The 1,153,433-nt window shown below is 36.2% G+C and overlaps 3 protein-coding genes across 3 annotated transcripts; 1 reads left to right on the plus strand and 2 right to left on the minus strand.

The window, feature by feature from the left end:
* The first annotated feature begins 7,126 nt into the window (after window positions 1–7,126).
* Window positions 7,127–50,320, plus strand: SLC15A4 (solute carrier family 15 member 4). Its single transcript, XM_031948415.1, has 8 exons — window positions 7,127–7,759; window positions 25,041–25,336; window positions 30,189–30,357; window positions 30,963–31,040; window positions 31,805–31,973; window positions 40,576–40,731; window positions 44,416–44,574; window positions 50,059–50,320. The coding sequence occupies exons 1-8, from the start codon at window positions 7,142–7,144 to the stop codon at window positions 50,205–50,207; spliced, it is 1,794 nt and encodes a 597-aa protein (XP_031804275.1). The 5' UTR covers window positions 7,127–7,141; the 3' UTR covers window positions 50,208–50,320.
* Window positions 50,321–160,116: 109,796 nt separating this feature from the next.
* TMEM132C (transmembrane protein 132C) lies at window positions 160,117–660,335 on the minus strand. Its single transcript, XM_012542340.3, has 9 exons — window positions 660,236–660,335; window positions 478,823–479,711; window positions 369,037–369,183; window positions 299,114–299,297; window positions 222,309–222,452; window positions 185,481–185,686; window positions 180,378–180,651; window positions 177,779–177,970; window positions 160,117–162,991 (listed from the first exon to the last, which is right to left on the minus strand). Exons 1-9 carry the CDS (start codon window positions 660,318–660,320, stop codon window positions 161,789–161,791), a joined length of 3,324 nt encoding a protein of 1,107 aa, XP_012397794.2. The 5' UTR covers window positions 660,321–660,335; the 3' UTR covers window positions 160,117–161,788.
* Window positions 660,336–1,008,548: 348,213 nt separating this feature from the next.
* On the minus strand, window positions 1,008,549–1,053,833 carry LOC100917049 (tripartite motif-containing protein 43-like). The gene is made up of 3 exons (XM_003760946.3): window positions 1,053,713–1,053,833; window positions 1,032,782–1,032,885; window positions 1,008,549–1,009,922 (listed from the first exon to the last, which is right to left on the minus strand). The coding sequence occupies exons 1-3, from the start codon at window positions 1,053,831–1,053,833 to the stop codon at window positions 1,008,549–1,008,551; spliced, it is 1,599 nt and encodes a 532-aa protein (XP_003760994.3).
* Between the last annotated feature and the right edge of the window lie 99,600 nt (window positions 1,053,834–1,153,433).

Genomic DNA, 1,153,433 nt, shown 5'->3' on the forward strand with positions numbered 1-1,153,433 from the left:
GTTTACTTCCAGATATATGAAGATCAATGGAAGTAACTTGGACTGTTAAACCAAAAAAGAGAAGAATCAGTGGAGACATGGCAGTTGTTTTCAGGAATTTAGAAGGACTGCCCTGGGTCCAAGAAGTAAGATTAATTTTGGGGCTCTAAAGGACAGAACTAGAAGCAATGGAATCACAAAAGGGCAAATTTAGACTTGATGTGAAGGAAAATGTAAAAAAGAATGGGTTTATCTGAAATTGCAATGAGTTGTTTTAGGAAACTAGGGTTTCTGCTACTGTAGAAGGTCTTCAGATAAAGGCTGGTCGACCATTTTAGGGGCTTGTTGTAAAGGATACTCCTCCTCAGGTACAAATTGGGGCCTATCTTACTTAGCTTGAGATTCTAAGAACTCCTTTACTCTCAAGTATCTTACTGTAAAATGGCAGGAGAGGCTTAAAATTAGCTTATCTTATAATTATGATTTGAAGAATTGATTGAAACACTTGAAAAAGCTCCAGTTTTGTTGTTTTTTTATCTGCCAAATTGGTTCTATTGTATTGATTAGAGAATGTTTCCCACCTTTTATGACAAATTAAGGAAAAATTGTAGGAAGGGGTCTGAACTTACAGCCCCAGAAAGCTTGCCTTGGGTTGACTTTTGTATGGTTAAAAGTATAAAGTCATCTGAAGGAAATTCCTTATTGGTCTATTGTGTTATTGATTATAAAAATAAAGAGAAAATATAATATACATTTATATATAAAGAGAAAAGGGAGATTAGATTTCTGTAAGAGGGTTCAATCAGTCATCTATTAGTAAACATTTATTAAACATCCACTTTATTCTAGGCACTATGTTAAGTGTTAGGGGAATAAAAAGAGGCAAAAGTCAGTCCCTGCTCTCAAAGGGGTTATAATCTAACAAGGGGAGGCAACGTGCCAACAAATATATACAAAAGAAATTACATACAGAATAAGTAGGACATAATTAATAGAGGGAAGGCACTGGAATTAAGAGGGCTTGGGGAAGGCTTCCAGTAAAAGGTGCGATTTCAGTTGGGACTTAAAGGAATTCAGGAAGGTCAATAGCTGAAGTAGAGGAGACAGGGTGTTCCAGGCATGGGGATATAGCCAAAGAAAATGTCTAGATCTGGGATAGAGAATGTCTTGTTTACAGAACAGCCAAGGAGCTAGTGTCACTGAATCAAAGTGTGTATGTTGTGTGTAAAAAGACAGGAAAGTTAAGAGTTATATATGAGCTACAAGCTAATTATAATTAGGACCAGCAATCTAAACCTGGAACAGATCTTAGATCATCTATTTCAACCCTCTCATTTTTTATAGATAAGGAGACTGAGGCCCATGGAGTGATGTATCTTGCCCCGGCTCAAACAAATATTAAGAGTCCAAGATGAGACTGAAAAGGATCTGTTGGACAGATAAGAAAACTAGGAGGGGATGGTATTATGAAAACTTAGAGAAGAGAGAGTATAAAGTAATTGTTGTTTTTTCAGTCATTTAAGTTGTGTCCAATTCTTTGTGACCCCATTTGGAGTTTTTTTGGCAAAGATATTGGAGGGGTTTGCTATTTCCTTCTCCAGTTCATTTTACAGATAAGGAAACTGAGGCAAATAGGGTTAAGTGGCTTGCCCAAAGTCAAACAGCTAGGAAGTGCCTGTGGCTGGATTTCAACTCTGGTCTTCCTGACTCCAGAGCCAGCATTCTATCCGTTGTGTCATTTAGCTGCCCTTTGTATAAGGTGAATAATGTCAAGGAGGTTTAGGAGGATCAAGATAAAAAGCTAATTAGATTAATTAATTATAAGGTCATTGGTAGTTTTGAAAATTGCAATTTCAAGTGAACATTGAGGTCAGAAGCCAAACTGTGGAGTGTTTAAAATTGATTGAGAACTGAAGGCATTGATTGTAGACAGCTCTCTCAAACAGTTTAGCCACAAATGGGAGGAGAGGTAAAGGATAATTATAAGGGATGGTGAAATCAAGTGAGGTCTTTATAAGAACTGGGGATAACATTCTTATGTGCCTAATAGTTCTACCTCAATTACAGCAATGATCCCATCTTTGGAGTATATTAGTAAATATTTAACAAATGGCTTTCCAAACGTCACCATACCAGTTTGGAAGGGGGAAAGCTTTGGAAGGAATACAGTGAATTATATTTTATACATATTGAGTTTTATACCTATTTGAAGTGTCTATGGGATATCTAGATTACCTTTCTCTCTCTCCCTCCCTTCCTCACTTTCCCTCTTCCTCTTCCTCTCCTCTCTCCTTTTCTCCGTCTCCCTCTCTGTCTCTTTCCTTTCCTTCATCTTTCCCTCTCCATACAGAATCTCTCATTCATGCTTTCTTTATAATTTTCTTAAGTTTAGATGATCAACAAGACAATAAACCAATTCTAGATTTGTCTTGTTTGCTGATTTCTGAGGTATAAATGCTCACACTGAAAATTAACAATCAGCTCATTGAGATGGTTCAAGTTCCAGCATACATATCATTAAATGTCTTCACTCTGAGCCTATTGTGGCTAATGGCTGACTGTTAAAGGGAGGCATACTGGTGGGGATTTCTAAGATATAGTTTTACCCATTGGTGTCAAATTCAAATAGAAATGATTTCTTTAGAACTACAAATCAATATCATCTGTATTATATTGTATTTTTATTTATTTTGTCAAACATTTCCTAATTTCATTTTAATTAGCCATACTGGGTGGTTGACTTAGTTTTAGTGGTTTCACACTTACAGACTATCTTGAACACAAGGTAGTTGTCTCTGGAGGACCCAGTCTCCACTTGGAGAAGGAGGGACAAGTGAGAGTTGCTAGGGATACTGAAAAGCAGAAGTATTGGAGGTCCAAAGTTGAAAGTCAGACTTGTTATTGTTTTGGTTTTTTGTTCCTGGAGAGATGGTGTTAAGGGATTTCTACTCCTATTCCTTACTGTTATGACATCTGGAAGTTCAAGAGTTGGGGGGAAGCAAAATGAGTGTAATCCTTTCATAAGCACAAGCTTTTGCTTTAAAAAATTAATTTTTTAAAAAAAGATTTACATGTTAATCTTTAAAATCAAAAATATTTTACATAAAATTCAAATATGCTATTTTAAAAATACCATCCAAATTTTCCCCAGTATATCTTATCTTCCTTGATAGAGCAGACATTCATACAACAAATGATGACTGTTAATATTAAAAATAAGGCCTATGTTACTAAATTGATGCAATTATCTGGTTTTTCAGAATCAGTTCAATTCAACAAACATTTATCAAGGTATTATGCTAGGTGATAATATAAAGGTAAAAATAAAAAATATTGACATTCTCCCCCAACCACCACTAAAGGCCTACCACCTTCTACTTGAGGAGGAGGGCAGAGAACATAACTTGATTGAATGGATTAAGAAGCATTTATTAAGAATTTACTCTGTGCAGAACACTATGCTAAGTAGTACTGGATATAAAAATAGTAAGACCTCCCTCTTTTTCTATGAGTTATACAGAGGAGGATTCAGTTGCAAGTCAGATAGAAAGATTTAGTGGTCCTTAGGGCATAGCAGCAATACAGATGGTAATACATTTTCTTTAGTATCATTGCCACTAAATAAATAATTTTCATTTCTGATGCAAGTCATTTGACAGTGCCAAAGGATTTGGAGAGTGAAAATTTTCTGGGTCTTCTTTCTTTTTCTAGCTGTAGCTACAGCACCTGTAGAGGTTGCTGCCCAATCAATTTTCCACAAAGCAGGGATAGGTGTGAGATGAAAGCGGTCTGGCAGTAGTACTATTTCTGAGGTTCTATTGCTGGGCCTCAGTGGGAACCTGGGCTGTCCTCACCTCGTTTGAGGGAAGGTGATAGCAAATCAAAGTGGTGGAGATAGTTTCATTTACCTGGCTCCCATCTCTCCCATAGGATGCTTTGATGTTCCAACTAGGATTCAGCTATGGGAATGGAAAGGTACAGGGATTCTTAGGGTGCAGCTGTAAGGTAGTATGTCCATTGATAAAATTATATTGATTTCTGTTTTTGAACCATCTGATAATGTCAAGGACTTGAGTGAGAAAAAAATGTCTTTTCTGTGTCTTGGGGCTGCTCAAGAGAGAGGATTTCAGTACCTGCTCTTGGGCCAGGGATGGAGAGGATGCATTGCTTTTCCTGAGATTCTTGGATTCAGCATCCTGACTATTACATACAAAGTAATTTCAAGAGAAGATTGTTAATGCTTGGCAAATGAGGAAAAAAACTCATATAGAAGATAGGTACTTGAGCATGGGAGGAGCTTAGAAATTTTGTGAGGTAGAGATGAGGATGTCTTGCATTTCAAGGATTGCAATCTTCATACCCCATCAATGAAAACATGGATCCATTGAAATATTAAGCCAATAGAGCTAAACTGCCTGCCCACGTCTACATGGTATAAATGGCACCAGATGTGATTCTAACATGTTTGGATCAATTGGTAATTGAAATTGAATGTAATAAATTAGTGAATTAAATTTATGATGCTCACATGCATATAAATTTTTTGTTAGGTGGCTCATTGCTGAAGAAATTCCAACATCCCTGGTCTAGTGGAAAGCTTGCTAAACTGAAAACTGAGCATCAGTGGGTTCAAAGTTTAGTCTCTGCTATTTGCTATCTGTTGCCTGCTACTTTGGATAAATCACATCATCTCAATGGTCCTCAGTCCATCTATCTGCAAAATGAGAATGATCATATATTCTCTTAGTGTTTACCTCACAAAGCTGGTTGCTTTAAAGATTTCTTAGATGAATGAAATACTATGTAAACTCTAAATTGGAGCTATTGTTATTATTGTATCCCAACACAAGAAAGTAGTGAAAAAGGTAGAGCACTTGTCCCGGAGTCAGGGATAAGTGGATTTCTGTCTTGCCTCTGATACAAATTGGCCAGCTCTCTACCTTCTTGTGATTCTCTCAGACAAGTTTTAGAAGAGCTGCTGATTTGAATCAGTAGAGGGAATCTTCACACCAGATTTCCTTAATTCATGAAATCAGAGATCTGAACCATTCTCTCTTTTCCCTCCCTTTTCAACACACACACACACACACACACACACACACACACACACACACACACCTACTAAAGAGAGAAGACAGAATTTGTTTGTGTAGGAAGTGAAAGTATAGTTTATCTAAGTCCAGTAAATGCTCAGCCCTTTCCTCCTTATCCTTTGTGGATAATTTATAAAATAATGTAGCACAACATTTTCTTGAACAGGAATTTTCTCAGCAACCACTAAAACAAGTGGCCATCTAGCCTTCCTTTGGAAAAGTCTCCCAAGATAGCCCATTGCATGTTAGGTATCTCTAATGGTAAATGAATTTCTTTAGCCCTGATATTCTCTGTTCTATAGCCCCTACAGTGTCCAACATTCTCTGTTCTAAGAGCTCCCTTACCTTTAACATTCTCTGTTCTAATATTCTTCCCAGCTCGTATTATCTTGTTTGTATATGGTTGCTAAAAGATTAACTTTGCCATTAGTTTGAAATCCTTTAGAACAGAGTTTTTACTTTTTAAAATAATGATAATTATTATTACCAGCACTTAGCATAGTGCCTTACATACAGATGGTGCATAATACTTGTGACATGAGTTTCCTTGAAATTTGCTGTCCTAAGACCCTCTAATATTTTCTGAGATCCATTTCAGCTCTGACATTTTCTCTTCTACCGTTCTTCCTTGTTTTTAAACTCTTGGTTCTAAAGTCTCTCCCAGACTCTAGGGATTCTGTTCTCTTTCCTTCGCTTGTACCTTCTCCTGACCCCTTCCATTTTCCTCAACTTATGGCAAATGCCCTCGTTTTGAAGTCACGGGGACCTGGATTCCATTTCCAGCCTTGCCACTTTCCAAACTGGAAATCAGACCTGAATGCTAATAAAATGACAACTACTGACATTTATATAGCCCTTGTATGTGTGTGTCTGTATCTATATCTCACATATATAACACTAGGTACTAGACACTGTCTTAAGTGCTTTACATTTATCTCGCTTGGTCCTCACCATTGCTTGGGAAGCAGTTGGTATGGTCACCCCCAATATACGGATAAGAAACTGAGACAACGGATTGAGTGACCTCTCCAGGGTCCTACGTCGGACTAGGTGGATGAGGCCGGATTGGAACTGAGGTCTTTATGCCAGCCTCAGACACACCCTCTTCTAACTTAAAATAATAATCTCTACCTCAGGGTTTTCCTGGGATCAAATGGATTAATATTGTAAAGCTCTCTGCAAATCTTACAGTCACTCCTAAGTACTGACTCTTGTTCTTTCTAGTCTCATTATGAAAAGTGCGGGATTTGCAATCAGGTAGACATGATGATGATGATGATGATGATGATGATGATGATGATGATGATTTGATTGTTGTTGAGTTGCCCTGTTGGTGGCAGGCTCTGCTTTTTGAGATTTTTTTTTTTTTTTTTGAGATTTTCTGTTTTTTGAGATTTTTCGTGACAAAGGTACTAGAGGGGTTTGCTCTTTCCTTCTCGGGCCCATTTTACAGATGAGGAAACTGAGGCAGACAGGGTGAGGTGACTTGCCCAGGACATATAACTAGGAAGTGTCTGCGGCTGGATTTGAACTTGGGAAGAGGAGTCTCCCTGACCTCAGGTGAGGCGCTTTATCCACAGCATCACCTACTGTCCTGGATTCCTTCAGTTTCTCCGGTTAGAACGGAGGCTCCTTGAGGGAAGGGGCTGTTCTCTTTCCGGCGCAAAGCTCTGCTGGGCTTAAAACTTGCAGAATGACTGCGAACGCAAGGGCAGGTGGGGGTCTCCGGGGCCACCCAGCGGGGCAGGGGGAGGAGGAGGAGGGGGGGAGCAGCTGGATTTCTCTCCCAGGCTCCCCAGAGCTTCCCCTCCCACGCCTCCGGGTTTGTGTTCATCCCCACGTGCCTCCCCGGGAGGAGGAGGGAGGGTGAGGGGAGGAACCGGAAGTGCGGCCCTTGGTTTTGAGCGAAGGCGAGTTTGCCCAATCGGGATTCCCGGAGGGCGGGCCCGGGGCTGGGGGAGTCAGTCAGCTGAGGAGAGGGCGGCGGGCCGGCGGCGGCGGCGGCAGAGGCGAGCCGGGTCGGAGGAGCGAGCGGGGGCGGGGGCTTGGGTGCGGGCCGGGCCCCGCGAATGGAAGGCCGCGGCGGCGGCGAGGATGGGGCGGGCGAGCGCAGCCCGCTGCTGGGGGGCAGCGGGGGCGGCCGGCTGTGGCGGCCCGGCGGCGTTCGCGGGGCGGCGGGCGCGGGCCCGGCGGCGTTCGCGGGGCGGCGCGCGGCCTGCGGGGCTGTGCTCGTAGCCGAGCTCCTGGAGCGCGCCGCCTTCTACGGCGTCACCTCCAACTTGGTGCTGTTCCTGAATGGCAACCCGTACAACTGGGAGGGCGCCCAGGCCAGCCAGGCGCTGCTGCTCTTCATGGGCATCTCGTACCTGGTGTCGCCCTTCGGAGGCTGGCTAGCCGACGCCCTGCTCGGCAAGTGCCGCGCCATCCTGCTCAGCCTCGCCCTTTACCTGCTCGGCATGCTCGCCTTCCCGCTCGTGGCCGCGCCCGCCACCCGCGCGGGCCTCTGCGGAGACCTCCCGCTCGTCCCCGTGGGCAACAGCTCGGGGCGCTTCCCCAATGGCAGCGATCCCGGCGGCGGCCAGAGGGGCGGCCGCTACTGCGCCCAGGCGCTCTACGCCGGGCTGGTCATCGTCGGGCTCGGTGTGGGCACCGTGAAGGCCAACATCACCCCCTTTGGCGCCGACCAGGTAGGACCCGCCGCCGCCGGGCCGCTGCTTCTGAGCGCCGCGCTCTCCTCCGGGTCGGGTCCGGCAGCTGCGCACAGGGTTCCAGAGAAGGCAGCGCCGCAAGGGGCCTCAGGGGTCAACTGCGCGGAGGAGCGTCCCCCAGAAGTCGTGTCAGCCAGTCCGGCCGTTCCAGTTTTGGAGGAGCTGGCGGCGCGGTGGAGAGGTCCAGGGCGCCCCAGGCTAGGAGCGGGAGGGCCGACTGATCATAGAGGGTTATTTTAGAAGCTGAAAGTCCTCAGAAGTCTTCTAACCGGTCCGTCTTTCCCGTTTCTTGAGGAGCAACTGGGTTCATAGAAGTCCATGGCTTCCAGAACTAGAAGCTGGAAGGATCTTTAGCGCATCTTTTGTGTGGTCGTCTAGATGAGCAAGCAGGCTTCTTCTCTAAGTTCATAGAGTCACGGATTGGGAACTGAAAGGACTAGTCATGCATCATTATTTCAGAACTTAAAGGTCCCAGAAGTCATATAGTCAGGTCATCCTTCCCACTTCTAGAAGGGAGCTAGAAGGGACTTCAGTGGTTAACTGGTCATACCATCATTATTTTAGAACTTAAAGGTCCCAGAAGTCATATAGTCAGGTCATCCTTCCCACTTCTAGAGGAGCAAATGGACTCATAGAAGGGAGCTAGAAGGGACTTCAGTGGTTAACTGGTCATACCATCATTATTTTAGAAGTCACGGGGTCAGTTCATCCTTTCCATTTCTAGAGGAGCAAATGGGCTCATAAAGGGGTCCATGCCATTATAAACTGGGAGCTAGAAGGGACTTCAGTGGTTAACTGGTCATACCATCATTATTTTAGAAGTCATGTGGTCAGTTCATCCTTTCCATTTCTAGAGGAGCAAATGGGCTCATAAAGGGGTCCATGCCATTATAAACTGGGAGCTAGAAGGGACTTCAGTGGTTAACTGGTCATACCATCATTATTTTAGAAGTCATGTGGTCAGTTCATCCTTTCCATTTCTAGAGGAGCAAATGGGCTCATAAAGGGGTCCATGCCATTATAAACTGGGAGCTAGAAGGGACTTCAGTGGTTAACTGGTCATACCATCATTATTTTAGAAGTCATGTGGTCAGTTCATCCTTTCCATTTCTAGAGGAGCAAATGGGCTCATAAAGGGGTCCATGCCATTATAAACTGGGAGCTAGAAGGGACTTCAGTGGTTAACTGGTCATACCATCATTATTTTAGAAGTCACGGGGTCAGTTCATCCTTTCCATTTCTAGAGGAGCAAATGGGCTCATAAAGGGGTCCATGCCATTATAAACTGGGAGCTAGAAGGGACTTCAGTGGTTAACTGGTCATACCATCATTATTTTAGAAGTCATGTGGTCAGTTCATCCTTTCCATTTCTAGAGGAGCAAATGGGCTCATAAAGGGGTCCATGCCATTATAAACTGGGAGCTAGAAGGGACTTTAGTGGTTAACTGGTCATACCATCTTTATTTTAGAAGTCATGTGGTCAGTTCATCCTTTCCATTTCTAGAGGAGCAAATGGGCTCATAAAGGGTCCATGCCATTATAAACTGGGAGCTAGAAGGGACTTAGTGGTTAACTGGTCATACCATCATTATTTTAGAATCATGTGGTCAGTTCATCCTTTCCATTTCTAGAGGAGCAAATGGGCTCATAAAGGGGTCCATGCCATTATAAACTGGGAGCTAGAAGGGACTTAGTGGTTAACTGGTCATACCATCTTATTTTAGAAGTCATGTGGTCAGTTCATCCTTTCCATTTCTAGAGGAGCAAATGGGCTCATAAAGGGTCCATGCCATTATAAACTGGGAGCTAGAAGGGACTTTAGTGGTTAACTGGTCATACCATCTTTATTTTAGAAGTCATGTGGTCAGTTCATCCTTTCCATTTCTAGAGGAGCAAATGGGCTCATAAAGGGGTCCATGCCATTATAAACTGGGAGCTAGAAGGGACTTTAGTGGTTAACTGGTCATACCATCTTTATTTTAGAATCTAAAGGTTCCCAGAAGTCAGTTCATCCTTTCTATTTCTAGAGGAGCAAAAGGACTCATAGAGGGGTCCATGCAATCAAAGACTGGAAGCTAGCAGGGACTTCAGTGATCATCTGGTCATACCATCATTATTTTAGAGCTAGAAGGGACCTATGAAGTCATCTACTCAGTCCATCTCTCTAGAAGTGCAAACCAGCCCATAGAGGTATCATAGCCTGGGAGCTCATTTTAGAACTTTAGAGCTCATTTGAGTTTTAGATTTGGAACCTCAGCTCATCTAGTTAATGACATCATAAATTTAGAGCTAGAAGGGTCTTTAGTGGTCATCTAGGGACCTAGTTAGGTATTGTAGATTTGGAGCAGTGATTGTCTAGATGAGCAGATGGTGCTATAGAAGTTCATAAGATCAACAATTTAGAACTGAAAAGGACCTCTGAGCTCATTAATTATAGCATATATTTAGAGCTTGCCTAAAGGGATTTCATTGGTCATCTTTCAACCTTTCCATTTCTAGAAGAGGAAACAGGTCTATAGATAAGTTCCTAGGCTTGGAACTGGAAGGGACCTTATCTTATCTAGTTCAGAGCTTTCAAAAGTACGGTCCACAATACTCCCAAGAGCAGCCAGAAACACGTTAAAATGTTATTGGGAAATATTTAGCAAAATAAATAAGAATACATATTAATATGTGGTTTTTCTAAATCAGTCTGTAGTCTGCAAGTATCCTCATGTACAGTTTAATGTCTCCTCTTTCTTTATAAATTTGATGCCACTGATCTAGTCCATTTTTTTCTGCTTCTAAAGGAAAGAGGAAACAGGTCCCTAGAAATCCATAGGATCCTAGAGTTGTAACTGGAAGGGACCCCTAACTCCAGGTAATCTAGCACCTAGCATACTGCTTCTTAGAATTTGAATAATTGATTACATATGTTATATCTTGATTTTTATAGCAGCCATCAGAGATAAATGCAATAATTATTATTATCCCCATTTTACAGATTATGAAACTAAGGCTTAGAGAAGTTCAGCGGTAGTAAGTGGCACAGTTAACTAGTTTCAGAATTGGGATCAGGAAGCCTTGAGTTCAAATCTTATGTTAGACACTAGCTGTTTTGACTCTTGGTGAGTCACTCAACCTCTGTGAACCTGTTTCTTCATGTGAAAACAGGGATAATAGCACCTACTCTCTGGGTTATAAGATTATTGTAAGAAGTTCTGTGAATCTTAAAATTCTAGCTGTTATTAATTAAGTGGCTTACTCAGGAAATGCCAGTTGGTAAACAAGTATTAAGCACTTATGACTGCCTGCCACTACTAAGTATCAGCTTGCTAAGACAAGAGAAAGGCAGAAATAATGCTTCCTCTTCCCCAGAGGATCTCACACAGACTCTGAAGCCAGTGCTCTAGTTGCTAGTTGTCCTAATGGCTAGGACAAAAATCTTGTTTTCAGTATTAACATCATTTTGTAGAAAAGGAAGTAACTTGCTGTTGTTTTCCAGATAGTCTATGTTGAACTATGTTTTGATCTCAGATTCCCAAGTCATTTCCCAATCTTGCTTTCTCTCCTCATAACCCACTAATATGAGTTCTTTGTGGTCATTGTGGGTGTTCTGCCATCCTGTCTGGCTAGCCTTATGATAATTCTAATATTATAATCTTAGTTTACACTGGTGTAGTATATTATGGTTTACAAAGCCTTATTGGTTTCCCCCTTTTACAAAAAAAAACAAAAAACAAAAAACTATGTCTCAGATTTATAACTCACATTATGTAACCCTTTGCTTTAAGGCCTAGAGAGTACTTTTTCTCATGTCATTATGGGTAGTATAACATTCTGATAGGACAGAATCATCTCAGGATTTGGCTTCAGGAACTGGGTTTAAATTCTGTTAAATTGGGGAAGCTAGGTGGTGCAGTGGATAGAGCATCAGCCCTGAAGTCAGGAAGACCTGAGTTCATATGTGGCTTCAGACACTTAACACTTTCCTGGGCAAGTCATTTAACCCCAATTGCCTCAGCAAAAAAAAAAGAAGAAAAATTCTGTTAAAATGGTAAATTTCAACATTGGAAGAAACCTCTGGGCATCCAGGACATTCCATAATTTTAAAAGGATTTCTGCTACTATATGCACACACTATTGTCTTCCTCCTGCCCCCACAATAGTCATCCTGCCTTAACTTGAATATCTTCAAGGAGAGAGCCCATTGTTTCCTGAAGCAGCCTATATTCTTCCTTCAGATAGTTTTAAGTATTAAGAAAAAATTTCTTGACATCAAGCCTATTGATAGTTTTACCATTTTGTAAACACTCTTACCCACTGTTTTCCCATTTAAATAGTTGGTTAATACAACACGTTTGATGTTGATGAATTGTTAAGAATTTTACAGTAGACATACATATATAAAAATTGTTTTTCAGTAGTAACAGTGACGCAGCATGTTGCAAGAAAAAATGCATTTGGTCTAAAAACTTTCAAAGTACTAGTTGTAATAGGGCAGTAGTGTGTACCAACCTTCCCACTGTTAACAAAATTATTTCCTTCTCTATTGATCTTTTATAATTAAGTTCTTGTAGTAGTAAATTAATTGCTATTTTGAATAGAGTACTACATTGGGTAGAATATAGGTTTACAGTCCCCTGTTCCCTCCTCCAAATCTGACTTGTATAAAACCTAAACATAACTCTTACTTGATTATATGCCTATATATATTTTTTTTCCCACATCAGTCATCTCATTTTGGGGGTCTAGCCTATGTTTTTTCCAGTATGATTTTGGTTGAAGGGGGGAAACAACTTAAAGAAATGAACTTTGATAAATTATTGCTAGAACAGGTGAGTCCTCATTATTGTTTACATACTTTTATACAGAAACTAAGTGAAAGACCTTAGAAATATTTAAACTAGTGTAAAGATACAACATTATATGAAATTTAAAAAAACATTTATTTCACTAGATCTGATATTTTAATTTTCATATATTTAGCAAACATTTATTGAGTACTACTAAGCACTAATTTCTGGAATGAGTATTGGTTGGTTCAGAGATAAGTAATGATAATTAAATATCATATAAACATGCAAACATATGTTTATTTATTTCCAGATTTTGCAAATCACTTTATCCACAACCTTTTTCCTTAATCTTTTGTGGGTTGGAGTGGAGGTGGAATAATCTCATGGGTTGCCAAATCCTTTTATTTTTGCTTTTGTAATATCTCTTTATGAACATACTTTCTTCATTCCTCTGACACTGAAGCTATCCTAGTGCAGCTCTCCCTACCTCAGATTATTTTAATACTCTGTAAAATGGTCTCCTTGTTTCAGACCTCTCCCTACTCCACTCAGTCTTCTACTTAACAAATTAATCTTCCCAAAGCTCGGGTCTAAGCATGTCATCTCTTCCACTCATTCATTAAGTCCTAGCAGCTCCCTCTCACCTCTTAAGATAAAATATAAAATCCTCTATTTGTCATTCAAAGCCCTTCGTCCCTTTCTTCCCCATCCACTGTGCAATCCAATGACACTGACATCCTTGCAGTTCCTTATGCAAGACATCCTATCTTCCTATTCTGTACATTCCCTGTACTTGTAATAATCTGCCTCTTCATCTCTAATGCCTAACTTCTCTGGAAATTCAAGTCCTAGCCAAAATTCCATCCATAAGAAACCTTTTCTGATCCCCCTTAATACAAAATCTTCTCTCTATTGATTATCTCCAGTTTATCCGATATAAATATTGTTTATATGTAGTTTTTCATGTTGTTTCCTTCATTAGCTTTTGTACTCCTTGAGAACAGGGACTGACTGTTGCCTTTCTTTGTAGTTCTAGCATTTAGCACAGTGCCTGACACTTTATAAATGCTTATTGTTGACTGAATAAGACACATAATTCATACAGCAGAATGTAAAGGGGAAGTTGAGATAAAATACTGTGAGAAATTTATAGGCATAGAGGTCATATATAGTTGAGGGAATCAAGAAAGGTTTCATGAAGAAGGTAGTACCAGAATGGAGTTTTGAAGGAAAGTAAAAGACTCCATCATGAGAAGGTGGTAGTGTTGAGGGAAGAAACAACTTTGACTTGGGAGATAACTATAGTCAGAGACAGAGAGGTGAGAAAGAAGGCAGTGTACTCAGAGACGGGAAATATTTAAATCTGGCTATAGATTGTAAACACACAGAATGGCAAAAGCAAGTTGTAAGGAGCTTACAGGACGCTAGTGAGGTTTAAGCCAGCTAGTATAGACTCTTGTATGTCTGGACCACGAATTTCCATTTCATTCGGAAAGTGATAGGGAGCCAGAGAAAACTTGGGAATAGAGTAGAGTGTCTGATTAAGGTTATCAATGAAAACACAGGTATTTTTAAAGCACTTTGTATGTGTCATGAACTGTGCTAAGTGAAATGGATACAAAGACAACATCCCTGGCCTCAGGGAGTTTACATTCTGATGGGGGAGACAACGTATTATTAACTAGGTACATATGAGATATATAAGGTAAGGAGGATAGAGAAAAGGTCCAAAATTAGGAAGATCGTCTGTCTGGTTCCAGATACTTATTAGCTATGTGACTCTGGATAAGTCATTTCATCTCTGCCTGCCTCAGTTTTCTCATCTGTAAAGTAGAGATCACAGTATTACCAGTAATAATATAATAAAGTTTTTTTTTTTCAGTTGGTTTTATTTTTTTCTTAATATTTTATTTTTCCAAATGCGTGATAGTTTTCAACATTCATTTTTGTAAGATTTTGCATTCCAGATACTTTCTCTCTCCTTCCCTTACCTTCCACCCTTGAAGATAGTAAGCAATCTGATATAGGTTAAACACATACAATGTTTTTAAACACTTAAACATTTTTAAGCATTTAAGCATATTTCCACATTGTCATATTATATAAGAAAAATCAGACCAAAAGGGGGAAAAAACCCACAAGAAAGAAAAACAAACAAAAAAGTGAAAATGTTATGCTTTGATACACTTTCATTCTCCATAGTTCTCTCTCTGTATGGAGATGGTACTTTCCATCCCAGATCTGTTGGAATTGTCTTCTATCACCACATTGCTGAGAAAAGCCAAGTCTATCATGATTGAATGAGATATTATGTGTAAAGTGCTTCGAAAACTTTAAAAGTGATACACACATATTTCATATATGTATGTGTATATACATTTGTATGTATATGTATACATATGTACACATAGAAAGCTAGATACGTTAGCTTTTGATACAGAATAGATGGAAAAATAACAGCATTGTGGAAGATGAATGTATGTGGAGAGTGGAATGTATGAAGTGAGGGATCGATTAGGAGGGTATTAACAGTAATCTAGGTGGAAAAATGCACTAGGTAATTGTAGGGAGTTGGGTTTGGACCTGCAATTTGTCTGATGTGGGTGCACTCCCCTAGAGAAGTACCTTCTTTAGTTGTAGATCAGCAACTGTTTTGCAACTGCCTATCTTAGAGAGATGATTGGGGACAGGTCACCTTGGGCTATGTTCTGAGCTTCAGTGCTCTTCAGGAAACTTTATTCCTTTTCCTCCTTTTTCTTGTGAGTGTTGAATTGTCCTGAGTTGTTTGAATGTCTTTTCCTTCATATTTGAAGGTCTTTCTCCTAATGACTTACAGAACTTAATTTTTCTATATTGAATTGTTAAATTCAACCACTACTGCATATGTGTTAGAGTTTGAAATTTGGATTTGGTCTTTCTGTTTTGTTTCCTGGAGTTGATATGTGAATTTGTTCTTTTGGAGTTTCATTTCTGTTTTTCAGAAGTAAAGGGCAATTCTCTTCTGTTATGTCCTTAATTATGATATTAGGATTTTTTAGTCTTGTTCTGTTTTTCTGGTTGACCTATGATCCACAGATAGTTCCTCCGCATCTTATCTTCAGAATATTTTGCTTGTGTATTGGGCATATTTTCATTTCTTTTATTTATTTTTTTATTTTATTTTATTTTATTTTTTTTTTTTGCTTCTATTCTTTTGGCATGTGACCTGGAAATTTCTTAGTAGTAGTTCTGCAACACCTTAGAACATTTTACAGAAACATTGGAGAATACTACCAAAGAGCATATGCTGTGAAGAACCTTTATCAATAATAATATGACTTACATTGCTTTTTCTGATCACCTTGTGAATACTTACTCTGTGTGAGTTCTCCATAAAAGAGTCTTTAGCAAGTATGCATCTGGCATATGAACAATGTGGCCAATCCAGTGGGGCCTTTGCAGGAGAGTTGGAATGTTTGGCAGTTCATTTCAAGGAAGAACCTCAGTGCTTGGTACATTATCCTGCCAGGTGATCTTCAGAGTCCTCCTAAGACATCTCAAATGGAAGTGATTCAGTTTCCTGGCATGGAGCTAATAGATTGTTTTGTTTAGGTTTCACAGGCATACAACAATGAGGTAAGCACAACTTCTCTGTAGATCTTCAGTTTGCTAGTCAGTTCCCTTCTCTCTCACATTTTTCTTTGGAGCCTTCCAAACATTGAGCTAGCTTTGGCAATGCATGTATCAATTTCATCAATGTGTAATATCCTTGGAAAATATAGTGCCAAGGTAAGTGAATTTATACTTAACATTCAAAACTTCTTTGTTTGCTATAATAGGTGATTCTACAAATGGAGTGTGTGATGCTGGCTGATGGAGTACCTGTGTTTTCTTAGTGTTAATTTTTAGGCCAGAATTAGCACAACAGCAGAGAATCAATTTATGCTTTGTTGCATCTCATCTTCAGAGGCTGCATTGGGTGCACAATCATTTGCAAACAAAAGATTATGCTCCAGCACTACTTCCACTTTAGTCTTAGCTTTGTAGCCTTTTCAGATTGAAAAATTTACCATCAGTGTGGTAGCTGACTTTAATACCATGTTTGTCTTCATTATAGACATTTGACAACATGACTGAAATCATCAGCTAAAAAGCATGGGAGCAAGCACACAGTCTTGTTTCCATTGGTGATTGGGAAAGCTTGAGAGCATTGCCTATTGTCCAGAACCTGATAAAGCTTGCCATCATGAAATTGATGTATTTTAGCAATGAACTTTTCCAGACAACCAAATTTTTACATAATTTCCCATAAATCCTTGAAACTGACAGAAGCAAAGGCTGTGGTCAGTTAAATAAATGACCTGTTATGCTCTCGGCATTTCTCCTGGATTGTCTGGCAAATGCCATAATGATCATTCCTCAGCCTTCTCTGAAGCCACACTGACTCTAACTTTCAGATGATGGATTAGCCTATTAAGGAGAACTCTGGCAAGAATCTGTGATTGTCACAGGACAGTGTATTCCCTTTACTTTTATAGATATGAACAATGGAGGTGTCCTTGAGCTCCTGGGGCATAATCTTCTCTTGCCATATAACCTGGAAAATTTCAGTCAGCTTTTGTATGAGCAATTGACTCTATTTTCAGCTGACATAGAATCAACACCAAGGAGTCTAATGATATTCAAAATCTCTTCTTCAGTTGGAGCTTCAGCTAGAGGATTGACTTTAGCCTGAGATAAATAGTGGCTTCAGCATTGATTGATGATGGTCTATTAAGAACATTGTGGAAGTATTTAATTCTCTCTAGGATCATGTCCTTATTACTAATCAATATGGATTCATCAACACACCATAGGTCTTTGGCCCACAAATAGCCTTCAGGGTTTCATAGAATGTTTTGGATTATACTATTAGCAGTAAATTAAATTTTATCTGCCTTATTACTGACCCAAGATTCCCGAATCTCTCAGACCTCACTTGTACTTTACTTTTGATGGAATTAAATACTGCCTTCTTAGAGATGAATTAACTATCCTGCTTGGCACACTCTGTGGAGTTCTCACCTTTCATTTAGCAGGTTCTGAATTTCCCCATCATTTTTGTTCGACTAGTCTTGATGTTTGCTAGTGTTTGGACCCAGATGAGCGTATGTAGTGCGGTATACTAAATCTCTGAAAGCTCCTCATTCCTTTTCTACTCTCATGTTGTCATCTGTATATTGGTTCAACTTTTCCTCCAAGTTAGAAACAAATTGATCCTGCTAGGAGAAATATTCTAATCCGTTGACATTAATTTTTCTGGTAGTCATTTTGCCTTGGGGCTGCTGCTTTTGTTGGATGTGAATATTTAACTTGGGAGAGGATAAGTAAATGATCAGTCCAGCACTTTGTACCACATATTGCCTTTATCACTCTCTCATCCTGTCTTTTCTTCTCTTTAAGTCACAAAATTCATTAAATGCCAGTTAAATTGGTGTGAGACTATATCCATGAGGGTTTGTGTGTGTGTGTGTGTGTGTGTGTGTGTGTGTTTAGGTAAATGGAAGATAGTGTTGATGATGAGAAAGTCATGAGATGCACAAGTCTTTAGGAATAAGTGACCATTGCTCTTTCCAACTCCATTCCTCCTAAGGACTCCCTGCTGTGTCTAGTAGTCTGAGCCTATTCTAGTGTTAAAGTCACCATATAAGCTTGATCTCTTTTTGCTTATTGATAATAATGGTTTCCAAGTCTTCATGAAATTTTTCTTTGACCTCATTAGGATTTTCTGATTGTGGGAACATAAGTACTGATGATGGTGGTATGGTATTTTCTTGCAGATGGCAATTACATTGTTGTAAGCCTGTTGTTCATTCCTTTTGGGTAGGGATCACAAGTTTGTTGACGAAATCGGTTTTGATTGCAAAACCTATACCAGCTTCATGATACTTCCCTTCCATTCACTTAAGTCACAGTAAGCTGGACTTCATTTGCCAGTCATGTTTCACTCAGGACTGCTATTTGTATGTGATGTCTCCTGAGTTTTCTTGCAACAAGAGCTGCTTGTCTTTCAGGTATACTGGATTTTGTGTTGACTATGTGTGCACACATTCCTTGTACTGATGGTGAGTGGAATCATCTTTTCACTCTTAGGTTTTGACTGCAGGGTGGGAATCCTGCCTGCTTCAGTAATCAGGTCAGGCTTGAATAAGCAGACAGTTTCTCACCTTTTTTAATACCTTCCTTATACTAGGAGGTGAGCAGTATGATCATTAAAAGGCTGCTCAGACACTCTGGGGGCTTCTGAATCCCACTGCTGCCAGTGAAAAGATTATGGCCTGAACTATCTGTATGCAGGATTGTGACTATTTTTCAGTATATAGTCACACTGTACTATACTTGCTGTACTTGCTGCTTCATCATTTGCTTGTCACCCCAGTATTATGATAAAGGTAACAGTGGTAAAATGATATGTGTAATATCTATTTGTGCATAATTGGATTTAAGTGAGGCAGAACTGATGAAGACGTTAGCCTCTCCCTTCCAGAGTCATCAAAGTCCAGTAGCAGGACAGAACTAAAATGACTGGTGATAGCTCAAGATGCAGTGGATGACCTTGACATCTTTGATGTCTGACTAAGCTTCTAAGCATGTCATAATGTCTGCTTCACCTGCCTTCATGACCATTGGAATAAATTGTCCTCATCTGCCCATTCCATCAGTGAGATCTATTCTGCAAAGTGAAGTTTAACCACATAGGACCAAAAGGTAAACATTTATTAACAAAGAATTTGAAACATTTTAGAAAGAAAATCGTCAATGGAAAGATTATTTGCTTCTTGAATACTCCAAACAACAGAAATGCAGGAAGAATGAATAAAAAAAGGTGTCTCTGGCAACAAGAGTGACAGCAGAAAGACTAGTAAGAGCTTTCTTTCCAAATGTACACTAGGAGAAAGGGGAAAAGTTGGAAATTTGGTAGATGTAATAGTGAAGAGCCAGATGAGGACATTATGGATACAACCTGGCAATACCTTGCCTATAGATGAATGTTTCTTTGGGATTATATTACATCATGGGAGGTTTCACGAAAAGGGGAAGGTAGTGAACAAAGGGGTAGAGAGGAGTAAAAGGTGGTATGGGGGTCAAATCAAGAGATAACAATGAGGGAAATGTGACATCTGGGCCTGAGAGACATGGGAAGTGATTAAAGAGGTGGAGGAAAGATTGGAAAGGAAAGGAAAAAGGCCTTACTTTGATGGGAGTAATGGCTGCTATACGTGAAAGGAGAAGAGGACTTTACACAGGACAATGGGTTTTTAGTGCCTCAGCAATGTATTTGTCTTGGGAAGTTGAGATTTCCAACTCTGAGGAGGGCAGTAACTGGCATCTGGAGGAGAGGGAGAACGTGAACACAGGGAGGATATTATCAGAGATATGTAGAAAAGGTCAACAAAAGAGCATGTAGATCATTGGAGGGGGGATGGAATGGGGATGGATAGGGAGGTGTTTTAAGGTGGGGCACCACTTGCATTATTCTGATTGTGAACCCAGAATGGAAAAGGAGAATCCATGGGGTAAGACTTATCTAGTAGGGTACCTAGAGGGCTGAACCTAAAATGGATAATCTTGGTAGCTTTATATGAGAATACAAAGAAAAGAGAAAAAAAACCAGATAGTTATAGGACTCATGAATCAGAGAATGAAAGTTTAGAATAAACAGAAAGAGAATATAGGAAATGAAGAGAGTAAAAATTGTTTTTGGAAAGGGACACAAAAAAATGAAGTAAAAACTGAACTAATGAATAGGATTAGCTGAAGGGAAGGAGTAGGAAAGGGGACTCTACCTGACTGAGGAAAAAAAGGAGGAAGAAATATAACCAGAAAAAAGCAGGTGAAAGGAACAAAACTATTTCTAAAAATTAAACCCTTGCCTTTTGTGGCATATTAAGTACATATATAAGCCAATCAGTTGCTATTGGTTTATTTCCTCATTTTGTCTACATACTGAATATAAAGTGCTTTTATCAGAGCTAATTTAACTGAAAGGAAAGCTCTTTGTATCACTCTGAAATTGCCTGCATGTTTTCTTTCCCTCCTTCTCTCCTTTCCTTCTTCCCTCCTTTCCTCCATCTCTCCCTTCCCTCCTTCCTTCTCTTCTCTCCTGTCCCTTTCTTCTCTTCCCTCCCTTCTCTTCCTTTCCTTCTTTCCTTCCCTTCCCTCTCTTCCTTTCCTAAGTCAATTGGAATTAAGTGACTTGCCCAGGATCACACATCTAGGAATTGTTAAGTGTCTGGGATCGTATTGGAACTCGGGTTCTCCTGACTTCAGGGCCAGTGCTCTAAACATTGTGCCTTCTAGCTGCCCTAAATTGCCTGTTCTTGTAGTTGCTTGTAACTTCCATAGTATCTCTTGTCAGACTTCAACCTCATGCAGAGTAAAGATTGCTTTGGCTTTGATGCCAATACCTGGTATTAAAGGAACCTCTTCTTGGACCACTTTTCTCCAAACCTCTGGTATCAGCAGAAGGTGAGAAATATTTTCAAAATTCTTGAAGAAGGGTGTTTGGAGGAGAGCTGTCCATCAAGCTAGTTCCTTGTTTAGGCTCATGGCATCCAATAATTTGAAACAAATCTGTCAGGATAATTGATATGTGCATGGGCTCTTGTCTCTAACTGCGCTCTGTGCTGTGCGTTGTGAGCTGCATGCTTCTTATTTAGTAATTTTAAAAAATAAATTTAAAAGTCATCCATCAGGACTGGGACTAAACCAGTTTTGGCTACTTCATACTCCTTATGAACCCTTAGACATGATGACTGGTCAAGTTCAGAAGGCTAGAGAAATTGGCTGAATTCCATAACCCAATGAAAAGAACCTCTTCACTTTCTCTTTAGTATTGAATAAATACCTGACCTGGAAATATTATAATTGGTAAGTGACTAGGAATCTAAACATTCCTCTCTCCTTTAGGAATCCTAGAAATCTAAATGCCATTTCTCCAGGGTCTTGACTGGCAGGGAAGGAGAAAGACTTCTTATGTTATTTATATTTGTGGACTTTATTTATTTGTTCTTGAACTTTAATGGGGATATAAATATGTCTTTGTGAAAGTGAGGAAGGGAGAGTCTTAGAAGTACCTTTGGGATAGACTGGTTGTAAGTTTAGGTTGTCTAGAGGAGAACATTAGCAGAATAGCAGTAGTTGCTAAAGGGTGTTACTGAGATTACTGTGATAATGACATTGAATCAGTTGTCTGAGAAAAGTGATCTCTCAGTGTACTAGGTTTGACTCTTATTCTTTTTCTATGTGAGTGAGCCCTATGTGATCATGAGGAAACAGAAATAGTGGTCATTTGGTAGATAAAAAACAAATCCTTAGGAATTGAGGATCTAATTGAAAGATAAATGTTATTCAATTCTGAAGTGTCAACTCATGCCTTTCAGATTGATTGAAATGACAGGAAAGGATAATGATAAATGTTGGAGGGATTGTGGGAGAACTGGGACACTACTGTGTTGTTAGTGAAGTTGTGAAATGATCCAACCATTCTGAAGAACAATTTGGAGTTATGCCGAAAGGGCTATCAAAGTGTGTATATCCTTTGATCTAGCAATGCCATTATTGGATCTGTATTCCAAGGAAATCATAAAAGAGGGAAAAGAACTCACATGTGCAAAAATATTTGTAGCAGCTCTTTTTGTGGTAACAGAGAATTGGAAAATGAGTAGATGCCCATCAGTTGGGGACTGGCTGTATAAGTTGGGGTATATGAAGGTAATGGAATGTTATTGTTTTATAAAAAATGATGAACAAATTGATTATAGAAAAAGCCTGGAAAGATTTACATGAACTGATGAGCAAAATAAGCAGAACCAATAATACATTTACATTTTAACAGTAAGGATTGTGTTGATCAGCATCAATGAAGACTTGGTTCTTCTCAGTGCTTCAGTGATCCAAGGCAATCCCAATAAACTTTGGATAGAAAATGCCATCTGTATCCAGAAAAAGAACTGTGGAGATTGGCTGTAAACCAATACATGCTTTGTTCATTTTTTTTTCTGGTTTTTTTTTTTTTTATTCTCTCATTTTTTTCCTTTTGTTCTGATTTTTCTCTTCCAAATTGATTCAGAAAGAAATGTGTATTTTAAAAAAGTTAATGTACATATATAACCAGAAAGAAAAAAAAACAGTTAAAAGAAAGGGGAAAAAAAAGAAAAAGAAGGATTAAAAAAAAAAAAGATAAATGTTATCTCTGGGACTGGGTAATATGGAATCTTAGGCATCTTAGAAATGAGACTTGCAGTTTTTTGGACAAATGGTTTTAGTATACTAAAGAGAGTCTGGTTAAATAATTTTCCAAAGAAATATCCTTTGATTGAGATAAGACAGCACACTTTAAAGATATCTTTTGAGATAAGGCTAAAATTAGTTTGTTCAAAAAAGTCCAGAACAGACAAAAGACCTCTCCTTTCTAAGAAAGAGAAAACTTAGATGGGGATGGATATCATCAGAAAAGCTAACAAAGTATTTTGTTTTGTGTCACAAAATAACAGAATTTTAGAATTGGAAGGGATCTTCCAATCCATATAAGTGTTTAATTCCTAAGATTTGTTTAGTGTTAAAAAAAAATGACATTTATGATTCCATAAGAAAAATAAAACAAAACCCTTTAAAATAGGAATTTGCATATTATAATGGGAATTATATACTATTAATGAGAAAGCATTTATTATAGAAGGCATACTATGTGACTGGCATTGTGCTAAGACCTGGGGATTTAAAGACAAAAATAAAATTATCCTTGCTTTTAGATAGAGCTTGTATTTTATTCAGGATGATCTGATCTTTGGATGCAAGTGTTCAAATTCTTTAATTCTTATTTTGTCTGTTGGTGGAGAATTGGGGTTTGAATGTGACCAGCCCTTTTAATTGTGAATGGCATAAAAACAAAACAAAAAACCCCAAATTCTACATTGATGAACCCAGACTTTATTCTTTTGTCTATTGATGCACAAATGACATTGTCAGGCCCCTCTATGAAGGGAAAGTTGTTAAAAACCATCAAATGTCTTTTCTTACTCAGCTGAGAGTTGATTGTGCTCACTTGAATCTACATTAACGTCAGGGAAATATGCCACTAGCTATACTGAATCTTCTGTCTTTGGGGTTTCTTATGATTATGGGAAATTGAAACTACCTGTAAGATGCTTTTGCTGAAAGATGTGACCGTTTCCTATTAGGTCAAATAGTTTATACTTTTCCTTATTTCTCTCCAATCTCTCTTGTCCAGTTTAGATGACTGCTTTTCTGAGATTGGTCCTAGATCCTGAAGGCACGTTAGAGGTTGACAAGAAGCTTTTTCTTCTAATCATCTTTGTTCCTTTCTCCATTGCTGTCTGACTTTTCATGCTATAAAATCTCAAAATGGCATTTTGAAATTACAGTTTGGATTTGCCCCCTTGGCTACTATGTAATCTTGGCATGTAATTCAAGTATTCATAACATTAGTATATTTTAGCTTCATTTGTAGTTTACCTGCTTTAGTAATCACTATTGCATGTGCCTAAGTAATTCCAGCCAATAGGTATTAGTATATTTTAATTTGTTAATTTAATTTACTTTATTTGCTCATTGGTATATGTTATATAATTATTATATATTATTTGATTTGTTTAATTTGTGTATCTGGCCTTAATGTTGAAGTGGTCATCCTGTGCTGTGTTACTTTGACTGTTTTTTGATTCTTAGGAGTGTCATGCTGACCAGGGCACTAACTCAATTGAGTACCACCAAACCCTGTTTGCCGGCTTTTTAGAATTTGTCAGGTCTAAATTTATACTTACCATAGTGGCCTTAGAGATCATTCACTTTTCATATCTATGCAATATCTCCTCATGACTATTAAGTCTCTCTTTGCCATTATCCCCATGTTCTGGCAAGGATATTGGTTTGGGCTTTGAGGGAGTTTTTGTTATTATTATTGTTACTTCTCCTCCTCTTCCTTTGCTATTATTATGTTTTCATAGAGAAGGAGATTGAGTGTAAAGTGATTTGTTCAAGGGTCATATCAATTGGAGCCTCAGTTTATATGTGAGGCTACATCCCACAGCAGTAATTTTTGGTATAGTACTGAGTTTTATTAGATCTACCTAAGATACATGTAGAGGAAATTCATGGGCTCCTGGGATCACAGATTTTGAAAAGAAAATAGACCATTTTGTCCAGCTTCTTCCCTTCATGAGGATGAGAAAATGAGGGCACCGGAATGGGAATGGGACTTGGACTTGCCTATGATCACATAAGGCAGTAAGCTTTAGAGATGAGATTTGAGCCCAGATTTCCTCATTCCAGAAGATATAATAGTATCTGTGAATAATTATGTGATTATTTTAGATTTCTCATATGTAATTCAAAGTCTTTGACACAAAAAGTCATTGTAGGAGCTTTTTTATCTTTTAGAAACCATGATGATACCATTGTATATTGCTAATATTCTTTTTTCCCCTCTGTCTTTGTTTTAGGTTAAAGATCGAGGTCCAGAAGCCACCAGAAGATTTTTTAATTGGTTTTATTGGAGCATTAATTTGGGAGCAATTCTTTCATTGGGAGGCATTGCATATATTCAGCAGAACATGAGCTTTGTGACTGGATACATTATCCCAACAGTTTGCATTGGAGTTGCATTCATTGTATTCCTCTGTGGTCAGAGTTTTTTTATCACCAAACCTCCTGATGGCAGTGCTTTTACTGATATGTTCAGGATTTTGGCATATTCCTGCTGTTCACAGAAACAATTCAGGGAACGTAGGAGCAGCAGGTATGTAGTGACAGTTCAGTGTAGGCTTTATGATTAACAATTCAAAATTCAATGTTGGTGTGAAGTGTACGGGCTGATATTTTGCTATAAATCATTTATGTAACGTGTTTTTTCTCTCAGCTTGATTTTTGGATTTGGGTACTTTTAACAATAAATTTGAAAGAAAATGAAGTACACTGAATTAACATTTACTTTTTCAGAGTACTGATTATATCAGCTTACTTTAGGAAATACCTTCTTTCTTTCCTAGTTCTAAGCTCTATACTTCTTTGATTGTCTTATCCTAGCTCCAATTTGGGACAAAGAAACATCTGCGCCTGTTGAGGTTTCTATAAATGTCTGTGATAATCCCCTAAGTGATCTGGTCCCAAACTATTGATGTAATTGGAATGAACAGGTAGAATACTAGAATTAATGTGGTTTGAAATTTGAGTGGAGATTTTCTGTCTGTTTAGGTATAAGATTTAGAATTTATAGGTCAAACATTCCTTTACTCACATCAGTTCTACAAAGAAAGAAAGAAAACCTACAAAGAGCCATCAAGTAGCTTGACAAAATGTAAGCATGTGTTGTGCATTATTTTCTGTGCACAGATGAGCAACTTGTGGAAAGTAGAATGGGTTTTGTTTAAAAAAAAAAATTATCCAGATCAATTAGTTATTTAGTAATTGAAGGTATAAATATACAGTTCAATACAGAATGTAGAAGTATTTTAAATTCAAGTAGAATTATGTAGTTTGAAATGCATATTATTTAAAGCCAAGAACCTAAGAGAAAAGCAGAAAGACAATTAAAATAACAAAATACCTTAGTATATAAGAATTAGCATATAGCATATGTAAATACATACACACACACATATAAGTTTGATTAGAAGCAGCTTGGACAGATTAGGTAGCTCTTTTGATTTAAGCAGGCATTCCTACATTCCCATACATTTCCCAACAGGGAAATGGAAGAAAATTAGTGGTTTTGTTGTTGGAAGATGGAGGGAAATAGAAAGAAAAGCATTGTATGTTCATCCTTTTATTAGATTTCAGAAACAAGTAGGACCAGAAAGAAGACAGACCCAGGAAAGACACAGTAATGTCTCCTTAGCACAAAGAATGGAATACTCATGGTGTTTAGTATTGAAAAGGACTCGAGCAATCGCCAGGGCCATTCTCCCTTTTTGACATAGATAGAAATGGGCCCAGATGGCTCTAGTGACAGTGAGATGCCTTGTAGGTTTAGACATTCAGAAGAGTTATTTGTCATCTGGCTTACTTAGAATTTATATGAATAATATTAGAAATATTTTGAATCATTTGTGAAATAACTTGGGCTTCTTTTTCATATTTTAGTATAGCTACTCAGTTGCATTTGAACCTGAATTGGATTTCATTACCTACTGTAAATGGTAAATAGTCTGAGCGTGGTGGCACATTGGATCAAGTCCTAAATCTGCAGCCTGTATGACGTCACATAAACTAGCTCTGTGACCTTGGGCAAGTCACTTAACTTCTTTTTTGCTCAACTGTACAATAGGGTTAGTCCTAGTACTGATCTCCCAACGTTTCTGTGAGGATCACATGAGCTATTATTTGCAAAGCATTTTTCCTAGTACTTGACACCTAGTGTAGGTGCTTACCAAATCCCTCCCTCTCTCCCTCCTCAATTGAAAAGATATGGGTAAAGGAAGGGTAAACTTCCTAGCTGGAAGTTGGCTTTATCTTCCTTCAGTAAATGGTGACTCATAGCTAGAAGAAATACTGCATGTCTACTAATTACAGAATTCTTTATGGAAAGGAAACGTTTAAAAATGTGATGGTTTACACAGCATGATTTCTGCCTCTGCATTGCCACAGTGATAAGATTGACAGAAGTTGCTGAGGGAAGCTGTGTAGTGACTTGGATGTTCCAGTTGTGTTATACAGAAAGCAGCATATGACCTTTCCTTATTGTTTTTGATGTAAACATTTAATAGCAGAGTACATCATAATAATTGTAGCCTTTCACTGAAGAATTGCACACTTGTACACACAATGTTAATGTCAAAATTATCCATTTACATAGTATATGTGATAGGGGATCAGTATCTTAATATTTTATGGTTCTTCCTTATCACAAGTGAAGGAAAGGAATTATGAAAATATTTATACTTGAATGACAAGTGACAGCAACCCCATTACATGTGTTTATTAATTTCTCTCCATTGTTGGGATTTATTTTATGGTTAAATAAATTTACTTGGACCAGAGGGATGGACAATTTAAGCCTATTCTTTCTATCAGTTTTTGATGTGTGGAGCCAATCCTATAATTGAAGATTTACTGTTTATTTAATATTGCATTCATAGCCAAAAGTAAAGTTCTGGCTAAGTCATTGATTAGAATATTTATATATGTGTGTGTGTGTGTGTGTATACAAATGTGTCTGTGTATATAGACACATCTATGTATGTGTATGCACACACATACACCCTAAGAATTACTGTAAGATTATTTCTAGAGCATATGGTATTTCTAATGAGTATGATATTCATATGTTAGAAGATAATTTTAATTAGCCATATATAGTATAATGCTTACCAAATATATTTGCATTGTATTGAGTATTTTAGTAGCAAAGTAGACTATGGCCTTGTTTCAATGTGTTCAAGGGAATAAGAGATTTAACTGCATAAAAACTTGTCCTTTTCCATGGCCTAGGGAAAGAGTCTTTTCCTGCCCATGTATTAGAGCAATTAGAAAAGTCTAGAGAGGGAGTAGCTTTTCAGGGAAAATTCTTTTAAAAAAAAATTAATAAAACCAAAGAAATAATGTAAACCCATTCACTATGAGAAAAAGAAAACAACAGCAACAACTTTTTGCTCTCCTTTGGTTTTCTTTATGCATCCTCTTGTCCCTTCCTTCCTCACTCTCTATCCTTCCTATCACATATCCCTCCCATACTTTTGATTTAAAAAATGAAGTGTAGTTCCTTTTAGGCTGCTGTTTTTATGTTAGCATTATTTCAGATATGATACCTTTCCAAAGTTAGATATGTTTCTCTGATTGATCATTTGTAATGATGCTAACTATTACATTTAGTTATGTTAATATAGATCACCTTTAGTGTAGTCATTTCCTGTTTTGGATATTTATTATTCACTACCTATAGTCAGTAGACATTGAGGAGAGGGGGAACAAAACAGTCAACAAGATAAAGATAGAAAGGAAATATTTTCTGTTTTCGAGAAACATATTCAAGTACATATATATGTGTGTGTGTGTGTGTGTGTGTGTGTGTGTGTGTGTATTTAGTAATTTCTTTGAGAGAAGACATGAAGGATGATCTGGAAAGACTTCATGTAGAAGATGATTGGGGGCCCCTGCAAGCTGAGGCTTGAGAAAGGGGGAGCTGACCCAGGTGAAAGCTTTTGTGCTGATCTTGGTCAGGTGACTGCTTTGTCCATACTGGGTGGGATAGGGAGACCTGTTTTCAAACAAATAAACAACATCCTATTTGAGTTGAGTTTTGAAGGAATCCTGTGATTCTAGGAAGCAAGGCTAAAATTAGTACACTTAAGAGAGGAGTTTTACTTGGTGTAAAGGTGTGGGAGTAGGAGATAGAATATTGTATTTGTGGAATAATAGAAAGGTCAGTTTCCTTGAACTATTATGTGTGTGGGAGAGAGTAATGTGTAAAAAGGTAGGAAAATTAGATTGGGGCGAGATATGAAGGGAAGCAGAAGAGTTTGAACTTTATCTTAGAGATAATAGTGAGCCAAGGGAGTTTGTTAATTTATTGAAACCTGTGGTTTAAGAACATCCCTTTGTCACCTGTGTTGATGCTGGATTGCAGTGGATAAAAACTTGAAATGGAAGACCACTTAGAAGGAGGCTTTATTTCATTTAGGGAAGCAGTGATGCATGCATCAGTGTGGTGCCCATATATAGAGAGAGGAAGACAGATTCAAGAGATGCTACTGAGGTAGAAGTAACATAATTGGCTATATGGGAGGAAAGAGTTTGAAGGTGACTCAGATTGTGAACCCTATTATGGAAAGGCTGATGGTGTGCTTGGTAGAAAGTGGGGGAAAAAAATGTATAGATTGGAGTGGGATGAGGGAAAGAATGAGAGAAGGATTTGAGTTGGATAGCTAGATCTAAGAATCATCTGTATAGAGATTATAATTGAAGCTGTGAAAGCTCCTCACTAAATGAGAGAGGGAAAAAAAAGAATAAGAAAATCTTGATGTAATAATAGCTAGAATTAGTAAAGTGTTTTACTATTTGCCAAATGCTTTATGAATATTACCTTATTTTTATCTTCCCAACAACCCTATAAGTGCTATTATTATCCCCATTTTACAGATGGAAAAAAAATGGAACAGTTGGAGGCAAAGTCACTTGCCCAGGATCACAAAACTAGTAATTGTTTCAAGATCTTCCTGACTGTTTGTCCTTCCTACTTCCAGGAGTCTGACTTAGGGGTGTCTCTTCTATACATTAACTCAGAAATATTGTCAGCTAAGCCTAAAAAATGAACATTGTTAGGTAAAAGAAGAGAGACTGTCTTCCCTAACATATATAACTGTTGAAGCAGTCTTGGACTATTATTATATAATGCAGTTTTGCTACTGGGACCATTTCTTTGAAAGGTGGTATAATAGTTCTATACATAGCCACAGAAAAGGAAAAAAGGGAATATAGGAAGGAAAAAGTGGGGTTGTTAACTTTTAGTGGGCACAGTGTAGTAAATATGAATGTGGAATCCATAAATATGTATATTGAAATACAATCAAGAATATTCCATTCTCCAAACTTTTTCTACATTCATTTGGCTACAAATTAATATTAAACTAATTCCTGTATTTTATTTCCCAAAGAGAAACCATTGGAGTATTTCAGCAGTCTCATAAACAAAGTCTATTTGATTCATGTAAAATGTCCCGTGGAGGGCCATTTACAGAAGATAAAGTGGAAGATGTAAAAGCCCTAGTCAAGATTATCCCGGTTTTCTTGGCTTTGATACCTTACTGGACAGTATATTTTCAAGTGAGTGGAAATAAGTAGAATAATTTGCTTCATTTCCCTATGAAGGCTACCCTAGTCCTTTCCCTTGTCTATAAAATATTGTTTTGGATACAGCATAGGTCAATAGACAGTAATTAACAAAAGGAAGCAAAAAGTACAAATCAGCTTGTTGAAATGGCTTTGTATGGAATACGCAGACTTAATCTGTAATGCCAGGGGACAGATATAATGTAGGCCAGGAGTTATCTTGTTGGCTTATGCAAGAAGTATTAAAGAGCTTTCTAGCCAATTGTAAAAACCCTAAAATTTACCTCTTCTGCTCATATACCAATGTGGCCCTGTATCTTTTCTTGGCCTGTCTCTTTCATCTGGGAATGGGAACCATTTAATGCTTTTTCAAAACATTTTTTTTTCTTTATATTTGCTTAATATGCCTGATTCACTTATTTCTCCTTCCTTTCATTCCCTATTTTCTTTTTCATGCATCAGTGTTGAATCTCTCTATTTGCTTAGATTGACCCTGCTCTTTGTAGGGTATCTATGTGGCTATATATATTTGTAGAGGAGTCGTATTTGTATCTTTAAAACCTATCATTTTTAATGTCACATTTCTCTGTTATATCTAGATGCAGACAACATATGTTTTGCAGAGTCTTCATTTGAGAATCCCAGAAATTTCAAGTATCACAACCACTCCACATACGGTAAATAAAGCCATAACTGTTTCAGTTATGAAAATAGGCTTGTTGTATGGAAAAAAATTCCTCCTTTCCCTCTATACCAATTCCTCATAAAAGTAGTTGTGGGATAAATAGTAGAAAAGGTGTTCCAGTTGAAATGGAAATGTTTGCTCAGGTAGCGTGGGTTTTTGCTCTGTTCCAATAAAGGATAGTGTTAATTCTGGTAACGGGCGGTTGTGTGATTGTGGGCGGCAAATTTGTGATGGAAAACTAATTTAGGCATGCTGTGTTCCTTAAACATCCCTGCATTATACTAGAGCATTGGAGTAGGGTTAGCTATACAATACTTGGAGTTGTTTAATTTGGTGGAGTAGTGGTAAGTTGAATTTGAGGTGTTAAACATATCTATCACCTGGGTACTTCAGCTTGAAGAAAAACTGCCATTTTGCAAAAATGAGTAGAAAATAATATTACATAAAGTGAAAGCTATTTCATTTATCTAAGTGGTAGTGAATATTTGGCATGGTGACACCTCCCTCACTGGAGAGTAAGAAGAAAAGAATATTGATTTGCTTTATTTCTAATTTTTTTTTCCCAACTATGAGGTACTTGTTTCTCAACTATACAATTATGCATAAATGGTGATAGTAAGGGTACTAAATAGTGAAATGTACTATACGCAAGGGTTTCTTCCTTTTTAAAAAAGATACCCATGTAATTTAGACTTTGGTAATTTAGATCTTTTTGCATTGGGCAAATTATCTACTGTTTCCATTTTAATTGTCCAGTTTCCAGCAGCCTGGCTGACCATGTTCGATGCATTGCTGATCCTGCTCCTTATACCAGTAAAGGATAAACTAGTAGATCCTATTTTGAAGAGAAATGGTTTGCTGCCATCTTCTTTAAGAAGGATTGCCGTTGGCATGTTCTTTGTCATGTGCTCAGCCTTAGCTGCAGGTAAGAATGTGTCAGTGAGACACAGAAATTGACTCAAATTTCAGCCCCATAGGAACTTCTTACTACGAATATCCAGACCATGTCAGTAATGGTGGCAGGTGAGTGGCTTGACAAGTTTGTGCCCCCAGCATATTCCTAAAACCCAACTGTAGAATATTGTAATTTAACTTTTAGGAAAGGGTGTGATAGGGTGTATTAGGAAACTACTTTTTTTTTTTTTTTTTTTTTGGTGCTTGTTTTTTGCTTGCTTGGTTAAATAATGCATAAAGAAGTAAGAAAGGGAAAAAAATAGGCACTATTCTAAGTGCTTTCCTATTATTATCTCATTTGATCTGCACAACAACTTTGGAGGTAGGTGCTATTATTATCTCCATTTTATAGGAAAAACAGACAAATGGAGATTAACTTACTTGGGGTCACACAGCTAGTTTGGTTCTAAGGATAGATTTGAATTAAAATCTCCCTGACTCCAGACCCAACACTCTATTCACTGTACCATCTTCATGGTTTTTGTTCTCTATTCCTCTGGGGGATAGCCATGATTTTTTGACAACAATAATAAATAACATTTATATAGATCTTTAAGGCTTGCAAAGTGCTTTACACATTACTTTATTTGAGTTTTAATAGTCACACAAAGTAGGTTAAGTATGATTAGCCCCATTTTATAAATAGGAAACTGAGGTTCAGAGAGGTTGAGGGACTTTGCCTATGATCACAAAGCATGAGAAAAGTGGGACTTCACCCAGAGTCTTCTGAGCAAAGACTGTGGCTAATATGGATAATTTGTACAGGGATATATAGTGAAAGTCTGTATTAATAAATTCTAAAAAAGTTCAGGAAGAAAAAAATGTAATTGATGCAGATGATTGAGAGCTGTGTTTGGTGCTTCAGGGGTTTCTACATTATTCTCTCTGAAGTCATTCCACAGGAGTTATTGTTTATCCTTGTTCTTGAAGAGGACCAGTGTCACCAGAAGTGTGATGTCTTGATTTGCAAGTGAATTGGATTTAAGTGAGGGAGAGGGCTCTGCAGTCATTAGCTTCACTAATTTTCCTCTTGAATCTTTGGAGCCCAGTGGCAAGACATAGGTAAGGGATGACTGGAGATGGCTCCAGATGCAGTGGAAGACTTTTTATTTCTTAAGTTAAGGTTTCTCTGGTTTTAGTTTGTCTGAGGCAACACTCATTCAGTAATTTAATGGTAGATAAGAAATGAAACAAAAGATGGTCTAGTTTGCCAACTTTTAAAAAAAAAATAATAAATCTGGGAGAAGTAGATCCTACCCTGAAATCAGATAGATCTGAGTCCATATCTAGCCTTTAACACTTAAAGAGCTGTGATGGAGTACTAAAGAAAACATTCTCTTTGTTGACAGCAAATATAATTACTCCTGACCCTGATAAATAAGCTTATGATTTTAATTAGCTTTCATGTATCTTGAGTGACAATTTCTGTCCTTCTGTTTCTTTTTAAACATTTCACTTTTTAAATTTAGTATTTTATTTTCTCTCAATTACATGTAAAAGCAATTTTCATTATTCCTTTTTGAATGAGTTCCAAATTCTCTTCCTGCCTCCCTATTCTCGTCATTGAAAAGGCAAGCAATTTGAAATGCTATACTTGTGTAATCTTGCAAAACATTTCCATATTAGTCATGTTGTAAAAGAAAACACAGATCAAAATAAAAACTCAAGAAAAATAAAGTTAAAAAAGTATTCTTCAATATGTATTCAGATTGCATCATTTCTTTCTCTCAGAATGGATAGAATTTTCATTGATAAAGTCTTCAGAGTTATATTGGGATTAATATATTTCTTAGAATAGCTAAGTCATTTACAATTGATCATCTTACAACAAGGGTGGGGAATCTTGTACCATTTGTATATTTATAACATCATTCAAAAGCCATACAAAATTATCAGCTTGTAGAACTCGAGCAGTGGGAGGTTATTGTACCTAGCTTTCAGCTCATCATCAAATGATGGTTGCCTTACCAAATGATTTTGCGGGCCTTATATGGCCCAAAGGCCAGATATTCTCCACCTGTGTTTTGCAGTATTACTGTTACAATATTGTATACAGCATTCTTTGGATTCTATTCATTTCATTCATTCTTTTGCATCAATTCCTGTAAGTTTCCCCAGGTTTTTCTGAGAGCATTTAGCTCATCATTTCTTATACCACAGTAGTATTCCATCACAATCATATATACAAATTGCTTAGCCATTTTCCAACTGATAGACATCCCCTCTATTTTTTATTCTTTGCTACCAGAAAAGAGCTGCTATAAATAATTTGGGCACAGTTCTAAATGCTTTTATAGAATGGTTGAATCAGTTGATAACTTCACCAATGCTGCATGTGTCTCAATTTTCCCATATTTTCTCCAGTATTTATCATTCTCCTTTTCTGTTCCATTAAACCTATCTCATAGGTGTGATGTTGTACCTCAGTATTGTTTTAATTGTGTATCTTCAATCAGTAGTGATTTAGAACATTTTTTCATATGGTTATAGATAATTTTGGTAATTTCACCTGAAAACTGATTATTAATATTTTAAAACTCATCAATTGGAGAATGTCTCTTGTTATAAATTTTACTCATTTCTCTATGTTATCTGAGAGATGAGGCCTTTATCAGGGAAACTTGCTTGCTTCAAAATTTTTTTCATGGTCAGACTTGCCAATTGTATTTCCCTCCATCCTGTCTTCCCCTCATTGGTTCTCTTTTTCTATCTCCTTTCACCTTGTCCCTTCTCAACAGGGTTTTGCTTCTGTTGTCCCTTAATCCACCCTCCCTTCTATGAGCACTCCCTGCCTTCCCCTCAGACTTTTCTTATCCCCTTCCCCTCCTACTGCCCTATAGAGTAGGATATATTTCTTTTTTTTAAATTATTATAGCTTTTTATTGACAAAACATATGTGCATGGATAATTTTTCAACATTGACCCTTGCAAAAACTTCTGTTCCAGCTTTTCCCCTCCTTTCCTCCATCCCCTCCCCTAGATGGCAGACATTCCCATACATGTTAAACATGTTAAAGTATATGTTAAATACAGTATATGTATACATATTTATACAGTTATTTTGTTGTACAAGAAAAATCGAATTTAGAAAGAAGGTAAAAATAACCTGGGAAGAAAAACAAAAATGCAAGCAAACAACAGAAAGTGCTAATGCTATGTTGTGGTTCATACTCATTTCCCAGTGTTCTCTTGCTGGGTGTAGTTGGTTCTGTTCCTCACTGAACAATTGGAACTGATTTGATCCTCTCATTGCTGAAGATAGCTGCTTACATCAGAATTGATCCTCATATAGTATTGTTATTGAAGTGTATAATGATCTCCTGGTTCTGCTCATTTCACTCAGTATCAGTTCATGTAAGTCTCTCTAAGCCTCTCTGTATTCATCCTGCTGGCTATTTCTTGCAGAACAATAATTCCTTAACATTCATATACCACAATTTATTCAGCCATTCTCCAATTGATGGGCATCCACTCAGTTTCCAGTTTCTAGCCACTATGAAAAGGGCTGCCACAAACATTGGCACATACAGGTCCTTTTCCCTTCTTTAGTATCTCTTTGGGATATAAGCCTAGTAGTAACACTATTGGATCAAAGGGTATGCATAGTTTGATAACTTTTTGAGTATAGTTCCAAATTGCTCTCCAGAATGGTTGGATCCATTCACAGCTACCAACAATGCATCAGTGTCCCAGTTTTCCCACAGTAGGCTATATTTCTATATCCAATTGAGTATGTATGTTATTCCCTCTTTGAAGTAATAATAATTCAAGCAGTCAATCGGTAACCCTGCTTCGCCCATCTTCCTCTTTACTGTAATAGTTTCTTGCCTCTCTTAATGTAAGACAATTTACCTCTCCCTTTCCCTTTCTTCCAGTGTATTCTTTGTCAGCCCCATTATATTTTTTATTTATTTATTTTTTGCTGAGGCAATTGGGGTTAAATGATTTTCCCAGGGTCACATAGCTAGGAAATATTAAGTGTCTGAAATCAAACTTCAACTCGGGTCCTCCTGACTTCAGGGCCAGTATTCTATCCAATCTCCCCCCCTCTCCTCCCCCCCCCCATTTTATTTTTTAAAGATATCATTTCATCATATTCAGCTTATACTGACACACACATATATACACTCTCTTTTCTCTCTCTCTCTCTCTCTATTTCACTTAAGTACTCTAATAATAAGAAAGTTTTTGTGAGTTCCAAGTATCTTCCTATAAAGAAATGTAAATAGTGTAACCTTATTAAGTCCTTTATGATTTCCCTTTCCTGTTTATTTTTTTAATGCTACTCGAATTTTATATTTGGAAGTCAGATTTTCTAGTCACTTCTGGTCTTTACATTAGGAATGCTTGTGAAAGTATTATACTCAGTTTTTCTATGTAGGTGACTTTTGGTTATAATCCTAGCTCCTTTGCCTTCCAGAATATCATATCCCAAGCCCTCTGAGCCTTTAGTGTATAAACTGCAAAATATTGTGTAAATACTGACCATGACTCTACGATATTTGAATTGTTCCTTTCTGATCTCCTTAACCTGGTAGCCCTAGAATTTGGCTATTATATTTCTGGGAGTTTTCATTTTGGGATCTCTTTTAGGAGGTGTTTGGTAGATTCTTCCAATGTCTGTTTTACTTTATGGTTCTGGAATATCGTGGTATTTTTCCTTAATAATTTCTTGAAAGATGATGTTTAGGTTCTTTTTTTGAGCATGGTTTTCAGGAAATCTAATAGTTTTAAAATTATCTCTCCTGGATCCGTTTTCTAAGTCAGTTCCTTTTCTAATAAGATATTTTACATTTTTTCATTATTTTTTTCCTTTTCTGTTTTTTTTCTTTCTCTTTTTTCTTAGTTTTGCTTTATTTGTTCTTGTTGTCTCACAGAATCATTAGCTTCCACTGACTCAATTCTACTTTTTAAAGAATTATTTCCTTCAGTGACCTTTTATCTCTTTTTCCATTTGGCCAATTCTGTTTTTCATTGAGTTCTTTCATTAAATGAATTTTTGTGCCTCCTTTTCCATTTGGCCAATTCTACTTTTCAAAGCATTCTTCTCATTGGTTTTGTGTGCCTCTTTACTTTTCTTTTTTTTTTTAAGTGTTATTTTCTTCAGTGTTTTTTTTGTGCCTCCTTTATCAAACCATAGATACCTTTCCCATGACTTTCTTGCATCACTTTGCTTTCTTTTCCCAATTTTTCCTCTACGTCTCTCACTTAATTTTAAAAATACCTTTTGACTTCTTCCATGGTCTGAGACTAATTCGTATTTTTCTTGGAGGCTTTGGATGTAGGAATTTTGACTTGCTATCTTTTTCTGAGTGTTTTGTTCTTCCTGGGTACCATAGTAACTTTCTTTAGTCAGAATTATTTTCTGTTGTTTGCTTATTTCTTTGGCCTATGTCTTGCCTTTTAACTCTGCTAAAGTGGGGTTCTTCTTCCATGGTGGAGGGAAAACTGTTGCAAGCTTCAGAGATTTTGTGCAGTTGTATTCAGAGATACTTTTAGGGATCTGTAATTTTTCTGTTTTTCCAAGGTGGTCTGATCTAAGATGAAATGTGTTTACCACTCTCCTGGCCTATGCTCTGGTCTGTGAGCAATCGCAAGCCTCTTTTCTGCCATAGAACTGTGAGAGGTGTTCCCTATCCACTGTGGCTTCACACTCCTCATCTTGAGACTACCACTCAGGACTGCAACTTGTCTCTGAGTATGGGAAAACACAGCTTTGCTGCCACTGCCAACAAAGAGACCTCTGTAATCTTCTCATTAGACCCTCTTACCATTTATGGCCTGAGAACTCCAGTGGCAGCCACTGCAGCTGCTGATTCATTGCTTCCAAGGCCTGCATTTGGGGTCTGGTTTATGCTGGCTTGACCTGCACTAAACTGCACTCCATTCTCACTCCAGGGCAACAGACCTTTTCTATCAAACTTGTAAGTTGTCTTGTGCTGGAAAATTATTTCACCCCATCCTTTTGTGGGTCCTGCTGCTTCAGGGTTTGTTTGGGAGCATAATTTTAAAGGTCTTGGGAGAAATTTTGGGGGAAAGTGCAGGTGAGTCTTTGCCTTCTCTCTGTCATTTTGACTCTGCCTCCAGCTGCCACTCTCTTGTCTTGTATTTGTGTTTGGAATTTTATTATAGGAATGAATGCTATCTAAAAATGCAAAGACATGAAAAATGAAAGGATAGTCCATTATAGCCTGTCCTTCATCATCTGTTATTTTGAAGGAATTATACATAGAAGTGCTGCTGATAGGGTGTTTGCCATCAGTTTGGAATAAAAAGTGAATATGCCTAAGATAGCAATACATAGATGAACATTTTTATGCGTATACTTAAAGGATTTGTGATATTTTCAGCATTGGAAACTCCACTTATTCAGATCTCTCGACTTAGTAACTTCTAGGGAATTGTCCGATGCACAGAGAAGATGAGGGGACCTGCCTGGGGTCACATAGAGAGTAAGTGTCAGGGGTGGAATTTTGAACATGGGTTTAAGAGAATCCAAGCTCAGCATTTTAAGCATTCTTAAGTTCAGGTTCTGTATTTTTATTTATAGTTTTCTTTTTTTATTATTTTTATAATAAAAACATTCCAAGAAGGGCTCCATTGGTTTCATTAGACTTCCAAGAAGGTAGAAGAAGCCAGAAAGATTAAGAATTGTTTGTACTGAATTACAGGACGCTTAATATGGATAGTGGATCAAATGGTGCAAACTTTTGTTATGCCTAACCATTATTCCTAGTCAATGGTAAAATTAATGAGAATATTAGTTAATATATTTGTCCTAAAAAAGTGTTTTTTATAAAAATGCCTTTCTGCTTAAAATTAATTTTATTTGTGTATGTGGGTATAGTATATTGTATTTTAATTTGTGTGTGTGTGTGTGTGTGAAAAGAAAAAAGATCTGATAAGTTGCTGGTGTATTAGAGTTATAGATATAGTCTTTTAGTTCCACAGAAGTTAACTATTCCACCACAAGGAACCCAGAGAAAATGACAAGTTGAATAGTAAAAGCATGCCCTGGTATCTAATGGTTAGAACTGAGGAAACATTTCACAGAATGACCTTGATCTCAGATGCCAGCTAATCCAGTCCATATTAGACTTGTTCATACTCAAACCAGAATCCTTTCCCTAATTCACCTCACAGGTGGTCATCTAGCCTGGGGAAGGCTGAAAATTTCTGATGATGGAAGCCCTCTACTTTTTGATATAGTCCTTTCTGCTTTTTGGTAGCTCTAAAGGTTAAGAACTTTTCCTTTCATTAAGCGTACATTTGCCTTTGATAAGTTTTATCCTCTGGGGCTAAGCAGAGCTAGTCTAATCTCTTTCCTACATGATAGCCCTCCAGATGTTTGAAGGCTTTAAAAATATTTGGGTAACTAAAATCTTTAATTTTCTAGATATTTTAGGTCATCAATGTAGTTAATGTAAGATATTTAACCTGTAAGACTGACTTAAGGCAAATATTACACACAGAAGATCTAACATATTACTTGAAATTGTGTATATTTAAATAGTTCCATTTCTCTTCGAAGAGTCTAATTTGGTGTCTGCCACAAAGCTTATCTGTATATACCAGAAGTTAATGAAAGACATGGAAGAGATGCAGGCTTCCTTTCTGAATTAGTAATATAGTCACTATCGGTAGATAATATAGTCCAGGTTTGGGGACATCAACTTTGCAGGTTTTCATCCCAGTCATAGTGGGGCAGCAAGGTTGGAACATGGATGGAGTTCTAGTGAAACATCTGTGTTGCCAAAGACTTAGTGTCTTCTGTTTTCCAGTCTGAACTGAACTTGCTTTTGGTACCAGCTGTTTACAACATTATATCTAAGACGATTTTTTCTTTTAATATTTTGGTGATGAAAGAAGGTAGGGAGTAAAGTGGCTGGTGACTTTGCAAGGCTCTTCTCAATTCAGTCCAGTTCATTCTTTAAGCATGATATTACCTCCCTGATGTCACAGTCCTCTTTGAGAATGAAAGACAAATAACATCTTTCTTGATGTCCTAGTATTTCTGTACTTACTTAAAATGTAAGAACCTCAGCTATATTACCTTTTACCATTTTCTCTACTTCTTTTATTTTATAGCATCAATTTTCAACTAGATACCCCTTCCTAAACAGTGACTTATCTACATGGATATACGTTATATTATGAAGTTCCTTCATTGAGTAAAGTATAAATCTTCTGATGCACTAACAAAATAAATACCATTGACATTTTAAGCTTAGAAAAGATAACTTTTCTTTGGATCTCTGCTTCCCTGCCCATCATAGAACGATGGGTAAGGAGAGAGAGTGTTTTCTATTTGGCCATACAATTTTTCAATTAAAATGATAATAAGGAAGTAGTATGAGAAAAGTAGTGTAAGAGATAGAAAATAATTCCGAAATGAACAGTATTATATATTAAGAAGTGTAAATATTACTGCATTTGTACTTGTTATGATTTTGACATATAATCTAATGCTTGTATGAGATGAGAGGGTCTAAGTAAAGATTACTAGTCACTTCTACAGCTTCTAAGTATTATATACAACAAACCATAAAAAATCTTTACATTTTTAATTCTAGGAATTTTAGAGAGTAAAAGACTGGACATTGTGAAGGAAAAGACAATTAATCAGACAATTGGAAATGTCACTTACCATGCTGCTGATTTGCCAATATGGTGGCAGGTTCCACAGTATGTGTTGATTGGAATGAGTGAAATATTTGCAAGTATAGCAGGTAAGTGTTGTTATAAATTCAGCAGATGAACTCAAAGTATTGTTATAGATTCAGCAATGTACTTTTCAATGCAAATCTATTAAGGCCTATTGATATACACCTATTTGCTGTCCCCACAAAATCTATACTTTAAAGGTAACATTTATAAATTTTCTTGGCATTTAGTAGATCTCCATATATATAACTTTTTATCCAAAGAAATATCCTTTTTTTTTTTCTTATTTTATTTTATTTTATTTTTATTTATTTATTTTATTTAATAGCCTTTTATTTACAGGTTATATGCATGGGTAACTTTACAGCGTTAACAATTGCCAAACCTCTTGTTCCAATTTTTCACCTCTTACCCCCCACCCCCTCCCCTAGATGGCAGAATGACCAGTAGATGTTAGATACATTAAAATATAAATTAGATACACAATAAGTATACATGACCAAAATGTTGTTTTGCTGTATAAAAAGAATCAGACTCTGAAATATTGTACAATTAGCTTGTGAAGGAAATAAAAAATGCAGGTGGGCATAAATATAGGGATTGGGAATTCAATGTAATGGTTTTTAGTCATCTCCCAGAGTTCTTTCTCTGGGCGTAGCTGGTTCAGTTCATTACTGCTCCATTGGAAATGAAAATATCCTTATTTTTAAAGTTAAGTTTTAAAGTTTGATCTTATTTTTGAATATAGTTTCTGATTCACCCGAGTATATCAAATGTAAAAATTTTTGCTTTTAAAATAAATATGAAGTTATGTTGGGGGAAATATTTTATTTAAGTAGAAAATATGCCTCTGAAATGGGTATTCTTGTGGGAGCATTTTAACTTTTGATACACTCTTCAGCAACCATATGTGCCTATGGCTGGTTTCCCTTATAAATATATAATAAAACATTTTTCAAATTTAATCACCACACTTTACCAACACTTGTTTGTAGACTCTGCTTGATTAATGCCAACCTGTATTAATGTCAACTTGTAGCTACTCTACAAGTAAGTCTTAGGAGTGGTATTTTTCCCTTTTAGAATAGGTGGAGAGATTATGTTTGAAAACATTTTCATTATTGAAGAAGATGGAATATTAATTAGCAAAACAAACGAAACAACAAACATTGATGTTTTTAAAATAATTGTGATGGTATTGACTTTATTTTTCTCTACTGTAGATTTTAGTCCTAATTTACTTATGGTATAAGAAAGGGCAAGAAATTGGACTTTGAAAATTTCTGTTTGTCAAGATTCAACACTCTCTAAAAATGAGTTTCTAGTGGAATCCTGACTCTAGTAAGAAGGTATAAGAATACTCCTAGATAGTATCTTCATTGATGATTCACTATAGGATGCTTTGCTCTCACCCTCCCAGCAACAATACCAGGGAAAGCAGTTGGACTTCAATCATTCTGATTTTATAACATTCAGTTACTCATTTTTCTGAATAATCTCATATGTATTTTTAATACTTTTGAAGGTATTATAAGATATTGTGGTTAATTCTAACTTACTCTTTGTGTAGATTTGTATTTCTGAACTAGTGAATGTACTGTGTTGCAAAACAAGTTATATGTAGTAATCTATAATCCTTACCACCATATCTGTGTAGAATAATTGGTGACCTATTTATCTCCAGGAAAGGAACTAATATTAATATGGGTATTATGGAAAGCTGAATCTAGAGAGAAACTTGGTTTTTATTTCTTATACACATTCAGAAATAATTTATCTGTGTATAGTGTTAAAAACATCCAATTCTTGAAACATTATATATGATGACAGTATTATTGCATGCTCACCAACTTATAGCTTGTATCACACCAAAAAGGAAGGAGAAGACTCTATACAAAGGTCACTTTTTGTATCTTAACCCATGTCTAGAAAAACTGAGTATTTGGAAATGATGATTCCCCAAAATTTGTCATGGTTTACATTGAGACATAGATTATTATTAATGTTTATTAAATTTGCAGTTGACACAAAGCAAATCCTAGGTAACAAAAGGATCCAGCCAGCTCAGGGGCTAGAACTGAATCTGAGAAGTTGAAATTTAAGAGATATAAATTTAAAGTCTTCTACTTGAATCAAAAATAAGAAAAAAAATTAACTTTAGAAATATAAGATAGGGGAGCTTCAAACAGCTGTTTGAAGCAGGCCTAGAGGTTTTTAGTATATTCTCAGATTCATCTGAGTTAGTTGAATGATATGGTAACCAAGAAAGACAATGCATTCCCCCCCCCCCCAATTATAATTAAAAACAGCATTTTTTTGGGGGGGGGCTTATACATGCACATTTATTTTCTTTTTAACATTTCCTTATTAATCATGTTGGGAGGGAAGAATCAGAACAAAAGAAAAAAAATGAGAAAAAAAAAAACCAAGGGAAAAAAAACAAACCAACCATGAACATAGCATGTGTTGAGTTACATTCAGTCTTCATAGTTCTTTCTCTGGACGTGGATAGTGTTTTCCATCCAAAATTTATTGGGGTTGCCTTGGATCACTGAACCACTGAGAAGAACCAAGTCTATAGTTGGTCATTGTACAGTCTTGCTGTTCATGTGTATAATGTTTTCCTGGTTCTGCTTCTTTCACTCAGCATCAGTTCATCATGTAAATCTTTCCAGGCCTTTCTAAAATCAGCTTGTTCATTATTTTTTATAGAACAATAATATTTCATGCTATATTTAGCAATTTCCCAATTGATGGCTATCTGCTCGTTTTCCAATTCTTTGCCACTACAACAAAAAAGCTGCTCCAAACATTTTTGCACATGTGGGTCCTTTTCCCTCCTTTATGATCTTTTTGGGATATAGAACTTTGCTCTGCTGGAGCAAAGGATCATACACACAGTTTTATAGCCCTTTGGGCATAGTTCCAAAAGTCTCTCCAGAATTGTTGGGTTCATTTCCCAGCTCCAACAACAAACATTAGAAGACAATGCATTCTTAATCTGCCTGAAAAGAAACACAGCAATAAAGAGGGGTAACCCCCCTTTACTCTATCCTGTTCAGACTATATTTGGAATGTTAGATGTTGAGTTCAGAGTGCTGCAGGATAGGAAAATACCAGTAAACTCATGAGAGAACATCCAGAACGATGGATGACCTATTCCCATTCCCAAAGTAGAGAATGCTTTAGGAACTAAAAAAAAAAAAAAAAAAAAAAGCTGAGTTAAAAAAAAAATATGGTTTATCTTCATGGATCATTTGGAGTAGTTGTATATGTTTATTAGGGAGGAGAGAAGAAGAGATATTTTTCTTTTAAGTGTATTTGAAGAACTGTCATTAGGAAGAAGAAGTAGAGTAGTGCTCCTTGACTCCAGAGTACCTACAAATAAACATTGTAAAGAAATTAAGTTTAGGCTCACTGACTAGAACATTCCCTATGGTTTAGAATCGTCCACAAATGTAAGGGGCTACCTTGAGAGGGCGTGCTTTCCTCCTTGTTAAAGGTCTGACCTTTAGACACTTTGTCAGTCATGTTCTAAGAGTTATTTTTTTGATTTGGGTTAAACTTGATGGCCTTTAAGATTCCCTCTAGTTCTGAAATTTTATGTAATCCTGATCAATTTAGACCTTTTGAGGATAATGCAGTAGCTTTAATAGTGAAAATGTCTTTAACTTTGAACTTCCTAAGTGTCTGTTACACTAATATTTTATTGCTTATATTCTTTGTTCTCTATTTTTTTTTTTAAACAGGGCTGGAATTTGCATATTCAGCTGCTCCAAAATCTATGCAGAGTGCCATAATGGGATTATTCTTTTTTTTCTCTGGAGTTGGGTCATTTTTTGGCTCAGGATTGTTGGCTTTAGTATCGGTGAAAGGCATTGGTTGGATGAGTAATCACACAGATTTTGGTAAGGACACTTTGGTCAAATCTCTTAAGTAATCTGTTACTAGCACTTAATGAAAAGTCAGTATTTCTTGTAATATGACTTGCCTCACAGAAGTTATCATGAACTTTGATTTCTTCTTACCCAGAAGCTCTTTTCCCCACTGGTTATTGGTGGTAGATAAAGACATAAAGCATATAAATATAGATTTAATTACATATTATATAATTATACGTTATATATTAATTACATATTTTCTGTGTAGGTAAACTGGTTTACTTAAAATATTTACCTGTATTAGTAAGAAATTTAGTTGGTCATATGATATACTTAATACTGTAGAGTAGGATGGATAATGTTGCTTCTAATTGTAAATCAACATGTTTTATTAATTACCTGCAAGCCAAGAATGGCTAGGTACTTTTATCTGTCAGAAATGGCAACCTTTTTAGTTTAAAAATGAAATGGTATCTTGACAACTGGCACCTTAATCTTGTAATGCATTTGAATTTAGATGATTTAGAAACATTAGAATTCAGTTTAAGGTTCTATGGTGGCCTACCATTAAAACACCTCTTAACTTTGTATTTTTACGATGACCCCTGACCTTCTTCATTAGGTAGAATCACAGAACTTTAGAGATAGAAAAGATATTTAGGAGTTATTTAGTGCATCTTGTACCTAACTAAGAGCTTTTGGTACATTATACCTCCAGAATGGTCTTGTAGCCTTTGCTTGAAGTTTTCAAATGTGTGAGAATCTATTTCTTCCTGAGGCAGCCCATTCTACTTTGACATAACTCTAACTATTATTATTATTATTATTTTTTTTTTTACATCAGACCTAACTGCTTCTTTGTGATTTTCATTCATTGTTCCAATATTTGCTTTTTGGATCCAAGAAGAACAAGTCTTAATCCCTCTTTTATGTGATAGCCCTTTAAATACAGATAAATATAAATATGCCTTTTCCATAAGTTTTTTCTCCAGTCTCTTCAGCTAATCCTCATTTGACATGATTATCATTCTCATTGCCTTTAGTGAACTTTGTTTATATTTTTTCTTTTTCTTTCTATTATAATGACTTTTTGTTCTTCAAAATACATGCAAAGAAAGTTTTCAGCATTTACCCTTGCAAATCCTTATGTTCCAAATTTTCCTCCCTCCCTTTACCTCACCTTTCTCCCCTAGACATCAAGTAATCCCATATGTTAAACATGAGCAATTCTTTTATACATATTTCCACATTTATAATGCTACACAAGAAAAATTAGATTAAAAGGGGGAAAAAGGGAGGAAGAAAAAAAAAACAAGTAAATAACAACAAAAAAGATGAAAATACTATGTTGTGAACCACATTTGGTCCCCATAGTTCTCTTTTTGGATGCAGATTGCCCCCATCAAAAGTCTATTGGAATTGCCATTGAATTATGTGGAATTGCCACAACCATCAGGATCTTGTTGCTGTATACGATGTTCTCTTGGTTCTGCTCACTTCACTTAGCATCAGTTCATGTGAATCTTTCTAGATCTTCCTGAAATCATCCTGTTGATAGTTTCTTATAGAAAAATAATATTCCATTCATACTATATACTATATACTATAATTTATTCAGCCATTCTCCATTTGATGGGCATCCAGTTTCTAGTTCCTTGCCATGATAAAAAGGGCTACAAACATTTTTGCACATGGGGGTCTTTTTCCTTTTTTTTTTTTTAATGATCTCTTTGGGATACAGGCCTAGTAGTGAGACTACTGGATCAAAGGGTATAAAGTTTGATAGCCTTTTGGACATAATTCCAAATTGCTCCTTTGGAGGACTTTCAAGCTTAGCAATGTTCTTTCTGAAATGTGGTTGTCTAGAACTGAGCACAGTATTCTAGATGGGGTCTGACCAGGACAGAAGACAGCAGAACTATTATGGCTGTCTTCCAATTTGCAGTGTTTCCAGTGCTTTAATATTATTAAATATTTAATGATTGATTATTATCTTCCTGCAGTCTAAGATCACATTATTTTGGGGGCGATTCTTTGCTGTTGTTTCTAACCACTCTTTTGTCTCAGTAGACAAATCTGCTGTCTAATCATGACTGCCCCTTATAAAGTTGAATAGTTGAATTTAATCTAACTTCAGTCATCATCCAACTTGTGAAAAAAACCCATTTATAATTTCTCAAATGTTTCGTCAGCTACAGTATAAGTTAATATCACTTATTTTGATTACCAAATTTTATTCCCTACTTATTGGTGTAACCAGCTCCCCAGTACCTGCAGTTGATACTTCTTCCATAAACTTTTCTTGATATTGTCTTTTGGTTTTAAGGGTTTTTTAATGACACTAGACACTGTCTGGTTGTTGTATCTTGTGAATTCTTGTTTTAAAAACATTTTATAAGTGGTGAGGTATATAAAGGTAATAGATACATGGTAGGTATATCTTCTGGTATATGCATATTTGTGGTGGCAGTTAGGAGGGTTCTCACATCACTGTTTATATTTTATATTTACCTAATAATAATGAACTGATTGAAAATTGGGAGATATATGGAGATAGCTTAAATACAACATGTATTTAATGTAATTTTAATTAAATTGTCTTTCCCCCCAGCAACCCTTTAGTTTTTATAAACTTGGCCATTTCCTTTGAAGGCACGGCAATTCTTCTGATATCCAGGTTACCGTTGGCATTACATATTCGTCTCACTCTCTCTCCTTCACCTCACACATTCATTTAGTTGCCAGATCTTGCTTTTTTCTGCCTGATCTTCAGATCAGAGTTTCTTCCACATTAGTTCAAATACTCATGGCCTCTTGTCTAGATTATTGGATCAGTTTCTTAATTGACTTTCTTGCATCAAGTCTCTCCCCCTAATAGACTATCCTACATACTGCTGCCAAAACACTTTTCTTTAAACACCTGTCTCTTACTTTGTTGTAACCTCCAGTGTCTTCCTCTTGTTTCTAGAATAAGCTTCTCTCTTTAGGGCTCTCTTTAAAGCCCTATATTTCCTGGCTCCAACCCATTCAGCCTCATTGGGCAATAACTCTCTTCACAGACCACAGACCCTGTTTTTTATACTATTAATACTCCTCCTTTCTCTCTTCCTTTGTACTGATTGCTTCACGTGCTTGACATGTTCTTCTTTCTTACTTCATAGAATCTTTCTTTAGGATGAAATTCAAGTCGTTTCTTTGTATGAAATCTGTCATGATCTTTTCAGTTACTAATGCCCTGTCTTTCATTTAGCTACTTTGTGTATATTTGCATTTATTCACTCTATGTTGTGTTTCTTTATATGTATTTGTTTTCTTCTTAATTTGAATGTAAAATCATTCTGATGAATACGTGCTTTATACTGATTTATGACACATAATTGGCACTTAATAAATACCCCTTGATTGAGTGATTTATTAGACCTCCAAAATTAGAAGCAACCAAAAATTTTCTGTTTCTTTTCTATTAAATTAAATAGAGACAAACAAAAAAAAGAGGAAGATAATCCCTTCTTTTCTTAAAAACAAATCGTTAGTCAAGTAATAAATAAAATACCCAGATATTGAATATTGTGCTCCCAACTTTCAACCCTCAATTGAACTCTACTTTTGATCTATACAAAGAAGTAACCACTGGAAGTTATCCTATGCTAGGCTCTCCTGGACTCAGTTAAGACAAGAATAATTTTCCTGATATAGTTATTTGGGTAGCATATCAGTTATCTGCCTTTGGCTTCTTTGGTCATGGCTATTTAATGGGAAGATAAAGACATCTGATAAACATTTTATTTAGTGCCTACTAGGTGACAGGTATTATGCTAAGTACTGGAGATACAAACAAAAAAAGAAAAAGATAGACCTGCCCTCTAGTAGTTTATAATCGAATAGAGGAAAATACAAAAAGAAACTGAAAAGGGATAGAAAATAGAGGGAAGGACTGGATTCCCCATGGGAAATGAAGTGATGCCTTTGCTGAGTCCCTTTCTTAATGGAGGTTCTGCCCTCCAGTCATGAAGAGCGAGTAGGAGTAATGAAGCATGTGAAGACCAGGCAACATGATGAGGTTTTCCTAATGATGAATTTCTCTGGCCTTGGTGGAGAAGTCAGAAAAATTCACAAGGTGAGCAGCCCGTGCAAACTAAGATGTTTGTGCTGAGCCCCCTCCTTAGATGAAAGTTTAAATGGAAACATTATGTGAGAGAAATATTCCAATTCCCTCAGAACTTTACCAGTGGAGCACATTTCTATTTTACTTACTGGGGCAAAAACTATTCTGGGAAAAGATTGATTTAAGTGGAAGTGCTCTCAGATCTTTTTTCTTTACCTATTGCTCAGCAGAATCATTCAATAGAAATTTACCACTGTGAACTTTAGAGATCTTTTGAGATCCATTTTACAGCTGATGAAACAGACCCAGAGTTATTAATATTTATCCAAGATCATACAGGGTTTTAATACAGGTTTTCTAACCTCAGGTTTAGCATTCTTTCCATTGCATTATATTGTTTTCCAATAGTAATAAGCAGGCAGGATGATAGGAGATTTAGGCCTTTTAAGTAGATTCATTCTCAGAAAGTGAGATATGACAGATTGCTGTACAATAGATTTGTCATTTGTGGCTTTTATTAACTGAACATGAGTATTTTTTTTCCTCCCATTATTTGTATTGAAGTGTTTTGGAAAAGAGCAGTTGCCTTATGAAAAGAAGCATTTTTTTCCCCTCCTCCCTTCCTTTTAAATCCTATGGAATATATTCTTCCTTCAATTCTTTGTTCCCTATTCCCCACTTCAAAACGTACACTATCATTAGCAACAAGTTTAGAAAGAAATCATCATCCTGCAGCCAAACTAGTGGAGAGTTTCTGTCAGCTGACTGTAGTGATCATTCTTGAAGCATTTCCTAGGACCGTCTAAAATCTTTGTTGCAAGGGCATACTGTTAGCAATTATGGGGTTATTTTCACACTGCTGTGAAGAACCAAAGCAGTGTTTTAATGAAAGGCCATTATAAATGCATACAATTCATAAATGACCATTATGAAAGCTTGTCCTTCGTAAATTTTATTTTATTTTTTTACCTATTGTGGTAGTAGCATTTTATTAAATATGGTTACTAAATTGCTAAATAGTGGTTACTAAAACCAATCTTTGGTTAATTTGGTGCTGTAATTAAATGTTTTTTAAAAAGTGACTTATAAGTTTGTTTATTTAGTAAACTGTAAGTAAGCTTTATCAGTTACCTATTCTGTCATGATAATTGTTTTTCTTACAAAATCTAATTTGTGACATTTCTGAAATATCACTGAAATGACTCTTTTTATAAATTAGTCAATTTACCAGCATTTATTAAGAGCTTACTCTGGATCAGGTGCTATGTTGAGTGCCAAAGATAAGGAGAAAGGCAGCAAGAGCTTGTTGCCAGGAAACTCAGGGTCTCCTACTTTTAGGCATAGAGTCAGTCACCTCTTGTGTGAAGCCTGCTGCAGTCAGCCAACCCAGTCTCCTCTTTCTCTAGGGAACATTAATGGTTGCTACCTGAACTATTACTTTTTCCTGCTGGCTGCTATCCAAGGAGTGACCCTCCTGCTTTTCCTGATTGTCTCTGTGAAATATGACCGCCAACGATCTCGGGCCAATGGAATGTTCGTCAATGGCAAGTCCTGATGTTCTCTGACCTGTGTAGACAATGAAACAACCATGACCTTGCGGATTTTTATTATACTGCCAAGCTATGGATTGGACAAGAAGCACTATTAAATACACAACAATTTATTCTACCTTTGTCTGTTGTAGTTTCTTTTCTAGTGTACTTGGAAATGATTTCATTCATATCCTTACACCTGGAGCCCTTTGCAGGTTTCTTTGGTAAATTTATACATTATTCAGCAAGTTTAAAAACTTTGAAAAGTCTTACTGTGTCTGACCTGTTCCTTCCTCTTCCATCATTATTAGTCCACCGAAAATATTTAGTTGAAGTTTATATCTTTATATTTAGTTTATATGAATTCCACAAATCCTGCGGATTACTTTTGTATCTTAATCTGAATCTTTTCTTTTTCAGATAGTATAAAATTGTTAATTATTTCAGGATATTTAAGTATCTCAGTATAATTGGCCTAGCAAGATGACTTTTTTTTTTAAAAGCTTTTTATTTTCAAAACATATGCATGGATAATTTTTCAACATTAACCCTTGCAAAACCTGTGTTCTAATTTTCCCTCCCCTTCCCACATCCCCTTCTCTTAGATGGCAAGTAATCCAATATATGTTAAACATGGTAGAAATATATGTTAAATCCAATATATGCATACATATTTTATACATTTATCTTGCTGCACAAGAAAAATCAAATCAAACAGGAAAAAAATGAGAAAAATAAAATGCAAGCAAAAAACAACAAAAAGAGTGAAAATGTTGTGAATCACTTTCAGTTCTTACCTCCTCTCTCTGAGTATAGATGGCTGCCTTCATCACAAGGTCATTGGAATTGACCCTAATCATCTCACTGTTGAAGAAAGCCATGTCCATCAGAATTGATCATCATATACAGATTGTTTCTAACATACAGATTGTCTAGTCATAGAGCAATTTTACATTAACCTGCATTGTTAATTCCAACAGGCCAGACTTGACTTCCCCAGCGCTGAGCAGCAGAACTGATAGAACTGCATGGAGGTAGGGGTATAGACAATCACAGTAGGAAGTGTATCAATGCATGCCTTGGCCTTGGGCATTTGAAACTAAAAAAAATATCCTCCATCCCCACCCAGCCCTAGTTCATCAGTCAAATTTTAATCCTGTGGGAGACCTCATAATTTTTCAACTTTGCAAATCTTGAAGTTAAGCAGATAAAAATTTTGTTTTCCTATCTTCAGTAATCTGTGTCCATATGTGGAACGCTATTTTATCTGATAACTCATTTTCTCTCCATTCCCAGTATCTACCCTCTTCTTATCCCTTTAGTTTTTCCCTCACTTAGTCTATCCCTCAGTCAGCAGAAAAATTTATTTGACAAGTCCTTAGTTTTGTCAATGTTAAAACCTTCCCAAACTTTTCATTGTCTTTTCAGACAAAAGTCACATCTAACTTTTTTTTTTTAATTATGGCTTTTTTTAAAATAGCTTATTTACAAGATATATGCATGGGTAATTTTTACCTTGCAAAACCATCTGTTCCAACTTTTCCCCTCCTTCTCCCCTCTCCCTCCCCTAGATGGCAGGTAGACCAATACATGTTAAATATGTTAAAGTATATATTAAACACAATATATGTATACATATCCATACAGTTGTTTTGCTGCACAAGAAAAATCGGACTTAGAAATAAGGTAAAAATAACCTGAGAAGGAAAACAAAAATGCAAGCAGACAAAAACAGAGTGTAAATGCTATGTTGTGGTCCACACTCATTTCCCAGTGTTCTTTCGCTGGGAGTATCTGGCTCTGCTCATTACTGATCAATTGGAACTGAATTGGATCCTCTCATTATTGAAGAGAGCCACTTCCATCAGAATTGATCCTCATATAGTATTGTTGTTGAAGTGTATAATTCAGATCTAACTTTTAAACATATTTTGCATTGTTGTTAATCTCTTTGTTTTAACTCAATGTTTTCTTTCTCTGACAATTGAAATATTTGATTAAAGAGGAAGAGATAGCAATCAAATGAATTTAGGGCTAATGGTAGTGGTATTAATTGCTTTTTCAAAATGATAAGCAGGTAGTAAATCATGGTAGTTCTCTCCTTTCCCCTTCCTAATAGGGTTGCTAATTAAATTAATAGAAGATTATATGTATACAAAAGACTGCACATGGAAGAAGTCACCTCTGTTGATAGTCACCTTTCCCTTTTTCCTCCTTCCTAAAATGGAATTGGGCTTATTTCTCTACAAATGAGGTTCTTTGTCCTGAGCAACTTAAAATAATTGAGATATATCTACCCCAGGATACAGATCCATGCGTATAATTGATGTTAGTGACATTTTCTCCCCAAATTAATCATAAACAGTTATGTACAGGGTTGCTATTTATGGTCTGTGGGCCTTATTCCTGCAAAGAAGTATTTCTCATATGCATTTCAGTCTTGTTCAGTGCTCAGTTTTTCTGTCTTGAGACCTTAAATTTATCTCCTACTAGACAAAGGAAAAAGCATCTATTAAGCAATTGTGTGCCAGGCATTATATTAAACAATTTACAAACATTGCATTTGATTTTCACAGCAACCCTGTAAGGTAGGTGTTATTAGCCCATTTTACAGATGGAAACACAGGTTAAAAGATATCCTCATTGAGCAAACTCAGGCAAACAAGTTAAATGTTATGCAAGGCCACACAGCTAGTAAATATCAGGCCAGATTTAAACTCAAGTCTTCTTGACTCCAGACCCAGTGCTCTAACTGTTGTACCATCAAACTTCGACTGTTCCCTTATCAATGCCTTCATCCTGCAAGCATCCTTGCCCTCCACTGAATAAGGATCAATAAGGACATTTACTCACTTTTCTTTTCCATCTGGTCAAAATGGAAGTGTACCTGCAAAGGTATAGTATGAACTACTTCTTATTTGTTATTTTACATTACCGTTCCCTTCCTTCCATGTAGGATTTGTTTTTCTTCTTAGATGTTTCATTTATTGATTTATTTTTAAAAATATATTGTGTCCTAATGACTACTCTGTTTCTTCTTGTGTTCCTCTTCTCCCCTCTTTCCCCCCAATAACTCTCCAAATATACTATAATAATCCAGTAAAGAAAATGAAGGAAACTGCTCAGATCATAGGATTTTAAACTGGAAAGGGCCTTGGGAGGTTATCTTTGTCTTAAAATCTTATTTCATAGAAAGGGAAACTGAGCCCCTTCTATGGGAATGGAGAATGACCACATAATACAGGAGAAGCATTATCAGCTCTGATATCAGGAAGTCTGGGTTCAAATGCTGCCTCTGATATGACTTCTTGACTTTGGATAATCAATTAGCCTCCTTGGGCTCCAGTTTCCTCATATATTACATGAAAAGATTCAACCAGTTAAACCATGTCCCTTTTAGCTCAGTGTCTGTGGTACTAAGAGGTTTAATGACTTGTTCAGTCACTTAGGTAGCTGTAAAGCCAGAATTCAAATACAAGTCTTTAACTTAAGATTCAAGGTTTTTACCTTATGATTTTATTTCATTACTTTCTAAATCAAATTATTACCTTTACTATTTGCTCAAATATCTCCTGCATTTACTATCAGGAATGAGGAACTACCAATTCCTTAAAAATGAACTAAAAAATACTGGTCTTAATTTCTTATCTTTATATAGGAATCTCCCCATGTCCAAGGACATGGATAGAGCTGTTTTGGGAACTGAAGGAAAAATGTTGTCCCATGGGAGCTAACCACAGTTCCGAATTGTGATATCTAGAACAAGACTCAAATTCAGTTCAAGCATCATGATCACTACATCTACAAACTATCTACTAAACTTCACAGTCTCTTATGCCTAAAGTTTAATTAGAATTTTCTCACTTGTACAGAGGAAAAAAATTCTTCACCTTATTGATGTCTTTGTAGGTGGTACAATAATAGCAGCAATAATGATAACTGACATGTATCTTTCCCTTTAAGGTTTTCAAAGAACTTCATATCTATTTTCATATAATCCTCATTACAGTCCCACGAAACAAGTACTGCAGTTATTAGAATCCCGTTTTACTTATGTAATTTTTACTTTTGTAAGTTACTGATGGCCACAGAGCTTGTGAAAGTGTGCTGTAAATCCTGATTACACTCAGGTCACAAAATCTTTGCTTTTGTACTTGCTATTGGTTTGATCCTGAGCAAGTTAATTTTTCTCTGGGTTTCAGCTTCCTTGTAGATAGATTGAGGGAGTTAGGCTAGATGGCTGATGAGCTTCCCAGTAGACCCTATTGGATGTTTTAAAATTATATTGATAAGATTTTGGAAAGAAGTTTCTCTAGAGTCCCCTCTGTGGTAGGTGTCCTAGGACCTTGGCATTCAGCATTGTTTCATTCTCTCTGGTGCATTTTTATTCATTTTTGTTATGTACATTCTCCTTCCACCCCCCACTTAGCTAGCATACCTAACATAGTAGGCATAATCTAAGCCAGGAAAGGCACCTGCCCTGCAAATGAGTGGAGAACTGGAGGCCTCCCTGAGAGACCACACGGAAATTTATTGGGAGGAACTGGGAGTTCTTAGCTTTGAAGCAGGAATTATGACAAATACTTAGTTCCCATTTAAATTGTCCTTTATGGTGTGCAAAGGTGTTTGAAGAGGGAAACTGAAAAGGCCCTCAAAACCATTTTAGATGAACAGTCTTACATTTTAAAAATAAGGAAAGTGGTCTAGAGAGAAGTGATTTTTCTAGAATATGACCCCACTTTACTCCCACCAGGGACCCAGTGCCTGCCTTTTCAGGAATTTTGGCACCTCAGTGTAGTCAAGTGATTTTTGTTTTTATTATTAATGGCAATTAGCTTTGTGATTTTCCTAATATTGAGTCAATTTTATATTCCTGGTATAAATCCTATCTGGCCCATAGTGTATAATAACTTTTTTGAATGTGTTGTGTAACCTCTTTGCTGATATTTTATTCAATATTAATTTGTGATATTAGCTCATTTAATCATTCTTTTTTTTAGATATCTTATATTTTCTTCAATTTTTTATCCCCTAGTCTTTTGACTTTTTGTAATATGTCCTGTGGTCTCCTTTGAATTCTTTTTGTTCTCACTCTCTAGGGATCTTTCTACATTTTTCTTTGAGGCTTCATTTGTAGCCTTTTTGACACTATTGTCCTCTTTTAAATTTATGCCTTGATTTCCCCTGTCACTGTAGTAGTTTTCTATAGTTATTTTTTTTTTTTTTTTTGCTTTTTGCTCATTTTTTCTGCCTTTAAATTTTTTTTTTTTTTTTTTTTTTGGTAATTTAGGGTTTTTATGTGAGAGTTGGATTCTAGTCCTGCACTGCTCTTTTTGTGCTGGGGCTCAGAGCTTTACTGCTGGTTCTCACTGGGTTTCAAGGCTTTGTGTTCACTGGATGGTAGGCTTCCCTTCTGACTTATATTGAGAGATGGGGCTTTCCTGTTGGCCTCTCCTGGGTGTGGGTTTTAGCTGCTGGCCTGCCTCAGGGATGGGGTCTTTTTACTAAGTTGCTATTATGATAGAGCTTTTCTGATTGCTGGTCTGCTGGGAGTTGGAGATGGACTGGGATGGGGTGGTCCTGCTGCTGGGCTGTTATGGAGACAGGATCTCTCTGCTGGCAGGCCCTAGGTCTTGAGTCTTACTCTTGGCCAGCCCTGAGGCAGTACTTTGCTATTGTTCAAGCAATGGAATCAAGGCCTCCCTGGTGGCTTCTGCTGGAGGTGGGGTCACTGAGATAGAACCTTGCTGCATGCCCCTTGTTGGGCTACTGGCTGCTGCTGCTGCTCTTAAACCTCCCTCATTTTCTACCCCAGTGAGACAGAACTTTCCTCTTGGACTGATAGGCTGCTTTCCTTCTTTTAGACCATTTTTGGGGGTGGCTTTCTAGTTGTTGGGAGGGAAATTTGGGAGGCCTTCAGAGGCTTCCTTCCTTAATTCTGCTATCTTAGCACCAGACATTGTTAAAAATAATTATATACCATATATGTGTGTTCATGTATCTATGTAGATTCATGTATATGCATAACATACACATCCATACATAAACGTATATAAATACACATACACACATATCCCTAGGATGAGAGGGTCAAGAGAGACATCATATAAGATGAGGAAGTACCTGAGCTGAATCTTAAAAGAAACTGGATGAGTCTAAATGTGGTGATGACCTGGAAGTTTATCCCAGCCATAGAGGCCAGACAGCCTGTGGAAATGACAGAAATGGAAGAAGGGAGTGTTGTATCTGGAGAATGGCAAGCATTTGTTTAGCTACAGTGAAGAATGCAAGAAGCCAAATACAATGCACCGAACCTGGAAAGGTGAACTGAACTGAAGCCAGATATGGAAGGGTTTCAGATGTCAAATGGAGGATTTATGTTTTAATCATAGAGACAGAAGGGAACAAGAGAATCACATAAACTTGTACTTTAGGGATATGCATTTGGAAGCCATGTGAAGGAGAGATTACGAAGGAGAGATACTTGAGTCAGTGAAACCAATTGGAATGTCATTGCAGTTGTCCAGGCAAGAAGTGAAGAGCATCGCAGGTGCCTGTGTAAGTAGAGAGAAAGGGACAGATGGGAGACTTGACAGTTGATTGGCTGTATTTGAGAAGCAAACAGATAAAGCCAAGTTGATGGGGAGATAGTCACTTCAAGGAAATCTTCAATAACAAAACATGCTTTTCAGCCCAAAAGGTAAGTATTTGAAAATATGGTTTCAGAGAATTGGGGGGAAAATTAGAATTCTTTAAAGAAAAAGTTTGGGGGAGGATATTTTAGTTAAGTTTGGATCAATAATAGAAATAATGAAAAGAAAAAGTCCTATTTTTTAATGTGAAAATGACTAGAGAAAAAAAAAATCTTTACAACTTTAACACCAAATACAAAAAGGCTCAATAAAAAGGTTTCTCATTAAAATGCAAAAGAAAAAGCCATAGAATAAATAGAAAAGTAGAATCCAGACATGTTTCGTTTACAGAAACAGAGTTAATCCAGAAAGTTTTAAGTAGATTCAAAATGACAGAATGAATTACAATTTACCATGGTGCTGAATTTATCCCTCAACATTTCTTGGCTGTGTGACATGGAATAGGTTACTTTGTCTTTGCAGCCTCAGTTTCCTCACTTGTAGTATGAGAATTATGATTGCAATCTTTATCTCATAAGGTTATCCTGAAGAGAATGCTTCATGCTGTCAAGTGCTTTATGGAAAATGTTTAATATTATTATGTAAATGTCACAGCACAAAAAAGATGGAATGATACTAGTGATATTAGAGAAAATATTAACTGCGTACAAATGTTCATTATATGTGCATCTAAGGCTTCTACCATAAAACTCATGGAGAAAAATCTTCCACCAGAAGAAGAAATGAGTTAAAATTAGGTATCGGTAAAGAAATGATATTTATTAGAAGAAAAATGCTTTCATCATTGGAACCATAATCAAAGGACATGAATAGATAGTCTACAGGAATCAATTAGTAGACATTTATTAAATGCCAGGCAATGTGTTTAAACACTGAGGATTAAAAAAGAGACAAAACAGTCCCTATCCTCAAGGAGCTTACAATTTAATGAGGGAGATTGCATGCAAACAAATATATACAAAAAGATTATGTAGGATAAATAGGAAATAATTGACAGAAGTTACTAGAACTACCTGGAAAGGTTCCTTGCAGAAGGTTAGAACTTAAAGGAAGATTGTGTCAGCGAAGGTGGGATTGGCCTTTGGAGAAGAGGTGGTACAGCATTCCAGGCATGGAGAATGTCCAGAGAGTATGTGTTAGGGAGTAAGGGGGAAGAAAACTGAGAAAGTAAGAGGGGACATGTTAAGAAGAGTCTTGAATGCTAAACAGAGCATTTTGTATTTGCTCCTGGAAGTACTAGGGAGTCACCAAAGTTTAGTGAGTAGGAGGGTTGATATGATTGAATTTTTTGGATGATGCATTCCTGTCAATAAAAAACATTTGAATACCAACACTATGTGTATATTTACTTATTCATAAATTGCAATGCATTGCTGTACTAATAATGATGTTATAAAACACAATATAAATAAAAATGACAAGGTTGAAATGGTATTTTGAAACATTCAAATAGTACAGTGAATAAAACAATGAACTTGGATTCAAGAAGGTCAGAGTTCAGTTCCTTTAACTATGGTAAGCCAGTTAATTTTAGTGAACCCCAGTTGGCTCACCAGTGAAATAGAGGGAGTAACAACCACCTCACAGAACTCCTGTGAGCATCAAATAAAGATATGGAAAATCTTGACATGCACTATAATTGTTATTTATTATATTTTATTTTGGATTTGATAGGGAGTCCCTGGAATTCGTTAAGTAGGGGAATAAGGTCAACCTTAGATATTAAATTTTTTTGGCAACTGTGGAAGATGTGTGGAGTATGGATTGGAATGAGGAGATACTAGAATGGGAGACCAGTAAGAAAGGGTGAGGAAAGAATCTAAGCAAAGAAGGAGAGACTGCATATATATATATATATTTTTTTTTTTGGTGTGAGGGTTGTTCACCTTTGTTGAACACCTGTCCTCCAGCTCTCCAAGAAGTTATAGCTCGCTCAGGGGCCATACCCTAGTAAACTGGCACATGGTCCAACTTGGGTTGAGGATCAAGGCGTCTCAAACCCATCAGTGAATTAGTGGGATGTTTACCCCAAGCATGTGAAGATTTCCACTAAATCAGGCTTCTTAATCTTTTTCCATTAGCATCTTTTTTTTGCCTAAGAAATTTTTATAGGACTCTGGATATAGATATATAAAATGGGTGTACAAATCAACTCTTTACTGGTAAGAAGTCACAATTTCACAACCCGGCATTGTTATGGAGTCATTAACCACAGTTTTAAGAAGCTGGGAGGGACCTAGAGGAATGGGTGGATGAGAACAATTTGTTGAAATGTCCATGAAGTCGGCCGAAGCAGGTGTCATGGAATGCTTAGAGCTCGGTCTGACGCCGAAGAAGCCAAGATCATTTGGTGCACCCTGAGCTGCTGCTTTTGTTTGATTTTGTCTTGCCACTGATTTCCAGTGATTGGAAGATAGTGAGTCAGATAACTACCATTCACTTATTCCAAGGTAATGGGATGGGCAGATGGATAGTGAAGTTGATGCACACATTGCCAAAGCTAGTTCAGTATTTTGGAGGGTCTTAAGGAAAGTGTGGGAGAGGAGAAATATTAGACTGCCTATCAAACTGATTATCTACAGAGCCCTTATGCTGACCTCATTTGCCTGTGAAACCTGGACAGAATACCAGTACTATGCCAGGAAATTGAATTTCTTCCATTTGAATTGTCAGGAGGATTCTGAAGCTCATCTGGCAAGATAAAGTACTGGACACTGAGGTCCTTTCTTGAGCTACACTGCAAATCATTCAAACTCTGCTGCAGAGAGAGAACACAACTACAATGGGCTGACCTTATTATTCAAATGCCAAACATATGTTTCCTTAAATGATTATTTTACAGAGAACTCATGCAAGACAAGTGTTCACTTGAAAGTCAGAAGAAATAATGCAAAGACACTCTCAAGATCTTTATGAAGAACGGTGGAATTAACTGTGGGACATGGAGACTTGGCTCAGGACCACCTAGCATGGAGTACCCTCATCAAAAGGGGCTGGGGCCACGAAGAGTCAGACACGACTGAAAATGATTGAACACAATGAATGGTACAATAAGTATTGATTGCCTACAGTGTGCCTGGGGCTGGGTTAAGTGCTGGGGATAGAAATAAGGAAAAAAAAGTCCGTCTGCCCTGAAGAAACAAAATCTAAAAGGAAAGGCAGTATACAAAGGGAAACTGAAAAGAGGGAATGTGAGATTACCCAGGGAGGCATGATGATGAAGAAAGAACAGAAACCAAGCAGATAGCAGAAATTCTGTGCTCTCTATAAAGGGAAGCACCCTTAGAAGTAGCTTAGGGTACTGATGAGTTAGTTCCAAAGCTGAAGCAATCTCCATGATTATGAGTTACCTGGTGATGAGCTTATCCTGGGGAATTGGGGGTGAGGGGGTGAGGGGATGGGATGATCATGGTGATGATGGGGGTGGAGTCAAAACCAAGAAGTTATTGATAAATTAATTTTGTGAAATTGTAATGATAAGACAGCACCTGATTGGGTACATGGAGTGAATGTGAATGAAAAGTTGAAGATAACATAGAGATTATAGAAGAATAATATAGAAGTGTAGGAAAGACTTCAGAAATGGAAGTATTGATCAAGAACAAAACCCAAATCTGAAAATTTTGGGGAAGAAGTTTTTTTTAAATTGTTATAGCTTTTTATTTACGAAACATGCATGGTAATTTTTCAACATTGAGCCTTGCAAAATCTTCTGTTCCAAATTTTCCCCTCCTTTCTCCCATCTCCTCCCCTAGGTGGCAGGTAGTCTAATACATGTTAAATATGTTAAAATATAGGCTAAATCCAATATATATATATATGTGTATATATATATATATATATATATAGTTATCTTGCTGCACAAGAAAAATCAGATCAAGAAGGAAAAAAAAAACCTGAGAAAGAAAACAAAAGTTCAAGCAAACAACAGAAAGAGTGAAAATGCTATGTTGTGGTCCACATTCAGTTTCCACAGGCTTCTCTCTGGGTATATATGGCTTTCTTCATCAATGAAAAATTGGAACTGGTTTGAATCATCTCATTGAAGAGAGCCACGTCCATCAGAATTGATCATTGTATAATCTTGTTGTTACTGTGTACCGGATCTCCTGGTTCTACTCACTTTACTTAGCATCGGTTCATGTAAGTCTCTCCAGACCTCTCTGAAATCATCCTGTTGGTTGTTTCTTACAGAATAATAATATTCCATCACATTCATATACTATAATTTATTCAGCCATTCTCCAATTGATAGGCATCCATTCAGTTTCCAGTTTCTTTCCACTATAAAGAGGGCTGCCACAAATGTTTTTTGCACATGTGGGTCCCTTTCCCTCCTTTAAGATCTCTTTGGTATATAAGCCCAGTAGAAACTCTGCTGGGTCAAAGGGTATGCACAATTTGATAACTTTTTGAACATAGTTCCAAATTGCCCTCCAGAATGTTTGGTTCACAATTCCACCAACAATGTATCAGGTGTCCCAGTTTTCCCCCATCCTTTCCAACATTTGCCATTATCTTTTTCTGTCATCTTAGCCAATCTGAGAGGTGTGCAGTGGTATCTCAGAATGGTCTTAATTTGCATTTCTCTGGTCAATAGTGATTTGGAGCAACTTTTCATATGACTAGAAATAGTTTTAATTTATTCATCTGAAAATTGTTCTATCCTTTGACCTTTTGGAGAATGGCTTGATTTCTTATAAATTAGAGTCAATTCTCTATATTTTGAAAATGAGGCCTTTATCAGAACCTTTGTAAAAACATTTTCCCCGTTTATTGCTTGGGAAATTTTAATAAGTCAGTAGGCAGAAGGAAAAGCCAGAAGATGTGGCTCCCTTTGAAGCCTGCCGTTTAAACATGGGTACAACCTGAGGAGTCTCACATATAGACAGTTTTCAAAAAAAAAGCAATTTCTAGATGTTGCATAAGATGTACAGTAAGTACAAACATTCCATACAACTTGAGTGAAGCTAAAACAAGCTTTTGGGGTACAACTAAAACAAGACCTTGGTGGGATTCAAGCATTGTATACAGCAATCTGGGTTGCCATGACCCACAACTCACATTCTGGGCTAAAGAATATCCAGTCAAATAAATCTATGTTCCAACAATGATTAAGTAATAAAGTATTTTCCCCATAAAAGAGAAATGGATTTGAGGCACAAGAAGTATTATATGAGATCCAAAGATGTCATGCTAGGAGTTCTGTCTGCTCATCCAGTGAACCTCACTCGCCATCCCACTTTCAAGTGAAGATGGGAGTCTGGTGGTGGTGAGACCCTTAATATAGAGCTTACTTTACTTCTCTCCCTCAGCTTGTGGCCATCAGACTATCAGGGGAACAGGCTGAGTGCAGTTGCATCTCCGAGTTCCGTGCTATCCTCCGGGACATCTGGATTTGCACTTACCACCAAAGGGAGAACTAAGGGCCATGGTGGAAGTCTCCAAAAGGCAGAGGAGAAGCTTGCTAACAAAATTATACTGGAATGGATCATTTCAAGAAGGAGCCAATTTCCTCTCCGTGGAAGCTTTCCAGCAAAGGCTGAATGGCCCACTAGCTAAGTCTGAGTTGTTGAGATGCATTTTTGCATTCTTTATTAGAGGCCACTAGGGGGCTCTATAATGCACAGAGTGTGCAGGTCCTGGAATCGGGAGCTCAAATTCTGCCTTAGATACTAGTAGTTGTGTCCTTTAGGACAGGATACTTAAACTCTGTTTGCCTCAGGCTCCTTGTCTGTAAAATGGGAATTTTATCAGCACCTATTTCCCAAGGTGGGTGTGAGAATCAAATGAAGTCATATCCAGAAAATGCTTAGCAGAGAGTGCTTGGCAAATGACATCTCAATTTGTCCCCATACCTCAAGCATCTCCTCTCTAAAATTTCTCCACATCACTGCCAAATTATTATAAATGCTACATAAAATGCTTATTCCCTTCCCTTTCCCCTTGTTTTCTCTCTGCATCTTTGAACACAATTGAGCATCTTGCTTTCGTTATTCTGTCCTCCCTTGGTTTTTGTGACATGGCTCTTAGGTCTCCTACCTGACTCCTCTTCCTTATTATTCATTGTTCTACAATCACCCACATCCCACTTCCCAATTAGTATTGTTGAAGATACCAACAGGTGGAGACCTCAGGGAGTCCTTTCTCTCCTTTCCCTCTAGTTTTCATTCCTCAGTTCTCACTTAGCTACACATCCTCCCTCATCTCCACCCCTGCTAGAATCAACTCAGAACCCGGAGTGGTCTGACCTAGGGCTCACTGTGTTATTCCAAACAGTCATTATTTGTATAGATTCTCCCTTGCTATTGCTCCCCAAGGTCCACTGGACTTACCATCTGCTTCAACATTTTTGCCTCCAGACTCCTAGGCATATGACCTGGCATTGCACCTAAAGACCAGCTGTTCTTTCCATCTGTTCTGAAACAGAATGTTGCTATATGTGTTGTCTTCCTTAATTAAAATGGGAGCACCTTAAGAGGAGGTACTCTCTCCCTTTCCCATTTGTGTCCTTTGTACTTATAGTTTTTGGAATACAGTAATTGCTTAATAAATGCTTTTCTCTTCTATTCCATAAAGCTGACACATACCCCATTCTCTCATTTTCTCTCCTTCCTTCCTTCCCTCCCTTCCTTCCTCCCTTCCCTCCCTTCCTTCCTCCCTTCCCTCCTTTCCTTCCTCCCTTTCCTCCCTCCTTCCCTCCCTTCCTTCCTCCCTTCCCTCCCTTCCTTCCTCTCTTTTCTCCCTCCTTCTCTCCCTCCCTTTCCTCCCTTCCCTCCCTTCCTTCCTCCTTCCCCTCCCTTCCCTCCTTTCTTCCTCCCTCCCCTCCCTTCCCTCCCTTCCTCCTCCCTTCCTTCCTTCCTTCCTTCCTTCCTTCCTTCCTTCCTTCCTTCCTCCCTCCTCCCTCCCTCCCTTCCTTCCTCCTTCCTCCCTTCCTTCCTCCCTCTCCTCCCTTCCCTCCCTTCCTTCCTCCCTCCCCTCCCTCCCTTTCTTCCTCCCTCCCTCCTCCCTCCCTCCCTCCCTTCCTTCCTTCTTCCTTCCTTCCTTCCTTCCTTCCTTCCTTCCTTCCTTCCTTCTTCCTTCCCTCCCTCCTCCTTCCTCCCTCCCTCCCTTTCTCCTTCCTTCCCTCCCTCTCTCCTTCCTTCCTTCCCTTCCTCCTTCTCTTCCCCCCTCCCTCCCTCCTTCCTTCCTTCCCTTCCTTCTCTCACTCTCTTTTCTCTTTCTTTAACAGACAAAATTGACAAAAGGGGCATTCTAGCCATGTTCTTCAGTCCAATAAGGATTTTTAAGTGCCATGTCTGTGCCCGTCACTACTATAGTAGTTGGGATGCAAAGACAAAAATGAAGACTGTCCCTGCCCTCAAGAAGCTTCCATACTATTGAAGAGATAGAGAATGAACTTTAATATAAGCAAATACAAGGTAATTGAGAAAAGAGTATACTCACAAGTTGAGTGGCAGAAGCCAGAGTCTGGAAGGGCTTCTCCTACAGGATTTCTGAGATGAAAGCTTTAAAGGAAGATGGTTCAGGACAACTCATCTAGTTCAACCCCTTCGATTGACATATGAGGAAATTGGGGCCTAGGAAGTTTATATTATAAAGAGGAAATGGACTTTATGTTATAGTTCACACACCCATGGTGGGAAACAGGATATTAGAGAAGGAGAGATGCCTAATGGTCAAGTTTGCCTGGAATTAAAGAGATAGACTGGGAAGAACTTAAGAAAAATGCCAGTTGATCAAATTTCTATTTTATTTTCAAGGCAATAGGGAACCATCAAGCACATATAATCTTTTTTTTTTTATTTAATAGCCTTTTATTTACAGGATATATGCATGGGTAACTTTACAGCATTAACAATTGCCAAACCTCTTGTTCCAATTTTCACCTCTTACCCCCACCCCTCCCCAGATGGCAGGATGACCAGTAGATGTTAAATGTATTAAAATATAAATTAGATACACAATAAGTATACATGACCAAACCGTTATTTTGTTGTACAAAAAGAATCAGACTCTGAAATATTGTACAATTAGCTTGTGAAGGAAATAAAAAATGCATGTGTGCATAAATATAGGGATTGGGAGTTCAATGTAATGGTTTTTAGTCATCACCCAGAGTTCTTTCTCTGGGCGTAGCTGGTTCAGTTCATTACTGCTCGATTGCAAATGATTTGGTTGATCTCATTGCTGAGGATGGCCAGGTCCATCAGAACTGGTCATCATATAGTATTGTTGTTGAAGTATATAATGATCTCCTGGTCCTGCTCATTTCACTCAGCATCAGTTTGTGTAAGTCTCTCCAAGCCTTTCTGAAATCATCCTGTTGATCATTTCTTACAGAACAATAATATTCCATAATATTAATATACCACAATTTATTCAGCCATTCTCCAACTGATAGGCATCCGCTCAGCTTCCAGTTTCTAGCCACTACAAAAAGGGCTGCCACAAACATTCATGCACATACAGGTCCCTTTCCCTTCTTTATGATCTCTTTGGGATATAAGCCCAGTAGTAACACTGCTGGATCAAAGGGTATGCACAGTTTGATAACTTTTTGAGCATAGTTCCAAACTACTCTCCAGAATGGTTGGATTTGTTCACAGCTCCACCAACAATGCATCAATGTCCCAGTTTTCCCACATCCCCTCCAACAATCATCATTATTTTTTCCTGTCATCTTAGCCAATCTGACAGGTGTGTAGTGTTATCTTAGAGTTGTCTTAATTAAGCACATATAATCTTGAGACACACTGAACGTTGGATTTATCTTACTTGAGACAGGTCTCATAGTTTTGGCGGGGGAACCTGATTTATGGGCTACAGGAAGACAATTTAAAAGGTGGAAGCTAAGAAAAAAAATATGTTCAGAAATCCCTAAAAGTCCCACAATCTACTCTGTGAAAGGCTATTCTGGCCAAGTGATTTTCTCTGTTGCTGACTGCTGTTTTTCTAAATATACTTTGATATCTGAGAATTGAGCAACCACCAAGATCACATCCCGTTCTTTTCTACCTCTCTGCATTTTGCAAGCTGTCCCAAGACCAGAATAGATTCCTTCTCCAGTGACACCTACTAAAATCCTTCCTTTCTTTCCAATTCTGGTTCAAGTACTAATCTGCTCGATAACCCTATCCCTAATCTTTTATTCTAATCTGATTCTCTAACTAGCCATAAACATTTTCTACATTCATCTCATTTATGCTCTACTCTCTCATATATCAACAATATTTCCCTGACAGTTCACAAATAACATTTACAATTTATGTTTGCAACAATATTTTCAAGTGGGACACATCAATTATTTTGAGGATTTCCAAAATTTTGAGCAAAAATGATGAAGGCTTGTGTATACTATTTTTAGGGCAGGAAAGCAGATATTATTGATTAATTTTACATATGTGGAAACTGAGGCCCTTAAAGGAAAATCGATTTGGCTAAGATCAAGCAATCAATGAGCCAGGAGTAGAACTGGGTCTCCCTTCAAGATGTCCTGATTCTTAATCTTGTGATTTTTTTTTTCACTGTACTGACAAAGAATGCCTGACTACAGAATGCTATTCATTTCCTGACCTATATACTTTTCTATTCAATCCAACAAATTTATCTCAAGTGCTTGTTCTGGGCAGTGCACTGGGAAGAGAAAGATGGAATACCATATAATCCCTGCCCTCAGTGTATATATATATACACACATAGACACACACATATATGTATTTTATATATATATGTACATACATATATGTAAATATAATTTATACTGTATAATATACTAAATATATATATGTGAGAGGTAGGTGTGTATATTAGAATAAAATACATAATATCTTAAATGCATAAAAGATATGAGTTATAAAGAAGGAAGAAAAAAGCATTTATCAAGTACCTATTATGTGCTAAACATTGTGCGAAGTACGTTACAAAAATCTCATTTGGTGAGGCAATTTGAGGACTTGATCATTATTAGATAGATACTCACAACTGTGGAAGGTAGGTACAATTATTTCCCCCACTTTAAAGATGAGGAAAATGAGTTAGGCAGAGGTTAAGTGCCTTGCCTAGAGTCATTCAGCTAGTGAGTGTCAGAGGCCAGAATATAATTGAGGGATTCTGGACTTTAGACCCAATGCTCTATCCACTGTGCCACTTTAGGGATTAGAAATCCCTTTATGAGGGACTGGAAAGAGGAGGGGGAAGGAAAACTGAAGAAATCCAAGGTGATTTCATGGAGGAAGGTAGGTGGTATCCCTTGGTTGTTGAAAGAAAGGAAGAATTCCATCAAGTAAAGTGATGGATAAAGTCTGTTCTGGGCACAGGATAGTCTAAACAGATGCATAGTGTCAGGAGAGGGCAGGAGCAGAGCTCAGTAGAGTGTAGTATGAGGATAATATGAGTTTAGGATTGGAAAAGAAGGCAGGAAGCAGGTCATAGTGGACTTCAAGTACTAAGATTAAAAATATTTTAAACTATTCTATAGAGTTGTAAAAAGAAAAAAACCCCAAAAAACAAACTCAGATATCCATAGTCTCCAAAAAGATTTTTCATCCTGTATGATTTCAAAGGGACTTATAGCAAAACCTACTCCATGGAATAGGGCTAGCTAATTATCACTTAAGTGATACGCTTTTTTTTTTCCTTCCAAGCCAATTAGGGTTAAGTGACTTGCCCAAAGTTGCACAGCTAGTGAGTATATGAGTATATAAGGTCAAATTTGACCTCAGGTCTTCTCGACTCCAGAGCTGGTGTTCTATCTACTGTGCCATCTATCAACCAAAATGATATGCTCTTAATACAAAACTATAACCACACTTTGCAGATTGCTAGCCATTACCACAAGTTATTTCAAAGGAACAGATTTTCCTCTGTTATCTTCTTGGTGATGGATGGCAAGCTCAATTTGTTCCAAATAGTTACTGTCAATCAACAAGCTTTTATTAAGTGCCTACTATGTATTGGGCACTGGGCAAGGTGATGGGAATAGAAAGATAAAAAATTTAAAAAAAATCCCTGTTTTCAGGGTGCTTGCATTCTGTCAAGTAAATGTGTAAAAGAACTAAATAAATACAGGGTACATGAGGAGATGAGTAATTAGTGTAGGAGGGGGATTGAAAAAGGCTCTGTGGAGACTGGTGCTTGACTAGAAATGGAGGAAATGAAGAATTCTGTGAGGTGGATAGAAGGAAATATATGTCATGTATGGAAGAGGGGAGAGGGAGCCTCATATATGAGGAACATGGAGATGGCTGGTTTGGCTGGATGGTAGTAGTCAGGAAGGGGAATAACAAAGCAGAGAAGATTGGTTGGGGCTAGATTGTGAAGGGCTTTCAAAGCCAGAGTTTATGCTTTAATCTTAGATGCATTAGGGCAGTAGTATTCAATTCAAATAGAAATAGATACTAATCCATAAATCAGGTTCTCTGCAGGCTATTAATTTACCTTCTAAAATGTGGAGTTATTTATATTGTATATTTATTTTGTTAAATATTTTTTAATTACATTTTAACAGGTTCAGATCATACTTGTGAGTGTTGTGGGCTACATGTGGCTTGTAAGAGTTGTTTGATATCTACACTACAGGACCTCTGCAGTTTATTAAATTTATATAAATCAGGGAAATTTATTAAGCAGGGCATTGAAAGACAGACATGATCATTGTCTTCAGTGGCTAAGTGGAACTAGGTAGGTCGTGCCATTGTCTATAGAGCATGAAAGATTCTTCTTCCTGAGTTCAAATCTAGTCTCAGACACTTACTATCTGAACAAGTCATTTAATCTCTTTTTGCCTCAGTTTCCTTACCTGTAAAATGTCTCTCTCTCCTAGGGTTGTTGTAAGAATCAAATGAGGTGATATTTGTAAAGTGCTAAGCAAGCCCTTACAAAGTACTGGCATGTAAGTAATAAGCACTATGTAAATGTTAACTATTATGGTTATTTGGAAAATATTGGTTAGCTTTATTCTATTTTGCCCTAAAGAGGAGAAATGAGTGGGAAGTTGCCAAGGAGGTGACTTAGTTGGATGTCAGGAGCTGTCCCAAAGTGGACAGCTATCAGAAGACAGTGGGTTCCTCCCTTTTAGAGATTTTCAAGATGAATATGGATACCCACTTGTACAGGTTGTTTGTACTGGCTATCTTTTCATTTATAAGAATTCTTCTAAGGTCCCTTCTAACTCTCAAATTCTGTGGTTCTGCAATAAGATCTGATCTTTGTTTGAGCAGTTGTATGGAGGATGGATTGAAGAGGGGAAATGCTTGAGTCAGGCGACTACTTTAGGAGGAAGTATGTTAAGTAATCCAGTCTAGGATGAACTAAAATAGTGCTTATATGAATAGAAAAAGGCATCTTACGAGAGAAATATTGTGAAGGTAGTAACAACATTTGGCAAATCATTGGGTATTCCCCAAATGCATGAAAATACCCTTACTTCTCATCAAAAAACCCACTTCAGTGCTGCTCCACCTTTGTCGAGAAAGATGTATTCCAACAGTGTTAGTGATCACAGTGTGGTGTAGTGGAAAGAATGCTGGTTTGGAAATCATATGGCATGTATTTGAATCCTTGCTCTGCCAGTTTTTACCCGGCTAGTCTTGGGCAGTAATAATAGTAATAATAATAATAGCTAACATGTACATATCTATTAACACATAAAATTTACAAAGTACTTTACAAATATAATTCTCATTTAATCCTCACAACAACCTTGGAAAGTAGGTGTTATAATTGGGTAAACTGAGGCAGACAGAGGTGTAATGAATTGCCAGGGGTCACACAGCTAGTATGTGACGGAGGCTCTGATCTTCCTCACTCCAGATCTAGGAAATGCTCTATCCATTGTGCCACCTAGTTACAAGTCATTTGATTTTCTCAAGCCTCAGTGTCCCTTACTGGTAAAATAATAGAAGTGGACTAGATGTGATCCTATGATCCTATAAAGATGACCTGCAAGATCCCTGCCAGCCCTTGGTGTTGGATCCTTCTATCAATTTCATTATTGAGACAAGGACTATTTATTACTCATGACAATGGGCGCATCATATGACATCTCTACTCCACATCTTACAAGAGGGTAGTTGAATTAGATTATTTGTATATTCTTCCCTTCTACAAACTAAAGATAACTTATGACTTTTCCTCCAGAGTGCCATGGCTAGGATTTTTCCCTTCTTACTTATATCTCTTAAGAATTCATAGTTTTCAATTGTACAATATTTCAGAGTCTGATTCTTTTTGTACAGCAAAATAACGTTTTGGTCATGTATACTTATTGTGTATCTAATTTATATTTTAATATATTTAACATCTACTGGTCATCCTGCCATCTAGGGGAGGGGGTGGGGGGGTAAGAGGTGAAAAATTGGAACAAGAGGTTTGGCAATTGTTAATTCTGTAAAGTTACCCATGTATATATCCTGTAAATAAAAGGCTATTAAATAAAAAAAAAAACTATTTAGTTACATCTCATTAGTTTTACATGTTGTTCCATTGTTATCACTCTCTTTTTTAACAAAAAATTAATATTTTTATGATTTGTTATTCAACTACTTCTTATGTAATCTCCATATATGTCCATATCTTTTGTTTATTGTCCTTTATTGGTTGCTATATTTTTACACTATCATCTATTAAAATACATTTAATAGTTTTGAAAAAAAAAAGAATTCATAGCTTTCTTTAAGGTTCAGTTCATGTACCACCCTCTCTGGGACACCTTTCAGGATCTTTCTGGTTGCTAGTGTCCCCTCTCTACTTTTCAAATTAACAGAGAGGCTTTTCTATTTACACATTGTATCTTCCTGGGTAAAATCTAATTTTTCTGAGGACAGGAAGTCTTTCAATTTTGTCTTTTTGTCATCATGATCCAAGTGTCTGACATGTAGCAGGGGCTAAAGAAATGCTTTTTGTATCAGATTGGAAAAAAAATTTTAGATTTACTTTCTTTGATTAGTTGAAGTGTGAGAACTACCAGAGATGGGGTAGCCAGGGTGAAAGTTTGGTTGTGATCTCCTTGCAGTCTAGTAGCTCTTCTTGCCTATTAAGCGGGTTCTAGGATTTCAGTTGGAATCTGACTATAGTACTTGTCTATTTTGACCATGGCAGTGTAAAGTGTCTACCAGGTCCAAACTTTGGAAGACCTTCTGACTAAGAATTGGTCTAACTATGTTTGATGGGTATCGTTACTGAAGACTCCATCTCTTTGGGATGACTTATTTTAAAAGCCCAAACAAGTAACAAAAACTATCTACTTTAGACTCTAGAGGTCATCAACATGTTCATTTTTATAGAAGAGGAAATTAGATTCAGAAAAATGTCTTGCCCAAGGAGTTTAACCCAAGTTCTCTCAGAGATAAAATGGCAGTAGAGTGGATAGAGTACAATTGATGTTAAAGAGCCCTGGGTCTCCTTAGGGCAGCTACGTGGCGCCATTATTTATAGACTACCAAGTCTGAGTTAGGAAGACTCATCTTCCTGAGTCCAAATCTACCCTCGGACACTTATTAGTTGTATAGTCCTAGGCAAGTCTTTTCACCCTGTTTGCCTCCATTTCCTCATCTGTAAAATGAACCACAGAAAGAAATGGCAAACCACTACAGTATCTCTACCAAGAAAATCCCAAATGGGATCACAAAGAGTTGGAAATGACTGAAAAAGACTGAAAAACAACAGATTTGGGTTCAAATCTTACTTCAGACACTAGCTGTATTACATTAAAGAAGTAATTTCTCTTCTCTGATCTTCAGTTTCCCCATCTGTAAAATGAGAATTTTGCTTTATTTACTGCATAGACGTTTTGCTGGATCACATGAAAAGATGCATATGAAGTGCTTGATACACCATAAAATATCATATCAGTGTTAGTTATTGTTAGTTCCACTTATCCATTCATTTATTCATTCATTCTGGTGCTTATTAAAGGCCTTAACTACTGTTTCCTCTCAAGCCACTATGCAACCACAAATCCTTGAGCCATGGCTCTTAGGGGTGTCTTATTTTTCCTGAGAAGAAGGGTTGAGTTGCCATGCTCCAATAATTCATTTTCTAGCAGCCAGCCTCCTAGAGACAAGAATTTTCGGGCTTAGCTAGGGTAGTCCTGTGGTAACAGGCAGGGGAGGATTCCTGGGTCTCAAATCTAGCTTCATCAGGCTTTTGGGAACTTGTGTACTTCTGAAGGGCCAGAGTCACCTCCATGGCACAGTGAGTAATTAGAGAAAGATGCTATTAAAAAGTTATTTTCAGCATCATTTGGGGGATATATGGTGATCACTTTCCCCAAGTTCCTGAATGAGACTTAGATAGGGGTCTGGGTGTGTTTTAGTTTCAAACTGGCAAGATCATAAAACTGCTGTGGCAATGCTTTTGCTCATTAAAACATAATCTCTTTCATCTGATCCATGCATCATCCTATCAGTTGCCTCTTTAAATCAGCCTCCACAGTGACTTGCTTTAATTACTGCTGTACTTCACTCACTGTGTGTTTGCAGGAATCTATGCATGTCTTTGTCAAAATTCAATGGCATTATTATAAAAGTTTGTTTATGCCTAAAACACATTAAAAGTCTTCCTTCTAGGATGCAGACTTTGAATGTCTCCACTGATTGCTTTAGAATGTCTCTTAGTTGTGGTGTAGGAGAAGACTGGATTCAGAGTCAGAGAATCAGAGAGGGCTACTTTGACCGTGGGGTCTAGTTTTCTCCTTTAATAAATGTGAGTATGGATGTGGCATAAGTGGATAGAAAGTTAGTCCTGGAGTCTGTTTCCAACATTTACTCTGGGTATGATTCTAGGCAAGTCCTTCTGACAAGATGAACCTCATTTTCCTCATCTATAAAATGAGGGATGGGGTTGGATTGGGTGGCTTCTCAGGTCTCTACCAGCTCAGAATCTTCCATGCCATGATTCTTGGGTGCCCAAACATCTCTAAATCTAAAGTCATCACATCAAGGAAATGATGGGGAGAATAATTGCCTTAGTGGGGGGAAATGATTATAGAAACCATTAGGTCTAACTCTGTTTTACCTAAGAAGAAACAAGACATGGAGAGGTACATGGCTAAAATGAGATTTAGTAGCTTTTCAGCTCTTGATCAAAGAAAGTAGATTTGGAGCATCTAAGATTTCAGTGTGAGCATTTTTACCTCAGAAATGGGCAAGTTTTACAAATCAGACTTATTTTGTGAATTGTCTACATTGAAGAAAGTGATGGAGTAAAATTTCTTCCTTCCTTCCTTCCTTCCTTCCTTCCTTCCTTCCTTCCTTCCTTCCTTCCTTCCTTTCTTCCATTGCTTTCTTCCTTCCTTCCATTGCTTTCTTTCTTCTTTCCATTGCTTTCTTTCTTCCTTCCATTTTTCTGTTTCTTTCTTCTCTCTCTCTCTTTCTCTCTCTCTCTCTCTCTCTCTCTCTCTCTCTCTCTCTCTCCTCTCTCCATCTCTTTCTCCCGCCCTCCCTTCCTCTCTGTCTGTCTGTCTGTCTGTCTTTCTCTCTCTTTCCTTTCTCCCTCTCTTTCTCCCACCCTTCCTTCCTCTCTGTCTCTGTCTCTCTGCCTCTCTCTTTCTTTCTCTCTCTCTCTCTCTCTCCTTCCCTCCCTCCTTCTTTTTGTGTGTTATCTTCCCCCATTAAAATATAACTTCTTGGAGGACTACAGCTATATTTTTTACTTAATTTTATTAGCATTTAGCACCATGCCTGGCACAGAGAAAGCATTTAATAAATGCTTAGTGTTTGCCTTCTAGCAAGTATCAAGGGCCCAATTGTTGGCAAGCTCAACATAGTAAGATGCGATAATAGAATAGGGAAATTCAAAAGCAGATAAAGATTATAGCACAGGATGAAAACCAGTCTCTCATGATGTTCTATGATATTTTGTTTCTTCTATTTAAGAAAGTGAAATGAACTTTTTAAAAGATTTAAATAGTTAAAATTAATAAAGTCTTGGTTTTTAGGGAAGTAACCATTAATTGTCTGGGAATTTCACTTACAGGTCAAAGTTTTAGAACTGGAAGTTTACCTTGGAAGCAATCTATTCCAATGCTTTTCTTTTACAAATATGGGAACTGAGGTACTGAGGTATAGGGAGGAAAAGTTAATTGTCCCAAATTACACCTGGCAGATTCAGTATCTGAACTCATGTCCTCCAAGACTTCAAACCTGGGTTACTTTCTAGCTTCTGTTGAATGCCTCATCTTCTTAAGTGATGGCACAGATTATAGATTGCTACAGACCCCACATTTCCAAGGTAGATGGTTATTCAATTGTAGATGGAGAGTAAAACTTTTCTGTTTTGTAATGATTGTGGAAATTTACAGAAATGAAAGCTTAAGACTCAAAATGAGATTCCTAAATATAGGAGAGGAAAGAAAAAGAGGAATTCAGTATTGAGATCTCTGCAGGGGGTGCTGTTAAATGTTTAACATCTGGCTCTGAAAAAATGCATGCATAACATACTTTAAAGCACTACATTATTAACATTTTCTCCATCACTTTCTGAAGTCTAGAAAATCAATGAAACAAGAAATTAAGCCCTAATTTAGAACATTTGCTGATTTCCAAGATGCAAAAGCTCACATTGGGGAGCAAGGAAATAAGCATTTTTAAAAGCATCTACTAATACCTAGCACTGTGCTAAGCATTTTACAAGTATTCTCATTTGATCGTCACAGCAACCCTGGAAAGTTGTTTATCTTTTATTTTAAAGAGGACCAATGATGTCACAGATGATGTCTTCACTTGTCCACGAATTTGATTTAAATGAGAGAGACTTGCACAAAATCATCAGTCTTACTGTCTCTTCCAGAGGTGTTGAAGCCCAATGGTAAAACAAAAATCAGGATGGCCCTGGATGCAGTGAATGTCCTTGACTTCTTTGATGTTTAGCCAAGCTCTAAGCACTTCATAGTGCCTGGTTCAAACACCTTCATAGCCATTGGAAGAAATGATTCTCATGTGCCTACTTCCTCAAGGGATGTTCCTATGCTTTGGGTGGACACCCCTCTAATTCACCAATGGGTCTGAGTTTGTCAATTTCCCTCAATCTGGTTTAGCCCCCTGATGAAACAGTTTTACTAGGATGTGGCTGCTGAGAATGCTCTAGGAGTCAGGGACTATTGTGACCCCCATTCTATCATTGAGAAAACTGAAGCAAAGAGAAGTCAACTGATTTGCCCAGGATTACACAGCTGTTAAGGCTGAGTTCAAAATCAAAGCTTCCTGACTTTGAGATTTTGTCCAGCAAGACATCTAACTTTCTCACAATTTAACATGGAAAATTTAACAAGCAGTTGGTATAAGCCATTTTCTGTACCATCCTGGGTCTTAATCCATTGAAGACAAAGATACATTTGTGTCACAGTCCCAAAAGGAAACAGGATTCATTATAACCTCAGTCACCAATCTCAAGGAGATACTTAGGATTCAGTCAGCAGGGAGGAGTCACCAAGTCTCTGGTATCATGAAGTTTGCACTTCAGCAAATGGGGAAAGAAGGTTGATGATCCTTCGGTGGCTTTGAAATCTTCCTTGACTTTTCCCTCTCTTTTACCAGTTTTCTACAGAACTGAATGAAGTCTATTCCATTTCAGATTTAGTGCCCTAAGTGAGAGATATTAGGTGTATAAAATGGTAGACATGGATTCATGAAGTTCTGAGTTCAAATCCTGATTCATTATTAACTGTGTGACCTTGGGCATACAATTCTCTGCCTCAGTTTTCTTACTTGCAAAACAGGAATAATAATCAGTTGTTTTCAGTCTTTGTGACCTCATTTGGGTTTTTTTTTCTGGCAAAAATATTGGAACAGTTTGTCATTTCTTCTCTATTATTTTACAGATAAGGAAACTGAAGCAAACAAGTGATGTGCCAGGATCCCACAATTAGGACTTTTCTGGGGCCAAGATGAGTCTCCCTACTCCAGTCCTGGCACTCTGGGCAATTTGGTGCCACCTGGTGGCCACAACAATACTTCTTTTTCATCATCCTCATCCTCATCATCATCACATCTACCTTCAAAACACTCTCAAATGAGATAATATATGTAAAGCACATTGCAAACCTTAAAGATTAACTATGAAGAGCCTGTGTGGAAGCTGGGGACCTTTTTACTCCCTGTTTGAGGGAACCTGGATATGAAATATATTCTTAGTATCTTAGGTTTTCCCTCCAGATGAGAGGCAGTGAGTCAACGGCCCCAGCCTATGTGAACTTTAGGGCACCTGGGCTCCTGGGTTTCACTGAAAAAGTTTAAGGTCTGTAAATAAATTCTTCCCATTCACCCTATGAAATGGAAACGGGTACCAGTCTACTCTCAGGGCTTAATTGGAGGAGTGAAAGAAGCAAAGGCAGTGTAATAAAATGATCCTTGATCTGGGGCTTCTTTAATTCTTACCTGTATGATCTTATTTTCCAAGACTTTTGATCCCCTTCTACATAAGGAGCAGCTTGGATTAGATAAGATTTAAGTTTCATTCCAGCTCTAAACCTAAGATCCCATGAAGACACCTTCCTTGCCAATTCAGGCTGAGCAAAACCAAATGTGTCAGGCTGAAATTATTTTGTTTTTCAACTTCATAATTATTTTCAAATTACATTGTACCCATCCAAAACCCTGATCACTTTTAAATTCTGCTTCATAAAAAGTTAATGATCTTCAATATTATTAAATTGCTCCATCTGGTACAAAATTATTCTATCACTTTTTAACCAAACCACTTATTAAAAAAAAATCATTGCAATAATTTGAAATTGCTAGGTGTGTTGCAGAGTGACTTAATTTTACTAGAATAGGTCATGTATATATATATATATATATATATATATATATATATATATATCACATATTTTTTTAAAAAGATCCTTAAGAAGAATGGAACCAGATGGGATCAAGACACACACACACACACACACACACACACACACACACATTCACGAATGTCTGAATAAAAATGAAGCAGAAAAGATCAAGAAACACACATATATTTGTGTGAACACATACACATATTCAACAAGGTCTGAAGGAAATGGAGCCAGATGAAACTGAATGACATTTAACATTCAATTTATTCTGTAAAGATGTTATTTGATAGGCAGTGTGGTACAGCATGGTCATGTCAAACTTAAATAAAAATAAGGAAGAGAATACTGAATTATACATACGAATCCCTGTGGTCCACAGATTGACTTAGAAAGCCACATATTAACATTATCTATTTTGCATCATATTTTTATTTTGTTAAATATATCAAATTTCATTTTAATTTAGTTTGAGAGCATTCAGAACAATTGGCTGCTGCCAGGTGCACCTCTGCTGCTATGGGCTGAGTCTCAGATTTGACATAAAAAAAGATCTCAGTTCAAATCCTACGTAAAACACTTGCTAACCATGTGAGTAGATCATTCCATAGCTTACTTATGAGCAGCAGTGCTGACTGGATCACAATTCTCTGAAGAACTTAACCTGGAAGCCCTCTGGAACTCCCACCCTAGGGAGCTTGATTAATGCCTCCTATCACCCATTCTAGCTAGACAATCCCCAGTTATCCTTCACTTTATTCACTAGACATCTTTTCATCAGTGACTTTTCTCAGACTATAGACAATGTTTAAAACCTGACCGCTTCAAAGACAGACGTCCTTTGGAATCCATATTGGTGATTGCCTCATATGGCTTGATATTTTGGGATAACCTCAACCTTGCTTCAGGGAAGCCATGTGAGTAGTGGATAAAGTGTTGGACTTGGAGTCAGGAAGACCTGAATTTGAATACAGCTCCAGACACTTACTAGATGTGTGAACCTGGGCAAGTCACTTAACTGTTTGTCTTAGTTTTCTCATCTATAAAATGAACTGGAGAAGGAAATGGCAAAACATTCTAGTATCTTTATTTTAAAAAATCCCAAATGGGAAAGTCAAACATTACAAAAACTACTGAATAATAACAACTTTGTTTCATTATAGTCCCTGATCATCTTCTCAACAATCTCCTCTCCATCTATCTTATGGTCCAGCACATAGACTATATCCTGGAAGACTTAGCCTAATTCCCTCATCTCCAGAATGACCTTTCCATTCTTTACCACTTTCTAATTATTGAACTATAATCAAATCAATGCTATTATTGTTACTGGAAAGATTCAAACATCTTGGAAAGATCAAGAAAAGCTTTCTGGAGGAGGTGGTACATGAATTGAGTCTTAAATGAAACCAGAGCTTACAGGAAGCACTTCCTGAAAAAGGAGTGTATTTTAGACATGACAGATACTCATGTACCTGAAGATTTGTCTGAGGAACTGCCCGACCATTTTGACTGGACCATAAAGCGCATGGAAAAGAGTAATGTGTAAAAAGACAATCAGAGAAGGAAGGGGCCTGTTGTTGAAAAGTTTTAAATGCCAAATAGGAGTTTTAGATTTGATCCTACTAGTAACAGGGAAGCATTAGAACTTTTGAGTAAGGGTGACATTGTCACATGGTGCTTTCTCACCTGTGCCTTCCTGAGAAGGCACATTCCCTAGGCAGCTATTCCTCATCCTGCAGGCTGCTTACAACCCTATTGTTCTTCACCAGCATATGCATCTTCTCCCCTCCACCTTTCCAGCTATACCCTGATGCCCTGGGACAACTTCATTCAACCTTTCACTTTATCTGAAAATGTCTATTTTCTTCTTAACTTGCTGTATTGTGGCTTATGACCTCATCATTGAACAAACCGCTCTCTCCAGTTACCAGTGATCTCTTAATGGCTAAATCTAATATCTTTTTTTCTCATTTTCATCTCTCTTGTACTCTTAGAAGCATCAGTCTTGGGTACTCTTTTTTTGGGGGGGAGGGGGTGGGAATTCATAGTAGTATTTTATTTTTCCAAATACATGTAAAGGTAATTTTCAACATTTATTTTTGTAAAATTTTGGGTTCCAAATTTTTCTCTCTCCTTTTCTCATTTCCTTCTTTTCCCAAGACAGCAAGCAATCTGATATGGGTTAAATATGTACTATCCTTTTAAACATATTTCCATGTTTGTCATGTTGTGCAAGAAAAATCAGATTAAAAGAAGGAAAAAAAAACTATGAGAAAGAAAACAAAAAGGTAAAAATATTATGCTTCAATCCATATTCAGGGTCTATCAATTTTCTTTCTGGATGTCATTGGCACTTTCCATACTTCGATACTCTTGATCACCCTCTTTTCTTTGAAATTCTCTTCTCTCAAAGGACCTATGTGTGCAAAAATGTTTGTAGCAGCTCTTTTTGTAGTGGCAGGGAACTAGAAGTTAAGTGGATGCCCATTAGCTGGAGAATAGAATATAGTATGTGAATGTTACGGAAAATTATTTTTCTTTAAAAGAAACAATTAGCAGGATGATTTTAGAGAGGCCTCAAGAGACTTACGTGAACTGATGCTAAGTGAAGAGAGTACATACATAATACACAGCAACAACAAGATTATATGATGATCATTTCTGATGGATGTGGCTCTTCTGAAATGTGAGGTGATTCAGGCCAGTTCTAATGGTCATGTGATAGGGAGAGCCATCTGCACCTAGAGAGAGGACTATGGGAACTGAGTGTGGATCATAACATAGTATTTTCACTTTTTAAAAATTATTGTTTGCTTGCATTTTATTTTTCTCATTTTTTCCCTTTTTGATTTGATTTTTCTTGTGCAGCATAATAATTGTGGAAATATGTATAGACGAATTGCACATGTTTAATATATATTAGATTGCTTGTCATCTAGGGAAGGGAGTGAGGGAAAGGGAGGGAGAAAAGTTTTGGAACACAGGGTTTTGCAGGGGTGAATGCTGAAAATTGTCTATGAATGTGTTTTGAAAATAAAAAAAGGCTTTAATGAAAAAAGAAATTAAAGCTAGAAAAAAGATAGAAATTTTCTTCTCTCTGTTTTTATGAAACCATTCTCTGTTGATTATCTTCATACCCTCTCACTACTTTGCAGGCTCTATTGCTAGATCTTCATTCATAGCTTTCTTATGAGCAGCAATGCTGCTCATAAAAGTGTGTAGCTCTCTAGATTCTCTATTGGCCATTTTTCTTTATTCTTTTCTGATGGTGGATTCTTTAGTTCCTATGTATTCAATTATCATCTCTATGTAAATATTTCTCAGATCTATTTGTCTTGTCTTAACCTATCTTTTGACTTCTAGTCTTGCATTTCTGATTGCTCATTGAACATCTTGAAGAGTATGTTTGTTGGGTCATTTTCAGATATATCTAACTCTTTGTGACCCTCTTTGGGGTTTTCTTGGCAAAGATATTGTCATTTTCTTCTTCAGTTCATTTTACAGTTGAGGAAACCAAAGCATAGATGTTTCCTAGATGTCTTAAGTTCAACATGTTCAAAACTGAACTCATATTTATCTCCAAGCTTTTCTCTCTTACCATTGAAAGGGTTTCACCATATTTCCAGTTACTAGCTATATGTCATACTCATCTTCTCTCTCTCTCTCTCTCTCTCTCTCTCTCTCTCTCTCTCTCTCTCTCTCTCTTTCTCTCTCTGTCTCTGTCTATCTTTCTCTTCCTCTTCTTTCCCTTACTTTTTCTCCCTCCATTACCATATTGAACAAGAGGACCAAGTCCTATTGTTTCTACCTTGTAACATTTCTCACATATACCCCTTGCCACCATCCTGAAACAGGCCTTTATTATTTCATGCCTGTATGATTGCAAGAGCCTGCTAGTTGTTCTTGCCTCAAGTCTCTTTCCTCTCTAGCACATTCCCCACTCAGTGGTCAAAGTGTTCTCTATAAAGTGTAGGTCTAACCATGTCACTTCTCTACTTGAAAAATTCTAATGTCTCACTCCTTCTTATCTCCAGGATCCAAAGTAAAATCCTCTGCATTTAAAACTTTTTAAAACATGGACTCTTACTAGCTTTCTAGTCTTTGCATACCCCCATGTACCTTGTAATCCAGTGATTCTGGCTTCCTTTTCCTTCATAGAATATAACACTCTCATTTCTCAACTGGCTATTTTTCACTGGCTGTCTGCCATTTTAGGAACTCTCTCCTTTACTTCCCCCTCTTGATTTATTTGGTTTTCTTCAGTTTCAGTTACCTTCAGCAAGAAGACTTTGCTTATTCTCTTAAATCTTAGTGTTTTCCCTCTGAGACTGTCCTCAATTTGTCCTACATATTTCTCTTTTTCCCATATGTAACTGTTTATAAATTATATCCCCTATTGCATTGTAAGTTTCTTGAGAGTAGTAACTGGTTATTTATTTTTTATTTTGTTTTTCTTTGTATCTTTAGTGCTTGGATCATAGCAGGTAGTTAAATAATTGTGGACTTGACTTTCATGCTCTCTCTATTCTTGGATGTGACCTAATTTTCTTCTGACAATGGTTTTGCACAAATGGTCTTCCATGTCTAGGATCTGTCCCTTCACCTCTGTTTTATGGAATTATTTTTGTAATTTGATGACTGAATTGGAGACCACCCCGTGGATCAGGCATGAATGTAGTAATAACTAACATTTATACAGCACTTATGCCAGGTATTCTGCTTAGCTCTTTTTAATTATTATTTCATTTGATCCTCACAATAACCCTGGGAAGTAGGTATATTTATGATCCCCCATTTTACAGATAGGCACATTGAGGCAAATAGAAATTAGTTGATTTACCTAGGGTCAAAGAACTATTAAATGTTAGATGCAAGATTTGAACTTAGGTCTTTTTTGACTCAAGGTATGGCAATCTGTCCACCAAGCTACCTCTCTGCCTCTATTTTAAGTGTATATAAATAAATCCTTTTTAAGCATGGATGATCTCTAGCTATTGTTTAGAAACCTAAGTTAGCTGACCAGAAATCTAGTTAGATCTGATGATTGATACAAGGAATTTTCTCAAAATTATAAACGTCAATTAACTCATATGTCTTATCTGAAAACTAGGTTCATATTGGACAATAAGTTACTGTTTCCTTGTTCCTTTGATTGATTGAATACAGATACTTGGGGGGAGTGGGACTTCTTTTCTGATTTCAGGGAATTATGCCTGTTTACTCTCCCCTGCCCTGCCCAACTTGGAAAGTCCCTAATCTTTCCTCCACTTAGAAATCAGATTTTATATTCTGCTTTATATTCCTTAATCATTTTCTTTTTTTATATCAATTTTTTTCTTTTTTTTATTATAACTTTTTATTGACAGATAATCATTTTCTTTTAATGAATCTGTCTCCCCCTGTAGTTTCAGTGCAGTGCCAACCTGAGGAACCCTCATTCTGATTTGTTATATATTTGGCATACATTGATTAATAAATTAATGTGCTAGGAAGATCAAACCTTTTTTTCCTCAGTTATATCAGATTTTACCCATTAAAGGATCAATGTGAAAATATCCTTATTTTACTTAGATATTTATTCTTTAACTTAAATTTTAAATTAAATTTAATTAAAAATTTAAATTTTATTTCAGCAAATATTGTTTTCTAATAAAGGATAATAGTGAAACAAAAGCAAGTGACACTGTTTAAGTAGCACTCTGTACTCATTGTTCCCCATCTATGGAAAAAAAAAAAGGTGAGTAATGTCCTTATTTCTTCTTCTGGGCAAAGACTGACCAGTGGAATTACACAGCAGAGTAGTTCATGATAAAAGATGGCAAACTAAGTGGTATAGTTGAATTAGAAGTCCAGGGCCAGCAGTATGAGGATGACATGAGAAGAAACACTAGGGCCCTCCAGTGCAGGAAGTATGCATTTCTTTGGGTACCTGGAGTTATGTCCTTTATTAATATACTTTATGTGTATGTCTGCTCTTCCCATTGATGGTGGGTTCTAGCTTCATTGACTTAAGAGACTTTGCTGGGATCAGTTATGGAATTGATGTTTTTAGGAGCCTGTTCCATGTAGTAGGATGAGTGACTCCAAAGAAGACCCGGCTGGTGGCCAGCCCTACCTGGGGGCAGAGGGGGAGGCTTTTTCCTCCTTTAGATTTGTTTCTCTTTCTATTGATAGTATCTCATTCTAGAGAATTTCCAATCTCTCTTGGACTGTCTTGCCTTGTTGAATTTTACTCCATGGGATTCTACTTATCCTTTCATTACATTTTAATTTTTTTCTCTTCAGGTGTAGATTAGACTAGATGGCATTTAGGATCTTAGTGTTAAAAGCTTTTGAATCTAGAGAGGGTAAACAGGTCATCCCTGATTCCAGAAAAATATTCTTGTCAACACTGTTCCATAATTCTCGTATTCCTTCAAAGTTCAGATCATGTGACATCTCTTCTGTGAGTCCTTCCCTGATTCTCTTTCCCCCAAACTATTTTTCTCTCCTTCCTCAAATTACCTTGTTTATGCTGTATCTTTCCTCCTTTCCTCAAGAACATAAGTTCTTTAAATTTAGTATTTTGTTATATTCAACTTGGAGAATACAATTTGTACACACATAAGTTAATACAAAGCTTTCAAATACAAAGTTATTTGAGGAAAGAGTGAGAGGGAAGGAGGGAAGGAGACAGAAATAGAGATAGACAAAAGGAAGAAAGAAAGAAGCAACAAATAGAGGGGGAGAGAAAGAAAGAGGCAAAGAGAGGAAAAGATGTAGAGAGAGGCTACAATATGTTATTCTAATGGGCAATAACCACAGCTGGTCACATTTTCCGGGAACATTTTGCTTCAAGAGGAAAACCAATGGATACCAGAATCAATTCTGAATTACTTGTAAAGCAAGATTCCAAATTAAAAAATTTAAAATATTTTACTCAGCATTGGCCTTTTGGAAGCAGGACCAAATCAAAATAAATCACAGCACTTTTTGCATATCCAGCAAGGATGCTGGATGGGTGCCTCTGGGACTTGGGATGATGCTAATAGCCAGAATAAAATAAAATTAAAATTTCATAACAGGTTCAGGCATGAGTCATAGATTCTCAGAGTTGGGAGGGAATTCAGAGATCCTTTCAATATAGAAATTCAATGTAAAAACATAGAAGAAAACACTTTTGAAGGCAAAACTGGGATTTCTGACCTGGCTCAGGAGTTTGGAGTTTGGAAGAATATACATAGATGAGAAAGAGAAGAAGGGTCACTCCACATATGAAGTTAAGACACAGATTTAAGGTTCTTCACCTGAAAAGAGGAAACTGGACCTTCTGAAGGAGAAAGCAGCTCCTCCTTCTTAGAATGATAATGTGTATTCCAAGATCCTAACAGCTGAAAAATCATCCAAAAACAGTCCAGAAAAAAATATAAGACAAATAATGAAGTTTGATTTGTCTTGGGTAATTGTTAATGAATGAGGTGGTTAGCTATTTGTTGACTTGTTAACAATTAAAGAAGTCTGCCAATTTTCCAAAGTCAAGACATGAGAATGTCCAAGGATATATCTGGTGAGTCATGAGGCCACAAGCAGTAAAACCGTTGATAAAAATTATAAGATGTTAGATAAGAAAGTGAAGACATTAGAGACACAGGTGTTGTTTTCTTCATTATTGTCAACTTGAAGCAAAGGTTTTAGAAGAGAAAAGAGATTTGGGAAGTGAACATCTGGCTAAGAAGATGGTGCCTTAGAAAAGATTTTGAATTTCTGGATCACAACTAATTTAAAAAAAAAATGGACCACAACTCAGAAACACCTTGTGTGCCCTTAATGTTTTTAGTTTCTTAAAATATGGCAATGACAGGCTCTTGGCCAAGAATGCAGTGTACCTAATAAGTCATGCTATGAATATTTTTGTTGGAGTCTTGCAAATCTAATCAACTTGTGTAAAGAGAATTATAAAATTATAATAACTAAAATAAAGGAGGGCTAATCAACTGGAGGAACATTCAATATTCATGGATGTGTCAGATTAATGTAGCAAAATAATGTTTCTCTCCAAATTAATTTATGTATCTCATGCAGTACCAATCAAAATATAAAGGGGCTTCTTTATGGAAATAGACAAATCATAATGAAATTTATTTGGAAAACAAGAGGGCAAGAATATTAATGGGCATACTGAATAGAAAAGCTGATAAAGAGGGTCTTGTGCTCTCCTAGTTTAGAATATATTACTAAGTGGTTATTGCCAAATTGTCTGGTACTAGACAAAAAATAGAGAGATTGATGGAATAGAATAGAGACGTAAGCTATCCAACCAAATCTGTACAAAAAATTAGTGTCTGACAAATCTTTAGGGAAAAAAGATTGGGAAAAGGTCACATTATTTAACAACTATAATTAGTAAAATTATTTGTTGCTTTGGCAGGAAAAGAATTTGAACCCTCATCTTTCACTATATCCCCCTGAGATTTACAGCTGAATCATACTTAAACATTTAAAAGCAATTAACTCTAGAAAATGTGGAAGAAAATTGAATGAAATATTTATTTTAGTTGTTAGATGGAAATGAATTTTTTAAGATGGAAGGTATTTGGGGGATTAAGATAGAAGAACCGAAATATATTAAAATATTTAAAAGTACAACAAAAACAATATAATTAGAAGAAAAAAGAAAGCAACTGATCTGAAAAAAAAATAGCAAATGAAACTGATAAAAACTTGACATCAGCCAAAGTGGGAAATCTTAAAGTATAACAGATAAAACTCAAAAGATACAGAGAGAGACTTTCATAAGAGAAAGGACAAATAGTTAATAATCACTTTAAATACTTAAAGATATGCAATTTAAGACAACTTTGAGGTATCATTCAAGATACATCTAACAAATTGGCAAAAGTAGCCAAATGCAACAAAATTCAATGCTGACAGAGTTGTGGTTGGGGGAAGAGGAGGTATATCCATTCATGGCTGGTAGAACTGCAATCTTATAAAAATCTTTCTGGAAAGCAACTTGGCAGTACACAGTGCTCCCACCAATTGCAGCTGCTAGTTTGGTCCCAATCTGGTCTCAGCTGCATTTCTTGGCTTGATGACTCTCCACTCCTTTGGCTGTCTCCAGCCTTCTCTTGGTCCTGCCAGCATCTCGAATATGCTCTTGGTATTCTTGGCCAATACATTCTCCTCCTGCTACATGGCCAAATAAGTGTAAACTCCCAGAAACAGCCTCCCTCCTTTTCCATCTCTCTGCTTTTGCTCCTGTTCCAAACAAAAGGTCTTCAAGGTTAAAGGATCTAGAAACCCAATAACTCTAGTCTCCACCAGAGTTAAGTATTTGCCCACATCTACTCTAGTTTATTAAATCTCTATGACCTTGATATTCTGAATTTCTGAGTCTTAGCTATATTATAACAGTAAGTTTTATTAGACATGATTATTGCTATCAATAACAATTATATCATTGATTCTATGATTAATATAACACAATGATAAATTGACATGCTAATAATATTGAAAATAATACCTTATATGATAGAGGCTTGCCAATAAGTTCAATCCTTATATATCTTTGCATAGTACATCAGGACCCTTGGCAACTATAATATTCCATATGGAAGAAGTTGGGAAGTGTTCTTCTGGGGAATCCTATAGTTGCAGTTCCAGAAGTGGGGGCATCTTCCAAAGGCTTTTTTCTCTTAGTTTGACCTCTTTTCTCTGGCTGACTTCTTCCTTGGCAGAAGGTGTTTTATGAGAGTCAGTGTTTTAAAGGGAGAGGTCTTTTTCTTATTTGAAGTGGACATATAGTCTTGTGAATTTAGATCTCAATTCTTTGTCTGTCTTGGTGTTTCTTCTTTCATTTTAGATGAAGGAAATTGGAGAGCAGAACCTTATAAATTTCATAAGAGTCAGTAGAACCAAGCCATCTAAGAATCTGGAGTTAAACCCATGCCAGATTTTTCATCTAGTCCAGTATCAACGCCCAAGGGGCAACAGACTAGACTTGGGCTACTGGGGTCACTGAAATTCCAGTCTCTTTTCTTCCCATTGTTTCAATTATACACTTTCTCTCTCTCTCTCTCTCTCTCTCTCTCTCTCTCTCTCTCTCTCTCTCTCTCTCTTTCTCTGTCTCTCTCTGTCTCTGTCTCTCTCTTTGTCTTTTTTCATCTAACTCCCAATACTGTGGGACAGCTAAGTGGTTCAGTGGATAGAATGCTAGGCTTGGAGTCAATAAAACCTATCATCCTGAGTTCAAATCAAACACAGTAGCTGGGTAACTGGGCAAGTCACTTCACCCTGTTTGCCTCGGTTTCCTTATCTAGGGAAGGAAATGACAAACTACACCAGGATCTTTGTCAAAAAAAACCCCAAATGGAGTCAGGGAGAATCAAACATGACTAAAAAATCAACCACAATCCAATTCTAAACCTCCAGCTCTAGTGTCTTTCCTGAACTTCAGTTCTACATTACTAGCTGATTATTGAACATATCCTTGTGTATGTCTCATAAGTATCATTAAATCAATATGTTCAAAATGGTATTCATATTTTTCTCCCATATCACCCTTATTTCTGTTAAACCTATCATTATTCTTTTAATTACTCAAATTTACCACCTCAGAATCATTCTTTTTTTATTTTAAATTTTATTTTTTATTATAACTTTTTATATACAAAACATATGCATGGGTAATTTTTCAACATCGACCCTTGCAAAACCTTCTGTTCCAACTTTTCCCCTCCTTACCTCCCCGTTCCCTCCCCTAGATGGCAGGTAGTCCCATTTATGTTAAATATGTTAAAGTATGTGTTAAATAAAATATATGTATACATATTTATACAATTACCTTGTTGCAGAGAAAGATCAGATTTAGAAAGAAGGTAAAAATAACCTGAGAAGAAAAAAAAACAAAAATGTAAGCAAACATTAAGAGAAAGCGTGGAAATGTTATGTTGTGGTCCATGCTCATTTCCCACTGTTCTTTCTCTGGGTATAGCTGGTTCTGTTCATTACAGATCAATTGGAACTAATTTGGATCCTCTCATTGTTGAAGAGAGCCACGTCCATCAGAACTGATCATCATGTAGTATTGTTGTTGAAGTACATAATGATCTCCTGGTTCTGCTCATTCTCAGAATCATTCTTAATTTTTACCTTTCCCTCACTCGCTCTCATATCCAATCTTTTGCTGAATTTTAGCATACTACTGTCAAAATATCCTTTTTTAACCACCACTTATCTCCCACTGAACCACCTTCTACCTTAATCCAGAGCCTCACTACCTCTCACCTAGACTGTTGAAATAACCTCTTAATTGGCCTCCTTGCTTCTTATCTTCCTTTCCTAAAATCCATCCTGCACACATATACTAAATTGATATTCCTAAAACACAGGTCAGGGTACATCACTACCCAGAAATCTTCACTGACTTCCTGTTCGCCTCTAGGATAAAATAAAATTTGTCCTGGAATTTAGAGTCTTCTACAATCTGTTTCTTATTCCATTTTAAAATTAATTTTTTTATTAATAAAAGTATATTTTCTCTCCCCCCCATCCTCTGCCCCATTGTGAAAAAATGAGAAACAAATCCATTTCAACAAATATGCATAGGTAGGCAAAAAAATCCATGATTGGACATATTTTAGTCTCATTCTATACCCAAAATCTATCATCTTTATGTCAAGAAATGGATAGTATGCTTTATCATCGATCTTCTGTAATAATGAATAGTCATCACATCGATGTCATTGTAACTATTGATCATAGTTCTTACAGCTTTCGAGGTTTGCTTTTACAGTGTTGTTATTGTTAACCAATTGCTCTGATTCTGCTCATTTCGTTCTTCATTGGTTTATACAAGTCTTAATTTTTTTTTAAAAGGATATTGATGTTATGATATTCAGTGGTCTTTACTTAAGTGGTTCTACTCACTTCACTCTGCATCAGTTCATACAAGTCTTTACATGTCTTTTTGAAATCTATTTCTCTAATTTCTTACAGCACAATAGTACTCCGTAACATTTATATTTAGTCACAATTGTATAGCTCTTCCTCAGTTGCGGGACACCCCCTTAATCCAATTTTCTATTCCTCTTTGACCTATTTTCAATTCTAGTCAATAATTTCATTCCATCTTCATGTCTATGTAAAAGCTGTCCCATTCCCATGTCTGAATTGATACTCTCCTTACTTCTATCTCATAGATTACATTCCTTTTTTTGGTTACTTTCAGTTTTATTTTTATATTATAGCTACAGTTTACCCCCAGCCTGTGAGAGTTCTCTTATAACAAAATGAAACAATTAAATAAAACTAATGATAGTGACCTCATACATGAAAATAATACAATATTCCCCATCACCACCATTCCCATTAAGATAATTAAAAGAAATCTATTTTCTCTCCTTCCTACTCTTCACTTCATGGGGAAAAGAAAAAAAAAACAAATTTCTTATAACAACTGCAAAGTCAAGCAAGATAAATCCTCCAATGACTATATATGAAAATGCACCTTTCTAATCCTGTGTCATAAATCCATTATCTCAAGATGTTTTGTCAATCTAACTTTTGATTGATTGTTGGTTATTGTATGAATCATGATCTCTCACCATATTCATTTCTTAGTGTTCCTTCCCTCCTTCCCGCCACAAATTATTTTATATTTAATTGTGAAGAATAAGGATAAAAGGTAAAATAAGGGATTTCATGATATGGAAAAAAATGATAGGGTCATGTCAGTCAGATGATCCATCAGTTAGCATTTATTAAATGTTATGCTAAATACCATGCCAAATGTAGGGGATGTAAATAAAGACAAAAGACAATCCCCTTCCCTTCCTTTCCCTTCCCTTCTTTTTCTTCCATTTCCTTCCCTACCCTTCTCTTTCCCTCTTCTTTCCTTCCCTTCCCTTCACTCTCCTTTCTCCTCTTCTCTTCTGTCTTCCCCTCCCCTTTCCGCCCTCTCTCAATAGCTTCTACTTTTTCTTTTCTTTTCTTTTTTTTTTTTTACCATTAATGGAAAAAAAAAAGGAGACAAGTTCTTCAATTGCCAGGAGACAGAATATTGGCCTGAAAGCAAGCACTGATAGCATTCTCTTCATTTCCTTTTCAATTTTTGGTCTGCTACACCCATTTTCCAACATCCTGAACAAGAAACTAATGTGTTTGTGAAGTTAATAAAATTACAGCTGGCCATTTATGGTAATAGAAAGTTAAACATTTGCTCATCTTATTAGGGCATATTAAACAAGACTTTGTTCCTCACATTTCTGTAAGTCAAAACACATCACCAGGAAGCTGCTGCTTTTTGTGGGCTCACAGCAATTTAATTAGAGAAACCAAAAAGAGGAAATTCAGGAATAGTCACTGAGGAGTGACAACTTTAAATGAGAAATGCACCGACACTACCAGCAAATATACCTTTCAAGACTGTGGTTGATGTCAGTACACATCCTTGTTTTTGAATATAAAGATCTGATCCTGCCATTGATTTCCAGGTGACCTTGATGAGGTAGTTATCCCAGGAGCCATCATTCAGGCATCCAATTGCTGCTAGACTGTGCCATGTGAAGTCCTGTGACCATCCCTTTCCTCATATCATTCATTCTGTCCCAAATACCTGCTATATTTCTCTATACTTCCTTGAATTTTCTGTATCTTTTCCAAGTTTTTTGTGCTGTCCTTGAAATTATATTAGCTTAGGTGGTACCATAGTGGATAGAAAGTTGGGGCGGAGTCAGGAAGAGTCATCTTTCTGAGTTCAAATCTGTCCTCAGACATTTGCTAGCTATGGGACTATAGGACTTTGGGCAAGTCACTTAACCTTGTTTGCCTCAGTTTCCCCATATTAAAAATGGCAGCTGGAGGAAAAAATGGCAAACCACTCCAACATCTTTGAAAAGAAAATCCCCAAATGGGGTCAAGAAGAGTTGGACACAACTGGAAAATGACTGAATAAGAACAGTGAATAGACAGCTCTCAGAGTGAGAGAGTCTTTTGGGTTCAAGGCCCATTTCTACCACAGCCTGGCATTGAGAAGCTGGATAAATCTCCTAACCTCTCCATGGAGTAAGGCATATCTCTAAATCAACAATGATTATTTCTATTGATGTAGAAAATTCCTCCCTCTTAAGGAAATCCTCAGTTTTTTTTAAAAGTCTACTTTATATTGCTTTGTATATATTTAACTACATGCATGCTATATCTCTCCTAGTAGAATATATGTTCCTAAAGAGCTGCAATATATATATATATATATATATATATATATATATATATATGTATGTGTGTGTATGTGTACATATATATATATATATATCCACGCACATATATTAATCTAAATTTATTTATTTATTTGCTTACTTATTCATTCATTTGTTTGTTTGTTTATTTATACATACTCATGTTCTATAGTACAGTATCTGGCAAAGGCTAGGAGATTAGTAAATGTCTATTGAACCGAATTAAGGTCTAGTTTATAGTTGGCTTCCTATAAGAAAAAATAACACATCTAAAGACTTGTAATATATGTTACTCACAATGTGAAGTTAGTTAACTCTTGTCAGAAGACTTAATGCTTAAAATAATGTCTGTCACATAGCAGATACATGTTGAATATCTGTTGACTTGTTTTGGTTTATATTAAAAATATTGAGTGACTCACTTTTGGATTCTGAAATCATTTATTAGAAATCCGAAGGAAAAAACAGTATGCCGAGATCATTTTAATGGGCTCACAGGACATGAGCCTTTGTTTGATGTCAGAATCCCATGGAGAGTATGAGCATAGTCACTGATGTCTTGTTGAAAGATTGCACATAGCCTTTGATTGGTTTTCAGAGACTTCCTGGAACACATACAAGAGAGGACTGCACTTGCCTCTTTTAGGACTGTTTTTTTTTAACTTTGTTGTTCTTAAGAAGAATAATATATCTAGATTCAGAGGAAGAGAGACTGACAGCTCATCTGCGACTTACAGTCTGAGACAGTTTCCTGGAGTACCAATAGAATGTAAGCTCCTTGAGGGCAGGGACTTTTTCCTCTTTTTTTTATCCCCAGCATTTAACATAATATGTAGATGCAGTATGTGAACATAATAGGAAACATGATATTTTGAAGAAGTTTGGAAGAAGGATTCCTTAACTAGTGAGAAGATTTAGTTCTATGTGATCTTGGACAAGATATTTCTGTTCTCTCACCTCTACTTCAACACCTATTCAATGAGAGGATTAGACTACTTGGGTTGCTTTCACTTCTAAACTTGTACAGTAAAAGCACATGAATTTGGAGTCAGAAGAACCAGTTTAGAATCTTGACTTTTTCAGTTATTAGCTGGGACACTAATTTCTAGGCCTCAGTACCTCCTCTGCAGATGACAGGACTTGGGCTCTGTGATTCAGGGAAAGAACTTTATCTTGTCACAAGATCTGGCTTCAAATCCTGATAGTTATTAATTGTATAATTATGGTTATCATATAAGGTTCCTATACCTCAGTTTCCACATCTCTATAATGGGATTAGAAGGTTTCTAAGGACCGTTTTAGCTTTAAATAGAAGTGCTTCAATAACTAGAAGAACTCTCAGTCTCTCTTTCTCCCTCTTCTCTCTCTTTTTTTCTTTATCCCTTTTCTCTTTCTTTCCCTTCTCTATTTCCTCTTCTCCTCCTGTTTCTCTTCCTTTTTCATTCTCCTCTTTCTTTCTCTTCCTCTCCCTCCTCCTTTTCTGTCTGTCTCAGTTTCTGCCTTTCTGTGTGTTTCCTTCCATCTCCATCTGTCATCCCATGAATTGTAGAGAACAAAGAATGAATACCAGGCTTAGTGATGCAGACTTGCCTGATGATCACTGGAATTCATTTTGTAAGTGAGGAGGAGCAGGGAAGAAATTCTGGGAAAGAAAGAAACATACAGGCCACAGGGAAGAGGGGGGACCGAGGCCAGACTTCAATTAGTTCATAACTTTGCCTTTCTCCTGGCTGCAGGTGGTGTGTGTCAGCCAGCTGGGCTTGGCTTGATTAGAAGTACAGTCTCACAGGCTAATCCTGGGCCATGCAGCTCAGCTTGGCCACACGCGGACACATATCTGGGCCTCCTGCTGCCCATCTCCCAGGGAAACCTTTCAGTCTGCCCAAGCTGGGCCTATTCTCAGCCACCCCAAGTAGGGAGAGGAAGCCTGTTTGGAGGGTCCTGCAGCAGGCCAAGCAATGGCAGCTGTCAGAGACTTTGAAATAACTATGCCCTTTGTCTCTGGAGCAGGCCCCTAGGGCACAAGACCTGCCAGTCTCAGTACCTAGCAACCATCTCCCCCGAAAAAGGATTTTTCTGCAGCCAGTCATTTTTTGTGTGTGCGTGTGTGTTCTGGCTCCCTATGAACTGTCCTCTAACAGCTAAATCTCCAAAGGCTGAAAGAGGAGAGGAAGCTGGGGTCTTACCTCTTAAATTGCTCCCATTATCTTAGGATCCATTTGAAAGGAGAATGAACAATTAATGGAGTGAGGACATTCACTCTGGGGCTAAACTTTGGAGTGGGAGCTAAGGGGATGTCCCCGATGGTCACAGTGCCAGGACAATTACCCACATCATTGTAGACAGCAATGTTCTCATCTGGGTTTGGTTCTTGTCCATGCCTCTCGGTCATCTTGGGGTATCCATGGTGTACATGTCTGGTCAGACTGGATGTATGGGAAATTTACAGATGGCAGAACTACCATAGAGTACCGATCTCTAGCATGAGAAGAAATGTTAGAGGGGGAGGAATTGGCTTTAGATTCATGTATACTGTAACACTGACTTGCTGTATGACCCTTGATGAGCAGTTTTATATTTCTAAAACTCTAATGTCTTCATCTATCAAATGAGAAAATATTTCTATTCCATATCTCACAAGGAAATTCTGAAGAAGTTTCTCTTGGACACTCCAGTGCATCCCAAATAGGGAAATCAAGATGTTGAAGAGCTAGAGAATCAAAAATACTGGTTGAAGGAACGGAGAATGTTTAGCTGGAAAATAGAAGACTCAGGAAGGAAGTGAGAACTATGTTCATGTATTTGAAAGGCTTTCATATGGAGAAGGGATTCTACTTGTTTCATTGGCCCCGGGTGGTCAAAACACCTTCTATGAATGCTGCTGTAAATAACCAAAATAAATCATACTTCCATAATGCTTTGTGGTTTAGTTTGGGAGGAGGCCTTAGTGGCCATCCGAGCTAACCCATAACAAAAAGGAACTGGCAGTATAGCAGACCCACCAAGTGATTATCTAGCCTCTGCTTGAAGACTTTAATAGGGGGTGGGGAACAAAGTACATTTTAAGATTTGTTTCTGTCTGTAGGTTCCTTTCTGCCTCTCTGTCTCAATGTATCTTTCTCTGTTTCTCTCTTTCTGTCTGTCTGTCTGTGTCTCTCTGTATCTGTCTGTCTGTGTCTCTCTGTATCTGTCTGGCTGTCTTTCTGTCTCCCTTTTTTTATTTGACTATCACTTTTACACACACACACACACACACACACACACACACACACACAGACACGTAGAGCTCCACAGAGACATCCTTGTGATACAGTTTGGATCTTTTCCTTTCTTTCTCATTTTTTTTGATACTGTCTAAATATTGACTCTCTCTCAGAGCTGCAAATGGCTAAAACAACCTTCAGCATTTCTGTAATCACTCCAGGCTAAGGAGGCTCCTAGAAGAGTAAATATTTTGTTCAAGTGCTTTCATAAAAAGAGTGAGTGGGGAAAGGAGGGATGTACTTCAAGTGAAGAGTTCTATTGTCAGCCTGTCAATCCTGAATGGTTTCCAAAGTCTAGGAGAAATGAAGCTGGAGGATTCCTGAACAAACAGTAAGGAATGAAGACTGGAGATCTCTACATACCATTCTTTCTACCCACCCCTGTCCAGCCCCCCAACCCAACTTATTAAATCAATAGTTTAATGGATTCTATGCAGCAGGAAGAGTTCCCAGTGAATACTGGGAAGAAGTAAATACTAGGCTCCTCTCACAGAAAAGCAAGGCTGCAGGAGGGGAGATGACATGAACAATCACAAAATTTCAGAGTAGGAAGGAAATGCATACATGCATGAATATAGAAATGGATGAAATGGCATTTATTAAAAACTTTCTATGGCAATAAAAAGGAAAAAGTGAGCTTGTCCCTACCTTGATAGTATCTAATGGTCTAATGAAGATTAGACCTAGATGTGTGATTTCATTGATATAGCTAAGTCTTGGATAAAGACATTTCCTTAAATATAGTTTGGTACTTTTCACTTGAGTGTTAGAGGTTGCCTAGAATACTAAGAGGTAAATTGACTTGCCCAGTTTCACACAGTGAGTATGTTTCGCAGCCATTCAATTAAGGCTATCTTTTAATCTCTTGTACCAGTAGTGTCAAAACTCAGATGGAAACTGGGGTCCTTAAATAGTACACAAGGATCCTGGTGAGCTGTGTGCTGCCTTACAAAACTACATATTGATTTCATCTCTCTCTTTTTTTTATTTTTATTTCAAAGGTTGATCACTAGATGGTGAAGTTTTAGCCATGATAATAATAATTACAATCTATGAGAAAGTGAGCAAGAGATTTCTTCTTGCCTTCCTCTTTTTGTTATTACAAACACTGTTAGGGATTTTCCTCTGTTTCTTTTGAATCTTGCTCCATTTGACGTACCTTGAAGCTCAGTCTCTGAATGCTTTAAAAATTATCTTGCCTTCTACCTTCTTTTAGATTCTGGCAGGATCCACAGATTGCCACAGTTCCCTTATCCCTGGGTAAATATTTTATATGTTAATTAGTTGTTAAACTATTTTTTCTCCTCTTTTAAAAAATTATTATAAGGAATGACTGTGGAAAAAGGGAAGAGGAGGGATATAGGGGGGAAATCTAAGTTATATCAAAATAAAATATATTTTGAATTCCAAATTCTTGCTCTCCCTCTCCTTCCTCTTCTTAGAGAGAGCAAGTAATCTGATATAATTTATACATTATAGTCATGCAAAACATATTTCTGTATTAGCTAGTTGTGAAAGAAAACACAGACTGCAAAAAACCCCCATGGGAAAAAAAGTTTAAAAATAATATTCAGATCCTATCAAATCTTTTTCTGAAGCTTGATAGCATTTTTCACCATAAGACCTTAGCTAAGTCATTCACAGTTGATCGTTATACAATACTGCTCTTACTGTGTAAAATGTTCTCCTGGTTAGACTTATTTCACTTCGCATTGGCTCATATAAGTCTTTCCAGGTTTTTCTGAATGCATCCTAATCGTCATTTGTTACAGTATAATAGTATTCCATTACAATCACATACAATAACTGGTTTAGCCATCCTCCACTTGATTGGTATCCCCTCAACCAATGGGTTAATTGGGGGGCATCCCCTTGATTCCACTTCTTTGCCATCACTGAAAGAGCTTCTATTTTTTTTTACATAGAGATCTTTTTTCTTTTTATTCTATCTCTTTGGGATACAAACCTTTCTGTATTAAAGGGTATGCTATGGTTTTGTAACCCATGAGAATAATTCCAAATTGCTCTCTAGAATGTTTGAATTAGTTTGCAACTCCCCTGATAATACACTAGTGTCTCAATTTCCCCACCAAATCCAATATTTTTTTTTGTTAGAATTCTTACAAGGTGCTAAGTCAGTAGAATTGATAGACAATGGTTGTTTATCAGGGTGCTTAACAGTTCTCTAGATATACCACAAGATTCACAGCTTTAAGAAAGCATCTATAAGCTAGGAGCCTCAGGATGCATTGGAGAGATTCAGAGCCAGTCGAGGAGATTCACAAGTTGGGCAGAACGAAGGAAGAGAAGTAGTGGCAGGCTGTCCTGTGGAGAACACTGAAACCAAGATCTGGAAGGCCTCCAGAAACTAGCCGAGCCCCAAGTGAAGGAGATAAGATTTTGGAAGAGACAATAAAGGATTTGGACTTTAACTCCTGGCTATATTTGAAGTGATTAGTACTTTGAGCTGAAACTAAAGCTGCTCCCAGAGAATATTATATTTTTGAGAAGAACATTACATTTTTTATTTTCATTTTTGTCACGGTAGCCACTCTGATAGGTTTGGGCTGGCACCCCAGAGTTGTTTTAATTTGCATTTTTCTAATCAATCATGAATTAGAAATTTTTTTTTCATATGACCATAGGTAGCTTTGTTTACTTCATCTGAAAACTGCCTCTTCATATCCTTTGACTATTTATCAATTGGGGAATGGCTTCAATAAAATTATTATTAAAAATGCATAGCCTTGAGTACAGATTTCATCTGCATGCAGTTGATGGGGCTCAGTTGCTTTTTCTGTTTTCATTTTCTTTTCTGCCAGTTCCATTGTCTTGTACAAAACTAGAGAGATCATAGTTCAAGTATCCATTGCCTTGATCAGACCACATCTAGGGAATTATTTTTTGTTATAGAGACCAAAGTTTAGCAAGGACATGGATGAGCTATAATGAGCCCAGAGGAGGGCAACTGGGAGAGCTGTCATATGTGAGGGTTAGTTGAATGAACAGGTAAAGAGAGGAGACTCAAAGTATATAAGGGCACGGTAATGGCCTTCAAAAATTGGAAAGGGATAAAGCTTGTTATGTTTTGCTCTGGGGGCTGATGCAGGAAAAGTGGGTAGAGTAGAAGTGATCTTGGTCTCTTGAAGGCAAAATCAATGGCGTGTCCTTTTTTGGTGGTTCTTCTTCCAAACAGAAACAACATCAAGGAGAGTCTGGCATTGTACAATAGCTATGGGGCCTTAGAAGAACTCTAACGAAGGTTTAGAGCAATAGATCACTAGCTTGGCTGTGGGGTGAAACATTTTCTACCTGGATCCATATTTAAAAGATTTAAAAAAGTTAAGATTAATAATTAAGCTTGGGGCAGCTAGGTGGTGCAGTGGATAGAGCACCAGCCCTAAAGTCAGGAGGACCTGAGTTCAAATATGACCTCAGACACTTAACACTTCCTAGCTGTATGACCTTGGGTAAGTCACTTAATCACAATTGCCTCACAGGGAAAAAGATTAATATAAAGCTCTATATCAGGAGATCTATTTTACATTATAGAACTAATTTAGAAATCTATATTAGTGAAGTGACAAATTTAGCAAATTTTAAAGAGTTGGAGAAGCTTTATATTGAACTATATCCTCATTTCTCATATACTCCAGTGCTTTTGGATTTCTTTAGACTTTTCCAATCATATTTTCCTTCCCCAGGAAACCCATCATTGGGAAATCTCATTATCTTGTAAGATTGAATCAGCTTGGTCCTCTGATCTCATCAGTGCCCTCTGCCCTTCTGATTGAACCTTCTGATAGAGGGCAGAGCCATGAATTCTACGGTTTCTATTGAACACAGTGTTCTCTCCATTGTCCCTCAGCTATACTGTTTTTGGACTTTTTTGGACTTCTCCATCAAACCTTCAATCAGATATCTTTCCTTTTATCTCCTCTTTTCAGCTTCTTTTTATTCAGCTTTTCTTGCTGTGTTGTTTTCCTTCATTATATTGTAAGCTCCTTGAAGGTAGGGATTTCTTTTTAAAAACAAAACAAAACAAAACTCATCATTTGTTTCTTTAGCACTAGTACAGTAAGCATTTGTTAATGTTTATGGACTATTTCCTTTTTTTGGGTGTCCATACCTTACTTCAACATATCAGGTTGGAGTTATTATCATGACCTATGGTTTCTTTCCATCTTTATCCTTTCTCTCAATTCATTGTCCGGCAGGTGCTATAATGGATAAACTGCCAGGCTTGGAGTCAAGAAGACTCACTCTTCTGTATTCAAATCCAACCTGAGACAAGTGTCTAAGCTCGGTGATTCTGGGAAAGTCACTTAGCCCTGTTTGCTTTAGTTTCCTCATCTGTAAAATAAACTGGAGAAGGAAATGGCAAATTACTCCAGCATCTCTGCCAAGAAAACCCCAAATGGGGTCAAAAAGAATCAGACATGACTGAAGTACAAAGTGAACAGAATTTACTGTTAATCTGTACCTTGTTATGGCCCAATGATTCTCTGTGTACAGATAACTGACTTTGGAGTTCCTCTCTCAATAGTTACTAGTCATTTCCTGTTAGGTAAAATAAAAATCCCATGATGGAAAGCAGCCTGATTTCATGACTTCAGAATCTGACTTGTAATTGGAAAGATCGGAGTTCAAATCTTGCTTCTCCTTCATATTGTGTGACTCTAGGCAAGGCACTTTTAATGCCCCCTAGCAACTCTCTAAGATTATAATTAAAGCACAGATACCCATCTGTATAAGTAGGGGGGATTCCTATTCTAGTGTAATCACAGGTTCAGTCCAAAAAAAAAAAAGATATAGCCAATTTCATTTCTCTCTCTCTCTCTCTCTCTCTCTCTCTCTCTCTCTCTCTCTCTCTCTCTCTGTATGTGTGTGTGTATGTGATACCTCACAGGGCTTATAATGCTCTGCAATTCTCTTGTTGATGGGATCATTGACTTAAACCTCTTCCTTCTGTTCTCATCCTGAAGGATATTTTACAACATAGATTTTGCTCCCCTCATCTCCATTTCTCAGGGCACTGAAATTATTGAATGTAACTGTTGACTTAATTTCAAGGATGTCATTAAGTTCTGCCAGATTAATCTTTTAAAAAATAAGCCCACCTGATCTTTGTTCATGTACCACTCACACAGAAAAAGCCACCAAATGTTGACTATTATTATTATGTTGGCTATAACTAAATGAGTGGCTATTATGTAGTCAACATTTAGGTATTTAATTGATGATTAGGGCAAAGGTGGGAAGCAAAAGAACAAAAAAGTCAATCAAGCAAACATTTATTAAGTACATTTTGTAGTGGGCAATCAAGATAGAAGCACAGAGTTACTGCCCTCACAGAGTTTACAATCTAATAAAAGCACTAAGATAGGACTTCTCTAGTGAGAGATTTAGTGGGGGAGACAAATATAACCTCCATTATAGGGATGGGCTCTGTGATTTCATTGAAATAGTAATTCCCATTTATTGGTGCAAATAGATATTTTCTCTATAAATTATAGTCACAGAGAGTTTTTCAGATTCATGGGAGCTAAAGTGACTTGGTTAGGGTCACAAGACCAATATATATATACCAAGTCTTCCTTGCTTCAACACCAGCTAGGTGATTTAAAGAATAGAGTACTGGCCCTGGAATCAGGGAGAACTGAGTTCAAATTTGCCTTTGGATACTTACTAGCTGTGTGACCCTGGAGAAGTCACTTAATCCCATTTCTCTCCTCCTGATCCCTCACAAAACAAAATAAAAGAAACATATTTTTGAGGGCTAATGCCACACAGACTCTAATTCTTAGGAATGATTGTAAATAAAATAATCTTCCTCACTGTTTCCCTTTCTCCATTACATTTTTATCATCTTATCCTATATCCCATTTCACTTTTTAATCTCTATGTCTTTGAACATTGCTAGTATCTTCCCTCTTATATTAACCTCCGTTGACACTGTTTGGGACAAAAAGACCTACTCAAATTGACTACTACAGAGATCACTTATAGAAAGCAGAATTATTTATTAGAATCTCTAGAAGAGGGCCCCATCCTGGTCTGTGAGCCAAATTCACAGCAGGACAGAGCCAATCCCTTGAAAATGTTCACAACTTTTATACTTTTCAGACAAAGAACCTCCAAAATCCCACCCTCTATATGTTGTGATTGGTCACATAAACCTTTATTCCCCTATTTGGTCAAGGTGATATACAGCTTCTTTGGCCACATAATCCCTTCTTTGGACAATGGACTGTATTCAGGCCTTATCTAAAATCACATGATTGGGGCCTATAGGCTTGATCTACTTTAGCTAACAGCCTCTGATCAATATATGCTTAATCTGTAAGTTATTCATCTTTCCACACAACACTGTCTATATCTTGTTGTGTACATAATTATTTGTATGTTGTGCCTCCTATTTGAATGTAAGGAAGGCAGGAACCATAGTTTTGCTTTTTAAAATATTAAAAAAATTAAAAAAAATATTTCCAGCACCTAAGGAACATCCAATAAATGTATATTCATGACTCAACTATTCTTTTTTTGCATTCCTACCCATCCTTCAAAGTCCCAATCATGTACCATTAAGCCTTTCCTGACCTCTCTTCAAATGCTTATGAAGCACTTACTATGTATCAAGTTTTAGGAATACAAAGATAAAAATGAAATAATCCCTATCCTCAGAGAACTTTCATTTTATTGAGGAAGCTAATATTTACATATATAAGTACATAAAATATAAACAATGTAAATAAAAAGTTTTGAGAGGGAAATACTAACAGTTGGAGGAGTGATGTAAAGGACTATGCTGGAGATAGCTGAACCAATGAACTGGTTCCACATTTACACCTCAGAAATTTGCAAATGCTATTAATCAGGGTTTGATTTATTATTTTATTGATTGTCTAGATTTCAGAAAATGTTAACATCAACAAAACTTTCAAGTGTGTTATGTTTGTATTTTTGGTTTTTGGAAAGCTGGTTGTTAAAACATTTATGAGCACATCTCTAGGAAGAAAATCAGGAAAGTCTTCATGTAGAAAGTAGAACCTGAGCTAAATAGTGAAGAAAACATGGGATTTTAAGAGGTGGAAGAGGTCAGGAGAGAAAGAATTCCAGTTATGGAAGATAATCAATGCATAGATTCCCAGAAAGGGTTTCATATGGGGAGCATCAATAAGGCAAATTTAATGGATCACAGAGTGTAAAAAGCAGAGTAATGTGTAATAAGTCTTGAAAGGTAAGTTGGGGACAGGTAAAGAAGGGATGTAAATTTCAACCAAAGAACGTTTTATTTGATCCTATGCATTGATTGAATGGGCATTAAGTATTTTATTTTGGGGGGTGATTTATCAACTGGGTGGAAGCCAACTAAATTTTAGGGTAAACAATCAATAAAAATTTAATAAGCCCCTATTATGTGCCAGATTCTGTGCTAGTGTGCTAGTGCTTAGGATAAAAATATATGTTTTTTTTTTTTGAAAAGAACAGTGCCTGCCCTCAAGGAGTTTATAATCTCAAGGAAGAAAAACAATATAGAATAGGAAACTAAAAGAAGGGATAAAAGGAAAGGTTCCTGAATGGAGGCTTGATGGAGAAGTCTGAAAAAGTCCTAAAACAATATAGTGATGGACAGAAAGAAGACTAGGTTCAACAGAAGTCTTAAAGAACACTGTCCTTCCCTCAGCCAGAGGGTCAAATGAGAGGGTAGAAGCTATTGATGAGATGGGAGTGTGAAGGGAAGAATCAGTCCATCTCTCACCTGCAGCACTGGGAGTAAGGAAGTGTGGCCTTAGAAAGTACAGTATATTGTGTTTAAAGTCAGAAGACTAGACCAAGTTTCTACTTTATTATTTAACTCTGTGGCTTTTCAACTCTCTGGTTCTTGATTCCCATCTCTGTAAAATGAAGAGGTTGGACTAGTTTGCCTCTGAACTCTCTTTCTGCTCTAGATTGTAAACCGACTTTGGAAATTTTAGAGGTGTCAGCAGAGGGCAGTTAATCTTTCCCATGTCACCATGGGAGCAAAGCCTTTGCTACTTATGGCTCTGATTTCACATGGAGTCACAAAACTCCCTGGAAGATTCCAAATCATATTTAAACTCTAGAGAACAGTTTGAAATAGAGATATTTCTTAACCAGATTATTAAGGTTTGCTGTAAGCTAGAGACTGGCAAACTAGTTCAGCTAAAGTAAGAAATGATTGGAACCATCACTCAGATGTTAAATCAAAGCCCAGCTCTGTTCAGAAGTCCTCACTTAAACCCCTCTCCCTTAGCCCCATTTCCCTGGGGGTATTTATTTCTAATACCTTCTTCCTGGACAGGTCTGGCTAGAAGCCCAATCTTGGACAAGAGGCTTCCTGTCTCCAAGTCTTAGTTTCCTGTTTAGTAAAAAGAAAAATAAACCTGTGATCTAATTGTCAGCTCTGCTATAAATCTATTCCTTCCCCTAATGGATTAGATTCTTTCAATGGATTGGATTTCCCTCCATGGATGATCCAATTTGATATTGCTTTTTTATTCCTCTTTTGGAAAGAAAATAAAGGTACTTTATTAATATTAATAATAATCACACCTCACATTTATATAATGCCTTAATGTTTATAAAAGGTTTTATGTTTGTTATCTCATTTGAACCTCATAAAAACCAGGTCAACTGGTGCTACATTCTGTGATGAAGGGATAGAAACTTAAAGAAATTGAATGACTTGCCTGAAGTCACACAGCTGCTAAATACCCAACATGAAATTTGAACCCAGGTCTTCTTGATTTAAAATCTAGTGATCAGTGCTTCATGCCACATCAGAAAACAGAAAAAAAGCTGAATTCCTCTTCTCCCTCCAGGCCCTCAGCTGACATTTTATGGAAGATGAGACAAGTGCCAACCTTTTTATTCTTCCTTTTCTAAGGACGAGATGGTTCAATGAACTGGAAGGCTATAAATTATTGTTGAATACAGTAACTCTAGTGGATAGTTTGGTTTCTTTCCATTAAAGGATACTAAGAATTGAAAGACTTTGGTTAGAATCCCTGTTCTCTTTCCTTAATTCCTAAGTAATTTGGGGCAAGTTGCTTCTTTTCTCGGGGCTCAGTTTCCTTGTCTGTAAAATAAAGGGATTGGACTGGATTATCGCCAAGATTCTTTTCAAGATCTAAATTCGATGATTTGATGATACAGTCTTCCTATGCCAGATATCAGTGTATCCCTAGGATAATTATACTGTGAGAGAATAGACAGCTTTCTTAGGACTCTAGATGAATAAAAAGTGTTGACTTAGATGGGAGGTCCATTTTTGGGTAATGGGAGAAAACATGTTTTCTCCAAATAGAATTGAAGAACCAATGTAATCCATCCTGGTATTGGGGAAGTTTACTTTCTTGGAAGTTGAAAAAAGGGTCTGGAAAACTTCTGTGAAGCTTATGTTAGGCAGGAACTATATAATGCAAGGGAAAATTCAGAGTGCCCTTGCTTTGTAGTTTTTTTAGTCCTGATGTAGAGATCCTGTTTAGATAAGGGAGCTTTGAATGTTTCTCCCTACAATTACATGAAAAATTTTTGAGTCTTTCCCTGAATAACTTCAAAGACAGCTGAAGAAATCTTGGCCAAATTGGTGATGGTGGTCAGATGTCCTTTAAATTCCAACTAAAATCCCAGCTTTTACAGTAAGCCTTTTCTAATCTCTCTTAATTCCGGTGTTTTTCCTCTTTTAATTATTTCCTCTTTATCCTGAATATAAATTATTTTGTACATACTTGTTTGCATGTTGTCTCTACCATGGGGAAGGTAAAGGAGGGAGAGAGAAAAGAATTTGGAACACAAAATCTTTTTTTTAAATTTAATTTAATTATTTTTATTTTTAAATTTAATAGCCTTTTATTTACAGGTTATATGTATGGGTAACTTTACAGCATTAACAATTGCCAAACCTCTTGTTCCAATTTTTCACCTCTTACTCCCCACCCCCTCACCAAGATGGCAGGATAACCAGTAGATGTTAAATATATTAAAACATAAATTAGATACACAATAAGTATACATGACCAAACCGTTATTTTGCTGTACAAAAAGAATTGGACTCTGAAATATTGTACAATTAGCTTGTGAAGGAAATCAAAAATGCAGGTGGGCAAAAATATAGGGATTGGGAATTCAATGTAATGGTTTTTAGTCATCTCCCAGAGTTCTTTCGCTGGGCGTAGCTGGTTCAGTTCATTACTGCTCCATTGGAAATGAGTTGGTTGATCTCATTGCTGAGGATGGCCAGGTCCATCAGAATTGGTCATCATATAGTATTGTTGTTGAAATGTATAATGATCTCTTGGCCCTGCTCGTTTCACTCAGCATCAGTTCATGTAAGTCTCTCCAGGCCTTTCTGAAATCATCCTGTTGGTCATTTCTTACAGAACAATAATATTCCATAATATTCATATACCACAATTTATTCAGCTATTCTCCAACTGATGGGCATCCACTCAGTTTCCAGACAAAATCTTTTTTAAAAAAAAAATTAATAATAGCTCATTTTAAAAATACATGCAAAGATAGTTTTCAACATTCATCCTTGAAAAACCTCATATTCCAATTTTTTAATCCCTTCCTTCCCCTTATACCCCTCCCCAGATAGCAAGCAATATAGTGCAATACATGCAACTCTTCTAAACATATTTCCACATTTATCATCCTGCAAGAAAAACCAGATCAAAAAGAAAAAAAAATGAGAAAGAAAAAAAGCAAGCAAACCACAATGAAGACTAAAATACTATGCTGTGATCCATACTCAGTCCCCAAACTCCTCTCTCTGGGTGCAGATGACTCTGCATCACAAGACCCCTGGAACTGGACTGAATCACTTCATTGTTGAAAAGAGCCATGTCCATCAGAATTGATCATCATACAATCTTGCTGTTGCCATGTATAATGTTCTCCTGGTTCTGTTCATTTCACTTAACATCAGTTCATGTAAGTCTCTCCAGGTCTTTCTGAAGTCATCCTGCTGATTCTTTCTTATAGAACAATAATATTCCATAACATTCATATACCATAATTTATTCAGCCATCCTCCAACTGATGGACATCCACTCAGTTTCCAGTTCCTTACCACTGCAAAAAGGCCTGCTCCAAACACTTTTGCACATGTGAATCTTTTTCCTTTTTTTTATGATTTCTTTGGATATAGGCCCAGTAGAAACACTGCTGGATCAAAGGATATGCACACTTTGATAGCCCTTTGGGTATAATGAAATACAAAATCTTACAAAAATGAATTTTTAAAATTATCTTTACATGTATTTGAGAAAATAAAATACTTCTGAGAAAAAGAGTTTGTAAGCTTCCTGAGTGCAGGGATTTTTTTTTTTTTTTTGCTTCTTGTGTCTTCAGTGCTTGAATTGAACTGGATTGAAGTCCAACAATAATTAATTGAAGTCTAACTTCAATTACTCTCAACAAGTGATTTATCATATAGTGCCTGCTTGAAGATATCCAATAAAGGTATCAAGGTAGGTGATTCCACTTAGGGATTGTTCTGATCTTACATCAAACCTAATTTTCTCACTATTTGATTTCTACTTTTCCCCCTAATTTTATTCTCTAGAGCCTTAAAGAATAAGTCTGGGTGCCTCCTTTGAGAATCAGCTCAAATTCTATCTTTTGCAGGAGGCATTTTCTAGTTGATTGGTCGATTAATTTTTATACATTCAGGAAAACTGGGGACAGTTCCAATGATGCTCCTTATATGAATCTTCCATGAAAGAGACCAGATGGATAGAATGTCAGCCTTGGAACCAGAAAGACCTAGATTGAAGTCCCTCCCATCTCTTATGCTTATTGGCTGTGTAGCTCTGGGAAAATGATTGTGCCCCAGAAGCAAGACCAGAAGTTAGAGAGAAGACCCTAACCTGCATTGGTAGTAGAAATTTTCATCCTTGGGAATTCTTTATGAAACCACAGGCCATATGCCCATCCTAATCTCCTCTGACAAAGGTTGCCCCCAAAGCTAAAGAATCATGAGCTATAAAATGGGATCTGGTACCCTATTGTCTCAAACATGTACTCCACATTTCCAATAACTCATCAAAAATGAAACTGAACAATGTGTAATTAAAATGACTGAACTTGTTGCTGAACAACAGATGTGAGAATGGATCCTCCTTTCTTTTCTGCAGACTTGGGACCCTACGGATATGGAACACTTCATAATGATGCCAGAACCTGAATGATTATTGGTTAGTTTGCTGTTCTGCCTTGTTTCCTCTTTTCTTTGTTTTATTTCATTTGTTTTAAGGAATTGTGGGAAGGAGAAAGTATATTGAAAAAACAAAAGAAAGAGATACAAATATAAATATTTGTCTTATATGGGTGAACAGAAAATGTCTAAAAGACCCATTGGAAGCCTTCTCTCTATGGGAGAACAGGAGGAAGAATCACAGTGGATGAGAAATTTGAATGAGTTGATGAATTAGGTCCATATTCACAAGCCCATGAACACACTGAAATAAAACAATATCTCAGAGAGATGAAGGGATTTACTCAGGGTCATGCAGGTGGTGATTACAAGAGCCAAGACCTGTCCCTAGGCTGAATGCTACTGTTCAGTCATTTTAATTATGTCTGATTCTTTGTGATCCTCTTTTTTTGGTTTGTTTTTGGCAAAGATAATATAGTGGTTTGCATTTTCCCTCTTGAACTAATTTTTATAGATGAGGAAACTGAGGCAAACAGGATTAAATTATTTGCCCAGAATCATACAACTAGTATGTATCTTAGGCCAGATTCATGAAGATGAATCTTTCTAACTCCAGGCCTGGACTCTATCCACTCTTCCACCCTGCTGCTTTTGCTCAACCACATACCTATGCCTCAGATGCAGAAAACGACTTTCTTTCCTCAGAACCAATCCCTTTCCTTTATTTCTCCAATGTTTTTCTTCCTTTCTCTTCCCTCAAAGGCAGAGTTGCTGTTTGTTTCCTGATGGATCATCAGGCAGTGGTCCTTTCCAAGATATCTATTATCTGGGCTTCTCTTCACCTTTGTAATTATTTCCCCAATAACGACATGATCTTTAATTACCTTGGAATCGATTTCTCTCCCTGTTGAGCCAGTAGCTGCTGCTAAGACTGTGCCAGCAGTGGCTGATTGAAAATTCAATTTGCTTCACACCTTGCTCCCCATTAAGGATCTCTATGCCTAAATATCATCACTGTTTGGATACTTAAAGGAAACACTTCTTAGAACCAATCTTGGAGTCTGTGGACAACTGATTAGCAGGATGGGATACAGAATATAGCCCCTTGTCAGAATCCACTGCACATTTCTCAATGGCTTCCTCATCTGTCAACTGCATATAAAAAGGTAGCTAGGTGGCACAGTGGATAGAGCATTGGGTCTGCAGTCAGAAAGACTCAAGTTCAAATCTGGCCTCAGATAGGAAAGGACATTTAACCTCTGTTTGCTTCAGTTTCCTCATCTGAAAAATGAAAATCATCATGGCATCTACCGCTCTGGATTGTTGGGAGGACCCCATGAGATGATAATTGTACTTAGCACAATGCTTGACACATAGTAGGGGCTATATAAATGTCACTGTTGTTATTATTATAATTTACTTACCTGAAAGAAACACAGAATCTCAGAGCTAGAAAGGCCCTCAAAGGTCACAGGATCCATTGAATCTGTTCCTGAAAGAGAGATCATTTTACGGCATCCCTTAAAAGTGATCAATCAACCTTTGTCTGAAGACCTCTAGTAAGGGGGACACCTGTTACCTTCTAAGACAGCCCATTTCATTTTTGGAGATCATTAACCCTTAGAAGATGTTTCCTGACATTGAATCTGAATCTGTCTCTTGTCAAGTTTCATCCTTTAATTTAGCAAATGAAAAAGTAGGTATTAAACATTTGCTCTGTCAGGCACTGTGCTAAGCCTCTGGGATACAAATTTTTAAAAAATAATCCCTGCCTTTAAGGAGATTATGTTCTAAGGAGGGAAAACATTGAAAATAAGGAAGAGGCAATATGGCAGAGATGTTATATTCAGGGAAGTTACAAGGATGGTGAGCAGAGCCATGGATAAATGATAGACATCTCTTTTTACTGGAATGATAGTATATATTTAATTACTCCTAGTTTTTCAATAAATCAATAAACATTTGTTAAGTGCCTGTTATGTACCAGGTGCTGTTCCAAGTGCTGAGTATATAAATGAAACAAAATTCAGTCCCTATCCTTACATGCAGAATAAGAATCCTTATTAAAAGATTCAAAGGAGATAATTTTATAATATACTTTATGATGATTAATATCTTATACAAATGTTCTCTCATATCATCTTCTTCATCAACAACAGAGAAAAAAAAAACAATACTTTAAGACTTGTAAAACACTTTCTTCATAATCCTGTAAATTGGCTCCTCATCAGAATCACTTAATACTGTTTTTGCTTGTCCCTCCCCCCATTCAATGGCAGACCTGGCCTCTAATGCCTTTTTTGACACTTTGAAACTCACAGATTTGAAATCTGACCCATTCCATCTCTGAATAATTATTCACCTAAGATCAGGAAAGAAGAAACTCAATAGATGACATCATGAGACACATCATGGCCTGCTGGGGAGAAAAGGCAGCTTCAGTTAGTGTTACTCTCCCATCCTAGAGGCTTACAGCTGTCCTTCCTTGATTAAAAACCTCTGTGGAAGACACTGTCAGCTCTAATCTTTTGCACCTTCGATTCCAATTCAAGCCTCTCCTTATATTATCAATCCTTTTGACTTCTCAGTCAATCAGAAGTTTCCTTGACTTCCTTCATAGCTGGAAGTCTCACCAAGCTACTATTTGATGCATCAGCAACTGACAGAGAATGCGCTCTGTACAATTCATCAAGAAGGGCAAATACATGCACGCTCTAAGTCCTGTACTTTCATTGGCCAGTCCTTCCATTTCAGAAGTGGACATAAAATAAATATAAGATTTGGGTACACTCACTGCTGGAGGGAAGGGTACCAGGAAAACCTTCTTGCTTTAAAGGAATTAAGAATTATAAGAGATGAAGGCTAGGAAGGAGAATTTTCTATATCTAGGGAACAAATATAGAAATGAAAGATGATAACTACAAGTTCAGGGTTTTTTTCTATTATCCCTTAATGTAGTGAGATCCTGTGCTACTAGTGAGTTTAGGGTTTTTCCCACTAACCCTTACTAGATTGAAATTCTACAGCTGATCCTTGTGCCTTGTGTTCATAGAAATTCATTACACCTAAAGTCATGAATTATAAATGGCTAAAGACTTGACCAAAATCCCTGCAGCTGAGATTAGAACTCAGACTTGATTGTGAGATGTGCTTCTTCCACAACACTAGGTAGCTTTTCTCCATTGCACTGTCAACATTTTTTTTTTTCAAATGCTTATTTTATCTTACTTTTTGTTTTGTCAATCATAGGTAATCTTCCTGCTTTTTTTTACCTTTTCAGTTTTGGTGCACTTAACACATGGTTATTCTTTATAAATTTCTTCTGCTAAAATGAGAAATAGGTTTACTCTTTTTAACTGGCATGTAATAATATAAACAAAAACATTTAGTGTTATATCCAACTTTTCTTATATTCTATTAAGGTCAATTGATATTTTTGCAATTTGCTGCATCTATATTGTGTTCTTATTATTTGATTATTTATTAAATTATTTAGTATAATAATTTCCCTGATCAACCTTTTCTCATCTTATTTTTTCTGTTGACAGATCTGAGACAGTCATTTTTTCTATTCCCCTGAGATATAATAGATTATATTGACTGATCACTTCTTTAAGATAGCCAATATTTATGTAATTAAAAAAAATATCTTCAGTGACTCCAAACTCTCTTGATCAGACATATAATGCAGTGATTACATCAAACACTTAGCTCATGATTTGAGGTATGAAGCCAGGAACATAGGTCATGATGACCCCACAGACTTTCCAGAAAATCTGGTAATTGCTGTAAGGAAGATAAAGACTTTTCTCTTTGTTCCTTTGTTTGAATGATTTTGAGACTGTAATTCTACTATCCTGAGCTCAGAGCCTGAATTGTAAAAGTGTAATGAGAATACTGTCTTGATTTCGTCATATATTTGTTTTGAATAGCCAGTGTTATTTTATGTAAAGCTCTTTGTAAATTAAATCTTATTACTGATGTGAGTTATTGGCATTTTCATTGACTGATTCTGCCTATTTCAGTTTGAAAATTCTTCTTTTTGACTGGAGATATAGAAGAAAAATCAGTTTCCTTTATGTTTGTCTATCTTTGTTTGCTTCTTCAGTTGAAGGGACCAGATCTGAAGTGAATCAGGCTACTAAGAAGTGAATCAGACTATTATTTGAACGTTTCTGTGAAAGAATCTTGCCTCCTTAGATTCATGAGTGATAGTCCTTGTGATTTCAGTTTATGAGAACTCTCAGACTCTGATATCAAGGTAGATAAAATCCAAAGAATTCCTGTGAATTTGATAAAGTTGGAAAGAACTTGACACAATATTCAGCTTTAAATCACTGTGAGAAAATGAACTCAAGAAATGGCTGTTTTCAGTAAATATAGGGAATGCTTTATTGCATAGGTAGAGTTTATTCAGTCCCATGAGAAGCCAACTGAAATGAAAATTTAGCAAGGTTATCAACAGGTAAAGACCTTCAACTTCAGTTTAGACCTCAATGGACATCAGAAAAAGTATACTGGCAAGAAGTATTACAAATATGATGAAGGAAGAAAGGTCTTTAGCCCAAATTCTATTAGAAAATTTGCTTTTGAAAGAAACCTTATGAATATGTAATGAAGGTGCAACTACATTATCATCTCTTCCTTACTATTCTAGATTTCATACTCAGGGCCATTTCCAGCTTTCCAGACCTAAGTCTTGCCAGAGGACCCACATGGCTCTGGAGAGAAAGTGAAGTTTCTGACTTTGCCCATTCCTCTCTCACTTAAACCCAGTTTAAAGGCCTATGCTCTGTCCGACATCTAGCTGCCCCCCAAATTACTTTAATTTTACTTATCTCTATGTGGATTGTACCCCTTGATAAAATCTAACTCTTTGAGATTAGAGTCTATTTTCCCTTATATTTTTATATTCCTAGTGACTGGCATCTAGGACCTTAATAAATGCTTGAATTATAAATAATACAATAATTATAAATAAAATTGAATTATAGTTAACACTTATAAAGTGCTTGAAAATTTATAAGATGCTTTACATATGTTATCCCAATGGATCCTCACCACAATACTGGGAAATCAGCACTCTCATTTATCCCCATTTTAGAGTAGTGGAAATTGAGGCTGACAACTTGACACTTGCCCAAGGTCATGAAGGTGGTAAATATGAGGCCATATTTGAATTTCATTCTTCTGAACCTCCAAGTCCAACCCCTACCAGTGGTGATATAGTTACTAAATTAACCCAGAAAATCAAGAAATTTGCAAATTGGAAAGCAAATAATAGGGCTCAGATTTGAGCTCAGATGTTCTCCTTCCAAATCTAGCATTGTATTGTTAGGGATGAAACGTGGTTACTTGTTTTATTGAATGTACAATCAGAGTCCTCTCATATGAAGGCATTACAGGTAATTATATCCTTTTCTCAGTGCTATTGAGAAAGAAGGGTCAAGGTGAGAAAAGGTACATATGTGAATCCAGGGTGAAAGGTGAAGGAGAAATAAATCATTGATTTAGACCAAGATTCTCACAGAGTTCGTTTAATTGAACATAATTCAGGCTTCATTTTGTCTTGCTTGGATTACTACAATAACCTGACTCCCTGTGTCCAAGCCACATTCTAAATTGTCAAATTGATGTTCCGATCATTTCAGCCTTCTGCTCAAGAGAATTCAATGATTCCCTATAGAGACAAATGAAAAGCTTGAGAGACAGAGTTTCTGGGTAATTAATAATCATTTATTAATTTATTCATTAGGCTAGCAAATAATCAATAAATTGATAGTGGTAACCAAAGACAAAACCACTTATTGCTTAAATACTTTTTTAAAAGGAAGTGTCCCTGACACATGAAAATAAACTCTCATTGGTGAATAATTAATGTGGGGGTAGACAATATTAATGAAGTATTGGGCAAAAAGTCTTCAGTTCCTCCTTCCGAGAATGTGATTTGATCATAAAATTTAGCAGCTTCCAGCAATCTGGACAAAGGGAGATTCTTTGTAGTCTGTCTCTGAAGGACATAAATGATTTTGCTCAAATCCTCTAGTTTCTGTGATCTTGGATGAAACTCCACCCAACTACAAGACCTGACAAACAGGTAATCTAGGTACATTCTTGGCTTTAGGAAATAAGTCCTTAATCATTTCCTATAATCCTCCATTAAAATTAAGGGTTAAGCCAGGTCTGGATTTTTGCACCTGATGATGGCCACATCTCCCTCTCCCCTCCAATGTATCCAAAACTATTTCCAATTACAGCTATCTACCAATTGTTCTAGATAGGACTTTTTTTTTGATAGCATCTTATTTTTCCAAATATATGCAAAGACAGTTTTCAACATTCACTTTTGCAAAACCTTGTGTTCCAGTTTTTCTCCCTTTCCTCCCTCCTCTTCTCTTCTCAAGGTAGCAAGCAATCTGATATAGGTTAAATATGTAATTCTTCTAAACATATTTCTATATTTGTCATGCTATGCAAAAATAAAAAAAACAACAACAAAACAGATCAAAGGGAAAAAAATACAGGAGAGGGAAAAAACCCCAAGTAAACAAAAAACAACAAAAAATGTGAAAATACTATTGTTTGATCCACATTCAGTTTCTATAGTTCTCTCTGGGTGCAGAGGACTCTTTCTATTACAAGTTTATTGGAATTGCCTTGAACCACCAAATTGTTGGAAAGAGCCAAGCCCTAGATGGAAAGTTCTGAAAGTTCAGATTTCTTTATAAAGTAAAGTTTGAGAAGGAGTTTCCTTCAGCCCTCTAAGTAATGGAGAAAAGCAACTGAGAGAACTGAGGTGTTTAAAGCCATTTTAATATTATAAGGTCAACTAGGTAACACTACATAATTCATAGATCAGGAGGCCTTCAGTCAGGAAGATCTCAGTTCCAATTTGACTTTAGATACTTACTGGCTCTGTGATCCTGGACAAGGATCAAACTTAGCTTTCTATTTACCTCAGTTTTCTCATCTGTAAAATGAACTGGAGAAAGTAATAACAAACCACTCAGTATCTTTGTCACAGAAACCCCAAATGGGGTCATGAAGAGTTGGACACAATTGAAAATGACTGAACAATAGCAATACAATTTATAAAGGTGATACAATAAGAACATATTATACAAAATTTGTGACATACTGTCCCACAAGTAGATGCAGAGTCTAGGGCAAAGAGGTCTAATGCTCAGGAAATATGTTGGAAAGGATCTTGATTTCTTAAAAATCCTTTTTTTTCTCCTTTGTGGGGATCTCAAGAGTTTTCCTCAGGTATGGTATAGATTCTTTGTTGGCTTCTTGTGGATTTGTGAATCTAACCCCAGTCTATCCTTGACTCCCACCATATACATTGCCATCAGCTGTCTGGATATGGTGTTATCAATTTATCAATATTAATTAAGCACCTATTATCTGTCACGCAAGCCAGCTAAGTGGCAAAGTGGATAGTCCTGGGCCTGAAGTTTTCATATTCCTGAGTGTAAATCTGATCTCAGACACTATGACTTTGAGCTAGAGAAGGAAATGGCAAAATGCTCCAGAAACTTTGCCAAGAAAATTCCAAATGGGATCATGAAGAGTCAGATATGACTGAAAAAACTGATAAGCAACAAATGTGCCAGGCATTATGCTAAGTACTGAAGATACAAAAAGAAAAAAAGAAAGAAAAAAAAAGAAAAAATTAGTCTCTGCCCTCAAGGAGCTTATAATTTAATGGAGGAGACAAATTGCAGTCACACAATACATATATGCATATATGTATACATGTATATATATGTAAGCATGTGTGTATGTACATTATGTATGTATATATATGTGTGTGTGTGTAAGTATGTATGTATACGGAACAAAGAAAAAATAATTAGAAGAGGGAAAGTACTGGAATTAAAAGATTGTACTGGTATACATATGGAATGATGGGAAGTCCAGAATCTTTTTCAAAGCTCACAAGGTCCTACTAAGAGAGGTGAGAGAGAACAAGACCTACGTTGAGGACAAAGATAAGGTCTCTCTTATTTTTCCTCCTCTGAAGTTTTGTTTCCAGAATTTTACTGGAATAATATACTTGTTCTAATTCCTGGAATAAATTTGGATCTCAACTAGCTTGCTATTTTTGTTTTATTTCATTTATTTATTTATTTAGTGAAAGCTTTTTATTTTCAAAACATAATTTTTCAACATTGACTCTTGGCAAAAGCTTGTGTTCCAAATTTTGCCTTCCTTTCTCCCATCCCCTCCCCTGGATGGCAAGTAATCTGATATATTAAACATGTTAAAATATATACTAAATCCAATATATGTATAAATATTTATACAATTATAGGCTGATATTTTTATAGATAAGATTTAGGGTATGATTAAGTTGCTTCAGCTAATGCAAACATGATTTCTCAGTTTAAATCTTGTGGTTGAAATTAAAGCTTATAATGGAGATGAATTGATACCTTCTCACGTCTTTAAGGTATCAAGATATTATTTACTTTAAGGGGAGGTGTACTGATGTGATCGATTTACTCAAACATCCCCTTCTTTATATGTAAATGAGGAAACTGAGGCTCCAGGAAATGAGTGACATACCCAGCTGGCAAATAACAGTTGGGATTTAAATTCCTATGGCTCCAAAGCCAGCATGTTTTCTGTGGCTGCTTCTCATTGGCCTTTTTAGTCCTGCTCAGTTTTAGTGATGACTGCAATAGAGAAAGCTGTAGGGGGAAAACATCCCCCCTTTTTAATAATGAGGAGTCTCTATCTCCCTAGGAGGTGAGAGGCTCTGGAAATGTGGAGTACTATTGATAAGAAAAAAAATTTACTTCTTTTCTCCAGGACACTAGCCAGGTAATTGTGTAATCCTGGTTTTTATAAACACTCCTCATAATCTTCCCAAGGGCTTTGGGGGTCTGCAATTTAGATTCTCTTCTAAGACCCCAAGGATATTTTCCCTATCCTTGTTTCTCATGTCATCCATACCTCAGGTAAACCACCTAGGGAGGTAGAGGCAAGAGCCAGGGGCTGCCTTCTTTTCTTAGCAGCCGCACAGGTGGGTGAGCTGAGAGGAAAAAGATGGGTTTCAGTAGGGGGGCTCATTCCTGAGACTTGGCAGTACTGAATACTAGGTAGGGAGGTCTTCTTTAAAGTTTACCTATTTTCTTTGAAGGCTGCTCTGGTTAGCATCCCTGCTGTTTTAGGTTATTGAAATCATAAGCCAGCCTCATTTTTTCCTATAGCCCAAATGTTCTCCTGTTTTCTCATTTTATTTCTGAAAAGCAGTAACTTTCTACTTCAACCCAACAGGAATGCCAATCCAGAAGGAAACATAAAAAGAATTACTAGAAACAATTTTCTGGGTGACATGATCCTCCTCCTAAGTTGAATGAGATCATGATGGATGGATGGGGAAAGAGAATAAAGAAGAGTAATCATAGTTTTCAATTAATTACCTCAAGAGGCTGAATCAATCCATCTCCCAAAGTCACTTGCTCTGATGGCTTTGTGGAAGAGCTGTATTTGAAACCTGGGAACAGCTCATTGTCCCAATAGGTGCTTGTGATCACCCCTTGTCTTCCTGCCTCAACTGATTTCCTTTGTCCTTCAGAGATGGCAGAACCTCCAAAAAAAGCAGGAGCCTCAACCTATGGTCAATTTTCTGAGTGGTATGGCCCCAGGAACAGAGAGAGGAGAAGTAGAACAATTTGTCACTGCTGGGAGATTTGATTCAATTTGGGGTTTTCATGGAAAAGGGTAAGTCTTTCTGTATTTGATCAATACAGAAACAGCAGAGGGTCCCAGAAAGCCAATACTGGCATTTTTAATTCTGCCATCTAATAATGGATCCCAACAGAGAGCTACCTTGGTGCCAAATGAAAGCATCTATCTTCTCTGTGGGACTCTGAATATAGCATGGCTCATTGGAATAGGCTTAACCCCCAAATAGAATGTTCTCCTGACCCTTGTACAGGCCTAAGTGGCATGAATGTTTCCTGCAAAGGGGAATTGAAAAGTCTTTGCCTATTTCTCTGAGCAGAATCTTCTCCAGGAATTAAATAAACAGATTAGCTATCCAAGCAATTAGGAGACACAGTGGATAGAGTGCTGAATCAGGAGTCCTGAAGCTCATGAATTAGCTAATCTGTGTTTACTTCAATTTTCTCATCTGTAAAATGGATATAATAATAGCACCTAAGAGTCATACAAATATAATCACACATATATACATATGTACACACATATATGTATATATACCTATACATATATTTGTCATCACTTCTACTATTCCTATGGGATTTCCTATAAAAACTCTTTTCTAGCATGCCATAAATATTCATTAATTTTCTCTGGACCTCTTGCATGATACTCCATCTCTTATCTCCAGGACTTTGCATTAGTTGTCCTCCATCCCTAAAATGCTCTCCCCTTTTACCTCTACTTCACAGAATCCCCGCCGCAACTTCCTTCAAAACTCATCTCAGGGACCACCTTCTACATTAAGTCTATTCTGATCCCTCCAAGTCTCTGTAACCATTGGGAATTTAACTTAATTTAACTTGACTTAATAAAATCATAATTAATTAATTGATAATTATTCAATTGATTTTAATATAAATATAAATTTAATTTAACTTAATTTAACATAAGTTCTTTATATTTATTATTGTACATACTTGTATTGTTTTCTCACCATTTCTTATTAGAATGTTGTAATGGGCTGAGGTTTGAGTTGATGCACTGAGGTCCCAAGTACGTGAGGCTAAATAGTAATTGGACTACACTCTATTAATATAAATGATTGAATAAAGAATGGCCACGCCCACTCTCTGTGCAAGTCCTTAGCCTTGAACAAGCTACTTAGCTTCTCTAGCCCTCAGTTTCCTTATCAGTCAACTAACAATAACAGCTGACATTGATTCCAGATAGATAGTACACTGGATAGAGGACTGGTTCTGGAATTAAGAAGATTTGAGTTCAAATCTAGCTTCAAGCACTTATTAGTTGTGTGACCCTGGTTTAGCTATTTAATTGCTATCTGTCTCAGTTTGCTCATCTGTAAAATGGGGATAATAACAGTATCTACCTCTCAAGTTTTAATGAGGATAAAATGAAGCAATCATTGTAAAGTGATTTGCAAACCATAAAGTGCCATAAAAAACTTAGTCACTTAACTGTTTGCTTCAATTTCCTCATTTGTAAAATGAGCTGGAAAAGGAAATCCTTGCCAAGAAAACTCCAGATTGTGTCCTAAAGAATTGGTCATAACTGAACAACAAAGGAAACGCTTCTCATTAGGATATGAGAAGAGTTTTTCCTTAAATATTTTAAGGTTTACAAAACACTTTATAGATATTATGTCCCCTGAACTTTCCAACAACCCAGAAATCATTCATTCCCCAGTGTGTAATGTGATATATATAAGCTTCTCAGTTTATTCCTTTTCCCCTAGGTGATGCTCTCTCTATAACATGGTATATAGTTTTAACCCACAATTGTAGTGGAGGATGGAGAAGACAGTGGTGAATGAGAGAGAAGAATAGAACAAACAAACATTGCTTTAAAAGAAGGATTTTGTTCAGTTGATCTTTCTGGATCTTTATGTTTTATTGACCATGAGTTTTTGGACAAGTGTCTCAGGATTGTTTCCTTATCTTTAAAATGGGGATAATGATAACTAGAGAAAGATGTTACTAAATTGGAAAATCTCCAGAGGAAGGCTGCACAATGGTAAAGGGCTTGAGTTCATGTCAAATGAAAGAAATGGGTGTTAAAGAGAAAACTCAGGAAGACATTGATAGCAGTTCAAATATTTAAAGGGCTGTGGAAAAGTGGAAGAAGATTAGCTTGATTCTGCTTAGTCTCAAAGGGCAGAAACAGGAATAATGAATGAAACATGATAAAGAAAAAAGCTTCATAATTATTAGAGAAGTCCCAGCATGGAATAGATTGCCTCAGGGTTGGACAAGAAATTGCTGAGTATGTCATGGTACATATCCCCAGGCAAGATGGCTATTTGGAGCTTCTTTTACTCTTTTTGGATTTTATGATTCTGTAACCATAACACTCACTTTTCAGGATTCTTGGAAAGTTCAAGGGACTTAACATCTGTAAAATGCTTTGCAAACACCTCAGGCAAAAGTCATCTTCCTTCTGGATGGGGAGTGTTTCCTTTGCTGTGGTCCATTTTCCTAAAAGCAACAAATAATCTTTTGGTTTGTTTGAATCCTATCTCTAATTTGTCAGGGACTTTGGAGGGGTTATTTCTTTTCTCTAAGCCTCAGTTTCCAAATATGTAAACTTTAGTCATTATCATTATCATCATGATAGCTACCATTTATACTTAGTGATTCAAAGTTTGCGGAAGGCTTTACAACATCTTATCTTTTGACTCTCATGCCATCTCATGGGGTTGGGTAGTACAAGTCCTATTTTGTAGCGGTTCAGAAAAGGGAAATATTTTGGTTGTCAAGATCACATAGCTACTGTCTTCTTGATGCTCAGTTCCTAGATTACAATTCCATGCTACCCCATGCTATATATAACTCCTATGAGAAGGTATGTTCTTTTTGATTGATATGAATTGTTTTATTCTTTGGACTTGTACCCCCAGTGCATGAGTAGATGATTAACAAATATTTGCTGATTGATTGATTCATAGTGTATTAATCTCCCCTTCAGGAAAAATGTCAACTGCCCATTTCCCCTGCCAAATTTGTCATGCTTCTGGATTCTGTGCTCTGAGGAGGCAGGACTTCTTCTCTTACTATTCAATAAACAACAAGAAAAAAGTATTTTTAAATTTATTTTTATTTTTTGCTTCTGGCAAAATTGACCAGAAAAAAATGGGGAAATTTTTTTCCCATCTAGTAATGAGAATAATTTTGCCTCAGGTGCAAAATGTCGGCCCTAACTCCATTCATCACCCTTCAGATACCAGTGCATTAGGAAGGATGATGGGAGCACAGGCTTCATGCTGGCTGCCCATCCATCGACTTTAATTCCAGGGCTCTGGGGGGAATGAATTGCTGGCTTATTTAAACCTGTTTCCCATAAACCTTGACAAAGTCTTTCATTTAAAGGAAAAGAATGTGCTTCATTTTCAAAACTTGCTGTTTGCTCTAGTGAATACAGCATGCAATCTGTCTCTGATGAATCCTGTGCTTTCTCTCTCCCTGTGATTGGAGGAGGTTTTATTGGCATCATTTTATCTGGCTGGGGAAAGCAAGTGACTTTGTCTGAAATCACCTCTGTGAGTTCCTGGGTTAAAGGGTGTAATTATTTATATCAGAATCTAGAGAATAAAGGAGATCTGGATTTAGGCCCCCAGCATCCCAAGAAATATACAAAAGTTTTGCCCAGAGTTCAAATTCAACTTTTGTTCAAATCTCAATGACCATCAAGTGATTTGAACACTTAATAACGCCCTCCCTAACAAGTAGATTTAAAGCTTGAGACCTCAAGGACCATCTAGCATAGCTGTGTAGGGAAATAAAGTGACTTAAGTCATAAAGATAATAAATATCAGAGGCAGAATTGGAACCCAGCTCCCCTAAATCCAAAGCTAGTGCTCTCATGCTGGGACTATATAATTTCAGTCTTTATGTATGTACCCAATGTTTAAAACAGTACCTTTCATTTAAGCACGTATTGAACTAGATGTTGAATCAATAGAGGGCTTTCAGCAAAGATTGAATGACTTCTTGCCAGGATATGTCAGAAGATGCTCAGGGTTAGATTAGATGCCTTCTTGGGTCACTTCTAGGTCTAAGATTCTATGATAAAGAGGAAAGTAGGTGGTGATAGAATATTGGTTCTGGAGTTAGAAAAACGGGAGTTCAAATCCATCTTCTGGAACTAAACTAGCTGTGTGACTCTGGGCAAGTCACTTAACTCCAATTTTCACACATTTCCCTAGTCCCCAAACAGATTCTATGACAAGCCTTTGGAGGGCAAGCCCTTTTTCTGAATATTAATTCTAATATTTAGTAATTAATAGTTGGGCATATGGGCAGATTCAATATTTTCCATTTATAAACATCTTGGCTTTGATGTGACACTTATATAGTAGTTATCCCAAAGAGTTGCTGTCCAAAATATCTCATGCACCTGTGAGAGTGGCTCCTTAGGGACCAGGGACCACTCTGTCAAAAATGTATTGAGCGATAAGCAGAGAAGCATAGTAGCAAGACAAGCCAACAAGCCTTGGGCAATAAGAAGCATATGACTGAGATACATTAGAGATCATCTCTTTTGAGAAATAATGAGGAAACTGAAGCTGAGGAAGGATGAATGACTCAACCATGATCAACCAGGTAGGAAGTAGTAAGTAGTTTATCATTCAGTTGTTCAGTCATGTCCAACTCTTTGTGATCCCATAGACTATATTATCCATGAGGTTTTCTTGGCAAAGAAGCTGGAGTGGTTTTGCCATTTTCTTCTCAAATCGATTAAGGCAAACAGAATTAAGTGACTTGCTCAGAATCACCCAGATAGTGTTTGAGGCTGGATTTGAACTAAGGTCTTCCTGACTCCAGGTCTAGTTCTGTATCCACTGAGCCAGCTTAATAAGTCATTATGGTTCATTTTATTGTTGTTTAATCTTCATGATCCCATTTGTTTGTTTTTTGGCAGATACACTGAAATGGTTTGCCATTTCCTTCTCTAGTTCATTTTACAGATAAGGAAACTGAGGCAAAGAGGGTTAAGGGACTTGCGCAGGGTCATACAGCTAGTGTCTGAGTCTGAATTTGAACTCATATCTTTTTGATTCCAGTGACTTTACCAAGTTCATATAAGTGTCTGAAGTCACATATGAACTAACACCAGGCCAGGCAGCACTTTATCCCCTGTTCTACATAGTTGTCCAATAATCAAAGTGACAAGCATTTATTAAGCACCACTATGTGCCAGGAACTGCATTAAGCAATAAGAATACAGAGAAAGTCAAAAGACAGTTCCTTATCTTGAGAAGTTTGTAGTTTAATGAGAGAACAACATACAAATAACTATGTACAAACAAGATAAAGGATGGATAAGTTGGAGATAATTATTGGAGGGAAGGCACTAGCATTAATGAGGATAGGGAAAGGCTTCCTCTAGAAGGTGGAATTTTTATCTGGGATTTCAAAGAAGCCTGAGAACCTAGAAAGTGGAGGTAAGGAGGCAGAGCATTCAAGGCTCTGGGGACAGCTAATGAAAATGTTCTGAGTTGAGGGATGGAGTTTCTTGTATGAGGAATGGAAATGGACCAGTGGACTGGATCATAGAGAAGGTGAAGGCGAGTGAAGTGTCAGAAGGTTGGAAAGGCAGCAAGGGACTGAGGTATAAAGGATTTTGGAGATCAAACAGAAGATTTGATATCAGATCCTGAAGGTACTAGGGAGTTATTTGAATTTATTTAATAGGGGACTTACATGGCAGTCTGTGCTTTAGTAAGTTCAATTTGACAGGAAAAAAAAGAAAAATAAAAGGCAAGAAATGTGTCCATACCTTGGAAGCTTTATGAGGTGCCTAGACACATAAGATGAATTATAAAATTTAAGTATTTATCTTAACCAGAACAATAGTATGAAATTACTAAATATGTGTTTCTTTTTTGCATATATATACATATATATATATATATATATACATACAGAGAGAGAGAGAGAGAGAGAGAGAGAGAGAGAAAGGTGGGGGAAGGACTATAGCTAAGGCAGAATACAGGGTGCAAAAAAGAAGAGGGCCCACTTAACAATGAATAGATACATTAATTTTTACTAAAGTATAAATGACTTCTATCAAGAAAATTTGCTTTAAGAGAGTAAAATGTAGGAAAAGAGCAAAGTTTGACATGGTAATTAATTGTTCCTTTTAGTTTTTGAGACATTCCCTGGGGAGATTTTAAGAATTAATTGGGGTGTGCCATCTTTAATCTGGGAGGATCAATTTCAATATAATACAGATATACAATCCAGAAGTTAATTAAAGCAAAGCATTGCTCGTACAATTTATTCAGATTTAGATAAAAACACTGTAGGGTTCATCAAACTGATATGTAAAAGACATATTAACTTTTCCTCCTGTGAAACCATTAAAAAAAAACGAATTAAAGAGATATTGATTGAATTTCATGGCTATTCTGTACAGTAAGAAAGAGAAGGAGAACTTTTTTTTGGACTGTAGCAGTTGTGAACAAACCAACTGATGAACCACAGCATATTGGAGCTGGGAGATCTTTAGAGCAGGGAATGTCAGGGCTGGGAGATGACTTAGAACAGTGGATGTCAGAGTTGGGAGGGGCTTTCAAATAGAGGATGTCAGAGCTGAAAGCGGCCTTAGAACACAAAATTTTAGAGCTGAGAAAAGACTTAGATTGTAGATAAAGATTGTAGAGTTCATAATAACAGTTTGTAAGGGAAAAATAACTATCAAAGACTGAAGAAATTTGATCAATATAAAGATAAATCACAATTTCACAGAACTAGTAATGAAACATGATCTCCCCACCTGACAGAGAGGTGATGGATTCAAGATGCAGAATAAGGCATACATTTTTACACACAGAGAAAATGGGCATTTGTTTTGCTTGACTATGTATACTTGTTACAAGATTGTTTCTTTTTTTAATTCTTTTTTTCCTTTTCTCAGAGGAAAAAAAAATCTTTACAAATTGAAAAAAAAAACAAAAAAAACAAACAAACAACCCTAAAGACTATAGAATGTCAGAGCTAGAAGAGGTCTAGAACTCAGAATATCAGAGGAAGGAGAATTAGAACACAGACTGTCAGAGCTGAGCGGGGCCATAGACATTCATTATAGCATATATCCCCATTCATAGATGAGAAAACTTGTCCAGCTCACACAACTAGGAAGAAGAACCCAGGACTTCTAGTTTCCCTTGCCTCCCTCTACCTTTATTTCTCCCCACATCCACCCTCCAGAAAAGGATGGAGGGATAACTTCTCCAAAACATCATTTCACTGGATGAATGTTTTAAGCTTTCAGAAAGATCTGAGAGGAAAACTAAGAAAGATCCGAGGAGGAGGGAATGTTTGGAGCCAAATGCCATTAGCATGTTGAAGCTTTGAATTGGTAAGCCCCAACCTTCACTCGTTATCGATTTTCTCTCTTGGCTCAGAGAGGTAATTTGTTCTCATGAAAGGCAAAAAGAACCATTACAAGAAATTTTCAGGAGCATCAAGGGGAGCGCAGCCAGCTTAGTCTCGGCCAGTTTGACAGCATCACAAGGTAGCAATGCTCAAAATTAGGTTTAATTATATAGGGATGATGCATGCTGGATGGAATTTTTGGAGTGCGTGGCACACACACACCTTTTCTACAGCTGTGATTACCTCGTTCAGACACCTTCTGCCTATATTGGGGTGGGGAGAAAGAAGTAAAGAGAGGCAGAGAGGGATCAAGAAAAAAGAGGGGGAAAAAGAGACAGAGGCAGAAAGAAAGAGGAAAGTAAAAAAGCCAGAGACACACAGAGACAAAGAGAGAGAGAGAGATAAATAAAGATTGTAACAGAGACAAAAAAGCAAAAACAGAGAAAGTTAGAAATACAGAGATTGAGAAACAGAGAATGACAGAGGAAAAGGCACAGAAACAAAGAGAGATAGACAAACATAGGAGTGATTTAATATCTTCTTGGAAACAAATCCCACAAATCATCAGAAATGCAAAAGCCTTTGGATAATCAATCTAATGATGACAAGAGAAGAAAGAGATACTGGCAAATGAGAAAAAAAGAAAATCCAAGGCTTTGTACAGCTTATTTGCCATTCTCTTCCCAAATCAAATCAATAGAACAAATGTTTATTAAGTCTCTATTAGGTGCTTATGAGAGGCAGTGTGTTCAGTGGATAGAGTATCTTCAACTACCTAGATATTCATTTACTCTCTCCCTAACTAGAATATATGCTCTTTGAGGACAGGAACTGTATTTTAGTTGATTTGTTCATTTGTTTTACCTTTCTTTGTATCCTCAGTGCCTGGCACACGATTAATAATTAGCAAATGCTTGTTGACAAACTGATTCAAGGGTGGGAACACCTGGATCAGCATCTCACCTCTGACACATAATAATAGCTAATGTTTATAGAGCATTTACTATGTTGTTAGGTCTTTTAAGTACTATCCCATTTGATCCTCCTAACTACCCTGGGAGGTAGGTGGTATTATTATTCCCATTTTATAGATAAAAGAAATAGAAGTTGTGATTTGCCTAAGGGCATTCAACATATCTAAGGCTGGATTTGAACTCAGATTTTCCTGACTCCAGACCTGGCACTTTATCTTCTGCATCCCGTAGGTACTACATCCTGGCTGTCTGACCCTATGCCAGTCACTTGCTCTTGATAATTCTCTAAAACTAGAAATTGCAGAGAAGGTACTGGCTTCAACTGATAGAAGGAGTTTCTTTACAAGTAGTTCTCTATAAATCAATAAATTCCCACATCTAGTCTTTTCCCCTTTCTTCATATATGCTTAGCATAGTGGTCAGGGGCTAGAGAAAAGAGAAATATCAGGCAGTCCCAGCCCACAAGTAACTGCCAGGATTATTGGGAAAAGGAAGCTTTCTCAAAATTGGTGAGCATGACTATATTAGAGATACTCACCTGATCACAGATTTAGAAATACTTGTTCATCATTTTTTTAAACAAATAATATTCCATTACTTTCATATACTCTAACTTATTCAGTCATTCCCCAATTGATGGGTATCTACTCATTTTCCAATTCTTTGTTACCACAAAAAGAGTTGCTACAAATGTTTTTGCACATGTCGATATTTTCCCCTCCTTTATGATTTCCTTGGACTAAAGACCCAGTAGAGACATTGCTGGATTAAAGAGTATGCACAGTTTGATAGCACTTTAGGAATAGTTCTAAATTGCTCTTTCACAACTCCACCAACAATGTTTTAGTGTCCCAGTTTTCCCACCTTGCCTCCAACATTTGACATTATCTTTTCCTGTCATCTTATCCATAGATGTGAAGTGGTACCTCAGAGTTGTATTAATATGCAATTCTTTAATCAATAGTGATTTAGAGCATTTTTATATGACTATAGATGGCTTAAATTTCATCATCTGAAAATGTCCCTTTGACCACTTATCAATTGGGAAATGACGTGTGTTCTTATAAATTTGACACAGTTCTTTCTATATTTTAGAAATGAGGCCTTTATCAGAAACACTGACTGTAAAAATTTTTTCCCCAGTTTTGTACTTCTCTTTTAATCTCGTTTGTGTTGGTTTTGTTTGTGACAGATACAGAAATTAGATAGAGTTCATAGGTTAGCCAATCCAAACCCTCTTTTCCCCCATCTAAAGAGAGGAAAATGGAAGCCCAAGGAGTTATATGAGCAAGGACATTTAAAAGGGCAGAGCTGGCATTCAAATCAAGGACCTCTCCACTGGTTCCAGAGCTAATACTGTTTACCAACTAAGCTATATCTCTTATTCATAGCTTCTCAGAGTTAGAACCCCTCCCCCCATCATCTAATACAATCCGTACCTGAATCCTTAACCCTTCTATAACATCATCACAAGGTGGTCATCCAGCCTTTGCTTGAAGTCTTCCCAGGAAGAGGAACTCACCACCCTTCCAGGTATCCCATCATCACCTTGGGACAGCTCTTATTGTAAGCATATCGTTCTTTAAGTTTCTCTTCACATCTCTAACAGTATTCTTTTTCTTACTCTCTCAGCAGGTCATTTCTATTTTTGCTCCAATCTCTGATAATGAAATGGTTTTTCCCTTCCCCAAGGACAACTTATCTATTTATCATCTATCTATCTATCATCTATCTACACACACTCTTTAAAAAATGAACTTAAAATGCCTTGTCTGAGGCCAGATCCGGTCTCAGGTCCTTCTGATTACAGAAGTGGTGTTCTATCCACATGCCACCTAACTACCCCTATATGTGCTCCTAGCTCCTATCCCCTCCTGCTTTCTCCACAAGGGGCTGTCCCCATTATTCTCCATTCCCTCTAACCCTTAAGCTCTCTCTACCTCCTCTTTTCCTGATACTCAAATTTCTCCCATCTTTAAATACATTTCTTCAAATCCCATCATCTCTGCTAACTATCTTAATTTTTATTTTCTCTCTTTTTTAGTCAACCTTGAAAAATCCCTCTACATTCAATGCCCCTCGTCTTCTCTCTGATTCATATTCTAACAGTTGTCAGGTTTTCCTAAAATTCCTAAAATTAATTCCCTTATACTACAAATTTCAATGATATCCTGTTGCTTCTAGGATAAAATATAACCCCTTACATTATCTCATGGCTATATTCAACATGAAACTTTTCCCCTCGTTCCATTGACTGCAAGTGCCATCCCATCCACTGTCACCTTGGATTTACTTTGTTTATGTCACTTATATACTTTTCTGTTGTCTCACCCATTATATGTGAGATCTCCAAGGGCAGGGACTATTTTGCTTTTGTCTTTGGATTTCCAGAGTAGTATACCTCCTTAACACAAATGCTTGCTGACTGTATGATCTGTTCTTCTGTGCTGTTCTCCCCTTCTGCTCTCTTCCTAACCCAGAAATATATGGAATCATAGAATTACAGAATCTCAGTATTGGAAGGGTCCTCAGATTGTCTTGTCCATACCATACATAAACAAAAAAATTCCCTCTATATGATGCCTAACAACTTTTTCTTGAAAGCTTCCAGGAAGAGAGAAGCCCCTGCCTCCTAAGTCGCCCATTCCCCTTTCTGAACAGGTACGATTCTTAGGTTCTTCATCCACTAGGGTGTCCACTTTCAGCCAAATGTAGCTTCAAGAAACTGTATTACATACAGTGCCTATACTACAGCAAACCATTTCAATAGATGGGCTAAACCAGTTTGATGGTAACCAACAAGCCTCAAAGTTGTGATTTTGGGGGGTGACTATCTCAGGCATGTGAAGACTCCCCCTGGAAGAATGGGTGGATGAGAACAATTATTTCATTGGTCATGAAGACATCTGAAGCAGGTTCTGTGGAGCACTAAGAGCTTGATTAGCCATTGAAGATGTCAAGGACATCCACTCTGTTCCAGGTTATCTCCACTCATTTTGTCCTATCACTGAAATTTGATGACTGAGAGAGTGAGGCTAACTCTCACTCTCAGTTCAATTCATGTGCAAAGCAAAATATCACACTCTGATATAATTGTCCCTTTTTGAAAAAGGACAAACAACAATTCTTAGGAAGTTTTCAACTATGTAGAGCTTCCATAATTTAAATTTCTGTGTCAATTTCTACCTTTTGAATTTCTACCCTTTGTCCATGGTTCTGAACTCTGGGGCCAAAAAGAAATAATTTAATCCCTCCAGTTATATAACTTGACTTCCATAAATCAAATACTCCCAAATCAGTACTACATATCAATAGTTGACTGATATTTCCCCCCCCCCTCCCATTAGATAAACTCCTTGAAGGCAGGCTCTTTTTCCCTTTCATTGTGACCCAGGTGCTTAGCATATAGTGAGTGTGTAGTAAACACATGTTGATTTTATACACCAATAGTATTGCAGAGTTAGGTATAAACCTACAAGATTGTGCTTCTCTTCTCACAGTCTCTCTTTTCCTTCCTTCCAGTTTTACCCTTTGCTCACATCTGCTCTAATCTGGCATTCTCCCTCTTCCCCCCTTTCCTACCTAATGCTTTTTCTTGGCCAGTTCTTCCCCACTGTAGGTATTTGCCTATCTTCAATTAACCTTGGACCTCTTAGTCATGCTATCATCATCTCATAATGGCCAAATTAGGCTTTTGTTTTACAACCATCATTAAAATGATGAAGATTTTGGAGCCATGCCCAGGACAGGCAGTGCCTGATCCAAAAGGTATTGTTGAGGTTGCCAAATTATGCTTGTTCTCTTAACTCCGAATCATGTCCAGCCAGCCACATGATCCTCCTCCTCCTGGTGAGGGGGCTGAGATTAAGGGGTCTATTAGGTCTGTGAATAGGGCTTTTTTTCTCTTTACCCAATTCGCTGAGCTTGAAGATTTTATCATTGAGTAGAATTTGGCCTTCTGGAGGAAGAATTACATTACCTCCTCTCTTTCTTGCCTGCTCTGAAGATGAAACAGACTTAATTACCTTGTCCTGGGCAAGGCTGAAGTTTTCTGTTATCAGTGAGCTGGTTTCATCATTAGTTATGTGCCCTCATTCTCTTACCTTGGCTGAAAAGGTTTTTCAGTAAAAGTTTCATTAACAATCCAGAAGTCAAGAGGTTAGAAAGACAAGTTTAAGCTCATAAGATCTCAGAGACTACAATAGCCATCTTATCCAATCCACATCCCCTAAAGAATTCTCTTTACAATATTCCTGAGGAGTTTCCATCCAGCCTTTCTTTTCTGGATGCCAATATAGCCAGCCCTGACCTTCAGAGGCATCTCAGCCCACTTTGGGATAGCTCTAATTGTAAGGAACTTTATCCTTACAAATTTTTGATTCATTGAAATTTCCAAACATTACCTCTAGCTCTGACCTCTGGGGTCAAGTACAATCAGTTGAATTTATAAACCATGTTACAATCCTTCAAAAACTTGAAAACAGCTCCCATGTCCTCCTAAGTCTTTTCTCCTATGATCTAAACTTCCACAGCTCCCTTTAATCAGTCCTTATATTTAGTAGCTGGATGATGCAATATATGATGTTGGGCCAGAAGCCAGGAAGACCCTGAATTCAAGCCCATTTTCAGATGCTTACAGGATGTGTGACTCTGGGCGATTTTTGTAAACTTTTGTCTGCCTCAGTTTCCTCATCTGTAATTACAATAGCACCTCCCTATTATGAGAATCAAATAAGATAATATTTTTAAAGATTTTTATAAACCTTGAAGTACTATGTAATTTCTAGCTATCATCATCATCATCATCATCATCATCGTCATCATCACGTCATTGTCATCTGGCATGATGGAGAGGCCTTTCCTTGTTCTGATTGCCATCCTCTGGATATTCTTCAGCTAAAATGATTATGGACTTGTAGAGATTCATGAACTGGAAGCTGTTGATTTTATTTATTTGTTTTGGGGCAATTGTGCTTTAGTTATTTGCCTATGGTTGCATAGCTATTACCTGAGACCAAATTTGAACTCAGGTCCTCCTGACTCCAGAGAGTGCTCTAATCACTACACCACCAAGAGACTCATATTGATTTGTTTTTGCAATATTTTGATACTATTGTTTCAATATGGTTAATTTCCTTCATAATTCTATGTATAGTATTTACTACATTTAAAAATCTCATTTTGGGGCAGCAAGGTGGCATAGTGGATAGAGCACCAGCCCTGAAGTCAGAAGGATCTGAGTTCAAATTTGACCTCAGACACTTAATACTTCCAGACTGTGTGACCCTGGGCAAGTCACTTAACCCCAATTGCCTCAGCAAAAAAAAATCTTATTGTGAGAAGGGGGCCACAGGTTTTGCCAGACTGCCCAAAGGGTCCATGATACAGAGTCTTTGTCACAGAACAACGAATTGAATTATACCATTAGTTTTCTAAGGCTATTTCTTGGATGATTGCATTTTTATGATAAATTCAGAGCTGAAAATAACCTTAGAGTCCATCCATTCTAACAGATGAGGAAACTGAGGCACATAGAGGATGTGACAGAGAGACCCTACAAACAATAAGGGGGAAAAGGAAGGATTCAAACCCTGCTTACTAACTTCAGATTCAGCCTTCTTTCCTTATATCTCATTTAGAACCAAACACAATACCTCAGTTGTGGTCCAACTGAAGTAGGAAAGAACAATCCCCTTCCCTAATGCTCTTTCACTTTACTATTCAATGACTAAAACCTAGATAAGGAACAAGTAAAAAATGACCTAATTTTCCATCATAAAAATATCAATCTGGAAATTTTGGCCAGAACAAAAACCAACTACTATTTACACTCGATCTAAACCATAGGAACCTAAATGATGAGCCATAGAAAGTTGGGTGTTGTGTCAGACGAACTGAGACCTGGAAAAGACCTTAATTCGGAAAGATCAAAGTTATCCACTGCATCCCTGGCCATTGCCAGTTAACTTTCATTTTACTATTGGACTATAATGACTCTCAAGCTCAGGGTGAGGCTGAGAATTTTGCACAATTCTGTTTTACTTAAATCCAATTTAAAAGCTAGTCAAAATATCATCCTACTCATGATTTTATTGATCCTCTTCAAGAATGAAGGACAAAGAATAGAGACAGAACAGAAACAGAATATTGATTTTATTGGTTACATTATTACATTGTTTACCATATAGAGTTTATAGGCTACTAATACTACCAGATCTTCTGACAAATTACTGCCTAACCATGACTACCCATCTTGTATTTGTGAATTTGATTTTTAACAATAATAATAGCCCTTATATAGCACTTTCTATATTTACAAATATAATCTCATGTGATCCTCATAACTGTCTTGAGGTAGGTTCTATTATTATCCTGATTTTATACTTGAGTAAACTGAGGCAAATGGAAGTTAAATTATTAAATATTAGTAAGTTTTTGAAGCTAAATTTTTAAAAATTAAATTTAAATTCTTCCTTAGCAACTACAGCTGGGAAATAAAGGATTATTAAGACTATTCCTATCATGCTCTTTATTATCCTCTAAATAATACAGACTGGCTCCTGGAGGTGTCCCCTTATCCTGTTATTCCTCTTGGGAGAGATCTGGCCCTCCATTCCCGGGCCATTCTTTGGACAATGGGAACACATTCGTGGGAGACTTGTAATTATCCTTTGAGCTCAAATTGGGGACACAGTATTCTTTATTTGCAAATAAATTACACAGTTGGCAGCTCCAAAATAATTAGGACACATTAAATTTTTAAATAAAAATCTGTTGTCGGTGACCAGAAAAAAAAGATAAGAGGAGACAATAAACAAAAGAGGTTGCTGTGGTAATGTAGGTTGCATTAATCACACTGGTTTCTGGTGATCACAAGGAGGTGGGATGCTCTCTGGCATTCAATAGGCCTCCTTGATTGAAACCCCATTTTGTGCTGCCAGCCAGGCTGAGCAGGTAATCTCTAACTTGCCTCTTTCAAGCTGGCCTTGAACAAATCAAGTTTGCTGTGTTCCTTCTCTCTCCTCTCCCCCCTTCCCCCAGCAAAGTGAAAAACAAAGAGCCAACTTTCTTTTTTTTTTAATTTTTATTTTTTAATTTTTTTTAATTTAATAGCCTTTTATTTACAGGTTATATGCATAGGTAACTTTACAGCATTAACAATTGCCAAACCTCTTGTTCCAATTTTTCACCTCTTACCCCCCCACCTCCTCCCCTAGATGGCAGGATGACCAGTAGATGTTAAATACATTAAAATATAAATTAGATACACAATAAGTATACATGACCAAAACATTATTTTGCTGTACAAAAAGAATCAGACTCTGAAATATTGTACAATTAGCTTGTGAAGGAAATCAAAAATGCAGATGTGCATAAATATAGGGATTGGGAATTCAATGTAATGGTTTTTAGTCATCTCCCAGAGTTCTTTTTCTGGGTATAGCTAGTTCAGTTCATTACTGCTCCATTAGAAATGATTTGGTTGATCTCGTTGCTGAGGATGGCCAGGTCCATCAGAACTGGTCATCATATAATATTGTTGTTGAAGTATATAATGATCTCCTGGTCCTGCTCATTTCACTCAGCATCAGTTCGTGTAAGTGTCTCCAGGCCTTTCTGAAATCATCCTGTCATTTCTTACAGAACAGTAATATTCCATAATATTCATATACCACAATTTATTCAGCCATTCTCCAACTGATGGACATCCATTCAGTTTCCAGTTTCTAGCCACTACAAAGAGGGCTGCCACAAACATTCGTGCACATACAGGTCCCTTTCCCTTCTTTATAATCAAAGAGCCAACTTTCTAAGGGAAGTAGTTTGTGAAAAAGTTTGACCAAATCTATCAGCCCATGACATTAACCATGCTATTGGGCCCATTAGAATGATGTTGTGTTTGTCCCAACGATGGCAATGAGAGTATTTTTTTTAACGATTCTATTGTAAAATCTTCCTATGTTATTTTAATTAACAAGAGATTTTTTTTTTGTTGTTCAGTCATTTTCAGTCATGTCTGACTTTTCATGATCCCTTTTGGGATTTTCTTAGCAAAGATACTGGAGTGATTTGCCATTTCCTTCTCAAGGTCAATTTACAAATGTAGAAACTGAGGCAAACAGGATTAAGTGACTTGACTAGGGTTACACAGCTAGTGTCTGAGGACAGGTTTGATTTCCAGGAAGACAAGTTTTTCTGACTCCAGACATGGCACTCTATGCCCTATGCTCCCTGGTACATAGTAGGCATTTAATAATAGGCACTTAATAAATAATAGTTGCTTAATAAATGTTTATCAATTGATTTGCTGTTCAGTTAATTTAGTTGTGTCCAACTTTTGTTGATCCCATTTGGGTTATTTTGGCAAAAAATACTGGAGTGGTTTGTCAATTTCCTTCTTCAGATCCTCATCATCTTTGATCATCATTTGATTATCATCATGATTTGAAAATCAGAGATGGGATTTGAACCCAGGTCCTTTGATTTTGAAATCAGTGCTTTTTCCACTGCACTGTTACTAAGCAAAGATCTCATTTTTGTGCCTTGGGAAAATTCCAACATCTGAATCAAGCAGCGTGAATAACTCAGTCTCAGAGTAAAACAGTGGGAATATGTTGGGGGACCAGAGGGCATTAGGGAAGAAATTTATCCCAGCTAGACATCTATAACTTCTTATTGTAGCCAATTATTCTTGTTAGCAGGGGCTAAGTTCTGTTGTTTTTTTCCTTGCTGAAGATGAGCTCCCCAGCTGGTATAAAACCCAGTTGTCCTATCCTAGTTACAGCTCTACTACTAGTGAAGAGGGAGGAAGAAAGCTTCTTTGGAAAGATCTCTGGATTGAAAGTCAGAAGATTTGGGTCCAAATTCTGTTTCTGCTACTTTGTTGTTGCTCACTTATTTTTCAATGATGCCCGATTCTTTGTGATCCCATTTGAGGTTTTCTTGCCAAAGATACTGGAGTGATTTGCCAGTTTCCTTATCTAGCTCATATTTTTTTTTTACAAATGAGGAAACTGAGGCAAACAGAGTGAAATGACTTGCCTATAGTCACAGTTAGATATTGGAGGTCATATTTGAAGATGAGTCTCCCTGCCTCAAGTCCTGGCTCTCTATCTATTGTACAACCTAACAGCTCTTTGCTACATTTCTTTCTGTGTTGAGAAAGTCACTTAATCTCTCTCTTCCTCAGTTTCTTACCTGAAAAATGAAGAGGTTGCACTAGGTAATAATGTCTAAGTTACTTTCCAGCTCTAAATCTATAATCTTCTACTTCTAATATGATCCTTGAGCTGGAAAGCCTTTAAGAATGGGCCCAGTGATACTCTGTACGCCATCTAAGAGCCAGTCTGGCTAAGCTTGGAGAGATTCATCAGCCCATTAGCTGTAGTATGTCTCCTCTCCCACCCCCCTGTCTCTTTCTGTCTCAGTTTCTCTTTCTTTCTTCCTCTTCTCTCTCTCTTTCTCCACCATCTCTATCTATCAATCAATTCACTCATCAATTTATCTCTCTATACATATCTAGCTATCATTATTTTTATCCATATCTATCTATACTTTTTCTATTAATATCTATGTATCTCAATCTATCTGTCTACCTATATATCTCCATCAATTAATTTCTATCCATATCTATCATTGATCTCTATCCATATTATCATGCTATTAATAGCTATCTATCTATTCTTTACCTATCCAATTATTTATCTCTCTGTCAATACACCCAGCCATCAATTTATCTATCTCTATCCATACCTATCATCTATTTCTATCCATATTAATTTATACTTTTTATTCATATATATGCATCTCTATCTCTAGCTACCTATTTCTATCCATCCATCAATCTTTCTCTATCCATATGTATCATGCTATTCATATCTATCAGTATATTGATTTATATCCAGCATCTTTCCCAAGAAAACCTTGAAGGGTCCCAAAAAGTATGATACCCTCTCAAAATGACTGAATATAACACACATCATTTTATCTATTGTTGATCTATCTCGGGCCATAACAATGCTCAAAGGCTGTCTACTGAGCTGGAGAAGACTTCCCATCTCTGCTGAGAGAAAGACTTGCTGTACTGTTTTAGGAATTCTGGGTTCTTTTTTATGATTTCTGGAGTCAGTATATTTGTTCATCTTCTGATTTTATATTGTTTTGTTTTGGATAGAACCTGTTATTTCATTGATGGGTGGGGAAATTTTCTCTGCTAATACAAATTAGTAGCTTCTCTGTATCTTAGTTGTTGGGGATATTTACAGGTTAAGTGATTTGCCTAGGATCTCTGAGTCAACATGTATCAGCGATAAGTCTTAGACCCAAGTTTCATTGACTACAGGCCAACTCTCAAGCCACTGATAAATGTAACCTCCTCAGATTTAATTATTCTTGTCTCCAACTGCAAGTGCCTTCCTTCCCAAACTACTTTATTTATATACATGCTTACGTACAATATACACAATACAATCTACCACATATGCTTACTATATGCACAATGCATATACATACCATACAATACACATTTAAGTGTTCAGTGCATATGATCATGCATACACATAAATGTGCATGTACAAACATGTATATGTAAATAAATACATATGTGATGGAGTAGTAATTCTCCATTTATGTTATTTTTTTATATGTACCTATCTCCCCAGTAGACTGTAAGCTTATTGTGAGTAGGAATTGCTTAATTCTTTATACTTGTATTCTTAGAGTTTAGCATAATTGCTCACATTTGGTATCAATTGAATAAATACTAATTGGTGGATTGATTTTGTTCCGGCCTTAACACTTTCAGGGATTCTGAATCTTTTTTTTTCATAGCTAACTCATTCTATCATTCTTTTCCAATCCCTCTGAGATATCCTATGGTCATTCCTGGGTCTCTGTCTCACTGATTATCAGGGTAGCTTTGTCCTATAAACTACAAAGGTAACCTTTCTCATGGAATATGCCATGAAGCATATTCATTGTCCATCATTATGGAATATGTTGCTTCATTAAGCAATTGGTCTTTGCTTCATAGACCAGCCCAGGTTCCATGAATCCTTTTTTCCTAAAGACATCTCTAGCCAATGAGAAGGAAAATCTGCCTGCCAGGATCATTGGCATCAGAGAGAAATATAAATTTCGAGCAGTTTGGGAAAGGGAAAGCAATGTCTTTTATTTTTTCTCCCTAAATTAAAGCCAACAAACCATCATTTCAAACTGAATTGCTGCTCCCAGATGATCAGGAGGTAGAAAGTTCACCCTGTATGGCCCAAGAGCATGCAGAATTGCTGTTGATTTTTTTGAGCTCCAGAAGGAGCCTAGTTTGATTATTAGTCAATACAAAACATTCTGCAAACAACAGGGGGAAAAAGTCAATTTCTTCTAATAGAAAGACCTGCAAAGTGAACTATGGAACAACAGGTGCTTATTTATCTCATCAGTGTCAGGCCTTCCCCACCTTGGTTATGTAACATTGTCTAATACATCCCATAAGAGTTCAGTCTTCCTTTGCAGAAACAAAGACAATGATCAACTTTCCCTAAAGAAAATCACTGCCTTTGGGCAGCTTTGGTCAAAGCTGACATTTATTAAGTCCTTTATAATTCTCAAGATGCTTTACATAGAGCATCTCATTTGATCCTCATGAGAATCCTTTTAGAAAGGTGTTATTATCACCCCCTTTTACAGATGGGGAAACATGCTCAAAGATTACTTAGGGTTATCAAATTATGTAAATTACTTAGGGTTATGTTGCTAGAAAATGTCTAAAGTAGGATTTGAAACCATGTCTTTCTAACTTCAATTTCAATGTTCTGTCCAATCTGCCAGGGCACCTCCCAACGTATGTCTTTAACTATTGATAACATTTCAAATAATTGGCCATTCTAATAAGGAACAACTATTCTGATAGAGATAGGTAGATAGGTATCTATAAATAGGTGGGCAAGTACATAGATAGATACACAAACATATATGTAGGTAAGTAGGTAGAAAGATAGGTAGATGGATAGATAGATACACAGGTAGGTAGAGAGATAGGTAGGTTGGCAGATAGATAGATAGACAGATAGACAGGTAGGTAGGTAGATTAATCGAGAGAGATAGGTAAGTAGATAGATTGGTAGGATGATATGTAGGTAGATACATAGAGAGATAAGTTGGTAGGTAGATAGGAAGAGAGAGAGAAGAGAGTGAGAGAGAGAGGAAAAAAGACAGAGACAGAGAGAGAGAACTAAGTAAGTGAATAGATAGGAAACTAGCTATCTAGAAATAAAATAGGTAGTTAGAGATAAAGATAGAGCTAGAAAGTATATTTATTAGACACTTAGTACGTGCTAGGTGGTGCGGTGGATAGAGTGATAGGCCTAGAATCAGAAAGAGTTGAAATATGACCTCAGATGCTTACTAGCGTGCGATCCTGGGCATGTCACTTAACACTGCCTCAGTTTTCTCATCTGCCAGGGAAATGGCAAACCTCTCCAGTATCTTTGCCAAAAAAATACTAAATGGGGTCACGAAGTGTTGGACATAACTGAAAAACAACTAACCCACAACAAAGTATGCTAGGTACTGGATTAAATACTGGGATATAAATATGAGCAATAGTCCCTGCCCTAAAGAAGCTGACATTCTATTGAAGAACGATATCACATAAAGAGTAGCTGAAAGTGTATGTGTATATGTGTGTGGGAAGAGCATCTAAGCCAGTATTGTTTGGAACCAGTGACCACGAAGTGAGGGGATGGTCCTGCTCACCTTGAGGAAGATAAGGTGAAAGTGATCTATCATAGCACAGGGTGATTTCAGGGACAGGTCAAAATTTCAAAGAGATGAGAATGAGGAAGATGTAAATGATGGAGAGCACAGGTAGCATGGATTAGGAAGAGGAGCCTAGAAATGATGTGGACTTCTGATTCTGGACAAAATAAGATAAAAACTCACTGGTAAGAAAGCAAGGTGTTTCCAGAATTAGAAACCAAGATTCTGGTGGGAATAAGGATGAAAATGAGACTCTGGCTGGAGCACTGGATTCTCTAGTTTCTTAGTCTGAAGAATGACACGTCTGTATATGTCATTTAGCTGACATTTATGTAGAGTTTTAAGGTCTGCCCTCTTCTATTTGACATTTAGTTGACATTTATATTGGCACTTCTAGGTTTGCAAAGTACTTTATCATTTATTCATGATCTCATTTGATCCTCATAATAATAGAACTGTGGGGTGGGTTGTATTATCCCTCTTTTACAGATAAGGAAAATGAGTCTCAGAGAGGTCAAAGACCTAACCAAATACCCACAGATGATGTGTCAAAGGCTGAATTTTTACCCAGGTCTCTGCAGATTTCAGGTCTAGCACTCTTCATTTATACTGGGATGAGAAGGGCTTCTTCTTCTTCTTCTTTTTTAACTGTCAAGGTATTTTATTGGTGTTAATATGATGCAGGCAGGATTATCAGTTCCCCAAATTGTCCTCTCACACAAAGCAAGTAAAGACAGAATAAGCCTCTTCTCTCCCACCACTCACTTAGGACTCGATTAAAAGCATATTCTTAGTAATGAGGACAGGACTGAATTAGCACCAGACTGTCCCTGGTCCCTGTTATATTTTTCTGTCTTCCTTAACTCTTCTCTCTGTGATAGGTGGATATCCCCAAACTTTCCCCTAGAGACTCAACTTCTTCCTCTCTCCACTATTTAACCCCCAGAAATCTCCCCCCATCTCTATCTCCATCTCTGTCTCTCTCTTTGTTTCTTTATCTGTTTCTGTCTCTCTCTGTGTCTCTGTCTGTGTCTCTCTGTCTCTCTCTCTCTGTCTCTTTATGTGTGTCTCTCCTAACTTTTTGCCTCTTTCTGTGTATATGTGTGTGTGTGTGTGTGTGTGTGTGTGTATGTGCGTGTCTGTCTCTCCCTGTCTCCCTCCTCTCTATCGCTTTGTCTCTCTAGCGCTCTGTCTTTATCTCTCTGTGTATGTCTCTCTCTGTTTCTATCTCTCTGTTTCTTTTTCTCTGTGTGTGTCTTTGTATGTATCTCTCTGTCTCTTTCTTTTTTTTTAATTATAGCTTTTTATTTACAAGATATATATATATATGCACGGGTAATTTTTCAGCATTGACAATTGCCAAATCTTTAGTTCCAACTTTTCCCCTCCTTCCCCCCACCCCTTTCCCCAGATGGCAGGTTGACCAATACATGTTAAATATGTTAAAGTATATGTTAAATACAATATATGTATACACGTCCATACAGTTATTTTGCTGTTCAAAAAGAATTTGGATTTTGAAATAGTGTACAATTTGCTTGTGAAGGAAATAAAAAATGCAGGCAGACAAAAATAGAGGGATTAGGAATTCTATGTAGTGGTTCATAGTCATCTCCCAGAGTTCTTTCGCTGGGTGTAGCTGGTTCAGTTCATTACCGCTCTATTGGAACTGATTTGGTTTATCTCATTGTTGAAGAGGGCCACGTCCATCAGAATTGATCATCATATAGTATTGTTGCTGAAGTAAATAATGATCTTCTGGTCCTGCTCATTTCTGTCAGCATCAGTTTGTGCAAGTCTCTCCAGGCCTTTCTGAGATCATCCTGTTGGTCATTTCTTACAGAACAATAATATTCCATAACATTCACATACCATAATTTATTCAGCTATTCTCCAGTTGATGGGCATTCATTCAGTTTCCAGTTTCTGGCCTCTACAAACAGGGCTGTCACAAACATTTTGTTATATACAGGTTCCTTTCCCTTCTTTAGTATCTCTTTGGGGTATAAGCCCAGTAGTAACACTGCTGGATCAAAGGATATGCACAGTTTGATAACTTTTTGAGCATAGTTCCAAATTGCTCTCCAGAATGGCTGGATGTATTCACAATTCCACCAACAATGTATTAGTGTCCCTGTTTTCCCACATCCCCTCCAACATTCCGCATTATCTTTCCCTGTCATTCTAGCTAATCTGACAGGTGTGTAGTGGTATCTCAGATTTGTCTTAATTTGCATTTCTCTGATTAATAATGACTTGGAGTACCTTTGACTGTAAAAATGTTTTCCCACTTTATTGCTTCCCAAGAAGGGCTTCTTTAACAAAGCAGGCTGCTTGAGGGAATGCATGCATTGGTAATGATTAATGGAATTGTGGATATAGTTTCTGGTATATAGTAGGCACTTAATAAGTGATGATTGATTGACCTCCCTGTAACTCAGTTTCCTGATCTGTAAAAGGAGGGATTTGGACTAAGTGACCTCTGAGCCTCTCCCAGGCTTAGATCTATGAGCTCTTAGTTCTGTGGGAACATGGGCAAATCCCATAATCAATCTAGGCTTCTGTTTCCTGATTTGTAAAGACTAGCCTCTGAGATCTCTCTTAAGTCTAGATTCGATGAGCTTAAGATCTCATAAGATTCAAATGTGTGTTAAGATTAAGCCTTCAAAGATTATAGAAATATAACCTGTTAATATTATTGATTTGGTGAATTTAACTATATCTCTGTTCTCTTTTCTATTTCTATCAAATGGATAGCATGTAATAATAGATATCATAGAATTTAGAACTGAGTCTTGATCCAATTTAGCCCCTTCATTTTAGAGATACAGAACCCAAGCCCATGGAAGTTATTATCACACAGGTGGTAAGAAAAGCAGAGTTCAAATTCAACTCTTTAATTCCAAAGTGATCCCCTTTTCTACTACTCCTGTTTTGGGTTATAGATAAGACTAAGCTAGATAATACAGGTTAAGAAAGAATAGAGGGACAAAGGTGTTTTATATCATTTGTGATAGCAAGATGTTTTTTTTCTGCAGAGATAGATCTTTATTTAGCCTCACCCAAGTCTTCCCTACGAAGAGGAACAATCATTTGGAAGCCAGATAGCTGGCTCTCTCTGTGGCTGTCACTCCAGATGGAGAGACACTGAATTACAAGTCACACAGATTCTATTTACAGGTTCCACTTTTTGGAGAGAATGACTAGCCTGCTTATGGGCCACAAGGAGGTGACCAAAGCCGCTGTCTGCAGGAACAGAAAGCTTTTTCCAATATTGGGGGCAAGGGAGTAGTGAGGAAGAGTGAAAGCTGAGAGAATATAAATTTCTTGGGAGAAATCAGTCTAAGCCTTGACAGGTCCTCTCTGATCTGAGTACTTTGCCCTGACCCTCAGTTTACCCAATTAGTGTGTGTCACCCTTAGAAACAGGGAGGGGAGATAAGCCAGTTATGAGCTGAAGAAGAATGAAGACTATAAGGCACAAAGAAATGGGGAAAAAATCCCAAGAATCCCCTTAATAAGAAAAGTAGCCTTTGAAAATGAGAAAATTTCTTTAATGAGAAAAGTAGGAGAAAAGAAAACTCCCTTACTCCATTTTTGCCCATGGATACTCAGAATTTCTACTTGTTTTTGATTTTGTTTTTTTTTTTAAATATCAAGGACAGAGAATTGATCAAGCATGAGGAAACAGCTTTGAGAGTGACAAATACAGCTCTTTTAATGTTACAGTACAACATTTAATCAGAAAAAAAGAGGCTCTCTCAGCCCCTTCTTTCCACTTCCTCATATCCACCATTTGGAGATGCATGCAAAATTTCCAACTTGTCTGCTTTTGAGCCTAAAGGGATGAGCATGAGATGCCGTGACTTGGGTCAGCAGCAAAAGGAATATGACGGCAGACAGTGAATGATGCCTTTGTGTTCAGGAACTATTCTGGGTCCAGCCTTCCCTGCCAGAAAAAAGGGTCACACATGAGCTTGTTTCATTGTTCTTTTTTTCCCTCCAGTGCTTCTTTTTATAGGATGTAAAACCTGGTCCTGCTGTAGTCCCTGGTGGTGATGGTGGGAGAGGGAAGGTTTTTCATGCCACATCTTAAATGGACTCTTCTGATGAAAATAGGGTACATCTGAATGGGACATATCCTCATTAGTCTGGGGACAGCCCATCCTTTCTCTCTTCATCTCTTCTTCCTTAATAGAAAGATGAGAGATGAGGAGCTATGAGAAACAAAAGGAAAAACTTGTTCTTCTTTCTAGAACTGGAAGAGAGAAGGGAGAATATAGGAACGGAAATTTAAAATTCAAAGGGACATTAGTGGTCACCGGCCAACCATTTTGTATGTGAAGAAGGTAAGAACTAGAAGGGTGAATTATCATTCAGGACCACACAGTCAATAATGGGAAGATTGAGGATTGACAGAAGATGCATTTGCTCTAAATGGGCATATAGTAGGTATATAATAAGTGCTTGTTGACTATGTCACAGATGAGAAAATTAACTGGGCATTTAATAAGAACAACGGACATTTACACAAGCATTTACTATGTGCTGATCATTTTATAATCCTTCTCTCATTTTATCCTCACAAAAACCTTGAGAAGAAGGTGCTATATTATCCCATTTCACAGCTGGGGAAACTGAAGCAGAGTTTAAGGGACTTTCTCAGGGTCACACAATTATTAATTTTCTGATACTGGATTTGAATTCAGATCTTCCTTTTCCTAGGCCCAGCATTTTATTCACTATACCACCTAGCTGCTTAGCATATCTAGTGATATGAAATTTTATAACTTCATACATGTTATTTCATGTTCATTTCTTTTTAATTTTTTAAAAAAATATTTATTTTGTTTTGAAGTTTAGAACAAGCATTTCCACAACATAGTATAATAAGAAAAAAAGATGATTATACATGAAACTACAAATATATTATGTACAACTTGCTATTCCTTTTAAATATCAAGAAATTATTATGTAAATTTTTTTCTTCCCCCACCCTAGAATTGGCTACTGTTACACACATACACACACACACGCACAAACACACATATGTGTGTATATGTATAAAATCATTCTATTCATACTTCTATCAGTTCTTCTTCTAGATGCAGAAAGCTTCTTGTTTGATTCTTACAACTCTGTGAGATAAATGATATTGTTGTTCAGCTCTTTTTCAGTCATGTTTGACTCTTTGTGACCAATTTGGGTTTTTTTTTGGGGGGGGGGTGGCAGAGATACTGAAATGTCCATTTCCTTCTCCAGTTCATTTTAAAGATGGGGAAATTTAGGTAAACAGGATGAAGTGATTTATCCAGGTCACACAGCAAGTAAACATCTGAGGCCAGATTTGCACTCAGGAAGATGAGTCTTTCCAATTTTAAGCTCTATTCACTGTGCCACCTAGTTGCCTAGACACTATTCTCCATTTTATAGATTAAGAGACAGGCTTAGGGAGGGAAAGTGCCTTGGCCAAAGTAGGACTCACACTCAGGTCTTCATGATTAGTCATCTCTTTCCATACGTTTTATTATCAGTTGCCTTGGTCAGAACATACATGGGGGAAGATGAGATTTCTGGACATTCAGCAGCACCTCTAGCATCCAAGCTGAGTCCTTGCCAGTTACTTCTCTTCCCTTTGTTATGACATCTGGAGAGGGCTGATGGACTGGGTAGACGAGTTCAACTCTGGCCTCTGACCTTATTTAACTGTATGACATTAGGCAATCTACTTAACATCTGCCTCAGTCTCATTATTTTTAAAATGAGGATGATAATAGCAGCTACTACCAAGGTTATTGTGAGGATAAAATGAGTTAATATTTGTAAATCTTAAAGCACTGTGTAAACATTATTATTATGCCTCAGAAGTCCTTTCTAGCTTTATAAGAATCTTCTTTTTAATATCTTAGTATGTTACCATGGAAAAGCCACTGGCTCTGGAGGCAAAGAAATTGGATCCAAATCCCACCACTGATGAATGCTTCCTCTATGACCTTGGGTTAGTAAAAGCCCAGGACTAAACTTCCTTAAATGTGTGTGTGTGTGTGTGTGTGTGTGAAAGAGAGAGAGAGAAAGAGAGAAAGATTGCATAAAGTCTTAGAGATCTCCCCCCCCCCACCTCAGAGATATAATCCTACAATTTTTAGTAGGTGTTCAAGCAACCAATAAGCCAGAAATATTATTATTAGTGACAAGCATTGTGGTAGCTTTCTGGGGAGAAAAAGACAAGAATCAAAAGAATCCTTTTCTTGAATTTAGCTGGGAAAGCCAGACATACCACACACACACACACATACACACACACACACACACACACACACACCTATACAACACATGTATATAAATATGCACTCATATGCACACTGTATAACACACAAATGATAAACACCCACATATCATATATGTATGCCATGTATGTATATTACATGTTATATTAGGTTGTGCTATATTAATATTATATTATAATACTAGGTGATATTGTATTATATAGTATGTTGTACTATATTATGCTATATCATATAATGCTACATATCACATTATATTAATATTATACCTTAAAGATATGTTTTATTATACTATGTTATGTTGTGTTATATTATATCACATCATATTGCATACTATATCATATCATGGTGAGAGGCAGCTGGGTGGTTTAGTGGATAGAGACATGGACCTAGAGTCAAGAAGACTTATCTTCCTAATTCAAATCCAATCTCAGATATATACTAGCTTTGAGTCTGTGGACAAGTCACTTAACCATGTTTTTCTCAGTTTCCTCTTCTGTAAAAATGATCTGGAGAAAGAAATGGCAAATCACTTTAATATTTCTGCCATGAGAATCCCAAATGGTGTCATAAGATTTGGATATGAAGGAAACAAATCAACAACAAAATATTATGATATAAAATGGGGCTTCATCAATAGGAGCTCAGTCTTTTGCTAATGTTTGGTGTCTTTTGCTTGTTGACAAGGTATCTGATGAATCTATTTCCTGGAATATGGAAAAGAAGATCCTTCCCTCCTCTTTAGAGTATATAAAACATCCTATGATAGTTTCCTGTCTTTAACTATATGGCAATGAAAAACTTTTTGATTGGATGCAGGAACTGAGTTCGCATACAAAAGGCTCCAATGGCGAAATCCTCCCTCTCTCTTTCTCGGTGGTGAAGGGACAGGTAATCCAGGTAAGCCTTTGTGGGGGGAGAGAGGTAGTAGGTGAAAATATAGTACTATATATAGTGTCTTCTTTTTATTTTATTATTATCTGGTCTTGGGTAAAGGAGGATTGGGAATTGAACTTGGAACTGAGTAATTAAATATAATTAAATGGTTTGCCCAGAGTCACACAGTTAATAAGTGTATGAGTCCAGATTGAACTCAGGGATATGAGTCTTCTTGACTCCTGGTTTGAAACTATCCCCTATGGCACCACTTAGCTGCTTGTTCTTGCTATAACTTGTAAAAGGTCAGAACTTGAACCCAACTCTAACTTCACAGCCAGGACTTTTTCCTTTGGCTATTATGCCTCATTATATATGAAATGTCATTTGTAAGGAGGAGGAAGATGAGCAGTTGTGTTGGACCCAATGGTATATTAAAGGGAATAATTTTTAATAAAGCTGGAAATTTACTTGGACACTGTCTCATGCCCATCTCCAGCATAGGAGATTGGAAATCATCTATGCTCTCAATCAACTGAAGGCAGAGCTACAGAAATATTTTCATCAGTATTTATATATTATGGGCTCTTAGGTCTAGAGCCAGAAGGAATCTTGTAGGTGCTCTAAGACAACCCCTTCATTTTTACAGATTAGGAAACTGAGGCTCAAGGAGGTTAAGTGACTCCTCTGAAGTCACACAAAGACCCATAAGTGTCAGAAGTGGGATCTGAGCTCAGGTCTTCTGATTCCATAGGCAGTGCATGGAAAAACAGCCAATCTAATATATGATTATGTAAAATCTGGGTAGATTTGTATTTGTGCAATATTTGTGCACACATGAATAAAAACATACTTACATTATATATATGTACACATATATCCATATCCATACATGCATATGTTTATGCATATACATTTCACTATATAAAAAAGCTCTATTGGCTGTAGAATTGGAAAAAAAATAATTAGAAAAAAAAATCATCCAGAAGTTTCACAAAAAGTTCCTAGAAATGGCCTCCAGGAATATTTACAGGAAATCTAAATGAATCTTTTGCTCACTACTTGCTCCATTTCTAATGCAGATTCAGCTTTCTAGGTGGCAGTATCTCCCAGGTCCAACCACTGTGTCCCCAGTGCAGCAAGGTCTCTCAGCAGTCTAATGAGTGTGGGGGCTTCAGCTACTGGTTTGGCTGGGGCTAATTATGTTCCGAGAGAGTGGGGGGAACAACCTCTCACAAACCCCTGGAAATAGTAGTCCTATTTTCCTGAAGCCAGATTACCTTTCATTAACAATACAGAAAGGAAGAAGGGGAAAAAAAGGATCCATGCAAAATGCCGGCCATTGGGAAGGGAGGGGAAAGAAGGGAAGGAAAGAATACCCACAAGCTCCTCCTTTCAGCAGCCAGGCAGGCAAGTGCTCGAGTTATTTGAGAATTTACATCATCATCAGGCTTTATTCCTGTGCAGCTGAATCTTTGTTGCTGACATCTTATTTTCAGAATTGCAATGATACTTAAGATCATTTCTAAATAACCAGGACAATTTTCCCTCATTTACATCCACAAATGCTAGACCTCCTCTGCCGACAAAGCCAAGCTTCTTTGGCTCCCATACTTGGTGTTCTTGCCAAGAGGATCTTATTTTCCAACCTGCAAGTGGGAAATCTGTCATGTCAGGAAGGGGAGAAGAGACAAAGAGCTATGAAAACTGATCCTTTCTGCTCTCATCTTTTCTGTTCCCCAGCAAAAGAAGGAGGTGGAACTGGACACTGTCCAGAATATGCTCCATGGTTAAGTGATGGTGAGGAATTGTCATTGGCGTTTTCAAAGAATGGATCTGTATCAGAAGGGAACATGTAAGGATCACTAGCTCCGGAGTCAGAGAAACTGGGGTCAGGTCCTTCTGTCTGATGCTTACTGGGCCACAAACTTTTTGTTCTTGTTTTCTCATCTGTTAAATGAGGAAGTTGAGCTGGGGAAATGGAGAGCTGGAAGGAATCTTATAGGCCTTCCAGAACAACCTCTTCACTTTTCAAAGGAGAAAACTGAGACCCAAGAAGGTCATGGGGCCATAGATCTGGGGATGGAAGGGAGATCTCAGAGTATTCAATCCCAAATCTACTGGTTAATGGCAAGTAAAAACACATTTTTTTTTTTTCTTTTCTGGTTTCCTCTTCTGTAAAAAGAACATGGATTTGACTATATAATTGACTCTATCCTTTTGAACCAATGAAAAACAAGTTATATGCTTTACCAGGTCAAAAGCTCTCCTTAGTTATGATTTCACAGAAGGTCAAATTGATTCCTTTCAAACTCAATAAACACTTAATTTTGTGTATACAGAGGAGTCTGGAAATTGCCTGCCATTTTGATTTGGAAGCAGCTGCTTTCTCCAGTCAGGGTGTCATACCCGGACCAGCAGTGCTTGGAGAATCCATGTTGAAAGGCAGACCTATGGCAAATAAGGGACTTGCATTCTGGGTGCTGCTCTACACCACCTCTTTTGTGCCTTGTAGGAGAATTCTGAGTTTGGAGTCAAAGGGTCCAGGTTAAAATCTCACTATTTTCTATCTGCCTTCTGGGTAATTTTGGACTCACTACATTTGTTACCTTGGATTAGTCACCTAACTTTTCCAGGCCTCAGTTTCCACATCTATAAAAGTGGGGTAGAGTAAATCTAGATGATTTTATGATACTTCCACTTCCTTTCTTTCCACTCTTCTCTAAATCCTTTGCAAGCTATATTCTTACCCCATCATTCATCTGAAAGTGTCTCCTCCAAATTTCCCAGTGATCTTTTAATGGCCAAACCCTACAGTCTTCTTTCAACTCCCTTCCTTCTTAACATCTCTTCAGCTTTTGACATTGTTGTTCATTTCTATTAATGAGTACCCTTCTCTTCTCTAGTTTTTTTTTTGTCTGACACTGATATAATCTTTTTTTTTTCTCCCACCTGTTTAACCGTTCCTCATTCTCTTTTGCTGGGTTTTCATCTAGGTTGTGCTCACTAATTGTGGTTGTCTCCCAAGTCTCATATCTGGGACCTCTTTTCTTTTCACTAAATAGAATCTCATTTAATGATCATAGAAGCTCCCATGAGTTGGAACTATTGTTTCTATACAGATCAATCCCCATTCTTGATATCCAGACTTATTCTCTCTTCTGAGCTGCAGTCCCATGTTATCAATTGCCTTTTGGGTATTTTAAATTGGATGGATTGTAGACATTTCAAACTCAACATGTCCTGAACAGAATAATTTTTTTCCCAAACTCTCCCCTCCTTTTTTTTTCCTTTTTGAGGCAATATAGGTTAAGTGGCTTACCTAGAATCACATACCTAGTAAGTGTCTGAGACCAGATTTGAACTCAGGTTCTCCTCATTGCATCACTCAGCTACCTTTTCCTTCCTTTTAAAAAAGATCAACTTTTGTATTACTATCATGGGTCCTACTATCTTCCCAATTACTCAGACTGGTTGAAATTCTCAACTCTTCATTTTCATTCTCTTCCCATGTTTAAGCTGTTGTACCATCTCTCTCTTCTTGCCTCCATCTCTCTCTCTTTCTCTCTCTCTCTCTGTCTCTCTCTCTTTCTCTCCTCTTTCCTCTCTCTATCTTTCTGTCTTTTTTCTCTCCATCTTTCTCTCTTCCATTGATCTCTATGATCTATCTATCCATATATTTAGAGATAGATATTGATAAATAGATGGGCTATTGTGAAAGCAATCTAGTCCAACCCATTTATTTTACAAATGAGAAACTTGAGTGTCCCAGAGATTGTGATTTGCCTATGGTCACAGTGATAGTACTTCACTAGAAATAGATAGATAGATGGTAGATTATTGATAGATATATAGATCGAATCTCTGCCTCTCCAGTCTACCAGCCCCCATCACTTTGTGCAGGCCCCCATCACTTCATATTTAGATCATTGTGTAGTCTTCTGAATTTTCTTCCTTCTTCAAGTGTCTTTGTATTTCAGTCCATCCTCTTCTCAGCTGCCAATCATATTTTTGTCTTATTGAGTAAGGACTCAATAAAGTCCATGGCTTTTATTACCTTCATCAAATATGAAATCCTCCATTTGGTTTCTAAAGTTAGGAAGTGCTTACTAACCTAATTTCTCTCTACTTGTCCAGTATTTTTATACTTTAACCCCTTCCAAAAACTTGATGATGTAGATACAGGGGTTTACTTGCTTTTTCTCACATACAATATTTCCTCCTCAGGTTCTGTGACTTAGCATCTCTTGTTTCACACACCTAGAATGTTTACTCCTCACGTCTGCCTCAGTTTCCTGGGTTCCTTTCTCAAATCTCAAATCTCAAAACCCAGTTCCCTGGGTTCCTTTCTGAAGAAGGTTCTCCACCAATTTGCTAGTGCCTACCTTTTTGAGATTCCTTTTGCCTACTTTGTATATCTCTCTATATTTATTTAATTCTTTAAATATTGTCTCCCAATTCCATGAGGACAAGGACCATTGTTTTGCCTTTTTTATATACCAAGTGTTTGGCACATGGAAAACACTTCCAAAATCCTTATTTACTATGATTTCATTCTGCCACCTTAGACTTTGCACATTATACTCTGTTTTTTTGCCTTTATCCCTCTCACATAATTGGTACTACTTTATTGTAAAGTATCTGGCAAATTAAATGGTAATAGTTTAAATACTACCTTGGATCAGAGTGATTCTAGTCCTTGTAATTGTACTTAATTGTAGGGTCTGCTGCAATTTGTGACTTTTCTCAAAAAGTGTATTACAATAGGTTGTCGGCTCTGAAAAAATGGAACTGTGTTCCCAGAAGACAGAAAGCCCTTAGGAGATGCTGGGAAATGAAGAAAAAGAAAGAAAATATTGCAATGTTAACTACTTTGAAGAATATATGATCTCATTGATGTTGGCTCTCTTGCCAATCCATATAGAAGGCAAGCCATTTATGACCCTTTTATATGGCTTTTGCCTATGCTTTCCTGTAGATATTCCACAAGGGGTTTATCTAAGGTGTTGGGTACCTCCTTTAGCTCTTCTGACGTTGCATGGGGCACCAGCAGAGCACACAGGCTCATTGGTTATCTCTTTTCTTTGATATCTGAGTGTCAAATCTTTTTTCTGGTGCTCACATATCTCTGACTATATCACTTTTAGTAACTCAAACAAAATAATCTGAAATCAAAGGTAGCTCAAAATGTACATAAAAGAGTACCATTCCAAACTTGAAATTGCAGAATCTGAGTTCAAATCCCAGCTCTGTCATCTATTATTTGTATGATTTTGGACCATCCTTCCCTGGAGGTTTCTGTTAATTCCTCTAAAATTGAGGGGATTAGACTCAATGGGCTTTAAGAAATCTTCAGAGATCTTCAAGCAATGATCCTATATGGCCTTACATTTCCATAGCTAAACCTCAAAATGAGATGAATTTACCCAAGGTTAGTTTTTCCTATTTTAAAAGAAACTCAATGTTATCTCTATTTGACCTTGTTCTTACTTTTTTCAATCTGCTTATAACATTCAAATGAAATCTTTCTCCAAGATTTTTGACTCAATGACTCAACTCAAGTGAAGGTGAATTATTATCCTCTAATTTTTGCATGTTTTCTCTGTCTTGTTCTTAAAGAGGGTAGTGTTGGTATCAGTCCTCCATTTACTTCTCAATCCCTTGCTTCTGACTTAATCATTCAAATGAAAATGCTTTCTCCAAGATTATTAGTGATCTTCTAATTGACTCATAAGGTGCTTGGACATGGGTCAGGACAGAATTTTACCTGCTTGCCTTTGGTTCCTGGGGCAGTGATCCTTCTATTGGCCTTCCTCTTCCCTATCACTTCTCCATTTTTTTTTTGGTTGTGTCACCATCCTCCTCACATGGTAAGAGAGGGCTCACCTACGTTCTATTCTAGATCCTCTTCTCTTTTCTTTATCCATTGCTTCCTTTGGTGATTTTATCACTTCAATTTTAATCTCTTTAGAGATGACTCCCAAATCTATATACATCCATTCCCAATATTTGTCCAAAACTCCAAAACATCTCAAGCCTTTCTTTCATTAATCCAGAAATCTCATGTTTTTATTTCATTCTCTCATTTGACATATTGCATTTGCCTCCTCATTAATCTCTTTTTCTCTACCCCCTTCTCTCTTTGACCTCCCTTCCATACAGCTGCCAAATTGATATTCTTAAAACACAGATCTGAATCTATTATACCCCTTTTTACAAATTCTTCGATGACTCTCTTTTGTTTTTATGACGTTTTCTAGCCATTTTCCAAAGTGACTGTACTCTGGTTATTCTCTTCCTCCTGTCAGATTCTGCCCTTGGGATTCTAGGCTCTGATTGACATCAGTTTTCATCTTATCTTACCAACAATCAAGTCACCTGCTGTTTCCTAGCTACCTTCAAGAAAATTGGGGAGTCCCTGAGACAGAAGCGAGAAAGCTGGGGGCATTCCGGATGTGAAGCATCACTTGAGCAAGGGCACAGAGGAGAGAGATGGAACTTTATTTGAGGGCAATGTCTGGCAGATTTTAACTAGAACAGGGAATACTTGAATCAGAGGGACATGAAACAAAATTATATAGCAAAATGGAGGGCTGTAAATACTGAGAAGAAGGGACAAAGGAAGGAAAAAAGGAAGAGATGTTACAGGGTATGTATCTTCTGCTGTTCCTCTCTGAAGAACTTTGGTACTGATTGATGAGACACGGGAGACACTAGCAAAAGGACCACCTACCATAGCATGCCCTTGTCAAAGAAGGTGCTACACTCTATGTAAAGCAGAATTGCAACAGCTAAAAAACATGAGATGTGTAAATCTAAAGACATCTCTGTCCTAAATGTTCATATGAACTATTTGTATCTGACCTATGGTTGAACCTTTTGAGTTTCTATTGGTCCGTTCAGCCACAGTTGAACACACCGTACATTGACCCAAGATAATGATGTCATTTTGGTCCTCTTTGAGCATGAAGGACAACAACCAATGAACCAACCAATCTACTGCTTTTCAATTCTATTCTCTTTCAATATATTTTGTCTTTTACAGTTAGAAAGGAAAAATATAAGGAGAGGACTTTCTTACTTGCTTATATTTTTACTGCCATTGCTTAACACAATATCTAGCACTTAGTAATGCTTTTTTCATTCATTTATTCATTCATTCATCTTCCTTCCTTCCTTCCTTTCTCTCTTCTTCCCTTCCTTTCTCTCTTCTTCCCTTCCTTTCTCTCTTCTTCCCTCCCTTTCTCTCTTCTTCTTCCCTTCCTTCTTCCTCCTTTCCTCCCTCCCTTCCTCCCTCCCTCCTCCCTCCCTCTCTTCTTCCTTTCTTCCTTCCTCCCTCCCTCTCTCCTTTCTTCCTTCCTTCCTTCCTCCTTCCCTCCCTCCCTCCTTTCCTCCCATCTTCCCTCTCTTCCTTCCTTCTTTTCTTTCTTCTTCCCTCCCTTTCTCCTTTCTTCTCTCCCTCCCTTCTTCCCTCCCTCTTTTCCTCCCTCCCTTCCTCCCTTCCTCCCTTCCTCCCTCCTCCCTTCCTTCTTTCCTTCCTTCCTTCCTTCCTCCCTCCCTTTTTCTTGTCATTTAAAACCCTCCATGATATGGCTTCCATCCAACTTCACAATTTTTTTCACATCTTCTGACTTAAGTATTCCCCAATCTAGTTAAAGTCTGCCAGATGTTGCCCTTAAATAAAGTTCCATCTCTCTCCCCTGTGCCTTGGTGCTCCATACTTGGCATGCTCCCAGGTTCCTCACTTCTGCCTCATAGACTCTCAAGCTTCCTTCCAAGGATAATTCAAGTGCCATTTCCGCAATGAGACTTTTCTTACAACCCTCCCTCCCATTGTTAGTCCTGTCTTTCTTGAAATTACTTCATATTATATTGTAAATAATGTTCTTTTTTTTACCTTAGCAAATATACTTACCACTTCCCTCCCACTTTTCTCTTTCCCTCATCCATGTAAACATCCTGTGGTCAAGGACTGTTATCTCCCTTGTCATTTTATTCTCAGAACCTAACACATAGCAGGTGTTTAATAATGCTCATTGAATTGGATAATCCCCTCAAGGTCATTTGGTGATAGACTTTATGCTCATTCTATTTTCTTTTATGTCTCTCTTCAGTCAGTTTCTTCTCATTTACCCATCCAGATCCTCAAGGTCATATGTATATTCCTCTAGCTCATTCCATTGGCTATCAAAACTCCAAGAGGCAGTGCAAATGGTGGAAAGAACACTGAATTGGGATCTGACTCTCCTCCTTGCTATCTGTTCTTGGTGAGGTACTTTACTTCTCTTGGGCTATCTTTCTTTCTTCCTTTGCAAAATGAGGGGGTTAGGGGTAGCTAGGTGGTACAGTGGATAGCGCACCAGCCTTGAAGTCCAAAGGACCATGATTTCAAACACATCTCAGACACTTAACACTTCCCAGCTGTGTGACCCTCGGCAAGACATTTAACCCTAATTGCCTCAGCAAAATAAATAAATAAATAAATAAAGGAGGGGGTTAAATGAGATAACCTTCAAAGTTATCTTCCAGTTCCAAAGTTATGATCCTTTATTCCTTAGAAACTAGTTACATACTAAGAGACTGTCTTCCTCATAAAAAATTGTATATATTCACTATCCTTGAGTATAGTAAAAAGAACTAAAAATGCAAATCTTGACCCTTCCCTTCTCATGGATTTCTTGAAATCAATGATATTTCATGGCCCAGCAATTTCTTTCTACCTAACTGCCCCCTCTGACTGAAAGAAGTTTTCGAACTGAATGTTTTGGTCAGTGGAAGAAAAAATTGGGAAAATGTCATCATTTACCTCCTCCTTTGAGACCTAATCCAATGTTCCCTTGTAATGGGAAAGGTAACACTATAATCCAGCTTTTTCTTCTTTCTCCTATTTCTATCCTATCAACCCTGCCCAGCTCACAAGTCTCAAACTGACACTTCTAGCCCACACAGCTCCAAGAAAAACAATTCAATTATCTGGTCCCTCCTGCTGCATTCGAGAGGCTCTGCTCTAGTCCTCAGAAACAAACTGGCTTAAGAATCTCAGCTGGGCTGGGATTGAGCTCAAGTCTTGAGAGTGATGACTCTTGATCGTCTTTATCCAAATGTTGAAGTTGAAGTGTAGTGGTGGTGAAAAGTACTCTTGTCTTCCTGAAAAGTACTCCTGTGAAACCAGTTACATCCTCAAGAATTGTTCTCATCAAGCAAAGTAATTCAAGTGTTTATATCTCTATCCCTCGATGGTTTGTATGAAAAAGATTTGTGTGGGCAGGGGGCAGGAAGGTTAGTGGCCTATAAGCTCAATATGTATGAGGTAGAACAACATGAAATGCCTTGCTTAAATATTTTGTTCCTCTCTGAAAGACTTGAAAGTATATACTGCATACTTGTACAGTATTGCACGAAAACTTATTAACTTCCAAGTTGTATGTTGTCTTCTTCTCTTTTAAAATTCTGCTCTGATACCAACTTCTTTTCAAAAATTACCCTGCTGCTTTCAGTGACACTTCCCTTCAGATTTCAATTTTGTTTGTTATTTTTCTTTTTGGTTATTTTAAAATCTTTCAATCCTAATATCATGTTGCATATTATAACCATGTTTATTGGTATTTTAGCTCCTTACTTGATTGTTAGCTGCCTGAGGGCAGGGACATTGATTTATATAAGCTCTGGATCCTCTCTAGGGCCTGGCATGATTGGCAAGTAGTAAGTGCTTAGGACATTTTAAATGTATTTTGACTCATTGTTAAACAATAGCAAGGTCAACAGTTCCCTAATATTTCCTATTTTCAAACACCTCAAAGATCAAAGTTTCTGTAGGTAACTAATTTCATTTAGATACTGTCATCAAAATTTCCTGAGTTGGAAGAGGTCTGGCCACCTAGTCCAAGCCATGGCCTAACTAATGGTCATTCAGCTTTTTCTTTATGATTTTTAGGAAGAGGAAGACATCTGTTATACTTTTGAATGACTTAGCCAAGAACAAACCCGTCCTAAGAGTTGGATCCAGAATTCCAACTTAGATTTTCTAGTTTTCAAATCTAGAACAGGCAGTTCTACATATTGAGCTTAAATCTACTTCTCTGCAATCTCCCCTTTGTTCTTTGTTTTAGGGATGAAAAGAATAAGCCTAATTTCTGCTTTCCTGGATAATCCTTCAAATGTTTGAAGATATTCTATTCTCTTTAAATTTTCTCTTCTCTGGACTCAGAAACCCTTATTTCTTCAATGGATTCATATATGGCATGAATTTGAGGCTCTTAACCATTTTGATTTCCTTCTATTGAACTCCCTTCTTTCCTTCCTTCCTTCCTTCCTTCCTTCCTTTCTTCCTTCCTTCCTTCCTCCTTCCTTCCTTCCTTCCTTCCTTCCTTCCTTCCTTCCTTCCTTCCTTCCTTCCTTCCTTCCTTCCCTTCTCTTCCTTCCTTCCTTCCTTCCTTCCTTCCTTCCTTCCTTCCTTCCTTCCTTCCTTCCTTCCTTCCTTCCTTCCTTCCTTCCTTCCTTCCTTCCTTCCTTCCTTCCTTCCTTCCTTCCTTCCATTTCTCTTCTATTCTCTCAGCCTACTTTTTATTTTTGAAAATATGACTGCCCATCCCTCATTTTGCTCCCCTTACTGCCTTTCCCTCTTCCATGTAAGAAGTGAGGTCTTGATCAGACTAACTTCTTTCAGAGCTCTTCCCTAGTAGTGATGTGTGTGGTTCTTTGTAGACTACAACTGAATTCCCCAGGGAGGGAAATCCTGTTGGATTCTTAGTGCCATCTGGGTTGGGAGAAAGTGTGAGTGTGAGAGTGCATTTTAGAGTCCCCAGAGAAGAAATCAAGAATGTTTCCAATGAATGAGGTTATATTGGAGGAGGAAAGATCCCTCCCCTCCACCCAACCCTGGAAAGATGCCCCACCTTCTTCCTCTTTTTCTTAGGAAAAAGACAGCAGAGCTGGAGTCAGAAGGGACTTTAAAGAACATCTAGTCTAACTTGCCTCATTTTACACTTATTATGGGAACTGTGACTTGTCACACTGATCAATAGCTGGGCTGGATTTGAACTCAGGGTTTATGACTTCAGGCTCATCTCTCTGAGCTTTTGCCTTAAAAGAGAGTCTGAATCAAGAATAGGCTCCTTTATGGTTCACTCAACAGGATCCATAGAAATAGTTAAGTGTGACAGAAGGAAGACTGGACAATGGATCTCAGTTCAAATTGTGATCCAGTCCCTTATTTTCTATGTGACTTTTGCTAAATCAATTTAATCCCTGGAAGTATTATCTAATTTATCTGTAAAATAGGGGAAATACTCAGGTTGATTTCATTGGTTTGTTGTAAGGATTAAATTTTTTTTTTAAAAATTAAAGCATTTTGAAGATAGTCAAGTCTCATACACTTATCCTCCAGTTCTCTGATGCCTCATTATGGTGTCCTGAGTAATTAGAGAGTAGCCTATGGCAGCTAGGTAGTGCCGTAGTGGATAGAGCCCTGGCCCAGGAGTCAGGAAGACTCATATTCTTGTTTAAATCTGGCCTCAGACACTTAGTAGCTGTGTGATCCTTGGCAAGTCACTTAATCCTGATTGCCTCAATTTTCTCATTTGTAAAATAACCAGGAGAATAAAATGGGAATCTAGTCCACTATCTTTACCAGGAAAAACCCCAAATGGGGTACAAAGAGTTGGACATGATTGAAATAATTAAACTATTAGAAGAAATGGTATCATATTAGAATGCTTGAGCTAGAAGATATGAATTCTAATACTGCTTCATTTACAGCTGTTTGACTGGGCAATTCACTTAACTTCTGCCTGCCTCAGTTTCTTCATCTGTAGAATGGGGATTTGGGATAGCAAGGTGGTGTAACAGAGAAAGGAGCAGACCAACAGTCAGGAAGATCTCAGGTCAGATCTGTGTAAACCTAGCTGTGTGACCCTACACAAGTTACTTACCCCTATTTGCCTCTGTTCCTCATCTATAAAATGAACTGAAGAAAGAAATGGCAAATCAACCCAGTATTTTTGCTTAGAAGACACATCACATAGAGTTGAACAACAGCAACAGTAAAGTGAGGATATAATAGCTTCTAGCTCCAAGGGTTGTTGGGGGAATCAAATTTATAAAGCACTTATCCCAGGGCCTAGCACATAATAAGTGCTTTAAAAATATTAACTCATTATTATTATTAATCCTGCTTGGGTGATTTTGGAAATGGCACTTAACTTCTGTCAGCCTCAGTTTTCTCATCTGTAATATGGAATTATATATGATGGCATCCAAGGTCCCTTTTAGCTCTAAATATAGATCCTATTGTCCAGCAGAATTTGAGTCCTAATAGGACTACCCAACTGAAATAGCGTAGGTATCATAGCTCTTGTTGGAGAACTATCCTAGCTAAGTTATTGGAAGCTTATCATTGGGTTGATCGCAGGGTAATGGATTTTTTTGGCCTTGGTCATTTTTAAAGGCCATAAACTCAAGTCATCGATGGGCTGTTATCTGTGTGATTTGAGGGCATGCCCACTCTAACAAAATCACTGATCCTGGAAGTCCAGACATAAACAGACTCCAGTTATTTATCATTGATGAAAATGAGTATTGCTGTTTACATGTATAACTGTTATTAATGATGATGGTTTTATTAATCAATCAGGCTTCTGAATGTCATTTCCTAGAGGTTATTCTTGCCTTTCCCATAAAAATGGAAATCTGAGAGGAAAAGGTTCCAAACACATGGATAATTTGGCAGCTTCTAATCAATACCATAAAAAATAAATGAACATTATTGGACTCAGTGTTACTTTTCAGTGTCTCAAATGACCTGTCATTTGGGGTAAGGTTGACTACATGGGAAGAGTCAATGTTCATTAAGCTTCTGCTCACAGTTGTCCCTTGTAAAAGCAGGTGCTATGTCTGTTTCCCTGTACTCTGCCCTGCCAATAATTTCCAAGTCCAATGGCCCCCAATTTCTGTTATCTCCCCATGCCAAATGGCAAAGAAATCTGTCAAATGAATGTGCGAGGATGGGCAAAGTCCATGAAAATGGCTTTGTTTTGGACCACAGAGCCAAGCCATGCTTGCTTTCTCCTCGCTTGATAGATAAAGGGCATCAAAACCTTCTATTGGAAATTCCATAATGGTCAGTGGAAGAAACTCCCCTTTTCTAGCTGCAGCTCAGAGACAGGACCCACATCTGGTTATCTGGAGGTTTTTTTCTCAAAATAGAGTCCAAATTTTAAGAGGACAGTCAGTGTGGAAATGTACCGCGTATATTGATGAAAAATATAATCTAGAGCAAGGAATGGAAGAAAATAACTTCTCTTTTTTTCCTGTCCCAACTCTTCTAACAGATGGCCAAAAACCCATCACAGGCCTTGCCAGCGTGAACATGAAGTGCCAACCAACCTATCCACAGCTGGGGAAGGGAGGATAAGCTGAGTTGAGAGAGAGAGAGACTAACTATCTTTCTCAGCACAACCCAGGCACATGGCCAGGCTCTCATGACTTGAGTTATAGCCTCTCTCTGTTTCTCTGTCTGTTTTTTGTTCTTTCTCATTTCTTCCCTCCTTTTGCCTTCTTTTCCTTCTCTTTCTCCTCTCCCTCTTCTTCCCTTCTTCCTTTTCCTTCTCTTCTTGTTCTCCTTGTCTTTCTTCTTGTTCTACTATTCCTCTTCTCCTTTGTTCTTCTTCCTTCTTTTTCTCTTTCCTCCTTGCTTACTCTTTCTCTATTCTCTATCTTTCCTTTCCTTTTCAGTTTTTTCAAAAAATGGATAATTTAAAATACTCATATAATTAAAAAAATCTAATAATGATAAAGCACTTACTATATGGCAGACACTGTATTGATTACTTCATAATTATTATTTCTTTTGGTCTTCACAACTATCCTGGGAGGGATATACTATTCTTATGCCCATTTTATAAATGAGGAAACTGAGACAAGCAGAAATGAAGTGATTTGCCCAGGGTCACATAGCTAATAAGTGACTGAGGCTGGATTTGAACTCAGGTCATGCCATCTGGGTAGTTAGGTGGTTTAGTACTAGAAAATTGGTCTTAGGTTCAGGAAGACATGGAGGTCAAATATGACAGATAGTTACTAGTTATATGACCTTCACAAGTCACTTAACCTATGTTTGTCTTAATCTACTGAAGAAAGAAATGGTCCACCACTCTAGTATCTACTCCAAGAAATTCAGAATCAAGCATGATTGAATGATAACAACTTCCTGGTTCCAAGCCCAGTGTTCTAGCCACTGAGCCACCTATCTCTCTTCCTCTTCTGTCCTTGCCTTGGTTTCATAGAAAGTAGAGCACTTTCTTTGCATCACCATTTTCCATGGTGCATTGCAGTAGCACTAAAAGCATGATTCAGGGACTCATGAGCATCCCTGAAATTGGTTCACAGAATCCAGAAGGTAAAAATTATTTTCATAACAATATTAAGATATATTTTCTAATATGTCAAATATTCATAGAGATAAAAGAAAATTATAAATTAATATGTATAATAAATAATAAAATATAAATATAAATAAAATTATATATTATATATAATAATATAATAACATCTTTTTTTGTGGAGGTTGTCAATAATTTTTAAGAGTATAAAGAGGTCCTAAGACTAAAAATATCTGAAATTGCCAGTGCATAATGATTAGGGATCTGGACTTAGAATCTGGAAGTCTTGGATTCAAATACTATCTGAGTTATTTATGAGCTGTGTCATTTCTCTACTTCCTTCCTGCTACCACCTAGTTTTCTTCTTGACTTATTTCACATTTTATTTGCTATTAGAATCTTTTCCTAACAGCAATCTCCCACCCCTCAGTCCCAGTAGTTCTTTCTCTGTGATATCACTTCACGTTTATCCACGTTTTGTTTTATATAAAGTTGTTTGCACATTGTTTCCCATATTTCATAGGGTTTTTGCCCTTTTTTTGAATTCCCAGAGTTCAGCACATTTCCTCACATATAATAGGCACTTAATACAAACTTGTTGGCTGATTGGATAAAAACATCTCTTGGTTTTCTCATTTTTATAAGGAGTAACAATATTACTCACCCCAAAGAGGATCTGGGGGGTCTCAAAGGAGAAGTGTCCCTAAAGTACTTTATAAGCCATAGAGAAGACACCAGACCTATGGTTTCATTGCTTTAGAAAACTCCCAGGTGAGGAAGCTCTTACTGCCACAATTGATCAGCACTTTCTCTGTCACATAAAGTTTTGGAGAGTTGTCCTGACCCCAGAGCACTGAGATTTTGGTGATTTGCCAATCTGAGGTCAAATCCAGCTTCAGACACTTGTTAGCTGTGTAATCCTGAGCAAGTTATCTAACAACCACCTGCCTCAGTTTCCTCACTTGTAAAATGGGGACAATAATAGAACTTTCAGGGTTGTTGTGAGGATCAAAAAAGATACTAATAACAGGGCCAATATGAATCAGAGATAGGATTTGAACTTAGGCTTTTCTAGCTCTGGGTTGTTCTCCTATATATCAGGCCACAGGATTACGGTTTAAGAAAGAAGCTTGGATTTGTAGTCAGAATTTCTGGTTTAAAAGTTCACTTCTGTGTGAGTTACTAAACATCAGAAGACTCAGTTTCCCCATATGTAAATGAGAAGTGAGACTAGAGCGTCTTCAAGGTTTCTTCTATCTCTAAATCTATGGTCCTGTGAGCCTTTCATTCTCTCATTGATCAGATAGATGAGGCAGAAAATAACTTTTGCTCTGTTTCATCCTGTGTGTGAAAGGAAAAGATAGTAAAGATGCCTCTAGAATTGGTTAATATATTTCTCTTCCCCTCCCACCCAGCAGCCTGTTTATTTTTGCAGCATTCCAACAATTCTCCTGGAGTTCAATGAAATGACAAAAACACCCTGTGAGAGGTTACTTTGTCAAGCCATGGAAAGCATTTTAATTACAGTTTGTATCACATGTATAAATAAATATTACATTCTTCCAGTCTACAATGCATTCTAGGAGTATCTTGTTAAAGGACCTGACTAGCTTACAAAGTTCCAGGGCCCATTGTCATTGAAGCTACTTTTTTTTTTTTTTTAGCAATTAAAAAGTACCAGTGCCCATAGTCGTCTTGGGAGAATGTCCATTTGCTGGCAATTGACTCCCCATTTGCCAGCTAGACAAGCCCCTTCTTCTCCCAGAGCAGACTACACAGGAGGACGTAGATTTTGGAATTAGAAAAGGGTTTGTTCACTACTGGTCGGTCTTCTACAATCACCAGCAATACTGGACTTTGGATGAAGGCATCTTTGCAATGTGCTGCTAGATACAATGTGCTGTTAAAAAACACAGTCAATCAACAATCTAACATAGATTTTTTTTTTCAGTTTGTGCTGGTACAAAAAAGGACACAAAAAAACTAAACAAAATGATTTAAATATTCCAGTTTTTTTCTTATTCTTTTTTATAGCTCTTATCTATTTTCTCTAGCACCTGCCCCATCTCCTGGGGTATAAAGGGAAATGTGGATCTCTTATTCCAATTCTTGGGCATACTTCTATCAAATGACCATTGAAATATCTTCTTCCCCAATCCATATATGGTTGGAAAAAAATCATAGAACTCTTATAGCTGTCAGTCAGGTGAGCCCTAATAAGACAGAGCTAGTCTTACCAGTCATGGTGGTACCCTGATATTCTTACTGAGTGAGCATGCAAAATAATTATCTCTATCATTGGTGGCCAATGATCATTGACATCTCCTGCCCCAGGAGGAATATAGGAGCTCTGGTTGGGGGGCACAAACACCTGCCAACAAGGTTGTTACTGCCCAGAAATGATGTAATCCTATTCCACAGGAGGGCTTAGTTTAGACTACTTCAAGGAGCTCATCCATCAAGGAGGAATGTAATTTATAGTTCATTTTGTGAAACAAATCCATCTCAATTCTTAGAAACAGAGGAATCAAAAGAAAAAAAAAAGAAAGGAAGGAAGATGATAAAGAGAGAAAACAAAACAAGAGAGAAATCTAATTCCAAGGAAAGATTTAGAAAGCATTCTTGATTCCATCAGAAGAAACAACTAAAATAGATGGAAGCCTTCTTCTGGCCTCCATTCTCAGTACCACAGGCTGTCTTCAGAAGAAGAAATGCAGTTAAAATTTACAGTGTCTCTTAGCAGACCCTATTTTTATATTTTGCTGCTTTATTAGAAATATAAACAGATTATGTTTATGTCTTTTTTATTTGTCTTTTTGCTTTTTTTAACAAATAATTTTTGGTAACTTGTCTGTATTTTTTTTTACTCATAAAATAATCTTCATATGTCCTCACCTTGCCCAGTTCATCACTTTCATTAGTCTGTTGCTTTCTCAAGTGTTCAGATTGCCTCAAAACTGCAATCAGCAGCTCCTGAAACACCATATAGCAAAACTGTCTTTCCCCAGCTACAGAAACTGCTATATTGTTTGTGATGGATTCCCCTGCTTTCCCCCCCTCCCACTTCCCCCCCAAACCCTGCCCCACTCTAGCTTCATTATCGGTACCAATATATAATGTAGAACTGAAGGCATCAAGGTGTGGTGGGTCCTTCAGCCAGAGGACCCTACACTTTGTCTTTGAATTTCTCCAAATAGTTTCTTAGTTCTTTGGAGTCACCCAGATCCATGTCCTGGCACACCCATTTGATGTCATCATCATTGCTACTGAGAATGGAGTTGACAGTGGGGCAGCCATCATCTGGAGGTATTGTTGTGAAGGTGGTAAATTTTACCCGCTTCCTTTTAGAAGTGGGGGAGTGTAGAGGGTCCGGTTTTTGTTCTTTCTCTTGCTTCCCCCCTAAGTCAGCAGACCTGTGGATCTGGCTCTGAACATGCTTCTGTGTATTACCATTGAGGAGGAGGTGATTGCTTTCTTCGTAGCCAAGTCCCCGGTCTATAATTGTGGTGTGCTCATCCTGCTGGGGTGATGTATCCCCAGAATTCTCCAATAGTTCAGCCTCATTGCCTAGCCAGACCCAATCATGGGAGTGGGTCATGGTGGCTTGGCCTTCTATTGGCACTTGCTTGTGACGATATTTCAGGGCAAATGTGGCACAGTTGATCAGAAAGACAAGGATGGCCAAACAGAAGACCCCCAGGAGTGCATACATTCCTATCTCAAGGTCACTTAACCCCCTGGTAGCTTGGACCAAGTCATTCTCTTCCAGCCCACCACTACTTTTTGGGAGGTCAACTTGGGCAGGGAAATTGGTAAAGTCAATGGGGATGTTCTGCAGCTGTCCGTCACCAGACAGTCTGCCTCCATCCAGCTTACTATTCTTCACCACTTTGTTGTTGATCAGTGATTTGACGGTGGTGGTGACTTTACGGAGAACACTCTCCTCTCGATCAATGGAGGAACCTCCAAAGTATCGTCCATCCTGGCCATAGCGTTCCTGGTCGGGGCCCTTTTGTCGGCGATCACTGGCGTGGTTCTCGATCTCATCGCCATCATAATCCCCTCCAAGGCTAGAGATGGCATCGTTCTGCCCAAACTTGACCTTGATGTTGCCCACACCCATGGCCAGCACACTCTTGCGCTTGGACTTCTGACAGGCTTCTGAGATCATCATGTCAACTTTGACGATCTGTCCTTGCCCTTCCCCTTCTGCCACCACGAGAGGCCACCTCAGCTCATGGCCCTGGTGCACGGACACGATGGTCTCGTCCAACGATGTGGCTGAGAGGGAGAAATCCTTGGGATCATAGATGTCCAGCGGTGTCACTGAGCCGTCGTTGAACTGGATCCACATGCTGACCACAGCTTCCTGAAAGAAAACAGGACAAATCATCATGATAGAATAACACCTGCAACTTGCAAAGAGCTTTACCATTTTCAAAGCTATTGAACATTCATACTCTACTGATCCCCTGCAACAAACCTATGAGTTAGGCAGGGTTGCTTTTATATATACATACATACAAACACATATAGACATATATATTTATACATATATAACATATACATGCATATATTTTATACATATATTTTACATGTATATACATATATATAGATACATATAGATATGTGCCACATATATATATATATATATATGCCTTTTATACAGATATATACAAATGTATATTTGTATATTTATGTATATGTATTATATATACACACATATTTATATTTACAGATGTGGAAGTTGAGTCCTTTTGCCCCATTAGAGGCAGTTGAAGGAGTGCTGCATCTGAAGGCTTGAAATTATAGGATCATTGATCTACAGATGGAAGAGACCTTAGTAGCCATTGCTTTCATTTTTCAGAAAAGGAAACTGAAGTCAGATGCCCAGTCAGGATTTGAACCCAGATCATCCTAATTCTAAGTCAAAGTTATTATTCTGGCTCTGCAATTTACCACCTGTGTGACTTTGAGTGAGGTACTTCTCTTCTCCGGGACTGAAAAATGATACTGTTGATCTAGATTTATTTATACACACACATACCCATATATTTAAATATTTGTTGAGACTCAATCTCTCCATCTTACTCAGGATGGAAGTGCAAAAGCTACTCATAGGCTTGGCCCTCACAGGAGAGCTTTCTGTAATCTAGAATGAAGGTGTCAATCTTTAGATCAAACTATTTCTCCCTCCTTATCTTAGAAGATCATACATTGCATAGTTTGCATTTTGTCTTAGATACTTATCAGTTATATCACCTTAGTCAAACTTTATTGGACCTTAATTTCCTCACCTACAAAACTACTGATCAGGGATGTTGAAGTTCTATCTAAATCTATGATCCTACAAATCTCATTTCAGTTCTCTGATCTGTAAAATGAGGGGATTAGAATCAGCCTCTAAGGTCTCCTTCTCCAAATCTAAAATTTTGTGAACCTCTTTGGACCTCATCTGTAAAATGAAAAGGTCCTTTTCTGTTCTAATCTGATTCTATAGTCCTATAATATCATCCTGCTTAGATCCACTCATCTTTCTTGAGAATTTAAATAAAGAAGCCACTTTGAAGAAAATATATCATTTCTTTGGGAAGTTGTGCTAACTCTAATCTTAAACCTAACTCCAAATCTAAATCCTTTAAACTAGATATCAGGATCAGAAAACACTCCCCTTGAGGCCTGGAAGCAACGCCCTCTAGAAATGGGACAGGGAATCTAACATGCTTTTCATTAAAGGCTTCACTTAAACAAGCACAGATATAGATTTAATATAATTGCTATGGCCATAATCTTAAAAAAAAAAAAACTCTATCCATTAAACATTAATTTGTGTGATTTATAAAAGCCCCTGCTTGAGCATAGAAAAAGTCTCCCCAGAAAACGACCAGTCCAATTGGACTGAGCCCTTTATTTGCCAAATGCTGTCCCCTTCCCTTCTTAGTCTGTGACACGAGATTGGAGAAGTCAAATCACTGAGCTCATTCTTTGGACGGAGAAGAAGGGAGGAAGATAGGAAGGAAAAGGAGGGGAGGGAGAACCATCCCTTGTAGACATTTACAGAGACAAGTGTTAGAAAAGAAAATAACAACCCCCCCCCCACTTTTTTCCTCCCCTTTTCAAACTCCCTCAGCCTCCTGGCAGATCCCTTTTTCCTTTGCTTGAGAAGCTAAAAAAACTAATGCATTTTTCTTTCAAGCCTGAACTTATTCCACCTTTGAAGCAAATTGGAACGCCCATTCCATTTCCATGTCAGCAAGATGCTGGCCATGGGCTCTTTCCTCTAGGATATCTCAGCGCTGGATGCCTGGTTTAATTGTGCTGTCTTTGCTCTTGGTGGGTAGTACCTGCAGAAATTACCATTAGGGGCAAATCAAAAGCAAATGATTGACATAGGTAGTTATTTGAGTTTCATTTCAATAATGAAGTGACTATTTATTTCTTAGGAGCAACACCTGATCTGGGAAATGAGGTGATTTGTTCCAACTCATTCTCCTTATCCTTCAATTATGGCTCTTAGGTTTGTGGGCCCTGGGCTTGTGAGAGGATGAGAGGTTCCCAGTTCTTTGAGAAGGCTTAAAGTGAACAGTAGCAGAGGAAGGGTCTTCTGTTTCTGAGATTCTGTATCTGGAAGCATCATGGGATCATAGAATAAAATTGGAGAAGACTTCATGGGCCTTCTACTCTCTTTTGACAGAGAAGCTGAGGTCCAGGAATGGACATGATAGAGCACTTAAAGAACTGATTTATGATTTATGGAGAAGGGATTAGATTGGTTTTGTTTGGTCCTAGAAGGCAGAACCAGGAACAGAGGGTAGAGGTTCTAGAGAGATCCTCTTAAATTCAAAGTTAAGAAAAATTTCCCCATAATTCATAGTTGTGTTCTTTCAGTCATATCTAACTATTTGTGTCCCTATTTGAGGTTTTCTTGGCAAAGATATTGGAGTGATTTGTCATTTCTTTTCCAGATCATTTGACAGATGAGAAACTGAGGTAAACAGGATAAAGTGAATTGTCCAGGGTCACCTACCTAATGTTTGAGTCTGGATTTGAACTCGGGTTTCTCTGACTTCAAGCCTGTGGTTCTATCCATTGTGCTACCTAGCTGCCTTCCCAACAATTAGAGCTATTCAGAAGAGGAAGAGGCTGTTTTCAGCCATTTACTCTCCTTGGAGGTCCCCACGTTGAGGCTTGTTGGGCATTCCTTTCAGAATGGATTCAAATAGAGGGCCACTGAGCTCCCTTTCATTGATCACTTTCTTCAAGGCAACTTGTCCCAGGTGGCAAGCAGTGAGATTCGAACCTCCAGAATGAGAGCTCTGCTCGTAGTGAATCCTACTGCTTCCCTCAAAGTTTTCTGCATTGCAGCATTCTGGGTACCCAGTTTCTGAGCAAACTAATTGTCTTCACCGATGATTATAGACGTAAAAGCTAGTAGAAGCTCCTCCTCAAGTCACTCTGGATACATATGATGTAACAAGTCTGGGATTCCAAAGGAAGGGATTTACCCAATATCATCTATGGTAGTATGGTGGCAGATCAAATCTTTGAAGAAAAGGACTGGCTTTTTTGTTTGTTTTTTATCTGTCCCCCCAGTAGAGTGCCTAGTAAAAAAGGCAGTTTTAATCACTGAGATGAGATTTCTTTCTTTTTCTTTTCTTTCTTTTTTTTTATTTTGAGATGAAATTTCAACTCAGTGCCTGTGACTTTAAATTTAGCACTCTTTTCCTGAAATGAGAATATTTGGGGAGCCCACTATTAAAGTGGTATATAACAGCCCACTATTGCTATTGTTATTATTTTCTTCTTCCTTCCTTTATAAAGAACGTGTGTGGTAGCTTGACTGCCTATACTATAGTGCAAAGAGCTGAGTTCAAATTCCACCTCTGCTATTTATTTTCTGTAACTTTGGGTGAGCTATATCACATGTCTGAGACTCAGTTTCTCCATAGGTATATATGAGGGAATTAGACAAGAGCGCCTCCATCTAAACTAGATGACTTCTCCCTATCTGTTGTTATGATCCTACAACACATGTTATTGCTGTTGGAACATGAGGAATTAGTCAAATTGGTCCAGTCTTCCCTCTTCTTTTTCCCTGCTGCCTTTTCCTACTTCCAATCCTTCTTTCTCTAGACCTAAGTTAGACCCCACTTTTTTGCCCCTACACTCATAATCCTTCTGGTGGTGGAAGCCCACAGCTATTGGTATAGCTTTTAAAATAGAGACATTGGTTATATCTGTCCCAAGACTTTTGATACAAATGGCCTCAATCAGCCTACGTGACAGCGCTTTGGAGCAATCTGGATGAACATTACCTATGGAGAGCAACCTCCCCAGCCTGTTACTACACAATCATCACACAAATTTACAGAATCGTCCTGGTTTTCATTTGTTACACTCTGGTTATAAACAAAGGGAATTGCTAGGCTTCTGGCTAATTTAGACCATTTCTCTGAAAACAACGAGGGATGGTTAACTCAGCAATAGACTTTGAGTGGGAAGAATATTTAATTTCCAAAGTGTGATCAGGAAAGGCTTTAGGAACTTGCAGAGGGAAAATCTGTAACAATCTGGTAGGGGGAGAGGGCAGAGAACTTGGGGATTCATAGTGGATTGGTAATTTGAAGTGAATTGGACTTGTGGTTATTCTCAAAGGGTAATGGGGCCACAAGAGAAGGAGAAAATGGAAATGAGAGTAGTAGAAATGGAGAACGCTGAAGAACAGTAGCCATGCTATAGGGCTAAGAGATAATTTAAAACATTTCACATTCCTGTATTTTAGTTTCCTTATCTAAAATGAGGAGTTTGGACTGGCCCCTGCAGTGCTTTCTAGCTTGAGACATATGAGCCTATGAAATAAGGACATTTAAATAAAGAGATCTTAAGTTTTTTTTGTTTTTTGTTTTTTAATGTTGTGGTGTCCCTTGGGCAGTCTGGTGTCCACTCCTTAAAATTTTTTTTTAATAACTGAGAAAAATGCTAATTTTCAATTAGAGGATAGTGAGCATAAACTTTTAATTCTTTTTCTCATCCAAATTCACAGATCCCTGAAATCTATCCACGAGTCACTTGGGAACCTGTGGACTCTAGGTTCAGAACCCTTAATCTAGACAAATTCATATTTTCAGAGGGTACCCCTCGTTCTGTATTTTCTTCATGACATAGCAAGGCATTTTTGGTGAATATCTTGTTTTTCACACATTTAAAAATGCCAAAATCTACTAAATGCTGAGGCCTGGGAGACATGTTGAGTCACAGTTATCCAAATCTGTGGAGGCTAAGAAAGCCCATTTCAATCTGATTTTCACGGTGATTTCTCTTCAGAAATTCCATGTAAAGAATGATATCAGCACAAAATAATGGCAGACAGTCCAAATTTTCAGTAAAGCTCCAAACAGAAACTCTCGTGACCTGGTAAAAGTTTGGGTTAAGTTCTTTTAATTACCTCATGAAAGAGAAGTAGACCATGGGATTTTCTTAGGAGAAGCCAGTGAATTTCCCCAAAGATTAGAAACTCTAAAAAAAAAAAAAAAGCAAACCCAACACCCGCCTAGGAATGATTTAGGATGCTGTCCTTCTCAGAGGCATTTCTGCAAATCAGATGAACTGCATCAATAAATCCCCTTTGATTCCCATGACAAGGTCCTCCAATTACTATCAAGAGGTGAAGATGGATTGGAGCCTTTTTATCTGTAAAAAGGCCGCCCTTCCCTGAGAACACTTCAAGAGCTGAGATGACAATTGCTCATGAAACTCATTAATTATCTACTCCAAGTAAACACTCCTCAGGTCTGGCTACTTGCTTTCCTCTCTTTTTCTTCCTCTCCCTTATCTAGCTCTTTTTTTTTTTTAAAGCCAATCATCACAACTTCCCATTATTTAGTGTCACTGAGATGACTAGAGCAAATAATTCTCTCTGAATGGACTGTGAATCTGAGAATGGTCATTATTAGCTCATTCCTAATGAGAGAGTTGACAAAATTCAAGACCAGTAAATGATGGACGCCCAGACTCATCAATGATTTCTAGATTGCATGCTGCCCAATTGAAGGTGTGAGCAGCATCCAAGAGACTTCCCACCTTTGTCTTCATTTTCTGGCTGTCCTTCAATTACTCTCCTATTTCTTCTTCTCATACCAGCTTGGTGACAGACCTTTTCATGGTTAATGCTGCTCCTTCTATCTAACAAACATTTGATAATCCAAATTTGATTGGTAATCCAATACATTTGAAACTGCTCTGAATACTCTTACTCTGAGTAAGTCACTTTACCTTTTTTGCCTTAGTTTCTTTACCTCTAAAATGAGCTGAAGAAGGAAATGGCAAACCATTTCAGTATCTTTGCCAAGAAAAGTCAAATAAGGCCACGAAGAATCAGATACCACTGAACAATGACAACAATAACAAAATGTATGTGTTGTCTCTTCAACTAGAATGAAACCCTTTGCATGAAGCTTTCTCAGTCTCCCCAGATTATCTTCTATCTATTCTGAATCTGTCTCACATGTACTTAGTTTTGTTATATGTTGTCTTTTTCCATTAGAATGTGAATTCTTGGAAGACAGTGCTGTTTTTAATGTTTCTTTGTATCCTCATCATTTAATAAATGCTTTTGGATAAAATATTTGATTAGCAGAGAAGTGAATAGAAGATAATTTGGGGAGGTGAGGGTATTAACGACTGGAGTGTGTGTATGTATATATATGTTATATATATATATATATGTGAATGTGTATGTGTCAGTATGTATGTGCATATGATTGTGAATGTGTATGTATGTATAAGATCTAGAAGAGCTTCAGACAGGAAATGGCATACAACTTGAGCTTGAAGAACCTAAGGTTGATGTGAGAAGGATATATATTCCAACCATAGAGGAATGACCTGTTTTGAACCAGGCAGATCCATGTTGGAATGTTCATGTTCTGGGAACAGTCAGTAATCCAGTTTGGTTAAAATGGAGTGAGTAAAAAGGGAGTCACATATAATAAGATTGGAAAGATAGGGTGGAGTTAGATTGTGGGGGGACTGAAATATGAGGGCAAGAAATTTGTATTTTTTTCCTGAAGGCAACTGGGAACAGTTGAAGATTTTAATGGAAGGGATTGATATAGTCAGACTTTCCTGAATGGAGAAGGAAAAGTTTGGTAGCAGGGATACTTCAAAAGTCCAGAGCAGAGATAATAAAAGCCTGAAGTAGGGTAGGTAGTGTGCTTGTAAGGAGAGAAAAGAGGGCAGATGGGAAAAACTACATGATTCCTTCAAATAGATTTTAGATTTTGGGGCTAGGACAGCTTTCATTTATACAGAATTTTATGGTTTTCAAGGTGTTTTCCATATGTAAATTCATTTGATCTTCATAGAAACAACCCTGTGGAATAGATGCAGAAATTGAGGCAGAGGTAGAGTGACCTAGCTAATGAATAATGTCTATCACAACACCCTTTGGAGCAGATGCTATTATTATTCTCATCTTATAGATAAAGAAATCGAGGCAGGCAGCAATGAAGTGACTTTCCAGGGTTACACAGCTAATATGTATCTGAAGTTGGATTTAAATGCAGGTTTTCCCAACTCCAGGTCTAGCACTGTATCCACTTTACCAAATAGCTGCTTGAATGTGCCTCTGGCTAAAACAGATCTGTATTCCTCTCAAAATTTGCTTAATGATCACATTGAGATGTAAGGAATTTTTTTTTTTAGTAAAACCAATATATAGCAAGGATACAGATAAGCTACTATCCTTTGGACATAGTGAATACATGGGGTCTGTGAAAGAAAATACCTATTTTTGAATATAAGGAAATATAAGTGCCGTGGGGCAAAGAAATGAAATTTAGAATATGGATTTAGAGCAAGTATTCTTTACTTTGAAAGAAACATCTATTTTGATTACTATATTTCAATATACTTGGTTTTCTTTGGCATCCTATGAATTTTATTTTGTGCATTTAAAAATATCATTCTGAGAAAGGCTCCATAAGCTTCCCTACACTACCCAAGGAACAAAAAAAGAAGCCCTACTCCAGAGAAAGGCCTCTATAGGGAGTCATGCATACTGAGGAACATCCCAGATCTGTTCCTTCACTGTTACTGTGAGTCACATAGGTCCCATGAGAAGCTGGGAACCATTAGACATGGGAGAAGAAGATTGCTTGATACTTTCTGGAAAGTGGAAGACTTTTTTTTGATAGATGAGACTGATAGCTTGATTAGCCATCTATGCTACAATTACTTATTGCCTCTTACTATTTCTCTCTTTCTTTGTTCCTGTCTCTATGTCTCTATCTCTCTCTTTGCTGTCACTGTCTCTGTCTCCTCTTTCCTCTGTCTGTCTGTCTGTCTATCTGTCTGTATCTCTCTCTCTAAAGAGCTCTCTGTAAGCAAAATGCCTTTGGTTAGCCTTCAATGAATTAAAAGGCTAGTCAAATCACTCCATAGATAAGATACTTCTCTCTATCATACTCTATCAATCTAGTGAAAGCCTTCCTCTTCACTGGCACTGGTGATACTCATCATTGCCAACAGTTTGTATACTAAAACATCAGCATAATGGTTCTGACCCAGGACATCACTTTTCAATTCAACCACTTCAGGGTACCTGCTATGAGGAAGGCAGCACATCGACTATACAAAGGGATAAAATCATAGTTGCTGCTCTCTGGGGGCTGACACTCTAATTAGTGGTAAGTATGAGGTAGGGGAATTTAAATATGTTACAAGGCAGAATATTATTGGGGCAAGAAAAGAGATTCAAGGGAAGGAAGTCCTCTAGGAAAATGGGAGGAAAGAAACAAAGGCATCCACTTGAGAGGAGAGGTTTCAGGAGGGGGGAGATAGCCATTGATTGAGGCCATTTGGAAGGGAGAGAGAGAAAACTTGGAAATGAGGAAGATGAAGGGGAAACAATAATAATCTTCAAGTATGTGAAGGGTTATCCCTCAAAAGGAAATGAGACTCAGAACAGAGTCAGAGGTTAGAATAAGAAACAACAGGAAGCAATTTTAGGTAGGCAGATTTCATCTCTATAACAAGAGAAATTTCCTTAACAAAGAGTTGTGCCAAAGTGGAATTTGTTATCTTCTTAGGAAACGAGTTACTCCTCACTGGGAGCCTTCAATCAGAAGCTAATCATTTCTCAGGGCATGCTTGCTATATCATTATTTCATCCACATTTTCTCTCCTCAAATATCCATTTCATTTATGGAACAAAATGGGTCCAGGCCCAAGCTTGTAAGAGTTAACATTCTATTCAAGGAGTTACAGAATGGAAACCAAGTATTAATGATGTAAAGTTGAGAGTGATAGGTACAAAGGAAAGGTCCACATAGAGCGCTCTGAGAAAATCTGGAGAGAGAACATTGCAAGGATGAGGTAATGAATGGATCATAGAAAAAGTCGTATCTACACTGGCCTCAAAAGGATGCTAAGAGGCAGAGAAATTGGAATTACTGTGCTCCAGGCCAATGTGAATGCTTATAAGTGGAGCTGTAACTAGGAAGTGACTGAGGCTTTGTTCCAGGGCACTGAAATTTAGAAGTTGCAAAAATGTTAAATTGCACTTGTGAAATGCTGAAATTTAAAATTATTCTCCACTTAAATGTTGGTAGAATTTTCACTCTTTCAGCAGCACAGAAACTGGTTGGCAAGAATAATTAATTAAATTGGGAAGCTACCAGATGGTATACTACCTCCATCTGTTACTATGTGTCTCCATACCAGGTTAGTTCTTTCATGGTCTATCCATTTTTCTTCCCCAGACAGTAACCTATCCGATGTGTCTCAACGTCTCTGTCTTTCCACACAGTTGAAATTCTAAGGTCACTCTCTCTTTGAGGATATCATCAAGATATTTCTTTTCCCACAAGTGAGTTGAGGCCAGGATTAGTATTACTTTCCTTTGGTTTGTGCTACTTGCCTTGGACAACAAAAGGACATTGTAAGAAATAGCATGCTAGCTTAGAATATCACAAGACCACTGATTTAAAATAGAAAGAAACCTTAGAGACAACTGAGTCTAACAAGTCCATTTTATAGATGCAGAAATCAAGGTTCGGATAGATTAGATAGCATGCTCAGGGTTCAAGATCTTGTGAATACTTGAGGCAGGATTTCAATCCAAACTTTCCTAATTTCAAGTTCACTTTTCTGTTCCACTATGCCACATAGTCTTTCTCTCATTATGTCATGCTGTCAAATTTGTGGAACAATTAGTAATTTAGTTTGGATGGAAAACAGAGGGCTTGGATGGAAGCAAATAACATGAAATAAAAGTATGAAGGAAAGCAAGAGTGGGTTTTAAATGGTAGTGGGTCTTAAATTCCAGGCTAAGGAACTTAAATTTATCCTAGAGGTAACAGGGAGTCACTGAAGATTTTAGAGCAAAGGAAATTGCAAATTTTCTTACTGGACAAAAAATGGTTACAGCAGCTTTCTTTGTGGTGTCAAAGAATTGGAAATCAAGGAGATGTCCATCAATTGGGAAATGGCTGAGCAAAGTGTGGTATATGAATGTAATGGAATACTATTGTTCTATAAAAAATGTGAGCAGTTGAATTTCAGAAAAATCTCACATGACTTACATGAATTCATGCAGAATGGAAGTGAGCAAAACCAGCAGAATATTGTACACAGTAGCAGCAACATTATGTGGATGAGCAATTTTGATAGATCATTGTATTTCTGAGAAGAGCAAAGTCTAACACAATTCAAAAGACTCATGATAGAAAATGCTATCCACATTCAGAGAAAGAACTATGAAGTATAAGTGCAGACTGAAGCACATTATTTTCACTTTTTTATTGTTTTTTTCTCATGTTTTCCCTTTTTGTTTTGATTCTTCTTTCATAACATGATTGATATGGAAATGTTTAATAGGATTGCACATATATAACCTATATCAAATTGGATTGTCATCTTAGGGAGGAGGGAGAAGAAGAAGGAGAAAGAAAAAGTGAACATCAAAATACTATAAAAATAAATGTTTAAAATATATAATATAACATATTATATTACACAAATATAATATAATAAAAATAATATAATGAAATATAAAAATAAATCTTTAAACTAATAAATTAAAAAACTGAAAAAACAAAAAACCCAATGGATACAACAATAAAAAAAAGACCAGCTATGTGAATGACTGGTATGCCCTTTCATTTCCAAGCCACCAAATGGAATTCAAATCATTTTAACTAGATATCCCAAATCTTAAAAAGAACAACCTCCTGGGGCTATTAGTAAGTCTCATTCCTTTTTCTTCCCCAAATTGGTACTTTTATTGGATAGTACTTGCTCAAAAATAGCAGTTCAGCCGCAAATGGGGACGTACATATTGGATGCCAACTCAGTTTACTTTGATTTCTGCTGTACCAGAGCCCTCAAATTTATTTAGGTACCTAATGTTCCCTTCGAGGGTTAAACCAAAACACTGACCAATGTTCAATACTTAATGTGGCAGAATGTTAAATGTGTTGGGTTTACAGGCAGGATATCTTAGATTCACAGCTAGGAGAACAAGGATGGGAGTTTGGGCATTGTGGGTGCAAATGGGAAGAAGTATCTATTTCCATGGTATCACAGATCCATTGTGAGTATTAGAATATTTTTTCCTTCTCTTTTGGAAATACAGAAGCAGATTCCAAGTTGGGCTAAGGCATCATTTGCATTTTTAAAATGTTTAAGAGGTAAACCTGGGAAGGACTGACCTCTTCACACAAGCTTTAATTAAATGAAGATGCTTCCAAAGGAAGGAAACAAGTATTTATTAAGCACATATTATGTGCCAGGCACTGTGCTAAACACTTCACAAATATTAACGAATTTGTTCCTCATAATAACTCTGGAAGGTAGATGCTCTTATTCCCATTTTACAAATGCAGAATTTGACACAGAGGTTAAGTGACATGTCTAAGATCACACAGCTAGTGAATATCTGAAGCTGGATTTGAATTCATTCTTCCAGATTTCAGGTGCAGCATACTATTCATTTGCCTTTTCCAAAGAGAGGGAAATTATACAATTGAAACCCAGTATGTTCCTGTAATTTGTATCTCCACAGCTATGCTTTCCCCAAGGGCAAAGACTATGTATGATTCCTGAACAAACACCCTTTCTTCTCAAGTTTCCGAGTGACATCCAAAATGCTTAACTAATGCCTTTTTATTCATCCATTTGCATTGTCCAATCAAGATAAATAAATAATAACACCAGTGTGAAGTCACAGTATTGCAGATTTAGAGCAAAAAGGAATCTTAGAAATTCGTTAATCTAATATTCTTCATTTATAGGAGGGGAAACTGAGGCTCAGAGAGAGGAAGTAACTTCCCCTGTTCCATAAGCTAGTTTAAGAGGTAAATGTGAACTCTGTAACCACATCCTCTGGGTCTAAATCCAAGGCTCTTTCTATGATCCATACCTCTAGAAATAAGAAAAAGTGGAGCTACTGCCCATTTGGTTCATTTCTCTGGTCCAAGATGGCCACATTGACTGCTCCAAGTTGGACAGAGTAAGAACTGTTGCCAGTCAGCTCTACAAAGACCCTTCTGATTGCAGTGCAAAGAAATACTGTGTGAGACTCCCAGAACTGGGCTCTATAATTAGGCAGGATTTGTGGGTTTGGCTCTGTCAGGCTCAATGTTGGCTCCACATCTGTCAAGATGAAAGATTCCCTACAGGAACTACTGAAGGAGGAAGGCAGAAATGGGTTAATTACACAAGACAGGGATGATTCCGGCAGGAAATAAATTAAACAGATGGGCGGTCTGTCCCTCTTCCAGCTTGGATGTTGTCTTGCCACTAACCACTCTGTTATAAAACCCATCTGAATGGGTTTGCGCTCCAGAAAATTAGGTAGAGATAATCATGAAAACAAGCTATAAAACCAACGTGAGTTCTTTTCTGTTTTGTGGAATGAGGCAAAATAAATCTGGTGGTAACAGTGAATGAGCAGTAGCTTTATTTCTCAGCCTTAGACTTGGTTCAGCAGGGTCTGGATCTCACTGGGAGTTGGGACTAGAACTGCTACTTTTGCTAACTTTGCCGCTCTCTATTTCTCCTTTCCAGGCTTGAAGACTCACTGCTCAGTACTGTCTTAAAATAATATTTTTCCCTTAATGATCTACTGGTATGGGTTGATATTGTGTTGTTGTGACCTGCTTATTTCTAGAAGTGACTAAGTTGTGATGGTTAATAATTATTTGTTAGTGATTTAGTCAATCCAGTAGAGTAAGTTAGTAAACAAAAATTTATTATTTATGTTCCAAGCACTGTGCTAAATGCTGGGGGTGCAAAAAAAGGCCTAAAACATAGTTGTTAACCTCAAGGAACTTCTATCAGAATGGGGGAAATTACATGTAAATAATCATGTTTGCACAACATATGTATACACATATAATATAACATCTGTTTTCAAATATAATACATAACCAATTGTGCATATATGCTACTATATGTTTATGTGTGCAACAGACATACATGCATACATATACATGCCATTACTTACCAGCCTACATGTACACAAAATACAATAACATGTATGTTATTGCATGTATACCATATATTACATAACATTCACGCACAGTGACATAGGTGACATATATATATATATATATATATATATATATATACATACATACATACATACATGAGATGGACATGACTGAAAAATGTCCATAGCTTTATGAACTCATTTGGGGTTTTATTGGTTAAGATGGCTAAGTGGTTGACCATTCCCTTCACCCAGATCATTTGACAGATGAGGAAACTGAGGCAAACAAGGTTAAATGGCTTGCTCAAGGTCACAAGCTAGTCAGTGTTTGAGGTTATGTGAATTATATATGTATAGCAGCATGTGTGAGAAATGACTATTTTTCTCCAGTATTAATAACTAATTACTCAATTAGGACCAAGGTTTCCCCTCCTTTTTTGCTTTCTCATGTGGAAATCAATCAATGTGGGAAATCTTTCTAAAAGACATACTGAACAAGAGTGGCTGAGAACTAATCAAAGACAGTAAAAGATAGTTCAAGTTTGGGCTAATAGGTACATTCCTGCTGATTGTATTTGCTCAAATAGGTCTGGAAAAATGGGCATCCTCCATTTTGTCATATAGATGATATAGAAATTAATAAATCTATTTGACCAAGAAGTGACTGATCCAAGTCACTTACCCAAAGACTCTTACTGTAATATAGCCTACCTGCTCATTATAATATTTATTCTCTCATTGGTTGTTAGCCAATCAGAATTGATTACTACTCCTATTTCAAGGGCATATATAACCTTTAAGCGCACCACCAAGAAGGCTCTTTGGTCAGAGAGTGATGGCCAAATGACCATCCTTTTTAAAATAAATATGGTGACTTTGTTAATAATTTATTAAAATTATTCAATTATGTCTCTGAACTTTTTATATATCACACATGTATGTGTATCTCTCTCTCTCTCTCTCTCTGTAATCACAAAGTACAAATCTCCTAAAAATCTTAGTGTAATTTTATATTTTAGTAACATAAAATTGCACTAAGATATGTAGGATTCCCTATATACAGTATAATTGGAACAGAGCATTAACAGTTGAGGAGGTCCAATTAAGCCCTGAAGATATCTAGTATACCTCATGAGGAAGAGGGCAGGAGACATCTAGGCACTGGGAGAACCAGGAGAAAGACACGAAATCAGGGGATAGAGTGTTCTGTTTATGTTTAATAGCCAGGAGGCCAGTGTCATTGGATTGAAGAGAATGTGTAGACAATAAGATATTAGAAGACTAGAAATGTAGGAGTGGGCTGGGTCATGATGGGATTTCAAAACCAAACAGAGTATTTTGTATTTTATCCTAGAAACCATAGGGAACCATTGGAGTTTATTGACTAGGAGGGATAATATGGTCAAACTTATGCTTTGATAAGCTCAATTTGACAGTTAAATAGGAGAGATTTGCAACAGAAAATCATGAAATAAGGAGGTGAAACATAGTATTGACAGATAAGGAAGTCATAGCTCCTCTTATTTAATGAGATCACATATTGTATAAAATTACTCTCTCCCTCCCTTATGCGAACCTCAGTACAAGCCTTGGGGAACATGGCCCCATACTAGGAACTGAGTCTCTTAATTGCCACCTGCAGTGATCCCCTTATTCCCACCATACCTGCTTGGGAGTATGTAGCAGCTCCTCGGCCATGGCTGTGGCGGTGATAGCCTTGTTAACTTCAGAGCTGGGCTGGAGGAAGACTGACAATCCCGCCACCAGTTGGACGCCAAGGTCCGTCACCGCCACTTTGTCATCCAAGACCGTCACAGTCTTCTCAGCCAGGATGGAATCAGAAAGGGGTGACAGAACCTTTAGACACAAAACAAAGTCTTAGGTGACAGCATGGATTGATTGATTGCTAGCAATATTTTCTGGCTCATTAAGGTCCTTCTCAGTCCAGTTAAATCTTTATACCTGGGGAAACATAACACCCTCCCTAAGAAGAAAACACATACTGTGAACCGCAATCTCATTCTGCTGCTAGTATCCACTCCTCCCCCATCCAATATTCCCCCTTTACTAGTTTGGCTATTGAGCTACAATTTTGCCTCATTTTATTTAAAAAAAAAAAAAAAAAAAAAGAGAGATCTGAAAAGTTTTGCATAAGACCTTTAAACAAAAATTCTCAAATCACATTTTATGGGCACTGGGGAAAATTAGCTATTCAGAGGAAATAGAAGGTCAGAAAAAGAGGTCACTTAAGATTCTTCTGTGGATTAGAGTCTTTTTTATTATGTAAACAACCACCTCTAAGGGAATTTATGGGGTAGCACAGCAGAATAAAGCCTATTCCACTGAAACAGGAAGAAGAGTTCTGGTCCTAACCTTGGCATTTAATAGGACTTCAAGGGCTATGTTTTCATTCTCTGCAACATGAAAAGATCAATGATCTTTAAAGTCCTTTCCAGTTCTCTAGCAATCTAAAATGTTTCCTTAAATTGGATTTTCAAATTTGGATTTGTGAATCCAAATTTATAAGAATACAATTAATTTATTATTAATTATATTTAGATATAATTATGTATTTATTATATATATAGTGTTATATAATAATAAAATTATATATAATTAATATAAGAATAAAATTAATAAATAAAAATATAGTATTTAATAATATATAATTAATATAATTATTATGAGAATAAAATTAATTAATAAATAAATGGTGGAAGAAAAGAACAGTTTTCTAAGGAAGCAATCTAAGCTATCAATAGTCATATGAAAAAAAACCATCCAAATGATTAATAATGAAAGAAAAGCAATTTAATAGCAATGCTGAGGTTCTACCTTCTACTTCTCAGATTGGTCAAGTTGGCAAAAAAAAAAAAAAAAAAAAAGGAAAATGACAAATGTTTGAGGAGATTCGGGAAAACAGGCACATTAATGCATTGTTGGTAAAGTTGTGTGTTTTTCCAGCCATTCCAGAAAGCAATTGGGAACTGTGCCCAAGAAGTTATTATACCATTTGCATAGTCTGACTCAGCAATGCAATTACTAGGATTATATCCCAAATTGCTTAAAGAAAGAGAAGAAAGACTTATATGTACAAAAATATTTAGAGAAGTTCTTTATGTAGGGACAATGGGCTAGAAACTAAGAAAATGCCTATTTGGGGAATGACTATATAAATTATGGCATATGAATATAATGGGATATTATTGTTCTAAAAGAAATGATAAGAAGAATGTTTTTGGAGAAACTTAGGAAAAATTGTATGACAGGATACAGAGTAAAGCAAGCAGAACTGAGAGAACAATTTCTCCAATTACAACAATATTGTAAAGAAAAATGTTTTGAAGATTTTAGGAACTCTGATTAACAAAATAACCAACCATGTTTCCAGTGGGCCAATAAAACCTACCTCCTGAATGAGATACATATGTATAATAAGATACATATTTTTAGACATAGCTAATTTGGAAATTTGTTTTGCTTGACTGTATATATATATATATATATATATATATATATATATATATATATATGTTACAAAGTTTTTTAAAAAAATGTATTGGAGAGGGAGGAGAGAGAAAAATAAATATTTGCTAATTTAAAGATAAGTTTAAAATATAAAAGAAGGGATCAGTCCTATCAATTACAGCTTTCCAAGACCAATCTCTAGAGGGAATGGGTCCCTATTACCACAGATCTCAAACAGAGGTTGGATGATCAATTGTTGGGCATGTTGTAAATAGGAATACTGCTCATATACAGGGTAGACTACAACAAGGCTTCTTAATTTTTTTCTGTTTGTGACCTCCTTTTTAGCCAAGAATTTTTGAAATAATTCTGAGTAAAAAAAAAATATATATATATATATATAATATATAAAATAAAATGAATATATGATAAATATATAATAGACAACATATATAATATTATATGTAATATAATAATATATAATAAAATAAATATAAATCAAAAGTATAAAAATAAGTGTAGAAATAATTTACTGATAATAAATCATAATTTCAAGACTTCCACATTTGGTTATGAGATCCCACATAGCAATTGGGTCACAGAGAATTCCTGAGGTCCTCTGAAGTTCTGAGTTCCTGTATTATCTGGATAAGATAACTTTTTAAGGTATTTTCTAGATCATTCCAAAGAGCAAGAAAGAATAAATTAGGGGTCTTTATTGATCCTTGAAATAATTCTTTATGGTAGATGCTGTTATTACCTCCATTTTACAGATAAAGAAGCAGATGCTTCTTACCTGTACTGTCGTCATGCCAACTTCTCGTCCAATCAAAACCCGCCCTTCCTGAAGCTTGGCAATGTGTGGTTCCTCCAATTTCATGAAGTCTGTTACCAGGTCAGTAATGTCAAACTGCCAGTCAGGGCTCAGTAAATATCTCAGTTGACCCCAAGGATTGGCATCCTCAGAAACAAACTGGGTGAGGACTCGGACCATTGCATGTTGGTACTGGAGGGCACAGCCCCTGCCTCTTCTCTCCTCATCATCTTCATCATCACTGTCTCTTGTGGGTCTGAAATGAAAGGTAGGAGTAGAATCAGAAGAGTAGAGTAGAAAAGAACTTTAACATCAGCTGGTTCAAACTCTTTACCTAAGATCTACATAAATCCAAAACAACAAATAATTAGTAAGTCCTCACTATGTGCCAGGGCTGTGATGAGCACGAAGGATATGGAGAAAGGAAAAAACTATCCTCAAGAATCTTAATTCCAATGGGGAAAAACAGTATGTATACAAAAAGGAATAAAATAAAAGCTAGACTTGATATAACAAGATTTGCAAAGTGCTTTATAAATGTTATCCCATTTTATCTCCCAACAGGTCTGTGAGGCAGGTTCTATTATTATCCAAATTTTACAGATTAAGAAAGTGTTAAGGGCCAGGTCAATTCTCCAAGAGCCTCCACAATTGTGGATCATAACATCTGAAGGCGTTGCAAGGCAGCTTTTGCTGACACAGGTGTTGCAGACTGGGAGTGGGAATGAGATAAATAGGAGGCAGAGGGAAGAGGAGAAAGATCAGACAATGCAATGGCCTCTCTGTCAGAGAAATCAGAGAACACAACTGCCTCTCAGTCTCCTTGTATCCTCCTCTCACAAGAGGAGATTCATTCTGGGTTGGATCTCCAGTAGCCGCTGTCAGGTGGCTCCCGTGTATTCCAACATATGGCGCCTGAATGTGGAGTAAAAATTACAAGAAGAACCAGAGCTGTTCATGAGAAGGATCCTTCTAGAGTTAAGGAAGAAGAGCCCCGGTAAGACTTTTTTAGTTGGGGTAATTAAATATATTAAAGGGCCGAGCCAGGAGACTGATGAGAGACTTAAATGCCTGTTCTGACTACAATCCTCTTCTCCATTTGAAAGTTTGCTTTCATGATATTTCAAGATCAACACCTGCTACAACCACCCAGAAGTGATAGTGATGCTTGCATTCCTCAGTATGCAGACCATGCTGTGTGTGTGGGAAATAACAGCATAAAACAAACAAACAAACAAACAAAAAAAACGGGGAATTGTTAAGGGATAGGGCAATTCTCTGAGAGTCTCCACAATTGTGGATCTTAGTATCTGAAGTTGCAAGGCAGCCTTTGCTGACACAGGTATTGTGGACTAGGAATGAGATAAATTGGAAGCAGAGGGAGGAGGAGGGACGTCAGACAACGCAACGGCCTCTCAAGTCAGAGAGGTCAGAGAACAGCAACTGCCTCTCAGTCTCTTTGTATCATCCTCTCATAAGAGGAGATCCATTCTGGGTTGGATGTCCAGCAGCCACTGTCAGGTGGCTCCCATGTGTTCCAACAGCTCTCCTGAATTACAACACAGAAATAAAGTGATTTATCTAGAATTACATAGCTAGTAAGTGTCTGAAACAGGATTTGAACTCAGATCTTGATGCCAGGTTTACTCACTGTGCCAATCAGCTGCTCTTTATACCATGTATAAACAGAATCGAAGGAAACAACCTTAGCAAGGAAAAGGAATTAGTTGGAATGAGTGAAAATGCTACTTGTAGAAAATGCATCTTTAATGAATTATGAGAGGCAGGGGTAAAAAATCCTTTCAGGCATCGGTGACAGCCAATGCAAAGGTGGGGTGTAGTAAGAGATGAAAAGTCAGTTGTAAGGAATTAGTAGTAAATCAGTATTATGAGTGTAGGTTACTGAATATAATGAGAAGACTAGAAAGATAGAAAGAGACCGTATTATATTTCTGACATGTAGCATGGCAACATAGACACTGGATTAGGAATAATAAAATATGTTTTAGCCTTAGTTTTGATATGTACTTTCTGGCTAAAACATATTTTATTATTCCTAATCCAGTGTCTATGTCTCCATGGGACCTCTTTGAGATTCAGTTTACTAACTTGTAAATGAAGGTAATGATATCCACACACCTACATAACCAATTCATGGAGAGGCAATTACTCCATAAAGAGCAACGAACACCTGGGTCCCACTACCTTTGGTTAACTATTTCTAGTGCCCCACAGGGCATTCGATCTCTTATTGGACACCTCTAATTTTATTTTTTCCTCAATAGTATTTTATTTTTTAAATATATTTAAAAGCAGTTTTCCATCTTCATTTTTGTAAGACTCTATGTTCCAAATTTTTCTCCCTCCCTTCCACACCTCTCCCATTCCCAAAACAGCAAGCATTCTGATATAGAGTGAATATTGACAGCTCCAATTTTAAAGAATATTTTCCTTTAATTGGGAAAACTTACATGCATTGTTGTCATTGCCGTTTTAAGAAACGACAAAGTACAAACCTTATTATATTTTTCTTCCTTGGCAGCCTTTGAAATATCTGAAGACAGTGAGCATGTCTCCTCTTAGTCTTTTCAATTATCAATTTCTTCAAGTCTTTTTCATGTGATACATTCCTAGTCTTTTACAGTACTTGGCACATAGTAAATGCTTAATAAATGCTCATTCATTCATGCATTTATTCACCATATTGACAGACCTCCTCATTTGTCTCTTGAAATGAAAGGCATAGAGGTAGTATTTACATGGCACTTTAAGGCTTGATACCTCCTGTATCATCAAGGATATAGTCCTGGGATTTGGGGATGGAGGAATTAGGGCAGGAAATTGGTTTTCAGATTCCTAGAAACAAAGGGACAAGCAAGTGTCTACCAGTCATTTACTGCCCAAAGCTCTGTAGGGGTGTGGTGACTTATATCAGTGGTTACCCACTTTTTAGCAATCAGATATATGAAAATCTGGACTAACATACACAGCAGGTCACCAATTTTCTTTAAAATGATTGATGTTGGGGGTGCTTTAAACAAGGTGATCTTTTATTGCATTAAAATTTAATCTATTTTACAAATAAAAAAATTTATAAGTGACTTTTCAGAAGATCATATTTTATAAGGCAGATTCACTTTGCTCATTTTGGGAGAATAAAATAAACTTCAAAAACACAAGGTAAAAATGAACTCGGAGTCATTTGGGAGAGTTGCTTTTCAGGGTACAAGTAAAAGCATGTGATATAGTGAATTAAGTGTTGGGGTCAGCATCAAGAAAATCTGGGTTCAAATCCTGTCTTGGACAAATGCTCACTTTGTGACTTAACTTTTGTCCCTCTTAGCTTCCCCATCCATAAAATGGGGATAATAAAAGTATCTAAGTCACAGGAGGAGGATCAAATGTAAAGTGCTTTATTTGTCAAATGAAACTATTACTAGCCAGTGTAGGACATCCAGAAGACCTGAATTCAGATGCCACCTGAGCCTCATATCAGTAAAATGGGGATAATAATTGTGTCTAGTTGATTAGTTTGATGTGAGGACTAAATGAGATAATTTAAGTAAAGTGATTTACTGGGTGAATGTGAATAGATATAATAGCTAACAGTTATATAATACTTGGCTGCTAGATGGTATAGTGAATAGAGAATTAGTCTTAAACTCAGGAAAACTTGAATTCCAATTCTGCCTGTCAACTTATTGGTTATATGAGCTTGGGCAAGTCACTTAACCTTAAGCCTCAATTTTTCACCTCGAAATGGTGAGCTTCTCCAGTATCTCTGCCAAGAAAACCCCAAATAGAATCATGATAAGTTGGAAAGGAACAAAATGATTGAAAAACCACAACATGTAACTCTTACAATATGCCTGACATTGTGTTAAGTGCTTTAAATTATTATCTCATTTGATCCTGACAATTTTACCAAGCAGAGGTGGTAATATTCCCATTTTACAAGGAAGAAAACTGAAGCAAACAGAGATTTTAAAAATGCCTCATTCAGTATCACATTGCTAGTAAATGTCTGAGGCTAGATTTCAATTCATGCCTTCAGACATTACCCAATGCATTATCTAGCTGCCCATGGAGATGTTTATACCTCTATTTCCTGAATCCTCAAATTGGATCACTTGGATTGAGGAAAGATATTTTTTTAAATAGAGAACTATGATCTCATGAATAAAAAGATTTGGAGTTGGGAAGATCCTGGTAACTCCTTAAGATCCTATGCCAAGAAGTTGTAAAGAGTGGATTCATCCCTCTACCTGAAGTCAGAATGATATGAGTTAAAATCCAGTTTCAGATACTTAGTAGTTGTGTATCTCTGGACAAGACATGCTACTGTTGTCTGCCTCAGTTTCCTCATCTGTAAAATAGCATCTTAACCTTTCCCTCTCAGGACCATTGTAAAGATCAAATGGGATAATATATGTGAAGTTCTTTGCAAATCTTGAAGTAGTATATGAATGTTATTAAATGACTCATCTACATTAGTCAGTCAGTCATCAAGTGTTTATTAAACCCTTACACTGTGCTAAGCCCCGGGAAGCTTCCATCCTGGGAGTTCCTTCCACTAATGAAATCATAAGTCTGTACCAAAATGTTTATGATTTTATTAAATTTTATTAAGCCCTTTGCATACCTTCTTTGCTTGAAATTGGAGCCATTATGGAAAATTATTCATTCTGACTCCAAACAGTGCCAAGGGCTGGAATGCTCCCCACTTTCATTTTAAAAGAAGGCATAGGAATGAAGGCTTGACACAAACAATTGATAAAACAATAGCTAGCATTTATTTGACACCTACTATGTGCCAAGAACTTTGCAGATATTAATTCACTGTTCCTCATAACAACTCTGGGAGGTAGATGGCTTTTATTTTTACAGTTGAAGGAATTGAAACAGTTTGCCAAGATCACACTGCCAGTTCCAGCATCTTATTCAATTGCCAGATATAGATTAAGCACCTTCTATATGGCAGGCATTGTGTTCCGTGCTGGAGATAATGAAACAGATACTGATTGAGAAGCTAGGAACGGACATTGTCAGAGGGGAGACAAGGTGTATAAATACATATGGTCTGACCTCTTATTGGAAACGATGGGCACTCTCCAGGCCTTGACTTGGCTCAGTTCTGTGTCAGAGATCTCGATTTGTAGAGGGAGGCGGGGTACCCAGACTGTGATCTGCAGCGGGGCGCTCAAATATTGATAGGTGAAATTCACAAGGGCATCCACCTTCCCTTTGATTTCTTTGCCATTGACAAAAACATAGTCACATCGGTCTGACACCTAAAGAGAGAGAAAGTGGGAAAGGAAGAAAATTGAGGAGGACCGGAATATCATCTTTCATCTTCCTTAGTAGAACAGGTTAGGTGCTTCTTGAGAAAGAAATATCAAAATCACCCAATCTACTACATGAACTGAAACCTCTCTCAAACTGTTAGGCCATGGGAATAGCTAAACTTGGACGAGGAATCTATAGCAAAAATCCCAAGAATTGGAATCTTCCATTGCCACAGTATCAAGGTACCATGCCTGGCTTGCATTTTGCTTCCTTTTCATCTAATTACACTTTTTGATCAAGTGAACTATTGTTTACTACTGTGAAAGTATCACTTTTTTCCCCTGTTTCTATGAATCTTGATAAGATCATATTTGTAAAGGGTTTAGAATAATGCCTGGCACATAGTCATCACTTAATCTTGTTTCTTTTTTCTTTTACTAGAAAAAACTCTTATCATGTTTCCGCCTTTCAGATCCTGGATTGTCTCTTTGAATATATTTTCTTTTCTTAAAAATGTAAATTTTTGTTATAAATATTCATAATATTATATAAAGACATTGTTAACACAATTTTCAATTATATTAATAATATATCAATATCGTATTACATTAACATATTAAATGATACAATATAATATGAATATAATATTGTTATAGCATCAATAATATTTTATAATTACAAGTAATTACAATATACCATCAATGATATTTTATAACTACAAGTAATTATAACATCTATAGTATTTGATAATTACAATTATAATATAACATTAATAGTACATTATAATTACTTGCAATTATAAAATAACATCAATGCTATTTTATAATTACAAGTAATTATATGATATCAATAAAATTTTATTATTATAATTACAAAATAAAATCAATGGTATATTATCATTACAAATAATTATAATAAAACATCAATAGTACCTTATAATTACAAGTGATGATAATATGACAAATAGCATTTTATAGTTACAATTATAAGATAACATCACTAATATTTTATAATTACAAATAATTTTAATATAACATCAATTGTACTTTATTATTATAGGTAATTTTAATATGACAGAAATAGTATTTTATAATTATAAATCATTATACTATAACATCAATAGTATATTATGATTATAAACAGTTATACTGATACATTATAATATTAAAATAAAATATGAATATATCATATTGTAAATATTTATAATAAATAACTTACATTGCAATACTATAATAATGTTATTAATGTATAATCATTAACATATAATTATCTGATAATCATTTAATATTGTTATATTTTAGGATAAACAATATTGTGCTATATAATTGTGTAATAATATATACATAATATTATACAATATTAAACACCAATCAATTAAAGAAGTCACATGGCATGGTAGATAGAAAGATGTCCTTAGAACCAGGAGGATCTGATACATACCAGCAGTATGACTCTGGACTATGTGCCTAACGTCTCATTGCTTTAGACTATTCTCTAAGTCTATAAGTTTACTAGACTTGCATTGGCAAAACCAATTTTCTTATCCAGTAGATCTTTATACCAATGAAATTATAGACCCTTTCCCTTATTTCCTACAATTTTCTTCAAAAGTAACAACTTAATACAACTTGCTTTGCAACTGTGATCTATTGATGAATTTAAAAACACCGTGACTGTCAGGGTAAGCAATGTGGTACAAGAGAAAGGATGCTGGCTTTTTGAGAAAGGGTATGGGTTTGAATTCTGGCTTGGATACTACCTGTGTCCTTCCAAAGTCATTTAGCATCCCAGTTTCATCTTTCTGATAAACTGGAGAGAGAGCTGTTCTCAAAGCCCAGAAGACTAAAAGTCAAGTCCCACCTTGACACTTATTGCCTATGTGACCCTCTCATAGTATTCTAGGGAAGCTTACGATGATAAGTTTCAGAAAGGATGCTGATCAGCATTGTTGCAGTGACTTTGCAACGGTAATGATATCAGAGGTCCAGTCTCTATGCCCTGTCCATAAAATATCTGAATTAACTGAGCTCTTAAGCCTCTTTTGGACTTCAAATCAGGACCCCTTTCTCCTCTGCCAGCAAGGCACAAAACAATGCATTCTACTCAGGTAACCACTGGTTGAGCTGAAGGTGCTCTCAATCCTGTATATAATTTCTCTCCAAATCGGCTCTTTCCTGGCTTTTGTTAACTGGACATTCAGAGCTGGAATGAGCCATCCACTCTGTGGGCAGAGTTTTCACCTTGAATCTGGGGCAACAATTCTCTCTGCTACTGAGGAAGCACAGCTGGCTGTGGGCAGATGGGAAAATTTTCTGAGCTGGTTTGGGGACAAGGAGAATAGCCAGGGGCAGGGAAGAAGAGGGCGGGGGAAGAATAGATTAATTTCCTCCCCAATAAAGACGATCAGTTTTTTAAAATGTTTACATTTTGATTAAAGACATAAACTAATTTTAGACACCACAAGTAAATTTGTCATTAGCATGTAAATACTGTCCTGAAATCTAAGCAAGCATTAGCATAATAGCCGTGTAAGAGTTATATCAGTAATCACTTCTTTAATCAATGTTGTAATTTACAGATCATTGACTTTTCTCATTTATTACCTTTCTGAGCACTAGGGGGGAAGGAATCCAACCACTCCAGAATATATAAATAATTAAGAGCAATGCAGAGAGTATGAAGTAGCTGCGTGGGATAAAGTCATTGTCAGCGCTATTCCTAAAGGTGTCATAAACGTCTGGGGAGATCTAGGGGCACATTAATCATACAGTAAGTGGCTTGCAATGGGTGCTGTTGAATTACTAAATGAGCTGCCAGCTCTACAGACTCCAATAGAAAATCCTACAGACATTCCCACTCCCTTTATTTCATTCCCTAGGAATCACTATCTGGTTCTGCACAGTTAATGTTATTGTTATCCGCCAGCCCAAGATTTGGTCAACACTATCATTGGCTCCTCCTGGTAGCTGGCTTGAATCTGCCAGTTGAACATTGATCATTGAAAGGCCACAAGGTGACTTAGTGGTCAACTGCCCCCAATAACCAGGATCTGGCCAGAGAGGTGTTAAACCCAAAGGCATGTGTCCATTTTGCATCTTCAGTTAACCTTTAACTATGAAAGGTTATTTATTTATTTATTTTTTAGAATCAGAGAATCTTAGGGTGAGAGGGAAACTCATTAGTGGTCTAGTTTAATTTATACTTGAACAAAAGTTATTGGATCTTTACTTGAAGATCTTCAGTAAGAAGGAGATCACTAGCTTTGGTCCATTGCAAAAAAAAAAAAAAAAAAATGGCTCTAGAATCAAGGGAGCTGGAATTCAAAGATCTTCTCTAATGCTTATGACCTTAGGCAAATCACAGAACCTTACTGGACCTCAGTTTCCTCATCTGCAAAATGTGAGGACTATACCAGAATAACCTCTAAGTCCCTTCCACTTTTCTATATCTATCAATATGTGAACCTCCACAGATAATTTATTACACTTTGGGACTGTTTTGGTTATGAGAAAAGTTTCTTATTCCTCCCTCCCAGATTTCCTTGTTTCCATTCATTGCTCCTTTGGAGCCAAAAAGAACAAGTCATGCAAACATAGATTTAGAACTGGGAGGGATCTTTAAACATCACCAAGTCCAACCCATAATTTTATAAGTGAGGAAGCCATGGTACATAGAGACTCTAAGGTTTTTACCTAGGATTGAGCTGCTAGTAAGTACTTTGTGTCAGGATCAGAATTTAGAAGTTTCAAGACTTAATATAGGGCATATAGGATATGTCCTTTCTGCTAAACTATGCTGACTCTTCCAGTCTAATTCTACTTCCCAGTCCTCTAAATATTAGAAGATAATCATCATGTCTTCTAGATCCTTTTCTTTTCCAGGTTAAATTTTTTTTCAAGGGATTGTCCCAATCAAATTTCAATATCCATTTGAAATAAACATCTCTGTCCTAGGTGTTCTAGGGAGGGCCTGAAACTGGTTCTCCAATAGTCTTAGATTGAATGAGATAATACTTTGTGTGTGTGTGTGTGTGTGTGTGTGTGTGTGTGTGTGTGTGTGTATGTGTGTATTTCCCCCTTCTTCCTCTCCCCAACTCTCCTCCCTACCAAAGGAACAATTTTTCACCAAATGAGAAGTAAAGAAAAACAATCACACTAATTTTTCTTCCTTTGGCCTACCTGGAGACAAGCTGCCTGATTGGGCAAGTAACATTTTTATAGAAGGCTGGTGAATATTTGCTATTTACTTGCAAATTCATTTATAGAACTATAATTATGAAAATCACTCTATTGTGTAGCACGAGGTCCAAAGAAGGCCATTCACTGTCTATAGTTTTTTATTTGGCACTTAATTACATAGCTTTGCTGTAGTTATTCAGGCATATCTGACTCTCTATGACCCCATTTAGGGCTTTCTTGGCAAAGATACAGGGATGCTTTTCCATTTTTTTCTTCAGATTATTTGACAGATGAGAAAACTGAAGCAAACAGGAGTAAGTGACTTGAACAGGATCACAGCTAATGAGTGTCTGAAGCTAGATTTGAATTTCGGTCTTCTTGACTCCAAACCTGGAACTCTGTCCACTGTGCCATCGAGCTGCTCCATTCAAATAATTAGACTAGTTTTTGTTGAGGTACACCCACACATAAATCCAATTCATCTACAAGTCAAGACAACCCCTTTTTATGTCATTGGTTCTCTTTGAAATGAAGGATGAACCCCACAACCTAGTGAGGTATTGAGGTTTGGTACCTGGGGATTCGTCCTTTTGACACTGTCCATCACTTACTGACTCATGACTAACCCCATGACTTATCTTCCTCCTGTTCTCCACTCCTACGACACTTTCCTAATTCAGGCTTTTGTCAACCCTTGTCTATGTACCATAATTGCCTTCCAATTAGTCTCCCTGCTTCCTATCAATTAATTAAAAAACAATTGCACTATACTAGGTACCCTGCTAACCCCTAAGGATACAAAGAAAGGTAAAAACACTACCTGCTCTCAAGAAATTCATTTTCCTTCCATCTCCAAATTGTCTAGACACCAGGGAAAATAATCTTCAGAAAGCATGTGGCCAATCATATAACTTCTCTACTCAAAAGCAGGGAATTGCCTCTAGGAGAAAATGCAAACTTTGCTAAGGTCCTTCATAATTTACTTCCTATTTCTTTTTCTTCTCTGCTTTTAAATCCTAGCTAAAATTCTACCTTCTGAATTTTTTTCTCAGATTAACTTAACTTGCTTTCCTTCTGAGGCAACCTCCAATTTATCCTGTCTATATCTTCTGTGTATATAGTTGATTACTTGGGGTCTACCCTTTGTATTATAATTTCCATGAGAGTTGGAACTATTTTTACCTTCTTACTTAATAGTGCTTGGCACACAGTAAGTGCTTAATAAGTGCCTGTTGATTGACAGACTAATGTCCTAGAGTTTATTTCACAATGGCCTCAGACACTTACTAGCTGAGACCGTGGGCAAGCCACTTAATTCTTTTTGCCTTGGTTTCCTCATCTGTTAAATGAGCCAACTAGTCCTGTATCTCTGCCAAGAAAACCTCAAATGGGGTCACTAAGAGTTGGAAAAATGACTGAACAAAAATTTCACAATACTTTCCTTTATACAAACTACATTTCAGCCAAACTGTCTTATTTTTTTGTACAACCCTATCTTTCATCAATGCTCATTTGTTTAACCTTTTCCCCCATGCTTGGCATGCGCTCCAGCTATGCGAATGGAGTCTAAAACCTCTTCTGTGGGTAATAGATAACTTTAAGTAGTTATCTCAACTTTTCCTTTAAAAAGTCCATATCAATTAGAACTAGGGATAGCTTAGAGACATCTAATCCAATTTTCTCAATTTGCTAAGGAGGAAACTCAGGATAGTTAAATTACCTTTTATATAAGGTCACTTGGGAAGGATAAATAGCAGAGCTGGGTTTCAAACTCCCTTCTTCCTTCTTCAAATTCAGTGCCTTTTATACAATACCATGCTGTCTCCCTCAGCCAAGAGGGAATAGAAAAAGCCCTGCTCTAAGTGATGAGTTCTCTAGTCCCAGGTCAGTTACTGTCGGTCAGTGCCCATTATGTGCCAGGTACTATACTAGGTGTTGGAGATAAAAAGAAAAAATCTGCTCTTAATGAACTTGAACTTTTTGGGGGGATATATGTGTAAATATGACTATATACTGAACAAAGGCAAAATTAATCCACTAAAATTGTATTAATTAAAATGAGGTAAATTAGAGAGGGAAAGTATCAGTAGTTGGAGTCATCAAAAAAAAAATGCTTTGTATAGAAGACAGTTCCTTTAAGCTCTTTCGGAGTTTCATTTCTGTGTTCCCAGAACACAACATAGTGTCTGGTTCATAGTAGTTTGATAACTACTTGTGTGTTTATTGATAGACAGTGGGTTGATAGCAAAAATGGGAAATTGATAGTGGAACACAGATATAGAGGGAGTACATTCCAGGCATGCAAAAGATTAAGACCAAAGGCACAGAGATGGAAAGAGAAGAGGAGGAGAAGGAAATAAGCATTTATTAAGTATCTCAATGCCAAGCACTTTGCTAAACACTTTATAAATATTATTTCATTTGATAGGAGAAGAAATGTCCCCATATGAAGAACAGAGAACCTAGTTTGAGTAGACATTCTATTTAGAATATCTATTGACATGAATGAAGTTAGAGAGGTTGTTGCCAAGTTTTAAAGGGCTTCAAAAGTCAGAGGACTTTGCATTTTATTTTGTGTTTAATTTTAATTTGTAACTTTGTATTTGTATTTATTTTGTATTTTATTTTGGCAATAGGAAGCCATTAGAGCTCTCTGAGTAGGGAAGTAACTCTTCAGAGCTAAACTTAAGGAAATTACCTAACTAGCTTTGTGATTTTGGATAATCTATTTCATTTCTCTTGCTTTTGTTTTTCTCATTTATAAAACAGATGGCAACATGATCGCTAAACTTATTTTTTGTTCATTTTATTAAACTTAAAAAGAACACAAACAAAAAAATCCACCCCGTTTTTCTCTATGACTAAATATTTCTACCACTACAAAAATCATTTAATCTTAAAGATGAATAAGATCTCTTACTTATAGCTGAGGAATTCTACAACCCTTTTGCCCCATGCCAACACACACCAATTATCTCCCACTCCCCAGCCATCTTACATCATTTTGTAAGAACCATTAGTTTTTTAAATTATACCTAAATGGCTTTTATATATGTTTCTTTTTTTAATCTTTATTGCCAATACGATAGCTTCAATGGGAAACAAAACAAAACAAAAAAACAGACATCCATTAGGTAGAAGGCATTTTAACTATGATAGTTAAATTACCATTTTCCTTGAAGTAACACTAATTACTGCTGAATTAGTTGAATGGTAAGAAAGGTAAGAGTGGGTGGTTTTATTCTTCAGAATTTTTTTTTCTTTCTGCTACTTCAACAATTTAGGTAGGAAATACAGATTGCCAATTGACTGAAAGTTAGAAACAGAAGGTATGGTCATCATGAGCCTGTAACTGCTTTTCAAATTGAGCAGGAGCTAACGGGGACAATGAGGAAAAGCACAATGAAGCCACTTTACGCCTTCTCTATCAAGGACCAGGTCTGGCAGCTCAAGGCTCAGTTGCCATGGGATCCGGTTTACATCATCCTCAGGTTGGTTGGGGTTTTTCAGAAGATGTCACTGATGGCACTTTGATGCCATTAAAAAGGAAAGAGAAAGTGGCCCTATTGATTCTAACAAAGCCCAGTGAAGGGCAGGACCCTCCAGTTCCAGTTTACTAGTTCCTCTCCGTTTTGTATTGCCTCCCACAAAACACTGTTTTCATTAGAATATAGTCTGTTACATCCCAAGATCAGATTAAAAATCAAACATATGAATACAAATGTGCCTTAATTTTGAAGTTTAGATTAATACTGGTTATCTTGTGCTTGACTGTGTTACTCACCTACTCTAGAAGCTTCAGAGGCTTCCTATTGCTTCTAGGATTATTTTCATTAATAATAATAGTAGCACGCATTTATTTCTCAGGTGTGTAGAATACCTTACATAACATTAAAGCATTTAATTCTTCCAATAATCCCAAGAGATAAGTACTATTATTATCATTTTCATTTTACAAAGGAGGAAATGGAGAAAAGTTATTCTCTCTAGGATCATTCCTTCTTCCCTAGATCTCATCTTTCCCTGTACAAAAATCTTGTCTCAAAGCTAGGAAGACCTGGGTTCAAGAATCACTTGGACATAGAGTGTAACTTAGCCAAATCACTTAACCCCTTTAATTCACTCTTTCCCTTCTCACCCTTTCAAGATAATTCTCTTAGACTAGAAAGTGTAGAGATGTAAATAGCATGTCTGTTCCTATTGCATTGGTTGTTTTTTATATCAATTAAATCACAAGTCTGATAATAATATATATTTAGTATTTGCTTAAATGTGTATGTGTTATTTACCATAATAGAATGTCCCAGTAAATATTCCTTGAGTGCAAGGATTCTCATTTTTGCTTCTGTTCCAAGAGTTCAGTACAATGTCTGGCATATAAAAGTTGGACAAATACTTGTCTATTGAATGAATAATGGGTTGAAGTAACTTTTACTGCAAAATCCAGACACTGGAGGGAATATGTGGATATTGATGAGATAATGGAGACTAGGGAATATGAGGTAGCTGTTTGGCATAGTGGATAAAGCACCAAGCTTAAGTCAGAAAGACCTGAGTTCATAGCTAGTCTCAAATATTTAATAGCTGTGTGGCCCTGAACAAGTCACTTGATCCTAGAGAAGGAAATGACAAGCCATTCCAGTATCTTTGCCAAGAAACTCCCCAGAAAGGTCACAAGAGTCTGACGTGACTGAAATGAATGAACAACACAAATTCTCAGGGTTCTTGTGAGCATCAAATACAATATGCATAAATTGCTTTAAAATGTTATAAAGCTATATGGATGTTTGCTGTTAGTGCTTGTTGGCCAGCTAGTATTATTATCATCCCTGAGATATCTGCCTTGGAATGTTTAAATGCTCTTATTAAAGGGACCACTTTGAGGGGAAAAGGCAGGTCAGTATGCTATTGCTATATTTGGTTTGGAAAGAAAAGTCCATAAATGACTGATGTAAATAGCATGTCTGTTCCTATTCCATCTTGCCTCCATCCATAGTGGAAAGACTAACAGTCTTTGATTTTGAAGACTTGAGTTGGGACACTGGATTATTCTTATTATTTGTATGACTATTGAACCACCCACTATACTTCTGACTCTCAGTTTCCTGAATTGTAAAAAAGAACAAATTGATTCTGTGATTCAGTCATCTTCATGACTTGACATTTATCAAGTATCTATTGTGTGTAGAATACCATACTATAGTACCTGGGGAGATAAGACAGTTTGTACCCTCATGGATGGGTGATGGGCACAGAATTGATCCAAAGACAAAATAACATCTTATGATATCAGAGGAACATAGAAAACTGTAGTGTTTTGTATCATCTTCAGTGTTCGGCACATAGGGCTTGACACATAGTAAGCATTCAGCATATGCTTTTTAAAATTTATTCATTCAAGAAAGTAGGGTAGAGCAAAGAACTTTGGGAAATACTTACTGTAAGGGCATAGGGAAAAGATGTTGGTCATTAAATGAGACAAAGGATGAATGGTTCGAGAGACAGAATGAATACTGGGAGAGAATGATATTTCTGAGCAAAAGAAAGAGATTATCTGTGAGGAGTGGGAGGTCTAAGTATCAAATGCCTAGAAAAATCAAGGAAGATGTGAGCTAAAGAAAAGCTATGTTGGCTTGTGGACTGGGATGTCTTTGGTGATATATAAGGGAACAGTTTCCAGAGACATTTATGAGATAGGTATGGCAAATACCTATTTTTGCAGAAGAGGAAACTGATATTCAAAAGGGTAGGTGACTTGGCCATGTTCAAAGGCTATGAAACAGGGGCAGCTCTGTTGCATAATGGATTGAACATGGAGTCAGGAATACATGAATTCAAATATGGCCTCTAATACTTAGCTGTGTGTCCCTGGGGATGAGTCACTTAACCCCAGTCGCCTCAAAAAAAAAAAAAAGCTATGAAATATCAAAGGTAGGACTAAAATCCATGAGAGAGGCAGTGTTACAGAATGGATAAGGCACTGACCTAGATTCAATTCCTAGCTAGGTGACTCTGGGCAAGTCCTATTCTATACCCAATCTGGAAGAAAAGGGTGGAACTCAATGGTTTCCTAGGCTCCTTTTACCTCCAAATCTATCATCCAAATTTTCAGAAACCTAAATCTATCCACTTTCTCTCAAGTTTTTTTTGCTAAAAATTTCCTTCCTGCCCATTGCCCATTTTTAAGCCATTTTGATGCCTTTTTTTGGGGGGTAGGGGAGAGATCAGGTCAGAAGGGCAAACAGGAAAGTAAAGAAAGGTGACCATTCTATTCTCAAAGGCTTAGTTGCTGGGGATAAAATTTAATATCTAAAATGCTGTTTGGATGTAGGTAATCACATTTGATTAGAGTACATGAGTAGAGCTGGGGTATCTGGTTTTGAATGAGGAACAGGGACCCACATTGGTTAAATGATTGGCTGAGAACCAGTACTAAGCACTTGAGATTAGATTTAGCACTCAGGAATTTACGACTATGAAATTCTCACAACAATCCAGCTTGTTGTCTTCTTCCTTAGACTGGGAGTTCTTTGGGAGCAAGGACTGTTTCACTCACTTTGTTTCCTTAGCCCTTAGTATGGTGCCTGGCACACAGGAGGGACTTGATAAATGCATATTGATTGATGATTTATAGGCTATCCTTCTATCCACTACACAGAAATGTCAAGGTCAAATAGAAATAGATCTCTACAAGTTGCATATTGACTTAGAAAGTTACAAATTAACATTATGTATATTATAATGTGTTGTTTAAAAAACATTTCCCAATTAGATTTTAATCTGGTTCCTAAATTTTATGCCTTTGTATCACACGGTATAGACTATTGATTCTTGTCCTTAGTAGATCTCTATATAGGACTGTGAACTTTAGAATAACACCTCCTTTAAGGTGTTTTCAAGCAACCCTTTTCTGATTTTTGGGATACAGTTATTGAGATCTGGAATTGGCTCCAATGATTTCCAACCACTGATTTTAAAGAGAAGGGAAAAGAAAGGTCAAAGTTTCAGGCTTAAATGTCTGGAAGAATGATGATACAACAGATGGCTTGGGGGCAAAGCTAATGGATTGTGCTATAACTATGGATTTCAATTGAATTTAACAAGCATTTATTAAGCTTGAGACAGTTAAATAGAGGATAGGGCATAAGAGCTGGAGTTAGGAAAGTATAAGGTGAATGCTAGTTTAGATAAATCTGGGCAAGTCACTTGGATTCTTTCATATTCAGTTTCCTCATCTGTAAAATGGGAATATTAATTGAACCTACCTCATAGCATTGGAGTGAATATAAGAGATATAGGGATGACACAAATCTCAGAGGCCATCTAGTCCAGCTGATTTGCTTTCAAATGAGATAATGTTGAGATCATACTTTGATAATCTTAACAGTTATATATTAATTTAGGTTTTATGTGCCAGGAACTGATTAAGATGGTAAAAATGCAATAGGGAGAAAAATGAAGCAGTTCCTGTCTTCAAGGATCTTAGTCTAATTGCATTCCTTATTAGAGGAACTTAAAAACCTCCTCTGAGAGTAAAAGTTTAGATTAAAAGAATTTTAGATCAAAAATCTCTGAGATTCCAAGATATGCCATCTTCCATGTGGAATTCCATTCCATTTCATTCCATTCCATTTCATCTTATTCTCTTTTATTCCATTGCATCCCTTTCTGTTCCATTATTTCATCCCATTCTTTCTGTAAGATTTCTATTTGATTCCATTCTATTCCATATAATTCCATTCCTTCCAAATCCCATCTCCATTCCATCCCATCTACCCCATCCCACCCTATTCAATCCCATTCTATTTTATTTCATCCCATCCCATTCCATTCCATCCAATCCAATCCCATCTCATTCCATCTGGTGCCTTTCTATTCCATTCATTACCATCCCATTCTATTTCATTCTACTCCATCCCTTGTCATCCCTTCCATCCATTGCATTCCATTCTATTTTATTTCTTTGCTTCTACATTTCCCATCTTCCCAGGTAATACCAATGGATCTTTAGCTACTGTTTTTGGCTTGTTCTACTTGGCAGAACATAAAGGCAAAATTCTGTCTGGCTAGGAGCTGCCTCTTCCTCCACCCCCACTCACTAGCATAATTAAATGTAAGGTTTACTGAAGAAGGGATGGCATATTCTCCCCATGACTCCCCATACACCAGCAGGGAATCCCTAGCTCTACAGAAGAAAGCATGGAGCATGGGAGGTTTTCCATATATTTTATTAATTTTTTAAAGAAGAGAAAAAAATCCCAAATAATATCCAGAGTACTCCATCTAGAATAAAAGTACCATTTAATGATCTCTTTAGCTCAAGGTGTGCTTAGTTCTGATGGGTAGAGTTGCCAAGGCAACTATGTTATACTGCAATGTAGTAAAATGATGCCCAAATAAACTGGGTCATTGATACTCTATTCTTCCCCCTTCCCTAATTACAAGTTGAGACGCACCCTTGCCAGTCCTTTCTCTGAACAGCTGGTCTGGGATCTAATATGGGAACTCCTCTCTGACTTTCTCCCTTATCATCCCTATGCCCATGCATATAGCCAGAATATAAGCCACTTGTATAGGGAAGAAAGAATTTCCTCCTAGCTGGGTTTGAAGGCAGATCCAGTAGATTTCTTTCATTTTGCTTTAAACTACTGAACATAAGCCCTTGCTGCTCTTCTCTCACTTCTGGCCCATAGACTAAATTAAACCATCTTTTACTAGTAGCTCATGTGTGGGAAGCAGTGTGGAGCTGCAGAAAGAGCACTGGCTCTGGCATCAGAAGATCAGAAGTCACATCTGATCTCTGACAGTGTGGATAATTTACTCCTTTTCACTGGGGTTCAGTTTCCTTATTTATAATTGAAGGTATTAGACTAATATGGCCCTTGGGCCTGATGTAGCCTAGAATATGATACCATTATATGACGCTCCAAAAATTGATTTCAGATATTCAAATAAGAACAAAGTATGTTGGGTACAAATAAATGAAAAAAATGATTTTTACCAAGTGGTAAGAACTGTGCTATTCACTGGTAATATAAAGATTTAAAAGGATTTAGGGTTTGTTTACTTTTTTTGTTTTTGTTTTTTACTTTGGAAGGTGTAAAAATGGAGAGGAAGGGAAGATAGATGGTAGTATTAAGGTTGGCTGGTAAATATAGTGAGTGGGCTGTGGGATAGTTTGTATACACTCAACTGGGGCCTGAAGTGAAGGTTCTAAAAATGAATAGAGTAACTTTCCCAATAACTGGGTCCTAGATTCAAGAAAAGTATGATGATCCAATCTTCTAGTATGGTGAGTTCTGGTCCAGGTAAGAAGAAGCAGAAAATCAAGCCAGTTAGATAATTATCATCATCATAAATGATAATAATAAATTGATATTAAATAATACATGTGCCAGACTATCCTAAATGCTTTATAATTATCTTATCTGATCCTTAAAACAATTCTGAGGCAGAGGTGCTATTATTTTCTCCATTTTATTTAAGGAAACTGGAGCAAACAGGTTAAATGACTTGGCCAGGGTCATATAGTTCCTGTCTGAAGTTGGATTTGAACTGAGATTTTCCTTTTCAGCAATTAGCACAGTGCCTAGTACACAGCAGGTCATAGGCTCATAGAATTTAGAACTGGAAGAGGCTTTGAGATGATCCCTTTCAACACATTCAAATGTACACAAGTATTTAATAAATGTCAATTGAATTGAACTACAGAAATTAAAGAAAGGAGAACTGACCCAAGGCCTTTTGAATCCAAAGCTAGTGCTTCCTTCCAACTCTACCCCTCCCCCCCATATCATGGAAATGAGGTAATTTCAGATCTTTAGAGAATCTTAATTTTAAAACTTTTCTCTGAGGATGAAATACATTTCTAAAATTTCTCCCTTGTGCCTCATCTTGCCTCTACCTCATATCATTCCTCTTGACCTCTCAAACACAGGGATAGATAAAATCTAGAGGTGGTAAGGGTGAGAACAAAAAAAGATAGAACATCCTTCATTGATTCTTTTTCTCACCCTGAATTCTATCTCAAAGCTATATTCAAGTAATAGTTGTTTCTTTTCCTCATATTCTCCATCAATCCTACTTCCTGACCCATGGATCATTTCAAGGTTCAGAAGGATGATCATGGATATTAAAAGCTTTTAAAGCTAAGTTTTTCCGATCCTATAAAGGCATGACCTCTTCTACAATGTAGTAATTCACACTTCAAATAACATTTCTCCTTCGGCATTTAAAGTCCTTGACAATCTGGCTTGAGCCTATCTTTCCAGGCTCATTTCATATGATCATTTCCTTTCCCACATTTTGCGCTCCATTCTGCGAACTGTTCTGTTTTATTTCTTCACTCATGATATGCCTTTTTCCTCTGTTTTTTTTTTTTTTAACATAGGCTAACCATTCATCAGTATTTAGAATATACTCTTGCCTTACCTCCATCTTTTAGGATTCTGAGATTTCTTTAAAGCTTGCATTAAGTACCCTTTTCTACCTGAAACATTCCCTCTCTTCCATATAGTGACTTATTTACATTGTTTATATTTTCATTTTAATTCCATTTATACATATTATTCCTATTAATAGAAGGCAAAATCCTTAAAGAAAGGAGCTTCTTGTTTTTCTCTTTGTAATCTTAATACCTAATCTAGTACCTGGAACCTAGTAAGCAATTAAGAGGTGTTTGGTGACTAAATGGGGGTATTAAACAATAATTTGCAATTCCAATATCTTATTTTCATAGAAACCTAAGAAGTAAATAATACTTTGGAGATCGTAATGTCCAATTCCTGCCGGAAACATGAATCCTTTCTATAGTGAGTGTATGTGTAAATGAAGGGAGTTTCCATACCTCAATCTCAATTATTATAACATAATCAATATAAGGAAGAGATGGAATTTTAAGATGTGTAAATAAGAGGATTTGCTGAAATCTTCATTAGGTATGAATCTTTCTGATCGAGTTAAAAAAGAAAGCAATGTTATTAGTTGAGTGGATCTGTCATGCCCATTGGATCTATGACTAGAAAATGAGATCCAGCCAACATTTCAAACAGCCTATTTAAGAACTCTAGAAATAGAATTGTTAGGCACCTAAAGTAGAATCCCCTTGAGGGAAAGAGAGAATTTTTCCCCTCTTTTTCTCGTGCAACCCTCCCTTAATATTCAGTTATCAGAAATTAAATCAGTAGGACACAGTAGAAACATACCAAGGACCCCACCCTATCCCCTTCCTCCAAAGACAGAGATGGACACATAAAGATAGTTATTAAAGGAAATAAAGAGTTTAAAAAAAACATGATTGTTTGTGCACAGAAGAAAGTCATATAATATATAACTCCAATAACCAAGAGTTGTGAGATATCCCTTTGCCACATTTATATTGTCACATGTATACCTCAGTACCATTCTCTTGATGCAAACAGTACATTTGGAAAGAGTGAAGTCCAGAATTCTGGAGAGGGGCTAGTTAAGCGCCAACTGCTCTTATTATGCAATTTTAATAAATGTCTTTGCTCAAAGCTAATTAAGTCTAGATGATAGACTGTTAATGGGGGCTCATGGTCAACAATATTAGAAACTCAGCTAGTTAGATTTTATTCCTGAGAGAAAATAGTATTCAACTTCCCTCTAGAAACCTTTAATGCAACTACAAGTAGTCCCAGAGGTAGTGTTAGATTTGACTTAAAGCTCAAATACTACCTCAATAGATCTTAATACAATTAAATTATTGATTAAATTTGGAACCTTTTTCAGAATTATGGATGGCATATTTATCCTATTCCTAGCATCATGATTCCTATATCATTCTATGTAGCTAGACTTTGTATCCTATTATGTTTTATTATTGACAGTGGTAAGACTTGCTGATTCATGAAGAAACCCACTTCTCCAAATTGGCTTCAAGGTTGTTATATGTTTTCAACATAGACATAAAATGGGGAGATGGGCAGCTAAGTGGTATCATAGTACATAGAGAGCTGAACCCAGAGTCAGGAAGACTCAGCTTCCTGAGTTCAAATAGAGCCTCAGACACTTATAAGCTGTGTGCTCTTGGGCAAATCACTTAATCATTTGTCTCCATTTCCTCATCTGTAAAATGAGCTGGAGAAGGCAAACCATTCCAGTATCTTTGTCAAGAAAACTCCCAAATGGGATCAGACTCACCTGAAATGACTCAACAGCAACAACAATAATAAGAAGACTTAGAGCTGGAGGGACCTCAGAGGTCATGGAGTCTAACCCTCTCCAGAGGAGGAAACTGGGACCCAAAGAAATTAAGTGAATTACCTATGGGAGTGGGGGAGTTGGATCTGAAACAACATTTGAAATTCAGCTCTTGTCTTATTGTCCATGACTGGGGAGCAGAAGGAAATGGATTAAATTCAAGGGAAAAAAAACCAACAGTGACCAAACAGAAAAAATAAAACAGATGACAAGATGAGTCCATTTAGAGACTAACTAGCATGTCCTCTTGCTTGAACATCCAGTGGAGAATACAGAGGGAAAGAAGATTCTATATAATCCACAGACTAAGTCATTAGAGACCTGGAGAGAAGAAGTTTTAACTTTTTTTCTTTCTATAAACTCCCCCCTCGATCCTTTCAATCTCAAAGGAGTTCTAAGCATCTCCCCTTATGTACATATATATTCTCCTTCCCTCTCTGCAGATGATGGGTTAGAACTTTTAATTTCAAGGAGATATCTGATGCTATTTCAGCAGTTCTTTGATTCTTAAAGTGCATTACAGCTACTTTCCTGACATCTTTGGAGAAAGGGTAAAGAGGGGGGATAGAGTGGGAAAGGAAAAAAACAGGGCTAAGCAAAATTTGCAGTTCTCTCTTTCTTTTTTTCTCTTGCCCCTTGCAATGAAGGCCACGCAGGCTCCAAATGGTTGGATAGAATTCTGTTCTGTGATAAATCACACATTATCTAGCTGACAATGCAAAATGCTGCTTGGACTGGAAATGTCTCCTCGTGCTCGGCTTGGGACCCCAAATTGTTCTGAAACCTGGCAGTTCTGGGCTGACAGCTTGGCGTGGCTCTGGCAAGTGGGCAGGTGGTGATATTGGGGGCAGGGAGGGAGAGGTGACAGGGTGTCACAAAGCCTTTAGTCTGGGCGTGGCAGGATTTCTCTTCAAATTCAATTGGTCATAAATTCAGAATAGCAAATTGGGAATGTCAATTGAAAGTTCTGACTTGGAGGGCCAAACTGTGGGTGGTGATCAAGAATACATGATATTTATTTAGTGCTTTATATATATTATTTCATTTGAGCATCAGGGGTCAAATAGGCTAAACACAAAACAACAAGGCTTTGAAAAAGCCCCGAGACATTATCAACCCATTTTACAGATGAGGAAAATGAAACTTGGAGAGTGCTTTGCAAGCAATTTGCTTGTGATCTTTCATGTAGTAAGGATCAAAAGCAGGTTTTGAAGTTAGATCTCTCCAGATTCTACATTTAGTATTTTTATGTGTGTGAGAGAGTTACCCTCCCCACTGCTCTCTCAAAAGAGTGGAAAATCTCTGTATTTGTGTATTCTGGCATTTCTCTGATCCTGATTTAATACATTGCTTCCCACTGATTCAGGAGTTTCAATAGCATGTGATGGAGAAGGAGGAGAGAAAGTCCAGTCTTCCCCATCTCTTTTCAGAGAGTCCTGACTCACAAAACTTCTCAAGCCTGGATCACCCAATTTTCCTACTCAAAACATTGAAATTCATTTAGCTGTTTCAAGTCCCCCAAAATACGTGGCTAGCTTGCTTGTTCAGCCAATCTTAAAGGTCCTTTCTTGACCCAATCACTGAAATTCATGCCTCCTAAAGGGATCATAGGCCCTGACACTTTAAAGCTTTATCTTGTGTGACCACATTCAGTGAGTACATTTCATGGATGGGGAAGGGAACTTCTCTTATATGCTTTCCTAGCGGTAGTTGTCAGATTCAAATAAAAACAGAGGCCACTAAATCATACCTAAAGATCCCTGTGGGTCATGTATTGACTTACAATAAAATAGAGGTAATATTACATTTTAAAGTATTTTTATTTCTTTTGCCAAATATTTCCCAATCACATTTTAATCCAGTTCAGGCCCCATTTGAGAATGCTGGAGGCCACGTATAATGAGCAGCGTATTTGACATCTCTGATTTATAATGTGATGCCCACACTTTAAGTGTGGCAAACCTTTCTAAATCACTTCTCTCTGACAAATATGGAAAATAGGATTAGGGAATAGTGAAGTGTGTTCACTATCCCAGGGACCAATCACCTCTTGTTCTTTGTCTAAATTTTTATTACAACAAAGAGAAGAGGCCAGAAAAATTTCCAATGTGACAAGTATAATTAATTGTTTTTGAGTGTGATGAGTTCTCCCCAGAAGATGCCTTATTTTCTGTTCATCAATGTCATTTGAAATTTCCGAGGTCCTGGGACAGAGGACCCAGGAATGAGCTTTTGATGGAGATTGTCGGTTATCTTGGTCTTCTCCATTAACCTTTTGGACTTTGAAATTTTCTTAGTATTCAGAAGCTAGATGGCCCAGTAGTGGAAACTGAGCAAAATTTAGCCCTTGTTTTATTGTCCATAACTGTAAATTAGAAGCGAAGGATTTAAGTTCGGGGGGGGGGGTATAGTCTCCAGTAGGGAACAAATAGAGAAAGTGAAAAGAAGACAGAATGGTATATTTGGAGGCTAACTGTCATAACTGTTTAGTGTGGTAATAATTCTATGTATGGATGACTGAGGCAAATAAATGGCTGTTAGGTAACAGATGCAATGAAAGTATGTTAATCCATCTGTCTGTCTCTGTCTCTTTTTGACTCTGTCTCTGCTAGTATCTCTCTGTCTCTCTTGATTTTTGTCTCTCTGTCTTTCTTTCTCTCTGTCTCTTTATATCTATCTTTCTGTGTCTCTTTATCTCTCTCTTGGCTCTCTCTTGCATTCTGGCTTTGCTCTCTGTGTATCTAGCTGTCTCTATCTGTTTCTGTGTCTTTGCGTCTCTGTCTCTCTGTCTCTCTTTTGAACCTCTCTTGCTTTGTCTGTCTTTCTATGTCTGTCTTTGTCTCTTTACTTGCTTTCTGCCTGTCTCTGTCTCTGTGTGTCTCTTTGTCTCTGTCTCTGTTTTCATTTTTCTCTGTTTCTGTCTCTCTGCCTCTGTATCTCTGTCTTTGTCTCTCTGTCTGGGCCTCTCTTGCTCTGTCTTTCTGTGTCTCTCTGTATTTCTCTTATTTGCTTTCTGCCTGTTTCTATCTCCGTATCTCTTTATCTTTATTTCTGTTTTCATTTTTCTCTCTCTATGCCTGTGTTTGTCTCTCTGCCTCTGTCTCTGTGTCCCTGTATTTATTTCTCTTGTTCTGTCTTCATCTCTCTGTATCTACCCATCTCTTACTCTTTGTCTCTATCTCTGTCTCTCTATCTTTGTCTCTCTGTATCTCTTTGTCTCTTTCTTTTGCTTTCTCTGTCTCTGTGTGTCTCTTTGTTCCTATCTCTCTGTTTGTGTCTGTTTCTCTCTCTTGTTTTCTGTCTTTGTCTCTCTGTGAATCTGTCTCCGACTTTCTATCTCCGTCTTTCTTTGTGAATCTATCTCTTTCCACATGTTGATCACATTCATTCTTGCCCCCATCCTTCACTCATTCTGTTCCCCTCACCTGGAGCATTCTCTTTTCTTTTACAAAAGTCTTACCCTTCTTCAGGGTTCAATACAAGTTCCAACTCCTTGCCTAACTTCTTTCAACTACATCAGTCTCCTCTTTCTCCTCTGACATTCTATTGCTTTTGCAACACTTCCCCCCCTTTTAATTATATGACAGCACAATTAGCTTGTTCTCTACCCATATTGTGCATATTAGGTTAGTAGCAGCTCCACATGATGGTGAGACAGTTATAAGACCAGACACTATAGATCTTGACTTAGACTGGATTTTAGAGGCTCATTTTACAGATGAGGAAACTGAGTCATGGAGAACTTCAGTGACCTTGCTCAGGATTATTCTATCATTAGGAAATATCTGAGGTAGGATATGAAACAAGGTTTTCCTTATTGGACATTGTGACACCATGTTGCCAGGGGACTTGAGTTCTCACGCTGTGCCCCTCACTAACTAGCTGTTTAACCTTTCTAGATCTTAGTTTCCCCATCTGTAAAAATGAGGAGTTGGATTACAGGGGTCTCTGAGCTCCCTTTTAGACCCAAGATTCTGCGAGCCTCCATGTCCTCCATGTGCTGGCCCTAAAGAGGACATAATAAATAACTCCTTGATTGATTGAGTTCCATTTTGGTGTCTCGATTCTGACTCGTATGTAGCCCCAGTGGTATATGGGTAGGGAGCCTTATAAGAGATAGAAGCCAGAGTGTGTATGCTAATACTTATTCCGATACCCCATATATTTCTCTCTGTTATGACTATTTTGATATATTTACACTGTTGGCTGTTGATGCTGCCATCTCACATATCCTTGTAATTTTGATTTGAAATTGAGAACGGTGCTGATTTATGGCCAGTGACATTATGGTGCTCAGGTGCTTTGGTTTCCTCTTTGGATGGAGAACTATACAAGTCGATACCTCCCCAAAGGCAACCTCACTAAACTTTGTGCCAATGACCGGGGCCATCAGACCAATCGCAGGGTTCGGTGCTAGTCTAAGGGAAGAGAGCAAGAAGTTGCTGAGAAACTGACTCTCAGTGGCTTCCTCAGGATGTCTCCTTGCTGATCATAAGTTATGTTTTCTTCAAGGTTAGGATGGAGGCAAGTTCTGTCTAAAAAAAAAATGCAGGGGGAAACCCTCTAATCTTGACTGGAAAGAGGATGTCATGTCAATTTCAACAAGGGAAGAAACTGGGACACAGAGGAAAGAAACAGGCATTCATTAAGCACCTACTGTGTGCTTACTAGATACTTTGTAAATGTTATCTCATTGGATTCTTGCAATAATCCTGGGAGGTAAGCATTATTCTTAGCCCCATTTTCACTTTTAAATTTGTATTTATAGAATTTTTCAGTTCTTAGCAGAGATAGGTTATAGATAAATTCCCTGCTTGCCAAGGTCTAGCTTCTGTCTTCTCTAATCATCTCTTTGGTTTGGTCTCTCACTTTCCTAGCTAGAGACAAGTTGGTGTTATAATGGACAGAGGGCAAGACCTGGAGAGATGCAGACTTGAGTTTACATCTGGCCTTAGGTACTTAGAGCAGTGTGATCCTAGACAAGTCACCTAACCTCTGTTTTATAGTTTTTTCACCTGCAAAATGGGATAATATTAGATAATAGTAGCACTTAATTCACTAGATTATTGTGAGAATCAAATGAGATAATATTCTCTCTCTCTATATATATATACATATACACATAATCATATAATATATATGAGGAATAGCACATACCATACATATGAACATATAATTTTATATATGACATATTATATAAATATATAATATATAATATTTATATAAAATATAATAAAAATTTGTGAGGTACTTTACAGTTTGCAAAGTAGTAGTATAATACATAAATATAGATATATATCCAAATTATCTTTATAGTATATATACTATAAATACAGATAAAGCATACATTCACCTATATAGCTTGTTGTCCTTCATTTTCAAAGATGACTAAAATGATATCATTATGTTAGAATTGAGTTACAATGTGTTTGATTGGGGCTGATCAGACCAATATGAGCTTAGAATGCTCTACCACAGGTTGGACACAAATAGTTCACATGAACATTTGGGGTAGATTCTCCAATTTTGTATATTTCATGTTTCCTTTGGGCTAATCCAATTCTGTTTTGCTCATAGTGCATGGCACTTTCTCTGATGAGGGCATGCCAATACTGGGCAGTTCTGTCCCAGTGTCTCCCACACCCCTTATATAGCAGGATAATAGTGTGTGTGTATAGAAAACAAAAACATTTATACAACACTTTAAGATTCACATATAGAAATGCAATAACAATAATGATAATTGCTAATAATTATATAACACTTTTATATACAATGTTTTTTATATTTATATTTATATAAAGTGCCAGGTACTTTGCTATGTGCTTTTTTTTACAATTATTATCTCTTTTGATTTTTATGACAACCCTGGACAGTAGGTGCTGCTATTATCTCCATTTTACAGGTGAGGAAACTGAGGCAAACACATGTTAAGTGACTTTTTCAGGATCACAGAGTTAGTAAGTGTCTGAGGTCAAATTTGAACTAAGATGTTCCTGACTGCAGGAATGATGCTCTATCCACTGTACTACATAATTATCCTTATATATGATATATGTGCATATATAATAAATATATTATTTACCATATATATGTATGCATGTACTTTATGATTTGTGAAACTTAAAATGCCATATAGGTATTTCTTGTTATAATTATTATTATTCAAGTGCCAGTTACAATTCCTGTTCTGGACAGTGTGGGAGATAAAACATGAATAAGAGGCAGTCTCTGTCCTCATTGAACTTCGAGAAAAAGAACACAGCTTTGTTGGAGGCCTCAGAGATAATTCAGTTTGACATTGTCGTTTTATAGATGAAGGCACTGAGTCTCAGAGATAAAATGTGATTTGTTTAGGGTTGAAATCATGGGGCAAAAATGTCATCAACAGGCAGGAGAGAAAAGAGAACCATTAATGAGGGTAATTCTTCCAAATGCAGTCTGTCCCCATAGCAAACAAACAAACAGATGCCCAGATCCTGATCTGCCCTGTACCCCTATATATTTTATAGTGCAGAACAAAAGCCTTTCCTCCATCCCAAGTTCATTTGCTTTCAGCTATTAGAGCCACTGAGCTTTAAAAACACCATGCCCAGCTAACCAATTCCAGACAGCTCATTTGACTTAAGTTAAAACATGACTTATAAATCAATTGCATCGTCCCTTGTAAAAGCTCTTTATGAGAACATCGTGTTCTTTGAAGCCAAAGATTCAGGGTCAGAATAACCTGCTCTTTCCTAGCTTGTTCTGTCCAGAGGTTTTGTTTTCTCCTATTAGCCTCTTCCTCAATGGCTCTGAAGGATGCAGCTCCTTGAAGCCGAAGAAGGATTTTGAAGCAAGTGAGAGCCTTGGAACACATAGTCCTCCAACCTGGCATCCCTGCGTTGGTGTTCCAAGTCTCAAGCTTGAGTCATTGAAGATATGTCACCTACAATACAATGCTGCCTTCTCCAGGGAATACTCATATAGATGTAAACAGGCAAAAAGGAGAAAGAATGCTTGATCTTGGACTCTGAACATCTGGATTCTAATCCTAATTCTCATTCCATGTTTAATCTTGGATGAGTCATTCAGCATCTCTAAGGCAGAATTTCCCTCTCTCTGAATCTAGACTAAAGGATCACAAAAGACCGGTAAATCTGTGATTGGTAAACAGAGTTGGAAGGAGGAAGGGTGATGGCTCAAAGGGTGAATGAAGGAATGGAAAAAATATTTAGTAAGGCTTATTCTGTACATACACAAAATAAAATAAATATACAAATAGAAAATCAAAATAGTCTTTGATGTCAAGAAGATCAGTAGCAAATAGAAATAATATCCTTTGGCTCCATGATGTAAGAGGTGGAGGCAATGTAGGCAGGACAGAGAGCACTTGATGTGAGTGGGAAGTTCTGGGTTCAAATTAAGCCTAAGCAACTTATTAGCTGAACGGTCTTGGGCACCTTACCTGGGGATATTTTTCAGCCTCTTTAGCCTTAAAAGTCCTCATCTATAAAATGAGGGGTTGAACTGCATGATTTCAAAGGTGTATTCTAACACTAAACCAATGACACTATTAACCTGTGACATGGAAAGTCTTCTATAAATGGAGCCTGGCTCTGCCTCCATAGGCAATTAAGTTCTGAAATTGGATTTTCACTGCTAGACATTGCCATGAATATTTCCCTAATTTTACTGAGATCCGTGAGTTCATGTGGAGGGGAAATCATCTGATCTTAAAACAAGCTGTAGTCACCAGTACTAATCTGTAGTGTCACTTCATGGGCTCTTCAGCTAGGTCTGGTTTTAGTTTTCAGAAGGTTGTGCTTTCTCAATCAAGTAAGGGAAATTGGAGGAAAATGAAAAAATGCCCGCAAAGGAATTCTTCTGGAGACCAGGGATTCAAATCCTGCCTTCGACACTATTTGACACTGAGCTGTCATATTTCCTCTCAGAGTCTCAATTTCCTCATTTGTAAAATGATGGGGTTTGATCTGGATGATTTCCAAGGTCACTTTTAGGTCTTGTTCTAAGGCCCTATGATCCAATGACCAATTAGAATGGGAGTTTCTTGAAGTCAGGGCTGTTTCCCTTTTATCCCCAGCTTATAACACATCAAAGGAATTTATCAAATGTTTCTTGATTTCAGCTGAATTGTCTTTGCATCCTTGGTGACTTTCCACATAGTGGACACATGATATAGGCTGTATTGCATTCAAAAAATGAAACCAAATAATCAGGTTAATCAACTTAAAATCTCCTTCAAAGGAAAAATAAACCCACAAGATTACTCACTGAGATCTTTGGTAAAACTTGTGCATCAACTAGTTTTGGGATTGGTGGGTCCATTCCAGTTGATTTTAAATGAACAAGATTTATGCTGGACTGATGTCAGATATTCAATCAATGATTAGCAACATTCAGCTTTTTAAGTCTATCTCATACCCCATGCTCTTGTGGAAAATAGTCTCAAAGTGCCTCTTCAACGTCCTTTATAACTAAGGCATCTAATTGGGCCCTGAATGGTGTGTATTTCCCCCATTATCATTCTTAGCACCATCATTTAAGTAGCTTTGACATTTGTAGTGTTCCCAACACGTCAACTGTTAACAACCCAGTTAGCAATGGAGCAGAAAAGTATGTTTGTATAATTTAGTCTTTTGGCAAAGTGCATCATTGTGGGTAAGCCATGTGGCTCCTTCAAAAATAAACAAGTATATATGTATACAAAATGGAAGATCTTGGGCCAACTTTGGGGGAAAAAAACCCCAACACTGAAATCATCCTGTCTGAGATCACAATTGGTTTTAGGTTAGAAATGATTCTTAAGTGAGAACATTGGTTCTGACCTAAGAAGCTCTGACCTACACCAATTCTATTAGGTTAGAATGTATATTCCTTATGCAGAGAGACTGTTATATATGTTGAATTTGTATCTCTCCTGAAATGCTTGGCATAGAGTAGGCGCTCAATACATGTTTGTTGATATGAGTGATAAAAGCAATGTTTTGCAATCCTAATCCCCTGCCTTTGCAAAGAAGAAAGGAAAATGCATTTTTTCATTTCAATATTTTACCATCATAATTGCATGGGATTCTTTAAAAAAATTTTGGTTATATTTCTACCATGTTTAAAATATATTGGACTGCTTGTCATCTAGGGGGAGGGGTTGGGGGAAAGGGGGAAATTGGAACACAAGGTTCTGCAAGGGTTAATGTTAAAGAATTATCCACGCATATGATTTGAAAGAAAAAGCATTAATAATTTTTATGTTAATTATTTGCTAGTTGCTTCAGTTGTGGATTTATTAAGTTATTCCTCCATCTATTTATTCATTAATCTATCTATGTATCTGTCCATTTATCATCTACCTACCTACATATTCATCAGTCCATCTATCTTCTTACTTATAAATTTATTTATCCATCCATTATTTCTCTTTCTCTCCTTCTCCCTCTCTCCCATCCTCTCTCTTTCTCTCAGTCTTGCTGTTGGTGCATACAAGTTTTCCAGTGCTTCTCTTAATTCTCCATCTCCATAATTTTTGGGCTTGTAAAATTTCATTATACCCACATCCCACCATATGCTTAGCTCTTCTGTAATTGTCACCAGCCTCTCTCCAATTTTCAGTAAAGAAACAGATTTGGGGGCACAATTATTTGATCAAGGTCACTCACTTACAAGGTCATTGGTGAAACCAAGATGCAAACCCAAGTCCTTGAACCCCAAACAAGTTCTCTTTGACAGCTCCTGCTTTTTAGCACAATGCAAATTTCTCCAGTTTACTTCAGAAGGTGAAGACCACTGCGCCAAGGTCTGAAGCTCTCAAGGTCTTTTATCGCTCATAAAATCAATAGTAAATTTGGTAGCAAAGAGGAGGCAATGCTGACAAGAGCTTAGGGAAAAAATCAGGCTGTCAAACAAGCCCAGATACTCTGCATGCGCTGAACTAACTGGAGGCACCTTTTGTCACTAGGGGAAAAGCGAGGCACACATATGCCTTATTTTTAGCTCTGCACTGGGACCCATTAGCTGGAATGGCATCCCAGAAGCCTTGTGTGCTGCACCATAAATTCAATAAATGAACTTTTTCTAATGAGGGTTTAAACCGCAGAACACAAGACTCCCTATAGAAAGGTGTTCTGCAAGCACAGCAACTGGTGATCTCCTTGCAGTACAGTGAATGATGACTACAGGAACAGTCCCTGAATCTACAATCACATCTCTGTTCTCCTAGGGCTGGAGTGGGTCTTTTTTTGGGGGGGAGGGGAGGATTTTTTTAGGATTCTCTAAGTGTGGGCACTTATTTCAAGACTCACTTCTTTAAGGACCTCTGGATAACTATTGTATCCTTAGGACTGCTGGTCTTTCCATCTGACCTTCTTTTAGATGTTATCTCCATTCTAATTATAGAATGTAAGCTCCTTGAGAGCAGAAACTAGTCTACTTTTTTCCTCTTTGTAAATACTGGGTTTTCCACCTAGTAAATGCCAAATAAATACCATTTTATTGATTGACTGATGCTACTATATAGGTTATCCCCAAAGTCTTGCTCCAGTTTTAAGTTATTAGAGGTTCTCTACCACTTCTATTAAAGGTATTCTACTACTACACATTATATGTCTACATTACAAATACATTATATCAACACACAAACACACACAAATATACATATATATCTATACTGAGCTCAGTTGAAGATTTTAGCTTAAAAAGGCCAAGGTTTCCCATTGCCCCCCTGGGCCATCTCCAGTCGTCCTGATTTATATCTGGTCATTGGACCCAGATGGCTCTAGAGGGGAAAGTGAATCAGGTGACCTTGCACAGCTCTCCCTCACTCAGATCCAATTCACATTCATGTCATGGCATCTCCTTCCCTAATGTCATGGTTCTCTTTGAGAATGAAGGGCAAATAACAGCATACTAAACATTAGACACATATATATTTAATATACATGTGAATATATAACATATATACACACACTACAAACACATATATATAAATACAAAATAAAATCCAGTTTAGTTCAAATCAAATATTCAAGACACTATACCAGCCTCTTGGGTTACAAAAACAAAAGTCTCTGCCCTCGGAGAGCTTATATTTCACCTGGGTTATAGGATACCTAGTATGGTATTGGAAACTTGGTTTCCCATCCTGCCTTAGACTCTCATTATCTGTGTGACCCTGCATAATTCACATAATCTATCTGTTCCTACATCTCCATTTATACATTGTGGATAGTAGGGGTCTCAAAAAGCCTTTGTAGCACTAAATTTATGCCTTTATATATAAAAATATAAGACAAATTGAGAGGGAGAGAGTACCATAAATAGGAGAGATAAGGAAGAGGAAGCATCTGAGCTGAGATTTGAAGGAAGTCAAGGGTATAGAAAGGTAGAATAAAGGAGTTCAAGATTATGTAGAGGCATGGAGTTGCATACAATGGCAAATTTGGAGAGACCTTTGCCAAAAGCTTTCTGAGCTGAGAGGCTGCTTTTGTATTGGCCTGCACAATGTCTAACAGTGATTTGGGCAAGGTGGTTACTTAATAAATGTTTGTTGGACTTATCATAAAAATAACATCTATATAGAGTTTTAAGACTTGCAAAGTCTTGGATATATATTTGAACCTCATGACAACTTCAGGAGTTTTTACAGATAAGGCAACCAAGGCTGAGATAAGCTAAATAGCTACATAGATTAAATGGTCATATGCGCAATACAAATTTGTCTAGCCCACCTTCTTCAAGTTGCCTCCCTAAGAATCCTTCATCCTTCAAGGCTCAACTCAGAAATGTTCAATTCAGTTCTTTCAGCAACTCCATCACCTTTCTCTCCTATGATCCCTGACGCCTCAGAGAATTATTAAAGCAGAAAGAATCAATAAGTCAATTTTTATTGAGCATGTAACCATATTTCTAGTACTGTGATAAGCACTGGGGATACAAATGCAATTTTTTTTTTTTTTTTTGACAAAAAGATCATCTTTGCCCTCAAAGAGATAGAAACCTAATTGGGAAAACAACACAAGGAAGGAAGTTGAAAAGGGGGAACAGAGTCACCAGGTGGAAGGCATATTGAAGAGTTCTAAAGAAGTCTCAAAGTAGCAGCTGGTGGAAGATGGAGAGCAAAGCTCTAACCCTCTTTAAATAGAGAACCTTAAGTCCATGACCCACCCTCCAATCAAAGGAGCCAATTGGAGGGGCAGAGAGGACTGATGGGAAATATCCAATTTTGCTGCATGATGAGATTTCCCAATCACAAGTTTCCTAGGGAAGAAAGGCATGCTGGAGAGTTCTAGTGATGTTCTCAAAACAATATGAGGGAAACAAATGGTAGCCTTAGAGAAATGTACCACAACTATTATACTTTAGAGAGTAGGAAAATGAGGTACAGTGTAGGTATACAGTGAGGAAATGTTAACTCATTGAATTTTACAAAAAGCATATGCTGTCTGTCTCAGGAAACTTTCCCTGATTATCCCACTTATAATGAATGCTCAGACCTTACATAACAACTTGTTTCTTAAGTCTTTAAGGAACTTATCATGTAATATTTTAATTATACTTTTATTTTTGTTGTCTCAGGTACTTATTAATGTGAAACTCATAGATGAGGACATGTTTTCTCAAAGTTTTACATTTTGCTTGGCACTGAGAATAATGCTCTACATATAGGAAGCACTAAACTTTTTTTAATTAAGAAACTGTATTTTAAGAAGTTGCACCAAAATTGTATCCATGCAGTTAAAAATGATCAATCACATTTGAGTCAATTGTTTTACTCATCTTTGTGTACTTCCAACTGTTTCAGAAACACAGGTGTTTCAATTCGTCAAGCCCCTGCTAACTACAAGGCAATGTGTTTGCTTCTGGGAATAGAAAGACAAGACAAAACAAAACAAAAAGTCTCTGCCCTCAAAGAGTTCATATTTTATCAGGGGAAGGAAAGGATACAATATACAAACAAAAAAGCACATACACAAAAATGTATATAACCCATACATGTAATTATTTGAGGAGGGAAAGAGAAATCAGGAGAACAAAACTAAATAAGGAGTCATATATGTGCAAAACTTTGAAGGGAGTCAAGATTTCTAAATTGTGTAAGTAGAAAGGGAGTGTATTCTATTTAGGAAATCATCTTGAGCAAAACTTGGAGAAATGAATTCAAGGGAAAACAAGATTAATAGGTCACTTGATCCTAAAATGTAAAATGTAAAATCTGTGAAGAGAATTAAATGGAGGACTTGGAAATGAAAGCTGGGTAAGGTTATTTTTTAAGCTTTTTGTTTTGTTTTCTAAATTTTCTTTTTAGTTTTGAATTATCTCCTTCCCTCCATCCCTCCCCCATCCATTGAGAAGGCAAGAGATATAATAATCATATATATGAAGTCATGAACAGATTTTTTTTGGGGATGGGGGTAAATGTCAAGTTGAGGAATTTATATTTTAATCTAATGACCACAGGGTACTACCAAAGGTTCATGAGCCAAGAAAAGACACAGTCTGATGTTGGTTTTAGGAAAATTAGCTTGGAAGCTGTGTGGAGAGAGAAGAGAATAGAAGTCCAATAGTTAGAAGAATAGAAGAAGAGAATAGAAGTCCAGAAGTCCAATAATTAGACCTAGTTATTAAACATTTAAAATACTCTCTCTCCTCTTACTTCCCAGGTCATTAACCTCCTTAACTTCCATGGGAGTTACTTTCATTCTGCCTAATTTCCAAACAAATGTTCTTCTTCATGATGTGGAATTTTGAAATTCATTTCTTTGGCTTTAACTTTCTATAGGCGAAGAATGATAAGAGCCCAAATTAGGTAATGATCAAGAAGTCCATTGAGGGGACAGACTAAAAAACAAAAAGAACAAGAACAATGGCATTTATAAGTGCTTTAACATTTTCAAAGTGCTTTACAAATGCCACTTCAATGATACTGTGAAATAGGTGCTATTATTATCCCCACTTACAGTTAAGGAAATTTAGGCAGAGGTGAAGTGATTGATGCAGGACCACACATCTAGCAAGATTTGAATTCAGACAAAGGATTTGTCTCCTTCTCCAGCCTGTATTACAGATGAGGAAACTGAGGCAGAGTTAAGTGACTTGCCCAGGGTCACACAACTAGTAAGTGTCTGAGGCTAGATTTGAACACAGGAAGAAGAATCTTCCTGCCTCCGCGTCTGTGTTCCATTCACTGCACCACTATCATTTTGCAGACAAAAAAAAAAAATAAAGGGAATGGAGAATGGAGGAGTGATTTGTTCAGTTTCACTCAGTTAGCAAGTATCTGAGACCTCTGAGAACCAAAGTTTTCTTCAGCTCAACTTCAGTATGTTTTATCCTATTTCCATACTAGCTCTTTGATATTGCTGAGGTGAGACAGATGGGGGATTGGAAGGATAGTGGTTGCCTCCCTGGAAATAGAGAAGCCTAGAGGAGAGGGGAATCTATTATCTTCTATATGATTTTCATTTTAGACATGCTGAAGTTTAAATATCTATGCAAACCTGTGGAAGATATAGAAGCAGCAGGCAGGTAGTGATATGGGCATTGGGCCCAAAAAAGAGTAAGGCTGATATGATAAATCTGGAAATCATCCAGAGATAATAATGGAATTAAAGGTAACCTGTGAGATCATTAAGAAATAGAGTTTTGAGAGATGAAAGGATCCAGGACAAAGTCATGGGGAACACTTAAATTAGAAGTAGAACATGTTTAATGATCCAACAAAAAAACCCAAGAAGGCATAAGTTGAAAAGCAGAACCAAAAGTGATATAGAACCAAGAGTATTATGGAAATCTGAAGAATGAGGTGTATATCTAGTAGGAGATGGTAGTCAACAGCATCAAATATGGCAGAGTGGTCAAAAAAGTATGAACAATGGAATTAGGGGATTCTTGGTATCTACAGAGGGATATTAGAAAATTGAGTCTTGAGGTCAGAAGACAGAATGTAAGAAGTCAAAATGGAGACAATGAGAGGAATAATTTTTTTCTAGGAGTCCAAATGTAGAAGAATGGAAAGATATAGATTAATCAATTAAGTGATGCTAGAGTCAAGTGAGAGTTTTTGGAGCATGGAGGAGAACTGAGTATGATTATAGGCAGTAAGAAAGGAGCCAATATATTGAAAGACATTGAATAATTTGAAGGGTAGGTGGGAATTAAAGGGGCAAGCTTCTTGAAGAGACAAAATCAAGAGCAATAAGAGTCTGGTTTCAGCAGGGAAATAAACTACATTTTCATCAGAGACTGGAGCAATGAAAGGGAATAATACCAATGGTTTTCAAGGTATTAAATATGGAAGATAGATGCTTTCTTCTTTCTTATAAAGTATGAAGCAAGGTACTTTGTTGAGTGGAAACCAAGGCTAGTGTAGGAAACTGGAGGAGAAATGGGAAGGTCTGGAAAAACTGTTGTGAGGAGGATGGATGACAGCCAATTAAGTATAAGTAAAACATGGTCCAAATAGAGAGAAGATAACAGATTTTTGCTGTATCTAATTGGCACAATTTCCTCAAATAGCATTCAACAGCCTGGATATTGAAGCAGAGAACGTAATGATGGCTGATGGAAGGTGGTATGGCCAGTCACAAGTGTCAATAAAACAAGGAAACTAAGGATATACGATATTGTATAGTTATGCAGTCAAGACTAAGAATGGAGAAGAAAGTGTGTCTAGAATAGAAGGGAGGACTGGGTGAGAAGAGAGAAGTGGGAGAGATAAGAATTTCAGGTGGACATAAAGAATAGGTTTGGGGAGAATGAATGCAAAGAGATAGAAAAAACTGGGAGGTTGTGGTTCAAGAGAGAAATCTCCAAGTTCTGGATCATGGAAATTGAATATTTGTGAGAGGTGGAGGTCATGGAAGCTTAGGAGGTTAATGATAATGACTGGGGAAATCAAAGTCTACAAACTTCTTTAGCCCAGAGGGCACTCCTGTGCTTTAAGACATGACTCAGGGCATAGCTATGGAGAAGAGGGCATAGGTATAGAAATAAGAAGGAGAAAGGGAAAGAGATAAAAGAAAGGAAGAACAGAATAGAAGAAGAAGGGGGAGGGAAAGAGAGAAAACAAAGGAAGCCTGTATTAGGGAGTGATGGCATGTTATTATCAACAGATTCTCAACCAGTAACACTTCCTGGTAACTAGACTGGTAGCAATACGGTTTACTGCTTCAGTGACTCCTTATAAGCTGGGCATATTTATGTACTAATCATAGTACACAGTAATCATGTGGCTAAAATTCCATTTGAGGTGCACTTTGCACTTTCTTGTTAACATTTAGGGGCACTCTGGTTATTTTAGCAGGTAATTTTCTGTTCTAATCTACTTATTTCCCTGGAGGCAAAAACTGAATATTTTTCTGAAAATAACAGTAATAACCTCTTTGTCTAAATCTTCCTGGAACAACATGTGTTATAAGCAAAGGAAAGAGGCCTGAAAAATCCGCTCAATTAAAACCCAGTGAAAATTTGCTTCTTTGTTTCTATCTTATCTTAGAGATGTTTGACAGATGGATTCCAACAGCCTTCCCAAAAAATTCAGCCAAGGCTGTCTGTCTCCTACAAAAGCTTAAACCACAATACACTGAGAGCCTCTGCCTTCAGAGAACACCAGGAGTCAATGATAAAAACCAAATAACCCTGTGGGTCTTATGGGAGCTGTGAGTGTGCTGGGGGTTGGGGGTGCTTCAGCCGGGGTGGAAAGCAACAGAATGGAAGTTGGAGCCAAGTGTCTCTTTCATTCACATCAAACATTCCACAAAGGCAGCAGAAGGGCACTGCTGACATGCCTGCCCATTTAGCTATTATTCTTAAAACAAAACAATGATTCCTCTGTAGAATGAACTTTCTCCACACTTATCCAACAAGGCGGAGTTGCTCTCTCTTGAGGTCAAATCAAATCAAACCAACTAAATCAGAAACTAAGTTTTGAGTGCCCTCTTTGTACCAGGCTAATGTGTATTGTAGCTTTCTGCTGAGGATTCCCATATGCATTTCTTCTCAAGTTTCCATTTACCTTAATACACAGTAACTTTCATGCCAATTAAAGGATGGACACTGTTGATATTTTCATAGAATCATTGGTTTTGATGGTTCTTAGGAGCTATCCCAAAGCTGATTCATGCAAGAAATGCAGAAATAGACTAATTGAAGCATAAAGAAGAGAAATGAGAAATTATAGAAGAGAAAGAATGAAGGAAAAAAATAACATTTTCATGTTCCAATATTAATTTATATTTAATAATCTCTCACTGAAGAGCAAATGTGGCATAGGATCATTGCTTGGTTGTAGATAGAAAATGATAATTGACGATAGAGAAGGCTGAGCTGTTCAAAACTGTTTTTGCAAAACAAAACAGTTTAAAATGGTTTCTGTGCTAAAGAGAATGACCTCCATACTAGTCATCACAAAAATAGCTAAGGAGAGCTGATATTTGAGTTGACTAAGAAAGAAAAAATAGTATCATATATCTGCTTTTGATGGATTAAAGTCACCTACCCCAGAGGAGCTATATATCAGGGTATGGAAAGGACCAGTTGATGTAATTACTAAGACACTGTCAGTGTTATTTGAGAGTATATGAATGAGTGAGTGTCACAAGGAAGTGCTATCAAAAGATTTGAGAAAGACAAATATTATTCCATTTTTTTAAAAAAAGGGTTAAGAGAACAGTCTATTAACTATAGGCTATTGGATTCAATTTCAATTCTAAGAAAAAATTTTGAAGCGGTTGTTAAAGAAATGGTTGTTGGTCATTTGGAAAAGGAATAGATGATTGCAAAAGACTAGTCCAACTTGGGTAAGGACAGGTCATGACAGAGTAATTTCATTTCCATTTTTTGACAGTCACTAAGCTAGAAGATCAAATGAATTACATCTGGATTTTGGCAAAGTATTTGCTAAAATATTTCATGCTATTTTAATACTATTTTTGTTGAAGTTACAATTCTTAGACTCATAGTATGGGAAAGATTTCCCTTCTGGGAACAATGAGATCATTGTGAGCTCTATGGGAGTAAGAACTATGGGGTTTCCCCCTTTCCTTGTTCTTAGTACAGGGCCTTTGCTTAATAGGTGCTTACTAGAAGTTGGTGGAGTTGAACTGACCTAAAGTCAATCCTTTATTCAACAGAAAAGGGAGTGGGGAAAATAAAAAGATGTCAAGTAGAGATAATACAATTAAATGGATTTGGAACTGGCTGAATGACTTACCTCAAAGATTAGTCATTAGTAGTTCAATGTCAGTGGGGATGAAGGTATCCAAAGTAAGATCTGAAGGATCTCCTCTTGATCCCACTCCTTTTTTGTTAGTGTTTATGTTTATGGCATTTTTATTGATGATTCACATAAGGGCATCAAATTTGCAGATGATACCAAGTAGGAGATACAGTTAACAAAGAGAAAGACAGTCAAGATTCAAAAGAAGATCTTGATAAGCTAGAGTTTGAGACTGACTTTAATAGGATAAAATTCAATAGGGACAAATGTAAAGTTTTACTCTTGGGTTTAAAAATTTAATTCCATAAGTACAGGATGGAGAAGGCAAGGGAGAAAGCAGTTTGTTGGAAGAAGACTTAGGATTTTCATGACCTTCATTCTCAATGAATCAGGAGAAAGATGTGGCAGCTAAAAAGTTCTGCATTTAGAGGGATGTAAATTCCAGGAAAAGGCAGGCAACAGTTGATTTGAAGACTTCCCTTGTTGCATCAAATCTGGAGAGTTGTACTTGAGGAAATACTTTATAAACAAGACGGCATCTAGAAGAGGATAATCAGGAGAGTTTATGGGCCTTTATTTCACAATATTTTATGATGGGTTGAAGGAATTGGGCATGTTTGAGTTGTGCAAGAGAAGATCCAGGAATGTGGGGTGGAAGAGGAATGCTCAAATACATGGATAGTTGTCTTTAGGAGGCAGAATATGACTTCTGTTTGACATATCAGAGTAGATTTAGATATTATAGGTAAGAGCTGTGAAGAGGCAAAATCAAAGTTAATGGCAAGAAAATCTTATTAATTTGTTGTTGTCATTTGGTCATTTTCAATCATTTCTGACTCTATGTGACCCCAATTCAGAGTTTTCTTGGCAAAGATAATGAAGTGGTTTGTCATTTTCTTCTCTAGATCATTTTACAGATGAAGAAACCGAGGCAAACAGGGTTAGGTGACTTGTCCAGGGTCACAGAGCTAGTAAGTATTTGAACAGATTAGAACCCAGAAAGAAGAGATCTTCTGATTGGCACTCTATCCATTATATCATATAGGTGACCCACCTATATGATCTGCCTCAAAGTAGAATGATTTTCTTGGAGATTTGGTGGCTTTTACTACACTATAGTCCTTCTTGGGTATGTTATTACAGGAATTTTTTAAAGTATGGCTTAAACTTCATAGATCTCACATGCTAAAAAGCTAAGGTTTTATGTGATTCTCTGATTTCCAATGTCCACATCACTGTATTGGGCTGCAATTTGGAAGAATTGGAAATTCAAAGAAAAATAAGAATGAAGTATATGACCAAGAAAATGTGTAATTGGAAAAAATATAGACTGATCACATTGTGAGGATAAGAGATGACCAGTGGGTATCCAGAGTGTTACAATGGTGTTCTCATGAAGTTGGGAGAAATCAAAGATGTCCAGTATAATGGGATGAATTTAAGGAAAGACATGGAGAAAAGTTCCACAGCATGGAGAGTGAACACTTTGGGATTAGGCATTATTAGAAGCAAAGAAAGACATATCTGGGTGGTACAAAGTTCCAAATCTGAAATTTTTTTCCAACAACTGGTTTAATCTAAATTTAGGATAAAATCTCACCTTCTGCAAGAAGCCTTTCCCCATCCCTCTCAATACAATGCCTTCACTCTGTGGATAATTTCCAATTCATACCACATAAAGGTTGTTTGAATATAGTTGTTTCCATGTTGTCTTCCCTATCTCCCTTTAGACTCGAATTTCTTGAGAGCAAGGACTATGGTTTTCCCTTGTTTTTATATCCTCAGTGATTAGCACCGAGCCAGTCACATAGGGAATGTTTGTTGACTTGACTAATGAGTTCTATACAAAACAATCAATTTTACAAAAAGTTTATAGGAGAAGCACGGGAGCAATTTTTTTTAATTCACTGAACCAAATGATGGCTTTTTGGAATTGTGAAAGGTTCACACACTCAAGCAAAGTATACTCTAGCTCCTTCTCCTAGTAAGTCTAGCTTGCAAATGAAGGGCACTTACTTTGATGACATCTTCATCAGAGGACTTACACTCCACTGATTCTGAGATATCCGTTACGGCGCTGTTCTCTTCTATGGAGATCACTCGGATGGGCACTGCTACTGTTTTCCCAGTGAGAATGGCGGTATTCAAAATTTCTGTATCCTGCCAACAGAAGCAAATACAAATGGGTGAAGCTCCATCTCGAAGGATGTCTGAGGGAATTAGGATTCCAGAGGATAGGTTCAAACTAAATTCATTCAAGTTGGGAGTGACGTTTCATGGACAGCTAGCTGGCTCTCAGCGATTTCTTGTTCCCTCGTTCAGATGGTGTTCTGTACAAAAAGACAACTCTGTAATGTACCTTCCTTAGAATGTAGGTTCCTGAGAAGTTTAATAAGAATTCTAATTTAGGTTTCTAACTGGTTTTGCTTTCTGTTCATTTCACAGACAACAGGCAGAGTACAGTAAGTTAAATGATTTGACCTCAGAGGCCACAGATGGAGATTAGAACTACCAATCACACTATATTACTTACAAGATTCATAGACTCAGACCTAAAGCTAAAAAAAGGATTCCAACAGGAGAAACTGAGGCTTAGGGAAATGATTTGTTCAAAAGGTTTCCTAGCTTTCATGGCTAGAGGTTTGGTATGGGAGTAACACTGAATTCCTCTATCTTCTCCAGAAATAGGTTTCATTCAACCACCTCCTTTAAGATTTTTTTTTTTTTGTTAAAAAACAGAAGAAAACCAATTTTTCCTACACTAACCCATTTTCATGATAGATGCATAGGGAGTTTGGGCTTACCCCATGTTAACTTCAATTTTTTAAAAGCTTTAAAATTTAATAATATTTTTGGGTACCTTAACATTGGAGTAACTAGACAGCATAGTAGTTAATGAACTTGGAGCTGGGAAGAGCTGAATTGAAATTCATTGTCTAGTTGGGTGACTGTCACTTCACTTCAGTTTCCTTATCTACAAAATGGGGATAAAAATAGTACCTACCTCTCAGATTTGATATGAGGATTAAATGGGATAATAATTATAAAATGCTTAGCACAATGTCTGTCATTTAGTAGGTACTGTATAATTAAGATCCAGTGGTCCCTATTACTTTTAAGATTAAATATAAAATCCTCTATATTTTAATGCTTTTTATATCCTTAATTCCTTCCTATTTTTTGGTTAAATATACATTTATTAAGTATCTTTATTAAATAGGGGCTGTTACATATATTATCTTATTTTATCTTCACAATAATCCTATGAGATGAGTGCCATTATTACCTCTATTTTATAAAGATATAAAAATTCTGAGTCCAGATTTGAACTCAGGGTTGCATGATTCCAAGTCTAAGATCTAGCCATTGTACCACTTAGCTACTTCTCAATAATTGTTTTTGAAAGAAGACCTTTCTAGTCTTCTCTCTGACTTGACCTCCTTCCACATCTTCTGCAAGTCAACGACACTGGCTTTCTTGCTATTCCTTTCACACCTTTTCACTGACTGTCCTTTATTCCTGAAATATCATCCCTCCTCCATGAAGGAGGGATGCCTTTAACTCAGTTCAAATCCCTCTTGCAGAAGGCTTCTCCTCACCATAACCCCTTGAGTTGCATCAGACCTTCCTCTAAGATTATCATCTCTTGTTTCATATAGTGGTTTGTATATTGTGTCTCCTATTCAACTGAAAGCTCTCTGAAGGTTATAACTGTCTTTTTTCCTTGCTTTGTAACCTCAGAACTTAGTACAATACCTGGCATAGAGCAAAATGCTTAATAAAATGCTTGTTGATTGACTGGGATGACTAAGTGTGTGCTGGGGCCATGTCAAATCCACCCTCATGAGATTGTTAAATATCCAATGTGAGCTTCTGTACTTTGGAAATAAATAAACTCTACAAATCGTGGATTGTTATTGTTTTATTGATAGTCTAGATTTAAGAAAGTGATGGAGAAAATGTTGATAATTCAAACTAAACTTAAAAGTGTTTCATGTGTATGCCCCACTCACTCCTTTACTTGTCTATCACAAGATAAGACCCCCTCCTTCCTCTCATACAGATTAAAGACCAGTAGTAGAAGAGAATAAATGTACATGGAGAAAAGGAAGGGAACAAGAATTTATATAGCATTTACTTTGTGCCAGGTATTATGGTAAAGACTTTACAAATATCTCGTTTGGTCTTCACAAAAGTATCAGGAGACAGGTGCTAATGGGCCCATTTTAGAGATGAAGAAACTGAGGCAGGGTGACAAAGCTAGTATATGAATCTGGATTTGAACTGGACTATGTATCTGTTTTACCACAAAAACAACATATATGAGGTAATCTAGCCACATTTCATTAAAATGTATTTTGTGGTATCTCAAATGATGAAACAGAGTATATGACGTGGAGATTTTAAGTTTTTGTATGGAAAACACTACCTATCTGAATATTTTTCTATGGTAGAAAGCAAGCACTTACATGAGAGCATTTGGCTCAGAAATCCCAATCCTAGCTCAGATTTTTCTACATCTATTCAAGAATATATTCTGTTTGTATATTCTGGTCAATTTCTGCTCAGGGCTTCAGTGAAATGATGTTCTAACTGAAGGAAAGATAAACTCTACAGCTCATTCAGGGATAACATTGAAATAAAAACCATCTTTTCCTGTACAAGGACAGCACACAGGAAAAGGATCCACGAGAGAGAGGACTCCAAGCTTTTTCCTTTCTTTGTTACAGAACACTACTCACTAGGCTTTGGTTAAATAACACAGGTTTTTCCTTCTATACTGCCTTCCATTTTGCTGAAGCTAGCCCTGAAATCACAGTCACTGGGACTGACTATTATAGATGCTAAGGGTGTTCTCAGAATTTCCCAGGACCATTCTGAGATAAAGTATTAGAAAAAGAACCCCAAGTATATTTATTGTTAATGTAGGCACCTGTGTCTTCCAGAAACCACTAGTGGTCTCATTAAAACAATCAATTCCCTTAACATGACAGGGAAAAGGAAAATGAGAAATGCTGGAAAGGATGTGGGAAAATAGGGACACTGATGCATTGTTGGTGGAGGTGTGAAGTGATCCAATGAGAGAGAGAGAGAGAATGAAAATCTTCTAAATTGAGAAAGAAGTAGAAGGCAAGGGGATAGGATGGGGAGGAGAGAATACGAGAGGGACTTTTAGAAGGAAGGATAGGAATAGGAGGAAGGCAAGATAGTGGGTAGAAGTTAAGCAGAGAAGTCAGGAAAGATAGAGTGAGAAGGATAACAAGGAAAAATAGGAAGGAGGAAAATATACAACTAATCATTGCTTAGAATGTGAATGAGATGAATTTACCCATAAAACAGAAATGGACATCAGATTAAAAATTTGAATTCAACAATATATTGCTTTTAGAAAACATTACAAAAATGAGATACACATAAAAATAAAATAAAGGACAGGAGTAGAATTTAGTATGTAAAAAAGCAGGTATAGTAATTATGCTCTCAGACAAAGTTAAAATAGATTTAATCAAGTGAAAAATAGAGAAATTACAACATCAGCAATATTATTTAACATTGTTGTAGACCATTTAAGAATACTTGGATCACATAAAATATTTGAGTATATACCTGCTACAACAGACACAGGTAGTATATAAACATAAACATAAAACACTTTTTATATAAAAACAGATCTAAATGACTGAAGTACCATTCATGGATAAGTAAAGCCAATACAATTTTTAAATGACAATTTTACCTAACTAATCTATTTATTCAATGTCACCCAATTAAATTATTAAAAATTAATTTACTGAGTCAGAAAAAAAATAACAACAAAGTTTGTTTGGAAGAATAAAAGGTCAGGAACTTCAAAAAACCCAGAAAAAAAGATATAAAGGAAGTAGATTAGTAGTATGAGATCTTAAACTATATTATAAGGGAGAGGATTGTTATATATATATATATATATATATAGTGTTGATAAAAAGGATGATTTTCACTATTTTAAGTTAATTTTTTGTCTAAATAAAAGCTATGTAGCCAAGAATAGAAGGAATGCAGAAAATTGGGGGAAAAAACTTTCACAGACAATCTCTCAGATAGGATGGGATTGTGTTGGAATACTACCGCGGATTAGGAAATGAGCTAGTTGAATTAGAAAAAACTTGGAAAGACTTGGACCTATGAAGGAAGATGCTATCCACATTTAGAAAAATAGATGCAGGTGGAAATAAGTATAGTATGATATTATTTATACATGTATATACATATATATGTATACATGAGTATATACCTGCATATTTATAGATATCAATGTTTCTGTCTATGTATATCTATATCTATCTATCTAGCTATATCTACATGTATGTATATATGTCCCTACTTAATTGTAGGCTTCTTTAGCATGGAGGAGGATGGATTCGGAAAAAAAATAAAGTAAAAATTCACAGCAGATAACAAAAAACCTACAAGGAAGTCAAGAAAAGCTGGGCAGCTTTGAAAACAATGTGTAATATTTATTATATAGTTTTTCATGAAATGGAAATTTTTTTATAGTGAATCCTCTCTTATAGTCTGCTTTGTTCATAGTATTTTTTTCTCATTTTGTATTTAAAATTAAAATAAAATAAAATCTAAAAAATGAATATTGAAAATTATCTTTATATGTAATTAGAAAAACAAAATACTATTTACCAAAAAATAATAGCCAAATTCCAAATAGATTAATTTTGATTTGTCAGTTTTAAGACTTTATCAGTTAAAAAACAAATTGCAATAAATCACCATTGATTTCTGCATCTTTTTCTCCTCCAATAGCAGGTTTCAATCTTACAAAAAGATAATTCAGAAACAGGGATCTAGTAGATGACTGTTTGGCCCCAGGCAAGCTTCACCTCAAATCTATGGTCAATAGTAATAGATTAGAATTCTAGACATATAGAAAACATCCTCAACCAATATAAATTAGCAGCTTCTCTGCAATTTGATACTTGAAGACAGTTATCTTCAATCAATTCTCATATACCATTGCCTCAAGGCCCTTCAATATCCTCATTGCTCTCCACTGGACACTGTAGCTTGTCAGTATCCTTCTTAAATAGCAGTACAGCATACTTCGATTGAGGTCCTACGAGAGCAGAGAACAGTGGGGCTGTCACTAATCTTAGAACAGAAGAGTCTACCCAAAGTCCACTGGCCATTAAGGGTTATGTGGATATATTTCAGGGAATCCACTAATTTCTCTCATGACTTTTAAAATTGGCCATTGCATTTTAATATAATAGTTTTTCTTTGCAATTCTATGTATTTTATGTATTTAAAAACGTTATTTTGAGAGTCAGTCACTAAACATTTAAGCACTTACTATATGTCAGGTACTATATTAAACTCTGGGAATACTAAAGTTTTGATAGGTTTCATCAGACTACCCAAGAAGTCCAGGAAAAGATTAGAAAATTTTATCTTCGAGAGTTCCTTCAAATGCTAAGAGGTTAAATTCAGAGTTATATGGCCAGTAAATGTCTGAGGTATATTGAATTAAAGTATACCAGATCTTTCTGTGTTTAAGACAGCCTGTCTACTTACTATGCCTTATTGCTTCTCTGAATATTGTTATATTTAAAAATATACATTTGGAAGATAATAGTTTTTATTTTCCACCATGAATGGCAATACCAGAATCTTTTTTTTTTTACATGACCAAACCGTTATTTTGCTGTACAAAAAGAATCAGACTCTGAAATATTGTACAATTAGCTTGTGAAGGAAATCAAAAATGCAGGTGGGCATAAATATAGGGATTGGGAATTCAATGTAATGGTTTTTAGTCATCTCCCAGAGTTCTTTCTCTGGGCGTAGCTGGTTCAGTTCATTACTGCTCCATTGGAAATGCTTTGGTTGATCTCATTGCTGAGGATGGCCAGGTCCATCAGAACTGGTCATCATATAGTATTGTTGTTGAAGTATATAATGATCTCCTGGTCCTGCTCGTTTCACTCAGCATCAGTTCGTGTAAGTCTCTCCAGGCCTTTCTGAAATCATCCTGTTGGTCATTTCTTACAGAACAATAATATTCCATAATATTCATATACCACAATTTATTCAGCCATTCTCCAACTGATGGGCATCCACTCAGTTTCCAGTTTCTAGCCACTACACAGAAGGCTGCCACAAACATTTGTGCACGTACAGGTCCCTTTCCCTTCTTTATGATCTCTTTGGGATATAAGCCCAGTAGTAACACTGCTGGATCAAAGGGTATGCACAGTTTGAGAACTTTTTGAGCATAGTTCCAAACTACTCTCCAGAATGGTTGGATTCGTTCACAACTCCACCAACAATGCATCAATGTCCCAGTTTTCCCGCATCCCCTCCAACAATCATCATTATTTTTTCCTGTCATCTTAGCCAATCTGACAGGTGTGTAGTGGTATCTTAGAGTTGTCTTAATTTGCATTTCTCTGATTAATAATGACTTGGGGCATCTTTTCATATGACTAGAAATAGTTTCAATTTCTTCATCTGAGAATTGTCTGTTCATATCCTTTGACCATTTTTCAATTGGAGAATGGCTTGATTTTTTATAAATTAGAGTTAATTCTTTATATATTTTGGAAATGAGGCCTTTATCAGAACTTTTGACTGTAAAAATATTTTCCTAGTTTATTGCTTCCCTTCTAATTTTGTCTGCATTAGTTTTGTTAGGTTTTGACCTTTTCAGTTTGGTATAATCGAAATTTTCTATTTTGTGATCAGTAATGATCTCTAGTTCTTCTTTGGTCATAAATTCCTTTCCCTTCCACAGGTCTGAGAGGTAAACTATCCTGTGTTCCTCTAATTTATTAATAATTTCATTCTTTATGCCTAGGTCATGAACCCATTTTGACCTTATCTTGGTGTATGGTGTTAAGTATGGATCAATGCCTAGTTTCTGCCATATTAGTTTCCAATTTTCCAAGCAATTTTTGTCAAACAGTAAGTTCTTATCCCCAAAGCTGGGGTCTTTGGGTTTGTCAAAGACTAGGTTGCTATAGTTGTTGACTGTTTTGTCCCTTGAACCTAACCTATTCCACTGATCAACTAATGTATTCCTTAGCCAATACCAAATGGTTTTGGTAACTGCTGCTCTATAATATAATTTTAGATCTGGTACAGCTAAGCCACCTTCATTTGATTTTTTTTTTTCATTAATTCTCTTGAAATTCTTGACCTTTTGTTTTTCTATATGGAATTTGTTGTTATTTTTTCTAGGTCATTAAAATAGTTTTTTGGGAGTCTGATTGGTATAGCACTAAATAAATAGATTAGTTTAGGTAATATTGTCATCTTTATTATATTTGCTCGCCCTATCCAAGAGCATTTAATATTTTTCCAATTGGTTAGATCAGATTTAATTTGTGTGAAAAGTGGTCTGTAATTTTGCTCATAAAGTTTCTGATTTTCCCTTGGCAGATAGATTCCTAAATATTTTATATTATCAGTAGTTACTTTAAATGGAATTTCTCTTTGTAACTCTGACTGTTGGATTTTGTTAGTGATATATAAGAATGCTGATGACTTATGTGGGTTTATTTTATAACCAGCAACTTTGCTAAAGTTGTGGATTATTTCTAATAACTTTTTAGTAGAATCTTTGGGGTTCTCTAAGTATACCATCATATCGTCGGCAAAGAGTGATAATTTGGTTTCCTCATTGCCTATTCTTATTCCTTTAATCTCTTTCTCAGCTCTTATTGTCAAAGCTAGCATTTCTAATACAATATTAAATAGTAACGGTGATAGTGGGCAACCTTGTTTCACTCCAGATCTTATTGGGAATGGTTGCAGTTTGTCTCCATTACATATGATGCTTACTGATGGTTTTAAATAGATGCTGCTGATTATTTTAAGGAAAAGTCCATTTATTCCTATACTCTCAAGTGTTTTTAATAGGAATGGATGTTGGATTTTATCAAATGCTTTTTCTGCATCTATTGAGATGATCATATGGTTTTTGTTAATTTGGTTATTAACATGGCCAATTATATTGATAGTTTTCCTAATATTGAACCAGCCCTGCATGCCTGGTATAAATCCTACTTGATCATATTGTATTATCCTGGGGATGATTTTCTGTAGCCTTTTTGCTAATATCTTATTTAAGATTTTAGCATCAATATTCATTAGGGAGATTGGTCTATAATTTTCTTTCTCTGTTTTCCAATATCAGAATCTAAGTTGGAATAATGGAGTATTGGAACAGTAATCACCTCTATAGCATATGTGAGAAGTGACCAGTTATTATTCACTAGAAGACTTTTAGGGAGAGGAGACCCATTACTTCCCATGGTAGCTCATTCCACTTGGTCTCTTTAAACCTCAGTTTATTCATTTGTTTAAGGAGGGAACGGTTTTCAACAAATGATCTCAAAGTAAAGATCAAAATCAAAGAATTTGAGAATTGAAAAGGACCTCAGTGGCCATCTAACCCAACCCATCACACTAAAGGAATTCCTATTATAAAATAAATGAGAAGTCATTTTCTAGTCTCTGCTTAAAGATCTCCCCAAAAGGGTAAGACAAGGAAGGAAAGAAGGGAGAGAGGGAGAAAGATGGAGAGAAGGAGGGAGGGAGAGAAAGAGGGGAGAAGGAAGAGAGAAAGGAAAGGAGGGAAGGAGGAGGGGGATGGGGAGAGGAAAAGGAAAAGGGAGAAAAGAAGGAGGGAGGAAAAGGGGGAAGGAAGGAAGGGAGGAAAAGGGGGAAGGAGGGAGGGAGAGAGGTTTTTTGTTTAAATAAATCTAGCCAAGAATAGAAGGAATGCAGAAAATTTGGGGTGGGGGGGAACTTTCACAATCTCTTAGATAGGATGTGATTGCAAAAGAAAGACAGAGAGGGAGAGAGAGAGACAGAGACAGAGAGAATGTCTTTTAAATTCACAAAGACATACGAGGGCAGCTATCTTGTCCTCTGAGTTTTTTCTTCCCTGTGCTAAAACTGTCCCATCTCTTTGACCAATTAACATATGTCATGCCTTCAAGGCCCTTCAACATCTTCATTGCTCTCCATTGGTCACTGTGGTTTATCAGTGTCCTTAAACTGTGATATCCTGTGCTCCAGATGAATGAAGTCTAACGAGAGAAGAGAATGATGGGAGAAAAGGGGGTCAGTTGACTTTGATTAATTTTCTTCTATCTATTGTAGTTCTACACACAATATCATAGATGACCCCTAGTTCTTAAACCAGAAGGCCTGTGTACAGAGAGAACATGAAGCACAGTTCCCAATCCTTGCCCAAGATACTGTATTAAAATATAAGTAGATGCTGCAGATGCAACAGTGAAAAGTAACTATAATTGAAAAGCAATAGGGAAAAAGAAGTATGGCTGAAATGAGACAGTCTGCAGAAAGAGACTACAATATGTCTTATAATGATTTTGTTTCCCAAAAAGCTTTGGCAGACCACTAAGAGCCTGATGGAGAGGCAAAGGAGTAATTGACAGATTCTCTCCATTCTTGATTGTTCCAAGTTTGTAGACAAGCAAACTTTAAAGGTAGTTTACGATTAGCAGGAAAGAGATTATACAAATACCTGCATTATTACTAACAACTGTAATTAATGATGACATGATGGCTTCAGGTTTGCAGAACATTTTACAACTGTTTCAGAGACATAGTGCAGATATTAAGATGTTATCATCTTCTCATTAGGATAAAATTGAGCTTTAGAACTTTTAGCTTGAATTGATCAATCAATCATTCCATCCACAAACACTTAAGTGCTTAGCACTTACAAGACATTATGCTAAATATGAGACATAAAAAAGAAAGGCAAAAACAATCCCTGACTTCTATATTCTTAGATATATTATATCTATTTATATCTATCTTATTATCTAATATTATATATTTATGCATATATATACATATATATATTGCTTCTATTCTAATGGGAGAAACAAACATGCTGCTGTTGAAGTTGTGCCCCTTCCTTTTCAAAGAACACTTGATGATATCATGGGGTGACATCTTGACTTCCATGTGGATTTAAGTGAGCTAAAGTTGCACAATGTTGTCAGGCTTTCTTTTCCATAATCATCAAAGTCCAGTGGCAGGATAAAAGTAAAGATACCTAGTGATGGCTCAGGATATAGTGGATGACCTTGGTATCTCCAATGTCTAACCAAGCTCTAAGTGCTTCCACAGCACCTGCTTCAATCCCTTTTATAGTCTTTGAAACATATTGTCTCCCATTCACCTTTTCTGCTGGGAGAGTTTTCACATGTTTGAGGCAGATGTCCTGTTGACTAACCTGTAGTTTACCTCATTCTGGTTTAGCATATGCTGAGATGGTTTACAATTTATCTGGATGTGGTCACAATGCATGCTATAGCTTTTTGAAGCTTCTTGAGTTGGGTGAATCAGGTGGACACCAAAAGTGGATGAGCCCTGAAAAGACTGAGGAACTCCTCACACCAGGTGCTAGTCCACCTGACCACCTCATATACTCTAGACAAACATGCAAATGACTAGGTACATATAAGATATATCTAAGGTCACACTGAATCTATGATAAGCCTAGAGAAAAAATGGTATTAATTGCTCAAATCCTTTGTGGATGAAGAAAGAATGGTGGTACCCAATCTGTTACTCAAACTTGAAACCAGGCTGATGGCAATGTGCCACAACTTCTGAAAGATTGTATAGCATGGTGGAATATGTATTTGTCATCTCGGCTACTTAACTGTGTGTGTGTGTGCAACCCTGAGTATTAATTTCTCTGTAAAATGAGAGGGGTTAGATTAGGTGATTCATGAGGGCCTTTCCAGTTCTAAATCTGTCATCTCCTATTTTGAATTATTGAATAGCCTCTTCACAATTTGCCCTGCTTTTCATCTCTCACCTTTTTCCAATTTATTCTTTTGTTTTCCCCTATATTTTGTTTTTCCAATAAGAACATTTTATAAAGCAAAAATATAAAAACAATTTTTAGCATTCAGTTTAAAAAAATGACTTCCAAATTGTCTCCCTCTCTTCCCTGAGAAGGAAAGCAATTTGATATAGGCTACACATTTAAAGTCATGTAAAATATATTTCCATATTGGCTATGTTGTAAAACACAGCCTCCCTCCCCACCAAAAAAAAATAGCCCTTAAGAAAAATAAAGCCTCTGTTCTTTTTTCTTCAAGCAGCTCCTTGGTCTGAACAATTACAACTCTGCTCAAACATCTTCAGTGGTCCTTTACTTTCTACTGTGTTATATAGCTTCATATAAGTATTGTTTTTTTTTTGTTTTTTGTTTTTAACTTGCTATCTGTTTTATCCCCTGTCCTGAGGTGCGACAGGTTTAGGTGGCTGGAGAAAAGGTTGCTTTCACTTGGGTTCTAAAGGCTCTGTGAGAGGGCCTGATTTGAAGCACCTGTTTAACAATGAAGCTTTGGGAAATAGAATAGAAAGAATAAGGAGTAGAATGGAAAAAGCCCAAGATAGGGACCATGCTCCCTAATGGCAATTATCTATCTCATAAACAAACAAACAAGCAAAAAACCCAGAATGTAAAATGTAAGCTCTTTAAGGACTGGATCTTTCACTTTTTTGTTGTTTTATAACCTGATATCCAGTAAGTGCTTAATAAATGCTTATTTAATTGAACTGGAAAAAGACATTAATTTATTAAAATCATAGACTGTAATTGTCAACAAAAATATAATTAAAATATATAAATAACATGCATTTATTCTGTAACCCTCTTTAAGCTCTCTGCAAAATCCTGCCACCCTCAGCCCAATTTCCCTCCCTTCCATTTGTCATTTCACATTACATTTAAAGTGGATGTGTATATTGTAAATACTTCTGGCTCTGCTGAATCCATACTGCCTCACCTCCTATAGGTCTGCCTTATTTCCTTGTCTGTTTCATATTTATCGTTCTAAGAATAGATGGAAAAAAAAGCCAAATGCCAGGCTCAAACTTTGACAGAGACACGGGAGGGTTGGCATTTTCCAGGGATTATCGGGAAGTAGAAGCTGTCACCCTCAATGACGCCAACTTGTTACCTACCAGAGAGAAGCCTTAAATTGCAGGTTACACACCCTTCAGCCTTCATCTGCTCTATTATAAGCTCTATTATTTGGGATATTGGAATATCCCAAAAGCAAGGCCAGCTTTAAGAATGTGATGCTATATAATTTACTTGCATTAGAGCAGATATTAAAATATGTTTATCAGAGATCTACAGAACATGAAAATGACATGATTATTATTTGAAATCCCATCAGCTTACTAAAACTCCCCTTTTCTCTCCTCTTTGCTCATCCCCTCCTTCCTCATAACCTACGAGGACTGCTCTACTTTATAGGTGAAGAATCAATAAAAGAGGGTAGTTTAAATCACTGCCATTTTGAGTTATAAAAGGGCCAAAGGCATCTGAGAACACAAATGCTGCTGTTTTATCTGCCTTCATAAATTGAAACTGGTTTGACCACTTTCTGAGTAAATTTTATTTTTCTAAAAATAAATAAGGGCCCAAGAATTATTTCTGGTCTATTACCAAGAGGCAGAGGCCATGAATTGATTTTTCTTGTACTAGGCAGGATGGAAAGACTGACTGGTGTTTCACATTCATACTGACAAGAGCTTTTTTCGTTCCAAAAGGCACTAGGGGGCAGAGATGTCACAAAAACCCTTAAGTGTCAATAAGGACATAGGGAAATAGAAGCAGCACCTGGCTCAGGGCTCTGTCTCTTTGCCATGAACTGACACAATGGGACTCATTTAATGGATTTAATGAATTTCAGAAATCTCTTGGGCCACCAAAGACAGCCTCATTAGCATTTTTGTGGATTTAAGGAGCACACAGGAATCTGAAGGGCGAGTCTCCATTCTTGGTTCTTTAATGGCTCAGTAAGTGCACTGGGGTTGGAAGTCACTCAGATTCTTTGAAGAAGTGGGGTGCTATGGGTGAGGAACACTGCATGTTATGCCAGACTTCCATATATTGGTTAGTTTTGTTGAACTATTCTATCTCCTCCCCCCCCCTTTTTTTTTTTTTTTTGAGCTTTTAGAATAAGAGATGGCTCTTTGGAAAGGGAAAGGATGAAGAACACATTGCAAGGGGCAGCTAGATGGCACAGTGTATAGAGCACCAGCCCTGAAGTTAGGATGATCTGAATTCAAATCTGATTTCAGACATTTAACCCTTCCTACCTGTGTGACCCTGGGCAAGTCACTTAACCCCAATTGCCTCAGGGGGGAAAAAGAATATGTTGCAAAAATAGATGATCTTACAATGGAAGTTGTTAATAATTTTTTTTTTTTTTGCAAAAAAGTGTACTAAGATTTAGAGTGGCAATATATTGAAAGGAATATGGGCTCACTGACTGTATAAGGGAATAGTATTATTTTCCTAAAACACATGAGGCATTCAATAGTAGATAAGCATTAAACACCTACTATGTGTGAAACATTGTGCCAAATATTGAGAATAGATTTAAAAAAAACCCAACAATGCTAAATGTTATCCCTACCCTCCAGAAATTTTTAATCTGCTGGAAGTATTTAGTAGACGATAATCTATTGGAAGTCAGTTTAGGTCACACCACATAAACACAATGGCCCAGGATGGTGATGGGCAGTGGTGGGCTTAGATGTCCATCATTTCAACAACCTAGCTTCCCATGGCAAATCCTTGCAACAGTGCTGTGAGGAAAGAGTAACCATTATTATTCCAGAGGAAAGAATTTTGGTGTGCACTTCCAATGTGTGTATTATGGGACTTAGAGTCAGGCTTTAGAAAGAAGAGATGGGACACAGTCGAGGAAATTCTGAGTGTAGTCTAGGAAAGAAAGATAGCAATATCTGACCTGACTGATTACTATGGATCATTAAGAATGACAGCAACAGCTAACCCGAACATCTAAGAACAAAGACTAGAGCTCAGGTTTCTCTTCCATCTATTATCCCTTCTATAAGACCACATTGACTTTTTGGAGATATAATCTCCATAAGACTTGGCCCAGTGGAGATGCAAATATTTGTTCAGAGTGCATGAATGATAAGACTATAATTAAAGGATTATCCAACTCTCCTGGATATCCAAACCTCCCCTATCTTTCTGAGTGTTCTAAGAATTCTGAAGGTGGGAAAGGGCAGAAATTTAAAGGACTGACTGGGTTAATCATTTTATTGACATGGATTTCTATGCTGATTTCTCTTTGGCCCGAGAGTCTCTGTTCAAGTCTCTAAATTCCTATTCCTTCTTTGGAGCTTGGGATTCCCAATTCTCTGGTTTCTCACCTGGCCCATTTGTGGATCTGTACTCGCATTTGCACATTGATATAGCTCCCCAAAGGAGAACTCTGACTCAGATCATTGCCTATGTAACTGAAATATGACAACCCCCTATGGAGGATGCTGAAAAAAACCCCCAACATTTTTTTATTCTGGATTAAGAATATAGACTATGGAGTAAAAGGCCCTGAGTTCAAATTCCACTTCTGACATTTTACTACTTGTGTGACTTTGGGTCACTGTTTCCTCATTTGTGATGTTAAAAATACAGGACTAATTGACCTCTGAGGTTTTTTAGATCTCCAGAGCAATGGTGTTCAATTTTGGCCCTGAGAAGGAGGCTTCCTTTTAAACCATAGACTCCACAAGCTTCTTTGTTAAAGTTGTTCTTAACTAAGATGTATAAGTAACTGAAGCAAATATATAGGAATATTTCTTCATAAATAAACATGCAAAGGATATGAACATATTGTTTTCAAAGGGAGAAATCTAAGCTGTGAAAAGCAGTTTTGAAAAATGAATGCTCCAAATCACTATTAGAGAAACACAATTTAAAAGAGCTTCAAAGCTCTATCTCACAATTCTCAGATGTACAAGAATGACCAAAAGGGAAAATAATAATTTTAGAGAGGCTGAAGGAGGCCTGGAATACTGGTTCACTGTTGGTGGAATTGTAAAGCAGCTCCGTCCCTCTGGAAAGCAATTTGGAACTATTACAAAAAATCACAAAATTCTAGATGCTTTCTGACTCACTGATAGCACTACCAAGCACATATCCATAGGAGGCCAAAAAGAGGGAAAAGATGCACATGAATATCAGTAACAAAAATGATAGCTAGGTTTTATACTGTGCTTTAAGGATTACAAAAGACTTTACATATATTATCACATTTGGTTCTCATAAAAACCCTGAAAATTAAATTCTATTATTATCCTCATTTTATAGATGAAGAGACTGAGGTAGACAGGGTTTAAGTGACTTGCCCAGAATCATACATTTGGTAATTATTTAAGTCAAGATTTGAATGCAGATCTTCCTGATCCCCAGATCCAATAGTTTATCAATTGTGCAATGTTTTTGTTGTTGTCGTTCAGTCATTTTTACTTATGTCAGACTCTTCATAATTCCATTTGGGCTTTTCTTGGCAGAGATATTGGAGTGATTTGCCATTTCCTTCTCCAGCTTCTTTTACAGATGAGGAAACAGAGGCAGGAAGAGTTAAATGACTTGACCAGGATCACACCGCTAATAAATGTCTGAAGCCAGATTCGAACTCAGAAAGATGAGTCTTTTTGACTTCAGACCTGACATTCTATCCACTGTAGTACCTAACTATTGTTAAATGTGGTCACCTACAAAAATATTTATAGCAATTCTTATTGTTTTATTAAACACCTAGAAACAAAGGGAGAGGGTTGTTTATCAACTGGGGAATGGACGAATAAATTTTGGCATATGGGTGTAATGGAGCATTATTGAGTTATGAGTGATATTGAGTTATATATGAGGTGACAAAAAGGATTTTACAGACAAGCTTAGGAAGACTAGTAGGAGTTGATGCAGGGTGAAATGAACAGAAGCAGGAAAATAATTTATACATTAACAACAACATTGTGAGGAAAAACAATTTTGAAAGATTCAACAACTCTCCATCAATATAAGGCAGATGAGGAAGCATGCTACCCTCTCTGAAAAGAGAGCTGAACGGCTTGAGAAGCAGAATGAGACATGTACTTTAAAATATGGCCAAAGTGCTTTTCCTTGACTATCCGTATTAGTTACTAGGATTGTATTTTTCTTTTTCTTATTTAGTGGGAATGGGTGTGATGGAGTATGAAAACGGAGCTAGCAGTAGAAGCTTCCAAGAAACAAAGAAAATATGGTCATGGAGTATTAAAATGTACAGAAGGAAGTTCAGAAGGAAACATTCAAGCATAATAACTTTGAATGTAACACATTGAACATATAAATTTTTAAAGAAAGCAAGTTGTAGCTAATAGAGACTTCAATTTTCATCTATGTATATATGGAAATTTGTTTTATTTTGTATTTGAGAATGTTTTTCCTCTATTTCTTTATCTGTTTCTCTCTTTCTCTCTGTTTCTCTCTCTGTCTCTCCCCTATATCCCCTTTCCTACTCTTATTTGTGTTTTTTTATTTCAGAATTAAAATAAAAACCATGTAATCTATCAGCTATAAGCGAAAAAATAAATATTAGAGAACACTATTTCTTTTGATGCTGTGCATCTAAAAATGGTACAGCTTTGACTGGTTGATTTTGGAGTCTTGAGTAGAGAAATGGATTGAATAGGAGCATGATGCATAGAGAAGCATGAAACGGAAAGCTAGAAAGCATCCTATAATTTCTTCTCTAATGCAATCTCCATATTTTATCTATAGAAAAATTAAACCTAGAAGTTAGGTTAAGTGATGCGCTTAAGGTTATAGAGATGGCAAACAGTAAAGTCAAAATTTAAAAACAGGTTATTGCTCCATGTCCAGTATTTTTTCTACTTGAACATTCCTGTTTCTCTAAAGCCAATTATTTATTCCATACCTAAGTACTTTGCAGGAGGTGTTGAAAAGGTAGACAATTGTTAAATTTTTTGTATATCTGTGAATACAAGGTGGGGGAAGGGGTTGAGGAGGTGGTGTGAATTAACATTTCCTCTCTCCTCTATTTCAACAATCGGGAGGAAGGCCAGAGGAAACGATAGACAGGCTACCAAGTCATATACATTAATTAAATGAAGGAGAAAGTAAGCGAGGATATAAATGTGAATATTGGAGTAAATGGTTGGCTTGTCCTTTAGTAAGATTCCTGTCACTTAAGGATCTGGCAGATAATTGAGAAGGTCAAGGATGGATTCAAAATTCAATTTGCAAATGGCTCCTAACAAAGCAAGTCTAAGCAAAGTCTTAAAGTTTTGATTCCTTAGTGGATTGCTAAAAGACCATGGCTAATTATTCTCTCAGTATAAACTCAATCTTATGTCTATAATCTGGCAAAGGGTCAGGAAAGACTCAATTCTTTTGCTCATTGGTAGAAGATCGTATTGCTACCTTGTCTTTATAGAGATTAGGGGTCCTTAATTTACAACTAATGATTTTTTTTTTTTTTTTTGCTGGGGCAATTGGGGTTAAGTGACTTGTCCAGGATCATGCAGCTAGGAAGTGTTAAATGTCTGAGCTGAATCTGAATTTGAACTCAGGTCCTCCTCACTTCAGGGCTGGTACTCTATCCATTGCACCACTTAGCTGTCCCAACTGATGATCTTTTATTAAAAAAAGTCTTGATAACTATATTAAAATATAATTAATTTCCTTTGTATTTTTCATATTTTATTATATACATTTAAAAACCTCTTTCTGAGAAGGAATCTATAGGCTTCATGAGACTGCCAAAGAGTGCATGATATATTTTTTGTTTTTTTGTTTTTTCACAAATGTTAAGAACCAATGTGATAGACAGACAACTAACTCATAGTATAATTATTAACTCATAGGATAATTGGATGTTGAGAATTTAGATGTATTTTTGTTTTAGGAAATGATGCATGGCTTAGAGGATGGAGAATTAGACTTATAGGAAAAAGAACTGGGTTTCAGTCCCACCTTTGACATAAACAAGTTGTGTGATCTTGGACAAGTCACCTAATCATTTTCAGGCGTCTGGACATCATTTGCTGATCTAATTTGGAAGAGGAAGTTCCAACATCTGGAAGATCCCTATATTAATGAAGTCACAGATATCCAAGTCCCTCATCCCTATATGTGTTGCTAAAGAATTGTTTTCACGTTCAGCTAACCTCTCCGTAGGAAAAGGAGGCAAGCATCCAACCATGACTAATGCAGGAGCTAATTCCACATTAAATCGTGGTGGAATGAGGGAGGCAAAGTGACAGCTGTTTAATTAAACTTTCACTTCGATTAGATGGAGCTACCAGGAGAAATCTGTGGAGCCTAAGGTCATGAGAATGGTCCTCTTTGTAGACAGAAATGCTTTGTATATGCTGGCCTTGGACCCATTTGAGAGCTAATTGGTGACTACTTTTTGATACAATTTGTGGAATATTCATTTATTTATGTGAAGACACATACTTAAGAAATCCACATTGCTGTGGATACTAATTTTCTATAACTTAGTGAAAATTATTTCAAAAATCTTTGTTTCTCTGCATATTTATTTTAGACCTAACAATAAGTGTGAGGGCTCAGCCCAACACTTCCAATGAGCTTGAGACACTTAAATCATTTGAAATAAGTAAATACTAGTTTTATTTACACATTAACAAGAATATATATACTTATAAGGTACCTTGAGAGACTAGGGTGGCAGGGAAATAAGCAGAAGGATGACAGTGGAGTCAGGGAAATATGGGTGCAGCTCCTGACTGCCATACCGGGTTTTGAGATCTTAGGCTAGTCATTCAATTTCCCAATGCACTAGGCAACTCTCTAAGACACCAAGTGACAGATGGATTGTTGATCTTCCTTAATGAAAAGTATATTGATGAAATAACAGGTATGAACTAAAACAAAATAATAATAATAATAATAAATGCTGATTACATGCCTATTTAAAGGATCATAGATTTAGGGGTGGAAAAGATCTTAGAGATTACAAAGTCCAAATAAAGTCATTTTATAGAAAAGGAAATTGAGACCGAAACTAAATGATTGTCCCAGTATCATCAAGTTAGTAAATATCTGGGGCAAGATTGAATCCAGGCAGTCTTGAATCCAAGGCCAGCACTCTACATATTACCAAACAATGCTGATTTCTACATATACCCTGTGAAGCAGACATTATAGGTATTATTATTATCATCACTTTGTGAATGAGGAAACTAATGTTCAGAGAATAAATGAAAACCGTTTCAGGGCTATTTAGGTGTCGAACATTGTCTGAAGTTCTGGGAATACAAATAAAAACATAGAGACATTCCTTACCCTTACCTTTCTATACTCTTACCCTTGCAAAACCTTGTATTCCAAATTTTCTCTCCTTCCCTTGCCTCACCTCTCCCCCTAGACAGGAAACTATCCAATATATGTTAAATATGTGCAATTCTTCTATACATATTTCCATAATTATCATGTTTCACAAGAAAAATCAGATCAAAAAGGAAAAAAAATGAGAAAGAAAACCAAATGCAAGCAAACAACAAAAATGGTGATGATACTATAATGTGATCCACATTCAGTTTCCATAGTCCTTTTTCTGGCTGCAGATGGCTCTTTCCTTTACTAGTCTATTGGAACTGGCCTGAATTACTTCACCGTTGAAAAGAATCACATCCATCAGAGTTAACAACCCTGTTGTTGCTGTAATTGTGATCTCCTGGTTCCACTCACTTCACTTAGCATCAGTTCATGTAAGCCTCTCCAAGCCTTTCTGAAATCATCCTGCTGATCATTTCTTATAAAACAACAATATTCCATAACATTCATATACCATCATTTATTCAGCCATTCCCCAACTGATGGGCATCTACTCAATTTCCAGTTCCTTGCCTTGTTTGCTACTGCAAACATTTTTGTGTGGGTCCCTTTCCCTTTTTCAAATGATGTCTTTGGCATACAGGCCCAGTAGAGACACTGCTAGATCAAAAGATATGCACAATTTGATTGCCTTTGAGGTATAGTTTCAAGCTGCTCTCCAGAATGGTTGAATCAATTCACAACTCCACCAGCAATGTAATAGTGTCCCAGTTTTTCCACATCCCCTCCAACATTTATTATGATCTTTTCCTGTCATTTTAGCCAATCTGAGATGTGTAGAGTGGTACCTCAGTCTTAATTTGCATTTCTCTGACCAATAGTGATTTAGAGCATTTTTTTTTTCATATGACAGTAAATGGTCTTCATTTACTTCATCTTCATCTAAAAATCGCCTATTCGTATCCTTTGACTATTTATCAATTGGAGAATGGCTTGTATTCTTATAAATTTGAGTATATTCTCCATATATTTTAGAAACGAGAAATCCAAATGCTTGGATGTAAAATTTTCCTCCCACTTTTCTGTTTCCCTTCTAATCTTGTCTGCATTGATTTTATTTGTACAAAACCTTTTTAACTTAATATCATCAAATTATACATTTTGCAGTTCATAATGTACTCTATTTTTCTTTGGCCATAAATGCCTTCCTACTTCTCTCTGAGAAGGTAGACTGAAAGGTAGACTATCTTTTGTTCTTTTAATTTGCTTATAGTCTGATACACTATTTCCACTACCAATGGTGGTATTGATTTGATTTGGTATTGGGAAATATGAGTTATCTGTGTTAGAAAGAAGTATAAAATTAATATAGTACATAGGGCTTGGAATCAGAAAGACTTGAATTTCATTCCTGTCTCGGAAACTTCTTAACTGTGTAACACTGGGCAAATTAATTAACCTCTCTTAGACCCAGGTTTTTTTACATGTAAAATGGGTATAATTGCACTTATCTCACAGGGTTGTTTTGAGGATCACATGATATGCATATACATTTATACATACACTTAAACGTATGTATAAATATACACATATATGTATATATATGCGTATTTTGATCTAGATATCTATGGCTAGAAAGTACATAAAAAGTACTTTTTAAATCTTAAAGCACCATATAATTACTAGCTATAATTAAATCAAGATCTCTCTTGACTCTAAATTTCACCATATAGAGCTGTCCTTCAGTATATAATACTCCTGAAAGTTTGTGACAATTCACCTGTGTATTCAACTTTAAGGTTTCGAGCTCTGAAAACCCCCGTGAGATGAGTAGCCCAAGTGTTATTGGGATGATCTGTCTGATGAAGCCAAAAGTTCAAGGGACATAGAGTTAAGAAATGTCCAAGACCGGACTGCAAACCCCATGGCTGCTGACTCCGAGGCTAGCACTTCACTTGCTACATAACAGCTATGTTTCAGAGAAAAGCCCTTCTCTCTGCAAAGGCATCAAGTTGCTGCCACTTGTAGAAAACGATGATGAGCTTTCCATCTAGCTAGTTTAGTTGTTGGAAAAGCATTCCCAATTGTGTGCCAGTTTGAGGGGGGAACAAAATACATCAATGGTGGAGAGTTGGCGGAACAATTTCTAAGGTTGAAAAAGGGATAGATGGCATTTTTTTGGAGCTGTGGTACAATTCTGCGATTACTCTATCATCAGGCACTGATTAGTAGGGACATAACAGCCAAGCAGTTACAAGGGGAAAATGGGAGAAAGTGGAAACAGACACAGAGTCTGGGCTAATTTACAGTCGCATATAAATGGCTCAAAGACAGCAGTCTCTGCATTGCTAGTTTCCAGGCATTCTATTAAAATGATGCACAGGAACTAGCTGAGCCACAGCCGATTGTGAAGCTGATTGCTGAGGGTACTTGAAAAGATGGCTACAGATTTGAGGTATATTAAGCCTGGGGTAATGGCATCTGATTAACAAGCTTTGTTAGGTTGGATTCAGCTATCTGTATGATCCTGTGATTAAGAATAAATCACACACACGCACACATGAGGATGGTAGGGTACTGCTGAAATTCCACATACTGATGCAATTTCAGCTGTAGCCAGGCCAAGTACAGAGATTCAGCTGTGTGCTTCCTAGCATGGCTTTTAATTCATTAGCAGCGTGGCAGAATCCCCTATATCAGGGCACTGCAGTGATTGGATGCTCTATTTAACCACATAAAGCAGAATAGATGCAATGTATTATTTATCCTCCCTCCCCATAAAGCCCTCTATTATTCTATCTCATAATTCATCCAAAATTTTTTATTTTTTTAAATATTTGAATTAAAGTAAATTAATTTAATTTTTCTCTCACATTTTAAGTTTTGAACTCTTTCCTTCTTTTCCTTCCCTCCCTAAATTAGAGAAGGCCACAATTTCACACACACACACAACCATTCTATGTATATTTCTATAGTTATTTTCACTGGAGGCAGATAGCATCTTCCTTCAAGGGAACTTCCTTTGTTGTTGATTTGAGTATAAATCATACTTAGTCATTCATAATCATTCTTCAAACAATACTGCAGAATTCTCTTGGTTCTGTTCATTTCACTTTTCATTATTTCATACAAATCTTTCCATGTTTTTCCCCCTAAAATAACTTGCTCATCATTTCTTAAATCATTTTAAGCAATTAATGGGGAGAAAAATTGGTCATAGTTTTGTAGCCTAAGTGGAGAACCACCCATCCCCCTCCCCAGAATTTTCATGAACAGAATTGAAGAGCCTTCCAGCTCTTCATTCCCAAGAGTAGGGTCCAAGAAGGTTATATCATGACAGCTTTATGCCTTATCTACCAGAAAATAATGTTGGTCCCTTCCAGGACCTCAGAGCTCATTTACAGGCTAACAATCTCAACAGGAATCTTTTTTAAAATATAAAATAGCTAACATTTATGTAATGGTTTTTAGGTTTGTATAGATAATTATCTATCTCATTTGAATCTCACAACCCTGTGAAATTGGTGCAGTTTTTAATTCCCATTTTATAGATAAGAAATTCAGTGACTTGTCTGGGGCCATATAGCTCAGGGATCATTTATAGGCTAAGAATCTCAACAGGAATCATTTCTAAAATATAAAATAGCTAACATTTATATGGTTTTTAGGTTTGTATAGATCATTATCTATCTCATTTGATCCTCACAACCCTGTGAAATTAGTGCAGTTTTTAATACTCATTTTAAAGACAGGAAATTCAGTGACTTGTCTGGGATCACATAACTAGTAAATATCTAAGGCACAATTGGAACCCAGGTTTTCTTGTTCCAAATTCAGTGCTTTAGCTGTTGTGCCTCTTTTGATAACTTGTTATGCATCTTTTGCCTGAACACTTATGTTAAGAGGCACTGACGCACCCAAGCAGTTTATTCTACTTCTGGCTATCCTTAATTGATAGGAAGTTTATTCTTATTTCAAGTCTAAATCTCCCTCCTTATAATTTCCACCCACTGTTTTTGGTTCTGCTCTGTAAGGCCAAAAAAATAAATCTCATCATTTTGACAAATGACATGCCTTCAAATACTCAAAGCCAGCTGTCACCTAAATCTTTTCTTCTCCAGGTTAATGATCCTAGTTAACAGGATCTCAAAGAATTGGAGCTGTTTTCTTCAACCAACCTATCAACTGACATTTATTAAACATCCATTCTTTGCCAGGCCCTATGCTAGGCTCTGGGGAATAAAAAAACAAATAAGGAAATAATCTCAGCATATAAAAGGAGTTTACATTCTAAAAGAGGCGGCCACTGTGAAGATATATAGGTGTATTAGTGGTATATAGAATGTATACAAAAGGAATACAGAGTTGTTTTGGAAGGGAGTTCATCAGTAGGTGGGGAATCAGGAAAGGGAGAATTTTTTAGTCTCCATTGCTATCCTGGTTCATTTCATTCCTACAATACGCCACCCAGCCCGGAACTCTAGCCTAACCAGAGCAGATCACAGTACAATGACTACTTCAATCACTCTGTACAGTGATTCTAATTCATGACAATAAGAATAATACGTTAGCTTTCTTAGTTGCCATATTGTACTCTTGGTACCTGGATACAATGTAGTTCACTAAAGAGGGAAGGAAACAAGCATCATTAAGTGCCTAATATGTTCCAGGTACTCTACTAAATTCTTTACAAAATATATCTTATTTTATCCTCACAACAGCCGTGGAATTATTATTATCACCCACATTTTATAGCCGAGGAAACTGAGGCTGAGTTTAAGTGACTTGTTACTTAGACACTTAAGTATCTAAGGTTGTATTTGAACTTAGGTTGTCCTGACACCAAGCCCAAAACAGTAAAGATTCAGCTATTTAGTGCCATTGAGACCCCATCACTTTTTTCACAAGTCCTAGGTCTCCAACTTTAATGTCTGGAGCTGATTTTGAAGATAAGCATAAATATACACATTTCCCCAGTGAATTTAATTCTCCCCTATCCCCCCTCCCCCCGGAAGGAAAAAAATGATTTGACTAATATCACATAAGTAGGAAATTTGGGATTTGAACCCAGGTTCTCTGCTTCAATAGACAGCAACTTGACATTAAGCTTGAAAATCATGTGCCTGAGATCAAGCCATCGGTAAATGCGAGGACTATTTGGGCACAATTTGGGTCTCCTAACTCCTGGTCTGATATTCCCCCACCTCCAGCATTGACTTTCCCTCAATTTTTCTTTCCCCCAACTTTTATGTTGTGTACACGACTACCTATGCCTGTGCATTTAGTTCTGAATAGAGGACTCAATGTTCCTAGAACAGAATGCTCTTAGAGAGTACTCCTCATTAATTATAGTTCCAGTTTATCATATCCATTTTAATTAGTGACCTCCTCATTCCCTTTATTTAAAAAAGAACTCTTTGTTTTAAATCCCTCACCCAGTTTTGAACACATAAAGCAAGGGAATGTTGTAATGATGACTTGCCTAGCTTCGCAGAGAGCTGTAGAAATCATCGGTACAGGATAAGGGAGATTTTGGACATCTGTGCCAGCCACGCTGGCTGCTCAGTTATCAGTGTCTTTGATGTGAACACAATTTGCCTACATGTGCTGATGCGGGGACAACCCCAGCAAGAGACTTCTCTGATGTATAAGGTCAAGACGATGTTCAATTACCAGAAAGTTCAATTATCAGAAAGAAGGGAAGTGTTCTTCCTTTGCAATTGGAAGTTAATGGACATAACTTCCTTCTTTAAAAATAAAGAAAGAAGTATTTTCTATAATTTGCACTGTGGGTGATCACTTGGAAATACTAAATTCATTTCTAAGGAGGTGAAAAAAACTTAAAAATTAGCATTCCTCGATTTTACATCTCTTTATGTAAGCACAGAAAAAGCTGGGATGAAATGCTTGTTTTACCCATAGTACTCAGTTTGTGCCTCAGTTTTTCTGAGGATTCCCTCACCTCTCAAAGGGAGCAATTGAAATTAATGACTGTTACATTCTTTTCAAGTTCTAAATCTATGATCTAATGATTTTAAGTCTCTCTGAGGCTTAGTTTCCTCTTCTGTAAAATGGGGGATTTGGATAGTGGATAAAGAGCTGGGAGTGGAGTCAAAAAAAACTCATCTTCTCGAGTTCACATCTGACCCTAGATATTTACTAGCTGGGTGACCTCAGGCAAGTCATTTAACCCTTTTTGCCTCAGTTTTCTCATCTGTGAAACGATCTGGAGAAGAAAATGACAAACTACTTCAGTATTTTTGCCAAAAAACAAAAAGCACAGATCGGGTAATAAAGAATCAGACATGATTGAAAATGACTGTGCAATTCAAAATCTGTAACCTTACGACTCTAAGTCTCTCTGGACCTTAGTTTCCCCATTTATAAGATGAGGGCATTGGACTAGTTGACCTCAGAGGCCCGGCTCTATATCTATGACTGTATGGCTCATGAAAGGCAAAGGGTGGTATTTTCAAGTTGCACAGAATCCTACCAACCATGTTAACAATCTAAGTATAAGAAGAAGTCACATCATCCACAGTTCACAATTGGTGTTCATAGCCTCTGCCAACAGTTTCCATTGGAGAAATATGAACTAAATATAGGCAGATAAACAATTTAACAGAGAAATACTGCAAAGCTGCAACTTACTGTCTCCAATGGCAGCTGAGCAAATTTTCCCTATCTCTCTGAGGAGGTGGATGTCAGTTATCTTAGCAGCGAGGCAGACTTATAGCAATACATCAATTACTCTTGGTTGTATTAGAGCAGAGATGCTCAACTCCCATTCCATTGATTTCCAATTCATTTGAAGAACAAACTTTGGGTGTAGCAGACAAACTTGACTTATGCTGTCAATTTCAAGAGATGGTGTTGCATAGGAGAAAGAGCATCAGGCTTGGAGTCAGGATAAGAGGAAGCTCAAAGTTTTGTGACTATGCTCAAGTTATGTTAGCTTTCCAAGACTCAGTTTCTTCATCAATAAAATGAAGAAAATTAGACCTGCAGTAACTAACTCCTAAGGTTGTTGTGTGAAGTTCAAATGTATGTCAAATGCTTTGCAAAATTCTAAAGTGCTGTGAAATCCTAGTTACTATTATTAATTTGCTTCTAATCCTATGCAAAGCAGTTTTTTTAAACCTGGGAGGAAGCAAAGAAAAACTGGGTAGCCTTGAAAAAAGTGTTTTCTTGAAGTGGAAAGTTATTGTTTTATATAGAATCTTCTCATGTTTTGCTGTGCACATGGAAATATTCTTTTTTCCCCTTATTTTGTTTTTAAATTTAAAATGAATAAAAAATTTACAGAAAAATATTTGCTTCTATTCAAAGCTATAATTGCTATTAGATTGAAGAAGGGAAAAAAACTGTTTAGGAAGATATTACAGGGCAATTAACTTTAAGGGTCTGGAGTTGGGAAGATCTGAGTTCAAATTCCATCTCTGACATTTACTAGTTTTGTGACCCTGGGCAAATCATTTAACCTCTCAGTATCCCAATGTCCTCGACTATAACATGGGGATAATATCACTTACTTACTCTTCCCTCCCACCCCCATTTCTGTGAAGCTCAAATGAGATAAAGTACATAGCATAATACTTGGCAAATAGTAGGTATGTAATATGTGCTTATTCTCTTTGCTCTCCTGTCTCTTTTTGTAATGGGATCAATGACAAACCAATGATATTCATTTTATGAATGAAAGAGAGATGAGGCATATGATTTAATTGATAGATAGGAACTCCAATTGAGGAAACTTTCTTTATCAATAAAGGGCAGCACCCTATATTTTTCGACAGTTCCCTAGAGCATCCAGGGATTAATTGACTTGCCCAGGATCACAAAGTCAGGATAGGTGAGATATGGGAAATGAACCAAGAGCTCTCTGGCTCTATCCACTATATCATATTCACTCTCATTGGGCACAAGGAGTTTGGAAAACTGATCACCCTAAGCAACTATCACAAAAGATAATAGAGAAACAAAGGTATCAAGTTACAATTTTCTCTCATTTTTCTGTATATTTTATTTTAAAATTTTGCAGAAATTTATTGATCTTAAGGGAAGCCCACATAAGTGAAATTCCTCTACCAGTGAAGGTTGAAACCTTTTGCGCAATTTACATTCTCAGAAGTTTATCTTAAAGCATTGAACGATTAAATGATTTACCTAAGATCACACAACCAGTATGTGTCAAAGGTGGGTCTTGCTGGTTCCAAACTCAGCTCTCTATCTCAGACCATGCTGTCTCATATATAAGTGGACAGAGTTCTAAGTGTGGCAAGTAGTTAATGTTTAAAACTAGTCTTGCTCCTAGAAAAATTGTCCACATAGAATCCCCTCTATCCAGCATCCCCTTTTTCTGTCCTTCTTCCCTTTTGGAGAATCTTTCTCTTTCTTCCTTATGCCCATGGACTGCCTTAATCTCTTATTCTTAGGGAAAATCAGCAGTGTGGCAAAAATTGCAGCGAGCAATGAATGGATCTAATTAGAACAAGCAGCTTCAAGCACCAGATCTAAGACTTGTTAATGACATGATTCTGGGTCAGTTAGCACATACAAGGCACATATTGAGCATTTAAATATCTTTGCACTCCTTTCATTCCTTCATTCTGGGAATGTCAGTTTTCTCATCTGGGAAATGGGGACAGATTACTTTTCTTCATCAAATTCCTCTTCCAATGCCTCAGGGTTATAGGGAGGTTGTCAAATGTTATATCAGTAAACTGGCCAGATCTTCCAGTGTAGACCAGGTGAAGGACTTTATTTGAGGTATACATCTATATCTTAAGCCAGACCCACACTAAAATCTGCTGTATTGATTACATACAAACCACTAGCAGTAGACACAAAGAAACCACAAGGATAATATTAGTAATAATAATAATAAACCAGCACTTACTTAAAGTGTTAAGTTTATAGAATAGTACAAATATCATATAATTTAATCTTCACAACATCTTTGGGAGGTAGGAACTTTTGTTAAATTCATTTTATAGTTGAGGAAACAGGCAGAAAGAGGTTAAATGAATCGTTTGCTTTTTTTTCTCTCATGTTTTTTCCCTTTTTGATATAATTTTTCTTGTATGACAAATATAGAAATATTTAGAAGAACTGCACATATTTAAGGGGAAGAGGGAAATAATTTTGGAATACAAGATTTTCCAAAGGCCAATGCTGAAAACTCTTTGCATATATTTGGAAAGATAAAATATTATTTAAAACAGTCCTATCTAGAATTACTGGTGGATAGCAGTGGTTGGGAATAGTATTCAATACTTTGGAGGGGAGGGAGATGGGGCCTTCATCAGATGCAACAATGGCAAGGTAAAGAGACCTGAAGCATCTTTTGAATATATTACACCACCAAAAATTTAGAGCTGAAAGGGAAATAAGATCTTTTTACTCAATTTCTTCACTTTTTTGATGAGCACCCTAAGAAATCTTGCCCAAATTAGCTCAGATAGGATATACTTGAGTTGGGATGTCCTCTGATTTAAAACAGATGTTCTGTCCTGTCCACTCTACCACCCTGACTAGATATGGATGAGAAAGCTACATAAAGATATATGTAGCAGAATTCCTTTCGTGTCAGAAGAATACACACAACTCATTCAAAGTTTTGCTGGCTAATTTCCCAGACATCTATCTCCCTCATTATGGTGCCTGATCGTCACCCTTCATTCTTACCATCTCCCATTGGAAACTTGAATTACATCCCTTAGTTCTCTAGCTATGAGCTTTATCTTTCCAAGAACTAGGTCTCTGTGAATCTAGTCAGTGAGTTGTCTTCCCACCATCACCTCTCCCCAGGCAAATCCCTCCCTTCCCACCTCCCCATTATGTGTTATCTTGTTGCATTAAAATATAAGCTCCTAGAGGATAAGAATTGCCTTGCTTGCTTATTTTGTATCCCTAACACTTAGCCCAGTGCCTAGTACAGAAAATTACCAATCTTCATCATCTAGCCATCTTTCTATCATCTGTAATCTACCTTCATCGATCTGTATTCACCTGTTATCTGCATTATCCATCCATCCACCTATTTGTTTCTATCATCTATCTATTTACCTCTTATGCATTATTTATCCACCCATCTCTATTTCTTTCTTCATCTATCATTTACTATATCTATCCATCCGCCTATCTCTTTGTTTCTATCATCTATCCACCACCTACCCTTTTATGTTTATTTATCCATCCATCTTGTCATCTCTCTCTTTCTTCATCTATCATGTACATTATCTATTCATCTACCTATCTTTTTGTTTTTTACCCATATATCTCAATCTACCTCTTTATATTTGTATCATATATTCATCTTTATCTCATTCCCTCTTTATCTATCATCTACATTATCCATGTAGATTTCTTTATATTTCCTCTCCCTCTCCCTCTCCCTCTCCCTCTCCCTCTCTCTGTGAGTTTGTATCTCTCTCTGTCTCTCTTTTTTCCATCCCTCTCCTCATCTCACCTCTCTATCTACCCCACTTTAGCCCAGTAATCACTACAACTTTTCCTAGAAGAAGAAGAGACTCAATGTGGTTACCTGGCATCAATATCTTTGAGACTAGTTTAGCTATGTTTGAAGAGTTTGACCACCAGGTGATAAATATATAAAATAAATATCCACATATATGTATATTTATCTATAGAGATAGGTAAATAGATGAACAGATGAATGGATAGAAAGATAGATATATCAATAGTTATGATGAATAGGAATAGATATATAGATAACAGAGAGAAATAGAAGGAAAATTGAAATAGATATATAGATAATAGAGGGATATAGAGGGATGATAAATATAAATCATTTTTATTTATCTTCCCTCTATCTATTATCTATATATCTATTCATACACACGTATATTTCTATCCACAGCAACTCGTGAAGACTATCTACTGAGACATTAAAATTTGTGTTCTGCATTAGTGGAGGGGTTGCTTATGAAGAAAACAACACATCCTTGATGTGATAAAGTAAGCAATATGCTTCTCACTTCAATGGACTTTCTATCGGGCTCAATCCAACTGATACTTGGAAATGTGATTTCTAAACAGTGACTGTAAGAGCCTTTCATTTCTAACCTCTTTGGATTTTGCCACGTCGTATTTATTTTGTGTTTTGTCTGTATACACTTATATGCTGTCTATGTGTTGTGTCCCAAGCATAAGATGGAGGCTACTTGAAGGCAGATTACATTTTTGTTACGTAACTCCAACACTCAGTACAGGGCTTAGTACATAGGGATGGTTTCTAGACCTTTGATTTCACTGGTGTAGGAAAGTCCCTGATAAAGAAACTCCCTTTACTAATGCAGATTGGTACCTCTCGATTACTTATTACTTATAGTCTTGGGAGACAACGATAAGCGTACAATAAAGTTAGCACAGACTCCAGAGTCAAAATCCTGGCTCCAATCACAAAGGCTATGTAACATTGGGTCAATCATTTAACAATTATGCTGTTAGATAGTTTAGCAATCATGTAACAATTAGAGAATCTAGATGATTCTCTAAAGTTTGATTTAAAGTAAGTGGTCCGTATTGTTGATTGGATGGATCACAAGTGGTAGAGTTTGGGGCATCAATTAATGGATAATTAAGCAAGATATTTTAGCACTAATCACCCCTGATGCCTGTCAAACCACACCCTTATGGCTGAATGCTAATCTACCTACTCATAATGCATAGAGAAGGATTCAAATCCTGATTTAACAGAGTTCCCATTAAGTAAAATTTGGCACATTTAGCCAGGAGAAGAAAAAACTCAGAGGACATGCTTGATATCTTCAAATATTTGAAAGACTGGCATATAGACTTATTCTGCCTGGTTTCAGAAGATAAGAACTGGAAACAATGAGCTTAAGTTACAAAGACAAAGTTTTAGATTTGCTGTCAGTAGAGAGATTTTTTTAAATATCAGAGTTGTCCAAAAACAAAATGGGTTTCCTGGAGAGGTAGTGAGTTACCCTTCCTTGGAGATATTCAAGTAGAAGCTGAATGATCACTTGACATGTTATAGTAGAGATTCCTCTGTGCTATGGTTTGGATTTAAACTAGGCCACTAAATTCTGTGACAACTTTTAAGAGTCTAGAATTTTGACAGTTTTCTCAAAGGATGGTGACTGCTTTCTCTCTAACACTGGCTTATTCTCAGCTTCCCAGTGCCTCTCCTGGAACCATAAGCCCATAGATGCCTTGTAATCACTACTATCAGGTCCAACTCCTCCCCAGTGAATCCATTCTTTCAAAAATGACTCAAGTCCTTCTCTTCCCCTCTCAAGTTATAGCAGACAAGATGACATAACTCAATCCCCCTCAGGTTACAGGAAATGAAAATCCAAAAGGACATTAAATGGAGCCCATTTCCATGCCTGTATGTCCAACTTCTTTCTCTTCCCCCTGCTCTTTAAATTCTGTAAAATGTGGTTTGTCTTTTTTTTTTTTAATTTAAAGTTTTGCTCATTATCAGGGTATATTAGCAGTTGAATGAGCCTGGGGCACCCAAGTTCTCCCTTGGTAATGAGAGCGATGACACCAAATGCAATTAGGTAAGCGTGGAAAAGAACATTGTTTTGCAGTTCCTGCCACATTTCCCTGACTAGAAACAGATGCACTAGGAACCAATGGTCATTAGTTTTTCCTGCATGGGGAAGGGGTGGGTTATAGGGAGGCAGAGGCTCCAAAGAGACAAGCAAGGAAGCTGAAACAAGGAAGAGCAAAAGTGGTAACAATCATATGTGTTACATTTGTGATGTATGGAGAACTGGTTGAAGAGTATGGTGGACTTGGAGTTAGGATGGATTCAGGTTTGAGACCTACCTCTGACATGAATTAGGTGTATGACTCTGGGCATTTCCCCTATTCTGAGCCCATTTCTCTTTCAGTAAGATGGAAATAATAATGTCTGTTTTTAAGTTTGGTCATTTTGAATTGTGAGTGACTCTTTTGTGACTTTATTCGGGGTTTTCTTGGCAAAGATAATGAGGTGGTTTGTTATTTCATTCTCCAGCTCATTTGATAAGTAAACTGAGGTAAACAGGGTTAAGTATCTTGCCAAGGGTCATAATAATGTCTGTAGTTCTTACTGTACTGGACTGTTGTGATATTCAGGTAGGAAAATAATAATAACTAATATTTATATAGTATTTAAGCTATACAAAGCTCTGTTCAAGTATTACCTCATTTGATCCTTACAGCAGCCCTAAAGTGGTATGATTATTACTCCACTGTGACAAATAATGACAAGGAGAAAGAGAGAGGTAAAATGACTTATCTAGGGTTATAGCATCTGAGGGAGGATTTGAAATCAGCTCTTTCTGACTTTCCAAGTCAGTGCACTATCTACCTAGCTCTTCTGTAAGATGATAGATGTGAAGTCTGAAAACTTACCAACTGCTTTCCTTACAACTATGTGAGGTAGATAGTATAAGTATTATGACCTTCTTGATACAAGTAAGGAAACTCACTCCCTTAGATAGTCAGTGATTGCTTAAGATTACTGTCATTCCATGATGAAATCTGAGACCATCTAAGCTTGGAGAGGCTCATCATCACAGGTGTGATCTGTGTGTGTGTGTGTGTGTGTGTGTGTGTGTGTGACTCTCTCTCTGTTTCTCTGTGTCTTTTACAACCCTATACATATGTATATACATATATATATATATAATGTGAATATATGTATATATATATATATATTTCTCTGCTTGTCTTTCTTTTTCTATCTCTGTGTCTGTTCAATATCTTTTCCAACTGGAATCACTACAAATTTATGTTATACAACCTTGATGGCCCCTTAGTGCTGTTAGATAATCCTAAACCTCCTTTATCAGTTCAACATCCCCCTCTCCACATTACATCTTCTAAGTCTTGTCATCCCTCCTCAAACCTTTCATGGATCTCCTTTTCACCACACTCTCAGCCTAGAATCTTGCCTCATAATTTATAGAAAAAATGGAGGTTATTCAGGATGAGCAGCTTCTTTGCCATTCTTTCTCATCTCCCATTTCTCAGGTACCTTCTTCTACTCTCCTCCTTCACCTTTGATTCACATGATATATGGGCTTTAGTTCTTAGCAAGGCTAACCCCTCTTCCTGTTCAAATGATCCCATTCCATCCCATCTCCTCTAATAGATTGCCTCTTCTATCATCCCCATTCTTTCACTCATTTTTTATCTCCCCCTCTCATTTCCTACCACCTATAAACATGCTGCTGTCTCTTCCAGTGTGAAAAAATCCTCACTGATCCTTCTATCCCTGCTATCACTCTATATCTTCTCTGCCTTTTCACTATTCGCTAAACTACTTGAAATATGGTTTACAATGGAGGTCTTCACTTTCTCTCTTCTCACGATTTTCTTAACCCCTTACAATCCACATTTCAAACACATCCTTCCACCATAACATTCCAAAGTTACTAATGGACTTTAGTTGTCAAATCCAGTGATGTTTTCCCAGTCCTCATTTTCCTTGACCTCTCTATAGCCTTTGATCTCTCTTTCATCCTGCATGTTGTCTTTTCCCCTAGGTTTTTGGGAGATCACTTTCCTAGTTTTCTGCTTACCTATTTGACTATTCCTTCTCTATTTCCTTCCTAGACCTCCTCTAGATCATTTCTAGATGAGATCACTAGATTTAGATCTTTCTAACCTTAACTGTCTTTCAGAGTTCTGTCCTGACCCTTTTCTCTTCTCTTTCTTTATGAATTCACTTGATGATCTCATTAGCTCTCATGGACTTAATTACTACTTCTATGATGACAATTTTCAACTCTACTCTTTCTGTCCCATTCTCTCTGGTCACTTTTACACTCCCATTTCAGGCATCTTAGACTAGATGTCCAATAGACATCATAAACTTCAGAGCAGGATTTAGTACATTCTTTACCCCTAAACTCTCCCTGGCTCCCTACTTTTCCCATCACTGTGGAAGGAAACACCATCCTCTCAGTCCCTCAGATTCAACCTAGGAGCCATGCTGGATTCCTCACTATCTTGAACTCTCCATATTCAATATGGTGCTAAACCTGTCAATTTTACTTCTTCAACATCTCCCAAATTATACCCTCTTCTCTTCTCTGATACTACAGGCCCACTGGTACAGGTCTTCATCATTTCACACCTGGATTATTGCAATAGCTGTTGGTGGGTCTGTTTGCCTCAGGCTTCTCCTCACTTCAATCTGGTTTCCTTTGAGGCACTGAAGTGATTTCCCTAAAATGCAGGTCTGACCATATCATCTCTGTCCTACTTTCTCTCTTCCCCATTCATTAAATTCCTGTTCCTTTTTGCCTCCAGGATAAAATGAAAATGTTTTGTTAGGCCTTCAAAGTTAAATCCAAATCATCCTTTATCTTTCCAGTCTTCCTGCAGATTATTCCTTAGCTTTTCAACCCAGTGACAAAGGCTTCCTACCTGTTTCATAAACAAGATACTCCATTCTCTCCATCTATCCCTCATGCCTGGAAATGCTGTCCCTTCTCTACTCCCATTACTGATGGGAGTAGATCTCCTTGGCTTCTTTTAAGTTCCAACTCAAATCTCATTCTCTACAATAAGCCATCTCTAACTCCTTTTAATTCTAATGCATTTCTTTAAACATTTATTTATTTATTCTATATTTTATACATGTATACGTATGTGTTGACAAGTTGTCTCCCCCATTAGATCGTATGTTTCTTGAGGGCAAGGACTTTTACCCTCAATTTGGCACATAGTAGGTACTTAATAAATGTTTCTTGTTTGGTTGATTTTGTATATTCATACATATATACACACAAACATACATACATGCATAAGTATTTTTGCCTCTAAACCCCCTATATATGTATATACATATGTATGTATGTATATATATATTTTTATCAGTTTTAGATTTCATTGCTGTAGGGTACAACTTGGTGAGGAAACCTGATTCATCACTGTAGATCTATACCTGTTTTACAATTTGTACTCTTAGATAGTTACTAAGGGCAGTGAGAATTTAAGTGACTTTCTCAGGGTCCTAAAGATAGACTTGAACCTTGATTTTTTTTTTAACACCCAAATCAGTAATTGGCTCCACTTTGACTCTTCTTTTTCTGTGTTACATTTTATTTTTTAATCACAGAATCTCATTTGATGCAGGCTGCTTATCAATCGTCCATGTGGACAGAATACCCACAACTATGGAATCACAGATCTCAGAATACCAGAAGGCTGATAAATCAGGGAAAAGCTACAGATAGAAGGCAGTTAAATTTCAATAAGGAGGTGTAATGGATAGAATGATAGAATTGGAATTAGGAAGACAAGTTCAAATCTAACCTCAGATATTTACTACCTGTGTGATTCTGGGCAATAATAACAGTAACTCCCTTCTAGAGTTGTTGTGGAGATCAAATGAGATAATATTTATAAAGCTCCTGGCACATAGGAAGTGCTATATGTTACTTCTTCCTACTACTATTATTATTAAAGGTTTTACCTCAAATCACTCAAAGAATAAGTGGTAGAGATGGTTTTTGTACTTAAGTTCTTTGAGCTCAAGTAAGTTAGACATTAGGGGTAATTAAGAAAGATTTTTTTTCCTTCCCCAGGAAAAGCAGAAAAGCACCTGCTGCTAAACTAACATTCTCATTGCTGGTTCTGATATTCTCTTATGTCTCAAATGTTACCTCTGGGAAGTGCCCGCTAACTGTTCAGGCCACTGGCACTATAAAAAAGCTTGCTAAGCACTGGCCCCCAGATGTAACTTTATGTGCAAAGAGAATACCCAGAACATTAAGTTTGTGGATCATAAATCTCAGAGGTCAGGTAGTTCAACCTACTCATTTCACAGATGAGGAAATTAAGGCGCAGAGAGAGATGAAAAGACATTCCCAAGAAAAGATGATCATTGTGTAGCCAGATTCTTTGATGTCAGGGCTCTACTAGCTATATCATTTGTCCCTATTAAATTCAACTTGTTACATTTGTCTATGGTGATAAAGTGAGATAATCCATGAAATAATAGCAGAATGGATTAAAAAAAAAGAACCAACAATATGTGGTTTACAAAAGACACACTTAAAACAGAAAGACACACACAGAGTTAAAATAAAGGGTTGAAAAAGAATCTACTATGTGTCAGCTGTTGTATAAAAAAGGGCTAGGTAATTATGATATCAGATAAAGCAAAAGTAAAACAGATCTAATTAAAAGAGATAATTAGAGAAATTACATTTGGCTAAAAGGTACTATAGATAATAAAGGAATATATAATAGTTTTATAGCAAGTCTCTGGTAAAATGTCTCATTTCTCAAATACATAGGGAACTGAGTTAAATTTATAAAAATGAGCCAGTTCCTAATCCATAGATGGTCAAAGGATAAAAACAGACAGTTTTCAAAAGAAGACATCAAAGCTATCTAAGTCCTATAAAAATGCTCTAAATCACTATCGATTAGAGAAATACAAATTATGCAACTCAGATTAAATTAATTTTTAATTATTAATACTTTAACAATTAATTGAAAGCAAATGAAAGCAACTCACACCTATAAGAAATGACAAATACTGGAGGGGATGTGGAAAAATAAGAAAACCACTAATGAACTTGATTGAGCTGTAAACTGATCCATCCATTCTGGAGAACTATTTGGAGCTATGCCTGAAGAGCTATAAAACTGTATTATTGCCTCTTTATCCAGCAATATCAATACTAAGTCTGTACCCTAAAGAGATTAAAAAAAATTGGGAAAGGATCTATGTACATAAAAATATTTATATCAGTCTTTTTGTGATGGCAAACAATTGGAAACTGAAGGAATGCTCATCAATTGGGGAAATGGCTGAAGGAGCTGTGGCGTACATCTGATGTGATGGAGTATGGGATGGAGAATTTTGCCATTTTCCTTTTGGGTATTTTTACAGCTTACCTCCTACCATATACTCTTCGATTCAACAGCTTCTGGTGGTTCCCTAAACAAGATGCTCCATCTCTCAGCTCTGGGTATTTGCTCTGAATTCCCCCTCTGCTTGCAATGTTCTCCCTCCTCCATTCTCACTACTGATCTCCCTAGCTTCATTTAGGTCCCAACTAAAATCCTACCTCCTATAGGAAGTCTTCCCAAACCCTTCTTAATTCTGAAGCTTCCCTTCTCTTAATTATTTCCTTTTTTTGCATAAATATGGCTTTATATAGATTTATTTGTATGCTGTAAGCTCCTTAAGGGTAGGGACTATCTTTTGCCTTTTTTTTTTTGTATTCTCACTACTTAGCACAGTGCTTGATACATAGCAGGTGATTAATAAATGTTTATTGAATTCATAGAAATCACTAAGGCTAAATTTGGACTCATAGATCTTTCTGACTCTAGGTCCAGCACTCTATCCTCTATTCCAACTTAAGGTCTCTATGAACCTCAGTTTACTCTAAGACTAGCAGATGCCAAAAAAGGAGTTTCTTTGCCTCTATCAGTGATAGGCCCAATCCCAATACTAAGTATGAGGTTTTGGAGGCAGTTTGTGCACTTGGAATCATCAAAGCAACAGAAGATAGCCTTTATTAGGCCCCAATAAGCTCAGACGATGGGCTATGACCTATAAATCTGTTATCCAAAACCTGGACTGGCTAAGTTCAGACTTGGTCTGTTTGCAACAGAGTAATAATTATACAGGAAGACCATTTCTTAAATTGTATAGAGAGATTACATGTACTCTTGGTGGAGTGTGTGCCCACTCAGAAGGAATCACAGAACTTTTGAGGGACCTAAGACCTTCCCTAAAGCACTTGCCAGTGATATATTCCTTTGGACATCAGTGAATCTTATAGCCTCTTCACTCCTTCATATTCCATCACATCTATTCAAACATTACAGGTATTGTTGAGAAAAATCAAAGCATGTACTATTTCCCTTGAAGGTCTCTGTTCTTCCACCACAGAAAAGTCCAACCTAATCTATCCCAGTTGGGAAGAGACACAGCAGGAAGACCTAAATGGCAAATAATACTGACAGTGGGACCTTGAATCTACTGAAGTAAAAATGGTTTGGGATGAAGTTAACCTTGCAGGGGTCCTCAAACTTTTTAAATAGGGGGCTAGTTCACTGTCCCTCAGACTGTTGGAGGGCCAGACTATAGTAAAAACAAAAACTTTGTTTTGTGGGCCTTTAAATAAAGAAACTTCATAGCCCTGGGTGAGGGGGATAATCGTCCTCAGCTGCTGCATCTGGCCCGCGGCTGTAGTTTGAGGACCCCTGGCTCACGGGATTACTTAGAGGACTTTACAATATATTTTTGATGATTTTAAACTTCTCCTGAAGAGTCATCCTTTTAATGACTAGCAACCAGAGAAAAATGGAAAGATGCTCCTTGGATGTAAATAGTTTTCAATATTTAGAAAAAGGGAAATGATGCTGAAGAAGTAGAAGAAAAGATGTTATTCAAGTTAAGGTCATAATCTCCAAATTTGGGTCTTGATGTCTGTTAACATGACTAGAAAAATCAGAAGAAAGGGAGAGAATGAATATTTAAAATTAGGGGAGGAAGGAAAAGACTTTACATAGGAGATGTTTCTTGAGTGAGTCTTGAAGGAATCAAGGAATTCTAAAAGATAGAGGTGAGAAGGGCAAATGTTTCAGGGACAGACTGGGCAAAGGGGAGGTGGGAGATAGAGCAGAATTAGGGAAATAGACTGAGGGTTGGACTTGAAGTCAAAAAAATCTGATTTTCAACTCTGTCTCAAACTCTCACAAGTTAAATGACCCTTAATTGACCAAGTCAATTAAGTCTTGTCAGCTTTAGTTTTCTTATCTGTAAAACGGATAGAAAAATAATGCTTTTGTTGGGGAGGGGTACCAAATACTATAACATATAAAGCACATAGCAAATTTAGAGGATTATATAAGTGCTAGCTATTATTATTATTAGTAGTAGTAGTAGTGGTAAATTCACATATTTAAATACACAAATAAAGAGATACACTTGAGAACTAGTCTATGAAGAAGTATGTTTTTGTACATAGTAAGTATTCAAGAAATATTTCTTGAGTGAATAAATGAATAAGGAGAGAGTGGAACTGATCATGGTTAATATTTAATGGGCTACTAGGTAGTGCAGTAGATACAGCACTGGTCCTGGAATCAGCAAGACTCATCTTCATGACTTCAAATCCAGCTATAGACACTTCTGAACTGTGTGACCCTGGGCAAGTCAGTTAACCTTGTTTGCCTCAGTTTCCTCATCTGTAAAATGAGCTGGGGAAGGAAATGGCAAACCATTCCAGTATCTCTTATAAGTAAACCCAAAGTAAGGCCACAAAAAGTCAGACACAGCTCAAAAATGACTGAACAATAAAGTTGACTTAGTATCATGTGGGAGGCGCTTCTGCTAGTAACTTTTAGTAACTCATCAAATTAGAATGTATTGAACACCTGGTATATGGGAGTCTTCACACTTGCCATAAGAAGATAAAAGATGAACTGAAGCCTTCCCTAACACCCATATCCCAGTTGGTATTTTCTCCCTTCTCAAATTACTTTGTATTTATGTGTTTTTGTACCCCAATACTTCCTTTCTCCAGCAGTAGAAATTTCTTGAACCCATGGACTGTTTGCTTTTTTTGCCTTGGTATTCCCAGGACCTAAGGTTATTTTGCATGTATTAAGTCCTTAATTCATGTTTGTTGAAGTGAATTATTTGATAACATATGATCTCTGTCCTCACCAGACTAGTTGGGGAGAAAATCATAGACTTATAGCTAAGAGAGTGAAGAGAGTATGATAAGAAAAGTGTCATGGAAAATAAAGGAGGGAGGGACCAAAGAAGGAAAGGGAAGAAATAGGGAAGAAATGGGAAGGTGTCATTCATTCATTCAATATTGAGGAGGGAGCATATTTTACTTACAATGCTTTGAAAATAGTTAGGGCCCAATATCAGTCGATTGAATACATAGGTAGATTTAATATAGACATTCCCCTGGGGTGGCATCTGGAGAGTCATTGGTTCCAGCTAAATTCTAAAGATACTTGCATCTACCCCTGCTACCTTCCTCTCTTGGTTCTGACAACATAAAGCTCAAATTTTGCTTTTTTCCTCTGCTTTTAAAAGGCTTCCTTGCCTAGTCTTCCACTCCACTGTTTTGGATCATCCCCAAATACATCCCAGAGACCCTCACAGGCTTTTTCCTGGGCTTGTGAAACTCTGCATGGGGCTTCTGGCTGTTTGAATGTTTTGGCCGAATGACTTAGTTCATAGCTGGAGGTTCTTCCTGCTGGATTTCAATAGTCGGCTGCATAGCCCCCAAGGCAAAGCCATTCAGTAAGCAGCAATTTTGGGACAATCATATGCCGCCTTATTACTATATTAGCAAAGCATTTCTCTCCCTGAATTTGCTGTGGTTCATTAGTAGGCGTCATTCTGCTCATGGTTAGAAAGGTTCATTGATCATGGGTTTCATTATCTCCTTTTGTAAAACTAGTATGCCTCTTGGTAAGACTGAGAGAATTTGATCCAAGGCTGTGGAATTCAATATACCAACTCCAAAGTGGAAGAACAATAATCCCCATCTTTGGCCTTAGGTGGATGGCTCTCTTAGCTTAATTTAATAAATAGTTCACAAATTAGCAAGGAATTTTTTCAATTCACTGTGCCTTGTCCCTGACTGACACACCTAATTTTTGAAAAACAAAAATCCATTTCCTAGATGTTCTCATTCCATATGAGGATACTAATGTATTAGACTAACAAAAGCCCACAGAGAAAAGAAGTCTGTTTGCTGTTTTGGCTCATATGTTTTTTCAAATGATTTTTAAAATAACAACATCAACAAATCGATTTAACTACGTGAATGGCAAATTCAAGAAAGAAGAGTTCACTGAAAGTGAAGGCAAAATTATTTCACTGATAAGAAGAGGTATATAAATTGTTCAGAGATGGAACAAGGGAGGAAGGAAGATGACTGAGGAGGGGAGCAGAGAAAATGAGAAAAGAGGGAGGAGGGAGAGTGCAAGGAAGAGGGAAGTGGAAGGAAAAAGGAAAAGCAAGAGATATGACACAGAGGGGAAATTAATATTTCTGACAAGACAAAACATGTCTAAGAGGCTAATACCATTTGAATTGTAAAGGTATTTCTTCATAGTTAGTGGGGAAAGAAATGTAAAGTTAAGAGCAAAGCTGCCTACTCACCCACTGTTCTCATGTAAATAATTTCAAGAACATATGCTTTCTCAAGTGTTATAAACTAGACACAGCACCAGCTTTTAAAGAGATGTTCTTCTTCTTTCCTATTTTTCATAGTTATCTGTTTAGGTGCCTAAACGTGTCCTGTTTCCCAATTCCTCTCTCCATTAGAATAAAAGCTCTTTGAGGGCAAGGAGAAAGAAATTTTCTGATGAGAACAATAGGGAAACCCAAAGAACTTACTAACCAATTTAGCTTGATAAATTAAAAAAAAACCGATTAATTAAAAATTATGCTTGCATTTTATTGTATGTGGATAAATTGTATTGAAAACCAATCCCATACAATACAAAAAGTTTAATCAAATATTCAAAACCAAAAAAAGAAAAAAAAGAGGTGAGAAAAGAAATGGACCAGAGAATGGAGGGAAAAAAAAAAGCTAGGCATGCTATTTATGAGTTTTTCTATCAGAGTGGATGGGATGATAATGGCTAATGACAGAGAATGGATAGATGCTGAATTCTTTGCCTGTATTTTCTTTGCCAAACAGAAGGACAAGACAAAAGGGTAATGGGCAGTTGATATCCAATCTAAGTAAGGTGAAAATGACAGATCTGCTTGTTGTCCTCGATGAATTAGTTTAAGGCAAGTCACTTAATATATATATATATATATATATATATATATATATATATATATATTTAAGAAAGGTAGGGACCAGGTTTTTATATCTTTGTTTTTGATATCTCTAGTGCTTACAACAGCACTTGGTGCATAGTAGATGCTCAATTAAAGCCATGAATGGAATGGAATATGCTTTTATACTGAAAGAACTGATTCTTGCCATTATTTACTTATCTGCTGAGGAAATTAGGGTTAAGTGACTTGCCTAGGGTCACAGAGCTAGGAAGTATTAAATGTCTGAGGTTACATTTGAACTCATGTCCTCCTAACTTCAGGGCTGGCGCGCTATCCATTTTGTCATCCAGCTGCCTCAATTCTTGTTATTATTGAGCCCATCAGTGATACTTAAACTGTAGACAATGGGAAAGGTAGTAGAATACAAGAAAAAGGCAAATACTGTCAGATTTTTTTTTATCCTTAGTTAAAAAGAAAAATAAAATTATGCAAATTCTAGTCCAGTAAGTTTGATTTCTGGGAAAATTCTAGAATATATCATTAATGAGATGATTAATGAACATCTAGAAAAGGGAGTGATGATCACAAAGAACCAGCGTGGCTTCAACAAGAACAGATTAATTCAACAGAGCAGATTAATCTTAATTACCATTTTTGACAGGGAAACTAATCTGGCTGTTCAGAGGAATGCTGTAGCTTAAATTCACCTAGAGTTTTGTCAACTCTTCTTGTAGAATAGATGGAAAAATGTGGGTTCGATAGCAGTGTAGATAAATGGATTTGGAACTGCTTGAATGACTAGACCCAAGAAATACTCATGAATCTTTTGATACCATTTTGGCAAGATAGCTCCAGTAGAGTGCCCCAGGGATCTGGGTTTGGACTTGTGCTATTTAATATTTTTATCAGTGACTTAAGAAAGGGCATAAATGCCATCTCACTTTTCTTTTTATTCAAATAAAAATTGTTTAATATCTTCTGTTTTATATCATTTCCAGGAATGATTGATAGTTCTGAAGAGTCCTTTTGTATTGTTATCTGACTCTATCTGGACTATCATGTTCAGCCTGTGATAATGCAATTTAAGAAGGACATTGATAAGTTGAAGATTATCCAGAGAAGGATGCCCAGAATACAGAAGGACCATGAATTTGTATCCTATAATTACTAGGACCATTGGTTTAATGCTTTAAGGTCTACAAAATGGTTTAGAAGGACATTGATTTCAAGATAACTATATTATAAAATAAGATTTAATCCTTACCATGACCCTTAAGAAAGGTAAGTACTATTATTACCTCCATTTTGTGGAGAGAAAAGTGTGGTTGAGAGATGTAATATGATTTGCCAAGGATCATAGAGCTGGTTAGTGTCTGAAGCAAGATTTGAACTAGTCTTCCTGAGGTCCAGCACTTTGTCATCTGTATCATTCAGTTTACCTTCATTAAGTATCACCTTAAGGAACTTAGAATTCATATTGAATTCCCAGGTCAATAACAACTAACAACTATTTTGTTAATTTAAAATGGACAAAGCTCTTTCCATTGATTCCCACAAGCCTATGAAACAGGTACTGTTATCACCCCAGTTTTACTGATAAAGAAATGGCATGTTAAGACATAACTATCTTCCTGCCTGTAACTCCAGCACATTATTCACTATGCTGCCTACCTGTCTATTCCAGAATATTAGGATAAATCTAATAAGTTGATATTTAATAAGACCCTGGGCAAGTCACTTGAACTCTGCTTACTTTATTTCCTAATCTGTAAAAAGGATCTGGAGAGTTAAATGGCAAACTATTGCCCAAAATAACCGCAAATAGAGTCATGAATTGGACTTGGCTGAAAAATAACAGAACGATTGAAAAAATGTACAACCTTATGTTTGAATCAAAACATTCACAAGGACTAGATGAAGGAGACATGATTAGACAGAAGTTGGTCTAAGCAAATGTCTCAAGAGTTTTGATGAACTTTTAGATTGAATATAGTGATTGTAGAGTTGTTTTTGAGACTCCATGATCCCATTTGGGTTTTTCTTAGCAAAGACACTAGAGTGTTTTATCATTTCCTTCTCCAGTTCATTTTACAGATGAGGAAATGGAGGCAAATGACTAGCTCAGGGTCACACAACTAGTAAGTAAGTGTCTGAGGGCAGATTTGAACTCAGGAAGATAAATCTTCCTGATTATAAGTCCAACACTCAATGCACTGTGCCAACTAGCTGTCCTGTTTATAGCAGAAAAAGAACCTAATATATGCAGAGGATAATGGGCTCTGCTTTCCTTCAACTCAAGTTAACAAATATTTATTTGAGCAACTGCTAAATGATAGGCACTGTGATAGCAGCTGGGGATAAAGAGACAAAAATGAAACAGTCAACACCCTAGAGGAACTTACATTGTACTTAGCAAATGAGATGTACTCAGATTAAATATCCACAAAATGTGCTTTGACAATCTAGTCCTTGTAGACAGGCAAAAGAGAAACAATTCCTGCCCATAAGGAGTTTATGTTCTAATGGAGGGACAACAAGCGCATATGTAGATGTGGATCAAAAGTAGATTAAAGGTATTATAGGGGTGAGTTGGGATGTGGGGAGACTCAAGTGTTGGAAAGACCAGAATTAGCAAATATGGAGAATATGGCAGCACTTGGGCTGAATCTTGAAGCAAATCAAGAATCCCAAAAGGCAGAGGTAAAAAGGGACAGAATTCCAGTCATGGAAACCAAGCAGGGCAAAAGCAGAGGAATTGGAAACGGGATGTTGTGCTTGTGAAGCATTAAGAATGTTAGTTTGTTTGGACCTTAGAGTTCGTAGAGGGGAATAACATGCAGTAAAGCTGGAAAAGTACTGCAGGGCCAGCCAGATTTTAAAGAGTAAAAAGGAAAGAAATATCAAGCAGGGGAGTATTTTTATTTGATTGAAGAGATAATAGGGCAGGGGTGGGGGTGAGGGCAGCTAGATGGTGCACTGGATAAAGCACAAGTCCTGGACTTAGGAGGACCTAAATTCAAAACTGATCTCAGACACTTAACACTTACTAGACATATGACGCTGGGCAAGTCACTTATGCCCAATTGCCTTGCACAAAACAAACAGGTAATAAGGGACTATTGGAATTTTCTGAGTGGGGAAGTAACATGGTTAATACTTCGCTTCAGGAAAATTATTTTAGAGATTGTGTTGAGGAGAGATTTTAAACAAGTTAGGAGGCTATTATGAAACAGGATGAAGGCTTGAAATAGGGTGACATATTTTTGAATAGAGAAAAGGGCACAAAATCATGTATGTATGAAATGTTGAGTAATCACAAGTATTTGACAACCAATTGGATATGTGGAGAGAAAAAATATCTTTGAGATTGTAAACCTGGTTGCTGGAAGGATGGCGCTTTCACTTAACAAAAAAAGGGAAAATTTGGAAGAGACGAGGGTTTGGGGAGAAAGGTAGTAAGTCGTGTTTTAGACATAATGAGCTTAAAATGACTGCTGGATATTTGGTTCAAAATGTCCAATGGGCGATTGTTGCTACATGAACTGGAGCCCAAGGCATATCTAGGTTTATAAAGCTATCAAAATTCAGATTTGAGTTCTATATAGCATCTTATTGACCTTCTTTCATTATCAATGAAGGAGAAAGAGGAAACCAAGGAGTGAAATCTTTGGCCAAGACTCGAACAAAGTTTCCTCATTCCTTTCTGGCAGCTTGGGGAACTGACAGGGCCAGTGCACAGAGCATCACCAGGACTTTCTCTGGTGACAGTTGCTGAATGAAAACACTTAAAGGATAACAATATCCTCTATTGGACTGGACCAAGTTTGAAGTCACAGAAAATACTAACCTAATGATGCTTTGCCTCCCATAGATCCAAAGAACACCCTTCATTTTGACTTACTAGCCTAGTTTTAAAAACTGACATTCTACTTAAATGAGATAAAATGGGCTAGATTTTGAGACTCTAACTGGAAGATTTGGGCTTCCTGACACACTGGAAAATGAATGCATCCAAATGTTTCAGTGCAGTATTCCTTTAAAGGGCAATAAATTAATAAATAATCTCAATTAAAGCTGGCCCTTGAATCACTGGCGGCATTTTCTTTTGCTGACTCTGTATCTTCCATAGCCCACACCTGGTTAAGAAAGACAGCAAAAAGGAAATCAGGTCACACAGAGACAAATCTTTGTGGTAAATTTAAACTAAGTACGATGCTGCTCACAGCATCATTTTATTTGTCTTATTTTTCAAAAGCACTAACCACGCAAGCAAATTTGGGCTGGAAAAATGGTTTATATTTTTTGTTTCAAACTTTAATAGTTTAAAATTGAACCAAGACTTTTAAGATACCTTATAAATGCACCAAAATACATATACATATGTGTACACACATATATGTATGTATGCATGTATATATGTATGTATATACAAATGTGTCTATATATAAGTACAGTGGATAAAATATGGGATCCGGAGTTGGAAGATAAAACGTAGCCTCAGACACTACTAGGTATGTGACTCCTGGTAAGCTACTTAACCTCTTTCTGCCTTAGTGTTTTCTTTTATAAAATAGAGATAATAAATAGCCTACTTCTACTCCATAAGGTGGTTGTGAGGATGAAATGAGACAATATTTATAAAGTGCTTTGCAAAGCTTAAGATGTTATATAAATCCTAGCTATTATTAGCTATTTTACATATAAATATATGCATATTTAATTATGTTATATATCTATATGTCATCTATGTTAATAAAGAGATATAATAAGTATTTAGAAATATTTGTACCTTAAAATAATTGTTAAATGGAATAATATTTCCCTTATTGGTCTTGCATCTTCCAAGACACTCTATAGACCTAGCACAATGCATTGGACACAGTAACTGATTAACATATGTTTATCTATTTACTTATAAGTTAATTAATTCATAACCTTATTTTAAAAAAAATAGCACAAATTTCTGTCACCATCTTCCATAGCTATTCACTATCCCTTGAAAGAAATCTCAAAATCCACAGTTTATCCCTCAAGTTGCTCCAAGATCTGGATCTAACATATTTCCAGGTTGGTTTGTTTTTTTTGTTTTTTTTGTTTTTTTGCTATTTTCTGAACATATTTCAGTTCTTCCATCTTTCCAACTTGGTTCATGCTGACTCCAGTACCTGAAATGCTCACCTAACCAATTCCTGCCTATGAAAAAACCAACTTCTTTTTCAGAACCAGTTGAAATGCCATTCTGATCATTAAGAAATATTTTTTTTTTGCCTCTGAACTTCTTTTGATGATCTTTGAACATCTTTAATGGAAAATATAACTTATCTTCTATACTCATCATTTCCCTGATTAGAATGTAAATTCCAGGGGAACAGGATGGTGTCCTAGTCATTTCCCTTTTTTGTATTTTATAATCCTCATATATGACATTCTATTTCCTAGCTTTGGCTTGGTGTGATTATGCCTTTCTATCTCCCAAGCCTGGAGAGCTCTCCTATTTCACTGTGGCCTCTTAGAACCTCACATTTCTTTAATATTCAGCTCAGATATCAACTTTGTCAGGAGCTGCTCCCTTCTCCATACTCTCTCTCCATGTGCCAGTCTTTCCCTTTACATTTATCCTATATCTACTCTTTGTGTCTTGTATGTTCCTATTTGTATACATGATGTCTCTCCAATTAGAGTATATGCTCCTTGAGAATTGGGACTATGTTTGCTTTTTCTTTCCTTGTCTGGTGCTTATTGCAATGCTTAACAGAGCTTAATAAATGCTTGGCTGTTTTTTTTTTTAATAACAAAAAAGACCAAAAGCTCAAAGACTACTAAGAAGCCTCATTCATGGTTGTATGTCATGAATTCTTCCAGATAGAATATTGGATGAAGAGAACATTATACCAAATAACTTCACACAAAAATTCAGATCTGTTTAAATTCTGACAGGAAGTCTTGTCAAAATTATTATTAAATGGGAGGACTAGGATATATAGATAACTCTGATAGTAGAATTGATGAGGACAAAAGTTTGTATAACTAGCTATAGGAATTCAGAAGATGAGGGAAATAGGAAAGATTTATTGGAAGACATAATTTTGAAATGAATAGACTAATCTAATTCATAACTGGGAGCAACTAGATGGTATAGTACATAGAGTACTGGGCCTGGGGTCAAGAAGACTCATTTTCATGAATTCAAATTTGACCTCAGACATTTCCTAAATATTTCTTTATCCATAAGTTGAATTGGAAAAGGAAAGGGTATCTTTACTAAGAAAACCCCAAGTGGGATCATAGAGAGTGGGACCCATTTGAAACAACTCAATAACAACAATTACTATATCCCCTTTGTTGACCTTTCAGGTCACCAAAAGTCTGAAATCTTTGCTTAGGTCAACTTCTATGTGATCATGTCTTCCTCTTTTTGTTCTTGTGAAACTGAATTTTTTGATTCAGGCATAAGGCAGTACCTTTTTCCAGTTGTCTTTTTCAGTCACGTCCATCTCTCTTCCAGAATATGGGGATAAATCTAATAACATGGCATTTAATAGGACTCTGGAAAATTTGATTAACTCTGTGGGACAAAGAGGTGGCCATGACTGAAAATGATTAAATAAGCCATACCTGAAAGATGCCTGTATTTCCTTCAAATTCAAGCTTGGTCTTGAATAGCTCTGGTAATTTGGAACTCACTGCCTCACAAAGAAGTCCATATGCTTATTGCTTGTATGTCCATGAGCATGTCACTTAGTTCCATTGGTCTTCAGTTCCCTCTTCTGTAAGATGACAGGGTTGAACTAGATAACCTTTGAACTCCCTTCTCTCCCTAATTCTATGTTATTATGTTTGTAATTCTAAAATCTCTACTATATTGGTTTCCTACCTACATGAGATGTCCAAAATTGCCTAGAGTACTTGAGATGTGTTCTGATTAGAGCAAAGTCCTGGGGGACTTTTCTTTCCCATATTTTGGCCATTAAACTTCTCTTTCCATAGTTTAATATCACATGAGCTTTTATCAATAGTCATATGGAAAACGCTCTAGAGAAATACAAATTAAAATGAGTCTGAGGCACCAGCTCATTATTTATCAGATTGAATAAAATGACTAAAAGGAAAATGATAAATGTTGGATAAATGTGGGAAAATAAATTGGCACACTAATGAATATTGGTGGAGTTGTCAACTAGTCCAAATATTCTGAAAAACAATTTGAAGTTATGCCCAAAATGCTATTAAACTGTGCATAAGTATTGTACTTATTCTTTCACTCAGTTATACCATCATACCAGTTATACTTAGAGTCTCAAAGAGATTTAAGGCAGAAGGAAATTATCAACATGTACAAAAATATGTATGACATCTCTTTCAGGGGGCTAAAAAGTGGAAGGGGAAGAAGTGCCTATTAATGGAGGAATGACTTAACAAGTTATTTTGCATGAATGTAATGGAATACTATAAGAAACTATGAAGGGGCTGGTTTCAGAAAAGTCTAGGAAGACTTATATGAACTGATGCAAAGTGAAATAAGCAGAATCATGAGAATGATTCATACAGAGACAACAACATTGACCAAATGATCAATTTTTTCTTCCTTCCTTCCTTCCTTCCCTCCTTTCCCTCCTTCCTTCCCTCCTTTCCCTCCTTCCTTCCCTTACTTCCTTTTCTTGCTTCCTTCTACAATTAGGATTAAGTGACTTGCAAGGGTCACACAGACAGGAAATGTTAAGTGTCTGAGGTCACATTTGAACTCAGCTCCTCCTGACTTCAGGGCTGGTGCTCTATTAACTGCGCCATCTAGTTGTCTCCAGCTGATCAAATTTAAAAGATTTAATAATTGATTGAAAAGTGATCCATCATAATTTCAAGGACTCATGATAGTGAACATGCTGTTAACCTCCATATAGAAAAAAGATTGAAAAATATTTCCTTCTATTTTTTCTTAAAAAAAATAACATGGCTAATGAGGAAATTTGTTTTTTATGATATGTTTTGCATATTTACAATGAATTCTATTTTCTGTGCCTTACAAAGAGAGGGGAATAAAGAAGGGGGAAGGAACCAAAAATAAAATTGAATTAAAAATTGATAATTATTTTTAAAAAGATAGCATCAGCTTTTAGTATAGCCATATATTCTCATCCTTATCCTCATTCAAATTGAGTTTTTAGTCCATTAAGACCTCTGGTGGTTCCTGTCAGTTATTATTTTAGAACAATAACTAGCCAACTGCTTTTTATGTATATAAAGTAAATTTATGTAGTCTTCCCCTTTCTTTGGGCTGATTGCTGTTAGTTTTCTATTTTCTAAGACTCTTAAAACAGACCATGAAAAATTCAGGAAGTTGTGCATTTTTGAACTCAGGCTTGTCTGTCTTGTGATCCTTTGTAAATGTCATGCTGTGAGGAGTGGTGGTGAACTTTAAATCCTTTAGAAGTCTCCCTCCTCCCCCTAAGAGAAATGAGAATCATAAGAAACCTCAGCACTGTTTGAGTTTCCTCTTCAGTTCCATAGGTTGAGATTTCATTTTATTATGCATTTTGTTAGCAATTTTTTTTTTGGGGGGGGGTATGTAACTTGGTGGCAGCTGGTACCTGAAGAAAGAAAACTCAACTCTGCCCCATGCTTATTCAAAAAGAAAAAGAAAGGCCTTTCAATAAAATAAATGAATGTGCTGATTTTGACCTTTTTAAACTCCATGACAAAATCCAGATAGAGGCAAAAAAAAATCTCATTTCATCTAGCGGCTCACATATTAATTTATAAAGCAAAATACTGAGATTAATTCTCATTCAAATCTGTATTCACCTAAGGTCCTTAAAAAGGAAATTCCATTAACAATTCCCTTTCATTTTTACTTTCAATATTTTCTATATTCAAAAGCCTTTGTGCCTTCATCCAATGCTGCTATCTTCTGCATTCATACAGAGTTCACATTCTTTGGTTGTTTGGGGAACTTTCAATTCTTTTGGTTTTTAAACAAACAATGTTTATTGGAAATCCTTCTCTATAACATGGAGAATATGCTTGAGATAATGCCAAGAAACCCAGAGATTAATTTTTTTGAAATTAAAATTATAAAAAATAAATGTGTTTATATATAACATATAAAATAAAATTTAAAAAAAATTTAAAAAAATTTAGACTCACCAGCAGGGAGTATATGAAAAATCACTGCCAGGAGTAAATCTTTTACTCTGGATTTGGGAGTGTGGAGATCTGTGTACTTACATTGTCATGGCATTCTTCAGCAAGAACAATGTTTGCCGCGGCCTGTGACTGTTTGACAGTAATCCTTCACAAAGGAGTCATATGCCTCCCAGACAATCATTTTCTAATAAATCCCTCACTTTCTGGGCTCTTTTAAAAAGGAATGAAGGGCAAAAAGAAAGGCCACCATGAATCTTGAGCAGCCTGTGACAACTAGCTTGTATTTCTTTACAATAACTCAAAACAGATGCTGCAGGGTCTTGCTTTTCTATAGCTGTTTTAAAGACAGAAAGACACAGACTGTGAGAATGACTGAGGCAGAAACAATTAGAATGATGAGGTGGAACCTATTCATCTCCAACTAACAAAGTATTTTTAATCCATTTCCCCCCAAATTAATAATACATGTTGGCAACTAATTAATCATAATGTTGACAAAGACTTGTATATGTTTGGATCATCACAATAGGCTTTGGATTCACAAGGTTTGGGTTCACCTTTTTGCCTCTGATATGTAATCACTGAACCCTTCTAAAGCTCGATAATTTCATCTGTAAAATAAGGTTTTTGAACTCTGAGTTCTGAATCTGATCCTTTGTTTTCTGTGGAGGAAGTTAAGTGGCTCAATGGATAACGCACTGGACCTGGAGTCAGGAAGGCTTGAGTTCAAATTTGTCCTCAGAAACTTACTAGCTGTGTGACCATAGCAAGTCACATAAACCCCTATTGCCATAACTCACTGGAGAAGGAAACGGCAGATCAATTATTTGGGGGTACAGCTAGCTGGCACAACAGATAGAGTGCAGAACCTATAGCCAAGAAGACTTATCTTTGAGTTCAGATCTGGCCTCAGAACACTTAGTAGCTGTGGGACCCTGGGCAAATAACTTAACCCTATTTGTCTCAGTTTCCTCATCTGTAAAATGAGAAGGAAATAGAAAAGCACTCTAATATCTTTGCCAAGAAAAATCCAAACAGAGTTAAAAAGAGTTGGACAGGAATGAACAACAAAAACAATGTTCCTTGTCATTTAAATTTTTCAAGCCTCAGTTTCCCTTCTCTGTACAATAGGGGGGTTCAAATAGAAAATCTTTGAGGCCTGCTCTAGCTCCCTATCTATTATCCTATTATAGATTCTTTGGAATAGAACACTGGAGCTGGATTCAGGAAGACCTTGAGTTCAAATCTGATCTCATTCATTTATTAAATGTGTGATTGCATGTAAATCACCTAAATTTGGCCTCGCTCAGTTTTCTCATTTGCAAAATGGGGTTAATAAAAGCACCTCTCTTCCTAGCTTATTGTAAGAATAAACTAAGATATTTGTTGTTGTTATCCAGGGTGTGAGCTCAGGTCATCCTGCTTCCACAACTTAGCCCCCCATAATATTTATATGTAATATCTACAATTTTGAAAACATTAAAATGCTATAGAAATGCTAATTATTATTGTAATGATGATGATGATGTATCATGGGTATTATCATCCCTTATTTTTACCAGATGGAATGAATGAGGATCAGAAGTTCATGGGATAACAGGACCACCTAAGAAGAGCTAGAAAGAATATTAAAAGAGGGGTTAAGTGAGTTGCCTAAAATTCAGAGGAAGAATTCGAACTCAAGTCTCTCTTGTTCAACAATCTTTTCACTATTCCATATTGTCTCTCATTAAACTCTTTCCATTCATTTAACAACAAAATTATTGATTGATCAATATGTACAAATAACCAATATGTAGAAATAAAATGGAAACCTATTTCAAATCAATATATATATATAAAGATACCCTAGTAATAAGAGTGGTCCTCAAATGATATAGACTGCTTTGTGAGTCAATGAGTGCAAATCAGTAGAGGTATTTGAACATACATTGGTTATAGAGTCAGATATGCATTAGTGGTACCTTATCTGCAATTTATAATTTTAGGGAGTTGCCTAGAATACTGAGAGATTAGGGGATTTGTTCAGATGTGCAGAGGTGAAACTTGAAGCTGGATTTTCCCGATTCCAAAGTCACCTCTTTATCCATCACACCACCGCTTGTAGGTGGTTTTTAAAAGTGTATGATCCTCAGTGTCCTTTGTTCCCTTTCTCATCACTGAGCTAAGTCTCTCAAATATTGAACAACTAAAATGGAGCACTCTAGTTACTTGTGTAAACATTTTATCTTCTTTTTCTAGACTACAATCTCTATGAAGACCAACACTGAGTGAACAGTAAAAGTTCAAAAAATATTAACTGAACAATTGAATGACCTCTTCAGGCTTCTTACAACCCAAAGACTCTGAGTAACTGTGGATTATGTCAGAATTCTAGCGTTACAGCATCTAATCTTTCAGGATGAGAAGGACAAATCTGCTATACACTCAAATCTGCCATCCCACTACCTTCTGAGTCAGCTCCTTCTACTTTCAGGTATCTTTGATTGTTAGAATTTTTTTTCTGACATTGATTCCAAAACTTACTTCTATGGAATAATATATAAACATTTTTTAATCCACAATGCCTCTGTCATTAGATTGTAAGCTTCTCAAGGCAAATACTTTGATATTTGCATTCCTAGTGTTTAGAATGGTGCCTTGTACACAATAATAATAATACTTGTAATATTCTTCTTTAAAATGTAATCTTTGAGCAGGTTTCTTGGGGGGCTTCTGGGAGCAGCCTTCATTTCAGTTCAGTGTAATCACCCCAAATGCAGCCAGGAGTTTAAGTCCAAATCCTTTATTGTCTCCTTCAAAGTCTTATCTCTTTCACTTGGGGCTCAGCTAGTTTTTCTGGAGGCCTTCTGTAGTCTTGGTTCTGAGAGCTTAAGCTGCCTTCTCTGGCTTATGAATCTCCTCCACTGAATGCTGGCTGAGGCTCTGAGAGCTTCCAGTGGGCTTCCCCTTTCTATCCCTGACAGCTCCTCTTTATATGTCCCACACTGAGTACACACCAATCATTATATCACTAAGAAACCATTATTTGTTGTAGAATTAAATCAATGCTAAACTAGATTTGACCATTGTCTCCTCAATTCCGCTTAGTACCTTGTTTCAAGTTCTGGCCCACAACATCTCCTTGTAGGATCAGATCAATCATACTGAACCATGCTAAATTAGATAATTATTCTCTATCAATGCCAGTGACTTAGCACCTTGTAAGAATCCTAACAAATACTATCTAGAATTTATATAGAACTTTAAACTTACACTTTACAATACACTTTACAAATATCATTTCATGTGCTCCTCACAATCAAACAAGAAACATTTATTTAGCATATACTAGTATATAATACACTTTGCTAAATGTTGAAAATAGAAAAAAGGCAAAAAAACTATCATCTTACAACTTATAATCTAAGGGTTTAGGGGAGGAGATAACCAAGCCCCCCAAAATATATATAAATAAGCTATATAAAAAAAGAAAAGTCAGAAATAATTAACAGAGGGAAGGCATTAGAATTACGAGGAGTTGGGAAAGGGACTTTAGAAGATGGGGTTTTAGCTGAGACTTAAAGGAAATCAAATGCAGAGGGAGAACAGTATGAGGGACAGTCAGAGAAAATGCCTAGAGCTGAGATAGATCATCTTTTCTAATGAAACAACCAGAAGGCTAGTGTCAGCAGATCGAAAACTACATGTTGTAGAGTAAGGTATAAGAAGACTGAAAAGTTAGGAGGGGATTAGACTATGAAAGGCTTTGAATGCCAAACAGGACATTTTGTATTTGATCCTGGAGGTAATATAGAGCCAATAAAATTTATTGAATGGAAAGGTGACATAGTTGGACCTCTGTTTTAGGAAAATCACCTTAGTGGATAAATGGAGAATGAATTGGAGTTGAGAGAGATTGGAGGAAAGTTGGCCAAAAGTTATTGCAGTGATCCAGGTGTGATTTAATGACAGTCTAAACTAGAGTGGGGGGTAGTGTCTGAGGAGAGAACAGGACATATATGAGAGATGTTACAGAAGTGCAAAAACTTGATTAGGGGAGGATAAGAGATAGCAAGGAGTCCAGGATGACTCCTAGACTGCAAGGGATTAGAAAGATGGTGCTGAAAGTAGGAATGGGGGAAAGGAGTTGGGATAAAAAGTAATGAGTTCAATTTTGGACATATTGAGTTTAAGATGTCTACTGGATATTTAGATTAAAATGTTTAAAAGAGAGATGGAGATGCGTAATTGGAGGTCAGGAGAGATTTGGGGGCAGGATAGTTAGATTTGAGGATTGTCATCAGAAAGATAGAAATTAAATCTATGGGAAGTGATGAAGTCATCAAGTGAAATGGTATGGAGGAAGGGTTCTTAACTTTTTCCCACTCATGACCCCTTTATGTCTGACAAATTTTTATGTGATCTCAGATACATAAATTTATAAAATAGGTATACAAATCACATATTTATTGGTAATAAATCATAATTTTGTGTCCTCCATATTCAGCTACATGACCCTACATGGGATCTTGACCCACAGTTTAAGAAGCTTTCGTATAGAGAGAGAAGAAAAGAGGGATCAGAATGAATTCCAGGGGACATCTATGGTTAAATGGTTATATTATGGATAAGGGTCTTAGCAAAGGAGACAGAGTAGTGATCAGATAGTTTGGAGGATAATTAGAAATGACTAGTTTACTGAAAACCTAGAAAGAAGAGGATATTAAGGAGAAGAGAGTGATCAACAGTGTTAAAGGCTGCAGAGAGGGCAAGGAGAATGAGGATTGAGAAAAGGATACATTATTTTACAACTAGGGGATCATTGGTTTCTTTGGAGAATTCAGTTTCAGTGGAATGATACTCAGAACCTGTATTATAAAGGGTTAAAAAGAGAATGAGTGGAAGAAAAGTGGAGCGACCTTTCCAGGGATTTATCCAAAGGGCTAAAAAGACATAGGAAGGATCAAGTGAGGTTTTTTCAGGATAGGGGGAACATGGGCATGTTTGTAGGTATTAAAAAACTAGTAGAGAGGAAAAGAGTAAAAATCAGTGATAAAATGAGGATGAAAGAGGGGGAAATTCCAGATTGGAATATTTGGAAGAGATATAAAGGGATCACTTGAATAAGTAGAAAGCTTTGTCTTGGTCAGTTCATTATGTGAGAGAGAAGTAAAGGACGAGAGAATGACAAAAGGCACTTCCATGATAAGATATGAGGAAGAAGAGAGAAGACTCAGGGCAAATGGTCCCATTTGTAAAATGTGTAACAAGAGGATTAGAAGAATCACTATAGAAAGTGGGATAAAAGTTGATGATAAGGGACGTATAGAAAGATTACCTAGCAATAGTGAGAGTCCAGTCTTGAGAGGTAGTTTTTTGTTATATGTTTATTTTACAGTTAGTGTAAATAGCAATGAAATAAATGCCGTTCCTGCAAAAACAAAAAACAAAAAACTTCACTTCCGATTGACTTTATTTTTTGAGTAGGTAAAAAAGGTCAACTTTTATCTCTTTTCTTACCTAGTTTTAATCACTGAATGGGTATTGCTTCAGAGAGACTGAGACCTGGGAAATACTTTAGATTAAAAAACAAAACAAAACAAAAACAAGATCTCTCACTGCACCCAGGGGCGTCTCGTCCTCCTGATCTATGTTTCCAGTAAACCCACATGGCTCTGGAGGGGAGAGTGAGGTTGGTGATTTTGCACAGCTCCCTCCACCTTAAATCTAATTTATTTGCATGTCATGGAATTACCTCCTTGATGTCATTGGTCTTTTCTGAGAATGAAGCACAAACAAAATTTTACAGATGAGAAAACTAAAGTAAAGTGACTCACCCAGGATCACCTAGCTAGTAAATATCTGAAGTCATATTTAAAGTTTGGTCTGTGCTCTATTCATTGTGCCACATAGCTCCTGATTACTCAGCATTTACTGTTTATTGATTCACTGAATGATGGCATATTAAATAAAATATAAAACGCGGTCATGCATACAATCACCATATTTCAGAATTGGAAGGGATCTCAGTAGCTATCTTGTTCAACCTATATTACTTTATACCCAATTTATTATGCTGGTTGTTAAACTGAATCTCATAGAGATATCATGACTTGCCCTGCCTAGAACATTAAGAGCATAAATAAGCCGCCAATCTCTCAATCTCTGCTGGAAGAACCCTAAGTCAGGAATAACTGGACTTTAGCACACACTACCAGAATTCTGTTCCTGTATTGCCAGGATAAAGACACAATATCTGTAACAATTCTGCCATTCTATCAGACCAGTGAGTTTTTCTAGATGGGCTAGACATGTTTACCTAGAGTCAAGAGACCTGACTTTTAGACTGGGTTGTAAACAGTTGTGTGACCTTTGATGATTCTGTTCATTGCAGCTCACTATGCCTTCACCACCACAACAGTCGGTGATTTTTTGGGCCCTTTGCCAATAGAGTATTCTATAATGAAGCTTCTAATATTTCCAGAAGGACAAAGAAACCTGTCATTTTAGGGTGTAACAATGAAAATATTACATGGTTCTACCCACCTATAAGCCATGGAATTCTTTTTACTGTAACCAAAGATAAACCAGAGACACTATTCTGCAGATGGGCCATTTTTAAAAAGTCATTTCTCCCCAACAACCTCCTGTACACCATAGGATTTAGGCTCAGAGTACAGAACACTGCTTTCTACAGTCCATTGTCCAGCTCATTGCAATTTCAATGATTAGATTATTCAGGTTGAGTTCAAGTTCACTTCAGTGCAGCCTGAATTAATTATCTCCACTGGAAAGGGAAGGCAGGGCTGCTGACAACCTGAGTGGGGAAGGAAACTACTGCGTATCTTAGAAGTAAAGGAAACAGTAGAGCAACGATAAAAACTGGACTCTGGGAAATGACCAATCTGTAATGTAGCATTTTCTTTTGCTTTCTTGGCAAATTTCCATTTAGTACTGATTAGTATTAGTCCTGGGCTTCTTTAGCAACCCCAGGAACTAGCATAATGAAGATGTACAATAAATATTGATTGATGGATTTATTTTCATCCTTATTACAGAATCCTAGAATTTTAGAGTTCTAAGGGACCATGGCAAGCATCCAACTCAACTAGTCCTCAAAAGAAATGTCCGTCTTTGACAGACCCAACAAGTGGTCACTCAGCCTCTGATTGAAGATCTTTAATTAATGAGGACCTACTCTTCCGGAAGCCCATTTTGCCTTAGAGAGCTCTGATGTTTTCTTATATCCAACTTATTTTCCATTTTCCAGTGGCCATATTCTAATTTACACCCATTGCTCTTGGTTCTGCCTTCTGGGGACTGTATACAACAAATATGGGTCCTTCCTTGATGATCTTTTTTTAGGCTAGATTTTCTCAATTTGTTTACGTATTCTTCATACTGGATAGATTCAAGGATCTTCACCATTTTGGATGCTCTTTTTTGCACGCTCTCCTGTTTATCAAAAGTGCTTAAAATTATATTTTCTAATTGTCTGATTATGGTAAAGCATCTTATTTCTGGAAGCTATGAGGTTTTCTTTTCTCTTCTTTTTCTTTCTTTTTCTTTCCCTGAGGCAGTTGGGATTAAGTGACTTGTTAAATGTCTGAGGCCAGATTTGAACTCAGGTTCTCTTGACTTCAAGGCTAGTGCTCTGTGCACTGCATCATCTAGCTGTACCCAGCAGAATTATTGTGTAAGAAGGATTAGATTTTCAATGTAGCCCAAGATTATGTTAGCTTTTTTGGCTGCCATATCACAATGTTGACTCACATTGAGCATGTAGTCCAGTGAAACATTCAGTTGTTTTTCAGACAAAAATAGCTCCTATGTCTCTCCCCAATATGTCCCTTTGAAGATTGTTTTTAATCTTGGCATAAATCTTTCCACTTATCCTTACTGAAATTCATATAATTAGATTCAGCCGAATGTTTTAGCCTGTCCCCATCTCTAGGAAAACAAAATATAGATTTCCTTGATTCTTCATCCAAAAGAGCAGGGCAAAGGGGATAGAAAGTAGATAAGTAGTGTGACAAGTGACAAGTAGATGGATTTGGAGTCAGAGGACTTGAGTTTAAAACCCCACCTTTACTTATCTGTGTTTGAAGGTAAGTAATCACTTTTCTATTTTCACTGGGATTATATTCTGCAATGGTGAATATATTACTTTCACTAATGAAATCACAGCTACTTGAACTATTGAAGAAAAGCAGAGTAGCACAGAATGGTGGATACCTTTACCTTAACTTCAGGTGTCAACTCGGGCGTTTTCTTTCTCATGACTCCTTCCTTGAACATCTCCTCATTCTCAATGGAAAGTGCTATCTCTCCTCAAAATTTCTTAGTGCTTTCTTTGATCTATTCCTTTGCATCCTGAGATCTCACTTGATCTTGTAGCATATTCATCTTTGTGCACAGTTTTCACCCTCTTTGATTGGCACTCCCTTGGGGTTGGGTCCTGTTTTATTTTTCATCTTTGAATACCCAGTGTCTAACAGAATGCTTATCACATAATTAAGTGATTAACAAATGCTTGTTGACTTGGAATATTTATTAATTATTAACAATAAAAGAATGTAGTGGGACTCTTGAAATGAGTTAATGAAACTTAATGTAAAAGTGTTCTCAACACATTTGCACAAGTAAATAAAAACACCATCACAGCCATGGAGAGCCAGAAACTGACTAGACCAAGAAGACTAAATTTTAGGTGAGATTTAAAGATTAGGAAGCAGGTTTCTAATTAACTTCTTCCATTACTATGAAATTCAATCCTTTCTTCCATCAACCTCCCCATCCTACTTTATTCTGTCTGTTTTTACAAAACATGTGGAATATATAGAGTTTAATAAGGTGGGACACTATAAAAGCCTATGTAAATGAGAATTTATTTTTGTAGAAAACTGAAAGAAAAGCTTAGTACCAATTAATGTTATTTGAACAAATGATAGACAGATGGGGGAATGGAATTTTCTGTCTTTTTCGAAATAGCTCATTGAACCAGCAAGGACTTTGGAGGTGCAGAAAATGTGTTTGCTACGTGCACTCAGCTCTTTCCCTTACAATAAAGTGGCTGCCCTGTTATCTGGCTACTTTCACTGTCTGGTAGAAAATGCTTCCATCCTCCATTCATCCTGTGCAATAATTAAAACACAATCCCACTGGGTGGATTACTGTGGAAGTCTTCCTGATGTTTAATGAACTTGGAGAAGAACTTAGAGAAACACATTAATAAAATAAGCTTCGATGAAAAAAATATAGATTTCCTCATTAAAAGTAAGTAGTGCATACATTTCTCCTAAAGTTTTCAGCATGAAATTAATTTGTGGAACAGAACTGGATATGGCAAAGAGACAAAAGGGTGATGAGGATAGTTACTGTCATCCAGCTAGCACTTCAGAGATCATAGATTTAGATCAGGAAGGGATCTTATTTTACAGATAAGGAAATGGAGATTCAATGAGATTAATCATCTCAGATGTAATGAGTGTCAAAAATGGAATTTGGACCGAGGTCTTCCTAATTCACAGTCTGGGTTTCTATCTGTTCCTCTATGTTGTCTTCCCATGATCTACTATATATATATTTGGGAAAAATGTATACAATTTCAGTTTCTGTGTTTTTCAGTGGCCTACAAGAAACTGCAACACCCTGAAAGTCACTTGAGACAATATGAATTTAAAATTCATAGGGGGCAGAACAAGGATCAATCAGAGTGTCAGATTTGTAATAAAAATCTTGGTACTGATTCATTACCAATTAAATTTCTGAATTATCTTGGATGGAGCAGCCAGGTGGCACAATAGATAGAGCACCAGGTCAGGAGTCAGAGTCGTTCTCATGAGTTCAAAAGTGGCCTTGGACTTTGACTAGCTGTATGATCCTGGGAAAGCCAATTAAATCTATTTGCCTCAGTTTCCTCATGTGTAAAATGAGCTGGAAAAGGAAATGGTGAACCATTACAGTCTCTTTGCCAAGAAAACCTCAAATGGGGTTACAAAGAGTTGGACACAGATAAAACAACTGAACAACAACAACAACAAATGATTTTGGACATACTGTTTAACCATTCTGGGCTTCAGTTTATTTATCTGAAAAATTAAGGAGTTGTACTAGATAATCTCTAAGTTACTTCTAGCTTGAAGTATATGATTTATGAGATGCATTTATCTCTTATCAAAGACTCTTTAAAAGTTTTTGATTGTAGAGTCACTATACCTAAGAAAGCCTTTTGAACTTGGGTCATCCTCAGATAATGAACATATAAACATTGCCTCCAACTCAGGGGGACTCAGGATCATCTCCAGGACATCATGAGGCACTGGGAGGAGAATTCAGGGAAGAAATAATACAATTGCAGATGGGAGATATATCACTATATGTGAGAAACCGTGAGAAGGCTGGACTAAAACCATGGTCCATTTTACTGTTATAGAGTCCATTGAGGTAGGTGATATGCAAGAAGACTAGAAATATAGGAGGTGAGGGGGTCGAATTGTATAAAGAACTCAGTGTCAAACAAAGTATTTCCAATTTGACCCTGAAGGTAAGAAAGAGCTATTGGAGTTTATTTATGACATAGTAAGACCTGAGTTTAGGAAAATCACCTTGGTAGCTGACTAGGTGATGAATTGTTTTGGAGAGAAATTTAAGGTAGAGAGAGCAATTAAGAGACTGCTGTAATTAGTCCAGATAAGATGTTATGGAGTTCAGTCTCATTCAATCATTGCATTAGAGATGCAATCTGGGTTGCCTCAGATTGGCTTTATCCTTTTTGATTTGGTTCTTAACAGAGAACAGTTTTGTTCCTTTTCTCTGTCCTCACATCCTAGCCACCCTGCCCTCCCCCCACCAAACTGCCACCTCCATTTTTCTTCCAGATATCAAACACGTAAATGGAAGAATGAAAATACAGATAGATACACAAATTACTAGTTGGTTGCCTCCCCATCCTAAGTACTCTGGGGAAGGCAGTTAGTATATTGAGAAGGATTTATGAAATGTTTAGCTCTTGTGTTGAAAACCCTGTGAATATAAGGAAAGGCAAAGACATTTGATACCCTTTGGGAACCCACATGCTAATGGTGGGAGACAAGATGTGAACAACTATGTACATACATGATCTATAGTGTAAATGGGAGGTTATCCCAATTTTAGAGGGAAGACACTGTTAGTGGGCTGAGGTATGGGGGGTGGTTTGAGCATAGTCATAGACTAAGAAAGCCAGAGTAAGAGGTAAAGAGGATAAGGATTCTGTATATGGTGAAAAGTCAGTGACAAGGAACGGAATATGTAGGAGGCAATTATCACTGGATCAAAGAAAGGAGTAAACCATAAGAAAAGAAGAAAGGGGCTGGGTTGTAAAGGGTTTTTAAAACAAACATAGACATGCTCCCATTGGGAACACATTTTAGGAATCTCTTCTGAACCTGAGAGATGGCTACAAACAGGGGTATGGCTACAAATAATCCCCCATGATTATAGACACCAAGACACCACTAGCTTAATTATAGCAAGGAATGTCTTCTTTGTATCAATTGATGCTATTTATTTTATTTAATTTTTTATTTTCGAAATACATGCAAGATAGCTTTCAACATTCACCCTTGCACATTTTTTCTCCCTCCCTTCCTTCTACCCCCTTTCCTAGACAGTAGGCAATCCAATATATGTTAAATATGTGCAATTCTTCTATACACACCTCCACAATCATTATGCTGCACAAGAAAAATCAGCTCAAAAAGAAAAAAAAAGTGAGAAAGAAAACAAAAAACAAGCAAACAACAACAAAAAGATGAAAACTTGCAAATAGGATTAAATTTGCTCCTTTGGGCCCCAGAAAGAGGAACCAGGAAGAAACGGGTAGCAGTTATGAGGTAAATTTAAATAAAAATTAACTTCCTAGCAATTAGAGCAGTCCAACTGTGGAATGGATGTTGTGTTCCACACTCAGTGCCCACAGTCCTCTCTGTGGATATAGATGGCTCTCTACATCACAAGTCCATTACAATTCTTATAATCTAATATTTGTATGGGACAAAGAAATGGCTCCAGAGCTTTCCTTTCTGTAAGTGAGACATTTCGCTTCTCCCAATGGATTCCTCTTTCTGTGGAATCCTCATTTAAAATGGATTCATTCATAGATTCATACTCTAATATATTTCAAATTAGCAACATAATTGGGACAAATTAGAAAATCAGAAAATTAAGGCTCTGATCCTTATTTATGATTTTATCACTCTTTATTACTCCACCAAAGATGATCAAATCAGAAATTTGGCAATGAACTTCACATGTTATTTTATAGAATTATTGAGTATAGAAATGGACAGAACTTTAGAGAGAATCTATCCAACTGCTGATGTTTTATAGGGAAGGAAATTGAAGTTCAGGAAAGAGGAAGCAGCTTTCCTAATAAGTAGCAGAGTTGAAACTCACACCTAGCTTTTGGCCCTAAACCCAGTGAAATTTCCACCACACTACCTCTATCTGAAGGGCATATTGTATGTAAAGGAGGATCTCTGACTAAGTCTTTATTCCTTTTATTTTTAGCCACTTGCCTGTTGTCCCATCTTAGACATTTACCATCCATGGCACCATGGTTATGTCTCTTGACTGTTCTTAAGCTGACAAAGTAGAAACTGCATTAGCTTAGAATTTAGAGGACTCACATTCAAACCCTAGTTCCACTAATTGCTATATTATCTTGGGTAAGGTACTTTCTTTTCCCTGGTCTTAGTTTCCCCAACTGTAAAATGAGGGGGCCGAATTCATTGCCTTTTATGATATTTTTTGGCTCCCAGTTGATGATGTCTCATCTATAAAATGAGAATCATAACATGGGTACTGCTGACCTCACAGAGCTGAAGTGAGGAAAATGTTTTGCCAGCTTTAAATCCTATGTCAGTGTGAGTTATGATTATTGTTATTAGCAGTATTATTTTCCCCATGTCACTTCAGAGGGCTGTATTTATACCCTCATAAAAATACAGAGGCATTAAATTCAATAAAAATGGAACAAATACAATTCAGGCTTCAGGAAAACTTGGTATTATAACTATGAAGGGAGGTGCTTGATCTTAAGAAAAAGTTCTCCTCCTTATTCCTGGGTATTCAGCTTGGCTCTAGGCACAAAAGCCAGACCCTATAAAGCTGTTCAGTGTCTGGACTAACTAGAATTCTGAAACAGACCCGAGGGCTAGTAGACTTAGTTATTTAAAATCTTCCTAGGGCATAGCCAGTTTTGTGCTAGACAAACCTAACTTCTCCTTTCAATTCAATGAAACATTTTTCATATGTCACAAGGGGATCCCGGGCATAGAACATTTTTTCTAGTTAGTTTACTGTTTCATTAATATATTAGTACCTCATGTCCTCTGTGATTTGCCCTTTGCCTTCTGTGGCTATGTGGGGGAAGGTATCGAGGATACACTACCCTCACCTCACAACTCACTTTGTTATGAATGCCAAATGCTGCTTTTGATATCTCTAATGCTTTAATCTTTAACCAGACAAGCAATGAAGGATGGGATACAACTTTAATCTTTCTTTGTCCTTCATGCTAGTACCAACCATGTGAGTGGGACAGAGGCTCATTGTGAACACAGAGCAACAAAGAAATCCCTGAATATTTCCTTAAACCGTGATGAGGACACAATGTGATGAGATCAAAGACCAAGCACCATGCTTCATGCCCTGCACCTACATTTCGAATTGTCCTTAATTCCTAAAAAATGTCACCAATCGCCTTCTACACAACCAAACACACCATGTTGCAAGGGATCTTAGTAGCCCAACTTGTACTTGGGTGGGAATCCCCATTACAATATACTCAACAAAGGATCGGCCAATCAATACTTGAAGACCACCAATGAGTGAGAAGCCATCATCTCACAAGAAAATCCATTCCACAGTTGGACTGCTCTAATTGCTAGGAAGTTAATTTTTATTTAAATTTACCTCATAACTGCTACCCGTTTCTTCCTGGTTCCTCTTTCTGGGGCCCAAAGGAGCAAATTTAATCCTATTTGCAAGTGACAATTCTTCAAACATTTGATTAGAGTTATCAGGTTTTCCTTGAGTCTCCTCCGGGATGAACAATCTGTTTCCCCTCCCTAGCAAATCCTCAAATGATCTGGAAGCATCATCTAGATACTCTCTTCTAAGAGTTTTTCAACTTGTTTATGTCTTTTCAAAATTATGGTAACAAGAATGAAATGTAATATTCCAAATGCAATCTAGCCAGGGCAAAGTACAGTATTACTATCGCCTCTATATTGTTGGAGATTTCCTCCTTCAAAGTAGCCTAAGTTCTCACAGGTCTTTTTGGCTGCTCTATCATATTATTTACTGATTCATATTGAGCTTGTAGGCTATTAAAATACATGATAAATCAAATTGTTTTAAGACTTTTTTTTGCTATCTTGTATATTTTCCATTCATTCATCTTTATCCATCCATATAATGGTTGGTCTCCACATGTACTAACCAGAGAGCTTTAAGTGCCCTTCCTCCTGCTTTTTTTGATATCCTAATACTCATAATCATCTTTATGGATAATTTGTTACAATAAACTTTCGAACATCATTCATGGCAGTGAGAGTGGCTAAGGAGACCTCTTCTCTGGATGCTATTGCCTTCAAGCTCCATAGCTTCCCAGTCTCCTGACCCCTTATAGAACTTAGCAATCCAGTTACCATCACTTTTGGTGCAAATAGTCCAAACTCTAACTTAGAAATTTTGATTTTGGATAGAAATGGAAAAAAATCTTTTTACTTTTTTAAAAATAACTTTTTATTGACAGTATATATGCCTGGGTAATTTTTTACAACATTATCCCTTGCACTCACTTGTGTTCTGACTTTTCCCTTCCCTCCCTCCACCCCCTCCCCCAAATGGCAAGCAGTCCTATACATGTTAAATATGTCACAGTATATCCTAGATACAATGTATGTGTGCAGGACTGAACAGTTCTCTTGTTTCACAGGAAGAATTGGATTCAGAAGGTAAAAATAACCTGAGAAGAAAAACAAAAATGTAAACAGTTCACACTCATTTCCCAGTGTTCCTTTCTCTGGGTGTAGCTGCTTCTGTCCAACATTGATCAATTGGAACTGAATTAGAAGATCTTTTTACTTAAATATAATCACCAGTCTTTGGACTTTTTTCAGTTCCCTTTCTTCTCCCAACTCTTTACCTCAGTGTATATCTACCTTCCCTAATTACCTTGTATTTATTTTATTTATATTAGTTTTTAATTATTTTGTAATCATTTATATCCTTATCTCCCTTCTTAGAAAGTGAACTCATTGAAAGCAGATTATTTATTTTTATTTAGTGTTACTTTTATGCTTAGTATAGTCTCTAGCACATAGTAAGCACTTAATAAATGTTGGCTGACTGAAAGTAAGTTGCTTGAGAGTAGTGATTATTTCATTCTTTAGTACTGTACCTGGTGCACAATAGGTATTTAATAAATGCTTTTTGATTACTGCAGTTGAGACAGTCTAGGCTGAACTATATTCTTTATTTAAAGGTAATCTTTAGTATTTCTTTTGAGAGTCTTGGTACTCCTGAATAGAAGCTCTTGGTTTATTGGAGACTATTTAGGGAACAGCCTATCTATATTCCTTTATACAGTGCAAAAAAATGTTCTTTTTCTAGCATTTTAATATAATTGATTTTTTAGCCTTTTTTTTTTTTTGCTGAGGCAATTAGGGTTAAATGACTTGTCCAAGGTCGCACAGCTAGAAAGTGTTAAGTGTCTGAGACCAATAATATAATGATTAAAAAGAAATTACATCAATGTAGTACTTTATGGCTTACAATGTATCTTCTGTTCATTTATCCATCCTTTCATCCATCCACCCAGTCAATGAAAAAGCATTTATTTAGTAGCTACCTTTGGATTTAGGAAGACCCATGTTCGAGTCCTGCACTTGAGTCATCTCAATTTTGTGGCCAAGCGGACCACAAAACTTCTCAATGCTCTAGGCAGTTCTCTAGGATGATAAATTGTGATGAAGTTACCAATGCCGATTTGCATTGACAGAAAAGGTTTCTGGAATTCACTTGATGACTTCTGAAGTCCCTTACAATTCTAAATCTATGGTCCTTTGATTCTATACTAACAGAATCCTAGATTCAGTTCCTCTCCTTATTCCTAATCTGCTTTATATCAGGTGGTATCTTAAGTTCTGGAGATATAATGACAAAAGGCATAATAATTCCTGCCCACAATTTAATTGCACAAAAATAACCTCTACATAGAAATATTTTCTCCCTCTCTTTCTCATTTTCTCCCTCCTTCCCCCGCCTTTATCTGTCTGTCTCTCTTGTCTTTGTCTCTCTCTCTATCTCTTTCTCTGTTTCTCTTTCTCTCTCTTTCTATTCCCCCTCTCTCTTATCTGTCCTCTCCACTATATATCAAAGAAAAAAACCAAAGAGCTCAAATTTACAGATGAGGAAATGAAAGCCCTGAAAGGGTAAGTAACCTGCCCATGACTACAACTATAGCTGATATTGAATCTGAACTCAGATCTGCAAATTTCAGTATCAGCATATTATCCATTATGTCACAATGCATCTTGAGAAGGACTGCCGTTTCATAAGTCTTATTGAAAACTTGTGAGCAACACTGTTGAATTCAGCCCCTAAGGGCTAATGGAGGAAAAATGACTTTCTTACAGGCTATTTTCTCTGGGGAAATCCAGGCTGGAAGCTTTCAATAACCTTGCCTTGGCTCCTAGTGATCTCAAAGTCACCTAGTCAATAAAAAATAGAGGTGGGAGGGGGAAAGGAACCATACAAACCACTGGACTGACAGAAGATACTCCACAGTCTAAAACAATGGAGACATGAATTTCAATCCCTGGAGTTTTATTGATCCAGACTCATTTTCTGAATAAAGAAAGAGTTGCTAAGAAAATGACAAAGAGGAAGTAAATACACAAAAAATATTGTGTTAATCTATTCCCCTGTGGAGTCAATCACCATCCCTGTGTCCAGTGAATCTGAAGGTTTTTTCCTCAGTTTCATAAAATGCAAAAGAGATATTAAAATGATAGGATCATAGATCTTAAAGGGATCTCAGAAGCCATCCAATCAAAACCCCTCATTTTACAGTTGGGGAAACTGAGTCTCAGGAAGTGGTATCATCTAGGTAATTAAGGAATAGAGTTGGAATTTAAAACTAGGTCATCCTGGATCCAATCCTATGTTCCTTTCATAGCATACCACACTACCTATAATCCATTCTGGAAAGTTTTTGATTGATAGGGATTTTTTTTTCCATGTTCTTCATTTATAAAGGTAGTTAGTTTCAAATGCCTGTCAATAGGGATCCCATCTAGATTCTCTTTAACCCTTCTGTCTTCTCCTTTCCCTATGATATATGATAGTGTTCCAATGCCCTCTACCTTGATAACTAAACAAGGACTTAAGTCATCCATCACACAATATAGATTGACAATCAAATTCAATATGGATCTCTCTAGGTATTGCCAGAGACTCTTGGGTAACAAAAAACCCATTGTCTTTCAAATGCCTGGTGCTCTGAGTTGAGCAGACACTACTGGAGAAAAAGAAAAAAAACAACAAAGAATTGAGGTGGATAAAGCAAACTTTAGTGTCTTTCCAGTACCTTTTCTATATAATGTTTATTTTTCAGTGATGAAAGCGGGGACAGTTAACCTTAGAAAATCTTCTGAAACATGTGTTTTTGTTATTGCTGTTGCTGCTGCTGCTGTTTTGAGAGTTATTTAGTTCTGAGTCAAGGAACAATATAGTCTCCAAAGTATTAAAATTGAATATTTCTCAGAATGGAAAAGAGAGGAGCATGGTGGATGAGAGCAAATTGTGAATTAAATTGTAAATAAATAAATGTGAGGAAGAAACAGTGTAGAAGATAATCATCCCAAAAAAATGCACCAAAAAAACCAATTGTTAGGTGTCAGAGTAGATATAGAGTGTTAGTCTCAGAGCCAGGAAGATACTAGTTCAAATCTTGCTTCAGATACCTAATAGGTGTGTGATGCTGGGTAAGTCATTTAACCTCCGTCAATATTAATTTCTTTATCTCTAAAATGAGGGGGCTGGAAACTGTGACCTCCAATAACCTTTCCAGTTTGAAATATATGATAGTCTGATGATGGGCTGAAGAGGAGAAAATAAAAGCTAATCAGCAGACTGTTGGTGCATTCCACTGGTATTCTCATGATGTCAAGAGAAATCAAAGAAGACAGAGAACAATATTCATTGATAGCTTGTTATTGTTATTGCAGTGGATATTCAATCATAACGGACAAAAATGTGTTTCTTTGTCTCTATTAATTAATTCAAGTTTGTGGCCTCTTTTATAAACATTCATGAAGGTTAGTCATGGCTCAACAATACAATAAATAAGTAAAAGGAAAAAATGAAATGGTAGCTTTGAGAGTGGGTATTTTTCAAATAAAACTATTTCAAGGGGAAAGTGTCATTTGGAAAGCTCCTGCAGCTATATGTTTATTTCTTAAGATAATTTAGGTTATTTCATCCTCTTCATTTCCTTTCATGGGACTAGGAAGCTGATAGAAGAATGGGGAATCAGGGCCACCAATGAATTGTCTAATTCATTTCTGACACTTTATATGTGACTAACCTCAGTAGTGCTTGGTAGAATCTTCTGAATAGGGGAGAGAATTTTTCCACTGGGTAAATTTCTTGTCTAGAAATATTTCATGTTGCTTCATTTTAAAAATTCTTAAAAAGGTTTTTTTTGGGGGGTGGGAACAGTTGCAGCCACTAACAGATTACTCCCATCTCATTTTTTGATGACATTAACCTGATTGCTTAGAGAAATCCAACTACCCAGTTTACTGATTCCCGTCTGACACCATAAGGATGATGTTTTGAGTTTCCTGCTTTGAACTCTGGGAGTTTTTCAGTGCCCCTTATTCTAATTTAGAATCCATTACTTTCAGTCTCAAGAAATTTACCCTTGTTGGTAAATCTTGCTTTCAGATAGAAGAAAAAGCCTTGGACTAGAAGCCAGGGGATCGGGTCTCTCTAATCTTTACTGTGTTTCTAACTCATTGTGTGACATGGTCAAAACACTTCATCTTCTTGACCATCAGTGTCCTCATTTATAGAATAAGGAGGCTGTCCTCCCTTAGAGATGGAATTTTATAAAATGAGGGTAAATTCATTCAAATAGTCCCCACAAAACAAGTGATCAAGTTCAAAATCACACTATTTTTAGACAATTTGATTCAATCATTCATTCAGGATACATTTGCTGATTATTTTAACTGTATACTGAACATTGGTCTTATTAGTACCAGGCATGTGTGTGTGTGTGTGTGTGTGTGTGTGCGTGTGCTCAAGCGTGTGTGTATATGAGTATGTGTACCTACATGTGCCTATGTGATTATGTATACTGTGTGGAGAAGGGAATGGGAACTTTCTTCAAGTATTAAAAGGTAGAGAAGGGATTATACTTGTTTTATTTGAGCCCAGAGGACAATATCAGAAGCAATCTAAGTTACCTAGGTACGTTTATATTTGAGGTTAAAAAAAAATTACTACTCCTGTGAACTGCCCCTACATGGAATAACCTGCTTTGAGAGGTGATCAGTTTCTTTGAAGATGTTTAAAGGGAGACCAGATGGCACCTTTCCAATTCTGTTACAGAAGGGGTGCATTTTGTGCATGAATTGAAATTTTGCAATTCTATGAATTTTAGGGGTGTAAATTACAGAGAAAAATCTAGGCTTGATGTCCATGAAGCAAATAAAACTTAACAATAAGATTTATACTAGTTAACAATGGGTACTATGCCAAAGAGGAATGGGCTGATGATGGGCTTCCAAATTCACTGGTGGTACTGGGGTCAACTCTAGATGACCATGTTATGGAGGGGATTTTTGGTCAATTGGACCAGACGATCCCTGAAGTTCATTCCAAACATGATGTTCTATGATTCTGTGATCCTTGACATTATTTCTGGCATTACTTTTGGATTCCATAAGATCCTATAACAGGACAGTGTCATACCTCAAGCAAGCATCAAGCATGTATTAAACATCTACTATATATCATGCTTTGTACTAGGTACTCAGTTACTCCCACCATCTGCCTCCTCCACTTCTATTAATTATCTTGCTGAACAGAGCTGGAGGAAATTATGTAACTGAGCCAACTGGGGCAACTACAAATTTGTTATCTAATCTCATTTGGGCCTTAGTAATCTTTTTATTCTTCCCCCATCACCTCAAGGAGTCCTTTTAATCCTCCTTAATCAAATCTTTATCCCCCTTCCCATCTGAAGCTGTTTTTAAACCTTCACTTTTCCCAACAAGCATCCCCTACCTTCCTTACTTCCAATTCTCTAATCTAAGGACCTTGCCTTAGAAATTACTGAGAAAATAGAGGGCATTTGCTGTGACCATCCTCTTTGTCTTTTCTCTTCTTCAAACCCCTTGACATAATCCCTTGAATGGAAAATATAGAGAAAGAATAGAAGATAGCCAAGGATGGAGCTTTGGGAAACACCTGCCATTGGGGGTGATCCAACTATTTCTTAACCTACTGTTCTTCCTTCTTTAATATACTTTTTTTTTCTATTTGAACCTGCTCTCTGTTCATCACCCAATATAGATTCAAAACATTGGGCTCTCCCCAATTTGAAAAAGAAACTCTGCATTCAGTAGAATGGTATTTGAATTACACTATAGTAGAAGATGCTTTTGCAAATATTCTAAAATAAAGTCAAGTCAAATTTTATTTACAAATTATCTTAACAGAGTGAATGAATAAAGCTGTGTATGAACAATCCCTACATAAATGTGAGTTTCAACAATGCATCTTGAATTCCTTTTACTCTTTAATGTAGCCTGCTGCTGACCAGGAGACCTTTTAGGTCAAAACACTGAATTATCCTCCCTTACTTCTGAGATGGTATACACTACCTGTCTTAGCTCAGCTTGGTTCTTTATATCAGTCTGAGGGGTAATGATATCTATTGTCTATTAGAAGTATAGAGTAGGGGGAACAGGAGGAAGGAGAAGGAAGGTGAGGATCGTTCTAGCTTCATTTTTTTTTCATGTCCGGCATTCAAGTTCTGGTTCAGTCATTTACTCTCTGTGTGGCCTTGGGAAATTAATATAACTTTCCCCAACCTCAATTCCTTCCTTTAAAATATGAGGAGCTTGGATTAGATTACCTTAAGAATCCTTCTAGTGTTAAATCTATTTTTTGGTTTTGTGTTGAAAAATCTCCAAATATAATACAAACAAAATACAATAGAAAATCTCATTCAAATATATAATAGCCCCTAAATCCTAATAAATTCCATAGCCTCTAGAAATGATTTCGAATGGCATCATACCACAGTATGTTTATTTTCATGGATAATTGTTAAGCATTCTAAAGTACATTACTACTTATATACTGTGTATAAATTGTATACTATGTATATGTTATATAATGTATATTATATTTCATTAATATGTTCTTAAGGCATCAAGTTTCTATTTTGCTCAAAATTTTTCAATGACTTTCTTTTGCCTTTAGGATAAAATAGGAATTCCTCAGTCTGGGATTTAAAGTTCTTTAATAAGCAAGTTTTAAGTTATCTTTTGAAATATATTTCGCATTTTTTTCTTTTTACACAATCTCTCCCACTATGATTATTCCAGGCAATACCTATTTACCAAATTTGACAGAACACCTCCTTTCTTTGTGCCTTTCCAAAAACTTCTGCTATTTCTAGAATGTCCTCCTTCTTCTCTTCCATCTCCTAGAATACTTCAAATCTTTCAAGATTCAGCCCAAGTGCCTCTAAATGTGAAACCTTTCTAGGTTGTAATGCTCGCTCCCTTTTAAATTTCCTTATATTTATTTCTCTGCTTACATAGTGCATCAATCCACTAGAATGTATGCTTTTTGAGGGTAGCAACTTTTATACTTAGGCTTTGTATTTCTCTAGCATCTAACACAGTATCTGGCATGTAGAAGACATTCAATAACATTTAATTTTTTTTTCTAATTGAACTAATAGTAACCAAATGTTATTGTTCATTTGTTACAGTTGTGTTCAAATTTCTGGGGCCTTGTTTGGGATTTCTTGGGAATGATACTGGAGTAGATTGCCATTTCCTTCTCCAGATCATTTTACAGATGAGGAAACTGAGGCAAACAGGATTAAGTAAGTGACTTGCCTAGAGTCACACAACTAGTATCTGAAGTCAAATTAGAACTCAAAAGGATGAGTTTTCCTGAATTTGGGTCCAGTGCTCTATCCACTGAGCCACCTAGCTGCTCATACTAGATATTAGACTTTGTGTATCTGGCTTTTAAAAAAAATATATGTACATGTAGAAATTCAATCACTTTTACATTGCCTAAGCAATGTTCTGTCCAAAGGAAAGGCTTCATTTGGAAGAGTGTTTCAGAATATGATTGCGATAATGATGGAATCTAACTTTCTACTGGACACCGGGTCAAGTTTGCTTGTTTATTCATCCTATGCTATTTTATATATAATGAGTTACTATGTCACAGTTCAGTTAGAGAATATTGTTTAAATTCAGAAAGCAACTTGGCTCCATTTGTGGCATTAAGCATCAAAAAATATTTTTTTAAGAAAATTCATTTTTTGTTTATTACCATCCAACAAATAAAATCAGTCTGTATGGCCTTTATTCAAATGGATTTTAGTTACATAGTGTATTATGGCTGCTGCAAACAAGTGCCCAGGGAGAGGAAAACAGAAATGCTGAAAAACTTTGCTAAAGAGTTGATTATGGAGGCAGCTAGGTAGCATGGCAGAAAGAGTGCTACTGGATTTGGAGTTAAGAAGATCTGAATTCAAATTCAGCCTCAGATACAATAATTATGTGACTTTGCCCAAAGTTATTTAGTCTCTTCTTACCTCAGCCTCCTCTCTGTAACATGAGAATGATAATAATAATAACAATATCTATCAAGTTTTTTGTGAAAAGAAAATGAAGTAAATCTGTAAAGTATAACATAAATATTCATTATTATTATTGGTAGTTAGTTGGTGCAGTATATAAAGTGCTGGTCTGTAGTCAGGAAGATCTAAATTCAAATCTGATCTCAGACATTTCCTAACTATTAGATAGATGGTGGGAAAGTTGCTTAATCCTGTTTGCTTTAGTTTCCTCATCTGTAAAATGAACTGAAGAAGGGAATAGCAAACAGCTACAGTATATTCATCAAGGAAGTCCCAAATGGGTTCATGAAGTGCCAGACGCAACTGAAAAATGACTGAACAATATTGTTATCATTAATTTTCATTGAATCTTCGGATCGAAAGAGATCTTGAAAATCATACAGTCCAGCCTATGTCTGAACAAGACTTCACTTAATCAAAATCATCAAACTGCGGCCATGTAAAACTCTAGAGTGCTTCACAAATTAAGTTAAAATGTAATTGGTACATGTTTAACAAAATGCAAAATAAACAAAAATACAATTCAACGTAGAAGTTAATATTTTTAAAGTTAATATTTGAATTTGACACCATAGCAATAGATGATATTTTGGACAAATGATCAGCCAGTGTTTGCTTGAAGACTTCCAATGAGGGGGAATCCTCTATAGCATTTTGATGGAAAAATATCTTGAGATTTTCAGGGCCTGCAAACCTAATATAATTCAATATGAGTCAACAGTATTATATTATTGAATCTCCCAAAGTGAATAGGATCTTGGGCTTCCCTCAGAGAGGTTCAATTTCCAGGAATAAGAAGCAAGTAACTCCTCTATTCTAGAAGTTAAGTGGTTCAGTGGACGGAGCGATGAGCCAGTAGTCAGGAAGACCTGAATTCAAATTCAATCTCAGATATTTTCTAGCTGTGTAACCTTAGGTGAGTCGCTTAACCCATTTGCCTCAGTTTCCTCACTTGTAAAATCTGCTGGAGAAGGAAATAGCAAACCATTCCTGCATTTTTGCCAACCCTAAATGGGGTCACAAAGAGTAGGGTATGACTGAAACAATTGAACAGCAACTCTATCCTGGTCGGAGCAGATCCCAAATCTTTTGATCTGGATCATTCTGGATATCAGGATGAAGGAAGAGAACCAGGAGTGACAAAAACCTGGCATAATTAGGGTCAGTTAAAGAAAATGGATATGTTTGGAGAATAAAGACTCAGAGAGATTTTTACTATTTTTCTTAGATTATTTTAGTGGCTATCTTGTTAGAGAGAAAGTATGCATGCTTTTTTTGGCCCCAGAAGATAGATCAATCAATCAATCAACATTTATTAACTACCCACTATATGCCAGAGATCAGGGGTATAAAAAGAAGAAAAGACAGCCCATATTTTCGAGGAACTTGAAATCTAAACAATAACCATAATGTGGAAACTATTGGGAAGCAAATTGAAGTAAATTAAGGCTTAGTGTTTGGGGAAAACAAATAAACAAACTTCCTAATGAGTGAAACTATCCTTAGGTGAAATAGGCTACCTTGGGAGGTTATCCATTTTTATAATGAGGATAGATGATCATTTCCGAGAACATTGTGGTGAGGATTCTTTTTTCCCCCAGTATGAATTGCACTCAGTGACTGCTGAGATCTCTTTCAACTAAAATTCTGTTTTTCTGTCATTCAAAAAGGTACAACATCATAACAAACTTCTCATCATTAGGACAAGACAAAAATAGAGATTTACTGGAGTGGGAATGGAATTGCACTGAACCATCCATACTTTTACCCAGTCCCCACCATGGCCACAAAGACCACCCACATAATGGCTGGTGGGGAGTTGAGTATGATATAATATAATACAATATAATAAGCATACATTAAGGAAAGCACTGTGTTAATATCACAAGATGATCAACTATGAATGATTTATTCTCAGAGATATAATAATCCAAGATAACTCTGAAGGACTTAACGTGAAAAATGATATCCATTCCCAGAGAATCAAAACTGATGGTGTCCAAATATAGATTGAAGCATACTTTATTTCATATTTCTTGGCTTTTTTATTCTGGTCTATGTTTTCTTTTACAACATGACTTATATGGAAATATGTATTGCATGAGTGCACATGTACAACCTATATTGAATTGCTTGTCTTCTCAATGGGGTAGAGAAAGATAGAATTTGGAATTCAATTTTTAAACCAAATATTTTTTTAAAATTGTTTTTACTTTAATGGGGGGAAATAAAAAAGAGGAAAAAGAAACAAAAAGGAGTCATAGGTTTAACTGACATGATCTCTGATCACAAGGAATTTACAGTTTATCAGGTAGTGAAAATGCCAACATATAGTTATAATAATAATTAGAATTAACATTTATAGTTTTAAATTCCATTTACACTTATGTCCTTTAATATGTAATACTATATGGTAAGCACATGAGAGGTGCACAACAGAATATGAGGTAAGGGTAATAACCAGTAGCAAAACTAAATGATTCATATAGTGATATAATTTTTGACTTGGGTCCCATGCTATATGGATGAACTAACAGATCCCAGACAGCTGTACAAGAATACTTGAAGAAGGTCAAAAGAGAAGTCAAATATCTATGTCATCCACTAATAAATTACAACATCTTCTGGAATGGAGAAAGGGTGATCATTTGGACAGGAAGTATCCAAAAGGAACACAAATCACAGTGAGACAAAGGGACAGGGAAAAGAGAGTGGTCAAATAAAAGGAGAGTTGGTGAAAATAAAGTCCATTTGAATAAAGGTCTTACCATGGCCAAGGGAACAATTCCCACGAGGTCCTTCTGACTGATGAAAATTTCAGAGATGGCGATGTCTGTGGTCCCCTTACGGGGATACTCTACTTGCCAGGTGATGGGCTGGGTCCCCGAAAGACTGCTGAAACTGGCAATTTCAAAGTTCATCTGTACAACCTCACTGAATAAACTACTGCTCCTGAAATTAAAGTGGAAAAAATGGAATCAGATCGATTGTCTACCTTGGGACCATGGGTTCTTCAGAGCAGTGCCAAGGCAAGACAAACTTGAGCAGTATCCACTGAGCTAGAAAGACTAAATCCAGATGAATTCTCAACAGAGGGACAACCTTATTCAGTGTATAGAGGCTCATAATTAGAAAACTGATCACCTGGTGGTGAAATTTATTTTATTTTAAAAATATTTTTGGCCAAAGCTATTATGAAATAGTCTATTAAGGATTTTGAACCTGCACTGGGAGCAATATTGTTCATAATATTTAAAACCTAGAACTTTTGAATTCACTAGAAACATTCTAAGGATCATAAGATACAAGAAAGGTCAAAAGCTGGTGCCTTTCTTGATGGGTTTTACATTTCTGTTAAGGAGAAAATTAAATCTAAGGATGACAGGATCATAGAAGTATCATTGTATAATATATATATATATATATATATATATATATATATATATATATATATGCATCTCTGACTTTTGTAGATGCTATTTGGGGTTTTCTTGGCAAAGGTGCTGGTGTGATTTGCCATTTCTTTCTCCACTCATTTGACAGATGAGGAAACTGAGGCAAATAGAATGAAGTGACCTACTCTGGATCTTGCCCAGTTAGGAAGCGTCTGAGGCTGGATTTGAACTCATGAAAATGAATCCCAATGCTCTTTGCGCTATGGTACCACCTAGCTGTCTAAACCTATCACTTTTAAAGGGCTCTAAAGGCCTCTGGGTACCACTTTCACCTTTTCGAGTTGAGGAAACTTGAGCTTAAAATAGTGAACTGATACCCCTTTATCACACAGTCCCTAAGTAGCAAAAATAGAATTTGAGTCCAGGTGTTTCACCTCCATATCCAACACACTGTACACTCTATGTACTGTATATCAAAGGGCCACGGAAGCCTCAGCAATATCCCTCTTTCCTCACCAGCAGAAATGAGGAGGATTATGGGACTCTGGTACCAGATACAGGCCTGTGGTAGCTAAAGGCTTCTGATGCTTACCTGAAAGTAACCTGGTTGTTCTTAAGTGCTATCTCTTATGTTTTACCTATCTTGATCTCTCTAGTTTCTAGTTTCTCTCACTGAAATTACTTGGAGTTTACTTTGTATGTATTTTCTGTTCAGTTATTTGTGTATCTTCTTTTTATGTCTTTTTATGTCAGTAGAATGTAAGTTCCTTGAGAGAAGGACCTGTTTATCTTTGTGGTCCTAGTACCTAGCACAGAGGTTGGCATATAGTAGGGATCTAATAAATGTAGCTTGAATGAATGAATATATTCTTTCTAGCATTTAAAGGCAGGCAATCAATTATTATTGGTCTTTATCAAGAGCCACCTATATGCCAGCCACTATGTTAATAATTACCAGGGATACAAAGAATGGAAAAAATCAGTTCATGTCCTCAAGAGGCTCACATTCTAATGAGAGGGATGAATATGAGAACAATTTGATTCATAAAAAAGAGAGCTAGAAGAAATAGAAGGGAAGCTCAGAAGGAAAGGAGGTAACAGCTGGGGGTCACTGTGAAAGGCCTATATCAGTTAGAAATGGGGGTAAATATTGAGAAGTGATGAGATGAACGTGAAAAGGAAGAAGATTCCAAGCAAGGGGGATAGCCAGAACAAAGACATGGAGTCTAGAGACAGTAGCAGCTGGGTGGCTTAGTGGATAGATTATGCAACTTGGAACCAAGAAGTCCTAAATTCAAATAAAGCTTCAGATATTTATTAGCTCTGTGTCCTTGAATAGGTCATTTCACTTTTTTTTTACCTCCATTTCTCCCTGTGTAAAATGAGGATAATAATAGTGTTTAACTCTCAGGGTTGTTATGAGGATGAAATGAGATATGACTTGTAAAATATTTTGTAGACCTCCAATTACTATTATGGAAGAAGCAGACAAACATTTTTTTACAAAACCTACTATGTGCTAGGAACTGTGCCAACAGTTTTATGTTTGATTTTCTAAATAACTCTGGGTGGCAGGTGCTTATCATCATCATCATCATCATCATCATTTCTTTTTTATTAAACCTTTTTATTTTCAAAACATATGTATGGATAATTTTTCAACATTGACCCTTATAAAACCTTATGCTCCAAATTTTTCCTTCCTTCTCCCCACCTCCTCCCTAGATGGCAAGTAATCCAATATGTTTTACATGTTAAAATATATGTTAAATTCAATATATATACAAACATTATACAATTATCTCACTGCACAAGAAAAATTAGATCAAACAGGAAAAATGGGAAAGAAAAAAATTGAAAACGAACATCATAAAAAGGAGTGAGAATGTTGTATTGTGATCCACACTTAGTTGCCACAGCTGTCTCTCTGGGTGTAGAAGGCTCTCTTCATCACAAGATCATTAGAACTGGCCTCCAACCATCTCTTTATTGGAAGGAGTCACATCCATCAGAATTGATAGTTGTATAATATTGATGTTGCCATGTACAATGATCTCCTGATTCTGTTCACTTTATTTAGCATCAATTCATGTAAATCTCTTCAGATCTCTCTGAAATCTCCTGCTGACCATTTCTTACAGAACAATAATATTCCATAACATTCATATACCCTAACTTCGTCAGCCATTCTCCAATTGATGGGCATCCACTCAATTTCCAGTTTCTTGTCACTACAAAAAGGGCTGCCACAGACATTTTTGCACACATCATCATTATTTCAAAAGTACAGTAAATAGGATTATTGCTTTTTATTGTTTAGCCCAAGACCTCTTAAATTTTTTCTATTTATGACCCCCTTTCTTCTGAGAAATTTTATGTGACCCCAGGTATATAGATATATAAATCAAACATTCATTGATATAATAAATCATAATTTTGTGACTCCCATATTTAGTTATGAGATCCCATATGGGGTCATGACCTACAGTTTAAGAAGCTGGGATTTACCTGATTTTTCATGATTCTATTGGCAAGACACTGGAGTGGTTTACCATTTTCTTTTTCAGTTTTTTTCATAGATGAAGAAACTGAGGTTAGCAGCATTAAGTGACATGTTCAGGTTCATATATCTGAGCTAGATTTGAAGTCAGGCTTCTTGACTCCAGACCTAGCACTATCCTCTGGGTCATCTAGCTGCTTTCAGAGTAGTTTAATCATAGAATGTGTAGAAGAGAGTAAAGTCTGAGAAGACTAAAAAAGTAAGAAAGAGTCAAGTTGGGTAAAGACTTTAGAAGCCGAACTGAAGATTTTTCTACTAAGTTTTGCAGGAAACAAGAGCCAGAAAGCCTGTGCTGGAGTTTTTTGCTGCTTGATATATGGGACAATGGAGCTACCTGCTTTGAGCCGAAACGAGCCTACGCTTGGACATAAATCCCAACTCTAGAAGGTTACAGTCTGATATCAAGGGATGTAGAAATTCTGCTACATATCACAGGCTGTTAATCAGGAAGAAGACCATGAGAGGAAGATCTAGACATCTTCTGGGCAGAGATCCCTAAAGATCCAGGAGCAAATGGAAATCTTCGTGGAAGCCTTATCCCCTAGTAGCCAGCGGCCCTCCCACAAACTTCAGAGCGTCACATTTATAGCCCTGAGTAATAGTCATATTTCAGTCCTTAAATGACTATGCAGTGAGCTCAAGAACTACCACTTGTTAAATCAATAATTTGGATTTATTGCAGTAACTCATAAAATAAATTTCCAAAATTGGCTTTTTTAAAACAGGTTGTCTCTCACTCAAAAGCAAATATATTTTCCCAAACAGTCAAGATGAGGTTTTGACCACTGGATATACAATTTACTAAAACCTCTTAGTCCTGTAAGACTATTTTATTTGAAGCAATGAATAGTATTTACAAGATGCTATGAAAACTTTCCAGAGGTGGACTGTGTGTGAGACAGCAGGAATTTCGAATCTTAAGAAATGAAAAGGCTTTAGAGACCACCTAATTCCAACTGTCCATTTAAATTACCTGGTCAAGAATCTCCCCTAAGAACCAACATTTATATAATGTTATAAGGCATCTCTTGCTCCTCACAAGCACTCTATGAAATGAGTCTTGTTATTTTTCACATTTTGTCCACTTGTTCAGTTGTGTTCGATTCCCTTTGATCCTATTTGAAATTTTTTCTTGTCAGAGATATTGATTGAGTGATTTGCTATTTCCTTTTTCAGTTCATTTGACAGATGAGGAAACTGAGACCAAGATGATTAAATGAAATGCCCAGCTTAACACAACTAGTAAATGTTTCAGGCTATATTTGAACTCAGGAAGATGAGCCTTACAGCCTCTAAGCCTGGTACTCATTCTCTATTTTATCATCATTTTATCAGCTGCCTATCTATTACTCCAAAGAGGATCACACTTCTTCCATCTCTGTGCCATCCCAGATGCTGTATGCCATTGTTGGGATGCCCTCTTTCTTTCCCTCTGCCTCTTTTGGCTTCTTTAAATGCTTAATTCAAATGCCACCAATGCTATGAACCCCCAGTGTATTAATGTTCTCTCCTTTAAATTCCTTCCTTCCTTCCTTCCTTCCTTTCTTCCTTCCTTCTTTCCTATCTATTTTTACATACTGTATCTCCTCCCCCCAATAAAATGTCAGCTCCTTAAGGGTCGAGATTGTATTGTTCATGCTTTTGATATATTTATTCATTTATTCATTCATTCATTTATTTTTCTTGCTGAGACAATTGGGATTAAGTGACTTGCTCAGGGTCACACAGCTAGGAAGTATTACGTGTCTGAGACCAGATTTGAACTCAGGTCCCCCTGACTTCAGGGCTGATGCTTGTTCATGCTTTTTAGTATACCTAAAGTCCTAGAACTATGCCTGGCATATAATAGGAATTTAATTTATTTTTGTTGAATTGCTGTTGATCTTTAATAATTGGGAAGATAAAGCAAAAAAAAAAAAAAAAACCCAGAATAACCTGGGTCTCAAAAAGCTTATTTTTAAAGGGGGAAAGGGTTTGGTGGGAGAATTAATCTTACTTCCTTTAATATTCCTTCAAAATTAAATCCTCCATTTATGTGATCTTGGGCTCATTTACCCACTCAGTGCTCTAGACCATTTGTATCAATTTCAAATATCAACCAGGTCACATATTGACTTAGAAATCACATTATTATTATCTATATTGTATCATATTTTAATTTGTTAAATATTTCACAATTATTGTTCCTTATGAACTATTATGCAGTTCATGTTATTGGCATTCAGACCCCTTAAGATCCCTTAATCCCCAAGCATGAAAGGACAATAGGGGACAGCTTAGATTTACAAATGAAGATTAAAAAAATGTCTATGACTTTCTACACACATATGCACAAGTGGTTATTTTAATAATTTTCTGCTTAGGAGCCTTCACAGATTATTTCTGATGTGAATAACAATTCACTGGGCAGTTTTGCCTGGGTGAATGTGTTTGATAACTGTTCTAAGTAACTCATCCGGTCAAGATAATACTTGTTCAGAGAATGTTTTTATTGGCTCTAATAGAGAAAATTTTCCTCACCCAAAAAATCACAGGTCCAACCCTTATCTCTACAGGAGGCATATTGGTGCTAATTAAGTAAAGCACACCTATAATCCTTGCTGTTGCAGAGGTTGAGGTTGGTGGATCTCTTGAGCTCAGGAGTTCTGAGCTGCAGTCTGGCTAAAGTCAAATGGGTGTCGTTTCTAAGTCTGATACTGACACAGCAAGCCCTTTGAGCTAAAAGGACAAAGGATAAGAACCACAGCTCAGTTTGGAAATGGAGTTGGAACATGTCAAAGTTTCAATGCATTGGTGAGGCTGACCTATGAGTGATTGGTGCATTTCCAGTCTTGATGAGAAAGGAAGACTTAGTCTTCAGAAAAGAAAAAAAAAAGAAAGGAAAGGGGGAAAAAAAGGGAAAAAAAGTATATTGGCTTACTTACTCTACTAAATCAAAAACTATACTGTTTTGGGAACTAAATACATTTCAAAATGCTGCTGCTGGGTGTGAATATGCAATATGAGGCCCCTTGAAACACTACTTCATCACCCAGCCCTGGAGGAGGAGTAAGGAAGGAATAAACATTGTCTATGTGCTTAGCACTTTACAAATATTTTCTTAATCTATAGTCTATAAAATACTATCCTAGCCCAAGTGAGCTCCAAAGGGAATTGTTGATAGAGAATTGCATCCTAGCTTTATAATTGTCACCTTTACATGAAAAAAAAAAAAGAGAGAGAGAGAGAGAGAGAGAGAATCAAGCTGAAAAGGGTCAGAAATAAACCCTTTGGTTAATGATAGTGCCTCCTACTCTGATTAGTGTGAATGATCTTGGTGAGATAAAATAAACAGTGCTGTCAATGAATCAAGCAGTAGCAGCAGTTTCCCAGTATACCCAAAATGATAAGTAATGAGAAGGAAATCAAGTAATCCCTTTGCCAATTTAGATAACAAACACTTTCTATCGATTAGACCAATCCCTTAATGGAGGGTGAACAGACTGGTATATCTTATACATTTGTCCCAAGTCACTAAAACCACTAGCACAGGAACCAGGAAAAGATAAAACCTCACTTTGTAAGAACACAAAACTGCAAATTAGTTGGATGGGGTAAAGTAGGGGCTATGGATACATGAATTAAGTGTATGTCCCAGGCCTCCAGAGTCGGGGGAAGGATAGGAAGTTTGCTAAAGTCTTGAAAATGCCTGGGAATGGTGGTTAAAATTATCTGGTGGTAGACTGTAACATATAAGAAACATGACTCTCTAATACTCTGTCTTGTCTGTAACCCTTTATATGTATAAGAAAGGTTACGATTGTAGAGAAAGACAGGTGATAATTAGAAAGGAAAATGCACATCTCCGTGCCATGTTCTAGCATCTCAGGATAGGGGTCGCAGAATTACAGATGTATAGAATTAGAAGGGATCCCAAGGGTCATTTTAAATATTCTCCTAATTGAAGTACAGTTTCCCTGTCTAATGTGGCTCGAGAGCATCTTTAGAGTCACTCTTGAGTATTTCCAATTTCCACTGGTTGTGATTCCAGCCAAGTCACTTTACTTTTCAGCCTTGGTTTACTCATCTATAAAATGAGGATAATAATAGTACCTATCACATAGGCTATTAAAAGGATCAAATGAATTAATGTCTGTAAGGTGCTTTGAAAGCCTTAAAGTACCATACAAATGCATGGGATTGCTATTAGTATTATCCTAAAGGGATAAGGACTGGACCTACAGAGAATTCCCAGGGGAAGAAACTTCCTTCACTGATATAGATCAGCATCCTCTCTGCAACTTCTACTTTTATAGATTTGTCAAGAATACTGAGACATCAAGTGATTTACCCAATTATATAGACAAATTTGTGTCAGAGCAAGGACTTGAATTTAGTCTTTTGGGACTATTCACTATTCCATATTGCTAGTGGTTATCATATCCTTATCATTGATATTGTCACCATGACTCTTCCTTCTCCTCCTCCTCTTCTTTTTCTTTGTCCTCCTCCTCCTTCTTCTACTATTACTACTAATTCTACTTCTTCTACTACTTCTTCTTCCACCTTGTTTTCCTCCTCTTCCTCCTCCTCCTAGAAATTTTGGGAATTATCAAAAAGAAATTTGGTCCAACCTCTCCTTGAATAAGAATTCTTTAAATATTAAAACTTCTTACCTGGGCATTTGTGAACTTGTTTTTAAAACTTTCTGCAGCATTTGAAAATGCTAAAAATCCCTTCCCTATGGCATCTCTGACCAAAACCCCATCAAACTTTGCCCGAAGAACTCTAGTGAGGGAACCTCACTCCCAAAGCAACCTAATGTACATTAGTCTAATTCTCTTTGCCAGAAACTCATTCAAGACATTATCTTCCTCTCAGAAATTTGAAGGATAAATAGACTAATGCATCTTGTTCATTTCAAAGTCAATAAAACTACCAGTTTCAAGTGTCTGAAACTCAAGTCCTTTTTTTTGTGTGCAAACTATTTCATAAGATCATTATTTCATGAATTTCCTAGGAAGGTATTGTCTTATAAGACTCCTTGAGGGACGGTTAGGGTGGGGAAGATGGAGCTCTATTAGAACTGGAAAGTCCTTGAAGACAAAGAGGATGATTTCTAAGTCTTTCCTCTCCTTATGGAACTCAGTCAATAATGCTGTAACTAGATGATGTTAGAGAAACCGACACAGACAGGGACAGAGATGGACAGTCAGAGGTACACAGAGAGACAGATGGAGAGACAAAGAAAGTTAGAAATAGATGTAGAGAGAGAGATGGAGGCAGAGACACAGACACAGAAAAACAGAGATAAAGAGGGACATAGACCTATGCAGAGAAATAGAGAGGAAAGTCGTAGAGACAGTGAGATAGAGAAGAAGAGAAACAGAGTCAAAGATTAAAAGAGAGAGAAAACACAAATCATTCCCCATCTTTTTCTAATCACACTCTTTTTAGGTTCTGTTCAAATCAATTTGCTCAAGTCTCACAAATCTATGAAATAATTCTCTAGGAGCTCAATTCCCTGGAAATCCACTCACTTGTACCTCTTTTTTCATAAGTCAGATCAGTAAAATAAAATTTACCCTCTCCTTTGAAGTTCCAAGTCTTTCAAGAAAACTGGATCCCTTCCAAAGACAACACTTAGGGAAACAGAAGAATGAGATATTCCAGATGAGATACATACAGAATTCTGCCAATGAAACTTTGCATATTATGTGTTGAATTTAATATATAGTTAAGGAGAAAATTGAGTTGCACATAATAGAGATTCATAGCTTCATGTACAATTCTTTTATTCTGTTCTACTATGCATATGGAAATGCTCATTTCAAGTTGGTTGCTAAGGTTAGAATAAAAAAAAAGTTAAAACAATATAAAAACCTTTCAATGTTCAAAATGTCACAGAAGATGGAGACTGGATCGATTCCAAAGCTTGCTATTAAATTATATGTCTGCTGAGCACTGCTAACGGCGTAATGAATAAGATGAATGAAATATGCAACAGTATAATGTAGAGTTCATGTTAGTAATTGATTAGTTTAGGAGTTCTGGGCAGCACTGATGAGGCTGGGTTCTGAGATATGTCAAGGGTGCAGAGAGTGAGGGAGTACGTTTTTGTCAAAGTCCTCTCCGCAGGGTGTCTTATCTCTGTATTAATTACCAGAAGCCACTGGTGATGGAGCCTTCACACCTTCATTTACCTACTTGTGGATATCATGCAGATGATACGTTATTTGGGTAAAGTAACAATGAAAACAATACCCTGAATGGAGTTGCATCTCAGCACTTGGTACAGGGGCAGAATTGGACTTGGTACCCCAAGCAGCTGGGTTCACACTCACAGTTGTTAACACTCCCTCCACCTCTGTTTCCTATTTCTTGGATGCCTTTATTTCTCTAGAATCTATTACAGCATCTAGAGAAATAAATGGCACTAAATAAATCTTGTTGGATGAAGAATTTGAATTCTTCTATGTGTTTGAGAGCTGGAAGACACAGTAGAGAATGCTAGTCTGGAAGTCTGGGACACAGAGTTCAAATCTCACCTCAGATTTATTAGCACACTAGTTGTGTAAACTTGAGCAAATACTTAACTTCCATTTTCCTCAATTTTCTCATAAAAAATGGGAATAATAATATCATCTACTGTAGGAGGGTTGTGAGGATCAAATGAAAAAAATAATTGTAAAGTACTTAGCATAGTGTCTGACATATGGTAAGCACTATGTAAATATTAGTTTTCTTCTTCTCCTCCTTCTTTCTTCTTCCAGGATTGTATGAGAAACAATAACTGTGAATGCTTTGCTTGGTGCTTGGCACCCCACTTGCGTTTTCTTAGCAAGAGTGATTTGCCATTTCTTTCCCCAGTGGATTAAAACAAACACTGTTTAAGTGATTTGCATAAGGTCACTCAGCTATTGCATGTGAATTTGATTTGAACGCGGTCTTACTGACCATAGGCCCAGTTCTCTATGTACTGAGCTACCCAGGTATCTTCATGTAAATGTCATTCATTTGCTCATTATTCCCTTCCAGGATTGTTATGAAGATCAATAATTGTAAAGCACTCAATATAGTGCTTGACATGTATTTAAGTATTAGGAAAATATTACTATCTTGTTATTATTATTACCTCTAGTGTCATTATGACTATCAAATGAGATAATAATAGTAGAGTGCACAGTGCTTGGCACATGGTAACGCTATATAAATGTTATTATTAGCTATTATGATTTAGGGTAAGATAGTTCATTTCTTCCTACTTCAATTTCCTCATTTATAAAATGAAGGCCATTTTTACAACACTCTGAAGTTTTCTTTTTCTTCTTCCATCCCTTTTTACAAAAAACACATCATCACAGGAAAGGAATAAAAAAAAGGCGTTATTGATGATAGGAGGGGAAGATTGGCTGGCTGGTCACATGTGGAAACTCGAGAGGTAATAGGTAGCTGGCTACAGTGCCCCTATGGTACCCAGGTCAAATCAGAAGAAATCAAGGAGGGCCTTCAGCATGACTTGGGGGGATAGTGACATGGATAAGAATCTGGGAGGACAGGTGTGCACAAGGTATGACCTTTATCACATGGAGAACTCCATTATCAATGAGATGTTAGGATTTTTGATATATAAAGCAATCTAGTGCTCAGTAAATGTTAACTATTATACAAATATGAGCTATCATTATTATAAGGATAAGGTCAGGCTTTCTTAGATCTCACATCTGGATCCCACAACTGGAGCCGCTCCCTGGCAGAGGAAGGCCAAGGAGAAACTCCACACTGGGAGGGTTTCCTGCTCTACGCAGGGTTGCCAGGGGGGCAACATCAAAGCTTTCAAATCTTAAATGATTCCTCCTGTTTTAACACTGAGGTAATCCTGGCCCTGAATGCAGGCACATGCCATAAACAAATATCTCCCTGGTGAGCCATCAAACCTGACACTGAGAGAGAATCAGATATCAGGGTAAGAATGTAACAGAAGAAAAAAATAAAAGAAGGCTCAAACCAATATTTTCCCATTATGTTCTCTGGGGAAAGATGCTTTTTCTATAAGCCACAATGACCATTCTGACCCACTGTATTAAAGAAAAAAATGAAAAAGAACCACTTTTCTCCAAAGCTCTCACTCCCTCTTACAGACATAACTGATGCAACCACAGCCATGATTGGCTTTGTGGGAGCAGCTGCAGCAGGGAGTGAGGGAGGAGGGATGGTGGCGGATTTTTCATATCAAAGTCATGGATGCTATAACTGTCTGGTGGAGGCGATCTAGAGGGACCTCCAATTTAGGGGAGGAAACCAGTTTTTAGGTGTCTTAGAAGCTGCTGGGATGGAGAGTGAAGTTGCTAAAATGAACCATATCCTTTGAGAAATCAGTTTAACGGCTGCAATTTAATCTGAGAGTAAACTGAGTTTATGTGAACTCCCTGGACTGCAGACTTCAGGGAAATGAATAATACCATGTACACACCAAAGCTGGAAAACATCATCTGTGGTTGAAAAATAGTTTCTATCTCGGAGCCTTCCATATGCTGGAAGTATGTTTCAAAGGAATATGCTGCAGCTGATCCAGACCTGGGTCACGATCTCAGTTGTTATCCCACAGCCAGATCTCATCTGGTGACTGGAGGCAGTCCCCCATTGTTGTTCTCAGGAACATTCCTGTTTATGATTTTGGGGGACGGGAAGAGGTTCTGCATTCTAATAATGACCCAAATCAATTACTGACTGTTAGTCAACCAGAAGGCATTTATTAAAATACTGATCTGCATAAGTCAGGGATGACTGGATCGGGAAGGAGGTAGAGTATCACAGCATGTTAAAAGTTGAGATGGAGCATTAGAGAAAGCATGGCATCAGGGAAAGATATCCTTAGAACTTGATGGAGAAAATGGAGGGCCAGCCTGAGCCAGGAAACCTGGCTTTAGTTCTGACCTCTGACAAATATTAACTAGGCAAATCACTTAAATCTTAATTACCAAAGTAATTCTAAGAAATTACAGCTTGCAAGAATTTCCTATGCTAATGAAATCACAATTCTGGTTTCAAAATAAGATTATAATAAATAAAAATGAAACCATAATAGATGGAAAACTGGATCTGTTGTCAGGAGACTTACATTCAAATCCTACCTTAAGTATTTGTTAGTTGATTGACATAAGCAAGGTGATTATCCTCTAGGACCTCAGTTTCTCATGTGTGAAATGGGACACAAAGGGGTTAACACCTGTGCTTTATTATTTGTGTGTGGGTCATTCGGTCCAATGGTTCTAAATCTGGGGTCATTGAACTTGTTTTTTCAAAGACTATTTTGATAATTGCTTCAATATCATTTGTTTTCTTAATATGTATTTTATTTTCTGCATTTAAAAAATAGTTCTGAGGAGAAGTCTATAAGCTTCATCAGATTGCTCTGGGGTCCAGGGTACCAAAAAAGGTCAAGAACCCTTAAATTAATTTTACTTTCTCATTTCATAAATGGAAAACTGAGGTGCAGAAGGAGAAAGTGACTTGGCTAAGGTGATACAGCAAGATGAATGTCAGCATTAGATTTCCTGACTCCAATTCTGGTGTTCTTTCCATAGATTGGTTCGTTGGTTACCCTTCTTTCTCAGAGGACCAAAATAACTCCACTCTATTAAGAATGTGTCTTTCCATTATAGCACATTGCTTAAGTAGGCCCCTATGTGGTACGAACCAAGCTTTAAGTCAGGGGTTTCCACAAACCCTCCCTTTCCTACTTATTAAAGCCTGCATTTCCATTATTACTGAGATTCCCTGGTGGCAAGGTGCTGTCCCTTGCTAAAATGCAGATCCCTCTGAACAAGTTTACACTAGGAGTTATCAGTCTTTAACAACTTAGCCTGAATTAATCTATCAGCTGCTCTGCAAAGCCCTGTGGCAATGGAAATTGTTCTCCTGGATTTTGCATGTAGTCTCTTCACCTCAGATGAAAAGGCAGCAAGTCTGGGTCCCTGCTGTTCTGTGGTTATAGCTGACTACAGGCCAACTGGCTTTTATCCAGAGACCCTTCTTTGCTCTTGACATTCAATCGAAATTTTACGACCATAAAAGCAAGGAAGCTGGGACTCTTTTGAAGGCTGCTAGACTTACATTTAGACTAAATAAGCAGTATTTTGATCTATGGATTTATAATTCACGAGCCTTTTTCCATTTAAATATATCAGACACCTTCCCATTCATGCAGGATACTCTCTCTACATCCTTGTGAATGGGGAAATTTGGTTGTCTCTATTGGACACACATATCCTTAAGGTGCTGGCAATATAAACCAGGGAGATCTCAAGACATTCCAAATGTCTCTCGTTATGTTTATGTGTGTTTAAAGAAAATGTTGCTATCTTTTGATTTTACTTCAGCCCCATTTCCAAATATATCCTTTTTTTTCCCTTACACAGAGCAACTTCTCTTATAACAAAGAATAAATAAGAAAATGAGAGAAGAACACGACAATAGAGCTAATATATCAAGTGACAGAACATAGAACAGTCTACACCAATAGTCTCTCATCTATGCAAAGAAAGGATAGAAGTAGTCTCATCCCTTCTTGAGAAGCCTCTGAGGTAGTGCAGTGGATAGAGGATTGGGTTTGGAGTCAGGAAGATGTGAATTCAAACCTGGTCCCAAGAATGTACCAGCCATATTATCCTAGTTGAGTCATGTAACTGCCATCTGTCTCTGTTTTTTCATCTGAAAATGGGCGTGATAGTAGTACTGATTTCCCTGGGTTGCTATGAGGATCAAATGAGAGAATCTTTAAAAAATTATTAGCATGGAGCCTGGTACATAATGGATGTTCAAAAATGGTTATTTCCTTCCTTCTTGATTTATTATAAATTCACAGCTTCTGCTTTGATTTTTGTTAGCACTGCTGCTGTTTTTAATTTGTCTATTTACAGTGTATTTTTGGTTCTGCTATTTTCACGGTGCGCCAGTTTATGTAAATCTTCCCATGTTTTTCCACATCTTCATATTTATCAATTTTAATGATATGTCAAATTTATGCACCCCTCTTTGTTTACTTCTCCAGTAGATACACCCTGGATTTCTAAAGAAAATCTAGCAGAGATTCCAAGGAATCTCAGCTTCTTTACTTCCCTGAAAGATTTCATTTGTTTTGTCCTTGTGAACCGACAGCCTTCAGTTTAGGAGAGTGGGGAGAACCCTGTTTTCTTTCTTAGCTCTGGATGTGCTCCTGGCTTGAATACTTTCTATCAGCTTCATTTTCATAGACAATTAGAATTGGAACAGACCTCAGAAACCATCTGGTCTAATCCTTTTCATGAGAGTCAGATCTTTATAGAGGGATGGAAATTTTCGAGATTATCTTGTTGAAATCTTTTATTTTAACAGATAGGGAAACTGAGTCTGGGAGAAAGACTTCTCCACATTCACAGAAATATGAGGTAGATTGTTTTGGAATTAGAGAACCTAGATTCATAACCTTCTAAGTTTTCTGAGCCTAGGAAATAATAGGGTGGAAATTTAGAATTTCAAAGGTCTCTTCCCTCTCCAAATCTATATTTCATAGCAAGTTCTAATGGACAAAGTTATAGGGCCAGACTAGGACAAACAGCTAGAGGGATAGATTGGGGATATGTGACCTTGGACTTGTCAAAGAAGAATATTAGAAATGACAAAATGTGAGATATTTCACTTATAGTTGCATGTGGTTTTTCTAGCTTTTCCTCCCCCTTCTTTTCTTCTTCTCTTTTTCCATCTCTATCTCCTCCATTCCTTCTTTTTGTCATCTCTCTTTCTTTCTTACAAAAGACAAATAATATTTTGAGATGAATATACCTTTGTGACTAAAATCTCACTTGATATCTAATTGTTGAGCATAGCACAGCTTGTTGCCATAGAAATGTTTGTCAGATGCCGAACCACTTGAAAATGCTCATTTTATTCTATGTTCAAGAGACCGGAGGAACAGAAGTAAGCATACACACTCTCCCTCTTTTCTCTTCAGGAAGCTTCCACAGGGATAATGGATAAATTCACAGGATAATAAAAGTTACTGATGTTCTTTGGGTAGGATGATGAAGTTACTGAACTCCCTCCATCCTAAATAGAACAGGTTCTTTTGAATTCTTTTTTTCCCAAGGGGGATGAGAGACAGCAATGATCTATTCATACTTCTGAAATTATATGAAACGATTTGACCCCATAATTGATGGATGTTTATTTTGTGTAAGGCTTCACGATCCACACAGAAAGAACAAAGATTAAAGGGAAAAATAAAAGATGATCCAGTCCTTGCTCCCAAGAAACTCCCGTGCTATATCCAGGTGAGGTAGCAAGAACTATATATGACATGTAGAAAGCCATTAGACCCATGATTTCATGAGTATTGGGAACTTCCAAATGAGGAAGCTCCTTCTACCAATCCAGACTTAACACTTTCTCTAAAATTTACAGTTTTAATACATTGCTTGGAGAACTGAGAAGTTAACTGATTTCCTTTGGGTCACATAGCTGGTATATGTTTGAAGTAGGATTGACTTCCTCTACAAATCCAGCTCTCTCTTTGCTAGGTCAAACTGCTGATACAAGTTATAGCAACATAGAAGTGGAATGGGCTGCCTCAAGCAGTGCTGGGTCTTTTTTCTGCCCCCATTGAATGTCTTCAAGCTGAACTTCAGTAGCATTTATGAGACAATCAGGTGGCACAGTGGATGGAGTGCTGGATCTGTATAGTCAGACTGATGTGAGTTCTAATCCATCCTCCGATACTTGCTAGTTATGTGATGCTGGGCAAACAACTTATCCTTTATATCTTTATTTTTTCACTTGTGAAATCTGACTTATGTAAAGCTTGAGAATGGTCCACCATTAGAATATATCTATATATTTGTTTAAATATATATGTCAATATTAAATGTACATATAAATATATAGGCACATAATTGTACACAATTACAACTGCTTAGTCTCGAAAGGCAAAGGTTAGAATTTGCAGAGAAGAAGACTCAATCCTAATGTCATAAAAATGAACTTTCTAAAAAGTATCAGTGGAAACTCTCAACTATATATATATATATATATATATATATACAGTTTACAAAGTTCTTTAGTCTCATGAGTGACTTTCTATTTAAGGTATATTCTCATATAATACCTTTCAAGTCAGAGATATCCTTCATCCTTATTTCTCTAATGCTTTTTTTCCTCCAAGGTAAAGCTCAGGTGCCATTTTTTTTCCAGGAATTTTTTCCTGATCCTTTTCCCCTGCCCCTAGCAATATTCTCCTTCTTCACATTTTCTTAAAGCACTTTATCATACTCTTGTCTTGAATCATGCTTACATACCCATGTGTCATAGACTCACAGAATGTGATGTGCACCCTTCTTAGAACAATAACAGTGATTACGTCAGTAACTTCTGTTTAGACAATGCATTAAGTTTTGAAAAAATGCTTCAATTTGCTATTCACTGCATTTAAGCTACTCATATACAAGCTCCTTGAGTACAGTGACTATGTATTTCTTTTTAATATTTGTGGTCCAGTCCTTAGTATAGTGCTCTATACAGAGGAAGAGATTTAATAACTATTGCTGAATTAAAATGATAGCATCAAAGTAATACTGTAGGGTTTGAGTTCCTAAAATGACAAGGTGACAATTCACTATTTATTTGTATCATAATTGAAACATTCAAAAGTGGAGTGCCATGTTAGATAGAATACTGGGCTTAGAGTTAGTAAGTTGTCATTTTTATTCAGTTGAGTCCCACTCTTTATAGATGCTTTTGGGGTTTTCTTGTCAAAGATACTGGAGTGGTACTCTAGCTCATTTTTTACCGATGAGGAAACTGAGGTAGAATTAAATGACTTTCCCAGGATCACACAGCTAGTAAGTGTCTGAGGCTAGATTTGCACTCAAGAAGATGAGTCTTCCTGATGCCAGGCCCAGCATTTCATCCAATATGCTGCCACTTTGCCGCCCAGAGTCAGTAGGACCTGGGTATAAATTCCACTTTAGGCTCTGGATGGCCCTCAGTTCCTTCATTTGTAAAATGATGAGATTAGATTTAATGACCTGTAAGACTGGTTCTTCCAGCTCAAAATCAGTGATCCTATAGGAAACATCCTTTCCTGATCCCTGGGTACTTGTTCCTAAAAATTACTTGTGGTTCTATAGCATATTACCCTAGCAGACAATAAGCTTCTTGAAGGCAGAACTTCTCATCCTTCTCTTCCTTTTAATGTTCCTTTTTCCTTTCCTTTTTCTTCCTTCCCTCTTCCTTTTCCCTTCTTCTTCCCAGTAACAACTAAATACCTAGCATGTAGTCAGAACTTAATGAACATTTGTGTGAAGCTTCCTCAATGATTGCTTCATAGATCCTATCATCAATGTCCCTCTACTTCCAGGGCTCTCTAGCTTCTACTTTTGACCATTTCCTTCTAGTGCCATATTTGGCCATCAATCTCCCTACAGATTTACCCATCAATAAAGAAATAATTCCATCTGAGTACTGGCTGCCTCTGATACATGGACACTAAAGAACACTCTTCTGCTTCTTGTTCCCCCAGCACTTTTCCCTTATGGACTGAAGAAGTCATGAACGTCACTCTTAAAGTGGGTTAGGAAGAAAAGTAATTTAAACTCATGGCATTCAATTCAGGAGCACTTCACTCTTTGACCATTTACTACCATTTTAAAATAACAGGGGCAATAAATTGCTACCCGTAGTATCTTTACAAAAATCGCCATAAACTCAGACTATGGGGGAACTCCACTGTATTTACTTTTCTTGTATCAGAGTGAGCTGCTGCTGAAATAATAGCTAGGAGAGCGGAATTTACAGGTGCCAGTGAATGGTTTCAATGACTTCTAATAAACTTGGTTGTGAAGATAAGGTGAAGATGGAAAGAAGTAGGGAAAAAAAAACTAGTAGGATCATAAAAAAGCAGGATATTTTCTGCCTTGGGTATTTTTTCTTCAATTTAGCATTATTTGATGGCTAGAATTTGCTTTATATATGGGGATTTCATGAAAAGAAACAGCATCTTGCTGGATGTTGGAGTTTCATTTTCTATTTCATACTTACATCAATTTCATGATGGTGTGATAGTATTCTTGTACAGAAAACATCTTATTAAGGGTGAAATATTCGATATAATTAAAGAACATTTCATTGGAGGGAACAGGTTTTGTTTCTTTGTCCTATCTTTGTCCAGACATTGATTTTATATCTGTGGGGAATTCCCAAAGTGAAAATTCCTTCCACTAATGCAAATAGCCAACTCTTCTGTAACTTTTAGTCTTGGAGAGTTGTTTGGGGGCAGTTAAGGGTTAAGTGCAAAAATTAAGTTCCTTGTCAAAGGTTGTATTTGTCAAGAAGAAGGACTTGAATCCAGGTTTTCTTGATACTAAGCCCTGTCCTCTAACCATTATGCAATACTGTCTCTTAGAGACAATAGTTGTCTTAAATTTCATTGAACTTAACAAACATCGATTAGATTTATTGGAGGACATGGGCAAAAACCACACAGGATGAGGAGTACATGGGTAATATGTTCTGCATTATTGAAAGATATACTCCTACTGATGAGATTGCACAGAGCCATTTAAATATCAAAATCTGTACCAGGTACTATAATAAGTCTTATAAGACAAAGACAAAACCAAAACAGTTTCTACCATCAAAGGCTATAATCTACTAGGAGAATGTGCAGCAATGGGATAACATAGGAAAGACTCATTCTATCTGATAGAACAAATATAGAATTTTTAGCTCTAAAATGTAACAAAAGAGATGCCCATTTTATTTTTGCTAGATTGATATTGACACCCACATTGTAAGGATAGCACTCCAAAGAATCACAGAATATAAGTGTTGAAAGGGACCTTGGCAGCCATCTAGTTCAACTTACGCTTGAAGAAGATGCATGTCCTGTCTCTGTGTCTCTCTGTCTATCTGTCTCTCTCTCTCTGTTTCTCTCTGTGTCTCTGTATCTTTCTCTCCTTTCTCTTTCCATATTTTATGTCTATATTACATGTATCATATATATTATATATTATACACACATATATTACAAATGATCAAATAATGAAATGATCATTCAGTTTTTGCTTAAAGACTTTTAATGATTATAATTGATACAAGTAAAGTTCCTCTTTCCTCTTTTTATGGGAAGAAAGGAAGGAAAGGGGGGAACAGAGAATTCCTGAGGTTATAGAATGCTTATTTGACATGCTTTGATGAGGCAATAAAGAAAGAAGTGGAGAAGGGTTAACCAGGTCTCAATGGCTGTATTTGTCAGAAAAAGCCACACAATGATATCTAATCAGGTCTCTAAGCATATCAGTGAGCTAGATGGGACCTCAATTACTCATGGATATATATTCAGTTTGTGTGTGGTAGAGCCCGATACTTTCTGTATGTCCACATTCTCAGCCCTCTTTCTTCTCCATAGTAATCAACCATTCTACTCAATTTCTATCTTTCCTGATCCTTGAATCCTGTCTTGCAGCTGAGAAAAGCCATATTATCCATCTCTCTCCTTGTTGATAAGGGATTCCACAGACCAGTCCCATTTTGGAAAGATTTAAACCTTAAGAAGTTTTTCTTTGTATCAACCCTAAATGGGACATTCTGCTGATTCTCCCTATTTCTCCTAGTTCTTCTGAGATCAAGTATTAGGAGTTTATTTCCTTTTCCAAATGAAGTTCTTTCAAATGCTTGGAGATAGTTCCCTTTTCCAGGTTAAAATGATGTAAGTTTTTAAGTCAATTATTGTAATATATTATAGTTTTATAATATACTATATTATTATAGCCATATTGTAGTATTATCATAATCTTATGAGATAAACTCAAAATCCTTCACCATATCTAGGTTCTATACTGTGAATATTCCCTAGTTTATTAATGTCCATCCTAAAACATAGTTTGGAGTACCAAACAGAATATTTAATATGTGATAGGCCCAGGACAGAGCACTTGCCACCTCCATAATTCTGAGCATCATGAGTGCCTTAAGCATAACTTTTGGCTGTCATCTGATATTGTTGATTGATTAAGCTTGCAGTCCCTTAAAACCATCAGGTTTTTTTTTTTTCTAGTTATACTGGTGTTTAGATACAACTCTTCATTTAAACTCTGTAGATTTGAATTTTTGATTTCAAGTGCACAATTTTTATCCCCATAAAATTGCATTTTGATTTGACTAGAGATTCAACATCACTGTTAAAATGCCAAAATGCCAAATTTTTGACCACTTGAATTCGTTTCAGGAGTATGGTGTTGAGATTTTACCCAGTACTGGTTTACCTCAGATGGAAATGTCTCAGCATATTTTCAGAAGTATCTCAAATACTTTTATATATCTCCTGCACAAACCCACATTAGAATATAAATTCTGGAAGGTGAAGAAATGTAGCAATAAAAACAATGTATCCCCAGTGTAGATATCAAACTTTGCAGATACAATCGTTTAAAAAATATATACAATACTGGCTTTCAAAGACTGGTGGCACAATATATAGAGCTGAGTTAGAAAGACCTGAGTTCAAATTTAGTCTGAGACACTAGATGTGAGACTCTGGGCAAATCATTTAACATCTGCTTTTGTCACTTTTCTTATTTCTTAAATGGAGATAATAATAACATCTTGAAGAATTGTTGTGAGGATTAAATAAAATTATATTAAATTAAATAATATTTGTAAAAAAATTAAATTACTTTTCACAAGGCTTGGCATATAGTGGATGCTATATAAAAGCTCATTCCCTTCAAGAGGCTTATTTTTTTTATTTTTTACAGTTATAATATATAAATATATCAGTGGCTAGTGCCTTTCTATACAGGGTTACCCTGTAGTTTTTAGTCATTAAAATAGCATTCATTAAGAGCTTACTATGTGCCAGGCATTGCATAGTAAAGTAAGTATAGTACTATATATAATACTAAGTATAATACTATATATAAGTATAGTAAGTATACTTAATATAGTATAGTATAGTGAGAGGTAATAAAAGACAAGTCCTGCCCTCAAGGAGCTTACAATTTAATGGGGAAGACAATATGCAAACAAATCTATTCAAAGCAAGCTATACATAGGATAAATGGGAAGTTATTATTTGTCCTTTCTTCTGGAAGAGGACCCTGACATCAGGGAGATGATGCCATGAAAGGCAAATGAATTGGATTTCACTGAGGGAGGGCTACGCAAGGTCAACTGTGCAAAGCCATCACCTTCCCTTTCTCCTGAAAAGCCATCTGGGTCCAGTGGCAAGATCTAGATCAAGATGACTGGAGATGGCTAAATAGGAAGTAATTAACAGAGAGAAGGCACTAGAATTAAAAGAGATTAATTAAGTCTTGTAGAACAGAGGGATTTTAGTTGGGCCAGTAGTTGGAATGAAGGAAGGAGAGGATTCAAGTATGGGGGACAGCCAGAGACAATGCCTAGGGCTTGTCTTGGGAAATGGAGTGTCTTGTTCATGGAACAGGCAGGAGGTCAGTGTCATTGGATCAAAGAATATTTGTTGGGGAGGAAGATATTTCTTTATGTACAGATTGTCTCTATCATTAGAATATAAGATCCTTGAGATCAGGGATTGGTTTTGCTTTTTATTTGTGCAACAGTTGAAAACTGACATTATGGGAGGAGTTTAGAGGGCCAAACATTTCCTTTATGCCTTAAGAGCAATTTGGAGTGTCTCTACTCTGAGGCAGGAGGAAGATTTGAGTCAGACTGGAGAGTTCTGAAGACATAAAGAGTCCATAAGAAAGCAGACTGGGAAGAAAATGCTGGGACTGCAGGAAGTAAGGAGTTTGGAAATGGGACAGATGTGTCCTCCAACTTTCTCTGCTGGAGAGACTTATTGGCAGGGGCTTGATGGATGATCAGAGAAAAAGAGGAGAGCTGAACTTTAACATGAAGGGAAGAAATCACAGTGAGGTCTTGGATCCCTAAAGGTATCTTGAAGCAAAAAACTGAGCCTGTTGGTTATAATCCAACTCTTCAAGGACTCAGGGAAATTTCAGAATTTTTATTCTTTCCCATATTTCATTCCATATACCTCTCCAATAAACAGTATATACTGTTATATATTGCATTTAAAAAAATATCTGCGCTAGTTTCTTTTTCCTGATTTTGTCTTATAGTAAAACAATAATAACAATGGACATCATATAAGGTCTGTATTGCATGGTTTTGTACATACTTCAGTATCAGAATGGTTCATTAAGGTAATTTAGATTTAGTTGGAAATACACAAAATTTAAATTAGAGGAGGGAACTAAAGCAATGTCAATAAATATTAGGAATTTTCCAAATATTAGATTCTAAACTGCTTTGATTTTATTCACTTGGTCTGTGATAAATTCCATAAAGTCTCGGAGAAAGAGACCATGTGAACCTTAGGTCCATTGTAGCCTGGGCCCAGCCTAAAAATGAGGGATTTATTGTAAAGGGGTACGGCCAATTAAATTTCCAGCCTCCAAATTGAGAGAGAAGAGTTTCAGGGAGAAGTCACAAGGGAGGTGACCCCTGAACCTGATCATGGGGTTTATGAATGGGGTTGGGGAGAATTGAGATCCATCTCTTTCCAGAGTAGATGGAATAGGGTCAGCTTCCTCCCTCATAATACATCCTTCCCCCACAATCCATTCTTAGTCCTTTGCATAGTTCCTGGCAAATAATGAGAGAGAGGGATGGGATGAAGATTGGATTTGTGACTTCATAGATCCAGAAAACTCCCAGGTGAGCAATTACCTTACCAATGCAGGCCAGCACTTTTTATACAACTATTAATTTTAATAAGTCTCTAGAGAATACTAGAGGTCAAATAGATTACAAACAGAATGGGGCAAAGATATCCCTTGCATCCAAGTTTTAATAACATCAAATCCAACTTTGCTATGCCATCTCTCTCACACACTATGTACATATCGTAAATAAATTAGCACATACTAATTGCCTATCTATTGATGATATATGATAGACTTTTTGAAGGGAAGGGAGAAGAAGAGCAGGAAAAGTTCTCAAATATCAATATTCCCCAGTGATATCATTATACATTTAAAAATCATAAGAATAATTATAATAGCCAATATCTATTTATATAATATTTACTATGTGCTAGGCAATGTGCTAAGAGCTTTCATCCATATAATTTTATCTTCATAACAGCTCTAAGAGGTAGATGCTATTATTTTTCCCATTATTGATACCATGAAATGGCATACAGGGTCATATAGCTAGTTAGGGAGTTAAATTCGGGTCTTCCTGACTTCAGACCCAGAACTCTATCCACTCTGTCAATTAAAAGTAGAATTAGTTGTGTATTATCAAAGAGCAATAAATAGATTCATGGCAAGTATAATATAGACAAGGAATATAGCTTACAATTGGGTACCAGGAGGAGCTTAATAGAACTCATTCAGGAGATATGCCATCTGAAAAGTAGCTAGACCAGTTAGATAGAGGGATTGCCTATGTGCTTCATGGGCACATCTGCAGTTTTGAGATGCCCAAGGAAGATACTTAGGATGCTGGGTGTTCCATCTATCTGTGGATGATTTATAGGAGACCATGAACAAGAGCTATATAGAAGTGATGGGACAAGAAGAGAGCAAGGGTCAGTGATAATAATGGGAGGAATCACATTTGTCAACCCTTTGAATGGTGTAGTGGAAAGAGCTTTTAACTTGGAAGATCTGAATTCAAATGTAGCTTTAGACACTAGCTCTATGACTCTGGGTAACTCATTTATTCTCTCTGTGCCTCTGTTTTGTCATCTGTAAAATGAGATTATAATAGCATCTACCTTGCAGGGTTATTGTAAGGAAGAAAGGAAGTAATATTTATACAGATTTTAACATAGAGTGCCTGGCACATTTTGTTGTTATTGTTCAGTCATTTCAATCATGTCCATTTCTGTGAAATCATTTGTGATTTTCTTGGCAAAGATATTGGAGCGGTTGGCCATTTCCTTCTCTAGCTCATTTTATAGATGAGGAAACTGAGACAAATAGGGTTGAATGACATTCACTTTCCATGGAATTCACGTTCCATAACTAACAATTTCCTTTTTATTTTGGACCTCTTACTTTCATTTTTCTCCCATTTTTTAGCACTCACAGAGACTTCAGATGACTCTTATCATAGTAGGGGCTTAATAAATACTTATTCTTTCATGTCATCCCCAACTTTTTGTGAGGATGAAAGGTTGTGAGGTTTTACGAACCTCAAAGTGTTTACAAACTTCAAAGCTCTATATACATTCTAGTTAGGATTCTTACTGTTTTATTAATGACATCTCAGATTCAGCAAACTATCAGAGTTTCCCAACTAAAGTTTAGTGTTTTTTGTATAATAGAGCAAAGACTCAACTCTCTGTATGTTGAAAGGAACCAACAGATTGTAATACATCATCCTCTGTTACATATAGGAGAAACTGATATCAGGGAGATTAAGTCACTTGTCTAGAGCTCCCAAAGTGGAAGACTTCTAGGGCAGAAGAGTCTGCTAAGTTATATTTTGGTACTATATGACTCTGACCTGGGCACCAGTTTGTATTTTTTTATGTCCTCTCCTTAAGGGAGACATGCATCACCTATGCATCACTCCCCAATTTTTGCTCTCGCAGATGTGAATAAAACATCTGCTTTCTCCATTTTCTCATAACTTTGTATCTTTATATCATGGCATCGTTGTGCTTGCTTTGAACCTGAGCTCCTGAAGTTAATACAGTAAAAAGAAGAGATGAGAAGTCAAGAAAATTGACATCAGCTGCCTGTCTCTGAAATACACTCCAGCTGGGACTCAAATGTGTCTAATAACCTGATTGATCATTACAGTGGTGATTTTGTTGTTGTTGTTGTTGCTGTTGTTATTGCTTTTTTGGGGGAAGTTCTTTTTTAATTTTAAAGACTGGTTCAGGTTCAGAAAGGGAGATATTTTCATAAGCATTGGGATGAGAATTAATCCTTTTCAAAGCAAACTAAATGGGATATGAAATATGGCTAATCCAGTGATGCAATGTGCCCTGTTAAAATGCAATAAAAATGTTTCCTTTCTTATTGACTGCAAGAAAAGTCTGCTGACAATCCCTAAATGTAATTCTAAAATGTAATGTGTGACAGATAATTTAAAGCAAGAAAGAGGATGGAGGCAGGGAGATCTTTAGAATGTGACCACAATGACCTAAGCAGGGGATAATAAATGCCTGAACTTGGGCATTGACAATTCAGAGTAAGAGAGCAATCAGGAATGGCTAGAACCCCAATGTAGAGCCTCCAAGACTCTCAGCCTTTTAATTTAATCATCTGCTATTTACTACTATGCAGTATGGTTAGCAGGACTAGAGTTCTACCTGTTACTTTTTCAATATCTTCAATACTTAATCATTAAATGCTAAAGAGAAAGTTGTGCCCCCTCCCAGTTTTTCTGTCTCATCCTCTGATTTCTATCTTTTTAATTTTACCCCTTCCTCCCTCCAAATCTAGTTGTTTGCTCATTTTCAGTTGTATCCTACTCTTTGTGACCTTGTTTGGGGTTTTCTTGGCAGACATACTGGACTGGTTTGCCATTCCTTCTCCCACTCATTTTACAGATGAGGAAACTGAGGCAAACAGGATTCAGTAACTTATCCAGAGTCACACAGAGGTAAAGGTCTGAAGCCAGGTTTAAACTCAGGAAGGAGACTTTCTGACTAGATGCAGCACTTCTATTGTGCTCTCTGGAATTCATCTTCCATAACTAACAATTTTTCCTTCATTTTGGACCTCTTTCTATCATGCTCTTTCCATCTTCTAACACAAAGAGACACAACTCACTACCAATCATTCAGATATTGTGACCCTTGCCGTCCTCTTTAACAATGATTGTACCTTCTTTCCTTCTTTTCCCCTCCCTTTTTCTTACACTGGTCCTGGTTAGGAAACTTTCTTCCACTCCACTCACTGTCATTGCTAGTCTCTTCCTTTGACACCAAAATTTATTATTCAATCCAGATCCTGGTGACTATTATCTATAAACTTTGAAGTCACTCCCTCTCCTATCTTCAGAAATTCTGTCTGTCTCTCTGTCTCCCTCTCTGTCTGTCTGTCTCTGTTTTCTGTCTTTATCTCTGTCTCTCTCTGTGTGTCTGTCTCTCTCAACTCTCTCTCTCTCTTTACTTTCCCTCCTTTTCAAATCCTGCTCTTATACTAAGAATTCAACATTTATATTGATGCTTTTTCAAACAGCCTAACCTCCCAGTTCCTTGATCTCCTCAAATTCTGTTAACTGCACTTCAGCCACATGGATGAAAACTAGAATTTTTATCCTTAATCACAGGCTTTCTACTTCTATTATTAAAAAACCCACCCCATTTTCTATCTATCTATTATTCTGTTTCTCCTTCTGCCTTATACCTCCTAACCCTATCTTCATCCTCATCATGACCTCCCCACCACTCAGTACTTTCTCTGTCTAATGCCCATACCTTACCTCTTAACTTTTCTCTCTTCGAACCTTAACCTTTTTTTTTTCAGTTTGTTTAGTCATGTGTGAAATGAGCCCATGTGGAAATTTCTTGGCAACGTCACTAGAGTGGTTAGTCATTTCCTTTTCCAGTGGATCAAGGCAAACTGATTAAATGACTTATCCAAGATCACACATCTAATGATTGAGATTAGGTCTTTTGATTCCAGCTCAGCCCTCCAACCCCACAATGAACAAATTTAACTCTTATCTGCTACAGCAAAGGTGTTAAATGTGCATCCTACTCCCTGTGCAGACTTAGGAAAATATTTCATAAAATAAATAAAAGTGTAATAAAACATAGATAATTTCATTTGAAAACTAATATGTGTCTAGCAGGGTTCCTTATGTGCAGTTAAGTTGTCTCTGTTTCTTTCTGAGTTTGAAAATACTGCTCTATGCCAGAATCCCTCACTTCCTTGTCCTATATTACAACTCATGCCTTGCCAAATGCTAGCTTGGCTAATTTCCACTTCTACTTATCTCTTGGCCAGTTGAGCTAGAGGAAGTCAGACTGGCCCCACTACAAATTTATATTATCTATTTTATGTGGTCCCTCCCTGAAGCACAACAGTCCATTTACTCCCCCATGATTGATTCTCTATCTCACTCTCCCCAGAGAGAGTTTTCTGAACTTTCTCATATCTCCACAAGTTTCCAAACCTCTTTTCCTCACCTTTTTTTTTTAGGTGAGGACTTTTTCTCATACTTTATGAGAGAATAAAGACCATTCACTGAGTTCCCTTTTCTCCCTTCCTCATTGTCCCAGAGTCCCTAGGTATCATCTCCTACCTTCTCTTACATTTTTCCAGCCTCTGATAATGAGGTGGTCCTACTCCTTGTCACTTCTATGTGTCTTTCATCTCCTTTTCCTTCTTCTCCAGAAATTTTTTCTCTCAACAATCTCTACCCTTCCTTTAAATCTTTAATCTGACCCTAGCTACTGCTTCCTTGCCCACTGTCTTTAAATATGTGCAAGTTTCTCCTATTCTTAAAAATGCTTTTTTTTCTTTAAGCTACCATTTGTCCCTCAGATATTCTGAGATATCTCCCTCTTTTTCTCTAGATAAATTCATCTTCATTTAGAGATAGCTGGGTGGTACCGTGAGTAAAGCACTAGATCTGCAATCAGATAAACCTGGATTTAAATCTGGCTTATGATATTTACTAGCTGTGTGACCCTGGACAAGGTACTTCACCTCTGTCACTTGAGTTTCTTTGATTCTAAAATGAGAGCAATAATAGCACCTCTCCACTCCGTATGAGGATCTAATAAAATAATATTTGTAAATCACTTAGCACAGTGCCTGGCACTAATTGATGCTTAATAAATGAAAATAGCCCATATTCCTATTGATTGTTTCATTGACTTTCTCTAGAAAGTGTTTAATAAATACTTATTGACTAACTGACCTTATAGACAAAGACTTTCCAGAATCCTCCAGCTGCTGTTGCTACTATCACATACAACTTCTTTTTACTTCCTTCTTTATATATTTCTGAATTATATATAAATAAATTCTGAATATATAATTTCAGAATACACACACACACACACAATTCTATCTATCTTACCTAATAACATGTATAATAAGCTCCTTAAGGGCAAGCATTGATTGCTTCATTTTTGATTCTGCAACCCCTCATGTAGCAGAATGCCTAACACATAGTGGGGGCTTAATAAGTGTCTGCTGATGGATTAAAGAATTAACAGGATTTAGAAATTAATTTTATATGAGAAGCAAGGGAGAGAGAAGAATCCCAGACCATCCCAAGATTTAGAACATGTGAAACTGAGGGAATGCAGGTGTCACAGATAGAAATAGTAAATAGTATAATAGTATATGGTAAACTAAGAAAAAATATTAGGTATAGAGGAAATGAGTTCAATTTAGTACAAGTTAACCTTAAGGTGTCACTGGGGTATTCAGGTGGAAATAACTTTTAGGGAGCAGTGGAGCTTAGAAAAACTTGCATATTACTTTTATGGGAATCTTCATTCTTACATATGTGGGAAGGATTCTTTTTTTTTTTAAAATAATAGCTTTCTTATTTTCAAAATATATGCAAAGATAGTTTTCAACATTCACCCTTGCAAAACCTTGTGCTCCAAATTTTTCTTCTTCCCTTTACTACACCCTTTCTCCTAGACAGCAAGTAATAGAATTTAGGTTAAACATGTGCAATTCTTCTAAACAATTTCCACATTTATCATGCTGCACAAGAAAAATCAAATCAAAAAGAGGAAAAAAAAACAAACAAGTAAACAACAAAAAGATAAAATTACTCTGTTGTGATCCATATTCAGTCCTCATAGTTTTCCTTCTGGATACAGTTGGCTCCCTCCATCACAAGTCTATTGAAATTACCTTGAATCACCACATTGTTGAAAAGAGCTATGTCTAACAGCGTTGATCATCACATAATCTTGCTGTTGCTTTGTACAATGTTCTCTTGGTTCTACTCACTTCATTTAACATCAATTCATGTAAGTGTGGAAGCTAAATGTTTGTTTTCTTTTTTTTTTAATAAAACAAAACACCCAGCATTTTAAAGAAAAAAGTTATATTTAAACAAAGTTCTAGTTTTTACAAAGCACTTTACAAATATTACCTTATTGTCCTCATAACCTTGAGGCTAAGTACTCTCATTATTCCCATTTTAAAGATGAGGAAACAGGTGTAGTTTAAGAGATTTGATTAAAGTCACACAATTAAGTTAGCATCTAATTTGAACTTGGATCATCCGGACTCTACGTCTAACACTCTTTCTACTATATCATTTAGCTGTTGTGAATTTCATTGCAACATCATAACAATAAAATCATCTTATTTTCCTCCACATCATTTTCATGTGGCAAATTCTCTCTATTAATGTAGAGAAAAATATAATTTTTTTAAAGCTAAAATAAATGCTTTTTTTTTACTAATGTAAAAAGTGGGGGTCAGCTAGGTGGTACAGTGAATAGAATACCAGCCCTGAAATCAGGAAGACCTGAATTCAAATAAGACCTCAGATACTTAACACATCCTAGCTGTGTGACTCTGGTCAAGTCACTTAACCTCAATTGCCTCAGCAAAAAAAAAAAAAAAAAAAAAAGTAACAAAACTGTATTTTAATGTACTGAATGCAAAGGTGCTAGAGACACAAAGACAAAAATGAATTAGTTGCCCTCAAGTGGTCTACATTCTAACATTGTAAACTGTCCTACTGATAAGAAGATGGGCATTCTCACTGAGGGAACTTAATTATAGGAAGCAGAAGGGTGCGCTTCTACAGACCATTCCCACTTGATCTACAGAATTCATCAAAAAGTGTTGGAATGAGAACTCAGAAAGTGAAAGAAATATGATTACAGCAACCACAGTGAAACATGACATGCTCTCAATCCAGATGCAAGGTACAGGAAAGCCCCATTTCAAGGCAGAGAGAGTCACAGAGCAGTGCCTCAGTGAACAAAGAGAATTGTTCCCTTAGGAGGAATACACACATGTGTACATATACATACATGTACATACAATACATATGCCCACAGACATAAATGCCTATGCATGTGTTCATATGTGTATATATATATATATATATATATATATATATGTATGCATCTGGATATGTATCTCTCTATATAGTTATATCTATATATAGGTTAAATGTAAATATATATGTATGATGTTTATGTGTGTATATGTATATATATGTTTGTATATATATACATTTATATGTTTATATATGTATATATAGATATATGTATAAATATATGTAAAGCACAATATGGAACTCAAATCTATTGTTAACTCTTTTTCTCAAGATACCCTTCGTATACAAGCTTGGTTTGAACCTCTTGCCTTAGAACTGGGGGTTTTGGATCCATTAAGAGATTGCAAGAGATAGAGGAATTAAGCTTTTGTTCACATAGTTGGCATGAGCTGACACTTTGGGGGTCAGCTTTGGCTCAATCCTGTAATGAAGAGGCTTTTGGGAAAGCCAAGGAAAATACGAGGCAGGCAGACAATTTGGTGGCCATATGTACGATCTGGCTGATGTGATTATTCCACGGCCCCCACTGCCAAGAAACTGCTTCAAAAGCCTGAGTTGTTTATAGTCCAAAAAAGTTCGTAAAGTATTCATCTATGAGCACGCGCTGCAAAGTCAGGTTAACTACTTTTTTTTCCTCATATGTTAAGATAAATTCCCAGCAGAATCTTATGATTTCCAAACCATCCACTCTCTCTTCCACGGGCTAAGTGTTCCCCACTTTATGGAACAAAACAGATGAATCCAAAAATCATGATTCATGTGACAAAAGGATTCCATCTAAAAACTGGTCCCTTAAATAGCAATTTTTCCTTTTTAAGTGAGTGTTTATAGATCACCACTACATTGCCAGAGGCAACTGGTCAGAGAGTTAAAGCCCAAATACTGGGAAAGACCAGTCTTTGAAGAGACATCAGACCTGCAGATAAATGACTTAAGAAATCTCTAGTCAGAGGAAGGGGGGCGGGATAGGGGATTCTAGAAGAAAAACCTTCTCCTCTAACAAGACCATTCCCAATATTATCCATTCTGTCCTCACTTGGCCATGTTTCTGGTGACTACCCCTCATTGTGGTGGTTGATCTCACTTTAGAGAAGTTGGCTGAATGATTTTAAAGGAAAGACTGGAGCTATTGTGCCACAGTTGTATTTTATTATTCTGAATCAATTTCCCTAATTATCCTGACTATTCCCTAAATTGTCCTGCCTCAGTTACCCTGAATTGTTCTGCCTCAGTTCCTAATTGTTCTGGTCAATTCTGCAACACCATCCCTCCCTCCTAATTATGATGATCCAGATAAGGAGAAAAAGACCTTCTAGCTTAGACATCATCTGAATGTTGGGTGTCTCTCCCCATTCTGTAATCCCAGTTTATCAGATGTCCCCCATACTTCCCCCCATTCTGTGAGAACCAGATTGATAGTCTCTACTCTCAATGCTCTGACTCCACCCCTGCCTCAGTCTACCCCCCTGGTAGCTTGGAGCCATGTGTGTGTGTGTGTGTGTGTGTGTCTTTGAGAATTCACACTGGTTGCTGGATTCTTGGAGATGATAGTCTCATTCAGCCCTGGGACCAAACCATGGATCCATTTGGTCCCAGTAAATCTCTCCCTTTTAAATAAAATATTAAAAACTCTCTAATCTCTATCTTTCCTCAGTTTCTTCGGCATTACAGAGCATCTAGGGAAAGTGAGGCAAGGATATCAATTCTTCTATGCTTTAATTAGCAATTCAATTAAATTACCTAGGCACAAGTGGCTCAAGTATATCTGTAGTTTTTTTTTTTTTTTTAATAATTTAGGTCATAGCTCCAAAACTGAATGGGACCTTAAATGCCATCTCCCTAATTTTATCAGGAAGAAATGGAGACCCAAGAAATAAAGAGATTTGCCCAATGCTGGTGAGACATGACTTGAACTCAAATCATGGGATTGAGCATTGGAGGGGACATCAGAAGCCATTGAATCTAGTTCCCTTAATTTAAAGATAGGGAAAATGGTTAGTTTGTTAATGTCAACTCTATTGTCTTTTCTTCAATTTTTATTGTTTATTTCAGGGTCAGGTTCAATCATTTTAATTATATAGCAGATCTTTTAATTATTATCCATTCTTCTCTGCAGGTGTGCGCATCTTATGAGTGATGACTTGAGAATACACCAATGGTTCTCAGGAAAACTCCTACATCAAAAAATAAATCTTTTCCTGCCTTTAAAAAATAAAGATTGAAAAAATTAGAACTAGAGAGATGAAGTGATTTTCCCCAAGGTCACATAGTAAGGTGGAATTTGAATATAGGTCCTTTGATTTGAAGTTAGGAAGACGAGTTCAAATCCAGTCTCAGATCTGGGCAAATCATTTAATATTTGTTGGCCTCGGTTTTCTCAACCATAAAATGGTAAGCTTAATTTCATCTGCTTCATAAGATTGTAGTCAAGAGTCAAATGAAATAATATCTGTAAAGCACTTGGCATAATTTTGTTCTTCAGTCAGTTGAGTCTTCGTTATCAAATTTCAGGTTTTCTTGGCAGAGATACTGGAGCAGTTTTCCATTTTCTTCTCCAGCTCATTTACAAATAAGGAAATTGAGGCAAACAGGGTGAAGTGATTTGCCTAGGATCACACAGGTATTAAGTGTCTGAGGTTGGATTTGATCAGAAAACTAAGTCTTCCTGACCCCTGGTCTGGCACTCTAACCATCTAGCTACCCTGCTTGGTATAGTAGTCACTCAATCCATGTTTATTCCCTTCCTTTTTATTCCTTTATAGACTCCTCCTTTCCTTGTTAACAATAAGTAAATTCAATTCAATTCAATGAACATTTATCAAGCACCTGTTATGAGCTATGCACTATGCTAAGTCTGGAGATACAAAAGAGGCAAGGAGTTTACAATCTAATAGGAGAGACGGCATGGGAATAGATATAGACAAATCAAGTGATATAAGGATAATAGAGAGAAGGCACTGGAATTGAGAGGAGCTGGGGAGAACTTTGAGAAGGACATGACTTTGCTTGGAACTTAAAGAAAAACACAAACTCCAATGTACCAGTTTCCTAAAGAAAAACAAAAAAACCTTATTCTTTCCCCCACATCAGTTTTCTGCAGTGGTCAGTGTGGAATCCTGCTATTAACAGTGAATTTCTTCAATATTACAATATTGTATTCATCAATGTGGATAGTATGCCTATCCTGCTGATCAGATTTAGATCCTTTTATTGTTTAAAGGGTCTTTGAGCATAATTTTTTTTTTTTTTTGCTGAGAAATTCTTAACTCTGAAGACTACTTGGGTGCTTAACCTCTCAGTCTGAGAGCCATTCTCTAGGCAATAGGTCTCTTCTCAAAGCCTTTCCAATCAATCAATCTTGTGCTTCTCATAGTAGAAACCAAGTAGCACCTCATCTTACAATGAGGCATCAGAGTGAATAATGACAACAGCCTAAAAAGGATTTCCAAACAATTTTAAAACTACATTTTTATACTTTCATCAAAATCTTTGATTTTTAATAAATTTTAATACATTTTTGTTTAATCCTGTTTGCCTCAGTTTCCTCATCTGTAAAATGAGCCGAAGAAGGAAATGGCAAACCGCTCCACTGCTCTGCCAAGAAAATCCCAAATGGGGTCATGAATAGTCACTACTGAAATGACTGAAAACAGCAAAAAATAATATCTTTCCCAATATGTCTCCATTCCTGTTCCTAGTTCAGCAAAACTAATCAAGATAGCAAAAAAGCATGATATCCATAACCATAAATACCCATCACTAGAAAAAAAAAACAAATAAAAAAGCCACATGGAGGTGCCTTCTTCTTTGGGGTTGAGCTCTATCATCATACTTTCATAGCATTCATTATCTATTGAAAAACATAATTTGTTGAAAGATTTAGTATATGTTTTGAATTCTGTCTGCTTTTGTTGCTGTTCCTTTTCAATTATGTCTGACTCTACACAACCACATTTAGAGTTTTTCTTGGCAAAGATACTGCTGTGGTTCCCCATTTCCCTTTCCAGCTCATTTTGTAGTTTAAATCTAGCCTCAGATCCTGAGCAATTTACTTAAACTATGTCTGCCTCAGTTTCTGCAACTGTAAAATAGGGATAATAATATCATCTACCTTTCAGGATTGTTATGAGGTTCAAGTGAATTATTATTTGTAAAACACTTAGCATGGTGTTGTTCAGTTGTTTCAATCAGGATCAATGCTCCTATGGGTTTTTCTTGGCAAAGATACTGAACTAAAGAAATGGTTCACCATTTCTTTTTCTAGCTCATTTTACAACTCAATTCCAGCCCTGAGCAACTTGCTTAAACTATGTCTGCCTCAGTTTCCTCAACTGTAGAACAGGAAATCATCTACCTTATAGGACTGTTATGAGGCTCAAATGAGATATTTGTAAAGCTCTTATAATGGTGTTATTCAGTTGTTTCAGTCATGATCATGCTTGTTTTAGGCAAAAATACTGTAGTGGTCTACCATTTCCTTCTCCAGTTCCCTTTATAGATGGGGAAACTGAGGCAATCTGGGGGAAGTGACTTTCTCAGGGTCACACAGCCAGTGAGTGTCTGAGGACAGATTTGAATTCAGGAAGAAGACTCTTCCTGACTCTAGCCCCAGCAATTATTACCTCTGCACCAATTGTTCCCATTTTCTTACTGCACAAATAATCTCTAAGGCATCTAGACTACTGCTGTGAAGTAATGATGCGGAGAAAATCAATTATAGAATCTGGAAGGCTGGTTTGGGAATACACAGTGGGGTCTTTTCCTCCTTTTCTCTTGCCCCTAAATATTTTAATTACAAATCTTGTTTTGTTCAGACTAATACCAACATTAATTTCTATTCCCTGTCCACTACCCAACGGATGGAGGTAGAATGGGGGTCAGAAGTGAGATTGAAGCCAAGGGAAACTGGTCTAGGTCTCAATATTGATTCTAGTTAATCTCCCAATGAAGAAGAGAAGGTTGATGGTGTTTAGAAGAACTTCCCACAAGAAATCAGATTCTAAAGGAAATTGTTGTTGTTGGTTTTTTTATTTTTCCTCCTGACGTGCATGTCACAATAAGATTTACTCAAGATTATAATGGGACTCCAAGGTTGTTAATTATGTGAAAAGTGACAAGTGAGAAGGCTCAGTTCCTGATGAATGTCAGACTTGGTCTTGCCTGTCTCTTCAATGTGAATCCAACAGGGAGATGAAAGGCTGGGGCTGAAAGTCATTTGTTTCTTCTCTTTCCTTCTCTCTCCTACTCTGAGAGGTCTTTAAGACAACTGGGGAAGAATTGTGGGCAATACGCAACTCAGATTACCCACTATTTCCCTACTCTCTGAATATGTCTATTGCTCTTCTCACTTCCTCTATATCTCACATTACTGTCAACATAATTAAGCAACCTTTACATTTGTTAAACCAAACTGTCTAAGGGAAGCATCCGTAGACTCAGAGGGCAGCCATGTTTTCACGCATCTCAAGGTTTCTTTCTTTTTTTGGCTTTTAATGATTTTTGGCAGCCGACACAAAGCAATCAAGCCCTCCTCAAAGCAGCTGTGTAAGCAATTCTCATTTAACTAGAGACAATGAAAAATTAATCCAAACTCCATGTAACTAAGTTTTCCTAGAAACAATGAAGCCCCTTGAATCTTATCATCTTCAACAGATGGTTGCTGACTGTCTCTATTTACTAAATTACCTGTCAAGTTTTACTATTTCCTCCACAAAGATTTCAAACACAGGCACTGTCTTTGTGTCACCTGCTTAATAAAAAGCTGCTCATATAAATGGGAAATTAAAACTGCACAGCTTGCTAGCTCCCCTTTCCTTGCCTACCTTTTGCCTTCTGCAGGTAGGAGCCTTTCTCTTATAGGCAAGATTATAGATTTAGCACCAGATGGGATCTCTGAGAGCCTTTGTTATAACTTTCTCATTTTATAGATGAGACATCCAATTTCCATAATGGTTTAATAATAAGAGACAGAAAACAGAGATCCTATTTTAAAATAGCCACCTTATTTTGTTAATACTACTAGTAATAATAATTAGCATTCATATAGCATATTATCACTTTCAAAATGCCATACAAATACTTTATTTTATTCTCATGAAAAGTCTAGGAGAGTATTATTGCTATTATTGCTAATTTCCTTTGAGTCAGGTAGCGATTAAGTGACTTAGCTAGGTTAACCACTTAGTGTCTGAGACCAAATTTGAACTTGATTCCAGATCCACTGATTCCTAAATATGGCTTGTAGAGCTGGAATAGATTATAATAGTTATGCAGGGAATAGATTGAGGGATTTGGAGTCAGGAGACTAGAGTTTTAATGCTGTTTCAATAGGAAATAATTTAGTTAATGATGCTAGTAGTAATAATTTGTTGTTCAGGCACATCTGACTCTCTGTGAGAAAACCCTTGGCTTTTCTTGGCAAAGATATTGATGTGGTTTGTCATTTCCTTCTCCAGAGAGATGATAGAAGGGAAACTGAGGCAACAGGGTTGCCCCAAATCAGGTAGTTATTAAATGTCTGAATCTAGATTTGAGCTCATGAAGATGATTCTTCCTGACCCCAGAGTCTGCAAGTCTCTCTACTTGCTACCTAGACATGGTAAAATTATTAAGGGAAGATTATCCTGGAATATGATGGGAGTGTTCTGGTAAACAACTTTCCAGCATCACTTAATGCCACAAGTGGCATTCATGTCTGAGATGGCAGAACATGGCATTTCCCTAGATGGAGAGGTGAAGGAAGAGGTCCTAGGTACAAGTTGCAGGCCCAAGGGCAGACCTGTAGAGGGAAGAAGCTGGATAGTCTAAGGTACTGGGGGCTTCTGTATAGCTTTCGTATGTATATATTTATTTCCTTCTTGAGGGCAGAGATTGTTTTTGTTTTTATTTGTATGTCCCCAGTGATTACACAGAATATGCTCATTGGCAGATGGTGAGAGCTTAACAAATGCTCATGGACTGATAGTGCAGAATGGAGTGTAGGACACTAACTTCCCATATTTCACTATTTTACTGACGGCTTTGCCATTAGGGCTGTGTCTCCCTCAGAGAAGCTTTGTCAGTCATAGAATGATATCATTTAAGAGTGGAGAAAGTACCTTTAGTCAGATCTGGTCCTAGCCAAACCTAAAAAAACAAGGTGTTCTCTAAGACAGAAGCATAGCTTTAGAATTGAAAGGAACTTTAGAAGCCATTTAGTCCAACCCCCTTATTTTCCAGATGAGGAAACGGACCCAGAGAGATTGTAACTCACGCCCAGAGAGGTTCTAATGGGCAGGGACTGTTTTTGATGTTTCTTTGTATTCCAAATGCTGACTACAGTGTCTAGTATACAATAAGCACTTAATAAATGCTCATTGATTGATTATATCATCTCAAAGGAACATTTCTCTACTGAACTCTGGATCATGGTGTCTGGTACGTCATAAGTACTTAATGAATGCTCTTTGATTGCTCATAACATCCCAAAGGGATATCTCTTTACTAAACTGTGGAAAATGTCAGAAGCTACTTACTCTTAGGAACCTGGAGATAAGGATCTGAAACCAAATGATAATGAGGTTAGGGATAATTTGGCCTTTGCCTTCTGGTGAGATATAAAAAGACGTTTAAATTTATCTCTAATACACAAAGATATAATCCTTTCCTTTATTTATTCCAAATAGTCTAGAAAGTCATTTTATAAATGAAAATTTAAAGCTAACATTTCTATTAAAAGTGAGGTTTGTCAAGGCCTTTAAGATACTTATATTAACCCTTTGAGGTAGGAACTACGAGCATTTTCATCTCCATTTTACAGATGAGGAATTTGACTCAGATGCTGCCTTCAACTTTAGTCAGATGGCATCTGCAGCTCTGTGTTGAGATTTTTTAAGGATGGATTTTGACAATTGGGGAATGTTGAGAAGAGGGCAAGAATAATGTTAGAGAACCTTAAAAGTTCTTGCTAGATGAGGATTGGTTGGAGGATGTGGCTATCTTTGGTTTGGAGAAAAGAAGTCTTAAGAGACTCGTAGTCATCTTTATCAAACTTGCTCTTATTGGCACAGAAGAAATAAGTGACAAAGAGGCACATTTATGCTTAGAAATTATATTCATCTAGAACTTGAATGGGCTGCTTTGTGGGAGGGAGGAGAATCAGTTTCTCCATTGCTGGAAGTCTTTAAGTGGATAAAGGTGTGTTGTAGAGAGCATCTTTATTCAGGTAAAAGGATAGACTCATAGGCCCTAGGATCTCTTCTAACTCTGAAATTGATTTTATGAAGAATGTGCTGAGAGAGGGAAAGGGGTATTAGGCAGCCTGTCCAGAATCCCCTAACCAGTGACCTTCATTCTCTCTTGATCTTGTGTCTGGTTTTCTTTTTATTCCACCATACTTTCTCAAAAGGATTTTATGTTAGTCTATGATGATTCTCCAGGAAAAAAAATACAAGAAAGCACAAAAAACAGCAATGACCTAGATCTCAGTGCTCTTATTGTAAGAGCAATCAATATACACAGCTCAGGAATTATGTTTCAAAATCCCACCTGATGGATGTACCAGCATAAACATTTAAATAAAAAAAAGTTTGAAGGATCCATGCTTTGAGTTGGGAAAAAAGTCAATAACTTTGTTCAGAAGGTACTCAATAAACACTTGATGGATCAGAATCAGCATCTGCTGGGCAGAAGTTGCCACTTCCCTTGTGGAGCTTCCCCTCTCCCATGCTCATCACCTCAGCCAGGTGTTTTCAATCACCTGCCCCCACTTGCAGGACTAATGCTAGCAAGGCCCCCCAACTGCTTTCTGTCTCCATAGGAAACACATAAAAGCAAGGATCTACAGTGTGCGATTGCCAGTCATGGCAGTCCCCTGGTGCTGTTGCCAAGTTCCTGCTCTCTTGTGGGATCCTACATCATTTGCCTGGGTTTTGGACAAGTGGCCTAGCTGGGCTCTCTAATGTCGGCAACTTCCTGCTTTCTGATCGCTTGCCTAGATTTTTAATGACTGTATTTAGACTCTGGCATTTGTGCCCTTCTGCATCTTTTCTGATGATAACAAAAGTAACAATAATGATATTTTAAAAATACTTGGCTCTGTGCTGTATAAATATACACAAATTCACGTGAGCATCTATGTAGCAATATAAATAGATATTCATCTATTGATTAGATAGAAATAACTAGATCTAAAACTGTATATATAAAGATATTTATTGTTATTCAACCATTTCAGTCATGTCTGACTTTTGGGATTTTCTTGGCAAAGGAACTAGAATGGTTTGCCATGCCTTTTTCAGATCATTTTATGTAATGTCTGGGCTAGCTTTCTGGAGGATCTCGGGACCAGCTTTGATCTTAGTGCAGGAGGCAGGAATGCCACATGGCTGGTCAAAGATGGAATGTCTCATTTCCAGTCCTCTCAGCCCTTAAATATCTCAGTATGATTACATCATTACAGCACACTAAGTATGTGTTAACTAGAGAACCATGACATCACCATGCTAAGTACTATATGTGTGAACTAAAGAATCATCATCTATAGGTGTCTGTCTCTCTCTCTCTCTCTCTCTCTCTCTCTCTCTCTCTCTCTCTCTGTCTCTCTCCTCCCTAATTTTGAGGTCAGATCTCTAGCCACTATTTCATACTGCCTCTCAGTAGGAATAATTAGCCTTGGACCAGCTCCCATAGCTTTTTGTTGTGTGTGCACGTACTACTTGTAAGAATGAATTTAATAATACTCCTTGGATTGTTTTCTGTTTATGTCTTATCTCTCCCTGCAAGTCAGAGAGCAGTACATTCTTGGAAGAATTAAAAATGAGCAATGGAGAGACATTTGGTGAGTGAAAGGAAACTGCAATTCACAACAAAGAAACACAAAGATACTCACCAGGATAACGGATATTATTAAAGAAATGGAAAATGAGGGGCAGCTAGGTAGCACAATGAATAAAGCACCAGCCTTGAAGTCAGGAGGACCTGAGTTCAAATCTGACCTCATATACTTTAACACTTCCTAGCTGTGTGATCCTGGGCACGTCACTTAACCCGGATTGTCTCAGCAAAAAAAAAAAAAAAATGGAAGATGGAAAAAGAAGATGGACTGATCTCAGAATGAAGAATAATTTATGTACTTGATATTCTGACTGATTGTGCAAACCATTTCACTGCTTTAAGTTGGAACTTAATTTTCTCAACTATAAAATGATGAAATAGAATTAGATCTGTTTCTTTTTTGTTGTTGTTGCTATCATGAACTCCTTGGACAGGTGATAAAGCCCATTGACATCTCAGAATACTATTTCCAAATGAACAAAACAAAACACAAAGGAAACCAATTCTATTGAAATACAATTATTAAAAAAAAACCATGGATCTTAGATTGAGAATTCCTGGAATCTATGGTCCATTCCGACTCAAAATCTATGACCCTTTGGGGAAATGGATAAGAGTTGTTGGCAGGCAGTGAGGAATAGTTTGTGACTGGCATTTGGTTGGAGGGGAGAGCCACATTGATTAGATCCAGCTTCTTAAACTGTGGTTCCTGATCCCATATGGGGTCCCATGACTGAATGTGGGGGTTGTGAAATTATGATTTATCATCAGTAAATGTTTGATTTGTATACCCGTTTTATTTACCTATATATCTAGGATCACATACGAATTTCTTGGGTGAAAAGGGGTCACAAGTGGAAAAAAATTGAGTAGTCTTGAATTAGATGAGAGATACATTTGGTTATACTTATGTCTTGACTTCCTCATCAAAATTAAGCCCTTGTCAAGAGTAATGGTCATGAGTAATCCTTCTCTTTTGTTTCCATCCACCTTAGGCCTGGCCAGGTGTTTAGTAATTGTCTCCTGATCTTTCAAGAAAGGAAGTTTTCAAGTTAGCCTTAAGTGAGTCATGATCTTAAAAGGTAATGGAGTCCAAAGAGGCCCCACTGGCATCTTCTGGGAGTGGGGTGACATGTCAGAGCAGCTAGAAGATGGCTTGGCTTTAGATTTTCCTCTGGCCTTCTTATCTCCTCCTGAGGCAGAGAATTAAAGCTATGATGAATGAGGTGCTGCTCCCATTTTTTTTTCTGGCCCAGTTTTCAAGAACAGCAATGAGAAAATATCGAGCCCTAGCTGAAACAACTAAGGTGTAATAAGGACTGCCTATGGAGAACTAATGTAATGTTGCAAACTTAAAGAAAAGGTATCCTTTTATTAGGTTACCTGGGTGATAAATGGGGGGCAGATTTATGGAATGATTTGTCACCATTTCTTCAAGGCAATGGAGAACGAAGTGAGAGTCTGGAGGGACTAATTTAGTTATTAAAATGGTTTTCAATGTGCTTTATGCCACAGTAATCCAACTAAAGATCCTGTCTCTTTCTCCACCTGTCCATAGGATTTCCTCTGTTCATCTTATCCTTAGTGACAATTTAGCTATCACTCAGTTTTTGGTTCTATGGGTAGCTAGGAGGTGCCATAATGCATAGAGCACTAGGCCAGGAGTAAGGAAGAGTCTTTCCTCTTCATGAGTTCAAATGTGGTCTCAGATACTTTCTAGTATGACCCCTGGGCAAGTCATATAACCCTGTTTGCCTCAGTTTCCTCATCTGTAAAATGAGCTGGGGAAATCAATGTTAATCCACTTTGGTATCTCTGCCAACAACCCCCCTAATATATTTGATTGAAAATGACACAACAATAACAATGTTTTTAGTTGTAGATAAGCAGGAAGATCTAAGTTCAAATTCCTCCTTTGTGCTAGCTGTGTGACTCTGAGTGAATTTCCTAACTCTCAGTGCCTCTCCAAGACTAAATTAATATTAATACTAATAGTAATGCTAAATCTGGTACACCCTAATACTAACAGTTATAATTTATATAGAGCTTTAAGATTTGCAAATATCTCATTTGGTCCTCAAAAAAATCTTGGGAATTATTATTATCCCCTTTTCACAGATGAGGAAATTGAAGCTAATAGAGGCAAAGGGATTTGCCTAGAGTCACACAGCTTGTAAATATCTGAGGCAGGATTTGAGTTCAGGTCCTCAAACTCAACATTATCTATTGTGCCACCTAACTACAGAGCAGGTACTAGTCTGCACTGATAGATTGTTTTCTCATCTGGGGCCTTTCCCAAAGTTCCAACTAAGATTTCCTCTTAGGGTGATTTATTTTTAAAATTTTAATACATTTTTATTGATTTTTTAAAAATCAATTCTATTTTGTATTCTATTCCTCCTCAGCTTTTACTTTTCATTTGATAAAGGATTTATTACATTTTTGTTACATACTCCATAGATTTAAAACTGGAAGACCCCTAAGAAGCCATAGGCACTGAATCCCAGATTGGAAAAATGGTTTATTCTGGGTCACACTGTAACTAGGTGTCTTAAGTTGAATTGGAACACAGGTCTCCCTGATTTAAAGCTTACAGCTTTATTCATTAAATCCTCCTTGTATCTCAAGAGAAGACTATTTTCCTTCTTTCTTACTTAATCTTAAGTCAGAGAAGTAGCTCTAGAAGGACCCTTAGGGCTCCCATTTTATAGATGAGGAAATTGAGACTCAGAAAGGTAGAAGAAATATATTGGTGGTCTAGTGGTGAATTCAGGATTTGATCCTTCTATCTCTAAATGTATGTGCTACTAACCTCAGTTCTACTCTCTAGAGTCAAGAAGAATGTCTGGTCTGTTTTCCATAGGATGACCTTTCAAATATCTGAATATTGTGATCAAGTCTCTTCAAAGTTTCAGTTTCAAGTGTACTCTGCATGTGTGTATTTCTCATAGTACAGTTCACGAGCCCCCATCAGTGTGGTAACTCTTATATCATCCTACAGAAAAAAATAGTCCATTGTAAAGTCATTTGCCAACATATTATAGTAAGAATTGCAGCTTCAAAATGGAAACTATTTCTAGCCATATGGAAAGATGCTCCAAATCATTACTGATCAGAGAAATGCAAATTAAGACAACTCTGAGATACCATTACACACCTCTCAGATTGGTTAGGATTACAGGAAAAGATAATGAAAAATGTTGGAGGGGATGTGGGAAAACTGGGACACTGATACATTGTTGGTGGAACTGTGAATGCATCCAACCATCTCTATGCTCAAAAAGTTATCAAAATGTACATACCCTTTGATCCAATAGTGGATGCCAAAGAGATCTTAAAGAAGGGAAAGGGACCTGTATGTGCAAAAATGTTTGTGGCAGCCCTCTTTGTAGTGGCTAGAAATGAGAAATTGAATGGATGCCCATTAGTTGGAGAATGGATGAATAAGTTGTAGTATATGAATGTTATGGAATATTATTGTTCAGTAAGAAATGACCAGTAGGATGATTTCAGAAAGGCCTGGAGAGACCTACATGAACTGATGTGAGTGAGATGAACAGAACCAGGAGATCATTATACACTTCAACAATACTATATGATGATCAATTCTGAGGGACATGGCTCTCTTCAACAATGAGATGAACCAAATCAGTTCCAATTGTTCAATAATGAAGAGAACCAACTACACCCAGCAAAAGAACTCTGGGAAAAGAGTGTGGACCACAACATAGCATTTCCATTCCTTCTGTTTTTGTTGACTTGCATTTTTGTTTTCCTTCTCAGGTTATTTTTACCTTATTTCTAAATCTGATTTTTCTTGTGCAGCAAGATAACTGCATAAATATGTATACACATAGTGCATTTAATATATACTTTAACATATTTAACATGTATTGGTCTACCTACCATCTATGGGAGGAGGTGGGAGGCAGGAGGGGTTGGAAGGGAAAGTTTTGCAAGGGTCAATGCTGAAAAATTACCCATGAATATGTCTTATAAATAAAAAGCTATAATTAAAAAAATCCCCAAAATAAATAAATAAACTTTGAATGCATCAGGGAATTAAAAAAAAAAGAATTGCAGCTTCAAATATCGCATTTACCCCACTCCAAACCTCGGTCAAGTCTCCCAATACAATTGTGTATATATTTATACATTATTAGGAAGAGTTGGCATAAATTTAAGAGTATAATGTAATCAGACCTACAAGTATGAAACACGTGTGGTCAAAACAACTCATAACTCACAAACTTCAAGGCTTTGTTGTCCTTTTGTTCCTCATAAAATCCTTCCCCTTGGGAGCAGTTTCTTTGTTGGGCAGGTCAATGAATTGAGCTGTCAGCATCTGCTCCTCTATGCACTTTGACACTTGATAACTACTCTTGTGAGATTAGAGTGGGAAATCTTTTTGTATTCAGAGGTCTTTCTTGTATCTTCCTCCAACCCCAAGTGATTTCCTCTCTGTATCCCTGTTTATGTGAAGAGGATGTGTCTCTCTCTCTCTCTCTCAACTGTGCCTTAAACTCTCTTGAATTGAATCTTTAATTGATGGATGAGGTATCTTCTGCTGAATGAATAACTGCTACTAGAAATAATGACTAGGCAGGGGAGGCATGAGACAGAAATCATCCCCTCTCTTCCCTTTTTCCCTGAAGAGGACATACTTAACATTTTGCTGTATTCTGTTTAACTGCCAGACTGTATTGACTATTGTTAGTAGGCTTAGCTGCATGATACCTCTAGAGATGTGGCTGTATTTCATCCTCGTCAATGGTAACTATTCCTGATTCACTCAGTTCACACATAAACATATTGTTATTTGTGATTATATCCTGTGACTATATGATAAAACCATTCCTTCCTCATACAAAGATGAAAGCATGGTCTCTGGTCTTATGGAGCTCACAGAAACATAATCTCAGAGGAAGAAAGAATCCCAGGGTCATCTATCCCATCTTACCTTTGAATGGCAGTCTCTTTTGAAATATTAGAATTCAGGGGTCCTCAAACTAAGGCCCGCGGGCCAGATGCGGCAGCTGAGGACGATTATCCCCCTCACTCAGGGCTAGGAAGTTTCTTTATTTAAAGGCCCACAAAACAAAGTTTTGGTTTTTACTATAGTCCGGCCCTCCAACAGTCTGAGGGACAGTGAACTGGGCCCCTATTTAAAAAGTTTGAGGACCCCTGTGCTAGATAAATGACCATGGAAAAGGAGGAGTTGGATTAAGTGATCATTAAGGTTCCTTCCAACTTCAAACCCATGATCCTAAAGTGGCAGCTAGGTGGCTTAGTGGATGCAACACCAGACCTGGAGTCAGAAGATGTGAGTTGACAGCTGGTCTTGCATAAGCTGTGTAACCATGAGCAAGTCACTTCACCCTTAGCCTCAGTTTCCTCATTTGTCAAATGAGTTGGAGAAGAAAATGGCACCCCATTCCAGACTCTCTGCCAAGAAAACCCCAAAGGAGGTCACAAAGAGTCAGAGATAACTTAAACAACAAAACTGTGGCAAGTTGCTAAGAATCCACAAAGAGGTTTGGAGGTAGAGAGCTAGAGGAGAAAGGACCCGAATAATATTAAATGTCAAGACTGATTGCCAAGTTAAAAGACTATCATCATAACTTTAATAGAAATAGATGGGAAAACTGGATTGACAATTCAATTTGTACTTCATTTAAGAATCTTTTAATTTAACAGATTTTGAAGTTTGAATTGAATTTGTTGAGTTTGAATCAATCAGTCAACAAACTAATTAAGAGCCTATTATGTGGCAGGAAGCCCAGATTATTTTGTTAAGTAGTGAGTAATTGCTATTAACTAGTTGTAGTGTTATCGCAAAGCATTCCAACCTCATGGGGTCTCAGTTTCTTTTTCTGTCAATGATGAAATTATATATTATATATGTTGTATTATTTATTATTACAATTTAATTATAGTAGTTCAGAGGATAGAATATTGTACTTGGAGTCAAAAAGACTCCAGTTCAAATCTAGTGTCAAGACGCTTAACAGCTATGCAATTGCTCCCTTCCTTAGTTTTCTTATCTGTAAAATGGTAGTAATAAAATCACCTTCCTGTCATGGTTGTTGGGAGATATTTGTAAAGTGCTTTACAAATCAACAAAATGCTATAAAAATGCTATTGCTATTATCATCATCAGTGTCGTTATCTTGTGAAAGTTCTTTCCCAGTTTAATACATCTCACATCTAAAAGTCTGTACTTTTAAACTAACCTTAATACTACTTCTCTACTATTAAACTTAGATAGTGGGGATAACTAGGGACTTAGAAATGGTAGGTGAGAAAGAGGGTCCCTGGGTTGTTTCCTCTGATGGCAAATTCATGTGGACAAAATAGGTCGTTATCATCCCTTCCTGTGCATCACCTTATGCTAGGTAAACAGGTCACTGAATGAATAAATTTCTTCCCAGGATAGGACTAGAAATCAAAAGGCGATCTGGTGAGATCTGAAGTGTTTATTAATTTCACAGCTGAACCTATTTGTTCTTTTTTATTATATACCATTTAGGCCAGAGATTGGAGATGTAGTTTTATTTGTAATCAATATTCCAGTTTGGTACAAATGAAAGAAATTCCCTAAAGACCAGACCAGAGAACAGTGAACCAAGCTATCCTTAAGTTTACATTTTTCTTTACAAGAAGGGTTCCTTTTTTGTTTGTTTGTTCCTTCTAACTTTATAGGAGCTATTGTGAATTAAAACTACCTTTCCTTAGTGGAACAAAACCTCAGTGGACTTTGGTTACAGTCATTCTTTTTCCTCCCAGCTTTAAATAATAATTTGCAATTTACTTTTTTTTATCTGTATTTTCCCAGTGAAGTTACCAAAGAGTGAAGGTCAGATTAAACATTGTTTTTATGCTCATAGTTACAAAGCCAATGTGGCTCTCCTGTGGTTTGAGAGAAGTAACCGAAAACAAAAAAAAATTGAATAAGGTAATAGAGGGAAAGATTTTATATGTATTTTTTCTATTAGGAACTGTTGTTTTAAATTAGTATTGGTTAGAGTTAGAAGGTTCCTTGATATGGGCTGAGTGAAGTCCATAGGGATTCTTATGTCTTTCTGTTGACATCACTAGTCCATTGTGTCTAATCATTAAAAAAATTAAGAACCCTTATTCTAGAGGAAAGAAGTCTAGACTAAGAATTAATGATAAAAATTTTGTTGCTGAATCATTAAGTGAATTTTTGCTTCTGTCAATAACAATAATATCGCTTGCCCCTTCGACCTCACGTAAGAGGCTTTCCATGAAAATTTCACAAGAAATATATAGAATTAAAAACAGAAATAAAAAGAAGCATCTAAGTCTCTCTGTGAGGCTGACAAACATCAGTACACATATTATTCTCATTTTATAATTTCTTTCCTATTGGACAGGTTAATTTCTCTGGATTTAACCAACTGGATTTGCTAAAGCTTCCATTCACTGTCATTGCCTTCAAGGACCCAGGATCACCTCCACATTGCCCCCCCCCTCGTGTGATAGGATTTGCTAGGACTTCCATTCCACTGGAATAACCTTCAAGGACTCAGGATCACCTCCAAATCATAATGAAACAGCTAAAGAGGATTTGAGTGGAAACCCAACCAGGTGGTGAGGCTATCAAAGAAGCACTTCAAACCAAGCAGAATGAAACCATCATAACCATAGAAATACACTAATCATTAGCAATAGAAACAATTAGAACAGGGTTATTTGAGATTCATTTCTCTGGTAATCAAAAATATTAACATAATTCAAAAATGAAGCTATAATTTTTGGAAGTAGATTCTAGAATCTAATGCTGTGTATTCCCAGCATGAATTTAGGGTCCATGGGCTCTCTTCAACAATGAGATGAAAAAAAAATGAGATGATTATTCAGTTCCAATTATTCAGCGATGAAGAGAGCCATCTGCACCCAGAGAGGGAAATGTGGGAACTGAGTGTGGTTCACAACATAGCATTTTCACTCTTTTGGTTGTTGTTTGCTTACATTTTATTGTGCTTCACTTTTTTTCTTGCATGGCACAATAATTGTATAAATATGCACGTATATATTGGATTTAGCACACATTTCTACCATGTTTAACATAAAAAAATGAATTTAGGGTCCATGACTTGGGTCTACTAATCAAAACATCAACCCTAAAAGATGTAAGAATGATGACTAAGCAATAAGTTCCAAGATTCCTTTTCTCCACCACATCAAGATAAAATATAATTTGTGGCTGAATTTGTAGCTTCTATTCTCCTCACAAAACCTAGGACTTTCAATTCATTTTCTTTTGTTTTTTTTTTTTGATAACTTCTTTTTTTTAAAATTTAATAGCCTTTTATTTACAGGATATATGCATGGGTAACTTTACAGCATTAACAATTGCCAAACCTCTTGTTCCAATTTTTCACCTCTTACCCCCCCACCCCCTCCCCTAGATGGCAGGATGACCAGTAGATGTTAAATATATTAAAATATAAATTAGATACACAATAAGTATACATGACCAAACCGTTATTTTGCTGTACAAAAAGAATCAGACTCTGAAATATTGTACAATTAGCTTGTGAAGGAAATCAAAAATGCAGGTGGGCATAAATATAGGGATTGGGAATTCAATGTAATGGTTTTTAGTCATCTCCCAGAGTTCTTTTTCTGGGCATAGCTAGTTCAGTTCATTACTGCTCCATTAGAAATGATTTGGTTGATCTCGTTGCTGAGGATGGCCTGGTCCATCAGAACTGGTCATCATATAGTATTGTTGTTGAAGTATATAATGATCTCCTGGTCCTGCTCATTTCACTCAGCATCAGTTAGTGTAAGTCTCTCCAGGCCTTTCTGAAATTATCCTGTTGGTCATTTCTTACAGAACAGTAATATTCCATAATATTCATATACCACAATTTATTCAGCCATTCTCCAACTGATGGACATCCATTCAGTTTCCAGTTTTTAGCCACTACAAAAAGGGCTGCCACAAACATTCGTGCACATACAGGTCCCTTTCCCTTCTTTATAATCTCTTTGGGATATAAGTCCAGTAGTAACACTGCTGGATCAAAGGGTATGCACAGTTTGATAACTTTTTGAGCATAGTTCCAAACTACTCTCCAAAATGGTTGGATTCGTTCACAACTCCACCAACAATGCATCAATGTCCCAGTTTTCCCGCATCCCCTCCAACAATCATCATTATTTTTTCCTGTCATCTTAGCCAATCTGACAGGTGTGTAGTGGTATCTTAGAGTTGTATTAATTTGCATTTCTCTGATTAATAATGACTTGGAGCATCTTTTCATATAACTAGAAATAGTTTCAATTTCTTCATCTGAGAATTGTCTGTTCATATCCTTTGACCATTTTTCAATTGGAGAATGGCTTGATTTTTTATAAATTAGAGTTAATTCTCTATATATTTTGGAAATGAGGCCTTTATCATTTTCTTTAATGCAAGTCTGGAAGCCAGCATTCAAAGTTAAATGCATCTTTCAAAATGTGAACTCATCCCCCCAAAAGATTTCTGACCTGCCAAACCCTGTCTATTGAAACTTATAAGGATTTAATCACACCAGAAAATGCCAAAAAAAGATGTGCTAAAGTGGCTTCAATCAACTAGCTCAATTACCCCTGCCTCCAAGAAGGCTTCTTTAACCCAGGCAAAGAAGGCTAAAGTCATTATGATCATTCTCTTCCATATGAGCTCTCTTCTTCAAGGGGCTAACCGAGGAATTCCACAAGTCCGCATGACCAATTAGATATTATATCACAAAGTGGATGTCACTAGAAACCATTCTGCCTGTGAATATATATTTTTTTCTCTTGCTTTCAAGGTAAAGCCGAGCAGATTCTTACCGCTTGAGAGCTGTCCAAAATGATTGCTTTCCCACAGCCACAAATACCAAAGAAGGGCTTTAATTAAGGGAACCTAAGCATTGACAAATGGCTGAAAAGTGGTTCTTTTTTGTTGTTTGTTGGTTTGGGAATTATACTGGGGGTTAAAGCTGGAGCGTAAGGAGCATGTGCCTTTCTACATAAGATTTGTCACCTACAGTTATAATCCCTGACCTAAGGTCAGCAACATCCTACAGTAGGAAAAAAAAAGAATGGGTTTAAAAAGAGAGGATGTAGGTATAACTAGGTAGTGTAGTGGATAGAATACTTATTGTGGAATGAGGAGGACCTGATTCAAATCTGGTCTCAGAAATAAGAGGTATGACCCCGGGCAAGTTTCAAACATACACATATATGATTTATTTATATATACATATGTATACATATATACATATACACATGTGTATCTCTGTCTGTGTTCACATGAAGAATCATCCTTTCCAATTGAAGGCTTGGCATGGAGTTGTGGATGGAGTTTTGGATTTGGAGTGAAGAGTTTATAAATCCCATCTGTGAAAGTTACTAGTACAGTGACAATAAATACGTCCCTTAACTTTTCAGAAAGCCAGATTTCTTGTCCATAAAATGGAGATAGTACTCTCAGTAGCACTTGTTTTCACTTGGCCAATGAAAAGTTCATGTGAGAAAATGGGTGTGAGTGACTTTGCAAGTCTGGAGTGTTTAGAAGTCTGGAGCTGGAGTTGGGGATACCTGAGCTTGAATTCTGCCTCAAATACATATTAACGGAGTGATCTTGAGCAAATCATTTAACCTCTTTCTGCCTCATTCTCTACATCTGTAAATGGGGATAACAATAGGATCTCTATATCAGGGTAGGATCAAGTAAGATATCATATGATAAATACTTTGCAAACTTTAAAGCTTTATAAATGCTTTTTGTGATTGTTTAGTCAGTCTGACTCTTTGTGACCCCCCTTTTGGGGGAGGTTTTCTTGGCTGAAATACTGGTTTGCCATTTCATTTTCACCCCATTTTATAGATGAGAAACTAAGGCATACAGGATTGAGGGATTTGTCCAGGGTCACACATCTAGCAAGTTTCTGAGACAATTACCATATTGAACTCAGAGGTTCCTGATTCAAAATCAGATTGTATTCACTCCATTAGATTGTAAATTCCATAATGGCTTTTTGTCTCTTTTTGTACCTCCAGGATTGGCACAATGCCTTACATATGGTGCTTAATAAGTTTTATGCTCGATTAATTTATTGTCCAGATGCCTCTAGAGAAAGATTTTAGATCTTGGTACTAAAAATATAGCCCAGAGAGGAAGTCTTGGCAACAGGCATCCCAGAGACCAAGAGCAGAAGTTCTCAAGGCATGGAACGCTAGATCGATGAGTAGGTCCCATGTCCTTTCCTTATCTTCTTCCTCCATTCTCCATGTCCACACCTGTCTCTCTAACCAGTTTCCTGCCTTTAAAGGATGAAGGGGAAAACATCTTTCATATAATGTATCTGCCCAGCACCTTCTATTTAAAAATAATTCTGTGGGGTTCTATGGAAAACTTTATAATTTTTCTATAAACTAAAGCACATTTTCACCAAAGAAATAAAGGCATACATGTTGATTAAATTCTTAAATGGCTCTTAAACATTGGTTTAGTTGATCATAGGACTGTTACAGCATGTGATCCCTTAATAAAGGGATGATGGAATTGATGTACCTACTAAGTGCACTCCTTTCATTACACAATTGGTGGAAGTTGGTATGGATTTGGGGGCTGAGGTCACCTAGATGCCATCGTAAAACTGTTATTGAATTTCCTTTCACTGCTCTGATTTCTGGATATCTGGGAGTGTATCCTCACCCTGTTGACCTAATGTATATACCCAGGTCAATGAAATGCTTCTTAAACCTTCTTGCTTAGCACTGATGATTCTGAATGTAGGCGTAGTTCTTAAAGAATAGGTGGGTGTGATGTGGAATACCACCACCTGATAATACATCATATCATTTCTAAGTAGCTGGGTGGTACACCATGCATAGTAGATAGAATATTGAGCATTCAGTGATGTCAGGAAGACTCATCTTCCTGAGTTCAAGTCCAGCCTCAGAAACATATCAACTGCATGGCCCTGGGCAAGTCACTTAAGCCTGTTTGCCTCAGTTTCCTCATCTGTCAAATGTATCAGAGAAGGAACTAGCAAACTACTCCAGTATCTTTGACAATGAAAACCCCAGATGGGAGAGTTAAACTTGACTGAAAAATAGCAAGGTAGTATAACAGATAAAAGTGCTGGATCTAGAGTCAGAAAGACTGAATTCAAATCCAGCTTAATCCCTTATTAGCTATTTCTAGAAGCATCTAGAAAAGTTACTTAGCCTCTCTGTCTTTCTCAGTTTCCCTAACTTTAAAATGGGGATAATAAAAAGCACCTACCTACACTATATTATAGTGAGGATCAGATGAGATAATCTTTTAAAATGTTTAGCACATAGTAGGTGCTATGTAATAGTAAACTGCTATTATTATTGCTATTATTAGTTATTAACTCTGTAAAAACCAACCAACAGATATCTAAGGAGAACTCATGAGGGTCAAATGAGCTAACGTATAAGCAGTACTCTGTGATTGACTCTAAGAGACCAAGGAACTCTGAGCCTTGGTTCAAATCCACAAGGAGTTTAATATCTGGTTATAGAGATAAGATGAATATGTTCCATATTAGGAAAGGAAAGCAGTGTATACAGGACAAAGAGAACAGGGATGGGAGTCAGGTGATGTACATTCTGGACTTAAAGTTAACATTAATTTACTATGTTACTTTAGGCCTATCTTTTAAACTTTCTCAGCCTCAGTTTACCCACTTAAAAAAAGAAATTTGGATCAGCCAATTGCTTGGACTTTTTATGACTCTTAAATTCTGATTCTATGCAAAAAATCAAGCTCAATATGGATATCTAATTTAATAAGCAATCATCAAACCTCAACTATGTCAGAGAAAAAGGAGGGGAGGTAGGAAGAGAAAGAGAGAAAGAGATACACTCAGAGGCAGAGACAGAAAACAAAAACACATAGAGGAGGGGAGACAGAGAAAGTCAAAGACAGAGACAGAGAGAAAGAGTGGGGAGGGAGGAGAAGGGGAATGGAGAGAAAAGGAGGGAAGAGGAGAGAAGAGAAAAAAAGTGAGGAAAGAAGGGAAGAAGGAGAGAGAGAGGAAGGAAGTTAAAGATACAAATACACACACACACACACACACACACACACACACTTCAAACTCAGTTCCCTGCTGATTTTGGGTCCACTCCTCTTTGTTCTCCATCAAGCAGCCATATCTAATAGATAACAGGGAATTCCAAAACACACCTGTTTTATGTCAGGAAGCCAGAATACTAATGCCACAGGATTCTACCAATGGTGAATTACTGGTCTGGTTGGGGCTTAAGGGACTCATTAATCCGATACTAAGTCATTTCAAGACAGATGCCGAGAGATTTATTTACATTATGCATTTTCATTTTCAGCTGGGGAATGAGCATCAGAATTCTGAAAGAAAACAAAAAGGTGAAGCTAATACAAAAATCCCCATTCTGGTGATGGGGGCTTGGGTTAGGAAAACACATGAATTAGTCTTCAGACATATGCTCTGTTGTGAATGCACCAGTTTGTCATTTATCTCTTTACCTAACCAAACTTTTCCTATTGGGTTTCACTAAGACACTCTCTAGCCTTATTATTCTTATATGAATAGATAAATTCTCTATCTCACTTTCAGAATTATCTATTGAGATAATCAGTACCTCCAAAACTCAACTGATAAAACATGTAGCTGACAGATGGAGGAAGCCATCAGATCAAGTTTGATTTTAGTCCATTCTAATGTTTGCAATATACATCAACAGAAGGCACAGAGTCGAGTATCTATCTACACTAATACTGGGAAACAGTGTTTACAAATGTGCCAGGATAATAAGATGTGCACTTGTCCCCACAGCAGGAAAATTCCTGCTGAGTCCTATCTGACATTAAAATGTGAAGGTGCTGGGGCCTGGCCAGGGCCTCCAGAGATTATTTGGTTTAGCAACCTAGTTTTAGGCCAGACAAATGTCTATATTCATGACAGATGGTTGTCTGAGAGTAAAAAATTGCAGAGATAGCATACCTTACTGTGAGTCACCCTTGAAAGTTCACTTTGGGCAGTATGGTGTTTTTCCTTAAAGTCTGCAGAATTTTAATTTCATATTATTATAGAAAGATAAACTTAGTGCTCCAAAGAATTTAAGAGATTGTGTCATCCAGCTTGTTCATTTTATAAAAGGAGAAATTAAAATTGGTTAGAGGATCAGTTTCTTCATCTGTAAGATGTGATGACCTCAAAGGTACTTCCCTGCTCTGAATATCAAACTTTAGGTCCTTAGTGTAAAGCCCCAAAGACTTCAAATGATTTGTCCAAGTCCATAAATTCATGTAGGAAAGTCAGGACGTGAACCCATATTTTCCAAGACCATATATAAGACTTGTTTCTCATCATCAAACTGTTTCCCTGTGTTTTCATCCCAAACTTGCTGATTGAAGAGGAAAGGCAGAGATGGAGCAGCTGCTTAAGAAGATGGCACCTGGGAAAGAGTTTTGGATTTATGGACCATGCTGTAAAATATATGGGGAGTACTTAACAAAAGCTGGGGAAAAATGCATTTGCCTGGTGCCTGGCAAATCTAATCTAGGACTTTAAAGTGAAAAAGAATCAGGAGAAAGAAAAATGCCTCAGTATATCTATGAAGCCAGAAACCATAGAGAGGAGATACAATAAAGAATAATAGCAGTGAAAAGCCCAGAAATCCCAGGTGACAAAATCCAAGAAAGGAGGTAGAAATATAGCTCATGGTCTCTGACATCTGTATACCAATGCACGAATCATGGGTAATAAGTGAGCTAAATGAGCAATTCTTCTGCAAAAAGGCAGAGATGACTTACAGATATTAGTAAGACTTGGGAGGATGAGACCTATGATAGGAATACAGTTCCAAAAAGGATGTATCATAGTCAAGTTAACAAGCATTTATTAAGCATCTAGTACATGACAGGCATTGTGTTTAGAACTGGGGATACAAAGAAAGGCAAACAATCACTTCCCTCAAGGAGCTTACCTTCTAATGAAAAAGACAATATGCAAATGATTAAAAACAAAAAAGAGGGATACCAGGGTGAGTTAGAGATAATCAACTAAAGGAAAACACTAATCAAATGCATGTGAATATTTGTGTACAAATGGTAGTAGTAGTATATTATATAGTACAGAATATTATACAGCAACATATATTTAAGAAGACATATTCAAGTAAGTAATTCTAGTGTGAGCAGAGTAAAGCATGCTAGAGAGCAACTGGGACAGCTAGTGGGTGCACAGTAGAAAGAGCTCTTAGCCTACAGTCAGGAAGACTCAACTTTGTGAGTTCAAATCCAGCCTCAGACACTTACTAGCTGTGTGACCTTAGGGAAATCACTTAACCCTGTTTGCCTCAGTTTCTTCATCTGAAAAATGAGCTGGAGAAGGAGATGGGAAATAACTTCAGTTTCTTTGCCAAGATAACCTCAATGGGGTCACAAATTGTCATACATGACAAATAGGAAATATATTTATTAGATTAAATATATATATTATTATTATATTAAATATATTTATATATTAATATAATAATTACATATTATAATATTATATATTGATATATTGATAAGAATTGCACATGTTTAACCTATAGTGGATTGCTTGCTGTCTTTTACAGAGGGGAAGAGAGAAAGGGGAGAAAACTTTAGACTACAAGGTTTGGCAAAGGTATCTAAATGTTCTGCCTTTGATAACAAATCCAGTACCCTTTCCATTCTACCAGAGGCATACCTTTTGTGGTTGGAACCTGAACACCATCCCTTGAGAAAGTAAGGCTGAATGTCATATATGAATACAGAATGGTGACCATATATTACATAGAAGCCAGATCTTTTGCACTTATGACAGATTGAAGAGAGAGAAGCTCCAGAATCAAGAAAAGGGTGGTAGGTAATACAGGTAAGACTTGGAAACAATTGAGTTCTAAAAACAAATAATGCAACAGCAAAAGAGAGAGAAATAAATTACTTTAGGACATTTTCTGGTTAAAAATACTCATAGCAACAGCTTCTGAAAGATGATTTTATTAAATCAAATTATTGCATTTTATTGCTACAGTAAAACAAGGCCATTTTATTATTGTAACATCTTTCGTTTCTGAGTTTAACTGATTGTCTTATTGTGCTCATTTATTCTAAGTTTTCATGTGGACAAAAATAAAAACATGTTTCACCTTGATAAAAAAACTTGAATGGTGAAAACTACCATTGCATGTATTCGGGAAAATAAAATACTATTTTATATATATATATATATATATATATATATATATATATATATTCCAAACATAAAAATTCAAAAAGAAATTGTTATACATGACTGAAAATGATTGAAAGGGGAAAAGAGGACATTTGAATGAAGATTAATGGGGATAAAACTATAAATGATATTGTTATCAGAGTAGCTACAGACCAAAAGGTGGTAATTTGCATCAGGAGACTGAGTTTCCTTGCCCAGAATCCTCTACATCTATGAAATCAAAGGTCTACTTTGAAAAAAAAAAAAAAGGATGCTGCCAAATATACTTTACTCTCCTGAGGATGTGGCACTTGGAGATCATTTGGTTGTCTTCCAGTATTTTAGGGGGTATATGGAAGAGTCACAAAGTCTATTGTGCTTGATGCTCAAGGCAGGATGTGGAGCAATGGGTCTACATTAAACAGATTCTGGCTCTCTATAAGAGGAAACCAACAATAAAAAGTTATAAATAATGAAGAGCTGTTCAAAAGTGGGATGGGTTTCTCCTCCTTGGAGGTTTTTAAGTGGAATGGATGGCCTGATGTCATAGATTGTAGGCTCATAGTTCTAGGACTGTCACCAAAATTTTGCATTAATCATTTCCCTATGCTTAGAATACAATTCTTCCTCACTACAGACTTCCCTTCTTCAAGACACAGCTTGAGTACCTTTCTGATCCCCTCAACTACTGAGGTTCACCTTCTTAACAACTTTGTACATATCTGTGTCTTTATTCTCTACATGCACTTTTATATGTTCTTGTTTCCCATTAGAATATAAATATCTTGCAGGCAGCATTTTCTTCATTTATTTGTATCCCCAGGTTTAGCATAATGACTGGCATATAGAAAGTCTTTAATGGCAAATTACTCCAGTAGCTTTGCCAAGAAAACCCCAAATGGAGTTACAGAATGATTGAACAAAAACATATGTTAATTGACTAAAAGGTCAGAAGTTATATTTGAACCTGAGTCCTTAGAGTCTAGAGTCAGCTCTCTTTTTTCTCTGTATCAACTTAAATATGAGTGGCGATAAATGGCCTTTGAAGTCCCCTACAACTCTGATGTTCTGGGAGTAGAGGATGCTGGTCCCTGATAAGATCCATTCTAATGATTTATCCTCCCCAAACATTAATGACTTGTGCAGAGGACTGCTTCCTTTCTTTTCAGTATATGATTCACTAGAACTTTGCTAGAATTCTTCATATTAAGTTGCTCAGATGAGTTTCATTATTCCAAAATTCTCTAAGTACAAATACCAGAATATATTTATGTATATACAGTTTGCAAGTCAAACTGCCTAAATGAATACTAATAGGTATTTTATTCACTGTTTTCAGACTTGGGGAGGGAGAGGATGGGAAAATGCTTCATGTTTTATTGCCTGGCTAATTTATTCTTTTCCACCGCGGGGTGAGTGACTATGCAAGGCTGAGCAGCTCTGCAGCAGTATGGTGCCCTTCTTCTGAACTCGGCTGGTTATAGGCTCCAGCAGATGTTTCTGTTTGGAGGAGAGTAAAAAATGGTCCCTGCACCATTGAATACTCTCTTATGACATGTGCTTCTGGGAAGAAAAATTAACAACCAACACCAAAAAGCAAACCAAAGACACCAAAATACCTCGTCCTGGGCTGTTAACATGGAAAAGGTAAATTAACTTCCCACCAATTAGCAAGATGGATTTAAAATGGGAAGGAACAGGGTTACCTGTGTGCTCCAGATTGTCTTTAAAAAATTTGCAGCATTAACTGGACACCAAAGAGATACAAGGAGCTGAAAAAAGTAGATGACCTTTGTAAAAACATGGGTGATTCTAGAGTACTCTTGCCCAAATGCCCAAAACAGTATTACTGCTTGAAAGCTGCACATATATTTCAAAACAGATGTCATTAGAGATAGAAGGAGCCTTAGAAATCACCTAAGTCAGCCTCCTCAATTTGCCAACAAGGAAACATTGACATTTCTCTACTCTTCCACAAAAACTTCTTCATCCTTGAAGCTCATTCAACAGCTGGACTATCTCTCACAAAAAAACCACTCTCTCCACCCCCTAGACTCACATTATGATTGGCTGGTTTCTATAGTCAATACAAAGTTTTCCCCAAATCCAATTCCAGGAAATCAGTACTGCCTGGGTGGTTCATTCATTCAGTCCAGTTGACAAGAATCTAAGTGCTGACTGCATCAAGCTTTGTGTGCTGAAGTATCTAGGAAGATAGACCCTGCCCTCAAGAAACTTACATTCTAGTGGGAAAAAAAGTAAATCACCCCATAAAAAAGCTAAAAATTGGGAGATGAAGGAGGGAGTCAGCATTGGATCATGATAGAGCAAGTCTAGTGGAAATGATCCTAAAGTCTTTGGTCTGGATCTCCTTAAATTGATGTTTCTGGAGGAACCAATCGTAAAGTAAGGCCTGGAAAGAAAGTTTTCAGTGTGAGAGGTAGTCTAGGAGTGGAATGGATGAAAAAGTTTATAAGGAATGCTAGAGAAAGCCAGAGTTATTGAATGTTTCTTTTGCTACTTGTTCTCTATGTGATGTTGGTCAAGTTACTTTAGCCTTATTTTCCCCATGTTTAAAATTAGGGGGTAGAACAAGATGATCTTTGAGGTCCCTTCCAGTTCTAAAAAAATATCCATTAATTCCACGTGGGACTGAGTCAGTCTCTTAATGAAGACGTATTATACTGGCCAAATGCAGTTACTTTAGCAAAGCAAGTTTCCAGTTAATCTGGGAGAGACAATTTCATTGTCATATATAGACTCATAAAAACCCTTCTGCCACTAGAAACAACAATGTATATGGCAACACATCAGAAAGGATAGATATACTTAGAATGTTCATCATTGTTGATTTCTGTTCCCAATTTGGATCCTGTGGCATTTCTATGGCTTTTCATATTTTGCTTAGTGAATGTTTTTTCATTCATTAATTCATTTGTTCATTCATTTGGCAAAGTTAAAAACAAATCCTGAATTCAAATTTATTTTTAGGTACTTGTTGAATTCTTGTTTGGCATGAAGGAATAAGCCATCTCAAATTTTCCTCCTGAACTTTGGATGCTACATGGTCTTAGATACTTTCCTTTGGTTCCATTAATTCCTGAACTATACAATAATTTGCTATATATTTTTTCATCTTCCAAAAATGTGGTTCTCAAAGTGAGATCCAGAGAATCACAGGCATTTCTAAAATTCTTTCAGAGAATCTATAAATTCAAAATTAGTTTTTTATTTCTAATATAGTAAATATCTATAAAAATTACCCACACAAAGACAAACCCTTTGGACAGATTCTCAATAATTTTTAATAGTATAAAGATACCCAAGAACAAAAGTTTGAGAAGCATTGTTCTAAACTCAAGTAGAACATAAACTCCATGAGAGCAGGATTTGTCATCTTAAAAATCTTTGTATTCTCTATCTAGCAATGGGCTTTGCATGGCAGATTCTGAGTACTGAACTGAATCTCTTTCTTTACACATACTTTCCCCATGCTTGGAACATTCTCCCTCTTTACATGTGCTTCTTTCTACTAAGAGTTCTTTTCAAAGCCCAGCTTAGGGCCATCTCCTACTAGAGACCTTTTCTGAGCTCCTTACTTTCTAATGTATTTCCCCAATTATTTTCTATTTACTGGTATAGAAGACAGAGCACTGGATTTGGATCCAGGAAGACCTGAGTTCAAGTCCTGGCTTTGATACTTACTGGGTAAGTGTCTTCCCCTCTAAAAACTTCAATTTCCTCATCTTTAAAATGGGCATAATGATAGCCCATCCCTCAGCAGGTTGCTATGAGATGACACATGTAAATTACTATGTCAGTGAGAGCTATTATTTTAATTGTTGTTTTTTATTTTGATGTACTCTTAGTTTTCCCGTCATAGGATGGAAGCTTTTCCATGGCAAGAACTTTGGTTTGGGTTTTTGTATCCTGAATGCCTATCACAGTACATGATACAAAGTAGGTGCTTAATGAATGCTTGTTAATTGATTTAATGATACCATGAGATTGATAAAATATGAGCCTGTAGTTTTTGTTTGTCAGAAGGGACGCGTGGATGGAGTCCATATCCACAGGCATTTGTTCAGTTGCCCATGACATGTACATGTTTTCAAGGAGGATGGTTTGAGTTAAAGTGGAAACCTGGGAACAGAGAACAAATCAGTGCAATTTGGGCCAAACAAATATCTAACCTGTGCCTTTGGCCTTTGAGGGCAACTCTCATCTCTCCCAGAAGCTCTTTCTGCTCTCTATTCCCCATTAACCTAAAAAAATCAACAGTTTCCAAAAATATCTTCTTCCTTGAGCCAGTCCAGAATGAAGAAGAATCTAGAGCATGGAGGTCCAATGCTTAGAGGTCAGAGGACTAAAGCCAAATCCAAGCCAGCCTCCTTAATTTTCCAATAAGGAAACATTGATATTTCTCTACCATTCCACAAACAACAACAACATCAACAACAAAACACCTTTAAGCCATCTTGGGAGGTGACATCAGAAGTGTTTTTGCAAAACCCTCAGAGATTCAGCATTAACTGTGGACGACCTGATCACTTAGAGTGGGGTGGGAACCATCTCCCAGCAAGGAAACAATACTCAAGGGCACTCAACATCTGGAAGGATGAGTGGCAACAGCTGGAAACCAAAGAGATCGTAGATTAAATAGGGAAGGATGGGGAGGAAGCAGAGGGGAACAGCAGCAGTTTTTACACTTCACTGTTCTGTGCAAAGCAACCTTCCTAAAAATCCTTTCTTAATTGATTCCTGTCTGTAGAATAGAGCGAATGCCAGGGCTTGTGAGGGGAAGAGGAACATTGGGAATTGAAGGGAGGAAGACAGAGGGGAAAGTAGAGGAAGTTCCCCGAGCAGCACAGGCTGGAAGAACTACAAAGTATGTTCCTGTTTAACACATGCTGTTCACATACTTAGCTTCCCCTCCTGCAGCCACAGAGGCATTTTGTTTCATGCCTGAATCACTTATAGTCATATGGCATTGATGGAGGGAGGATCTGGGCAGAATGTTAATTGTTATGTTTGTCTTACATCCTGTTAATATAAAGTACAATCCTCTGTGTTGTTAGCTCATTTTGCATGACTGTTGAGACGCTCACTCTGTTGAAAAATTAATCTGAGGGACAAAATATTAAATATGACACAGTCTGGGATGCTTGCATACCAGATGCAAACCGTGTTTCTGGGTTTGAGGGGTTTATCAGACAGATGGTTGCAGGACCATAAGCCCACAAGCCTCTCCAAGGTTTAGGGCCATGGGGATCAAGTGTGACATCTAAGCAGCTTTTCTGTCTGACAGTTTTCCTAACAAGCCCTCCATCCCTAATCTAGATACTCTATATAAAGGATGCAATTCCAGTAGGTAGTAAAGCCAGAGTCCTTTATCTTGTTGAGCAATTCATTAGTTCACCATCTTTTCCTACCCAGTGCTCATTTACAAAATGGAACAAATGTATTCACAAACTAGAGTACAAAAACTCTCTTGCCTCTCCTTCTTTCCCCTTATTTCATCTTCCCTTCCCTTTTCATTCTTCTTCTTCTTCCTTCTTCCTTTTTATTCTTCCTTCTTTCTTCTTTTCCTTTTCTTCTTCCTTCTTTTTTTCTTTTACCTTCTTCCTTCTTGCTCTTTCTCCTCTTCCTCTTCTTCTTCCTCCTCCTCTTTTTTCTCCTCCTCCTAATTCAGTTAACTGCAGCATAGTGGATAGAGAGCTGGCCTCAGAAAGACTTGGATTCAAGTTCTGACTCTAACACATACTGTCTGTGTGACTCTGGGCAAGCCACTTATCTTCTCAATCACTTCTCTGGGCTACTCTCTGACTATACATTTCATATATGGTGTTAAACTACAGTAGTAAAGGGACTTTCCTCTTTTAAGGGTTTTCTAAATTAATTAAATAGCCCTTATTAAATGACCACTAACATAGAGAGAAACGGAAAAGTCTTTTGCAGAAGGTAGTGCTTGAGTTGGGTTTCTAAGGAAGAAGAATTCTGGGAGGCTGAGAAAGGGAGCCTTCCTGTTAAAGGGAAGGGAGCACAGGGAAGGGACAATCAACACATGTGAGGAACAGAAAGAAGCTGGTAGAAATGGACCAAAGTGTATGGAGGAAAGGGATGTGTAGGAAGACTAGAAGGACAGGGAAGGGATGGGAAGTAAAGAATTTTAAATGTCAAAAAAAGAAAATTTGATCTTGGAGGTAATAAGGAACCACTGGAATACAAGACATTCTGTGAGACCAATAAAAGAAATGAATCCCTTTCCACTTTGTCAGAAGGTATCTTGGCACAAGTACCATCAAGTGTAGTAGCCATGATGTAGAATCTTTATTGTTCTTGTTCAGTCATGGCTGACTTTTTGTGACCCTATTTAGGGTTTTACTGTAAAGATATGACATGGAAGATACTAGTGCGGGACCGCCCAGCATGGTGTGCCCTCCTCAGAGAAGATCCTGTGCCCCATGAACAAAGCAGAATTGAATTAGCTCAGAAGAAACGTGAGATGCACAAAGTTAGAGAATTCACTCCAAATGTTCACATGGACTATTTGCGCCCAGTCTGTGGCAGAACATTCTGAATCCATATTGGTCTGATTAACACTAACTTGACTCTAACATAGTGAAGTCATTTTGGTTCTTTTCAAGAGTGAAGGATAGCAATCAACCAGCTAGAGTACTTTGCCATTTTCTTCCCTAGCTCATTTTTACAGATGAGGAAAGTGAGGCAAACAGGGTTAAATTACTTGCTCAGTGTCTCACAGTTAGTAAGTATCCGAGGCTAGATTTCAACTCAGGAAAATGAGTCTTCCTGACTCATGGCTAGAGCACAATCCACTATGTTATTTAGATGCTTACAATCTAGGTAAGTGTATATATGAGAAATAAAAGTTACAATGTTTCAAGGTCATAAAGGCATTACAAGTATAACCTATTTTTAGAAAACAACAATAAAAAAAAACCCTTCAAACTTAAAGCTCGCAAAAACCAAGGATTTGTATAGAGTTAGAAGGAACTTTAGAGGATTATCTTACCAAGCAGATGAGAAAACAGGTTCAGAGAGGTTGTGATTTAATATTGTCCAGGGTCACACGGGTGAGCAGAATCTGAATCTGAATCTCTGCTTCCAGATGGAGATTTCTTGCCATCATACCTGTCTCCATTAGTTATTGACCTCCCTGCCATTTCCATGCCCCATTGACTGGATTCCCCTGGGACCCCAAGGATCTGACAAATAAATAATTAATCATGCTTTCTCTGAATCCAGGACCACCACGCCACCTCCTGGTGATCTCTATGACCTGCAGCACCTTTCTCAACTTTCTTAACTTTATTCTTCCCTCCTTGCATCCCACCTCTTCTTTCACCATCTCTTTCAACTTGTAGTTCTGGAAACTCTCTCATTCTTGAAAAAGATAGATCAATGAACTGTTGTATGACTCTAATCACCACTCCACAAATTTCTCTCTCCTTCTCTGTTATAGGTAAAGATTGATCAAGAAAGACTGCAGTCTTCTACTAGAATCATAGATAGAGATGTTGATTCCCTGTATGTGTTATCTTCTCTTATTAAAAAGTAAAATCTTTGAAAGTAGGGGAAATCTAGCCTGCTCATATTTGTGTCTTCAAATTGTAAGAGGCTTTCAACAGTATTCCTCCCTCCTTCTCTCTTCCCTCCCTCCCTCCTTCCTTCCCTTTCTTCCTCTTTTCCTTCCCTTTCTTCCTCTCTTCCTTCCTTCCTTCCTTCTCCTTTCCTTCCTTCCTTCTATCCATCCATCCATCCATCCATTCATCCATACTATACTCATTACAAAACAATGACTTCATTAACAATAATAAGAACTAACATATGCATTGAGAAGTTTGGGAAGGGCTTTGCATATATTATCTGATCTGATGTTTTCATTCACAGTATCCCAACTTTCTTGGCAGATACCCTAGAGGCTGATTCTTGAAGTGTTTCTCATCCCACTCTCCATCTGCAGCTCTGTTGGGTTTTAACTCCATAGAACAAGATGCCCCTCTTTGAATGAGATGATCACTTCTAATCTCACAACCACACTGCTAAGTTAAGCATTGGATACTCAACATCTTCCTACCTCCCACTCAGCATCCTTTTCCCTTTTATTGGAGGGTTAGAGGGAAGAGCATTTAACTTCTCCCACAGCCTTCTTTTATATAAGATGGGACTGATTGATTCCACTTTCTTATATGCTATGCTACATACGCTTCGTCCTAACATATGCAATTCCAATCATCGGAGTCACTATTTAGATTAGGCCCTTATCATAGGATCAGAGTAATGCAGACAAAGAGTAGGGATGACCATCCAGTCTTAGGGGTACTTCCATATTCTCCACTTTTGATCAAGGTGGCCACTGGACCCACCACTGATCAAGGAGACATGATCCATTGCTTCCCTGTGTGGTTTCCCTTTGCAAAATATTTCAAGATGTGAGACTGCCAATTTTTCTAGGGCTTGAAGCAGACTCTTGAGGAGGTATTGGGTTTCCTCCCTTCCCTTAGCAATGAGGAAGGCAGAAAGGAAGGGGGGGAACCTCACTCCTCCCTGATTATAAATATACCCAGATTCTTGCATATTTGAAACAAAACAAAACAAACTTCACTCGACTCTGCTAACCCTTAAGCTAGTTTCCTATATCTAGCCTCCTTTTCACAATTAAACTCATAGAGAAAAAAAAAACAACAACCTAGTAAAACCCCCAAAAGATTGTATCAGTTTGTTCCTGCCATTGCTATTTGACTTTCCAATCCTACCATTTACTGAAATTGTTCTATCCAAATCACCCGTAAAACCCTACTCTTTCTCTACTTTGGGATCACAATAGTCACTACTTAGCCCTCCATGTTCCTATATGACAATTCTTTCTCAGTTTCTTTTGTTGAAGACATATCCTATGACCTGCCCTCATTACACAAGTGAAACCACAGATTATGACCTGGTACCTAAGACGACTTTTCTCTCTACAAGCTCCATCTTGGTGATTGCCTTGATTCCCAAGAGTTCAATTATTTTTATGCAGATCAATCTATTCAGCGCTCTTTGCTCTTTTAAAATCTTATCCTATGTCAATTGTCCAAAATGAAGCTTTATCTTTTCTCAAAAACCAGAGTTTCCCCTAAAGTTTCTGTTTCTTGCACCATCTTTCTAGTCAAACAATTTTGCAGTCTGAGCACTGTCTTCAACTTTTCCTTGTCATTCATCCCCTTTATTGATCAATTGACAAATCCTGCCAGTTACCTGCAAAACATCTCTCATCCTTTTTCTTTCATTCCCATGGCCATCACTTGATTTCAAAACATCATTACTTCTCACCTGGACTAAAGGGTCTCTCCACAACCAGCAATCTCTGCATAGCTGCTGAATTACAATCCTTCAAGCACAGATCTTACTCTGTCACTCCTCTCATCAAGAAGCTTCAGTAGTTTCCTTCAGGATAAAAAACAGTCTTCTACTTGGCATTTAAAACTCTTTATAATCTTGCCTCAACTTATCTTCCCAGGTTTATTTTAAATTTCTCAATCACACTCTATGTTCTAGCTAAAAGCATTTAGTTGAGCTTTCCTATGTAAGATATTTCATCTCTTTCTCCCTCCTCATCTCAGCTTCTTAGAATCACTGGCAGGTTTCCAGATTCTGCTTGAGAGTACTTCCTATCTGAAATCCTTCCTGGATCCCTTAGTTATTATTCTCCTTGCCACTTACCTACAGTGCAATATAAGCTCCATAAATGTTTAATAATTGCTTGTTGAATTAGTTTCAAAATTGGCAAGGCACCTTACGTATATTATCTCATTTGTATCTCCCAACAATCACACTAAACAGATATTATAGGTATTATTATCCCATTTTACCAAGGGGAAACTGAGGCTTAGGAGGATTAAGTAACTTTCTCATGTTCACACATAAGTGGCAAATTTTAAACCCAAATTTCTCTGACTCAAGTTAAGCATGTCATTCACAAAACCATGTGACTTTTAACCGTATTTAGAATATTAACTTGGAATTAAGAGGAGACTGAAATTATGAGATTTATGATAAAGAGATTTTGATGAAGGTAGATGAGGATGAGAAGTAAAGTAATCGTGGGAGTAGTAACAATAAAAGTATTGTGTATATAATGTATCATGTTTTGGAAAATATTTCAAATACGTTATCTCATTTATCTTTACAACAACCCTGGAAAGAAGGTGATATTATTTCCATTTTATAGGAAAAGGAAACTGAAGCACAGGGCAGTCACATGGCTGACACATGGCTAAGACCAGATTCATCCGTAGGTCTTCCTGATCCCAAGATCTGTTTTCTATTCACTGTAGAGATGAGGGACAGTTCTAAGCACTTCACTCTAATTCAACAAAGATCTACTAAGAGTCTACTGTGTTCCATACATTGTAGGAAGCATCAAGGGTTCTTATTAAATCTCTACAGACCTGTACAATGGGAATTGTGCCAATTAAATAGTATAATGGATAGAGCACTGTATCTGTATTTGGGAAGACCTGAGTTTAAATCAAATGTTTACTAGCTGTGTGACCATGATTAAGTCACTCAATCTTTGCCTGAGTTTTCTCTATTATAAAATGGAGATAATAATAGCCCCTGTTCCTCAGCATTGTTGTCAAGATCAAATGAAATAATACTTATAAAGCATTCAGCACAGTGTCTGGCACATGGTAGGCACTCAAAAAAACATCTGTCCCTTTCCTTTTCCTTCACCATTTTGGAAAAGAGAAAAACAAGTCTCAGGAAGAAAAAAGGGATTTGTCCATTGTCACAGAGATGCCAGTCAGGGGCAGGATTCAAGCAAAGTCAAAGCTACTCTCAAAGCTACTCTGGTTCTAATTAGAAAGATACTTCCAGTAGAGTACAAAGCCAAAAAAAAAAATTTAGTTTGTATCCTCATGGAGATCATATAGTGGTGTGTGTGTGTGTGTGTGTGTGTGTGTATGAGAAAGAGAGAGAAAGAGAGAGAGAGAGAGAGAGAGAGAGAGAGACAGAGATATTTTTAAATAAATGAATCATGGATTATGAGAATGCTCACTCAGAACTCACTTTGTCAAAACCTCACACTGACATGACTGCCGTAAAATTGCTCATGGAATACTTTAGGGTGTGTTCCTTGCAATTCTTAATTTTAGTTCCCTCTCAATCCTGCCCTACTACCTAAAGGAAGGACTATTTACATCCACAAATTCAACCTGTGTTAATTAACACATTCACTTTTATTTGCATAATCAGGCTAAAATTTTTGTGGGTTAATTAGACTTTATGCAAATTGGATTAAGGAGATTTACTTGAGGTTTTGATAACCTGACTGTTGTAGTCCATGGATATAAATATACAGGCAGTCTTGCTTACAACTTACATCTCAAACTCTGTTTCTTTTTTAAGGTATTTTTTTTTTAAAGCAACCGTAGACATTCATTTCCTTTCCATGCCTTCCCTCCCTACAAAACTGAAAATTCTGTTCAAAGCAATGCTATCTACTCTTGATGGATTGAATCAGTAATCTGGTAAGGATACCAGATGTTTTTGCTTTTTTAAATGAAAATCTATGGTTTACAGCTGGCTTCTTTTCCATATAAGGAAGCAAGATTTAGTGGAAAGAACACCGGATTTATAGTCAAAAGACCCAAAGTCTTTGCTTTGCCATTTATTAACCATGAGCTCTTAGTCACCCTGGGACTTAGTTCTCTCATTTGTAAAATGATGAGATTGGAGCAGTTGGTTGTTAATTCCAAATTCTATAATGCCATGAATCATAGATTCTGGGATTTGCTCTTGGAGTCAGGAAGATCTGAGTTCAAATTTGACCTCAGATACTTCCTAGCTATGTAATGCTGGACAAGTCCCTTAATCCTGTTTGTCTCAGATTTCTTCACCTGTAAAATGAACCAGAGGAGGAAATTGCAATCTACTCCAGTATCTTCCCCCAATAGGGTCATGAAGAACTGGACACAACTGAAATGGTTGAGTAACAATATCAATATAAATATGAAATAATTTCAGAGGAGAGGATTAGTATAAGCTTTGGATGAAGGGCACCACATTAAGATGTGGGCACTTGAGAGAGTATGATTTTTTTCCACGGGAGCCTAGAAACACAAACTCACATGTACAATGTCATAGTTCTCTCAGTTATTTGTTTTTATATCTTCTCTACCACAAAATGATTATACAGCAAGATTGAAGGATAAACTCAGTCACAGATCTGTGTATTACATTTGTCAAAACCATGTAATGTTAAAAGGAATACTCCCAGGATATTCAGATCTCTGCCCATTCTCAGGAAGACATAGAAAAGAACTACATAGAATAAAAAGGCAGGGATAGGCTTCAATCTGCTCCAATCCATGGTATACCCCATCAACAAGATCATGGATCTCTTTAAAACTTTGTCTAAAGATTCAAGACTTTTTTTTAATAAAAGGGGGGTCACTGATGATTTAGGAAACAAAGGAATTATGACATATTCACAAAGAAATTGGGTCAAAGTGTGCAGCGCAAACATGAAGCATCAGGAAGAAAGCAAAAGCTCTGCAAATGAGAGGGAACATCTTTAATACTACCTCCTCTTTCCAAAGCCCTAACCAACTGGTTTTATCATCCGAAAGTAAGCTGCCCTGTTATAGACCACCAGATGGTCCTGTAGTTACCATAAGTGCCTCCAGATTTGCAGGCTGTGAGTTTAATAGCTCTGCTAAGCAGTGGTTAATAGAAGTCCTAAGTCAAGCTTCTTAGAACAGAGGATGGAATCATCAAAATAAATGAGTGTAATGTGCTGAGAATATTGGGATCTTTCTTATAGCAAGCCTTTTGGGGCCACGAGGATTCAGATTCTAGGGTTCTCCTAAAAGAAATGTTTGGAGTTGGAGTATATATCATGGCTTCTAACAGGAACAACGAGCTGGCCATGAGGTGTATAGTACAAGGGAAATAACATGAGGGAGGACCTGGATTCAAATCCCAGCCCTGCCACTTACTGGCTGTGTGACTTTGGCTAAGTCACTTAATTTAGGGCCTTCCAGCTTTAAATCTAAGATCCCAGGAATCCTAATATCTTAACTGAGATGGGATAGATTGATCTCTGCCTCCTTCCATATTAGATCCAGCACAGGCACATAGCCTCAAATATTTCAGACTTTTAGTTTCAAACCACATCTGTGTAATAAACCCCTCTCAGTTAAGCTCCATCCTATCACAGAAAAACATAGATTTATTGTTAGAAGGGGCCTTCAAGGCTATCAAGGCCTCTATCAGGGAGCTGAACAAAATTAAGCGATTTGCTATTATGTGTCTATAGCCTTGAAGAATGAAACTCAGGTCTTCCCACCTTTTAATGATATATAATTGTCCTAGCTTGTTTTACTTAAGAAAATGTTGGAAGATGAGAAAGCATTTTTTTTTTAAAAAGAGGAGCCTTAGGGGTTAGCTTTATCTTAAGGGGAGGTACATATTGGAGCCCCCTTTCATCTATCAATAAAGAATCAAAGATCATGATGGGGTTAAAAATTAAAGAGTCTCATTCCAAATGAACCAAAGGATTAAAAAAAAAAAGCATGTTATTTTCTAATTCCCTCTTGTCCCTGATCCCTCTCCAGTAAACAATGTCTTCCAATGATTCTTACCTGTTCCTAGAACTGGACACTATCCGCTGGCAGATCACCGTGGTGGTTGAGTGTTTCCCACCATTTCCCACCTCCTGCTTGACATCCCATTGCCGGGGCTCACTTGTCTTGATGCTAAGAATATTCACGCCTTTCTTCACCTTGGCTCTGTTGGGTCAGAAATTATAAAATGGTAATTAATCATTATCCATCAACTTGGTCTTTCTACTCCAGATACCCAAGCTCCAATATTCAATAATCAAGACTATCCTCTCCCCCGAAATCTGAAGATGACTAGGATTCCTGTATATACCACTTTAAAGTTTATATGGTGGTTTATATGTGATCTTCCCATGGCAGATGCCTATGGATGAGGAAACTGAGACTGAGTGAGCTGACACAATTTGCTAAGAGATGGGGTGGAAGTACAAGTGAGCAAGATGATGGATCCCTTTTGAGAGCTTCTGCCCTGATGAGGAAAGACAACAGATAAAGAGAAGAAGGTAAAATTATGAAGGAGATGAGTGTTGGGGAGGGAAAAGGATATGGTAAAGAGATGAGAAATACAGTGGAAGATCAATTCCCTGCAAAATAAGGTAAAGGCTCACTTATCAGTCAGGGAATTGAGGAGGCAAAATTGTTGGAGAATAGGGCCAAGATATATAGATAGTAGGGAGACATGGTGTATTCTTCATTCAGGATTAGAAAGAGGTTGTTTCATTTCCCTTGATAAGAATCTGATCCCCCCCACTCCCAGGAAAACGGGAGGAAGGGAGAAAGGAACTAAAACTCTAGAACAGGGCAACTGGTGGCAACATCAATCAATATCTCTTACATCTCTCTTTTTTTAATGAAGCTCATTGGGCACCTCAGATAACAAGAAAATAAAATATCTATCTATCTATCTATCTTTCTTCTGTCTGCCTATCTGTCTATCTATCTATCTATCTATCTATCTGTTTGTCTGTCTTCTGTCTGCCTGTCTTTCCATCTATCTATCTATCTATCTATCTATCTATTTATCTATCTATAGTAGATGGAATTCAATCTGAAAAAGGATGACATTAATAGTTAGAAAGATTGGGAAAGGCTTCCTACAGAAGGTGCAATTTGAGCTAAATCTTAAATGAAGCCAGAGAAATGAACACAGAGGTAAGGCAGGAGAACTAGGCCCTGTTAAAATGTTTTGTTAAAGTAAACCTTACCTCCTCCATGGGAGATGAGCACTGCTTCCCTTTGGGAAACAAAATCCAAAGTAGCATTTCCATCCTTACTTAAGTAATTGAACCAACCTGGTGATATCAAGACAGACTGTCTGTGTAGCCTGGGCAGGTTTTCCCTCACTTGCCTAAAGAAAGCACTTTAGGGAATGTTCTGTGTTTCCTTGAAATGGAGTTTGCCCCATTTGGATTTTGCTCAGGAGTTCACTTTCCACTGAAGCTACAAATTGTTCTTTCCGCCTCACAGTTCAGATTAATAGGAGGATTCTTGTTGACTGAGGTAGGCATCTTATCCCAATGTACCCTGGGAGTGAAAGCTACTAAAATGTAATAAAAAGACGAAGGCCACAAGTCCATTGTGCTCATCTAGACTCCTGGTTAATGAGGGTATTAGGTTTTCATATCTACATTAAGGAAAAGTCATTTAGAAGGGGTAATGTTCCCAGGGAAAATTAGTTCTATGGAGGGAGGCTGAACTTGGCACTATGGATTCAAGGCTTCCAAAATAAATACTCAAGTTTATATTGTGGAAACATAATGTGCTTTGTGGGCAAGAGTTTTAATGATGGGGGCAGCAGTGGCTACCGTCCACCAGGGTTAAACAGACACGACCAAAGCCTCTCTGTCATAAAGGATGCAATGGACTCTGCTGCAAGTACCTGCAAAAGTGCCACTAAATTGAAGCCGGGCCATCAAATCTCAACCTTACACATATTTTTGAAAATTTCCCATTAATTCTAGCCACTTCTTAGCTTGTCCTTCTTCATCTTGGCTGCTGTCATATCCATGTCATATAGGTGTTAAATGCATTTACACAGCTGATTCTTTACACTTAGCATTCTTTCTAGTCTAATAAATATAGCTCAGCCTTTAAATAAAGATTTATTTACACTGTGCTAGTGTGCAAAAGCAAAACTGTCCTCACTTTGGAGGGGCTTATGTTCTATTGAGGGGGGAGAAGGTTGATATGATAAATACAAAATATATACCATATATTCATTATGGAGAGTGTTAAGAAAGATAGGAGGTAGTACCTGAGTTATATTTTGAATAATATTTTGAAGGTAGATATAAGAGACAGGGATGAAGAGGGAGAATACATAAGACATGCTTGCAGACATGAAGTTGAAAATTATCTTTGCATATTTAGAAATGTAAAATACTATTGAAAATTAAAAAAAAGAGAGAATATACAAGACATGGGGGGGGGAGACAAAGGCATTAATGCAGGAGATGGATTGAGGTATTTAAGAAATTGCAAATTGAATGGTTTGGTGAGAATGCTGAGTGTGTAAAAGACATGAATCCATGTATATATTACTTCTTTCATAGTACTTTGACTCCAAACCCTGGACACACAATTTGTAAAGAAAAACCAAGATAAGGGCAGGTGCGTGGCATAATGGATAGAAGAATACTGGGCTTTGAGTAGGGAAGATCTGAGTTCAAATCCAACCTTACATGCTTACTAGCTGTATGACCCTGGGCAAGACATTTCACCCTATTTGCCTCAGTTTCCTCATCTATAAAATGAGCTGGAAAAGAAAATAGCAATTCATTCAAGTATATTTACCAAAACAAAACAAAAAGCAAAACAAAAACCTTTCCCAAGCAAATGAAATCCCATGGAATATATTGGTGTGCTACTGTCCACAGAGCCACAAAGAACTGGACATACCTGAGCAACAACAAATTTTCTGAGTCACTGGTCTGGTGATCTGCCTACAGTACCTTCTAGCTGCTAGTGAGAGACAATGAGACAGAGACCCGTAGACAGAGACAGAGACCAAGATTTCAGTGTTGGAGTGCCCTTTCAGAAAGAGAAATACTCAATGGTTCTGAAAATTATATAGCCTTAGGATGTTGGCGGGGGGTCCTAAGGATCTAAATAATTTGTCCTTGTGAACCTGAACAAATAATTTGTCCAGATTCACAAGGTCAGGAACCCCCCAAAATAGACAGGTTCTCAGCCAGGTCTCCATGACATGAACATTGGCTCTTTTGTTCAATTCAATAAGCATTACCCCCTTTCTTGCTGTTAGTATAATATCAGCAAAAAAAATGTTGCAGAGAAAACCCTGAATTTCACGGTGATGCATTCATTCATTCAAACAAACAAACAAATATCATTGTTCCAGCCCCAGTAGGTTGGTAAGTGCCAGAGCTTGTGGGTCCCTCCTTATTTATAACACTACAATACATAATGTCTGTGTATATACAGACAATCTATGCTCTCCACCTGCACAGTACAAATGTTTACAGTTAAACATTTATTCTCTTTTAGCATTTCATGACTTACAAGCAAAACCCATTTCTGCCACATTCCAAAGATTGCCTGGCTCTGCTGTTTCACAAGTGATGATTAACATCTTTAAAGAAAATCAATATTCAGCATGAGCTTCGTGTACCTGCAGTCAGGGTTCCTCTTTAGACTAAGGAGGATTCTAGCTATGGTCTTCCTTGAAATGTCTGCTTCTTTTTTTCTCTTTCCATAATTTTTCTTGCTTTTAGAAGATATCGAGGGGTTTTGTTTTTGATTAAGGAAGGGGAGACATCTCACAGCTGCACAATTTTAGGTTATTTTGGAGAAGGTTTGGTTTAAGTCCCTCTCTAAATAAATAGTTATGGTAAGTCAAAAGTCATCTCAACCTGTTCTCATTTTGAAGTTGGATTACTTCATGATCAAGATGCTATTTTTAAGGACTGCACATAGTTAATTTATATCCGATAGCTTGTTGTCTGGGATAGGGGTATAGGAAAGAAGGATGGAGAAGAATTTGGAACACAGGTTTTTGCAAAGGTGAATGTTGAAATCTATCTTTACATGTATTTGGAAAAATAAAAAAAAACTATTTTAAAAAGTTATAAAATTAAAACAAACAAAAAAAGATGTTATTCTTAAGGATTGCACATGGTTAATCTATATCTGATAGCTTTCTGTCTAGGAGAGGGGTATAGGAGAGAAGGATGGAGAAGAATTTGAAACACAGGTTTTTGCAAAGATGAATGTTGAAAACTATCTTTGCATGTATTTGGAAAAATAAAAAAAAACTATTTTAAAAAGTTAAAAAATTAAAACAAACCAAAAAAAAAAAGATGTTATTTTTCAACCCATAGACAAGAGGGATCCACATTCATATTCTGCCTTTTAACCACATACAGGTCACTTAACCACTGAAAGCTTCATCTTCTTTGTTTCAAAAACAGATAATAACAACAATGCTACCTACTTTCTAGTGTTATTATGAGATTCAGGTCAGACAACATATATAAAGTCTCTGCAAGCTTCTCTCACATTCACTAATAGTCAATTTGTCTTCATCTTAGGTGTGATGGAAAAGCTGATGGGTTTGGAATTAGGTTCAAGGGTTCAAATAGCTAATAGCTAGCATTTACATAGGACTCTATGGTTTGTAAAACATTTTACATGCATTATATCATTTGATCCTCAAAATGATTCTAGGAGCCAGGTGCTATTACTGTCTCCATTTTATTGTTGAAGAAAACTGAGGACTGAGATAGTTAAGGGAATTGTCAACGTCAAAGACCTAATAAGTGTCTGGACCAGGAATAAAATTCAGGTGTTCCTGACTCCAAGTTAAGCACTCTGCTACCTATATATCTAGCAGCCATTTATTGGACATAGGACTTCGGTCATGTTCTATAAGTTCACTGAATTTCAGTTTCTTGGCTGTACAAATGTATGACATTTATAGTCAGATTTATTATGGTTCAGTTGTTTAGTCACGTCCAACTCTTCATGACCCCATTTGGGGTTTTCTTGGCAAAGACACTAGAATGGTTTGCCATTTCCTTTTCTAGCTCATTTTATAGATCAGGAAACTAAAGCAAATAGGGTTAAGTGATCTATTCAAGGTCATGAGCTTTAAGTGTCAGAAGCTGGATTTGAACTAAGGAAGATGAGTCTTCCTGACTCCAGGCCTCTGTCACTCATTATAGAAGTAAGCTTGGTCACATTCTAGTTTTCTAGGATTCACTACTATACTTCCATGAGAAGGATTTTTAGGAGCAAGGTTGAAGAACAAAATCAGTATTGATATGGACTCCTTTAACAACTATAAATTATAGGGCACAGCAAAGTAAATCACGTTGGGGCAGCTAGATAGTACAGTATGAGGAGCACCAGGTTTAGAGTTAAGAAGATCTGAATTCAAATTTCCATCATATACTTACAACATCACTAGTGTGACCTTGGCAATTCACTTAATCTCTGTCTACCTCAATTGCTTGTTCTTTATAATAGTGCTAATAATACTTATGTCCCACAGAACTGTGAAAATAAAAAAAAAATAAGATCTTTGTAAAATGTTTAACATAGTGCCTAGGATACAGTAGGCACTTAATAAATGCTTGCTCTCCTTACAAGCAGATGAATGTGGGACTTCTGGGCATGACTTGAGTATTCCCAAATAGGGCAGACTTCCCAAATTTCCAGCAATGACCTACAGGAGGATGCATTGAGAATTCTCTGTCCAAGAGAATTTATATTTCAAACTAATCTTGGTACAATAGAATTCAATCTGCTGTAGATATATTTTGCCTTTTTAAAATAGATTGGGTAAAGTTATCAATCAGATATGATTTCAACTTCAGCATTCTATCTATGACAACCTTTCTAGCAGACACAACTATTTCTTTCCATTCCTTATTCTTTTACCTCTGTCAACCATATTCCTCCATTTCTATGGGTAATCCCCTTTCTCTGTCTTCCCACCCCTTTTCAGCTCCCTTTTAAGTGTTTATTTCTTCATTAGAATATAAACTCATAGAGGCCAGGGACTTCTTGCCTTCTCTTGTATTTGGATTCACTTAGCATAGCACCTAGCACACAGTAAGTGCTTAACAAATGCTTGTTGACGACTCTATAACAGAAATGACTGATTGTCACACCAGAAGAAAATGCATAGAAATGAAGATAACCTATCCTTTCTCCCTAGATGTGTAAGTCCATTTTATTGGTGTTGAGCCTTCATATATTTAAATGTTGCATTTCTGAAAGGAGATAGCAAAATTTTAAATCCCTTGCACTGATAATCTACACCCTAACTCTGTCTTACAAAGAGCTGTCATAAAGCAAAAACATTAGACTTAAAAGTCCAAACAGATTTATGGACCCATTATAGTTGTTCTATCCATCTTACATGTCTGACCATTGTTGCTCAGGGTATTAAGATGGAAATAATACCATCTACAATGAATAAAAATGATTGTGTTGTCCTTTACAAGTAGTCCATACTACATAAATGCATAACACACCAACATTTCTCACCCCTTTCAGAATAAGGATCATAAATCTGTTCTGGTCCCAAATCCCACTATTTTCTTGCTAGAACCAGCCCAGCTTCATTTATTTTATATTTTCATATCTACCATACCATCTATAGCACATAGTAGGCACTTAAGAGGCCGGTTCCTCCCTCCCTTCCTTCTCTTCCCTCCCTCCCTCCTTCCCTTCTCTTCCCTCCCTCCCTCCCTTCCTGCCTGCTTTCCTTCCTTCCTTCCTTCCTTCCTTCCTTCCTTCCTTCCTTCCTTCCTTCCTGCCTTCCTTCCTGCCTTCCTTCCTGCCTTCCTTCCTTCCCAACTGGTCCTATTCTTGAGTTTGAAATTCATTTATTCTTTGGAAATGAGTTTGAGGGCCTGAAAACCAGAGAGTTGACAATGGTTCTGAAGACAGGGTCAGTTCTATGATCCCCTTGATCACTTAAATTTCTTTTTAGAAGTTTATTCATATTCTCCATTTGTGTGTGTCCATATCCCTCTGAGATTCACCCTCTTTCCCCAAACATAATTCTCTGCCTCTAACAAAGTCTAAGAACAGCAGCCACTGAATCATCTGGAACAAACCCTCTTTCCTGCTCTCAGATCTATTGTGAAAATTACAGTCAAGCTGCAGTTCAGGCGTAGAAAGTTTGATAAATGATTTTTCTTTTTCACTCTTCAATTCAACTTAACAAACACTGACCTCTTTTGGTTGCTGCTGTCTGGAAGTTCAAATTTATTTTTGATGCTTGGAAACAGGTACTCATTAATCAATCAAACAACAATTATTTAATAAACACATCAAAAATTAGACACGATACTAAGGACTAAGAAAGCAAATACAAAGTTAAGAATAATAGTCTGTGTCTTCAAGGAACTTTCAGTGTAACAGGGGAGACAAAATTTACCCACAGAGGTAAAAATGCAAGATACATGAAGTTTCCAATATGATCTGAAGACAGGGAAATTCTGGTTTTTAAAGATTGTTATACAAAAATATATCTTATTTCAGAACCTGTTGTTGCCAGGCTCAGACTATGGACTACTCCTCTTCCAGAGCGCAGAACCAAGATCTTAAGTAGAAGATATAGAGTGGCAAATTTGGGCTAGTTATGATTTCCAAACTACTGGGGAGGCTGAGACTGGTGGACCTCTTAAGCTCAGGAATTCTGAATATCCATACTGTATGTCAATAAGATGTCTACACTAAATCTTATTTTAGAATCCTACTGTGCTGGGAGCAGGCCACCAAGTATCTAAGAGGATTTCAAGGATTTTTTACAATATCATAACACTGAGTGAGAGAACAAAAAAGAAAAGGGAACTTTGATTGTGAAAAAGGAAAAAAGGAGAAAACACATTCTTTATCTAAATTTATGGAAATGGGAAAGGCCTTTTCTAAAATACAAGTAAGGAGTAGTAAAGCTTCAGGGTTGGGAATGACTTCAGTTGTCATCTAAATCCAGTCTATACCTGGCCAACAGTAATCCAGTCTCTACTTGTATACCTCCAAAGAACTCATTACCTATCCAAGAAGATGACAATAAAGATAAAAATGATAATGTCTTAGTAATCAGCTTCTTCTTCTTCTTTTTCTTCTTCTTCTTCTTCTTTCTTCTTCTTTCTTCTTCTTCTTCTTCATTCTTCTCCTGCTCCTCTTCCTTCTCTTCTGTCTCCTACTCATCTACTTTCTCTTCCTCCTTTCTTCCTCCTCCTCATTCTTTTTTTTCTTCTTCAACAACAGTTAATAAAAAGAAAACTAATTTAGCCATAATAGGAGAAGAATATTTTAAATGTATTGAAAGCAGCCTGAGTTGATAGTCTGTCAACATGACAATAGGGATTTAGTAAGCATTTAATTTGTATCAAGCATTGGACAAAAACTGGAGATATCCTCTTCTCCCCAAGCTCAAATAATCTCTGTCTTCAAGAAGCTTATATTCTCAGATACAGTATAAATGGGAAGTAATTTTAGAGTGAAGGTACTTGTAGCTGCATGGAATCAACTAAGACCTCCTGCAGAAACTAAGTTTATAAGAAAAGTAAGGAGTAAAAGAAAGGAGAGCTCATCAGGAGTATGACCAGTGCAAAGGCATGGAGTGGAGAAATGGACGGTCACCTGTAGGAACATGCTGGCAAAAGTTTAATAACTGACTCTGGAATAAAATGTATACATGACAGTTTTAAATTTCATCTGAATTTTGCCAAATACCTTCTTAAATTTAGACAGTCAATAAAACAATAAATCCAATCCTGAACTATAGTACTGCTGATTTTCAAGGTAAGTTATCTACTCTAAAAATGTAACATTTGAGAGGAAGTTCAAGCTGGGTAGCATGCTTCCACACCCTTTTTACATATGCAGAAAAGCAAGCAAGCCAATATAATTGCATCACATGATACGTAGATGAGAGTTAACTGTAGGAAGATAAAATATAAGGTAGGAGGGAAGCAGACTGTAAAATCCTGTAAAGGATTTCAGAAGTTTTGTGTAGTAGGCCATGTTGTAAGGTGCCTGAGTTCTTGGGATCACAGGGATTGGACAACAATAAATCTATTACAAGGTGAGGAACAGCTGTATCCTGGAAAACATCTTTTAATCCACTTCCTGTTATCTTCTGCAATCTCATGGATATACCAATGTTTGGGGATAGGGGCCCTGACATAAACTGCAAACATCCATATTCTACATTAACTGGTTTAGGATGGTAGAAAATGTGGAAAAATCAGTTTAGCATTTACGAGCATTCCCTACCTAATTGCTAATACAACTTTAATGTGCTACCTGACAACATCTTACATCCATCTGTAGCCCTGAGATTACTATGTCGTATTTATGCATGTACACATGCTAAAATTTTTATGGCCTTTTCAGTAGCTGTTTTACCTCATATATTGGTACAATTCTAATTTAACTTCATAATAATCCAAACATGAAGGTATTTCATGCAACAGATCAGGCGCACAATTCATTGAAATCGCAGGAATAGGGAATAAGACCAGATTGAATGTTGAAGTCCAGGTTACCTTTAGCCATGTCTTTATTGACAGCTAAAGAAAAGACTGCTCTGCTCCTTGAATTAACCAAAAAACTGCAGCTGTTTAACACTATCTAAAAGGGAGTCTTAACCTTCTTGATGCTTTGATGGATCCCTGATTGTATTAATATGGGTACACATATGATGGTGCAAATCCCAGCTTAGCCACATCTTCTTGCTCTTGGTTTTGAGTCTTCCTCACTTCATTTTGGGGTTTTCTTGGTAAAAATAGTGATGTGGTTTGTCATTTCCTTCTCTAGCCCATTTGACAGATGAGAAAATTGAGGCCAATGGGAGGAAACGATTTGGCCAGAGTCAGACAGCTACTAAGTGACAGAAGCCAGATTTGAAGAAATTTCTTGATTTCCAAGGCCTGTACTCTATCCATTGTGCCACCTACATACCCCAGTAACTCTTGCCCTTCTATAAATACCACTGAAAGGAATCCCCACAAAGCAAGACCTTCCTGAATTTCAGTCTCTTAAGTTTTTTTTTTCCTGTGGCAAAATATTTCATTCTCTAATTTATCCAACATCCCAAACTCTTTTCATCTCTTTAATGTCCATGGGATCATAGATTTACAAATGGAAGAAATTTTAAAAGACCTGGAGCCCAGCAGCCTTATTTTTTCAGATAAGGAATGTAAAGTTCATAGAGTCATAATATCATAGATTCAGAGCTGGAAGGGTCTTTGTTATTCAGTCATTTAGTCATGTCCAATTCTTCATGACTCCCTAGACAATAATGTCCAGAGATTTCTTGGCAAAGATACTGGAATGATGTGTCATTTTTTATTTTATTGGATTAAGCCAATCAGAGGTGAAGTCCCTTGCCCAAGATCATGTAGCTAGTAAGTGTCTGAGGCTGAATTGGAACTCAAGTACTCTGAAATATAAAGTGCTATATTCCAGCACTTTATCTAAAGGCATCTTAAAAGGAATTTTAGATGCCAACAGTTACAACCTTTTCATTGTACAGAAAAGAAAAATGAGGACCAGAGAGATTAAGTGGCCCAGTCATACAGTATCTGTGGCATGATTTGAATTCAGTTCTTCCTCACTCCAAGTCCAATATTCTCCACTACCCTATGCTGAAAACCTCAGAAAAAAAGACAAAAACCATCATAAAAACATCACTTTTCTTGCTGTAGACTTGATCCATTTTTTTACATCAAGGACTTGTTGTTAGGACATGTTCATATTTTATTAAAAAATTGTCGGTGTTTGTAGTCTAAAAATGTGATTCTTATTACATTCTCCCACTGTAATTGAAGACAGAATGGGATTGCCCAGGACTGAGGGCTATTTCATATTTTCCTTTGTTCCATTGGTGGCTATGACTAAATAATATATCTCTCTGAGGCCAGTCTACTAGTGTTAGGCCTGTCTACTGTTAGCAAGTTTGTTTTTCAGAAAACAGAAACAAGCTATTTCCAGGACCATGTTCAGAAAATTGCCAGTATTGGAGAAGCTGCCAGAGCTTGGAGTTTGTTGACATGGTCTTCAAGAGTCCAAGGTTAACTCATGTCATGATGAGGCACTGGAATATGTGGACTCCTTATAGGAGATTTAACAGCTGGAAGGATCTGGACAAGAATTGCAAAGGATCTGAATAAGTACCACCTGAGTTTGATAGGAAGTCTTTTCTAAGCATCCTTTTCCACTAGTGCCTTCTTTTCATATTGCTATTGAACTTATTTTACTTGTGTAGAATTCTTCATGATCCCATTTGAAGTTTTCTGGACTGATTTGCTATTTCCTTCTTCAGTTATTTTACAGATGGGGAAACTGAGGCCAATTCAGTTGGTTAAGTGATTTGTTCAGGCTCACACAGCCAGTGTCTGAGATTATATTTGAACTCAGATCTTCCTGACTTCCTGACCAGTGATCTATCCACTGTGACAGCTCCCTTTGAGGTCTCTTCCATTTTTTTTTTCTGTATGTATCTTCCATGTACATAGTTATTTACATTATATCCTCCTAATTTGAAGGTAAGCTCCTTAAGGGAAGGGCAACTTGTATGTGTATTTGTGTGTGTATCCCAAGAGTATAACACAGATCCTGGAAATGGTAAGCATTTAACAAATTCTGGGTGAGTGATTAATTTACTAAAAGAATCAATGGGTTAGGATTAGCTCTGTTGATGAGAACACAACCATATTGATGAGATCACAAATCCACTGAAGCACTGAAGTGAAAAGGAAGGGGAATAAGAAAAAGAAGAATTTTAATATTATTATTATTATCATCCCCATTTGACAGATAAAGAAACTGAAGCAAGCAAGTTAAAGCAAGTTAAAGTTAAAGCAAGTTAAAGGATTGCCCCAGGCAAATTAAAGGACTTGCCCAGTGTTTGAGGTAGAATTGAAACTCAGATCTTCCTGACTCTAGATGTAGCATTTTACCCAGGTGCCATTTACTTCTCTCTTTCTTGCAAAGAAGGAGAAGGAAGAGGGAAAGAGGGAGGAGCAGGAAGCAGGAGAGGAGAAATAAAAGAATATTTCCATGAATTCTTGCTAACCAGTGCACTCATCTCTTTTGCACATACCTTTAAACTCTCAAACTTCTATTTAGTTATTTTATTATAAATGAGCATAAGCTGAGCTTACTAAGAAATATCAACTGACAGCCAATGAATTGCACATTATGATTGTTTCTTTGTCTTTTCCCACAGAAAGAAAGTGAATTCTTTTTCTTAAGATCTGATTAAGACTGGAAAGCTGCTAAAAAGTATTAAAATCCTTCTGAAGGTAGAAGTGAAATTTGAACTTGTAACCTCAGCTTCCAAATCCAGCAAGTGATGAGTCTGATGGGGGATTTCCCATAGCATTTCTTCATCTGTGTATATGGCCAAAGAAGACACCATCTGATGACTCTGGGTTGGTAATGAACTCTGAATTCAATCTTCCGCCATTTCAGAAATATATATGGATATTCCCCTTCCCCCAGTAATTAAAGAACACCATCTCTTGTCTTTGAAGATTATTTTTCCCAATTGACGGGGTTCAATTTACATAACACTCTAGATCCAACTTGATCATGAAAGCTTTCAAACTTAGCAAGACTGGTACACAGACAACATCACTAGAGCCTTTCTAGCATGATGTGACATATTACAGCCTGTATTATATGGGCATGGTCCTCCAGAGTTTACAATCACTTCCATGCTTTGGAGAGATATTAAATTAGAATTCTAGTAGAGATCAGAACTCTCTTATTTTTTTTTTCCTACAAGAGAAAATGGGAAATTTAATGTCAAATGATCAAAAATAACCAATAATTCCCAGTTATATGAATGAATGAAACAAACTTTTTAGTTACTATATGCATAGAGATAATAGAATCTTGCAATTTCCATATAATAATAATAATAACAACTAGCCATTAAACAGTACTTTAAGGTTTACTAAGTATGTTTCAATACAGTCTCATTTTATCTTCATAGCAACCTTGGGAGATAGTGCTATCATTGTCTCCATTTTACAGATAAGCAAGCAGAAGTAAGTGATTTGCCTGGGATCATACAACTGAGATAAGATTTAAAATCAGACCTTGATTCTAGGTATAGCATTCTATCCACTTCACCTCTTACCTGTTACTTTCTGTAAATACCACAAAGCTGTGTCTTTCCTACAATCAGAATGCAACAAACCCACCATTTATTTGTTAGATTCAAATAGTCTCAGTTTCCTTGTCTTTAAAATAATGGATCCATTTGGTTGCCAAGATACCTTCCATCTTTAAATCTTTCAGCCTGTGACGCTAACGCCTGATTTAGGGAGCAATTTCTTAGAATGTATTTCTTTTTTTCCTCAATAATTCTTTTTTCTCCCCTAAGGCAATTGGGGTTAAGCTACTTGTCCAGGGTCACACAGCTAGGAAGTGTTAAGTGTCTGAGACCAGATTTGAAGTCCTCATAATATTTTAGTTTTACAAATAGATGTAAAGATAGTATTCAACATGCATTTTTTAAAAAAGAATTTATGTTACAAATATTTTCTCCCTACTTTCCTTACCTCTCCCCTTCCCAAGACAGCAAAATTTTAGCTTCTAGCTGATCCATTGTGCATTATTCCACTTAAGATTTGCCTTCCAGGTTTGTAATTATATTCTTAGTTGAGAAAAGTGAGCAAAGGAAGAAATAATGATGGCATGGATTAAAAATATTGGCTTAAGCCTTGATGTGGCAGGACTCACACAAACAAAACAAACTTCTGTCTGCTGCTATAAAAATAACAGGGTTGTCTTCCGCCTGTACCATATTTCCTTCTCAGCTCATCTCTTTGAAATTTTAGATTCCTTCAAGGCTGAACTCAAGTATCACTTCTTATTAATCAATAAATATTTGTTAAGTGATTACTATGTATCCGTACTGTGAAGGCAAAAACAAAAAGACAGCTGAATCATCATTACAAGTGAGAATTGAATGCTTTTTATTAAAAAAAAAAAAGTGTTTCTATAACAGGATTTCAGTCTGTGTCTGGAGCTCCCCATTTCTTTCTTTCTATGGTTGGATTTTCTATAGTATATAAAGTCCCATTAATCAACCAGTAAATCAACAAATATTTATTAAGCACCTACTATATACCAGACATAGTGCTTTAATGGATGGAGTGTTGGATTCAAAACAAGAAAGATAGTTTGGAACTAGTTGTGTAAATCAAAGATATTCCCTCACCTGAGGTAATCCATGAGCCAAAAATTCCTTTTTTAGCAGTGCTTCTACCTATTTTGGACATTTTCTATATGTCTCAGTTGTCTTCCAGTCCTGAAACTTCCCTCAGAATATCTGTCCCTCTTTAGAATGTCCTTCTGCCATGCCAGCCCCCTTCTCCAATCAGACAGTTTCTTCTTGAGGCTTCCATTTTGGGAATGAGCCCTGTTTGGTCAGGCTTCTCTGCATCTGTCTTTCTGGATGTTATCACCTTCTCCTTCTCTCCTTTGAACATTGCAGCTATGTCTTATTTTCCCCTATTAGAATATACTGAAAAACTGGAAAATAGTATGGCAGAAACTAGGCATTGACTAACACCTAACACCCCATGTCACAGTAAGATTGAAATGGGTTCATGATTTAGATATAAAGAGTGATACTCTAAGCAAATTAGGAGAACAAATGATAGTATAACTTTCAGGTCTGTGGAGAAGAAAGCAACTTATGGCCAAAGAAGAACTAGAGAACATCATGAAATGCAAAATGGATAATTCTGATTATATTAAAATATTTTGTACAAACAAAACCAATGCAGCCAAGATTAAAAGGGAGGCAGAAGTTTTACATCCGGTGTTTCTGATAACAGTCTCATTTCTAAAATACATAGAGAATTGACTCAAATTTATAAGAATATAAGCCATTCCTCAATTGATAAATGGTCAAAGGATATGAACAGACAATTTTTAGACAAAGAAAGTAAAGGCATGTATAGTCATTTAAAACATGCTCCATGTCACTATTGATTAGAGAAATGCAAATTAAGATAACTCTGAGGTATCACTTCATACCTGTCAGATTGCCTAAGATGATAGGAAAAAAATAATTGAATATTGAAGGGGATGTGGGAAAATTAGGACACTAATACATTGTTGGTGGAATTGTGAACTAGTCTACTCATTATGGAGAGCAATTTAGAACTATGCTAAAAGGGCTATAAAATTGTGCATACCCTTTGATCCAACAGTGTCTTTGTAGCAATCTTTTTAGTAGTGAGGAGGAACTGAAAACTGAGTGGATGTTCATCAGTTGGGGAATGGCTTAAATAAGTTATGGTCTATGAATATTATGAAATATTATAGATCTATAAAAAATGATGAGAAAGTTGATTACTAAGAGGCCTGGAGAGACTTACATGAACTGATGTTAAGTGAAGTGACCAGCATAGCAACAGAATGATCAACTGTGATGGACTTAATTCTTTTCAACAATGAGGTGATTCAAGGCCATTTCAATAGACTTATGATGGAAAGAGCTATCCATACCCAGAGAGAGAACTATGGAGACTTAATGTTGATCAGAACATAGTATTTTCACCTTTTTTATTGTTTGCTGTCTCCTTTCGTTCTCATGTTTTTTTCCCCTTTTGATCTGATTTTTATTGTACAACATGACAAATGCGGAAATATATTTAGAAGAATTGCACATGCTTAACCTATATTGTACTACTTGGATTGGAGGGAGAAAAATTTGGAACATACGCTTTTATAAGGGTAAATGCTGAAAACTACTTTTACATGTATTTTGAAAAATAAAAAAAAGCCTTTTTATAAAAAGAATGTACACTTAACTCATTAAGACAGAGACTTTCTTTTTGATTTTTTTTAAATCTATAATTCTTAGCACAGTTTCTAAAATATAGTAAGCACTTAATAAATGTTTGTGGCCTACTTTTTCTGCTTCCTGTCTGCCAAACATGGTGAACATTTGGATAAGTATCAATGGAGGGAGAATTATATATGTACATATAGTATATAAAATATTCTAAATAACACATTTATATTTCTAAGCATACAAATACAAATATACAAGCAATTTATAGATATGCAATATACGATATATGTATATTTGTATATATATATGTAGGTGCCTATATATGTATGTACTCATGCACAATATAGTGTCCTATTCTTTTTATCTGTATTTGCTCTTCAGCAGAATATAAATTCCTTAAGAGGAGTTTATTTTTTCTTTGTATCCCCAACAATTAGTCAATCATCCAATAAACATTTATTGGCCTATAATATGCCAGGTACTGTGCTAAATACTACAAAAGTACAAAGAAAGGGAAAAGACAGTCCCTAATTTCAAGAAGCTCACAGTCTAATGAGGAAATCAATAGACAAAGATTAAATACAAACAAGACATATGTGCATGTATATGTATACACACATACAAACTGGAGATAATGAATAGAAGGAAGATGAGAAGGAAGGGATGAGGAAAGTCTTCTTTTAGATGGTGGGATTTTAGTTGCAATATGAAAAAAGTTAGGAGGTAGAGGTAAGGAGAGAAAAATTTCAGATATGGGGAAAAGCCATTGAAAAATGTATTGGGGGTTTCATGTTTGAGGAACAGCCAAGAAGTCAGTGCTACTGAATGAGAGAACATGTGGAAAATCAGAAATGTTGGGGGAGGATCGCAGGTTAGGAAGGTTTTGAATACCAAACAGAGGACTTTATATTAAGTCCTGGACATATTTAGGAGTAATTGGCATTTATTCAGTTGAGGGGTGATCTAATCAGACAGGATGTTCACTTTTGGATGATTGACTCAACTGGGGAGAGATCTGTGAAATAACCAGAAGGTAATTGCAAAAGCCCAGAGGGTTAGCAACCTTGTCAAAATGTCAGCTGATGTACAACATTTTCCAAAATGTAGGTGATTGATTCTAAAGGATGATATTTCTGTTCTTCTTTGGGAGTGTCTCCTTGGGGAAGGTTTAGTTACTTCATCCATCCTTCACCCATTTGAGATGTTCATTGTTCCCTTGAAAAGCTTGAGATAGTTAGGAATCTGGGAGTAGCAGTAGAGAAGGAAGAACTGCTGAAGATAACAAATGTGATTCCTACATGATGCCCAGTTTTCCCACAAAAATGAAGAGGTCTAGGACCAAAGAGGGGAAGAAAAAGATAGAACTTTAATGGGAAGTAACAATCTAGACCTTGCCTTCCACCACCATGAGGCTTAGAGTCTGAAAATCTAGGTTCAAATCCCATTTCTAATACTTCACAGCTGAGATCCCAAGGATAAGTCATTTAGTTTCCTCACCTGTAAAATGCGGCTAATTCTACCTTGTAGCATCCCCCTCATAAATTTGTTATGAGGCTCAAATTGGATTACCTTTGCAAACTTTAAATATTAAATATTAGCTATTAATGCTACCATCATCATCATCCTCACAACAATCTGTTGTTTGTCCTTCATTTTCAGAGGACCAATGATATTACAGGTGATGTCTTGACTTATGCATGAATTGGATTTAAGTGAGACAGAGCTGCACAAAAACATCAGCCTCTTTTTCTTTTCCAGGGTCAGTGGCAGAGCAAAAGTCAAGGTGGCTGGAGATAACTCAAGATGCACTTGACCTTAGTGTCTTCAATGTCTGACCAAGTTTTTCTGATTTCAGACCCATCAATATATTTACTATGCCACGTAGTTTTCTTCTAAGTCACTTTAAATTTTCTCAACAACAACATAACAATATGAAGCTTTCAAAATAAATAAATACATCTATTCTCTTAGACTCAGTTTCCTCACCTGTGAAATGGGAATAACAATAGTATTTAGCTCTCAAGGTTGTTGGGAGAATCAAATGAAATAATATTTGTAATATATCTTGCAAAATTTAAAGCATGTTATAAATGTTAGCTTTATTATCATTCATGCACCCTCTCATCTAGGCAAATGGGGCCAATCATTATTCCCCAAACATGTGCAGAACTTGTCCCATCACTAAGCTTTTACTTAGGCTATTTATTCCCTAGATCTTAAATGCTCTCCCTGGATGTCTCCATTAATTGAAATTTTATTCATCATTCAAAGCACAAGTCAAATGCCAGACTCATTAAAGCTTTCTTGATAACCTTTGTTCGAAAAGGATCTCTTTCCTACTCTAAATTCTATAGCTTAATTTTGTCCCTTATAACCTTATCAAATTTTACTCTGTTACATGTGTACATGTCTTCTTTAATTATAATCTTTAGACTAAGAACTATGTCAAATTCATCTTTGTATCTTTCAATATCCAGGAAAATGCAAGTGCTGAGTAGGTTTACTGAAAAAAAGAACTAATTTTTTTCTCCAATGTACAGCAATTATATTTGTGCACACATATACATAATTTTAATGCTAGGTGCTACCATACACATATATGTGTGTGTATACACATACACACACATACATGTATATTTATATATAATATATGTATGTATATATATATATATATATTATATATATATGAACTCTTCCCTGATCATTACAAGTGCTGAGCCTTCCCCCCAATTTCCTTATATTTATATATTCTGTATATACTAAAATATTTAATATAATAGTTAATCATATATTATATAATATAAATACATAATAATTGCATTATTATATTTATATGTTTAATATGCATGTATGATATTCAATAATATTAATTTTGATGTTAGCACAATATAATCAGATAAAATATAATAATATAAATATTAATTCTATTTCATATTCAACTATTATAAATATTTTATAGGTGTCTCTCCTATTAGAATGTTAGCTTCTTGAGAGCAGGAAAAATTATACATTTTTGGCTTTGCATATTTTACACTTAGTATAATAAGTGTTAAATGATTAATACTCTGTGCAGAGATTTTTTTGAAAGTTCAAGTCATGGGTCAACAAAGGAACAGTGGAAAGGCAGGAATTATTCAGAAGGAATGTAAAGTGTTTCATTAGAGTCAAATGGAAGAAGAAGAGGACTAGTTATAGAGTTAGATGGATGTGTGGAGGAAGATCTCTCAGAATGAACAAGATTTATGATAAGATATAGATTTGTTAAAAGGGATGAAAAAAATCCACCTCCAAAACTGGAAAGGGTCTTGGAGACAACATAGACCAACTCACCCATTTACATATGAGGAAACTAAGGTGAAATAGCTCATCCACAATCACAGAGGTATTAAATATGAATTAAAGTGTCTGATATTAAAGTGTCTAACAGATGTATTTATATCAATGAATTCAGATATGCTCAGAAATGTTTCTTTTTCTGTAAAATACTTATCACAATAAAAAAGATAAAAATAATCAGTCCTTGATTTCAAAAGACAGATTGATAGAGTGGGTCAGACTTGAAGGGGAAAGAAACAAGCATTTCTTAATTTCCTACTGTGACAGGCACTGTGACAGGAGATATATTTACAAATATATCTCCTTTTGCGCTTTACAACAATCCTGGGATGCTATTATGATTCCCATTTTACAGGTGAGGAAAATTAGTCAAACAGAAGTTTTATGGCCTATCTAGGTTCAATGGCTAGGAAATATCTTATGCTGGATTTGTATTCAGGTCTGACTCCAGGCCCACTGTATCACCCACTTGCCTCAGGAAATCAAAACTACAGTGCTGTCTGCCTTGGTGAATGGAAGTGACCAAAGAGATCCACCATCTACATGGAGTCAATGGAAATGCTTGAGGCACTGGGATGTAATGGCAAGAATAGTGGGGCTAGATTCTCAGGAATTTTTTTTTTTGGTCTGTTTTGACCACTAGATATTAGCTTTTTGTTTTCTAAACTCTTTTTTTCTCCTGTGAAATTAAGGAGTCCATCTTGACCATCCTTTCCTTCCTTCCTTAGCTCTAAGATCCTATGAATGTTGTTACAACTTTATTTTATCTAACATAATCCAGCATCTTTCAGGCTGAAGCTCAGGCTTTGCTCATGCAAAATTGATGAGATAAAGGCAGAGACCAACTAACAAAAGGGCTTTAGGTATTTGCCATTCTTAATGTTTGATTCATATTAGTTGTGATTCTTTTATTATGTTTTCTTAGTCAAATAAATGAACCTGAAAATATGAGTGCAGTACAAAGGTCACCCCAAACAGGCATGTCAGGCCCTTGTAGTCATCAGTATTGATTCATTCATCACACACAAGATGTCAATTTGGATGGGGACAGGGGAGCTAATTTTAAATTTTTCTTTCTTACGGGTGTGAAAGAACTCTAGTTCCTGAATTTAAATGTTTCCTTCCAATGTTCAAGCATTACTCAGAACTGACGTCCCTAGCTTACATGTTTATTCTTGCCTCTGTGGAAAATTCAAAATGGCAGCTGATATGTTCATTCACTGTATTATATGTGAGATGTTCTGCTCTCAAACCCATTTGTGGCTGTGCAGAGAGATTCCAGATCAAGACTATGGAACAAATATATGACGTGTGGCTTTTTCTATCATCTATATTCCTCCCCTGTCCCCATCCTCCTTTGTTTGTCTCTCACTTTGTCCTCTGTAATAGTCCTGGTTTTAAATTTCAGGGCTGGAGAAATTTATTGGGTGTGAGGGGGGAAAGAGTGATAGGGGTTAGTAGTAATGTTAAGTTAACCAAGAAAATTCCATCAATAAAAGTCTCTTTGACTTAAGGTATTGTCTTCAGTAATTTTAATTTTAGCACATTATTAACTTTACAACAATGTCCTTTTTAATTGAAAGTTAATACAGTTTCCAAATTATCCAGTCTATGAAGGAAAAAAATATGTGTGAATAATATTTGAGGTAATATATATGAATTCTATAATGTAAATGTATATGTGTGATATTATGTATGTATGTATGATATAATGTATGATATTATGATATAAAATATGTTATATACTATGTAGCATAAATATAATCATATATACATATTATACATATACATATGTATAATTTATTTATTAATGTCTAATATATAGGTAACCTTTACAAAGTCCTATTTTGATTTCTCACCATTGTATTTGTGGAGGGAGGGAGGGAGGGAGGAAAAAAATGAAGAAAGAAGGAAGGGAGGAAAGAAAAAAAGGAAAGAAGGAAGGAAGGAAGGAAAAAACCCACAAATTTTAAGCACTTACTATGTATCAGGCATTTTTCTAAGCATTATACAAATATTATTTCATTTGACTCTCACAACAGGTAGATGTTGTTATGATTTTCACTTTAAAATGGAAGGAACTGAAGAAATCAGATTGTTACAGCTAGTAAGTGCCTGAGGCCAGATTTGAAGTCAGGTCTTTCTGACTCAACATCCAGGTATTTATTTATTGTGGGGTGTCTGTGTGTGTGTGTGTGTGTGTGTGTGTGTGTGTGTGTGTGTAACCTGGATTCTTAAAGGCTTTGCCAGCAGAATATAAGCTCTACTATGAAAGATGAAGAGTGGACTAGATATGAAAGATTAGAAGATATGGATGAATTGTGATCTATACCTTTGGAATAATTACTTACACTAATAAGATCATAATTTAAGAAAGATATTTTGGTGAATACATGTTGAAACATGCTGATATCAAAACAAGTTATTCATTTAAACTCTTAGAGAGAGGTTTTCTCCTCTCCACTCATGTGGTAAAAGAAAGCAAGGTGAGTACTAGAGATAATGATATCTTAATAGACTGACAAGAATATAAAGTCTGATGATTCCTTTTCAATGTATGGCCATATTTCCTGAGAAGAAATTAAAAGAAACAATCTCATTGGATGAACAAAAATCAAACACAATCTTTCCTGTTTGGTGTCTGAGGTAGTCTAAGATGGAGAGCCAGAAGTGGGGGAGGAAATCAGCTCCTAAAGTGCACACAGCCTTGAAGTGGGAGAAAGGGATTTCTGTCACCTCTTCTCCACATCCCACATGTCATTTTAAAGCACTGTTATACAACCAGTGGCAGATGTGGCATCTGGAAAAAAGAGCAGACTTCTGGGAGACATGGATACAAAAATACAGTTAAATGAAAGGGGAAAGCAGCTTCAAGGAGTAGGATCTTCCCCTGGTAGCAGAAAAGGGAACCCATTGTAGATTCAAGGGACAGAGTCACCCCTTAGTAACTGAGAGATATGCTATAGAGAGATATAGATCCTGGTAATTCAATTTATCATCTTGTCCAACAGAGACAGTATGCCCGGGGGGGGGGAGTAGTCTGAGGATTTTATAAAATGAAAAAAAAAAAGAGAGGGGCTCTACAATACAACATGTACTAAGTTGGCCATGTGTCTCTTAATGTATATTGTATCATGAACAATATAATCTAGGTATCTGCCCATTCTTTATATAGACAGTTGGGTGATGATGGTGGTAGTGAGGAAGATATTTTGCAGTTACCATCCTTACTGTGGTACTTTAGTAAACGATCTCTATTTTTGTTTGTTTGCTTCCCCTCCATCCCACCACCAAGAACAAATTGTGTCTACTAGCTGACTTAAAGGGAAACACTCTGGTTGGGGCTTACTTGATCTATAGTGTTACTAGTGGTTACTCAGAGTTTATATTCCCTTCAGCCTCAGCAAGACATTTATCCTCTGGGACCCAACCCAAGAGTTTGAGTGCAAAATAGGGGAGTAAATCAGAGGGTGTGCTATAAAAGGGGGATGTTCTACTTTAATTAAGGCCATGAGTATATGGAAATGTATGAAAATGCATTTGACTTTCTATGTCTTCCATTTCACATCAAGAACTCAGGCTCAGTTAATATTCCTATGTATTGACTCCAGAAATTAAGGTGTTAAAAGGGACATCTATGTTAATAAATGATTATTCTTCATTATAAAATTAGGAGAACTATTATTCCCCATGTTACCAACTGTTCTGTCCTGTTGCTCACACTAGTTAGTCTTTCTTAGATTGAGATTCAGAACAGCAACTGGATTTTGTAGTATATGCTTTGCCAACAGCCCAAGATCAAGATGACAGATATGCTCTGGCTGACATACTGGCTGGAGGCTGAAAAGGCCTATGTTTTCATCTGTCCCATCTTGCCAGCCTAGGGAAAGCTTAATCAAAGGCCCAAACACATGAGGAAAGTACCTAGCTACCTAAAGAGGTGCCAAAAGCAGGGCTCTCATCTCCAATACTCCCTTGTTTGTATAACTCCCACTTACTACTGGGTCAGGCTAGCCTGAAAGCATCCTTCAAGAAGAACTCTCTTCTTGAAAGAGATTTTTTTCCATCAAAAGCCCATTTGAGTATTTGCAAGAAGCCCAAAGCCCAATTTTTGCTGCTCCTAGATATTATAAACACTGACAATTATGAGCCTATGGGTTTTTATAGACTAGAGGAAGGTTTTGGTGCCTGAAAGTATTTGTTCAATTAAGTGAAAAGTTCTCATATCCCCTAGATAATTTCCTTGTGAAAAGAAACCTCGCCAGTGCCCGCATCTCATTTTTATACCTGTCATCTCTCCTAATCAGCATTTCTCTTCATCTCCATAGAAAGTCTTTCCATTATAATTGGAGATGTCATGGCTGTGTCTGAAAAGATTGGGGCACTTTATCTCTTAAAAAGGTCTCCTTGTACATTAACTAAGAAAAAATATTGATCAAGATGCCTGGAATTCACATTTAAAATCCACAGAGAGAAGAGCAGAGGTAGTTTGGAGAAAAACACTCCTACACATATACCATACATTTCCCCTGGAAAAGCAACAGGGCTCTCAAATTAATATATTACATATACATATATATTGCCGTCCTTTGTGTTAGAAGTCATGGCTAACAATGTTGTTATCCATGTGTTCAGCTCTGGTTGAATAAGCTGAATAAAGATATACTCTATCACTACACTGACTACAGAAATGCAAATATATCAGAGCTGAAACACCATGGGCCAACAATCAGTTCAACAGTGCATAGCCAAGCACCATTACTGCCTATTTTGTAAGGTGGTCGACATCCAGGAGGGCCCGGAAGATAAATTTAAGGCAGTAGGCTAACTATTCATTGGAATGCAATGGGGACACAGATGGGTGATCATTGCACATGGCTTGGAACCACAGGCTTCCCTTCTAGGTTTAAATGTTCTGTGCACACTCCCCACCAAGATGATTCTATCTGCCAGTTGCCTGGGGGGAAGTAGTACCAGTGAATTTTCTGTTTCTCTCCCAGAAATGTTGATTGAAATGGATTTGCTGAATTCCTCTTCAGATACCTAGAGTTGCTGAATATCCTTTTCCAATATCCCTTAATCCTGCCCTGGAGACAATGATGGCAAAGGCTCGGCCATTCTAGTTCATTCATCCTCTGGCAGCCCTGTTGGAGTTTGTGATTTGCTCAGTAGGCATCCGTCTAATGGAAACCGGACTAAAGCTATGAGTGCTTAGTAATAGCTGCCAAAGAACCTAGGTAGAGCAGAAAACAGGCAGGACATAAAGATGGCAGGAAATACAATGGTTCATAAACACTGGCAGTGATCTCATTTCCTTCTATGCGCCCAGGGAATTAAATGGGAATTTATCAGAGTCCTTAAGGTGAGAGAATCACTAAATTGAAGGAGTTCAAGAAGGTCACTGAGATCTTCTAATCCAACCGAGACCTAAACAAGAACATCTTTTTTGAAATACCCAACAAGGCAACCTTTGTTTATAGAGGGGAGCTCATTGCTTTGTGACTCAAGCCAAATCAGCAAGCATTCATTATATACTTGTTATGACCCAAGCACAGTAACTAGGCACTATACATACAAAGAAATTTTTAAAAGTGCCTGTTCAGCTAGCTCAGTGTCTCATAGAGAGACAAGATGCAAGCAATTTTATGCAAAATCTATCTGTCTGTCTATCCATCCATCAAACTTCTTCAATGAGGTCAATGAGGACAAATATGGCATCCAAATCAACTGCTGCAATGATAATAAATTCTTCACCTTTAAAAGACTACAAGCCAAAACTAAAGTGGAGGGAGAGTTGGTGCATGATTTTTTAAAATTTACAGATGATTGTGCACTCAATGCAGCCTCTGAAGCTGAGATGTAAAAAAAAAATATGAGTCAATTTTCTAGTGCGTGTTCTAATTTTGGTTTAAAAATTAACATGAAGAAAACAAAGGTACTCCATCAGCCAGCATCACATCATCCTTATGTGGAACCATCAGTTACAACAAATGGAGAAGTTTTGAATGCTGTGGATAAGTTCACTTACCTTGGCAGTATACTTTCCAGAGATATCCACGTTGATAGTGAAGTTGAAACATACATTGTCAGAACTAGCTTGGTGTTTGAAAGGCTCCAAAGGAAAGTGTGGGAAGAGAAGTATTAGAGTTACTATCAAATTGAAGACCTACAGAGCTATTGTTCTAACCTCATGATGTTGTATATCTGTGATATCTGGCAGTATATAAGCACCATTTCAGGAAACTGAGTCACTTCCATTTGAATTGTCTTTGGGAGATTCTGAACATCACCTGGTAGGACGATACCAGACACTAAGGTCCTTTCTTGAACTAAATTGCCAAGCATTCTAAATTTATTGCAGAGAGCATGTCTCCATTGGGCAGTCCATGTTGCCAAATATGCTTGCCAAAGAGACTATTTTGTGAAGAACTCACACAGGGCAAGCACATACAAGATGGTCAGAAAAAGCGATACAAGGATACTCCCAGAGTCTCCTTAAAAACTTTAAAATCAATTGTATGCCATAGGAGATTCTGGCACAGAATCACTCAGCATGACATACCCTCATCAGAGAAGATGCTGTGCTCATAATATGAGATTATGTGCTACAAAATCAAAGTAGCTCAGAAGAAACATGAGATGCTAAAGTTAGGGAATTCACCCCAAATGTTCATAGTGACTATTTGTGCCTGACCTGTGGCAGAGCATTCAAAGCTTATATTGGTCTGATCAGCCACAGCTGAACACCCTAAGACTCAATTCTAACATATTGATGTCATTTTGGTCCTTTTTAACAATGAAGAACAGCAAATCAACCATCCATCTATCCATCCATCCACCTATCCATCTATCTATTATCTAAGAGCATTTAAGTAGGAGCAGAGCATCCTTTCTTACTAATCTCACTTTGGGTCAGCTGTAATTATTAGGAAGTAACTTGTATTCATAGTTCCTGGTGGTGTCTCCTGAGGTCACCCAGAATCAATCTACAATAATCTTCTCTTCCATATGTCAGTCTTTTAGCCTCTAGTCAGATACCCAGCAATGCAAAAAATCCTTTTCAATATCCCCTAATCCTGCTCTTCTAATTCTTTTAGGGAGCCATCATGGTCTGTTTAATTTCGATTAAATAAACATTCATTTATACAGACATTTCTTAAGTGGCAACGTGTGACCCTATTCCTGGTCCTGTTTATAAAACCCAAAGTGAAAAAGCACCTGCTCCTATCATCCCTTGATCATCTTTTTCACTGTCCTTTCTTCTCAAGACCAGACTTAACTGCCTCCTTCAAGATAAATGATTTTTAACCTTTTATATCATGATCTCTTTTGGCAGAAGAACTGGTGAATTTTACAGATTCCTATTCAGAACTGTTTTAAAATAGCTGAAGGAAAAATCACTTTTTATTTAAAGATTAGTACAAATAAAAATATTTTCTCCACCAAAGTTCTGGGATTTACCCATGACCTCTTAGGAGTCTTGCTCTCTACTTAATGACTTTAGCTGGGTCATATGACTTCTTTGGGCCTCAGTTTTCTTAATTAGAAACTGAGGAAATGAGGCTAGGTGTCCACCAAAGTCTCATCCAGCTTTGCATATAAAGCCCTATGGACCTCTTACAATTTTTATCATGTTTTTCTAGGCATGCATTTTATCAATTACTATTATGAAATCTGATGTTCAAAACTGACTATAATATTCCAGAAATGTGCTCTAACCAGGATAGAATATAAAAGAATCACCCTCTACTCTCCATGTCTTCCCCAAACTCTCTACCCCCTATTCTAGGCAATAAGTTTCTTTCTTGATTAAATTTATAATTGAATTAAGATTTTTGATTGCTATGTCAAAGCTATTAGAGGCAGCTAGACAGCAGAGTAGTTGAAATGCTGAACATGGAGTCAGGAAGATCAGGGTTCAAATCCAGCCTGAGTTACTTAATAGCTATGTCTCCATCATCAAAGCATTTAACCTTTATCTTTCAATTTCTTTAACTATAAAATGGGAATAACAATAGCACCTATCTCCCAAGATTGTTAAAAGTACAATGTAAATAATATTTGTCATAGTCCCTGGCACATAGTTGTTGCTTAATAAATGTTTCTTTCCTCCCTACCTCTCCCTCTCCTCCCCTAATCTCAGCTCTCTCACCTTCCTCCTCTTTCCTGCCCTCTCTCTCTTCCCCTCCCTTACCTCCTCTCCCCTCCTTCTTTTTCCCTTTCCTCCCTCTACCCCTCTCCTCTCTTCTCTTCCCTCCCTTTCCTCTCTCTTCCCCTCCTGTCCTCTCTCCTCCTTCCCCTTTCTTTTCCTCCCCTGTCCTCCCTTTTTTTCCTCTCCCTTTCCCTCCTTTTCCCTCCCCTCCCTCCCCTCCCTCCCCCCTCTTCCCTTCCCTTCCCTTCCTCCTATGACAGGCCACCAACCCATATCAAGCTTCTTTTCCTGGTGAAAGGACATCAGGCAGTAAATACATAATAATAGCAGATATTTTATGCAATACTTTAATCTTTCCCCAAAGTCCATGAAATAGGGTTTTACTGTCTTATTCTTTTTCTTTTCAACTAAGGAAAGAGCCTTAGAGGTAAAAACAAAATAAAAACCAAACCAAATCAAAACAATACAACAACAACAAAACCTTGCCCATCACTAGGCAGCTAGTAAGCCAGAAAGGTAGGAAAGAAATTCTTGTGTCTTCTAAATTCAGGGCTGCTTTTCACATAGCCTGTTGTCTCTTTAGCAAAAGCTAAAAAACCATGAAGAACTCTATCCATAGCCTGGTGTTTCATTAGGCTACTGATGCCCTCTGCCATCCGATTAATCAGTTTTATGATGGTGATAAATGTGTCAAGATTTCATGTGCAAGAGCCTTTGGTAGGTAGGTCAGTAAATGCTTTGTGGTGTTGACAGCTTTTTAAATCTCCCTACTAAAGGGAGGTGTAAGTATGGATGGTAATACAATTGAGAGCTAAGTAAATATTTACAGACAAATTAAAAAGAAGGAAAGAAAGACAAAATGAAGGAAGGAAGAAAAGAAGGAACAAAGGAAGGAAGAAAGGAAGGAAGGAAAAGAAAAAAGAGAAAATGGGATGACAGGAAAGGAGGAAGAAAGGAAATAAGAAAGAAAGGGATGAAGGAAGGAAGAAAGGAAGAAGGAAAGAAAAACGAAAGGAGGAGGAAAAAAGCAAAGAGAAATAAAGGAATGGTTAATGGAAATAGGGCAAAAGCTGATACTCTATTCTGCCTTTCTGTTGTCCATGCTCCAAGCCTATAGCAGAACTGATGTTTTCTGTGTAATTCCCAGTATGAGGCTAGTACCCAGAGAATGCTATTTAGCATCATAATGACAATTTCTGCTCTTTGTAAAGCATAAAATGCTTTTCATGCTTCTCCTTTCCAAAAGAAGAAAAATTATCCTCCTCTGATCAGCAGAAACTAAAATAGAAAGATAATTTAACAAAAATATGGAAAAGAAAAGTGATATAGAATTAGAATTTGGTTTTGTTCCTCTGATAGTCCAATTATGAATTCTTTTTTTCTTTGTGAGCATCAGAGAAATTTCCTAAGTGGAATAAGGCACTCATAGCTTTTTGCAGAATGTGTCATCAAATCCCTTTCCTTATAACATAAGATGCAGCTCAAACTTTGCTGACATATTCTTTTCCTGGTTGATTTGCTTTTGCAAATTTGCAAGTTTGCACCCCCAACCTGCCTAGCATTCCCTTTAGAACACACGGCCACTGTCACTTCTTACAGGATGTCTTCTCTTTCTCAATCTCTCTATCTCTGTCTCTGTTTCTTTATGTGTTTCTCTGTGTATGTGTTTCTCCCTGTGTGTATCTGTCTCTGTCTCTGTCTCTCTCCATCACTCTCTCTATCTCTCTCCATCTGTCTCTCCATTTCTGTCTCTGTCTCTATCTCTGTATCTCTGTCTCACATACACATATACATACACATAATCCTACCTGAAATTAGACTATAAATGATCTGGAGGCAGGGATGGTTTTATTTTTGGCTTCGTAGCACCTACAGTGAAACCCTTTTTGTGTTGTACTGAGTTCAATAGAATGGCTTCTTCCTTTTGGTTTTCTCTAGCCCCTCTCTTTTTCTCTCAGAGTTCATGAGATGATATTCTGATGATGTATTTACTAGTTCTTCTCACTCCCCAAATTAAGCAGTTTATTATTATTGTTGTTATTTGTTGTTTAGTCTTTTTCTTGTCTTTTTCATCATGTCTAACTCTGTGACTGCATTTGGAGTTTTCTTGGAAGAAACACTGGCCTGTTTTTTTATTTCCTTCCCCCCCTCATTTTACAGATGAAAAAACTGAGAAAAACAGAGTTGAGTGACTTGCCTAAGGTCACACAGTTAATAAACATCTGAATTCAATTTTGAATTCAGCTCCTCCTGATTCCAGACTGGAGGTTCTACCTACTGATTTCAACTCTTATTTCTCATTATTCCATTTTTCTACATTCTGGGACTATTTCTTCCTGGCTGTGTGGTAGTGGGTTAAATCATCACTTTTCTGAGGCTTATTCTTTTAATCTGTAAAATGAGAGAGAAAGATTAAATGATCTCTAAGTTCTCTTCTAGGTTTAAATTTTAAGATTCCATGACTTCAGTAAAAACATTTTCGATGAAGTGAGAATTAACTTTCCAATTACATCATGTCTTGTTAACGTGTAGTTGTTTAAATTTTGCCTTTTTTCATTTGACTGAGGGCTCCATAGAAGTAGGGACTGACTTTTGCCTTTCTTTCTATCTCCAGCTCTTAACATAGTATATCACATATACTAGATCTTTAAAAAAAATGCTTGTTGACTGACTGCTGGAGGCTCACTCATTAAGCTCCTTAAATGCCTTTAGGTACTTCTTGAGAATATATCCAGGAAACATACAGAAAAATAATCATTTACTTTGTTTTAGATTTTTCTAAAACAGGGATAAAATGCCCTTCAAGATAGAATTGAGAAGTCTGAGTTCTCCAAACACTAATCTCCATTCAAATGACCACAACTGCTGTGATTTTAAGGAAATAAAAGGGAAAAAAATAAAAACTGCAAGGTATTATTGACATGCTTTCTAATATGCCAGCCTACATTTTCCATTCCTGTGGAAATTAAGAAGTTGTATTTGCATATGGTAATAGCAGTACTTAATGTCTTCTTGTTTGACCAATAAACAGCATGCCAGAAAAAAAGCATCAAATACATAGAATCAGCTAGGGGGCACAGTGGATAAAACACTGGGTCTGAAGTTCAAAGAGGACCTCAGACACTTTCTTAACTGTGTGATCCTAGGGAAGTCACTTTATTCTGTTTACCTCAATTTTTTTTCATCTGTCAAATGAGCCAGAGATGGAAATGGCAAGCCAATCCAAAATCTTTGCCAAGAAAATTCCAATTGGGGTCCCTGAGAGACTGAGATAACTGAATAATAATCTTGGGCAGCTAGGTGGCTCCATAGGGCACAGAGTGCTGGGATTGAAGTCAGGGAGACATATTTCTGAGTCCAAATCAATCCCCAACTATGTGACCCTGGCAAAGTCACTTTACTTTGTCTGCCTCAGTTTTTACCTCTGTCAAATGGGCTGGAGAAGGAAATAACCAACCACTCCAGTATCTATGTTTAGAAAACTCCAAATAGAATCACAGAGAATCAGACATAACTGAAATGACTCAACAAAAACAAAATGTAATCCCATCTCGTTTTATGATTGAATAAGCTGTAGATCAGAGATTTTAAGTGACAAAACTAATAGTTGGCTGAGTTAAAATTTGGATTCACATTACTCTGCTTCCTAGTTTGGGGCTCTTTACATATCTCTCCGCTTCCTTCTGAAAGCTCCATCTCTTCTGTGAAATAGCCTTTAATTGTGCCCTACAACTACATTGTCTTGATTATTCCACCTGTCACCTAATAGAACTTTGATCTAGAAAATAGCCAAGAATATCTTGATAGGATTAGACTTAATGCTAAAGCAAATAAAATCAAAATTAATAAAGATAATTGTAAAGTCATAGATATAAGTTAAACATATTTGAAAAGTAAAAGATGGAGGAGGTAGTTAGATAACAATTTGAGTGAAAATGATCTGGGGGTTTCAGTGGACTGCAAGTTATAAAATAATTTGCAATAAGATATTGATGTCCAAAAAGCTAATGAAATCTTGGGCTGTATCAATAACAAGAGCTAGCATTTATATGAGATTGCTAGGTGGCACAGTAGATAGAGCATCAGGTCTGGAATTAGAAAGGTCTGAGTTCAAATCTGATATTTGTAAGGTGGTAAATCTTGGGCAAGTCACTTAATTCTATTTGCCTCAGTTTTCTTATCTGTAAAATGAAACGGAGAAGGAAATGGCAAGTATCTTTGCCAAGAAAACTCCAGATGAGATCACAGAGAACTGGATAGGAGTGAAATGAAAAAATTTACAAAGTACTTTATAGATGTTCAGACATTTGATCCTCACAAAGAACTCTTGCGAGGTAAGTGCTATTATGACTCTATTTTACAAATAAGGAATTTAGGCAAATAAAGATTAATTGACTTGTCTAGGGTCACACAGCAAGTATGTATCTGGGGCAGGATGTGAACTCGGTATTTCCAACTCTAAATCCTGTTCCTCTCTCACTGTAACATCTAGATGCCTTTAAGAATTTACCTACACAAGTAAGATAATTGTATAAATACATATGCCTATGTTGGATTTACATATATTTTTACCATGTTTTAAAAAAAATGAATGGAGATGGCCATGAATAAAATAGGAGATCTTAATCTTTTTACATTTATAAATACATGTAAATGTGTGCATATTTGTGTGTAAAAAAATAGAATTTAGCTGCACAGGACATCAGCCCTGAGTTCAAATCTGACCTTAGACAAGTACTAGCTGTGTGACTCTGGGCAAGTCACTCAACCCCAATTAACTCCAATGTTAAAAAAATAAAAGAAAAACAAAATGACAACAAAAATAATTTAATTGAATTGTGTGCCCTATTTTTTTTTTGGAATCGAGGTGTCATCCTTGGTTCCACATACTGTCTTTCTCCTCTCCCCCATATCCAATCTATTGTCCTTTTTATCTTGGTGGTCTGACAACTGAAGTAGATTGCTCAGTTGCAGATACCACATTTTAGGGAGAATACTGACAAACTGGAAGATGCTTCTGGAGAGCATCCCATACAATGTCTATAGAAGGAACTAGGGATATTTAGTCTAGAGAGGAAAAGACACGGGTGACATGATAATTGCCTTCAGGTATCAGAATAGCTGTCACAGCTGTACAAGGATTGAACTCCTTTTAAACATTTTTCCCCAGAAGGCAAAAAAAGCAGTTGCATTAGAAGAAAGTTGCAGAAAGGCAGATTTCAGATCAATGTAAAGATGGGAAAAATAAAAAAAACCCTTCTTAACAATTAGAGCTGTCTAAAAGCTGAATGGAGAGCCTCAGGAGGGAATGAGAGTGAGCTCTCTTACTAGAAGCCTTCAAGTAGGGCCTAGATGATCCCCTGCTGGGGAGATTGTAGAGGGAATTCTTGTCAAGCCCAGGGGCCTGAGGCCTTTGAGGACCCTGTCAGCTCCAAAAATTTGAAATTCTGATTTTATTCATAGAGATATGGGATTTATTGACAGTCAGAATGGTCAACAAGTATATATTAAGCACCTACTCTGTATCTGGCATTGTGTGAACACTGGGGATCCAAAGAAAGTAAAAAAAAATGGCACCTGCCTTCAAGGAATTCACTCTCAAGTAAAGGAGACAATACGCAAAAAGCCATATTTGCACAATACACACATGCACACATACATGTGTGTATATGCACATATGTACAAAATACCCATATGCATATGTCACCCGTGCATAAATGTATCTGTACATTCTCCTTACTTCTAGTCCCTTATTTGACTTGTGTGAATTCGATTTAATTGAGGCAGAATTACCCAAAATTATCAACTTCTCTTCCAGAATCATCAAAGTACAGAGGTAAGACAAAAGTCACAATGATAGTCCAGAATAGAGTGAATGACTTTGGCTTCTTTGATCACTCACATTGGTTCAGCTTTCAAGGATCCAGTTCCTAACCAAAACACAGAAATAGGGTAGGACCTCAAAGGACACAACCATAGTCACATTTACCGATAACGACGATATTCAACTGATGCTGGTGAAATAATTAGGAGCTTAATATAAGAACCCTGAAAACAGTGGCTAAATAGAAATTCTCTGGCAAGGATCATTCACTTCCAGTTTGCTTTTTCTCTCTAGAGGAATCGGAGCAACCCAATCAAAGGAAGGAACTTGGTGCCTTGCTTAGAACACTTGGGGCAGCTAGGTGGAGCAGTGGATACAGCACCTGCTTTGGAGTCAGAAGAAGGAGTTCAAATCAGCCCCAGACACATCTGTGTTACTTAACCCTGATTGTTTCCCCCAAAATCAAGAAAACCTTGATTCCAATAAAACCCAATGTATTAGTTATTTTACAATGTGAAGTCCCGTCATCTCTTTGTATTTCAGTTTCCTCATTTGTCAAACAAGTTGGAACAATTTGAGACAAGGTTGTCGCAAATCTTAGCCATGAAGTTAAAAAAAAAATTATACTTCACAGAATGGTTGGTGGCAAGGAGATAATATTCCTGGTAACCTCAGGGATGTTAATGAGCTAATGAAGGCAGGTATCATGAGACCTAGCACAGGGGGTGGAAAAAAGATATAATCTAAAGGACTGAAAACTTCAAGGATGGTAAAAGGTTTAAGAAGCAGAGAAATAAAGTGAGGTTTTTATATAAAAGCAGGACCTGAATAGTAAAATTGCATAAAGGCAAAGTCAGAGTACTGGTTATAAATAACCTAGAGATATGAAGAGAATATGAGAAAGGATATGAGAAAGAAAAGAAAAAGATAGCTCTCCTCTAGCCCCACTCTTTTGTAGAGGTCATTGATCATGGGAAGGGAACACTGCATATAACATTAGATTTATTCACTGTTTTTTCTTTTCTTTTTTTTCCTCAACAATAAGAATAGTTCTCTGGGAGGAGAAAGGGAGAGCGATCCAGGAGGAAACCTAGGTAATGTTAAAGCAAAAGATTATCACTAAAATTTTACTTAAAATCTGGGGGAAAATAAATAGGATTAAGATGAGATCTGTGATTTCACTGGTAGAGGGAACTCCCCGGAGGGAAGGAAAGAGGAAACTCCCTCTGCCAATGTTTGCAGTCTAGAGATAGCCCAGTGTGCCAAGGGTTTAAATGATGCGTCCAGGGTCACCCAATCGATATGTATCAAAGTCAGAACTTGAATCCATGTCTTCCTGGTACACTATACTGCCTCTGATTATGAGTTAAAGATATTCAACATGTTTCTATTAAGTGTTTTCTATTTGCTAAGTTTTGTCTGTGCTCTGGAGATCTGTTGATCAGTAGTTTCACTGGTGTCCAATGTTCATGACCCCATTTTGGGTTTTCCTGGCAGAGATACTGCAGTGGTTTGCAGATGAGGAAACTGAGGCAGACAGGATGAAGGGACTTGCCTAGAGTCACATGACCAATAAGTGTCTGAGGCTGGATTTGAACTCAGGAACAGCAGTCTCTCCTGACTCTATTGTGGGAACTCTGTACACTATGGCACTACCTTGCTGAGGATATGAAGACAAAACTCAGACAGGACTTGATCTTCTATTGGGTGGAAGCACACATATACACATAAGATGACATATTTACAGTGAAAAGCAAAGTAACTTCAGGGGTGAGGACCCCAGCCACTGGTAAGAGGTGGTCTTTGAGCTGAGCCTGCAAGGCAGCTAGGGATATTAAATAAAGGAAGGAAAGAAAAGGAGGCCCCTTGATGCATTCAAAACCCTGAATCTCTCTCCCATCTCTTAACAAAGGTCAAGGGATGATGTCCATCAGTCTTGGTTGCCATAGGCTGCTGCTGAGTATATAGTGACACGGTACCAACTATTCTCTCGGGTTGTTAAGGCAGCGAGACCTTTGACATCTGGACTCAAGGTCTCTTGCATCTTTTGTGAAAGGGAAAAATAGTTATTAACTCGCCATCCAGACAACCCCAAGGAGGCAACAGACATTGATCAGACATTTCAACTTAATACAAAAGAGGGTTGTCTGTGCAATTAAACAGTTAATAGAATCAAGCTATACTTGCTCTCCAGAAAGTCGTGGAGTCACAGAATTGTATACTGGAGAGAGTTCTCTATGGGCATCCATTTTAAATGACACCTGGAGAACAATTGCCTAAAAAACAATCTTGGCAAGATTTAAAAGCCTTCCAGTGAGCAGAAGGCAGCCCACAATCATTAAAACAGCCAGTCTCATCTTCCTTTTGGCTCGTTGTAATTGTTAGATTTTTCACTTAATTTGAACCAGAGTCTGCCTCTCTTTGGCAGCTTCCACCCATTTCTCTGAGTGATTCATTCACTTTGGGGCCAAGCAGACCAAGTCAAATCCCTTTTCTCTGGGAAGACTCTTCAAACAATAGAGTCACAGGATAATTGATCATAGATCGAGAGCTGAAAAGGACTTTAAAGGTCATCCAGTTTAACCTCTTGTTTAAAAGATGAGGAAAATGAGAATAAAAAGAGCTAAGTGACTGCTTGAGGTCACAAAACTAGTAAGTGGTGGACTTGGACAGAGGCCCTCAGCTGTGAAAGCCCCTGCTTTTTCCTCTGAGTCATGTGGAGTGCTTTATGTATGTTGTTTCATTTGGTTCCCACAATAACCCCATGAGTGAGCCATTAATATTCCCATGACAAATTCCTGAAGAAAACTAGCATGTCCCTTCATCTTTTCTCTTCTTTATGTTCAATATTCCAAGTTCCTTTAAGCTATCTTATAGTGTGCCTTAAGGTCTTTTGTCGTAATGGCCATCTTCATTGACCAAGCAATAGCAATAGGCATCAATAAACTCTAACATGTGCTAAGTACAACGTGAGGCACTAGGGACATCATCCCAAAAAAGGAAATCATCCCTAATTTTAAGGAGTTTGCTTTCTTTCAGGGGAGTCACTTAAGTGCATACATAAATACTCAAATTATCAAATGAATCTATGATGTTACAGATTCAGGAGTTACCTCCAGTGATATGGGTCACAACCAACCCACTGCTAATTATCCTATAGGACTTTTGTCCATCCTGAACATGCCACAGGAGGTTGACGCAATATCCCTGAAGCTTATGGTTAGCAGTGAAGTACGCTGAGCATCTACCTGCTATTTCTTATTCCATCCAAATGACCAATTCATTTTCTTTTTCTGTCACACTATTAATGTTTCAATGATGTCTTTTGCTCCTTTCTTTCTTTCATTCTTCTTTTTTTTTTTTTTTTTGGAGTTGCTTGTTGGGTGTAAGTTGTGACTTGCTCACACCCATACACCATTGTGTGGCCTCTTCCAGGCCATTTTCTCAATGTTCTGGATCTTGGGGTAAGTGTGTGTGAAGGGGGAAGGCATAAGTATTTGTTAAGAACCTTTCATGTGAGTATATTATAAAAGACTTAATTATCTCACTTGATCCTCATAGCAACCTTATGAGGTAGGAACTTTATTATTTGCATTTTGTTATTTATCAGACCCCAGATGAGTCCCCAGTTGTATAAACGGGAGAGTAGGTTATAGGTAGGTAACTTTTCTCAGTCACCTTTTTCCGATCTGTATAAGACTAGATTCCTTCTATGCATTTGTCATCTTTCTATTCTTTAGATACTTTGTGTTTCAATCCTTCACTGCCCTCACCATCCTATCTGTCTATATATATTTGTTTCAATCTGTCTTTATATGTAAGTGTATTCAGAATAACTGTATATAAGTTATATAAACTGTATATATTTATTATATTATATTATTAATATGTGTATGTATACTAAAACTGTATATATGCATTTATATAACAAACTGTATTACATACAGTTTATGTTATATAAACTGTATATGATACACAGAAAAAATAAATATGCATGTATGCATACATACATACATGTATGTATTTAATATGCTAGGGTTAGAAATAAATTCTTACCAAGAGTGCTCAATGCTAAACCAGGCAGAGCAGCAAACTTATCCAGCCAATACCACTGCAACTTAGAAATTTGTATTGTGCATGGCAATAGTGTTGGTTTGGGTTGATTAAGTCATCCAAGCAACAAGATCAAATAATTATCAAGGAGAAAACTACTAGAAGTATAGTGGCCAAAAGCTTGGATTTGCTATCAAAGGAGACTTCAGTTCAAAACTTTCCCCTGAAAGTTATAAGGTATGTGACCACAGACCACTTTCTTAACTTAAGCCCCTGTTGCCTCATCCATAAAATAATGCATGTGGTCCTTTCTTCACAGAGTGGGTGGGAGCCTGAAATGAAATAATATCAGCTTATAAAATCCCTGAGAAATATATGGACCGGCTGCAACTTTGATATAGGCATTTTAAATTGTGTTCTTTGATTCTGAATTTTCATTCTAACTTGTTTTTACAATTTCTAAAACACCTAAATATTTAAACTAAGTATTTGGAATTACAAGGGCACAATCAACAACTTTGCTAAGAGGCTAAAAAAGAAAGTCATTTCAGACTGAATTCTGTTCATTTATACGTGGAGATTTCCCAAGGTTTTCCAGTCAGCACCTCTCAGCTTTCTTAGAGACAAGGTAAAGATAAAATGTACAGATTGATGCCTGAGGAAGAGCTCTGCCACTTGGATTCTCCACTTAACAGACTAAGCTGAAGGGATAGTTTGGTGTCAGACTCAGGGAAGGAACATTTTGAGAAAAAAGTGGGGAAAATACACACACACACACACACACACACACACACACACAAACTCAAATACTCTATCACCAACCTCCATGAGGGTTTGCCAGAATTTTCCTCTTGCCCTTACTTTACTCTCCTGATGACATTTCTCTCTAGTCCATTTCTAACTTTTCAAATGCAATGAATGCTGGATAAATGGAAAGAACTTGACTCAATTCCTTTTCAATGGATTTCATATTGGGCCAGTTTAACAATAACTCAATCAATCCACGACTAAACATTTATTTCAAGTATTATATTAAATGCTGGAGATACAGAGACATAAGCAAAACAGTCAGTGTCTGAGAAGAGTTTAAATTCTAACATCTATCTTAAACTGTGGTTCACGACCCCATATAAGGTTTCATAACTGAAGGTTGGGATCATGAAGTTCTGATTTATTACCAGCTAATATTTGATTTGTATATATCTTTTATTTACCTCTATACTCAGAATCGTATAAAAATGTTTTGAGTGATAAAGGGGTTATGAGTGGAAAATGTTTAAGAAGCCAAAGATGGGAGGACATTATTTAGAGAGAGATATGCAAAGTAAACACAAGTAATATTAGAACAGAAGAAAGAAGCTGGCGAGACTCAGAAATATTGCTTATGTTTTGGTTACTGAGATAACTTTTTGGGATACAGGGACAAAAACACCCCTGCCCTCAAGGATCCTATACCCAACTGGAAAAAAATAACAACAGTGTGTTCACAGATTCAATCCAACCAAAAAATCCAATCAACATTTGTTAAATATCCACTATGTGCCAGGAATTAAGTTAGATTCTGGGAATACAAAAAACATTTCTTCAGTCAAGGAACTTACATGGTTGTTAAGGATGTGTGTGTGTGTGTGTGTGTATGAGATTTAACATGGATGCTGATGATAATTCAAGGAAGGAGAAATAAAGGAGAAATCTGTGTGTTCTAGGAATATCTGAGAAGACAGAGTACCAACAGTTTTAGGCATCAGAGAAGGCTTCCCAGAGGAGATGGCATTGAAGGTGAATCTAGAAGAAAAATAAGTCTTTGGGAAGCATCATGGCAGAGTTGATCTGATTGCTTACAACCTCTGTGACCTTAAGCAAGGTCACAGGTCCCATTCTAGGCACCGTTTTCTTTCTCTGTCTATGCGAAGGAACTGGAATAAATGGCCTTGGAGGTTCCTTCCACAGCCTTAGATCTACGACCATATAGAGGAAAATGTGACATGGACTCAGTATAAATATAAGACCATTCTGAAAGGAGCTTTAGAAGCTACTGAGTTCTGCTCATCCTCTCTCTTTTAAGACTGCAAATGATTTACACATAGCAATTAAGAGTAAGAGACAGAATTTGAACTAAGGTCCTCCTGACTCCAAATCCCAGATTTCAGTTGGTTCTATATCCCATGAATAGACTTTTCTATTATAGTCCTCCAATTTGACTCTAGTATAAAATCTTGCTCTAGGAGAAAATTGGGATGGTTTCAATATATCAAGTCAAAACAATTTCTTCTTCCTCATTTCACCCTTTTGCATCTAGAGAATCTCCAGGGCTACATGTAATGACTTAAAAGAGATGCTTTTGCAAATGATTCTAGACCCAGTCATCCTGTTTTATTATTGGGCCAAACAGGTCACCTGTTCCAAAAGAATCCTTCTGTATCCCATACTTCCCACTTATTGACTCCCTGATTGAAAACCTGAGCTGAAAGGGAAGGGGAGGCCCTGGAAAATTACTGAGTTACTGCAGAGAATTGAGGTGAGCTAGCTCTCTATGCAGTAAGTACATCACACTGCCTCTCTAAGAGCTAGTTGGTCCATGGATGGATCAATTAGTAAGGATTCATGAAGATGCTTCCATATGGAAGGTATTGGAAGGGAGATGCTAGCTTAAAGGGAATATGTTTCCAGAAAGTCAGAATCAGGAGAGAGACCTGGGAGCTCATCTAGTTATCTGACTCCCATTAGTTTTACAGAGAAAGAAACTAAGGACCTGAAGACAAGTAGCCTGGAAGAAGTGGGCAATTGATGGAATTTGATAAAAGTCACGTCTGAGAGAGAGCAAAGAGATGGGCCTGGGCAGGGGCAGGAGCAAGAGACTTTTTTTCATTTGATTGGACACTAGACTTTGATTCCTCTACACCAGAACCCATCTTCTCGGTGAACTAAAGGAGAATTTTCTGATCCCTAAACAGACAATGATTCAAGATCTCATCAGATGAATTTGAGTGTCTGGTGCCTAGATAAACAAAGGCACAGATGCAGAGCTTTGCTGGGCCAAGGTCATGGGCAGAAAGAGAAAGAGGGACAGAAGGAAGATACTTTATTTGTTCTTCTCATCCTTTTCTCTTCCTATCTTTCTAGTTTTCCTTTCTTTTTCACTATCCCTTTTCTCTTCCTCCCTTTACTTTTTTCTTGATTTCTTATCTCCCTTCTTTCTCTCTTGCTCTATTGTCTTCTTTCTTTCCTTTTCTTCTCTCCTTCTTTCCATTTCCCCTTTCCTTTTGTTTTTCCTTGATCTTCCCCTTCTCTTGCTCCCTCCTCCCTCTCTTCTTCCTTTCCTTCTCTTTCCTTCCTTTCTTCCTCCATTTCTCCTTTTTTCTTTACCTCTTTCTTCCTTTCCTCTTTTCCTTTCTTTACTTTCTTCCTTTCTTGCTTCCTTCCTTCCCTCCCTCCTTCCTTTCTTCCTTCTTTTGTTCCTTCCTTCCTCTTTTTCTTTCATTTCCATATTTCCTGTTCTATTTTGATATTAATCTTTTCTTATTCTTTTCCCTGATCGCTTCCCTTTATTTCTTTATTTTTCTCCTTTCTTTTTTTCCCTCTATTCTTTCCCCCTTCTTTGCTCTATTCTCATTTTCTTTCTTATTTTTATCATCTCTCTCTTTATTTCCTTTTTCCCCATCCCTCTTTCTCTCTTCCCTTTTGGTATCTTCTTCCCCCTTTTCTTTCTCTATATTTTTTTCACTTGATTGTAGCCAAAATGTCTAAAAGAGGTTTTAAAAATCCTTTTCTCCTTTTTCCTTTGCAGCTCTCTGGGTCCTTTTCTCTACTCATTCTCCCTTTAGCCCCTTCCTTCTGCTACCTTTTCTTAACCTTTTATCTTTTTTTAATCTTTTTTCTTCATTCTCCTCTCTTCCCATTTCTCTTTCTTCTCTTCCTTTCTTTCTCCCTCCATCCCTCCTCCTCCTTTTCTCTCTCTCCCTCTCACTTCTCCCTCCTTCTCTCTCATCCTCCCTCACATCCTTCCTATTCCTCCCCCCCTCTCATCTTTCTCTTCCCATTCCTTTCCCTCTCTCCTCTGTCTCCATCTGTCTCTGTTTCTGTCTCTTTCTCTGTTCCTTTGTCTCTCTGTCTCTCTCTCCCTTCTTCCCCGCCCTTCCTCTGTCTCTTCTCCCTCCCTCTCTCCTATCCTCTTTGTCAGAAGGGCATCAGAAGTAAGACCTTGCTCATTAATGGTCCCATTTCAGCTTGATGCCATCACTTCTGAGAACCTGAGCAATGAGTCAGATTTTAACTGTCACTTTTTCAACAATGCTCTATAATGGGAGTGCCATTATCTTGGCTTAAGACTGACATATCCTCCTAAATGCTTTGTGACTGGTTATGTGGAACTGAACAAGAAAGAATCAGGATAACAGAATAAATGTAAAGTGACTATGGGCTCATGTTTTCTATTCAAAGGGATGCAGTGGCCCTTTCTGGGCTCTCAAATGCCTAGTCTGGGACTCTCTGACACTAAATATTCCTTCAAGCACACCAGTTCGACTTGCCTCCATGCCTTCAGGAAGGCTGCTGAAGAAAAACAAAAAACACTTTCATTGGGATATAGAGAACTTGGCAGTTCCCAAAGAGATTCCATCTATGTGATGTCACTTGATCTTCAACAACAGCCAGCCTTGGGTTGTGGCAAGAGTGTTGAATTTGGAACCAAAGAACTTAGGTTGAATTCTCACTTATGTAACTTTGGTAAAATGATTTAACTTCCCGGGGACTACCTTTATTCCTCTGTAAACAAGGGAGGTTGTAGATGATTTCTATATATTCTTAAAGCTTTAAATATATGAGTGTATGAGCATATTCTGGAGGGAAAAAAGCAGCATATATGACTCCTAATTTAGTAGCTAGATGGTAGAGTGGATAGAACAGGGAGTTAGGAAGATATAAATTAGAATTTTCGTTCTGACATACAATAGCTATGTTACCCGGGATAAGACACTTAACACTGGATAAGACTTACCTGTCTGAGCCTTAATCAGCTATCTGCAGAATGGGGCCAACGAGAGAATCTACTACTTAGAGTTATTGTGAGGATCAGATGAAGAAATGTATGTATATCATTTTGTGGGCAGTAAAGTACTATATAAATGTTCAACTATTTCAGTCATATCTGACTTTTCATCATTCCATGTAGGATTTTCTTGGCAGAGATCTGTCATTTTCTTCTCTAGATCATTTTACAGATGAGGGAATGGAGGCAAAAAGAGTGAAGTGATTTGTCCAGGGTCACACAGTTAGTCAGTGTCTGAGGCTAAATTTGAATCCAGGTTTTCCTGACTCCAAATCTAACCCTCTTCCACTGTGATACTCTAGTTACTCTAGAGTCAGAGAACTGAGCTCAAATTCTATTACATTACTTCTGTGATCTTGAACAATTCATTTTCGTAATCTTTAAAACAAAGGGCTTGGACTAGAAGTTATAAGATCCTTTCCAGCTATAAAACCAAAATATAGCCAGCAAAGTGAATAGAACATTAGATTTTTCAGTCAGGAAAACTTGAGTTCAAATCCAGCCTCTGACACTTACTAACTGTGTGCATGTGAGAAAGTCACTTAAGCAATCTCTGCCTCAGTTTCTTCATCTGTAAAATAAGAATAATAAAGCGCCCACCTCCCAAGATCATTATGATGATCAGATGAGAGAATATTTGAAAAATATTTTGACAAACCTTAAGGCATTATGTAAATGCTAATCGTTAATATTATCCTGTCAATTAGCCTTGTGAAGTCTCAGTTTCCTTATCTTTAAAATAAGAAAATTGGGCTAGATGGCTTCTGACTTCCTTTCCGGTGCAAAATCTATGATTCTTTATGATTCTAAACCAATTAACCTACCCGACCTTCAGTACAGCAAGACTTGCCCTACAGGACTGCTAGAAAGTTCATAGAAGACAATGCATTTTAAAGGTTTTTACAAATGTCTAAACGCTGCATAAAAATCAGTTAGTCCTTGTATAAAACTACTGTCTACAAATAGCTGTGTGTGTGTGTGTGTGTGTGTGTGTAGGGGATGAGAGAGAAGTGTACAAGTAGATCTGTGATCTTATTCCCAGTTAAACAGTATTTACTTAACATCTATTATATTTTAAGGAACTTAAAAAAATCAAATTAAGATTATATGATATATGGAGGACAAGGAATATTTTTAAAGGAATATTTTACTTTTGTCCTTTACATCCAGGGCCTAGCAGAGCATCTTGTACACAGCAGGTGCTTAATAAGTACTTGATGAATTGAGTGTATGCAAGTTTATTTGGAAGGCTCTTCTCAGCTTAGCAGAATTTTTTTAAAGGCCAAGAGCTAATGAATTTTAGCTAATTAAGACTTGGCAATTTAGAGGTGCTCCAATTTCAGTCTCAGGATAATAAGATATTGATGAGTTTGAATTAGCTACTGACCTATAGGATCATGCCAAGGGATAAGGAAAGAAAAACAAGGAATAAATTGGTCAGATGGCACCATGTTTAGAAATACTTTTGGCTCAACTTTTAAGTAAGTGTTCCCATTCTGGTGATGTCACAGAAACAGAATGGGGAACAGACCAGAGGACAGATCTTTACCTCAACTCCATTTGGGAACATTCAGTTCTAGGAGCAGTAGTTACATGGCAAGTTCAAAAGAGTGTTGAACTTGGAATCAGAAAGTTGTTGTTCAGTTGTTTCCGACTCTCTATGTCCCTATTTGGAGTTTTCATACCAGAGATAATTAGAGTGGTTTGACATTTCCTTCTCTAGCTTATTTTACAGATGAGGAGACTGAGGCAAAAATGGTTAAATAACTTGCCAAGGGTCATTTATCTAGTAATGACTGAGGCCAGATTTGATTTGATTTTCAATTTTGATTTGATTTCATGAAAAGAAGTCTTCCTGATTACAATCCCAGTTCTTTATCCACTGTGTCATCTAGCTGCGCAGAAAGACCCAAGCTCAAATTCTGTCTGAGAAATTAGCCAGCTGTGTGATTATGGGTAAGTCTCTTAAATTTGTTCAGCCCCAATGTCCTCATCTGTAAAACAGGGATCATTGCATGACATGAAGGTCCAATGAGATAATTCATTTGTAAACCTTAAATCAATGTAAATGTGAGATGTTAGATATGCTAGGCAATAATGATACACGAAAAAAACAAAACCAATCCTTGCTCTCAGGAGGCTTACATTCTAATAGTGAAGACAAAGATCTGGGGGAAGAGAGATGTTAAGTTTTGGGGGATGGGTATCATGAAAGATCTCATGTAGAACATGCTTTCAATTCCATGATTTCAGTACTCCGGACTCGATTCTTCTGGATCATGGAGACTCAAAGGTGATACTAGGGCAGCATCAGGATATTTCGATCAGGAAATCTTTATTATCCACTTAGCAAAAATGTAAGTTCCCTGAGAGAGCTTGTTTTTTTGTTTTTGTATATCCAGTATCTAGTACAGTGTCTCACAAACCATAGCAGCTCAATAAGGGCTTGCTAAAATGAATTGTGTTGGTTTGAATCTATTTTATTTTTTAAAATAATACTCTTCTAAGACTTGAGAAGGAAGGGATGAGGAGGCAGAGAAAGGAGAGAAGAGAAGAAGAGAGATAACAGAGGGGAAAAAAGGAGGTGGAGAGAAACAGCAAATACAAAGTAATCTCAAAATATTTTTAATGCTACTCTCATTCCTGCTGAGTCTGGTGAATACAGATATTTGTTTACAAAATCTATCTTGAATTACTGATTTTTTTTCCTTAATAGAAGCTTAGTGAGTATTTTAGAAACTTCATTTGAGAAAGTTAAGAAATAACAGGAAGACACAATGGAGTGTATTTGAGAAGATTATGAAGCAAAAGTATTTTAAGGAGTAGATTTAGAATGTTCTTTTTCTTTTTTAAAAAAGGCATGATTTAAAGATCAGAGCTTAGCACAATACCAAGCACACAGTAGATTCTTAATAAGTGTTTATTGATTATTGACTGAATCACAAAACCACTGAGCTGGAAGGGCCCCAAAGACCATATAGTATAATTAGTACTCAAACAACCCAAGTAAATGACGATCCAGTCTTGACGTGAAGACCCTGCAAGAGAACCAACTTACTATCCCTGAGAGCACACATGTCACATTAGCAATGGTTTTAATTATTTCCTTCCTCCCTCCTTCCCTTCTTCCTTTTTTCTCTCTATTTCTGTCTCTCTCTTTCTGTTTCTTTTCTTTTTTCTCTCTATTTCTCTTCCTTTCTTTCTCTTTCCTTTTTTCCTTCTTTTCTCTCTTTCCTTCCTTCCCTCCTTTCCTTCTCTCATTTTTTCCTTCCTTCTTTCCCTCCTTCCCTTATTTCTTTCCTCCCTTCCTTCCCTCTTTCCCTTCTTCCTTCCCCCCTTCCTCCCTCCCTCTTTCCTTCCTTCCTCCCTTCCTTCCTTCCTTCCTTCCTTCCTTCCTTCCTTCCTTCCTTCCTTCCTTCCTTTCTTCCTTCCTCTTTCCTTTTGTTTTTTCACCAAAGATGGGTTAATGTTGAGACTATTAGCTGTCTTGATTATATTCCTTTAGAAAATAGACATCTTATCCACTGTTTTTCCTAAAATGTTGTACATAGAATTGAACACAATTCTGGATGTGGTTTTACCAACGCTAGAGTTCATACAGCAGGTCTCTCATCTCTTGATCTGAATATCATACTTCTTTGAAAACAGCCAAAGATCATGTTATCCTTTTTTTTTTTGAAGCCATTTTCTCTAATAATTCATCCTGAGCCTGAATATTGAAAAAAAATCTGATCAAAACACCTTACCTTTGCATGGATTTTGATGCTTTATATTTATTCCATCTTTTTTGTAGCTTTAAATGCAGACTTTAGTTAAGTGTAAAGTCTCCAAAGCAGTGACTCATAACCTTTTGAGCATCATCACATACGATCATCTCTCTTTGATTTAACATTGTTCAGTTCAATTCAATAAACATTTATTAAGCACCCACTGGGCTCAAGAAATTATACCTTCCAGTGGAGATACAAAGTCAAAAATGAAACCATTCCTGCCTTAACATATGCTTGCATTCTAAAACCTGCCACTTTCCCTCACACAGAGCACTTAATGTGTCATCACATGTTCCTTTTAGTGATGAAGAGGAAAAAAGAATATTATATTCCTATGAGCGCCTGAGGGTCCTTGCTTTGAAAGATGGGTAATTTTGCTGGCATGAAATGATTGGAAACTGAAGGGATCCCTATCAACTGGGGAATAGCTGAATAAGTTATGGGATATGCTTTTGACAGAATACCATCTAGGTTGATGCAGTGGATAATCAAGTACCATACTTGGAGTTAGGAACACTAATGTTCCTGAGTTCAAATCCAGCCTCAGACACTTGTTAGCTATGCGACTGTGGGCAAGCCATTTAGCCATGCTTGCCTCAGTTTCTTCATTTGTAAAAATTGGGCTGGAAAAGGAAATGGCAAAAAATTTCAATATAGTTGCCAAGAAGAGTTATAAAGAGTTGGATCTTGACTGAAAACAGCTGAATAATTACAAAATAAGAAATGATGTGAAGGATTGTTTCAGAAAAACCTGGAAAGACTTGGGTGAACTAATGCAGAATGAAGTTAGCAGAACCAAGAGGACATAGTACACAGGTACAGCAAGATTATAACAACAATCAATTGTGAAAGACTTAAATTACTCTGAAATCATCCAAAGAACTCTTGATGAAAAATGCTATCCATTTCCAGAGAGAGAACTGATAAAGGCAGACCACAGAATGAAGCATATTTGTTTTACTTTATTTTTCTTGCCTCTTTTTCTTTGTTAAGGCTAATGCAGAAGTATATTTTACATGACTTCATATGTATATAGTGAGTACAATTTCTTGCTTTCATAATGGGTGGGGGAGGACATAGAGGGAGGGAAAATTAGAATGAAAATATTTTTTAAAATAATATTTATTTTTAGAAATTAAATTTTAAATGTAGAGAACTTAGACTGAAAAATTAAAGTTAAAATGAAAACAGATGTCACCATCATGAGTGAACTTACCTTCATTAATCCCTCGCCACATCTTCTCACCTTGTACAATTTCTTATATACTTTCCTTTCTTTGAGGAAATTCTCCATGTATCTCTCTTCATATAAGCTGAATGCCAAATTAATTTCTTCCTAAAATCCTCCTTTCTTCACTACTTTTCCTAGCATATGACTACCATCATTTTTTCATATATGATGAAAACATAAAAAAGCCCCATGGGAAGTAAAATTAGAAGACATTATCAAAGAAGTAAGATTATTTTAGGATTAAGTCTTTCTAAAAAAAAAATAAAAAACTATTACATTTAATATCTGTTTCTGTAACCAAAAGAAAGAGGTATAAAAATTTCATTAAGTCTACACACATTAGAATTTTTAAAAAAATGATAACTCCTATTATTGCATGTAGCCACAAATTTCTAACTTGTGTATACACGTTGAGTCAATTTCCACATCTGCTTTCCTTTTTAGTATTCATTTCGATGCTTTTGAGTAATTACTTGACTCTTCCTGTAGAAATTCAGGATTCTTTAGCTCTCTCCTCAGCTCAACACAGTTTCTACCCAGCCCCAAGAATGTGAAAATATGCTGACATTAATAATGTTGTTATGTTTTAAAGTCTGCCAAGGTCAGCTGAGGCTCAGGAGAAAGGTGATAAGCATCTTTGATAATATTAATGACTTAGTATGAAGCCTCAACAAATGGGGACTGAAGCATGCCTGTCTAAAAAAAAATGCTCCCCCATGTAGCAAATCTGTTGCCATTCTATGTTTGAAAAGAAAGTGCCAAAGTGGACATCAGCGTTTTGACTGTGTGTAGATGAGTTATTGCTTTGTCCATTTCTGAAATGAAATCAGCCAACGATGTGTCAAGCCCTGTCTCCTAAATAGGAACAGAAATATCTGAGTATCCAGGGAGAGGAAATTTTTTGACTCCACACTTCAGAATCTAACCTTGAAGTGTTACATGCTATAAATATGATATATAGATGCTATAAAAGGAAAACTATATGAAATTCAAAATGAGGAGGAGGTAGAGGGTAAAGGGCTTTTTCTCCTCCCAAAGGTCTATAATTTTGATCCACAAGATGGTAGAAAGTGAATCAACAGTTTTGAAATTTTAACACTGTGGCTGAAAGGATAACAGACAGAATTGGGCTCTAGATTTGGAATCAGAAAGATACTTGATATCCAGTAGCTGTATGAGCTTGGCAAGTCACTCAATCTCCACTTCTATTCTATTCCAATGACTGTCTGGATTTTCTTCACTATGCTATAGCAGCTTTCTCTCTTTTTCTATTAATTGCTTTATTCTCATAAATAAATATATTTAAAATACATATTTTTTATGAATCATATTGGGAAAGAAAAATCAGAATTAAAAGGGAAAAACCATGAGAGAAAGAAAAAAATAGAAAAAAAGAAGTGAACATAGAAGGTGATGATTTACATTCAATCTTCATAATTCTCTTTCTGGATACAAATGACTTTTTCTATCCAAAATTTATTGGTATTGTCTTGGATTACTGAACCATTGAGAAGAATCAAGTCTTTCATAGTTGATCATCTTTCAGTCTTATTGTTACTGTATATAATATATTCCTGGTTCTGCTTGTTTCATTCAGCATCAGTTCGCATAACTATTTTCAGGCTTTTCTAAAATCAGCTTGTTCATCATTTTTATAGAACAATAATATTCCACTCTTTTCACATACCACAGCTTATTGAGCCATTCTCCAATTGATGGGAATATACTCATTTTCCAATTCTTTGCTACCACAAAAAGAGCTCACAATAGCCTTCTCAACCTGGAAGGTTACTCTGCTCCCATGACTTCCTCACTCTGGAAGTTTACTTATGCATCTCGTATTTTGTACTGAAATATATGTTACTCTGATGATGCCTTTAAATGATTAGTCAGTTTTTCTCAGAACCACCATTTTAAGGAAAATGCCCAAACCAGCTACATTATCATCTCTCTCCAGATTTTTGGACCATTTCTCCACCATCTCCCCAAATGGATCCCTTCTATTTCTTTCCCTTCTCTCCCTCTTCCCTCTTTATGTGTATTCTATCATTAGAACATAAGCTCTCTAAGGACAAGGGCTGTCTTTCTGCTAGAATTTGTATTTCCAATACTTAGCATAGTGCTAACTGCTTAATATAAATATTTGTTGATTTTGCTTGACTTGTTTCAGTTTTCTTATATCATCTGTAAAATGGGGTAATAATAGCATTCACTTCCCATGGTTGTTGTGAGGATAAAATAAGTTAATATATTAAAAGTACTTTTCAAATCTTAAAATGCTATATCAAAGTGAGTGAATATTTAGTCTGTTACATTTAGAGGCAGAGAACATTAGATCAAGTTATAGTTTAACCATTAACTACCTGGAACAACTGACTTCATTGAATTAAGCCTAAGTTTCTTCTCCTATACAATAAAGGTTTGGACTAGATGCCTTCCAAGGGTTGTTCCTGCTTAGGACTATAATCCATCTACTTTGGGAGGCACGTCTATTTATTTTTATTGTTGTTGGTGTTGTTTTGTTTTTCTATTATTTTTATTTTCCTCAGTTATATGGAAAAACATTTTTGTTATACATGTACATCCATTATTTTATATATTTCTACATGAATCATATTGGGAAAGAAGAATCAGAACAAAAGAGAAAACTATGAGAAAAAAAAGTGAAAATAGCATGTGTTGATCTACATTCAGTCTTCATAGTTCTCCTTCTGGATACAGACAGCATTTTCTATTCAAAGTTCATTGGGATGAGATATATTTAATGATATCCATTACATTATATATAGGAGGTAAACTGAGTCTCAGAAGGGTTAGATAACTTACCAATAGTTAATAATGAGTAACTGTTGGATCCTGCTCATGATAAACTCTATAGGTCTTTTAGTTTTGAGTTCATTGTAATGGCATCCTTAAAGTATCTGAGGCTAAATTTGAACTCAGGCCTTCCTGACTTCAAATTACTATGGACCAAGTACCAGGCTATGTACTGGTAAATAATCTAATTTTTAAATGAACTTATAAAATCATGATCTCATTTGACCCTCATAATAGTCTTGGGAGTTAAGTTCTATTATTTTCCCCATTTTACAAATGGGGAAACTGAGGTAGTCAAAGACTATAAGTGACTTGCCTAGGGTGATACAACTAGATAGGATATGAGGTTGACTTTGATTCAATAATTTTGATCTATCCATTATGACATTAATGGCTTTTTAATGAGATAATCTCAATAATAGCTAGCTGATAATAATAGTTCCACCTTGAAAAAACCCATAGCTTCTTAACAAATATACAGTCAAATAAAATAATTCACCCACTTAAAAAATAAAAAAAAACGCAGTTCTGCATATTTAATCCATTACTTCTGTCAAGAAGTAAGTAACATTTCCCATCATCAGTCCTCTAGAATCATGGCTCATAGATACATTAATAACAGTTCTTATTAAGGCTTTCAAAGTTGCTTTCCTTTCCGAAGGTACATTATGTAAATTGTGCCCCTTCTTCTGTTAATTTCATTCTGCATTAGTTCATACAAACCTTCCCAGGTTTCTTTGTAACCATTCCTTTCTTATGCTACAATAGCATTTTTTAATATACCATAATTTGACCAGTCATAACTCAATTGATAGACACCTCTTCAATTTCCATTTCTTTGCCAACTACAAATTGAGTTGCTAGGAGTATTTATCTATATATGAGTTTTTCTTTCTTTGATGTCTTTAAGATACATGTCAAATAGGGGTATTGTGGAGTCGAAGTTTATTAACTTTTTCAACAATCCATTTTTCCTCTTTTCTCTGCACTCTACAATTCATTAACACTGGCTTCATTGCTGTTCCTTTCACATAATATTCTATTCCCAACTCCATGTTTTTGTAATCTCTGTTCTATGCCTGAAAGATCCCGCCATTTCCCTTCTCCCCATTTCCTCCCTTTCTACCTAATTTCGATCTAAATATCATATGTAATTAGATATTTACTGAGCAGCTAGATGGCACATCAAATAGAATATCATGCCTGGAATCAGGAAGATTCATTTTGCTGAGTTCAAATCTAGCTTTAGACACTTACTTTGTGACTTTAGGCAAGTCACTTAACTCTGCTTGCATTAATTTCCTCATCTATCAAATGAGCTGGAGAAGGAAATGGCAAACTACTCCAGTATCTTTGCCAAGAAAACCCCTAAATGGGATTACATTATCTCTTCCATTGTAATATAAGATTCTTGAGGGCATGGCCCATTTTTGTCTTTCTTTTTGCCTCCCTCACTTAGGTCAGAAACATATTAAGTGCTTTACAATTGTTATATAACTTGTTGGCTTGACTGTTTCTACCACTTCCCAGTGAAATATTAATAAATTAATATTAATAATAATATTAATACTGATTGTTGAATCAAAAGATATATACACAGATAAGTAAATACAGGATATGAAATATACACTCGATTCTCTGGACCACAGGGCTCCCTATAATTTAAGTCGTATTTCTTTAATATCCATATTATTTCTACCAGCCTAAAGGGACTAGTCATAGAGGATTCACTGACAATTTCCCTTGGATCATCTTGGTTCTTTTCCACAGACAATTGTATATTTAAGCTAAGCCATTCAGCTTCAAAACATTAGGATGGCAAATTTAAAAGCAGAAGGGATTCATAAGATCATGTAGTCCAATGTCTTCACTTTATACATGGGTACACTGAAGCACAGAAGAACTGACTTGATCAATGTTCTACAGAGATATGTATGCCAGGAAAGATTTGAACTCTGGTCCTTCAAATAGGCTACAGGCAGATAGATGCTCCATTTGGAACAATGAATGTCAGAGCTCAAAAGGACACAAAAGAGATTTTGATTAAGTGATTCCTCTAGTACATGCTGGTGTTTTATGCCATGAATTATGGAACATCTATAGAGCAAAATGGATGCAGAGTGTTTGTCAATATAATGCTGATAGTTGAGATATATTGACAATGTTCTGGAAGAAGGCCTCATTATTAGCAAAAGATACCCATCTAGCAATTTAAATGCTTGAAAAAGAGGCAAGCCAATTTTATCAAAGGCCTTGAGTGAGTACACTTTTTTTTTTATCTCAGAAACTAAAGACAAAGCATCAGCAACAATGTGCTCTGTCTCTCTGTCTCTGTTTCTATCTCTGTCTCTGTCTCTCTGTGTCTGTCTCTGTCTGTCTCTCTCTCTCTCTCTCTCTCTCTCTCTCTCTCTATCTCTCTCTCTTCTCTCCCCTCTTAATAAATTCATGATCATGGAAGCAGTGAAGCCTGGTAGGGAGTTTGAAACTCAGATTAGATCAAATCCATATGGGAGTTCAGATATTTCATATTCCTTGTGTTTTTGCAGCAGTAGTTAGGGATACAGCATGTCTAAACCTGTTAACCATTTCAGGGACCCAGCCTACACTGGTGCTTTTCCCATAGAGTCCAATTTGGCTCATGAAATAAAATTGCTTTGGATTCTATACGGAAAGGCCAGATGGTGTTATCACAAAGGTAATGAGGGAAGAGACTGGACCGGATTTTTCTCAACATGAATTCTACTGGAAAGATCTGAAAGGACTATGTATTCCAACTGCTCTCTTCCTAGAACTTTTCTCAACAGGGCTCCCTATAATTTAAGTTTTATTTCTTTGTTTCCTCCATGTCATTGGCTCTGAAAGCTAGGGTGAAAGGAACACAGTCACAATTCCCTTTATCTGAAAATTTCAGGGGATAGAGGTGTTTCTGTGTCCACTTAATTAAAAGAGTAAGGACATTATGAGTGCTTAGCTTTGCAAATTGTATGCAAATGAAATTGATACCTATGCTCCTTCCTAAATACATAATTTGTAGACTAATGTTAAATTTGCCAGGATTTGAAAGCTGTGACATTGTTTTTATAAGCCACCAGGGTTCTATGAATTTGAATCATTTTTATACCAACACAGAACAGAAAGGAGTTTTGGATATTTAAGAGAGGATGAGTGAATACCTTTTTGTTTGTTTGTTTTAGTTCATTAATATTTTGGCAAAACAACCAGGCAGGATATTCGTGTACAACTGAGCTGAAAAACAGACTTGGCATTGTGGCATTTAACTCTGCAAGGAAACTTGGGCATAACAAAATCAACTAGAGGCAGTTAGATGGCACAGTGATAGATCACTGGGTGTGGGGTTGTGAAGACCAGAGTTCAAATCTAGTTTCTGACATTTATTAGCTGTATGACATTGGCTAAGTCATTTAATTTCTTTCTGCCTCAGTTTTCTCAATTCTAAAATTAGGATAATAATAGCATCTATCTCCAAGGTCAGTTGTGAAATAAAATATTTATGAAATGTCTTCTAAACTTTAAAGCATTATATAAATTATTATTATTGAGTCTCATAACTCACAGGCTCAAAAACTATCTTATTCTATTAGTATCAAAACGAGAATGGATTCCCTAACATGTCCAACAAGTAGCCAATCAGTCATTTCCTTAAGCCTTCTGGAAAGGGAAAATACTAACACCCAAAGAAATCTTTTCTCTTTTTCAGATAGCTCTAATCAGAAAGTTTTCCTTATATCAGGCTTAAAACTCTCAAGTTTCCCCCTATTATTCAGAATTCTATCCATGAAATTCAAAAAGAGTTGAACTTTTCTTGGTGAACTATCTCTTCAAATATTTGAAGATAGTTATAAAGTTGACCTAAGTCTTCTAAAAAAAGTCCAGTTCCTTTGCTTAGTCCTCATCTGGCATGCATTCAAGGCCATTCACCATACTGATAGTCTTCTTCTGCACATATTCCAATTTATCAATATCCTTGAACTTTAGTACTCAGATTTGCCCATCCCATTCCACGTATGGTTTGACTAAAACAGAATATACTGAATACTGTCATTTCCTTAAAACTGGAAGCTAAATTTCTCTTAATGCAGCCCCAAATCACATTTGATATTTTTGTCTATTATATCACATTATTGATGGATATTTTACTTGGAGTTCAGTTAAATTGTTAGATATTTTTCAGACAAACTGCTTCCTAGCTATATTTCCTTATCATATATTTCTTGGTCTTTAAAAAAACTGATGTGTAAAGCTTTACGTTTCTTTCTATTGAATTTCAACTGAAATTTGACACTTCTCCAAATTAGGTGGCACAATAGAGCGCCAGACCTGGAGTCAGAAAAACTCATCTTCCTGACTTTAAATTTGGCCTTAGAGACTTAGTGGATGTGTGACTCTGGGCAAGTCACTTAACCCTGTTTGCCTCAGTTTTCTCATCTGTAAAATGAACTAAACAGGAAAATGGCAAATCATTAGTGCCTTTGCCAAGAAAATCCTAGATGGGATCACAAAGAGTCAGATGTGATTGGAAAACAAGTGAAGAACAACTCTCCTAACTACCTTTAATTCATTTATTTCATATACTGTATGTATATCATTATATACATACATGTTGTTTCCCCAGTTAGAAGGACCACTTGATTGATTGGCCCAGAGTTTTTCTAAGATTTAACCACAGTCTACGGCAAACTTATGGAATTCTGACTCAGTCATCTAGCATGGTAGCTAGTCATCCAGCTCTGTGCTAGTCACAGTCAGAAGCATGTTGTATATGTCTTTTTGCAATTCACTGATAAGATTCATGGGACCAAAAACAGATCCCAGGGATACTTCATAAGAGACTGCATTCCAAGGTGACATCAAATCATTAATAACTACTCTAGGTTCAATGACATTAAATCATTTTGTAGTCATTTTGTAGTCTTACTGTTCTATTGTCTAGCCTTATCTCTGAATGTTTTCCAGGGGGAAAAAATTGCTAAAATTCATTTAATTTCTATTGAGGGCATTTCTTTTATCTAACAGTCTAGTAGTCAGTCAATACATGAAATTAGGTTAGTCTGGTATTATTCTTGATACAATCATTCTGTCTCTCTGTAATTCCCATTTCATTTTCTAGATCTTCATTAATCTTCTCTTTCACACCAAATTCTATATTTTTCAAGTCAAGGTAGGTGGTCCATAGTCTACAAATTCAATAGTCATTTTTTTTGAAAATAGGGATACCCTTTGCCCTTCTGTCTTCTAATACCTGTCTCTCTTTATATCTTAGACAGATCACTGATGGGGGATCCCAAATCCATCACTTCCTCTAAAACTGGAACACACCAAGAGCAGCTAGAGATTTTTTTGTATTTCATTGTTTTTCTTGAGTTTCTGCTCTTTGTTACTCATTTTTATTTTGTTCTTTTCAGTCTAAAAATTATACTCCTTGTCCCCAAACCAGAATCAAAATAAGAGTTAAATAGTTTTGTTTTTCAGTATCATCCATTAGCATCCTCTCATTTACCATGAGCAAGTTAGGGCCTATCTGTCTATTTTTGTTTCCCTTTCCTCACCAACATTTGAAGTCAAGATTCTATTGAGTTCCAATTCTGTGCTCTTCCTATTATACCATATGGCCTTCCCACTTCCCATTTCAGCCTAAGTACTTTCCAGTCCATCTGATAGGAATTTTCTAGCAGTCCTATCCCAGAGACTCATGGAGAGAAAACCTTACAAAAGGATCAAATCCCAAAGGGCTCTACTCCTTATCTTACCCTCATTTTCCTCCAGAAGAAAGTGAATTAGAAAGCAGATTGACTGTTTAAATATTCCCATTGTGGAAGCTTTGGGTAGCTTGTTTCAATCTAGTTTATTTCCTTCCCTACTATGAGTGCTTAAAGATTGTCAAACACTGTAAGTGCTTCTTAATAAACAGAAGACTAAATTGCAGATGGAATTGTAGTCATAATCATTATCATCAAAATACGCTTATTAAGTGCCCATCTGCATGTGGCGCTGTTCTAGACTCTGAAAGAAAACAACAAGGAATTGACCTACTTTTCAGCAAATGGAAATATTTCGTCTGTTTGGGTTTCTGCACAACTTGGGAATAATGATGGCATTCAAACACGGGAAGCTTGGGATGTCCCATTCATAGAAGGTTAGAAAAACCGGGTGAACTAGTCTAGAATATGGGGGTGGGGACAGAGCACGGATTTATAATCATTTTTTCATATCCTGTACCCTTTGTATGGATCTTTTCTCAGAATAATGTTTTTAAAAGAATAAAATAAAATATATAAGATTATCCTAAAAGCAGAGTAAATTAGAGATAAGGATATTGTACATATACACACATATGTATATATATGTGTGTATGTATATATGTATATATTTCCCTATCCAAGCTAATGAATACTCTGAAATCTATATAGCCAAGTTAATAATTAATGATCTAGACAGATGCTAATGAGCCACATAACCTTTGGAAAGCCATAGCTCCTTTTTGTGACATGTCAGCATCTTGTATGTAGGACAGCTGGGTAACACGACGGATGGAAGACCAGACCTGGAGTCAGGAGGACCTGCGTTCAGATCTGGACTCAGATACCTACTAGCTGTATGACTTTGGGCAAGTCATTTAACTCTGCCTTAGTTCCTTAGTTTAAAATGAGCTAGAAAGGGAAATGGCAAATCTCTATAGAATTTTTGCCAAGAAAACCCCAAATGGAGCCACAAAAAGTTGAACATGATTGAAGTGACTCAACAATAACAAAATCATCTATGTTACACAGATCTCCTAAGAAGTACAGTGATGATTCAATAATTTACTTGAAGTATTATCTGACACATTTTCTTTTATTTAAAATGCATGTATCTATATCTCTATCCATCCATCCACCTACCATTTCTTTCTCTCTTTCTCTTTTGTATCTGTCTGTCTGTCTGTCCCCCCCCTCTCATCTCTTTGATGTCTTTTATTTTTACATTTTGCTTCTCAATGTATTTCTCCTATCTCCCCCACTAAGAGAGGAAGGAAGAAAAATTTGCAAAGAGCCTACTATTTCCTAGGGACTGTGCTATGATCTCATTGATCCTCACAATCACCCTGGGAGATCAGTGCTATCATTATCCTGGTTTTATAGCAGAGGAAACTGAGATATACAGAAGTTAAGTGACGACCAGCACAGCTAAGTATCTGCAGCTGAATCTGAACTCAAGTCTTTCTGATTCCTGATCCAGTGCTTGATCTACTGTGTTTCCCAACTGCCAGAAAGTGATCTTGCAACAAAAAGAATACAGGAGAGGAAAAGATATCATATCAACCTCTCTGGCATTATATAAAGTGTTTATCACCAGAAGGAAAATTTTTTTCCTATTTCTTGTTTGTGCCAAGCTTTCCTCCATTACACTTTCACAGCACTCAGCCTCTGAAACATTTCCAGTGACAAGTTCATAACAATAACAACAATAAACAATTAGCCTTTATGGTGGTATGGTGAATGGAATCAAGGAGACCTGAATTCATATCCTGCCCCAGACATGGGGTGTCCTCGGGTAAGTCACTTAACCTTTATTGCCTCCATTTCCTCATCTGTCACATGAGCTGGAAAAGGTACTGCAAACTGCTCTGGATCTTTGCTAAGAATGCCCCAATTGGGGTTTCAGTTTATGTCTGAAACTATGACATAGCAACAAAAGCATTTATGTAGTATCCTAAGATATACAAACTACTTTACAAAAATGATCTTCTTTGGTTCTCACTCCAAATCTGGAAGGCAAATGTATTATTATCCCCATTTTACAGTTGAGGAAACTGACAACTTGTCCAAGGTACATAACTAGTAAATGATCGAGGAAGGATTTGAATTCAAGTCTTTATAATTCAAGCTGTAGTCACTGTATCATCTAGCTGCTACCCAATACCATGAAGTCTTTCTCTCAGCAGCAGAATTTTTAAGGTTATTTAATATTCACATGAACACTTTATTTTGGAAATGAATGTGTTCTGGGGTAAATAATAATATATTCTAAACTTCAATGGAAATGTCAGCTACTAGTTGTGAAGATACATGTCTTCCCCTTTTCTAATAGTATGGATAATGGAAAGTATAGTATATCAAATTATTATCAAACATGAATTATAGAGCATGAAATGTATTTAACCAAAGAACAGAAACTTAGTGAAAGCCCTGAATTATTGCAAGAGCTCAAGGGTCAAATCGAGATTGAAACTTCTAGTAAAAATATTTTCCTTCCCCCAAGGTATTACAACATCAACGTCTTTCTCTGTCTGTGTTTCTCTCTTCCTATTCCTATTCCTATCCCTATAAAATATATACTGTGTTTCCACTGAAATTCCATTCTGATATCTCAATGTGATATGAAGATGATCCTGGATATTCAATGATTATTTGAATGTAATGAAAGCGACAAAAAGCAACTAGATGACTAAGTGAATAAGGTGCTGGGGCTGAAGTCAAGAAGATCTGAATTTACATCTAGTCTCAGACACTAGCTGTGTGACCTGGGCAAGTCCCTTAATCTTATTTGCTTCAGTTTCACCAAATGTGAAAGGGGAACAAGAATAGTGTCTATCTTCCAGGGTTATCGGGAGGATAAAATGAGACAATATCAGTAAAGTGCTTAGCACAATGCCTGATACATAGGAGGTGCTTTAAAAAGGTTTTCTCACTTTTTCCTCTCTTGTTACTTTGCCTGTTCAAGGGGAAAGGGAAAAAACCAATCTGTAATCTCACAGCCTTATTGGGAGAAGAGAGTTTCATTCCTTGTAAGCATGGTAGTCGTGGACCAGAGTCAGGAAGATTTGAATTCAAACCCACCCTCAGACACTGATCCTAGGCAAAGCACTCCAGTATCTCTGCCAAGAAAACATCAGATCCAACCTTGGACCTATTAGCTGTGTGATCCTGGGCAAGGCCCTTTGCCTCTGTTACCTCATCTGTAAAATGGACCGAATCAGATCCAATCTTGGACACCTATTAGCTGTGTGACCCTGGGCAAAGCCCTTTGCCTCTGTTACCTCATCTGTAAAATGGACTGAAGAAGGAAATGGCCAACCACTCCAAAGTATTTGCCTAGAACAACAACAGTGAAAACTCTACCAGTTTCTATAGACATAATAAGGATTCAAGTATGGTTAAATTTTTATCTGGTAAAGAATTGTATTTCATGTTTCACAGTCTGAATTTGATAATTATCTGACACAAAATGCTAGTATCTATTCAAGGACCATTCAAGGAAGGTTTGGACAGGCTCATCACTGGGCTGAACACAAAGAGGATGATTTCCTCCCCACATAGGTACCTTTTTCCCATTAGAATATCTTTCAGGCAATTTCACCAACATTCCTTCATTGGAAAGGTCTACTTGTAGGACACAGACAATAGCAAGCATCTAGAATATCCATTCACATCCTTGCTTTGATCCATTCTATTTCCTTAGGATGCACCTGGTCAGACTAATCACTTTGGTCTGAGTGTTTTCTCTAGCTCATGACTGCTCCTGAGAGCCGTTTCCTTTTTTTTCTCATTCTTTATTGCAAAGGATCACTTCCTGGGGAAAAGGTAGAATGGGCCATTTTGGTGACTAAAAACCAAAAGATATCCATAAGAATAAGTTTTTGACAACATTTGACTTGTTTGATCAAAGGGAACCCCCTTAGAAACTCATACTCCTCAGTTACATGCTTTCTATTCTGTATTTCTTCCCTCCTGGCCTATCTGCCATTGTCTATGAAGGACCCTTGTACAATTCATCTTGGGTACCACTTCTCTCTGTCATCCTTAATACTTTGGATTTCACTTTGTCTTTTGTGTATAAGGGCCAGCTGGGGGGACAAAGCTGGGCCTAGAGGCAGAAAGAACTGAATTCAAATCTGTTCTTAGATACTTATTAGCTGTATGATGCTTAGCAAATCATTTAATCTCTATTTCTCTTTTCTCATCTATAAAATGGAAATAATGGCATCTACATTTGGGGGGTTGTTGTGAGGATCAAATGAGATAAGGAATATAAAACATCTAGCACAGTATCTGGCACTAGTATGTGCTTTATAAAAGTCCATATTATTATTATTAATTTAATTTGCATATGGTCATTTGTGCCCATATTATAACTCCACTCCACTCCTACTATTAAAATATGAACGCCTCAAGGGCAGGAACTGTTTCTTTCTTGTATTTGTATTTCTAGGGCTGAGCACAATGCCTGACACAGAATAGGCATTTGAAAGATATTTGTTGAATTGAAATGAACTGTTAAAAGCTTGACTTGTCTTTACCATTTTGGTGAAATTAAAAGAGCAAAAATGTCTGTGAGTTATAAGAGTATCTGTATACATAAACTACCCATAGTCAGACAAGATACTGGGACTGAATGGGAGTTGTCTTATCCATACTTTAGACTTCAGCATCTTATGGAGAGTTTTCCTAAACTTGATCCCTTTTACTGGAGCAGGTAGATGGTAGAGGAAATAGAGTGCTGGACCTGGAGTCAGGAAGACCTGAATTCAAATATAACTTCAGATACTTACTGTCTGTGTGAGCCTAACTAAGTCACTCAGCTTTAATCTGCCACAGTTCCTTCAACTGTAAAATGAAGATAATAATAGCACTTCCAGCCCAGGCTGTAAGAGGAATAAATCAGATAATAATTTAAAATGCTTAACCCGGAGCATGGCATATTGTAGGTATATTGTTAACTCTTATTTTTATTACTAGCCACTATCTTTGAACTGTTGGGTCAGAGGATTTTATTTATTTATTTTTTTAGTTTGTGGGGGGAAAAAAAGCATTTCCATAGTGGAGTATAATAGAAAAGATGAACACACATGAAACTACAATGAAATTTATTATGTACAACTTGTTATTCTTTTAAAATATATAACATTATCCTACAAATTTCTTTTTTTCCTTATTTTTCTTCCTTTTGATCTCTCTCTCACAGTCACCTCTATCTCCTGAGATCTTGAGGATTCCCAGTTTTCTTTTACATTCTCTAGACCTTAACATGATACCACTTTCCTTTCCCAAAACAGAGGTTAGGATTTTTAAAAGAACCTTACTAATAACTAAAGGGAAAATATGGCTCACAGAATTCCTGAAAAAGATAGGTATGTATATGGATAGATAGGTGGATTGAAAAGGGGATGGATGAATAGACACATAGATATACAGATAGATAAAGAAGATGAATAGATGAATGGATAGATAGACATAGATGGATGGACAGATTTATAAATGGATGGATGGATAAGTGGATAAATGGATGCATGTATAAATAGATGGATAGATGAATAGATAGACACATAGATATAATAGTTAGACAGAAAGACAAATATAATGGATAGATAGATGGATAGATGAAGAGATGGAAAGACATAATGGATAGACAGATGGGTATAATAGATATATACTTAGACAGATAGACAGATATAATGGATAGACAGTCGGATGGATAAATAGATGGATATTGTTGTTTTTGTTTAGCCTTTGTTCTCAAAAGAGGACCATGACATCAGGGAGGTTATGTCATGACATATAAGAGAATTGGATTGAAGTGAGAGAGGGCTGGGGAAGGTCCCCTGCCTCACTTTCCCTCCAGAGCCATTTGGGTTCAGTGACCAGATATAAATCAAGATGATTGGAGATGGACCTGGATGCAGTGGAGCACCTTGGCCTTTTTAACCTATAAGGTCTAAAACAGGTCAGGTTGACTGAGGTCTCACCCATTCAGTGATTAAGACGAGGTAGCAATTGAGGCAAAGAAGCTCCTTTCTTACCTCGTCTTAAAGAATCTAAATAAATAATTGAATGAATCTGGAAGAAGACCCTCAGAATTTCTGATAAAAGCAGAAATGATTTTTATTTACATTCAGTCTGAGTCAATCAAGACCCAAACAATAGATGGGTGGATGGCTATAGGAAATTTAATCAGCACTTACTATGTGCCAAGTTTATTCTAAACACTGGGAATACAAAAAACAAGAAAACAAGGTCACTTTGTTCTCAAGAGTTTATATATTCATAAAGGAAAATCAATCATTAAGGGAATCTGGAAAGTGGGGGGAAAGATGACAGCTACATGGGAAGCCAGGCAACTAGTGTGGGTGTGGATCAGACTAGATGATGAATCACATGGAGATAAGGCAGGCTAGATAGTGAGTTGGAATGTGAAAGTTGGGAGGAACCTCAGAGTTCACTTACTATCACAGGCTCTTAAGTAAAGGTTTCTCATCTTAAAAACAAAACAAAAACAAAAACACTTCCTGCCCCCACAAAACAAAATACAACAAAAAACATCTCATTACTTTGACAAATACATTTCAATTTAATTGTTTTCCTTTGTAATCCAATATATTTTATTTTTACATATCAAAAACCATGATTCTGAAAGGGAGTCCATTGAGTTTATTAGATTGCAGGGGTCCTAAAACTATGGCTGCAGGTCAGATGCAGCATCTGAGGACTTTTATCCCCCTCACCCAAGGCTATGAAGTTTCTATATTTAAAGGTCCACAGAACAAAGTTTTGTTTTTACTATAGTCCGGCCCTCCAACAGTTTGAGGGACAGTGAACTGGCCCCCTATTTAAAAAGTTTGAGGACTCCTGATTAACGCATTCATAATATAAAAAAGGTAAAAACTGATCTAACCATACCTGAACAGGAATTCCCTCCCCAAAACCCAATATTCCTGACCAATGTTCATATAAGTTAAAAAATTCAGAGTCACTAATCAGCATCAAATGCTCCTTACGTAGCCACAAATGGGCAATATGACTTTTTGGCCTAACTCAGCCCATTCCTATCTATCAGTTCTGCTGGGCATGGGGAGGTAGCCACCATGCTTCTCTTGAAAAAATGATTCAGCAAGCAAAAGAATAGCTGAAAATATTTTTAAAAAAACTTTAGGAGAAAAATCTCTATATTTACTTCCGTTTGGTCATTATTTTTGAAAGACAGAATGGAGTAGTGGAAGTAGGACTTATGGATTAATTCCATCTGTGCTGTTATTTTGCATATAGCCTCAGGAAAATCATATGACTTTTAGTTTTGTTTTTCTTATGCAAGATGGTGGCTTGAAATTGTACTAAAACTTTAGGACATTTTGATATTAAATCGGAACTGAATGAAATGATTCGTAAGTCCTTTATAGTCAGAGGTATACTGGGAAATGTTTGATTAAATAGTGTTCACAATACTCTTTCAGTTTTATCTACATTATTCACAATTTCTTTTTCACTTTCTTAAGTCTAGACAGTTATGAGTCATCTCCAACAGATCCTTTCATAGTTCTACATTCTACAGAAAGATTCTAAGTTTTATAATTTTGTCTGATGTTATTTTTTTAAATGTTAAAATTTTGTTTCCAATCCTAATTTCTCAGGTGCAATGAATGACGCAAATATTCTCCTTAAATCAGAAATATTGGAGAAATGTGCAATCCCAAAGGACAGGAAGGGGTAAATGACAGTCAAGACCAAAGATCTGGGAATTTGTCTTATTAGGGAAATATGAAAAAATGATCTAGGGCTCATCTGAAAACCCTGGCTTTTCTCTAATCCAGGTGATACTTCTTTGAGACAAACCCTTATTTAGGATGGAGGGAATCCTAGAGCCCATTTAATCCAACTTTCTTATTTTGAAAAGGTCACTGAGATCCAAAAGGTTGACATGTTCAAAGTTATCTTGTTGTGTCACAGTTCCCTTTTATTATCCTGCCTCAGTTTCCCTAAATTGCTCTGCCTCAGTTTCCTTGAACTGTTCTGCCTAAATCTCCCTGGTTGCAATATCTTCTCTTCCTACTCATTAGGACTGAGATGGGCTGTGGCCACTCTGGCATTCCAAAAGATAAAACTCTAGATGTCCTATCTCAGATACCTAACTGCCATTGTCTACCTCAATCTCTTCAGACTTCCTGGTTCTAGTTTGACTATCTCCTTTACTCCCAATTTGTAAGAATTTATGGTCCTATTCCCCACCCTGTTAGAACCGGATTGATGGTCTGTTCCTGTTCTCAGTGCTTGGACTCCACCCCTGCCTCAGTCTACCCTGGTCGCTTAGAGCCATGTGTATATCGATTTCTTGGGAAACTCACATTCCCTGCTGGATGCTTTGAGGCATCAGTCTTGGGGACAACATGCCCCCAGTACAATCTCTCCCTCTCAAATAAAATATTAAAAACTCTCTCATCTCTATCTTGCCTCAGTTTCTCTGGCATTACAATCTAAATAGTAATTTATCATTAGTGGGATTCAAATCCAGGTTTTCAGGTTGAGAAGTAGTGTGGAACAATAAAAACTGGGATGGGTTTGGAGTCAGAGGATCTGGCTGCAAATTCCAGATCTACTTCTTACTACCAATAGGATACTGTCCAAGTCATTTAATTTTCTGGCTTCAGTTTCTTCATCTACAAAGTGAGAGAGTTGCTCTGAATTGGTCACTGAGACTTCTCCCTTCTATAGGTCATCATTTGTCTACCATCTGATTCATTTTCCTCCCAATGTAAAATGGGGATCATAATAGCAACTTCTTCCCAGGGTGATTGTGAAAAACAAGTGAAATATTTGTAAAGTACTTAGCACAGAGCATGGCACATAGCAGTTGCTTAATAAACTCTTCAATGCTCTCCCCCTTCTACTTTCCTTTCTTTCTTTCCTCCCTCCTTCCTTCCCTCCCTCCCTCCCCTTTTCTCTCTCCCTCCTTCTCTTCCTTCCAAATCTCTTTCCATCCTTTCTATGGGTTTTTTCATCCTTTTCATCCTTCCCATAGGCTCATTCCATGAGCCCCTGATTTCACACTCAGCACTCTTTCCCATTATGCTGTGTTATCCCAGGACCATTATATCTAGTAAGACTGGAGCTGGAATTCTGATTCTGGTTCTTAACACCAAGTCCCAGACTGCTGTACCAAACTGTGGCTTATCTGCCTCATTCTTTGTTCTCCTCTCTGGTACAAAGGGCTTAAAACACTGTGCTTAACCATTACCCAGCATACAGTAGATTTTTAATAAATATTGACTGGTAGAAAGTTAATGCTTTCTGGCTCTCCTGTTTACATAAATAACCAAATGAGAATGAAAGGTTCAACCGAACTGTGGGAAGACCAGAATTCTGTATCAACTCCTTTATTCTTTGTGCTTTTTAAAAAACATTTTCTGGGTGAAGCGATCTTTAGTATACCCTGAATTCTTATTTGTCTCTAATATGTAACAGAAGAAATGACAAATGTATTGTTGACTAAAACACTTGTATTCTTGCCTTCCCAGAATCCTTCTTGTGTTTATTGCCTGTATTTTCTTTATTAGTCTGGCAGCTAACTATAGAACAGAACCTGAAATAAGCTCTCATCTGGTCTGAGAACTGATTAGTGTCTATCTTTCACTGTTTCTAAATAAAAGTGGACACTACTGTGACTAATCCTCTGGCTAGAACACGATAAAAAGAAGCTAGGGAGGACATTAGGGTAGGCATATAGGACTTATTACAGCCCAGAATCCGTGTAAATAGAATTAACCCTACCTCCTAACTCTGTGACCCTGGGCAAAGTCACTTAGTCCTTATGTACCTCAGTTTCCTTATACACAAAATGGGAACAATAACAGAACCTGTCTTCCTGGATTGTACTGATGATCAAATGAGTTAATAAATGTATTTTTCAGATCGTATAGCTCTATCATCATCATCATCACCTTAAAAGTTCATAAAAAGCAAGGGGATCAAGGATTTACCTTTTTTAAAAAAATCAAAATGTTCAGCTTGTCCCTGTGAAAAATCCACCAAGTTGCTGCTGAAAGTCAGTACACAGACATAATTTAGGAATTCATAACTATAATAAAAGATTACATGGAGTGTCACAAAGAGACTATATTGTAATTTCCCCTCCTGGTTTGTCAGAATTTTCCCCACTTCAATGAGCATTCTCATCAGGCATTCTAATTACCATGACAAACATCAAAATATTACCTCTGTTCTCTCTATAATCTTACTTAAGAAAATGGGTTTGCATTTCAGAAGAGTTCTGCTAATCTGTTGTAAAACATGACGTTCCCATTGAGGTCGCTCCCTTCTCCAGTGAAGCTAAACCAGTTTTAGTGTAAATGTACCAGGCTGGTGGGCAAATTTGTTTTCCTGTGTTTAAAAAAAATGTACTGAGAGATTGAGGTCAAGTCTGCCTGTGATATTACCACCTACTGATTGTGTAACACAAAATCACCGAATCCCAAAATGGCCCCAGAGGTCATTGGGCATAACCTCTACCTGAACAAGACATAAGACATACTTGAATCCCTCCCTCCCACAATTAAGAGTTAGGAAAAATGCACTGAATCCAAGTTTTGCTGATAAGTAGCTAAGAAACAGGTTTACCACTTCCTGTTTTTCTGTGAAGTAAGGAGTTCAGGCCAGAGGAAAAGGTTCCCAATTTTGGGGGAGGGATAGATGGGGTGGGTGCCCTTTACTTTGTAAATGTCTGAAAATAAAACTTTTTGAATAAATGAATGGAATGTATATGGGTTTCCCATTGATTTCGCCCCCCAAGAAGTGACCTTCAAATTTCACACAGTCTTTGTGCGAAGAGCTTTAGGAAAAGGGACCCCATTGTCTCTCAAGGCAATCCATTCTGCTTTTAAGTAACAGATCTTTGGGAAGCATCTCCTTATTGGGAATCTTTTTTTCCCTGAGGCAATTGGGGTTAAGTGACTTGCCCAGGGTCACACAGCTAGAAAGTGTTAAGTGTCTGAGACCACATTTGAACTCAGGTCTTCCTGGCTTCAGGGCTGGTGCTCTATCCACTTAGCCACCTAGCTGTCCCAATCCCTACTGTAAATCTAAAGCTGCATCTCTATTACTTTCATTCCTTTGCTTATTTAATGATGTTCATGGGGAAAGAGTAGGACCCTTCTTCCACTACACCTATGGAAAATACACGGTGCAATAGAGAGCTGGATCTGGAGTCAGGAAGACTCAAACACTAACTATGTGATTTTGGGCAGATCACTTAATTTCTGATTCAGTTTTCTCAACTGTAAATTAAAGATAAAAATAGCATTTACCTCTTCCCAAATTTCTTGTGAGGGTCAAATGAAATGATATTTGCAAAGCACTTGGTGTAATGCTTGGTACATAGCAGGTGCTTAATAAACGCTTATTTCTTGCCTTATTGATTCCTCTCAGAGGGAGGATTCAAATCTTGGTCTAGTCTGACTCTTTTCACTACTTTAGGGGTTCTTTTTCCACTCCTCTGCTTTTTCATACTGGACCCTTTTGAGATGTTTAATAAAGTCTCTAGTCTCCTCAGAATAAGAGATTTTAAAAATATTTGAAAGAAATGCTATCTTTCAGGAAAGGTTAATGAAAATAAAGATATGTTTGTGAGCACTCATACAGACACACACTTATGTTTCAATTGAAGACAGAAATATATTAAATCAACCTTATCCCCAATGGCTCATCATTTTTTCCTCAATCAAGTTCATGGGCTCCCTGAAATCTGGGAGTCTATTGAGCTGAGATTAAGAACTCCCGCACTTCACCATACTATCTAATAATTAGGAAGACACCCATATATAATATTATAGAGTTCTTTAAAAAGTTTTATTTTCAGACTATTACAAACCCCCCCCCAAAAAAATAAAAGACTGGGGTCTTTCAGTCTGATCCAGACTTCTTACAGAGAGAAAGAAACAGGACATGGCGAACCTAAGATTCCATAGCTAGTTAGCAGAAAAGCCTAGGGTCAGTGCACTTCTCCAAACTCTTAGTTCAAGGTTCTTTTTAAATCACTTCCATTGCTCCTTAACAAAACCCATGGCACTGAGGCCTTCTGTGACATTTATTTAGATAATCTAGAAGCAATTTCCAAATTATCCTGAGCCAGTGAGCTCGGAGTCAATATCATTCAAGAGATCCTCATTTACTTTATTTAGTGTCTCTGTTTCGTCTCTTTCTCTGTCTCTCTTTCATCTGCCTGTTTCTCTTTTCTCTCTTTCCCCTTCTCTCCCGCCCTCTCTCCTTCCCTCATTCCTTCCCTTCTTCTGTCTCTGTCTCTCCTTCTTCTGTCTCTCTGTCTCTGTCTTTCTGTCTGTTTGTTTCTCTTTTCTCTCTTTCCCTTTCTCCCCCATTCTCTTCCCTCCTCTCCCTCTTTTCTTACCTCCCTCTCTCTCTCCTTCCCTCCATCCTTCCCTTCTTCTGTTTCTGTCTCTCTCTCTGTGTCTCTAAATTTCTCTCTCCCTTCCTCTCTCTCTTTTTCTGTCCTCCCTTCTCTTTATGTGATTCTCTCTTCCCTTCTTTTCCTTCTTCTCTGTCTCCCCTCTCGCTGCCCCTTTTCTTTCACAACACACACACACACACACACACACACACACACACACACACTATCACTGTCCAAGAGTGGAACCAAGTCTTTCCACTGAGAGGATTAGAGCCTTACCAGGAGCACATTAGTTCCAGTTCAGTAATAACAGACACACACACACACACACACACACAGCTCACTTTTGCTAACAATCACTGGTAACAATCAGTCTCTGATTAGTCAACTCGTTAAAATATAAGCTAATTTAATCCAATCATTTAGGCAATAACCCAAGCTAGAATGGCCATTATCATCAAAAACTCTATAATGGGCAGTTTCCCGAAGATGTGACAACGTGGCTTTGTGGTGAGGAATATGAATTTCTTTTGGTGCAAGGAAAGAAGCCGGCTGGGAGCTGCTTCCTTCACATTGCAGACCCATTCCTGTCCTATCTTTGTATTTTCCCAGACAAAGAAATTAGGGAAGAAGTCGCTCAACCACCCAGGCCAGGAGAGAAGGCAGTGGGCATAAATAGTCCAGAAGGTTTTTTCTCACCAAATTAGCATTGCAACTGTGGCATACAAACCACAAAAATAGCAAAATCAGAATGAGTTAATGATTTCCAATAAGGACGGCAGAAAGGAGAATCTCAGGATGCTGCAGTGGGCTCCAGGCTCCCAGGGACCAACTTTGCAAAGCCTGAAATTCAGGTAGCAAGGAGCTAAGAGAGCAGGCCAGGATGGAGAGTGCAGGTCAGTCAAAGCCTAATTTTGGTTAATTCCATTTCCTTCCTCGTGTCTTCCTGAAGGCTCCAGCTTTCTCTCCTCAGAAGGCCACACTCCATGCCCCAGATGGTCCTTTTCAGACAAATTTTAGATTGCAGGTATTAAATGAGGATTAATGCATATTGTTATATTATCAGAAAGTTATAAACTCACAGATATAATAATAACAATGGTAATAGCCAGCATTTGTATAGCTATTTTAAGGTGCCTAAGTATTCATGGACAGCTAGGTGGTGGAATGGATAAAGTACTGAGCCCGGACTCTGGAAGTCCCAATTTTCATTTCAGCCTCAGAGACTTACTAGCTGTGTGATCTTGGATAAGTCACCTAATCCAAAGAAAGTGGGAATAATAATAGCACTCACTTCCTAGCAGGTGAATTCAAATCTGGCCTTAGATTCTTAATAATTGTATGACTCTGGGAAAGACATTTAACCCCTGTTTTCCTTGGTTTCCTCATCTGTAAAATCAGGAGAATAATAGTGTCTACCTCCCAAGGTTGTTGTGAGATTCAAATGAGATAATAATTGCAAAGAGCCTAGCCAAGAGCAAATGTTACCTTTATTATTGTTATTATTTTACAGATGAGAAAATTGAGACATATAGAACTAGAAGAGACCTTATAGGACTTTTAGTCTAGCCCCTTTGTTTTACAAAAAAGTAAAAATAAGCCAGCCAACCTAGTGACAATGCTGTGGAGAGGGTGCTGGACGTGAAGTCAGAAAAACCTGAATTCAAATCTGGCCTTAGACACTTACTCTGCATGTGATCCTGGGCAAGACATTTCAACATGTTTGTCTCAGTTTCTTCATCTATAAAATGAGCTGGAGAAAGAAATGGCAAACCGCCCTGATATTTCTGCCAAGAAAAGTAGAAAGGGATGGATTCCACTGAACAACAATCCGAGGCTGAGAAAGGGGAGATGACTTGCCTGCTGCCTCATAGTTAGTAAAATGGGATGGGAAGCCAGATTATTCCTACTCCAAATAGAGTCTGCTGTTCTACTTAACAAGTTCTCTCTCAAGGACTATGGGAGCTGAGTGTGGACAACAACATAGCATTTTCACTCCTTCTGTTGTTATTTGCTTGCACTTTTGTTTTCTTTCTCAGTTTTTCTTTTTTTTTTCTTTCTTAATCTGATTTTTCTTGTGCAGCAAGATAACTATATAAATATGTATACATATATTGGATTTAACATATACTTTAACATATTTAACATGTGGACTACCTGCCATCTAGGGGAGAGGGTGGGAGAAGGAGAGGAAAATTTGGAACAGGAAGTTTTGCAAGGGTCAGTGTTGAAAAACTGCCCATACATAGGTTTTGTAAATAAAAAAGCTTTAATAAAAAAAACAAAAACATACTTTCTCTCTCTCAAACCACAGTGATTGAGGAATTACTGTAAATTCTACTTTGTCCCTCCTACATTACACAGAAGAGTCATTAAAATGGATGGTAAGGAGTTGGGTTCCATTCTCAGCTCTGTTTTATGATGTCCACCAGACCTTGACCTAGTCCCTCAAACCCAGCTCTAGGGCATTCTTAGAGAAGATTTTAAAGACCCACAGTTGCCCACACATTCACCCAAGTGTTCATGCTCTTATTTTATGTATTTCTGTGTTGGATTCCTCCATCAGGACTTGATGTTTATGTGTTGTTTTTGTGTTCTCGTATCTTCATCACTTAGCATACTATATGGAAATAAGAGGTGCTTAATAAATGTTGATTGAATAAATGTATGAACAAAATCATTTAACTTGTCAGCTCTCTAATGTATAAAATAAGCATCCCTATCTCCATGCCTTTGAATGGGCTTCCCCCAGGTTGGAAAAACTCTTACCCTCTCAATATGCTATGTATGAGTTCCTTAAGAGTAGGGATTTTTTTTTTGCCCCTCTTTGTATTCCCTGACTTTAGCTCAATATCTGACACATAGGAGGCGCTTAATAAATGCAGGTTGACTGAATGCTGAGTAATTGAGCATGTATTGTACTACTTCACCCACAATGAACTCCAGTGGTGAACTATTACCTCTAAGATCAAATATAAAATCACCTGTTTGGCTTTTATAACCCTTCACAGTCTGACTCCTTCCTCTCTTTCCAGCCTTCTAGAACTGCACTTTCTTCAATGAGGACTATAAATCATTACTCTGGCTTTCCTGCTGTGGCCAGGAGGCTTAGATTAAGAAAGGGTCCCAATATTGTCTTACATATTTACTGTGTGTTTCTGGATGGTTTTCTTAACCTCTGCCAGACTTTGTTTTTGTTTAAATCCACAAATTAGGGGAAATAATAGTATTTATCTCATAGAATAGTTGTGAGGATTACTTGAGGTAACATTATAGAAAATTCTGTAAATTTTAAAATGATCAATAATAATAATAATACAATAAAATTTATGTAGTCCTAACTATGTGCCAAATTCTGTGCTAAGCACTTTATAGTTTCCTTCTCATTTGATTTTTAGAACAACCCTGGGAAGTAGATGCCACTGGGATTCTCATTTGGCAAATGAAGAAACTGAAGCAGAAACTTAAATTTTGTTAAGTGACTTACCCAGGGTCACACATCTAGCAAGTGCCCAAGGCAGGATTTGAATTCAAATCTTCCTGATTTTAGGCATGGTATTTTACCCAGCAGGCTACCCAGACCCCTCAATGCAAATGCTAGCTTTTGTTATCATGATGAAGATGAAGATGAGATAAAGCGAACACTCCATCTCCTGAATATGATTTATCATAGTTGTCTCCATGCCTGGAAATGATCACCTTCCCCACTTCTGCTTTCTGGTTTCCCTAACATTAGTTCAAAGTCCACTTTCTGCAGGAGTCCCACCTGCTGCTATTCCCTCCCCTTTCAGATTATTTCCATTTATTCAGTATATAACTTGTATTATCTAGTTATTTATATCTTTTCTCTTGCATTGAAAGGAAACTCCAGGGACTCTGAATTTGCCTTTCTTTATATTCTCAGAGCTTAGCACAGGGGCTGCCACTTCATATTTGCTGAATTAATGACAGTTGACTGATTGATTACAGATTATAGGAATGGTTATTCTCTGAAAAAAGTACAGGGCTCCTAGATTTGCCCATCAAATATAGCAACTATCCAGACGTTAAAGAAAGGATTGGCTTTTGGAAACCATGAATCTGAGGGCCAGAGGTGTGTGTGGGGAAGAATGTACCAAATAGCATCTTAATGCTCTTGACAAAGGAAGCTCTTCTGGTTTAAATTGGGTAATTTTTCCTTAAGAAAGGGTTGAAATTGAGTATTGAAAGACAGGATGATTTTTTTTGTAGTGTCAAGGAACTGGAAACTGAGTAGATGCTCATCAATTGGAGAATGACTAAATAAGTGATGGTATATGAATGTAATAGAATATTGTTGTTCTATAATAAATAATGATTTAAGAAAAGCTTAGAAAGACCTTACATGAACTGATGTTGAGTGAAGCGAGCAGAACCAAGAGAACATACCCAGTAATAAGAAGATTATGTAATACTCGACTGTGATGGACTAGGGTCTTCTCAGCAGCGATTCAAGGCAATTCCAAAAAACCTGGAGTGGAAAATGCCATCCCCATCCAGAAAGAGAACTATGGAAATTGAATATGGGTCAAAGCATACTATTTTCACTTTTTAAAATTTCTTTTTTTCTTTCTTATGTTTTTTTTTCCTTTTTTGGTCTGATTTTTCTTGCACAACATGTGTTTAAAATAATTTCATATATTTAATCTCTATCAGATTACTTGCTGGTCTGGAGTGGGGGGAGGTGAGGGAGGGAGGGAGAAAAGCTTAGAATACAAAGTCTTAGAACAATGAATGTTGTAAACTATCTTTATATGTATTTGGAAAATAAAATACAATTGAAAATGTAAAAAAGACTACTGTTCCAAAAAAGAGAAATACAGACTGAAGGAAAGAAAGGGGAGGATGATGGGAAAACATTGGAAAGGTAATAGAGAGTGAAAATGAGATATACCTCTAAGACTGGGGTGAAGATTCTGCTGAGAAACAAAAGCAGGAATTGACAGAAAGGTAAGAATGCTTGTAAAGGCCAGGTGCCTTTTCTAATTAACAATGGCCACAAGGAGACTTCTGACATGAAATACAGAGAAAATAAATGGTTTTTCAACTTTGATCATTGTCAGCGTGCCAGGGCATTGGTGGAAATAGCTCATTACTTTCCCAAACATGCCTTCATTAAGATTTTTTTATTCCTTCTTTTTTTTTTTTTTGGTAATGAAAAACAGCTCAGAGACCTTTGATAAGCACATTCTACTCCTTAGCTATTCTTTTTAAAGGTAAATGATAAAATGATTAAAAACAACAACAACAAAATAACATCATTCCCAGACAAAGCTGCTATAAATTTGGACTTTCTCTTGCTTAGGTAAGTTGGTAACATCAACCAAACTATCAAACAACAAACATTTATTAAATGTTTTACCTTGTGTTGGGCACTAGAAATATAAACAGAGAAAATAGGATCATTCCACTTTTCACCAAGAGTCTATAATAGTCCATTATTGTTTATCATTCCCTGTTCCAAGAGTCATAGACTAGAAATTTTGTGAAATTTTTGTGACGTTTCCAGTTATTGGAAGCAGGGCTGATGGATGAATGAGACCCAGATAGCAGGAGGTAAGGCTGTAGATTTTATTGGTAAGTCATTTTTCAGTTGTGTTCAATTGTCTATGACCCCATTTGGGATTTTCTTGGCAGAGATATTAGAATGATTTGCCATTTTCTTCTCCAGTTCATTTTACACATGAGGAAACTGAGGTAAATAGGGTTAAGTGACTCATCCAGGATTACACTAGTAAATGACTGAGGTTAGATTTGAACTCATTCCTGATTCCAGATTCAGTGCTCTAACCACTGTCATCTAGCTGTCCCATTATTGTCTAGTTTACACATTATTGTACTTTATCTGTAATAATATTATACTGTCCAGTAGAATGTAGGGTGTTGTATATTAGCAACCCTTTTGCTTATTATATTGACTGCTACATATTGGCAATTAAGAAGTGCTCCTTGATTGATAGACAATTCTACTTGAATTTGACATCATAAATTAATAAAATAGCAAAGGGAGTCTGCTGGTGAGGGGATGGAGAGGGCCTTTCTAAATTGCTTTTAGACAGAGACATAACCTTAAACCAGACTCATAGAAGCAAAAGGTTCTTTGTCTTCTGTTTCTTTGGGTCATTCAGGGTATTTCTAACAATCTATGTCCACTTCCTGTGTTTTTCTTCCCTTCTCCCTCTTCCTCTTGGGTCCTTGTGTGCAAACTGCCAATTACTGGTGCCAGTAAAAGCCAGTAAGTAGAGGTTATGTTTACTTAATTAAACACTGAGTGAGATCTTGTATTTTTGCCTTGTTGATTAAAATGACACAGTGATGGAGAATCACTTTGCTTCACCTGGAGATGCAATTAAATAGAACAGTATAATAAAAAAGCATACATTGACTAAACATACTTCAGCCTTAGGAGTTCATTTTTTCCAACAATGAAAAAGGCTTCTTTTTGGTCACTATTATTCTTTACCTAGTGTCATCCCTGCTCTTCCCAGGGAGCAAAACACAGACTTTTATTCATTAAATTCAATAAAGACTTGAGCTAGACAATAATGTTCTCAATCAACAATCTTCCTTATGTTATTATGGAAAAAATAAAAAATAAACCATGCTAAATAAAAAAGGATTCAAAGGAAATTTTCTATTCAAATATGATTCCCTTGACAAAGTTTGACAATTGTGATTTATTACAGATGAGGTATGTGCTTTAAAATTTACTTCCCACATATTCAGTTCAATATTCCTTAAATACTTACTATGTATAGCATAATGTATTGGATAGGAATTAAGGACATATAGAACCCCAAGATGTTTAAATTCAAAGAGGGGAGACCATCACATAAATGCAGATCCTCCAAACTAGGGAATTAGCAGGGTGAAATGGAGATCAAGCATGGTACAATGGACAGAGAAATGGATTTGGAGCCAAGATGAGAAAGGTTTCAATCTATGCCTCTGACATTTACTCTCTGTGTAATCTGGGACAAATGAAGCTCCCTTTCTGGATCTGTTTTCTCAACTCTTAACATGAGGGGATTGGAGTTGATGACCTCTAAGGTTCCTTTCTGCTCTAAATCTGACCTTGTAAGATTAGGCAAAGAGAACCCAGGATGTTTGTAGTGGGAGTTTGTGTCCTGAAGAAGATGGCCTCTGAAATAAACCTTAAAAGGAAGAAAAGGATTCTGAAAGGTGGAGATGAAGAAGAAACTGATTTCAGGTAGGGAGACATTCAGGGACAGAAGAAGGAGATGGCTTATTGATTTTGGGGAATACCAAAAATGGCATATTTTGGCTGACATGGACAATGAGACAAGGGGAAGAGAAGAAAATAATACTGAGAAGTCAAGTTGGAGTCAAATTGTGGATGGTTTTAAGTGGCAGGATATTTCTAATCTAACTTCAGTGCACCATGGATGTTTTACTTCTTGCTACTGTATACACTGAAAGGGTAAAAAGACAGAACAGAAAATAACGAATGACATATTTCTTTGATTCCAATTTATCTTTCTTTGCATTTTCTAGCCAATGTAGTGTGAATGATCGCGTCTATCAAAATAGAGAGAAGACTAACTCATCTGTAAATGAAGAGACCTGTGGTATGTGGGCACATCACTTATGTTCTCTGGGCCTCAGTTTATTCACTTTTAAAATGGGAACAAGGGCAAATAGGTATTGCAGTGGGCAATCAGGAAGACCTGAGTTCAAATTTGACCTCATATATTTTCTAGCTGTGTGACTCTGGGCAAGACACTTAATTGTATTTGCCTTAGTTTCCTCATCTATAAAATGAGCTGAAGAAGGAAATAGCAAACTGGGCCAATATCTCTGCCAAGAAAACCTCAAACAGGGTCACAAAAAGTTGGATCAAATGGAAATGACTGAATAACAACAAAAATGAGGACTAATATCTGCCTAACCTAATTCACAAGGATTTGTTGAAGATAAAATAAGATTAATGAGGGTGGAGAAAGCCCATTTTAGAGAGTACTGCATGAAACACATTGTCAATAAGATCTGGTTTCAAGTCTCTGAGACATAATATAATGCTTGAGTGTCCCTCATGTTTCAAAGGAGATATATTAAAAATAAAAGTAGGTTCTGTGCGTGTGTGTGTGTGTGTGTGTGTGTGTTCAAAGGGGGTTTCATGACATCAATGAAATCATATATTCAGGAACTCTCCCTCTAAATAAACCCCACAAAAAAGCACCTGGAAAGCTTTTTAAATTTCTTGTTGTTCAGTTGTAAGAATAGTAGTTATAAAAATATGTTCCATGAATTGGGGGCACACTTTCTCCTTACTTACATATGGTCCATTGAAAAGGACTTCCAGTCACCAGGACTTGTGGCCATGTTTTCTCTACACACGTAACTCACAATTTGTGATGACTGGAAGGCCATTTCTCCCATATAGTTTTGATAAGTTGGGAGATGCCTCGGTTACCTCCCAACTCTATTGGCTCCTGCTGCTAGCATTAGTGGGCTGATAAAGACCACTGGATAGGACTCTTGAAATTTTCTGAATTTCCAAGAAACATAGATTCTTTCTCAGAATTTAAATGGAATTATTTTGCTACTAGATTGTCTTTGGGGTGTGGGGGGAGGTGTTCAGAAGAACTAGTACCTTTGGTGTGAAGACTTGCCCAGCAATTTTTTAGGCTGCTCATCTCCCTTTGACACTTGTTATCCAATCTCACCTGTGGCTCCAAGAAGATATAGCATGTGCAGTAGCTATATTATCCATGAAACCATCTAAGAGAGACTGAAGGTAACTGATACATTGGTGATTTAGGCGGGGTATTTGCCTCAACATGTGAAGACTCTCACTGGAGGAATGGGTGGCCAAGAATATTTTTGAGGGCCATAAATGTGCTTAAACAGGCACTATGGAATATTTGGAATTAGTTCAGAAATTGAAGAAAGCAAGGTTATCCATTGCATAGTAGGCCCCTCATCTTGACTTTTGTCTTGCCATAGGATTGGGCTGCAATCTGGATTTTGATGACTCTGGAAGAAAGTGTGAGGTTGATAATTTTGTGCAATTCTGCCTCACAAATCAAATTCACATGCAAGTCAAAACATCTCCTGTGATGTCGTTGATCCTTTTTTGAAAATGAACGATAAACAACAACAGATCAGCCTTCCATTAGATGGTGCAACTCTGAAATGGCTTGCTATTTTTATATAGGTACAAAGATACGGCTTTCAGTCACAAGATGATTGTGGTATGATATCATCTATCTTTATTCAAGGATCAAAGCAACTTATTCCCCTTAAACTGATTAAAGACTTGTTTTTAGCTTGTTAATACTTTTGATTGATGACTTAATCAAGCTTTCTGGGTCTTCTTTGATTATACTAATTGGGGTGAGGGCAGGGTTAAACTTTACTATTACAGTACCGTACAAAAAGAGATGTACACATACAAAGAAGATTTATACAGACATAGTAATCAATTTCTCCCTCTCTCCCAAGTCTAAATAGTGGCCCTTGTCCTAGATATTAAACATCTTAAACAATTGGGTACCAGGCAACCAGTTTTTCCAGAACTACTCTCACAGCTTCTGTGGGGTCCAAAACAATTAAGCAGTTAGAGTACACACTAATTTATGTTTAGGAGAATAAAAAGAGTCAACTCTCTTTACAAATATAGCAAATGGAGGTACACACATACATACATATCTATATACCCATCTATCTGTCTGTCTATCTATTTATCCATCTATCCATCCATCTACCCATCCATTCATATATCCATCTATCTATCTTTTTAGTGCAATGGGAGAAGTTTGGAAGGGTTTGGGAATGATCAGGATATCCAAGGATGAACCAGCCTGGTTTTAAAGAAAAAAAGATTACAGGGGCAGCTAGGTAGCACAGGGGCAGCTAGGTAGCGCAGGGGATAGAACACCAGCCCTGAAGTCAGGAGGACCTGAGTTCAAATTTGGCCTCAGACACTTAACGCTTCCTGGCTGTGTGATCCTGGGCAAGTCACTTAACCCCAATTGCCTCAGCGAGGAAAAAAAAAATAGGTTACATTTAAAAATCTCAAATCTCAAAGCCCAGTCCCAGAGGTTAGAGTTCAAATTCTTGTGAATGGGGGAGATAAGGATGAAGGTCAGTGTTCTGGTAACATGGTTGAAGATTGCTGGGAAGATTATATGGGTACTGAATAAACTGGATGAATTATACATTGAAAACTCAAATCTTTCTATTCCCCATGTCTATATTTCTTTTTCTTCTCATTTCTTTCTGAATTTTGCTCTTTGACCTCAAATCCTAACTTCCTCATGAAGCTTTCTTGATTTTCCTTAATAAGAATGCATTTCTTTTGAGATTATTTCCATTTTGTCCTGATTTTTTTATTTGTGTGCCAAAACACAAATATAGATACACACATAGATTTTGCATGTGATTATTTGCATGTGGTGTGCTAGTTATAATGTGAGTTGCTAGAAGGCAGGGTCTGGCTTTTATGTGCATGTATGTGTATGTGTGTGTTGTATGTGTGTGTGTTTATGTTTTTCCTGTCTTTGGATCTTTAGCCCCACCACGTAGACACAAATGTCTATGTCTATGGGCCTATATATAAATACATAACAATTGGGTGACAGAATGAATCCACAGATAGTCCTGGAGTCAGAGAAGACCCGAGTTTAAATCTGGTTTCATATTACACACATTAGCTGTGTGTCTCCATTATGAAATGGAGGAAATAATAGCTCTTATCTCTCAGGATTGTGAGGATCAAATGAAATAATAATTATGAAGTGCTTAGCCCAGTGCCTAGAACATAGCAGGTAATTACTAAATGCTTGTTTCTTTATTGACTTGATTTGTCATTTATAGTAATAATACATAATATCCATATCAACATTATTAATTAATTATCAATTAATATTTATATTAACTTTAAGGTTTGTAATGCTTTTGAAAATAAGGAATGTGACTGCATATATCACCCCATTCAGTGCAGGAGGACGAAAGCATCTCAAAGCCAGTGTTTGACAGGTAGAAACAGTAGTAAGTAGCATCTTCATGGACAAAGGTCAATGCTCTATTAAATTTGCCTATTCTTTTTTTTCCTTTAGACACTGTATACTTACTTTCTAGTCTTCAATTACTCAGACTGGTTGGAAAAGAAACCTAAATTTTATTCCACTGAGAGAAGGTGGTTGAGTGCTGGAATCTCTGGGATTTTATAAACAGATGTATTGAAGGAAGCTGCTATTATTAGACAGCTGTCTTTCAAGCAGGGACAAGTGATTAAATAGATGCCAAGAAATAGTGAGAAGGAACACATAAAGTCTATTGGACTCAGCCATATCAATTGTCCTGCTGATAAATGTCAGTGATTATAATTTTTTTTAGCTTAAATTTAATTCCGTCTAAATGAATCATCTATTTTTTACAATTATACAAATGTCAGAAGGTGAAACAACTCCAAGGGTATTACATTTTGTACTGATTAGAGACTAACCTCAGTGGAAAACTATTTTCTCTTAATTGCTTTGACCTAATTTTATCTATATACTCCAGAAATATCATTTAACCCTTTGTCTTATGGGTCACAAATATTATCTTAGTGATACCATTTGACTATAAATCATAGAATACTCTTCTTAGGATCAAAGAGGTGGGTGACTCAAAGGGCAATGAAAAAGAGGCTTAAAGAGTATCAGTGGATCACAGAATATTATCAGTGATGACTCACACACAAAGAGTGTCATGAAAGACACCATAAAGGAAATGGATGATCAGAAAAGGAAGTGGGACGTTGATTGAGAATAAGCAATAGGAAATAGATGCACACTCTTGTGCTCCACTGGTATCCACAAAAGATTTTGGGGCATTTAGTAGAGTGGATTATTTTTGAAATACAGTCTAGACTCACTGGTTTTTGAGTTCCTTTTCCATTTCTGAGATGCTGTGATTTGACCAGAACTGCTAAAAAAAAAAAAAAAAAAAAAAAAAAAAAAAAAAAAAAAAAAAAAAAAAAAAAAAAAAAAAAAAAAAAAAACCAGGACAGTAGTTTAAAAGAAAAAAAGTAGGATTAGATCAATATTTTACACATTATATCACAATCAATTTCACATGGATAAATGATCTACATATAAAAAGTCAAACAGTGTGAAAATTAGAGGATAATGCAAGATCTTGTCTTTCACATTTTTAGGTAAGGAAAAAGTTGATAACTAAAGAAAGAAGGAATAGAAGAGACCATATGTTATTAGGGGGAAAGCCCAGCTTGCTTTTATGAAATTTATAAGTTTTTCTAAAAATAAAATCACAAGAACTAAAATCAAAAGAAAAGGCAAGAACTGAAAAAAGACAAATCTTTGCATTAAATCTCTCTGACAAAATCTATTGGAAAGCAACACCAAGATCTGAGTTTAAGACCTATCTACCAGCAGCAAAGGAGGTGACCAACAGACTCTGATCTTTTTTTCATTTATTTTATTTTTTTTAAAGAAGTAGTCTTGTGTTATTATTATGTTTTTGGATACTTAATAATAGGGATCTTTTTGTTTTGTTGTTTTTCCTATTTTTCTTTTCCTTTTCTTTTTCTTCCTCCCTCCTTTACTCCTTCTCTCCTCTTTCTCTCCTCCTCTCCCTCCTTCCTTTCTTCCCTTCTTCCCCCCTTTCTCACACCAAACACACTCACACACACTCAATCTCTCTCTCTCTCTCTCTCTCTCTCTCTCTCTCTCTCTCTTTCTCTCTCTCTCTCTCTGTAAATTGAATTTAATCCTTGAGAAATTAATCATTTCTAAAGCTTCAGAATTTTTTAGCTCAGGTCTTCCTCCCTTCCCGATTGGCTAAATTCCTCACGTGGCCCTCTAACTCTAGTCAGTTGAAGCCATGTTTCACTTAATTATCTAGTCATCTTCTTCTCAGCATCTTTGCTCCCATCTTTTCCCATTTTATCCTACACTCTAATCAGATCAGTCCTTCTATTACTACATTGGGTATTCCAATCTTTTTCCTCTAAAGCTGGATTCACCATAATAATAGCAATAATAAAAGTTAGCATTTACATAAAACTTTACAAGTATTGGGTTTTTGTTATTTGTTCATCTACTCCTTCCATAATGTCAGGGTAGTTGAATATTATAACAGACAAATCAATATGTGAAAAATTAATTAAGTGGAGTTTTGAAAACAGGTTAATGAGGATGGTGAAAGGTCTCTAGATCATGTCTCATAGGATTAGTTGAAGGAATGAAGGATGCTTAGCTTTGGGAGAAAATGGGAGGGGGTCATAACTATTTTAATTATTTGAAAGGCTGTCATGGGTAAGAGGGATTGAACTTATTCCATTTGTGTCTAAAGCCCAGAACTAAGAGCAACATCTGGATGTTGCAGAACTGGATATTACATCTCTATATTAGGAAAATCTTTCTACTACTTAGAGCTGTCTCAAAGTGAAAGGGATTTCCTCAAGAGGAAGTAAAAACATTCTCACAAAGAAGGTCTTCAAGCATAGACTGGACCAATGTCCAAAAATATTGCAAAGAGAATTCTTGCTTTGATATAGAATGGATCAGAGATATTTGAAAATTTCTTTCCAATTTAAAGTTCTTCAAAATATAATTTTGTGTTTGCACACATGACTTTTTAAATAAAGTTCTTCAAGTATTTGATATACAAGATTTACTTATCTTTTCCTTGTTAATCTCCAAGGTGGGGAAGAGAAAGGTGGGGGAGAGAAGGCTCATGAGTAAACACATTTACCTTTTAAATAATTGTACCTTGTCCTTTGTCTTTGAATTTTTGTCATTCACCCCCCCTCCCTTCCACATTATTTTTTTTTCTTTAAGAGCAAATAATATGTTGCCATAGCAATTCTTTCTCATGCTGCAATTTTGATTAAACTGGCCACCCAGAGCTCAGAATCAAACACCAAAACTCTATCTTCCTCTATATCTTTACTCTCTACTGACCACCTATCAGACCTTTCACCACAGCAATACCACCACAGGACACTCTTGTTCTCCTACATTTGAAATATTATCTATTTTTAAAAATCATATTAAAATAAGCAGTTCCCTCTATAAGAATTCTGTACACAGAACTCACTCCAGCTCCTGCTTCTGGGCATTTTCAGTGGCTAGCCCCCATGCATGCCTGGAATGCTCTACCTCCTCATCTCTGCCTCCTGATTTTTCTGAATATCTTGAAATTCCAGTTAAAATCACACTTCCTAAAGGAGGCTTTTCCTAGTCCCCATAATGCTAGTTCCTTCTCTTAGTTGATTGCTTTATTTTTTCCTGTATATGTCTTCTTTGTATATAATTGTTTGCATGACATCTTTTCTGTTATATCACGAGCAACGATCGTTGTTTTGCATCCCTAGTGCTTAGCAAAGTCTCCAGCATATAGTGATTACCAAATGACTGACTAGTAAGAGCTCCCTTTTCCTTTCTAATTTGGCATGAAAATCAAGAAATAAAATATACCAAAAAAATTTTAATAAGGCAGTTATTGCCTGTTCCCTAAGCTGCTGTGGTAATGTTTTATATCACTGCCCTGTGACTTTTGTCTTCCAAGCTTTTTCTCATTATGGGGGAAGCCAAAAAGACACAGGAGGACTTTTGTTTCAAGATGACTTTCTCAGTTTTCTTCTTTGACCAGTATTTATTTTATTATTAATTCCTATGTGGCATTGATCTTATGCCTTTCAAAGTGTAGCTGAAGTGCTGAAGTGTTACTTCCTTTGTTGTTCAGTTGTTTTAAGTCATGTATAATCCTCCATGACCCCATTTGAAATTTTCTTGGGAAAGATACTAGAGTGGTTTGCCATTTTTTCTCAAGCTCATACTATAAATGAGGAAACTGAGGCAAACATGATGAAACAAGTGACTTCCACAGGGTCATACAGCTAATAAGTGTCTGAGTTCAAGTCTTTCTGACTCCAGGTCCAGAACTTTATCCACTCACTGTGCCTTACTTTCAATCCATTCTTATTACTTTGAAACCATTTTACATAGAAATAGGAATAAGGACTGAATCTGTGATTCCACTGATTTGGGAACTCCCAAGTAAGAAAATTCCTTCTACCAATGCAGGTTGGCTACTTCTCTATAACTTACTCTTAGAGTGTTTCCTAGAAGAATTGTGTTAGATTTAAGCAGAAAAAGGGCTATTAATCTGTAATAAGAATCCCTGCAGGTGCCATATTGTTTTAGTTTTAAAATGTAATGTTATCTTTGGTTTTATTATATCTTGATTTATTTTGTTAAATATTTTATATTTTAATCTAATTCAGAACTCAATGTGGTCATGTGTACCTGCAAGTGGTGTGTTTGAAATCACTGGCCTAAAAGACAGAATGAGTCAGAAGCAGAACTTAATCCCAGGTCTGAATAGCTTTGAGGTCAGCTCTTTATCCACTGTGTGATAGTTTTGTAATTATATAATATTTATAAATACACATATTTATGATGTTTCCCACCAGTAGAATGTAAGCTCCCTGAGAACAGGGCTGACCTTATTGTGTCTTTGATTCCTCAGAGCCTAGCACAACACTGAATCTTTATTAATTGCTTAATAAATGACTGCTAAATGAATTAAATGTAAGAATGAATCCATAGAAACAGTCATATCGCTGAAACATTTTTGAAAAAAAAAGCAATGCTATGGGGTAAGAATTGTGTTTTCAGGGCGTCTATCATGTTATTGCAACCATCATCTCCAACAACCATTATCCTAAGAAAATTTGGCATCTCCTTCTGGGAATTTCTGTTTCATAAATGAGTACCGCTTACAAAAAAAGCTGGAAGTAAAAATCACCCTCACATTTTAGTCAGCACTGCAATACATTTCTGATGGCATATTTATTTTCTGCTAAATAACAATAGGACTCATGAAAAATGAGTAGCCTTGAACTGCTAGAATGTGTGTGGAAGAATAATGCATTGATTAATCAATATCACAGAGTGGTACAGCCCACTTGAATACAGAAGATAGCAAGCAGGGACTTGCAAAAATTAGACAGAATAAAACAAGATCCATTCTGGATGAATAGGAAAGTCTCAACCTCATTCTACTTGCTATCCAAGGTAAGTAGAAAAGAAACCAAAACACAATTTCCTCCTCCTCTTGGCACGTGCACACACACACACACACACACACACACACACAGAGGTCAAAGAATGATGTCTTCCTCTTAACTATTCAGCTTTTCTTGGTTGTCCCTCACTGCTTAGAAAGGGGGATAAGGAAAGTCAAGAAGATATAAACAGGAGAACCCATTTGTAAGTAAGTCTAAAATAAAGGGGCAGCGTTGGGGAAGAAGCAGCCCTGATACCTTGCTCACTGGGAGGGTGCTGTATATTCTCACCAAAAGTAACCTGCAAACAACAAAAATTGCCGATATAAATCTGTTCAATGGGGCTTTTGCTGGCTGGCTGGAGAGTGACAAATGAAAGCCTTCAGAACCATTTTTGTTTTCAATAAAAATCTTGTTTAACAGTGCCATGAATATTCATGTCTTTGGCTCCTTTCCCACTAAAACAAGAAAAAAGCCAAATCAAATAAGAAAGAAAGAAAAAAAAAAACAGGCCACTCAGCTGTACAAAGGGCTGAAGAATTGGATTTTACGTGGTAAGGCTTGGGAATTTTTTTTTGGGGGGGGTGCTGGAGGGGAAAACATAATAATAAGAACTTATAACTACAAAGAGGAAAAGCCCTTATCAGAGAACAGAGGAAAATTCCATTGCCAAAAAGCGTAGCTTTCTAGATTATAATCATTTTAGAAGGAAAAGACTTCCCTTTTCTTCTTCCTCAAAAGATGAATCTACTAGTTTTCAATGTCTTGGATAATGGAGAGTGCAGTGAATTTAGGAGTCAAGAAGAGCTGCATTCGAGTCTCATTTTTTGGTACTTATCATATAACCTTGGGTAGGTCAAAGGGCAAACTTCTTTGGGTCTCAGCTTAATGATTTATAAAAGGAAAAGATAGGACTAAATGTCTGTCATTAATAATAATTCCATCATTAAATCCACAATTCCTTGGGATCGTATGATCCATGAGCAAGATTAGAACATAATGTGAAAGACAGAATAATCTTGCCTTACATCAGTAGTACTAAATATAATACTAGACTTAGAGCAGTGTTTAAAAATGTTTATTGGTTGACTGATACAGATTCCTAGATTATAAAGATGCATCTCTTCTCAGTGCTGGAGATAAATCAATCAAACAACAAATCTTTATTAAGCACCTACTTTGCACCTGACTCTGTTCCAGGGACTTCAGAAATAAAGACTTAAGTCACAGTCCTTCCCATTTAGAAGCTTATACTCAGACAAGTCCCTCTAAAGAGATCAGTTTTTGAATGTGGGTATATTAATATATTGACTACCCTATAGAATCCAAGGAAATTGAATTGTGTTGGTTCAAATACTACTTAGTTTGAGGCATGGAGCCATTTTCCATCTAGTGGAATGAGTTTTTAATCTGAGGTAGGTGAATTTAAGGGTTTTTTTTTTGATAACCATATTAATTGATTTCTTTTGTATTTCTATGTATTTAATTTTAAGTGTTTAAAAACACCATTCTGAGAGAGTGTCTAGAGATTTCACAAAACTGCCCAAAGTTTTAATGACACACATGCAACAAAACTCTGTTATAGAATAGTCTATTTCTATTAAAATATGATTTGCTCCCTTGGCCAAGAATCTCCATGAAGAAATTTCTCACCTTAATATGAGGAAGCACTGGTTTTTATGACATCAACCTCTGTATAATCAAGAAGGTACTTGTCGGAAATTCGTCCAGTTTTTCCAATGCTGAAGTTATTTACAGCATTATTATTTTACGGTCTAATGGATAAAACTTTAATACACACAGTGAGACACTGATAAGATTGTATCTTTGGCATTACATATTGGAAAACTATCATTATTTCCCTATGATGGAATCTTGATAACATGAAATGAGAGTGAAGTTTCATATCAGTTGCAGGCTAAAAGAAGTCTATTTAGTAAACTATATAAAGGAGAAAAGTAGAGGCAATGAAACACGTTTGGTCTACTTGACATTGCCAATATAGTAGGTTAATGTAGATAAATTAAACCCTTTAACTGTCTGGGGCCCATGTGACATATATACAAGCTCCTTTGAGGTACTAAAGAGGGTTCTGACAAATTATTAAATAAACAACCGAAGAAGGGTACAATTTTCCTTTCAGTTAACAATGTTCATGGGATGTGCTTGGAATTTGTTCCTACGGCTAAAACAGTCATTTGTGTCTCTAACCTAGTCTTTGAAGAAAGTCTCCAGGGAGTTTTTAATCAGTGAGGCTTTAAGAAAAAGAGGAATCTTGGCTTCTAGGTAGATCAGATCTTAACTGTTGAGGAATTTTATTTTGCCAGGTCAGACTATATTTTGAAAACTACTTTACATGCTAAGATTTTGGAATTATAGTCATTTCATTCATCACTGAGATATCAATGGCATGTAGTGAAAAGCTTTCTAGACTTTGGGATAGGAGGAACCTGGGTTCAATTCCTGTTCACTGTAAGTATGATACTGGGAAAACCATCTTTTTGAACTTTGTTTTCTCATTTATAAAATAGGGATTTTTTCTACTAAATTCGCAGGATTGTTTTGAAAGAAGTGATATTTTTGTGAAGACTTCAACAAAAAGAATGAGCTACATCTTTCTTCTTCATCATCATCATCATCATTGAAACATCTCATGTCACCCTGATTTAGATCTTGCCACTAGGCCCAGATGACTCCAGAGAGGCTAGTAACTTTGCACAGCTCTCCCTCCCTTAAATCCCTTTAGTTTGTATTACCTCCCTTATATCAAGGCCTTCTTAGTCATCTATATATGGAGAGTAGAGCGCTTCTAAAACTTTTTAAACAGAAGGCAGAGTGATGTATAAATGATAGCTATTATTATTGTTACAATTAGGATAATAGGTTCATTGAGATTAGGAGCTAGAAGAGAGTTTGAAGGTCATTAAGTGTGGCTCCTGTATTTTAGAGATGAAAAAACTGAGGCACCGAGAGATTAGAGTTAGGAGGAAGCTTAGAAGTCACCATTTTCATGTAGAAATGCCTTCTGTATCATGGCTGTCTAGTGGTAAGACAATCTTTGCTCAAAGGTCTTCAGTGTGCAGACCCCTAACTTTTGGGGCAGTCCATTCCACTTTGGGATATTTCTGAGTGTTAAGGTTTTCTTGACATCAGATCCAAAGTCACTTTGCCATTTGCAAAGTGAAGGTTTATTATAAAGCCTTGATGATGGCATAAACTGGACCCATAATTTTCTCACAACCCAATGTTTCACTTTAATAGAAGTCCAGAGAAATGAATGTTTTTTTTAATTGAATTTAAAAATTACCTATTATTGAGATGAAAAGTCCTTCTACAAAGAGGACTCAGTTTTCTCATGAAATCTCTTTTATAACAACATTTAATACTTTCAAGAATGCTTTGGTCCAAATGGTTTTAATTCTGACTATCACTACTTGGCCACTACTATGATCTCTTGGAAGGCTTATGTATAAAATGATGGGGCAGGAATATACTAGATCTCTTAGAATCCTTCCTCTTCTGAAATTGATTCTGCAAATCAGTGAGACACTGGCAGGTAGGATGATAATAAAAACATTATTATACTCTACTGTATTTTCTATAATTGCCAAAGAATAGAAGAATTCAGTATTTCCCAGATTTATGTTTCCTCTAAGATTATTGTGGGTATTCAATATAGGGTAAAAATATAATGAAACCAATCAGGTAAAATATCCCTGCCCATTCATTCAGGATACCTACCTTTTGTATAGAATACAGCTCAAATATTTAGTAGGTTTTTTTCAACCTTAAATAAATGATATAGTACAAAGTTTCTTGAACTGCAAGCTGTGATACGTAATTGAGTGTGGGAGCCGTGAAACATTTGGCAATAGTAAAAGGCATCAGATATTCCTCCAAAATTTAATTCTTTATGTAAAAACAAACAAAAACATCAGACCATTAGTATGTAATTTTTCTTTTATCTTTAATAAATGATAAAATTATATGTATACCAATAATTGCTTTAAAATAAATTTCTTTATGATTTATTTTTAGTCAGTTTGATTTATATACCTATTTTACATACCTATATATGAGGGGGTCACATAAAATTTCTAGGGTGAAAAGGGGTTGCAAGTAGAAAAAGTTTAAGAAGTCCTGGCATAGTAAATGAACAATTGGCCTTGAAGTTAGAAAGTCCTGAATTAAGTCCCACCTTTGTCATATACTGCATGTGTGATCCTGGGAAAACTAGTAGGTAGTATGCTGAACTTGGAATCGGGAAGATCTGCATTTGAATCTGGTGTTAAATAGCTACGTGATGCTGGGGAAGTCTCTAAATAGGTCTCAGCCTCAGTTTGCCCATTTGTAGAATGGAAATAACAGTGGTATTTCATCTGTAGGTTTGTCATGAGAATAAAATGAGATAATGTTTGTAGAGTTTTACAAATTGTCAAGTGCTAATTAGCTAATAATGCATTAATAGTTAATGGTTAGTTGTTATTATTAACCATAACAATAATAATTTCAATTTTCAGTCCTTTAGGCAACTCTCCCAACACATTAAGTTGTTAAAAAAAAGATGCTATTGTCTACTAGTGGAAGGCATTTCTTCTCATGCCATTAAAATCACAGGTCCAGTAAATTATAATAATTATTAACAATTATAACACAAAGAAGAAATATTTTTCTTCTAATTATGACCTTGAGATCTTTTGTTCTAATTTTATTCTGAAACACAGAGACAACAATGTATGGTAAGAAAAATGGTAGAAATGGAGAATTCCTGATGAGGAAACTGCTTGTTGCTCTGCTTGTCCTGCCTTTGTTTGGCAATATAAAGAGTTGCTGGAAATTATTGCCCACATTTTAACAGATGAAAAAAATTAGGCTAATTGAGGTTATGTGAACTGTCCATGGTGTTACAATTATCAAAGTGTAATAGGTAGCATTTGAACTCGTCTCTTCAGACTTCAAGTCCAGGGTTTTTTTCTTTTATTATACAATTCTACTACTATTAAGAATAAAAATTTCCTAAATGTTAATTAGGGTATTATCTCTTTTACAGGTTCCTTTAAAGGAGGATTTTATGGGGTCTTGAATACAATAATTATCCCAGTACTTTTGAAGGTTAGATATTAGCCACCTCATTTTAATGGCAAGTTACAGAACAATCAAGGACAAAGGCAATTATGAGAACCAGAAGTCTGGAATGGAAATTTTTTTTTATATCACTGCCCATACTATTTCCCAATGATCAGTGATGCTATATTTTTCAGACTAGATGTTTTCTCCAAGACTATATGTCACACCACAAGTATGAACTTCAATAGTAGAGGGAGTGTTTTCATAGTGAGTGCTATGGTAATTTAATCACAGATCTGGTTTAAAACAATAATTTGAAATAAAAAAAACTTTTAAGTCAGGATATCTCATAGAAAATCTAGTTAGAAAAAGGGTTCCCTATAAAGAAGCCCCCCACATGCTTCTATTTATAAATGGCACCATTTGATTGTATAGTGCATTGAGATACTTACTAAAAGACCTCCTTAATGATCTCCATGGCCACTCAGAAAAGAAGAATTCATATAGATAAAAAACAAGTAGATAATGGCTTCATATAGCCCAGATTATGACATTCAAATGGATGGAAAAGACATCAAGTTTGTCCACAAGTGCAAATGTCTTAAACAGGCAAGGAAACCAGTCAAGAATTTTGACTAAAGAAAGAGAGGTAGAATGGCTTGGTGGAGAAAGTGATCATCTGGCTAACTGGCTGCCATAGGTTCAAGCTGTAGCTCTGATATATGCTAGGAGTATGATAACTAGGAACTCCCATTCTGGCTGGACTTGGAATTTCATCAGTGTAGACTTGTCCAGCCAGAGTAGTAGCAATAGTAGCAGTAACAGTAGCAGTAGCAATAGTAGTAGTAGTAGTAGTAGTAGTAGTAATGGTGGTTGTAGCAATAGTAATAAATCATGGACAAAATGACATTAAAGTATTTATGTGCCAGGCACATAGTATGCTTGAATCTGGAAATAAAAATACAAAAACTAAAATAATATATGTTTTCATGGAAATTAGATTATAAGGGAGGAGGCAGAAGAGAGAGAAGGGAATAATTATTTATATAGCGTCTACTATATATCAGACATTGTGCTAAGTGCTTTATGATCTCATTTGATCTTCACAACAAACTTGCAAAGTAAGTGCAGTTATTAGTTCCATTTTATCGTTAAGGAAAATGAATCAGACAGAGGTTATGTCTCACCCAGAGTCACACAATTAGTAAGTAATTATTGAAGGCTATATTTAAATTCAGGTCTTCTTGACTCCCAGGCAGCTAAGTAATGCCATAGTGCATAGTGCACTGCTCCTGGAGTCAGAAAGACTCAGCTTCCTACTTCAAATCTGGCCTCAGACACTTACTAGCTGTGTGATCCTAAGCAAATCATTTCATTTTGCCTCAGTTTCCCTATCTGTAAAATGAGCTGGAGAAGGAAATGGCAAACTATTGTCTTTGCCAAGAAAGTTTCAAAATGGAATGATGGAAAGTTGATCACAGCTGAAAAGACTCAGTACATTTTGATTCTAGACACAACACAAACTAGGGAAACTGGAATAATAGTGCTACTTTCAGCAGAAATAGGGAAATTTGGAGGAGAAATGAGCTTGGGAAAGAAGATAATGAGTTCTGTTGCACATGTCTGAGGAGTTTGAGAAGACATGGAGCTTAGCCATATGTCTTGAAGAAAGTAGTATTACTATTCAAGAGATCAAGAATTTAATAAAGTCTAGGTAAGATGGCAGGGTAGTTATAAATTCCCTTCAATGAGAGTGTCTTACTGTCTAGAAAGTAATTTATAAAGTACAGAATATCATTCTATCTTTTAGAATCCTAAATCATCTTTTCTTTTTTTTTCCTGAGGCAATTGGGGTTAAGTGACTTGCCCAGGGACACACAGCCAGGAAATATTAAGGATAGATTTGAGCTCAGGTCTTCCTGATTTCAGGGCTGGTGCTCTATCCACTGCACCAACTAGTTGCCCTGATCCTCTGTTTCTTATGACTACCATGATCACATAGATATGCTCTTCTTATCCATCTGTAATTCCTGAAACTCATATGGCAGTTATTTCTTTTAGAAACATATTATAACTTTAATATAACTTTGTCTATTAGAATTCAAGCTTTTTGGGGAGCCTTCTTTGAATCCCCAGTACTTGGTACCATACCTGGCACATAAAAAGTGCTGAAGAGAAGATTGATTAATCAGAACCTCTTAGATCTGGACTCACTTAAGTGCTTAATAGATGAGTGACTAATTATTAGATGTAAATAGTCTTAGTTTTAGACATTAAAAGATTGCAGATAAAAGAGTTGCCTCAAAATAAGGATTTATTTCTACTGGGTTAAGAGCAACGGAAGTTTGGCTTCTGTGGAAATGCCAGTGCTTACACAAATCTTCTAAGAAACTTGTATAAACTTCCTTGGAAATAGAAGTCTCTGTGTATTTGAAAGTTCTTTTTTTTTTTTTTTTTTTTACCAAAGCATGAAGTTAATTCTTCTATTATCTAATCTTCTGAATCAACATGCCCCATTCTCTTGCTGCTGACCATTGGAACTTGCTTTCCCACAAAGACTCTCTTAGGAAAATGAACTCCAAATTAACTCCAGGAAATGCAGGAAAGTACAACCAAAAAGTCTGCGGTTTTGAAGACGACAGAGATTAATCATCTAGTATTCATTATGACTCAATGATTACAATTCTCTGGTGTTTTGCAGCTTCTTCTTTCATGTTTCCAGAATGGGGAATTGATGGAGTGTTTGATGACAGACCAATGGAGGAAGCAGCATTATAATACCCTGGGGACTCTTTAAGCACCATTTAAACAATTAGCAAAGTTTATTCTTGCTCCCCGGAGACCTTTCAGTATGTCAGAACAATATCCAGCTATCCATTACGATTTTCGAAATCTCTGATGGTCAGAATAAATATTTCATAACCTAGCCAAAATACATAGGAGAAAGGCACACAGTAGGCAATCCAGTTAAGGTAATATGGTGCAGGAGGAGAGGTACAGTTCATGGCAATCACATTTGAGATCTTCTCTGATATATTTGTCTTCCTAAGGTATACTTTCCCAATTGCTCTTCTGATTTTCTTTGGGGATGATTGTATACACCATGGGATGGGTATTAAGTGACTTGATGCTGATCTCTTTAACAAAAGAGATAGGAGTGATTAATTGTTCATATAGTATTCAGTAAAATGTCTGAAAGATAAATAATAAGATTGTACAATCCTTGGATAGAAAAATATGATATCCAGAAAGAGTACAAGCTCATCACAGAAAAATATATTTGTCTCTCTCAATTTATCTTTGTACAATATGGCTTTAAAAGCCACACCTTTAAATTGATTGCTTAAATCAGCAACTGTGTAAAATTGCTGCAATTTGGAGACAGAAAAGAAAACTTGTGCATTTCTTTACCCTTTAACACCTTTTAAAAACTTAAATAAGGGGTGGGGGTAAGTTGCCATAGCAACAGGCTATACTTGCTTCATAGAAGATATTTCCACAATTAAGGTATAAGAGTAGCAAGGCCAGGTGACTGGCTTTCTCTACCTTTTGTAAGTTTCTTTCAGACGTAGATACAGGTGATGTTCTTGGATGAGAGTTTTTGTTGGGTTTGATGTAATCCTAAGGAATATAGTCAATATAAAGATCCCTGATCCATTCTTCCATAACTCTTCAGTCATCTGCCTCTTCTACCACCACCATCTCCTGCTCATCTTCTTCCTCCTTTACTTCTCTTCTTCTTCCACCTTTTCTCTTTCTTGTTGCCTCCCTCCTTTTCACCTCTCCTTCTTTCCCATCCATTCCTCCTCTTCCTCTTTTTCTTCTCTTCCTACTCCTTCCCTTCTATTCTTTCTCCCCACACATCTTTAATTGTCAGTATTCCATATGAATTCAGTGATTGGGTAATGAATGCAGTGGCTTATCAATGTCTTTACTTAAGTCCATTAGTGTTCCCTCACAGAATTAATTGCAGTAGCTGCATTACAGGGAGGTAAAAAGATAATGTTAAATCAAGTGTTATCTGAGCCTGGAAAGAAAAGGAAGAAAGGCATCTGATGATTTCAAGTCTTCCTTTTGTTGTATATTATATGTTTAAGAAAAGAGTCAAAACAGAGTCTCCAAAACAGGGAAAGAGGAATTAAGTGTTTTTGAACTTGGTAGTAGTTTCAAACATAGTCAACATAATATAGTAGAAAGTACACAGAATTTGGAATTAGCTATCCTCACTCCAAATAATGACTCTGCCAACTTCTTGCACCTCAGTGTCCTCATTTGTATGAATGGATGATTTAGGCTCTGAAGTCCCTTCCAGATTTTGATCTTCAAGTCTAGGATTCTTTCCAAACTCCTGTATTAATGTTTACAAATTCAATCCAGTGTAATAAAATGAAGGTTCTTTAAGAGAAGAGACTTCATTTTTGTGTCCATATTCCCAGCACTTAGTACACAGTGTCTAGGACACAATAGGTGATTAATAAATGCTTTTAAAAATTAAATTATACACATATGAAGAATCTATTGTCACAGAAACAGTAAAGATCATTCCTTCTCTAACCAAAAATCAAAATCTCATCTAAATAAACAATCCAGACTGGCCAAGTGATGAGGAAAGCTAAAACCCAACCTGCATGCCAGGCTTCCTGGGATAGCATATTTGGACCAGGATATATGGGATGTGAACTATTTGAAATGCCAACTTTATTCCTAATTAGACTTTCGAACAAATGGAGCCAGATGAGTTATACATTCAGTGAAAAGGAAGTAGCATGCAGGTTATGTTCTAGGGAATATAGGGGAATACAAATAATCGTAAGATGTTAGTTGTGATGAAGTTATGACATTCATTGCTAGAAGGTGTTTCCCATACCAATAAAATTAGTCACCCCCTATTCCATTTAATAACGATGAGGATTTCATCACGCTGGAGATGGGAAAAGAGGATATTCCAAGTGGAAAGAGTGACATTAGCCATAAAGTGGCAGATAAAAGTGAGACGAGGTATAATTTTTTTTAACCCAAACTCAGTTCAGTTTTTAACCAATGGAAAAAAAATCCATTGCATAATCAACAGTTTTGCCTAGAGAAACACCTGATTTGGTTAATCCTATTAGAAATAACTTTATCATAAATCAAAAAAATTTCTCCATCTCTTCCCTGAAAGACATTTCCCCTGAAAATAGTGAACGACTATTTCAAAGACGAGCGATCATGGATCTCAGTGAGGTCAGAGTAATTTCATGACCATGGTCTCTAGAACAACCATCACTGTAAACTTTTGGTCCAATATCTAGGTTTACACCATCATTTGAAAATCACTAGCTGCTCCTCAATGAGAAGAGTAGAATCCATAAGAGAAAGCTCCAGTTATGGCCAAACAACACACAGGAAGCACTTGACTTCCCATAGATCTTACTTTGAAATTCAATCTGTAATTTCTTTTCCCAGATGAAGCATGCCCTGGGGCTAAGGCTCTCAAAGTCTAGAGGGTACACAAGTTTAAAAACTGCCCCAAGGACCAAAGGCCCAGGAGAAGGTGTAACAGACTTAGATCTTGGGTTTCAATAGCTAGACCTTGGGAAGTATTTAGTCCGGTTGTTTTTTTTTTTCCTTTAACCAATGAAAATGATGAGGCTCCAGAAGTACAGTGACTATCCCAAATGTTTAGTGGTAGAGAAGAGACTAATAGTCATATCTCTTACCTCCTGGTGAGATATGCTAGAAATGGCAGCTAGGTGATATCATAGATAGAAGGCTGGGTCTGGAATCAAGAATCTTCCTCAGTCCAAATGTGGGCTTAGACACTACCTGTGAGATCTTGGGCAGGTCACTTAACTCTGTTTGCCTCAGTTTCCTCATCTACAAAATGAGCTAGATGAGAAAATGGCAAACCATTCCAGTATCTTTGTAAAAAAAATAGAGATGACTGAAAATGCCTGGAAAACTATGTCAAAAAGTTCAGGATATTGGTGACCTGGGGACTTACAAGGCAAATGGGGCACATAGTCAAGGAAAACAAACAAATAAACAAGAATTAGATAATTTATCTATAGAAGCAGAGTAAGACCAGATCAGTCAAGAACTTAGATGCTAGAACATGGGAAAAAAGGTTTGTAATCCACAGTTATCCTTACAAAGAGTCCTCCTGACAGCTGGTCATCTTTCTGCTGGGCAGTACTTAGTAAATTCTCTTGCTCTTGCAGCCCTTGTTGGTTAATGAAAACCAAAGTCTTTTCCTTGCAAGTCTTGCTCAGAGAGGCTCAGTTTTTACGGAGACCCCTGGCCTTGGAAGATGCTTAACCATCACCTAAGGAACCAACAGTTTATCAGCAATGTCACTGAAGCTTCTTCCTGGTTTCTTTCCTGAATCTCAGTGAATGTTGTCATCAGTCAGCAGACATGCCTGATGCAAAGCAGATTTTAAAGAAATTGCTGCTTTTTCTCATGGTCAAAGTGAGATAGGTTGTCATCAGTTACTACTGTGTTTAATTAGATTGATGACCAGAGTTTTAATTAGCTGTGTGACCCTGGGCAAGTCACTTAACCCTATTTGCCTCAGTTTCCTCATGTATAAAATGAACTGAAGAAGGAAATAGCCAACAACTCTAGTATCTTGCCCAAATGGAGGCATAGAATGTCAGACATGACTGAAATGACTCAATAAATAAATGTTATTATTATTATTAATAATTTTGTTATTATTTTGCAAGGAAATTGAGGTTAAATAATTTGCCCAGGATCACACAGCTAGGAAGTATTAAGTGTTTGAGACAGGATTTTTATTCAGGTCCTCCTGACTCCAAGACCGGTGCTCTATCCACTGTAGCATCTAGCTGCCCCCAATAATTATATTATTCTTAAGGTCAAAAGAATGAATTTTGAATCTGCCAGTAATATTGGACATATATTGAATCATGTAAGAATTCCAAGACTAAAGAAAGAATAATGGGAAGTGTATCTCTTTGTCCTTAAGCAGTTTTGCACAGTCATGGATTTTCAGAAAGGTCAGAGGGATTGAGCTGACAGCAGGCAAGCCCTATCTCCAAGTGGTCTCAAAACAGATGGGAACAAAAGCCCCCGGCTCCCGGATGCTTCTAACATGTGCAGCCCCAAGTTGGAGAAGCAGGCCATACGTTACTTCAGTGTTTCACTGATGCCAGAAACAAACGAAGGCCCTTTTTGCTAGGAGGGGACAGCTCCAGACTAATGTTCTCCATCTCTGCTGCAAATGTTGTGAGATGAACAAAAACAGGCCCATTCTGCCACGTCATCTGCTCCCGTTCACGTGCAGCTGGCTTCTTGCTAATGTTTGGGTTTGCAGCTAAACTGGAAGCCTCCCCCTTCCCTAAACCATTTTCTCTCAATAGCCAGTGTTGAGCAGGGCTGCTACTGAAGGATCAGGAGAGGGGACCCCAAGGTATCATGGGAGCCTGACATGGGATGGTTCTGAAAGTAGGCAAGCCCTTTGTTTCTTCCATTTGTGAAGTGGAATATTTTCATTTACAAATTCCCCTAGGGTTTATGGATTCCAAATGTTGAAATAGAAACATGATGCGTCCCTAAGATTGATAGTAACAATTTATATCTATATGAGGCTTTGCTGTTACAGAGCAATTTTAGGGTCCTGGGTTTTAGAGAGTGAGTTCTAGATAGAAAGGGAGAATAGAAGTTATAAAATCTATGCTAGAAGGGACTTTAGAGTCTGCTGAACCTAGTGCTTTATTTTACACACACACACACACACACACACACACACACACACACACACATATTTAAATCCTCCTATCCTCTATTTTGAATGTGTTCACTTGTTTATATTTTATTTTGTCCATCAGAATCTGAATTCCTTGAGGACAGGGATCCTTTTATTTTATTTTATTTTATTTTTTGCTTTTATTTGTAGCCCCAAAGCTTATTACAATGCTTTGTATATAGCAAACACTTAATTAGAACTTAAGAGTTGAAGAAGCTGAGACTGAGTTGATGATTATGATGATATTTAATATCTATACACACTTATTATGTACCATGTACTATGTTAAACACCTTATAATCATTATCTCATTTGGTCCTCACAATAACCCTCAAAGAGAGATGCTATTTTCATCCCCATTTTACAGATGAGGCAACTGAGGCAGGCAAAGGTGGTGACTTGCCTAGGGTCACACAGCTAGAAAATATCTTAGTTAAGATTAAAATTCAAGTTCCCCTGAATCCAAATTCAGCATTATAATTATAATCCAGTTGCCCTCTTGGGGTCCTCAGAAGTCATGTCATCTACCTGTGTCATCTTACAAATAAGGAAATTGGATCCCTGAGAGGGCCACGATAATTTATAGCATAGCTTATCATCATGGCAACTCCATCTGAGGAGTGGTATCTCCCTTTTGAAGACAAGGTCATGTGGAGTGACATGTCCAATATTACTGAAAGACTCAAACTTCCTTCTTTTAACCCTAAAATTAATATTATTATTAACAATAATAATAATAATATATTGTTATTGAATCATTTCCGACACTTTATGACCCCATTTGGAGTTTTCTTGAGCAAAGATACTGGAGAGGTTTGCCATTTTCTTCTCATTTTACAGATGGGGAAACTGAGGCAAATAGGGTAAAGTGACTTGCCCAGTATCTCATAGCTAATAAGTGTCCGAGGCCAGGTTTAAATTCAGATACCTATGAGTGCAGGCTTGGTTCTCTATCCACTGTACCACCTAGATGCCTTATAAAAATTTTTCATATTATACAAGACATAAACAATGATAATAATAGCTAACTTGTATGTAACACTTTAAAGTGTTTACTTTAAATAACACACGCTATTTCATTTGATCCTCTCAATAGCTCTGTGAGCTGTTTAATATCCCCCTTTTACAGATAAGCAAGTTAAGATCCAGAGGGGTCCAGTGACTTGTCTGGAATCACATAGTCCATAAGAATCTGATGGCGGATTTGAACTTAGCCTTCCTGCATTCAAGTCTAGCACTCTGGGATGTTCATTCTTTAACATCACATTGTCATCAGCTCTTAACAAACTTATTCTGGCACATAAAAAGCTGAATGGTCCATTGGATTCTCCATGTATACAACAGGCGTCTCCTAGCTAATTGAAATACAACAGCAAAGAAGTTTTGTAAAGAAATATTTTGAAGGGCTCATTGAACACAAGTTTCTGTTGAAAGCAACATCAATCAATCCCCTGGACTCTTCAGCATGTACTTTGCTCTATGTGAAAGGGGCTGTTTCCAGTTTCCCATCTTACTGATGTTATGAATTTCAACTCCCTCCCCCTTCATCTCCTGCTGTAAGAGACTTGCTCAGAGTCATAAAGTTAGTAAGTGCTTGAGGTTGGATTTGAACCCAGGTTCTCTTGACTCCAGAGCTGGTGCTCTGTCTGCTGCACCACCTAGCTGCCGCTCTTGGCTTATTTTCACGTAAAATTCTTCTTAGTGGTCAGACTCCATCTTCTGCCATCTCCTCTCCAAGGGCCATAAGTGAATCTCGTGTAATGTTTGTCTTGCCTTTTCATCCTGCGATTGATTCTGCTTTAAAAACCATAGCACATTCTCATTAACAACTAATGAAATGGAAAGTAATTGGAATTCTGGTTCTCTTTGCTCTGAAAAGGCCCTTCATCTTTTTATTTTTTATTAAGATAGCAAGGTATACTTATCACAAAAGCCCGACTAAGTGGATTATATATAGCCACACTTAGAAAACACTTTAATTGGCCTGGATTTCAATGAATTGCCTAGAAGTGATTCAGTCAGCACCTGAGACTAATATCTAAGGAAAAGCAGTATTTCAGACTCACTCAATTAAGGGAGGGTATTATGATACTACAGAATGGCATTTCCTTCTCCTGGTTCATTTTACAGATAAGAGAACTGAGGAAAACAGGATTAAATGATTTGCCCAAGATCACAAAGTTAGTAAGTATTTAAGGTCAAATTTGAATGGGATTGAGGTCTGATGCTCTATCTACTGCACCACCAAACTGCTCTAGAAGATATGTCTAATGTGTCTACAGGCTGGACATTCATAATTAACTACAAATTAAGATGGAAGGTTTAAGGCTGGGAAAAACAATTGGAGATAATCCATGACTGTAATAATCTAGCAGGTGATTTACCTATTATTTAATAAACTAAAGGCAAGAGTCCGCACCCATTGCCCTAATTGATGTATGAAGGGAAACGCACTGCATATTTCTTCACCATCAAAATAACCAACATGCCATCTAAGCAATTTAGCGCTCGGCCATGAAAAGTGTCCAACGAAGGACAGCTGGGGCAGCTAGCAAATGTCATATTAGCTTAAATAAATCTCCCATTTGAACCACAATCAAATGGCATCAATGGATGATCTTATTCAAGACCTGCTGGCTGCCAGTACTAGCAAAACTTCTTACAGAGCCTTTCTGAGCCTGGTAAGAATGGATTTTTACTTAGCCCCATAGAGCTGAATAAGGAATGGAAGTTCGTAGGGATAAGACTTAAGCTCGATATAAGCATCAATTTTGTGGCAATTGAAGTTATAACTGGGGAAATAATACCCAAGAAGGTCTTCAAGGAAAGGTGTGATGATTGTCGGAGATGGTGTAGAGATGACCAGTATAGGTGGCCCTTCTGACTTTGGGATTCTGTTTTTTGTTTGTTTGTTTATTTGTTTGTTTTTGTTTTTTTTTTGGCTGAAGACAAGTGAATTCTTCTTTTCTTATAGAAAAGAGATTTGAAAATTCATTGTGGGTTTAGAAAATCTAAGTAAGGCAGTCTTCCCTACTGCACAGAGCATTGGTCTAGAAGTCAGGATGTCTCAAATTCAAATCTTGCCTTAGACGGTAACTATGTGACACAAGTCACTTTCTAGATCTAAATTTCTATATAAGCAAAAATCAGTGTAAAATAACAATTATCTCTTAGAGTTGTGAAAATCCCACAAAATCACATGAATGGATCACAAGAGATAATATATATATAAAATGCTTTGAAGGTCAATCAAAAAGCACTTATTAAGTACTTACTGCATGCTAGACATTGTGCTAAGTGTTGGAAACCTTAAAAGCACTATGTAAAGGTTAGGTACTATGAAATGGGGATGCTTCCATAATAAAAGTCAAGATTATAAGAGCCTTTGAATCCAAATCTCTCATTTAACAGATGAATAAACTAAGATCTGGGGAAGTAAATTCATATACTCACTATCACACATATATAAAGTGTTATAGTTGGGATTTGAAGCTAGGTCCAGTCCTTCAACCCAACACACTAGATCCTACACCATGAGGTATCATGCCCACTTTTTGCTTCTTCCAGAGAGTAGTTGCCATTATCATCAAATTATAGGACAAGCTGTGATACTGGGGACTTTAAAAGAGGTCAAAGAATGAGAAATAAAAGAAGTGGTATTCAGGTCCAAAGCCCTCTAACTGCCTATTCTCTCAGCATTGATGGAGATGATTTAATGATTTGCTGTTTCTCCATAATGGTGAAATTACTTTCTGATATTTAACAGCCAACATGCTGCCAGGCAACACAGGTGTGTTGTGTGGAGATGGAAGAGAGAAGGTTAAAATGAGACACTGTACACACACCATTCCTCTATGTATTCTGAGTAAGAAGAAAATTGGTCCTTTTGCTCTTTATTGGAGAATAGTTCTTAAATGACAGGCTGAAGAAAAAAAAGAAAATAATTCCTCCCTCACAAAATTTCAATGGTGAAATGAATTTTAGGCAGAGGGTGAGAAAATGAGTTTCTTCTATTTCTGAATTAGTTCCAAATTCACAGTTAAAGAAAACTTGATTGTGTTTTAAGGATCTCCCCACCCTGATGATGAGCATGCAAATGGCAGAATCTCTCCTGTGGTCCCTTTTTTGATATGGCATATTTATGCCAAATTGAAAATGAAAGAACTAGCAATTATGGAGGGCAAACCCTTTTCTGATGGAAGAAAAAAATTGATGGATTTTTTTCTTCTCTCTTTGCACATTAACACTTGTCTGTCTTTGCTCTGACTACTGACTTCCCTGACTTTATTTTAAATCCCAACTAAAATCCTACTTTTGACAGAAAGTCTATATCTATCTACCTATCTGTCTGTCTATCCATCTATCTACCACACATAAATACACATAAATTTATACATAATCTATACACACAAATACTCACACACGTGTATATATAGATATCTATATTAAAATATCTGATGTACACATAGTGTGTTTTTCTTATACATATATGTACACATACATATGCATACATACTTTATACATATATGCATGTGTATATATACTTTTTTGTATATATTAAATGTGTGTATATATGTGTTTGTGTGTGTCTTGTTATCTTCCCTTTTAGACTGTAAATTTCTTAAGGACGAGGGCTGTCTTTTGCTTCTCTTGTATCATTACCACTTAGCCCAGTATCTCGTACATGATAGAAACAATAAATCTTTATTAAATAGAAAGTCATTACTTGAAATTAAATGATGACTGCTTATAAAACAACATGCTCTCTTTTTTACCTTAAGAAGTTAGCTTGAAATAATTTAGTTTTAGCTCAAAGGAGAAGTTGAAGTACTTTTTTGTTCTGTTTTATTTTTTGATGGAAAGCAAGCAAATTGTTACAAGTGTTTTCTTTAGTTCTTAGATTACTGGGTAGTATATTTGACCTACAGTCTAGAGCAAAGCTCCTTAAACTGTGCATTGTGATCCCACATGAAGTCATGTAACTGAATGTGGGGGGGTTGAGAAATTACGATTCATTATCAACAAATGCTTGATTTATATACCTATTTTATATACCTGTATAACCAGGGTTGTAAAGTTTGGGCTAGCTTTCTGGAGGTCCTCCGGAGGGGCTTTTGTCTCAGCAGGATAGATACCACGAGACTAGACAAGAATAAAGTTCAAAATCTTTATTGTCTCTTACACAGTCTACATCTGTCATAGTCTGACCCAGTCTCCTCCAGAAGTCTGCCAGTCTGACTTCGGTCTGACTTCCTGTCCCCAGTTTTTATATATCCCTTGTTTCAAGTATACTTCTCCAGAATTCTGGCTCTCTACACAGGGTTACATAAAAACTTTCTAGATTAAAAAGAATCTCGAGTGGGAAAAGTTTCAGAAGTCCTAGCTAGAGTACTATAAACTATTGGTTTATGAAGACCAGGTTCACTCTTGGAGGTGCCTTCTCTCAAATCATAATTCTGTGACACATTTTGCTTCTCCCCAGAGGTATCTCTGTAGAATGTCAGTATATATTGCATATATTTTAGGTTTCTACAAGTCATATTATCCAAAATTTAAATCCAAAGTTCTTCTAATCCAAACATCTCATTTTATAGAAGAGCAAATTAAGTCTCAGAGAGCTTGTGACTTGCCTGTGTTCATAATACTAGGAAATAGAGTGATAGGATTTGAATTCCAGAAAGAAACACATGATGTTATATTGATTGTCTCCTTGTGGGTAACTGGCTCCTATACAATCATTTCAGAAAACAAAACATATATCAAGTACAGAACTGCTCTTATCTCACAGCCCAGAAAATGAAAACAACACTCCAAAGTCACATAAATCATAAAGATATTCTCTTTTTGGGGGGAGCCCCACATTCCCTTAGAGTTTTGGATATTTTATACAATCTCATACCTTTGGACTTCTGGAAAGGAAACAATTTGGATTTTACAGGAGAGTAAGGTTCTCTAGTAAATCCGATTTATCTTGATACCATCCTGATGGCGTGACTTGTACTCCCTCAGGAAAAAGGAATTTGGTGACCCTTTTGCCACTGATCCTGTACTGTCAAAGTAACTCGCAACAATGGTGGAGTTCACAGTACATATACCTTTATGTTCCAAAGCTTAGTCCTTTGCTGCTTCTCCAGCCCTCATGGCCATATATGTAATTTCCTTCTCTCCAAGAGAGTTACCATTCTCCAGAAATCCCTATTTTTTTTTTTTTTTTGGTCTAGAGTGCCGGTAGTTACTGAATTTTCAAATTTAAGACTGTTATACAGGAAACATTGCCTCCATCTTTTCTGTATAGAATGCTATATGTAGGAGTTGGGATTCAGGTAATATCTTCTTGGCTCATAGAGGAAAAAGCAATTCTAAGTCCCATAGATCTCTACCTGAAGGTATCCATACTCTGTGTGAATCTATCTTCCCACTTAGGACTTTGCCTTATTCTTTTCTCTACTGTTCTAAGATCTAGATTCAGCTCTATCAAGCTCTTAGTAAATTAAATTTGCAATTGAAACTCTTTTAAAGAATAGATCCAGTATAATATAATGGGAAGCACTCATCTAAAGGGGATATGGAGGGAGAAATACACTTAGGGAAAAAAAAATAAAGATAAACTAGGGAAGAAATGCAAGAAAAACTAAACAGACAAGTAGAGGGGAAACTAGGAGAGGGCAGTGTCATAGAAGGAAACCAAAGATATTGGGCTCTCTTTTATTCTTTCTTCCTCTCCCACGGCCTCCATTCAAGCCCTTACACAGAGGATATTCAAATCTAAATTTGGAAACATTCATTTCTCCACTGAAATCCAGTTCTGCCTTTCCAAATGACTATCCTGCCTGCCCCACAATCTCAACCTATCCAAAACCCAACTTCTCATCTTCCCCAGGATAACCTATCAGTCCTTCTTCCCAGTATTTCTATTTCTTTTGATGATACCCTCATCCATCCCCTTAGTCCCTCTGGATTTAATCACTAATCAGAGATTAGACTTTAGAGATCACCCGGTCTAATCCCCTATTGAATAGATAAGAAATTGTGACCTTCATATTTTAAGTGGCATAAGATCATGTATCTAGAATTAAAGTGGACATCAGAGGTCACATAGTCTAGACCAAAGCTTTTTAAATTATGAGTAGTGACCCCACATGAGGTCACATAACTGAATATGGAGGTCAGATAATTAGGATTTACTATAAATTAATGTTTGATTTATATAGCTATATTATATACCTTGGGATTGTGTAAAAATTTCTCAGGTGAAAGGAGGTATGAATTGAAAAAGTTTAAGAAGCTGTGGTCCATACCCTTCATTTTATAGATGAAGAAAGTAGAGGTTAAGTGATTTTTTGAGTATCATAATCATTCCTTTATATCTCTCCACATATATCATCAGTAGCCAAATCTCATCATATTTTCTTCTAGAAGCTCTTTTTTCATTCATTATCTTCTTTCCACTTACATTGCTACCATACTAATTCAGGCTCTCATCAATCTCTCACCTGTACTATTATAATAGCTTCTAACAGATTTTGCTTCCTTTGATTTTTCCAGTCTCCAATCTATTCTTCCCTCAGTTTAGACAAGAATCTTTTTAATACACATATCTAATTAGGCCATTACGTTGCTCAAAAAAATAGCAGCGTCAGGGGCTAAGCCAAGATGGCAGATTAGAGGCAACCCAGATGAACTCTCTCAATCTTCCCCTCAAAACAACTTAAAATATGTTTTGGAATGACAGAGATAATAAAAGATCAGAGGAACATCTCTGTTTCTGGCTGAAGAAAACTTAGGAAGTTATCAGGAAAAGTTGTGATACTGGGGTGGAAATCTGTCCAGATTCCAAACACATGGTGGCAACAACAGCAGCAGTTTGGGGAGATCTCAGACCAGAGACAGCAGGGAATTGGAAAACCTTCTCAGAAAAAGATTATAGGGCACTCTTTGCTGTCATTGGTACAGCTGTCTCTGATAGGCAATTTTTGCTTGCATTTGTATTTCTGGATTATAGTTCCAGAATGGAGAGGGGGTCTGGTGGTTGATCACAAGGAAGCAGGGATCCTAGCTTCAGTTTCAAGGCAGAAAGAGCACTGGTATTTGTGGCTGCAGGGGACCTCATGGGTAAAGACCACACTGTGAGCCAGAAGAGCAGGAATCACACCTCTCCCCGGATCACATCACCTTGGAAGCACCAAAAATTTGCAGTTTCCCATAACAAGCCTTTGAAACAACAGGAGGAAAAGGTTGAAGCTTTTCCCCACCCTCTGTGGAGCAGAGCCTAACTTTAACATAAAATCAAAATCAAGAAATAGGCTGGAAAATGAGCAAACAACAATAAAAAAATGACCATAAAAAGTTACTGTGATGGAGGGAATAGCAAGACTCAAAAGAAGACAACAATATGAAAACAGCTCTAAACAAAGCATCAAAAAAAATTCTAATTGAATCTGAGTCCAACAAGAATTCATGAAAAATGTTAGGGAAAAAAGATAAGAATGGTAGAGGAAAAATTGAGAAGATAAATAGGAGTGTTATAAGAAAATTTTAAAAAGATATTAAGTGTTACAAAAGGCACAAAATCACTGAAGAAAATAACTCTTTAAAAAGTAGAATAAGTCAAAATAGAAAAGAGGCACACAAACAATCTCATTAAAATATTCCTTAAAATTGGAAGCAGACAATTAAAATCTAAAAAACATTTAAAAGAATGTAGAAAAATGAAGAAAATGTGAAATATATCATAGGAAAAAACAACTAACCTTGAAAAGGAGAGGTGATTTAAAAATTATTGGAATACCTGAATTTCATGATCAAAAAAAGAGCCTAGAGATTACCAGGCAAAAATTTTACCCTGGAAGAGGTTTTTTGAGCATCCTGATTATCAAAAACAAAAAAACAAACAAAAAAAAACTAACCTCCAAAAAGGCCTTAGAAATTACCAGCATCCACTGGTATGAGGCTGCCTATCCATAAGGAGTGTGACTGGTAATATAGAATCAGTTTATTTTTTAGAAGGAGGCAATGATAAACTTTACTATAGGTGATTTCATATAATATGCATATTTTTGTGGTATAAGGACCAGAACCTGAATTTACTCAGTCCAGGGAAATCTCAATGAGGAAATTTTATCTATGAATGCAAGTGCAAAGCATTACCACAATTGATAGATAATCTTAGAGATTTGCCTGAGCTATTGAGAAATGGCTTGCCTAGGATTACAGTTTGTTAGTGGCTATCAGAAGTAAGAACTGAATCCGTCTTTCCTATTGCAAAGTAGGCTCTGTTCATTAAACTATATTTCCTTTCATGATACTCATACTATTTTTTTCATACCGCTTCCAAAGCGATCTTCCTAAAGTAAATAAAAATTGGATCATCTCATTCCCTGCTAAAAAGCCCCTTCTAAGTCTCCCTATTACTATAGAATCAAATTAATCTTGACATTCCAAGTCTTCTTGACTCATCAACATAACCTCTCAGCCTTTTTTTTTGCATGCTCTGTCTTCTCATACACTCTCAACAAAGACTACTTGTCATTCTCCAGTCTCATCTTGTCCTTTAACACACTTTGATGCCTTTTTCATGCTTGAAGTCATTTTACCAACACCCCATCCCATCTATAAACATATTTATTGCTGAAATTCTTTACTTCTTTAAGCTCTTCTTCAAAGAATATTGGAATACATAATTTTAAAATGAACCTTATGATCTTGTTAATAGGCATTAAATAATAATGTTAAGCATTTTGATATAGGTGTAATACTAAAAGTTTATTTAAACTGAGGGTTCTACCACTATAGAAAAGTTTGAGATCTACTTTTCAATACCGTATTTCCTCTTCAATCACCAATAAATCTATTTGTCACTAATACAAGTCGATAAATGTTTGTTAAAGTTAACTGAGTTTATATATAGATAAAGGGTTTATTTTGTAGATTGAAAACAATTCCATGAGAAAAACGTAGGGATTTTGGGCATCTTGATTTCCAGTAAACTTTCCAGAATGAGATGCAGTTTTTTCCAATGATCTATCTGTCCTAAAGAGTATTATTTCCCTTTCAGATTTCCTGAGTCACAGATGAATTTAACATTTCCATAAAATGAAGGAATGAACAAGCTCTTCTATGTCAGTGATTCCATTTGGCTAAGAATGTCCAGTCAGCCATCTTGGAAATCAAAGCAAGACTATGAGTTTTGTTTTGTTTTTGAAGTTTCTAAGTATCTAGGATGTGAAAAATTATTTCCTTTTATTATGAATCTCTTTCATCTCCAAGCTAGGAATGGCTGCCTAGAAGATCATTTGTTTCCTTCTTATTAAATCCAATTCTTAGAATTCTCAGGTAGAAACATTTTTATTTACTCAAACCTTTAGGGGAATTTTTCTTTTCTTTCAGAGCTTCTAAAGAATAACTGTTACTTAGCACTAGGGAAATCTGTCTCACATTTAAAGTCAGTGATGGAAGAAACAAAATACGTGACATATCCAAGAGATGTATCAAACTAGTCAAACATTTCCTCCCAAGGACTTTCATCTAGTTATTAGGAAGATAGGGGAAGACTCAAGAGGCTAGAAGTATAGTTTTAGAACTCCATATTCCCAAGAATATCATTTCATTTGAATGGCCCTTACAATTCATGTCAAATTTAATGTCATAATTTTCTATGCTCAAAAATCTCTTAAGAGTAAAAGATAAAAAAAAAAATTTATTCTTAATCAAAATGGCATGCATAAGTTTCTAGTACCTAAATGTTATAGAAACTAGAGAACTGTGTATAGAGTCCAAATCTGGCGTGGGGCATTTATTAGTTGTGTGACTCTGAGCAAATTACTTAATCTATACATACATCTATATATACATTAGCTATCATCATCATCATCATCATCATCGATCCTAACTTTGAAAATTAATCTACTTTTCTGACATCCAATGTGCAGATTTCTCTTGTGAACATCTCAGAAACTTGGGCTGGTGGTAGGTTTAATGGATCATTAATTCACTTATGTATTTATTGTTGATTTGTTAGTACATTGCTCCATCAATCCATGTAATTATAGATTACAATAACTCAGTGGTCCTAAACTTGCTAGTATTTGGGCATATTATATTTGACAGCAGTGTTGTTCTTTTTTAACTCTTCCTCTTGGACTTTTTTTTCAATCTACAGATTCATGGGGCCACATGGTTGGTCATTTTTCAGCTCTTAATCATCTTTGTTTTTGGTATTGTACCCTGCATACTTATCATAATTGTGACTTGTAGTAAAAGCTTAATAAAGAATTTTTCATCCATCCATCCATTCATCCATCCATTTATGTGTTTATTCATTTGTTCCCAGGCTTCCAATCACACTCCAAGATTAAATGCCTTTCCCCATATCATGTTGGTTGATTTAGTGAGCATAAACTCATGAGGGGAGATATTAACTGAGTAGAAATGAAAAAAAATTCTCAAATTTATTGAAAGGAATAAGCAATATAAAGTCAGTCTGTTTGCCTGGAATGGAGAGTATTTGGAAAAGAGTATTGTATAAGATGACTAGAAAAATATAAAGAAGAGAGTAAGTTCAGAGTTAGGAGTTAGATAGATCCTCAAGTTAACAAGGAACAGAAGTTCATAGAAAAGGAAAGACCCATTCAAGATAATATGGTGACTCCCTGGTAGCACTAGGGCTATATTTCAAGTTCCCTGATGACCAGGACAATGAGATTTCCTATATGTCATCAGCCCTCCTGGAGTATGAAGTAACAGATGCCTTGGACAACCTTTTAAAAGTCTGATATTCTTGAGTTTTTAAACAGATGGGAAGGGCAATCCTAATAAACCTGACTCTTACCTGACAAAGTCAGCAGTGATTAAGGTTCATGGGCTATTCTGAGAATTTTAAATAAGCAAAGATAATTTCCCAGCTGTCAACTCTCCTTTAGGGGGAATATTTTCCTATATCCATATATATATAATATCCAAAACATACCTATATACACAGTCAAAATAGGTATTTTCACTTAGGCTTTTGAAAAAAGCACAATCATTCCATTAGCATCTCAACTCTGGAGGCCAAGTGACCCAAAGAATGGCCATGCTCCTCTCCTTTGGTTGATATCTAAGAATATACCTCTTTCAAAAAAACTGGTAATGAGAAGTGAAGGAGGCAGATCATGGAAGTCAGAGGGCTGCCTTTTGAAATTGGATGCTCTGTGTTTAAGTCCTATTTGTGATAGATCCTCCAGGGGAGACCCTGGGTACTTCCCCTGACCTCCCAGTGTCCCAGTGGATCCAAAAATCCAGAGGGTTCCAGACCTCTCTGAATAGATAAAGCTTTCAATCTCTAGACGTTTCCTCTCTAGGAGTTCCAAACACAAGTGAAATTATAAGTACACAAACACACAGAATACAGAGTGTAAACTTCTGGAGGAAAGGAACCAGGTCCTTTATAAACTATTCTGGTTTTCAAGTAATTAATAACATTTGTAGACTTTTTTTTCTTCTCAATGCTTTCCTAAAGTTATGTATGGGAGGGAGAGAGAGACAAAAGAGAGAGAGAGAGAGAGAGAGAGAGAGAGAGAGAGAGAGAGAGAGAGAGAAGGAAGGAGAGATGGAGAGAGTATTTTTCTTTTCTCCACCATTTCAATAAGGTATTTTGGAGGAGAGTAATCTATTCTTGCATTTGTACAACACAAAGAAAACACCAGGCACTCTGAGTCAGATTAATATTTGCCGCCCAGCTGTCCAAAGCACATACCTCAAGATGAATAGGTCAATGGTGGAATTATTGGCGACAGTCACATATGCATTGACAATCTCTCCTTGTTTGACAGGCTTTGATGGCAGCCAGATGACCACATTGCTGTCCAGCCGTAACTCACTGAGCTGAAAATTCTCCTGGGCCTGATAAAGGCCAACAGTCCCAATCCTTTGCAAGTGGGACATGGTTTCATCCAGTCCATCCTTCCCTGGGCGAATGGCATTGCCTTTCCTTATATCCCCAGTGGTGCACTCTCCTTTCTCATCTCCTGGTTGAATTGTGTAATATAGTTCCACAGAACTTCCTTCTGATTGACCCACAGCCTTTTTTCGCCCAGCAGCCACCGTGGGAGGGTTGAACCAACTGGATAAGAGCTCCAATTCTGCAACACACAGGCCAAGGTCCCCTGCCAGGCGGCAGCTGCCCCTTACCTCTCTGGTTTCCCTGAAGGCATATACTCGAAGGCAGGGAAGTCTCTCTTCAGAATTGTAGTCATCCCAGTCTCGACCCACAATGTAGAACAGAATTTGGACTTTGGGTCGGTTCAAGTAGATCTTATCGCTCATGATGTATGTTTTAAGTTTCCAGTTAAAAGTAAACTTGTCATTAGATCCTAAAAAATTTGAAGTCATCATTAGTTCCTGGGGTACAACCTTTTCTACAGAAAAAGGCCCATAGCTAGCATTCAACACAGGAGGCTTCTTGGCTTTGTATGTAAAGAATGACTCAACTCTGGATTGCAAACTGGAATTCCTCATAAAATCCTGGTGGGTTTCTTTAAGGAAAAATGATGTCTCAGTACTGAGAATATGATAGTTCACAGGTAGATATGTTGGTAACGAGGAAAATCTTGGTCCATTGTCCGTGACCCCTCGGCCCTCTATCACTAAAAAAAAAAGGGAGGTGGAGGGAAGAAAGACAAAGAAATAATGATTAATATGTGCTCGAGAAACTTAGGTTAACAAATAATTGACACATACAGAATGAAAATACTGAGCTTCACATAGTTTGGAATATTACATCTTGTTCTGGGATTACTCAGTGAATCACAATACATGACCCACTGAAGAAATACTGATTGTCACTTAACCACAATTGCTTCCTTCCTCCCCCTCAAAATATACTGATTGTTTCCCAGGCAGACTATATTTAAAAATAAAGCAATATTTGTATTAATATAATTTGTAAGTGTTTAAAGCATGAAAAATATATTCACTTGACGCAGCATTTTGAATCTTTGGTTCTTTTGCAATCTGTTTCTGGTTTTATTTCTATTAATCTAGAGCAGGAAATAAGGAGAAAAGAGCAGTTGTTTTTTTAGAAATAACTATATGGTACAGTGAGCAGAGTGCTATATTTGGAGTGCTAAAGACATGAATTCAAATATGGCCTCAGACATTTAGCAGTTGTGTAACTTTGAGTAACTAAATTAGACAATATTAGTAAAAAGTACTTAGGCTTCTAAGTGGAGGACCAGAATTCAAATATGACCTCCTACACCTACTAGTTGTAAGATCCTGGGCAGCTCACTTAACCCCATTGCCTAAGGCAAAACAAACCAAAAACCCAGCACTTATTTCAGTATTTGGCATAGAATAAGCACTGTATACATCTATGTTCTCTTTCCCTTTCCTTCCCTCTCCCATTGGCAAATCACTCAACTGATGTCCCTATCTGTGAAATGAAGATAATCATAGCACTTACTTTTCATTAGTGTTGTGAGTACAAAATGACATACTATTTGTAAGGTAGTCTGCAAATTTTAAAGCATCGTGTAAATGCTGGCTATTATTTATTGAAAAAGTCTTCTGAAATATCATAGGTTATAATAGAGTTAAATCTGGAAGGGACCTTAGAGACCAAGTTTCTCTTTTTATAAATGAGGAAACTGAATCTTGGGTTAAATCACTTGCCCAGGACTACACAGCTAATATCAGTGGTTGGATCTGAACCCAGATTTTCTTGATTTCCAATCCAACACTCTCTACAATATAAGATAATATGTTCTAAATATTTGTTATTAAATATTACAGATTCTTATAGCAAGACAGGCTCTAGGCCTTAGTCATGCCCCTTTCTTCAGGTTCCCATCTCTTTCATCTTCTAGAATCTGCTAACCTTGAAACATCCATATAATGAAACCTACTTCTTATGAGACTGTTGTGGACTCCCTTCTCATACTGTTCCTGTCTAAAGTCCTATTGCCTGTGGTTCTCTGTTGATAGTCCTGACTGAAGTTCTATTAATTTTATCTTTTATTGGAGGCTTCAGCTGCTGCCCCAGTGTGAGACATGGATATCATGCTAGAATCCCTCCTATATTGGAGGCTTCAGCTGCCGCCCCAGTGTGAGAAATGGATATCATATTCGAATCCCTCCTACGTTGTCCTTGGCTCCCTCATCATACTCTATTGGACATGTCCAGTTAGGCCATATGAATTTCCTTTAAACAGAAAATAATAAGGTCTAAGGTTTTCAGCACTAACTAGCCTATTTTATTTTTCTATAATTTAAATTTCCAGTGATGGATCCCAAAAATAATCTAATATCTTTTGCAGCTAGGTAGATTGTGCATTGGGCAAAATACTAGACTTAGACATAGTATCAGGAAGAGCCGAATTCAAATTGTGCCTTCTGATAGTTACTAGTTGTGTGATCCTGGGCAATTCACTTATTTCTCTTGTCATCTATTAAAAAGAGATTATAATAGTGGTACCTTTCAGGGTTGTGATGATGATCAAATATAGCATACACAAATCACATTACAAATATAAAAGTTGTTTATAATTACTAGCTGTTTATCATCATCATCATCATCATTTTGGAATTGTTATTCCAAAGAATTTCTAATTGGGAGGTGGATTTTTTCAGTTCTGAGTACTCTGACACATCTTTTGTTTTCCCTCTCATATAACCTTCTTCATTCAGAAGTAAAAGAGAATTATCATACTCTGAATCCATGAATTTCAAAGTCCCGGTCAAGCCAGATCACAAAAAATGAACATTTCGTGGCAATGTAAAGTATCACAGTCAAAGAAATGACATCAATCCCCCACGAATTCTGAGATTTATAGAATGACAAAGGTCCTTGGAGATCATCCAATTGAAAAATTTCATTATTAATCAACAGTGGGACATATTTTTGAGTATCTAAGACTTTTGTCCTAATTTGAAATCCACTAAATTTTCCCACTACATTTAAAACAAAATAATAGGAATGGCAACTATATGCATCAGTTAATGTGGATTGCTTTGTTACACTTGAGCAAAATGTAGCATGCAAAAATAGCTAAGGAAAAAAGGGAAGGGGAATTAGTATAGAAAAAGAACCAAATCAACCAACCAAGCATATAAAACACTCACTATATTTAGAATTAGAGGGCCCATATCTGAGGATCCTTGGTTTTGAAACTTACTACTCAAGTGACTTTGGGCAAGTAACTTTTCCAGAAATTTGCATTAGATAATTTCTTAAAGTCCCTTGAAACTTTCAAAACCAGTGAGCATAGGAATTCAAAAAATGATATTATTTCTGGCGAACTAATAGCAGCAAGCAGTCACATAACACTTACATGTTTGTGAAACACTTTACATATTAATCATGGGCTCCTTACAACAACTTTGTGAGATGGGTGTTGGTATTATTCCCATTGTACAGATAAAGAACTTCTAATATTCCCATTTTACAGATAAGAGCTACTATTGGCACCAATTAACAGATAAAGAGCAAGTCTCTTAAGTGACTTGTACAGGATCATACAATTACTTCTCCATGCCCCAGGATGACTCCAGAAAAAAACTGTTGTCCTGTCTGGGATGCAAAGAGATTAACGTGATCCACTTTGTAAACTCCACAGGGCTCATCCAAGAGCTCACCTTCAGGAACTTTTTCTTTCAGAAAGGGTCCAGGAAATTCCAAACAAGCATCCATTCATAGGTTGGGAGAGAACACGGGCAGCTCCTTCCTTTGCTACCCTATTTTCCTTTCTTACACACTTCCCTCCTGCCCCTCCCTTTAATCACAGCATGTACAAACTATTCAGCATATTGGTAAGCTTCATTCAGCTCCAGCTCTGGAAACTCTGCTAATCATTGTCACTGCAGGGAGACTGGCTTGTAGATCAAAGTTAGCTGCTGAGCCACAGCCAAAGAATCTCTGTGGTAAAGATTGCTTTTCAAAGAACGAACATTCTTCCTCGTCCACAGTCCAGAAGACTTGTTCTGGGGTCACTAATTATGAGAGCATATTTGCACCTCTGTAGTTAAGGTTGTGTCAGCATTTCCATTGTGACTCTCTAGTTTCAGGGTCATATTAAACTCGAGCATAAGCGACTTTTCTAAGATTAAACTTGCCAATGTTAAACTGAAAACTTCCCAACGTCCCCTTTAAAAATATATTTATTAATTAAATATTGTTTGTAATTTTTTTTTACTAATAGTGAGAGTTTTTCTCATTTATTCTTTTCAGGTGTTCTTAACCTGACATTCATCAAATTTTTGTTTAAATTAATAATCAATAAACTGATAAACCAATTATTTCAATATATTTCTTATTCTTTGTTATTTTACTTGCTTTATTTTATGCATGATTCTGAGAAAGGGTCCATAGGCTACATCAGACTGCCAAAGGGGTCCACGACACAAAAATGGTTAAAACCCCCTGATTCATTCATGCATTTATTCCTTCATTCATTTCCTTAAAAAACAACTAAAAATTGATCTGTTTGAATTTTTCTGCTTTCCCTCCCATATTCTCTCCCCCAACCCCCTCTGTTCCTCAAAAGTAATGCTTCAAAATACAAAGACTGAGGGATGATTAACCGGAACTCTCCTTGTTCCAAGTGTTATCAGACTTACTTAGCAAGCTTAACTTATGTAGGACCAAGATTTTTGTGATGTCACTCATTGCTGCTTCTGATTGTCATAAACACTTCTCACCATGTTTTCCTAGCCCCCTTCAAAGCTCAGATCAAATATCAACTCCTCACATAAGGCTTATCTTGATCACATCCTTTCCCCCAACCATTAGCTAGGTAGCCATGAATAAAAACGTAGAAATGAAACAGCTCTTGTTCTCAAGGAGCTTATATTCTATCAAGGAGAAATATATATATATATATATATATATATATATATACACATACCACACACACATACATATACATATGTATGTGTGTATATACTAAATATATCATATAATATATACATGTACTTATATGTATCAACTATATACAAAATGAACATACAAACACAATAGCTTTACAAACTACTTCAAATTATGTTCTTATTTATCTATGTACATGGTATACAATCTATTCAATTTTTAATGCATTCTTTTTGGAAGGGGAAGGCAAAGAGAACTCATAGGAGCTATGAGTTTATTGATGTAGGGAACTCTCAGGTGAGAAGACTTCCTCTACCATCATAGGTCTACGTCCACATGATTTTGGCCACACCATCTCTCTGTGTCTTCCTTTTTTCATTTGTAAGATGGGAATAATAACAGTCACAAATCCTGCTTTAGGGACATTAGAGAAATAAACATTTTTAAACCTTATGGCATAATCCAAATGTGAGGGGTAATTAATAAGCATGAGACCAAACAATAGAAACACAAAGCAACAGACTTTAACAATGGTGGGTATTTCCAGTAAACTCCATTTCCTCCTGGCAGTGCAAATGCTTGCCAGGAGTCTAATTGCCTAGTAAAAACTTAATTGTCCTCACACCATAAATAATCAATATCAGTCAGTGCAGTAAATGACTTCTGGCGATGAACAGGCAAGATGCCTTATATCCTATCAGTTCATATTAACTTACAACGTACATTAGAAGAAGCAGTATGGGAGAGGGAAAAGTTTGGCTTTTGGTTTCAGGGAGACATGGTTTTAAGTCTGCTTTTGATATATCCTGGGTTCTGTATCTCTACCTTGTAGTGCCCAAGGCTATTAGTTGTTTATGATAGTTCCATAAAAGGTGCTGACCTGTAGTGGGGGAACTCCTTACCTAGGAATTGCCTAGCACTAAGGAAAGAAGGAAGGAATGAAGGAAGAGAGCAGAAGGAGGAAGAGAAGAAAGAAGGAGAAGAGGGAGAAGAAAAGGAGAGGGGGAGAAGGACAGGGCGGAGAAGGATAAGGGAAAAAAGAGGGAGAAAAGGAGAAGAGAAGAAGGAGAAAGAAAAGGCAGAGAAGAAGGAAAAGAGAGAAAAAGAAGGAGCAAGGAAAAGAGGAGGAGGAGGAAGGAAGACATAGTGGTACACATCTCTAATTTCTAGCAAATGAAGAAGCTGGTGAACTTACTTGAGCTCTGAAGTTCTGAACTGCATTGGGCAGATAATATTCATAAGAGATTTCACTGACTTCAGTGTTCAATAAATACCAGTCACTATTATTAATCAAGTCATATAAACTCTTTGATAGTTAATTTCCTTCTGTGTAAAATGAAGGATTGGCCTTCAAGGCCTCATCTATCTGCAGACCTATGGTCCTATGATTTATATAAGCAAGAAAATTCAAGCAAAGTTTTATAAGAAATTTTAATTACACTTTCAAGAATGGGGTTGAGAGGCAGAGATGGGGGAGAAAGTCATTTTGGGTGGGGGTAACAGCATTCACAAACAGATCTGGATTGGAATAATATGGCTAAACAATAGACACCAAGAGACAAGAATGGTTGTTTAAAAGACCAGGAGATGATCCCATCCAGTCAGATTAGCTGAGGGGAGAATGAAGTTCATCCTGTTGATGATAAGTAGACACTTTAGGTTTCTTAACAGTTTATTGATACCCACAAAGCAGTGCACTCTGGCAAGATTAGCCTCATGGCAATGCTTATCATGTGCTGAAAGAAGAAGAGGTTAGAATGTGAGAAGAAAGTTTGTAAGGATTTTAGGGCAAAGAGACCCAGCTGAGGGATTAATAACAAAGCTCAAAACACAATTTAGAGAGGACTATATGCTTAAAGTGCAAAGTCATGGATCGTGAGATTTAGAGTGGGAAGAATCCTCAGAGATCATCCAGTTTTCCGCTCACATTTTACAGACAAGGAACACGACAGTTTCTGAGAGAGGAAGTCAAATCAATCCACCAAGCATTCATGAAGTGGCTGCTATTTGCCAGGTACTGTGCTAAGCTCTGGCAATATACAGAAAGGCAAAAAAAAAATCCCTGCTCTGGAAGAGCTCACAGTTGAATGGGGGAAACACCATATAAAACTAAGTATGTGCTGCCAAGTTATCAGACAGGATAAATCGGAAATAATGGACAGAGAGCTTCTTAGAGAAGGCAGGGTTTAAGCTGAAGTTTGGTGCCATGGGACGATCAAAGAATGAGTGCTGAAAGGGATTCCAGTAGCCATCTATTCCAATGCCTTCATTTTGCAGATAAGGAAACTGAGGCTAAATCACATAATTTGTGTTCAGAGTAAAGATTCAAACCCAAATTCTATGACTTTAAAATCATAAGTGATCAACTTGAGATTCAAATGTGGTTATTTCTCTGATTAGAAAACCAGAATTGATTTCCATTATACCTCAGTTGCCAATTCTCCCACCAGCTCAAGGGATGACGCTCATAAACTTTCTTTAGGACATATGGGCTTAGAGAGGCCCTAAGTGAAGCATATCAGCTGTGGAGAAAGCTGCTGTCTTGTCAGTGACCCTAGGCCAAATTCAGCATCCAGTTCATTAAGGCCTGCTACAGTTTAATGCAGCCTCATAAACATCTGGGTAGCAAACCGACAACAGGTTCATTTATCACATCGATTCCCCCCTTCTTATCAAGGCTTTCTCCTTCTTTATTGCCATTTATCCATCAGTGTTTGGGGTGTTATTTATCGCATCAGCTGTCCATTTCAGTGAGCTTTAACACCATGTCTTCCACGGAAATTGAGTTTTTGAGATTCTGTGATTGTGGATTGGAAACATGAAAGTCATGGAACCCAAAAGGAACAAAACCAGGAGAAAATAACATTTTTCCCCTCTCAGTAAAAAGATGGAAGAGATTCACAGAAGTATAAGTGGAGATGAACTAAACTTTTGGATTTGAAAAGCCTTAAAAATAAATCCTGAAGGGAAACTGAATACCACATGAGAAATAAAAGATGTCATTCAGTAAATTTAATTGATGAACATTAATGCTTAAGCATGTATTAAGCTCTTATTGTAGGTCAAGCACTGTGGTAAGCATTTTACAAATATTATCTCATCTGATCCTCACAATTAGTCTGGGAGTCAGGTACTTTTCTTATTCCCATATTACATATGAGGAAACTAAGGCATATAGAATTAAGTGACTTGTTCAGGGTCACACAACTAGTTAGCATCTGAGGCTGAATTTGAACTCAGGTCTTCTTGACTTTAGGCCCAGCTTTTTATCCACCTGAAACTAAAATTCACAGAGGTTAAGAGATATGACCATACATCCTGCCATCTGGGGGAGGGGGGGAGGGGTAAGAGGGGAAAAATTGGAACAAGAGGTTTGGCAATTGTCAATGCTGTAAAGTTACCCATACATATAACCTGTAAATAAAAGGCTATTAAATAAAAAAAAAAAAGAGAGAGATATGACCATAGTAACAGCCCCAAAAGTGAAAGAAAACCTCAACTCTAATTTGGGCTTCAAAGTCCATCAATCTTATCATCTTATAGAACTAAGCAAATATGCAAGAAATTTTCTGATCTCATTAACATAAGAGTAATATGCTACCTTTTCTAGGTATTAACCCTTTAAAGTATTACACATTCACATAAGCATTTCAGTGCTAAAAGGGGGAGAGAAATTTCATATTTTTATACAAAGAATTAAATGAAGAATTAAAAGATATGTTATTGCTTCTCTCAGATATGACTTAAAAGTGTAGACCAAGAACTTTGGTTTACTCAAAGCTACTAAAAATTCATATGTAAAGAAATACAATTTCAGTTGTTGCAGAAAATGAATGGTGCCTTAGAAATAAAAGCTTAAATTACCATGTAAAGGATGAAGGGTTATACCTCTTTTGTATGTGAACTATGAGGTAGCTTTTAAGGGAAGGAAAAAAATGTTTATTTTGTTAAACATAAGTATACAGAAATATAGTTTTCAAAAACATACTGGAAGAGGATCTTTTTAGGAACTGATAAATAGTATTATAGTCCCTAAGCATATGTAATTTTAAGACTTAAAAAAAGGGTAAAATATATGAAATTAAAAATCATCCTACTATTTGGAGATGGAGGACTGATTAAATAAGGATTGTTGATTTCACAGGGGATATTTTGCTTCATAAATGAAAAGAGAGAGTCATCGAGTACTCAGGGTTCTGATTTGAGCCCTTGAAAATGTTAATGAACACATTAAAGAAGATTTGCCTGAATGGTCAAGAATGGGATGGAAAGGAATGGAAAAGCAGCTCTGTTGGAAGCTAATATAACCTACTGGCAGAAGGCTTTACTTAAGAGATTCCTTAAGTGGTTCAAGAAAGATTGGCGATCTGGAAGAGAGATGGATGAAAATTTCAGGATTGTCTTTTGACCTTGAGAGTCACCTACAGATGATGAGCTGAAGCTTTTCAGGAGTAGTTCTTTCAATAAATGAAAGCCTCTCTATTGCCTTGGGGATAGACAAGTTTTGCAGCTAGTTTACTGTATAGGAAGAGATGAGATGGAATTGAACGATGGAGCATGCTGGTGAATAAAGAGCTGGCTGGGCTTGCCTGTATTGCCCAAAGAAACAGTCTAGTTTTTAATTAATAGTCATCTCCTCAAATTGATATTCCAACAACACATAAAGGCAGCTAATATATCAATCAGTCAGTCCAGAAATATGATTCAACTATTATATGCTAGATAGGCCCTGGGAATGTAATTAAGTAATGCTTTGGTTTCTATCTTTGAAACTACATTTGAGGAGATATTATTTGATATTCACTATATTCCCTTTAATACTCACTTTAATTTACTTTGAAGGCCATGTCAAGTCATCCCAATCTATATCTTGTTACTGGACTCAGAGACCTCTGGAGGGGAAAGTGAGGCAGGTGACCTTGCACAGCCTCCTTCACTTAAATCCAATTCATATACATGTCATGGTATCACCTCTCCCAAGTGAAGGTCCTCTTTGAGAATGAAGGACAAACAATAACAATATCTACCCTGTATGCATTTCATATTTACTGTAATAGGTATATGTTACATCCTCCATTAGAAGATAACCTCCTTCATGTATACTTATTTTGTATTTAATTTATACTTCAACATATTTAACATGTATTGGTCCACCTGTCATCTGGGGGAGGGAGTTGGGGGGAAGGAGGGGAAAAATTGGAACGAAAGGTTTGGCAATTGTCAATGCTGTATAATTACCCATGCATATAACTTGTAAATAAAAAGCTATTAAAAACTAAAAAAAAAAATTAAAAAAAGAAGATAAGCTCCTTGGGATTAAGAACTCTCTGTGTGTGTGTGTGTGTGTGTGTGTGTGTGTGTGTAGTGGGAATGGGGTGTTTTGTGTTTTGTTTTGTTTTTTGCTTTTTCTTGAATTGAAATTTCTTATATGGTACCTGAACAATAGTAAGTGATTAGTAGAGGGATCAATCAATAAACATTTATTAAGCATCTAGCATGTACCAATAAATGCTTGTGAGTACACTAATGTCCACAACATTCTATTTTTTTTCTTAAGGAAAATATTAATAATATACAGACCTGAGGGTTCTATGTACATCTTTGGCTTATCTCATTTCCTATTCTTATTCCATATTTTCTAAAATCTATTTAACATTTATTCTTAGTCTAAAAACTGAGACTCTACTTCTCCATTAACCACTCTACCATCATTCTTTAGAAGTAAGGATCTGAGGGCAGCTAGGTGGTGCAGTGAATAGAGCAATAGCCCTGCAGTCAGGAAGACCTGAGTTCAAATCTGATCGCAGCCAAGTAATACTTCCTGGCTGTGTGACCCTGGGCAAGTCACTTAATCCCAATTGCCTCAGCCAAAAAGAAGAAGAAGAAGAAAAAAGGATCTCTCTCTCTCTCTCTCTCTCTCTCTCTCTCTCTCTCTCTCTCTCTCTCTGTGTGTGTGTGTGTGTGTGTGTGTGTGTTTTTTCTACATTCAGACTGGGTTGGTTGACTCAACTGGCCAGTCAGATGCTTTCTTAACAAGACTAAGAAAGGAGCCACAGTCTTTTGCTAGCATCACAATGCAGAAATGTTCAATAAGCTAAGGAGAAAGTTTTTGATGAGAAGCCAAAACTCACAGAGGAGGACCTTTTTCGTTATTTTGAGACTTCTGTCTCATTGCGTCTCCAGTGTCAGTCATCTCAAATTCGTGCCTATGATATCAGACACTTGCAATGCAGAAACTTGCCTCACCCATGATTCCTCCAGTGAAACTCAGATTGTACTTTTCTTCCAAGTCACAGACGCTCACGTGAAACATAAGCTGGCAGTGGGTATTTTGGATTCCCTCCCCCTAACCACCCCCATTTGTTATTTATTAACTTTCTCAAGATATAGATTGTCTTTCTTTGCTAAATGTGGCTCATTGTTTCTTTCTCCCTGAAACAAAAGGTACCTTGATAAATGGATTATTTAGTTTCAATGGAGTTTCTGAACAAACCCCTGTATCCTTTCCTGAAATTGCATATTGCTGGTTTGCTATTTCCTAACAGTAAAAACTCTCTCAGTTAAGAGAGCAGGTACTTATATGCCTTTTAGAGCCCCAGTGGGAATATTTTCCCCCTTTCTCTTCAAGAGAACTCAACAATTATTGTCAGGTGCTACTCTATCAGAGCTTTCTAATACCACCACAAATAAGTCCTGTATTTAAAATCAGCTTTGAAAAAAAAGTCAGAAACATCTCATTTACGTTCACAAATTCCATGAATACTAGATAGCTAAATCCAGCATCAAGGAGATTGTGGAGTCTACATATATTTTACTCAGAGGCAAAGCTGGATAACGAAAAGGTTTTTTAAAAGTGATTATTTGTATTTACCAAATTTTTGCAATTCGGCAAATGCTTTTTGCTGTGTCCCAATGCAGATTTGTGTTCCTTTCACCACTCATCTAAACTAAGCCATTCTGAAAGGTTGTTTTTGAAGTAAAATAAATAATATTCCCTTTAAAAAAACATAAGAACTTTTCATTGCATAGGTATTTACAATCTGAAATTATAGACCAGCAAAACTCCATCAATCCAGCAAGAAAACATATTATGATTTTTTGGGGTATTTTAGAAATGGAAAAAAAGAAAAAAAATAATCCAACTCAAACTTTAGGAGGAATGTAAAGAAGCTTAATGTAAGTACTCACACCAGAATTTAAATAACTGCCTTTGCTTTTCAGTTATCATATGGTTTGAAAAGCATTTAACTAGGACTATTCAGAGATGCTGCATCCATTCATCACAGATGGTGGTATTATTTTCAATAAAACCTTACATTAATCCTGAGTCCTAATTATCTCAATTCTTGTAAATAAAAAGGAAATAGCATTCATGTCCTTTTATTTGAAAAAAAATCTTTACAGTGGGCTTTTCATAAATTAAAAAAGTCTATTTTTTAAAGTGGTCTGCATTTTTTCTTTTCCCACTAATTAGTGACATATTATATATATATATATATATATATATATATATATATATATGTACACACATATATATTCTTTAAAGCTCATTCAGTAATTATCCTTGCTTTACTGGTTTACATCTGTATTTTGATATTGGTATATGAGCATGAAGGATTGAAGTTATTTTTTAAATAAGAAATCTGAGTGTGTAGGCAGAAAACCTCTTCCTAATGAATTGGTAAAATGGAAAGAGAAAGAAATGCTCTTAAATGATTTAAATTATGATTATTTAAAGCTATACTTTTTCATTAGTATGAAGGAGTCATCAAAGTTTTCTCTGCCCAGTAAAATGGAGAACTGAAAACAAAGTGGATGCTCATTGATTGTGCATGGATAAACAAGTTGTAGCACATGAAAATCATGGAATATTCCTGTGTTACTGGGAAGTATGAACACAGTGAATACAGATAAGCCTAGGAAGCCTTTTATGAATTGATATGAAAAGTAAAAAGTAGAATCAGAAAACAATATATACAATGACCATAACAGTGTAAATGGAAAGAAAAGCAAACAAAACAATCAAAACTGAAACTATGAAATTAAAATGACCACATTTGATCCTCAAAAAAAAAGGTAGCCACCTGGCTTCCTTTTTTGCAGAAGTAGGGACTATGGCTCTATTTATATAGATCATTAGAGACTTTCTGATGTGTTGTTTAGTTTTGTTGAATCATTCCCCCTTTTTAATTGTTTGTTATAATGGACAGATCTCTGTAAGGAAGAGAGAAGAGGGATTTATTAAAAAATGCAGATGATGTTAAAACTAACATTATTGATCCAAATTTATTAAAAAAAACAAAGCAGGCACAGATTAAGGACAATATTAAAATATATATGTTGTTTAGATCAAGCAATGGGAGAAATAAAAAGCTTATAAGCATTGAAAAGCTTCATAAAAGTACCACATGGATATTTTCTTCCTGAGAGATGAATGTGCTGAATATGACAAGCACTGCAGGAAATAAATTAAAAATGAAATCAACCACTTAATAGACAGGAAATGAGTAGACAAGAGCAGTCATTTCAGAATCAACTAACTGTACAGTAAGGGTTTTTGACTGAAGAGACCAAATGTCAAAGAAAATGCAAAGTTAGAAGAAAGGATAAAGATGACATGATACTGTAAGATCTGACCTGACTTGTTTAAAGAAGCTATTTCAATAGCTCCTCACATGAGAAATGGACAAAAGTAAAGACATTGGCTCTAATACAATAGGGAGATTTGTCATTTGGTTTGTCATATGGAGGTCTGACTGCAAAGCATTTGGAATAATGAGAAAGCTGAAAATGCCCAGAAGCTGCTTCAGCCAGGAAACAGCTCATCTCCTTGCCAAGCAAAGATAAACAGCAGCCAAAGGCAACACTGGTTTAGATTACAGGATCATTTGCAAAATATAGAGAAGGATGGTGGAAGACTATGAACTGTAGGTATTCAAAAGAGTTAAAAGTAGTCAATGGGAAAAACAAGTCTATCAAGGGCTTGGCAAGAGATAAAACTAAAACAAATCATCTCTAAAGAATGTATAGCTGAAACAGGCAAATGAAACAAACAGATGCAAAATGGAATCTATTTTTCAGTATTTTTTGTAGTGATCTATGTTTGTCATCAATGGTGGAGGAAGCACCATGTTTGGATTCTATCTCTCATTACTCAATACTCGATGTGACAGAATAGCAAGGTCATTTTAGATGATGAAATTGATGGATAAGGTGATGAAGTTAAATGGATAGATCTGAACAAAGTCAAACAGGTGAAATCTGTTTTGGAGGTACACAATTTTAAAGACAGCTGGGACTTCGTTTTCACATTATTTCATAGAGAAAAAATTTTCAAAAGGACAGAAAAGATTACAGATGGTGATTATAACACAAGAAAGTGATCAGGGATCACAACCAGGAAGCCTTATGCTTCCTTTCACACAATTATACAAACTTTATAAGAATGATATATGTATACCAAAAAAAGGTATGCTTGATGAATGAGGGCACAGGAATTTTCCCTGCTCCCCTGCAACATGTTGGGGATTTTGTCTTTTTTGATATTACATGAGAACTAGTGCATCAGGCATCCTACTAAGCTGCTATCTTTCCTTCCTACAGAATAAACCACCTTGCTTTTTCTCCAATACACACACACACACACATTTTCATGATGATATCTTTTGTGGTACTATTTGTGGGCAACTCAACTCTAGTATCCATGCAATAAATTATTCCTTCCCACCACGTATCTCTCTATTTCTCTTTGGGTTGATTCTATGGACTAGATTTATTCAATTATAAGAATAGCCCACAAACACTACAGATGGACAATGAGATTTGAACTTAGAATTGGATTGGGGGAAAAGTGGTTTGAATAACACTTGGGATATTCAAATATTTCCAATAACCAAGGATAAGAAAGCCAAAAACAGTCCAATATTAATCGTGGATTTTATGAGAATAGATTTCAAAAATTTCGAGGAAAGTTAGGTATAATTAAAATTAGATATGATGAAAGGAGGAGCTCTATTAGCAGAATTCTTTAGTAAAGAAAAGCTTGTTATTGTCATTCATTCCAATTCTTTGTGACCCCATTTGGGGTTTTCTTGGAAAAGATACTGGAGTGATTTGCTATTTCCTTCTCCAGCAGAAAAAAAAAGATTGTGGATAATTTTCTTTTCTAAAAAAAAGATGCAATGATTGCAATGAGATAGCAAACTTCAGAAGTTCTGAAGAGATCATGCCAGACTAAATATATTTCCTTTTTCTGATAACTGGTAAATTAGAGGAATAGTGTAAATATAGTTTATCTGTATTTTTGCAAGATATTTAATAGTCTCTAATGTCACTCAATGTTGCCTGAAGAGAGGCAATGCTTCCAGAAATACTCTGGTAAGAACTGTTGTACTTCATCTGGAGTCTCCCATTCAATGGGTGCCAATAGATAGCAACCAGACAATAGACAGCAGCTAGACCTGAGATTTTATTGGTACAATAATTTCCAAATTAATTGTTTCTCTCCTAAAATGTTCTGGCATCTTCTCTGCAATTTGTAATCTTAAGAATCACTCAAAGGTTTGAGAAATTAAATAACTTGCCCAGAATCCCAGACATAAACCTCAAGTCTTTCTAGCTCTGAGAATGGCTTTCTCTCCAATATACCATGATTCCTTTCTAGACAATACTACAATTAAATGAATTTGAAACAAATTGGATCTTTGCATCTGTTGCTCTTCCTGGCTTCAAATCTAGTGAACAAGCTGCTCCTTCTATGACAAACTTCTATATTCACCATGTTGTTAAATCAAGCCTTGATTGATCCCATCTCTTGCATTCTTTTTTTTCTGACTCTAAGGCTACAGAATGAGGTACTAAACTCCTCCCAATGCCTTTCTTTATAGAGTTCAGAAACTGGATTATAAACTCATCTACTCTGCCTCTGCTGCTCTGACTGGTTTTAATTTTATAGATGAAGAAGCCCTTGTGGCAGACACTCCCTGGTGTCTCTCTCTATACACTTTTTAAAATCTTCTTTGGGGTATTGTAAAACACCCTGTAAAATTATAAACTTCTTGAAGATAAACATTGTCTTGCTGTAATTCTTTTTTATTTTTTATTGCATCCCTACTGCTTGTGAAAGTACCTGGAACATTGGAGGGGCTTAACTAATTACTGGATTGCGTTGGATGGTCAGACTCATATATTGGTCCATTTGGTGTCAACTTGGAAGCTTTCTATTATATCAGAGATTGGTATAAAAGCATAGAGAGTGTGTTTGTCAAATTTCCAGATTCCATAAACCTAGGAGGGACACTGACTGACATTCAAAAAGATCTTGACAGGTCAGAACACTGGCTAGAACAAATTAATAACATAAAACTTAATATAGCAGTAAATACAAAATTTCATATTTGGGTTAAAAATATCCTCATAAGAGATAAATAATAGGTCACCTGAAAGAGGATTAAAGATTTTGAAGACAGAAAAATCAACATGAATCCTTTGTATGGAATAGAATCAAAAAGGCTGTTACTTAAGTTTACATTAAAAGAGGCAAAGCTTCCAGAAAAACACTAGTAAGAGTTGTGTGGTATATCCATCTGAATCTTCTTTAGTTCTGGGTGCCAAATTTTGGGAAAGACAAATCAGAGTATATTTAAAGTAAAAATAATAGTGTGGTCAGAGGATCATAGCTTTAGTGCTGAACTTTAGAAACCACTGAGTCTAATAATCAAATTTTACAGATGAAAAAATTGAGGCAGGGTTAGGTTGATAACTTGCCAAGGGTCACAATGAGTGTCTGAGAACATATTGTGAATGAAAGTATTCTTGACTTGAAGTCCTATAGTCTCCATGATACCATGTTGCTGATGAAGAGTCTCATGTTTTTGTCAAGAGGAACTAAGCATGCTTAGTTTTAAAAAGCAAAAGAGTCAGGGGGACATGCTGTATTTTTAGAGATATCAAATGAAAGAGAGATTAGATTCTATCCATTTCCAGGGGATATAAGGAGTAAAAGCAAGAGGACAGTGGCAATATAGCAAATTTAGGTTTAAAATAGGCAAGAGTTTCCTACCATGATAACTGTGCCAAAGAAAAATATATTAAGCTGGGTAGGGTAGTAAACTCCTTATCACTGGAGGTGTTCAAATAAAGACGGTCACTTTTCATGTGTATTCTAGAGAGAACACTTATTCAAGTGTAGGTTGGACTAAGTGGCTACTGAAGTTCCATCCAAAGGTGGAAGTATGTGATTTTGTACAAGTCATTCTCCAATTGATAAGTGGTCAAAGGGCATGAACAAACAACTTTCAGAAAAAGAAATTAAAACCATTTCTAGCCATATTAAAAAAATGCTCTAAATCACTATTGATTAGAGAAATGCAAATTAAGACAACTCCTTCCCTTCCTCCTTTCCTCCCTTCCTCCCTCCCTCCTTGATATATAAAAATCAGAATATAGCTGGGGGACAGACCCCATAACAGAACATCAGAACTGGGATGAGTCTTAGGAAATAGACTCTCAAAAAACCAAGTAGTGCCTTAGAATACAGAAGATCAAAAATAAGAAGGACTTCCAGTAACATTAGTATAACTAATGTCATTTTTCAAAAGGGAAACTAATCCCAAAAAGGCCAGGCCTATCATTTTCAAAATAGGGATAATGAATTGAATTTGTTTCCTTGACTACAATGGAGTCTTGTGAAGATCAACTGAGGTAATGTAAATGTTCCGTTGTCAAAAATAGAAAGCAAAGTACAGAAGGAATAAAAAGAAATATTTTTTGAGGGAAGGGGGAATAGAGATGCTTGCTGTTATTAATTTGGAGTAAATGGAGGGAAAAAGCTTTCTGAAGGAGAGATAATCTTGAGGGCTCCACTTCAGAAGAATCCAGATTTAGATGTCAGCCCAAACTGGGATGAGGAGACTCTGACACATGTTTCCTCTAAACCTGTGTTTGATGGTAAATCAGAGCCGTCTCAAGTCAGGAATTTGAAGAGGAGTGTCTGGTTTCTACTAGGCCTCCAGCAAACCCAGGAGGTGTAGGCCCATTCCCTGGGACCAGACTCTGGTAACTGAAGGTAGTGATTCAACTCTGACCCTCTTGGCAGCACACCAAAGGAACCAGCTCTCCCTGATGTGGGACTGGTTCACATTATCAACTCATTATTAACATACATCATAGCCAGATCCCTTATGCTCTAGCGCTGAGCTAACAGGAAACTCCGGGAGAGGGAAAGAGTTTTGATTTTCATGCAATTCGAGGGGTGGGCATGATAGGGCAAGGGGAACTGTTAATTAAAACCAGACAGGCAGTCTGGGTCACAGGGTACTTTCCCACCTCCTTCAGAGATTAATAGGACCCCAGTGGTATCAAGAGAGATAGTCAAACTATTTTTGTCCAAGTAGGTAAGAACGGCCTGGAGCTGGGGAGGCAAGAGTCCCAAGTTCTGGGGCTGACCTTTAAGCAAGTTTTGTGACATTGGGCAAGTCCCTCAATTTCTCCAGGCCTCAGTTTTGAATGAGATGGAAATAATTAGCCCTACTTCTTAAATGATAAGGCTGTTACAACATGGATAACATAATAGATGTAAACTACTTTGCATATATAACAGAAAGTTATCAGGCTTTACTGGCATTAGGAGACAGGAGTGTGGATCTCTTAGAGAGAGAATCTTGATACACTCAAACAAATTTTAGTAAAATTTCCTCCATCATTTAGACTCTTGTGCAGACAATGTGGGATGTGATTTTTCACTGTTCCAGGAAGGAAAGAAAGAAAGGAGGGAAGGAGAAAGGGAGGGAGGAAAGAAGGAGGAAAAAAGGGAGGAAGGAAGGAAGAAAAGGGAGGAAGGAAGGGAGGGAGAAAGAGAGGGAAAGAGGAAGGAAGGGAGGGAGGGAGAGAGGAAACAGAGCAGGTCAAATTTTCCATGCACATTAGCAGTGATGGCAATAGACATACAGCTGGCCTTTGTACTTCCTTCCTCCTTTTTCCCCTCCTTCCCTTCCTTCCTCTCTTCCTTCCTTCTTTCCTCCCTCCCTCCCTTTCTTCCTCCTTTCTTTCCTTCCTAACTTCCTTCTTTTCTTCCATCTCTTTATCATGCAATCATGGCTCTGAGAGGTTATAGACAAGAAGCAAGACGACAAATTTGAAGCTTATTGCAATTGTCCAGGCAGGAGCAGATGGATTATAGCCTAAGCCAGGTAAGTGAATAGAAGGATAAGTTATTAGAGATGGTTTAAAGGCATAATGAAAAAGGAAGAACTAAGACTGTCAGGATTGTAGACCTACTTGATTAGAATGATGCAGGTATCCTCCACAAAAACAAGGGAATTTGGAGGATGAATGGATAGAATTACATTTGCACGTGTTGCTTTTCAGATGCCTAAGAGGCAGCTAAGTGGCTCCATAGTACAAAGAGAACTGAACTTGAAATTGAGAAGACTCATTTTCCTGAATTCAAATCTGACTTCAGACACTTACTACCTGTGTGGCCCTGGGCAAGTCACTTAACTCTCTTTGCCTCAGTTAACTCATTTGTAAAATGGGCTGGAGAAGGAAATGGCAAATCACTCCAGCTTCTTTGCTAAGAAAACCCCAAATGGGGTTACAACAAGTCAAGCAAGACTGAAAGGAACAAAAATTGTGCGACAAATAATTTAGGATTTCCATTGGGCAATTGGCAATGGAAGATTGGAAGAGAAAGATCAAAATTCATTCTGTAGATATGGGATTCATTTGCTCAGAGATTGAAGATGATTGTATGTATAATTTGCTGGAGAATACAAGAGGGGATTGAATCAAGGGCAGGAGTAATGGGGTTACCTTTGGCAAGAAGAAGGGACATCTATTCATTAGAGATTAAAACAAGAGAGAACGAATGGGATAATGAAGAGAAGATCTGAAGTATGGACTATGGAAGAAGAGATTTGTGATAGTTTCCTTTTTTATATTTTCACTAAAGTGGGGGTGAATGTCCTTTGCCTGAAGGGAGGGCAAAGAGGTAAGAATCATACTGGTTGAGCTTCTTCAGGATTCTCCAGTTGAATGTTGTCATTTTACAGAGAATGAAAATGAGACCCAGGGAAGTTAAATGATATTTTGCTGAAAATCACCTAGGCAGAAAATGGCAGAACTGGCATCTGACCCCTTCTCTGCTACTGCTTCTATTGCATCCTGGAGGCTTGAGGAGATAGATGAAAGTTTAGTACAGTCCCTGTGTAGCATAGAAAAGAATAAATCAGAGAGAACTCAAATGATTCCCACATCAGAGGGCTCAGCCACTGGAGACAAGATTGAGAAACCTCCATGAAGCAAGATCATGTGGTGGATAGTGCAATACATTTAAATTCAGAAAGACTTTGGTTGAAATCTTATCTCAAAAACTTACTAGTTATTGGAACCTAGTGAAATTTTTAACTACTCTGTGTTCAGTTTCCACATCTGTAAAATCAAAGTATTGGATTCAATGGCTTCTAAATCTTTAATCTTATCATTTTTCTTTACAGCATCAAATATATTGGTGGACATCTGATAAATGTCTTAGTAACTATATACTGAATTGGAAAAATTAGGCCACTCACTTCACCTTTCCCAAAAGACATCCAACAGTACTATAGTGAGCACTGATTAATACATAGGAGAACCAGCTTCTTTTAAGTAACTACATGCTGGGCGAGGGAAGGAGGGTTAGCAAGTGGTAAAATTATTTAGCCAAGAAGAGTCCCTCTTGTTTCCATGGCTTATTCTCTCTACCAAGACAAGAATCTAATGTATTATAGTGCCCTGGTTGTCTTGGAAGGACGGGAAGTAGTTAAAGCATGGAGAGAATTTGCTTCTTAAAAGCCCCCAGACTTTAGAAGAATGTAATGAATAAAATGGATTTTAAAAAAATCATTTATTAAGCTCTTACTGGGGGCCAAGCACAAAGGATAAGAATCCAAAATTGAAGATGTCTCCTGCCCTTGAGAAGCTTATTCTAAGGGGAAATATATATAGGAGTAGAGGACAAGGAAGGGTCTTTTGTTATTGAAAGGTTTATACTTGCTGAATAAAGCTATGGGAGTATGGATTGGCACACATTTTCCTATCAGTATTATTTGGTGGTGCTAGAAATGCAAAAAGCAGGGAAGGGAGTTAAGAAGGTGAAGAGAATTGAGGCAGCTAGATAGTAAAATGGATAGAACACTGGTTCTGGAGTCAAATATGACCTCAGACACTTAACACTTTCTAGCTGTGTGACTCTGGACAAGTCCCTTAACCCTAAGTGCCTTGCACAAAGAAATTAAAAAGGGGGCAAAGAATCTATGTATAATGTCAAGGCAGTTGGTGAAAGATGGTTGGTGAGTAAAATACAACAAAGCTGGTGTTCTATAAACATTGTGGAGCAGGGGAAGCAATCATCAATTCGAGGTAAAGGAACCGCCAATGTGGGATGGACAAGGGAAGGATGGGAATTGTGGCATTGAAAGAGTTAAGTAATCTAGGCAAGATTTCTGGCCTGGCAAGGAGAAATGTAAAAATGAAGACATGAGAGTCCTGGGTTCAAATTTTGCCTCTGACACAAACTAGCCGTGTGTCCATGAGGAGACCATGAACAAGACTTCTTGCAATACAGAGATAAGAAAATGCTTAGTCCTCATTGAATCAGGCTGTTGTGAGAATTAAATAAGGTAACATGCAGTAGGCTCCTTGGACACTTTAATGTATATACTATGTAGAAGCAGGAAGCAGGATATAACTCTCTGAACTGAGTTTTGAAAGAAGAGAAATATCTAGAGAGGGAGAGAGGAGGATGGGGAGCCCCGCAGCTTGAGAACTGGCCTCCACACTAGGAAGACATGAATTCAAGTCCCCTCAATCAGTCATGCTCACTGTGTACAGACTGCCAGGTCTCTAACAATTCTTTCAGATTCTAAGCTTCAGGGAAGATGCTAGAATGGAGTTTCATTGGCTAGGAATTCCCTAGGAACGGGAAAGATCCATCTTCCTGAGTTCAAATTCAGACTCAGACATTTACTAATTTTGCAACCCTGGATAAATAACTTAATCCTGCTCACCTCACTTTCCTTATTTGTCAAATAAGCTCAAGAAGGAAGTGGAAAACTACTTCAGTATCTCTACCAAGAAAGCTGCAAATGGGATCGCAGAGAGTTGGACACAACTAAAAACAACTAAACAACATGACAAAATATGGGTCTTGGTTGGACTCAGTGTCTCTACCTGCAGTTCCCCTCTCTGGACATCTTTTCCATCTCCATTTCCACAAGAGCTTTTGAACATAACCACAGAAATCAAGGGTGAAAGTGTTTTGCTGACATTGAACATTGAAAAATTAAAATAATTTTTTTTCATTCTGAGATGTCTCTTTGAGGGTACTGTGGATTTGTTTAGGCAGCTGCTACTGCTTTCCTCCAAGTACCATGTGAAAATAAATCAGTTAAAAAGTGAAAACAGGATTTTCCATGTTCCTGCAAAGAACAGCATTAAAACCAGGGCAATAGTGACAAACCACCAAAAAAAAATCAAAACCAGAAGTGATGGCGCAGAAATAAATGTATCTTGCTGTCCGAAATCTTAATATATTTGATCTTGGGTAATCATTTTCCCTTTTTGGATTACTTTCCTTGTCTTTAAAATGTGTGTGTGTGTGTGTGTGTGTGTGTGTGTGTGTCTGTGTGTGTGTCTGTTGTCTACTATATGGTCTCTTAGTTCCCAATATGATCTCAGATGTGATTGTATATAATTATAATAATGATGATTCTTAGCATTGATAGACTGCTTTAAATTGCAAAGTGTCTTACAGATATTATCTCCTGTCATTCTCACAACAATCTATGAGAGGTAGGTGCTATTATTATCCCCATTTAACAATTGAGGATATTGAGGCTGATAGAGTTTAAAGTGACTTATCTAGGGTTATACAAAATTATACAAGGGTTAGACTAGATTTGAACTCGTGTTCCTGATTCCAGGTTCAGAGCTCTATCTATTTTGAGAGCTGCCTTCATCTCTATCAATGGATTCCTAGCCTAAGGTACAATCATCTATGGCCTCATTCTAGAGCCCATTAGAAGCTCTTCAAATAGTGAACAAAACAGTATTCTGCAGATTTTCTGAGGTCTTTCCCTTCTTTACTATCATGACACAATGCTCAAGGAGGAATACTTCCCCTCATAAAGAATCCCATTCCTCCCTATATTCAAGGGAAAAAATAACCCAAATTAGGATCATAGCTTTAGAGTTGAAAGGGACCCGAGATATCAGCTCCATTCATTATCTCATTTTATGGGAGAGGAAACTGAGGTAAACTTGCCCCAAATCACACAGCTGCTAAGTGATGGAGGCAGAATTTGAAACCAGGCCTTCCTGACTCCAATTCCACTGTCTTTTATGGGAAATGCTGGATACTTTGCAGCCATCACATACCTAACATGGTGCTCTATGGATAAGGAGAAGGTTGAGTAGCTCAGTAGAAAGAGCACCAGACTAAATTTAGAAGCATTTAATCCTCTCTTTCTCCTACCTAAAGCTGGATGGCTTCACTCCTCTAGACTCCAGTCCCTTTATTTACAAACTTCTGATGATAATTGCTAGGTCTGTCTGTCTACTAAGCCTACTCACAGGTCTTGGGCCAATTTAGCCAATCTCTCTCCATCTGTGGGAAATATAAGCTGGTGTTTCCCACCATTGGTTTTCCAATATTTCCTACAATGGGTCCCACTTACATCAAGGACTTGTCAATTTATGAATCCTGGAAGGTTAGAACTGGAAGAGACCCAAGAAAGCATCTTGTTCAGACCCTCCTTTAATGCACTGAGATTCCACAGGTCACAAAGCAAAGTGGTCCCAGAGCCAGGCTTCCCAACTCTTAGCGCTCTTTAGAAACATTGCTTGGGATAATAATATCTACCCTTCCTATGTAAAAAAAAAAAAAAAGGCTGCTGTGAGGATCAAATTAGATAATGGATTTGAATGGACTTGGTTAAGCTTAAGGAGTCATTACTGTTCTTAAATCAGCTATTCAAGAGATAGCTGTTGACTTGAATAGGCCAGCTGCTTTGCATTAACTTGGGCCTTTGCAAGAAGAGAGTGCTCAAAAGTCCTTAAGGAAAATGCATTTTTCTGGCAGAGGAAGAGAGAACTGTTGTAATGTTTCCTTTTGCCATGGAGTAACAGGCTGGCTTGTACTCTCTACTCAGAGAGCAGAAGGTCAGTCTCAGTGACTGAACGAGAGGGATAAAAGTTTTACTCTCAGGACTGGCCACCAGAGGGCTATCTCTGAGACTCACTCCTAGGGACCAGAGCCATTTATCTCCTGACCAAAGAAAACAATTTTGGTCTCTTAACCATAAATCAATGATTACAAAGGTGAAGCAATCACTGTCTGATTTCTTAACTCTTATTCCCATTCTGAAAAGTGTTGTAATCGCACACATACACACAAGAAAACGCAGCTCTTATTTGTTTATTCACCCGGCTATTTTTTAATCCTGAAAAGGCATTTATTAAGTGCCTACTATATGTCAAGCAATGCTCTAAGTACAGGGGATGAACTATAAAGGAAAAAAAAGGGTCCCGTCCCCCAAAATGCATTCATTTAATACACTAACTTAAAAACAAGATTTAATTAAAATTAATTTCATCTTGGGAGTTTCTTGAGAATTTCAACAGCCAACATGGAAATAATAGTGATGATAATGATATAGCAATATAGTAAGAGTAATGAGAACAATGATAACAATGGAAACTAAAAGTTAGATTTCAAGGATCTTTTAAAGCTTACAAAGTACACTATTCACAACATTCTTATTAGGGAGATAAAACGTATTTCTCAATTTTGAAGAGGAAACTGAATTTCAGAGAAACTGATCCTATTTGAGGAGGTGCTATATTCTCCCATACTAGAAGAAAAAGTATCATCATCCAGTACTGGTGCTGAATTCTTCTCCTATCCTAGCCTCAAGAAGAGGCTAGTTGAGTTCTAGTTGAATATGATATGGAAGACATATTTATTCAACAATGAGTTAGACTAGATTACCTCTGATGTACCTTACAACTGTGATATACTTAGTAATTTCTTAAAATCACAAAGAAAAAAGTGTCAGAGACTACAATTGAGCTTGTTTTCTGATTCCCAAGTACAGTAGTGTTTCTGAATTGAAGAATCTAGAGATTGGGATTTCTGGTTAACTTGCCTTAGATACATCACTTGTCTTGCCCTCTCTGAGTCTAAGTATTGTTCCTAAAAGTAAAATAAAGTCAAATCTTTCCTAAAAGTCTGAATGGGATGGATGCTTTCTAAGGCCTCTCTTCTAATTCTCAGATCCTTGAATTGTTATGCCCTTGAGATAAGTCAAAATGTTCTTTGGATTCCTGGAGAACCAAGAAGGAGAATCATAGCTCCATGTACTTCCTACTCCCATAATAATACACTGATTCGTAGGCAGAGTAAAAGACAGTTGATATTGATATCTTAAGACCAGTGTTTCTGAGAATCTTGGATTTCTTCCTTAGGTCAAAAAAATAAACCACAACTTTCACAGCATCACTGAATCTTAGAAGGGGACTCGGAGACAATTTTGTACCTAGTGAAGACTGACGATATATCCAACAAGTGGGAATCTAGTCTTTGTTTAAGAACTTTAATGAGGGAGAATTGGCTACCTTCTGAAATAACTCACTCTATTTGGGGATTATTGGGGAGTTTGTTTTTTTGTTTTAATCTTTCAAACCTAAATTTGCATCTTTGAAATTTCTACCCATTGCTTTTGCCTTCTTGCCCAAATATAAAATAAGTCAAATCTTTTCTACTCACAAATACATGATGAAAGCTACCTTGTCCCATTCTGATTTCTTTCTTTAGGTACTTATCAATAGTATCTCTTCCTATCTTTCTAGTCTTCTTGTACATTATTCCCTTCCATAAATACTAATCCATGCTTGCTATTTCTCATATATGATAGTCCATTTCCCATCTCCATGTCTTTGCACTGGAGGTCTCTATACCTGGAATGTTCTCCCACCTCACCTTTGCCTTTTAGAATCCTTAGTTTGCTTTGAGATTCAGCTGAAATTACAGAAATACATAAACTGTATTTTATGCAAGTCCTGCAAGGGAATTCTTCCTGATCCTTCCAGATCCTAGTGATATTTTCTTCAACATCACTTTCTATTTTAGAATTTATCAATATATGTATTATATGTATATATCTATGTATATAGAGATGTGTATGTATATGTTGTTTTCTCTATCAAAATGTAAGCATCATGAGGGCAGGCACTATTTTTTCCCTTTCTTTAGAACTGGGGTTCCAAAAGGCAGTTAACGCCTGGCACATACTGAGTACTTAGTGAATGCTTATGAATTAATTAATATTTCCATAAATCTATTATTTTTGAGAAGGAAGGTCAATGCCAGGGATAGGAAAGAAGGGAGCTCAAATCTAGCAGCATGATACCTACTGCTTGAACAGCATCTCAACAATTAATGCTTATGCATTAACTCATAACTTCAGCATCCTGACAACATTAATAGACTATAGACCCATGCCTTATTTAAAAATTTAAAGTCCTATTGCACTAAGAAACTAACAATGCCTCTAATGAAATGCAAATGAGTTCGAACAATTAGAGGTAGAAACGATTTCTGGGGTCATATTGTTCAACCCAGATACATGGTTTTTGAGAGAAGAAAATAAAACAAACAAACAAACAAACAAACAAGGAAATACAGGGCTTCTAAAACAAGAGTAAAATGAGAATATCAGACCTTCTGCCTTCTTAAGCTAAAGAGAAGGAAACTAGTCTGTTTCACACTTTTTCTGTTTCTTGACAACATTTAAATAATTAAGGCAAACTCAGATCCTGAAAGTTTCCTCTTTTGTCAAATGAGAGAAGGCAAGAGGAATTGGACAATTTGGTCTCAAGGTCTTCTAGCTCCAAACTTATAATCCTAAATGACTTGTTTAAGGTCACACACATAGATCAGAGGGGGGAGTCATTTGACTCCTGAATCTATGTTTCTTCCACTGATGTCACATGGTCCAGTAAAAAAGATAGTAGAACACAAAAACAGAAGGAAAATCAGCCTTATTTTATAATTTACAAATTTCCAAACTTTACTTTCAAGAATGAAATTAATAAATGTGTATATCACCTGAGAGCTGTTATCAGCCCTCTAAGCAAATATAGTACAAAATCCTAGGAGTCATCAGGACCTCAAAAGACATCTTTTCCAATTTTCCAACCATTAAAGAAATTATTTCTGCAAAACAAATAAAAATTACATTCATTTAAGTCTTTTTTATTAATGCAATGCTAAGAAGTTCTCATACCAGCAAGTAGTAGGAGTCTGTGTACTATAAGAGAAGCAAAACAAAACAAAACAAAACTAGCCAAATAAATAAATGAGTGAATGAAGAAATAAATAAGAAAACAAATGATTAAATAAACAAAAACAGCTGATAACTGATCTGGGTCAAATCTTAGCTGCTACTTATAACTGATATCATTTTAGTTCAATTATGACATCTCTGGCTTTCAAGTTCCTTGTCTAAAATAGGATTGAGTGAAATTATTTTTCAGATTTTCTTCTCCTTCCAATTTATGTCATAATGAAAAGATTCAGGGCAAAACAATAATGTTCTTCCTGAATAATTCTTTAGACTAGAATTTGTGGCTATTCTACATGGACTAGAGATGAGCCTTGTCAAACTAAGATTTCACTGGTGCAGCATGCAGTAGTAATGAGGGTTGTCACCTTTCTTGTAACTTAGAGTTTTAGCAAATTATCTATAGCTGGGAAAGGTTAAATGATTTATCCAAGGTCACATAGTCACTATAGTCATAGATATCAGATTGCAGAATCCACTGTCTGTCTACTCTGCAAAACTCCCTTTCAAGCCAGCCTTGAATCCCTATAGAAACAGCAAGTTTTGAACTTCTACTCCAAGACTAAATCAGAATATGAAGTGTGACTGTAAGATTAATCAAATTGATTTTCCCTTGTGTCATATATATGACAGTTATTTAAAAAATAAGTTCTGAACATCCTCTGCTCTCCTTACTAAAGGGCCACTTCTTTTTACAGAGGAGATCTGTTCATGAAATATAAAGCACGCATTGGATATCTGTAAACCGAACAGTATCTCCCCATGGACCAACAATACAACTTCAGAGATGTTTCAACTACCTTTTGAAAATTGATTGTCTGTTGGTTAATGGCTCCTACAAGTTTAGTTTTCAATTCTTTTACCTCCTAGTGTGTCTTATGTAATTAATAAACTGTGAAAAATCATCAGTAGCAGAGAAAAAAGAGCTAGGCTTGGGAATCAAAACACCTGAGTTTATGTCTCAGCCAATTAAGAGTCCAACAAAAAAGGGCAAGCCATTTCTCTGCTCGGGTTCTCATTTATTAAATGAGGGAGGTTGTAAGTGATGATACTTTATAAGGTCCCTTTGAATTGTGACATTCTTGCTGAATAAATAAGCTGACTTATATGTACTAATGTTAATTTTCTTTTCTTCAAATATAAAATATTGGGATTTGGTTATCAACATGCTCCCCCCTCCTCCATCACTCTGCTTTGTTTTGTTTATATTTTTTGAGATTTTCAAATTCCATAGGAAAGGCTGGGGGACAAAGGTTGAAGCAGTGATTAACTTCCTGGTGAGGAAAATCCACGTGACACTGTAGGTTGGTGCTTTCTCTTCAACTTCGTCTGAAAGAAGGATTTTTAACCTTTTTTCAGGGGAGGGGAGCCATGGACTCCTTTTGCAACCTGATGAAACCTATGGATTCTTGTAGAATAACATACATAGAATTATAAAGTTAATGAATGATACTGAAATAGTTATCCATTTTTTAAGTTCAGGAATTCAAGGTTAAGTGAGCTTAGAGTTGCCTAGAAGACTGAAAGGTTAAATGATTTACTTAAAGACATCTAGGCCAATATATGTAAGAGATAATTGTTTTTTAAATAATAAAATAAGTTAGGGATACTTCTTTCTGTTTGACATAGTGTAGCAGGTAAGTATACCACCTTTTCCTAACTAACCTATTTCTCATGTTTCAGAAAGTCTTTTTTTTAACCACCCGAGATTTGTTGGGACTTCAAAACAATAATTGTAAATAATCATTGAGGGTAATGGGTAGCCTAAAAGAGGAATTCTGAAGGGGTACAATATCAAAAGGAAGCTCTTATTTTAATGGAATCAGGCCAAAGTGAAGGCCCACAAAGTCTTATAGAAAGATGAAGGTCACAGATATATCAATAGAGTCAGAATTGGATAATTTTGGTGCATAAGAAGCAGGGTCTTAAAAATTGATCTCCAGCTCTGATGGAAACCAATGAAGCTATTCTAACCTGAGTGTTTTATGGGGGACGTTACAGGGCCACATGGAAATGTCCTTTGAGACATAGTGATTAGCAGTGACAAAGGCCACAGGAAGAGCAGGCAGAGTAAAGTTTTAATGTCTATTTGTTACCTCTGGTAAATATAAAGCCCCTTCTCCCTTTTCTGTTGAAGGTAGATTTGAAAACATTTGACCCCTCCAATCTTTCCTCAGTTGATTTGGATTATAATAGTAGTTAATATTTATGTAGAACTTGAGGATTTACAAAGCCCCTTACAAATAAACGTTCATCTGATTCTTCCAACAACCCTGAGAGGAACACATTATCCCCATTTTATAGATGGAAAAATCAAGGCAGACAGAAGTGAAGTGATTTTTTTGCCCTGATTCTGAGGTTGTATTGAAACTCAGGTCTTCCTGACTCCATGTCTAGCAAGTTTATCCACTGTCACCTTGAACAAACTCTAAAATCCTGCCCAATCATGATACTGAATAATGGTAGTCAACTCTGATAAGAATCTGGCTTCTTTCCCTACCAGAAATCCTAGAACAGGTCTGCTCCTAGAACTTGTGGCAATTTCAGATCATCAGCTAGATGAGGCAGTGGACCTAGAAAGGACATTTTGAGTACTTAGACTTTAGTCCTTAGACTTAGACATAGTAAAATCCAAATTTTGTAATCTCTTTGCTAATATTTTATTTAAGATTTTTGCATCAATATTCATTAGAGAGATTGGTTTATAATGTTCTTTCTCTGTTTCTGTCCTATGTGGTTTAGGTATTAGTACCATGTCTGTGTCATAAAAGGAATTGGGTAGGAGTCCTTCATTCCCTATTTTTTCAAATAGTTTATATAGCATTGGAGTTAATTGTTCTTTAAATGTTTGGTAGAATTCACATGTAAATCCATCTGGTCCTGGGGATAAAATCCAAATTCTAATCCTACCTCAGACACTTCTCTGTCTCATTACATATATTCTCTGAACATCAGTTTCCTTATCCACAAAATGGGAAAAATAATAGCATCTACGTCTCAGGGACGATGTGGGAATAAAGATGAAAAAATATTTGGTAAGTGCCATATGTAAATGCTAGTTATTGTTATCATTATCACGGGGAAAGAGGGAGCTCACTGTTAGCTGGGATGCTCTGATCATCTAAATGGTCTTTCTTACCATCCTCAGAAGGCATTAAATGTCACGTATATCCCCCCACTGTGGCGTGGAGGGAAAGCTCTGCTACCCTGTGTATGACTGAAGGAGGCTCATTTAATTTCTCTAGAAACTGAATTCTTTTCTAAAGAAAACCTCCATTTGGAGGAAGCTGTTCAGACCAACCTTATCTTTGTTCTTCATAGGAACTTTCTCCATCTTCACCTTTTCTTCCCTCCTAATATTAAATGTAAGGACAGCTAGGTGGTGCCATAGTGCACAGAATGCTGGACCTGGAGTCAGGAAGACTCCTCCTCCAGAGTCTTCAGAGTCCAGTGGCAAGATACAGGTCAAGGTGAACAGGCGATGGTCTCCCTCAGACAACTGCTACCTGTGTGTCCCTGGGCAAGTCACTTAACCCTGTCTGCCTCAGTTTCCTCATCTGTAAAATGAGATGAAGAAAGAAATAGCAAACCACTCCTGTGTCTTTGCCAAGAAAAGACCAAATGGGGTCACTGGGAGTCCACAAGACTGAAATGACTGAATTACAATATAGGTGCCATTTTAAGTGCTGTTGTTTCCCATTCCAATGGAAGCTCCTTGAGGGTAAAAATTGTCTTTATTGTTACCTATATCAGCATCCCAAAACTTGAAAACATTACATAATACAAAGTAAATGATTGTTTACTTGATTAGATTCTTAAAGAGGGCGAGAGGGTTGGATTAGATCAGAGTTTCTTAATCTGAAGTCCATGAACTTATTTTTAAAGTATTTTTTCTCTTACACTTTTAATGTAAATGGTTTCCTTTAAAATTCTATGTATTTTATTTTATGCATTTAAATATATAATTCTGGAAAGGGGAACTATAGGTTTTCTTGTACCTATAACATTCCTAAACACACACACACACACACACACACACACACACCCCTGAGCTAGATAATTTCAAAGGCCCATTCCAACTCCACATTCTCAGATCCAAATTATGTTACTCAATCTGGTGAATACATCTCTTTAAGTCCTGAATTGTCCTTTTGTAAAGACAAAGTGAAGACATAAGCCTTTATCACAAATAAATATGTTTCATAAGTGGACCTTTGTGTTCACTCCTGACTCACTTGTCTATCTATTCACTTTTATCTCCCATCCCACTTTAATCACACACAAATGTTCATTTAGCCCCAGCGGTTTAGCTGAAATCTCTCTACTGGGGATGAGTGACTGGGGAGAAACAATGAAGCTGACACAGGCTGGGCCCTAAATGTTAAAACCAAAACAAAACAAAAATCCTTGATTATTTTGACTCTTGATTATTCCTGATTATTTAAAGAATGCTGGCTTCCTTTGCCAAAATCCAAACAACCACAAACACACTGGTGGTAATGCCAGTGACTATTTCAAAGTCTTTGAAATTAAAGCTGAGTCTCCAAAATGCCCCATTTGATGCAAACTAAATGTAGTGTTCTCAAGGCCCAGGCCACGGATTCTTTTTTGAATTAAACATGGCTTTATAGGGAAGTATTCGCCTGGAAAACCGTATTCAAGTGACCCCTAGAAACACTGATGGCCTCCTAGTCTGGAAACACAAGGAGAGAAAATAGAATAGAAGTATCCTGGAGTGAAAGAGAAAAATCCCCTTTGAACTTAAGAATGATAAGGTGATTAGGGGGAAAAAAAGGAATATGGTATGTATCCTTCACATAATTCCTTTCTTCAGTCATCCTTTATCTTGCCCTGAATTCAGGGAAAACCAAATGTTTCCTGGTCAGATATACAAAGTAAGATGGGTCTGGGAAAGAAGGCAAAAATCAATTGGAGAGGATAATTCCCTGGATATTATCAATACTGTTTGGGCAGATTCGGACATCACCATTAGCCTTTCTGACAATGTTTTTAATCATCTGGTATTTCTGTTAGTTTGCTATTTGTAGATGTTAATTGATTTACTAAGGTCATTGTGTGCTACACAAAGTATGGGCCAGAACGAGAAAATGAGATATTGAAAACTCACAGGGACACAGAAAATGCATCGACAGAGCCTATGATTTGGATGTGTCTAGGATACATTCACGTCCATACTTTACTTTGCATCATTTACCAATTCTGATCAAAGCAAGAAAGCTTTGGAAAAGTGGTGGACTTTAACTCTCAGAGCCCCTGCTGACATCATTCAATCTGTAGATGAGTTCTCCCTTAGAGAGAGAGAGAGAGAGAGAGAGAGAGAGAGAGAGAGAGAAAGATTGTGTTGTCTCCTATTAAAACCTAGCTATATGTCCCACTAAGACAACACTGAACTCACATCTCCTCCAGAGTCCTTAAGTGTTTACCATCATCAGATGTGGTATTAGAAACTGAGCTTCCCTAAACAGGAAGCTCCAAAAACCATTCTCTGGAAATAAAGAGGGGGAAAAAAGGGGGAGAAATATCCTTCCTCCCTCTCCTCTCCTCAGAAGCTGAAAGAAAAAGAAAATTCTTTAGACTATTTGTTCACAACTATATCAGCTAAACTCTTTTTAACTAACCTGGTGAGACTGTCTTGGATTCAGGGAATGATGTCCTTTGGGAAATGGGTTTTCTTTTTTCTTTTTTTTTTTTTTTTTGATTTTGCTTTTTGAAGGGATGTGTGTCACATATTTGACTTTAGCATTATGTCCCTCCCTCCTTCAATGCTAGTATTTTCAGTCGAAAATAAATCTATTTTAAGGTTCTTCAAACATATTATTTATATCTAAAACCTATCGATTAGATTGACACAGTTCCCAGCTCTTTTATTCCTCTGCTTGCATAAAACCAAAGGCAGCTCCAGTACCAGTATTTATACTATTTTCTGAAGTTTAATAATTATTTTTAATTTTTTTGTCACGAGTTAACAAATATCAAACAAACATTTCAGCAACAGGCAATCTTCTCTGCTTCTATTGAAAGAAAAAGAGATGCAAATGAATGATCAACTTTGCCCCCATTCCGCAGGTCCCTCCCATTCATTTCAGTTCAGCAGAACTCAATAATTATTAACTGTCCACTCTAAACAAAATATCAGAAACAAAATGGGGAAGTGGAAAGCAAGATGTTTTTAGAGTCAGGAATAACTGAGTTTAAGTTCAGCTCTAATTGTGAGAGAACAAACCCCTTAACTTGTCAATGCCTCAGATAAATCTGTAAAACTATAAATTTCATAGCAGGAGTCTGATTTATAATGACAGAGGGAATTTTCTCATCAAGAGTACCTATAAAAATTAAATTCCATTTCTGGTCCCAAATCAAAATGAATAATGTTTTGTATTTGGCATAGGGGATATAAAGTTTAAAAAAATGAAATAACTTCTGTCTTCAAGATGTTTCTCCTCCATTGGTGTGGAAGGATACAACATTTATAAAAATATATAAACATGATGTTTGGGGTTGGAGGAGGAAATATGCATTTATATAGTACCTAAATGCCCAGGGTCGCAGAAAAATTTCTCAGGGAAAAAGGGTTCACAAATGGAAAAGTTTTAAGAAGCGCTGGGGTTAAGTCACTTCCCTTATTTATAAAATGGGATAGCAACTATCTTCCAGGATTATTATGAAGATTAATTGAAATAGTAATGGCAGAGTGTTATATAAGTATATAAAATAGGTATACACATCAAACATTTATTGATAATAAATCATAATTTTATAGCCCCCATATTCAGTTACAAGACCACATATGGGGTTGAGACTCACATTTTAAAAAGTTTTGAATTATCCAGCTAATAAATATCTGAGGGTTAATTTGAACTCGGGTCTTCCTGTTTTCAAGCCTCAAAAACTACCCGCTGTTTCATGTAGCAGCATTGGCCAGGATGTTTTAGCAACAATACAATTGCAACATTATCATAGATGTTTTCCAATACTCTTGTTATCTCAGGTAGATGACTCGAATGGACTTGCTAGAAAACTGACAGACAAAATAAATAGTTGCTCTTGGAAGAAAACGTATGTATTGAAAATGTGAATTAAAAAAAGAAGCCTTTCCTTTCTTATTCTCTAGTAATATGCTAAGTTAATGACTAAGGAAATGGCTAGGAAATAAAGTATGCTACAAATATAAAGAATTCTAAGTGAATATGCATTGTGTCAGGAGATGGAAAGACCAGGTCAGAAAAATGGGCCTCGACCAATTTGATGGTAGTCTAGGATGATGATAATACTAAAAAAAAAAAAATGCTCCGAAGATAAACTGAAATAGAATGGTGTGAGATCTCAAAGAGCAGACTGAAGATTATGTATGTCATCCCTGGATTTCCCCCACACTATCATTCAAAGTGAAAAAGAATTCAAAATGTAGTTGGTAACAAAATTCCCACAATAACTCAATAAACATTTACTAGATGCTTACAATGTTCCAGGTACCCATTATGCTAAGTGCTGGACAACAACAAGAGAATTTCAGATATAGGGGTGATGGTGTTAGCAGACAATAGCAACAGTAAAAATCCAATTTTGATTTGAGTGATACTTCCAAAGTAAAATGGAGAAACTAAGCATTGTGCCTATAAGTCAGGATAGACATCACCAAGGGAATAATACTGATTTAGTACTTAAGGCTGGTAAAGACTCATCCATCTGCTTTTCAGCCTACAATCTAATGTTTCACTTTCCTGAAAAATGATGGTTCATAGCCTACATAGACATTATCTGCTTGGCCCAAATAAACAACCTAACTTGGCAAATGTAGTTCGCTAAAATCTCTTGACCTTACTATTGCTCTGGAGAGAGGTGAATTTAAAAAGACTTTACGCCTCATGAATTGGTCCATTGGATATTAGCTAAGGACCCTGGTGGAAAAAGCATTACTATGACAACTCTCTACCCTAAGCTGATTACTTAGTGAGTGAAAAACCCTAATAGCAGCCATTAGTCTTCTGATGAGGGCATCTCTGAAATTGTGCTCTCCTGTAGAAAATTGTGAGTGGCATTTTAATATGTTTGTTCTATTAAGTTTTGAACTCATCACTGGGCAATGAAGGGATAAATGATTAGTTCTAGTTATGGTGGGAATTTTTTTTTTCCAAATCCATTTTCCTTCTGTACATCTAAGAGGACTTCTAAAACAGGTTTAGTTAACAATTTTAAAATTAAAATCCTAGGTTTCATATTCATTATTCAGTTCAATCTTTTCTACCATATTAGCCCTGCTTCTGAATTTTCTACAAGTAGGAGTTTATTAATTAAATAAATCATTCAGGAAACCATCTCAAAGACTAAAGGAACTGTCTATCCATCAGTGCACAAATAAAGTCCTCTCCTTCCCTAAATGAAGTCAGTGTGTTACAGTAAAATCAGTAATTTGTGGGGATCCAAAGGAAGTGGATTCAATCTAGTCTGTTATACTTAAAACCTGTATGAGCTGAGGCAAATTGCTTAAAACATTAGGGCTTCATCTGTAAAATGAGAAACAAGTCACTTATGCTTGTTTGCCTCAGTTCCCTCTCTGTAAAATGAGTTGGAGAAAGAAATGGCCATCCACTCAGTATCTCTGGCAAGAATTGGACATGATTAACCAACTATGAAGGACTAGATTGCCTCTGAGTTCCATTCTGCAATGGGAGCTGCTTGTTAGAATCCCAGTTAGCCTCTGAATGACTTTGGTCGAGTCATTTAGCTCTTCTAGACCTCAATTTCATCATCTATGTGAAGTTTGGATAGATGGATCTCTGAGATTCCTTAAGCACTAACTCTTGATAGCAATGAAATTTCAATTCCTGTCCAAATTCAAAATGAAACCTTCAATAAGTTATCTAGGTACTTACTAAAACTTAGCTGAAAAACAAAGGAATTGGGTTGGATGATCAATCAATCAATTAATATCAATCAATAAAGTTCCAGGCACTATCTTAAGTATTGAGTATAATACTGGCTACTTGATAGGAGTTATGGAGAAGTTAGATAAAATGACCTGAGTCTGAGATGGGAAGATTTTGTTCAGATTCTATGATTTTGGCATGACTTTAGTTTTTCAAAATTTGATACACAATTTTGAGCCAAAATTAAAAAAGAATAGTTCCAATTCTGAAGGTCAAAAAGGAACATTTCACTTGTAGTTGCTTATTTATCAGCTGATAAGTAAATCCATTTTATTTCCCTTTTAGGGTCATGGGGAATAAAATGAAAATAAGAAGCTATTTTTTTAAAAGTGGAGAAAACAACTAAGGTAAATTTAAGAAGATTTTCAAAATGCTTTATATATTAAAAATAAAAAGGTAACCACAAAGACCTTTTTTTTGGGGGGGCAGAGTCTTATTTTACTATGAATATTATCTATCCAAATTATTAAATGTTGTAGTTTGGGAGAACAATTTGGAATTATGCTCAAAGAGTTATTGAACTATCTATACCAACAATTCCACTACTAGGTCTATTTCCCAGGATGATTAAGGGAAAAAAAATCTATATGTTCTAAAATGTTTACAGCAGTTCTCTTTGTGGTAGCAAAGTCAAAGGAATTGGGGAATGGCTGAATAAGCTGTGGAATATGAATATAATGGAATACTATTGAGCAATCAGAAATGATGAACTGTCAGATTTCAGAAAAACCTGGAGAAAACTTGTACAAACTGATGCAGAACAAAATAAGCAGGAGCAAGAAAATTCTACACAGTACCAGCAACAATGTGTAATGATCAACTTTGATTGACTCAGTTCTCAGCATCACAATGATGCATGACAAGTACAAATGACTCACAAAGAAAATTTCTATCCATAATCGAATAAAGAACTGATGGATTCAGAATGGAGATTAAAGCATTATTTTTTCACTTATTTCATTCTCTCTTATGTTTTTTTTTCTTTTGACCTGTTTCTCCTTTTATAACTGTGAATAGTATTATGTTTTACATGATAGCACATGTATAAACTAGATTAAACTGCCTACCACTTTTGGGAGAGGGGAAGAGAGAGGGAGAAAACTCTGGAATGCAAAATCCTGTAAAAATGAATGCTACAAATTTCCTTTTCATGTATCTGGGGGAAAATGCAATATTATATATAAAAATCATGAGCTTGCTAATCTTAGAAAAACATGGATAGACTTGTACAAAATAATGAACAAAATGAGAACTAAGAGCATATTGTATATAGTAACAGCAATATTGTTTTAAGAACAACTTTGAGTGACTAAGTCATTTTTACTATCATAAACACTCAAAGTAGCTGCAAAGATATACAAAGGAAGATGCTCTCTATGTTCAGAAGAAAAACTGATAAATAGAAGTATGTATAGAATGTTTTTGTATACATACACATATTTGTGTCTAATGGTAACCATCTCTATGGTGGGGGGGAAGGAGGAAAGAAAAGAAGGAAAAAGAAGAAAAGAAAGTTATATGATAATTACATATTAAAAGGAATAGCAAGTTGAACATGATAGATTTTCAATTTCAGGTACAAATGTCTTTTACTAATCAATTATGTAATGGAAATGCTTGTTTTATTTCTTAAGTTCAGAATAAAATAAATAAAATTTTTCCAAAAGAAATGAAGAGGAAAATTCAAATTAAATATAGAAAAAATCATCAGTCTATGGCAATCTCTTATTATAGGTAAATATTCTTTAAGAAAAATCTAAATTTTCCCATTAAGTGCTGACTTCCTATCCTACTGAATCATTGTTTCTCTAAAGCAAAGGTCTTTAAAAAAGAAGAGAAAGTAATGAGGAGGAAGGAAAGAAGGAAGGAAGAAATGAAGGAAAAAATGAAAGAAAGAGGGAAGGAAGAAAGGAAGAAAAAAGAAGGAAAGAAGGAAGGGAGGAAAGAAAGAAAGAAGGAAACAAGGGAGGGAAGGAGGAAGTAATACAGGAAAGAAGGGAAGAAGTAAAGAAGGAAGGGAGGGAAGGAAGAAGGAAGAAAAGAAGGGAGGGAGGAAGGAAAGTAGGAAGGAAGGGAAGAAGAGAGAGAAAGGAAGGAAAGAAAGGAGGAAGGAAAGAAGGAAGGGAGGGAGATAGGAAGGAAGGAAGAGAGTGAGAGAGAGAAAAAGAAAGGAAGGAAGGAAGGAAAGAAGGAAAGAAAGAAAGAAAGAAAGAAAGGGAGGGAAGAAGGAAGAAAGGAAGGAAGGAAGAAGGAAAGGAAGGGGAGGGATGAAAGAAAGTAAAAGAGGAAGAGGGAAAGAGAAGGGAAGGAGTTCAAAAGGAGAGAGGGAAGAGAGAGAAGGAGGGAGGAAAAAAGAAAATGAGATAGGAAAGAACAAAAAAAGAAAAGAAAAAATGGAGAGGGGAAGAAAAAGAAGGAAGGAAGGAAGAAAAAAGCATAAAAGAAACAAAAAAGTAAGTATTTATTAAGCATCTATAATGTACAGACATAATGTACAATATACTAATTCTTTACAAATAGTATCCTAATTGGTCCTCACAACAACCTTTGGAGTAGGTGCTACTATTTACCCTTCTTACATAAGGAAACAGATAGTCAAAGATTGAGAGGAATAAAGGAACGAAAGAAAAAATAGAGAAAGAAGAAAGGAAGAGCATGAGGAGAGTGGGGAGGAAGGAAGAGAAAAGGAGAAGTTAACAACAACAACAATAAAAACTTTAAATGACTTCATTAAGAGATAATGGGAGAAATCCATTATTCTCTGATGACATCTCCAAGTATACTTGTACCAGAGGTTTCAAATCTCAGCTGCTGTGATTATCATAAATTCAAAGAAGAGAAATGGTTTTTTCAACACACACTGTTGCATTGAGCCCAGGAAATAATGAAAAACTGCTACAATAGTATGTCTTTGGCTTACTTGCTACACAAAGGACTTCCTTAAGTAATGATCTCAAGTTCTCTTAGTGATTACAGTTTCCTGATGATTAAGTAGCTTTAAAGTCCTCCTCATCTTTTTTTTTTTGGTCTTTCTCTAAGAGGGTATGAAACAGAAGACAACTCTATGATACGGTAGAAAGAACAATGTATTTAGAGGTAGAAGATCTTGAGTTCAAACATGGCACTCCTATGTAACTGTATGACTTGGGGAAAAATAGTTAACCTTTATGGAAGTCCATTTCTTCTTTCCTTTCCTTTAACCTGAGGGAGTAGGGATAGATGAACAATGGGAGACATTCTAGCTCTAAATTATTATCTGATTGTTTGATGTCTCTGGGAAGAGAAAAGAAAAGAAGAAGGGCAGGGAGAGAGGGAGAAGGAAGCATAGAATTCAAAACTTTAAAAACTGTTTTAACAAGTAAATGGAGAAAAATAATATATCACTTTAAAAATAAAGTTCTATGATCAGTTATACTGTGTTCTGCCCACCTTAAAATTATGGAAAATGCAGATGATGATGGTAATGATGGTGACAGTGGTGGCTTGGAGGATACTAATATAAAATTCAGAAATTGTATAAATCATAAATTGTGATTGTTTTTCTGGTTCTTCATCAGATCTTCCAACATATTAAAGGATTGGAGACAGAATAGAGCACTGGACCTCAAGTTAGGATGACTTGAGTTTATATCCAATCTTGGACACTTTCTAAAGGCATATGGCATTTGTGTCCTTTCTGCCTCAGTTTCCTCATCTGGAAAACAATAATCACATCTCTCTTCCATGGTTGTTGTGTGGATAAAGTGAGATAATATTTATTTATTTATATTAGCTTTTTTTTTTTCTTTTTTGCTGAAAGCAATTGGGGATAAGTGACTTGCCTAGGGTCACACAGCTAGAAAGTGTTAACTATCTGAGATTAGATTTGAACTCAGGTCCTCCTGACTTCAGGGCTGGTGCTCTATCTACTGAACCCCATAGCTGCCCTTATAATATTTATAAAGTTCAATACAATGCTTTGCAAACGTTAAGGTTATTAAAGGATAAAATTCTTTTCTTCTTGTATAGCCCAAGGCAAGTATAAATGCCAGGATGAGGGGAGAGATGGAGAAAGGATATTAGGAAAGAGACCACAGAAGTTGGGATATGATGTTTCCCATGGTGGAAGAGAGGGGAAGGTGGGATCCTAGGATACTACCCTAGAGAGGAATGACTGAAAGACTCTTCCTACTACTAGGAAGGGTCTCATTAAGCAGCTTCTGAATCTCTGATAATAAAGGGCTAAAATTACTTGTTTCCAAATGATAAAATAATACAAATTCAGTTATCTCGTTTTGGTTCCCCTGAGACAAAAGTCTTTTCACCCTGTCCTAGTTTTGGTTCTGTGTTTTTGTTCTGAAGCATTCTAACTGGAAAGTATATGACCTTAGAATCAGGAGATCATGGGTTCATATTTTTGCTCTGACACAGTGTGGCAGTAGACACTGTGGAAATGAAGACTACCCAGAGGCATGGGATGTTTTCAATGTACTGATGCAAAGTGAAATCAACAGATTCTGCAAAACATCATATAGTCATTTAAGCAATAAATATTTATTAAGCACCTACTGTATTTCAGGGAGGAGATCTGGGGGCTGAGGATACAAAGAAAGGTCATTACAAAGTCTCTGCCCACAATTGGGTGACCCTATCTAATCGGGTGATGGCATATACACACCTATGTACATACAAAATGTATTCAGAGTGTAAAAAAAGACAATCCAAGTAAGAACATACTCCTGAAGAAAGCTGAACTTGAGTATTGAAAAAAGTCAGTGGGGGCCAAGAGGGAGAGGGGTCCATGATGGGTGTAGGTGAACAAGTACAACATTCTAAGCAGACAGCCTGGAAAGTATCATGGCTTCCAGTGCAAAGATCAAAAAGCTATAAAAACCAAATGTAATAAAATTATAACAACCATATTTATCTCCAAATAAGAAACAGAAAAATATAATATCCTCCCTCCTTTTCAATAGTTGGAGGAGTATGGATATGGGATACTATACATATATCAACCTTGGTTGCTTTGTTTATTAATTGCTTTACTGTGTTTTTTTTCTTTATTATTCCATTTTAAGGGATTGTGCTCTGAGGGCTGTAGGAAAGAGGTATATTAGGAAATGCAGATGAAATAAAAAGATATCAATGTAACATTTTAAATATATATATATATATATATAGCATATATAAACTACAATGCATAAAAATGACTATTCAGAAAACTACAATGTAATTTGAGGAGTAAGAAATCAGAGAAGCTTTCAGATTAGAGATCACTCCTCCCACGAACCTTAATGGAGGAGAATTGTCAGAACAGATGTGAAGAAAACTGACTCGATGCAGTTCAACCATGTGACTCAAGCCCTGACAGACCTGGGAAAAATGAGGACTTCTAAACTGACAGATTCTGAGCCAGTACTCACATAACAGGGCAATTTTCCTGTACTTAAGATTAATCAGTCAGTCAGTTGACAAGCATTTATTAAGTACTTATTATGTGCCAAAAACTATGGTAGAGAGCACTGTGGACACAGAGAAAGACAAAAAGTCAAAGGTTAAAGGTTGATAGTTATTGGACCTGCATTTTAGCTACTTCATCTGAGTTATTTGATTATTTCAATATATACCTATTATTTGAAATTGCTCTGTTCTTTAGAAAATAATTATTCAAGATGCTGATGATGGGACCCAGAGTCCTTATACAGTATTGAGAGAGAAGCAGAGTCCACCCTTTAGCATACTGTTTGAAGACTAATCCAGAGATCCCTAAGTAAACTCACCTGAGCCCAGTTGAATCCAGTTTGTTTTGACTAACCTAAATAATTAGCAATGAAGAGCATTAACACTTCAGGTGTCCTCAAACTATGGCCAGATGTGGCAGCTGAGGACGATTATCCTCCTCACCCAGGGCTATGAAGTTGCTTTACTTAAAGGCCCACCAAACAAAGTTTTTGTTTTTACTATAGTCCAGCCCTCCAACAGTCTGAGGGACAGTGAACTGGCCCCCATTTAAAAAGTCTGAGGACCCCCTGATTAAATCATCTTTTAAAGTTTGCTTAACTCTCTATATATAGCATCTCATTTGATCTTGATCCTTAGAATAACACTCCTGGGTAGGAGCTTTTTTTTTTTTTTTTTTTTACTTCTAAATTACAGATAAAGAAACTGAGTTTCAGGGACTTGCCCAGCAGTCGAAAAACTGACAAGAATTTTCTGTAAGATTCAAACCCAGATTTTTCTGACAACAGTGTGAGCATTACATCCACTTAACAAGATTTTATAAAATACTACATGACAGGCACTGTACTAAATCCTGAGAATACAAAGACAATGTTTAAAATCTCTACCCTCAAGGAGTTTACATTCTAATGGTGTGGGGTATGGATGGGAAGTAATCTCAAGAGAGGAAGGCATTAAAAACTGGGGAGATTGATCTCCTAGGTTAGATGACTTTTGAATAGGGTCCTGAAGGAAGGTAATGGATTGGAGGAATTGAATTGAATTTAAAGAAGCTAATGGTAAAGCATATATTTGGGGGAGGGAGAGCAGAATGTTTGGATGATGGGATCATTCACTACAACCATCAATTAGTCTGAGATTCGTTTCTAGGCTGGGTCATGGAGATATAAATGGAGGATGAGGAGATGGTGCATTGTACGACTGGCAGGTTTTGGAAAATGAAATCTGGGGGGGGGGGGGAGGAGGGCTGCGGAGAGCAAGTCCTATCAAATGAAGCCTTTTAAGACATTTACACATCAAACAATAAAAAAACCTCAATGTATATATAGCAGGTTAACTGATGCATTAAAATATGCACTAATGTTTAGAGTGTATTATTTCACAATAAAGATACTTTGGAGCCTAAGCCATCATTCTATAATTTACACATTCATTTTATCTCCTGCACAAGAAGCCCTGCAGCCATGACAAATGACAGCCCCCAACTTCTTTTTTTCCCCTGATAAAGCCACGGAAATAAAAAAAAAATGCAATAAATATGTACTGATTGTTCAAGGAAAATTTTTTTTTGAGAATGCCTGGAGAACAAAATGTAGTTGATTTTTAAAAGCACAGGTACAAACCATGGCTGTAGCCCTGATAAAACAATAATAGGTGATAATTCCATAGGAATCAGTTAGCCAACAGGGATTTATTAAGTATTTACTATGTGCCGGGCATTGTACAAAATGTTAAGGATACAATGAAAGGGAAAAATATAATGTCTACCCTCAAGAAACTCACATCCTAATGGGGAAAACCAATGTACAAATAAGGATATATTTACAATAACATACAGAGTTTGTGTAGGGTCATCTCAGAGGGAAGAGAGCAGAGGCCCTGGGGAGGCAGATGTCATTAGCAAATGGAGGAACTGGGACAAGCCCCCTGCTGAAGATAGTATTTGGGCTGAAATTTGAAGGAAGCAGGAAAACTAAAAGAGGTTAAGGAAGAGGAAAGGGAGCTTTCCAGCAATGGAGACAGTTGATTGTGAATGTATAAGTAAGTTGAAAGATGGAGGGTTTTATGCAGAGAATAGTAAATAGACTAATGTAATAGTTCCTTAGTCAATAGGTATTTATTAAGCATCTACTTGGACAGCGAAATGTCACAATGGATAGAATACTGTGCTTGGGGTCTGGAAGACTCATTTTTCTAAGTTCAAATCCAGCCTCAGTCATTTATTACCTGTGTGACCCTGGGCAAATCACGTAAGCCTGTTTGCCTCAGTTTTCTCATCTGTAAAATGAGCTGGAGAAGAAAATGGTGAACCACTCCAGTATCTCTGCTCTAGACCCCAATTTCATTATCTATGTGTTAAAATAAATGGATCTCTAAAGTTCCTTTTTTTTCACTTATCATTACTATTTATTTAAGTTTTAAAACTTGTATTTCTTTTTTTTTCCTTTTTGGTAAAACTTTTATTTTTAAAACATATGCACATATAGTTTTCAACATTCACCCTTGCAAAACCTTGTGTTCCAAATTTTTCTCCTTTCTTTCTCCCATCTCCTACCCCAGACAGCAAGCAATCCAATATATGTTAAACATATGCAATTCTTCTATACATCTTTCCACAATTATTACACTGCACAAGAAAAATCAGAACAAAAAGAAAAAAATAAGAAAGCAAACAAAATGCAAGCAAATAACAACAATAACAACAATGTGAAAATACTATGTTATGATTCACCCTCAATCCCCACAGTTCTCTCTTTGGGTACAGATGACTCTCTTCATCACAAGACCATTTGAACTGACCTGAATCATATCTCATTGTTGAAAAGAGCTACTTCCATCAGAATTATCATCATATAATCTTGCTGTTGCTGTGCACCATGTTCTCATGGTTCTACTCACTTCAATTAGTATCAATTCATGTCTCTCCAAGTCTTTCTGAAATCATCCTGATGGTCATTTCTTATAGAACAATAATATTCCATCACATTCATATCCTATAACTTTTTCAGCCATTCTCCAAATGATGAGTGGATACTCAGTTTCCAGTTACTTGTCACTACAAAAAGGGCTGCCACAAACATTTTTGCAACATGGGTCACTTTCCCTTCTTTATGATCTCTTTAGGATAGAAGCCTAGTAGAGATATGCTGGATCAAAGGATATGCACAGTTTGATTGCCCTTTGGGCACAGTTCCCTATTGCTCTCCAGAATGGTTAGATCATTTTACAATTTCACCATTTAAAAATGTATTAGTTTCCCATTTTGTCCACATCCCCTCCAACATTTATCATTATGTTTTCTTGTCATCTGCCAATCTAAGAGGTGTGTAGTGGTACCTTAGTGTTGCCTTAATTTGCATTTCTCTGACCAATAGTGATTTAGAGCATTTTTTAATATGAGTAGAAATCTAAGGATCCTTAAGCATCAAATCTCTATAGCAAATGAAATCACATTTTCAGTCTAAAATCAAAGTTGGATATGACTAACACAACAACAAAGTATTACTAGCGCTGACAGGAAGATTTAAATTTAGTTTAAGAATTCTGAGTCAGTCAGTAAATAATGATTTATTTATTTTTAATAGCTTTTTATTTTTCCAAACATGCAAAGATAGTTTTCAACATTCATCTTTGCGAAAATTTGTTTTTCAATTTTTTCTCTCTCTACCTCCCTCCCTTAGATAGCAAACAATCCAATATAGATTAAACATGTACAGTTCTTCTGAATATCTTTCCACATTTGTCATGCTGCACAAACAAAAAATCATATCAAAAGGTAAAAATAAAAAAATAAGAAAAAACAGGCAAATAAACAACAACAAAAAGATGAAACATTGTGCTTTTATGCACACTAAGTCTCTACAATTCACTCTCTGGATGCGGATGGTTCTTTCCATCACAAGTCCATTGGAATTAACTTGAATCACCTCATTGTTGAAAAGAGACAAGTCCATCACATCTGCTCATCACACAATCCTATTGTTGCTGTGAACAATGTTCTGCTGGTTCTATTCACTTCACTCAGCATCAGTTCATGTAAGTCTTTCCACTTTTCTCATCTAAAATCATCTAAATAAGCCCTTATTAAGTATGTACCAGGCACTGTGCTAAGTTCTGAGAATACAAAGACAAGGCAAGACAAAAAACATTGCCTGTCCTTCAGAAACATCCATTTCTAATGGAGGAAGTGACATGAAAACAATTACAAGCAAACAATAAATAGACAAGATAAACTAGAGATAATTAATAGAGGGGTAGGTAGCAGAGTCGAGTATAAGAAGACTGGAAAAGTGGGAAAAGGTCAAGTTATGAAGAGCTTTAAATGCCAGTGAAAAGTGACATATGTTATCTCAATGGACCCTCATAATGATCCCATAACATAGGTTTTATTTACTATCCCAATTTTACAGAAGATCATCATGAGAATGAGAGAGACTAAATGACTTCTTCTTGGTCACATAGACAGTAAATGATAGAGGGAGGATTTATCTTAGGTTTTCCTAACTTGAGGTCCAACACTCTATTTCTTATACCTTCTTGTACATTGTCACACAGACAGAGTTGTTTCCTAATCTGTCTTGCAAAATCATACTTAATTCTCCCAGAAGGGAAATATGAAGATGCCTCCAATGACTCTGGGCCCCGTTATTCCGCTGACCAGTCTTTGTGCTGGCTTCAATGTTGGACATCATGTTTAATCAACCTGGATCTAAGTTTTTCTCAAATATGATACAAGACTATTACTCTAAATTGCATCAATATACCTCAGAGGAATATTGCAACAGATCAAACAAGCCAAGAGAGATGACTATGCTTAAAATTAAAAAATATTGATAACCCCAGGAATGATAAAAGCAATAATTTTTAAAATTAAAAAGCAATAATTTTTGGAAAAGATATTTCAACAGTATGGCATAGTAGAAAGAATCCTGATTGTGGTTCTAGGAAGGTTTAAATTCAAATCCCGCCTCAGATATGTGATCTTGGGCAAATTATTTTAATTCTCCAAGGCTCAGTTTCCCTTTCTGTAGAAAGAAGGGTTAATAAATACCCTTTCAGCTCAAAATCTATGAATCCTATGAGTAGGTATCTGACCTGAGAGTCTCTTTGCCTCCAGGCACAGTTTCTTAATGTTGCTGCTCTTTTGTTTTAGACATTTTTGTGATTCCATTTGGGGTTTTCTTGCAAAAGATTCATTACACAGATACAGAATTGAGGTAAATAGGATTAAGTGACTTGCCCTAAGTATCTGAGGTCAGATTCAAACTCATCAAGACGAGTCTTTCTGAGTCCAGGCCTAGTATTCTATCCAAAGTACCACCTAACTGCTCCAAATTTGTTAGTGTTTCCTAACTTTCAAATATGGTGAAATGGATGGAAATTATTTTCAACTTCCCAGACAATGCAAATCTTCTTGAAATCAAGAGTTGTTGGATTCTATCAGTGTTCTATGTCTCGACAGCACCACCTACCAATTGGTTCAAGCCAAAATTGAATGACAACTTCTTAGGGATGTTGTAGTGGGGGTTCATCTAGAGATATGTGTTTGACTAGATAGCCATTGATGTTTCCTTAAATACAAAAGTCATGTAATTTGAGATATGGAGCTCATTTACTTTTTGTTGATGGACTCCCCAAGAGGGAGTCAAGCTGAGAAAAGCCTAACATTTTTGCAGAGGTCACAGGGACACAGATCCAGACCTTAAAGGACCTTACAGGTCATTTAGCCCAACCCCATTGTTTTACAGATGTGGAAACTGAGGCCCACAACATTTAAATGACTTGCCCAGGGAGGGTCAGAGATGAGTTTTTGAAAGAACTTCAGAGACTGTGGTCTTCCTCCCATGCTATTCTACCTCCTTAGAAGCTCAGTAATATTCTCAGACCACATACCTATAGTTGTTCTCTTGCCCTCATCCTTTCAGTAAGGATTGTTCCCTTTCTGCTCAGATCTTTCCCCAAATCACTCTTCTGAACTCAAAAAGTAAAGCCCACACAAAGACATGGAACTGAAATGTTGGAACACTGTCATCCTACTCTTGGTGAGGTTCATAACAGGCTTGGGGGTTTGATACTGCCTCTATTTTTTTTTTTTTTTATTATTTTCTCAGGACCAAGAAGAAATGTTTAAGGAAAAAAAAAAGGTCTGGGTTACAAAACTTTTAAAAGCAAAAGGTGTTGATAATGCTTTGTCCATACTGTTCTGAAGAGTCCTTTTCATCCAGAGGATGGTTAAGAGGAAGGATGCAGAGAAAAAGAAAAACCTACTTTGTCGATTAGGGATAAAATTGTGTTGATGAAAAGGAATAAAGACTCCCTCTGTTTGAACTCGCCCATTTTCTGCCCTGTAAATTGGAGCTGAAGAGAAGTTAGCTCAATCCACCTTGTTCCTCCCCTTCACACACATCTTCCCTCTGTGAGCTCAGCAATGGGATTCACTTTCACAGGGTCTTAAAAAAAAAAGCCCACGATTTCAGCAACAAGGCCCGCAATGTGTTTCATCTCAGCCCCCCCTGCTCCAGCTGAGTTTACAGCAGTGGGTGGCTTTCAAACCTAACATTTGATCAAAATGAAAAAGTGAACCTTCTTTTCACTCTGTGACAAGCTGGCTCATATAAATCCCGGCCTTCCCAGGGAGGGTTCCCTCATACACAATCAATTGTGGCAGCATCTTCAGCTCAATCCCTGTCCTGACAAAGAGAGTTGTAGGTTTTAAAGAGGATCCAGTTCTTTTACAGCCCCCAGTAAAAAACGAAACTCAGAGGCCATTCAGAGCAGGATTGCTGGAAGGGTCGAGAAGGGGATGGGTTCTCCTTTATTTGCATTTTTATTTAGTAATAAAGCTGCTTGAAGCTCATGGTTCTCAGAATGATGATGGGTCCCAAAGGACCAAGGTTTAAATCAGGGGAAGGGTAAAGATACTCTGGATTTCAGAATTTGTGCTTTTTTGGTAATTAAGGGGGTGGTAGTGGGCTTTGGGGGAAATCTGTCCTTAGATGGCAAGGAAAAATGGCAGTTTGCTGTATGCATAATGGAGGCATTGGGCTTAAGAGTCAGGGAAACATAATAATACTAAATTCCTCCTTAGGTTAGCCACTTTACTTGTGTGACCCTGGGCACTTCATGGATATGGGTTCAATTAGATGCTCACCCAAATCCCTTTCAACTCTGTGATTTAAGACATAAGATTTATTCATAGGGCTAAAGAATGTGTCATTTGGTCCCAGTTTCCCTTCTCAAAAGATTTCAGGGCTTGCCTTGCAGATATGTTTTTGGTCACTGCACAAATCTCAGATTGGTAGAAAGCTTACTGAGAGATTACCCACAGAATACCAAATTTCTGGAAGGGACCTCAAAGGATATTTGGACTAAATCATACCTGAACAAACATCTACTTATCGTGGTATATATATATATATATATATATATATATATATATATACACACACACACATATACACACATACATGTATATGTGGGTGCACATGTGTATATGTATTACATATGTTCATATACAATATACCCATATATGTGTGCATGTATTTGTACATGTGTGTATATAGAAATCAATTATATATATTTGTGTACACACACACACATATATATATATATATATATATTTTTTTTTTTTTTTTTTGGTCAGGCTTACTGTCCACACCCCTTGGTTCATTTCTTTTTTGTGCTTGATTTGGACAATGGCCCCATTTTAATTACACTCGTTATCCTGAAGGCTCTGCTTCAAACTCTATGAACTTTCCCATCATGCTTTGATGGGGGTACTTTCTTCTTTTTCCTCCATCTTTTTAGCTCCTTTTTCTCTTCCTTTTGCTTTTTCTCCTCTTCTGCTTGCTCTCCTCCCCCACCACATACACATAACCCAAGCTACTGGCTGAATGTAGTAATTCTGAAAATCTGTAGACTCCAGACACCCTCTTACTTTTTTCATTTTACAATGTCCTCCATGCCAACAAATTTTTTTATATCTCATATATAGCATTCTTTAATTAAAATGACTTATACAATCATGGAATTTTAGAGATGATTGATATCTGAATGGTATCTAGTCCTTAATTTTAAAGATGAGTAAATCAATACATAGAGAATGTGACTCGACAAAAGTGACACAGCTAGAAATGAGCATGATCCAAGACTCAGATCTCCTGATTCTCCATTCTTGATTCACTCCTCTTTCCCATATGCAACTGTTGTCAAATTTAAATAGAAACTGAGTCTACAAGATTATACATAAGGATCAGTGTGGGCTGTGCCTTCACTTAGAAAGCCACACGTTAATGTTATCTATGTTCTATTGTATTTTTATATTGTTAAACATTTCTAAATTACATTAATTTGGTTTGCTGTAATGAGTGTTTGACCTGTGCCCTAAACCACAGAGTCCCATTTCAAATTAACTCAAATATTTTATCCAGGGAATCTATTACATGACACCTCTTAATTTAAATGGACTTAAATCAATTCCCTAGATTCACAGCATTTTGAAACTAACTACATAGGACTTGGGGGTTCACCTTACAATTTTATACCCAGAAATTAGGAAATGGCTTTCCTTGGCATGCCTGAAACTGGTCAAAACTTGGTGAAGTTAATGTCTGATTCAAAATGGCAGAGGAGAGGATCATTTTCCTTATCAACCACTAAAAATGCTCACCTATTTTTCCTTATTTTCAGTATGAAAGAGTTGAGTGACAATGAAAGTAATTAATGCTTCTGTTTCTTTTCAAAGCTGTCTCTTTATTCATAAAATCAAATTAAAAAGATAAACAGAAAAGCAGCAACGTTTTCCCAAACTTGCTGCACACTTACATTTTTAATTGAAGACATTATTTCAAAGCAAAGCACTGGGTATCTGCAGACACTTGGAGGGAGGTAGCAGACTTGTGTTTCAAATCCCAGTCTTGTAACTCCAGTATAATTGCCCTAGCCACTGTACCACACTGTTTTCTCCCTTAGACAGAAGTCTACTATATGGGAGTCAACATCAGAACTGCTAAAGCCAGTGAGATAGAAGGAAAGGGATATGGATTTTGAGTCAGCGCACTTGAGTGCAGCTCCTGGCTCTATCACTTTTCATCTTGGGCAAATTACACAGTCTTGCTGAGCCTCAGTTCCTTCATCTGTGAAATGAAGGAACTGTATTAGATGATATCTGAGATTCCTTCTAGGCCTAGCTTCACAATACCCAGTCAATGAAGCTTTGTGGGCTTCAACTTCCTGGGCAATGAAATAAGGGACTTGGATTAGATAGGCTAAGGGTACCTGCCTGTTCTCATGCCCGCCCTTCCAGCACCCCTAAGTGTGTCTCTTATTAGAATGTAAATTCCTTGAGAGAATAGATTGTCTTGCTTAGTTCAGTGACTGATACATAATAATCAATGAATGTTATGTCTATTTGACCATCTCTCCCTCCCTCCCTCCATTTCTCCTTCTCCTTCCTTTCCCTTCTTTCTCCTTCCTTCATTCTTCCTTCTTTCTGTCTCCCTATGTCTATCTCTGTTTCTTTCTCTGTCTCTGTGTCTCCTCTGTCCCTGTTTCCCTGTTTCTGTTTGTCTGTCTCTCTGTATCTCTATTTCTCTGTGTTTCTCTGTCTTTTTCTGTCTTTGTCTCTTTTCTCTGTGTCTCTGACTCTTCTCTGTCTGTCTACTTCTGTGTGTCTCTCTCTTTTTCTGGGTCTTTCTGTTTCTTTCTCTGTCTCTGTATGTCTCTCCTCTCTTTTCTCTATCTCTCTGACTCCTTTTGTCTCTCTATCTCTGTCCATCTCTGTATGTGTCTGTCTCTGTGGCTTTCTGTTTCTTTATCTGTCTCTGCCTCTCCTCTCTTTTCTCTGAGTCCTCTGTCTGTCTGTCTATGTGCCTGTCTGTCTGTTTCTTTCTCTATCTCTTGTCTGTCTCTCATCTATCTTCTCTGTCTCTGTCTGTCTCTCTTCTCTGTCTCTGCCTTTGTCTCTATTTCTTTCTCTGTCTCTGACTGCCTCTCTCTCTCTCCTTCTCTCTGTTTCCCAATATATTTCTATTTCTTTCTCCATCTATCTCTATCCCTTTATCTTCCTACTTCTTTCTGTCTCTTTCTCTCTCTGGGTCTCTCTCCTCTCTGTCTCACTATTTCTTTGTCTTTCTCTGTGTGTCTGTGTGTGTGTACATATATACACATACATTATATCCATCTATACGTATATGTCTATATAATTATATCTATATAATATTTATTTATTTATCTACCCTGTTTTTTCTATTATTTGTATAACCCTGTTTTTTTCTCTTTTAATTTCTTTCTCTGTATGTGCTTTTTTTGTTCTATTAGTCTCTCAGTTTCTTTCTGTCTCTGTTTTTCTTTCTCTCTTCCATTTATCCAACTTATCTACCTATTATCTCTTTATCTTTATCTCCCTCTCTCCTCTTGACCCTCTCAGTCTATAAACCCAAGCCACACAAAGTTTCTGAGTTCCATTCCCTCACCTGTGAAAGAAGGACACTGAATTAGATAGGCTGGAAAGTACTGCAGCTCTAATCCTATGTTTCTAAAATCTTGAACTCTACTATTATACGTCATTTCCTTTCAGGTCTTGAAAAGATCCTACTCCATCCATTCTTCTCCTCTTCCTGGAATTGGAACTACTGCAACCATTACTGTCCAAGCTTTGCTATATACTAGCCCTTTGTCTTTGCATAACACTGTCTACTCTCATCAATTCCTGATCCGAAGCACAATTCTGACTTATTCAGTCAATTCATGCAATTATTAAGAACTTCTATGTACCCATCAATATTCTAAGGGCTGGGGATACAGAGAAAAACAAAGAACAGCTCCTGTCCCCAAGAAGTTCCTGCTCTCATAAGGGAGACTGTAATTATGTACATATACAAGGTAGATGTAGAGTTCATGGAAGGTTAAGCTCAGAGAAATGGTATGAGAAAAGGAGGTAAAAATAGGCAATAGGGAGTGATATGGAACACCTGGAAAGGTCTTCCACCAAATCTAAGATTTGAACCAAATCTTGAAAGAATTCCAGGGAAGCCACTAGGCGGGGGGAGGAGATAGAGAGAGAGAGAGAGAGATAGAGATAGAGATAGAGATAGAGAGAGAGAGAGAGAGAGAGAGAGAGAGAGAGAGAGAATGGAATTTCCTCTCCACTATTTGTCTGCCACAATGAGAGATTATTTGTAAGAGCTAGCTATTCTGTTTTGTAGGGAAGAAAGCTGCCTCTGGGACAGCAATGGTGGAGGATTTGAGAGCAGACCTGTGCACAAAATGAATGTCTCTGGATTCTGTAATTCAGAAAGCATCATGTCAGTGTTTTAATCTCTCTCATTCCACTGGATTCCTGAACCCAGCACGTAACCTAAGCACTGATATGAATGAATCTAGTGAATTTTAAATTTACCAAAGTCATGCAGCCTCTCAGTTCCCAATTCCTTATGGGATTCATATTTATTTTATTTTAGTCAACTATAACCTCCTACTTCTGAGGGAAAAAAATTTTAAGGAAGACTTATCAGAGAAGTTCATGGAGGCAGAAAGCCTCCTGAACATCAAACAGCTCTTACCAAAGTATACTTTGATGAGTTAAGTGCAGAGAAATAAGAAACATATGGATTCCATTTTCCCTCTGGATGCACAAGGGTTTTAAAATTAAAAGGAAGAGGGTATGGAGAAATATGTTTTGCGTTTTGTGGGACCTCCAACACTTGAAAATAGTTCAAGATGTTGACTCAATAGAAGGATGTGATGGGGCTCACCGATCCCTATTTGTTTCAATCACTAAATGCCCAGAGACCTCCAGGGAGAAACACTCGCAGGGAAGTCCTGCCTTCAGAAGCTGGATTAAGTTACAGCATTCATTCCCACTTCAGAGCCCAAGTTGACAAAGAAAGCAGCAATCAGATCTTTGGATCATAGATTTTGAGATGAAGTGAATGACCCTTGAGATCATCTAGGTCACAGGGTGATAGGCTCACAGCCATGAGCCCTAGGAGGGCCCTGAGAGGTCTTTTTACAGATGAGGAAACTAAGGCACAGAGAAACAAAATCCTTTGCCCACTAACTCAAAGCTGGTTAGTTTCTGAGGTAAGATTAGAACTCAGATTTTTTTTTTTTGATTTTTAATTCAGTGTTCTATTATTCAACTCCTTCATTTTAGCAATGAAGAAAAATGAGACTGAAGTAAGTTATCAAAGGTCATTAAGGTGGTGAGGGGCAGAGCTGGGATGGATGCTTTTGGTCCAAGAACTTATTAAGTTTTCTTTGTAAGCATTTATATCTCAGAAGTCACAAATGTTAAAAATCAAGGCTAAAATTTATTTGCTTTGTTGATTGCCTAGATTTAAGAATGTGTTAATAATGCAGATTAAATTTTAAAATGTGCCTAGAGAACAGTTTTGTTTTATTTATCTCACAAAGTACGTGCTAAACATTTACCAACACACCCTTGGTTGAAAGGGACTTAGGAAGTCATTTATTCTATAGCCTTCCTTCTACAAGGAAGAAACCTAAGGACTAGAGGGGTTAATTGAAATCTCCAAGATCACACAAGTGACCATGGCAAAGCTAATATTCCAACTCAGAAATTCAGAATTCATGATGAAGGGTCTTCCCGCTCCCTCCCTTCTCTCTTCCCTTGAATTAGATGGATCAGAATCAAGGTTTACTCTATTCAATATGGATGACATTCACTTCCTATTCTGACCAAGTCTCCCTAACCATCAAATTCACATTCTCCCTCTCTCTGTATCTTCTGAGCCATCAAAAACTGGATTGCCCCAGGCCATCTGAACTTCTGATTCTGGGAAAATGCCTCCTTTGGGACATTTAACATTTATGAGTTCTGTGATTGTTACAGCAAATGCAAGGGACAAGTATCATCAGTCCCATTTTACAGATGAGAAAACAGACTTAAGAGAGCTGAAATGATTTGTCCATTTGATAACGGACAATGGCTAATCAATTATCAAGCATTTTATTAAGAACTCACTATGTGCCAGTCACTCTGCTAAGTACTGGAGATACAAAATGTCCAAAATAATCCCTGTTCTCAAGGAACTAACACAGTAATGTAAGATTATAAAAGCCAGAGACAAGATTGAAATCTCAGTCTTGAAACCAAATGTTTGATTCTTTCTTCTAAATCATAATCCTTTTATTTTAAAATAATATTTCAACTATTCAAATTACATATAAAAACAATTTTAAACATTCAGTAAACTTTTTTTTTGATTTCCAAATTGCTTTCTCCATTTCTCTCCTCCCCATGCCCTGGAAAGGAAAGATTTTTTTTTAATTGAAGCTTTTTATTTTCAAAACATATGCAAAAGTAATTTTTAACATTGACCCTTGTAAAACCTTGTGTTCCAACTCTCCCACCCCCATCTACCCATCCCCTTCCCTAGATGGCAAGTAATTCAATATATGTTAAATATATATGTTAATCGAATACACATTTTTACAATTATCTTGCTGCACAAGAAAAATCTGACCAAAAAGGAAGAAAAATGAGAAAGAAAATAAAATTCAAGCAAACGACAAAAGAAGTAAAAATGCTATATTGTCCACACTCAGAAGGTAAGAATTTTAAATAGGTTATGTATCATGTTCCTTTTCTATACAAAAAGACCACCTGCTGACACGAAACTCAATGCAACCTGAGTTTGGGTACACTTAATTTCAATGAAACCTTCCTCTCACTCTGTATCTGGAATTAAAAATAGTCTAGAAATTTGTATCAATTGTCCCACATGTCTGGACTTCACTTACTCCTCATCTCTATCTCCTAGTTTCTTTTCAACTAAAATCCCATCTTTCCTGATACATTCCCTCTGAAATGATCTCCAATTTATTCTGTCTATATTTTATTTGTTTATAATTGTGTGCCATCTGTCCTTTAGACTGGGAGCTCCTCGAGAGCAGGAACTACCTTCTGCCTTTCTTTGTATCTCCAGTGTTTAGCACAATACTTGGCACTTACTAGGCACTTACTAAATGCTTATTGATTATGTGAATGAAGAAAGCAAATTCAAACTCAAATTTAAAATGTAGTCAGCACAATGCAGTCTGGGTTGCAACTACTTCTACACAGTGTGACAAATGGGAAAATGCATCAAAGTATCGATATGAATAAGGATGCAGATGTCTACAGAAAAGAACAGAGATACATTCGTATCTCTAAGGCAGAGATCCAGATAGACACATTTCATGCAGAACCACAGGATAAAGTGGAGGAGGAGGAGGACATATGGAGGCCATTTTGTAATGTAGATGGATTGTCTTTTGAGCTAAGGCAAACTTTGGAACAACGGATAAAGCGTGGACTAATCGATGATAGAATGGACAAGCAATAGCAAGATACATCAATCGATCGCCCCTCATCAATGACTGGTCATGAATCACTGGGTACCTCTGAGAGCCTGTTCTTGCTGAGCTAATCAAAAGCAAAAGACTATAGTTCATAGTCCTTGAGTGGGAATACAGATATAGCAACCTCACCCGCATCTCCCCCCTCTCCCGGAAGGGAGTGGGGAAGGGGATAGTACTCCAAAAATTCTGCTGAAGTATGGTGGTGTGGATGCAGGTGGAGAAAAAGCCACTTAAAATCAATTTTTCCTACACATGTTTTTCTTCCCATGAAAAGAGAATGCTAATTAATCGTTTGTAGCCAGACACAGGGAACTGATGGATGTTAATGAGCATGAAGTCATCATTAATGGGGCATAGCATTAACCTAATCCGGGCCCTCACTGCTGCTTGACAATCCATCTAGACTTCTCTTGCTGTGGCCCTATGATTTTCCAAAGTAAGTGCAAGCCTTTTATTGTTTCATCGTGTACTACTCCCTCCCCTTCAACTACACTTATAGCAGCAGCCTTGGTGTGCCAGGAAGATTTAGTCCATCCAGCAAGTGTTCCCTCCCCCCAAATTGGATGTTAGCATTGAGGACAAAAAGACTTCAACTCAAATCTTGCCTCAGACATTCACTAGCCTTGTGGGCTATTCACTTAAATTCTGTGATGAGAAAACTCTAGCATCCAAGAAAACATTTTCCTTAAAACATGTAGTCTTTTTTAAAAAAAAGTACAGTAATCATATCTGAATTTGTAAAATGTATACAATTTTTTTTACTGAGGCAATTGGGGTTAAGTGACTTGCCCAGGGTCACACAGCTAGGAAGTATTAAGTGTCTGAGGCTGGATTTGAACTCAAGTCCTCCTGACTTAAGGGCCAGTGCTCTATTCACTGTGCCATCTAGCTGCCCCAATTTATATGATTTTAAAAGAAAAAACATCTAAATTTGTAGTGATAAACTCAAATAAAAATGTGTACTAAATCATATATAAGGATCCCCATGGGCTGCAGATTGACTAAAAAACCCAAAAGTGACCATTATCTGAGTTTGTTAATTTTTATTTATTTTCTTAAATATCCCCCAGTTAAATATTAATTTGTATGCTTGATACTGCTATTCTAAATGAAAATTTAGAAAAAAAACCTTACAAAAATATTTCAAATGAAAATATATCTCCCACTTCTCCCTTCTCTTGTTGTTTAGAATATTTTCATGCTGGATTTTATAGTCTTGGAGATTTGCCTAGAGGAGCTCTAAGATTGGATTCCTTGTCCGGATTCACTCATCCAGTTCATGCTAGGGGACATATACTTATGTCTTATCATGAGCTGTATTATGTATTCAAATTCCATCTACTAAGAGGTAATATAATATGCTTTAATACTTCTAGGATCAAATGTAAACTCTGCTATTTGTTTTTTAAAGCTTTTCACAATCTGACCCCTTGCAACTTTCTGGTCTTCTTACATCCCCTCTATGGTCCCGCCATGTTGGCTTTCCTCTTCTTCACAGAGGATATTTTATTTCCCACCCGTGTCCATGGTACCAGCTAGCTGTCCTCCATGTTTAGAGTGTCTAATTCTTTGCCTCCCCACTTTTGCTCCTCTGGTATCCTGGCTTCTTTTGAGCTTCAACCACAGTACCACCTTCTACATAAAGTGTTTCCTGATCCCCTATTTCCCAGCTCCTCATGCCCTGTGTATAGGTCATGTTCTCTGTACCAAAATGATTTTTTCCTCAATGAACATATAGCTTGTTTAGTCTAGTATATGTGCCTATTCTCCACTATAATAGAATGTAACTTTTGTCTTTGCATCCTACTGCCTGAAATACTGTTAGCTACTTAGTGGATTCTGGTTGATTTATTTTTTGACTCTTCTTTCCTCAGATCATGGGAGGAGGACCCCTATTCTTTGCTATGGTAAATCCCACTCTATCCTTCTTGTGATTGCCATATGAATCTTTCTTACTTGGACCTGGTTATGTCATTTGCCTTACTCAAATATTTTCAGAAACTTATTTTTGCCAATTCAAAAAAATTCAAATTCCTCTTCTAGACATTTAGGGTTTCCACCATCTGGAGCCACCCTACTTCCCCAGTCTTATTTTCTAGTATACTTATGTCTTATCATGATCTGTATTATGTATCCAAACTTGGCTCATCAGTCTGCTAAACATGGAACACACTTTTCCACCTCCATGCTTTTGCCAGAGGTTTTACTTCTTATTGGAAATGAGTTCCCTCTCGATATTTGAATTTCTTACTTGGTCTCTAATATCCAACTCAGATACCACCTATTACTTCAAGCTTTTACTTGATTCCCTCAATTTAGAATCATGGTAATGAGGGTCAAGAAGAAGACTTGCCTAAGGTCATACAAGTAGTAAGTGTCAAAGGTAGGATTTGAACTCAGGTTCTTCCAGAGCTAACATTCTTTTTTATTATTTTGCATGGACTCCAGGAATACACAGAATTCTCTGTTTTGTGCCTCTTCTCTACAACTCATCATCTTAGAGAGATCTCTGGAGCATGGAGAAGTTAAATGAATTGTCCAGGGTCATATAGCCAATATATGGCTGAGGCAGGACTAGAACTTGGTCCTCTCTGGTTTGATCTCTAGCCATTGTTCACCTCATCAGGGAATCCCCTGTTACAATGAAATCATAGTCTAGATCAGACCTTGATTGAAAAAATGAAGCATGATGCCTACCTCCTGCTGGAGAATTGCTGGATATTAAAGACATAATGAGACACATACATTTTGAAATATAGCCAAAGTGAGAAATTGTTTTGCTAGACTAAATATTTATTATGGGAATTTTCTCTTTTATTTTCCTTTTTTCCCTATTTAATAAGGGGGAAGGGGACAAATAAAAAATAAGCAAAATCAGAGAGAGGAGGAAGAGAGAGAGAGAGAGAGAGAGAGAGAGAGAGAGAGAGAGAGAGAGAGAGAGAGAGAGATGGATGTATAGAAAGACCAAAGGCAGTAGAGAGAGGGAGAGATAGAAAAAGAGACAGACACACAGAGAGAAGCAGACAGTCAGACACAGAGAGACACACAGAGACACAAAAGATAGAGAGATGGAGACACAGAGACAAAAAGAGAAACACAGAGAGGGAAAAGAGAAAAAGAAAAAATAAAAGAGAGACAGAGAGAGACAGAGAGAGAGAGAGAGAGAGAGAGAGAGAGAGAGAGAGACACAAAGATAGAGAGGTGGAGACCATAGAGAAACAGAGAGAAAAAAGAGAGAAAAAAGAGAAAACGAGAGATACAGAGACAGAGAGAGACGAAGCAGAGAGACACACAGAGAGAATGAGACAGAGAGAAATTAAGACAGATGCAGAGAAGGGAGACAGAGAAATTCAGACAGAGAGAGAAGGGAGGGGGAACAAGGGAAGGGGGGAGGCAGGGAAGGAGGGAGGGAGATTATAGGTCCAGGTACAGTTCCTATTCCTTAATACACTCATGTATTATTTTGTATTGCAGTTGTGTTTGCACCCTATCTCTCCACCAGACTCTGTACCATAAAAGAAGGCACTATATCTACTTATAATTCTTATCTCATCCAGTACTTACAATTAGGTTCTCTGCAGAACATAATTATTTAAATATTGAATTATACTGAATTGAATAGTAAGGAAAAGCCATATTCCTGCTATCCACAGCTAATCATGAGATCCGTTAACTGCAGATAATATACCAGATAAAGTAGAAATGCCCTTCAGACCCTACTTTTAATACTTTTACTTCCTCTAGGAAATAAAATAGCATTCCCTTCAATATAATACTTATTAAAATACAAACCTACTACAATGATGATTAGGCTTCAGGGTATGACAGAAATACCATTGGGTTGTAGTCACAGCTTTGTTGTGTGACCATTTGCAAGTCTCTTAACCACTCTAAGCCTCCTCTCCCCTGTCTGTAAAGTGTGGATATTAATTCCTGTCTACCAACCTCATGAAGTTATTGTGAGATTTAATTGATATAATAAATGGAAAGCACTTTGGAATTGCCAAGTACTATATGAATGTGAGCCATATCATCTAATTTAAGTGAAATTATCTCTTCAATGATTCAAGTGTATATTATTTAAACTGTGTACTTCCCCTCCACTGATGCAGTCCCAAATTTTCTATGACTTAAAAAATGGTCATTGAAAGGTGCTCTTAGCACAAACGGTATCAACCGGTGTCCAATCTGTTGATGATTCTTTCTGAAATTAGGTACATGGCCATCAGTTAGGTAGTGGTTATTTAGTTCATCATTTCCTTTGCTCAAAACCTTTCTGGCTTGGTTGTAATCTGACATAAACATTTAAGAACCCAGGTTCTCCTCCATACCAGTCATCAGTGAAGTATTTTATTGAATAGAATTTTTTTAATCACTAAACTTTTCAATCCACAATTAATGCCTTGTTTTCCCAGCAGAATCATGGCTATTTCCCATTAAAAAGGACTTCATACTCATTAGCATCCTTCAATTAGTCCAGTCTAGCTACAAAAGACTAATTAGTTCTTATCTGTAAGTTATCACTAATCAAGTTCCTGTCAAACTGCCCTTAATGAGGTACATTACAAAGAATATCACTACCTAAAAAAAATACCAAGTAGCTATTAAATGCTTAAAAGCAGATAACTTGTTATCTGTAAGGTGTTTGTTTGCCTTTAGATTTCTCTAGGGAGTTTCTTTATAATGGACATTCTGCTAAAGAATTTGTATCAAAATTAGATTGTTAGCACAAATCAGGTCAAAAAAAAAAATAAAGAACACTTCAAAGCATAATATAAAGCGAAAAAGTAGAACAATATTTGGTTCATTTCTAGCTTACTGACTATATAAGAAATATTAGATACATTCAACTACCATCATATTTTCTTTGTTGGAAGCACCAAGGAATTTTTGTTGTTATTGTTCTTGTTTTGATGGGGGAGGAGATGAGTGTAGTAGATTCTCTAATATCCTTTCAGTGGCTTAGAAATATCGACCAAACATCTTTGACTCTAGCCAGTAGGTAGAGGTGAGGAGAGAGAGCATTCTAAGTATGGAGGACAGCCTGAGAAAATACCCAGAGCTAAAAAATGAAGGGTCTTATTCAGGCAAGAGCCAAGAAACTGGGATCGCTGGACTGAAGAATACCTTCTGGGATATAAGATATAGGAAGATTGGAAAGGTAGAGGGAAGGAATTGTAGATGATGAGAGGCCTTGGATGCCAGAATATTTGATCTTGGAGGTGAGAAGGAGGCTTTGGAGTTTTTGTTTTTGCTTTTCTTTTTAGTATGGACATGAAATTCTTGGACTTGAGTTTTTGGAAAATCATAAGAGATTTGTGGCCAGCAGACCAACCAGCAAGATACTACAATAGTCCAGACATGGGAAGATGAGGGTCTATGCCAGTGTGGTAGAAGTATTACTAGAAAGAAGGGGGTATATTTGAGATACATTGCAAAGGTAAAATTTATAGACTTTGGTAACAGATTAGATGGGAGTGAGAAGTAGGTTACTAACTAGGGGGCCTAGGAAGATGGTGGGTGAAAGTATTAGAGGAGCTTGGAAGGGAGAGATTTAGACTTATCCTGGCTTTGCCACTACTTATGTGACTTTGAACTACATAGAGTGACTTGTCCAATTTCTTAAAATAAAAAAAATAAGGTGGGTTTGCCTAGATCTAAACTCCTATCCAGCTCTAAAGCCATGTTCTTAATTTAGCCACCAATTGGTGCTACCAGTCACTTAAATGATCCTGTACCATAAGGACCAGGAATTACTCAATCTACCTATGTTCACCCAGGTAGTTATCTGATCCACCCAACAGCAAGACACACTAAGGGGAAATGGTTCTCAGACAAATAGTTATTTCTATCCACTAGTTTTACGCCTTTTAGGAGTAGCAGTGTCCATCTCATTAGTCAAGGCTAAATGTAAAAATTTATCTAACTAGATTTTTATAGCTTATAACCTCCCATAATGAGATAAACCCATACTCTTTTCTTTTTTGCATCTTTGTCATTAATTTTCACTTGGTATAACCTAATAGAATCAATCCCACAAGCATAGTTTGATCATATATGGGTCTTTATGTAATACTCATAGAAGTATAAGGAATCAAATCAAATGTATTCAAACAATGACCAATCCCACAAGCATAGTTTGATCATATACAGGTCTTTAGGTAATGCCCATAGAAGTATAAGGCATCAAATCAAATGTATTCAAACAATTAGCATGTCTGCAGCATAATATGTCCTTAAGCAGATAATAAGCATAAGAAATGCAAGAATTCCAAGTACATAATTCAGGTCCTCGGACTAGACTTTCCCATCAAGCACTCGCTTCTACCATGAGGTGGCAAGCATCCACAAATCCTGTTTTAATGGGAGCTTGCCACTGAGTCAATGGTCAATCAGTTGCGGGACTGATGATCCAGGGTAATACAGCTGGCTTCTATCTCTTCCTTGGCTGCATCTATCTATAATTTTGATTCAGCGGTTTATTCCTCTTCTTCCTTTTACTTCCTTGGCAGTCCTCTCTCTTGGATATTATGCACCCTTGTGCCTTCAGGTTTCCCTGCTTATCATTTAACTAATCATTCTCTCCTTTTTCCTCCACAGATATTCATAATTCCAGAACAGGGACTCTTAATTGGGGTCTGTGAACTTATCATATTCATAAAAAATTTATAACACTCTTGGTAGAAATACACCAAATAGACACCAAAATAGAATAAAAACACTTGTTCTAGAGTTAAAAGTATTTCGAAGGCCATCTAGTCCTTCTCTCTCGTCATATTGATGAAGAACTAGGGTCCCATCTCAGCATAAGATCATACCTTGAATTAGAAAGGATATCAGAGACCACCTGGTACAACCCATAATTTCACAGATTGAGGCCCATCAAGATTAAGTGACTTGCCTAGATATTGAGCTCAATTCCTCTGGCTCCAGATTCAATTGCGATAAGCTTCCTCACTATTTTAGTCTTATAATGGACAAGTGTCAGCAGGACCAAAGGCATCTGCTATTTTCATACTGCCCTCTTGGCCTTTCTTTCAACCTAAGTTCATCCCTTCCCCAAATTCTCTCTCACATACTGCCCAGTTACTTGATTCAGGATAAGGCAATTTATTTTTCTTTGACTCAGTTTCCATATCTGTAAAACAAGAAGATTAGACTTGACTGTCTCTAAGATAGTTTTCCATTGGGCAGCTAAGTAGCACCCACAATAGATAAAGCATTGGCCTGCAGTCAGGGTCAGAGTTCAAATCTGTCCTCAAACATTAGCTGTGTGACCCTGGACAAGTCACTTAATCCTGTTTGCCTCAGTTTCCTCATCCACCTAATTAAGCTAGAGAAAGAAAGGACAAGCTACTCTACTATCTTTGCCAAGAAGACTCCCTAGCGGATTATGAAAAGTCAGACACAGCTGAAAAAAACACAACCACAACAAAGATCTTTTCTTAGTTCTAAATCTATCATCCTCTTGCTCATTATTTCTGACTGTGCCCTTCCCCTGAAATGATCTTGACTTTCACATTTTCTGACTCTTTCTTTGTTAGTACAGCACAATTCCTATAGACATTTTCTTCTCCCTGGAACTCCCCACTCTGTTATGTTTATATTCCCTGAATGTACTACCAATATTTGAGATGTGGCTTTAAAGCCACATCTTTGAAACTTATTTTAAACAACTTAGGAGTATTTATAACCATTGTATGATCATATCTTGACTATTTATGAAATTAGAGGCAGTCAGATGATACAATAGGGCATTGGACCTGGAATTAGGAAGATGTGAATTCAAAGAGAGCTTCAGACATTTATTAGCTGTGAGACCTCTCTGGGGATTGACCCTTTGGGTCCCACTCTGGCTTCTGATCTGTCCCATGCTAAATACTTAATGCAAACCTCTTAAGTCGGAGAATAATCTTTGGAAAAATTCTTAGGTAAAGCCAGGTTGTCTTCCACTGAAAAAAGGTCAAGCTATGTTTCCGATAGTACTTTAGAAAAATCAATACTGACATGTTTTTACTGAAAAATCCATCTCTGAATTTAGGTAATGAAACAAATGCACAGCACTTCTTATTATAAACCTCTTGGAATATCAGAATCATAGAATTTCAGGGACTCAGAAGGTACCAGAGGGCAGAGAAACCAATCTGGTCTACTCTTAGACTTTTTAATTAGACCTTCTCTAAGCAAGCCATATCCACTCCATTTATCTTCGTAGAGGCAATTCGGTACAATGGACACAACATTACATTTAGCGTAAGGACACCTAAGTTCATATCTCAACTCAGATAATGAATAACAATATGATCCTGGGCAAGTAAGTTAATCTCTTATTGCCTCAGTTTCCTCATTTATTAAACAAGAAGCTTGAAACCGATGACCTTTGATGACCTTGCGGGCTTTTAAGCTTTTTTCAGTTCTAAATTTATTTTCCCATGAGATCAAATCATTCAATTTTTCTGGATCTCAGTTTCCACATCTATAATATAAGGGCCTTGGACTTCTAAATTCCTTTCTTGCTCTAAATCTATGCTTTCAAATTGCTTAACCTTTCTGTCCCTCTATTTCTTCATCTATAAAATTATGGGTTTAGACTCAATGCTCTTTAAAATCTCTTTCAGCTCTAAATCACTGAGATTGCAATCCCTTGACACTCTACTTTACAAGTGGTTATCCAGACTTTCTTGGAGATCTCCAATGAGGGGGGAAGTCATCACCTTGCGAGGTATTGTCTCCAATCTATTTTCCAATAGCTCAATTTATATGGGACCTTCTTCCTTTGTATCAAACATAAATACATATCCATCTAGCAGGCAGTCCATAGGACCTAGATTAATTTAGTTTTTGTTTTTCTGGCAGGCCTTAAGTGGTCTAAAGCACACTCCTGTGATTGGGTGCCAGTGAATGTATTTTCCCCCCAAAACACACACGCACACACACACACACACACACACATTTTGTTTTTTAGTGCAAATCTAAAAACCTATTTCCTATGAACAACCATGACCCTGGGGCTCACCATTTCCCATTTCTACCCCTCTCTACCCCCACTCCACAACTCCAAGTAAATCTGCCTGAGAAATCAGAATCTTGGTTCCTCCAGCAGCCTACCTTCTTTGGGAACCACTGACCCGTAGCATCTCCGCCAATGCTTTGACAAGCTATGGTACAACCTCAGCAGGGGCGGGTGATCCATTAAAAGCTGGAGTTGTGAAACTCTTTAGATGAGGCTTGTCCCTGCTCAGAGTAATTAATTCTTTGACTGCCACACTGGGATGCAGTGAATGAAAACATACTCTCAGGAGTAACAATTATGCTAATGGTAAGAAGCCAGTGAGACAAAGACCACGACAGTTTTGCTGAATTGAGCTAGGTTTTCTGTATGTACAACCAGTGGCTCCATACACACGCATCAGGAAAGCAACAAAGTGGGGAAGAAATCAAGCCCTTAGTGAAGGGGCTTACTTATTCTATTAGCGTGTATGTGCATGTGTGTGTGTGTGTGTGTGTGTAAGTGAAAGAAATCCTTCAGGACAGGGAGTTTTAACCTAGGGTTTACAGGCACCCAAAGGATAAATGTCTAGGTTTCAAGGAGTCTATGAACTTGGATGAAGAAAAGAATGACATCTTTCTTTTTATTTACTTCTAAAGGATAGTCGGCATTTTCTTCAATCAAAAAGGTCAAAAGTATACAGCAGAAAATAAAAGAAAACTTAGAAGGAAGTATAGCAAAGCAGACTTCCTTTGAAAATAATTTGTAGTATTTATTATGTGATTTTTCAAAAAAATAAAAATGTGAAATGGACATTCACAATTTTATACTGCTTCCTCTTATGTTATGCTATGTACATGGAGATTTTTTCTTTTTATATTTGAGTTCAAAATAAATAATTTTCAAATTTAAAATATATAATTATATAATATTATATATAATAATTAAATTAAATACATTACTATATAACAAAATTAATATGTATAATAAATATATAATACAAATTTAAAATATACATATACATATATAGCATATATATATATATATATATATATATATATACACATAAACATGGTTCTTAGAAGAATTGCATAACCTTCACCACACTGGCAGAGGTGTTCACAATACAGACAAGGTTAAGAACCTCTATTCTTGAGTCTACATTATCTACATTATTTCTTTCTCCTTCACATATACACATGTACACATGCACATGCAAATATGCACACATGCACATATATATTCATAGAATAAGGAAGCCCCTTCACTAAAGGCTAGATTTCATTCCCACTTTGTTTTTTTCCCCCGATACGTGTATATGGAGGCACTGGTTGTACATACAGAAAACCTAGCTCAATTCAGCGAAGCTGAATCTATATTATTTGATAATGTATCAGATGTAATTGGGTATCAGATTAATTTCCTGAATAAAGAACAAAAAATCCCAGTAAACTGCAACTTGGGCTAGTATGATTGCTAATTTCCCTTTCAATCGGACCTTTCTGTGGTATTACTGATTCAGTGTCCTGACAAGTGAGAAAACTCCCTTTACTGATGCACAAAGCCACCTTCTCTGAGATAGAGTTTGAGAGAGTTGCCTTGGAAGATTGAGAAACTAAATGATGATTCCAAGTTTCTGGGCCAGATCAAAGCAGAGGCAGGTCTTGAACCTAGATTCCCTTGTTTCCAAAGCCAACTTTCTCTCCAGTAGATCATGGTGCTTTTGTCTATTCTTATTATTATTAACTAAATTAAGAAACGGTTTGGTATGATGGCTGGAGAACTGAACCAAGTCAGGATTTCAAGTTCTCTTTATTACTCTGGGCAATCCCATGAACCTGTCAGTATCCTAAACAAGACTCTAAGAGGTGATAGCCGAGAAGGTGTTGATTTTCATGAGAGAGGAATTTCTTCTCTTGAACCTACCTATTGATAATATAACAAAACTAGTAAATAATAATAATATAGAAGATAATAAGCATCTATATACCTCCTACTGTGTGCCAGGTATGATATTAAGTCCAGTAGGAATATTATCTCATTTGATCTTCACAGTAACCCTTTGAAGTAGGTTCTATTTGACATTTGAGGAAACTGAAGCAAATTAAGATGAAGCGATTTGCCTGGGGTCACACAGTGATGTATGAAGTGTCTTTGGCTGAATTAGAACTCAGGTTTTCCTAACTCGCAGTTAGTGCTTTCAATAATTCTGTGATCATCCAGCACCGAAGCCCTTTTCTGATGCCATGTTATGCCAACAGATGATGATTCTGGGTTAGCAAGGGAGATGAGAGCAGAGGACATCCCTCAAACAAGTTTTGCCAAAGTTTCAAACCTGGGCCAAGGGATAGACCATTAAAGACCATAGTAGATTATAGTGGCTCTTGTCTTTTGAAGAGGCAGCTAGGTGGCAGAGTGGATGGCATGCTGATTGTTGTTGCTCAGTCATTTTCAGCTGTCTGACTCTTCCTGACCCCATGGACAATAGCACACCAGGCCCTTCTATCTTCCAGTGTTTCTTGAAGTCTGTCCAAGTTCATGGTCATTGTTTCCATTACACTATCTATCCATCCCACTCTCTACCATCCCCTTCTCCTTTTGTTTTCAATCTTGTCCAACATCAGGGTCTTTCCCAATGAGTCCCCTCTACTTATTACTTGCCCAAAGTATTTAAACTTCAGTTTCAGTCTTTGACCTTCCACTGAATAGCCTGAATTAATTTCTTTAAGTATTGATTTATTTGATCTCTTTGCTATTCAAAGAACTTTCAAAAGTCTTCTCCAGCACCACAATTAGAAAGCATTGATTTTGCGGTGCTCAGATTTCCTTAGAGTCCAACTCTCAAAGCCATACATTGCTACTAGAAAAAACCATAGTTTTTTTTTTTTTTTAATTAATTTATTTATTTTTGGAAAAGCCATAGTTTTAACTCTATGGACCTTTGTCAGCAAGATAATGTCTTTGCTTTTTGTATTCTGTCTAGATTTGCCACAGTTTCCCTTCCAAAGAGCAAAATCTTTTAATTTCATGGCTACAGTCACTATCTTCAGTGATATTTCAACCTAAGACTCCATTTCTGCTCCCTCAATTTGCCAGTCATGTGACGACCAGTTGCCAAGATCTTAGTTTTTGATTATTTGTTTGGTTTTTATGTTAAGCTTCAAGGCAGCTTTTTCTCTCTCCTCTTTTATCCTCATCAAGAGGCATCTTAATTCCTCTATACTTTCTGCCATCAGAGTGGTATCATCTGCATATCTCAGATTGTTGATATTTCTCCCACCCACATTAATTCCAGCTTTTGATTCATCCACCCTGGGATTTTGCATGAAATTAATAATGAAAATAATTAAGTTAAATACATGATGTGACAATATGCAGTCTTGTTGTACTCCTTCCCAATCTAAAACCAATCAGTTGCTCCATATTAGGTGCCAATCACTGCTTCTTTGACAACTAGGGGGAGCGGTAGTTACCAAGCTGATTTTATAGTTAGAAAAACTGATCTTCACAAGTTCAAATCCTACTTCAGACATTCAACAGCAGTGTGATCTTGACCTAGTTACTTGACTCTATTTGCCTTAGATTCTTCATCTGTAAAATGAACTGGAGAAGGAAATAGCAAACCTTTCTCTAGATATTTGCCAGAATGGTAAATGTAACCTCAAATGGGGTTACAAAGAGTCAGACATGACTGAACAAAAAGAACTTCTTTTTGATCTGCATATAGGTTCCGTAGAAGACAAGTAAGATGATCCGGTACTTCCATCTCTTTGAGGATTTGCCATATTTTAATGTGATTCACACAAAGGCTTTAGTATAGCCAATGAAGCAGAAGTAGATTTTCTCAAACTCTTTTGCTTTCTCTTTAATCCAGCTAATATAGGCAAATCATTCTGCAGTTTTGCCTCTTTGAAAATCAGCCTGCTTCTCAGGTAATTCTTAGTTCACCTATTGCAGAAGGCTACCTTGTAGAACCTTAAGCATAACCTCGGTGCTGTGTGAAATGAGTTATTTTGAAATTTGAATATTCCTTGGCTTTGCCCTTCTTTAGGACTTAGATATAAAGTTATCTTTCCCAGTCCAGGGGCCATTGTTGAGTTTTCCAAATTTGCTATTATATTAAGGACGACATTTTAAAAGCAACACATTTTAAGATTTTAATAGCTCAGCTGGAATTTTATCACCTGCACTAACCTTATCATTAATAATGCTTCCTAAGGCCCGCTTGACTTTATTTTCCAGGATGTCTGGTTCTAGATCAGTAACCACACCATCATGGTTGTTAGTGATGTTGAGACCCTTTCTCATACAGTTTCTTTGTGTATTCTTGCCACCTTTTCTTAATTTCTTGCTTCTGTTAAGTCCTTGCCTGCTAGATCTGAATTCAAATCCTGTTTCAGACATTTATTTATCTTATGACTCTCAATATTAAATTGCTCATCTGTAAAATGATTTCTTCCCCACAAGATGGTGGTGAGCGTCAAATAAGATAAACCACATAAAGTGTTTTGTAAACTTTAAAACTTAAAAATAGTAATGAAAGGCTAGCTATTAACTAAGTTCAGGTAGGTTAATCACAAGATTATTCAGAGACTTGGGATCAGAGAAACTGCCCAAGCCCATCAAAAAAGTGACAAAATTTTGGCAGTTCCTAGGTGGAAAGAGATATGATCAGTGGCCAGGGTAAATCCCTTCAAAATAAAAATTTCAAGCCCAGGTTCTGTGTACTATGGCACCAGCTGGTTGCCTTCAATCATTTCTTCCATCAAAGTAGATAGAATAATAAGCTTAATCACAGACTTGGAGCTGGAAGGGAATTCAGAGTCCATCTATTCCAACTCTCCCATTTTACAAATGAGAAAACTGAGGCCCAGGAAGTTAAAGTGACTTATCTTAAACACATGGATAGTAAGTACCACAGTTCAATTTCAGTCCCAATTTACATATGGGAGGGAACTTAAAGTCCAGCCCTCCCATTTTACAGATTGGAAAACTAAGGCTTAGGGAACTTAATGGATTGTCCCAGAATCACAAATCAGTTGTCAAAGGCAGGCAAGTCTTTCTGACTGAGAGCACTTCTCTTTCTACTTTGTCATGCTGTTTTCCCAGAAGGTCACTAGAATCTATAACATTAAATTATCTGAAATATTTTATTATAGACTTCTGATTTATTTAAATAAACACAAATAATTTAATAAATATAATTCATTATGTAAAATATTTTACATATAACCAATTCATATGCAATAAATATGTTAGACTTTAATTATATATACACTGCAACATAATTACACTAATATTATAAATGTTTATTACACAAGTTATATATGTGTATATGTATATGCACAATGCATGTATCATTATTTGAATATTACACATTTTACTACACATTATATGTGTATAATATATGTATATATAATGCACATATAATTATATTAATGTTATATATACACATGCATATATATGCTGTCTGTTATATATGTGTATATTTACTTACATGTGTTCAAATACATGATGCACATATAATTATATTAATATTATATATATATATTTACTGCATTAATTACACATATATCTACATATACACATACATGTAACTTTGGAGGAAATACAATGTCTCTGTCTACCTGCCATTATATGTATTCCTTTTTATCACTGGTTATGGAATGAATCCAGTAATTTTTTAAGGACAAAACCCCAACAAAGACCTACCCATAGAGTCAACAAGACAACTGTGAGATTCATTACACAGTCAGACATGGTGTTTTGGCTTCTAAGTAGGCAGAAGGCTGTAACATTAACACATGGTTCATTAGAGCAGAATTAGAGCCTGGTTATTCAGTACTCCAAAAATTAGGGATGGTCTGCATCAAGCTGATTTTCCCATGAAAACAGGGAGCCTCCAGTTCAACACTGGAAAATCACTAATTATGGTCTTGAACCTATTTATATGCAGAAAACACACCCTCTTTTCTCCTGTTAACTCTATAGTTTCTGAATGCAGAAGACTTTAAGCAAAGGCTAGATATGATCATCTAGCTGATCACTTCAGAGAGAAAATGTTTTTTTTTTCCTCTTTAGTTGAGACAAAGATTTTTGTTTTGTTTTGTTTCTGAGATAAAGATTGTTAAGATATAGATTTTGAAATGTCTCCACATTTTTCTTTTTCACAGAGCAGCATTTTGTTTACATCGCTCTTTATATGGTAGGTACCCAATGCATGTTTGTTGATTGAATGGTAACATCACATTTTCATCATTGTACAAATTATTCTATTTAATTCCTTCAACAATTCAGGTTTTATTCATCAAACAATAACTTCAAATAATTGTTTCAGATTTGTGACAGGTTTTGTTGTTCTGTGGTCTGTTTCAAAGGGATGATGGCTGATTAGGCCACTGCCAATCCCTTCATGACTTTGGTTCCTACTGAACTCTAAATCCCGGTTATTTCTCCCACCAATCTGTAAATAAGTTTCCTTCCCCTGAAGTCTCATAGCCTTTTGCATTATACACAGAATCCTCAAATCTCAGAGTTACAAAAGAATGCAGAAGACATTTAGACCAATCCACCCTAGGAAATGCAGCTCTTCTCCACTATCTCAGAGACAAGCAAAGGCTCTCAGTGAAGGGATCCACATTGCTGCCCAGTGTAGCCCATATTCTTTTCAGCTGTGAAATGTCTGTCATGGGGCCCAGATGGTCCTGATAGATGAGTGTTTTATGGGGCCTGCTCTATCTGACCTGATCCATGTTTGATATTATAATCTTGCCATCTTTCTTCCCCTTCCTTGCAACTATATGTATAGCTTTCCCCCCCTCCTTCCAGTTTTAGAATCATAATCAAATGAATCCCATCACTATCACTTTATGGCCCATTCCTTTAGCTTTTTAAATTCCTACACCCATGCCATTCCCTAAACCTGGCCAATATCCTCCCTTGAGATTCCTCAGAGTTTATTCTATTTCATAGGCAATGAAGCTTTGGCCTTGGAGTCAGAAAGACCCCAGTTCAAATACTGTTTCAAACGCTTTATGGGTATGACCCTTTCTAAGCTCTATTTTCCTTACTTATTTGAGAGATAGTAGATTCAGTCGCCTTAAAGGTGTCTTTCAGGTCTAAATCTAAGATCCAATGTATTTTCTTCTCCAACAGAATGCAAGCTCGCTGAGGGTAGACACTGATCAGCTTTTTGTGTGTATCCCTAGCATTTAGCACAGTGTCTGGCATATGGTAAGCGCCGTAATTTTTTTTAAATAAATAATTCACCCATCCATTTATTCATTCCCTTTTGTATAATTCTAATTTTTAAGTTTTTGCTGACAATGAGCCAACACTTTCTTTCTTGTAAACTTCTTCCTATTCCTCTTAATTCTTCCCTCTAAGGTCTTGATAAACAGAAATAATAAATGTCTTTTTCTTGGACGGTTTTTTCATCTCACCTGAGAACTTAATAATTTTATCTTTTGTTCTATTTATTTGTGTTTCTGACTTACCTCTTTCTGCTCTATTCTTATAGGTTGGGGGTCAGGCTTTTTTTATTGATTCCTTGCTGTTCTGGTTTTGTTCTTAGCAGGTGGTTAATAAATCACATGGCTAAGTTTTGGGGTTGGAATGATCCTTAACAGTCAGACATTCCAATCACCTCTTCAATATTCTAAATAAACAAATATACCCATCAAATCTGTGTTTCTAGTTCTCAGCTGAGAGAGAAACCATCCACCTTGGAAATTACCCATTCCACTTGGGAGAACACATATTATAAGGAAAAATTTCCCAACATCAACCTCTTTTTAACTATCAGACTCGTTGCTTCTATTTCTTACTTCTGAGACAAAAAAAAAGATGAATCTAATCTTTCCTCCACAGGATACATCTTCTAATATTTCAGTGGTATTTATTGGGCCTGGCATTGAAAGCCCTAAAGGCAAAAAAAGAAAATAGACTTTGTCCCAAGGGATCTTTATTCAAGTGTTCAAAAGGATATGCAGAAAAAGCAATAATGTCAAGATGGAGAGGGTGTTCCTAATTGAGGTAACTGGGAAAGCTATGGTAGAGGATGCAGCTTCTTAAACTGTGATTTGCAACTCTTTATGGGGTCTTGTAACTAAATGTGGCATCACAAAATTATGATTTGTTATTAGTAAATATTTGATTTATATGCTTATTTTATGTGGCTGTATACCTGGGTATACAAAAATATCCAAAAATACCACTGTATACAAAATAATAATTTTGTGGGCAAAAGGGTAATTAGTGGGAAAAGTTTATATACATATATATATATATATATAGTATATACCTATTTACCCAGGATCATGTAAAAATTTCTCAGGTGAAAAGGTGTCAGAAATGGAAAAATTTTAAAAGTCCATATTCTCCTGCACTCTGCCTTATCAATGACTACCCTGAAATGAAGTGCCCAAAACAGTGTGACTGTTGTCTAACTAGAGTAAAACTAGACTACCACCTCCTTTTTTCACAATGGTTCACCTTCTTATTTTGTGATTCTTTGCCTCAAGTTTCTTCCCATTAAACTCTATATAGTTGTCATACTGATTTTCCTAAATTATGGAGCTGATCATGTCACTCCTAATTCAATAAATACCAGTAGCTCTCTATCACCTCCAGGATAAAATATATAATCCTGTGTTTGGCATTTAAGATCATTCATAACCTTTAATATCTTTTCATTCTTATACCTCATTGTTGTTATTCTGTCATTTCAGTCATGTTCAACCCTTTGTGACTCCTTTTGAGGGTTTTCTTAGCAAAGATACTGGAGTGGTTTGCCATTTCCTTTTCCAGTTCATTTTATAAATGAGAAAACTGAGGCAAAGAGAATTAAGTGACTTGCTCAGGGCCAGATTTGAACTTATAAAGATGAATTGGGTCTTCTTGATTTCAAGTCCAGTGCTCTAACTACTATATCACCTAGTTTCCCTCTTACTTTTTTCTAAAATAATTGGGGAAGAGTAAAGTGTATCTCACAAGATACTCCATCTGGTTACTGTCTTTTCACTGATTATCCCTCATGTCTAGAACAACAGCCTTCCTCATATCTGTCTTCTGCCTTCCCTGATTTCCTTTAAGTCTCAGGTAGATTCCTACCTTCTAAAGGAGATTTTCCTTTCCCCACTCATCTCCCCACTGAGAGTGACCTTTGAGCTTATCTCTAGTTTATCCTGCCTGTATCATGGTGGTACATTTGTTTACACACAGTCTCCCTTATTAGAAATGTAAGCTTCTTAAGATCAGGGACTGTTTTTGCCTTTCTTTGTATTCTTAGGACTTAGCAAAATATCTGACATATAGTTGAGATCAACAAGTACTTATTGATTTGACATGAATTGACTCGAGGCAGCCTGAACTTTCTTGGTCAAAGCATATTGTTGGCTTATGGTTCCCTAAACTCTTGCCCCCAGATCTTCTTCAGACAAATCCTGCCATACCTTTCTAATCTTGTATTTAGGTTAAAAACCCAAATGCAAAAAAATCGTTTTACAAATGTAATGCTTTCCAGTTATCCTTGTTGAATTTCATCCTACTAGATGGAAACCATCACTCTAGCCTGTTAAGATCCAGATTGTAGATGACAAGTGTATCAGTTGTCCTGCCTAGTTTTGAGTCATTGACAAATGTGATAAATATGCTCTTTATGCCTTTAGCCGAGTCATAGGTAAAAAATGTTAAGCAGGATAGGATCAACCACAGATTCCACAGTTATTTGATTAAACTTGAATTCACGAATGAACAAACCAATGTAGATAAATGGGATAGGTGCTGAAAACTCACCAAGATAAGGTTAGAGCCCTATAGAAAGCAAACAAATACATGTTTTTGAGAAGAACAGGAATCTATTTGATATAAATATTGAGAGTTGGACTGGTTAGAAAGACAGAGAAAATAGGAGAAAGTGAAGGTATATCTTTTTAGGACTTCTCTCTATATATATCCTTTTAAACCAAATTCTATGAACAAGGTTTCAGTCCATGCAAATTGAATAGCAAGTACTTAATATATATTTGCTGTAATATAAGAGTGAGATCTGTTTATACAGTGATACCAGTTACTTAGAGGGACTGTGTAATCTCCTTCCAACTCTGATTACTGAGGACCTTTGAAGAGAGGCCCTTTGTTGTACGGAACAAAAACAGCACTGGCCCCAGAGATAGGAGACCCCGGTTCAAATGATAATTCTTAGCTGTGTGACTCCAAGCAGATCCCTTAACCTCTCTGATCCTTCTTTAGCTTTTCTGACAGGATTGGGCAATCCTTTCATTGGATGTGCATTTCATTTTATTTCCTTCCCAGTGAATGGGGCTTGATATATTTTAGGTCTTTCATCTCATCAGGATGGCTGGATGAACTAAAAAGGAATCCCCAAGAAGGCTTTTCCTCTTTGTATACTGACTTCATCTCCTCTATGTACTGAAGAATGGACGTGCTTAAAATGCAGCAGGGGTGACTTCAGTCTGTTACAAGGAAGAAATTTCCCAATAGAGCACTTTGTTTTGTGACTCTACTGTGCTTGCCATTTAATGGTGTGTAATATAGTTCTCAGTGCTGGTCTCCCATCCTCCTCTGGCCCAGGAGCTCTTAACCTTTTTAGTACCATGGAGTCCCCTTGAGTGAGCTGATAAAGCTCATGGACTTCTCAGAATCATGTCTAGAATGAAATACATAGGATTATAGAGAAAACTAATTATATTGAAATAGCTATCAAAATAATTACAAAAACGCAATTACAGATTCTAGATGATAAACTCTTTATGGGCAAAGACCATCTTATATAAACTCTTTTTTTTTTCCTTCAGGGGTGAGCACAGTGCTCTGTACATAGTAGGTACTTAATTTTTGCTAAATAATGTATAAGCTCCTTTTTATGATACCAGGGCCTTTGGATAGAAGCAGTGAGTTGGAGGGAAAAGAGCATATGACTTTGATTCAAATGCTCAAAAATCACTTTAATTCTTTGAATCTCAGGTTAGCCATCTATAAAATGGGAAGAGGAATACTGAAGAGTTGATCCCGTAGGACTATTGTGAGAAAAAGGACTTTATCAACCTTTTAGAAATGTGATATATTAATTAGTAGGATGTCCCCAAAAGTATTGATATAGTTAATTTCATCAAGCTTCATTTTCAATGTTAAATTTCAAATTCATTTAAACTATTGGCTTAAAACTACTCTGAACCTTTTGGAACACCCAGTCTTTAGACACTTAGCTTGTTATCTTATCTGGAATTGGGAGAATTGGGAGAATTCCTAATTCATTGGGAATCTTGAAGGTATTTTTAGGGGTTGTAGAATGAAATGTAGAAATTCATCTTGCAGCCTTTTGAAAAACTATGGTTAAATCAAATTCCACATTTAATCCCAATATGGTGATATCCAAGTTATTAAATGCTTGAGCTACAAAAAGTTTTGCTCAGAATCACTATTTCACAATAGCAGGAAATTACATGCAAGAGAACATATAGTCCAGGGCAATCAGCATCAAGAAATGTCCTTGTTAAAGCATCATTAATATGAAGTAGAGGCTCATTCAAGCTTTGAATAAACACCAAAATGGGGAAATTAAGTAGAATCAAGAATATAAATACAATTTAGGGAGATTTCACACTGAAAGCCTTGCTGTACACATTCTCTAGAGGTGGACTGTGCTTTTGATGCATTCTATATATGCTTCTTGCTTTCTTACTGGTATTAAGCTAGAAATGTATGGCTTCTTTGAGAGCCTTAGTATCCTACACATGCAACTAGAAATTAAAAATGACAGTTCTGGCTTCTTATCTACAAGAAAAAGTGGGAGAAAAATTAGAGAATTATTGGAAATGTGTTGGAGAAAAAAGCAAGCTACATTATAGGTGTGCCCTGCTATATACCTACACACACACACACACACACACACACACACACACACACACACACACGTATGCATAAGTTTAGATGTTTGTATATAAATATATTAATTTCTACTGATATTTGAAATTTATATTATCTGAATTTCCAAATATGTACCTCCTTATCTGCCATTTGTAGAAAGACATCCCTTGCAACAAAGAATCAAAAAGAAAGAGAGAGGGCAAACAATTTAGGAAAAAACTAAGCAACAGGGTATCCTAATTAGTATCTGCAATGTTCTGCTACCCCTGAAGGAAGAGAGGGGCATTTTTTCATCTCTTCTTTAGATTTCTTAATTCTCTCTCTCTCTCGTCCTATTCCTCTCCTTCTCCTTCTCCTCCTCCTCCGCCTCCTCCTTCGACCATGGTCAAAATAAAATACTAACAGCATTTACCTCATGGGATTGTTGGAAAAATCAAATTAGATAGTATATGTGATGCTTTGCAAATTTTAAAGTACTATGCAAATACTGCCATCATCATCATCACATTACAGACAGGATTTTTATCCATGTACAAGGTGGGGCTAGATGGTCCCTGAGGTCCCTTTAAACTGCGAGGTTCCATGATTTTGAAGGAAGGATTTCATCATGTTATTGGTTACCCTTATCCCAAATAAGTTATCGCTAAAGCTTATTTCTATCTGGGGATGCTACAATATCTCTCCCAAATATGACCTCCAAGTTGGGTCCCGGAAATTCCCTAGTTTGTTAATGAGGGTGAACACTCTCTTTTTCCACATGATTCTGGATAACTTGAATTTCCTTTTTTATAGAGCAATATGATGATACCATGCTTGAGCAGTACAGGATTCTGTTTCTCACAGACATGAAGTATAGACACAGTTCAGTTCTATTATGTCATATAAATATACCACTTCCACCCATAAGAACTTTCATTAATTTAGTATTTCTTCATGTTTTAGATGAAGTAAAGGTTGAAAGAATATTAATCTAAAAATAAAAGGGACCCCAGATGACATCAAGGGACCCCAACACCTATCCCAAATTTTCTAGGTAGACTAAGACAAAATCCTGGGATCCTATATTAAGCGTTATTAGGAAACTCAAGGGCCCTTGGAGTCTGATTCTCTCATTTTACAGATGAGGAAACTGAAACCCAGAGAATTAAAATGACACATACTCAAGGCTTCAGAGATAATAAGGCTCCGAGGTGAGACTCAAACCCGTCTTCTGGGTTGTAAGCTACCTCTGCATAGACTAGGTTATTTCCAACTTACTATTCATTAACAGTGATGATGAATTAGATTGATCATTTAACAACAGTAGGTGCCAGGCCAGGGAGGTGAGGGGCCTGGATATTTTTTTTCATATTAAAAAAGGCTAACACTTAAAGGTATTTAGAATTACTACTCTTATCTTTCCTATCTTTTTTTCAATGAAGGGATTGCAGTGGTTACCTAATTCAAAATCTTTCCCTCCCAGTTTTAGAGATGAAGAAACGAGTGGCACAGAGATTAAGTGATTTATACAAAGTCACTCAGGTAACAAGTATGAAAAGTGGGATTTCTATGAATTTAAATCCACTTACTTTTCCCATTACATTTCATTGCATCTCAGGTCAATCCTAATCACTTTCCATCAAAGTAGTACCATCTGAGCTTGTACAATTACGTGATTAATACTTTCAACAAATTATCATTCCATCACGCTATTTTCTTTGGGGCTTCAGTAAAAACCATTACATTAAGGAAAAACAAATTTTGAATGGAATGAGTGGAAAGGCTGAGATGATGAAACTTAAAGATATTCTCATTTTCCCTCTCTCTTGTTCCTCCTCCCTTTATTCTGTCTCTCTGTGTGTGTGTATGTGTGTCTCATCTCTGTCTCTCCCTCTCTCCCTCCCCTCTATTTCTGTCTGTCCCTCCCTTTCTCCCTCCCCCCTCTCTCCTTTTCCCCCATCTCTCTTTCTCTCTCTCCAAAAACTATACAGTGTCCTTTCCATCTTCATCCTGAACTATTCACTTTGAACTGAAACATCCCCCTTTCCCTCCTGTACAATGATATTATTGCTCTGTTTTCTCAGCTTAGAAAGGAAATTTCTAGAAACCTGCTTGTTTTGCACTGTAAACATCATGTTCAGGCAGTCTACAAATTGCTTTTAAGAGAATAACCTTAGTCAACATCCTCTCTGCAGAGCGATCGTTGCACATTAATATTATCAAGGTCACCCAGCTCGGTTTCTTCACTGCACTCAAAGTGGGGGAAAAAAGGGAAGAAAAAAATTCTTGTTAAAACATTAGCTGAGGGAAGGACTCCGCAGCAGCAGAGTGTCCTGGGCAGGACCGGATACACTAACCCAGCTCTGGCAGGGCAAACACTCTGAACAGGAGGGTAGGGGGTGGAATGAGAAGGATCAAAGTAGAAAGAAAACAAAACCCAGCTGGTCATGAGATCTACCTTGGCCAGTCCAGCACAATTAGGCTGAAGGGCTTCCCACTGTTTCCCTAACTTTTGGAAGCACCCCATGGCCCAGAAGAAAAGGAAGAAGGAAATGTCCGTTGGATGATCAAACACTTTTGAGAGCAATGACTGACATCTCAGCTGGTGTTCTGTCTGCTCTCTGTTTTCCTTCTGTTTCACTCTCTCCAGTTCAAACAGGTTGGAGTAACTGGCCTGTCCAAGAAGAATGTCAGTCTGCCTAGATACCCTGACTAATACCTTCAAATAGAGAGTATTTAGGAGGGGGGGAAGCCCTGAAAAAATTAGGAAGGGACCCTCTTGCCAAACTACTTCAAAGTGGTTTTGACAGCTGAACTTTTGAAAAGGATCAAAGGTGAGGGGAATAACTGGAATTCATTTAAGATGGAAGGAAGGGAGGAGGGAAGAATTCCCAATGGCTTTTCTCCAAGATCTGAAGTTATCCTAGAGGGAATAAAAGGTTCTCAAATCCTCTCTTTAGGGAATGATCATATCTTATTAGATTCTGAAGACTTGTTATGGGGTGTTTGAAGTAGTATTACTCTCAATTTCATCCAAAGATCTCTCTGCTTTTCTACTTTACTTTGTCAAGGGACACAGGTTGAAATCCCAACCTAGCCACTATTATTTAATATTATTTATAATATTATTATTTAATCCCTTTGGGTCCTAGTTTTGTTTTTTGCTAAATGAGAGAGTTATCATGATTCTAGGAATCAGATTTATTGAACTATTCCCCAAAGCAAGGTTGTTTTGTTGTGGTTGTTGGGGTTTTTTATTTGGTTGTTTTTTCCCCCACTGACTAGACTGGTAAATGAAATCCTGCAAGCACTGAGCATCTGGATCATGAAAGACCTTACTATTAATCGAGTACTTACAGTGCCTGGCACATAGTAGGTGGGAAAAATTAATAAAAATGTAAATACTAATTCTTTTCTGACAGACAAGTTTTCATGCAGGTGGCACTGTGGTGTTAGTAGACAGATTTAGCCCAGAGTCAGGAATATCAGGGTTCAAATACAGTCTATTTTCTAGAGATTATTGGCAAGTCATATAACTTCTCTGAGCCACACTTTCTTCACCTGCAAGATGATAACAGTAAAAACAATCATAGCTGTCTCATGGAGTTGTTCCTGTTCCTTGCCTTTATCTCCAGTAATCTATTTTTCTTCAGATCAAGCACCAACTTTCTATCCAATGCCTTTATTGATGTTTTTTTTTTTTCCTACAAGGACTCTTACTGCCCAACTTATCCTGTAATTATCTAAATTTTATTAAATATATGATCATTTTATAATAGCTTTAAAGCTGAAGAGGACCACTTGGTCCAATTTTTTTTTAAATTTTATTTTATAGATAAGGAAATTGAGTAACTAGGAGGCTATATGACTTTCTAAAGTTACACAGAGGACATGTCCTCCCAGTTTGAATAGAAGCTATTTGAGGGCAGAAACTGTCTCACTTTTGTCTTTGTAACCCAGGCGTATAGGAGAGGATTGATATGGAGTAATACTCTACTGATTTATGGAGTGATTGATTATAAGACATTAAATGAGATAATGTTTGTAAAGTGTTTTGCAAACTCTAATTCACTATGCAAATGTGAGTTGTTATTTTTATTGAAGGAATTTAAAAACCTTAAAACTGTTTAAATGCTAGGTTATATTATTACTTTTATCATCATCATGCTATAGATTGAATTTTATGGATAGGGTAAGAGTCTGGAGCAGATGGCTTCCAAAATCTCTTCCTGTGCTAAAATTCCAAGAGTCTCTAAAACTAGAGTATTTCCATAATACCTTACTAAGATGGTATTGGGTAAGGAGATGACCTAAAAGTCCAGAGGATCTGGATCCAAGTCTCACTTCTGTTTTTATATCCCACTTAATTTGTAAGCATATTATAAATCAGACTTCTAAGAACACTCATCTTTTGAGTTCAAATCTAGCCTCTAGCTGTGAAACCCTGGGCCTTTCCCTTAATCCTCTGCCTCAGTTTCCTCACCTATAAAATGAGCTAGAGAAGAAATGACATAATAGAATATATTAATATATGATAATATATTATATTGACATAATATATTCTATATCAATATAATAATATACTCTAGTATGTTATTAAATATATACATATGACCATTTGGTCATAGTTTTTTGTTTGTGCAGTGATTTAAGGCAAGAAAACCCCAAATAGGGTCACCAAGTTGGACTCTATTGAAAATAAAAAAAAACAACTAACTGAAATATTAGAAATTGCCTACCTGCATTGGTAGTGTGAAAAAATACCACAATAACAAGAGGAAAAAAAATTAGACAGAGTTTTGAGGTTTACAAAGTTCTTTATAAATATTATCTCATTCTCACAGCAAACCTATTATTATTTTTACTTTACATCTAAGGAAACTGAGGCAGACAGGGCTTAATGACTTGCTTAAGATCAAACAGACATCAAGTATCTGAGACTGGCTCTGAACTTAGATCTTCCTGATTCAAGATCTAGTGCTCTATTTGCTGTGTTACTTAGCTCCTTAAATCATTGAAATTAGAGGTCTAGGCTATAACTGTATCCTTTACTAACTTAAATTAAAATAAATATTGATCCTTCTTCAGTGCACTGCTGCTAAAAACTGGGGAAGAGGGGAGGGAAGGGAAGGGACCCATCCCCGGTGAGATTGCCTCATTATCTTGAATCACTGAAGGACAAAGGAAAAAAAAACAATTAAATGAGTGGACACTGGCGCAGAGCCTTGGACACAAGGAGGCATGGAACAAATGCAAGCTTTCAAGTAGGTTATAAGTACACAGCTTCCTCAATGCTAATCTGTTTTCACTTAGTTTCATCTTTTTTCTTTTAACCCTAGTTTTTAATATTTAGTCAATGGGAAATGTCTATAAATTTGATGATTCCCAGATCTACTAATCTTAACTATCTCATTTAATTTTCATTTTTTTGGATCATATTGTCAACAAAGGGGTCCTTGTTTCCCTTATGAAATCCTTCCCATTTTCCTTACTTTATTCTTTAAATCTTCACTTAACGTATGGCTAGCTAGATCTACATTGTCTTTGCATTATATTCCTCGTGATACATCAGGCAACATGATGTAGTAGTAGATGGAGGATTGAGAAGATCTGGATTCAAATTCCACCTCAGGTTGTGTCACCTTCAAGAAGTCACTTATTCTCCCAGAGGGAACTCTTTAAGACAGAGGTTCTGAGCTTTTTTAGTTTTTTTGACCGTCTTAATGAAATCTGTTAACCCCTTTTCCAGAACAATATTTTAATATTAAATATTATTATTAAAATAACTTTCTTACATATAGTAAAATAAAACACATAGAATTGCAATTCTATTACATTGTAATACAGTTACCAAAAACTGCTTAAGAGTACCTATTTATACAAAATATAAAAAATTCCTGCATTGATGAATTTTGTCATCAAAAAGTTTCTAATAACAATGTAAGTATTGATCCTCACCTTATGCACACATGCATAATTGGTAGAATTATGTAATTATGTAAGTAAAATACTTGAAATTTGGAATTATTTTAGTTTTTAAATCAGCTTCATTCTGACACAGTACTTGGCACATAGTAAATGCTTAATAAATATTTGTTGAGAAAATGACAATCACAAGAGCATTGAATGGACAAAAATTGGTGAATTTCCATAAAAGCAGTAACTAATATTTGATAGAAGATTTAAAGTTCATAAAAGGATTTCTTTATAACAGCTCTATGAGTCCAGAAGATTCTTACAAGATGATTATCCTGATTTTACAGATGAGGAAATCAAGGCATATAAAAGTGAAATGAATTGCCTGAAATCACAAGCTTCTCAGTGTGAGAGCCAGGATGTAAATCAAAGTATTCTAATCTGAAATCCTATTCTCTAAAATAATACTTTCTTTTCAGAACTGTTTGGAGAAACTCCCTGATCTTTGTGAATGAAGCTAATTTATTGATTATATGTTTTAGGGTTTTCCAGTTGAGATGGTAGAACCACAAATAAAGAAAAAACAGGTAAACAAAACATTTCTAACTTTCCTGATGGAACATAAAATCGAAAAATGGAAAGGGTCACAAATATGAACATTTGGGGGGGAATGTCTTCTTTCTGAAACCATACAAATTCATAAAGGGAACTAAGCAAATTTCATGCATGCCCAAAAGTCAAGTTAGGGAACAACCATTGGGACAAATAATACTTGATGTGGGCAAAAACTCATACATGCCCCCTTTTGATAATAATAATATTTATACATGCTTACTATGTGCTAGGCACTTTCAAATGATCTCATTTGATCCTCACAATAACCTTGGGAAGTAGGTACTATTATTATTTCCATTTATAGATGAGGAAACTGAGACTGCGTGACTTGCTCAGCGTCAAACAGCTAATAAATGCCAGAGGTCATATTTGAACTCAGGTCTTTTCTGACTCCAGGTCTGATGCTTTATCCAGTGTACCACCAACCTGCCAACATAGAATCCAATTTACACAGAATCCAAATTCGGAAAGGCATTTATTACATATCTGTTAATTGTAAGATACTGTGCTGAACATTACAATCCAAATAAAGAAAACCCTTTATTTCTGGCAAGCTTACATTCTACTGGAACGTACTGTGAGAGAGAAGGAGAGGATGGAGGGACGGAAGACAGATTTTCTAGAGGATGTGTTACTTGCATTGAGCCAGGAAGAACTTTAAGAAGCAAAGCTGAAGAATGTATTCCAGGCAAAGGGACAGAAAGATGTTTCTTTTATTAGGCTAATTCACCTTGTCCTTGACACACTGCTCTGATTGCTGGTGAATGATCGTTTGGCTCATTTCCTATTTTAAACTTCATAAGGGTTATGGTCACAATTATGTTACTGAAAAAAAAGACAGCTTTCATAGTTTTAGACATTCATTAACATTATAAGAACAGTGAAAGGCCTTGAATCCATCCCATTTGAAGTTCAGTTGGAGGAACCAGGGATGCTTAACCAGAAAAGAAGCATCCGAGTATATGAAGCATCAAGCATTTGAAGGGCTGTCATGTGCGAGAAGCATTGGGTTTGTTCTGCTTGGCTTCAGAGGGCAGAACTAGAGGTTGTGGGTGGGAGTTGCAAAGAGAAAAAAAATTAAGCTTTGTGTTAGGGGAAAAAATCCAAACTGGCTAGTAATTAAGGGCTCTTTAAAAGTAGAATGAGCTGCCTCATTAGGCAGAGTCCCCTCTCACTGAAGGTCTTCAAGCATAGGTTGGACAACCATTCATTGGGTGTGTTGATGAAGCAACTGCTTTGCCTTTATGAGCTAGACAAGTTGGCCCCTGGGGTCCCTTCAGGATCTGACATTCTCTGACTCACTGTCACAGAAAATGAAGGCTCCTCTGCTCTCAGACTTTTCAATATTCATTAACGCTCAGAGCTACCTCATAAAATCTGTCACCATCAAGAAGAAAGGAAGTATAAAGGCAAAATGATACAGTAATATCATGAACAAGTATGGCCTCCACCCTCTGTCCTTTTCCCTAGCAATGGATCCTTGTTGACATCTCAACAAAACAGACTGCAGGAGGGAAGGAAGGTTGGGGCTCCAGCCAAAGCCTCCCACTTTTGCGAAACCAGCCTTTCTTTATTTTGGAAGGGTCTTTGGCCAGAATACTCAGCTGGTAGTGTTCCTTGGTTGCAGTTCTTTGTGTGTCTAAGGGGATGGAGTATGGTGAGATCAAGAACATGGCTCAAAGATATCCGGAGGGGGTGAAGGTTTTATAGATTGGCTCCTCCCCTCCCTAGCTTTTACATTTCTTTTTGGGAGATTTGCCAGTCATTTGCAAGGAGACAGGGCTTCCTCTGATCAAGGACAGCTACTGAGATCACTTCCAAGATGTTCTTTTGAAGTGGTTGGGGAAGCAAAGAATAGGGTGGGACCAAAGGATTCTGGAAAATAATAGCAGTCGGGAAGTAATTTATAGGGCAAGCAGGTTCTTAAACCACAGTGGAGCCAGAGACTTCAAATGGGGACAAATGACCATAGTCCCACCATTTTTCCCCAGTGGCCCTCACCTGCTTGAGGCTAAGAAGACACTCAGGAAAGGATAGTTGCAATCTCTCCCCTGATCCTCTTTTCCCCATGACCTTCAAATATTTATAATCTAGTCAAAAGAACCCTGCTAAGGGCCTGCTGAGTTGGCTTCAATATCAATCTGTACTATTTTTTACCTATGTAATAAAGGCCAGGTCAATAAATGGGTAGCTTAGATCCAAGAACACGGGGCCTGGAGTCAGGAAGACCTGAGTTCAAACATAGCCTCTTAATTTACTAATGGTGTGACATTAGGCAAATTGCTTAAATTGAATTTGCCTCAGTTTCCTTATAAAATTTGTGAAATACTCTCACAGTGTTTGGTACAGAGTAAGCACCAAAAAAATGTTAGCTATTATTATTATTATTATTAATCTCTCTGGGTCTCAATTTCCTCTTTTATCAAATGAAAAGAAATAGACTACACTATTTCTCAGATGATGCTCCCAACTCTGAAATTTCAAAATTCTAGTCATATTTATGTTTTACATAAAGATAACTAAGTACATTATTTAATCCCAGTACTTAGTCTTCTCTTTTGGGTTCAGCTTCAAAGTTAACTCCCCTATGAAGAGTTCCTTACTACCCCCACTTGTTGATAGTTCTCTTTCCTCTAGTCCTCTCTACTCCGTTCCACTTTCTTTTCCCCCCATTCCCTCTCTTTGTTTTCCCTTCCCTCCCCTCTCCTCCCCCCTCCTCTTCTATCCTCTCTTACTCTCTCCTGTCCTATCCCATCCTCTACTCTCCTTTTCTATCATCTATTTTCTCTTTTTCACTCTCATCTCTCCCTGTTTCCTTCCTCCCTCCCCTCCCTTTCTCTACTTTCTTCCTTCTCTCTTCCCCATTCCCTCTTATCCTCTCTTCCCCACTTCTCTCTTCCTTTCTCTTCTGCCTTCTCCTCTCCTGTCCTGCCCTCTCTTCTCCTCTCCTATCCTCTTATCTCCTCTCCTCTCTTCTTCTCTCCTTCCCTTTCCTCTTCCCTCTTTTTCTTCCCATTCCCTCTCTTCTCTCTCTCCCCTCCCCTCTCCTTTCTTCCTCTTCCCTGTCCTCCCCCTTCTCTTCTGTCTTCTCCTCCCCTTTTCTCTCATCTCTTTTCTTTTGTTTCATTCTCTTCTCTTCTTCTTCCCCTTTTCCCTCTTCTCTTCTGTCTTCTCCTCCCCTTTTCTCTCATCTCTTTTCTTTTGTTTCATTCTCTTCTCTTCTTCTTCCCCTTTTCCCTCTTTTCCCTTCACCCCTTTTTCTCTCCTCCTCATCTCTTCCAATCCTCTCTTCCTCTTCTTTCCCTTCCCTTCTCCTGTTCTGTCCTCTCCTGTTTTCTCCTCTTTTTTCTCTCTTCTCCTCCCTTCTCTTCTTTTCCTTTCTTCATTTCTTCTCCCCTTCCCTTTCCTTTCCTTTTTTCTTCTCTGTTTCACTCCCATCTTTCCCTCCTTCTTTCCCCTTTGCTCTTTCCTCTCTCTTCTTTTACTCTGCTTCTCTCTCTCTCTCTCTCTCTCTCTCTCTCTCTCATTTTGTTTGACTTGATTTTCAACATGCTATAACTCGGGATAGAGTGTAAACTCCCTGACAGCAGGGCCTAATTGCAGTTTGCCTTTGTATCCCTTACAGTGGGTCTGTATGTATCAAGTGCTTGATAACTGTTAGTTCAGTTGAATTCAGAGGAGGATTTGTCATAGGGCTCCTTCACAGAGTATGCCCTTGTATTATATTTGGCATGAATCACTTTAACAAAATTTTATTTGCACAGTTTTTCAAGAACACAAATGTTACATAAATTGAGGTATAATGGCAAGAGGTTTATTTTAATGGAGTTCTCTCCATACCTTCAGAAATATTTTTGGCCACATCTCTTGCTAGCTTTATCTTGCAGAGAGAGGATGCCCCTGATGTCTAATTAGAAGTCAATATCCCTGGGTAAGCTGTGGAGTTTTTTTGTTTGTTTGTTTGTTTGTTTGTTTTTTCTTTTTGCCTAGTATTTCCATCTAGTTGTTGAGTCACATAATGTATTAAGAGTGCAATCTATTGATTTCTGGGGACATGATAGTAAATATCTAATTATAACAACGGCCATTTATATAGGGCTTTAAAATTCACAAGATATTTTATGTACATTGTAAATACATACAGTGTATCTATGCTTATATACATACTTAGTGGTTAAGTGGTTGCTTAGTGGTTAGAGGATTGACTTAAGATTCTGGATGACCTCAATTCAAAGCCCACCTCTAACCCTGGACAAATCACTTAACTGTTGAGTACTGAAGGCAACTAGACTTTCATTTGCAGAGAAGGTGCCAACCTGCACTGGAAGAGGGCTTTTCTTCACCTAGGACTTACCTAATGCAATAAAATCCTAAGTCCATGACTTTTCTTTACATGCATTATTTCATTTGACTCTTGAGATTACTGGGTGAGGTATATATTTCAGGTGCCATTTTTTCCAAGATCTTAGACCTGGGACTAGAAGGAGCCTCAGAGGTATTCTAGTCTGCTCCCTCATTACTCATATGAGGAAACCGAGACTTGGGGAAATTAAGTGACTTGCCTATGGTTATACAAGCAATAAGGGTCAGATATGGCATCAGTGGCCAAGTACTTCTAACTTGGAAGGACTGAATGACCACTTGGTGGATATATCGTAAGGAAAGATCCTGTAGGCATACCACAGGAACTACAGAGCTACTGACATCTCCTTGTCATTCTGATATTCAATGATTTTTTAGCTCCTAGTTCTCTAGCTCTAGCTCCTGGCTTTCTAGCTCTAGCTCTAGTTCAATTATCTATTGAACATATTATTCAACAAGCATTTATTAAACACTGAACTCTGGAGCTATATTAAATCCTAGGACTAGGGAAAAAAAGGCAAACACAGACCACTACCTCAAAGAGCTTACAATAAATGGGAGGGTAACATGTAAATAAATAGTTCCATGCAAAACACGGGCAGTGGATGGAAGTTAACCTTAAAGGGGATAGAAGGGTGGATTCTCAAGAAGGGCTCCTTGGAAAAGGAGGTATTTGACTTCAGTCTTTTTTTCTGAGGCAATTGGGGTTAAATGACTTGCCCAGCGTCACACAGCTAGAAAGTGTTAAGTGTCTGAGATCAGATTTGAACTCAGGTCCTCCTGACTTCCGGGTTGATGTTCTATCCGCTGTGCTCCCTGATTTCAGTCTTGAAGAAAGCCAGGAAATGAAAGAGGAAGAGGTAACAAGGAAAATAATATTCTCAAATTAGAGAATTTTCATCAGATGCAGGAAATTTGGGGAGCCCAAATCTATGTTGATTTTTATTGGTGTATGATATCTTTGGGATCCCAGGACAAATAAGTCAGGAAAAGATGAGTAGACTCAATGGTAGGCACTTCCTATTTGTCTCGCCTTACTTTCCTTCCTCCCTTTCTTCTCAATCTCAGATCCCTAAGCTCTTCTCCATTTCTTAAAAGAACAAGTTATCCTTGAAAGCAGAAACATCCTCCACAATTTGATTTCCGGTCCCTTGGAAACTTTCTTTCAGTTTTTCTGAATGCACATAAGAGCAAGCAAAGACTTTTCTATGATCAGAATGAGGAAGTCATACATATGGAATGAGAAAAGAAAATCCACACAGAGGCATTTCCTGTTCTCCATTCTAATTTGAAAAATATATGAGACACAGAATTGTCAATAAGGGCAAACAAGGACCTTAAGTGAGTAATGTAAGTGTTTTTGAAGGCTCTCACATTAATCATTTATGCCCACGCAACTTTTTTTTTTAATTTAAATTATCTAAAATGTTTTTTTTTTTTTTGGTCAAGCAGGTTTTTTTCTGCTTTTTTTTTCTTCCAATTACATGCAGGACAATTTAGACATTCATTAATAAATATAGATCCCTGGGATAGATTCCATTTTCAATGTAGAATTATTGTTATTTTAAAGAAAGAAACAAGAAAGGAAAGGATCTGAGGAAAAAACATTTACTCTCTAGACCCGAGTTCTGTCTGTGAACAGAGGACAGAAGATTATGGGGTAGCTGATTGTGAACTTGTTTAAGAAGAATTTCTAAGCAGTTACAAAAGCAACTTTTCAAAGTGCATTGATTTTACAATGAATAAAATTCAATTCAATAAAAATTTATTCAGCTTAACACTCAGCCTACTCCAATCAAACAAAACATTTGCTAAGCATCTACTATGTTCCAAGATCCATTTCAATTTGAGAAGCATTTCTTAAGCATCCACTGTATACAAGGAAATTCAATTCTTTTTGACAGATGATCATTAAACACTCACTATGTGCTTATTATTCATTTTGACAAGCATTTATTAAATAATCACTATACCCTATGTGAGCTAGTTAAAAAAACAACTCTTATTAAACACCCACTGACTTAAATTCATTTTGATAAGCATTTATTAAGTACCTAACTATGTGCAAGGTTCTGAGGGACATACCCTCAAAGTACTTAAATTCAGTGGGGGCACTAAAAGAAATATATGAATAATTAAAATCCCAAGCTGAATGTGAAAAGTGCTATAAAAAAAGTCATGTGAAAAAATCAGAAGTAGAAGGAACACTTTAGACTTGGTGAAATAATGGCTAATAGAGACAACTTCATGGGGGAGAAAGCATTTTAAGGAAGACTGTCAAAAGGTAATGAAACTGATATTCTAGAACTGGGAACCAGCATGAATCAAGGTCTGAGCATGGTGATGTAAGATAAAGCCAAGGAGCCAACTTTGGGAGAAAATCCCAAATATTAAATCATCAGTGAAGTATCACTGAAGAGTTTTTGAATATTAAAATGCAAATGGTAGCTTTTTTGTTGGGAAGGTGGTGGGGAATGGTAGATTTTTTGGGGGGGGGCTGTATCCAATGGTTCAAATGAAGATTTTTTTTTTGGTTTGGACTCAAGATTTCAATGATTTAGGAAATATCTAGAAACATGGGGATTAGTAGGACCATTATGGATTTACAGCTACTCATATTCACAGAGAAGCTGAAAGGACCTTAGATGCCATCTAGTCCAACTATCAGATTTTGTAAATGAGGAAACTGAGGCAAACAGGATTAAGTGACTTGCCCAGGGTCACATAGATAGCAAATAGATCAAGATTTGATCCCTCATTTTCCAAGTCTGTATCGTTTTGTTACTTAATTACTTATAATCTTAAGAGTTAACTTGGGATATTCAGAGGTTAAACAAGAGTCATCCACTTAAATATCAGAAGCTGACCACAACAGTGTACCATGCTGCCTCTCAAATTTATTTAAAGTTTTCTTTCAAAATACTATGACTTTATTTTATTTCCATAGAAAACACAAAAAATAATTTATTCCCAAAGTAGACAGAAATGAAATTTTAAATTCTTTGGAAAACAGCTTGGTACAGCTCCAACCCCATTAGAGGAAGTTTTTACTCTGAATATGATCTCCTGACAATTAACAAAATGGTAGTCATTTATCCTCATGCAGGTGTCTTAAATAAATCACTTGTTTTTAATAGAGTGAATTGGAGGACGGGAGAAATCATCTTTAAGTCCTTAATTCCCCGAGGAAAGAGAGTGACATACATCTCACTAAAATCACATTCTTCTGCATCAGAAAAGTCTATATACCTTTTACATATTTGACATGTACATTATCTAAAGTGGGCACACACTTGACAAAGAGTCATTTTTAAAAGAATGTAAGAGAAAAATAGCAAGTAAATTTTAGAATATGGAGGAAATTCAAGTATATAATAGAAAGAGAGGAACTAGATAGAGCACTGGATTTAAAGGCAGTAGGACATGACTTCAAATCTAGTCTCAGTTACTAGATGTGTGATCCTGGGCAAGTATCTAACCTCTGCCTCAGTTTCCACATCTGTAAAATGAGATGAGAAGGGAAAAGAAAAAAGGAAGGTGATATACAGAACTAGAAGGGCCCTTATAGGTTGATTACTTGGACCCATTCATCTTGCAGAAGAGGAACCTGAAGTTAGGTGGCTATGGATAGAGCATTGGGCATGGAATCAAGAACTAAGTTCAAATTTGACCTCAGACACTTACTCCCTGTATGACCTGGACCTGTTTGCCTCAGTTTTCTCAACTGTAAAATAAGCTGGAAAAAGAAATGGCAAACCATTTCAGTATCTTTGCTAAGAAAAGCCCAAATGAGGTCATGAAGAGTCTGCCATGATTGAAACAATTGAACAATAAAATTTCCCCACATATATGTAATAACTCCAACGTTGATCTCTTCATCTTTACATGGACTGTTCCTCATTTCTGGAATGCTCTCTCTGTCTTTGCTGTCATCTCCTCAAAGCATCCATCTCCTTCACTTATGCCTTAGTTCCTGTTATATCCTAAACAAGACCACTCTTGATTTCTCTACTTGCTTGGTTCACCTAAATCACTTTATATAAATTTTGTAGCTCTTTAAATGTATACATACTATATTTTCCTAGTAGAATATAAGTTTCTACAAACCAGAAATGATTTTCCTTTTATTTTTGTATTCTCTAGTATCTAATTCAATGATTAATACATAGTAGGTTGCTTAATAAATACTTGATAAATGAATGAGTAGAAGGTAAGTTCTTTGAGAGCAAATCTTATTTCATTTTTGTGTTTATGGCCAGAGCTTTCGCACAGTACCTTGCACATAATAGGTACATAATTGGTGTTAAATTGAGTATAAAATAATCCCTCGATATGAATCAATCTCATGATGTATCTGAGAAACAACAAACCAAGACAAAAACAACCCTAATATACTGTTAGGCTGCTTTTATAAATGGATAGAAGCTGCATACAGGGTTTAGTCAAATCCCACCTGGAGCATTGTTTTATATTCTGGACACATTCGAGGAGCAACATCAACAAACTGGAGCACATTCAGAGGAGAGATGCTTGAATATTGGTTAGAAAGTAATATAACATGAAAAAGTGTGCATTGTTAATATTATTCAATTTTAAGGGACTTGGGTTTTTAGCAGGGAGAAGAAAAGACAGAGAAAGAAAATGGTTCTCTTAAGATATCTGGAAGAACTGTCTAAACAATGTTCATACATATTCTTGTAAATCAGAACTACCAGTATTGGGTCAAAGTTATGGATATAGATAGATCCAGCTCAAGTTATTTGGGATCCTTTGTAAGAGAGCTGTTCACATACATTGCAAAATGGCTACTTCAGAAAAGAACTGAGTTTCTTTCATTTGGAATTAATCATTCCATAAACATTTATTAAGCACCTACTATGTTAAGGAAGTATGTTAGATATTAGGGATATAAAGACAGAAGTGAAATAATCTCTGTCTGCCAGAAACTTGTATTCTAATAAGGGAGGCCACATATATGGGGAATGAAGAGGATTCAGGGAATTGAGATTGAAGCAGGTAACATGGAAAAGGCACACTATCAGCTGTGTGTTAAAGACAATCAGTGATTGTAAGAAAGGGGAGGAGAGAGAACCTTCCAGGAAAAGCCAAGGTAAAAATATTTAAAACAGAAATGAGATGAATTTTTAAAGGGGATTCATGAACTGAGTAGTGTATCTACTAGATCAACTGTAAGGTCCCTTTGAGCATCAAGTTTATATGATGCTAGGATTAAAAAATCCTACTAATCTTTAGTGAAAGAGATAACAAACTCTTTTTCTGATCTTTAAATAAACCTGGGCATGAAGCCTTACATATTTTTGCAAGATGATGTCTAGAAGTGAGCCAAATGGATGGATGTTCAAATCATCACATAGGAGTGTGAAGGTTTAATAGGGAGAAAAAAAGTGTGATATTACAGCTGAGACATTTTTCTACCTTAAAAAAAAGAAACATAAAAACAGCTATCCTCTTAACGGTGTTACAAATGTTAATACTACTACAGAGTTGAGAATCGTAGGGTGTTCATGAAGTATAATAAAATCTAGACTCAGGATTTACAAATTTAAAGTTGCTTGTCTTTCAGTTCCATGACTTTTCAGAAGTATATGTCTTATATGGCAGAAATACTAGAAGGACAGAGTTTGAAATGACCCTGTAAATCAAATTCTGTCTTCCAAACAGTTTCATTTGACAGATAAGGAAACTGAGTCAACCTATTTTATAATTTTGCACTAGTTATTTTATATGTGGATATATTTATATACATTATAGGATTATATTGTTGTATATTATATTAATATATTTTATGTATTATAGAATTAGTAAAATATAATTATTAGTATGTAGAGTCAGCTCTGAACCCTAGATCCTCTGATTTTGAGTCTATTACAAATTTATATCATTCAATGTCAACCAGTCCCGCTCCACATAAAAATAGTCCTTTTATTTCTATCTAATTGATTCCCTAAGCCACTCTCCAAAGAAGCTGTTACAAACCTTGTTTTTCTACTCGTCTCCCCGGTTACCCCAACTTTTACCACAAGACAGCTCTGAGCACAATGAATAGAACACTGAGCTTGGAATAAGGAAATTATTCAATTGTTTTCAGTCATGTCTGAATCTTTGTGACCTCATTTGAGGTTTTCTTAGCTGGAATATTGGAGTAGCTTTTCATTTCCCTTTCTAGCTCATTTTACAGGTGAGGAAATGGAAGCAAACAGGGTTAAGTGACTTGTCCAGGGTCACACAGCCAGGAGAGGTAGGAGACAGATCTAAACTCATAAAGAGGTGTTTTTCTGACTTTAGGCCCAATACTCTTCCACTCTGCCACCTAACTACCCAGTAGGAAGACCTGCATACAAATCGAGCTTCTGATACTTAATTACTGGTGTGAACCTGAGTACATCACTTAACCTCTGTCTACTTCAGTTCCCTCATCTGAACAATGGGAATAATGATAGGACTGATCTTCCACAGTAGTGAAGATAAAATGAATGAATATTTGTAAAGCACTTTGTAAATCTTAAAGCCCAATATGTTCGTTTATTATTATTGTTATTATTATTACCCCCCAAATAAGCCACATATTTTCCTGAGAAAATAGAGGTATCTCGCTTCTCCTGTTCTCTTTGCATATTCTCTGCATATACCTCAAAATCTCATTATATCATCCATAATTCTCTGATTTTTACTCCAATCTCTAAAGATATATCCCTTCTGCTCCTTCCCAAATCTAATCCTTCTAAATGCACCATTAATCCCCTTCTTATTATCTTCTCCCACAATCATTCCTTCCTCTAAACTTGAGTATCTATTTGCTGGCTCCTTTGTTGATGCCCCTCAAGACTCTTTTTTTTCCTACATTCCCTTCAAGCTATCTTCTTATAATTTCCTTACATTTATTCTAAAAAACATCCATAAAAATTGTTCTACAATTATAACATTCATTTCCTCTCTTCTCTCTCACTTCTCAAGCCTTTTGGCTTCTGAGCCCTTCACTCAAAGGAAACCATTATCTGCAAAGTGACCAAAAATCTCTTAATGGACAAATCTGGTGGTTTTTATTCAACCTCATCCTTCTTGACCTCCCTGTAACTTTTCATTGGTGTTCAGTTGTTTTCAGTTGTGTTTGACTCTCTGTGACCCCATTTGGAGTTTCCTTGGCAGAGATATTAGAGTGGTTGGCCATTTCCTTCTCCAGTTCATTTTGCAGATAAAGAAAGTTTACCTAGTTTGCAATTAGGTAAAGGAACTTGCCCATACAATTAGTAAATGCCAGAAGCCAGGTTTGAACTCAGGAAGGTGAGTCTTTTTGAATCCTGGTCATCTACTGTGTCACTGAGATGTTTTTGGTAGCATTGGACCCTATTAGCCATTCTTATCTTCTCTGTACTGTTTTGTCTTTAGATCTTCATAACCTTGTCTTTTTCTACTCAGGTTTTCCCATTACCACCACTTTTACCACAAGACAGTTCTGGGCACAAAGGATAGAATACCGAGCTTGGAATAAGAAAATTGTTCAGTTATAATTGTATAAGGTTACAATTGTAGAAGTATTTTATAGACTTTTTTTTTTACAATCTCACTTGGTAGTCCTCCTCCTCTCCATACAAAAAGCTCATCCTATCCCTGCCTACCACATCTTTCCACGTCCTCCAGACCATCCTTTTTCTAAACAGTTTGATAGAGAACAGTGTATTTTTTTCTAGCTATGCAGGTTTACAGCTATAGTCTTAGTCCCATTTTCTTTCTCTCCCTCAGCACATATACCCAATGTGGTATCTAGGATTGCCCTTATACTTCAACAATATCTGTTAGTTCTCTTCTAATCTCTCTGCTCACCCAGGCACCCTTTTAGTTCAAAATCTCACTATCTCTAGCATCCTTTATATTAATAATGCTCCAAATATCTACCCAAGTGATTGTCCTAAAGCAAAAATATGATCATGTTACTCTTCTATTCAATAAACTATAATATTTCCCAATGAACTCTAGAATTCCCTATTTTTGTTATTTAAAACTTTTCCGGAAACAGAGAAGGAAGAATAAAGGGGAAGGAGGAGGGAGAGAAGAAAAGGGAAGGAAAAGAGAGAGAATCAGAGAAGGTGAGAAAGAGAGAAAGAAAGGGGGAGTGAGCAAAAGATAAATGAGAGGAAAAGACAAAGATTGAGAGACAAAGATGGAGAGAGAGATAAATACAGAGATAGTGGGATAGAGAGATAAAGAGTCAAAGATAGAAAGAGTTAGAGACAGAGAGATAGGGAGCAAAAGATATGGAGGGAGGGAGAGAAATAGAGAGAGATGGAGTCAGAGATAAAGACAAAGACAGAGGCAGAAGGATAAAGAGTCAGAGAGATAGGAAGAGAAAGAGACAGAAATAGTGACAGACACACAGAAAGACAGAAACAGAAAGAGAAAGAGTCAGAAACAGACAGTAAGAGAAAGAAATATGATATAGACAGCGAGAAACAGAGAGAAAAACAAGAGACCGAGGTAGAGAGATGGAGTCAGAGAGAAAGACAAAGACAGAGATATGACAAAGACAGAGAATGACAAAGTCAGAAGCAGAAGGATAAAGAAATAAAGAATAAGAGACAGTAAGAGACAGAGGGATAGGAAAAAACAGGGGGAGAGAAAGCGATAAAGAGACACAGAGAGACAGAGACAGAGAGAGTCAGAAACAGATAGTGAGAGACAGAGACACAATGATATAGATGGAAACAGTATGAGTCAGAGACAGAGATTTCTGCCCAGATAAAACGCCTTGAGAACAAGGATTACAATTTGTGTCCAGTGCTTGATACCTGATAAATCAGAACTTTTTAGTGTATTTTCATTGATTGATTGGGTTTGAATCTTGACACTGCTGCTTACTTCCTCTGTGTTCTCAGGCACTATACAATTTGTGTCCAGCTCTCCTGGTTTGTAAAACAAGTACAGGTGCTCATTTCATCTTTGATCTCCTAAGATCCTCTGAATCCAACTCCACAAATATTTCTACTATATTTCCTTTTTCATAAAGATGATCATCATAACAATAGATTATAATTATGGAGAGATAACTGGAGAGCACCTTGAATGTAAACTAATCTTAATGCTTTATTATGAGAGGGGAGACTGAGGTCCACCTATGATATGTGAGCTGTCCAAGGACATGCAGCGTGTAACAGAACCAAGATTTAAACTGATATTTTCTGACTACATTATGTAGTCATTTTTCCACTCTGGAACTATTAACTCCTAGACATTGATAGTCTGGTTGCACACCTTGAAAAAAATCTTCTTTCCAGAAGGATTTTTCATATTTGTTTTCATAGTCTCCTATAAACAGCACTGGCTAATATGAATCCAAACTATATATAGAATAGAAATCTTTCAAATAATGGAAAGAGATCTTTAGCCCTGGGATGAGGTGTGACTCCTTAATTATTCTTAGCCAGTTCATTTCCCTATTATAGATGGTAAATCAGACTTTAATCTCCAGACAGAATGTTGCAAAAAATGTCTATAATAATGAAAGAACTGGTGGGAATAAATGCTACCACACCATCACTCAAAGTTCCAGTCTTAATTTCCAAAGCTTGCCTTTCTTGAAGTATAAAAGCGGCCTGTTCAAGGATCGCTGACTCCTTATGCTTGCTGCTTTAGTCTTTAGTCTGTCATGGGAGGTTGAGAAAGGCCAAACTGGGGATAATTTGCCCGAATGGATCTTAAAAGTGAGTGAGTCTTAAACATAGTTGGCTTGTAGGGGGCAGAAGCTAGATCTAAATATTTGTGTAAGTAGTGTTCACATCTTGACTCATGTACCCTCAATGAGACTGTCTCCTTCCTATAAGAAACCTGATTCAATAGAAATTGGAATTATATAGGTAGCTGGTATCTCCTTTGTTAGAGGTTTTCAAGAGAAGATTGGATGAGAATTCATTGGGGATCCTATCTAATGATCAGAGGATTTGGAGTTTGAGCCAGGGAGAACCTTATAGATTAATTCAGTCCAATTGTCTCCTTTAACAGATTAGGAAGATGAGGGCCAGAGAAGTGACTTATTCATTCAGAACTGGAAGGGACTTTGAAGGTCATCAAGTGAGCCCCCAAAAGATGAACTGACCTATGACCATTATTATTGTTATTCAGTTCTTTCTGATTCTTTGCGATCTCATTTAGAGTCTCCTTGGCAGAGATATTAGAATGATTTGCCCTTTCCTTTTGCAGCTCATTTTACAGATGAAGAAACTGAGGGAAGCAATGTTAAATGCCTTTCTCAGGGTAATATAGCTAGTAAGTGTCTGAAGTTGGATTTGAACTCAGGAAGATGAAACTTCCTAACTCCAATCCCAATGATCTAGCTGCCCATGACAATAGGAATGCAGATTTTGAACTAAAAAAGGATCTTAGATATCACTAAGTGTAATACATTCCTTTTATAGATGAGTAACTGAGGCTTATTGAAAAGAAATAAATTAGAATTATAGTATCATAGATTTAGAACTGGAAGGGGCTTAGAGGGTCATCAAACCCAATGCTCTCATTTTTTTTTACAGAAGAGGAAACTGAGGTCCATAGGAATGCTGAGTCAGACAGCTAGTAAATAGAAGAGGCGAACTTTGTAAGGTTGGTTTGTTGTTTGACTCCAAATTGAGTTTTTTATCTACTGTACCATGCCACTTCCAAGTACTCCTAGCTAGATACAGGTTAGATTATTTTAGGGACAAGTTTCAGTGATGCAGAAGATAGAGTATGGAGCCTGAAATCAGGAAGTTGTTTAGTTGTTTTCAGTTATATCTGACTCTTCACGACCCCATTTGGGTTGTTCTTGCAAAGGAACTGGAGTGGTTTGTCATTTCCTCCTCCAGCTCATTTTATAGGCAAGGAAACTGAGGTAAACCAAGTTAGATTACTTGCCCAGGATCACATAGCTAGGAAGTGTTGGAGGCTGGATTTGAATTCAGGAAGAAATGAGTCTTCCTGACTTCAGGCCTGATAAAGAGTCAGGAAGATCTGATTTCAAATTTAGCCTCAGACACCTACAAACTTTGTTACCCTGGCAACTCATTTAATTGTTTGACTCAGTTTCGTCATCTGTAAAATGAGAAGGAAATGGCAAACCATTCTATTATCTTTGCCAAGAAAGCCCCAAATGGGATCAGGAAGAGTTGGATAAAATTAAAAAATGACTGAACAACAAGAATTATTTTTAGCTTGGTAACTCATGATTCTGAGGAAGTTGGTCATCTTCCCAATCTGATTCTATTGCATCCTTCTTCCTTGATTCTCCTTGGAGGGGAAAAAAGAGAGAGGAGAGGTGGATGGCTAAAACTGATACTTTGTGAAACATCCATTGGTGGAACAGGGCAAGGGAGACTAGAGTCTCACTCTTCATGAGACAGGTTCTCAACATGTTAAGAGCTAAGGAGGAAGCAAGCCACCAATAGCTTTCTCAATGCCTTGTGCCTAATTTGTTCTCTATTGTTTGCTAAGTTCATACCCCAAGAAGTTATGCTGTATCCTTAGAACTACTGGGTATTATAAAATAACATTAATTCAACAATAAATATGGTGTGTATTCTTTAGCTAAAAACCTGTCTAGACCAACTTGAAGTAAAACAAAGTGAATGACTAGCAATATATTCCCATCCTTCCCCAGGAATAGTCTGGCCCCAAACCAGTGACTCAACTTTAAATAACCAGTTGTAGCTGTAGCATCTTTTATCATGCAATTACTTAATAGGAGATATTCAAAAAAAGACAATAGATGCCAGCATTGTCAGCAATATACCCACCCCTCTAACTGCCACACAATCCCAGAACACCATTTAAGGCTATTCTATTTCTCCTACGGTTCCATAATAAGCATATATATAAATATACACACGCATATGTATTTATATACATTTGTCATTTTCCGCCAATGGGCAAATTCATCCACTGGTTCTATTCCATCCAGTGCAATATTTGTCAGTAGTAATTAAATGAAAATTATTTATACATTTATTGCCCATTATTAGACAAGTGTTTTTGCTGTGAAGCTGGTGCTGTTTACTTAAAATGCTGAGATTTAATGGCAAATTACACTGATCACATAAACCTCAATAGTACCCAAGAAAAATACCACTTTCATTTTAATTTGTTCATTGGTCTAATGTAATGTCTGCATTAAACATTTCTGGTTCTATGATAATTATCTAGAAACAATGAAGTCCATCAGATATATAGTATATATAACATACTTTGTTTTCTCAATATTATATAGCATTTCTGTATAGAAATGCCAGCTATTAATCATCATGATAATAATAGTAACTTACTTTTGTACACAGCTTATTTGGGCTATTTGTGCCCGACTGTGGTAGAGCCTCCTGAGCTCAGGTTGTTCTGATCAACCATAGACAGACACACCATACTTTGACTCCAACATAATTAAGCCATTTTGATATTCTTCAAGCATAGAGGACAGCAACCAACCAACCAACCAACCAATCAGGTGTTAGCCACTGTATTGAGCTTTTCACAAATATCACATTGGATCTACCCTAGGAGACTGGTGACATTATTTCTTCAGTTTACAGTTGAGGAAACTGAGGCAGAGGTTAAAGGACTTGCCCAGGATCACACAGCTAGAAAGCAAGTGTCTGAAGCAGTTTTTTTTTTCTGACTCGGTTTTCTACCTACTGCACCAACTTCTTCAATAATAATAATTGCCATTACCATTATTGCTGCTATTTTTATTGTTATACTGTAATCACTCTATCTTAGCATGTCTACACTATTCAATATCTATTGAATACTAGGAGGTTACTCCCTTTTGGAGGATGAGGGATTTTGGATAAGGGAAGAGATAAGTTTTCTTTTATTCTAGTATTTAAAGTAAACAAATACATGTTCCCACTCGAGCAACTCACTGTAATATGAAGATGATCACTGGTCCTTGAAAATGCTATATCAATGGAGTACCAACCATATCAGGTTCTAATAAAGGAACCTTAAAATGATCCTAGTGATATAATGTATGTCTCTCACTGAAGCCCTATCTCAGTAAATCTGGGATATTTATCATCTATTTGGTTGCAAGGTGATGAAGATGAATTCTTTTTTTTTAATTTTTTTTATTTTTTATTTTTATTTAATAGCCTTTTATTTACAGGTTATATGTATGGGTAACTTTACAGCATTAACAATTGCCAAACCTCTTGTTCCAATTTTTCCCCTCTTATCCCCCCCAACCCCTCCCCCAGATGGCAGGATGACCAGTAGATATTGAATATATTAAAATATAAATTAGATACACAATAAGTATTCATGACCAAACCGTTATTTTGCTGTACAAATAGAATCAGACTCTGAAATATTGTACAATTAGCTTGTGAAGGAAATCAAAAATGCAGGTGGGCAAAAATATAGGGATTGGGAATGGTTTTTAGTCATCTCCCAGAGTTCTTTCGCTGGGCGTAGCTGGTTCAGTTTATTACTGCTCCATTGGAAATGATTTGGTTGATCTCATTGCTGAGGATGGCCAGGTCCATCAGAACTGGTCATCATATAGTATTATTATTGAAGTATATAATGATCTCTTGGCCCTGCTCGTTTCACTCAGCATCAGTTCGTGTAAGTCTCTCCAGGCCTTTCTGAAATCATCCTGTTGGTCATTTCTAACAGAACAATAATATTCCATAATATTCATATACCACAATTTATTCAGCCATTCTCCAACTGATGGGCATCCACTCAGTTTCCAGTTTCTATCCACTACAAAAAGGGCTGCCAATGAAGATGAATTCTTACTAAATAGAGTCATTCATCTAGGGCTGAGAAGGGTCTCAAAGGCAAATTTTATTATAAAGGTGAATCCCTTTATTTTACAGAGAAAGAAACTGATGTTGAGGAGAGGGAAGTGAAGTGATTTCCCCAGTGTTATATGGGCACTGAGAATCAGAGATGGGATTTGAGTGCTTTTCTTATGACTCTTGAGTCAATGTTCTTTACAAAATACAGGTTTTCTCACCTGCAATGTGAAGACAACAAGATGACTTTATAGGGCACAGAGCACTGAACTTGAAATCAGGAAGATGAATCTTCCTGAGTTCAAATCTGACCTCAGACATTTAATAGCTATATGATCCTGGCCAAGTCACTTGATCCTGTTTGCCTCAGTTCCCTCATCTGTAAAATGAGGGTATTTCTAATATATTTTCTAATTCTAAATCAATGTTCCTCTGGTCATAAGACAGTTAATTGCTTGAAATCTCCATTTTCTCATCTATAAAATGATGGGATTGGACTTTCTAGCTAGTTAACAATCTAGTAGAGTACTCACACCAATGACATAAAAGATCTATGAGCAGTGGCAGTGTGGTATAATGGATATAAGAGCACTGAATCAGACAGTCCAAAAGACTTGTGTTTAAATCCTGTCTCAAACATTTAACAGCTACATGACATGGAGTCTGTGCCTTCTTGATGCTCTCTGAGGTCCCTTCTCCTTCATATAATTATATCTATGGGACTGCTACCCTTTGACACCAAATTGAATTAAGTATGTTTGTCTTTTCAATGCTCCTACACCTAGACTAACTGCTTTATTGTGCCCTCAACATGTCTCTTCTTGCTCTAATCTTGCAGCCTAGATAAGGGCATCTCTTACACACATGAGACCACTTGGTACTATTTCTAGGGGTAAAGACAACAACAGTTCCTGGATTTTAGATCAGTGGTTCTATTTCATTAAATTTTGGGGGAAATACTTAATTTCATTTTGGGACATAAAATAAATAAATAAATAAATAAATAGCTTTGTGAACTTAAGCTGCAAAGAATATGTTGATTTATATCGATAGAAAGAGTTTCTTTGTTGAAAATTCCCTACATTGATGAAATTACAATTTTGGTAATGAAGAATTATAAATGAAATAATAAAATGAAAATAGTAAGTAGCTCATGGCATAAAAGTCCTATAAAATGGGTCCTATAAATCAAAGGGAAATTATATATGTATACCTTGATTTAATTTTTCAATTTATTTAATTTTATATAATTTATTGATGTTATATTATGTGATAATTACATTTGTGAATATTAAAATATATATAATTTATTAACTTCTTCAATTATTACATAAGTTAAATTTATTGCATATTATTTTATTTTACATATGAATATGTATATCTGTATATATACGTGCATATGTGTTGTGCATATATAAAATATACATTCATATGTGTCGGTATATACATATATGTACATGTGTATATAAATACATACATATGTACACACAAATTTATTTCTCAGCTTTATAGGAATGCTCATCCTCTAAGAAATTTTGATGTGAAATGTTGGCATGCTCATGACCTCAGTGATGGGGTGGTACCATAGGACTCAAACAGAATTGCAGTGTTAAAAGAAAAAAAAAAAAAACTTTCAGGAAAATAATAGGAAAGGGCTACCAGGGGTTTTGCTTAGAACTTTGACATGTGAGAATTACATGGTCTATCACTTCTTAAAAAAGCTGCTCTAGCTCATAATATCAACAATACTTGTTATAAGAAAAGTTGTTGACAGCTCTGAGAGAAGACTAAAAACTGATGTGATTATATATGTTTTTCCAGCAAGATGAGAGTTTGGGAATTTGAATTCACAGGATAATAGAATTATAGATCCAGTGCAGGCAGAGACCTCACAGGTCATCTGCTCTAACTGCCTCATTTTGCAGATGAGAAAACTGAGGCTTAGTTAGGAGACAATTTCTCTTAAACTATAAAAGGCACTGAGGGAGAAGAGAAGATTGAATCATTTCAAATAAACTCATTTGTGCTGTATTTTAAGAACTAGTCATAAAAACTGACATTTATTAATACTTTTAATAGATTTGAAGACAAACTTTGCTGAATTCAATCTTAACATTGGCCGTCTTTCCACTTTTCTGTACTATGCCCAAGTCAGGCTGATCAATGGGTTCAGAAAGAGAATTAGAATAAAATGATTAACTCATATGCTATATCAATCAATAAATTTGCATTTATTAAACATCTAATTTTTTCCACACATTGCCAGAAATGAAAAAAAATGATCAAAAGAGTCTCTGCCTTCAAGGAGCATACATTAGAAAAAGGAACAAACCGTGTACATACAGAATTATATATAAGATTCATAGAGAGGAGAGAGAATGTGTGTAGGTGGACAAAGAAGAATACTAGCAATTGTGGGAAAGACCAGGAAAGGACTTCTAAAGAAGCACTTAAATCAATTAATCAATGAGGATTTATTAAGCACCTACTATAAGAAAGACAAGACACAGTCAGACACATTTTACTTAATACTAGCATGGAAAGGATATTCAGGAAGGATACAGTCCTGATTCTCTAGCTTCAATATTTGTCATGATGATTGGTTTGCCATTAGGATATATTGACTAACAGGACAGTGGGATACCCATTGGTCCTAAAGGGTGATGACATCTTATATTGAGGTTTTATGCCCTAGCTAATTAGATAGCTACATCAATGCCTTGAACCTTAGTCTCGTTGACCAATTAAGTCTTAAATATGCTTTTTGTTATTGTTCAGTTGTTTCAGCCATGTCTGACTCTCTGGGGGTTCCTGTCAAAGATATTGGAATGCTTTACCATTTCTTTCTCTAGCTCATTTTATAGATGAGAAACTTAGGCAACAGAATGAAGTGACTTGCCCAGGGTGACAGAGAGTGAACATCTGAGGCTAGATTTTAAACCCATGAAGATGAGTCTTCTGGACTTCAGGCCTGACACTCTATCCAATATAGCGCCACCTAGCCATCCATCTTGAGTATGTTATTCTTCCCCTTGTAAGAAACAAAACAAAACAAAACAAAACTCTACCCCATGTGGCAAGACCTTCCATGAGTAACAACACAATGAAATGGTAGAGATCACTCTCACTACACCATTTTATCATGCTTCGTCAAATAATTATCATCATTGTAACTTTTAATGTGAAAGTCTTTTAATAAAATTTTCTGCCACTTTTATAGGAATCAAACAATGGTACTACTATTTATAGACTAACCCTATGAGAACCTTAACCAATGAGAAGACAATCAGTGAAAAACTTAAAATTTTTACAGATTCCCTTTTAAGTTTGACTCTCCCAATTGAAAAACAATGATTTAGTTCCCTCACTCTGCTCAGATAAGGGAAGTATGATTAGTAAGAGATAACACTATTTCTCTAGGAGATAAAAGACTAGAACATCCTTATGATTAACTCTCTTTTGATACTTTCTTTAGATTAAAGAAACAAAATATATTAAATTGTACTTGGGACAATACCCTTACAGGACACAGTTGGGTTACAACATGCAGGAGAAGTATAAAAAAAGTCTGTCCTTTACATGTATTTTGTGTTAGATATGTTTTATAATGTATGTATATGTTATATAGCAAGTTGCAATGGGGTCAGCTAGCTAGCAAAGTGAATAGAGTGCTGGAGCTAAGAAGACCCAAGTCCCAAGTTCAAATTTGGCCTAAAACATTTATCACCTGTGTGACCTTTGGCAAGTCACTTAACCCTGTTTACCTCAGTTTCCTCTTGCATGAAATGATCTGGAGAAGAAAGAAAATAGCAAATCTCTATAGTTTCTTTGCCAAGAAAATCCCAAATGAAGTCACATAGAGTTAGCACAATTGAAAAATGCCCACTATTACAACAACAAAAGCATGCTACAATGAGAAAAGCAACTGATTTGGAGTCAGAAGCCTGGGGGTAAAGTTCTTGCTCTTTCTGGGCCTCAGTTTCCTCATCTATAAAATGAAGGGGCTGAACTAGATATTCTCTATGATCAGCACAGATTTTTGCTCAGGAAGTTTCATGACCTCACTATTGCCTCCAAGAAAAATACAAATTCCTTTAGTTTCCCTGGCTTAGCCTTTATATAATTAGCTCAGATTTGACATTGTACAAGATATCTTTGCTATACATTCTTACTGCTAATTCTTTCCCTCTGAGATTACCTTCAACAGAGCCTTTATGTACATGATTGTTTATATACATATTATTGTCCTCAATATAAGCTTCTTGAGGGTAGGGCCCATATACTTGACTTACTTCAAATTTTTGCTGCATAGATCGTGCTGGTATGTTGTAAACACTTAATACAACTTTCTGATTCCTGACATCATTTGTTAGGAATGTAAACCCTTCACTGTTTAGCTCCAACTTTGCAGGTTGAATGTTCCACATTTCTCTTCACATACATCCTATATTCCAGACCAATTCACTGAATTTCTGTTTCCCCTACTCAATAGCCTATCTCTTCTTTCTACCTCTTAAAACCCCTAACTTACTTCAAGATTCAACTCAATTGTGGACTCTTCATAAGTGAGAATTATCCTGCTCTCTTAATTACCTTCCAGGCTCCTCCTTTCTCCAGAAACTATTTTGTGTTAACTTGCTGGTTATAGTTCTGTATATATTATTTCATTTTAATAGAACGTAAGTGTCTTGAGAACAGGACCTTCTTAGTTTGGGGCTTTGTAATCTCAGCATCTGGTAGAATACCTGCCAAATAGCAGGCCCTTCAAAAATGCTTATTGACATATCAAAATAAATTTACTTGGAAGAAATCAATCAAAAACACTTATTAAAAGCCTACTACGTGCCAGTCATGGTGCTAAAAACAGGATATAAAAAAGAGGCAAAAATCCTGGATATTGAGTCAGAAGATCTCAGTTCAAATCCCAAGTCCACCACTCATCATTTCTGATATTTGACAAGTCACTTAATCTTGATGGGCCTCATTTCCCTCAATTTTAAAATTAGGCAGCTGAACTAAACTGCTACTGAATCTACTTCTAGCTTCAGATCTATATATCATACATCAGAATTAAGGAAAATAAGTTGAAAGACTATGTTTTTGATGAAATACAATCACAATTCCAAAGGACCAAAGATAATGAATCATGCTGTCCACATTCTGATAAGAGATGAAATACTAAACATACAGATTGCAACTTGTTTTTGATCACAATCATCTTAGGAATTATTTTATTTTATAATGAATGTTTATTAATAAAATTCTTATTTTTCCTCCTTTTTTAATAGGGGAGGGGAAGAAAGAGGGAGAACTAAAAGAATATTTGTCTATTGAAAAATAAAATAAAATAACATCAGAGTCACTACAAGAAAGAAAACCCAAGATTGGACCAAATAATCAAGAACTTGATGATGGAATACTTTTGTTATTCAGGAGGAGTACCTGAATGCTATTTCTTTTTTTTTTTTTTTTTTACATTTTAAACTTGTTTTAGAATTTCGTAAATATGGCCAAAAAGAAGTAATAACCTGCAAGTAAAATTTTCACTTAGTATGAACATGATTTAAATATAATTTATAGATATATGTACATATATCTATATATATATGTACAAACACAATATACACACAAATATATACATAAATACATGTGCATATGTGTACGTATACATATGAATATTTGTATATATTTATATGCATATATACACATACACACAAACTTTTAGGTTGGGATATTTATGGTAATAATATTTCCCTGTGCTCACTATCCTAAATCAAACCCAACCACCTTTAATGAAGAAACTTTTAACTAAATATTTGGTTTTATATATTGCAGAAACATTTTTCTTATTAATGCTTAACAACCCAGACATCTTGGGACCAACTTAATGGCATCCAAATGCTTTCTCCACAGGTTCCAGGCTTTGTAAGTATTTTTTTCACTAACCACACTGGCTTGCCCATTACAGAAACAGTAGGGAGGCTCAAAGAAAGCGGCCCTGGACCACTCAGGCTGTAAGACCTCTGCATACCATCTTCAGATCAAGGCGCATCATTCAACATGGTGATAATCTAAAGCATCCCCCCCACCCTATAAACGCACAATAAAAAAAGATAGCAGGATACCGCTACTCTAAAGAAAGGATGAAAAACTAACATTACCTATTAAAGGAAAAAAAAAAAAAAACAGGGCTTTCTTCTTAGTCTTGTTCATTTTTTTTAAAAAAGAGAAACATTAAGATTTGACATTTTCATGAACCAATAAAATTCATCTGTGTGCTACCTTGTAACAGATGCTTTCTGTGTTACAAAAAAATGACCAGACAGCTTTTCAGCCATAAACCGCTTTAATGGATTAATCTTTAGAACCCCTGCCTGCTTTCTCTGCTTCCCAACCCCCTGTCTGGGTATTCTGGGATTAGAGCATTAAAAAAATTCAAATAGAAAAAAGGATAAAAAACCTTACTATCCATTCTAATACCATAAGCTATCTTTCAAAAAATTAAAAAACCCTGTAGAGTAAAACTATTTAGAAGTTCATCTATAAAATCATTCAATCTTTTGCTCTTGTTGTTCATTTGTTTTCAGTTGTGAGTCTTTGTGATCATGTTTGTGGAGGGGGGGGGTTGACAAAGATATTGCAATGGCTTGTCATTTCATTCTCCAGATTATATGAGGAAACTGAGGCAAGTACAATTAAGCAAAATCTTGAAATCTTCAGAACATATAAATTAAAGATCATTGGTAGTGTTACTCCGTTTAGTTTATTTTTTAAATGGATAGAGATGGAAAAGATTTTAGATATAGACTAATCCAACATCATTAATTTACAGCTGAGGAAATGAGGTACAAGGCGTCCCAGGGCCACACAGGTCGCAGAGTCAAAATTAAAGTCAAGGCACTTGACCCCAGAGATGATGTTCTTTCCATATTTCTTCACTGCTTACATTAGATCTCTTTTAGCCTTATTTTTCTTGTGTGTAAAATTCTCCCTTCTTAGTCATCCATCTCTATGACTGCAAGAAGAAACACAATGTCTGATACAAACACCAACACAAATTATGCACATACACAAATAAATACACATTCATTCATGCATATAGGCCCTCCTCAGTCCCCAAACACAAACATATAAACATAATGGGAATAAGAAAATTGAAAAAAAAAGACTATCCTGGAATACATTTGATTTCCATTACGATATTTCCATTAGGTATACCTCCATTTCTTTTCTGACCTGGCGGTTACCCGCTAGCATTTCTATTAATGGTTCATTTAACATTCACTTCACATTGCTTGTCTCACCATCTATGAATTTCTATAATGTCCATGACCACAGAGCAGGCCAGGCTCATTAGGAAGAAAGGAATCCTCCATTTTTTTCCTATGTCTTTTGAGCCTTTATTATTTAGGCAGAAATAAGGATAAAGCCTTGTGATCCTATGATCTCTATAGCTGAACTCAATGCATGCTACCTATGGAGTAGCCATCAGTCAAAATTTTATTCAACAAATTCAAGTTATGTTAATGAAAGGAAAAAAAATCTAAGACAACCAAGTAGAATGGATGGATGGATAAATAAATGAAAAATAAATTTATTAAGTGCTTACTGTGCACACAACATTATGCTAAGCACTGGAGATAAAAACAGAAAAAAAAAGTACCAACTCTCAAGGAATTTCCATTCTAATTGCCACTTCCTACTGTATGGCCTTGGATGACCTTATTATTTCTGGGTCTGAGTATCAGTAAAAGTGAGGGGAAAGAACTAAGTGATCACTGAGGTCTCTTCCTGGTGTGAATCTATGATCATATATGATATATAGAAATAATGAAAATAAATCCAATAGATTTGGGTCTACCAAAACTCTAATGGCCCCTCTTTGGGATGACCTTGGGTTCTCCCACGTTATAGTAGCAAACTGTAGGAACACTCCTATCAAACTAGAAGGTTTTCAAGTTCAGTCTGTAATGTCTGATGTCAGAGGACCGATATTAGCTAATTGCAGAGAAACTCAAAGACTAGGGAGGCTAGAGAAAATCAAGTTTTCAGCTCTGGCAATTCATGAAGATGGTCCACCGAGCCAAAGAAGATTTGACATCTGCAATAGTGATGGGAGTGGTTCCATTGACAAAACCACAGAGTTATTATCAAAATTTGTACCTGGTCATAAAATTGTTGCTGTGACTGAACCCAGGATGGCATTTACTTTTTTGTCCTGGTAAAGTATTTTTATTAATATACATTTTACTTATTTTACTAAATATTTCCCTATTACATAAAATTTTTAAACTTTTTGAGTTCCAAATTCTCTACCTCCCTTTTGCCCTTCTCCTATGCTTTGAGAAGGCAAATAATGTGATATCAATTATACATGTAAAATCATGCAAAAAGATTTCTGTATTAGCCATATTACAAAAAAAATATACATATGCACAAAACAACACCAAGAAAAATAAAGTTTAAAGTATATTTCAATCTGCATTCAGGGTTCATCCATTTTCTCTGGAGGTAAATAGCACTTTTCAATATAAGTCCTTTGGAATTATCTTGGTTCATTGACTTGATCAGAGTAGCTCGGTCTTTCACAGTTGACCATTGTTACAAAATTGCTATTATTGTGCACAATGATCTTCTGGTTTTTCTCATGTCATTGCATCAGTTCATATAAGACTTTCCAGGTTTTTTTCTGAAACCAATTTGCTTATCATTTCTTATAGCAAAATAATATGGAATTTATCTTTTGATGTATAATGTTCATTCAAGAAACATTGTATACAGAACATTATCTAAAAAAATAATAACTAGCATTTTCATAGTGCTGATTATCAAGTGCCAAGTGCCATACAAATTTATCTCATTTGACTCTCACTACTCTGGGAGTTTTATTTCATTTTACAATTAAGGAAAATAGGTTTAGTGAGTTGTCCAAGAACATAAAATTAATAATATCTGAGATCAGATTTGAACTCAAGCTTTCCCAATTATACACCCAGAGCTTTAGCTACTGAGTCAAGTGTGCAAGCTATAAATAGGATTGGAACCTTGGATTAGGTATTGTGGTGAGATGGAAACAGTCTTGGGCTGAGAGTCAAAAAGTCCCTGTTTCAATTCTAATTCTGACAAGTACTAATTGTATTATCCTACCAATGTTATTCTATTACTTCAAGACTTAATTTCATTATCTGTAAAATGGGAGAAAATAATAAAAATATATCATGGGATTATATCTTTATAAAGATAACAGATTGCGAATCATTAAGTGTGTGTAAATAAGTGTGATTTGACAAGTGAGAAAATGTTTACAAAGCAGACTTTGTAGACTGCAGATTGCTCTATAGAGGGAAGTTTTGTTTATGTTTTCTCATCTTTCTCAATGGAGGTAAGATAGAATTGGTGCTGGGACAAGTCACTGATATTTGATATTCAACTGATTATTGCACAGGTGCAATAAAATGGCTGGTTTGGGAAATAAATGAAAATACTGGGTTGTAGGGCAACTAGGTGGCTTGGTGTATTGAACGCTAGGCTTGGAATCAGTAGGACTCATGTTTAAATTGGGTTTCAGACACTTATTAGTTGTGTGACTCTGGGAAAGTCACTTAACACTGCTTGCCTCAGTTTTCTTAGCTATAAAAGGAGGAAATGGCAAACCATTCCAGTGTCTTTGTCAAGAGAATCCCAAATGTTGGATATGATTGAAATGACTCAACAGCAACAGCAAAACTTGAGTTGTAAGATCCTGTGTACAGTCAGGTAAAGTGTTTTTGAGACGACTCAAGCAGCAGACAGCCTGACAAGGATAATATGTATCTCACTGTGTTGCCACATCTTTTTTTCCCTGCTAAGTTGTTATAATTTAAAAGCTTTTCAATCCACAAAACTTGCAGAACATGAGTATTTTAGCAGAGTGACATTACACATAAGTTTTTAAAGATGAATTTTCTTTAGAAGAATATGGGTATCAATTTTGTAGGGGATGATTCTTTAGTTACAGGACCATTTCTTTATTGAGTTCTAAGGATTTGGGGAAGATCTATATGTATGTTGTCGGTAGAGATTGTTTGATAAAATACTGGATCTGAAATCAGGTCATGTTCCTAAGTATAAATTTGGCCTTAGACACTCCCTAGCTATATGACTTGGGAAATGTCATTTAATCCTGTTTGCCTCAGTTTCCTCAGCTATAAAAGAAGGGAATGGCAAAATACTCCAGTATCTCTGCGAAGAAAATCCTAAATTGGGACATAACTGAAATGACTGGATTTGATGACAATTTGCCATCTATCAGTTTATGAAATACTGGGATTTTCTAATGCATAATTCTGGCCACTAGAGGTTCATTTTCTCATTGTCTCATGTTCTCATTTTCTCACCCATGTTCCATGAGTGCTAAATTTTGGGGAAATGGAGTAATATGTTGCACAGATTCTACCATTTCTCTGTATAGTTATCACTGATGAATAAGCCCAACCTCCTTAAGGATAATTTTTCTGCAATTTGTGGTAGTAAAAATTTGGCTCAGAATTGTTATCAGAAATCCCTTCATTTTCATGAATAGACCTACATGACCAAGCCTGTATTCAAGATTTCTTTGTTGATGTATACTATTCATTAGTCGAGTTCAAGTGGATGTCACCCACAGAGAGCCTTTTGATTCTACTCATGGATAGGTACCATCTGGAGAGGAAAAAAATTCATTTTTGATTATCTTAAATAAAATCCAATGGCCTATATCTATGGTCATCCTTCAATACTGTTTGGTGAAGTGATATCTGTTCCAAAAATATTTTTCCTAAGTTTCCAATCTCTTTAGCATATATTTTGAAAATGACTCTTAGTTTTCTTCCTCATTTTTGATGTAAAATAGTAATCTTTTAAAACCTCCATTTGAATAAAATCTTATGCTTTATTAATACACATAGGAAGGCTTTTTGGTACATTTCAAAAATCTGCTGTTTTCCATTTTGCAACTCTAAAAGGATATGTTACAATCGGCATTGTATACCTATCAATAAATCTAAACATAAATCTAAATCTATAATTCTATATTCTAATTCAATAAATATAAATGGTAAATAAAAATAAATCCAATTGCATAAATATTAATAAATTTAAATATAAACTTCTTATCGAGTTTAAGTTTCAGGGTGCCAGTAATTCTCTTGTCATAAATAACCTTTGCTTTTTCCTTTGTAGCTATGTACTTAGTCTGTTTTGCTCAGAGGACACCGTGGCATTTGTAAGTATCACCTTTACCTCTTGGTTCATTTTGACCTTTATGTTCAAGCTCAATGTCTATGGTCTCTATTTTTCTTGGCATTAAGAATGAAATATAAAAATTTTATACTTATCAAATTCAAATGGTATTATGATATAATTGGAGAACATCTTTATGAGTTATGAATCTGAATAATGAGTTTTTTCAGGAAAGCGACAAGACTTGATATCATCCATGAAGCATCACATTACAGTGGAAAGAACATTGGTTCTGCCCTGACTGAAATACTTCCGCTAGGGCTTGCCACCTATGTGACCTTGGAAAAGACATTTAAACTCTGAAGGTCTCAGTTTCTTCATTTGTAAAATTAGGGGGTTGGACTGGTCTTTGACGTCTCTTCCAGCTCTAAGTCCATGATGATCTTCTGTCAATCTAACCATCAGTAGACATTATTTTAGCATTTACTATGTGCTAGTCTTTATGCTAAACTTTGGGAATATGAAGTAAGGCAAAAACAGTTCCTGTTTCGAGGAGTACACAGTCTGATAAGGTCTATATATGTGTTTATATAAAATAAGTAATGTTTTGGCATGACTTCCCCTTCAGCTTAGAATCAAACTCAGTTTTATTCAGGAGAGGCAATAATGAAATACTTGTTATTAATATTAATAATAATATAGATATAAATTATGTGATCTTGAATATCATAGAATCCCAAGTAATTACAATTTGAAGGCCAATTTAGATCCAAGTATGTAGCAGATAGAGTGCTGGCACTGGAATCAGGTAAATGGGTTCCAATTCCCCCTAATGTTTTTTGACTAGCTATATAGGCATAAGAAAGTCCTTTGGCCTCTCAAGGGCTTGGTTTCCCCATTTGTAAAACAGGAATAGTATTATTTATACTATAAATCTCATATGGTTATAATGCATACTTCTGCAAGCTTTAAGGCACTATGTACAAATCCAAGTTATTATGATTATTTCTTACTTCATTGTTTGGTTTGGGAGAGCTGTTCATCTGGTATAAAAAGAGAATTAAAATAACAGATTATGGGCCATCAAAGATCCCTGGCAAGTCTCCAAAACCTTTTTTGCTGCTAGGCATCCTCACCCCTGCCTGCTTCTGAGAATAAGAGATGGCAGGAGAAAGGTAGGCAGAGATTTTGGTTCAAAGAGCTTCCTGTTCATAAAACTGACAGAATAATAACATAAGAGCCAGAGTCTTTGAAAGAGGTATCTCCAAGCAATTCTATTCCCTTAGTTTTCTGTTTGAAGTCTCCCTACCACCTATTCTTCCTATAACCAATTTAGGCTTGAGAGTTAGATGGATTTGGAAATCTAAGTGGGAAGGGGAGGTCTGGTGATCTGGAGGTCGATGAGACAGAAAACTGTGGACTTGAGCTGGCATTTAGACAATGCTTTAGGATGGGTGCCATCCCATTCTGATGTAAACTTCTTGGAAATAGAATGTGATTGTATCCCCAAGGCTTAGTAGCATTCTTGGCATACAGTAAGTGATTAATAAATGCTTACTTATAAATCAACTGATTTATCCTTATAATAATGCTGTAAGGAAGGTGCTATTATTACTTTCATTTTACGCCTCAGAAGAGAGGCTAAGTAACTTTCCCAGGGTCTTAGAACTAGTAAAAGTCTGAGGCAGAATTTGAACTGGGAATTTCCTGACTCCAAGTCTAATACTCTAATCACTAATACAGATGAATAGATGGATAGATAGATAGGCAGACAGACAGACAGACAGGAACATAGATATAATTTACATATATAGATAGAAATAGGAAAAGAGACAAGTAGGTAAATAGATAGATGGATACATGGACAGATAGCAGATGGATGAATGAATAGATGATAGAATAAAACATTTATCAAGCACTGAACTATGTATCAAGATTATAAATATAAATAAAAAACAGTATATGTTATCAGAGAATTTATATTCCAATGGAAAAGACAACATAGAAAGATGAAGTAGGACTTGATTGGAATTCAAGTGAGTGGGGGCAAGAATGAAGAGGATGCTGGAATGCAAGCAGCATCCTATAGAGATGGCTAAATAGTGGCATAATAAAATCCCCACAAACCTGCTAATTAGTTTTAATGACATTTTACTTATTTATTTGACAAATGTATCCTGAATGTCTACTATGCTAGGAACAAGAGAAGATTAAAAAATTATAAGAAATGTTCCCTCTTCTGGATGAATTAACAATCTGGATGGAGAAAGATGCCACATTCAACAAATTGAGCAACACAATCTACATTTAGTAAATGACAAATGAATTCTACACCAAAGGTATAAAAAACTATGAGCTGCAGGTTTTCTCTGCTTGAACTCTGAATATTGCTTTATTTTTTTTTACTGGCATTGAAAGCCAAGAGAACATAGGGTGATCAAAAGTAATAAATCCCCACATAGTTTATCATGGCATCTGTGAACTCAGATCCCTGACAATGACCGTGTGATTTGTACCTAATGAGAGCTCAACAAAAGTTTACTAAATGGCAGATTTCACAGAAGACAGCCCTAGGAGAACCTGCTAGGACAACTTGTGTATTTCAATCATTTCTTCATGCTGTGGAGTCAAACTGAGAAGTTTCAGGTCAAATGGTCTCCCTGTCACAATACTACTCTGTCTCTATGAGTCCTATTCCCTAAGCTTGCAACTTATAATGGATAGTGTGCCAGACTTGGAGTAAGAATAAAATGAGTTTGAAGCCTGACTCAGTTGTATGAACCATTTCCTCATCTGTAAAATGGGAATAATAATAGCACCTATCTCTCAGCATTGTCGTGAAGATCAAATAAGAAATATTATCACGTAAGATAAAAAAGTGAAGTACCAATCTTAATGCACTCTCCATATCCTAGTTATTTTCCAGATTTTTTTTTGAAGCATGATCAGAATTTCATTCACCATATTAAAGCTCAAAGCAGGTACATTCCAAAGGCATGCACTTATCTGGAAAACAGCTTGTGGGGGTGGCTGAAAATTCATAGCCATAATCCTGCTCCTAAGTTTCATTCCTTGACAGGTGTCTTTCATGAGAATTACATTTTCTCCAAAAATGATTGGCCACCCACTGCTCCACAATCCACATATTGTCACAATGCTTATTAGTCAAGACTACAGATCCTATCAGTGTGGCTGGCAGAGTGACAGAGAAGCATTTTTCAGTAATCTAATCCTGTGTGTCTGGAGAAAGGAGTCGATATTATCAATTTTTTTTCTCTTGCTTTATTGATTTTTATATTAATATTAAAAAAAGTTTCCAAAGAATAGGGTAAGGAAAGATGAATGCTCTCACTTTCCCCCCTTGTCTTCAATATCCCTCAGCTAGGATTCCCACTTGGTCACAAATGACCAATCCCTTCTTTTATGCAAACACAGTCTATTGTAAATACCTACAAGATGGATCATGGCCAATTTCCAATCGAGAGATCCATACTTTTCTGTTCCAAATCCCTGATCAGCCAGTTTCCACAAAATTTTACTTCTAAACTGACAGAATTATTGGATTTTATCAGCTCCTCTTACTGTATATGACTTAAAACTCACTAAATTTCCCTTACAGTCAGGCCTGTTTTCCTTTTTCTTTAATGGAACTGAACTGAAGATGCCATACTCTTTTCAAAGATGGTCTTCATATGGCAAAAGTAAGGACCACTGAATTAAGAAGCTAGAAAGCTTAATGGATAGAGAATTAGATTTGGAATCAGGAAGACCTAAATTATGTGACACTTACTAGCTATGTGACCATGGAGAAATGACTTAATCTCTTTGTGCCTCAGTTTCCTCATCTGCAAAAGGGTGATAATAATAGTACCTAAATCTCTGGGTTGTCATTGGGATTAATAAAATAACATTTATAAATTGCTTTGCAAAACTTAAAGTCTTATATATGCTGCAATTGTTGTTGTTGATGATGATGATGAAGTAGTTTAGGATGCTATGATTGAGGGGAAAGAGTATATGCAAATTACGGTGCTAAGTACTAGAACAAATACAAATCTATGCTCCCTACCCTCAAGGAGTTTATGGTCAAGTATGGGTAATAAGATTTACAAAGAGATAAACAAGCTCATAGATTTAGAATTGGAAAATCCCTTATCTATCGGTCATCAAATTTAGTTCCATTTTGTCAATGAAGAAAATGGAAAAAAAAAAAGAGGAAAAAAAAAGAAATAAAAGAAAAGAAAATAGAGTTGACAGCATTCATGTGACTTGCTCAGGGTCATTCAGCTAGCAAACATTTAAAGCAGGATTTAAATCATTAATTTTAAATCTTTGTTAATAATCTTTTTATTTTCAAAATGCATGCAAAGATAGTTTTCAACATTCACTCCTGTGAAATCTTGTGTTCCAAATTTTTCTCCCTCCCTTACCCTTACTCCCTTTCTCCCCTAGACAGCAAGCAATCCAAGATATGTTAAAGATACATAGTTCTTTTATACATATTGCAAGAAAAATCATATTAAAAAGGGAAAAAAATGAAGAAAAAAGCAAAAATCAAGCAAGCCACCACAAAAAGGTGAAAAAACCATGTTGTGATCCATATTCAGTCTTCATTATGCTCTTTCTAGATGCAGATGGCTCTCTCCACCACAAATCTATAGGAAATGGCCTGAATCACCTTATTGTCCATCAAGGGGGTGTTCTCTTGGTTCTACTCAGTCCATTTAGCATCAGCTTATGTAAGTCTGTCTCTCCAGGCCTTTATCAGTACTAAATCTTTCATATTATGGTAGAGCTCATAAATATGTAAGATGTCCCAAAAGTTTTAATGTAGTTTATGTCCTAATAGTTTTATATTTATTGCAAGATAAAATATAATGTAATATATTATCAATAAGTACATAAAAATTTAAAAGTTTTTAGATTCAGGGACAGTAGGAAAAACAGAATAGGAAAGTATTATAGAGGAGTGCAATTTGCATCAGCTCACTGAATATTTGACTGAATGATACAAAAGAAGAAAATGGTTGAAAGAATAAGGGTGTTATTCTAGGCAGTAGAAATAACATAACTTCCAGTGAACATACATTGAGTAGCTACTGTATCAAATCAAATCAGCAAGCATTTATTAAGGCTTAGTCCATGTTTGACCTAATGTTAAGCACTGGAGATTCAAATATAAACAGAAAAAATAAATCACTGACTTCAATGAGCTTATAATCTAGTGAAGAAAAATAATACATAAAAGGAAGCTAAAAAGGAGGAAGGGTGTGAAAGAGATGAAGGCACCAGATGTGTGAAAATAGTAGAGAAAAGTAGAGAAAGAAAGTCTGCAGTCATGAGGACAGCCCAGTAGAGGAAATGGAGACTTAGTGAACTTGAATATTTTTCCTAAATGAAGATTCTTTGGGGAACCAGACAATCAGAAGAAGAGGCCTCAGTTCAGATACAAGGTAGGTGTAGGATATGAGCATGTAATTATCTATACTAATTAGCTTATTTGAACAAAGTCCTGACTGTCAATTTCCAATGATATAAGAGGTGTGCTGTCAGGATGAATGGAGAACAATCACTTCTTAGGTCACATACAGGATATTCACAATAAAGCATCCCAAAGTTAAACTTGACATTAGTCTCCCGTGTTTTGGATAACTCTTTAAATTTCTTGTATTATTAAGCATGTGGATGTGAATCTTTTTTTTTTGGAGGGGAAGAAATGGTTAGTTGGAAAAAAAGACATAAAATACTGGAATAGTGAATGGATCTAAATGGAGTAAGGAGACTAAATTTTGATTTTTTTGACACAAATAATATCTAAAGAGAAAAAAAAAGACCATTACCATAAAATAGCATCAACACATACACTGACATTACAATCTTGGAGACCTATAAACACTTGAAATGCAGAAACAATGATCTACATTAGCACTCAAGTTACAGTCCTAGTGAGACATGAATTTGAAATGAAATCATTTTAGAACAAAGGCAGTTCAATGTAGAAAAAATATATTAAGGGGAAAATATGATCATTTCCATCTAACAGCTTTGAGGTACTTGTATTGGTTTTTAATGGCGTTTTGGAAGAGGTCAAAGAATCATAGATTTAGAGTTGGAAAAAAAAAAACTTTAAAAACCATCTTATCTACACCTTCCCCCATTTTTCAAATAAGGAAAATGAGAAAATGAAATCTTAAATGACTACTTATAGAGACTAGTGCTAGAACTAGAAGGGATCTTGAAATCCATAGGATGAAATGCAATCATTTGTAAATGCAATATCATCCCCTACTCTCTCACTCCTCAAACTTCCCCACCCCCATCTAGGTGGCAGATGGGTTCAAAACTAAATTCAGTGTCAAGAAGACCTGAATTGAAATCCTGTCCAGTGTAACTGTAGATTAGTCAAATGATCTCTCTCAACCTTAGTTTCTTCATCTATAAAATGGGGACAATAATAGCATCAATTTCATGGGTTTGTTGTGAGTATCAAATAAGATAAAATATGCAAAGCACTATGAAAAACTGAAGGTGATATCCAAATATTAGCTATTATTGTCATATGCCAAAGATTTCCATCCTTACTTATACTGAGGTTTCTGTTTGTGTTTGTTTAAGGTAAATCTAGATCTATTTATTTTGTGCTTTAAACTAGTTGTGTAGTTTACACACATACACAACAATTAGTTGTGTAATTGTGAGCAAATCACTGAATCTCTGAGTTTCCCCATTTGTAAAACATACTCTAAACCTGAATCCACTAAATTACTATTCAATTTACTAAATTACTATTTAATTATCCCTTTTAAATTGATCATTAAAATATAGAATGCTAGGTTAGGAAAGAAATTCAGCCATCACCTGGTCTGAAAACCACATTTTACAGAGAAAGAAATTATTAGGTTTTTCTTTTTTTAAGCCCTTCAAAATTCTTTTTTTCTGTTTCTTTCCTTTCAGTCATCTTATAATTTAACCCCCTCCATGTATACTGTGACCCATTAACATTGATCTCTTTGATGTTCCTCACACAAGATGCATACTTCTTTTCTTGGATGTTCAATGTCACTCATCATCTCCCATGTCTGGTATTTTCTCCTCATCTCCATCCAATAAATTCTCTGTTATCCTACATGTCTTTTGCCCCCCAAATTTTCTTCCAGTCTCTAGCTTCTGCAAGAAGCCTTTCCCATTCCTTTAATGTTAGTGTTTTCCTTTTAGATTACCACTAATTTGTCTTATATATAGCTTGATTGTACACAATTGTTTAATAATACCTCCCCCATTAGATTGTGAGTTCTTTTAGGATAGGGACTGTCTTTGCTTTTCTTTCTATTTTCAAGGCTTTGCACAATTTCAGGCACATATTAGGTGCTTAATAAAAGCTTCTTGACTTGAGGCCTAAGGCGGTTGCATCACCACTTAATAGCTCTCATTCCTGACTTGCTTCCCATGATACCATCCTGCCTGTCACAGAAAGATGCATTTCTAGCTTTTATATAATCATTTTCACAATGAAATGGTCCAAAGAAGGTTGTGCTGGAAGCTGTGTCCTAAAACATGTGATAAATCACCCAATGATGATTTTTAAATATTCAACTCATTGGCAGAACCCCAATTATCCTTATCTTGTCAATTAATTAAAACCAAGACAAGTGAAATACTGGTTTTTATTTAAAATTTAGTAAAAAATGGGATACAATTAGATTGCACCAGACGTGATCTCAGCAGGGTTTCAATTATTCTATGGATAATAGTTCCCTAATTCAATACAAAGCTGTAATTAAGAATATAATTAACTTGTGAAGTTCTACTGATGTCATATACCACAAGAGTATATAATGAGCTTCATTGTTTCAGAACAAAATCTTTTACCAAGTTGAATTATTCCAGTGGGAGATTGTGTGTTTTTTACTTATCAATTAAGTGCATAAAATAATTTCTCATGGGCATTTATCCAATAGATTCATGGGAAAAAATGAAAAATAAAACCTTACAAACAATTAAGGCTGTCCAAAAGTGGAGTGGCTTGCCTGAGGAGACAGTGGGCTTCGTCTTTATTCAAGAAGAGCCTGGATGACCATTTGTGGGTATTTTATGGAGAGGATTCTTTTGTCAGGAACAGCTTGGATGAGAAGGCCTCTGAGGGTGCTTCCAACTTTGAAGTTTATGATTAGCCCACTTTTTGAGATGAGGAAATAGCCTCGGATAAATGAGGAAACTTAAGTTATGGAATATTCTAGCTTTATGAGTTTTTACCTTCTTGAGCCTCAGGTTCCTCTTCTATAAAATAGGGATAATAATTCTGGCATTTTTTTCCTTCAAGGGCTTTATGATTTTCAGATTTCTAAATTTGAAATACATGGAGGAGAGATGTAGTATCCAGGACAAGGAAGGCAATGATCTGTTTGCCCAGTTCAACGTTTGTCCAGAATTTTATGTTCAGATAGCAGCCACAGAAACAATAAGCACTAATATAATACCTTAAGATTTATAAAGTATTTTATATGGTATCTCATCTCATCTCAAAGCAACTGCAAGGAAGTTGCTATTATCCCCATGTGAGAGATAAGGAAACTGAGGCAGAGATTTGTCAAGAGTAGATTGTATGTATCTGAGAAAGAATTTAAACTCAGGTCTTTCTGATTCATAGTATAAAACTATGTTCATTGAGCTAACTAGTTTTGAGCATCGGAGTTTAAGAAGGACATTGATAAACTAGAGGATATTCACAGAAGGGCAACCTGAATGGTAATGGACCTCAACATCATGTCACATGAGGACTGTACAACAGATCTGGGGATGATTTCTCTGAAGCAGAGTTTGTCTTCTATCAAATCTTAAGAAGTCTGTGAAATGAAAGTGTACTAGATATTTTTCTGCTTGGCTCCAGAGGGCAGAATAAAGGGCATCGACAAGACTCCAAGTTCATGATATGAACACCTAACAATTAGTAATTTCCTAATGAAGAATAAGTTACCTCCTAAGGTAGAAGTTCCTTTTCATTTGAAGTCTGGACAAAGACTGGATGATTATTTGGAGTGTTGTAGGAAAAAAAAAGGTGTCAAACATTCTGTGAGAAGAGCCTATATTCCCAGTGGCCCCCACTCAATAGTGGATTAAAATACAACTGAGAAATATTTAACCAAATAAGTAAATATATAATCCAACATAGATAATGTTGATTTGTGGTTTTCCAAGGTAATATGTTAATCTCTTTCTACTTGAATTTGATATACCATGGGTCACATATGGGTTGGATTTGATAAAAGCTCTTGAATTATGGTTTGCAACCGCATGTGGTATCTTGTAACTGAATGTAGGGATCATGAAATTGTGATTTATTATCATTAAATATCTGTATCCATATTTTATATATCGATATATCCAGAATCATATAAAATTTTCGTGAGTGAAAAGAGGTCACAAGTGAAAAAAATGTAAAATCCTATACTAGATGATCTTAGGAGTACCTTTCCATTTTGAGTTTCTGTGAATTTGTGAAAACTAAAAACAAAAGGAAACAAATAACTGTGGGGAAATGGGAAATCATAACATTTTCAAAAATATGGCTACCAGAGACTTTGGAAGCAAGATTCAAAAGTTTCCCCATACCTAAAGAGCAATCTCAAATTCAAATTTCATATAAAAATAAGTAAGCCATCCCCTCACTCAAAGGTCCTCTCTTCTTAATCGACTTTTAGAAATAAATATTTCAAAAGTCCTCCAATTCTTTTGCTTTAGATCATGAGAGGCAGCTGAGCACAGGAGATAGGGCACTATACTTTGTATAAGGAAGACCCAGATTTGAATCACATTTCATACATTCACATGAAAGTCACTTCACTTTTCTATAGTATCTTCTCATCCATAAAATGAAGAGGTTGGACTAGAGATCCTTACCACTCTAAGTCTATGATCTTATGAGAGTCATTGATTTTTAATCGCCTGTCTAGTTGGATAAGAATGTTGCCATCTCAAAATATCTAAATTAATCTTTATATATATATATATCCCGTACCACTCCCAGTCAGCACAGTGCCATGAAGAGAGCACATCTTTAATGGATGTTTGTTGAATTGAGTCTTTCACCTGAGGCATCTTAAATTCTTTGCCTTTGAACTAAGAAGTTCCACTCCTGCCAAAAGAACCATAACTGCATCAATGGATAGTGATTTGGTGACATAACTGGATGAAGTATTTGTTAAGCACTTACTGTGTACAAAGCACTTTGCTAAGCTCCGAGTATATAAACAGAACAACAGTAAGACAGTCTTTCAAGGAGCTCACATTCTTGTTGCTGAGACAACACAGAAAATTGGAGCTGCCAAGTGAGATGGCAAGGTCCCATAATCCTTAGGGTGCAGAGTCAAAGCAGATGGTAACGGGCTTCTTCTTTTGTGACATTTCCCCTGTATGATCATATTTGTTTCTGTTATTGCCAAGGACTTTGGTGACGAGAATTTTCTTTTCTGGGTCCTTGGTAGCTGTGGCTATGGCCTCTTCAGGAACAATTGCCTGGCTGCCTTTCCACAGGGTTGAATGATCACAGTAATAGATCGGGAATAGAACAAATGCAGTTAAAAGAGGTAAGGATGCCTCTTTTCTACTCAAGCCATTTGAGGTTTAATGGAGAAGGGGTAACCTTCAGAAGGCAGGCTTTTAAGGCCAACTGAGACAGTCTCTTTGAGTGACCTACACCTGAGACAAAAAGAACATGGCTCACTTCTAATAAAGCCTGACATTCTACTATGCCTTAAGGCTTGCAGTTTAAACACAAAAACAACAAAACCTTTTACTTCTATCATTTTGCCTATATCATTATATTTGACATGACTAACAATTTTATTAGATGGGGCAGCTAGGTGGTCCAATGGATACGGCACCAGACCTAGAGTCAGGAAGACATCTTCCTGAGTTCAAATAAAGCCCCACACACTTACTAGCTGTGTGACCCTGGGCAAGTCACTTCATCCTGTTTGTCTCAGTTTCCTCATTTGTAAAAATGAGCTGGATAAGGAAATGGCAAACTATTTCAGTATCTTTGATCAAGAAATCTCATGGGGTCACCAAGAGTTGGACACTATTGAAAAATGATTGAATAGGTTTCTATTTGCATTGTACAGATAAGAAAACTGAGACCCAGAGTTTAAATGATTTGCATGCAAATAGGAAGAAGAGGAATGATTTTAATCAGATCCTGAAACTCTAAATCCAATACCCTTTCCTTTAGACTATTTGATAAAACAATGCAATTAAAATAATTTAGTTTTCAGAAGACTAAAAGAGTCAGAAACAACTTGGATACAGAATATTCTTTACTGGAAGCACAAAGAAAGATTCTCTTTTATCTGCTTTAATGATACTTTTAAGGTCCACAACACCTGTGTTCAAACCAAACCTAATTTTCTTGCTTTTGTGTATATGTGTGTGTGTGTGTGTGTGTGCGTGTGCGTATGCATGTGTGTGTATCTCTACTGATTGAAGAATCTTACAGCATATTTTCTTTTCAAATAAATAAGACATGTTCCACCTGAAGTGTACACACAGTTATGCCTTATAAGAACTGGGAGGGGATAAAATACTTTGTTTTGTCTATACAATATAGCATCTGGTACAAGCAAAAAGAAAATATGACCAACAATATAGAATTTTTCCTTCCTTTTTTTGCTTATATGTTGCCAAGTCATCCAGATAGTTCCAAACATCTGGTATTGTGTAGACAAATATTCTTTATGTTCTTCTCAGAGGGCTGATTCTGTTTTTTCTCCTCTGTCATTTTGAGTTCTCAGATCTCTTTTGGGGAGGGAGAGGAAAGCAATAATGTCTGCTACAAAATCGCCAAGAAATTCTGTTTGTTTCATACACAGCTGACGAAAGAAATCTCCAACATTAATTCTATCGAGTTGGACATTTGCTAATGATTTGTTCTTCCCCTCTTGTCCTTTGTAAAACAGTTACACATAAGATCAAAAAGGATGCAATTTATAAGGATTGCTTATCAAAGATTAAATTTCAAATCCAATAAACTAGGGCTGTGAGTTATCTAAATAATTATCTCAGTTTTCCACTTCCCAGGGCATATGGAATGACACTCTCAGTAGCTTTTCCACCCCACAAATTCTCAAAAGAAAATCTATGAGGGATTCAGAAGAATAGACCAGATGCTTGATTTTCTCTCTATTTATGCTGATTCTGTCCTCCTAAACTCTTCTGCCAAAGCCACACTGTACTACAGGCAAGATCTTGGGTTCTTGAAGATTGTGTCAGTGAAAGCTAAGCTTTAGCAGTTGTTACCAATCTGGAAAACTTTGAAGTATGGCTGCTACAATAGACTTTGGATTTTTTGTCAGAGGAAGAGAGAGGCTCTTCATGGGATTGGCTGTGTTGTTGTTCAGTTATTTTTCAGTCATGTCCAACTCTTTGTGATCCCATTTTGGGCTTTCTTGATAGAAATACTAGAATGGTTTGTGATTTCCTTCACTAGCTCATTTTACCCATGAGGAAACTGAGGCAAACAGGGTGAAATGGCTTGCTATAGGTCATACAGCTATTAAGTAACTGAGGCCAGATATGAATCAGGATTTCCTGATTCCAGGCTAGTAATCTATAACACTGAATTACCTAGCTGCTGCTGCTAATGATGATAGTTATAATAATTATTATTATTATCATCAACAATTACATAATGCTTTTAAATCTACAAAGAGCTTTTCAAATATTACTTCAATTGATCCTCACAATAGTCTTAGTAGGTAGACACTATTATAATCCCCATTTTACATATAGAGAAACTGAGGTATATAATGGTTAAGTAATTTGCCCTGGGTCACAAAACTAGAATCTGTGACTAGATTTGAATACAGGTATTCCTGATTATAGTTCCAGGGCTCAATCCACTGAGCCACCTAGCTGCCTCCTATATTAATCATATGAGTAATTCATATTTATATCACATTTTAAAGTCTGCAGAGAGATTTCCAAATATTAATTCAGCCATGGTAGAAAAATGCTAGTATTAGCCCCATCTTTCATATGGGGAAACTGAGACAAATAGTGATTAAGTAATCTGCCTAGTCCCACAAGGCTCATATCACTCTATTTGAACTTGAATCTTTCTTACCCCAGGTCCAGAAATCTATCCATCTTATCCATTTTTTTCTCTACTGATTGAAGGATCTTAAAGCCATGAAAAAATAAGACATATAATAAATGAAGTGAACTCAGTGTGCCAATGAAGATTAGGAGAGCACGGTTCTCTTTTGTTTTGTCTATACAATGTAGCATCTGGAACAAAAATGAAAAATATGGCTAATAATACAGACTTTTTTTCCTTTCTTTTTGATCATATGCCTGCCAAGCCATACAGAATAGTTCCAAACATCTGGTATTATGTAGATACTGCCATTCCTTAACCATGGCTGCTTTTGGATAATCATCTCTCAAGTTATAAATGGATTAGTCTCTGAGTCAGTACTCTCACATTGTATAAATCAAAATTTTGGTCTGTTTTGTTTTCTTCAATACAAATATTTATTTTCTCTTCTACCTGCCCACTAGAGAAAAAAAAGAAAGAATAATGAAAAGTTTAAACAGATACATCTAGTATAGCAAAACAAACTCACATATTGGCCCATGTCTAAAAATGGCATATTTAATCCACCATCTCTATGTCTGGAAATGAAAATAATTCTTTGTAATGGGTCCTTAGCAATCATAATTGATCATTATATTAATCACAGTTCTGAAGTCTTTCAAACTTTCTTATTTTTACATTATTAATGTTATTGTAGAAATTATTCTCCTGGTTTTTACTTCACTCTGCATCAATTTATAAAGATTATCTCAGGATTCTCTGAAGCTATCCCCTTTATTGACAAAATAGTATTCTCTCTCATTCACATAACATGCATAAATCACAATTTTTAATTATGCTATATGTAATTATATATAATAGTTTGTATGTATATATAATTTATTATATTACACACATTTATATGTATCCATATCTATGTCTACCTATCTATCTTTATATGCTAAATACTTGACTTTGGACTAGAAGTACAGACTTGTTCCTGCTTTGTCTTTGTATCTTCAGCATCCAGCACAATTCCAGGCACACAGTAGGTATTTAATAAATGTTTATGGATTTATAAAGTTACAGTTTCCGTGTTGCTGAGTGAAAAAGAGGATGTTTTGTCTCCCAGAGCAATTTGGGGGAAACACCATCTGCTACAATAAGCAGATGAGGAATACAAGTTGGAAAGAAGTCAATAAGGATGAGATGCTTCTGAAGTGGATCACAGAATTATCTATTTAGAACTGGACAAAATCTCAGATCCCATCAAGTCCAACCTCATCATTTTACAGAAGAGAAAACTGGGGCTCATAGAAGGGAAATTACACAATGAGTAATGGAATTGAATCCAGACCATCATATTCTAGATCATAGGTTTAAAAGATGAAAGGAACCCCTGAGAGTGAGTCTAACTTCTTCATTTAACACATAAGAAAGCTGATGCCCAAAGAGGTCACATGATTTTTCTGGTGGAAATGAAGTAGGTTTTGAACCTAAGATTTCTTAACTTGAGTTCTAACAGTCAATTTACTACACCAGACAGAATTAAAACCAGGAAAAAAAGAGTTGGGAGCAGCCAGTGCTTCAAATTTAGATGGATTCCAAAATGGACCTTCACTTTTCCTTGGCAACTTTCTTTACCTCAAGTGCCTATGGAAATTTTTTTCTTGTTTCCTTAGAACTCTTTTCTTTCTCAACTCTCCACCCAACTTTCTTCACATCAGAGGGCTTTGAGTCCTTAATACTTTATATCATTCTCCATTCTTTTTCCTTTTTTGCTTCTATCTCTTGATAAGAGGTAGATGAATCTAAATGGTGGTCAATACATCTCAGGCCATTGCTCCATTGCTGACATCTAGAACGATATGCAACTTTGCATATTTTTTACAGTAGAATAAATCAATACACTCTTGAATAAGAGGAGACTACAAGTACTAATTTTTTTGTTTATGTGATATAATTTGCCTTTACTAAGGCCATTAGTGTCCATGGATAATGGCAGCACATAAGCAGAATTCCACATTTGTTTCTCTCAAAAAGAAACCAGTTTTATTCCACTGGATTTCATAAACTAACAATTGCCATCATAGGCTTATTATTTTAACCAGTGAATGGGTATCCTCCCCAACAAAACCCCTGGTAAACTTGGCAAAGGTCTTCCTTACTGTATCTCTTTATGACTGACTCCCTAATTATCGGTGATGTGATACTATCTATACATAGGTATTATACAATGGAAACCCCATTTGGTATGACTTTTCCTTCATTAGAAGGTTAGCTCTTTGAGGGCAGAGACTTGTACCTCAGGTGCTTAGTATAATTCCTTATAGGTAGTAAGTACTTAATTTATGCATATTGACTAACAGTTGCCTTGATGGGGTGGTGGTAGTGGTGGTGGTAATAAGCCTTGGTAATTTCCTTGGGTCTTAGTTTCCTGATCTGTAAAATAAAGGGGAGGTGATCTGTGTGGTCCCTTCCAAATTTATATGATTCTCTACATTATTTTATGGGAATGATTGGGAACTATCAAATACATAGTCCTATGCAGCAGACAAAAAATAGTTACATTTTCTTTGAAGAAGAATTTTTTCCAGTATATGTGCCTTCTTAAGTTTCACTTGTTCTATTAAAGCAAGCTAGTTAATGCTACATGCCATGAATTGATATGATCTACGAAGATGATAACTACTCATCACACAGTGAGCTCCTTAAGGGTAGGAAGTGTTTTTGGCTTTTCTTTGTGTTTCCCAGCACTTAGTGTCTGACACAAAGTAAGCTTTTAATATGTAATTGCTGATTTGACTTGAGCTCAGGGATTATGTCTTATGTCACTGAATTTCTTCAGGGTTGAAAAGTATTTTGGAAGTTATTTAGTCCTGAGCCCTCAATTTCCAGATGATGAGACTGAGCCTTCTATGATCACAGAAAATCAGAATATATTTTTTTAAAAATTTCTGAATTTAAATAACACCAAAAATATGAACATTACCATTAGCAGAGTAGAACTGTAAAAAAAAAGACTCTATATGAAACTACAGAATTATTTAATATACAGATTGTTTTTCTTGCTAAGCAGGCAAATTTTTTTAACTAATTAATTTTTTGCATGTAATAAATTTAATATTAATTCCAAAGTTTGTTTGTCCTGGATTTCCTTTGAACTTGCTTCTGCTCCCTTTTCCTAGAAAGTTCTTGAGAGCAAGACTAGTACTGATTTTCTACTACTCACATCCCTATTTTTCCACGTCCACACCACTTTTGCAGATAAAGAGAGAGAAAGCAGAGTCAATTAGGAGAAAATTCTCTCCAACACACAAGTAATCCTATTGTGATGAATGTGATAGTTATCTAGTTAGTTAGATGGCATAGTGAACACTCGCAATCAGAAAAATTCTGAGTTTGAATTCTACCTTACTTACTTACCCTTGTGATCTGGGCAAATCATGAAACCTCTCTTAGGTAATTATGAGAATCCAATGACATTGTATATGTGAAGCACTTTGCAAAAGTTAAAGTGTTCAATAAATGCTAGCTATTATTATCATAATAATTATTATTTTCATCTTTCCCAAGTACTTCTTTCATATTCGAGGAAATTAACAACTTGGTGGATTACATTTCCTGAATCCTTTGGAGGGAGCTGGAAAGTCAGCCCAGGATAAAGAATTCACCAGGAATAATTCTCAGGGAAGATAAAGTACTTGGAGATAATTTGGAGATAACCAAGATTTCACAGGTTTTAAAAAAGTTGATTTCAGGTACATAGAGGCGACACATTTACCAGAGTCAAAGTGTTCTTGTCTAGAGACTAAACTCAGGAATCATTTTGAGCTTTGTGCTTGCCAAAGGGAAGTACTACATTGGCTGGGCCTCCAACTGTATCTTCATGCTGCCCCCAGTTTCCTGAGATGGAACAGTGGGACAGAAGAGGTTTAGCCAAAAAAAAGTCATTAGGGAAGGATAGAGGAAGGTGGGGGAACACTATTAGGCTCTGTTGCTGGGGAAAAGACTGAAAGTTTTCCTCTGAAATTGAAAGTACACTTTTGCTCTGGGGTAGATTTGAAGGAATGTTGCCCTCTTTACCTCTTCTTCCCTCTCAATATTAAATTTTAGTTCAGAGGTGGGAAACAGGAGTGGGAAGGTAGTTCTTACCAGGCAATACACAGACTGGAGAGCATCTTCTTTTCTTTTCTTTCTTTTTTTCCTGAGGCAATTGGGGTTAAGTGACTTGCCCAGTTCACACAGCTAGGAAGTGCTAAGTGGCTAAAGTCACATTTAAACTCAGCTCTATCTACTGCACCACCTAGCTGCCCCTTATTTTCTATTTTTTGAGGGACGCAGGTGAATCACTTAGTGACAATAACAAGCACTTAATAATTAGCATTTGCAAAGGACTTTTAAGGCTTGCAAATAGCTTTATAGATATCTCATTGGATCCTCATAACAACTCTGGGAGATGGGTGCTATTATGATCTCCCATTTTACAAATAAGGAAACTGAGGCAGACAGTAGTTAAGAGCCTTATTTAGAAGTTAACAGTTAGTAGTTATGAAACTTAGACAATAGTTAAAAGACTTCAGAGTTTCACAGTAAGAGTTTGAGGCTGATTTCTATCTTAAAACTCCTCGATTTCTGCACCAGTGATCTATCCACTGTCTCAGACAAGGAAGAGAAATATAGCCAGTCTTCATTGTTACTTTTCCCTATGTGTTGTCATTTGTCTAAAGTTGACCTCCTGTATATGATTTCGAAATGCCATTGGGCCAACCACCTAAGGCCTTTTCTTCATGGATAGAAGAGTTCTTCCTGAGTGGACATCAGGGTTCCTTTCCTCACACAAAGTCCTATTGGCCCTGATGGAGTGATCTGCAGCATAGCTCACATCCTGGATGTTAGGACCATAGTTGTAGAGCTGAAAAGGATCTCAAAGGCTATGTAGCTGAAGGTCTTCATTTATATAAATAAAATGGACCCAATATTAGGACTAGATATTATTAATAAACTAAGTCCAACCCCTTCATTTTACATATGAAAAAAGACCCAGAGATGCTAAGAAACTTACCCTTCATTAAATATGACAGAGATGGGATTCAAACTTGTGTCCTTCAACTCCAAATTTGATGTTGTTTTCATGTGCTGGGCCTGGATTCAAATATTCATCTACTGTCTGTATGATCTCAGAGACTTCAATTCACTTAACTGCTATCTGCTTCAATTCCAACAGATATTATTATCATAATTATCATTATTTGCATCTTTCCCAAGTGCTAAAATCAGAGGTAAAGTAAGTCCAAGAACTAGGACTCGAACCCAGATGTTTTGCCTCTTTGTCCAGTGCAATCTTCTTTCAATTGCATTCTACTTTGTAATAGTCTGTTAACCTATCTTTTATCTAACTTATCTTTATATTAACTTTTATAGAACATGAAGATACCTCAAAGACTGTCGAATCCAACTGTCTCATTTACAGAGGGGAAAATTGAGACCCAAGTAGATTAAATGATTTGCTTAGCTCATACATGTAGTAAGTGGCAGACGCATCATTTGAACCCAGGTCCTCTGACCCCAAGGTCAGTGCTCTCTCTGTCCACTGTTTCATATGTGTCCCCTCCTCCAAACCCAAAGATAGAAGCTCATGTCAGCAAATAACTACCATTTATAACTTCAGCTAAACTGGTTCTAAAGGTCATAGTCAATGTTGCTCTGCTTCCATTATTTTCTTCTTGTAATACAGGGTAATTATGGGATTGTGAAATATCACATACACAGTGAATTAGATTGTCTTTTCCCCATTTAGTTAGTACTGTGCTGAGTTGACTCCACTGCCCTTAAGGGAACTTTATGTCAGGGATATGCAAGAGGGAAGCCTTCTCTGCAATAAATAAATACAGATAAAAATGAGACCAAATAAAACAAGATGCCCCACAAAAACTTTCATGATATCCAGGCTTTGACAAGGTGAGCCCCAGATGCTGAGTACATGCTTAAGAAATGCCCTGAGGCAAAGTTGCCACTTTTAGATGAGTTTTCCACATAATTCCTTTGCTTTCTTTGGTGAGAATAGGACTTGGCTGCTAAGAATGACCTGGGATCCTTCTTCTCTGACCTCCAATTGTATCCCATCCACACTCCAAAGATGGTAAGTTACTTCTGTCTCTGTTCCTGGACACTCCCAAATCATAGGATGCTGGTGATTGAGAGCTGGAAAAAATCCCAGATGTCATCTAGTTCAAGAGTTCTTAAACTTTTTCACTTTCGACCCCTTTTCATTCAAGAAATTTTTAGAGATCCCAGGTATGTAGATTTATAGAATAGGTATACAAATCAAGCAATTATTGATAATAAATCATATTTTGTGATTCCCCACATTCAGTTACGAGATCCCACATGAGGTCATACCCATAGTTTAAGAAACTGGGGAATCTAGTTCAATCCCCCTTTTTGATAGATGTGAAAACTGAGGCAGACAAGTGAAGAGACTTTCCTAAGGTCATACAGCTAATAATTGACAAAGCCAGGATTTAAACTTAGATCTATGATGTCAGATGTCAATGTTCAAGTTAAAAGGTGTTTGGACTATTATAATAACAGCTAACATTTATATACAGCCTACTATGTGCTGAGAATTGTGCTAAAAGCTTTACAATGATGTCATCTGACTCTCATACTAACCCTGAGAAGAATCTTCTCAGCTGTAAGATGGGGAACCTGAGGCAAAATAAATTAAATGATTTGCCCAGGGTCACATAGCTAATCATTGGTAGATCCTTTAATTCTAGTTGGAAATGATCAAAATTAAAAGCTCTATCAATAGTTAACATATCCATCTCTAAAGAAACAACTGAGAGCATCTGAGTGAAGATTGCATTATAATATTTTTCACTTTTTTGTGTATTTTTTTCGTATGTATTCTTCCCTACCCCCCAAGGTTTTTGTTTTATTTTAGGGTTATTTGGATTTTTGAGGGGAAATAATATTTTAATTTTTCTAATTCTATGTCAAGATAGTTTTCAATACTTGTTTTTTTAAATAAAATTTTGAATTCCATTTTTCCCTCCATTGCTCCCATTCCCTCTCCCCAAGATGATACAGGTTATACATGTGCAATTATGTAAACACATTTCCCCACTAGTTATGTTGTGAAAGAAGAAACAGAACCAAAAAAAATTAAATAAAAAAACTGAGGAAACAAAGAACAAAAGGCAAAAGCCACATCAAACAAACAAAAAACAAACAAAACAAAACAATCAAACAAACAAAAAACAACCAACAACAACAACAAAAATGGGAAAATAGTAAGCATTCATACATCATAGTTCTTTCTCTGGATGTGGATAGCATTTTCTATCATGTGTCTTTTGGAATTGTCTTGGATCACTGTATGGCTGAAAAAGAGTTAAGTTAATTATAATTGATCATCATTACAATGTTGCTGTACAATATCTTCTGGTTCTGCTCATTTCACTCAGCCTTGGTTCATGTAAGTCTTTCCAGGTTTTTTGTTTTTGTTTTTGCTTTTTTTTGAAATCAGCCTGTTCATCATTTCTTATAGCACACCAGTATTCTATTACATCCATCTACCACAACTTGTTCAGCCATTCCCCAATTGATGGACATTACCCTTAATTTCCATTTCTTTGTGACCACATAAAGAGTTTCTCTAAATATTGTTGTACTTGAAATTTCTTTCCCCTTTTTATCATCTCTTTGAAATATATTCTATGTTTTCTTTCACAACATGAGTAATATGGAAATGTTTTGCATGACTGAACATATATAACCTCTATCAAATTGCTTAACATCTCAGAGAAGAGGGAGGGCTAGAATTTGAAACTCAAAATTTTAAACTATGATTGTTCAGAATTATTTTACATAGAATCAGGAGAAAATAAATATTCGATAACAATAATAATAGGGGCTAACATTTTCATCATGTCTACAATGTGTTACATTGTGCTAAACACTTTACACTTATTATCTCATTTGATCCTCACAACTAACCAGAAAGGAGGGTTATTATTCTCTCCATTTTACAGATAGGGAAACCGAGGCAAACAGCAGGTCAGTAACTTGCTTAGGATTTAAACTCAGGTATTCCTGCCTCTAGGTTTGGTGCTCCATGTACTTTTTCCTATCACTCTGATTCAATCTCAGAATTAGATGGGACCTCCCTCAGGGGCCATCGGGTCCACACAATACCTGAAAAATCTTCTCTAGAGTACTCTAATCAACACTTACCCTGCAATGAAGCTTGACAATGATTGACAAAAACCATTACCTCCAAAAGCCACTCATTCTATTGGAGACAATTTGAATAATTAGCTAGTTGTTTTTTCTCCCTTGATATCAAACTCAAATTTGCCCGATGGGAACTTTTCTTCATTGTTTCCAGTTGGGCCCTCTGAGGTCCAGCAGAACAAAGCTCTTCCTTCTTCCAAGTGAAAACCTTTCAGTAGTTGAAGACAGCTGTCATGTCCCTCTGCAGCCTTCCTTAGCGGCGTACAGCCCTGAGAATAATGGATTTTGAACCAGAGGATATGGACTTCCTCCCCAGCTTTGTTACTTACTGCCTGTTCCTCAGCTATCTATCAACATGTGTGAGTTTAGACTGAATGGATTTTAAAGCCCGTTTCAGTTCACCTCTATGATTCTAAGTCTTATCTTCTCCCTAAAGTCTTCTGTGATACATAATAGTAACTTGATGTAAGTTTAAAAAGGAAAGAAGGAAACAAGGATTTGTTCAGCTCCTACTATATGCCAGGCACTAAGCTAAGTATTTTACAACTATTATCCTATTTGATCCTCATAGAGCAGCCAGGTGACACCATAGTGGATAGAGCACAAGGCATGGAATCAGGAAGATATATCTTCATGAGTTCAAAACTAGCCTCAGGAAAGCTGTGTGACCCTGGTCAAGTTACTTAATTGTATTTTCCTGAGTTTCCTCTTCTGTAAAATGATCTGGAGAAGGAAATAGCAAACCACTACAGTATTGTTATCAAGAAAACTCCAAATGAAGTCATGAAGAATTGAACATGACTGAAATGACCCAACAACAATAATTGATTTTCACAACAACCTGAATAGTAGGTACTTTTATAATCCCTGTTTTGTAGATGAAGAAAATAAGGCAATTCAAGTTGAAATGGCTTGCCTGAGGTCACACAACTAGAAACTTCTTAAGACCAGATTTGAACTCTGGTTTTCCTGCCTTCCAGCATTATTATAATCCTCTTGCAACTACAATTAATAATAATAGGTGATATAATAATAATAACAATATGGGATAGACACAATATTAAGTGATGTTCAAGCATTATCTCATGTGATTATCACACCAAATCTGAGAGATAAACAATATTATTTCCTTACTTTATAATTGAAGAAACTGAGGCAGATAGAGGTCATCTAGCTAGTAAGTATCTAAGGTTAAATTTGACTCAGGTTTTCCTGAGTCTAGTTCCAGCACTATTAACTAATTAACCACAGCAATACCTAGTTTAAAGAGAGACTTTGTTATAACATTCTAAAAGACAGATAATATAAACATTATTATCATGATTCTATAGCTAAGGAAGTCAAGATTCAGAGAGATAAAGAAATTTTCCAGAGGACCCACTGATATTAAAAGTCTAAGTCCCCTATTCCATTGTGGTCATAGTAGAAAAAGCTGCCTTTGGAATCCTAGGACTCATAATCATATCTTATCTCTGATGCTCCCTCCCCGAGTTATTTCTCCCAGTGCCTCATACAAAGAATAAGGGGGTTGGTCTAGATGCCTCAGAGATCCTTCCAGTCAAGTGTTTAGTTGTTCCTTACTTCCATTATTTTCTTCTTGTTACACAGAGTAATTATGGGATTATGAAACATCACATCCACCTACTATATGCCAGGCACTAGAACTTTACAAATATTATCTCATATTATCTTTACAAGATTCATGTGAACTGAATGCTCTTATTAATCTGTGGTGAGTAAAAGATCAAATGACTGAGGAAAACAGAAGTTCAATCTTCTAAGCATACTGATTTATTAAGCAATATATAATTGTCTAACAAATCAGGACCAGACCTATCCAGCTTATCCTGGACCCTGAATAGAGAGGGAAATAATATAAACTTAGGCATTCCTGAATTTATACATTATGCATTTAATTATTACAAAATTTGTACATTAAAAACAATGAAATAAGACCAATTAGCTAGAAGGGAACAACAAACCATAAGGCAATCTAATTTCTAATTGGATATGAGAGTAGGGATTTTGCAAGTTGGGAGGGAGAGAGTATATAAATAAGTACAATTTTCTGAATTCATGAAAAAGAGTTAAGTCATTCCCCCCAAATGTCTGTGAACAATCGAAACAATAATTGATTGATCAGAATGGGGCCATTTTTCAGATAAGATATATGAGATGCTTAGATGAACAAATGTGAAAAAACTCCTTGCATCAATCTGGATTTGACTGGGTTTCTGGTCAACATAACCTAGGTCCTTGGTTACGAATCTCTAAAAAGCAGAGAGAAGTGGTTTGGCTTCCTAGCCATGCAAAACTAAGTTCTAACAAAACAGTGAAGTTTTCTTCCAATTCCCACAACTCAATTTTCTCCTAAGTTAGAAATTGACCATGATCCATAATTGAATAGAAACAAAGCTAGCTCCAGAATTGAGTCAGTATGGCTCACTCATTTCTCACAATTAACTTCTTACTCTCCTAATCCCCTCAATCTTTATTTCATATTTGAAGAAATTGAGGCAACAAGAGGTCAAGTGAGTTTCCCAGATTCCCATAGCTAGTAAGTGTCTGGGCATGGATTTGAACTCAAATCTTCTAGACTCCAGGTCCAGTGCCCTATGTACTGCCACCTAGCTCTGCCTTTCAGAGAACTATAAAGAGAAGCAAAAGACAGTTCCTATCCTCTGCCTTCATGAAGTGATAAGTAAGGAAGAAAAGAGAGGCATAACAAAACCAATTAAACAAATGGCTGAATTCAGTCTTATTTTTTTTTATCTCAGCCAATCAACAAACATTTATTAAAAACCTACATGTCTAAACTTGAATTGTCATTCTTCAGAAGTTTTTACCTGAAAGCAGTAAAGAAGGAGATTTACATCTGCTGTAAGTTAGTTTGGACAATCAACAAGCATTTGTTAAGTGCTTATTATGTGCCACGTATTAGACTAGGTTATCCACCTTCAAAATATCCAACCTAGTCATTTCTGGGAACCAGATCCTAAAATTTCAGAAAGTTGGACACTGGATTTTTTCAGGCAGTCAGACACTAGATGTTTCTGGACCAGTTAAAACTGAACTCAAGGTCTTAAATTCTGCATTCTACTGTATTGTTGTGTCAAGGTCTTCCTGAATCATTTCTTCTCTTAAGACCCTTCCGGTCAGGACTGCCTTTAATTATATGCATGGCTTCCTTCTGTCAACTCTTTCCAAATCTGCTCCCACTCCCAGGTATCAGACTAAGTAAAAGGAAAGAAAAGGAAAAAAAAAAAAAGAACAGGACCTTGATAGATTTTTCATATGGACAGTCTCTTTGCTACTCACCACTGAAGTGAAGGCAATGTCTTTTTCAAATGGCCACCTCCAACTGACCTCCCCATCAAAGTCTGAGAGGTACCAAAACCTGAACATCTCATAAAAGGAAAAAAAAGTCTAAGAAAATCAGGATTTTTAGGGCAGCTCGGGCTACCCAGGAAAGCCACTATTCTTCAGGTAAAGTGTTTACCTCCAACTCTGTCATTTTTAAGCAAAGGTTGACTAGATGACCACTTGTCAGTTTGGGGAGTGGAATGTTCCCTTAAGAAGTAAGCATATGTGAATACGACATAGTTAATGGGATACTGGACTTGGAATCAGGAAGGAGTGGGTTAAGCCCTCCTTAGCTCTGTGATTCTGGTTAAATCTCTTAACCTCTTGACCCTCAGTTTTCTTATTAGTAAAATAAGACTGCTGACATTGTGAAACATCTCAAGATTCAAGTCAACAAAAATGTATTAAATGCATATATTATAAATATTTATACATTAAAAACAATAAAATAAGACCAATTAGCTAGAAGGGAGCAACAAACCATAAGATAATCTGATTTCTAATTGGATATGAGAGTATGTGTAGATTAAAAAAATGCAAAAATGAATCCCTACCTTTAAGGAACTCATTCTAATAATTGAGACATAAAGAACTATGAACATAAAAGATATATACAGGGTAAATTGGAGGTAATTTCCCAGGGAAGACACCAGTATTAAGGGAGACTGGGAAGGGCTTTTTTTGGAAAGTATGATTTTGGCTGATACTTGCAAGAAGGCACGGGAGAAATTCATGTCGGTGAAAATTCACAGAGTTAGGAGATAGGATGTCTTAGAAGGAAGTGAATGTCACTAGATCATAGAATATAAAGAGCTGGCCAGCTAGCATTTATATCTCACTTTATGATTTACAAAGTGTTTACAAAGTTCATTTGATCCTCAGAAAAACCCTGGGAAGTGGGTATTATTTTGATCCCCTTTTTATAGATGATGAAACTGAGACAGGTAATGTGAAGTGACTTGCCCAGAGTTGTATAAATAGTAAAGTAAGAAGGGGGAAGACTAGAGGTTTTAAAGGTTTTTTAGGATTTTTAAAAGACAAGAATTTTGTATTTGATCCTAGATGGCAATAGGAAGACTTTGAACTTTATGGAGTAAGGGAGAGTGAAAAGGTCATACCTGGGATTGAGGGTTGTGGAGGGAATCAAATGGGATAATTTTTGTTCAGAAATATTGGGACTCTGTTTTAAATACCATTCCTTTCTTTGGAAACTAATGAAAATGATAGTATTTTGTATCTGACATTCATAGGACCTCAGTAGTAAAAGCTAAGTTAGAGATTAAAAGCTTAGAGATCACAGGATCACAGATCCCATTGAGTGGGAAGAGATCTGGGAGCCCATCTAGCTTAAACCTCTTCATTTCACAGAAGAGAAAACTTGCCTAAGATCATACAGGAAACAGGATTCAAATAAAATATTTAACCTCTTCTAAATCCAGTGTTCTCTCCATTACACAATATGGAGCTACTATGGATAGCTAGGTGGTACATGGATTAAGTACCAGGTCTGGAGTCAGAAACACCTGGGTTTAAACTCAGTCTCAGACATTTACTAGCTCTGACCCTAGGCAAGTCATTTAACTCTGTTTTCCTCAGTTTCCTCATTTGTAAAATAAGCTGGAGACAGAAATGGCAACCATTCTAATATCTTTTCCAAGAAAACTTCAAGTGACATCACAAGCAGCTGAACACAACTTAAATGACTGAACAACAACATAGACTGATTGGATTAAGTGTAGGTAGGTGATGAGTTAAGCAGATTCAATCATTCCTTCTCTAAATACTTGATCAAACCAGCTCTATGGCAGACAGTCATCACTGCTAGTCACTATCTTTGAGGGCTGGACAGGAGCCAGATTTTAAATTCTTACCTCTCACTCTTGGGGTGTTACCAGGCCATGAGAAGTAAGTATTGTGCTGCTACCTGACTGATGAAATGATCTATTAAAAAGCCTGAGGCCCTTCTTCCTTAGGGGGTTAAAGACTCTTAGAAACCATTCTGGAGAGAGAAGAAGGAGGAGGGAAGTGGGAGAAGGCTCTCATAATAAAATGCCTGGAGGGATAATGCAGCATTACAAAAAGAGGGGTCCTGCTCTAATCTTTGGCACTGACAGCATCTATGATTATTCGCTTGTGTCCCATCCATTTTGTCCCAAGGACAGTGGATATACTGTCCATCCATTATCTTGTCCTGGATCTTCAAAATGGGGAAAGGCTTTGTTGCTAATTGAGTTAAGGAAAGAGAAAGGAAGATAAAGGAAATAAGGGAGAAAAGAAAAAGAAACACTGCATTTTCCAATGTAGTTGTCAACTTGGATTTTTAAGCTCACTTCTGAACACAAGACCAAGGAATGGATTCTGTGTAATATATAATTTCAGTATACTTTAGTATCTGACATGGCAAGAAATGCACAGGAAATATTCATTCCAAAGAGAAACTAAAAAGTCCAAATGCCATTAGGAGATAATACAATTTTCACTCTCCTCAATTATTAATAGACATTTAGGAATAATTTAGAGATATATTAAAACTGTATGAAAGAATCCATAATACATTTGGGTCACAGAAGATTATGAAAATATCTGCCCTCATTTTCTTGTCACCCAACATAAATTTCAACTACAAAACAATTGTGAAAAGTAATGATGTACATTCAAATATGTGCTCTTAACAACTCAACATTTTTTCAATCCAGATGGTGAACTGTACAATTTAACACCTGAGAGGCAACTTGAATGCTGTTAATAAGGCTTTTGTGAATTTATAACACAAGGCTTTGGTTCACTATTAGTCATGGCAGGACATAAACATATCTTGTCTGGCTCTTTTTTCACTCAGCATTTAGTTTATCATATATGCCTGAAAGGATAGAAATATGACAGAGATAGTAGTTATGGTAGTGGTAATAGTGGCAGTAGTAGTAGAAGAGGAAGAGGAGGAGGACAGGAATACAAAGAAGAAGAGAAAGAAGAAGATAAAAAAGAGGAGAAAGAGGAAGAAGAAGAAGCAGAAGGAAGCAGAAGCAGAAGGAAGAGGAGGAAGAAGAAGGAAGAGCAGGAGAAAGAAGAAGGAGGAGGAAGGGGAAAAAGGAGTATAAGGAAAGAGGAGAAAGCGGAAGAAGGAGGAGGAGGAAGAAGAAGAAGAAAAAGGAAGGGGAAGAGGAAGGAGGAGAAGGAAGAAGGAAGAGAAGGAGGAAAAAGAGGGAAAAAGGAGGAGGAGGAGGAAGGAAGAGAAAGAGGAACAGGAAGGAGGAATAGGAAGAGGAAGGAAGAGAAAGAGGAAGAAGGGAGGAGGAGAAGGAGGAAGAGGAAGGAGAAGGAGGAAAAAGAAGGAGAAGGAGGAAGAAGAAAGAGAAGAAGGAGGAAGAAGAAAGAGAAGAAGAAGGAGGAGGAAGAAAAAGGAAAAAGAAGAATTAGTAGTAACAAAAGCAGTAGTTATTCTTGATGTCATTGTAATAGCAATTACTATCCTGGACCTGTGATTTCACTAGTATAGGGAAGTCCCAGAAGAAGAAACTTTCTCAAGTGATGCAACTGAGTACCTTCTTGGTAAATTATAAATGTAGAGTTTCCTAAAACATGAAGGGATATAGTGACTTCCCTAGAGCCACTATGTGTCAAAGGCAGGTCTTGAATTCAGGTCTTCCTAAGCTTTCAGATGAGTCCTTTATCTATTCACCTATGGTCTTTCTGTCTAACAATAACAATAAAAGAAGCAGTGACATATACTGAATCAATAACCTCAGTCACAAGACCTATGGTCAAGCATCACTTCTCATACACGGTGTGTATGTGCCTCAGACAGTTATCTATAAGTTTGGGAAAGGGTACTGATCTGCTTTTGAAGAGGGAGTTGACTTATTGAGAGTTCCTTCTATAATTAAAACCAGAGGAATGGTCCAATGATGATACCATAATGATGCTAATGATGATATTGAGGGTAATAACACTACTAATTCAATATTATGACAACATTGAAATCACCACAGAATGTGTCAAAGCAAATTATCCATTGTGTTATTCTCCCAGTACTCAAGATACTCAAGTGGATCCATGATTTCATCATTATAGGTATAATTTCCAGTGGTTCATTGTCACCATTCATCCCTATTCACATATTCTGTATCATTTTTACATCACATCTTTCAGACAAAATGCCTGGAGCCAAGAGATTGAGTGTCTGGTTTGTGATATAGTGAAGAGACTGGTATCACTGGATTTATGAGTACATGATGAAGGGTAAGGTGTAAATAAACTGGAAAGGTACATATGTGTGGGAAGGGAAGGCAGATTATGAAGGCTTCAAATGCAAAACAGAGAAACGTATATTTGATCCTACAGGTCACAGGAAAATAGAGGAATTTATGGAGAAGGGAGTAACGTGGTCAGATTTGTGCTTTCAGAAGATCACTCTAATAACTGATTGGAAGACAGATGAGAATGGGAAGAGACTAGAAGCAAGAAATTGCTCTTCAGTCCTTCCAATCATGTCTTGTCTTCATGATCTCTTCATGACCCAATTTGAAGTGTTCTTGGCAAAGAAACTAGTTTTTCATTTCCTTTTTTAGTTTATTTTACAGATAAGGAAACTGAGGCAAACAGGGTTAAATGATTTGCCCAGAGTTTCACACAGTTAGTATCTGAAGCCAGATTTGAACTCAGTTAGATCTTCCTGATCAAGATCTGTTGCCGTCTAGCTGTCTAGCAGGCTATTGCAGTAGCCCAGGTGTGAGCTGATGACTGATTGCTTGCAGTTCAGTCTTTTAAGTCATGTCTAACTCATCATGACCTGATTTGGAGTTTTCTTAGCAGAGATACTGGAGTGATTTGCAATTTCCTTCTCTGGCGCATTTTAGATGAGGAAACTCAGGGAACAGTTTGGGGACCTGATTGAGTTACTGGGTAACAGTAAGTGTCTGAGACTGAATTTGAACCCAGGAAGATGAATCTTCTTCATTAGTGCTCTAATCATTGTTCCACATAGAGGCCCCAAGAGCTGCTGAGGACCTACCCTTAAAAATGCTTTCTGACTTAACTTGACTTCTCATTTCTGAAAAGAGAGTCTAGAGTTGGAGAAGGAGCTATGCATATTCAGAAATAGCTAATGGGTTCATTTGTTTTGCTAGAAAAGACTTGTTAAAAGAATAAACTTCTACTGAGGGAAATGGCTGCTTAGTATGTAGATAAGAAAAATAACATCAACATTTTAAAAATGCATCATCAACAACAAACTAAAGAAGGTGACACAAATAAACAGAACAACTTGGTTGCTACCTTTTTAAATTAGCATTTCCCAAATTCACAATGTATTATACAAATCTCTTTTTTGACTTTTTTGATAAATTGCACTGAACTGCTATATTGTTGTTGTTTTTTAAGTTAATTATCGAGCCAATGCTAAATCATGTGCTTTACCTCCCAATCTAGTGCTTTTTCCTAGTTGAATTCTTCTCAAATATTATCTATAAACGACATATTTGTCTTGAAAAAAGATTCACACATACCGTCATCAGAAAGATAGATGTGGAAAAGAATAATTAGCAAAATCTGGTACCTCCCTTTTTCATATCGACTCATTTTGAATACTGTATTATTATCCCCAATTTATAGATGAGGAAATGGAGGCTGAGAGAGGTTAAGGGATTTGCTGACAGTCACATTATCATAGCCTTCATCATCAAAAATTTGTTGTAGTTCAGTCATTTCAGTCATGTCTACCCCTTTGTGATCCTATTTGGAGTTCCCTCAGCAAAGATGCTGCACATACTTGCCATTTTCTTCTCTAACTCCATTTTACAAATGAAGAAACAAGGTGACAGGATGAAGTGATTTGTCCAAGGTAACACTGCTAGTGTCTGCATCCAGATTTGAACTAGAAAGATGAGTTTTTCTGACTCTAGATGCAGCACTTTGTGCACTATGGCATCATCTGGCAGTCCATCATCATTAAAACCTAATTCATACCACTTTAAGATTTGTAAAGTGTTTTATATCTATTACATCCTTGTGACATTTTTTTGAGGTGGGTGCTATTATTATCTCCAGTTTAGAGATGAAGAGATTAAGACTTAGGAGTTAAGTGGCTTGTCTAGGATCTTACAGCTGAAATCTGGGGTTTATTTTGAATTCAAGTCTTTCTGATTGAAATCTAGAACACCATCTACTACACCACTGGCTTACTTCAACATTCAGTGTTTAATGAATATGGAAATATTTTAAGAGAATTGCACGTTTAACCTGTATTGTATTGGTTGCTGTCTTGGGGAGGGGAGAAAGAGGGAAGGAGGAAGGAAAATTTGGATGCAAGGATTTGCAAAGGTTAATGTTGAAAACTATCGTTGCATATATTTGGAAAAATAGAAGACTTAAAAATAAAAGTGTTTGGGTTCAATAATCCCCAAAGTTCCAAATATATATTTTTTTCTTATTAAAAATATTCAGTATCTAAGGCAGATTTTTTTGTTTGAGGTTTTTGGGGAGGCAACTGAAGTTAAAATGACTTATCTAGGATCACACTGCTAATGTGTCAAGTGTCTATGGAAATATTTGAACTCAGATTCTCCTGACTCTGGGGCTGGTGGTCTAATCCACTGTACCACTTAGTTGCCCCATAAGGCAGTTTTTGAAAGTAGCTCATTTGCTTTGAGCTCAGTACTTTTTCTCCCTCATTACCTTTCAGGTGATCACTCAGAGAGACATCATTTTTTTCCCTCTTTCTGAGATTCTGAACCTCTCAATAAAGTTTCAAATAACCCCAGAAACGAATTGCTAACACCAGAATTCCCACCAGAGAGATAAAATTGTAATGTTAATATCAGGCTCTCAATCTGGATGAAAACTAAAAACTTCCATCTCCTCTCAGAATATTCTTCCCTCAATCTAGCACAGAACATTCAAGGATAGGTGGCTGTCAGACTGCCTCTGAAAACACAAGTGATTAATTTGGGCTTCTTCGGAGATGGCCTATTTACATACAGCAACTCCTTGGAACCCAATGGCCTGGAGGTACAGTTTTATCTCAAACCAATTCTGACATTAGAGGATTTGATAATAATGTTTAAATGTCATGGATGCCTCCTATTTAACAACTGTGATTTCTTCATTCTAGATAATTTAATTTTAAATGGGGGCTGGGGAGGGAGAAGAGACATACAGCTGACATAAAATTTAGCAAAAGTCGACAGGTGGAAGATCTTATTCTCATCCTTACGTAGGCAATAGCGGCCCCCAAATGCCAGACATTACATAATGTGAGAAATATGAAAAGCTTTTTGCTAATGGAGAAAAAAAAAAGTTTAATAAGTTTTAAGATAGGTAAAAACAACAAAAGTAATTAAAATGTTAAGCTTCCCCTATGACTCAGTCTCTCCCTTACAGAACAATGTTCTGTTTTGACTTGAGATTCAACATAACTCACTGATTATTTGAGGACTTAACATTTGCAAAGACACAATGATGGGAACTAGGGATAGAAAAATGTGTTTGGTATCTGAGTATTTCCGATGGATGGCATATTTGGACTTCTAATAAGAAACTGGGGATCCATTAAGTGAAGAAGAAGAAAAGGGTCCTATTTATCTATGTGCTTTCAAAAGCCTGTAATAAGTGGAGTGAGTGGGATATAATAGAGAGAGGACTGGTTTGGGATAGGGGTAGGGGAATAAGCATTTATATATCACCTGTTATGTGCTGGTTACTGTGTTTTGCAAATATAGTTCATTTGATCTTTATAGCATCCTTTGGAAATAATTTAAGTGATTTGCTCAAGTTCATATAAGTAGTTAAGTGTTGGAGGTTAGATTTGAAGTCAATACTTTCCAATTCCAGGCTCAGTACTCTATCTGCTACATTATCAGCTAGCTCTCTTCTAAGGTAGGTCAAAGGACCCGAGTTCAAATTCCAATATCAACACAACATCCATTTGACCTTGGGTAGGGGCTTTATAAATGTTTACTGATTGACAACCTCTGGTCCCAATTTCCTAATATCTCAAATGCGGAGGTTGCATCAGTTGAAGAATGGATAAGTTATGATATATGAATGTTAAGGAATATAATTGTTCTATAAGGAATGACCAGCAGGAGGATTTCAGAGAGGCCTGGAGAGACCTATATGAACTGATAATAAGTGAAATGAGCATAACCAGGAGATCATTATACATGGCAACAACAAGATTATATGATGATCAATTCTGATGGAAGCAGCTCTCTTCAATAATGGGATGATTCAGGCCAATTCCAATAGACCTGTGATGGAGAGAGCCATCCATACCCACAGAGAGGATTGTGGGAGCTGAGGTTGGATCACAACATAATATTTTTGTTGTTTGCTTGCTTTTTGTTTTCTTTCTCATTTTTTTTCTTTTTGATCTGATTTTTCTGGTGCAGCATGATAATTATGGCAATATGTATAAAATAATTGCATATTTAACATACATTGGGTTACTTGCTGTCTAAGGGAGGAGTAGGGGAAGGGAGGGAGAAAAGCAGTTTGGAAGACAAGGTTTTGCAAGGGTGAATGTTAAAAACTGTCTATGCATGTATTTTGAAAACAAAAAGCTAAAAAAAATAAAATGTGGAGCTTGGTCTAGAGGGTGTCTAAGGTGCTACGACCAGCAAAATTTGGGTATTGGATGAGATGTCTTCTAGTCCTTTAAATATATAATCTATGTAATAAATAATTCTACAGATAATGACAGTGGCTCAGTTCTGAACCACCACCACCATCAAGAACTCTGAGATACTTGAGAAACAAAAAGGACCAGGAAATACCAATAAAGGATCATCAAGTAACTCAAATTTTAAATGTCCCTGACCTGAAGGGGCATACATTCTATTGACAGGTTGCCCAGAGTTCTATAATATAAACAGCACCTGTGTCCTTGTGGGCTTTAGTTCCTTGTCCATGATTTCATAATATTTGGGAATGTTTTTTTCAGTTTCTACTGGGAATACCATTTGGCCTGTATGGATCACCAGAAGCAGGAACACTGTATCTATAAATCTATCTATCCACACACAATAATATACACATACATGTACAAATATACATATGAATCTGTGTACATGCACATATATTGGAGGAAGGTTTCATATGTGTGTGCGTGTGCATTGGTCTGTATCCCTAGCATCCATCACCCATAACTGATTTATGGTAGTCGCTAATCAGTGTTTATTGAGTGACATAAGGAAATGAGAAAATAAAAAAAAATAAATTAATGTGTCCCAGTGCAGTTCATCTTACCTCTACATATCTCAGCTGACTCCTTTATAAATACTTCCCAAGTCATGGATGAATTATAATCTATCTTGATGGAAGGAGTTTCCACAACAGGGGCTTCCATGTGAGGATAAAATACCATATTCACCAAACAAATATGAAATATCCCTTTATATTAACAAAGGGAATAGAGATGACCTTGTTTTTTCATAGCTATGAGAAATTCCAAGATGAGGAAATAACTCCTCCTTCTCTTCAATTTAGAGAAATGAATCATTCAATTAATCAGTCAATTAGCAAACAAATCTTTAGCACCTACTAAATGCCAGACACTAAACTAAGTATAATAGTTTTCAGTGGAGGAAACTGAGGTAAAAACAGTTAAACTAATTTGTCTACATAGGTAGATTTGAATTCAGGTCTTTCAGACTCCACGCCCAACATTCTACTATTGAATTCTACTTAATTTGTCACATAAATGCCTATTTTGAGTCTTAGAGAGTTACCTAGAGCAGGATTTCTTAAACTTTTCCCACTCATGACCCTTCTTCTCTTGAGAAACTTGTATAGCAATCGTGGGTACTTAGGTATATAAAATAATTATATAAATCAAACACATTTACTGACAATAAATCATAATTTTACAATCTCCAAATTCAATTATGCCCAGGGTCACACAGCCAATATGTCTCACAGGCAAGACTTGAATTCAAACCTCCCTGGCTTTGTGACCCACTTACTCTCCACTATGCAACACTGTCTCTTTCATATCAGTATGCCATCATTTATAGTCAACTGTTCCATATACATAAGGTTCTTGTGGGCAAAGATGGATTCTTCAAATTCTATTTCATTTATTTCTTTTCTCCCCAGCTCCTAGTAAATGGGCAACCAAAGCCTGATTCTTGGATAATAAAGCACTTTGCCAACCCAGGAAAAAAGAATAGTCTATCCACAGTGAATGTTCTATGTTAGGTATTTAGGGACTTCTAGGGATTAGCTCAACAGTGTTCCAAGAAGGAAGGGGAGGGCCATGGCCAAAGCTAATCAGAGGAATCTGTATTCAGTTTGGCTCCTCAAATCAGCCGAGTGATGAAGAAAGCTGATTGTCCCTGCTCCTTTATAGGATTGATCTGGCCTCTTCTGATTGGAGAATAAGCCCTGGACCAAACATGACATTTGGTGGCCACATGAGTAGACCCTGGAGTTGTTCGGTGCAAATGATATAACAAAAGAGGTGAAAAAATATCAGTCTCCCAGACCCCCCTGTCATCTCTACAGTGATACAGTGCATAAAAATGTCAGGCCAAAAGCAGAGGACCTGCTTGACATTCAAAGCACACTGCAATTGTTTACACATTAGTCATACAGGTTACTGGTCCCACTTTTAATATTGAAAGGGAAATAGCTAAGGTCGGGAGGTCAATAGCGTTGGCTATTTTGCATTGGCCTGCTCCATCTGTAAAAATAGATTTTTGCTTTTTTTCCTCTGGGCTTTGGCCCTTCCTCTCCGCTCCCCAAGAAAAAGAAAATTCAAATTCATTTGAGAAAAAGGGCACCTGGCAGCAGTGCCCACCCCCACCTCACCCATAACCCAGCATTAACAATGTACCAGAAAAAGAATGGGATACACATTATTTAGTTGTGTAGCAGCAAGAGAGAGAGAGGGAAAGGGGAGATACAGCAATTCAATTCAAAAATCAATTCAATTCCATGCAACATTTATTTGGTATTTACCACAACAAAAACAGTCATAACAATAATGACGATAGCTCATGTTGATAGTGCTTTACATTTTGTGAGGCACTTTAACATTTATGTATATGCATTTACATATTGTACAATGTGTTCACGAAGATGAACATGTGTAACCATGCATGAGTAAAACACATATGAATTTATCATTTGTGCATATGAATATGTGTAAAGAGTGTGACAGATACATTTATAGCTACACTGTATATATTGTACATACTTACATGCATCTGTTACAAATACATATATTATTAACCCTCACAACAAGGCTGTGAAGTAATTGTTATCCCAGAGAATAACAGATGTAGAGTTGAAAGACAATTCACATGTTATCTAATCCACCCCCATTATTTTACAGATGAGGAAACTGAGACTCAGAGAGATTATTTCAAAAAAATTTGTTTTTTGCTACACAGTAAATTTTGAGATAGACTTCCTCCAACTCCACCAGGCAGCAAACAGGTCAAATAGCAACCAATCAAGATGGCAAATGACATATGGCAGAACACACAGCATTCGGCACCCATAATCCTCCCCATGTCCAAGGTATTTCTCATTCTGTCCTAGTGGCCAAGATTGACCATGTCAGTTTTACAGCTTGCATATTAGGGGATGGAGGGATTGAGAGAAAGAGGGGAAGAGAGAGACAGAGATAGAGACATATAGAGAGACAGTCACAGGGACAGACATGCTCCTCCCCCCCACAAAGACACAGATTATTTGAGCCCAGCCCTGCCCTACCTAGATACCAGCATCAGCTGCTGAGCCAGTTGTGTGTTAACATAAAGATTGAGAGAGTATAATGAGGAAGATTCAGAATTAATTACGGCCAGACAGTCACTATGCCAAGAGAAAAAACTATTAGAATCGCAAAGCCTCGGGTTGCAGCCATAAATTACTTAGAGGCACGACCAAGAAGTAATCCAATAATCCATTTATGACTTTAAATAAATCTTGCTTCATTCCAAAGCCCTCCTGAGTCTCCACACTCATAATATTCACAGCCACTAGCCCCGCATCAGTAGGGGGCTATCAGAACCAGCCCAATGTCTGTAAGGTGTTTAGATTAGTGAAAATTAACCAGAGCCGAGAAGTCAATACTATATTACCCTCTCCACAGTAGTGATTTAGTCTATTTGTTACTCTTTCCTTCATGGTAGTAGAGTGCTAAGTTCTTTGATTCCATGCCCTAAGAACACCTTTTACTATTCCTACTGAGATAAGAAATAATTTTTTAAAAAATAAGAATATCCCACAGTCATAAAGAAATCTATTTGAAGAATTTTGTCTGAATATAGTCTCCATGAGAACAAATAAATAATTCTAAGAAAAGCATACATTCACGGATAGAATTCTTGACCATAATTCTCAAACTCCACTTCTGACATTTAATGTGGGATCCCATTCAGTCCCTCTATAGTTGTAAGATTTTTGAGGGAAGGGGCAGCTTTTGAGCTTCTTTGTATCCCCATGGCTTTGCATTTAGTGAGTGCTTAATAAATGCTTACTGATTGTTGACTGACTACCTCACAGAGACCTGAAAACCCCCCTAAGTCTCCATTACCTAGATCTAAGAGTAGAATTCCTTATTTGTCTCAGAGGCAAGGTGTCATGGTGGACTCCACATTACTTACTACCTGAGGATCGAAGGCAAGAAAGTAATCAATGAATAACAATAGCTAGCATTTAAATATATAATATGGTTTGCAAAGTGCTCTACATTAATTCTCTCATTTGACTCTCACATCAAACCTGTGATATTTGCTATTACTCTCTCCAAATTACAGTCACAGAAACTGAAGCCAAGAAAAATTATTTGTTCAGTCATACAACTAGAAAATCTCTGAGAAATGATTCCAACTCAAAACTTCTAGATTCTCAGGTCTAGCACTCTATTCACTGAGCCACTTAGCTATTACAATAAGAACATCCATTGGTCATCTGCTCTAGGGATTCAGAATGGAAAAAAAAAACGAAACAGTCCCATGTATTCTATAATAATAATTATTTTTTTTGGGGGGGGAGAGTGGAGTGTAAGGGAAGAGCCTTAGTAGCTAAAGGCCTTCAGAAAAGATCATCTTTCCAAAACAAGGGACGTTTAAGTTGCATTTTGATGAAAATGAGTTTTTAAGAAGCTATCATATAACTAAGAAAGTTGGATTGCATATTCCTAGATCACTTCCAGTTCAAGATATGAAGCTAAATCCTGGCATCAGGAAGAAAATGATGAAAAAAAGATGAAGACAAACATCTGAACAAAATATGGGTCTTATGGACAATAACCCAAAAACATGATTTATTTTTTGCTTCTAAGAATTTAGAATCACAGTTCCATCTCTGAACAATTGAAATGATCTTATTTGGTAAACAGAACAGCAATAAATTATATCAAGTTTGTGAATTTGAGTTCTGGAGTCAGAAGGATGAGTTCAAGTCTAGTCTTAGGAACTAATTAATTGCATGATCCTATGCAAGTCACTTTAATCCCTGTGTGCCTCAGTTTCCTCAACTGTAAAATGAGAATAATAACAGCACTTCCCTCTCAAGATTGTTATGAGAATCAAATGAGATGATAATTGTAAAGTGATTTCCTGGTACATACTAGGTGCTAGACAATGGCTCATTTCCTTCCTTTATTGACTAGACCCTTTTGCTACAATTCAATATATCCAGAGTTCATCCAGAGTAAACCTAAGATCCATATGATATTAAAATGAGTCTAAGCTCAGAATATAACTGGACTTTTATCTAAAGTTTGTAGGGAATTCTGAATATTCTATAAGTTCCCAAAATGGTTTAGGGGAACGAATGACAGTGTCCCAAGCCTTTAGAGATCTTGCTTATTTGCAGAATATAGGCTCAGTCTGCTTTCAGGGACATGACTGGTTCTGCTCAGCCTGACTGAGTACAGCTAAACCCAGGGGACCAAAAAGACGTAGGGATCTCTTCAAATATCACCTTGGAGAATGATCACAGATAGATATTCCCAAGGGAAAATTACAGATGATCTAATCCAGGTATGTCAAACTCAAATAGAAATAGGGACAACTAAGGAATACATAAGGATCCCTATGGGTGCATATAGACTTAGAAAATGACACATGTGTATATTTCTTTCTTTAAATTTATACATTACCACATTAAAGTCAGATAGGAACTACATTTTCACCTGGTTTGGGCTGACTTTGACAGTGTTGTGTTCCACATGCTCATATTTGAAAATTCTGATTAAGTCTAACTTCCTATTTTATAGATAAAGAAATTGAGACCCAGGGAAGGGAAGTGTTTTGCCTACCATCACACAGGGATTAAATAGAAAAACCAGAACTTTGAATCCAGACCTAATGACTCCAAATCTAGAGCCCTCACCACTATATTATGATAACCCAGTACAGCTATACACAGTCCACTTTGACACTTAGAACGTAAGCTTACTGAGGGCAAGGTTCATCTTACTCTTGTATTTGTATTCACAGGACTTGGCATTGTACCTTGTATATAATGGATGTTTAATAAATATCAGTTTCTTTTTTTCCTTTCCTAATTACATTTAAAAACAATTTAAAAACATTTTTGCCTTCATCTTTGTAATTACTTTTTGTGGTTGTTCAGTAATTTTCAATTGTGTCCAACACTTTGTGATTCCATTTGGAGTTTTCTTTGCAAGAATACCAAAGAAGTTTGCCATTTTCTTCTCCAGCTCATTTTACAGATAAGAAAACTCACGTTAACAGAGTTAAGTGACTTGCCCGGATCACAGAGCTAGGAAATATCTAAGGCGATATTTGAAGTCAAGTCCTCTAAACCCCAAACCTAGTTTGCTTTTAATTGCTCTTAAACCTCTCCCAATAATCAATTCTCAGCATAGGACACCACAGAGAACTCTTGATTCTGATTCAGAAACTTGAATGTCTGATTCAGAATCAGGAGGTGTACAGAGATTCAAATCATCTCTTCCACAAATGAGTTTAAGCTAGTCTCTGTGCCTCGATTTTCTCATTTGTAAAATGAAGGAGTTTGTCTCCATGTCCTATAAGATCCTTCTGGCTATACATCTACCAGCCCATGACCTGGGTTTGGGTCTTATAACCATATCTTACTCATATTAGCGACATAATCATGGCTGAGTCACTACTCTCTGAATCTGAGCATCCTTGCCTTAGATGTGAGGGGACGTCAAAGGAAACAAAGCATATGATGTCTTTTGCAGACCTGAGTCTCTTATATTATTGGGAACCTCAGGGATGAGTTAGCATGAAGCACTAGGTTAATTTTCTTCTCTACAGGGTGGGAACCTCCCCCAGGGCAAGTTTACAGCCTCCAGAAGAACAACCAAAAACAAATAAATGACAGGCCCTAAACCAAACCCAGGAGAATCCTTTATTTTCCCCAATGCCAAAAATCCCCTTCAATTTTAAGTCATTTTGATGACCTCAGGGATAAGAAAGCCAGTTCCCATTTTGAGCACTTTTTATATGAAATGAAGTTTGGTGGAGGTCATTAATTATGAAAATCCATGGTGTGTAATTATAATAATTACTCTGATCATATAAACATTACAGCATGTTGAATAATTTAATAGGAATTGGGCTTTAAGAGAGAATGGCAATTAAAAAGGAACCCAGGGAGGTGACAGAGAGGATGGATGAAATACATGCTGAGGTTTATATTGACAGAGGGTGGCAGGTTCACTGGCATATTCATTCCCAGAATTCTAAGGGAGTAGTATTAAGCTGGAAGAGGTCACCTAGTCCAATTTTTCCTTATTTTATAGAAGGCAGGAAAGGGTCAATGACTTCTCAAAGTCATGCAGGTGACAAGTGACAGATGGATGATTGAATTCAAAAGATCTGATTCAAAATACTTCTACTATACTTTGTTTCATTTTCATGGAAGAAATATTCTTTGATTTTTATCAATAGTTGTGGTTTTGTTTCTTTTAAAGAAAACTATAGTGACAATGGTGGAAAGACGGCGCATTTCCCACAGACCTGGATAGCTGAGAGTATTTATCAAGAGAACAAGTTGAATGCCATATTTATAGAAAAAAAGAAAAGAAAAATAACATACTCCACCCTTGCTTATAGACAAAAAACTATGCACCAGAAAACACAATAAATAGTGTTTCACAATTACAACTAATTATCAACCTCTTTCCCATTTATTGGACTGTTCAATTCATAGAATCAAAAATATAGAGCTATAAGGGACCTCATAGGCCATCCACTTTACAGTTTACAGAGGAGGAAACTGAGGCAAACTGAGATGATGTGACATGTTCTGTGTTACAGAGGTAAATGCTCAAGAGGCAAAAGTTGAATCCATGCATCTAACCCTGGAATCAATGTTCTTTTTCCCTGGGTTAAGCTATTAGGTGCCCAGCTTCTGTTTAGGTATTGGGGATAAAAAAAAGACTGAAAAATGAACCTTAGCCTCAAGATCTTGCCTTTTATTTTTTGAAATGAAATCTTGCATAGATAATCTGGAAATAAACAAGTTAAATCATCTGGCATCTTACTGGCAAAACAAAACAAAACACTGAAGCATTAAGAGATCCGTTATTAAACAGGGGAAAATGCATAGCATCTGTTTCTCCCATAACCCAGGTCTCCTGCCTCCCACAAACAGAAGGGGAAAAAAGATCTTTTATTAAACTTACCAAAAGTGAGCATTAATTTATCCAACTTCCATAAGGAATGTTCCATAATAAGGGGAAAAAAGAAACAGATATATTTTGTTTTACTAAATACACAAATAAGGGATGCACCTGTGATTTCATCAATGGAAGAAGCGCTGCTGTGATCACTTTTGCCCCATCAATGGATAGATAATGTTTTTGTTTGTCCTTCATTCTGGAAGAGGATCATGACATCAGGGTTGTGATGCTTGACATGCAAGTGAATTGGAATTAATGAATAGTCATAGGAAATGTCTGAAGAACATAGAAATTAAGTAAATTTCTCAGGATCATACTGATAGTAATTGCCCCACTTGAAACAAGGTCTTGCTTACAAAGGTTTTGAGAAGTAGTGGATAAAATTGTGGAGTTGAAATCGATATGACCTGGATTATAGTTAATAATGACAATAGACATTTATATATTGTTTAGTACAGTGCGTGGCACATAATAAGCATTTTTCAATTATTATTTCATTTGATCCTCACAATAACCCTGGAAGGGAAGTGCTATTATTATAGTATAATAAAGAGCATAAATGAACCATTAAACAGATGAGGAAACTGAGGCAGAGGTGAAGAGACTTTTCCAGGTTCCTCAGCTAACTGAGGCAGAGGCGAAATGATTTGTCTGTGTTCCCCAATTAGAAAGTGTCTGAGGCTAGATTTTAACTCAGGTCTTCCCTAGAAAGATTTCAAGAAGCAGTGAATAGAATTCTGAAGCAGGAGATAGTGAAATATGGAATTATAGCCTTACCCAGATACTTGCTATGTGTGTGAACTTGAGAAAGTTACTTCTCTCTCTCATCTAAGTTTCTATAAAATGTTATTTTATGAAAGATAGAATTGGTAGCATGTTGTTAGCACCTAGTTACTCTTGCCTGTGGGTTTGCCACTGTCGTCACTAACTTTATTGGGTAAATTGTCCTATGGAAATCAAAGTAAATCATTTTATCTTGATCACAAACAAGTATGCGACTAGGATTCCTCTTACCCCCAAACTCCCCCAAATAACCACCTTAAAAATGAAAATGATTCAAGAGGCTTCATAGGCTCCAATCCAAGTAAGAAATACTATATTAGAAACATAAGCGTATAGAGGTAAGAGGGCAGGTTGAGGCTGCACCTCCTCCCACATTTCAGTAGTTACGTCCAGATCTAAAATCACAGGTCACCATAATAGGTTGTTCCTAACACTCTGAAACAAGTGTGTTGGGACCTTGGGAATGTCTACTTTTTAAAATTTTAATCCACAATGAAATGACAGGTTCCATGTGGTTTAGAATACATTAAAGACTTTTCCTCTCTCCAAAACAGGAGTTTTGGAGAAAACTGTCTGTCCATCAATCAGCAGACCTTTAATTTTCCCTTTCAGTCTTCCCATATCCCTTTTGTCTTCAGATTTCACATAGAAATGTCAAAGTTCTATCTCCCATCCTTTGGCTCACTATTAGCTTTATTTTCCTGTAAAGGGCAATTGACTAAACAATTCTCAACCCCCCAGTGGCAGCAGGTTGATGCATCCTTTTTAAAAGAAGGCCATGAAGTTGTTATTCCTCAGTACACACATCAGGCCATGTGCAACATAACATTAGCAAAAGAGAGCATAAATGAATTTCCCCCAGGAATTTCTCACCTATTTTCCAAGTAGACGATGAGCTTGCCTTTTTTTCCCCTAACAAAAGAACACTTTATTCATAGAAGCTCACAGATGAAAGGAGTCTCAGCGGCCAACTCATCTGACTCCTTATGTGAATAAGAGTAGCAGTATGGTGTAATGGAAAGAACATGGGCTTTTGTAGTCAGAAGACCTGGCTTCAGAAGTGCTTCCTGTGACACTTCCTACCTACTGTGACCTGGGGCAAGTAACTTAACCTTTCCATCAGTAAAATGAGGATGGGTAGAATAAATGGCCTCTGAGGGCTGTTCTGCCTCTAAATCTGTAATCATATGAAGAATCTATTCCATATCACAAATAAGGATATAGGTAAGGCAAGATGGCCTCTGAAGCTTTTCTACTACCGAGTTGTTTTTGAAATTTAATAAGAGATGCATCAAAGGATATAACTTTCTATCATATAACATCATAAGATAATAACTTTAGAAATTAAAGAAATCTTATCTTTAAAGGATATTTCATTTTAGGCTGGGAACTTAAATGATTTGTACTAGGTCATGTGGCCAATATGAGCCTGAGGCAGGATATGAACTGCCCAATATTCTATCTCCTGTACCATCTAGCTCTGAGTCATAAACTGAAGTTCACAAAGAGTAAATATACAGGTACAAGATCAGAGAAACATGACTTGCTATTTTATGTGGGGGAAAAATATCTGGGGCTTTTAGTGGACTGCAAGTTCAGCATGAATCAAAACCAAAAAGCTAATTCAATTTTAAGCTGCCATATTGGGCTGCATTAACAGAAACATGGTCTTTAGAACAAGGGAACTTATTGTCCCACTCTAATGAGCATTGGTCAAATACAACTGTGTTCTGTTATGGGCACCGTATTTCAGGAAGGATATTGACAAGATGAAATGTGTCCAGAGGAGGGAGGGCAGTAAGGAGAGTGAGAGCATTCAGAACCATGCAACAAAAGGCTAGACCAAAGGAACTGAGGATGCTTAATGTGGAGAAGAGAAGACATAAGGAAAATATGGTTGTGTCTTTCAAATGTTTAAAGAACTTATTTGAGGAAGAGATTTTTAGATTTAGAATTTTAGATTTTAATTTGCTTGACCCAAAGGTAGAGTGAGGGGCAAGGTAAAGAAATTGCAGAAGACATCAACTCAATATAAGGATGTTTGTTAATAATTCAATTATTCCACTCTGCTCAAAAAGGTATCAAACTGTGCATACCCTTTGACCCAGCAGTGTCACTACTGGGCTTATATCCCAAAGAGATTTTAATGAAGAGAAAGGGTCCTGTATGTGCAAGAATGTTTGTGGTAGGCCTTTTTGTAGTGGCCAGAAACTGGAAACTGAATGGATGCCCATCAATTGGAGAATGGCTGAATAAATTGTGGTATATGAATATTATGGAATATTATTGTTCAGTAAGAAATGACCAACAGGATGATTTCATAAAGGCCTGGAGAGACTTACACGAACTGATGCTGAGTGAAATGAGCAGGACCAGGAGATCATTATATACTTCAACAACAGTACTATATGATGATAAATTCTGATGGATGTGGCCATCTTTAGCAATGAGATGAACTAAATCAGTTCCAATGGAGCAGGAATGAATTGAACCAGCTATATCCAGTGAAAGAACTCTGGGAGATGACTAAGAACCATTACATAGAATTTCCAGTGCCTCTATTTTTGTCTGCCTGCATTTTTGATTCCCTTCACAGGCTAATTGTACACTATTTCAGAGTCCGATTCTTTTTGTACAGCAAACTAACTGTTTGGACATGTATCCTTATTTTGTATTTAATTTATACTTTAACATATTTAACATGTATTGGTCGCCCTGCCATCTGGGGGAGGGGATGGGGGGAAAGGAGGGGAAAAATCGGAACAAAAGGTTTGGCAATTGTCAATGCTATAAAATTACTCATGCGTATAACTTCTAAATAGAAAGCTATAGTAAAAAAATAATTCAATTATTCCAAAAGTGGAATGAGTTCCATCAGAAGGGAGTATGTTTTCAATCACAGACTTGTGATTGAAGTTGGATATCATCCAGATATCGAGTTGGATAGGACACTGATTCAACCTATGCATAAACAAGAATTCTTTACATCTTGAATAAGTGATCACTCATATTCAGTTTGAGGACCTCAAATGAGGTAAAATAGAAGTCTCCCATTAGAGGTTTTCAATTGAAATTTGAATGGCCCTTTGTTAAGGAGATTGTAGATATGGCATTACCTTAGATTTGGGTTGCAAGTAGATGATCTCCAAGTTTTTAAGAGGCTTTGAAACTCTATATTTGCTTAGTAATAGTACTTCTTTTACTACATAGTAATGATATAATATAGTATAGTAATATTACTACCAAAAAAGAGGAAGACAAGGAACATGAATTATACTGCTTTTTCAAGTGGCAAGGAACTGTAAACTAAGGGAATACTCATAAATTGGGGGATGACAGGCAAATTGTGGTATATGAATGCTATGGAAGGCAATTGTGCCTTATGAAATTAAGCGACAGTTTCAGAGACACCTAGGGAGATTTCTATGAAAGGATGCAGAATGAAGTAAGCAGAACCAAAACAAAAGAAAACTATTGAATAAAGCAATGATAAACCACGAAAGTACCTTTGCCAAAAAACCAAAACCAACCAACCAAACAAAACACCCCAAACAATCCAATGTTCAGCATTGATATGACATGGATCATGGAATCATTAAGAGTAAGACATGACTGAAAAACAAAGAAAACCACCTCTGAAAGTTTTAAGAATTCTGATTAATGAAATGAATAACCATGATTCCAAGAGATTATGGATAATCCATGCTGCCCTTCTTGGCAGGCATGGGATGGCCTAGTCATGCAGAGTGGGACATATATGTTTGGACATGGTCAGGATAGGAATTTGCTTAACTATGAGTGTGTTAAAAGAATTTTCTTTTCTTTTTTCTTTTAGCAATGAGAGTTAAGGGAGGAAAATAAAAGAAATCATTATTAATTTAAAAAAGAATTAATAGACAGGAGATTCTATGATTTAACAATAGGTATTTGTAATGTTTAGTAGAGCTGAGCAGCAAAGCTACCCTTTGGTAGTGAGGTATATTATTCCCCCTTCCTTGGAGATCTTCAAGCAGGGAATGGACTACCCCTTGTCAGGTATATTATAGTGGAGATTGCTTGGTGTATGAGTTAGATTAGAAAAGCAACGAGGTCCCTTATAACTCTCAAATTCTGTGGTCCCATGTGACTTGGATCAAATTGTTTCTCTGAGCCTTAATTTCCTCATCTTTAAACCAAGACTGTTTTACCTAAATAGTCTTTTCTGTGAAGGTGTAACATTGACAAAAGAAACTTTTAACACATGTATCAGGCAGCTAGATGGTGCAGTACAGAGTATGGGGCCTGGAGGAAGGAAGATTCCTCCTTGCAAATTCAAATCTGGTCTCAGACACTTACTAGCTGTTTGATTCTAAGCAAGTCCCTTAACCCTGTTTGCCTCAGTTTCCTAATCTGTAAAATGATCTGGAGGAGGAAATGGCAAGCCACTCCAGTATCTTTTCCAAAACAACACCAAATGGGGTCAGGAAGACTCGAACATAAACGAAACAATTAAACAACAGCAACAACAATAAAAACACATATGTCAGCTATTAACTTGAATTCTCTGTTCTTTTTTGTGATAGAAGAGAGATATGGCCTTCTGTCCAAAGCAAAAATAAATAAAAACCTCTAATATTCTAAATTCTCATTGAAACTACAACATTGACTTTAGTGACTTTTGATAATGGAGAGCCCACACATTCCTATGTGACTCTTGTCCATGCTCTCTCAGTTTTCCCAGGACATAATATATGTCAAGTCTAAGAGGGAATCCCACAAATAGTTGATCCTTATTTACTCTTTTCTGCAGAAGGCCCTATGCTGACCACATCAAGGCTTTGTCAGAGGCTTAAATGAGGTCTATAATTATGCTAGAAAATTTAACCTAATTCTCTACACAGGGAAAAACAACTGAACGAAGAAAGCCCTATTGTCTAAGTTAGGCTATATTGCTGAACGAATAACTAACAAGTCTGGGCTAGCAGGAATCACATTTTAGACAGTTATTGCAAATTGAGCAATGACCTGGGCCCAAAAGTGTGAAAGGAAAGGAAAAAGGAAAAGGAAGGAAGTCAAGTTAAATCAATTGACATTTATTAAGGACCTACTATGTTGGAGATATTGTTGTAAGCGTTGCGGGTACAATGGAAAGCAAAAACAACCCCAGTTCCCAGAGACTTCAGTCTAATTGGAAACAAATAAATAATGTCGGATTGCCGTTGGGAAATTGTGGAGTTTATTTAAGATCTCAAAGTAGAAAGAGCAATGGATTTGGGGTCTGAGGAACTGCTTTATAATCCTACCTTGAGCAAGTGATTTAATTCTCTGAGCCTCAGTTTACTCTTGTGTAAAATGATGAGGTTGAACTAGATGGCATCTAAAATCTTTCTCACCTATAATTCTCAGATTTTATTATTCTTCTCCCTAAAACAAAAGGTCATTTTTTTTTTACTACTGACATACATCTGCTATCATCATATATAGATGGGGGTCATGGAATGCTGCAATCCCCCTTCAAAACGCAGGCCCCAAAAAAACTTACATGCTAGTAATTTATAGACATTTTCTAGGGGAAAGCTGCATAACCCTTCTCCCCCAACAAGAAATTAATCACATTTATCAGACAAGTGAGGGTACATGATCATAACCAAGAGGTGAAATGAAATCGGGCCCATCTCTGCACCCGGCTTCCTGTTCGGCAGCCAGCACTGATGATGCATCTGTCTGGTGATACCCCTGCTCCTGAAGCCTGGGCTGCTGGGCTGACAGACTGATGATAAATATCCTTTGTTTATCTCTACATCAGGTAGGTGCGGCACAGACTGCTTATTTCAGTTACTCTTTGTAGCTGTGATTTCACCAGGTTGGGTGCTAAGCAAAGTCTCAGCCTCTCCCTGTGGATAACCCTCGCCCTCCCCTCTCCTATTTGAACCAAGATGGTGATGAATCTCTATGAATTTAGTAGCTGACTGGTACTTGAAGCCTTTCCAGAGACTGGATGCTCTTAGCTGACTTAGCTTTGTAAAAATCTGGAGTCAATATACATGAGGGATTGGAGGCTGGAAGTGGAAGGGACAGAATAGGATGGAGAAGGTGAAGGGAGGGAAGAGGAAAGAGAGACAGACAGAGACAGAGCTAGGGAGAGATAGATACACAGAAAGAAATCCAAAAAGAAACAGGGAGGGAGAAAAGGAGGGAGGGAAAAAAGAAAGGAAGGAGAAAGGGAGGGAGGAAGAGAGGGAGGAAGGAAGAGAGGAAGCAAGGAAGGAAGGGAGAGAGAAAGGAAGGAAGAGAGGAAGGGAGGGAAGGAAGTAGAGAGGTAGAAAGGGAAAGAGGGAGGGAGGGAAGGCAGGAATGCAGGAAGGAAGGCAGCCAGGCAGGAAGGAAAGGGAGAGAAAGAAAGAGATTGAGAAAAAAAAAAAGAAGAGAATGATTTTCTAAACCTGTCATGGATTTCAATGGAATCACAATGAAGAAATCCCTTCTACCAATGAAAATTTTCAATATTTCCTTTAATTTCTCCTCCAAAAGAGTTAGTGAAGTAAGAAGAGAAGTGCCGTGGCCTGGATCTCAAAACCAGTAGGTAGCAGAAACTGGATGTGAACCTACGTTCAACCCCCTTGTCTTATTTGGGGTGTGTTTGCACGAGCATGCACATGCTCCCGTGTTGGGAGGTGGGTGTGGGGGCAGGGAAGATTAACGTCTTACTTCTCACACTGACAAGGACAATGTCTCTAAGATAGTAAGTTATTGGAATAGTACAGAAATGCAATGGGAGTTTCTACTCTAGGTTTTCTTTACATGGTTGAAATTACAGGTTGAACATACATACATGTCCACATGTATACACACATACACAAGCATACATGAGAGCAAAAGTGCATGAAAGAAAACTAAAGTTGAAGGAAATCAAGTCAGAACTGGAAGGAGAAAAGAAAAGAATTTCCTTAGTTTCTTATTGTTCTTAGTTCCACCTTATAGGGAAATGGGGATCTGAGTTTAGAGTTTTATCTCTTATGTTCATTTGATGGATGTCATTGACCATTGATTTTCTAACAAAAACTAAAATAATCCTCCTGGAGCTTGAGCCCTAAGACCCAAGTTCAAATTCTGTGTCTAACTGATAACTATTAACGTGACCCTGAGCAAGGAAATGACTAAAATGACTCATCTGTAAAAAGAGGAGTTTGGATTTGATGGCTCCTGAGGTCCTTTCTATCTCTCTCTGTGATTCTAAATGACTTTATCCCCGATGACTCAGTTTCTTCATCTGTAAAATGAGAAAAATTTAAACTAGATGACTTCTGATTTCCTTTCCCAATCTAGATCTATAACCCTATGATGACCTCCTTCCTATGATGAGAAATCAGAATTCCATCATGGGTGTGGTTCTTTCAATCCCCTATTAAGAAACTTATTCCAAACCTTTTTGTCAAGAGAAAGAAGGTTCAGCCTTTTTATTATTATTATTATTAAAGCTTTTTATTTACAAACTATATGCATGGGTAATTTTCCCAACATTGACCCTTGCATAAGCTTTTATTCCAAATTTTCCCCTCCTTCCCCTCACCCCTTCCCCTAGCTGGCAGGTAGTTGACTATATGTTAAATATGTTGACATACATATTAGATGAAGGCTCAGTCTTTTAGATGGACTTTCTATTATAGCATCCCTGCCTGCCTCTCCTAATATATGGCAATCACAGTAATGATGGTTCATTTCCATGGAGGGTAAGGTTGTAACAGCCAACTTACTTAAGAAGAGCTTTCAAGGAAATCACATACACACAAGTAAACCAAACTACAAAACAAAAACAAAACTTCAGAATACCAGTGACCAAAGCCACAGCAGTCATAACCCTGAGAATAAAGCTTCTTGCAGGATCTCCATTACTCAGGCTCCCTGAAACATCCTGCCTCGCAGAGTCACCCATTGCAGCACGGGCATCCAATCTGAATTTACTGAGCCATGACACAAAGATGACAACTCCTTATTATTATCAAGCCACATGAAGATGAGTCCATGGGCAGTCAATGACTTAGAACGGAACCAGATAGATACGTGCTATGCTGCCCCTTGAGTGCTGGAGAAACCAAAAAAATTGGTCACAAATGCCTAAAGACGGGTCAGAGTGACATTCTGTTGTGTTGAAAATTTCTTAGTGTCTTGAAATGGTTCAGGCACAGAACTGAGGGGTAAGGGAGGAGGAGGAGACCTTGTATAATAGCACTAAGATATGTATATATGTCATATAAATATGCATATATAAAAATATTTATCTCACTATATAAAACATGAAATATATATAAATGATATATTTAAATACATTTAATATATTTTAAAATATATTTAAAAACACAAACACCCCCAAATGATTAAAGCAACAAAAATCCAATAACCAAGACACTCTCATCAACAGCACTGAAATCCTAAGAGAAAGGCATTTCATCCTGTTCAGTCAACTAAAGAAAAAAATGAATTATCCCAAAGGTTTCTATATGTATGAACTTGTCAAACCTTCATGCCATGCTAACTCTCAATTTGTTTTTCTGGGGTTTGAATACCATCATGTCTTACTAGTGAAGGATTATGGGAGAATTTGCCTCATCTACCCCCTCACTTTCCAATTCCTTTTGGGGGTAGAGCTAAATATTTTCATAGTATTTATTTCTATATTTTTTCTGGGATTTGAATGGGTGATTTTTACATTAATAGTGATCGTTTTTATATAAGTAAGTTGACTTCCTGGGACATTAGGGGTTAGTCCAATATCTGGTGTGGTGTTTGTTGCCCAACAACCCCAGGAGAAATGCCAAGAGCAAGACAGAGGTCTATATACAATGTCTGTCAATCTTACCAAGGCTTTTACCTTTGTTACTGTCTCTTTGAGACTTGTGGAAAATTATGGCAAAATTTGGTTGCCTGGAGGAGATCACCAATACTGCATATCAGTTTCATGACAGCAACCTTGTACACGTTCTGGATAATGAACAATGTTCTTGTGCTTTCTCAGTTACCAATGGAGTGAAGCAAGGCGAATTGCTTGCTCCCATGCTTTTTAGCACGATGTTTTCAGCAACATTGTCAGATATCTTCAACAAGGATAAAAACAGCATCAAGGTCAGCTACTGCACTGATGGTCAATTATTTAACTTGAAAAAATTACTAGCCAAGAGTAAAGTGGAAGGAATGTTGGGACATGATTTTTTTTAAAATTTGCATTTGATTGTGCAAGACTCAATGTAGCCTCTGAAGTCAAGTTACAGCAAAGTATGGATCAGTTCTCTGCTGCTTGTGTTAATTTTGGCCTAACAATTAACACCAAGAAAACAGAGGTTCTCCACTAGCCAGAATCACACTATCCATGCAACCATTAGTTACAGTAAATGGAGAAATTTTCAGTAGTGTGCATAAGTTAATTTACCTTAGTAGTATTACTTTCCAGGGATGTACACATTGAAAATGAGATTGATGCATGCATTTACAGATCTAGGTCAGCGTTTGGGACTCTCTAAAGTATAAGAGAGAAGAGATACTTGACTACCAAACTAAAGGTCTACAAAGCCACTGTAGTTTTTGTTGTATGCCTTTGACACCGGGAGAGTATCCCAGGGTCATTCCAGGAAACTGAATTGCTTCCACTTGAATTGTCTTAGGAAGATTATTCAGATTACATGGCAAGGTAAGTTACCCACCGAAATCCTTTCTTGTGCTGAATTACTAAACATTGAACTCAATTCAGAGAGCACAATTCTGCCATGTTGTTCAAATAGTAAATGAGTGTTTGCCTAAAAGACTCTTTTCCAAAAAAATCACATAAGTGAGTGCTCACCCAAAGTTCCGAAAAAGTGATACAAGGACATCTCTCTAAAAAACTTTAAGATCTATGGCATAAAATGGGAGATGCTAGCAAAGGATTGCCCAGTTTGGCATGCCTGCATGAAAAAAGGCACTCTGTGAGTGAAGAGGAATTTTAGTAGCCCCAAAGCAATGTGAGATGCACAAGTTTAGAGTCATCTCCATTCCAAATATTCATGTGGACTATTTGTACCCGATCTATGGTGGAACCTGCCAAGCTCATACTGGTCTGATCAGTCATAGTCGGATGCTGCACTTTGACTCCAATATAATTATTCAATTTGGTCCTTTTTGAGAATGAAAAACAGCATATAGTCCAGTTACCTCTTTTTACAAATAAAAGAACTAAGAAAAGGGAAAGCAGCAAGTAGCGAAATAATCTTTGCCAGAAGACCTCTAGAAATGACCACTATCTCCCATGGCGACCTTTTCCATTTGGGGATGCCTCTTATTGTTAGGAAATTGTATTGTTGTTGTTTTTCTTGATGCAAAGCCTAAATATGCTAACTTCTATCTTCTAATAATAGTTTCTAATTTATCCTCTTGGGCCTGAATGAAATATATCTAATTCTTCATCTAAATGATAGTCATTGGAAGAAAATTATCATACCCCTTCTAAGAAATGTCTTCTCTAAGGTATACATCTTTAATTGTTTCAACTAGTCTCCAGGTGACATGGGTTGAAGGTCTTTCACTACATTGCTTGCCTTCCAAGGAATGCTCTCCAGCTGATTAGTACCCTTCCCTAATAGGTGGTGTCCTCCTTAAGCCTCATTTTGCTCTGCTATAAAATGAAAGGGACCATATTAGATGACTTGTGATTTATGAATGTCTATAATTCTGACTTTAAGACTGTCAGATGTGGTCTGACAATAGGCTTCTAATCATGGTCTCAAGCCCGAGATTTGCTTCACTTTCCTAGCTGCCAACTAACACCATTTACTCATGTTGAGGTTGATATCTACATTAATTCCCAGATCTTTTTTTTCCCCAGATAAACTGCTTCCTTAGCTATACTTCTCCCATTTTACATTTGCAAAGTTGGGTTTTTTGAGCCCACAAATCAAGCTTGACATTTATCGCTAGTGAACTTTATTTCAACTGGAATAGGCCCAATGATCGAGTCCATTAAGATGCTTTTGATTCCTGATGCTGTCATACAAATCCAGACTCTTACCTCCAAATTCATTATTTTTGCCAGTTCCCTCCCAACCTCCACAAATTGTCTATTTTGCAACATTCCCCTGAAGATGACTTAAAACATTACTATCCTGTGCCTCTGGAGAAGTAGTTTAGTGTTACAGTAAAAGCTAGAATGGGTTTGGAGTCACAATCCCTGAGTTATGGGTCTTGACTTTGTGGCTCAGTAGGCTATAGTTATAATCAGGAGAGTGCTGGAAAATGTTTAATGACTGGCTCTCCAAAAAACAAACAATAACCAAAAAAATATATTCAAGACATACTTTAAAACTAATCTTCATAAACATTTTCTCCATTACACAGTCAGCAAAATAATCAATCAACATTTATTAAGTGCTTACTGTATGCCATGCACTGTGCAAATTCCCGTTAAGAGTCTTTGTCAATTTCTTAGGTAGAAATACATTGAAAGTTCAACAATCAATTCCCTGTATGAGCTGGCTCCAGCCTATTCCCTTAGGTGTAACCTTGTGCAAGACACTCAATCTTCATTTGAGAGCAGAGCAAAATGAGGCTCAAAGAAATGAAGGCTGAAGGTCTATCATTCTCTATTTTGAGTAAGTGGCCTGACATGTCCCTCATCACCAACTGTCTATTGGCGCTTCTCAACTTAAGGTCCTGCTATCACCTCAGGCTCAGCATACTTAAAACAAGTTTTGTAATTTGTACCCCTCCAATACATTTTGCTTTCTAACTCTCTCATCTATGTCAAGGGAATGGCCAGATTTACAGTCATCCAATTTGGCAATCTAGGAGTAATATTCAATTCTGAACCCTTATTCACCGATTTTCCTCCACCTTCCTGCTCAATATTTCAATCATTCAAATTAAGTAGAAGTAGCATGATATATTGGAAAAGGCTTGAAAGTTACTGGACAGGGGTTCATAGCTGACACTTCATGTCTTTGTCAAGTCAACAAGCATTCATTAAACACCTTCTATATGCCAGGCAGTGTGCTAGTGCCAGACAAAGAAAGAAAGATTCAAGATAATCTCAAGTCTAATGAGTGGATCTTATGAAAATTACTTTGCCTCTGGGATTCTTATCCTCCATCTGTATAAAATAGAGGTTTTAGATATGATGATCCTAAGGTTCCTTCAAGCCCTGAATTTACAAGTGAATCTATGTGTTGCCATCATATTTTTCAATTCATTCCATTCTCTCTACTGACATAGTTACCACCCTCATTCAGACCTCCATGACTTCTTGACTTGACTATTTCAATCACCTCCCAATTCAAATCTCCATCCTTTCTATTACATCCTCCATACATCTGCCAAATTGATATTCCTAGAGCACAGATCTATCTGACCATGTAATTCCTCTACTCAAAAGCCTCCAGTGTCTCCCAAATCCTTTAAGTTGATGTACAGACTCTTCTGTTTGGCTTTACTAGTCCTTCACAATCTGAGTCCAGCTAACTGTCCTAGGATATTAAATGTTACTCCTCTTAATATATTCTTATTAATTTATTTATTTGTTTACTTATTTAGGATTGACTAACTAGATTTTGGGGGCAGCTAGGTGGTGCCATGGTAGAGAGAGTGTCAGGTCTGAAGTTAGAAAGACTCATCTCCTAGAGTTCAAATCTGATCTGAGACCCTTATTAGCTGTATGATGCTGGACAAATCACTTAAGCTTATTGGCATCTTATTTCCCCATCTGTAAAATGAGCTGGAGAAGGAAATGATGATCCATCTCTACTAAGAAAACCTCATTTGTAGAATTAAACAGGAATGAAACTTCTAACTAACAACCATACTTGTACTATAGAAATATACAAGATGATATATAAATATGGCAAGAAAGGAAGAAAACAAACATTAAGTGCCTACTATGTGCCATGAACATACTAAGCACTTTATAATCTCATTTGATGCTCAGTACAACTCTAGGAGATAAATGTCCACGTAGTATGAGGTTAATGAATGATGTTTGATTGGATCTACAGTCTAAGATAAAGAATTTGGAATTCAGGGCTAAGCAAAAAAAAAAAAAATGAAAACCACATGAAAGTCAATAAGTAAATTGAATTTCTATTGTTCATAGACATCACTTACTTAGGTTGTTTATGCCTATGTAGACATATTAGTTATATATGTGACATCTCAAAAGTCTTAGAGCCATTTTAAGCAGCCTCCCATGAAATGGGTTTGCAAATTTTGATGTATTTTCTATATAGGGTACATGGCATAATAGAATGTAATGTCTGGGCTAGCTCTCTAGTGGGCCTTGGGCTTAGTGGGGGAGTGAAGTGAAGGAGGCAGGAGAGCAGCCACCATGTGGCTGGTCAATGATGGAGTCTGGAGTCTGGAGCCTTAAGTTTTCTCTCACTGGGACTCCCTTAAAGACCCCACCACACCTACATCACTACACCACACTGGGCATGTGCAAGTGTAGAACATCACATCACCACATTACCCTAAATATATGCCAACTAGATTAACCATATCATTATATTATATCTCATACCCAGTAGGTACTTAACTACAAGCACCCTGCTGTCTTAGATTCAAGTACACCCTTTCAGAGTTTCAGTGAAATTAGAGAAGTTTGAATTCAAATCCTTCCACTGGAGGACTTATCAGATACGGGACTGGGAGCAAATCATTTTACCTCTGTAAGCCCTAAGAGAATTATGAAGAATTGGAATTATACATTAATGGATAGAGTTCCCATAGGAACAAATTCATAATTTCTGAAAAGAGAGTATTTTTTAGATCTGTTTAAATTCAATGAACTTCTCAACTTCCCTTTTCATATTATACTAAAGGCTATAGAAGGCTTTGTCTTTGGGGCTTTTAGAAGAATCTCAAATAATAGCTGTAGAAGTTTTTCTGGCAATTTGATATGAAGCAGACAGTGTCGATCTTTTTGATATCCATGTGCATCAGGAATGAAAGATTAAGGCATTTTGGAGGAAAAATACACACACACACACACACACACACACATGTGCACACATGCTTGACTGTTCAAGAGACAAGAATGGCTTCAGATATTTCAGTTTAACAAGCATTTCTTTCTTCAGCTTCTACCCTATGCAAGATACCATAATAGGAGCTAAGACCATTTAGCGAAAAGTCAAAAGCAAAACATTGCCTCCCCTCAAGGAGCTCACATTCTCCTTTGGGGAGGTGGGGGAATACAAAGTTTATATAAAGAAATTAATCACATCCTAGCTCAAAAGCTAGAAAGGACCATTTAATGCAATTCTCTCATTTATAGAAACCTTGCAAAACATAAAATAAATTACAATACTTGAAACCACACCAGCAGCAAGGAGCAAAGGAATATTTGAATTAAAGTTGTGTGACTCCAAAATCGATTCTCTTTCTACTGTATCAAAATATATCATATCATTTGTAAAATTATATGATATGATGCAATGTAGTAATAACAAATTATCATTTATAAAAGATTTTAACATTTGCCCAATATTTTATCTTGTCTTATCCTCACAATACCCCTGAGAGACAAGTGCTATTATTCTCCCCATTTTATAGATAAATAACCTGAGGCAGACAGAAGTTTAATAGTTTGTTTAGAATCACATAGTTATTAAGTGTCTGAGGCTGGATTTGAACCCAAGTTTAGCACTCAAAACACTGCCACCTAGCTGTCACTGTAATTTAATAACCCTGGGAAATAGATGCTGTTATTAGCCTTTTTTGGTAGGTGAGGGATTTTAAAAAGATAAAAGTTAAGCAAGTTGCCAGTTACAGAGCTACTAAGTATCTAAGGCAGAATTTGAGCTCAGATCTTCTGTTCAGTGAACCAACCTGTTAATGTGTCATGCACAAGGAAGAGAAGAAGGGCCAGTATGAATGGAATAGAGAGTGCTTGAAAGGGAGTAATATAACAAATGCTTGCTAGGTGGGCAGGAATCAGATTGTGGAAAGCTCTGAAGGTCAGATTAAGAGTATTGTATTTCTTCCCAGAAGCAATAGGGAGCCATTGAAGATTTATGGGTAGAGGGAATGAATGATCTAGTTAGAATTTGTGTTTTAGGAATATTAATTAGGCAGCTCTGTGAAAGATGGATTAGAAAAGGAAGAGCTTAGACACTGGGAAACAAATTAAAAAGTTACGGCAATAGTTCAGGCAAGAGATGATCAATCAATTGATTGATTAACCAACATTTATTTATTACTCACTATATCCCAGCTGTTAAGGCCCGGGGCACTGGGGATACAAATATAGAAGTTAGTATCTACTAAAAGGAACTTATGTTCCTGGACTAGAGTTAGCTTGTAGCTAAGTGGGTCCATGGATAAAATATTAAACAGACTCAGGAAGACCTGAGTTTTGACAAATCACTGAACCTCTGTTTCCTCAGTTTCCTCATTTGTACAATGCCATGTGTCTCAGTTTGTTAGGATCAAATGACATACTGCGTAAAGTGCTTTTTCAAGTGTTAAAGTGCTATATATAAATGTTATTAATGATTAATTCTCATTCTCATTATTTTTAGATACCAAATGAGTTTTTACTCACTAAAGTAATTTCCACTGAAGTGGATAGGAGACAGAAAAGATTATGGAATGATAGAGTTAAAACTAAAATATACTGTCAAGATAGTCTAATCCAGAGGTAGTTAGGTGATGCAGCAGATAGAATACCAGCTCTGCAGTCAGAAGGACCTGAGTTCAAATCCAGTCTTAGACACTAGCTGTATGACCTGGCAAGTCATTTAATCCCGATTGCCTCTTCCCTCCCCCCGAAAAAAGAAAAATATCTAGTCCAATCTTTTTATTCTACAAATTTGGAAACTGAGTCTCAGAGAGGGAAGGTGACTTTGATTAATGTCACATAGCTAGAAATGAACAGAAAGAGGAGAGGTTATTGACTGCCAATATAACTGCTAAAATGCCAAGGTTATACCAAACTCTATTGGACATAGGAGAAGTCAGATTTAATCTAATGATATTCCTACCAGACAAAGAGGAAGGAGAGGAGGAAGAGACTGGGGAGGGAGCTAGAAGGATAGCTCCCATCCCCAAACCTTGATTTCCAAATAAATGCCTTTATTCCATTAACATGTATTGGTGTAAGGGCAAAGGACCAGCAACCGAAGCATGCTCCACTAAATGGAAAAGTCCCCATTAAGTGACAGCTAGTGTAAGACAGGAACAGCATTTTATTAATAGGACACAAACACAATAGATGAATACAGTTTGAATTTTCAGGAAAATGAGAAGAGATGAATTTCTGGGTCAGTTCACTACTTACAGTTGAAAAGAGGAAAGAAAGAGGAGGAGAATGGTGACCTGGGGCCATGTGCTGACCCAAAAGATTTAAACAAATAGATGAAGAGAGAACATTTCCATTTAGGAAATGGGAGAGACATAAATAGAGCTGGAGCAGAATTATTTCCAAAGCTGGTTGTTCCCTCAAGGCCTTCTTACCTCATAAATAAGGATGCTACAAAGAGAAGAACAATTAATGGAGCCCTAGGGTCCTGATGAAATGGGGTCTCACAGGTCACTAGAACCTCAAACTAGATACCATAAAGTTTAGCTCTGAAAAGTTCAGAAAGACAGTATGATGTTCTAGGATCAAAGAGGTAATGATAACAATGATTATTATACAAAGTAGGCGATCAGTAAATACATGTCCAAAGAGTGGATCAATTACAGAATCACAGGATTTGACACTTGAAAGGGACCTCAGAGGCCACCAAGTTGGACCCATATACAAAAGCTTTAAGAGAACAGATCAGTTGTTGCCTAGCCTCTGCTAGGAGGCCGACAGATCAGAGGATCCTTAAAGGCTATTGAGGCTAATCTTGGTTCTTCATTTTACAGATTAGAAAACTGAGGCTTAGCTATTATCAGAGGCTGGATTTCAACCCAAGTCTTTCTGATTCTAAGTTGAATATGCTATCCTCTATGTCACACCCAGACCTTCAGGAGGCCTGCTGAAAAATAAAACAAAAACAAAAACAAACAAAATAAAAAAAGCTCTAACATTTCCCTACCATGATACAACCACAACCCTTTAACAACAGCAATAACAGAAAAAAAAATTGGAAATTTAAGGATGGCTGAATGCACACCATTTATCATTCTATTTGATCTCCAGAACTCTGTTAAGCAAATGTAATTCTTATCTCCATTTAACAGATGAGAACACTGAAACTAAAGCAGGTTAAGTGATGTGCCTGGGGTCCCATAGCTACTGTTGTCTGAGATGGGATTCCAGCTTATGGTTTCCTGATTCCAGATCCAAAACTCTCTCCTTTACACCAAAATACAACTTTAGAGAGATGATCCAAGTTCAAGATCACAAGCTCCGAACATCCCATCTCTGACAATCAGTGCGGCCCTGGTCAAGTCCCTTAATACCCCTCCTTTTCCTTGTTGATTGATGAAATGAGATGGATCAATGTGGCCCTCTTCAACAATGAGATGAACCAAATCTGTTCCAATAGAGCAGTAATGAATTGAACCAGCTACACCCAGCAAAAGAACTCTGGGAGATGACTAAGAACCATTACGTTGAATTCCCAATCCCTCTAATTTTGTCCGCCTGCATTTTTGATTTCCTTCACAGGCTAATTGTACACTATTTCAGAGTCCGATTCTTTTTGGACAGCAAAATAACTGCTTGGACGTATATATATATATATATATATATATATATATATTGTATTTAACATATACTTTAACATATTTAACATGTATTGGTCCACTTCCATCTGGGGGAAGGGATGAGGGGAAGGAGGTGAAAAATTGGAACAAAAAATTTTGCTATTGTTGATACTGGAAAATTACTCATGCATATATCTTGTAAATAAAAAGCTATAATAAAAAAAAAAAAGAAATGAGATGGGTCAGACTTTATGGCTTCTGAGGACATTTCCAGCTCTTGCTTCCATGATCTTTTCCCACTGATTACTTTTCCTACTTCTGCCTCCTGAAACCAAACAGAACAAGTCTGTCCCCTTACTTAATAGCACTTGAAATTCTGGAAGATGCTATCCTATCCTACCTTCCCCATCAATTTTCTTAACTTCAAATCTAAATTTTCCCAGTTCCTTTGAGTGACTCTTATATGGCCAGACCTATGAATTTTCTGTGTGATGGCTGAACACCTATATATAGTGTCTGGATTGTTGCACAATGGATAGAGTGAAGCTTGGGGCTCTGTCCTGAGTTCAAATTTACCTCACACACTATGAGATGGATGACCCTTGGTAAGTCATTTAACTGAGGCAAACAGAAATTTCCTTGTCTGTAAAATGGAAATAATAAACACACCTATCTTCCAGGATTATTGTGAAGATCAAGTGAGATAATAATTATATAGTACTTCATACATAGTGGCTGGTACAAAGTCAATGCCATGTAAACATTAACCACCACCACCACCACCACCACTACCACTACCATTATTACTACTAATATACTGTACCAGCCAGAAATAAATGCAATATTCCAGATAGGATATAATCAGCCTGGAGAACAATAGTGAACAGATTGGAAAAATTGGAATTGATACCTCCAGAAGGCAGAAAGGTGGGGTGGTGGGTAAGGTAATTTGCAGAGGCAAGAGAAGAGTGGTTATCTCCCTATTTCTTGCATCCTCTCATTGTTCCTCCTATAGGAAGGCTCAGCAACTGTCAGAAGGAAGCCCCTGGATCATCATAACACTTTGGCCCATCTGGCTCTTTGCAAGTACAGGGCCAATTAATAAATTAACTGGTCAAATTTATACAGCAACTGTCAGGCAGAGCTGAGTAGATATGGGTGTTTGGGGGGACATAAAGTCTGAATGATGGAGACAGCTCTAAGTGCAGAGAGGAGTCAAAGACCTCTTGAGGATCCCCATACGAAAAGGACACATTTTCCAGCTTTGCAATTCTGGAGAAAATGGAACAGCATCATCTTCTGCATTTGCAGATGGATGAATCTGCCCACAGGTCTTGCACAGGGTCTTATCACATAAGCCAGAAAGCATCCTCTCTCTGCCCCGACCCAAGTCAGGAAATAATGGACATGTTCTTAGTACATCACACAGGCCAATGGAGCAGAAACCAACTCCCAATTTTTCAGAAATATTTGGGGCATTCATTTATGGAGACAACAATAAATTTAAGAAGGGGAAAATCCTACACATTAGACCTGAAAAGCACCTTAGAGGTCACTGGGATCAACTTCTTGATTTTACAAGACAAAACTGAGGCCCAGAGTGGTTGAGTTGCTTACCCAGAATCACACAAAAAACAAAACAGATTCAAATTCTGGGTCTCTGACTCTAAATTCAGGCCATTTTCTAAATCACCCTGTTGTCTCCTTACTGTTACAGTCAAAAGTCAGATAGGAACAAAGAACAGGGTTGCAAACTTCCTAAGTAATGCTTGTGATTCAATTGGGGACAAAACCATATATTTCAAGTTTTATAGCCTTTATGGGATCAGTTGATTTTTTTTAAAATTTTAACCTGAAGACAACATAAGAAAGAACCTCAAAGTCAATACAATCTCTCTCCCCTTCTTTTTTTCCTCTTTTTCCCCTTCTTCTCTCCCCCTCCATATTTCATATTTTCTCTCCTCCTTTATTCATCTCCCCTTCTATTGCATCTTTTTCCTCTCCTCTTTCCTCCTCCCTCTCTGCTCTCTCTTTTCTATTCCCCTATCTTCCATTCCTTTTTTCTCTCTCCTTCTTACTTGTTCTTTCCTCCCCCTATTTCCTGCCTTCACATTCTCCTTTATCCTTTCTCTCTTCTCTCCCTCTTACCCTTCCTCTGTTGCTTCTTTATTTACCTCTTCCTCTCCTTCTCCTTCCCCTTGTCCTCCTCTATCCTCCCATATTTCTCTGACTCCCTCTTTGCTTTACTTTTCCCCTCATTTTCCCCTTCCTCAGTACCTTTGCCTTTCTCCTCTATTTTTCTCTCTTTTCCCTTCCTTATTCTTCTCTTTCTCCCCCCTCTATCTTTCTCTGGGTATCTTACTCTCTCAGGGTATCTTGTTCTGTCTCTCTCTCTGTCTTTCCATCTATTTATGTTTCCCTCCTCCTCTTTCTCTTTTTCTTCTTTCCCCCTTTTCTCCCTTTCTGCTCAGTTAACAACCTCTTTATCTCCTTTCTTCCATGATAAGTCACTGAGTTTATTTTGAGAAAACAAGAATCCTTTATTGCTACAAAATTCATCCCAGAGAATTACATTAACCAACCACCAGGCACAACATTGGTTAGTGTGATATTCCTGTTTATACATCTCCTCCAGTCCACAGAGAGAGCACAAGGAAACATTGAGAAAAGCAAACATTATAATTAAGGGCCAGAGGGACTGATTCAGGATGAAAGATTAAAAGTACTAAATATGTAAACTTGAGCAACATTTGCACCAAGGAGAGATGGGATAACTGCTTTTTAAGTCTTCCAGGCTTCCCAGAACCCAATGAGAGATGAGGGGAGTTAGAGGCAAGACCAAGAACATTGTGAAACTGTGCAAATGGGGAATTAAGATTAAACTCGTTTTTAAAGCATGAGATGTCAATTCTTTGGTTTAGTACCCCACGGAGGCCTCAAGACTACACCAGCATTTCTCATTTGCTAATCTTCTTCATATCATTTGCCCATTTCTTTAACTAACACTTAGATCGGACGATCCCCTGGGATGTTGACTAATTTCTATTCTGGTCATCGCTCAATTTTGTTGTGTAACTTTTCTTCTCCGGGGTCTCTCATGTCTTATTGACTGAATTGGCCCATGGACTATGGTGGGGGTAGAAAGGTTAGTCACACCATTTTTTTTATAACTTTTTGGTCAAGTCCCTATGTTTTCTGGTCTCCTGGCTACTTGCAACAAGGATGACTTCTCTTTTTTTCATAGGAGAGGACTGAGGATGTAAGGGGAATAGAGAAGAAATGTTGCTTTCCCCCTCCCCTCCCCTTTGTACCCTGGGCTTCAAGTATGCACTTGAGAGTTCACTTATCACTGATAAAGAACAGGCATACACAGTAATGGGAAAACTAGAGAGGAAGGGGTAGATATCATTTATCTGGAGACTAGTGATCAGAAATGTTTGTTCCATTTGGTCATTTAGGGAGCTAAGGTACCTTTGTACTATCTATCAAAAATATATATTTTGTTTTACATTGTCTTGGATATATTTTTGCTTCTATCTCACCTTCATTTCTGAATATGCTCTCCTCCAGAGTCTTCCTTTGTAACAAATAATAAAAAGAAAGAGAAATAAAAGGCACTTCTGCAAAGATAATTAACTCATTTTCTGCCTGATGATGGGGGGGGGGTCATTTAATCTATAAATTAGGCATGGGGGAGGAGAGAGTTAGATTTAAGGACTACTCTTACAATCCCTTACAGCTCTACATCTATGATTCTATGATCAATCAACAATATTTACAATATTCCATACCCATAATCACCTAAAAGAGGGAGACTCATTTTTTTCTCACTCTTCTTATATATTCTATATATATATATATATATATATATATATATATATATAAATTTATCATTTATCTAAGTATTCAGTAAATGAATAAATTAATGAATAATAATAGTAACTGTAATTTATAAGGCACTTTGAAATTAGCAAAATGCTTTACAAATATTGTCTGATGTGATTCTCACAACCACTCTAGGAGAATACTTACACATTATGGGAACATGGCATTCTGACTTACTAGTCAGAAATTTTCAGGCTCTCCTGATTTCCTCCACAACCAGACAGAAAATCTCCAGGAAATGAAACGCAGAGAAGCAAAAATAAAGGAATAGAGCTGTTTTTTTCTACTAAGACAACTTGGGAGGAAGTTGGAAAAGACAATATCTCCAGGGATTGAGGTTTAGCCTGAATAAAAAGTTAACTGAATCAACAAAAAGCAGAATAGGGGCTATTATTATTTCCATTTTTTAGATGATAATACTGAGGCAGACACAGCTTAAGTGACTTCCTCAGGGTCACATAGCTAGTAAGTATCAGAGACCAAATTTACACTCGGGTCTTCCTGATTATAGTCCAGAGCTCTATTCACTACGCCATCTAGCTGCCTTGTGAAATCAAGTAAAAACATTTCTTAGCAACTGAATAGGAACAGAAAAAAATCCTGCACATGTCTGTGGGAGATGGGGGGATTATATCCTACTTAATGAAATGCACTGTATTCAAACACCTTAAACTCACTCATTGACATACATATAACTAATACCAGCTATCTGCAGGCTATTTAAGGAAAGCCCATTCCTATTAGCCATTGATGCATGTCCAAAGAATCTCTGCTTAATACCACTTTGATAGCTAATTTCTATGGTTTTGCCTTATCTGTACAGTATGTACTTGAGAGTAATAAAACTAGAGTGCATAAAAAAATATCCTATAAGTCATATACCCCATTAAGTCTAACTAGCTACTAGCTACTGGCTTCCCTCCTAATCAGTCCACATTAGTGAGGTTTGCCTATTACCATCAAAAGAAAATGTCTTTTAAAGTCAACTCTCAATTGTTAGTGTCATGGGGGATGGAGAGAGAGCACAGATAAATGAAATCCACAGATAATCCCAAATCCTTGGCTTAACCAAGAATTTTAATCTCCTTTGCCCAGCACTGCTAAGAACAAAATCAATTCATGCAAGTGTCTCCTTTCCTGACTCTGACTGCACTCCGTGGAGCTACCAATGAGCGGGGAGATGCTGCAGAGCATGTGGAGGAGCCAGGGGTGTGGATAATTGACTGATTGGATAGCACACTTCTGAATAACTGAGAAGTTTGTGGATTTCAAAGTCTGCTCTGGAATCTGGAACCCAGCATGGGATCATTCCTGGAGAAAAATGGTATTTTCTATCATAGGCAGCGGGGGCTCTAATTCTTTGGCATCAAGGCTTAGGGAGTAGGAGGGTGTTACCAAGTCTCCTCCCATCTTCCTGGTGTCTTGCTCCAGGGAGCTGCTTATCCTCACTACCTGCTTAACACCCCACTGTTCTCTTCAGATTTTCCCAGAGGCCTCGGGGATGTGCTCAGCAGTGGTTATCAGTGTTCCAATACTCAAAAGGGCACAGTGGAAAGACTACTGGATTTGGAGCCAGTAGGTCTGATTTTGAATCATGGTTACTGAAATTCACTCATTACTGGTGTGATCTTTGGTAATTCACTTCATTTTTCTTGGCCTCAATTGCGCCGCTTAAAAAAAAGGACTTGGAGTGGGTGAACTCTACAATCTCTTCCAGCTCTTTCTTTATCTACAATCCTATGACCTAGATTCAAATCCTAGTTTTATATATGTGACTTAGGGAAAATCATTTCATTTATCTGGGTCTCAGTTTCCTCATTTGTACAAGGAGACGAGCAAACTAGATCCACTTTAGCTCTACATCTATGATCTTTTGATTTTGTGATCTCTGTCCTCAACTTTCCTGACTCCAGTTGTACCTGAACTCAAATTCAGATCAAAGATCAGATTCATGCCCTCAAATTCATCAAAGAAGACGAACTATTGACTCCTGACTCAGAGTGACCAAGTCTCCTCTAATTATTCCCATACAGATCCACTACTTGAAATGGCCATCCTATTTCTGGATCCTTCTTATAACAATTAAGTCTATTTCAAGCAGTGACGTGCAGCAAAGTCTCCAGATTCGCAGTCAAAAATAAACACACAATTGGTATTAAAAATTGATACAGCGGTTTCAAGGATTCCACAGATCTGCACTTCATTCTTGGAAGGAAAGAGCTATTCTTTCAAAGGGAGAATAAAACAGAGCAAAGGTCTATAAACTTTCTCCTTTCTTAGGTTAAGTTAGGGAATGGTTATTTTCTACCCTCTCCCCCATCCTTAAAAGATTATCCTCCCCTTCTTTTCACCCCCAATCTTAAAAAAGAGAAACTCTCTTTATAATCATCATAAAAGGTTAGGACAAAGACTAGAAAATAGACTAAAGGGTGCCCTTCTCTGAGGGCATGGCTATCCTATTTACCTAGCCTCAATATGCTGCTGCCCCCTAAAGTTGTCCATTCATTCTCCTGAGTCTGTGGCAAAAGATAAAACGATTTTGTCTGACCTTGCAAATATGATCGAAACAAGATTGTGCTAACAAGTGAAAATTCTACAAATAAAATCAAAAAAGCAAACTAATGATTCCTCCATCTCATATCTTAAAAAAAACCCTTTACACATTGCAAAACCTCCCCCCCATTCATCATCTCATTTAGTCCTCAAAGCAGACTAGTGAGCATAGAGAATAAAACATGTCATGACGATCCATATTTTGAATTACAAAGCCAATGCCACTCTCTATCTCCCTGGCATTCTAACTTGGGCAGTGCCTTTCTCTCTCCTCTTTTATTTATCTTCCCAATAGACCTGTGGAATCACAGAGAACTGATCAATTTTTAAAAAAAGACACTGAGATCAGGTAAATTAATTATGCAGGGCCCCACAGCTGGTGTGTTTAGGACCAGACTCCAAGTATCCTAACTGCCAATTCAAACCTCTTCTTTCTAGAAGTCCCCTTCCCCAATGTGGGAGGGAAAGGATTTTTCCCCAGGGGAAAGATTCATTGCTAGACCTCTAAAAGTCTCCTTCTTCTATCTCAACACAAGGGGTTAGAGTTAAGAGTATTCTAACTAGAATGGATTTTCTCTCCACCGTAGCTAAGTAAGGGGAGTCTAGCACAACAGTATGCTCGAGTCTACAGCCCCAGCAAATGTGGATTTTCCTGGAATTTCACACTGTGAATAATGACTTTTGAAAAGCAAATGCAACTTTTTAACATCAATTGGCAACATGTCACTATTAATGCACTTCCAGACTGAACTTTAAAAGCTTTAGGGGGGAAAGAGGCAGGAGAGAGTAAGTGATTTTCATCTAGTTGGACTTCAGCTCTGAAGGACTATGCTCAGTCCCCAGGAGCTAGAGCAGAAAAGACATCTCCCAGGGAGAGAACAAAATAGAAGGCTTGTAAAACACCTTGGTTGATAAGTTGAGCTAACTGGCTCCCCTTTCATGCACCCAGAATGGAATTGCAAAGCCCTGGGCTCACAAACACTGCACTGGGCAGGAAACTAATATTTTACCCTTTTATTCTCAATGACCCTCCCTCTGAGGCTCCCGACAGCTGCTGCTGGTCTTGGCTGTCCTTGGCACCGATGCCTCCGTCTCTCCAGCACGCCCTAGCCAATGATGAGCCCTGCTCTTGACAATGCTCGGTTGTTTCCAGTATCTCTTCTGTTTCTCTCTAATCCTCCTCACCATCAACATCACCAAGCTCTGGAAAAGCTCAGCATCCTTTCTCTCTCTTTTTCTTTTTCCCTCCCGCCCTGTAATTCCTTTACTAGCAACTCCTGGTCAGACTTAGATCGCTGTCCAATTCTAGAGACCCCTCCTTCAGTTCTCTGTAGATTTTCAAGACAAGTCCTCATCACTCACTCCTACCCCATTCCAAACCCAGAGTACCCTGCTTTTAATCTCCTACCCTCGGTGTCCTATGGAGAGTGAGTCCACAATTTTCTCTTGGAGTTCAGCACCTCCCAACTTCTCAATCAGGAATATGTTCTCTCTACCCACGTGGGACTAGGATGGACAGGTTTTCCCCCCTTTCTTCTACTGGGGTCACCTCATTTCGCCCCTTTCTGCTTCCCTCTCCTTCCTCGCTTCCCCCTCCCACTAAATCAGCTAGCCAGACTTGGCTCCTAGAAGGGACTGGATGGAGGCGTGCTGCGTCTCAGAGATGCAGGGGGGCACGGGAGCTGCAGGCTGGCAGAGCAGGCTAGTAGGAGAGTAGTCCGAATAACAATGGACAGTCTTTTTTCTGAGTAAATCCCCCTTACGTCATTCGGACAGCCCCAGGGGAAAAGATGCCAACCAGGGCCTGAAGAAAACTCCAGGGGAGAGTATATGCTTGTGTTGTGTACTTGTGTATGCTGGGGGTGGGAGGTGGGGGTGGGGTGGGAAAGGGGACTGTCTAACTTTTTTTTTTTCCCCTAACTGCCAAAGCTTATTTTCCCCGGGTGTCTCCAAATTTCGTCACCTGCGGGCTAGCTTCCCTAGCCTCTCAAGTCCCTGAAAAAGACACTTGGAAATCATCCAATCCAAGTGTCCGCCAGGGCCCCTAGACGGGGCAGACGTTTGTGAGGTTCAGAGGAGCTGGGGCTGACGCTTTGGGCAGCTCCCCTAGCCATCAAACTCACGGACTTGAAGAGAAGAAACTTTGCCCTCTCCTCCTGTGCTCTGTATTCCCTCCCCAGCTGTTGCCAAGGATCTTATTCCTCCAGGTCAGCCCTCTGGATTGACTCCAGGGTCCCCGGGAGAGAGAGCCCAGAAAGGCGCAGCGGGGCCCGGAGGCACAGGTGTCCGGCTTACCTTTGTAAAGCAGCGCTCCGAGCACCAGGCTGAGCGCCCCGCACAGCTGCCCGCCAGGCCCGGGAGCCGCTCCCTCGATGCCCATGATGAAGTCGAAGGCTTTTGCCCTGGCTCTGCTCCGGTTTCGCTCCCGCGGAGTCTTTGATTATCAAGGGCTCACACGCTTCTCCCGGCTGCCGCAGCCTCTCTCCTCCGGGCACTGCCCCGGCCCGCAGCCCTGTCCGGGCGCTGCATCGTAGCTGTGCGCCCCTCCGGGGGGCTCCAGGAGGGCACCCTCAGTGGCCGGCGGGGCTCCGCAACATGGCCCGCCGGCCGCCTAGAGCCGAATGCGCTGAGCGCCGCCTGTCCCCGGCACGCCGCGCCGGGAGCTACCCGTGCGCCCCAACCGCAGTCCCCGTAGCTGTCCGCTGCTGCTGCCGGTGCCCGGTGCCCTGTGGCCGCTGTCCGCTGCCCGCGGGCCCGCGGCGCTGTCTGCTCTCTCCTCCTCCTCCGCTCCTCTCCCTCCTCTTCTTCCTGCGCTCCCCGCTCGAGCTCCGGCTCCCGCTCCAGCTCTGAGAACTTTTCTCTCACAGCATCCTAGGCTGAGGCTGCCTCCGATTCTGCCTCCCCCAGTCCCAGCCCCGCCTCTGCCTCCGCCTCCGCCTCCGCCTCCTATTCAGTCACTACCCCCTCCTTTGCGGTGCCCTCCCCCTCTCTCCTCTCCTCCCGGACTCCCAGTGCGGGGTCTGAGAAGGGAGGCCGAGTTAAAGGAGGTATCTGGGGGGGGGGGGGGGGGGGGGGGGGGGGGGGGGGGGGGGGGGGGGGGGGGGGGGGGGGGGGGGCCCATTTGGGCTGGAGGGAGATGGGGAGGAGAGGGGAGAGGAATTACGTTGGGTGAAGGGAAAACGCAGAGAGGGGGAGGGAGGAAGATAAGGAGACAGGAAAGGGGAAGAGGAGAAGATGAAAAAAAAAGGGGGGTTGTTTGGTGAGGAGGGGGGAAAAGAGGTAGGGAGGGAAAATGGGGACAGGGGAGGCTATAGGGGCAGGAGGGGAGAAAGCAGTGAGAGAATAAAAAAGGAAATAATGCAATTAGAAAGGAGAGGGGTTCAAGGAATCTTAGCAGAATTCTCTTTGGAGGAAGGCTCTGTCAGAAGCGGGGCCCTTGGGAAAGGATCAGAAAGGGTTCCCCGACATTTTAAAAAGAAAATAGTCTAACTTTACCATACTCTTAAACCCATTTGAAAGGACAAAAGTTGCCAAACCATTGGAGGTAATATTTCTTTCCTCTTCCTAGCTCTCTGGGGACTTGGGCCAGAGCGAATCTCCATAACACCCCTATCTGAAGGCCATCTTTTGCTCTGAATGCCCCTTCCTTTGCATTCATACTCCATTCCAACCTTGCAAAGTTGGAATACAAATACCCCAAGAAAAGCCCAACAGGGATCTGTTCATGCACAAGCACCCTGATGGCAGAACTCAGGTAAGACTAATCCTAGGAACTGAGTGGGAAGGGACCGGCATCTCACCATCCCCCTGGCTGGAAGCATAGCTGCCTCTATCAATCCATCCTAACAGATGGGGTTCTCCTTTTATTGCTCTCCCAGGAAACCTCTACTACTCAAATGGAGTGCTCCCTTGATTAAGAGAGTGCCGGGGCAGTCATTCTGCTTTAACATATGCTTGCAAGAGGGCAGTGTGGCCCCCCTGAAACAAGGCCTGTTTAGCATACATGGGAAAGCAAGCCTTAATCTGTTTCATATGTCAACATCATTTTTGCTCATCAGAGCACCAACACAAGCAGTCTAAAGCAGTAAGTACTTCAGGAAAAAAATAAAAACAACATCCCTTTTAAGGAGGGAGAGCAAAAGAATGTTAGAGAGAAAAACAAAAATGAGAGAGAGAGAGAGAAACAAAATGAGAGTGAAGAGGCAGAGATATGCATTAAAAACAAAAACAAACAAACAAACAAACAAAAAAAAAAAACAGAGATAGAGATATAAAGAGACCAGCCAGACAAGGAGAGAACCAGCAAGAAAAAGAAAGACAAAGAGACCCATAGAAGCAGCAAAACTATTCCAAACTTATTTTTCTTAAATGTTCACTATTGTATTTATCAGTGACTGTCTCCCTCTACAATTATCATGGATTCTCCATATTAGGAAAGACATGAATAAATGAAAGATTATTCAGAAATGGGTTTTCTAGGCTGGTGAAGTGCCTTGACATCATGCTCAATGAGTCCTGATAGAAGGAACTTTAGCTCGGAGAAGAATAGACTCAGTTGGGACATGATAGCTGTCTTAAAATATTTCAAGAACTGTCACTTAGATAAGAGAATATTTTCTGCTTGGCCCTACAGGGCAGAACAGGGAGCAACGGGTGATCCCTGAAAAAAGGCAAATTCAGCTGGATATCAAGAAAACTTTTTCTAATTATTTTGTTGTTCTTTTCATTTCAATCAGTTCCAACTCTTTGTGATACCATTTGGGGTTTTCTTGGCAAAAATACTGGAGTAGTTTGCCATTTCTTGATCCAGCTCATTTTATAGATGAGGTAACGGAGGTAAATAGAGTTTGTTCAGGGTCACATAAGTAAAGAGAATCTGAGATCAGATTTGAATTCTGGTTCTCCTGATACCAGGCCTTAGTGCACTTTACCACCTAGTTGCCCCTTGTAGTCATTAGAGATTCCCTAATGAGATATTGGATATATCGAGGTAAATATTTTTCTTTCACTGGAGGTCTCTTGGAAAGGCTTTGTTCTTGTTCACCTGTAGTTGTATTAAATCACCACCTCCAAGGCCCTTTGTCCTTGTCATATTTTGTGATTTTGAGTCTATAACTAGAGTCAGAGTGGGAAGCTAGACCTGGGCTTGGTGTCTGAAACAGCTGAATTCAACACAACAGCTGAATGATCCAGGGAAAACCACTGGATTTGTCTCAGGCCACTTCCCTAGGAATCACTGGGTGACTCTGCTGGGGTAGAAGGAGCTCTCTACAAAAAAAGAAACTAGAAATTATTTGCAAATTTAGGCATATTAATACCTCATCAGAACAATATCATGGCTTTAGAACTGGAAGGGACATTAGAAGCATCTTGTTCAACTGGCCCATTTTACAGATGAGGAAATTAAACCCAGAGAGACAACAATCTGACTAAGGCTAAACGGCCATGGTGAGATTAAGACAGAAATCTTCCTACTCCAGATAGGAAAGGCTTTGTTCAGGAATGTTTGGGAAACATTGCTAGATCTCTAGAAATCTCCCCTGGAAACATCCACAGCATTTTTAGATTTTCAAAGTATTTTTATATTTCTTGTCTCCTCTGAGCCTCCCAATACTCCTGTTGAGGCAAGTTCCAAAGGCATTGCCATTTTCACTTTATAAATGGAAGTAAATGAGCTTCAGATAGGTTAAGTGACACAATCATATTCAAGCATTGATATTTGAACCCATCTTCTTGAGTCCAGGCCCGCACTTTACTACACTAAACCAAGGTACCTCTGAAAGCCTATGTTTCATTTATTTTAAGGAGCTTCCTTTTGCTATTGGACTGGAAGGAAAAAAATCCTAGAAAAGTAGATAATGGCAGCTGAAAAAGACTCATATTCTAGGCCAAATATCTAGGTTCAGATCATAGGTATCGAATATTCAACATCCCCAAATACATGCTTCTCCTCTGCCCAAAAAGATCATACAACTGGAAGATAATCTTAGAGACATCTAGTCCCTTGAATTTTTCAGATTAATAAAATATAATCCAAAGAGGTCAATGATTTCACTAAGATCATACAGTTCCTAATTGAAAACTGGGATTCAAACTTGGAACTTATGATTACAATTATGCAAAACTTAATTATTTGGAAAGAATTAACTATATTATTTGTCCAGTTTTTCTATCTCCTCTCTGGACCGGTGTTCCTCAGTACTGGAGAAACAAGTTGACTAAATAGACAGGGGCTAAGTGAATCACTGTGCAAGAGCTGAGAATACTTTCTGCCATTTCTGAAGCAGCTCGAAACTCAACTCAGAATAAATATTTTTCATCTAAACTTCCATAGCCTCTCAAGTTTAGCAAGAAATATACCATGCCCCATTATTCCTGGTTGAGGGATCTGAACCTGTTTTCTATTCTGTTTTCTTCCTCTGCCCCTGTAAGACAGAACAAATAAAAAGCCAGAAAAATGTTCTTTGTGCCCTCTTCCTCCTTTCTAACTTCCAGCTCCTGGTTTGAATCCAGTCTCCCAAATCTTTTCTTTCTTTTCAGTCTAAGCCATCTCCCCCTTCTCAGTCTCAGTAAATGCTCGAGGCCTGAGCTTCAGATTCCATATGGCAATTATTAAACACAAATGAGTGGAGGAGAACAGCCCCTACCCTCTAGCCTCCAGGTGTATATAGTTAAGAAAATCTCTTTTCATCCTCTGCCTTATATGGCCATCGATCAGGCTTTCTTCAAATGCCCTACACAAGGATATCATCTTTAGCAATGACTTGGGAAAATCAAACTCAGAAGGCTAGATATGTATAGGTGGGAGTTCAGAGCTAGAAGCCGAGGTAAAGATTGTCTGTTCCCCTCCTTACCTTCATTTTTCAGTCCAGAAAACTGAGGTTCAGAAAGAGATCATAAAATCAGAGATATAAATCTTTAACTGCCATCATACCGAGTAGGAAACAGAAACCCAGAGTGTTCACAGGCACACAGGTAATAAGCCTCAGAAGTGGAACAGGAAAGGGTCCATCTTTATACAGCTAGCAGGTACTAGAACCTGGATTCAGATTCAAACCTTCTAATTCCAAATACTACTACTAATGTTGCTGCTGCTGCTACCACTACCACTACTGTAACTATTACTACTACCACCATCACACAACTACTACCACTACTACTACTACTTCTTCTATTACTACTACAGCTAGTGCTGCTACTATGACTATCAGTACCACCACTATACTAACAACTATACTACTACTATTACTACTACAGCTAGTGCTGCTACTATGACTATCAGCACCACCACCATACTAACAACTACTACTATTAATGTAGGTGTTGTTATTACTTCTACCACCATTGTTTTAACTACAATAACTGTTGTAGTTGTAGTACAATAACAGTTGTAGGCTGTTACTGCCACTGCTGCTACAACAAATACTACCACTATTACCATCACCATACGACTACTACGATTGCCATTGTTACTACTACTACCATTATGATGACTACAATTACTACTACTATCACCATTACCACCATTACAACCACTACTACTACCATTACAAACATTACTACTACCACCCCCACTACAACAACAATTATTACTACTATTACTACTACACAAGCTAATATTTTTTAGCTTTTTTAAGATTTAGAAAGTGCTTTCAGTATATTACTTCATTTTATCACTACAACGACCCTAGAAGGTGAATGCTATGACCCTTAGGGGGATAGTGACTTTGTTTCTGCCAAAGCCAAATGGATTTCCAAGTTGGCCTCCTCATCTGGAGATCTGGCTTTATTATTTCTGTTTTATAGATGAGGAAACTGAGGCAAGCAGAGGTTAAGTGACATGATCAGGGTCACAGAGCTGTTAAAATTCTGAGGAAGAATTTGAACTCAGAATTTCCTGACCCTAGATCAGTACCACCTGGCTGCCTCAAATTCAGTATTCTTGTTCCTCAGCTATACTAGCAAATACTCTACAATCTTCCAAACTCTCAATGTAACATCTCCCTTTAAGTTGAATAGCTTGTCCATTTCTGGTCCTTTCCATCTAGGATAGCTAGGGATGCTGTAAATTTTGGTTTCCTAGTTATCATTCACCAAAGCAGCAACATGCACTCAAAGGTTCATGCACTAATAAAGTCACATTAAAAAAAAATTCATCTATTATTTAGCACAAAATTCATTAATTCCGTAACTTAAATTACTTCCAAATGCATTTCTGAATTTCATAACAAATCTCAGAGACCACTAATCTCCACAAAGGCTATTGCAGGGGCTCCCAAAGGGCTCTCAGCACATGTGTGCAATTAATTTGATTTATCGGAGGGAGAGGAGATCCTGGTAAAAGTAAGCCTGCTGCTTCCCCGTGAGCTCTCTATTCCTGAGTCCAAGGGGCAACTGCTTGCTCTTGTTCTGACTTAACTTTCAAATTCCCATGATCCCTTAAAAAGAGCCAGGCGCGTGTGTACATTTAGCTCATTTATTGCTTTGCGGGACCGATCTTAAGACGGGCTCCATGTGGGCAAATGATAGTGCAGAGATGTTTTCACTTCACTGTACTTACTACCCAGGAAAGCTTTTGCTTCAAGTGTATTCTATTAGCTCAGCATGGACCTGATTTTTTTAAAAGCCAAATCTCCAGGTGGGGAGGCCAACTTAGAAACCCATTTTTGCCTTTGGCAAAAACAAAGTTACTACCAACTTAGAGGTCACGGACCTGTTTTACTACATGATTAGCCATCTTCAGATTTTAAATTTAAACTGGTATTAACTGATAAGAACCTCAGAGAGGTTAGTTGTTGTATATTAGTGCCTATCTAGTATTTTCCTGTTTAGCCGATTAGCCGCTATTTAACAAACCAGTCTCCGAGGTCAGGGCTTGTCTAACAAGGGTGAAACCTGATCTCGCCCCCATATGGACATATACTTCTCATATTTTTTGCTCTGTTCCTTCGCCCCTTTCCTGCTCAGCATCAAAATCTTATACTTACAGTGTGTTGTCTTGAACAAAATAGGCTGAATTTTCTTAATCTTTTATTCTCTATGCTGCAGTGCAGAAAAGCACAGCTCCCTCCCTCCCCTTTCCATGTTTTCCCTAGCATTTAGCATTAATTAAGTCTCTCCCTAAATCAGTCTTAATGGAAAGGTAACTAAACCCATTCCCTGGAGGAGATGCTTGCAACTTTTGGTCTGTGACCAATTTTTGTGATTGATATAAAATGGGCCCCTCCTCACCTTTGCCTTGGGCCCCTCCTGGAGTTCTGTTGAAAAGGTCATAGTCTCCCCATTGCTGGTATACAGACAATCCACACCTTCACTCGCATTCCACCATTAGTCCATGGTCCATTTGGCACCTGACTTGGCATAATCCATCATCAGATTAGTTGTTACAAATAAAATTAATTCCCCCTATCCACTTTCCCTTTACTGCATTTAAATACATATTCAGTATTCTGGGATCCAAACCTTATTTATCTGAAAATTGCATTTATCTCAGACTCATTCATGCCTCTTGACAGAGACCGATAGTAATGATATTTGGTGCTGTCCTTTCTTCCAGGGGGCTCCAAGTCTTCTGTCAATATCAGTCTGTCTGACTGTTAGTTAGCCTGTGACAGTTTTCCCAAGCAAGCAAGGGAAAGTTCTGGTTTAGAGTCAGAGGGCTTGGATTCAAATTCTAGCCCGAATTATTTGTGTCACCACAAGCTCATATTTTGGGACCTTGCTTTTCCTATCTATAAAAATGAAGAGATTAGCTAGATGATTTCTTAGGTCCTACCCAGCTCCAAATCTTAATGCCAAAACTCATGAATACCTCACTGAATGAAGAATGGTATTTTGGGTCATATGGAGCAGGTCAATATGGGGATTCCAAGGAAAATGAAAGACTCTTCTTGTTTTCTGGGAGTTTATGTGAAATTTGGAAGTTAAAATTAAATGGAGAAGTGACACAGAACAACCCTTGCAAAGCAATGAATCAAATCAAAATGTGCATTTGCAGTTAGTGAGCATATTAGCATTAACTAGATGAATTGAATAATACGGGATCATTGTGTAGGGTTAGATAAAGAAGGGACAGATAGATGGCACAGTAGATAGAGGGCAGAGTCTGTAGTTAGGAAGACTTATCTTCCTGAGTCAAATCTGCCCTCACATAACTTACTGTATGATCCTTGGGACGTCACTTCACCCTGTTTGCCTCAGTTTTCTCATGTGGAAAATGAACTGGAGAAGAAAATGGTAAACCATTTTAGCATTTTTGTCAAAAAACCCAAATGTTGTCATGAAGAGTTGGACATGATTGGAAAATCACCGAATAATAACAAAAGACAAGGAAGATCTCCTTAGAGGTCTTACTTAGGTCAGATTTTGAGTGCTCTAGGGTTGGGCAATCTGGATAGAATCATCAAAATAAACTGATTCATCTGAATTCTAACCATGCCTCAGATGCTTCTTAAGTGAGTAGCAATAGTCAGTTCCTTTACCTCTCATTTTCTTTATTTGTAAAATAGTATCTGTCTTACTTCTGCACAATATTATTCTGAGATTACAATGAGACAATGGCTCGTCATAGCATAGAAACTGACATGTGGAGTTGGGTAAGACCTTGGAATTCGCCTAGACCCCAACTTTTTAAATTGGGATTTGTGAGTCCATATGGGGTCTTTTAAGTGATTGTCGGGGTCACGAAGTTATGATTTATTATTAGTAAATGTTTGATTTGTATATGTATTTTATATACTTAAATGCCCACAGTCACATAAAAGTTTCTCAAGCAAAAAGAATTATGAATAGAAAAAGTTTAAGAAGTCCTGATCTAGACAAAATTCATTCACTTTGCGGCTGAAAATACTGAGGCCCAGAATGGCTAAATAATTTGTCTAAAGTCAGACAGGTAGTTAAGTATCAGAGGCAGAGAAGTGGTGCGGTGTTTGGAGGGCTGTCCCTGGAATCAGGAAAACCTGAGTTCAAATGTGATTTAAGGCACTCTGTTGTATGTTCCTGGGCAAGTCATTTCTTGTTCTTCTGTAAAATGGGCATAATAATTGCTTTGCCTCTCAAGGTTGTTGAGAGTATTAAAAGAAATAATCTTTATAAATTTACTTAACAGTGCCTGGCCTATAATAGACACCATATAAATACTTTTTCTTTCCTTTTGTTTAAAGTCAGGTCTTCTGGCTCAGAGCCAGGGATCTTTTAGCTACAAAGTATTTCTCAAACCCGGAACTACATTCAAAACTGCAGTAAGTGTAGCATTAGTGTTGGCTGTTATTATTAACACTGGCAAGACTGTGAAGAGATAAAACGGTGGCAGATCTTGTATGTACTCTGTATATCTCATTTTGGTGCTCATTTGTCCACACGGTGACTTCCCCATTACAATGTAAGCTCACCAAGAGCAGTCACTTATTGTTTTCCTTTTTTCTTTGTATCTAGAGTACCTAGCATATAGAAAGCATTTAACAAATGCTTGTTAAGTGATTAAAAAATTCTTTACAACTTATACATCGATTATGATAGGAATGGATATACTATGAAAAGATAATGAGTGTAACACCTTCGTTTTGTCAATGAGTAAATTAAGGCACAGAAAGAATGTATGATATGCCCAAGTACAAAAAGAGATTCCAATATAGGTCCCCATTATTCCATATCTAGTGCTTTTTCCACTGTATTATATTGTCTTATTACTAATTAAACAAAGCATGTAATCTGATCACATCTTGCTGCTTTAGATTCTATTCATTCAAATCCTTTTAAAATTTGCCAATCCCTCTGGGTACTAGCTACTAATCACCACATTTAGAAATAAGAAACTTTTAACTGCCAGTATCTATAATTTTCAGTTCATTCATTCACTCAACAAACATTTATTGAACACCAACTATGTTTTGTGTTAAGCATTATGTGGAATACAGGGTCAGATGAAACAAGCTCCCTACTTTCATGGAGTCTACCATCTAGTGGTAGAGATAAGACCTGCACACATGTTTCTGAATGTATATATAAGGTAGCATGGGGAAAGTGCCATGCAAGTGGTATAAACTTAAGGCCATAAAAGTGTAGATGAAGGGAACTAGGCTATTTTATGACTGGTGGAAGGAACTGGGGATTTTTTGCCTAGAGAATACAAAGGCTCAAGGGGACATGATAACTGTCTTTCAGTATTTGAAAACCTGACACATGGAAGAAAGATAAGATTTGTTGTATTTGACCCAGAAGCCTGAACTAGGAGTGATAGTCTGCAAAAAGGCAAATTTCAGCATGTCAGGAAACACTATCTGAAAATTATAGTTATCCCATTAGAGTTATGGGTTATCTAAGGAAATAGAAGATATTAGAATGGTGGAGTAAAGAGTGCTAAATTGTATAGCATCATAACTTTATAGCTAGAGGAGCTTTAGAGTTCATGAGGTCCAATCCCCTTTATTTGATTGATGAAGAAATTGAAGTCCAGAGAGATTAAATGTTTAATGACTTGCCCCAAGTCATACAACTGGTAAGTATCCAACGGAGGATCTGAACCAGCTCTTTCTTTCTTTTCTTTTTTTTTTTTTTTTTTTTGGATATATATGAAATATTTTTTATTATTATTATTTTTTATTTAATAGCCTTTTATTTACAGGTTATATGTATGAGTAACTTTACAGCATTAACAATTGCCAAACCTCTTATTCCAATTTTTCACCTCTTACCCCCCACCCCCTTCCCCAGATAGCAGGATGTCCAGTAGATGTTAAATATATTAAAATAAAAATTAGATACACAATAAGTATACATGACCAAACCCTTATTTTGCTGTACAAAAAGAATCAGACTCTGAAATATTGTACAATTAGCTTGTGAAGGAAATCAAAAATGCAGGTGTGCATAAATATAGGGATTGGGAATTCAATGTAATGGTTTTTAGTCATCACCCAGAGTTCTTTCTCTGGGCGTAACTGGTTCAGTTCATTACTGCTCCATTGGAAATGATTTGGCTGATCTCATTGCTGAGGATGGCCAGGTCCATCAGAACTGGTCATCATATAGTATTGTTGTTGAAGTATATAATGATCTCCTGTGAACCAGCTCTTTCTGATTAGGAGTCACTATACACTAGTACTATCCATTCCATTGTAGTAGCAGCAGGAAGGTGTAAGAAGGAAGAGGAGGAGAAGGAGGAATAGCAGTAGGAATTGTAGTAGTAGTGGTAGTGGTAGTTGTAGTAGTAGTTGTAGATGGTGGAAGTGGTGGAAGTAGTAGTAGTAGTGGTGGTAGAAGTAGTAGTAGTACTAGTAGTGATGATGGTGGTAATAGTAGTAATGGTAGTAGTGGCAGTAGTAGTAGTGTTATTGGCAATAGTGGTAGTAGTAGGAAGAGTAGAAATATCTATTCAATACTTTTAAGATTTGCCAAACTTTTTATATCTATTCTCTCATTTGATTTTCATAACAATCCTGTGAAGTAAGTGTTGATTATCTCTTTTTAGAGATGGGAAACCTGAAACTGAAAGAGATTAGTTAGTTGTTTGTTAGTTGACCAAAGTTATGCAGTCAGAGTCTGAGTCAAGATACAAACTCAGGTCTTCTTGAGTATAGGAATCCCACACTCTATGCACTCCTCCCCTTAAGCCTAGTGTTTTTAGAGGACAAAGCTCTGCTCTTTATTAGCTGTGGGCATACTTTGCCTTGTCAGCCTCCGTTTCTTCATTTGTAAAATGGAGTAGTCTGAGGCTCCTTCCAGTTTTATATCTAAGATCCCATAATACTGTCATTTCACCTTTCTGGACCTCAGTTTACCCAAATGTAAAATGAAAGAGGTAAGACTAGATGGACTCTTAGCTTTTTTTTACGTGGGACCCATTTCTCCCTCCTAGCCATGTCTTGGAGGACCGCTTGTTTAGAGTGTTGCAGAGGGGGATGCTGCTAAAGCGGCCAGCCTCTCACCTGCGCCTGCGGCCAGCTCACCTAGGCTCCTCGCACCTGGCCTGATTAATGACGCACTAGGATCTCAGCGTCCCAGGCGGCTGGGGCAGGCGCTAGCCTGCTGACTTCTGCACGGCCAGCGTGGTGTAGTAGGATCTCAGGGCTTGCACAAAGTGCCCCCTGGACGCCCTCCGTGCCCCTTTAAGACTCCCTGCCGGTCGTTTGCGGAGGATGGAGATGCGAAGCAAATATCTCAGCGAGAGCTGCTTAATTTCGACACCCGGGATGACGCAGAGACAAAGCCTTTTAATTTATGTAACAAACAGCCCTGCTGCTGCTCCGTGTGCCGTAGAGCCAAACTACAGCGTGGCTCAGCTTTCCAGTGTAAACAGTGTCCCCTGGTGGAGACAACTGGGAGTAGAGGTTCACATACAAAAAAAAAAAAAAAAAAAAAAAGACTATACACTTCTCAAAATTATTAGGATTTAAGACCGAAAAGGAGACTTCAGGGGTTATCTAGGATTATGATTTGATTATCTAGGATTATTATTGATAGAATTGGAGAAGGAAAGGACATTAGAGGTTTTTTAATCCAACTTCCCCTCTCTCTCTCTCTCTCTCTCTCTCTCTCCTTTTTTTTTCCCTTCCATGTTCCCCAGTTCTTAATATAGCTCCTGGTACATAGTTGATGTTTATAAATACAATCAGCTCTTAATTTACTTACACATGAGGAAACTGGGGCCCAAGGAAATTAAATAAGTTACTTGAACATACACAGGGAGGAAGCCACAGAGGGCAAATTTAAAGTAGGATTCTTTGATGCCAAAATGATCTTTCTACTGTTTTTCTATTCCAACCCTTCCTAAATTCCATCTCCAGTTTTACAGATGAGGAAACTGAGGCAAGACACAATCTCTCAATTCCCTCATCTCTAAATGGAGGAGTTAGATTAGATGACTCAAGTTCCTCCTATCTTCAAATTTATGATTCCCACACAGAATGTAAACTCCATTTCTGTCACACTAAGTGGTTTGTAATAGGCTGCATTCAGCCCCCAGACTTTCAAATTCTGGGATATTTGGATACTTTAAATTCCCATCTGGAAACGTTTGCTTTTGCTTATAGATGCAGATCCTTGAGGCTTGGATTTTAATTTTTGTCGGTGTTCTGAATGCCTGGTACAATGCTTTGCACATAGTAGGTGTCTTCTTCTTCTTCTTTTTGCTGAGGCAATTGGGGTTAAATGACTTGTCTAGGGTCACACAGCTAGGAAGTATTAAGTTTCTGAGATTTGAATTCAGGTCCTCCTGACTTTAGAGTTGGTCCTCTATCCACTGTGCCACCTAGCTGCCCCTAATAAATTTCTGAAGAGCAGAAATGACTACTCTAATATCATACAGGGAGTCATCAGTTAGAATATTAAACAATTATTTAGTCTGATTCTTTCATTTTACAAAGGAAGGAGAAATTAAGTTCAGAAAGGAGAGGGATTTGCCCTGAGGTCCCAACTATTAAGTGACAGAACCAGTGTCTGACAACTGGACTCCTGACTCCTAGACTTCTTCATTTGGTCATTATCTGTCACACAGGATAAATGAGTCCTTTGCTTTTCACCAAGTTTCATTAGACATTTCAGACATAGTAGCATCTTTCTTCTTTTTTTTTTTAATTCAAGTTTTTTTTTATTTTTCAAAACATATGCATGGATAATTCTTCAACATTAGCCCTTGCAAAATCTTGTGTTCCAATTTTCCCTCCTTTCCCCACACCCCCCAGATGAAAAGTAGTCCAATATATCTTTAAAATGGTAGAAACATATGCTAAATTTAACATATAGCATCTTTCTTCTTAAAGAAGAATAATATAGTTCCAATTTTCTGATACCTCTGATTTTTAAAGACAACATTTTCCTGGTTCTCAGTTTCCATTTCTGTTACACTAAGTGGTTTGTACTAGGCTGCATTCAGCACCCAGACTCTCAAATTCTGGGATATTTGGGTACTTTAAATTCCCATTTGCAGGAGTTTGGTTTTGCTTATGGATGCAGACAGTGGTTCCTGTCTAAAAGCTCTGAATCTCAGGGCTGAAATTGCTAAAAGAAATTTTTTAAACTTGATCTCGAGGGTAAAGATGAATTGCGGGATAGATCTGAGAATGAATGACATTTGGTCTAACCCAATCTAACCTTTTAGTTAGGGATTTCACCATTGGATTCTTCAGGTCACCTTGCCTCGTACAAAAGGGCGGGAGCATAAATTGTTTTAGAAACTCTGGGGTTTGACATTCACTTTAATGGAAGGAATGAAATGCCATCTAATAGCAATAATTCAAAATCACAAAACAATTTTGTTAATTGTGGGAAATCTTTGGAAAGATTCCAAGAGAGTAACACCTGCCTTTTAAAGAAATAAGGTAAGTGTTGATAGATTTATAATTATGAAATTATAGTTTTGTATGCAGCTGTCTTTCTGCTGCATTCCCAGAATGCTCTCGAAAATGAGATGAAAGCTTACCAAAATCCATGCAATTTCAGGAGATCTGAGTAAACAAACAAGGCAGGCGAAGGCAAAGGCATAGTTTGCCCCATTATTCCTAATGGCTGGTATTTATATCACAGTTTAAGTTTTGCAAAGCAGTTTTGGGTTATCTTCTTGACTCAGTAAGATATTATTATAATTATGATTTTGTGGCTGAAGAAACTGAGGCTCAGAAAGATTATATAACCCAGTGCTTAGCACAATCCTTGGGATATGTAGTTCTTTGTCTTTCCTTCTCAAAAAGGACCATGGCATCAGGGACATGCAAGTTAATTGGAGTTCAGAAAGGGAGGGCTAGACAAGGTCCCCTGTCTCACTTTCCCCTCCAGAGTCATCTGGGTTCAGTGGCTAGATATAGATCAGGAAGACTGGAGACGGTTCTGGATGAGAGAAATCTGGTCAGCAAACCCCAAGATATCTTGGGAGGGTTTTGATGTCCAAAAGAAAAACAGAGTTTCTAAGATCATCTGTAAGTAAGGGTGTGATAGCCTTTATTGGCAGAGGTAGGGAAGGGAGAAAGAAAGGGAAGTAGGGAAGAGAGTTTGAGAGCAAAAAGAGGAAGTTAGGGAAGAAAGGGAGAAAAGGAGGTAGGAAGAAAGATAGGGAAGGGAAATAGGGAGGGAGGGAAAAAGGAAAATAAGGAAGGGAGATAGAAAGGGAGCTAGGAGTGGGAGTGAGAAAGGGGGGTAAGAAGGGAGGGATTGAAGGGAGCAAGGGATGAAGGGAGGGAGAAAGGGAAATAGAGAAGGGAAGGAGAAAGAGAAGTAGGAGAGAGAGAGTTAGGAAAGAGAAGGAGGAAGGGAGGGAGAAAGTGAGATAAGGAATGGAGGTAGGCAAGGGAGGGAGAAAGGGAAGTAGGGAAGGGAGGGAGAAAGGGATCTAGGAAAGTGAGCTAGGAAAGGGAGGTAAGGAGGGGGAGAGGAAAGGGAGCAAGGGATGAAGGCAGAGAAAAAAGAAATAGGGAAGGGAGGGAGGAAGAAAGGTAGAGAGGGAAGGAAGAAAAAAGGAAGGCAGGAAGGAAGGAAAGAAAGAACGAAGGAGGGAAGGAAGGAGGGAAGGAGGGGAGGAAGGAGAGAAGGAAGGAAGGAGGGAAGAAAGGATGGAAAGAAGGAAGGAAGGAGGGAAAGAAGGAGAGAAGGAAGGAAGGAGGGAAAGAGAAAAGGAAGGAGGAAAAGAGAGAAGGAAGGAGAGAAGGAGGGAAGGAAGGAAGGAAAGAAGGAAAGAAGGAAGAAAGGAAAGAAGAAAAGAAGGAAGAAAGGAAGGCATGAGTTTCTCAACTGACTATTTGATCCTAGAAGGGGAGCTCTACTCATAGAGGCTGTTTGTCCTCAAATAGGACCATGCCATCAGGTAAATGATGCCATGACATAAAAGTGAATTGGATTTAAGGGGGCACTTAATAAATGTTTGATTATTTGACTTCTCCAAGGTCATATGGCTTGTTTGAGTCAGAGCCAGATTTGAACTCAATTGTTTTCATTCTCTTTTAATTACCACAAGACTTTGAAAACTAAAGCAGTTGTCATTGTAGTGAAAGATGTCAGATCATCTCGAGCTTTCTTTTCCCCCAATCTCCTCAATCACCTTCTCTAGAGAATTTCTTCCTGGAGCACAGATCTGTTGTGTGAAGTATATTTTTTTCCTAGTCTTCCGGGTCCATTCTTATGGGGCAAGCCAGCATTCTGAGAAAATGAATATCATGAAAAAAAATGATTTTGCTGCCATCTGCAATCTGTTGAAACTCTGGGAGAAAAAAGAAAAGGGGAGGGGGAGAGACATCAGTTCCTCATAATGACACTGGGGGAACATGTTTGTCTTTTTTTGATAGATGTCCCTGTTTAGCTTATAATGAGTATAAAGAGATCATCTGTCTTGTATAAAAACATAAAGAGCTTTTAACACTGTGCCATGTGGTGGATTTAATAGGTCAGGAATAACCAACGTTAAGTCATCAAGTGGGTCAGAAGAAATTAGATGCTTTGGTTTAAAAAAAAAATGAAGTGACTGCAGACAGTGATAAGAGTTACAAAGGTACCTAAATGAAAAAACTGAAATTGTTTCTAGAATTGTAAAAGGCATTTATTTGGTGTTAGGATAGAAAGCCTTTAGACCTTTTTATCATAATCATTTTAATCTGCAAGAACAAGGATAAGTGATGGGCAGCCCAAGTGCATTCATGTAGAATTATGCAATTTTTAAACCTCAGAAACCACTTTGGGTCCAGTCTTTTGACTCTGAATTCCTGTCCTCGATGGGACTTGAGGTTATATCTGGAGAAGGGAACAGGGTGGCATCAAAAATTTCAAAGGGCTTCCACATAGAAGAAGAATTAAGTTTCTTTCTGGCTTTACAAGGAAAAACCAGACCCAGCTTGGGGGAGTGGATGGAACATGAAGATAAAAATCAGAAAACTTAAGACTTAGTCCCTCCATGTATATTTACTAGCCGTGTGACCCTGATTAAGTCATTTTTATCTCTCTCAGCCTCATTTTCCTCATCTATAAAATGGGTATCAAATGACACTTATCTCAGGAGATTGTTGTGGGGATCAGATGGGACTATTAAATGTATATTAAGTGTTTCACAACACTTTGCATAAACCACTAAATAAATGTGAACCATTTTTTAGCATTAAATCACTGAGAAACCAGAGTTAGGTTTGGTACAAGGAAAACTTTCCTTCCAAATAAGAATTATTGAAAAGAAATAAAAGAGGGCATCTTGGGAGGTGATACTTTCCCCTCATGGAAGTTTGTCAGCGGAAACACAGTTTTGGACCTAGTCTTTGAAATATTTGAAAAGTAGACTACCTCTTATCATTTATTAAAGATAAAGGTCTCTAGAAAAGACCTTAGAGACTATTGTATCCAATCCTGCTATTTTATATAGGAGGAAAGTGAGTCACAAGAGAGATTAAATGACTTAAGGTCACACATCTAGTAAGCACTTCAGCATTCAAAGGATCTTTGAATCTAAGTTCAGTGCTCTATCATATTTTTGTGTGCATATAAACAAATAAATATATAATGTATATGTATGTATATATGTATATACACATAGGTATATATGTATAGATGTCATATATATATATAACATGATATATATACACATATTTAAATGTAACACACACTATTCATGTCCAAACCCAATGCTAATACATGTCTATGTGTATATATGTATATATATATATACACACATACACACCCATATACATAGTACATTCATATCATACTGCCATTTAAATTTCTTTATAACTTGGCTATTGTTCTTTCCTGTTTCTATAACTTTCTTCTCTTTATGTCTGTCTGCCATCTACTCTATGATCCAAGATTACTTAAAGTCCTCAAACATGGCACTGTCTCCCTTTGAAATGAGTGTCCTCTATTCCCAGAATTCTCAGCTCCCTTATTTCCACTTAATTTTTTTTTCTTTTTTGGATTACTTCAAGACTTAGCTGAAATCCCATTTTTATTTTTGCAGGAGGCTTTTACTAGGCCTCTCAGCCACTAATGCATTTCCCCTTCTGATTATTTTTCATATATTTTTTATGGTATAGGCCTAGGTGTATATCTTGTATATTGCCATGTTCTCTGTCCTGTTAGACTTTGAGCTGCTTGGAAACGAGGAACAATTGTTCATCTTAATATGCCTAGTACTTAGTGCTGGGCATATAGTAAGCACTTAAGAAATGCTTGTTGGCTGTTAAATGGCTGATGCTACAGAGCATGATTTCTCTAGGGACATGGATGGGGGCTAGGCAGACCTGGATAGGTGATGATTTACCTTCTGGAAGATACACATACTTCAATATCTCAGATCCATTGAGAGAGTTTAGTATTAAAATCAACATTCAAAAGATACTTGGATCTACTTATTGGCTCCTGTTTAAAAGGAGGCATCCTCTACTTCAAAGGTCTGAAACAAGACAATGGCAGAATCATTTTCTGAGGAGATCATGGAGGAGCAGTAGGGGGCTTGGCCCTACCTTTTTGAAAGTCATCAAACAAAGACTGAACAATCACTGGTCAGGCCTGATACTGAAGAGTTTCTTATCTAAGTGTCTGTTTTACCAAGTGAATGCTTCCAGCTTCCAACTTGGAATATTCTGTGATTCTGTCATACTTCCAAGGTGACTTCCACAAAAACTTACTCAGAATTTGTGTTATGGAACTATCTCTGGGCCTTGAAAGACCAGTTTGTACAAATTACAACTTTCTAGAAAAGCTTCACATAAAAGACTTGAGCTATTTTCACAGGAATGGCCTGTGCAAATTTTGTTTATTTAAAGAAATGACCATTTACTTACTTTAAATATTCTTTTCTTTTTAAAATTTGTGTTCCAAATTCTCTCTCCATCCCACTTCTTCTCTCACTCTCCAAGAAGTCAAGCAATATGATATTAATTTTACATATGATCCAAGGGTTCTGAAAAGATCTCATTTCTAAAATATACAGAAAATTTACTCAAATTTATAAGAATTCAAGCCATTCTCTAGTTGATAAATGGTCAAAGGATATGAACAGACAATTTTCAGACAAAGAAATTAAAACCATTTCAAATCATATGAAAAACTTCTCTAAATCATGATCAGAAAAATTCAAATGAAGATAATTCTAAGGTACCACACACACCTCTCAGAATGGATTATCTAAGATGACAGGAAAAGATAATGATGAATGTTGGAAGGGATGTAGGAAAACTGAGACACTAATAAATTGTTGGTAGAGTTGTGAACTGATCCAACTATTCTGGAAAACAATTTGGAACTGTGCCCAAAGGGCTATCAAACTGTACATACCCTTTGATCCAGCAATGTCTCACTTGGGCCTATATTCCAAAAAGATCATAAAAAAGGGAAAAGGACCCACATGTGAAAAAAAAAACAATGTTTGTGGCAGCTCTTTTTGTAATGGTAAGAAATTGGAAACTGAGTGGATGCCCATCAGTTGAAGAATGGCTGAATAAGTTATGATTTATGAATATGATGAAATATTATTGTTCTATAAGAAATGATCAGCACAATGATTTCAGAAAGGCCTGGAGAAACTAATATGAACTGATGCTAAGTGAGTAGAACCAAGAGAACATTGTACGTAGCAACACAATTATATGATAATCAATTCTGACAAATGTGGCTCTTTTCAACAATGAGGTGATTCAGGCCAATTCCAAATAGACTTGTGATGGAGAGAATTATCTGTATCCAGAAAGAGGCCTATGGGGACTGAATGTGGATCACAACCCAGTTTTTTTCACCTTTTTGTTGTTTGCTTCCATTTTGTTTTCTTTCTCATTTTTCCCCTTTTTGATATGATTTTTCTTATGTAGCACAATAATTGTGGAAATATATGCAGAAGAATTTTACATGTGTAACATTTTAGATTACTTGCTATCTGGAAAGGGGGTAGGGAAAGGGAGGGAGAAAAATTTGGAACACAAGATTTTCCAAGGATGATTGTTGAAAACTATATTTACATGTATTTTGAAAATAAAAGCTGTTATTTAAAAAAATAAAAATAAAATAAAAGAGAAGAAAATTATGAAATCATGGAAAACATATTTCCATATTAGTCATATTGCAAAAAAAGAGAGAGAATATTATACTTTGATTTGTACTCAGAGTTCATCATTTCTTCCTCTGGAGGTGGATAGCTCTATCCTTGGCCTATTAAAATATTGAAAGACTCGTTATCTCAATTGGTTGGAAATTTTTGCAGATATACCCAGTAAAATATAAACTCCTTGAAGGCAGGGACTATTTTGTTTTTAATTTTGTATGCTTAGGTCCTAGCAGTGTTTGGAACATAATAGACTTTTCAAATTTTTTTTAACTAAATTGAATTGGTGATCTATTGTCCAGTCATGGAAATCCATGAAACAAATTAATAGGAAAATTGTGGGTTTTTTGTCCTGATAGCAAAAGAGTAGAAAGTAGAAAAAAGTCAGTTTCTTAATAAGAAACAGTTATTCTATTATGTATCAGTATGTATCAGTGCTAAGAACCAGAGCTACAAAGAAAGGCCAAAAAAAATAAAAACAGTTTCTGCTCTCAAGGAACTCACAGTCTAATGGAAGAGACAACATTTAAACAACTCTGAAAATAAGTTACATGTAGCATAAACTGGAAATAATCAATAGAGGAAAAGCACTAGACTTAAGGGGAATTAAAAGAAGCCTCCTATAACAGAAAGTAAGATTTTAGCTGGGACTTGATTGAATCTAGAGGACACAGATTAGGAAGAAGAACATTCTATGTATAAGGGAAATGCCACAATTAGGATATAGTATCTAGGCATGGAAAGGAGATAAGCATCTTGTAGTTTATGAAGAGTTGCTTTTATTTTTATTTGATTTTTGTGCTTTGTTTTTTATTAAAGCTTTTTATTCTTCAAAACATATCCAAAGATTATTCTCCAGCACTAGCCCTTGCAAAACCTTAAGTTCCAATTTTCTACCCCTTCCCCCATGTCTTCCCCAGATGGCAAATAGTCCAATATATGTTAAACATGGTAGAAATACATGTTAAATCCAATATATGCATACATATTTATATAATTATCATGCCACACAAGAAAAAAAAGAGAAATGAAATAAAATGCAAGCAACAACAACAGAAAAAGTGCGAATGCTATGTTGTGAACCACACTCAGTTCCCACGGTCATCTCTCTGGGTGTAAATGGCTCTCTTCATCACTGAACAACTGGAACTGATTTGAATCATTTTATAATTGAAGAGAGCCATGTCCATCAGAATTGATCATCATATAATCTTGTTGTTGCCATGTATAATGATCTCCTGGTTCTGCTCATTTCACTTAGCATCAGTTCATGTAAGTCTAAAGAGCTTTTTTTAAAGATACAACAACCTCAGTTTATGCCCTCCCTTTGACACATATTGCCTATTTGACTCTTAGACACTTGATCTCTCAATACTCTAGGTAACCCCCTAGACCTGTAAGTCACAGAAATCGAGCTGATGTACTTCAGCAGAGCGAATTTACTCACTTGGGAGATCCCTATACCAGTGAAACAAAAGGTCAAGTTCCTATCTTCTATCCTTATTGATATTAACCATTTTAATTCTAAAGGTGAGAAATTTGGCCAATAACCAACTTTGGTGCATCTATTGAAGAAAATAAATAATATACATTCTTGTTGTAAATGACACTACAGGACAATTAGAATATGAAACTAAGAAGAAAGATATTTCACGATTGGAAAGATGGATCCCTGTTTCTCCTTGGCAAGGCTAAAAAAAAAATAAAGGAAAGGGCAGAGTTAATTTCATTGTATTTCCAAAGGAAACAAGAAACAGCAGTTCATGATATTCTTGTTATTTCATCTTTCATTTCCCATGATGTGTTTACAAGAAATATACCATAAAAACTGCAATTGTATACCATCCTCTTTTTCAAAGGATGACAAAGTAGAGTAATTCAAAGAAAAAAATTACTCCAAATTAAAAAATAAATTGATCATTTCAAAATTTAGTGATAGATAGTGAAAGAAATTAATTTAAAAAAACAATTCAGAGTTAAATAACGAGAAGGTTTGTAGATTAGAGGCAGCTAGGTGGCACAGTAGATAGAGGGACAGATATGGAGTCAAAAGACTGGAATTTAAATTCAACCTCAGATACTTACTAGCTGTGTGACCTCAAGCAAATCACTTAACCTCTCCTTGGTGTATATACTTCCATCCATGCTGTTTCATTCTATATTAATCTTGACTTGTCTTTGCATGTATCTTTCATCAGTTTTCCATATTTCTTCCATTAATATTTCCATCCAAAATGCCAGAGGTCTTCCCTTATTTCTTTTAATATCTCAGAGGTATTACTGCATCATTTAGGCTTGGTTTTCTCATTTAAAAAAAAAATGAGGATAACAATAGTACTTATCTCTAAGGGATGTTATGAGGATAAACATGATATTTGTAAAGCATTTTGAAAATGCTATCCATTGTTACTACTACTTCTTAGGAGAAGAGAATAAAAATACTGTCAAGAGATATGTAAGTAATAAATAATTTCAGAAAAAAATATTTCTATTTTTAACAGACAGCAAAACTTTTTTTTTTGCCAATATGAAAGTCATTTTCAAGTTAATTGTCTGGGTATGGTAGGCAGCCAACTTTTTAGGGAAAATATAAAAAATTAACGCCAACTTAGAAGAAAGAAAACAAGGAGATTTGACATAAATTTAGGGTAATTCCAATCTGATCTATTTATTTACATATGTTATTGAAGCTTAAAATGGGAATACAGATAAAAGAGCAAACATAGACACAGACCTTCAATATTTCCTAAAGAAGTTTAAATAAATTAATTGCAATTTCAACAAAAGTTTAATATTCTTGCTCGGTGGGATATCGAAACAATGCAAACTCATTTGTAGAATATTATTGAGATAGATGGCGGGTGATTACAAGCCATGTTATCTCATGATATAATGAGAAATGTAGAAATACAATTTTGGAGAGTTATTTAACTTATCATGTCTTTTGTTTCCTTTTTTGAAAAAGGATTTGTTTTATCTATCTCACATGGCTATGGAGAGAAAAGTACTTTATAAACATAAAATGTTATATACATATAAGCACTTATTATTATTCTTAGGTACTCTGATGACTTCCTAAGGCATATAGGTCTTATGTCCTTCTATTGAAATCTCATCAAAATGCCTTATTACTTCTAGAATAAATCATGAAATCTTCAGCTTGTCATTTAAAGCTTTCCACAATCACCTTCCAACTTTCCTTTCCACCTCATTTCACCCTATCCCCCTTTATATACACCATGTTCTAGTAGAACAGGAAAACCAGCTATTCCTCAAATTCAGCTTTCTATTTCCTATCTCTCCATCTGCCCACGTACTTCATCATACTTGTAAAGAACTCATTCTTTCTTCTAATATTTTAAATGTTTTGTCATTACTCAACTCATTTGTTATCTTTGTGAAGTCTTTGATGATTTTTCCATCTCCCCCATTTTCAAGCTCTGTCTCTGTGTCTTTCCCTCTGTTGTCTCTCTCTCTGTCTGTCTCTGTCTCTCTTTGTCTATCTGCCTCTGTCTCTCTTTCTTTCTCTCCCTCCCTCCAGATAGAGTTGTACTTAACTTTGTGCTTGATATGTTCCTGAAAAAATATAAACTTCTAAATAAGAGGACCTTTTGTTTTATCTCTACTGCTTTGAAAAACAGTAGATGTTTAAAAAATGTTTACATATCTATTATCTCATTGTTGTGTGTACTTCCATTCATTCTATTCCATCCATTTATTCTTAACTTTTTTTTTCATACATCCTCTATTAATGCTCCATCCAAAATACCAGAGACATCCCATGGTTCTTTTAATTTATTAGAAATATTACTAAAATATTTAGGGTGTATAATATCCCTCATTCTTAGGAAATTGGATGATCTTTTTTTCTATTCAAAAATAATAAAATCATCATCTGAAAGATAGCCATCAGATAAAAAATGGTGAGGTGGAGGTCTAATAGTAGTTCTTATATAAGACTAGGAGATATAGTTATGTGATATAGGATGCCTTGGGGGCCACCATATCGATTTCTACCCTTCTCTTTTTTCCTACTGTCTCATCTTTTTTATGTTTCTTCTCCAGAATCAAGGGAAATCTAGTAGGCATTCTATATAATATTCTTATAGATTATCAAAATTACAGAAAGCCTTTCTAATTTGTTCAACCCATATACTGGAGTAAACCAGGAAAATATCTTCTCCCATGAGATAGAAACTCATTTTCTTTCAATTTTGAAACATCAATTTATATGTTTAGAAAAAAATCATTGTTCATAGCCACATCATTTATTAGCAGATTCAAATAAAAAAGAAGTATCAAGGAAAATTCCAAGGATAGAAGGCTGAAATAAGGCTAGCAATCATTTCATTCTCTCCTCTTTCACCCTCTTCTCTTATGGTTTAAGGGGAGAGATGCAGAAGAAAGAGGGTGAGATATGAATTCTGAATATCAATTTCCCAGTGCTGTTCTTTGGATCAACAAAAAGAAGCTGATTCCTGGACTTCACTCTGACTAATTGCTATCCCAGTCACAAGTTCTGGTTCAACCTTCTCTTAGCACCAGTCTTTTCCTAAGTCTTTCTTCTGTTCTCTTACTCTTCTCAAAAGCTCATTTGCTGCATCTTGCTTTCATCTCTTCACTTCCCTTTGGATGCCATCAAAATTAGGGGATCACCCCTTTCTCAAGGCTAACAGAACCTCCCAAACAAACTGAACTCTCCTAAATGCCTGCAAATAGTCTAGCATGAAGGATTTCTATCACCTTGGAAAGGTCCTCCAAATTATCCTTGATTTGGGATCTCAACAATGGGCTATACATAAAAAGTTTCTGTCAGTGCATAGAAGATCTGTGGTCTATATCAGTGGATGGAGTTTATAAACTGAAGAAATCCAAGATAATTAGTAATATTAAGAAAAATTTATTTAGCACAGTATATGAGGACTGCAATGGTAAGAAAGTCTCTGTTACCAGAAGAAAGTAGAACCATGAACATATATTGTCTGCATTGTTACCAAGTGGCAAAACTAGGAGAAATTTTCCACAGTAAATATCATTACAAATATAATTTGGAACATGGACTCATCTCTGAATATATTACTCTTTTATCACCCCCCACCTTCTATTCCTCTTTGATTCTAATTTATATTTTCCCCAAAATTCTCCATAATGTATCTAATGAAGTAATATTTGTAAAAGCACTTTCCAAACTCTAATATATTCTATAAATTTTTACTCTCTTTGCATACACACACACACTTATCTGCTGATGTTGTTTCCTACTAGAAGTAATGATGCCATTTCCTTTATATTTATCATTAGACCCTCGTAACAATACTGTGAACAGTGTATTATTGTGATATTCCTTTTTTAACAGATAATGAAACTGATGGACAGGGAGGCTAATTGACTTGTTTGGAATCACATAGTTGGACATGTCTGAGGTAGAATTTGAACCCAGGTCTTTTTGACTCCAAGTTCTTGCATCGTTCCACTATGTTACCATTCAAAAATTTAGACTTCTTCAAGATAAGGAAGAGATGATTTGTGTCTTTCAATATTCATCTCCTATAGGATCCAGCAAAAGGCACATAATAGTTGCTCAATAAATGACTGGTGAATTAAAGGACTACATAAATCATTATTGTGGTGGTGGTGATGATTCTAATGATGATGATGGTAGTGGTGTTGATGCTTTTGAAAATGATGATGATCTTACTAAAATACACATTAACTTAATCTGAAGTATCTTATCAATTATAGAATTTCTCTACTTCTAATATAGATAATGACTCACAAAAAGAAGTTATGTTCATAGGTATTAGCTTAATTAGATCTAGCAGCTGACCTCAAAGCCAGAAAGATCAGGTTCAAGGCCCATTGCTAATATATACTTAGCTGTGTAACACTGGACAAATAATCTAACTTCTCAATGCTTTGGGAAACTTTTTGAAGATGATAAATTGCAAAAATACTGCAGATCTGCATTAGTAAAAGATATGTTCTCATCTGGGAGATCCCTATACAAGTGAAATCACTGTTCTTAATCCCTATCACAAGTACCTGGAGTCAAATGATTAAGTATTAAATGAAATTATTTTCATTGTTGACTTTGAATTCAAGATGAAATCAAATTCCTCATCTCTTAAATTCATCATTCCAAGGAGAATCTCAGGTCATGTTTCATTTAGCTGAACCTTTAACTGTTTAAGTTTATTTAGGCTCATGGCTACCAGAACATGACTCAAGACCCTCATAGATGATCAGTTTATAAGTTTTAAGTTGGAAAAGTTGATAAAGGTCACCTAACCCAACTCATTTTTCACAGATAGGAAATTAGGATTCAGAAAGAATAATTGACTTGCCTAAGTAACATCTTTAGGTAGTAACTACATTATTTTAAACCTAATCTACTGACCTCAAATCCAATTCTCTTTCCAATGACTGTACCATAAAAGGCACAGAACTCTCCCTAGTTGTGTTTATTGTTGGCTATCAAAGATTTCACGTTTAGAATAGTAGCAGTTAAATTACTCTTTGTGAATGAGCTGAGGATCATGTGACTTTTAGCAGGCTCTTTTCCTTTTCTTTTTACTTACAGTGTCAAAGAATCATGGAACCAGAGAAATGGAAGAGCTCTCAGAAAGTATGGAAGGAATCTCCATCTACTAATAACAGCAATCAATCAATACTTTATTTAGTAACTAATATGTACCAGGGGGTGTGCTAAGCACTACAAATTCACAAAAGAAAAAAAATTCTCTGTCCTCAAGGAGTTTTCATTCTAATTGAGGGGGTGACATGTCTATACATTGATGTGTTTAAGGTACATAGAATAGATAGAAGATAGCTTTAGAGTAAAAGATCTTAGCAACTGGAGGGCTCTGGAAAGTCCTCTTGCAGTAAGTGATATTTACCAATATTCCTTGCTGATCCAAGTCTACATGAGGGATTTCACACATCCTATGGTCTTCTGTGTGAATGTTGGATAATTCTGATGGCTCTAGGCCAGATTAAAAACATGGTTTCATTCTCACTTTCTCCTCTCGTTCTCATGCCAGCTGTGTCGGGGCTTGGAAGCAGCACATTTAATGAGTTGAGAGCAATATCAGCACTTCTGAATACTCTCCATTTACCACAAAGAAATCAGCACAAAGGTAGAAAGACCCAGCCTTCGGTATTCTGGATCCCATAACTGAACTGCTTTCTCTAATTTCAAGTTATTCCTTGACATGTGCTATTATTAGAAACTTTCACTAGCCACCCTACTTACCATCACATATAGTGTGGGATCAGTTATGTTCTATCTCTGATTGTTTGATTCAGGATTTGAAAGGCAAACTGATGTGCATGGAGTCTTCTTCTTCTTCTTCTTCTTCTTCTTTTTTTTCTCATATGTGTCATTCTATTCCTATCTCTCTGTCTTTATAATTACTGTTTCCCATACTTGGAATGTAATCCCCTATTCATTTTTTAAAATTCCTATAGGAACGATCTTTTAAATAAAGCCTTTCCCTCCACTCCTACTTCAGCGCAGCTTCTCTAATCCTTATCTCAAATTGACCTCATATTTATTTTGTATCTCTTTGTCTCCCTGTGTCTCTGAATCTATTTTTATCTTTAAATCTCTGTCTGTTCTTTCTGCCTCTATTTCTTTGTTTCTGTCTCTGTCTCTGTTTCTCTCTGTCTCTCTCTCTGTCTCTGTTTCTCCCTCTCTCACTGTCTGTCTCCGTGTCTCTGTCTTTGTTTGTCTGTCTCTGCATTTCTGTCTCTATTTCTGTCTTTCTTTGTGTTCTGTCTCTATCTACTGTCTGTTTCTGTCTCTGTTTCTCTTTCTGTGTTTCCATTTCTGTCTCTGTGTGTATGTGTGTATGTGTGTGTGTGTGTGTGTGTGTGTGTGTGTGTGTGTCTTTCCCCTTTAAGCATATCTTTAGTCCCTAGGGTGCCTGAAAGGAGAAAGTTTGGTGCAGAAAGGAAAAGTGCAAAAATATTAAACACAGATTTCCTGAGGGTAGTCATGGAGGAAAAAAAGCACAGGGGGGTATTAATAGCAACTGCCTTCTAGGGGTTTTATAAGAACCAAGAGAGATAATATTTGTAAAGCATTTTATGAACCTTAAATTGTATGTAAATATTAAGTATGCATTACATAATTAGGAATATGGAGATATTAACTTTGGAGAAGGAAGACTGGAGTGGGGAAATGAGGGAGAGAACAAGATTGCTGTTTTCAAGTATGTGAAAGAGTGTCCTTCGAGCTGTTCTGCTTAACCCCAGAACAAAGAGCTAGAAGGGATGGTTGAAAGACTCAAATTTAAGCTCCATGTTAGGAAACAAACAGTTTCTTGCTATGAAATTCTGTGAAGTGGGCCACCTCCGAAGGGAGTTGGTTTCCCTCAATGGGGAGCTTTAAGCAGAGACTGGATGACTCTTTGTTGGACATATTGAAGTGAGGATCTTTCTGAGATGTGAGTTATAATTGATGGCCACTTTGGAATTCTGAGATACCATTTTCTCCTTTCTCCTGGATGTGGTCCTGGCTATATTTGGACTAGTTCTTGACTTCTACCAGTAATTACCTATTCTCTAAACATTTCATTAACAGAAAGCAAGGAATTGCATCTTCTTGCCTCTGATATACCTTATTTAAATTACAAATGCATCATTGAAATGAATCACTGGAAAAGAGTATTTATTCAAGTTGCATATTTCCCTGCTATCTTCAGCCCACACTGGCAAAGCTGGCATCTGATGCTCCTCTCCATTACCTACAGGCGCTACTTGGTTGAAAATATGTGGCAAAACACTCACATTTGGAACAAAATGGAACATTTTGTCAAATTCTGCTAAAGAAAAGCCATTTTCTCACTACCCCAAATGTTCACCCAACATTTAGAATAAAGTGCTCAGCCTCTCCAACAATTATACTGTACTTTTCAGTAAACTGTGGATATACCACAGTGATAAAAAAAAACACCAGAAACAAAGACATTTAACTCTCTCTAGCTTGAAGCCTATAAATATCTCCTTGGCTTTTATGAGTTATATAGCTAATATTCCTCTCTAAAGTTTTTTGATAATACTCTTCCTGAACTCTTTTCTACTTTGCTATTTCTCTCAGCCTGAGGTGTCAAACTCCAAAGAAGGATTGGAATCCACATTCTTGGACTCATAGGCCAAAACATTTTCCACTGTACTATAGAAGTCCACTATACTTTATTCCTGAGATGTGCTTTTCTCTTGTTTTCCCCACACACACCCTTAGGACCAATAATGTCCTTCTACTTCTTATCGCAGATATGATTTATTACCTATATTAGTAAGTCAAGGATCTTTGATATCAGTGTAGATGAGTGGACTCCTTTTATCAGCACAGTTCATAAACTGTCTATGGTTGTGAAATCTATAAAAGACCGGAAATTTTCATCAAGGTGGAAGCTTCTTATAAGATGCAGATCATTGTCTGTGATCTAGTAGATGTCTTAGAGTTTGCATTTGATCTAGTAGATAAATCTTAGAATTTGTATAGGGTCACCTAATAATAGATTTTTGAATTCAAGTATTCCTGGATCCACATCCAGCGTGTCTTCAGCTTCATGCACTGACTCATAACCCCTCTAATTTAATAAATTTGGGCTTCATATGGAGGAAAGGAATAGCATTCTATTTGAATGAATAAGTTAAAATATTAATTTATTTGATTCTTACAACAACTCTGGAAGGTAGATACTATTATTATCTGCATTTTCCAGACCAGAAAACTATAGGCTTAAATAGTTAAATGATTTGTTCATAATTACACAGTTAAATGTCTTAATCCAAACAGAGTTGTTCCAAAATAGAGGAATGGGAAGGGTCAAAAGATCATAAAATCAGAATTAGAAGAGAATATAAAAATCATCTAGCTCAATCTCTCATTTTTCAGGTGAGGAAACTGAGGCCCTAGAAGGCTTAATGACTTGCTCAATTGAAGGAGGCATCAGTGAAGACATTTGAATAGAAAAATAGTTTTCCTCATTGGAGGCCTTTAGGCAGAATTTAGATTATCAATTGTCTTTTATATTATAGAAGTGGGGCTTTACCTGTTACTCAGTGAGATTTAATGACTTGTCCACAATTACATAACTAATGAGTGTAATAAGTAGGATTTGAATTTAGGTACTATAATCTCTAAGTCTAGCACTATATTCATGTCATGATACTCTTACACTAACTGTAGTGTGAGGCAGGACATAGCTGCAATCCCTGTTACTAGACAGACTAAGGCTGGCAGATCTTAAACTTAGGAATTTTGGGAGCAGTGGGCAAAACCAATTGGTGTTTTCACTAAATTCAGCAACAATATGGTGACTCTGCAGGACTGGGAAGAATGGAGGAGATGGGATTCTAGAATACCTAAAGCAAAACTTTTAAACTCTGGGTTGCACCCCAGATGGGGTTCATATAAGTGAATGCCGTGGTCATGAAATTATGATTTATTTCAGTAAATGTTTGAAATTGTTTTAAATACTTATATGCCCAGGGTCATGTAAAAATCTCTCAGATGAAAAGGGTCACGAGTGAAAAAAACATTTAAGAAACCCTTACCTAAGGTAGGGCAAACTGGCCCATGTCTGAAAGAAAACAGGTCAAGTTCTTGTGCCAATCAGTGGTGGGATCAGACCCATAAGTATGCCTGAGCTCTTTCAATCTTGGTAAGATGGTGAGAATCACATAACAACAACAACAACAATAACAACAACAACAACAACAACAACAACATCAAAATCAATACCATCACTATCGCCACCATCACCCTCAAATGACTTGACTATAAAGCACATATTTTAAGAAGTTCATTGCTGTTTAAGGAACTTTGACTAACTTGTCCACATGTTACACAGCTACTGAGCACATAGTTAATGGTTATTGATTGATATGTCCTCCAAGATCAAATACAAAATAATCTGTTTATCATTCAAGGCCCTTTATAATCCAAAACTTTCCTATTTTTCCAGTTTTCTTATACTTTATTCCCCAACATATACTTTTTGATCCAATGGCACTCATCCTCCGGCTTTTCCACAAACATGATGCTCCACTTTTGGCTCTGGGTATTTTCTCTGGCTATCTTCCATGCCTGAAACATTCTTCCTTCTCCTCCCTGTCTTCCTTCAATTTCCATGCAAAACCCCCATCTTTTACAGGAAGCATTTCCTACCTCCATTTAATTCTAATGCCTTCATTCTGTTAATCATTTCCTATTTATCCTGTCTATAAATTGTTAATACATTTTTATTTGCTTGTTGTCTCTCTCATTAGAACATAAGTCATTAAGGGCAGGGACTATCTTTTGCCTCTTTTTGTATCCCCTGTACTTACTATGATGTTAGATACATAGCCAATCCTTAAGAAATGCTTATTGACTAAATGACTAAAGTAACAAAAGTAGATTTGGATTCAAGTCTTCTTATCTCTGTCCAGTCCTCTATTCACTGTATCATAACGCTTGTTATAAATAATATACTTACACCTAAATAGCTTCTTCTGAAAAATATTAATATGTAAATAAAAGCCAATTATTTCTCTAGATGTTTCCAAAAGGTATATCATTGGAACACTTATTGAGGTGAAAGCTTTTTTAATTTTTTTTTTAGTTGAGAAAGTTGTCATCATAAATGCATATCCCAGGGACCAGTCCTCTATATGAATCAAGAATAAATGCTAAGGCCCTTTTCTAGATTTTATTAATATTATTAGTCAACTCATTATGAGTCTTCAGTGGAATTATTTTTCTTGATCTTCTGACTTAGATTACATCTGCAAGTTCTGAATAGTTTACTTAAGTTTGAAAAGCAGGATAGGAACATAGGATATAAATATATGTTTGGACTAGATCCTATGACTGAACCTCAATCTTACCTGATTCACTGCCCTATTATTTTTTTTGAAATACAGACACAACCACATGTAAAGATAAGGGCACTGCAGATTGCTTTGAGAAAGAACCTCTTATTCCCAATACTGTGGAAGAGATAGGGTATTGTATGGGGGAGAGACAGAGAAGAACTAAAGCCCAAAGAAAGATCAGATAAAGTCTGGCAACAACAGATAACTGACAGAGAGTGGATTTTTAGTCAGCCCACTCTCTTGTTGGTCCTACTAAAATTCACCAAGCACATTTTTCCTGTATTAGTTTATATATTGTAAAAGAGTCATAAAGACAAGGAAAAATAGGACGATAGCTTTGATTAGTTGTTTAGAAGTCATGAAGCTGAAGTACCTGACTGACATAATGACATAGAAAATAGAGTTGGATATGAGTCAGAAAGAACTGAATTCAAATCTTGATACAACTTACTTAATTTCTATAATTCTCAATTTGTCAGCTATAAGATAGGTAGATACATGGATAAACAGAAGCAGATAGATACATAGGCAGGTAGGTAGATATACAGACAGATGAATGGATGAATGGGTAGGTATATGATAGATAATAGAGTTGTAAAGAGATTGAGAGGTGTATATACATAGACAGAGACAGATGGATGCATAGGTTGATAGGTAGATAATAGGTAGAGAGATGAATGGATAGATGGGTGTATGGCTGGCTGGCTAGATAGATAGATAGATAGATGATAGATAGTTTTGGGGAGTTGGGGAGATATTGACAGAGCATTTAACAGATGCTTACTATTTGCTAGACACTGTGCCAAGTACTGAGATTATAAATACACCTAAAAAAAGATTTTGCCCTTAGAAAGTTCATATTTTAATGGGGGAAAACACATAAAAGGGAGTTGAAAAGTAGAGTGAGAAAGTATAAAAGTCTGTAGAGTCATGAATACATCTAGCATGGCTAGCCCAGGCATTTTCTCAGGGCCTTGGAAGAATTCACCAATCAAAGGAGGTAACCACAAGGTTGGAAGCATCTTTAGGGACCTGAAATAGTAAAAGAAAAAAATCAAATAGGAGTGAAGTATAGAGAGAATGGGACAATAATAGCACCCACCTCACCAAATTGTTGTGAAGATCAAATAAGAATATATAGAATTATTTTCTATATATATTCTTATTTTATTGGCTGAAAAGTGATAGTTTTGCAATGAAATGAGCTGCTTCACATTATACCTTTGGTCCTTATTAGCTGACTGAGCATAAGTAAGTCACTTAAATTCCTTGAAGAGCAAGTGGCTCGTTGGATGACAGAATTTCAGACTTAGAAAATTATTTAAAACTGAAAGGGATATTTGAACTACTTGCTCTCAACACTTTCATTTTACAGATGGAGAAACTGAAGCTCAGTGTAGTTAAATGAATTTCCAAAGGGCACAAAGGGAAGAATGACAAAACCAAGATTCTCCCCCAGGTCTTCTGATGTCAAATCCTGTGTTCTTCACATCATCATAATAGGAAGTGCTTCTTGAAGAGATTTGATAAAGTTCCTTCAGGATGAAACTGAACTTTGCTTATAATCATAGTAAACCATCTCTTCCAAATTATAGATTCTGTCTCTCTGGTATTTCTAAATGATGTATTTTAGCTCTACCTAAGGGAAATGCCTTAGATTTAAAAATTTTTGTAAATTACCTCGACCCAGAAAAATGGTCTATTCATTTTTCTTCAAAAGTATACAAACATTTGGAGAAAAGCATAGATCTTAACTACTATCTCAAAAAGGCATTTGAGAAAATATCTGTATTATCTGCCTTAATGTCTATTTTACCATCTCTAAAAATATTATGAGAGTAATTTACACATGCAAGGAGGGTGTCCTTGAAGGAGATACAGAAGGGGCTTATCAGCCTTTCATGGAGACTGGTATATAGAGGCCACATCTTTAGATTTATCCCATTTCCTGAAGTGCAACAGAATACCACCTTAGTAAACGCAAAACAGAAAACTACTCATGCATTTAAGCCAGCTCTCATTTTATGGATGAGGAAACTCACAGCTAAAGAGGGGGATGGACTTACTAGGACTACATAGTAAGAATCTGACTCAGACCACCCGTGATCAGAAACAGTGTTCTTTCCACAATGCCATATTGGTTCCCTAAGTACACATTGTGCTCCTTGTCTGTTAGCTATTTAAAAAAGTATTGATTTGGGAGAACAAAACACATGCTTTAACAGCTTTTACACTACAAAATGTCTCCTAGGCATATGCAAAAATCCTATTAAATATGCATGCACTAGCTTTGGGGATCATTCTTTGAAACTGGCATAGATATTCTCTGTCAGGCAGCCCCAAGGATGGAGTGCTGGTCTGCAGTCAGGAAGATCCATGTTCAAATGTGGTCTCAGACACTCACAATCTGGGTGACCCTGGCCACATCCCTTAACCTCTGGTTTTTTAGAGCTATAAAATGTGGATAGCTCATACCTTCCTGGAAAGTTGTGAAGGTCAAAGAGGACTGGTAATATGTTTATCTCAAGACCTGATTCATAGTAAGCATTCTACAAAATTTTCCTCCCTCCCTTTCTCCTTCCCACCCTCCCTTTCTCCTTCCCTTTCGTATCCTTCTTTCCTTCCTTCCTTCTTCCCTTCTTCCCATCTTTCGATCTTCCCCCCCTTCCTTCCTTCTCTCCTTCCTCCCTTCTCTCCTCCCTCTTCTCTTCTCCCTCCTTCCCTCCCTCCTTCCTTCCTTCTTTTTGTCTCCCTCCTTCCTTTTATTCTTCTTCTCTTCCTGTCTCCCTTTCTTCCTCACTCCCTCCTTCCTTGCTTGCTTTCTTAATTTCTTCTTTCTTCCCTCCCTGAACATGTCAGCTATTTCTTGCAAATGCCAACTTAATGCTACTCCTGGGTCAGGCAAGCCGGTCTTGCTTAGGTATTAAAGCATCCTGAGGGAGAGACAAAGGGCTGTACAGTCCAGGTAAGATAGAACACTGCTGCTTTGACTATCATTTCCTCTCAGACTCCAAGGATCCTGAATCTAAAAGTCTTGGAAGTATCAGTACTTCCATCCTAGTGTCATAGGTATCATCATGGAGGGTGGGGATTGGTGCTGTAACTTTTCAACCTGTCAAATGATAGATAGATAGTCAGATAGATAGATAAATGTAGACATAAAGATAGAGGTAGATGATATAGATATAACTAGATATAAATATAGCAGTAACTAGCTAGCTATAGAAATGCATGGGCACATATGTGTACAAATATACATACACAAATTACACATTCACACACACACACACACACACACACACACATATATATATACATAAAACTCACAGTAGAATGGGTAGCTACTTGAGAACAGAGAATGTCTTATCAATTTGTATTGTTGGTTCTTAGCACAATGTTTTTTACCTGTTAAATGCTTAATGAAGGTTTCCTTCATTCATTTTTGCCTCCAATTCCGGGGCTCTATTTGTCGTATACAAAGAGAGTCTTATTGTTCTTTGTTATGACCAAATTATATCTAGAACATTGTGTTTGGTAATAGACAACACATTTTAGGAAGAACATTGATAATGTGCACAGAGGAGGGTACCCAGGATGGTAAAGGATGCTAGTCCTTGAATATAAAAATTGACTAAAGGAACTAGAAATGTTTACTCTGGAAAGAGAAGCATGGGAGACAGGTAACATTTGTCTTCCAGTACTTCCAAGAGCATCATGTAGAAGAGGGATTGGGTTGATTCTATTTGACCCTGCAGTAGAAGTGATATCAGTCTGCTATCAGAAGAAAATGCTTATTTTTAGAGCTATCCCAAAGTGGAATGAGCTGCCTTGAAGAGAGTGGTTACTCTTCTCTAGAAATCTAGTCATGGCTGTATGACTGTCAACTGAGTTGAAAGGGAGATTCTTTTCAGGATTTTGGGTTTCATTGACTTCCATTCTTACGCTAAAATTCTATGTTCAACTTAGCATCTTGGCATTTTGGAGTTGGAAAAGAAATTATCTTGCTTGATAATTCTATTATGAAGACGAAGAGAACTGAAACCTAGAGTGGGCAAGTAACTTGCTCTATTCAATGTACCACCTAGCTGCTCTCTTATATATGTAATATAATATATAATATAATAGTAATATAATATAATTTCTATACCTAAGAGAGCAGCTGGGTGGTATGTTAACTAGAGCACTAGGCTTGAAATCAAAAAGACTTATCACTGTCAGTTCAAATCTGTCTTCAGACACTTATTTAGCTGAATGATCCTTGACAAGTTCCTTCAAACTGTTTGCCTCGATTTTCTTATCTATAAAATGACCTGGAGAAGAAGATGACAAATCATTTTATTATCCTTGTCAAGAAAACTCCAAATGGACTCACAAGGAATAGGACATAACCAAAATGGTTGCACAATGATAACATATCTAGCAAGAGGCAGAGCCAGAGTCAGAATTTTATTATAAACCCATTTGACAGCAAACCCAGTTCTTCCTTCACTTGTCCCCGCTGCCTCCCTCGGTCTACAGAAGATTTAAAAAAAGAAAGTTTTCATGGCCCCCAGTTTTTCCTAGCTTTACCCCCTCAATTTTATTATTTTCCATTCCTTCAGAATCCAATTATGCTGCTCAGCTCCCTAATCGATCCTAGTAGCAGAGCAGTTCATAAATGCCAGAGTTATTATTCATGACTCCACTTGTTTGATTAGGTAAGTGGAACTTGTAAGTGGAATGAATTTTCTTTTGTTTTACTCCAATTATGAAAATGAAAATTCTATTACCACATTTTTTATCCCAATTATGGAAATTAAAACATTCCAATGCAGGTATAATAGCGCTTTTTCTACAATTGTTTAAGGTTTATAAAGGACTTGTTTCATAATGCCTTTGTGAGATCTGTAGTGCAAGTGTTATTCCCACTTTACAGATGGGGAAACTGAGGTTCTAAGATATGTATCTGAGATAATAATAAAATAATAATAATAATAATAATAGCTAGTATTTATCTAACACCAATTTTTGCAAATATTTTTGCATGGATTATCCTATTTGTTCTTTACAATCTGGAGATAATTTTTTTTTTTTACTTCCATTTTACAGATGGGAAATCTGAGGCTGACAGAAGTTAAGAAAGTGATGTATGGCCACATAGAGAGCAGTTGTCTGATGCAGGATTTCAACTCTAATCTTCTAGAGTCCAAGTCTAGTACTCTCTCTCTCTGGGATAGATAAACTTTTAATTCAAGTTTCCAAACTCTAGGTCCAGCATATTATCCAGAGTAGCAGTCTGCCTCTTTCAATTTCTCAACATCAAGTTACCCATGTCTTCAGCTTCCTTGCCCTAAATAAGGCTGGTCTTCACTTCATGTTGGTTTTTACACAGGTACCTATTCTCTGAGTTCTCATCCAATGCTAAGGAGGATACCAGTTCTGCTTGACCACAGAGGACTTAAACTAATGCAAAGTATCACGAGCTACCTAATAACAGTGAGATCCCACATGAGGTAGAAGCTTTGCTCTCATTGGAGATCTTTGGGTAAAGATTGAATCTTCACATCACTGAGATTAAAGGAACTCAGATTTAAAACCATAAGGGATGTCAAAGGTTTTTCAATTCTGTTCTCTCATTGAACAAATGAGGAAACTGAGGTATAGAGAATCTAAATGACTTGCCCGGTATCACAAACTAATAAGCATCAAAGGTGTATAAAGGAGATTCTTTTTAGGATTTGATCCAGATGGTCTTAGAGCTTCCTTCCAACTCTAACATTGCGCTATTCACTAATGCAATTGGTCACAAAATCTCATGATGAAAAATGCTATACATCTCCAGAGGAAAAAAAAAATTGGTGGAGTCTAAATACAGATCAAAGCATAATAATTTTCATTTTATTGTTTTGAATTTTTGTCTGCTTTCTTTCATGACATGGCTAATATGGAAATATATTTTACATAATTATACTTATATAATCTATATCAAATTGCTTATTGTCCTAAGAAAGGGAGAGAGGATGGAAAGAGAGAATTTGGAATTTAAAATTTAAAACAAATGAATGCTCCAAATGGTTTTTATATGTAATTGAAAAAAATTAAAATATAAAAATTCAATAAGCCTAGGCATTGACCATAAATAATAAGTATATCATGACAGTGACATAGTATACAATGGAAATTAACATGGGACAAAATATGTCTCCTGGAAACCCATTTTAAAGAATCTCTGGTTTATCATATCCCAAACCAAATTTAACCAATGCCTTTAAGACAGAGGGATTATATACTCAAAACTGGAAGAAATCTTGAAATAGAGGTTCTTAATCTTTGAGTACAACCTAGTCTCCTTTATCAGGCTAATTCTTTTTCCAGAATGATGTTTTTAATTACATAAAATACATCAGAATGCAAAGGAAACAAAAGGTTAATAAAAACAATAAAGATGTATTTCTTCCACCAACCATGTCCATGGCTCTTACAATTTTTCTAGAGATCCTCTTGATGTCACTTAAGAACTTCTGCCTTAGAGATCATCCTCTCTAATCCTTTCAATTTACAGATGAATAAACTGACGCACAAGGTGATTAAAAAGACTTGGCCAATGTCATAGAAAAAGTGGGAGTCAGAGGTAAGATTCAAATTTGAGTCTTTTGATTCTGGATCCAATGTTCTTTCCACTCCGCCATATTGCCTCTCCAGAGTCTTCTCATCTTAAAAGAATTTTTCACAATTAAGAATTATCCTCAGAACTCCTTGAAAAGACTTATTCAACATACTTTGTTGTTGAGTCAATAATCAGTTATTTCAGACTCTCTATCACCCCATTCACAGTTTTCTTGGCAAAGATTCTGAAGTGGTTTGCCATTTCTTTCTCCAATTCATTTTATAGATGAGGAAACTGAGGTAAGTGACTAGTCCAGGGTCACACAGCTAGTTAGTCTGGGGCCATATTTGAACTCAGGAACATGAGTCTTTCTAACTCTCAGTCTGGTATCTATCCATTGTGCCATGTTACTTCTCTCCTAACATAAGAATGCAAAGCTAATGACTCAGATGTGTAAGGTTCACCATGTACTCCATCATGAGTCCAAAGAGGCAAAATTTATTGTACAACCAAACTCAAATTTGAAAGCCTTGGCTTGAATGAAAAGGGACTATTTCTTGTTTTGCTATTCTATAGAGTTTGCTTTATGAAATACAAATCAGATCAAGCCCTATTTTACTCAAATGGTTTGTAGCATGGGAGAATTTTATTAACTGTCTGACCCTGTTAGGCTCCTCCATGGTAAATGGAATTGAGAACAATGATGTAACTTCTGTGACTCTGATATTTTCAGTTCTCATGTGCCTTAGGAAGGCAGGGGGCCAAGAAAGCATGGCCAGCTTTTATGCGAGAGAAATATTGCTCAGGATGCCATAATCCCCAGGAGGAGGAAGATATGACCATCATTCCTTCCCACCTGCATTCCATGTTGGAACAGTTGTGAACTTGGCTATCCAAGCTGCTTCCATCTTTTTCTTTATGCTCCATGAAGGAAAGAGATTCTACGTTTACATATATGAAAGCAGGTGTGGAGGGAAGAAAATGGTTCAGAGTTTGGAAGAAATCTAGTAGCATAAAATCAGTCATCTGTGACATAGAATATACTGCTGTGATCCTGAGTAGCCACTGTTATAAAGTGGCAAAAGTTGGGTAAGCTAAGAAATGTGGCACCATTTAAGATTCTGACATTAATTTGTCCTTTTACCATGAACAAAAATTCTGGGCAGACTCTGAACATCTAGACATCTGGAGAGCATCCCGAGGAGATGGACCAGGATAGTAAAGAGATTTGACTTCATGCTATGTGAACTAGTTGAAGGAATTATGGTTGGTTAGCCTGAAGAAATCAATACTTTGAGAATAGTGCACAATAGATCTTTTTAAGTATTTTCCTTGGGTGTACTATCAGGTGGAGGAGAGGTTATATTTGTTCTCTTTGACAGATGGAAGGAGAGGTATTAAGAATTTGTCAACAAAAGCCCTAACTTAATTCTATTTTCTCATTTGAATCTCAAAACAACCCTTTGCGGTAGATGCTATTATTATGCCTATTTTACAGTTAAGGAAACTGAGGCAGGAGTGACTTGTTAGCTCACATAGTTAATAAGTGCTTGAAGCTGGATTTGAAATCACATCTTCCTGACAGTGCTATATCCACTGTGCTCCTCAACTGCCTGGGCCTTGAGGCAGAACCATGAACAATTGTTTCAGGGGAAAATAAATGTAGACATTAAGAAGCCCTTTCCTAATTATTGTTGTTTGTCTTTCATTCTAAAAGATCAAGTAATTAGTACTATCAGTCGTATTGGCTCTCCCAGAACATAGTGAGTTCCCCGTAATTAGCAGTCTTAAAACAGAGACTGGAGGACTATTTTTAAAAATTTCTTGTCATGCCCATTCTTTTGTGGGGTACCTACTAGACTAGATGATAGCTAAGACTCCTTTTGATTTGGACATTCTATGACCTCATTCTTGAGCCTCAAAAGGACATATATTAATTCTTGCCTTATCTGGTTCACAGACCTATTTTGAAACTAAAATGAGGAGTCAACATTGAAGGGGATATAATATATCAGAACTTGATTTGGAATCAAAATTGGTCATTCACTGGATAATTTGCTTTCCTTTCTGAACCTCAGATTCTTTTTTCCTTATAATAGGGACCCAGAATAAATGTCATCTGAGATTTAGAACCTTTTAGTTCTAAATTTCTCATGGTATGATGATATTAGTTCCCAGGCTGAGGCTCTTTCACATGAAATGATGGTCATGGGAGAGCTTGACTCCAAAGGGAATGAAGTTATACTTTTATCAAGTTTCTATCTCATTGTCCCTACCCTAGAGTTCTAGGCAAAATCTCTACAAAAAAGCATAATCATAAAACATAGCTAAGATCTCTTCTAAAAAGGATAAAGAAAATTCCCTTTACACTATGTACAATGGAGCTATCAGGGATAAGGCATATATTTATTTTCTTTACCACAAAAGAAATTTCCTAAAACACAATAATACTTGTGCCTGCATTCACTAGTATTTTGAACAAAACAATATTGCATCTCAAAAGGAAAAAAAAACATTTAGTGGGTCTGCTGAACAGACATAACACTTTTACGTCTTTCTTTTACTCTTTGTATAGCTCTAGCTCTCCTAGACAGACAGAGTATTATAGGGCTTTCTGAGCTCCACCATATGCAGCATCTTCCTAATACCCGTATATCTCTTCTTAAAAGAGATTTATTTGTAGAAAGCACCTTCTGCTGGGCAACTGGCACGAATCCAGGAATTCCAGAACTCTCCAATTCCTGTATTTATTTCCAAGAATCACTGTTTGTAGCCTGGAAAAGGAAACAGAAGGCAAAAGGAAGTCAAGACCCTGAAGTCTAGTGTTAAGTTAAACCTGTATTCTCATTATCCTATTTATGCAGCTTCCATAGCTGTTTGGGAGAAAGGAGAAAATAATTCTCTTGCTATAATTCATAGGGAAGAATATACTATACAAATCAGGATGGTCAAAAGAGAGGAAGTAGAGATTTTCTGAAGCTATTTTTCTTCTGTATGGTATATATTTTGTTATCTACATAGTTGTTTGCATGTTGACTCCTTCTCTTCTCCCTTATAATGTAAGCTTTTTGAGGGTAGAGAACATTTTATTTTGCTTTATTGTTGCTATATCCCCACAATGCCTAAATTGTCATTGTTGTTCTTGAATCTTATCTGACTCTTCATGACCCCACTTGGGATTTTCTTGACAAAGATGATGGAGCAGTTTGCCATTTCCTTCTTAAACTAAGAGTTAAATGATTTACCCACAGTCATACAGTTAATAAATGTCTGAGGCTAGATATGAACTCAGAAAGTTGAGTCCTTATGACTTCAAGCCCAGTTCTCTATCCATTCTAGTACCTTGCTGCCCTCCCTAGAACACTATAAGTACTTACTAAATATTTGATGATTCATTGACTTATGGGAAAGGGGGAGAGGGATGATTTTCTTACTTCAAAGCCAGATACTGTGGACTACCAACAGTAGTCAGACTGCATACTCAGACTATTATCACAGAAAGGGACTGTCTAGAGTATATCAAGGAGGTTCACTTCATACATTGATGAGGTCTTCAGTGTTGGATGTGATTGGCAGAGGAATGGATAAACAGTAAGCCCTGATGCGTGCAGGGAGAAGACATGTTAGAAATCAGTTTAGCTGATCCCACCTTCTAGGAAGTTAATCCAGTCAGAAATCCAAATTATATCAAATGCTTGTAGGGGTCTCCAGCAGTCTCACCTTGCCATGTCCTGTCTGATATCCCAGTCCTGTCCCTGAGGTTTAATTTTTCTTAGAAAATCTACTTATGGGCCATCCCATGACTGCTGTCTTTCCTTACCCGTTCCCCATGCCACTTGGTGTCTCTCCTGACCCCACTTCTCCTCCTTACAGTTAACCAATTCTTTTAGGGTACTAAGAACCTTTCAGGATTTAGCCTGCCAGCTAAGCACATGCTCCAACTTCATTGGGTGCTCCCTTTCTATTAGGTAACTATGAGTTTTGCTGAGGAACTTGGCTTTCATATGCTTTCCCATTCTGTTTCATATTTACCATTTCTTGTGTCTATGTAACCCTTCATTTTGTCTATAACCTCTTCCCTAAATAAATCAAAGAGAATGTCCATTATGAATTTTTCACACGACTGAACCTCAACTTTTCATATCTATCATCATCTGATATGTTTAAGTTGTCCTAATGATTTTGATTTTTTTTTGAACTCCAGGTAAGGAGAAGTTGTGTTATAAAAGAGTGTACTTGGCTTTGAATCTTGGTTCTGGGTAAGTATGGTTTACTTATTAGCTGTCGTTCTAGGTAAGTCATAAACTTTATGGACTTTAGTGCCCTCACCTGTATAATGAAAAGGTTGAGTGTGAAACAGTGGGAAGAACACAGAATTTTCATTCAGTGAGATCTAGGTTGACCACTCTCTTCTATACCCTGATGTCCTCACCCCCTCACCCATTAATTGACATAGAGGCGGTACAGTGGATAGGACGCTAAGCCTAGAAAAGGAAGACTCATAATCCTGAGTTCAAATCTGGACTTCATACTTATTGGCAATGTCCCTGAGCAAATCACTTAACCCTGTTGCCTCATTTTCCTCATTTGTAAAATAAACTGGATAAGGAAATGGCCAACCACTTCAGTATCTTTGCCAAGGAAACCTCAAATGGGATCACTATGATTTGGACATGACTGACAAATTACTGAGCAACAACAAAATCTGCCAGAGAGACACTGTGCTAAGAGGTGGATATATTAAGAAAAGTAAAAGGCAATTGGGGCAGCTAGGTGTAGAAGCAAATAAAGAACTCGACTTGGAGTCAGGAAGACTCATCTTTATGAATTCGAATTCAGCTGCAAACCTAACTCTGTTTGCTTTAGTATCCCATCTGTAAAATCCTTTGGAGAAGGAAAGAATAAACCACTCCAGCATCTGTGTCAAGAAAATCTCAAATGGGGCCTTGAAAAATTGGACATAACTAAACAACACCCGAACAACAACAAACAACAAAAGACAGTTACTGAATGGGATGAGGTATGAAAGAAGATTGTTGGAGGATGCTTGACAAGCTGATTACATAGGACAATGAAAATAGAGTATTATTTGGGTGATTTTCTTGTTTCCTTTTCTGAACCTAGGCTACCAACAGTGATCCTTGGGAATAAATGTATGAATTGGAATGTTCTAAATTTCCTGATTGATGTCAATAGCCCAACAAAAAGGTGCTTTCTACAAATAAACCTCTTTTAAGAAGAAATATACAGTTATTAGGAAGATGCAGCATACGGTGGGGCTAAGAAAGCCCAACAATGCCCTTTCTGGTCAGGAGAGCTAGAACTGTATTAGGATGGAAGTGTTGCAGCAATCTGGCTGCAAGTATGGTTTCTGTCATGAAGTAATTTAGAATTAAGCAGTGTTGGATTTTGGACTTAGTGTGATAGCTATACCACAGAAAAAAGTCCCAGAATACACCACTGAGTTCCCTCTGAAATCATAGGCATGAAAATAACTTCTTAAAATCCTAGATTTAGAGCTTGAAGAAAATTTTGAGTTCTCCTTTTATGGTTGAGAAAATTGAGACCCAGACATGTTAAGTCACTTGCTCAAGGTAATACAGGCAGCAAATTGTAGAAGCAAAAGTTTTATTTTTTCTAAATTTTATTTTATTTATAAATATGTATTAATTTATAACATTATTTATGTTATATGCTATCTTAATTTATATTCTATTATTTTATTATTGTTATTATTTTTCCAAAGGCACTGTTTTTTCCTTTTGCCATGGTAGCACTGTGCTTTCAATGAGACAGAACCTACTTTGTAGATTTAAAGGAATCCATGGGCACTTATAAAATAATAATTATGCAAAATTACTCACTGAATAAACAACTTCTCCTATAATTAATCAACAAACTTTTTTAAGCACCTACTACTGCCAGGTACAATGCAAGAGCCTGGGGATACAAATATAAACATGAAAGAATCTCTACAGGTTAGAAACTTGAATTCAAATGGGACAGAACAAGTTTTATCTAAAATCTACATTGCCTAAATTCAAATATAGGCAATGCAATTAAATACAAGGTAATTTTAGAGGGCGTCTATTGGCAGACTAGGGAAAGTCAAGAAAGGCTTCACGCAGAAGATGTTGCCTGAACTATACCTTAAAGTAATATGGGAACTTCCTAAGAGAGAGAGGTAAGAAGGGATTATATTAGAGGCCAGTGCAAAGAGATGGAGGTTTGTGATGGAGTGCTGTGTGTCAGTTGCAGAGAAGACTAGTTGGGCTGAATCTTAATATACATGAAGCGGGGAGAATGTTCAATGAGCCTTAAATGACAGGTTGAATCTCAGCTGTGAAGGGCTTTAAAAGCTGAACAGAAGAGATTATATTTTAACCTAGAGATAATAAGATGCCACTGAATTTGTCTTTGCCCTGAAATCATTTGTAGAAAGATAGTGGTTAAGCTCATGGAAGCTTCCCAAAATTATCAAGTAAACTTGGTAATTGTAGAAAGAAAAAAGTAGTCTCAAGGACAGCATCTTGGATCAGTTAGGGGGTGGGATATTGATAATCAGCAAAGAAGACATCAGACAGGTAGGAAGAGAACCAGAAGATAGAAGTACCATGAAAATACAGAGAGGAGATTATTCAGGACAGTTATGAAATATACAAAACAGGTAAAAAACAATTAAAACAAACAAAAATGACCATCAAATTTGACAATTAAGATACCGCTGTTAACTTTGGTGAGAGCGGTTTCTATGAAATGGTGAGTTTAGAGGTTGTATAGCTAAAGATTGAGAAGTAATTGAGGATATAGAACTATATTTTTCTAAGGAGTTTGGCATAGAAAGGGATTAGAGGAATAGGATGTTTACTTGATGGATGGTAGAATCTGGCAAAGCCTTTCCTATCCCCCTTAAAGAAAGGGTGAGGGCAAATGGATGTGTTTGCTGGTAGCAGGGAAGGGATCAGTAAATAGAGGATAAAGATTCAAGAGAGAAGGGAGGCAAATAAGGATTCAATCACTTGAAGAAGATAGGAGTGAAAGAAGGCAAATGTACAGGGATTTGTTGTTGTTCAGTCACATCTAATGCTTCTTGACCCCAGGGACCAGAGAATGTCAGGGTCTTCTACAATCCATCTCTACCTCTATCTACTCTAACTCTAAAACTCTGGTCAAGTTTGTGTTCATGTTTCGATGACACTATCCATCCATCACATCCTCTGGCATCTCTTTTGCCTTTTCTCTTCTATCTTTCCCAACATCAGGGGCTTTCCCAAGGAATCCTTGCTGTCATGTAGCCAAAATATTTAAGTTTTAGCTTCAATTTTGATCTTCCAGCAAATCACCTGAATCAATTTCTCTAAGTATTGAACAATTTGACGTCCTTGCTGTTCAAGGAACTCTCAAGTCTTCTCCAGCATCACAATTTCTGTGGTGCCCTGTTTTCCTTATTGTCCAATTTTCACAGACATATATTGCTAGAGAAATCATAGCTCTGATGACATAGACTTTTGTCGGCAAGCAGAAATCTCTGTTTTTCATTATGCTGTCCAGATTTGCCATAGCTTTGTTCCAAGCAGCAAGCATCTTTTCATTTCATTACTGCAGTCATCATCTACAGCGATCTTTGAGCCCAACAATGAAAAATCTGAAAGCACTTCCATTTCTTCTTTCTCTGTTTGTCAGAAAGTGATGAGATCAGTCACCAAGATCTCCATTTTTTATGCTAAACTTCAAGATAGCTTTTACTCTCTCCTTTTTCTTTCTTATCAAGAAGCTTACTTTTTCTTACCTCTCTGCCATCAGAGTGCTATTATTTGCAGATCTGAGATTGTTGACATTTATTCCAAAAATTTTAATTTTAGCTTCATCGAGTCTAGCATTTTACATGATGTACTGTGCATATATATTAAATAAATAAGGCAACAATATACAATCTTGTTGTACCCCTAATTGTTGATTCTTGGCCCACATACAGATTCCTTAGGAGACATGTCACATGATCTGGTACTCCCATATCTTTGAAGAGTTGCTACATTTTCTTGTAAAACACACAGTCAAAGGCTTTAGTGTATTCAGTAAAGTGGTAGATTTTTTCCCTGAAATTCCATTACTTTCTTCATAATCCAGGACATGTTGGAAATTTGGTCTCTGGTTCTTTTGCCTCTTTGAAAACCAGCCTGTTTTTTTCTGGCATTTCTTCATTCACATATTGTTAAAGCCAGACTTGCAGAATCTTAAGCATAATTTTACTGGTGTACAAAATGAATGCAATTGTTCAGTAATTTGAACAGTCTTTGGTATTGCCCTTCATTAGGATTAAGATGTAAATCGATATTTTGTAATCCATTGACCACTGTTGAGTTTTTCAGATTTGCTTGCATATTGAGTGCAGGACTTTAGCAGCATCATCTTTCAATATTTCAAATCATTCAGCTGGAACTGCATCATCTCAACTAACCTTATTGTTAGCAATGCTTCCTCATTCTCCAGGATATCTGGCTCAAAAGCAGTAACAATACAATTGTGATTCTTTGCAATTTTAAGATTTTCTGTATAGTTCTTTTGTGTATTTTTGCCACATCTTCCTAATCTTTTCTGCTTCTGTTAAGTTTCCACTATTTTTGTCTTTTATCATGCCCATTTTTGTATAAAATGGTCCTTTGTTGGCTTTAAATTTCCTAAAGAGATCTTTTATCTTTCCCATTTTATTGTTCACTTCTATTCTTTTTTGCATTTCTCATTTAAGAAAAACTTCTTATTAGTCTTGGCAAAAAGAAAAGCTACTTTTGTAGCATGGGACATAAAGTATAATGAAAACAACCACGATAACATTGGGACTTTGTATTAATAAGATCCCTTTTAAATTCAATTCAATTTAATTTAATAAGCATTTATTGTCTACTGTATTCCAAGCACTGTGCCAAGTGCTTGAAAATACAGAGATTAAAACCCAAACCATTTCTGCTCTCTAGAAGTTTTCCTTCTACCACAGAGGAAATAAGATTTGCACAGAGAATATAAAAAAAATAAAGAGAAATAATCTCATCATCAGCAAGATGCTATTAATATTATGCTAGTGGAAATTTGTCTACTATTTTCTTGGATGAAATAGGAATGAAATGATTTGGAGAATTAAAATTCATAGTAATAATTACAGTGACCAAATTTGGTCATAGAGAATGGATGAATACATGCATAGATATGTATGTGTATACTCACACATGTATATATGTATGTTGATTGGCCAGTTGTTGCCCTTTGTTCTTGAAGAGGACCAAAATGAGTAAAGTTTTCTTTTCTGAGGATGCAAATTTGAATCCTTCTGGATCAGCAACTTACATAAATCAATTCTAAGGATAAAATATCAGTGAACCAACAAAGAATCACCTGCCCAACAAAAGTGAGTATTACACTTCAAGGGGAAAAAAAAGGATATTTAATGAAATTGAGGACTTTCCAGTATTCTTGATGATAAGACCAGACTTGAATAGAAAATTTGAATTTAAATTACAAGACTCAAGAGAGGCAGAAAAGGGTAAACAGTATAGGGCAATCACAAGGGATTCTGTGAGATTAAAATGTTTACATTACTGTATAGGAAAATGATACCTGTAAGTTCTAAGAACTTATCCATTATTAGGGCATTTAGAAGGAGTGTACATAGAGAGGGCATAGGTCTGAGTTGAACTTTGATGTAATGATATAAAAATATGGAATCAAGAGGCGAGCAAGAAGAGATTCATTGGGAAAAGAGGGAATGGAAAGGTAGAATGGGATAAATTATTTCACATAAAAGATATATGGAAGAGTGCAGTGGAGGGGTAAATTGGGTTGGTGAATGACACCTGAACCTTATTCTTATCATAATTGCCTCAAAGAGAGAATAACATATAACTCAGTTGAATTATTTTATATATGTATATATATATATATAGGAGTAGAAGGGGATAAGGAAAGAGGGACTTATAGAAGGGAGAGCCCATTGAGATTGGGAAGGCAGTGGTCAGAAGCAAAACTCTGAAAAGGAGATTGAGAGAAAAAAGAGAGGGAGAGAAGGATAAATAGGAGAAAAAGCAGGATAGATTGAAATGAATATTTAGTCATCATAATTTTGAATAAGAATGACATGAATTCACCCATAAAACAGAAGTGGATGTCAGAATGGATTATAAATCAGAATCCTATAATGTGTTGTTTATAAGAAACATACTTGAAGTAGAGACATACACAGAGTAAAAGTAAATGATTAGAGCAAAATCTATCTACTTCAACTGAAGAAAAACGATGGCTAGCAATCATGATTTCAGACAAAGGAAAAGCAAAATAGATCTAAATAAAAAAAATAAGGAGGGAATACACACACACACACACACACACACACACACACACACACACCAGATAACCTCATATACAAATTCTTAAAAAAAAAAAAAAAGTTAAACAAATCAAAGAAGGAAATAGAAAATAAAGTTATACTATTGGGTGACCTCAACCTTTCCCTATCAGAACCAGATAAATCTAATAAAAACAAACAGGATTAAAGTTAAGGAGATAAATAGAATTTTAGAAAAGTTGGATGTAATAGACTTCTGGAGAAAATTTAATAAGAATAGAAAATATTATAGCTTTTTTTCCTCTATGGTACATTGCATCTACACAAAAACTGGTTATGTATTAGTCTATAAAACAAACAAATGTAGAAAAGTAGAAATGTTAATGCATCCTTTTCAGATAGAAATGCAATAAAATTGCATAAAATAAAGGGCCATGTAAACATAGATTAAAATTAATTGGAAACTAAATAATCTAATATGAAAGATCAAGTGAGTCAAAGAGTAAGCAGGAAATAATCAATAATTGCATTAAAAAGAACAACAATGAGGCAACATAACACAACTTGTAGGATATAGACAAAGTATAACATAAGGGAAATTTTATAACTCGAAATGCTTAGATTAATAAATTTGAGAAAGAGCAAATGAATGAATTGAGCATGCAGCTTAAAAATAAAGAACAAATGAACAATTCCCAATTAGACACCAATTTAAAAATCCTGAAAATCAAAGAACAGGTTAATAAAATTAAAAGTAAGAAAAGCATTGAACTAATAAATAAAATTAGGATTTTTAAAAGGCCAATAATATTGATAAGCCATTGATAAATTTGATTTAAAAAAAAGAAAAAAAGCAAATTACCAGTAATGTAAAAGAGTGAATTCATCACCAAGAAAGATGAAATTAAAGAAATTATTTAGGAGCTAGTTTTTCACATGCCAATCATATGCTAAGTGAACTAAATGAACATTTACAAAAATACAAATTTCCCACATTAACAGATGAAAAATATAATAATTATAATTTAGAAAAAAAAATTGAAGAAGTCTTCAATGAACTCCTTTAACAAGTCACTAAGGCCTAATGGATTCACAAGTCCATACCACAAAAATTTAACAGTTAATTTCAATGTTATATAAACTATTTAGAAAAATATGCAAAAAAGAAATCTGACCAAATTCATTTTATGCTATAAATATAAAGCTGATTTCTAAATTAGGAAAAGCAAAAACAGAGAAAGACAATTGTAGTCCAATTTCCCTAATGAATATTAATGAAAAATTTTCTTTTTTCTTTTTAATTTTTTTTTATTTTCAAAACATATGCATAGTTTTCAACATTCACCCTTGCAAAACTTGTGTTCCAAAGTTTTTTTCTCTCTCCTTTTCCTCCACCCTTTCCCCTAGATGGCAAGTAATCCAGTATATGCTAAAAAAAAAAAGTGTGATTCTTCTATACATATTTCCACAATTATGCTGCACAAATTAAATCATATCAGAAAGGAAAAAAAGAAAGAAAACAAAATGTAAGCAGATAAGCAACAACAAAAAGTGAAAATATTATGTAGTGATCCACAATCAGCTTCCACGGTCCTCTCTCTTGCTGTAGATGGCTCTCTCTATCATCATACCATTAAATATTCCATAACATTCCTATACCATAACTTATTCAGCCCAACTGATGGGCATCCACTCAGTTTCCTGTTCCTTGCCACTATAAAAACACTGGTACAAACATTTTGCACATGTGGATCATTTCCCCTCTTTTATGATTTCTTTGGGATACAAGTCCAGTAGAGACACTGCTAGATCAAAGGATATGCACAGTTTTATAGCCCTTTGGGCATAATTTCATACTGTTCTCCAGGATGTTTGGATCAGTTCACAGCTCTACCAACTATGTATTAGTGTTCTAGTTTTCCCATGTCCCCTTCAACATTTATCCTTATCTTTTCCTATCATCTTAGCCAATCTGAGAGGTATGTAGTGGTACCTCAGAGTTGTCTTTATTTGCATTTCTCTTATCAATAGTTATTTAGAACTTTTTTATATGTCTAGAAATAGTTTTAATTTCTCCATCTGAAAATTGTTTTTATTCTTTGGTCATTTATCAGTTGGAGAATGGCTTATATTCTTATAAATTTGAGTCAATTCTGTATAAATGTTAGAAATGAGGATGCAAAAAATTTTCAAATGAAATACTAGCAAGGAGATTTCAGCAATCTGTACCAAAAATCATACACTGTTACACTGTGGGATTGTCAACATCATGACCTATCAATCTTGTCTCCAGAAAACTGTTGATGAAACATACCTTCTGTCAATAGAGAGGTGGTAGAATTCTGGGGTGGATTGAGAAATATACTGTTAAACATGGTCAATCTGCTAGTTTGTTCTGCCTACCTGTCTTTTATTACTGTGGAGCATTTTGCTGAGGAGGGGAGCACCGAGGAATTTGAAAAAAAAAGTATCATCAAAGCATTAAAATAACAAATATAATTAGGAAACTAAATAGCACACACACTATAAAATAACTTTACAAGCACCATATAATCTCTTACAATCTCTAGAGGACTGAGATCTCCTTTAACAAGTCTACCTTTATAGCCTTGTATATAGATAACTTCACAAACTGCCCACAGGGATTTGTTTTGCAAAATCTGGCTTTCCAGAGAGGAAAACACAGTAGGAATTGTAGTGGATTAAGGAAGGAAGTCACTTTCACCTCTCAAATAGAAATGCATTTGAAGTAGATAATAACAACTGAAACTGATCTAGAAATATAGTTACTATAAAGTCTACTGGGCTTAGGATCAGCACAGATCTGGATCATTAATTTTCGTCTAACCTGCTATCTGTGTGGCCACTGACAAGTCACTTAGACTCTCTGAGCTTCAGTTCCTTGTCTATAAAATGATGATGATATTGTTTATAATGCTAAAATCAGAGGATTTTAAGGATCAAGTAGAAAATGAAAGCAAAGTGTTTTATGGACTTTAAAATATATAAATGTCAGTTATTTCTATTCATTCATTAAACATTTAAGCCATTACTCTGTGATGACCACTAGAAAAATCCCTGTTTGTATGAGATAGAATTGAGATGAAATATAGACCTTACTCTCATGGATCTTACAGTCAAAGTGAAAGATAAGAGGACCAAATAGATAATAATAATCCACAACATTACATGAGAAGTGCACTAGAAAGGTATAATAAATGCATTAGGAAACCACTTTATAGGAACTGAAAGGGAAGGATATTACTGACAAGAGGTCAGAGAATATATCCTCGGGGAGGTGGCTTATAAGTTGGGCCTTAGAAAGGTAGGTGGGATTCCAAAAGACAGAAAGTGAAGCCAAGAGTAGTCCAAAAAGAATAATGAAAGGAAATAGTATTAATATTAGCAATATTAATAATAATTCTTTACATTTATAGAGTGATTAGTACAGTAAATGCATATTAGAGACTAATTGATATTAACTGAAATCCATTGGGAGTATAAACTGTTAATAATGGTAATTAGCATTTATATAGTGCTTTGAGGTTTTCAAAGCACTTTACAAATATTATTTCATTTTATTTTCACAATAATATTGGGAAATAGTTATTATCATTTTATTTTAAAGATGAGGCAAAAGAGGTAAACAGAGGTTAAATATCGTGTCTAAAGTCACACAGTTATCTGAGTATCTGATTTGGGATTTCAGTAAAGATTATCCCTTTTCTACTTCCAAGGCTCTTCCCATTTCACTTGGCCCCAATGTTGAGCAAAGCAGAAAACTTTCAGATTTATCCTGGAAATAAAGTAATATACTTAGGTGGATTCATGGAATGTAAGGAGGGAATAATATAAGAAAGGTAGTAAAGGCAGGGAGGCACCAGATTTTGGATGTCCTTGAATGGCAGTCGAGGAAGTTGAACTGAAGTTTTTAAATATATAAAAAGTGGGATATTCATGAAGGTAGGAATAGGGTTGTTCTTTGCCTCTCCCATTTCTTCCTATTTAAAAAAACTGCAACAACATTGTGTGTGTGTCACCTGTCAGATTGGCTAAGATGACAGGAAAAAATAATGATGAGTGTTGGAGGGGATGTGGGAAAACTGGGACACTGATACATTGTTGGTCGAGCTGTGAACGAATCCAACCATTCTGGAGAGCAATCTGGAATTATGCCCCAAAAGTTATCAAACTGTGCATACCCTTTGATCCAGCAGTGTTTCTACTGGGCTTATACCCCAAGGAGATACTAAAGAAGGGAAAGGGACCAGTATGTGCCAAAATGTTTGTGGCAGTCCTGTTTGTAGTGGCTAGAAGCTGGAAACTGAGTGGATGTGAAGATCATGTATTTTTAAATCAGCAGCAGGAGTCACGAATTCAGGTTAGGGGAAAACCGTCAGTCTTTATTCTCAGTGAAGAAGGATCGGAGGTGGAAGAGAATCGGCGATAGCAATGTGTGCAGCTGAGTCAAGAAGCTAGCTCGACCAGCAGTCACACAACCAGCAGCTCGGAGTCTTGAACCCAGGCCCAATCTCTCCCAGCTTCTCTTCCTCTCTTTCTCTCTGCCTCCACCCACCAAAATCGTCATTTCCTATACAACACATCAGGACTTGCACGGAGAGTGAGCAGGGACCATTCTTTATCCAATCAGGTATATTAATAGAGTATAGTCCAATTACTATTTAGCCTCACGTACTTGGGACCTCAGTGCATCAACTCAAACCTCAGCCCATTACATCTCCCGCTTTCTTTTATTTTAGAACACAGGTGGTCATGCCATCTCTGACTCCTCAGGGAGGTCAGAGCCCCCAAGGGGAGGTGATCACAGCCTCCCTAACTTCTCAGGGAAGGAGGTGAAAGCACCGAAAAGGAGGTGATCACAGCCTCCCTGACTTCTCAGGAAAGGCGGTGAAAGCACTAAAAAGGAGATGATCATGCCCTACCTGACATCTCAGGAAGGGAGATGAAAAGCACCAAAGGGAAATGGAGGTTGATAGCGGGTTTCTGGGCTGAAGGGTCTTATTATGCACAAACCCATCAGCATGGGAGGTATTACACAAGCACATAGCAATAACGCAGAGGCTATTAGGGATGACTCTCCTCTCAGTCAGTGCAGGCTCGATGTGGTGTAACAAACATGAATTTTACACGCAAGTAGCAGAATAGCAAACAATATAAATCAACATGGTGTTGGAAAAGATCATCAGAAGTCCTAGAAGGTGGGTATGTAAACAACAGTCACACATACACCTTCTTCAGCAGCCAAGAGCTAGTCCAAAACCAATCTATTGTCCATTGCTTCACATGTCAGGGAATCCAATGATCCCCCTGAGTTTTTAAAGTCCTGCAAAAGTCTTTTTATGTCTTAAGGAATCCAATGATTCCAGCAGATTTTGAAGTCCTGTAACAGTCTTATCATTTCTCAGAGAATCCAATGATTCCCGAGAGTTTTCAAGTCCTATGGCTCAGAGAAGCCAATGATTCCTGAGGGTTTTGAAGTCCAACAAGTGGATGCCCATCAGTTGGGTAAATTGTGGTATATGAATGTTATGGAATATTATTGTTCTGTAAGAAATGACCAGCAAGATGAATACAGAGAAGCGTGGAGAGAATTACATGAACTGATGCTAAGTGAAATGAGCAGAACCAAGAGATCATTATATACGTCAACAACGATACTGTAGGAAGATGTAATCTGATGGAAGTGGATTTCTTTGACAAAAAGGCTTAATTCAGTTTCAATTGATCAATGATGGACAGAAGCAGCTACACCCAAAGAAAAAAACACTGGGAAATGAATGTAAACTGTTTGCATTCTTGTTTTTCTTCCCGGGTTATTTCTACCTTCTGAATCCAATTCTCCCTGTGCAACAAGAGAACTGTTTGGATCTGCACACATACATTGTATCTAGGATATACTAGGACATATTCAACATATATAGGACTGCTTGCCATCTAGGGGAGGGGGTGGAGGGTGGGAGGGAAAAATCGGAACAGAAGTAAGTGCAAGGGATAATGTTGTAAAAAAAAATTACCCTGGCATGGATTCTGTCAATAAAAAGTTACTATAATAATAAAAAAAAACATTGTGTGTGTGTGTGTGTAAACAGGAATGAGAGGGGTAAGATATACAACTAAGTCACTATTTAACCTTAACAATCTATATTTTTCAACTATTTTATGATTGCAATCTATTATTAGTCCAGTAGCTTTGTTCCAGAAATTGTATTAAGCATTAGTAATACATATATAAGCAAAATGAAAGATGACTCATGCCCTTAAGGAGCTTATGGGTGTTGGGATGAAAAAACAGAATGAGAGATGAAGATACCCACTCTAGGGACATTCTAGAAAAAAAAGTTTTGGAAATCAAAATTGCAGCCTGGAGAAGACATTGCTGGCTTGGGAATGGGTGGAGTTTCTTTTTTTTAAGATAGAAATAAAATTTATTTAAAAAAAAAGAATGTTGGAAAATTACTTCTTGAATTTAAATTTTATGTTAAAGTAAGGCTCTGCTCCTGTGGTGAAGAGGACACTTCTCCAAAATTCCGAATTCTCCTTGTTAATCTCATAACTAGTTCTAGGTATCTGTAAATCATCAGTTTTTTCAAAGTGGTAATGATCTAAGGAGAGGCATGGTAACTCCTTCCTAACCTGTGCTTTGGTCTGTGAGGGACCACAAATACTCTTTTCCACTCTGGAACTGTGATTATGGTTTTCCTCTCTCCTTTGACCACGAATAGTGGATATTAGGGCTCCTTCGCACCCTGGATTTTAACCCTGCACTATGATCCAGATCCTTGTATGGGTCATGCTGATGCTGTTTGAGTGGTCTAGATTAGTGGCTATAAGGTAGTTGTTAAGAATCCTCTTTAAATTAGCCACAGGTTTTAGGAGTGAAAGAATTCACTCATTCTTGAATTATTAGTTGCAAAATGAAAGTTTATTATTGGATAGAAATCAGTTTTCCAAGAGCCTGACTTCTATAGTGGCAGATCTATTGGAAAATGGAGTTTTGCACTGAGAATGCAGTTCTCAGTGGGCAGAAAGTCCTGGCAGCTGAGTGAGCTACTGAGGTCCATCTGCAAAAGACCTTAGTTAAAGGAAACTATTATATTGGGTCTTAGTGGGGGCTGGGACAGCCCAAGTTGGCTCATCTACAATCTGGGTTTCAGTTTGAGCTGGAATTTGAATAGAAATTAATTGAATAGGATTGGAATTCTTGTGCTCAGGACTGAACCAACCCTACCTAGATAACAGAATGAAACTGTCTTGTTTCCCTAGGGTGAGGTCCCTCACTGAGGCAGAGTTGAAGTTTTTCTCTTTCAAGGAGTTTTAAAGTTTTGAGATCCCTTCTTCATTTCAACAGAGTGCTTTACCCAGTAATAGCAAAGGGATCTTTTGATCTTCTTTTAACTAGTTGTCTGACTCCCTTACCATCTATTGGATGAGAGCTCTAAAAACCATTGTTGTTGCTACTGATTAGTTGCCCCCCAAACCTACTGATGGCTTCTTGGGCTGCCTACACTGAGATTTTTTCCCAATCTCACTCTGGTGCCACAGATCTTTCCTGCTGACATTCTAGGTTGTCTTAGCCTGAAAAATCGTTTTACTACATCTTTTTGTGGGTCCTACCACTTCAGAATTCATTTTGAGATATTATTGAAAGTTGTTGGGAGGGCTATCTGGAAGAGCTCAAGTGAATCCCAGTCTTTTCTCAACCTTCTTGGCTCTGCCCCAATATGACTGGAGGTTCTGAGTGGAAACAAACAATTAAAATGAGATGTCAAAGGGTGGAGGCTCCTCAGCAAAGGGCTGAGTGAGCTTTCAGAAAGAAAGTGTTTCTGAATCATTGTAGAGGAAGTCCAGAGGATTATTAGAATGTAAGTGATCCAAGGTAATGGCTGTTTTGCTTGTGTATTTTCCTAGTACTTAAGTGTTCAATGCATATTTCCCCCAAAATTATAACACAGTAAGTAGAAGAGGTAGAATTATAACCCAAGTTCTCCAACTCTAGGAAGAATACTCTTTCCTTTGTTTCATACTTCTATAATTGTCCCTCCTCTCAATTCCTAGAGTATTTACTCTGTACCATTAATGGTCTGGATATCACTTTATAGAGTCATAGAATCGCAGAACTGGACAAAACTTTATAGGCCATTGAATCCAATCTATAGCTAGCAAATAATTCTTTTATAACAACTACAACAGCTTCTGCAACAAGGACAAGTGGTCAATCTATTACTACTTGAGGAACTCCAGCAGAAGGCAACTGACTTTTTCCCAAGGTAGTCCAATCCAGGTCATCTTAAATGTTAGGAAATCTTTCCTGAAAAACTGAATTTGACTTCTTTACTTTCACTATTACACCCTTAGGTCTCTCTTCTAGGGCTAAACAGAATAAATCTAATAATTGAAGATAAGTCTCGAATACTCTTCAAACCTCTTTTCTGAGCTAACCATTCCCAACTCCTACAATGAATTCTCCCTTGAACCTCATACACTCCTTTTGCCTTAGGGCTCCAATTGGAGCTCTAAAGGGATAGGGTAGTTTAACTGCCCACTTGCAGGTATGCCAGAAATCCACTAAAGGATAGTGGAATGATGTCTACCCTCATGAAGATCAGATAAATCCATTAATGGTTAATTGGAGGGTTTGTGTCTTCCTGGAAATAGAAGCTAAGCAATCTTGTTAGAAACAAGCCAAGAAATGTTGAAAAGGGGGAGTTTTAAGACCCTGGGGTGCAGCAGAAGATGTTGAAATGAGATGTGGGCCTGAGTTTGTATACTTCTGCTTTCCTCTGAGAACAGCTTCCGTCCCCTACTATACCTTTCATTATGCAAATCTGACGAGGAAAATGTATACATTAGCAGCCTGAAATAAATAGATTTTTGCACTATTATTGTTAAACTTTACTTGTCACATTGCAATTTCATTCTGTCTTTTTACTGAACTACAGCTGCATGGAGCCCAAAAGAATCCTGCAATCAGTTAACAAGTAGAAGTAATTTTTAACTCCCTCCCCTTTTCCATGGCCTGTTCTTTCCTCAAGCAACCTCCCATCCTCTTTATTTGAAAAAAAAAATGTATATATATATTTTGCACATCCGGCAGAGAGAAAAAGAGAAGAGCCCTGGCGGAGCAGCGGTATTAACTCAACATGAGTCAATAGTGTGATATGGTAGCCAAAAGAAAATATGATCTAAGGCTGAATTAAGAGAGGCAGAGTGTCTAGGACTAAGGAAGTGTTGGTTTAATTTTTTACTGTCCTCATCAGGCTACATTTGGAGTATTGTGTTTAATGTGGGGTATCATATTTCAAGAAGGAGATTTTTAAGTTTACAAATGTCCAAAGGGGTCAGTGAGGATGATGAGGAGATTGCAGTTCATGCTGTATATGGATTGTTTGAAGGGGATAATTAGCTCAGAGAAAAGTCTAGTGGAGAATTGTGCTAGCTCTCTTCAGATATCAGGGGTATTAGGAAGATAATCGTGTAAAAAGAGTAATTAGAATTGTTCTAGTTGACTTCTGAGACAGAACTAGGATCAGTGGGTAAAATTTGACGAGAGGCAAATTTAGACTCTGAAAACAAAACTTTCTGGTGATAGCTGCCCAGAGTTGGGATGGGTTGCCTTGGAGGGGAAGTTTCCCCTTCATGTAAAAGCCTCAAAGAAGAGGGAGATGGCTGCTTTTCAACAATACTGTGGAATACATAATTGTTTGAGTACTGATTAGATTAGATCCTTCTATCTCAGAAATCTGTCATTCTCTAAATAGGAATAGACAACAAAGAGGAGGAATTTCCCATGATTCATACCATTTGATGATTCCCTTTCTCTTTTTTCTTCTAGGTAAGTTCAGAGCTCAGTTCAGGAGAAAACAAAAACACTTTGGTAAGCACCATTCACTTAAAGTGATTATTTGTCTTCTAATACTTTAACATGCTAGTGGCTCTATGATTTTATTGACCTGAATATCAACAAGGCAAAAGGCAACCATGCTTGGTCACCTGTGTAACTCTGGTTCATGTACTCCCATAAGTTCACTAAAGGTCATTCATCCTAAATACTAGGATTTTCCTCAGATCCTCTCTACATTGAGAGGTAGCAGGGGAATGTGTAGGCTTCTTTTGATTACGCCTTTCTCTTTGCTTCTAACTGAACCATCATTTTTTTCCAAATTGTGCATTTATTGAATGAAACCCTTCATATTACTTATCTTTTATGAAATCTTATTTATGATGTGCTGTAGCTTGTTCATCTCCACTGAAAACTTTTCATTTGTCTTTTGAGTGTTTCCTAGCTTCTTTAGAGATGATAGTGCTCTATGACTTGTAGTTTTACAGTACTGAAAATTATCCATTGTAAAAAATATGGGTCTCTATTTCAGGGAAAAACTTGGAATAAAAAAAATACAATTTTTTTCCAAGGCCATCCATCACACTCTATTTTCCTCTTTAATTCTAGGCCCTGGTCACTGCATTTAGGCTGCCTATACCAATATTCAAGAATATCACAGGTACAATATATATGTATACTGATGGATATGCATGGATAAAATTATAGTCTAGATGTAGACATTTTTTATCCATTTAGTTTTTCCTGTGTGGATGATGGAACAAAACTTCTATGGTCCACCATTAATCAAAAACTTCCCTTCTAGACACATTAATTTGTCATTATCTCTCTATAATAAATTATTTTACCTTCTGCAGTTCTTAAAAATGAGGAAAGTGAAAGCCAGGAATCATCTTAGATTAGTTAATTTTTTAAGGACAGAAAAAACCTTAAATACTAAGTTTTAAAAACTTCCCTTTAAGTAATTAATTAATGTTTTCACAATTTGTACATTCTGAATTTTAGAAAAATGGCAATGAGGTCCAGATAGCAGCAAGTGATTTCAAACCAAATACCAAAGTCAGATTTCTAATCTGTTTTTTTCCTTGTTCTCTGAACCATATTGAGATATAGTAGCTGCCAATAAATATTTTCAATTAAACAATGCTGGAATGAGTTCTGGGAAATCCATATTGTCATCGTGTTTCCTCCAATATTCATTGTAACACTGTGAAACTATTGTTTCTGAGTTTCAGTATCTCTATCTCTGAAGTCTAAAATCTCTGTTTTACCTATGTGGTGGAAGCAATGTTTATTAGGGTCTCTGATACATAGGCTGTACTAGTTTTTCCCTGAGTCAATGAAGTTGTCCTCAAAAATTAATTTGTTCAAGAGACTAATATTAAAACTGTCAATGAATCTACCTGTTTGTGTAGTACAACAGCCCAATGTAGAAGCAGTGTAGAAGCATCTCTTGTCTTGATACATGATAATAAAGAGAGATGGTAACATGGCAAGGAAGATCCCATTAGAGGATGTAGGCAAGATTGAGAGGAAAGGAACTTGTACCCCCCAGAGTTTATGTTGTATCTTTGTGGAATATCATTTCCATTTTATTACTAAGTAAATAATTTTTGTATAAGTATTATGGTCTACTAGTATCTCATGTTCTTTTAACCCTCAGTCTAAATCTGAGACTTACATCTGGCCTAGTTCAGCTTTGGAAAGCTGTCTTCAGAGACTAGTACCAATGACTAATAGGAATATCATTTTCCTGAGGCTTAGTTAGCATTTCAAATAGGAACAAAGAATCATGTCTGTGTAATAAGTGACATTTAGACTATTGATTTAGGATATTGATCAATTAATAGTTATGAGTTTTAGTTAATCATTGTAATTAATTTCTATGAAACTGAGTTGAATTAACTTGTATAGATCTCAGCAGTAGAGCTTGTAAGAGTTTAGCTTCTCTAATTTTAACGATTTCAAACTGGTCCTGTCTCATGAGGGAGATAAGGAAGATAGATGGAAGATGATTCAACCTCGTCAGGAAATGTTTTGCCTAGTACTGGGTCTCTCTGGTATTGAGGAGTATCTGGCAAAGGATTTCACAAGAAGTTGTTAAATTCTGTTTTTTCTCATCCCTATAGATTCTGAAGATCCTGCTTCTTGCAAGTCAGTGGGATTAAGCAAAACATATAACCCACTTTTTTATAGATGAATCATAGCCTCTCTCTATTTAGTTTGCATCACTGTACCTTATGTAGTCAGCTTGAATAAGAGTTATTCTAATTGAAAAATGCATTCCTGGCAGCTGAAAAACTTGTAATCTATTGACAATTCCTAGCCTTGGAAATAAATTGATCATGCTGGAACATTGTGCCTCAGTTTCTTTTCATCATATATGTTAATCATTATAAGTAAGGACACAAAACTTCTGGTTGTTTGTAATTTGTGAAATATTGAGTTTTTTTGGAGCATCTTGAGTGTTTTTCTGCTTTCTTGATAGTAGCCAGGAATTCATAGGGTTTGAGCAGAAGAAGCCTTGTAATACTGTAATACCAGCCTTCTATGCAAAGGAGAGAGGGTTTTGATTTCCTAGGCAATGTGGTTCCAGTATCTACCATTTAGTCAAAAAAAAGTTATTTCGTTTTTTAATTTTTATTTTTTATTAAAGATTTTATTTTCAAAACATATACATGGACAAATTTTCAACATTAACTCTTGCACAACCTTGTTTTCTAATTACTTCCCCCTTCTTCCATCCCCTCTCCAGATGGCAAGTGATCCAATATAGGTTAAACATAGTAGAAATATATGTGAAATATAATATATGCATGTATATTTATATAATTCTCTTGCTGCACAAGAAAAATCAAATCCAACAGGAAAAAAAAGAGAAAGAAAATAAAATTCAAGCAAACAAGAGTGAAAATGTTATGTTGTGAATCACACTCAGTTCCCACAGTCCTCTCTCTAAGTGTAAATGGCTATCTTCATCACAAGATCATTGGAACTGTTCTGAATCATCTCATTGTTGAAGGGAGCCATGTCCATCAGAAGTGATCATCATATAGTAATGTTGATCATTATACACTTAAAATGTATAATGATCTCCTGGTTCTGCTTATTTCACTCAGCATCAGTTCATGTAGGTCTCTCCAGGCCTCTCTGAAATTATCCTTCTGATCATTTCTTATAGAACAATAATATTCCATAACATTCATATACCATAACTTACTCAGCCATTCTCCAATTGATGGGCATCCACTCAGCTTCCAGTTCCTTGCCACTACAAAAAGAATGATAAATATGTTTGCACATGGGGTCCCTTTCCCTCCTTTAAGGTCTCTTTGGGGTATAAGCCCAATAGAAACATTGCTGAATCAAAGAGTATGCACAGTTTGATAGCCCTTTGGGCATAGTTCCAAATTACTCACCAGAATGATTGGATTACTTCACAGCTCCACCAACAATGTATTAGTTTTCCCACAAAAAGGGACATTTCTTAGGGAACATAAGGTTTAGGGGTTATTTCATATCTAACCTAAAGTTCAAACATCCTTAAATCCATCCTTTTAGGTAATTTTAGGTATATTTTAGGTATATTTTTTTTCTAAATAGCACAGTTCCAGAATTTGATCTTGTAAGAGAAGATAGATTTTGGGGGGCTTTCTGCTTTTAATAGGATGAGATCGCTTTTTTAAAAAGCCACTTGTTCCCTGAAAAAAGATGGCACTTTAACTGATCTGTAGATTTGGCATAAGATTAAGAATGCAGAAGATGTAATGCCGTCTTATGAAGTCTTACAAGAGATCTTTCCAAATTCCCTTAAATTCTAGTGTCCCACTCCCCATTACCTATAATTACATTGTTTATAATTTATATCTATCCAAAAATGTCCATGTTGCATCCACACACCTTCCTCCAACTACATGGAAAGTTAGAACCGGGGGGTGTGCTTTGTTTCATTTCTGTCTTTGTATCCCCAACACTCAGTATGGTATTTGACATATAGTAAAGTTATTGATTGATTGACAGTATGGAATAACTATAGAGATTCTGTCAAGAAGGAAGATCATATCATTAACATACTATGATACTAGATGAGAGATAATGATTAGACTGAGAAACACATAGTTTTTTAAAGGAACTCTCTTCAAGCCCTTCTTTCCAAGTTTAGTGATGGATAGAATCTTGCTTGTTTTGTTCTAACAAGAAAAATAAAAATTCATTTCATATCTTTTAGTGAACCTTTCATCTTTTTTTTTCTTCCAACTTTTTGGGAATAGAATCTCAAGGGATATAATCTAATATTATCCTATTTATAGGAATACTTGTTAAACTGCATCTTTAGTGGAATGAAGAATTATATTTTCCATTTATGGGAATAATTTTTAACAGAGTAAACATTTGTATTTAGTTAAAATATTTTCCCAAATCCTCATTTGCTAGTCTTCAGTACATATCTCCCATCCTCCAGCAAAATTGGTGAAGGAAATTTTTCCCCTTTGGTGTACAGCTGAGCAAATGTACTAATTTTTATTCCCTAAATTTAATTCAATTCAACCTCCAATTATTAGGCACCTATTGTTTGTATGGTATAGTACTAGGTTTTGGGAATCTAAAGGAAGGAGAGAAATAATATCCTTCAATAATTCTTTTGGGTTCTTCTAAAAATCCTGACTAAGGCATTGGAGCAGACAATTATTCTTCCTCCTTATTCCCCACCCTGCTAATCCTACCTTTGTGCATGGAAAATTTGGGCATAGAAATGTCAAAATAAAATTCTATTGATATCTCAATTTTATATCACATGCACACTCTAATGTGTCTTGTCTTCCTTCCCACAAAGTCACCCCTTATAATTAAAAATAAATGCATGGGGAAAACAGTAAAAAAAAAAATAGTTCCATAAAAATCTATCCAAGACAAAGAAAAAAGTCTAACACTGCATAAAGTGTTCCGTGGTGAGTATAGAATTTTTATGAGAGGAGTGGTCTTATCATGCTGGTCAAAATTGAGATGGCATTTAATTTGGACCTTGAAGGACAGAGAAGATTTCAAAAACAGAGGTGAAAATTTTAATTCACTTCTTTAACTTATGGTTCTCTGTTCAGGATGCTCCTATTCAAATGTAAATATGTTATTATCCAGAAGGCTGAACCATTACCTCATTCTGATTGAGACAAGAGTGAATGCAGTAAATAATTCCTTCTTTAGTTTAAAAACACTATTTGACTAAGTAGAGATGCACCCTTAGCTAACCAAGAGTCATAGGACTGCTGACCCAGGGTATATTGCTCCTCCCCACAAAATACACAGTCTCTGAAAAGTTAGAAGACAACAGGAGACCTTTGCCTTTCCAAAATCTGCATCTTTGAAGTTCTCTATGAAAAAAAGGAAAAGAACAAATAAGCAAAAAGACAATGCATGACATTGGCGATTGAAATAGTTGGGTTGTACTAAGTGACAGAGTTTAATAAACATTTTCAAGTAAATGTCTGGAACTTTTCAGGGACCTACAATTTGTCCTTATGTTCCTGACTTAAAGTGCTTAGCTTGTTCAAGGAGAAAATTGTGGCAGCCTTTCAATGACAGTTCAGGTATCGTGTTTGGCAAACTTTAAAGAGATAGGGAAATACTTTTAGATAGTAATTCCATATATAAACCATTGATAATAGTTGGTATACATAATATTTTATATATAGTTGCTATAATTACTACTCTGATCCTTACCACCACTCACTGAGGCAAGGGCTAGTATTATTCTCATTTTTCATTTGTGTGACAGACTCAGGTTCATACAGCTACCAAATGTCTGAAGTGAAATTAGAACTCAGGTGTTCTTAATTCTAAGTCCACTGGGCAAGTATCTTTGCCTAGAAAACTATTCCATTCCCTAGATTTTAGTTATATTGATCTCCTGCCCTCAATGTTCTTCCTCCTGGCTTTCTTTAAGTCCTAAATAAAATCTTACCTTCTGCAAGAAACCTATTCCAATCCCCTTAGTTCTATTGCTTTCCTTCTCTCCATTATCTCTAGTTTTGAAATATATACATAGTTTGCTCATAGCTGTTTGCATATTGTCTCCCTCATTAGACTTTGAACTCATTAAGAGGAAGGGATGTCTTATACTCTCAGCAAAAGGCCTGGCACATAGTAAGCACCTATTAAATGTTTATTGACTATCTGATTACTGTGCTACCTATGTATTAGAAAACATGAGTAAAAGTGGCTAGAAATGTTTTTAAATTTTTTAGATTTAGAAGGATTTCCATTCAGAATCTTAAAGTCAGGGCTGTTTTATAATTCATTCTCTACAAGCCTTCCACTTTGCATTTGTTGTTCTACCTGATTTCAACTCCACTGAATAAGCTGCCTCACCTAGGATAAACTTATTACTTCTAAATTCACCTCTGTTTTACTAACTTAAACTTTGATTGACATTTCTTTCCTCTGCCTTCTCTCCTCTCATTGGAGAACTGGATGGTGGGAGTACTGAACTTTACCCAAAGCCCTTCTTTATAGAGAATAGAAAATGGACTCATCTCATGTCACTTTACATCTGTTGCCCTTCCTGGTTTCAACTCCATGGAGATGACACCACAATTTTGAACCTGCCCACTTTCCTATCACCTTCCTGGAGTTTTCTCTTCCTTTACACTGTAAACTCCTTGAATATGAAGATTGTTGTTCTTTTTAAGTAATTAAATTTCTACTACTTAGCACAGTGCCTGAAACACAGTAGTCACCTAATAAATGTTTATTGGATTATTGGACTGAATTTATTAAGTGCTTATTATATGCCAGTCACATATTCTGAGAAAACTAAAGAAGAAAATAACAACACTCTCTCCATACTGAAAGAACAAATAAATGAATGAACAAAACATTTAAGTGCTTACCTTGTACAAAATACTACACTAAATGTTCAACATTTTGCTGTTGCTGCTATTCATACATCATTTGTAGTTTTCTAGGCAAAAATACTTGCCCAGTAAGTATCTGAGGTCAGACTTGAACTTATGAAGTTGAGTCTTACTTACTCCAAGTCCAGTGCCCTATTAATTGTGCCACCTAGATATCCTGGACATATAAATAGCAAAATAAAATACATTAAGGAGCATATATAAAATATGGGCAATATTAATATTAATATTTATACATACATTATATATTTAATAATAATTAATTATAACTAATAATATAACAATTGTGTGCTATAATATATAACAGCTTTAATTATAACATGAAAGGCAGTGTGACACAGTGGAATGCGTCCTGGATTAAGAGTCAGAGAGTTTGGGTTTGAATTCTTCCTTTGTTACTTCTTATCTATGTGGCTGGGCAAGTTAGGTTACTAAATTTTTCTAGGTCCCAGTTATCTCCTCGATTAAATGAGAATATTGGATTTGATGGCCAGTAAGATCTCTTCTAGCTCTAAATCTATGGTGCTAACTAAATATATACTATGTGCAAAGTTAGACCACTAAATTTCTAGGAAGAGTACTAACAGCATAGGGTCAGAGGGAACAAGGAAAGGCCTCAGGTCTGAGGGGAATCTAGGTTGAGTCTTCAGGGTCCTACACTACAAAAGCCGTGACTCACATCAAGACAAAATTTATTTTCTGACATCCAGAGATGCTGCAGTTTTGCTATAGCCAGATTTGTTTCTCATCTATAGGAAACACAGTTGGTTAATGCCAGACTAGCACCTGGGACAGCATCTGAGTATTAAGCAAGAAAAAAGATTCTCCTATCTGAGTGGAAGTTAATGGCATTTTCTGGAGCAGTAGGATAAGTTGGGAGTGGCAGCGACACATAAAACTATATTTCCTGCAGAGAGAAAGTGTGAGGGTTAGGCTGATAGGAGATACTTAATATTCTTGGGTTCTCAAAGCTCATGGCAAAGAGAAGTCTTATTACATAGAGGGAGAAAAACATGGGCTCCAACAGAAAAAGTGAGAGTAAGGAAGGCCTGGAGTTGAATCCAAGCTCATGTACTTACTAGTTGAGTGACTATAGGCAAGTCATTTAAGTAAGTTCGATTTTATTTCTTCATCTATAAAATGGTAGGCGCATAGGTGGTTAGAGGTCTGGATTTTGAGTTAAAAATACTGACGTTCAATTCCAATCTCAGATACTTTCTAGTTGTGTGACTTTTGGGCAAATCATTTATTTTCTGTCAGCCTTAGTTTTCTCATCTGTAAAATGAGAATAAGAATAACTCCTACCTTCTAAGTTGTTGTAAGTATAAAGTAAGATAACATTTACAAAGTATTGCAAACCTTACAGCACTATATTAATAATGGCGGTTATTATTATTATTATTGTTTACAGATCAACAAGCTGCTTACTGTATATCAGGTATTGTGCTATTTTAACCATAAATTAGCTGTAATATTTTAACTATAAGTTCATAAATCTAGAGGCAGAAGAGACTTTCTAAGATCATCTAGTCCAACCTCCTCCTTTTATAGAAAAGGAAACTGAAATCTAAAGAAACTGAATGAATGAGTGAAGTCATATATATTGTAGAGAACAGATAAATTGGAACCCAAGGTCTTTCATGCATCTAGAATGCAGTCAAGAATGACCTAAGAAATATTGAACTAAAAGCTAGGGATACAAAGAAAAATAAATATATAGTTACTATCTTCAAGGATTGTGCATTTTGATAGAGCAGACAACATGTAACCAATCAATTGACAATAGTAATAGTATTATTATTATTAATGTTGTAATAGCAGTAGTTCTAGTAACAGCAGCAGTAGCAGCAGCAGCAACAACAGTAACAACACCAGTAGCATTATGTATTTAATGTAGTAATAACATTTATGTAGTCCTCTAAGATTTGAAATGTTATCCCATTTTACCCTCAAAGTAACCTTGGAGAACAGATGCTACTATTATCCCCATTTTACTGATGAAGAAACTGAGGCAGGTCAGAGGCTAAGTGATTTTTCCAGAGTCTCCTTGACCTAGGAAGTATTTGAAGCTAGTTTTGATAACAATAGCACCTATCTCCCAGGGTTATTGTAAGGACCCACTGAGATAATATTTGTAAAAAGCATTTAGCATGGTGTCTGACACATAGCTGGCAATATATAAATGCTTATTCCCTTCCCCTTGGTCAGATTCCAGTTTTAATTACTAGGAAGGATCCCTCCATCCTCCTGACCTAAAGTCAAGCCAATAACTATTTATTAAGTGCCTAATAAATGCAAGACACTGTGTTAAATGCTATGAATAAAAAGAAAAATAATAATAAATAATAATGATCTTAACTCTCAAGGAAACTTTAGATTAATGAGGGAAATCAAAATTAAATTTCCCTCTGTTCAAAATCCACCTTTGTTTCTAATTTGGCCTTCTGGGGGCAAGCAGAGCAAATTTCATTCCCTTCAGATACTTGAAGACAGCTTTTATGTTTCTTATAGTTTCTCTTCAGATTAAACATCCATAGTCCCTTTAATCTTTATGATCTCAAAACCCTACGTATGATGAGGAGTCTGCTCAGAATACTCTTTATTTCATCAATGTCCTTCTTAAGCATCCAGAACTAAACAGATTGTTGAAAGGGAGTTGACCAGAGCACAGTATGATTTATCCCCGTCCTAATCCTGGGTAATATGTCTCTCTTTCTTTCAAGATCATATTAGCTTCCTTGGCTGTCATACTATTTACTTATAATGAGGTTAAAGGCTATGGTCACCTCCGTCTTCATCTTTACCTATTAAGGAGTGTGTGTGTGTGTGTGTGTGTGTGTGTGTGATAAATATCACAGGACTATAGAAAAGTGAGTTATTATTATTCAGTCTCTAGGCATCAAGCATGTGACCCATTTGGTCTCTGGGCCACAGTTCTGAAATTCTTGGCTAAAATGTTCTTTTCTCATAAGTAGCACACATGAATTAGTAGAGCAGGAGAGCTGAAGCACCTGTCCACTGCTAGCTTTATGTAACTAACCACTTCCAGGTTGCCATGCTAATAGGCTTGTTTCACTTAGTAATTAATAAAAGAATGAGGTCACTATGCATATAGATTTTTGATTATATGTCTCCTGACATTTGAAAAAATTGGCCGCTTCTAATAAGCTTATAGATTTAGAACTAAAAAGGACCTAAGAGTCATCTAGGCTAAAATAACTGAGTCATTTTGCAAATGAGAGGCTTCAATACCATTATTTTACAGATAGAGAACCTGAGGCTAGAGAGATGTGAAAAAGGCATTGGAGCTCAAGTCAGATCTTGGTTTTAGGATTATTTCTTTCCTTAGGGTGAAGAAATAACTCTAGGACCAAGATATAGATAGATAGATATAGATATAGATATAGATATAGATATAGATATAGATATAGATATAGATATAGATATATCACTGCATCCATAGCATTATTAGGTGCTAGATCATGGGTCTATGGTCATGGATCTAGGTACAATCCCCCTATATGAACTAATTGCCCCTGATTTGTTCCCTTAGATAAAGCACTAAGCTTGGAATCATGAAGAACTGGCTTTGAAACCCCACCTCAAGTACTTACCAGCTATGTGACCAAGGGCAAGTTACTTAAATTATCTAAACTTATACTTAAACTATCCATCCATGAAATGGACATAATTACAGTCTTTACCTCCCAGGGCTATTGTGAGAGCCAAATGGGATAATGGGTATAAAATCCTTTGCAAACCTTAGAGCCTATAGAATTTACATAGCCCCATATCCATGTCTGCCATTTACTTCCAGGGTGACTTTGGGCAATTCTGTTAATCTCCCAGGACCTCAGTTTCTTCTTTTGTAAAATGAACTATTTCAATTAAAGATTACCCACTCTGAATTCAGTGAGGAGAGCACCTATTCCTTCTTGAGGCAGTCTATTCAACTTTTTGTTAGTCCTAATTATTAGACAAATTTCCCTCCTTTCATTCTATCTCAACATCAAGCCAAATTTATATCTCCCTCATTTAGACCTATCTTGCCCAATTCCACTCTCTGATGTCTTATATGGAGTGAATCCCTTTCTCATATAGCAGCTCTTTCAAGCACTTGAAGACTGCTATCCTTTCTCTCTCATCTTTCACTCTGAATATTTTCTTCTCCACACCAAACATCTATATATCATGTATTTGGGACACCATTCTATTTCCTTAAATCAGATATTTCCCAGCTTATCCGCATCCTTTCTAAACTGAATCAGAAAGACCTGGATATGAATCATCTCATTGACTATGGGTTAGGGTCAGAGTTTAGGGCTAGGGTTATTTTAAGTTTCTGAGGTTAATTCCTAAGATCTCTACTTCTTAGGATTTAAATGAGGTAATGTGGACAAAATATTTTTTTGAATGCAAGAAAGGTTTATTTTACATTCTTGCAAGAATGGCTCCCTAGGTGAATAGGCACACATTTGGGACTCCAAAGGTAGCATTTTATTTTCTATCCTGAAGCACAAGTCCCTCCCCCAATTCCCTATTAATTGGATGTTACAGAAGTTACAAGTCATGAATCTCCACTCCTCATTACATAGCCAATCCCTGCTCCCAAGATGCTTGCATTCTAGAAAGGGGAAGGATAACAGAGGAAAGCTTAGGGCAAAGAACAAAAAAAATATTTTCAAATCTCAGGCCATCACCCCTGATTACAAGTATCACTCTCTGCTACCAAGGAGCTTACATTCTTTTGGGGGAAGATAAATTCTATTTGATTATTCCTTATTGTCTTTGTAGGTTTCAGTTCTCTGATTTGTTTCATTTCTCCAATTTAATTTTCATAACTGTGGAAAACAAATATCCATTCATTTCTTACAATTTTCCCCACCTTTTTTTTTTTAATAATTTGGCTCCCACAGCCTTTTCAAGCCCCTCAGATTTGACTAATTTTTACATCCCACTTCATAATAAAAGTCTATTAAACCCTGCACAGATCTCCTTACAAAGGATGGATAATTAATCCTTAAATTCTCTGCTAATTCTTCTGATAGGGCTGTACTAGGAGTGAAACTACTTCCAAATGTAATACATGTTCCTCCTCTTCCTACCAATAATCTTTCTAAAATCATTCTATTTTCCCATGTACTTCTGCTAGTGGCTTCTAACTATTCTATTATTCCTTTCACTGCTTCTCTGATGTAACTTATCCACTAATATTTAATCACCAGAGTAGTAATGCCCCAATCCAGAACTAGATTTCTAGCCTTTAATTCAGCAGTTACTATTCTTGACTTAATTCTTCCTGATTCAGTTTTACTTTCTTTGTCAAATGCCAAGAAAAAAGGAATAGCCAATTGGGTTGGTGCACAGGTGCCCTTTCAGTTCCCAGGCAAAGCAGATTTGAGAGACCTGTCTCCACAATAGCACCCAAGTTTTGCTTGAGGTATGCTCATCTGAGAAATCACCAGAACTACCCTCAGTTACGTTCCAGACTCGGGTACCTGCCCTAGATTTTGGAATCTTTCATCTTGCCATGAAGGCAAACTGATTGATCTCTAGAGGTAAGGGCCTCGTATAAAGCATGTGTACAAAATATGAATTACATAAAATTCAGTTATTATTACTTTCAGAAGACGTAAAGTTCTGTAGTAGATAGACAGTTGATATTGGGACTACAAATGCCTGGGATCAGGTCACTTCTAACATACCTAGAATGTCATTTTCCTTTTCTAGGCAACTTTCTAAGAAAATAAATTAAAAAGAGAGTGATGACCTTCACTGATAAGAATATCTTCATCCAGGAGTTCCATGAATTAATGAAATCACAGCCCCCAATTTTTTTCTCTATCCCTGATATCTTCAAATGCCAAGGATAGTCTATTACTAATTTTCTGATTCCCTCCCTCAAGATCACACTTTCTAATTATTCCTCATCAGTACTACATTTTCAGTGTATGTGTATGTGTATGTTTATGTGTGTGTGTGTGTGTGTGTGTGTGTGTGTGTGTGTGATGAGTCCATGAAATAAATGAGTATTTCTTAAAAGTAGGATATACCTGGGCCTCAGGAAGTCATCTCCCAGAGGACTCTAAGGCAGAAAGGTCAAAGCTTAGGGCTCAGTCTCAGGGAGTCACATGACCCAAAGAAGTTGGTCAGTAGTTGCTTCCTTTCCAGTTCATTCAATAAATTTAAAAACCAACAGAAAAAGGGGAGTGTACTTCCATCTTGTTGCTATATATGTACTCTTCTGCCTTCAACATGCTCCCACTCTATTGTGAACTGCTCAGATAGGATGTTGGCCCTATTCTTACAAGAACTGAATAAAAACTTGTACCTAGAGACACATCTGAGTAGTCAAATTGGGAAATACTCAATCGCGTGTGTGTGTGTATATATGTGTGTGTAAGTCTCTGTCTGTGTTTTCCTACAAGATGTGGGGAATGGTGATTTGCAACTGGTGGATATAGTAAATCCTTCTCAGCTCTGGTGGAAAAATTCAAATCCAAGCCCCCTCCCCCCTTCACCCCCCTGCTCACAAGCAAACTCTTTTGTTCTCCCAGAAGCCTCCAGTTGCTGTTCCCGTCAAAGAAAAGCCAAAGGTATTCATAATTTGCATCAAACAACTCAAGTCCATCAGATGTCCTCTAGAAGTTGATACCCTTCAAATAGTGATGGAAAGCGTTCCAGCCGAGAGAAGGACTGCATTTAGGAAACAGGAATATGTAATGGACTGGTATGCAAGACAAGATAGTCAGGATGCTTGCCAAATTTCCCAGCCTCATGATGGCAGAGGGAGCCCATGATGAATTCAGATCATCGGCTTGGCTTAATTAAGATGCAGGTATGTCTCCAGCTTCTGCTCTGTGTCCCCATAACTTCCCTTTGCTCTGGCAATACAGTAGATTAATTTTCTGGGGTTACCACTATAACTGAGAGACACTCTGTGCTATTCCTGGAGGAAAATCAATACTCACGTCTTCAGCACAGAGCACCTGTGAATACCTTGCATCTTCAGTTCAGCCACTGGTGAAGGTTCTGACAGCAGCTGCATAGCTAATGGACATCATCCTGGGAGGAAGGGGCAGGGGGAGTCTTGGAATGAAGATGGTATGATAAACCAGTGTTGTCACTGGGAGACAGGTGAAAAGTAAATTAGTAAAATCAGAAAGCCATTTCCTTCATGATTAGCTGCCTTAATGATAATGCTTGTTCCTGGATTTGCACAGTCAAGTTGGATCTATTGGATAGGACACATCTATCAAACTGAAGAATGTTTTGGCAAACTAAGCCCATGGGCAGAATTTTTTCCCCTGTGACTCTCTACTTCACTTTGAATTAAAGAGGAACTTCTAAGGAATTTCAGAAATACTTTGCTCTAAGCTGGGATATTCCATTGCTAGTAAAGTCCTGAGAGGAACTATTAGAGGATTTGGAGACGGCTTCCTCTTTCCCTCTCTCCTTCCCTTCCTTCTTTCTTCCCTACCTCCCTTTCTTCCTTTTTTTCCTCCTTCCCTTTCTCCCTCCCTTCTTCCACCCCTTCCTCCCTCTCTCTCCCTTCATTCCTTCGTTCCTGCCTTCCTTCCCTTGTTCGTTCGTTCGTTCATTCCTTCCTTCCTTCATACCTTCCTTCCTTCCTGCCTTCTTTCCTTCTTTCCTTCCTTCCTGCCTTCCTTGCTGCCTTTCTTCTTACTACTTCCGTCCCTCCTCCCCTCCTCCCTCCCTCCCTCCCTTCCTCTTTTTCTTCCTCCCTTCTTTCCTTTGTTTTGTTTCTTCTTCTCTTCTCTGAATCTCTGTCTGCCTCTCTTTCTCTTTGTCTGCCTGTCTCCATCCCTGTCTGCTCTCTGTCTGTCTGTCTGTCTGTCTCTTCCATAGCAATGTTTGAAACCACTGACCATTTCATGGAAGAACCAAAATATGCCTGTGTGAAACTCAGAAACACAAAATTGAAAAGTTGTAAGGGACTTCAAAAGTCAGCTAGTACAACCCATACCTGAACAAGAATCCTTTTCATTAAATCCCTGAAAAATAGCCATACATGCTTTGTTTGAAGTTTTCCAATCAGAGGGAACCCACTACTTCCTGAAAAAAGCCCATATCAATTTTGAGCAGTTCACAAAATAACAGTTTAAAAATTAGACCAGTAACCACCTAGTTCAACTTATATAGAAAAGGAATCCTCACCATAATACTGTCCATAAATGGTCTGCTCATCTCAGCTCATGAACAACTAGGGGTTGGGGTGGATCTACCACTGCCCAAAATGGCTTCTTCCACTTTGGGATGATTCTCATTGTTAGGATTTTTGTTTGTTTACTTTTGTTTCCTATTAACATCAAATCTAAATATACTCAAACCGCTAGGCTTTTTCCCCATCAAACCTACATTGTCTTCTTTAATATTTTCATCCATTGCTAAGATTTGTTACTTTTTTCATTCATTTTATAACCCTTCAAATATTTGAAATATCTGTCATACTTATTGTATTCTTTTCTCCATGAATGGAAATTTTTCTGTTTTAGGTCTTGACTCAACCCATTATTATCTTGAAACAATTCAGTTAGATGTCTGACTAGCTCAGTCAGTAGGTCCATGAGCCTGTTAATCTGAGGATTATGGATTCAAGTTCCAGACTGAGTGGTTTAACTTTTGAGAGAGAGCATATTATAATGGCTAGACTTGAAATAAAAAAAAAAAAAAACTGTGTTTAAGTCCATATTTACTTCCCGTGTGACCTAGGGCAATTCATTTAACCTCTCCAAGTCTCGGTTTCCTCATCTGTAAAATGAGAGGACAGGACATGGCAGTCTCTAAGGTTCCTTCCAGATCTATATCTAAGATCCAGTGGAATAAAACCTGTCAAATGGGCTTTCTTTGGGAAGTGATAGGTTTTCCTTTATTGAAAGCCTTCATGTAGAGACATAAAACCATTTATTGGATATGTTATAGTAAATATTCCTTCCATGTATAGGTTGGACTCATGACCAGTGGGGCCTTTCTTACTCTATGGTGACCATTCTGTGGACTTCAAAATTTTTAAAGCAAAGATTTGACAGGAAATGTATTTCAGTAAAAAGAATGATAGGCTTGGATTCCAAAGCTGTTGGTCCAAGTTCTAGCCTTGGTTCAAATCCTAATCTTGCCACCCAGTACTTGCTTGATTTAAACCAAACCATTTAACACATGGGTATCTCACTGTTCTCTTCAGTGGAATGAATAAATTGGACCAGATGGACTTTAATGTCCTTTTTGATTCTAGATCTATGAATCCAAAAGACAGCTTTCTTTTGTCTCATTAAACATTCCAGCTAGCTTTTACAGCATAGTTTGATAGCTTTCTGACTCTCCCTCAGTCACTCCTATCCATATCTTTTTATGTTTGTGGTCTCTTGTCCATATCATGTGCTCCCACAAATCTTTTCCAGGCAGGAGAATAAAAGATCAAATTGTAGAATGGGATATAATTTTGGACATGTCCGATATGGGAGTTTGTTGTGTTGTAGTTGTACTATGTATATTTATTATGAATTTTCCCTTCAAGAAGGTAGAAAGGAGCAAAAATAAATGCTTGTTAATAGAAAAAATAAGTAAGAAGAATATGCTAGATAGGAAAGAAGAAAAAAATATATTTTTAAAATGCATGTAATATATTCAAAATATCAATAAAAATAATATTTTATTTTTTCTCAATAGTATTTTATTTTTCCAGTTACATGTATAGTTTTCAACATTATTAAATTCTGTAAGGTTTTTTGAGTTCCTATCCATCACAGGAAAGACCTTCTCGATCTTTCCGCATTCTATGGACACAAACGCATCACCCAAGCTGCTGGCTATTTTTTCTCTCTGACTACATGTTGTTAGGTGAATTGAATGCAAATATAGCACTCCTAAAATCTCAAATCCTAATCACTATCTTAATGGTTTCTGTCAAGTGGAAATTTAGACATGGTCAGGTAGAAAGATCACAACTCTGGAATCAGATGTCCTGGATTCAAATGCCATCTTGAACATTTACTAAGCTGCCAGGTGGCATAGTGTATATAATGCTTTACATGTGTCGGGAGGACCTGGGTTTGAATTTAATTTGAGATATTTACTATGTGAGCCAAGGCAAGTCACTTTACATCTATCTCCATTTTCCTAACTGTAAAATATGAATAATAATACTCCCTACCTTAAAGGATAGCTTTGAGGATCAAATGAAATGGCACAGTGCCTGGTACATATAGACATCTAATAAATACTTGTTTTCTTCCTTCTCTTATGGTTTCTAACATGTGGAAATTTTGACATGATAAGGTAGAAAGAATACAAGTTCTGAAGTCAGATGCTGGGTCCAAATCCTACCTCTGCCATTTATTAGGCAGTTAGGTAGAATGTTGGTTATCAAATATTCTGATTTCAAATACAGACTCACTTATCTTCTCTCAGTCTTAGTTCCCTCATCACTAAATGGGGGTGGCTATAGCACTTATCTATCAGGATTGTCATGATGATTAAATATGCTAATATTTATAAAGTATTTTGCAAATATTAAAGTGCAATAGAAGTTCTATCTTATTATTGTTATTATTAGTATTATTACTAGTTGTGTGTATCCTTAGAAGTTTATTTAACCTCCCCAGTATTTAATTTGAGAAGATTTGGTACCATTCAGCTCTATTTTCATGATCTCTTAAAATAACTTTATTATTGGGTCCTTAATCTATTTTACCTCCACCATGCTTATGGAGTCATGTATCTCACAGATCACCTAGCCTAAATCTTCCTATTTTTTGTTTGCAGAAACAAGATGAATAAATTTAAATGTTTCAATGCAATAGGGATTCCTTACTGTAATAAGAAGTAGAGTATAAGTCTCCTGACTCCCAGACTAATTTATCTTTCCACTATAATACTAATAACTCACATAATGGAATGCTATGACTTCAAAGGGAACAATGAAAGGGATTGTTTCAGAGAAACTTGAAAGCCTTGCATACACTGATATGGAGTAAGCTAAATAGAGATGAGGGAACAACTTATACAATAACAAGAATATTGCATAAGCAAGCAGACTTAAAAACTCTGATCAATGCATGACGGGTTACAATTTCAGAGGACCAAAGATGAAGCATGCTGTTCAATGCCTGGCAAGGAGCTAAAAGGTTAAATTGCAAAATGAGATATATTTTTTCAACTTGTCCGATATAGGAGTTTGTTTTGTGTAGTTGTACTATGCATATTTGTTGGGAATTTTTCCCTTCCCCCTTCTTTTTCATTTGTTTTCACATCAAAGAGGTGAAAAGGAGCCATAATAAATGCTTATCAATTGAAAAAATAAGTTAGGGGGCAGCTAGATGGTGCATAGGATAGAATAACAGTCCTGAAGTCAGGAGGACCTGAGTTCAAATGTGGTCTTAGACACTTAACACATCCTAGCTATGTGACCCTGGGCAATCACTTAACCCCAATTGCCTCAGAAAAAAAAAAGAAAAAAAAAGAAGTTAGAAGAATATATGAGGGATATCTTGCTGGATAGGAGACAGGAACAATATTCTTTAAAATGCATGTAATATATACAAAATACCAATAAAATAATATTTTTCTCAATACTATTTTACTTTTCCAATTACATTCATAGTTTTCAATATTCATTTTTGTAAAGCTTTTGAGTTCCAATTTTTCTCCTTCCTTCCCTTACCTCCCCTCTCCCCAAGCAGCAAGCAATTTGATCTAGGTTACACATGTTCAATAATTTTAAACATATTTCCATATTTGTCATGTTGTGAAAAAAATTGGAACAAAAGGGAAAAAGAAACATGGGAAAGAAAAAGTAAACAAAAAAGTAAAAAAAAAAACCATTATGGTTCGACCCTCATTCGGTCTCCATAGCTCTCCTTTTGATATGCATTGAATTTTCTATCCTAAGTCTACTGGAATTGTCTTGGATTATTGTATGGCTGAGAGGAGGCAAGTCTATCATAGTTGGTCATCATATAATCTTGTTACTGTATACACTGTTCTGCTCTCAACATCAGTTCATGTAAATCTTTCCAGCCTTTTTTGAAATCAGCCTGCTTAACATATTTTATAGAACCACAATATTCCATTACATTCATATACCACAACTTATTCAGCCATTCTCCAATTGATTGGCATCCACTCAATTGCCATTTCCTTTCCACCAATTGTTGTTACAAACATTTTTGCACATAAATCCTTTCCCCTCTTTTTATGATCTCTTTGGAGTACAGAGCCAGTAGTAACATTGCTGGAGCAAAGGGTATATACAGTTTATAGCTTTTTGGGCATAGTTCCAAATCGCTCTCCAGAATGGCTGTTTCAGTTAACAACTTCACCAACAATGCATTAGTGTTCCAATTTTCCCACATCCCCCCAACATTTATCATTATCTTTTCCTGTCCTCTTAGCTGATCTGATAACTGTAAGGTAGTACCTTAGAGTTGTTCTAATTTGTATTTTTGTAATCAATAGTGATTTAGAACAAAAAATAAGATTTTTAAACATTAAAACTAGCACACATAACTAATTAGAACTTAAAAGTTTTGATAAATATCTTACATGTATTATATCATTGTATTCTCATAATAAACTGCTGTTGTTCAGTTGCATCTGCTTCTTTATGACCCCATATAGGGTTTTTGTGGCAAAACTACTAGAGTTGTTTTCTATTTTTTTCTTCAGTGAATCAAGGCAAACAGAGATAAAATGTCTTGTTTAGGTTCACATAACTAGTGAATGTCTGAGGCTAGATTTGGACTCATATCTTCCTAACTCTGTCTCTGACATTCTACCATTTCACCTAGCTGCCTTATCCAGAGAACTTTGCTTGAAATCCATATTCTGACACTTACTTATCTGTGTGACCTGAGACAAGTCATCTAAACTTTCTGAGTTTCAGTTTCCTCAAAGGGAAATGATAGAGAGTCCTTCCAAATTTTGATGATGATTGAGTTTATGCTCTTTCTTTAGACCAATTCTAAATTGGATAAATGATACATCAAACCAGGACATAGAATTTGCCAGGACTATTTGAAAATGTTGCTTAATAGAAGCTTATAAATGTTTGCTTTAGAAATGAGGCATATGTTTCAGAAAGGACTGTGGTTTGCCCTGAATTATGTTTCCCTGTTGTATGGCTGAGCATTATCATATTTTTAATGGAGTGAAGCAGTCATATATACTTGTTAAAGCAGAAATGTTTCTCTCTGTACATTCCTGTGTCATCTTACAGCACCTATTGCATCTTCAAGGAAATGTTTCAAGACTAGGGGAAAACAAATGTTTCAGACTTAAAGAGCTTTGACAACTAAATGCCAAATCAGGAAACATTTTTATAACTGTATCTATTAATGGAAAGCCCTTGTGAGATTCCTGGTAATTGGGTGTTCTTGCCTAGGAGTAGAGTAGCATTTCAGCTCAGATCAAGAATACAGGAACAAGAATAGCTCAGTGGTCATGGCCCCAACAATGCGTACTCACCTGCCTCTAGGCCCAATTCTCCTAGAATGTTACTAAAGCAAGCTTTCCAGGACCTTGGGAGAAATTCATTGGGAAGGTGGGGTGGTTCTTTTAAAAGCCTGATTTTTAAAATCTGTTTCTTCAGAACAACAACAACAACAACAAAAAATGATTAGGATTTATTTCAGAGGTTCTAGGCTCTAGATGTCTTTTCCATAATCCAACTTAATTAATTCAATTCATCAAGCATTTATTAAGCACTTAATATATGTTGAAGAATAGGAAACAAAGACAAAAAAAGCAGTCCTTGCTTTCAAAGATCTTAGAGCATACTGTTTTACTTAGGAAGTCTACAAACATATAGTAGACATGTATGTAAATATGTAATATCCATATAATAGTATGTAATAATGATTTTCTATCACCATCTATCCATCTGTGTTTCTATCTATCTACATATCATATTTTTATCTAATATGTATATATATAAATACAATAAGGAACTAAATAAATTTTATATTTACATACATACAATGTATATATAAATAAAAATACATATACATACACACATATATACATATTGTGTGTATAATATACTTCAACATATATATGTATAATATAAATTATAATTATCTCATAATATATCACACTTATCACAAAATAATTTTAAAGGAAAAGAAAAAGAGCAAGAAAATCAGCTAAACTGAATGTTATATATATATAAAAACAACCTGACCATATATGCCACATTCTGTACCTGTGGATCTCCTGTATCTATAAAAGAATGGAGTGCTTCTCATTTCATTTTAAGTGCCATTTTTGATTTTAATAATTTTTCAACATTTATTTTCAATTGTTTTGTGATTATTCTTTCCACCTAAATTGTTATAGTCATTTTGTATATTGCTTTTTTGGCCCAGTTTTTATCACTTTGCATTGATTAATAAAAGTCTTCTCATGATTCTCTTTATTCATTATTTCTCACAGCACAGTAATATTTCTATACTACAGCTCTCATTAGCTATTCCCCAATTGATGGAATGACTAATTTGTTTCTAGCTCTTTGCTGCCACAGAAAGTGCTACCATAAATAGTTTGATGTTTATGAAGATTTTTCCTTATCGATGACCTCTATAAACCTCAGTCATTTTTGAGTCTTTGTTACTCTATCTCTCTCTATCCAGAGATATTGGAGAGCTTTATTGTTTTCTTCACCAGTTCATTTTACAGATGAGGAAACTGAATGAAACAGGGTTAAGTGACTTGCCTAGGGTCACACGGTTAGAAAACATCTGAGACCACCCTTGAATTCATATTTTCTTTTATTTTTATGCATTCTTTTTTTTAAATAATAGCTTTTTATTTCCAAAATATATGCAAAGATAGTTTTCAACCTTCACTCTTGCAAAATCTTGGGTTCCAAATTTTTCTCCCTTCTTTTCCTCCATCTCCTATTCTATCTAATATATGTTAAACATGTACAATTCTTTTATATATATTTCCACATTTATCATGCTGCACAAGAAAAATCAAATCAAAAAGGGGAAAAATGAGAAAGAAAATAATCACAAAAAAGTGAAAATACTATGTTGTAATCCACATTCAGCCCCCAGAGTCTGCTTTCTGGATGTAGACAGCTCTCTCCATTAAAAGTTGATTGGAAATGGTCTGACACACATCAGTGCTGAAAAGAGCCATGTCCATCAGAATTGATCCATACAGAGTCTTGCTGTTGCCGTTTATAATGATCTCCTGGTTCTGCTCATTTCACATAGCATCATGTCATATAAGTCTCTCCAGGCCTCTTGGAAATCATCTTGCTAAACGTTTCTTAGAATATTGCGTATTTTGTCATTCCATAACATTCATATACCACAACTTATTCAATCATTCCCAAATTGAAGGGAATCCACTCAAACTCAAATTTTCCTGATTCCATATCTGGACCCTTTATGCACTGTACCACCTAGTTGTCTCATATCCTCCTAGAATTATATACCGACTAGAACCTCCTTTCTTAATTGGTTCCTCTCAAGTCTTAGCTAAAATTTTTTCTTCTGGAAGAAGATTTAGAAAGTTTAGAAGAACATTAATGCATATCTAGTCTTCCCTCTGAAATTGCTTTCAGTTTCTTCCATTTTAACATAGTTGTCTGCAGGCTGTGTTTCTCCCAATAGAAGAAGAGTGCCTGGAAGGCTAGGACAATGTTCAACTTTCTTTGTATTCTCAGCACTCTGGACAGTACCTGGAGCATAGTAAGCACATTGTTTTTTGAATAACTTTGTAAATGGAATAAACATCTATAAACATTTGAAGAATTATTAAAAACACATTTGTACCCAGATGATTATACGTGTATATGTATAAATATATATATATATGTATGCACACACACATGCATTTGTAATCATATGATTTGGAGTTTATGGGTTTGTGAGAAACTTTCTTGTAAAGTTTTTTCATTTTGCAAATGAAGAAGTTGGGGCTCATAGAAGTTAAATGATTTGTTCATGTTTACACAGGTTATCATAGATTAATATTTAAAAGCAGGTTTTCTACTAAAGTTCCAGTGCTCATTTGACTGTATCAGGATACCACCTAATTAATTACTGGACATTTATCTTGCACACAACTTGTATATACTGTATTGTGTAGGTTTTATTTCTTTTCATTGGAGTTAAGTGCCTTGAAGGCAAAGACTATTGCATTTTTTACTTTTGTATCTCCAGAGAGGCAGTATGATATAGTGGACAGAAAGTCCAAAACTAGAAAGAACTGGGTTCAAGTACCACCTTTTAGATGTATTGGCTGGAAGAACTTGGGAAAGTCATTTCACTTCTCTAATACTTCCAGGCAAGTTTTGAGTAAAGCAATTACAAAGAAGTTGCCAACCTGCATTGGTAAGGGAATTTTTCTCCCTTCTAAGTTTCTGATTCCAAGAAAACTATAGCCTAGTTTCTATTTCTATCTCCTGTTGCTTAGCTCATGTGAAAGTACTTAATTAGTGTTGCTCAATTGAATTCAATTGGATCAAAATAGAAATGAAGATGAAACACCTCTGATATGGTGATGGAATTTCATCAAAAAAGGGGATGAGGAGGATTCAATTTATGAAATTTAAGCTTGTCTTTCTCTTCTCAACATCTTATCTTACTGAATAAAATCAGTCAAAGTCATAATATAATTTTTGAACTGATTTAATATTTTTCCAATTACATGTCAAATCCATAGCATAATTAGCACTTTATAGCAGTAATCAAACATTATTATATGTTTAAGTTTCCTCTTTATGTCCTCAGAATTCATAAAGAGATGCTCCTGCCATTGTTATCTACATGTCTTTTTTATGTAGAAAGGATTATGGTAGAATAGAAAGGACACCTGGTTTGAAGTCAGGATATGAATTCAAATATGATGTGACTGTTAATCAGCACAACTATGTGCACTTTAAGTTTTCCCCAATCCCAAATAAGAGCATTTAATTAGATAATCTGAAAGTTTCCTTTGAGCTCTAAATGTTTTTCTACTATCCCCTCCACCTCAGTGTTGGTGGAGTAGAAGCAACAATCGTATTATACAAAATTCTATGTTAAAGAAACAAAAGTAGAGATCATTGGGAAATCTTACTTAATGAGTCACTAGCTGGAGCAACCATTCAGAGCCCTGCTGATATTCTCACCCATTGTCCTCATACAATTCTGTCTTCTAGTACTTCTATTCTATTCTAATCATAGGGTTATGCAATTAGGGACCTCAAAGGCCAACTACTCTAATCACTTCATTTTACAGATTAGGAAACTGAGGTCCAGTGATATTGAGTGACCTATCCAAAATTATATAGGTCATAATTATCAAGGATGTGATTCACATTATTTTTTTAAAATACAAGCCCAGCCATGTGAGTCCCATACTGAATAAATTCCAGAGGCTTCCTGAATCCTTTAGGATCAAATACAATATCCCACTCAGCATCCCAAATCCTTCATAATTTAATCTATCCGACCTTTCAGTGTTCTTATACTTCAATACCTTATATGTAGTCTTCAATACAGTGACACTGGCTTCCTGGCTGATTTTTAACTGTGAAGACCGAGTTAGCACCCTGGATGCCTTAGAATCAGCCGGAGTCAGGATAAGCAAAAGTCCTTGCTCTTTATTCTTGGTCTTAGGGGTTGAAGTGAAGGGAATGGACACAACAATCTCCACACTTCCTTTCTCTTCCTCTCCCATCAAAAAGTAACTCTGGCTTGTCTTACTCTACCCTCTAATCCCTCCTACAATTCTCTGTAAACACCAACAGATCAAGCCAGCACAGAATGGTGGGAAGGACCATTTTCCAAGCAAATGCTTATAGAGTATTGTCCAATCGGTAATTAGCCTTAAGTTCTTGGTTGTCCAACCCCAGTGCAACAACTCAAGAGTTTCAGATCGTTAAATTGACCAATAAATTCAATATTTTCCCAGTATAAAACATTTCCTTATTAATAGCAACTATCAAGAGAGAAGAAGAAAGAGAAAGAAGGAGGAGGAGGAAGAAGAGAAAAGGGAGGAGGAGGAGAGGAAGGAGGGAGAGAAAGAGGAAGAGGAGGAAGAAGAGGAAGAGGAAAAAGAAGGAGGGAAGAAAGGAGTAGGATAGTTGGGAGAGAAGAAAGCATTATGATTTTATATAACATTTTAAACTTTGCTAAGGCTTTAAAATGCATTATCTCCGAGGTCCTCCTTTTCCCATTTTGTACACAAATGTATATTCTCATATGTCTCTAAAAGTATTTTCATTGTTCTACCATTCTTCCCAAAAATGTAGTGTCAATGAAGCATCATCTTTTTCTCCCCTTGTACATTCTTGTCACATTCAGACACCACCTATTTGTTTTTCTCATTTTTCAGATTGGATTGATGAGGCTCACACCTTTATATATTTCTCTTCTTTGATTGATACAACATTTCCATTTCACACTTCATTAAAGCCTTGTTCTTTTTAAATTGTCAAGCCAGACAGCTGGGAGTTGGTCATTTTCCTTCTGGAACTCCTGTAATGGTTAAGAGTTCCAGGAAAGTAGAGTTTTAGTCTCCTTGCCAGTCATTAGAGCAGCTGAGGTAACTACAATGGAGCATCCCATCATGCAAAATAGCAATAAACCAATACAAAAAGTAGGCCTCTCCATCCATTGAGAGAGAGAGAGAAAGAGAGAGAGAGAGAGAGAGAGAGAGAGAGAAGAAACTGAACTCTTCTGTGTCATTAGTCCTCATCACAATATATTGTTGGGAGGAAGTGCCATCACAAAGAATACTTAATTACGAAACTATTTTCATCTTCCAGACTCAAACTTCGTTAGCCAAAGAGGCTGGCTTCCCTTTGGTTGTATGTTTTTAACCAATAAACCACAATTTTGAAATATTTGCAAACCATCTGGCTCTTGTTTAATTTTAATTAGACAATCTGCAAAAAAATAATTTCTGTTTCTCATAATTAAGTTAAGCATGAGAATAACAGTAACAAAATAGCTCTATATGAGCAAATGGAGGATGCAGGCTCTGCAGTCAGTGAAACCGCCAGAAAGAGTTGCCATTCTTAAGAGATTACATTCTCTGTGTCTTACAATCCCTGGCAGGTGTTAAAAAAAGGAAGGGGGAAAAAGATTATATTGCTGGCAGACTAGAAGGGAAATTTTACAATTTGTAAAAAATGTGGTAATTGTAAGAAATTTAAAATTCAAACGCTAAGAACTCAGGAGCCAGATGGTCCAAAATAGTTTGTCCTTACATAATCTAGTCTCCTAGCCCATTCTATAAGGCTGAAAATCAGAAACCATTATTAACTTGAAACAATTAAAAATAAAAATAGCTTAGAGGTAAAATACAAAATTCCCTCAAGTGTAACATAACTTTGGGGAAAGGACTTTCATTTTTGTCTTTTTATCTTCAGTGTATAATATAGTGTCTATTTCGTAGTAGACATTTAATAAATATTCATTGAATTAGATTAAATGATGGACATAAGCAGGTAGTATCATAACATTTAAAGCCTTTCTTAATCTAACCCATCCTACTGTTCTGGAATTCGTACACCTTACTTTCTAATTGTTTCAAGTTAATGATTTTTTTTTATTTTGAACCATAAAGAATCTCCATGAGAATACTAAAATACCATAAATATTATGGCACTATATGGACGGGGCAGTTTGAGATAATTTAATAGAAAATATAATTTCCCTACTGCAATCCAGACAGCTCTTCTCCTACTCATTTCCTGGCTTAGGTCCTTGTCCAGATGCATTACCTGTCAACATTACACATAATGATGGACTAATTAGATAAAATGTCTGTGGGAAGACAGCAAGCTTTCTGTTTTGGCTAAAGTAAATGGGGGTAAAGACAGCTTTCTGTTTTTTCCCTAACATATAAATTATAAGGGTAGGGATAATGTGGGCAAGAAGGACAGAGGATTACCAACCTTTCTTCTTATCTACAAGGAACTACAATAATTTTTAGCTTTTTAAAATGTTTATTTAAAATTAAAGGCAAAAAAGAAATAAAACAAAATAGAAACAAAAAGACAGAAAAGGAAAATAAAAAAAAAAAAACATTATCATGTGCCCGACAGGGCATCAGGGAAGAGGAACTCATATTCAAAAGCATGTAAAAACTTAGATATATGTAAGAGATAAAAAGAGAATATGACAGCCATCTGAAAGGGGAAGAATAAGTAGTTGAGCAGACTGGAACAGACCTCTTGCAGAAGTCAGAATTTAAGCTGAGGAAGTCAGGGAAATCAGGAGATAAAGGTGAGGAGGTAGCCCATTTGAAAAAAAAAAAAAAGCAGGAGACAGCTGATGTAAAGGCTTAGAGAGAGAAGACAGTGTCTTGTTTGAGAGTTAACAAATAGACTAGCACCATCATTTTCTAGAATTACTTTTTCAAGGTGACATCAGGTAAAGTATCTTTTTTAAAAGTTTCATTGACATGTTTTTCTTTAGGATGTAATTCTAAACATTCCTAGATTCTAAGAAACTCCATAAAAGGTCTCTTGTTGCAAAATAAAACAATCTACAGTGATCTCATTTGAAACTGCAGGGAACAATCCCCATCTAAAGCACCCCATCCCCACCTCTCTAGTTTTTACAAGTAGAGTGTTTTTTTTGGGAGGGGGGTAGGAATAGAACTATATTTTCTCCCTTTTTTGCCTCTTCCCATCCCACTGGAAAGAAGGAAAGGGGAAGGGGAAGGGAAGAAAAGAGAAGAGAAAAGAAGGCAAGAGAAGGGAAAGAAGGGAAGGAACTCCTGATACTACATATGTGTAGTTAAGTTCTACCTAAATTGATCACTTCTCTGTCAGGAGATAGTATGTTTCGTCATCAGTTCTCTGGAATCATGAAAGGTCATTGTATTGATCAGAGTTCTTACGGCTTTTAAAGTTGTTGTCTTCACATTGTTAATGTTATATGAATTGTTCTCGATTTTCTCATTTGTAAAATGATATAATATTCCTATTTTTCAAGGATGTCATAGACATACAATAAAATTATGATGATATTGATGGTAACAGCTAGGTTATATAGTGTATAGAGTGCTGATTCTAGAAGTCAGAAAAACTCATCTTCCTGAGGTCAAATCTGGCCTCAGACACTATGTGACCCTGGACTTGTAACTTGATTCCATTCACCTTGATTTCATCATCTGTAAAATGAGCTGGAGAAAGAATTTGCAAACATGTCCAGTACCTTTGCCAAGAAAATCCCAATGGGAACATGGGAAATTAGACACTACTAAATGACTAAACAACAAGAACAACAATAACCTACATCTATACGGTGCTTACTAAGTGTCACCTGAAACAATTTACAATTAATTTTTCATCTGATTCTCACAACAACCTTAGGAGGTGGGTACTATTATATCCACTGTACATATGAGAAAAGCGAGGGAGGGAGTCAGAGTTTAAATGACTGCCTCGGATTATATAGTTAGGAAGCATCTGGGGTTGAATTTGAATTCAAGTCCTTCTGACTCGAAAATTAGTACTTTTACTAGACTTTGGAATTAGGAAGTCAGAGTCATATCTATAACTGATTGTGAGTTATTGTGATGGTCAAATAAGACTGTATTGTAAATGATTTAGAATAGTGCCTGCCACACAGTGGGTACTTAATAAATGCTTGTTTACTTTATATTTAGACAAAACCATTTAATCATTCTAAGACTTAGTTTCCTTATTTGCCAAAGAAGAATATTAACCTATAAACTACCAATCTTTTAGAGTTATTATGAAGAAAGGGTTTTATGCATAGAGGCTATTTTTATTGTTGTTTTTGCTACTAATGTGTTGTTGAACAAAAATGATCTTTGTGAATTTGTCTGTAATGGCATCTAAGAATTTTCAAATTGCAAGAGATATTGGATCATCTCTCAACATGAATGTTTTCTACTGTATATAAAATGTGGCTTTCATTAAACAGTTCTGGTAACTGATGGGGCAGTCTACCAGCTACAATTTCACATTTTGACAACTCTCTTTACTAGGGAGATTTTTGTTTGTGCTACCTCAAGCTCAAATCTGACTCTGCCACTTCGGCTTTACCTATTACTTCTAATTCTGTCTGTTGGGTCAAGCATAAAAAGACCTTGTCTCTATTCAATGTGACAGTCTTTTAAACACATGAAGACAGTTATTATTCTCACCCTCTTCACCCTCAATTTCAAGACTTTCCTAACACATCTCTTTCCTAGGCTAAAAGATCCCTTTGCTTTGAACAGATTCTAATATTGCATGGTCTTGAGGCCATTTGGCATCCTGTTTGACCTATGGGTGCTGTTAAGCATATCAATATCCTTTATATAATGTAGTATGCTGAACTGAATAGAATGCAATATTCCAGATATGGGCTGCTCATGTGGGACTACAATGGGGCCATCACCTTCATCTTTCTGGATACTATGCCTCTCTTTGTGGAGCCTATAAACATCTCTGCATCTCTGTCTTTTATTTATGTCTTCTTCTATATTATATGCTTGATTTATTGAGCTTGTATACATTCTCCAGTCTTGTATCCAGGAAAATTTTTTTTTGCTTTGATTTTAGATAAAGGAGAAGCATTTGCTTTCAGTTCTATTAAAGTTCATTCAATATTTGAATCTGTTTGGGGATTGTGATGGGACTGTGATTATCAATCAAGCTGCCAACTTTGAGTCATCTCTATATTTGTTTAAGATGCTATTTTGCATCCATCTCAATAATTACTAAAATGTTTAAAGAGAACAGGGGTAAGGACATGTTCATGGGAGTTTTCCACTAGAGACCTCATTCCTCATCCCCTGGTGACATTGGGGTTTTTTTTTAATGACTATTATTTTTTGCCTCAAGTCATTCAACCAGTTCTGAATGTATTTAATAGTACTCTGATCTAACTCATATCTTTCAATTTTTTCCTATAATAATAGCATGAAGGGATTTTGTTCATTGCTTCATGTTCTTTCAAAGATTCCTGATTGTGGCTCAGAAATCATATCTGCCTGTTCTTTCAGTTAACTGAAATAGAGCTCATTTGGGCCACTGACTATGAATTTTTCAATAGCAGCTAGGTGTGCTCTTTCTATCCTCTTACTTATGCTGAGTTTCACCTCCCTATTAGCTGTTTTTGTTCTCTTCTTTCCATTTCAAATATTTTTCTCATTGGCAGAAAAAATAAAAACCTTCAGAACCAAAGTTGGTGCTGAACATGTATGCATTTTCTCTTTTACCAATTATAATCTTGTTCACCCCATACAGTGGTTCCATGCCTCCTTTGTTCCTCTTCTTTTCTCCTGTCCTATTGTTAAAAATAGCCCAAAGAACTTCTTTCATTACTGAATTTTTTTAAGCTCATGCAAAACTTGACTTGTCTAAGGAGAGCCTTCAGGGATATATTTTTATCTTTTTGGACAAAGTACTTTTTTTGCAATCGACAATCAATACACCTAGCAATTGAATACATACATACACATGTATTGCATATTTGCATGTATATAAATACATCATACATACATACATACATCTCTCAGTGAATTAAGTTACTAAGACATATGTGATTTTCTTTAGAAATCATTTCCAAAATCTGTTATTTCTTTTGTCATGTTTTCATTCAAAGTGCCCTTGGCCATTCAGATGATGATTTTATAGATAATAGAAATAATAATATAGTTAACATTGCTATAGCAATTTCAGGTTTGCTTGGCATTCTTTTTCATTCCATACCTGGCATGACTTCTCACTCTATGGACATCTTTCTCCACCCATGCTCCAGAAGGTTTCTCATCTTGAAGGTACTTCTATCCCTGTAGCCTCATCCTCTAATTGGTTGGTTCCTCCCAAACTTATTTCTTCAAGTCATGTTCATTCATTCCCATTTCTCCTAGATCTCTTTCTGGGTCTCCAAATTTCTTCCTCTACCCTATCCCTGTGTAGATACCACCCTCGTTCTGAGCTTTTGTGTTATTTTTTCTTTATTAGATTGTAGATATCTCCAGGGCAGGAATTCTCATCCATCTTTTTCTTATTTTTGAATTCTAGTACTTCACTTATATTAATGAATGCTTGTTGACTTCACATTGCATGTTTCATCTCATTTTGTCCTCACAAACCTATGAAGTAGGTGTTATTATTATCCACATTTTATTGAGGCACAGAGAAGTTAATTGGCTTGCCCAAGAAAATACAGCTAGTAAGCTTCTGAGGCAAGATTTAAATTCCTAATCTTTTTGACTCCAAGGCCAGTTCTTTATTTGAGCCACCTAGTTTCTCTTGAAAGCAGGATGGACTTTCAAAGCTGGGAAGAGTCATAGATTCCTTCTTGTGCAACCTGTAAGAACCTTCTCTTCCACATTTCTTAAAAATGGTTCTCCAGCCTCCAACTAAGGAAAGTAGCACTTCTAACCACTACTATACTATCTAGAACACCATCCCACAGTGTGGCTATAGAGATGCTGTTCTGTGGAGCTACATCTAGGAGGGGGTGATTAGCCCTATAGAACACAATCAAAAGGATGCTAATAGCACTAGGGGCAACTAAGTGTTGTAGCGGATAGAATTCCAGGCCTGAAGTCAAGAAAACTTACCTTTCTAAGTTCAAATCTGGCCTCAGACATTTACTTGTTATATGACTCTAGCCTCAGTTTCCTCATCTGTAAATTGATCTGAAGGAGGAAATGGAAAACCAATCCAGTATCTTTGCCAAGAAAACCATAAATTGTGTAAAAATGACTAAACAGCAAAAACCATAGCATTAGTAGTCTTTTACTAGTATTGAAGCAATTGAATTTAGCAGTCTTATTCTCAAGAATAATCTGTTAAAACAAGATGTTTTATTGCTCCTATTTCAGTCTTCTACCTATAGTACCCGATATAAATTTCCTGTCTCCTCCCAATTGGTGACGTCACTTTAGATTGTTGTGGAGTCTTTGCCATCATATATATTCCTTTTAACTTCCTTTGTCTTACTGAGCAATTTGTTGAATATATTTCATTCTTTATGAATCAAATGAAATTGGGTGAAGACATTGCTAGTTATAGCACCTTTTTTATTGGATGTAGAAATTGCTAGTTATAATGCCTTTGGTCTGTCCTCTAGGAAAAGAGAATACTTAGTTTAGCAAAAGCTTAGCAAAAAAGCTTAGCAAAAAAGGAGACCCCTCTTTGAATTCTCTTCCTTATTTTCTATCTGATTTACTGACACTATATAGTCCTAGTTTTGTTCTTTGTTTTTATATTTGCTCCTCAGTTGGCCTGTGAATTGAGATTCAGATAACATCACTTGTAATCCAAATAAAACTTACTAACAATAGTTAACATTTACTTATCACCTATTATATGCAAAGCATCATTGTTAAATGCTTTATAATTATTATTTCATTTAATCTTTACAAGAATCCTGGGAAGTAGATGCTACTAATACTCCCATTTTACAGATGAGAAAACTGAAGCAAATAGTGGTTAAGTAATTTGTTCAAGGTCACCCAGGTAGTAACTGTCTTAAACTGGATTTGAACTCAGGTTTTCTAGACACTAGGACAGGCTCTCTATTCACTGTTCTAGTTAACCAAGGACAATAATGTTTGTTCCTCACGCTTCCAAGAGATAAGCCCAACAGTCAAGATAGTTCAGAAAAGGAAGTGGCTCACCTGAGATCTCCCAAGTTTCTATCTAAACAACTCTAAATCATGTCTCAAAAATGGTGAAGTAGCAGAATCCACAAAAGAATGAGGTAAAACAATTTTCCAGTCCAAGACAATTTAGATTGGCAAGCAAGTTCTGTTGCACTGAGGTAAGGGTGGAGTACAATCCGGAAGAGAATGGACTAGCACAGGCTGGGCCCCAGCAAACTAGCAGCAAGCCTTGAGGGGAGGCAATTGAATTATCATCATCATTAGCAGCAGCAGCAGCAGCAGCAGCATTAGTTTTTTAGAGCTCTCTGAATACAAATGGTAAGAGAGTCAGACAACTGGTTAAAAGGAGATTACAGTGATTCTTTTGCAGGCACTAGATATAGATATCTGTTGCATTGCCTACACAGGAATGTAGCTTAAATTCCTTGATGTAGTGATGTCATTTTGGCCCTCTTAGAGAACAAAAGGCAACCAACTGAAAAGATTTTTCTTTGTATTTATTTAACCAATATTAATTTGGAGCATTTATTCATATGACTATATATACCTTTGATTGCTTCATCTGAAAATTGCTTGCTCAATGATTTAAGATTTGTCAAATGATTTATCAATTGGAAAATGAATCTTATTTTTACAAGTTTTTATCAATTCTTAGAGAAACTTACTATATATTTTTTTCAGTTATGCTTACCACAAATTTCCCTTTATCTATATTTCCCCCTGTTTATCCTACTATTTCCCTTTATTAATGGAGAAGCTACTAAAACTTGTGCTATCCTTACTGTGGCTCCATGGTATTGAATTGTTTCTTTCTGATTATTTGCATTATTTTCTTCTGAGAACTCTGGAATTTGGTCATAGGATTCCTGGAAGTTTTCATTTTAGGATTTTTTTTCAGAAGGTAATTGGTAGATTCCTTAAGTTTTTATTTTATCCTTTGCTTTTAGAATGGCATGGCAGTTTTCCTTGATAATTTCTTTCTTTCTTTCTTTCTTTTTTCTTTCTTTCTTTTTTTGCTTTTTATCTTCATCATATGTGCATAGATGGTTTTCAATATTCACTCTCGCAAAACCTTGTGTTCCAATTTCTTCTCCCTCCCTTCCCCCATCCTCTTCCTTAGACAGCAAGTGATTCAATGTGTTAAACATGTGAAATTCTTCTATATGTATTTCCACAATTATGCTGCACAAGAAAAATCAGATCAAAAAGGAAAGAAAATGAGAAATAAAACAAAAAGAAAGCAAACAACAAAAAAGGTGAAAATACTATATTATATATTCACATTTGGTCTCCACAATCCTTTTTTCAAGTGCAAATGATTCTCTCCATCACAAGTCTATTAAAATTGGCCTGAATCACCTCACTGTTGAAAAGAGTGACAGAGTGGCTTATCAAAATTGATCATCACATAATTTTGCTATTGCTCTTGGTTATACTCACTTCACTTAGCATCAGTTTATGTAAGTCTCTCTGGGATTTTTCTGAAATCATCCTGCTGATCATTTCTTATAGAACAATAATATTCTATCACATCCACATACCATAACTTATTTAGCCAACTGATGGGCATCCACTCATTTTCCAGTTTCTTGCTACTACAAAAAGGCTATGACAAACATTTTTGCATATGTGGGTCCTTTCCTCTTTTTTATGATTTCTTTGGGATACAAGCACAATAGAGACACAGCTAGATTAAAGGGTATGCACAGTTTTATAGTTCCCTATTGCTCTCCAGAATGGTTGGATCAGTTCACAAATCCATCAACAATGCATTAATATCCCAATTTTCCCACATCCCCTCTAACATTCATCATCTTTTTCTGTCATTTTAGCCAATCTGAAATGTGTGTAGTGGTGCCAGAGATGTCTTAATTTGAATTTCTCTGATCAATAGTGATTAGGGTATTTTTTCATATGACTAGAGATGATTTCTATTTTTTTCATATGAAAATTGTCTGTTCTTATCATTAGACCATTTATCAATTGGAGAATGGCTTGTATTCTTATAAATTTGAGTCAATTCTGTATGTATTTTAGAAATGAGACCTTTATCAGAACCCTTGGATGTAAAAATTTCCCCCCTAGCTCACTGCTTCTTTTCTAATCTTGTCTGCATTTGTTTTGTTTATACAAAAACTTTTCAACTTATTATCATCAAAATAATCCATTTTTTATTCCATAATGTGCTTTAGTTCTTTTTTGGGCCCAAATTTCTTCCTCCACAAATCTGAAGGGGAAACTTTAATTTTTTTCCCTTCTAATTTGTTTATAGTATCATTCTTTATACCTAAATACTGAACCCATTTAAACCTTATATTGGTTTATGATGTTAAGTGTTGATCAATGCCTAGTTTCTGCCAGACTGTTTTCCAATTTTCCCAGCAAATTTTGCCATATAGTGAGTTCTTATTCAGGAAGCTGAGGTCTTTGAGTTTATGAAACATTAGATTATTATAGTCATTAACTATTCTGTCTTGTGAACCTAACCTATTTCACTGATCAACTATTATATTTCTTAGCCAGTACCAAATGGTTTTGATGATTATTGCTTTTTGTTATAGTTTTAGATCTGATACAGCTGGGCTACTTGAATTTGCATTTTTCCCATTAATTCCCTTGAAATTCTTGACCTTTTGTTCTTCCAGATGAATCTTGTTATTATTTCTTCTAGCTCTGTCAAGTAATATCTTGGCATTTGATTGGTATGGCACTGAATAAGTAGATTTATTTAGGTAGAATAGTCATTTTTATTATATTATCTCAGCCTATCTATGAGCACTTGATGTTCGTCCAGTTGTTTATATCAGGCTTTATTTGCGTGGAAAATGTTTTTTAATTATGTCCATACAGTTACTATCTTGGCAGGTAGGCTCCCAAATATTTTACATTACCTACAGTTAATTTAAATGTAATTACTCTTTGTATCATGTACCGCTGGACTTTGTTGGCAGCATATAGAAATGCTGATGATGTATGTGGATTTATTTTGTATCCTGCAACTTTGCTGAAGGTGTTTATTGTCTCTACTAATTTTTTAATTGATTTTCTAGGATTTTCTAGGTATACCATCATATCATCTGCAAAGAGTGATAATTTTGCTTCCTCATTATTTACCCTTAATTTTTTTTTCTTCTCTTATTGCTAATGCTAAATTTGTAATACAATATTGAATAGTAGTGATGATAGTGGGCAACTTTTTTTCACCTCTATTCTTATTGGGAAGGGTTCTAGTTTATCCTGATTACATCTGATGCTTGCTGATTGTTTTAAATAGATATTACTTTTCATTTAAGGAAAACTTCATTTATTCCTATGATCTCTAATATTTTTAATAGGAATGAGTGTTGAATTTTCTCAAATATTTTTTTCTGCATTTTTGAAATAAATACATAGTACCATTACATAGAATCCCCAATCCCTATATTTTTGTCCGCCTGCATTTTTGATTTCCTTCACAGGCTAATAGTACGCTATTTCAAAGTCTGATTCTTTTTGTACAACAAAATAACTGTTTGGACATGTATACTTATATTGTATTTAATTTATACTTTAACATATTTAACATGTATTGGTCAACCTGCCATCTGGGAAGGAGGGGAAAAATTGGAACAAAAGGTTTGGCAATTGTCAATGCTGTAAAATGCATATAACTTGTAAATAAAAAGCTATAATTTTAAAAAAAGGAAAAAAAAGAGATAAACACATAGTTTCTGTTAGTTTGCTTATTGTCAATTATGCTAATAGTTTTCCTAATATTGAACCAATTCTGCATTTCTGGTATAAATTCTACTTGGTCATAGTGTATTATCCTGGGAATGACTTGCTGTAATTATTTTGCTAATATTTTATTCAAGATTTTTGCCTCAATATTCATTAGGGAAATTGGTCTATAATATACTTTCTCTGTTTTTATCCTACCTGGTTTAATTACCAGCACTATACCTGTGTCCTAAAAGGAATTTGGTAGGATTCCTTCTTTCCCTCTAATTCCAATAGTTTGCATAGTGTTGGAATTAATTGTTATTTAAATGTTTGGTAGAATTCACATGTAAATCCATCTGGCCCTGGAGATTTTTTCTTTGGAAGTTGATTAATAGCTTGTTCAATTGTTTTTTTTTTTTGTTTGTTTGTTTTGTTTTGTTTTGTTTTGTTTTGTTTTGTTTCTAAAATGGGACAATTTAAGTAATTTATTTTCTCCTCTGTTAATCTGGCCAATCTATATTTTTGAAAATATTCCTCCATTTCACTTAGATTATCAGATTTATTGGCATACACGTGGACAAAATAGCTCCTAATTATTGCTTTAATTTCCTCTTCATTGATGGAAAATTCACCCTTTTCATTTTTGATGCTAACAATTTGATTTTATTTTCTTTTTCTAATCAAATCAACTAAATGTTTATCTATTTTGTTGTTTTTTTCATGAAGCCAATTGTTCATTTTGTTTATTAAATCAATAGTTTTTTATACATTCAATTTTATTAATTTCCCCTTTTATTTTCAGAATTTCAAATTTGGTATTTAATTGGGGGGTTAATTTGTTATTTGTCCTTTTTTAGTTTCATGTCTATTTCATTAATCTTCTCTTTCTCTATTTTATGTAAGTAACCATCTGGAGATATAAAATTTCCCCTAAGATCTACTTTAGCTTCATCTCATAAATTTTGGTATATTCTCTCATTATTGTCATTGTATTTGTGTCAATGATTTGTTATTTCACCCACTTGTTATTTAGGAATATATCATTTAGTTTTCAATTAATTTTTGTTCTATTTTCCCGGATCTTTATTACATGTAATTTTTATTACATCATGATCTGAAAAAAAATGCATTTACTATTTCTGCCTTTCTGCATTTAATTTTGAGGGTTTTATGCCTAACACATGGTCAATTTTTGCATATGTTCCATCTACTGCTAAGGAAAAAGTATAATCCTTCCTGATCCCCTTAAATTTTCTCCAAATATCTATTATACCTAACTTTTCTAAAATTTCATTTACCTCCTTAGCATCTTTCTTATTTATTTTGTGGTTCATTTTATCTAATTCACATAGAGCAAGGTTGAAATCTCCTACTACAATTTTTGCTGTCTATTTCTTCTTGCAATTTTCTTAACCTCTCATCTAGGAATTTAGATGCTATGCCATTTGGGGATATATGTTTAGTATTGATATTACATCATTATCAGTGGTTCCCTTTAACAAAATGTAATTTATTTCCTTATCACTTTCAATAGATCTGTTTTTGCTTTTGCTTGATCTGAGATCAGGATCACTACTCCTGCTTTTTTTTTTTTTTTTTTAACTTCAATGGAAGCATAATACATTCTGCTCCACCCTTTTCATCTTTACTCTGTATTTATCACTCTGCTTTAAATGTTAGTTCTTCAGACAATTTTCAGATGATGAAATTAAAACTATTACTACTCATATGAAAGAGTGTTCCAAATCACTATTGATCAGAGAAATGCAAATTAAGACAACTCTGAGATACCACTATACACCTGTCAGATTGGCCAGAATGACAGGGAAAGATAATGCAGAATGTTGGAGGGGATGTGGGAAAACAGGGACACTGATACATTGTTGGTGGAATTGTGAATACATCCAGCCATTCTGGAGAGCAATTTGGAACTATGCCCAAAAAGTTATCAAACTGTGCATACCCTTTGATCCAGCAGTGTCTCTACTGGGCTTATACCCCAAAGAGATACTAAAAAAGGGAAAGGGACCTGTATGTGCCAAAATGTTTGTGGCAGCCCTGTTTGTAGTGGCCAGAAGCTGGAAAATGAATGGATGCCTATCAATTGGAGAATGGTTGAGTAAATTGTGGTATATGAATGTTATGGAATATTATTGTTCTGTAAGAAATGACCAACAGGACGAATACAGAGAGGATTGGCGAGACTTGCATGCACTGATGCTGAGCGAAATGAGCAGAACCAGGAAATCATTATATACCTCAACAGCGATACTGTATGAGGATGTATTCTGATGGAAGTGGATTTCTTCAACAAAGACAAGATCCAACTGAGTTTCAATTGATCAAGGATGGACAGAAGCAGCTACACCCAAAGAAAGAACACTAGGAAATGAATGTAAACTGCTTGCATTTTTGTTCTTCTTCCCAGGTTATTTATACCTTCTAAATCCAATTCTCCTTGATCAACAAGAAAACTGTTCGGTTCTGCACACATATATTATATCCAAGATCCACTGCAATCTAAAAAAAAAAAAAAATGTTAGTTCTTGTAAATAACATTTTATAGGATTATGGCTTTTAATCCAGTCTGCTATCTGGTTCCATTTTATGGGAAAGTTCATTACATTTATATTCACAGTTAAAATTATTATCTGTATTTTTTGCCATCTTATTTTTGTCAAATTATACTTTTCTCTTTCTTTTTCTCCTTTTCCTCCTCCTGGAGTTTTGCTTCTGAATACCACTTTTCTCAGTCAACTCTTCCTTTTTACAGATTCTCCCCTTTTTTTCCCCTTTTCCCTCCTACCACTTTTTCTTTTCTTTTTTTTTTTTTTCTTTTCCCTACTACTCTAGGGTGAGGCAAATTTCTCTATAAAACTAAACATATCTATATTCTCTAGTTGAGCCAAATTCAATGAGATTAAGATTCACCCAATCGTTGTTGCCTCTTCATGTGATATAATTACTCCATTAAACCTCCCTTTTCCTCTTCTTCCAATACAATTCACTTTCCATCCCTAGTTTCTTTTTATATCATCACAAAAAGGTCAAATTATATGTACAACCTCAAAGTTTACCCCTAACAAAAATAAACATAGTTTTCCCATAGAGGAATGCAAACTTTTTAACCTTTAAAAAGCAGTTTTTTCCTCCTTTCCCCCTTTTTATGTTTATCTTGACTTCTGTATTGGAAGATCAAATTTTCTGTTCAACTCAGGCCTTTTCATGAAAAATAAATGAAATTTCCCTATTTCATTGAATGTCTATCTTTTCTCCTGAAAAGTAATGTTTAATCTTGCTGGATAGTTGATTCTTGGCTGGAGTACAAGCTCCTTTATCCTCTAGAATATGATATTCTAAGTCCTTCTAGCCATTAAAGTGGAAGCTTCTGGGTCTGTTGTGGCTCCTCATATATTTGGATTGTTTTTTTCTGAATGCTTGCAGTATTTTCTCCTTGATCTGATAAGTCTGAAATTTGGCTGCAATATTTCTTGGAGTTTTCATTTTGGTGTCTCTTTCAAGTCTTTCTTTTAGCAGGTAATTGGCAGATTCTTTCAATGGTTGTTTTACCTTCTGGTTCTAGGATACCAGGGAAGTTTTCCTTGATGATTTCCTTGAAAGATGTTGTGTAGGATCTTTTTTATCCTGATTTTCAGGTAATCCTATATTGGTTAGATTGTCTCCTCAATCTTTTTCCAGGTCAGCTTTTTTTTTTCTGATAAGATATTTTATATTCTCTTATATTTTTTAAATTTCATTTCATTTTTTATTTTTTGACTGATTCTTAGTGTTTTTCTTTTCTTTTCTTTTCTTTTTTCTTTTTGCTTAGGCAATTGGGTTAAGTGACTTGTCCAGGGTCATGCAGCTAGTAAGTATTAAGTATCTGAGACCAGATTTGAACTCAGGTTCTCCTGACTTCAGAGCCTGTCCTCTATCCACTATACCATCTACCTGCCCCGTTTGACTGATCCTTTATGTCTCCTTAAGTAATTCACTTCCATTTCTTCAATTCTAATTTTTAGTGAATTATTTTCTTCAGTTAGCTGTTTAACTGCTTTTGTATTTGACCAATTGAAGTTTTAAATGAATTGTTTTGTTCAATGGATTTTTTTTTCCCATTTCATCAATTCTATTTTTTTATGAAGTTCTCCTTTTCCATTTTACCAATTTTCTTTTTAAAGGAGTTATTTTTTTCCACTTTGCCAAATCTGTTTTTTAGAGTTGCATTCTTTTTGCATTTCATCAAATCTAATTTTAAGAAGTTTTCTTCAGATAATTTCTGTGTTTCCTTTTTTCAAACTTTTCTGCAAAGCTTTCATTTCCTTTACCCATTTTTCTTCTTTCTTTTAAGATCCTTTTTGAATTCTTCTAAGAGAGTCTTTTGAGTTGGAGACCAGTTCTTATCAACCTTTGAGCCTCCATATAGAAACATTTTGCCGTTAGTGTCCTCAGGATTTGAGGTCTTTCTGTTCTTTCTGACTACAGATAGCTTTTTTGGAGATAATGCAGTCAGTCTCCTGGTCAATTGGCTTCTGAACAAGGACAGAGTAGCCAATGCTATCATATTTGGGCTAAAACTTCTCAGTAGATTCTCCTGGCCTGTAGAAGCTTTTGGATTCCTGTTCTGGGCCTGTGCTGGGTCACCTCCCCCTTGCCCAATTGTTATGGACCTTTCCTTAAGTTCTTTCAAAATATCTTCTGCTGGCAATTTGTTCTGCTACTCCAAAACCTGTTCAGAGGCTTGATCTTCTGTTGATCTGAGGGAAGACAGGAAGAGTTGAGACCAAAACTTGTCAACTCTCCACCATCTTGGCTCTCCCCTCTCAATACCTTTCAATTCTTGTAAGATAATATCCAGACTTTTTTTCTTTATTCTAAGTTTTATATAGACCAATAGTTTTTAAATTACTCCCTGCTTCTATTTGCTAGATCAGGTGTTTTTCCAATGAAATATTTCATATTTTTTCATTCTTTTGAGTTAGTTGATTATTTCTTGATGTTTCAAAAAGTCATCAGCTTTCACTTGCCCAATTCTAATTTTTAAGGAATTATTTTCTTCAGTGAGTTTGTGTTCCTTTACAATTGGCCAATTCTGTTTTTTAAGGTATTGTTTTCTTTAGTACATTTTTTGTGTGCTTCCTTTACCAAAATCTTGATTCTTTTTTCCTTATTTTCTTGCATCTTTCTCATTTTTTTTCTATGATGTTTCCTTTCTTTCATTCATTTTATTTTAAAGTCCTTTCAGGACTCTTCAGCAGTTCTTTTTGGACCTGAGACCAATTCACACACACACACACACACACACACACACACACACACACACACATATACACATACAGTTTTGACTTTGGATATAACAGTTTTGGTTTTGTTGTTTTCTTCTAAGTTTATATTTTAATATTTCCTGCCATCATAATAATTTTCTATAGTCAGGTTTTTTGGGGGGGTTGTTGTTTGCTCATTTTCTCAGCCTATTTCTTGAATTTAAACTCTATGTTAAAGTGGGGCTCTACTCCTGGGATGGAAGGAATATTTTTCCAAGATTTATGTCTTTCTTAGATGATGGTCTCAGTACTAGATCAGAGAGTATGTAAATTTTCATTTCTTCCAAGTTAGTATTATCTAAGAGGATATATGTTTATCTCTCTTTTAGTCTGTGTTCTAATTTGCTAGTGATCACAAGCACTCCTCCCATGTTCATGAGTTCACTCTTGGATTGTGACCCAGGACTTTGAGCTCATTTTCTGTGTGGGCAATGCAACAGATTTTTGTGTCTGCCAAAGGACCTCTGTAGTCTCTTTCTAACCAGTTTTCTGGCTCCCTTGTTATCTATAATCTGAGAGCTCCAAAAACTAATGCTGTTGCTGCTAATGATGATGATTCAATTGGCCCCAAGGCTTGCAGCTGATTTTCTGGGGTTCAGCCTGTACTGGTCCATCCTGTGCTAGACTTACTCCACTCTCACCCCAGTGCAACAGATCTTATGAGTTAATCTTCTAAGTTCTCTTGAGCAGAAAAATTATTTCACCTATTTCTTTTGTGGATCCTGCCAGAATTTGTTTTGAGACATTATTTAAAGTTAAGGTACCATCCCATACCTCAGATTGGATAATATGAAAGAAAAGAAAAATGGCTTGGGGAATGACAGAATGATCACAAAACCATATTTTAGTCCACAATTGAAACTTCTTTAAAATCTTGCATGATTGTTAGTGAGGAATATAGCTTAACATTAGAATTTCTCCTATGCTCCTATTCTCTCTTAGAGATTTACAAATGGAAATGATTTTTGAAGTCATCTTTCTCCTTACAGTTGAGGAAACTGAGGACCAGAGAAATCAAATGACTTCCCCAAGATCACATGGTAAGCAAATAGCAGAAAAAGGATTTCAATTTGAATCCTTTCCTACTTTCAATTCCAAACATTCAGGATCATTTAGTCCAACTCATATTTGACCTAAATTTCTATCTTCAACGACTTCAAAAAATGATGTCACTTTTTAAAAAAGAAATCTCTTCAAGGCAATTCCACTGTTCTCTTTCTTATATTATCTAGGAAGTCTATTCTACTTTTGCAAAGCTCTAAACTTATAAATATGTACATGAACACATTTTACATATATGTACATATCCATATTATGTATGTAGATGTCATGTATATATTAATATGTACATACATATGCACAAATACATATATTCTTAAATCAACTCTAAATTTGCCTTTCTGAAGCTTTCAACCATTGTTCCTAGGTTAACCCTTTGGACCAAGTAGCAATCTCTGTCGAGAATTTCTATAATCCATATCCCAACCCATTCATTTGGCCTTTACAACGGATCTAGCACTTCTATACTTCTCTAAGCTTCTCTAAGCTTCCTATAAAGACACTTTACATATATTATCTTCTGTTAACTTTTCATCTATGCTTGTTTGTAAACCAGGAAGCTCTCTTAGGGTGAGGACACGGTTTTATTCATTTCTGTGTCCATCTCAGGGTCTATAATAGAATCTTCTGCAAAATAAATATTTCTCAGTGATTGAGGGAAAATGAATGGTGAAATGGAAATAAAGCATTAAAGACAAGGGATAGAGCTATATATAAATTTGGATAATCCAGAAATTGGTTTTCTTGAATCACATAAAAATATTGACTGGATCATAACTTTAAAGATGGGAGGAATCTTAGAGGTCTTATAGACGAATTTTCTGGTTTTTACAGATGAGAAAACTGAGACCCAGAGAGATTAAGCGATTTACCTCAATTTATCCAGTTGTAAGTAGCAGAGCCCTCTCTCTCCACAACCAGAGTTCTTTCCAATAGGACATATTATCATAATATGCATACTTTACATATGATATTAAAACAAGGCAAAGAATTACTAGTTACTGTGTGTATTTTGATGTTCTTGAGTTGTTGTCAGTTCTTTCTGACTCTTTGTGACCCCATTTGGAGTTTCTTGGCAAAGATATGAAAGGGATTTGCCATTTCCTTCTCTAGCACATTTTGTATATGAGGACACTGACACAGACAGGGTTAAATGACTTATCAGGTTTACACAATTAGTAATATGTGAGACCACATTAGAACTAAAGAAGGTGTTTTCCTGACTCTAAGCCCAGAACTCTGTGCACTATGGCATCACTTAGCATCTCTCTCTCTCTCTCTCTCAAACTTATAAGTAATAATGTGTACTAGAGCGCTTCTGCTCATTGTAAACCCTTGATAAATGTGGTCAGATATATAATGGGCAGGAATTTCAATTTCTATTATAAAATCCACCATCATTCACCAACTCCAACTTGCAATGATTTAGTGAACACAACCAGAGTAAATGTTCAAAAAGAGTACTTTATCAAATCTTGGCACCAAAGCTGGTTCTTTCTTAATTCAACTCAATACAACAAGCATTTATTCAAGTACTTGACCAAAGTAAGTTCCAGTGCTAGCCATTGAACACACAAAAAACCCAAAATCCAGATAATCCCTGGCTTCAAGGAATTTTCAATATCCACACATATAAGTGAATACAAAATAATTTCAAATAAAGAGAAAAATGACCAGAGGAGAGGATCAGGAAGGACCTTATGTAAGGGGTGGCCCCCTCAGCTGTACACCATGTGCTTAAAGTACATGCAAGCATGAGACAGAAACAGTCAGCAGCATCACCCCTCCCCCAAGTAATTGCTGTACAAGGTATTTGCTTGTCTAATAAGGGTAAAATGCTCAGCATGGGGAATAATGTTTGCAAGTCTTGGTTTTCAAGCCTTTTATCACCAGCTCAGTAACTTTCCTTCTCTTGGGTAATCTTTTACAGTCATTACACCCTTACCAGGCTGCTGTCTAAGTGGCAAAGCCAGCTGCCACCTGGAGTGGACTTCAGAGGGTTGGATTTATTTGCCTGAAAGATGCGCTGATGAGAAGAGAAGACCCTTGCCAATATCCAGTTTCTCTGCTGGATAATCCTATTTGGCAAACAGCATCTTTCTTTTGACTTGGGTCTTGTTGCAGAGCTCTGGTGGGGGTAATAAAAGGAATCTGAGTATGAGAAACAAACTCTGCTATACTGAGAAGAGAGTTGCCACAGTGAAATATTTGTTACAACATGACTAAGACTATACAAAGCAGTGTGGTTTGCAGATACTGATATAGGTATAAAGGAAACAAACTATTTGGCCTTTGAGAAAACGCCAGCTATCTTAAAGACCTAACCAATGGTGCCTTATCTGATGCCATTTACAGGAATGTGTTGGAATCGGTTCAGATTGTCTTGGGAGAGATGACTGTCAAATTTTCAATAATAAAATGTATACCTTGGAAACTGGCAAATTCTGCAAAACCATGCAAAGCATGACTTGATTTATTGGTTTGTTTACTATCAGATTTAAGAATGTGATGGAAAAATATCAATGTAAATTAAACTTCAAAAATTTTTGTGTATCTTATGCTTTTTCTTTGAAAATCTGATTGTTAAATATTTACCAGCATGTACCTGTATGTGTGTGTATGTGTGTGATTCATTTGAATCAACTACTGAAGGTAAGCCCCAAGAAAACCAGTATATGCCTGAGGGATATGATCTCTTTCTTTAGTATCTAAAGGACTGGCATTTAGAAGTCCCTCCTGGGTGTAAAATTCTATGATCATGTCAAGATGCTTTCCTCTTCAGTCATACTTAATATTATACCTCCTCACACAGTCCTACTCTAATAAACTGAATAATTCTCTTTCCTTCCCATTCATAAAGAAAAATCACACACACCATTCCTTATTTAATTATCTCTGTCTGTTTTGGAAGGTATGTTCTTTTTTTCATTAAGACTTGAAAACTAGTCAATTTCTAACCTGTAGAGTCTATGGCCTTTGAGATAGAGAATGTATTCATTCTACTATTCCAATCATTATGATTATTACTAGTAACTTAGCCATAATAACTTAATAATAATGTCAATAGCTAATATTTATACAGTGCTTTAAGATTTGTGGAGTATTTTATAAATATTCTCTCTTTATTCTCACAACAAATCTGAGAAGTAAATGCAATTATTATCCCCATTTTATAGTATTAAGTAACATTTATATAGCACTTGATCCTCGCAACAATTCTGGCAGATAGGTCTTATTGTTATCACCATTTTATAGATGATGAAGTTAAGGTAAATGGAAGTTAAGTGAATGAACAAGTATCTGAGACTAGATTTTAATTCATGTCTTTCTGAGTGCACTACCGCACCACCTAGCTGCCTCTGAATTTCAAACAGGTAGAGAATTTTCAGGTCTTCTGTTTCATTCTCATATTCACATCAGGCTTGATTGCTTCATTTTTTTTGGGGGGACAACAGTTTATTGAAAATCTACTGTGGCCAGGGCCTTGGGGTCTTTGTTGTGGTTGCCAAAAATATTAAGCCATGATTCATCCTCTTTGGATGCATAAAATATAGATGAGATTAGGCAAGTATGCAGTAAATCAATCAATAAGTAGCTTCCTCAGTTGTAAATAGGACTTGAGTAGGTAGCCCAGCAAGATATTTCCTACAGGCTGCCACCCTACAAGACATTCCTGGTTCCGATTTTTTTTACCTCACCCCCAGGCCATCCTCCATCAAACTCTGGTTCCCTACACCAAAAAAAATGAAGTATTTTTTTTTTTAACAAATCCACTTAGGGAACCCTAAATGTAATCAGGATTCCCAAGACTGATTTCCCAGCAGAGACAAGATATAATAATCCCCAACAGTGTCTACATTTTCAAGCCAAGGAGGAGTAAGTGCACCCATGGCCCTGAATCTCATTGAACAGGGTTAGGGTAAATCTGCACAATGTTTTATATCTGGAATCTGGAACTAGGAGACAGTGATTAATTTGGTTATCTGGAACTTGGAAAATATGACTCCTTTGTAGGAAATCTTGATTTAGGAAAAAAAAAGGGACTCACTAGATCCTTCTTCTGATGGAATTAACTAGCCATAGTAAGAGGATTTCAGCTTTGAAAAGTACCCCAAATAGCCTAACAACCTTATTTTGTTCAGGAGGAAACTGAGTCTGGAGACACTTATTCAAGATCACACAGCTAGTACATAGCAAGGGTGAGATTGGAATGCAGATTTTCTGAATCTAAATAATAGTAATAAAAACAATAATGGCAGCTAGAATTCATAGAGCATTTCAAGGCTTGTTAAATGCTATGCATATATTATCTTTTTTAATCCTAACAAGAACTGTGGCAGGGATGTGCTATTATAATTCTCATTTTACAGATGAGGAAACCGAAAAAACTGAGGAATACAGAGGTAAAGTAACTTGTACAGGATCACACAGCTAGTCAATGTCAGAGGCTGGATTGCAATTCACTGACTCAATGTGAAGCATTCTATGCAATGTTTTATTTAATTGTCTACAGCAATCTTTCCATAGATGCTAAAAGCTAGTAGCTTTCAAATAAGCCTATTTTTTTTGTTAAAAGAAAATGATATATTCTGTTTTTGTATTACACTGCATCTCACATTTATATTCAATTCCTAGTATGTTCTCCTTTCTTGTCCAAAGAGACAAAGAATTAGAAAGATGAATAGGAAAAATAACTCAGTTCAGCAAAATTAACCACACATAACTGGGTGAGAGTATATCCAGTGTTCAGTGCTCATAGACTCTACAAAAAAAAAAGGAGAATATATATCACATAAGTCAAGCATGATCATGGTAATTGCATGAGGTTCAGTTTGAAGCACTTGTTATTCATTTTCTTTACCTTACTACCATTGTTTATGTTTTATTATTTAATTCTCTTTGTATCTATTCTTCTTCCCAATAATTTTTATTCTTCATATTCAACATTTCTTTTTAAAATATTGTATGTTTTCCAGTTACATACAAAAACAATTTTAACATTTCTTTTTTAAACCTTTGAGTTCCAAGGAAATTGAATGGATGCCCATAAGTTGGGGAATGGCTGAATAAGCTATGGTATATGAATGTAGTAGAATATTATTGTTCTACAAGAAATGATGAGCAAGTTGATTGCAGAAAACTCTGGAAAGACTTACATAAACTATTGCTAAGTGAAGCGAACAGAACTAAGAAAACATTGTTCACAGTAACCACAAGATTATGTAATGATCAACTGTAATGGATTTATTCTTCTTAAAAGTATGATGATTCAAGGCAATTGCAATAGATGTATAACGGAAAGTGCCATCTGCATCTGAAGAGAGAAGTATGGAGATTGAATGTGGCTCAAAGCATAATATTTTCATCTTTTTCTTATGTTTGGTGTTCTTTTCTTGTTTTTTTTCCTTGTGCTTCTTTTTCCCTTTTGATCTATTTTTTTTTTTTTGCATAGCATGGTGAATATGGAAATATGTTTAGAAGAGTTGTACATGGGGGAGACGGAGAAAGAAAGAGAAACATTTGCATATATTTGAAAAAAATAAAATATTATAGTAATAATAAAACTTTAAGTTCCAGATTGTTTCCCTTTCTCTGCCCTCCCATTGAGAAGGAACATATAAAATTATATAAAACATTTATGTAAAATTTATGTTGTGAAGGAAAATATAGATCTTCCCTCCAAAAACAATAAAAACCCCAAGAAAAATAAAGTTTGAAAAATATTCTTATTTTTGTAATCAAATACAATCAGTTCTTTCTCTGGGTATGGCTAACATTTTTTAAAATAATAAATCCTTCAACATAGTCAAGTGTAGAGAGCCCGACTCTCCAGAATTCTGGAAAAGCATACTTGAAACAAGATGTTAATTCAGAGGAATTGATAAGACAATGGTTATCTAGTTTAGCATGGTGATTAATAATTCTCTAGTTCAGTACATGTACTTAGTACTTAATATAGTTCTACAAGATTCACACCTACGATGATATAATTATAATACAGTATATAAGCTGGGACAAACTCAGCCAGAGACATTCATTCCCTCTCCCACCTTTGTGGTGGCTGGAGGCTGGAGGCTGGAGACTCCTTGGACTCAGACATTTATTCCATCTCCCACTACTGTGGGGGACTAGAACATATTCAGGGAAGACAGAGGGATTGGAGGCTGGAGCACAAGGTCCCGGATTCAGGGAGACTTCAAGACAGAGGAATTGATAATTCCTTCTGCCTCCCCCAAGAGGAGGAAACCAAGACACATTCTGGAGGACCTCCAGAAAGCTAGCTCGGGCACCAGGCAAGGAGACAAGACTGTGAAGGAGATGATAAAGATTTTTGGACTTTATCTCTGACTATTCTCATGGTGATTACTTTGCTGAAATGAAGGCTGGTCCAGAGACCTCCAGAAAAACAACCATAACCTTACAGTCAAGGATCATTATATTGCTGAGAATAGCAAAGAAGTCATTCACAGTTGAGCATCCCAAACAGCACTATCATGTTAACCATAATACATTTCCCTTTTGCATGAACTCATGGAAGACTTTCTAGTTTTTTTTTTTCTGTGATCATTCTGCTCATCATTTCTTATAGAACAATAGTATTCCATAATAATTATTATTTTTTCAGCCATTCCCCAATTGATGGACATCTTCTCAATTTCCAATTCTTTCTCTTGAGAAAAGAACTGGTATGAATAGTTTTGTACATGTAAGTACTTTTCCTTTTTAAAAAAATCTCTTTTGGGATGCATACCTAGTAGTAATATTCTTAGATCAAAGGGCATGATTTTATAGCCCTTTGGCCATAGATCATTTATCAATTGGAAAAGGTTCTTTGATTCAGTTCCCTATACATTTCAGAAATGAGGCCTTCATCAGAGAAACCTGCATCAAAATTATTTTCCCGATTACTATTGCTGATTGTATTCACCCAATATACTCTATTCTCTCTCTCCTTTTACCCTGTCCATCCTCAAAAGTGTTTTGCTTTTGACTACCTCCTCCCTCAACAATCCCTCTTTTCCCTCACTCTCTCCTTGTTTTGTATCCCCTTTGCTTTCTACTTTCCTGCAAAATAAAATAATTTCTATATCCATACTGACTGTGTATGCTATTTCTTCTTTTAGCCAATTCTAATGAGAGTAAGGCTAGCTCACTACTCCCCTCTTCTTCTTTCCCTCCACTAAAAAGCTTTTCCTTACTCTTTTAAATGCAAATAATTTGCATCATCCCTTTTTCTTTTTCCTACTCTATTCACCTCTCATCATAATATTTAAAAATATTATTCCTTCATATTCAATACATACCTGTGCCCTCTGGCTATATATACTCCTTCACACTGCCTCAATATTGAGAAAGTTCTAATGAATTACAAATACCCTTCCAAATATGAATATAAACAAATTGAATTCATTAAGTCCCTTAGGATATCGCTTTCCTGATTACTGCTTTATACCTATACTCTCCTGAGTTCTCTATTAAAATCTTCTATTCAGCTCTGGTCTTTTCATCATGAATACTTGATAGTCCTCTATTTCATTTAATGTTCATTATTTACAGATATCTCTGGACTTGGTGTTGGGATAATAATAATAATAATAATAATAATAGTAACACATTTCATTTTATCTTCACAATAACTTTGTGAAATAAGTACTATTGTTATTTCCATTTTAGAGATAAAGAAACTGAGCCACACTATAGATAGTTGACTTGCCCAGGACAAGCAGCTAGAAAATATCAGAGGCAAGATTTGAATGTAAGTCTTTCTGACTCCAAAGCCAGCCCTCTAGGGGTGTACCACTTAGCTACTTTATTTGAATCCTGTCTCTGGTGCTTATAACATGTGAAAATATCTTGAATTATCTTCTTTCCTCAACTATATGAGAAGACCCAAAAAGATAATTTATACAAAGTAAAGTGAGAAACAGCAGAAATATTTATATGATGACAACAACATTCTAAAGAAAAACAACTTTGATCAATGTAGTGACCAATCATAACTTCAGGGGACTGATGGTACAATATACACTTTACCTCCTGAGAGAAGTGTAATGGATTCAAGGTGAAGATTAAGAGACTTTTTAAAAGCATGACCACTGTGGTAATTGGTCTTGTTTGATTGCAATATATGTTACAAGGATTATGTTGTTCATATTTCTTTTTATTGTGTTGGTAAGCATGGAGGGGCAGGAAGAATGGTTTTGTTTTCAACAACAACAACAAAAAAGAAGTTTGAAGGACAAATAGATTTTGGAAAAAGATAATGAGTTCCATTTTAGATATGTTGAATTTGAAATTCTAAGGAGCTATCCCTCATCAGGCAGGTGATGATGCTAGACACTAAATAGCTATGAATCATGTAATAGCACAATTTAAAAGAATCAAAATTATAGGTGACCCTAATAGCATTGGAAAGATGCATCATGGGAATAAGTGGGTAGAAACATATGACCAATAATGACTTGCTCATAAGAATTGGTATAGAAGAATCAATCTGAAAAATGTACAGAAAACCAAGTTATACAGTAGTATCTATAAGCTGTTAAAATACCTTGAAGAAAGTCTTTCACTTGTTAGAGTGATCCTCAGTACAAGACATTAGACTTGGTTTGCTTGACTTTACTGAGAGAAAGATCTAGGAGCAAGAGACCAAAGGTGCCGAGGGACAGATTTCAGCTTGATGAAAGAATAAATTTTCTAAAACTCATAACTGTCCAGATTTAAATATGTGTTTTCAAGAAAGCAAAGCATTTCCTCACCCTGGAAGTCTTTGGGTAAAACTTGGAATGATTACTTGCCACAGATGGAACGATTTTTCAGGTGTAGGTTACACCAAATAGCACCTGGAGTCATTTCTATTTCCCATATTCTGAAATGTTGGGACTGACATAGACAAGAACCATATTGGAATGTGGGAGGGAGTGGTCAGGTGGAGGAACTATCCAAATGGATGAGATAACAGTCATCAATGTACTCAGAATGCAAGTTCCTTGAGAGAAAGAACAGGTTTTGATTTCTGTAGTATGTGTTTAACAAATACTTCCTAAATGACTAACTATTCAACAAATTCTTCAGAGCTAATCCCCCAACTTTTTTAGGTCTGGTTTCTGGGAAGCAGCTCTTATTTTTTTCCCCACAGGTTCTAAAGGTAACTGAAGAGTTGTGGCTTTTAACACTTGCTTATAAGCCCCCATCCAGAATACTGTCCATTGATTGTCAATCAGATCATTTATTATTTTTTTAGAAAAGGTATTTATGAATATCATATAAGAACAGCTAGTATGAATTACACTCCTCTCTCAAACATCAGGTACAAAGTCTCCTATAGGTACATACAGGTCCATGGACAAAATGAAGCACATTTATATGAACACATGCATCGTTTTGAGGTAATGTACAACTCTTAGTTACTGGATATCTTTTCTTAATTACTTAAGCACACGTCTTTTCTGGTACAAATACCTCATGCTCCTTGAAGCTGTTTCCTTTCTCAGTAACTATCTTTCTTCCTCCATGATTATTCTCAATGTATGCTTAGTATGACTGCCCTACTCCTGGTTGTGTTAGTTATTAAATATCCAATGTCTGACAATATGACTAATAGGATGGGCAAGTAGAGAGGAAGAGCATCATACTCTCTATGAATGAAGGATTGCTATCATCATCTTCTTTGGTCCCCTCTCATATAGGTACAAAGAAGGATGTGATAGTAAATATTTAAGAACCAGATCTCTTAAAAATGTACAAATGACACACTTTTAAATTTAATCAGCATTACAAGAATTTTATCCATCATTTTCTTAATTCTAGCCAATCAGCAAAATAATAAATAATAATAATAAATATAAAAAATAATAAATCAAGTCATGTTATGTAATGTTTTTAGATTTCCAAAGTATCCAAATGATCATCCAAATGATCATTGAAAATTTAATTATCAGCTTTCTAGAGCCACTTTCATGTGGCTCCAGCATACTACAGGATCCATCTCTTTGAAATACTCTGAAGCTTGGAAGCTCCCAAAGATTTCACTCCTTTACTGATGGATTGTAGAGCATACAAAATTGGCTTGGTGTGTTATTCTTTCTCCCAGGGTGTAACTAAATCTTTCAAACTAATTGTAACATTTCTTATACAGCTCTCCTGTAATAATCAAAGCATTTCATTCTTACCAAATTGATTAAGCATTTGTTTGCACCTAGCTGACAATTTGGATTGATAAAGTGATTTGAGTGAGAAGTCTGGGCCTTCTGTGTTTATATTAATTGGAGTTGGTATGAAAGCACCCACTCTCATGAATGAAGAATGGAAAATGAATTAATGAATGACAATAAACCATTCTCATAGAATGTAACTGGATTACTTGCCTGAGGTTCCACAACCATTTAAGGGGAAAAAAATAATACTAAACTAGTAGTCACAGAGTTCTAAATGCTTAGAGAGATCTTAGAGACCATAAAAGTCTATCTTTTTTTTACAGGCTTAGAGAAGGCAAGGGACCATTCTAGAATCATTGGAAGATCTGAGAATATTTCCTTTGTGCTTCTATGTTAGGACTGAGATCACCTAACTCCTAGTTTTATTCCTGGTCTGCTGGAACCTTTAGTTTTACCTTAAGGATGAAAGGTATCTCAATGTTGTCTTAGAAATGGTACTATTTTTATCAACCTTATTCCTGTGGTATAACGGCAGTGTAAGCAAGTAGAGAAAAGATGGCTTTCCTTAGATTCAGGAACATTTAGATTTAATGCCTGTTTCTGATAATACTAGCTGATGGGCTATGAGAAAATCCATGAACTTCTTACTGACATAAGCAATTTTCTGTAACTCTAGCCCCAGACGTGTCCCATTAGCTGTGTGACTTTAACTAAGTCACTTTTCTCTGAATTATAGTTCCTGAAATGTAGTAGAAGGAGTTTCTACACTGGAAATTTCTTAAGCCTATTAAATCAAAGACCCAAACTAAAAGTAACAATTTTTAAAAAATCAACACAGATTGGTTAAGAGATGATGATAATGACAATAACTATAATCAAATTGATGATCACCTTTCTCCTTAAAACTCAGGGCTGTCCCTGACATCACTCTACTCAATAAACTCAAATGGATCAAAGTTAAAATGCTCTATTTATCACTTAAGGACTTGCTCCTTTTTTCTCACACTTTACTCTCTTCTCCATAATCTGCAATCCATCTAAAGCACCTTGTCTGCTATTCCTCAAACATTATAATCCATCTGCCACATCCATGATTTAGACCTAGTTGTTCCCACATGCCTGGGATGCTTCCTCCTTACCTCTGATTCCCAGTTTTCTTGAGATCTTTCAAATCTTTAGAGTGTCTCTTTCATCTAAATCTCCTTGTAGACTCTCAAAATTTTAAAATGAATAAAGAATAAAAGACTATGGTCAAATCCCATTTTCTGCAAGAGAGCTTTTCTATCTCCCTCCCTTGAAAGAACTAGTGCCCTACCTAATTATCTTCTATTTATCCTGTATATAACTTGTAAATAAAGTTACTAATTTCTCTATTTCTTTGGAATGTAAACTACTTGAGGACAGGAGCTGTGTTTTTTTCCTTTCCTTGTATTTCAAGTCCTTAGCATAATGCCTGGGCACATAGAAGGGACTCATTAATCTGACCGGTTAGGCCTGTGTTAGGCCCTAAACTAGGCACTAAAGATAAAAAGATAAGGAAAAACAATCTCTGTCCTCAAGGAACTTAACATTCTAATGAGGGAGATGGCATATTTAATTATATGATTCTTTTAACCCTTTACCCATCAAGAATAGAAAAGTTCCAAAGGCCACTCCATGGAAAAATTAAACTGATAATATGAGTCATAGCATGTTCTACTCCTTTCTTCAAGCAAGGGAATGTCTCTATCAATGGCTTTGCCAACAGCTTTGTTTCAAAAGAGCCTCTAAATATAATTCTCATTCATTGCAATTGCTATCTGGGGGAACGTGAAAATTAGTTCCTGGCTGAACCATACAGAATATGCAGCCGTAACATGCAGGAAAATCTCTGAGATGAAGTTTCATCCACAGTTGTCTTCATCTGTTCAGTGACAAGTAGATCAGATTAAAATCTTTGTCCTCCAGAGAGAAATAGTATTTTCCGGAACCTAAGTCTTCCTTGAGTCAATGGCTGCAATTTTGATTTATGACCCTATCTTCTGTGTGCTCCAGTTATAGTATTTTGCCACAAAGCTGACAACAGCCCATTGAGGCTCTTTTTTTAATACATTTTCTTTTCTGCCAGTTCTAAAAATGTCTGTGTTGTTTTCCTGTGTGGCTCTTTTTAGTACTGAAATCACAGCTAGTATTTCCTATATATATATGTGTGTGTGTGTGTGTGTGTGTGTGTATACATATATATATATATATATATATATATATATATATATATATATATATATTTATTTTCTTCTATCCAGACACTAGTTTGTGATGGTAAAACTTCAGGACAGATGCTAGAGATAACTGCAATAATGATGGTGATGATGTCTTCATTAACACAGTGCTTTAAGCTTTCTAACACTCTCCAAATGTATTTCCTTGGATCTTCTCAAAAATTTGGTAAGCCTTTCTATATAAGGTCCTATAATTAAACCCATTTTGCAGATAAAGAAACTGAGAAATTAATTGACAAACCCAGGGTTACACAGTTAGCAATTATCAAAGGCAGGGTTTGAACTCAGGTCTTTTGGACTCTGTGCAGCACTCTATTTACTCTGCCACAGAGACGCTCATATCCTGAAATAATAATAATACACTCAATAATAATATCCCCCAAGTTATAGTCGTAATAATAATAATGTAGTAATGTGACTAATATCCTCAAAGAATACTAATATTTTCAATAATAATATCCCCCAAATTATAGTAGTAATATCCTCAAATAATATTATTCTCAAAATCATAGTAGTAATAAAATATTTTCAATAATAATATCCTCAAAATTATAGAAATAATATCTTCAAATAATATTTCAATATCTTCAAAATTATAGTAGTAATACCCCTAAATAATAATGATAATATTTTATATTCATATAGCACTTTAAATTCACCAAAGTACTTTATAACTATCTCACTTGATTCTCACAACAGTTCTTCAAGATAAGTACTAATATTTTCATCTTACAAATTAAGGAATTGAGGCTGATCTTCTAAATCAGGGTCATACAGAACTAATGAATGTCTGAGAAGGATTTGCATGCTGGTCTTCTCTCCACTATGTCACCTACCTATCAGCTTGTAAATAAGTCCATCTGTCCAAGCAGACCTGTGGGTCCATTATATACAACGTACGTTTGCAGTTATTTGGATGGGGGCATTAAAATCTGGTGAAATCAGTTAAAGATCCCTTGAAGGAAGTTGTACTTTATCTGAGCCTTGAGAAAGAGGTTTTCTAAAAAGTAGAAGAGTTATGGAGAGTACTCGAGGTGTTAGAGTCAATCTAATCAAAGACATGGAGAAAAGATAGAATGCTGTAGGCAAGAAATAGTGCTTTTGCTAGTTTGCTAGGGGGTAGCCTGTCTGTCCTTATTTTAGAAGGCTCATGGAGAAACAGAAACTAATTGGATTAGGCAAAGGAAGTTTCCATTTTTCAAGAGAAGAGATCTTACATACTCTATGCCAGGGGACAAGCTGAATTCTTGTTCCCAGGATTAAAGATTTAGAACTAAAATATTTCTCATTCAGTCCAGTTCCCTCTCTCTACAGATGAAGGAACTGGCTTGTCCTATCTAAAGGGAAGGGAAATTATTAAACAACTTTCTCAGGATCACAGCAGAATCAGACATAGAATTTGAATTCAGTTCTTCTTGATTCTGTATCTAACATTCTAGCACTTATTCAATATGCTTTTCTGGATTTTTCAACTGAAAAGTAATTTAAAATGATCTACTCAGAAAGCCCCAAGTGGGTGACCTCAATTTAGCAAGACCATCCTCATGCATCAGGAAGTCTTCATGACCCCATTTCTTGACAAGGATACTAGATTGATTTACCATTTTCTTCTCCAGTTTATTTTAGAGATGAGGAAATTGAGGCAAATAGGATTAAGTAACTTGCCTAGGGTCATACAAATCTGAAGGAAGATTTGAACTCACAAAGATGAACCTTTCAGACTCCAGCCCAGTACTTTATCCACAATACCACCTAGGTGCTCCTATCCAGAACAGCAACTGACATTTTAGTGCTTTTATAATTTGTTCCCATTATCTTATTTGAACATTATGCTATCCCAGGAAAAGAATCTCTGAACCAATTTCAGCTGAACAAATTTCAGCTAGGTGGCATAGTGGATACAAAGCTGAATCTTGAGTGATCAGGACCTGGATTCAAATCCAACTTCCAACGTATGAGCCTTTGTGATTGACTATGTGACCCCGAACAAATCATTTAAGTCTTCTTTACCTCAGTGAGAACGGTACCTGTCATAGAGTACATGTGTATGTGTGTATAATGTGTATACATATAATATGTGTAAATATACATGTATACATATACACATACACACACACACATATATATATATAGAATAGATACACACACATATACACACACATATATAGAAAGCTCCACTTGGGGCTTTCTGAATAAATTATTTTAAATTACCTTTCAGTTGAAAAATCCAGAGAAGTATATTGAATGAGTGCTAGAATGCTGGACATGGGAGTCAGAAAGACCTGTGATCCTGAGCAAGTAGCTTGATAATCTCCCTTGGCTTTAGATAACTCTGTAGGACAAACCAGTTCCTTCAATTGTAAGGAAAGAGAACTGGACTGAATGAGATATATTTAGCTGTAAATCTTCAATCCTATGAATATGAATGCAGCTTGTCTGCTGGCATATAGTGTATAGCTTTATGTAAATATTGTTGTTGTTTTAAAATGTCACTCATGTCCAACCATCTGTGACCCATTCAGGGTTTTCTTGGCAAAATAGTGGACTGGCTTAGCACTTCCTTCACTGTCTCATTTTACAGAAAAGGAAACTGAGTCAACCTGGGTTAGTGACTTGCTCAGGGTCACTCAGACTATAAGTAGACGAGGTTGGATTTGAATTCAGGTCTTTCTAGGCCTTATCTATTTTGCCACCTAGTTTCCTTTATATAAATGTTAATTATCATCATGATCATCATCAGAAGTAGTAGTAATAGTGATTGTAGTAGTAGTCATAGTCATAGTTGTGGTTATAATAATACCAGTAGTAATAAAATGGAGATAATGGTACCTACCTCCTTCCTAGGTCTTATGAAAATCAGATTAAAATATTTGTAAAGAGCTTTGAAGGCCTTAAAGTGCTACAATAATGCAACATAAATCTCCATTTAACAAAGAAGATAATGGAAGCTAAGAGAGGTTAAATGTTTTTTCTCACAGTCCTATAAGTGTCAGAGGCAGGATTTGAACCCAGATCTTCCTGACTGCAAGTTCAGCACACACTTTAAAAAGCCATGGTGAGTTGGAAGGGACTGCTAGCACTGGGGCGGATCAGGAAAGTCTCTTAAAAGACGGTGTTTGAGCTGATCCTTGAAGGGTGATAGACGTTCTGCTGAATGGTGTTGCTTCGCACACTTGTAACATCCACAGATGGCTGCCTCATAGTGCTTTGATGGACAACCTGTGTGCGATTCATTTGCATTTGCCATCTTCTCTTGCTCAAACCACTGGCATCATGCACCATTAGCGGAAGGCTCATTTTCCATTTGCTAACCCTCTTGGTCATATGCAGGGTCCAATCAACTGGCCTAATAAAATTGAGACAGATGTGAATTGATTAACTCCAGTCTTTGATTGCATTAGACACATTAGATTACTGACTCTTTTAAGGCCCTCCTAACAGGGAAAGAAGTTTTATTTTCCTCTCCACCTCATCCTACCCCCTGCCAAGAGACATACCACACTAAACTCATATAACAGGGAAGTACAGATGTCCACTAATTAGACAGCCTACGGTAGGCTAAGCATGACACCATCATTAACAGGTGCCCAGTAGAAATCAATTGAACAATTGGTCATTAAAAGCCAAGTGCCTCTTATCCTAAACCAAGAAGATTTTTAATGAGGTCCAACTGGAAGCAAGGACAAGGATATAGGCAGGGATCTCTTTTAATCTCAGGAAAGGTTGGGCAGACAACTGAAAGCTCCAAGGTCACTGCTTTGCTGTTTACTGCCTTAACTCAAACAATAGAAGTAGAATATGTGTTGATTTGAGGTCAAGAGAACTGTTTTTAAATTCTGATATGTCAATCACCCATGTGATTTTGGTAAGTCAGTTCACATCTCTCAACCTTAATTTCCTCATCTGTAAAAATGAAAACTTTTGTTGGTCTAAATGACTTCCAAGTTCTCTTCTAGCTCAAATATCTGTTGTCTGTTTATTCTGTGATCCCATGATCAATTTCTTCAGTTAGTGGTCCTTCAGGGAATCCCCTCACGTTACCAGGGTACTAAGGTCTACTGGGTTTAGGCAATAGTAACCATTCCATAGTAACAAAGGCATGCCTACTATACACTAGTATACACCTAAGACTTGATCTCATTATCCATTGAGGTGCTTCCCACAGACAAATTTATGCCTTAAGACAATAAATGAAGTAGTGCAATGGAAAGAACATAATTCAAACCACACTGCTGTTAACTTTTAGCTGTGTGATCATGAAGTTATTTCAGCTCTATATAACTCCGTTTCTTTCTTTGTAAAATGGTATTAAATACTATCTATAGTGATTACCTCATAGAACTATAATGGGGATGAAATGATGTGATGGATACAAAACATCATTCAAAATTTAAAGTCCTATGTAAATGTCAATTATTATTATAATTTCAGATGCTAAATGGGGTATATTTTTGAGCTCCCTTGGATGATTTATTGTAGAATTACCTTTGTTTCAAATAAACCCTCTGAAAATTACAAGGTAGGATGGATAGCACAATCTGATTCTCTCCAGGGCACATCATCACTTTGATAAAGTCATATTGATCCTTTGTGATCACTTTTTCCTTTTCTAGATTTGAAGCTTTCATCTTTTTAATAATACCTTTAAGAATCTATATTATCACATTGTTGCTGGAGTTGTGAACTGATCCAACTATTTTGGAAAGCAATTTGGAACTATGTTCAAAGGACTAACAAACTGCATACCCTTTGATCTACAAGGTCTGTATCCCAAAGAGTTAATAAAAACAGGAGAAAAGGGGGGAAATGTTTGTAGTAATCCTTTTTGCAGTGGCAAGGAACTGAAAAATGAGTGTATGTCTATCAGTTGGGGAATGAATGAATAATCTACGGTATATGAATGTTATGGAATATTATTATTTTATGAGAAATGATCAGCAGAATGATTTCAGAAAAGTCTGGAGAGACTTACATGACCTGATGCTAGGTAGAATGAGTAGAACCAAGAGAATATTGTATACAACAACAGCAAGACTATGTGATGATAAACTCTAATGGACTTGGCTCTTTTCAAAAATAAGGTGATTCAGGCCAATTCCAATAGACTCATGATGGGGAGAGCCATCTGCATCCAGAAAGAGGACTGTCGGACCAAATATGAATCACAACATAGTATTTTTACCTTTTTGTTGTTGTTGTTTGCTTGCTTTTTTTCTTTCTCATTTTTCCCTTTTTGATCTGATTTTTCTTGTGTAGCATGATAAAAATGAACACGTTTAGACGAATTGTACATGTTTAATTTATATTGGATTTCTTGCTGGCTAGGGAACAGGGGAAATGGGGATGGAGAGAGAAAAATTGGAACATAGAGTTTTCCAAGAGTGAATGTTGAAAGCTATCTTTGCATGCATTTTGAAAATAAAAAGTTATTATTAATTTTTAATAATGCTGATTATCCACATTATTACATACAATGGGATAGTATCATTTGAGCATGGCTGCTCTAAGGGATGGAAGAACATAGAATTATGGAGTTAGAGCTTGTGAGACTTCTGAAGACATTCATCATTTTACAGATAAGAAAACTGAGGTCCAGAGAAATTAAAAAAAAAAAAAACTCATCAAGTTCATACAGATAATAAATGGCATACCTAAAATTTGAATTCTGATCATCTTACTCTAAAGTCAATGGTCTTGAATTATTCCAGTGTATTTCCCTATAAAAATGGTTTTAAATAACCTATACTGCATGAATAAATACAAGTGACTCATGATTGTGTGTTTTGAAATGATTGGTTCTTGCCTAGTGAGGATGACTGGATTTGAGAGCTGGGATTCAGGACATCTTAGTCTAATCCTAGCTCTGCTATTGAATAATTGTGTGGCCTTGGGTAAGCTGAGGCTGTCCAAGTCTAATTTTCCTTATCTCTAAAATGGGAACAATGATTTCAGTGCTGAATATCTCACAAGACTAGTGAGAGGATCTAGTGATGTAAGTGAAAGTACTTTATAAAGTCTTCTAGGAAATAAGAAGTTCTGGTAAATTTTAGATTTGAAATTGGAAGAACCTTCAGAAACCATCTAATTGAACTATTTTCTTTTCTATATGAGGAAACTAAGATCTAGGGTGGTTATGACTTACCACTGATCACACAGATTTAAAATGCTTGAAACTCAATGCTCTTTCTAATGAGAAAGAGGAGGACAAAGGAAAGAAGGGAAGAAGTAAGGAACAGAAGAACCAATGGAAGCAGAGGAGAAGGAAGGAAGGAAAAACAGAAGCAAAGAAGGGAGGAATGAAGTGAAAAAAAGAAGGAAGGGGGAAAGGAAGGAAAGAAAGAAGGAAGAGAAGGAAAAAGGAAAAGAGGAGGAAAGAAGGCAGTTGTCCCCTTCCCTTCTTAACTTGAACTCATGCTGACAATTCATAGTAGTTTCCCTTATGGGTCATTCATACCAATTCTGTTTATTTTCAGTTTCCTAAAATGGGGAGGAAAATGCATCTCTACACTCACTACCGGAGACCCTGATCATCTCCCTGCTCTACTGATATGTTTCTCATTTACTCCAATTAGCCATAATAACACTGCGTGTTTGTGTGTATAAGGGACTGTTCTGGAGCCAGTTCCTCAGGTTTCAGAAATCAGCAAATGTCACAAATCAGGCCCAGATTTGTTATTTCATTGATTGTCTAGAATTAAGAATGTCACGTGAAAAATATTAATGATGCAGATTAAAGCTAGATGTATATTGTACATTTCCAGAGAGCTGGTTGTTGAACACTTAGCAGAATACCCATGCCATTAACTCTTAAAATATTGAATGTTTACTAATTAAAAAGCAAAAACAAGCAAATATTTAATAGATAAGAAGCAAAATCAAAAATAATCAAAACTCTCTCCTTTTATTCTCTAGAGTCAAGTGCTCTATTCACTATACCAGCTAGTCACCCAAGTTTCATAGAGAAGGCATTAAGATTAAGAAAGAAAAAGATGTTATGGGCCGGAACTCTGAACTTGAAACAAGGGATTCTTACAAAGTACTAAGTCAGTGTAATTGATAGAAACAATAGTTATCTAACTTAGCATGGTTCAGTATGATTGATTCAATCCTACAAGGAGCTTTTATGGGCCAGAACTTGTAACAAGATACTAAGTGGAATTGAGGAGACAATGGTTAAATCTAGTTTAGCATTGATTTAATCCGACAACAAATAATGGTTTCCTAGTGATATAATGATTGGTGTATACTCGGTGTGGAACATATAAGGAGAAGCTCTCAGGGCCAGAGAGGACAAGTGCACTAGAAGCTCTCGGAGGTTGAGACAGATTCATTCCATCTTCCACCTATGTTGTGGCTGCAAGCTGAAGCACAAACCCTTGGAAGTAGGGGAGATTCAGAAGCCAGAAAAGACAGGGGGGAGCTCAAGCTCTCAGAACCAAGGCCAGACTGAAAGGCTCTCCAGAAAGCTGCCCAGCCCCAGGAAGAAGATAATAAAGGATCTGGACTATAAGAAAGGTAACTGGGCCACAGGAAAGGAGACAAGACTTGGAAAGAGACAATAAAGGATATGGACTTTAACTCCTGGTTACTCTCTTGGTGATTACTGAACTGAAATGAAGGCTGCTCCTAAAGAACCCCAAGAAAACTCCAACAAGAGAATATTACATTTTAGAGAAGAATATTACAGAAAGGTTTCTTGCAGAATGTGGGCAACAAAGGCAAGTTTTTGGTAGGTTCTCAAGCAGCCAATTCATAAACATACAATACACATAGCCTAGGAGGATAGGCAAAGAAGATAGGGATACAAAATTGATGAACTATATCAGAGAGACACATGAATAATAATAAAACAAAAAACTCCAAGATGTTTCATGAAGGTATGAGTATTTATAATCTCTTTGAAAAGCATGTTATACCATGTGTTACCTACAGAGCTGAATCACTCTTCCCCTGAGCCTCTCTTCTCTCTTTTTGAATACAGCCATTCTTCTGCCTCCTCCTATCTATTCTTGTTCGACTAAAGCAATCTAAAGCTCCTTTAGGTGACCATTAAGCCTAAGATCTGAAGAACTTACCAGGTCTTCTCTTAAGGTTATGATATAGTGATATTTTTTCATTGAAAAGAATTTTCTTTAATCCTGAAAAGTTATTCACATCTTGTTCTTTTTTAAATTATTATTATAGCTTTTTATTTACAAGATATATGCATGGGTAATTTTTCAGCATTGACAATTGCAAAACCTTTTGTTTCAATTTTCCTCCTTCTTCTCCCCACCCCCTACCCCAGATGGCAGGTTGATCAATACATGTTAAATATGTTAAAGTATATGTTAAATACAATATATATGTGTATATGTATATATATATATACATATACACATACAGTTATTTTACTGCGCAAGAAGAATTGGACTTTGAAAAAATGTACAATTAACATGTGAAGGAAATAAAAAATGCAGGCAGACAAAAACAGAGGAATTAGAAATGCTATGTGGTGGTTCACGCTCATTTTCCAGAGTTTTTTCGCTGGGTGTAGCTGGTTCTATTCATTATTGAACAAATGGAACTGATTTGGTTCATCTTATTGTTGAAGAGAGCCATGTCCATCAGAATTGATCATCATATAGTATTGTTGAAGTATATAATGATCTCCTGGTCCTGCTCATTTCACTCAGCATCAGTTCATGTAAGTCTCTCCAGGCCTTTCTGAAATCCTCCTGTTGGTCATTTCTTACAGAACAATAACATTCCATAACATTCATATATCAAAATTTATTTAGCCATTCTCCAATTGATGGGCATCCACTCAGTTTCCAGTTTTGGGCCACTACAAAGAGGGATGTCACAAACATTTTTTTTGCACATACAGGTCCCTTTCCCTTCTTTAGTATCTCTTTGGGATATAAGCCCAGTAGATACACTGCTGGATCAAAGGTATGCACAGTTTGATAACTTTTTGAGCATTGTTCCAAATTGCTCTCCAGAATGTCTGGATGTATTCACAGTTCCACCAACAATGCATCAGTGTCCCTGTTTTCCCACATCCCCTCCAACATTCAGCATTTTCCTGTCATCCTAGCCAATCTGACAGGTGTATAGTGATATCTTAGAGTTCACATCTTGTTCTTTCTAAGTTTTTAAGGGGTTTTTCATCTTTTATGCTTTAAGAAGTTTTCCCCTTTCAAGTTATAGAGGGCAGTAAAAGGAAACAAGCAAATCAAGTGGCATTTACTAATTACCTTCTATGTACTAGGCCCTGTGATAAGTGTTGGGGATAAATAGAAAAGAGGAAAATAGACCCTGCTTTCAGGAAGCTCATAGCCTAATGGACAAGAAAACATGTCAACAACTCTGTAGAAGTAAGATATATACAGAATAATTTTGATGATAAAAGCTACCATTTCCATTTATTATCTCAGTTGATACGCAGAACAACCCTGAGAAATATGGGCTATTATTAACCTTATTTTATAGATGAGGAAACTGAGGCAAACAGGGTTAATTAATGTGACCAGATTCACCCAGCCAATAAAAATCTGAAACCAGATTTGAACTCAGGTCTTCCTGAGTACAAGTCCAGTACTCTATTCACTATACCAGCCAGTCACCAAAATTTCAAAAGGAAGGCTTTAAGATTGAGGAGGTCTGGGGAAAGGCTTCTTGCAAATGTGGGACAACAGAGGAAGTTTTTGGTAAGCTCTCAAACAATAAGAAAACAGGGAAATCTTTCCTCCAGCTAGCTCTTTACTCATTCCTACTCTCAAGCAGAGAATATGCCTTCCTTCCAGTCAGCTCCTTAAACAGATGAGTTTTCTTCCAATCAGAACAGTTCTTTGCATGAATAGCAGAGCCTGTGTTGTTGTATAATCAATTTTCTCATCTTCTGCAACTTCTCAGATCCTGCAGTCTACATACTATGTTCTATCTTCCAACATTTGTGCTTTTCTAAACATCTTCTCTTTTTAGCCTCTTTATTACACTTGCTTTTTTTTTTTTTTTTTTATTCTCTGGGCTCTCTTCTCACTTCTGTATTTCAAATCAAGCCCTCCCCTAGCAATGTCCTAACTCTAACTTAAGTTGAAAAAAATCCTGAACCACATTTTTGTCAGCTGTGAGACAAGTAGTTTCTATACCATAGCGCTATAATGCTCAATCCATTCTTTGATTAAGTTTCCTAGCAATGAATTTCCAAGTCCTGAACACAATCACGTGTAGACTAGCTGTTGGAAAATAATGATCTATAGCCATTTTAGAAGTCAATATTTTTGCCTCGGAGAGGCACATTTTTACTCTGGACATTTAAGAATATTCTGTTTCTGTCCTCAAATACTTTCTTTGGAGCACCAACTTTTCTCTTGCATTCTCACAGCATTACTTATTTTTTTTAAGTTGGTCTTCTCCATGTCTCATATAATGTCTCTTTTCTATTCATTTTGTAAATAGTCTATTTTTAAAAAGGGACAATAATTTACAACAGTGAGATCACATATTTGCACAAATACACGCACACAATTATGTGATATATAGTATCAGATAACATGTTATCTGATATACAATAATTTCTGATACATACATATAGTTTTCAGAGAGCCATACTGCTTTATAGATGGGCTATAATTCGTCTTGGTGGAAGGAGTCCTACCATTGGAAATTTTTTTTAGAGATTTATGGCGGAATAATTGGAAAAATTGAGGTTCAGATTGCTAGCTTATGTTCATCCAACTACTCTGCACACTGTTTATTACTATTTTACATTAAGTTGGAACTGTACCATGTCCCAAATACCGGGAAAGAGATCAATTCGCTGTCATTAGCACATGCAATATTCCTATCGGTAATCAGTGTCTTTGAGTCAAGGTAAGGGAAAGTGATGTTAATAATAGAGCTGCAAGTGTCAAGGTATCACCTTCCCCTGTGGGTGACAAGCTTGCCATCTGAACCTCAAAGGACTCATGAGCCTTCATCTTGGGGAAAAAAAAATGTAGGAGATAGGGGAGATCTAAATTTAATGAAGGAGAAGAAAGGGCCGGCTGCAGGAAGCCTGAGTGGAGCAAGAGAGGAGACTGCTGTTCAATGTTAAGAGGTGAAAGGGGAAAATTCTCTATGACACCTGTCAGTGGGTGAGATCAGGAAGCTCGGCGGTCATTCAGCACCAACAGAATTACCCTTGTCAGTCATGGGAAAGCCACATTTGGGAGTAGCACGATGCAAGTACTCCTTTGGGGAGATGACAGACCTCCATAATGAATATATCTATATGATCTTGACAAGGAGGAATCTGGCTTCAAATTCTATGCCCAGTGTCACTTACTGTCACTTTTCCAACTAGAAACCCTTATTGTTCAAGACTGAGTACAGTGTTGACCTGTTAACAAGTTAATTTGTGGGGTTTATTAAGCCCTTCCCTGACAGTGAAGGTCAGTCTTTCTGTCAAATGAAGGCACTCTTTACCTTAGCCTGAACTGATTTTCCACTCTGAAATATTAGAAGGGGGCTATTTGCTAATCACTCGGTACCAGCTTAAGACCCTGTGTACAACATGCCCAACAAGGGGCCATCCAACCTTTTCCTACAGATATCTAGTAAGTTGAAAATATAAGTAGTTCCATGGCTCCATGGATAGAATATGAAACTTGGAATCAGGAAGACCTGGGCTCCAGTCCTCTCAGACATCTATTAACTATATGGGCCTGGGTAAATAATCTACCAGAATTCACTTTCAATATCCTTAATTGGAAAATGGGGGGGGGTTGTCATTTTAGTCATGTCTGATTCATCTTGACCACATCTCAAAAGATTTTCTTGACTGGAATGATTTGCTATTTTTCTCTTTACTTCTAAATCAGGGGCTACAAACTATGGTTGGAGGGCCAAACCTATTGCTAGGAATGATTTTTACCTTTTAAAATATAACTTTATTTTAAAATGCAAAAAATATATAGCTTGCAGGCCATATAAAAATATGTATTTTTTTTTGTCAGATTTGGTCCTCCTGTACAAGTATAGACTCTTTCTGAAAAACTGTGATTGTAGAAGGATTATGCCAGCTGTATAAACCGCATTTTTTTGGAGGGGGAGGGGGAGGTATAAGGAGAAGTGGAAAAGATGAATAGGGTAGTTAAAGTAATAGCAGAAGTCATAAAAATAATTAAAGCCAGAAATTATATAGTGCTTGGCACAATGTTATGATTTTATAAATATTATCTCATTTGGTTCTCACTAACAACCTTATAAGGACTTTATTATTATTATTCTATCATCCTACAGGTAAAGAAACTAAGGTAGAAAGAGATTAAATGACTTGCCCAAGATCACACAGCTAGCAAGTGTCTGAGGCTGAATTTAAACTCAGGTTTTTCCTAACTCCAAGCTTAGAGCTGTATTTGTTACCACTTATGTTTAGCAGCAGCACATCAACTTATTTCATCCTTGCAAATGCCTATATTCTGGGCACTATATTAATTGCTTATTCATTCCTATTTTTCTGATGAATTTATTATATTTCTCCTCCTTTTACAGATGAAGAAATTAAACCTAAGAAAATTTAATTGATTTCCCCATGATCATTTGGCTAGTAAAATGTCAGTTATGAGCAGAGCATAACTAGGGCTAGTTAAGTGGTGCTTGCTCCTAGGGCAGCACAATTTAGATGGGGTTAGCTTTTGTGCTCTGTTAGTAGAAGAAACAACTTACTTTGGCACCTAAATAGCTAAGAAGAGTAAATGATTAAAACTGGAAGTAGTCTGGCATTTCCTCCTCTGAGATCCAGTGAGCTCTAGCTTAACCTTATCTTGCTCCTGACCCCTATAGCAGCAACTGAAAAATGTTCAGTTCCTTATTCCTCTCTCTTTCCTTCTCTCTCACCTGCTTTTCCCTCTCCTCCCCTTCTGTCTTTCTCTGTCTCTCTACCTCTATCTCTTTGTATCTCTGTCTCTCTCTTGCTTGAGGTCTTTCATATCTGACAAATATAATCTCATTGAAGGCAGCAATTATTCATTTTTGACTCTAGTGCTTAGCAAAGTGTTTTGTACGTAGCAAGTTCTTAATTAATATCTATTTATTGATTAGATAGTTGATAGTTTCATAGATTTACAGCTAGGAGGGGTCTCAGAAGTCATTGAGTTCCTCAGATCTTTCCTTACACACACTGCTTCAAGTGCTTATCCAAATTATTATGCTCACCCCCAGAATCAAAATATTCAGTTGTAAATCCAGTTAGAGGACACACTCAACTTCTGATTCCAAATCTAGTGGTTATGTTGCTATCTCATACTACTTTTCATTAAAGTGCCAGTTAGTAATGCTATTTACTGATTTTAACCCAGAGAGACAGAAAAACAGATAAAATCAGAGAGGGGGAAGAGAGAGACAAAGACAGAAAGACAGAGAAAGAGAAGGAAAGAAAAAAAGAAAGAAGGAAGGAAGGAAGGAAGGAAGGAAGGAAGGAAGGAAGGAAGGAAGGAAGGAAGGAAGGAAGGAAGGAAGGAAGAAAAGAAGGAAGGAAGGAAGGAAAAGAAGAGATGGCTGGAGGAGGGAGGGAGGGAAGGAGGGAGAGATAGAGAGAAAGAAGGAGGGAGGGAAGGAGGAAAAGAAAAAGGAAGAATAAGGGAAGAAAGGGGGAAGAAGAGAGGAGTGGAGGGGAAAGGAGAAGAGAGGAGAAAAAGTTGATTTTGAATAGAAACCTGTATATACTCATCTCTTTAAATTGTCTGGATTGAAAGTGACCTCATATCTCTGCATAACTTCAAAGCATCCTGAAGGACTTCTCATAAAGAGGTTAAATAGAGCTGGATGAGGTGGGGGGCTGGTGTTGGTTCGCACTGTGGGTGGTGGGCAGGGTGAGATATTTATTTTGTTTTTCTAACCATAAAAGGAGCTCAAACATCCAGGGATGGAACTTGAAAACGGCTGCTTGACAGTTTAACATAAACAATCTCCATGATGAAAGCACAATATGGAGATAATTATCTGCTCAAATAGATCTGCTGGATGCTAATGAGTGCTTGTCCGATCCATTAAACAGTCAGTTTTCCTGTGCAGTTCTCTTTAGTAAGCAGAAATGACACATCTGAAACTTGAGTCAGTGTACACTTTCTTCCGACCCCTTTTCCTGTTCTAGCATCTTTCAGCCTAGATCAGAAATAGGAGCTCAGTGTGGCTGCCACTCCAAGTAATATTGGACACAAAGTCATGAAATCTCTCAGCTGGAAAAGACCCCAGACAGTACCTAATCTCATTTAGAAGTGAACGGAAATCTTCTCTGGGATAGCAACTAGAAGTGGTCACCTAACTGGAAACCTGCTTCCTAACAATCTAATCCTATTAAATTTTGGATAGTTCTTATTAATAGGAAATTTATTTTTATTTTGGGGTGTTTTTAAAATTTACCACAACCCTAAATTTGCCTTTTGGAAAATTCGGCCCATTACTCCTAGTCGCTGAGCGTCAACCACAGGTATACCAGTTATCTGACTCGCTGAAGTCTCCTTTCCAAGGTCCAACTCTGAGTTAACCACACCAAAAACTTAGACTCTGCTCTTTACTTCCTAGCTTTGCTGGGTAAACCCTTAGCCTTACCTTGCTGGAAGAAGACCTCTATAACATAGCTGTTGCTAGCAGTCTCCTATCCTGTCTCTAGAATGTGCACTTTTCCCTCTCATTTATTATTTATTTTTTATAACCTTTTATGCATGTACCCCATTACAACATATACTCCTTGAGGAAAGGAATAGTTTTGTTTGCTTATATTTATGTCACCAGGATTTGATATAGTGTCTTAAAGAGTTAATAAACACTATATTTATATATTTATTTATTAATCTATTATCTGTCTATAATTTCTACCATCATCTGTCTATGTTTGTCTATCATTTCTGTATTTTATCTATTTATTTTTGGTTTTGTTGTTTGGTCATTTTAGTTACCTAACTCTTCATGATCCTCTTTTGTCAAGTAGACTTGACTGGGGTGACTGTCATTTTCTTCTCCAGCTCATTTTTACAAATGAGGAAACTGAGGTAGATAGGGTTAAGTGACTGTTCAAGATCACAGAAATCAACAGTATCTGAGGCCAGATTTGAATTCAGGAAGAAGAGGCTTTTTGATTTCAAGTCCATTATTCTATGTACCGTGATGCTCTATTCTAACTACCTAATCATCTATGTCTGTCTATCATCTAATTTGTATGTATGTATATGTATATATCTATCATTTCCCTATATGGCAAGATGTGTATGATTGACATTTGTGTTGTTCATTGATTTAGCAAAGTCAGATTTTTTATGTCCCCATTAGAGTTTTCTTAGCAAAAATAATGGAGTATTTGGCCATTTTCTTCATTTTTACAGATGAGGAAACTGAGGCAAACAGGCATAAATGTTTTGAGCAGGGACACACAGCTAGTAAATATCTGAGCCTGACTTCAGGCTCAGGACTCTATCAGAGAATTATAGAATCACAGAATATTAGCTCTGAAAGAGACTTAAGCATTCATCTACCCTAACACAAAGATTCCTGATACAACACACCTGACAAGTGATCATCAAGCTTCTGTTTAAAGACATGGCTGAAAAGGATACCCTCTGTCTCTTAAAGCAAGTCGTTTTACTTTTAAATTACTCAAACTTTAAATTGCTTTTCCTGACATCAAATCTGACTTTGCCTATTAGAAATTTCCATATGTTTCTACTAATTCTTTGCTCTGCTCTGGCTTGTTAAGAGTTTATAATCCTGATTGTGAGAAGAGAAAAAAAATTTATAAGGTAATGATGACTGTCTTTAAGTATACACCACACTATCTTGTGATAGAGATTATATTAAAATCAGCTGAATGGTGGAGTACATTGAATGCTGGGACTGGAATCAGGAAGATCTGAACTCAAATTCAGCTTCAGATAGTTGTGTAACCCTGGGCAAGTCAACTGTTCTTTGCCTCAGTTTCCTCATCAAATAATAATACATACCTATTAGTAGTTTTGTTTGGATCAAAAACATATTTGTAAAGTGCTTAATATAGTATGTGGCACATAGTAGATACTTAATAAATTCTTGTTTCCTTCCTTCCTTCCTTCCTTCTTCCCTCTTTCCTTCCCTTATTTGCTCCTTTCTCTTTAGATTTGTTCCATGTGTCCCCAAAGGACATTGGACTTTTTCTATCTGACTTTTCTTTGAAATCTACTATATCTTTTTTTTTCCTCCAAAAGAATGTGATCTTCTTAAAAGCCAGGACTATCTTACTTTTCTATTCATATATCTTTCCAAGCTTAGTGCTTGAGGGGAAAAAAGTACTTGTTAAGTGCTTTTTCATCTATCCGTTCATCCATCCATCCATCCCACCAAATGTTCAACTAAGAACAATGGGTAACAGATGCAGAGTGTCAGATTTAGGCAAGATGTAAAGTAATGAAAGAAAAGTCAAATGGGCTGCTACAATCAATCAGTTGTTATTTATTAGACACCCACTGCATGCCAGGCATTAGGTTAAATGCCATGGAAAGAAAGCCAAAAAATGTTTCTGACTCCAAGAAACTTAGATTCTAATGGAATATAAGCCCCACACAGAGTGGGATTTCCTTCATTTAAGATCTTTAAGCTCTATATTTAGAGTATGTCATAAAGGAGATATTTTTTCTTGCTTGAAGATAGATTAGATGTCTCTACCACATTTTAAATTTCATAATTATGTTTTCTGATAGAAAGGTAAGAGATCCAGGAGAGTATATAGCATATCAACTTTATTCATTAAGTATTTACTATATATGAAACAGTGCTAAGCACCTTATGAATATTGTCTCATCCTCACAATAATCTTGATAAAAGGTGAAAGATTTATATGATCTGAAGAGAAACCAGAATATATCACAATAATCTTGGGAGAAAAGGGTTATGGTTATCTCCATTTTACAGTTGAGGATATTGAAGTAAAAAAAAAAAAGGTTAAGTGATTTCACTAGGGTCATACAACCTGTGTTTCATTCTACACTGGAACCATGAAGTTTGTATCCTTAGCACTAGCTTATATGCCTTTTACTCTATCTATCATAAAGATATAGATATAGATATATAGATTACATACACTCATGCACATACACATACAGTTTAACACAGCACACACATGTATGCACGCACAGGTGCACACTTATGTACATGTACACATGTATACATGTATGTATATAGGGACATATACACATGTGCATATGCAAATTTGTTTATCTAGAGCTAGATGTAAACATAGATTATATATATAGATACTTGTACAATGCATATATATCTACACATGTAGATATATATATATATGTGTGTGTTCATACATATATACATGTATAATACATGTGGGTGTATATGCATGCTCATCTATCTATAGAGATGAATAAATATATAGATATATAGATTTTATAAATTTATACAAATGTATATATCCATACACATATATACATGTAAACATACATGTGTTATATGCACATTTATCTATAAATACAGATTTTATATAGTTATGCATACACATGTGTATATGTGCACATGTGTATATGAACATACTCACACATATATACACACACATACTGTGTATATGCATGTTTATTTATTTGTTTAGACCTTAGTCCATAATTTTCATTGTTAAGGTGGACTCCCAAAGAAAGAATTTCCCCTCCCAATACATATTTATACCTTCTAATCTTAGAGACTTAAAAATCCCTTGAAACGCTGAAAGAATAAGGGACTTGCCTAGTGCCACATAGCCCATATATTTCAAAGGTTGGATTTCAACCTTCCTGACTCTAAGGCTATCCACTATGTAACAGTATAGGAAATGGAAAAAGGAAGGAAAGAAATATTTATTGTGTAGCTCTTCCAGATTCCAGACCCTACTGTTCTATTTACTGCATCACCCAGGACTGGGCATGTGAGTTAATTGGTATAAGGACCTTCCCGATAAATGGATTCTTGCTTCCAATGTAGGTTGGCACCTTTTTTGATACTTAGAGAGCTGCTTAAAAATTTGAGAGGTTAGTGATTTGTTCAGCATTACCTAGCAAGTATGTATCAGAGACAGAATTTCTACACAGTTCTTCTCACACTGAGGTTGGTTTGCAAGCTTCTCTCTTACACGTAATAGGCTCTTAATTTTTTTTTCTAGGAATGATTGAATGAATGAGTGAATAACAACTGAGTAGGAATCAATGAGTAAATAAATTAATGCTTAAATGAATAAATGAGTGATTGAATAAATGAATATTTGACTGAGCGAATAAAAGAGTGAATGAATGAGTTAATAAATGAATGAATGAGTGGGTGAGATTGAAAGGAAGTAAATAGTGAATGAATGGACAAGTGGGTGATGAGGGGAAGTTCAATACAAAAGCTCTGTTTGGGTTCATCTTCATCAAAGAAGACTTTCTCACTCAGGGAATGTCAATCAGTCCATAATAAACACTACTGAAATGTCAGGTATTGATTAGGAAGAAGCTAGAATAATAACTTAATGAGATTTTGTGACCACTTGAGATGCCTACCTTCAGGGTGAGCACGGCTAGGCAGGCAACCTAGAAAAGGAATTGTTGATTTGCTTTGTGTTACTAAATGAGAAAATCAATGGAAAAGGCATCGGCACAATTAATAAAGCCTTCATGAGGAAAACAAGATGTGAAAAATGCCATTCTGTGAACGGAGTCCATTTGGAAACAGCTGAAATGATGCATAGCTGACAAGGATGTTAGAGATGCCCCAGGTGTACTCCATAAAATCCTCTGTAAGAAGAAATATGGGTGACCAATTCACTTCTCTTCCATTCACATTAAGTCAATTCTATACCATACTTTTGAAGGAATTGGAGGTGTTTAATTTGGAGAGAATACTGAAAGGAGTTCAGAGTAAGCATGGTCAATGTTTCAGAGTAATTAAAGGAATGAGATTTGTTTTATTCATTCACTGAAGACAGATTTAGAAACAATGAGTTAAAGTGACTATGAGACAAATTTAGACTTGATAGAAGGAAAAAGTTCTAACCATCATAGCTGCCAATCATTAGAATGAGAGAATCTACACAGTAATAAGCTATATCTTACGGAGAAGGAACATCATTCTGGCAATGAAGGAAAATTATAAGGAAGTAGAATTTATGAAAACACATGTTTGATAATGCAATGGGTTGTCTTAAAGAGTAGTGAGCTTTCTATCCTTAAAAGTGTCTAAACAAGAGAGGAGGGAAGCTAGATGTCACAGTGGACAGAACAGCAACCTTATAATCAGGAGGACCTGAATTCAAAACTGAACTCAAACATTTACTACTTACTAGCTGTGTGATCCTGGGCAAGTCACTTAACCTCAATTGTCTTTCAAAAAAAAAAATTGGGGGGTAGGGCAGGGAGGGAGGTTCTTTCCAGCTTTGAGATTCAAAAATAGTGCTTTGTATACCATTGATGCATAATAAATATCTGTTGAAAGGAATTATGATTCTGCACATTTTCTCCTATCTAAAATGTGTTCTTACCTCTGCCCAGTAGAATTTCTGTCTTCTGCAAAGTACACTCAGGTGTCACTTCTTACCCCATTCTCCAAGTTGTTACTGTTTTCTCCCTCTTAAAATGACTTCCATTACTTTATCTGTTTATTTATGTGATTTATTTGCTTTGGCATGTATTTCACCAGTAGAACATAAGCTCATTAAGGGCAGAGATGGCTCCATTTCTATCCATGTATCCCTAGTGTTCTGCATAATATCTTGTCTATAGTAGGTTGCTAAATGAATTTTTGTTCGTAAGATCATAGGCTGAGAAATGGAGGAGGTTTAAGATCTCATTTAGTCCAAATTTCTTATTATATAAATGAGCAAGTGAGAGCTAAGGTCACATGGTTAGTGTGAATGGAATTTTGCAATTTATGAGGGCCTAGTGAGAATCCCTCAGGGAGAACACAAGGTATCATCCTCAAGAGATGTGGGGACCTGGAAAATAGTTTTAGCCTGAGGCTGGCATTGGCTTTCTTTTTTTCAAATTTTCTTACATTTATTTCTTATTCTAGCTTTACAATTAAAAAAAAATGTTAAGGAAATATTGAATATTTTTGTTTTGTGTCCTTCCATATCTTGTTTTCTTTTTCAGACTTAAAATCAGATGTTTTTATTTCATTTGTAAAATATTTCCCTTAAAAAAAAAAATCAAAGTGAGAATGATGGTTCAAACTCACATGTTCAAGTATTTAAATACATGCACTCATGTATCTGTCTCTGTCTCTGTCTGTCTCTCTCTGTGTGTCTCTCTGTTTCTATTTCCTCTCTCTCTCTCTCTCTCTCTCTCTCTCTCTCTCTCTCTCTCTCTCTCTGTCACACACAGACACACACACACACACACACACACACACACCAGCTTCTATTCTAGAACACCAGGCACATCCCTTGCCCTAACCCCAGTCTTTGGGGACATTACTTATTCAGGAAGCACACCATTATTAAATGTGTCACTGTCCATCAGCAATCGCTTGTATCCTTCCTTTCGACTCAGCTTCTGAAATGCCTAATATGATTAAGAGTTTGCTTGAAAAGATATTTCCAAGCTTCCAAGTCTGGATGAATCTTTCTGAATGTTAATTACCTCACTTTTGACATGTGCCCTTGAACTGAAGTGTTTTAATTTTTTTTTAATCCCCATCATTTATTGATAGATAGTAATTAGCATGAAGAAGTAGATGGCTGCTTTGCTTTGGACTATCAGTGAGGAGTACAGAGAAAGCCTCCCTCTCCTATGTTCTCTTCAAATCTGGACCAGCCCATCCATGATGGCCCAGGACAATATCTTTTCCTCTTCCCAGTAGTCATCTTCTCTCTGGCCATTTGTCCATTGCAAATGGTTCTTCCTGGGATTAGTGAGTTTATTTCTTAAATTCCATTTAAGAATGTACTAGTAGCAGTCACCATGCTCCCTTCAAAACTGCACCAGCTCTTGACACTCCAGATCACAGTCATGTTGCTCAGGCTCTCCCTAACTTTCCCTTTCTTTAGAATTAAATCTTCCCTCAATGGTATGCAAACTCCCTGAGATCAGGTATTATCTTTCTTTCTGCTTTTATTTATTCTTAGTGGTTGGCTGAGAATATGGTGCCTTAATAAGAGCTTACTAAATTCTTTGTGGCTTTCTGTATGTCTTTCTATCTCTTTCTCTGTGTTCCTCTTTCTCTCTCATCTATCTCTCTCTGTATTTCTCCTTGTTTCTCTCTCTTGTGTTTTTCTTTTTCTCTTGTCATCTCTCTGTCTCTTCCTCCTTCTCTTTGTTTCTCTTTTGCTGCTATCCATCCATCCAGCCATTCATCCATCCATCCATTCATCTTTCTGTTCATCCATCCATCTGTCTGTCTATCTCTAGATCTACCTGTCTATCTACCTACTTATCTATCTATCTGTCTGTCTATCTATCTATCTATCACCTCATTCTGTCCTTTCTCTAGTCTGTCTCTATCCTCTTGTCCACTGTTTGCTAGGGGCACACAATAACTATGTTTCAATTTTTTCATGTGTAAAATGAAGTATCTATACTCAATGGTATCTAAGATACCTCATATAATCTTATCCTATGCCAGAAATTCCCTGATAGAAGAAGGGGGAAGTCCATTCTGGGCTCTCTGAGGATACGAATCTGTTCCCTCCTATCCCCCCTTACCCTGAGGCTATCAGTGCTATAGTCAGAATACTAGACTTTTGTCATGGTCCTCCAAATTTTGCTAGGAAACTAAAATTAGAACCTTTGGGAATGATGCATCAAGAGCACCATGTGGTTCTCTATTTTAGCTTTGTGTCCTTGCTCTACCTGTAAATTTAAGGTTGTCCATACTCAAAAGCTTTCAATTCAATTCAGTCAATAAATAAACATTTATGAAGGCTTACTAAGGGCTTTGGTAGTATGGGGTGTACTGGAGTGCTGGGGCTGGAGTCAGGAAGACTTACCTTCTGGAGGTTACATATAGCTTCAGGATTTTACTAACTATATGACCCTGGCCAAGTTACTTAACTCAGATTGCTTCAGTTTCCTTTTTAGTAAAGTGAGCTGAAAAAGAGAATGACAATTTACTCAATTATCTTTGCCAAGAAAAGCCAAGATGAAGTCATGGAGAGTCAGACATGATTGAAAGATGACTCAAGGAAAACAACCCCTCTCCCCCCAAAAAATGGGTTCAAATCCTAACGCTGCTGCTTACTGCCTGCTTGATCTTGAAACACATTAGCCATCTGTAAGCAATGACTTTTCTTAGTTATATAATATAATATATAATATATAGTTTATTATATATATATAATATATAGTTTATAATATAATAGTTATAATATATAATATATAGTTTATTATTATAATAATATAATATAATATATAATATATAGTTTCTTAGTTATATAATAAAAAGGGTTTGGCCAGATTAACTCTAAGGTAGTTACAGCTCTAAACCATTTGATATTGAAACTTTAGTCTAGAGAGGGCAACTGATATGCCAAAGGTAATGTAGGAAACTAATATCTGAGATACACCTAAGTCTCATTCTTCCTCTTCTTCTAGGGTAATTCACACTCTTCTCCTAATAACTTTTTTGGGAAACATATTGCCTTCTGCTGTCTTCATTTTTCTTATTTAATGAATCAGCATTAGAGGGGGGCCTGATTTTATAGTGTAGAGAAAACCAGGAACTGTGCCAGCGGGAATTTCTTAAAATCATCTACTCCTTGATTTTAGCAAACCACCCCTATGTCCTGAATATCTTCCCAAAGAGCTTTATATTGAGGAGTGCTTTCTAAATATAGTTTTGAGTCTCAGTGAAGAGCTGAGTATTCTATTCAATTGAACAAATACATTTTTATTTTGCAAAGGAATGGGGCAGTAGATAGAATGTTAGACCTATAGTGAGACGGATAGAATGTTAGACCTATAGTGAGACTATCAGTTCAAATCTAGACCTTTATTAGATGTGTCTCCCAAAGCAAGTAATTTACCCTCTTTCTGTCCCTTTCCTCAGTTGTAACATGGGCATAAGAAAGTCACTTATATCGTTGTTGTGAGGTTACAAGACACTATTTGTAAAGAGCTTTGCAAACTTTGAAAACAATGTATAAATGTTAGCAATTACTATTATATGAATAATTATTATTAGCAAGTATTAAATGGCAAACATTATATTAGGTACTGAAATTATAATGGCAAATTATAAAATAATTCTTCCCCCAAGGGATTTATATTCTACTGGAAGGTGGAAGGGCACAACATCTAAATAAATTTTATCCAAAAATCTTTTTATATTCATAGAAAATATTTAAAAGTTGTAATGCTTTATGTTTATGATCTCATTTGAGCTACATAGCAATCCTATGAAGTATACTGCAGATACTTTTGTCCCTATTGAACAGATGACAAAATTGAGCCTAGGAGAGGCAAAATGATTTGTCCATTGTGTAACCAATGGTGGAATTCAGATTCAGTCCTTTTCAGTTCCTACTCCATCATTGTACTCACTATGAAGTGATACCCTTCTATACTTCAAGGGACATCAAAATAAACCCAAAATGTTAAAAGATTGGCATTGAGGGAAGATCCCATGAAGAAGGTGGAACCTGAACAGTGCTTGAATGGAGATATCAGATATCTTGAATTACATAAGTTTTTTTTTTTTTTTTGGTTTTAGCTTGGAAAGATGGACATAGATTTTTATTTAAAACCTTTCTCCCTTTACATATACAAATACATATATATATATATATATATATATGTATGTATATTTATATACAGACAGATAGATATAGATAAATGTTATCTATATCTATTTATCTATATATTATCTATTATTTTTTTATTTTTGTTTTACTTATTTTATTTATTATCATTATTTATATTATCTATAGCTATATAACATAAATATTATTTATAGTTTATCATTATAATTATGTAATTGATTGTTCTTCATTTTCAAAGAGGACCCAAATGACATCACTATGTTGGAGTCAAAGTACAGTGCGTCTAACTGTGGATGATTAGATCAACAAGAGCTGAAAAAGCTCTCTGACAGTCCAGATGAAAACTTGAAGTGGAAATGTCTGTCATTATACACATCTCACATTTATTTTAGCTACTACAATTCTGCTTCACTCATAGAGCACAGTGCCTTCTTTAATGCAGGCACTCTATGCTGGATGGTTCCACACCAGTGTCTCCCATGTCTCATAATCTAATTCAAAGTTCTTCAGAGAGATCTTGATAATGTGTTTCTATTGCTTCCCCTGACCTCTCTGTGAGAGCCTGCCTTGTTTGAGGTCTCCATAAAATAGACTTTTAGGAAAATATACGTTTGGCATTTGAACATGACCAGCCCTCAGACTTGTGCTCTTCCAATGCTTGGCAGTTCAGCTCAAGAAAGAACTTTCTTGTTTGGAACTTTATCTTGCCAGGTGACTTCAGAATCTTCCTAAGACAATTCAAATAGAAGCAGTTCTGTTTCTTTGCATAGCATTGGTATACTGCCTAGATTTCATAGGCACATAACAATGAGGTCAGCACAATGGCTCTGTAGACTTTCAGTTTGGTAGATAGTCTATAATCTTTTCTCTCCCATACTTTCCTTTGGAGCTTCTCAAACATAGAGCTAGCTCTGGAAACACAGGCATAAACCTCATCATCTGCGCGTACATCCTTGGAATGTATATTGCCAAGGTAAGTGAACTTATCCACAGCATTCAAAATTTCTCCAATAACCAATGGTTCCACATATGATGATGTGGTGTTGACTAGGGGAGCTCCTGGTACTATTTCTTGCCAGGTGATCTGCAGAATCTTTCTTCAGTTTGGTTGTCTCCCATACTTTTCTTCAGAGCATCCCAAGAGATGAGCTAGCTCTGGCAATGCTTGTGTCAACCTCATTATCAATGTATATACATCCATGGAAAGTATCCTGACAAGATAAGTTAACTTATTCACAGTTGTCAAAACTTCTCCATTTGCTGCAACGCATGCTTCCATATTATGGATGATGGGGTGCTGCCTGATGGAGCTCCTAGATTTTCTTGGTGCTAATTATTATGGCAAAATTAGCACAAGCAGCAGAAGATTGATCCGTTCTTTGTGGCACCTCAGCTTCAGAAGCTACATTGAGTGCACGATCATCTGCAAACAAAACAATCATGTACCAACACTTGCTCCACTTGAGTCTTGACTTATAGAATTTTCAAGTTAAATAATTAATCATGAGTGTTGGGGGTGACCTTGATACCACGTTCTTCCTTATTGAAAGCATCCAACAACAATGCTGAGAACATCTTGCTAAAAAGCATGAGAGTAGGCACACAGCCCTGCTTCCCTCCATCAGTGACTGGGAAAGTAAGAGAGCATCATCTATTATCCAGAACCTGGGAAAGCACTCTGTCATGAAACTGACATTAGAAAAATAAATTTTTCTATGCAACCAAATTTTTAATTATATAAAATTATAGATAATATGTAATGTGTTCTATATAATTAAATAATTTTCATTTATATAAAATGCATATGTGTATCAAATATGTATTTATAGGTATATAAATCATTTATTATTTATATAGGATTCTCTTTCTTTTATGTACACATGCATAATGCATTGTGTGCATGTACAGTATACAAATTACACATGTGCACAATACAAATACACACATGCACATGCAGACACACATATACATACATATATTCCCATACACACAAACATACATGAGCAATACACATATATATTCACATATAGTATATATGATTAGACACAAACATATATAAACATGCACGTATGTATATACACATGTATATGAATATGTCTATACATATACACAAAACCACATGTAGATATAAACATGTACATATGCATATATATATATATATATATATATATATATATATACATATACCTATATACACACATGTGGAAGAAATCATAACAATCAGACTTAAGAGAAAAAGGTTGGTTTGATTCTCACTGTGATTTTTTTTCTGGGTTCCTCCTACTTCTGGTAATCTCATTTCACTTTTGCATTTTGAAAAATGAAGTGTTTTCTCTTTTTCTCTTTTATAAAGATATTACAAATACCCACACAATTCACTGTTTGCTCATCATCTTCTATTTTAATGTACAACTTAATGTCAGTTGTCCAGGCTAGGGCTATCTCACAATGGATGTCACACGGATGATTGGGTGGACGGCAAACATTAAGAGAATGTTGTGAAGGCAGCGCACTCCCTGCCAGACCCTTGAGGCTGGGTGGAATAGAAGACAGGGCTAAAGGCAGGAGTTCAGCAGAAGCACTGCTGGGTTTCATCCAGCCTTCTGTTTCCTTCAAAGGGCTGAGATCTTATTTCTGATGGGTGTGGAAGAGCACAGATGAAAGGTCATTAATTTACTTACAAAAACTTGCACGAACTATCATGTATGTCATGCTCTGTCAAGAAGAAAATGGACATAGCTTAAAAGATTCTCTCATTAAATCTCTCTAGCTCATGTCCCCACACTCACCCAAATCCTGGGAACATCAATATCTGGCTCATTTTGTTTTACTCAAATGGCCCCACAGCCTTTCTATAAGCATTTAATAAGAGGGTAGCTCCTGCACTGGTGTCTCACCACAGGATTCAAGGGCTATTCCCGCAGGATTTTGCCTACCATAGATATTTTTCTAGGAGTTTGACTGGTTCAATTAATGTCTACCCTAAACTACCTCTCCAATACACAGCTGTTGGACTTCTACAACCAAAGAGGAGGTTTAGGGGCAGAGGATATTTCCAATGTATCACATAAAAGATTTGCCAGAGCTTCCAGTGTGAAGAAGTTCTTGGAGTATTGTGTTGTAGAAGCAATCCAGAAGTTCAGCCTGGAAAGAGATGAAGACATGACTGGCCTTAGCAATTAAATCAAGAGGAGAATATAAACATACACTAGTATAGACAACACATGCAGGACAAAGATTGTCCCTGTGAATTTGTTTCAGGGCACTCCAAGATACAGATACCCCTTTATCAATGCAAATAAGCATTTCATCTGCATCATATTGTTTTAGAGTTTCTTAGAGCCCTGAGATGTAAAGTTACTTCCCTAGAATCATAAAGTCAGTATGTGTCACAGGAAGAAATTGAACCCATTTTTTCCTGGTTCCAAGGATTTTATGCCATATTCCATATCATAAAACCAAGTAGGAGTGTGTGTGTGTGTGTGTGTGTGTGTGTGTGTGTGTGTGTGTGTGTGTTTCATTTTGGGGAGAAAGAAATAGGGAAAGTCAGGTACCAGAAACTAATTAGGAATAACCTCAAGTGGAAAGTAGAGCTGAGTTTGGCAGGAAATTAATTATTATAAATTGTAGTCACATGGAGATAGCAAGTCCCCGGCAAGGGAAAAATTGCCTAGCTGGTCCAAAGGTGGAGATAGAATTCCGGAGGGATAACCAGAAAGCCCAGTTTAGCTGGCCCATAGGTTTCATGAAAGGTACTAAGGTAACCCAGGGGTTTTCAGAATCTATGCCTGCTAGCAAGGATCAGCTCAGATGCCCTCTGTGAGGTATATCTTCCTTGATCTTCCCAGTTCTTAGTATCCTTTCATCCTCAAATTATATTATATTTGCTTGGTTAGATATAATCATAGAATTTCTATGAAGATCATGATCATTTCATCTTTATCTTCGGTCTTAAAACATAGGACAGAGGTAGAAGTCTGGACTTATGATTTTAGTGATCTAGGGAAAATACAAATGAGGAAGGCACATTTATCAATGCAAGTTGGCAGTACATATTCTTGGAAAATGTTCTAGAGCAATGAGGCATTAAGTGACGTGCCCAGGGTACCAATACCAGTATGTGTCAGAACACTGAACACAGTAGGTGCTAGACAGAAATGATTAGTAATAGCCAATGATCTGGGGATACCCAGAGTTCACCCCTTTACTAACGTTCTCATTTCAATGTTCATTCTCTGAAGCTTGAACTAATTTTCTTTCAAATCTTAGTCTGCCACCACTCAGTTTAACAAGGAATTTAACCTAAGGGAATCCCTGCCCATTGTGTTACACTTAAGCAAGTTTGAGTGGAGGTCAGATGCTTTGTCTAGACTTCCCAAAGCTGGGGTGCTTTGGATGTTGGGTGTAGAGAGACTCTCTCTGTCCAAGAGTGACATGATACCATTCTTTCAGCCCCTCCTTGGAGTAAACTTACTTCTCTTTTTAATATTCATTCTGTCATTAACTGTTAACCAGGCAGCTAGATGGCACAGTGGATAGAGCACCATCCCTAAAGTCATGAGAACCTGAGTTCAAAAGTGACCTCAGACTCTTAACACTTCCTAGTTGTATGATCCTAGGCAAGTCATTTAACCCCAATAGCCTCAGTAGGAAAACAACAACAACAAACAAACAAACAAACTTGTTAACCAATCAGAGTTGATTACTATCTTCTGGAACATCCACTTTTCCCAAGAGCACATAAGCCAAATGCTCCCTATTATGAGCAACTTTGGCTTTCAAGAGTGTCATTAACTTCTCTTGTTAGAAAAATGCTAGCTTTATTAATAGAGTCACTAATTACTCAGAAATTCTGTCTCTCAAACTTTGGAACATCACAATCTTGATTGTTTCTTGCTGATCCAAGTTGTGAAGTGCCCTGAATTTTGTATTGTAAATTGTATTGTAAATAATCTCATTTGACTTGTGATGTAGGTTCTACTATTCTCCCCATTATATAGATAAGGAAACTGAAAAGAGAAGTATAGAGCAATATATAGAAGTTCAATATGGGCATCTGCTAACGGTTCTTTATTGTTGTGGGTATCAATCTCTCATTTGTTGTTAGTCATAAAATCCACATAAATAAGCTCTACCCAAGATTTCTATGAATAGTTAGGTTAAAATTAGGGAAGAAGAAAGGAGAAGGAAGGAAGGAAGGAAGGAAGGAAGGAAAGAAGGAAGGAAGGAAGGAAGGAAGGAAGGAAGGAAGGAAGGAAGGAGGGAAGGAAGGAAGGAAGGGAGGGAGGGAGGAAGGGAGGGAGGGAGGAAGGAAGGAAGGAAGGAAGGAAGGAAGGAAGGAAGGAAGGAAGGAAGGAAGGAAGGAAGGAAGGAAGGAAGGAAGAAAAGGAAGGAAGGAAGGAAGGAAGAGAAAAGGACAGAAAGAAAAAAGGGGGAGAAAAGAGAGAAAAAGAGAGGGGGAAAAGAGAGAGAAACAGAGATGGAGAGAGAGGGAGGGAAAAAGGGAGCAAGAGAAGGAGAGAGAGAGAGAGAGAGAGAGAGAGAGAGAGAGAGAGAGAGAGAGAGAGAGAATGAATCATTTGATTCCTTTAGGCTCGCTCCTTGGACCAGTGGAATCTTTCTGGTTGTTTGCTGGTGAGAAGGGACAAATGTTGAAAATATGCAAGAAACCAGCCAAATGTGCTATTGTGCTTTAATCAGTCTAGTGCCCACAACTGGAAAGATTAAAGTGTTACTGTCTTAGCAGATGGGAAAGTGTTTATTTCTCAGCCTAAGCCGGGGCAAGGGCTCCAGGCAGCCTATTGTTTTTAGAAAGAGATTATCATTTTCAAAAGGAGCCTGGCAAATTTAATTACAGACTTTGTAGTCTCCTTTTCTTAAGGAGAAGATATTATTCTACATACAGGCTGCATTAGGAGGGGATGTTTCTTTTAGATGGAGAATTAAAGGCGGATTTTAAAATGCAAATTTGCTTTACATGAGCATCCACTAAATCAATTGTCAATTGTCTATTCCAGAAGAGGGGACTAGAAGCATAGAACCATAGACTCTCAGAGCTGGCAGGGGCCTCAGAGACCATCGAATCCAACCCTCTGAAATGTCAGTTAAGGCTCTGAGAAACTTCCAGCCACAGCAGCTTTGGGGCTTTCTCCTCCTTTCTTTTCTCTCCATGAGTGTCAGGCCCTTGGCTGCAGTATCTCAGTTTCACAATAACATTTATTAAGCACAGTCCCCAGTCTTCACAGGGCCTTGTGATAGTGGGATCCAGAAATGCAGACACAAAGGAAGTTATATTCTGCCGCATGGGGAAGTGGGCAGGGAATGAAATATGGACACAGACAGGCCGAGTCATTGATATAAGTGAGGAAATTTCATCTGCCAATGTAGTTCAACCCTTCTCTGTAATTAAGAATTTTAGTTTCATCTATTAAAGCATTGAGAAGGTAAGGGAGCAGTCCAGAATGGCTTAAATACCATGAGCTAAAGACAACTGAAACTGGGGCTTTCCTAAATATGAAATTAGTTTTTTTTTTTTTTCCCTCATGGCTCCTTATTATCTAAAAGACCTTTACTTTTTTAGGTCTCAGTTCTCTTATCTCTTAAATGAAATAATAAAACCAGATATCACTAAGATCTCTTCCCATTCTAGTTTTACTATACTCCTAATCCATGCATTGAACAAAACTGCACCACAAACAAGCTTCAGAACAAACTACATAATTTTTGCAAATATTGAAATCAAATATAGGTTATGGGAGATAGTTTGACAGAATAGATAAGTTTCTATAGTAGGGCTCAGGAAAATCTGGATTGAAATCCCATACCCGATAGCCCAATACAGGAAAGTGATTTAACCTTTCTGTAGCTCAGTTTCTTCATCTGTGCCTCAGTTTCTTCATCTGCAAACAATAGATTAATGATTAAGGAATTCAAGAATGGCCTAAATTTAAGTTTTGCATTTGAAACTTATTGGCTGTGTGGATAGTCATTTAAATTGTCTGACCCTTAACTACTGAGCCTTAGTTATTCATTCATCAAACATTTGTATTTACTAAGACAGGGTTTTATCTCATGAAATGAATTCAACCAATCAATACTCATTGATTAAGCATCTACTAAGTATCAGGAACTGTGTTGGGCATAGGGTTATATGTAGAAAGGATGAAGCAATTCTTCATATTCTAAAGAGAGAGCAAGATACACAATGCCCATGTGTGTGTGTGTGTGTGTGTGTGTGTGTGTGCATGTGCACAGAGGTATTTCTATTCCTTTATCTATATATCTATGCATCTATGCATCTATCTAAGCTTGTTCTGTCCTTTCCACTCCTTTTAAGTTATTTTCTTGGATTAAAAGCCTAAAATAGACATTCTATCTATTTCTATATCTATGTATATTGTTTTATACACACATGCATATAAACACACATATACCTAATCCATATATACATGCATATATACATATTTACACATACATATAAACACATTTATAAATATATTTATCTTTCCTCTATCTATCGAGCTATCTATCATTTGCTCCTCCCCATTCCTTTTCAGGTATTCTTCTTGAATTAAGAGTCAAGAATAGACATTCTATACACCCATTTCTATATTTATATTTCTTGTTCTCATATATGTGACACATGCGTACATATACAATATGTACATATATACCCAAATACATATATATACATGGACACATACAGATATCTGGCTTTCTATCTATCTATCTACATATTTATATGAAGAATTGGAAAGTGTGCAGAAAATGGTGTCTGAGCTTCATTTGAGGGAGAGGGATTCTATGAGGCAGTATAAGGAGGGAGTGCACTTGAGATATTGTGATTGGCTAGTGCAAAGGGGATTGAAATGAAAGTTAGAGGGCCAAGAATGAAGAATAAAGAAAAAGTCAATTTGATTGAATGACTGGAGCTAGCTTGTATAGGATTTTAAAAATAAACAGAGGAACAGAGGAATTTGATCCTGGGGGCAATAGGATAACACTGAAGTTGATTGAGTAGCTAATCATAATGATAATAGTTAATATTTATATATTGCTTACTCTGACAGACACCATGGTAAGTGCTTTATAATTATCATTTCATTTGATCCTCACAACCAGGGAAAGCACTATGATTATTCCCATTTTACAGATAAGGAAGCAAAATCAGACAGAAGTTAAGTGGCTTACTGTTGTAGGTCTAAAATTTCTCTGAGCCTTCTCCCCTTCACCCCCAACCAAGGGGCTAGCTAATTATACCAAAGAAAGAGGCAGGGAGCTCCATTATGATTAGATAAGAAGTTTAAAGGGTTTAGGGGCCAGCTGGGGCCAGCTGGCAGACAACTCATTGGATCTCAGATCATCACCATACAGTCTAGTGTGACAGACTATTCAATGGATCCCTTCAAAGATCCCTAAAAAGTCTCATGCTAATTGTAGAAATCAAACAAAAGAAGTAGGAGCTACAAAGCTTCATTTACATATGTCAATGTAAATTTGCATCATGCTTAAACAAGCACTTCTAATTTTGGGCTTGGGTCCCAGGGCTTAGTTGTCATACCAGCACCCTTGGGTGAGCGCCTAAACACCCAAGATCATGTGGTGAACACAGTGAAGATTCAGTTCTGCTTGCTGTGTCCTTGTTATGTCTTGCTATAGCTTGCATACTTACATATCCTTGTTATGACTTTCAACCCAAGAGAGACCCGCCAAGGCTGTGTGCTGGCCAGTCTGAGTAAGTTCCCAGGTACAAACAAAGTTATTTGTTAAGCAGTGTTCTTGGAATAGTTTTCATGCTCCTTAGAATGGCTTTCACCCCAGTATGATGGCTTTCCCCCCACAGATCTGCACATTTGGAGTCACCCATTTAGTAAGTGTCTGAGGTCAGATTTGAACTCAGATCTTCCTGCCTTGAGGCCAGGAGCTTCATGAGATAGTTCATCCTACTGCTAGATACTTACAGTAGTTAAGGAACTTTCTACTATATTGAATTAAAATTGGCTGCCTAATAATTCAACTTATTAATAATAGTTTAATTGTAGGAGGTCCAGGATTAGAACCCAAATGGTGCTGTTTCTTCCCTCTATGATTTTGGTCGGGTAAGTTACTTCTAGTCTATCTTGGATGCTTATAACCTGTGTCATTTTGGACAAGATTTTTAGCTTCTGTGGGCCTCAGTTTCCTTATCTGTAAAATTAGGGGGCTTGAATTGGATGATTTCTGAGGTCCCTTCAGTTCAATTCACCAGTGATTTAATAAATGATTATCTATTTCGTGACAACACTGCTCTAGTATATAAATTGGAAAAAGTCTTCAGTCTTAAGGAATTTACTTTTACTTGCTTACATTGTACCCTGAAACACGGGGAAGCCCCTTAAGAATAGAGACGGTTCTAACACAGTATGTGGTACTTATTGGACACATTAAAGACTCATTGTGTTTTTTCCAATACTAGGAATGATTCATGTGCATAAAGCATAAGATATACCCCCATTAATATTGCAACATTTCAAGAAGATTGATGAGGGATGAGAATTCAGAAAGGGCTTTTCTGGAAGATAGGTTCCCAAACTGGGCTTTGAAGGAAGCTTAGGAATTCTTTGATGTCATGCTAAGGATACAGTGGATACCAAGCATGAGAGATAACTTACAGAAAAGTAGAATAGAAAAGCAAAGAAAAGTGAGAAATTTAGCCATGCTCATAAGGAACAGGAAGCAGTTTGGCTTGACTTGAATGGAGAGCTCATGATGCAGAATAATATGAAATAAGCCTTGATTCCTGTGAACCCGGGGCCTCTGACTCCCAAGACCTGTGCTCTTTCTGCTTTAACAAACAAACATGATGCTTTATGAATTCTAACTATTCAATAAATATTTGTAGATGTTATTTTGCCTGATTGGATCTTGATTTCCGTGCTATTCCAGTGGGATTGTAAGGGCCTTCTCCCTTTAATCTCTCAGCACCCCTTTCTCTTGATCTAGCTCTGCCTTCTAAGCCCCAGTTCTGTAAACACAATTTAATGCTCTATGCTGAGGGAAGAAAAAAAATGCGGTTATGTAAAAGAGCAAACCAACATAGTGAAGTCTATTCATTGTGTGGCTGCTGAAGTGATGCCTGGAGGGACAGCAGCATCTGCTGTGAAAATTAAAAATAAGAGCCTCTTTCCTCTCTGCTCAGAGAGAGACTGAACGTTTCAATCCTGGTTCAATGGCTTTAAGGGGAACAGATCTGCTTGCAAAGTTTGTCTTTGCTCAGAAACAGCCTGATTTCACATGTGGTCCGATTGGACTACAGACTGATCCTTGAACTTGACATTTCTATTCCTGCTTACATATATTTGCATAAGGCAGCATCCTTATTTCGAATGTACTGCCTTCTCCCTTTTGCCTCTAATGATACTTATTTTATTTTGTGTTCTTGAGGAGAAGGTTAACCAAGATTACAAACACCATTCCCCATAATGGTATCTCCTGATGCCACTTTAAAAAAATCAATATTATTTTATTTTCCAAATATGTATAAACAGTTTTTAACATTTGTAAGATTGTGTTCCAGGAAAATTTTTGGATGAAGAAATTAAAAACATTTCTAGTTGTATGAAAAAATGCTCTAAATCACGATTGATTAGAGAGATATAAATTAATACATCTCTGAGGTACCACTACACACCTCTCAGATTGGCTAAGATGACAGAAAAAGATAATGTAAATGATGGAGGCGATGTGAGAAAGCTGGGATACTAATACATTGTTGGTGGAACTGTGAGTGATCCAACCATTATAGAGTACAATTTGGAAGTATGTCCAAAAGACATTCAAACTGTGCATACCCTTTGATCCAACAGTGTTTCTACCGAGCCTGTATGCCAAAAAGATCATAAAAGAGGGAAAAGGATCTACATGTGAAAAAAAAATATTTGTAGCAGCTCTTTTTGTGCTGTTAAGGAACTGAAAACTGAATGGGTGCCCCTCAGTTGGGGAATGGCTGAATAAGTTATGGTATATGAATGTTACCGAATATTATTGTTCTATAAAAAATCATATCAGCAGGATGATTTCAGAAAGGACTGGGGAGACTTACATGACTGATACTTAGTGAAGTGAGTAGAATCAAGAGAACATTGTGCACAGCAAACAACAAGATTATAGGATGATCAACTCTGATGGACATGTCTCTTTTCAACAATGAGGTCATTCAGGCCAGTTCTAATAGTCTTGTGATAGAGAGAGCCATCTATTTCCAGAAAGAAGACTGAATGTGGATCACAACATAGTATTTTCATCTTTTTGTTGTTGTTTGCTTGCTTTTCTTTCTTCCTTTTTTTCCTTTTTGATCTTATTTTTCTTGGGCAGTATGATAAATGTGGAAATGTTTAGGAGAATTGCACATTTATCATATATTGAATTATTTGCTGTCTTGAGGAGGAATTGGGGGGAAGGGAGAGAGAAAAATTTGGAACAAGATTTTTCAAGAGTGAATATTGAAAACTATCCTTGCACATATTTTGAAAATAAAAAAGGAAATGATAACTGTTAGAAATAAAAGCCAAGAGAATTATGAAATGAAGGGAAAAAACATTTTTGTTCCAATTTTTTTTCCTTTCTCCCTTACTTCCCCCATTCCCAAGAAAGCAAGAAATCTGATATAGGTTAAATATTTGCATATATATAAAACATATATATTTGTCAAGTGTGCAAGAAAAATCAAACCAAAAGGGGAAAAATAAGGAAGAAGAAAACAAAAAATGAGAGTACTATTCTTTAATCCATATTCAGTTTCCATAGTTCTCTCTCTGGATGTGGATGGCATTTTCCATTCCAAGTCCATTGGAATTGCAACAACCACATTGTTGAGAAGAATCGAATACACTACAGTCACTCATCTGGTTATTACTTGGTACAATGTTCTCTTGGTTCTGCTCTCTTCACTCAGCATCAGTTCATGTAAGTCTTTTCAGGTTCTTCTGAAATCATCCTGCTCAACACTTCTTATAAAACAATAGTATTCATATGCCATATGCTTATTCAACCATTCCCCCAACTGATGAGCATCGATTCATTTTCTAGATCCTTGCCATTACAAAAAAGGCTGCTAAATACATCTTTTTCATATGTGGCCCTTTTCCTTCTTTTATGATCTCTTTGGGATACAGACACATTACTGAGACTGCTGAATCTAAAAATATGAACAGTTTGCTAACCCTTTGGACATAGTTCCAAATTGCTCTCCAGAGTGGTGGGATCAGTTCATAGTTCCACCAACAATGCATTAGTGTCTCAGTTTTCCAACATCTCCTCCAATATTTATCATTATCTTTTTCTGTAATTTTAGTGAATCTGAGAACTGTGAAGTGATACCTCAGAGTTGTTTTAATTTGTATTTCTCTATCTAATAGTGATTTAGAACATTTTTTTCACATGAATAGAAATGGCTTTAATTTCTTCATTTAAAAATTGTTCATATCCTTTGACCATTCATCAATTAGGAAATGACTGGAATTCTTAAAAAATCTGAGTCAGTTCTCTATATATTTTAGAAATGAAAGCTTTATCAACATACCATTTTTGTTCTGTTTCAATGCCAGAAAAGCATTTATTAAGTGCAACTGTGTTATAGCCACTGTGTAAACCAACAGTTTGGAAAAGATGGCACCTAAAGCTAGTTAATATCCCTGTCCTTTTATGTATTTTTTAGGGAGAGGTTCATTGCAGTAGAAGTTCATATTAATGTATTAGGAGGTAGCATTAAAAACTCTCCATATCTTGACTTCGAGTATCTGTGATAGGAGATATCGAGTAGCTCACTACGTGTTCTTCTGTGCAGTTTCAAGAATAATCTGACAATTGATTAATGAAGCATCTTTCCTGCTCATTACTATAGAACCCTTGCAGTTGTTTCCTTTCTTTTCTAAGACAACGATTCTTTTCATCTCTGAATTGTGCCCACAGACAATTGGTAACATTCCTTACTTCCCTTCCCAATATGTGGGAACATTCAAGCCTCAAGCCTTATATGAGTAAGTAGTTCAATAGGAATAAATAAAAGAATGATAAAATCGAAACAACAGGCATCTGTCTCTTAGCAATGGTAACCATTACTCCCCCCCTCTATCCCCTCTGTAGTCAGGAAAATCCTCATTTTTGATGATTCTTTTCAAAAAAGTGAGAGAAACCAGAAAGACTGTGATAAATACAAACCTGCCAATCTCTGCCAAATGCAGGGAGGCGAATAAATTCAGACATTCCTGGAAGTGTGGGCTGGCTGGGAGGTAGACTTCTCACTTATTGTTACAGTGGATGCAAAAATCTTAATCCTACACTCACAGGCTCTATTGGCTTGTTCATGGGCTTGACTGGACAGGAATTCCTTTTTCCCTTAATGATCATTGGTGTGATGTTCCTACTTGTGGGATTCTACTGTTAGCAGAGAGGAAGAATGATTCCATGTCCAACAAAGAGGCAGACCCAGGCATGGAGCCAGGGACCTTCCCAGCTTCCACCATGCCCCTATAGGCAAAAGCCTCTATCTTTTTATCTTGGAACTGGGGACCAATGACATCTCTGGCTTGGAGTCACTGGAAAATTGGTTGCAGGACTCACATACTCTCAGCCTCAAAACCCAGAAGATGTCCTCCATGGGAAAAAGCAGGCAATTTCTCAAAGATTCACAACATACTTTTCTATATATAGATCATACTAATCCTCTTCTTGCACTCTTAATTAAATGTCTTTCAAAATCATAATATTACAGAATAAATATATAAATTTGATGTAAACCTCTTTATTTTAAATAAAGGAAGTTTATGGACTTTGTGTGGGACTTAAAAAGACCCCTCCCCAAAAATGATTATTCAGAGATTACTCATAGAAAACAGAATTGTTTTTTTTAATAGACTTTTATTTACAGGTTATATGCATGGATAACTTTAGCGTTAACAATTGCCAAATCTCTTGTTCCAATTTTTCACCTCTTACCCCCCACCCCCTCCCCTAGATGGCAGGATGACCAGTAGATGTTAAATACATTAAAATATAAATTAGATACACAATAAGTATACATGACTAAAACATTATTTTGCTGTATAAAAAGAATCAGACTGAAATATTGTACAATTAGCTTGTGAAGGAAATCAAAAATGCAGGTGGGCATAAATATAGGTATTGGGAATTCAATGTAATGGTTTTTAGTCATCTCCCAGAGTTCTTTCTCTGGGCATAGTTGGTTCAGTTCATTACTGCTCCATTGGAAATGATTTGGTTTATCTCCTTGCTGAGGATGGCCAGGTCCATCAGAACTGGTCATCATATAGTATTGTTGTTGAAGTATATAATGATCTCTTGGTCCTGCTCATTTCACTCAGCATCAGTTCGTGTAAGTCTCTCCAGGCCTTTCTGAAATCATCCTGTTGGTCATTTCTTACAGAACAGTAATATTCCATGATATTCATATACCACAATTTATTCAGCCATTCTCCAACTGATAGACATCCATTCAGTTTCCAGTTTCTAGCCACTACAAAAAGGGCTGCCACAAACATTCTTGCACATACAGGTCCCTTTCCCTTCTTTATAATCTCTGGGATATAAGCCCAAGAGTAACACTGCTGGATCAAAGGGTATGCACGGTTTGATAACTTTTTGAGCATAGTTCCAAACTACTCTCCAAAATGGTTGGATTCATTCACAACTCCACCAACAATGCATCAATGTCCCAGTTTTCCCACATCCCCTCCAACAACCATCATTATTTTTTCCTGTCATCTAAGCCAATCTGACAGGTGTGTAGTGGTATCTTAGAGTTGTCTTAATTTGCATTTCTCTGATTACTAATGACTTGGAGCATCTTTTCATATGACTAGAAATAGCTTCAATTTCTTCATCTGAGAATTGTCTGTTCATATCCTTTGACCATTTTTCAATTGGAGAATGGCTTGGTTTTTTATAAATTAGAGTTAATTCTCTATATATTTTGGAAAAAAACAGAATTGTTTATTAGAATCTCGAGAAGCAGACTATCTGTTCTGAGAGCTGAAGTTCACAGCAGGAGGGCCACTCTCTTGAGAATGGTCAAAGTTTTTATACATTTCAGACAAAGAACCCCCAAAATCCCACCCTCTATATGTTGTGATTGGTTACATAAGTCTCTATTCCCCTATTTAGTCAGTGGAATGCAGTAGATAAGGTGATATATAGCTTCTTCAGCCATTATATTTTTTTAATCCCTTCTTTGAACAACGGAATGTAGTCCAGGCCTTATTTAAAATCCCTTGACTCCAGAAAAGTGGAAACTGAGGCCTTAAGGCTTTAATTAATTTAACAGTTACTGATCAATATGTGCTTGATCTGTAAGTTCTTCACTTTTTCCATACAACTCAAAAGTCAAAAGATCTAGTTTCAAAACCTTGTTATGTGACTTATTACTTGAGTGAATCACTAATCATTTTAGGACCTTGTTGTATTAATTTATGAAATGAGTGGTGTATAAGGTCCCTTCTAACTTTAACTCTATGATTCTATTAATGGACATTTTAAGTCATTTAGTCTAATACTCTCCCTTTATACCAAGGGAAACTGAGGGAAAAAAAGAAATGAATTAAATTATACAAGGGTCATATGTGGGATTAATAGCAAAGCTAGATTTTGAACCTAAATTCTCTTCCTCCAATATTAATGCTCTTTTCATTCTCTGAATTTGACATTTTTTCTTGTCTTTTCATGCCCAAATACAAGCCATTCTCTAAAACTGGAATGTAGACTCCTTTCTTACCTCTGTCTCTCGGGAAACTTAGCTCAGTTGTTTTTGGCAAGAAACTTTCTCTCATTCTCCAGTTAAGTGCTATCTCTTCCAAAATCCATTTAGTTCATTTCTCTGTATGTATTTTGCATGTCTTTCATTCCCAGATGAATGCAAGGTCCTTGAGGACAGGGATTGGTTCATCTTTTTATTTATTTATTTTGCTTAGCATAATGTTATTCCTGTGGCAGTTATGTAATAAATGTTTTTTGAGTTGCTGAACTTAATTGAATTGGAAATTGGAGAGGATACTCTGTATTTAGCATAGTGACTCTACCCAGCTGGATAACCACCATCATTTTAATCAATTTGTTGGTTTTTAGTGAGTTGTCTTTTCCTCCCTGAGTTTGGCAAAGTATTTGGTGGGTTGCTCAGGGGAAAAAATCTCATCACTGGATCTAAGGAACTTAAAAACTGGGCCATCTTGGGAAAAAGAAGACTGCCAACAAAAGGGGAAATGAGGATAAGGAAAATGTGATAGTAAAAAAAATAATAATAATAAAATAAAAACCCTCAGAGGCTATGGATCTTTTAAATCCCCATAAAGTTTGGTTTGGACAGGCTCCCTCTGCCATGGATATTGGATGTGTTCTTTCTTCTTGCTTATTTCTAAAGACTTCCATACTCCATTCCTGTATTCACCCATTCACTCAAGTCCTTTTGAATTAGAAAACTGGACTAAAAGACTGAGAGCCTTTCTATTGCATTTTGGGGCATCTGAAGTACCTCATAGTTCCTTGACTATGACATATCAGAGGGGTGTTATTATGGTTGGTGTTGGTATTGTTGTTTGTCCATTTTTGAAGGAGACCAATGACATCAGGAAGGTGATGTCTCAATTTGCAAGACAATTGGATTTAAGAGAAGCAAGGCTGTGCAAAGTCACCAGCATGTTCTCTTTGTTTCAGAGACATCTGGATTCAGTGGCAAGAAATAAATCAGAACGATGGCCCTTGATGAAGTGAGAGACTTTAACATTTTTCAGTTAAGATCTTTCCTGGGTTTTAATCGGACTGAGGCAACAGCCATTCAGTGATTAAAGCTTGATAAGATCTGAGACAAAAGATGGCCTTTTTTACATAATAATAAAAAAAATCAAGCTTGGAGAGGAAGAACCTCAGATTTCAGGCCAAAACAGTCTGCTGTTTACACTTACTCTGAGCCATCAAATCCCAAACAAATGGCCAAGGGAGTCTTGGGCTGCACCCTACTGTTAGCCAATAAGTGAGAGTCAGTGTGATTTGGGTTTAATATATTCAATACAAAACCAACCAATTCATGACCATAAAAACAAACAAAAAGACGCCAAAAAACAAAAACACAAACAAAACCAATACATTGATCACATCTATCAATATAAACAGTATTCTATATCCATATTCCTTTTTTCACTTCCACATCTTTGCATCTAATGCAGAAGGGTACCTTTTATTATCTCTTCTCTGAGAGACCAAGATTGCTTGTTATACAATCTCCAGTTATCATTTATTGTTCCTTCCCTCTGTATTGTTGTAATCATTGTACATTGTTCTTTGTGGTCTTTTTTTACCAGTAATTATAGCATAATAAATTTATTTTTCAGTTATTTCAGTCATATCAACTATTTGAGAGATCTTTTGAAATTTTATAGTTTGCCATTTCCTTCACCAGCTCATTTTTACAAATAAGGACACTGAGAAAAACAGGGTTAAGTGACTTTCTCAGGTTCACCTATTTGGTCTGAGACCAAATTTGAAGTGAGCAAGGCCAAATTTGAACTCAGAACTTCCTGATTCGAGATCCAATACTCTATCCATTGAGTTACCTGGCTACTTGAGTATAATAAACGTTCATTGATTGATGATTTATTGTTCTATTTACTTCATTCTGTATTAATTCAGTCAAGTCTTCTCATTCTTCTCTGAATTCTTTATGTTTGTCATTTCCTATTCCAAGATAATATTCCATTAGATTTATATACTACAATTATTTTAGCTATTCTCTAATCAATAGGCTTTCATTTTGTTTCTCATTTTTTGCAACTACCCCCAAAATGTCACTATGAATATTTTGGTATATTTGAGACCTCTCTTTCTGTCTTTGATTTCTTTGAATAGATATTTTACAAATATTCCATAATCTTCCAAGGATAGAATAGGAAAATAACCCAGTGGAACTGACAAGGTAAGAAATGGTAAGAGAAAACAGGACAAAAGAGATCTTAGTCTTTAGCCTAGAGATTTCAACTTTTCTAAAGTTTCCTTGTTCCTGACTCTACCTTAAAACACCCTCTCAAACTCACCTCTTTTATAACCAGTGATTAGCATATGACTGGCACCTTGTAAGTGTTTAATAAATACTAGATAGAGACTGACTGACTGACAGACACAGAGGGAAACAGAGACAGACAGAAAGCGAGGGACAGATACAGAGACAATGATAGAGAATCTCACCCTTAAAGAATAGAGAACAGGATCACAACTCTTATGTGTCACACTTTGGAGACTATTGGCTCAAGCTATTTCATCGTCCCCACATTTAAACCTACAGGCAACAATGGAGCAATAGAAGGAGATGGTTAAGGGTAGGGGCAACCCCAGATCTATGGCTCAATGATTTGGTGATTCCTTTATCTTTTCAACTTGGCAGGCTACCAGCGAGTGTCACTATGGTCCTGAGTATAGAAGAACTTCAGAAATGAAGATGACAGGCAACAGAGGGTATAAAGAAGGAGAAACTGAAGATCAAAAAGCTTGTGTGTCATTTCTATGTTACCTGTAATTGGATTCAGCTCACCCTGCAGCCTAAGTGCCAGCCTGCTTGCATCTTTTAACAGCAGAAGGCTTCAATGCTCATCTATACTAATCCCTCCACTTCAGAGGATTTTTAATTGGGGGGATTGAGGGCTGAGCCCTAATGATGGGGGTCTGCTTCTTATTCTTCTTCTTAATGAGCAGAATGGTATTCCTGGCATGGCTTCCTTTATGAGTCTGATCAAGAGAAGTTAATTTGCAAAGTATTTTTTTTTCTTTTTCCCTGCATCAATAAATTAGTTTTCCACACTTCCCTGGATACCAAAGTCACAACAACTTTAAAGGAAAGGCAGCAAATCTAAAAACACAAATGAATACAACTGCTCTCCATGATGTGTACAAACACTTCAATCCAAAGACCACCACTGATGCTTTCTCCATCAGCAAAAAAAAGTATTCAAATGGAAATTGACTTTGGGAATGGGAAAGGTTGCGGTACCATCTTGCAGTGGATCATTGGACCAAATGATCTTTTCAGATCAGGAAAGAGTCCTTTTTCTCAATTCAGAGGATCTGGTTTCAAATCCTGGCTCTTCCATTTAACTATCAATGTAACTGTGGACAATACTTCTGATTCAGATACTAACTGAATCACATTTAGGAAAAAATTTAAAATCATTGCCTAGTTGGGACAGCTAGGTGGCACAGTAGATAAAGCACAAGCCCTGAAGTCTCAACAGCAAATCAAAAAGCTTGATTAAGTACCTATTATGTATTAAATCCTGTCCTAGGCTGCAGATAAATGAAGTGAAATAATCCCTACTTTCAAGAAGCTTACAGTTTAAAAGAAAGACAACATGTATATGTATGTATATGTCAACATGCATATGTACAGTTCAATAAACATTTATTTAGGATTTGTTATGTGTGACACATTGTGTTTTAAAGGATAGAGCTATAAGTAAGAAAAAAAGACATCCCATGTCCTTGAGGAGCTTACAATCTAATGAGCAAAGTCAACAGCTGCCTAAAATGATTGGAGGGGAAAGTGATAAATGTTGGAGGGAATATGAAAGAGTTGGGACAATAATTCATTGTTAGTGAAATTATGAACTGATCTACCCATTTTGGAAAGCAATCTGAAATTATACCCAAAGAGTTGTAAACTGTGTAGATCCTTTGACCCAGCAATATTAGCACTAGGTCTATTTCCAAAGATGATTAGGAAGAAAGAAAAAGAACCTATCTGTTCCAAAATGATTATAGCAGCTCTCTTAGTGATGGCAAAGAACTGGAAATTGCAGAGATATAGTCAACTAGGTAATGGCTGGACAAAATGTGATATATGATTATGATATAATGTTGCTGTATTTTAAGAAATGATGAGCTCAATGATCTTGCAAAAAAAACATGGAAAGACTTCCACAAAGTAATGAAGAGCAAAATGAGTAGAACCAAGAGAATGTTGCAACAGTAAGAGCAGTATTATTTTAAGAAAAAAACTTTGAGCAAATAAATCATGTTGGCTATTATACAACTCAAATTGACTACAAAAAACATATGAAGTAAGACACTATCAGCATCCAGAGAAAGAACTGATAAATAGAAGTAGGTACAGAATGATTTTACATATATACATATTTATGTATATATTTGTGTAGAGATGGTAATCATCTCTAGGGTAGAAGAAAAGAGAAGAAAAAAAAGAAATTTATATGATAGCTTTTTTATATATTTGAAAGAGATAGTAAGTTGTATATGATAGATTTGCAGTTTCAGCATTTTTATTATACTATGATATGGGAGTGATTGTTTTATTGCATAAATTAAAAATAAAATAAATTTTTTCCCTAAAAAAATAAAAGGAATTAGAAAGGTATCACCATGCTTGCCCTGACTTAGAGGCATGATGTTCTATAAGGCTAGGCAAAAAAGGGTTTGGAAAATTCCTTATCAGTAGGTTGTAAGTTCCCTAAAAAAAGGTTTTGAGAGGATTTTAGGAGGAGTTTAGTACTCTCTCTCTCTCTTTATACATATATAACATACACACATATGTGTGTGTGTATAAGGGCGTGTGTGTGTATAAATAAATGTATTGACTGGAGAGCTCTGATACACTTACATAGGTATATGCTGGTGACCAACAAAACAGAGGACAGTATATATAAATACATATGTTGATTTATCAGTAGAGTGTGTGCTATGTTTGGTTTTATTTTGTTTTATGCCTATTCCTCCTTCCATCCTTCCATTTAAATTCTGCTTTCTCCATTGTCTTCTTCTGTACTTTAAAAAAGAAAGCTCTTACTGATCCTTCTATTGATATGTTGTTGTTTTTTTTTTAAATATCTTCCCCTTTGTAGTTCTTTTTCCTCTTCTGTCCATTTTTTGGGGATAATTTATTTCACTCCTTATACCTTCAGAGGTTTAGCTGTATGTTTGCCTTTCTTGCATTCCTCTTGTGTTAGGGAGGCAGTATTGCAAAACAAATGATCTGTTCACAACATTCTTTTAAAATTTTTTTTTATATTTAAGATACTTTCCTTTTTTGTTTATTCCTCTTTTTTTTCATTGATGATTAAGTTCAGATTTGAGGAGTATGTCATCTTATGTTGTATCTTGAGCTCCTTTGCTCTAGAGAACACATTATTACAAACCCTTCAGCCATTTCTTTTGAGTACAAAATAGCCTTATGCTATTTGAATTTCCTTTCCTTTTATTTAAAGGTCTTTCTCTTTGTAGTTTGCAGAATTTGTTATTTATCATTGGAAATGGGCAGTTTAATCAGTATGATTTTGGAGTTCTCAGCATAGAATCTTCTTTCCTATTTACCTACTCCCCAATCCCAATCTGTGGATTCTTTTTCTTAAAAAAATATTTAATATTTTCTCTCGGTAACATTCAAAACAATTTTTTACATTAAAAAAATTGCTGAGGCAATTAGGGTTAAGTGACTTGCTCAGGGTGGCACAGCTAGGACATGTTACATGTCTGAGGCCAAATTTGAACTGAGATCATCCTGACTTCAGGGCTGGTGCTCTATCCATTGCACCATCTAGCTGCCCCACAATTATTTTTAAATTTTTTGTGTTCTAGGTTTTCTTCCTTATTCCCACCCACAATTAAGAAACCACTTATAAAGTTATGCAAAACATTTCCATAAAAGTCATGTTCTAAAAGAAAACAGATCTTCTACCCCAATGAATCTAAAAGCCCTCAAGAAAAAGTAAGTGAGAGCGAGGCAGAAAGAGAGAGAGAGAAAGAGAGAGAGAGAGAAAGAGAGAGAGAGACAGAGAGAGAGAGAGAGAGAGAGAGAGAGAGAGAGAGAGAGAGAGAGAGAGAGAGAGATGAGAAATGAATATACTTCAACCTGTACTCAGACACAATCATTTTCTTGTCTTGATATAGTTAGGATTTTTAATCATAAGTCCTTCAGAGTAGTTGTGGATGATTGTACTGCTGAGTAAATAGCAAAGTTATTTACAGTAGGTTATCCCAGAACATTGCTATTACTTTGTATATTAGTATTATTTCACTTTGAGTTCATAGAGGACTTCCCAGATTTTTTTTTCTAAGAGCATCCTGCTCATCATTTCCATAAAAAATATACCATAATTTATTGAGCCATTCCCCACTGTATGGACATTCCTTTAATTTCCAGTTTTTTGCCCGGAGAAGAGAGCTGCTATGAATATATTTTCGTATATATGTTATCTACAGACCTTTTACACTCATCTTCCAAATCCTCTTTAGTATTTCTGGGGTGAAAGGTCTGAAAGCCACCAGTACTACCACTGATTCGGAGAGCTGGCTGAGGCTGGGGCTGCATGGTATGTGGCCTGTGCTAAGACTGAACACTGGACTTCCACCCTGGTGACACAGACCATCTTTGCTCACCTTCTAAGTTGCCTTCAGCTGGAAAATGTTCTATTTTATGTTTTTTGGATGCTCAAAAATTTGTTCAGAGAAATTGTTTAAAGGAATATGGAGTGGTTTTGGGTAAGGTTGGGCAAGTTTCAGTCTTTACTTTGCCATTTTGGCTGCACCTCTCTGTGAATTCTTTCAATTGATACTTCATATATTCAAAAGTTCTGGGCTCTCTTTCTTGTAGTATTTCTTAAATGTTGGGGTTTAGGTCTTTTGATTTGTTATATTCTTCTGGAAGACCTCTAATCTTTAACTTGTCTTTGCACACCTTGTCTTCAAAAGTAATATATTTTATTTGTATTAGGATATTGCTTTTTAAAAACATTAATGCTTTTCACTTCTCTTCTTCCAAAGTACCTTTTTCTTCTGTGTTTGTGTTTTCAATCAGTTGTTGTACCTGAGATTTGCCCACCATGGATATCTCTCTTCCCCATTTTGCTGATTATTCCTTTTACTACAGCCATAAATTCTTCTTTTGCAATTCTTATTTCTGTGTTTGACCTTTTGCAGAAATTTCTCCTGCAGGTGGATGCTTTCTTGTAAATACATTAGGTCTTCTGCCTCATCAGGTGCAGCTGATTAATTTTCCTTTTTCCTTACTATATTTATTTAGAGATGTTTTCAGGGATGTTCTAGTAAATATTTAACAAATGACTCTCCAGGAGAAAATAATTTCATATGACCCACTTTAAAGCTCAATATGCATTATTAACAGTTTTTTCTATGATTTTGTAACTTTGAACAATCAACAAATTAATACAACAAATTTCAATTTGTAGCTTTTGCCAATTTCTAAGGTCTAAATGCTTACACTGAAAATTTCACAATCAACTCTTTTCAGAGCTTATGTGACCTGGTTATAATATCACCGGATATCTGAATTTATTTAAATGATCTATTATTTAATATGCTTCCTATTGATTTGTCAGTTTGTACTCAAGGTTTTTAAATGAATTTTCTTCCTCCTGAGTTTTTAGACAAGTTTTGCCTTTTTTCTCGTATATTACTTTGCCATTCATTTTCTGATTTCTTTCTCTTTTATGTTTACTAAAATTTGGAGAGAGCTATTTCAACTTTTTCCAATACTTGAGGAATTCGCTTTTCACTGGCTTCAGTTTCTTCCCCAGGTGACTTCTTGGAAGATAGAACAATTAATTCACTTCTCATTCCTACAGGCTAATGTAGCCCCATGAACATACCTTACTTTAGTGCTTTTGATTTCATAGTTCTGTGGGAAAGAACCATTATGTTGCATCAAGAATGCGCTTATTCCAAGCTTTCTTCCACCTCTGCTCCCTAAGAATGGATTGGGCGTATGGATGGAATTGTTCAGAGAAATTATTTGAAGGAATATGGAGTAATTTGGGGTAAGGTTGGACAAGTTTCAGTCCTTACTTTGCCATTTTGGCTTACCTCTCTGTGAGTTCTGTGAATTGAGTTATATTACCTGATACATTAGAATGGCAAAGTAAAGGAAAGAATGAAAAGGGGTTGGCTGCCAAGGACAATGGAATTGTTGAGTCATTCCCAAAGAATAAGCCTGTGGGTTGGACGGGGTTCCCCTACATGAGTACTGGGACTGGTGTGATACAGGATGCTGATTGATTATGTTTAGGAGTAGGAATTAAGTCTTCTCACCTCTTAATTCACTAGGCTGTTAACTTGTTGGGATTATTGGGATCTGAGATTATGGAGAAAGTTGCAATTGCTTTACTTCTCAGACATAATATTTTTGTTGAAAATATTTGAGAAGTCCTATGGGTAGGAAAAAATGATCCAGTCCTCCATCTTGTTGGTCACGAGCATATACATATATGAGTATAACAGAGCCTCTGCCCAGTAGAACTCCATTTTTAGAGTAGGTACAGCATGGTAGCTCACATGGAGTGCTTGGAAGCTTATTTTCATACAGGTATAATAAGGTGTGATGGAAGGATGCTGCACCCTGATTGATTGCAAAGACACTGTGTAACTATTTCCAGTCTGTTAACTATGTTATAGACATTGATTGTTGATTGACTTCTGAATCCAAATTAGGGCATTCAAAAATCATTAATTGACCAAAGCAAGAATCTGTCTCTTTGTTTGTCTTGCCTAACTCTATTGGAGTAAAACAATAAAATATGTTGTAATCTGCTGTCAGAGGAGAGATTTGGGACTTCGTATTCCCACCTAGACCATTGTAGTACGTGAGTGTATGACCATATTGCTGTTTCTACCTCTGTTGTATGTATTTTTTTCTGCTTTTAGATGATTACTATTGGAGATACCATAATTTTGTAAGCTTTTAAAAGTCAGGAGAGTGAGCCACCAAAAGTCTTGGAGCTGAATTCCATATTGGGATTCGCCAGAAGGCAAAAAGTAAAGAACATAATTTTGAGAGACTTGTTTTTCCCAGCATGCATCAAAGATAGATGTTAGGGAGATACAGTGATTCATCTATCAACTATTCCAAATTTAGAAATGAACTTGTAAAGCAAATGCTATGCAGAAAGTACTTTGTGTATAAGCTCACTTTCCCTAGGAATTGACATGGTAAAAGGGAAGATGTGATTGCAGATGTTACAAGTAAATGCTTTATAAGTTTTCTTCTTGCTATATCTCCATAGTTAACATCCTTTTTTGTAAAGCTAATTAATGTTAATTGATTAAATGACACCAGGTAACTAATCATTGTTGGTTAACATTGTGGAAAACATAATAGAATGCAGGTTGCTGCCAAAATTTTAAAGAAAAGTATCCTCATCTATTCAGGTCATACACCTAGAACTTTGAGAAGGAGATGCAGGGCACTTTGCTACAGAAGAATGAGTTCAGAACCTTACTGCATAACTAAGCAACATATAGAAAATTACTTGTATATAACATATATATGTGTGTGTGTGTGTGTGTGTGTGTGTGTGTGTGTGTGTATGTTTTAGGAAAGACACAAACAGCTGGAGGGACCAGGAAAAGTCTTAAGTATAAGGTAGTATTTGAACTAATACAAAGGATTCTAAGAGGCACAGATGAGGAGGGAGAATAGCTGAAACAAAGGCACAGAGATGGGAAATGACACATCAGCCTATGTGTGCTGCAAATTGGGTAACAAATTGGAAAAATGAAAAAAAAGCATTCTTCATATTTCAGCACTTAGCACAATGCCCAGTCCATGGTAAACATTAAACAAATGTTTAATGGCCAACTGCCTGCCATTTGCCATCCAAAACAAAGAAAAAGGAGGTTTCACAATGCAGAAAAATAGCTCAAATAGAAAGATTTCTATTCTTTTATCCTTTTAATTTTTTTGTGTGTCTGTTGAAAGGTTTTAAGTTGCGTCTGACTCTGGACTGGTTTATCATTTTCTTTCACAGATTATAGCTGAGGAAATTGAGCCTTGCCCAGGGTCATAGGTTTAGTTAAATGTCGGAGGGAAGATTTGAACTCAGAAAGATGAGTTTTCCCACCTCCAAGTCTCATGTTCTATGCACCATGACACCATCTAGCTGCCTTTCCCTTACTTAGAGGAGTTAACCTATTCAGCTTTAGATCTCAACAAGTTTTGAGCCGTTCCAATCAGAGAGTGAGCCCTCTTTGCTATTACTTTGAATTGGTATCAGGTCATTTTCACATGCCATTCAGCTATTAACAGAACACCAGAACCTGTTCAGCTTTGCCATGGGCCCTACCAGTAGGTATATCCTCTCCATCCTTCTAAAACTCATCCTACATCTGAGAACAACAACCAAATCAATAAGACTTTTGCTACTGGAAAAAACAATTGATATATTGTCTCAGCTCCTATGACTATCAAGATGAAAACTCTTTTTCTTGGACATCTATTATCAAAGTTGTATCCATCTAATAAAATATACACCTCCTGAATGCAGGAATTGACTCACTTCTATATTGAGCTTTCCAGAACGTAGCACAGAGCCTAGAAAATAGCAGGGGCTTAATAACTGAATATAGATAGAATTATTGAAGTCTCAGTTCTATCATTAAGTAATTCTGTAAACTCGAGCCATTTTTTTCCTTCTTTAGGCCTCAAGTTACTATAAAATTGGGTTGGTGGTAAAATGAACCTTTCAGTGATTCAATGAGAAATGTATTTTTATTACTCAAGCACAAAAAGAAGCCACAACACAGAAAGATTGACAAGTTTTACAATTTCAAACCATGTAAACAAGGGATTTTATATCTTTTTAAAGCCAAGGAATAGAGAGTAATTCCACATTTTATCTAGAGGCAATACTAATAAGTGGTATTTATAAACCAATTTTAGGATTTGCAAAGCACCTGCCATACATTATTTCTTTTGGCCCTTATAACAGCCTACAGAATTAGATACCCAGCATTGTGGTCCTCATTTTGGGGACTGAGACACTCAGGCTCAGAAAGATGAAATCAGAAACATATATAATCATAGTTATGTAGAGACTATAGAGATTACCTGGCCCAATCCCTTCATTTTACAGGGGCAGAAAGTGAGACCTGAATAGATCAAGTGACATATATCTGGATCTATAGTCAGTAGTCCACTATAGAAATATGTTTTGCATGACTGCACATGTAAATGTGAAATGTAAATGTGAAAATTAAGTTTAGAGTAATTATATCACTTACCCCAAATCACACAGTTATGAAGTAAACCCAGATCTCTCCTGATTCAGTCCAATATGGCAGAGATGCCCTCAAAGAAACCACCCCTGCTGGCTTAGGATCTGAGGAAGGAATGAGGGGGGTTTGACCTTTTGGATCATCCAACAAGTATTTATTTTGTATGGATAAATTTATCAAAACCTATTTAGTAAGCTCCTACTACATCCCAGGGACTGTGTTAGACCCTGGATGTAATGAAAACAAAAATAAAAACCTTCTCAAGACCTACACACTCCAGTCCACCTGCCTTCTATCTACTAAGTTCATAGCATAGCTAACAATGTTAAGGATATCAATGCAGTATAGCCTAGGGGATAGAGTGCCAGTCTTGGAGTCCACAAGACTTCAGCTCAAAACCTACTTCTGGAACTTAATAGCTCTGTAACCATGGAATATTCATGTAAGTTCTTAGTTTTGATTTCCACTCTGGTTTTTAAAATCCTTTTCATCTCTTGATCTAGGATTAGTGATCTAACTGTTGTTTGTATTTGCTATGACTTGGTGGGGGTAGTATCTGCCCTAGGTAATCTTGGGAACTTCACTAAACTTTTTTTTTTGTATTATGGCTTTGCATATATAAATTGTATAACCTTACTAAACTGCCATAAGGGCAAAGACTGGTGCCATCGTAAAAATGTGAAGCCTCCCAACTCCCACCCAAGGGCCTACTGCTCTGTATTATTGCATATAATAGGCTCTAAAAATAGCCATTTATCCAATTGTATTGCAACTGGCTTGTCCCACTTGTGCTTCCTTCACTCTCTTCTCAAACTTCTTTGGATTTTTCATATATATTATTTCTTACAGGAGAGTAATCTGCCTTTACATTCTTGTACCACAGATTCTTTAATTACGCGGGAAGATATTTATATAAAGTATAGAAGGAATATTCTAAGTGCTTTTTAAACTAATCTGCTGATACATCTTCTAAGGAAAGACCCTCTGAACCCCTTGAGAAGCAAAATGTCAGAGCTATGCTAATAATAATGCATGCATCAGGAGGCTGCTAAAATCTTGTAGGCTTTTGGTGTCTGTTCTTCAATTTATTTTCATGGCATTTACATCTGGAAAAAGAAAAAAAAAATCTTGACCCAATGGTGTATTGTTTTGTACATACAGAAAAACACGAGAATTGATTCCAGGAACCTTAAAAGGGGGAAGGAATGGGACAATGTAAGGATTCCCCAGAAACCCCTTTGTTACAGTTTGGAGCTTTTTTCCCCATACCTTAGCTTTCAGGAGGGTCAGGCTCAAGCTAGAGATTTGAAGAAAACAGCTCTAAGAACCAAAGGGGAGGTAGACCGGAAACTGACTCTGCCATTTTGCAGCTTGAGGAGATGTCAGATTTCAGAAGAAAACCAATCTCCCCTCAACTTGTCTCCTCACATCCCATAGAGGAGGAATGGAGGAGTGGAATTTGTCAAGGAGATCATTAAAGGGGATGAAATTCAGGGTAATTGATGCTGGAGTCTCCAAATTACTTTCTCTGTTTGGGTTTCAGGGACCAGAATTCCTGTCTCTGCATGCTCAGAAAGAAAAAAAAAATTCCGTTGCACTAAGATAGAAATCAGCTGTGGCCATGCTGAGAAATAGATGATATTAGATGTTGATAAGAATTTCTTTCTGAAAATAGATCCAGGCCATGGCTTGGCATTTGAATTCGCCCCAGATGGCAGCAGAAGTAGTAAAAGACTCATCAGCATTTCTTAAGAACTTAATGTGTGCCAGTTCTCTGTGCTAAGGGCTACACATTCAAAGAAAGACATAAAAAGTGAATTTCCTGTCCTCAAAGAGTTTACTTTCTAATGGGGAAGGAAAGAGCAAAACAGTTATGCAAATGTAAGATACGGATCTATAGAGAGATAGATATTTCTTCATTGGGCCACCTAGCCACACATGTGGAGATAATACTGGGTCAGAAATCAAGAACTGTCATCATCTTGAGTTTAAATCTGGCCTCAGACATTTACTAGCTATGTGAACCTGGACAAGTCACTTAACCCTGTTTACCTCAGTTTGCTTATTTGTAAAATGAAGTAGAGAAGAAAATGACAAACCATTCCAGTATTTTTGCCAGGAAAAATCCAAATCTAGTCACGAAGAGTAAGATGTCACTGAAACAACTGAGAAACACCACAACATATACAGAGTAGTAATCTTAAAATCTTAGAGGGGTGTAATGTGTAAAAAGTTTGAGAGACATAATTTCTGGGTAATTATTCATTTGATCAATAATACTAGCATTTTATTAATAAAAGAGGTCAGTGGCACTCTCAAATGCCAAAGACTCTTTGATATGCTTTAGCTTCTAGGGAAATATAGCTGTGGTTTGGGATCCCCTGACCTTGGGGAGCTTCTGTTCTAATAATAAATCAGTAGTCCTAATTCTTCTGTTTTTGGAGTCTGCCTCAGGGAAACTCCTACACCTAATTTGTTTGCTTCTGACCACTCTTTAGTCAGATAGCTTCTTGTCCTAAGAAACTCCCACAGATCAAACTCCTGAGACAATAGTAAATAAACCACTCTTCAATTCATTGCTGACTGTCAGATAGATAATTTCAGAGACCACTCCTCCTTCCTACCTATGAGCCATAGAATTAGCATATCAATGCTAGAAAGCTGGATAACTGTGTTCCTTGCTTCTATTTCTCTGCTAATTTCTTTTCAGAAATTCAAGCCTGCTTTGTAATGTCATTACTTATAATATTCTTTGCCTCTTGACTAGGAAATGGGTTCAAGCCTACAAATTCTTTTGAGACACGCAATGACACTGGTCTATGACCCCAAACTTTTGGGGACTCCTTTAATATCTAAATTTTAATATCTCATTTTATATCTCAAATTAAAATTAAAAATAGTATATGTCAGTCTGTATCAAGATAGTATCAGTTCTTTCTTTAAAGACAAATAATATGCTTCATCATTAGTCCTTTTAAATTATCTTGGGTCATTGTATTATTGAAAATATTAAAATTATTTACAGTTCTTCATCATACAATATTGCTGTTATTGTGCACACCATTCTCCTGGTTCTGCTCACTTCATTTCGCATCAATTCATGTAAATTTTTCCAGGTTTTTCTGAAATCATCCTGTTGGTTATTTTTTTCCCCTAGCACAGCAATGTTCCATCACAATCATATATAGCACTTTTTATTTTAGCCATTTCCCAATTTGTGGTCATTTTCTTAATTTCCAAGTCTTAGCACAAAAAGTTCCTCTTATCATAATTGGAATTCTTACTGAGGGCAAAAGGGGATGATAGATATTTACATATCAAAGAACTTATGGCAGAAGGGGAAGACATATCAGGTAAAATAATAAACTTATCAGTAACTACAGGGGATTTAGCTTATATTTAAAGCTGAAATTTTTTAAACAGAAAAGCATAAATTAACCAGATAGCACCAGAGATTGAGTTACATGCCTCAGATAAATTCTTCCAGCTAGAGATATGACTTGTTGTCTCAGGCAAATGGTAGCAATAGTAAAAATTATTTTATGACAATATATATGCCTGAGGCATATATTTAAACTGATAAAATATATACTGTTATAAACTGATAAAATAATGAATGGCTATCCTCATTTCAAAAAGCTCCTTCATTTTACAAAAATGAATTCAACAAATATTTAATAAGTAATTTCTTTATACCATATACTGGAAGGATTGCTGGGGTTACAAAGGGAAGGCAAAACAGTTCCTTCTCTCAAAAAAATTGAATTCTACAGGGTTCAGGAGATTAAAGTGTTCAAAGGACAGTCAAAAAATGAATGCATTACCCATGTGACATTGGGTAGTCACTTAAATTTTGGAGCCTCTTTTTCCTTCTATATAAAATGCAAATATTAGACTAGAAGATCTCTGAGTCCAGATCAAGCTCTAGATTTAGAACCAATATTCCCTTAGTGTCAAATCTAAGCACTGTTCTAATGGTACATGTAAACCTGTGTTCTGGAGAAAAAGATTCAGTCAGACTGACCAAAAGTTCCTTTCCCATACTTAGACTTGGAATTTTAAGACCTTGTATTACAAAAAGTATCAAATGACCTTGTAGGGCATCCTTGGACTTTTCCACAACCCACTGATAGCTATATTATTAGACATAGTCGATTTTCACATATGGAAGTAACTGCAATAAAGTGATCATGATGAATTTATAAGAAATAGAAAGATTCTCAGCAGTTGGTAAAAGTAGTAGTAGTAGTGCTCTGAAGGAGTTCAGCGTGGTTCAGGGAAAAAAGTGTTGTATCTAGACCTGGAGGATGCAGATTAGGATCCCAACTCTGCCATTAAGTATTGATCTTGTATTGATCTTGGATGACTCATTTCCCCTCTGTAGACCTTGGTTTCTTTTTCTGGGAAATGGGTGTGTTGAAAATCAGCTGTACCTGATTTGTTTCATAGACCTCCTAGGGATTTGATTTTGGTGATATTTGATAGGTTGAGGGTTAGAAATGTAGTTAGAGTAGCTATAACATAGATAGTAAGGGTTAGGATGGTTAGGGTCGGGTTAATTTGTACGATGATCACTATTCAGCCTATGTGGGCAATGGTTGATATCTTTGGTTTTTGTGTTGCTCTATATTTTCCAACATGTTCCTGCCTTATCTAGGAAAGCCTTTGCTCATAATGAAAGTAGAGACAGAAATAGACAGAGATGGTTGAAATAGAGAGGCAGAAACATACAGAGGATGAGAGACAGAGAGGCATAGACAGATAGATTAAACAGAGACCTAGTGAGGTAGAGAGATAAAACAGAGAAGGTAAGAGGGTTGAGAGAGCCAGACAAGAAAATACAGACACATATGCACATGCACTGGCAGAGGAGGAGGAAATGGAGAGATTGAGAGAGAAAAAAATGGAGAGACAGAGAGGGAGAGAGAAGAGAGGAGAGTTAGAGACAGAGGGAGGGGGGAAGAAAAGAGAAACAGTCACAGATAGAAGAGGGAGAAACAAATACAGAGAGATGATGGAAGACAGTGTAGAGACTGATGGAGACAGAGAGACAGAGATAAGAGAAAGACAAAGACAGAGAGAGGAGGGGAGATGGCGAATGATAGAGAGAAATGGAAAGGAAGGGAGAAGTGGATAGAGTCACAAAGAGACAGATAAAGGAGAAAGAAAAAGATAGGCATAGCGGGAGAGACAAATAGAGAGAGATGATGAAGAGAAAGGAGGGCCAGAGAGACAGAGACAGACAGACAAACCCACAGACAAACAGGCAGAAAAAGAGAGAGAAGAGGGAGGGAAGGAAAGAGTTCAGTAAACCAAACAATTTTTCTATGCCAGGTGCAATATTTTTATCCTCAGTTTTAATTGTTTTAGTTTCCTCAACCCCTCCTACCATCTACCTTGTTGTAGTCATTGTGTTTGTTGTTTTCCTTGTTCTGCATAATTCACTCAATCAATTCACATCTGTCTGCTAATACTTCACATCATAGTCTTGCTTTCTTATGATTACCTTTACATCCTTGCAATAGATCTTATCCATTTCACAATCAGTGGGAACTGACTTCATTGAAGGTCTTTGATAATACTTAAAGTGTTGTTTTAAATATTTTGGTTTTTAGAGAATCTTTCTTTTTCTCATTGATTTTCTTGATGCACATGCTCAGCAATGGAAGAATATACTGATGTTTTGGACACTTAAAATAAACATCAAAGAGCTCCTTCAGTTTACAAAAATGAATTCAACAAGCATTTAATAAGTAATTTCTTTGTACCAGATATCATAAGGATGGCTGGGTTTACAAAGGCAAGGGAAACAGTTCCTTCTCTCAAAAAATATCCTTCTTTCTAAGGCAGCTGGACCAATCCACAGCTTCTCTAACAATGAAGTCATGGACCTATTTTTCCATATTTCTTTTAACATTAATTATTATTATTTATTATCACTTTTGCCAATTTTCTGCTCATTTGTATTGCTATTATTAGTGATCTGGCATATTCTCTCATGTGATTATATATAGTTTGCAATTTTAAAAACTTTAATAAGTGATTGTTTATATCCGTATTTAAATTTCTTTTCAATTCTAAATCTTGTGATCCTTTCCATGAGCTCAGCTGTTTGGAGAAGCATCAGTCTAGCTCAGAGTGAAATGACTGTTTGCCAAGTCCTTGCTTTGAGGTCAGCAGACAGTAATGTGAGTAAACTGTCCTTATTCCCATTAATTTCTTCCTCCTACTCATTTCCTAATCATTTTTCTTCCTTAGAAAAGAAGACACATGCTCTTCAAACTCAACTTCTCTGGGCCTAATGAGATTATAGCTCACTGAATGACCCTTATTTGAAAAAGAAATTTCCTTTTTCTCCTCAATATCCTTTTACCTTCTGTTGCACTAGCAAAGCAATTCCTAGACTCGCAGAGAATGCTGGCTAGGGCAAACCCCTCCTTTTCCCCTCATCATTTTTTGTTCATATCTGAGAGCATGTCATTTGCAAAGCCCCAAAGGTGAAAGATAATGTTGAAAGCATTTTCAAGCCTCTTTGTAAAATTAATATTCTCTATCTTGATGTGCATTTCAACTTCCTGAAAGTCACTTAGAGGGATTACAGGTAGATACTCAAATGCCATCATCAATGCCAAACAAAGGGTGACCTCAACCTGGGGAATGGCAGTGAAAAGTCATAGGCTCATGGATCCAGCACAGGAAGAGACTTCCAAAGGCATTTAATGCAACCTCTCATTTCATAGATGAAGAAATTGAAATTTGGAAAGGTGAGCAGTAACTTGACCAAGGTGACACAGGTAATAAGTGTCAGAGGAAGGGTATTGAATTGGGGTCTCTGTCTCTAGGCCTGATATTGTTTCCACTGGGCCAGTTTTAGGTTACTCCTACCAATTATCTCCTTCAGTCTTATCCATGTGTTGCTGAATGGAACTAGAGAACAGGATGAAACTAAATTCATTGGGTCCATTATAATTCGTTACACTGTTTCAACTGGGCTCTCACTGCAGCAAGGTAATCCTTTCATACCTCCCTAATGGATTCATTATCTTATTTACCCAGTGGTTATTCCAAATATTCTTTTCTGTCCTCAATCTGTATCTCCCTGAAGCTTTTCCTCTCTGTCCTCAAAGCTGAAGACACTTTCTCTTACTACACACACACACACACACACACACACACACACACACACACAAACTGAGGCTTTGGCTAAGAGCTCCCTCCTTTATCCTTCTCATGTCATAAAATTCAAATGTCTTTTTCTACTATTTCCTCTTTCACACCAGTCTTTTATAAAGAGCTGGCCCTTCTTTCTAAAGCAAATGACCCTTGATTCCATCCTTTCTCTAGCCTATTTCCAATATTATCAACTCAATTTCTCTGCCATTTGTTTTTTTTTTTCCCTATAACTCTCCCATCCTGACAAACATTTATCCCTACTAGCTATTGTCTTGTGTCTCCCTTTACTTTTCCATCAATTTGGACCTAAAGTTTTCCAGAAAACTGTATGCACTTTGTGCTTCTTCTTTCTTTCCCTCACATACTTTTGAACTCTCAGCAGTTTGATTTCCGACCTTGTCTTTGAACTGAAATTGGTTTGGTTTTTTCCCTCATCCTTCTTTATCCATCTCCTTTCTCTGACATTGTCAACCCATTGTTCTAGATACTCTTTCATCTCTAGGCTTTCTTCACATTTTCTTCCTTTCTATCTCAGCAATGTCTCAATCTCCTTTGCAGATCTCCACCCAAGTTATAGCCTTTAAAACACTGATGTCTCTCTTATTCTGTCCTGTACCTTTTCTTTTCCCTCTATACAATTTCATTTGGTACTCTCATTAGCTCCTGTGGACTCTCAGATCTAAAAAATCCAGTCCTATTCTCTCGAGTTCCAGTTTTGCACAACCTTTTGAGCATCTCAAATTGGATTTCCAATAATCATCTCAAGTATCACATGTCCAAACTAGAACTCATTATCTTTTCCCCAAAACCTTTCTCCCATTTCAACTTTTTTATAATTGTCTAAGGCACCATCATCTACCAATTATCCAAGCTCAAAACCTCAGAGTCATCCTTGACATTTTACTCACAATTACTCCAAACATGAAATCTTTTGCCAACTCTTGTCTTTTCTACCTTCACAGAGTCTTCCATAGATATCCTCATCTCTTCACTCATGGAACCACTATCCTGATTCAGACCTTCATAACCTTGAATCTAGACTATCGTGATAGCCTGCTGGTTGGTATCCTTGTCACAAGTCTCTAGCAACAGCAGTCTATCCTTAATTCAACTTTCAAATTGATGTTCCTAAAGTGCAGATCTAACCTCATCACACCCCTATTCAACAAACTCCAGTGTCTTCCTTCCATCTCAGGATGAAATATAAAATTCTCATTATTATAATAATGTTTAAAGTTCATCAAAATCTGACTCCTTTCAGTTCTCTAGTTTTCTTATACATTTCTTTCTTGCATCCCTGTACTCAGAAGTCCAGCTACAATGATTAATTTGCTATTTCCCATTCATGACACTCTATTGTCAGACTCTTTGTTTTCATTGGCTCTCCTTTATCCCTGGAATGCTCTCTGTCCTCACCTTAGCTTCCTGGCTTCCCTGATCTTAGTTCAAATCCTTCCTCCTATCACAGGACTTTTCCAGTCCCTCTACTACCTTCTATCATCAACCTTCTGACATTATTTTCCTATTCATATATGTGTATATATATGTATACAGATAAGTTAAATATACATAACAGCATACATATTTATAGACACATAAATATAGCTATATAATGTAAATAATATACAAAAATAATTACATGTTTAATTTATATTGTATTTAATAACATGTTTATTATATATCCACAAATATTTATAAATATCTTCATCACATAGTATTGAAGTATATTTCTAATACCTAGTATGTATATAGTATTTTATATAAGCATTTGTGACTAATTATATAGCATATTTTATCTATATTTAAGTGTATAATAATTTACAGATATAATCATTTATAGATAGATATCTATGCATATACAAAGACTGATATTTTCATGCTATAATTTATATATCTTCTCCATTATAATATAAGTTCTTTGAGGATAGGGATTCCATTCCTTAGCAGAGTAAGGAACATAGTAAGTATTTAATAGGTGCTTATTGACTGACTGATTACCACACTTTTGCTAACATTATTCTATTGACTTTTGAAGTTGTAGACTTCTTTGATGTCTACAGGGACTCATCTGACTGATAGTGGGTTTACAGAGGGCCCTGAGTGCTCCTTCAGAGGGTTATCAAAATACTTTTCTTAGAGCTCCTATTTAGTCCAGAACTTCTTAAATTTTTTCCACTTGAAATCCCTTTTCATTTGAGAAATTTTTACATGGCCTCAGGCACATAGTCATATAAAACAGATATAGAAATCAAACATTTATTGATAAAAAAATCATACTTTCATGAACCCTGACATTCAGTTACAAGATCTCATATGAGGTTGTAAACTATAGTTTAATGTTAGGATACATATACACATTCATATATATGTGTGTAAATACACACATATATGGGTGTGTATGTATATATATACACACATAACTGCATTTATATATCTCTCTACTTATATACATATACATATATTATATATACTATTATATATTCGCTATATATACTATTATATATATTATATATACTATCATACATAATATATATTATATATACAGTATATATAATATTATATGTACACTATATATAACATATATAATATATATACTATACATACTATTATATACACACCATACATACTGTTATATACCACTATACATAGTCATGTATATACTATAAACAAATATATACACAAAATATACCATTATACACACACACATATATAATACTATAAATATATTATATATACACTATACATGCTATTATATATTCACTTTATATAGTATACACTATTATATAGGTATGTTATATGCACTTTTATAATGTATATTCTATATGTGATATATGTATTTATATGTATATGATATATTTATACATATAATTTATATATATATGTATATATACATATCCATTATATACCACATACTGTAGTATAGTATAGTCTACCTTCATCCTTTTATATTTAAAAAAAAACCCCTAAAACTTAGGGAAGTCAAGATTACTTAACTTGCTCAAGAATTCAATACTACTCAGGCAGTAAACAGCAGAACTAGACTATTAACTTACTTCTCTGCTTCTTGTCATTACAACAGATCTTTGTCACTATATCTTTGACCTTATCTAAAATCACATTGTTTTATTCCAGTCTTTGCAACCTCAGTGTCTAGATCAGTACCAGACACATACTAAGCACTTCATAAGTTGAATGAATTAATGAATTGAATTAATGGAACCGAATTGGATTAGACTGGACTGAACAGAAAGAAAGTTAAAATGTTGTAACATTATTAGGAGAGAGGGATCCTGGAAAAGTGGATAGAGTCAAATTACTTGGATTATACCTGTATGACTCACCTCTCTATATATAACTCGGCAAGTCTCTTTGACTGTCACATGCAGAACAATTTCAAACCTGCTCTGGTAGCAGGAGATTTCTCAAGAGGAGATTCCCTTCTATTGGTGACATACTAGGTTTAGATCTCTTACCCTGTCCTTACTTCCAACAAAACAAAACAAAAAATCCCTTGTAACCTGGGGGAAATGTTTAACAACCAGCTCTCTGATAAACTCAGGTACAGTTTTATGTTAATCTATTACTGTTCCATTTTCTCCAACAGTTTCTTAAGTTTAGACAATAAATGAAACAACAGCAAGGGCTGCTTTGTGATCTCCAGTGTGTAATTTCTCATACTGAACATTTACCAATCCTTGGTAGAGCTGGCTCCAGGATATCCCTCCCTGTATCTCTGCCCACATACTCTGCAATGCACACAGACATGTACATGCATGCACATGTGCACACACAGATCTGGAGCAGTCCGATCACCATTGAGCTCAGTGGGATCCAGTGGGAAGTTTTTGATTTGGAATCAGAGGAACACGTGAATCAATTCACCTCCCAGCTCTGAGATTTGCTATCTGTATGATCTCCGATATGTCACTAGGCCTCACCTTGTTCATCTGAAAAATGAGGAGGTTGGATGAGATGACCTCTAAGTTCCCTTTAAATTCTAGATTTATCCAAAGAGTTAGGACTCAGTTTCCAGCTCTCACTTGAATAATACATAGTTAAAAGAATGTTGGATTTGAAATCAAGAAAATTTTGGCTAAAACTCTGCCTCTGTCACTAAAAAGTTGTATATATGATTGTGAGCAATCCACTTAATGCCTCAAGTTTCGGTTTTCTCGTCAGTAAAATGGGAATAACCATAAAAGAATGTTAATAAAGTGGATAAATAGCCGACTGTGTGGTAGGGAGATCATATGCCTCTGTGTCTGTATGACTATGGGTAAGCCAATCCCTCTGTACCCTAGGGTGTAGACCAGGGGTCCTCAAACTATGGCCCGCGGGCCAGATGCGGCAGCTGAGGACGTTTATCCCCCTCACCCAGGGCTATGAAGTCTCTTTATTTAAAGGCCCACAAAATAAAGTTTTTGTTTTTACTATAGTCTGGGCCTCCTACAGTCTGAGGGACAGTGAACTGGCCCCCTATTTAAAAAGTTTGAGAACTCCTATGTATTAAGGGAGGACTTATATCTTGCTGTGAGGGATGCAGAGCACTTTTCAGTTCTGTTTTCCACTTTTAGTGTATATCTGATCCACCTAATTCTCACCAGTGTCTCCAAGAGTCTGTAACATATACAGTGGCCACATCCTATAAACAGTTTCAGCAGATGAGCTTAAACAAGGTTGAGAATAACTGAGGGGTCTCAAACTTGTCATTGAGTTGGGGGGGGGTGTTTACACCAAGCATGTGAATACTTCTGCCAGTGGAAAAGGAGGATAAGGACAATTGGTTTCAATGACCATGAAGGCAGCTGAAGCAGGTGCTATGGAGTGCTTATAACTTGGTTAGACATTAAAGACACCAAGGTCACCCACTGCTTCTTGAGCCATCACCAGTCATCTTGACTCTGTCCTGTCACTGAACTGTGACAACTCTGGAAGAGAGAGTGAAGATGATAGCTTTGTGCAATTCTGCTTCACTGAAATCCAATTTATGAATGACTTTAAAGATATCTTTCAGACCATTTTTACTGGTTTTACCCAGCTCAAAGTCCTATAGTGAGAGGCAGGTGATGAAGCATCAGGTGCAGAGACAATGGGAGGTATAGTCACAACTTTACACACAGGTGACCCAGATCAAAGCATTATCTTCTCACTTGCAAGCAGCAGTAAGATTCAACAGTTCCCTTGGTGTCTGAGCAGCCTTTTATGGGCTATACTGCTCACCTCTTGATGTGAGAAAGGGATAGAAAAAAATGCCCTAAAATTGTTTAGTTATCCAATCCTGGACTGATTACCATGGCAAGTAGAGATTCCACCCTATAGTCAAAACACACACACACACACACACACAGAGTGCAAAAAAAACAAACTACAAAGATGATTCTACTCATTATCAGTCCGTGGTATGTGATCACACTTATAGACAACACAAAATCTAATAGATCTCAAAGACAAAAAGTTTTTGTTGTGAAAGAACTCAGTAGGTATTGCATCCCAATAGTAGCCCTGGGTGAAACTAAAATGGCAAATGAAAGCCACTTTACTGAAGTCTGAGCTGGATGCATATTTTGTGGAGTGATTATAATGTAGGAAAGCATGTGAAGTTGGTGTAAGTTTTTCAAACAAAACTAATTTAGTCATCAAGCTTATGTGCCTACCGAAAGGTTTGAACAACAGGGTCATGGAAATGTGATTACGATTTGCAGGAAAATGCCATACCAATATCATTATCAATCATAGGGTTGATAGCAGTGAAGCAGAAAAAGGGGTGAATAGCTTTCAGAGATTTAGTGTGCAGCCCTATATTTGCTAATGTGGGTGAGAATACTCACAAACATCAAAAGTGATTGGATGAAAATGATGAGAAATTTCAGAAACTGCTAAATGAAAAACGAGAACTCCACAGGGTTTACCAGCAGGATAGTTTATTAATTTCTAAGAAAACATAATTTAACTCCATCAAAAGCAAAGTACAAGCAAAACTTAGAAAGACACAGTATTCTTGGTCCAGTAAAAAAGTAGATAAAATTTAGTTTTATGGTTATAGTGACAATCCAAAGTGTTTTATGATGTCCTGAAAGCAATTTATGGGCCAAAGACATATGTGAATCACAATCACTTAGTGCTAATAGGACCATATTGATTAGTATCTGGAAAGATAGGCTGAATATTTCCATGGTATTCTCAAGAAATTGTCATCAATAGATACTTAAGCCATTGACAATTGACCCCTGGTTCAAATTAACCCATCCTTAGATGAAGAAGAACTTTTGAATACCATGAGGATCTTCTGGGAAAAAAATACCTGGTACTGATTTTATTCCAGCTGAAATGGGGCATCTATTGCTCATACAAATCTGAATGAAAAATTCCAGGTTATATGGCAAGAGGGGGTTACACCTCAGGAGTTCAAAAATCCCTCCATTGTTCATCTCTGTGAATATGAAGAAAACCAAATGTCTAGTGACAATCATGGTGGAGGTAGGTCCTCTATCTTAGTCATTGCTGTCAAGATTCTTGTCAGAATCCTCCTTAATAGGCTGATCTTCCACTTGGAAGATAGTCAATATGATTTTAGAAAGAACTAAAGAATAATTGAATTGGTATTTGCTGCCCAACAACTCCAGGAGAAATGTTGGGAGCAGAACAGAAATCTGTACACAATGTTCATAAATCTGACCAGGTCCTTTAAAATACTATCGATTTTGAGAGCTTATGAAAAATTATGTCAATATTTGGTTGCCTGGAGAAATTCACCAGTATTGTATGTCAGTTTATGAAGACATGTTTGCTCAGATTCTGGGTAATAGATGATGTTCTTGCACTTTCCCGGTCACCAGCAGAGTGAAAGAAGGCTGTGTACTTGCTTCCATACTTTTCAACATGATGTTTTCAGCAATGTTGTCAAATGCCTTCATTGAGGATGAACACAAATCAAAGTCAGCTAACACTCTGATGGTAAAATTTTCAATTTCAAAAGGTGAAAAACCAAGACTAAAATGGAGGAAGTGTTGATGCATGATTTCTTGTTTAGAGATGATTATGCACTCAATTCAGCCTATGAAGTTGAGATGGAACAAAAAAATAAAATAGATCAATTCTCTGCTGCTTGTGCTAATTTTGACATAATCAGCACCAAGAAAACCCAGGAGTTCCATCAGAAAGCTCTATCTATCTATCTATCCACACACACACACACACACACACACACACACACACATATACACACACACATATACACACACACACACGCACACATGTAGAACCATCAGTTACTGCAAATGGAAAAGTTTTAACTACTATGAATAAATTCACTTATCTTGGAAGTACACTTTCCAAGAATGCACACATCGAGAGTGAGGTTGACACAAGCATTGTCAGAACTAGCTCAGCTTTCCGGATTCTCTGAAGGAAAAGTGTGGGAGAGAATCAAACTGAAGGTTCACAAAGCTATAGTGCTGATCTCATTGTTGTTTGATTGTGAAACCTGGAAGGCATACCAGCACCAGAGAAAAGTGATACAAGGATACTCTAAATGTAAAGGGCTGAAATGCTTGAAAGGTGTGCTTGAATCAGACAATCAAGCACTTAAGGCTAATTGCCTATTGAACAATAACTCTATTAGCATATCTTTGGAAAAAATGGTCCTTCTCACCATTTATTCAGTGCTGGCTCAATCTTTTGGTGTATACAGATAATTTTAAGAGATATAAAGGGGTGGAGTGAAACAAGCCAGACTCACTTGGCCAGAGACGAAGAGGAGAAAAGTGTGGAGATTCTGGATTCTAGATCCTTGGCAAAACTTCTGGCACTTTTGTCCATTTCCTTCTCCCCTTAAAGACCAAGGACTTTTGCTTATCCTGACTCTGGATGATTCTGAGGCCTCCAGGGAGCTAGCCCAGACTTCACATCTAAATGTCTCTCTTAAAGAACTCTAGAATTGATTGCATGAGAAGGAACACACTGGCACAAGACCACCCAGGATAGCATTTCCTCATCAGAGAAGGCAATGTGCTCTATAACCAAAGCAGAATTGAAGAAACTTAGAAAAAAAATGCAACAGCTAACATTTAGAGAATCCAAATGTTCAACTGGATTATTTGTTCCTGACCTATGGTAGAGTATTCCAAGATTTTATTGGTCTGATTGGCACAGTTGTACCCACTCTAACTTGACTCTAACAGAATGATTTCATATTGATCCTTTTTGAGAACAAAAGACAACTGAGGAGTTGTTGATTTGCACCAATAGAAGGAGGTTTTCTCACCTAAGAGTTCCCTATGTCAATGAAGTCAAAGTTCCATTATCTAATTCTTTTTCTTTTCTTAGAATTCCTAGAAATCCTCTGGCTCACTCTCTCAACTCAAAAACTAATTAACAGGTTGTAGAGCAATGCTATTCTTCACCTCAGAGATCTAGGAAAGGAAGCATGAGGCATTCTAGTTTCTCTAGTCATATGACTCTTGGGACTCCACTCAGCATATTATGCCTAATATCAATCAACCAGTTACAGTCAATTTGATATAATCTCAGTGATTACTGTCATAATAACATTATAATCAGTGATCTCTTCTGTATCATTGATAATCAGTTGATATCCATTAACCTTTAAGGGATGTTTGCTGAGAAAATGTAGCAAGGACAGATGTAAAAACACCTCCCATCCCCTAGAACTGGAATATCCTTTCCATTCTATACAACCACTCCATCTCTGGGGAGAATAAATTCAAAATAAATAGTTGCTACAGAACCCCACTATCACTAAGGTCACTTATGTTTGTAACAAAGCTGCTGCATGAGTTGCCCATTTGCTTGCAATACATGATATTTCAGCTACCAGGTTAATTCAGGGCTGGGTGGAGTTAAGCAGGTCACTGCTCAGAATCAATCTCTTCCTGGTCTCAGCTGCTGAATCTGCTGGAAACATCTGCTATGGGCTTCTGTTGCTGGACCTTCCATGGCTCTTCTGATCAACAGCTCATGGGGGCACATCTGTTCCTTTCTGTTTGTATTACTCAGTAGCCTAAGAGAAAGAAAACACAAGAGGGATAGAGGAGATATAGACACATGGTGACCAGAGTAGGGATATAAGGCCACTGGGGCAGTACCTGTCTCAATATCATAATGTTCACAGCACTTTTTCCCTTTCATTCAAACTCTCTTAGGGAGAGGAAAATTTCATCAGTCAGTGTCTTTTATATTTACTTTTAGTTCCAGATCAGAACCTAATTAAAAATATTTTTTGTTAACATGTAGCTAACTACAGGAAATGACCAGGATATCTATACATGCTTTCACTCACTCAACATTTATTAAATACCAACTGTATGTCAGACATTGTGATAATCACTGAATAACAAAAAAGAAAAAAAAAACAGATTGAGGCAAAAAACAGTTCTTCACCACATTAAACTCACAATTTCTGATTGTGCATTTCTATTATGTATTTCCAAAAACAGATTCACACAAGCTTCCTTTTGTGCTGATACTAAACAGAGCCTATGTTGTATACCAGGAGGATTAGGCCCTCATTGGCCAATTACCCACCCTATTACATCACTTTTGCTCCTTTTGTTGCTGCTGTTATGGCTGTTGCTTTTACTACTACTACAACTATGACTTCTTGTTGATCAGTCATGTCTGGTTCCTTACAATCCTGGATGGGATTTTCTTGGTAAACATATTGGAAGGATTTGGCATTTCTTTTTCTAGGGGATTAAAACAAACTGAGGGCAAGAGGTTAAGTAATTTGCTCAGGATCACTCAGCTAGTAAATGTCTGAGGACAAGTTCAAATCTGAAAAAGCCCATGTGAGGTACCGAAGAGTTGGAAAAGAGTGAAACGATTAAACAACAGCTTATATTTCTATACTGCTTTAAGGATTGCAAAATGCTTTTCATACATTAAGTGATGGAGGGCCAGTGAATTATTATCATCTTCATTTTACAGATGAGGAAACTGAGGCTGAGAAAAATGACTTCTCCAGGATCACAGAGATATCAAATGCTTATGCTAGTATTAGGAGTCAGATCTTCCTTATTCCCAAACCAATGCTTTATCTACTAGTTTGGACTGTAAGGATTCTGAGGCTATAATGTAAGACTAGGATTACTATTTAAATTCCTTTAGTTGAGTGAACTTGCCATGGAACATAGTATTGGACTTAAAAACAGAAAGAGCTGAGATTGAATCTTGTCTCAGACATTTACTAACTATGTGAGTCTGAGCTGGTCATCTTATTCTATCTGACTTTTTCTGTCTTGTCTATAAAATGGAAATAATAATAACTTCCATCTCACAGAATTTTTGTAGGGAACAAAAGAGATAATATGCATAAGGGGCACTATATAAATGCTTTTGTTTGCTGTTCAGTCACTTTCCAGTAATGTATGACTCTCTGTGACCCCATTTTTTGGGCAAAGATACTGAAGAAGTTTGCCATTTTCTTCTTCAGCTCATTTTACAGATGAGGAAACTGAAGAAAACCGGGTAGATGAATCTTCTTGATTACAAACTCAGTTGTAATGTTCAGGCTAGTTTTCTGAAGGATCTTGAGATTAGCTCAGGTCCTTGGTCTTAATGGAGGAGTGAAGGAGACAGGAGAGCCACCAGGAGGATGGTCAAAGATGGAATATCTCCTTTCCAGCCCTTCTTAGCCCTTATATATCTTATTGTAATTACATCATTACAGCATACTAATTATGTGTAAACTAGAGAACCATCATCTCATAAATTCCACTAAGTTAACACCTTGTTTTAAATATACTTCTCCAGAATTCCACCCCCTACACTTAGTAATCTATTGTATCTTCTAATTGCTAACTATTGTTAGTAAAATTGTAGTGAACTCCCAAGAAGGAAAGGACCTTTTATCATAATCATCGTCATTGCTAACCTTAATCTCCATCTATTTTCCCTGACTAATGGCAGATCCTTTCCGGGAAACAGAGGGAGGCGGGGAGGAGGACATTGTAAACGATAAAGTTCAGAAAAAAGGACTAAGGCTGGAAAAAAGAAAGCCAGGGACGAGGAAATAAAGTTCCTAGGCTTCATCATTTTGTCAAGGGCTGAACCTACATAAGTATTTCAATTGTCTATCCCTTGCTTCTAGCACAGATCTAGCAGGGGGGGTTATAAGTACTCTCTGTCTCTGTCTCTGTCTCTCTGTCTCTCTGTCTCTCTCTCTCTCTCTCTCTCTCTCTCTCTCTTTCTCTCTCTCTCTCTCTCTCTTTCTCTCTCACTCTGTGTGTGTGTCTTCTCTTCCCTACCCTCTGTCTCTCTCTTCCTCTGTCTCTCTGTCTCTTTCTCTTTATCTGTTTTTCAGTCTCTATATCTCTATGTGTGTGCTTGTGTACATAGATAGACAGATTGATAGAAAGATAGAGATCTCTCTCTCTCTCTTTATATATATATGTATATATATATATATATATACATATATATATATATATATCTACATTTAGTGAAGGATGAGGATGATATAGTGAAAAGTGGGGTCTTTGATTTCTTACTTTTGATCATCCTACCTTGGAGTTCCCAGTGACTTCTGAAACCAGAAATATAGAAAGGAACTTCAGTGTTCATTTAGTCCCATTCACATCTGAATAATAATCCCATTTATGATATATCCAACAACTGGACATTCAGCATTTTGTTGAAGAACTCTACTACGGAGAAACGCAAAATTGAACAGATATGAGGAAGTGAGGGGAATTTGAGTCTAGGATGCCTCCAAAGAAATTGGCTAACTAATGAGATGGTGGTGCTCTTAATAGAAATAGTAAAATAAGGGAGGAGTGTGTTTAGGAAGAAAAGAAAGTGGTATAAATGCAAGCATTTATTAAATGTCTACTGAATGGACCGCATTGGTCTCTAAATACCTGCAGACACTTATCCAGAGAAATTTTGGTTTATAAGAAATAATGAAAAGAATAAGTTCACAGAAACAATGGAAGATTTGTATGAAATGTTGAAGATAGAAGAGAACAGATATAGAACAGTTTACATAATTACCACATTGTAAAGTTTAATAACTTGGAAAGACTTAAGAACTCTGATCAACACAATGCCCAGCCAGGATCTTAGGAAATCAGTGTTACCTACACTCTTGATAGAGAGAGAGCTGAAGGACTCATGATGCAGAATGAGACATATTTTCAGATATGACAATTTGTTTTTCTTAATTATTTATTTATCTTTCCTGAATTTTGTTTTTGTTTATATTTTTACAATGTGGGCAGAGGGAATGGGCTGGGAAAGGGAAGGAGAAAAATTAATGCTTATTTATTAAAAAATAAATTTAAAAATAAAAGTAACAGTTAAGAACCACTTGAGATAGAATATAATGCAGATCTTAGCTTTTTGACTAAGGGAATCTTCCTGTACAACCAATAGCAAAATGCATTTTGGGGGCACCTGAAAAATGAGGAAGAGTCCACTTTCTGCTAACAGCTCCTTCTGTCTTGCCACTACTCCTCATTGTGCCTTATGGTAAATAAATCTAGTCAAAGAAGATAAATCAAGTCATTGGTCATGTCTGAAAACATTGGCCTCCTTCATTATGATCATAGATCTGGTACTTTCCTCATTCTTAATACGATGAAAGGATCTGTACTTTAGCCTTAATAGTATGGTTACAACATTGTCATTTTAAACAGTCTCAAGTTTTGTTGCCTCTCATTGTCATCCTAGCACTGGACTTAATGAAACTTCAACTTCCCTCCCTCTCTCCCTCTTCATTTATTCCCTCCCTTCCTCTTTCCTCTCTTCCTTCCTTCCTTGCTTGTTTCCTTCCTTTTCCCTTCCCATCCTTTAATGCCTTCTTTCTTCCTTTTCTCCCTTATATCCTTTATTTATTTCTCTTATTTTTCTGTCAATATTTTATTATTGCTTTCTTTAAAAATATATCACTGCTTGTGATCATTTTCCTGTTACTTCATCCAACCCTTTAGCAGAACTCTCTTTGAAATAAGTAAGTATATATATATATATATATATATATATATATATATATATATATATAGTGAAGTCATCCCTTTGGACATTTTTTTTTTTTGGCTGGGGCAATTGAGGTTAAGTGACTTGCCCAGGGTCACACAGTCAGTAAGTATTAAGTGTCTGAGGCCAGATTGCACTCAGGTCCTCCTGATTTCAGGGCTGTTGCCCTATCTACTACACTAACTAGCTGCCCCCATTGGCCACTTTTTTACACATATCCCTTCTTCTTCCTTTGCATTTGCATTCCTTCCCACTGTATATCTCACCATTGACTTCTATTGAACATACAGTCACTAAAACCTCACAGGACAAAAATCGCCAGATTACAATAATTACTAGGCATTCAAGAGATAAACCTTATCCCACTAAAGAAGCAAAAATCATTCAAGCACCGATTTTCCTAAGTCACATAAACCTTGCCTCCCTGAAGCTCACCACAGAAAGATGTTTGCCTGTTTTGTACAAACCTTATGCAATGCCATTAGTTAACATAACCAATGTTCAAATTCATCTACTTAAATGGACCTACTGTTGTCATCAGTGTGGGCAGTTAGCTATTCTCTCTTCGAGGATATAGCTCAGTTTATCAATCCCTACCTTGGATCCATTAGGAAGCCAAGTAATTAGACAAGTAGGCAACCCTGTGAGCTGTTTAAAAGGTTTTCCATTATGGTATTAGCTCCACATTAAAGAAAAAAGCTGCATTAGGGTGGGGGAGTAGGAAGGAGGACATTTTAATACTCACAAATACGCAGGCCTGGGTCATGTCACAAGTTGGCTCACTTTCAAGTAATAAAAAAATCTTTAAGTGATACAGTAGTTACAGTTTAAAATAAGAATAAATGGACGAGGTGACTTCATCACTGATTCTAAAGACCACAACATAAGAAGGAAGAAGAGTTGGCAGGCTTAAGTAGGTAGAAAGAGGGGAGGAATAATCAATAGAGGGAAGACAACAGAATTAAGGATTGAGAAAGGCTTCCTGGAGAAGGTGGGATTTTAGCTAGTACTTGAAAGGGTATAGACAATCTAGTAGACAGAGATTCAGAGGGCAAGCATTATGGGGAAGTGAGAGATATGAAAATATGAAAATGCACAGATAGATCTGAGAGATATTTTCTTATTTGTGAAATAGGAAAGACATCAGTGTATTAGATCAAAGAGTATATAAAATGTATGATTTGCAAGTAGATTGGAATTGTGGGAGGAAGGACTAGGCTTTGAAGGGCTTGAATGTCAGAGGATTTAGTATTTGATCCTGAAGGCAACAGGGAGCCACTGTGGTTTATTGAGTAGAGGAATGTTATGTCAGACCTGAGATTTAGGAAAATTACTTTGAAAACTGAATGAAGGGTAGACTGGAGTGTGGATAGTTTGTGTTAAGCAAACTAATCAGCAAGTTATTTCATTAATCCAGGCAAAAGGAGATGAGAGCCTACAAGAATGGTATAGTATCAGAGGAGAGAAGGCAGCATATTTAAGAGATGCTACAAAGGAGAAATTGATAGGCATCGATATCAAATTGAATATGGGGGTTGACCTGACAGATAAGGAGGAGTCTGAGAAGTCATCTTGGTTAAGATCCTGAGAGAATGATATTTCCTTTGAGAGGAAGAGAGTTTCAGAAGTAGGAAGGGTCTGAGGTTTTTGATAATGCATTTAGTTTTGGATTTATTGAGCTTAAGATGTCTTTAAGTCATACAATTTAAGATGTCTGAAAAGTGGTTGGAAATGCAAGACTGAAATTCATCAGAGGTAGGATAGATAAATTTGATAATTAGGATAATTTGATAATTACCAGTGTACAGCTGATAATTTAATCTATGAAAGCTGATGAGATCACCAAGTGAAGTAGTATGCAAAGAGAAGAGAAAAAGGGCTCAGGACAGAGACTTGTGAAATAGCTAACATCTATTCACTGAGTCATCTATATTCTATTATCACTGTTTTTCCATCTCCTACCACAATATATTGCACATACTGACTACCTAATGAATACTTATTGGGAACAAAAAATATGTAAAGGAGGGAGTTGGACAACATTATCTCAATGAATGATCAGAGTAAACTAGGTTTTCCTATGATCTTACCATGATGGGGGATATACACTTAATTAGTTGGAAAAAATATATAGTACTTTGAGTCCTTGAGTGACAAGTAGACAATGTCACATGAGAAACATCTTATATTTGATTGAGAAGTCCTAATCACACCACGTGGGCTACATATAGCACTTAGTCCAGCAGCAAGCTGTAGTAAGGCTACATTTTGGGGGAGTTGACTAGATTTGTGATTCCACTGGTACATGAATCTTCCTGAGAGAAAACTCCCTTTACTGATGCAGATTTGTACCTTCTCTACAACTAGATCTGTAGCTGGAAGAGACTTCAGAATTCACTTGAGAAAATCTTCTTACTTTGCAGGTTAAGAAACTGAAGCCTTGAATTACTTTGCTTAAGGTCACATAGCTTGGTAGTTATTTATCTCTTAAAGGAGTGTTTAGTATTGTATATAATAAGTGCCTAAAATGTTGGGTGAATATTCTAAAGGAATATAGCCTTATACTAAGAAATTTGCAAGCACTATTACTCTCATCCTGGATCTCTTTCGTGTGGATTGTATAAGGAAAAGAAAACTATCTTTAAAAGTCATAGTTGAGGAGGGGAAAGAAATCACTATTGTTTAAGTTGTAGACTGATAAGTGAGAAGCAAGATAAGTTATTCCCAACATCCTTTCTCCACTTCATTTATCATTCTTAAGCCTCCAGCATTTCTCCCACACTCAGCTTCCCTAATGGCAGGTCAAGAAATAAGGAACCCTACTCCTGCAGAGAAGTATCTGAGAAGTATCTATTTCTGGAGCCATCATGAGACACACACACACACACACACAGAGAGAGAGAGAGAGAGAGAGAGAGAGAGAGAGAGAGAGAGAGAGAAAGAGAGACAGACAGACAGACAGACAGACAAAAACAGACAGAAAAACAGACACAGACACAGACAAAGACTGAGAAAGACAAAGAGAGAGACAGAGACAGACAGAGAGGAAAAGAGAGAGAGAGAGAGAGAGAGAGAGAGAGAGAGAGAGAGAGAGAGAGAGAGAGAGAGAGAGAGAGAGAGAGAGAGAGAGAGAGAGAGAGAGAGAGAAGCCAAAGAACAGAATAGCAAATATTAAAGTTGAAAGCAGATTTGAGGAGAATTAATAGACCAAAATGTAAGATTAGCTTGAATTTGCTCTTAGAAGGATTAAAAGATTTTGGGGTCCTTTGATCTTACTCCTGCTGCTGCAAAGATCATTAAGGTCAGTGGTGAAGGGATTAGCAGTGCTCTGAATCACAATGCTACGTAGGTGGTGATGGATTACATACAGAGTTGTCTTGCATGGACTTTTCATAGATACTCTATTCCACTCCCATTCTCTAGTATAAACCAGCTAAAAGAATGCCAAGAAATATCTCTGACTCCTTACAGCTTTTAACCATTGCTCCTAGTCCTGATTCCCACAGTCCATCCAGCAGAGGTATAACTAGAATATTTTGCACCTTGAGAAAGTTTCTACAACCACATCTGTTATAAAGGACTCATTGGCAGCAAAGGAAAGGTGAAAAGATACCTCCTTGTCATAAGCCTCTGAAGAGATAGGATATGGGGTACAGAACATATCAGATTTTTTTTCAACATATTGATGAGTTTTTCTGATTTTTTTTCTTCCTCTCCCCTCCCTAATCTTTGTTATAAAGTACAGGTTAGGTGGGACAGAGAATGTTGAGGGAAATCTAAGGGATTTCTATATAGTTATAAAACTATAAATAAAAGCCTCGCTTTGTGGCAAGTGGTAGGGAGCCTCATTTAGTGGAGAGGGAATGCTAAGGAACCTGGGATAATGCTAGGCTGCTGTTGGGGAGATGAAATCAGTTCAGGGAACAGAGTGGGAATTGCTTTCAGTAGAAAGTTCAGCTGGGAAGCATCTTTTAGGAGAGAGATCAAGGGAGGAATATTATGCCATCTGACAATGTTCTATAATGACTGATTTTTCTTAATAAGTAAATACTACGCTCAGATAGTAGTTAACTTGTATATTGTTATTATTATGTGCCAGCTACTGTGCTAAGCTATTTATACTTCTTATCTTATTTGATCCTTATAATAATTCTGGGAAGTAGATGTTATTATGATATCCATTTTACAGATGATGTAACTGTCAAATGAAGGTTAAATAACTTGCCAAGGTTTATACAGCTAGTGAATGTCTGAAGCTGGATTTGAACTCAAATCTCCTTGACTACAGATTCAGCCCTCTTAGTTTGTGTCTTTTCAAAAACAAAAGATGTTTGTGTCTTTTCAGCTAAAGGATTAACACCCTCTAAATTTCAGCACCTGGGACAAAGCCTTTCCCCTTCTGCTTTTTGCTTTGGCGCTGGTGACTATTTGACCAGAGCAAATGAAGGGGAAAAGCCTTTGACACAGATCATGAAGGCTGTCTTCTATGGAGGAAGCATGTGATGTTTTAAGAAGAATTTAGAACCGATCTGCCCTGAAGTCCATAAGCTCAACAAAGAAGCAAAGAAACACTCTTAATTGCTTTGCTTGGCAAAACTGAATTTTTCAGGAACTCATTTATATAAATACTTTATTAATTTCTCTGAGTCACCCTGCAGGGAGAGAAATACTGAAGACATAAAAAAGCCCCTTTCCATCTGTCCCTTTCCAAGGACTGGCTTTACTTCCTCCAAGACTTTCTCTAGCTGCTTTTAGGGAGTGAATTATATTAGGGGAAATCAGGGGACTATACTTTTTATGGTGCCTCCTATATTATGAGGAATTTTACAAATGTTACATCATTTAATTCTTACAACAACCCTGAAATATAGGTGCTATTATTATCAGCTCTTTTTGTGGTAGCAAAGAACTGGAAAAGGAGTAGACACCCATCAATTGGGATAATAATTGGGATAATAAAAGATTATTTTATAGGTGAGAAAACTGAGGTAAAAGTTAAGTCCTTTATGCAAAGTCAAGCAAGCTAGTAAGTGTCTGAGACTGGAATTGATTTTGAATTCTTCCTGGGTCCAGGTAGTATAAGACATGCCCAGGAAAGAAGTCAGTCTGTAGAAGATGAAACTAAAGAATAATTTATAGAAATTATGAAATGGTAGATTTGGGTCTGATGTTACTTAAAAACAAAACAAAACAAAACAATCTTAGTTCGAGTTGCCCCTAAGTGGAATGAATCAGTGGGTTCCTCAGGAATCACTAGGTTCACTCTCCTTGGAAATCTTGAAGAAATGTCTGTTTATATGCTTGCATTTCAATGGAGATACCTTTACAAATAAGATAGAAGGAAATTGGAAAGGAGGTATTAGTAACTGGGATCAGGTCCAGGGGGAAGAGACAAGGAAATGCCACCTGCTGAAGGCAAAATTTGAACTGAATCTTTAATTTTTTTTTTTTGTTTTATAATTTTGTTTTTTTTTTCTGGTTACACATGCACATTCATTTTATAAAACACATTTTCTAATGAATAATGTTGGAAGAGAAAAATCAGAACCAAAGAGAAAAATCACAGGAGAAAAGAAAACAGGAAAAAATGGGGGGAAGTAAACATAGCATGTATGGATTTACATTAAGTCTCTATATTTCTCTGTCTGGATGCAAATGACATTTTTCTTCCAAAATTTATTGGGATTGCCTTGGATCACTGAATCACTGAGAAGAGCCAAGTCTTTCATAGTTGATCCATGCACAATCTTGCTGTTACTATGTACATTGTATTCTTGGTTCTGATAATTTCTCTCATCAGTTCATGTAAATCTTTCCAGGCCTTTCTAAAGTCAGCATGTACATCAATTTTATAGGACAATAATATATCATTACTTTCATATACTATAACTTATTCATCCATTTCCCAATTGATGGGTGTCTACTCCTTTTCCAGTTCTTTGCTACCACAAAAAGAGCACATTTTTGCACATACGAGTCCTTTTTCCTTTCTTTATGATTTTCTTGGGATATAGACCCAGTAGTGATAATGCTGGTTCTAGGATATGCATAGTTTTATAGCCCTTTGGTCATTTGAGCTGAAGCTTGAAAGAAACCAGACTATACAAGTGGGAAGGGAAGCTTTTTATGGGAATAGAGGGACAACCAGTCCAAAGCTACAGAGACTGGAGATCAAGTATTATATGTGAAGACCAAGAGGAAGGCTAGTGAAGCTGTATTGTATAGTAAATGGAAGGGAATATAGTAAAAGAAGACTGGAAGGAGGTAGATTGGAAAAAGATTTAAACAGCAAGGGGCAGACTTTATTTTTTGATCTTGGAGGAATAAGTTATAGAGCTTTGGGGGGAGAAATGTATAGGACCAGATCTATTACAATATTCCAAGAGAAAGAGTATGAAAGACTCATCTGGACTGTGTGAATAGAAAGAAGTGAACATATTTGAGAGATATTATAAAGGCTGGAATGTTCCATTCAAAAATGTATTAGAGACATAATTTCTGGGCAAGTTAATCATTTTATCAGCATTTTAATAAAAGGATGGTCATTTGGTCATCTGTCTCTTAGAGCAAAGACCATCATGCTGGCAGGCACGTAGTTTAAATATCTTAGTTAATATAGCCTTCAAAGAAGAGATGTTCCTCAGAAGTATTTTTATCTTTTTTTTTTTTTTTGCTTGTTTATTTGGTTTTGTTCTTTCTTGTGGTTTTTCCCCTTTCTGGTCTGATTTTTTTCTTATATAATATGACAAATGTGGAAATAAGTTTAAACATTTTGCAAATATTTAGCCTATATCAGATTGTTTGTTGTCTTGGGAAAGAGGAAGTAAGAAAAGGAGGGAGAAAAATTTGGAATAAAAAATCGGAAACTATCTTTACATGTATTTAAAAAAATAAAATAATATTGAGGATGGGAAAGAAAGAAAATTAGTCCAATCTAAATGACCAGCAACGTTCTTCAAGACATCGAACTTTTGAAATGAGGACTTTAGCAAAATTGTGCGTGGGGGTGGGGAGTGGTTGGAGGGGTGGAGGACTCTGGATATCCCCAAACCATTGATTAGTAATAATCATTTCTCTCAAATGACAAGATTTGGCAACTAATTGGATACATGGGGTGAGTGAGAGTAAAGAAATTAAGAACCTGGGGTATTGGAAGACAGTAGTGCCCTCAAAGACAATAGTGGAGTTCAGAGGAAGTGAGGGTTTGAAAGAAGGATTATATCTGTTCTTTTGGACTTTTTCATTTGAGATGTTTGTGGGATATTCAATTTGAAATATTTAATAGGTAGTTGATGGCGTATAACTAATAGTTGGTGGTGTATAACTAACTCAGGAGAAAGATAAAAGTCTGGGTTTATAGATGTGAGAATTATCCACATAGGAATAAGCAGTGTGGGAGTTGATGAGTTAACCAAATGAAACAGTGTTGATGGAAAAGAGAAGCCTGTCTGTAGTAAAGCCTCAGGTTATATGTCATATGGCAGAAGCTCTAGTAAAGGAGACTGAGAGGTCAGTTAGATAGAAAGAGAACTCGGATACAGGAGTGTCACAATAACCTGAAGAAAGGAATATTAAGGTAGGTGATCAGCAGAGTTAAAGGCTGTAGAGCGGCCAAGGAGAATGAGGATTGAGAAAAAACCATGAAATTCATCAAATAAGACATCAATGATAGCTTTAGAAAGGGTATTTTCAATTGAAGAATAAGGTCAAGAAGAAGACAGCATTTTGTTTACAGAAATGTCATGATGGAGTAGTTGAAAAAAAAAATATTATCTAGGGATTTTCATAGTTTACAAGCTGAATAGTAGTCAAAATGTAAAAATGTAGCCATGAAAGCTAATAGATTGCTCTTAGAAAAGAGAATTATTATTTTTTCCCATCTTTAAGATGAAGAGATTGAACTCTATAATCTCTAAGGTCCTCTCAGTTTGTGTGCATTTAATTCAACTCAGCAAACATTTATTGATCACCAACTAAATCAAAACAAAGTCCCTACTCTGTTGCTGTTAGGTGATTTTTAGTCATGCCCAATTCTTTGTGACCTCATTTGAGATTTTCTTGGCAGAAATACTGGCATGGTTTGCCATTTCCTTCTCCTGCTCATTTTACAGATGAGGAAATCAAGGCAAACAGGGGTAAAATGAGATTTTCTGATTCACAAATCTGTGGATTTGTATATGAAATTTCACTCCAAGTTTGTGAAAACTTTCTCCACTCCCAGTAGAATGGGCAAATGAGGAAAAAAAATGTTCCAGTGGTTAAAAAGGTGGCTAAATCACAGCTGTGGAACACTCAGAGCTTGATCAGACAACCACTGCATCCCAGGACCTTTCCAGCCATCTTGACTTTTGTCTTTTCACTGGCCTTCAGTGACTCTGGAAGAGAGAATGAGGCTGATCACTTTGTGCAACTTTACTTCAATTTAATCCAATTTATGCACCAGTCAAGACATCACCTATGATGTCTTTCAACCTCCTAGGAAACAAAGGACAAACAACACACACGCAAATACACGCACACAAATATGCGCATATGGCATTTTTAAAAGTATAGGAGACACAATTTCTGGATAATTTAGTCATTTTATTAATTAGGGGCCAACATGCTTATTAATAAAAGGATGGTCATTAGTCTATAACTTTTAGATCAAAAGAGTGAACGCACAGTTTAAACACCCTTGGAAGAGCAGGTATTTCTGAAAATGGCAGTCAATTCTGATGGTTTAACAAATAATGAAAGAATGAGTACTACAATGAGACAGTGGGCTTTGTTACAAGAAGGGTCTTGGGATACATGACTTGAGTTACTCAAATCTTGCTCAGGGAGATTTATTGTTTTTCATATAATCTAACTTAGAAAATAAACATTTTCTAAGACCTGTTTAAGCAAAGAAAATGAGCAAAAATGCACCCACTAGCCTAAATTTAGAATTTCTTTTATTGTTTGATTAGATCTTGACTTGGTAAATTTCCATCAAACAATTCCCACACTGAGTGAATTCTGGATGAGGAAGTAGCAAAGGGAAAACTCTTGGTTCTGATTCAATAATTGGTTATTAAACATAAGAGAAATAATAATTTACACATACATATTTATACACACATAAGCATACATGTGCACATATATATATATATGTATTCACACATACATATGTATGTATATATGTATATAAATACATAGTTAAATATAAAGCAAATAAATAAAATTACATACTAATTATTTTAAATACAAGGTAGCCTATGAGGAGGTCAATATAAGTGGGTGAAAATCAGGAAAGTCTTCATGTAGGAGATTGTGCTCAAGATACTTCATTAAACAAGTAAAAAAGTTTTATATTGTGAAGGTAAGGAAGGAGTATATTCCAGGCATGGGATAAACAGTGCAAAATCTCAGAAATGAGAAATGGAGACTCATGTATAAGAAATAGAAAGAAAACTGGTTTTAATTTATTGTCAATATACTTTCAGGACATAAAGAAGAAAGAAACTGGGTATCACATATTTAATAATTTTATAAAGCTTTATTTTCCTTTAAACTAAAAAAAAATTCTATTCTATTCTACGATTAGGGGATATTCTGTTTTTTTGTTCATTAGCAAATCAATGAACAAAAAAACAGAATATCCCCTAATCATAGAACAGAAGGCAAGGATTAACTGACCCTTTATTCCCACATGCAGCCTAAGGGTATTGAGAGAGTGGTTGGATTTTATCTAGTCCAGATGCTTGCTCCAGTAGCACTTGGAGAGACAAGGAGAGATAAAAAAAAATATTCCAAATATCTTATGCTGATGACTTAGGAGGGAAAGGACAAAAGACAATTCCATTCATCATCTGTAGAAGGAAGCAGGTACTCAAGGAGTCTAACTCTAGAGTTAAATTCCATTTGTGGAATCACGGCTGCAGAATCTCATATTTATTTATTTTTATTTTTATTTATTTATTTATTCAGAACCTCATATTTAGAAGAGACCATGGGCCAAATTATAAAGTCATTCCTCATTGATATAGATATGTCCTTGAAGAAACAGATTCTTCTGAAATCTAAGTAATCATTTAGAAGTCCTTTTTTTGTGGGGGAGTGGGGAAGGGAAATCATGGGAAGCAGAGATGAGTTCATATCTCTCATTTCTCTAGTATAAAGAACTCCCAGGGAGGATAGTTAATTTAATTTAAACCTGAGTAAGAATTTCATTACAAAAAGTAGTAAATAGTGTAGGCAACCTGGACTTTGCCTATAGGCACAGAAATTAGAAGGTTTTGATAGGAAATTAAAAAAAAAAAACAGTTTAGTATCTAATTAGGGAGAAGTTAAATCACTAGTTAGTAATAATAATATAAATAATTACAAAAAATAATGTCAACAGCCATGTCTGGTATAGTGAATAGTCAGCATTAGAGTTAGATGAGACCTGGATTCAAAGTCTGCCTCTGATATACATTGGCTCTGTGACCCTGACAAGTTATGTAACCTCTCAATGTCCTCAAGGAACTTTATAAGGCTTCAAACTGTAAAGAAGGTTTTTGATTTGAATTAGTAGAAGAACTTTACTTAATAGGAATTCCTAATAACAATAAGGCAGCTTGGCTACATACTGAATGAAATGCTGTGCCTAGAGACTTGAAAAACTAAGTTTGAATCTTGTCTCAGATACTTACAAATTGTACAGTCTTGGCCAAGTCATTTGAACTCTATTTTCCTCAGTTTCCTCATCTGTAAAAATGGATAACCACATTTATCTTTGCACATGAAATAGATAACATTTGCAAAAGGGACTAGTACAATATTGGGTCATCTTTTGAGACTCATTGTGATGCCAATATGGGATTTTCTTGGCTAAGAGAATAGAGTGGTTTGTCATCTTCTTACCAATTCATTTTACAGATGAAGAAACCAAGGGGAAAAAAAGGGAGGTGATTTACCCAGGGTCATACAACTAGTAAATGTCTGAGGTGTAGACAAGATTTGAATGCAGGAAGATGAGTCCTCCTGACTGAGGAGCGAGCACTTTATGCATTATGCCATCATTTTCTATCCACTATATCTCCCAGGAAAAGGATAGCAGATGGAGACAAACTTATTAGTGTGTTTTATATAGTGGCCTCCTCAGCAGAGGTCTTGTAACCAGGTCCTAGACTCTCTTCCCTTCCTTCTTCGCTCATGAACATCATTGGCCCAAAGTAGGGATTGTCATCCTTATTCCAGGTGCCAAAAAAGTCCACAATTATGGCTCTGTCTCCACAATAAGAGTTTCCAAATTGGTCATTCTATACATTGAATTTAGACTTCTAGGAGAGGGGATTCCACAAGCAGCAGCCCTTTTCATTCCTTCAAACATTTCATGGTTAAGAAACAACTTCTGATTCTGAGTCTCAATATGTTTCTTTGCAAATTTCAAAGTCTACTTCTGAGTAATGATTTAAAAAAAGTCTGTTCCTGCAGATGAATCCTCCTCCTTCTTCTCTTCCTTCTCCTTTTTTCTTTTTCCTCCTTCTCATTTTTCTCCTCCTCTTCTTCCTCCTCCTTGTTTTTGAAAAGCAATTGGGATTAAGTGACCTTCTTCTTCTTCTTCTTCTTCTTCTTCTTCTTCTTCTTCTTCTTCTTCTTCTTCTTCTTTTTTCTCCTCTCCCTCCTCCTCCTCTCCCTCCCTTCTCCTCCCTTCCTTTTCCTTCTTCATCTTTTTCTTCTTCATCATCCTTTTCTTCTTTGTATTCTCCTTCTCCTCCTCCCCTTTCTCCTCCTCCTCCTCTTCCTCCTCCTCCTCCTTTTTGTTCTTGAAAAGCACTTGGGATTAAGTGATTTATATAGGTCACACAGCTAGTAAGTGTCAAGTGTCAGGTTCTCCCCATCCAGGGCCACTGTACTACCTAGGTGCTCCTAGTTGACTTCTGGATAACATTTATAAAAAGGTAAGAATATCTAAACTTCTAGCCCAAGGTTGTGCCTAAAGAAGGCTGAGTACACCCCCCCACAAGGCAGAAGGATTACTTCAAAAGCTAGATGCAGAAAGGTATTATCATCAAGTTAGAAAGCAAACTGACATGTAGAATGTTAATGCTACTTCTCTACTTTATGCTAAAGTGTTGATGACAGGACCTATTGAAAATCCACGGTAATCAGAATGAAAGCTTAAATGGCTGCACCTCTCTAATTTAGATGATTTTTATTCTTTGTTGGGAAATATTTTGCTGGATGGTGATTAAATTCAGACCTCATGCATGCACTATTTAATATAATTTTGATTTAAAACAGAAGCTAATTGCTCAGGGAGGCTAGTGGACCTGTACTGGGTGAGAATTTTATTTATAATACAGGGAAAGATGAGAGAGAGGCCCTGCCTTTGGAGTGAGGGAGACCTCAGTATACAGACTCAGATGAAATCATGTGTCATAGAAATATTAAATACATAGAAAATTTAAAGAAATGAAATTTCCTAAGATAATGCTTCATAGAATCTTAGCTGTAAAATGGGCTTCAGAGACCATCTAGTAAGTTCCTCAATGAAGGTTCATATTACTGGCAGCTAGGTGGTGTGGTGAATAGATCACCAGCCCTGAAGTCAGGAGGACCTGAGTTCAAATTTGATCTCAGACACTTAACACTTCCTCGCTGTGTGACCCTGGGCAAGTCACTTAATACCAATTGCCTCAGCAAAGAAAAAAAAAAAAGACTCATGTAATCTCTACCTGAATATTGCTAAAGAGGAAATTTCTTCCTGAAGCTCCCCATTAGACTTTCAAATACAACTAATTCTTTGAAATTGCCTGCTTCTCTGAAGCCTCTCTCTGTGAGGTCTTGTTCTTTCATGGAGACACATGGACAGTCCTTTAAATACCTGAAGACATCTTTCCTGTCCTTCTTATGTCTTCTTTTCCAGACTAAAAAAGGTCCCAGTTCCTTTCATTGAACCTTGTATTTATGTGATCTCGATGTACAATTCTGTTAGGTGATGACTCTTTCATCATCCCAGTCACTGTTCCAGGCATTCGTCCAGCTTGTCAATGTCACTTCTAAAATGTGAGGTCCAGAACTGAACATCTTGTGTCAGCTACAGCCTGACCAGGGCAAAAGCCAATAAAACTATTCTGATCCTTGTGCAAAGTGGAAACCAGGAAATCTTCCCAGAGGATAGCAGTATCTTATCAACATATAAACCTTCTCTTTAACCCACTTCAGCCATGAAAATATTTTAAACAGATGAGAGACGGTCTAGAAATGGGGAAAATACTCACATCTTTCCTTCAGAAAGAGATGACACAGTAGTCATTCCAATATACTAGGAATCATCAAAATTAAAGGAGATAGATTTATATAAGATTAAATCAATTCCTGAATCACCTGTAATTGTGGGTGCTCTTCCTAATGCAAAACTAAGACTGTTCGTATAAAATAAAAACTAGTGTGGGATTAGTTTCTAGAGAGAGATAATGTGGGCAAACTTGGAACCTGTAAGCACACAATAGGTTCTAGTATCTGTGCTGCTTTTGAGGAGGACTGATCCCTAGTAAAAACATAAATGAGACAGACCTTAGCATTCAAAGATATCTCTCACTCTGTCTCATCAGTAACACTGAACTTCCTCTTTAGATATCACAAAACATTTTCTTTATACCTCTCTAATGGATTTAGCAGCCAATATGGAGTAAATATACAGTGTTCAGAGGCAAGAATGATGATGATGATAATGATGATGATGATATGATACTGCTGAAGCTGTTGATGATAACAAGGATGACAATACTAGTGATAGCTAGCACTTATGGAGCTGTTATTACATGTTAGGTTCTGTGCTAAGCACTTTATGAATATTATTGCACTTTATGATTACCACAACTCAAAGAGAAAGGTATTATTATTATTATTATTATCCCATTTTACAGATGAGAAAAGTAAAGTAAACAATGGATAAGTAATTTACCCAGGGGCATATAGCTAGTAAGTATCTGAAACTGCATTTAAATTTATGTCTTTCTGAATCTAAACCCAGAACTCTTTTTATTGCTCCACTAGCTTGCTCTGAAAGTCAAAATGGTGAAAAGAATTAAGACCATGGTCTATGAAGACTGTTGAAAAGAAATCCATGAAGCAGTGAAAAGAGTGCTGGTTTCTGAGACACAAATACCTGAGACTAAATCCTAATCCTACAATTTGATGGCTAAGATTTTGGACAAGTAACTTCCCTTTTTCTAGGACTCATCTGTAAATTGAAGATATTGAGCAAGTTGACTTGTAAAACCCATTCTAAATCTAAGATTCAATGATTTGCAATGTTTAGGAAGGAGAAAATTCTAAGCCAGTATAGTTGCCACCATATATTAAAAAAGTTGTATCAGAAAGAAAACATTAGGGAGTGGAGGTGGAGAAAGAAATAAGCATTTATGTAATGTCCATTACATGATAGGCATTGTAGATATTGATATCTTTACAATTGGGGCAAGTGATGTAAAGAGTAGTTGAAGTCACTTGCCCAGCATCACACAGATTTATTCTGTTTAGCCCAAACTAATATAATTTGAAGAAGTTTTTGGAAGTTATAAAGAATAAAATTCGACTTAATGTAAAGACAAATTTAACACATAAACCTATGCAAAAGCCAAATGGACTGTGTTGTAAGTTAAGTGATTCTTTTTCATTTGAGGGGATTTTTTTAAATTTAAAAATATGAGCATTTAAATATACACTGAAAAAAGAAAAAAATAGGATTATATATAAATCTATGGAATTTATGTATATGTTTTAAGTATGTTAAATTTATCATAACATTTAAAAATTATTCTTTTCTGTGAACAAAATTATTCTTTTGCGTGCATCCTTTGAAATTTTTACTCACCTCAGTATATTTTCTTAAATGTTTCATAGACACTTTTCTTTTTCTTTTTGGGAGAGAGGCAATTTTGTTTATGACAAATTAAATTTTATGAAGACAGGCTATTTATAATCTGTTTTTCTTCTTTGCTGCTATCTTGGTATTTCATATTTGGTAAATATTTATCTATTTCATTTATTTTAAGTAATTTCTTTAATTCCTCCTATTCACTTGTAAATTTGTTGTTTCTATTTTTGAGTATATTAATTTGATTTTCTTTTCTTTTTAATAAATTATCTAAATTTTTTCTATTTTATTAGTTTTAAAAAATTGATTTTCTGTGTTTTGTTGTCTCTCCTACTTTTTTTACTTTTTCATGCCCAATTCAGCCATCTTTTTTTTTTTTCTCTCTCTTTTGCTGATGAAATTGTTTAAAATATAGTTTCACCCAATCACTGCCTTGGCTACATAATAGAAGTTTAATCTCATTATCTCTTTGTTTGATATATATATATATATATATATATATATATATATATATATATATGTATATTGCTGAGGCACTTAGGGTTAAGTGACTTGCCCAGGGTCACACAACTAGGAAGTGTTAAGTGCTTGAGGATGGATTTGAACTTAAGTCCTCCTGACTTCAGAGCCTGTACTCTATCCACTGTGCTATGCATCATCTAGCTGGTCCTATCCCTTTCTTTGAAGAAATTATAGCCCCTTATTGTTATAACTTGTTTTTTGACCTAAATTCTTTTAGGATTTTATTATTAATGTCAATTATTCTTAAGTTGAAAACATTTAACCAAAGGCTCCTTATTGATTATAATTTTAGTTGTGTTGTGTTCAATAAAATGCATTAAACCATCTGCTTTTCTCCATTTATGTATTTTTATGTTGTAAAGTCATTTTTTGCAATATTTCATATAAAACATAGAAAATGTATATTCTTTTTGGTTCAAATATATTAATCATCTCATACTTATCAAATCTAAATTTGTTAACATTTTATTGAGGCTGTTCACTTCACTGTGCATATACTTCACTGCCTGGTCTTTTCAATTTGTCACAATAAAAATAAGTAATAAAGAGGATCTAAGGCACTAAGTTCCAAACAAAATACATTTATTAACATGGCTACTAAATGCCAATAAATTGGATTCAAGATCCCTCAGTAGTTAAGAAAGCATCTGACAGAGTAATTTTTTTAAATAGCATTTACATAATACAATTTTTCATTCCTGATTGATTGGAATTATTTACATCAGTTCCTAACATCTCATGGTGTCCTTGGGAAACTCTTGTGTTAGATAAGCATGCTATGACCAGATCTCCACTAACGTCAGCAAACATCACAGATTTGAATATTTGTGGTTGGATTTTAGCTCATAGCAAGGGAGAAACTCTAACAAATTTTAGCAATAGAAAAATCAAATCTATGTTTAACTCACAGATATTAATTCTGATTAGAAACAATTGTCATTCAATAATTTTAAATAGTAATGGAATTTTAACTGAAATTTTAATGTTCAAATTCAACAATAGGCAAGTTACTGGCCTATGGGAGCTCAAATTCACATAATGAGGGGCCAGCCAATACAGTGTATTGATCACTAAAACACACAAAACAAGTGGGATATGAATTTTTAATTTCACAAGCTCAACCAAACAAGATTCCTCCACTGTAGGTACCATCTGGTGTCTTCCCCCTTTCAGCTTCTTTTTGTATATTTTCTCCTCCCATTATACTTTCAACTCCTTTAGGGAAGGATTGTTTTATTAATTGCATTCTCGTTGCTTTGCAGAGTGCATACAACATAGTAGCTACTTAATAAATATTTATTAGATAGATTGACATGTTGAAATGATGGTGCTTACTCCTTTCTTTTGTTGTTGTTATTGTTTGATTTGTCTATATCTTAAAAGAAAACTGAAGTTCTCAACTTTAACAATTTTTCTATTTTTCCCTGTAATTTTACTAGTTTTCACCAATATGCTGCAACAACATACCATTTAGTATATACATATTAAATAATAATATTTTATCATCTTTTTTATCTTTAAGCATAATGTAGTTTCTATTCTTATTGCTTCAAATCATGAATAGTCTAACATTATAATTATATCTCTTGACTTCTGGAATCTGTTTGAGGAGGAACAAATTGTGATTTAATTTCTTGTTTTGTGTGATTTATTTTCTGTGACAAGTTTAGTTTCTGTGTACAACATATTGTTAGATTTTGATATCTAATTCTGTGTTTTACCCTTTTTTGCTTAATGGGTGGGCTTATCCCATTTATTTTCATGCTTATGATCATTGTGGAGTTTTTTAGCGTTTTTTCCACTCTATCAAATTTTAATTTTTTTTTTGTTTCTTCGTCTCCATCCCTCCGTTTTTAAGTAGAAGGAGAGAATAGAGAAAGAAAACTGATGGGTTCCACATTATAATTGGTCTACTTTTACTTCTCTCTCTTCTTTCTCTATTTATGATCTTCCTTCCAAAGCTAAAGTTTCTTTTGTTTATGACAAACCCTTCCCCAACTTTATCCTTAACTCCATTTAAACTCGACATCACCCTTTTTCTGTTTCTCTTTTGAATTTAATTTATATCCATATCAAACCATTCCCCCCTTCCTTTTTTTGACTATTACTTCCAAAAAAAATCCTACTCTCATGCTCCATGTTATATAGATGACCCCGGCTTCCAAAAGACTCTGTCAGTGGAATCCCATATCTATAAGGTGATATTAAACTGTAGACATTCTATCTACGGATCAGTCTAAGGGAGCCTGGGAAAACCTATCATCAGTTTGACTAGCAATGAAATTTTTTAACTTTTTAACTTTATATTTATTTAGTGAAGTATCTAGTGAAGAAGAGATTGGAATCTGTGTTAATGAATGCTGAAGCCTATATTAATGAATGAATGAATGATAGAACCTTCTAAATTTCACAAAAACATAAAATTGACAATATTGATTCACCAGAATTTCTGGATCAGACTTTCTTAATTTCTTTCACGTGCTAAAAAGCAATTTAAATTGATTCCAGACTTTTAAAATTGCCTACTATATCAACAAAAAATTGAGCAATCAACACATAAACCATATAAATATATACACATATAATTAAAACATAAAACATTTAAAGTAGAAATTAAATAGTAATGATAATATCATTGAAATATCTTCAAAAGAAAAGAATATCTTTTTGTAAGAGTTACTCAATGTCAATAAGTTAGTTGAAATTGGAGTATCAGTCTTAGAGCCCTTACAAATAAGGAGAATACAGTGTTTAGGGATTTAGGTGGGTAGCAGTAAAGAGACATCCATAAATCCTTCAGGATATTCCAACATCTGATGGGGAGATATAGTAAAACTGACCCAGAGAGAGAAAATGCCAAAGCATTCTTATTACAATATCATGATATGAGGTTGGATCAAATAATAACATAAGTATTATTAATAATATCAAGTTGAAATAAATACCATTTTGAAATAATGTTGACTTTATTTGTTAATGGTAAAATAGCCCCTTTTGTTCTCACTATTAATAATAATGATAAAGAGGAGGATGACAATAGATGCAGAAGCAGCAGTGACAACAATGATAGTAGGGATATTATCATCATTATTATTACTATTAGTAGTAGTAGTGGTAGTTGTAATAATACACATAGAATGGTGACTAGACTACTGATTTCAAATTCAGCAAGACCTAGATTCAAATCTTAATTCTAAAATATACTTATTGTGTGACCCTTGATAAGTCACTTCGTTTTTGAGCATTAGGCAACTTTCTAAGACTCGAAGCTCCCAAGAAAGTGCTGAAACATTGCCACATTAGTCACATAAACAATATGTCTGAGGGTAGAAACGAACCCAGGTATTCCTGGCTCTGAAATCAGCTTTCTATTCACCATGGCATGATCAGATGACATTAGACTACTCATCAAGAGGTTAAAGAAATGGATTTGAAGTTAGAGATATGGGCTCATAGTTTTTAGTACATACCAACCATGTTGCTAATGAAATTTTGTTGTTTGGTTGTTTCCATAATGTCCAAATCTTTGTGACCCAATTTGGGTTTTCTTAGCAAAGATACTAGAGTGGTTTGCTGTTTCTTTCTCCAAATCATTTTGCAGATGAGGAAACTGAGGCAAACAGGATTAAATGAAATGTCTAGAGTCATACAGATAGTAAATGTCTGAGGCCAGACTTGAACCAAGAGAAATGAATCTTCCTGTCTCTATGCCAGATCTCTGAGCATTGTTTCACTTAGCTTCTAATTCCTCATAGACTTAACAGTAATAATATTGTCGTGAATAAATGCAGTTTACTATACTTTATTTCGTCTTAAAACTTTGGTTTATTACTTTATAATTCAACATTCAATGTCCGATTCAAGTTTGGTTTATTTCTATATTTGTTTTTAATGGTTGTCTTAGCTTAAAAAGACACCTCACAAAGATATGGTGATCCAGTTGGAAGAAGCACATCATTGGGTGTGCAAATGAGATCATGATACTCATTTTTCATTCTTGTCTAACAATTATGCAAAAGTTTTTTTTGGTTGTTGTTGTTGAAATGTTTCTAGTAAATTTCCATCCTCTCTGGATGTTAATCATCTGTTCTTGTAAGCTAATCAGAAGGTGTTGCAATTTTTAAAAAACAAATAGGCTCAAAACCAGCTGAAAATCTTCTTTTGGGATATGTTTTTAAAGATTAGAAAAATTCATTTTTAAGTTTTATAATTCTACAGATATGAGTTTGATAGGTTAACACCTATAACCTATAACCTATCACATAGAACTGAGCAATAAAAAACAGGTTATTTTTAGAAGATGATCAACTAATATCTTTTTTTTAGGATGATGGTCACCTTATATCTTAAGGTGCAACATGTCCTTAGAGTTAAGTTCATCTTAATGATACTTACGGTGGATCCTTATTCAAAGCAAATCAGCTCAAATTAAGACAATAAACATTCACTAGGCATGCTTTTAAAGAGAGGTAGTACCTTGATATTCTGTATCTCCCACTTATCCCTTAGGATAACTCATGTCCTATTTATAACATATGACCACCTGACAATCAGATTATTCATTATTTTATATTATTAATCTCATTATTAAACATGACCAGCTTCACTTCCTATGCCAGAGTCACCTGGATTCAGTGGCAAGACATAGATCAGAATAACTAGAAATGGCAGAGGATGCAGCAGAACACTTTGGCCTTTTTTTCTCCTTTTTTATGTTTTAAACTCTGAGGATCACAAAAAACCCTTGTCCTCCTCTTCTAGTTTCTAACTGAGCTTGGGATCTTTTGTCCTGGAAAATTCCACTGGAAAACTCAGCCCAATTTATTTCATACTCTCCCAGTTTCTATTTGTCTAGGCAGCTAGGTGATGCGATGGATAGAGTTCTGGGCCTAGAATCTGGAAGACCTAAGTTCAAATTCAGTTACATGGGTACTTAATAGCTGTGTGACCTTGTACAAGTCACTCAACCCTGTTTTGTTCAATTTCTTCATTTGTAAAATGAGCTAGAAAAGGAAATAACAAACCACTCCATTATCTTTGCCAAAAACATCTCCAAAACAAATTAAAAATGCTAATGGGGTCATGAAAAGACAGACATTACTCAAAACAATTAAACAGCTATATACTCTAAAAGCAAGAATGACAGAGCAGAGAATGATAGAGCAGAGAAAGCTGCATACATACTAGCACAAGCCCAGGAAAACACACACACACACACACATACACACACACACACATGCTGAGACTTAAACAGGATAGTGTGACTTCTCCAATTAGCTCTCAAAATAATCCATTTTAAAATATCTTACCAAACTGAGTTCCATAAATAATAGCCGCTATTTTTCTCCCTCTTCAAGATTTATAAAGTATATTATTTACAGAAAACATGCAAAGTTGGTAGTGATAATACCATTTGTCTAAATAGGAAACTTAGCTCAAGTGGAAAAGAATTGGAAAATAAATAGATGTCCATTATTTGGGGGAATGGCTCAATAAGTTATGGTATATGAAAGTAATGGAATATTATTGTTCTATAAAAATGATGAACAGATTCATTTCAGAAAGTCTTGGAAAGATTTACATGAACTGATGCTGAATGAACTCAAGCAGAACCAGGAAAACATTGTACACAACAACAGAAGTATTGTGCTATAATCAACTATGATAGATGTAGTTCTTCCCTGTGGTTCAATGATCCAAAGCAATTTCAATAAACTTTGGATGGAAAACACCATCAGTATCCAGAGAGAGATCTCTGGAGATTAAATGTAGATCAATGCATATTATTGTCATGTTTTTTTCCCATCTGTACTGATTTTTTCCCAACATGATACATATGAAATATGCAAAAAATGACTGTATAATAACAATAAAATGTTTTTACATGTAACTGAGGAAAATAAAAGTAATAATTAAAAAAGACAAAAAGTAAGTACTCTTTTATATATATATATATATATATTTTTCTAATCTCCAGTGCCAGATAGTATCTGGGGCATAATAGATGCTTAATAATGCTTACTGATTGTTAATTAATATGTATCCCCAACATACAGAGCGATTTGTTGAAGAAAATGGGTTTGATTAGCTAAGATATCAGATTTAAGAGGTATGTGATCAGTATCATGAAAAATATGTAGGGGTGTCATGCTAAAGAAAAATTTGATTTGTGACACTTGTCCCCAGTGATACAACCAACAACATAGGTACAAATTACAAAGTAAATTTTGACTTGTTACCAGAGGAAATGTTTCCCCAAGTTATCTCTATCCAGTGATGTATATGTATATGTTCTTTTTATTGCCATACTTTTGTATTGACTGTCTACCATACCTGAGATGCTTAACCTCCTTTGAATTCCCAATTCTCTTCAAGACTTAGCTCAAGTATAAGTTTCTTCAGGATTCATTTTCTTGTCTTTTAATCATCTAACAATTGCTGCATGTCTTTCCCAAACTATTTTTAATTCATTGTACATATTCTCCATACATTTTTATTTGTATGTTTCCCTATTCAAATGTAAATGTAACATACATAAACTCTGGAGTTATTCTCCCCATCCACAGCAGGGGAGACCAGCAAGTATAGTCCTAAGACTACTTCTTTAGAATTTTGGGGCTAACCCTGAGGATTTAGGGAGTATATTTCTATTCCTATCACCCATGAGCTCCAATATAGGGTATTATCCCTAAAAACTCAAAACTTAGATTTGTGCTTCTATTTAGGGTCTCTCCCAACTCTAGCAAACTTCACCATACATGGATTCTTCATCAAAGAACCCTAACCACTTCATCCATTAACTTATTTTCTCTGGAAAATCAAGTTTCTCCTAATAGTAAAAAGAAAGGAGTAAAAAGCGGACAGTGGTCTTGACATGGGGATTCTGACACTACTTACTTTCAGTGAGCTTCTCCACCACATTTCAGCAACTCAAAAACATGATTTTGATCAAATTTATCACAAATGTGTGACTTCCAGATTCAAGAATTCTGAAATCTCCTCATCCAACCATAATCTCTATTCACCTCTACCTGTACTTTCCTTATAAAAAACCAACTCTTCATCTATATCATGACCTCTAATCTTTTGACTTTGTTTTCATGTTTTTTCCCCCATTAAATTATAAGCTCCTTGAGGGCAGGAACTATATTTTATCTCTTTTTGTATTCCTGATGTTTAGCACAATGGCTGGTACATAGTAGGTCCTTAATAAATGTTTATTGGTAGATTATAATTGAATGTATACTCATGAATATCCTACTCTGGAGTCTCATTGATAATGCTCCTTAGATCTTCATGTCTGTGCCAGAGGAATACAAACTCTGTGAGATCATATTAGCCTCTCTTCTCAAACCCATAATATTTCCTTGCTCGCCCATCCTTTGAAGCACAAAGCTTCACCACTTTGAAATCATCCGTGCATTGTCACTTCCATTCATCACCTACATCCAGTCAGTTACTAACATTCTATGATTCTAGCTCTATAACATTCCTTTTATGTATTCTCTTCTCTTTTTTCATATAGCTACCATTCTAATTTAGCTATCATTACTTCTTACCAGGATTATTATAGTAGATTCCGAATTGGGCTCTTTGCCTCTAGTTTCTTCCCCTCCAACCCGTAGAGGGGGAAAGTGCTTCTAAACACAAATCTTTCCTTAGAGACAACCTTACTTTCTTGTGCTGTTCAACTTTTCATGGTCATATGAATTAAAGTCCTGACTCATAGGATCATAGAGTTAGAGTTAGAAAATAGTTCAAGGGCCAGCCTTCTCATAGATGAGGAAAGTGACTTTCATTGAGATATAGAAATTTACCCAAGATAATTACACAGGTTGTAAATGCCCGAAAGATAATTTGAACTTGGACCATTTTTAACCTATGTTCTTTCCATTTTACTATCCAATAATTGTGGTTGTTTCTGCTTTAAGATTAATGATCCTATTGTTCTATTCCATCTATGATGCTTCTTTTTCTTGATACTACTTGGATGATATTAGACAGATCTATCATTTTGCTGGATTTCAGTTGACTCATCCATAAAACGAGCAGCTTGGATAACTTCTGGGGTTCTTTCTAGCTCCAAATTTATACACCAAGGAGCTGGGACTCAAATCTATGTGATTATGAGGATTTGAGCAACAGAGAAGGTTATTTTTCAGGAAAGAGCTGTGCTTGGAAATGTTTTGCTGATGACTCCTATTACTAAGAAAAGCATTGTATTGGATTGAGAACAACAGGACTTGATTTGACCCGTGGATTTTCCACACATTCACTCTTCTGCTTACCAGCTGTATGATGCAAGGGGAATCACTTGCTCTCCCTCAGCTTCACTCTACTCATCTCTAATATAAAACAGAAGATATCTGTGGTATCTGCCATCTCCAAATGCTGTTTTCCCTCATGTTGCTGGTTAACAAAATAGGAGTGGATAATTTGGTGTTTCTTCAAGCTAAATCCCACAATTCTGTACAATGTCTGAAAGTATTTTTTCAGTCCCTTTTAAAGAAAATGCTGTCTCCTAAGTTGTCAGTCATCACAGTACACTTGTAGCTTTTATAGGCATACATCTGTAAGGCAGAAGGTAAAAGGCCAATCTGGGGCAAAATAAAACAGTAGGATGGCATTCACTAGAGGAATTCTCCTCCCTATTCTCTACTTGCAAACTGTTGCTCAGAGGAGCACCATCTCAACCAGCTGGCACATGTCACTCCAGGGAGGACTGCACCGAGGTAAGGGACAGATTTACCGTAAGTATATTGCCTTCTGAAGAAGTGAGCTGAGATCCATTAGAGGAGTCCCTGAACAGAAGTTGAGGTTCAATGAATGTAGGCATCTTGAAAGATCCCAGAGCTAATGAGGGGATATGAGAGGACCTAAAAGTGGATTTATTCTTTTTAGCAAACATGTCCCTTGCCAACTAAGAGGCTAATTCTTTCTTTCTTTTTCTGATATTCACACTTTCAAAATTCTAAAACAGAAAGAAGAAGCAAAATGGGCAGAAGAGCAAGACAGAGGAAAAGGAAGAAGTGCTTGGAGAGGAAGAATTTGTGATGAGACAAAGTAATTTAGGACAAAAATAATGAAAACCACATTTAGTGTTGTGTTGAGCCATTTCCAAAAGGTTGGGAGAAAGCTAATTGTTAAATGTTGATTGTAAGCACTTACACCTGGAAAATCATGACTTGATTTGTTACGTTGTTAATTGGAGAGACTTTTTAAGAAGTGATGAAGAAAATGTTGATAATGTAAATTAAATTTAAAAGTATATTTTGCATATATTTTTCTTTCAAGAGCCATTTGTGAAACATTTATCAGCACAGCCCTATAACATCTCAATGTTAATAAATTAAGTTCTATGATGACCAGTCCTGATGGATCAGGCCATCCTCAGCAACGAGATCAACCAAATCATTTCTAATGGAGCAGTAATGAACTGAACTAGCTATACCCAGAAAAAGAACTCTGGGAGATGACTAAAAACCACTACATTGAATTCCCAGTCCCTATATTTATGCACACCTGCATCTTTGATTTCCTTCACAAGCTAATTGTACAATAATTCAGAGTCTGATTCTTTTTGTACAGCAAAATAATGTTGTGGTCATGTATACTTATTGTGTATCTAAGTTATATTTTAATATATTTAACATCTACTGGTCATCCTGCCATTTAGGGGAGGGGGTGGGGGGGTTGGGGTAAGAGGTGAAAAATTGGAACAAGAGGTTTGGCAATTGTTAATGCTGTAAAGTTACCCATGTATATATATCCTGTAAATTAAAGGCTATTAAATAAAAAAAAAAAAAAAAAAAAATAAATTAAGTTCTACATAATTTTCATGGCCCTAGTGCTAGCTACAGAGTATGAAAAGAAATATACTCATCACGACTTAAATATTCTACATGGAACAAAGATCTCAGGTCAAGTCTGTCTTTTTTTTATTGACTGTAATCTTCTGACCTTAGTAGATAGATACCTTCCTTCTTACACCCACTTGATATTAGGGTCCAAAGCATTCATTAGTCACCAATATGCTCCCCACTTGGGCACCCCAAATGAAAAGAGTCCATCAAGCATAAAATAAGCATTTATTAGGCATGTATTATGTGATAAGCATTATGTTAAATTCTGGGGTTATAAAGAAATGCAAAAAAAAGTGGTCCCTACTCTCAACGAGGGCAGTTAGGTAGAGAAGTAGATAAAGGGCTAGCATTAGAATCAAGAAAACTCATCTTCCTGAGTTCACATCTGGTCTCAGACATTTCTTAGTTGAGTGATCTGGGATGAATCACTTAATCCTGTTTGACTCAGTTTCATCATCTGTAAAATAAACTGAAGAAGGAAATGACAAACCACTCCAGTATCTTTGCCAAGAAAATTTCAAATGGGAATCAGCTATGACTGAGAAATGACTGAATAACGATAACAAAAATGCTCAAGAAGCTCACAGTCTGATGGGGTAGACAACATATAAATGTATATATACATACACACATATCTGTATACAAATAAGATATTTGTGGTCTAAATGGTAGAGGATTATTGTCCTTGTTCAGTTTGCTTTATCCCCAGTGCAATGAAAAAGTTTCCCCACCTTCCTATTGGTCTTAGAGAAAATCCTTGTAATCTTTAGATTTGCTAAACCCACTTCCCCAGAAAGTGCATCATTGTATACAGAAAGGAAATAAAGAACTTCTGCAAGATTATAATTTTTTTAAACTGAAGTTCTTATACTAAACACTAGATTTAAAATTTTCTGTCAGAGAGCCACAAAAATATCTCGCATTTATATAGTGCTTTTAGTTTTACATGATATCTTTATACACATTATCTCATTTTATCCTCATAAGAAGCCTGGGAAATAGATATTATTATCCCCATTTTACAAATGAAGAAACTGAAATGATGTAGCCAAAGTCATACATTTAGTTAGTATCGGGGTAAAATTTTAACTCTTTTTTTCCTGACTTCAGGTGCAAAGGTCTATCTGCTGCATAAGCTAATTGCCTCTTAGAATGCTTTTTGAAATTTCGCAGAAGAGACAAGAATGTAATAGCAGTTCAGATAGACATGGACATGAATATATAATAGTCCTTTTGATTACCCATCAAATGTTTAATAGGTCCTTTGTTTTCTTGTGCTGTCTATTATATTCCTGAACACAGTGACAAGATCTTTCAGTCCAAAAGAATTATGAGCATATAGATTGTGGCCATATATAGTGTCATGAAGGGAGGTAGCCAAAGATTGGTGTATATAGTATAGATTAAGAGAACCTCTCAGACCTATTCCCAAAGCCACTGTTTATAACACAGGCCAGATCTTGCTCAACTTGCCTCTCTCTTGCCTTTCCAGCTTTCTTAAATCTCTAGAAAATCAGCAATTCAATGATCTCCAATTCTTTGCTGTCCCTCACAAGACACTCTATCATCTCTAGTCACATTCCTGATTCTTCCTTAATCTTGGAATTCTCTCTCTCCTCATCCATCTCCTGACTTCCCTGGCTTCCTTTCAATGCCAACTAAAATGCCCTCTTGTAAAGAAGCATTCACCAAAACACTTAATGCTAGGGTTTTCCATATGTTTATTATCCCCCAAATTGTCTTCTATCTTGTTTGTCCATACATAATTGTTCACATGTTGTCTCCCTCTTAGACTATGAATCTAAGAGCCGGGATTCTTTTTTATCTTTCTTTATATCTTCAGAGTTTGGCACAATGCCTGGCACATAGTAGGTGCTTAATAAACACTTGTTTACTGACTGGTTAACCAAATATTTTCAGGAAACCAGTTTTGAATCAAAGTGTCTCTCTCAATCAAGTGGCAAAGTAGATAGAATGTGGGATTTGGAGTTAGGAAAATTCACCTTCCTGAATTCAAATCCAGTCTCAGATTTACTAGGCATGTGACCCTGGTCAAGTCACTTAACCCTATTATCCTCAGTCTGTAAATAAGCTGGAGAAGGAAATGACAAACCACTCGAGTATTTTTGCCAAGAAACCCCAAACGGGCTCATGAAGAATCAGACATGACTGAAAAATAATAAGAAAATCTCTCTATTAGTCTATTGATATTTCAAGATCCCCAAAGTACAAAATACAAGTATATTAATTGTACAAGAGAGGTAAAGCCTTTTTCTGTATGAAAACAGAAATTCTGTATCACCTGAGATTACATTGGTACATATATAAATGTACTGACAGTTAAGGTAACCAGAAAGTTTATAGAACCAGATAAGATACATATCTCATCTGGAAATATTTAAGCAGGTATATCAGTAAGTCTATTCCGTGTAATCACTACTATCAGTGACCATATTCTTAAATAATTGGTGCTTGGGGGTGAATTCATTTTACAGTTGATACACTGTGTATATTACACAACCATCTACTTTGAAAGTTTTTGCTAATAATCAATTTATCAATTGACAAGAATTTATTAGGCACCTATTATGTAGGTATTGTAGGCATTGTGCCAAATCCTGGGTAATACAGAGAAAGATAAAAAAAGCACCTGAAAATGTTTATATTTTTATGAGGGAGGCAACAGGCAAAGATGCATGATTACCTTAAAGGGGAAAAACTCAAGAATCTGGGACTCTTTGAAGGACTTGCAATGGAATGTGACATCTGAACTGAGTCCTAGTAAAAGCCAATAATGTCAAAAGGCAATGATAAGGGAAGAAAACATTTCAGGAACATGGAGCAATCAGTACAACAGTATGGAGACTAAATATGGAGTATTACGTTTGAGAAACATCCACTAGTCCATTGTCAAGAAACCATGGAATACATGGAAGAGCACATCCTGCTAAGAGCTTTAATTGCCAGAGGATTTTATATTTTGTTTTTTGTATTTATATTTAAGCACTTTGTACCTGGCACATAGTAGGTGATATATGGGTACTTATTCCCTTCTTCCTTTATATTTGATCCTGAAGGCTCAAGGGAGCCACTGGAAATAACTGAGCAGGGCAGAGACAGATTCAGACCTATGTTTTATAGAAATTATATTGACAAGTTGAAAGATTATGGATTAGAATGGGAAAAAAAAACATGTGGAAGGAAGAGTAATTAGGAAGATACTGCAATATTCCAAATGAGAATTGAGGAAGACCTGAATTAGTGTTTTTCTGTGATTGAAAACGAGTTACTGCATATTAGAGATCTTTTTGGGATAGACACCAGAAGAATTGGAAACAAATTGAACATGGAAGGTAAGTGAGAATGAAGAGTCAAAAAGGACCTTAATTTTGGGAACCTGGGAGACAGAGGACTCTTAACAATAATGGAGATATTCAGCAGAAGGGAAGATAATGAGATATGCTTTGGATATCCTCCATTTGTCTCTGGGACATCCAACTTTAAATACCCAAATGACAAAATATTGGATATTTTTGGGGGGAATTTACTGATCATTTCTAGTGTCTAAAAGCAAATCCTTCAAACCCAAGAAACTTTCAATATACTATACTCTACCCATCCATTTTGTGCCTTCACAGGCTATGGAATATTTTTCAGGATCGTTTTCTCATCTCCATATGTAGAGCAGGGCTATCAGGGAAGACGTCCTAGAGGAGGTATGACTTGATTTAATTTTGAAGGGGAATTTGGCTAGATGGAGAAGGGGGAAAACATTCCAAATGAAGGACATAGCATAAAGACAATTTAAAAATATTTTAATTTCCATGGTGATCTAGTCAATAATTATATATTTAGGAAATATCTAGTATGCAACAAGAACTTTGCGAGGCCTTGGGGAGATACATGCACATGTACAGACCACCACACAAATTCAAATGATGATACTGGTTTTCAGGGATCTGGAAGTCTAATAAGGGAGATAATAATACACCAACCGTTCTGTACAAAGGAACTATAAACAGGATAAATTAAAGATAATCAAAAGAGAATTTACAGTAGTTGCCTCAAAACAACTGTGAGAGTGGTAGTCCAACCAGTGTCAACTTCACGAGGATGAAAGATCAAGAGATGATTTACCCAAATCCACAAGACAAAAGGGTGGATCATTGGGAATTTGTACCCAACCCAATTTCTCTGATCACAAATCCTGCCCCCACGATGCCATGGAAAAAACAAAATGTAGGATAAAGGTGAGAGGAAGGATTATAGATTTCAAGTTAAAAATGGAGTTTAGCAGTATGGAAGAGGGGAAAATGGGAAAGATTTAGTTCACAACTTGAATCTTTATTCCAAATCTGCAAATCGGTAAGTATTGTCTGACTTTGGGGAATTATTTAATCTCTGGGTCTCAGTTGTTTCCTCTGTAAAATGGGCAAGTTAGACATGATAATCTTTAAATTCCCTTGCAGGACTAAATTATGAAAAGTCTTCTTTTTTAATTTTAAAAGGAGGAAATGGAGGCTAGAAAGGCCATGCAGTGGTAAGAGATAGGATTTGTAGTCAGGTTCTCTGATCTCAATCTAACTCTCTATTCTATTCCACTGCATCATGTTTGAGTAACTAAAAAGGGCTATAAAATTTATCTACATTTTGCAGAGGAAGCAAATAGAGTCCCTAGAAGGAAAGCAAGTTATTCAAAATTACAGTAATAGCCAAGCTGGGAGATGGTGAGAATTTTTTATAGAGGAGAAGGCTTCTTTTGGGTCATAATGGGAATGAGGGTTGGAACTGTTGAATGTAGGGATGAAGAGTTTGCTCTTAATCTTATGGGCAAAAAGGACCATTTAAGGACCAAAATCAGGTGGCTACAGAAATATGATGGGCAATGAGCCCAAACCAATACAGGCAGGAGACAGGGGCAGCCCAGAAAGACCTTCAGAAGAATGAAAAAGAAATAAAGTGCTCATAGCCAAAGCTAAAGACTGGGCCAAACAGTTCATTTCTTGAAGAAGTTTTCTTCCTTTGGCTCCCTGCCCTGGAGGGGCAGGCTGCTGAAGAGTAAGTCGAGAAGGGAGCTCACCCTTCACTTGCTGCTCCCTCCCATTTGCAGCAGCCTGGGCCTGATACCAGCATCACCGCCCCTGTGAAATGAAGCCGCATATATTTATGAGTGCCATCAGCCCTTGCTTCACTTTAATAAACTGCTCTCGAGCTCCAGCTCATTCAATATTTATTTTCCCTCTGCACCATGTCTTTCCCCGATGAAAGTTAATTGTTTTGCTCTGAATTACTGGGATTTAAAAACTCAATGAGATGGAAAGGGGTGGAACACAGAGAGACAGTGAGAGACACTCATCCTGCACATTCTGGTTTCTATATTCCTTTAAGCAAATGAGAGACTTCCCTACAGCTGCTGAACTAAATTTCTAGAAAGTGCCAGGAACTAGTTGGGTCAAAAAGTATAGGCACATTGTCCAAGGCACACTATTGAGAGAGAGAGAGAGAGAGAGAGAGAGAGAGAGAGAGAGAGACAGAGAGACAGAGACAGAGACAGAGACAGAGAAGGTATAGACAAAGGGAGAAAAGGAAAAATAAAATGGAGGGGAAGAGAGACAAGGACAGGGAAAGAGAAAGACACAGAGGCAAAGATCAAGGAAGAGACAGACATACAGACAGACAGATAGCAAGACAACAAGAGAGACACAGAGAGAGTGTGAATATGAGGAAGGGAGGGAGGAAGTAAAAGAGGAAGGAAAGATGAAAAGGAAAAAAAGGACAAAGAGAAGGAAGGGAAAAAAGAAAAGAAGAAGGAAGGAGAGAGGGAAGGAGAGAGAGAAGAAGAAGAGAAGGAAGGGAGAGAGGAAAGATGATAAGGAAAAAAGAAAGGAGAAAAGAAGGAAGAAGGAAAGAAGGAATGAAGGAAGGAAGGAAGGAAGGAAGAAAGGAAGGAAGGAAGGCAGGAAGGAAGAAAAGAAGGAAGGAAGCTATTGATTGATTAGTATTTACCCCTTCTGAATTTTAACCCAATTTTGATATTTGGGCTTGAACCTTGAGTGGCCTCTGAGATGTGTCTGGCTTTAAATTTCCCCTTCTATTTTAAAAACTAATGGATACTATAGGGACCTGGGCAGCATGTGTGTATCTCCTAGGATTTTTTACTGAGCCCTCTTCTCTTTTCAGTCTAAAGTATTTCACTTGTTGATCTCATCAGCTCCAAAAATTCAATTATCATCTCTATGCAGATGAATCTCAGTTCAATTTATCCAGCCCAATCTCTTGCATGACCTGACTATTAGATATCTTGAACTGCATGACTCATGCAGTTCTTAACTGAACAAGTCTCAGCAAACCCTTCCCTCCCCCTGACTCCTTCTTCTAAATTTCCCTGTTACTGTCAAGGGAACCACCATCCTCCCAGTCACCCAGGATTGTAACCTAGGTATCAGGCTTGACTGCTCACTCTCTCACACCCCCAGGATCCAAATAATTGCCAAGTACAGTCATTTCTGTCTTGGTACCCTTCTTGTATCTTTGCATATGCCCCCTTCTCTAGTTTGATCACCTTGTTATAGGCCCTCACCTCTTAATATCTGGACTGCTTCAATAATCTTATGACTGGTGTCTCTGACTCTCTCTACTCTCCAGTCCACTCTCCCTTCAACTGCTAAAATGATCTTGGTTACAGGCAGGTCTCTCATTGTTAACCCTCTATTCAATAAATCCCAGCAGCTTCCCATCACCTCCAGGAGGAAATGTAAAATTCTCTTTTGGGACTTCAGAGCCCTTTACCACACTATTCCTTCCTTCCTTGACAGCTTACTCTCCTCCACATACACAGTGATCCAGTGAAACTGGTCTCTTTCCTGTTGCTTTAACAATACAGTCCATCTGTTGATTAGGCATTTTCACAAGACATTTCTTCTTTCTGGAACTGGCTCCCTCCTCATCTTGGCCTCCTGGCTTTCCCAGATTCTTTCACAGCTCAATTAAAATCCTGTGTTCTACAAGAAAGTTTTTCCATGACCCTTTAGTCTTAGTAACTTCCTTTTCATTATTATTACTTCCAAATTATCCTCTATGTGTCATATTTGTCCATAGATTTGTCTGTTTTTTTCATTTTTTTTGTTATTTTTGTTTTGTTTTTGCCATTTTTGGTTCTCCAAATGCTTACCACTGTTCCTAGAACACAGTAAATACTTAATAAATGCTTGTTAACTGGATTTGAATGTGGAATTTTGAGTCAGAAGAAGGTGAATTCAAATCCTTTCTAGACCACTCCTTAGTTCATGCAGCTTGAGACTTTTTGAGGCTCAGGTTATCCATCTGTAAAAACCTGCTTTACAGGGTTGTTGTAAATATCAAATACCACAGTACATGAAAATCACTGTAAACATCAAAGTACTACATAAATATTTGTTGTAATTATTTATACTTTTTTTAGGACAATAGGACAGGATCAAGGGTGAATTATTACATTTTTCAAGGTACTGAGAAATCATTCTTCCTTCCCAATGAGCATTCACTGTCCAGAGAAAACAAGAAATGTGAACATCTACTGTTCATGATAATATGGCTTTTTAGATGCTATGGGTCTGCCAGGTACTTCATGGAGGGCAGAGGAAATGCCATGGGCTTACCAGACTTTCTGCTCTATCTTCCATAAAAGAGTCCATTGAACATATATTATTTCCTGTTAAAAGGTGAGAAGCAATCTGTAAAATAGAAAAAAGAGTTGGTCTCACAGACAAGGAGATCTAGGTTCAAGCTCTCCCTTAATCATGTCCCCCTTTCCCTACACACACACACACACACACACACACACACACACACCATTCACATTGTCTGTGGACAAGTCATCTCTCATCTCTCTGGGCAAATCTCTAAGACCATGTGCGATAAAGAAGGGCTTGATAGGCATTGGCAGGAGTTACTCATTAGGACTTCCTCACCAATCACAGGTACATTTCCTAATACAAATGTTGTAAGAAATATTTATTCAATCTACAGATTTTATGTTTATCCAAATCCTTTAATCCAATTCAAGAGATATTTATAAAGTAAATATGAATAACAATAGAGATAAATAGAACAATTAAAAGATCTGTCCTATCGCTTTTTCCAACAATGAGATGATTCAGAGCATTTTCAGTAATCTTGTGATAAAAAGAGCCATCTACACCCAGAGAGAGAACTGTGGGAACTGAATGTGGTTCACAACATAGTATTTTCACTTTTTTGTTGTTTGCTTGCATTTTGTTTTCTTTCTCAGTTTTTTTTTCCTTCTTGATCTGATTTTTCTTGTGCAGCAAAACAACTGTATAAATATGCATTCATATTTCGAATTTAACATGTATTTTATATATTTAGCACATATTGGATTACCTGCCATCTAGAGGAGGAGGTAAGGGGAGGGAGTATAAATTTTACATTTTACAAGGGTCAATGTTGAAAAATTACCCATGAATATGTTTTGTAAATAAAAAATTTAATTAATTTAAAAAAAGATCTTTCTTTGTGGAACTTATGTGGTGGGGTTTGATATGACATGAAAATCATGGGTAAATACCAAGTTATTCACCCTAATTTCAAGAGGAAGGGAGGAATAACAATTCAGAGCATTTGGGAAAAAAACTGAACATAGTTTGTTAGGAATTCTAAGATATTGACTGGAAGGAAGACCATTTGTGCAAAGTTGTAGAAGTGGAAAATGGAATATTATAGGTGGAGAACACCAAACAGGGTATATTTGAATAGAAGAGGGAATGCAAATGGGAGAATTAGTGATGGAACCTGGACATCATTTCACAAGTTGTATATCGAGGAGTCAATACCCAATTCCAATTTCTATGACTAGATATTTTGTGTTCTTTCTACTCTAGTATGACTGTGTGAGACATACCAGGTCTATCTTCTAGAGAAACAAAGAGAAAGAATGAAGGATAAGGAAGTTGCTCTATATGGTACTCCCCACCCCTGTGTGTGTGTGTGTGCCTCTGTCTCTCTCTTTCGGTCTGTGTGTGTGTGTGTGTGTGTGTGTGTGTGTCTGTCTCCTCGGTCTCTCTGTTTCTCTCTCTGTCTCTGTCTCTTTCTCTCTCTCTCACTCTCTCTATATATATATGTGTGTGTGTGTGTGTGTGTGTGTGTGTGTGTGTGTGTGTGTGACAGAGTCAGACAGACACAAGTAGTGGTAGAGACAAAACATTAGAAACAGATATAGATAGAAAGCAAGAAAGAACCAAAAAGACAGAAAGAAGGAAAAGGAAGAGACAGAAACAGAAAAAAATTACAGACAAATAGGCAGACAGATAAATGACATAGATAGATAATATATTTATTAGGTAGATAGAGAGATAATTGATGAATTAATAGATCAATGATAGATGGATGGATAAAGGGAAAGAGAGATAAATATGTGCCAGTACCAAGGACAGGGTGTATTAATATAAGCAAGACAGCCCTTACACTTAAGGAGCTTATCTTCTAAAAGAGAGCTGGAAGTGGGCAAAGTGTGTAATTATAGTGTGAAAATGACTGAGAAGTGCTCAAAGACCACAATCAGGGCAATACAAAGTAAAAGCTTACCTACTAGAGACTGGCTTCCCAAGGACACGTCAGTCTAGTAGGGCAGAGTTGGAGGTGAATGGAGGCCACATATTGTAGAGGTTCTCTTGGCAAAAGGCTTTCCTATGGCTCCTTACCAGCTGTGTCCAAATGCAATCCAAATGTACAGGGTAAAATACAAATGCTAACCCTCTCCATGATATTTCTGCAGCCTGACTTACAAGCTCATGGGGAAGATCGGGGTTATAGTAAGAGGAAAAGACCCCATTCTTGGATGCCATTATTTTCCTCCCTCTGCCTTGGCAATTGTTACAGGCCCTCTGCTAAGGTGAGTGAACAGCAGGCCTGTGTCTGCTGAAAGAGGGTCTTTATTCCTCCTTTTGTTATCATGTAAGCTTCCCATGGGCTGCTAGATACCCAGTGATGCAGTGATGTAAAGAAAATAAATATTATCATAATCATTTATGTTTATGGATTGTTTTAGGGCAGTCTGATCTGTAATATTCAAAGTGCTGGAACTGGAGTCACAAAGCCTAGGGTCCACAGAAGCTTTGTGACTTTGGGCAAAACCCTCAAGTCCTCTGAAACTGTTTTACTTTCTGAAAAATTCACTTTCTAGAAGAGCATTTATTTAATAGTATTTGTGAAGTAGCATGGCTTAGTGGATAGAGGGAAGTATCTTAGAGATGGGAAAACCTGTGTTCAAATCTTGACAGATATTAGGATTTCAATGCCAGCCATAAGTCTCTACTGCCATTTGTATCCTTCATAAAGTACCAGGAGTAGGACATTCCTTGGGAATAAATATAGTGCCTAGAATATAATAGGCAATCAGTAAATGCCTTTTCATTTACTCATTCTTCGTTTTATCTCCATTTTATAAGTGAAAAAATAGATGTACAGAAAGCTTATTTGTCAGTGGTCACCCAAAAAGTAAGTGTCCTGGAAAGGATATGAATTTAAAGCTTTTTCTACCTCACTAGTGAGTGTAGTTGAGCACATCCAAACCAAAGTAATAAATTAGTAGCCCAAATCATTAGGAAATATCTCTCTAGAGTAGCCATTCAGATTCATTAAGGATCAGATCATCAGGGCTTGGGGTGGGAGTATCAAGAGTATCAGGAGCATGCTGGTAGAAACCTTATAAATGTTGCTAAATTGAAGTGATAGTGGGAGAAGATGTCAAATTTAATGTGGGTTTCTCGGTGACATTTTTCATGGAAGCAAAAATGATATGTTTGGAAAATTGTGAATATGGAAGAATCAGAATAGTAAATAGAGTGCAGAACTGGGTATTAGGAAGAAATAGATTTGAATCCTAAGTTGGAAACTTATTATGTCATTAAGAGCAAACTTTAACTGATTAAACCAAACAATCAATGAGCACTCATTAACAACCTATTATGTCTCATAGGGGCAGATGGGTAGCCCTATGGTAGAATACAGGACTAGAGTCAGTTCAAATCCATCCTAAGGCACTTCCCAGATGTGTGATCCAGGGCAAGTCATTTAACTGTTTTTCTCAATTTCCTCATTTATAAAATGAGCTGGAGAAGAATATTGAACATTTTTGTGGTATTGTTGCCAAGAAACTCCCAAATGGGATCACAAAAAGTCAGACATGATTGAACATGTGCTAGAGACAAGAAGACAAAAGTGAGAATCCTTTCATGTAGCTTATGTTCTAATGGTTCAGACTGTGTATTATAGAAGAACAGGGAGCCCAGTTCACTCATCCCTTCTCACTTTAGGGTACATATTACAAAATAATCTTAGGACAATATATTTGCCTGAAGTCTTGAACCTACCTGAATGGGAAAGTTGATTTGTCTTTCTTTAACTATAAATTCTGAACTGTCTTCAACTGAAGTCTTTTTATATCACTTTTAATCAAAGCACTAAACAATTTCTAAAGGGAAAGGCTGGGTCATTCCCAGAGGGACTCTTCTCTAATGGCATTACGGGAATAATCAGGTTAAGAGAAGGAAGAAATTTCTTATTAATTCAAAGGACAGAACAATCTCTTGAGTTTACCTTTGACCAGAAGAAAAGGAAAATTATTAGAGGAAGTACTTAAAGAGATATTTAATTATTTTAGGACAATACTTCTATCAGTCAATCAACAAATAATTATTAAGCACCTACAATTTGGCATTCTGTCCCAAATATTAGGGGCCTATTTTGTGAAATCAAGCCTGGTAACTGAATTTTTAACTGAGTTTTATTTTGCTGTGGAATTTTTTCTTTATTTGTCAATACTATCCATTTTAACTTAAAAATGGCTTTTGTTAAAGAGGCTTCCAAAGTCATGGAGGTTGGATTTTTTTTGCTCTCTTTGTCTGTCTGTCTGTCTGTCTTATATGGGTCCCTCTCTTTAATTATAACTAGAATTATAACAATTTAATTAATTAAGGTTAGCTCTAGAAAACTTGCCCTTAAAACATGAAGTACTATATTTTTCTCTCCTAGTTTAGGGAAAACATTCAAAATCAATACAAATTGGGGACAACTAGATGGCACAATGGACAGAAGCCTGAAGTTAGGAAGATTTATCTTTGTGAGTTCAAAGCCTAAGACGTTTACTAGCTATATGACTCTGAGCAAGTCACGTCACCATTTTCCATAGTTTCCTGGTCTGTAAAATGAGCTGTAATAGGAAATGGCAAAACTTTATGTTATCTCTGCCAAGAAAACCCCAAATGGATCATGAAAAACCAGACCCAACTGAAAAACAACTAAATAACAAAACCGAACTCTATGCACCCAGGTATCACAGTGAAGGAGTATTGGATGTAGAGTCAGAATCAAATCAAATCTAGCTTTGGCCGTTTGCTAATTGTGTGATCCTGGGCAAGTCACTTAACTTTTGTCTGCCTCAGTTTACTCATTTGTAAAATAAGGATAGGAATAGCATCTACTTCCCTGGGTTGTTGTAAAGATAAGATGAACAATATTATGTGCTTCACACAACTCAAAGAGCTCTAAAAATACTTTCTAGTATTATTATTTTCCATAAGAAAATGAAGGTCCTTTTTTTTTTTTTTTTTTTTTTTTTTTTTTTGTAATTTTACTCCCATAAGTGCCCTATATTGAACTTTCTTTGCAGTCATCCTGGGAAGGACACAGTCCCATGGGCTCATTCATCCTACGTCAAAAAAAACTCACCTGTGTCAGTCAGTGGCTGCTGAGGTTAAGTTTTATTATCCTCACAGTTCCCTTTTCCTGTGTCAGTCAAAAACTTTCATTTTATTTTTAATGGAATGGGGGAAAGAGAAAGAAGGGAGTCAGTTTTGGTGACAAGGAAAAAGTGACAGCCAGCTCAGTTTCCAGTAAACCTCAGCGACAGCAGAATCCTTAGCCTGTGAAAACAGGGCTGACAGTCACTTATGCTGCAGAGTTGTTTAATATCCTCTGCAATAAACAGGACCAATTCATCCCCAGCAATTGTGATGTAGCGCAAACCTGAGTTCTGTTCAGACTTAGAACTAGAACATGGAAGTCAGAGGATAGCAATTCTAGAACTAGAAGATGTCTCAGGGTCCATCTTGTGCAACCCCCTCATTTTTCACTTGGTGTGGTCATGGAATCTTTGATTCAACTTAAAGGGATCTTATAGACCATTTAGCTGAACTCCCACTTCTTCAAACACATTAAATGTTGATTTTTTTGTTTAATTAAAAACCGTGTTTTCTCCTTCCTAATTTCTCCCCCTTTTTTAGAGGCAGGAATGGGAATAAATGAAAAGAAAGCAAAACAAAAATCTTCTAAGAAACAATCATACTTAAACAAAACAAATTCTAACATTGGCCAAGAAGGGAAATGTCTGTGTCTTACTCTATATTGCCAATACCTTCATTTTATACAAGGAATATCTAAGATTCTGAGAATTATAATAACTCACCCAAGGCTATGTAGTTCATAAATAGTGAACTAAATATCTCTGACTATAAAATCAGTGATCTTTTCCCTACACTCTGAGGTCTCAAGTTGAGATAGAAGCCCACTCCAGATCCTCTACTCATTACAGTATTCCAAGCTGATGTCCTATTTCCAGTGAAGGCTCCAGCTTGGATGTCAGGGGTACTAAAATGATTCCCAGGCCACAAATCCTTTCTAAAATACAGGTCTTTTTTGTGTTTAACTAGTGCCTTTTATTTTGACATCCCAGTCTTTTCCAGATACTCTGGGACCATTGTCATCGTTCTATTAAGCAAAAGCAGCTGACAAAGTGATTCTATCACACATTCATAACCCCTCATTTAATTGTTAATAATAGCATTTTATATTCCCCAGGTACATGTAAAACAACTTTAACATTCTTTTTTAAAACTATGAGTTCCAAATTTTCTCCCTTCCTTCCATTATCCTCCATTTAGAAGGCAAGCGATTTGTTATAGGTTACACATGTATAGTCATGCAAAACATTTCCATAGTAGTCGTGCTGTAAAAGAAAACAACAATAAAAAAAAAAAAAAACTTCAGGAAAAATAAAATTAAAAAAAAGCATGCTTTAATCTGTATTCAGACACCATCACTTCTTTCTCTCTGGATGGACAGCATTTCTCATTATAAGTCCTTCAAAGTTGTCTTGGATCATTGTATAGAGAGAATAGCTAACTCATTTATAGCCAATCATCTTACTATATTGCTGCTAATTTGTGTATAGTGTATTTTACTTTGCATCAGCTCATGTAAGTCTTCTCAGGTTTTTCTGAAAGTATCGTGCCCAACATTTCTTATAACATAACATAATATTATTATATCATAATCATATACCACCATTTGTTTAGTCTTTAACTAATTTTTGAGTATGCGCTTAATTTCTAATTCTTTGCACCCAAAAAAGATCTGCTATAAATATTTTTGTACAAGTAAGTCCTTTTTCTTTTTAAAAAATCTCTTTGGGGATAGAGACATAGTAGTCGTGTCTCTACTACAGAGGACACACATGACTTTATGCCCCTTTGGGAATAATTCCAAATAATCTACAGAATGGTTGAATCGGTTCACAACTCCAGTAACAATGCATTAATGTCTCATTTTCCCCATACCCCCTCCACCTTTTGTCATTTCTCTTTTCTGTACTATTAGCCAATCTAATAGTATGAAATAGTACTTCAGAATTGTTTTAATTTTCATTGTTCCAATCAACAGTGAGCTAAAGCATTTTTATATGGCTATAGATAGCTATAGATAAGCTTATGGATTATTTCATCTGAGAACTGTTCTTATCTTTTGACCATTTATCAGTTGGGGTATGACTCTTATTTTTAAACATCTGACTCTTCAATGAACTTTTGTACTTTCTTTTCCATTTGGCCAGTTCTATATTTTAAGGCTTTCTTCTTCCCATTGTCTTTTTGTACTTCCTTTACTATTTGGCCTAGTGTATTTTAAATTATTATTTTCTTTACTATTTTGTGTGTGTGTGTGTCTTTAGCCAATTTGCTGACTCATTTTTCATAATTTTCTTGCATCATTTCCAATTCTCTTCCCAATTTTCTCTCTACTTCTCTTGATTTTTAAAATCCTTTTTGAGCTCTTCTGTGACATGGGAGCAAATTCACATTTTTCTTAGGAGTTTAATTTTGTTTTCTTCTTCTAATTGTGTTGTGATATTCCTTGTCACCAGAGTAACTTTCTATGGTCAAAATACTTTCTGTTTGCTCATTTTTCTAGCTCATAACTTCACTTTTAACACTTTGTTAAAGTAGGGATCTGCTTCCAGGGTATAGGGCCTACTGTCTCAAGCTTCAAGAGTTTTGTGCAGCTGTTTCCAAAGATACTTCTAGGAACCTGTAAGTTTTCAGTTTTTCTATAGTGGTATAAACTAAGGAGAAGTGTTCAATAATTTCCTGATCTATGCTCTAGTTTGTGAGTTACCACAAACACTCTTTCCTATCGTGGAACTGTGAGGAAGGTTCACATTCCACTGCAGCCACAAGTTCTGGTGTGTTAGTGCTTCCCCTTGTCCTGGGACTGCTATTCAATAGTGAAACTTGGATCTGAGTGCAGGCAAAGCAACAGAGTCCTGCCTCGGTACTAGCAAAGAGAACCTTGTAATCTCCTCCTGACCACTTGTTTGACTCCCTGACAATCTGTGAGCTGAGAGCTCCAGAAGCAGTAGCTGCTGCTATTTCTAATTCACTAGTTCCCAAGGCCTATTTCTGGTTTTCTGGGGCTGGGATTGTGCTGGAACAGTGCTCCAACTCTCACTCCAGAATGATAAACCTTTCCCATCCACCTTCTAAGTTGTCTTGGACTGGAAAATTGTTTCACTCCAACTTTTTGTGAGTTTTGCTGCTCTAGAATTTTAGAGTCATTATTTAAAGAACATTGAGGAGGTTTAAGGGAGACTTCAGATAAGTCTCTGCCTTTACTCAGTCATCTTGGCGCTCTCTCCCTCTCTGTCTCTCTCTGTCTCTCTCTCTCTCCCTCTCTCTCTCTCTTTCTCCTTTCTCTCACACTAAGTCAATCAAAATTTATTCACTTTGTATCATAGTGAATAGAGCACAAAAGTCAGAAAGACCTGAATTCAAATCCTGACTCAAAGACCAGGCTTAACTCTGGTCAAGTCACTTACTCTGTTTTAGTTTTCTCATCTGTAAAAATAGGGATGATAACAATAGCACCTACCTCTTAGGGTTGTTGTGAAGATAAAATGAGAGAGAATTTGCACAGAAATTAGCAAACATTAAAGTGGTATTTAAATGTTAGTTCTTGTCATTGTTTTTTCCTCAGCTTCGCCATTCCACTTTTCACAGCTGTAATAAAAAAGCTAATAGACTGTTTTTTTTGTTTGTTTTTTTTTCTTAAACCAAATGAACATTTATTATTTCACAATGACCCTCCTTTGCTTTTGAAATCTCTACCTTCAGGGCTAATATCTGAGCTGTGAAATGTTAACATCTTCACCCTAGCCACATTTCACTCCAAAGGATCCTTCCAGCTTTCCTTTTTTCATTACTAGTCACTTCAGGGAGCAGAAGGAAACATCATCATGTAACCTATGCACCCCATTGAGATAAGAATGTTGGTTCTCATCTCTGGCTCCTGTCAGATTTTGTTATGGAGATTGTCAATTTCTGTTGATGTTGTATGACTGATTCTCTTTCTTATTGAAGTCAAGAGTTATTAATGCGTTAGATCCTTTTTTATGGACCATGCTTTAGCCCAAAATCACTCTAGCTTTACTTGATTGACCAGCAATAGGTCCCTACCGAAGACTTACTTGATCATTTTTTGGATTCTGTTAGCTCAATCACAGTGAGTATACATCGTAAATGTTTTTGTTTTGGTTAGAAAAACTGAGGGTTTTCCTCTACCAGATTGATATCATCATCATCATCAATTGACTAAGTGAAAGAGATCTTTCTTTGTCTCATTTTTATCTAGCCTTAGTAATTGAATGGGCATTGCCTCAGAAAAACTGAGACCTGGGAAATACCTTAACTTAAAAAGGCCAAGGTCTTCCATTGTATCCAGTGCTGTTTCCAGCTATCCTGTTGCATATCTTGCCACTAGACCCAGATGGTTCTGGAAGAGAAAATAAGACTTGTGACTTTACATAGCTCTCCCTGTTTCAAATCCAATTGACTTTCAAGTCATGATATATTCCTGATGTCTTTAAGAATAAAGAACAAACAACAACAGTATTAATATTACCTGGAAAATTTGATTAAGATGGTCATTTCTTTGTATGATCAGAAGAGACCCAGTTTTGAAATTCGTTTCAAACACAATCTCATATACATATTACTTGTATCACTTTGGAAAAGGCACATAGACTCTCTAAACCTCAGTTTACTCTTTTGTAAAGAGAAGGAATACACAATTATATGCATGTTATTTCCCCCACTAGTATGTAAGTTCCTTGAGAGTAGACACTTTTTTGTCTTTCTTTATATCCCTAATGCTTAGTATAGTCCCTATCACATAATTTGTTCTTAATAATAATAATAGATAGCACATATATTATTTTGAGTTTTTCAAAGCACTTTGCAACTATTATTTCATTTATCCTCATAATAACTCTGGGAAGAAAGTACTATTAGCATCATCTAAATTTTACAGATGAAGAAATTAAGGAAGACAGAGCTTAAGTGATCTTTCCAGGGTCACTTCTAATTCAATATATATGGATTTCTAATATGGTTAGATTTGAATTGTGATTTTCCTGATACCAGGTCTAGTGTTCAATCCATTATATCTTAAATATGCTTGTCTGACTATGTGACCACTTTAGATGGTGTTTGAGATTTTTTTCCACTTCAAAGATATATGATCTGATGAGGAGAATGAACACAGATTTCAGATAAAAAAATTAAAGTTTGGATTTGAGAGTCTACAGCTTGCCATGTAAGCAGATGCATGATCCCCCACATTTCTGTCTCCTTATTAAGAGATTATATACATCATTCTGCATTCAGTGATTTGAGTTAGGTGGGAGGGAAATGGGAGGAGAATTGTACTTTGTTAGCATTTCTCTCAAAATTTTCTCCTTTCTGATGTAAAAAAATCAATGTATTGCAGGTTTTAAGTGTGCATATGATATCTCCCACATGTAGCAAGTTATGAGGACTTAGGTCTGACCTCTATTAACAATCTCTTTAGTCAGACACCCAACTTCAACCTATTCCTTAATCTATTGCTATGTTTCATTTTGTCCACCTAATTCCTACAATAATTTAGGATTATGTTGTAATAATTTATTTTTAGTATTATGTGGTAATAATTTACTTCTCATGAATAAATAAAATTATAATTTCTATCAATGAGATAGTAAAGTGATTAACATGTTTATTTTAGAAGTAGGAAGACCTGAGTCTAAATTCTCTCTTAGGTACTTACTAAATGTGTCCCTGGACAAGTCATTTAACCTCTGCCAATATTAATTTTTTCATCTATATAATGGGGATATTAGCATTGTTGCTTGAGGATAAATTGAAAACATATGTAAAGGACTTTGCAAAGTATAATACCCCATATATACACTAATTAATATTAATTATTAGTATTAAGTATATGTTATATAATAAATGCAACATTTTATCATTTGTATTAATTTTATATTCCTATTTTGTTTACTAATTATCAATATATGTTATACATCTTTCCACATTTATCATGCTACACAAGAAAAATCAAATCAAAAAGGGAAAGAAATGAGAAATAAAATAAAAACAAGGAAACAACCACCACAAAAGGTGAAAATACTATGCTGTGATCCACATTCAGTCTCCATCATCCTTTTTCTGGATAAAATTGATTCTCTCCATCACCAGTCTTTTGGAATTTGCCTGAGTCATCTCATTGTTGAAAAGAGCCACATTCATCAGAGTTGATCATCACATAATCTTCTTGTTGCTATGTATAATGTTCTCTTGATTCCACTCATTTCATTTAACATCAATTCAGGTAAGTCTCTCCAGATCTTTCTGAAATCATCCTGCTAATCATTTCTTATCAAATAATAATATTCCATTAAATTTATATATCATAACTTATTCATCTATTCCCTACCTAATAGGCATCCACGCAGCTTCCAGTTCCTTGGTACTACAAAAAGAGCTGCTACAAACATTTTTGCACATGTACATCATATTCTCTTTTTCGTGATCTTTTTGGGATACAGACCCAATAGAAATATTACTGGATCAAAGGTTATGCACAGTTTGAAAGCCCTTTGGGCATATTAACTAATTATTAGTTACAGTCCCCAAATTAGCAAAATCCCCAAATTCATTCATGATCAGTTATTTGAATGAAATGGAAAACTCTCCTATCCAAATAATTACTCTTATTTATATTTGAATAGATAATAAATTTGTTGAATATGTGCTGTTTACAATTATGAAAAGGACAATAAACAGAAAGACAAACATAATCATTTACAATATTTTAGTTAGGACCAAAGTTACAGCTCAACTTACCTCAAACCCTTAATGTTACGTCTATTAACTTTTCACTTTCTTGGTCTTATTCCGTTCAGTTCAATATAGCTACTGATTAAAATCTCTTTAACATCTTAATAGTACTCTTCAAGATCAGTCCTTTCTGCCTTTGTCTTCTCTTCCATCATTCTAGGAAACAAACTTTCCAAAATACATTGTACTTGTAAGTTCCTTGCAGATTCATCATAGAATTCTCTTTATAATTTTCCACTTGTTTATAACACCACAGTTAAAATAGTCCTAACAAGGAACACATTTCTTTTCACTTCCTTCCCATCTGTATTCTCCAGAGTTTCTTCAGAGTCTCATGTATCACAGATGATACATACACATTCTCTCTGACTCCACAGAGAGAAGTACTTCACATTGAATCATTTTCTTAACTGACTTTAAACTGAGCACAAATTGCTTTTCTTAACTCTCTTTTTGTTACTTTAAAACTACAGAAACACCACTGATAGTCTGTGTTGTATATATCTTTATCTTTAGATATAGATAAAGGCATTTGAAACAGGAATGATAAATGTTTTCCCAATGCCATCTTTAACATCATGGGGAGAGTGACCCTTTCCATTGTGGAGCCAAGATACATTATCTGTGGTCTGTTTCTAATGGGACAGATATGCTGGCAGAGAATGAATACTTTTCTTCCAGGTCACTTAATTAGCAAGATTGCCTTCATTCTCCCATCATTTTGATGATAGTCATTAGCAAGTATTTAGTAAACACCTACTCTATGCAAGATACCATATTAGACCCTGACAAGACAAAGAGAAAAATGAAAGAGTATATTTTCTGTCATGGCATTTACATTCTACTATGTTATGATTCATTTACTATCAGGGAATGATTCATTTAAATTCTGGTCAGAAGACATGGAAAATAATTGCTAAATTGCTTATAACATTTGACCCAGCTATCCTATTGCTTGGCATATATCCTCAGGAAATCAAAGAAAGAAAGAACACTTCTATGTATACCAAAATGTTCACTGAATTCCTTTTTTTTTTTTTTAGTTTGAAAAAAAAAGGAAATTGAAAACAAAAATAGAAAGTGGATGCACAAAGCATTTTTCTTGTCATTATTATGCTTTCTAGTATAATTATTTTGTAGACTTAACTCTTAAATATAAGATAGGCACTTAATAAGTGCTTGTTGAATTGATAGTATATTTATGTAATCTGACATAATTGTGCTATAAGAAACAACACATGTAGAGAATTCAGGGAAATCCAGGAAGACTTGAAAGAGTTAAACAAACCATGGCAAACTGACCAAGAGAGTTCCATGAGGACTTATGTTGATATAAGAAGAAACAATGCTAAAAGGCAGGGGAACTCAGATAGAATGCACTTATCAGTCTTGATTACATGGTGGGCCAGTATTTCCCCTGTTTGGATAGGTCAGTATAGAATATGGTCACTGTGATGGTTTGAGCAAATTTTTGCTTAGTTGCAAAACAAACTTCTCTTGGAATGGAAGCAAATGACAAATGACCATGGCATAAAAAATAAAATAGTTTAATAAAACACCCCTCCCCAATAAAGAAAATAATATGTTATCGTAATAGTAAAGTCAGAACAAGGGAGAAATGCTATACATAAACCCAAATGAAATTGGGAAACCAACAAAGCTGGATAATTTGTTCCCAGAAAGAGAATCTAGAAAAGAATAAAAGAGTATTGGCTTACCAATAAAGGACAGGGGAGGGATAGCATGGGTTTAGAATAAAGGGCACTCTCCTGAGAATTGAGAGTCTGCTCCTTGCCAAGTGCTGACATTTACTTGCTGTCTAACTTTAAACAACTCATTTCCCAGCTCCAGGCTTCAGTTTTTCTTTAATGGATCAGCTCAGGTGCCATCTTCCCCATGCAGTTTTTTTGATCCTGCCATTCCTCAACCTCCCACAGCTGAATGGGTTCTTTTTCTTCTCAATTTAAAAAAAAAGTGCTTGATATGGACCTCTCTTTGATCATGTAATGCCCTACTTTTTGTTATAGTTGTGTGCATGTATAAACATATACATGCATGAGTATATATTCATTTATGTATAATGATATATATGTACATGAATACATATTCATGTAACTGCCTATATGTGTTTATACACATGAATGTATGTATATATCCTCTTACTCTAGGAGATACATCTTATATATTGATGATATCTACATATCTATATCTATATATATATACATACATATATATATGTGTGTGTATCTATGTATATATATAGATATATATCTCCTATAGTAAAAGGTAAACCATTGGAGAGAAGTGATTGAGTCGTTTCATAATTTTGATATCTCTGGTGCCCAAGACAGAGCTAGAGACATTGTGAATTAATCAATCAACATTGGTCAAATGACTACTATATGTCAGCTACTCTGCCAATAACTGGGAATACAAGAAGAAACACAAGCCAGTTTCTGTTCTCAAGGAGTTTATAATCTAATTAAGGGAGACAGCAAAACAAATATATGTAAAACAAGCTATATATATGGATAATAGGAAATAATTAACAGAGAATAGGTGATTAATAACTTCCTGTTGAATAGAACTGAAATTAAATGAGGGGGTTAAATTAGATGTCTTCTAAACATTCTATTGAACTTGACATCTAATCATTTTATTTGACATTATTTCATAAAATTACATATCTGACAACAGTACATTCTGTAATCAAGTCCCAAAGGTCATGGCAAGATTTAATCCATTTGAATGCTTAATACATATTTGTCTAAGTGAATTAGAAATAGTCATGCATTCACTTAATTTCTTCTTTTGAGGATGTAGAACAGACAGGAATAATAATAATGATAATGAACAACAAAAATTACAATGGTAGGAACATTTATATTATCCTATTAAGGTATGCAAAGAGTTTTACATATATAGTCTTAAATGATCCTCACAACATTGTGGGAAATAGTTGCTGTTATTATTCCCATTTTACAGATAAGAAAAGTGAGGCAGATAGAGGCTAACTTGCCCAGTTCATATAGATAGTAAATATCTAAGGCTGGATTAAAAATGAGATCTTCCTGACTCAGGTCTATTACTATCTCAGCTACTTTTTTTTTCTCCTTCTGGTTAATAGAAGTTCACTTTAGACATGTTAAGAATTTTTCTGCAGAGCTCTTTGCAGAACCATGAATCTGCTTTTCTTTATTCTATCCAGTCTGTGGTAGTATTCTAGTATAGATACTTCTTCACTGCAATTGTTCTAGGTAACATTTATTAAGAGATTGAGGACAAAATGGGAAGTTTAAAATCCTTTAGACTTGCCAAAGAGAGCACAGTCTTTTGTGAGACCAAGAGGGGAAGGAAGAAAGGACTGATGGCACATTCATCTAATGGCTCATCAAGTATCTCAATTGATCAAAGCCTTTTCACAGTTGATTGGAATGCCTTTGATTGATTTGGTTCAATGGAGATAAGCTTTGACCAGGCTAATGTATCATTCCCTTTAAAGGAAATGAGGGTGATTTTACAGATTTATTCTAATATTCCCTGACTTTCTTAAAGATGTAAATCAAATACCACCTATTGCAAGAGGCTCTTCCTGATCCTTTCCCCAGATATTAAAACCGTCTCTCTTGAATTTGTCTTCCATTTATCTTGGATATAGCATGTGTATCCATTGTCATTTGCATGCTGTTTCACCCTTTAGAATATAAATTTCTTGAAAGCAGTGACTATGTGTTTCTTTGTATCTTTAAAATATTACAGGACTTGGTATATAGTAGGTGCTTAATAAAGCCTGGTGGTTGATTCATTTAGTTATTCAGAGGTGCTGACAGCAATAGGAGACAGAAATGACTAGTGTTGTTAAGTATTGTTATTAATGACTCTGCAAAACAAAATTATATATTATCTGAGAGTATTTTCACCTTTTTTTTCTCTTTTTTTCATCCTAAGAGGTACATCTCTTCTCTGCTATGGTCCTATTATTCTTAAATGTGTTTCTCTCTATCTCTGTCTCTCTCTGTCTCTGTCTCTGTCTTCTCTCTCTCTCTCTCTCTCTCTCTCTCTCTCTCTCTCTCTCTCTCTCCCTCCCAGCCTTGCTATGGAAATAGTTTGCTTGGGAGGCATCCATCACAACAGCATTTCTGGAATAGTATATAGACCAAAGTGCTTGCATATGAGTTGGTGACATCAGGTACCAGTCCTCATTTGGAGAGTATAGAATATATATTGGAAGTGTGTTATTTGGCAATAGAGAATTTATTTGATTAGAGTGAATTAAGGAATGAGAGGTTCAGAGATACAGAGAAGTCCCATTGCCCATGGTGTTGGTAATAAATACCTTCTATTGCTACTGAGAACACACAAATAGTATGTGGGGAATGTATGAAATAAATCATTGTCTTCAATATTTGAAGGGTTTTCACCTGGTAAAGAGATTAGACTTATTCTGCTTGGCCTGAGAGGACAGAACTGGGAAAAGTGGGTAGAAGATGAGAAAAAGGTGGATTTAGACTACTGTTGGAGGAAATCTTTCTAACACTAGGACTTACCCATATTTTGGAAGGCAATGAGCTTGAAATTATGGAATGCTGGTCACTTATAATTGTAAAATATTGTAATTCTAATCTTCAGATTCAGGTTAGGGGCACTCATTTGAATTAAATCAGCTGAGTCCATTCCCATTTGCTGCCCCGGAGCTGAATACTGTTAATATGAACATCCAACTATGTAACACAATAGAATCTCTGTGGCAGTGGAATGGGACAGCTCCCTGATTCCATGATATCCTTAGAAGTGCTCTGGCAGATTCCTTCAAGCCACACAATTAACAGAAGAGTCATTGCTGCAACTGGAGATCCCATAAAGAACTCAATTATGAGACCAGAGATTCAAGGTAATATGATGTTGAGAAATCAACAAGTCCCTTTTTTCTGTTAAGAAAAAACAAAACAAAACCCAAAAATAGATTCCTGGGTATAATGCTGTTTTCTGCCCAATTTGATCCAACTACAAATTTGATTATTTAAATTGAAAATGATGTTAAAAAAAGGCTTTCATATTTCTTCAGACTTGTTCAACATGTGTTGACTCTGTTGTATAATGGTTTGTTTTTCTCATCTTACAAGTACCATAGCATTAAAGAAAACAGTTCTAATTGCCCTGTATTTTCTTTGTAATTTCAGGAAGATAAGCATAAAAATTACAGACAAATACTTGGAACCAAGTAATCCAGGTCTCAATGTATTCTTTCATATTGTATCTCCTTTGTAACATTTTCTTTCTACACATACTAAATTGAAATCAAGTCAATTCAAACCAATCCAAATAATTTTGTCTATTCAATTCAAGTCATTTCAGTTTGGTTTAGTTCAAAAAGCATATAGCAGTTGCTGTGCTCTCTACTAGAAATACAAAGACAGAAGAAATGAAACAATTCTTGTCCTTGATTAACTTACATTTTTATAGATAGAAATTATACACACACACACACACACACACACACACACAGAGACATAATCATGCCAGAATCCTTGTCAAGAAAAATTCAAACAGGGTCATGAGAAATCAGATACAACTAAAATGACTGAACAACAGCAACAAAAAGTAATTAAAAACAAAGTAAGTACAAAAGATTAATTGGGGGTGTGTGGTTGGAAAAGAGCAATGGAAAAATACAGGATTACTCCCATTAATATTTTGCTATCACTTGTCTGCACTATAGTTACTCCTTCCTGTATGTTTATCTTGACTAGCTTCTCTTTTTCTGATCCAGCCTTCCTGAATGATAGTTTAAAATCATCATTCCTAAACTCTACAAAATTCTATTTTAGTGCCCATTTTCTTAAGTAAATCAAACTGTATATTCCTAAAGGCTATGCCAACAGAGATCAAATTGTGGTACTTTTTGTCATGAGGAAAAGGATTTTAATATGGTCCTGAGAATAGAATGTGCTAGTTTTTCAAGAACCAGCATTAGCTAAGTGTAGCCTTCTTTAACTGCCTGGGGTATAGATTTGGAGATAGAAAGTGAGAGATTACTTCCATCTCTTGTCCCTACATTTGGAAGGTGGTTATTCCCAGACATACGTTTTCAACTTCCACATGCTGGTTCATACTCCCTAGTCACAACCTTCAACTAGTGCTCTTTAGAGATTTTTCTCTGCATATGCATTGGAGAAGGGAAAAAAATGTGATTGAATGAGACAATAGGACTCAATAGTTCAACTTTGTACCAAACAACAAAACGGTTGACTTATTTTTAGACTTAAAGAAAGAAAAAAAATCTAGTCTAGGGTTTTATTTTTTGTGAACTTATATAAAAATTAATAGTAAAAACCATAAGATTTTCTTACAATCTTGCACAACCTTTATTCAGGACAAAGAATCTAACTTTTGGGGACCAGAGCTTAGATGCTGATCCCCTTTGTAGCTCTTTATAACTATATTAAACTTTATTCCTTGAAGCTATAGCTTTTCAATTTGTGAATAATGAATCACACAGCTCAAAAAGCAATTGGGATCAACCTTTTACATCAAATGGAGCTATTTTGACACTAATTAAAACATCTTTAAAGAACAGAAATCTCTGCCTTAAAATAAGTATCCTTTCAGGTGGAAAGGGAAAGAGAAAGTAATGTTGGAGAAACACTTTACTTACTTCTAGAATCTTTGGCTAGGATAAATTCACCAGTGATCACACATGCCCTATGTTCTGGTCATAGCTTCCTGTCTACACCAAATGGACAAAAGGTACCTGCTACTTTGATGAAAGCAGGATATGCTTAATACCATATTCTCTATTTCAAAATTTATTATTTATTCTCTCAAATAATAAACCACCACCTCCAATGCCTGCTTCTTTATCGCATAATTCCAGTCAATACCTTCAGACATCTAGGAGTCTACTATTATAACCACCACACTGTGGAGGAACGTTCTGTTCAAAACCCCTGGCCAATGTCTGAGCATCACTTCTGCAAATGTTATAGAAAAGTGTGTGTGTGTGTGTGTGTGTGTGTGTGTGAAAATAAGATAATATAATCTTTCAATCTGAATACTTATCACTATCTAAAGAGATGCATCTCAAAGCATTCCTACATAAGTCTCATTATCAAAAGATAGATCACTGGATGGTGAATCCTTTTGAAATGGAAACCAATGAAAAATAAAACTATATAATAGCCCATAGTTTTATATAGTACTTTCTGCTACAGACAGATTAGCAAAAATAGGGATAGTAGGTCTTATAAGTCATAGTTTTTTTTTTTTAGAATGTCTATCAATATTATTATTCTAAAAGAGGAAATCACTCTTTATCAAAGCAAACACTAATTTCCAATGGGTCAGCTTGGGTAGTCAGATCATGGACTTAACACAAAAATCAAAAGCAACACCAGTGTAGAAGAATTCTACATTCCAGTTTTCTTGTAGAAGGACTTCATTTTGAGAGTTTGCATTGAGTTAGATGGTAAAGACCAATTCTAAAATCTTGTGTTTCTGAGTCCCAGCTGTGCCACTTACTAAATAACATTGAAAAAGTTACTTAATATCTTTGAGTCTCAGTTTCCTACTATATAAAATAGGGAAAATAATATATATGATACATATCATATAAAGATGTTGGGGTTAAATAAGTTAAATTTCAATCACTCTAAATATGCAGCTTGTAGTTGTTAATGTTTCTATTATTTTATTTCATTTTTATCAGGATCCATGTTGGTAACTCCCTCCTTGGAAACCCACTCTACCAAAAGCAGATAGGCAATAATGCTGTAACTTGTATTCTTAGTTGTTCAAAACGTTGGGAAGTCAATGACTTACTCAGGATGACACTTTTTATATTTCAGAGGGCACTTGAACCTGTATTTTTTATTTCAAAGTCATTTCTCTGTCATTATATCCCTAGTGCCTGACCCATAAGAAATGATTTGTTGTATAGTTAGAGTGAATTTCCTCACTAAGAATTCCTTCTACCAAAAAAAAAAATCCTAGGTCTGTTGCCCGAGGTTTTATTAATTATAATAACATTGCTAATGATAATAGCATGAACGATAAAGTGGATATTGGACAAATAATCCACTTGAGGAAGCCCATGTGGAACTGGCTCTATAATGGCATTATTGACTTTATAAGAGGGAAAATAGCCTTTTTTCATTGTACATGTAAACAACTATCAGCTAATTCATTTTCATCAGTCCTACCAATTCAGTAGAATTTGCTAAAATGTGATTTGCAATGGGAATTTCCTATACTCCTTTGGACGATCACTTCTCTAACCTCACTGGGTGTGCTCAACCTACTAATTCTTTGATCATTCAGCATAAATCAATGGATCCTCAGTGGGTTTCTATTTTACAGTCCATTTGTACATTCTCACCTATGTAGACAAATAATCAATCAAATCTGAGTGATTACTCTATCGTTCATTGCTCATTTGTTTCTTAAACATTAATGATTCCTTGGAGATTTTTCTGGGAGTTTCAACAATGGTTTCCAAGACATTTCATTCCACTCCCCATGTTCAGTTCTGAATGGTACAAATTAGGAAGACGTCGGCAAGCTGGGAAGCATCCAGAAAAAAGGCAATGAGTATGGGAAAAGGCCATGTCATAAATGGATTGGGAATGTTTGACCTAGAGAAGAGAGGATCCTTGGAAGGATATCATAGCCATCTTCAAGTATTTGAAAGACTGCCACCTGGAAGAGAGTTTTCCTTAGTCACAAGGGAGGAACTATAGGAAAGGGTGTAAGTTGTAAAGAGGTAGCTAGAGAGAAGTAACTATGTGACACAATGTGTAGAGTGCTGGACTTGGGAATCAAGGAGTTCATAACCCTCCTCATATACAAGAAATTTATCTTTTATAGCCTGAAGTTCTGCATCTGTAAGATGGAGATAAAAATAACACCTACATCCCAGAATTTTTATTCATTTATCTATATTTTATTTTGATAATCATATCATTATTTGAAATTAATCTAAGGGAGAAAAATCTTTCTAATGATCAGTATTATCTAAAATTGGAAAGGGCTACCTTGCTGTAAATACCAATATATTTGTATTGAATGGCACCAAGCAAATTTCTGAATAAGCATTTTTAGGATATGGTATAAAAGGGGATAGTTTGGAGTAGGTGTTTTCTGAGGCCCCTTTCAATTTTGAAACACTATGATTTTGGGGTAGTTATCTGTGCTTGTATCATATTCTCCTTTGTAATTGTTCATTTATGTTCAGTTCGTGATTTCTCATGATCCCATTTGGGGTTTTCTTAGAAGATATTCTAGAGTAGTTTGCCATTTCCTTCTCTAACTCATTTTACAGTAAAGAAACTGAGTCAAACAGGTGAAGTGACTTGTCCAAAGTCACACAACTAGAAAGTGTCTGAGGTCAGATTTGAATTCAGTAAGATCTTCCTGCTTCAGGTAAAGAACTCAGTGCTCTGTGGTGTCACCTAGCTGCCTATATTCTCCCACTAGGTTATAAATTCTCTGAGGTCAGAGGCTGAGTCTTATCTTAATTTTGTGTTTCTCTATGACTAGGTGACTTCTGAGAGCCATTTCTGTTTTGAAATTATTTATGTATTCCTAAGGCTTAACTTTAGCCCACTCTGGAATAAGGGTCATTTTTACAAGGAAACTATGGCACGAAGCCTATCACCACAAAAGGGGAAAATATATACTTTTATTTTATATGAAGGAAGAAAGAAATTCCAGGATTTTATGAATGTTCCCAAAGCAAATATGAAGAGCTAGGTCTATAGAGTCATTAGGATTTCTTCCCAGACTTTTATATTCCTAGACCACTTTTTCTGCTTAAATTTAGTATATCATGTACATCAACATAACAGGGAAGAAAATATCTACCCAAGATGAACTTTCTTAATTCCCCAATATTCTCTGAAAAAGATGAACCATCTCTTATTTTAGTGAATAGATAGATAGCATTTGTTAATCATATACCCAGATGCACCAGATATTCTACTAAGCATTTGATAGATATCTTATTTGTTCTTTGTGATAACAACATGAAGAAATTATGATTATTATTCTCATGTTATAAATGATGGAATTGAAGCTGAGAAAAGTTGAATGATTTGTCCAGTTAATAAGTATCTGAGGATAGGTTTGTACTTTTGGCTTCATGAACCCAAGTCCAGGACTCTACCCTTCACATACCCAGCTGCTCAATAGCTCCCCAGATTTAGCATGGATTACCATGTAGGATGGGACCCATTATCATAGAGTTAGATGATAGGGGAGGATTAGAGAGGAGAAGACCCTAAGTACAAACCTCTCTTCCCTTTTCCTCTTTTTAGCCTTGGCTATTGGTCTTCTTGAAGTAAAATATACCATAATATGCCAGAGACTATTTGGGGTCTGACTTCTGTAAAGAACCAAATACTAGTTCATCTGGTTGTTCCAGAAGTTTATTTTAATTTCTAATAGAAAGTCCCCTTCTCTTTCCATCTTATGCCTCTTTTCTTTGATTGAGCAGCTCTTCCTGGAACTGCCATTTTGAGAGAAGGGTCCTACCAGCCATCTTGATTTCCCCAGACTTTACTACCATGCCCTGTTCCCCAATCTGGGCACCCACTCCCTTTTCAGGAGCCTTTTATAAGTTATCTTTCCCCAATGGAACATGAACAACTTGAGGGCTGATCCTATCATTCCTTTTTCTTGAATTTGTGTTCTCAGTTCTTAGCACAGGTCTGGCACACAGAAAATGCTTAATAAATGATGGTGCCTTTCGTTGACACAGCACTCCTAGATTAAGCCATCCACAAAACACATAGTAAGTAATACTAATTAGGCAGCTGATGGCAGCAAGAGCTAGATAAGTGTTGGCCATGGAGTCAGGGAGATCCCTCTGTGAACCTGACAAACTACTTAAATTTTCTTTGTCTCAATTTCTCATTTGCAAAATGAAGATTATAGCACCAATTCCTAATGTATTATGAGGATATAATAAGATAATATATAGAAACTACTTTGCAAACCTTAAAGGCTATATAAATCAAGCTTTTGCATCTCAAATAGGACTATTTAGAATACAAAAGGGAAGACAACAGTCTAGCTCAACTGGAAGGGTAGCTAATAATCATAATACAAACAGAGATATCAGAAAAATTCCAACCCCCACTGATATTTTGACTACTAGTGGAAGGGAAGTATAGATAGTGGATACTGATGAGAAGGTATTGATAATCAAACTTCCCCAAGGGAAAGCATCTATTTCGGGAAGGGGAAGGATGTGAAGTATCTGTGAGCGATTGTCTCACCTAACTGGGTATAATTTGGATACCACTAGAGCCCTGCCAACAGTGTCTCTGCAATCATTTGTTCTCACTATCCTCCTCTAGCAGGTGCAGGTAAAACTTGTTCTATACTGATCAGTATCAATTTCCTATATTGATGCTAAATCATGAGTTCTCTCCTCAAAATGAAAGTTCATCATTCAAACTCCACACCTCGGCATAGTTCCCTGCTCATAATAAATACTTAATGCATGCTTGCTGATTGACTGATTACAGTACTTAGAGGTGGAAGGTTCTCTGAGCAAGCAGCCTTCTAGCTTGAAGAAGAGAGCTGGGTCAGAGGACTTGGGTCAAGTGGATCTAAATGTGAAGAACTCTCATCAATTTGGAGTCCAGGATCTGAAGATGGGACCTTTCTTAGGCAAGAAGTAGAAGTAAACAAAAGCTTCCCTAATAATGAGAGCTGTCCAAAAGTGCAAAGGTTCTGAAAGTCTTCTAGGAAAGACCAAATGACATTGTACAGCATGAGACTCTTATGCACATACAGGTTGGATTAGATATCCTCTTAAGTTCCTTTCAACAGTAGTAAGCTAATCTAGGTAAAATAAGGGTAGGAGTAAAAAGTCCACATTGATGGGAATGGGAACAAGGAGTTATGGGTAGTAAGACTGAAGGTACCGTCACTCTAGAAAATAGACAAAAGAAAAATTTCAGTTCTGACTCTTTGTCATTTGGGTTTTCTTGACAAAGATACTGTAGTGATTTACCATTTACTTCTACAGCTCATTTTACAGACGAGGAAATTGAATCAAAGTTAAGTGACTTGCCCAAGGTCACACAGCTACTGTCTGAGGTCACAGGATTAAGTGACTTGCTTATGATCACATTAAGTATCTAAGGGTAGCTGTGAACTCAGGAAAATTAGTTTTCTAGACTCCAGATCCATCAACCTAATCATTGTGCCATCTAGCTGCACAAAATGAGATGCATAGATTTTTTTTTTAAAGCAAAGAAAATTTAGTAAAAACAAAGATGCAGTTTTTTTGCTATATAAATTCACAGACCAGTTAAATTATCTCTAAGATCCTTGATAGCCATATAGATAGCCATTTATTAAATATGAGAATTTACACCACAAAAATCTATAAACCACACATTGTAGTTTGATTTTTTATATGATTGTTTAGACTAAGAAAGTGACAGATTATGCAGTGATAATAATATAGATTAAATTTAAAAGGGTGGCATGCACAGTTTTGTTTTTCAGAGAGCCAGTTAAAAGATTTACCAGCACAGACTGCTAAAAACTTTAACACTTTGTGGCTCTATAAAACACAGGATGGTGAAATATAAATAGTGATGATGATGATGATAATAACAAATATTTATATAACATTTTTTGTCTCATGGATTCCAATTATTCTTATTTAATGCTCACAACAACCCTGGGTGGATAGGTACTATTATTATCCCCATATATCTAAGGTAAACAGAGATCAAATGACTTGTTTAGGTCCTATAGCTAGTAAGTATTTTTTGTCCCAGTTTGAACTCAGATTTTCTTGACTCGCTAGGGCTCTAACCACTGGTATACCCAGCTGATTTGGAATCAGAAAAGCAGTCTCGAAATCTCAGGTACATATGTAACTTAGGCAAGTCACATCCTTTATCTGAGCATAGAAGTAGAAACAGAGAGAATCCCATATATATGAAATGAAGATTTTGAACTATATGCCTTCTAAAGACTCTTGAAATCATAGCTTCCCAGCTAAAATCCTAAATTTCTTAAATTCTCTGATCTTCAGATTCCTGATCTTTTTTAAAATAAGCAAGTTGAAATTGATGATGCTTTTAGTTCTAAAGCTATATGTGGGCTATGTGCTCCCTTCTATATGCCCTCTGTAAGATTCTTCCACTATCACAAAGAGAGGGCAGTTTCATGACTCTAACATTCAGTGTGCTGACTACAGGTCTTCAGCACCTGGTTAGTTAGGTTAGGATCATTAGTTAAGAAAGAAAGCTGACAGATGGTGTATGTTTTCTCCTCTAATAGCCACATACCAAGTGAACACTTCCCTGGACCAACTCCAATTGGGATCAGTTCTCTTCATTTTTATGACTTCATAAATGGAAGCCTTGTGGTGTCTTTAGGTCTCTGTCACTCCAAAATTGAATTGGTCTGAAACAGTTTCTTCTAGGGCATCTTCCAAATCAATCACCCAAGGTAGAAAAATGCTGAATGATCAGACTTCACCTATGGTCCTACAAACAATGCAACTGGAATCACTGCTTGCTTTTTGATACCAACTAAATGATTTGGCATAAAAATGCTGATGGGACAGAAGGCAGGCAAATATTAGCTGCTAACAAAGGTTGTTACAGAGTGTGCATGGTGGAGATATAACCTACAAAGGAATCACTTACCATTATGTTCACAGGTGCAAAAATTTTTTACCTATAATCTCTTCTTTCTTGGGTAGGAGAAGCAATTTTCTTGTGTTGATCAGACCAAATTAAAACAAATGTTATAATGAATGCCTTGCAGGAATAGATAAGACTTTTGGCAGGTAAGCCATTAAGTACACATTCTTTAATATTGTTCATTTTTACTGGTTTCCCTTTCATTGATCTTGTAGAAAGAATCAGGTTAATGGGGGTGACAGGGAGAAGGAAAAGGAGGGAGTGGAGAGGTAACAGCAGGAAAACTGAGGATTTTTGCAGAGTGTGACTGAAGACATTGATGATACTGACTATAAATTCTACTTAGTACCCTACATCGCAGAGAAAGCTAGATCCAATGGAGGATTCCATCTGAAGTGCTTAGGGAGGACTGGTGCGAAGTCTTGCCCAGCCCCTTTCGGGAGTGTTCATCCACCTTTGGTGTCCATCTGTCCCCCCAGTTCTCACAGGTGAAGAAGTTAGAATGTGCATACATCCCCATAATCCATCTTGGCAGACAGGTAAAACCAGTTTGAGGGTCAGTGAGTTACGAAGAGCATCTCTCCTGAGCATGTGAACACTTCTAGCAGATTAGGCAGATGAGAATATTTGTTCCAATATCCTTGAAGGCAGCTGAAGCAGAGGCTGTGGAACACTTAGACATCAAAGATGCTGAAGTCATCAACTGCATCCCAGGTCATCATCAGTCACGTGAATTTTGTCTTGCCACTGGACTTTGATGACTCTAGAACAGAATGAGCTGATGACTTTGTACAGTCCTGCTTCACAAATCTAATTCACTCACAAATCAGGACATCTGTGATGTCATTGATCCTCTTCCCAAACTAAGGATGAACAAAAACATCAGAAATCTACATCACCAAAGATCAGGACAGGGAAACACATAGCCATGTATGCTACTACATGTGTGTGTGCATGTCTATGTGTAGGACTTACATGAAAGACCCAGAAAGTGCTATAGTTCTTCCTCTGATGTTTCTCCTCACCCCTGCTTGTGGTTCAGTTAGTTGTACCAGTGGCTTTCATTAGAATCCACTTGTCTGAAATTCAGAAATCTTTCCTAAACAACAGCTGTTGTCTGGCTCCTGGGCAACCTGAGTGGATGAAAATGTTTTTTAATTCCTCCTTAGGTGGAAGTGAATAAAATAAATAATTAAGGCAATTTAAACTATAATGTGCCCATTTCTCAAATAGTTAAATCATAAGCAAACAAATAAAACCCAATTACACATAGAAGACAGGTTGAAGGTGAGGGGAAAACCCAAATTAAACAAAAGACCAAATTTAAGATAATTAAAGCCAAAATCTCAATTTCCCCTACTGAGTTGTGCTTTTCAGATACACATGATTATTTCTGAAATCAAAACACTGATTTCAGGACTTAGTATCAACAAGTTGTTCTATTTCTCTGACATATTTCTAAAATCAGCTTCATTATCACTTAAAAAAAAACACTAAAGGAGGGCTTTATTATTTAAAATAACGAAACTCATGAAAGCAAATAAGATACATTCCAACTTAGAGCTGCTATCCAAAAGGACCCACTATCCTATCAGGACTTCATTAATCTTAGCTTTATGCAAGGGGTAATATTTCAAAATTGTTTGGGAAAAAAAAGGTTCGGAAATCCAACATTTACATATAAATAGAAAAAGAACTAAGATCCTAAACTCCCAGAAAATATAATAATTCTCAAAAGTTTGCATGTAATTTTCAGTAACTTGGGTTTTAAGAATGCCCTTGTCATGTTATTTAAAAATGCAGATTGATTTCCCCTCCCTCTCAATTTCTATTTAAATAGTGAAAATGAAATGGTCCTTTCCTGGAAAACTCAGCATGACTCACTTGGACCCGATGAGATTTTTCTCATCTTTTGTTTATCAAGAGGTCTAGATAAATGAATAGACAATCTCATCAAATTTTTGAGCTGGCAGGGACCTTAGAGATCAACTAGTTGAATACCTTCATTTTTCCAGTTGAGGAAAAAGTGACCTCCAGAAACAGCTAGTGACCTGCCTGAGGTTCCACAGCTAGTATATGGTAATGCTGAAACTATGTTTTTAGATTCTATTTCTAATATTCTTTCCCTTTTGAAAATAATCATTTCTCTATCACGTGTGTTTTTTTTTTTACTGTTGTCTATAGTTTTAGGAATTTTCCCCCCATTTCATGTCACGTGAGTCATAAAATCAGAAACTTTCTAGCCTTCTTCCGACCAAGGTGCCAGCCTCCAAGCAGGTCTTACTAGGTTAATACAATGAAAGTTGTTGGCTGTGGAGACAAAGAAGCTGGTTTTGAATTGGCAAGACATTTACACCTCTGACTCTTAGTTTTATGATCTTTAAATGCAGGGGTTGGAGTAATTATCTCGGAGATCATATCTTATATCTCTAATGCCTAGCACAGGTCTTGGCACATCTGTTAGCTCTGGGCATTCCTGTGACTGGAATGCTCTCACTTCTCCAGTCTACCTACTGACTTCCCAGGCTTCCTTTATATCTCAACTAAAATCCCATCTCCCACAGGAAGCCTTCCACAACCCCATCTTAGTTCTAGTGCTATCTCTCTATGAATTATTTCCTATTGATCCTTATATAGCTTGGTTTGTATATGTATATGTTGTCTCCCTCATTAGATTATAAGCTCCTTGAGGTCAGAGATTATATTTTTTTCCTCTTTTTCTATTCTCAACTCTTAGAAAAGTACCTGAAACATAGTAGCTATTTAAATGCTATTGATTAAATGATCAATTCATCCTACTATTTATATTAAAAGCAACTAGATGACACAGTGGGAAGAGCATCTGGCTGGGAGTCAGGAAGACCTGCAAATCCATCCTTAGACACAACTAACTATGTGACCCTAGACAAGTCATTTAGACTTGTCTGCCTCAGTCTCCCCATCTGTAAAAATAAGCTGGAGAAGGAAATGGCAGACCACTCCAGTATCTTTGCTAATAAAATGCCAAATGAAGTCATGAAGAATTAGATATGAGTGAAAATGACTGCACAACTACATTTCTGTTATACTATATATTATACATGCCATCTAGATATGAATTATATAATACATAAGATATATAATAATCTATATTTATGAGTATGTATATATATACACAGATGTTGCTCTGAACACATGTACATGTGTATGTTTATATATACACATATCTATATGTACATTTTTATTCTATTCAATTGTATATATGATACAGTAAATAGAACACCTGGAATCAGGAAGACCTGAATTCAATTTCAGCCTCAGACACTTATTAGCTCTGTGACCCTGAGCAAATCAAACTACCTGTTTGCTTCAGTTTCCTAATCTCTAAAAAGAGGATAATAATAGTACCTACTTCCCAGGGTTATGGTGAGGATCAAAGAAAATGACAACCATAAACAAGTTAGCTCAGTGTCTGGCACGTAGTACTTTATAAATGTTAGCTGTTGCCATATATATATAAATATATATATGTATGATATACACACACATACATACATACATATAATGCTTAAATGAATATACATTATATACACAATTTATATACATAAAATATAGTAAATATTCATATTGATAATGTGTTAGGTGTAGATATATTAATGTAAATTGTAGAAAGATATACATATGTATATATATAATATAAATGTGGATAACATATATATGCATTAATATGTGTATACATATAGTTAATTAGTTAGTTAGTTAAACAAGCAACCAGGCCCTTAAGGGGTAGGAATCCAGCATGCAGTCCCAGCAAAGGCCATGCCAGCCCAGCCCTGGCCCAGGCCCAGAGTCAGCAAAGCAGGGCCCTATTGCTTTAGCAAACTAGATCTTACAGGTATAGTGAGGTGGGACACTTCTAACAGCTCCAAGACAAAAAAGGATGTTTTTGGTCAGGTACCTAAAAGGATCTCTGAAACTGCAAAAAATCCCTGAAGTCTGGAACAGTGAACCATTTATCCTGAAAACAGAGCCCTACTTTAACAAAGAGTTAAAAGCAGAGTATTGGTTTGGAAAATAAGCAAACAACAAAAAAAGTTTCTGACCATAGAAAGTTACTACAGTGACAAGGAAGTGCAAAAGACACAATTAGAAGAAGATAACATCCTACATCCAAAGACTCCAAGAAAAATAAGAATTGGACTTAGGCTAGGGGAGAACTCAGAAGTGATTTTGAATATCAAGAGACAGAGGGAAAATTAGGCAAAGAATTAATGTGCAAAAGGAAATGCAAAAAGTTAATGAGGAGAAAAATGCCTTAAAAAGCAAAACTAGCCAATTGAGAAAGGAAGTACAAAATTTCACTGAGGAAAATAATTCTTTAAAAATTAGAATTAAGCAAATGGAAGCTAATAACTTTATGATAAATCAAGATACAATAAAACAAAACCAAAAAAAAAAAAAAAAGGTACAAAAATCCTTCAGAGGAAAAGGTGACTATTCAATGAATTAGAGAATTTTCAAACATTTGTGATATAAAGAATACAGCTGAATAGAAAATTTGTTTTTCAAATACAGGACTCAGGAGGAACATAAGGAGGTGATAAGGAAAATGATATCAAAAAGTAGTTAAAAAAATAATAAATAAATAAATAAAAAGTAGTTAATCAAGTTTATCTATTTGCATTCCTATATGGGAGGATAATACTTTTAAGCCATAAAGAACTTTCTCATTATTATGAGAATAATATTTCAATAAATATTTATTGAGTTTCAATAAATATAGATAGATAGAGAATACAGGTATGTGTTGAATTTCAAATTCAAATTTTTTCAAATTTCAAATTTTACCCTTTCAAAGGGTAAAATCTAAAAAAATAATGATGAAATTAAGTGGGAGAGAAGAATGTACTAGGAGAAAAGGAGAGGGAGAAGTGAATGGTAAAATTATGTGGTATAAAAAAGAGGGAAGTAAAAGCTTTTACAGTGGAGAAGGTGGGGAGGAAAAGGGGAGTGAGTAAACCTTACTCTTCTCAGAATTGGCTCAAAGAGGAAATGGCATACACATTCATTATGGGTACACAGATCTATTTTACCCTGCAGGAAAATAGGAAGGAAATATGATAAAGAAAGAGAGGGAGGTAATAAAAGCGAAGGCATTTGAGGGGGAGGGAGAAATCAGTAACAAAACATTTTTGAGGATGGTCAAGGTAAAAGGAGAGAGAATGCAATAAATGTTATTTATATATAGTTATAGTTATATAGAGAATATAGTTAACAATAGTAATTGTAAAAAGAATTTTGAAGCAAGTTTCTCTAAGGCCTTATTTCTCAAACATAGAGGGAATTAAATCAAATTTATAAAAAAAATAAAAGTCATATCCTAATTGATAAATGATTAAAAGATATGATCTATGCCCTAAGTACAATAAATTCATGTATTACCTTTTACCTTACAATAGCACTACTAAGCATGATACTAAAAATATCTTAAAAATAAGTAAAAAAAATAAGTAAAATATCTTAAAAATAAATACATCTATATGTACAAAAATATTCATAGCATCTCTTTTCTCAGGGAAAAAATTGGAAATGGAGGGTATGACCATCAACTAGGGAATGGCTGAATATATTGTGATATGTTATTTTCATGGAATGTTGTTATTTTATGGGACATGATAACCAGGATGCTCTCAGGAAAAAAAAAAAAAAAAAACCATGGAAAATCCTTCATGAATTCAAGCAAAGTAAACTGTAATGTATACAAAGTAAAAATAATGTTATGGACTGACCAACTGTAAATTATTTTACTTTTCTCAGCAGAACAATGATCTGTGACTACTTTGATGGACTTATGATGAAAAATTCTGTCCATACACAGAGAAGAAACTGTGTCTGAATATGAAATAAAATCATTCTCTCTCTCTCTCTCTCTCTCTCTCTCTCTCTCTCTCTCTCTTTCTCTCTCTCTTTCTCTCTCTCTCTTGCTCTCTCTCTGACACATACACATTTTATTTTTCTTGAGAGACTTTTTTGTAGGGCAGAAGATCTGTTTTCTTTAACAACATAACTTTTATGGAAATGTTTTACATGAAAAAAAAATCTCCAGATTAGATCATTGCTCTCTAGTTCTAAAAGGATGTGATTTAAGGGAGTCTCAGTGATCACAGAGGGTACATGTGACCTCCAGATTTGAGATCCTCCACTGTGGAAGTGATTAATGTATCTGGTTATGGCACACATTACAGATGGCAATTTAATAGGGTTGACTAAAAATCATAGAAAGGAATTTAGACTTTCTGTTCATTTCATAGAAGAAAAAGTTAAAGCCCACAGAAAAAAGTCTTGATCAAAGTCATCCAAGGAGTATTATCATTATAACTTTTCTAATTTCCTCACTTATTAATTTCCCTTATTTCCCAGGATTATATCCTACATATTTTGTGTTTCTTTCTCCACATCTCTGTTGTATTATTTCCACTAGCCCATAAACTACCTGAATGCAGGAAACATTTTATTTTATCAGATAATAAAATAATTTCTCCTCTCACATACTACAGTGATGAATCCATAGTAGGAGCTCAATAAATGCTTGTTGTATTGAATTTATCATCATAGTCAATGTCTTCCCCCCCCACACTCCATATGTAAAATCTATCTTGAAACTCGCCATGTATCTCTTTACTATCCTATGGATTTCCCATGATTTTAATTCTTTGGAGACTCTAGTGCTCTTTATGCCATCCAATCCAGCCCAAATATTTTCTTAATGAGGAATTCAGGTACAGAAAGTGATAGTAATTTGAGCTTAAAATACAGAACTAGGATTCCAACTCAAAACTCTTTCCACTGGGCCACTCTTATTCAAAGTCATTCAACTGGGAAGTAATAAAGCTAAAACTCAAATTTAGGCCCTGGGGCTATAGCCCTAGAATATTCTATCCTGCTACCTTTCAGCCTAAGGCCAAAGATTTGGGATTCATCTGCTTTAAGCAGACAAGCTTGTTTTATTCCCACCAAGCAAGAGAAAATGTGGGGAACAGCAAGAGAACATCTAAGTCAAAGATCATTCCACTGCTGACTTGAGCCCTTTCCCTACAATGCTCCTCCTTGGCTGCCTCAGCCCCAACCTTAGCCTGTGTGTATTTGAAGTTTAGCAGAAAGAAAGAAACTAAATTAGATTCTGCCGAGCCAAATGACTTTTGACATACATTATACACTATCTGCATAGGATATTAAAAAACTGAGTCAAAATAAATAAATGCCACTTTTGGTTTTTGCTCAGAGACCCTAATTTGAAGCACTGCATGGTCACAAACATGTCTATTTTTCTAAATGTCAAAGGAGGGAGAATTTTTCATTTTTTAAGTGTTTTTTTTTTTCTCAGTTTAATTTCATTTCTTAGATTTTTTTTTTTTGTTGTTGTTCAACCCTTGCCTGGCTATGTAATATGCATGAAGAGAATAATACTAAATGAGCTGAGCATGAGGCATAATTTCTGCCCCACCATCTCTACCGTGGGTAACGGGTTTGGCAGTGTGACATATGAACCAAATTACTGCCACCCGGCATCCTTCCTTTGTGCAAAGGAGGGTAGCGTGTTTGCGGTATGGATAATGGATCATTGGTATACACTCCAAAGAAGCAAATTAAACCCATCTTTATACACAGCAGGCCTGCAATTGGAATTTGGAATCCTGGCAGGGACTTTACTGGGAAGCCCGGAATGAAAAATACACCAATATAGGCAACCTGTTTATGATCATCCATTTTTAATATCTAAAAATAGCCCATAACTGATTTACTTTTGCAATATGGATCTTGCTGGATCTGAGCTTTAGGAATTTAGGGAGAAAACTAAAGAAAAAAAAAAGAAATTAGCAGAGTAATCTGAATATCTAATACGATGCTAATGTTGCAAGATTCAATTCAATTTAATTCAACACATTTATGAAGCAGCTAAAATGCCCCAGACTCTGTGCTAGAAACTGAAGATGTAATGAAAACAAAACTTCCTGACCTCAGGTGGCTTATATTCTCCTTGGGAGACACAACACAAGATCATAGGACAATGGAGATAAAAAGAAGAAAGAACCTTAGAGGAGAGAGGATCTGAGACTTTGAGGTAGAAATGACAGAGAACACAGAAACTGAGCCAAATGATCTTGAGCCAAGTGATCACTTCATTTGTTGGATCTCACTTTTCTCTGTAAAATGAAGGGACTGGACTTGTTGTATTCAAAGACACCTTCTAACTTGGAGAAGTAAATTGAGCTGCTTTGTTTTGTATCCTATGATACTGAGTAACTGGCACACGGTAGGCACTTGATTATTGTGGATTGAATTGAATTCTGTAATACTAAAATACTTCCTTTTGTTTTGCAGATGAAATAATTCTGCAAAGGTATCTTCTTAATCTCTAATTGGTTGGTTATACATTCCTTTGCTTTGGATCATGTTTCTCATTCGGGAGATGATTGTTTTTTAAGGGAGTTCACAGCTCTGATATTCCATGTAGTAGGATCTTTTTCTTTTCTTACATTCTCTGTGCTAAACTCCCTTCTCCTTCTGACCTTTTATATTCTAAGGTTCTTTCAAGGCTTGATATTATTTATTTTAAATCTTCTCTTCACTCCCATATGTGACATTTCAAGTTCTAAGACCTTTCTCAGTTCTGACATTCTGTTTTAAAGTCTTTCCTAGTACTAACATCACCTGTTCTAACATCCTCCAATTCTGACATTCTCTGTTTTAAAGGCCTGTCCAGTTCTGACATTTTGTGCTCTAAGGTCTTTTCCAGATCTGACATTCCCTGTTCTAAAGCCCACTAAACTGATACTCTTTTCCTTTTGGCCCTGGAAATCAAAAGTTCTTCCATATCCTGTTTTAAAGTCCCTTCTAGCTCTGAGATTCCCTATTCTAATTTTCTCCCAGCTCTGACTTTCTCTGTTCTGTGATCTCACTGTACCATATTCTAAAAGACCAAAATGGCAGATTTGGAATAAGCCTTCCCTCCTGAAACTGTTTCCATTTCAGTGACACAATGAGTCATCAAATAAAATCTGAATAATTGGAGCAGAACATCTGAAGCTTAGTTAATTTATGCTCCCATCCTTTCATTTTTATCATTCCGTACGGATAATATCCCATTTATAGCCGTAGTTATTCCTTCAGAAGATTTGCTAGGGAAGTAAGTCTCCTGCTGGTTTGATTTATAATATTTGAAAACAAATCATGACATGAGACCATAAAAATAGAGCATTTAACAAGTAAGACTTATTATTTTTTTTCTGGAAATACAAAGCAAAGAGTCCTTGAAATATGAAAGGGTAGCAACTATTCTCCACAAATAGTGACTGACTGGGGTAGTAATCTTAGGAGCTCTGCAGCTGAGAAAGTCTTAAGCAGTGTATCAATGGCCCTGAACAATTCTAATTTTTTAAAATGGATCTGAACCAGTACTACTCACTTGTAAAATGAAATCATGTTAGCATCCTGGTGGAAACTTGCTTCCTTTTGGCCCTGGAAACCAAAAATTCTTCTATAGCCAGTTGTTTCATTAATTAAATTTTCTCATAGTTGAAATTCCATTCCTACTCATAGACCTCATAGAAAGAGCTTGGTATTCTCCTAATGAACTTTTCAGTTAAAGGCTTCCCTTTATTCCATATTTTATATTTATTATGCATATATTTTTATCTGTGTTTGTGCCATTTTTCCAGGTTGAATATAGATTTATTGAGTTTAGGTCTTATTAAGTTTAGGATTTCTTGAGGTTAGGTCTAAAATCTTATTGAATCCCTAACACTTAGAAGAATTTCTGGCACATTTTTTTTTTTTTTTTTTTTTTTTGCTGTTCAGTCATTTTAGGGATCAGCAAGACTCTGTGATCCCATGTAGGCTTTTCTTTGCAAAGATGTTAGCATGCCATTTCCTTCTCCAGTTCCTTTTGTAGATGAGGAAACTGAGGTAAAGGGTTAAGTGACTCGCTTAGGGTTACACAGGTAACAAATGTCTGAAACTGAACTTCAGACTCAGTATTCTGTCTACAGTACCACCAAGCTGCCCTAAGCATAGTTGATGCTTAATAAATACTCATTATTTTTGTACCTTCAGAGCCTAGTAGTATGTCTGGCACATAGTAGGTACTTAATAAATGCTGAATGATTCTATTTGTACCTCCAGAGCCTAGCAGAGTATCTGTTACAGAGTAGGAGCTCAAAATATTCCTGATGATTGATGGATATATTTATTATTTTTAGCTTAGAGTTGCACTTTTTAGAAGGGTCATTGATAAGGTAAGGAGTCACTTACAGAGAAGGATAACCTAGAATGGTGAAGAGCCTCTCAATCATGCTATATGAGAATCTGTAGCAAGAATTAGCTATTTTAGAGAAGAGACAACTCAGAAGGAACATGATAGTTGGCTTCAACTATTTGAAAGGGCTTGGGGATCAGCCTTATTTTGGATGCTAGCATGTGGAACAGTAGGTGAATATGGCAAAAAAAAAAATTACATTTATGCATGATGGCCAGAAAAACCAAAAGAAAGAGAGTTATCCCGAAGTGAAATGAGCTGCCTTTCTTGGGAACTAGCGGGTTGATTCTCACTGAAGCTTCCCAAGCAAAGGCCAGATGATCACTTATCAGAGATGCCATAGACCTTGATTGTATCCTATAAGCCTTTGGAAACATTGGGGAATCTATGGATCTCTTTTCAGAATTGTGTTTTTAAAAATCATAAAATAAAGCAAACAAGATTATAAAGTGAACTAATTATGTTGAAATTCTGTTATCAAAATAGTTATTTTCAATAAGCTCAGGGCCTCCAGGTTAAGAATTCCTGTATTAGCATAATAAATGTGGAAATATGTTTAAAAGAATTGCACATGTTTAACCTATATTGGATTACTTCCTGTTTGGGGGAGGTGGGAGGTGGGGAGAGAGGGAGAAAAATTTGGAACACAAGGTTCTGCAGGGGTGAATATTGAAAACTATCTTTGAATGTATTTTGAAAAATAAAAAAGCTATTAATATATTTAAAACTTATTCCTGCCTTATAGATTATTTTGAAATGTATTGTGATTCTTAGTAGACAGTCAACTAAGACCTTACATAACCATTCGAAATATCATTTCTCTTGTCTTCTCCCAAAAGCTAAATACCTCTATTTTGAGATTTTGCTCTTCTTCAATATATTTTTGAGCAACTGAATTGTAAGAAAGTATTAACTGATTTCTTGTTGTCAATGTTAACTACCTGAAAACCCCCTCCTTGGCATGGATTGGACTAAATAGTCACTTCCCAATCATGAAAAGGCATGTTTCTCCAGTTCTGGTATTCAGCATATGAATCTCTATATGACTCAAACCCAATTCACAAGGAATTCAAGTATAGAACTAATTATGATTCAAAAAGAGTGAGATTGTTGCAAAGAAACCAGGCAAATGACTGAGAGATGTTTGAGAAGACAGATCATTTTCATCCAGGGAGGAGTCAATATTCTAATATTAAGTATAATGTAAGAGAGTGATAAAAGTGAAAAAACAGTGAGCCAAGTGAAAGGCTGTGAAATATTTGAAGGGACAGATCATTTCCATCTAGGGAGAGATCAGGGAAGAGTTCCTGGAGGAGGGGGGGGGGGCACCAGAATTAGGCTTAGAAGGAAAGATATTTTATCAAACATAGGTTAGGTTTTCCTTCCAGACCTAAGAGGTGACACTGTCAAGTAATAGATAAGAGGAGGATAAAAATTGAGACTAGAGAAAAATCTGATTCAGGTAGAATATAAAATAAAAGAAGCACAAAAGTATACAGAGGCAGAATAGGATTTTATACTTTATTAAACAAACAATGGGGAACCATTGAATATTCTTGAGTGTAATGGTAAGTAATACAGTTAGAGAGATGTATGAACACTGATAGATTATCCATATGTCTAAAAATCAGTTTAGGACTTCTGTCACTGGCTACTTTTGACTTATATGTGAAACTCAATCCTACCCTTCCTTTGGATTAGCTCATGACTTTCTTTTTCTTTGCTTTGCTTAAAAAAATAATAAATGTGGCAACAAAGTCAGTCCCATTCTGCCTGCTTCTTTAAAAAAAAAAATCTTTCATTAAGTGGTAGTAGAGATGAAAGGTCCTCGGGGGCTTTTTGTAGTCAAAGATCAGGAGCTCAGAGGCAGGAAACAGAAGGTGAACAATTTAGTGACGTCTGGGCCATAGGTAGCTGGATTGTAATCCATCTCCCTGGGAAGGAGCCATATGGACATCTCAAAGCGAAACCCTGCCCTTCATGTTATAGCTGCTCTTTATACTAGACAAGGCTTCATAAATATTTTTCACTCATGATCCCCCTTTTTTTATTAAACCTTTTTATTTTCAAAACATATGCATGGATAATTTTTCAACATTAACCTTTGTAAAACCTTATGTTCCACTTTTCCCTCCCTTCCCCACCCCCTCCTCTAGATGGCAAGTAATCCAATATATGTTAAACATGGTAAAAATATATGCTAAGTCCAATAGATGCATGCATATTTATACAATTATTTTACTGCAGAAAAAAATCAGATCAAAGAAGAAAAAAAGAAGAAAGAAAATAAAATCCAAGCAAACAACAACAAAAAGAGTGAAAAGGCTATATTGTGGTCCACCCTTAGTTCCCACAGTCCTCTTTCTGGGTACAGATGATTCTCTTTATCACAAGATCATTGGAACTGGTCTGAATCATCTCAATTGTTGAAGAGAAATACGTCATGACCCCTTTTCACCCAAGAAATGTGCATATGACTCCAAGTATATAGGCATATAAAATAGATAGAGAAATTAAACATTTACTGATAATAAATCACATTTTTGGCCCCTACATTCAGTTACATTACCCCATTTATTTTAAGAAGCTTTGTACTAGACCAATGCAAAGCCCTCTTTACCTGACTACTGCTGACAAGACCAGGACAAAGACAATATTTAAATAGCAACCTTCATGATTCAATTAAGGCACTACAGCCTTAGGGATTGAAGACAAAAAATAATAATAATTTATGGTTAAGAGAAATGATATCTTTTAATGGATGGATAATTTGCTTTGAAGCAAGGAAGACCAGAGTTCCATACTTGCCTCAGGCACATACTGCCCACTCTGATCAAGAAAATGATCCAAAGGAGTCATGATGAAAAAAAAAAAAAAATGATCCTCTTCCAGAAAGAACTGATGAATGCTGAATGCAGATTGAAGTATATAATATATGTGTGTGTGTGTGTGTGTGTATAGATACATATATGTGTGTATATTTATGTGTATATGTATAATATATAATATGTGTATATTTACATATATATTCTATATAAAAATTTGTATATGTACATATATGTATAGACATGTGACCTTCATGTTTCTTACTTTTTATTTTTATTTGTTTGATTGCCATGTGACTAATACAGAAATACATTTTGCATTACAATAACCAAAATCCTGAAGCCAAATGATCTGCTTAAAGTTATACAGATAACATTAGAGGCAGGATTTGAACCTGACTTCATATTCTTTATATTGTTCCATTTGGATATTTTACTAGGCAACAGAATATGAACTACTTGGTGGGAGTGGGGGTGAGGATAGGGCAGAAAATGTCTCATCCAGGTTATAGCACCTAGGATGATCCTTGAAGGGAAATAGGGACTCCAAAAGCTTTGGGGAATGGCCTATGGAAAGGCTTGGAGTCTGGATATATAATGTGTTGTGTGAGGAGGTTCAGTCTGGCTGCTTAAAGTATATGTGCGAGGAATCATGAAAAATAAGATGGGAATCACCCTGTTTCTCTGCTAAGGATCTTATTCACTGAAATGTTGGTGTGTACTTTATCTCCTAAATGGAAGAAACCAACTAAAGCTAGAGTAACTCTGCCCTGTCCTGCTAACTGGCAGTCCATTTCTCCAGTTCTATTATAGTGCCAAGTAACCATTTCCCAAGCCCTTTACTCTGGCTTAATCTGTTCCTATGAGTTCTCACTAAGCAGCTAGGATGTAACAAGACATTAACTAATTCACTCCTGTCCACACTTGCTAGTACAAGCTGCCAATAGGTGCAGGGTTTTACACTTTCTTTTCTGCTTGATTAACTTTAGCCATTGGGCTTGGAGACACTTGCTAATTTGCTTGATGGATAGAAAATATACATTTTTTTTTTTTACAAAAAAACGGCACTGCTGTTTGCAATCCAGCTCAACATCTGGAGATTTCCAGCAGGGGCAAAATCAGCAAAAATTAATAAAACAAAAGCATCTTAAAAATAGATACAACTGAGTTCAGTGCTGGCAGCTCACCCAATTACCTAGAAATAATAAAGTGTCTTTTCACTGCTCAACTACCTGCCTCTATCTTTAACTGCTAAAACATTACCCATTGTGTACTGCAGGGCTGACATTATGCTGGAACTCATCATTTTAGATTTCCTCTTAGATTAGACATTGAGTTGATTAGCCCCCACTGGGAGCTCAGCATGGTGACTTTTTAAAGGTAAATCTAAGGCTCCGAACCTCCTTTCCAGAGATCTCTTGGTTTCATCAAAGCTGAGTGGCTATGATCCAAGATTTGCATCCCATTCCATCCTGAACACAGTGCCTGGCCCATAGTAGGTATTTGATAAATGCTTATTGATGTTAGCAAGCATTTATTAAGAATTCACTATTTTTGAATAAACTAACTTTACTATACTAGGCTTTAGAGATGCAAAGACAAAAAATAAAAGTATTTGTCCTTAGGAAGTTTATACTGGGGGCATGTGATTGGGAATAGAATTTAAAGAACTGACTCATTTTTATAAATTTTATTTTTTTGTAATTGCCTGAAGAATCGTAGAATCATAGATTTAGTACTAGAAGGAAACTAAGAGATCATAGATTCCAATATGTTGTTGTTATTTAGTTGTGGCTGGGGTTTTCTTAGGAAAGTGATTTTCCAGGTTTTTTTTTTTTCCAGATCATTTTACAGATGGGGAAACTGAGATAAATAGGGTGAAATGATTTGTCCTGAGTCACAAGTTAGTAAGTGTCTAAGGCTAGATTAGAACTCAGATCTTCCTGATTCCAAGATTGTCATTCTATCCCCACTGTGCCACCTGGCTGCTCACAGTCCAATCTATATCAGAATAGGAATAACTTAACATCCCTCACTTGCTTCATAGCATAAAAACAAATAAATAGGCATCTAGTTCAATCCCCTCAAATTACAAAGGAGGCATTTGGAGTACAGAAAAGTTATTAGATTTACCTATGATCACACTGTTAAGAAAGGCCTCAGGGTAGGACGTGAATCCAGGTCTTCCTGCTTTTAAGTTTAATGTTTCATTCCTTAAAATAAATGGATTCTCCTCTCAACTATTTTGTATATTCAAGGCACTATTAGGCTATCACTGAGGGAGATAAAAAGATTCTTGATGGTTGCTCCACTCTTGGAGCTTTCAGTCTACTAAAGAAGATAAGAAATGACATCAAAGAGCAGTAGGAGCAGGAGAGGTAAATGTAGCTATGGATATAGCTATGGATGGTGATGAATGAGATGGAGATCAGGGAATTAATGGAAAAGGGAATTTTTAGTTGGATTTTATAGAATGATAACTTAGCATGTAGCATGTGAAAGCTATTTATGAAACTAAGCTCCTTTGAATCTAGCTACCTCTTGGCTGCACCAGGATACTGAGAGGCTATAAGACAAGAGCAATTCAATTCAACTCAACAAACATTTATTAATTTCAACATGTCAAAATGAAAATTGGAAAACATACCTCTCTGTGGTAAGTGAAATTTTTACCTCCCTCCTCTTGCATCCCTCCTTCCTTCCTTCTCCCTTTCTCCCTCTCTCCATCCTTTTCTCTCTCCATTTTCCCTCCCTCCCCTCTCTATTTCCCTTCATTCCTTCCTTCTTTCCTTTCCTCCTTCCTTCCTTCTTTCCTTCCTTCCTTTCCTCCTTCCTTCCTTCCTTTTTTCCTTCCTCTCTTCCTTCCTCCCCTCCTTCCTTTATTTCACTTAAAATAAAAATTATAAAAGAGAGAAAAACAATTCAGAATAATCAACTAAATACATCACTTGAGTCTGTTAGCATGTGAAACTCCATCCTTGCCCCTTCTTTTCCTCCTATTTGTGAAGAATACACAAGAAAGAAAATTAAGCTAGGAATTTATGCCTTAGAATGGTGATGATGAAGAAGACTTGATATCCCTTTGTACAGCAAGGAGGTCAAATGGTCAATACTTAAAGAAATGAATTAGATAAATCATTAGAAGGTCAAATATTGAAGCTTAAGCTTAAATACTTTGGCCACATATGAGAATAAAGGACTCATTGGAAAAGATCCTTATGTTGTGAAAGATTGAAGGCAAAAGGAAAAGGAGATGGTAGAGATAAACAGATAGATAGATAGATATTATTGAAGAAATAATGAACATAAACTTGGACAGCTTTTTGAGAAGTGTAAAGGTTTATGGAATCAAGAAAAGTTGGATACAACTGAGTGACTGAACAAGAACAATGAGTTTAACTGAATTCAACAAAGAAAGCATTTATCAAATACTATGTTTTAGACAATGTCTTAGGTGCTGAACACACCAAGAAAAAAGTGAATCAGTCCCTAATCTTAAAGATGTTATATTGGCAATCATATTGCCATTATATTGGCAATAAATCAAAACTAGAGAATCTCTGACAAAAACTGGAACCAGTACATGACCAAGCAGAAATTAAAAAAATATAGAACCAACAAAATAAGATACAATAAAAGTCACAATATCATGTTTACAGTCCCTGTTCATCTTCCCTCATTTTTGATAGTGGACAAATATTTAGACTTGGTTATGTTGGTAAAAAGAAAGACATTAACAAAATGACGGGTGTCCACAGAAAGGGAACCAAGATGCTGAGAAGACCAGAGATAATTCCCTACAAAAAACAAAGGATCTAATCCTTTTTAGTTTGGAGAAGTAAAGACCCAGAGTGGAGGAGGAGATGTTTTTAGCTTTTTAGAGGATTAGGGTAGCATATTAAAAAGTTGGCTTTAAAGCTAGGAAGAGCTTGGTTTAAATTCCATCTCTAACATATGCTGTCCTTGCAAGTTATTTATTCTTAGAGTGCTCAAAAGGACTCTGTGAAGCTATTGGTTGCAAAAAAGATACCAGTCTTCGTTGCAAGAGAGTTACCTGATCTGGAAGTAATAATGAAATCACAAGTCCAATTCTTCTCTTTAACCTGATAAAGAAACAACTTTTTTTTTTTTTTAACATTACTGCTAACCCCGAGTGGAACCCTCAGAAAAGAAAAGATTTTCCCTCCTAAAATGCCTTCAAACCCAGATGGGATGAACACTTTTTGAATCTGGTGGAGAGGGGAATTCCTGTTCAGATGTGGATTAGATCAGATGGCCTCTGATATCCCTTCTCAGTCAGATTCTGTGTTAATAGTAATATTGTCAATTTAATATATCATGTTCTCTCAACTTAATATATCATGTTATCTCAACCATTTCTCTGTGGCAGTTTGGTGAAGCTTATGGACCTCTTGGAATAATGTTTTCAAATGCATGAAATAAAATACAGAGCATTTGAAGGGAAGCCAATTATGTTGAAATTCAATTATCAAAAATTTTTTAAAAAGTGTGGAGTCCCTAGATTCAAAACCAGGTTCGGGGATTTTATAAGCCCAAAACAAGGGCAAATCCTTCAGGAGACCTGCTAATTCATCACACCTCCCATGACTGCAGAAACTTTATAAGCCAAAACTGTGACCTTACTAAATTAAACAGTCCAAAGGGTCCTTTGAAAACATTGCTTCTGGGACCCAGTTATAAAAACTATCAGACTGAAAACCAATGTTCTGAGTCAAAGCTTCTCAGACATTCCTTCCCATCCTTCCAACCTGTAAAAGATCTAAATTCTCTACTGTCATGTCTTCTGTAGTCTCAGTCCAATCACCCAAGGAGAAGGAGAGAGACTGAAATGGAAGGACTATAGGTAGTAAAACTTTTGTGTTCCTGTAAAATTTTCTGCATTCCCCCTAGACTGCAGCTGAGAAGCATTGATCTGGGCTGTGAGGCAGGGTCACCCTGCATTGATGGTGGGGGGTTTTTTAAGTAGATTTTTATTTTTACTTTTTGTTTATTTTTTATATCACCTACATTTCCTTCTACATCTCTTCCTTCCCTCCACTCAGAGAGCTATCCTTTATAACAAAGAATTTATTTTAAGTGGAAGAAAAAAATTCTATAAAAGCAATTAACACATTTTAAGAAATTGTTATGTGTAATGTTCCATACCTGTGGACCCCTACTTCTGTGAAGAGCTATAGGGATATTTTTTTGGGGGGCACTTATTTATTAATTTATTTTTGAGACTAAGGCTGTAGCAATATTTAATCCATTACTCTTATACAAGTGAGGATAGGTTTTACTTTTTTCCCCCACTAAATTTATTTATTTTTAATAATTGCTTTATGAATCATATTGGGAGAGAAAAATCAGAGCAAAAAAGAAAAATCGTGGGAGAGGAAAAAAAAGCAGTAAAAAAAAAGTGAACATAGGATGTGTTGATTTACATTCAGTCTCCATAGTTCTTTTTCTAGATGCAGATGGCATTTTCTGTCCAAAGGCTATTGGGATTACTTGGGATCATTGAACCACTGAGAAGAACCAAATCTTTCATAGTTGATCATCACACATTCTTTTTTGCTTTGTTTTGTTTTAAGCTTAAAATTTTGTTGAATATTTATTTTTTATTGTAGTAAGTTTATTTATTTTTAATACACATTCTTTATGAGTCATGTTGGGAGGCTGGTGATTGTTTTTACCAAAAAAGAAAAAAATGTATAGCATGGGTCATACATGATATTATTAAATAGATAACAAAAATAACAGGATTTTGAGAGTTGGAAGGAAATTCAGTGATGATAATAATACCAAGTGATTATACAACATGTTAAGATTTATAAAGTATTATACATATAAAATCTCATTTAATTCTCATAATCCTATGAAGTCGGAGATATTCTTATTATTCCTATTTTGCAGCTGAGGAAAATGAGACAGAACTAGGCTAATTTCCTTTCCCACAGAGCTAGTATCTGAGGGTAAATTTGAAGCTAAATTAAAATTTGTCCTTGTACATTTACCAGATTATGATCCCTAACATGTTACTTCCCTCCGTTTGCCTCAGTTTTCTCATCTGCAAAATGAGCTGGAGAAGAAAATGGCAAACCACTCTAGTATCTCTGCCAAGAAAACCCCAAATGGGATCATGAAGAGTCAGAATTGACTGACCAACATTTTTTTCTGACTCTATAAGATTCAGTTTCTGATTGTAGAGGTTGAGAACTCCACTGCTTCCAATGAATCATGGTTTCAATCAATGTCTCAGATAGATTTATCATGGATGCAAGTCACATATTGTCAGCCACCCTTGAAAAATGGCCTCATGGAGAACAAAGATTACTGGATTTGGAATTGGATGGACTTGATTTAAAATTCAACCTCTAACACTTATTAGCAGTATGACCTTAAGTTAGTCATTTTTCTGGGGTCTCAGTTTCCTCATATCTAAAGGAGATTTCTAATAACTAGTATTTGTGTGGTGCTTTAAGATTTCCAGAGTACTTGAAAAATGCTGTTTCATGTGATCCTTGCAACAACCTTGAAATATAATGAAGGAAGTAGGCATTTATGTAGCCTGTATTACATGCCGAGAGTTTTTTACAAATATCTTGAATCTCACACCTACCTGGGAAGTAGGTGCTATTATAATCCCCATTTTAGCAATGAGGAAACTGAAACAGTGATTAATTAACTTGCTCAGTATCACACAGCTAGTAAGCATCCAAGGTAAGATTTGAACTCAGGCTTCTTGACTTTAAGTCCAGCACTAACCACTGTGCCATCTATTTGCCGTTAAAAATAACCCTTAAATCGGGGTTCTTAAGAATAATGAGATCATGTATGCAAAGTACTTTGTAACCATTAAAGTGCTATGTAAATATGACATGAAGATATTCATCTCCTGGAAGAAAACCTAATGATAAGACTTTCCAAATTTAATTAGATTGGTCTTTTCAAAAAGACTTTTTAATCCAAATATATTCTATCTGTATTGGGCTTATACTTGAAACTTTGATGGGCTGGCAAGATTAGTCAAAGTGACCTTTGTTTTGCTAATCTTCATATATGACTTTTCCATTTCCCATCTCCATGTCTTTGCATATTCTGGTATGTATTTATTCCTTTTTTTCTACCTATATTCTCCATCCCTGTGTTCCTTCAAAGGATATGTTAACTTGACCAATAATAACAATAATAATAACACAAATAAACTCAATCTCCAGATCAGGTCTTTCCAGAATGTCCCTGGTCCTATTAAAATTATTTTATATTTATTTTGAATCTATTCGTCATATATTTGCATGAATACTCATCATCTCCCACAGAAGAAATTAAACACTCTGGTTGCAATTTCATTCATTTGTTTTTATAAACCTAGCATCTAGCAATCAGTTAATAAACACTCTTATGTGTCTGGCATCTTGATAAACATTGGGCATAATAAAAAAAAAAAAAAGGAAAAGAAAAAACAGTCCTTGATTTCCAGGAGCTCACAGCATAGGGCTGGGCACACAGCAGTCACTTAATAAATGCTGATTAATTGGTTGCAAGATAGAGTTTATGTTTCCCTATGCATTCAAGGTCTGAGTCATCTCTATAACTTGATTAAAGACTGAAGAGTTAAGTTAATGGACCAAAAGCATTTATCTACTCCAAAATGACTGTAATGAAGAAGATAGTTGATTATTATTAATCCCATTTTACAGATTGGGACTATCGAAATCTGTAGTTTTATTGGTACAAGAGAGGAATCTCTCTGGACTAATGTAAGTCATCCAATTCTCTACAAGGCACTTTTATAGGGTTGCTTAGAATAATGAAAAATTAAGGGATTTGTTCAAACAATCAGTACAGACAAAGGTGGGACTTGAATCCAGATATTTTGGGCTTAAAGATCAACTCTCTGTCCTTTACAGCATATTGGCTCCCTGTTAAATGCTCTAATTCCTCTGACCTACATAAATACTAAATGCAAAATCTGTGCTCTTCCTGAACTAAGTATGCCACATAATAGACTTATAAGATCTGAGAGCTCTCACTGTCCCCTCATCTTAACCCTGGCCCTCTTATTTTGGGGGCTTAAACTTGAAATTGATTTAGGAAGCTCCACTGATCCCCTGCCTTATTTTCCTTTGCAAGCAAAGGCTTTTTCGTATCCTATTCCCCTCATCTCAAGATCTCAAGATTGAATTTGACTGTCTCAGCTTCATGCACCACCCACTCACCCACCCAGGGACAGCTAATCCCAAATCCCATGCAAATAAACCATTCCCCACCAATTACTGTGCAGGCCTTTCTTTTACATGGTTGAGGCACATTTTGGAATTGCCTTGAACGGGTGCTAAGTTTCTGCAATTTTATCGGGTCAGATAAGCTTGACATGACCTGGATTTCATCCCCTACCTTTTGTTTATTTCTGCAATAAATGCAAAATATTGGAAGCAATTCAGGATCATCCTGATCTGGAAAATGGAGAGGGGACAAGCGGTGGGGGTGGGGATGACCTGATTGACTGTTTTTCCCACAGCTCTCCCATAGTGTCCAAAGAGATTCAAAGAGGCTGTTAAAAATCTATAATACATGCAATAAATGTATAAATAAAATAAAATAAAACATGCAAGAAAAAGAAATCTCCAGATGTATTATTTAAGTCAAAGAGGTTAAGGGACAATTTTATCCAGGCTGTAGTTGTCAGAGAATCATAGGGACCTCAAAATCATCTCATTCAATTCCTCCATATCATACATTATAGAGCATTATTTTAACATCTCTGGATTTCTTCCCCAAGTTGCACTCACACCCCACGAGGTGGCTATTATCTCAGATTTAAGGAGTATCCCATGGTATCCACTCATAAAATTAAAGCTCATGAATTCCCATCTCTGTGCTTCCCATTAACAGTCAGTCAATAGACATAATTAGCTTAAAACAATGATATTCAATGATATGGCATGGTAATAGTGGGTATAAAATATTTCTCCTGAAAATCTGGAGATGTGTCCCACAAGGGCAGCTAGGTGATGCAGTGAATAGAAAGTTCATCTCCATGAGTTCAAATCTAGCCTAGGACATTTACTACCTGTATGTCTCTGGTCAAGTCACTTAACTCTATTTGCCTCAGTTTACTCATTTGTCAAATAAGTTAAAGAAGGAAATGGTAAACTACTACAGCATTTTTGTCAAGAAAACTTTACAAATGGAGTCACAAAGAATCAGATATGACTGAAATGACTGAACAAGTCTCCCACAAACAACCACATAATCAGTGAGAAGAATAAGCACATATATATGATACACTGGTAGTGAAGTATACATTTGGGGAAGATGTGGGACCAAGGTAACCCATATCTCTGGTTTGTTAGAAATTTCGTTCCCTCCCTCTCTTTGAGAAGCCTTCTCTACAAATCAATGCTCAATTGACAAACCTGTTTCTCCCTTGAATCTGATGCTAGATGTTAACTGCTTCTACCCTCAAGTTATAGCCTCTCTCTATGTATATATAAATGGGGAGTGTGCTCACTTAAATTCCTTGAGGTCTCTCTAATGGAATGGATAGTTTAACTAAAAATCACCATGGTCAATTTGTGAAGAACAGGGGAGAGAATGGGATTCCCTTGATCATAAGGATTCTGCTTATATCTGAGATAATAGCCACCTCTTTGAGTGTGAGTGCAACATGGGGAAGAAGCCCAAAGATGTTAAAATAATGCTATGTATAATATGGGAGAATTAAATGAAATGATTCTGAGGTTTCTATGATGCTCTGACCCCTACTGCCTGAATAAAATTGTCCCTTAACCTCTTTGGCTTAAAAAAAAATACATTGCTAATAATTTAATACCTTATACCTATTAGATCAGCTAGGTGTTACAGTCTATAGAGCACAAAGCATTGAACCAAGAAGACCTGAGTTCAATTCCAACCTCAGACATTTAGCTGTGTAATTCTGGGCAAGTCATTTAACCCTCTTTGCCTCAGTTTTCTGATCTATAAAATTAGCTGGTGAGGGAAATGGCAAACCGCTTCTGTATCTTTGCCAGAAAAATTTAAATGATGTCATGATGAATCAGGTAGGGCTGAACAACAACTACATCTATTATCTATTCACTGTTTGCTGTGATTACCTTAGCTCTGAAGATGGAAAGAGGGAGAAATCTATTAGTTAGTGGTTAACTGTGCTTCCCTTCTGCCATATACAAAGGAATCTGAGGTCTGGGAAAATTAAGTAATTTATACAAATAGAGACATCTGAAGTGGTTAGTCCATGTCAATGTAGGTGAAATTTCAGATTTAGAATCAGGAAGATATGGTTTCAAAATCTAACTCTAATATTAACTGTGTGGCAAAGGGCAGATAATGTAACTCTCTGAGCCAATTTGTTCATCTATAAAGTGGGGATACACTTGTATTACCCCCCCACATAGGGTTGCTTAGAGACTCAAATTGAATAATGTATTTAATTTTTTTTTGAAATTTTAAATTTATGGTATTAATCAGACAATCAAAAAGCATTGATTAAATACCAAATATGTACCAAGTATTATATAACAATGTTAGTTGTTGTTAAGGCTATATTATTGATAAGAATAGATAAATTCTAAGGTGAATCAATAAGTGGAAATTCCTTTATTGGGAATATAGTATCATTCTCCCTAGTTTGACCATGACTTTCATTTGGGTGAGACTTGAGCACACGGATTCCTATTGTATTTGCCATCCAGGACCATCCAGGACCATCCAGGACAGGGTATAGACTTTTTCATAGGAGAATAGAGAACTGGCTCTCTTCCTATGAATAAAGTCTTCTGCCTTCAGTGGCCTCATACTTGTGTCTAGAAGATAAAGAAAAAAAAAGAGAAGAAGAAAGATAAGGTGGAAGAAGAAGTGAAGAAAGAAGATAAGGATTCCAGAGAGTTGTCATGAGGCAGGTAAAACATGGTGGTGAGCCTTAATAAAATAATGGCTTTAGGAGCAATCACTAATCAGATGAAACAAGGTATTATGGAGGTTTCCCTAGGGAGGGGAGAGAGAAGAAGGCTAGTAAGTTAAATCCTAAGAATATAATGAGTGATAGTGTAAATAAACAACAAAACCAACCTTATAATAGGGGATAGCTGAAAAGGCATTGAATCAGACACTAAGGAACTTGGGAGAAATTAATCTTCCTCTCTGCATCTCAAATTCTACTTTAAAATAAGAGAGTAAGTTTTTATGCTTTTTCTGGTCCCTTTCAGGTCTCTCATCCCTTTCGATATGTACGCAGAATGTGCTATGTTCTAGGGACACAGAAACAGAAAGAAACCAGTCCCTGTCCCTAAGGAATATTTGTTCTACTGGCCTAAATTTGTTCTTTATTCAATAAACACACATGAAGCATATACCATATATTGGGCACAATGGTATTTGCTTGGGCAGAGTCAATAGATGAGATAAATGGCAGAATTTAACAAGACTGCCCGATAAGATGGTATGGAGAATCCTCTTCAAGATAGAATTTAATCAAGTTTGCTCTTTTAAGGTTAAAATGAAAAACAAACAAACAAAACAATCCTCCATAGGCAGTAATAGCTATGCCTTTTCTGGAGGGTTCTTGAAGCAGAGGCTTGTTAGAAAGAATTGGGTTTGTTTTGTGCTTGAGGGAATCCTGGATGGGAGTAAGTTGGATGGATCCTCCTTGAGCTCCCTTCCTACTCTAAGTACCGTCCTTACCTTGGCAAAGAAGCCAGACTTTATGCCTAAGTGTGAAATTCTGAAGATTTGTAGCAATAGAAATATGACCAATCATCCTGCCATTGTAAGGATAAAATCAAGTATTTTTTTTAATTTTAAATTTTTTAAAAGTGCAAATGCAACCCTTTGATCCAGCAGTATTTCTACTGGGCTTATACCCCAAAGAGATACTAAGGAAGGGAACGGGACCTGTAGGTGCCAAAATGTTTGTGACAGCCCTGTTTGTAGTGGCTAGAAGCTGGAAAATGAATGGATGCCTATCAATTGGAGAATGGTTGAGTAAATTGTGGTATATGAACGTTATGGAATATTATTGTTATGTAAGAAATGACCAGCAGCATGAATACAGAGAGGATTGGCGAGACTTACATGAATTGATGTTGAGTGAAATGAGCAGAAGCAGATCATTATATACCTCAACAACGATACTGTATGAGGATGTATTCTGATGGAAGTGGATTTCTTCGACAAAGAGAAGATCTAACTCAGTTTCTATTGATCAGGGATGGATAGAAGCAGCTACACCCAAAGAAAGAACACTAGGAAATGAATGTAAACTGCTTGCATTTTTGTTTTTCCTCCCGGGTTATTTATACTTTCTGAATCAAATTCTCCCTGAGCAACAAGGGAACTGTTCGGTTCTGCACACATATATTGTATTTAAGATATACTGTAACCTCTTTAACATGTATAGGACTGCTTGCCATCTGGGGGAGGCGGGGAGGGAGGGAGGGGAAAAATCGGAACCAAAGTGAGTGCAAGGGATAATGTTGTAAAAAATTACCCTGTCATGGGTTCTGGCAATAAAAAGTTATTAAAAAAAAAAAAGCTAAATGGGCCTAAGGAAGGAGACAAGACTTGGAAAAAGAGACAATAAAGGATTTGGACTTTAAAAAAAAGAAAAAAAGTGCAAATGCATCCCTAAACATTTTTAGGAGACAACTAGGAAAGAGGAAGAGGAAAAAAAACACATATTTAAACATTAAGGTTCACATTAAGAATTCTATATTTTTTGGATCCAACTGACACTTTTATTTCATAAAAGAATGTTTCCCCATGAGATGAAGCTGTTTGATGTGTTTGACATTTTTGCCTTTCTTTGTATCTCCATCACTTGCTTTCTTGACTTTTCCAGTAGAATCATATAACTTCATGCCCTCAATATATAGGTCAAGTGGTTAATCCACTGTTTTGTCAGATTCTCTCTTTGTCTTGAAGGCCATTCTCAGTCTTAGTCAGGAATAATGTTCATGGATTGAAGGCTGGGAAGAACCTTAATGGCCTTCAACTGTCTCTTTGCCAGATGTCATGCACTAGATCATTTGTCCTTGACATTATTATTTTAGTGGTATGTTTTCAAAAGGAAAGAGTTTTCTACATGGACATCATACATTCTAGCATTCTCATTATGTTTGCATATGCTTCATATATTCATAGTACCTGATTAAGCCATAAATGGTAAATTAAGTCGAAGGTTGTGTGATAGTCAATTATAAGAGTATACATTTCACAGTGCTTCCATTTGGCTTGTTTTGCTGGGATGGGAACAGGGAGGCAACGCCTGAATGAATAATAAATTGCTCTTTTACCCCTGGGACTTGTAAGCATGTATTATTATTATTTTTTTAATGTTATGCTTTCTGTTAAGGAAAATGGTTCATGCATTAGAGAAGATTCTAGTTAAGTGCTTCGTAAGCAATTCATGCACCAATGGGAAATATTTGAGCTTATAATTAGGAATTTTATCTGTACCTGATATTTTCTAGCTTTACAGAAAAAATAGAATTTAACTGACCTTCATTTATATAATTATTCTATATTTCTTTAATAGTTCACAACCTTTTATTTTGTGTTTGATCCAATTATAGCAGCAACCAAAAGTTTTTTTTTTCTTTTTTTCTTTTTCTAAAACACAGAATAGATTTTGTCATCTCCTCTACTCAATGAACTTCAGTGGTGCCCAATCATCTCCAGGAATGAACACAGAGTACTCTAGCCCCCTCTTAACAACACTTTTCTGATATAATTAGCCCTCTTTGAGAATGAAGGAAGAAGAACAATCTGTTAGTAATAGTAATAAACTGCCCTTATTACTACTTATTCCTTCCTTCTTCCCTCCTTCCCTCCATCCCTCCTTCTTTCCTTCCTCCCTCCCCCCCTCCTTTCTTCCTTCCTTCCTTCCTTTTTTCCTTCCTTTTTCCCTCCATCCCTCCCTCTCTTTCTTCCTTCCCTCCATCTTTCCTTCCTTCCTTCCTTCCTTCCTTCCTTTGTTCCTTCCTTCTTTCCTCCTTCCCTCTCTTCCTTCCCTCCTTCCCTACTTCCTTCTTTCCTTCCTTTGCTTTTTCCCTTCTTCTTCCCTGCCTCCCTACCTTCCTAGCTCCCTTTCTACTTTCTCTCCCTCCTGCTGGGACTCAAAGAGAGCTACTTGACTATGCTTTTATACCCAAATCACTCTGATTCTCAGGTATTGGCCAATAAAAAGTCCCAGACCAAGTTTTACTTGCTTATTATTTGAGTTTTTGGCTCAGAATAAGTGTAAATAGCAATTATTTTTGTTCTGGTCAGAAACCCTGTGGATCTTCCCCTCTCAATTTAATTCTTTTGAGTAGGCCATTTTTGGTTCACTCTTACTTAGCCTTAAATCACTGATGGTCCATCTTGATGTAATGTAGACAGGGCAAACTGCTTTCTATGACAATACTGCAAAATTGTTCTTATAAATGTGTGTGTGTGTGTGTGTGTGTGTGTATGTGTGTATGTGTGTGTGTGTGGGGGGGGGGACAGAGGGAAGGCAATGATTAAAAGGAAAACAGAAATCATACCATAGTGAAAGAATGAAGGTATATGCCAAGTATATATCACTAAATTTTCATATCATTGATAAGGGCTTTTTGTCCAAATGGAATGAAATATTCCATGAAATATCTAAGAAACATGGTCATATAGGCTCTTCATGAATCCATATAGATTCATCTAATTAGATGCCACCAAAAAAGCATTAAACAAATGACAAGATTATGCAAATTTGTTTATAGAAACACAAGGGTTGATGATAGCAGTTTAGGATTAGGTCACTGTCTTCAGAAATTACAGAAAAGTTACCTTTAAGGAGCTCTGATTTACCCCAACTGCCTCAGCAGAAAGAAAGAAAGAAAGAAAGAAAGAAAGAAAGAAAGAAAGAAAGAAAGAAAAGAGGAAGGGAGGGAGGAAGGAAGGAAAATGTATTTTAAAAGTTAATATACATGAAGGAAATGAAAAAAGTCAAAACTCCTATGCTGATTATACATAGTTTTATATATATATATAGATAGATAGATAGATATACTTACATATAGATATTGATAGAATAGATATAAATAGGTAGGTATTGATATAGCAAGATAGAGACAGATAGATAAAAATAGATAGAAAAATAAACTTTGCAACAGATATAGATAATAAGGGAGAGAGGGGGTAGAAATAAATGACAGAAATAGGCAGATAGATAAATGAACAAATGAATGAATGAATGAATAAATATGCACTTGTCAGAAAGGAATAGATAATCAAGTGGCTAAAATTATATACCAGCAATTTACTATCTTTTATAAACAGATAAAACAAATTCTTGCACACCAATACAGACTCCAAAATATATCAGAGAATTTAACAAATAAATTGCATTTGAAGTGGAACATCATTATAGACATTATAGAACTGTGGTTCACAACTATTAGGCAATGACAATGATATAAAAATATTTAATGACAACAATATTAATAATAAATATTTCAATATTGCATACTTATAATCTCCAAACTACCAGGCATGAAAAGTTTTCAATATATGAAAACCTAAGCATAAGAAATAAAATGTCATGTAGTAGTTGTTATTCCTGCCATCCTATCTGCTATTAAAATTATAGTTAAGATATGTTCAGTGAATTTCCAGAAGATAAGCTGATATTCTAAAACTCAACCAAATGCAAAACAAATTTTAAAAAGCATAATTTTATATGCTGGTGTAAGAATCTTCAACATTATTTTTTTTTTAATTATAAGATAACAAGTAGTTCTTGGACTGGTTTTCTTTTTTAAAAATTTTAAAGCATTTTATTTTCACAACATATGCATGGATAATTTGACAACATTGACCCTTGCATAGTCTTATGTATCAGATTTTCCCTTCCTTTCCCTCACCCCCTCCCCTAAATGGCAAGCAATTCAATATATGTTAAATATGTTAAAATCTATGTTAAATCCAATATGGGTAAACATATTTATATAGTTCTCTTGCTGCACAAGAAAAATCAGATCAAGAAAAGAAAATAAATGAGTAAGAAAGCAAAATACAAGCGAACAACAACAAAAAGAGTGAGAATACTATGTTGTGATCCACACTTAGTTCCCACAGTCCTCTCTCTGGGTGTATATGGCTCTCTCCATCACAAGATCATTGGAACAGGCCTCAATCATCTCATTGTTGGAAAGTCACCTTTGCCAGAATTGATCATCGCATAATCCTGCTGTTGTCGTATACAGTGATGTCCTGATTCTGCTCATTTCATGTAAGTCTCTAAAATCATCCTCTTGATTGTTTCTTACAGAACAATAATATTGCATAACCTTGATATACTACCATAACTTATTCAGCCATTCTCCAATTGATGGACATCCACTCAGTTCCAGTTTCTTGCCACTACAACAAGGGCTGTCACAAACATTTTTGCACATGTGGGTCCTTTTCCCTCCTTTAGGATCTCTTTGGGATATAGGCCCAATAGAAACATTGCTGGATCAAAGGGTATGCATAGTTGAATAACTTTTTGAACATGGTTCCAAATTGCTCTCCAGAATGGCTGAATCAATTTACAATTCCACCAACAATTTATTAGTTGGACTGTTTTTCTTGATTCCCATTAAAAAAAAAGATGAAAATAATGATATAATAGTGATGCTAAACATAATGATAAGAATATTAGTAGCAGTAGGAGCAGGAATACTGGTAGTTAATAAAAGTTATTGATAGTGTGCTTAATTGTTGGTTTTAGTAATGGCAGATAATAAGGCATTAATAATATTAACAGATGTAATTAACAATAACAGTAGGAGAGGGAGGAGGAGGAGGAGAAAGAGGAAGAAGGGTAGTAGTAGTAGTGTGGCGATGGTGGCATATTACCTAAAAATTATGTGTAATGAAAAGCCCTCAATATGTAAAGACCAAGTGCATGAAATTAAAATCATGTGGAAAACAGAAATAATATCTACTATTCCCAATATCCTTTCTGACACTAGAGTTATACTGAAGATGCTTTTTTCCAATGTAACACAATTTGTATACACTTACAAAAATCAAACAAGTAGATCTGTATAATAATTCAATGGATCCAAGACATGAAAGAATAGGAGAGTAATGATTTGTCTAGAACTTGCCATAGTATCTCGTACGTGGTAGGTGCTTAATAAAGAAGAATTTTCTTAATTGCTTGTCCCCAAACCATGTTAACTCGAATTCCATCAAAAATAAAAGATAATAAGAAAAAATGGCATCAATGGATTAGTTTAAGCTTTTAACATAATACTTTACATTTCATAATTTTTATAATAACCTTGTGTAGGATAGTATAAATATTATTATTCTTATTTTTATAGATTAGGAAACTCATATGTAGAAAGGTAATTAATCTTTCTTCCCCAGAGTTAAACTAATAGGAACCTCCTTGCTTAATAAAACTTTGCACAATTGTAATTAAACAGTTAATCATTCCTTTAAATCTATTATTTTGTGATCCTGGATCATACTTTAGAATGGGGGGAAATGGGCATTATTGATCCTTCATTTCCCACTTGGGTTCAATTCAGAATTGTAGGTGCTTCAATGATTAGTGTTGACTATCCTGAGAAAGGAGAATTCTGTTGTAAACAGGACAGGACTCTTGATTAAAGAGAAGGCATTCAGTCATTGATTAGGGGAAAATTAGTAATATGTGATTTGACAAAGATAACTAACATTTATATAGCACTTACTATTTACTAAGCACTGTGTTAAAGGCTTTACAATTATTATTGCATTTAATCCTCAAAAGAACTCTAAGGATGTTTTATTATTATTATTATTATTATTATCCCAATTTCACAGATGAAGAAACTGAAGCAAACAAGAGTAAAATGACTTGTCCAAGGAATTAGAAACTGAGTAAATACCCATCAGTTGGAGAATGACTGAATAAGTTATGGCAAATGAATTTTATGGAATATTGTTATTCTATAAGAAACAATCAGCAGGATGATTTCAGAAAGGTCTGGAGAGACTCACATGAACTGATACTAAGTGAATTGAATAGAACCGAGAGAACATTGTACACAGCAACAGCAAGCTTATATGATGATTAATTCTGATGGACGTAACTCTTCAACTCTGAGGTGAATTCAAGCCATTTCCAATAAACTTGGGGTTGGAGAGAGCCATCTGCACCCAAAAGGAGGACTGAGTGTGGATCACAACATAGTATTTTCATTCTTTTTGTTGTTGTTTGCTTATTTTTTTGTTTTCTTTTTCATTTTTTTCTTTTTGATCTGATTTTTCTTGTGTAGAATGATAATTGTGGAAATATGTATAAAAAAATTGCGCATGTTTAATATATATTGGATTTCTTGCTCTCTAGGGGAGAAGGTGAGGGGGAAGAGAGGAAGAAAGAAATTGGTACACAAGGCTGTGAAAGGGTGAATGACAAAAACTATCTATGCATATATTTTGAAAATAAAAAGCTAAAAAATATAAACAAATAATAAAAAAAACTTGTCCAGAATTATTGAGTGAATAAATGTCTCTCTCATTATCTCTTTCTCTTTGTCTCTTTTCTGTCATATCTGTCTCATATTTCTCCCAGCCCCATCTTTTTCTTTTCCCTCTCTTCCTCTTCTCTTTTTCATTACAGATTGGAAAATCTATGTAGCTTTATAAAGCAGGCTCATTAAATCCCTAGAAGAAATTATCCATCATCATTCTCCTTTGAGTATTTTTTTCTTTTTTACATTTTGTACATAGTATTACTTTTAAGTCTTATAGTTTCAACTTTTAGAAGTCATTTTGGCAGTTTTTTTATGCTTGTCAATATATAGTTTCAATATAAAACTTTATTATTTTCCACTAAATCTCTGTCTCTTAAAATATATGTCAGGTATAGTAGTAGCATATCCTACAATCTCGGCTTCCAGACTTGCTGAGGCTGGTGAAATTCTTGAGCTGAGGAAATCTGAGCTGCCGTGTGTAAGTCAATCAGGAGTCTGCCCTAAGTTCTTCATTAACATGGTGAGCCTCTAGAAACAAAGGGCCCAAGTTTGCCTAAATAGGGGCAAATTACTCCAGTTTGAATATAGAGAAGTTCAAAATTCCAATTCCATATAAACAGTATTTCCATATAGATAGTCTTTCCTTGCACTTCTAGCCTGAGAGAAAAAGAATTAGTCATATTTATTCATATTTAGTCATGTCTAACTCTTCATGATCCCACTTGGTGTTTTCTTGGCAAAGATAATGAAGTGCTTTGCCATGTTCATCAGCTCATTTTACAGATGAGGAAACTGAGGAACACTGCTTAAGTTAACTTGCCCAGAGTGATACAGCTAGTAAGTGTCTGAGAGGAGAATTGAACTCATGAAGCATGAATCTTTCTGACTCCAGATCAAGCATGCTGGGCCACTTAGCTGCCCAAATCTTAATAAACAAACAAAATCAAAGAATGAATGAATGAGTGAGTTGTCTGGTTATTTTAATGTAATTTGGCCTTTTGAACTAAAACCAAGAAAGTGCTGAAATCCCAACTACAACACTTACCCTAAGGAGATTGGGGTGGGATAATCTCATTAATAGGGCAGATAAGTGGTACAGCAGATAAAGTGCTAAAACTGAAATCAGGAAGACTCATGTGAATTCAAATGTAGCCTCAGACCTTTACTAGCTTTACGATCCTGATCAAGTCACTTAACCCTGTTTGCTTCAGTTTCCTCATCTGTCAAATCAGCTAGAAAAGGAAATGACAAATCACCTCAGTATCTTTGCCAAGAATCAGATATGACTGAACCAACCAAACAACAAACTCTCACTAACAACACAATTGGTACGGACTAAAGACTATGAACCCCACTTTAAATCTATTTTTTAACCTTAATCAATACTCTTTGATTACTATTCTCTTAGCAGAATTAACATAACATGGTAAATAGAAAGCTGATCTCGGAACCAGGACTATCTGTGTTCATGTCTATCCTCAGACATTGTTTATGTGAATAACTTAGCAATGCATTCTAACTCCCAAGGCTCTCAGAAAATCTTTAAGATTATATATTATAGAGAAGCACCAACTTGTACAAGTTGTAGAAGGGATTGTTCCATGTAGGAGTCCTCTGTGACAGTGAAAACATAGGTCCAGTTCCTATGCCTTGGATGTTTTTTGTTTTTTGTTTTTCAATTTTCTGTGGGGATGTTTTGGAGGAAATTGCCCAGAGTTGCACAATAATTGCCTCAGGTTTTGAATTCAGGTCCTCCTGACTCCAGGGCCAGTGCTCTAGTCATTGCATCACCTAGCTTTCAATCTGTGCTTTATATGTGGAAAACTCTAAGTCACTGTCAGAACTCAAATCATAGTCCCCCAGGCCTGAATTCTCAACTGACCTCCCTTTATCACCAAACAATCCCCACCCATTGAAATGCTGTTCTCTCAGTGAAAACACACTTATCTAAAATGATTTATTGATGTGCCAAACTGACTTTATAGGTCCTTAGGACCTACAAATCCTTAATATAACTTTCAAAGAGGAGGCGTCTCCTATCAATCTTCCATATTCTGGGGGGACTGTTCTTACAATGATATTTACTGCCTGTCTTAATGGCCTTAAAATCAATGGACCTGTTGTAAGTATTTGAACATAAGTCTCCTGGCCTTTCAGCTATTACAGAGCCCTATATCTCTTTATTTATTGATGGCAAGAAGAGAAAAAAAAAATGGCTCTAAATTTAGAGATAACAAAGGGACATTGTTTATAAATGACTAATTACTTTAGGGATGTTTCACTGAGATTCTCAATTCTGCTCTTATCTGAAAGATACTTTGGACATGTTGAAATATTGAAAGGTTATCAATCCATTCCAGTATGTAAAGTATCAGAGTCAGGATGTGTTTTAAGCCTGCTTCACACACTTTCTATCCAGGTGACTATGGGCAATCTTGTAGTTTCATTTTCCTCATTTTTAAAGTAGGGATAATAGTAGCACTCATACCCCAGTTTTAAGCATCAAATGAGATGGTGAATGTGATTATTCATACCATAAACACAATTTAGGTATGGGTTAGACAGATGGTCAGTTAGGAGGAAAAAGGAAAATAATCACTCCTACTTCTTGAAAGAAATCTTTCAACATTCCTTGACCATGTGGTACTCTCCCTTCAAGGAGTTGGACTGACTTAAATTTACTCTTTTAAGAGAAAAAATAAATTCATTTGGCTTTATCAGTGTATATCAGCATGGGTCTACTGTATCCAAGAGGACCAAAGTCCTTTCTTTCTCTCACAAAGACGTCTGCAACTAGGATCACAGTTAGGTACTGAGTTCTAAAAGAAAGTCATCATTAGGTCTAAAAGATGCTTTCCAAACACCTCTACTCTCTATCTTCATGAAGCCCAATTTCATAAATGACTTAAACTTACAAATCAAAGGAAAATAAAGCTTCCTATCTGAAAAGGGTCCCTGCGGAGAATTAGGAGTACTTAGTTTTTTTCCCCACAGAAATTTCACTTGGATGAAAATTGGTCCTTGATTTCCTCTGTATATAAGACCATTCAATTGTAGCCTGGACAAAGTTTATAGTTATGCCTTTTTTGTTTTTTAACCAAATCTTTATCCAGAGGTCACTGTACCATATGATTGTCTAAGGTACAGGAACCCCTAATTTAGGAAAGGTCCAGGCAAGTTTCCTCTGAGTCCCTATATTAAAGGATATTTGAAATTTCCCTCAATGGCTCTTTTCCCACTGCAAGGGCAACCCAAATGGAGTTTGAAGTTCAACCTTTAGTGGACAAGCAAGGTTAATTTAAAGAAAATACACTCAGAAAGCTTTCAAGGAAAAGTAGAGTTCTAAAATGAAATTTGATATTGAGGACTGGAGTTGCTAAGAAAGCAGGTAAACCTTATCCTATGAATCTACAGCGAATAACAATTTCAAACAAAGTGTCTTGATGTATTTCACTAATAAACCAGACATTCTGGATCTGCTTAAAACTCTCCAGACTTCTGCTTCCAAAGAAACAAAAACATTTAGGAGCTAGGAACCATCATTTTAAGATTCAGAATCCCTATCTGTCAAGTTAGTTGCAATACTCGTTTTGGGTAGAGTAAAATAGAAGATATTAACATATAAGCATTCAAACAAGCAAAAGTTATGATGAAGACATTGGTCAGATTTTTAAGGAAAAACACTAGAAAGGAGAATATTCAATTTAATCTAAAATAAAAGAGAAAGGAGGAAAGTCCTAAAAACTACTATAGCCAATAATAATGGCCTACTGCTCCTCTTTTTCATTATCAATAATAAAAACACCCAATGGGTAATTTTTCTAAACAGCCCCCACTAATTTTTTTTAATAGCCTTTTATTTACAGGTTATATGCATGGGTAACTTTACAGCATTAACAATTGCCAAACCTCTTGTTCCAATTTTTCACCTCTAACCCCCCACCCCCTCCCCTAGATGGCAGGATGACCAGTAGATATTAAATACATTAAAATATAAATTAGATACACAATAAGTATACATGACCAAAACATTATTTTGCTGTATAAAAAGGATCAGACTCTGAAATATTGTACAATTAGCTTGTGAAGGAAATCAAAAATGCAGGTGGGCATAACTATAGGGATTGGGAATTCAATGTAATGGTTTTTAGTCATCTCCCAGAGTTCTTTCTCTGAAGCCCCCACTAATGTAAAAGACCCAGTATTTATCCTGGACCAATCCCCATCCCATTACAGTTTATATTCACATTGAAGAGTCAGACACAAAAATTGGCTTCTATGTTCCCTCAAAGTTCTGGGGTTATTTAAGGAATTATTTATAATGTTGTCTATTTCATAACCTTTCTACCCCACTCCCAAAATCATTTGTTTTCCACCATGATTAATTTTTGACATCAATTATTTATCTAGTCTTAAGTAGCTCTTCGAAAAGTGCAATTCTTAACTGATATATTAAAAACACTTGCTACATAGCACCACTTCTTTGAAAGTTTGGGGCATACTCTCCTCCACCCCACCCTCAGTATATATTAGTACAAGGGGAAAGAGGCTCAAGCTTTCAGAGCACTTGAGGCAAAGGGAAAGGAAAAGGGAATAAGCACTTAAATAGCACCTGCAATCTGCTAGATTTTGTGCTAAGCAATTCATAAATATTATTTCATTTGATCCTAACTACAATCCTGAAGTTGGATGCTGTTCCTACCTCCATTTTATGGCTGAGGTTGTTGAGGCAGATAAAATTTAAGTGACTTGTTCAAGGTCAGACAACTAATAATTATCTGAGACTAGATTTGAACTGATTCCAGACCTATCACTCCATCAACTGTAGCACCTAGTTATCTCAAAAAGGTAACTCAACGCTCCTGGAAGTTCTTTTGCTAAAGAGGTTTCCTTTAAATATTATTGTTCTGTAAGAAATGACCAGCAGGAGGATTTCAGAAAGGCCTGGAGTGACTTACATGAACTGATGCTGAGTGAAAGGAGCAGGACCAGGAGATCATTATATATTTCAACAACAATATTATATGATGATCAATTCTGATAGACGTGGCCCTCTTCAACAATAAGATGAACCAAATCAGTTCCAATAGAGCAATAATGAACTGAACCAGCTACACCCAGTAAAAGAACTCTGGGAGATGACTATGAACCACTACATAGAATTCCCAATCCCTCTATTTTTGTCCACCTGCATTTTTGATTTCCTTCATAGGCTAATTGTATACTATTTCAAAGTCCTTTTTGCACAGCAAAATAACTGTATGGACATGTATACATATGTTGTATTTAACTTATACTTTAACATATTTAATATGTATTGATCAACCTGCCATCTGGGGGAGGAGTTGGGAGAAAGGAGGGGAAAAATTGGAACAAAAGGTTTTGCAACTGTCAATGTTGAAAAATTACCCATGCATATAACTTGTAAATAAAAAGCTACAATAAAAAGAAAAAAGAAAAAAATACATTTCCTTTAAATAAGGTGTAGATTTTCTTTTGTGCCCTTCATGGAGCTTTATGGTATCAAGGTGTCTCACTGGGTGACCACCTCTTGCCATCTGGAAAATCTACAGTAAGTTCTTGACTCTCCCTTTGTATCAGAGGAGAAGTCTGAATTATTATGGCATTAAAAATAAAACATATTGATATTACAAAATAGTATACACATTTTTAGGCATTTGTGAATTTCTAATTTTTTTCTTTGTCATCTGCTGGTCTTTGTGTATAGTCTGAAGCTTCCTCAAAACTCTCCCCAAATTCCCATATAATTTCTTAAATTGACATGTAATATGTTGAGGAAGTCATGATGTAGAAATGATAACTAATTTAGAGATAATCCACAGAGTGCATCACCGAGCTGCCTCAGCTAGCCAGCCATATTTTGTGAACCTTTTCTTCAAGTGAGGAAAGATTTTTTTTTTCACATTTAGTTTAACTTCATAGGCAAGAGTTCTTTTTTTAAGGTATTGGGGTTATATAAATTGGCATTTATTTGAATGAGATGGGGTGATTCCAGATCACTCAAGCACTTCCCCATCCTTAAATATATAAAATGCTTTGATAATTTTAAAGTATTACATAAGTATTAGTTATCATTTCTATAATACTTTAAAAAGCAACATGGAGTAGTGGCTAAAGCACTGTATGTGGAATCAGGAGGACCTAGATTCAAATCCTGTCTCTTGTTCTTATGATTACTATGATACTGGGCAAATCATTTGGCATCTCTTGATCTCAGTTTCCCCATATGTGTTAGTTTCAATAGCTTCTAAGGTATATTCTATAGCTATGTCTATCTTACAATTCAATTAGCTGGGTTAAAATTCAAGCTCTGTTGCTTCCTACAAGTTCATGTGACCCTGGGCAAGTCATCCAAATTCTCTAAACCTTAGCTTTGTTATTTATAAAATGAAAGTGTCACATTTAATGTTATCTGAGGCCTCTCAAGATCTAAACTGATGGTCTTATGGTGCTATTCCTTACTGCCCAATTAAAGACAATAATATTTATTTAGTCCAGTTTGCATTTATTATCCCATCTGTCAATTAGTCAACAAGTTATGTATTAAGTCCTCTACACACTGTTTTAACATTCTAGACAAATACAAAGGCAATCTCTACCCTCAAGGAGTTTATGTTATAGCGAGCAGCAAGGTAACTCAATAAATAGAATATTGGCCTATAGTCAAGAAGACAAGTTTAAGTCTCCCTCAGACACTTACTAGTCCTGGTCAAGTCACTTAATCTTTATTTGCTTCATTTTCTTAATCTGACAAATGGGGATAATAAATAACATCTAACCACCCAGGGTTGTTATAAAAATTTCAAGCTCTCTCTCTTGCTCTCTCTCTTTCTTCTCCTCCTCCTCCCTCTCTTCCCTTTCTCCTTCCCTTTTCCCCTTCCCTTTTCTCCCCCCTGTATCTTTTTCTCTCCCTCTCCCTTTTTTCTTTCTTTTATCACTCTCTCTGTTCTTTATCTCTGTCTCCCTCTGTCCCTGCCTGTCCTTTTCTCTTTGTAGTTCTTCTCCATTGCTATTTTTGTAAGAGATTCAATTGATCCCAGGATAGGTATTGATTGGTAATTCATTCCCATCTGTTTTCCAGGCACAGTTGTATGATTCATATTTTTAAGATTATTGTTGGGTGCATGTTCTACGCTTCATTATGCAACTAGGCATTTTCCTAGTAGTCCACATACATCACAGTCCCCATTAAACTTATCTTTTGGATGCAATTTTATTTTTATTTAGGAAGTTTCAGCCTGCAGGCTATGTTTGGTCCATTGCCCAGAAAAGATTCCAAAGTAGAACCAGACTTTGGGGCATTGTAGTCTTGTAAAAAAGTTTCTGGTGAGAAGACATGTACATAAAGTTTATTAAAGTTCTCCTCCTTTGGCCTCAGTATCACATTCTGGTGGATGGATTTGGTTATTATCTTCTTGAAAGTCCATATGCTCTAATGCTCATAAAACTGTCATGTGGAAGAGGAATGAGTTTAGGTTTGCTTGTCCCCACTGGGCAGAACTAGGAAGACCAGATAAAAGTGGTGACATAGTCAATTTAGGCTCGATATCAGACAGAACTTAATAATTGGAGCCATCCCAAAGTGCCACAGAGTGCCTTGGATGACAGTAGGCTTGTCCTCACTAGTGATCTTCAAGAAGAGGTAGAATAATGACTTCTAGAGAATATTTAGATGGGATCTTTTTTTTAATTTCATGGTTGGATTAGATAATCCCCGGAGTCATTGCCAATCCCTAAATTCCATGATTTGTGACAGATATTTAGAAGAGAAAAGTAGGTGGTCTCATTAAGTATACTGGGCCTAAATACCAGGCTCTGGTTGTATTATGTCTCATGCTATTAAGAGACTCCTGAGGAGTCATCATTGTCCAGAAGAATATATTTTGGGTCATCAGTTTTTCTCCCCTTTCCTCTGCTGTCCTGGCTACCCAATCTATACCACTGAACTCATTAATAGGGGAAAGGAAATTAAGATTATAATTATTAGTGGCTGACTCTTTATGTTTATTATTTCATTTGATCCCTATAACAATACTATTGAGTGTATGTTATTGTTATCCCATTTTGGAGAGGAGAAAAGTGAGACTTAGGTCAAGTGACTTGACTTACACATCTACCTACAATATCATACACCTAATATTAAAGATTGAAAGGAGTATTTGTTTGCTGAATCAAATTTAGCACTTGTTTGAACTTTATTTAAAGAAGGAATTCTTAATTGTTTTAGTGTCATGGATCCCTTGGGCAGATGAAGCCTATGGACCTCTGCTTAGAATATTTTTAAAAGCACAAAAAAGACACGAAAGAAACTGTGTCAGCTGTAAGTTCCTTAGAGGCAGAAACTGTCTTTGCTTTTCTTTGTATCTCTATTACTTAGGGAACTACTTAGGAGGACATGTTCTTATGTCAAATGTATGTTTGCCAAAAAAGAAAATGAGTGGGATGATATAATTGATCTCTAAGGGTCCTTCTGGGGACGGCTAGATGGCTCAGTGGATAGAGCACTGGGATTGGAGTCATGAAGACCTGATCTCAAATGAGACTTTAGATATTACTAGATGTGTGATCTTGGTCAAATCACTTAACCTCTATATAGGTTAAAGCTACTACTCCCCCGCCCCAATTTGGTAACTTGTTTGTTGTTTTTTGTTTGTTTGTTTGTTTCTTTTTTTTTACATTTTAAATAATATTTTATTTTTCAAAATCTATGCAAAGATAGCTTTCAATAGTCACTCTTGCAAAACCTTGTGTTACACATTTTTCTCCCTCCCTTTTTCCCTTCCCTCTCCCCTAGACACCAAGTAATTCAATATAGGTTAAAAAGGAGAAATTCTTCTAAATTTATTTTCTAAATATGTTCAATTTTTTAAAATATATTTCCATATCTATCATGTTGTGCAAGAAAAATCAAATCAAAAGGGAAAAAATCACAAGAAAGAAAACAAGCAAAAAGTGAAAATACTAAGCTTTGATCCATATTCAGTCTCCATAATTTTCTCTCTGGATATGGTTGATATGGTCTAATGTGGTCTAATAGAGTTGGCTTGAATTACCACATTGGTGAGAAGAGCCAGGTGCATCACAATTGATCATCACATAATCTTCTTGTTACTGTGTACAATGTTTTCTTGGTTCTGTTCACTTCATTTGGCATTAATTCATGTAGATTTTTCTGAAATCAACTTGCTCATCATTTCTTATATAACAATAATATTCCATTACATTCATATACCATAACTTGTTCAATCATTCCCCAATTGATGGGAAGCCACTCAATTTCCAGTTCCTTGCCACCACAAAAAGAGGTGCTACAGACAATTTTGTACACATGGGTCCTTTTCCCCTCTGTCATAATCTCTTTGGGATACAGATCCAGTGATGACACAGTTGGATCAAAGGGTATGCACAATTTTATAGTCCTCTCATATAACAAAGCTTTTTAAACTGTGGGTTACTGTCCCATGTATCCAACCACATTAACCAAATGTGGCAATAGGGGAAAATTTAGCAACAGTAAAGATATTATATATTCCTCTAAGATTTAATTCTTTATGTAAAAATAAATAAGCACATTCATATCATTAGTGTGCAAATTTGCTTTGTCTTTAATAAATGGTAAAATTATATGCATACCTCCCCAAAATGTATGTTTGCTTAAAAGATCATTTTACTGAGAACTTGTGCAAAGTAAGTGTTCATATGGTAGTCAGAAGAAGTGATACAAGGACATTCATAAAGTTTAAAGAATTTTGGAATTAATTGTGAAATATGGGAGCTAGTGACAAAGAACCACCCATAATAGCATGCTTATGTCCAAGAAAGCTCTATGTGAGTTAGAATAGTAGAAGCTCAAAAGAAACATGAGATAAACTAATTTAGAGACATCACTCCAAATGTTCACATGGACTATTTGTGCCTCACATGTGGTAGAACATTCTGAGCTCATATAGGTCTGATCAGCCACAATTGGACATGCTGTACCTTGACTCCAACATAATGATGTTATTTTAGTTCTCTTTGAGAATAAAAGATAACAAGCAACCAAGCACTTGGCAGAGTGCCTAGAACATAATAGGTGCTTAATAAATGTTTCTTGACTTATTACTAATAGAGATTTACTTCTTCCAAATTCGTGGTATCTCTTGGGACTCCTTGGGAATCCATAGACTACACGTTAAGAAACTACCAAGAAAAATGATTATCCTCCCTGCCCAAGAATACTTTTAGTCTAGGAACAATAGATAGAAACTCTTGAATCAAAAGGATCGATTACTAAAGAAGATTTCAATCCTGTCTCATATTTAGAAAATTCACTCTGGGAATTCCTTTTGAAACCGTAAATCAATAAGTTTTTCTGAGTGCTTAGGTCCTAAGGGATTAAAAGTGCAGTCACATTTGACTTCTCTGGAGGTTAGCTATCCAGCAACTCCAGCTACATAAATATAAAACAAGTAAAAAGAAAAAAAATGATTTTCTGAATATCTAAAAGACCACACACTTTACTCAAGAGAAACTTTCCGATTCTTACTGAGAACCACACAGGTGTTTTTTACCATACAGTTCTCACAAGCTTGGCTATCTGGTTACAGATAGCTGATTAGAACCAATAAATTGGAAATGGGGGTGGGGGGGGGTTAAAGACTGCAAGGGAGCTTTCAGAGTCATCCACAGTGATAGTGATGAAAAATGATGTCTGACAGTATGATAGAAAAGGAGAGAAGTAAAATTATCTGAAAAGGGAGAACTAATAAGAGGGAGTTGTAAAGAGACTGATTTGGAGCCAAAAGTCAAGATGAGTTTCCTTACAATTAGTTGTCCAGTGTGGCCATCTCCAGCAATGAGATGAACCCGTCAGTTCCAACAGAGCAGTAATTAATTGAACCAGCTACACCCAGCGAAAGAACTCTGGGAGATGACTATGAACCACTACATAGAATTCCCAATCCCTGTATTTTTGTCCGCCTGCATTTTTGATTTCCTTCACAGGCTAATTTTACACTATTTCAAAGTCCGATTCTTTTTGTACAGCAAAATAACTGTTTGGACAGTAATACTTATTTTGTATTTAATTTATACTTTAACATATTTAACATGTATTGGCCAACCTGCCATCTGGGGAAGGGATGGGGGGAAGGAGAGGAAAAAATGGAACAAAATGTTTGGCAATTGTTAATGCTGCAAAATTACCCATGCATATAACTTGTAAATAAAAGGCTATAATTAAAACAAAACAAAACAAAACAAAAAGACAATTAGTTGTCCAAAAATATAGTGAGCTAACTCAAGAAGTGTGTTTTTCTTCTCCTGGGAGGACTTTACGTGGATTATGAGTGACATTAGTCTGCTATATTAGAATAAGAATTGCTTTTATTTGGGGTTGAACTGGATGGCTGCTGAGGCTCCTCCTAACTGTCACATATAGTGATTCTATGATCAAAGCCAAGTTTTAAAAATGAACTCCTCTGGGACTTTTAGTACAGGGTCATACTGCTTCCAGAGCTTTAGAAGGCCCGTTTGCATCACTGAATTCCAGAATGGAATAAAAACTATTAATATTATTAATAAAGATTCAGATGATCAAGAAAAAGCTTAATTATATTCAGGCTTTTTTGATTGTTTTAAAAGATATCAGGAAAGAGTGATTCATTTTAGAAAGACTTTCACTCAAAATAATTATTTTTAAAAATAAATTAAATTTAAAATAGCTTTGGAAGCTTTAGGGATAAGCCTGAATCTAGAAACTTCATTTAGGTAGAGTCTCACCCACTGCTGATGTTGACTACATAAAATGTTCACAGAAGCCCTCCTTGTTAGTTTAGCTTAGATTTTCCTTTTCTTTTCTTTTTAACATTGCAGCTCAAAAACATGTGTTTTCTGTTTTTTGGCTCAGGGTCAGCCCTGATTTTGCCCTGAGGTTGCATATGCCCCAGGCAAAGGGAACATTTGTGCCTTTAAGCATTTGGTGTCCCTAGGACCACCAGTTTCAAGGTATTGTTCAGTCTTAAAAATACTTTCAACAAAAACCAAATTCATACATTTCAGAAGCAAAATTCTTTTTTGGGTATGCTCTCATTGAGTATTTACAAAGTTTCTCTTTATGAGAGAATGTGCAGTCATGGGATTACTAGATAGAAGAAAAAAACTGGATCTCTGTTTTGCTAGTTGGAAAATACTGTAATCCTGTTGATGGAGGTTCTCTAGGGCAGACTACAATGATCAATTGGATGATCAAAAACCAGAAATGTGCTGGAGCTCGCTGGGAAAGGGAGAGTTGATTGTTAAACTTAATGTGTGAGCATTTGCACCTTGGAAATTTGCCAGTGCTAAAAATCAGGGCTTGATTGTTTTCTTGATTGTCTAGATTTAAGAAAATATTAATAATACAAATTCAATTTTAAAATGTTTCCTAAGTCCATGTTTATTTTTTGTTATTTGTTTTTATTTTTTTTTCCTGCAGGGATGGTTTTTAAACATTTATCTGCAGATCTCTTTCTAGAGAACTGAAAGCCAAAAAGAGCAGAATTGACTCCTGCCTCAAACATAGCTTTGTGAACCTGGACAGGCCACTTAACCTACCTAGGTCTCAGTTTCCTCATCTGTAAAACAAGGGATATGGTTACTTCTCATAGCTCTAAATCTATGATTTTTGGTGCTATGATTTTTCATCCAAATACTTGAACATTTCAATGAATGGAACCTATCAGCCTTTCCAAAACCCTCTTAAGTGCCTGGAAGTTGACTTTGCTATTATAAAAATTCATGTTTATACATATAATAGTATGCCCAGGAGAAAGCTGAAATTTCTTTTAAAAAATGAAAAGACATTGAAATGTAAAAGAAAAAGCCTTCATATGCAAAATAAACATTCTGTTCTATACCTTAGAAATTATACAAGCCTTGAATAGCTCAATTGCTTATGAAGGGGGTACAAATATAAAGAATTTGTCTCTAAGCTGTCTTCCTACTTTTGTCCCTAGCTGCACATCTGCATGTGACCCCAGCAGTATCTGGCAAATAAAACTGAGTGAATGAGGAATTGGTCATTATTAACTAAGGAAAATTCTTCAGATGAATGAAGTATCCCTAAAGCAGAAAGAATCATCAAACTGAAAAGGAGAAATTTTTCCCATCTCTTGCTCAAATCAAAAAGGCTACAGAACTGAAACTCTGAAAAAGAGTCAAGGGAGAGAGATTTTTGACAATTCTAATTTAAGATTCATTTGATTTCTTAACTTTTTGCTATCATGTACTATATCCCTTTGGCCATCTTAGCAAGTCTAAAGATTCCTCAGAATGTTTTTTCTTTAATAATTGAAGAAAATAGTGAAGTTCAGAGATTAACAAAAGTTGTATCTTTTTTCATATTCTAGTTCACAGATTATCTGAAATATATTGATGAAACTAAGGTGGGGTAAATACCCAGATTAAGAAGCCAGGACCCAGATAAAAATACCTATTAGTACTATAATTAAAAAGATCACTGTAACATATGCTAGCTAAAGAGAAGACAGTACCACATAGCCAAGCAGTAGCTAATGGCAGTGAAAGTCTGGAGCCACCCATCAGCAAATAACCTCAAGGAGTCTGACAAAGATAATATGATATAAGAAGATTACAGTGACTAAGTGATCTCCTTGGCTTAGTCTGGCAGAAGCTACGAATTGGCAGTGTAGCCTACATCTTTCAGTCCAGCAAATGATGTTATTTGAGCCAATGATTGGAGTGGGTCAGGACAGTTCAGGCAAACCTAGTTTAGGCAGTGAAATCCTCACTTAGTTAAACCTGGTGAGGAATCAATTTAAAAGTTGGGGGCAGTTAGTTGGTATGGTGGATAGAGTGTTGGGCTTGGAGTCAGGAAGACTCATCTTCTTGAGTTTGAATCTAGCCTCAGACACTTACTAAATATATGACTTTGTCTTGGTTTTTTCATATGTCAAATAAACTGGCGAAGGAAATGGCAGTCCACACAGTATTTTTGGCATGCTATTAGAATATTCCAAATGGGATCTGAAAGAATTAGAGACAACTGAAAAAAATTACTAACAACAACATGGAGGGGAGGGGGATACTTTGTAACTACTATTCTTGTTTTGCTTTAATAAATGTCTTTGCTAATTGAGTTTTCTGGCTGATGGTTAATAGGAATTACACTGTGAGAAATTATGAGGAACAATTAGCAGGACTGGGATATTCCTAAAACCTTGGGAGACATAGTAATTACATACTTTGGAACCCAAATTTCTTTTCTAGTGTGAGTTGGGGAGTGAATCCAAACGATGTTTGATGTAGAGTGAATCACAAATCTAGAGATGGAAGGGACCATAGAGAAAAGAAAGAATTGATTTTATTTTTATGGACATTGGTAATGGATCAGAGCCTTAGCATGTGTGAAAAGCATATTGGGATTATACTTCAGGAGTGTCTTGCCTAGAACACAGGAGGAGATTGATGAAGTAGGAGATTGGACATCATAGTTGTTCTCAAAATTGAAGGACTTTTCCATAGAATAGGGATTAAACTTATTCTCTTTGGTTCCTAATGATAGAACAAAGAAATAGAAGTAGCAATGGGTCAAATTAAAGATCGATTTCAGGGAAAACTTTCCTGTGAAAAATATTCATTAGTAGAATGAGATGCCTTGGCTGAGATTCCACAGTGATAGGTTCTCCATCATTGGAGGTTCTCAAACAGAGGCTGAATCACTACCTGTTGATACTTATTTTAAATTGGTACAAAATAAAGATAACAGAACAGACAGAACAACCCACTGACCATGTTGAATTCAAGTCATCTGACCTAGATGCATTACATTTTTGGCACTGAAAGAATGACAGACATAATTGCAGGACTGCTGTTAGTATTAGTTGCAAAATCTTGGGAAACAGGTGAGATGCCAAAAGATAGAAAGGAAAATGCTATCCTGATTTGCTAAAAAGAAGAAGAGAACAGAGTTTGCAAATTACAAGTCTGTGACCTTGACTGATTCTGGAGAAAGTTCTTGAAAAGATCATTAAAGCCATGATTGGTTAACATTTAGAAAGGAAAAGTGGTGACTATAAAGATCCAGAATGATTACGCACAGAGTAAGTCATGCTGTACCAATGTCATTTCATTTTTTGGTAGGATAACTAAACTAATATATAAGGATGAATGGTGAGGATATGTATTATCTAGATTTAAGGTATGCTTTTGATAAAGTGCCATATTGTTTTATGGGGAAAATGGGGGCATGAAATAGAAGGTAATACAATTACATGGACTTATAACTAGTTGGATAGCTGTAATCAAAGTTATTAATATTTAGAACCAACAGGGAAAGAGATTTCCAGTGGAAATCTAGTGGTTAACTCTGTGTAGTTTAACTTTTTAACAATGACTTGGGTAAAATTATAAGTGACAGGCTCTAATTTGCAAATGTCACAGAGTTGGGAGGAATTTAAGAAATAACATAATAGATAAGAATTAGCCATATAGTAAGATGAAATTGAATAAGGACAGATGTAAAGACTTGCATTTGGGTACAAATATAAAATTCATAAATATATAATGGAGAAGGAACAGTCAGACAGCAATTTTTCTGGAAAAAAAGATCTGTATTCATGAGTGAACAATAAGAAGTCAATATGATATTTTATGATTGTGTATATATATGCATATATATGTGTGTATATATACATACATTTATATATATTTATCTGTCTATATATAGCCTATTTCAAGTTGCTTACCATTTTAGGAAAGGTGAAGGGGAGGGAGGGAAAAAGAAAATTTGAATTTGTGTATTTGAAAAAAATAAAATACTATTTAAAATAATTTTTAAAATTCAATGAGACATCAGTGTGATATGGCAGTCAAAAATCAAATATAATTTTGGGCTATGTTGAGAAGGGTGTAACTTCCAGGAATTAGGAGGAAATAATCCCGCTGTGCTCCTTTCTCATTAGAGCACCCCAGATATTTATTTAGCTTTAGATACCACTGTTTAAGAACAGAATTGATAAGCTTGAGGGTATCCACAGCAGAGTACTTGAGATAGTGAAAGACCTAGAATCCATGCCATTTAAGGATCAGTTGAAAGAACTTAGCCTGGAGAAGAGAAAACTCAGTGGGTACAATGATAGTTGTTTTCCAATATTCGAAGGGCTGCCATGGAGCAGGGGATTATAATTGTTTTATTTGGCTCCAGATTACAGAGTGGGAAATTGATGAAGAGTAAGTTTAGGCTTCACATCTGAAAAATCTTTCAGACATTTTGTACTGTCCAAAAATGGATGAGTTGCCATGACAGGTAATTATTTCCCCTTCCTTGGAGGACTTCAAGGGGTCATTGGATAATCATTTGTTCTATGTGTTACAGTGGGGTTTCCTTTCATTTACAGGTTGGCCCAATTGAGTGCTGAAACTTTTAGGTTGGTAAAGTCCTTTGAATATGTTATATCATTTGTGATTCTTTTATTCCATCTTCTAATGGGGATTTCTTTTCAACTCTAGTTCAGAAAAGTTGGCTTTGTAGGTTCCTCACTGCTCCACAATTTTGTAATTCTTTGATCCTGTGAAAGTTTATATTCAAAAATGAGGAAGCAATACACACATTGTTTGTTCAGAATGGATTTGGAGTGTGGTGTTCAGTTCTACTTGCCATATTTTAGGAAGGATATTAGTAAACTGGAGACAGCCCAGGGACAGGTAAATAAAGTGATGGAGGACTTTAAATTCATACTATAAAAGGATTATTCCATAGAAATGGAGACATCTGGCAGAAATTGGGGCAGTAAGAACTGTCAAAAATATAATTTGTTCTTTTATGTGTATATACATATATACACACATACATATATGTATAAAGTTGTTATTTAGTCATTTGGGATTTTCTTAGCAAAAATGCTGGAGTACTTTGCTATTTCCTTCTTTAGCTCATTTGAGAGATTTGAGGAAACTGAGGCAAACAAGATTAAATGACTCATACTGTTAGGAAGTTTCTGAGTTCTGATATGAACTCAGGAAGATGAATCTTGCTAATTCCAGAACCTGAGCTTTATCCATAACTTCAGCTAGCTTCCCATCCTATTTAAACAAATAAATAAATAAAATAAAAGGGGGCAGCTAAGTGGCACAGTGGATAAAGAACCAGCCCTGAAGTCAGGAAGACCTGAGTTCAAATTTGACCTCATACACTTAAAACACTGCCTAGCTGTGTGACCCTGGGCAAGTCACTTAATCCCAATTGCCTCAGCAAAATAAATAAACAAAAATAGATATGGTAATAATAAAAGCTAGGTAAAGTAGAATGGGCTGCCTTAGTAAGTAGTGAGCTCCCCATCACTGGAAATTACCAGTTAATGGTATGGTGAAGGGAGAATCCTTATTTAGGTAGAGGATGTACTTATGTGGCAGCTGAGCTCCCTTCCTACTCTGAAATCCTGAGATTAGTCTAGTCTTCCCACCCACCCTCATTTGTTTTTTTTTTACAAATAAGTAAAAAGTCAGGTAGACCTGATAAACAACCCTGATATTTACTCTCTATATAGATTAGTCATATAATCTCTCTAAAGCTTAGTGTTTTCTGTGTAAAATGTCTGTGTTGCAGTAGATAGTCTCTTAAATCTTCTCTGATTCTATGACGTCCTGAAAGCTTAAGTGATTTATTTAACTTCCCCCAACTCAATACCTGATCTGTTTCTAATTTGTTTCTAATCTGTTTCAATCAACAGATCAATCAAACAATTTAAGAGTTTGAGTCTGTTCTCTACTATATGGTGTCTGATGGAGATCAATGTTATTATCCCTGTGGCAATTATAATGTTTGAACTCAGGTCTTTCTGGATCTTGGTCCAGTTTTCTTTGCATTATATCTATCAGTAAATATAAAGTTGTTATTCAGTATATATCAGTATATATTTCCCAAGAAAATAAGAAATTAACTTGTGAATTAATTCTTCCAAATGAGGAAACATTCTCTCTGAACACACACACACACGTAATTTTTTTGTATGTGTACATGCATAAACATATTTTCTTTGAAACTTATAATTTGATAGTTGCCTAGAAAACTCAGTGGTTAAGTGACTTGCCTAGGATCACACAACCAGCATGTGCCAAATCACAGCTCCCCAGCTTTGAGGCTAGCTATCTCTAGCCTACTCTATCCTACTTAAAGCTATCCTACTATCCCACTTAAAGCTGCTTCCCCCCTCTGTCTAAACAGAGCCTTTTCTGAGAATCACCAACTTTTAACAAATTAGAGAACAGGTTGTAGAATTAATTGCCTGCAGACTGCCTTTCCACTTCTGCTTCACAACTAACTCCTGCCATCCAGTGGCAAGGTAGAGGTACACACAGCTGGCAGCTTAATCTGCATGCTCAGACTGGGTGGGGATGACATATGCCTTACACAGCAATAATCACTCCCCCCTCCAATTAATACTGATTGGAGGGTGGTTGGGAGAACCATCAGAAACAGCTTTTCTCTAAAGGGAGAGAAGCCCAGAGCTAATCAGTATATATTAAACGTATGAATCTCTCTTCTACCCTGTGATATGTGATGACTGCTTCCCTCTATCCCCCAGGGAAGTTGCTGCACACATTATAAATGAGCCATCCATCCCCATTAATGATACGGGCAGTTGACTTGACCTACCTCCCATCTAACTGGCAAATGAGTGCAAGATGAGCATCAAAACTCGTGGGACCCACTCAGTTCTGGCAGAGAGTCAGAGGAAGCCAGGAGAGAAAAAGAAACTTTACTCAAATATCGCTCTCCCTAAGGGAGAAAGAAGTTCTGGTACAGAGGCCCAAGCTGGAAGAAAACAGATGTAGACTCCCCAATGCCTCCTCTCTGGGGATCCCTGGAATAGTCACTCTGATAGCTTAAGGGACTTTGCAGTTGTCATTAATCAGAGAAGAAATAAATTGAAGGCCCTAGGTATTCTGCCCAGATATATATACATATATATATATATATATATATATATATATATATATCCACATACCCACACATCTCCACCTACTTATCCCCCTCTCCATACACACATTCATCTATACATAACTCCCCTAAGCATCATCAACCCTGAACAGAGTTGGTAACCCTGGGGATCTGTTTACTTTACTATTAACAAATACTAATGTCTCCCTGTCTAATATATTCACTGGAGTCCTAGATTCAAACTTTCTCCCCTGGGAAGAGAGAATTCTGAAAACTATTAGCTCCAAATAGGACAGAAAAATGGCAACAATGGCTGCATCTTGGGATTTTTCCACCCCCTACAGGGATAGTAAATCAATTCAATTCAATTCAATCCCTCTTACCTGCAGGATCAAATTAAAAATCTGTTTGACTTTTAAACCTCTTGATACCTTGACCTCCTCAAATAAAATACACTGCATTTCCCAACTCCAGATGTTTTCATGGACTCTTCCTCATGTCTTGGATTTTTCTCCTTACTGGCTTTTCTTTTTTTTTAAAATCTCAGCTAAAATCCTCTCTTTTATAGTGTTTCTTAAAATTTTATCATTTGCCAATCCTTTTTGCTGGAGAAATTTTCACAGTGGAGCCAAGATGATGGAGAGAAGCCAGGACATTGCCTGAACTTTTCCCAGTTTCCCTCAGAATTAAAGCTAGATCAAGCTTGGAGTGACAGAATCCGCAAAAACTTGGAGTGTAATAATTTTCCAGCTTAAGAAATCTTGGAAGGATTTCAGAAGAGGTGTGTCTCAACTGGCCCATAGCAGATGTAGTGTGGAGAGACTGGGTGTAGGGAATCTTCAGTAAGATTCTTAACCAAAGGACAAGAGCATTGGCTCCTCTATCCTGGTTCAGAAGACTAGTGGATCAGCAGGCTTGTTGTGAGAGCTCCACACAAGGACAGAAAGCAAATTGTAAATCCCCAAAACCCATTGTAAGAAGAAGGGCTTGGCCAAGCCAACCTTGTACAGTAGAAACACCACAGCATGGCAGAAAGTCAGTGAGAAGCTCCTAGATCCTCATAAAAAAGCTTGGGATGATCTCTCTTATACTCTAGGAGTACAGCTCAACTTTTAAAAATGAGCAAAAAAACACAAAGCCCTGACCATAGAAAACTATATGGTGAGAGGAAAAATCAGAACACAAAACCCAGAAGAGGACAAAAATGACAAAATGCCTACATGTGAAACCTCAAAGTGGGATATGAACTGGTCTCCAGTTCAAAAGTCTTTCTTGGAAGAGCGTAAAAAAGATTTTGAAAGAGAAATATAAGGAGAAAGGAGAAAAGAAATGAGAACTATGCAGGAGAATAATGAAAGTTTCAGGAGGAGAAGCCAACAGCTTGGAAAAGGAAGTATAGAAATTGATTGAACAAAACAACTCCTTAAAAATAGAACTGGTGAAAAAAAATAGTGCTTAAAAATAAATTTGGCAAAATGAAATGTATACACACACATAACACACTCACACACACACACATATATATACACATATATAGACATACATACACATATATGTACTGAACAAAACAACTCCTTTAAAAGTACAATTGACCAAATGCAAAAGAAGGAAAAAAAGCTAGCCAAAGAAAATAATTCATTAAAAATTAGAATTGGACCAAATGGAGACTTTATGAGACATCAAGAAATAGTCAAACAAAATAACAATAATAATAATAATAAGAAGAAGAAGCTAAAAGAAAATCTAAAATATTTCATTAGAAAAACAACTGACCTCGAAAATAGATCCATGGGAAATGATATAAAAATTGTTAGATCATCGGAAAGCCATGATCAAAAAGGAGCCTGAATAACATTTTTAAGATACCATCAAGGAAAACTTCCCTGATACCCTGATATCCTAGAATTAGAAGATAAAATAGTCATTAAAAGAATCTACCAATCACCTGATGAAAGAGATCGCAAAATGAAAATTCCAAGGAATATTATAGCTAAATTACAGAATTATCAGTTCAAGAAGAAAAAATTGCAAGCAGAGAAAAAGAACCAATTCAAATATTTCCAATGGGTAGAGGAGCTTGGACTATTGAAGGAAAGATGGATATCAATGAAATAGGAAAATTTCAGTCATTTCTGATGAAAGACCTGAGCTGAACAGAAAATTTGGTCTTCAAATACAAGACTCAAGAGAAGCATAAAAAAATAAAAAGGAAAGAAAAAATAATTCATGAGGCAATTGGGATTAAATGACTTGCCTAGGGTCACATAGCTGGGAAGTATTAAGTGTCTGAGTTCAAATTTGAACTTAGGTCCTCCTGACTCCAAGACCAAGGCTCTATCCACTGTGCAATTTATAATTGTCCTCACAAGTATGTTTTTTCAAAGTTTAAAATGTTTACATAGCTAAATGGAAAGGTATACTTATAACTCTTGAGAACTGTATGTTTATCAGGGCAATTAGAAGGGTATACATAGACAGAGGGTGTGGGTGTATATATACCTTTTTATCAGTGATACATGGCAACTACACAAAAATTGACCATATATTATGACATTAAAATCTCATAATAAAATGCAGAAATGTAGAAATATTAAATTCATCCTTTTCATATCTTGTTGCAATATATAGACTGTGGATTGAAGCATAGCATTTTCACCTTTTTATTTGTTTTTCTTTTTTTGTGTTTTTTCCCTTACTAACATAACAAATATGGAAATACATTTAAAAGAACTGCACATATTTTACTTACATCAGATTGCTTGCTGTCTTGGGGAGTTGAATTGAATGAGAAAGACAGACTACACATTAACTAACATACCCTAAAGAACCTTGGCTCACTGGGAACTGGCCAGCTCTAATTCAATGATTTTCTCACTTCCCAAGCTTATGTAACATTCATTTAAATATTTACATAGAGTAAATAAATTTAAATAAATTTTTAGTTAAAGTTAAATCAACTCATTAAAGCACATTTAGGAAATCAGAAGGAAAAATGAATGTCTCATTTGGCTCATTAATTCCTGAGCCCAAGGCTGTGTTCAGCTCTGATGAAAACAGTCCTAAAATTGAAGGGGGAGGGGCAATAGTGAAGAAGGTGAATACTTAAGTAAAAATCTTTTTAAAGGCGCTCAAGAATGGCCATCTAAGTTTTGTTTGAGAAGAAACCCCCTATTTCTAGAGGCAGACCATTATATTTTGGGGATAGCTTTAATTTTTAGAATTTTTTCTTTATCTTAGATTCATATCTGTTTCTCTCCAATTTCCAAATATAGCTTCTAATTTACTTTTTTGAGAGTGGGATAATAGTGGGCAAGCAAAATGCCTTTGAATATCTTTATTCTATATCTTATGGTTATACCTGGTCTCCTTTCTCTTATGGGAAGAGTAAGAAATCCATTCTTCTCTATACCATTTTCTTTCCTTGGCATAAGGATCATTGTGGGGTCTTTTGCTTCTCTCTAGAGAAGAAGAAATATCCTTCTATGGAATACCAGATTCCCCCCTTCTATGAAAGAAGATAAACTTCATTCCATCATATCTCTACCTTGAACTGTTACACTGGGGGAAGGGTAGTAACACTATTTCTTTTGCTCCCAGCACTTGTCCCCTCACCTAAGCACCTAAAGCTCTGAGAGAACTTCATTCTGAGTCCTTAGTGAACAATGAAAACCTACTCAAACATTTTTCTTAATGATTAACAAAACTTCCTCCCTGTTATACCCTCTCTGTTCAAAACCCCCAATTCAAAATCCAATCTCTGTCGTCCACTGCCTGATTTCCAGTCCTCTCAATCTAACCCCACCAATGTTTTTTTCTAAAACTGCCCACCCTATCCATGTGCTCTATAGAATGTCTGATTTAAAGTGAACAAATTTGCCTTTATCTCACTTAAATTCCTTTCTCATTACTATTCTGGGTCTCACTGAAACCTATCTCTCTTCTTGATGACATAAATTCTCTAGAGTACTTTCTAGGTCTGGTTGTACTTTCCCTTATTAGATGGTTGAGTTGATGGAGGTGAAATATCCTTACTCACCACAGAAAATTCTGGCTTCTCTCTCTACCATTATCACTCAGTAATCTCTCTTCCTTTCTGAGTCATTCAATTCATATATTCCCTCTAATCAAAATCCTAGTAGCTCTTGTCCTCCAGGATATTTTTCTTCTTTCTCAATGAGTCCAGTGTCTGGTTCACCCTTAAGCTCATCTTCTTGTCCTTACTAGGGGACTTTAATATACACATTGATTCTACCTCAAATAGCCTAACTGCACAGTTCCTAAGTTGACTTATATTACATATCCTTTTAGCCCCATATAAAATATTCATAGCCTTGATCTCACCATCATACAAAAATGAATTACTTCTATGTTTGTGAACTTTGAAATTCCCTCATCTGATAATAGTCTATTGCCATTCTACCTGTCCTACTTTTTTTAATGCCTTTTATCCTCATGGTGACCTCCAATATCTCCACTCCTCACTTCTTATCTCAGGTCATCACCCCATGTACTAGTTAAACTCTTGTCCTTAATCCATATTGATTTCTTGGTAAACCATTTAACTCCACAATCTCCTTTTCTCTTGTCTCTCCTTTCTCCTTTCTCTCTAGTTAACCTTTGCTGTTTAGCTGATTTTGCTCTGCCAAGCAAAAGATTTGCCTTATTTCTCCCATTTATTGCCTTCAGTTCTATGTACATGATGCTAAATGAAGTTAGAGAAAATTATAAAAACATGCTGAATAGGTCCACTATACACTTATATTATAAAACCTCAACTAGGCCCTCATTATAACAAAGTAATCCTTTTACTTTTCCCTAAATAACTTGCTGTCCCATCATAGCAGCTCTTTCAAAGCTTTTTATCCCTCCTTAATTTTTACATTGTTTTCCCTCCCCCATCTTATCAGCTAAGAACAATCTCTCACATTTCACTGGGAAAACTGAGGTCCTTTGTCAATCATTCTTTTATCCTGTCTTCTCTTCATCTCACATCAATATATACTCCTTCACCCCTATCTTGGGGAAAAAAAAATTCTCCCTCCTTTAGTTGTTCCTCATCACCTTCAGGATTAAATATACAGTCATCTATCTGGAGTTCAAAATCCTTTACAATTTCTGTCCCTTCTGCCTAGGTTTCCAGTCTTTCCTCAACCTCCACCCATTCTATGATCCAATGACACAGACTTTCTACTCCTCCAGTAAGATGCTTTATCTCTGGGCTATAGATATTTTTCATGTTCCTCATGCTAGAAGTACTCCATGTCTTCATCTCTTTTTCAGCTTCTTTCAAGTTCTAGCTAAAATCTAGTCCTCTACAAGTTGCCTTTCCTGTTTCCCCTTAATACTAGCATCTTCCCTCTATTAGCTATCTCCATTTATCATATATATATATATATATATATATATATATATATATGTAAAATCTTGTTTGCAAACAGTTATTTGCATATTAACTCTCCCATTAATTTGTGAGTTCATTGAGACAAGAGATTGTTTTTTGGGTTTGTTTGTTTTTTTTTTGTAAAATTTTCGTATCTCCTGTACTTAGAATTGTGACTGGCACACAGCAGTGCTTCAATAAAACTGACTTGTTGATTTTATTGGGGAAAACATTTGATTTATTTGTAGAAAGGCAAAAGAAGTTTTGGTCATTAGCTGACTTGGCTAGGTGTTCAAGGTGACAGAGTATGGAGAACTCCAAATGGAGAGATCTTAAAGACCACTGAATAAAATAACACAAAGAAAAAGATAGTGGATATTAATTTAACAAACAGAAAATTACAGACTACTGATCCTAGATTAGTACTGATACATCCTATTGCATCCAAGACAAAAAAAATAAAATTCTTTGTTTGGTTTTAACTTCCATAATCCAGATACCGCTTACTTTTTTGTCTATTTATACTTTTCACTCTACCTCTATTATTTTCTAATTTCTTATTAAATCAAACAAAAAATATCAACAAAGTTTATGAAAAAACTTTTTTCTATATAGCAGAGGCAGAAAGTCATTTTAACTCTTCCAAATTCTTCTTCAAAGAACTATAAAATAAACCCCCCCAAATGAATTCTGGAGCTGACAGAACCAATGAAAGGTTGAAGAGAAATGATTTTCCAGTTTGAGACAACTTAAAAGGTCAGCATTAAAAGGTCATATTTATCTTACTCAAGTTGAAAAGAACACATTCCAATTCAGGTGTACAGGCAAAGTAACAACAGGACTTTCCATAGAAAGCCAACAATGAAACAAAAAGCCCTTGTTCGGGTCAACAGTAGACTTCATGGCCCGCAACAGGCTGGTGGCTGGACACCATACCTGTGGCACAAGAAGTTTGAGCCAGTGAGTCCCTCTATCACAGAAGGGACTCTTTAAAAGTCACAAAATTGTCTGAAAAATGATCCAAAATAAGAACTTGATCATAGAAAGTTACTATCATGACAGAGAAGATCAAAACACAAACTCATAAGGTAAAGATATAAAATCCTAAAAGAAACCCTTAAAACCTTAAAGAAAAATGTCTGAGTATTGTAATCAAATTGTAGAACTCCCAAATTAGGAGAAAATACTGCTGTAGGCAGAGAGACAAAATTTAAGTACATTGTGAAGTCACAGCCACGATTACAAAAGAGTTAGCAGTTTCTATATTAAAGGATTAGAGTGTTTGGAATAAGATATTCTAAAAGGTAAAGTAGCTAGGATTACAACCAAAAATTACCTACCCAAAAATACTGGACATAATCCTTTGGGGAAAAAATAGATAATCAATGAAGTAAAATACTTTCAAGCATTCTTGATGAAAAGAACAGAACTAAATAGAAAATTTGACTTTCAAATAAAAACCTCAAGAGAAAACATAAAAAAGTAAACAGAAAATTAAAAAAACAACAACATAAAGGATTCAATAAAATCAAACTGTTTACATCTTGACATGAGATGATGATATTTGTAATTCTTAAATTTCTCACTATTTGTTCAGTAAGAGGAAGTATAGGTAGAAAGAGTCTATCTATAAACTGACTTTGATGGAATAATATTTAAAAAAAAAACTGAATGGTGAAAAAGAGGATTACACTGGGAAAAGAAGGAAGAGAGTGAATGGGATAAATTATTTCAGGTGAAGATGTACAAAAGATCTGTTAAGTGAAGGGAAAGATGGGCAACATGGGCATTGATTGAATTTTGACTCAAAGAGCCAGAATTAGTTTAAAGAGGGAATAACATACACATGTCATTGGGTATAGAAATCTATGTTGCCCTATAGGGATGTAAGAAGGGAGGAAGATAAAAAGGAGGGGCACTAGAAGGGAGATTGGATTGGGGGAAGCAGTTTTCAGAAGCAAAATGTTGGTGAGGAGGAACAGGGTAAAAAGAAAAAGAGGGGAGAATAGAAGGGAGGAAAATCACAGTAATCATAGATGTCAATGTGAATGGAATGAACTCACCCATAAAACAAAAGTTGATATTAAAGTGTATTAAAACCAGAACCTTACAATACAATGTTTACAAAAAACACATTGGAAACAGAAAGTCAGGGAAGTGGAGCCAAGATGCAGATCTTTATCTGAGCTCTTCCTGGCATCCCTCAGATCAACACCAGATCAAGCTTCTGAAATGGTTTTGGAGTAATAGAACTCACAAATATTTGGAGCATAACAAATTGGAGCAGAAGATATTTTGGAAGAAATTCAGAAAAAGAAAATTCAGAAAAATTCTGTTTCAATTGGGCATGGGAGGAGGCCACCAAGTGCAGGCACAGTGCAGTGACCCAGGCCTAGGGCCAGGTAATAATTACCTGGGAGGCTCTTAGGAGTATTGAAGTATGGTAGTGGGGGAATCTCAACTTTTCTCTCTCAGAATTAGATAAACCTAATTAAAAATAAACAAGAAAGAAGTTAAGGAAGTGAATATAATTTTAGAAAAGTTAGATGTGATAGATTTTTAGAAAAAATTCAAAAATTAAATAGGGATAGAAATATATCTTTTTCTCAGAGGTTCCCATAAAAACTGGCTATGCAAAAGGGTTTAAAAGCCTCAAAATCAAATGCAGAAATGTAGAAATATTAAATGCATTCTTTTCAAATCATAATGAAATAAAATTACATTTAACAAAGGACCGTGGAGAGAAGGAAAATGAATTGGAAATTAAATAATCTAATTATAAAGAATCAGTAGGGTAAAAGAACAAATTATAGAAACAATCAATAATTTCATTAAATAGAATGACAGCCATGAGACAATACACAAAACTTGTGTGATGCATTAAAAATAATGCTTAGGGTAAAATTTATATTTCTAAATGCTTAAATCAATAAAATAGAGAAAGAAGGGGTCAATGAACTGAGAATGCAACTAAAAATAAAAAAAAAAAAAAAGACTTAGAAATATAATGAATTAAGAATCCCCAGTTAAATGCCAAATTGGAAATCCTGAAAATCAGCAGAGAGACTAATAAAATCAAAAGTTTAGAAAAAAAAAACATTGAACTAATACATAAAACTTATAGCTACCATTATGGAAAAATAGATGAACAACAGATTAATTTGATTGAAGAAACAGTTCTCAAAAGAATTATAAATAATTACAAATTATTTGAAAAACTGCACTAAATAATTAATAAGATCAAGAATACAATTCAAGACAAATGAGGTTTTACCCCATACCAGAGTTGACAAAAATAGATTTAATATCAGAAGAGTTTTGGAAAAAAAAAGTTATACTAATGTGGTTTTGATGGACCATGAATTAGAACAACCATTCAGAAAATCAATTCAAAATCATGCAAATGAAGTAAAATTTCCATATTCTTTGACTCAGTGGCCAAAGAGGTTATCCATAAAATACAAGTTCTTTTATGCACCAATCAATATTTTTCCCCTAGTAAGATGCCCATCAGTTAAGGAATGACTAAACAATTTGTGATATGTGAAGCCCAAGAAATTGCTGTTGTTGTTTATGAACTTCTTCATGAACTCATCTGGGGTTTCCTTGGCAAAGATTTTGGAGTGGTGTGCTGCTTTCTTCTCCAACTTATTTTATAGAAGAGGAAACTGAGGCAAAGAAGGTTAAATCATTTGCATGAGGGCACAAAACTAATGTCTGTCCTCTAAGAAACAATAAATATAACAACACCTGGAAAACCATAGAAAATTCTACATGAAATGGTGAAGATTAAAACCAGGACAAAAAAGCAATAACTACAATGTTCATCTCACTATAATTAGAGAGAATAAATTATGCAAAATGATGAAAGGGTAAGTTAGAAAATCACTGTGAAGAATACTTTTGTCCACAAAGAAGAGAAGTGAAAATTTACACTCCAGTCCTTGAAGGAATATGCTGTGTTTATTTGTATGTGTGTGTGTGTGCGTGTGTGTGTGTGTGTGTGTGTGTTGGTAGTGAGAGGTTAATTACTATCAAAATTTTTAAATGTGAGATTTTTTTAAAAAGTGTATTATTGATTTTGATGAATTTTTTTCTTTTCCCATTTTTTTCCTTTCCTTTTTTTATTTGTTAGCAGGGAAACATTGAAAAGCATAGATTAAACTTTATTACATACTTAAAAAGAAAAATCAGCTCTACATAATAAACAGACCTGCACTTTCTTATAAAATGCCTTTTATTGTCCTACTGTATCTATGCAAATACCCACTTTACTTGCTGTTTAAGTACAGAATAAAAATTAAAAATAATTTAAAAATTTTTGTTATAAGAAATTACTTCCTGGGTAGGAGAAATGATGCACAAGGTGGTCTAAATAATATACAAACAAAATGTGTTAATCCAAATCTATTTATAATCAATTACAAATTAGAAGAAAGGGGAAAATGAAAAAAATATGTATAGTTTGCATTTAAGGAAGCCCTGCTCCTTATTCAATCAGTGGCTCTGTAAGGATTTAATCACCTCCCCCTTCCCTCTTTTCAAGCATAAGTTTCCTCCAACACCCTTTTCTATCACTTTTAATTAAGTTCTTTCTGCAATGAAAGTGCAGTGCTCATTGGCCTGATATTCCTTTTGTCCCAGAATTTAGATCACATGTAGTCAAGAACCTCTGCTTGCTCCTATTTATATTTGTTTCATACCAGGTGTTGTATCAAAGTATTAATAAAATTACAAATTAGGATCTGGACTAGACTTGTGAATTCATTAAATTAGGGATCTCCCAGGTGAGTAAACCCTCTCCATCAATACAGGTCAGCACATTCTCTCCAACTTACTTGTTGTAGAGAACTACACAGCTGTTGTTGTAACAACTTGTGCTTAGAGTATTAAGTTTGTGTTGTCCAGGATTGCACAGCCATTATGTGTTCAAGATCAAACCTGAACCCAGATCTTTCTGGCATCTACTATGACATTACAAAAAGTATTCTGTTTTTTTACTTCATAATGAGACTGAACCTGCCTGTGTCTATAGGGTCTCAATGTTGTGATACTTAACATAGGTATAGGCTAGTCTCTTAGACAATTATTATCTGATTGGGAGGGAGTGTGGTACGGTGGAAAGAACAATGATTCTGGAGTCAAATTCCAGTTCTGATAACCATTATCACTGGACAAGTCTCTTAACTTCCTGGTGCCTTAGTTTCCTCATATATAACAAGGGGAGGGTTGGACTAGATGGCATCTCCACTACATCTATGAGTCTAGATTTATCTTTTGTGGCATTACTTTGTCTCAGTGCAATTTTTTCAAATCAATCAACAAGTATTTATTAAATGTTTCCTCTGTTCCAGGTACTAGAAGGTGCAGCAGATAAACATACAAAAAATGAAACCATCCCTATTTGCAAAGCTCTTACCCCACATGAAAATATTTCCAATTCTGACATCTACTTCTTAGACTGAGAAAAAGGAAAACAAACAATAACTGTTAAACATGTATTTGACACGATACTCAGATTGCCATCCCTCTGCCTTTGGGCAGAAAGTTAGAGCTACTGATTCAGATACAGTGGGAGTGAGAAATTATTCCAGAATGTTTGGGGTGCAGTTTATCCAACTGCAATATGGTGATCTTAGCCACTACTAGACCTGTTTCCCATCACCCAGACTCACAGTTTGCCCATCTCCAAATACGATTCTGTTCTTTTTGAAACCCTGCCCCCAGTAGAAAGGCACAGCCTTGTGTTTTCTTTGCCCAATTACTGCCCCATTGGTGAGTGGTGCTTGTTTCTAAAATAAATCATCTGCATTGTGGCTGGGTACATTGTAGGAGATGTGGTCGGCTGTCTTCAAATCAACAGAATTCTTTGAGAAAGAAAAGGTCACCATCCCTTTTTTCTGGTAAAATAATCTCTCTTATCACTGAAAATAAAATTCTATTCACATGGCACCCCATTACATTGTAGCAGCTACAAAAGGCCTTTATTATTAGGAGAGGGTAGAGTGTTAATGATACTGCATTGATTTAATATGGAGAAGGCCTGGAACAGAATTTAGCATTTGGTCCTTTTATTGAATGAGGGCATTTTACAGCACCCACACTAAAGAAAAAAATGGAAAGAACTGCTCTCCCTCCCTTATTACTAAAGAAATCGTTTTTTGCCAAACATTTGCAATTGAATGTACCACCTCCTCTCTACCTCCTTTATTTCCAGAAGTTGTGAAAAGAACAGAATTTAAAGGTGGGTGATGGGTAGGCTTACCTCAGGGTTACAAAGGATTCTGGAATCAGTGGTATTAAAAAAACAAACAAACAAAAAAAAAAAAACAATCTGGCTTTAGAGGCAGAGTACCTGAGTTGAAACATTGTTTCTGAGCACTACTCCCCATTAAGAAAAAGAAAAGTCACATAATAGTCCAGGAGCATCAGTTTACCCCTTTGGAAGATAAGGAAAATAAGGACTCAACCAGAAGGCCAGTGTCACTGGTCAAAGAGTACCAGCAAAGGAAGTATAAGAATGCTGGTGAGATAGTCTGTCTTTTGCTTTTGCATCCATTGTGCCCAGCATTTAGGAGTCAGTCACAAAACACACAGAACTTCAGGGATGAAAATTATGCAGTTATCTAGTCCGATTTATGTCTGAAAAAAAAACTTCCATACGCAATATACCAACATCTGATCATTTAAACTTAGTTGGAAGACCTCCATTGAGGTGGGGATCATACCAGTTCCAAAGAAACCCATTCTACTTTTAAAAATTTACATAATTAGGTAATTTTCCATATAGGAGACTTTAAAATTGGATATCATAACTCCATATCCCTATCAACCCTCAGCTAGTCAGCAATTAATTCAGCATGGATTATTTGAATTTTGTTGGCATTTCAAAATCAGATTTGATAAGTTTATTTTCTCCAGTTACATGAATTTTTTTTTACTTTTGTTTTTTAAAATTTTCAGTTTCAGATTCTCTCCCTTCCTCCCCAAACCCGTGCATCCCCATTGAGAAAACCCATGTGAAGTTGTACAAAACTTTTCCATAAAAGTTGTGTTGCAAAAGAAAACATAGATTCCCCCCCACCAAAAAACCCTCAAGAAAAAAAAAATGTTTAAAAAGTATACTTCAGTCTTTATTCAGACACAATCAGTTCTTTCTCTGGGCATGTATAGCATTTTTCATGTTAAGTCCTTCTGATCAGTCTTGGATCATTGTATTGCTGAGAACAGCAAAGTCATTCATAGCTGATAATCCCACAATTTTCCTAATACTATGTACACAGTAAATTTCACTTTGCTTGAGCTCAGGGAGGACTTTCCAGGTTTTCTTAATGGCATCCTGCTCATCATTTCTTACAAAAGAATAATATTCCCTCAAAATTATATACCACAATTTATTCAGCCATTCCCCAATTGATGGGCATCCCCTCAGTTTCCAATTCTTTGAAAAGAACTGCTATAAATAATTTTATAAACATAGGTTTCTTTCCATTTGCTTCTTTCTGAATACTTGCAATATTTTCTCCTTGACTTGGTAGTTCTGGAATTTGGCTACAATATTCCTAGGAATTTTCAGCTTGGGATTTCTTTTTGGAGGTAATCAGTGGATTCTTTCAATTTCCATTTTACCTTCTGGTTCTAAAATTGTCAAAATGATTTTCCTTGATAATTTCTTGAAAGATGATGCCCAGGCACTTTTTTGGTCATGGTAGACCAATAATTTTAAATTTATCTCTCTTGGATTTATTTTCCAGGTCAGTCATTTGCACATTGAGATATTTCATATTTTTCTATTTTTTGTTTTGTTTTATTGTTTCTTGATTTCTCATAAAGTCATTAGCTTCCACTTGCTCAAATCTAATTTTTAAGCAATTATTTTCCTCAGTGAATTTTTGTACCTATTTTCCCATTTGGCCAATTTTTCTTTTGAAGGCATTCTTCTTTTTATTAGCTTTTTATATTTCCTTTTGCATTACTCTTATTTCTCTTCCCAATTTTTTCTCTACTTTTCTTATTTGATTTGCAAAATTTCTTTCCATGGCCTGAGACCTATTCTTATTTTCTTTGAAAGCTTTGGATGTAGGAGCTTTAACTTTTTTTTATCATATTTTGAATATATATTTTGGTCTTCCTTTTCAATAAAGTAACTAGGATGCAATGTTCCAAACTTCAGAAGTTTTGTGCAGCTGTTTTCAGATATCCTTCTAGGGATTGTATTATGAACCAGCACTGCACCCCAATTCTGAATATGGGGAAAGCAACAGAGTTCTGACACAGTGCCAGGAAAGAGACCCGTTGCAGTTTTTCTCTGATCAATGATGCAATTCTTCTCTCTAGCATTTGTGAGTTAAGATCTTTGGTTGCTGTCAGTGTTGTAGCTGGTGGTGCTTTTGATTCAGTGGCTCTGAAAATCTAGTTCTTTGCTGGGGCTCCACTCACACCCTAGTTCAACAAACCTTTCTTGCTGAGTTGACCTTGACTTCTATGGGCTGAGAGGTCTGGATATTCATCTCACTAGTGTCAATTTAGAGGTCTCACAACCCAAGCTGTGTTGGTATGACTTCTACTGCTATTGAATTCAAGATCCCTTCGGGTGCAACAGAACCCTCTTGCTGATCTTCCAAGTCACCTTCAACTGGAAAATTGTTCCACTCCAAATTTTTGTGAGTTCTGATTTAGTGAGAGTCATTATTTAAAGTCGCTATTTATTTGGAGTGGTCTAGGGGAGAAATTGGCAAGCCCTAGCTTCAGTCCACCAACTTTTGGCATTTTTTATTTATTTGTTTGTTTGTTTTACAGATATAAATTATATCTTTTTTTCACATCTTTGTAGATTATTTTTACCTGCAATTTAGAGTTACAAGTGTTATTATTACTTGAGAAAAAAATTTATTATATAATGGGATAGAGATAAGGTAACCAAATGCATATATATATATACACATATATATGTATATATATACACACATGTGTGTATTTATATATAGCAATGTCAGGCTGGGGTTTATTGATATTGATTTGTTACCCCACCTTATATAAAGTAAGTGATAATATGCCCAATCAATTTGAAAGACCTTACATTAAATGTTAAATGTTTCTAATTTTAAAAAATGTTAATAATAGCTTTTAATTTTCAAAATACATGCAAAGATAGTTTTCAACATTCACACTTGCAAAGCCCTATGTTCCAAGTTTATGTTCCTTCCTTTCTCTCACCCTCTTCCCCTTGATAGCAAGCAATCCAATATGTCAAACGTGCAATTCTTGTACACATATTTCCACGTTTATCCTGGCGGCACAAGAAAAATCAGATCAAAAAGGAAAAAAAAATGAGAAAGAAAGGAAAAAGCAAACAAATGACAACAACAAAAAACTGCAAATACTATGTTGTGATCCACATTCAGTCCCCAGACTTTATTCTGGATGAAAATGGCTCTCTCCATCATTAGCTCATTGGAATTGGCCTGAATCACTTTATTGTTGAAAAGAGTCAGGTCCATCAGAGTTGATCATCACATAATTTTGTTGTCACTGTGTACAATGTTCTCTTAGTTCTACTCATTTCATTTAGCATGAATTCATGTAAGTCTCTCCAGGCCTTTCTGAAATCATTCTCCTGATTATTTCTTATTGCCATTCTCCAACTGATAGGCATCCACTCAGTTCCCAGTTCCTTGCAGCTATAAAAAACACTGGTACAAACAATTTTGCACATGTAGGTCCTTTCCCTTCTTTATGATCTCTTTGGGATACAGACCCAGTAGAGACACTGTTGGATCAAAGAGTATGCACAGTTTGATAGTTCTTTGGGTATAGTTCCAAACTGGTATTCAAGATTGTGGATCAGTTCACAACTTCACCAACAATACATTAGCATTTTAGTATGTTAAAGTCTTTAAAAACTATTTTGATGAAATGGAATCATAGCAAATAGGAAATAACTTTCAGTTGGAGAGGAACCTTGTTAGGCCCTCTATGTATAAAATCAGTAAGTTACTTGAAATATAATAAGTTTATAAACAGAAGTAAATGTGGTTTTCCAATACACACTAGGGAGAAATCATCTGAGAGGAGGTGAAAGAGAAGCCTTGACTTTGGTTTTGGGTTTCTTTAATTATCCTTCCCTATTACTGATAATAAGAGAACCTTAAACTCTTTAAAAGATATGGAATATTCATGTTCCCATCAGTGACTTACTTTGTTTCCCTGGGACAGCAGCAGTTTGAGATGATGTCTGCCTTGAAAGCCAAGAACAAATTTGACCCTTGACTCTATAAGGAATACCAGAAAAAACAAACAAATAAACAAAATCCCCTATATATGCCTAAAGGAGACTTTTTGGATAGCCCATCAAACAGGTTCTAGTATTCAGAGGAGCACTAATTTTTCACGTTTTTGCATGTGCTCTCTAAGCTTGAGCTCACTTTCTACTGAATTTTGTATGTTCTTGCAAGATTGTGAGCTAAAAAAGTAAAAAAAAAAAAAAAAAAAAAAAAAAAAAAAAAAAAAAAAAAAAAAAAAAAGCTTGGTGCTAATATTTTGTACCAACTATTCTTACTATACCAATCTTAGTAAATATCTCTTTATAAAAATGACTTAATAATTATCAATGTATATAACTTCAAAGGAGAAGCATACCAACTGGGACTAAATATTGTTGTTATTGTTGTTGAGTCATATCCAAGACTCTGTGACTCTGTGGATCACAGCATATTAGGCCTTTTTATCCGCCATTATATCTCAAAATCAAAGTTCATGTTTGTTATTTCCATGACACTCTCTATCCATCTCATTCTCTGCCATTCCCTTCTTTGCTTTCAGTGTTTTCCAACATCGGTTTCTTTTCTAATAAGTCTCCTCATTATGTGGCTAGAGTTATTAAACTTCAACTACAGTATTTGCCTTCCAGTGAATAGCTTGGATTAATTTCTTTAAGTTTTGATTGATTTGATATTCTTGTTGTCCAAGGAATCTCAAAAATCTTTTTTAGCACCAAAATTTTCTCAGTTTTCCTCATATTCCAACACTCTCAGACAAATATTGTCCCTGGAAAAACAAAACAAAACATAGTTTTGACTACATGAATCTTTGTTTGAAGGGTAAAGTCACTGCTTTTTGTATGCTGTCCAGATTTGCCATAGATTTTCTTCCAAGGAGCAAGCATCTAATAATTTCATGGTTGCAATTGCCATCTGAAGTGAACTTTGACATTAAGAATATAAAATATGATACTGCTTCCATTTTTTCTCCCTTTATTTGCCAGGAAGTGATGGGACCAATTGCCAGATTTTTATGCTAAACTTTGAGCCAGCTTGACACTCTCCTCCTTTATCTTCATCACTTAACTTTCTGCCATGAAAGTGGCATCATTTGTATGTTTGAGATTATTGTTCTTTCTTCCAGAAACCTTAACTATGGCTTTTGATTTTTCCAGTTTAGCATTTCTGGTGTCCTATTCTGTAAAGGATTTAGATGAATGTTGTTGTTTAGTTATGTCTGATTCTTCATGACCCCATTTGGGCTTTTCTTGGTAGACACCAGAGTGGTTTGCCGTTTCCTTTTCCAGTGGATCCATTTTGTCAGACAATTAGAGGTTAAGTCACTTGCCCAATGTCATACAGATAGGAAGTGTTAAGGGTATAAGGCTGCATCTATTATTTAAACAAATAAGGTAATAACATATGACATTGTTGTATTCACTTTCCAATCTTAAACCATCAGCTGTTTCATTTTTTGTTTAGCTATTGGTTCTTAATCCACATACATGTTCCTCAGGAGACAAGTTAGATGACTTATGTAATTTGGTATCTCATTTATTTGCTTCATTGAAAAATAGTCTGATCTTATTATTTTCAGTTTACATATTGTTGAAGCCCAGCTTGTAGAACTTTAAGCATAATCTTGCCAGTATGTGAAATGATACTTTGAACATTCTTTGTTAGTGTCCTTTAGAATAGGGATGAAAATGTTTTTTTCCCCAGTCCAATAGCCACTGTTGAGTGTTCCATATTTGCTGAGATATTGACTGTGGCACTCTAAACAAAATCATCATTTAGGATTTTTAATATCTCTGTTGGAATTTTATCATCTCCACTAACCTTATTGTTAGCACTGCTTTCTAAGTCCCACTTGACTTCATTCTTCAGGATGTCTGACTCTAGATTAGTAGTCACACCATGTTGGTTGTCAGTGATGTTAAGATCTTGCTTGTACTGTCTTTTGTGTATTTTTGCCACCTCTTTTTAATCTCTTCTGTTTCTGTTATTTCTCTACCATTTGAGGCTTTTATCATGACCATTTTTTTTCATGGAACACTTTCTTGATAGTTTTAATTTTTTGAAGAGATATCTTATTTTCCAATTTTATTCTTTTCTGCTATTTCTCTTCATTGCTCATATAAGAAAACCTTCTTGTTTCTCCTTACTGTTCTCTGGAACTCTGCATTTAGTTGGGTAATTTTTTTTTCTTTCTTCTTTTGCTTTCCTCAGCTCATCAGATAGTGATTTTACTTTCTTGCTCTTGAGGACTGAACTCTTAGCATTAGAGAATTACCTCTGATCACTGAGGAAGGTAGGTGTTACAGTGGTTAGAGCACTGGGCTTAGGATCAGGAAAACATGAGTTTGAAAACAGCCTTAGACACTAACCAGTCATATAACCCAGGGTTAAGACTTTACTTCTGGCTTAATCCACTGGAGAAATAAATAGCAAACCACTCCATTATTTTTTTTTCTGGTTATACATGTACATTCATTTTTTAAAACATATTTCTTTATGAATCATGTCATGAGAGAAAAATCAGAAGAAAAGGGAAAAATCATAAGAGGAAAAAGAATAGAAGAAAAAGGAAAAAAAATGAACATAAAATATGTTGATTTACATTCGGCCTCCATATTTTTTTTTCTTTGGATGGAGATGGCCTTTTCCATCTAAAGTTTATTGGGCTTGAATTCAATTACTGAACCACTGAGAAGAGCCAAGTCATTTACAGCTGATCATCTCACCATCTTGATGTTATTGTGTACAATTTATTTTTGGTTCTGCTTGTTTTACTCAGCATCAGTTTGTGTAAATCTTCCCAGGCCTTCCTAAAATCAGTTTGTTCATCATTTTAATAGAATAATAATATTCAATTATGTTCATATACCATAACTTATTCAGCCATTCCCCAAATGATGGGCAACTTTTCATTTGCTAGTTCTTTGCCACAAAAAAAGAGCTGTTACAAACATTTTTGCACATGTGGGTCCTTTTCCCTTTCACTCCATTGTCTTTGACATGAAAAGTCATGAATAATATTGGCATGTTATGGTCCATCAGATCACAAAGAGCTGGACAAGGATGAACAAAAACAAACTCAGGGGTAATTCTTAAATGGAAATAGTTTGTTCCAGGATCTTAAATCTGTCTCTAAGAGTTGGGATAAAGACAGTCAGAGTCGACATAGGCTATAGCAATCATTTATTAATACACATTACTTCCCTTCATGTACTCTATATTCAAGCTAATGTATATTTATTATTCTCACATACATCATTCCCTCTTCCATCTTTTGCACAAACTATCTCTCATGCCGATAATATTTTTCCAATATCACTTCCATTTTTGAGAAAACTTTATATAGCAATTTCATTGATTTTTTAGAATGTAGGGCACTTCCTCTCGAAATTGTCTTGTAGTCACTTTGTATATTGTCTGAATATACTCATATGTGTACATGTTTTCTCCCTGATAGAGAAGACCTTAAGGTAAGACCTCCTTGAGACAAAGACTGCTTCATTTTATCCCCAGTACCCAGAAGTTACATAGTAAGCACCTAATAAATGTCTGTTAATTGATTAATTAAATCATTAGATATTTGATTTCAATGAGTGTTTCTGATTGGCATGGGAAGGGATAAAACACAAAAAAATATGATATTCAAACCAGTTTCACAAATATACTTTCACCCATTGTGGTATACCATATATCCTGTCCTTTACTTTCATATTATTCTTCCTGAGGCTGGCCTCAAGGATGCCCAGGTGAACAGAGAGATTATTCTTATAAGGGCCCTGCCAATCACCACTACTGAAAAGCAGCGAGAAAGCAATAGTGGGAGGCAAGTCTAGCAATGCATTCTATATCTAAATTGGTGCTATCACATACTTGCCACACTCCATGCTCTTGTTTTTCCTCCTCTTAGGGAAAAAGAAGGTGCTTATTTTGTACTCTGCATAATGATGGCTACTTCAGGGGCATTTAAACCTCTTCTGCTTCTAAGAGTATCTCATTACTCTAAATTGCAGGCAAAGAAAGACCTTCCACTTTGGTTTCCAAAGCATGTTACCTGGTGAGAATCACAGTTGTGTGCTGTCACACACCAATTTTCTTTGCGTTGGCTAAAAATAGGGCATGTGAAGTCAAAAGCCCTCTTCCAAAAGGCCTAGGAGCTGTTGTAGTTTTGAGAGGACAAAAAATCCAGTTGCTTAGAGAAAACAAAAGCCTTGAGTAGTAATCACTGAAGACGGGTCTTTGAGTCTGGATAGAGACAATGGAGTATTTGGCAGGCCTCTTTACCTTTCTACCTCAGATTTGCAGTTTTGAATAGCCTTTGATAGAAGTTCTGTGCTCTTATCACTATAGGGCATTGTCTGGATAAGTTAAAAATATCAGCAGTCACCACTGAGGAGAATGCCCAGCACAGCAGAGTAATATGGTTGAGCTGTTGACTATATGTGACATGGTCTTGTTTAGTTCTCTTTCTGCCATGTTCCCTCCATTCCCTCTTCCGAGTCCTCCTTTTGAGGATAATAGAATTTCTCAGTTCAAAGAGACGCTAGAAATGCTCTAGAGTCCAATGTGTATCTACATATGCATTTCCTTTCAACTTTCTTTACATACAAAATTATCCTTTAGCCTCTGCTTGAAGATCTTCAATGAAGAGAAAAGCACCATTTTCTGAGGTAGCTCATTCCAAACTTGGATAGTTACATTTGTTAGCAACCTGCCTGTACTTCCCTGAAATAAAGCCTAAATTTATCAGTTTTTTTTATTTCCAGTATTTCTCCTAGTTTTATCCTCAGCAGTCTGTGATAACAATTCTAAATCTTTCAAAGTATTAGAAATCTTCCAGATTTTTCTATTTCTTGAAGGTCACTATCATGTCCTTAATGAGTTTCCTACTAAATGTATACAATTCCTTCAACTTTTGTAATAATAAATGAATTCATTGCTCTTCTTCATCTGGGTTGGTCTTCTTTAGACCCTATCCAGCTACTCTCACTGGACTACACTTCTCTGAATTTCTCTATCATATTCCCCAAAGATTTTCATCCTGGAAAATTGCTTTAGTCCTGGAACTTATAACTCATAAATATCCTATTCTCCTGGGGCCCCTTCCTCTGATGTAGGGTTATGACTCTTCCTAGAACCTCCATTAAAAGAGGGCACCCAAGTAAGCCATATCTTCATGATCTACCAGTATGTACTTTTCTGAAGATATCCTTCTCAGTAGATAAACTAGTCTAACTTTATTATGTGTTTCCATATGTATATATATATATAAAGGTATAAAGGAATATATTTGTGTATGTGTATGTGTGTGTGTGTATTTAGGTAGATGCATAGGGATTGAAGATGCATGTTTTACAGACATATTTACAATTATGTATATGCATAAAAATAGTATACATAAATATACACACATGCACATATTCACATCTGTGCATATATATTTATGCATGTTTTCAATCATAGATAATATATATTTATATATTACATATTTATTTGCATATATAGTATAGTATATTTGTGCATATAATGTATGGATCTCTCTCTCTAGATAGATAGATAGATAGATAGATGTAAAAATATATAGTGCAGATGAATGATGAACTAGGTGCTCCCTGCCACTAGAACTCATCTTTTTAGCATTTATATTTTCCTAGTAAGCTCATTTACAATTTTCTGAAGCTAATTCAGACCCACTCTCCTGTTCCATTCAATTCTCAGAACAGTTTGTCATATCTATATCACCTACGCCAGATAAACAGACTGATGAAGAAGCTCAATAGAGTGTCCATTATAAATTTTGTTGAAATGTTATCAGTAGACATTTTTAATCTATTTGATGTTTCCTGTACAAATTATCAGGTCAAAATCTATTACATCATTGTGGACTTTTTTATTGTTCTCTTCAGAAGATGTTCATGATGTAGTCATAGAAATGTCATCTTCCAACAGGAAGATCTTGGCATCCAAAGAGAATATTTCCTTTATTTGAACCCTATACTGAATCTACTCCATAGCAGCATTGAATAACTTTGACGAGCATACATCATTCTGATAATGCTGAAGTGATGAAAGCCATGGGACAGTATGTATTCAGAAGAAATAAAATTGCATAGCACTCAGGGGAATAGAAGACTAGCCAGAGAAGTCAGTTCTCTGGAGACAGTGAAACTGGTCTCAAATCATGATGCTGACAATTATTATCTAGAGAGTATTTAACACATCATCTTTTAATCTTATATTTTAGTTTCCTTGTGGGTAAAATTAAGGTGTTGAACTACTGTTATCTCTCAAACTCTTTGCAAGTCTAGATCAGTGATAATTCTATGATAATAATGACTGGTATATAGGAAATGTTATCTTTATATTGACATAAAACATTTCATTCACCATTCCCCAATAGATAAATAGTCAAAACATATAAATAAAAAATTCTCAAAGATTCTGAACTGTTAACAACCATATGGAAAAATGTTTCAAATAGCTAATAATAACATAAATATAAATTAAAACAACATTAACTGGATATCCATCAACTGGACAATGGGTGAATAAGTTATGGTATATGAGGATGATGTAATTTCATAAGAAATCATGAGCAAGATAATTTCAGAAAAGCCTGAAAAGACTTACATGAATTGACACCAATTAAAATGAGAAGAAACAGGAGAAAATTGTACACATTACCAATAAGATTATGAGATGATCAACTGCGATGGACATCTCAACAATGTGATGATTCAAGACAATTCTAGTAGACTTAGGATGTAAAATACCATTAGCATCCAGAGAAATTACTATGGAGACTGAATGTGGATCAAAGGATAGTATTTTCACTTTTTGATTGTTTTTTTTTCTTTCTCATTTTTTTTTGCTCCTTCTCTAATTTTTTCTTATACAATATGACAAATATGGAAATATGTTTTAAAAGATTGCACATTTTTAACCTATGATTAGAGTAATTGTGATCTTGGGGAGGGGGGAAGGTAAAGAAGGGAGGGAAAAAATTTTGGAACAGAGTCTTACAAAAAGAAATGTTGTAAACTACCTTTACATGTATTGGGAAAAATAAAATGCTATTAAAAATAACACTGATGGGCAGAGCCAAGATGGCGGAGAAGACACACGCGACTTTCTAAGCTCTTCTCTTACCCTCTTTATCAATATTATATCGAGCCTCAAAAATAGTCTTGACTGCTACAATTCGTAAAGATAAGAAGTAGAACAACTCACCGGCCGAAGAAAATCTGCAGTCTCGCCAAAAAGGTTGGTTCCGGGGCCAGGGGGGAGATCGGCGCAGACTGGGAGAGAAATTAGGTTCCGAGGAGAGTCTCAAACCGAGGGTGAAGGCACAGATCTCAGCACAAGCGCAGCCCCAACCCGCAGTACGGGCTTTTCCTTGGGGCAGTTGTGATCCTGCACGGCAGGAGGACGCAGCCCGGGTTAGCCTCCAATCTGCCCAGTGGGGAGCTCGGCTTGGGGCCATAGAGCTTTTCCAGGGCCGATTTGCATCAGGCAGACACGCTGGGCAGAGTTTGTGGCGGTCTGCGTTCTGCAGTCAGCTGCTAATACTCACAGTCCCACAAGAGGCTCCGGCCTGGGCGGTGACACTTTCACCACTTAGTCTCTAGCCCAGGGCAATCGATAATCCACTCAGCCCTACTAAGCAGTTTAATAGCTTGGCCAGTGCTGAATCCACTTCCTGTTTGGGGAAGGGAAAACTCTCACTCAGAGCACTCCCATACCTCGGAGCCAGAAATCAGTTTACATCTCTCCCTGCTCTGCAGAGGAAGCTGGTAACCCCCTTGCCTAGGAGACCTTCCCTAAAGGCTTTAAAACATGAATAAAAAGATGAAAAGAACAATCGACAGCTTCTATGCAGAAAAAGAGCAGGTCAGCAAACCTGAAGAGACCTCAAACAGCAAAAATGCATCAGACTGTCCTCCTTTACATGATGCTCTCATAGAAGAGACCATTAAAAGTCTCAAAAGAGAGTTAGAAGATAAATGGGGAAAGGAAAGAGAAGCCTTACAAGAGAGCAACAACTTCCTGAAATACGAATTGGAAAAAATAAAGAAATCACTACAAAGTAGGATTTGTGAATTGGAAAAGACAAAGAATTCGCAAGAAAGTAGGATCCGTGAATTGGAAAAGACAAAGAACACGCAAGAAAGTAGGATCTGTGAATTGGAAAAAGAAAATAATTCACTAAAAAAAATTAGTGAAATGGAAAAAATTCCACGACCAAAACAATACATTCAAAAACTCAATTGGGCATATACAGAAAGAAGTAAAAAAGCTATTGAAGAAAATAATTCTTTAAAAATTGAACTGAACAAATTGAAACTAATGATTCATTGAGACAGCAAGAATCAGTCAAGCAAAAACAAAATAATGACAAACTGGAAAAACCACGAATTATCTACTTGCAAAAACGACAGACTTGGAAAATAGATCTGGAGAGATAATCTGAGGATTGTTGGACTTTCTGAAAACTATGATGAAAAAAGAGCCTAGATACTATTTTACAAGAAATCATCAAAGAGAACTGCCCAGATGTAATAGAATCAGAAGGTAAAATAGGCATTGAAAGAATCTCATCGAACACCTTCTGAAAGAAACCCTAAAATAAAAACCCCAAGGAATATTGTGGCAAAATTTCAGAACTATAAGATTAAGGAAAAATTTTACAAGCAAGCCAAAAAACCATTTAAATACCGAGGTGCCACAATAAGGATCTACCCAAGATCTGGCTGCCTCTACATTAAAGGAAAGAAGGGCCTGGAATATGATATTCCAAAAGGCACAAGAACTTGAGATGCAGCCAAGAATAAACTACCCAGTTAAGCTTGAGCATTTTCTTCAGGAAGAAGATGGACATTTAATGAAACAAATGAATTCCATTTGTTTCTGAAGAAAAACCAGAACTAAACAAAAATTTGATCTCCAAGAATAGAACTCAAGAGATGCAGAAAAGGTAAAAATAACTCTTGAGAATTGTATTTCTGTTGTGGATATACAAAAAGAATACATGTATAATTTGATTGTACTGATATAACATAAAAAGGGAAGTAGATATGGAAAAGGGATGATGGCAGAATAAGGTGGGAAGGAGGGATAAAAGAGGGAAACCACATCCCACAAAGAGGCTAAGGAAACTTATCATATCTGAGGGAATTTAGAGAGGGGGAGGAACATTGTGTGAATCTTACTCTCATCAGAGTTGGCTCAAAGAAAAAATAATTGACATTTGTTTTAGAGAAAATTCTCTCTCGCCTCATTAAAAACGGGGGAGAGGAAAGGGAAAAAAAAGAGTAATAAGGGGAAGGAAGGGGGAAAGACTCAAAGGGGGGGAGGGAGGGATTATAAAGAGGATAAGTATCGTGATACAAGAGGGGTACATAAGTTTAAAAGGGGGAAAGAGGGTTGGGGAGGCAAGAATAAGTAAAGCACAATCTGGGGGTTATTAGGATGGCAGGAAATACAGATTTAGTAATTCTAACCGTAAATGTAAATGGGATGAACTCCCCATAAAGAGGAGGCAGATAGAGACTGATCAAAAGTCAGAACCCTACAATATGTTGTTTACAAGAAACACATTTAAAGCAGGGGATGCATATAGAGTAAAAGTAAATGAGGCTGGAGCAAAATCTATTATGCTTCAGGTGAAGTCAAAAAAGCAGGGGTAGCCATCCTTATCTCAGATCAAGCAAAAGTAAAAATTGATCTAATTAAAAGAGATAAGGAAGGTAACTACATCCTGCTAAAGGGTAGCATAAACAACGAAGCAATATCAATATTAAACATATATGCACCAAGTGGTATGGCACTCAACTTCCTAAAGGAGAAGTTAAGAGAGTTGCAAGAAGAAATAGACAACAAAACTGTAATAGTAGGAGATCTCAACCTTGCACTCTCAGAATTAGACAAATCAAACCACAAACAAATAAGAAAGAAATTAAAGAAGTAAATAGAATATTAGAAAAATTAGGTATGTTGGATCTTTGGAGAAAATTGAATGGAGATAGAAGGGAATATACTTTCTTCTCAGCAGTTCATGGAACCTATTCAAAAATTGACCATATATTAGGACATAAAGACCTCAAAATTAAATGCAAGAAAGCAGAAATAGTAAATGCTTTCTTTTTCAGACCTATGATGCAATAAAAACTACATTCAACAAAAGTTAGGGGAAATAGACCAAAAGTAATTGGAAACTAAACAATCTCATATTAAAGAATGATTAGGTGAGTCAACAAATTATAGATACAATTAATAATTTCATTCAAGATAATGACAATGATGAGACATCATACCAAAATTTGTGGATGCAGCCAAAGCGGTAATAAGAGGGAATTTTATATCCTTAGAGGCTTACTTGAATAAAACAGAGAAAGAAAAGATTAATGAATTGGGCTTGCAACTAAAAAAAACAAAAAAGACCAAATTAAAACCCCCAATCAAATACTAAATTGGAAATTCTAAAATTAAAAGGAGAAATTAAAAATATTGAAAGTAAAAAACTATTGAACTAATTAATAAAACTAAGAGTTGGTTCTATGAAAAGCCAATAAAATAGATAAGCCTTTGGTAAATCTGATTAGAAAAAGGAGGGAGGAAAATGAAATTAGTAGTCTTAAAAATGAAAAGGGAGAATTTTCCACCAATGAAGAGGAAATAGAGAAATAATAAGGAGTTATTTTGCTCAACTTTATGCCAATAAATTTGATAACCTAAGTGAAATGGATGACTACCTCCAAAAATACAGACTTCCTGAGACTAACAGAGGAAGAAGTAAATTGCTTGAATAGTTCCATTTCAGAAAAGAAATAGAACAGGCAAATTAAACAACTCCTAAGAAAAACCTCAGGACCAGATGGATTTACATGTGAATTTTACCAAACATTTAAAGAACAATTGGCCCTAATGCTTATATAAATTATTTGATAAAATAGGGAATGAAGGAGTCCTACCAAATTCCTTCTATGACACATGACATGGTACTGATACCTAAACCAGGTAGACTGAAAACAGAGAAAGAAAATTATAGACCAATCTCCTAATCGAATATTGATGCTAAAATCTTAAATAAGATATTAGCAAAAGACTACAAAAAATTCATCTCCAAGATAATACACTATGATCAAGTAGGATTTATACCAGGAATGCAGGGCTTGGTTCAATATTAGGAAAACTTTCAATATAATTGCCATGTTAATAAACCAAATTAACAAAACCATATGATCATCTCAATAGATGCAGAAAAGCATTTGATAAAATCCAACATCCATTCCTATTAAAAACACTTGAGAGTATAGGAATAAATGGACTTTTCCTTAAAATAATCAGCAGCATCTATTTAAAACCATCAGTAAGCATCATATGTAATGGAGACAAACTGCAACCATTCCCAATAAGATCTGGAGTGAAACAAGGTTGCCCACTATCACCTTTACTATTTAATATTGTATTAGAAACGCTAGCTATAGCAATAAGAGCTGAGAAAGAGATTAAAGGAATAAGAATAGGCAATGAGGAAGCCAAGTTATCACTCTTTGCCGATGACATGATGGTATACTTAGAGAACCCCAGAGATTCTGCTAAAAAGTTAATAGAAATAATCCACAACTTTAGCAAAGTTGCTGGTTATAAAATAAACCCACATAAGTCATCAGCATTCTTATATATCACTAACAAAATCCAACAGTCAGAGTTACAAAGAGAAATTCCATTTAAAGTAACTACTGATAATATAAAATATTTAGGAATCTATCTGCCAAGGGAAAATCAGAAACTTTATGAGCAAAATTACAGACCACTTTTCACACAAATTAAGTCTGATCTAACCAATTGGAAAAATATTAAATGCTCTTGGATAGGGCGAGCAAATATAATAAAGATGACAATATTACCTAAACTAATCTATTTATTTAGTGCTATACCAATCAGACTCCCAAAAACTATTTTAATGACTCTAGAAAAATAACAACAAAGTTCATGTGGAAAAACAAAAGGTCAAGAATTTCAAGGGAATTAATGAAAAAAAATCAAATGATGGTATAGCTGTACCAGATCTTAAATTATATTATAGAGCAGCAGTTACCAAAACTATTTGGTATGGCTAAGGAATAGATTAGTTGATCAGTGGAATAGATTAGGTTCAAGGGATAAAACAGTCAACAAATATAGCAACCTAGTCTTTGACAAACCCAAAGATCCCAGCTTTTGGGATAAGAACTTACTGTTTGATAAAATTGCTGGGAAAATTGAAACTAATATGGCAGAAACTAGGCATTGATCCATACTTAACGCCTGACACCAAGATAAGGTCAAAATGGGTTCATGACCTAGGCATAAAGAATGAAATCATTAATAAATTAGAGGAACATAGGATAGTTTACCTCTCAGACCTGTGGAAGGGAAGGTCTTTATGACCAAAGCAGAACTAGAGATCATTACTGATCACAAAATAGAAAAATTTTGATTATACAAACTGAAAAGTTTTGTACAAACAAAACTAATGCAGACAAGATTAGAAGGGAAGCAATAAACTGGGAAAATATTTTTACAATCAAAGGTTCTGATAAAGGCCTCATTTCCAAAATATATAGAGAATTAACTCTTAATTTATAAAAAATCAAGCCATTCTCCAATTAAAAATGGTCAAAGGATATGAACAGACAATTCTCAGATGAAGAAATTGAAACTATTTCTAGTCATATGAAAAGATCCTCCAAGTCATTATTAATCAGAGAAATGCAAATTAAGACAACTCTAAGATACTACTACACACCTGTCAGATTGGCTAAGATGACAGGAAAAATAATGATGATTGTTGGAGGGGATGTGGGAAAACTGGGACATTGATTCATTGTTGGTGGAGTTGTGAACGAATCCAACCATTTTGAGAGAGTAGTTTGGAACTATGCTCAAAAGTTATCAAAGTGTACAGTGCCCTTTGATCCAGAGTGTTACTACTGGGATTATATCCCAAAGAGATTATAAAGAAGGGAAAGGGACCTGTATGTGCACGAATGTTTGTGGCAGCCCTCTTTGTAGTGGCTAGAAACTGGAAACTGAATGGATGTCCATCAGTTGGAGAATGGCTGAATAAATTGTGGTATATGAAAATTATGGAATATTACTGTTCTGTAAGAAATGACCAACAGGATGATTTCAGAAAGGCCTGGAGAGACTTACACGAACTGATGCTGAGTGAAATGAGCAGGACCAGGAGATCATTATATACTTCAACAACAATACTAGATGATGACCAGTTCTGATGGATCAGGCCATCCTCAGCAACGAGATCAACCAAATCATTTCTAATGGAGCAGTAATGAACTGAACTAGCTATACCCAGAAAAAGAACTCTGGGAGATGACTAAAAACCATTACATTGAATTCCCAATCCCTATATTTATGCACACATGCATTTTTGATTTCCTTCACAAGCTAATTGTACAATAATTCAGAGTCTGATTCTTTTTGTACAGCAAAATAATGTTTTGGTCATGTATACTTATTGTGTATCTAAGTTATATTTTAATATATTTAACATCTACTGGTCATCCTGCCATTTAGGGGAGGGGGTGGGGTGGGTAAGAGGTGAAAAATTGGAACAAGAGGTTTGGCAATTGTTAATGCTGTAAAGTTACCCATGTATATATCCTGTAAATAAAAGGCTATTAAATAAAAAAAAAAAATAATAACACTGATGGCTTACTTCATACATATGAAATGGAAATGACACCAAAAAATGAGACTTTTAAAAGGTAGAAGGGTTGTAGGAAAATAGGGAAACTACCGAATACATCATTGGTAAAGTTGTGAGCCTGTGCAATGGTTTTTGGAAAGCAATTTGGAATTCTGCACATAAATTGACATAATATGACCATATCCCTTGACCTGGAGATTCTGCCACTAAGTTTATAACTCAAGAAATTATTGATAAGAAGAAAGTCCCAATATACATCAAAATATTTGTAGCAGCATTTTTGATGATAGCAATGAATTGGAATGAAAATAGATGCTTATTAATTGGGAAATGATGAAACAAATTGTAGTATATAAATGTAGGCCAATGTCCTCTAAAAAATGATGAATTCAGAAAAGCCTAGAAAGAGCTACATGAACTGATGCAGAATTAAATAGAGATAAAAATAAACAAAATGGCTATAATTAAATAACCAGAAAGAATAATCACAAACCAAAAAAAAAAAAAAAAAAGCAAAATCATGAGTGAATGCTAAAATGCAAATAAATAAATAAATAAATAAAAATACTAAGCATGGTTTAAAAGAAAATATATTTACCCTATTCCTTCTTCAAAAATAAAAGATCCATGAGTATGGTATGTTGCATATATTTTCAGACTTTTTCAATAGAACAGTTAATTATTTTGATTATTTTAGATTAGTTACTTTGACTAAGTAATGCTTGTTACATTGGATTGCAAAATGTCAGTAATTTTCTTTCTACAAAAGCTACTTGTGATGATAAGTGGCAATTCCTTTCAGAAATCATATACTTTGCATTCTCTCATATTGAAGTCAACAATGCACAGCAGATAGAATATGGGTCACAAAGCTGGAAAACCTTGTGCTGGAATCCAGCTTCCCCAACTTCCTAACAAACTTACTAAACCTCTTTTGGTTTCAATTTTCTCATCTATTAAATTGTATGTTAATACTCAGACTAGATAAATCCTGAGATGGAGCATAATAGGGTGGATAGAGAGGTAACCTCAGGGTCAGGAAGATGTGGATCCAACTATCATCTCTTACAAATAATTATTTTTGATGTAGAGCAAGTCACTTAACTTCTCAGTATTTTAATTCATTCTCCAAGATGAGCCTAAGATAGAGTAAGTACACATATATATTTGTAAAGGAAGTTCCCTTGCTGAAAGTTCCTTACTCATTCAAGAAAAAAAGTAAGAACGCCTAGATTCTGTGATTGTTACCAGGATCAAAAGAAATGAAGGGAAAGATTAAAAAAAAACTATGTGATATAATTAATTTCTCAAAGATCATGTAATGACTGAGCCAGTATTTAGATTTCAGTCATATGATTCCAAATCTAGTGGCCTGCCATGCTGCATATAACTAACTTTGTCATCTTAGACAAGTGATTTTATTTTTTTGAGCTTTGTTTTCTCATATGCAAAATAAATATGATACATATACTATATTTTCCACGGGATTATTGGAAATCTCCAAAAAGATAACAAATGTTCCTGAATAAAATTAAATGCTGCATGGAAATTTGTTGGTTTTGTATTTATTGTTATTCTTAAGAGCTAACATTAATATTGCATCTGTTAAATTTTAGGTACTAGGATAAGCAGTACAAATTTTAACTCATTTGATTCTCATAACAACCTTGGGAGGTGGTTGCTATTTTAGCTTCATTTTACAGTTGAGGACACTGAAGCCAATAGACATTAAATGACTTGTCTAGGATGCACATCTAGTAAATACCTGAGGCAGGATTTAAAATCAAATCTTCCTGACTTTATATGCACTACTCTATTCATTGCAGCACCTAGATGTCTCTAAGATGATGATGATGGGGAGGAGAAGGAGGAGAAAGAGGAAGAAGATGGACTTGTGATTTTTATAAGTATGAGGAACTTTCTTTCACCAATGCAAATTAGAACATTGACACACCAGTGTTGTTGTTGTTGTTATATTGTTGTGAAGAGGTAGAAGAGAAATAGAATATTTGGTGATGGGGGTAAACCCAGCTACACTCTCACAAAGATCTGGTCACTCTGGGGTCAAGGATTTCCACAGAAATTTCTTTGCTTGCCAGCAATTTATCTTCTGTCATTTCAGCACCAGAAGAGTGGACAGCGGTAAAAGCTCATGAGAAAAGCCATTTTGAATGAGATAACAATAGCTGCCTCCCTTTCTTTTCTCCTTAGAAAGAAAGGATTCTCTAGATAGTATCAACCTCCTTACTTACACATCTACCAAGTATGTACATTTCCTAATGAACAGGGAAGCACTGCAGTAAAATCCTAGCCAGTTAGAAAAGAGCTTTCTTTCAGTCCTTGTCTTTCCCTTTAATAAGAAGCTTGCAGCCTTCAAGGGCCTGGATTTAAAGATATTACCTTTCAGAAATACACAAAAGTATCTAAAAACATTCCTCAAGCCTTAGCCACATTTTATAATGGGGTCTCCCAGTAGAGGTTCTAGTGGTCTTTTTTTTTTAAGCTTCCTGTTTCTTTTTTTGTTTTGTTTGAAAAAACAAAAGTTTGACATCAAAAATCATTTTTATCTTTACTTTCATTTTTTTTTAAGTCACACAGTCCCAGCTGCATCATTAAGCATCTAAACTTTTCTGACAAGGTCACTTAATTACCCAGGCACTGCCTGGAAGAAGATTGTCTTATCTGTGAAACTGGTTTGCCAGGGAATGTCATGGAATAGGCTTCTGTGTATTCATTAATTGCTCCCTATAAGAGGCTGAGATTACCCTCTTAAAAGCTCGATTGTCATTGAGATTGGATTATCAAGGCTATAAATCTCTAATGCTTCATCACATCAATCCTTCAAAGATTATTGAGAATCTTGAGATAAGCAACAAGTGACTCTGGGCAGTTGGATAAACAAACTCCAGGTCCATCTAGAGAAAACTTTTGTTCCTAGTTTGGCCATGCAGAATCAAGGATGCTCTGGCTAAAGAGGGAATCTGCTCAATAACATAGCACTTTCAATCCCTCAATTGATCCATCAGTTATACAACAAACATTTATTGTGTTTATTATGGACTATGCCCTATGCTAGGTTCTAAGAATACAGATGATTTAAAAAAAAAAAAAAAACAGGCTCTCCGATTTCTTGGAACTTACATTCTAGTTAATCACATGGTAATATATTTCATAGGAACTTTCATAGGTCATAGATTAAGAGCTGGAAGAGAACCCATTCATTTAACAGGTGAAGAAACTGAGGCTCAAAGAAATGGCTTATTTAAGACTACTTAGGTAGTAAGGGATGGAGACATAATTTTATATAAGCTCTTTATGGATAGGGATTGTGATTTTACCTTTTACCTCTAATGCCTAGCACATAGATAATATTTAAATTTTCCTTAGATCCAAATTTAGTCTTCTTTCCATACTATTATTTACTTTATTACATTACTATTATACTATTGTATACATTACTAACACACTGTTAGTAATAACACAATCCTATCATTTGGGTTCATCCAAGGAACACCTGTGCCTGTAGATGCTTAAGATTGGATCAGGTTCTCATACATGTAAAGTATATACTCTATTGCTTAATTATAATCACATGTCTCAGTTTACTCATTAATAAAATGAAGATAGTAATAGTATTTACCTCATAGAGGTACTGAGAGGATCAAATCAAATGAGATTATATATATGTATATATATTCATTCCATGTATTAAAATCCTATGTACATGCTATTATTATTATCTATCTTTTCCATTATCCATGACATTGAACCCATTTAAATATATTATCTCTCCTAATTAAGATGTGAACTCTAGAAAGCAGAGACTGTCTAATTGTTTTATTTTTATACCCAGTGCTTGGCACTATTGTTAATGCAAAGTGAGCTTTTAATAAAAGTTTTTTTTCCCCATCTAAAAGCTAAGTTCTTTTCAATTTGTAATTTCAAAGATGGAGACCTATTACATGCATCCCATGCTTATGCATTGAAGAATGGATCTGTTTAAACACGTGTTTTTAAATGTCAGTTTGAATTTTTTAAGCACTTAAGAAAAAAGTAATGAACCTTTCCTTTTCCTTTTCCTTTCTATAACCCTTTTTTAAAATTTCTCTGTAAAGAAGAAGGAGGAGGAGAGGGGACATAACCAGCAAGTATCTGAAGACAAATTTAAACTCAGGTCAGTACTCTTACCTACCATGCCATTCAGCTGCCTTGAATCATATTTAGTTTATAATTCACTAAAACTCCTAGAATTTCTCCCCACAAAAGTCATCTAATCACTGCTTCCCCATTCTTGTTTTTTAAGCTAAGGTAGGATTAGATATATCATCCATTAGATTTCATATTAATAGATTCATCCCATCATTCTCACATTTTGAAATATTTTTTGGATCCTGAATAAGCTATCCAATGTGTTAGCTTTGTGTCATCTGTGAATTTGATAAGCTCACTAAAGCCTTTTTCTCTAACTTTTCAAAGGACTTTCACCTATGATCCTATAATCCATTGATCTTTTATCTCATTTGATCCTCAGAATGAAGAGATTAAAAGAAAAGAATCTTTTAGACTGAGAAAACACAGCAAGACCCCATGTCAGGTGGGAGAGTAGGACTCTCCTCAGATAGGAAGGATCACTCATTATTTACTTGAGTCACAGACCTCTATTATCTCATCCCAAAGAATTCTTTCTACGTTATAGTAAAAATGTATTTCCATTTATCACCTCAAGAAAAGAAACTCATTTTCTTCTTTCTTATATTTACCCTTCCTCTAAATTTCTCAAGGAAACTGGCATCCTTTTAGTTATTCAAATTCATGGATTTCTTCAGATTCTTCTTCATCTCTTTCCTCTCCAGCATCCTCTGTATTTAAACAGGTGTCCAGTCTTGTCTAGTCCATAAAAGGAAATATGGTACATCCCCTCTGAGATAGGGGAATTCAGTTCTATCTTACTTCTGAATCCTACTAGCTGTGTAATCTTGCACGGTTCAATTAACTACTGTGGGCCTCAATTTCCTCAAAAATCAAGAGGATTACAAAGAGATCTTAAAGGAGGAAAAGGGACCCACATGTGAAAAAAATGTTTATGGCAGCCCTTTTTGTAGTGGCAAGAAACTGGAAGCTGAATGGGTGCCCATCAGTTGGAGAATGGCTAAGTAAGTTATGGTATATGAATGTGATGGAATATTATTGTTTTATAAGAAACAATGAGCAGGATGATTTTAGGAAGGCTTGTAGAGACTTACATGAACTGATGCTAAGTGAAATGAGCAGAACTGGGAGATCATTGTACACAGCAACAAGAAGATTATATGATAATCAATTCTGATGGATGTGGCTCTTCTCAACAATGAGATGATTTAGACCAGGTCCAATGATCTTGTGATGAAGAAAGCCATCTAGACCCAGAGAAAGGATTGTGGAACTGAATATGGATTACAACATAGCATTTTCACTATTTTTGTTGTAGTTATTTGGTTGCATTTTATTTTCTTTCTCTCTTGTTTCTTTTTTTTTTTTTTTTTTGATCTGATTTTTCTTGTGCAGCAAGATAATTGTATAAAGATGTCTGCATATATTGGATTCAATACATATTCCTATCATGTTTAACATATATTGGATTGGTTGCCATCTTGGGGAGAAAGTAAAGGGAAGGGGGGGGGGTAATTTGGAACACAATGTTTTACAAGGGTCAATGTTGAAAACTTGTCCATGAATTTGTTTTAAAAATAAAAAAAATATTTAATAAAAAGCAAATAAATATATTTAAAAAAAAAGTTAGAGTTAGATTAGATCACTTCTTAACATCCCTTTCCAACTCTAGATCTGTGATGCTATTCTCTACATCTGTATCTCTTCATTTTGTCCATTATGTTTCTACCATTCATATGATCACTGATTTAATCCAAGACCCCACCATCCTTCACTTTTCAATGTCCTATCTGACTTTTTATAACTCCATTTGGGGTTTTCTTGGCAAAGATATTAAAGTGGTTTATCATATCCACTCCTTCTACCTTCTACCATTCATTTTATAGATGAGGAAACTGACGCAAGCAGGGTTAAGTGAATTGCCCTTCCTAACTCTAGGTCTAGCATTACATCAACTGCATCACTTAGTTGAATTTGGACTCTTCTTTTTAGCTTCTCTCTTTATCAAGCTCTCTTCCATGCAAACACTAAGAGGAATTTTTCTTAAACAAATGTATTGATATCTTTTGTTTTTTATATAACTTAAATTTCCCCATTTTGCCTCTCAGAGGTCTATCTCATATAATAAAAGTAAAAATTAGCAGGGTCCATCAATATATCAATAAATTTAAAGATATATGTAATGTTCCATAATTTTGGGTATTTCAATTTCAAAAAGGAGTGGAGAAATGAGATATCTTCTCATATCTCTCCTTTGGAGAGAAGTTTATATAAAGGGCTGAAACTCTGAGTTGGTGCACTGGAATCAGAAACCGAGCACTTAAGGCTAATTACTGGTTGGACAATACTCTATTAGCATATGCTTGGAAAATGTCCCTTCTCACTATTTTGTGCTGGCTCAGTCTTTTGGTATATACAGATACATGGTAGGAGGGATTACAGAGTGTAGTAAGACAAGCCAGAGTCACTTTAGCTGTGGATGAGGAGAAGGGAGGTCATAGAGAGCTTGTGTCCACTCCCTGCACTTCTCTCACTAAAAACCAAGAATAAAAACCAAGGACTTTTGCTTATCCTGACTCTGGCTGATTCTAAAGCATCCAGGGTGCTAACCTGGATTTCACATTTTGTGCCCATCGTGTGAACCAAAGACCCTAATTTCACTGAAGAAGTCCCCGGTGACCAGGAAATAGAGTGAGTATTTTAATAGACAAACAGGGAACTTATTTTGTTAAGGGCTACACTAGTAACCTTTTCTAGTTGAAATGGGGCAGATCTTAGGAAAAGATTCTCCCCCATCCCCAGTTGCACCCCACCCCCCATCCCCAGGGGCACTATAGAAAGCATACTCCAAATTGATCAAGGGACAAGGATTACATGTAATTTGGGAGCAGATTGCTGGACTCTTGGGTACATTAGAACACATGTCTAGGAAGGACATGGAGGAAGGAAGAAGATATAAGAGCAGATAATTGGAAACTAGTAGGAGATTAACTATGTGAATACTATAATGATAAAGATCCTGATTCAATTCCCAAGGAAACATTCTATATATAAAACATAATACAATTGGCCTTAAAGAATACTGCAAGTTATAGAAAAAAGAAAAGTTTTAAGAACAGCCAGATGAGGAAGTGAGAGGAAATTAATGGCAATATTATCAGAGGACATGAGAACTTAAGTGATATTGAAGGGCTTGGGTGATTCTCCCTCTCACAAGGCAGCTTCAACCCCACCTAAACTGGAGCAGGTTATTGACACTTCCCCATCAACTACACCTTCCAAGATACAGGGAGGAGGAGTAGTGGGAGGGGCAGTGATACCACCAGCACCTCTCCCCCAGCAATCACCCCTCCTATGACTAGATTGAAAAAGGCACTACTTAAAGACACAGAAGAAGGGAAGGATATAGCTGATTTGAGAATAGGAGTGTATCCTGTGATTCAACAGTTTAACTCTTCAAGTTAAGAAAGTAGAAGATACACTCCTTTTGATCTAGAAATCCTCAAAGACCTGAAAAAGGCTTGCACTCTTTATGAGGCTACACCATCTTATGTTAAGATGTTATTACAGAATTTGGCTTATGAATTCTTAACCCCTAGGAACTGGAAATCTATAGCAAGGACATGCTTAGACCCTGGACAAAACTTGTCCACTCTCATAGTGGACTTTCAGGTCCTATTTTTGATGGTAATTCAAAGGCAGATAGCTTTATAACCATGTTGGCCAATAGTCCTTTATTTCAGGAAGCCCAAAAATCTCATTTTAAATATCATCAGGCTGCTCGAGTTTTGTGTTTACAATTTGGAATAACAAGAGAGGAAGCTAGGAGTATAGTAAAAGCCTGTACAGTTTGCCTTCCTTTCCTTTCCACACTCCTACACTGCCTCCAGGGAAGAACCTTTGTGGTTTGAGATCTAATGAAATTTGGCAAATAGATGTGACCCATTATAAATCTTTTGGTCGTCTGTCTTTTATCCACATTGTGGAAGACACCTTTTCAGGATTTACTTTTGCAATACCAGCAGCAAAAAAGACAGCCTGAATGGTCACTGAATTCCTTATACAAGCATGTGCAATTATGGGTGTGCCACAAACAATAAAAACAGATAATGGATATAATTCCAATTATATCTAATTCTAAACATTTTGCACACTTGTGCATAGTATAGGATTTTACACACTACTGGCATATCCTTTAATCCTCAAGGACAGGCAATAGTAGAGAGGAGAAACAGAAACATGAAGACGTTCCTCCAAAAACAAAAGAAAGGGGGAGACACAGGTATACCACCCTAGAAAACTTCTAAATCTAGCTCTTTATACTATTAACTTATTGATATTTGACAAAGATGCACTGGCTCTGGCAAACAGGTTTTATAACCCACCGGAAGGGCAATGTCCAGTGAGAGCAGCTCCACTATCTTTAGATAATCGCCAGGTGATGTGGAGAGACCCAGAAAGTGGTGAATGGAAAGGACCAGATAGGCTAACTGCTTTGGGGAGAGGGTTTGCTTGTATCTCTACAGGTGGAGAAGAAATCAGATGGGTGCCAACGAGCCATATTTGTCTTGTCCATCGCAGAGAGACAGAGCAGACCCTTGAAACAAAGGAGAAGACCCAAGAAATATCCGGTGGTTCTGTTGCTGATTGTGCTCACCATTGAAAGAGTGTGGCAGTTATGGTGTTTGACTCATGGACATCAAAGATTGTTGGACTTCAAAACCCTCAGGAATCATTGGATTCTCTGAGACATAGGACTCGAAAATCCTCAGGAATCATTGGATTCTCTGAGACATAGGACTCGAAAATCCTCAGGAATCATTGGATTCTCTGAGACATAGGACTTGAAAACTCTCAGGAATCATTGGATTCTCTGAGAAATGATAAGACTGTTACAGGACTTCAAAATCTGCTGAAATCATTGGATTCCCTAACACATAAAAAGACTTTTGCAGGACTTCAAAAACTCAGGGGGATCATTGGATTCCCTGACATGTGAAGCAATGGACAATAGATTGGTTTTGGACTAGCTCTTGGCTGCTGAAGGAGGTATATGTGAGATTGTTGTTTACATATTCTCCTTCTAGGACTTCTGGAACTCTTTTACAATACCATATTGATTTAAATTGTTTGTTATATCACTACTTGCATGTATAATTTAAGTTTGTTACACCACATTGAGCCTACACTGGCTGTGGGAACAGTCATCACTAATAGCCTGTGCTTTTTTGCTATGTGCTTTTGCAATACTTCTCATGCTGATGGGTTTGTGCATACCTGTTTCCAGTAAGACCCTTCAGCCCAGAAATCTACTAACAATATCTGGCTTGACTCCCAGCTTCCCTTCAGTGTTTTTCATCTCCCTTTCTGAGATGTCAGGTAGGGCATGATCATCTCCTTTTTGGTGCTTTCACCTCCCTTACTGAGAAGTCGAGGGGAGAGGGGGGGCCTTGATCACTTCATTTTTGGTGTATTCACCTCCTTTCCTGAGAAGTTAGGGAGTGCATGATCACCTCCTTTTTGGGGTTCTCACCTCCCTGAGAAGTCAGGGATGGCATGACCACCTGTGTTCTAAAACAAAAGAAAGTGGGAGATGTAAAGGGCTGAAACTCAGAGTTGATGCACTGGAATCAGATAACCAAGCACTTAAGGCTAACTACAAATTGGACAATACTCTATTAGCATATACTTAGAAAATGGCCCTTCTCACTATTCTGTGCTGGCTCAATCTTTTGGTGTATCCAGATAATTGTAGGAGGGATTAGGGGGTGGAGTAAGACAAGCCAGAGTCACTTTGGCTGTGGATGAGGAGAGGGGAGGTTGTGGAGAGCATGCGTCCATTCCCTTCACTTCTCCCCCTAAAGATCAAGAGCTTTTGCTTATTCTGATTCCAGCTAATTCTAAGGTATCAGGGTGCTAACCCGGACTTCACAAGTTTATTTTTTTATAATTTTGCACATGATCTTTTCCTTGTTTTATAGTTGTTTCATTGTCATCATCTTGTATGTTGTTTTCCTGGTTGTTTACTTCACTTTTTGTCAGTTTATATAAGGTCTTCCATGCTTTTCTGTATTCATCATATATGTTGTTTCTAATAGCACAATAACATTCTATCACCTTCATGTAACACTATTTTTTTTTTTTTTTTTTTTAGCCACTGACCAGGTAAAAGGCATCTATTTAGTTTTCAATTCTTTCAAAAAAGTGCTGATTTGTGGAGGTGAGTTAGGTTTCTGCCTAGGAAGTCATAGATTCTTCTATTGCTCCAGGACATTAAGAAATGGGAGATTGGGGAGAGATGGAGTAAAAGGAGGAGGAGGAGAAGGAAAAAGAGAAGGAGAAGGAGGAAAAAAGAGAGACAGAGACAGAGAGACAGGGAGAGATAGAAATTTGCTTGCTCTATATAGACCTTTCTTGTTATTGAATCCCATTGTGTAGAAAACCAGTGGTGTGTCTGGTCTGACATCCCAAAGAAAGACAAATTACCTGTTAATAATTTGCTAATTTATAACCATTCCAACTATACTGATCCACCAAAAGGTCAATAGTTTTCTTTCTTTTATTTTTTGGTGGGTGTGTGGTTAGAAAGGAAATGGAGTAAGCTTATGCATAGTATCTACTAGATGCCAGGTATTGTGCTAGCTCTAGAGATATGGATACACATGCACATACACAGACATATATGTTTGTGGGGAGAGAGAGACAGAGACAGAGAGAGAGAGACAGAGACAGAGACAGAGACAGAGAGAAAGAGACAGAGACAGAGACAGAGACAGAGACAGAGAGACAGACAGAGACAGAGAGAGATACACACAAATGTGCTTGTGTGTGTGTGCACGCATGTATACTGAGGCAAATTGAAGTGAAGTAACTTGAATAACACAGGTTGTATCAGAGATTAGATTTAAACTCAGGTTTCTTGTCTCCAACCAAGGGCTCTATCCACTGGGACATCAGCTGGATGAGTATCACAAAAGAATTAACATTGATTAATGTGAAGAATAATGATTATTGATGGTGAGCTGAATTATGGAAAGAATTTACCTTTTTCTCTAAAGTAAGATTTCAGCCATAGACAAAAAGATGCCTGTGGAATTCAGGGATTAGTCTTCTTTTGTGGAACCAGAAATGTTCCAGCGAATGGTAAATGCTTGTATTTTATTTTCCACAACCAATAAACTGAACAACAGCACAGTACCTGATCTTTAAGATAGATTCTGGAACTACCGGTCTGCTGTCTTCAAGACAAATTTTCTTTGTTTATGTAATAATAACAACTCACATTTATATAATGTTTTAAGATCTGCAAAATATTTTATATACTTTTATTTTATCTTTACAACATTGCTATCCCCATTTTATAGATGAGAAAATTATTTTTCTGGAATCACAAATCTCAGAAATATATAAGGATTTGAATCCAGTTCTTCCTGACTCCAAGCCACATAATAATTCATTTGGTCTTCACAATTACCCAGGGAGGTAGGTGATATTTCTATCCCTATTATACAAATAAGAAGCCCAGATATGGCAAAGCTGGTCTTCTGTTCAAGAAGCTTCTACTTCCCTATTGTCTCTATAAATAGCAGAAGCAACAGCCCAGATATGGCAAAGCTAATTTTTCTGGGATCACATTACTAGTCTCTGAGGCAGAATCTAAATTCAGGGTAAGGTCAGTACAGAAAGCATTGGATAAATATTCACTGAAATTAATTAAATCAACAAAGCCCTTTGTTATATACCATATTTCAGTGGACAAATAGAAAAACAAAACAAAACAAAACAAAAAATCTCTGACCTAGGTATCTACTGAGTTGAGCTCAAATTCTGACTGTTATTTTTTCATCTATAAAAACTGTGATCTATAACTTTATGACCAATTCATTTCAATATAATATAATTTATTAAGAATCTACTAAGTGCAAGGAACTAAGTGATTCAGTGAGTTCAAAAAGTGCTGTCCTAGAGTCAAGAAGACGCTGACACAAGTCTGATCTCAGCAACTTATTAGTTATATGACCTTTAGATGAGTCATATAACTTCTACTTGCCTCAGTTTCCTCATGTGTAACATGACTCTCATAATAGTACTTACCTCCTTAGACTGGTTGTCAAATGAGATATTTATAAAGTTCCTTTGAAAACCTTAAAGCACTATGGAGTTGCTAGTTGCTGCTACTGCTTCTGCTATGCTAGGTACAGGGGATAGAGAGATTTAAAAATGAGCCAATTTCTCTCCTCAAGAATTTTATACTCCTTTCTTGGAAATGTGACATGTATATAAGAAATGTGGTTCAAGGTGGAACAAGATAGTCCTCTGTTATGTTGGCAGACTTTATGGTTTACACATCATTTTCCTTTTTTAGATTTTAGAAAAATTTTGCAAAGAAAGACTGGGAAAATGGAAAAAAAACTTTCAGGTTTAAGTTGTGAACTTGTGAAATGAACCAGCTGCTCTGGAACTTGTTCAGTCAAACCTATTTTTTCCCTAAACAAAGCAATAACATTAAGTAAAAACAAAACTCTTGCATGATCCAATGAGCTTTTCTGGCAACATTTGGAAGAAAGTATCTCCTATGAATCTAGGTGCTTAATTTGCAATTAAAAAGATAGCTATAGCCTATTAATTACTAGTTGAGCATTAAAAAACACTAGTTGCTATGTGATTAATACACAATTATGTTTTCTTTTTAAGACAATCTCATTATTACCTTAAGGTTATTTTCTGGCTCACAGGGAATGGGCATTTAAGCCTTTAATTAATAATACAAATGGGAATTTAAGAAGAAAGGGGGGAAAAAAGAGTCCAGGTAACCCAGTATCTTCCAGAAGGATTCTTTGTCAAGCCATATTATTTTTCCATTTAGCTGTGCAAGTCTCTGAGTTGTTGCCAAGAAAAAATTACTTCTTATTAGATGAAAGTGGCCCATAAGAACATGAAATAGGACTTTGATTCTAGTCTTTCTCTTTCTGGGCCACGTAAGTTTGTTATATTAATCCCACTCCTTTGTAGTGTTCTCCACTACCCTAAGTGGGGGGAAAGTTTTATTCTATTATCAACCCATGTTCCCAGTGATTGTGTTTCCATTTTTAAAAGAGGAGCAGGGACTAGCATCTCAATTCTATGTAAAAGATGCCATTCTTCAAAAAATATAGGAAGAACAATCACACAAATATTTTGCCAAATACCTTGGGGCATACTATCTTTCCTGGCTCAATACAGTCTCTAAGGAAAGAAGGAGGAGTCATAGTTTAATGGGGTTCCTTTGTAGCACTAATCTCACTAATTTTAGGTCCAAAGTCTACTGGGTTAATGTCATAGAACCTTGCTTTTCAAGGCTTCTCTGATGAGCAAGCTATGGTAGCCAGCCTGAATTCCTGGATTCTTGATTTGAACTTATAGATAGGAGATTCTCTTCTGGCACCTATAACTGAAAAGGACAAATGGGGAAAAAAAAAAGATTAGTCAGGAGAAAATGCCAGAAAATATGGGGTGGAGGATATATAGAGAGACATGTGCCTGTCCATTTATGTGATAGGACAATCAGAAAGTAGGTCTGAAGGCATTATCATAGTTTAAACTTTTGCTCTTGGTTGTGGGCTAGGTTTTTTCACAAATTGAGGTTTGTTCTAGACTCACAAGAAGAGGCAGACATGACATGCCCAATTCTTCCTCGAGGTTTACAAGATAAATTAATAAATATATGTCAGCTTCCACTGGAAGAGCAAAAGAGCAGAAGCATAATCCAATGGTAAGAAGACTGGGTGTAGAATCAAAGAATCAAAGTTTACTCTTGAGTATTACTTAGGGTTACATAATTATGGACCCTACAAGTTGTAAGAGTCTAGATTTGTCAGAGAAACTCTGAGATACCACTAGACGCCTGTCAGATTGGCAAGAATGACAGGGAAAGATAATGTGGAATGTTGGAGGTGATATGGGAAAACTGGGACACTTGCATTGTTGGTGGAATTGTGAATACATGCAGCCATTCTGGAGAACGATTTGGAACTATGCTCAAAAAGTTATCAAACTGTGCATACCCTTTGATCCAGCAGTTACTACTGGGCTTATATCCCAAATACATCTTAAAGCAGGGAAGGGACCTGTATGTGCACGAATGTTTGTGGCAACCCTCCTTGTAGTGGCCAGAAACTGGAGTGGAAACTGAGTGGATGCCCATCAACAGCAGAATGGATGAATAAATTGTGGTATATGAATATTATGGAATATTGTTGTTCTATAAGAAATGACCAACAGGATGATTTCAGAAAGGCCTGGAGAGACTTATGCGAACTGATGCTGAATGAAATGAGCAGGACCGAGAGATTATTATATACTTCAACAACAATACTATATGATGATCAATTCTGATAGATGTGGCCCTCTTCAACAATGAGATGAACCAAATCAGTTCCAATAGAGCAGTAATGAACTGAACCAGCCACATACCCAGCGAAAGAACTCTGGGAGATGACTATGAACCACTACATAGAATTCCTAATCCCTATATTTTTGTCTGCCTGCATTTTTGATTTCCTTCACAAGCCAATTGTAAACTATTACAAAATCCAATTCTTTTTGTACAGCAAAATAACGGTATGGACATGTATACATATATTGTATTTACCTTATACTTTAACATATTTAACATGTATTGGTGAACCTGCCATCTGGGGGAGGAGGTGGGGGGAAGGAGGGGAAAAGTTGGAACAAAAGGTTTTGCAATTGTCAATGCTGAAAAATTACCCATGTGTATATCTTGTAAATAAAAAGCTATAATAATTTTTTTAATGTCTAGATTTGTGGTTGAAAGGGACCATTTTCTCCAACATTTTCATTTTACAGATGCAGAAACTGATTCACAGAGAGGTTGAACCAATAAGTCTCAGAGATAAAATTTCAATCCAGTTTCACTGACATCAGTTTCAACATTCTTTCCTGAGTGTTTGCAGGTTTGGAAGTGGTTTTGAAGCATTTGGAACAGTCTTTCCATTGGGATCCAAGTTAACTCCTGACCCTGATTGTGATATCCTATTACTTGCAGGCTTCTTTTGAAGAACAATTGAAAATGTGGAGGTTGGAATAGGGGTAAATGACATTAGCTAATGTTTATATGAGAAGCCCCAGCACATGTGGATGCTGGGTTCAGAGTCTTTTTCTGACACAATGGCTATGTGAGACATTTAATCTCTTGATGTCCTTGGTCACTATCTCTAACTCTAAATTGTAGAAAAAGTAGCAACTTGCATTGGCAGAGGGAGTTTCCTTATCTAGAAGTTCCCCTCTATACATTAAATTATATGTTTAATCCTTAATATTTATGCAATATTTTATATATTATTTAAAATAAAAATTGTTATTATATAATATATAATTCTTAATATTTATATAGTATAATGTTTTATGTTATAATATATTTATGTATTAAATATGTAATATCACATGTTACATAGTATTTCACTTATTGTTATCTCATTTGATTCTTACAACAGCCTTGTGAATCAGGTGCTATTATTATTATTTCCATTTTACATAAGTTGAAGCGAAGGCTCTGAAAGATGAATTGATTTGATGAGAGACCATAGGTAGTGAATATCTAGGGTAGGATTTGAACTCAGGCCTTTCTTCACTCCAAATCTAGTGTTCTATTTACACTGTTTTTAATAACTAAGAATTTATTTCTACTATCAGCTCCCTGCCCCAACTTCAACACTAACTGTATTAAGTGCCAAGAATGTGTAATGCTGGATAAGAAAACAGTAGCAACCTTACTGGGCTATGAATGAGTTAAGGCCTATAGGGCTTTGTGACCTGAGACATTGAAAACTGCCTTCTAATTGAGAAAGTCTCCCAAATGACATGCCAGTCCTGAGAATTGTTTTTTATAGATGTTAATTGTCCAGCTGACCTATATAAAAAGCTGAGGGAGTTTATTTGTGGCAGTTCCCTGAGGGGACCTTGGATGGGAGCCAACCAAGCCAACTGTAGGAGCAAAAAGGCACCATTTTCAGGCCTGTTGACAAGGTATGTCTTTGGGAAATAATGAGGGAACAGGAGAATTGTAGGGATAAAAAAAGAAACACTACTCATGAAGTTGAGTTTTGCTTTCTGGGAAAAATATATAAGAACTCAGATTGCTCTGAACTGGTTTCATTTATTCAGCTATTGGAGAGTTGTAGTCGGGCTAGCACCAGATGAAAGGATCAAGATAGGTCTTCCAGGTTGACTCAGCCCCAGCTGAAGGTACTTCCCAGGGAGGGGAAAAGAAGTTCATCTTTTAGCTCACCAATATAATCTCGGTCTTCTCTCTAACCAGCTGAATTTCCAATCTGTCTTGTGATCGGGCAGTTTTTTTCATCTCAACCTCTTTTTTACCTTGCTTTTGCGTTCTTGTTGGAATACAAGCACTGTAAGAACAGGATCCATTTTTATTTTTCTTTATATTTGTATGTCCCACATATAATCTCTCACAGAAAATGCCTAGGAAATGCTTGTTGACATGACTTTTCTTGGTGGAATCAGGAGAGATGGCGAGAAAGTTGTTTCTTTATCTACCCCAAGAGCCAAAGATGTCCAGGGATCCTCCAAGATGCCACCAGGTGAGACAAATAAGCTGATGTTAGTGCAGGGGTTTTCAATCTATGGCCAGTGGGCCAGATGCAGCAGCTGAGAACATTTATCCCCCTCACCCAGGGCTATGAAGTTTCTTTATTTAAAGGCCCACAAAACAAAGTTTTTGTTTTTACTATAGTCCGGTCCTCCAAAAATCTGAGGGACAGTGAACTGGCCCTCTATTTAAAAAGTTTGAGGACCCCTGTGAGGATAAAGCTCGCCATAATTCCAGATTTTCATAAACCGTATGGTGAGCTCAAGATAACAATGAATAAGTTTAGGAGTCTTTAGGGGATGCTGTCATATGATTAAGAAGTTGTCCTTATTACACGTGGCTAGAAAGAAACTTTCCACACACTTTTCCACAAACAGGAATCAATGGTACAGGATATCCTATAGTAAACACAGAGCAAAGAGCTTTGCAAATCTTAAATATGGAGTTCTTGAACACACATAAACACACATATAAACTACACACACACATACACAGATTGTATACATGTCTATATGTATAAACACACATTAAGTTTCTGAAAGATGGAATAACTTTATCATGGTCACATTTAATAAATGAACCAGAATTGAGGAACAAACCAAAGTCAGGATAGTAGAATCTACAAATGGAAGGAATCTTAGATGTGATCAAGTTTAGTGTCTTCATTTACAATATGAAGAAACTGAAGACCCAACAGGTTAACTCACTTGCTTAAGGGCACACACAGAAAATAAGGATGAGAAATAATTAGCCAGTCAGTTGTCATTCCTTTACAACACACCACATCCATTCAATTGAAAGAGGAAGGAAGTTAAATGATTTAGGGTTATAGCAGTGCAAGCTTAGGCTTGAAAGTTACCTCTTAGGTTATGTGGTTCAAATCTTTAATTATTAAAATGAAAGAATTAGCAGAGTTAAGGTTATATTGATTATAACTAGTAGAAATGAGCTTCAAACACATTTCTTCTAATTTCAGATTCAATACTTTCTTAATTTACTACATTGTTGTAATGGGCTGAAACTGAGTTGATACACTGAGGTCCGAGCACTTAAGGCTAGTTACCAATTGGACAATACTCTATTAGCATATGCTTGGAGAAAGAATGGCCCTGCCCACTCTGTGCAGGCTTGATCTGTTGACATATAGAGAGATTGGGTGGAGGATTTAGAGAGTGGAGTAGGACAAGCAAGGTGGCTCCAGGCAGGAGAAGAAAGAGGAGGTTCCTGTTTCTGCCCTCTCTCCTCTGGCTTGGAAAAAGAATAAAGATTACTTATCCTTACTCTGGCTGATTCTAAAGTATCCAGGGTGCTAACACGGTCTTCACACATTGTCTTTAAAATGAATGAAGCAAGATTTGGATGAGGTGGTACAATGGTTAGAGCACCAGCGCTGAAGTTGGAGAACCTGAGTTCAAATCTGGCCTCAGACACTTAACACTTCCTAGCTATATGATCCTAGGTAAGTCACCTAACCCCAATTACCTCAGCAAAAATAATAATAATAAAGATTTGGATGAGGAATCTTCTAATTCTGATTCAAAATACTGGCCATTGCCATTCTGACCCTCAGTCTTCCTAGATTCATAGATTTAGAATTGGAAGGATCTGAGAATCTATTCATCCCATTTTACAGATTACAAAAATGAAGTTCAGAGACTTTAAAATATTTAAATGATGTCAAACAGATAAGTGGTAGAACTTTGAATTGAACCCAGAGCCAATCCTGAGTGTTATTTTCACTATATCACAAATCTCTTTTTTTTTCCCCTTTTCAAATGCAGTATGTTCTTTTCACTAACGATATTTGGCCTTAGGGGAATAAGGACAAATAAAGGTTCTGAAATGAATTTTCTGGTAACTCTCCTAAAATCTTAATATCTTTTAAAGGGGCTGGGGAAATTGGGGTGGATTTGGTAAGTGGGAAAAGACTAGGAAAGATGCATCATTAATCTCTTAGCAAAGGGGAATGAGAATCAATACATTGCGTAAGTCTTATCAGAATTCTGCACCTGGCTAGCAGTTCAGTTTTGGGGCCTATCTTCTTTCTTACCAAGAGATTGGTAAGATCCAGATCTCAGTGGGGAAGAAAGATCTTTAATGCTACCCTTGGATTCTCAGCTGGGAAGGTGAAAATTGCAAAGCTCATTGGTGCAATTGGACCAAGAGGGGCAAAAGAATAACTCACAGTGAAGTTAAGAGTAGAAACAGGAACTTTCTCTTGTCAGTATTTCAAAAATCTTCCTTTTCTCTCTTTTCTTTCTGTTTTATGTAACTCTGAAACTTTGGGCTGGGTAGCTCAAGGGAGAGCTTAATCCTTAGGGAAAACTAACCATGTTCAGTTATCCTTTCTTGAAATGAATCTACTTTCCCATCATCACTAGGATAAAATATAAACTTCTCTGGAATTTGAAGATCTTCACACACATATTGAGCACCTACTTGATTAAGTGCAAGGGACTGTGGGACATCTGAAAACTAATATAACCCAGAAGCAGTAGAAGCAACAACAACAATATCACCACCCAATTCTTAAATGGCTTTATAGTACAATACTAGCTGGATGAGAAATAAATTTTAAATAATATATGACTCCTTTACTTCAGAAAACTAAATTCTAGAAGAGATACAAGGTTCTAACACAAAGAATCATAATGCCCATAAATACATGAAGGATGCAACAGAGATTTACAAAATAGAATTCTCTCTGAGGTCTGAGGAAGACAGTAAATGAACATTCAGTAGCTCTTGGTGAAAACTACTCAGCCCAGATAAATAACAAACTTTTGTTTTGTTTTGTTTTTCTTAAGGTAGAACTATTCACTCCATCTTAAACAGAATAGTGTCCCTCTCCTCCCACCCTAGTGTTTATGTTTTAGTGTGGAAAGGCAATTGACTGATTTCACTGCAGCTTTTAACTCCTGAATTCCATTGAATAACTAGCCTCGGCTTCCCCAGGGACAGTGAGTATAGACAAACATGCATCACAATACCTGAATACAGCACTAATTTTTTTTTTTTTTAAAAAGAAGATAATTAGATCTGCAAGCTATAGGTTAGTGAACCTAACTCTCATTTTTGGAAATGTTCTGAAATATATATCATTAAAGAACCAGTTAATGAACATTTAGAAAAAAAAAATATAACCTATAAAATTGCTTCAGTATGAAAAAAGTCAATAATTTCTTTCTCTTTTTGGTTAAGGTTAGTTGAGTGTATATCAAGGGAATGAGGAAGATGTTGTTTTTACAGATTTGACATTAAAAGTTTTTGACAACATCTTTTATACAACTTTTGGGAGCAAGATGGCCTAGATATGCAAGTTCAAATTTGGTTAAATTGCTAGACCCAAATAGTAGACATTAAAGTGCAAATTCACCTTAGAAGGAATTCTCTAGTCTAGTCAAGCTCCAGTGACCTTCCATTGACTTTGTGCTTCTACTTAATATTTCTATGAACACTTTGTTCAAAGGGATACAAGACAGAGTTACAAAGAGAAATTCCATTTAAAGTAACTACTGATAATATAAAATATTTAGGAATCTATCTGCCAAGGGAAAATCAGAAACTTTATGAGCAAAATTACAGACCACTTTTCACACAAATTAAGTCTGATCTAACCAATTGGAAAAATATTAAATGCTCTTGGATAGGGCGAGCAAATATAATAAAGATGACAATATTACCTAAACTAATCTATTTATTTAGCGCTATACCAATCAGACTCCCAAAAAACTATTTTAATGACCTAGAAAAAATAACAACAAAGTTCATATGGAAAAACAAAAGGTCAAGAATTTCAAGGGAATTAATGAAAAAAAAATCAAATGATGGTGGTTTAGCTGTACCAGATCTAAAATTATATTATAGAGCAGCAGTTACCAAAACTATTTGGTATTGGCTAAGGAATAGATTAGTCGATCAGTGGAATAGATTAGGTTCAAGGGATAAAACAGTCAACAAATATAGCAACCTAGTCTTTGACAAACCCAAAGATCCCAGCTTTTTGGATAAGAACTTACTGTTTGATAAAAATTGCTGGGAAAATTGGAAACTAATATGGCAGAAACTAGGCATTGATCCATACTTAACGCCGTACACCAAGATAAGGTCAAAATGGGTTCATGACCTAGGCATAAAGAATGAAATTATTAATAAATTAGAGGAACATAGGATAGTTTACCTCTCAGACCTGTGGAAGGGAAAGGTCTTTATGACCAAAGCAGAACTAGAGATCATTACTGATCACAAAATAGAAAATTTCGATTATACCAAACTGAAAAGTTTTTGTACAAACAAAACTAATGCAGACAAGATTAGAAGGAAGCACTAAACTGGGAAAATATTTTACAGTCAAAGGTTCTGATAAAGGCCTCATTTCCAAAATATATAGAGAATTAACTCTAATTTATAAAAATCAAGCCATTCTCCAATTGAAAATGGTCAAAGGATATGAACAGACAATTCTCAGATGAAGAAATTGAAACTATTTCTAGTCATATGAAAAGATGCTCCAAGTCATTATTAATCAGAGAAATGCAAATTAAGACAACTCTAAGATACCACTACACACCTGTCAGATTGGCTAAGATGACAGGAAAAATAATGATGATTGTTGGAGGGATGTGGGAAAACTGGGACATTGATGCATTGTTGGTGGAGTTGTGAACGAATCCAACCATTTTGAGAGATAGTTTGGATCTATGCTCAAAAAGTTATCAAGCTGTGCATACCCTTTGATCCAGCAGTGTTACTACTGGGATTATATCCCAAAGAGATTATAAAGAAGGGAAAGGGACCTGTATGTGCACGAATGTTTGTGGCAGCCCTTTTGTAGTGGTTAGAAACTGGAAACTGAATGGATGTCCATCAGTTGGAGAATGGCTGAATAAATTGTGGTATATGAAAATTATGGAATATTACTGTTCTGTAAGAAATGACCAACAGGATGATTTCAGAAAGGCCTGGAGAGACTTACACGAACTGATGCTGAGTGAAATGAGCAGGACCAGGAGATCATTATATACTTCAACAATACTAGATGATGACCAGTTCTGATGGATCAGGCCATCCTCAGCAACGAGATCAACCAAATCATTTCTAATGGAGCAGTAATGAACTGAACTAGCTATGCCCAGAAAAATAACTCTGGGAGATGACTAAAAACCATTACATTAAATTCCCAATCCCTATATTTATGCACACATGCATTTTTGATTTCCTTCACAAGCTAATTGTACAATAATTCAGAGCCTGATTCTTTTTGTACAGCAAAATAATGTTTTGGTCATGTATACTTATTGTGTATCTAAGTTATATTTTAATATATTTAACATCTACTGGTCATCCTGCCATCTAGGGGAGGGGGTGGGGGAGGTAAGAGGTGAAAAATTGGAACAAGAGGTTTGGCAATTGTTAATGCTGTAAAGTTACCCATGTATATATCCTGTAAATAAAAGGCTATTAAATAAAATAAATAAATAAATAAATAAATAAATAAATAAATAAAAAACAAAAACAAAAAAAAAAAAACAAAGGGATACAAGAAGTGCTTGTCAAATTTATAAAAGACATAATAAAAAAAGAATGAATTATATATTTGATGACAGAGTCAGAAGCCAAAAATAATTTGACAGACTATAATACTGGACCAAATCTACTAAAATGGAATATAATAAAAATAAATGCAAAGTTTGAAACTTTGGTTAAAAAAATAATTTCACAAATACAAGTTGGGGCAAGCATGATAACCTAAAGCGTTAATGTATCTTTGACTGCATTGCAAATCTCCAGTCTTCAGGATACATGACATTATAGTACCACTGTAAATTTTTTGGATGGATCACATCTGGAACATTATGTTTAGTTATATGGAACACATTTAAAAAAAAAGATGTTGTATATTCTAGCTAGCACTGAAAGGATGCTAGTTAGTCTGGTGAAGGGATTTGCTACCATTTCCCTTTGAAGAAGGATGAAAATAATTAGTTATATTTATAGTAGAGAAGAAAAAATGTAGGAGTAAGAATGACTGTTGATTTCTAGTATCTTAATGGATGTTATATGTGAGAGGGGATATGACTTTTTTATTTGTCACTAGAAAAATCAGTCTAGAAATAATGGGCCAAAGTTAGAAGGAAGCAAAATTGGACTAAATGGCCAATTCATTTTAGTTTCTGAAATTTGTGATTTTGAAGAATATAAAATATGTGCCCTGGCCTTAGAATGTCTGCAAGCTCAACTATGGAGACAAAATTAAAACTCGTGAAAATTCCAATAAAAATATAACAGGTCTATAATAACTCTGTTTATATTACTTTAAGGATTACAAAATACATTATTCACCACAACCATAGGAGGTAGGTAGGGAAGGTACTTCCCTCTCCATTTAGTAGATGATTGGAAGTTCAAATCTGAAGTTATCATAGCTATGCATATCATTCAGTAATAGTAGTACTATTATTACTACTACTACTACTACTACTATCACTACTACTACTATTACTTCTACTACTACTAGCAGCAGTAGCAGCAGTAAAGAGAACAGTAGAAAGTGGAAGAATTTGAGCAAAATCTAATAAATAAAAGTTTATTGTGGGCCCAGAAAATAGGCAGAAGGCATATATACCTAGAATGAAGAGGCTTGGATATGAAAGTAGAAATATATGAAGTCAGATTGTAAAATACCTAGCATAATACCAGTGGAGAACTTTGGAATTCCTACTTCTTTATATCTTTCCTTCCAAGGACTTGAGGATAATTTCTTTATTTGTTGATCATGACTACTGATGGAAATCAGTTTTCTGAAAAACTTAAGGAGGATATTGGTTTCTATCATCTCTATGGACTACACAAGAGGAGGGGACTGTTCAGTAGCTTTATCTCATTGTTTCAAGAGCTGTATCAGCTCTCTCACAATGAAATAAAATGAGAGCTATAATTATTTGTCTAGTATGTTAATATCAACTTATTAAATTACATTGAAGAGGTTATTGTTTTATTCTCTCTATTTTCTCTTTCAGATATCAGCCCTCATATAATTGATGACTTTTGCTGAACAATCATAGATTTAGCACTAGGGGCTTCTATGAGGTGAGAAAAATGATTATTTTCTTATTATATTAAATTTAATATTTTATAATATAAAATAATGTAATATAATAATATAATATAATATGAATTTTATACCCAAAAAGATTTATTAGTTTTTTGTTTTCACTTTCTTGTGAAGGATAAGGCTGAAAATGAGACATTTTCCTTACTCTTGAGTGGGATCACACCCAACAGGAAGAGATTATTTCTGATTAATCTAGGTGAATTTCAGCTCCTTATTCTGCTCAGGTAAGACTGAATGGAGGATAGAAACTTTTGTTTAGATTGCTAGAAACAGAATGCTCTGGGTGTGGAGATAAGTCTCTGCCCAAGAACTTGACATGATCAAAATCATATTTCTAGCTCCTCATTAGAATAAGCCCACCCCCCCCAATAATATTCATTTTCTCATTAATTATTAACCAATCAGATTTAACTTTTGCTCCTCTGGAACAATGGCTTTCCCAAGGGTATTTAAGTATTCATTAATTCTTCTTTGGTTGCAGTAGAAACTGATGACTTCAATTTATTGATTATTCATTTATTAGTCATGATTAATAAATTGTTAATTACCCAGATAATCTGTCTTGCAAAATTTGCATTTGCCATGGAGGCCACTGAGTTCAACCTCCTCATTTTACATAATAAAAACAAAGCTGAGAAAGCTTTAAGTCACACAATCACCAACTATCTGGGGCTTTAAATATTTTTTGAAAATATTTACCAAGCTTTTTCTGCCCTTGACAGGAAAACTCAATTCTGATTGGTGAACAATTAATCAGGCAACTGAGAGGAGAAGATGAACTAAAAGTCTTAAGCAACTTCTGGTGAAAATATTTGAAGTATTCAGTATTGCCATTAAGTAAGAGAAAACAATGTCTATGAATTTATTGATTATCAATTAGCCTAGTTAATACATTGACTATCAAATACCCAGAAACTCTATCTCAGCCCTTTACTTTTCTCTCAAAACTCCAATCTGTCAAGAAGATTTTAGCCATTTAAATGTGCCCTTTCCCTTTTGCTACTCAAATATACTTAGTCCATATGCTTACTTGAAAACTAAGATTCTTACTGAGTGATTTTATGAAAATACTCTTTAAAATCTTATCAACTCTCAAGAGTTGGGAGTCTTAAACCCTGAAAATAATCTTGGATAGTCCTCTTTTTTTTTTTTTTTTTTTTTTTTTTTTTTTTAATCGGAGTTTCAAAGAAGCCTCTGGTGAAAAGCCTCTCTAGTTCTCACCATGGCTCAGGGCTCTTTATACCAACTTGGCAGAAGAACTCAAAAGTGCCAGAGAGATTTCACTTAGTCTGGTGCTCTTACACTTTGAATCTGGGTCTTCTTGACTCTAAATTCATTGTTCTTTTCACTATATCAATTTTCCTCTCCGCATTTAAATTCTATAACCCCATGAAATTATAGAGGCAGATAAGAAGCACAGTGTCTAGAATGCTGGTCCTGGAATCAGGAGCAGTTGAATTCAAATCTAGAAATCACTAATTATATGACCCTGGGCAAATCACTTCCCCCTGTTTCCTCATCTATATAATAATCTGAAGAAGAAAATGGCAACCCACTCCAGCATCTTTGCCAAGAAAGTAAGACATAAATGACAATAACTAAATAACAAGAAAATCCTGGAATAGCTTTTTTTTTTTTTTAGTTAAGATTGATTTATTGTGAAAAATAAATGATCAGACTAAATACATTGAATATAGAAAAATACAAAACACTGACAAATAATCTCTTTCAGTTTGTCTCAACTTTGTGAATTTGATTCTCCTTCAGCATCATATGTGTTGTTTATTCTTTCCCAGAGGAAACTTGGAAATTGAAGAGCAGTCTGGTGCTGGGTCAAAGATTCTTTTGTGGAGAAATGCTCAAGACAATGAATAGCAGCAGGCACAAAGATGAGAATCTATTGAACAGATCGTCATGGTTCCAGCTTTTGTTCCTGGAATTGGGGGACCAGGAGAAAAGACAGGTCTGACAGTCTCTTTGAATAGAATAGGATAGAATCTATAAATAAGGGATCTTTGGAGAACATTGTAAAAGAGGACAGTACCAGAACTGTATTCTAGATACACCCCAATTCTGGGCACAGGACCTTTCTCTCGATGGTTTAATGATTCGGGATAACTTTGAAATATGTAATGATCTTCCTTCTTCACACAGCGAAGCAAGAACATGGAAGCACATGAAATAGGATTCTTCCTCCTTCTTCTTTCCAAGTGTGGGCTATAGATCCCCAGTGCCCACTGTGGTATTTGTGACACATCTACCTCCCAATAGTGTCTCCCTGAGGTAAAGACTTGCTCAGCAAAGGCATAATGGCAAACAGACTCCTCAGGTTGGTTGGACTCCACCTTCCAGCCTTGTCCAGCTCTCATACTGTTCAGATCCTCAGAAACAGTTACATAGGAACTTTCTGAATCCGGATGCACTCTGATATCCACTTTAAACTTGTTGAGCACATCTATTATCCAGGCAGTGGGATATTCTCTCAGCTCTGGAACGACAGTCTCAGGTGTTTGGGACAACACTGAGGCACTTCTTTTCAACAGTTCCCTGAGGTCCTGTAACAGATCAATTTGGGGCTTTTGACTTGATTCCTGCAGCTCTAACATGGTTTCCTGAAGGCTTTGGATATGTCGGGTTATTCTGTCTTTTCTGCTCTTCTGCTCTTCTTCTACTCTTTTCAGACACTGAGATTTTTCTTCTATCAGGAAACTGTATAGTCTGTAATATTCTCCTGCAATCATCTGACCCCAGTCAATAAAAGGTGTCTTCACCTCTTCCTTTTGAGAATGAAGTTTCTTAGTTTCTTCAAAATCCTTCTCCACATGACTTAGCATTTTCTGTAGCTTCTTCCTGTAATTGTGAGTGGCCTCTTCTATAGGAGAGAGTTTGTGAGATTCATGCTCTGGCATTTGGCAGCAAGCTAAACAGAGCAATATCTGGTCCTCCTCACAAAAGTACTGGAGGACTTCTTTGTGGGTAGGACATCTTGGTCCTTCAGAACTCTGCAAACTGTGGGAGCTGAGCTGCTTATCAATGTCAGTTAGCTTTTCCAGTCTCCCATTGGATGCTGGGAATTCTCTGATTTGGGAAATTTGCTTGCATTTAGAGCAAGAGGAAGGTATGCTTTCAACTCTCCAGCTCTTAGAGAGACATTCTAAGCAAAAATTATGTCCACAGTCCATGGTGACTGACTGAGAAAAATAGTTTTGACAAATGATACAGGCAATTTCACTCTACAGTTTCTGGACTGTATCCATCTCAGTAGCTATTTCTCTCTTGCTGGAGCTTCTTTCCAGTAGTAACTGAGATCAGGAGACTTTCAGTTCTACTCAAGGAAATGTTTCTGATCTGAAAGTTCCTCTCCTTTTTATACAGAGCAGGTCCATTCCTTTAGTACCTCCCTATTAAGGTGCGAATTCAATCCTCAAAATAAATAAATTAAAACTGAATGGTTGTAATGGCTCTGAGGTCTTCAGAGTTCACACCTCTGGTTGCTTTCCATGAATTGACAAGTTTCACAAGGCTAAGCTCCTGAGGCCATTTTTCTCTTGCTGGAGCTTCTTTCCAGTAACAACTGAGATCAGGAGACTTTCAGTTCTACTCAAAGAAATGTTTCTGATCTGAAAGTTCCTCTCCTTTTTATACAGAGTAGTTCCATCCCTTTAGTACCTCCCTATTAAGGGGTGAATTCACCTTCCTTTGAATCCTCAAAACAAATAAGTTAAAACTGAATGGTTGTAATGGCTCTGAATTCTCCAGAGTTCACACCTCTGGTTCCTTTCCATGAATTGACAGGTTTCACAAGGCTAAGCTACTAGGGCCATAGTTTCTTAAGAAAGGGTTGCTAGCATTTTGAATAAAGAAATGGTGCTGGAGACCGGACATAGTGATTTCTGCCTCTGAAGTTTCCTGACTTTGTGACTCTCCTTATTTCTCATCTGGTTATATTGCATTGATTCCTCTTTAACTTCTTCACTATGCTCTGTATCTAGGCTTTAGGCACACCATTCTCTCCGGGCCCTCTCTCATCTATTTGAACTTTTTTTCTTAGTCTCCTTCTCTGGATCATCCTCCAAATCATGTTTCTTTTGGTAGGTATCTTCCAAGCTTACAGTGATTACTTTTCAAAATCCCTTCTTCTCTAATTATGGTGCTTGAAGGGCAGTAGAGGGTATCAGAATACTGGATTTGGAATAAAGAGCTTCAGGTTTGAAGCTCTACTTGTATGACCAAAGGCAAGTCACTTATTTCTGAGACTCAGTTTCATCATCTATTGCTCTTTGTCCTTTGGGACCACTGATGTAGACTCTGAAACCTTATCAGGAAGGAGCCCCTATGGTTATTATCTGTCATAATCAAGTCCCAGACTGTCCTGTTTGCATAGCCATTGTCAGAACTCCAACCTCTGAAACTGTCTAGTAAGCATCTTTAAACAATCTTTTAAATCTTATTTAGCATATCTCTAAACTGATCTAGGCCTGATCGATCAGTTGAAATCCTAATAACTCCTCCTTAATTCCTCTCTGTGAGCTACCAAACTTTCTTGATTCCTTCTCTGACATCCTAGATCCTTCCTCCCATCTCCCCTGTCTCTCCTGAGCTATAAAGGATTGTATTTCCCCAAATGGAGATAGGAAATCTCCCCATTACCCCCAAATTCCTCAAAAAATAGGACTATATTTCCCTATAATATTTCACTGAGTCTGTGAAGCCATTTACACATAAAATAAAATTGCAAACCTTTGTAATCTGTGATGGATGCCTGACTTGATTTCATCAAGCTGATTGAACTATATTTTTATAATTGAATTGTAATTTGAAATTGAACTATATTTTTGTAATATTGTTTACAATTATGATCTCCCAAATCTATTGCTTTCCCAAATCTATTTACCATGTATGATGACTTTATTATCATTCCTAGTGCCTTATTTTATCTCTCCACCATGACATCAGGAAGATGATGTCATGATTTGCAAGTCTTCATTTATAAAATGAGGTGATTGGACTATATGATTTCAAAGCTTCCTTACAGGTTTAATTTTGACCACATAAATTAAGTTATATTAAAAGGAAGTAAGAGAGAAAGAATAGAATTAGAAAAAGCAGAAGGTAAAATAAATGGGAAATACCTTAATTTTAGGACATTAGTTAGGATTTGATAAGGGCGAATTATGAATTCTTAGATTTGGGCATAGGAAGTGGCAAATATTCCAATTGATCTTGTGTCCTAATAGGGAAAAAAGAAAATAGAAGGATAATAAGCAAGCCACTAATGGCTCTTCATGTTCTAAAGCAGGACTTTGTTTTTAGTGCCAGTCAAAAATAGACTGCAATTCAGAAGTACTATACTTTCTATAATAATCCCTTTTCAGCATGAATTTGCTTTCCCCCAGGCTCTACAAATGGATTGGGAAGAGAAAAGAACTTTGTACATATAAATAGAAACCTAGTCTTCTGGTTTTTCTTCTTTTCCTTCCCCCTCCTTCCTCATTTTATTTTTTTGCATGAGGATGATATACACATGCACACACACACACACACACATATACACATATACACATACATATTATGTACTCCTGGCTCCTTACTGTGGAATAGATCTTCAAAATAGGGAACCTTATTTTTTTGTACAGTCATATTAATGCTTTGGTGACAGAAGGTAGGAGAATTGTAGAGTTCAAGAGGGCTAAGTTAATTGATGATTCCAAGGATCTTCGAAGCCTAAGAAGATAGGGAAACTGAGGCACAAAGAGTTCATTCACCTGCTAGGGTCACCGAATTAACAAGTGTCTAAGGAGTATTTTTATTTGTTTTCTTGTTTTACACAGGCATTTGAAGTTAAAGTGATTTGCCCAGAGTCACACCCCTAGCAAATGTCAAATGCCTGAGGCTACACTTGAATTTCAGGTCCTTCTGACACCAGGGCTGAGTGCTGTATCTTAAGGGAGATGAGATTTGAACTGAGGTCTTCTATTTCCAATGGAATGGCCTTTTCCATTATGCTACTTCTCTTTGCTTTAGACAATTATCATAGAGATATCAATAACTCACCATATGCTAGGCAAAAAAGTTGAAAACTTCTCTGATAAGCATGTATAGATGGTTAGAGTTCTATCATTCTCAAGGAGAGATCTGTATTTCCTCATGAATATGTAGAGAGACAATACTTCTAATTCTAGACAAAGTAAACAAAAGATGATCACTTTTCACACACACATTTATAAAGTTTCTTGCCACTACAAAAAGAGATCCTAAAAACATTTTGGCATATGTAGGTCATTTTCCCTTTTTCATTATTTCTTTGGGATACACACCCAGTGGAGACATTGCTGGACCAAAGGGTATGCACAATTTGATAGCCCTCTGTGTATAGTTACATATTGCTCTCCAGAATGGTTAGATCAGTTCACAGTCCACCAATAATGTATTAGTATTCCAGTTTTCTCCCATCCTCTCCAATATTTATCATTATGTTTTCCTGTCATCTTAGACAATTTGAGAAGTGTGTAGTGGTACCTCAGAGTTGCAAGAACATAGTGCTGAATCAGAATCATACGATGAATATACTTACTCTTTTACTTATTTTTGTTGAATGTGCTATTTCAATTTAACCATGTATCAAAAGGACAGTCTTTCTTCCTTAGATAAAGACTTTCTAGTCATTGCATGCTTGAGATAGCAATTGATCCTGAACAGGCTAGATAACTGGATAAGCAAATAGCAAACCACTCCAGTATCTTTGCCAAAAACCAAAAAACAAACAAAAACAAAAAACAAACAAAAAACCAAAAAATCTGAGAGAAGTCATAAAGAATAATTGAAATAACTCTACCATCACCACAACAGGGCTAGATAGCTGATGTTCTAATAAATGGTAGCTTAATGACCATGATACTAGTGGAGACACCTGGCAGAAATGACACATGTAGGAGACAATATGTGTAGAATAGGACAGAGGAGAGCAGCTTGATGACATTGTCAGAGACATTAGCAGCTTTTTTGAATCATGAGTATGAGAAGTCATATCCACACATGTATTCTGGGTACAATTGTCTTCTGGATGTCATACTATTCACATATCTATTTTGACCTACAATAAAGTCAACAAATGTTTTATTAAGTACCCATATACCAAGTAGAATGCAAAAAATTGGAATACAAGGATAGGCAAAAAAAACAAAAACAAAAAACAAAAAAACAGTTCATGACTTTAATCACAATCTAATGGGTCAAGGAAAGTGCAGGGAAGAGAATTGATCTTTGCCAAGATAAATTAAAAGTAATTTTATAAAAATGGGATGGACATGCTTATTAATTTAACACAGACTCTTAAAACATGTATGGGCTTGAGTTGTATGAGTTTCTGGCATGTATGCTGTCATTCATACATTTCCCTAAATATATACCCAACACATTCAGATGTGTTGGTCACCTATTCAGGGCTTCATAAACTTTTCCTATTCTCAATCCTTTTTGCCCAAGAATTTTTTACATGACTCGAATATATAGACATATGGAATAAGTATACAAATCAAGCATCTACTGATAGCAAATCATAATTTTAAAACCCACACATTCAGATAAGAAAGTCCACATGGAGTCTGGACCCACAGTTTAGGAAGCTCGGAGATATGTAATCCAGATGTACGATTTTCTCTACTGGTGATGTGGAAATCAGAAATAGAATGTGACAAATATGCCAGCATGATGGGAGAAGGAGGACATCTTTTCTTATTTCTTTATGAACCGCAATTTTTGATTGAATTATTTTTTTTGTTTGTTTTAAATGTCTCTCTCTCCTGGATGGTGGGAAAAGAAAATGAAAGGATTCATAGGCTATACTTTTGAGTGGATGCTGGTGCACAAAATGCATCAAACATAGCATAGCTTGTTTTTCTTATTGTTGTTACATGGACATAACCATTCTTCCATGGGCTTCTTGAATTCTTAAAGGCTAAACTTTAATTTTTTTTTCATGGCTTAGTGGGTAGGATGCTGGACCTGGAGTTAGGAATCCCCGAGTATAAATCTGGATTCAGAAATTTATCAGTTATGAAACTCTGGATAAGTCATGTAATATCTTTAGACCTCAGTTTTTTTCCCCTTTTGTATATATAAACATATTTATACCATTCTCTTGTTGCACAAGAAAAATCAGATCAAAAAGGAAAGAAAATTAGTAAGAAAACAAAATGCAAACAAACAACATCAAAATGAGTGAGAATGTTATGTTGTAATCCACATTGATTTCCCACAGTCCATTCTCAGTATAGATGGCTCTCTCCAACACAAGACCACTGAAAGTGGCTGAATCACCTCATTGTTGACAAGAGGCATATCCATCAGAATTGATCATTTTATAATCTTGTAGCCGTGTACAATGATCTCCTGGTTCTGCTCAATTCTTTTATATTTTTTGCTGAGGTAATTGGGGTTAAGTGACTTGCCCAGGGCCATACAGCTGGGAAGTATTAAGTATCTGAGGCCAGGTTTGAATTCAGGTCCTCCTGAATTCAGGGCTGGTGCTCTAACCACTGCATCATGTAGCTGCCCCTGGTTCTGCTCATTTCACTTAGCATTGGTTCTTGTAAGTCTCTCCAGGCCTCTCTGAATCATCCTGCTGGTCATTTCTTACAGAACAATAATATCCCATAACATTCATATACCATAACTTGTTTAGTCATTTTCTCACTGATGGGCATCCACTCAGTTTCCAGTTTCTTGCCACTACAAAAAGAGCTGCCACAAACATTTTTGCACATGTGAGTCTCTTTCCCTCCTTTAAGATCTCTTTGGGATATAAGCCCAACAGAAACACTGATGGATCAAAGGGTATGGCGCATTTTGATAATGTTTTGAGCATAGTTCCAAATTGTTCTCCAGAATGATTAGATCAGTTCACAGTTCCACCAACAATGTATTAGTATCCCAGATTTCCCACATCCCCTCCAACATTCGTCATTATCTTTTCCTGTCACCTTAGCCAATCTCAGAGGTATCTCAGAATTGTATTAATTTGCATTTCTCTTAACAATAGTGATTTAGAGCACCTTTTCATATAATTAGGAATGTAGAGCTCAGTTTTTTGAACTATAAAATCGGTATAATAATAACACACTTCACAGATTTATCAACCTCAACTATAAATAGATATAATAATAATATGGATTTCACAGCAAGGATTAAATGAGTTAAAATTTGTAAAATACTTAGCACAGTAACTAGCTTATGCTAGGTGCAACATAAATATTTATTCTCTCCACTTCTCTTTTATATTATGGACAAAATAGATTGAAGTTTTTTTTTTTTTTTTTTAAATAACATTGTTCTATTGTAGCTATTGGGACTAATAGGTCTTAATAATTACCATGAATATTAATGTACTGGAAGAGTGATATATTTTTTTCAATGAGAAATGACCTATTTTAAAGTCTATTGGTACCTCATAAGCACAATAATGACTATATTGAAGCAGAGAGAAACACAATAACCACAAAACAAGAAGGGAGATGTAGCATAAAAATGAAAAATTCCCAAGAGATAATTTTCTTAGCACTTAATAGCTATGTATCCACTGGAAAATTCCTTCAACTCTCTGAATCTCAGCTTCCTTAGGTATAGAATGATGATAATAATGCTTTATATAACCCCTCTCAGGAGTATTATGAGAAGGTCCTCTTTAAATTAGAGATTGCAGCAGTTAATTAGTAGTTACTACTGGGTTTTTGAGTCAAAAGAGTTCAAATCTTATTCTCATACACTTACTAGATATGTGATCTTGGGCAAATCACTTAATTCATTTTACCTCAGTTTCCTCATTTATAAATGAGGTGGAGAAGTAAATCACAAACCAATTCACTATTTCTACAAAGAAAACTGCATATGAAATCACAAAGAGCTGGATATGACTGAACTACAATAATAAAATTGACCAAAACTACAGTTTGTGAGTTATAAATTTGAATGAGTTCTCATTCACTTAGTAATAACTATGGAATAAGCTGTTCTTGGGTGGAGGGTTAGTCCACAAGTACAGATAAAGATGTATAGATGTAGTCCATCCTAAATCACTTGTCATTATATAATTACAAAATTCCAAAGATGGAGAGGGAATTCAAAAGTCATCTAGTTCAAACATTATAATCATCTTTTTATAAATATTAAAAACCATTAACCTTTAATATTAATTATGTTAATTTACCAAACAATTATAATCTCTCTTTGGTTTTAAAGCCTTCATTTGATCCTGAGAGTATTAGTAGACACAGGCACAGATTGTACAGTCATTAGAGGTAAAGTGTGGGACTTTTATCAAGCAGGCTCATCATCTTGAGTTCAAATCCAGCCTTAGACACTTATTAGCTATGTGACCCTGAACAAATACTTAACCCTGTTTGCCTCAGTTTCATCATCTGTAAAATGAACTGAAGAAAATGGCAAACTACTTCAGTAGCTTTGCCAATAAAACCCCAAATGAGGCCATTAAAAAAGTTGAAAATGACTGAACAGAGACTAGGTAAAAGTCCTTCAAATACTTAGACAGTTTTCCTCTCCTTCCCTAATTATTCTCTTCTTTAGGTTAAAAATCTCCAAATTCTTCATTATGAAATGATGGCCTTTCACTATTAACGTAACTCTCCTCTAAAAACTCTGTATTTTACAATGACTATATGGTACAAGTATGGTTTTAGAATCAAGACCTTTGTTTTTATCCAGCCTCAGACTGTGTGATCTGGCAGGTTACTTAACAGTTCTCTACCTTAGTTTCCTTCATCTGTAAAATGGTAATAATTATAGTTTCTCTCTCCCAGGGTTGTGATAAGATATTTCAAAAGAGCATTAGGAATCTTAAAGTGCTATATAAAAGCCACTTGTCATAATTGTTATTTTATTATTATCAATATCCTCAGCATGTATGATGAAAATGGTGGTTAGTGATTCCTTGGTTCTATTTCCCTGCCTGGATGAATCTGGACAGGCTGAAGCTTTACTTATATGAAATTCACATCTTCAAAAGAGAAGTCCTTAAATTATTTATTGTGAATTTTTTTTCTAAAAGACAAAAGTAATATTTTCAGTATCTCTTTCTATTTCCACACATTGCAGACTCAGTTTCTACTATCTTCACTTGGTGATGATTCTCTTTCCCATTTAATAATTAAGCATCTCTAAAAGACAATGAGGTGCCTGACAAATGCATTTCTAAATTCCCTTTGATCTACTACAGTGAAAAAAAATCACAAAATAAGTAGAAAGAAACTATTTCATACCAGTCTGAAAAAAAATCCCATTATAATAGCCTGACTAAGTGGTCACACAGGCACTACTTTAAATTTTTCATTGAGGGAAACTCCTGTCTGCCTTCCAAATCAACTCAATCCTATTTTAGATGATGGCCAATATTAAGATGTTTTATTTCTTTAAGAAGCTCCTCTTACCAACTTCTTTTTCATATGACTTTGGGCCAAGCAATATAAGTCTAATCATCTTCTATGGGACAATTCCTTTGCATAATTGGAGACAGTTATCCTGGTCCCTCCCGTCTCCTGTAGGTTAAACATTCTTAGTTCCTTTAAAGGATTCTCATGTGGCATGAGTTTGATGTCTTTAATTATACTGAAGATGCTTCAAATGATTTCTATTTTATCATTCGATCAGATGGCATTACTTAAGTGGCACAACAGATAGAGAGATAGTGTGCTGTGTCAGTAAGAACTAAATTCAAATATAGTTTTGGATGCTTCCCACCTGTGTAGTATGAGGCAAATCACAACCTCTGGCTTTGTTGTCCAGTGTTTCAGTCATGTACAGATCCTTGAAGACTTCATTTGGGATTTCTTGGCAAAAATACTAGAGTAGTTTACCATTTTCTTCTCTAGTTTTTTTGACAGATGAGGAAACTGAGGCAAACATGGTTAAGGGACTTGCCCGGAAAGGGGTCACACAGCTAGTAAGTGTCTGAGGCCAGTTTTGAACTCAACAAGATGAGTCTCTATGAGCTATGGTACCCCCAAACTGCCTAGGTTAACTTATCTATAAAATAGATCTCTGTTCCAGAGATGTTATAAGTAATAAAATGAAAAAATACCAGTAAATGTCTTTGCAAACAATAAAGCATTATGTAAACTCTAGCTATTATGATTTTAAAAATGTTAAATGTTTACTATATGATAAGCAATGGGGATGAAAAGGAAAAAGGAAATGAGTAGTTGATCTCAAAAGGTTTACAACTTAGCCAAAGGATACAATGTGCACATATAGGGAAAAAGAAAAAAAAAAATATATATATATATATATACACTTGAAACAGGCAGAGATGATTTTGATTAGAAAACCAGCAGTTGGGAAGCTACTGTAAGACTTTAAATAGAATATGGCTTTTAAGCTAAGACTTGAGGAGAAGTAGGGATTTTGAGTGATAGAAGTGAAGGTATGTAATTTAGACATGAGGAACACTGAGTACATTGGGGCAGGGATATCCTGCATTTGGGAAGCAGGCCATTTTGGCTGGTCCACTATGTTTTACCCAGAACTTAAGGGAGGTAATCTAGATGTGGTCCCATCTGGGCAGAGAAGAGCAAAAATTTTCAATCATTTTTTCAATCATATCTGACTTTCTGTGACCCCATTTAGGGTTTGCTTGGCAAAGATACTGGAGTGGTTTGCCATTTCCTTCTTCAGCTCATTTGATGAATGAGAAAATTGAGGTTAAGTGATTTGTCCAAGGTCCCACGGCTTGTGTTTGAGGACAGATTTTTAACTCAGATCTTCCTGATTGCAGGACCAGCACTCTCTACACTGAGTCACTTATAGCTGGCCTTATTCTTTAAGAAAGAAACAATTAGTTTGCCATACTGTTAAGCAGCAAGGGTATTTTATAGTCCTTTAAAATTTCAATGTACTTTAGATATATCTCATTTAATTTTCACAACACTGAAAGATGTCCCTATTTTTTTTACAGATGAGGAAACTGAGGCTGACAAAGGTTCACTAACTTACCCAAAGTATAATTATCTGTGTTTGTATTTGAGCTCAAATTTTCCCCATTCAAGTCTAGTACTCTATCAAGTGCAACACTAATTTGTACAGTGGGAATCCCTAGTAACTACCCTCCTTAAAGTATTTGTACTTTGTTGTTATGAGCCAGAACTTGAAACATGGTGTTAACTCATTGGAATTGATAGAAACAATGCTTAAATTTACACCTTTGAGAGTTCACACATTGGCTCACACATTGGAGTTCACAAGTCTGGGAGATTCACCAAGTTACACCTCCCACAATCCCATTCTCGGAGGAGGAGTCAACCGTTGAGTTTGCACCTCTAAAAGAGCATAAAATGAGCTGAGTTAGTGAAGTGAATTGGTTTGGGAGATTGACAGAGCCAGAATTCAGTTGAGAAGATTCAGAACCAAGATTCAGAGAGGCTGAAGCTGGCAGAGGCAAAGGACTAACAAGAGCTCTTGGAACCAACCAGGCTATTTTGAAGAGACAATAAAGAACTGTATTTTAACTCCTGGATGCCTTTGAGGTGATTGTTATTCTGACCCGAAATTAAGGTTGCCTCTAGAAAACCTCCCCAAGAAACCTGCTCCCAGGGAACCATCATATTTTAGAAAAGAAAAGAACACTACAGCATCCCTCTTTGTAGTGGCCAGAAACTGGAAAGTGAGTGAATGCCCATCAATTGGAGAATTGAATCATATTTTAGAGAAAAGAAGAACACTACACTTTGTTCTCTTCCCTAGATCCATACTTGTAGATATGAACTTAGTGGTAATTGCAGTTCAGAATTTGAATCATTCAATTCAACATTTTAAAAAAAAGGGGGGGGGAGAAGCAATTAGGCAAGGATAGGCAACTTTGAAGGTTCACTGAGTTTTCTAATCTCAAAGTCTTTATCTCCTTTTGCAGTGCAGTTCCTGGAGTCTCATCTATACATTCTCCATTGAATTTGTCTTTAAAATGTTGATTTAGGGGTACAATTCATGCTACTTGCCCCTAGATACTTGAGGTCCTCCTTTCTCTGAGATCAACAATGTCTAATTCCAATTCTAAAACAAGGCTTTTGGGAATCAGTTTATTAAGGCATGACAGATACTTAAACTTTCTCTCTCTCTCTCTCTTTTTTTTAATAATGTTTTATTGATAGAACCCATACCAGGGTAATTTTTTACAACATTATCCCTTGCACTCACTTCTGTTCCAATTTTTCTCCTCCCTCCCTCCCCCCCTCCCCCATATGGCAAGCAGTCCTATACATGTTAAATAGGTTACAGTATATCCTAGATACAATATATGTGTGCAGGACTGAACAGTTCTCTTGTTGCACAGGGAGAATTGGATTCAGAAGGTATAAATAACCCAGGAAGAAAAACAAAAATGCAAGCATAAACTTTTTTTCTTAATCAGGTCTTTTTAATATTATATTTTCAAAACCACAAATTTTCAGTTCCCTTAACTACTTATTTTGGTGCAAAATTTCCCTTATTTATAACTGTGAACTATTTGCTATTTTTGTTTGTCCAATTGAAAGATCTCTGGTTTCCCTCCAGTCTGATTTTTCATTTCTCCACATCTTTTTCTCTTCCTAGTAGAATAAGAGGAGCATATAGTTTCATATGTAGCATAGAGGAGATATTAGGTAAATATTTATTTAAGGAAGAACTTCCAGAGGATTGAGAAAGAGTTCATTGCTTATAGTCTTTCTCTTTCTTATACCTCCTTGCTGCTGAGTGAGAGCACAGTACAGAGAGTGCTCTTCCACTTCTTTGCATTTCCCTTTTGTGTGTGGTTTTCCCCAACAAGTATATAAGCCCCTTGAGAGCAGGCATTCCTTTTTGTTTTTGTATCCATATTTATATCCACAGGACTTAGCAAAGTGTTTTGCTGATGTTGTTGAGTCTAGTTGTGTCTGAGACTTTGTGACCCCATGTTGTGTTTTTTGTTTTTTTTTTTTTTTTGGAAAGATATTTGAGTAGTTTGCTATTTCCTTCTCCAGCACATTTGACAAATGAGGAAACTGAGGCAAGAAGGGTTAAGTGACTTATCCAGAGTCATGTAGCATGCTAGTGTCTGAGGCCAGATGTGAACTCATTAACAAGAGTCTTCCAGTCTCTATACTGTACTCTATGGCACAGCCTAATTCCTCTTTAGCAAAGTGGCAAATTGAAATTATACTTTTCTGATGAGATGACAACATTGATATAGATGCTTGCACTGAAGACCCAGAAAGGATCTAAATTAGTAAATGCTTTAATAAATGTTGTTTCTCTTATCCTAAGGGTAAATGAATGAATGAATAAATAAAGGTAGAGAGTTCTTGAGGGTGGAGCCAAGATGGCAGAGTAAAATCTGGAAGGTACTGGAGCTTTAACACTTTCCCTCAAAAACCACATGAAACCAATCTTCTGAACAATCTGATGGAATGAAACAACTTTCCAGCTCAAGATATACTGAAAAAAAGTTTAAGAAAGGTCAGTCTCACTGAGGTCAAAAGAGTGTTCAACCCAGGTCAGATAGACTCTGGGAAAGCTAGTGAGACAGTTTTAATTGCAGCAAATCAGCAATTAAGACCCTAAGTTCTGGCTCAGAAGAGGGGCAAATGAGTGGGGCAAACTCTGGGAAACCAGGCAGTTTCCTGAACAGAGTAGGCAAATTTACCCCCTATAAACACAAGGGGCCTCTGTGTTCAAAGCCAAGGCTCAAAGCTACACAGGAAACTTGGGACAGTGCCCCCTTTATGCCAGGAGCAGAGTTCTACCTTAAAAATAAAAAGAAGAGGAAATGCTAAAGATACAGAAAAGTATCTTGACCATAGAAAACTACTATGGTGACAGGGTAGAACAAAATGCATCCTCAGATGAGGACAAAATGTGTGTAGAAGAAATTTCAAAGAGTGAGCTAAATTGGTTTCAAACCCAGAGGATTCTTGAAAATGCTCATTAAAGACTTAAAAAGGCAAATAAGAGATGTAGAAGAAAAATAAGAAAATAAATTAGGGGGATGCATGAAAGAGTCAACAATTTGGAAAAGGAAGGAAAAAATTGTCTGAAGAAAACAACTCCTTATACAATAGGATAAACCAAATAGGAAAAGGGAAAAAAAGATAAAAAATTATAACTGAAGAAAATCACACATTAAAAACTAGAACAGAGCAAATGGAAGTTAATGACTTTGTGAGACGGCAAGAACAAACTAAAAATAATGAAAAAAAAAAAAAAAGAAATGTGAAATACCTCATTGGAAAAAGAGCCAACCTGGAAAATAGATCCAGAGAAGAACATTTAAAAAGTATTGTCCTACCTACCTGAAGGTCATGACAAAAAATGAGCTTGGAGAGCATTCTATGAGAAGTCATTAAGGAAAATTGCCCCACTATTCTAGAAACAGAGAGGGAAATAAATACTAATTGAAAGAATACATTGATCACTTCTGGAAAGAGATCCCACAAAGAAAACCCCAAGAAATAGTGTTGCTAAATTGCAAAACGATAATCTCAAGGAAAAAATACTTCAAGCTGCCAGAAAAAACAATCCAAATGTCAAGGAGAAACAATCAGGATTACCCAGGATCTGGTGGCTTTTACAATAAATGATTAGAGAGCTTGGAATACCATATTCAGGAAGGCAAAGAACCTGCGGTTATAACCAAGAATTAACTACCCAGCAAGACTCAGCATCATATTTCAGGGGAGGAGATAGAGCTTCAATGAACTAACAAACTTTCAATCATTTCTATTGAAAAAAACAGAACTAAATAGAAAATTTAATCTACAAACACAGAATTCAAGAATTTACAGGGCGCGTGCGCACACACACACACACATACACACACACACACTTTATTTATTTATTTAAAAGTTAACTTGTTTACATCCCTAGATAGGAAAAAAAAAATCTGTAAATCTTTAAAAATGTATTGACACTAGGACAGACAAAGCTGGGGTGGAGGGGAGAGCGGAGGCATCACATGGACTGAAGGGATGGTTGTGAATGGACTCTGATGTGATGACACCAAAGCAAAAGACATTAAGGAGTGGAGAAAGATCTGTACTGGAAAAAGAGGAAAGGGAAGGTATAATGGGACAATTTGTTCACACCAAGAAGCTCAAATGACCTATTACAATTGAGGGAAAGAAGGGAGGAACTGAGCATTGTCTGAAGCTTGATCTCATCAATTTTGGTTCTAAGAAGAAATAATAATCGCTCAGTTGGATTTACAATTTGTTTTAATCCTATAAAAAGTAGAGGGAGAAAGAGGAAAAGAAAAGGTAGGGACAGGATAGAAGCCAAGCAAATACCCTATGAAAAAAGGTAAAAGAAGAGGGGAAGTGTTGACAGAAGATAAGGGAGTGGGTGGAGTTGGTTTAAAAAAAAAAAACTCTACTAAGAGAAGGGGGAGGGGTGATAGGAGATAAGGTAGTGTGTGGGGTGGGTAACAAAACACAGGACTAAGGATAGGGAGGAAATAGAGAACAAAAGTATATACAGGGGAGAAAATAGGATGGAGGGAATTACAGAGCCAGTAATCATAATTGTTAATGTAAATAGGATACCCTTTTCTATAAAATGGAAGCAAATACAAAAGTGGATTAAAAAACAGAATCCTACAATATGTTGTTTACAAGAAACACATTTGACACTAAGAAATCCAAATAGAATAAAGGTAAAAGACTGAAGTAAAAACAAAACAAAACAAAAACCAGGAGTGGCAATTCTGGTCTCAGCTAAAGCAAAAATAAAAATAGATCTTATTAAAAGGGTACCATATATAATGAAGTAGTAACAAAGCTAAATGTCTATGTACTAAATGGTAGGGCAGGCAAATTCCTAGAGAAGATATTAATCCAGTTACAGGAAGAAATAGAAAGCAAAATTATTCTACTAGGGGACCTCAACCTTTTCCTCTCAGAATCAAACAAATCTAGCCATGAAATAAACAAGAAAGAAACTAGGGAGGTTAATAGGATCCTAAAAACCCAGATGTGATAAACCTCTGGAGAAAATTGAATAGGGTCAGCAAGAAATATACATTTTTCTCTACAGTACATGGAGCTACACAAAAACTGGCTATGTATTAGGGCATATAATAATAAAAGGACATAAATCAAATGCAAAAAGGCAGAAATAGTCAATGTTTTCTTTTTAGATTACAATGAATAAAAAAAAATTGTATTCAATAAAGGGTCAGTGAAAGATAGACTAAAAACCAATTGGAAATTAAATAATCTAATTCTAAAGAATGAGTGGGTCAAACAACAAATCACAGAAACAATCCATAATTTCATCTAAGAAAAATGACAATAATGGGGCAGCAAGGTGGATATAGCAGCAGCTTTGAAGTCAAGAAGATCTGAGTTAAAATCTGGTTTCAGACACATAACACTTCCTAGCTACATGACCCTAGGCAAGTCACTTAACCCCAATTGCTTCAACAAATAAAAGAAAGAAAGAAAGAACAGAAAATGACAATAATGGACAACATACCAAAACCTATGGAATTCAACCAAAGCAGTTCTTAGGGGAAATTTCATGACTCTAAATACCTACATACATAAAATAGAGAAAGAGATCAGTGAATTAGGTATACAACTGAAAAGGTTAGGAAAAAAAACAAATTAAAAACCTCTATTAAATACCAAATTAGAAATATTGAAACTCAAGGGAGAGATTAATAAAATAGAGACTTAAGGAAACTATTGAACTAATAAAGAAAAAAAAAAAAACTATGAGTGGGTTTTATGAAAAAAATTAACAAAATAGATAAACTTTTGGTTAATTTGATCAGAAAAAGGAAAGGAAAAAAAATCACCAACATCAAAAATGAAAGAGGTAAAGTCACCATCAATGAAAAAGAAATTAAAGTAATAATTAAAAGGTATTTTGCTCAACTGTATGGCAGCAAGTCTGATAATCTAACTAAAATTGATGAATATTTACAAAAATATAAATTGCCCAGTTTATCAGAAGAGGAAATAAAATATTTAGTCTTATTTTTGAAAAAGAAATTGAACAAGTCATTAATAAACTCCCTAAGAAAAAATCTCCAGAGCTAGATGGATTCACAAATAATTTTTACCAAACATTTAAAGAACAATTAATTCTAATACTATGTAAATAATTTGGAAAAATAAATAATGAAGACTTTCTATTAAATTTCTTCTATGACACAAATATGACACTGATAACTAGATCAGGAAGGTCTAAAACAGGGAAGGAAAATCACCCTAATGAAAATTAATGCAAAAATTTTAAATAAAATATTGGCAAAGAGATTATAGCAACTTATCAGCAGGATGATACACTATGACCAAGTCAGATTTATATCAGGAATGCAGGGCTGGTTCAACATGAGGGAAATAATTGCCATAATCAACCATATCAATAACAAAACCAACAAAAACCATATGACAATCTCAAAAGATGCAGAAAAAGCTTTTGACAATGCATTCCTATTAAAAACACTAGAAAGCATAGGGATAAAGGGAGCTTTCTTTAAAATAACCTACAGTAAGTATTATTTGTAATGAAGAGAAGCTGGAAACATTTCCAATAAATAAGGGGTGAAAGAAGTATGTCCATCATCACCACTATTATTCAACATTGTATTAGAAAATTTGGCCTTAGCAATAAGAAAAAAAAATTAAAGGTATTAGAATAGGCAGTGAAGAATAAAACTATCACTCTTTATAGATGATATAATGATATACTTAGAAAATCCAAGAAAACCATCCCCAAACCTACTGGAAACAATTCACAGCTTTAGCAAAGTTGTAGGATATAAAATAAACCCGCACAAATCACCTTCATTGCAATGTATTACTGACAAAGCCCATTAGCAAGTGATAGAGAAAATCCATTTAAAATTATTGTAGACAAAATAAACTATTTGGAGATCTACTTGCCAAGACAAACCCAAGAACTATATAAATACAGTTACAAAACAATTCTCACAAAAACAAAATCAGATCTCAACAATTGGAAAAATATCAATTGTTCATGGCTAGGCTGAACTAATATAATAAAAAAGACAATTCTGCCTAAATTGGTCTACTTGTTCAGTGCATTCCAATCAAACTCTTAAAACATCATTTTATAGAACTAGAAAAAATAATAATATAATTCATCTGGAAGAAGAAAAGGTCAAGAATATCAAGGGAATTAATGGAAAAAAAAACAAAAACAAAAACAAAGGATTGAGGCTTGGCAGGACTAAACCTAAAACTATGTTATAAAGCAACAGTAATCAAAACTATTTGTTTTGATAAGAAGTGGAGTAATGGATTAATGGAATAGATTAGATACCCATGACACAATAATCAAGGCCTAGAGCAATAGGCATAGAACTATATCACGCCCCATACCAAAATAAGGTTTAAATATGTAATTTGGGCATAAAGAATAATATAATAAACAAATTAGGAGAACAAGGCATAATTGACCTATCAAATTTTTGGAGAAGGGATGAATTTATGACCACAGAAGAATTAGGGAACATTATGAAAGGCAAAATGGACAAGTTTGATTACATTAAATTAAAAAGGTTTTGCACAAACAAAACCAACAGAAACAAGATTAAAAAACAAGCACAAAGCTGGGAAAACATTGTTATAGACAGTATTTCTGATAAAGTTCTCATTTTTTTTTAAATATATAAAGAAATGTGTCAAATGTATAAGAATAAAAGTCATTCCTCCATGATAAATGGTCAAAGGATATGAACAGATAATTTTCAGATATCAAAATTAATTTATACTTATATGAAAAAATGCTCTAAATCATTATTGATTAGAGAAATGCAAATTAAAACAACTCTGAGGTATCATTCATACTTCTCAGATTGGCTAAGATGACATGAAAATAAAATGATAAATGTTGGAGAGGTTGTAGGAAAACCTGTATACTAATCCATTGTTGTTGAAATTGTAAAATGATGCAACCATTCTGGAGAGCAATCTGGAACTATGCCCAAAGGGCTATAAAATTGTGCTTAGCCTTTGACCCAGCAGTGCCTTTACTGGGTCTGTATCCCAAGAAAATCATAAAGCAGGGAAAAGGACCCACATGTGCAAAAAAGTTTGTAGCAACTCTTTTTGTGGTATCCAAGAATTGGAAAATGATTGGAAATCATTTGGGAAATGGCTGAACAAGTTGTAGTACATGAAGGTAATGGAATATTATTGTTCTATAAAATATATGAGCAAGCTGATTATAGAAAGACCTGAAAATGTTTACATGAAACCGATACTGAGTGAAAAAAGCAGAATCAGGAATACATTGTGCATGATAATAGCAAGGATTCATGTGATCAACTACAAAGATTTTGTTGTTAATGGTTCAGTGATCCAAAGCAATCTCAATACACTTTAGACAGAAAATGCCATCTGCATCCAGAAAAAGATCTAAAAAAAACTGAATGTAAATTAATACGTTATGTTCACTTCTTTTTTCTGTTATTTTATCCCCCTATGTTTTTTCCCTTTTCATCTTATTTTGCTCTCCCAACATGATTCATAAAGCAAAATGTGTATTAAAAATAAGCTTATTGCAATAAAATAAGCGAAGGAATAAATACATGGATGATGAATGAATAAATGTATATAGGCATACAAACATGTACTTAAATGTTTTTATGTATTCATATGTTTGTGTATGTGTGTGTACATAAGTGAATAACCTTCAACTCTATTCTTGTGGCAGAGAGAAACCTCTCTCTGCCAAAACAGTAACTACTGTTTTTATCCTTTCGAAATATAAATAAAATACCACCCTATAAGCCTTCCTGTTGATATTGGAGCTGGCCTCCAATTTTTCTTAGCTGTCTCTGCAAGTGATCCTGAGAAACTCTTCTCACAAAGAGCTTGTTTCCCTTCCAGAACAAAACAACAAGGTGTTCTAAACATAGACTTGAAGTGGTTTCTTGACAATCTCTCATCCATAAACTTGTCTAAATTTCTCTTGAGCCTATTTATAATTGTAGGAGTACAGCTTTTTGAAAGTAATGAGTTCCACAAGTTTGCTACCCACTGTGTAATGTATTTCTTCCCTTTTTTGCCCTAAAAACTACATCCTTTCAGCTTCTTGAAGCATCATGGTAGGAAGATGATTGGGGAATTTATTGGAGAACTTATCCTTTTCTTATGTTTCATGGGTAACCCATAATATCCCAATGCACTGACCTAAGAAAAAGTAACAATTGAATGATTTTCAATTTATATGGTAAAATATTCATGTTTTCTTAATTTATTATTGGCATGTTAGAAACTCTCTTTATGGATGAGGCAATACATTTAGAAGTAATTTTTTTACATATTTTAACAATAGATCATGCAGGAATTCCTTTTTTCTCCTTCCCTTACCAATGTTTTTCAAATTTGTTCATAATTAAACTGTAGTATTTGTTCAGAAAAAAATTGGAAATGATTTATTCATAATAAAACACAGAGTAGAAAGAGGGAAAGATAAGTTTATCATAACCTTCGTGTACTAAGTATTGCATAATCTGTCTCTTAGAAACATAGAAATTTAGAGTTGGAAGGAACCCTAGCTTAGTACAATTCCTTCTATCATATCTTTAGTTCATTATCATTTAGTTTTCACTTAAAGATTTCCAGTAAGAAGGAACCCACCACCTTGCTAAGCAACTCATTCCAGTTTTATAAAATGTTAATTGTTAATTGTGTGTGTGTGTGGGGTCTTTTCCTCTTTAGAAAAAACTTAAATATTCTTTATGACTGCCAACTATTACACATTTCTTTTTTTAATAATAGCTTTTTATTTTCAAAATACATGCAAAGAAAGTTTTCAACCTTCACTCTTGCAAAACCTTGTGTTCCCAATTTTTATCCCTCTCTTACTCCCACTCCCTCTTCTAGACAGCAAGTAACTCAATTAAATATGTGCAGTTTTTCTATATACATTTCCACATTTATAATGCTGCACAAGATAATATCAGATCAAAAAAAGAAAAAGAAAAAAATGAGAAAAAAGCAAACAAACAACAACAAAAAGTAAAAATATTATATTGCCATCCTTATTCAATACTGACACTCCTCTTTTTGGATGCAAATGGTTCTCTTCATCACAAGTCTATTGAAACTGATCTGAATCATCACACCGTTGAAAGAGTCACATCCATCAGAGTTGGCCATCACATAATCTTGCTATTTCCATGTACAATGTTCCCTTAGTTTTCCACTCACGTCACTTAACATCAATTTATGTAGGTCTCTCCAGGCCTCTCTGAAATCATCCTGCTGATTGTTTCTTATAAAACAATAATATTCCATCACATTCATAAACTATAACTTATTCTGCCATTCCTCAACTGATGGGTATCCACTCACTTTCCAGTTCCTTGCCACTATGGAAGGGGCTTCTACAAATATTTTTGCAAATGTGGGTCCTTTCTCCTTTTTGATGATCTCTTTGGGATACAGACCTGGCAATGGTATTGCTGAATCAAAGGGTGTACATAGTTCCTTGGGACATAGTTCCAAATTGCTCTCTAGAATGGTTGGATCATTTACATCTCCACCAACACGGTATTAGTATCCCAGTTTTCCCATATTCCCTCCAACATTTATCTTTATTTTTTCCTGTAATCTTAGCCAATCTGAGAGATGTATTACATTTACTTCTAACTTGAATAAATATAACTTTTTTTCTACATGAATTTCTGCAAATATTTCAAGATATTGTAAAGTCTTCTCCTTGCCCCTTCTTCTGTCAAGTCTTCTCCAGACTAAACATTCCAAATTTCTTTATTCAGGACTTACTTAGTACTGTCTCTGTTATCTTCCCCATCCTGGACTTTCTGTTTATGGAAAAGTTTTCTCTTCTTTGGTCTATAAATATTCCCAGATTATTCTTTAACTGTGGCATGATGTCTGATTCCCCTCTCCATGCTGAAAGAAACCTTGTTATGGAGGTTTTCAAGTTCCTCCTTATGGGGCCCACAACTGAACACAATTTAAACACAAAAGCAATTCAACTAAGGCAAAGTCCAAGAGTCCTATTGACTCCCGTGTTCTGAGCATTGACTATCATCCATATCCTATCAGTGTCTCATATAATAGCTAGCTTTTGTATAGCACTTTAAAATTTTCAAAGCATTTTCCTTATCTGGTCTTCACAGAAATCCTGAGGAATATGAGACTGAGAAAGAGATCTATTGAGGGTCACACAGCAACTAAGTGTTGGAGAAAAAGACTCAAATTTAGCTCTTCTGGACTCCACATCCAGCACTCTGTATAATATAACCTAGTTGCCTCATGCTAAGATTGTAAAACCTTAACCTCAAAAGGCTTTCTCAATAAAATATGCAAAGCCTATAAAAATCAATAATATTTGTGTACATGGACATGAGAATCATAAGTGTCCAACTAGACTCATTAATTTAGTCAAGAACTAATTATTATACTGACCATGATGGATAATCTTCCTTTTCTTGCTACGGAGAAGGATCAGGCTAATCAGTTTCTTGAGCTCAGGAGTTCTGAACTGCAATGGTCTATGTCAATCAGGTATGTGCAGTAAGCTCAGTATTAGTATTGTGAAGTTCTAGAAATAGGGGGGCACAATATTTTCTAAGGACTGGTGGAATGACCAAAATTTTAAATGATTCATGTTGATGTGCCTAAGTCAATCAGTAGTGGAATTAAGCCCCTAAATAAGAAGATCCTACACTTCTAGCCTGAGTGGGATATAAACATAGTAGATAAAGATAGATAGCAGATAGAGAAAGAGAGATAGTGATAGATAGAAATAGATATAGAGATAACTAGAGACAGAAAAAAAGATCTAGATATATAGATATATATACATACATACAGTCATGCCTCTATAAACATGATATATGTAAGCATATATACATATACATATATATTTACAGGTATAAATATATTTATTTTAATATATACATATTTTGTATACATTAAACACATATATTTATATATATGGATAGATGGATGGATATAACAATGATTAAACCTCTACTTTTTTCAGGATTGTGTTCAGTATTAAAGATACAAAGACAAAATTAAAACAATTCTTATGCTCAAAAAGCCCTATCATTAAATTATATTTTCCATCTAAGATTTTATTTCTTTAATATTAATAATATCTACCATTTATATAGCACTTTAAAATTTACAAAGCTTTTTACATATATTATCTCTTTGATGTCTCCAACAAGCCTATAAAGTAGATGCTATTGTTATTTCCATTTTAATATTGTTTTAAGCATTTGTGAATGAGATTCATTAAAAATGTATACAGTAACTTTCCAGAGGCCTTCTGAATTTGTTTTCAGAGGCCCATTCTTTGGTCCTTCTCTTTGTATTGACCAAAAACACAATTTCCAGTAAGTGAACACTTTGCCCGGTTTGAAGTATAGCCTAGATCACATTTCCTAGAGGACCACAAAAAATTCTCATTTGAAAATTATATTCTAGTTGGAAAATATCACTCAGCATGAATAGCTAATGTCTTCTTTCCAGTTTTGTTTTGTTTTTTTTCAGTCCTGAATTTTAAAAGAGTTGTATCTTTGTGCATGGAGCTTCCTGCTATGGGGGAGGGGAGGAGTAGGGACAGTAACCGAAACAGGAAAAATCAGTCTCAAGACTCCTGTGCTCCAGTTGTGTTAAATACAGGGCTATTGTCAGTCTTATGATAGCTACTCCATATGGGAGATTTTGCATGTGGTTCTGCTTTTCATCTTCTGAAGATATATTGAGTCAGCAAGGTTATTGATTCTCATCTTTTTCCAACATGGCAACCAAAATAACGCACATATCCTTGTACTAAAGGCCCAGAAATATCTTCTTATATAAGCAACATTTTTTAGTTCAAGAGCCTTCTGAGTCATGTTATATCTTCAATCTCATTATGGCATTCTGTCCTTACCTATAGAATCACATAGATCACATCTGTAAATTTATGTAATTGTTTATGGAATATGTGTGATTTTTTAAAAAATATATAGATCACAAAAGAGAACTCTGTTTTGGAGGAAGGAGAGAATATTTATACCTTTCCTTCTACTCCCATGTAATTGAAGTGGTAGCTTGCAAGAGAAGCACATGGTTACCTGGGCTTTATGTGTTTGTCCAATTAGCCTGAGGTTACTATATCCTCCGGCATCAATGAAAATAGATTTTCCCTGTCCAAGAAGCTGAAATCTTGGTAGAATCCCTGCAAAAATCAACAAAAACACCAAACCAAAACAACAAATAGCAAATAGAAGAAAATCCATAGAGTGGTAAATATGTATTTCTTTTCATATCATTTAAAAACTCCTGACAGTGGTTTCTTGGCTTAGAAGGGAAGGAGTGTATTTATTTGACTATACTGATGAGATGATACAGTAGATAGAGCACTAGAACCAGGAATACTCATCTTTATGAGTTTAAATTTAATCTCATAAACTTTCTGTGTGACCCTAGCCAAGGCATATAGCCCTGAACTGGAAAAGGAAATGGGAACCAGTCCAGTGTCTCTTCAGAGGAAAACCAAAATAGGGTCACATAAAACTTGAAACACTATAACAGCTGAACAATAACAATAACTGATGACCAGGAAGAGTTCCTAAGGAATCTAATAAAGCAAAGATTATCAAAGGAAAGCTCAGTTAGCTTTGCTTTTAGCCAACCAAGGAAACCTTGATGCACCTTATGAACCTGCACCTCATGAGTTGCTCAATCTGATCTAAGGTAAATGAAAAAGGCTTTAAATATCTGTTAACATTTTATGGAGGACCTTTGTTTTCTAAAAAAAAAGTATAATTTATTATACTTTATTATATTTATTTATTATAAAAAAGTATAATTTATTAATTGAAATGTTTTAAGTCTTCTGTACTTGTTAATGTGTGTCTATGACTCTCATAAGGTGGTAGTATAAACAGCCATTCTAGACCCAATCCTCATAGTTTCTATAGAAATTTTTCTAGAAGGGCCCTATTATTTTCATTTTAGGAAGACTCTGCATATAAGCCTTGCCATAGCTTTGTTTTAGTAGAAATTTGCTCCACTGCTGAACTTTGCTTTCAAAAGCCTGATTGTTCCTGACTAAAACTCTCATGGAGAGTTGCCTTAAATTTGTGTATAAAATGACTCTTGTAAAAATTGTTTATAGATGGAAAGATAGGCAGATGGGTAGGAGGTTTGGAGTGATCTTGCAGTCACCTTTTTTGCTGTTATTAATAAGATCCAAGATGTTTTCCCCCATACCTTTGATATCTATCTCCCCTTCATACATTCTCCTCTATATGCACTTGGTCAAATCCAGCTATTTTTTTTTTTCTTTCTCATCTTTGTTCTCTCTAATGCTTTCTTACAAGCTCTTTGTTCTCTGGTTTGGAACAAAAGTTTCACCTTTCAGGCTCTTTTACAACAAGCTTCCTGGATCCATACATCAAAATAATTCAGAAGTCTTTGGAAGATATAATAGAAATAACTGCCCAATCTAATAATAAACATCAGAAGAGGCATGGAACAGGGAGACTTACGCTGAACAAAATATTTTCCAGTATGATAGAGAAGATCCATGCAAAGTCCAGGTCAAAATGGGACTGATCTCCTATGGATAGTGAGATATTCCAGTTGTTTTTTTTGTTGTTGTTGTTGTTTATAGATGAGATTTGATGATTGTATCAAGTCTTAAGATGTTGCAAAGCCTCTTAAAACAAAGAAATCTTTTCTATCTACACAGAGAATCTCAAATGGTGAGGGATATCTATTATCAAAACTTCAGCTGGTCCCCTTATGAATATACATTCTATGTGGGACAGAGCACTAGAATCAGGAATACTAATTCTTTGAATTAAATTTAGCCTCAGACACTACTTGTGTGACCCTAATCGAGCCATTTCACCCTGTTTGCTACAATTTTCTTAAGTGTAAAATGAACTGGATAAGGAAATGTGAAACATTTCGGTATTTTTTTTTTACACTAGTAATAATAGTCCAACAACAACAATTTGTCCAAGATGTATATGTAAATCTAAGATGATATAGGTAGAGTCAGAACAGAAAGAAAAGAATATATTGGAATTGCCTCCAGGGATTTACAAAGTTCTTTTGCTAGTCCCAAATCTCTCTATGGGCTTGGCCAACCTTTTCAATACTCAGATTTTTATCAATTTTCTTGCATAGGAACAAGACCCAGAATGGCACTATCTCTGAAAAAACTTACATAAGAACTCCTTAGGTGGGTAGGAACAGGCTGCAACATGTAATGGATAAGGAACTTTAGAGAAAAGGCTAAAAAGTTTATCAAAGAATTCTATAAAAGGATAGAGAATATTATGGGCAGATGGTAGAATAGGGTGATAAATTTCGAGTTCTCCCAATTTCCCCCACAAATAGAATGAATTTGTGCCTTAGGACGAATATTGACTGTTGAAAATCCAAAACGATTTGGGGCAGAACAGTTTTATCCTTCAGATAAAACTCGACAAGATCTGAAGAAAGACCTTGGGCTTGTCTGAGGTGCTAGCTCCATAGAAACAAGTGGGGCTCCCTTGGATTAGCTAGTATGACTGGAGCCTCAGCAGGAACCATAGCTACTTTTACTTCCTGGACTTTTTATGGAGTGAGAGTCTGAGTCTGAGAGGACAGAGTAACTTCAGCTGATTGAGAACACAAGATTCAGCTGTGCTGCTGATATGTGGACCTGGGCAAGAGAGAACTTAATTCAATGAGTGCAGAAGGGACACTGTTGGATGTGGGCACTTGCAGGAAGGTGGATCTCTTGTTTTGGGGTTCCTGATCAGAGTGGAGAGCTAAAGGGAAGCCTGTGGCACCATCTCACCACCCCACAATTAGAGGTGCTCACATTAATACCTTTTATTTAAAAATGAACCAGCAAAGAAGAAAGAACCCCATTATTGAAATATATTATGGGAATAGGGAAGACCAGCATTCATCTTCAGAGGAGGACGCTTTAGTAGAAAAATAATAATAATAATAATAATAAAATCAAGCTTCTACTCCAAAGAGTAATATGAAATAGTTCCCTGCCCAGAGAGAATTTATAGAATTCAAAAAAGAATTCAAAAATCAAATGAGGACATTGAGGAAAAAGCTAAAGAAAAAAATTAAAAACATTTAAGAAAAACAAGAGGATTATGAAAAAAAAATAATCAATTAGAAAAGAAGGTACAGAGTCTGAAAAATGAAAATAACTCTTTGGAATTTAGAATCTAGCAAGGGGAAGCCAGTGAAGTTATGAGAGACCAAGGAATAACAAAACAGATTATAAACAATGAGAAAATAGAACAGAATGTGAAACATCTCAAAGAAAAATGACAGATCTGGAGAACAGAGCAAGAAGAAAATATATAAGAATAATTGGACTACCAGAAAGTTGTGACCAAAAAGAGAACCTTGACATAATAATGTAGGAAATAATCCAACAAAATTGTCTTGGAGGGATAGAACATAAGGGAAAGTAGAAATATGAAGAAAAAAATCCACTATCACCACTTCAAAGAGATTCTTTGTGGAAAACATATAGGAATATTATTTCAAAATTCAAAACTCCCAGATGAAAGAGAAAATTTTGCAAGAAACAAGAAAAAAATAATTTGAATATACTGGAGTTAGGAATTAGAGTTGTACAAGACTTATTAGCAGCTACAAAAAAAAAAAAAAGATCATAGGTCTTGGAATCATATCTACAGACAAGCAAAAGACTGTGGCCAAAAATATCATATCCAGCAACAATATCTATAATTTTCAATGAATAGACATTCAATGAACTTGCAGATTTTCAGGACTTTCTATTAGCCAAACTGAATTAAGAGAAAATTTAACATGTAAAAGCCAATATCAAAGAGCAATTTTAAGGAACTAGACAAGGACAAACTGTATAAACGTGTGCAATTGTTTATGCTTTTTTACATGAGAAATGTATACTTTATATTTAAGATTTACATCAACAACAAAATAAGCTCAAAAGAAAGATTGGCAGAATAAAAATAAAAATAGTAATCATATACAAATGAGGTAATGAGGAAGAAGAGACACAAGGCATTAGATTGAGGAAGAGGGTAGGTAGTTCTGAAAGCCTACTCACATCAAGAATGGGTTTGATAAGTAATATTCATGTGTGTGTGTGTGTGTGTGTGTGTGTGTGTACCATGAAGGGTATAGCATCTTCCCAAATCTATAAAGAAGAAATAGGGGAGGAGGAATAGATGGATGGAGAAACAAAGGATAAAAGAAAACAAGGAAGGAAGGGATCCCTGAGTGGGGGAGTTAAATAATAGTAAGCCAAGTTATAGAGAGAATTTAATGAAAGAATCATTAGGGATAGGAAAGATGTCTGTATGTGGGGTATGTGTGTGTGTGTGTACATAAATATGTCTTTTCTTAATTGTAACTTTCTTGGGAGGTAGGGGGTGAAAGGGAGATATATGTATGTCTATGTGTGTGTATGTATATATCTATCTATATCTATATCTTTTCTTAACTATAGCCTGCTTGAAAGTGGTGGAGGGGATGAAAGAGAGAAAAAGAATAAAGTAAATAAGGTGTACAGCAGCGATAAGAACAATTTACAAGAAAATAAAGAAAAGGTGGACCTTCAGGAATATAATTTTTTATTAATATATATACTTTCTTAAAGTAGTGTTTGTTGTCATATATTTTGAATCCTCCCTGATGTCCTGCTGGGCACATGATAATGTCCTCTTTTGTTTTGTTTCATTTTGTGTTGTACTGCTTTTCTGGTTTTCTTTTTTCTTATTTTGTTTCATTAAAAAATATTCTATAATAGGAAGAGAAATGGAAAAATCACATGACAAGAATGAAGGATGGCAGATGGATAGTTATAGTTCTCTCTCTACTGGCCCTATTATCATGCTAAGAAAAAGGAAGGAAGGAAGGAAGGCCTATATATTGGAATATTGGATGAACCACATTTGAATATTTGAGAGAACATGGACAAGAGTTGTATGGAAGAGGCAGGCATGAATGGGTTAAAATCTGCAGTACTAGGAGGAATTATTAAACTATTGAGATCACACATCCATTTGTGTGTTAAGGATTTCAAAGAATTATACATTTATTCCTCCAATAATATGTTTGCTTTCCCTCATCCTTTTGAAAAATATTCAGTTAACAAGTTAACAAAGATCTATTTTCTGTTTTTTTTATATTTCTCCCACTGAAAAAAATGAAAATAAATTCTTGTTAAAAATAAGCCTAATCAAGCAAAACAAATTCCCAACTTAACTATGTCACTTGAGTTTCTCTGTAGAGAGATGTCAAACTTCTATGAGTGAGTATAGATTTCTTTCTTTCAAAAGGCTTTGCCTCATCTTAAGACTTGATGCAATAATCAAATATCATCTGTAAAACAACTGGAAGATCTCACCATCCACAGATCAGTCCCTCATTGACCTGGCCTTTGCATGGATCTTCTCTATCACAGTGGAGAATATTTTTGTTGAACACAAATCTCCTTGTTTCATGCCTCTTCTGATGTTTATTATTAGAGGCTCATTGTACAGTTATTTCTGTTACATCTTCCAAAGATTCTTGAATTATCTTGATATATGGATGGCAGCCAGCTTGTTGTAAAAGAGCCTGTAAGGTGGAATTTTTATTCTAAGCCAAAAAGAACAAAAAGCTTGTAAGACAGCATTACAGAGAACAAAGATGAGAAAAAAAAAAAAAAAAAAAAAAAAACAGCTGGATTGGACCAAGTACATATAGGAAAGAACGTGTGAAGGGAAGATAACAAAGGTATGGGGAAAAACATTGTTTCTTATTAATAACAGCATAAAAAGGTGATTACAAGATCACTCCAAACCTCCTACCCATCTGTCTACCCTTCCCCCGTTGAAAGTCTTCACAAGAATCATTTATACAAAAATTTATACAAAAACAATGAGTTTTAGTCAGGAACAATCAAGCTATTGAAAGCAATGTTTAACAATGGACCAAATCTCTGCTATCTCACCATTAATTGAAAGATGTACAGAACTTAATATATTTTACTGTTTTTTTTTAATTTTAATGAAAAAATTGATTTGGTAGAAAAATTTGAAATCTTATCACATAAAATTAATACTCAGAAACCCATTCACCTAGAGGTACATGTATGAATAAATTTATTTCTGGAGGGAAAAACAGGAAGGGAAAAGGTAAGGGAGCAAATTATTTCTATATTATCTACTAATAGGCAACTGGGTGGTGCAGTGGATAAAGAACATGGCTTGAATTAAGGAAGATGCATCATCTTGAGTTCAAATCTGGCCTCAGATACTTAATAAGTATATTAACCCTATTTGCCTCAATTTCCTCATCTGTAAAGTAAACTGGAGAAGGAAATGGAAATCCATTCTAGTATCTTTATTAAGAAAATCATGAATAACATCATGGAGTGTTAGAAATAACTGCAATGACTGAACAACAATAATCTACTATGTGCTTGGAGCAGGAATTTTAATATAAAATTTCTCATTTGGTCCTCACAGTAATCCTGTGAGCAAGATGCTATTAATTTTCTACATTTTAGAGTTAAGAAAACTGTGGCAAACAGAAATTAAATGACTTGACTAGTGTCACATGGGATTTAGAGATCTTCTAATCCAAAACTTTTAATATTGTGTCATGGGCATTTTTGGCAGTCTGTTAAAGTGTATGGAACCCTGAACGAAAAAAAGAAAATGTTATTTTATAATTGTTATCATCTGCTTTTGTATGTATTATAAAATGTTGATTGTATATTACATAAGTGCATAATTATCATCAGGGAAATTAAAGAAGTTGTATTTGGAAGTTACTGAAAATAAAGTTATAATTTTTCTTTTCCAAGTTCACAGATTCCTACATTAAGCACTCCTGATCTAGTTATTATTTTATAATAGAACAAAATTCAGGCTCAGTGTAATAATTGCTCTAGTTCATATAGATAGAATATAGTAGTATTAGGTATTTGAACCTAAGAAGGGAGAAATCTTTCACTAATCATTACTAGCACCCTCCAAACCCAGAACTTTAGTATTTTTTCTTTAATTTTTTTTTTAATTTCTAAAAGGAAAGAGTTTAACTTTTAGGATTCCTTGGGGTTATAACTTCTGTATAGCTAATTAAATAGAGTAACTGAAATTTCTAGTAGTCTTCCTTTCCTAGCCTAGTTGTTGGCACTATGGCCAGCTAGTTTTGGATTCTAAAGAATCTTGGTTTATACAGTTTCTGAAGCTTACTGGTTTTGTAATATCATATGCTGTCGGGTTTTTTTTTTAACCCATTTCCTTTATTTTTAAATAACATTTTATTTTTTCCAAATACATGTAATGATAGTTTTTAACATTCACCTTTGCAAACACCTTGTGTTCCAAATTTTTGTCCTTCCCTCTCCTGGACTCCCCTCCCTAAGACAACAAGCAATTTAGTATAGGTTAAACTTGTACAATTTTTCTAAACATATTTCCACATTTATCATGTTGCATAAGAAAAATTAGATGAAAAAGGAAAAAAGCAAATAAATAACAATAGCAAAAACAGTGAAAATACTATGCTTTAAGCTACATTTATTTCCATAATTCTCTCTCTGCATATGGATGATTCTTTCCATCACAAATCTATTACAATGACCTTGAATCATTGCATTGTTGAGAAGATCACCATTGATCATCACATAATTTTGTTATTATTTGTACAATATTCTTGTGCTTCTGCTTACTTTATTTGGTGTTAGCTCATAGAAGACTTTCCAGGCTTTTCTGAAATCAGCTTGTTTGTCATTTCTTCTAGAACAATAATATTCCATCACATTCATATACTATAATGTATTCAGCCACTCCCCAACTCATAAGTATCTACTCAATTTCCAGTTCCTTACCATTACAAAAAAGGTTGTTACAATTTTTACACATATGGGTCCTTTGCCCTCTTTTACGATCTTTTTGAGATATAGACCCAGTAAAACACTGCTGGATCAAAGTGTATGCATAGTTTTATAACTCTTTGGGCATAGTTCCAAATTGCTCTCTAGAATGGTCGGATCATTTCACAACTCCACCAACAATGCTTTCATGTTCCAGTTTTCCCACATCCCCTCAGATATTTATAATTATCTTTTCCTGTCATCTTAGCCCATGTGAGAGGTGTGAAGTGGTACCTCAACCTTGTCTTAATTTGAATTTCTCTAATCAATAGTGATTTAGAACATTTTTTTCAGATGAATAAAAATGAGCCTGTTTCCTCTTTCATAAAATGGGATAATGCCTATCATTAGCATCCTACAAAGATATTTTGAGGATTGAATGAAACATAATGTATGTAAAAAGGCTTTATAAATCTTAAAGCAATCTGCTAGTTATCAGTGCATAATAAACATTAAATAATAGTGATAATTATCATGACAAGAGTAAACAGTTCCATATGCATCTGTCTGATGACCAGAGTTTTGATAGCAGACAATTAATGTATTCTTCTGCTAGAACTCATGTAGAGAATCTACTGAGGATGAAAACAAACCAAAAATAAAGATCCTTAGGCAAAGGGAAAGCAAAATGATTTAATCCCAGATATTCAGCAAAACATTAATTGAGGCAATTAATAACTTCAGTGGAGAAGCAATATATAAAATAAATTTACAAAATTATTAGTTTTTCTGTGTGTTAATAATGAAACCCAGCAGGAGGAAATAGAAAAAAAATTTCAAAATAACTTCAGAAAAACTAATAAAATATCTGGGAGATAACCTACCAAAACAACAATGAATACAACTAAAAACATTTTGTACAAAAACACCAGAAGACAAATAATTGAAAAGTCATTGTCCTGCACCAATAAACATGACAATGGCTGTTAATTATTTTATAGATTTAATGTCATTCTAATCCAATTCTTATGAGGTGATACTAAGAGTTATCTGGTGAAACAATGTATCAACCATCTTAAAGGAAACAATGTAAAAATATGAATGATTACAGTCTAACATTATCTAGATCTCAAATTATATTATTAAAAATAATTAGAAAAAATTGGTGATGTTTAGTCACTATCATTTTTTTAAAAAGTTGACCAGTGGTGAAGATTAGATAAAGATGACTCAGAAGAAAATGAACATTGTATATTGATGTTCAATAAATTCAAAAACCAGAAATTTCTGGTACCAAGACTATTCAGCAAGAGTCACTGATACTCCAGCACCTAACATGGTGTCAGATACTTTATAACCATTTAATAAATAATTGTTTGTTGTTTGAAAGCCGGTTGGCAGAAATTAGTTTAGACCAATTTCATACTGTGCCAAAAGCAACTGGTTATATGATCAATATATGTAAAGCTGCACCCTAGAAACTGGAAAAAGAATGAGAGAATTTTATACTTGGGCAAGAGGGGAAAATTCTTCAAGAAGAAATAGATATGTAATGCTGGAGAAACTGGGGCAAGATAGCGATTAGAAAGTTATTAATATTTTATTTGAAAGGGAGAAATTTACTGGGACCAAATGGAGCCATGATTTGGTCCCAGGGCTGAATTGGACTATTGTCTCCAAGAATCCAGCCAACAATATGAGTTCTCAATAACATATATACACAAAGGCCTCACAGGGGACTTATATCCTGTCCAGAGACCCAAAGTTTAAGACTCCAGGCCTCACAGGGTCCTGTCCAGAGACCCCTCCAGAGTTTATGACTCAAGGGTCTCATAGGGAGCTTACCTCTGGGTTGTTGAACAACAAATTACTTGACTGATCTGTCCTGCACCGAACCAGTCGGGATTTTACCGCGGAGTTTCTCCCTTGCCTTTGCTCCAAATTTCTCCACTTTGGGCCCACTTTACCTTGGGGAGTAAGGAGAAGCCCTGGACACTGGCGGCGCTGGAGAGATCTCTAGAAGCAAAGCAAAGTTTATTATACCTTCTTGCGAGAGTCGGGTATCCCACCCTATCAAGTAGACAATCTAAGGGAGGAGGCACCTTAGGGGGCAGGGTCAATGCTTTTAATCCTTAACGAAAATGCCCCCTCCCACCACTGACCCTCATCCTTATTGGCTGAGGATCTTACATTCTAAATGAGGGAACTACCCAAGAAATTAAACTTGACCAATGAGTACATAGTTGCCATATTTGACTGAAATAGGGAGGATAACAAGAAGGGGACTTAAGTATGCCCTCAGGAGGATAGCAGGGAAGGGGCTTAAGTATGCCCTTGACTTAATGCTTAAAGTCCTTCAGGGCTACTCAAATTTCAAAATAGATGAAGCCTTACTAGATTTTCACAACTGTCTTGAAAGATCTCACCTCATCTCATTCAGGACTGAGATAATTAGGGCTGTAGCAAATCACTCTGACATTCCAAAAGATAAAACTCCAAATGTCCTATCATTTCAGACTTTATGTCTCTAACCAACTACTACCAGTTTATCAGAATTTATAATCCTGTCCCCAACTTGTCAGAATCGAATTGATGGTCCCTGCCTGAAAATTCCCACCATTTCCTTGTGTTGTTTGGACTCCACGCCTTTCTCCCTGATCTTGGAACCATGTATACAAAAACAATTGGAAACTCCCATTCCTTACAGATGTTTAAGCCGATGCTGAAGCTGAGGCTGCTGCTGAATGCTTTGAGACATCAGCCCTGGGACCAAAATGGATCCTTTGGTCCCAGAAAATATCTCCCTCTCAGAAATCCAAATAAGATATTAAAAACTCTCTAATCTCTACCTAGCCTCACTTTCTCCAGAATTATACAAAAAGTCCATCATTTCCCCAGTAAGGAACTATACCTAGGCTCTTTTATGAGCTTCACTTGTGGATAGTTTCAGAATGACTTGTCTCATGGAAGACTTCAACTTATGAAATCAATCAGCCTTAGATTAGGAAGCTCAGCAATGATAGAGGGGTAAAAATAACTGCTGGGATGATGGGGTGAAACACCCAAATAGAAAGAATCCTAGAGTCTGAAAGATAGGAAGCTAGACAAACCTGCACATAAGATGCCATGGAGAGCACTAGACATGTGAAGGTGAGCTTCTTGTGTGGGAGGAAGACCTGTCGCACCTATCTGGCAGACAAAGTAAAACATCTCTGATGGCAGGGAAATATGCTGAGAGGAGCAAAAAAAAAAAAAAAAAAAAAAAAAAATCTAGACAGTAGAATGGAAATATTGATATACTCTGTTTTTATTAACCACTTTTATGTCTGTGCTTGCTCTCACCTGCGCTGTTATGTAAATCATTAGAATTGACAACATAGGATGAAGATCACTGAATTATTTATCCATAGACTATATTGGACGTAGTGGATCTGATGACAGGACGCTCAGTCTCCCAAATGAACACCCATTATTGCAGCACCACCTAACCAAAAAAAAACATGTATTGACTTCAAGAGGATCTAAGTCTGATCTCAGGGAGTATGTCATTAAAGAGTCAAGGATGGGAAGATAAGTTGCCTTCTACTTTCTGCAATGAACAGTCAATAGGTTTGTCTCCAATACAACTATATTTATCTTAGTCCTAAATTGCTCTCTTGCTCCACTACACAGCTTTTACCACTTCTTAGCCTAGTATAGGTCCTCAGGACACTCCCAAGAGTTGCATAGACATTTTAAGTGAGACATTTCTCCTTCCCTTCAGAGGACAGAATTCCAGGTTGATGATTGATGCTGTGGTTCTCCATTCTCAGCTCTCCTGTTTTTTGTTTTTTGTTTTTTCCAGAGAATAATTTATGGGGTAAACAGGAATGGATGGTTTGTGATCACATTAAGGATTTCATAATAATCTTTCCCCTTCCATTACAGTGATAAGCAATACTCCAAACAGCAGTCTCCTCTTTCCCTCACCCTTTCCTCTCTCTTTCCTTCTTCCCTTCCCCCTTTTCCCCTTCTACCCCTCTTCCCTTTCTCCCCCTTTTCCCTTTCTTCTCTTCCCCTCCCCCTCTTTCCCACTACTTCTTCCCTTCCCCCTCCCTTCCCCGTCCCCATGCCTTTCCTTCCTCCCCTGCTTCCTTTCCCTTTCTTCCTTCCATCCCCCTTCCCTCTCCCTTTTCCCTTTCTCCTCCCATTCCCTTCCCCATCCCCTTAACTTCTTTTTCCCTCCTCTCCCCCTCTCCTTCTCCTTTACCTGCCTCTATCTCTTCCCTTCTCTCTGTCTGTCTCTGTCTCTGCTTCCCTGCTTCTGTCTCTCTGTCTCTGTCTCTGTCTGTCTCTCTGTCTCTGTCTCTCTCTGTCTGTCTCTCTCTCTTACCTTCTCTCTATCGCCTTTTGAATAGATTATTGTTATAAACTTCTAATTGGACTTCCAGTCTCAAATTTCTTCTCTTCCTACTCTGATACTGCACACCAAAATGGATTTTCTTAAGCTGAAGATTAACCATTTCACCTTCCTACTCAAAAAACTCCATTGGCTCCCTATTAACACAAGAGTCAATTTTTTTTTTTCCATTTTCATTTTAACCAATTTTATTTCTATTTTGGTTTAAGTTTGGTAATGTGCTTAATGATATTAGAGAAGTAATTATACAATTTATGAATAAGTAAATACACATATATTGGGAATATGTTCTTTTTTCTAGCAAGAATATAAAATATTTGAATACAATGGGTAAGATTGATAGAATACTTAGTTTGGAATCAAGAAGATCTGAATTTAAATCTCACATTTAACACTTTCTAGCTTTGTGAGTATGGACAAGCCATGGTTTCTTCTTTTAGAGCAAGACTCCTTCCTACTTTATAACTATGATCCATAGTTCCTTTTCTGAAGCAATTTTAATTCAGGGATAAAGCAGAGGCAGTGAATGAGAAAAAGTTGGTGAGATATGTTAGAAAATGATGACTGTCACAATAGGAATAAAGATGAGACTTTTAGTAAAATAGATTATTTGGTGAATATAGATATTTGATTGATTTAGTCAAATCTGATTTATTTGGGGTTTTCTTGGCAAAGATATTGGAGTGGTTCATCATTTTCTTTTCCAGCTCATTTTACAATTGAGAAAATTTAGGGTGTGTTATCCACTACTCTACCAACTGCCTGTGAATACAGATAAGGATCAGTTATTTATCAAGCTATATCGCATTTTTAGGGAAAAAAACACACAACTATTATTGGTGTTTTATTCTCCAAGTTTGTGCTCTTAGGAAAACCTTAATGGTGACTACTGGCCTAGTCTCTGAGGGTGAATCTTTAAAGGTATATTTAGCATGTAGTAAGAAAACTAAACTTGGAAAAGTCAATGAATTCTGCATAGTAATATAAGATTTGGAGCTGAATGGGGCCTTATGTCTCCCATTAGCCTGTGAACTTCTTGAGAAGTTGCGTGTGTGTGTGTGTGTGTGTGTGTGTGTGTGTAATTTCATTATATCCTTAGCACTTGGCCCCAATGTTTAACACATAGAAGGAAGTTAATAAATATGTATTGAATTATGATTTGAACTCCAGTCTTCCTGATTCTAAAGCCCTGCAATATTCCATTTAGCTGCCTTAATATGCATGTTGAGTTGAGGTTATTTGAATTGAATTTAACAGTTATTAGGGGAAATGTTTTTAAATCACCAACATATGGACACTCTGTCAATGAGCCTCTATGAACTTAATTTGGCTGGTCAGTTAGTTCACAAACAAAATAATTCTTTACTATACCTGTGCTGCTCTTGATATTTCAGAATTAATCATGTTTCCCCCTTTACTACTACTACTACTACTACTACTACTTCTTCTTCTTCTTCTTCTTCTTCTTCTTCTTCTTCTTCTTCTTCTTCTTCTTCTTCTTCTTCTTCTTCTTCTTCTTCTTCTTCTTCTTCTTCTTCTGCCTTCATACACTGCCAGAAAAATGCAAACTTTTCAAGGGCAGTGACTGTTTTATATTTCTATCCATCTCATTTCTATCTGCCTCTTTCTGTCTGCAGTCCCCAGAACACAGTAGGCAATCAATAAATGCTTGTTGAATGAATGAACCATTAACAGAAGATACAAACATTAAAGTTTGTAAATGGGCTTTCATGAAATCACATTATTATTGTTCTTTTAATAGTACTGGTAGAAGTAATAATATGAGAATGAAACACCTGACATAAAAGTTTTTTTTTAAATACATACATTAGCTCATTTAATTTTCATAAAAGCTCAGTGAGTTAGGTGCTACATGTATTATTATCCTCATTTTCCAGATGAGAGAACTAAGGCACGAGTGGATTATTTCATCCATGGTTACACAGTGTAGGTCAGAGACAAATCTTGAATTGAGGTCCAACTGACTTGATGCTTAATATTCTATCATTGTAGAAATAATGCAACACAATCCCAAATAAAAAAATTGGCCCAGTTTGAAATTAGAGAAAGGAGGAGTATGGGTGACATTTACTGCCATGTTCTGAATGTATTGATTCAATAAGACATCTACATTTGATGAGTATATCTGGTCACTTATCTAGAAGCAAGGGCATCAGAAGGTAATGCTGCTGATCCATTATCAGAGGATCTATGGCATTTCATCTGAACTTGACATCAAATCATAATCAATTCTTACCTTCAAATATTTCATATAAACCTAGAGCTCTCTTTTCAAAGCCTGTAGGTGCCTATAGGACTTAAATTGTTCAGAGACATGTTTTTACCACCCCAACAAGAGGAAAGAAGGATCAATCATGAGTAGTGTTTATATAAGAAACAGTAATTGACTCTAGAAAGGATTCTAAATTGGGAAATATAATAATTGGTGAGAAACATTATTGGAAATGGTACTTGACTTGAAGACAGAGAGTGAGTTAAAATCTTTATTCTGCCATCACTATATGTATGGCTCTAAACAAGTCATTCTTTGGACCTTAGAGATCCTTATCTATAAGATGGGAGGGTTGGATTCAATGACCTCCAAGTCCCACCCGCTATTTATCTGTGATCCTACAATACTAACATCATAAATCACTTCAGTTGGTCAACAAACATGTATTAAACATTTGCTATGTCCTCAGTGCTGTGATTAACACTTAAAATGCTGACACAAGAGAAAAGAAAGAGTCCCTGACCTTAAGGAGTTTATATTCTAGTGAGAGAAGAGAACATAAGGAAGTAAATTGGGGGGGGGGGGGGGGAAAAAAAGGAGGAGGAAGGTACTTGGCACCTGAGCATGGTAGAAAAAGTCTTGTGGCAGAGTGAAAAGTATACTCTAGAGAGGGCTAAAGACCCAAATTTGGAGGCTTCAGTTCCTTCCTCTTCAAATTAAAAAAGATAATCTGACTCTTTCTAGTTCTAAATCTACAATTTATGATGCTAGTTCCAACTGTGTTGCTATCTCTTCTAGAGTCTGGTATAGAATTATATTTTCATAAATGTTAGCTACTTTGTCTTTAACAAAATTGACTGTTTATTAAAAAAAAATGAATGAATGCCTCAACTAAGTGCTTTCCAACCTGTGTGTCTCTCCTCATCAGTTAATCAAGGAGTTTATTTTGAATCTTGGCTATGCTACTTATTATTTTTCTAGCCATATCTCTCAATACCTCTCTTCTATGCCTCAGTTTCTCACACTATAAAATATGATTTCTAAGTATCCATAAGGCCCTGCCATTCTACTTTGGGGGATAAAAATATACAGTTCTATAGGATTTTACTAATCATGTGTTTCATTGAAGGCAATATTTCAGAAATTAGTGAGAAAATAAAGAGACATCAATGAAGTTATAATGTTACTCATGTTAACATTCAATTGAGACATAGGCCGTGTACATAGATAGGTAAATACAAAGTAATTTCAAAAGAGGGAAAACTAAAATAACAAAGTAAGGGGTGGAGTGATCAGTAAAAGCTTCATGTAAAAGGTGATTCATGTACTGTGCTTTGAAGGAAAAATAGATAGTCACTCACTTGTCATCAGAATGCAAAGATCATCCATAAGCATATAAACTAATGCTTTGCAAAAAGGTTTGAAATCTCCCTCTGGCCTGAAGTATGAATTGTAGCCAGTTTCTCCACCTCTCCTACAAATAGAGTTCAAAAAAGAATACTACATCTAAGGAAGCTGCTATTAATTTCTAAAGCAACCTCCACCTCTCCCTAGCCCCCTCCAGGCAACCTTCCCATGCTCTCCATTTAAATTGGCAACCTATTGGAATTAATGGAAAGCCAGGAAAGAAAAATTGAAAAAAAAATAGGTACACTTCACAGCACATCTGTCACAGGCAGAACACTTGATCTGTTCACAAGGTAATTGGTTGGAAGTAACACCCACCAAGTGGGAAAATTTGCCAGCTGTAGGTCCCTGCTTTCTGAGACAAGAAAAAAAGTCAGATATCCTATTGAGCTGATTAAAATACACAAATAGGTGTATTAGCCTCTGAGCTCTATACTAAAAAAGAGCAGCCTGTTCAATAAATACCCCTTGTGTTGGGGAAGTGAATTTGTCTTGATCGAATGCCTACAGTTTATTAGCAATAATGCTCATTCACATTAGACCACCATTACCAGATCATGTGGACAGAATGATTACAAGAGGTAAATGGAATGTAATTGCTTAATAACATAAGAGAAGTTTTGAGGAGTCCTGTAATTAAGTTTTCAGAGAGACAATTACTTCAGTAAACAGATGGAATACTTCTTTTAGACAGAGATGTTTTCTCCACTCAAAATCAGGTGGCTATTGCTGGCTTTCAAGGCATTGTGTACTTAATATCCCTAGCAGAAAGCAGGCCATACAAGTTTGTTCAACTCACTGAACAAATGTGATATTAAGTGTGTCTCACCAAATATACTTTGGGATAAAAAGCAAGCCTGCCTTTTAGCCTCCTGTGTGATTTAATGAAACAACACTGGTTGGTTATAAATCAAAGATTAGTATGTTCTTTGGGGCTGACACAAAATACAAGGGGACAGCAAGTGGATTAACTTTACAGGTACAAGAAGAAAATGTATTAGACAAGCCCATGTTATAACAAAAGGAAGAAGGTTATCTGGAAGTTAACTATGGAGAGTTGTCATAAAAATTGACTGCATAGACAGGCAGGCTTCAATGCTAGTAGTAGGTGGTGAAGTACCTTTATAATTCGTAGTATTGTTTCTAGGATGTATGTCCCCATTGTCCTGAGAAGTACCTGTTGGAATCCTAGTGTCAACTCAGCTTGAAACAAGGTGAAAACTCAAGGGGGATGTCAGAATCCTGGTGTTAACTCAATGGAATTGATACAATGTTTATTGGTTCACACCTTAGAGCTAATCCCTCCAAGGTGATAAGTTGCTAATACTGATAGAAACAATGCTTGTGTTCACACCTTTAGAGAACTCAAAAAATATTAAGTACGGCATTGGAGTTCACATGTTTGGGAGATTTCAGGATTTAGTATGAGATATCTGAATTCACACCTCCCTTGAAGCTCTTAGGGCCAGAGAGCACTCTGGGAGAAACCCATAATCCCATTCTCTCAGAAGAGGAGTTAACCTTTGGGAGATAAAGGTGATATATATATATATATATATATATATATATATATATCTCAGAGCTTCAAGAAGTTACTTCGGAACATTGACTGGGGTTGGAGAGGTGCACTCTGGGAGGAAGCCCACAAGCCCTCTCTCCGAAGCAAGAGAGATTCATTGCATCTTCCACCTTGGTGCTGGTTGGAGGCTGAAGAAAGCAGAGGCAGAAGCAAAGGACAAAGCTGCAAGAGCTCTTAGAACCAAGGAGAGAGAGAGGTCTCTAAGAAAATTAACCGGGCTATTTTGGAGATAATAAAAGATCAGAACTTTTAGCACCTGGCTGCATTTGGATGATTATTACTTGTAACTGAAACTAAGACTGCCTCCAGAAAACCTCCCCGAGAAACCTACTCCCAGAGAGAACTCTTATATTATAAAGAAGAAAACACCACAAGTACCCATTGGATAGTGAGGCTAATAATATATTATAGTATAAGATCTGTGTTGGGGTGAAGAATTCTATAGTTCTGAAGCACTGGAAGATCCCCTAAGAAGGGTCAATCTGTCCATTTTCTTGTGTTATAGTTATAGTTTCCTGTGTTTCCTTAAAAAAGAATCCAAAATGACTAAGAGTAGTCCCAGTGGTGGCATATGATTGTGACAAAATACTACTGTGCTACAAGAAATGATGAACTCAATAATCTTAGAAAAAACATGAAAAGATTTGATAAAATAATGAGTAAAATTAGAACAGAGAGAATATCATGTACAGTAACAGCAATATCATTTTAAGAACAAATTTGAGTTAATAAGTCATTATGACTATTATAAATACCAAAGCTAACTATAAAGAACATATGAAGAAAGATGTTATCTGTATCCAGACAAAGAACTGATAAATAGAAGTATGTATAGAATAAATTTACATATATACCAATTTGTGCCATATGGTAGCTATCTCTAAGGCAAGAGAGGAAAGGGAGGAGAGAAGAGAGGGATATATGATCACTTGTATATTTAAAAGGATTAGCAAGTTGTACACAATAGATTTGCAGTTTCATGTGTAACATCTTTTTTTTTTTTTAATCATGCTATATTATGGAAATGTTTGTTTTATTCCATAAATTAAAAGTAATATATATGCATATATACAAATATACAAATGATGAATGTGATTTGGAAAAAGCTTCATAGATGGAAATTTCCAGTTTTTTTAAACATGCATTTATTGCCCATCATTATTCAAATTTCCTCTTTATTGATATTTCTGAGAATGTGTAGTGACCTTTAAAACTTAGCTCACTTGTCATTTTTTATAAAAGTTTCCTTGACTCTTTGTCATATCTATTTGTACCATTGCCCAGAAAATATTTCATAATTATGTTTATATGTATGGACACATGTGTGCATATGTATCTATATTTGTATAAATATACATTTCCCAAATTAATTATACATGGATTATTGCCCATTACAAACTGGGGAAGGGATTATTTTTCTTTTCCTCTGCCTGGTAACTAGTAGATAATTAATAAATACTTGTTCCTTGATGGAAGAATGTTTTCCAAATCTATCCTAAGTTCCTTAAACTGTATAATAATGTTGTGTAGCACAAAGCATTGTAAAGATTGGTAATCAGGATGGACCAGGCCATCCTCAGCAACGAGATCAACCAAATCATTTCCAATGGAGCAGCAATGAACTGAACCAGCTATGCCCAGAAAAAGAACTCTGGGAGATGACTAAAAACCATTACATTGAATTCCCAATCCCTATATTCATGCCCACCTGCATTTTTGATTTCCTTCACAAGCTAATTGTACAATATTTCAGAGTCTGATTCTTTTTGTACAGCAAAATAACGTTTTGGTCATGTATACTTATTGTGTATCTAATTTATATTTTAATATATTTAACATCTACTGGTCATTCTGCCATCTAGGGGAGGGGGTAGGGAGGTAAGAGGTGAAAAATTGGAACAAGAGGTTTGGCAATTGTTAATGCTGTAAAGTTACCCATGCATATATCCTGTAAATAAAAAGCTATTAAAAAAAAAAAAAAGATTGGTAATCAGGAGATGTGGTTTGAACCTAACTTGGCTGTTTATTAATTTCTGACCTTGAGCAAATTGTATAACACCTCTTATTTTTCTCTTGTATATGAAATGGAGATAATCAATGGCACCTCATTGCTTACTGTCTGCTAACCTGGAAACTGTAGGGTTTATTGCACCTGGCATCATAATCCCTATTACTTATAAAAGGAAGAACTTGATCAAGATGGCATCTAACATCCCTTCCACCTTGAAAATTGTGACTCCATGAACCCATGTAAACAATCTTCTGCAATATTAATATGGTAAAGCTATGGAATACCAATTAAATATGAAAAATCCTTTCCAAATAGATTTTCTTTCTATGTAGAATGCTTGAATTTAAGAAATCCAATCTTTTCATTTTGATTTCTCTTTATTTTTTGTCAGAAGACTGGCAAGTATTCTTATCTACTGGATGCCATCCTCATCCTACCTAGAATGATCTCACTTGTCATCTCCATCTCTTAGAATCTTTAGCTTTCTTCTAATGGAGGGGTAGAGAGGAAAAGGAAATAGTTCCTTATTAGATTGGATTGATCACATGGGGCAGTGTATAGATAATAGCAAAAAGAGAGTCATTGTTGGAAGACTGAATAAAAAGACAGCTTCTAATCAGCATTCCAGAAGCAGAATAAGATGCCATATTTTTAGTTTTCCTCACAAGAATCTCATAGATGCAGCAAGGGGTACCCTAGTGCACAAAACTCCAGAAATTAGGAAGACCTGAGTTCAAATCCAGATTCAGACATGTAATTATCTGTTATTTTGGGCAAATTACTTTCACTCTGCTTCAGTTTTCTATTCAACAAAGTGGGGGAAATGATAGCATCTAACTCCTGGAGTTGCTCTGAAGAATAAATAAGATTATGTTGGTAAAGCACTTAGTACATAATAAGCATCATATCAATATTAGCTATTATTAGCCTAGTAATATTACTCCCATTTTAAAGATGAGAAAACTAAGGGTAACTGGTCTGACCCAAGTCAAAGAGCTAGTAAGCACCAGAATCTACAGAAAGGACATGGGTTTTATAGTCAGAAGGTTTTGGTGCTAATCATTTCTCTAATTGCTTACTATCTCTCTGTTCTTTTCCAGTTTGTTAACCTGCCTGGGGGTCAGCTTCCTAATCTTTATAGGGAAGGGACTGAACTAATTATCCCTGCAATCTCTCCCTGCTGTGTCTAAGATCTATGTTTGGATGACCTCTGAGCTATCCCTTAGAATCTCCTTTGGAGTCTAAATCTATAATCCCCAGCCCAGACTTCTATACCCATCCTATGCTTATTGTCAACAACATGGGTAATTGCTTCCCAGAATGGTAGAGAGGCCAGAAGAAAGGGCTAATCTATATTATGGAACCAAAATTTAAAGAAAAAGTCCTTTTCTGGGTTAGCATCAAGGAACCTAACTGAAACTTTCCACCCTCTTCTTTTTATAGAAGTGACACTTCTTATCTTTAGTTCCCCAATGCAGTTTCAGAGAGACTCACATTTGAAAAGATTCTCTTCTGATATATTAGCAAATGAGTTTTCTAGAAAGCTCTAACCAGGGCTATTGGGATGACTTTTGTAGAGATACATCTCAGCAGCCTTAGCAATTTCTTTAAGTGCCACCTGTCCCTGGTCCAGGTAGCAGGCGCCCATAATTACCGCTGACATTGCAGCCATCATTCCCATTCAGATGGAAACTGCCCCCTTTGGAGAATTTTGTGAGAGTTTATCAAATGCTTTATGGCCTTAATGGATTTTTATCTCCCACCAGGACTGGCACAAGTGTGCCCAGGGTTAATTAACAGGAAAATGTTCTTAGAAATGGTAGTGGGCTCCCTCTGCAACAATACAGATTAAAAACTTGCTCTTGGATACTCTTACAGTCATCAGTGCCAGAGAAAAAGAAATCCTCCCAGACTTTATTAGGAATAGGAATTGTTAGGAGATAATGGCATTAAAGGGAAGCTCCCTGAAAGGCTCCATACAATCTAAAGATAGAGAGTAGAAAGAACTCAGTGTTGACTCTGACATACAAATCAATCAACAAGCATTTATTAAGCACTTACTGTGATACTACAATTTACCCACTGCGCTAAATGTCATGATTACAAAGAAACTTTAAAAAACCCAAAACAGAGTCCCCACCTTCAAGAAGCCCACACTGTATCTAGAAAGAAAATATACACCCATGTAATTGTATCATGCAGATTTGTGTAAAGTTGGGCAGGTTGCTTTACAGAGGCATCTTGGTGCAGTGGGAACTGTATCAGAGGAAATATGATACAGTAGCAGTCACTGGATTTGGAGTCAGGGGACCTGGGTTCAGATCTCAATTTATACTTTCTATCTGTATGATTTTTGATACTTCACTTACATTCTGTGTGCAATTGTTTCCTTCTCTTTACATTGAGGAGATTGGACTAGATGATCTTGAAGATACTTTCTATTTAGGTTTAAAACTATAATATTGCAATCAAAGTTTTCTATGTGAGGGATGGCTAGCAATTCTACTTTATTAGAGGTTGCGGGGTTGTTTGATGCATAAAATGCTTGGTATGAGTGAAAAAGATCTGAGTTGAAATTTAGCCTCAGATATTTATTAACTGTGTGATCCTAGGAAAGTCACTTAACCCTATTTTCCTGTAAAATGAGTTTCCTGTAAAATGAGCAGGTGAAGGAAATAGCAAACCATTAAATTATCTTTGCCAAGCAAATCCCAAATAGGTTCATGGAGATTCATGACTGAATGGCTCAATAACAAAAAGAAGTCTATGGATTTAGGAAATGAATGCAAACATCTTGCATTATACAAATCTGCTTCCAGGACTAATACCACAGAATGGAAAGTTTTTCCTTTATCTTATATTTGGTATCAAAGGAGTTGGGTTCAAATCCTAGTTATGGCTCTCACTTCCCATGTGGCCTACAGCAAATTAGTTCACTTTTTTGGGCCTCAGTTTCTTCATCTGTAAAATGATTTGATTAGATTATATCTTAGGTCCCTTCCAGGTTTAAGTCTATGATCCTATGAATACATGTATGCTGGTAAGTGCCACAGTGGACAGGAAGCAACAATAACAAAAATGCATTCTCTGTGTCCCAAAACTGAGATCATCTTCCCCCAAAGTATAATTTCAGTGGTGGCTAAGCTTGAGTCAATGACTTAAGATAAGGTAGGAATAAGCTTATTAGTCAAAGCCCTTTCCCAAGTTTGCCACTTATTCCAGGAATTATCCTGGGACATCATGGTTTTCAAAATGATTTTTTAATTTCCATTCATTCTCAGAAGATCTTTCTCTAATAACCCAGCCCCTTAATGATTTTCTAGTTAGCCTTGATGTGAAGTCTTGCTTCTAAGAAGGATGCTATAGTGCTAGACTGGAGCTCAATAGAGAACTGAATGCAATGTGAACCTCATATTTACTAGCAATGTGACCCTGGGAAAATAATTTTACCTTAGCTGCTCCATAGTTTTCTTATCAGTAAAATGGAGATACCTCTATCCCCTACATAAGGAGATTTGATTATTATCTCCCTTGCATTAACCACTTTATATAATTGTGGGGAGCTGGGCATAGTGTCTGGAACATAGTGGGCAATTAATTAATGTTTATTGAGGAACTGAAAGGAAGAAAAGTGCTTAGCAGATTGTGTTTTGTCTCCCATGTCCCAAAGCAGACAGAGACATTCTGTTGACAGGTGACAAATATCTTAGTTCCTTGGGTGGGATAGGAGGAAATTATTATTGTCATGATAAAAATAATATGGCTGAAATATCCAATTTATGTTTTTATAGTTTAAATATGTGGCATTTTATTCTTTTCATAGTCTAGATCTTGATGACTTTTTCCAAGATTCTTTCACATTACTTTCTACATTCCAAATTCACATTATTTTTTAAATTCAAGCTAACTTTCTTGCTTATTTTTCCCTGATCTCAGCATCTCATTTCCTGTGCATCTGGGCCTTGGCATAGACTTTTCCTCATGCCTGAAATGGACTATCTTCTCTTCCAAATTTTTCTAGCTTCATTCAAAGCTTAACTCAAATGTCTTTCCCAATCCACGAAGTTGTAAGCTCTTATACCTTAAACTATCATGCTTAAATTCTCCCCCAATTTAATAAGCATTTATTAAATAGGTAGATACTGTGTTATATGTTGGTTAAGTAAAGACGCTTCCCAAAAAATTCTCATTACTTCTAGATCACATGACCAAAAAATTGGAAGACTATACATATTCTCTGATACTCATAGACCTTCAAGTATCTTTTTAAAATAGGAATGATGCACCAAAAATAATTTCCATCATTTTCATAGTCTAGCATAAATTTGACCACAAATTCCTTCCTTCTCCCCAGAGCTGAGAGGCAGACTATCTTTTGTGCTAATTTGCTTATAATATCACTTTTTATGGGTAAATCATGAACCCATTTCAACCTTGTCTTGGTATAGTGTTAGGTGCGGGTCAATGCCTAGTTTTTGCCTTACTATTTTCCAATTTTCCCAGAAATTTTTCTCAGATAGTTAGTTCTTATCCCAGAAATTGGGTTCTTGGGTTTATCAAACACTAGATTACTATAGTCATTGATTATTATGTCTTGTGAACCTAACCTATTCCACTGATCAACTACTCTATTTTTAGCCAGTTTAAATGGTTTTGATGACTGTTGCTTTATAATATAATTTTAGGTTTGATACAGCTAGGCCCAGGAACAAAATTTTAAAACTCATCATCTGGCATTCAAAACAAGTCATAACCTGTCATCTTCCGATATTTTCATTCATCTTCTTCAGTATTCTGGGATACAGTGACAATGACTTTATGCACAGTACACTCCACATCTGACTCTGAGTGTTCTCACTGGCAATTTTCTATGTCTGAAACTTTCTTCAAGCTCATCTCTATTTCCCAGCCTCCCTGGCTTCCTTCAGATCTCAGCTAAAACTTAACTGTTTTACAATTCATTCCTGATTCCATTTAATGCTACTATCTTCCCTCTGAGTCTACTCCCAATTTATCCTTTTTGTACATTTTTGTTTGCATATTTTCTTTCCTGTAAGACTTACTGTTCCTTGACAATAAGACTTTTTGTTTGTTTTATTTTTATTTTTTGCTTTTCTACCTATGGAACTTATCACCTTGTTTGACAAATAGTGGTTACTTAATAAATACTAGCTGCCTAATTAACTGATTGCAAATATTCTGAAGCAAATGAGAGAAATAAAAAGTAAGAATTTTAAAACAAACATGAAAGGAAAACACATGGGTATCAAAGAGAAGATATATAGAAATAGCTCAAGAATTATAAGACTCCAAACATTTAAAGAACAATTTTTTAATACAATTTGGAAAAATAGGGAAAGACGTAGTCCTACCAAATTCTTTTTATGACACAGATATGATACTGATATTTGAGCCAGGTTATGTCAAAACAGAGAAAGAAAATTACAGAGCAATTTCCCTAGTGAATATTGGTGCAAAAATCTCAAATAAAATATCAGCAAAAAAGATTACAGCAATGCCAGGATAATACACCATGACCAAGTAGGATTTGTACTAGGAATACAGGGCTAGTTTAATATTAGGAAAACTATTAGCATATTTGCCTCTACCAATAAACAAACTTATAGAAATCAAATGATTATTTCAATAAATTTAGAAAAAGCATTTGATGAAGTCCAACACTCATTTCTAAAAACAAAACAAAACAAAACACTAGAGATCATAGGAATAAATGGAGTTTTCCTTGAAATGAAATGAAATGAAAAGCTTCTGTCTAAAATCATCAGCAAGCATCATATGTAATGGGGATAAACGAGAAACTTTCTTACTAAGACCAGGATTCACCATTATTATTCAATATTGATTGGAAATGTTAGCTTTAGCAATAAGAGAACAAAAATATATTAAAGGAATTAGAGTAGGTAGTGAGAAAGCAAAATTATCACTCTTTACTTATACTGATGATATAGATCCTAGAGAATTAACTAAAAATATACTAGAAACAATGAACAAATTTAGCAATGTTACAGGATATAATATAAATTCCCATAAATCATCAATATTTTTTATATGTTACCAACAAAGTCCAGCAGCAAGAGATACAAAGAGAAATTCCATTTAAAATAACTGTAGATAATAGAAAAATTTTGGGACTCCACCTGCCAAGACAAAGTCAGGATCTATATTGTGTTCACACAATTACAAAATACTTTTCACACAAGTAAAGTTAGATCTAAACATTTGTAAGAATATCAAGTGCTCATGGGTAGGCTAAGCTAAATATAATAAAAATGACAATATTACCTAAATTAATGTGTTTATTTACTGCCATACCAATCATATAGCCAAAAAAAGGGTTATTCTTCACAGAGCTAAAAAAAATCGAAACAAAGTTCATCTGGAAGAAAAAAAGATTAAGAATTTCAATTGAATTAATGAAAAAATGCCAATGAAGGTGGCCTACTTGTACTAGACCTAAAACTATATTATAAAGCAGCAGTCATCAAAAAATATTTGGTACTGGATTAGAAATAGAGCAGCTGATCAGTGGAACAGGTTAGGTTGACAAAATACTAGTCAATGACTAATCTAGTGTTTGATAAACCCAATGATTCCAACTTCTGAAATAAAAACTCATTATTTAACAAAAGTTGCTGGGAAAAATGAAAAATAGTATGACAGATACTAGGCACTGATCAACACCTAAAATCCTATACCAAGATAAGGTTAAAATGAGTTCATGATTTAGACATAAAGGGTGATATTATAAGCAAATGAAAACAAGGGATAGTTCACCTCTCAGATCTGTGGAGAAGGAAGGAATTTATAACCAAAAAAGGAGAAAACATTATGAGATGCAAATGGATAATTCTGATTTTATTAAATTAAAAAGTTTTTGTACAAACAAAACCAATGCAAGAAAAGATTACAAGGAAAGCAGAAAATTGGGGAAAGTTTTTTTTTCTTTTACATGCAATGGCTCAATAAATGCCTCATTGCTAAAATATATAGAGAATTGACTCAAATTGAAAAGAATACAAGTCATTTTCCAATTGATAAATGGTCAAAGGATATGAACACACAATTTTCAAGTGAAAAAATTAAAATCATTTCTAGTCATATGAAAAAATACTCTAACTTACACGAACTGATGCTGAGTGAAATGAGCAGGACCAGGAGATCATTATATACTTCAACAACAATACTATATGATGACCAGTTCTGATGGACCAGGCCATCCTCAGCAACGAGATCAACCAAATCATTTCTAATGGAGCAGTAATGAACTGAACTAGCTATGCCCAGAAAAAGAACTCTGGGAGATGACTAAAAACCATTACATTGAATTCCCAATCCCTATATTTATGTCCACCTGCATTTTTGATTTCCTTCACAAGCTAATTGTACAATATTTCAGAGTCTGATTCTTTTTGTACAGCAAAATAACGTTTTGGTCATGTATACTTATTGTGTATCTAATTTATATTTTAATATATTTAACATCTACTGGTCATCCTGCCATCTAGGGGAGGGGGTGGGGGGGTAAGAGGTGAAAAATTGGAACAAGAGGTTTGGCAATTGTTAATGCTGTAAAGTTACCCATGTATATATCCTGTAAATAAAAGGCTATTAAATAAAAAAAAAAGAAAAAGAAAAAAAAGAAAAAATACTCTAAATCACAATTGATTAGAGAAATGTAAATTAAAACAACTATGAAATGCCACCTCACACCTACAAATTGGCTAAGATGACAGGAAAAGATAATGATAAATGTTGGAGAGGATGTGGGAAAAATGAGAAATTACTACAGAGTTAGTGGAGTTGTGAACTGATCCTGCCATTCTGGAGAGCAATTTGGAACTGTGCCAAAAAGGTAATCACATTGTCTCTATTCAGTCTGTATCCTAAAGAGATCATAAAAAAGGGAAAAGGACCTACAGGTGCAAAAATTGTTTGTAGTAAGAGAATCCTAGAAAATCAACCAAAATACCTAATGGATACAATTGACAGATTTAGCAAAGTTGCAGGTTATAAAATAAATACACACAAAATCATCAGCATTTCTATATATTATTGAAAAAGCCCATCAGTAAGAAATAGAGAAATTCCATTTAAAAGTACTGTTGATAAAATAAAATAGTTGGGGGGGAGTCTATCTACCAAGACAAAGCCAAAAAGTATATAAACACAATTACTAAAACAATTTTCACAAAGCTAAAGTAAGATCTAAACAATTGGAATAATTTCAATTGTATATAAGGGTGAAAGAACTGGGAATAAACAGACTCTACATTTCCACCATGCCTTATCACTTCTCTACTAAGATGGTATATTTTAATCACCCTGGCACAGGGATTCAAGAAAGAAGGACACAACAGGTACTGGCTAAGAAATGGATTGTTGGATCAGTAGAATAGGTTAGGTACACATGACACAAAAGCCTATAGTGATTTAGTAATATAGTAATATTTTTGATAAACCTCCAAACTCCAGCTTTTGTAATAAAAACTCACTATTTGACAAAAATTGCTTGGAAAACTGGAAAATAATATGTCAGAAACTTGGCATAGACCTACATCTCACACCCCATACCAAAATGAGATCACAATAAGTATATGATTTGGACATAAAGTATGCCATAAAAATAAATCAGGAAAACTAGGGATAATTTACCTATCAGATCTTGGAGAAGGGGGCAACTTATGACCAAAGAACTAGAGAACATTATAAAAGGCAAAATGGACAACTTTGATTACATTAAATTAAAAAAGCTTTTGCACAGACAACCAACAGAAACAAGATATGTGTTCAAAGTTGGGGGAAAAAAATCTCCACAACTGGTGTTTCAGATAAAGGTCTCATTTCTAAAATATATAAAGAGCTATGCCAAATTAATAAGAATAATACCAGTCACTCCCCAATTGATAAATGGTCACAGAACATGAACAGATAATTTTCAGATGATGAAATTAAAGTCAACTATAGTTATATGAAAAAATGCTTGAAATCACTATTGATTAGAAAAATGCCAATTAAAGCAACTCACATCTCTTAGATTGGCTAAGGTGACAGGAAAAGAAAATAATAAATATTAGAGAGAATGTTGTAGAGGGCAAAAAGGTATGCTTGAATCAGACAACTGAGCACTTAAAGCTAATTACCTATTTGATGTGAGGCAATGGCTCTATTCACATGTATTTGGATAAATGGCTCTTCTCACTATTGGTGCTTGCTGAATGTTTGGTGTTAAGATAATCAGAGGCAAGAATTGGACAGGGAGGGAGATAGGCAGAGTCACTTGGCAGCAGGACAAGGAGGAGAGAAGTTGGTGACTCCAGACTTCCGAATCCAGGATTCTGCTTGCCTGCCTCTTTAACTTCTTCCCCTAAAGACCAAGGACTTTAATTGATCCTGACTCTGGCTGACCCCGAGAATGGGAGAAAGAAAAATTTTGGAACACAAAGTTTTATAAGGGTGATTGTTGAAAACTATCTTTACCTGTATTTTGAAAATTAAAAGCTATTATTAAAAAAAAAAAAAAAGAATTAGAGGTCTCTCAGGAGAATACGAATTAAAAACCAAAAATTGTAATGAAAGGAATAGTACAAGAAAATCACCAGACTTCAACACATTTAACAAGGTGACTATCAAAAACTGCATACATCACTTTTAGGACCAAAAATCAAACAAACAACAACACCTTCATACCAAGACAAATACTGGTTAAATTTTCCAATCTTCAAATGACCAGGAAAAATTTAAATATGAAGAAAATAAAATTTGAATTACATAAGACTATTCTGTATCTATTAGAAGCAAAGGAAAGAAATACTGTTTCCTAAAGGGCAAAAGAACTCAAAGTGTAATCCAATATGATAAATCCTGCAAATCAAAGGCTCATCATTAATGCAAAAAAAGTTCAATATAAAGAGTTGTTTGAAACATTCTTCAAAAGAAACTGAACCTGAAGAACTTGTTTTCTTTTCCAACACCCAAGATATTAGATTATACGAATGGTAACATATATAGCAATGAAATAACAATGGAGAAACCATTAAGAAAAATTTTTTCTGAAAATATATGAAGAGCTAAGGATGAAACCAGAATTCAAAATGAAATGATGATATAGAAAATGGCCAGAAATACCACAGATTAAGTTTGGAAACTCTCCACCCTTTGTTGAATCGATAAAAGTTTTATTTGTTCATTTTTGTGGGAAGAACTAAATTACAGAAAGAGAGTGAGTATAAAAGGAGGGGAGGTGAAGAGGAAGTAGGAAGAAAAGTGTGCTATGTATTAATAAAGTCAAAGGCTGATCATAAAGAGAAAATTGCTATAGTATTTCTGGAAAAAAGAACTCCAGGAGAATGGGCAGAGGGGTGAAAGGAGGCATTGAAATGGGGAAAATAAGCATGAAATCTTGTTGTTGATGATCTGATAAATGATCCCATCTCAGAGAAAAAGGGGAATCGGACCCTTACAATGAGTATCATATACAGAGATTTGACATTTATAGATATCCCTCATCCTGACACAAGAAAGAGTGGGTACAAGCTCCTTGGACAACTGACCTCAAAAAGAGTGGAAGGGAATATACCTTAAGAGGGGATTTCAAAACAAATCAGAAAAACAAAATGATAATGGGGAGGGATGAAGATTAATAAGGAGATGCATAGTCAAGAGCATGAAAAATTTTTAATATTGAGCAAAATTCTCAGTATCACTTTTAGGAATTATAGTTTCTAAAAGTGAGGCACAATAGAAAGGAAGGAAGTGGTGGAAAGCAAGATTTATGAGGCAATAACACAGAATCTGTTTATAAGAGGGAACCCAAACCAGATACCTTTGACGTTTTAGTATAGAAACTGAAGGATTAAATAAGTGTAAGGACCAAGGATCAAAGAATAAAATTCTAGGAGAGACAGAAAGGGAAGGTTAATAATGAAAAGAAAGAAGAGGGCAAAGTAGGTCTTGCCCTCAATAAGCTTTCATTATTGGGGCTGATGGGCAACAATTCACACACAAGTGAATAAATACTGAGCATGTACAACATCCTCCTCCCTCTTCCCCCATTGTGTTCCCTTCTCCCTGCCTAAAAAAATACCAAAAACAAACCCTGTTCTTTGAAGAAAGATAGGGATTTAATGAAATGAAAGTGAGAGAGGAATCAATTCCAGATATAGAGAACTACTTTGTGAAGACACAGGGATCAAAAGCTGGTATGGGATCTGTTTTATTTTGTATACCTCAAGTGTAATGTATACCCCTTGAAGACACTGAAGGAAACTAGGTGTAACCTCTGAGATTAATTATCTGTATGAATTTAAACAAATCATTTGAGATTGGAAATTTAGTTTCCTCATATGTAAAATATAGAATTATAAAAGATGGCTTCTAAGGCTTCTCCTAGGTCTAAAGTTTTGATCTTCTGATTTCTTTTTCAGTTTGTCTTTGTATTTCCTACATGTTGTATTATAGTTGACACACAGTAATTGCCTTACATATTCTAGGTTTTGTCCCTGTGATAAATTAAAAGTCTGATAGATATAGTTTATGGATAATTAATAAGAAATTTATTAATTATGGTTAGCAAATAATTAATAGATTAAGATCAGTGATTTTTTTCTCAAAAAGCAAAGACACACCTTGAGGGTCTCTGAATCTTTATATGCCCTTGATAGAGTGAGTGTACCCAGCCAAAAATCAACTCTGACTGATTAACAATTAATAAAAGAATGAATATTATAATGAAGGGTAAGGTTACTCTTGTGAGAGGCTGAGGGACTGAGTGTTCATGTCACTTTTGGGCAAATAGACTTATCTCTACACCCATATCATTCAATTTATCCAAAAAGGTCTCTTCTCCACCCAGATCACTTATGTAGTTGAACAATGAGTGGAACGCAGACATGTTATATTCTGTATCCTTTAATCAGAACTAAACTTTCCCAGTAGGATGACATCCCTCCCAACATCAAGCCCAGTCTCATCATCAGCCCTTTCCTTCAGAGGCTTCCTAGCAACTATATGAGGAAATTAAAAAAAAAAAAAACAACAAATAAAACAAAAACACTTGGATCCTTTCTGGGGAAAACAAAGATAAAAATGAAATACTCCTGGCCTTCAAAACACTCACATTTTGTTAGGGAAAACACCATGTACACATATAAGCAGATTATTAAAAATAAAAACAGAGACAATAAATTAAAGGTAATGGAGGAGTGGGAAGATGGAGATATTAGCAAATGGAGATAAAAATATGCAGGAGGGTGCATTGGAATTGAATTTTGAAGAACCAGCACTTAACTCTATGACTGACACATAGTAAGTGCTCAATAAAAGCTTGTTGATTAGAATTGATTTGAATCACCATCTTTGAAAAGTTTTGGTGACTGGAAAAATCTTCTTCATCTAGCATCATGAGGAATCATTCTAAATTTAGGTAATCTGCTACTCAGATAATTAGAGCACAGTCCATCACCAGCTCTCTATGCATTTATAGAATTTACCAGAATTAGTTCTCTGTTGTTATAAACTTTGAGGATTTATGGTCACCTTCTAGTATTTGACTATTGACAACTCTGTTCCCATTGAAAGAGATTTTCTCATTTCTCTTAAAGTATTGTCTCTAATTTCATTCAATTATAGTCACATCTGTTTGATAGTTTACTCTAAATCACTTTTGTTGGATGATTTTCTGTGCCTTGTTTACAAATAGGGGCCTAACCCTAAGTGTCCCATCCCAGGGGCTCTTTTCTCCTACTGAGGAACTTTATCACCTCTAATGAATTTGTTTCCAGTAGTAGGATCTATATCCTACGACTGCAGATGATCCTCTTCAGGGGAGGAAACTGAGGTCAAAACACCTCAGGTGATTTCCCTAAGGAGCTCAAGTAAATAACTGAACAAGCCAAAATTTGAACTCAGGTCCTCTCTCTTCCATGTCCAATATTGACTGTCTCTGGAATAAAATATAAAGTTCTTACTTGGGCATTGGAAGCCCTTCACAGTCTGCCATTGACCTTAATTTCATATTATTTTTATTTCATATTATTCCCCTTTCCACATAATATGTTCTAGCAAAATTAATCTACTTGCTATGACCTGAACTTGACATTCACATCCTACTTCTACCCTTTTTCAAAGACTGTCCCAGCATGCCTGAAGTTACTCCTCCTTTCCTCTCTCTTAGGATAGCTAGTTTCCTTCATATATCACTTCTTGCAAGACAAAGTGAAAGACCTTCCCCATCCCCTCCCCCACAGTAGTATCTCCTCCTCCCCTTTGGTCTTGAACTTGAAGGAGGGAAAATTGTTCTTAATCTTTTCTTCAATTTCTATAAATCATTCAAGTATTTATCTATAAATATACATATTGCTCATTATGTTTGTCTATATTCTGTAGATGTTCTGCATATGAGGGATATGTATCTGTTGAGAGCAGGAAATGTTTTTCATTTTGTCTTTATAAATAAAGTAGACAGGGCTTTGTTTTTTGTACAGTGAGTTGTTGATTACTACTTCTCACTTTAAATGAGAATACTTTTCAAATTATTACAATATTTTACAAATATTGTTTTGTAAAGTGCTTTGCAGATCTCAAAGCACTATATAAATGCTCCTTTTACAATCAATAGTTTGGACCCTGGAATCAAGAACACATGAGTTCAAATCTGCCTTCAGATACTTACTAACTCTGTGATTCTAGGCAAGTCACTTAGCTTCTATCTGTCTAAGTTTCCTCATCTGTAAAATGGTGATAATGAAAGCATCTATCTTCCAGGCTTATTGTGAGGATAAAAAGAGGAAAAATTTGTAAAGTATTTCACAAACCTTAAAAGAACTCAATAAGTACTAGATATTATTTTTGTTGCCATTATTGGATTACAAGAGTACATCTTTTGTGAATTGTTACTGCATAATTAATCAGATAAATTATATATGAATTTTATTAATAACGTTTAAAAATTAAGAATGAATATATCTTTTAAGCCAATTACATCAGAAGCTGCACAAAGCCATTGCCAAAAACCTAAGAGAGTGCCACATTGGGACATAGAAGTTTATTGGAAAGAGCTATAAATACAAAATCCCAAGACCTGAGTTCAAAATCTCACTGTCATTTACTCTCTCTCTGATGGTCAAATGGCTATACATCTCTCGCCTTAGTTTACTTCTATATAAAAATGAGGAAATGGAAATAGAAGACCATTAAAATCTCTTCTATCTCTACACTGAAGGTTCTATAGTCTTACATTGGTAAGGATTCTCCATGATGTATTGAAAAGAACAAAAACAAACAAACAAAAAAAAAAACCAAGAAGTGCTGGGGGGAAAATGTGACCTGCTTTTGAGATGAATGGAAATAAGTGAAGTATAGAGGTGTCAGAGACATTCTGTAATTGCCAGTCACACTGGCTGTGCCTGCCATTTGTCATGTGGAGCCACTTCAAAATGATGTAGGGAAAGCCGAGCATCTGGACTTGCAGCTGGGGGAGTGTCCGGGCTGACTTTGTGCTAATGGCAGCATTCCATTTAATGTGCTTTCGAACCTTCTTTTCTTGTTAAAATTAGAACTCACCTGAGCTCCTGCCACACTGAATACCAATAAGGCCTCTCAGCTACTGATGAATGGGACATTTAGACAGGCTTTTATAATCCCATTTTCTAAATGAGATCTGCCTTTGTGGCAAACGAATGGCTGCTCTCTCTGAAGTTTTCCTTCTACAAATAGAGAGCCTATTAAGAGAAGAATGTATAAACTTTAAAAATAATTTTCCTTTAAGTCTTCCAAAAGGCACCGCAGGAATAGCCGTTGTATAGCTTTAGTTCTGCCTGAACATGTCTAATCAGAAATCCATGTCTCAAAGAAGACATTGTGGGAAATGATTTCTACTGAAATCATTAAGAAGCAATGCAGAGTAGTGAGAGACTTCAATAGCACTGAAGTCAGAAGGATTTGAATTCAATCCCTGACTTTGATACTTCCTAGCTATGTGACCCTGGGCAAATCACAACCTCTTTATGCCTCAGTTTAATCATCTGCAAAATGGGGTCAGTACTAGCCCTTCTTTCACAGGGTTGTTGTGAGGAGCACAGTTAATATTGTCAATAGAAATGGTTTAAATGACTTGCCCAGGGTTGCGGTAAGTGTCTAATGCCACATTAGAATTACTACACTATCTGGCTACTTTATTTTTTGAAAGGGAACAAATCACCAAAAACTTTATGCTTTGAAGTAAAGACCAACTCCAGTGCAATATTACACAAACTTAAATTTGAAGTGTCTCCTGCTGGAACTCTGCTAGGATCATATCCCAGCAAATATCTGCTTCTCTTCCTATAGTTCCTTTGCGTGTCCCTAGGCCATCATTTATGTCATCTTTAGCTCTCTGTTGAAGCTTTTCTCTCTGCAATTTCATATTTCTCCATCTTGTGCTTCTGCTACAAGCCCTCAAAACTACCTAGATGTTGTTAGGTAGTGCCTTTGCTATAACTTTTTCTTTGGGGAAGTATCTTTTTTTTTAAATTTGTTTTATTTAAAAAAAAACAGAATAAGAAAAAAGAAAAAAACAGAAAAGGAATATAAAAGAAAACCAAAGAGAACATTGTTATGTGCCTAGCAGAACATCAAAGAGGATTCAAAATATACAAAACAAATTATCAGTTCAAGAATATATATATATATATTCTTGAACTGATAATTTGTATGCACACACACATACATAGACACATATATTTATGTTATAAAAGAAGTATCCATTTTTTTCATTATATCCTTGAGGTGTCCCCCTCTTCCATCTTCCCCAAGCAGGCTATAGTTAAGAAAGGATATATTTATGTATACATGTGTAGATCTCTCCATACACATCTTGCTCCCCACCATATATGCACGACATATTTTTTCTATCCATGCTGACTCTTTCCTATAATTAAACTCCTTTTTCTTATTTTAAAGAAGCTATTCAGGTTTAGTAACTTACCCAGGTCAAATAGCTAGAAAGTTCAGTCTGAGGCTGAATTTGAACTCTGGTCCTCCAGGCTCCAGGGCCAGTGCTCAGGTACAGTGGATTATACCCTCTAGCTTCCCCACTTTAATTCTATTGCTTAAATTGCCTTGCTATTGCTAAACCTCCATCCATCTATGGATTCCTCCCTTGTCTTCTTCCCCTACGCTTTGCTTCCCCATCTGCCCATCCTTTCCCCCCTTAATTCTTTATAGATTTTGGAGGGTACTATGTCCTTCATGATATTTTTTTAATGTTGCCTATTTAACTCATTCCCAATGTGAGTAGGTTTTCAGAAATAGGATTTCTCCTCCCCTTTCTAATGTCTCTGTGTCTATTCTTCCTCTGCACCTCATTTGTATAATAAAATTGCTATTTTTACCTTAACTCTGCCCCAACTTTTCTTTGGGGCTACTCTAATGCTGATATCATAATATCCATTTTCCATGTTAAAACAAACAAACAAGTTGGCCATGTTAAATTCTTTAAAACTGATCTTTGATATTGGCTTTTATGTGGTAAATTTTCTATTGAGTTTGGTTTGGTTGATAGAAAGTCCTGAAAATAGCAAGTTTGTAGAATGTCCATTTTTCTCATTTAACATTATGGATAATTTTGTTAGATGTGATATTTTTTGAACCATAGTTCTTTTGATGATTCCAGGTACTTTATTATGGCTGCTGAGAAGTCCTGTACAATTCTAATTGTAGATTTTTTTTCTTGTTTCTTGTGATTTTTTTTTTCTTTTGTGATCTGGGTTTTTTGAAACTTGGCCATAATGTTCCTATGTGTTTTCTACAAAGGATCTTGTTGCAGTGGTGATTGCTGGATTTTTTTTTTCTATTTCTACTTTCCTTTAATGTTCTATCAATCCAAGACAAATTTCTTAGATTCTTCCTTGTTTTGCTGTGTCAAACTTCTTTTTTTTTTTGGTCACAGCTTTCAGGTAGTCCAAATATTTTTATATTTTCTCTTCTTGATCTTATCTCCAGATCTGTTTTTTTTTTTGTTTCACATTCTGTTTTTGTTTTTCATTCTTTATAGTTTATTTTGTTATTTCTTGGTCTTTCATAAATTTACTGGCTTCCTCTTGCCTAATTCTAATGTTCAAAGAGTTATTTTTGAGACTTTTTGAGGCATCTTTGAGACTCTGTATCTTACTTTCTAGTTGGTCAACATTTCCTCCATAATCTTGTTTTTCTTGGATAGTTTTTATTTATGTATTTATTTTTCCCTCAATGTCTCTCATTTGACTTTTAAATTCTTTTTTGAGTTCTACTGTATATTCTCCCTGGGCAGGTAGCCATTTAACATTACTCTTTGGGGTAGAAAAAGCTTTTTTTTTATTTCAGTGTCCTCCTTTGAAGATGAACCCCATTCTTCCCTGTTCCCATAGTTTATTTGTTGTTGGTTTTTTCATACTAGAAGATTACCAATATGACATCATTTTGTTAGAGACAAGTTACAGCTTGTCCACCTGTGACTGATCAGATCAGTGTGAGCTTGGACTGCTGTGGCACAGGTCAGACAAAAATAGTCCCTATGAACATCTAAGGTAGATGTTCTAATTTTGCATATCTCATATTTCTTGTGGACTAATTCAATTCTGCCTTGTTCATAGAATTCTGTATCTTCTCTAATGAGGGCATTCCATTTTGGATGGTCCTATGCAGTCCTGTGCCAGTGTCTTCCATGGAAGTTTCTATGGTTGGAGTCTTTCTTGTTTGCTATTCATTTTTTTTAAAATGAGAAATATTAGTGTAAGCTCTTCCAATCATGGGTGGGGGAAAAGTGCCTCAAGCTTCATTTCAGCTCTCCCCTTTGACCTGGAATCTTGAGCTAAGAGATCCATCTTCTTGCAAGTGCCACAGGCAGCAGTGTCCCTGCCCCCCTTGCCTCTGAACTCACCACTTGTGCTGGCTCCTTCTCTGCAGCATACTAGGGCCTGACTTTCCTAATCAGCTGGCATTATCTCAGTCTCCTGGACTCAGATCCTTGACTTTCCTAACAGTCTGGATGAAATTTCTGTGGTTTCAGAGGAGGATCCAGCCATAGGCAGCTAGTGCCAGGGGCCCCTACTTGGTATGTCTATGGAGCTAGCTGGGGGTGTTTGTACTTCACAGAGGTTAACCCCCTTGCCTGGGGTCTCTCTTTAGATCTTTTTGCATTGTACCAGGAGGACTCCATGTTTTCTATGTTCACCAAGGTGTAAAAGTTGTTCTGTTTGTGGAGAAAATCTGGAGAGCTTGAAATTTACCAATCTGCTCCTCCATGTTCCCAAGAATCCTCCTCATCATTGTTCATTGAAAGGGAGAGATGAAAACATCCTGCCTGGGGTTCAGATAACACTTTATCTTTTGGTGTCATTTACTCATTTTCAGCCCTGTCTGACTCTTTTGATTTCCGTTTGACTTCTGTTGTTAGGCTCACAACTTTTCATGGTCTCAGACACTCAGGTTCCCACTCAAATAGATGTTTCTAGAGTTGTCTTCATGTAAAGGTCCCCTGTTCAATTAATTTGATTAATTAATTAATTTGAATTCCGTTTGTCTCTTCCTTTTTTCATGGCACAGATATGCTATGCCTCTTCTCTGGCTGGCACTTTCATCAAAGTATTTCAGAAGCTTTGGATTATCCCTTTTCATTTGTCCATTAATTTTCAAGTATTTTGTTTCTCTGATAAAGGATAACACACTTTCTGAAGTAGCTACTCCTACCATCAAATCAAGAAAAAGCTTTTTGATATTTTAGTTCTTAGATATCTTCAGAATGGAACTAGCTATACCCACTTTGAACAATTCTCATCCTTCTCCTCTAGTCTAGTGGTTTAAATCTAAATCTTATGAGCCTAAGTAGAAACTCTAGAAAAGGTCTTTGTAGTCATGTGAAAAAGAAAAGAAAACAGCATTTCTATGGAGAAAGAGATCTTAATGTGGGTATCTAACTATAAAGCAAGAATCATTTAAATTTTCCATCTTATGATTTCCACAAGAGAACAAATATTTATACTTTGTTCCATTCACTCCTGCATATCTTAGTTCTCTAAGATTATGTAAATAGTTTTTAGGAGCAATGGAAGATGCTAAATTGGTGACAGAATGAAAGTAGACTGAACAATTCAACTTAATAGGTACACTATTTTATTCTCTAGATATAAAGATATAAATATTTAAAAAATCATCCTGCATTCAAAAACCTCTGAAAATGAAACTAGGACATATAAATAAATGAAAAATCAAAATAGGAAAACAAACCATTTAAAAAGCAAAATACTAAAATATGAAAAGATGTAAAGGGCTGAAACTCTGAGAAAAGTGTGCTTGAATCCAACAACCAAACACTTAAGGCTAATTACCTATTCAATATAAGACAATGACTTTATTAATATATGTGTGGAAAAATGGCCCTTGCCACTGTTTGGTGCTGGTTCCATGTTTGGAGTTAAGATAATCATAGGCAAAGATTAGAGGATGGGGTGACAGAGGCCAGAGACTCACTTGGCAGCAGAATGAAAAGGAGAAAAGTGGAAATTGTGGACTCCAGAATCGAGAAGAGATCTTTGGCAGAACTCCTGGCAGTTAACCTGCTTCTCCCCCTAAAGACCAAGGATTTTTACTTATCCTGACTCTGGCTGATCCTGAGGCCTCCAGGGAGGTAGCCTGGACTTAACAAGAAGGGGAGAGAGAGAGAGGGAGAGAGAGGGAGAGAGAGAGAGGGAATGAAAAAGAAATCCATAAACATATAAGTGGCAATAATGGAGCTTAATCAGAGCTACCTCATTTGATATAGCATAAAACCCTTATCTTCTGAACCTAGAAAAAAGTGGGTGTGAAGCATTGTGTTGCTATGGCAACTGCATCCATTGTTCAACAAAATCACCATTTCAGTGAAGATGGTTGGTATTGTATTGTGACTGGCTTCATATCCAATCTCAGGGTTCCATCATCTAAGTACCCAATCACTGCCTTATGTACTGTGGCTAAAACAGCACCACATTATATACTGCACTTTCAAGCTCTATTTAGTAACCACAAAGCAGTAGGTCATCAATACCATTAGAGATTAAGACTTATTTTCCCTGAAATAAATAGTGTGTTCCTCTTAATAGGAGATTTGAATTGAATTTTTTTTTCCAAATAGCTTTTTAAGTGGGGGAAGATTTCATCACATCATTGATGCATGGCAGGATTTGCAAATGGAAAATTAACTGAGGGAAACAGAGAAAAAGACAATGACAAAACCTATCACATGCTTGCATTTGAGTAGATTTAGGGCATATCTACTCTAGCCAGCAGAAGTTAGTCATATGGCAGTTATCTGGTTAATAGGACCAATGTTCTATGGCTAGATGAGACAATCTTGTTTTGAAATCATTGGCCTGTAATCTCAGAAAGTTAACCAGATAGTTGTCCAAGTTCCTCATCCCATAATATTCTTTGGACTTAACTTATTGAATGATTTATTGGCTTTACTATTTATTGAACAGCATTTACATGGTTAGAGAATATGAGATTTGGAAGGAATCTCAGAGATCATTTGAATTAGGTTATAGCTGGTAAAGAATCAGTTCTCTATTATCTACTTAAAAGGGGGATCAACTATAATTAACAAATCTGGTATTGAGGGCAAATAATATGAAAAAAGTCATCATGGTTATTTTAAGGCTAATTTAGATGGAGAGAAGAGAGAGACACTAGAAAACTTGTCCCAGGCCACTTGGAAGTGAATTGAAACAAGAGTATGTTGATATCATTGAGGATATTTAAGCAAGGCCAACCAGGATGGGTTCAGTCACTATAGGGGAAAAAAAATCTGGGCCCATTCAGAAAGGGATGGGAAAAAGAGAGAAGAGAGAGAAGAGGAAAGAAGAAAAGAAAAGAGAAAGAGAAGAGATTATAGGGAAGGGGAGGCAAGGGGAGAGTGGGAGAAGAAAAAGGAGCAGGAGAGCAGGAAAGAAGATGGAGGGAAAGAAGAAGAGAAAAAAGAAGATTGGAGGGGGGAAAGAAAATAGAGCTCCAGAATAATTGAACATGTTTGTATGAGATCTTTATTTATATGCAAAAAGTGAGTACATGTTTATTTATATGTAAATACAAGTTATACATGTCCATCTCTATCTATCTATCTATCCATCCATTTATCTCTCATCTATTCATCTGTTTTTTAAATCTGTATATTATTATATTCCTTACTAGGCATACAAATGAAAAATGAAATTGGAAAATTTAAAAAAGAATTCTGAAGGAACACATGAAAATTTAAAGAACATATAAAATCACACATTTCACACTCATATTCACATTACAGTAAATACTCACAAAATGATACTTCTCAAAAATTTAACTTTTTGAATATCACAGTATTGTATTCTAATGGTGCATTGAAAATAATTGTGCACAAAATACAACTTTTTAACTAGAATACTGTTTTTACACTAATGATTTTGACATAATGTGATTGTATTTATTTCAAAAATTCAGAAAATGTAGACATTTTTATAAATATATACATATATACACATGCATGTGTATATATGTATATATATACCACATATGTATGAACATACATATTTATCATCCTGATACTGAAGAGAGGAGATGGATGGAGGAGTCACTGAGCTCATAGACAATGTGAATTTGGGAGTTTTGAGTTGCAGGATGCTAAGCTGTTCCTGTGTCTACACTAAATGTAGTACAAATATAGGGAGCCTCTGTCATGGCTACCTAAAGAAGGATGAACTGAACCAAGTCAAAGTTTCTGTGTCAATTAGAAGTTGGATAGCCTGGGAATAGCTGTTATACTTCCAACCTAGGCAAGTTAGGGAGAGCCACCCAGACTATACATATATATGTGCATATACATGCATGTTTACATATATATGCATACATGTACATATGCATGATACATAAATGCCTATATATATTAGTATTCACAATAAAATATATAATTATCTTAAATATAGAACTGAAGCTTTTGCAAAGAATAATGAAAATTATAAAAATCTATGCTTTGTTCTCATAAATTTCATCCTAATTTTCCAAATTGAAACTTTATTATTCAAAAGCTACAATTTTATTTTATTTATTTTTTTTTATTTAATAGCCTTTTATTTATAGGATATATGCATGGGTAACTTTACAGCATTAACAAAAAGCTACAATTTTAAACAATACATTAAGGAAATGTGTAATTGTACATGACAAGGTGTGACTGCACTTCATGCTGTCAAAATTCAGAAGTAAGTAAAGGGTTGAGGGGAATGAAGAAAGATTTCCTATAGAAGACGAGATTTCAGTTGGAACTTAATGGAAGCCTAGAAAGCCAATCAATGGACATGAGTGAACATTCTATGCATGGGGGACAATCAGAGAGCCTGGAGCCAGAACTGAGATGGCATACTAGGTGTTCTTTTGACACTCTAATTTACCAATATTTTCCCTAATACATAGTTCCCAGAACTGAATATAGCTTCAATATATGGCTTAACTAAGGCACACTATATATAGCAGGACAATTACTTCCAAATATAAAAGGGAATATGGGTCAAAGGAGATTAAAGATGTCATTTTTGTACCATTCAAAGGACTTTAATCTTGACAAATGTAGACTTCTTTATCAATTTATATGTCCTGGGTGACTTACATAGTTATCTGTTCAAACACAGGGATCTAGAGCAGATAGACTCATGGATCTTTCCAGGTACATAATCTAGAGTTCTAAATTTCAGCTTCCAAATGGACAATTTAGACTAATTTATATTAAAAAATATTTCTATTTTCTCATTAATGAGATTGAAGCTACCAAATGCAGTAACTTAGTGTGAAGTTTTCCATATTTATTTTTAATTATGTTATTTTAGAAAATTTGCATCAATATATTTTAATATATTTATTTATCAATAACAACTAATCCTTCCTTATATAACACTTTAAGGTTTGGGATACATTTTATAAATATGATCTCTTTTTTCATTATATCTTTCTTGGAAGGTATGTGATATTATTATTTCCACTTCACAGAAGAGGAAACTAAAACTAAAATTGGATAAATTGACTTGTCCTGAAATATACAGTTAAACTGGATTTGAATAAGGTTTGATTTGAATTCCTGATTGAACATAGTTCTATTCATTGGGTCATGTAAATGCTTTCATTTATTTTCAAAAGAGTGTCATTCCCTCTTAAATGTTGAGCAATGACTAAATGAAAAATAAAATGTGAGAAGGAAGCAAACAATTCATCAAACTAATCACATCAATTAAGTTGGATAATCTATACAGTGATCCATACTCCTAGTCTAAAATTTTTGCAACAACTTTGAAAGATATTGCATTTTTATCTCTTTATTGTATTTTAACTTGGTTTATTATAATTACACAGTCTTCAACTTTTCATAACTTCCCTTGTTATACTTAATGGTGTGCTAGTAAATTTTTAATAACTGGTTGTCTGAAAAAAATTACAGGTTCACACTTTTAGTTTAGTATGTATTAGCATTTTATCCAACAATTTTTAAAGTTTAGGTAACCAAGAAAATAATATATTAAACCCCAATTTCCAGAATTTGCTGATTTGTATGGTATAAGTGCTCACAATGAATATTTAACCATTGTCTTTTAAACTATTAACATATTGAACTAGTCCTGTACATTTCTAGTTGTACTCATTATATATGCCATTTCCCTATTTCTACTAAAATCACTTTGCATCAGTTCATATACTTCCGATATTTCTTTGGGTTCTTCATAGTCATTGTATAACACAGTAATATACCATTGTCTTCATGAAATACAATACAATTAAATTAGTCATTCCCCAATTAATGGGTGTCTATTTTATTCTAGTTCTTTGCTATGACAAAAAAATGGTGGCTGCATGTTTTTCCATGTTAAGTAGTAGGACAAAAACTGTCTTGCTTTTGCACATGTATTCCCAAGAGCCTGATATGTTAGATATTTAATATGTGATGATTGGTTGATTGTTCATTAATCTGGATATAAATCCCTACATTATGGCCACTTAAATTAGACTCTAATTTTGTTTACAAATTAAGGAAACAAGTACCTTCTTCATACGATAGAATAAAAACATTGTAAAGTTAATCTTCAACTTCATTTCCAGGAAGCTTCCAATTTATCATGTTCTCTAGAAATCAAGCAATAAACTTTCTACATCATTCCATCTTTCTCATTCAGAGCTGCCTGGAAGTCCACAGGGAGTTTGAAAAAATAAGAATTAATTTGTCCTTTCTATTTTTATATAAATGATATATTTTATATGCTTAGCTCCACTAAAAAAAGAATTATAGCTGTGTTCCACAGTATGGGGCTATCTTCACTCATTTGTTTATTCCTTTATTTATCAAATACCAAAAGGATCTGGGAAACCAATTGATGTAGACATTTCAAAATAATTTTACCAACATTTACTATAATTTCTCTATCTGCACAAATTAATTTAAATATAAATGATTACAAGTAGATAATATAAATTTTACTTTGAAATGAAAAACAATCATCCTTTAATCTATTTTCTTGTATTATGATTTAAAATTACTAAGTTAATTAATTCATCTAGGTCTTTCAAGATCTTCTTAAATTCTGATCCATCTAGTGTTTAAGTACTAAACATCTCTTTGGTGCTTCTAGTTTTCAGGGCCCTATGATAAAGCACTATGATGGAAGAATAGAACTGTTCAATAAGACAGTATTCTTGTCCTCAAGCAACTTATATTCTAACAGGAATATGACACAAATAACAGAAAATCATAGTAGGAAGAATTTTAGTGTTTCAGAACTGAAAGGGTCTCAGTGGTTATGTTACTGAAGTTTTTTTGCCTCTTAATCTTTGTTTCTGGCTTCATTGACTTCTTTCCAATCTTAATTAAAGCTTACCTTCTGCAAGAAGTCATTCCCAATTTTACTTAATCTTAGTATCTTCCTCCCAAATTTACTCTTAATCTATTCCATCTATATCTTTTTTTTTCTACATGACTGTTTTCATGTTTTCTACCCTATTAAAATGAGCTTCTTTAGAGTAAGGATGTATGTACGTATGTATGTGTCTATCTATCTATCTATCTATTATTCTATCTATCTACCTGTCTGTGTTTATGTACTCAGTATTTGGCAGAGTGCCTGGCACCAAGCAGGTACTTAACTGTTAACTAGTAACTTAGTAACTATGCTTTTTATAGTGGATTGCTTAAATCCCTCATTTTACAAACAAGAAAACTCTGACTCAGAAAGGTAAAATTATTTGGCCAAGGTCATAGAACTTGGGTAACCTGCAGAGCTGGAATTTATAGAATAACAGAATTTGGAAATTACAAGAGATCTCAGTAGCCATCTAGTCAAACAATGAAACTCTGCTTTATCATACTTAACAAATAATTTACAACTTCTGCTTGGACACTTCCAACCAGAAGGAACACATCATTTCTCATTCAAATGATTCCATTTTGGGACAATGATCACTGCTCAGAAGCTTTATTCTATTGTCAATGTCAATATTCTGGGAAAAGTTTTTTGTGAGCACCCTGGCAACATATCCCTTAGGAGGATTTCATTGATTAGAATGTTAATGAAAAAAATCTGATAATGGACTTGATATCCTATACACTTCCTTCTCACAGCTAATAAAAGTCACATCCTTGGAGGCAATGGAATTAAAGGATGTGTCTTAATCATTAAACACCTTTCATTTAATCTCTTATCTCTCCTTCCAAATAAAATTGCTAAGTAATAAGATTCAATCTTGCATCAATCATCACTTGGAAGTTGGAAGATGGAGGAAAGAGGAAAGACAGACATCAATCACTATGGTGTGAAGAGACTAAAAAAGGCACTAAATCAATCTTTAAGCAGAGACATACAAGTGTGACTTTGCAGAGACAAATCAAAGCAAAATGTTTTAAGAGGCTTATCAACAGGAAAGGGAGGAAAAGTCTCATTCAGATATGTAGGTTGTGAAACTTTGTGTCTGTAATTCAGGTCTACTTTGGTGGCAAAAAGAATCACCTAATTACATACGCTCAGAACTACAAGGAAACTAGAAGGAAACTCCTAGGAAAGAGAAATAAACTGGGAGTTTATCCCAATGGCTCAAATCCCAATGATTACTGTATGACCTTGAGCCAGTCACTTTACTAATCTGAATGCTTTCAATTTATTTATCTATAAAAAGAGAAGGTAAGACTCAATGACCTCTAATGTCCCTTGCAGATCTAAATTTAAAATCCACAATACTTCTACTGGCAGACTGCCCTTGTTTCTTTCTAATCAATTCAATTCAACAAACATTTATAAAATAAGTGCTTTTTGCAAGGCAATATATGATTATATACTAGGGATACAAAAATAGAACAAAATACAAACTGTCCCTTTCATCCTATTAGTGGGAAGAGTAATATTATATTTTAAAATGTAAGTATATAAAAAAGTAAATATAAGTCACTCATCATTGCAAATTCTTTAGTTGCCCTCTATTTCTTCCTTTAATATACAATGCCTTCATATTCTGGCCCCTTCCCATATTTCCTGGCTTCTTACAGTTTAATCCCCTCCATGCACTTTATGGTATAAATCCCCTGGGCTTCTTGCTGCTTTTTGCATGTGGTACTCCATCTCCCATATTCATATTTTTGCATTGGCTGTCTCCCAGATCTAGGTTGCTGTCCCTTAACTCTGTCTCTTAGTTTCTCTGGCTTTTTGAAATATATAGGTCACCCTTTCTTTTTCAAGAGGCCTTACCCAGGCTTCTGATCATTAGTTCCTTCCCTTCAAGGCTACCTTCCACTTACTCTTTATTAATTTTGTATATACCTTGTTATTTCCATGTTGTCTCTCCCACTATAATGTGGGTTCTTTGAGAACAATTCCCCCTTCTTTCCATTGCCAGAACATAGCACAGTGCCAAACATATAGTTAGAAGTTAAGAAATGTTGTTGATTTCATGACTAATAAAGAAAGGTTTTCTATAGGACATTGAGGTGAGCTTTGAAGAAAAGTAAGGCTCTTTAGATGTTGAAGTAAGAAGAGGTTCTTCTATCCTTCTGTGAAAGTATATATAACAAAATTGGTGTTGAACTGCTCCAATCTTAACTACTCTGAAATTGTTGTCTTTCTAGTTTTGTAGATGCTCCTAGAGCACATATTTTCCTGGAACAACATTCATCAATACTATGTCATTTCAAGCTATGTCATGTTTGGATATGCAAGACAATCTAGGCAAATGCACAGAGATGAAGATGGAATACTGTGTTGACCATTTGGACTGGAACACAACACGAGTGTTTGCTTCCAGATATAGCATCACATGTGTTTTTAAGAGAACCATTTTACCTGGTATATCCAGTTGTTAGTACCCTCTACCTCCTCTAGTATCCATGTAAAATGCCCCAAAGTTCTCTACTGGTACTTGTTTTGTCAAAGAAGTGATCTCAGCATCCTGAATGTTTCTGAAAAGCACACGTTCTATCAGGTCCTTTCAAATTAGAAAAACTTTGATTACAGTGCTGGGACACTTTGGATGTATCATTCACACCCTAGCTGCAATGAGAACCAAAAGGGTCGTTTCAAATCTTATCACCAGAAGAATGTTATTATTCACCCTAGAATTCAGCAACCTTGGCATTTAAACTACTAAATCACAAATCACATAAGACTTAAGAGATGTATGCACAGCAGAAAATTCAAACATCCTCAAAGATGAAAATTTAAAAATTTTCCTCCATTCCCACTAGAATGTAATCTCCTTGAGGACAGAGGCTGTTTAGCTTTTGTCTTGATGAGCTTAGTACCTAACACAGTGTCTGGCCCATAGTAGATACATAAAATATTTACTGAATTGAATAGAATTGATGAAAAAGTCTATTGGAATATAGTATTTTCTGGGTTTAAAGTAGAGTAGAAGACTAGTGCCTTGATAGATTGTTCTTTAAGTTTGAAATCACAGCTGCCATCTGAATGTCCATTTAATCTCTTAATGCATGTCCTTTGGATATATTCCCAAATCATATCTTTTTTGTTCCACAGAAAAATTCATCTTCATGGCAAGTGCAGTACCTAGTCCATTATACTTACTGATGCTAAATTCTTTTGAGTATATTTCTTCTTTTTATTGCTAGTGTAAAGCAAGCCATATTCCTGTTCTTTGATTCAATTCAACAAACATTTATGACTCATCTTTGACTCTCTTCTCTCCCTCAGCCCCTCCTGTATCCAATTAGTTGCCAGGTCTTCAAATCTATCCCTGTATCTTCTTTCTCACTCATCCCCTTCTTACCACTGCCACTGTGAGCCCCTACCCCCATGCAGGTTCTCATTCCTTTCTCCCCTGAATTATTACAAGGGTCTTCTGACTGGCTTCTTAATTCATTCACCTCTTAAATTCATACTTCACACACATTGATCATTAACAACCCAAAATTTTAAGTATTGTGTTGCAGGACCAGGAATGAAGATAGGATCTAGGGAAATACAGCTGCTAAATATATTCCTTTTTATATTATTCAATTTTATTTTCCATTCCAAATTCTCCCTCCCACCATTGAAAAGGCCAGAAATACAAAACCCATTACAGATATGAAATCATGCAAAATAAATTTCTGCATTAGCCATATCCCATTAAAAGAAATCAAGGAAAAGAAATAAAGGGGAAAATGTATTTCGTTCTGAATTCTGAGTTCATCAGTTTTAGAAATTTTTCATTAGGATAATTTTTAGTTTTGTTTGTTGGTTGTTTTTTGTAATTGAAGTGGGCCATTCTTTTCATCAGAGTTACTAAGACTTTCACAGTTAACTATATTTAAATTTTGCTATTATTATGTACATTTATTTTCTGATTCTGGTGACTTGATTTCACATAAGTTTATACAAGTCTTTTCAGGTTTTTCTGAAACCATCCAGCCCCTTCAACATTTCTTAAAAACAATAATATTCCATCACATTAACATACTGTCATTTGCTTGGCCATTCCACAGTCAATAGTTATCCCTCTCAGTTTCCACTGCTTTGCCACCATGAATTATATATATGCATGTATACACATACATATATGTATGTATAGTATATACATGTAAACTCAACACCTATATAATGTGTGTACATAGATACATAAGATATAGATAAATACACATAGATACACATATGCATATGTGTGTCTGTATATGTCATACACATATAAGTTACACCATGTATGTTACACATGTAACAAAAATCAGAACTAAAAGGAAGATATATATATTCATATATATTACAGATGAGTCTCTTTTCATTTTTAAAATTATCTCTTTGGAGATACAGTCTTAATAGTGTTATCATTGGGTCCAAATATATTATATTTCTAAAACACAAAGACATTCTCCTACCCTACTGAAACATTGTTAATGGCTGTCTGTTGTTTCTGATATAAGTACAAAATCCTTAGCCTGACATTGAATGCACTCTACAACATTAATCCCATTACTTTTTTAGTTTTCAATTCTATTTTGCTGAAGAAAACTCATTTTTATTGATACTTTTCTGCCAGCTATTTACCCTGAGAAAAAATGCTGACTAGCATTTATTGTGCTTTAAAGTTTGCAGAACACTACCTAGATCAAAAATCAAATATTTCTTATGTGCCACATATTGTGATAAATAAAAGAGAACAAAGAATAATCCCTGTCCCCCTAGGAGCTTACATTCTGGTGGAAGACATAAAAAGAAAGTGAAAGATGAGGAAAGGGAGAAGGTAAATATGTAAGGGGTGAGGTAGAGAAATTTAGAGAGGCAGGACTGATAACAGGAAAAGTATGAATTTGCTTAACTTGAAGCATTCTCTCAAATGAAGGATAAAGAAAGGAACTTTACAATATGGGGAGAGGCATGGCATATTACAGGTTGAGAAAGTAGCTAGAGAAGAAATGGAAAAGTCCAGAGAGAATGGAATGGTGACTCAAAAATGGAGCAAAGAATAGGGTGAATATGATTGGTCTGGGAACTTTTCTGAAATATATTTGTTATCTCATTTGATTTTCACAACAGATCTATGGGTGTAAGTATTATTATTATCTCCACGTTACAGATTATAAAACTAACAAAGAGATAAGATGACTTTTCTAGGATCACATGGTCTAAGGGAGAATTTGAATTCATTTTTTCTTGATTTAGGTTCCATCCTCTGTCTGCAATATCATCTAATGTGCTATTATCCAAGTGGTCCACCATATCTTGAGTGAATTTCTTTCTCATCTCTATTTCAAAAACAAATATTTAATGAAGGTACAAAGAAAAAAGAAATGACTTAGGTTCAGAACCAAAGTGCATGAAGGGGATTAAGTCCAGAAGATAGATTGGAATCTTATTATGCATCTTCATACATGGTATGGTCATACTGACCCTGACTTTTCTTTCTTTTTTTTTCATTAAAGATTTTTATTTTCAAAATATATACATAGATAATTTTCAACATTCATCCTTATAAAACCTTGTGTTGCAAATTTTACCCTGCCTTTCCCTCCCTCCTCCCTTAGAGGGCAAGTAATCCAATATATGTTAAACATGTTCAATTCTTCTAGACATATTTCCACAATTACTATGCTGCACAGGCAAAATCAAATCTAAAAGTGAAAAATGAGAAAAAAAACCCCAAAATACAAGCAAACAACAAAAAAGTGAAAATACTATGTTGTGATCCACACTCAGTTCCCACAGTCCTCTCTCTGGCTGGAGAGAGGTCCCTTCATCACAAAACCATTGGAACTGGCCTACATCACCTCACTGTTAAAAAGAGTCATGTCCATCAGAATTGATCATTGTATTATCTGTCTATTGCTATATACAATGTTGTCCTGGTTCTACTTACTTCACTTAGTTTCATTCATATAAGTATTTCCAGTCCTTTCTGAAATTATCCTGCTGATCATTTCTTATAGAACAATAATAATTGATGATATTGATATACCAACTTATTCAACCATTCTCCAACTGATGGGCATCCACTCAGTTTGTAGTTTCTTGCCACTACAGAAGAGGCTGCTAGAAACCTTTTTTCAGACATAGGTCCTTTTCCCTTTTTTATGTTCTCTTTAGGATACAAGCCTAATAGAGACACTGCTGCATCAAAGAATGTGCATAGTTTGATAATTTGGACATATTCCAAATTGTTCTCCAGAACAGTTGAATCAGTTCACAACACCACCAGCAATATATTAGTGTCCAATTATTTCCACATCTTCTCCAACATTTGTCATTATCTTGTGTCTATCATCTTAACCAGTCTGAGAGGTGTATAGTGGAGTTGTCTTAATTTGCATTTCCATGATCAATACTTGTAATGTTTTTGGTTCAGTTTTCTTGGGATCTCTGTAAGTCTTTGGGAGCAGCCTTTGTTTCAGTTCAGTAATCGCCACAAGAGTAGCCAGAGGTTAAAGTCCAAATCCTTTATTATCTCTTTCAAAGTCTTGTTGCCTTTCCTGGGGCCCAGTTAGCTTTCTTAAAGGCCTTCCAGAGTCTTGGTTTCAGTGGAGAAGTGCAGGAGGAGAGCCTGCCACCAGGAGCCTGACCAAAGATGGAATTGGATCTCTCTCCTTGGTTCTGAGAGCTTGAGCTCCCACAGACAGTCCTTTGTCTTCTCTGCCTCTGAATGAATCTAGCTGAGGCTCCGAGTTTATATGTTCTACACTGAGTATAAACCAATCATTATATCACTAGGAAACTATTATTTGTTGTAAGATTAAATCAATTATACTGAACTTAGAGAATTATTCTGCATCATGCTAAACTAGATAACCATTGTATCATCAATTCCACTTAGTTAATTAGTACCTTGTAAAAATCCTTGTTTCAAGTTTAGAGTTCTGATCCATAACAAATACTGATTTAGAGCACTTTTTATATGACTAGAAATGGTTTTAATTTATTCATTTGATGATTCAAACCAGTTCCAATTGTTCAGTCATGAAGAGAGCCATCTACACCTAGATAGAGGATGGTGGGAACTGAGTATGATTCACAGCATGGGATTTTCACTCTTTTGGTTGTTGTTTGCTTTCATTTTATTTTGCTTCTCTTTAAAAAAAAACTGGTTTGATTGGATTTTTCTTCTGTAGAAAGATAATTGTATAAATACATATTTTGGATTTAACATATATTTCCACTATGTTTAACATGTATTGGACCACTTGTCATCTAGGGGAGGGCATGGGGGAGGGAGGAGGAAAACTGGAACACAAGGTTTTGCAAGGGCTAATGTTGAAGAATTGTCCATGCATATGGTTTTAAAAATAAAAAGCTTTAATAAATTTAAAAAAAAAATTTCTTCATCTGAAAATTGGCTATTCCTTTGACCAGTTATCTAATGATGAATGGCTTTAATTCTTATAAATTTGAGTTAATTTTCTATGTTTTAGAAATGATGCCTTTATCAGAACTCTTAGAAGTAAAAATTTCCCCAATTTATTGTTTGTCTTCTAATCTTGTCTGAATTGGGTTTTTGGTACAATTTTTTAACTTAATATAATCAAAATTATCCATTTTGTATTCTATAATGCATTCTAGTTCTTCTTTGGCCACAAATTCTTTCCTTCTCCACAGATTTAAGAGTTAAACTATTTTTTGTTCTTCTAATTTGCTTATAGTATCACTTTTTTGGTATAGGGTGTTAAGTGGTGGCTCAATGCATAGTTCCTGTCATACTAATTTCCAATTTTTCCAACAATTTTTGTCAAATAGTGAGATTTTATTCCAGAAGCTGGGATTTTCGGTTTATCAAACATAGTTATTGACTATCGTGTCTTATGCACTAACCTATTCCATTCATCAGCTACTCTATTTTTTAGCTAGTACCAAATGGCTTTGATGACCAATGCTTTGTAATATAGTTTTCGGTCTGGCACAGCTAGTACACCTTCATTTACATTTTTTTCATTAATTCTCTTGAAATCCTTGACATTTGTTACTATTTTTTCTAGATCTATAAAATAATTTCTTGGGAATTTGGCATGGCACTGAATAAGTAGATTAATTTAGGTAGTATTATCATTTATTTATATTACTTGGCCTACTCATGAGCACTTGATATTTTTCCAGTTGATTAGATCTGATTTTATTTGTGTGGAAAGTGTTTTGTAATTGTGTTCATATAGGTCTCTGTCTCCATAAAAACTATCTCTGGTCCGAATACTTTTTTTTGCTTTTTTTCTCATTTTCAAAAGTTAAGGTCTGCTCTTAGGGCATAGTGGAGATTGTCCCAAGCTTTCTGTATAGGCAACAACAACTTCACACTGCCCTGGGGTGGGTGCTGCTGACTTCCTTCCTGTATTGGGTGGGCATGGTCAATCCTGTGTTATTCTGGGATTCAGGGACTCATTATTTGCCTGATGTAGTTGTGTTGGATGTCTCATACTAGTCTGTCGATTTATTGGTTTCTCACCTAGGACAGAGTAGCCAAAGCTGATGTATTTGATTAAGAGTCTCCCAATAAATTTCCCCATGCCTGGGTGCCATACTGCCCTAACTCCTAGTTGTGTCTGGACTCAGCCACCTCCCCCCATTGCTCAATTGAAACAAACCTTTTTTTGAAATTCTTCCAAAATGTCTTCTGCTGGAAGTTTGTTACACTCCAAATAATTGTGTGTTCTTTCATTACAAAACCAGAAGCTGGATTTGGTGTTGATCTGGGGAAAGTCAGTAAGAACTCAAAGACTGGTCTACTGTCTGCCATCCTAGTTCCATCTCCCTCTTTCTCCCCCTCCCCCGCCCCCAGTATTTTCTAACTACAATGTCATCCTTCTTATACCATAGGGGTTTTTATCTTGTTTTGTGTGTTCTGGGTCTTTTGAGCAGATTATGGACTCCTTAGAATAAGACTTTAAAATGCACAAAATAAAATGCATATCAGACAGAACAAGAAAGAAAAGCAATTATATTGAAATATAGTTATCCAAAAAAATAAGTTCATAGACGTTAAGTTCATAACCATTTCTCTATGGAATCTAAATAGTTGCAAAAAATAATAAATTTATATAATACATAATAAAAATATACACGCATGTTTACCTCCATAAATACACACACACATGTATATATATATATATATACATATATACACACATACACATACTCATAAGTATGTTCTTATGTACATTATATAGTTATATTAAAAAATAAATTATTTGTTAAGAGGGGGAAATATTTATTAAACCTCTATTATATGCAAGACACCATGCTTGGTGCTTTTACACATATTATCTCATTTGTAATCCTCATATAAATAATCCTCATATAATCCTCAAAACATTTCAGGAAGACAAGTGCTTTTATTAGTCCCAATTTGCAGTATAGAAAACTTAGCCAGACAGATGAAATAATTTGCCCAGGATCATAGTTAGTAAGTGTCTAAGGACAAATTTGAGTGGAAGCCTTCCTAACTCAAGTCCCAGTACATTATCTATTGAGCTATAAACTGTTAGAATTTTATGAATACTTGAAATGTATTCCTTTGTTCCCTATAAAATATGAATGAGCATTAATATGTAGAATCCCAAGGGAAAATATTATAAACATCATCATTAGAAGGCATTGAACTAGCACTTGAGAGAATGACCAAGTGACCCATACATCTAGCAGCAAACAGTAGATTTAGAGCTCCCTAAAAAGTCTCACATTTATATTGAGAGAACATTATACGATTCTATATACCTTTCTAATTTTAAATGCTTCTTGCTTTCTTTGGCTTTCATCCCTGTAACTAGCTGAGAAGAATTCCACCTGTTTCCTCAATTATAACTTTGTAGATAGCAGCCATCTGGACCCAAACAGCCTTGGAGAAGTTAGAAGCATAGAAAAGATCCTTCTCATCACTTTCATTAACTATGTTTGAGTAACTGGGAAACATTTCCATCCCCTATTCTCATCTTTATTCAAACAATTACTGCCTTAAAGGATCCAAATCACAGATTGGGAAAACTGAGATAAGAGACAAATACCTTGATAGATTTGTTGCAAAAAATTCATATGGCTGACATTTGTAGGGTGATTTAAACTTTATAAGGCAATTGTGCCCATTACTTGATTTACTTATCAATAAGTCTAGGAAGTACATTCTATTATTTTGTCCATTTTAAAGATTAAGAAGCTGTGACTTAGAGAAACAAGTGATTAGATTTGAATCTCACAATTAGTAAGTAATTATTTGAGACAAGACAGGATTTAACCATTGATTTTTGATTCCAAACCCAAAGTTATCTGTAAAATAAGTGACTATGGGAGTCAGAAATCCAAAATTCAGAAATAAATGAGAAAGGCCACAAGGTATGGAAGTGATGGGGAGACTGAAAATAAGTAGAAAAGTTATTTGAGGTGGAAAATCACTTGTCCTTGATTGGTTTTGTATAAAAATGAGATATCCTGTGTACCAAGAACAATACTTGATACATAGTAAGGACAGAGATAGTGATGACTGATTTCCTTGATATACTGAACTATTGAAAATATTGAAAATTTCTCTGCCAATCAGTAGAAGAGGAGAAGGGATTAAGCATTTATAAGCTGCCTACTATGTGCTAAACACCATGCTAAGTGCTTTCCAAGTATTACATCATTTGATAAAGGTTGAAGGTTCTGCTTTCTTTGTAACTTACAATAAAAATTTGCTTAGAGCAGTAAGCATTTAAGAGATTTTGCCAAGAATCACAAAGGCAATATGTGGCAGAGGGAGAGTTAAATCCAAGATTTCTTGTCTCCAATGTCATCTCTTTATCTTTTACATCACTATTAGCACATAGTAGATAGGCACTAATAAATGCATGTTGATTGATTGATAAATTCCAAATCACTTGCAGGCATAACAGTATGCATACAGTAGATGCTTAATTTAGATTTGATGAAAATGCTAGCATTGCGGTTGAAGGACTTGGTTCTGAATCCTAAAATATTGAAGCTATAGTTTCTCCTTTGTAAAGTGGTAGGGGCAGGTGCGTGGAAAAATAAATTACAAGAGATGCTCCCTCAGGTCTTTTGGCTCTCAAGTTTATGAGTTTTTTTTTAAATTATTTGTATTACTTTTACAATATTATTTTATTTTCCAAATACAAGCAAAGATTGTTTTCAACTTTCAGCTTTGCAAAACCTTGTGTTCCAAAATTTTCTCCTTCCTCACCTCTCAACTCCCTCCCCAAGAAAGCAGGTTAAACATGTGTAATTCTTCTAAACATATTTCTATATTTTTCATTATCTGCAGGAAAAATCATATTAGAAGGAAAAAAACAAAAAAGGAGAAAGAAAACAAATAACAAAAGGTGAAAATACTATATTTTGACCCTTATTCAGTCCCCATAGTTTTCTTTCTGGAGGTGGACAGCATTTTCCATCACAAGTTTATTGAAATTGCCTCAAATCTCCTCATTCTTGAAAAGAGGCAAGTTCACAACTGAACATCAACTTGCCATGTACAATATTCTCTTGGTTCTGCTCACTTCACTTACCGTTGGTTCTTGTAAGTTTTTTTCTGAATCCAGATTGATCATTATTTCTTATAAAACAATTCTATTTAATTATATTCATATACCATGGGTTATTCAGCCATTACCCAAGAGATGGGCATCCACTCAATTTCCTGTTCTTTGCCACTACAATAAGGAGACTATGGCCTTGAAAGTTCCTTGAGTGATACTGAATTTGGCATCACCCATTCCAGCCCTTTCTCTAACATCCTAACTTTAGTGATTAGAAAAAAAGCTATAGACCCGTGAACAATGGCTATCAATGATTTCAACACTACCTTTATTGCCTCCCCCATGTTTATGCATTATAGTCTTTTTTTGGGGGGAGGGAGGGATTCCTATCCCCACCTTTCATGAAACCATCATTTATCCTCAGACACTGGTGACTCTGCATGACAAGAATTCATAAAGGAACCTGCCTTTTTACAAATGAATCCCAAATGTTCTTTCAACTAAGCCTGTCCTAATGTCTGTCTGTAATTTCACACAAGTTCCCACTGTTCTACATCAGTGCTGTCTCTTCCCTCCACCAATCTTTTACCAAAAGGGAGACACAGGCCAGGATGCATTGGAGTAGGGATAGAGGTGGGGGTTTTGCAAATCAAAGGCAGGTTTGGGGAGGAGAAAACAGGGACTGCTTCTTACTGAACAGGAAACATTTTATTGATTCAACTACTTGCAAATTTGCAGAGTAGTATAGGGGAAATATACACAGAAAGATATTTTATCTCTGTCTCTGTCTCTCTCAAGATTACACAGGTCATGCATAATAGAAATAAATTTTGAACTCTGGTTTTTAACTCTAATATTCCCTCTAGTCAATCAATCAATCACTTAAATGAATTTATTACGTACATGGGCCAGTTAGGTGACACAGTGCATAGAATCCAAAGCCTAAAATCCTGAGTTCAAATGTGGCCTCAAATACTTACTAATTATGTGACCCTGGGCAAGTCACTTCACCCTGTTTGCCTCAGTTAACTCGTTTGTAAAATGAGCTGGAGAAGGAAATGGTAAAGAAAAATCTGCCAAGAAAACCTCAGATGAAATCATGATGAGTCAGACATGACTAAAGGGACTCAACAACAACAACAACAACAACAACAACAACAACAACAACTACTACTACTATAATTACAACTAGAACATTAAGCCATATTGTATATCATTGATTGTGCTAAGCAATTGCTTGGGGCACAAATAAATAGCCGTTAAGGGACTTAAATTATGATATAATAATTTTAATATAAGTAGATATTAGCCAGATAGATATAGAGATACAGGAATGCATTTTGTATTTACTATATATCTCTGATTAAAGATACATAACTAAGTTTATCTATCTATAGACATTATCTATAGATAGTTGTTCAGAGAAGTTTGTATTTGATACAACTGGACCAGCTGAGATGTGATAAGGGTTCTGACACAGAAGAATATGCCAGCCTATATATATATATATATATATATATATATATATATGTATGTATGTATAAAGGCTGCCATGCCAAAGTTACTTAGGACGACTTAAAACTATAGATATATAGTAATTCTAAGAGTAGTGAATTGGAATTAATCTTTGGGGGTCATTCATTTATGGTAACTAGAGTTAGATGTAGTTTCTCAGATCCTTCATGTAAGTTTCTCTGCTCCCAATGGAGATGGGAGGGGAAGTAGGTGAACAAAGAGAATGTCAAAACCCCTGATGTTGCCCAGAGGGTGAGATCTTTGTGGCTTGGAAAGAACATTCTCTTTTAGAGGAGAAGAGAACAAGTAATATTGAATGTCCAGAAAAACCATATTTTACAGTACCACCTGGTAATTTAGTAGAAGCCCACAATGGCAACTGGAATGATGAAGAAAGGCCTTATGTAGGAAGAATGAAGGACAGACTATTCCAGGGCACAGGGTAATGAGAGATCATGACAGCAAATAGGTCCATCGGGGTGAAACACAGACTATTAAATTGTATGTATAAAAACGTATGGGTAGCAGGAATTACATTTCTACAAGCAAGTGAAAATTGAGTTAGTGTATACTTTAAGGAGACTCTTGATGATAAGATATTTAGCCTGAAACTTATAGGGACTAGATAGTGAGATTGGTGGATGAGGGTTGGATATTTATCCACTAGACTCATTTTTGCACTTCTCCTCAAATCTGCTCTACTTAAATTCATATTAAATTGAATTTGAGTGGCTAAAAGGCTTGTTCCCTAATTCAATTCTAAGATCCCAGTCACAATCTTCGCCAAGGCCCAGGTGGCCTGCTTTGCACAGGGTTTGAATGCCAATATAACAATTAATCACTTTGATTTTCCTCTCTCTCTTCTTTGCTCTTTGTACCCCATTCTTCAAAGTCAAAATCAACTAGATACAATCTTAAACGTCAAATATCACTTTTAAAAGGGCACTAATCAGACTGTCCTCCAGAAATCTGTGACAAACGTCATGTAACTCCAGTCCCCCAAATAAGCAGAGAACTGAGGGATATTTCTACAAATACCTATTCCAGATATTTGTAATCCCAAATGAGAAAGAGCCTTCTTTCCCAAAGCCCAAAAAGGAAATAGAATGCTTATTATGGTTGACTATGGCAACTACTGGTAGTTGTCTTTGTTTATTGTTTTGTTTTGTTTTTTTTAGTTATGACAGTGTCCACTGGCATTTTTATTTTTCTATCTTGAGGACTAGGAAGGAATTTTCCAGTTTAAAAGCTACTTTTGAAAGATTATACACCTAAGAACTTCATACCACTAGCGTGAAACAAATTATGTAATGCAAGCAGACAGGGCACACTTTAGGGATGGATGGGTTGATAGCTCTTAATCCTAGCCTGCTTATTCTTCTGTGTCAGGGACCTGTCACATATAAGTTGCTCCAGATGTAGCAAATACTCTATTTTTTTGTTCTCTGTGCAAATCTCCCTGAAGAATTATTTCCTTGAGAAGAGAAAGTTATGCCAGTTCAAAATAGTTTCTTTTTTTTTAAGTGGGGATTGGAAAATGAATTGAGAGAGGGGTTGATGAGTAAAGAAACTTTGCTTGAAGAAAAGGGAGAAAATTATTTTTAAAAATATCAAAGGGAGCTTTGAGCTACTCCAGGAATTAGGGCTAGGGGAGAAATTTTAACACAGATGAGAAAGGGAAGAAGTAGGATCTTTGAACATTTAAAGATAAGTTAACAGGTGTACTCCTCATACAGAAGAGAAATGAGCTAATCATACTGATAGCTGGTACCTATCTACCTATTATTCTACATATAGATTGATAGAAATAGATATAGAAATATAATACTGGACATTGAAATAAGTACTGACAACTGAAGTACAAGATATAGAGATACTTTCTTGAACTAAACTGTCAATCACTCAAACTCTATTGTGGAAAGCACAACTCTTGATGGACCAACCATGTTGTCTGAATGCCAAAAAGTATATTGCCTAAAAGACTAGTTTACAGAGAATTTATACCAGGCAAGAACTCACTTGGAGGTCAGAAAAAGAGATAAAAAGACACTGTATGCCTCTCTGAAGAACTCTGGAAGTGGTTGCATGAAATGGAAGATGTTAGCAAAAGACTGCTTGGTATGCCTGCATCAAAGAAAGGCTCTGTGCTCTATGAGTACAGCAGAATTGCAGTAGCTCAAAAGAAATTAGAGACATTTTCACTCTAAATGTTCCATGTGGAGTATTTATGCTTGATTTCTGGTAGAGCTTTTCAAGCTTATGTTGGTCTCATCAGCCACAGTGAGGTATACTGTATCTTGACTTTAACAAATTGCTATCATTTTGATCCTTTTTGAGTACAAAGGACATTTATCAACCAACCAATATGTGTGTGTATACACACTCACACACATACATATAAACTAGCCATTAACTTTCCCCACACACACACATATTATCTTATTCAACCAACACACATACATACATATTGGTTGGTTGAGATATATGTATGCATGTGTATATATACACCATATATTAGTTGATTGATATTCATGAATGTATGTTTGAATATGTGTATGTATATATTCTCATACATATGTATGATTACATATGAACCAGATAGATAGACCAATACACATATCATTAAGGTATAGAAAAATTTATCTCATTTTTTGAATCTCTACCTTGGGAGTTATTATCTTCATTTTACAGAGGAGAAAACTGGGACAGATAGCAGTTAAATGACTTGATCAGGGTCACATAGCTAGTATGTATCTGAGGTTAGATTTGGACTAGGGGCATCTTGATTGCAAGCCCAGTAGTCTGTCTATCATGCTGTTATGACTCTAGGTCAAGCATGCTTTCTTATTGAACTACCTATCTCCAAAATAGATCCTTAGAAAAGAAGTAGCTGTTCATCTTCCAAATGAAGATAGGTTGAATTTATAGGTACTATCAAGTGAGAGGTTATCAAATGAGAGGGGAAGGTGGTAAGAGTATCATATATATTAAAAAGAAATATTCTTGGGAGGAAATTCAAGAAGTGGGGAGGATAGGTGAAAAAATATGAAAGATCAACATAGGGAAAAGTAGAGGATGTATTATCAATAGTGTGCACTACAAACCAACAGAATATAAAGAGGGAATTGATAAAAGTTACAGAAAAACAGACACAAGTTACCCAGGAAGGCCTACTTACTGCATTAGTGATGAGAAACCTCTGTTTTTTACAAAGCAGATAGAATTTTCTGTTTAAAGCAAAATAGCTAACACTTTCTAAGGTTCTTTTGATGATAATTGGACCTTTCAAAAGACAGTTTTTTTAAATAACATGTTTTTTATTTTCAAAATATATACAAAGATAATTTTTAACATTCATCCTTGCAAAACTTTGTTTTAGACTTTTCTCCTTTCCTTTTCTCCACCTCCTTCACTGGACACAAGGAATCAAATATGTTAAACATGTGCATTTCTTCTGTACATGTTTCCAGATTTACCATGTTGCACAAGAAAAATCAGATCAAAAAGGGAAAAAAATGAAAAACAAGAAAAAAATCAAGTAAACAATAACAAAAGGTAAAAATACTATGTTATGATCCACATTCAATCCCCACAGTCCTCTTTTTGAATGTAGATGGCTGTCTCCAACACAAGTCTATTTGAATTGTCTTGAATCACTTCATTGTTGAAAAAAGTCATATCCATCAGAGTTGATCATCACATAATCTTGTTGTTGCTGTATACAATGCTCTCTTGATTCTGTTCACTTCCCTTAGAATCAGTTCATATAAGTACTTCAGCCCTTTCTGAAATCATTCTGCTGATTGTTTCTTATAGAACAATATATTCTATACCATTCATATTCCATTTCTTATTCAGGCATATGCCAACTGATGGTGATCCACTCATTGTCCAGTTCCTTGTCACTACAAAAAGGGCTGCTACAAAAATTTATGGACACATAGATCCTTTTCCATTTTTAATATCTCTTTAGGACATTTTGGTATGCCCAAATAACTAATATTTAGTGAATTATTTTCTTCAGTCAGCTTTTTTATCTCCTTTTTAATTTGGCCAATTGAAGTTTGAAATGAATTATTTTGTTCATTGAAAATGATGTAATATTTCACCAATGCTACTTTTTAGTGAGTGGTTCTCTTTTTCTACTTTACTAATTCTGTTTTTCAATGAATTCTCTCTTTCCATTTCACCAAATCTATTTTTAAAGAGTGATTTTCATCAGTTAATTTCTATGTTTGTTTTTCCAAAGTTCTCATTTTGTTTCCCCATTTTTCTTCTAACTCTCTTTTATGATCCTTCTTGAATTCTTCCAAGAGAGTTTTGTAAGATGGAGACCAACTCTCATCACCCTTTGGGGTTTCATTTGGAGATGATTTGCCTTTAGTGTCCTCAGAGTTTGAGATCTGTTCTTTTCTGATTCCATAAAAGCTATCTGTGGTCAGAGTTCTTTTTTTTTGTTTTTGCTCATTTTTGAACTCTATTCTTAGGGCAAAGGGAAGATTGTCCTAGACTTCCTCTATAGCTGCTGGCTTCCTTGTTATTTTGGATAAAGATGGCCAAGTTTCACTTGTTACATTGAGATTCAGGTGTTTAATATTTGCCTTTTATAGTTGTTTTGGAGTTCTCACAGCTACTCTGCTGATCCACTGGCTTCTGAACCAGCACAGAGTAGCCAATGTTGCTGTATTTTGGTTAGAATCCTCCTACTAGATTCTCTTGGCATGCATAAGCTTGTCTGCTCTGGGCATCCCTGCATTGTGACTGCTGGGCCATGTCCATCCACCCCCTCCACCACATAGAGACAGACCTTTCCTGAAATTCTTCTTAATTATCTTCTTCTGAAAATTTGTTACACTGCAAATATTTGTGAGTTCTATCACTCCAAAAATTAATCTAGAGGCTTGATCTGGTATTGATTCTGAGGGAAGTCAGGAAGAGCTCAGGCAAAGACCTATCTACTCTCTATCATCTTAGCTTCACCCTCCAAAAAGATGAAATTATTAATCAATTTCATAAGGGGGAGGAAACAAAGAAGAAAACTTGTGTTCTAGATCTAATGATCATAAATGAGGAAAAAGTAGTTATAGCATAAATATTAATGAAATCTGGGATTTATGTGACCATTTTATCGTAGAATTGTAATAGGAAAAAAAAAAAGAGAGAAATCAGAAATAACAAAAAATGTTTTTTTTTAAATTCTGGAAGGCAACAGATTTTAAAATGTTAAAAGCAAAAACTGTAGGACTTGGTGAACTAAAATTCTACAGGGGAAAAAAGAAATTTAATAAATGAAAAATAATTAATCACTTAGTATGTGCCAAACACTATACTACAATAGTAAAACCAAGACAGTACTTTCTCTAAAAACTGAGGTCAAGCAGCAATATAGTTGACAAGACCTCCAGCTACTTAGAGACAAATAGCAGTTCTCAGAGGCCAGGGGAACTCACTACAGGGAAGATGGAAAAGTCTGATTGTCTTCCATGTTATCAGAAGCACTGACAATTAGGTGATGCAATGGGTGATTCACTGGTCTTGTTATTTCCTTACACACTTACCTACTTGTGTGAACCTGAGCCAGTCACTTAGCTCTATTTAATTTAGTTTTTTCATCTGTAAAATAGAAACAACAACGACACTTACCTCAAAGAATTCTTTTGAAGATCAAATGAGTTAACATATATAAAGTACTTTGCAAACCATAAAACACTATTTAAATGCTAATCATTGCTATTATTATCCTATTCCATACTTTGATTTAACATTTTGAAAAAGCCACAATTTTCTAGCATTCCATAAAAAAAAATCACTGAGCAGAAAGACAGAATGAGTGTTTTAATTGTTATGTCACTAAAAACAATTCAGGATAATAATTTTATTATCATTATTATTATCGTTATATTATTATCAGAAGGGACCTTACTGATCATTTGGTACAAATTACAGTTGAGAAAACTAAGGACCATTCCAAATGAATACATGACCAAAATATATCATAAGACAAATTAAAGAAGGAAAAAGGATGTTTTTTGCAACTATGGCCAGGGGGAACAAAGTAAGGGCTAGAAATGATCATAGGAGATAAAGGATGTAATTTCAGTTATATAAATTGAAAAGCTTTTGCACAAGCTAAATCAATATGTTTAGAATCAGAAGAGGAACATCTTGTTATTAAGATACATAGGAAATTGATACACATATATAAGAATAAAAGAGATTTCCCAACAGATAAGTGCCCAAAGGATATAATGTACTTTTCTTTAAAAAATACATTTACTATTTCTTTTTAACATTCTTTTCTTTTTAAACTTTGAGTTCCAGATTCTCTCCCTCCCATCCACCCTTCCCCAACTAACTGAAAAAGCAAGCAAAATGATATCAATTATACATGTGGAATAATGTATTTCCTGATTAACCATATTATGAAAAAAGTTGAAAAAATAAAGACAGTAAGAAAATTATACTTCTATTTGCACTCAGAGTTGATCAGTTTTTTTCTCTGGGTCTGGATAGCATGTTTTCCATTATGAGTGCTCAGGAACTTTCTTAGATCATTATATTGAGCAGAGTAGTCAATTTTTTCTTTTACAACTGATCATCATTACAATATTGCTGTTATTGTGCACAATGACCTAATTCTCATTTCACTTTGTATCAGTTCACATGTCTTGCCATTTATTGTTTCTGAAACCCCACCCTTGTCATTTCTTATACTGTTCTACTACATCAGAATCATTTGCCATAACATGTTCATCCTTGTGTGTTTCTTGTAAACAATATAATGTTGGATTTTGGTTTCTAATCCATTCTGTTATTTGCTTCCATTTTATGGGTGGGCTTTAAGCATTGACATTCACAATTATGATTACTGACTTTATTTCCCTTTATACTTTTTTTTTCTTCTGCTTATCTTTCTTTTTGCCTTTTTATCCTATCCCCCCTCAAATGTCTGTTTAGCTATGTCGGAGTTGACCAATGCCTCTATTCATCCACTCTCTCTTTTATAATCTCCTCCTATGAGACCCCCACCTCATTTATTTCCCCTTCCTCTTTGATTTCCCTGTTGATAAGATAGAATTCTATACCCAATTGCGTGTCTGTGTGTATTTTCCCTCTCTGAACCAATTCCAAAGAGTGAGGTCAAATGATTGCTCTCTACATCCCTCAGTTCTCCTCTCCAACATAAAAGCTCTTCCTTGTATGCTTTTTTATGTGAAATAATTTTCTTTATTCTACCTCTACCACCCCTCTTCTCCCAATGCATTCCTCCTTCTTACTCCTTTAAAAAAATATTCCAATATAACTGCCTCCCACCCATATCTTCTGCCTTTCTAGACTTCTTTTAACAACCATAATAATGATAAAGTTCTTAGGTGTTACATGTTTCACCTTCTCATCTAGAAATGTAAACAGATTAATTTTATCTAGTCCTTTTGATTTCTCTTTCATATTTATGATTTTATACTTTTCTTAGATGTTAAATTTTCTTTTCAGCTCCTAGCCTTCTTATCATCTGTGCTTGAAAGTTCTCCATTTAATTAAATGACTATTTCCCCCCTGAATAATTATGCTCAGTTTTGCTGAGTAGGTTATTCTTGAGTGTAAACCTAGTTCCTTTGTTTTTTTGGAATATCATATTCCAATCCCTGTGTTTCTTTACTGTAGAATCTGCTAAATTTTGTGTGATACTGGATATGGCTCCATAATACTTTTATTGTTTCTTTCTGGTTGTTTGCAATATTTTGGTTTTGACCTGAAAGTTCTGGAATTTGGCTATATTATTCATTTGAGTTTTCATTTTAGGAACTCTTTTTGGAAATTATTAGTGGATTCTTTTTGTTTCTGTTTTACCCTCTGGATCTAAGATATTAAGACACTCCTTGATAATTGCTTGAAATTTTATGTGTAAGCTCTTTTTAGTCTATCATGACTTTCAGATAGACCAATCATTCTTAAATTATTTTGCTTGAAACTATTACTTTTGTTATGAGATGTTTCACACTTAATTTTATTTTTTTCATTTTTGACTTTGTTTTATAATTTTTTGATATCTTATGGAGTCATTAACTTATACTTGAACATTTCTATTTTTAAAAAAAAAAACTTTTAATAGTATTTTATTTTTCCAAATGTATGCAAAGATAATTTTTAGCATTTATCTTTGCAAAACCTTTTGTTCCAATTTTTTTCTCTCTTTCTCCTTCCTCCTCCCTCCTAAAACAGCTAGCATTCCCATTTAGGTTAAACATTTCTTGTAAACATATTTTCATATTCTTCATGATGCACAAGAAGAATCAGATTAAAAGGGGAAAAAACATAAGAAAAGAAAACATATGCAAGCAAACAACAATGACAAAAATGTATATGTTGATCTACATTAAGTGTCCATAGTTCTCTCTCTGTCTCTGTGGCTGGTACTCTCCATCATAAAGTCTATTGGAAGCATGTTAGGCCATCTCATTGTTAAAAAGAGTTAGTCTATCACAGTTGATTGTCACATATTCTTGTTATTATTAAGTACAATGTTCTCTTAGTTCTGCTCACTTTACTTAGTGTCAGATCATCAAAATCTTTCCAAGTTTTCATGAAATCAGCCTATTCATCATTTCTTATAGAATAATCCTATCCCATTACACTTATATACTGAAAGTTACTCACCCATTCTCTTACTAATGGGCATTTCATATTCAGGCTATTTCTTGACTTTGAACATTATGTTGAAGTTGGACTTTTCTCACTTGGGAGTGGAGAGATGCTATCCCAAGCATCAGGATTTTTTCTTTTTGTTGTTGTTGATGTTCTTTTCAAAGCTAGTTCTGGAGGTCTTCAAATTTTCAGTCCTTCCAAAGTGGTGTGATCTACAAAGAGATGTAATCCCTGCTCTCCTGGACTGTATTCTGGTCTTTATACAGGATGATTCCCTGCTCTCCTGGACTGTATTCTGGTCTTTATACAGGATGATTCCCTGCTCTCCAGTAGCACACCTCTTCCTCTGCACCCTGAAACGGCAATCCAGAACTGCTCATAGACAGTAGAATTGCCAATAAGTGCCAGAACATCCACTGTAGACAAAGGGACACAGGTAATTTTTTTGATCAGTTGTCTTAACTCCCTACTTTCCCCACCATCTCTGAGTTGAAAACCCTAGAAGCTGCTGGCTACTAAGTAGGAATTGTAATTGAGTTCAAGGTCCATAGATGGTACTGCTGGCATGGTCTGAGCTAGCTTTCACCCTCATGTCACAGAGCTCCCTTGCCAAATTCCTATGTTGTATTAGGCTGGGAAAAATTATCATTCTGACTTTTTGTTGGCTCTGCTGCTTCAAAATCTGACTTAGTCAATATTTAAAGCTTTTTGCAGGGAAATTTTGGAAGGATTCAACTAGGTTGCAGCTTCTCTCTCCAGCCCTCTTCAAATGAAGAATTGTGAATTGTAAATAGCCATGTGGGAAAAAAGTTTCAGGTCACCAATACAGGAGGGAAGGAAATTCAAATGGTTTTAGTCAACATCATTCCTTTCAGATGGGCAAATACAACTAAAATATCAATAATTCATTTATAGTGGAACAGTGAAGTGGTACAAGAATTCTGACAAACAGTTTGGTTCAATACTGGTAAAATCACTATCCTGGACATATTTTTCTGACCTAACAAGTATTAGTCATATTTTATTGTAAAAAAAAAAAGAACTGGAAACAATTATATGACAGTTATTGAGGACTAACTAAATAAATTGCGGTATATAAATTTAATAGAATATTATGCCATGATCAGAAATGATGAAAAATAGATTCAGAGAAATTTGGAGAAAGTTGTATAAACTGATACAAAATGAAATGAGTAGAACTAGGAGAGCAATTTACATGATGACCATGGTATTATAATGGAAAACAACTTTAACAATTCTCATAACTTTAGTCAGTGAATCAAGAAATTATAGCTTCAGAAGAATGATGATGATTATGATCATGATGATCAGGGCCACCTTGGTGGTGCAATGATAGAACACTGGGCCTTAATTCAGGAAGTTTGACTTCAAATTTAACCTTTATATGACTGTTTGACTCTGGAGCAGTGACTTAATTTTGTTTTTCTCAGTTTCTTTATCTATAAAACAGAGATAATAGCAGGGATAGCTGCTGATCTCAAATCAAACAAAAGAAAAAATAAATCTCATTAAAAGAGATAAGAAAGAAAACTACATTTTGCTAAAGGATACAATAGATAATTGTAATGTTCAGGCTAGCTTTCTGGAGTCCTTTGGATGGGCCTTGGTCTCAGCAGGATAGACACCATGAGAATGGTCAAGAATAGAGTCTAGATTCTTTATTCTGGCCAGTCTTGATCTTAGTGCAGGAGGCATGAGAACCGCCATGAGGCTGGTCAAAGATAGAATATCTATCTTTCAGTGCTTCTTAGCCCTTATATACCTTATTGCAATTATATCATTACAGAATACTGATTATGTGTGAACTAGAAAGCCATTACATCACCATACTAAATACCAAGTGTATATGTGAACTAGAGAACCATCATTCATCAGTTCCACTGAGTTAACACCTTGTTTCAAGCATACTTCTCCAGAGTCCTGGCTCTCTACAGAAAATGAAGTAATATCAATACTAAACAAATATGCACCAAGTGGTATAGCATCTAAATTCTGAGAGGAGAAATTAAGACAACTTCAAGAAGAATTTGAAAGCAAAACTATACTATTGGGAGATCTCAACCTAGCTCTCTTAGTACTAGATAAATCAAACCATAAAATAAATAAGAAAAAAGTCAAAGAGGGAAATAGAATTTTAGAAAAGTTAGGTATTGATAGACCTTTGAAGAAAATTGAATAGGGACAGAAAGGGATATCTTTTTTTTTTCTTCGCAGTAAATGGAATCTACATAAACATTGAACATATATTAGAGCACACAACCTCAAAATCAAATGCAGAAAGATAAAATAGAAAATGCATCTTTTCAGATCATGATTCAATAAAAATTACATGTAATAAATAAAAAATGTAATATGAAAAATATAGCAAAAATTAATCAGAAACTAATTTATCTAATCCTAAAGAATGAATGGGTGAAACAACAAATCACAGACACGATTGCAGTTTTATCCAAGAGAATCGCAATATTGAGACAATATACCAAAATTTATGGGATACAGCCAAAGCAGTTTTTAGGGGAAATTCTTTATCTCTAGATGCTTACTTGAATACAATAGAGAAAGAAAAGATCAATGAATTGGGCATGTAACTAAAAAAGCTAGAAAGAGAACAAATTAACCCCCCCTAATTAAATACCAAATTTGAAATTCTGAAAATAAAAAAATAATAAAATTGAAAGCAAGAAAACTACTGAACTAATAAACAAAACTAAGAGCTGGTCTTATGAAATATCCAACAAAATAGATAAGCCTTTAGTTAATTTGATTATAAAAATGAATGAAGAAAATCAAATTGCTGGTTTCAAAAATGAAAAAGGTGAACTTTCCAGCAATGAAAAGGAAATTAGAGCAATAATTAAGAGCTATTTTGCCAAACTAAATGTCAATAAATCCGATCATCTAAGTGAAGTGGATAAATACTTACAAAATATAGATTGCCTAGATTAACAGAAAAGAAAACAAATTATTTAAATACATTTTAGAAAAAGAAATTGAACAAACTATTAATCGACTCCTTAAGAAAAAACTGCAGAACCAGATAAATTTACAAGTAAATTCTAACAAACATTTAAAAGAACAATTAATTCTAATGCTCTGAAAACTATTGGGAAAAATAGGGAAGAAGGATTCCTATTAAATTCTTTTTATGACAGAGATATGATGTTGATACTTAAACCAGGTAGGGTCAAAACAGAGAAAGAAAATTATAGAACAATTTCCCTAATGAATATTGATACAAAATTTGTAATTTAAATATTATCAAAGACATTATAGCAAGCTATCACCAGAATAATATACCATAATCAAGTAGTATTTATACCAGTAATGTAGGGCTGGTTCAATATTAGAAAAACTATTAGCATAATTAGCTACATCAATAAACAAACAGAAATCATATGATTATCTCAATATATTCAGATAAAGCATTTGACAAAATTCAACAATCATTCTTATTAAAACTACTAGAGATTATAGTAATAAATGGACTTTTCCTTAAAATGATCAGTAGCATCTATTTAAAGCACTAGCAGGCATCAGATGTAATAGGAATAAACTAGAATTGAAAAAAAAAAAGAGATGTTATACAATTCACAAAAATAGGAAGATATATATGGCACAGTTGCCTCTACTTGTCAGCTCATAGTTCTTCCTTTAAAGTCTTCAGGGATGCAACAGAGAATTTGCTTCTTCCAACCTTTAGTTTACATACTTAATTCTGGGTCAGCAACCTATCATTCATCATCAAACAATAAGGCAACAGGAAACAGAGAATGCCTGTGCCTGTCCTGAATTGAGAAAGGAAAGAACCCTTTTGATCATATATTCCTGGAAGCAGGTTCCAAATATGTACCACCAGTGATACACAAATATTCCAAATATTCAGTCCTCCCAAAAGGACTGAGTCCTCACTGACTAATTCCCCTATTACAAAACCTAGGTTATTCATTAGGGAGAGGGAGATGCAGTGAATAGTTGTTAAATAGTTGTTTCAGTAGTTTAAAGGACAACTTTAAAGAAAGAAAGACAGAGAAAAACCAACATGAAGAAAACATTACAAAAGACACAAGACAAAAAGGACTTCACAAAGGGGCATTAAGAGGGCTATTTTGTTTCAATAACTTAATATGTGTGTCAGCATCAACAAATCATGCCACTTTCATCTGCAGTTCTATCATTTGTTTTACATACATTAAAATGTTCATGTATGTTAAAGAAATTAATTTAACAAAAGCTATGGCCTTGGTAGATGAAGTAGCTTATAAATGGGCTATTAGGTGGCTCTGGCTATATTTAGAATCAGGAAGTCCTTAATTCAAATCAAGATTCAGAAATTTCTTGCTGTGTGTTATGTTGGACAAAGCATTATTTTTTTCTTAGGCTTAGTTTCCTTTTCTTTTAAATAGGTATAGTGATAGGACATGATTAATTTAGTATATACTATAAAATTAAGAAAAATGCAATTTTGTGGGTTAATCCTCCTACTGTTTATTTTTTTTTTAGTCTGACAATCAGCATTTATTAAGCCCCTACTATGTGTCATGCATTATGCTAAGTGGTGGGGACACATATAAAGGCAAAAATAAATCCTGCCTTTAAAGAAATCACAATTTAATTGGGGCAATCTAATATAAATAACTATGAGCAAACAAAACATATACATAATTAATTGAAGGTAATCTCTGAGAAAAGCTCAGAGAAGACTTTCTGTTTTAGCTGACAACTGAAGAAACCAAGAAAGCTAAGAGACAGAGATGAGGAAATAAAGAATGTCAGGCATGGGGGATAGTCAAAGAAAACACAGAGAGTTGAAAGATAGAGTGTCTCATGTGAGGAACAGAAAGGAAATTTGTGTCATTAGATAACAATAAATGGAAGAAAGTAAAGTGTGAGATTTATGAAAAGGTAGGAGAGAGCCAGGTATTAAGGAATTTATAAATCAAACAGAGGATTTTATTTTTGATCCTGGAGACAATAAGGATGTTAGGAGATATTATTAAATAGGAGCCAATGACGTGGTATAATTTTAAGAAGATCAGTTTGACATCTGAGTGGTGAATATGCTGGAGTGTGGAGAGATGAAGCTCAAAGTCCATTCAATGAGCAAAAGCAATAGTATACATGTGAGGTAATGAGTACCTATAGCAAGATGGCAGCAATGCCAAAGGACAGAAGAGAACATATATAAGAAATGTTATTAAAGCTAGAAGTAATAAAACTTGGAAATTGATTGGTTATAAAAAGGGAGGAGTCCAATGTGATGTCTAGATTATTTGCCTGAGTGATTGGGAAGATTACCCACTGGTGCCCTCAACAAGGAACATTTGGAAAAGGGATTTTTTGGGAGGAGGGCAGAAAAGATAATGAGGTTAGTTTTGGATGTCTTAATTTTAAGATGTCTACAAGACGTTCAATTTGAAATGGCCAACAGACAGTAGGGGATACAAGTTTGGAGATAGAGAGATTAGGTTTGGATAAGTTGATCTGAAAATTATTTGCATATAAATAATCATTGAATCCATGTTTTCTGTTGAGGTCATCGAGTGACAAATCACTTCAAGCTTTCTGCCACGAAACCCCGTTGGGTCACAAAGATTTAGACATAACTAAAATAACTGAACAATAGCAAAATGCCAAGAATTTTACAAAGTATATAGCCCTGTATAAATGGCAAATATCATTAACTTAAGTAATTGGTGTTGAGATCCCTTTTGACTTTGTGATTCTATGATAGTAACAAATTAAATATTCACCTTTGCCAGCTATCATTCCAATGCAGTGCAGTCTGACATGGGAGAGTGAAAGCAGGCCTCCGTTCCTACCCAGCTTCCCTTGGTTGAGCAGTCAGTATGTGCACAGTCACGGTAGCAGTAGAAGACACTAGGAATGGGAAACTTGTATAAAGGATATTTTCTCTGCTTGTAGAGAAGCTTCAGCAGCTCTCAGAAGAGTATCTCTTGATAATTAATTTTTTTCTGAGTACATTATAATGAAATAGATGGCTTCTAGGGAACTATAAACTTCAAGAACCATCTGAGGTATGGTTAAGAATGGAAATCACTTTGCTTCTGCCTTAGAAAGCAATGTTTTGTAGTGGTTCAGAAATAACTTGGCGGATAGTCATTTCCACTCTCAGTGCATACTAAAGTGAGGCTCAAGTCTCCCTTCCATCCTCAACCACCTACCATAGCCCTGGGGGGAAATCACTTAGAATGGTTACTTGGCAATAGTATGAGCTCAATAACTTTTGTAATAGGTAAGAGATTTCTGCCAGTGGGATGGTGCCTACTCCACTGGTGTCTATGTTTTAGATGTGAGCATGGTCATCATTTAATAAACAGTTGTGGATGTGAATAGTTAGTTGCCTGGATGAAAGTGGATATGTAATAAATGTTTGCTAACAGATAGTAAAGAAAATTTCATCAATATATAAACTGAGATGAATCGGGAGCTTTAGCTGGGAGGGAGAGTTGAGCCTTTTTTAAAATGTTAAGTTGTCTTAGGTACATGAAGAATGTTAGGGATGGTGTTTCATATGAGATAATAGAGTATTCTGTTTTCAAGAGTGGATGCTGCAGTTACAAAAATTGTTTCTTTTTTTTTTCTTTTTCTGGTTACACATGTACATTAATTTTAACACACATTACTTTATGAATCATGTTGGGAGAAAAAAATCAGGAAAAATGGAAAAATTGTAAGAGAAAGAAATAGAAGAAAAATAAAAAAGTGAACATAACATGTGTTGATTTAGGCTTCAAAGTTCTGTCTCTGGATGAAGATGGCATTTTCATCCAAGTTTGTCTGCATCTACTGAGATAATCATATGATTCTGTTCGTTTAGTTTTAGATATAGTCAATTATGTTAATTGTTTTTCTAATATTGAACCAGTCCTGCATTTCTGATAAAAATCCTACTTGGTCATGTTGTATTATCTTGGGGACAATTTGCTGTAATCTCGTTGCTAATATTTTATTTAAGATTTTTCTATCAACATTCATTAGGTAAATTGGTCTATAATTTAATTTCTCTGTTTTGACCCTATTTGGTTTAGATATCAGCAATATATCTGTGTCATAAAAGGAATTGTTTAGGACTGTTTCTTACCCTAATTTTCCAAATAGTTTGCATACTATTGGAAATAATTATTTTTTAAATGTTTAGTAAAATTCATTTGTATGTTCATTTGACCCTGGAGGTTTTTCTTAGAGGGTTGATTAATAGCTTGTTCAATTTCTTTTTCTAAAATGGGACTATTTAGTTCATTCCCTCCTCTCTTAATCTAGGCAATCTATATTTTTGTAAATATCCATCCATTTCACTTAGATGGTTAGATTTATCGGCATACAATTGGGTAAAATAGTTCCTAATTATTGCTCTAATTTCCTGTTCATGATTGGAAAGTTCACCCTTTTCATTTTTGATACTAGCAATTTTATTTTGTTTGTCATTTTTATAATCAAATTAACTAAAAGTTCATCTGTTTTGTTGGGTTTTTCATAAAACCAACTCTTGTTTGTTACTTCAATAGTTTTCTTATTTTTAATTGTAATGTTGCAAATTGTAATGTTCTTCTCTAAAATATAAAGTTCTCTGAGAACAGGTTTCTCAGGGGGCTTCTGGAGGCAGTCTTCATTTCAGTTCAGAGTAATAACCACCTCAAATGCAGTCAGGGGTTAAAGTCCAAGTCCTTTATTGTTTCCTTTTAAGTCTTGTCTCCTTCCTTGGGCATGGTTAGCTTTCTTAGAGGCCTGTCTCTCTCCTTGGTTCCTGCCACTAGTCTTTTGCCTCTGCCAGCTTCAGCCTCTAGATTCCTCCGAGTCTCCAGCCAGCACAAAGGTGGAATATGGAATAAATCTGACTCTGCCTCGGAGAGTGAGCTTGTCTCTTAGTGGGTTTGTCCTTTAGTGTTCTCCTCCTTATATATGCTCTCTTAAAGGTGTGAATCTTGTGGAATTCCAATAAGTACTAAATATATTAGTGAACTAGAGAACTGTTAAGTACCATGCTAAATTAGATAATTATTCTCTCTATCAGTTCCAGTGACTTAGCACCTTATAAGAATCCTAACAAATTTTATTAATCTCTTTTATTTTCAGAATTTCAAATTTGGTAATTAATTGTTCTTTTTGCAGCTTTTTTAGTTGCATACCCAATTCATTGATCTTTTTTTCCCTCTATTTTATGCAAGTAAACATCTACAGATATAAAAACGTCCCCTAAGAACTGCTTTTTCTGTGTCTCATAAAATTAGGTATGTTGTCTCAATATTGTCATTCTCTTGGATGAAATTATCTACTATGTTTATGATTTGTTGTTTTACCCACTCATTCATTAGGATTAGAATATTTAGTTTCTAATTAATTTTTGGTCTATTTTCCTCTGTCCCTTTATTACATGTAATTTTTAATGCATCATGGTCTGAAAATACACATTTACTGTTTCTGCCTTTTTGAATTTGATTTTCAGGTTTTTATGCCCTAATATATGGTCAATTTTTATATAGATTCCATGTGCTGCTGAGAAAAAAAAAAAAGTATATTCCTTTCTGTCCCCATTCAGTTTTCTTCAAAGGTCTATCATACCTACCTTTTCTAAAATTCTACTTATCTCTTTAACTTCTTATTTATTTTGTGGCTTGATTTATCTAGTTCTGAGAGAGCAAGGTTGAGATCCTCTGTTAGTATAATTTTCTTCTTTCAGTTCTCTTAATTTCTCTTCTAAAAATTTGGATGATATATCACTTGATTTGTAAATATTTACTTTTGATATTACTTCATGACCTGTTACCCTTTAGCAAAATGAAGTTTCTTTTCTTATCTCATTTAATTAGACCTAATTTTGCTTTTGCTTGACCTGATCAAGGTAGCTACCTCTGCTTCTTTTACTTCTGCTGAAGCATAATAGATTCTGCTCCAGTCTTTTACCTTTACTCTGTATGTATTACTCGGTTTTAAATGTATTTTTTGTAAACAACATATTATAGCATTCTGGCTTTTAGTCCAGTCTACCATCTGCTTCCATTTTATGGAAGGGTTTGTGCCAATTCCATTCACAGTTAAAATTACTAACTCTGTATATCCTGACTTCTTATTTTCCTCAAGTTATACTTTTCTCTTTCCTTTCCTCCTTTCCCTCATCCCCAGAGTTTTGGTTCTGAACACCACCTCCTTCAAACATCCTTCCTCTTTTAGACCACCTCTCCCTCTTTCTTATCCTTTCCCCTTCTTCTTCTGTTTTCCTTACTATTGGCCTCCCCTTTTCCTTTTCCCTTTTCCTTTCCCCTTCCCCCTCCTACTTTGCTATAGGGTGAGGTAATAGGTCTTCTTTTGCTTCTTCATGTGATATCATTTACCACATTTTGCCTCCCCTTTCCTCTTCTTCCATTACAATCCCTTTTCTATTCCTAGTTTCTTTTTTATAAAAATCAAAATAAAGTCAAATTATACCTACACCCTCTAAGTATACCTATATCAGAGATGCCACTTTCAAGAGATTAAAATATATCATCTTAAAACATAGGGATATAAACTTTTTAACCTTGAAAAAACATTTTTCTTTCCTTTTTTACCTTTTTATGCTTCTCTTGAGTTCTGTAATTGAAGATCAAATTTTCTGTTAAGCACCGATCTTTTCATGAAAAAATAAATGAAATTCACCTATTCAATTGAATGTCGATCTTTTCCCCTGAAAAATAATGCTTATTTTGGCTGGATAGTTGATTCTTGGTTGCAATCCAAGCTCCTTTGCCCTTCTGAATATTATATTCTAGGTTCTTCAATCCTTTAAAGTGGAAGCTAGAAGGTCTTGGATATTTTTGATTATGTCTCCTCAACATTGAAATTGTTTCTTTCTGGCTGCTTGCAGTATTTTCTACTTTATCAGATACTTCTGAAATTTGGCTAGGCTATTCCTTCTAGTTTTGGGGGGGTCTCTTTCAGGAGGTCATTGGTAGATTCTTTCAATGACTATTTTACTCACTGGTTCTAGCACATTTGGGCAGTTTTCTTTGATGATTTCTCTTGAAAGATGTTGTCTAGGCTACTTTTTCATCATGGTTTTCAGTTAGTCCTGTAATTCTTAGATTGTCTTGCTGTGATTTATTTTCCAGGTCAGTTGTTTTTCAATGAGATATTTTACATTTTCTTCTATTTTTTTCTTTTTTCTTTTTTTGGTTTTTGTTTGATTGATTCTAGTTGTCTCATTCATTCCTTTTCTTCAATTCTAATTTATAGTGAATTATTTTCTTCAGTTATTTATTTATTTTTTCTATTTCTTTAGTGTTTGGCCAATTGAATTTTAAATGAGTTGTTTTGTTTTTTGGATTTTTTCCATTTCACAAATTCTATATTTCTTTTTTTTACTTATAAATCAGTAAACATTTACTAATTACATTATTATTAATATTATATTTTATATGTGATATTATATAATTATTATGTATATAAGATTATATGTAAATAATATTAATTATTATATGCCGGGCTGTTTGCTCAGAATACAAAGAAATGAAAAGGATAGTTCCTGCCCTCAAGGAGATTACAGTCTAACAGGGAGACAATATGCAAACAAATATATATAAGCAAGTTCTGTATAAGATTAATAGAAAACAATGAGCAGAGGGAATGCACTAGAAGAAAGAGGGATTGGGAAAGCCAATTTTAGTTTGGACTTGAAAAATGCAGAAAAGCCAGGAGACAGAGATGAGGAGTCAGACAATTCCAGATATGTAAATATTTCATTAAAAATTTCATTAATAATTAAAAATATTAACAAATTCTGTTTTTCAAAGATTAGTTATTTTTTTCCATTTTCCCAAATCTATTTAAAGAAGTTTTCTTCAGATAATTTGCATGTATCCTTTTCCAAAATCTCCTACAAAACTCTCATTTCATTTTCCCATTTTTCTTCTAATTTTTAAGATTCTTTTTGAATTATTCCAAGAGAGTCATGTGAGATGGAGACAAACCTATGTTACACGTTGAGGATTCATCTGGAGACAGTTTGCCTTTAGTGTCCTCAAGGTTTGAGGTCTGTTCTTCCCTGTCTCCATAAAAGCTATCTATGGTCAGGGCTCTTTTTGCCTGTATGCTCACTTTTAAATGTTGAAGTCTTCTCATAGAGCAAAGAAGAGATTGTCCCAAGCATTCTTTACAGGTAACAGTTGCTTCATGCTTCTCTGGAGCTGATGCTGCTGCTTCCTTCCAATGCTGTGGGAACATGGCCAAGTCTCATATTATGCTGGAGTCCAGGAGCTCATTATTTGACTTCTGTAATTGCATTGGAAGTCCCACAGCTAGTCTACTGATCCACTGGCTACTGAGGCAGGATAGAGTAGCCATGCTTCTATATTTTGACTGATTGTCCCAGTATATTGCCCTGGTGTAGAGGCCACTCTGCCCTAGGTCCTTGCACTGTACCTGTGCTAGGCCACCTTGCCTGTGCGTGAGACAGACCTTTCCTGAAATTCTGCCAAAATATCTTCTACTGGAAATTTGCTGCACTCCAAATATTTGTGGATTCTGTCTCTCCAAAACCTGTTCAGAGGCTTGATCTGGTGTTGATTTGAGAGAAGCCAGGAAGAGCTCAGATAAAGATCTGTCCTACTCTCTTCCATCTTGGCTCCACCCCTGAAGATGGCATTTCCTATCCATACAAAATTTATTTATATTGAGTGATACCTAGGAATCTACTTTAATTCTTTCCCTGGGAAAAGTCACTTCATTTCTATGAGCCTCAGTTTTCTGGCGTGTAACAAAGGGATGCTTATATTGTTAGCTTCATCAAGCAGAACTTCTCTGGAAGATTCAAAAAGAAAAAGGTAAAACAATTTTATAGTGAACTGAATGTAGCAAATACTTTAAAAACTATACATAAGGAAAATTTCAAGCACATTTTTTTCTCTTTTAAAATATTATTTATTTATTTTAACATTCTTTATATCAATTATGCATGTGAAATCATGCAAAACATGTTTTTTTATATTTAGAAATGCTTTTGGCTAGCAATTATCAACTTTGGAATAACATTTAAAATATTTAAAAAATATATATATACTTCAATTTGTGAATATTTCACATACTGTAATTTTATCACTGCACTGAGGTAGATGACAGCTTTTATATCAAATTATTAGTAGTGTTCAGGTATTCATGGAAAACTACTACTTCTGCTGTGAGAACTTTTGTGCCCTTTTTTAGGACTGCTTTCTAGTTCCAAGAATCTGTAAGAGTTCACAGTAGCCACACCCCAGTAAACCATTTTAGCAGATGGGCTAAAGCAACTTGAGAGTAATTGAAGGACTTCAAATCCATCAATGAGAAGGAAAGGTCTTCCCTAGCAACATACCCAAGGCAAGAAAACTACCAGAATATAAAGTCAGCATGTTTTTCCCTACATAAACAATTTGTGAGTAACCTAGAGGGAAAACAGCCAACATATTGTTGGCAACAGTGGAATAGAAAAAGGAGTGGCCAGCTTTCATGGATTTGGTGCACAGCATATTTAGTCACCTGGATCAGAACACTTACAAATACCAAGAATGATTTATCAAAAGTAATAAGGAAATTCAGAAGTTGCTAAACAAAAAAATGAGAACTCCACTGGGCTTATCAGCAGGATAATTTGTCTATTTCTAAAAAGGCATTAATTAGCTCCATCAAAAATAAAGTGCAGATGAAGTTTAGAGAGATTTAGGATTCTTGGCCCAGTAAAAGGGCAGATGAAATCTTGTTTTATGTTGATAGCATCAATCCAAAACATTTTTTTTGATGCCCTGAAGATTATTTATGGACCAATGACCTATGATACCTCTCAACTACTCAGTGATGAAAAAGCCGCATTGATTAGTGATATTAATATAATGTAGGATGAATGGGTAGAATATTTCCATATCCTTCTCAACAGGTCACCATCAACCAATGCTGACATGCTTGCCCAGGTTCTCGATAATGGACAATATTCTCATACTTTCCCAGTTGCCAATGTAATAGAACAGGCCTGTGTGTTTGCTCCCATTCTTTCCAGCATGATGTCTTCAATAATTGTAAAGGGCTGAAACTCTTGAGTTGATGCACTGAGGTTGGACAACCAAGAACTTAAGGCTAATTACCGATTGGACAATACTCTATTAGCATATGTTTGGAAAATGGCTCTTCCCACTATTCTGTGCTGGCTCAATAACTGGTGTATACAGAGAATTGTAGGAGGGACTTGGGGGTGGAGTAAGACAAGCCAGAGTCACTTGAGTGGTAGAGGTGGAAAAGATTGGTTGCAGAGATCCTGTGTCCATTCCCTTCACTTCTACTTCTAAAGATCAAGAATAAAGAATAAGGACTTTTGCTTATCCTGACTCTGGCTGATTCTAAGGTATCCAGGGTGTTCAGTCTTCACAAATAATCTTATTGGACACTTTCAATAAGAATGAAAAAAGCATCAAGGTAAGCTACTGTACTGATGGTAAATTATTTAACTTGAAATAATTACAAAACAAGATTAAAGTAGAGGCAGCGTGGTTGCTTGACTTTTTGTTTGCAGACAATTGTGCTTTCAATGAAGCCTCTGAGGCTGAGGTGCAAGAAAGAATGGATAAATTCTCTGCTGCTTGTGTTAACTTTGACCTGACAATTAACATCAATAAAATAGAGATTCTTTTCCAGCCAGCTTTATACCATGCACACATGGAACCATTTGTAGCAAATGGAGGAATTTTGAATGTTGTGGAAAAATTCACTTACCTTGGCAATATCAATCCAGGAATGTACACATAGAAGATAAGGTTTATGCATGCATTCATTGACAGAGCTAGCTCAGTATTTGGGAAGTTCTTTTAAAAAAATTGTGAAAGAGAAGAGGTCTTAGGCTACCTATCAAACTGAAAGTCTACAGAGCTATTGTGTTGACCTCGTTGTTGTATGCCTGTAAAGCCTGGATAGTACACTAGAACCATTCTTGAAAACTGATTTTTTCTCATTTGAATTACCTTAGAAAGATTCTGAATATCACCTGGCAAGAGAAAGTATTAATCACTGAAGTCCTTTCTTGACCTGAATTTGTCAAGCATTCAAACTTTACCAAAAAGCATGACAACAATGGGCTAGTCACATTGTTTGAATATCAAAATGTAGCTCTTAGGGTCTTACATTCATCACCATGTATTTATTTTGCATATATCCCATAATTATGTTTTGTGATAAAATATGACTCCTTATCCCAATTCTTCTCCATTAACAAATCCTCAAGGTTGGATAAATTGGTTCTCTACATCCAGCACTCTAAGGCAAACCATGAGATATCAAGGGTAATTCTGTAATGCTATCAGTTCACCCTCCACTCCTCTTCTCTCAAAAGATTATTAGTTTTGTCATCTAGGCTCAAATAAATTTTAGAAAACCAAGTATTTACTAAAATAACACTTTGCATAACATGTCCTTCTAAATGATTATGAATATATATATATATATATATATATATATATATGAAGAGAACAGGAGAAAGTGGCTAAGGATTCTTTAATCTTGAGAACATATTGCAAAGGTTAACTCTCAATTCCTGAAAGCGTTTAAGATATTTTCCTTAAATATGATGAAGTTCCTTTGCTGGGATACTCATTGAGCTGTCAGTCCAATTGACCTTGATTCTCTATATAGATACTGCCACCAAGTGATTTGAGGGTCACTAAAAGAAACATGACAGGAAAAACAATCATTAGAGTCCCATAAAGTCCTTCCCCAGTCAAATGGGGTTAGGGAAGGAAACTGAGCTAAGGCCAAAAACAAGTTCTCTCTCAATTGTAAGAGTGGGATCAAAATCACCCCATTCCATTTTAATATTCCTATCTTAAGTAGGTAAGAACATATCTCAATCATCTAATCAGGACAGATTTTAGACTTAGGGCTCAAAGGCCTTTACATAGGAATGAAGTTGCACACAAAATGTAGTTTGATAAAGTATGGAAACTTAGCCATATACTGGAATCATTTATTAGTTATCAAGTGAGTAGATAAGGAACAGAACTTTGCAGTAGGATTTAAACCCAGGAGGTCTAGGCAAATTATCTCTCATGCGTGTGTATATTCATATTCATATATATGCATGTAGATATATATGTAGATGTGTATATATATGTAGATGAAGAGATATGCAATACATGGAATATATACATATATGTAGACATATGCATTATGTATGTGTGTATATCTTGTTTTTACCTTTGGCTAGGTCTACTCCTATAACCTCATGTAACTGCAGGAGGACCTTAAGATTAGAGCTGACATGTTTCCTTTGATGTCCTAGCCATATCCCCAGATTGGCTGCTAGTAGAACCTGTATGGAAAGCTACGAATTGACTGGATAAAGATAGAAAATTAGATAGAGAGATAGACAAGTAGATAGGTATAGGTAGATAGAAATATATATATATATATCTGTGTGTGTGTATGTGTGTTTATACATATATATACATATATGTATATATATATATATATATAAATAAATGTGTCTATTTGTGTCAATGACTATGTATACATATATATTCAAGTAATTATCCTTCTCTGGGATATTTGCATTTAAACCGGCCATAGGAGAGAGACGTAAATGTCCATTAGACTCAAAGATATTGAATCATAAAATCCTAAAATATTAAACATTGATGAAGTATATTATAATACTGGTCTGGGAATGAAGACTTTATATTTGAATCTTGTCTTTGCAATATTAGCAGCATTTTTAGTCAATCCAACATGCCCCAAAATATCAAGTGCCCACCATAGATAAGCCTCTGGGGCACAAAGCCAAACAAAACAGTCTTGTGGAGCAAACTCTATATTAGGAAAAAAAGAACAACATGGAAATTAATGAAGATAGCATTAGTAGCTTAAATTTCTATTGAACTTTAAGCATTTCGAGGCACTTGGTGAGGGGAAAAAACATGAATAAATAAAGGAATATTTCTTGCAGAAGCCAAGTCTGGAGATGATCTACAAAGAAAAATGGGTGTATTAATAGAAATACTTTAGAAGAGGGCACTTTCATGGAGAGAGAACAATCTGAATGAGAAAAAAATATGTATTTATTTCAATACAATTTATGTTTTTCTAGAATACTATGTGTTTTATTTTATGCATTTAAAAACATCATTCTGAGAATGAGTTTATAAATTTTACCATAAGTGGTTTTGTCATGCAAGCAGATAAAGACCCTTGATGTATAGGAAAAGGCAAGAAAGATGGCTAAGGGAAGGGAGTACATTAGCTGTGGTATGACTGCTGAGAAGGTAGAAAGTTGGTTTAGGGATGGCTGTTTGGTTGAACTATACAGTGAAAAGGAGACCTGAATAAAGATTAGAGAAGTAGGTAGCCTTTGGTACTTAATTCACAGATGAGTTCCAGGTAAGATGATGTGGATGACAGGAACTTTAAGACTTCACCATGACAGAATGTCTAGTGATCATTTGAAGCACCTCTCTAGGATTATAGGGAAGAGATTTTGGCTTATAAGAAATCTTTGAGGTTCTCCTTAGTAGACACATGAATTATCCCCACTGGAGGTCTACACTGCAAGAATTCACTGATTATAAACACAAGGTTCTACTTTTCTCTACCTCAGCATGAGAAGGGCTCTGCTGACTACATGGGGGATCAATGATATATTCTCTAATGACTCCTCACCTTGTTTAATTGGCACCCATTATCAGAACATTATTTTTTAATAGCAGCAATTATAAAGCATTTCCCAATTAAGCTTGCAGCAAATAATTGAGATCCTCTTTACTGTGAGATGATTGGAGAGAAGGATGAACATGTGTCAGGGACCAGGAATCTCCCTGTGCTGAATTTTAAATTTTTTCTCTTTTTTTTATTTAATGATATATTCTGCAGCAGGTTGTACCTGTCACCCCAGCAGGCTGTGTGTGTGTGTGTGTGTGTGTGTGTGTGTGTGTGTGTAAGAGAAAGGGTGAGGGAGGAGAAGATATATGTGGCCAAAAATCAGAAACTTTTTAGACTAGGAAAGGGGTGAACACAACTGTCAATATGAGGATATTAGATTTTATGCCCTCAAGCTCAGTACCAAGAGAAGAGACAGGCTGTCTTGTTTGGGTTAGACATGTGAAATGAGTGTGGTACATAGACAGGGCAATATTGGACTTGGAATTAGAGGTCATAAATTCAAATCCTTCATCAGACACTCATTACCTGAGTGATATGGGCCAAGTCACTTGAACTCTTTTCACTTTCATTATCAGTAAAATAAAAGAGTTAGCTGAAATAGACTCTAAGGCAAAATATCTGAGATTATTAACATATGCCTTTTCTGCTTTGGAAATCTTTGTTTTCATCATTCATTCTTCCACGGATGCAGATTACACCACTCTAGGTCAGAGGATCAAAATCCACAGCTAGAAGGGAACTTAGAGACAACCTAACCTAACCCCATCATTTCATAGATGATAGATTGATGACTCCCAAGGAAGAGATGTTATTTTTGCAGAGTTACAGAGCTGTTTGAGGGAAATGTTTAGTAGACCAGTTTGGTTGAAATATAGAAGGGAATTCAAGCAGAATTGGATCCAAACATAAGTCCTCTGATAGTCAACATCATGATTTGAGATCATCTTGGGGAGTTTTGTGAACAATTGATTTTTCTTGGCTTGACTTGGTAGTTTACCCCTCAAAAATTATGGAGTATCTATTTGATATTTATTTTGTAAATATTTTCAGCAGACCCCAGCCATAATTCATTTTATCCCCTACTCTTCAACCATCAAAAGTATGCATCTCCATAAGACTTGCCATCCTTAGCTTAGAACATATCCTGGACCTTCTAAATCTTTCATCTGGAAAATCTGCCTAGCAGTCTGAATGAATATTAAGTGCCAACAATTGTGACAACTTGACTACTACTTAAGTTAGATCCTAAAGATGATCACTTCATTCTCTACTCCCTAACTATCTTTTCCATAAGCAGTCATGCTTATTCTCCCCTCATTTGAGCTTTCCAGTTCTGAGAAAATAATAATCAAATGGCTTGTGCTATCTTTTCTTGAAGAAAAGGACTAGGTGCCTAAGATGCTGTGGAAATCAAAACAACCAGTCATGAGAAGCTATTGTAGCTGGTAATTGAAATGGAAAGGTATGATGAGCAGGGTGCTCTCAGAAAAACCTCGAAAGTCCTCCCTGAACTCATGAAAGGTGAAATATACTATGTACAATGAGTAAAAGCTGTGTTATAGGATGATTAGTTGTGAATAACTTTATTATTTTCAGGAATACATGATCCAATACTATTCTGAGAGACATAATAAAAATGCTATCCATACCCAGAAAAATAACTGATTGTGTCTGAATACAAATGGAAGCTTATGTTTTGTTTTTACTTTTTCTTGAGGGTTTTTATTTTTTGTGGGGGGAGAAGATCTATGTTTTCTTTCACAGGATGTCTTTTATGGAAATGTTTTGCATAACTTCACATGCACCTTCTCAATGAGAGGGATGGGAAAGGAAGAAGGAAGAAAATCTGGAACTCACAGTTTTAAAAAAAGAATGTTAAAAATTGTTTTATATGTAACTTGGTAAAATAAAATATTAAATGAATGAATGAATGAAAGGGTCAAAGGAGATACCAACATTATGAGACTGGAGAACTGGGGAAATTATAGTACTAATCTTGGAAATAGAGATGTTAACCTTAAGGAAGAGAACAGATTTAAAGAAAGAGAAAAATGAGCTCAGTTTTTGATACGTTCAATTTGATGTGCTGTTTAATATTTGTTGAATGATTAATGCTACTATTCAGAATGATCTCCAAGATATTAGGTAATCAGTTTAATAGAAAGAGACAATTCATGACTCTTGGACAGTAATTTAAGTGAGGCAATATCAGTACATATCTTTCTTCTATCTGTATAATGTTACAAGTCAAAGAGTATAACTACAGTGGGTAAATATTATAAAGAGGTGAATTTAAATATAAAATATATACAAGAGTTCTTGAAAATTAGAATTGCCCTAAAGTGGAATAAGGTGCTGTGGAATGACCTTTGATTGATGATGTTGAAATATAAGTTCTTATTATAGTTTAGAGTAAATGGATTTTGAAACTTCTTCCAAATTTAATGTTGTGTGCAATGGCATACCTTGGGGTATGACATCAGTGACAGAATTTGGTAAATCTCTTCTCATTGCTTAATCTTGATAATTAGGTCAGAAAATTCTCCTCAGTTTCCATGATGTTTTTGGGAAAGAAATTCCACTTAGAAATTTCTGAGACAGATGATTGCTCAGATAATATTTTCAATCCTCAACAAAGAGTCTTCTGAGAAAGGGGAATGCAGCAATGCAAAAGTCTAAAACTTCTTTTACACATAGTAAAAAAAAAATTGTCAAGCCTCTTCCTATTTATACCTTTAGTTACTAGTTTAACCTGGGGTGTTTGCTTTAGAAACAGCATCACTGCATTATTCACTGCCCAAAAGTCTGGAGCTGAAAGTGCTAGGCAGGCCCTCCATATTCTTCTCCTTCTTCCTTTCTGTAATTGTCCTCTCTGGGAAAAATAAAAACAAGTTCATTTCTTCTTCTATGTGATAAGCCTTTCGAAAGCATGAAACCCACTATTATATTTTATCCAGGTTATATATTCTTAGTTCAATAATAAATTTTAAAGACTTAAGAACTTTTATCAATCAATCAATCAACTAAAATTTATTAAGCTACCATGTCCTGACACTATGCTAAATGCTAGGGATAAATGGAGGCAACAACAAAAAAAAATTTAAAAAGGTCTCTACAATTAAGAAGTTAACACACTAAGAGTTTAGCCCAGGGACCAACCATAATTTGAGAGTTCTGATGATGATATATGGTACTTACTTCCTGGAAGAGTTGATAGATTCAAGTCATAAAACGAGATAGTGTGAAGACTGATTTAGCACCCTGGATACCTTAGAATCAGCTGGAGTCAAGATAAGCAAAAGGCCTTGGTCTTTATTCTTGGTCTTTAGGGGTAGAAGTGAAGGCAATGGACACAGGAATCTCCACACCTTCTTTCTCTTCCTCTACTGCCAAAAGTCACTCTGGTTTGTCTTATTCCACCCTCTAATCCCTCCTACAATTCCCTGCATACAACAACAGATTGAGCCAGCATAGAATAGTGAGAAGGGCCATTTTCCAAGCATATGCTAATATTGTCCAACTGGTAATTAGCCTTAAGTGCTGGGTCATCCAACCCCAGTGCATCCAAGAGTTTCAACCCTTTACAAGATAGTATTTTTTGGATCTGGTCAATGAAAGAATTATTTTGTTTGATGCATTTTTTTTTTTACAAAGGCTTTGTTTTCCTTTTTTGTTTAAATTTAGGGAATTTGAGAGAGGGCAGCAAGTGATAGGGGAGATAGAATAAAAGGATAATTGAACCATCTTTAAATGCATAGAAGTAAATAGAAGAAAAGCAAGGAGAAACAGACAAGCGGAGCCACTTTGAAAAGTTATAGGTAGAATTCATTATTTAGATAATTTCATTAATTTAATTATTTATTTATTGATGCTTAATTGTATACTTAAAAGGAAAAACACAGTATATAATAGAGATTCTGACCTTCATCAAAAATCATTGTCCTATTTTCTTTCTTGTTCTGTTTTATTTATATTGAAGGGTGGGGTCACAATCACTCCATTCCATTATAGACCGGTTAGATTTAGTAGATAAAAATCCATTATAATTAATTACATTAAGTTTCAAAAGTCATTGAAAGGTATTTGATTAAATGGATTGATGCTATATAGCAAATGTGTTCCTATTGGCCAAGAAATTTCATCATATTTCTATATAAAAGCATGGCATTTACTAAAATTGGAGGAGTTGTATTCTGATGAGTGATGATCTAGGCGAAAACAAAGCACATGCTTGTCTGGGTTCTGGACAATGGGAAATGTTATCATAATTTCCCAGTTACCAAGGGAATGAAACAAGGTTATATACTTACTCTTGTGTTTTTGGCATGATATTTTTCGCCATATTGTCAAATTACTTCAATGAGGATGAACATAGCATCAAAGTCAGTTAACAAACTGATGACAAATTCTTCTACTTCAAAAGTGGAGGGAGTTTGTGTGCATGATTTTTTAAAATAGATGATTATGCACTCAATGCAACTTTTGAAGCTCAGATGCAACAAGGGATGGATTGATTCTCTGCCATTTGTGCTAATTTTGGTCTAATAATTACCATCAAGAAAACACAGGTACTCCATTAGCCAGCACTACATCATCCATATGTGGAACCACCCATTACAGCAAATAGAGAGATTTTGAATACTGTGATGTATGCTTTCCAGAGTTGCAGGCATTAATAATGAGGTGGACACATGCATGGCCAGAGCTAACTCAGTGTTTGTGAGGCTCTGAAGAAAGTTTGGAAGAGGAAAAATATTACACTGAATACCAAAGTAAAGAGTCTACAAAGCCATTGTGTTGATGTCTATGAAAGCTACATGGTATATCAGCACCATGCCAAGAAACTTAATTGCTTCCATTTGAATTGTTTTAGGAAGATTCTGAAGATCACCTGGCAGAATAAGGTACTAGACACTAACATCCTTTCTTTAAATTTTCAAGCATTCAAACACTACTACAGAGAGCACAACTCCATAGGGCTTTCCACATCATTTGAATGTCAAATGTACACCTACCCAAAAAATTCACACAAGGCAAGTGCTCATGTGGTGGTCAGTAAAAAAAAAATAAAAATAAAAATTCAAGGACATGCTAAAGGTGTCTCTGAAGAACTTTAGAGTTGATTGCACAACAAGGGAGACACTGGCATAGGACCATCCAATAGGGCATGCCCTTATTAGAGAAGGTGCTGTGCTCTATGAGCAAAGCAGAATTGAAAAAGCACAAAAGAAACATGTGATGTACAGACCTAGAGAATCCACCCCAAATGTTCATATGAACTGTTTATGCCTGACCTGTGACAAAATCTTCTGCTCATATTGGTCTGATCAGTCACAGTCAGTCATTCTAAAATAGCAAAGTTATTTTTGAACTCTTTCAGAATTAAGAACATCAATCAATCAAGATATCAATCATGATGAAAAGACATTTGTCTTTGACTTTGGTCTAGGTCTCCTTTCCCCCCCATACTCTTGAGTCAGAAGAAAACAGAAAGTTTCAAAATTTGAGTCCAAATGGCTATTGATTGTGCTAGGAGCTCTCTCAGATCAACGGATTAGCACAATCTATATTATTATTAAAGATTGACTTAACCCAATGCCCTAGAACGAACTCAAGTAAGAAATGATGCCCTTCTAAGTAGGAGGTGGAGCCAAGATGGAAGAGTATAGACAAGTCTTTGAGCTCTTCCTGATTGCCTTCATATCAACACCAGATTAAGCCTTTAAATTGGTTTTGGAGTGATAGAACAAACAAATATTTGGAGTGTAACTAATTTTCAACAAAAGGTATTTTAGAAGAACTTCAGAAAAGGTTTGTTTCAATTGGGGACAGAGGGAGGTGATTAAGCACAGCTACAGAACAGGAATGCACAGGATTCTATTAGGAGGATCCTAACCAAAATACAGCAGCATTGGGTACTCTGTCCTGATTCAGTGGATCAGCAGACTAGCTGTGCTACTCCAATATAAATCCATCCAATATAAATCCAAAAGCCATAGAGTAAGCTGCTGAATCCCAGAGTAACAGAGGATTTGGACATGCCCACATGGCACAGGAAATCAGCAACACCAGCCCCAGTAGCATGAAGCTACTGTTGCCTATTAAAGAAGCTTGGGACAATCTCCCCTTTCCCTTAAGAGCAGACCTTAAACTTTAAAAATGAGCAAAAAAGCAAAATGAACTCTGACCATAAATAGTTGTTTTTTTTTTTTTTTTTAATAGCCTTTTATTTACAGGTTATATGTATGGTAACTTGACAGCATTGACAATTGCCAAACCTCTTGTTTCAATTTTTCCCCTCTTTCCCCCACCCCCTCCCCCAGATGACAAGATGACCAGTAGATGTTAAATATATTAAAATATAAATTAGATACACAATAAGTATACATGACCAAACCGTTATTTTGCTGTACAAAAAGAATCAGACTCTGAAATATTGTAAAATTAGTCTGTGAAGGAAATCAAAAATGCAGATGGGCAAAAATATGGAGATTGGGAATTCAATATAATGGTTCTTAGACATCTCCCAGAGTTCTTTCACTGGGTGTAGCTGGTTCAGTTCATTACTGCTCCATTGGAAATGATTTGGTTGATCACATTGCTGAGGATGTCCAAGTCCATCAGAATTGGTCATCATATAATATTGTTGTTGAAGTATATAATTATCTCTTGGCCCTGCTTGTTTCACTCAGCATCAGTTCATGTAAGTCTCGCCAGGCCTTTCTGAAATCTTCCTGTTGGTCATTTCTTACAGAACAATAATATTCCATAATATTCATATACCACAATTTATGTAGCCATTCTCCAACTGATGGGCATCCACTCAGTTTCCAGTTTCTAGCCACTACAAAGAGGGCTGCCACAAACATTCATGCACATTCAGGTCCCTTTCCCTTCTTTATGATCTCTTTGGGATATATGCCCAATAGTAACACTGCTGGATCAAAGGGTATGCACAGTTTGATAACTTTTTGAGCATAGTTCCAAACTGCTCTCCAGAATGGTTGGATGTATTCACAGTTCCACCAACAATGTATTAGTGTCCCTGTTTTCCCACATCCCTTCCAACATTCCACATTATCTTTCCCTGTCATTCTAGCCAATCTGCCAGGTGTGTAGTGGTATCTTAGAGTTGTCTTAATTTGCATTTCTCTGATTAATAATGACTTGGAGCATCTTTTCATATGATTAGAAATAGTTTCAATTTCTTCATCTGAGAATTATCTGTTTATATCCTTTGACCATTTATCAATTGGAGAATGGCTTGATTTTTTTATAAATTAGAGTCAATTCTCTATATATTTTGGAAATGAGGCCTTTATCAGAACCTTTGACTATAAAAATATTTTCCCAGTTTATTGCTTCCCTTCTAATCTTGTCTGCATTAGTTTTGTTTGTACAAAAACTTTTTAGTTTGGTATAGTCGAAATTTTCTATTTTGTGATCAGCAATGATCTCTAGTTCTTCTTTGGTCATAAATTCCTTCCTCTTCCACAGGTCTGAGAAATAAACTATCCTGTGTTCCTCTAATTTATTTATAATTTCATTCTTTATGCCTAGGTTATGAACCCATTTTGACCTTATCTTGGTATACGGTGTTAAGTGTGGATCAATGCCTAGTTTCTGCCATATTAGTTTCCAATTTTCCCAGCAATTTTTGTCAAACAGTAAGTTCTTATCCCAAAAGCTGGGGTCTTTGGGTTTGTCAAACACTAGGTTGCTATAATTGTTGATTGTTTTGTCCCTTGAACCTAACCTATTCCACTGATCAACTAATCTATTGCCTAGCCAATACCAAATGGTTTTGGTAACTGCTGCTCTATAATATAATTTTAGATCTGGTACAGCTAAGCCATCTTCATTTGATTTTTTTTTTATTAATTCCCTTGAAATTCTTGACCTTTTGTTTTTCCATATGAATTTTGTTGTTATTTTTTCTAGGTCATTAAAATAGTTTTTTGGGAGTCTGATTGGTATAGCGCTAAATAAATAGATTAGTTTAGGTAATATTGTCATCTTTATTATATTTGCTCGCCCTATCCAAGAGCATTTAATATTTTTCCAATTGGTTAGATCAGACTTAATTTGTGTGAAAAGTGGTCTGTAATTTTGCTCATAAAGTTTCTGATTTTCCCTTGGCAGATAGATTCCTAAATATTTTATATTATCAGTAGTTACTTTAAATGGAATCTCTCTTTGTAACTCTGACTGTTGGATTTTGTTAGTGATATATAAGAATGCTGATGACTTATGTGGGTTTATTTTATGACCAGCAACTTTGCTAAAGTTGTGGATTATTTCTAATAACTTTTTAGTAATCTCTGAGGTTCTCTAAGTATACCATCATATCATCAGCAAAGAGTGATAATTTGGTTTCCTCATTGCCTCATAAATAGCTTTTAAAGAGGGAAGAACATACCTTAAACCCTGACGACATTAAAGGCAAGTCATCTGCAGATGGAGCCTCCAAGGATGATGAGATTTGGTCTGTATCTGACAAGGTTCTCTTGGAAGAAAAGGTTTTCTTGAAGAAAAATGGGGAAAAGAAATTAGAGCTTTTCAGGAGAGTTTGGAAAAGGAAACACAGAAATTATCTGAAGAGAACACCTTTAAATATAGATTTAGAGAAATGGAAAAAAAACATGTAACTCCTTACAAAATAGATTTGATGAAATAGAAAAAGCATGTAACTCCTTACAAAATATAGTTAATGAAATGGAAAAAGCACGACTTATTACAAACAAATATTATGAAATGGAAAAAAAATCAATTCATTGAAAAAAAAAATTTATGAAATGGAAAAAACCCAATGAACAAAACAACCCATTTAAAAGTTCAATTGGCCAAATGCAAAAGGATATAAAAAAGCTGAATGAAGAAAACAATTCACTAAAATTAGATTTGAATAAATGGAAGTGAATGACTCAAGGAAAGCAAGAATCAGTCAAACAAAACAAAAAAAATACAAGAAAAGGTAAAATGCCTCATTGGAAAAACAACTGACTTGAAAAAAAATAGATCTAGGAGAACAATCAAAGCATTACTGGACTTCCTGAAAACTATGATGAAAACTCAAAGTTAAAATGAGCCTAGACTACATCTTTCAGGAAATCATTAAAGAAAACTGCCCCAATATTCTAGAACAAAAAGGTAAAATAATCATTGAAAGAATTCATTGTTCTAAATTTCAGGATTATCAGATCAAAGGAAAATATTGTAAGCAGCCAAAAAGAAACAATTAAAATATTGAGGAACCACAATCAGGATTACCCAGGTTCTAGAAGCTTCCATATTAATGGACCAAAGACTAGTAATGTGATATTCTGATGGGCAGAGGAACTCAACTATCCAGAAAAAATTAAGCATTATTTTTCAGGGGAAAAGGTGGATATTTGATGAAACAAGTGAATTCTATTTATTTCTCATGAAAAGATCAAAGCTGAACAGAAAATTTGTTCTCCAAATACAGAATTAAAGAGAAGGATAAAAATGTAAAAAAGAAAAGAAAAAATAAAAAGTTTACATCTCTATAGAAGATGATATGTTTAACTCTTGAGAACTGTATCTCCAATATGGATATACATAGAGGGTATAGGTATAATTCGATTTTATTGTGATGATATACAAAAAGAAACTAGAGGTGGAAAGGGTATTGTACTGGAAGAAGAGGAAAGGGGTGGCAAAATGGGGTAAATTATATTTCATGAAGAGGCAAAAAAGACCTATTACAATTGAGGGGGGAAAGGGTGAATCATGAGCATTGTGTGAAACTTACTCTCATTGGATTTGGCTCAAAGAGAGAATATCAGATATATTTAGCTCAAAGAAAAACTTGTCTCACCCTATAGGGAAGTAGGAGAGAAAAGGGGAAAGGAAAGAAGAAGGCTAATAGAAGGGAGAACAGAAATAGAAGGGGAAAGAATAAGAAAGGGGGAGGAACAGTAAATGGAAAGAGGTGGTGTGCAGAAGCAAAACACTGGGGAAGAGGAAAAGGAGGAAAGAAAAGAGAAAAGCATAACTTGGAGAAAATAACATGGTGGGAAACACAGTGTTAATAATTTTAATTGTGAATGTGAATGGGACGAATTCTCCCATTAAATGAAAGCAAATGGCACACTAGATTAAAAGCTAGAATTCTACAATATGTATTTATAAGAAACATATTTAAAGCAGAGTGATACAAAGGGAATAAAGTTAAAAGTCTGGAGCAGAATTTATTATGCTTCAGCTGAAGTAAAATAAGCAGAGGTAGAGAACCTGATCAGATTAAGCAAAAGCAAAAATAGATCTAATTAAAATAGATAAGGATGGAAACTACATATTGCTAAAGGGTAACATAGATAATAAATAATGTCAATACCTAACATATATGCACCAAGTGATCTAACATCCTACTTCCTAGAGAAGTTACGAGAGATACAAGAAGAATTAGACAGCAAAACTATAAAAGAGGGGTATCTCAGCCTTGCTCTCTCAGAACTAGATAAATGAAACTACAAAAATAATAATAATAAAAAAAGAAGTTACAGAGATAAGTAGAATTTTAGAAAAATTAGGTATGATAGACCTTTGGAGAAAAATTGAATGGGAACAAAGGAATATCTTTTTTTTTTTTTTTTGGAAAAACATGAAACCTATGCAAAAACTGAGCATTTATTAGGGCATGAAAACTTCAACATTAGATGCAAAAAGGCAGAAATAGTAAATGCATCTTTTCAGATCATGGTGCAATAAAAACTACATATAATAAAGGGCCAGGGGAAAATGGACCAAAAACTAATTAGAAACTAAATAATCTAATCCTAAATAATTAATTGAGTGGATGAAATAACAAATCATAGGCCCAATCAGTAATTTCATCCAAGAGAATGACAATAATGAGATAACATACCAAAATTTATGTATACAGATAAAAACAGTTCTTAGGGGAAGTTTTATATCTCTAGATGCTTATTTGCATAAAATAGAGAAAAAGAAAATCAATGAATTAGGCAAGCAATTAAAAAAAGATAGAAAAAGAACAAATTAAACCCCCCTCAATTAAATACCAAATTTGAAAATCTGAAAACAAAAAGGGAGATTAATAAAACTGAAAGAAAACTGTATAACTAGTAGAGAAAACTAACAGTTGGTTTTATGAACAAACCAAAAAAATACAGCTTTAGTTAATTTGGTTAGAAAAGGGAATGAAGCAAATCAAATCATTAGTATCAAAAATGAAAAGGGTGAACTTTCTACCAATGAAGAGGAAATAGGAGCAATAATTAGAAGCCATTTTGCCTAATTATGTGCCAATAAAAATGATAATCTAAATGAAATGGATGAATACTTACAAAAATATAGATTGTAGGTTAACAGAGGAGGAAATTAATTATTTAAATATTCTCATTTTAGAAAAAAAAATGAACAAGCTATTAAACTCCAGTGCCAGATGGATGTATATGTGAATCCAACCAAATATTTAAAGAATAATTAATTTCATTACTATGCAAACTATTTGGAAATTAGGGAAAGAAGGAGTTCTAGTAAAAGTCTTTTATGACACATATATGGTACTGATACCTAAACTAGGTAGGATCAAAACAGAGAAAGAAATTTATAGAACAATTTCCATAATGAATATTGATGGAAAAATCTTTTTATTAAAGTTTTTTTTATTTTCAAAACATATCCATAAATAATTATCAACATTCACCTTTGCAAAACTTTTTGTTCTAAATTTTCCCCTTCCTTTCCCCCACCCCCCAAACTTAGAGGCAAGCAATCCAATATATGTTAAACATGTGCAATCCTTCTATACATATTTCCAAAATTATCATTATGCACAAGAAGACTCAGATCAAACAGGAAAAAAAATACAAAGAAAACACAATGCAAGCAAATAAAAGAGTGAAAATACTATGTTGTGATCCATACTCAATTCCCACAGTCCCTTCTCTGGGTGCAGAAAACTCTCTCCATCACAAGATCATTGGAACTAGCCTGAATCATCTCGTTTTAGAAAACAGTCATGTCCATCAGAATTGATCATCATATAATTTGGCTATTGCTATATGCAATGATCCCCTGAATGATCAGTTCATGTAAGTCTTTCCAGGTTTCTGAAATCATCTTGATTCAAAAATCCTAAATAAAATATCAGTAAAAAGATTACATCAATCCCAGGATAACACAGTATGGCCAAGTAGGATTTATACCAGGAATTCAGGGCTGGTTCAATATTAGGAAAACTATTAGCATAATTGACTTTATCAATAACTTCTACTAAAACACTAGAGAATATAGGAATAAATGGAGTTTTCCTTAAAGTGATAAGTAGCATCTATTTAAGACTATATCAAGCATCATTTACAATGGGCTAGAAACAATTCACAACTTTAGCAAGGTTGCAAGATACAAAATAAATCCACATAATTATCAACATTTTTATAAGTTACCAACAAAGTCCAGCAGCAAGTGAGACAAAGAGAAATCCATTTAAAACAATTGTAGATAATGTAAAATATTTGGGGATCTGCCTGCCAAGACAAAGTCAAGAATTATATGAACACAACTACAAAACACTTTCCACAGAAATGAATTCATTTCTTAGCAATTGGAATCAAGTACTCATGGGTAGGCTAGACAAATATAATAATAATAAAAATGACAATACTACATAAATTAATATATTTATTCAGTTCCATAACAATCCAACTTCCAAGAAATTATTTTACAGAACTAGGAAAAATAGCAAATTTCATCTGGAAGAACTTAAAAGGTAATGAAAAAAGTGCCATAGCTATACCAGACCTAAAACTATATTATAAAGCAACAGTCATCAAAAACATTTAGTACTGGCTAAGAAATAGAGCAGTTGATCTGTGAAATAGTTTAGGTTCAGAAGACACAATAGTTAATGACTATAGTAATCTAGCCTTTGATAAACCCCAAGACCCCAACTTCTTCAATAAAAATTCACTATTTGAAAAAAATGTTGGGAAAATTGGAAATTATTATGGCAGATTGTCAAGAAATTACTTGACATTGACCCACATTAACACCTTACACTAAGATACAGTCAAAATGGGTTCATGATTCAGACATGAAGAGTGATACTATAAACAAATTAGAAGAACAAAGGATAGTCTACTGTTATGGGCCAGAACTCTGAAACAAGAATTCTTACAAGGTGTTACAAGTTCAGTATGATTGATTTAATCTTACAACAAATAATGGTTTCCTAGTGATATGATTGGTTTATACTCAATATGAAACATATAAGCAGGGACTGAGAGCCACAGAGGCGAAGCTTTCAGAGGGCAGAGAAGACAGGCAGGAGCTCAAGCTTTTGGAACCAAGGACAGACATTCATTCAATCTTCAGTCAGGCCATTAGTGGCAGGCTCTCCTCCTACATTTCTCCACTGAGACCAAGGCTGGTCTGAAGGCTCTCCAGAAAGCTGCCCAGTCCCAGGAAGGAGATAATAAAAAATCTGGACTATAAGAAAGCTGACAGGGCCCCAGGAAAGGAGACAAGACTTTGAAAGAGATAATTAAGGATTTGGACTTTAACACCTGGCTACTCTTGTTGTGATTACTGAGCTGAAAAGAAGGCTGCTCCTAGAGACCCCAAGAAAACTGAACTAGAGAACATTACAGTCTCAGAACTGTGGAGAGGGAAAGAATTTATGGCCAAAGAACTAGAGTACATTATGGAATGCAAAATGGATAATTTTGATCATATTAAAATAGAAAAATTTTGTACAAACAAAACCAATGCTGACAAGATTAGAAGGGATCCAATTGGGAAAAAAAACTGCATCCAAGGGTTCTGATAAAGCTCTCATTTCTAAAATATATAGAGAATTGACTCAAATTTATAAAACTTCAAGACATTCTTCAACTGATAAATGGTCAAAGGCCATGCACAGACAATTTTCAGATGAAGAAATTAGAACCATTTATGATCACACAAGAAAATACTCTAAATCATCATTGGTCAGAGAAATGCAGATTAAGATAATTATGAGGTATCATTATACATTTCTAGATTGGCTAAAATGACAGGAAAAGATAATGATGAATGTTGGAGGGGATGTGGGACAACTGAGACACTGCTGGCATTATTGGGGTTGTGAACTGATTCAACAATTCTGGAGAGCTATTTGGAACTATACCTAAAGGTCTACAAACTGTATGCCCTTTCATCCAGCAATTTCTCTACTCTGCATCCCAAAGAGGTCATAAAAAAGGGAAAAGGATTGCAAAATTGTTTGTAGCAGCCCTTTTTATAGTGGCAAGGACCTGGAAGCTGAGTGGATGCTCATCAGTTGGACAATAGCTGAATAATTTATGGAATATTATTTTTCTATAAGAAATGATCACCAGGATGATTTCAGAGAGAACTGGAGAGATTTGTATGAACTGATACTATGTGAAGTGAGTAGAACAGGAGATCATTGTACATGGCAACAGCAAAATTGTACGATGATCAATTTTGACGGATTTGGCTATTTTCAACAATGAGATACTTTAGTCCAGTTCCTGTGGTGGTCTTTTGATAAAGAGAGTTATATTATCCAGAGGGAGGATTGTGGAGACAGAGTGTGGATTCCAACATAATATTTTCACTTTTATATTTTTGTTTGCTGGCATTTTGTTTTCTCCCTCATTTTTTTTTGATCTGATTTTTCATGTACAGCATGATAATTGTGGAAATATGTATAGAAGAATCACACATGTTTAATATATATTGGATATTTGCTGTCTTGGAGAGGTGGTGGTGGGAAGGGAGGGAAAACTTTGCAAAACAATATTTTGCAAAAGGGAATGCTGAAAATTAGTTATGCATGTTTTGAAAATTAAAAAGCTTCAATAAAAATATATCAGTAAAATTGCAAAAAAAATGCCCTCCTAACGAAAATTTGAATATCCCAGAAATGGGACAAAATTACTTCTAAGAGCATTGCTCCTTTGATACACATGATTTCTAAATTTGAGCTCACCTTCTTCACATATATGGAGTGTTATGAACTTTTCCCCAAAGTTGTTCCTATTGTGCCATTTTAGTAGATGTCTCTTTATAAATTTTCCATAAAGGTAGCTTTCTCAAATTATGATAACATTGAGATGAGCACATCTCAGCAGGAGAGCAAGATAATGCCATTAAAGACCCAATTCCTAAAAGATAGATTTGAAACCTGAAAAATTGATATAGCTTTCCTTCAGGACCTGAGACTCATCTGTGAAAGGGAAATAAGTATAGTTAGAATTTCAGTGGATCACATATGGAAGTATTAATTTCATTTGGTGTTTTTAAGGTCAATTTTAAATGGGCAAATAAATAAATATTTCTGGTTTGTTTATTTACTCTATTTGATTGCATTTGAATGCAATCATAGAATTTAGAGTGGGGGAAAATCTTTAGAGATAATTTTGTCTAAGGCATTTGTTTTATTATAAAAAAGGAGAATATGGTACCTTTAATACAAAAAAAAAAAAAAAAAAGTATGGCACCTCTATCCTCAATGAATATTTATTGACTGACAAGGAAAGGCAGATAGATAAGAGTAACAGATAGATGCATAAAGGCAGACAGAGACAAGAGAGAAACAGTGAGAGATGGAGAGACAGAAAAGATGGAGAGGGAGATAGAAAGAGGCAGAGGGGGAAAAGAAGAAAAGAGAAAAAAGGCAGAGCCACTAATTTTAAGATTTACTGAGTAATCTGTGGTCCTGGCTCAGTAGCAAATCTTTGGTATTGCTCCTCCCTCCTACTGTCCTGACTTTTCATAACCTTCCCTAACTTAAATCCAATTCCCATGCATGTCATGGCACCACTTTGCTGAAGTCAAGGTTCTCTTCAACAACAACAACAACAAAAACAAAAACAATGAGGATGATGATGACCATGTTTGAAAAAGCTTTATATGTTCTTAGAGTTTATTTGGAACTTGTCTTTCTGAGAGAAGAAGAACACTTAACTCACTTTTTCTTTCCCTCCCTTTTGCTAATTTCTTTTAATTTCATTTTCTTTTCTTGTAGATTGGGTTAGGACAGGGCCTTACAAGTCCTAGGAAATGATTAACCTATGATAAACTTTGTAAAACATCATTTGCTTGTTTAATTTACATAATTTTGCTTTTGGGGATAATTTTCATTTTCAGACCTGCTAGCTATGGTTGTGTTGGGACCTCACAAAAGACTGTTAATTGTAGGATTGTTTGAGAGCTGAGCTGAATGGACTTTGACTGGGACTCTTTACACAGCATTCAGGAAGTCATTAAAACCTGTGCCAAATGTATTTTTTGAGACTTTAGTACAACACCCTGGAGGAGGCACTTAAAAGGACAATGTTTGAATCTTCCCAGGTACCCGAGAATTTTGTGCCAATTGTACCCCAGTTTATAAGGCAAGACTATATTGGTGAAATGGGGAGGGGGAAAGGAAGAGATATATTCCATAGAACGTCAGTAGATGGGGGAGACAAAGGTGATTCGTATTGTATCCCTCCTACCATCACCTTATTGTGGGTAAAATGAAGAAATTGGGCTGTGGGAACCCCCAGATTCCTTAAAATATACAATGCCAGGAATGAAAGTCTTTTGTCTTCTGTCTCAAAACTCTTTCCAATAGGATCATGCTGCTCCCTCATTTGTGGCCCTAATTTCATTGTGTTTCCATCCAATTTCACAAATATCATGAAATCAATCGATTTTTCTTCAAGCACCAGCTCCCACTTGAGCCTTACTTTAAATCCTTTTTTTTTGCTTTCAGAGCAGCAATATATGAAAGGGAATATATCAGATGGCTAAAAGGAAAGTGATTAGAATTCGTCAGAAGTTTATCTATTTCTTGGGGTGTTTTATGTTTTTATTGCTTTGTTTTGGAGCCAAATGAGTGATACATCTTGAAAGATATTTCTTTTAAAGGAGATGTTTCATTTCAAGGTATTTAAAGGGAAAAAAAACATTAATATCTGCTCCAGCTTCCTGGCTTATAGTTCTCTAAAATTCTAAAAGGTGGGATTATTTTCAAAGAACACAATGCTGCTCTGATATATGAGCACAATTGTAAGATCCTGTAATATCTTTTTTTTTTTTTTAGAATGGCCCCCATTAATAGAGTGTGAACTATTAAATTAAATTAAATCACACTTTCCTACACCTTGTTTCCCATACATTTTGCAGTAATTTTTTTTTGTCCCCACAACTTTGTAAAGGATTGCCCAGTGATCGATTAGAAAATGTGTTTTAAAATTGGCTTAAGTATTGTCTGTGGCTGCAAATGAATAGGTTATCTTAGCAAATGATCTCTCTCCAGCAGGCAGAGAAAATGAAGCCCTATTGTATTCCAGATCTAGATGGCATGAATCAGCCCTGAGATCAATGCCAAAAGAACAGCTGCCAGACAATGTCCATATACTGGGAATCAATAAGAGTTCTGAAATGCCTCTGATGTGATGTTCCTGCATTGCTCCCATTTCTAACCCCAGATCTGCCATTTTTTTGACAGTACCTTGTTATTGCTTATCAAAAAAAAAAAAAGCACCATCCTGAGTCTCAGGACTTCCATTAGAATTATACACACAAGCTACAGGCTCAATTTGATCAAGCATTTTGATCTAGGTGCTCTGTGTCCTTGCAAAGGCCCTTAATAGCTAATGGTGGTTTTGGCTTTGACCCATGAAGTTAATGCAGGTGAAGTCCATTTTGGTCTTTATAGACATTTCAGTGCAATGTCCAGAGGAGGCAATCATTTATCTCTTCATTCTGTATTAATATTATTAAGAAGAGATTACTTTACTGACATGAGAGAAAACCCTTCACATCATTGTCCTTGAACTCTCCCTTGTACAATTTTCCTTAGCCTATGTGAAGATTTCTGCAGGACTAAGACTGGTTAACTTTCCCTCTGAGGGGCATCACCTACTGGATCAACACATGGCAACCATCTGTTTGGGTGCATCTTGGATGTAGTTATGCCAAAAGACAGAAACTCAGGTGTTATTCTGCTCGGGGAATCTTCTCTAAAGTTTCTGGTCAAGAAGTATAGTGAAATTTCTATTTCATAGCTTTAAAAATTCCCTTTGAAAGAGCAAGAAGTTGGAGACAAAGCAAATAAACATTGATGAAGCATCAGTTATGTTCATGGTGTATCAGAAGATCACTGTTTTTGAAAATAGAAGGTTTATGTTCAGGTACTGGCTTCATCATTTCCTACATTTGTGACATTTCACAAGTCTCTTAATCTATCTGTGCTTCAATTTCTGTGTTCCTAAATTAAAAAGATGGGACTTTCCAAATGGTCTTTTCCAATTGCCAATCTGTGCTTCTATTCCACTACACTAGGCATAGGGAATACAAAGACAAAAATAAAAAAATAAAAATAAAAATATTGATGTTCCCAGAGATCTTACTTTATATGTATGTAGATAATCAAGTAAATAAAATACTTGCATCCCCAACACTTGAAACAGAGTCTAGCACATAGTAAGCATCTAATAAATATTGTTGATTAATTGGGTCACCAATCATTGACAGAGATTACAAAATATCTTATGCAGGAAGTGGCACTTAAATGGAGCTTCAAAGCAAGCTAAGGATGCCAAGAGGTGGACATGAGGAGGGCAAGTATTTTATAAGTGGATGATACAGCCTTACAAAAAGCACAATTAATAAGCTTTTCAAAAGCACTGACTATGTGTAAGGCTCTGTAACATGAGCTAAAGTGATAAAGGAAAAAAAAATATCCCCTACTTACAAGGAGCTTTAGTTCTTAGGGGGAATATAGCAAGTACATACATAGATGCACTTAAAACAGACACAGAGATTAGGTACTAACATTAGGAAATACTGGGAAAAGTCCCAAACGCCACTGGGAAAAGTGGCATTTGATTTAAGTTAGTATTCCAGAAGGCAGAGGGGAATAGAAAGAATACCCTAAACATGGGGGATAGCCAAGACAGAATATTGATAATTGAAAATATATGTTAGGCTTGGTGAGTCAATATGCTTGAACCCTAGAAGGAAATAATATGTTAAAAACTGGAAATGTACGTAGGAGTCAATTTGTGAAGAGCTTCCATACCAAACAGATGATTTTATTTGATCCTAAAGTCAGTCATTAGAGTTTATTCAATGGAGGAAGGGGTGACTGTTTTAGGAAAATTTGTTAAGTGGTGATGTGGATGGTGGATTATAGTGGTAAAACATCTGAGACATAGCCTGCAATTGTGCTAATTTCATGAGTAGAGAGAAAAAAGGGATGAGATTTGCCAACTGATTGGATAAAGGAGAGCAACTGAGTATGAGAAGGGCAAGAAGACACTGAATTTGTAAAATTTAGTGACTGAAAAGGGAGTCACCTTGGTAATTTTAAAATAGTTTGGAAGGGGATAGATTTTGAGGAAAAGATGAGTTCTGTTTTCGACATTTTGAATTTGAGATATTTTTAGAACACTCATTTTAAAATTAACAAGGCTTAGAAAAGAAGGCAAATATCAATATCTATCTATCAATCCATCTATCAGTCCACATATGCAAATATATACACATATGTGTACATGCATATATGCAATGATGTATAGAGATGTGTATATGTACACAATGTGTGAGTATATAGTTGTGAATATTTGTATTATGTATATGCATATGTGTGTGAATTATGACTTGTTCAAAGTAGGGCTATAAACATGTACATATAAATGTAATACATTCATATGTCTGCATATATACATATATGTATGTGTTTCTGCCTTTGTACACACACACACACACACACATATATATATATATATATATATATATATATATATATATATATATATATTGTGATGACCACGTTAGCACCCTGGATCACTTTAGAATCAGCTGGAGTCAGAATAAGTAAACGTCCTTAATCTTTATTCTTTTTGGAAGCCAGAGGAGAGAGTATGGACACAGGAATCTCCTCTTTTTTCTCCTGCCCGGAGCCACCTCTCTTGTCCTACTCTGCCCTCTAAATCCTTCACCCAATCTCTCTACATGCCAACAGATCAAGCCTGCACAGAATAGTGGGAAGGGCCATTTTTTCTCCAAGAATATGCCAATAGAGTTATCTAATTGGTAATTAGCCTTAAGTGCTCGGACCTCAGTGGATCAACTCAGTTTCAGCCCATGACATATATATGAATTTGAATTTCTGAAGAGCGTTTAATGCCAAACAAGGCCTGGGGTATATTAGTGACTTAATAAATACTTATTGGTTAATTGATTGGACTGATAACCATTGGTGGAGAATATGGATATCTTATATAGGAAGTAGAGTTTGAATTGAACTTTGAAGTGGCCTAAGTCTACCAAGAGGAACCATATACATGGCTCTATCATATGCATGCATACATATATACATATATACATGTAGGCATAAATATACATATTACATAAACATATATAACTATTGAAGCTCTACATCCTATGTATATGCATATACATACACATATCTGTTAAAGTTCTAGTTCTTGTATATAATAATGTCCATTCCTGTATAGATGTATATATCCATACTTTCAACAGATGAGATATATCCATGTTTAATAAATGTGATACAGATGAAGATCCACCAACAATAAAATAACAACGAACTGAGAAGGAGCAGTTAGATAGTAGTTAGATAGATAACAACTAGAGAGAACAGTATTATAGTCACATTTCAGAACTATCAGGTCAAGAGAAAAAATGCTACAAGCAGAGAGAAACAAACAATTCAAATATTGGGGAGACACAAAATCAAAATTACATAGGACTTGGCAGTTACAACATTAAAAAAGCAGAGGTCATAGTACATGCTGTTCTGGAAGGCAGAGGAGCTAAGACTACAACCAATAATCACTTACCCAGCAAAATTAAGCATTATACAGTTGTACATCAACAGTTCTTAAAATTCATCAAAATTCAGTACTGAACACATTTCAATGAGAAGAAACTCTTCAGTACTTGACCCTTGCTTGGCACTTGTTGCACTTGGTTGTTGTCTTGGTTGAGTAGTTAAGATATGATGTTGTCCAGGTGCACTGCTCAACCTCTGACACTGTTGCCACCGTTGCTATTATCCTGGGACATGGGCAGCTCCTTCCCAGCAAAAGCAGCAGTAACAAGATTGTCATATTGGAGCCTATGATGTTGAAGTTGTGAACATTGACAGGTTAGTCATGGGTCACTTCCTGAAGGATGATGTAGCTGCAGGATATAGTCCCCTGGTTTGCCAAATAGTAGTACTGGAAGGGGCATGGAGCAGCTAGTTTATTCAGCAGGAGGAGAAGCAACAAGAGCAGGAGTAGTAGTGTTGCCAGAAGAAGCAGCAGTGGGAACAGTGGAGGACCTAGGCCTCCTAGTCTGAGCCTTGGAGGAGGGTGCAGGATCATATCTTCTGCCTCTTCATTCAGTCCCTATCCCATCCCTCATCCTTCCACTCCACCCCAAGGAAACTTGGACAGTGTGGGATGGGGGAAGAGTATAAAGGTCAGGGATCTTCTTAGTTAGTGAGTTGTCAAGGAGGGTGGACTAGGGCTACAGCTAGACAGGCTTGTTTCTCCACAGCTGGATGTACCACTTCTTGATTTGGGGAATTGGGTGGGGAGGGGTGGTTAGTCTGTGGAGTGGAAATGTATTTCTTATGGTACAAATTCATTTGGTACTCATCATTTTTGCTAATTGTGCCTTCTAGAAAGAATTAATAAAACTGTACATCAAGGGGAAAATGGTCATTCAATGACAGAGAAGGATTTCTAGCTTTCATGAGAAGACCAGAATTAATTTAAAAAAAATTTGAAGAGAGATACAAAAAGGTAAAAAGAGGAAAGAAAACAAAGGGATTCAATAGAGTTAAACTGTTTACATGTGTACATGTGAAGATGACACTTCTAATTTTTTAAAAATCCAACACTAATAGCACTAATACATGGAATATACACAGACAGAGGGTACAGTATAAAGTGAATTTGAGGGAATGATATTAAAAATAATGGATAAGAAAGAAGAGTATACTGAAGAAGGAAAGAGAGAGAGAATGGGCTAAATTATTTCACATGAGGAAGCATGAAAGACCTTTTACAATGAAGAAGATGGGAAGGTGGGTGATGGGCATTACGTGAACCCTTATCTCGTAAGTATAGACTCAAAGAGGGAATACTATATGCACACAGTTGAGTATGTAAATCTATCTTATCTAACATGGAAGTGGGGAGAGGATGAGGTTAAGTATCAGATGCTTAACTCCATAGGAAGATGGAGTGGAAATGACAGAAAAGAGGGTAGATCAGAGGAAGTAAGGTAGACAAAAGCAAAGCATTGGTGAGGAGGGAAAAGATGAAAGGAGAGAACAAACAGGAGAAAGATTAGAATGGAGGGAGAAAAGTTAGTAATCATAACTGTGAATGGAAATGGGATTAACTCTCCCATAAAATGAAAACAGCTAGTGGATCAAAAAACATAATCCTACAATATGTTATTTACAAGAAACATACTTGAAGCAAAGAGACATACAGAGAGTAAAGGTAAGGAGCTGGAACAAAACAAATTGTGCTTCATCTGAAGAAGGAAAAAAGCAGAGATATGAATCCTGATCTCAGACAAAGTAAAAGGAAAAATAACCTAATTAAAGGGTTAAAGAAGCAGACTACATCTAGTTAAAAATGATATTGCTACTAGATAAATCTTAGTGATGGACTGGGGTCCAATAGTGGTCTCTTCCTACTCCTTCCCTGTTCACTGTCATTTATAGTGCCTTAACTCTAAAACACTTCAATTCTTATTCTGAAGTTTTTAATTTTCCTGGTTGGAGACATCACTCTTTTCTCCTAGAGGAAAAAAAAAGATCAAGGAAGCTTGCTTTTTCCAGGATCATCTGGCCCCACCCAGAGTAAGGAAGAGACACCAAGGATCCCTACCTTATTATGTGATGTTGCCAGATATTTTGAATGAAAGAATAAGTTCCCCAGACTCAAATTCAGGAAAGAGATGACCAGAACAAACCTGGGTCCTTTTGAAGACAATGTTGATTCTGACTACACAATAAATGGAAAATTCTTCTCTCAAAAAGATGGTCAGCTATAAGGAAGTGATTACAGAATGCTCACATATACACTAATGATTCCAATTCCTTTTCTGTAAACATGATCCTAGTTCTCAGAAACAGATCCAAAGAGTCCTCCACTTGGATGAGCCATGTCAGAAAGTTGACTTTTTTCTTCACATGTGCTTGATTCCTTTTATACATACATATAGACATACATTCCTATCTACCTCTTCCCTCCCTGAAATATAAGCTTTTTGAGATGAAGAATTGTTCTTTTATTCCTTTTGTGTTTTTGAAGACAATAATTTAGTATGGTATCTAGCATATAATAGATAGATAATAAGTGGTTTTACATGGAATAAAATAGAATAGGATACTGAATTGCAGCAGGACTTTAATGGAGTTGAATACTTTAAAGTAAGAAAGAAAATACCCTAGGTGAATTGGTTCACAAGTTCTGAAGAGAGAAGGGGAGGAAGAAGAACAAATGGACAGAATCCAAGTTGGATTCAACTGGAGCACAGTCTGTTCCTTTTCTTTAATTCTTGAGGCCTAGACATATGCTTTAGGCATCTAAGCTTTCCAGGGAAAACTTGAAAGGATATGTGAACTCCTCTGGTCCCAAGGAAGCTGAAATCACCCCCAGGCTTGTTTCCTAACTGGAGGTGGCTCATGTGCCTTCTGGCAATGAAGCACTTGTCAGAAGACATTAGTGTCATACTTATGTAAATTTCTTATTGACTTCCATGTAAAGCCATATGGCCACTAATGAAATGAGAGCAAGCAACTGAGCATGGGAAACTGGAGGAGAACCAGCTGACAAACTGGAACTTTCACAGTGGAAGCTTTCTAACTTTCAAACATCCACAAAGAGCTAAGGAATAATAGAAGAGAACTCCAGGCCTGGAAGGAATCCCAGATATCATCTCTTCTGACCTGCTCATTCTCCTCCTGACCTGCTCATTTCCCAGAGGAGACAATCAAAGGCTAGAGGAGAAAAGGAATGTGTTCAAGGTCATATAGTCAACCAGTGCCAGAACCAGCTTTAGAACCAGGGATTTAGAACCCAGAAGTCCATCCTCCACTCAAAGGAAATTTACGAAAGCCTAGGTCTATTTAAGTGAGCTCTACCTTACCAAATAAAATCCTTTGTCTCCCTATTACCTACAGAATAAAACAAAAATGTTTGTTATAAAGCCTTTCACACACTGACCCCTTCCTACCTTTCTACTCTTTTTAGATTTTATTCCCCTCCACTAATTTATATTAATATGAAAACCACACTAACTTTCTTGTCTTCTTACACAACTCTTCCTTTCACCATCCTGTGCCTTTTCATTGGCTGTCGGCCTGGAATGTTCTTTCTCCTCACCTTCTTCTGCTTCCTACTTCCCTTAGATTTCTTCAAGATTCAATTCTATTTCTACTTTTTGCAAAAAGCATTTCCTAAATATTCTCACACTTTCCATCACCAGTGTCTTCCTTTTGAGATGACTTCCTATTTATAACATATGTTTCTTGTATGCATCTAATTATTTGCATGTTGCCTGTCCTTAAGAATGTGAGGTCCTTGGACAGACTATGTTTTTGCCTTTCTTTGCACATTCCCTGTCATATAAAAAATGCTTAATAAATGTTTATTGTATCACTGCCTCTGCTCTGTCTTTCATATTGTTCTCATTAATCCATCCATTAATTAATACACATTTATTAAATATCAACTATATGCTGGAACTATCCTAGACATTAGGAACAGATGGATAGATATAAAGACATAATAAAAACAGTTCCTGCCACTAGGAATCTGGGAGTGATATGTGGCATTTGTAGAATATGAGAATATACAAAATCCAAATAAAAATTGTTACAAGGTGTTTTGGAGCAATAATATACATACATATGTATAAATATATACATACATGTATGTGTATATATGTATAATATAATATTATATATATATATATATATGTTTGATGAGGTTTAGCCAGTGATTGGTGGAATTCTTTGGGTTTTACAGTCTTATATCTAGACTCTCTTTTCCCCAACCCTCCATTGGTTGATATGAGGAACTCCAGTTAAGGAAATTCCATCTTCTAATTCATCTCAAGTACAGTTTATAAACTTAGAGACTGGGCACTGAGAAGTTGAATTTTGTGCCCATTATTTGAAAGAATATATTAAAGATAGGTTTTAAACCCAAGTAGTCTGGAGGTGGAACCAACTTTCTATTATATTATGATTTTTCTCACCTCCTCTTTAGGTTTTTGCTAATATATCATTCTGGTTTCGAAATCTAAATTTTGAAATTCAAAATAGCTAACCCTAAACTTTAAGAATAAAACTCATTTCCCAGAAGAGAAGCAAAGTATATCAACAAAAAGTTCTCCAAAGATGCAAATTATTAATTTCATTAAATATTCTAAATGTCTAATAAAAAGAGAAATGTGCCATAATGCAACCTTGATGTTTGATCCAATACTCGGAAAATTGGCAAAGTTCTAAAAATCTAGGAAAAGACAATCTTGGAGGAGTTGAGGAAAGACAGGCTTTGAGCTAATCTAAAGGTGGATTCAGTACTGAGATGTAGGTTATATGGATATTGGAGTAACATGGTTTTGACCAGTGGTGCTACAGGTCAAAGAATAATCTTTCCCAGACACCATTATTATATTAAATAAAAGTTTATGTGTCCTAAGGGAAAAAAATAATTCAAATTTCATTTATTTATTTTTGATGCTAGATTGATTTGTGTGTTGAATCACTGGACCTTAATCAATGAAGGGGGGAAAAATATCTCCCTTTACAGCTTTTAGAATTACCCAAAGTTTCTTGAACATAGCCCAGAGGCAAAAGAACAAACCAAGACTCACATAATGGAAAATGTCCTGGATTCCAAATCCCAGAATCTCAGTGTAATAAATGACCTCAGTAGATATCTAGTTCAAAGCACATTTGAACAACAATCCTATCTACAGCGAATCAGAGGGTTCCCCAGACTTTTCTGGAAGTTCTCTAGTAAGAGGAAGTCTATTCACTTCCATGCTAGGCTATTTTCCTTTTGATTTGTCATTATTGGGTTTTTAATTTTCCTTATATCAAATCTGAATTTGGCCCAGTAAATACCAACCATTGTTCCTAATTTTGTCCTCTGAGGAAAATCAGAATAAATATAATCTCTCTCCATGGGACAAGCTTTCAAATATTTGAAAACAGATATTAAATCTTCACTAAATTTTCCTTTCTCCTCTTATTCCTTCAAGCAATTTTTATGTAGCATAAACTTAAAATCTCTAACAATTGATAGAAAACTCTATCCTGGTTTCTCTCTCCAAATACTCTCCAGCTGATTAATGTCCTTCCTAAAATGTGTACTAAGCACTGAATATAATGTTCTTGAAATAATCTTGGTTTTAACAAGCCAGTTCAATTGGATGCTTAATTCCTTATGCCTAGAAACCATACTTCACTTAATGAAGCCTAACATCCCATTTGCTTTCTTGGCTGGAGATTGCAATGTTGACTCATGGAATCCATGAATGCCCACCCAGACCTTTTTCTAATGAAATGCCATCTTGCCTTGCTGTCTAATTTCTTTTGTTTGAGAAGTTAAGTTTTGGATTCATGTAAGACTTTATACTTCTAATTCAATTTGCCCTAATTTCCTAGGACATTACAGAATGACTGATCATCACAGCTTCAGTTATCAAGACAAACCTAGTCCACACATGCAAAATTCTGGGAAGTACCATGAACTACCAGAGAACACAAGTTATCTGGGGAAGGGAAGCACAGGTACACATTGCTACCAATTATTTTTTAACTGTTGCCCCAATGATTGCACACCTGGAAGAGACTCAAAGCCATACATAAGTCTAGGACATGTTGACAAATCATTGAGACTTAATGTATTCCCACTTTTCCCCAATCTCCAAAATTTAGCTAAGTCTTACTCTCATTCTGGGAATAACCCAAACTATCTAAAGGAACCAATGTGTAGCCATACTAATTATAGACTAGCAGCTAATACTCTCCTTTGGTCAGACAGGCAGTTAATAAACATTAGAGTATCGGATCTGTTCTGTACACTGCTATAAATGCTAGTGATACAAAGACAAAATGCAGTATCTGTGCTCACAGAACTCAAAATCTCTCCTCTTGAATACTCTATGTACTGCCATATCTCTCTAACTCTAGGTGATAATAAAGCGCAATATAATTGTCATTGGAGCATTTGGTACATGACTTTTTTTCTTGAATTCTTGACACCATTTACCTGAGTGGATACCATCTCTTTTCAAAACTCCCATCCCTACTTTTCAGCTTCCATTAGTATATTGTTTTCCCCCATTAGAATGAAAGCTGCTTGAGAGTAAGGTTTATTTTTCTTTCTTTTATAGTTTTTCTGTATTGTAAGTCAACATAAGAAATTAAATGAAAATTTTGGGGGAGTTTTGTGGAAATTGCAGATGGCATGTGGAAGCCAGCAGATGACATAACCTATTACATAACTATGACTTAACCCAAACTTTATAATAAGATACCCCAAAAGAAAAAGAAAAAAAAATCAAACTTATTATATTAAGGGAGAACCAAAAAAATGTATGCATATTTTCCAGATGGCAGGGGCATTGAGTCCTTAATCCTCATGATATGGAAAGGATAATTGTATTTGAATCTCAGGGATTTTCATTCAAGAAAAGTCTATCAACTATGGGTTTACTGCCACAAGCATAATGGAGTGACATTATTACTAGGGTTCCTATATTTTTGGTGATTGTATACAAGACTCTCGGTGATTCAACTTTCATTTAAAGTCAGAAGTCATCAAATTTCTTCTATCAAATAAATAGTTATATTTTAGTCATCCTTTCATCTTCAAATATTTACACAATTTCTTTTCCCAAAAGTTATATCCTCTATATACTAAAATCAGCAATGATATCAATGAATAAAGCACTTGTTCTGGATTCAGGGAGACCTGAGTACAAATCCAGCCTGAGAAAATTATGAACCATATGATCTTGGACAAGTAACTGAACTTCTGCCTCAATTTCTTCATCTGTAAAATGTATAGAAAAAACAGCTACCTCTCAGCATAATTGTGATTTGCAAATAAGATAATATTGCAAAAGCATTTAGCACAGTGTCTAGCATGTAGTAGGTTCTGTATAAATTTTTATTACCCCTCTTCTTATTTTCTAGTTATAAAATAGCAAATGCAAATTAGCAGAGATACCTATCACACCTTGCACCTTTGAAGTCCTTAAATTCTGTGGCATCTTGGAAACTGTTTCTTTATACTTATTTCTCTAGTTTTTTTTTTTTTAACAAATAAATGATGTCTCTCTCTACCTCTTTCTAATATTGTAATTTTTTGTACTTTGTAATATTAATGTTTTCTTATGAGAGATATCACACTATAATTCACAAAAAATATTTGAGTCTTTATCTATATCTCTCTACCTATTATCAAAAATCATTTTGATCCAAAATAGACCTCTCCATACTCAAATATTATCACTGCATATCAAAACAAAATCCTTTGTCCTTACTCCTATTAAAAGCTTCAGCTTTAATAGTAGCAATATCCCATATCAATTGACAATATCTATCCCTTTCATTCCTGAACTCTGTTTATCATGAAGAGAGATATTTTACCAGAGAGACAGACAGACTGACAGATAGAGATGAAGAGACAGAGAGGAAAGAGACAGAGAGCAGGAGAGAGATAAAGAGAGATATAAGATGGTAACTTTTATATTTTGCACACATGATGATCTTTAACTTCCTGTCTTCCCCATACCAAGTAAGGACAGCAATATTTTTTTTTATTATAGTAACTTTTTATTGACATAGCCCATGCTAGGGTAATATTTTTACAACACTATCCCTTGCACTCACTTCTGTTCCGATTTTTCCCTCCTACCCTCCACCCCCTCCCCTAGATGGCAAGCAGTCCTATATATGTTGAATATGTCCTAGTATATCCTAGATACAATGTATGTGTGCAGATCCAAACAGTTTGCTTGTTGCACAGGGAGAATTGAATTCAGAAGGTAAAAATAACCCGGGAAGAAAAACAAAAATGCAAACAGTTTAGATTCATTTCCCAGTGTTTTTTTTTCTTTGGGTGTAGCTGCTTCTGTCCATCATTGATCAATTGAAACTGAATTAGGTCTCTTTGTCAAAGAAATCCACTTCCATCAGATTACATCTTCATACAGTATTGTTATTGACATATATAATGATTTCTTGGTTCTGCTCATTTCACTTTGCATGAGTTCATGTAATTCTCTCCAATCCTCTCTGTATTCATCCTGCTGGTCATTTCTTACAGAACAATAATATTCCATAACATTCATATACCACAATTTACCCAACCATTCTCCAATTGATGGGCATCCATTCATTTTCCAGTTTCTAGCCACTACAAACAGGGCTGCCACAAACATTTTGGCACATAATGGTCCCTTTCCCTTCTTTAGTATCTCCTTGGGGTATAAGCTCAGTAGAAACACTGCTGGATCAAAGGGTATGCACAGTTTGATAACTTTTTGGGCATAATTTCAGATTGCTCTCCAGAATGGTTGGATTCGTTCACAAGTCCACCAACAATGTATCAGTGTCCCAGTTTTCCCTCATCCCCTCCAACAATCAACATTATTTTTTCCTGTCATCTTAGCCAATCTGACAGGTGTGTAGTGGTATCTCAGAGTTTTCTTAATTTGCATTTCTCTGATTAATAATGATTTGGAACACTTTCATATGAGTGGTAGTAATTTCAATTTCATCATCTAAAAATTGTCTATTCATATCCTTTGACCATTGTCAATTGGAGAATGGCTTGGTTTCTTATAAATTAGAGTCAGTTCTCTATATATTTTGGAAATGAGGCCTTTATCAGAACCTTTAACTGTGAAGATGTTTTCCCAGTTTGTTGCTTCCCTTCTAATCATGTTTGCATTAGTTTTGTTTGTACAGAAGCTTTTTAATTTGATGTAATCAAAATTTTCTATTTTGTGATCAATAATGGTCTCTAGTTTGTCTTTAGTCACAAATTTCTTCCTCCTCCACAAGTCTGAGAGATAAACTATCCTATGTTCCTCGGATTTATTTATGATCTCGTTCTTTATGTCTAAATCATGGACCCATTTTGATCTTATCTTGGTATACTGTGTTAAGTGTGGGTCCATGCTTAATTTCTGCCATACTAATTTCCAGTTATCCCAGCAGTTTTGGTCAAATAATGAATTCTTATCCCAAAAGTTAGGATCTTTGGGTTTGTCAAACACTAGATTGCTATAGTTAACTATTCTGTCTTGTGTACCAAGATATTTTTTATAAAGTCATGTTTCAGTTATGTCCTGATGATCCCCTTTGGAGTTTTCTTGTCAAGGATACTGGAGTGGTTGGCCATTTCCTTCTACAGATCTTTTTACAAGTAGGGAAACTGAGGCAAATAAAGTTAAGTGACTTGCTCAGTGTCAGGCAAAAAGTATCTAAGGCCAGATTTGAACTTAGGAAGAGGAGTCTTCCTAAATCCAGGTCTGGCACTCTATTCACTGTGCCAAAGAGTTCCCAGCTATATCCAATAGATTGATAATAATGACTATTTTCCTTTTGTTTCCAGGAATAAACCTATTTATCACCAAATTCCTTAACTGTTCTTCTCTATCCCAAACCCCCAAAGCACTGATTCAGGAGTCCATGATGCTTAAAATCTTGTCTTTGATGCTTACTCTCTATGCTACTTTGGACAAACCACTTCCCTTCTGGACCTCAGTTTTCTGATAAGAAAAGAGAAGGTTTTAGATTAGATGGCCTTTGATATCCCTTACAGTTCCACATCTTGGATCCTATTATACTATCACATTTTACTTTTCTTCACTTCAGTTTTCCCAAACGAAAAATGAGGGTGTTAGACTGGATGACGCATGAGGTTCTGAATCTATGATCCTATGAACTGGAAGTTGTAGAAGGCTGGAACTCTGAAAAGATGTACTTGAATCTAAGACTGCAGAGCACTTAAGGCTAATTACCTATTCAATGTGAGATAACGGTTCTATAAGCATATACCTAGATGACATGACAATGTGATCTCCATTTGCTCCTCACCATTTGCTGAATGTATGGTGGTGAAATAATCTTAGGCGAGTATTGGAGGGGAGAGAGAGAGAGAGAGAGAGAGAGAGAGAGAGAGAGAGAGATCAGAGTCTCTTGGCCCCAGTATGCTAAGGAGAGAAGACTTCAGGTTCCAGACTCCAAAGTACAAGATTCATCTTTAATGAGCCATGTGCTGCTCCTTCACTTCTCCACCTAAAGACCAAGGACTTTGACTGATCCTGACTCTGACTGATCGTGAGGCCCTCCAGAGAGGTAGCCCAGACATTATAGAAAGTAACCTCTCCCTGCTCATATCTCTTATGCTCTATGGGGCTTCCCTTCATACATATCACATTCTGTCTTTTATCATAATAATTTGTGTACCTGTTTTATGTTCCTCATTAAATTATGATCTCTATGACAGTGAGGACTCTATATCATCTTTATATCCCATTTTCAACAGAATGAAGGACACAGTTGGTGTTTCATACATATTTTTGTTAAATTGAGTAAAATCTTCCTTAAAATGGAATGTTTATAAATTAAAAGGCAGACCATTTTCTTAAGATCAAAGAAAGCTAAAAAGGACATCAGAAACCATCTAGTCCAAGTCTGTAATTTCACTGCTGATGAAACCAAGGCCGACAGAAGTAAGTGACTTAGGATCATAAAATTATAAAGTTAGACCTAGAAGGGGCATCAGAGGCCATTTTGACTAATGCCATCATTTTGCCAATGGGGAAACTGAGGCCAAAAGAGGTAAAAATTACATAGAATCATAAGATCATAGAGTTAGATTGAACTGGAAGGGATCTCAGAAGTCATCTAGTCTAACCTTCTCATTTTATTTTATTTTTTTTTTACATGACCAAACCGTTATTTTGCTGTACAAAAAGAATCAGACTCTGAAATATTGTACAATTAGCTTGTGAAGGAAATAAAAAATGCAGGTGGGCATAAATATAGGGATTGGGAGTTCAATGTAATGGTTTTTAGTCATCACCTAGCGTTCTTTCTCTGGGCATAGCTTAACCTTCTCATTTTAAACACAAAACTTCAAATACAGACAGCTTAAGTAATTTAAAATCATGCTATTGTTTAGTTTTATCTGAATCTTCATGACTCTGATATAGGGGAGACAGCAGGGACTCTGAAGTCTCTTTGACCTGAGAGTGTTCTTGTCTGTCAATAATTATTAAAGTCGTCTGGCCTAGGAATGTAATATGATCCTGAAGCCCTGTGACCTAAGAAGTGTTCTTGCCTGTCAATGATTGTGGAGCTCTGGCCTGGGAATGTAGTGGTGTTTCTTCCCTGAGATATACTAACAATCTGTCTGGCAATGATTTCAAAGTCTTCTGGCCTTAGACCAATCCTATGAACATTACTGACTTTCAAATATAATCTGTTGTTCAGTAATGACCAAGTTCCTGAGACAATAACAAATAGACCACTCCTCCAACCTAACTGTAAGCCATAAAATTAGCAGATATAATCTGTTGGTCAGTAATGTCCAAGTTCCTGGAATAGACCACCCTTCAAACTACTTGTAAACCATAAAATTAGCAAGTAAGCAACATGAAGCTTTACATAAATCTATCCTCCTTCCCTTGATTCCTTGCTAAACTCCCTTCTGGAACCTAGCCCACTGTTATCAGTTGTAATAAACATTTTGCCCACTTAACTTGGATACTAGGTCTGTGAATTATTCTGCCATATCTGAGACATTGACCTAGGGGATTCCAATCATTATTGGGGTGTGTTAACCTTCAACAACGCCATTTGCCATTTTCTTGGTGGACATATTGGAGTGGTTTGCCCTTTCTTTTTCAAGCTCATTTTACAGATGAGGAAACTGGGGCATATAGAGTTAAGTGACTTCTTCAGGGTCACATAGCTAGTATGTATCTGAGTTTGGATTTGAACTCAGGACGACTCATGTTTCTGACTCCAAGGGCCAGCACTATTCACTGTACCACCTTATTATTCCAATTTAGGATGATAAGACCATAGATTTAAAGGTGAAAGGGATCCCAAAGGCCAGCTAGTCCAGCATACTTATTTTTCAAATGAATAAGCTGAAACTCAGTGAATTAAAGTGACATGTCTAGATTTAAAAAGGTAATAAGTAGTAGAGCTGTGTCTTGAATGTAAGTCATCTGATTTCCAGTTTGATGGGAAGATCCAACGATCTTTTTACTGACCCAAAATTCCTTCCATCTGTATTCCAAACATACCATTAAAATCTATGTCACTTGAATTAGTATTGGTATGAGGTAGTCTTTGGGTTTCACTTTTGGAGCATTAAAGACTTATGGAACCTAGGGAAAGCTGAAATAAAACAGCAAAGGTGTGTTTTGTTTCCCTAATGTGATTACCAAGGAATGATAAACACTTGAGCATACACTGTGGTAGTCCCAAACAACCACATCTGCAGGTTGGTATGAATATCAATTTAAAGCTGATATTTTGTATGCTGCTAGGGATTTGAATCCCCAAAGCTGAAGGAAAAACTTTTCCTGAGGCCTGTTTTGAAATGTCTTATTCTTATTGAGAGGCATAAGAGTATATCCTGATGTGTGCCTGGGGAATAGTAGATTAAATACTAGACTAAGAGAAAGGAACACTGGGTTCAAATTTGCCTCCTTGTGACCATGGTCACATCATTTAAATTTCAATCTAAACATTCATAAAATGTATTAAGATACTATTGAATACCAGGCAACTGGAGATTAAAAATCAGAGACAAAATTGGAACAATCTCTGCTTTCAAGAAGCTTACTCTGGAATAAGGGGTAACAGTTATTTCAAACAGTTTTGTTTTTGTTATTTTTTGTGGGGAAATTATGCAACAATGCCTTTAATATAGGAACTTCTTTCTCTCTTTCGATTCAGAGAAGCTCCTACTCTGTAATTTACAGTTTTACAGATTTGCTTGAAGTTACTGAAAGTTATCTATCTGCCATACCCTATTGCTTTTATATACTAAATATTCACAAAGAAAAGAAATTCTTTCTTTAACATTGTGGAGAAAGCAAGGCTAATTTCAACTGCTAATAAAGGCCATCTGAGCTTTGCCTTTGAAGGATTCTATGAGTAAAGATGAGGAGAAAATGCATTTTGGACATGATGTATGCAAAGAAGAGTGAACATACAACAGGAAGACCAGTTAGGAAATTATTGCAACAGTTTAATTAGTACAGGGGATGAATTTAACCATCATAATGGTGCACAATTCAAACTGCTCCTTAAAAGATGCCAAAGATTTTCTGTGCTCTCAGACTAGGGACTCACTAGTGAAATTGAGGATGAAACTAAGTAGCAGGGAAAGTCTGTTGGACTTTATTAAGACTGTTTTAATACAAGAGGGTTGTTTGCCATCTAAGAAAATAAATCAGAATATGTAAAGCTCCTAAGTACAATAGCATTAACTCAGGAGATAAAAAGATGCATAATTTGATAGAGTCAAACATCAGTGCCCTTTTCTCCCTGCTTCTTCCTTGCCCTTTTCTCTTCCTGCTACAGATTATCATATTTATTATGATACCAATACTTTATAGAACGAGAAATATCAATCTATATTTATAATGTAAAATGATTAGCATATATCATACTTGCTATTCACTATATCATTTTCTCTTAGCAGAAGTTGATTTTAGTCGCTGCTTTTGAATTTTCTAGTTAATCTTAAAATTTCCAAAAAAAGAAATACTGAAAAAAAAAAGTATCCTGATGTTTGATTCATTTTTATAGACTACTTTTCTTCCTTAATAAACCAATGAATATTTTTTTAGTACACTAGTGGTAAAAAAAAAAAAAAAAATTGTCTCCTAATGCTCTCAAGTAATGGAAAAATATATTTCAGTGCAAGATAAATGACATCTTTCATACAGTTTACTTTGAGATCCCAATCTATCTTGTCAGGTAAGTCACACTGTGTTATATATGGTTAAAGATTATTAAAACCTGAGAGTGGTGAAACAATGGTTTATCTTTTACCTCTATACCCTAAGAAGAAATGCATATTTATTTTTTTAAACATTTATGTAATGAAATATTTCCCAATTATATAAAAAACATTTTAAGCAATCATTTTAAAAAATTGAGTTCCAATTTCTTTCCCTTCCTTAGGAAGACAAGCACTTTGATATTAATTATATATGTGAAATGATGCAAAATATATTTTCATATTGAGTAGGTGATGTCATATTCAGTAGGCTTTACCATAGATTAGGCACCAATAGTCCATATGAATATTATGAGTGAAGATCTCTAAAATTGTGCTGCTTACATTTCTTTTAAATGTACATTGTGTGTGTGTGTGTGTGTGTGTGTGTGTGTGTGTGTGTGTGTTTATTTTGACCACTGGGTGTGATCAAAACAGACAAATTTAAGGCAAATTCTCTAGTTCTAGTTCTAGTTCTTCTCATTCCAGGAGGCAAGCAATGTGGTTCTTCAAAAGGGCTGCCTTTACACATCCAGGGAGCTGCCATATCACAATGCTGCTTCAGTCCAGGGAGAACGTGACTCTGTGACTGGACCATCTGAGTGCACAGTTATGATTACAGCTCCCAGTGTAAACAAACCTGCTGTTTTGTCACTTGCTAGTAGCCACAGGGTTTTAAGGGAGGTAAAAATGGTAAAATAGTGATATCTTTTGACTAATGCATAAATTGCATTTAAGTGAGATAAAATTGTACAAAGTTGGCCTTTTTCTCTCTTCCAAAGTCACTGGAGTCCAGTTTTAAAACAGAAGTTAAAGGACTGGTAATATCCTTGTGGATGACCTTTGTATCCTCAATGTTTAAGCAAGCTCTAAACACTCCATCATACCTGCTTCCACTACTGAGCTCATTGGAACAAATTGTTCACACCTACCCATTCTGCCAAAGAAGTGTTCTCATCACTAATAGATTTACTGCCCCTTGGTGATTGTCACTCATGATTGGTCCATTTTTGAGACAGTTTACACTGGTGTGTGGTTACTGCACATGCTATAGCTTCTTGGATCCACAGGTGCAGGTGGACCCCAAAGGTGAAAAGTAGCTTTTAGAAAAAGTAGTTTGGCAGTCCTCATGCCAGAGGTACTAGTCTTCCCTAAACATCCATACAACCCATTTCCATTTTCTCCATATTGCAAAAGAAAGCAAAAGCAAAATAAAACAATTGAAATAAGGTTTTTTTTTTTTAAAGTTATGTTTCACCAACAATGGGAAAAAAAAGAGAAATTCTATTTAAAATAAATGTAGACAATATAAAATATTTGGGAGTCTACCATCCAAGACAAAGCCAAAAATGAACACAATTACAAAACACTTTTTTTTTCATAGCTTTTTATTTACCAGTTATATGTATGGGTAATTTTACAACATTGACAATTGCCAAACCTTTTGTTCCAATTTTTCCCCTCCTTCCCCCCACCCTCTCCCCTAGATGGCAGGATGACCAGTAGATGTTAAATATATTAGAGTATAAATTAGATACACAATAAGTATACATGGCCAAATAGTTATTTTGCTGTACAAAAAGATTTGGACTCTGAAATATTGTACAATTAGCCTGTGAAGGAAATCCAAAATGCAGGCAGGCAAAAATATAGGGATTGGGAATTCAATATAATGGTTCTTAGTCATCTCCCAGAGTTCTTTCACTGGGCATAGCTGGTTCAGCTCATTACTGCTCCATTGGAACTGATTTGGTTCATCTCATTGCTGAAGATGGCCAGGTCCATCAGAATGATCATCATATAGTATTGTTGTTAAAGTATATAAGGTTCTCCTGGCCCTGCTGGTTTCACTCAGCATCAGTTCGTTTAAGTCTCTCCAGGCCTTTCTGAAATCACCCTGCTGGTCACTTCTTACTGAACAATAATATTCCATAACATACATATATCACAATTTATTCAGCCATTCTCCAATTGATGGGCATCCATTCAGTTTCCAGTTTCTGGCCACTACAAAGAGGGCTGCCACAAACATTAGTGCACATACAGCTCCCTTTCCCTTCTTTATGCTCTCTTTGGGATATAAGCCCAGTAGTAACAATGCTGAATCAAAGGGTATGCACAGACAAAACATTTTTAACACACAAAAAAATTATATCTAAAAAATTGGAATAATATCAGTTGCTCATGGACAGACCCCACCTCTCTCCCAAACTGCTCCAAATTCCTTTAAATAATGACCCCAGATAAATTTTAGAGCATCAGAAAACCCAAGAAGATGGAGTAGAACATTTTCCAGCTGAGAGGAACTTAGAAGTTCAGCAGAAAAGGTCAGTCACACCAGGGTGGGAGTCCAGCATATTGTCCTGGTACATGCCATGACAGCACAGCCCCAGACCGAGCTTAGGACTGGCCTCATGTCAATAAAACACAACCAGGTCTAGGGACTTCTGAATTATTGTCAGTACTGACATTTCTAGACCTCTCAGCCCAGAGATACCAAAGACAAGTTGGAACACCAGCAGAAAAGGTCTGTGGAACCAGCATGGGAGTCAAGCAGTCAATCCCAGCACAGGCCATGCTGGCGAAGCCCCAGATCTTGCCCCAGAGCCAACAAAGCAAAACTTTATTGCCTTAGCATAATAGATCATATAACTACAATGGAGCAGGAACATTCTTAACAATTCCAGGGCACAAAGACTACTTGTCCTAAAGGGCTATCAAATTGTACATACCCTTTGATTCAGCAGTGTCTCTGGTGGGCCTGTATTTCAAAGATCATAAAGGAGGAAAAGGGACCCACATGTACAAAAATGTTTGTGGCAGCCCTTTTTATAGTGGTAAAAAACTAGGAATTGAATGGATGCCCATCAGTTGGACAATGGCCAATTTCATATACTTTATGGTA

The sequence above is a fragment of the Sarcophilus harrisii genome, chromosome 1 (assembly GCF_902635505.1).
Source record: "Sarcophilus harrisii chromosome 1, mSarHar1.11, whole genome shotgun sequence".
In the NCBI taxonomy this organism is placed as follows: Eukaryota; Metazoa; Chordata; class Mammalia; order Dasyuromorphia; family Dasyuridae; genus Sarcophilus; species Sarcophilus harrisii.

Bases quoted from the DNA above. Each gene is read 5' to 3' on its own strand.
- SLC15A4 (XM_031948415.1), top strand. From the start codon at position 7,142: ATGGAAGGCCGCGGCGGCGGCGAGGATGGGGCGGGCGAGCGCAGCCCG. The intron at 30,358-30,962 runs GTGAGTGGAAAT...TGTTATATCTAG, and splicing joins ACTGGACAGTATATTTTCAA to ATGCAGACAACATATGTTTT. The intron at 31,041-31,804 runs GTAAATAAAGCC...TTAATTGTCCAG, and splicing joins TCACAACCACTCCACATACG to TTTCCAGCAGCCTGGCTGAC.
- TMEM132C (XM_012542340.3), bottom strand. From the start codon at position 660,320: ATGGGCATCGAGGGAGCGGCTCCCGGGCCTGGCGGGCAGCTGTGCGGG. The intron at 479,712-660,235 runs GTAAGCCGGACA...TTTTTTTTTTAG, and splicing joins CGGAGCGCTGCTTTACAAAG to TGATAGAGGGCCGAGGGGTC. The intron at 185,687-222,308 runs GTAAGTGCCCTT...CTCTCTCTTTAG, and splicing joins CTGATGAAGATGTCATCAAA to GTGTCAGACCGATGTGACTA.
- LOC100917049 (XM_003760946.3), bottom strand. From the start codon at position 1,053,833: ATGGCTGCAATGTCAGCGGTAATTATGGGCGCCTGCTACCTGGACCAG. The intron at 1,032,886-1,053,712 runs GTTAGAGCTTTC...TGATTTTTGCAG, and splicing joins AAGTCATCCCAATAGCCCTG to GGATTCTACCAAGATTTCAG. The intron at 1,009,923-1,032,781 runs GTAACCATGTGC...CAGAAACTGTAG, and splicing joins GACAAACACATAAAGCCCAG to AGTGAAATTGCCTGTATCAT.